Source organism: Martes martes, assembly GCF_963455335.1.
Source record: "Martes martes genome assembly, chromosome: 3".
NCBI lineage: Eukaryota > Metazoa > Chordata > Mammalia > Carnivora > Mustelidae > Martes > Martes martes.
The window spans coordinates 88,974,202-90,127,634 of NC_137890.1; the positions used below are offsets into that span (position 1 = coordinate 88,974,202).

Below are 1,153,433 nucleotides of genomic sequence, written 5' to 3' on the forward strand. Positions count from 1 at the left end.
CTACTTGTGATCTCTTTCTGTGTGTCAAATAAATTAATAACATTTTTAAAAAGAGGATTAAACTGGGGATCCTGAGTGGCTGCCTTCAACTCAGGTCATGATGATCCCAGGGCTCTGGGATCAAGCACAGGGTCAGGCTTTCTGCTCAACAGGGAGTCTGCTTCTCCCTCTCCCTCTGCCTGCCACTTCCCCCACTTGTGCTCTCTCTCTCTCTCTCTCTGTGTCAAATAAATAAATGAAATCTTAAAAAAAAAAAAGAATTAGGAGTAGAGAAAGGTTGAAACAAAAAATTCTGAAAAAGCACATCTCATGTCTACGCATAAATACACATTCACAATCCCATAAACAAAAAATATCTGTTAAAAATAGTCACAGATAAGAACAGAGAACATTTACTGAACATATGAGGAAGTGTCAAATACTGTTATAACCTTATAGACAAAGAACCTTTTTTTTTCTAATTTTTAATGAACTTTAATTGTATAATAACCACACTGGATAACTAATGCAAAGTCCATGCCACTCAGCACTTAAGTGACAATATCCAAACCAGTATCTGCCCTATTCAATAAGACATTTTGAATGATCACATACTGAGATATCATGATAATGTCAAATTACTACAAACATTTGTAAATGCTTCCTCTTCATTTCTTCACCTTTTCTAGACCAGTAACTTCATAATACTGCACAGACAAAGCCTCTTCATGGATGCATGACTTCTGTAGTTGCATAAGACACATGTTTCAGAGGGCCACAAACTTACTTTAATGTTCTGTTGTCACCATCTTGAAATTCTTAGTAATTGTTGAACAAGGGGCCTCTCACTTTCATTTGCATGGACTCCTGTAATCTACATAGCTCTTCCTGCCCACAGACCTCACTTTGAATAGAACGTTATTAACACATTGGAGTCTTGCCAAGATCTATGAGATAGTTAACTATCATTGTCTTCATTTTTAGAAGCAGAATGTGAGGCACAAGGTGGTTGAGATAAATACAGTTGATGAGGTGATAGGCAGATCTGAAGCCAGTCAGTCTAGCCTTAAAGCCAAGATTGTTAACCACATGCAAAGTAACAGAAGTGTGGGGAATTGCTAAATATCCTGTGTTGCCAAATAAGGAAAACAGGAAAAAATCTCTTAACCATGAAAAAGAAGTTTCTCTTCACAAGGAATAGAGGGGCTGATTTGAAGACACAGCAGCGTGGGCAGTGGGGCTGCACTATTTCACCAGTTGGTGAAGATAGCAAGGATAGAGACAGCACTTGCATATCTTTTTTTTCTTTTTTACAGCCCAAGAAGCTGAAATTCGTTTCTATTTGGAATGTAGTTCTGCTAGAGATGCGAGTGCTCCAGAAGTTTTTGTTTTTGTTTTTCCTAGCTTTTCTTGCATCAGAGCACAGGGAGGTAAGTGTTCAAAGCTCAATGAGACAGATGTATGTGCCATTACATCCAACCAGGAGCTGGTGACATAGAGGGGCAACTACCATAAAGGAGCGTGTATGGTGGCTGAGGATGGTGTCAAGGTCATCAGTGGGGACTGGGCCCATGTCCAGTGCAAAAGTCTAGGCCATGCCTTTGGTGATGTCCTGAAATCAGTGATGAGCACAGTGGTAATGGTGTCCCTCACTCACCCAGCTCTAGGATATGGGTGGTGGTCTGAACTGTGGTCCATCTTGGTTATCACATTTATGAGCCAGGATTTCTTTTTTTTTTTTTTAAGATTTTATTTATTTATTCAACACAGAGAGAGAGATCACAAGTAGGAAGAGAGGCAGGCAGAGAGAGGGGAAGCAGGCTCCCTGCTGAGCAGAGAGCCCGATGTGGGGCTCGATCCCAGCACCCTGGGTTCATGACCTGAGCTGAAGGCAGAGGCTTAACCCACTGAGCCACCCAGGCACCCCATGAGCCAGGTATTTCACCTTCACTATTCTGCCTGACATCCTTTCACTAACTTCCTCTTTTTCTTCCTCTTCCAGTCCTAATGTGTGCCTTGCCAATAGGACCCCTCACTAAGACAAAGCCTGAATGCAAAGATCACATAGATCTTGACATTTCAAAGCCAATGAAAGGCCCAGAATTGTGAGGTGCTCTAGACTGGATGTGAAAGAAAGTAAGAGTTCCAGGAACACCATAAAAAGGTGGAATTAAAATGAGGTTAATTATTCATTTTAAAATTAAATATTAATAATCAAGATTAATAACAATCTTACATTTATGGAATGCATTTCCTACTTGAAGAATCTCCAAGAGCCCATTTGAATTTATAAGCCAAGGTAATATATAGAACATAAAATCATTAATTAAAACATGAAATTTATGAAATATATACATCTTTAACTAGCAAGAAAAAAAGATCATGGAAGCCTAATTAGCATCCATTATTAACAGAGTTTCAGGGAGGCACAGGTCATTGGGTTGGTTAGTTCTCTCTATACATGCCTTTGTGGTACATGATCCTTTGGATCTTTGTTCTGGGTCCCCAGAAACCCTGTCACATTGCTTTCCCTCTTCTGACATTTGTTCATGACCCAGTATGGTGCCTTCCAGCCACTAACTCAATAACTGGGGCTTAAGGGTATAGGGCTCAGGAAGGAAATACGTCTGTTATTTTGACCCATGAATCCTGAGGTGAAGAAGTTCAAGTAAGGGAAAATCCAAAAAGAACATGCATGGTGTCACACATATGGTTGTGCTGTGCAGGGCTGAGGGCAGAGGTAGTGACCTGGGGCACCAAACCACTAGGAACAATGTGGGCATTCTAACGTCCATGACTTCTAGCATGGGATCTGCCTATAGCCTTTCCTGTAGCCAGAAGGAAAAAAAAAAAAAAAAAGTATAACAGTAGCCACCACCTATTCAGTGCTTACCAGGTGCACACAATGCATATGTGCCCATGGGCTCAGCAATCCAGCACTTTCAGGTATTGAGACCATATTAGTCAGAGTGGGACAGGAAAGTAATGGCTCAGGACTTGTGGAACCTACTAGAGCTTTGTGAACAGCATTGTGCAGATAGTGTGGGTGAGGTTAAGGGAATCCATGAGTGTGGGTAAAACAAGCAGTCTCTGGGACTGACTGTGGGGGAAAAGCCCTCATCCCTGGCATAAATGGGCTAAGAGGAAAGAGTGTTGCTGTGACCCAGCAAGGGTTTAAAACTGGTAAGGGGACTCTCAGGCAGGAGCTAAGACTATAGAGAAATGCAGCCACTGCTAAGACTCCACAGGAAGGAGAGGGAGTGGGTGCTGTCCTACAATGTCCCTCTTCTCCTCTGAGCTGCCCTTGCCATGGCCTGCCCAGCAGGCAATCTACAGGGTCAGCCTTCCAGAACCCCAAGCAGAACAGAGAATGTGTGAACATGAGTAGGGGGTGGGGAGACAGGACAAACAGAACCAGCAACACAGCAGTCCTTGTCACATGTAGGAAGCCCAAGTTCAAAGTGACTTGTGCAAATCATGTAGCTCTCTGGTAGCAAAGCTGAAATTTGAACTAACGTGACACATGTTCTTTTTCTTTGTCCACCAGACCTCCACCTCTATATACTTCTCCCAAAGCTTCTCAAACTTTCCCAGGTAAGCATCCTGAAAGTCTGAGTCAATGGAAAACACACTGAAGTTGACCATGGGTTCTTAATCATGAACAACCCACTCCAGATGGGAAATATATTTGAAGTCTCATTTTATCTTAAATATTAATGAAATTCTGTGTGTACATTTGTGTATATATATGTAGGGGGATATAGATGTGTGCATAAGTTTATTTTAAATAAGAATCATGGGCACTTGGGTAGCTCAGTCAGTTAAGCAGCGACTTGTGATTTTAGTTCAGGTCATGATCTCAAGGTCATGAGATTGAGCCCCATGAGCCCTGCACTCATCCCATGATGAGCTCCACACTCATCGTAAGTCTGCTTGAAAGTCTTTCTCTCCCTCTCCCTCTGCTCCCCCCCAAATAAACAGATAAATAAAATCTTAAAAGTTTAAGTAACTTAATAATAGATGTATTTAAAAAAGCAAAAAAGGATCACAGTATTAATTTCCTATTAAAAGGGAAGGATATGTAGGCAGGCCATCTTTGGCTGTTGCTTTATACTTTTCAAGGCACATGGACAGTTAGGTGTCCCAAGATAACTTGTCCTCGATTGATGAAGCATGGTGGTCTCTTCCACACTTCCACAGCATATAAGGCTTTGAAGTATCAAAATGACAAGAACAGCAATTCTGCATTGAAGCTCTGCTCTTGACCCTGGGTATGAATCCGGAGGGTTTACTCAGGATCGATTATTCTTTAAAAGTAATTCCTACTTACCTAGCAACCCAGTTTTAAGAACGAGGTAGGAAGTGGTGAATGTGGCACAAGTAGAGGAAGTAGGAAAAAGCCAGACCAGAGCAGCCATAGTGGCAAATGTGGGAAATGACACAGGGTTGGGCTGGCCTCACTAGTTAGAACAAGGACTGTGGGGATTAGTCCCTTCCTTGGATTAAGATTGAGGTTTATGCATGCTTCCATTGCAGCCCCAAGGGAGGAAATACCCCAAAGCATCAGGCAAGCAGAACACAGTTCTGTGTCTGAAGGGTCTTGGGTAAATGGAATCTCAGAAATACAAACCATCCACTCACTCATCTACCACCATTTATTAGGAATATGTTACGAATTTGCATTTTAATGGGCATTTTATATGCTTTATCCTTTGGTCCTCATTATCAATGCCTTTCTTTAAAAAAAATTTGTTTTACAGATGAGTATTAAATCTCAAAGAGATAAAGAAATAACTCACAAGGTCAAACAGTTTTAAATTGGATGATTCTGAGTCCCAAGCCTACACTGCTTTGTACCATTCCCATATTGTCTGGATTCAAGCCTCAGCCCCAGAGACAAAACCCAGGTTGGATGTGTGGCCATGATAGAGAAGCCCATGGGTCTTCCTAGAGTTGGTGTCAGAAGTTCATGGTAATCTGGGGCTTGCATCTTAACATCCAGAGAAGAATAATGAGCAGCAATGGCCAGTATCATATTCTATGATATTGCAATACAACTATGGAATCCTGTAATTAAGGTCAGGGACTTCAATCACACAGACCTGGAATCATGTCCAGTCTTGATCACAGACATGCCAAAGGATCTTTGGCAAGTTACTTAATTTTTCTAAGCATCTGTTTTCCCATCTGTAAAAAGGAACCAACTGTTTCCTTTTTTTTTTTTTTAAGATTTTTATTTATTTATTTGACAGACAGAGATCACAAGTAGGCAGAGAAGCAGGCAGAGAGAGAGGAGGAAGCAGGCTCCCCGCCGAGCAAAGAGCCGGATGTGGGGCTCAATCCCAGGACCCTGGGATCATGACCTGAGCTGAAGGCAGAGGCTTTAACCCACTGAGCCACCCAGGTACCCCAACTGTTTCCTTTTTTATGTAATAGTTGGGAGGATCCAGTGAAATCATCCATGGAAAACATTTTGTACAGTACCTGGAACCAGGTTTCCCCATCCTAAAGTCTGTAGCATACACACACTTACTAACTTGTCATTGGAAGTTTACTGTTTGTTATCTATGTCTGCATCATTAAGAAGAGTTGATGGACTTGTATTTAGGAGAACCAAAGAAGAAATCAGGTTTGGAAAAGATTAGGAATTCCTAAGTTAGACTGGGCAGAAGCACTTCCTGAAAGAGAGGCAATGTGGTCCAAATCCATGGGTTTGGGGGCTATAACAGAGGAAAACAGGGTGGCTAGATGCTGGACAGTACCTTGTATAGGGCTTATACAACAGCTCCAACCTTTTACTTCACTGGCTGTCAGCTCTGGCTGTTCATTGTAGTCACTGAGAATGTCCAGCATACTGGGGCACCATGCCCAAGATTCTGGTTTAATTGGTCCACATGCAGCCTGAGCATCAGGAGTGACTAAGTTGCTAATGATGATTAAACTCTGCAGCAGCATTGGCTTAGGCATCCCATGAGCATGTCTGCCTCTTCCTTCTCAGCTACCCCTGTGTCAGTTCTGAAATCACAAAGAATGTGCCCCCTTTTTTTTCCATTCTTCCACTTCCACTCATATCCCCAGGCTGTCCATGCTATCAGACCTTTTCATCCACTTCCCTCTTATCATCCTTTCTAGTATATAACAGAAGGTGACTGTTCAGCTTAGATATTTGTTCAGGTCACATTTGCTTTGACTCCTGGTCTCTATCTGCTCTGGGCAGCTTGGTAATCATGAAGCAGGAGCAAACCACATGCCCTCTGTTCCATGCAGACACATTTTGTTCATTAATGACCCTTAAAGTCAGAAATGAGGTCCTGGTTACCTTTGCAGTCCAAGCCCTGAAGTAAGGCAGTGTAAGCCATTTGAAGGCATGTGGGGACAGAAGATGGTTTGGGAGGTGAAACTGGAAAATATTTAATTGATTGAGTACACTCAAAATGCCAAAACCATGGAATTTTTCATAGCAAATATGATGACCATGTGCACTGAATAGTTCATTATGATTCCCTTCCTACTCCCCACCATCTTGGCTGGATTTAACTTTGCCTTGGAGAGGCCATTCCTCATCACAAATGAATTGAGATATTATCTTCACTTTCCTTTACATATATATTGCCCCACACCCTAGCAGTCCATAATATTAGGGTAAGAGTGAATGTGCTTTCAAGAAGCATATTGTTTTTTATATACTGAGTGCTCAGTAAGTGTGTCACTGTTACTGGTTACTGAGCTACCCAGTCCCTTGGATGTCTGGCTGATGAGGCATTTCTCCCTTCTCCTCCTCCTCTTCCTCCTTCTTCTCCTCCTTCTCCTCCTCCTCCTTCCTCTTCCTCTTCTTCTTTCTTCTTCCTCCTCCTCTTCCTCTTCTTCTTTCTTCTTCTTCCTCCTTCTTCTTCTTTTCCTGGTGAGGCATTCCTAATATTATTGTGTGCATGGCCTTCTGAATAGGAAATTGTGTTGAAATAGAACCAAAAACAAAACACCACTGTCAACTGCAACACCATAAACTCTCCCTCTGGACATGATCATCTTTTTCAGACCTGGAAAATATGACTCCCCCAGGGGTAAGTATTACCTGAAAAACTCTGCATTCTGTTCCCCTAAATACCATCATATATTTTTTTAGCCATCACCTTCCTGCAAAAGCAGGGATAGTAGAGATTAGGGGAGAAGGAGAAAGCAGATCATTTCATTAGAATTTTAAAACATCCCCTATGTTTTCTGTTTAATGTGATTTACCAGACCCTCTGCTTTACCAGAGAGCAAAGTCTCAGATGGTTTTGCATTAGTCTTCCTTCTTGTCATCAACTGCATGGACTTGACTGGAGGAGTAGCAGAAAAGGTGATCATTTTCCTATAATAAACACTCAACCACTATAAGCCATCCAAATGCAAAGAGAGTTTTGATTGTGACCTTATGGAAAATGAAGAAAAGTCAGCTTAACGTCAACTGAAATGCCTTGTTCTTTTCTTCCAGCCCTTTTGTTTATTTCCTTTCCCCTTTGGAACTTTCTGAAAGTTGCTGTGGCAATTCCTTGTGCAGTTTCATGACTTTTGCTTAGAATCTGTGCAATGAAAGTTCACTTCTATAATTTAAAAACAAAGCCAAATTGCTTTGTGGGTTACAGAGATCCCTCTGGGACAGAAAGCCTGCACTGGTCTGGCATGCAGAACTGACCTTTGCCCAGCAAAGAGAAGGCAGCCCCCTCTCAGGAGTGCTGAATGCCACCATGGCTCCCAGGTGGGATTCTGTCCTTCTGCTAGTCCAGGGTACTTTCTTCCTTCTTGGCTAAGCCACAGCAGCTCCCATAGTGACAACTGGACAAAAGAGGAAGGCTTGCCACACTCTGAGAGTGTGCCTTGAACATGCCAGCTTCCTCCTGTGTCCCAGAGCCTTTGTGCCAGCTCTTCCTTTCCCCAGAATACTGCCCTCTGGGCTGTATTCTGTCTGCTGCTTTCTAGCACAGGGGACTCCTTGTAAATTCCTTCTATTCCATCTAACTTAAATTGCTTGCTCAAAGACCCAAGACTCTCCAATAGACACCCTGAAGTTATACTCTTCATAACAGTACTACCTAAAGTTACCTTTCATTATGCATTAGTTTCCTTGTTGATTGTCATTTACTTTCCACTCAAGTATCAGGTCACTGAGAGTAGAGACAGGGACATCTTCTCAGCTCTATTCCTAGCACTTAAGACAGGGATGATGCTGAGTAAATACCTTCCAAGTGTGAACCAGAGTAGGTGGTTGGGAAGAGCAGAGAGAGTGTGTTCAGTTGGGGGCCAGGAAAACCTCAGTTTGAATCCAGACTTGCAGAACAGCTGTTTGATCTTAAGTAGAATATTTAAATTCTCTGGACCTCAGTGCTTCCATCTGCTAAAAGAGCACTTGCCTTGGGGAGCGGGATCCCCCTGTGGATGGGAACACAGTCACCAGAGTAATGTTTGTGACTGCTCTTCTTTTCTGGTTTCTATGTATCTACAGGTTTATAGATTGCTCCTGAATTCAGAAGATGCATTATCACAAAATCAGCTGGTGCCTTTGGTGTTATAAATTAGGTAACATTATATATGAAATCATTCTGAGAGAATACCTGGTGAGCTGGTACTTAATGAGTATTATTTTCTTTACTACATAAAATGCACTATTTCCCTGACTTCTTCTAGACTACACACACACACACACAACCAACAGCTAAATGAGAACTGCTGTTTTTGTACTTGTGGGAATAAGATAAAGGGTAAAGGGAATTTGGGTGAAAAAGAGAATAAATTAATATTATAGGGAGCAGCAGGAGGACAATGGACAAGGGAGAGAACCTGAGCATGCTGTATCTGTGCAGTAAGATTTCTTAGAGAAAACAATGGTAATTTAAACAAACAAACAAAAAAGGCTGTGTCCATTGCAAACCATCACCCAGCACGTGCCAAAAATCAACCCTCTTCACTGTACCAGTATCACACCGGAATATTATATATGTTATGACTAGAAAGAACTTCATGAGATCATATAACCCAAGCTCTAAAGACAGCATTGAATGTTAATAGAGTCAACAAACTACATCTAAAACCTTGATGTGCTATTTACTATCTCGATTATTTTGGACAAACTATTCAAATTATATGAATCTGTTTTATCATCTTCAAATTATTGATAATAAGACCTAACCTAAGTATTAATTTCAAGATTAAATGATATATTTGGGGTACATATGCATAGCACAAGTTCCTCCTATAGTAAATAAATCTTGATTTAGGTAGCTATCACCATTCTTTAGTCTATAAATTACTATATTTTATCATGTTCCATTGTATCCAATTTTGGAATGTGTGTCAAAAAGCAGCAGAAGTCAAGTTGTTAATTGCTTTGCTCTAGGTCACACGGTCCAGTTGAAAAGGACCTGGAACCACTTTTATGCTATTTCTATTAATTCAGTGTTGACTTTGGCATACCTCAGAGCAAGAATTTGGGAATATTTAATGGTGTGATCAAGTTCTTCATGGACTTAAAGGGCCTTTTCTTCCCTTGTCAGTTAGAAAGTCAATGAAAGTTTAATAAATTCTTGGAGCTTGACAAGACACTGAAAGACAATGAAAAGATAAATAGTCTAGTTGGAATCTATCTATCTATCCATCTAAAGTTCATTATTGCAAAAGAACAAATCATCATCAAATTTTGATACAAATACCAATCTAGGTTAAGGGCACAGATGTCAGACAGAGGAATGGGCTGCAGAAACAAAGCTGGTTCTGTTTACATTTTCATATAACTGTCTGTCTGATTCTTCAAATGTAGGTAGAGAAGGAATAGAAGAAAATTCACACCAAAATGATTGGAAACAACCTAGGATTGGATATGCCATGAAGATTATGACAGAAAGAATACCTTGTTAAGTTTTGGGGGTAAAAGTTTATCCCTTGCTCTCTGTAGCCAGGAGAGTCTAGAAACAGTGGCACCTCTAAGTGAAGGTAGGAAAAAAAAAAAATCAGTGAGGTATAGGGTATTCCTGTCCAGTACACCATCATCTGATTAAATTTCATATTCTGTCAGAGAAAATTTATTGCAGTTTCCTAGATGTTTTAAAACTATAGATACGGGGCGCCTGAGTGGCTCAGTGGGTTAAAGCCTCTGCCTTTGGCTCAGGTCATGATCCCAAGGACCGGGGATCGAGCCCCACATCAGGCTTTCTGCTCGGCAGGGAGCCTACTTCCTCCTCTCTCTCTCCCTGCCTCTCTGCCTACTTGTGATCTCTCTCACTCTCTGTCAAATAAATAAAATCTTTAAAAAAAAAAACTATAGATACACTGCTTCATAACATCTGAGAAGATCTTCCCAATCTTATCTCATTTTTGTGATCTTTAATATCCAGGATCTAGTGTTACTATTTTATATTTTTGGCCTCAAGGAGAAACAACCATTTTTTTTTCATTCCCCAAAACATTTCTCTCTATCTTAGTATAGTGATGTGAATGAACATGTCTGGGAGTTACTTGATTATTTAAAGTGGGAACCCAATGTGAAGGTCCTTCAAAAAAAAATACTGCCCAGATTCAAGGAAGAGAAATGTCATAGACTATATACTGGATTGGATAGTGTACTCTCCAAAATTCACTTCTACTGTGAACCTCAGAATGTAACCTTATTTGGAGTCTTTGAATCCATTATGAAGTCATACTAGATTAGAGGGACCCTAATACAATGACTTCCAAGAAGTAAAGCAGAGGCATACAAAACTTAGAGGAGTATACCACGTGGAGGTGAAGACAGAGATTGGGTTAATGTGTTTACAAGTTAAGTAAAAGCAAAGATTGCAGCAATGGCTAGAGAAGCTAGAAGAGGCAAGGGAGGATTCTTGTCCAAGAGCTCTGTGAACATTATGATTTTGGACTTTCAGGCTCCAGGATTGTGAAAGAATAAATTACTGTGCTTGTAAGCCACAACATGTATGGTACTTTGTTAGAGTAGCCACAGAAAACTAACATTCATCGACAGGATGACAGGAGTAATATATAGACAATTAGGCATTGAGGGATGATGTTTTGTTAATATATTTTTTAAATATTGTATTTATTTATTTTGAGAGAGAGAGAGAACATGCACAAGTAGGAGGAGGGGCAGAGATAGGAGGGGAGAGATAATCTCAAGCAGACACCCCACTGAGCATGGAGCTTGACACAGGGCTCAGTCTCATAACTCTGAGATCATGACCTAAGCTGAAATCAAGAGTCAGATGCTTAACCAACAAAGCCACCCAGATGCCCCATTTTTGTTAATACTTTTAATTGCAGAAGACAGAATGCCATTGAGACATAAAAGATGGCTGAAAAGTAGCAGTACACAATCATGAACACCAACAATGTAAATTAAATATCATATAATGGAAACTAAAGGACCTAGATATACATCCCTCATCATTCATGGGAGTGCATTGCATTGTGCACTGCTTCTCTCTGCACAGTGACTTTATTCCATCACTTTTCTCTGAAGACAAACTTTCTCTGCTTACATATGTTCCTGCTCCCAGTGACTTCAATGGGGTGTGCCTTCCATGGCCACTGACTTTTGCAAAACACACACACACACACACACACACACACACACACACACACAGTTTGATCATCATTATCTTACCAGTTATACATAAGTCATTGTACCAGGTCCAGTTTCCTAAATTGTGGTCTGATTAGTTCCTCTCCAGTCAGCTCACTGTTTAAACCCATTAAGCTATGATGATGGATCATAGGCATGCTTTTAGGAAGACTGTGAGGAAAAGTCCCTGAGCGGTTATGTGAGCAAGGAGGCAATAATTGATATGCCTACTACAGGTAAAACTAGCAATATTGTTTCTGACATCTCAAGAATAAGAGATAAACCAGCCACCAAAACCAACTTAGACCTGGTAAGGGACTCTTTTTTAGAGCTGATAGCACTGGATTATTGAGCCCCACCATCTCTTGAAAGAAAGTTCTTAGAAAACTCTCCTCTTCTCTATAGTATAATTTCATATTCACCAAGCCCTGCATAGGAGCCACACATACCTTCGTCAATAAAGAGACAATAACACACAGATGATATTTTAATAATTTGACACTTCATCCTATTTTCTGTAGACACACTAGAAACCTAGTTTCCAATAAACAAGAACAAGGGCAAGATTCTAAATTGCAAAGAATTTAATAGTGACAGCTCTTGTCAAGGCAGGGATACAGGTTTTATTCTAAATGAATTAAACACTTGTTGAAATATTGAGTTCAACTCCTTCAGTAAATTTCTCTGGTTCCTCACAATATATCCACATGTAACCACAAGTGCCTGAGAATCCTCAACACAATATTTCTCAAATTTGCCTGCTCAGAAGACTCACTAAGGAAGCTTTAAAAATATTTATGCCCAGATTTTGTCCTTAGGGACTCTGATATAATTGCTGGGCACTGGGGTTTTCAAAAGCTCCAATGTGTGGGGCTTGCAGAAGAAAAGGAAAGTAGAAAAATTGCTGTGACTATGGAATTTTACCAGAAGTAGACCCTTCACTGGCCCACACAGTGGGGTTGGGTTCTTGCATAGATGAATGACTGAATGAGACAGGGCTTACCTTTCAGTCAAGTTTTTTTTTTTTTTTTTTTTTTTTTTTTTAATCAGTGGAGATAGCTTGTTCCCAAATCCAGTACTGAGTCCATGTATAATTCTAGAAATTTCCCCTTCCCATCCAATCCTAGGTCCTTCAGTATGTGAAGATTCCTTGGATGTATAGTGGAGCTGAGAGAAAGAATTTAAAATGGTACAATGAAATGTACACACATGAATTCATATGAAAGGAGTTTCTGGAGGAGAGAAGAGAACAGATAAGGCACCTCATTTCACCCACAAGCTGAGCTGAGTTGCAGCTGGCAAGCTGAGAATAGACTGGCTTTATTCATGTCCAATCTCATTTAATAGAGACAGTCTCATACTGCTGGAATCAGAGGGTAATGGCAACATTCGTAATCCCCCTCTGGGTCTCTCAAATTCTGCAGACCTTGTGAAGCTTGCCTTAGGTAGTGCTCAGAAAGCAAGACTCACCCAGCTCCCCAGGACTGACTTAAATGCCACATTCATTGCCTGTGGATCACCCCTTAAAACAATAAGATGAAATTTGCCACAGACCAACCACTAAAAAGAAATGAAACTTTTTATCTTCTTCCTAGGAGGAGCATAGATAGGAAGGCAGAGGGTTCTGTAGGGAAGTTAAGGTTGAGGAGTGATTTCCTGAAGCACATTATTTAGGATCTATGTCCACAGAATACCAGCTTTTTGGTAATTCAAGTCTGGGGAGAACTGACGTTTCTAAAGATTTCTGTATAATAAAATGAAGATTTCTTGAGATAAAGGACAGAATAACAAAATCACTGCAATCCTACTTTCCCTAAGTATACTCTTCTGCTTATACATGATCTAACTTTTCTTTCCACAAGGATCCTGAGAAGAGTAGCAGCTCATCTCTCTCAGAAAGGTTAACAGATACTGCATTCTAAAATCATGAAAGAAAATATGCTGGTTTCATACAATTAAACTTTATTCCATGTCTTTGCAGATATGAAGTGAGTGGCTGAACACATTTATTGTGGATGCTTGGAGCGGGGAGGGAAAGAGTCTAGGAATGGGTAGCCTGTCTCATTTGTTATTCACGAAGCACTCAATACACACAGTTTGGGAAGGAGGAGAGAGGAAAGGAAGAAGGGAAAGAAGGGAGAAAGTGAAGGAAAGTGAGGGGGAAGGAAAGAGAGCAAAGAACTTGAGCAACCTGACAATATATGTGAGAAATCTGAGTTCAAACCCGGCCAAAAGCTAGGACAATTAGCTCTGGGTTTGAGTAACTGAAGGACAGCTCTCTGTCCCACCCCAGAGGCACCCAGGTACTTCATCTTCAGGTGAAGTACCTGTGATGGAAAAATCTGTTTTCTGTAGGTTTTATTTGTTGCACACTTTGACTTAAAAATAAATGTTTATATTTAAAAAAAATTTTTTAAGCATGATTTTTTCTCCAAAAACTGCCAGAAGTGAGAGTCCCCTGTGCTGTGTGCTGAGTGAAGTGGGAAGCTACTTGCATCTCCTAACAGAAAGCCCATGACACTCTACCTGATAAAAGAGAGCAAAAAATTCCAAATCGAGGGAAAATCAATGCACTGAGTTGACACACTCTCCTTCTGCATTTCATGCCATAATCAGTTCTGATTGGATTGAAAACCAAGCCTCTTCAGCTTTTTCAACATGAAAACCCAAGACAAAATGGAGCATCACGTATGATTTATATACTCATCACTCATCATGTCCTCAAAGAATTTGAGGAATTTAATATTGCTTACAGAGGTCCATATAAGGTCCACACATTTGAAAACAAGACCTTGGATATAACACTCTTAAGAGAAAGGAAGTCATTTCCATCTATTTTTATACATGCATATAGTTCATCTTATTGCAAATGTATAAATGATTGCATGTATATGGGATTAAAAATAGACACATAGAGCTTCAATCCTGAAATATGAAAGAAGCTGAAATTTTACTCTGAGACACTGGTTCATTAGAAGATAAAAAAGTTAAATCTGAAAACCTTACTTATTAGTAACAAGAGATTCAAGTAGGGAAGCCAAGTGGCTTAATTGATTTAGTGGCCTATATCACTTTTGTTAAAAAAGAAAATAAGAACTGTAAGCAGATAATTAACACTAAGGGGATTTGAGAGAAAAAAAATGGAAATATTTTCAGCTCCCAAGAGAAACCATATATCTATAAATGGGTACATGGGAAATATATATTTTCTTCAAAACACATCTGTTTTCTGCAAAGAAAATTGCCAGCACACTTATATTTCCATAAATAAAATGTAAACTGCAATGTTTTACACTTAGGATGACACAAAAGAGCCATCTTAGATTACTCCATGGATGGGGGATAAATTGCTAGTTTTTAAAGGCCTATTTCTCCCTAATTCCAGAACAATTATATGTCTGATTCAGTGACATTACAACAAAGAGAGGCAAAGTGGAAATATAGAGTCTTCAATACGACATTCCATAAAAATCTTGGCATCATGATGGAGTGAGTACAAGTGTGCCACCCAACAAACCTCTACTCACTGATTGAGAGTCATTATCAAACCCTTGCTATAGAGTGGCTGTCAGTTATACACGTACACACGCACATGTATTCAGGGTGATTACAACCTCTGGGTGTATGAAGCAGAGAGTCTACCCTGTTTCAGACCATAAGTCAACCTTGAGGCTCTTTCCTCTTTTCATTCCAGAACTTAGGTTTATGTGCTGTTTCTGAACATTTGTTGAGGTTCCCTTAATCATTTAATGTATTTGATTTCAAGGCATAATGAAACTACAGTAGCTGATGATCTTTATTTGGAATCATCATTTAACTGCAACTGATTCTTGAAGTGGGACTGTCGCTCACAGTGTTGCTATAAAAAACATGAGGCTATAGGGATGTGTGATGATAACATGCAGGAATCATGGAATTGGTGTGGTTTCCACATACATGGGGATTTGTTTTCAGAATTGACCAGAGTAGAAAATGCTTGAGGATGAAGAGTATACAAATCCCCCCACCTTTTGCTACAACAACCCAGAGAAGACAACATTGCACAAAAGGGATGCTCACATTGGGCTAAACCAAAATTACATCAAGTCTTATTGGCAGAAGCGACTTTCCATAGAAGTTACCACAAAAACCAAGAATGATTGATCAAACAATCACAAGAAGCTTAATACAAGAGTGAAGACGTTTGTCACCATCTGTTCTGAACCTACTGTGAAACCAGGTAAGTTTGAAAAAAAATTAGAAAAGAGGCTTAAAAAAGACCATGACACAGAACACTTAAACGGGATTACTTCTTGTTATCTGTTTCTTTTTCTAAAAGTTTGTATCAGAACCATGTCTCTATGTTTATTGATGTTTAGTAATAAACTATTATTGATGTTCCCGTGTTTATTGATATTTAATAATAAACTGTATATTGCTAACATATGCTCATAATTTATTTTAAAATGTGAATTCACAGACTGCCAATAAAATCTACTATCTTTTTAATGTACTGAGTTTTCTAGCATTGTTATAGATGGGTGCTTGGACTTGGTAGGTCACCTCTGATTACCAGAGTAAATGTTCTACTTCCCAGAGGTAGTGAAACAAGTAATCAGTTTCAATTATTCACTTCTGCTTCAGCAAGTTTTATTTCTATCATGGTATGTGAAATATTCCCATGCTTCTTTATAATGGATTTTCTAATCCCTATGTTACCCCTACTTAAAAAAAAAAACAAACAAGGGGGAAAAAAAAAAAAAAAAAACAGGGGAAAAAAAAATGTCTCAGACAAAACCATCTCCTACCAGGTTAGTGTCCTTAGACCAAGACAGAAAATTGAACAGTGTTCTAGAAGTGTTGTGATAGATTTGTGTTCAGTTTTCACTTTGTGATCTTGGGGAAGCTATTTAAACTGTAAGCCTCTGCTGTTCTGCATATAAAGAAGTGATGGTATAGACCTGGTGGAGTTGCTGGAAGGATTAAAGGACTCACAATACCACCTTACCTCACTATTAAATTGTGTCTTATTACCATTCTCTGTGAGTTCAGCGGACCTCTGAAAAAGAAATAAACTCAAATGCTAAAAACACCAGTGCCTTGAGTTTGAAGTTTCTCTTCTACTTCTGATCTTGTATGTCTTACCTATTATCTGGAAATCTGATTTATTACACAAAATGATTTACCTCTTGGGTGTTGGTTCTTACTCCAATGACACTATTGAAATTATAACCCTGCCTAGACAGCCCTATTGCAACACTTTGTGCTGTGACTTCTCCATCCACTCCACCTGTCTTGCTGGTTAGTGTTAGATTTGGGGGACCTTGTGTCTTCTCTGGATGTAGTTTCTTCACATGTCATAAATTTTCTTTTTTGTTGTTTTCTTTTTTTTTCTTTTTTTCCCCCACTGTTTTGTTTTTATTTAAATTTCATTAGTTAATCTTACAGTGCAATATTGGTTTCTGGAGTAGAATTTGATAATTCATTGCTTACATGCAACATCCAATGCTCATCACAACAAGTGCCAGAAAGAGATTTTAGAGTCCAAGTCTCTTTTTAAGAATTGAGCACAAAGCATTATAAAATGACTTGCAGGTTTAGAGGGAAACGTTCTATTCAGATTAATGTTATTTATCAAAACTGTAATGCAGTTACTTCCTTTTTATCCAATGAAAGATGAGGAAATATCCTCTTAATCTAGTGCCACTATAAAATAGTTCAATTTTTCACACTAGCTATGACTATTGATGATTGCCAGCTAATTATCATATTAAAATTTTTGTTAGAGCATGTATTTATAATGATCTTAATTAATATACTAAAGAGAACCAATCCCTTACCTAATATGATCTGCACAATTTCCTGCATACATAATTACCTATTCCAGAGTTACTGAAATAAACCTCAAAAGTTTGATGCCATGACCTTAATGTTAACATTATTCTATTCATCTCCAAGTTATAAAGGACTATATCACTTTGAAAACATAGGGGGAACAAGTAGATCCCAAAATTGACTAGTTTATTTTCACTTTTAAAAAACACACAACTGGAGGAGTCAAGATGGCAGAGAAGGAGCAGGCTGAGACGAAATCGGGTAGCAGGAGATCAGCTAGATAGCCTACCTAACCATTGTGAACACCTACAAATCCAACGGGAAATTGAAGAGAAGAGGAACAACAATTCTAGAAACAGAAAATTGATCACTTCCTGAAAGGAAGGACCTGCGGAGAAGTGAATCCAAAGCAACGGGAAGATAGACCTCGGGGGGAGTGGCCAGCTCCCAGCAAGTGGCGGAGCAATGTAGCACAAAATTAGGACTTTTAAAAGTCTGCTCCACTGGGAAACATTGCTCCAGAGGCTAAACCGGGGGGAAACCCAGGCGGGGTCAGCATAACCCCAGGTACTGCGGGGTCACAGAAAGACCGGGGGTGTCTGAGTGCTGCAGACCTCGAAGGTATTAGAGCGGATAAGCTGGCTAAAGTGACAGAACCGAGGAGTGAGCTCTCAGCCCGCGGTTACCTTGTGCCGGTCACAGGCTGGGTGGGCTCAGAGCGCGGCTGGAGGCCACAGAGACGGAAACGACGGGGCGCTTTTCTCCAGGTTCCAGCAATTGACTGCTTTCCTCAAGGTGCCACCGCAGGCCAGGAAGGCAGGGCGGTTGGGCGCTTTTCTCTGAGGGCACACTGAGGAGCGGAACCCCAAGCTCTCGGCTCCTCCGGGCCGAGATTGGGAGGCCGCCATCTTCATTCCAGTCCTCCAGAACTCTACGGAAAGCACTAAGGGAACAAAAGCTCCCGAAAGCAAACCCGAGTGGATTACTTAGCCCAGCCTCTGGCAAGGGTGGTGCAATTCTGCCTGTGGCAAAGACACTCGAGAATCACTACAACAGGCCCTTCCCCCAGAAGATCAACAAGAAACCCATCCAAAACCAACTTCACTCACCAAGAATAGTGGAATTCCACAGCAGGAGAAAGCAAATCTTATCTGGACAAAATGACAAGGCGGAAAAACTCACCACAAAAAAAAGAACAAGAGGCTGTACCGAAGGCTGGAGACCTAATCAATACGGACATTGGTAACATGACAGATCTAGAGTTCAGAATGATGATTCTCAAGGTTCTAGCCGGGCTAGAAAAGGCATAGAAGATATTAGAGAAACCCTCTCTGGAGAGATAAAAGCCCTTTCTGGAGAAATAAAAGAACTAAAATCTAACCAAGTTGAAATAAAAAAAGCTATTAATGAGGTGCAATTAAAAATGGAAGCTCTCACTGCTAGGATAAATGAGGCAGAAGAAAGAATTAGTGACATAGAAGACCAAATGACAGAGAACAAAGAAGCTGAGCAAAAGAGACAAACAAATACTGGACCATGAGGAGAGAATTCAAGAGATAAGCGACACCATAAGATGACACAACATTAGAATAATTGGGATTCCAGAAGAAGAAGAAAGAGAGAGGGGAGCAGAAGATATATTGGAGACAACTATTGGAGAGAATTTTCCTAATATGGCAAAGGGAACAAACATCAAAATCCAGGAGATGCTAAGAACACCCCTCAAAATCAATAAAAATAGGTCCACACCTCGTCACCTGATAGCAAAATTTCCAAGTCTTAGCGAAAAGAGAAAATCCTGAAAGCAGCCCGGAAAAGAAATCTGTAACATATAAGGGTAAAAACATTAGATTGGCAGCGGACCTATCCACAGAGACATGGCAGGCCAGAAAGAACTGACATGATATATTCAGATCACTAAATGAGAAAAACATGCAGCCAAGAATACTATATCCGGCAAGGCTATCATTGAAAATAGAAGGAGAGAAAAGAGCTTCCAGGACAAACAAAAGCTGAAAGAATTTGCAAACAGCAAACCAGCTCTATAGGAAATATTGAAAGGGGTCCTCTAAGCAAAGGGACACCGTAAAAGTAGTAGGTCAGAAAGGAACAGAGATAATATACAGTAACAGTCACCTTACAGGCAATACAATGGCACTAAATTCATATCTCTCAATAGTTACCCTGAATGTTAATGGGCTAAATGCCACAATCAAAAGACACAGGGTATCAGAATGGATAAAAAAACAAAACCCATCAATATGCTGCCTACAAGAAACTCATTTTAGACCCGAAGACACCTCAAGATTTAAATTGAAGGGTTGGAAAACCATTTACCATGCTAATGGACATCGTAAGAAAGCTGGGGTGGCAATCCTTATATCAGACCAAATAGATTTTAAGCCAAAGACTATAATAAGAGATGAGGAAGGACACTCTACCATACTCAAAGGGTCTGTCCAACAAGAAGATCTAACAATTTTAAGTATCTATGCCCCTAACATGGGAGCAGCCAACTATATAAACCAATTAATAACAAAATCAAAGAAACACATCAACAATATTTCAAAAACAGTAGGGGACTTTAACACTCCCCTCACTGAAATAGACAGATTATCCAAGCAAAAGATCAACAAGGAAATAAAGGCCTTAAATGACACACTGGGCCAAATGGACGTCACAGATATATTCAGAACATTCCATCCCAAAGCAACAGAATATACATTCTTCTCTAGTGCACATGGAATATTCTCCAGAATAGACCACATCCTGGGTCATAAATGAGGTCTCAATCAGTACCAAAAGATAGGGATCATTCCCTGCATATTTTCAGACCACAATGCTCTGAAGCTAGAACTCAATCACAAGAGGAAATTTGGAAAGAACCCAAATACATGGAGACTAAACAGCATCCTTCTAAAAAATGAATGGGTCAACTAGGAAATTAAAGAAGAATTGAAAAAATTCATGGAAACAAATGATAATGAAAACACAACGGTTCAAAATCTGTGGGACACAGCAAAGGCAGTCCTGAGAGGAAAATATATAGTGGTACAAGCCTTTCTCAAGAAACAAGAAAGGTCTCAAATACACAACCTAACCCTACACCTAAAGGAGCTGGAGAGAGAACAACAAAGAAAGCCTAAACCCAGCAGGAGAAGAGAAATCATAAAGATCAGAGCAGAAATCAATGAAATAGAAACTAAAAAAACAATAGAACAAATCAACAAAATGAGGAGCTGGTTCTTTGAAAGAATTAATAAGATTGACAAACCCCTGGCCAGACTTATCAAAAAGAAAAGAGCAAGGACCCAAATAATTAAAATCATGAATGAAAGAGGAGAGATCACAACCAACACCAAAGAAATACAAACAATTATAAGAACATACTACGAACAACTCTACGCCAACAAATTCGACAATCTGGAAGAAATGGATACATTTCTAGAGACGTTTAAACTACCACAAGTGAACCAGGAAGAAATAGATAACCTGAACAGACCCATAACCAGTAAGGAGATTGAAACAGTCATCACAAATCTCCAAACAAACAAAAGTACAGGACTAGACAGCTTCCCAGGGGAATTGTACCAAACATTTAAAGAAGAATTAATTCCTATTCTCCTAAAACTGTTCCAAAAAATAGAAATGGAAGGAAAACTTCCAAACTCATTCTATGAGGCCAGCATCACCTTGATCCCAAAACCAGACAAAGATCCCACCAAAAAAGAGAATTACAGACCAATATTCTTGATGAACACAGATGCGAAAATTCTCACCAAAATACTGGCCAAATAGGATCCAACAGTATATTAAAAGGATTATTCACCACGACCAAGTGGGATTTATTCCAGGGCTGCAAGGTTGGTTCAACATCTGCAAATCCATCAATGTGATACAATACATTAATAAAAGAAAGATTAAGAACCATATGATACTCTCAATAGATGCTGAAAAAGCATTTGACAAAGTGCAGTATCCCTTCCTGATTATAACTCTTCAAAGTGTAGGGATAGAGGGCACACACCTCAATATTATCAAAGCCATCTATGAAAAACCCACCGCAAATATCATTCTCAAATGAGAAAACTGAGAGCTTTTCCGCTAAGGTCAGGAACACGGCAGGGATGTCCGTTATCACCACTGCTGTTCAACATAGTAGTAGAAGTTCTAGCCTCAGCAATCAGACAACAAAAAGAAATTAAAGTCGTCCAAATTGGCAAAGAAGAGTCAAACTATCACTCTTTGCAGATGATATGATACTGTATGTGGAAAACCCAAAAGGCTCCACTCCAAAACTGCTAGAACTTATACAGGAATTCAGTAAAGTGTCAGGATATAAAGTCAATGCACAGAAATCAGTCGCATTTCTTTACACTAACAACAAGACAGAAGAAAGAGAAATTGAGGAGTCAGTCCCATTTACAATCACACCCAAAACCATAAGATACCTAGGAATAAATCTAACCAAAGAGGCAATGAATCTATACTCAGAAAACTATAAAGTACTCATGAAAGAAATTGAGGAAGACACAAAGAAATGGAAAAATATTCCATGCTCATGGATTGGAAGAAAAAATATTGTGAAAATGTCTATTCTGCCTAAAGCAATCTACACATTTAATGCAATCCCTATCAAAATCCCATCCATTTTTTTTTAAAGAAATAGAACAAATAATCCTAAAATTTATATGGAACCAGAAAAGACCTCGAATAGCCAAAGGAATATTGAAAAAGAAAGCCAAAGTCGGTGGCATCACAATTCCAGACTTCAAGCTCTACTACAAAGCTGTTATCATCAAGACAGTATGGTACTGGCACAAAAACAGTCATATAGACCAATGGAACAGAATAGAGAGCCCAGAAATAGACCCTCAACTCTATGGTCAACTAATCTTCGACAAGGCAGGAAAGAATATCCAATGGAAAAAAGACAGCCTCTTCAACAAATGGTGCTGGGAAAATTGGACAGCCACATGCAGAAAAATGAAATTGGACTATTTCCTTACACCACACACGAAAATAGACTCAAAATGGATGAAGGACCCCAATGTGAGAAAGGAATCTATCAAAATCCTTGAGGAGAATGCAAGCAGCAACCTCTTTGACCTCAACTGCAGCAACTTCTTCCTAGGAACATCGCCAAAGGCAACAGAAGCAAGGGCAAAAATGAACTATTGGGATTTCATCAAGATCAAAAGTTTTTGCACAGCAAAGGAAACAGTTAACAAAACCAAAAGACAACTGACAGAATGGGAGAAGATATTTGCAAACGACATATCAGATAAAGGGCTAGTATCCAAAATCTATAAAGAGCTTATCAAACTCAATACCCAAAGAACAAATAATCCAGTCAAGAAATGGGCAGAGGACATGAACAGACATTTCTGCAAAGAAGACATCCAGATGGCCAACAGACACATGAAAAAGTGCTTCACATCACTCGGCATCAGGGAAATACAAATCAAAACCACAATGAGATACCACCTCACACCAGTCAAAATAGCTAAAATTAGCCAGTCAAGAAATGACAGATGCTGGTGAGGATGCGGTGAGAGGGGAACCCTCCTACACTGCTGGTGGGAATGCAAGCTGGTGCAACCACTCTGGAAAACAGTGTGGAGGTTCCTCAAAAAACTGAAAATAGAGCTACCCTATGACCCAGCGATTGCACTCCTGGGTATATATCCTAAAGATACAAACGTGGTGCTCCGAAGGTGCACGTGCACCCGAATGTTTATAGCAGCAATGTCCACAATAGCCAAACTGTGGAAAGAGCCTAGATGTCCACCAACAGATGAATGGATAAAGAAGAAGTGGTATATATACACAATGGAATACTATGCAGCCATCAAAAGACATGAAATCTTGCCATTTGTGATGACGTGGATGGAACTAGAGGGTATCATGCTTAGAGAAATAAGTCAATTGGAGAAAGACAACTGTCATATGATCTCTTTGATATGAGGTCTTGGAGATGCAATGCGGGCGGGTTGGGAGGCAGTAGGAAAAGAAAAAATGAAAAGATGAGATTGGGAGGGAGACAAACCATAAAAGACTCAATCTCAAAAAACAGACTGAGGATTGCTAGGGGGAAGGGGGATGGGAGAGGGTGGTGGGGAAATGGACATTGGGGATGGTATGTGCTATGATGAGTGCTGTGAAATGTGTAAACCTGGCGATTCACAGACCTGTACCCCTGGGGATACATTATATGTTTATTAAAATAAAAAACAAACAAACAAACAAACACACAACTGGGGCACCTGGGTGGCTCAGTCAGTTAGGCTTCTGCCTTCGGCTCACGTCATGATCTCAGGGTCCTGGTATAGAGCCCCACAGCAGGATCTCTGCTCAGAGATGGCCTGCTTCCCCTTCTCTCTCTGCCTGCCTCTCTGCCTTCTTGTGATCTCTCTCTCTGTCAAATAAATAAAATCTTTTAAAATAAATTAAATTAAAATAAAAAAAGACACAATTGCAAGTGAGTCCTAATTGTGCTTAGGGTGAACATGCAAACAGAACAACAAAAATAACATTGCATGGAAATGAGAAAAAGTCTGTTGTTGGAATCCTGGGTGCATGTAATTTTTAAAAATGCTAAGTAGCAAATGTGAATTTCCAAGATACCTAGGCATAAAGCAGTGTCCTTCAGGCAAAAATTGCCATTAAATATTTTGTCATGGCTTAATCCCTGTAATGTTTGTGTTAATGATGACACAAAAGGCATCACTGACAGGTAAGAACATATTATTCAGAAGTCTCTCACATTTTAATAACTAATATCCTTGGATGAGAGCCAAGGCTAACCAGGCTTTGAGTGCAGTCCTGATGTTTTGAGGTGACTCTGGTTTCCAGTACACTATGCTGATTAGGCATCCACTATAGCCAGAATGATATTCAATGAAGATGTGGGCTCTAAGAGTCAGGGGACAGAGCTATATCACTTTTGGGCAAGACACACAGCCCGTATTAAAAAACCTTTTGGACTAGGGACCCTAAATAAAAGTAACTCTGGAATAGCTGCCTTTTACTGAAAGAGGGAATAAAACACCTCATCCACAGAACTGAGGAAGTGCCAAGTAAAAATTAACACCCCTTGTGGGATAGGGAGACACAAATCTATGCACCTGTGAATAGAGAGGCAGAATTTACGTGCCATATATGGAATATGAATTTCCAAACTAAGAATTTAACACAAAACTGGTCTGTGAGCACTGCACCTAACTTCCTAAAGACACCTACATAAAGCCAGAAGGAAGTTATATTTAAGAAAAAGTAATCCTCAAGTTTATTGGGTCAGCAAAGAAAACCTGCAAACCACACAGGTCAGGAGGGGGGGCAAACAAAAGAGTCAGAAAGATTAACAGTCCTAAAATCCGAGAAGAGAATAAGGCAATTAAAAAGACACTGTGGGGGTGCGTGGATGGCTCAGCTGGTTAATCCTTAGGTTCAGGTCATGATTCTGGAGTCCCAGGATCAGAGTCCCTCATCAGGCTCCCTGCTCAGCGGGGAAGTCTGCTTCTCCCTCTGACATCTCCCCTCGCAAGCTCACACATTTTCTCTCTCTCTTTAATAAATAAATCAATAAAATCTTAAAAAAATAAAAGACACTATAAATATTTTTGAAATAATTAAGGGTCAAAAGTAGGACTGCAGATCAATAACAAAAAGAAAAAAATGAAAAAATATACTATAAAAATAAAATAGAGCATCTTTTAACATGTATTAACTGGAACTGCTAAGAAAAGAAAATATAATCATTTCCACTAAAAACTTAATCAGTTTCACAGTAGACTCAACTGATCAATATGAGAAAAGTCTTTGAAATGGACTACTGAGAGATGGAGATGAAAATAGTAAATAAATAAATGACCAGAAAGGATACCAGGATAATAAAATACTAGGATCCATCAAATACCCAGAAGGAGATCAAGAAGTAAATTGAGAAAATGAAGAGAAGGAAAGCATGCAATATAAAAGACAATGGTTGAGAATTCTTAAGATTCAATGAACTACATGAAGCCTTGGATTGTGTAAGTATGCCAAGTAATAAAAGTAAAGCCATACTCAGAAGTTCTTAGTGAAGTAATACAATATTACTTGTTGGGATAAGAGCTTAAAAAAAAAAAAAGGCAAAAATCAACAACAACAACAAACCTGAAGAATGGAATAAGGTAATTCTCACTGTGCTGTTGGAAAATAACTGTCAACCTAGAATTCCCTGTACAGCAAACTGTCATTCCAGAATGATGAATTCAAGATATTTTCAGTCAAAAGGAGTTTACAGTTCACAGATCCTCACAGAAATGAGTTCAGGGAAAAGGGATATTAAAACAAAGATAACTGCATACAAGATGTAATTGTGAGCGAATAGGTAGACATAAGTGGAAAACTAATTAGGTGGCTACTGAAAAACAAAAATAATGACTAATGTTGGATTTTAAAGCAGGTGGAATTGAATTTTGAGGATACCATGCACAAATAAAATACTGTATATTTTCTCTGTTGTTGGTAAGGAGATGATTTTAACTCTAAACTTTCTGTGGGTACATGTTATACTTTAAAGAAAAGTATACAAATAATGCAAATACCAGAAAGATTTCCAAAACCAAGGGAAAAGAGAAAAAACAAAGGAATAAAACAAATTTGATAAGTTTACTGGAAAGAGTGAAATAATAATTTAAAAAATAAAGTTCGCAGTACAATAAAAAGCAATTATATGGGGAGTAAATGTCATTTATTAATATTTATAATAAATGATAAATAGATTATATTTACCTTTTAGTGATAGAAATCCACAATCTATGTAGAACATACCATTTTCTGTAACTTAGTTACTAAGTTTGTAAGTTGCCTACCAAATAAACATCTGAAACATAATGACCCATAAAGTCAGATGGAATTAATGTTCTCCATCACTCCATTTATTATAATTACTACATTTCTGAGGTCCTCATTTTTTACACATTTCTCTTTTCACACATTTATTTATCTTAATGATCTGTCTTTTATTATCAAGCATTCATAGATATGCTACTCTTTGACTTCTGATTAATTTTTTAAGGTAGCTACAGTTCTACACACAGTTGTAAGACAGAGAGGTCCTGTACATCCTTACCAGTTTCTTCCAATAGTAACATCAAAACTATAGCACAATGTCATAACCAGGATGTTGATACTGATACAATTACCACCCTGAATAGTTCATCAGCAGGAAGATTCTTCATGTTACCCTTTTAAAGCTATGGTCATTTCCCTTTTATATTTACTATTCCTATAAGCTTTGATGACTGCTAATCTGTTCTCCACTTCTACAATTTTGATATTGAAAGAATGTTACAGAGGTAAACTCTTATAGCATGCAATCTTTTGGATTGGCTTTTTTTTTACTCAGCATAATTCTCTGGAAATTCACCCAAGTTGCTGCTTGTATCAGTAACCCATTCCTTCTTACCTCTGAGTAGTATTCCATGGCATGGATATACCACAGTACACTTAACTATCCAATCATTGAAGGGTGCTTGGATTTTTCCAGTTGTTGGTCATTACAAATAAAGCTAGAAACATTTGTGTACAGGTTTTTGAGGGAAGATAAATCTACTTATCTGGGGTGAAAGCCCCAGGACTATAACACTGGGTCATATGTTAGCTGCATGTCTGTTTGTTTTGGAAGATTGTTTTGGCTTGCTGTTAAGAGATCTCCCATTTGTTTTCCAATGTGGCTGCACCATTTCACATTCCCCCAAAGTGTGTGAGAGACTGATTTCTCATCATACAGTACTGTATTCTTGTCCCTACTTTTCACTGCTACCACTTTGATAGATGTACATGGATAGCTCATTGTGGTTGTCATTTGCAGTTCCCTAATGGCAAATGCTGAACATCTTATCACGTTTATTTGCCAATATGTGTACCTCTTCCTTGGCGAAATGTCTATACAAGCCCTATGCCCACTTTTAAATAGATTGCATGCATTATTGTAGAATTAATTGAAGGAGTTTCTTTCTATATAATAAATATTAAGTCTTTAGGACATACATAATTTGAAAATATTTTCTCTCATTCTATGGAGTCTTTTAACTGTTTTGATCTCTTTTAATGCACACAAGATTTAAAGTTGGATGAAGTCCAATATATCTATTATTTTTTTCTGTTATTGTTCATGTTTTCAGTGTCATATCTAAGAAGCCATTACCAATACCAAAATCACAAATATTTATCCTTATGTTTTCTTCCAGGAACTTTATGATTTTATCTCTTATATTTAGATTGTTAACCTATTTTTAGTTAATTTTTGTATATGGTGTGAGGTAAGCATTAACTTCATTTCTCTCCATGTGGAAATCCAGTTGTTCCAAGCACCATTTGTTGAAGAGACTCTTCTTTCTCCCATGGAGTGTATGTGGTGATCTTGGCAAAGATCATTTAGCCAAAAGTAAACAAACAAGCAAACACACACACACACACACACACACACACACACACACATTGATAAGGATATGGAGAAATTGCCAAACTTATGCACTGTTGTGGAAACATAAAATGGTGTAGCTACCATAGAAAACAGACTTGAGGTTATTAAGAAAAAATGAAAATAGAATTGCCATTAGGATCAAGAAATTCCACTTCTAGGGCACCTGGGTGGCTCAGTGGGTTAAAGCCTCTGTCTTTGGCTCAGGTCATGATCTCAGAGTCCTGGGATCAGGCCCCACATTGGGCTCTCTGCTCAGCAGGGAGCCTGCTTCCCCCCCACCCCCGCCTGCCTCTCTGCTTACTTGTGATCCCTGTCTGTCAAACAAATAAATAAAACCTTAAAAAAAAAAAAAAAGAAATTCCACTTCTGTATATATACCTCAAGAATTGAAAGCTTGGACTCAAACATTTTGTTTGTACAACAATGTTCATAACTGCATTATTCACAATAACCAAAAGGTGCAAGAGACTCAAAGGTCCATTGACAGACAAATGAATAAAAAAAAAAATGGCATATACATAAAACAGAAATTATTAAGCCTTATAAAGGAAAATAATATATTTTATTGAGGTATGATTGACAAAATATTATATTAGTTTCAGATATACAACATAAAGATATTGTGTATATATTACAAAATGATCATCATAGTGTCTAGTTAACATCCATCACCTTAAATAGTTACAAATTGTTTTTCTTGTGATGACAGCTTTCTGGATCCACTCTCCCAGCTACTTTTAGATATACAATACAGTATTTTTTTTTAAGATTTTATTTATTTATTTGAGAGAGAGAGAGAGAGAGAGAGAATGAGAGAGAGCATGAGAGAGGAGAAGGTCAACAGGAGAAGCAGACTCTCCATGGAGCTGGGAGTCTGATGCAAGACTCGATCCTGGGACTCTGGGATCATGACCTGAGCTGAAAGCAGTCGCTTAACCAACTGAGCCACCCAGGTGCCCTACAATACAGTATTATTAAGTGCAATCACGATGCTATACATTACATCACTGTGACTTATTTGTTTTGTAACTGAAAATTTGTAACTTTTTACCCCTTTCACCCATTTTATTCACCCCCATCCTCTGCCTCAGGTAACCATGAGTCTGTTCTCTATTTCCATGAGCTCAGTTTTTATTGTAGTGTTTATTGTTGTTATTTTAAATTCTATATATAAATGAAATCATATGGTATTTATCTTTTCCTGTCTAACTTATTTCACATAGCATAATGCTCTCAAAGTTCACTGCTTCACCATAAATGTCAAGATTTAATACGTTTTTATAACTGAATACTACATATAAAATAAATATATATAGAATATATATAGAATATATCAAATTTTATTTATTCATCTATTGGTGTACATTCAGGTTCTTTCCATATTTTGGCTATTATAAATAATGCTGTAATAAACATGGGGGTGCATGTATTTTTTCAAATTAGTGTTTTAATTTATTTGAATAAATAACCAGAAGTGGCATTGCTGGATGTCATGGTAGTTCTTTTTTAAAATTTTTTGAAGAACCACCATACTGTTTTCTATAGTGGCTGTATCAGTTGACATTCCCACCAACAATATACAAGGGTTTAAAAAGGGGAAAAAATTGGCACTCATTACAACAAAGATGAACCTTGAAGACATTATGCTAAGTGAAATAAGCCAGTTAAAAAAAGACAGATACTTTATGATTCCATTTTCTGTGGTAACTAGAATACTCATTGTGTGAATGCACTGCAGTTTATTTGTCCATTCCCTAGTGAAGTTTATCTCTGTTGCTTCTAAGTATACTGAGTTATGAATAAAGCTACTGGAAATATCCAGGTGTAGGTTTTTGTAGGGATACAAATTTTCAACTCATTTGGGTAAGTACCAAGGGTGTGATTGTTGCATAATATACTAAGAGTATATTTAATTTTTTTTTTAAAGAAACTATCAAATGGTCTTTCAAAGTGGCTTTACCATTTTGCATTTCCACCAGAAATTAATGAAAGTTATCTGTTGTTCCACATCCTCACCAGCATTAAGTGTTATAAGTATTGGGATTTTTGCCATTCTAATAGGTGTATAGTGGTGCATATTTGTTATTTTAATTTTTTAATTCCCTAGTGACATAAGCTAAGCATCTTTCCATATGTTCATTTGCCATCTACCTTCTTTTGTGCGTTGTTTTTTCAGATCCCTAACCTATTTTTAAAATCTGGTTGTTGCTTCCCTTATTGATGAGTTTTAAAAGTCCCTTTTAGAAAAAAATATACAGTGGAAAAAACACAGTCTCTTCAATACATGGTGCTGGGAAAATTGGACTGTTACATGTAGAACAATGAAACTCGACCATTCTCTTACACCATGCACAAAGATAAACTCAAAGTGGATAAAAGACCTCAATGTGAGGCAGGAATCTATCAAAATCCTAAAGGAGAACATAGGCAGTAATCTCTTCGACATTGGCCACAGCAACTTCTTTCAAGATATGTCTCCAAAAGCAGAGGAAACAAAAGCGAAAATTGAACTTTTGGGACCTCCTCAAGATCAAAAGCTTCTGCACAGCAAAGGAAACAGTCAACAAAACAAAGAGGCACTCCACATATGGGAGAAGATATCCTCAAATGACACTACAGACAAAGGGCTTATATCCAAGATCTATAAAGAACTCCTCAAACTCAACACACACAAAACAGATAATCACGTCAAAAAATGGGCAGAAGACATGAACAGACACTTCTCCAATGAAGACATACAAATGGCTAACAGACACATAAAAAATGTTCATCATCATTAGCCATCAGGGAGAATAAAATCAAAACCACATTGAGATAACACCTTACATCAGTTAGAAAGACCAAAATTAGCAAGACAGGAAACAACGTGTGTTGGAGAGGATGTGGAGAAAGGGGAACCCTCTTACACTGTTGGTGGAAATGCAAGTTGGTGAAACCACTTTGGAAAACAGTGTGGAGATTCCTTAAGAAATTAAAAATAAAGCTTCCCTATGACCCTGCAATTGCATTACTGGGTATTTACCCCAAAGACACAGATGTGAACAGAAGGGCCATCTGTACCCCAATGTTCATAGCAGCAATGGCCACAGTCACCAAACCATGGAAAGAACCAAGATGCCCTTCAGTGGACAAATGGATAAAGAAGATATGGTCCATATATTCAATGGAATATTATGCCTCCATCAGAAAGGATGAATACCAAACTTTTGTATCAACATGGATGGGACTGGAGGAGATTATGCTAAATGAAATAAGTCAAGCAGAGAGAGTCAAGTATTATATGGTTTCACTTACTTGTGGAGCATAACACAGAGGACATTGGGAGATGGAGCAGAGAAGTGAGTAGGAGGAAATCAGAGGGGAGACAAACCATGAGCGACTGTGGACTCTGAGAAACAAACTGAGGGTTTTGGAGGGGAGCGGGGTGGAAGGTTGGTTGAGCCTGGTGGTGGGTATTATGGAGGACATGTATTGCATGGAGCACGGGGTGTGGTGCATAAACAATGAATTCTGGAATACTGAAAAAATAAAATAAAGTAAAATGGAAAAAAATTTAAAAGTCCTTTTCATATTTTGGGTATAAGTTCTTTATCAGGTATGTCTTTTGAGAACATTTTCTCTCAGCCAGTGGAATATTGTTTTGTTTGTTGTTTGTTTGTTTTCCCTTGAAAGTGCCTTTTGCAGGCAGAAGATTTTAAATTTAATGAGGTGCAAGCCTATATCTATATATCTATATATCTACATATCTATATCTATATATCTATATCTATAATTTTTTAATAAAACATTCCTTCGATGTTGTATCCAAAAAGTCATCAGTCCAAAGTCATTAGATTTTTCTGCAATGTTATCTTCTAGGAATTTTAAGCTTTGTGTTTTGCACTTAGATCTATGACCCATGTAAGACCCATTTTGATTCAATAAGGCTATAAGGTATGTGTCTAAATTCATTTTGATTTTTTTGTATGTTAATACACAGTTTTCCCAGAACCGTTTCTGAAAAGACTATCTTTTCTCCATTATATTGCCTTTGCTCCTTTGTCAAAGATGAATTGGCTATATTTGTGTATTTCTGAGATTTCTATTAAGTACCATTGGTCAATTATTTTGTTGTTCTTGCTTTTCTCTAAGACCACACTGCTTCCATTACTGTAGCTTTATAGTTAGTCTTGAGGTCAGGCAGTATCACTTCTCCAACTCTGTTCTTCTTCAATATAATGCTGGCTGTTCTGGGTCTTCTATATCTCCAAATAAAATTTAGATTTGGTTTGTCAATAGAATAACTTGCTAGGATTTTGATGGGGATTGCTTTGAATCTAGAGATCATGTCGGGAAGAACTGATATTTTCACAATATTGCATCTTTTTCTTCATGAATGTGGAATATCTACCCATTTGTTTAATGTTCTTAAATTTATTTCATTAGAGGTTTGTAAGTCTTCCTAATATAGACCTGTTACCTATTTTGTTGGCTTTAAACCTAAATATTTAATTTTGGGGAAATTTTCATGTATATGTTATCTTTTAAAAAATAATTCCCATTGTTCTTCCCTCCCCCCACCCCCCTGCACATTGGAAAGATTGACCTTTGTATATAAACCTTGTGCTCTGCATCCTTGCTATAATCATTTATTAGTTTCAGGAGATTTTGTTGGTAGTGTTGATTCTTTCTAACTTTCTACATAGACAATTGTGTCATCTGCATAGACTGTTTTATTTACTTTTTCTTTCTGATCTGCATAACTGTCATTTCCTTTTTTCATCTTGTTGCATTAGCAAAGACTTCCATTACGATCTTAACTGGGTGGTTAACTTAATAAGTGCCTTGTTCCTGAATTTAGTGTAGAAGCTTCTAGTTTCTCATTTTAATGTGTGTTATGGATTGCTGTTCCATTGATGCTCTTAATCAAGTTGAGAAATGTCCCCTGTATTTCTAGTTTCCTCTGAGTTTTATCATAAATAAGTGTTGGATTTTGTCAAATGATTTTTCCACATCTGTTTATGTGACCATGTGATTTTTTTTTCTTTAGCATGTTGTGATAGATTACACTGATTGATTTTCAAATGTTGACTCAGCCCTGCATAAAATAAATTCCACTTTATTATAATATATAATTGTTTTCATGAACAGCTGATTTGTTTGGATAATGTTTTGTTGCCTATATGTTCATAAAAAGTTTGGTCTATAGTTTTCTTTTTTGAAATGTCTTTGGTTTTGCTGGTAATGCTGGCTTCACAAAATTAATTAGAAATATTTCCTCTGCTTCTATCTTCTGAGATTATAGAGAATAAGTACAATTTCTTCCATAAATGATGGTAAAATTCACCAGTGAACCCATCTGGGCCTAGCATTTTCTGTTTTGGAAGGTTATTACTATTATTGACACATGTTCTTTAAGAGATATAGGTCTATTCAGATCATTGATTTCTTCTTGTGCAAATTGTGACAGATTGTGAATGATACTTTGTGTGTGTGTATGTGTGTGTGTAAAATCCTTTTAAAATACTGTTGAATTTAGTTTGCTAGTATTGTGTTGAGAATTTTTGTATCTATAGTCATAAGATATATTTGTAATTTTCTTACAATGTTTTTATCTGGCTTTGGTAGTAGGGTTATACCAGCTTCTAGAATATATCAGGTATTATTCTTTCCTCTATTTGGGGGAAGATCTTGACAAAGGTTGATGTTAATACTTTTATTTATTTAGTTATTTAGTTAGTTATTTATTTATTTTTTAATGCTTGATTGAATTTTGTAGTGAAGCCATCTGGCCCTGAGCTCCTCTTTATTTGGGAGCTTTGCATACTGATTCAATCTCTTTACTTACCATAGGTCTGGTGAGATTTTCTATTTTATTTTGAGTCAGTTTAGACGATTTGCATTTTTCAAGGTTATGTAAGCTGCCTAATTTGTTGGCATACAATTATTCACAGTATCCTTTTATAGCCTTCTTTATTTTGTAAGGTCAGTAGAAATCCCCACTTTCATTTAAAATTTCAGTTATTTGTGTCTTCTCTCTACTTTTATTTGTAAATCTAGCTAAAAGTATGACAATTTTGTGCATCTTTTTCAAAAATTAACTTCTGGTTTCATTGATTCTATTGGTTTTCTAATCTATTTTATTTACCTCTGCTCTGCTCTAATCTTTTTTTTTTTTTTTTTTCCTGCCTATGGGCTTAGTTTTCTCATCTTCTGGTTTCTCATTAATCTTAAATTTCTCTTTCTTCTTAACATATGATGTTGCAGCTATAAATTTCACTTTGAGCCTACTTTTACTGCATCTCATAAGTTTTAGAATATTGTACTTTTGTTTTCACTCATTTCTAAGCATTTTACTTTACTTGTGATTTCTTCTTTGGCCACTGATTGTTTAAGAGCATCTTATTTAATTTTCACATATTTCTGAATTTTCCAGTTTTTCTTCTGTTGTCAAATTCTATACTTCATTCCATTATGGTGAGAAAAGATGCTTTGTCTAACGTCAATATTTTAAAAATTAATTGAGAATGCTTTTGTGGCCTAAAGTATGGTTTGGGAAATGTTTCATATACACTTAAGATGAATGTGCTCTCTGCTGTTAGTGGGTAGAGTTTTCTTTGTATGTGCAAGATCTAGCTTTGTTTTGTTTCTTAATAGTGTTGTTGAAGTCCTGAACTTCCTTATTGATCTTCTAAGTGTTGTGAATGTAATAGTAATAAATTATTTTGGATATAAAACACAAATGAGTATTTTATTCTATCTCTTGCATTTTGTTTTGTTGTAAATGGAGATTTTTTTTTTTTTTTTAGTTTTTACATGCTATAATTTCCTTCTTTCTTTTTTTTAAATTTTTATTTATGTTTTTAAATGTCTTTTCAGTGTTCCAGAATTCACTGTTTATGCACCACACCCAGTGCTCCATGCAATACATGCCCTCCATAACACCCACCACCAGGCTCACCCAACCTCCCACCCCCCCACCCCTCCAAAACCCTCAGATTGTTTTTCAGAGTCCACAATCTCACATGTTTCATCTCCCCCACCAATTTACCCCAACTCCCTTCTCTTCTCCATCTCTCCATGTTCTCTGTGTTATTTCCTATGCTCCACAAATAAGTGAAACCATATGATAATTGACTTTCTTTGCTTGACTTATTTCACTCAGCATAATCTCTTCCAGTCCTGTCCATGTTGATACAAATGTTGGGTGTTCATCCTTTCTGATGGAGGCATAATACTCCATTGAATATATGGAGGCATAATACTCCATTGAATATATGGACCACATTTTCCTTACCCATTCTGTTGAAGAGCATCTTGGTTCTTTCCACAGTTTGGTGACTGTGGCCATTGCTGCTATGATTGGGGTACAGATGGCCCTTCTTTTCACTACATCTGTGTCTTTGGGGTAAATACGCAGTAGTGCAATTGCAGGGTCATAGGGAAGCTCTATTTTTATTTTTTTAAAGATTTTATTTATTTATTTGACAGGGAGAGATTAAAAGTAGGCAGAGAGACAGGCAGAGAGAGAGAGGAGGAAGCAGGCTCCCTGCCCAGCAGAGAGCCCAATGAGGAACTCGATCCCAGGACCCTAAGATTATGACCTGAGCCTAAGGCAGAGGCTTAACCCACTGAGTCACCCAGGCACCTGGGAAGCTCTATTTTTAATTTCTTAAGGAATCTCCACAGTTTTCCAAAGTGGCTGCACCAACTTGCATTCCCACCAACAGTGTAAGAGGGTTCCCCTTTTTCCACATCCTCTCCAACACATGTTGTTTACTGTCTTTTTAATTTTGGCCATTCTAACTGGTGTAAGGTTGTATCTCAATGTGGTTTTGATTTTAATCTCCCTGATGGCTAATGATGATGAACATTTTTTATGTGTCTGTTAGCCATTTGTATATCTTCATTAGAGAACTGTCTGTTCATGTCTTCTGCCCTTTTTTTGACGTGATTATCTGTTCTGTGTGTGTTGAGCTTAAGGAGTTCTTTGTAGATCTTGGATATCATCCCTTTGTCTGTATTGTCATTTGCAAATATCTTCTCCCATTATGTGGAATGCCTCTTTGTTTTGTTGACTGTTTCCTTTGCTGTGCAGAAGCTTTTGATCTTGAGGAGGTCCCAAAAGTTAATTTTCACTTTTGTTTCCTTTGCCTTTGGAGACATATCTTGAAAGAAGTTGCTGTGGCCAATGTCAAAGAGATTACTGCCTAGGTTCTCCTCTAGGATTCTGATGGATTCCTGCCTCACACTGAGGTCTTTTATTGTTATGTCTTCTGTATTTGTCAACATGTGTTGTGATTCTCTCCTTTCCTTCTTAGTCAAATTTACTATGAGAAATTTTGTTCTGATTCTATTTACTTTGAGAGATTCTAGGGGAATTTTTAATTCCATTTTCCTTTATCTCACACTTGCCTGCATTCCCCTCTCAAAAATGGTTGAGGACACATTGTGTTTGATGTATTGTGTTATAATGGAAGAAAGAGAAAGCAAAAACTCAGCTGTAGCTGTGTTTAGAACTCTGTTGATACAACTGGACTCTGCACTGCATTTACTGTACTAGTAGAATGGATGTTTATTTTCTTGGAAAGATACTCATGTGATTTCTTTGTTTTCTCATCAGTTTGGAGCCCATGCTCCTAAGTAAGAGAGCTCCACCTTCATGTTCACTTCCTCCATTGCTGCTACTCTAGCTTTTCTTTCTACTCTCCATGCTAGTTCCATTTTTACTGCAGTCAAAAAAGAGCAGACACCCCTTTATCTACTTTTTTTTTGCAAAAGTAAGGCTTAATATTTACGAGAATAAATGGGACTTTTGAACTCTCCAATATCTTTCCTGGGATTAGGAAGAAATCATCTTCTTCACCCAAGTTCCTGCTCCAATGTCATCTTAATTTGCTTTTTTTAATTATTTCAAACACCAAAAAACCATGAGACCTGGAAAGAAGAAGGGGTGAATTAACCTAACATCTAGTAAAAGCCATATCCCAGATCAGATATAATGCTTCTAGACCTCCTAAATCCATCTTTGTCCCTTGAGCTATACTTGCATTAGAAGATGTAATTTCTGCCCATAATATTTCTTCTTTGATGTGCATGAATAAATTCTTCATTAACATTTGGCTATAGATACACTGGTATTCTGATCGGTATACTGTGTATGCAATGACACAGAGGAATGGGAAACTCAGAGGGCCTGGGGAATAGCAAGTGATTAGTTATGGTTAGAGAAGAGAAAGTGTGGGAAGGGTGGAAAATGTGAGGGTGAGATGTACAAGGAAATCAGAAAATAGAGTATATACTTGTTAGCAAACTTTGGCGTCTGTCCTGAGCCTGATGGGTAGACACTGAAGGAAGAATTTAAACACTAGGGAGGAAAATTATATTTGTGTTTCAGAAGTCTTTCTAATGGCAATGTGGAAATTGGATTTAATATTGGAAGAACTGGGGAAAGCAAGAAACGGCTCAGGAGATGATTATTATGCTCTAATCAAGATGTGGGTGCTGTTCTGCTCCTCCATAAGACCAGGAGAAGATACTGAGACTGGAATGTGAAAGAAGTGTTATTTCCCATTCTCGGAAAGAGATGTCAAGGTCAAATCTATCTTTCATCACCTCAGGCCAGAGTATTAAATAGTGCCTAGGGGTGCCTGGGTGCTCAGTCAGTTAAACTTCCAAGTCTTGGTTTTGGCTCAGGTCAGGATCTTGGGTCTGTGATGAAGCTCCTCTTCTCCCTCTAGGCTTAGCGGGGAGTATGCTTGTGATTCTTTCTCTCTTTCCTCTCTCTCTACCCCTTCCCCCCTCAAATAAATAAATAAATCCTTAAAAATAAATAAATATACAAATAAATAAATAATGCCCAAATCTTTTCAGGAAGTAAAATGGATGTTTTACCAGGTTTCTGTACAGAATTTCTTGGAGCTTGATCATTTATGTTTCTGCTTATGTTCAAGATTCAGTAGCAATCTCTTTCTTCTCAAGGCCTATAAGGGCTATAGCTGTCATGTGGAAAAAGAAAATGGCAATGCCCTTCTGTATACTAAGGGGTGCTTTTATTAGGCTCCCCAAATACAAAGGAAACATATGGGGACAAAAATGCAAGTGAGGGAAGGACTTTATATGTAAGGAAAATTAAAACAAAAATAAAGGGGGGGGGGATTGGCTGGCTCAGTCGAAGGAGCATGCAATTCTTGATCTCAAGGTGGAGAGTTTGAGCCTCACCTTGGGTGTAGAGATTACTAAAAATAAATAAATAAATAAACTTTAAGAAAAAATGTCTTAAAATCCCAGTGTGCCCCTGGTAGATGTAATAAATAAACAGCTATCAGAAAACCTTGACACTATAGTAACTGAAATCTTCAGACTATTCATAAGACAAAGAGTTAAAAATTTTGAGACATTGCTTGAAGAAGCAGATGGGCACTAGGTTAATTTTTGTCTGTTTATTTATTTAAAATTTTAATTTTACTCAATAATTGAATGCAGTAAAGACTCATGTTGTTCTTTATGATTTGTTCCTGAAAAGTCTCATTCCACTCTCCTTTGGCCTCCCTCTTCCCCTACCTATGTCAACTCACTGAACTTTATCAGACTCCTATTTACCTCAATAGCTCCAAACAACATGTTATCATTGTTACTTTTGGTTTTCACTTTTGAGGATTATCTATTGATTTCCTACAGCAATTTGTCATTGATTCACATTCCTCTCCTCCATTCCACACCACTTCCTCCCTTCACATCTCTTGCTTCTCTCCTGTCACTTTTTCGACAAAACAGTGTTATAATTAGGGTTAATGAGTAGTCAGTATCTACATCATTTGAACAATTGAAATGCTATTCACAGGTCACCATGTAGTAAACTGATTATTTTTATATTCCAAAACAGCTTGTTCTGGAATGAATGATTATCATGCTATTGTTGTTTATGTTTTGTTTGTTAGCTTTTTAAAATAGACTTATTACAAATTTCACTCCAAAATATCTTAGGACACTGACATATCAGGTATTATGTCAATGCCATCTTAGAGAAATTTTTTCCTGATTCTTCTGGCTGGTTTAAACCTGGACTGAATACCTCTTATTCTGGTAAAAAGCTGACATACAGGCTTAAAGTGGTGATTTCCTTTGGATCTCTTGATCACTGGACCCTGGATCTCTGCTCCTCAGACTAGTTTCTCTTTTTGGTGTGGCACATAGTCTCATAGTTTCTGGATGAAAACAGAACATAGTAAGAACATTTTTGGAGACATCATATCTTATAAAAAGTCTTTAATATATGTTGCTCTTTGGTAATTTAGTTTAGAAGAGAATTCTAAGTTAAAAAAAAAGTTTGTTCTTAAAAAGTGAAAATCTTGTTCTCTTTGGTATACAGAAGTTGCAAACCTTTCTGACTGACTTCCTTTTTTTTTTTTTTAAGTGACCTTTGGGTTTTATTTTTTTCTTTGTTCTTTGTTCTCAATATTCAGATATTTTTTAATGATATACCTTGTCATGGATCTATTTTCATCCATTGAACTAATAACACATGCTTTAATTGAGCTGTTTTGTTTTGGACACTCATATCTTGCATGTCTGAATATTTCAATAATTTGTTGATGATACTTGTCTCAATTATTGTGAAATAAATCTTAGACATATATTAAAACTTCTGGATTGTTTCTCTATTATTTTTGCTCTTCATTTCATGTTACTCATTTCATTTTTAATTCTGCCTTATTTTCTGAAAGACGTCTGCAACCACTAGTCTTTCAATTCTGTCTTTCAAATTTCTATTGAGTTTTTTCATCGGTAATCTCTAAATATTCTTTTGTCCCATGAATATTCCTTTTCCTTCTAATTTCCTTTTCTTTCTTCTTAATTGCAAAGTCTTTTCTTATTCCTTTAAGGGTGTTTACTGATATTTATTTGAAGTCTTGCTCTTCTTGAAAATGCTCTTCAAAATTTGCTTTTTCGGGGTATCCGATCTCTATCTCTTATGCTGGAGGCTTTCTTCAGATACTTAATGATCTTAGATGGTCTGTTCATATTTAAGTATGGGGATTAATACATTTTGTAAACACAGAGTATATGTACTATGGACTCCCTTTATGGGAATTTGATTGATCCATTTGGTTGGGGTGCTAGAAGTCCCCAAGAAACCATTTCTATTCTCCAGACAAGGGGAAAAGGCTTGACTGCCTACATTCTGGAAGCCGAGTGCAACTGGAGTTCAGGTTTCTTTCCTACAGTAGGTATGCATTCACTTGGTGGCTATGGTTCCAGTGTGGCATCCTTGCCCTCAAATATCTTGGCTTCCCCTGGTGTAGAGATATTTTATTTTATTTTCCTTAGTGAAAAACTTTAGGTGCTCTCCTGGAATCAAGGGGATGGGTGGCACCAGTCCAGGGAAACAAAGTGAAGGAAAATATCTAGGGATCTAATTCTCAACAAGTTCTAACCAGCCATCTGTTATTTTACTCCCCTTCACACCCATTCATCTAACTCAAGGGACATGAGCCTGTTGGAGAAACAGCAATATAAATCATACTGCTTTTCTGTCCACACCCCTCATATCTACCCACAAACCTGTCCACCTGTGTGACTCACAACCGAGCTTTCTCAAGACTAAGTGAATAATCCCTGTTGCTAGTGCTTTCCAAGCCTCAATATCCTGTCACTGTATTTATCTACCAATCTCTTTTTATTTGTAGATTTTTTTTAACATCAACAACAAAAAGTCTTGTACTAGTGTTTAATAAGATTTCAGGAGGGATGTGTTAGATATGTGTGGTCAGACAGTCATGTTTATCCATGGGCCACAGCACTAGTTTTTCTTTGAGCACTTATTTTAAATTCTGTTCAGTTCAAGTCATAGTTAATAATCTAAATGGGTCACTTGGGTAAACTTGATTTGCCCATTTTCAGACATGGTCATGAATATTCATGCAAATGATTGAGTTTTCTTATATGAATAAAAGAGTTCAGCACGTAAACATGTACATATACATATTGTGTTAATAATAACTAGTCAGAATCCATGTGTGTATATCTTATAAATATATGTGTGTCCTATAGAGACAAAAGAATTTGTTTTAAGGAATTGGCTTAGGAAATTATGGAGAACGGTAAATCCAAAATTTGAAGACTGGGCCTCCAGGCTAGAGATCCAGGGAAGAGACAATGTTGTAGTTCAAGTCCAAAGACTGCCTGCTGGCTGAATTCTTTCATGCTCAGGGAGGTCTACTTTTGTTTTATGAAAACCTTCAAATAACTGAACAAGACCTATCTACATTACAGAAGACAGTCTGCTTTACTTAAAGTTTATCAATTTTAAATGTTAACCTAAATTAAGAAACACTATCACAAAAACATCCGCAGAAACATTTGTTTTAACTAAATAAATGTTAAATATTTGGGCATTGAGGCCCAGCCAAACTTATGGGTCAGTTTGACCCATAAAATCAACATACACATACACACATGCACATACACCCACATACAACACACACACACACACACACACATAATTTATTACATATAATTTATTATTAGAAATTATTTTCTCCATGAAACATAGTGATTTAGAGCTCAGAATTTAGATTCAGGTAAACAAGATGCAGTTTATGTCACCTTCATGCTTATTTCTCCTCCTCCTCCTTCCCCTTCTGCTCCTCCTTCTTCTTTTTTCATTTTCTCATTATAAAGAGGATGACACTGTTGTACACTTCTAAGGATGGTGAGTGTTTTATAAAGTAGTGTGAAGCACAAATCAGTAAAACACGTGAAGCAAAGCTGCCCGTGTGGCTCATACTAAAGATTCCATAATGTGTTGTATCACTTTGGTTATTACTATAGTCTTTATTAATTCATCAAAGAAGTATTTCCTGACCATTTATCTAAAATAGATTCCTCATCACTCATTAACCTCCTTCCTTGCTATATTTGCCCCCTTCCCAGTACTCTAGGAGGACAGGTCTTCTTGTTTTGTTTGCCACTGTAGTCCTCCAAGGTAACTGGTAAATGAATTTCACTTTTGGGGGGAAAAAAAAACAGTAAGTAACTGGGTCATCAATATCATAGCAAATATATACTTCTACCACTTTAAGTCCTCTTGACTGTTCTTCAAAAGGATTAAGGCACTTTCAAAACTAAGTACAGGATAAGAAACTATTAATAAGAAAAAGCAGAGTAATGGAAAAAATGAAAACAGATTTTTGTCAAACTAGAAACTCTCACTCATTAAAGTAACTGGACAAAACACAAACAGTGAAAGTTTTTTTTTTCTTTTTTTTCCTTTTTTAAGAAAACCTATGTTTGGTAAAGGACTGGTATGCAAGATTTATTTAAAAAAACATTTCAACAATAAAAAGACAAGCAATCCTATAAAAATAAGCAAAATATTTTCACAGACACCTCATAAAAGAAGGTATAAAAATGGCCCATGATCACATGAAAATTGCGTAAAATTATGAGACAACTGAGATAAAACTGGAGAATACAGTGAGATACAACTATCCGCCACTAGGAGCCCAATATAAAGACGAATAAAAACAAATGTTAACAAGTACATGGAATAGTAATTCTATTATAGTGTTGGTATGAATATAAAATGGCACTAAAAATTCACATTCCCAGCAATTCTGAAGCTACATATTTACCCAAGAGAAATGAAAATACATATCCACAAAAGTACCTAAACAATATGTTCATAAAATTTTATGCACAAGGAGGCAAAATATGGAAACAACCTGGTGTACAGGAATAGATAAATAAGTTGTCGTATATTTAGACAAAAAGATATATTATTTAGCAATAAGAATAAAAGAAGTCTACACAACATGAGTGAATCTTAAATATATTACGCTGAGTAAAAGAAACCCTACAGGAACTATGCCACACTGTAGGATTCCATTTATATGAATTCCTAAAATACACAAATCTAATCTATGTTTGGGAAAACAAAACAAAACAGTGTTTTGATTGCCTGAGATGGTGGCGGTAACAAATGACTGGAGAGATCATGCAGAAATGTTCTGAGTGGTGGTAAATTTAGTATATTGGTAGAGATTTGGTTACTTCAATGTATGCATTTGCGAAAACTTAGGGAAAGGAAATAAGATATATACAGTTCATCATTGTAAATGTCACCTCAAAGGAGGGAAAGACTAGGAACAAACCTGTACTCTAGCTAATGATATACATGGTAGAGTATTTATCATGCAAGTTTACTTAATTTACTTTGAAACACATCAAAAAGGATATAGATGGAAATAGAGGTGGATAGAAAAATGTGATAATGCAATCATAGTGAAATGATAATGGTAGAATGTAGAGGGTGTTCACTGCAAAATTTAATCTATTTTTCTGCATATTTGGGAATTTTCATAATAACATGTTGGAACAAATAAAATGAGAATGAAAAGAAATAAAAGAATCAAAGAATATACATTTTTTAGGCACCTAAGTTGTGATTGTTTGTCTAGTTGAACTTCTAAACTTTGAGTTCTCAAGAACCCAAGACAAAATAGCAGGTGTGTGTGTGGTTATAGATTCCTCATTGCCTGAATTGAAATGGATTCTGGTCAAGCCAGAGTCTGAGTATGACTTTGCAGAGACCACCTTGCTCTCAAAATATCACTTGAGCTCAGAGATAATCTGACCAAAAAACCTAGACACATTACTCTTTCCCTTGTCTTTGAGAGATACAAAGAAATATGTTTTCCAAGAAAGTTCCATTTAAATGTCAACAATGTGAACTTCATTCTAAGACTGCAGAGCACCTGCTGGTGACCTGCACTGAAGTTGGCCCAATTCCTGCCTTGTGAAACTGTTCAGCAACAATCACACTCCCTGCAGTTAAATCAATACCTTGAACTTGATACCTGGAGTTTTGGTGTTTTATTTCTACCAAGGGTTTCTAAGCATGCTGTTTCACTGAAGTTAGTTCAAACACTATTGTTCTGAAGAGAGCTTAGGAAGAAAAAATACATTATTTCCTCAAAACTTAATTCTCCATGATGCAAATATTATAAAGTAGGGAGTAAGGATTAAATAATAGACAAGCTTTAAGTGTCATTTTAAGCAACTTTTTCCATCTGAAGCTTTCCTCATTTTTCAAAATAGATGTAGATGCTTCAAGTCTAAATAACATTTATCTTAATATTTTTGTTCATTATAACATTGATCACACTGCATTGTAACCATATTTTTGGTTGGCTATGTAAACATAATCAATTTTTATTTTATTCTATTTATTTTATTTTATATATTCTACTTATTATATTCTATTTATTCTATATATTTATTTATTCTGTTTATTATATCCTATTTATGTTATTCTATATATTCTATATATTATCTAGTAACATGTTATCAGATGGTATATCACCTAGGAATCTTTAGTTATTAAATAAACAAGAAAAAAATATATTGCCTTCAACAAAGACTCACCTAGTGAGAAGTTCAGTGATCAGCCTGCCTTGAAATGTACCTATTCTGAGACTAAAACAAACCTATTTTCTCTCCATCTTTCCTCTCCCTCTATCATGCTGTTCTCTGCATTTTTATGAGTCACTGTCAGGCTCTCTTGAGGTTCCAAGGCGGCTGCCTATAGGCTTCAGGGAATACATTTCCAGGTTCTTATCAAGTAGAAGTGGAGCAGTTTCTTTTTTCTGTCCCCATTGCAGTAGTTCTGAGTCACACTGATTCTTGCAGCTTTGATGTTTCCCTACCTGCATGTCCAAGTTTTTGTTTCACATAAACTATCAATTTCCATTTGATACATAATGAATAAACTCAAAAATCCTTAAAGAATCCATAAAGAATCTACAAATTCTTATTTGAATGACATATGTGATGGATCATTCTTTTCTAAACCATTCTTCGTACACAACAGTAGACAATTGTTTTTCCTACTTTTTCCTCCAATTTATCTTTTAGCCAGATGATATATTATATAGAAAAGCGATTCCTTAATGTTTTTTCTCCAGTGTTTTTATTCCAAAAACCATTTCTTTTACCCCCCTGCTTAACTGAATCACACCTGGTCATCTTGGAGGGATCAGTTCAAACATTATCTAGCTACCACAAGGTCAAGGTTATGCTTCCCACCTCTGAACTGAGAGGGTATTTAGGCCCTTGCCAATCATACCACTTATAATATACCACTTATAATGTACATACCACTTATAATATACATACTGGTAGTGAGTGTGGTTGTCAGTTTAATATGGTGGCTAAAGATATTCTCTATTAATTTAGTTTGTGATAACACCTCTCACCCTTAATTTTTTTTAGCCTAGAAATTAATAAAAAATGAACACATCATAAATCTAACCAGGAATAAAGAGATATCATAACAGTGTATTCAGAATTTAGCACACAGTCAACATTCCAGAAGTTGTAACTGCAATTGTCACTATTTAATTACTATCACTGGAGGTGCCTGGGTAGCTCAGTTGGTTAAGCCTCTGCCTTCAGCTCAGGTCATGATCCCGGAGTCCTGGAATCAAGCCCCATGTCAGACTCTCTGCTCAGCAGGAGCCTGCTTCTCCCTCTCCCTGCCAACTCCCTGCTTGTATTCTTTCTTTCTGAAAAATAAACTAATAATAATAAAATCCTAAAAAATAATTACTATCATTTTTTTAATTTATTTTTTATTTTATTTATTTATTTTTAATTATTGATTCGAGAGAACTCATGAGTGGGGGAGAGGTAAAGGGACATGCAGACTCGCCCTCTTGAGCACAGAGCCGATTGAGGGGCTCAAGCCAAGGACTCCAAGACCATGACCTGAGCCTGAGTCAGACACTTAACTGACTGAGCCAGCCAGGAGCCCCACTATCTTTTTTTAATTTTTTAAGATTTTATTTATTTAACAGACAGAGATCACAAGTAGGCAGAGAGGCAGGCAGAGAGAGAGGAGGAAGCAGGCTCCCTGCTGAGCAGAGAGCCCAATGAGGAACTCAATCCTAGGACCCTGGGATCCTGACCTGAGCTGAAGGCAGAGGCCTTAACCCACTGAGCCACCCAGGCGCCCCCCCAACTATCATTTTTTTTAAGTACTTCACAAATGTGTAAAATTTTAAGGACTGCTATCCTGTACCAAAGTTTTGGAGTTAATTTTTGTTTTTGTTTTTGCTTTTAATTTTTTTTTGTTTTGTTTTATTTTGTTTTTGTATCCTTAGCATCAACCACAATACCTTGGAGATCAAAAACATTAAATAAATTTTGATCTTATGTCCCCAATTGCTATCATTTGCTATGGGAGATTTGTGCAGTGGAAACTTTCAATCAAAAGATACTATATTCTTGCAGAGAAGTACCTTTTTAGTAAAATATATATCACCCAATACCTTTTTCAAGTGCCCTTGTCCATAGTCTGTCCATGCAGTCTGTAGCAGTCTGTGTAACACTGGGCTATTTCGTTCCCTTTTTCATCCTATTGAGATAAAGCTCTGATGGTAAAATGATTCAGCAGGGGAAAAATTGTTCTTCATAAGTGACTATTTGAGAATGGACACATTCTCTTTGTTAAGAACATTCTTAGAAACAAAGTTTCAGCAAAATTATTTCCCTTCATTGTACATGTAGCTGGTAGATCGTTTGAGCTTTTATTTATTCATTTTTTTAGGTATTTTCTAAAAGGAGTAGCTTATGTAGAAACATGTTTGTTTTGACATGTGATCATGATTTGCTACTCTGGTGGTTTTTTTAAAAAATTGCAAATTATTTGACACTTTTGCTGGCAAAAGACAGAGTCTGGGGGCGCCTGGGTGGCTCAGTGGGTTAAAGCCTCTGCCTTCAGCTCAGGTCATGATCCCAGGGTCCTGCGATCGAGCCCCACATAGGGCTCTCTGCTCAGCAGGGAGCCTGCTTCCTCCTCTCTCTCTCTGCCTGCCTCTCTGCCTACTTGTGATCTCTGTCTGTCAAATAAATAAAATCTTAAAAAAAAAAAAAAAAGATCACAGTTGTCACTAAGATTATATATAAAAAAAAAAAAAAAAAAAAAAAGACAGAGTCTGTGTTCCGTTTCTGTGAGCCTGGATGGGTGTTTAAAACTGCTTCCATGAATAGAAAGTGGGAAAAAATTATGTGCAATGACTTCCATAGCTAGTTTAAAAGGGATGTGTACCGTATTCTAGTTTCTCTTGGGCCATTCTCTTCATGAGCCCTGACAGAACTTGTAAGATGTCTGGCTACCTTGAGACTGACATCTAGAACAACAGTGGAGAGCCCTTGTAAAGATGGAGAAGCCCAGGAAGACCCAGCTCTTCCAGCCTCCACCTGTTTGAATCTCTCCAGCCCAGGAGACAAGCCTGTGAGAGAAGGAGCCTCCAAGATGGTTGCAGTCTCAGCTGCCATCTAATTACAATGGCATGGGAAAACCCCAGGTTAAGAGCTGCTTAGCTGAGTCCAGTCAACCCCCAAATTAGTAAGCAAAATAGATTGCTGCTAATGTTTAAGTTATTCTTTTGGAATGGTTTGCTATGCAGCAATAGGTAGCTGGAAAAATCATACATCCACTAGTAAAAACAATGCTCTTCACAGTTAACTAAGACTGTAATCCCAAAGTCAAGACCAACTGAAGTTATGATATAATATTTTTGTAGGTGGTTTTGCCTTATACGGAAGCAATTGATTAGGTGAGGAAACTTCTCTCAAACATTTTAAGAAGGAGATAACAAGTCCTGTATCTGATTATGTTTTTCTTTCCCTAATTTTCGATGACCATATTTTACATTTTGTGAATATAATAGGGGTGTAATGTACTTCTGAGGTCTATGTACTTACTAAGTTACTTATATATTATTGATTATCTCCTTCCCCCACCAGATATCAGTTTCATTGGAGCAAGCATTCTTTAATTTGTTCATTGAGGTATCCCAGGAGGTAAGAACAGTGATGGGCACATGGCAGATGTTCAGTGCAATAAATTAACTTTACAAGGAATTAGAAAATCAAATCAAATTAAAATACCAAGATTTCATTTCATATTCATGAAGTCACAGGTGTTTAAAAGAACACAATTTCTAAAAGTTGGCACAAATATAGGAAAGCAGGCCCTCTCATATTTTGAACACATAAGAATAGATTTGTTTTAGAGAGTCCCATCACAACAGAAATAAGTAAATTGTGGTATATATAACAATAATTTATACAACAGTTCTCAGTAATAAATCTGATAGAAATAGATAAAACTTAAAAACTTAACGGTGAGTGGAAGAAAATAACAGAAAGTTATGAGTACAATGATACCATGTATTTTAATTAAAAAAATAAAAATTAAAAGAAGAAAAAATAAAATTACTGATATATATAAATATTATACATTTATATTAAATATTAAATACAGATTGATATAATTACTATATATTAGATACAAATATATACATTGTATAAAATATTATTATTAAATAATAATACCTAAAAGATCTGATCCCCCAAATAACAAAGTGTTAACCATTTATAAAATCTGGTTGTTTGGTACATGAGAATTTGATATTTTTTCTGTACATGAAAAATTGACATTTTTTCTGTACTTTTGTCTATATTGGAAATAGTTCACAAAAATTATATAATTAATGTGGTCTCAGGGTATATTTGAAGGATTTCATAGAAAAGGAGGAAATTGTATATGAGTCAGTAGAGAATTATTTATGGAGTACAGTAGAGCTTAGATAAGGGCCTGAACAACATTCTCAGAGCAGTGACAAGAAAGATTTCATGAAGAAGATAAAACTGCCTCTAATCTTTAATGCCTTGTAAGGATTCACAAGGGATGCTCACTGGGAAGAGAAATTCCAGTTGGAAGAGATTGCATAAGCAATGGTATATGGATGTAGAGAAACTGCTCTGGAAATGCCATGGCTACAACAAGCTGCTGGTGAAGGCTGCAGCAGCAGAGGAGGCGCAACGCTCATGCTTGAAGCAAGCAGAGGACAGTGTGCACCTCTGGTGTAGACATCCCAGGGTCTTCTGTTAAGTCAGGGACAATGCTATAATTTCCCTTACTGGCATAACCAGCTTAGTTTATAACTGCAGCAAGTCTTTTTTTTCTTTTAATTAATCCTCTCCTTTATTAGACACAATTATTTTCAATATTAATAATCCAACAAAATAATATCAGAACAGAGAAAGAAATAAGGACAATGAAATCTTTAATAAATCTTTAAAGATTTATTTACTTATTTTAGAGAGAGTAATAGAGAGGATGGGGGAAGGGTGGAGGGAGAGACAGTCCAAGGAAGACTGTACTAAACATGGAGCCCACATGGGGATCAATCTCACAACCCTGAGATCATGACGCTAGTTGAAACCAAGAGTCCAACACTTACCTGACTGTGTCACCCAGATGCCCCAAAATGTTCTTTTTTTTTTTAAATGTTCTTTTAATGAACTTCATCTTTGCAATCATGCCAATAAGAAACAAACATAAATAAAGGTAATATAAAAACATTGTAGTACAAAAGAAAGGCCAACAAATGACAGGGATGAATTTCTTTTTTAAAGATATTATTTGTATATGAATAATATTTCATGTATGAATTACATTTGTACTTATGGAACATAGCTCCCATTTTTTGATGGATATGTTAGTTAATCTGATTATGGTAATCATTTCATGATATATGTATATTAAATTAACATGTATGCCCTAAATATACATAATTTTTTCAATTTTATCTCAATAAAGCTGAAGAAAATTTTAACTCAAAAAGAATTCTAGTTGATCACAATGAAATAATTGAAGTTCCATTTCTTTATGTTTTCATTCCTATGTGATCATTATTTATTTTCTGCAGGAACCTATGTGACACCACAGGCATTAGAGACATAGAACCAGAAGGAAGCATGAACAATTCCAACCCATTTCTAACTTACTCTTCAAGTGAATGTGTGCAATTAGTTTATTTGGGATCCATCTGGCCACTAACCTCTTCTGTTTTCCCCTAATGGAGTGGGGAACACCAGCTTGTGGGTGCTGCAAAGTCTGGGGTACTTGGCCAAAAAAAAAATTGCCACCATCACCCCCTCAAAGTAAGCAACACTTGCTCAGAAAGGAGAGGAATTTTAAGTTTAAATCTAGTAAAGTTTTGATTAATAACTGGTTCTGGAGATTTTAAATTGCTGAAATGAGACTCTGTTTGGGATCTAAAGTAACTCCAGAATTTCAGTTATCTAAGATAATCAGAAAATCATGGAGACAAAGTTTTGCACCAGAAGTAGAGAATGGATGTTCTCCCTTTCTTCCTAAGTTGATAATTTCTAGATATTAGGAATTAGATATTAGTTGGATTCATTCCCACCCCCGAGACCCAATATAGAATAGTCATAAAGTAGATTGTGAAAGTTTGATTTGATTACTAAGTGACTGTGTTTGTGTGCTAGGGTTGCCATAAAAAATACCACAGACTGGGTAATTTAAAAGACGGATATCTATTGTCTCATAGTTCTAGAACCTGGAAGTCCAAAATGGAGGTGCCTTCAGGGCAGGTGTCTGATGAGAATTCTCATCTTGGTTCATGGATGGCCAGGGCACATCACCTCTTCTTATTGCTTACAGGAAGAATGAGAGAGAGCTTTCTGGAGTCTCTACCTTTTCTTATAAGAAACCAGTCCTAACAATTTAGGAACCTATGCCTATCACCTACTTTAACCTTAATTACCTCTGGAAAGGCCCTAACTCCTGATAAAGTCACACTGAAGATGATGCTTTGACGTAAAAATTTGTGGAGGGGGTCACAAAATTCGGTCCAGAAAACAATTCTGATAAAAACAACTGGCAAGTACTCTTGAGTGCTGCATTTATGTATGTGGAAGCTGATGAGATGGGGTGAAGTGTGGTTAACAGCTCTTTGAGAGGCTAGGGCAGTGAGGCAGGCCCAGGAAGAGAAGGGGCTGGTTAGCCCACTCTCCCCACAGTCCTCCTCTTTTCTCACTAATACCTTTGGAGAGGAACCTGCATTGCAAATGTATGTTTGAGCAAATCTAGTTAATCAGAGCATATCTGAAAGAAAGTTTCATTCATGAGTTTTTCTCAAAACCATATTACAATGCCAAATTGCAATTTTTTTTACTCAAACTTGTAGATTTACTGAAACTCATATTTATAATATAGTTAATTTGATGAGTGAAGATAGAAAATGAACTGAAATTAGAACAGGATTCTATTATAAGGAAACATTAAGATAATATACAAGGACTCTTGGAAAGCAAAGTTATGATAGTAGAAATTCAAAGCTCAAAAACAGGATTGATAACCAAGGAAAATACTCAGGATGAAGAGTGAAATGATGGAAAAATAGACAAAAAAAAAAAGAAGAAGAAGAAGAAGGAAAAGAAGAAGAAGAAGAAGAAGAAGAAGAAGAAGAAGAAGAAGAAGAAGAAGAAGAAGGAGAAAAAGAAAGAAAGAAAAAAAGAAAGAAAGAAAGAAAGAAAAGAAAGAAAGAAAGAAAGAAAGAAAGAAAGAAAAGAAAGAAAGAAAGAAAGGAAAAGAAAGAGGTTGAGAATCAGACTCAGATGCTCCAAATCATTCTGTTCCACAAAGACAGAAATCCGAAAGGAGAATTTTATGAAAGAACGCTTGAGCTTTTTAAGCCACAGGGGCTTCTTGTGGGCAAAGCACAATGAATGGGAACGCACCTACACCAAGCAATATCATCATGGAATTTCAGAAAGGCAACAAAGGGGAAATCCTGAAAGGTTTTGAAAGTATAAATAAGCAGACATTCTATAATAAATGAGGAATGTACATGGTATAAGGCTTTAGTCCCTGTACTACCAGAGGCTAACATGGCTATGGAGAAATGACTTCAAAATTCTAAGGGAAAAAATTTTCAAACTAAAAATTCTGTCCCTCACCTAGTTAGTTATCAAGTGTAAGAAAAGAATTAGGGCAGATGCCTGGGTGGCTTCGTCCTTAAGCATCTGCCTTTGGCTCAAGTCATGATCCTAGGATTCTGGAATTGAGTCCCACATCAGGCTCCCTGCTTGCTGGGTAGCCTGCTTCCCCCTTTCCTATTCTCTCTGCTTGTATTCTCTCTCACTGTCTCTCTCTCTGTGTCAAATAAATAAGTAAAATCTTTAAAAAAAAAGTGTTATAAAGTAAGGTCCAATTTTTTTTTTTCATTCTTCTATTTTTTCTCAGTATACATCCATCCACATGAGGGAGAAAAAAGGCAGGGTAGTCATGGTATTCAGGCAAAGGGAATAGAATGCAAAATAAAGCATAGTAAGTTTTATTTCCTACATGATAGTGAAGGGAAACCCCAGGAGAACAGCTGACCAACAGGCCTGAGAGCAGAAGTCTTGACTAGAGCAGGCAGATCAAAGGCTTCAGAAGGGAAGGATGAAATGAACCTGCATACCTGATGTGCTTTAGCATATTGAAAGGAGATACACTCTGCAGGCAGTTTAATGATAAACTTTTGATAGGCCAATCAAGCAAGTAAAAGCATAAGGAAATAGAAATTTATAGGAGAATAAAGGCAATTATTACATAGTAATTGCCTTAGGTTCACTAATATTTATGTACTCACAATGATATAAACACTGAATATTGATGTAAGCAACAATTGTACATTAATTCTTCTGGGTGGGTGGCAGAGACTTTATAAAGAGGAGCTAACCCCTTATTTTCTATAGTAGAAAGTCATAGTGATATCTCCCAACTAAAAAGTCAAATTTAGCAGCAGAAACATGTTATTTAGAAAAATAGGGGATCGTGCCAGAAGAAACAATTGAAATCGATTTAAGCCTTCTCTTTGGGGGTGTTAAGATCAGGGGAAGAGGTGGGTGGGCCTGAGAATGATTAGTTTAATTATAAGACATCAAACAATTTTACTTTTTAAGATAGCTGTGGCTTTTAAGTTGGTTAGATGATTTTAAAAGTTAATTATTCAATTAAAAGTTAGCTGTGGATACCTACTATGACTTAGGCGTTGAAGTTGGCACTATAGGGGACACTGGAATTTCAGTATATATTCTGTAGAGAATCTGGAATTAAGAACCAAAGGCTTGTGTATAAATAAACTACTTTCAAATGTAAAATTGAGTAGTAAGTGTTCTGGAATAATATGTAGCCAAAGAAGGCAATCCCATGTCGATTTAGGTAGTCACGGGGAGCTTCATGGAGGAGATGAAATTTCTACAGAACTTGGAAAGAGACATTTGATGTAAACTGAAATGTGTTCACTGAACTCTGTCCCATGTACTGTCCTTGAGGATTTCTGTTTGTTCATTTAATTCTTGATTCAACCCCATGCAGTAGGCCTGATTATTATTATCCACCTTTTACACATGAAACACCTAATGATCTAAACAAATTGTGTGTCTTCTCCAAACCACATAAATTGTAAATAACAATTTTGGGGTGAATGAGCAAGTTGTGTGATAGTTCTGTTTTCTCATCTGAAAAATAAATAAGTTAAACTATGTGAAACCCAGATTCTTCAATCTTATGATACCTGAATTGTGACTTTCCTTGAGTCTTGATTGGGGATGGGATAGGCAGAGCAGCAATCACCCAGCATAGCTACGTCTTATTTTTACAATTTGAGTAATAGTACCCATTTTGCTCAAAGTTAAAAAGAAGAAGAAGAAGAAGGAGGAGGAGGAGGAGGAGCAGGAGGAGGAGGAGGAGGAGGAGGAGGAGGAGGAGAAGGAGAAGAAGAAGAAGAAGAAGAAGAAGAAGAAGAAGAAGAAGAAGAAGAAGAAGAAGAAGAAGAAGAAGAAGAAGAAGAAGAGGAAGAAGAAGAAGAAAGAAAAAGAAAAGTGGATGGTGGTTAAGTTCCCATGTTCAAAAAGTCATTAATGCACTAGCATTTGTTCTTATGACCACAGGTCCTCTCCATCACTGTTGAAAGGTAGCTATTGCTTGGTTTCTAGGTAAGTGACTTCTATGTTTGGATAACAGCCCAGTTTACAGGTTCAAGGGTTTTTAACTTGGATTCTGAGTTGGACATTCTGGCTGGAAGCTTGACCCAGAGCAAAACATGTACTCTCTTCATGAATGACCAGCTTTGCATGCATGTCCCTCAAACAATGAAGGTACTTGAGTCTGCTTATTCTTACCCAGTATTAAGAGCTAAACCTGATATAACCAGACTCAGTCTGGGTTTTATCACTGCATATATTTTCATACTGACTGCTGAATGGAGTAAAATGCAGTGATTAAGATCATGGGATTGGATTCAAGCCCTGTCCTGGAGTCCTTGCTCTAAGATCGTGGTACTTAATTCTCTAAGACTCTGCTCCCTTATCTAAACAATAGGAAAGAAAAATAATAATGCTTATTCCGTGGAGCTGATGGATTAGAGTGACACAACCTTTAACATTTTAAGATTTCAATTAATGCCCAATATTGTTTTTTTTATTTCATTTGGTTTTAATTTCTTAAAACTTTCTCAGAGAATTTATTAATATGTGTTTCCATCCTAACCCCAATCAACTCAGTGGTTACATGAGAATCATTCCAGAGTGTGCTAGATTAGCACACCAAGTTTGTGTTAACCAGCTACTTTGTACCAACTCCCAAACTTACATCTCTCCATTTTGTCTTTTTTCTACTCTTGGGACATTCCTTTTAAGATGGGACAAAGAGATGAATATAGTGATGTTAATTACTGTGAAGAACATCTGAATCATACTACCTTGCATTGGATTTCTCCCTCTTCCAAATAGCTAAAAGAACAGAAATTGGAGCAGTTATATGATCTTTTGAAGACTAGATTTTCTCATCAGCAAATTGGGAATGCAGGAATTTACTTTGCAGAGATATTGTGAGGATTAGTGACAATGCATGACATACAGTGTGTAGAACATAAGCTCAATACAAGTTGTCACTGGTATGGCTGTTAGCTAAAAGAAAATATTAACTGATCATTATTTTTACTTCAGAATTTGATCACAGGAGACAGTAAAATTTATTTTCATTGTGTGTGTGTGTGTGTGTGTGTGTGTGTTTAAATGGGGAGGTGATTCTATCTGTATCCTTTGATTCTTCCCCAAATCTTGTGAAAATGTTTCTGAACTCTCAGTAGACTTCACTTTTCTCAGAATAGACTCATAAATTGAGAAGAAAGAACCCCAGGGCACTTTTTGTCTACTCCTTTCATTTCAAGGGGAAAAAACTAAGGCCCAGAATGGCAGAAACCTGGCCTGGACCCACACAGTTCCTGAAGAGAATTCTGCCCAGTCTGAGGGCCTTCCTGTCTTTATGGAACAATGTTCATTGTTCTTTGTTGAGGTTTAATACCATATTCTGCTTTGTGACATCTCTTAAGCTTTTGAGATTACTGCAATGTACAAAGTAAACTCTTGACAGTTTTTTTTAAAGATTTTATTTGTTTGAGAGAGAGAGAACACATGGAGGGAGAAGCAGGCTCCCCGCTGAGCAGGGAGACTGATGCGGGACTCCATCCCAGGACTCCAGGATCAGGATATGAGCTGAAGGCAGCTGAAGGCAAGATTGACTGACTGAGCCACCTAGGTGCCCCAAAACTCTGACAATTAAGTCACAGCCTTGTCATCCTTTTGTTCCGTGCTTCACTCTTCAACCTCAATAAGGCATCTTCTCTGTACAGAAGTGCACCCTCATCTTCCCAGTTAATGTCTCTGATCTCTTTCAAACCAAGCTACAGAACAGTGATCTTATCTGGCAGCTTGATCCATTTTCCACAGAGCTACTCAGAAAAGCATCACTTAAAACTAACAGTCTCTTCAGACTGACAAATTTTGAATATTCAAATTTTTGAAACTGGGAAAGAGCACCATGTTGACTAAGCCCTCCTCAATTTTCATCTGAATGCTGCTAATTCTCCTAATTTCTCCTTTTGGGTCCATTTCCCTGGTTCATTATCTCCTCAGTATCCTGTCTTTCTCCTGCCAGTAGGAGGTTCCTAGGATATGAGGGCATTTTATTCATTTGAATAGACTCAGGGGGGAAGTTCTTCCTGACAAAAGGATGTGAAGACAGGCTGTGACAATTAAGTGCCTTTAGCCTACATTTGTGACCATGAAAAGAAAGAAACAAACAAAAAAATCAAGACAAAGGAGGCAATGTTATTCCATGGCTCATACAGATATTTTGTAACTAAGACCATTTCTTGTCTAGAGGTGTAACAAGGAAGGAAGGCAGAATTTGGGGAAGGAAGGCAGAGCTTGATGATGTGTCCATGTCTCACCTTCTCCACACATTGCTCTCTCTCAGATTTCCCTCTCATCCCTTCAGACTCACCTAACCTCAAATTCTGACGCTTTCACAGTGTAACCTTGGACTTTTGCCTTCATCTTGCTTACCTTCAGTTTCTGTATGTGGAAAATGGGGATTAGGATGCTTCCACTTCATTCTGTAAAAATCTGGAATAGTGATTCAACATATCTGGTAGACAGAAGCTACTGCTGTTGTTGATAGGAAATAGGGGAAAATAGTATTTATCCCAACATATTGGGGGAAATGATGTTTCTTTAATTCTTTAGACTAGTAGTTAAATAAAACAAACAAAAGCAGTTTGAATTGCCATGGAATTCAAACTTATGAAATTAACTAATCAGATAAGTTTTATTAACCTAATAGAGATGTATAGTCTGGCCACAGGAGTACAAGACCATCTGGCTCTGGGGGTCCTAAACAGACCAGATTTGACCACTCATCACTGACAAAATATAAAGGCAGAGAAATGAGTGATGGAGAAACAAGAAAGGAATTGATTTGAGTTAGCCCAACACCAGGAAGATATTAGACTAGCTTTTCAAAGACTATCTCCAAGACACCAAAAATACCTCTAGGTTTATGAAAGGAAAATGTGAGGCAAAGGTGTTGGGTACCTGCAGGTGGGAAGTGAAAGTTACATTGATTACTGTCTTGGAGTCAATTATGGGCAGGGTCTTGCTGACTCAGAGCAGTCCTTATGGCTTGAGGGTCTAGTCTCCTTTCCATCAGGGGATTCTTTGCCCACAGGGTCTTTTTTTGGAGTTAAGAGAAACTAGAAAGAAGGCCTTAATCAACTGGAAAGCTTGAGGTCAAAATGGAGGGAGTTGAAGTCCTCTTTCAGATTAAGTTGAAGAAGTGTTGACTGATCCACAGGTAATCGATTCCTGGGAGATTATCAATAGTGGTAACAGTGGATAGGGATGGGAGAAGGTATGTTTCACTTTGTGGATGATGTCATGTCTTGCACAAAACATTTCTTGGTGTCTTCTGCCAAAATGTTATAATCCCGAGGCTGATGTACTTGATCCTTGCATTGTCCTCTATATATCACTCTTCAGTTTTCCCGTTCACCCCTTCAGAATCAGCCAGGTTCAAATTCTTTATCACATTCAGGACACAATTTTAAAATTCTTATTGTTCTTAATCTATGCTATTTTTAAAAAGATGACTAATTTTGCCAGTCCTTACCTTCATTCTTCATTAAAATTATTGTTACATGTTCTTATGGTTGACTTAGGTTCATGGTGAAAAGTCAGTAGGGTGGAAATAGTGTCCTTTCTGTTAAGACGTTTATGTCATCAAGCTGGAGAAGTGTGAAGGCTCTGAAGTACATGTGGACTAGCTCTCTTCATTTTACATTAGAGGAAACTGTTGCTGAAAGTAGAAGTATCTTGTCCAAGGCCAAATAGTGTGTCAGGAATAGATTTAATGGCAAGATCCTGCTGACATTTTGGCTCCTAGGACAGTATGCTGTCCACTTTCATAAATAGAGTTATTTTTTTTTAATTTCTTTTCAGCGTAACAGTATTCATTGTTTTTGTACCACACCCAGTGCTCCATGCAATACATGCCCTCCTTAATACCCACCATCTGGCTCCCCCAACCTACCACCCCCTGCCCCTTCAAAACCCTCAGGTTGTTTTTCAGAGTCCATAGTCTCTCATGGTTCACCTCCCCTTCCAATTTCCCTCAACTCCCTTCTCCTCTCCATCTCTCCATGTCCTCCATGTTATTTGTTATGCTCCACAAATAAGTGAAACCATATGATAATTGACTCTCTCTGCTTGACTTATTTCACTCAGCATAATCTATGCCAGTCCCATCCATGTTGCTACAAAAGCTGGGTATTCATCCTTTCTGATGGAGGCATAATACTCCATAGTGTATATGGACCACATCTTCCTCATCCATTCATCCGTCTAAGGGCATCTTGGTTCTTTCCACAGTTTGGCGACCGTGGCCATTGCTGCTATAAACATTGGGGTACAGATGGCCCTTCTTTTCACTACATCTGTATCTTTGCGGTAAATACCCAGTAGTGCAATTGCAGGGTCATAGAGAAGCTGGTTTGGGAGAAAATATTCAATGCTCAAAACCATTGGTGTATATGGGATAAACAAAGTTTGTTGTATTTCTTTACCACACAGATTCTTACAATCTGCACACATACATTGCTCCCCAAAGATTATTTTCTCATTTAATCTTTTTTTTTTAAAGATTTTATTTATTGGAAAGAGAGAGTACAAATAGGCATAGCAGCAGGCAGAGGCAGAGGGAGAAGCAGGCTCTCCGCTGAGCAGGGAACTCAATGCGGGACTCAATCCCAGGAACCTGGGATCATGACCTGAGCTAAAGGCAGCTGCTTAACCAACTGAGCCACCCAGGCACCCTTACTCATTTAATCCTTCTTATTTTTGTAGTATTTTAGTGTTCTATAGAAATTAATATGCACACCTACTAGAAGTCTTTTGCTAACCACAGTTTGGATGGTGGCACATTAACTAACTCATAAACTTAACTGAGCCTAATCTTTTTTTTTTTTTTTAAAGATTATTTATTTATTTATTTGACAGAGGGAGAGTAAGCATAAGTAGGGGTTGCAGCAGAGGGAAGGGGAGAAACAGGTTCTTTGCTGAGTGGGGACCCCGATGTGGGGCTTGATCCCAGGACCCTGGGATCATGACCTGAGATCAGGGCATATGCTTAAGGACTAAGACACCCAGACGCCCCTCAGCCTAATCTTAATGCCCTCAAACCCAGGACCAGTATCAGTCATCCCATATCTCCAAGACTATTGAAAACCTGGATATATATCAGCTTTTAATATTAAGTGAGTTTTTGATATTAGTGCTTATTTTTATCATCATCATCAAATAAAAATGATATCAATGAACAGCCCAATAACTGATGTTCCTATGATAGCCTAGCATGTTGCTACTGGAATGTATTTTGATAAGCTGAGTGGAAGACTTGTCTCTTAATCAGTTATTAACAATCAACTGAAACTTTTTAAATGCTTTCCTTAGCATGAGTTTACATTTAAGGAACAGTTATGAAATTCAATATAAGGAAATTCAATAAATGTTTGAAGACCAGATTGATAAGGATAATAGATAAATTTTCTCTTTTCTTCACAGTTTTAGAGATTCATGTTCTAATTTATTTTTGTTTTCATCAAAATCTAAATATTTTGTGGGATATTTTAAAATGCCTTATATTATTTTCTGAGCACTCACCACAAACATCTCTGTCCCACATTTCTCCATAAAGTTATCATGGTATTTAAGTCTGACATTTAACAATTGATCCATCCAACAATATGAATGGGTGGCCCAAAGCCTTTTATATTTTCCATGTTTTCCCTTTTGTGTATAGGAGAGGCTACTAAGGCTTGCCACTGCACTCAAAATGCTCAGAGACTGACAGGCAAATGTGGAAACAGGCAAATTCCTAAATAACACAGGCATACCTATGTTGCAATAGGAGAAAAACAGAAGGGCCATTATCTATGGTATCTATGAATAATACACACAGGAGAAAGAGTCCTTTATTTTGACTTTTACTTACATTTAATATGGTCTTTTTTGACCTCACTTTATTTTCTCCTGTACAAATCCATCCCCTTTATGGATATGAGTGTGTTTGTTATATTCTCTAAGGTTCATCACATTGTGTGACCTTTTCTTCTTCTTCTTTTTTGTTTAATAGTATACTTTGTTAGTGTATAATATCATTCCAAAATATATTTATTTGTTTTATATTAATAATTCTGCCTAGTGAGTTTCATCTATATATTTGGTACTCTCAATTTCTTAAGAGGAATTATCACAACCTTTAAAATGTATTCTAGGACTAATTATTATTAAATAACATTTATGGCCCTAGTTGAGATTGAGTTATAAATAATCCCTCTTAAAGTCAGTTATTTTTGTACTAACATAGTATACTCAGGTTTGTATTGTCATCATTTTTTGAGAAGTCTTTTGAGATAGAATTGATCAAAGCCTTCTTGAAAAGAAGAGAGATGGCTGTTAATTCTTTCCATCTTATTCTTATATTCTTATACCTTTTTGCTGAAATAAATTAAATTGGTCTAAAAAGATTTGCTTTCTTTCAGAATCTTGTGTTCTAATACTATAATATCCCATGCCATTTCAGGGTACCCCAGATGAATTATTTGATGGTTTGCTAGGATTTTCTTTCCCTCTTCCTTCCTTCCTTCCTTCCTTTCTTCCTTCCTTTCTCTCTCTCTCTCTCTCTCTCTCTCTCTCTCTTTCTGACTTTTCTGAATGTTCCCTTCTTTAGAAGAGGTAGTTAGGGTCAATGCCAGGGATCATGGCCAAGCCCATTGAAAGGCTGAAGGGCATGGCATTCAATTCTTCTGACTTAAATATGACACTGTTCCTGGTTCTTCTTTATCTTTCAACATTCAGATTTGACCTTGTAACAAAAATGACAGTTATTTAACTCAAAAATTCATATTCAGTTTTTGTTAAAAGTGAGAAGTAAAAAAGTCATACAAACCCTCAGGATTTTTATGGCTTTCTATTAAGAGCTCTTCTTTTCTAGAAGACTTTTTGACCAAGTGTCTTATGTAAATTTTCATCTTCCTCCCCCGTTACTTTCTTTGCTTGGCATTGTCTTGCTAGCTGTAGTCTACTTAAATTTAATCTTTAAATAGCCTTTCTTTATTCTTTCTTCTTAGGTATTTTGTCTGTATTGTCTATCCCAACAAAACAATGGAGATGTGGGATTACAGAATTTGATTCACCATCCCTACAATGCCATCTTAAACATGACATCATTTTAGGATCTTTGGACAAGGTCACCAGCTGGAGTGCCCCAGCCACCCAAAGTCCAGCAGGGATTCCTCACCAAAGGATTAAGGAATCAGTATCTTACTATATCTATTGCCCATGAACAGTGCAAAGTTTTAGAAGCTTAAAACTGTCTGATGAATCTTCCTATGCATTGACATCATCTATGCTAAGCAAACAAAACTGCTTTTATCCACAATAATATTTGTTTTCCTTTATAGTTGCTTAACCTAGTTAACTTGATCACACAATTAAATGTGTAATCTGGTCATATCCTGTGGCTTCTGTAAAAGTTGTTAACTTCAACTTCCTTTGGGTCTTTCAAGCTGAACAAACAAGATTATGACAAAGAGTCTCTATTGTAACTCACATTTACGTATGTTTTATGTATAACAGGTGTTTTCATATTCATAGTCTCTTTTGTTTCTTATTTCCATGGCAACATTTTGAGGTAAGCAGGAATCTGAGGTCATCCAGCCCATACCTGTCAAAGCTGTGGTCCCAGGAACCCATCGGTCTGCTTTATACCTTTCCCCATTCAATCAACTCAAGGGCAGTCTGGATCTCTTGAATCTCACAACATTCAGAGACTTCTCCACATTCTCAGCCTTATTTTCTATATTGTGTGTACATTTTCATGGTTTTAGTCTCCAAAAGAAAACAAGCATATATTTTATATTTCCACCTTCTATGCTAAAAGGGGATAGACTTCAAATTCAATGAATGTTTGCCTAATTGAGGGAAGGGGTTTGCAAAGTATGACCTATAGGTCAAATCTGGCCAATTGTGGTTTTTTTGTTTTTGTTTTTGGGTTTTGTTTTGTTTTGTTTTGTTTTTTGTATAGCCTGTGAGCCAAGCATACCTTTTTGCATTTATAAACGGTTTAACAAAATAAAAAGAAGAAAAAATTTCATTGGGTGTGAAAGTTATATGAAATTTAAATTTCAGTTTTCATGCTTTTGGAACTCAGCCATGTTCATTCCCTTACACAGTGTCCATAGCTGCTTTCAACTAAAACAGCAGAATTAAGTGCTTACAACAGACACTGACCCTTAAAGCCCCAAATATTTACTATCTGGCCCTGCCATATTTGATGGATATTTTCTCCCACTCTGGGTTTGAAAGTGCAATAATAATAATTAATATTTGTATTGCTCTGTATAGTTTTAAAAGAAGCTTTTGATTTTCTTTTATTAATTACTCAAAACAACTCATATTATAAATTAGATACCTAAAGCTCAAAATAGTGGTTCAACTATTCCTGGTCTACGCTGTTGAAAAGAGAGGGTTGGGACCAAATGGAAATCTTCTGAAATCAAATCCCATCTAATGCTTGCTTGAATATGATATAACCAAAAAAATAATTCCATTTCACTTTTGCACATCCCTTATTTGTCATCTTTGCTTTCCTTATTCCAGTGAGGAAACTTTGATGTAAAAGGTCGTTGTCACATCTTTGCTGAGTTGCCTGTCAATTTTGAAAAATAACTTCCTAACCTCATTCTTTTTCTTTTTAAAAGATTTTATTTATTTATTTGACAGACAAAGATCACAAGTAGGCAGAGAGGCAGGCAGAGAGAGAGGAGGAAGCAGGTTCCCTGCTGAGCAGAGAGCCCGATGTGGGGCTCGATTCCAGGACCCTGGGATCATGACCTGAGCTGAAGGCAGAGGCTTTAACCCAATGAGCCACCCAGGCACCCCCTAACCTCATTCTAAGTCATATTGAGCTATGTACAATTTCCTGAATTGACACACTCGCTCTTGCTTCGGTGCTTTTTTTCAAATGCCATTTTCATTCTCCTACACACCATTTTCAACTTAACTTCTGATCATCCTCTAGAACTATAAGACACAACTGAAACCACACCTTGTTTAGTCAAATACCTGCTCCCTGCTCATGTGTGTTAATTGGAACCTGGGCATTCTCTATAGCACCTGCTATATAGACGTGTTGTTCATGTGCTGGACTTCCCAAGGATTATGGTATTATTCCTATCATCTTACTCAAAATCCACATCAAAATTGCTGAGTAATATTTATTGATGAATGAATTATAAAGGAAATTAATGGTTACTGTCAAAAGTTAAGTAAAGTTCATATTATACACTGTAATAATAATACTAAAAAGTTATCTTACAAAATCTAAAGGATGACAAAATGTCTTTTTTAATAAGATAAAATGCTAAAGAACGTATATACACATCACAAGATATTGATCCATTTTTATTTGGTTTCTGACAGTTTTATTTTTAACTTTGCCTCTCCTTATAATTTAAATAACAAGGCATAAATGGGGAGTTCACCATCTACAACACTGCAGGCTTTCAATTAATGTCCCATCGTAAAGTCTCCTAAAAAACTCACCAGCCCCTTCATAGATACCCAAAGGGAAGATCCACAGGCATTGAAATACACTACAACATGAACATCCCGCTGATGGAAAATCTCACCGATTCATTGGAAAGGAACAATTGTTTTTTGTTGTTGTTGTTGTAAGTTTCTGTGCTCAAAATGTTTTCTGTGGGCTCCGGCTTTAAGTAAACATTGGATAATGCTATTCTCTTCCAGAAGAGACTCTGCCTCTTAAGACATCTGACAAGTAAAATCAGCTACACTCCTCATTCACAGGGATTGGCTGGGCAAGTAGGTACATCACAGAGAGTGTCGTACAGACACAAAATGATTCCTACATACTCTATTGGTATCTCACTTTCAGTGCTGGTTCAGTGTAAATGGCTATCGACTGAGAACCCCTCAGTTTTCTACTTACGGGCTTTTTGTTTATCTTTCTAGTTGGAGATTTTCATCTAATTTCATTGAGCAGTAGAAGCCAGGGACAGAGCAGTTTTACCAGGTCAAAATACAATATTCGAGTTTCTTTTAGCTGTAGTTGGGTATGGCTAGATGTGGTTTTAAGGCTGAAATTGGTTAAATCTTTACTATTCCAGTAACCACCATATCAATCTAGGAAATGGGTGTTAACATTCCTATTTTCCAGATGAGAAGCTGAGTCACAAACAGGGTAAGATTCTTGTCTAAGGCTACACAGATAACAGAGTAGGCATTGAATCCAACTGTCTGTTTAATCAAAGACTGTGCAGTTCTTTTAGCAAATTAATTTTCTCACACTAGATATATTTATCTGAAAAAAAGCAGAAAACAATACCTGTCAATAGTTTCATTATGACAAAAAAAAAAAAAAACTAGTGTGTATAAATACTTGACATACACTAAGTCACAGCAATTGGTACTTATTTTATTATTACATTACTATTGTATGAGGATATTTGGCTCATGCCAATTATCTTTATAAAGTTACTAGCTCTTAAATTAGAGCTTAGCACACAACAAAAGGCCATGGGAGACAAGGACAAGTCCGTTACACTCTCCAAACCAAAGTGTCAGGGACTTGAGAGCTACTACCTGCCCTTTCACCAGGAGTGCCCTCCTGAGCTCTCCCTTGATGGCATTTGTCCTCTGTTCAGTGAAAGATATGTTCTAAGACAGGCTTTAATTCTCTAAGGCCTATTTGAACAGTTGAAGCTCCTCAGAGGACAAGGCTGAATTGGATTTGCCTTTTCAGCTAGTCAGCGCTGTCATTAGTTAGCGATGGTGTTTCCTCCCCACGGACGGATATCACATTCCAGACTGGGCTTTCAGCAGCCGGCACACTGGTGTCAGAGACTGTACAACCTGTATCAGATGTGCAGACGCTGTGAGCTCATCTACCTGATCATATGTTGGCCCTTGGAATTTTTTTTTTTTGAAGCATCATGAGCAATGTACTCAATTCACACACAGCTTAAAAATTGTATTAAAAATACCATGAAGTTATTCCTTCCCTGTTCCTCTCCCCCATATTTTGTGTCTGCTTGGACTCAGAGACATTTTTTTTTTCTCTTTTATATTACAGGTTTAAACCAAATACAGATATGGCAAGTGGATAAGATTAACACAGTTCTTCATTAAATTTGCATGTTATTCTCTGATTATATCATGGGACTAGAAAGCAGCTCATGAAAAAGAGGGTAGAAAAACTAATATATTTTTATTACTTGAGTATTATTTTAAAATCTATTGAATGAGGCACTGAACCTCAGAGATGAGAAAGGACTTATCTATTTGCTGTCCTTCAGCTACTAATTAGTAGGGTTGGAATCTGAACTCTGACTTTCTGGCTAAAAGTCTGTAAGGACAAGTTCTCTGATATGAAAAAAAAATGAAAACCTTTAAGATAATTGATGTGTTTCATTATTTACAATTATGTACCCACTTTTGTGGGGAAAGGGCATCTTAAAGGTTTATTTATAGCAGAGCCAGAGCTAGAACTCAAGACCTCTTCTAGTCCAATCTGCTTGCGAACTACTACTGAGCCTCCTTGCAGAACAAAGCATGAATGCCTTTTCTATGCCTAGCTGTATTAAATTCTGTGTGATATGTGGCCATTTGTTTTCAAAATGTTAGGAAATGATAAAGAGATAAATAATGACAGGTAGCATTTATGGAGGGTTCCACTGCCCTATACATAGCTAAGTGGTTTGCATGTATTACTTCATTTGATACTCAGGGTTTCTAAATGTTTTGTTAATAATTTTCCAGTTTACATCTTCAAAACCCAAGGATTATAGAAGTTAATTTATTTCAAGTCACAAAACTACAGAATGGGACTTTTATGGGATTTGAGCCCTGATGGTGTGCCTGGCTCTGATGTCTATGCATCTCTACCATATAATTATGGCTTTGAGCCTTGTCCCATGCTTCGCTCTAGCTTTTCCACCCCTTCAACAGACTCCAAATTGTATTTACTCCCTGCTTTTTCTGTAGGTGGTTCTAAGAAGGGTCTTCAATGCTTTAATCTTGCTAAAGCCCATAGTGTTTATCTATTCTCCTCTGACTTAGTTTCTCAGTAGCATTTAAGGACTGTTCACTGCCTCTTGGTTAATCACTTGGTTTTCTGGGCTCCAGCTTACTCACCTGGCCTTGTTCCTTCCTCAGTGTCTGGCTCTTTCTCCTCTAACAGTCCAGGCTCTATTTTTGAGTTATACTCATGCTCTGGATATTCTCAATGAGACTCTCTCTCACTCACATTCGTACACATATATTTGTACATCTCTACATGAACATACATATAAATAGGTCCCCATGTGTCTGTCCAGACCAGACCACACTCCTGAACTGCAGACATATACCCAGATACCTGATTGACATCTCCACTTATTGTTTAGTCAGAATCTCAAACAACGAAATCCCAAATTGAATTCATGATTCACGCTTCCTACCTCCCAGCTGCCATTCTCCAAAACAAAGTTATTTGCTCCTGTCCATTCAGTTGCTTATGCTTAAAATTTAATTTTTCTTGATTCCTTTCTTCCCCTCACAATCTCTTTTGAGTACATCAGCAAGCCCTCTGGGTTCTGTCTGGACCAGCTACTATTACAGTCTCTTCTACAATAGTCTTAGTCCAAACCACCATTGTCCTCCATTAGAATGGTGGGTCCTGGGATGCCCGGATAGCTCACTGGGTTAAAGCCTCTGCCTTCAGTTCAGGTCAGGATCCCAGGATCCTGGGATGGAGCCCCGCATTGGGCTCTCTGCTCAGCAGGGAGCCTGCTTCCTCCTCTCTCTCTGCCTGCCTCTCTGCCTACTTGTGATCTCTGTCTGTCAAATAAATAAATAAAATCTTAAAAAAAGAGAAAAAAAGAATGATGGGTCCTAACTGTTCTTTCCTCCTCCCCTCTTCTTCCCCTATAGCCTGTTCTTCATTGAGAAGTTAGATGTGTTTTTTTTTAAAAGGTAAATCTGACAGTATCACTTTCCTGTCTAAAAGACTTTGCCAGGTTTTAATTTCTTGTTGGCCAACTACCCCATACACAGAATTGTTCATAAGGAACATATGAAGTGAGTTCTATTTCATGAAAAGGGATGTTTAACACATAGAGTCCAGTTGGGCTTAGGGATCTGAGAAGAAAGGGAAAGTGAGGCAAGATAAGAAATATGGCTGCTGGAAGTGAGCCCTGATGAAGACCTAACAGAGGCCCAGGATTTTACATGGGGAGATGAAACCAGGATGCCTCCAGAGCCCTGAACAAGACTTTTGACCAAGTCAATGAGATTACTCTTGTACACATTTGAACCAGGCATGCAGGCGAGTATAATTCAGCTGAGTGATGAGACAGCCCATGACAGCACTTTCAGGCCTCTTGAAATCAATAAACCCAGGGAGCGGGAGTTTCGTGTTTCTCCAGCAACACCACAGGCCATGTTGTCTGGGAGTTAATGGTCTAAGGGATAAGAATGGCAGCTAAGGGATTAATTGTTTGACTCTTCATTAACCCAAGAAAACACAGCAAGAGACATTTGGCTTCCACACAAAATCATACAAAATTCTCTCTTTATTAAATATACATTATTTACAGTTTAAGTCTTCCTTCTGTACAACAGTAACCATAGAAAACAAAGAAATCTAAGGCTAACTTTTATTTTTCCCCATACAGTGTATTAAGACATGTTACGTGGTCTACAAAACTGACTTGGAACGAGGCAACATCACTTGGGATTCTCTTTTAAGAATAAAAATGAGAAGGTCCAAAGGAAAAGCTAGACTCTGGCAGATCTACAAAAGGAGGTGACCTGTTTTGTGCTTTTGCCATAACAAAAAGTCTGACATATAGATTTTGGGGGGAGAGGTTATTTTGCATTTTATTGTTTGTTTGTCAAAAAATAATCTCCCACTCCTTCTAATTCCTCAAAAAAGAGGGCCACTGCATGCCAGAGAGAGACGGATCTCCCATCTGAAATGGGCATGGTAATGTTCTGATGTAGAGATCCGCAAACTGCAGTCCACGGGCCAAATGTGACCTATTGCCTGTTTTTGTAAATAAAATTTTATTAGAACATAGCCATGCCTCTTTGTCTATATTTGCCCCACTTCCTGCTACCAAAGCAGAAGTGAGTATTTGCAACCAAGACTATTGGTTTGTAAAGCCTAAAGTATAGATCATCCAGCCTTTTACCAAAAAAAAATTTGCTGACTGCTTATCTATTAAATCCTAGAGGCAGACTCCCGGTTCCCCTTTAGCCTGCATTTGTATCCCCAGTGACAACCCTGGACACATTTTGCCTCTTCCTGTTGACTGAGGGAAGTGACGGCCTAAGACTTTACAGGGTATCAGAAGGCTTGCCAACTAACAGCTTCAGAAGGAGAAAAGTCTTGGTGTTGGACCTCCCTAAATGGGAAGTCCCTCTTACACTATAACTATGCTGCTTTAAAGCAAGGTTTGTTTGTGTTTTTTGTTTTTTGTTTTTTGTTTTTGCATGGATATTTAAGGCAGGGCAAGGTTACATAAGTTGACACTGCCGTTCAAATAGAAGAGACCATGTTAATATTTCATGTAAAGCCTTTGGGATGGGGTTGACTAAAATGGAAAAATATGACTAGGCAGATGCCTGATAATATTATCCCTAAAACTTTCACTGAAAGTTCCTACTATTGGGCCTTCCAATGAGTCTGCAGGGCAATGCAATGCTCCTCTTGCATGCCTAGAACCTTGTTCATATCTTCGGAGGCTGCTGCTGGCATCTGAAGCATGACATAACATGATGCAAATGAAAAGAAGACCAGGATTTAATTATGAAACAATTAGATTCACCTTTGATCATGGTCTAGTACTACTCTCCCAATTTTATCATGGTATTTTGTAAAATTTTCCGTGAGTCACTGGGAATGATTGAGAAAGCCAGTGTTCCCAATTAGTGTTAGATGGTGCGTTCCTGGTAGTATTCGCTGTTAGGGATGGAGAGTATCACATCTTCTTATAATGTGTCATCCTACGGCAGGACCAACGAAGGGGAAAGAAGGACCCCTAGGCTGATTTCAGGATCTCCAGCCTTCCACATATGTGAGTTTTGATTCAGGACAGTGGATCTAAAGAGTTTTTTGACAGTTTATTTCCCTTAAAATTGTGTCTGGGTGTTCAACCTGAGCAGGGTATGTCATTGTAGTGATAGCACTAAAGCATCCTGGGAAAATCTTGATGAAATAAAAATATTGAAAAAGAAAAAGATGTGGTTGGTGTAGGGCTGGGAAGGGTCAAAAAAATGTCATGCAAATGTGGGTAATGAATTCTTCATGCATACCCCATGATATTGCCTCTTTCCCTAATGTGTAAGACAACTGTCTAAATGTACTGAAGGAACTCCTGAATTAGGAGCCAAGAAAGTGGGAAGAGCTGCTGCCACTGATCTATGGTGGGAACAATAACCCTCCACACCTGAGACGGCCACCGCCTATTGCCACAGATTCCCTCCTCCACCTCAGCACGTTCTCAGCAGGTGTGGTCAAAACACCAACACCAACTTTTGCCTTTACCCTTGCTCATGTCTGCTCAGCCACTTTGTAGTCTATAAACATTACAAAAGACAGACAACTAGCTTACAAAGTACAATATTTCACTAAAAAAAATGTGCTTTTCTGTTCTTCCTCAGAGTACCTTAGTGCAAAATAAGAGAAAAATCACTCAAACATAGCAAGAGTTCAATATTAAAACCTCATATGAAGGTTTCAAACAATTGCCAACTCAAGAAGAAATCTATCCCTACAGAACAGATGTGTATATGTGACATCCTGGAGAAACCTGGACTAACAGCCCTATTTTACAAAGTCTTTATATATGTGTCTGTTTATACTGTTTTTCCCTTTAAGAGGTTCAACTACTCAGGATTTGTGGGAGCAGAGATGAAAACTGGGGACACCCAAATCTACAAACTATATGCTCACCAAGTAAGGGGGTTGATGAGGGGAAGAAAGGACAAGTTGAGAAAGAAACAAGAACAGTATGTGAAAGAAATTCTATTACACTAAGTGTTTTTTTTTTTTTTTCAAGAAAACATTTTCAAACTGCATGAGAGACATGAAATAGCACTCAGTTATCCTCCATGTATTCTGAAAGTTTGGGGTTTGCTTACACCTTATTCCATTAACCACTTTCACATCTGCAAAAACAAGGAAATCTCTTTATTTACTTGATCCACTTGCAACGTGTAAGACAATTGAAGCCTAAGTATGTCAAAGCCTTCAGGCTAAAGAAAAATGAGTAGCAGAACTACACACTGTCTCAAATTCCCCTTGGCAGGCTGGTGTTACAATGTGGATTTGATGGATTGCAGTTATGGGGGAATTCAAAAGAACCCAGGGCATTGGTGGACAAACTGTCAAGGCTTTTTAAAGAAAGATTTCAATAGCCTGGTTTCTATTTCCCTGAATATCTTGGAGAAGACACTCTGTTTTTAGCTTCCCAGTGTGGCTCCTCTAAGTGAATGAGCTTCCTGCAGAGAAGAGACAGGTGTGACTTTCCAGATTGGAAAAATTCACTCAGGGCACAGAGGTGAGACCTCACTTAGATGGACAACAAGTTTTAGTCAGTTATTTGCTTGAAGATACTTCATCTAGTTCTCAGAGATCATGTTAAGTAGAGTCAAATTGTTTGTGGGGACAAAGAAGGGTTTTAGGAGGGGTGGAAGGACAGCAGACACCTCAAGGGGCATTCAGAAGAGCAAATGAGACACAAGAGGTCATAAACACGTGGCTTGAAAAGAACAGAAAAAAAGAGGAGGAGGGGGGTGGAAGTGGAGATTGCTGTCCCTATCCCACAGAGAGTCCCCAGGCCATCACTGTCACTGTCAGGTCTGACTGATGGGAAGGAGGATTTCAGAATACCCCAACCTGAAATGAAGCAAGAATGGAGAGAATTGGGCTTCCTACAAGGTACTTTACAGACAAGGACCATCATTTCCTGCTGTTCCTAAAGAGTTAATCCATCTCCCTCTACAGAAAACTATCTGAATAGATAGGTATTTGCTTTGAAGAAGAGAAACAAGGCAGTTTATTGAAGGTAGAATATACAAGAAAAAATTATGAATATTTTCCCAAAATTTATCCATTTATGCGTCTAGCCAAATCTTTGCAAAAATGATTGTTCAGGACCTTCACTCTACATTCTATAGAACAATATGTACCTCCCCTGATAGACTTCGAGCCCCTCCAAGGGCAAGAACAAGGTATAATTTAAATGTGTACAGGCCATGTCTAGTGCAACCCTTGGAGTACTGGGCATTCAATAAATAAGTCATAATGAATTAAGAAAGGGAAGAATCTATTTCTTTTGTTCCTATCCTGCTCCTGCTACCTTGTGGTGGGCCTGGGGCTAACAGAGGGTAGAAGTCAGATTAGTACCACCTTTGTCATTACTAATGAGAACAGAAACTTTCATAGAATCAGGCTCAGGACCCTTAAAATAAATCTCCCATATGAAGTTTAGAATGAATAGAAGAGGCTAAGCTATCCATAAATATATATCTAGAGAAGTGAGAAATGTCTAATGCTCTAGATGAATTCTCATAGAGACCACGGCAGTCTAACCTATATGCACAATGAGTGATGCGGTGGGTGTTGAATATAATTTAGGGTAAGCAAATGTACTGTTGCTTACATAAATAGGCTTGTTTTGTGGGAATATCAATAAAATATCCCCCTTAGAGTGTGAAATTGCATAGGTGCTTTTGGTTTTTCTGTAAAGGGACCACACTCCGTAAAATCTTTTTGTAATCACCAGTTACCAAGGACTGAGTGTTACCGTGGAGGGTTGTGGTGATCCAGCTGGTGGAGCATGTCAGGAACCTCGATTACCCAAGCAGAAAACAGTGGTTAAGGAGGGGACAGAATGCTTTCAGTGACTCTTTGTTTTAGATTATAATCACTCGAAGATCCAAACACTCACACACTTGAACAATTGCACAAGACTACATGGATTTAGTACCACTGAGGAAAGATAGGCAGAGTTAGCACTTATTTCTGAGTGAAAATTGTGTTTTGCTTTGGAGAGAGCAGCTTGCTTGTTTCCACATACATCTAGTGAAAGCTAGTGTTCTCTGGGGTTATGAAACAATCCAACCCTGTAAAAGTAATTCTGGTTTAGCCCTGAGACTCTACTTGTAAGAGTAGATTGCACGGTCTTGGCATTGGTTTCTAGGTCTGTGATACATCATCATGTGTATGTATACATCGTCTACGTCAGCAGGGAGGTGTGCTGGTGGATTCTGCGGTGCAGATGTGGCAAGGATAGAGCTTCACAAATTCTTTACCCTACAGAGCTCCCTACGAGCATATGCAGGTAGATGAGGAAAGCAAATACTCCGGGTTCCCCATTTCTTATATCAGCACTATGTCAGCAAAATAGAGTTCTCATTTTTCAGAGACTTGAATAATGAGGGTTTCCAGTTTTATTACTCATGCCTTCCTTTGCCTTTCCACTTCATTATTGGAGATGCTTCAGGCTAAACCCACTGCACTTCATGGTAACTTTTATTTCAGGGGACAAAGGACTGTGTACCCAAGCGAAAGGCTGACTTATGCAGTCTTTTTATGGAAATAGAAAATAGTGAAAACTGGAAATAGGGGTGGACAGAGCAGGAGCAAACAATATTTAAAGATCGTTCCTCTTATTAATGGATCATTGATCTAATTTAAAAAAGCTAGAAGAAAAAAAAAAAAAAAGGATGCCCATGTTGGAATCACTTTAAATAAATCGACTAGAAAAATCATATAATGGAGTGATTAAGAATCCACAGAAAGTTTTAAGAAGAGAATGTATACTTAGAACATGAGAATGTATACTTAGAACATCTTAAAGTTGAGAAATATGATTACAAGCCGAATCCTTCCCCATGTGCTCAGACACTGAAAGAAAACCCTGAAATGGATTTGAAATGAGATGGAGTTAATGAGTTCCTTATTGGGAGCCTGACCACGCAGGAGAGTGTTAAATAATCAGAGGCAAGAGACACTCTAAGAGCAAGATGGAATTTCTGCTAACTGTCAAGGCTGGCAAACTGTGATGTGGTAATTGTTTCCCAAACCGAATCTGTCTTGTAAAGAGAATCGGCAAGTACTTTCCACATCTGTGGATCATTATACTGGCATTCCCAGCATTCTGGAGGACTGATATTGTTTTCCCCTTCTCTTTTTCTACAGGGTGGCCCAGAGGCAAAGAGTTAGACCAATTGCCATAGCAAAAATCATCAGGATTCTTACCACTACTTCACGGATGAGTTTGAGATGTCTTTTTGAAGGATTAACTGTGTTTCTTCAAAACTTTGTTATCAAGAGGGGCAAAGACCCTGAAACTTACCATCATCTCATCTGGGAGTCTATGCCTATAAAAAGATGTGTGCAGGGGGGCATTATATCCATAGGGTGTAGATGACTTGAAAACGTGATGTACTCTAGAAACTACGGACTCCTCAAACTAAGCAGTAAGGGTTCGCTAGACAAACCATAACACCCCATCAATCAGTATATCCAGAGCCTCCCAGAGAATGGCTCCATGGACAGAGGTGGGGTCATTGTGTTTGCCCTAAAACATGAAACCTGCATTCACTTTATTCACCAGATCTTTGGTGAGTGGATGGAAGGGAAGAATCCTGCTTGGTATTTCTCTTCTTTCATGCAGTTTTTTTTTTAATTATTATTTTGTTTTTGTTTTGTTTTTAAAGCTCAGTTAAGATGGTTTAAGCTCTTTCATGAAACTGGGTACTATTTTAGACTTTTATTAGAATTTCTTTATGCTGAAATACATATATATATATCTCAGTATAATAATTCCAGGAATAACCTATCTAACATTTCTTACAAAATTGGAAGAGGCATTTTTGAAGTTATAGAACATCTACTTCCTAGCAGCTTTCTTTTTTACCTTCTAGTTTCAAGCTACTATTCCCCATGCTTCCCTCAGGTTTATGCTATTGTGTGCTGTTCTAAAGTGTCAGCCCCAGGAGAGAGTGGTAAGAAAGGAGCAAAGGAATAGTTCATTACTATCAGGAATCCTATATTTGAAATACTCAAGGGATAAGAGTCAAAGTGAAAAAAGGTGATGAGTTAGGGCTATGGGCGTCCTATGGTAAGGAAAATCAACACAAAACAAACCTCTCTTATTCCTTTGAAAGTGTCACTGAAGTGAACCAGGCCTTTAGCATCTTTTTTCTTTACCCTGAGTTCCCTGGTAGGAATGAACTTGAGGTGGGGGAGGATGTCAAGGATGAGTGTCATACGCCTAAGTCACAGAGCTCAGGTTCAAAGTAAGCCTGAGGTTTAATGCGAGACAGAACTGCTGTGGAACTAAAAGAGTGCATCTTACTTAGAAACTGGAAATACAGAACTAAATATGCACATGTGCACACATGTGTCTCTTCTTTGTCTAGAGGAGTAAAGTCAGTCTCTTAAGTGATCATTATCACCACAATAAGTTTGTCAGAAAGGAAGGCAGTGGCCATAGCTGCCTGGTCTTCTGGGCTGGATCAAGGGGATAGATGCTATGGTTGATACCAGTATGTGCCAAAAATAATTGGCAAACAGACAGGAAAAGGAGAATGACCAAAATTAAAAGATAGGAGAAAGGAGAAAAATTTAACAACAACCCAAAAGAGAATATTAGGTGACCCTGCAGGTTTTCAGATGAAATATTCCCGCTTACACTCGCTCACTGTGTTCTGCAAGTCAATGTCATTTCTAAAAGAACTGTCCAAATTTTCTGGGTATTCCTTCTCCTTCATCTGGTTAGTACGGTGTGACTGCTTATGCTGGTAAAGGAACCGGGTCATGATGCCGATGATAGAGAAGATGATGAATATCACCACCGCTATTACTCCTGTCGATAAAGAGGAAAGAAAGAGAGAAGGAAATCATCAGATCATGCACTCAAAAGAGGTGATTCAGTCTAAACAGGGAAGCCACTTAGGTGAAAGAAGCAAAAGAAACCAAACAACCAACTCTGCTGCATGCCCAGAACTGAAGTCCAGCTGAAATGTGTTCAGTCTTCAGTTACTAAAAAATTCTCCTCTTTCAGACTGGCCAGGAAGAAAACCAGTGTAAATCAGAGAATGCCATCATATAAACATGGACTCAGACTGGCAAAGGACTTCTTAATTATTTCTTCAAGACTTGATTTAAAGAATGCAACAGAATCATTTAATTAGCACATTTGTCATGTTTAATCATTTCCTACTTCTTGCAACTGAGTATTTCAGAACTACTTTAGCACCCTGGAAAACCATGGTGAAGTGTCCCAGACTTCAAAACATGCTCTCCTGATGTAAATTCACTTAAGGTATATGTTTGTTTTGCTGAACATGTTTTGTTAATAATGACAAACTTCCCAAACATGTAGGGTGTACCTACACTGCTGTGCACTCTGCTAGGCATGGGACAGCTCAGAGAGAGCATGCCTCTGTCGTTCAGAGACTGAGAGTCAACTGAAATGTCAGTCTTCTTCCAGTTAGGTCAGATTTCTGCCTGCTTTGACTGCATGTGATTTTACTGCATCTACTCGGCAAGTTGCCCTCGCTGACTGGAAGGTCTTGTCTGTACCTTTGCCAAGAAGCCTCTCGGGATGCTAAGAGCAAAGTCAGCAAAAAGAGGGTGAAAATGTAGGAACTGGTGACTTTTAAAGAGAGAATGGTTCTATATATGAATGTAGGATTTTCAACATTAAAATATGAGAAGTATTTATGATATTTAAATATGTTTATTCCCAAGAAAGCACATATTTTACTGTTTTTGTTTTTCTTTCTAAATAGAATGGATAGTGATGAAATACGTTTCTTTTAGAAAGATAGTTTTGGACATCCTGTATCCTGATTTACATAAGCATGGGCATTTAAGAGTTAAATATATTGGCTGCACATTTTCTCCTGATTTGTTTTAGAGCCGGGGCCATGATTAAGACTGCATGCTTTTTTTTTTTTTTTTAAATATTCAGAAACCAATATGCAGCATTTTCCCTGACTATTTTAGAATAAGGCAGAGTAAAACCACCTAAGTTGACAAACGTGAATACACTGGGTGGAAGTGAGTTACTCCCCTGACCGGGGTGCAGCTTTATGGGATAAAATACGGAATCAGTTTCCACTCCTTCAGTACACAGACTGTTCAGAGTTAGAGGGGTTTTCCCAAGGGACTGGGATGCCTTTCCCGTTCTTAGAGGCTCACAGAAGCATATAACTGGGTGGGAAAATGTCAGCAGTCACAAGTCTTTTCTCCCCCTGTCAAATGTGAAATTTTAGGAAGAGAAACAGGCACTACATTCTTTCCTGTGTGTCTTGCTTCCAAACAAAAATCAGGTTGGACCCTCTTCCCTGAAGCAGAAATTCAGGTCAGACATTTTAAGAACTTCCCTAACATGGTTTTCACTCCTCACAACTGCATTATAATGGTGCACTTCTGTGCTCCCACAAGCATTTGCACTTCCTCCCTCAAAATATCATTTTCTAGTTCCGTTGTTGCTGTGAGTTCATTGTGGACAACATCTATGGCTTTCACCCATGTATTCCTATGCTCAGCACGGGGCCTGACCCATAGCTCAGATTCATTAAATAGAAGTTAAATGAATGGATACTGCTGACTTTTAAAAGAACTCCATCTGGTGTGGATCCGCTAATTTAGCCTGCCAGAGGTAGCAATGGGGGTACCTGCTAGGACTATGGTTCTTGGATTGCAATGAATTCAGTCTCTCATGGACATCTTATATTAAACAAGGTTTGGGAACCATTCTGTGTTGCAAGTCCCAGAAGGGGGGTGGAAAAAAAAAAGCAAAAAATAAGTTACTGAAGGCAGCAGCCAGGCTGTGGCAGGATAAAAAGGGGTGAGACCGACAGGCAATGAGAAAATGGAAAGAAAGGGGAGGAAGGAGGGAGAGCTGAGCTCACAGCAGAGCAGACAAGATCTGTATCCATAACCATATGTGCTGCTGGATTGGAAACTCCATTCCTGTGGGCTTCACCCTGCTCATTAGATCCGACCCAAATCACTTGGTGGAGAAAACCAACAGGACTGGAGTTTCACCCATCTGTCTGACCCAACATGGCTTCCTCCCATATGTTTTATTGGTGTGCTTTGTTTGTACTTTAGGAAAACTGACAACTGGATGAGATGAACAGAGAGCACACTGCCTGTCACTAAGTAAATGTTCTAGCTCTTGACTCAGTAGTCAGCTGCCTGATGGATCAGGACAGGATGAATCCATGGTGATGGGGATGATAGGGGAAAGGGTGCCTTTGATCACGTCCATGACTATTCATGAAAAAGCTCATGGTCTGGAAGATCATGCAGGGTCCTGGATGCCAGATGGCTATAATTAAGGAAGGAATCAAATAAATTTCTCCCAAGTACAGAATCATTTATGACCCCTCTGCTTTCAGCAATAAGGAACGATTTACCTCCAATGACCGCCGAGTCACTTCGAACAGCATTAGTGAGTGGTTCTCGCTCATCTGTCTTCCCAAAGGGATCTGCAAGGAGTAAAAGACATGGCATTTCACTCCTCATTCCGGATACAGGAAGGAGGTGTACAATATGGATTTGAGATGACACATCTGTGGATTACACCAAGTGCTCTCAAACAGTTGTGAGCTTACATTTTTTTAGGAACCCAAACAAACATACACACAAAAAAGCTTCTGAGGTACACAACTTCCACCCCATAGTTCCATAACTATTAGCTTCTATGTCAGCTATAAGATAGTGGGCTGAAACAGATGATGGTAGAACCCACCCATATCTGCTTTTGCCTACAGTTTACTTCTTGGCCTAACCTAGAGGTCCCTCTCTGCTTTGTTGGACCCTCCCTCCTCATGACAATGACCTCTTACCTCAAGCATACATATGATTTCTGCTTCAGATGTTTCTTTAGCTGCACAAGGATCCGGAGTCCATTGACAGGGAAAGACAAAAGTGCTGGAGGATGAACACCCCCAAGAAACCCTCACTGACAGAGAGAGGCATTTCACTACACGTACATTAACATGTATGATAGAAGAAGAAAGAACATCAAATTTGAAGGCATGGAGAGCTGGCTTTGAATCTTGATCTGCCACTTGTTGGCCTGGTGACAGTAAGTTAGATGCATTTTTAAATAACAAATCTGCAAATGTATTAAAATGGGGTAATGATACCCATATGCATATAGCACACATGGAATTTTCAAGACCTATAGCACCTGCCATCAGTATCCCTGTATCCTCAAGGAAATGCCTACAACGTGACTATTGTTTTTCCTGTTTCACAGATAAGGAAATTAGATTGAAGCTACTTAGTAACTTGTCTGGAGTTATAGAATTTATCCATGGCAGAATCAGAATTCAAATCAAGGCCAGTCAACTGTCCCATTCTTTTTCCTTCTATTATACCTCACTACTGCCAGGAAAATACCAAGCTTGGTGATGAATAGGCAGCAGCAAAACTCAGTTCCCTTTCTTTGTTCATGATTAATAACTTATTTGACAGTTGATTACCACACTTGATTAAGACAAATCCTAGGGATATTTCAAGACACTATGATGATGGTGACTAAGGAAAGACAGAAAAGGTGTTTTAGGGAGTAGTAAAATAAGAGAAGATTTATGGATGATAATAGTGTGGGACTTTCCTATTATTATGGAGGGCTGATTTTAGTTACATGAATTACATTAGTTCAACAACCAGCCTTCCTCTTTCTGACCCTAAATAGAATAAATAAATAAATAAATTTTATATATTTTTATATATATATGAGTATTAAGTTCTAACTACTAACTATTGAGTTCTAACTACTCATCTATTAAAAGTAGATGAGTATAATATTAAAAGTATTATATTCAATACATATAAAATTCAACCATGAGAAACCAGTCATAATTCTTAACTACCTGTAATCATATAAAGTAAGGACTTGTGTAATACTAGCCTTCAACCTAGAACTTCTTGAAGATATCAAAAGTAGTGCTACCAGAAGAAGGCAGTTCCCTGGGTATTCTCCTGTGTACCTGATGAAGAGTGAACTGTGGTCACTGCATTCACATCCGCATCCATCATGGAGCCACAGCTGGATTCCATCAGGATCCCATGGACAGTCACAGGTGCAATGGTGGTGTGACGCAGGGCTGCCTTCAGGGGTGCTACCTGGTTATACTGGACTGAAGACAGGCATCCAACAAAACCCAGGGTGTTGGCTTTGGCAACTACAGAATCCAGTCCAACATGGTCTGCAACATGAAAGACACGCCTATGTTTTGTGTTTGTTTGTTTGTTTGTTTGTTTTTCAAATTATGCTCTATATCCTTTTTAAATAATGTTTAAAATTACAGAACTCACCTTACAATTCTTTGAGTAAAGGAAACCATCCCCTGTCTCTCCTCGTCTTCTCTCCCCAAGACTTACCCCACACTATAAGCATCAATTTATCAACCACATATCATGGAAAACTGTTAGGGCCATCTCTGCTTTGAATTAATATTTCAAACTTCCAAATTCTCATTCATATATTTTATGAACTGTAACAAAGACTTAATAAATCTGTTCTACACTCTGGATGTTTTATAAAATTCTTTCATTATCCCCATCACCATTTATCTATGGATGCTGGGGATTAGTTCAAGAACACTACAGTGCTCATTACATTGCACTCAAAAATGTCACAAGTAAAAAGAAAATGAAAAGAGGTAAAGAGAACAGAAGTCAAAGTGGCCCTTCCAGAAGTTTCTCATGCTCAGTGTTGTGTGTGGACTGTATAAACTGACCATCTACTCAATATTTTCACCTGCTTAGTTCTGTTCATGGTACTGATTGAGGGGCACTGATTTTCTGATAGCAATCTCCCAAAGTATTTTTGAGTCTTTCTAAAAGGTGAAGAGGCAATCATTTGCCTCTTCTAGCGTCTTATTTTCTTCAAGATTTGTATTAAGATTACTCAGTAGCCTCTTTCTCTCTTTTAGCAAAGATCATTTGAACAAATTGCTAAGACGCAATTACATAAAACTTGAATACACATGAACTGCTTCTTTTTTTCTTAAGGTGTAACAGTTTCAACCTACCTAGATGGTTCAAATAGTTATTGTATTATCATAATCTATTTATCTTCTGGAAGAAGACAAGGACTTCCCTTTCCACTCAGCAGGGATTATTTTTTATTTCAAATCTATAAATGGTCAAAGTGCCTCCATGTATCTCCAAGTGAGAATTATTTTGGTAGCATGTAGAAAGAGATGTGATAAGAATATGGAAGGAAAGGAGGAATTAACACCCTTTATAATGCCTTTTCTAGTTTTGTGCTTATATTCTCTGCCTTCAACACCCATATTAATCTCACTAGTTTATCATCCCTCTCTTCTTACTGGAGAAGGAAAGAAACCATGTGTATTAATTTTATGCAGCCATTATAACAAATTACTGCAAATGTAAACAATTTAAATTAAACAATGTAACACAACACAAATTTATTGTCTTATAATTCTGTAGAAGTCTGACATAGGTCTCCGTAGGCTAAAATCAAGCTGCTGGCTTGATTTTAAAACCTCTTCTAGAGGTTTTAGGGGATAAACCTTTTTTTTTTTTTTTTTTTTTTTTTTTTGCCTTTTCTAGCTCCCATGAGCCACCTACATTCCTTGGCTTGTTGTCCTCTCCTCAGATCTTCAAAGCCAGATCTGTTGCATGTCTTTGTGTCTTTCCTCCATAGTCACTCCTTCTAATTCTCTCCTGTTGTTTCCTTTTTTCACTTTAAAGACTCTGGTGAATACAGTGGGCTCACTCAAAAGTTTCGGGTTATTCTCCTTATTTTAAAGCTAGCTGATTAGCAACGTTAATTTCATTTGCAACCTTACTCCTCTTTGCCACTTAACCTAACGTATTCACAGGTTCTGAGGATAGGACTTGGGTATCTCTGTGGATCATTATTCTTCCTACCATTACATGTCTGAGATACCATGAGAATTTTCCGGGTAATGATAATGAAAATTTAATAGAGATGTAAAGTGACACTTCTTCAAAAGTAAAAGAAAGTTGGAGCAGGGGGAGGAAACTACTGATTTCCAAATATTCCAATAAATATCCTAGAGTAGTGGTACATATTTGTTACTCATAAAAGGATCACACATATGTTTATGTTTATTTCTCAATATGGCCTCCATATTGACTTTCTCATAAGAGACTTTTTGAATATTGTTATGTAACAGTTTCCCAGGCCAAAAAGCCTTCTTTAATGAAGACAGCGTACTTTTGCCAAATGGCACTACAACTCACTGTACCCTGCTATAATTCCAAATACACATTCACTACTGATTGGTAGTTCTCAAGGGGTAAAGTTAGAGATTAGAGCATTTAAAAGAAGAGGCAGAAGACAGGAGAAGAAAAGCAGAAACTGACATGAAGTTTTTGCATTGTAGGATTTCAAACCAGTGACATGTCATTGTCATTATGCCTTAAGGGTCTAAGTCAAAAGTGCCAGATCTCATTCCCAGAACCCAGTTAGAAAGAACCCTAGATCAGGGCCAAGGTCCTTGGAGGACATCATTCTAGCGACTGCTAGGAATACAAGCTCCAGGAACAAGAAAAAGCACATGGATAAATTGGGGGAAATGACAGACAATGACATTCTCTTCTTAAAGGAAGAGATCTTTTGAATAAAGTCTTATGTCTAAAGTGTACTTATTCTAGGTGTATAATAAAGATAGAAACCTGGAGATGTTTCTGAAAAGAAATGAAGAGGATAAAAATCCCTGATAGGAGAAAATACTCCCAGTACGGGGCCGTATATAGTGATTTCTCAGATCTTTACATATATGGAGAGGTTAATTAATTAATTAATTAATTAAAATATATATTAGGATGACTCCAAATTATTTTTTCTTCATATAGCCTTGTTAATTAATATGTGGTAGGGAATAATCATTTACTAAAAGAAATTTAAAAGCTACAAATACTCAGCGGTCCCCATCTATTACAAGTACCTATTATATAACTATGTAATAACTGGTTTTAAAGTATTTTTCTTTTTCCCTCAAAAGCTCTTCCAGATATTTGTTACTATTATCCAAAATTTACAAAGGAAGACACTGACACTTAGAAAGGTAAAAAGATTTTAAAAAGACAATGTAGAGAAGTTGAGGCTCAACTACAGTTCAGGTTATAACTTGAAACACAGGATTTTTTTTTTTTTAACTCTTCCTGTCAGTTAACCTCCCTCTGCTGGAGACACCTGGTTTGAATTCTATTTCCACCACTTTCTGTGGATTACTGACTAAATAAACCTTTCTGGGATTTAATTTCTACAACCAGAAAATGGAGATAGAAATGCTAACTTGTTGTCAATCTCTTTTACTCTTTATATGTCTTTAAGATTTGCTTATTTATTTTACAGAAAGAGAGTGACAAAAAGAGAGTTCAAGTGGGTGGAGGGACAGAGGGAGAGGGAGAGAGAGGGAAGCAGACTCCCCTCTGAGGACAGAGCCATATGCTGGGCTGGATCTCATGACCCTGAGATGATGTGCCCTGAGCCAAAACCAAGAGCTGGATGCTTAACCAGCTGAGCCACCCAGACACCCCTAATTCTTTTTATTTGTAACTGCAATTGAGTTGACATACAATAGTACAGTAGTTTCAGGTATATAACATAGTGAATCGATAATTACATATTTTAGAACATACCGCGAGTGTAGTTATCATTTGTCACATGTTAGTAAAATATTATTGACTACATTCTCTATGCTGCACTTTTCAGCCCTGTGACTTCTTTATTTTCTAATTTAAATTTTGTACCTTTTAACCCCCTTCACCTATTTTACCCATCACTCATCTCCCTTTCCACTGGCAGCCACCAGTTTGTTTTCTATATCTATGGATCTGATTCAGTTTTTTTGTTTGTTTGTTCATTTGTTCTGTTTTTTAGATTCCATATGTAAATAAAGTCATATGTTATTTGTCTTTCTCTGTCTGACTTACTTCACTCAGCATATTACCCTCTAGGTCCACCCATTCTGCTGAACCTAGCAAGGTCTCATCATTTTTATGGCTGAGTAATATTCCATTGTACATATATAACACATTTTTTATCTAGTCATCTGTCCATAGATATCTGGGTCCATATCTTGGCTATGGTAAATACTGTAAAAAATAAAATAAATAAATAAATAAATAAAACAAAGCAAGACAAACAAAAAAACAAAAAATTTGACTTGCTACATTAATTTGGAAACACTCAGCTTTTGAAAGAAAAGTTATGCCCCTCTATTAAAGGAAGTGGATTCTTTTAGCCACATAATGTACAGCTCTTCCACATGGTCATGAGTATTTGACACTAAGAGTTTAGTTGAGCCAATCCAGGCTAATTTTAGGCAGGAAGTTTATTCTGGATTAAAAAAAAAAAAAAAAAAGGAGAAAAGATCAGCAATTTACCAAAAACAGACATAGCTCTAGGATGTAACATGACATTTGCTATATGTCAAAAGCCATTTATGACTTTTGAATCCTAAAGTGTCAAAATACAAGCCATACAGACCCATTCAACCTGCGCTTATAAGAGTAAAATGTTGTACCAACATAAAATATAAAGGAAGATGATATTAATAGAATGTATGAGCAGTATATACAAGTAAAGAGTTTTTCCATCAAGAGTTCATTGTGGCTTTCAGGTAAGACAGAAGTAGTCTGAAGATGTAACTACCAGGAGTATCCAAAGGCTAAGAACTGTAGCCTACAGATAAAGATTTTTAACCCTTAAAAGGGAATAATAAATGGTATTAAAAAATACTTGGCATTTACTTAATGTGTTATGCTTTTCATGGTATGTTCATTTTGTGTACCTTATGAAAATATTCATCCTTGTGAAGTGACAAGTATGAGATAGTTATATACAATTACCAGTTATTAAAACCAAGACATAAGATCAAGAAATTGTCTACAACAAATTTAAGGAGTCCCTGGCCAACCCAGGCCTAGAACTTAGGTCTCCTGGACTTTATCTTTTTTTTTTTTCCTTCCCCATTATATCATACTTAACACATTTCTGTAGGTATTTATTTTTGATAACAAGAAAAGAAATCTTACCTCTGTAGCATGACTTACAGCCATTCACTGGCTCATCTGCCTCTACCCATCCACCCCATCTGGATTATGGACAATCTGAACTACCTCGTCTTAACCTTGACACCTAAACAGGAACACACTCTGCCTAGAAGGCCTTTCTGTCCCTTAAATACATGGAAAATATCTTCCCCTTCACAGTAAAACTTACATCTGTTTATTGGCCACCCATGGCAACCATTCAGTCTGAAAGAGTGGACTTAACAATTGTTAGCAAACAGACATTTCCCTATCTCTGTGAGTTTTCATTTACTTTGAAGGTTTTATTTAGCAGACGCCCCAACGGTTTCAGGCAGTAAGTCTTATGGTAGGGGCAAATCACTGTGGCTATGGGAGCACAGAAAAGATCCTGAACACAGTTTAGGACAGTGGAGATCAAACTCAGTGTGTAAAAGAATTTCCAGCAAAACATATGAAAATAACTTTTTTTTTGGATCTCTAATCATTCAGTAGGTTGGTCTGTTGTAGAGGTACCCAAGAATTTGTATTTTTAAAGAACATTGTTAGTCACATATGATATGGATATTTCATGGACCACACTGAGAAACACTGATTTAGGAAAGATAGCTTGGAATAAATGTATTTAAATAAATTCTTAAATGATGAGTGGAAAATAATCGTGCATGAGTGGGTGGGCAGAGTGTTTCCAGTAAAGCCCGTGTAAGGCCTACAATAAGGAAGTTCAGCATATTTAAAACACTGAAAAAACAGGTTAACTTTGTTTTAAATTAAAGCTAAAGGGGGTGTCTAGGTAGCTCAGTGGGTTAAAGCCTCTGCCTTAGGTTCAGGTCATGATCCCAGGGTCCTGGGATCAAGACCCGCGTTGGGCTCTCTGCTCAGCAGGGAGCCTGCTTCCCCCTCTCTCTCTGCCAGCTTCACTACCTACTTGTGATCTCTGCCTGTCAAATAAATAAATAAATAAATAAATAAATAAATAAATAAAGCAAAAGATGATGTTAGAAAGATAGGCAGGAGCCAGAAGGAGGCATTTTACTTCTATGACCTTATTTATTTCACAATATTGTTTTCAAGTCTGTCCCCTGACAAGATCAGAAGCTTCCTGCTTTCGGGAGCACTGTTCTTTTCAGAGTTCCACCCTCATTAACTAGCGCACAGTGCCCATCACACACTGTGTGTTTGGTAAAGACTTGAAGGAATTAATGAATGAAAAAATACATGTTCCCTAACATGAGCAGTAACGCAGCCTAATCGGAGATGTTTACATCCATTTCAAACTTCTTCATTCTGGCCATTGATCAGCATATAGTTTCTTTACTTTCACATTCACATTCAGGACATGTTGTGTGGAACTCTCTTTGATGAGGCCAGCCAAGTCCATTAATATTTCGTACAGCTCTGCCAAGAGTGCACATGGCATAGCCTCCTCATTATTTCAGCACCTTGTTACTAGAGCTAAATGTACTATTCATATGGCGTCTGAGTGGCCATGTACGTGTGGTTGCTATGTGTCCTAGTGTCCATCCTCTTCATAATGATTCCGTAGACTTTAAGAGTCAGGGCCTATGAATGTGTTCTTCACGTGGCTGAGGAAGCATCTTCCAAACACCGTATGGTAGCCTCTTTTTCTGAAAGTCCCTTTGTCGGTGAGCACGTCTTTAGACACCTTGCCAAGAAGCACATGTCCCCTTCTCTTCCTCTTAGTCTTTAGCACTGAAACCAGGTGACTTTCTTTCTAATTCATTTCCTCAAACTTTGTAATTGTATGTGTGTGTTTATTGGTTTAGCTTTTATGCACCACACTAAACAACAATTTTTATGAAGAAAGCATACTTACTTGCTTATCACTAACTACCGATTTTCTAACATAGTATTTCAGACATAGAGGTTGTTAAATAAATCTGTTGGATGATTGACAGAGTCCACATGGCACAGGGTCTCCCCCTAATAGGTCTTCCATGACTCTTTGAGTAAAAATACAGACATACATGGTAATGATACAAGAAGACTAAAAAATAACCAGGTTAGTTCAGTAAACAAAAGTTCTACCATTTAAAAATTCATTATTTGAACTGGACAACTCAGTAGCTGAACTATATTTTTCATTGTTAAATTGGGTTGCTTAGTTATGTGCCTGATGCAAAGGCACCTCTATGGATGAGGGATAGTAACTACTGAATCAGTAAAACCTTAGCAACAATATCCAAATCTAAAAATTCTAGATATGATACCCCCAATATCAATTCTGCTTGTTTTGCATAGAAAAATCACCTTTCTGACTTTAAGACTGGGATTTGCAATCCGATGTAAAATTCCATTCTTTGGGATTCAAGGAAACAAAAATAATTCCTCCTGGGGTACTAATCATTTGATATGGGGTCAGAACCAAACTCACATGTATTAATTTGTACCTACGTGTTTGTTCTGTTAAAGGAAATAAGCAAAACTGGAGTCCTGCCTGTTCTAACAGAAAATCTTTTCAGAGTCCCAAAATAACCTAGAGAAAAATATTCTACTAGGATATGAAACTGCTACTTTGGAGTTAAAAGCATCAAGAAGAGTAAAAACCATCCTGAGCGCCTTTAGTGCTTTGATGTTATTCCTCTCTCTCTCTCTCTCTTTCTCTCTGTCTTTGTTTGTTTACAGATTTAAATGAGGCAAGGAGCACTCTGGGTATGGAAGGTGAGGGCTCCTCCTCTGTGGCTGCCCCAACCTCATCCTTGAGCAAGGTGGCTCTACAGTTCCAGGCATCACACCAACACCCACATCCAGATCCAGTCAAGTCCAAGGGTTGGGGGAGTGGGTGGGAAATAAAGACTGCCTCATCCCTTATCCTATACTTCTTTTTAAGAATGAAGAATCCTGGGGCATCTGGATGGCAAAGTCCCTTAAGTGAAACACTCTTGGTTTGGATCCATTGTTTCAGCTCAGGTCATGATCTCAGGGTGGTGACATCATGCTCAGTAAAGAGTCTGCTTAAGTTTCTCTCTCCTTCTCTGCCCCTCGCCTCCATGTACATGCTCTCTCTCTGCATAAAATAAGTAGATACATCTTAATAAAAAAAAAAAATGAAGAAACTTTCCTCAGAAACACAGCTACTCCACTACCTTTCAGACTTCCTGTAATTGGACAGGTTGTGTCATGTGCTCATGCCTACTCCAATCTCTGGCAGTGAAAATGGACCATTGTCATTTGCTTGGACCAGCAGTTCAAAGACCTATCTTTGGTCTCAAGACCCATTTCTACTCTTAAAAATTTGGAAAAGAATATTGGATATCCATAACCCTTTTGTATCTATCAATAACTCCTGTATTAGAAATGAAAGCAGAGGAAATTTTAAAACAAAACCTCAGAGCACACATCCCATTAGCTGTCTCAGTAGAGATATTATCACACATCTTGCAACCCCTGAAAAAACCATTTGACATTTGTGAGAGAACATAACAAAGACACATAATCTCTAGTATGAAAATGAAGATGGTTTTAATATTGTGAATTCTCTAAAAAGGTCCCAGGATCGGGGCGCCTGGGTGGCTCAGTTGGTTAAACGACTGTCTTCGGCTCGGGTCATGAACCCAGAGTCCTGGGATCGAGTCCCACATCGGGCTCCCAGCTCCATGGGAAGTCTGCTCCTCCCTCTAACTGCCCCCCTCATGCTCTCTCAGTCTGTCTCTCTCTCACTCAAATAAATAAATAAATAAAATAAAATAAAATAGTAAAATAATTTTTAAAAAACGTCCCAGGATCCCCCAAACCCCCCTCCCAGTGACCCCTGGACCAAACCTTTAAAACCACTGCTTCAGACCAATTAGGAAGTATCCCCCAGGACTGTAGTTTGAGGAAAACTTTCCAGAAGCACATGACTTCATAGAAGAGCATGAATGTTTGAATAAAACCAGATTGTTTTTTTCTCTATCATTCATGCTCTTCCATGAAGTTATTCTTATTTTCATTTTTTATTAACATATAGTGTATTATTTGTTTCAGGTGTACAGGTCTGTGATTTATCAGTCTTACAGAATTCACAGAGCTCACCACAGCACTACCTTCCCAATATCCAATACCCAACCACCCCATCCCTCTCACCCTCCTCCCTTCCAGCAACCCTCAGCTTGTTTCCTGTGATTATAAGTCTCTTATGGTTTGTCTCCCTCTCCGGTTTCATCTTGTTTCATTTTTTCCTCCCTTCCCCCATGATCCTCTGTCTTGTTTCTCAAATTCCTCATATCAATGAGATCACATACCAGAATTTTGTTAGGAAGGGGGAATTAAATCAGAATGGATGGTGAGTAGATCACCAATACCGAGTTGCATACACACAAACCAACAATCTCTGGAAGCCAAGCAAGAGCCATATTTACACGCACATAAATACATACACAGACAGACATAAGAACCCACTTAAGTAACATTAAATAACAACGTCATTTCAGCAAACAAAAGTTCTACCTTAAAAATCCTACCTCCCACCACACGTTTGGTTTAAAAAGCAGTTATTTTGGGGGTGCCTGGGTGGCTCAGTGGGTTAAGCCTCTGCCTTTGGCTCAGGTCATGGTCTCAGGGTCCTGGGATCGAGCCCCGCATCGGGCTCTCTGCTCAGCGGAGAGCCTGCTTCCCTTCCTCTCTCTTGCTGCCTGTCTCTCTGCCTACTTCTGATCTCTGTCAAATAAATAAAATCTTAAAAAAAAAAGCAGTTATTTTTGATAAGCTATTTGTTGACCTTTTATAAATATCTTGATGTCTAGGTTGAATGACCTAAATTTGGCTGCACTAAATAAGGAATAATAGAGCTATTCTTTAGGGACTGAATGAAGATGAAACAGGCAAAATTGCCCCATTGGTGATGATTATATTTGATGTTGCCTTTTTTTTTTCTTTTCTTTGTCAATTATCTTCTATTCTGGTGCAAACCTGTATCACATACCTCATCACACTAGACACTATTATATGCCTATGTCATTCAGGATGACCTTTGAAATACTGCTCCATAATAATACTACAGGTACTAGTTACTGAGCATCTATCAGATTAAGTGGTAAAGATTCACACAGACAAATGGCACACATTAGCTTTAAGAGTTGGAAAAGACAGAGTAGTGTAGAATTATAACTTCTCTGTAATGAGAAAAGTAAATTTATAGGGATTCAAAGTCACTGTAACTAAAACTCCTGACTCTTCATTACATTTTTCCTCTTATGTACCATACTATCCCTTTGAACCCACACACCAGAGCTTAATAACTAAGTCTCCAGCACAGCTTGCTTAGTTTAAAAAATGGTTTATCTTATAATTTTAGACAATGAATTAGTATACTATGGAAGTATTGTGGTATGGTGAGGCTATAGAAAACCTCTATAAGGAAGAGCCATTTTTAGATCTACTGGGCCAAGGCCTGGATTTGGGGTAAGGGAGAGCAGCACCTTGGGGACAGAGGCCAGTGCAGGCCTGAAGTCTGTGTTCTGTGGCTGTGTGTCCCTCGGAGTGACTGGATCAGCATGGTCCAAGGGCCTGGCACCTAAACTTTCTGGGAAGCTAGCACCACCTATGCTGTTCTTAGGACCTTGTTGGGGAGGGAGGAATACTTGTCTTTGCATCTCTAGAGTGTCACCCAACATCTAATTGATGATTTTTTTTATATTAAATAAGTAGGAAACATTAAAATAACATTTGTGACATGTTAACTATGAAGAACACACTTCATTTCTTTAGCCCTCAGCCCGATAGGTGAAATTGAGTTGATCATAATACATATTTTGAAGGTTTGGTTTATAAGATCTACAGTAGAGAATAATATTCCCCCAAGGATGTCTATGTCCTAAACCTCAAAACCTTGAATATGTCATTTTATGTGGAAAAAGGGATTTTGCTTATTTGATTAAGTTAAGGGTCTTAAGAGGCAAAGATTGTTCTGGGTTATCCAGGTAAACCCAAGGTAATCACAAAGGTCCATATAACAGTGAGGCAAGAAGGTCAAAGGCAGAAGCAGGGGATGTGATAAGAGAAACTTCTTGCTTAGAAGTTTCAACAATTTGAGGCAAGTCTGTAAGCTAAAGAATGCAAGGGACACTATAAGGAAAAGGAAAAGGAAAGAGATTTGCCCCTGAAGCCCCCAAAAGGAACACAGCCCTATTTAATTTTACCCTCATAAGGCTTATATAACACTTCTGACCTCCACAAGTATTTGATGAATTTATGTTGTTGTAAATCACCAGGTTTGTGACAATTCGTAACAGCAGCAAGAGGAAAGCAATGCACATAGGGACTATTCTTTGTGAATGTTAAAGTGGTTCTGTTTCTATTTTTAAAACACACTTAGATACTAATATTTTAATGACTATACAACAGTGGTAATTTTATCATTTAAATATTTCTATTCAGTAAAGTTGGTGATTGCAACGTCTCCACTTTGTATGTCTCTAATAGGCACAAATTTCAATTATCACAATTTAAATCACACCAGTCCTCAAGCAACATAGTTCAAGTTTCAGCAACCATAGTGGACTAACTGGGAATAATTGCATAAAGTACAAATTCTCTTGCTAGCTCTTCAGTCAACAAACAAACATGTAAATTACAGATGCTCAGCATAGTGACCAATCACATCATTTCTTTCAAAATCTACTGGTGATTAGTCACTGGGACATCTATTATTCAGTTCCCACACAGACAGCAAAACACAGAGTTGTGTCACTTCTTCATCTCTCAATGATAAGCCCATGTGACATCTTCTAGAAATAGATAAAAAGGTGAAATTGGTCAACAATGATGAATATACAGCAACGAAATAAAAAACAACACTGAAAGTTAAACTCAGATGAAAGGGATTCATACAAAGGAATAGCTGACCATGGAAATGTTGACATGTGCTATTTGACAGACTCTAGATCTGCAGCCACAGGAAATTAGTGAAGGTGATATAATTCGATACAAATGAAGAAGTGGGTTTGTGATAAAAAGAATGGCAATGTCCCAGGGGAAGGGCTACTAGAAGAAATCTTCACATTAAAGGAACTCTCCAAGACATTTCATGTCATTGAAAGCAAAAGGATAAAATGTTAGAAGCTGATCCAAATGTAGGGGTAAGACAGGTAACCGTGGCCTAGAAAAGATATTTCCTCCCTATTTGCCATATAACAAGAAGCAAGCACTGTGAAAACTACTCTTCATACATTTTTTACAAGCACACTAATTTTCAATGTTTCTAATATTTTAGGTGACAATGTACTAAACAGATATTAGTTTTTCTATTTTTTCATTTCCCCAAGAGAACTTTTAATGCTGTAGAAAAAAATTAAAAGTCATAGAACTACCAAATTTTTTTCTCATGAGTTATTAAGAACTTTGTCCCAGGTGCAGTGTGTGTGGTCACTTTTACTGTTCTGCAGTACTGTGTGAAGCATGGACTGCCTATTATCATATTCATCATGAAAAGATAACTTAGGGGGCACCTGGGTGGCTCAATAGGTAAGTTCAGGTCATGATCCCAGGGTCCTGGGATCCAGCCCCGCATCAGGCTTCCTTCTCCCTTTCCTCCCCACTTATGCTATCTCTCTCTCTAACTCTGTCACTGTCTCTGAGAGACAGAGATCTCTCTTTCAAATAAATAACTAAAATCTTAAAAAAAGAAAAGGAAGAAAGAAAAGATGACTTAGTATTACCAAATGCTATTTTAAGTGCTTTACGACAATCAAACGTCATTTGTGCTATTACTCTCATTTCAAAGGTTAGGAAACAGAGAAAAATAAATGAACAAACAAACAAAAAAAGTAAAACAATATACCCAAAGTGACAGAGCTGACATTTGACCCAATCTGTGTAAACTCGGTCCCAGACTGCAGAACACGATACTGTCTTCCTCTGTCATGCTGCTAACACTCATAGGGCTTCAGGGATGCACCAGGCTTTGTGCTCTTCAAGCTAAATGAGCATCACTGTTGTGATGATCATATCACAATGATCTTGGAGAACAGGAACTATACTATTTTCCATGCTACAGAATAAAGAAATTGGGGCTTAGAGAGGTAATGCCCCTTGTCCAAGTTTCCATAGTCAGTGGTGAAGCTTGATTCCAGACAAAGAGCCCCAGATGTGGAAATGTAGAAACTCAATAAATATATTCAGTGATTAGACCTTTAAATTCTATTCTATATGTGTTTTTTTTTCCTCAACATGGTATTTTTTTTCATGGGTTTAACCTTCTTCAGCAAAATGTATTCATCCCAGAGAACCAAACTCTTACTGATGAAAGGAGATGTTAATTGACTGATAACCTAATGAAGTAATGATGTTTGGTGGTTAGTTACTATGCTCTTCTTCAAGAGAATATTTATATCTAAAGTGAATCTTCAAAGATTTCATGAAAAGAAGAAGGATATTTCTGAGATTTCACTACAAGAGGTGTCCTGGAATTAGTGTGTTTTGTTGCATGCTTCAGATCATACCACAAATTTAATTCAGTAAATGGTTATTGAGAACAAACTGTATACAACATAGGTTGAGCCTGCTTAGCTTTTAAAGCAGGCACATCACAATTATAGTGCAGCATCCACCAGCGGGCAATGGTCCCAGCCCAGAAGCCTCCTCCTCCAGGCCATCCTCCACAAACTACAGAATTCACACAAGGTGGCCTCCAGAATAATTGAGATCAAACTGGTTCCATGACCCAGATGTGAACAAAGATTTCATCCACTGACTTCTCTGTAAGGCAAGGAACCCATAAGAGATTGTCCCAACTCTCAGTCATCAGTTCTTGGTAATTTATATCATTGTCCCTCTATCAGAGATTTTGGGTTTGGCTAAAAGAGTGGCATTTCCTTTCCTATTTCTCAATCTGACTCAGGGAGTACAAAATCACAAATTATCCATATTAATTATTTGAATTTGGCTGCATGTATTGAAAATTAAAAAAGAAAGAAAGAAAGAAAGAAAGAAAGAAAGAAGCTAAAAAAATAGTTCATTTTATTCTCAGTTAGTAAAAAGTCTGATGTCAACCAGTCTAAGGTTGGTATCTTGGCTTTAGATATCACCAGAATTTTTTCTAGATTTACACTTCCTGCCTCATAGACTAGGGACTTTGTCTTCCTCCTCATAACATAAGTTGAGGAGCTTCAGTTACTAGGTCTATGTTCCAGGCAGAAAAAAGTAGAGTGAGTAAAGGGCAAAAATGTGCATACTTGCTAAGTCGGCCTTTTGGAAAACCCTAGTGACTTCTGTTTTGAGCCCATTGTCCAGAACAATGTTGCATGGCCAGTTTTAACCCAAAAAGAAGGCTGAGAATGTACTGAACAAGGGGGAATACTTCCCTCAAACAAATAAGCAAACAAAACCAGAAAACACTACTATGTTCTATTAAGAAGAGGAGAATAAATATTGAATATGATGCAAACTTTTTATAGTGTCTGATTCAACACCCTTCAGACAAACTTTCTTCTTTACATTCTATTAAACAATTGTGTAACTTCCCCTCGAGACACAGGTTTTCATTACCGACGAAGCAGACAGCTCCCTGGGTTCAACATTCAACGCTCCCACTTATTAACATTGTGTCCTTTGTATACTTATATGATATCTTTTGGACTGCTTATTCATTTATGAAATGAGAATGAGTCGAGTGCCTGCATGTGATAGATCACAAGGGCCACAGTTGTTGACATTCCTTCCATCGAGACATAAGCTCTATCTTCTGTCCCACTGAATGTGAGTTGACTTGTGGCTGCTTTGATCAATGGAGCCCATTGTAAATGATACTCTGCCAATTCCAGGACTAACCTTCAAGAGTGCTGGCACCTTCTGCCTTGGGGGCTTGGGGCCCCAACCTACCAGGAAAAGAGCCCCACTACCCTGAGAGATCATGTGGACAGACCTTGAGACTGAATGGAGAAAGAGAAGGGCTCTCCTGAGCTCAGCTTTCTAAATATCCCTTCCAAGGCACCATGCTTGTGAATAAATATGTCTTAGATCCCCCAGACTGGCCCAGGTATTAGCCAGATATCACCAAGAGACCTTACTTACCTAACTCTGCAAATAGCTAAAAGACCAATCAGGCAAGCTCAGCCCCAAGTCCTGACCCACAAAATCATGAAATATTTTTAAATAGACGTTGGATTAAACTACTAAATTATGGGATAGTTTGACATCCAGCAAAAGGTACTTAAGATTATACCTCACGCTTGTTGTGAGGACTAAATGTAAAATGAAGGTAGATCTCACTTATGGCCTGGCACACAGTAAATACTCAACAATGTTTAGCTTTTATATTATCCTCTAAGATCCCACATACCTGCCTGTGGAAGGAGATGATCCGTCTGTCCAATCAGGTCTCTATCATGCACTTACCACCTCAGGACTGTTTTCTAATTAGCCTTTAAGCTGACATGTTACTTCGATTCAGCTATATCATTCCTTCTTCACTTTTCATGTGCTAATTTTTGGATAAGATATAAATGGGGTTATATTATTTTATATACTTTTTATTAACAACTATGGCATAGTGGGATAAGTATGATCTCTGGAGATAGGCAAATATGGCTTGCATATCACTTCAGCCAATTGATATGGGTGGTTGAGCATTAGAGTTTGAATTCTCCCAAAAGCAGACTCTAAGGCAAGCACTAGGGAATTTGTACTTTATTTGGGAAGTGAAGGAAAACACTGGCAGGATGGGGGAGAAAATAAAAGTGGGAAGGAAATTAGTGATGTATGCATTATCATACCAGACAGAGGCCAACTGGGAAGACACTAGAAAAAAAAATGGGGAAAACACACACACACACACACACACACACACACACACACACACACACCATATTTATCCCAATTGGTGGCAATTGGTGATGTAGTATATTTATATACTACATCACATTATCATTGAGTCAGGGTTTGTCCCAGCAGCCACTAAATCCCTGACATGTCTGGCCTGCCAAGTAAACAGGCAAAGCATGATTTTAGTAGCCAGAAGAAAGCCCTCAGCAAAATGATTTCAGGTGCTGGAAACTGGAAATGAGCTGGCCTTAAAACAGAAAAGACAAGTTACTGAACCCTCTCAAAACAGGATAAAAATAACTAGCCCAAAAAGTTATTATACTTTGAGAATATTATACTCCCAAGGCCCTGTCCTTTTGGAATTCACAGATATCATGGAATAAGGTTGTGGAAGTAGCTGAGATCAGTAGATGAGAGTTGACTGGAACTCATTCTACTGAAAATAACAATAAGTAACTAAATAAGTAAATAAATAAATAAATAGTAATTAATAAGTAAGTGAATAAATAAGTAATATTTATTCCAGTCATCCTTGAAATAGCGGAGGTAACAGTAGAAATACTATGGTCTTAAACTACTCAAATACTTCAATAAAAGCAAAATGAATATACGGAGCAAATGGGAAAAAAATTAAAGAAACTTGTGTGACATAATTATAATGGGGAAGCACCTGCTGCCATTTTTATCCTAGCAATTTTGGGCATTAGTAGTAACAGATAAGAGTATTTGCATTTTAATTTGATCAATAAATATCAGCCATATCATACAAGGGCACTTGAGTATATGACTGCAAAAACACCTCACACTGTGATAACAAATATAACCCCACAGCTTAGAAAAGAGCTTGCTGGGTAAAGAAGACAAAAGGAAGCATTTAAGAATTTTATCTCCTTTCCAATTAAAAGCATCTATGCCTTTCTATCATATTACAGAAAACCAAACAAACAGTCCTGACATTTTAGGATCTGGACCTGCCTGCTCATCCCATCCTATTCTCACTGCCTTCTGGCTATGTAGAACTATACCTTTACAAGGGGATACCTTGTGTCAGAGAGTAAACATATTAGACAGAGAAAGAGAGATGAGGGACAGAGGGAGAGGAAGAGAGAGAACCTCAAGCAGAGACCACAGCCCAGTGCAGGGCTTGATGTCATGACCCTGAGATCATGACCGGAGCTGAACTCAAGAGTCAGAGGCTCAACCGACTGAGGCAACTAGATACAAAGATATTATAAAAGAAAAAGTTAGGAGGTACTGAGTTTCTCATCTGCCTAGTTCTCTTTCTGTCATGAATTTCATAGGAATTCTTTCTACTACTTCCACTTTCAGATTCCCCTTCTATAACTGCTTCCATTTAACATTGAAATATCAGTTAGGCACTGTGTGCTAGGCACAATGTGTGCAAATGTATAATGCATACATACTCTCACACAACACACACACACACACACACACAATTATTTAAGTATCAAAACAATCCTGATAGGTAAGCAGTAGTTATTCTTGCTTTACAGATAAGAACACTGAGACCTAAATAAGATAAGGAAATTGCCAAGCTCTCAAATAACCAGAGTTTGAGCCAATTTTGAGCCCAGCTTTAGGCTTGGTCTGCCTGATGTCACAGCTCATGCTCTCTTGTACTTTTCTGCCTTTACAAAGTGTACAAGCTTCACTGCATGCACTCAGCTACTCGGATGAGTCTCTAGCTGATGATTCATAAACAGCTCACTACTGCATGAGAGGTACAGACCTATGAACACTATTTGGGGAGGTGGGGCCACTAAGATAAAAACAACAACAAATAAAGATGGGGTGCATAATTGGCTCGGTCACTTGAGTGCCTGACTCTTGATTTTAGCTCAAGTCGTTTCTCAAGGTCATGGAATAGAGTTCTGCATTGGGCTCTAACATAAGTATGAGTATGGAGACTTCTTGAGCTTCTCTTGTTTTCTCTTTCCCTAAAAAATAAAATAAAAATAAAAATAAAACAAACAAATAAATAAATTAATAATAAGGTAAAAATTAAAAATTAAATAAATAAATAAGATTAAAACCACACCGCAATGCCTATGGAAGCACTGGATAGAAAGAGTTCTTATGACCACTGAAAGTATGTGTTTGTGACCCATCCAAGGAAAAATGTTGAAAATTTGAAGTCAGGGCTTTTTGATGTTACGGACATGTTGAAAAGCAAACTGCAATTGCTAATCACTTAGATACAACTCATAGAATTCCAAAGGCTCCAGGGACAGAGCCCAAGGAAAGATACATGTTCTTAGTCTAATTATTTGATATTTGAGGCTTAGGAGGATAAGATGGAGTACATTTGCCTCCTCCAGGATGCAGACAGGTAGGGTCTTCAGAAGAATAAGCAGGAGTCCTCTTTAAAGATCTTTATGGATTGACAGGAAGGGATGGGGAACCACGTTACAAGACAGGATTTCCTAAATTTCCTGGTTGGCTAAACCTTGGGTATGATGGCTTTCCAAAGACAACTATTCTACTCCTAGAGGTCTACCTAAGAAAACTGAAAACTGGCATTCAAATAAATACATATAAATACATGTTCACAGCCTCACTATTTACAGCAGCCAAAAGGTAAAAACATACGAAATATCCAGAAGCAGATAAATGGACAACAAAACATTGGGTATATCCATACAATGGAATACTATTTAATCATAAAAGGAATAAAGTACTGATTCATGCTACAATGTTGCTGAGCCTCAAAAACTATGCTAAGTGAAAAAATAAAAACAAAACCAAAATGAGACACCAAAAGTCACAAACTGTATGATTCTATTATAGGAAACATCCTGTATAGGTAAATCAATAGATACAGAAAGCAGTTAGTGCTTGCCTTGAGCAGGGAAGAAGGGAAAATGAGGAGTGATTGCTAATCGGTTCAGGGTCCCCTTTATGTTGATGTTTGGGAACTGTATATAAATAATGTAATAGCATTGTGAATGTAATAAATATTACTGAATTGCATACTTTAAAATTGTAATTTTATGTTAGGATAATTTTACTTTGATTAAAAAAACACACACACACAAATAAAGAGAAAGTGCAACAATGGTCTATTGATATGTTTCCTTGGCCAGCCAATAGTCTACTGTTATTCAAACACCAATTCGACTGTTGCCAAGAAAGCATCTTGTAGCTGTGAATGAAATCCATAATCAGTTGACTGGTTATCTTAGATAATCTGTGTGAGTCTGATTCAATGGGTTGCAAAGACTTAATAGCAAAGTGGCTCTCTAAGCTTTGCTGAAGTAGAAATCCCACTGTGCACAGCCAATGCCTGTGAGTGCCAGCCTGCACTTCCCAGGAGCCCACCCTGAGAACTTCAGAGCTCATGCCCAGCTTCCATGATCATGTGAACCTGCTCTTTGCAGGTTCAAACATAGTATCACCCACAATGAGGCTTCTCACTGGCTGAGCCCTGACTTACATGAGTAGGTTCTAAATTTGGAATATTTGGCATCCAAAAACCTTTTGTTCTGTTACAGCCAACTCTGCAGTGATCACCTCACAAAGAGAGAAATCCTAGAGAAAGAGAAAATAGCTCCAAATAGTGCACTTTAGAACTTCAACTGCCCATATTTCTTGGAGAAATGAATAAGTAAGTGCTATGATACTGTGGGATTATGACAGGTAGGTGAGGGAAATGCCCACAACTCAGACCACAGAAAACAAAGGAAATACAAGAACTTTTCCCTAGCAGATAATGTGCCCCACCAGTGTTCTTCCCATCATGACTTTCAAAACCTCCCTCCTTCCAAGCAGGGGACTGGAAAGGTCTTTCCTGGGAAATATGGCTATCCCAAAAGAATGGCCTGAAGATGCAATTAGAGTTTTTCTAATTAAAGGCCCAGCCATATCCTTCAGTATAGCTCCCATTGAACACATGCTCACCAACCCATTCTTAAATACAGGCAAAAAGCCTGGGATCATTAAAGCTCTGAGAAAATCCTCTAATGAGAATGGGGGAGATCAAATGACATAACAGAGGGGGGAAAAAAAAAACTTGGGACAAAGTAACTATGCAGAAATAATCAGAATGGAGGGACACACACACACGCACACACCCCAATATACTCAGAGTGATAAGATAACCCCATTTTGAAACTCCATATTAATCCATAAGAGTTAAGCTTCCCAAGTATACAAAATTTCACTCAGATCTCAGGAGAACCATTCTGCCAATAACCAAGGCCACCACTTGCTAGATAATGTGTGTCCTTGCTGGAATGGAAGATGCAAATGTGAGCTCTCCTGCTCAGAGATGGAGAGCATGTCATGCTATGCACATTTGATACCTATATGTCTACAAGTTTCCTCCAATGGAAAGACCCCACTGCTCAGCATAGCGAGAAATGATAGATTCACAAAGGCTTGACGTCCCCCATCCAGAATCAGTAGGTGAGCAGTATCTTAGCTATGGATGGTTTGGTTTTGATTCTTCCTTTCTTTGGGCTCTTAATGCCCTTAGGATCCAATTTCCATGAGTTAGAGATTAATTGTTGTGAGATTACTGCTTGCATGCACTTTCACGTCTCCATTGAGCCTACTGGATTTGTAAGGGCAGAAACAACCTAACACTCTTCTTCAGTGTCTCTGCACACATAGCTGCCGTGATCAGCACCACAGCAGGGGCTTGGGAGGGGCTACTCAGTAAGCTGGCTGGTTTGTTCTCACTCCCTCTCCAGCCTCACTAGGGTCAGCCAGCAGGGTTAGTAACTGCTGGGCTCTGCTGTGACTGTAACTAACAGGAGACCTGATTGCTCAGCTGACATCCAAAGCCCTGAGTCTAGTTCCTCCAAACTATTCAGAATCCCTCAGCTAGGCATGGCATGGAGTAACTAATTGCCCAGGGTTGTCCAGGATTGTTTCCGTTTTAGCACTGAGAATTCCTTGTCCCTAGACATTCCCCAGTCTCCCACAGACCAGAATGGCTGTTCACCCTAGCACTGGATTATAAAATCAGAAATATGAACACAGGCATTTTCCTCCTGCACGGACAACAGGCACTCTATCTGTAATACACTAGTCAGGAGAACTGTATTATAAAATGCATATGGAGAACAGTCACAGCACAAAGGCAAGTGCTATGACATGGGAGTGATAAGAATATAGTTAACAAAAAGTCCCTGCATTCAAAGACCACAGTCTTCCCCAGGGAAACAGCTACCTACACAGATAAGAAATATAAGCCAAGGAATGGTAAGCTAACTCATGGTGTCCCGTGTGGAAGTGGACTAATACAGAAATTGACACACTGGGAAGGGTCCAAGGAGGACTTTCCTAGTACAGTCTGGTCTGTGCCCCTTTGCCCTGTCCTTGACGATAGAAATTTCACAAATCCAGAAGCAGTTGATCAGGCCTGGAGTGCTGGCTTAAAGATAGTATGTAATGTGTCAGCTTTATAATCCACCGTAAGTTTGCCTCAAGTTAGCAAACACGAGCTCAGGCCAGACCAAAACTGATTTCCGTCTGCAATGACTGACCAACACAACAACCCGGTTCCCATTCTCTTGTGCTCCTTTCCAGTCCACCTTATACTTCTATCCACCTACCCAGTGAATTACCCAGATATTCCAATTTCTACTTCAAAAGCTTCCCCTGCACCTGTTCCCAAGTCTTATTGCTATCCTCTGGTCCAGGCTCTTGTCCTTTCCTACTCAAAGGACAGATATTAGCATAACCTCCACACCAGTCTCTCTCTTCTCCATCCTACCTGTTACCCATAAAAGAGAGTTACACCAGCAGCTCTGACCATGAGAGTCCTCCTCAGTGGTTTCTGCCATTTACATAATGAAGTCAGAACATCTTGGCAGAACACAGGAGGTCCTCTGTAATATGATCCCACCTGGACCTTCCTGTTTGCCTTTTTGCTCTCTACGCCCCGGCACAAAGAAGAACATCTGAAGATGGCCTATTTATTCTTGCTAGCACTCTATCTTTGCCTTCTGACTGTCTTATTTGGCTTACCCCACTCCTTCCCAAAAATGCACTCCATCTACTGAGACCATCTCTGTGCTTCAAGACTAGGGCCAGGGTGATCCCTTCCATGACACTACTCTGAATCATCTTGGCTAGAAATGGTTTCTCTCTCTCAAGAATCCTAGAAACACTTAGTAAAATTACTCATATCATAATCATTACATAAGGGAACCTGCATAGATTTGTGTTTTATCATCTTGGGAGCAATCATCCCAAAGCTATATCTCTTTAAAATATTCTTAGTTTCATTTAAAATCTTGTCTTGTACATATTAGGTACTCAAAAGCTGCATTGAATTAATTACCCACAAAGAATGCTTGGGTGTAATCTTCCTAATTCCAAACATTTATATAACATTAATCTTTTAAGAGTGGAATGGACTATTCAAAGCTTATATTCTATAGAAGTATTTTGTAAAAAGCAAGGAAAAAGATTGGGAAGCTAAATCACATATCCAAGTCTTTGGTAGATTAGAAAAAATTGTGATTCATTTTAAGAGATCATCTTAAGCCAGAAATTTTCTAAGTAGAAAGATTTACTTATTTATCCTTCTCATTGGAAAGCAGGCAACCTGATTTTTTCTCAAGCTAAAGGTAGAGAACATTAGCATATTAGCTACAGGTGTCAAGTCCTGACACTGATCACTTGGGAAAATCCCTGTGGAAGTGAAATAGAAAAGATGCAGGGATTCAGATCAAATGTCTCCTAGAAGTGGATACTCCATATTTACTCATAAGTGGAAATGAACTTCATGACTTCTTAATCTGTTTTAATACTCACTTTATTATTATTAAGGGCATCTTCCAAAAATAAAACCCTGGTAGACTAAATGAGTAACCAGTGGTCACATGACCCTCTTCGTACCTGGATTTTCTCTCCACTCCATGGGAAAACATCTAAAATTCTAATGTGTGTTTGTTCCACTGTCCCTTTCAGTTTCAGACCAGGTCAGTGCTTCCGTTCCCACTGAGCTGAGGGAAGGTAACAGAAGGGCTGCTGTAGAGTTTATTACTCAGCTAGGAACCCCTTCACTTCATTACCTTGTCAACGCTGACATTTGTAACATTGTCCCAGATCTCCCAGGCCAAGGGTAAACAAATCAATAGCAGGGCCATTGGCAAGGAAAATGGATACCAGCTGAAGAAAATCAATAGGCAGGATGGCTGTATGATCTTATTAACAATAGCTGCTGTTTTCAAATACCACAGTGTGCCAGACATTTTACACACATTACCTCTTATCTTCATCACCAGTCAATATAGCAAGTATTACCACTACTTTACAGATGAGGATGCCAGGCCCAAAGAAGAGAAGTTTAGAGTAGGGACATAGCTAGTAGGTGACTATTATAGGATTTAACCCCCACACTGTCTGATACCAAGCCCATTAATTTTCTACCCCACTGCCAGGTACCATTGTAAGGACAAACACAGTGTACGGGGACTCTGGAGATCCTCACCAAAGATCAAGCTATAGTGAATTGAACTGTAGGGCCTTGAGCCCATTAATGTGTAGAAGCATGACCTTTGAATTCCTATAACTCTAATATTTACACATTATCCATTGTTTTTTCTTCAAGAAATGCAAAGGGGCGCTCAATATGTGCTTCCTGATATAATAGCAAGTATAGTAGCCATACATAAGACTCAGGTCCTGTCTTGGGAACTCCATGATTCCTCCATATTGTAATGAGAGAGGGATGGAGGTGGTGGCTGACATTTCTAAAAATCCCATTGGATCCTATGTTTTAAGCTTAGTTGATCCACCAACTCTCACATGGTTAAAATCCATGAGGAGCAACTGAGAACATACATGTAAAGAATATCAGGTAGGTGTGACCTGGTTTAACTCTCTTAAGATGTATTCATCAGAAATTATGAATTGATTATTTGCCAAGCATCAGTTAGAGGCAGGGTTTTATCATGGAAAATCTATTGAGAATTATAATGGGCCATGCAGTTTACTAGGCCACCTAGATACCCCAAACAATCAAATGAGCAAACAAATTGTTCCTGTTCTAAAGATGCTTCTTACTTTAAAATTATTCCACTTTCAAAGGAAATCATCAAGGTGAGCTTGGGAATATTAAAGTTTTTCAAGGTTTTGGAGTATCTCTTTCAGGCTATGGTAAGTACTAGATTTTCTTCACTAATCAAATACTAATAATACTTGTATAATATTTATAGCATACTGATATTAAAAGTATAAGAATAACTGAGAATTATTTGTACTATTATTATTTAATAATACACTGCTCTGTGTTAGATCTAAGTTCTTATATTAACTCATTTTTTTTTTCTCACAACATCTCAGGAAGGTCAGTGCTATTATATGGCTATTTTATAGGTGAGGAGACTAAGTCACAGAGGTTAAGTGACTTGCCCAATATCACAGACTTAACAAGTGGTAGACTTCATGTTTAAAAGCTAATGATGTACTGTATGGTGACTAACATAATAATAAAAAATAAATAAAATAAAGTCATCCCCTGTGAGTCTGGATTCCACACTCTCGATCAGTCCTGTCATAGTTTGGTTTTTAAAGAATGACAGATATTCCAGACAACGTACACTTTCTTTTTTTCTCTTAAGGACTCCTGAATATGATAAAAATCGATTGAACTTCTATCAGTAACAGTCACACCATGGCACTTCTAGTAGACCACAGCAAATATCCTTTGCTAACAGAGCCAGGCAAAGATCTGCCAAGTTTGACACTTCCTTGGAAGGGCCATCCCTTTCTCGAAAAGATTAAAACATCTCCTCACAGCTGAGGATAGTCTACATTTGGAAACATCATAACTTAGATACCTTTCCTTCATTCAGTTGTTACCCACTAGTTTAGATAGAGCAAGCAAGAGAGTAGATTGAATGAGTAACCAAGGGGCATGCTGTTTAAAATGTGCTTTTGCTTTTACAAAGAAGAATTCTGCAGAGCAGCACAAAGCAGGGAGTAGTTCTAGGCTCCTATCATGAAGTGATTCATTTCAAACACAAAATAAAATTGTATTTTAAATCAGAAGATAACACACATTCCTTCTGCATGAGGTGAAACTAAATCATCTATTGAAATTCTCTATGGGGAACAAAGGCAGTTTGTTGTTGTTATTGTTTTGTTTTGTTTTTGTTTTTTGTTTTTAAGAAACCATAGCAAATCCTGTATAACCAAATTACAATTCAGTGTTGGCTGTCTTCAAAATACAAAGGATAAGGTTTGTGTATTTAAGAAATTGGCATGATTACTGCAATCTGATATTTTGGGATGCTTGAAAACACACGATTCACTTCATGAGATCAGATTAGATTAATGAATCTGAAATATCTTATTACCCAGAGAAACAGTATCACAAAAGAAATCTCTGGACATAGTATGAGACAATTACACGCATTATCAGAAATCAGAAAGGTTCCGGTTTGGCAATCTTTTTATTTACTAAAGGACTGGGAATGAACAGAAACTAAATAAGATTTTTTAAGAAACCTATGAAATGAGTACTTTTTTCAAAGGGAAAACTTTCTCAGTGGAGTCTCTCAGAAAGCTATAAACTTGTCCCAAGGAAGGTAACATACATTTCTTAAAAGAACATCTCTCAACTTCTATTTTATCTATTGTGACATATTTGGGCTGTTGATGCCCACAAGCATAATGCAGTCCCAAAATTATGCACAACTTCTAGTCTGTCCTCTGTAACTCCTGTTTAACAGAAGCAGAATATGGGAGCACCTGGGTGGCTCAGTCAGTTAGGCATCTGACTCTTGATTTCAGCTCAGGTAGTAATCTCAGGATAATTCAGTCCCACCTCAATCTTGTGGAGTCTGCTTGAGATTTTCTCTTTCTCCCTCTGCCCCTTACCCCTTCTTGAGAACTCTCTCTCTGTGTCTCTCATAATAATAATAATGGGAGGAGGAGAAGGAGGAGGAGGAGGAGGAAGAGAGGAGGAAGAAGAAGAAGAACAGGAAGGAGAATATGAAGAAGAAGATGGCAGCTGAGAAAAAGCAGTGACATTATTGGATTATTGTTGATTTCCCCTAGTCACAATTCATCTCACTTTCTTGGAAGAGCACTTCAGCTTTCCTGTTCTTAGCACATGTGGTTAATGCTGAGCTGACCCTTTTACCCCCTAGGGCCATAGCTGGGTGCTTTGAATGAATTCAGGAATGGTCATTCAGTGTATTCCAATAACTTTGACATTGTAATCATCTGACATTGTCACCTGACACATATTGGCCCTTTAAGAGTCAATCCAGGACTTTGAAAATTTTAGAGATCCAAGGCTTTCTTTCTATCTGGGAAGCAGAAATGGTAGTATTTAAGCTTGGAGTTGCTGATTCCACCTTTGTTAATCTTGAAATTCTGCCTGAGAATGAAGCCGCACAGAAAAGTAAGCAGAGTTAAAAGTAGAGCAAGAAACAGAGAGATTAACAAAGATTAAATCATAGTCACATTTGTGCCTGAAACAAAGCTTACACCCTGAACCTACCATTTTCACCATTTCACTATTATATTCTCTACCTTCACCACTGTTTTAGTTGGTGTTAGCTTGATACACCCATGAAACAGCTCTGACGGCAAGTCACCCTTATGTCTTCGACCTACAATGGTTCAGAACTGCCATTTAGAGCACATCTCTCTCCCTTCTTGGAAGCTACCTTTACAGCTGCCTTTCAAGTCTTAGAGCAAAACATCAGTTCTCTATGTTCCTACAATCTTAAACTGAGTAAACTAACATTTATTTGTTGTGTTTTAAATACCAAATGCTTTGTATATAGTGTTTCATGTAATCTTTACACAGCTCTATGAGTTAAATGAATCAAGCACCTCATCTTCATTTTACTGGTGAGGAACTATAGATTGGACAACTTCCCCATGGTCACATGACAGCAATTACAGCACAGAGAACCAAACATGTGTCACCTTGTCCCTGAAAAGCTGAGCATCTTCCACTTTTTAACTTTACTTCTCAGTGTATATCAACTCTACCAGGTTTGAATCATAAGGGGAATCCAACTCTGTACAAAATCAAAAAGAAATGAGGGTATATGCCATGTTTCAAAATGAGTACTTCGAAGTACCCACCTTTCATTTATATGCACAAATTCTGCTGCACTTTCTAAAAATGGCAACCATAACTAACCTTCTATAAGATAGTCTGGAAATAATTTAACATAACAATAATCAGGGCATTCATTCAACAATGTTCTGATGTTGCTGAAGACACAGTAGGCTTGAAGTTCAAAACTGAGGGATTTGGAAGAATTCAAGAACCCTGCTCTATAGACACAGTCAAACCTCACTTCATTTTAATAGACCAAAAATCATCTGCAAGTGCTCACGGCTAGCTTTGCAATTTCCAGATTAGCTGGGTTTTATGCAGGTTGAGAAGGAATTCTTTCAATTTCCGTATGGCTTCTTAGGACCAACTGAACTTTGAAGCTATGTGGGCAAACAGCCATCAGAGCACAAGAGTAATGCCTCTGCCAGGTGTGAGCTTTGGCCTTTCAAATTGGCAAGTAGGCAGGGAATTAGTCAATGTTAGCTCCATAAACAGACAATCCTATAAGCATGCCCTAAGTACAAGTCTCATGGTAGTGTTTATTCAGTATCTGGTGGCTATGGTATAAAGGCAGTGCTATGATTTATTTCTACTTAAAATTTAACATGTTTCCATATTTTTAAAATGTAGCTACTTCCTAAATCTGTAATACAGCTCAGAAGGCTCCTCTAGGAAGTTAATAATAATAATAATAATAATAGCAACAACAATAATTCCTTAATTATTAGTTACCGAAAATAGTTGTGTTTTTTTTTTAATGTTACAGACAAATTAAATGATATATCTGGCACAGTAAATTAGGGAAAGCCAGGGCCAGAAAAAAATACATTAAAACAAAACGAAAACCAAAATAGGCAGTTTCTTTTAGAAGTTTAAAGATTTTTGAATTCTTAAATCTGTCTAATGTCCATGCTCTCTTGCCCAGGCCAAATCAGATGGGTACTAAGGAACACACAGATAAGTCACACTATTTGAATCTAAAGAATGCATTTCTATGTTTTCTAAAGAACTGTTATTAACCAGAAACAGATGATCTTGTCCAAAAGGATGGCTTGCCTAAATACACAATCTCTATTTTTTTTCTTTTTAATTTCTCTGAAAATCCACTGATGCAATAGAACCAAGCAAAAAAACAAACACACAAAAACCAAACAATGATAACAACAAAAAACAAAAAACAAACAAACAATAAACACTCCCCTAAAAGTCAAACAGTGTCAGTAAACCAAGGAAGGAACCTAGAAATATCCCATTAATTTACCAGAGGTAAGCATCTGCAATGTAGTTTTTTTTATGTTTTTTTTTTTAATTTTTAAATTTTTTTATAAACGTATAATGTATTTTTATCCCCAAGGGTACAGGTCTGTGAATCGCCAGGTTTACACACTTCACAGCATTCACCATAGCACCTATCCTCCACAATGTCCATAACCCCACGCCCCTCTCCCGACCCACCCCACCCCCCAGCAATCCTCAGTTTGTTTTGTGAGATTAAGAGTCACTTATGGTTTGTCTCCTTCCCGATCCCATCTTGTTTCATTTATTCTTCTCCTACCCCCCTAGCCCCCCATGTTGCATCTCCACTTCCTCATAGCAGGGAGATCATATGATATAGTTGTCTTTCTCTGACTGACTTATTTCACTGAGCATAATACCCTCTAGTTCCATCCACATCATCACAAATGGCAAGATTTCATTTCTTATGATGGCTGCATAGTATTCCATTGTGTATATATACCACTTCTCCTTTATCCATTCATCTGTTGATGGACATCTAGGTTCTTTCCATAGTTTGGCTATTGTAGACATTGCTGCTATAAACATTCGGGTGCACGTGCTCCTTCGGATCACTACGTTTGTGTCTTTAGGGTAAATACCCAGTAGTGCAATTGCTGGGTCATAGGGTAGTTCTATTTTCAACTTTTTGAGGAACCTCCATGCTGTTTTCCAGAGTGGTTGCACCAGCTTGCATTCCCACCAAGAGTGTAGGAGGGTTCCTATTTCTCTGCATCCTCGCCAGCATCTGTCATTTCCTGACTTGTTAATTTTAGCCATTCTGACTGGTGTGAGGTGATATCTCCTCATGGTTTTGATTTGTATTTCCCTGATGCCGAGTGATGTGGAACACTTTTTCATGTGTCTGTTGGCCATCTGGATGTCTTCTTTGCAGAAATGTCTGTTCATGTCCTCTGCCCATTTCTTGATTGGATTATTTGTTCTTTGGGTGTTGAGTTTGCTAAGTTCTTTATAGATTTTTGGACACTAGCCCTTTAACTGATATGTCGTTTGCAAATATCTTCTCCCATTCTGTCTGTTGTCTTTTGGTTTTGTTCACTGTTTCCTTTGCTGTGCAAAAGCTTTTGATCTTGATGAAATCCCAATAGTTCATTTTTGCCCTTGCTTCCCTTGCCTTTGGCAATGTTCCTAGGAAGACGTTGCTGCGGCTGAGGTCGAAGAGGTAGCTGCCTGTGTTCTCCTCAAGGATTTTGATGGATTCCTTTCTCACATTGAGGTCCTTCATCCATTTTGAGTCTATTTTCATGTGTGGTATAAGGAAATGGTCCAATTTCATTTTTCTGCATGTGGCTGTCCAATTTTCCCAACACCATTTATTGAAGAGGCTGTCTTTTTTCCATTGGACATTCTTTCCTGCTTTGTTGAAGATTAGTTGACCATAGAGTTGAGGGTCTATTTCTGGGCTCTCTATTCTGTTCCATTGATCTATGTGTCTGTTTTTGTGCCAGTACCATGCTGTCTTGAGGATGACAGTTTTGTAATAGAGCTTGAAGTTCAGAATTGTGGTGCCACCAACTTTGGCTTTCTTTTTCAATATTCCTTTGGCTATTCGAGGTCCTTTCTGGTTCCATATAAATTTTAAGATTATTTGTTCCATTTCTTTGAAAAAAATGGGTGGGATTTTGATAAGGATTGCATTATATGTGTAGATTGCTTTAGATAGCATAGACATTTTCACAATATTTGTTCTTCTAATCCAGGAGCATGGAATGTTTTTCTACTGCTTTGTGTCTTCCTCAATTTCTTTCATGAGTACTTTATAGTTTTCTGAGTATTGATTCTTAGCCTCTTTGGTTAGGTTTATTCCTAGGTATTTTAAAGTTTTGGGTGCAATTGTAAATGGGATCGACTCCATAATTTCTCTTTCTTCTGTCTTGTTGTTGGTGTAGAGAAATGCAACTGATTTCAGTGCATTGATTTTGTATCCTGACACTTTACTAAATTCCTGTATAAGTTCTAGCAGTTTTGGAGTGGAGTCTTTTGGGTTTTCCACATATAGTATCATATCATCTGCGAAGAGTGATAGTTTGACTTCTTCTTTGCCGATTTGGATGCCATAATTTCTTTTTGTTGTCTGATTGCTGAGGCTAGAACTTCTAGTACTATGTTGAATAGCAGTGGTGATAATGGACATCCCTGCCGTGTTCCTGACCTTAGCGGAAAAGCTTTCAGTTTTTCTCCATTAAGAATGATATTTGCAGTGGGTTTTTCATAGATGGCTTTGATAATATTGAGGTATGTGCCCTCTATCCCTACACTTTGAAGAGTTTTGATCAGGAAGGGATGCTGTACTCTGTCAAATGCTTTTTCAGCATATATTGAGAGTATCATATGGTTCTTGTTCTTTCTTTTATTAATGTGCTGTATCACATTGATTGATTTGCGGATGTTGAACCAACCTTGCAGCCCTGGAATAAATCCCACTTGGTCGTGGTGAATAATCTTTTTAATGTACTGTTGAATCATATTGGCTAGTATTTTGGTGAGAATTTTTGCGTCTGTGTTCATTAAGGATATTGGTCTGTAATTCTCTTTTATGATGGGATCCTTGTCTGGTTTGGGGATCAAGGTGATGCTGGACTCATAAAATGAGTTTGGAAGTTTTCCTTCCATTTCTATTTTTTGAAACAGTTTCAGGAGAATAGGAATTCTTCTTTAAATGTTTGGTAGAATTCCCATGGGAAGCCGTCTGGCTCTGGACTTTTGTTTGTTTGGAGAATTTTGAAGACTGTTTCAATCTCCTTACTGGTTATGGGTCTGTTCGGGTTTTCTGTTTCTTCCTGGTTCAGTTGTGGTAGTTTATATGTCTCTAGGAATGCATCCATTTCTTCAAGACTTGTCAAATTTGTTGGCATAGAGTTGCTCATAGTATGTTCTTATAATTGTTTGTATTTCTTTGGTGTTGGTTGTGATCTCTCCTCTTCCATTCATGATTTTATTTATTTGGGTCCTTTCTCTTTTCTTTTTGATAAGTCTGGCCAGGGGGTTATCAATCTTATTAATTCTTTCAAAGAACCAGCTCCTAGTTTCGTTGATTTGTTGTATTGTTTTTTTGGTTTCTATTTCATTGATTTCTGCTCTGATCTTTATGATTTCTCTTCTCCTTCTGGGTTTGGGCTTTCTTTCTTGTTCTTTCTCCAGCTCCTTTAGGTGTAGGGTTAGGTTGTGTATTTGAGACCTTTCTTGTTTCTTAAGAAAGGCTTGTACCACTATATGTTTTCCTCTCAGGACGGCCTTTGCTGTGTCCCACAGATTTTGAACCGTTGTGTTTTCATTATCATTTGTTTCCATGAATTTTTTCAATTGTTCTTTAATTTCCTGGTTGACCCATTCATTCTTTAGAAGGATGCTGTTTAGTCTCCATGTATTTGGGTTCTTTCCAAATTTCCTCTTGTGATTGAGTTCTAGCTTCAGAGCATTGTGGTCTGAAAATATGCAGGGAATGATCCCAATCTTTTGATACCAGTTGAGACCTGATTTATGACCTAGGATGTGATCTATTCTGGAGAATGTTCCATGTGCACTAGAGAAGAATGTGTATTCTGTTGCTTTGGGATGAAATGTTCTGAAGATATCTGTGATGTCCATCTGGTCCAGTGTGTCATTTAAGGCCTTTATTTCCTTGTTGATCTTTTGCTTGGATGATCTGTCCATTTCAGTGAGGGGAGTGTTAAAATCCCCTACTATTATTGTATTATTGTTGATGTGTTTCTTTGATTTTGTTATTAATTGGTTTATATAGTTGGCTGATCCCACATTAGGGGCATAGATATTTAAAATTGTTAGATCTTCTTGTTGGACAGACCCTTTGAGTATGATAGAGTGTCCTTCCTCATCTCTTATTATAGTCTTTGGCTTGAAATCTAATTGGTCTGATATAAGGATTGCCACCCCAGCTTTCTTCTGATGTCCATTAGCATGGTAAATGGTTTTCCACCCCCTCACTTTAAATCTGGAGGTGTGTTCGGGTCTAAAATGAGTTTCTTGTAGGCAGCATATTGATTTTTTTTTAATCCATTTTGATACCCTGTCTTTTGATTGGGGCATTTAGCCCATTAACATTCAGGGTAACTATTGAGAGATATGAATTTAATGCCATTGTATTGCCTGTAAGGTGACTGTTACTGTATATTGTCTCTGTTTCTTTCTGATCTACTACTTTTTGGGTCTCTCTTTGCTTAGAGGACCCCTTTCAATATTTCCTGTAGAGCTGGTTTGGTGTTTGCAAATTCTTTCAGTTTTTGTTTGTCCTGGAAGCTTTTTATCTCCCTTTCTATTTTCAATGATAGCCTAGCTGGATATAGTATTCTTGGCTGCATGTTTTTCTCATTTAGTGCTCTGAATATATCATGCCAGTTCTTTCTGGCCTGCCAGGTCTCTGTGGATAAGTCCACTGCCAATCTAATATTTTTACCATTGTATGTTACAGACTTCTTTCCCGGGCTGCTTTCAGGATTTTCTCTTTGTCGCTAAGACTTGTAAATTTTACTATTAGGTGACGGGGTGTGGACCTGTTCTTTTTGATTTTGAGGAGGTTTTCTGCATATCCTGGATTTTGAGGCTTGTTCCCTTTGTCATATTAGGGAAATTCTCCACAATAATTCTCCCCAATATACCTTCTGCTCCCCTCTCTCTTTCTTCTTCTTCTGGAATCCCAATTATTCTAATGTTGTTTCGTCTTATGGTGTCACTTACCTCTCAAATTCTCCCCTCGTGTTCCAGTAGCTGTTTGTCCCTCTTTTGCTCAGCTTTTTTATTCTCTGTCATTTGGTCTTCTATATCACTAATTCTTTCTTCTGCCTCATTTATCCTGGCAGTGAGAGCTTCCATTTTTTATTGCACCTCATTAATAGCTTTTTTTATTTCAACTTGGTTAGATTTTAGTTCTTTTATTTCTCCAGAAAGGGCTTTTATCTCTCCAGCAAGGGTTTCTCTAATATCTTCCATGCTTTTTTCGAGCCCGGCTAGAACCTTGAGAATTGTCATTCTGAACTCTAGATCTGACATATTTCCCATGTCTGTATTGATTAGGTCCCTAGCCTTCGGTACTGTCTCTTGTTCTTTTTTATGTGGTGAGTTTTTCCACCTTGTCATTTTGTCCAGATAAGAGTATATGAAGGAGCAAATAAAATAATGAAAGTGTGGCAAAGACCCCAGGAAAATGCACTTTAACCAAATCAGAAGAGACCCCAAATCGTGGGGGAGAGAAAGGGGATAAAAAGAATTCAGAAAAAAAAATTTTTTTAAAAAGAAAACAAATAAAGAAAAAATATAAAAAAGAAAAAATATATATATATATATTAGATAAACTAGTTTAAAAACGTTAAAAAAGAAAAGGGTAAAAGTTAAAAAAATTAGCAGAAGAAAATAAAATAAAATAAAATAAAAAATTAAATTAACCTTAAGACTAAAGAATCATGGGGAGAAAGCCATGAGTTCCGTGCTCTGCTTTCTCCTCCTCTGGTATTCTGCTGCTGTCCTTGGTAGGTGAACTTGGTCTTGGCTGGATTTCTTGTTGATCTTCTGGGGGAGGGGCCTGTTGTAGTGATTCTCAAGTGTCTTTGCTCGAGGCAGAATAGCACCACCCTTACCAGGGGCCAGGCTAAGTAATCTGCTCGGGTTCGCTTTCGGGAGTTCGCTAAAGACCTCTCATAGACCTGAACGCTTTCTGTAGAGTTCCGGAGGACTGGAATGAAAATGGCGGCCTCCCTGTCTCTGGCCCAGAGGAGCCGAGAGCTCAGGACCCCACTCCTCAATGCGCCCTCAGAGAAAAGAGCCCAATCCCTCCCGTCTCCCTGGCCTCTGGCCGTGCTCCGAGCTCACCCAGCCTGCGACCGGTTCAAGGTAACCCTGAGCTGAGACCTCACTCCTCGGCTCTGTCCCTGTAGCTGGCTTCCCCACTCTAATACCTGCGAGCTCTGCGACACTCGGACACCCCCGATCCTTCTGTGACCCTGCGGGATCTGGGGCCACGCTGACCCCGCGCGGGCTTCACCCTGGTTTAGCCTCCGGAGTGATGTCCCTCCGTGGAACAGACTTTTAAAAGTCCTGATTTTGTGCTCCATTGTTCCACTGCTTGCCAGGAGCTGGCCCCTCCCCCCGTGGTCTATGTTCCCTCGCTTTGGATTCACTTCTCCACTGGTCCTACCTTTCAGAAAGTGGTCGATTTTCTGTTTCTAGAATTGCTGTTCTTCTTCTATTCGATCTCCTCTTGGATTTGTAGGTGTTTGCAATGGTTTGATAAGCTATCTAGGTGATCTCCTGCTACCTGATGTAGTCTCAGCCTGCTACTTCTCTGCCATCTTGACTCCTCCCCCCTGCAATGTAGTTTTTAATGTCAATGATTGTATGTTATTTTCATGGACTAGTCCCTGCATCACAGGAATTCTCAGGAAAGAAACTGTTTTACTCGTCATTATATATATGAAATGAAAAACAAAACAAAAACAACCTGTTCTTGTATCATTATGGAATGCTATTAGTGATACTGAAGAAAACTGAGGCAATAGATTTATTGCACTTGTTTGCCCTGGGTATGGTATCTACGATGAAAAATGCTTGCACATCATTGTTTTAGAGTTGAAGATATCCAACAGATTTGTGGGCTCACTAAAATTGTGGAGTAGGGTTTCATTTGCCATCATTGCCACTTACCTATTTCTGTACCATCTTTTTTCTTTCTAATGCATAAGGCTTAATCCCAACAAGTTCCCAGGATCAGCATCCCTTCTTAATAATGAAGCTGATATTCATATCACCTTCTTCTCCTCCACCTACAGACCTCTCATAGACCAGAAGCAGTGAGGTTAATTGAGGTTCCTCTTTGTAACAGCAGTTGGGATGGGGAGAGAGGCCAGCAGTTGGGAGTCTCCAAATGTGAGCATAAGGAAGAGATTTTACTGAGCATTCCTCAACCTTAACCAAGTCCTTTCCAATCTTTCCTCACAAAGTATCCAAAACAAAATGACAAGGTATCCCTCAGTGATTTAGTAGCTTTAATTAAAATTTTACCTTTTCAGTCTTACATATTATGAGTTTAATTTAAAAGATGGGAAGACCAAGAGAACATCCTATATGGTGACAAGACTAATAGTGGAGGGACACTGTTTAAATAAGTGGATGTTTCTAAAGCTTCCATTGCACAAAGAAGGTGCTATGAAAGGGACGCCTGGGTGGCTTAGTCATTGAGCAACTGCCTTTAGCTCAGGTCATGAAACCGGGGTCCTGGGATCAAGCCCTGCATCAGGCTCCCTGCTCAGTGGGAAGCCTGCTTCTCCCTCTCCCACTACGCCTGCTTGTGTTCCCCTTTCTCCCTGTGTCTCTTTCTGTCAAATAAATAAAATCTTTAAAAAAAAAAAAAAGGTGCTATGAAAAACAACTAAGTTTTGTGGTCCTGTAGCCCTAATTACCTTTCCTCCCAAGATTCTTCTGATTTGGCTGAAGTAAGGATGAGAGGAATCTATATATATATTTATGTAGTATAGAACATATAATAGACTAGATATTGTAAAATGTAATTCTGCTTCATTAAAATCAATAAACATAATTTTACTGTCTCACTGAACTTCAAGAACAAAGAGTTATAAGTTTTGGAGGGATGGGAAGACAGAATCAAGGTAGTGAACCATAAACCAGTATTAAGGTTGTATCATGGGGAAATATTTGTACCACTTTGTGGAAGAACAGAAATCCAAGCCTTGATCCTCTTGCCAAATGAAGATGTTGAACCCGAGACTCACACGTGAAGCTATAGTGAAAAGTAGACTAGAAAATAATATCACCTAACAGCAAATGGAATAAACATAAAACCTGTCCATTTCTGATGCAGCTTTGAATTGTTAAAAAAAAAAAAAAGTAACAAAAGTAATCAGATGACACGTTATGATATTAATAGTAACAAAATTTCTGCTAAAACTTCAGTCATAGGTTTGTTCTCAGTCAGGCCTGCAGCTCAAGCTTATACTCACTCTCTTTTCAGAAAACACAAAAACAAAAACAAGAACAAACCAAAGTGAGAACTTGAAATAGTCCTAAATTGGCAGCACCTCCTGGTATCTGGCAAAATTAAATGCAAATTTTGCCTGGAGAAGGAAAGCTTCCCAATTTTTGATCATCAATGTTCCTACAAATTAATTTCAACAAATTCAGTTTTCACACATGAGAACAAGGGACCATAGGCAAGGAGTAGAAAACCAAAAATTACAGATTTAGACTTCTACAGATTTCAGATATCAGGATTGTCAGAGGTAAAATGTTCAATAGCTATTAACATAATAATTAAAGAATAATTAAAGAATAAAATTAACATAAAATTAATGAAACACAAAAATGAGTGAGAACAACAGACTAAATAAACAGATATGTTTGAAAAAGACCAAAAAAAAAACTTTTAGAAATAAAATGATAATCAATGAAAAATGTCTCATTGACTGGATTAAATGAGATATTAGGGAGAGCTAAAGAGAGAATTAGTGAATTTGAAGATGGGAAAAACAATACATTCCCCAGAAAGCAAGAGAGACAAAAAATAAATAAATAAAAATAATAATAATAATAATGACAATGATACTTATTATAAAAGTACAGTAAGAAACATGGAGACAAAATTAGAAAATGTAAAATTTACCTAGTGTGGGTCTAAAATAATTGAATAGAGAGAATAAGAAAGAAGCCTGATTTGACATGCTGAGTATTTTTGAGAATTAATACATGGATACATTTGAATAGTACATTTGATATAGATACATAGAATCATAAGATCTAATAAATAGATACAGATAGGAAACACAAACATCAAATAAGATACTTTAAAAGAAATATACTATCAGTCAAAGACTACAAAACTGCAAAACACCTAAATAAAAAAGAGGACCTTAAATGTAGCTTGTGGGTGTTGGGGGTGGGGGTGGTCAGAGCACTTTCAAAGGCAGGACAGACTGACAGCCAACTTTTCAGCAGTAATAGCAAAAGACAGAAGACTAGAGTGATGTGCTGCTGAGGGTTTAAAACTGGTCCCTCAACATCAGGGAATGCAGAATTGGGCACAGATGAGTATAACAGGTTTTTATGTGTGAGTGTGAGCTAGCTCCATCATGTACCTGAATAATTTTCTCAGTATCAGAGGGAAAATTTTCTTTTATTATTGAATTGTACATATAGCAAAATTAACTTCCATTAATAAAGGTGAAATAAAGTCCTTTATCAGAAGAAGGGACACTTAACGAAACAGAAACTCATAAGGATTTACTTCAGAAAGAAGGAAATGAAATGCTGTAGAAAGTAGAAAGTTATGAAGCATATGAAGGAATAAGAACCAGTAAATTAGTGACTGTATTGGTAAATCAAATAATAGTGTCAGGGTACCTGGGTGGCTCAGTCCTTAAATGTCCAACCCTTTATTTCTGCCTGGGTCATGATATTGGAGTTGTGAGATTGAGCCCTGTGTTGGTGTCTGAGCTCAGCGTGGAGTCTACTTGGAATTCTCTCTTTCCCTCTCCCCCCTGCCCTCCCCACCCTGACTCATAAATAAATAAATAAATAAATAAATGCAACCATAACAATAATGGTGTCTACATAAAACAATTATTATTAATAGGAGGGGTGAAAATCAGAAAATAAACACACTAAATTTGATCTAGAGGTTAGTCAGTGGTGACTGGCTCATTCAACTGCTGTTTTGGAAGCTAAAATTGACATTTTCTGGACTTGACTGCAGCTGGGTTTCTGGACATGCATAATGTTCTGGAAATGAAATAATGGATCTGGAAGGGTACAGTGAGACAGGAGTCATTTTTATGCCTTTTCGGTTGTTTCTACCGGCAAGGAAAATCATAGTAACATGAAGTGTCTCCTGCCATCACTTTTCAGAGAACTTTTCCTGCCTTCTGGGGAGCAGTACTATAGGAATGGGGCCTCAGTGGCTTCTGGACTCTAGATTCTCATCAGTGATGGTCTCAGAGCTAATAGCCCCCATAAATCCCTTCAGAACGGCTGAAGAGTCATTCCAAAAGACTGCAACAAGAATCTACCAATACTGGATGGGGTTCCACAATTTTGCAAGCAACTTATTTCCAGTGTTAAATGAATTCTTGCTCAAAATGCCTAAAAAGTTGAAAGAATAGAAAATAATAAAGCAAAGATAAATCCAACCATACAAGCAACCCCAAAATATAGAGAGGCTTACATTTGTCAATTTATAACCCAAAGATGGTCAGATTGGAAGAAGTATAAAATTCAGCTATATATTCTTCACAAGATTAAAGCTTGTGAAAGAAAGCTTAAAGAAAATGAAAGATCAAGAATAAGCTAATCATAGGATAACTGGGTGGCTCAGTCAGTAATAAGCACTGGATTCTTGATTTCAGCTCAGGTCATGATCTCAGGGTCCTGAGATCTCGGGGTCCATAGAGCTCTGTGTTCAGTGGGGAATCTGCTTGAGTTTCTCTCCCTCTGCCCATAACCCCACTTGTGCTCTTGTCTCTCTCTCTCTCTCTCTCTCTCTCAAATAAATAAACATTTTTTTAAGTACACTTATTGTGATGAGCACTGAGCTATGTATAGAATTGCTTAATCGTTACACTGCACATTTGAAATGGGTATAACACTGTATCTTCATTACACTTGAATTTTTTAAAAATGAGAAAAAAGGGAAGAAAAAGAAAAATTGAAAATAAATATATGGGAAAAAGATAGACCACACAAATACGAACTAAAACACAAGTGAATCAGATTTATTAATAATAGACAAAACAGATTTAATCCCAAGGAGAAATTAAGTTAAAAAGACTACTTTAGTGTGAAAAAAAAGTTCAATTTATCAAGATAAAAAAAATTCAATCTTGCATGCATCTAATAAAGACTCTCATTGTAGGGGCGCCTGGGTGGCTCAGTGGGTTAAATCCTCTGCCTTCGGCTCAGGTCATGATCCCAGGGTCCTGGGATCGAGCCCCGCATCAGGCTCTCTGCTCAGCAGGGAGCCTGCTTCCCTTCCTCTCTCTCTGGCTGCCTCTCTGCCTACCTGTGATCTCTGTCTGTCAAATAAAAAACAAAATCTTTAAAAAAAAAAAAAGACTCTCATTGTATATAAGATGAAAATTTATAAAACTTCCAGTAGAAAAAAGCAAAATCCACTATTACAAGAGATTTCAAACCTCTTTCAATTGGTGATGAATTAATGAAGAGACTAATCATTTGAACAATCCAATAATCAGACAGCCAAATTCCTTAATTTAAGTAAAAATTAAGAAAATTTAAGTTAAAAAATCTGAAGTTAATTAATTAATTATAAAGTAAGAAAACATTAATTATTTTACTCAACTTCTATGTTAATGTGCCTTACTCAGCCTTCTATAAAGTAAATATAAATGCCAGCTCCCAACCCTGCCACATATGTCTCAGCACATCCTATGCCAGAACTCTTAATTTTAAATCTTGCATGTTAAAGGAGCAAGGGCCTCCAGATTTGAATCACTAAACAACCCAAGGGAAATTATTTATTTCTTCATTGATTTCAACAAAGCCCACTGGAAAGGAATGGACAAGAACAACAAACCTCTGACTTTGCCCAAGATGAGTGACCGTATGGCCCTGAATTCGACTTCTGGGGAGAAGTTGTAACTTAGTCGCAGTTGCCGATCCACCTGCAGGAAAACAGAAAACAAAGGTGCATCAGCAGAAGTCTGTAAGTAAAGGGAATAAAACCCTCCCATCTGGAAAGAGCTTGGCAACACACACAGAGTCTCTTTGGGACTTTCTCTCAGGAGAGATAAGATATGTCTCACTAATTCTCCCACAATGCATGAAAAATACTCCTTTCTTCCCTCTTGGTTAAATAAAGGCTTTCATACAAGTCGTCTCCCTGGGAAATTCTGTACAGCTTTTGACAGGTATTTATCTCCCCACTGAGATTTTCTCAGCAAGTTCTTTGCTGCAAACAAGCAAACAAATGAAGCCTTCTTAGAACCATGCCGTGCAGGATTGACACTGAATGGAAAGCACAGGTTCATTCCCCATTCCCCTCTATCCCCATTTGGCCTTTGCTGCCTCCTTTGCTACAATAATTCTGACCTGGTCCCATTCAGGTATGGATATGGGAATTTTGCTGAGCAAGTATTTCAGTTTGACAAAAGGTTGGACCGTGGGGAGAAGAGGCTAGCTGAACCGTTGCCACCAACATGAACACCTGATAAGCCCCCCTCCCAGGGGTAAGCAAAAAGCACCACTGGGATTCTTTAGGACTTTATTTACAGGAAACTCCTTTAGGGCACCCTCCTCTTCTGGCTTAAGCTAACCCCAACTCTAAACCTTTCTTCCCCTCCTCCTCATTCCAAGGCAGTGTTACCCATCCATCCCCAGCCTTTTTGGTCTAGTCAAATCTGCAAATTCTTCTAGGCTCTACATTGAACATTCACATGATGTTTTCCTTAGAAAGGATCCTCATTATCTTACAGTTTGACTTGGGAGGGGGGAAGAATTAAGAACCCTTAAAACGATGTGCCCAGCTCTGCTCTCCACTCTGAGCAGCTAATCCAGGATGGAGACTCAATTTCCCATATCTCCCAGTCCCTCCAAACCCACTTCTGCTCAGATGAAGCATCTCCTGGGATCCCCTGGGTTCTGCAGTGGTGTCTGCCGTGAAAGAAGTCAGCTGCTATGACTTGTGGTGCATCATTAAATACTTACTACTATTTCATTTATGAAATTAGACTGGAACAACATTTGCTATTTATTGAACACTTGGCATGTATGAGACATCATATTGAAGTATATTTCAAAATATATGCCTCCTTATAATACTGTCAAATAAAAATAATAATAATAATAATAATTCTGTCAAATAAGCATTATCACCCTGTATAACAGACTGAGGAACTGACATCCTGAAGATCAATAACTTGGCCAGGGCCAGACAGTGTCATAAGGCAATGCTCCATTGCCATGTGGTCCACCCATCACTTATGGTGGTTTGCTTTGCTTGTCCACACCTCTCTAGACATCTGAGCAGCTTGCAGGCAGTCACTGTATGTTTTTACTTCTGTCTTTCAACAAAACTCATCAACAAACATCTGAGAATCTACTGTGTGTCAAACACTGTCCTGAGTACTCCACGAGTCTACCTCATCCAGGAAGCTTCTCTTGATGTCTTAATTAGACCAGCTGACACTCTTCTCTATGCTCAAGATGACTTTTTTTTTTTTTTCTGCTCCTAACTTGGAATTTAAAGTACTGCATTATAATGATCTGCTTCTCTCTTTCCCTCTCCCTCTCTCCCTCCCACCCTCACTAAATTACTGCCTTTTTGAGAAGTCAGACATCTTAGTGATATATGTTTTCTTTAGGACCTTCTACAGAAACTGGCAAAGTAACTCCTAACATGGGTTTGCTGAATGAATGAATAAACATCCTGTACTGATTCCCTTTCTAACTTGGGGGTATGGGGACATAGTTAGTCACACCACCAGGATGCTTCTCACTGCCTGGTAGCACCTGCACCGTTAGGTACAACATAGGATTTTTGGTGCCCATCGTGCCCATCAATAGTTTGTTTAATGCTCATGGATTCAGATTCAGTCCTTGCTCTGAAAGAGTTTTCTTTCCGCCCTACTTCAGAGCTCGGTCCTGTATCTTCTACTCTCTAAAACTGAGTAGGGGCAGGAGCCTTCCAATAGGGGCCGTGACCTCCCCTCATGCACCCGTGCCAAGGTTGGAGAGGAGACAGAATGGGTGGGAATTGTGGAGCTGAAAACAGGGTGAGCTGAGATTCCCCCAGCCCTTCACCTGTTGCCCAGAGTCCACAGGATCAGCTTCCTGTGCAACTTGTCCTGAACCTTGACACGTCCATGCTCAAATGTCACACATGGGAGAGTTCACTGTTCAAGTAGATGGGTCATCCCTATTCTGCTATTCTGTTTTGTGGGAACTTACCTAGTCTTTTGTACTTAAACCAGATGACTAATGAAGGAGAAAAGGTGGTAAATGACAATCAGTTAAGGGAGTTTTTAGAAAAAAAAAAAAAAGATGAGTATTTTTTAAAGGTTTGGAGAGGAAGGAAAGATGACTCAAAGGATACTTGAGGCTACTGCTGGACTATGGATAGTTGGGGGATGGGTTCCATCCCTGACATGGAATATGGGCACCTAAGCATTACACCTGGTTCAGGTGCGGGGTTACCAAACTTAGCAAATTCATAGGACAAAAACACATAAGCAAAAAAGAGGGGTATGCCAGATACATTTATTTTTAGGCTTCAACATTTTATAATATGGGCTATTGCAATCATTGCGGTATTCTGTGGGAAATACATTTTTTTTTCAGATTTCCTTTTATTTGTTTTTATGGTTTCATATTGGCTTTGTTTTTAATTATAATTGGTAGGGTGGTAAGGGGTGACATCCTGTCTTTAGTTCTTTATAACTATTAGATGTCTAAAGTTTGAAATCTGGCCTAGAAAAGCTTTTTTGATCTCAGAATCTGGGATGACCAGTGGTCTTGTCAAGTTGTTAAATGGGATGGAAAAAGAAGATAATGGAACAAACTTTTTGGGGGTAAGTCCTACATGCCAGGCATCATGCTTGGTCTTTTAGTTATACTCTTTCATATAATCTTTATAAAAACTCACTGAGCTCAGTTTGCATTCTCATCCCCCCTCTTTTTTAATAAAGCAGTAGACCAGAGTTCAGAAAGGCGAGTAATGGTCTAAGATCATATAATGTAAGTAGTGGAATAGAAATTCACACTCAGGTCCTATAGGAATGCCTTTCTTAACCTCAGGATTTTCATCTCTGGAAAAAAGGAAGTAATCACTTTGAAAAGTGCCCCGAACCTCCTTCTTTACAGTTTTTCGTTGAGCTGCCATTTGGGTAAACTGGCTTAATCTGTTTAATGTCATGCATGCATTTTAAATAGGAACACTGAAGTTCACGTCCATCATTTTGGGTGGCCTGTACCTTAAAAAACACTAGCCAAATTACAATTCTCAAATCATCTCTGGGAGTACTTGCTCCCGGTTGTGGCCCAGTCCTCATGTCCTCCTTCTTAGCATTAAAAGACGGGAGGAAGAATAGCAACTCAAGGCCTGGGGGCTGTGAGGGAATCTGTTTTTAGGTACAGGAAGCCTCTGGCTGATTGAGTATGGTGATGCCCACATGCCCTCTCTCTAACCAGTTCTGAGTAAGGCCTATACCCTGCCTCACAGGGCCTAAGGGCAGGACTGGAGATGTAGTAGGAGCCTACCCTTTTCTGTTTTTGCTGAATAGTTTTTTCTAAGCAGGAAAGGAGAAGAGAACTAGACAGGATAAGAGGGGTGGTAGTAGTATCAGAGAGGGAGGTGTGTTGTGTGACTGTGTCAATAAACTGATTTAAAATTATTTTTAAAAAAGCCTCTGTTCCAGTTTTTTCTGCACTCTTTGTTTCTGCACTCTCGTGTGCTTATCATTCACTATTAAACTGATTGGTTGAAATCCTTTTTATGGAAAAAAGAAGGGAATACCTCCTATTGTTCATTCTCTCACTGACCTGTTTCTTTCTTTCATTTGTGCAAAAGAATACAGGAAACAAAAAGAAGGAAAATTTGAATCATATGTACACATTCCCACCGGAATGGATCCTGCATGTCCCATCAGAACCTCAGTCAAAACATTCAAATGAGAAGTCATCTTTCCCATCCCTTTTATCCTCCAATCTTACACCAACCCAAGCTTTCTCCAAAGATGTGTCCCCTTTATTTGAAGAGTAAATTCCAGAGGGAAGCTCATTATATTATAATCACTCAGGGATTTTTTTTTTTACCACATAATGGACAATTATTCTTCAACCTCCACTCAATCCAGAAAACTAATAGTCAACCTTGACTTCTGCCATAGCTCACATCCAAAAAGTTGGCCAATGCCACTGATGTTATGTCTATAACATTTCACATCTCCGACTCCATGGTTTCCCCACTGCACTAATTGAAGGCCTCACGATCTCTTTCTGAGTGGCCTCTGTCATGTCTCATCACTCCCAAATGTGTACTTCCATGCAGTGATCACAGTGAGCCCCTAAAAATGAAATTCTAACCACACTGCTTACCCAATGGTTTCCCTTCACTTTGCCACAGGGCCAATTTTATCTCCTCCACATAATACATTAAGCCCTGTGGAATTCATTCATTCTGTTCATGAATACTAATTGAGTCCCTGCTGTATGTTAGGCACTGCTTGATAAAGTGGGGGTTCTATGAAAACAGTGAAAAAATCCCTGTCTTCTAGAAGAGAGAGAAGGTAAAGAATTAGATAAATAAATAAGTTATATTGAATGTTAGATTGTGTTTAAGTATGGTAGGGAGAAAGTCAAAGGGATAGGTCACTGTATTAAGGTGATCAAAAATGGCCTCATTGAGAATAGCTTTTTGAGTGAAGTCCTGAAAGAAGTGCAAGTACAACAAGGAATGTAACAGCAAGGGGGCCAGAGTGGTATGAGTAGAGTCAAAGAAAATACTGATAGATGAGAAACAACATGGGAATGAAGCTGTGGATGCTTGGCCATGGAGATTCCCTTAAGCCTCTGCTAGGTATTTGGTTTTTACTGTACATGAGAAAGAAAACAACTGAAATGTTTGGATGGAAGAGCACTACCATCTGATTAATATTTTAATAGGATCTCTCTGGCTCCTGTGTTGAGAGCACACTGTAGGGGAACAAAAACTGAAGGAGGTATCTGTCAATTAAGATGAAAATGTAAACTGTAATAATCCAAGGAAGAAATGAGGGTGGTTGGGACGGGGTAGAGATTGTTGGTCAACAGGATGTTGCAGGTGAAGAAGAGAGATATCAGAGATGACACTATAATGTTTAGACGGAGAAGTTGCAAGAATAGTGCTGTCATTAACTGAGGTGTGGAAGATTATGGGGATAGGAAATGCTTAGGGAAAGATTTTCAGTAATTCATTGTGAAATTGGTAACATTCAAGATGCCCAATGGACATTCAAAGAGATAAGCCAAGTAGGCAATGATAGATAGGTCTGGAATTCAGAGAAAGGATTGGAGTTAGATGTACCTTTGGGATTAATTAATCAGCATTCCATGGCACTTGAAGATGTGAGTCTGAATGAGATTAGACACAGAATGAGTGCAGACACAAAGGAAATGAAGGTGAGTCCTGGGATGCTCTACTTCAGATGACGATGGGAGGGCAACGAAAGGGAGAAGAGAATGAACAACTAGCAGATACAGAAGAAACAGCAGGTCAAAGAGATGTCCTATAAGCTAAATAAGAATTTATCTCAAGAGCTAAGATATTACTATGTCAAATGCCAATGGGAGGACAAGTAAGGAAAAGATTGTTAGATTATGTAAGACCACTGGTGTCTTGAGAAGTATAATTTTAGTCCAGCACAGAGACTGGACTCTTTTCTTGGCTTAAGAATCCTTTCTTGGCTTAAGAAAAAGGAAGGGCAGCTTGGAAGACCAAATATTTAAACATTTCCAAGGATGTGGGCAAAAAACTGAAAGAAAAAATGGGACACTGTATGAAGTCGCACAAGAGAGAGGTTCCCCTCCCTGACGTAGAGAGTGTTTTTTGTCATGTTGTATTGTGTTGTGTTGTATTGTAGTTACATTTGTAATGCATGCAAACCTTGCATGTTTACGCTTTGTGAAGTCATCCAACAGAACTGGGAAATGTCGACAAAGGAGGGGAAGATGTTACAGTGATGTTCTTCAGTGGGGTGAGAGACCTGTTCCACAAGTCATGGAGTCAGTCTTAGACAGAAGCCCCATCTGCTCGTATTCACCAACATGAGGGAGACAGAGTACCTGAACACACAATGCACATGGGTGGGTGTATGTGGTGGTGAGAGTGTGCAGGCATTCTCTTCTGAATGCTACATTTATCACAAGGAAGAAGAAAACAAAGTTATCTTGTACAAGTAAAGATAGGGTTGTAATTTGTTGGCATGTAAGGAGAAAGAAGGAGGTTTAAAATTATCATCTAGGTAATCCAGAAAGCGAAGGATTAAAAAATAAGAATAATAATAAGAGACACTAGCTAGGCAGATGGAAGGGCTCACTTGAGGTCATGATTTGAATAGGATGATCTGGACTCTGTCACTTCTCTCTTGTCATGTGCCCTCAACTGATCCCTGCCTTTTATACCAAGACCAATGGAATTCCAGTGTGCCTGCTACACACTATGCCCTGCTGGACCTCTTTGCTGATTCTCATGTAGACCCACCGTCTGAGCATTTCTTTCCCTTTTCTCCAGTTTGCCAATTCCTACTCACCTTCATTACTCAGTTTATTCCTAACTTTATCCAAGAAACAAATACCGATGCCCAGAAGAGATCAGTGATGTCATCTATGTTCCCATATCTGTGCAATTTCAACCCTAGCCCTTGTGAGTCTCTTGTGATTTCCTCTTCAGCTGTGTGTCTTCCTCTTATACTCCAGTTTGGGGTTACCAAACTTGATCGGGCTTCAGAATCACCTGCTACCCCTCTTGTAAAGAAGTTTTGATTAAGTAGATCTGATGTCAGGCCCAAGAATTTGCATCCCTGTCAAGGTCTCAGGTGATGTTGATACTGGTAGGAAGAGGGGAACACACTGTAGTTCAATTTCGTTTAGTTCTTCAAAAGCTGGAGTCAAGTATCTATCTCTAGAACTTGGCTGCACACTTGGTTTAGGGTAGAAGCTCAGAAAATTTTACTGAACAGACAAAGCATATTTGGCTGAATGAGAAGAAGAGAAGTAAGGTACCTGAATTGTAAGCTCTCTTCCCTCCCGGTTAATGTTCAAGTGGTGCATCCTTCTGTTGGCAAAGTTCTCTGCATCAATATTGAAAATGTGGGTTTCTTCCTTGCTTAGCTGATAGCGAACCTGTAAGCTTCCTTGAAAAAATATTAGAAATTAGAATTAAACATAGGATTCATAAAATGCAAAAATGATCAAATTGTCTTTTAGTTGATCATTACTGTTTTCTAAGGATTTCTATATGTCTTTTTATTATTCAAATTTTTTAAAATGCTGTATTAGTACATGTATATAATATATAGCATACCTATATTACTATTTGTATATATATATATCCTATATATTATATCACTATATATATATATATACTATATGTACTATACAAATTTCATTATTCAAAGTTTTAAAAATGCTATATTATTATAACATCTGGGTCCATATGGAAAATCCTGAGTACATGTGCAAAATTTGTGTGTGTTGTGCATGTGTGTGTGTGTGTGTAATGAAATACCGTAATGCCAGGCTGGAATATAAAAGAACCTCAAGTCTATCGTGTAATTGGATTGTCAAAACTTTAATAAGAGAGAATCCTTTTCCATTCTCTCTTCAATTCCTACTTTTTATAATTCCTTTTCTTCCTAATTGCCTTCATGGAATTTCACAATACATAATGTGAAATAAGATTATAAAATCATCTAAGCCAGAATAGAAGAAAAACATTTGGCCTATTAGACCGATACACAATTGAATCAGTTGATACAAGAACCACTACAGCTAATGCTGGTTTCCCTGGTTCGTTTGCTCTCTCTCCTTTTGGCTCTGTCTGTTGCATATTTCCACATATTGTTTCCTAACTATTATTGTCTGGGTTTTTATCACTTAAATATGAATACTAGCTCTGGAGCAGTAGCATATTTGGTACTGAGAGGAGCTGAGCTGCAGGTGGTACAAATGTTCAGGTATAGGGCAAGGGGACCTGGCCACAGCCAGCCTATGATAAGGAAACACCCATTGTGTGCACTGGTGGGTTGTTCAGTGGCATGCTCTTCCAGACTCCTTCCAGTTCTAAGAACTGGAGTGTTTTCATGTCTATTTCAACCCAATAAACTAAGTCAGAATGTGATAATTATGTGTTAGGTACAGTGATGAGGACCACATTCCTTGAGAGTATTTGGAGTCTTGCTATTCCACTGTCTGGGTAATTCATATACACATACAGATTCTGCAAACGTGTTCTGTATGCATTTGTCCATTTTAAAATAACATATTTTACACCTCTTCTCTAACACCTGATTCACAATGATCCATCTTACATGTTAATAATCTCATAGGGACCATGTCTGTCAGAGTATTCTGAAGCATCCCCAACATCACAGTTTATGTCTAAAATATTGCAACCAGTTCTTCTAGAGCCATACAAATACTGATATCAATTTCTTAGGAGTTTTGATGCAATCATTATCTTCTCCTACAGGCTCTGTGCTCATTTCTACTTTAACAGGTACTGGGCTGTGTTATTTGTATACTCACCTGTCTCTCACACAAATCTCTAAGCACCTTGAGGATCTGCACATATCTTAGATTCCCAGTGTCTGGACTATGGTAAATACTCAGTAAATTTTAAAGGAAGCAAGCAAGCAAGGAAGGAGGGAGGCAGGAAAGAAGAGGGAAGGAAGAGAGGAAGGAGGGAAGGAAGGAAGGAAGGAAGGAGGGAAGGAGGAAGGAAGGACGGACGGATGGAAGGATGGATGAACAAATTCAGTGAGGCTTAGAAACTTTTTATATCTAAAGAAATAACTCCTCTGAAACAGTACAAATCTAGGTGATACATATTCTCAATAAATCCAGAGACCAATGAATTATTCTTAGAAACTGTTTCACCTTGGTATTTACTGACTCAAAGCTGGGAGAACGTCAGAAGAATACAAGGAGTGGTACGCCTAAGGAAGTGGATAATTCCTGAACAATTTGGTTGTGTCTGCACTAGCTTATCCTCCTGCATTTGAGGCTGTGATGTTTCAGGGAATTAATTCAGATTTGGATTCCAACCAACTGTCTGGAATATTTTGTCTCTTGTTAGTATTTAGGGTTCTATCTCTTTCCCATGCATCTGGATTTGCCTTATATATCTAGTCCAGTGGTTTTCAAATTGGTTGCAAATTAGAGCACTTTTGGGGGCCTGGCTGGTTTAGTCAATAGAATGTATAACTCTTGACCTCAGTGTTGTGCATTTGAGCCCCATGTTGGGTGTAGAGATTACTTAAAAAAATAAAATATTTAACAAAAGAGAACACTTTATTCAAATGAAATCTAAAGTGAAAGTTATAGAAAACAGAAAAACCCTGGAGCTTCTTGAGTTGACACAAGAGTGGGAGGCTACCTCTAGGCTGCTGCTGCCACTGTCCTCTCCCCCTCCATCCACCTTCACCCCAAAACCTCATGTTGGCGCAAAGAACTCTTTGGTCTCCCAGAAGCATAGCAGAAAACCTTGACTCTTCAAAGTGACAACTCAGCTTATTGGGATTTGGTTACATCTGTCCTGCCAGCTTTGTATCACTCATGTGCACCCCATTAGACATTCCATAGAGCAGTCTCTCCCTGCAGTGCTGACCATTGGGACCACACATTCCAAATACTCATAGGCCCATAGGTTTGACACGCTTACAGTTGGATTTGTCTAGGCTTTAAATTGATCAGTGACAGATTATCTCTACATATCATGTGGATGTTTCTAGCTGAGGAGAGAGACCTTCAGGTTAGGGAGAAGCCATGCTCTCCTTGGGAGATGTTGGACCTCTTTTCTTTATTTTTTCTTTCTTTTCTTTTTTTTTCCCCCTTAAACAACATACATTTATTTTATCTGGACAATAGTTCTGGATTCTAGAAGTACAAAATATTTTCTTAAAGGCTCTAGGTTAGGTTACTTTTATGTCTCTTCTTAGCTTCTGGTGGATGCTGGCAATCCCTGGCATTCCTTGGCTTGTAGATGCATCACTCTGATGTTCTCCATCTTCACATGATCTTCTCCCTGGGTCTCTCTGTTGGCCCTATTTTCAAAACTCTTCTAATATTCAACAAAGGATAACACATACCATTTAGCAGGTCATTTTATTATTCATATCCTGCTTGACAATTATCTAATCATAAGAATGGGAAAATATGAAGTAGAAACTCAAAATTGAAAAGTCCGAATAATATCTAGTTGAATTCCTTGAGTTTGGCTTTAGGGTAAATATTCTTTCATCTCAGTCATTTAAAAACATGATTTTGTTTTCTTTTTTCTTACCGGTTCCCACTTTTCCAGTGTTCTTACTCTACTGTCTTCCACACTGTCATTAGTGTGAGTATTATAACACATATTCTGTCTTGTAACTCTAGCACTTAAAAAAATCCTAAGCCTCCTTAATTCTACATGATATATTCCAACTTCTTAACCTGATGTACAAAGGGTTTTTTTTTAAACCTTTATAACTTTATCACATACATATTTTTCATATCTGAATCATCATACCTGAAAACTCAGCATCTTTCCAAATAATGCACTTCTTTACCTCTGTGTGTTTTTCTTTTCCTCTGCCTCCTCATCTGCCTGGCAAGTTCCACTTCATTCTTTTACATCCAGCTCATGCCACCCAAGTCTTCACTAACCCCTAAGACCGGCATAATCTACTATACTGCCACTGTGCTCACTTTTAGTAACAAACTCAATTTATCATGTTTATATTGTCTTTCCTCTTGAATTTAAGGTCCCCTAGGAGGGGTAGTTGCCTATTCATCTTTGTATCTATAAAGTATAACACAGGGCTGGCTATCATAATCCTCCAGAAGATATTTTTTGAATAAAAATCCACTCTGGAGAATTTTATTAACACTCCACCAAAATTATGAACTAAAAATTATTCAATGCCTAATGTGTACCAGATACTAAGTAAATGAATAGTTATAATATTTTAGTTCTATTTTTAAGAAGTTTATAATCTAGTTGAAAGCAAAAGCAAGGTCATACATGCCTACTGTATTTTAGACATTTAATTCTGTACTAAAGATACTTCTTTTCTTTTCTTTTCTTTTTTTTTAATTTTGCTTATTTATTCCAGAGAGTGAGAGAGAGGGAGAGAAAACAAGTGGGAAGCAGAGGGAGAAGCAGACTTTCCACTGAGCAGAGAACCCAGCTTTGGGGCAGGATCCCAGGACCCCAGGATCATGAGCTGAGCTGACGGCAGATGCTTAACTGACTGAGCTACCCAGGTGCCCTAAAGATATTGATTTTCTTTCTTTTTTTTTTTCTTTTTTTTCTTTCTTTTTTTTTTTCTTTCTCTTTTTTTTTCTTTAAGTAGGCTCCATGCCCAGTGTGGAGCCCAAAGAAGGGCTCGAACTCACAACTCTGAGATCAAGACTTGAGCTGAGATCAAGAGTCAAATGCTTAACTGATTGAGCTATCCAGGTGCCCCAAGATATTTATATTTTTTAATTAAATCTTCAGATCAGGAACTAGATTTTCAGGGATGTAAACAGTTACACAAATAAGGAATAAGAAGAAGGAGAAGAAGAAAAAGGAGAAGAAGATTCAAACTCAGAAGTACAGAACTTCAAAGTATATGTTCCCTCCAATATAACACCCTGACTCCAAAGAGATGTGTGGTGGGGAAGATGGATGAGTGGTTGGACAGAGATGTTGATGGTGGAGCAAAGGGAAAGGTAAATGATTTGACAGAACATACACATTTTGTGAATTCAAGATGAGGATGTTGGTAACTAGTGAATCACTGAATTCTCCTGAAACCAATATTGCACTCTAAGTCAACTAGCTAGAATTTAAATAATCTGAAAATGAAAACAAAAATGATGAGCAGTTAAAGGGTTGAGGTAATGAGATAGTGTTTTTCAGAGAAAGAGGTTTGTTGGAGGAAGGTAGAAGTTAGCTAGGAATACAAAACAGAACAAAATATAAGGTTATATGCTTATGCAGTTGTAGAGATTTAAGAACAATGCTGTTGAGTTTTACCACGCTTGAAGCAGTAAAGCTGTAGGCCATTAGCGCTGATGAGCATATTAGCAGAACATGCACCCAACCAACCTTCTCATTATGAAAGATGGAAAAAAAAAAATAAGATCCTGCACGTTGAGGGGAAACTTGGAAGAGATTAGTAGAGAGAGATCAGGCAAAGAAGGCTCACACCAGAATGACAAAGAATCTGGACTTGTGCTTGTAAAGAGGGGTCCCATAAAGGGCTTTAGACATATGTGTGATTGGCCTGATGTACAAGAATTAGTATCTTAAGAAAATTAGCCTGCATACCCAGTGTGCATGGCAGATCTAAAGGGTCTTCCGTGAGCATGGCCAGTTCTCACAACATCCCACAACCTCCTGTCACCATATTTACTAACCTATCAATTTCTAAACCCATGTGTTTTACCTTCTATTATCTAACTTATATAAACTGCCCATGATCTCACCTAGTATCATTTTATGCATTGCTTCTCATCCTTCTCATGTACTTGAAGACATCACTTAGTCAACATCCCTCCCCCCGTTTTTTTGTGTTTTTTTTTTTTTGTAAGATTTTATTTATTTGACAGAGAGCAACATAGCAAGAGAGGGGACAAAAGCATGGGAGTAGGAGAGGGAGAAGCAGACTTCCCGCTGAGCAGGGAGCCTGACACAGGGCTTGAACCCAGGACCCTGGGATCATGACCTGAGCTGAAGGTAGATGATTAATGACTGAGCCACCCAGGTGCCCCAACATCCCCCTTCCTTTACAATTCTTTTTGGTTGTTTCATCCTCTATATTACTTCATTCCCATTAATATTTTTTTTCCTATGTTAAAGGAGAAAAAATGAAAAGAAAAGAAAACTCTTCAACCTTTTTAACTTTAGCCATTGCCGTTTTTCTCTGTTCTCTTTTGGTCTGCAATAAAACTCCTGAGGCTTTATCTATATTTCCTGTCTCCAATTCCTCTCTCCCATCTACTTCTAAACTCCCTCCAGTAAGATTTCACCCCTGGGTCTCTACTAAAACTTCTATTGCTAAGGTCATTAATGACCTTCATGTTGCTAAATCTAATTTTCCACTTAAAATCCCCATCTTAACTCTCCTTAACTCTCCTTAACATTCTATACAGGTCACTCTCTTCTCTGTAAAATTCTTCACTTAGCTTCCAGGACATTCTCTCTCCTAGTTTCCTTCCTTCTTCACTGGCCATCTTTCTCCCTCTGCATCACTGATTCCTCTATTTCTCCTTGCCCTCTTAGTGTTCAAGTACAAGGGCTCAGTCTATGAACTTTTCAATACTCACTGCCTTGACAATCCCATCCAGTGTTAGGGTTCCAATATTATCTTTTTGGTATCCTAGAATTTCTGTTACACATAATTTGGGAAGCTGCAAGTTTGAAATCAAAGTGTCAGCATTTCCACAATTCTTCTAAAGACTCTAGGGGGAAATCTTTCCTGTCTTTTCATAGTTTCTTCTGGGACCTGACAATCTTTGGTGTTCCTTGTCTTATAGCTGTATTATTTCAATCTCTGCCTGTACTGTCATGTCACATGTCCTTCTCACTGTGTCTGTATGTGTCTCTGAGTCTATGTATCCCTATCCCTTCTTCTTACAAAGATGCCAGTCATTGGATTTAGGATCTACTCTAATCCAGCATGACTTTACCATAACTAATTAGTTGTACTAACTAATTAAGTTGTGTTAAGTCATGCCATTTCTACATAAAATCACATTCTGACATTCTGAGGTGAATTTGGAGGGACACTACTGAATCCAGTATATTATCTAAATGGAGACCAATTCCAAATTTTTATCTCCAGACTGGTCTCCCCCGCCACCCGCAGGTTCCTCTATACAATTACTTTCTCAACATCTCTACTTGGATGTCTAATAACCTCAAACTTTAATATGCCCAAGACAGAATTTATGATCCTCTTTTCTAAACCTGTTCCTTCCATAACTTCCCACCCAGAAGTGGCAAGCCTCTACTTCCCGGTGATTGGCCCAAAAATCTTAGAACCTCCCCTCACGTCTCTTTGTCTCATACCCTATTTCCAGCAGAGTATGACATAATTTTACGCACCCCTTTTAAAATATATGCTGAGTCCAACTATTTCTTTACCTCCCATCAATTCCATTATTAAAGATTTTTTTTTTTATTTAGTTTGACAGACAGAGATCACAGGTAGGCAGAGAGGCAGGCAGAGAGAGAGGAAGGGAAGCGGGCTCGCCGCTGAGCAGAGAGCCCGATGCGGGACTCGATCCCAGGACTCTGGGATCCTGACCTGAGGTGAAGGCAGAGGCTTTAACCCACTGAGCCACCCAGGTGCCCCCATCAATTCCATTATTATGACCCTCATCCAAACAGCCAACATTTCTCATCAGATGATTTCAATAACCTCCTAACTACTCCTCTTCTAACCTTAGCTTCTTATAGACTATTCTTACCAGAGCATCTAGAACAATCTTGTTAAATCGTATATATCAGTAAAAATCAGATCAGTTGCTGTAAATCAGATAAACTACTTCCCTGCTCAAAGCCCTTCGATGACTCTCCATCTTATCCAGACTAGAAGGCAATGTCTTTGTTATGATTATAAGGTCCAATCACTTTTATTGATTCTCTTTCCTTATTACCTACCCCATTCCCCCTTCTCACTAGGACCCAGTCATGATGCTTCCCTTAACAAGAATACATCTGTCTCAGACTTTGCATTTTCTGTTTTCTCTGCCTGGAACACTTTTCTCTGGATATACACATGTGTCCCCCCAAAACCCACGCCCACTCCAAAATCCTCCAAGTCTTCGCTCAAATACCACCTGTTTAAAGAGTTCTCTGATAGTCATGTTAGAAACTGTGAGACCCATGCCTCACTTATATATATTCCTGACCTCTTTACCCAGCTCTCCCCCTCACACACATAGAGCTTATCACCTTGCAACATTTTGCTTATTGTTAATATTTATTATTCATTGTCTATCTCCGTATACTAGAATGTCAGTTCCATAAAGGCAGAGATTTAATAAAATGAAAGAGTCCAAAACAGAAAATATGAATATGATTCCCTACACTTAGGGAAAATATTGTTTTAGTCATACAAACTGATTCTGAGTCACTATGTAAAAATATTCCTTACAAAGATTTTGGTAAGACACTGTAGAAAAGTCTATTTTGTTTTCAAATAACTAGTTTTTAGAGTACTTATTACCATCCTGCTCTTTTCTTATTTCATACCTTTTTTAAACTTGTTTAGTTATTTTTATTATCTATTTAATTATAAGCTCCATAACTAAACTTTACCTGTATTTTTTTCCTGGGGTATACCCAGTGTAGAGAAAAAAATGCCTAGCTTATAGTAAGGGGCTCAATAAATATTTATTGATTTTTTTAATAGACTAAAGGAGTGAATGGTTTTGGTGATATATGAAAAATATTTCTTTTATCTCACCCGTGCTTCAACATATAGGATTGATCATGATAATTTCAATAGTTTTCATTGTTACAGCTATAAATGTTAGTTATTGTTATGGGTATAATCAGTAGTATTAAAATATCAGTTGACTATTTTGTTCTAGGGATTGTCTAAACTTTTTTCCTCATATTTCATCTTTATACCTTAAAAACCATGACATACAGATTCTTGCTTTACACTAACTTTACATGTAAAGAGAATGTAGTTTGTCTAACCTGTTACCAGTCATTTCACACATCTCTTCCCTCTAATCTAACTGTAATCTGGATTTCCACAGGGAAATCCAGATTAGGTCTCTGCTTTAGGTCTCTTCTTTTATATGCACCCGCCATATAAAAATAAAGGCCTTTAGGATGAAGGCATATGTCTGCGTGATAATCCTACTTAGCCAGACTTCACAAAACAACAACAACAACAACAACAACAAAACACTGAAAACCAATTTGTGGCCACTCTGAAGCCAAACTCAGTTGTCCAGAGTTTGTCCTCAAATCACTGCATGCATAACTGAATGCTAAATTTAGTGAAATGTTTCTAAAATTAAAAAAAAAAAAAACATTTTTTAAGCTTCTTGGAAAAAGCAGACATTTATATTGAAAATACTGCAAGCCTCATGGAAGATAAAGTCAATTTTCATGGCAACGTTAAACACTAAGGTTGTTCTTCCTATTTCTATCGTGGAAGGTGAGGAGAGATTAGAACTGAAAAGAATCAGCTAGCCTTAAAAAAAAAAAAAAAAAAGAAAAGAAAAAAAACTCAGCTATTTGAGAATTTCTCATGAGTCAGTAACTGCAATGCGCTGAGCATTCCCAGATCCACTCAGCTATGATGATTTTCTAGGGCTCAATTCATTTCTTATTCAAAAACAACCTTGAAAACTCTCAGAGGAAGTCGTAAACAGGTACCAAATCCTCCAGCTTATTCGGTGATGGGTTCTGGTTTACCTCATTGAGCCCTATTCTAAGCACCTTAATAAGTAACAATTATCGTCTTCTATTTCAGTGGTTCTGTTTACGTTTGCACAAAATATTCCTCAACCTGTCTTACCTTTAACTCAAAAGTCATTTGCATAGCAATAGTCCCATTACTGGGAATAAACGCAGACCAACTGCCCCTCTTCCATGGTACTCTGTCCAAACCCCTATTTCCTTACAGCTTACATTATGGAACTGCTTTCTTTTTTCAATAAAAAAAAATACATTGAATGAAACAATTAGGAACTTAATTTATTTTTGTTTTTATTTTTCAAATGATATATTTGAAATCAAACAAGTTCCTCTGGCTCAGATTTGTTCTCCGAATTCAGTCTTTACAGCATGTGTAAAAGGCACAGATCCCAAAACTCCATGGGAAACACTGTCTGGTGTTTTATGGGCTTAGAGATTTCATTGAGCTACTAAAGATCTATTTTCCTTTCTGCTGAGACCCAATTAGAGTTCACTTACATTTAAAAACTCTCTCCTCTTATTTGTATATGATTTATGGGGTTTGAAGGCAATAGTCATTAGAACTCAACATAGTAATTAGTCTTTAAAGTATCCAGGATGAGGCGGCTTTGTAAATTTTATGCTCACTTTTTATGATCCAATTGCTTTTGAATATAGATGCTTTTGATCATGGCAGTTAAAACTTTACATTATTTGGAACTAATGTTAGCTATTCATGTATTTGTGAACATTCAAAAAAATTTTGATGACGACAGGTACTGACAGTATAAAACGATGCAAATCCGCAGAAATACTGGGTCACGATTTGCGACTTGTTACCAGGTAGGCTAAAATGCCACTGAGAACCCGCACTTCTACTAGAAGCTGGTGCTTATTTCTTTCCATCGCCCCTGGTGGCCGATATGGAGCTTGGCAGGAGTAGGCTTCCATCAACATGCAGCACACAGGAGGGACACACCGTGATGTTCCAGGAATGGTGTTATGAACACTTGCTTGGAGAAAAAAGACAAAGCTTTTCTCCCAAGACACACACAGCCTAGTGAGTGACCCAGGGCCATAGGAAGAGTAGTACCATACAGTGAAGACAAATTCTGAAAACACATCTGTCGTGTGAGAAAACTGGAAAATCAGGGAAGGCTTGCCAGTGGTGGTGATAAACCCTGAACTGGAGTCATAAAGAGCACACAAGACCTGGTCACACAGGCAAGAGGACAAAAGGAGGGAAAAGATGAGACAGCAAGTCAAAGGTAGGGAGAAGCAAAAGAGGAGGGTGTGCATGTCTGTGGTTGGATGGAATGCAGGTGTGCACATAGAGAATAAGCACAAGATAATAAATTGGAGATATAAATCTTGTGTTCCTTAAGGAAGCCATTACCACTATGGAGCCATTATTTCTTCAAATCATAATTCTGTCTTTTCTAAATGTTATTTATAAAGATAATTTCAAAAGTACTGCTCTGGATGACAATCCTGATACATTTTCTAGTGATGTCATGCTGGGGACTGGGGCCAGCAGTGACTGACCCAGAGCACAAATATATCCATGTGATGGGGAGATGAGCCAACCTGCACTTAATAATCAGGTCTAAAAGTATCTTAGCATCTAATACTGTGCACACCACTTGGGAATGGTGAAGAAGGAAGACAAAAAAACATGTTGAGCATAGAACCATGATTTGTTAAAAAGCTTACGGGTGTGAAAGGTGTAGCATGGTCGGAATGGGACCCAGATGCCTGGTCTTTTGTGTTTTCCTGATGCCCGTCAGTGCCACGCAGCCTGCCAAGTGCAGAAATTGCAGAGCAGTCAGTGCTGGCTTCAGGCACTTCCATAAATGAAAATATAAATGATGGTCAATTAGAGATGATTTCCTAAACCATTTTCTACAATCATTAACAAATAGTGTAACTAGCTCATGAATAACTTCAGGCACTTTTCACAATGTGAAATCATCAAGATGTAACCGCAGGATCTTGTTTAATGGCACAGAGACAATAGCATGAGGCCTTTCCTGGTGGGTAGGTTTCTCCAACAGGGAGTCCCACCTGTTCAGAAATGAAGGCCCCATCCAGAGTGTTGTCCCTTTTTGGATACCTTCTTCCTTCTTATTCGAGAATGGGCCTTAGCCATGGAAATGGAAACTTGCATATGAGAAAGCTCAGAGAACGGATTAAAAATAAGTTTACTGAGTGCCTATCCCATGCCAAACTTGTAAAAGCTCTTGTGTATTCATATGGGACATTTCACTTGATAAGGAAGTAAAGGAACATTTGGGGATATCCTAAGATGCAGACTTAAAGAGCCTGCTTCTGGCTCTTCCCCAAGACCCCTTCCCAAGAGTCTTGCCCCACTCCTAAAAGGAGCCAGCCAGTTCCCGGGGTCAGAGCCTGTGACATGACAACAATTTGGAATAGTTATTATTTTTGTTACAAATGAGAAAAAGTGAAGCTTAGGGAAATTAAAAATGTGCCTGAAGTCTCAGTTGCAACAGGAGGTTTTGAACCCAAGGACTATACTACTCTGTTCACTTGCCGCCACGGATTTGAGGTAGGTAAGAAGCTGGGGGAGGGTCTCTGCCTCCAGATCTGAGGCAGAACAGAGAGAAGCGATGACAGTAGCAGCCCAGAATACTTTGTTTTTCTCCTCCACCTCTTGTGTCTGAATATGAAGTACAAAAGAAATGAAATAATAACAAAGAACATCTCCCCCCTATACCCACAACATACTAACACACTCACACCCTCTCACCCAGGCACACTTACACACATGCAATACTCTTGCCTAACTATGCAGTTTAATCTTTCAAAAAGATGTACACATTACATATGCACTGAAGAGAAAAGACAAGGAACTTTGTTCTCTACTGAGATGATGAATTTTATGTAGTAGAACTATGGGAGGAAAAAAAAGAAAGAAAAAAAAAGAAAAGTAAGCAAGAGCAAACATTAGTAATAGTTTTTGGAGGAAAAAAAAATAATAAAAGGCCATATAATTAAGCCTCCACATTTTTTTGTCTGTTGAGCGCTTACCATGTGCCTCCCCCGCCCCCCGGGCCCAGACATTCGGACTGCACAGTAAAGGATTCTGCTCTCATGGAGCTCACACGTCCAAGTGAAGATGGAAAGTAAACCTAATTTTATAAACAGAACAAATGCCATGACCTAGAGGAAATGTTCCAGCTTTGATGGGAGCATGTAACAGGTGGTAAGGTGGCCACCTGATTCATGGACATCCCCCAATATTCTACAATGCCTAAGCCATGCACTGACTTCCCACTGACCCACTTTTCTCTTTTCACTTTCCTCTGTATCAACAACAAATTTACTTTATTTCATCATGCCTGACAGCCTCACTTCCCTGTGAAGAACCCTCCCTACATATCAATATAATTAAGTCCAAAGACTTACATTACCTAATCTTATCTCAACCTATTAGCCATCTCTCCCTAAACCCCTCCTGTTGTCCTATACAGCAGCTAAAAGAGGTCCACAGGCTTTAAAGTTTTTCCTCCACTGTCCTTACATATAGTCAGGAATGCCAAAATATCTGCCAAATGCAGGAATGAATGCATTCCAGAAAACCTGTGCATACAAAGAGAGCTAATATTACTTTTTTACTCCATCAAATATATTTGTTCACTCATGAAATACTGAAAAAGAGACAGGTGTGCTTTTCTTGAAAGAAAAATAAAATAATTACATTGGTGTTTTCCAATGTTTAGCAAAGATCTCCAGAGCTCCCCAAGCACCTCCTCATGATTGACAATACATTCTAGTTTAGAGAAAAGAGCTTTTAAAGCAGGAAACTTTCTGAAAGGGAAGTTCAGCTCCCCACGTAAAAGCCATCCATGCCTAATGCTAAGGGGCTGTATACACCATCCCATGAGTCTGTGCTTAGCTGCAAGGGTTGAGGAGTTAGTGAAGTTTCTGATGGAAAGAATATTGTGGGATATATTTTGGAAAAATTGCAGTGAAAAACTCCAGGCCTCAGTGCCTTAGGAAAGCTAGGGACGGGAGCCCTGCAAACCATCTAAAGGCCTATAGGCATAGTCAAGGCCAGATTGGATAAGAGAAAAGGTAATTTTGAGAGGGCACACCAAGATCAGCAGGATTTGATGAGAGGTTGGGTGTATTAAGGCAAAGTGAAGAACCATGACAAAGGGTTCCAGGCCTGGGGATGCTCTGTGCCAGCTGACACCCCTCACATCACTCACCTCATTTTCTGTGGGCAGCTGGACCATCTGTCAGCAATTCCACACACTTCTGTCTGCCTACAAAGAGTGTCTGCAGGTGCTATCTCCTCTATCTCTGCTACAGGAATCCACCCCACCCACCTTTCCCCATTTCTCCCCCAGGGAAACCCTCTTTGGCCCCTCCCCCAGTTTTGATAGGAGGAAACTTTTCTCACAGGAAACTTTTCATAGTTTATAATTCTGTTTCTCTTAGTGTATTAACATATGACTCTTCCAAAGAATTTAAGATCTAGGAAGACAGAGGTGCTCTCTCTTTCACTCACCTCTGTGTCTTCAGTACCTATCGAGGACCTCTGGCATATGATAGTTAGTAAACAGTCATCTAAAATATGAAGGTATTAATTAATAGCTTTGAATAATACTGGTGATATGGAAAGAAAAGAAAGACGAGATTTAAAATGGGACAAAAGCAGGTTTTAACTACTAAAATTTATGTGAGGTATTAAGGCTATAATATAAATACAGAGTTAAAGGTAGCAAAAAACAGTAAGAAATGTGGGGACTAGAATTTTGGAGAAAAGCATTGGCTGGAAATAGACATTTAAAAGCCATTGACAGGGAGGCTGTGTGGATTGCAACCCAATTAGATTCAGTCAGCCATGTGTAATAAGATCTTGCTTTATGGTAAGGTAGGAATATTGCTCTCCAGCTCAAAGACTGGTTATAATGTATGGGAATAAAATTTTTTTTTCATAAGATGCTCCATATCCCTTCAAATGACAGAATCATTGTAGAATTACAGGACATGGTGGTCCAGTTAAAATCTTGAGCCTGTGTGCCTATTGAAATGTTTTCTGAAAAGCAGGACAGAGTAATAGTTAAGATTAGCCCGTCAGCCAGGATCAGACCCCCGTGTCTCTCTATATTACCAGTGAGGCCCTAGGTAAATGCAACTGTCTCCCAGTACCTCAGTTCTTGTGTGTGCAAAACAGGTATAGTCATAGCATTTACGTCATGAAATCCTGAGAATTGAAGCCCTATTGAGAACTTTCAGAGTATCTGCAACATGACATTCATAAATGTTAGCTTGTGTCATCGTTATTATTTTGATTACTATGTAATCCCTGAAGCTATTTTGCAAGAATTACATATGGAATCAGGATAAAGGATGCATCATCATCATCATCATCATCATCATCATCATCATTATGGGCTTGATACTCTGAGTCATCATTTTTGTTGTTGTAAAATGATTCTACAAAGAGCTCTATTAATGCAGCGCCATATTTAAGAGCTCCATTTACACAACGGGGAATTGGAAAAAAGCAAGAGTGGTAGTGAGTTCTGAAACAGCCACCTGGAGAGCTGGTCTCATTACCAATTGATATCAATTGAATGTGTACAATTTTCAGGGTAGACAGCAGCCTTGTAGAATTCTGAAAGACCTGATCCTCATCTCAAGTTCAAATTTCTGCCCAGTGAAAGGGAAATTTCGGAACTGATGACTTCCTAGGAGAAGCAGGTTTATATAGAAAGCAGCCAGTGGTTCTTATTTATTTACTGTTTTGCAAACAAAACTGTGCCTAAAATATCACATTTGCTACATACTAATTCAATTGCGGTTGGATTCTGTGCTGAGCCAAAACATGGCCCAAATAATTCTTCCGCTGCTTTCCCTGGGTAAGGGACTCAAAACAGAGCAAGCTGTTAAATAAATAGGTCCATCCCATCTGCACATCTTTCATTTGGATAACTCCCTTCAGTAGGGCAAGAAATGAGTTCTTTTAGCCAAGGGTAAGACAGTTACTCAGGTGCTTCAGAGACGATACTTAATTTGGGATTGTCAAATTGTAGTCCACACTTTGTACACGCCCTCTCCCCTCATCATTATAGTTGAGTAATGAAAATTTCTTATGGTCCAATATTAGTATAAAGCCATGTTTCCCTTCCAAAAGCCCCTTAATGTCACCTATCTGGTTTTTAAAACATCATTACGAATTTATTCCCTCACATATCCCAGTCCCACTTTGGTAAAATTAATCCTGCTTTTTCGTACAGGAGAAGACAGGAGGTGATTTCTTGCCCTAGAGAAGGGAGGGCTTCACTCTTGTGAGAATGCTCAGGGAGGCATCAGCTTAAACCCTCAGAGATAGGTTTCTTAGAAGTCAAAGGCATTATTTATTGTTTGCAATTCGTATTTGCAAAGTGCTTTGAGCTCCCTGGGGAAAGCTGGAATACAAACACTAGGTACATGTATAATTAATAACTCTTCAGTAGGGATTATGGCCTCTTTGGGTAAGAGTGTAGTTATACATTGACACTCATGGAAGATAGCTAAACAATTTCAGAACAACCCAAGGCATACTCCTGCTGGATGTGGGGAGAATTCATTTGCAGAGCATACAAGAGCATGGATAGAAGTTGCCACAGATGCAGCACGTTTTAGTCAGCCCCCACCTCGAAGACCATATCATTTGGGAAATGACCCTACTAGCCGTACCCAAGGACTGGCAGGAAGGACAGTGACCATCATTAAGACTAAATGTGCCGAGGATTCTCTCTGAGGAATCGTAAACCAAAACAGAACACCAATCCCTACTCCCAATTATTCCCTCTATAAAAAGGTCACAAAATGGACACAGTGTTTAGTCTGAACATATGGATACAATAAAAACCTGCAAAGGGGTGAGCTGTCTGTGGCAGAAGCAATTTTGATTTAGAGGCCACTGTTATTTTTAGATTGCATTACGATTTAAACATCTGCTCTTATTAGCTTCCCACTACTGCTACTAACACACAACTGGACTGTGTGTAGCTCTGAGCTTTACAAAGCACCTGGCTAACCACCCAGTGACTCTAGAATCTTGCTCACAGTTCCGAGGTGAATAAGTTTCTTAAATCTGCTTATACAGCCATTTTTCCCCTATAATCATCCCTTGGAAAATGCTGTATTTTTTCCCACTGTCTCTTCATTTTCCGTTCTACCCTCTCTATTTTAAATCTTTGTCTGGCTCACCAGAGAACAAAGTGGAAGTTTCCTACCATGGGCTTCCCACCTCCATTCCAGGTCCCCTTCCTCTCTCTGATATGCTCTCAGTTAGGTCAGAGGAAGAAAGGAAGTGTCACTCTTCTGACTGGGAGAGTGGAAGGGTCGATGTGCTTGTCACGACTTTAAAGTCTTCCTTATTGATACCAGCATGTGTGATCTGGGGCAAGAGATGTAATTCTTCGGTACATCTGTGCCAGGTCAGTCACATAGAAAGAATTAGGCAGTTGTTCTCTACTGTATGAGCTTTAGCAAGTCACCTAAACTCCCTGTTCCCCAGAGCAAAATAAGAATATTTTTTAAAGGTTTTTATTTATTTATTTATTTGAGAGAGAGAGCTAGCACAGAGGGAGAGGGAGAAGCAGACTTCCCGCTGAGCAGAGGACTTGATCCCAGGATCCTGGGATCATGACCTGAGTTGAAGGCAAATGTTTAACCAACCCAGGCACCCCGGGTAAGAATATTAATATCTGTTTTGCACATACGTGATTTTGAAAAAGAGGGGAACCAAAACAACAACATTCAAAAAACAAACAAACAAACAAACAAAAACAAAAACAAAAAGACCTAATGTGGGCTCTAGCCTTGCACAACACATAGCAGACATTTAGCAAATACTAGTTTTCCAGAAGCTGGACACTGAGCTCCATGCCTAGGTACAGAGTGGTGCTAAATGCCATACCAGGGTTGGATTTTGTGATTTTATGACTTAGACTCATTAGTACTATGTGTGGCTCTGGATGTTGCCACCCCAAAGGATACTCACTCCTAGGCAAGTCACCCTGCATTCTAGAAGCTTGGCCAAAGGTGTCACATGGAACATTTACCAAGTTCTGCAGCACCCTTGACAATCTGGCAATGTAAATGTGAGGCCTTAAAAAATATGCATTCATATAGATTGAGCAATTTACAAAGGGCAATTGTTGAGGCCCCAAGATTCAGTAGTAAGTAATTCATTATACCATAAAAGAAGTGAAACATTAAAAATCAGCCCCAATATTCAAGCACAGGAAAAATTGTGAACAAGTTGTCATCTAATACAATTTATCTACTAATATATAACTATAGGGAAAGATTCCATAACAAAATATTAAAGGATAATATTTCTAAAACCGTATGCATAGTCTGATTATATTCATATTTATATAGGGATAGATAGATAAAAGTCACATTAATTATGCTCTCTGTTGTATGCACTGTTATTTAATCCCGGAATAACCCTCCAGAGTAGGTATTAATTGTGAATCATTTTAAAGAGATCTTGAAAGCAAGTACAACAAAGGAAGGTTTTAAGGAGATACCTGCTGGGTATCCAAGTGGCACCTTCAACGCCATAGTGCACTTGAATCCATGGTAACGGTGTTACCCAGAGCTTCCCTGACATGATTTAGGGGAGCCCACGGTCCTGTTACTTACAGATTGTGCTGTGTCAGTCTCTGCTTCCAGTGCCATTCAACAAGAAATATCTCCTGGCAGCTTGCAGAGGCCTTCTGCTGCCTCACCTCCCCTTTACAGCCTGGATATTTAAACATGAACTACCTCTCTCTGCGTGCAACAGCTGGCTAGGAAGCCTGTGCCTTAATTAGCCGTTTCTCCCTGAGGATTTGCGCTCCGTAAATCCACTCTTCAGAGAAAGTACAGCTGGCGAGATGAAACAACAGAGTCAATTGTCTAAAAATTCGTTTTTAAGGGAAACATCATTTGTGCATGCATGTGTGTGTGTGGAGGGGGGCTTTCTTTGAATAAAAACACTAGACTTCAGGCTCTAGACTGAAAGCCTCTCAAAGCTGAAGTCTGGGTCATCAATAGTAAAGAATAGCTTCATCAATAGCTTTTAGAGCAGAATATCTGGTACAAATCTTGGATCTGCGAATTCATCAGCAGTTTATTTAAACCTGTTCTGTCTCAGCTCCATCATCTGTGATTCGGGATGATACTAATAGTGTCTACTGCGTAGGATGGCACTTGATGTGGTGTCTGAAACGTAGTAAGTGCTATCTAAATGGTTCCCTTTAATCGCTCAGTTTTTGTGTGCAAGGCACATGGTGGGTCCCTGTTAAACGAATACTTACATTATTCTTCTAGAGAAGCTGGTTCTTGGGCAAATGAACTATACAAACAGCTGAGGAATGACTAAGAGAAGACGGAACTTGCATTTTTTGAAAATGTGGTAAGTATGGTTTTAGGTGTTCTACAAATTCTTTTTCATAACAGAATTAAAAGAGAGAGGGGCAGAGAGAGAGAGAGAGAGAGAAGTAGGCATCGTTATCAAAAAATGGCAGGGAAACGGTCTCTGAGAAACAGAAAAGCTCTTCCAAGGTCATGGCCACATGACATCAGCCCTCCAGGTATGATTTGTCAACTACAAAGTCCCTCATCCCGCCTGAGTCAGCCGGCTCAGCCATGGCCCGTGGTGGGTGCACCTCAGAGGAAGGGCAACCTGGAACTGACTTGGAAACAGTTTTCCTCTGACTTTTCATCCATCCCTGACCATGGTGTACAGTTCATCCAGACCAGAACCAATTTCAGTCAGTAAGCTAAAGGGCTCCCTAGGCACTGAGAGCCTTGATCTAAGACAGCTGCCAGCAAGGAGGCAGGCAGAAAAACTAGAGACACCGACAAGAGAACACAGCTGCCTTAGAACTACTCTATTACAGAAGGCAATAAGCATTAGTGTTTATTTTCCTGACATGGAACTACTTACAAAAGGATACATCACATTTAGCTGATAATTGCAATAAAGAAACAAAATGTATTACACAAAACAAACGCTAAAAGCGTGATGTTTTATTTAAAAATCAAATAAAGATATAAGTGGGCTATGGTCTCCCTGACTTCCTCCCTTTGTCTTCAGTTACTGCTCTACCCACTAGACGCGCAGGGTGCTGGGCTGAAGAACTGCTGTCTGGTGGCTTGAGTCTCCTGCAGGACCATGGTGGGAGAAGGGCTTGGTTCCTGTGCTTATTTGGGGTGTGGGGGGAGGGCAGCAATGGGTCATGTCTGGAAGATGGAAGGTGTCATGACATTCTCATCACGGTATCTGTGAAGATGCTGCAGGCACCAACTTGGCTGTTCAGAGACGGCCGATCCAGGGATGTCATCTGCCCCAGGTCTGCCTGGACACAGAGGGTTGAGGGGGCATGCTGCTGAAAATTGCTATGGCCCATGGGCAACAGGTAATGTGCCATAGGATATGGGAGGGAAGCCTGCCTGGTGGTGCCAAAGCTTCCTGATGATGAGAATCCCTATAAATATTCATTAACAAACACCATTTCGGGGGCCTCATCACACACTCACTTAATCAAAATCTCTGAGAAGAGACCTGGGAAGGTGTCTATTTAACCAACTGCCCCAGTGAGTCCTATCACAGGGAAGTTTTGGAAATATTACCTGGTTAAAGTAATGTTTCTCAACCTGGAGCTATGTGAGAATCACTTGCAGTCATGCTAAAAGCACAGATCATTGGGACCCACCCCAAATTTCCAATGAGTAGGTCTAGGTGGGGCACCGGAATTCCCATTTCCAGCCAATTCCCAAGTGAGGCTGATGCTGCTGGTCCAGAGACCACAATTTGAGATCCTCTAGGTTAAGATAACATATCTTGTCCTAAAGCAAAACAGGATGAGAGAGGAGGGGGAATTCTGGGCTGTGTTCCAGAGGAAAGCAGAGTCTGCGGAGGGGCTGGGAAGTGGGCCTGGAAGGCCTCTCACCATCTGACCCCCCCGGCTTCTTTCTTTGCCTCCCTTTTTACATCCTTCTTTTGCTTGGCGGAGGCGGGGGAGGGGGCTTTTATCCCGTTTCCAGTTCTAAGTTTGCTCCATCAACAAATCTGAAGATCTATGGGGCATAAACTGACTCTGTGAAAAAGCCATGCGACTAAATTACAATTTTTAGCTTCACTAGTAACTCTGGGAAACGATATTAAACAAGATCAATTATGTTGGAAAGGTTTTAAGCAGGATATGACCATTAAGTTTCTTTTATTTTTTTTAACAGACTGCTCTTTGTTAGTTTGTTTGTTCACTCGTTTTTGAGAAAGGAAGAGAGAAAAAGAGAGAGAGCTCATGTGACGTGGCAGAGGGGCAGAGGGAGAGGGAGAGAGAGAATCCTAAGCAGGCTCCATGCCCCATGTGGAGCCCAATGCCAGGCTCAGTCTCATGACCCCGAGATCATGACCTGAGCCAAAATCAAGAGTCTGATGTTTAACCTACTAAACTACTCAGGTGTTCCCTGACCATAAAGTTTCTTAAACTAAAGTACCTCTTTCAGTTTTTAATACTTAATTCATTCATAAATATCTGGGTAAGGTCTCAAAATCTAAGTAATTCAGATTAAAAATATTATTTGACAACACTATGTTAACTAAATTAATATACAAGTATTTTGATATATAAAAACAGCAAAGTATACTAAAATCCAAGAATAGCCAGAAGAGAGATTTAAATCCCTAAGTTCACTATCTTTTATTAAATAAGCCAATGTTATTTATAAGGACTCCTTCCTGACCCTTCTTATTTTTCTAAAGTTAAAGACACTTCTGTGGTTCTAATAAAACTAGGCATTCTACCCACAGAAATATCTCACACACAATACACATGGATCCAATTCTAGATATTCCTGAATGTGCTGGAGGGGGTCACCTTAAGGTGCCATTCCAGGAAGTATAGATATGACAGTAGATCTGCAGAAAGCATACTGCCTTCCCTCTTCTCCAGAATCTAAAATAAAAGGAGACCTCTGATGGACAACCACTCTCTGACCCAAAAGTATAACTCTCCCAAGTATTTCCATCTCAAAGTCTGTTCTGATTGGGAAGGGTTCCGATTAGAAGAAGAAAGAGCCTTCGTGGTGCATTCGTCTCTCCCCCTGAAGTTCTGCTCCCAGTCTTACAATGCCTTTATTCTCTCTGCTCTACCCACACAGGGAAGGACTAATCTACAATCAATACCAAATTTCTGTAGTGGCCTCTCACAGCTTCACCCTCTTACCTGCAAGAACCTTTCCTGAGGGAAAGTTGGCTTTAGTGGGATTTTAGATGGACAACTACATGGAAACATTCCCAGTGTTGGCATACCAATCTCTGACTACAAACAAGTATTTGTTGGAGATGAGAAAAATATAGTAAATAACTCCTATTAAAAGAAAATAAATCACAATTTTCCAATTACTTTAAGAATATAAATTTGTTATCTCCCAACTATGATTTAAGAGAAGAGATCACACATACCCTATGCTCTGCCTGAGAAAAAAATAAAAGGTAGGTAGACCTTAGCAGAAAATGGTATTTTTATCAAGAACTCTAAATATACATAGCTTATATATTATTTTCATTTATCTAATATTTCCCAGCTTTTGCTATTGTCTTTTTATTGGCCATTCTCCCATTTTTACAATGGTTATGAATATATGAGTAGCTGTTATAGTTGCATGAATAGAAGTCTCTTGTTTTCAAGGGGGACAAAAGGGAGTGCGTAGGGAAGGACAACATGAATTAAACAAGTTTTTGCTTGATCTCTGAGATCTTGAAAGATATGTTAAATCCAGGAATACAAGAACTATTGAAAATGAAGAAATTAGTGAATGAAGCATAAGAACCTCTGCTTATATGACAGTCCTGTGAACAAGCAATTAATTTAGGTACTAGGACAGGTAGGGCCCTAAGAGAACACATGTACATTTCCTCTTTCCATCCCATGCAGACACTGCTAATCATGCCCTCCTTCCAGCCAGGGCCAAGTAGCTTCCCAGTTGTTCCCAGGGGACCACTACTAATCAGTGGGAATTGCCATGAGGATCGCCATTTCCAGACAGGACGATCTTTTAAATAATTGACACGATACAGGTTTTCTCACGCCAGCATTCACCAGATGCCGACACTGATTGATGCCTTTTCTGACTGTTCTGCCTTGGGCACCCTTCAGAGCTAGCTTCTCACTAAAGAACCCCCTTCCATGGCACACAATGGATAAAACATCCTAGCCAACTGTGTCATCACAGCTTTTTGTTTATTCCTTTCAGTCAAACAGCCAACACCTGCCAGCAAGCATGCTACTTCCTGCTTGGGAATGCAGCAGGGGAATGAGCAGCAAACTGTTTGTGGAATTTTAGCAAGAAAATTGAAGATATCATGCAAAGATGGAAAAAAGGGATGATGATTCCCAGAGGGTTCTGGGAAAGGATATGGTCACTTGTCTGAAAGAACATCAGAACCGCTGTTCGCTGCCAGCCCCATGGTGCAGTCAACAACCGCACCAGTAACACCAATGACGGCAGCCCATCTCGTGACTGAATACTTAGTTTGCAGTAGCCACTCTGTTACACACTCGTCATTGCTGTCAGTCCACAGAACTGCCCTCTGTGGTCCTGTTGTTATTACAAATGGAGATGCTATGATTCAGATGTGTTCAGGGACTTATCCAAGGTCACCCAGCTAGGGAGGGTCAGAGCTGAGATTTATCCCTACGTCCACCTGTTTCCATCTACTATACCACTCTTTAGTCTGATGGGGGCACCAAAGAACAACATGAGCAGGAAAGGCTTGTTTTCCTTCTTGAGACTGGAGGAGTTCACTGATTTGCAAAAAGTGGCATGCCTAGTTTGCACTAAAGTCAGGGTTAAACCTAGATTCTTGTAAACTTTATTCTGTAATTTCTTCTGCATCTAGTCTAAAGGGCACAGGGTCAGTGTGGTGAAGGTCTTTGCCAAGGTGCAATGTGTGATAGTGACAAGGAGAATCACAGGGATAGGGACTGCTGGTGAGTCGAGGACACTAACCATTTGATGATGGGTCAGCTTTAGAAGGTGGCCCCCGGACCATACACAATAGCTCATTAATATATAACAAGTGACCTCTAAAGATCAATATGACAAGGAGGTGTGCTATGACTTTATTTGTTTGTTTGTTGTTTTAATCTGGTGTCCCAGGTAACTTTTCCATAATCATGCCCCAAGAAAAGGTCGGTTGCAAGCCTACACCATTATCTTCGAGTACCAATTGTGAGTATATAATTGGCATGCCAGAAACAAATCCAAATTACCCCAGGTATGAGGTTAAAATGATTATTAACACCCCTTTTTACTGTCTGAAATTTCCTTGCATTGAAGACAAATTTTTGGTTGCAATAATGCAGCATTTATGATAAATACTATATTTTCTTTTTCTGAGTTATTTTTATTCTGCAAACCATGAGCTCCTTGAGGACAAAAAAAATGTTTATGCACCTAAACCTCTACCTCTACCTCTACTTAACCCTCCATCTCTCCACATTTCAGCATAATGCTGGGCACACAAAGGTATACATGGGGCTAGTATATACTGACTTATTATTCAATATTTTCTTCCTGAAGTTTTTACTTAAGATACACCTACCTCAATTTCTGCCAGAGATCTAGCTGGTATTTTATTTTTGTTTTTGTTTTAATTTAAAATCTCTCTTGGTAGGCAAAACATGCACAGTCTAACAGAATATCCCAGGAAAAGTTTCCCATACAAGCCAAGTGTTTTTAGCAAATGCTCTAGAAGTGAGTAAACATAACATCTGCATTTGCTACATAAACACCACAGATTTAGAGTGAAATGACTCAGAGTTTGCCTAGAAATCATTTGAGATGTTGAACTGTTTCTCTGATTTCATTGTCTGCAGCCTGACTTTTTTTCTTTTTTTTTAAACTTGAAGCAAAGACTAAATAACTTTTGGATACAGAAATACTTTCAAAAATGGCAATAATGCATCTAGTTCAAAGGGCTACTAAGCACATAATGCTTTTCTACGAACAATTCATGCAACGGCAGTCACAGTGGTTCTTTAGATGATTTGTGTTTCATAAATACACAATAGTATGGCTATAATTATTTATTTAATAGATTGGTTAAAATTGCTCATAATGCTAGTCTCAAAGGATAAAGAGAAGAGTTAAACAGATAATGTTGTAACGAAGGAAGGTGAAGGATCTTAATGGAAAAATACAAATCAGGAGAATCACAAGTCCTCATTCCAAGACTCCTTTACCTAAACCTCCCACACTGACCTAGTAGAGAAGAGGGTCAGGAGCTATAACCCAATAAAGTTCTGAGAACCTCTGTTATCCAGGAAGATGGGAAGTATTATCAAATACCAAGGCTACAGAGTATGGAACTAAGGATCATCCAGGGATAAAATCATAATCAAAAGTAAGGGAAGTAGCCAGTTGTGGCAGACTAAATGGCTAGATGATAAGACAGAAACCAGGTACTCTGCAGCGAGAAGAAACTCCAGAACACGAGGAGAAATCAGTAGGTCTAGAAGGGGCCTGAGATCCTGCATTGCTCAGGTTCCTGGTGATAAAGAAACTGCTGGTCTGGGGGCCACACTTTGAATAACAGGAGCCTGAAGACTTTCCTCAAAGTCCCACAGTGTAGCCACAGAAGTGTCTATAGGACCAAACCATGGTTCTTGAAGGTCAGTGTATATCAAAATCACCCGAATTGCTGTCAACCACACAGAAGCCTCAGCCTCAGCCCCATCCTCAGAAATTAGCAGTCAGCAGTTCTAAGGCAGAGCTGATAATCTGCATTTCCACTACATTCCCAGGCAATGCCAGTGCTACCAGACTGGGAACCACACATTGAGGAATACTGCTCTAAGGACCTTTCAGCCTCTCCTAAGAATTAGGGAGGCACGTGAATGATATAAGACCAAGTCATCCAACTCATTGTTCAGTTTTTCAAAATGAACGCGTGCACACACACACACACACTCACACACACACACACATCTAATGTAGGAATTATACCTCACACCATGCACTGGAGATTGTACCTTATAGCAGTAGTTTTCCAAGTGTGGTCCCTGGACCAATACTTTCAGCATCACCTGGGAGTTTGCTAAAAAGATAATTCTTTAGGCCCCATTTGTAGACATAACAAACCAGAAATTCTCAGAGTGGGGCCCATCAATCTGTGATTCAAGGAGGACTATGGGTAGTTCTGATGCCCACCAAGTTGGAGAAGCACTACCTTAGGATGAAAGAAAATGCAGGTGGTAGAAAGAGATAAGATGAATGTACAAATCAATGGCTAGAAATCAGATAATCTGAGATCTAAGCCAAGCTCTGTTTCTGTTTATTGAGTCTACACACACCATTTCAGCATGTTGTCCCTCAATTTTCTTACCTGTAAGTGGAGTGAGCCCAAAGCCTTTCCTAATTACTCAAGTATTAAGATAGGTTGCATTATTGTCCCCAAATACATAATTGTATTTCCTGTAAAGGATTACATGGCTTTAGGATGCTTAGGTGCCTCACTCAGTTAAGCATTGCCTTTAGCTTGTGTCATGATCCCAGGCTTCTGGGATCAAGTCCCACATCGGTCTCCTTGTTCAATGGGAACCTGCTTCTCCCTCTGCCTGCTGGATCCCCCTGCTTGTGCTCTCTCTCCCCAACAAATAAATAAACTAAAAAAAAAAAAAAAAAAAGATTAACATTCTTGTCCATGGTCATGAATGGTCATTTTTTTTTTCTGGTTTCCAAAGTTTATTAAAAATCAAAGAATAGAAAAACTTTACATAAAAATATGTCAATTTTAGCTTCCACATTGTTGTCCACACACACACACAAAAATCGAAACATGATATCGTTTTGTTCACCGTGTAGCGCGCGACCACAGTGCCCTTCTTGGTATTGGCCTCACTATCTGACTTGCTTTAGCCAAACTCCTATGAGCAGAAGCTTTAAGAAGCACTGCATGTTTCCACAGGTATGCTTGCTTTTTCCTCTACCATAGAAGAGAGGATCCCACATAGAACTATTGCTTCAGCTTGGGCCTCCAAATGAGATGACACATGGAATAAAATCACAGAAGCCGACCCACAGCCAGAGAGAAATAATGTGGATATTTGTTATGAGCCACTGAGATTTCGGTTGTGTTAGTTGTGACAGTGAGATTAACACAGGTATCGTATACAGATGGAAAGACATAATGCACATAAAAATTTGTTGAATAAATATGAGGGGCCACCATATTTTAGGGAGGGTTACAAAGATTGAAAACAAGAAGCTAGGCAACTTAGGGGTACCACTGCTGGGATTTTTCTAACTCTGCCTCTTTAATGACATTGCCTCCCTTTGGCTTCTCCTAGCTCTCCTTTGTCTCTCATCCATCCCCACCCCCATTCCTCCTTCTATCTCTCCTACCTTCTGCAGTTTTACTTCTGCTTTCCCTTACTTCCCCAGCTGACATGAGGGGTAGGACTGTGGATGAAATGGAGAGAGAGGGCAGATACTCCCATTTTGGCTCCTAATCAGGTCTCAATTTAGATACGTTCCAGAGCAGAAATTCATTTTATTTATCATCCCAAAGGATGATAAAATGGGCCGAAAGCACTGTAATATGTATGGATACAATCACCCGATTATCAAAATGATGAGACCTCTAAATATGATTCTTTAAAAATGCCTCAAAGATTTGAAATCACATTTACCCTCAAATGTGATGTGAACCAAACAAATGAACTAAGGTCTTACTGTAAGTCACAGTAGACAACAGCTTGACTCTGGACATGTAACAGGACAAAGGTATGTGAAGAACATGCAGTGCACACTAATGGAGATTCTATGACCTTGTCCAGACTTGACCCATTCTACAAGGGACAGAAACTTCTCCCTTCCAGATAGTTCTCAGTTTACAAATCAAACAGTTGTCTTGCTCAAAGGCCCTAAGGCAATATGCAATTAGACCTCCCAAGCTAACCTCTCTAGAGGCAGAAGCCTAATAAGTAAGGCAGGGCCTATATAGGAAAAGCATGGGGACCAAGAAAAGAAACTTGAAGAGAAGGATACATGGTAAGTAGGCAGCTTTATGGGGTGAGTTACCACTGGTAGAGAAGCTTGCAGAACACATAGCCTGGTGGCATGGATTTTCCTCTGCTATTTCTATTTTTCTTGTCTCTCATTCTGCTTCTCAATTGTTTTTGTTTGTTTGTTTGTTTTAAAACTGTTTTGCTGTTATGGTTTCCTGTTCTTCCTTCTTTTCATCTCCACTTTTATTTATTTCCCTTAATTCTGTATTACCCTGTCTGGTTTTTAAATTTAGCCTTGAAGCTGAAGGATTAAATCATTGAAACAAGTCTCAGTTCGTCAGGTCCTACTGACCAACTGTTACTTTCAGTCAACTTTAACTCTATCTTGGGTTGAATGCTGATTTAATGTAACTGTTTCATTAACAGCATCACCAACTGTCTACTGATTTTTTTTAAGACAATGATGATGAAATTCTGGGTGACAGATGATTAAAATCTCCAATAAGCCTCAGGTCACTGGGTTTTAACAGATCTGTACTGTCATTTTATTAATTAGGAATATTTTACCAATAGAAAACAGGAACCTTGTGGTGGTGATGCTGGTGATCTAATATGACTAATGTAAAAGCTAAACTGAACTTTCAATCATTCAATCAATTTATAATTTAGTGGTTGTGTATAATGGGGTGAGCTTCATTCTAAATGCTGAGACACAAAAGACAAAGTTTGTGATCACCAGAGCCTACATTCTGGTTTTGATGACAGGCACAAACAAATGCATGTATAATATAGTAGGTAATATCCAGGTAATAAGATGATGAAAGAACACCAAGCAGTATAACGGCAGAGAGAGAAAAGTATAGCCTGACTCAGAGGTAGTGTGGTCCTTATGGACTCCACTCTGAGGTCCTAATACTGCAGCCTGTGGTCCAGGAAGGAGCCTTTGATAAGATGCCATTCACAGGGGTGTTAAAGCCTCTGCCTTTAGCTCGGGTCATGATCCCAGGGTCCTGGGATCAAGCTCCGCATTGGGCTTTCTCCTCCGCAGGGAGCCTGCTTTCTCCTCTCTCTCTCTCTCTGCCTGCCTCTCTGCCTACTTGTGATCTTGTCTGTCAAATAAATAAATAAAATCTTAAAAAAAAAATGCCATTCACGGGGCCTAAATGAAGCCAATCCATTTGTTAATAGAATGCTTCTAGTTCAGGAGACAGTATTCTAGCACCACAGAGGTGTTCTCAGATCCCCTATTTTCACTATTCCCCTGCCCACATCAACCATTATTATGATTTCTAATGGCAGAGATTAATTTTTCATGTTTTTAAAATGTATAAAAATTGAAATCACAGATATATGCTTTTTTATATCTGGTTTCTTTCAACATTAAATTTGTGAGATTTATCCATTGTGTTTGATGCATATTTAAGTCATTCTTTCTTACTGCATCAAGTGAATATATAAAAGTACTGAGTTTTTAATGCCTAAAAACCACTAGGAATGTGGTAAGCAGACTCAAGGGTGGTCCCCATGTTCACACTCTATATATAACCCCAACCTTTGAGTGTAGGTGAGGACCTGTGACTTGCGTTTAACAAACAGAAAATGGCAAAGGTGATGGGACGTCACTCCTGGGATTCGATATCAAAATGCATGTATTCATACACCTGCTCGTGCTCCCTTGCTGGCTTGCAGAGGTAACCTGTTAGGGCCTATGGAGAGTTCCACCTGGCCAGGAACTGTCACCACACTTAGGAGCGGAGAACAAGGTCTGGGGAACAGCCAGCAAAAAATGGGGGCCTCCATTCTAAAACCTCAAGGACCTGAGTTCTGCCAACAGCCTGAGGAAGCTCAGAAGCAGATCTTTCCCAAGTGGAGTCCCTGATAAGACCATAGTCCACCTGTGAGCTCTGAGCAGAAGACCAAATACACTGTGCTTGTATTCCTGACACAAGGAAACTGTGAGATAAGAAATGTGTGCTCTTTTGAGCCACTAACTTGAGAATGGAGAACTAGTATAAGAACTCAGATCCCTGGCTTTCTAGCATAGTAATTTTTATCCCTTTGTTTTGTTACAGGTAAGATAAACACCCTATAAACAACACAACATTCTTTCTCCGTAATCCATTTTCAACAATAACCAACGTGGCAAATGCAAATCATGAAGTACATTAGTCCTGGTTTAATCGTTTTAAATCTACAGCAGCCTGTCGTTTACCTTTAAAAAGCCATTTATTAATTGTTCAGAGACAAGTGAGAAAATAGGTAGAAGCAGATAAGGTTGGGTATCTCAGGACATTTCCTGGGAAGAATGATCTTAGAGGAGGAAAAGAAGAAAAGAAAAGAAAACGAGGGTTGTATATTTTCATGGTGCTATTTTCAGCATGCATTTCCCATAGATGCATCTTAAGTACTTTGGAGCAATGCCAACCAGGGTGCAATGTAGATATAAGTCAATATCCTTACAACACAGGCACTTAACAAGAAGACATGACTGATGCAATACACCTGCTTGCAGGAGAAGGAAGCTCAACCGCTCTGGGGAAATAAGTTTCCGATACCCCGTTTCTACTCCTTTTCACTTTGTCCTTGATTTATTGCCTTTGCCCGGCTTCAGCATGACAAAGGCTTCAGCTTTCACTACAAAATGATATTCCAGATTCCACTAAATATATTTGTAAGACAAGGGCAGCCAACAAAATTAAACTGCCGGCACAAAGACCGGCTGTTATTTAAAGCTAGAGAGAGATTACGGGGGATTATTACTTTATCAAAAAAATATTTCAGCTACGAAACCAGTGCTTATTTCTCCAGCACTTTGGCTGTGTGCTAATTTATCTTCCACCTTGCACGGATTTAGTCTTTCATTGCCAATTTATTGGAAAGCCTGACAAATGTCGGTGGCCTATGGTACAGGACACCCAGGCTTACTTAGTTATTGCTACGGAGAGCGGGAAATCAGGACCGTCAATGGGGATTTACGTGTGCTGTTTCTTTGATTTTTTATTGTTGTGTTTTCATTTGAACCATCAGGCATTTCATCTTTAATCTCGTTCATCTTTTAGATGCCCCACCTAAGGATGGCAACACAAACAACTAAAATCCAGCAGCAGTACAGTCATGAGGCTGATGATTTGGTCACCGTTTTTCCTCTACCATTTTTAAATGCGATATTTTATCTGTTTCAAACTGCCTCTCTTTTATACCTTTCCTTAGACCTTTGTGTACGTTGAGAGGAAAAATACCTATCAAAATTAGAAATAAGAGGATAAGAGTAATCCATTTTTATGATTTGCTGTTTCTTCAGGTTTTTTCTCTCATTTAACTTCATGCTTTTAAGTAAAGTTGTTATCCAATTTAATTTATTCTCCTCGATTCTTAGCTGCACTTTAGTGCACCATAAAGATATGACAGTGAACTCTTTTGAAGATGAACCATTAGAATATGCTTTTAAAAGGCTCTTTTGCTTGAAAAAAAAAATGTGCCCTGTTTTTATTAAAATCTCTCAAGCAATTTCACTAGAAAATGTTGTCCATAGTGGCAATGTAGGTGTAGCCACTGGGCCCCTGAATGGTGCTAGACCAGTCCTGTGTCCTTGAATTAGTGTTATAGCGGTGGATCCAACAAGTTAACAGAGGCAGAGACTGTGACAATTTTGGAAACAGGCTGCTGCAGAAATCCAGTAGAAGGGCACTTAAAACAGTCTTTGGGAGGGAACCAGAATGCTTCCCAGAAGTGACATTAAAGTTAGACTGGAAGAAATAAGAATTTGCCAACAAAGAAGAGATAAAGGTGGGAAAGAAAAGAATGATTCAAGCAAAGGTAACAAAATGTGCAAAGACCCAGAGGTGAAACAGCATGATGCATTCAACCTTGGGAACATAATTCAATATGGGGAGAGGGTACAGTGGGGCACGAGAATAATAAGAATTGGAACTTCACAGGAAAGCGAGAACCTAGGGTTGAGCCGAGTTTGGAAATTAGCCCAAGGGCAGTGGGAGCTATCAGAAATGAGTGGCATGAATATATTTGAATTTTGAAAAGATCACCCTGGTCAGAATAGAGAATGAATTAAAAGGGCATAGGCCTGGAGGCTGGGAGAAATTTTTGGACGCTGTTGGCAGTAATCTGATTCTGAGGTTAGGGTGGCCAGAGCAAAGATAACCAGAGTGGGAGTGTACAAAAGTGATAGATGTAAGAGACTAAGGAAGTAGATACAATGTGATGCAAGAGGGTTGAATAAAACTTGGTGACTGATGGACTCTGGAGGGGTAAGGAAGAAGAAGATACGGGTGATGCATATCTCTGACTGGTTGAACATAGAGCATTCCTTTGAGAAAGGGAAGACTCGAGCATGGGAAGATGTAGCTATAAGCATGTGTATGTGTGTATGTGTGTACGTGTGGGCATGCACATTTGTATCTCCATGTATACACAGATGTGTGTGTGTGTGCATGTCTATGGGTGTACATGTGGGCATGCACATTTGTATCCACATGCATACACATGAGTGTGCATGTGTATGGGTGTATTGCATGTGTGTGCATGAATGTGCATATAGGCACATGTGTGTGCTGAGAGGTTTGAGGTTAATCTGGGACACAAGGAGCTTGAGGAGTCTATGTGACAGCCAACTAAAGTTACCCCCTCAAGCAGTTGAGACAATCTTCTTGAAGCCACAGCGATCTGTATAATCACTATCTGAAGTCGGGAGAGTGGATGATATCTCAGTGAAGGTGTATCTTTGCTCCAAAAAAGCCGGAACTGCCCCAAGGAAGCCAGTGTATAGGGGGCAAGCAGAGGATAAGTTATCTACACAGGTGGCTGAGGAAGTAACCAACAGCATAACATGTTCTAGCAAACCCATGGAAGTTAAGGCCTGCAAGAGATGTGGTAGTGAGGGGGCTTCTTAGTAGTCTTGCCATGCGCCATTTCAATAAAGTGTGCTTAACGGTTATGTAAATAGAACAATTTGTTATACTGAATATTTCCAGTAAAATTATTTCACTCATTTATTCTTCTGTCCATTAATTATAAGACTTACTTCACTAATTGAAAACAGGGAAATGGGGTATGTATACAACTCATTAGAGATAATCCTCTAATGTGCCTTCAACCAATATCCTGTATTATTTATAAGTACTTGTATTTGTATGTATTTATATTCATTTACTGATGGGGAGAACTAGTTTTCTATTAACAAAACCACACACCTCTTTCTTTATGTTCAAACAATGGATTTATTCATGCATTTAACTATTGTTTATGAAAATAATACTGTTTAACAGTCAAAGAGCATAGTCAAAAAAATTCAAATAGTATAACAAGACTTAACAAGAGAAAGCAACTCCTGTCCCATACCTTCTTACTCTGGTCCCTCCTCCCGCTATGCAGTGACTTTGGTTCTATTAGTTTTCTTGTTATTTTCTTTCAATTTTATTTAATTAAATATATTGCTCTTTCTTGATTTATTAATTTTAAATATTTTATTTTGCCTTATCACAATGGCGGATGAAGAATTACCTTTCTTGGACCCAGTCACATCCCCCCCATGCCTCCAATACAGGCAATCTACAATTTTGGTTAGGTTGGTTTTCAAAGGCCATATTGTTGTGTCTGATGTAAATATCACCTTCTGCTGGTATCTATCACTTGTCTGTTTTCTCTAAGAGCCACCCTCCAAAAGTCCTCTGTCAGTATGATTTATTCAAGACCAGGTTTTCTCAACCTTAAAGATATTGACCTTCCAAGCCAGGTAATTCTTTGTGGGTGGTTGGGGTGGTGAGAAGGGAGGTTGTCCTGGGTCTTTACGTTGTTTGGCAGCATCCCTAACTTCTATCCACTACATAAGAGTAGCACTTCTCATCTTGACAGCTAAGAATATCTTCTGATATTACCAACTATCCCCTGGGAGACAAAATCATGCCCAGTTGAGAACCACCAGCCTGACCAGTTGCTCACTGGGATTTCAGTATACCTGCCACCCTGAAATTATTTTTCCTATTCTGTGGTGGGTGATCTGTTTCCTGGATCTCATATCATACTTTTGTATATGCTGCCTTTTTGGGTGAAGCACATTGTAGCAGGCAGCCTCGAACATGACCCCATGGATCCCTGCCTCCCAGTAGTCATAACCTTGTGTAATCTCCTCCCACATCACATTGTACCAGGTGTCACTGATGAGTTTAGGTTTGAAAAAGACTCCTCTATCTGACACTCTCTTCTGTGTATTTCTCTCTCCCTCTCTGTTTCTGTCTCTCTCTTTCTTACTACTGCCATCCTCCACCATTTTCTCTTGGAGAAGCTGACTGACATGTTGTTTGTGCAGCCCTCTGGAAAAGTCAAAGAACTAATGACTGAAGGCTCCAACAGCTACATGATGTAGCCAGGAAGCAGATTATCTGCATTCAGACTACTGCAGTCCCTTCAGACTATGGCAGCCCAAGCCAAGGGGTAGGACCTCATGAGACAACATAAGCCAGAAACATCCAGCTAAGCCAGTCTCTCTCACAGAAATTTCTTTAGGGCACCTGGGTGGCTCAGTGGGTTAAGCCTCTGCCTTCAGTTCAGGTCATGATCCCAGCGTCCTGGGATTGAGCCCCACATCGGGCTCTCTGCTCAGCAGGGAGCCTGCTTCCTCCTCTCTCTCTGCCTGTCTCTCTGCCTACTTGTGATCTCCGTCTGTCAAATAAATAAATAAAATCTTAAAAAAAAGAAAAGAAAAGAAATGTCTTTATACAGTTTAACCACATTTTTGTCTTTTAAAGGTACTAAATCTGGGGGTGATATTTTATACAGCATTAGATAACTAATGCATGCATATTAAGTAGCATCTTTACAAAGGTGTTTATAGAGTCATAAACAATCACCCAAGCTACCTCCACCTTTTAATGCATAAAATTGTTTGCATTCCTTCCTCACATTTGACTAATAATTTGACTAAGCATAGCATTCCAGTTTGAAAACCATTTTCCCTTAGGACTGCAAAGATGCTTGTCCATTATCTTCAAATTTCCAGTGTTTCTATTGAGAAGTTCTCCACTAGTTTGAATCCTGATCCTGTCTTTACCAAAATTAGGGTTCTGTGTTTGCCTTGATGTATATGACTTCTTCTGTCCACTGTGCTGGGTAGGGAAGCAAAGTTTTACATATAATTTCTTTTACTCTATATTTTCCAGTACATCATTGCTAATGTTCTCCTCCCATCTCTTCTCCATTTTTATACATCTTGTTAGAGAGTGAACATCATGTTTTGCCCTTCATATTGCCACATTTTGGTATTTTTGTTCAACCCCTGGGAAATTTCTCAAATATTATCTTCCAACTTTCAAGATTTCCAACAATTTCCCCTACTGCATTTCCAGGAGTTATTTTTTATCATTTTCTCGTTTTATTCTAAACCATCACGTTCTTGTTTCATGGATTTATATAGTCTCCTACCTGACTGAAATACTGTAGTTTTAGTCTCTTCTGCCTCTTGCGTTATCCCTGTTTTCTCCACTAATCTCCATTTACTTAACCACTTTGATCTTTTTCTTTCATCTCGGAGGTTTTATGGAAATATCTGATGGCCCTGGTCATCTTTCACACTTGTGGCTGAGGCAGTACAAATTGGGTTGAAGATTCTTTCTGCAGGGACTGAGTTTGTCAACAGGTGGGCTCACTGTTAGGTGACCACATGGGGGCATGTTTTTTTAATGGGGGCATCTATAAAATTATAGTTATCAAATATATTTTTCATGGAATTGTTCAGTCCTTTGTGGGAAACTCATCTCCTGCATGAAGAAAGAAAAACTTCACAGTAAGAGATCTTGGAAGAAGGGAGAATTGAGGCCAGGGATCTCATACCCCACTGTACAGAATGCCAGGTCATTTCTCTCTTTAGTCTTCTATCTAGATCTTTCCCTCAGCTTTGGAAACTCTGGTTCAATTTCTATGTTACTAAATATGTCTGGTATTCTGGGGCAGAGGTGAAAAGGAGTTTTCTTATCTTCCCAGACAAGAAAAAATGGATTTAGAGTCAGCAGTTCTCTGAAAAACATTCTCATTTTTCCTTTCCTAATTTCACGCCTCATCCTGGACTCCATGGCATATAGAATGCCCTGGCCTGAGCCTTTCCCATGAAACCTTCCCATTAGCACGTCTTCCTAGTGACTTGGACCCAGCCAGCTTTCCTCATCTATCTGATGTTCAGTTTTTTAAAAAATCTTTTCATACTTTATACCCATTCTAAGCTCTGTTTTGTTCTCTTTGTCTTTTGGAGTTCTTACTTTTTTTTTTTTTTTTTAATTCCTTTATGTCATTGTGGGGGAGTGTAGGAAGAGAACAACAATAAATGTGTGCCTTTATCCCTCATGTTTAACTAAGAATATGCATTTATTACTCAAGATTTTTCTAAACCAGAAAAATTCTGTTGAGCCTTATTAATTATATTAAAATCACCTGTTCTGAGAAAGCAGCACTCCCCCATGTACAATTTCACTTCAAACTTTCAATTAACAGTGACTGTCAAATTTGGCTGGCTAATCTCATAGCGGGGCTCTAGCTATACCCTATAACTTACATCACAGAATTTGGCATCAATAAGGAATACTAGTTTGTCCTTGTTTGTTTGTTTGTTCCCACTGGATAGTCTGTGTGCTTCATTGTGCGCCAAAGTGCAATTTGCCAAATAGAAGGAGATATCTGGCACTTCTTCCACTGGCAATGTGTTTCTAAATATCGGGGTTTAGTCCTCCTTATGTATTTTCCCCATCCTTTCTGTCTATTCCATCTTTTATTTTTATTGTTCAAAGATTTTATTTTTTTATTTGACACAGAGAGAGATCACAAGTAGGCAGAGAGGCAGGCAGAGAGAGAGGAAGAAGCAGGCTCCCTGCTGAGCAAAGAGCTCAATCCCAGGACCCTGAGTTCATGACCTGAGACGAAGGCAGAGGCCTAACCCACTGAGTCACCCAAGCTCCCCCGGTCCATCTTTTAAACAGACTTCTGGAAGCAAGGCACTACAGAGAGTGAACATGGCATTCCCAACCCAGCACACACCCCACGTGAAAGCTGAAGCAAACACCAGAGAGAAGGCAGCAGGTTCCATGAGAGCAGCACACAGAACAATGAGAGGTCAGAGAACAGAGCAGAATAGTTCATAAGCTAAAAAGTGATCAGTGGGCTTTGCTTTTTAGCCTCACGGGTTCAATTCTGTGTCCTCTTGGACAAGTCACTTAACCTTCCTGTGCCTAAGTTTCTTCATCTGTAAAACAGGGAATGTTGGTGCTAACTTCACAACCATTGTGAGGAAATGAGAAGAACTAAGACAAAACTAAAACTGCTGTTCAGCATGGGGCAAGTATTAGCTGCTATCAACTGGTTCTGAGCTGGGAGATCAGGGTGGTGGTAGAAATTCCAACTGGACTGGGAAGGTTGAACACCTGCTCACCCTGTCTCCACTGCAGCTCTGTAACAGGAGATTCGACATCCAGGGCCCTCATTGCTAAACTTTGAGAGGATAAGGGACTTATTAAAGTGGAAACCCATCTTCAATAACTTTGAATGAAGAGAAATAATGATAATCTAAGGCCTATTTGCTGCACAAAAGGTAATTAACTGCACAGAGAACTGAATAAACCCCCAGCTCAGGCTTTCTGCTGACAGTTTCACATCTTGAGGTTCAAGTATTTACAGATCAAGCGTTCTAAGGAGAATAAAAACATGTCTTTTCTCTTAGAAAATCTTTCTTCACACAGACTGCAACGGCTTTCTTAATCCTTAAACCCCTAATTAGAGTTCTAGTCCAAAAGCTAACCATCCAGTTCCCCGTTCTCTTCAACCCTGGCTTTAAAAAAAATCAAGGTGGCTCAGTCACCAGCCAATGTTTTGTTCTGTTTTATAATAACCTTTCTTTGTATTTATCCCACATCTTTCATCTAGTTTCTTCAAACCCTTTACAGACAGGACCTTATTAATCCTCAACAACACCGCTGCATGGCCCTTGACCATTGCAATTATTCCAAATTTACAGATAAAGAAACCAAGGCACCAAGTGCATGCCTTTTCTCTTTTTACAAACAATGAAGCATTAAGAGCAGATAATAATTCTCTTGGTTCTCACAGGACAGTTGTAAGCAACCAGCTTTGCTGGGGGAAAAAAAAAGAGAAAAAAAAAAGCAAAATAAAACAAACAGTTGCTCAATTCTTGGAAAATTTCTAAAGAGTTTTTTAAACTGAGAAAATTCAAAGACCCTGAAGGCTCTCAGAAAATGAAATCAAAGAATGCCAGTTCCACAGAGCCTCACTGTCCAAACAACCTTGCCTCTCAAAAGCACATCACAGGTAACAAAATGGAATCAGAGGAAGACCAGAATTGAGGATACTAATACTTGGTTAATATAATGTATGTTCATGCCCATATTCGCTAGAAAGCCTGTTATGATAAACTGAAAAGAACTGCCCTCTTTCCCCTAGTACAGCCCCACTGGTGCTCTAGAAAGACCTCTCATGGACTCTGTGGGGTGTCCTCACACTTGCCAGACATAATTCAATCCAGGAATACCGAGGCCAGCTCCATGCTAAATACTCTGCTAGATGCTGACATTACAAAGATGAAAATTGTATATGGAATCCAACCTCAATATTCTCCCTGAAGCCAACTATATACCATACATGTTCTTCTACTATGAGCACATAGGACAGCATCGAGCACACAGTAGGTGTTGTGGACTGAATATATGTGACCCCTCAAATTAATATGTTGAAGCCCTAATCCCAGTGTTGCTAAATTTGGAAACAGAGACTCCAGGGAAGTTATTATGGTGAATTAAGAGTGGGACTCTGATTTAATAGAATGAGTATCCATTTCAGAAGAGAAACCAGAGCATGCTCTCTTTCCCTCTCAGCCACATGCATACTAAGGAAAGGCCACGTGAACATACATCTGCAACTCGGTGGGAGAGCTCTCACTGGACACCAACCCAGCTGGTGCACTGATACCAGACTTCTAGTCTTCAGAACTGTGAGAAAATAAAGTTCTGTGATAAAGCCACCAATCTGTGGTAATTTGTTATGGCAGCCCTGGCAGATATATACAGTAGGTGTATTAAATAAATGTTCATAGAGTTCATTGTATTTTGTAATTTTTTTAAGAGAGAGAGAGAGAGAGAGCGAGCAAGTGAGTTGGGAGAAGTAGGGGAGGGGCAGAGGGAGAAGAAGAGGGACTCCAAAGCAGGCTCCACGCCTAGCAAGGAGCCTGATGCAAGCTTTCACGACCCTGAGATCACGACCTGAGCTGAAACCAACGGTCAGATGCTTAGCCAACTAAACCACTGAGGTGTCCCTTGTGATTTTTGTGACCCTTAATTTCATGCTAGCCTTTGATTATTGCTCTCCACTCGGGGACTTAGCGCACTGTCTCAGTAGCTCTGCTCTTGCTATTTTGGTTTCCTTGATGCTGGCACTTACTGCCCAGCCAGCTCCATGGTCAGAGCGGCTGGGGCTTGAGGTAGGGGTTCCCAAGAGTTTAACTACATCTCCTCAGTCCTATGTCACTGGTCCTGGCCCTACTGTGAGGAGAGCTTATTTAATCCTTTACATACCCTGTTCTTCCATTATTTTATGTCTCTCTCTGTCTGTCTTTATTTCAGAAACATCAGAGAAGTTCCTCAACAGTCTAGTTCAGAGTGTATTTGAGAAAGCCATTCTTAAAGGTTTTTTGTTTTGTTTTCATGCTTATGTATATCAAAAGCTACTGCCTGTACCTAATGACAACAGCCAACATGGAGGTTGGAGACCCTGTGCCTCATCTTTCTCCTTCTTCAGGGTAATGTCCCCTCAATTAGATGCTCTGCCTCTAGACATGGGTGATTTTCATGTCCTCTTTGTATTAAATTTTAATCTCAGTCATCCTGAATCCTGACTTTCACATTCATGCTCTGCCAACCCAAGCATTAAAATAATGAATGTTATTATTATTTATTATCAATGAGAAAATGCAACGTGTTTTGTTCTTTACAGTCTGTGAAGCACAATTTCTTGCATTATCTCATTTGGTCTTTGTCTTAGCCTGATTGAACTGCTATAACAAAATACTTCAAACAAGGTAGTCCAACCAACAGAAACTGATTTTCCCAAAGTTCTGGATTCCAGCAGGTGAGATGAGCAGTGGCTGGTGAGGATTCTTCTCTTGGTTGTTACATCGCTGCCTTCTCAATGACCAAGAGAGACAAAAACAGAGAATAAAGTCTGGTGTCCCCTCTTTTAAAGACACTAACCCTAGCAGATCAGTTTTCTCTCCTTATAACCTACATTAACCTTAACTTCCTTCTTACTCTAAATACTAAGAGGGGTGCCTGCGTGGCTCAGTAGGTTAAATATCTGACTTCGGCTCAGATCATGATCTCAGGATCCTAGGATTGAGCCCCACTTTGGGCTCCTGGCTCAGCAGGGAGTCTGCTTCTCCCTCTTCCTCTCTCTCTCTCCCTCTGCCTCTTCCCCTACTTGTGCTCTCTCTCTCTCTCTCTCTTTCCCTCTCCCTCAAATGAATAAATTGTAACAATCTTTAACAAATACTAGGAGTCACTTCAACATATGGATTTTAGGGGGACTCAATCTTCGAGGACCTATAAGCACACCACAAAATAAGAAATCCATGAAAACAGACAGAAGGAAAACAAGAACAATGACTGGGATCCAGTTTGTTTGTTTGTTTGTTTGTTTGGTTTGGTTTTTTTGAGAGAGAGTGCACGAGTCAAGGGAGGAGTAAAACGGGAGGGTGAGAAAATCTGAGCAGACTCACGCTGAGCATAGAGACTGATGAGGAGCTTGATGTCACAACTGTGAAATCATGATCTGAGCCAAAACCAGAGTGAGGTGCTTAACTGACTGAGTCACCCTGATGCTCCAACCTGGATTTGGTTGTATTCACCATACCTTCATTACTCACTCAAGCCCACCCCTTGGCACAGAGGATTAACTGTCTGATACTGGAGATGACTTTTGTGTCTGCCCATATTTTTGTCCTTCCTCTAAGAAAGGGTGATGGAGAGGGACTCCTGATACTCTCGCAAGGTCATGCTGTGTTATAACCACATTACTCTGAAATGGAGGAGAGAAGCCCAATAGGACCTGGTATTTCCTCTCAGTAAGAGATTATTAGAAAGCCCAGAAATGGAGGAAATGTACCAACTAAAACAATCCTGCAGATATCAAAAGACATTGGGGAATTTTATTTTATTTTATTTTATTTTTAAGATTTTATTTATTTATTTGACAGAGAGAGATCACAAGTAGGCAGAGAGGCAGGCAGAGAGAGGAGGAAGCAGGCTCCCTGCTGAGCAGAGAGCCGGATTCGGGGCTCCATAACAGGACCCTGGGATCATGACCCCATCCGAAGGCAGAGGCTTTAACCCACTGAGCCACCCAGGCGCCCTGACATTGGGGAATTTTAAGTTCGATAGCAGCAAAGTGTTGTCTGACACAAGCCCAGAGACTGAAGTGGTCATGGTGATGTCTTCAGAGGTGTGCTTTTCTCAACCTGTTTATCAGGATCCCTGATGCTCTGAGGAACTCACATATATGCTGGTGTCAGAGAGGGCATGGCAAGAGGCAGCACTAAACTTTGAAAGTCTTCTGCAAGAAAACAGCAAAGGCAGAGAGTAGTCTAGGGTCAAAACAGCCCCAGTTAGTAGCTGTTGACATTTGCACTTTGAAGATAGTCCCTCTCTGGATTCCTCCTTACCCTTGTCTCCCTTGAGTCAGTCTGTTCAAAATATAAAGTGTCTGGGTTCATCATTATTCCATCCGAGGTGTGTGCAATCACAAATGCAGACAGTGCATCCTTATGAATGTATGTATTAAAAAAAAAAAAAAGATTTGATAAAAAGGAAATGCTGAAGCAAAGTCAGACAAACCATTCAGTGCTGGAGGGCAGCTGAAGAGCCACCATGGGAAGGTGACCTGGGGGCCCTGTTTGGATTTTGTATCCACATGATTTCACTATAGATTGATGGCCTTAGACTTAGCACATATTCTAAATTTGATTTCTTTTTTAAAATTTTTACTATAGAGGAGCCAAGAAGGACACATGATGAAAGTGTAGGAAGGGGAACTGAATGGGAAAAACTATGTGTATTTCACATGCAATGGAAATAAAATGGAGAAAATAAGGAGCAATAAAAGAAACCTCTAATTTTATTAAACAAAAATCTAATGTCTGCCTGGAAAACACTGATTTATCTTTCTTGATCCAACTCAAGTTTTAATACCTTCATGAAACCTTTTGTGACCCTCCCTCCCAGAAAGAATTGGTCACTCTTTCCTTCTTTGCTTCAGTCTACCTGGAACAGACTATACCCATATCTATGACACGTTGGTGCCCTTCTTTGTTGTGTCTCTGTTCTCAGATCAGATCCTTAAAGGCAGAACAGACACTGTCTGAATATGTCTCTCCCATGCGTGAAATATTACTGCCACATGGTAGATGCTCTGAGAATAGTTGTTAAATGACAAGTTTGAAGAGGAACTCCATGGTACCATGCAGAAGGCAGAGTCATCACTCAATAAAAGTTTGTGAAATTTAAGTGTATCTTTAGAAAATCTCATTGCCTTCTCTGGACCCTCTCCTCCTTCATATGCCCCTTCTCCTCCAATTGCCGTAGCTCTGAGAAGTTACCTGCTGTCCAAAGCTCCAGCCTAAGGGAGCACCCTCACTCTCCTGGAGACTCTCTAACCTCAAATGCCTCCTTCTCATTCTCTAATCTCCCATCCCAGAAATGGAAATTCTTTTCTTTCTTTAGGAAAAAGGACATGTTTTCATTTGAAAAGACAGCAACGACTTAACCTGAATAAGTCTCTAGTTGGAGAAATTTCAAGAAAAAACGGTAAAGTGCAAAGAGGAATTCCAAGCATGCTAAACCAAACCCCTGCCAGGGAGAGACTTGGAAGAATGACTCTGAGTCCCACTGCTCTTCTCTCCTCTGGACTGTATACCCGTATTAAATAGATTTGCAAGCCAAGGATTTTCTTCAGCATTTATGCAGTTCATTTGCCTGTCTCCACCCCCCGGCTTCTTAACCCACAGTGCTGAAGTTGGAACCATTTTGTATGACATGGCCATGGGCATTTTCTTCCTCCTGGGGAGAACAAAAAGGACTCCTTTTAAGAGTGATCCTCTCATCATAATTTCCACCAGATTCCCTGAGGTGTCTTAAATCAAAGAAAGGTTAAGAAACCTGTACTAACACAAAACTCTTAACTTCATCTCAGAGAAGTGTGAATCAATCTTAGAAAACCCTTCCAGAGAAGGACTTTCCCTAGTTAACCCTTTACCATATTTGCTACCCTCCCCCCCACCAAGCTGTAGGTATTCTTAAATTTCATTAGTATTTTCAGAGGTGTATTTCTCCCTGAAGTCTATCAAAGTCTTTTTAGGAGTATCCTTAGCTCCTCATGAAACAAGGTGCCCACACTATTCACTGGCAATTAGGTCAGTGGCCTAATACCATGATCATACTGGGAACAAACTGTACCAATACCAATTCTTCATTCCTTATAGAAGCATTTTAAAGGCTGCAAATGCAGCCCTAACAGAAAGAAAGAAAAATGTAAGACTATACAGGAATGGAATAGAGAATCACAAAATCTTAGACTTGGAAAGAAACTCAGAGGTTATTTTTCTCTCTCATCCACTGCCAGTATTCTTATTATACTTTCTCCAAGGAATTGTCATTTAATTACTGTTTGAAGACATCCGATGACGAGGAATCCACTCTCACTCAAGGCATTTGCTCTATTGTTATAACCCCTGAATCCCTAAGAGATTCATCCTTAAAGTTAGACAGAATCTTACTTCTGGTTAGATTGCCTGAGAAATCTGGACAACCCGATTCCCTCATAGATCTAGATTGCCCATCAAAAACTGTAAGGCAGTTTTTGAATCTCTCTTTTTCCTTATCATGTTTAGACAGCACAGCATCCCGTCTCTTTTCCTTGTTCTCCATAGATTCTGATACTGGGCAGTGGAAGGTGCGTGAAGGAATGAATGAATGAGAGTGTATATCTTCCTTTCATCTCTGTAGGATAAATGTCAGGAAATGCCCAGGATTCCAAATCAGAAAGGCATCTACCACTGCCCAGTGTGACAAGAGTTCCCTAGAACAATGGGGGAGGGGGTTCTCTGAGTCAGAGTGAGGGGAGGAGGGCACTATGTGATTAGCCACAGCCTGGACTGAGGCAGTAAGTTAGACTGAGATGTGAAGCCTAAATTTTCACACTGACCCTGCTACCTGAGCATAAAACAAACAAGCAAACAAACAAGGCACAAGTATCTCCTTGCTTCCTGCACTTAGCCAGAGCTTTAAAAATGCAAATGCCTACGGTGTCAAGTAGAACTTTCAGGGAAGCGAGGCTTTAGAGTATAAGAACATAGGGGATCAGGCAGAATTCAAGAATGCCTTCCCAATTAAATAAATGCAAGTTATTTAAAACACCCTGTGTTTCAAAAAATAAATACTCTTCATTTAGAGCTATGGTTAAGAACACAAAATATGCTACCAGAGTCAGAGAGGGAGGACTGAATTCTAACTCTTTTACTTACTTGCTGTGAGGTTTTCAGCAAGTTATTTTGTGTCTGTTTGCCTTCGTTTCTGGAGCTATGAGATTAATTCCACCAACCACATAGGATTATTCTGAGAATTAAGGGCTGTGCACATTAATTAGAACAACGCCCAGAATATATGAGTGTGTGTGTGAGTGTGTGTGTGTGTGTGTGTGTGTGTGTGTGTGTGTAGAGTAGACAGAGTAGTATGTATATGTAACCAAATATAGTTATCCCTGTTATTCATTGTCTGTATCCATAGGTACAGCCTGGCAGGCACAAGTGTGCCATGGAATCACACCTATAAGATGCTTTGGGGAAAATCTTGCATTTCAGAGCTCTGTAACTATCTTACTATAGTCCAGCAACATCACAGCAGGATGGTCTAGCTTAGAGGAAAGATGGTGGAGCTGATTATCAGGAGATCTGGCCTCTGGTCCCAACGGTGTCATGAATTATCTGGCCCACATAGGATAATCAGTTAATCTATGTTTCAGTGTCCTCAGCCAGACTTCTCCACCTCAAAGAAACATTATGGGGCCAAAGTTTAAGATATGACAAGTTAATATAATGGTTCTAATCATACAAAGGTCTGCTGATAAATAAGAGGTCTAACGACCCTTAATGGTTCCTTTCTTTCTTATAGGCTCCTCAAGATCAGGTAGTCATGGAGTGGTCAGTCACCACCCCAGGAACCCTCTCTCTTTTTTCCTTCCCTTTCATTTGCTCTTAGAATGAATTAGTCCTGTTATTGTCTTTGGGACCCTTATTATTAATGTATTTCAGGCCTGATTCAACTCACATGTCCACCAAGTCTGATCCTTGCGTTAGGCCCACACATCATCTTTATTTTCAGTATCATAGTCAGAGAGCAAGATGAAGCAAAGAAAAATAATAACACCCTCCCGTACCCCCACCAAAAAAATAGAGAGCAAGAGAAATAGCTGGAGTCTCTCTGGAGTCTCTGCCCTAAGGTCTGGAGACAGCGGAGTGCACACTGCACATTACAAGCTTCCTTTCTTCTCTGCCCCAGCACAGTCCATCCCAGGGGGATCATGCTGAAGCCCAGTCTCCTCTCATTATCTCGGCAAATTACAAGAGGAGGCAGGACATACTCTCGATCATGGGAACGTGTTCTTTGAGACCTAACTACAGGGATGTCCACATCTTCGCTCTCTTTGTCTGTCCTAACAGTTGTTCCATTCCCCAGGATTTTGATCTCATGGTGCCCTTGACCAACAGTCCTCCTCATTGTGAGATAGAATCACACAGTGAGGGAAGAAAACCTGACTTCCTCTAACAGCTGTCAGAACTGGTGTCCTTCAACACCCCTTTCATGAAGTGGGTCCCAACACCTGTCCCTGTCTAATCTTCATACATTCCATGTAGTGCACATTCTCTTCAAGGGATGATTCTCAGCACCATGCCCCGTATTGCATAGGGGTATGACTCACATGTACCACTTCTCCCCAAGACCCAGGCAATGACTCCTATTAATACAGCCTGCATTTGGGCCAGTTGCTTAACAGCCTTCAGTAAAGGAGACTGCAGCAAAGATGACACGATATATGTGACAAGTGTCCTTCTGAAATTCAGATATGCTTGTGATTGTCTCCTTTACACTTAATGGATTCCAGCACAGAATAAATAATAAAGAATTACTGCTACACAGTTGAGGCAAATTAAAGGCAATGCATTTGAGACTTCAGCGATGAATTGACATTGGCCCTGAATACCAAATGCGAGTCATAAAGGTAAAGTACAATCCAGGCTTTGGCTGAAGGTCCAGAATTAAGCTGCCCAGGTGGGACTAAATTTAGGCTGAAATTATGCAGCGTTCTGGAGGGCATGCACTGTCCCTCTCACCCACTGTGACACTCCATCAGGCTTCATGCTGTCGGTACTCACCATTCTTGCAGAGAAGGACAGCCAGGTAATCCTGAGAAGAAGAATTGATGTAGAGCAAGAGGCTGGGCGCCTGGGCTGTCACAAAGCTAAATGCAATATTTTCCTTGGATGGAGCCGCTTCTGCGTAAATCGCTGAGGATGAGAGGCTTATATTTTTGGTCACTGGGTAGGGTTCTTGAAACATATACATAACAGAAGTGCCAGCCTCAAAAACAGCAGAAACCTCTGAAAAATAGAAGAGGGAGATGCACATATTGCAACATTTAGTTGATTATTCAGGACAGCAATAACTGTTTATGGTTTGCTATGCATCAAGCACAGCATGACGGTTTTTACCTGAATTATATAATATGCTTTCCACAGTAAGTCTGAAGTGGCAGAAGTCGTTACTCTTATTTACAAATGAGAAACATGAAGCTTGCGGAGGTTAAGCACCTTGAAGAGGGTTGCATAGCTAAAATAGGAGAGCTGAGATTTGCATCCTGAAGTCTAGTTCCAGTTTAACATTCATTTGCAGTACAATTACCGTGTGCTGGGCTGATTTCTCAAGAAGCAAAGATAAACCGTCCCTGCCACCAGCACAGTAGAGATAAATTTCCCTGGGACTTTCATAGTTTCAAAACTGAGATTTTAACAGTTCCAGCTTGTGCTTTTCTGGTGTGTTAGGAGGATTGCAAGTGGATTCTCAGTTACTGAGAATAGGACACTGGGGGTGGCAGTGGTAATTCTCTGTGGCATTGGGTAAAATGTAAGGATCTGTGGACACAGAAGAGAGAGAATCTGTGGAACTCATAGAACAAGGCATTAAGTATCTAATTGCCCGACTTCTTTTCTTTTCTTCTTTTTTTTAATTTTGAGGAATTGGTAGTCATTTCCAAAGAGAGCAAATGGGATACAAGTCCTATAGCATAACACATTGGATGGAGTTCTGCAACCACCATGGAGAAAGCCAGCATCTACAAACTAATGACTGTCAGTTAGCTGGAATGTGCAAATGACCCACCTTCCCTGTATCATGTGCTCACTCCAACTCTTATTCTTTTAGTTTGGTGGAACTAGCACAGGATTTGGCTTCTGATCTGCATCTGAAAGCTCATTTAATATCACACTAGCTGTGTAGTCCCAGGTAAGTTAGTGCACCCCTGTGGAGTCTGTTTTGTCATCTGGTGAATGGAAAACACAGCACTTCAACAGTATTTCTGGGTGCCTAAATGAGATAATGTGCATAGAACACTTAAGAGAGATAGTCACAATAGTTGAATCTTGTAAGCTCTCCATATTAGAAGAGACTTTAACCTGAACCCATCCCAATTTCCTTTACAGACTATATCTGTTTTTTGACTCCAAATCCATCCAAATGCTGAGATATTCTTTTTTTTTTTTTTTTTCCCATCCAGGTTGCTCTTATGTTCTCCTTCAATTTTATCTCTATACGGTAATATAGTATCAGGGCATGGAGGAAAGTTTCCTCCACAGAACAACACAGCTCGCATCTAGCAACAACCCCTACTATAAAGATAACACAATGAACATGAACCCATATTGCCATGAATGATTTCTCTTTTTCCTGTATGATGTGTGGAATTTTCCTAATCCCCCATGAAATTCCCTGATTGAGTTGGTGGCACCTAGAACATAATCAAACCTGGCTTTCCCTTCCTAATTCTATTGCAAATTTGTTCTACCTTTGTGAAAATTCTATAACAGCCTGTAAGAGTGCCAAAAAAATTAAAGTTGCATATTTATGCATATTGCTTAGCAGATTGGGAATACCAGTTCATTTTGACTAAAGTTTCAGAGAATGTGTTCTGCATTTATCATTTGGTTTACAACATTAGTACTCCTGATTACAAAGATATGCAGCAGAGACTTGTGACAGTGAGGATTCCAGTTAATCATCAGCTTGATTCAAGCACTTTCCTTGAGTGAATTTCCTCAGGGACATTTGCCCTGCATTTTGAGCTACTATCTCCTAGTTAACAGAATAATGGCTTTTATTTGATGTTGTGAGTGTGTTCAAATGTAACTGTAATTCAGAGCATTCTGTTATGAATAGCATATTAGATATGGGCATATATATTACATTTTTTTCTTAATTCTCAGGGCAGGAAATTAAAACGTGAAGCACTTTTAAACTAGAGCTGTCCTACCAAATTTCTGTCTTCCTTTCTCTCCTAGCCCCAGTTCTAATTATTCTTAATGCTTAATGATTTTAATTTTTAATATTTAGATACCATAGATTTTAACATAAAGCTTCCTTCACCAAAATACCTGGATTCTATTATTCCCTAAGTCTCTTATATTTTATAATCTAAGAGTTTAAGCTCCCTGGCCATATTTAAGCTCTCTGAGTGATTTGTCTGAATACACAAAACCTCTGGGCTCATTAGAAGAAAGATCTTAACTTGGATGAGATCATCTACGATCATCATGCTATTCTAAGGCCATGGAACCAATATCAGCAATGTCTACTGAGCACCTACCTGGTGGAAAGAATTATGCTGATTATGTTCTGTGAAGAAAGGACACTTATCAAACAAAACAAAACAAAACAAAACACAATGGAAGGTAGCCTACAGTGTGATAGGTGCAATAGAGACAATGATTCCTAGAGCTGGAAGTCTCTGTGGCCACAGTAACTTGACCAGACCTGAAAGGGCAACTCTGCACTGACCAGGAGTAAAGTGTGGGATGAACTGAGAGAAACAGTTAGGAAACAATGTGGCACTGAAGAGAGTGGGTCTCTGAGCCAGCTGTGGAGTCTAACAGATGGGAACTGACACTTGTCTGTGCCTCTTCTCTAATGCTCTCGCAGGATCCCACTCAAACTCAGCTCATGTACAAGTAAGGATGGACACAATCTTGCAGGTAGAAGGACTGGAAGATATTATGGAGAAACACAACACATAGTAGGAACTCAATGGGCAATAGCTGCTCTGACTAATAGTGATACAATTTAGAATTAGAATAAACATAAAGGTAATGAGTAGGCTAGTGATTACCTAGAAATCGGTGAAGCTGTAATTAATATAGCAGAACATCAAACTAAAAATAAATGAAACAATTGGCAATTTGAATGCTGAGTGGATATTTCATAATATTAGACATTCATTTCTATTATGATTGGTCTTGTGGATCTGTGTTATTAATAAGCTCTAATTTTTTAGCAATACATATTGTAACCTTTATAGATGAAACGATGTGATATTTGAAGTTTACTCCAAAATAATAAAGGAAGAGGAGAGGACGTGAATATATAGATGAAATCAAATTGGTCATGAGTTGATCATTTTTGAAGCTAAATAATGGATGCATGAGGGTTCTGAAACCCTTCTCCCTATTATCACTGAGAATTGTTTGTTTGTTTTTGTTTTGTTTTTTTGTTTTTAGTGATATCCATTGGCAGGAAGGTAAATATTAAAGAACTTTCAACAGATTTTGGGCAACTGATAAAGCATACTTAAACATACATGCTATTTTTTCACTGAAATTCCATTAGCAAGAAAATAATACATGTATTTATCACAGCATTATTTATGCACAAAAGTTGGGGTAATGTAAACTTCCAAAAGGGGTGCCTGGGTGGCTCAGTTGGCTGAACACCTGCCTTCAGCTCAGTCCTGGGATCCAGCCCTATATTGGGCTCTCTGCTCAACAGGGAGTTTGCTTCTTCCTCTCCTTCTGCCCATCCCCCTGCTCATGCTCTCTCTCTTTGTCTCTAGCTCTCTCTCTCTCAATTAAATTAATAAAATCTTAAAAAATAAAAAAATAAAAATAATAAAATTCTAAAACAATTATAAAAGCAAGCACTTAGTGAGGCTTTATTTGCCAGGCATTATCCCAAGTGCTTTGTGAAATGCTCATTAAATGTTCATCACAACCCTCTGATGGATTTTTTAATTTTCTAATCTTATAGATGAGAAAACCAAGAAATTGGGAGGTCAGTTTCACAAGGAGCAGCACACAGTGTAGACTGTAGATGAGCCAGAATCTGAACTTAGGCAGATAAAGTGCAGAATGATGCCACTATTGCTAAGCTAAACTGTTCTGGGGATAGAATGGTTGAAGCAAGCAGAGGCAATCCCACCAGTTGAAATATATTGCTATCATTAAAACTGACAAATTATATAGAAATGTCTATAAAATGAAATAAACAAAATTTGATATAAAATTTAGGTATGAAATACAGAATTACTGTAGTTAAATGCAAAGAAAAGAACTTGAAGGAAATCAGATTTTCTTTTTAATGTTTGTATTTGAGTGATTTGATTTTTCTAGATTCCAAAATATATTTCCAAATAGAATTCCAAATACACTGTCTAACTTTAATTAGAAAAAAATAATAAATGACACCACTATGACAGTCATACCCAGATTCTTCAAATAATGGGCGGGGGCAGGTGGAGGTGGGCCAAAGACAAGTCTGCATTATTAAATAGTGTTAGAATAGCTGGATATCCATAGGCAAAAGAATGAAGCTGAATCCCTACCTCACACCTACAAAAATGAACTCAAAGTGGATCAAAGACTAAATGTAAAAGCAAAGCTATAAAACTCTTAGAAGAAACCACAGACATAAGCCTTCATGGCCTTCAGTGAGGCAATGATTTGTTAGACATAATGCCAAAAGCACAGGGATGCCTGGGTGGCTCAGTGGGTTAAGACTCTGCCTTCAGCTCAGGTCATGGTCTCAGGGTCCTGGGATCAAGTCCCACATTGGGGGCTCTCTGCTCAGTGGGGAGCCTGCTTCCTCTTTTCTCTCTCCCTGCTGCTCTGCCTACTTGTGATCTCACTCTCTCTGTCAAGTAAATAAATAAAATATTTTTTAAAAAATATCAAAAACACAAGCAACAAAAATAAAATAATAAGATCCAGATGTTATAAGAATTAAAAACTTTGTGCTTCACAAGATAGTATCAAGAAAATGAAAAAGGGAGGAAATATGTGCAAAGCATATATCTAATGTGAGAATAATATTCAGAATATGCAAAGAATTCCTACAACTAAATAATAAAAAGAAAAATAACCCAATCAAAAGTTGGCAAAAACTTTAAATAAACATTTCGCTTAAGAAAGTATAGAAACAACCAATAAGAACACGAAAAGATGTCTAATATTATCAGTCATTAGTGAAATGCAAATCAAAACCACAATAAGATACAATTTCACACAGTCACAATAAGATGTCTCTTATCAAAAGGGTGGATAATAACAAGCATTGGTGAGGATGTGGAGAAACTGGAATTCTTAGACTTTTCTGGTAAGAATATAAAATGGAGAAGCCCCTTCAAAAACAGTTTGCCAGTATCCTCAAAAAGTTAAATACATAGTTACCATATGACCCAAGTAATCTCACTTCTAGGTATATACCTGAGAGAACAGAAAAACATTAATCCACACAATATGTACCTGAATGTTAATTGCAGCATTATTTATAAGAGCCAAAGAAATGGAAACATCACAATGTCCATCAACTGATGAATGGATAAACAAAATATGTGGCATCCACATAATGGAATAAAATACTTTTTGGAAATAAAAAAGGAACAAAATGCTGAAAAGTGCTACAACATGGATAAACCTTGGAAACATTATGCTAAGTGAAAGAAACTAGACACTAAAAGGCCACATAGTGTATGAGTCCATTAGCATGAAATACCCAGAATAGGTAAATCCATAGTGACAGAAAGTAAATCAGTTGTTTCCAGGGACTGAGGGGAGAGGTGAAGGAGGGGTAGCTACTAATGTGTATAAGGTTCCTTTTTAGGGTGTTGAAAATGTTCTGAAATTAGATAATAGTGATGGTTGTGCAACTTTGTGAATATGCTAAAAGTCACAGCATTATATAATTTAAAAGAATGGATTTTAGGGTATGAAAATTACACCTCAACGACAAGAAAAAAGAGACATATGCAAAACATAAACAAACAAACAAACATGTTTGAATCCTATTACCGTACTCCTATACTGAATGCAATTAGGGTTTTAAAGAGAAAAAATAAAACAAAAAGGTGCTGGATGGGTCTCCAGCCCTAGTAATTATTACCAAGTCATTCAACCTCTGTGAACGTCAATGTTCTCAATATGTTAATATCTTCCTCACTATGTTGGCCATAAGGAATATATGTTGCAGTCAATAATTACTAGCTAACTGCATGATTATTGTTACTCTGTACTATACTCAGAAACAGAAAGTAGGTCAATGGATCATAGTTCTGGCCCAGGCATTCCACCCCATATATTTCTAGTATTTACACTCCTTAGAATACATATGCCCTGGGAAGTTAACAAGGAAGACTACCTCAATGGAGAGTGCCCTTGTTTAGGACAACCTCCTAGCTAGTGGCTCTGATTTCCATTCCAGTTCCCCCAGGCAACTGGCATGGCTAAAAGACTTGGTTTAGAAGATTCATCCCACAGGGGCACCTGGGTGGCTCAGTGGGTTAAAGCCTCTTCTTTCGGCTCAGGTCAAGATCCCAGGGTCCTGGGATTGAGTCCGTCATCGGGCCCTCTGCTCAGCAGGGAGCCTGCTTCCCCCTCTCTCTCTGCCTGCTTCTCTGCCTACTTGTGATCTCTGTCTGTCAAATAAATAAATAAATAAAATCTTAAAAAAGAAAAAAAAAAGATTCCATCCCACATACTTTGGACCTATTGAATATAAAGGGAATCATTTCCTTAGATTTATGAGAAAGGGAAGAAAGTTTGGAACTGTGAAATATGAAGCAAGCTGAAAAGGCTAATCACATATTTGTATATTTTGCTTATGGATTGAAGTAAGGAAAAGTGGGGAGAGAGCACAGAGGCTATTTCAACATATGCTGCCAAAAGATATGATGGTATGGACAGAAGATAATTAATTGGAGTTGTCTCAGGAAAAAAAAATAGCCAATTAAAAATTAGGCTAAATTAAAAGAAATTAGGCTATATTTAGAATATGATCTATGAGATGTTTGAGCAATGTCTCTGGAGAAATGTAGAATCGCTTTTTGTTTTGTTTTATTTTGTTTTGTTTTGTTTCTACAACAGGGCTTGGAACTTCATAAGTATTATTTTCTTTATTACAGAAAGTGTACTATTTCCTGTAGTATTTCCTATACTATTTCCTGTAGATCCTGTAGAACAATGCTAGTATACCTTTGTGAGCAGGCCTGATAGTGTTTATTCTGTATTTGCTTCTTCTAACCATGTAAAATCAGACTAAGGATAGTATTTAAATTTTTTTAGGGATGGTAATTCAGACACCCTCCCCAGTACGAAAATCCAGCGGCTAAGTGTCTTAGCCCATGGTCAGCACTTACTGGGATGGGGCCACTTTAAGTCAAGTTCCATGCAGGGCCAAACCCATTGTTGCCCTTAACATTTATACCATTAATTTTCTCCCAAGGAGTACAATGATTCTCGACAATAATGAGCAAGTAATTCAATCTAACTATGGAGAAAGCCAGTGTAAATGATGAAGAGCTCAAATTACAGAGTCCTTCAATGAGAACACTAGGTGCTCTTCTTCTGTCTATTGTTTTTAAGTTCCAACAGTAAATTGGACTAAATAAAGCATTGTTTGGTAGAGGTGTTTGGGAAATGTGTTTTAATGAGTTGACAAGAATTACGTATAATTGCCATCATTGTTTGCATGTAAATGGTGTTTCAAAGTAATTAAAACATTTTATTTTAATAGTTTAAATGCTGCTCTTGAAATATTGTTTACATTATTTGCTCAACAAACATTTTTTCCCCTCCATCAATAAAATAAACTTTAAAATCTTGCAAAGATTGATTGGAGACCCAATCTTTTTGCCCTTGTATTTGAAAAAATACTAAGTGTTTATATTAAATAAGGCAATTTTATAGTTTGTAGAGTTATCTTGATTTTTTTTTTTTAAGAGAATTTACACCATAACTACCATTCCTTGTTCAAGGTATACATCCATCATGGTTAGTTTTACCAATGCAATAAGTTCATAAGATAGGAAAGGCTGTAGAAAGACACTAGGGCAGGGATTTTGATCCTGTGTTCCATTCCTAGCCCCCATTGAACTAAATGTGCATTGCCAAGCAGGGCTTTTAAAGCTTCAGACCATTCATATCACTAGCAGCATAGGGAGATTTTACTAGATGCATGGTATTATTTCTACTGACTTAGCTATAAGTTTCCCATTGTAAGAATACTTTGAGATGACTCAAGCATCCCTAAGACTCTTCCAGGGGTAGAATCTATAATGCTGGATTACATGCATGGGTTAAGGAATTGGAACTGGAAAGCTTAATGCGTCCCTCGTTATTTTGGTGATACAACAGAAATGAAAGTCCACCTCTCCCAGTGTTCAGCTGACCCTTCAGCCAAGGAGAGTATGTTGCACTGTCACTGCCCATTCGGTTCAGTGGCACTGCTGGACAATTACATATGTCTTATGTAATTATGTTGAGGGGCTACACAGAGTCTTTAAACAGAGCAAAACTGAAGAAGGTAAATGATCACATAAGGACTGTCTAAGGGCATGACTTGACCATGGCTTACAGGCACAGCAATACAGCACAGGGGAGTTGACTGTACCTTTTTTGCAGAAGGGCCCTTCATATGGTGAATTGGTACAATCACAGAAGTACCCACTGTACTTCTCCACACACTTGCCCCCATTGTGGCAGATGCTACCATAAGTGCTGCAATGACCCGGGCATCCAGGCCGGACTCCAGATGTGACCTTTGCCCTCTCCTCCAGGTCCAATTTCTGCCCATTCAAGTGTAAGGAGCGTATGCATCCTAGAAAGCCTTTCTGTCTGGATGATGTTCCCCCTGAGCAGTGAAAAATAAAAAGGAAGAAAAGAAAAAGGTAAGATACCATACAGTTCAATTGTTTTAGGTTTAATATTGACATTGGTAACAGTTAAGCATTGTTCTATTGTCATGCTGTGTTAAACTTTTCCATTACAGTTTCCAGTGAGAATTAAGAATTCAAAGAGCATGTGCAAAATGCATGTCTTTCCAGGCTGGGAACCTCCTCACCCCTAACTCCAAAACAACAACAACAACAACAACAATGGGGTGCCCAGGAATCTAAGTTGTTGAGTGCTGACTCCTGGTTTCCATACAGGTCATGATCTCAGGGTCCTGGGGTTGAGCCCTGTGTCCGGCTCCACACTTAGTGGGAAGTCTGCTTGAGAATCCTCTCCCTCTGCCCCTCCACCTGCTCTCTCTCTCAAATAAATAAACAAATCTTTAAGAAGGAAAGAAGGAAAGAAGGGAGGGAGGAAGGGAGGAAGGAAGGAAGGGTTATACTTCATGTGGAATCCTATACTTTACATGTTTAAGACAGAAATTTCAGATCACAATGTTCCTTGCAAATGAAATAAAATGTGTCATCACATAGTCTATAGCAGACTTTTGTCTGAAGTAGAATGCTCAAACGGGATTGTCCCTTCTAATAGAATTAGAAGTAAGCTCTTTACACACACCAACTTAGAAAACTTGCAACAAACTTTGCATTGCTCATGAAGTGTAATGCAAGCACCGGAAGGAAGGTGGGCTTTAGGACACACAGACATGGAGTCCTACTCCGTGCCACTAGCTGATTAGCCATGTTGACAACTGATCACCTCAGCCTTAGCTACTGGATCTGTAAAATAAGAATAAGTTTGTTTAGTGTGTTTACAGTAAAGCTTAGTGAAGATCATGGAATGCAGTACATACTCAATCATCACTCTTTGTTGTGCCCTCTTCTGAGCCCTTACAATGTCTCAAACAAGTAGATTGTTTACATATGTACATACACATGTATATACGTAAACATATACATATACATATATATATACACATATATATATGTGTGTGTGTGTGTGTGTGTGTGTGTGTGTGTATATATATATATATATATATATATATATATATATATGAGAGAGAGAGAGAGAGATCCTAGCACTTACCTCCTATAATTTTTATTTGGATGCCAAATTTGTTCTTCTGGATTACAGAACAGGATTCTAACCCAACTTTCTGCTGTAGGACATCTTGAAGTTTTCAGAGAGATTCACAATGCTTGTTGCAAATTATTCAAGAATGGAATAGATTCAAAGTGACAGAGGATTTTGTTACCATTGCAAATCCAGGACTCTACTAGCCTAAACCTCTGATATCAGAAAAACGTTCACTGAGAGACAAAAGCCAAGAAATTAAGCTAAATCCCATCAGTGGGTATTTGTTTGATGTCCAGAATTATGGGAGATCCCAGAGAAGACATAGGTCAAGCCTGCTTTTAAAGACATAAATTCTAGTCTAGATTCAACAATGAAGACTCAAGTCCACACACACAAATAAATGGAGGGAACCTTCAGGACTTTAAGGTCTACAAATTGTACTAACAGGGACAAAAACAACAGGGGCAGGATGGACGTGTCACTTATTACCTGTATCTGTCAACTCCCCTCTCTGAGCCTCATTCGTTTCTAGCCCTACAACTCTATTAAAACGTAGTCTATCAAATGACCAGACAAATATATATTCCCACCAGGGCACCTGAGCAGCTCAGTGGGTTAAAGCCTCTGCCTTCGGCTCAGGTCATGATCCCAGGGTCCTGGGATTGAGCCCCGTATTGGGCTCTCTGCTCAGCGGGGAGCCTGCTTCCCCCCCTCTCTCTCTGCCCACCTCTCTACCTACTTGTGACCGCTGCCTGTCAAATAAATAGAATCATATATATATATATATATATATATATATATGTATTTTCCCACCAAGGTGGATACAGATGAGAATTCCAAATGTGTCAGACCAGGAATATAGATGTTAAACAAGAAACAAAGCAGTAAGTTAAAGAAGTGAGTTAGGTAAACTAAACATTCCCAGCATCATTCAGCCTGGCCAGGTGGACAAGAAAATCATTGGAAATGGTTTGATGGGAGTATAGAATGGAGATGAGGGAGTATTGCAACTTCCCCGAATCACACCAGGTCTACAGACACATAAATATGTGTATGCCAGTCACTGGCTGCATCCACAGACAGATTTAACACTCCAAAAGGATTAACCTACTTTTTTATTCTGAAATAATGCTGAAACTCTATTGTATTTTCAGGTCTGATAAGTGATACTCAAAGAGGCCAGGAGGTCAAACCCAAATTGCTTTCTCCCGTCTGTCCTAATTTTAGTGAGTAAATCTCCGTTTAACCACAAGATAAATCAATTATAAATACAAGCAGATCATAAAGGAAGGTTCATTATTTCTTTCCCAGGGATCATGCAGAATAAAGAGGGGAGGATTTATGTAGTCAAATGTTTTCTCTTGTTTTTTTCCCTTATTTTGCACTCACTCCCTGCGGTAGATTTGAATAACTCTTCATACATCTTGTTAGTGGCATTTTTCTTCTAGCAGAGGTGGAGAATGCAAGATCTATTGCACATTTTCTTGTGTGTGACTTAGTCAACAAGTTTATAAATGGAGACGAAAGTGGCTGGGGTGGTTTCCCTGGCAGAAATGCACTCCTTGAGGTTTGAGACATAGAGTATGGAAAGAATGATCCAAAAAAAAAGAGAATCATTTCACTCTGAGATGCTGACAAGACACATGACACAAAGAACTATGAACTAAATTGCGAAATGAGCTAAATTTCAGTTTTCACCTGACTGTTTTTCATTCTTTGCAAAGGATAAAAACTAGAGGTCAGGTTCCTTTTTCTTTATGTAGAAGTAATAGGTAGACTAAGAATAGAATAATTCCAGAAAGACGCTCCTCCCCCACACTCACACCCAGTCAAGTTGTTGGTGCTGTCCATTTTCTGACATTGTATGTGTAGAGTTTTGTTGCAGGTGTGAATGTTCTCTGAACCTTGAATACTCACAGAGACGCGGCCGCAGGCTTCCCTCCTCCTTCTCACTGAGTCCTTTCCCCCCACCCCAGCCCCTGTGCATTTGCTCTTCCAGGTATCTCTGGCTGCTGCTTCTCCTTCTTCTTCCTTCTTTTTCCTTCTCCTTCTCCTTCCCCATGCCCTCTCCCTTGTCCTCCTCCTTCTCCTTTTTTATTCCAGTATTGTTAACATACAGTACCATCTGCTTCTTTGTATACTGAGATCCGTGGCCCTTGCCTCAACATGATTCCTTTCCACAGCCTTCCAACTGATCATGCTTCTCATCCATTCACCACTTTACAATCAGAAAGATAAACCGAATTTGAAAATTGGATTCTGCCATTCCTATCTAATGCTCTTTAGAGATTACTGATTGTCCTTGGGACCAAGTTCAGATTCCGTGGCACAGATGATACAGTATGAAAGATCTGGCCTGCACTTACCTCTCTAGCTTCCTTTCCCCACATCCCTTTCTCTGACTTCAGTGCACCCAGGACTTCTGAATTACAAATGGCTCACCAGTGCCCTCTGGTCTGTCTTGACTTTGGATCTCTTCAGGAACTTTGCATGTATGTAGTATGCTATATTCCCCATGTACTCCACAGCTCACAGTACACTATCCCTGTGATTACAAACACACACACCAGCACTCATATGCACACATCCCTTCCCCACAAATCTTCTGCCTCCTAGTATTTAATTATTTCAATTAGTTTCCAATTTTATTTAAAATGAGAAATTTTTAAAATTCTAATATATATTTGAAAAAAAAAATCAAATCTGTTAACAATGAACCTGCTTTCCTGCACAGCAAAGCTCACTGTAGCTGCACCGTGGTCAGTTCTTTTAAGACGGGGAACCCAGTCGCCACTTGGCCACATTCTACACCAGGGCCACTTCATTCATTTATATCGCCTTCCTGCCCCTTGTAGGTATTTGGTTTTTCAATGCTACTCTAAGATAACTTTGCTCTTTACATGTCTACATCTTGTCTAAGATTTACTAAAACATTGGAGGAAGAACAACAAAACTGTAGCATCATTCTTAAAGCAGCTGAAAGTCATGTTTTTGAGGCTTGCATTTAATCTGAAAGCCAACAGAGAATTAGAACAGTGTTTCTAATTTTTTAAAAAATTACATTTCAAATATATGTGTATTCTAGAAACTTTATCATTAACTCACTGAACACCCAAAGGGAAAGAAGGTATTCATATTATTCCCATGACCTAGTTGAAGTAATTTAGTGTTAGAGAGATTGCTTTGGCCAGCGTCAAGAATCAAAAAGAGTTTATACGGCAGAGCCAGGTGTCAAACTGTGATCTCTTGACCTTCAAAGCCTGCATACCTTGGAAGCTCTAAAATCCTAAAATGAATGATTTGATTAGACAACTTGAATCAGTACTATAACTAAATGATCCTTCTACCTTCTTACCCTTATCTCTAATATGGTTTCTTCCAGCAAGTAATACACATGCATGCATTTATTCTCTTTGCTTCACCCTCACTCTTCTGGATAACTATCACCATCAGTTGACTGGTCTAGCTAGAAGCAATTCTGCACGAGACTCTACAGTTGGCCTTGGTATCCAGCATGTTGATTTTGAAGAAAGACATTTCCTTCTCCTGAGTACAGATCAACTCGTAAAAATGTCACTGTCATCATCCTAAACCTGTCTTAGAAAACCTCCATGTGGCAGCTTCACAAATGCTCATCACTTTCAGAGGAATATCTCAATTTTTTGTGGTCCTTGGCACCACACGCAAAAACTTCTATTTCTCTCCTGGGTGCCCGCTTTCTTTCCTCCACAAGCTCAAGCAAAACTCCTTGTTGAGGGCTCCTGATAAAACAGTGAATGTGCCAAGCTGGGCTCCTGATTCACTAAAACATTTAATAATTTCCTCTTTTTCCGCCTTTCTGCTTTTCTTGGTTGTTTTTTTGACTTTGAACTTGGAGTAGCTGTTTTTATTTGTTTTTTGTTTGTTTGTTTTTATGATTTGCCATAGCCAGCTCCAAATTCTAAAGTGGCAGCAGATTTAGCATATACATGATGAATAAATATAAATACATTAACCATCAATTATCCTCTGCTTTTATCCCACCCCTCCAACTGACAGAGTCTTGGTACCAGAAGGAAAGTATAAAATGTGATTTTCTTAAGAACAAGGCATGCATCTGGTTGAGTTTAGCCAGATACAGTGATTTCTTGCTCATAAACCAATAAACACACATCATTTAATAATACAGGTGACACTAACTAAATGTTTAAAAAGTAAAATAATGATGCAAAGTCAATTTAAACTAAGAGTTTACTTCTTATAAAGCACCTTCCAAGCATGTACTTCACAGACATTTCCTGGTTTAATCTTCCTATAAATTGTGGAACTTCAAATAAAACACTAATCCTCCAAAAATTGGGGAAAAGATTGTTAACTTAGAATCACTTAACAGCAAGTTGAAAGTATTTCTTATTTGTTTGTTTGATGGAAATGAATGCTATGAAAAACTTTTCAAGAATAATTCAGCAATATGTATCAAGAGCCATGAAAATATTATTATCATTGGCCTTATTCTACTTTTTTTAAAGAAATTTCCCAAAATGGAGCTGGGGGCATTGATTACAATAAAAAATAATTAATTTTGCTCATACATAGTCATTAAAAATACTTTATTATGTGCACAAATAGTATAATTATCTACCTGGAAAATCCCCCCAAAACAATAATGACAAATTATTACAATTAAATTAAAGTATATGGGGCACCTGAGTGGCTTGGTCGGTGAAGCACCTGCCTTCAGCTAGGGTCATGATCCCAGGGTCTTGGGATCAAGTCCCCACATCAAATTCCCTGCTCAGTCAGGAATCTGCTTCCTCCTCTCCCTCTGCCCCTCTCCCCACTTGTGCTCTCTCTCTTTCTGAAAAAAATAAAATCTTTTAAAAATATATTTATTAATTAAATAAAATAAAGATGTAAGAATGTGGATAGATATAAATATCGGCATACAGGGGCACCTGAGTGGCTCAGTGGGTTAAGCCTCTGCCTTTGGCTCAGGTCATGATCCCAGGGTCCTGGGATCAAGCCCCACATCCTGCTCTCTGCTTGGCGGGAAGCCTGCTTCCTCCTGTCTCTCTGCCTGCCTCTCTGCCTACTTGTGATCTCTCTCTGTCAAATAAATAAATAAAATCTTAAAAAAAAATATCGGCATACAAAATCAATCACGGTCCTATATAACAACAATAACCAACTGGAAAATGGAATACCTAGGAAAAAATCCTATTTAATAACAAAGGCAGCAAAACACCTAGAAGTTAACAAGAGGTGCCTATATGAAGGAAAAAATACAGTTTTACCTTTACACCTAAAGAATACCTGAAGAAGTAAAATATGTGTCTATTTGATCCAGTAATGTACAGCTAATTTCTTTAACACAATAAAATCCAATCAATAGCCTCCCCAAAATTATTTTCATAGAACATGAAAAGCTAATTCCACAAGAAGGGAAAATGATTGAGAATCATTAATAAGTTTTTAAAATGAAAAGGAGCGAGGTGTGCACGGAGGTAAAACTTATCCAATTCTGTATCAAAATATACCCTGTCAGTGTGATTTGGTGCAGTATTTGGAAAAAACAAAACTGATTTTTAAATAAAACAGAAACCATAAATTCCTGTATTTTGTTTTTAGTTTTAGTTTTTGTTTCTGTTTTTGCTTTTCAGTAAGCTCCACACCACAATGTGGGGCTGGAACCCATGACCCCAAGAGCAAGAGTTGCATGCTCTCCCAGTTGAGCCAGGCAGGCACCCCAAGAAACCAGACATTACTAAGAAATTCAGAAATAGACTCTTTATACAGAGAGATGGTTTTTTACATTATAATATACACTGCAGTTCTAAGTAAGTAGGAAAAAGAGGAACCGTGAAATAAATGGAGATGGGAAAATATGATTTTGGAAAATAAATAAAATTACAATCCTACCTCAGAACCTAAAACAAATTACAGATGCATTAAAGACATAAAACAAACATAGCTACAAAATAGGCAAAAACTGAAAATATTAGGTAAAACACTATATAGCAGTTTTAATATGCTATTTATATTGGCATGTTATCGTTTCCATGGCATATTTGAGGTGTAAAAAAAAAAATCAAAAAAACAAAAACAAAACCAAATAAACAAAAACAGTGAGAAAGTTGTGGTATAATACATATGAATATATCTTTTACGTAAATATATACACAAATAATTATATTGTTCAGTGTTTCCTAAGGATACCTAAAAGTATGTAAGAACTTGAACAATGCCTGGTACATCTCATGCAGGACAAATATCAGTTGCCTCTAATAAGGGTAGTTGGAGGTATTATTGACTAATTTTCAGTGAGGATTCATTTGCATATTGATTGTGTAATTTAAAATAAATATTCTCATTTATTATGCATATTGTGTACAGTGCCGTTGGTCTCCTTTTTCTAAAAGTCATGTTAGAAATAATTTATTATATCAAGTTTCAAATGAAACCCCTTGCTATAGAATTGTGTACATCTCTAAAAGCCATTTATTAATCCAAGCGGTATTTGGATATTGAGGAATACCTTTGACAGTATCAGCATGTTTGTGTCTGGTGTGTGGGTCAGGGTATATAGGAAGTATATATCTTGCTACTTGGGTTTTCTACAAAGAGGCTTGCCTTTTTTGTAATTTTGTTTTCAAGACTACTGGCCAAAAACAAACATTTGCTTTCTTTTTAACAGAATAGTGGCAGGGCAAGGCCAACATGTTGTCCAGACAGAGTACTAAATATGCATTCTGTGGAAATCCCCATTTGGTTATTATTTACAATTCAGGAGGAGGGGAAAGAAACAAGCAAGCACTTGAATTATGTTTCTGTTTTTGTTGCTCTTGTGGAACCATAAGGGAATAGAGCCCACTTCAGGTCAAGGTGGCTGATTATTGTTTTGCATATCATTTAGAGGTACCCCTGAAAACTATCAAGATGATGGGGCAGAAAAGTTTCCATAATCGTAAGTACCAGTCTAGAATAGCCATGAGAACCATCTTGACACAATTATCTCCCATTCTGCAAAGATGAGTGCCAGATGATGCCTCACTGTGCTCCCTTCTGCCAAAGTTTTGGAAGATAAAAAATCAGCATCAAAAATAGATTTAAAAAAAAGTTACAAAGGCTCCTGGGTTAAGAAGAGAGATTATTGTCCTTCTTGCAAGAACAACTAGATGAGAAATACCATATGAGCCCAGGTCATCACAAGAATCAGCTGGAACACTTGATTCTTCCTAGCTGCCGCGTGGCCAAATCATTGTCCCATTAGCATTGGTGCTTGGATTTCGCATATACTTGGGCCCCTGACAATCACATGTTAGTTTTCTCCAGCATGGGCCTACTGAGAACAGATACTCTCCTAGAAGCTAAAGCACAGACCCATTCAAAGAAATAAGGATATATAGTAAAAGTTCTATGATTATAAACTTCAAGAATTTCCCCTAATATTTCTCCTGGCCTAGAGTGATTTTATGGGTGATGCCAGGACACCCTAAAGTATATGTTTTTTTAAAAGGTTGCAATTCACTGAATAGGATAATAGCATTGTAGGATCAAGGGCAACCAGTTCTCACTGTCCAATCTTTTAACACTGTCATGACATGTTGATGAATTTCTGCAGCAATCACTTTGGAGCTCTTTCTTACTCCAAGCTTCCTTTGGGTATGTGATGGCTGCAGTGTGACTAGGGACACACCATCAAATGTGAGAAGCATCTCTCTCACATTTGATGGTGTGTCCCTGAAACTTGGAAATAAAGCGCAAAAAAAAAAAAAAAAAAAAAAAAAAAAAAAAAAAAAAAGTGGATAACATTTATTCAGTAGAGATGCAAATAATTTCTTTCCAGTAAAGCAGGTAACTCCAAAGATGGCCTGTTGAACAACACTTTCATGAGGGATAGCCTGGAAACTGCCTCCAGGTTACACTTGAGAGCCACACCCCTTTAGCCCTACTCAGCTTCCTTGGATATGCATCCCCATACCATATTCTAAGGGACCTGGCTTAAAGCCTTTCCTCTCCATTCAAAGCCTGTACTTCTTAAATATCAAATGGATCTTATTCATTTTCATGCTCCTGTTGCCTACCCTAGGGCAGATAACACAGAATATGTTCAGGAAATATTTGTTAAATAAATTGTGTCCAAAAAAAAAAAAAAGAGAGAGAGAAAGAGAGAGACAGATAAGAGGAAGGACACAGTGGCAAATGGAGGGAAAGGATCAGATGCCTTTCAGTGTTTCCTCCCCAATCTGACAAAGTCATGCACAATCTGTTAGTCCTTAGAATTATTTGAACAAGGAAAGAAGAGAGAATAAGGCTGATACTGAAAGAACAACTACAACAAAATAATAATAATAAACTTTAAAAAGTTACTTCAATTAAAACAAAAACTGAAAATTATTCTAATCAAAAAAAAAAAAAAAAGGTTTGGCTTTTTGATACTGCCTCACTGGCAGCACCGGCTAAGAGAAGGGCAGTTGCAAAAGATCATGATTGCTTGGATGTCACCACAAATGGGTGTTGGAGGTGGACGGCTTTCAGCTTATTTTATGAAACTTAAAATATCATTGAATCACAAATGGAGAGACTGGCCTGGGCACCTTCTCTGATCTGATAGGATTTTCCATAAATAAGCCCATCATCACCCACCAGAGCACAGGGAAAACCAGAGCAAGAGCAAAAGGAATCCAGTAACAACAGCTCGGAGCATGCTTATATATACCATGTAACAATTTGAAAATGGGGTTTTGAAAATTCCTTTCCCTTTGAAAGCTAGTTGCTAAGACAACCGCCATTGTAATGTTACCTTTTGTAAAGGCCCTACCTCAGCTTTTGAGGCATTCATGCATCAGATACACTACCACGTGGGGACACTTCTGCCGATTTGTGCAAAGAAGGGATAAAACCTAGTGTGGGGCAGGATCCCTCCCCTGGGAGCTATTGCACTAATTGAATGTGTCCTTTAAATGTCAAATCTCATAAATTTCCAGGCAAAGCAGTGCCTTATTATTCCCCTGGGATGGGGGCACAAATAAATTCCCATTTAAAATGATATTTTGCTTGCAACTCTTATTTAATAAGCTTTGATAGAGAATTCCAAATAAAAGGAAAAAAATGCTCATTTAATCTTTGCAACTGACTTATGAAGTATTGATTATTAAGCCCAGTGGGCAGATGGAATAACTGAGGCTCAGAAAAGGTAATGACTTAAAATAAAGCCAGTATTAAAAGGACCGGCACTTGAAACTTTGCATTCAATCACTTTCAGTAATTGATTATACATTTACTGAATTCAAAATATATCAGAGAACCTGCACCAGGCACAAGGATGTAAAGATAAATTAGACACTGTGTCCACAAGGAAACCACTAGAGGGGAGAGAGACAATAACCAGATCATTACAACCTGGTGTGAAGGGTATGATCACAGCTAGAGGGTGGAGTGGGAGTACACTCCCTTATGAGAAGAAATTTGATTTGAATTATCAAAAAGCTGTGTCATTAATGAAGAGGAGTCTGCCAAGTAGATAGGGGTAAAGGTCTGCATCCTACACTGAGGGAGAAGACCTTTAAAAAGAACTAAAACAATGCAAACTCAACATTAAGGAACCCATCAGCTTTAAAGAGTGTTCTGGAGAAAAAAATAAGGGGGGGAGGGTTATATTATGGGTAATCCTGGGGAGAAATGAAGAATAAATTTTGTTTAAGAGATTACTACGATTTTTAAAAAGTGTGTGTGTGTGTGTGTGTGTGTGTGTGTGTGTGTGTGTTTTACAAGAAAATATATGATTCTGGCTCAGGTTAGGTTCTCTAGCAAGCAGGTTGTGCAGCAAGAGGTGTGTTAAGGATGCCCTTGGGAACCACACCTGTAGATGGGAGATGCAGAAAGCAGGAGGGAGTGGGGGAGGCTACAGCAGCAGTACATATTTAAGGACAGTCTAGAACAACCCCACAAAGAGCACCAGAGCTAGAAGAAACCCCTGAGAATTGTACCTCCTTGGGCCAAAATGGACAAGCCTTTATACCCTTGATTCAAATGGTCATTGTGGACACACTTGCAAAGGTTGTGACTTTGTCCAGGTGTTTCTCTGGAGCTGACACAGTCCCTGAAGGAGTAGACACATGAAGACTATCTGTCAACGGCTTCCTCATAGCAGGGCAACAAGTCTTTCTTGAAGGGGGACCTGAACAGCACATTTCCATGTCTACCATGGGTTCCTAAGCCTCTCTCTACACCATAAATAGGTCCCGAGACAACCATGCACCATTCAGCGTGGTGCGTGGATGATGGAGGAAGCTGAATTGAAGCATGGCACTTCTCACCTCTTCTGCAGAATTGCCTTCACCTACACAAGTGACTTTGAAGCCAAATCCCTTCTTTCTTGGATCAGAGGCAACTTGGTAACAATATGCGAACTGAGAGTAAATCTGCCAGTAACACTTTCAGAGGATTGTGATTACATTTTCTTCCCCTCTACCACTCTGCTCAAGGGCTTTCTCACCTCTTTCAATCCTCAGCTATATGGACAAAGCCTTTGAGAAATTGAAACAGGCTCACTAGGGTCCCAGCATCTGCATGCCTTGCTGGGTCTGCTTTTTTCCAACCTGGTGTTTCCCTGATTGTTAATGCTCAGTGGAAAAAAAATAAATAAATAAATAAAAAATAAACAACTTCACCTCCCTTCTGTCCCTTAGATCAGGTCCTTGAATGTCCAGGGAGTACTGATTTTATTTTCCAGAAAGGTCTGGATTTACTTTCTTTTTTATGATTATCACCCAAGCTCCATGTAAATGACACTGCCCTATTTTTTTTTTTCTTTACTGAGTTATAAATTTTGATGACTTGTAGTGCCAGAGGAATCAGAATAACTACTTCTAACATTGGGTTTTTGTGTAGTCTAAATCTCAGGGCTTCTTTCCCTGGGTTTGCTTGAGAAAATGATTCCATATGCCATATGGCACTCTCCTTTAAAGAAGACAGTATGACTTGTGCTATGTTTGACCAACAGCAATCAATCAATCAATCAAACCAACAAGATAACTTTACATTCTCCTTCAAATACCCATTATCAATCCCTTGCAGACCAACATATGATAAAATGAGCTTCATTTAAAGCAGAAGGGGTTGCAGATAAACATTTCAAAAGAAAGTTTCTGGACTATTGGGGGGCAGAAAACACTAAAAATGGGCTATTGGAATAGGTTAAATGTCTTCAACTCTGAACATCTTCTTTTTTTTTTTTTAAGATTTTATTTATTTATTTGACAGAGATCACAAGTAGGCAGAGAGGCAGGCAGAGAGAGAGGAGGATGCAGGCTCCCTGCTGAGGAGAGAGCCCAATGCGGGGCTCGATCCCAGGACCCTGAGATCATGACCTGAGCAGAAGGCAGAGGCTTTAATCCACTGAGCCACCCAGGTGCCCCCAACTCTGAACATCTTAAAGAAGAAACAAAACTTTGCATAAGGCGGTGATTGATTGATTGATTGATTGATTTTTTAAAGATTTTATTTGTTTATTTGACAGACAGAAATCACAGGTAGGCAGAGAGGCAGCCAGACAGAGGAAGGGAAGCAGGCTCCCCGCTGAGCAGAGAGCCTGATGTGGGGCTCGATCCCAAGACCTGGGATCATTACCTGAGCCAAAGGCAGAGGCTTTAACCCACTGAGCCACCCAGTCACCCCCATAAGGCAGTGATTTAATCTTTCACTTCTCTGAATATAAAAATAGAACCAAGGTTTTTTTCAAAACACTTTCAAGCTATAAGAATGTGATTTGGTGGAACACTGGTGTTGGGGACAGAAAATGCACGGGGAAGCACGTAGCTCTGCATCGTTGTTTGTTGTTGTTGTTTGTTGTATTTTGTTTTGTTTTGCATCATAGAATTTTTTATTGAGTGGACACCAGGGGCTCCTCTAGGTACTTTGTCCACAACAACGAAGCACAACATTTCTTGGACTTACCCTGCTGGTGTTTTGAGGTCTCTTACCAACTTCTTAAACTAGTCACAACAATTTCTTATATTTAACTATTGGGGAACATCAGAAATCACATATTAATTTTTTTTCCTAAGAGAAATAATTCAAGTATACTTGATATATGACTTACCTTTGAAAAAATTTAAACATTTTTGGTAAATTAGATATTATCAGATATTTATGTGATGTTGAAAAGACAATAGTTCCTTTACTTCTTGTTTCACCACCGATGTAATGTTAAGTAACATCTTCAATGCACTATGGCTTATATAATAAATATGCTGAATAAATATGCTGAAATATACTTTTCAGTTACTTTTCTTTAAGATTTTATTTATTTATTTGAGAAAGAGAGAGCATGCAAGCAAGATAGCAGAACCAGAAGGAGCACCAGAAGGAGAGGGAGAAGCAGGCTCCCCTCTGAACAGGGAGCCAGAAGTGGGGCTAGATCCCAGGACCCTGGGGTCATGACCTGAGCCAAAGGCAGCTGCTTAGTGGACTGAGCCACCCAGGTGCCCCTCAGTTACTTTTTAATGTGAAAAGGATACATACCTCCTCTTGTACTTTGAGACATGTTATATCCTCTCAAATAGAAAACTCTACTGGGCTGCATCAGGAAAGCCATCCTCCTGAGTCACTCTCAAGGATAAATATAAGTAACTATTCACATATAGACTTTCTGTCAGCTCATGTGTGTAGCTGCATTTTGCCACAGAGTACCTGTCTATGTTGTGCCAGAGATCAAGGTTATGGTGTGTTCACTCTCCCTGATTGGTTTCACTGCTGACCCCACTAAGTTTGGCATGCTTCACCTGAAAATAGAAATAATAGTTCGCTACCAGCAGGGAGGCAGAAGCAACATTTTTAGGGATCTCTTTGAATTTAATGATTTACCAAGAATCGTATTGTTCTCTTTCATAGTCTAGTATTTTCCCCAAGGAACTGTAAAATGTGAGCAGCTTCAGTTTACTTTGACACAATTAAACAGTTAAGCCAAAAACAACCAAGACCAAAAAAAAACAACAACCAAACAAACAACAACAACAACAAACAAAACACATGTCCATGAAAGACAAAAACAAAACAAAACAAAAATAATAAGAAGAAGGCAATAAAATCACGAGAAAATGAAGCTCACAGGCCCAGATATGTACAAAATGTCTGTAATTGCAGCAAACTTGGAAAGATGCAATTCAGATTTGGGGAGAATGAGGATAAGGATGATTGTCATTCCTAACATAAGCATGGAGATTGTAGATCCTTGGGTCCTGGGAGATCAGATACCAGACTTTTCTTTTCTATTTTGCAGATAAAGACAATAAGTATACAAAGGCTAGTGTTTTTTAACCAATGTCTTGTGGCTTATTGGCTCTTGACCTGGGTAACACACCCATGTCTCTCCATTTCACTTTCAGCAGTGGGTGCTAGTTCTTGGATTCCTCGTGCCTCACAGGCACACTGACGGGCACATTTCTAGGGAACAGCAAATCAGAGGGCTAATACCTCTAAGAGTTTCATCGATGAGATAATTACATACTTGCAGCATACATTTCAGAATCTGTGTATTATAAAGTTTCTCATTCTGTTAAATAATAATAATGATTTTTTAAAAAGTGTGACCAGTAAGATGGCAGGGTTGCAAATGTCCCTAACTATCATGGTGATAAAAGTCTGAAGATAAAAATATTGATTCTGGGAATCCAGCATGCCTTGACTCATGTATGAGCACTTCAACTTGTCACATTTAAATGACAGGAGCAGTGTGAAGAGGTACATCCTGTTCTACAAAATTTAACCAGTTTCAGATACTCAGGAAGCACTCACGAGCACACATCTACAGCAGCAATTACAATGCTGAATGATGCTCTGTTTTGATTGAAAGATCCTTTAGTGGCTAAAAGTATCCAGATAGGCATATCCAAATGAATATTTAAATACTGCTACCTTCAATCTCTCCCTGGGAAGAAGTATACACCAATGATATCTTTTTTCTGCCTAGAAAATATAAATATCCAGTGTCTCTAAATTTCTGAATGACAGGGAATGCAATTCTCCATTTTGGCTGTTAGAGCTAAGTAGAGGGTTTTATTTTTTGTTTTTGGTTTTTGGTTTTGGACCACTGAATTATACAAAATGGAAATACTGGGACTTCAGCATTTTTGGGCACCTGACATTTCTAAATGAGTGTATTGCTGAACACTAAACAACAGAATTCAAACCAACAGACTAAAATGACCTCCAACAGCATGTTTTTTTCTTTCTTTTTTTTCTTCTTAAAGTACATTAAGACAAATTCAATAAAGCAGAGTAACATCTGAGAAGGAACTTATTGGAGAAAAACATAACAGAAGCAGGTGCTCTCACCACAGCTGACCTTGGCTCCAGCTCGAGCAAGATATGTCCTCCAAACCCATCGACATGCTCCTACAATTCACTGCATTTGTGATCAATTTAACTGAAATGTCTGGAGATAAAAACCTGCCATGGAACACAGCTGCGACTTTTCCCTTTTGACTTGCACACAGCTTATCACATATTCAGGGCATATGATAATTTCATAATGACATGAAATTTGCATGAAAGGATAAAAAATATTATTCCATCTTATGTACACCTTTCTGCCAGAAAGATTCATAAATACTGCCTGAAGATAAATTAAACTTTGGCATGGAATATAATTTATGAAAATTGCAAACTACTTGAATTGATTTCACCAAAAAGACATTAAATCTTGATGACTAGCAAACTTCTTCAGAGAAATGAAATGTGATGTTTTAATAGAATTAAAACAGCAATATAAATTTTCAAAAATATTTTAAGAGTAAATCATATCACTCATGTAGGTTATTAATTAAGTAAATGTCTTATAATCATAAAAATACTTTAATCACTTATAGCTTCTGCTAGATAGGTAAAACATGACAGATGAAGAAAGAAATATGATTCCTCTTGAGAAGAGAATATATGACATATTCTGCTACTTCTTTTTTTCTTTTAGCTGGTATGCTTTTAGTGACTGTTTTTGTCAGAGTTAAAAACTGTACAAAACTAATTTAAAGAAAACTTGTAAGAAACCCCCGCTGATTGCTGATGGCATTTTATTACTAGCAGTAAAACTCTATTGTGTGAGAGTTGGCTAAATAAATAAATAAGGAAAGAAAATTAAATCTGGGTTGACTGGAAAATTTTGGACCTTACTTATATCACTGTTCTAAACATCTGAACTTCAAGTTTTATACAAGAACAGCTTCTTAACTTTGATAATATTACAATGGCCCTATTATTTATAGCTATATTTTGTACCTTCAAGATTTGCAAGTCCTACTCAACCTACTTTCAAAAAATCCTTTCTAAATTATAGCTGTGAGGTCGCCCTTTCCTACCTAGACTCATGTGGCTAAATTCTCTTCCTCTTTATTACTGTCTCTCAGTGTCTCTCTTTCTTACACATACAAAGAGGCACACAAGCTCTTTGAAAAGTAGTGTCACCACACAATTTATCTTTCAATTCCCATCATACAACAAGGTGCCTGACTTGTTTTCAGTGTTTAGTGACTGTGGAATGAAAGAATGAATGGACTCAGTAAGTGACATTCAAAACTTCTTAGTACCCACTATAAGCAGGGGCGGTCAGTTCAGATGAACAACTTGTCTAGAAACTAATTCTGAGTCTCAGGAGGAACTGCTCAATGGAGCGACATCAGCTCAAGAACTAGGCCTGCTTTTCTGTGCAAATGTAAGGCAATCACCTGAATGATGTGATTTCAGGGAGCATCAAAGAAACCTGTGGAAAACAGTGGCTCCTCCCTCCACCATATGACTAGTGACACATCTCTTTGAGATACTGTAACATGTTTTATTGCACAGTTATCATTAATTATCAGGAGTCAGGTACCACTAGGAAGGGTGAAGCGTGCTCACTGACTTAGAGGCAACACCTACTAAGGTGTAAATAGCTGATATTTTCTTTTTCTACAAGTGTATTTTGACTATAAGAACGAAAAATATTAGGGGTCCTTGGACATCTGAAAATATGTACAAAGAGAAAAGAGACAAAGTCTGAGACCACCTCAAAATTTGCTAAGGGGTGGAATAATCTCTTATTGCCATGGCTATGAAGCTAGAATGAAAGAATCTGTAAAATCAAATTTATAACTATAAATGCCTTCTGACATATTTTCACCATCCCTCAAGTCTGAAACAAAGTCATGATTTTCTCTGGGTCTGGTCATACAGAAGTCTTGTAGGGTATTAGCACAGAGGGAACTCAAGATGTCCCTTACCTACAAACAGCTGGCTGTTCAGCTGCAGTCGGAAATGGCCTTCCTCTGAAGTCTCCCTGGTCATTCTTGGGAGGTTGTCCACCTGAAGTGAAGTCTCCTTGAGGTTTCTCTCAGCTCGGACGTAATGCCATTGGTTGTCGTTCAGAAGAGAAGGAGAGTGAACTATGAGCTCTACGGGGCCATTCCCAACATCGATGGCAAAAGTGATCTCAGATGGAGCTGAAACCAAAAAGGGAAACAGGTAGGAAGATGAGGGGAGGTGTCAGTCAGTGCATTGAGATCACAAGCACACCCTGAATGAATGTGTAAATGACTACAAGTCAATACAAGGTGAGGAAGTCTTCAGTTGAAATCTCTGCAGTATTAAAAGTATCAGTTAGTTGTGAAAATTACCAAACATTAAGTCCCAAGCTCTTTTATGGCCCATTCAGTACTCAATGTGAGAATTTAGGAAATAGGATAAGGGCTATAGCCACAGATACCAATCTGATAAACACGCATCAGTGCCAAGGCTCTGGGTTTTCTGGGTCTATTTTGTCTTCAATTGTGTCTTCATGGATATATGTAGATACTGGATTAGCTAGGCCACTGCATTCCTGCAGGGAGAGGATTCATACCCTTGAATGTCCAGTGATGTCCTCCATCTTATTTCATTAATACATGTGATTATAATCATTCATGCTATTCTTATGGCCTTTTCCCTCTTTTTCAAGGAGACTCAAAGTTTAAGTGCTTATCTCAAGGACATATCATGCAAGTAGTGGTTCCTGGGATCAAACATAAGTCCCCATCCCTCTTCCATGACTCTTTCTGCCTTTCTATGAAAATCTGCATATCACACATGCCAGAGGTCACCCAGTCAGGAGTAATAATACCAATGATAATGATGTGGTACTCATGTTGGCATCGGTGGTGTTGGTGGTGATAGTGTTGGTGATAGTGGTGCTGGTGACGATGATGGTGGTGGTGGTGGTTATGATGATGGTGGTGGTGACACAGCCATTGAGGGAGATAGAGAAAGAGAGAGAAGTAGCAGGGACACAATAGGTACAATGAATTCTGCTGAGTGCTATACTAAATTCTGGCCATTTTAATTCTGACCATTTAACCTGTCATTTTAATTCTCAAAACAACCCAATGATAAAGGTATCATTTTTATTCCCATTTCATGGGTGAGAAAAGAAGTATAATTTTCTCAGTTTCTCAGACAAGACGAAGAATTTGACTCTAAAGGCAGAATTCTTCTCTATTTTTCTCTATTGAATATGTCTTTTGTATTTTCCATTATTAAATAAGATTTTTTTTTTAATCTGAAGGACATGGAGAGGCAAATTATAAGTTGATGTTGATGAGAGAACAGTCCCCTTTCAGTCACTGGACTGGAGCCTTCCTATGACAGACCTTCCCTTCCTTCTAAGGGACAGCCCCCTCTCCTTTACACCTAAAACAGGACATGGGTATTTATTTGACGAACTCATCAATTGAATTATCAGTAATAACAAACGTCAAATAGCACCCTGGACTCTCCCTCCTCAGCCTTCAAATCCTAACAGAGAACCAGACTTGGTATAAGAAGCCCCCCAGTAGGTAGAATTTCAAGTAACCAAGATCTTGAATGTTTTGCATTCTGGTCAAGGTGAGCCCTGACATAAAAGAGTTAGAGGACCTAAACTGGGATTTGAAAGCATGTGCTCTGGAGCCACATTTCCAATCTTGTCACACCTCAATTTTCTCATTTGAAAAATGGGAATGAAAATAATAGCTAAGTGTCAGGTTGTTTATGACTTAATCCTGATGAACTTCATAGAACCATACCTGGCCCATAAGATGTACTCAAAGTGATCGCTATTGCTGCTATTATAGTGACACAGTGAGTTGGGACTGACTCAGTCCCAGGGCTTTGGCTCAGAAACCCATGCATTAAAGGAGACAGAACTGAGGTGAACAAATTGGGTTCAACAATTAAAAATTTAAATAAGAATGAAGTTGGCTCTTTGAGCCATTTCCTGTTTCTTATTCAGGCCACAGATGCCACCTTGTAGCCCTGCACATCTTGAGATCAAATAAACACTAACTGCAAGATAACTGGGACCTCAATTTATTTCTCTCTGCAGTACAAAGGTAAGAATTGGTGAGAATTGGAGAGGAAAAACGTTAAAGATTTTGCTAAAAGCCTTCCTGCAAAGCTGGTCTCATGGATATTAAGTTCTACATGGATAGCACGTCTTTATGGAGCTTTCTTTGCTCTACTGCTGCATCAGCCCACCACCCCTGCCACCCCCATCCTTGTTAGGGTTCCTGTCCAGGCTTATCCCTGCTCCAGCATTTATCCATCTGTTGTATAATGATCTTTCTAAGGTCTGTCTCCCCAACTAGTCTGCAAACTCTAGGTAAAAACCTCAACTTTTGGACATCTAACACCAGGGCTGGTATATAGGAAGCTTTCATCCAACTAAAGGCTTGTTCATTAAAACGTTACACCACACACACTAAATACAAGTTTGTGATTTCTTTTAGATATTTTTTTAGTTTTATACCAAAGCATTAACTTCCTTGAAAAACATTTTAATTATTATTATTTAATTTTATTTAGGTCACTATTAAAGACCTACTTTATTCAGCCTATTCCTCCTAGAACTGGGGGACAATCAGTTAAATTCAGTAATCAGAGCTAATGTTCATTGAGTGCTTACCAGAAGCCAAAACTCTGCTAAGCATTTTTCATTAATGAAATCCTTAATATTTTAAGCCACACTATACTCTTATGAGACAGGCAACTTATTGCAGCTGTGGGAACTGAGCTGACAAGTTGCTCCAACCCAGATGGGGCAGAGTCAAGATTTAAATCCAGGTGATGTGTCTCTGGAGCTCATTTTTGAACCCACTCTCCCTATGAAAAAAAAATCTTCTTCCCCCAAACTTAGGCAGTGCCCCTGGGGGGGGGGGGGGTCAAAGCTAAAATATGTAACAGAGGTGCCTGAAAACAACTAAACAATAACAATGCAAGTAAATAAGTGATATTTCCAACATTGCCTAGTGACTCTGAGGATGGGGATCTGAGTCAAACTTAAGCCTGCTCTCCTTTGCTGATGGGATGGTCATCACCTGATGGCCCTGGAGGAGAAAACCAGAAGCCCTGTGTCAGGCCTTAGCTCCAGCATGAATTTACCACCTGGCCTTTCTCTCTCCCACCTGTCTGACAAACACCTTCCTTTCATTCACTTCCTTGTGGTTCAAGACAAAGCTATAGAGTCACTTAGCCCTTCAGAAGATTTTTACCAATCCAGGTCTTGTGTTAGGCCCTGAGAATGCACAGATGAATGAAACCCAACGACCTCATAATGTACTTTCAAGATTGACAAAGAAAGAGCATGCTAAGTGGAGAAAAGTGCTGTAAGTTTAAGAGAATGTATCCCAAGTACTTCTAGAAGATGAGAATCTTTCTAAGTAGGGGCTCCTATATAATATTCTCCCTTCCTAGAACTTCATATCCAATACCACCTTGGGCATGCAACAGATCCCAGGACCATTTATGGACAAAGAAGAAGTCACTTAACCTCTCTGACCTTCCATGCATGCATCTATAAAGTGGGAAATATGAACTATATGACATATCATTAAACATTTTTGTAGATAAGGCAACTCCAGAAAAAAAGATATACAAATTGCTAAAATTTTTGAAGACTTCCGGAATGTCTTATGTGTCAAATCACAGAAAAAAATAATTCTATTTTCTCTGAGTCCTAGTATTCTTGGGTTTTGAGGCAGTCTTGCAAAACAGAATAGGAAGTTGCACTAAGGAAGAAAGAGGTAGGTTGATCATGAATTCTGACCTTAAACCAACTGTGTAAGCTGTGTAACTCTGGGTGTTTTGCTAAGTCTCTCTAAGGTCACCCTCCTCATCTGTAAATTGGATTAGGAGTTGAACAATGAAAATCATAGTGCAGTATCTTATGAACATCAAGAACAATTTAGTTTGAAAACAAAATATATAGTAAATGTATAAATAGGGTAAGTGGCAGAAGGAGAGGGAGAAGCAGGCTCCCCACTGAGGAAGGAGCCTGATGTGAGGCTTGGTCCCAGGACTCTGGGATCATGACCTGAGCCAAAGGCAGATGTTTAACTGACTGAGATACCCAGGCATGCCTGGAGACAACTTTAGATCCTATCAGTCTAGAGATGACACCAGAGAGATCTGCATAACAAACTTTACTAACTAGCCTTTATCACAACTTTTGGAAACCTAATATTGCTTTCCATTGTCCATTATTTCTTCATAATTTTATTATTCTCTGTTGAACACACTATATGATAATCTGTAATTCTAAGCCACCTCTTTGAATTATTCATTTTTCTCTGTTCATCTCACGGGCACACAATGTGTGTAGATTGGTAAACTTCTGTTTGTTTTTCTCTTGTTACTCTGTCTTTTATTACAGGGGTCTCAACCAAGAACTGAAAAGTTAAGAGGCACATTGTTTTTCCTCCCTCCCTCCCCCACCACATGTAAAGGTGGGTCCTGGTAAAACCACTCTGCGATCTTTACTTCCATGTCCAGAAGCCTTGGCCAGAGGTGTTTAGGTGTTGCACACCAGGAGTTTCACCCATTAGCTGAAATGTAGCTCTCCCTTGAAGGACAGCTAGCTTTAGACTGAAAAAGATATTCAGAAGTCAGTGCAGGGAGAGAAATAAATTGAATCCAGATAACATTATGAAACTGATGAATCCAACCAGATATAAAATGTTTCACCAGTTCTGGACTTAGTCACATGTCCCAGTACCAGTGAATCCCCATCCTAGTTCAGATCAAGTTTTCTCTTAATTGCAGCCAAATACATCAGATTGGCATATGGGTGTCATAAGTCCCATTTTGCATAAGTAAGCACTAAAGGGGTAAAGAACATGCTCACAATTAAACTTAGAAGGATGGAAATTTGAATCCACCTGGGGTTCTAAGCAATAGGCTCTTTCCACTACACCACACTGATTCTCAACAATTCCCCACTTCTTCTCTTCACCCACTTTAAACTATATTTCCATCCCACAACTATTGTGAGATAATTGTCAAATTAGCTCATTTTTTTTTTCACTCAGTCTCATTTGAAACAGATCCACTAAGACATGATACTGTGTAATGTCTTGTTTCTCATAGAATATGGACTAATTTCAAGGATACATAATTCACACGTCTTAGCTGGAAGTGACCCAGAAGGAAATGGATTGAAAATTTCATGGAGACTTCTTGTTCCCTGTTGAACAATATGGATATATCAACTTTGGAAGCTTCTGCTCAGATAGTTACAGAGGAATACTCCTTAGGGATGGAAAAGAAATCTATTCTGAGCCACTTCATGTGTTTAAAGGCCATTTCCTTTATAAGTAGCTGATCTGTAGAAGTATCTTGTTATGAACCCCTTAGGGTGAAAATTTTATCTACAGAAAAGGTAAAGGATGAGTATAGCTGTTAATAAGAAATACAAGATCCTTTCCAATTTATTTTTTTCCTTTTAAATAATAATAATAATAAAATACAATATTTTGAAAAATATGAAGTCCTGTATTTTAAAATTTTTATATAAAATCTTCTTGTTTCAAAAAAGTATATGTTCTGGGGCACCTGGGTGGCTCAGTGGGTTAAGGCCTCTGCCTTCAGCTCATATCATAGTCTCAGGGTCCTGGGATCGAGCCCCACATCTGGCTCTCCGCTCAGTGGGGAGCCTGTTTCCTCCTCTCTCCTTGCCTGCCTCTCTGACTACTTGTAATCTCTGTCTATCAAATTAAAAAAAAAAAAGAAAGAAAGAAAGAAAAAAAAAAGGATATGTTCTTCAACCTGGTGAAAAAACTGTATGGCAAACAATTACATCAATGGATTTTTAAATTTTCTTCAAATTAAATACCACCTGAATTTAAAACATTTTTGTATAACCTGAAGGACAAAATATAGTACCGGAAAGTACAAACAAATTGGACATTGAAATGTAATTAACACTAAATCATCGCTCATTATCTTGTGATAATATGCCATGACATTTGCTGCTGCTTTAACGAATCAAAAGGCCTTAGGGCCTGATTTTTATTAAATTTACATTGAGGTTATTATATCCATATTATGCAATGGTTGGCACTCAACCCCACATTTTCAGAGCCTGGCTAAGTTAGATAGGAGAGATCTTATTTCACACTAAAGCCACAAGAGCTTCCTCCCATTAATAGTCTAAATCTTCAGAGTAAAAGGAGGTTAAAGCTACCAATTGAAGAGATCTCTTTCCTTGTATGTCTTGTTCTATAACTGCAAAAGAAACATTTAACTGCTTGGTGATTTACAGGGAGCTGGTGCAAATACCTCAGTCATCTCCTCCATTTAGTGCTTTTGTTTCTTTCTCTGGAGCTCTCCAATTTCCAAGCCCCTCTTGCCAGAACATTACTTATGCTTTTAAGGGTATTTCATGAAGGGGGTTCCTGGGTGGCTCAGTCCTTAAGCATCTGCCTTCGGCTCAGGTCATGATCCCAGGGTCCTGGGGTCCAGACCTGCATCAGCTCCCTACATCAGCGGGAGGCCTGCTTCTCCCACTCCCACTTCCCCTGCTTGTGTTCCCTCTCTCGCTATCCCTCTCACTGTCAAATAAATAAATAATTTTTAAAGGGTATTTCATGCAGTCACATCATTATCATAGTATTGTTCAACTGCCTCCATCAAACTATAGAAAACATCTGTGTAGACACAGATAAATGAGAAATCTAATGACAAGCCCAAGTCATCATGGTCATGGCATAAAAAGGGCAAGATGGTGGGAGTAGTCCATCTTTATAGAAGAAATATGGGGGGAGGGGGCAGTAGGTGCAAAAAATTGGAAAACCAACAAAAGCAACTAAAAGTAAATGCTTTTATTATTGCCATGCACCAGCAATTCTAAATAGGATCAGTGAAAAACATTCTTCTACCAAAAAAAGTCTTTTGTTGGTCTAAATTCTAAGAAATGCTGATGTCAGTATGAATTTTTAATTACATATATATAAGCCTCAAATAACACGTTTTATTACTTGCCACTTAATAGATATTATATTCAAGAGGGAAGTTAATTCAGACAACTCCAGTTATACCTTTGGCTTCTGAACATGCAGACTCAAATAGACAGGCTTAGTTCTAAGGGTCAGAATTCAACTTCTGATTTCTCATTTGTACAATTACTATGCTACCCTTGTTTAACTCAGACCTACTGTTGAAACACATGACTACACATTAATACAGGGCTTGTGGACACAGATTGCTCCCAAAGAGAGCTCACACAACTGCAAACATTCAGGAACTCCATAATATTTTACCAAATAGAATAGTAATCTGTGATAAAATTTCTAGTGAAAATATTTTAGTGACTTTCTTATTGATTGCAGAGATATTTAAAAGTTGCTAAAACTAATTGTGAAGAAAACACATGGAAAAAATCATAATTCCTGAAATTTATTATAAAACAAAGTATTTTTATGAATAGCAATTAAACTTATCTTTATGTTTAGAACCCTTTCTAAAATTTACATGTCTGTTGCTTAATGCGATAAAAAATATTTTTTAAATTTAAAAATAGTAAAAGTATCCCTTGATTGATATAAAATAGATGGGCAAATCTGATTATATTCTGTTTTGAATATACACGTGTGAAGACTATTGATTTTGATAAAGCTATGCACAAATTTGTAGAAGTAAAGTTGGAGGAACAGAAATTTTAATATGACTATTACTGGAACAAACCAATATATAGGTATGATTTTGTCCTTTTTACTAAAAAGAAAAAAAAAAAGGACTAATAGTTGTAACTAGAAAACTTTCATGTCTTTTCTTTTTTGTATGGATTTTTTTTTAATTGGCCTGATCACATACAAGTGTTCAATATTATGGCATTTTGCCATCTACATTTCTATTATTCTTCTTTTAGCTTTATGATCGTTACTGATATAACTTGTATGTAGGAGATGGGATGTTAGACAATGATCCATATTCTGGTGTAGCTACACCACTGTTTATGGGGAAGTAGTTGAAAAAGAGTAGGAATTCTGATTGGGTAGTCACACCGTCTTAATGGTGAAAGATAAATCAGAAATTACTTTCAGAGCAAAAGTACAAAAGCAACAAAAAATAGACCCTAATTATGAATAGAATGCATAACAATAATACATTAAGCTTTCCATGGAAATTGTAGTGAAAAAGTTCTGGGGTATGGAAGCTTAACGTAAAAGGTAAGCAGTACCCATGGACACTGTAAGTGTCACTGTAATAAGTACTATGGGGATTTGAGGAATACACTATTTTAAAGAGAGAACGATTACATTCTGATAGGCAATAATAAAACAAACAAAAAAAATTAGAAGGAACTAGAAATTAGCATGACTAATTTTACAGATTACCAGAGGCATTAATTCGATAGTATCAATATGTACTAGCCATTGGTGGCAAAGATAAGACTTGGACTTCTGTTGACATTATGTTAAATTCATAAATGAGGGCACTTACAGCTTATTTCAAGTCGGATGAAGTCTTTAATGCCAAGGTTTTCTAGGAAAACTCCCGATAAAGCCGTGGTTTTAAAAAAGAAGGAAATATCAGCACTGAACTCCGCGTGGAAGGTAGGAAAGTGGAGGTAAGAAGCTTCTGTATAAAATGATACCGCATTCCAGAAGTGCCCTGCAAATGGAAATATCCTTAAGCAGGGCTCATTGTTTTAGAATGAGAGGTAGAAAAACATTGGACATGTGAAAAATTTTCAAGACTGAGGGGCACTGCAGGAATAAGGGATAAGGGAATAAAACATCTTGTGCTTATGTAATGAAGAGAGAAAGCTTTTTTTTCAATTTAGTACTCACGGTCTCCATAGCAACGCAAGGGACCAATTCTCCAAGCAGCTTCTGAGTTTGATCTGTTGGTATCAGTGATAACTATCTGAGTGACAGGCAAGTGGTCTTTGAAGGAAAGAAACCCAGTATCATTTGTCCTGCAAAACATAAATTTAAGAAAAGAGAGGAGAAAATGTGGATAATGTAGGGACTCTTTTACCAAGACTCCTTTTTTCAAAGGTGATCTGGGTGGTTGCAGTAGCAGGGTGAGGCCAGGGAGGGGAAACCGGAAGGCTTTTCATCTCATAAGCATATACAAAAGACTGGAAGGCCAGTTACAAAACCTTTGGCCAGCTTCCAAAAACCAGGGAAGTTACATTTTCCCTAAGTCTTTCCAGAAACACAGGTAATTTACAGAGCTTGTTTTTTCTTGTTGTAGCTGACAGCACCCCACCTGTCCAATGCCTTGTGGACGTAACATTAAACATCAGCTCTCTTTCCACAGAGATTGGCTATCTCAGTAACTAACTTGAAATGGGCACCACAAATCCCACTTGAAATCACTCCCAGGACTTGCTCCAGCCACCTGCCTATAGGTTTTAATCAGCTTGGGATGCTTCTTATCACCTTTTAACTCCAGGTAAAAACAAGTCTTCAGGGGCACCTGAGTGGCTCAGTGGGTTAAAGCCTCTGCCTTCAGCTCAGGTCATGATCCCAGGGTCCAGGGATCAAGCCCCACATCGGGCTCTCTGCTCGGCGGGGAGCCTGCTTCCCCCTCTCTCTGTCTCTGCCTGCCCCTCTGCCTGCTTGTGATCTCTCTCTCTCTGTCAAATAAGTAGATAAAATCTTAAAAAAAAAATTTTAAAAATTAAAAAAAAAAACAACAACAAGTCTTCAGAGTTACCTGTTTGCTGCTTTTCATTTTGCTCTATGTTTTAAAGACCTTGGGAGTTAACATCTTTGTCTTTGTTAATTATGCAAATAGATAACTAGTCACCCTTTGGGGAAAAAAAAACTTAAATAGGGTGACAATATTGTTTTCCTCTTTTTTAAAGCTGTGTTTTTGGATTCATGGTAAGAACATATCATAGTATCTGGGAGAAGAAAACTACAGAGAAAAAACCTGCATTGAATAAACAACTATTCTGAGCCAGAAATATATTAGGGGATAAGTACGTTTTTCCCACACAACACACTTGTGAAGTGGGTACCATTATTTTCATTCACAGATGAGGAAACTGAGTCTAAGATATATATCAGACAACCTATCTAAGTTCACAGGACACAGGGCAGGGCCCTGATCACATAAAATCTACCTTGTGTCTAAATTTAACAGTCTTGCCATAAATAGTCATGTCTACATTTAACAAAAATATATGTTTATATGCTTTGAAGATGCCTGTATATTATGTGCTAACATTTCATTCCCACATGATAATCTGAAACTCGTGACTAATAAAAGACTGATGTTTCTGAAAGAAGGCAGGGGGAGGGGTGGGTGGTAGGAATACAAAATGTGTTGTATTACAGCAAGTCATGAAATAGTAACCAAAATTCCTCAAAAGCCTTTTCTAAGTGTGCCAGGTGAACTTTCCATTGTTGTCTTGCTCAATTTAACTCCTCCAAACATCAGGTGGCCTGCTAGAAAAGATGATGGAACATTTTCATTTCCATGCTCCATCCATCAGATGTGCTACCAACTTTAAATGATGAGCTGAACTGAGTCATATGAGGTAGTCTGAAAATTGCAGAGTGGGCTGGAGTCCCCACCCACCACAGCCTTAGTTAAGGACAGGATGGAACCTTTTGCCAGTACATGGGAACTGGGGGACACAGCACCACACACCAATATTCAGGGCAAAGTATATGATGTAGCTATTTGATAACAAGAACACAAAGGAGCAGATTCATATTGCTTTTCTCTCTGTAGTCACAAAGAAATCAGCAAAACACTGAACACACACTCAAAATCAATGTTACATTTCATTATCATTTACATATCATTTACAGTTCTGGTTTAGAGATAAAATAATATCCCTGAATATTCTGAACTGAGGAAGCATGGCAGGAGTAGTGTGATGTGATGTGCTAAGGGCATAGCTTCAGAAGCACACAGATTTGTTCTGGAATCCCAAGTCCCCAGTTCCTAGCTGTGTAAGTTTGGGCATATAATTTTATTTCTGAGATTTCCCCAGCATCCTCAATTTTAAAATGGAGATAAAGTCTATACCACAGAGTTATTGAGAGAATTAAATGAGATCATATAATCGCTTAGCATGGTGCCTAATCTATGATAAATGCTCAAAAATGGTAGTGGCAGCACTCATTTTAGTTCTTATCTTTGTCCCTGAAACCTCTGTAGCCTTATGCAAGTCAACCCATCTTTTTATGCAGCCAGCTGTAATTCTATATGGCAGTTCTCATACTACATAGAACACTATAGAAAATTAAATGTTCATATTTGGCATCCAACTCATGAAATATGGAGAAAAAATATCAATTCATCTTGGTTGTAAATAAATGAAATAATTACCTGCACCCATACCCTTCAGGTCAAGTAACCAAAAAGGTAAATAAATGCACTATCCATTTTTTATTATTTGAATACCTGTGTTTAGAGGCAATTCAAAGGATTAGGAATAAGGCTTCTGTTTCTGTTTGAAAGAACATCTATGAATGTTACAAAGACAAAAGGTAAAATTTGAGTCTTCATATTTCAATATCTTTTCAAGCACAGAATTTAAAGCAAATTCTAAGTAGTCAAAGTTGAATCAAGACAAACCTATATGTAATCCTAAGAAAGTATATTGCTCTAGGATTTTGTTTCTCTCCATTTTTATTTTCAAGGTGAAAATGGTTGATTCTGAAGTCTGTCCATCAATGCTATCTACTGTCTCCCTTCCCCACTCTGGCACCCTGTCTGCATCAATTTGATGTCCTGTGTCAAGAGCTGGAATATATAAATAGCATTTTAAGAATAAAAATCTCTTCCAAGGAACAGAGAAAAAAATTTCCTATTTAGTTTGATAATGCAAGGTACAATATCAAAAATACTTTTTTTTAAAATAGATACAAACTCAAATTCCTACAGGGGCCAGATGAGTAACAAAAACAAGTGAAGCCAGCTTTGGTTTGGATAATAAATGAAACCTGACATATACCTTCATTGTCAGAGAGAGAGAGATAGGGAGAGAAAGAGAGAAAGCGATTAGAAAACTGGTAGGAAAAACTTGTTTGGACTAAAGGAAACTGATATCCGTTAGTAACAAGTAATTATGCTTTTAATGAATGTCAAACAAGTGGGTCAGCCTGGCATATTAATGTAAAACTCAAATTTTAAATTTTGACAATGGATTTAAAACTCTGAAGAAACAAAAAAGAGTATGATGGGAGCCAACACTGCACTGCCCAATAGAATGCAAGTGACGGCGGGGACTGTGTTCTGCTTATGGACAACCTAGGCATTTAGTCATTCTCTTAAGGTCACAGTGAGAATAAAATTGGATTTAATTCAGTTTGTGACAGGTATGATTCCAACATCTCAAAGATTCAATAGGTAGAATATCTGAGGGGTGTGGATGGTGGTGGTGGATTTTAGTGTACAAGATAATCCACAGTGATACAAATTAGGGTAGTACCTACTAATAAGCAGGGAGTCTATAGCTGTACATTTCTTTCTGCACATTAACTTGTTTTCCTTTCTCTGTTGTTTGAACTTGCCTTCTTAAGGGCAAACACTTTATAGACTTTGTCTTCCTTTGGAATAATACACAAAATTCTCCCCAAGAGTATAAGGTACTCACATAGTTTACAAGTGCAGAAAGGGTTATGTTGTAGTGAAAAAGCATTGCCTTTTGGACGAGACTATTATGGGTTGAATCCATGTAACTCAATATACTAGTTTATAAAATGTTAGTGAGGTCATTCTAAGCTTCAGTTTTCCTCTCTCTAAAATGGGGTTAATAATATCAATTTGATATTGTATAAATCAAAGGAGATAATGCATATAAAACTATTAACACACTAACACAAAATGGGTATTCAATAGATAGTTATGACATTCCCTGTTAAGTTTGAAATAAAAATGTGAAATACAAATAATTTTTAAAGGAAAAGTTAGAAAGAGAGCCTCACTGTCGGCAGGAATGAGCAGAGGCCAGTCAGAGACTCCAGCTTATGGAGGCTCCAAGGGTACAAGTCACAGACATGTGTGGTCCTCAGGAAACCCACATGAGCTAATGGGAAAACCCATCAGAAGCAATGTGGTCTCCTCTTCCTTTATGTGTATCTTGGGATTTTACCAGGTTCAGGATTTCAGGACAAAACAGGGGCCGCTGATTTCTTTAGTGAATCATTTGTGTAAAATGTGGTGGAAAGTCATATGCTAACATTATTGTTTTCATGAATCAATCAAATTTGGTTAACTGTGGCTCTGTAAGCTTCTTTTAGCAGAATCATTTGGGTCACTGAGCTTTTTAAGAGAAATTTTTTTTTCCTTATTCTATGTTTATTTCTTTTAGTCACTTGAAATTAAAAAAAAAAAAAAGAAAGAAATGAAACAAAACAAAACAAAAACACGTTATGCATAAGGTAGGAATACCTAGCAAATTATGCAAAACCTGAAGACTCCAGCACCCTTTGAAGCCCCTATGTGAATCTGAATGGGTGAGTCTCAAGACTTTCTGCACAGCCTCCCCTTGCGTGGGTGACATGATGCCCTCCACTTTCTGTGGCTGCAAGGTGTCCATAAGCAAGTCTGCAAGTCTGAGGCACTGTATTGATGCTTGCCAGTAATTCTACCCTAACCTTGGTTAAAGCAATTATTTCCTTTTTGTCTTCCTCTTTAAGACTTCCTGATGAAAAAGACCTACAGGATTAGATTAAAGGTTGGTTGTCACTTGATTGCCAAAAACAGCAAATGCAAGCATCGACTGCGGTCACATAGACAAGTGCACACAAGGAGGTCATATCCATTCCTCTCTGCCCTACACTGACCAGACCATGTCTGGACTCTTGTTTTCCGTTCCCAGCATAAAAAATGTGAAGGGTAAAATGACGATTTTGCAAATATTTAAACATTTGGAAACTATAGTTCTTCTGTAAATATTCTAGAAACTTGAAACCATAGTGCTCTTCTCAAATAGATGTGAGGAAAACAATATCAGGCCGTGGTATGTGAATACAGCCAAAGGCCACCTAATGTTACTTTATTATTAAGAAATTATCATGACCCTCAAGATTTTATGAATATAAAGTTAATTTTAAAAATGCTACCACAGATGAAGATTTTTGGAGGCATGATTTGATTAACCTGCTCTGGATATGAATGAAAGTAGCATTCAATAGGGCCAGAAAAGTTCTTACCAGAACTGTCTGCACTCTCCCTCTTATCATCCACTCTCCCTCTTATCATCCACTCCTCCTCTCCCTTGCCTCCTCAACTCCCACAATCAGTCTTCTCTCCTTTCATGCCAAGGCAACTCCTCTCACTGAATTGCTAATTTCCACGGAATAGGTCAGCACCTAACTCATTCCACTCTGTGGTATCTTTTCACAGTGTTGCTTTCCTCCCTGTTACACACACCATGAATACCGTTACTGACTGAGCCCCTCCCTTGGACGTCAACAGTCACCTCTAAGGAATAATGCCCCAACCCCTTCCACTTGTTACTGCTCCAGGGATCTGCTCCCCTGCTTGCATTTGTTACTCAGTTCTGTGAAGGATGAGGCCCCCTGCCCTCAGGGACTGAGACCATATAAACACACGTTTTCCCTTCCTCTTTTCTTCACTTCTCCCTCATTCGTGATCCACCACTTCCACCAAGCTCACCTGCTATATGTCATTCCATCCAGCTGCCTTATCCTCAGCCTCCTGGCCTCACTTCTATTTTGAGGGAGCTCCAGGGTCTCTGCCTGGTCCTTGGAGATGGCTACCTACACTGGCTTTCTCCTGCCAATCTCACTAATGTCTTCCTAGTCTGCTTCTCCACCATAAGACTCTCAGTTTCATACTCTATTGTTTAAATGTGAACCATGATTCATACTCTATTACTTAAAGCCTTGTTATGATAAGAGGTGTCTGTCTTTTCCAGGTGTCGTCCAAATTCCAAAATGTTGAACATAGTAGAATGGACAGTAAAATGCTTATTAAAACCACAGTTGTCTTTTACAGACAATTCTTTCTAAAAAGAAAGAAAGAAAGAAAGGAAGGAAGGAAGGAAGAAAGAAAGAAAGAAAGAAAGAAAGAAAGAAAAAGGAAGAAAGATGAAAGAAAGAAAAATGATGCAGGGGTTAGAGGTATTCCTTGAGTTTAGGGCTGCTATTCTTAGAACCTACTTCTGGCTCTGAGGCTCAGCTGAATGCCTCCTATCACTGAATGTGAGCGTGGGAGCTGCCTCTTGCCTTTCCATGGCCATGTGAGCATAAAAATAGTTTTTTACACATGATCTCATTTAATCCCCAGAACATCCCTGTGACAATATTGTTATCAGCACCTGTCTTGTGCAGGAGAGGAAATGGAACTTTATAGAAGTGACTAACCATCCCAGCGCGCATCATTTACAAGTGGAAGGGTCAGGATTTGAACAGCATGCCTTTGCTGTAACCATGGTGCTCCTCTGGTCTCCTCATCTCACTCCTACAGAGAGTGGCTCTCTTGCATAGGGTTTCTGCTCCTTCCCACAGTCAGTCTACATCTTCTCCAGGTAGTGCTTGAATAACAGCTCTGCCCCTGAGTCCTTGAGCAGACTTTGCAGGTCTCAGACTGACCATCCCCATTCCGTTCACACAGGCAAGATACAATTCAATTGACTAGGTTTCAGTTTACTAATTTGCAATCATTTCCAGCCCTGCATTCCCTGAGATTACATGTGGGTCACCTTGACAGGAGTTCTGGGAACCCACAAACTCTTCAGTTACACATTTACAAGCAATCTCTTGGTTTATTTCTATTGTGGGCAGACCCAGCCATTACATGGCGAGTTTCACGAGTGAATTTTCAGAGAGTAGCCCTGTTTTGGGAAGAGGGGCCTTCCTTTATCTTTCCTCATTTCACCTAGAGTTTGACAGCTGAATAATACCTTTGATTTTTCTGTCTGCTATTTAATTCTATTTATTTTATGACATAGATGTATTTTTTTCTTAGAAATCTGTTTAACTTCTATAAATCAACTTTGTCTCTTACCTTTTATTTAAGCTACTTTAAAAATAGGGGAAATAATAAACATGATGACTAACAAATTTTTGAGAACCAAATTCATGGCACATCTGCTCAGCACACAAATTACTGCTAAGTCAGCCAGTACTTCCCAACTCTCCAAAGATATTCTTTTTCCTTATTTTCTTTCTTCTTCTCTCTCTTATTTTTTTTTTTTAAATAAAATAGGAACTTGAAGCCCAGAGAGGCTAAATGATGTAGGCTGTATAGTTAGTAATGACACATCCAGGATTTGATCATCTCATTACATAATAAAATGTTACTTAGAGATAAATTACATTTTACATCCAGAAAATAAGACTGTTGCCAGAAGAAGTAGCTACAATTGTGAGCATTCTAAGTGTATTATGCACATTAGCTCATGATATTTTCTCTGAAAATCCATAAGGCAGATTTGCAAAGGCAATAGAACTATTTCCTCTCTTCCTCCTTCCTTCTCCTCTTACTCTTCTCTTCCTCCTTCTTATCCTTAATGAAGAAGAATCTACACTTTGAAAATAAAGTGCAGAAATGCTAGGATCTATCTGTAGTTAGCCAAGAGTATCCCCCAGACCTCAGAAATCATGCCAGTCATGGCAGAAATGACACCCGGGGTCCATCCAAGATGTTTGCACTTGCCTAAGGGTTCCAGCAAGTTCTGAGAAGAAAGAGGTTATAACTGACATCTTCCTGTGTGGCCCTGTTTTGACCCTAGTGAGTACTGCACATTCCTTCTCAGGTAGAGAGGATCATTTCCCCCCCAGAGTCCGAGCATCCAGTTCTGAACTGATCCCTTTGTGGTCTATGTAATACCTAAAGTCCCTTCAGCAATTTGGCCACATCTAGCAAAACAGAAAAATGGATAATTTGACAATTTTAAGGTGGGGTTCTATGCAATAGAAATAATCTCCAAATTGGAAAGGGTATAAATCAAGACTCAAAAATGTTCATTGAAACATTTTTTTTTCTAATAGTGAAAAATCATTTACAAGGAAAATGTTTATCATAAAGGAATGGTGAAATAATTTGCAATACAATCATACTATGGATACTTTGCAGCCATTAAAATGGACAGGATGTACTCATTTTCATGCTTATTTAATGAGGCCACATAAAAGCTCTCCAAGACCTATTTTTGTGAAAAAAGTAAGTTGCAGAATATTATGTTTAATATTATCTCGCATTTAGTAAATGTGTCATATGCATAGGAAGACATTTGTATGTAGAAATGCCCTATGTGCCCATCTATTATCTCTAGGTGTCAGATTTTATATACGGGGTACAAGTAAAGATTCCAACCAGTGGTGAGGAAGGAGATTCTCCTTTTTTACTTAAATATTTCTGAAATATTTGAATTTTTATAGTAAGGATATAATAGAATACATTTATTTTATTAAAATAAACTCTTAAAGTTAAAAAAAAGCAAGAGAAATATGCCTCTTATGCTTTGTTAAATATAGAAACCTAAATTGGGTGAATCAGAACTGAAAACTGTGAGCAAACATACAGAGTAGATAAAAGAGGTAAGCAGCTCATGTAATTTAGAGCTGAGTAAGAGCTACTGTTAGGTGAGTAATGCCATACACTTAGTGATAAGTAGGCAAATTAAAATAGAAGCCAAGGACTCATTGCATTTTTAAGTATAATTATAATATGTTGTTACACAATAATAGTACAAATCAAAATGTTATATAAAATGTACTACGTAAATGGAAATTCTTAATCTTTTTTTATCATTATGTTTAATTAGCTAACACATAGCACATCATTAGTTTTGATGTAGTGTTCAACAATTCATTAGTTGTGTATAATGCTCAGTGTTCATCATGATATGTGCCCTCCTTAATACCCATTACCTGGTTACAGCATCACCTTAACCCCCTTCTTTCTGTAACCCTCATTTTGTTTCCCAGAGTCCAGGGTCTCTCATGGTTTGTCTTCCACTCTGATTCCTTCCCATTCATTTTCCCCACCCTTCCCCTGTGTTCCTCTTCACTATTCCTTTTGTTCCACATTTAAGTCTTTTGGGACTCACAAATGAACTTTTGGGACTTCATCAAGATAAAAGGCTTCTGAACAGCAAAGGAAACAGTCAACAAAACTAAGAGGCAACCCACAGAATGAGAAAAGATATTTGCAAATGACATTATAGGTAAAGGGCTAGTATCCAAGATCGATAAAGAACTTACCAAACTCAACACTCAAAAAACAAATAACCCAGTCAAGAAATGGGCAGAAGACATGAACAAACACATCTCCAAAGAAGACATACAGATGGCTAACAGACACACGAAAACATGTTCATCATTAGAAAACTCTTAATCTTGATATTGACTTCAAGTTCTATTTCTGATATTCAAAATTTTGTAACTACCCAAGTAATTTGATTCCACAGACAATTTAGACATAGTATATTTGTAAAGCTTGACAGAGAACTAATGTGATAAAAGTCTCTGTCTACACCTTTGTTTCTTAGAAGTAGTAAAAGGAGCATTTTACAGCTATGTTTTGTTTTCTAGAACCCACAAGTCTTAAATTCCTTATATTGAGTATTTTCCCAATAGATGTTAGGATGGTGTCATCACTGAATTGAAACTAACAATTAAAAAAAATCCTAAATGTTGTTTTTGGTACAATATCAACTATTTTACTCCATCTAGAATTCTATAAAATAATGATGTGATATATTGGTTTTGAATAATCAACCTCTGATATAAGTTTTTTCCCCATTTTTGTATTGTTCCTTTTTCTCTTGTTATGTGATACCTTCAATTATCTCCAATATGATATACCGCAAAACACTCTATCTAAAAACAGTCCAGTATCTAGTCATGGGATACTTAGTGTAAACAAGCCAAAACCAAGTTGCCCCAGGATATACATTTTAAGTGGAAGTGTAACAAATGAAACAGCAGACTATAACTAGCACCTGAAGGACATATTTGGCCAGGGAGAGAGGATCTGGAGAAAGGAAACACCATGTATTCATTATCTCATTCATTCTCTCAGCAATTAGTGCATGAAGGACCTGCCATGTGGCATGCATACTTCTCTCTAACACAAGGTTCAGGTTCTGATTATATTGCTAGATGCACGTGGAAATTCAGTGAAGAGTTAAAATCTAGATAAAGCTTTCATAATTAAGGCCTGCTAGGAACAAAAGCACTTCCAAAACTTAATAGGCCATGGAACTGCTCATAAGCAGATTCATGAATAATAAAATTCAACCAGCAGAGGTTATAACTAACTAAATAAATAAATAAATAAAAATGTAGATCCTTAGTATGTTCTGAGGTGATCTTTTCCTTTGTTTCAGGACTGAGGATTCCCGCCCCATCTTAGGACACTAGCAAGGATGAAGCACCCTCACTGCAGCAAGTCTGGGAACCTCAGGGATCAAAGTTTGAAGAAAGATCTAAGAAATCAAAGAACAGCCTATGTGAGCAAACCCTAAACCCCTTGGATGTATCCAGCATCTTCCTCCTAAGGGAGGAATAAATCTCATGTGAATGGCTTGAAGACTCTTTGTGAAGGTCAGGGATAAGACATGTATTTACCAAAGAGAAAAGCTGAAATCAAATGTATAAAAAGATAGCCTTGGGGAGGGGTCATATATGTGTCTCAGTTGATGAAGTGTCTGACTCTTGATTTCGGCTCAGGTCTTGATCTCAGGGTCGTGCAATTGAGCACTACATCTCATTGGGGCATGCTCAGTGGGAAGTCTGCTTGAGATTCTCTCCCTTTGCCCTTCCCCCTGCTTGTGCTCTCACTCTCAAAATAAGTAATAAATAAATCTTGAAAAAAAAAAGATAACTTTTGGAGCAGAGGGGCCATTTCCAACTATGCTTTGATAGTCAGAAGGAAAATGAATGCACAGTGGTAAGTTTAGGCTAAACTTTGGGTAAATTTTTCTTGAGTAGTTATAAAAGATGGATAAGAGCTAACAATGAAATAAAGATCAGTTAATCCTAGAATGACCATAGCCTGACCTATGAAAAGTAAAAATATGTCCAATAGAAGTCATTCAATTGTTCATTCATGGATGTGACACCTTTTATTAAATAATTTCTCTGTGGTAGAGAGGTGGAATCAATGGCTAAAGAGTAGTTTGAAGCTTCAGGATTCCATATCCAAAAAAAAAAAAAAAAAAAAAAAAAAAAAAAAAACCTAAAAATAGCCTACTTTTTTTAAGAAACAGAATAATAGCTTCCCTTTTTGGGATGACCAGATGACCAGAATTTAAACCTTACATCATTTTCTCTTCCTATCTTGTACCATATTACTTTATATAAGGGTGTATTAAGGAACAAGTGGCAAAGAACAGAGTTACTGAAAATCAAATAAAAATATCTTCACTTCCTTATGACTAAATTTTAAAAGATCTTTCACTGTTAAGCAGTAGAGCTTTGTTTCAGTTCTGCTTGGTTGTCTGGCTGAAAGAAGTCCTCATTAGGACCACAGGCCACCACAAAGAGGCACACTTCGAAAGATCTCCCAGCCTCCTCCAACTAGCTGCCAGAACCATCCTTTGGATCTGTCTACGCAGATGACAGTTTCCCACCCTACAGAACCCCACATCCTATACTGTCTGTCTCTAGCCTGGAGCTATCCCCAGTGTCCTTTGCTATTCTCCACAGTCTATCAGTCTGAAGTAATGGGATCAGAAAACACCCAATTGGCAGGATTTCTATACATTGAACCATCAGATTGAAGACAAGTTCCTTTGCAAACAATCAATGACTGTAAAACTGTTACTCATTTCAAGTTTTCTCATTTTATTTTCTTTTTCTTACTGTTTAGCTTTTTGGCTAGATCCAAACCCTCTGGAAATGTCAGCTCAGTCGTATACTTGATTTCCAATGCCTACCTGACACTTACTTTACTCTAAGAAGTCACACTTTTTGTGTTCATCAAGTTCTTCTTTCCCCTCCATCCACCTCCATCTTCTGAGCCGACTCACTTTCCCTCTCACCCACTCCATAATCATTTACTTGGTCTTATTGAGATATATAGCAGCAATTTATTCAGTTACAGAGGTTGATTAAAACAGAATAAACTATTGTCAATTGCCAGAGGCTGAGAGGATGGCTAAGCTTCCCCTGAGCAGCCTGATTCAGCACAAAGAAACCCATAGGCTACCATGATGTGATTAGAGAAGCCCTGGGAGAGGTCTCTCTGGCATCCTCTCCCACTGTCATAACTCAGAATCTTAACTTGGTGGCTCCTTTCATGGAGTCACCAAGAACATCCTGGGATTCAGCAGAATCCTACTCTGCCCCCTTAGTCACATGACCTTAACTAAGTTACTTACTATGCCAGATCCTCAGTTTCCCTTTCTGAGGAAAAGAGATGATAAACCCTATCTCAAGGGTGGTGGGATGATGCTATGAGATGTAGTATATAAAATGCCAAGAACACTTTGGTATATGATAGGTGATTATTTTTTAGCAACAATACTACCTAGGAGTTGTAATATATCAAACTACTATCTGCTAGATGCTCTACTAGCCCAACAATTTTCTGGTCAATTTTACCAAGAGCATATGGTTTCACTTATTTGTAGAACATAAGGAATAGCATGGAGGACATTAGGAGAAGGAAGGGGGAAATGAAGGGAGGGAATCAGAGGGGGAGACAAACCATGAGAGACTGTGGACTCTGAGAAACAAACTGAGGGTTTTGGAGGGGAGGGGGGGTTGGGTTAGCCTGGTGGTGGGTATTAAGGAGGGTACGTATTATATGGAGTACTGGGTGTTATACACAAACAATGAATCTTGGAACACTACATAAGAAACTAATGATGTACTGTATGGTGACTATCATAACATAATAATAACAAAAAATTACCAAGAGCAGAGACTTGAGGGAATTGTACAAGGTAAACATATTAGAGTTTTCTGAGGAGCACATAGAAATAGCAGAGATATTAGCAGGGGCATGCTCGACTGAAACACAAATTTGAAATGTGTGGAATACCCGCTTGACCACGTGCAAGCTAAGAATGTGCTTGGGAGAATAAAAGAGAAAAAAGACTATTTCACAACTGTGTAAGCTTCTGTACTTTTCCCTTCTACAGTAAATAATAGACTTGAATAGATAGGTAGTGAATGCATTTCCACAAGACTCTGCCAGGTGTCCTGGTGGAAAGGATATTCTGTGTTCACAGTCTTGTTACAGACAAAGGGATCTCACTATTAGTTCACATAAAAGGAGCTTCTTGATCTGGATTTGGTCTTCTTTCCTGTCTTCCTCTCCTGTAAATTCCCCACATGATGATGGGGCAATAATCACAACAGATTGTTCTGGGGAAGTAGCGATTTCTATATTTCACATTTCCCTGTCTGAGCATATGGAGGTTCCACCTAACTGTACTACACTAACTTCAGCTAACTTTTTCTGGTCCTTTGAAACCTAACTGCCACTTATCTCAGTCCATATCCACCATGGCTCTGGGCATATCTATACTTATCTTTATTACCAAATTCATTACACAGTACATTTATTGTTAACTAACTAACTTTTTCTTTCTCACTGTTCTGTGAGTTCCTCAAAGACAGAAATTATAATGCCCTTCACTTTCTCTGCACAGAAGACTGCTTGACTGGCAAAGACCAGGCATGCAGTAAGCAAATGATACATGAGTAAATATCAGATGGAATGATAAGTACAGTTGATTCTATAACAAAGTATTTTTCAGATTCATGTATACCAAGCTGTGACTGTCCTGATACAAATGAGTGCAATACAGAAGAGTTAAATCTCAGCCTCTGCTCCTTCATAAGAATGACACAAGGAACTCCCTGACCTCATCTGACTTTTGCCCTGAGATGTTCAACATGTTATTCGAGTCACAGTGAGGTAGGAATCTTTACAAAAGGAAGCTCAGATCATTTCTCTTGATCCTAGTTATGTGGATTGTTGAACAAAATTTATATCTAAAATTAAATGTTGCTACCCCTAATAGAGGTCACTTGCCACAGAAAGTAGAAAATAATAGAGCTTTTCCCCCTGATTGTAAAGGAACTAGAAAGGGTTATGAAATATGCAATGACCTCTATGTTGATAGAGGTATGATGGCACCAGAGTTGACAGAAAGGACATTTTGAAGCACTCTGCTGAGTACAGCCTAGATGATAAAGTTAAGTCAACATTTAAAGGGGTCAGAGCTTAGCAAGATAGTGAGTAGTTCAAAGGAGGAAGAGATGGCTGGTGGGAAGTCTCAGAGGAGACAGTGTGGAAGCTCATCAATGTGGTGGCTTATTTTCCACTTTTAAGTAATGTGATGTCATTTTCTTTCACTGCCCCTAATTGCTCAATAAATTAAGGCTAACCCTGGTTGGTTGTTCCCTAGGAAAGAAAGGCACTGAGGCAGTGTTCAGTATGGAAAGGGCCACACCACAGGAAATAAAACAGTGAGCAAAAATCAAGAATTCAGCCCAAAGGGAGTGAAGATAATTAAGAGAAACACTTTCCCTTCCTTTTATATTCTACTGCCCCATATCAACTTCCCTGATTATACATAATGAAATAAAGTTGTTTCCATTCAGGTCTATATGTATATACATTTCTGATATCAAGCATAGAGAAGGCAATTTAATGAATCACACAAAAATGAGTGAATCTAAGCTACTGGTTGCAAATCATTTTGAATATGTTTTCCCAGCAACAAAATCATTTAACTTCTCCACACATATCTCAAGCTTGCAGGAGACATTTTGTGATCACCCTTCTTCCTTAAAAATTTTCTAAGTTCCTGTACTCAGCTAACTACCACTGAGTTTCTACTGTAAAAGGAATAGATCTTGAGGAATATAATATTAAAAAATACATGGTCTTCATTCAAAATATGAGTTATATTTGATTGCACTCCTCCATGATGTTATGAGAGAAGGCACTGCAGGGTAAAGCAGGGTTCTGAGGAATGGAGAAGTCCAAACTAAGTCTAATCAACTTTGTTTGATTTTACCCATATGACGATTTTCAGGTTAGAAGAAAGCATCCAGGTATCTTGTCTCAGGGCCCAAGAAGCCCTACAGCATTCTGAAGAGGTGGCCCATTTAGCAGAACCCAGGGGAGGCAAGTGTTTGTTCTTTTCCGATTGAACTGAGAGTTTGACTCTACCTTAAACTTCATTCAAAACAGTCCCTGCTGTTATCAATTTAAAAGATTTTTATTTATTTATTTATTTGACAGAGAGAGATCACAAGTAGGCAGAGAGACAGGCAGAGAGAGAGGAGGAAGCAGGCACCCTGCTGAGCAGAAAGCCCGATGCAGGGCTCGATCCCAGGACCCTGGGATCATGACCTGAGCCGAAGGCAGAGGCTTTAACCCACTGAGCCACCCAGGTGCCCCATGCTGTTATCAATTTAAACAGTGAAGAAAAAGTAGTTAAAAGGAAATCAAGTGCGTTGAGAGCAGCTTGACATAGGAATTTTTAATTATAATTGAGCAGAATTTCATGAAGCAAGCAAAATTACAAAACCAAAACTGAAGAACGCCTTAAATTTGTGAAAACAAAAGCAGGTTTGGAAATGCTCTGTGCCTATTTTCATAATACAGTAAAAAACAGGCAGTTCCCCTGGAGGACAAATGCAAAGTAGCTGTTATGGATATGAGAACCAAAAACTAAACTTCATCTTACAAAAGCAACATGATATGGGAGAACAAGAATGACCTAGTCCCTGCCATAACCGAGTTCAAATTCTGGATCTGTCACTTAATATATGTGTAAAACCTTGGGAAAATTATTTAACTTCTCTCTAAACTGTATTTCTCAATCTTAAGATGCAAAGGTGGGAAAATTATAAGGAATTAATAAGGGGTTTTTGTAATTAAGTAGATGATCAATAAATACACATTTTCTTTGCTATATTTCTATTCCATGAAAAGGTAGGCTGGTGACTGAAACATCATTGGGAAAATGGGAGAATGAAGATATGGTCTGTATAATTGTACATCCTTATCTCCCATACTCTCTCCCAGAACATATAGTCCACACATTATAGAAACATCGGATAAGTCACAAAGCTTAGTATTACATTTCATTCTGTTGTACAAAACGGAATGTTCAGACTATAAAGAAGTGATGTTGTGACAATGTGTTTTATGTTACAAACCTCAGTGATAGTCCTAAAAGTACTACAACTGGCAATTCTCAAAGTTAAAAACAATTACAAATAGGGAGACCTAGTTTATATTGAATTTCTCAACATGTCTTTTTCTCTTGGGGGAAATTTTGTGCATCAATTAAAGTGCTTCACCCACAACTGCAGAAAGATCATAATCCCCATTACCATTCATCCTTGTCAGCATCACAGTTGCAGAAGTGTTGAATGTCCAGGCAACTCTCATCCAGGCCACATTCACACTGCTGAACCCCAGGCGGGGCACCTCCCCAGTAAGGGTGCCTTTCATTGGACCGCCCAATCCACCAGGTAAATGGTGTTCCATCTGAAAGACAAGACAGTTTGCAGAGGGTGTCAGAAGCTTACATGGAAACATCTTCAAGAATAAATGCACTACTGGGTATTTACCCCAAAGATACTGATGTAGTGAAAAGAAGGGTCATATGTATCCCAATATTCATAGCAGCAATGGCCACAGTTGCCAAACCGTGGAAAGAACCAAGATGCCCCTCAACGGATGAATGCATAAAAAATACATGGTCCATATATATGATGGCATATTATGCCTCCATCAGAAAGGATGAATACCCAACTTTTGCATCAACATAGATGGGACTGGAGGAGATTATGCTGAGTAAAATATGTCAAGCAGAGAGAGTCAATTATCATATGGTTTTGCTTACTTGTGGAGCATAAGGGATAACATGGAGGACATTGGGAGATGGAGAGGAGAATTGAGATGGGGGAAATCAGAGGGGGAGAAAAACCAGGAGAGACTGTGGACTCTCAGAAACAAAGGGCTTTAGGGGGTGGGGTTGTGTGAGCCTGGTGGTGGGTATTAAGGAGGGCATGTATTGCATGGAGCACTGGGTGAGGTGCATAAACAATGAATTTTGAAACACTGAAAAAAATAAATTAAATTTCAAAAAAGAATAAATACATATTTACACTTATTACATATATAAAATATACATATGCATATCTGTATATATCCTCCCTTTCTCATTTCCTCTCTTCTTTTATCTCTTTCTTTCTTTCCCCCTGCTTCTCTTTCCCTCTCTCATCCTGTATATGGATCTATATGTATCTGTACATATACACAAAACTCTCTCTCTCTCTCTCTCTATATATATAGACACACATATATATACGTATATATATGTCTATATATATATATATCTCCACATATACATCTATATTTATATCTATATCTATAGATATAAACAGATACAGACATAAAAACACTTTCATGAAAAGTATCACATAGTAGAGCAAGGATCAATCACAATGTTCACAGGCGGGGTCACAAACTCAAATCAGACAGTTATCCTAGTTGAGTAAACTGGGCTAAATTGCAGACCAGATATTTTTAAGATACAGATACAGAAATTAATTTCATTATAAAACTATTAAAGGAAAAACAACAGCATGAGGGCCAAGACTGACCTGACATTAGTTCTCAGTTTCTGATAGTCTCTGAGGACAAGTGGAGGCTACGGTGGAGGAAGAGTGTTGGAACCCTGGATTACCATAGCTTCTAATTTGTTTAAAGAGAAGTTACATATTTCAAATTCAAAGATTGAAGGGAAAAGAATAAAACCTGTTGACGATCAATACTGCAAGGGCCAAATAATTCCTTCTGAAGGTATATTTAACCCATACAGAGTTGGTACATAAACTCTGATTTCTGGTTTTGTAGTTGAGAGAAAACTACTTTGGAGTCTTGTGTTTGTCAATTTCTTTCTTCCTTTTGGTTTGTTTGTTTGTTTGTTTTGTTCAAAGCTTAGTTTAGTAAAATCTGTTGGAGTTTTCTTTTATGATTGGGAATATTTCAGTAGAATAAAATTATTACTCAGAAGATGATAGTGTATCCAAGCAACGGGTTGTAGAGAGAGATGGAGGTGTTACACATCATCAGGCTGCATGGAGTTAGGTCCAGGTCCCTTTGGAAATTGCTGTTTTGTTTCTTTTTGGCATACAAAAGGCACTTAACATAAGATTACTAAAAAATGAAAAAAAATGCTTATTAGGGATCATTTTTTAATGATGTACCATTTTAAAATGGAACAATGCTTGTCTGATGATGTTATTAGGTTGGAATTTTGCCAAGTCAAGATTTAATTGTGCATACAACTCCTGATTTGCAAACACATAATTTACAAATTATTTGTGTATGCACAGATACCAACAACTTTCTCTGGATTTCTCTCTGTGCTAATATACTTATGAAAGTCACTGAGGCAAGTAAGAAGAGAAATGACAATCTGGAGCTTCCAAGAAACAGTAGGTCATAACGGAAAGTTCAGGAAGATACTGTGAAAAGCAAATGTATCTTAGAGTTACTGAGTTCGAAGGAGGACAGCTTGAAGGACCATACAAAACCCAAAATAACACACCTGATCCTGCCTAAAATGTTCCAAGCTCCCTTATTATCTTTTAAGCTAGAATTCCAGTTATCAATATTTGTTAACCAGACCTGTCTTTTTAAATACTAATTCTCAATGGTTTAAATCCATTTTCCCTAGTTTTAAATGTCTATAAATTATGGAACAATAGTTCAAATGAATTGTTTAATTTCTAAATTCTAGCTTAGATAAGCCACTGAAGTGGCCCAGAGAGCTGGTGGGTTTATTTAGGGAACAGGGCACTACTTTTGGAAATGGAGTAAATTTAGGTAGATTTTCCAGGTGTGTGAGTCCAGGGAACACAACGGTAAAACATTTTGTATGTGAATATATTTACCAATGTTGGTTCTAGGTCCAGAACATGAGAAGAAATCTCCCCACCTCTACCTCCTTCTTTTTTTTTTTTTTAAGAGTTTATTTATTTATTTGACAGACAGATCACAAGTAGGCAGAAAGGCAGGCAGAGAGAGGGAGGAGGAAGCAGGCCCCCTGCCGAGCAGAGAGCCCAATGTGGGGCTTGATCCCAGGACCCTGAGATCATGACCTGAGCCGAAGGCAGAGGCTTTAAACCACTGAGCCACCCAGGTGCCCCCCTCTACCTCCTCTGGCACTGCCCAGGATTCTCCTCCATAACATTAGTCCAGATCAAATAATAATGTTCAATACCATCATGAATTATTTTTGTTTATGAGCTAAACCAGGGTTGTAATCATATTAATAGCATCATTACTAATGGTATGATTTCCGAACAACCAATTCGCGTACAGCTTCTGGTATCTGTGTTGCTTTCTAGGAATTTTACCAATTCTCATTTGGTATCTTAAGCCTCTAGAAATTTCACAGCAACTTGAGGCTTTGCTTTGTTTCAAATCCATCATTGTCCTACAGAACTGAGGCTTGGGGTCCCCTCTTCATGTCTAGAAATTAGTATAAAAGTTTTAAATTATGTTAACTGAATGCATGTCAATGAGTAAGAGAAAGAAAGGAAAAAGGAGAAAAATACATGCACACACAGAGATATCTGAGAGCAGGAGAATCATTGCTAAATTTTCCTCTCAGATGTCCCATTTTTATATTTGTTTTCCTTTGGACTATAACAAACAAGGAAACCAAAGATCAAAAAGGATAAGACTTGCCCTGATTCATGACTCTAATGATATAGTCAGGAAGGGAATCTACACCTTAGGTTCACATTTCAACCACTGGAGAAATTGGATTTATTTTCTCCTGACCAGGTGTTTAAAAAAAGTAAAGGCACAAAGCGCAATTATACAGATATAGACATATCTCAATATGCATTCATTCACCAAATATTTACTGAAGATCTATAATATTCCAGGAACTATTCTAGGTACCTGGAATAAATCAGTTTAAGACAAAGCAAACCAACAAAGAAAGAAAACATGTCCCAAAAGCTTACATTATAATTATAGGAAACAGACAATAATAGTAATTAAATAATTTCCTATTATTTATTTATTTATTTATTTGAGAGAGAAAGAGAGTGACAGAGAGAGGGAGATAGAAGCAGAGAGAGAGGGAGAGAATCTTAAGCAGGCCCCATGCCCAGTACAGAGTCTGATACAGGGTTTGATCTCACAACCCTATGATCCTAACCTGAGCCAAAATCGAGAGTTGGAGGCAAAAGTGACTGAGGCACCCAGACACCCAATAATAATTTTGCATTTAGAAAGGAAGAAGAGGTATGGACACAATACAGCAGACCAAGGTAAGGTAAACTGCAAGGAAGTGTGGGCTGCAATTTTAGAATGGTCAGGATAGAAATTGATGAAAAAATAATTAAAATTCTGAGCAAAACTTCAGAGCAGGAATAAGTGACTCAATGGCTGGCTCTCTGGAGGATAACACAGCAAACAAAGGAAACACTCAGTGTAAAGGATCAGGAAATGTAGGATCAATGTAAAATAAAGGGATTTCCTAAAATCTATCACCTGGTTTTCAAACCATTATTTTCAAAATTTTGAGGAAACTCTAACTGGACTGTTCAATTAAAAAGAAAGTAGCAGGGGCACCTGGGTGGCTCAGTGGGTTAAAACCTCTGCCTTCGGCTCAGGTCATGATTCCAGGGTCCTGGGATCGAGCTCTGCATCGGGCTCTGCTCAGCAGGGAGCCTGCTTCCTCCTCTCTCTCTGCCTGCCTCTTTGTCTGCTTGTGATCTCTGTCTGTCATATTAATAAATAAAATCTTTAAAAAAAAAAGTAGCAGGAAACAAGCAAAATAGCACATGTATTAAATTAGATTATTGGCTACAAACTAAGAATTCACTCTGATAGTTCCAAGGCAAAGGGTATAATTAAGAAGATATCAGGCTGCCACAGAACCATGACCAGGGAAGAAATGGGCTTTTGGCTAATGGGCTCACCATGTTGCTCACTGGCCTGTGAAGGGAACTCTGCCTGGCTCACTAGCTTTGAAAGTAAAATATTGGAGACCTACCCAGCCAAAGACGTCATGCTGCCAGTGCCACAACCACTCCTATCTAAGGATCAATAGGGTCAATAGGCGCCATCCCCCCAAAGACAGAAGTTACTGTGGCCAATGATCCTAACCCTCAGAATAGAAGCTCCACGCAGAGCCTGCTTCCCAGTGCTCACCTCCAGTAAGAGCTTCATGCAGGGGTCTGATTAGGGAAGCAGAGGTGACATGCCTGCATCCCAGCTGGAAAGGAGACTGGGCATGTGAATTCTGACTTGCTGCAGAGACAGGACTCACAAGGCAAATTTTCATTAACACAGAAATGATACCCAAAAGTTATGGGGCAGGTATGAATAAGACAAATGGCGGGACACCTGGGTGGCTCAGTTGTTTAAATAGTCTGCCTTCAGCTTCAGTCATGATCCCAGGGTCCTTCATCGGGCTACTTGATCATCAGGGAGCCTGCTTCTCTCTCTTTCTCTCTCTGCCTGCCACTCCCCCTGTTTGTGCTCTCTCTCTCTCTGACAAAATTAATAATAATAATAATAATATAAATGGCTATCCTGGAGGTAAAGACACACTTAACATCACATAACGGATCAGAACTCTAAACTGTTGGGGCAGAGTTTATGCACCCCAGAAAAGAAGGTCTGCACAATGCTTTGTGCTTCTGAGGCCTGAGGCTACAGGATTTTAGGGGCCAGACTCTTGTCAAAGAAGCAGTGTTTTAATGCACCGCCTCTCTTACAGCAGACTTCCACAAGAAAACCTAAGAGAAGAATGTGGGATGTGGCCCATATATACAATGGAATATTACTTAGCCATCAGAAAGTATGAATACCCAACTTTTGCATCAACAGGGATGGGACTGGAGGAGATTATGCTGAGTGAAATAAGTCAAGCAGAAAAAGTCAATTATCGTATGGTTTCACTTATTTGTGGTACCTAAGGAATAGCATGGAGGACATTAGGAGAAGGAAGGGAAAAATGGAGGGGGGGAAATTGGAGGGGGAGATGAACCATGAGAGACTGAGGACTCCAAAAAACAAACTGAGGGTTTTAGAGGGGAAGGGAGTGGGGGAATGGGTGAACCCAGTGATGGGTATCAAGGAGGGCATGTATGTATGGAGCACTGGATGCTATATGTAAACAATGAATCTTAAAACACTACATCAAAAACTAATGATATACTGTATGGTGACTAACATAACAATTAAAAAAAAATAAAAAATAAAAAAAAGAATGTGGGAGGACTGGATCCCCCTGGAGTATGGCACCAGCAGGACCTCCACAGTAGACACAGAGGCCTCAGAGAGGTGGTGAGGTCCTCCATATGCAAGATAAAAAAAAAAAAATCACTAATAAATTGCACTCATTTGCATTACTTCTATGCATTTGGAATTATTATTGTTATGTATCCTCATGTACACAACAAAATCTAGGAAAATTCATAATATATATATTGAACAAAAAAACCCTCCTAGGAAAGTTAATGGCTTAGAGTGACGACCTCAGTGTGTGGCAGTGTGTGGCAGAATGTAACCACAGAAGGTACTTTTTGTTAATATCAAATAGAATATCACCAGACCAAGATCAATCATTTGTCATGAGGCTTATAAAAGTGACAACAGGAAACATTACTGAGCATGTGCTAAGTTACAGGCAATATTCTGATGTGCTCTACACATATCAACCCATTTCATCACCACTGCTATCCTAGAATGTGGGTATTACCCTTCACTTCACAGGTGAAGGGAGTGAGGCAGAGAAGGTTTAAAATACCCTCTTGGGGCCATACAATTAGAAAGTTCAGAGTCAGAACCTGAATCCAAGTATTCTTGCCCAAGAGTCCATGGGTTTAATCCCTATGTTATGCCACCATGCTCTGACATGCGGGGAAATAATACATGGTTAAAAAATTTAGGGCCCCCAAATCCCAAAAAGACTAAATAAAAAAGAAACAAAACAAAACACAAAACTTGGGCCTTTCAACAAAATACATATGGGTAGATTTAAGTGATAGCTAAGAAAATTGCAAGTGATGGGTAATCTCTTATAATCACTAAAATAAAGACAACACATTCCTAAATGTATCTAACTACTACTCACTCACCACACTAATAATGCCACAGCAGTATCTAATGTTAGCATTGCTTGCTAGAACCTTCCCAGGAAGACCCCACCAGCAATTTCTGTAAGACAGCCACAAGTATACTTGGTTTTGCTAAAGACTGCACACATACTAAGAGTCATAATTTATGCCCTGTAGCTGCACTGCCTTTCAAAAGCTCTGCAGCTTTCTGACTTTCTCAGTTTTCTTTTATACTTCTTCTTCTTCTTTTTTTTTTTTTTTTACATCCATTTCTTAGAACTGGAATTGTTCCCCAAGTTGTAAACTGGCTAGGGTGTTTGACAAATAAGTTAAAATAGAAAATCGTGCAGACCACCATGTAACTTACTTGACATATTAGACCATGCAGGGTATGTAGACTTGGGTTTGTCCGTACCTTTTTGAGGATACTTAGAGTCACACAAGCTTCATGTTTGTCAATCTCAATGGGATGCAAAGTACACACAGACGTTTCTATATGAGCCCAAGGATAGAGACAAGCTTTAGAGTCTTGGACTTCATCCTTGCCCTGTCTTCCTTTTTTTAATTAGGGAAGGAATGAAGTCCAAGACTCTAAAGCTTGTCTCTATCCTTGGGCTCATGTAGAAATGTCTGTGTGTTACTTTACATCTCATTGAGATTGATGAACATGAAGCTCCTATTACTCTAATTATCCTCAAGAAGGTATTCCAACATAAACTTGGAAAATAATTCTCACAATTGAGTCCAAAGAAGGTGGAAGTGAACTGCATATTGTATATTATAGAATGTTTTATAAAGGGAATTTCAGTTTGGAGAGGTTGTGTGTGTGTGTGTGTGTGAGAGAGAGACGTGACACACACACACACACACACACACACACACACACATTGAAAGACAGACAGAGACATAAGAGGATTCAGATGAGGAAAAATCCTTATCCTCACTTTTGACCTCAGAAATTAAGCCTATATTAATTCCTTTGCAAACAGCATCAGAAAAATATATTTGAATTTAAAGCATCATAGAAAGTCAAACTACAAGTTTTGATAATTAGCGCATAAGTACAGGTTTCCTCCAGCGAGATATTTTATATGATATACACAGAGACAGAGCTCAAGGAGAGAAAAATCAGAATAAGTTTTAAAGAACACCTACACAGAAAACCAAGCTGTGCATGTTTAATTTCACATTATGATTTTCCTAATGTCAGAAATTTAAAACAGATCATAATGCAGGTTACCTGTACCCTTTTATGGCTTAATCACTGAGTTTTTGAACAGAATTCAAATTGGAGATCCTTCCTTAATCTTGCAATTGTTTAAATTAAAGTCTTGATAACTGAGAACACAATAAGCACAATAGCTTCCCAGTGATAACTACAGCCACAGCCAAGAGAATTTGGAGGTTGCCACCACTAGAAACAGTCCAAACACAATTCCAAACAAACTCAGCATGAAGCTGGAAAGTTCTGTAAATATACAGAGACAGTGCTACCATGTTGAACTGTTGTCACTGTTTTTACTTTTTTTTCCTCATTTTATTTCTAAGTGACAAGTAGTATGCTCATAGCCATAAATTCTGGTAAGCTCATTGTGCCAACAGAAAGACTTCTAGTGTTCATTTCTTTTACAGCTTCAAAAATGTCCACACTGATCAGTAAACATATGTTATAGTGGTTTCATGGTAAACATTGCTGTCTCCTTGATGTTAGATTTGTTCTTGCTACATTGGCCCATTGAATGTGGAAAAAAATGGCAGTGTGTCCTTTCAGAGTCTACACCTTGAGTTATGGATGTTTCCACTTTCCCCTGAGGATCTTCTCTGACGTAACCATGAGAACATGTCAAGGGAGTAACAGCCTGTCCAGCTTGGGCCTCAGGATGAGGCACATGAAGCACAGTTGTCACTTCTGATGCACAGACATGTGAGCTGAGAATAAGCACTGAGTGCTGTATTCCAGTAAGCTTTGGCACCTGGCTGGCACTACTGTGACAATACAACTGATAATACAAATTAGATAATACAAATGATAATACAAATTAGATAACAACCACATAAACATATTCTGTAGGTTTTATAAAGAACTAAATAGAAAGGTCAATGGCTCTGCTCTCAAAGGATTTACCATTCGGTTAGAAACATAAAAAAAGAGAAATATAGGTGGATGAGGAAAAGATAAAGAAATATCAATTCTCTTTTGGCCCAAGTAATTGTCTATCTTCTGGCCCATATATGTAAACAGTTGTAGCAGACACTTGAGTGGTTGCTCTGGGAGTCATTCCTAGTCCTCATCTGCAGTTGCCTTTCTTGCCTTTCCGCATATGCTTAGTTGAGCCCAGTCTGGGTTCACTCTGAGCCTGTCTTAACTCAGGGACCATTATTTAAAGTGGAACCTTGACTCTCCCACCTACCTTTGTTCTTTTCAGATATGGTGCTTAGATCTTCCTACATTTCAGGTAACAGTTTTCTCCAATAGTAATAGTCCCCATTCATCCTTCCTAGGCTCAATGCCTCACACCCATGCATTTGGTTAGAAATTGTGCATAAGACTCTGGAGGAATCATACAAGTGTCTGATCACTAGACTGTCACCTGGCACAGCTTCCACTAATAGAATAACATAAGACTTAAATACACACACACACACACACACACACATATATAGACACACACATGCATACATATATGTATATAAAATAGATACATATCTCATATATATATCTATGATTTATAAAATAATGTAACTAAATACAATGGTATAAATTAGTGTGTATGTATATATACATATACATTAGTGTGTGTGTATTAGTGTATATATATAGTATGTATATTAGTGTGACATGTGTTTATACATACATACATACATACATAATCCCCTCAATTATTTCTTCATTCTGCACTATATGAAGATCATGGTGTGTATCCCAGTGATATCATTTTAACAGACTATCACTACCCCAAAGGAGTTCATAACATTTAGGGGAAGAAGGACTTATACACAGCTGGGAGAAATGAAAGTTAGAAGGAGATTAGGGCCAAAATAGAGCAGTTAATAAAAGGCTAGGGAAGCCCAGAATAAGAAACTATAAATTTTGTCTCATGAGTCCTGAGAAAGGTTTCATGGAAATGGTTTAATTTCATGGAAATCGTGACATTTGATTAGAGGCTTGGCATTGAGGGGGATGGTACCACTGGGAAGAGTCTGTGCAGGTATGAGACACCAAAGGGGACCCAAAATTCACTACAGCATCCTTAGAGGAAGCAACTGTCTGAAGTAATAAGACTTCTGCACATAATAAAGATAAGGTATTTCACTGACTGTAGTTGAGCATGTGGACTTGAAAAATAAAAGGGAGAGAAAGATTCCACCCAAGTTGAAAGGGCAAATAATTACAGGTGATTGCACCAAAATGGTTCCTTGTATGATCAAAATACAAATCATCAAACACTGGTTTAGGAAAGAAGACTCTGACCATCAAACAAAGCATTTTATATAATATTTCTAAGTATAATGTCATTTCTGAGGAAACATTTAGTTAGAAAGAAAAACAACCTCATCCATATCAGAAAATAATGATAGACATTCATCAAAGTCAATCTTGGTCTTACCGCTTGCTGGTCAGGATCATTAAATCAGACCATATGTCTAATAGTGTGATTAAGAGCTACTCAGTGACATTAGGAATTAACATTTTTATAATGTTGTTCAATGGTCTCTTCTCCCTGCCTATTTAATTGAAGTGAGCACAAAAGGGAGGGGCAGAAAAGATTAATGATACTGTCCTCTCAAAACAAATGATAAAAATCACTTTGATGAGGTTATTTAAAGCAAGACTAGACAAATCTCTCCAGAATGGGTCACAGGAATTCTTCCTCATTAGGCAAAGAGACAAAATGAATAACTTAAATAATTCTATTTATACTGTTTATGTTTGATGAGAGAATGTAATAATACTTTGCATTAGGCAGTATATTTCATTTTAAGAGCTATAATGAAGAGGATTTGCAAGGTTCAATGACTTGCTCCAAATCACAAGGTAACTGAAGGCAGACCTGGGCTCATGGCCCTGGGTCCTTAAGACCCACCACTGCAGGGCTCATATTTGGAACACTTACCTTTACAAAGACTCACAGACCTTTTTACTTTTTAATGTGCCAAAAACATATGGAGATATGACCCTTGTAGGGGAAAATGACCAACTATGATAATATGTGGGAACCATTCAAAAATAAAATCTTTGGTTTAACACACCATTTCTCTGATAGGATAAACTTGAAAGTAGTAATTTCAGATGCTGGGTGAGAGGATAGTGGAGGATTTCCCTGTCCATATCAAACTGTAATGTGAGAAGAAAGAAACTGTCATTGTGTAAAGCCCCAGAGACCTGGAGTAATGTATTTGTTACCAAGGCATAGGTTAACCTATACCGATTAATATAGTAAAAAAATAGTAAATAATAATAATAATAATAATAATAATAATAATAATGGATAAGAAACAGAGTTAGAAAAGTAAAAACCCTAATGTCTGTACACAGTCATAGAAATAGAGAATTGCAAAAATCTGGGGACTAAAGCTAATGCGCCTATTTAATACTAGCAATCCTAATTTAAAACATTCAGGGTTTATTGAGCATTTAAAATATTTCAGGCAGTTTTATGCACTTTTTATAACCTAGTTTATCCAATCTCCACAACAACTCTAAGAGGTAAATTATTCTATCCCATTTTACAGATGAAGAAACAAAGGGCAACCTGGAGGAGACATTATACCTCCAAGGTCACTCAGCAAATGACAGCTCCTGACCAAAGCCACAGAGACTTATTGCAGGTGATTGCAACAGACTCAAAGGTAAAATCCCAGCCTCCCCTATTGTTCTAGTCCCTAAAAGTTATTCTAATAACAGAAAATTAGGATTTTTAAAGTGTATATTAGATGATTGCTCTCTCCTATTAAAATCCTTCCATATATCCCACTATAAGAATAAAATCCAAACTCCTTACCATGGCCCTCAAGACCACACATGTCTGGTTCCCACAGACTTCTCAGCTTGATTTTTTCGGCACTCCAGCCTGTTCCAACTGCACCAGCCTTACCATGGACCCTCACATGGGCCCTTACGTTGGCTCTTCCCTGCCCAAATCGGTCTTCTCATGAATTTCTACAGTGATTCTTTGTGTTGTGTCATTGGATTCTGAAATTAAATCCCACATCTTCCCTACTGACCCTATTTAACATGCTCCAAAATCACTCAATTATTTTCTTAGGAGTAGTTACCACTTTCTGAAACTATACTTCTGTTTCTTTTGTTTGTTTGTTTAACATGTTCTTCATATGTCAAGCTCCGTTTGAATTAAAGCGAGGGATTTTAACTCCCGTTCTATGACTATATCCCCAGAATGTAGAATATGCCTGATTTGGGCCAAGAACCAAATACATATTTGCTGAATAAACAAGTGATTAAATAGCAAGAAAAATAAACATCAGTCTGGAAATGCTTTGCACAGATTACATTAAAAATAATTTATCCCTGGAGCTAATAATACATTATATGTTAATAAATAATAAATAATTAAAAATAATTTTACAAAAATATATTATTATAGAAGTTCATACAGTTACGATATAGGTATATTCATCTTTGGTATTCTGTGCCATCATTGCAGACATCAAGTATTTTTGTCATTTCAGTGATAAAGCCTATGAAGCCTTTGAGTAAGAGCTTCCTATAAATGTGGCATAGAATGAAATAGCCAAACACAACAGTGTTGACACACCAGTTCATTTGTGAGCTTAATAAAGTGGCATAAGATACCTACAATGGACAAGATACTTGACAAACAAACAAACAAACAAACAAACAAAAACAAAAAATAAAATGGGCTACTATTTAGTGGAAAGCATGGTTCTAGGGGAAAACTCCGAGGTCATTCTTGTTTCAAATACATCTGCCATTTTGGCTTTCCAATCAGTGAAATCAAATTGTACATTAGTCTTCAAAACAAGGTTTACATAACTTATTTCATTCAATGCCCACCCCCCCCCATTTCTGTGAAGATTTTTATTCTCATTTCACAATTAAACTGAAGGTAATAAAAGATTAGTAATTTTCCCAAGATCCTAACCTCCTAACATGGTTAGGAGGATGTGAATTTAGATCTTAAGGATCCAAATTCCAATACTATTTTTATTATATCAAATGAAACCCAGTCCTATAATGATAGAAATGAAAGGGTATTATAGATCTTCACAACAATTGATCTTGAGTCAAAGTTATGAGTATACCTCAAGTAAATATTTTACTGGTGAAACTGGAGGGCTTTTTACTGAGTTTGTATCTTCAATTCTCTTCAGATATTCCAAACTATCTTGTCTTCCTAACTGTATTGGTATGTCTTTGATTTATCTAATGGCCAATCAATCAAACAAGCAAAATCTGAAAAAATAAATATTAATTACCGTTGTTTCTCAGAAAGCCAGTTTGCCTGGACCTCTATCACTGGTCAACAGCTACATGAGGAGTGAGAGGATAATCATATAAACAGGAACCAATTGGACTTTCTCTCTAGAAATCTTAGATCAGTATTTCTCAAAGTGTACTATTATTCTGACTTTAATCAGAATGATTTGATGTGCTCATAAGAACAAGGGTTCTTTGTATTTTCCTGGGGAATAGAGTCCAAGATTCTCTGTTTCTATCAGACTCAACAAATTTTGCACACAGAAATTTTAAAATCATTGGTGAGATGGTTTGAACCTCATTCAAGATGTTCAGATGTTACCCTCCTTTTATTTTTGAAGAATTCTTGTTGAATGACACTATAGATTGCCAAGTACTAGTGAGCGCCTCCATTTTAAATTGAATTCCATTACCAAAACACAGACATGAAGTTTTACCAGTTCCATCTAAAGGAAAAAAAAAATGATAGAAGGAGATGAATAAATTACATACTAAAAGTTAAGTTTAACTTTAACTGAGAAAAGGTCACTGAAATATATATTAACTAGTTTCTTCTCTTTTGTTTTGGTTTAATATAAATCCAGTTAATATACATTTGATGATGCTAATCTTCCATGAATTCCCTAGAAGATTCACCAGAGAAGTGTCTGCCACAGTTATCCATTCCACTTCAGTTCATTTTATTTAGCAAACTCTGTTCCATACTCTGGGAAGATTAGGGAGGACCAATTCACCTTCTCTTAGTTTTCTTCTACTCTGGCTCAAAAAACAAAGTAAAACAGAACAAAAATTTACTACCTTCCCCCTCCTAGGTCAAATGGCTCTCCCGTGCCCACTTTTAATTTGTTTCAATGGGAAGATGATGAAAGTTCTCATCTATCCATTCTGTTCCTGAATCTGTCCACTCATTAGCCCATCCACTCATACATCCATTTAGCTGTTCTTACCAGTATTTCTCCCATGCATGACCCTTTGGTGGGCCTCACACTTGGAGATATGGAGAAATTTTCCTTGTCCTTCATTTCATCTATTACTTATCACAAATGTCTAAAAAGCCTAGATCCCCAACCCTGCATTCTTTCCTGAGTTGTTTGGTGGACACAACTGTTTCATCAGTATTTTCCACTGCTTCCTCACAGAGTCTGAAAATTATTGATTACTCATTGTCCTATAGGAATGTATATAAAATATACACAGAAAGGTATTCACACATACCTCACAAATAGCTCCTAGTCTTGTATTAAATAAGGCACTCAATAAACCAGTAATTGTGTGTTGAAGTAGGAAGGGAGTAAATGTTGCATTGCTAATCAAAATGCCATTGTGATCATTCATGTTAATAGATCACCTCTAAGTGATTGTTACCATTTATGAAGACAGCAACTAACCCCACTGTGGCTTATACTATGAACGTTTCCATCCTACTGTAAATTCCTTTTGCTGATGGCATATTTTGTGGGGCTTTTTTGTTGAAAACCATGTAGGATGAGGATGTTTATGTAAGGCAATCAATATTTCCTGTCCTATGATCAACTACTACAGATTCAACTGTAAATTACAGAACATTAGAGAGAAACACTCCCGCACACCCATGCCCTTCTTGCCTGAGTGGTCAGTTTAATTTCTTCTTTCCTCTTCTCCAATCCTCCTTTTCCTTTTCATTCTTTCTCTGTGCTCCCTTCTCCCTCCACCTCTGTCTCTCTCCCCTCCTCCTTCCCTCTCTTCTCTTTCTCTCTCTCATTTCATCATTTCTCCCTCCCTCCTCTCACTTATATCCCCCCTCCAGAGTCATTTTTACTTCTTTTGCTCCTTCTCTCCCCCAATCCCTTTTATGAGCAACTACCAAAGATAATTCTTAACTTCTTCTTTCTTAAATACATAAACACAATCACACATACAAGAATTGCCCACAATTCTGTCTATAATATTCTATCACTGATGTTTAATAGACATTACCTGATTATGATAAGGAAAAAAAAAAAAAGACAAGGCAGGAAAAAGGGGAAAAAAAGAAAGAAAGAAAAAAGGAAGAGCTAGCTGGAACCCTTTATGCAAATCCCTGCATGAATCAAGTTTTCCTTCAAATTACAACAGGTGAACAAATTCATGAAGGAGAGCATGAAGGAGATAAAGTGAGTTTGCTTTTCATAGTTCCTGCTAATGAACAAACAAAAATCCCCTCTTCATTCATTTCTGTCCTTAAAACATAGCTGATGCCTGTAAGTCTAATATTCATTAGAGACCTGAACAAGGCACAGACAGAAAGTTGATGGAGCCCACAGATCACGCCCACCAGGCAGTGCTAGAAACAGTGCAAGGCAGCAACATAAGAAGAATGGACACAGAGCAGCTCTTCTAATGAATAAAATATGAAGAGCTCTGCAATTACGCAGACCAGAAAGAAGTGGCCAGAGGATCATCAGCATAATGATAGTAATAAAAACAGGATTTCGTGCCTGTATCTCTTATTTCACATCCCAAATCTGAATAATATTTATTAACCACTCTCCTGTTTATGGTTATTTGCAGGGTACATAACAAAAAATAAAACAAGGCTATGAGTTTCCTGCCTTCAAGGATTTTCTGTTCCATGATAGACTACAAAGGTCATTTAATTATTCTGAAAGATAGTCTACAAACAGAAAATACATGAAAGTGGTAATTTTAGTTTCTGAGCGGAAATAAGCCATTTAAAAGAGTACTCTATATTTGAAAAAATTAGACAAAATGACCAGTTGAAAAACGGATTAGCTATGTATGTTGATACAAAGTAATTTTCTAAATAAAAAAGTTAGAACATTGGCTAGTGATCACTCAGGACTTACAATATACTATTGCTATGTTTCTACATCACAAAAGGTGCAGCAAAAGAAATGAGGTTGCAAATATGGTCAGTAATCTACCTAAGGGTAGGGGTGATTAGTAATCAATAGACACCCAGTTTTTATTAGACTCTCAATAATTCATTAAATGACCACAAGTATATATATTTGTAGATATATGTCCATGTACACATACACACACAGTCTAGTGTATAGCACAAAACACCACCCTATTTGAAAAGTGTAACAGTACAAATGCTTTTCATGATAACTTCAATATAATTTCTGAAAAGATGAATAATTTACTTATGATTTGAGAAAGTATCATTATCAAGAAATTTTTAACTATAGATCTCACAGACAGGTATATGTTTTATCAAACAACATAATGCTGGGATTCATTTTCTAAGAAGTCATTTTGTTGCTATCAGAAGGAAAGATAAATGATGAGAATATAACATGATACACTACATCTAGCACTCAGCCCCAATGCTGGCAAACCCAGTCCTTGTCTCCATCAGTATACACCATTAACAGAGACTGCCTTCTAGGGTCTCAGTCAATAGAAACAAGTCAATTAAGGGCCCTTTCAGTTGACAGAGACAGCTAATGCATTGTTGGCTACTCTTAGAAGTCTAGAATCAAATTAGAAAAATGAGAACATTAACCAAGGGGAAAAATACCTCTGAGGTTTAACAGGTTTCTGGGACAGTACAATTCAAGCAAGATCTAAGATCTAGGACTTATTCTTGTTATATAGAAAAATCTCTCAAATCTCTCAAAATGGAGGGTATGCTAAGTTTCTTTGGTTATTCTGGAGTTGTTGATAACAGCTATCATATTTCACCAAAGGTTAGTTCCATAGATATTAGGTTGTGCCATTATTTTTTGTACCACTAAGAAAGAAAAACTACTACCAGGTCAACTAAAATATAACATTGATTATAAGATTTACTCCAATTTCAGAGATATTAAAAGTATAAAAAGAAACTTTATTTCAATTACATTTACATGCATAGTCAAACTTCCTATGATTCATTCCATTTAAAATTAATGTCCTTTTTTATCTAGTTAGGAAAACTGCTAGTGTGGGTTTGTTTGTTGCAAATATAACAAGGATAAAAAATATCTAAACAGAAAACAATTCAGAAAATTCATCAGGATTTGAACAGTTTTCTTATGAACAATTACCACTGTCTAGCTTAAATGAGATGTTCAATACAAGTATTTTATAAAAAATATTTGAAGACAAGTGTTTTCAGGTAAGAAATGGGTGTACATGAGGTGATTTCAAAAGAGGGTCTGAAAATTCTCTGACACTCCTTAAATCCCTATAGACTTGTGAGCTTCAACCAAGAAAGCAGGGAGGAAGTGATGCTAGGTGACTTGGCAAGTGAGTCCTCACAGGCCATGACTGGTAGTTTCTAAACTGTGATTTCATTAGAGAACATTGCTGATTATGTCCAGGAGCCTGAAACAATCCCTCTTGTATACCAAAGAGGTAAGAAGTCTTATCCAGCAGTCTAAGAATGCCTTTCTTTTTGGAATTTAACAGAAGATAATAGAAAATATCTTAGTTTACATGTTAAATTATGAATTACCATTCAGTTTGGTTTAAATATTGGGTTACAAAGACCAATTGGTTCTCTTTTTATGGAGTTACCAGATTTCCAAAAGAGATCACTCAGAAGATTCAAAAAAGACTTATAATTGTCTTAAAGTTTTTAAGCCAATATCCCCGTACCATATTTTTTTAAGATATTATTTATTTGAGAGAGAGATGAAGGAAGAGAGAGTGCTCTGGAGCTGGGGAAGGGGCAGAGGAAGAAACAGACTCCCCACTGGGCAGGAAGCCCAGCTCTGGACTCTGGTCTTGATCCCAGGATCCTGAGCCAAAGGCAAACACTTAACCAACTGAGCCTCCCAGGTGCCTCCCCATCATGCCTTACTTTTACACAAATGTTACTTCTTTTTTTTTTTTTAAGATTTTATTTATTTATTTGACAGATGGAGATCATAGGGAGGCAGGCAGAGAGAGAGGAGGAAGCAGGCTCCCCGCTGAGCAGAGAGCCCGATGCAGGGCTTGATCCCAGGACCCTGGGATCATGACCTGAGCCGAAGGCAGAGGCTTTAACACACTGAGCCACCCAGGCACCCCCAAATGTTACTTCTTCCATGAAGCTTTCTTTTATCAACTCTCTCTATAGATGGCTATATTCATTTAGAACTTTTATTTTAAAACTATATTTGTAAAATTTTCTGTATTTTAAAGATATTTTAAGTTCTTTGAGAAAAGTAACAATATTTTTTTTTTTTGTCTCTATTCAATTCTTTGGTTTCAAGTGGTTTTCAAAAAGAAAATGACTGGGGCACCTGGGTGACTCAGTCATTAAGCATATGCCTTTGGCTCAGGTCATGATCCCTGGGTCCTGGGATCCAGCTCTGCCTAAGGCTCCCTGCTGAGTGGGGAGCCTTCTTCTCCTTCTCCCACTCTCCCTGCTTGTGTTCCCTCTCTGTCTCTTTCTGTCAAATAAATAAATAAAATCTTAAAAAATAAGAAAGGAAGTGACCACTACATGCATGATAAAATATAGATTAGGGTTGTCCTAGGAAAAACAGAAAATGAAATTCCAGAAATAAATTATTTGGTAAAATTCTATTTTGTCAGTAAAAGAGACAGGAAAGATACCATCAGCTACACATTTCTTACAAAAAGAAGAAAGCTTACCAATTCTCAAGAGAGGTAAAGGACTTTTTTTTTTTTTTTTAAACACTGAGTTTGGAAAGTAAGTTTTCATATGAGCTCCTCTCTAGGAGGTCACAAAGAAATCTACTGGAAAAATGTCTTCAGTAGCATGCCTACCACAAAAGACACACTTTGAGTTTTGCTTGGAGGAATTTCTTGGAGGTCCTTTGGGAAGAGGGAAAAAGCAAAGGGGCTATTGCTGATAAAGCAATGCAGTACAGTTATGGATTAGCCTTCAAATTATAGGCTTGATCTAAAGAGTGAAATTAAGGAGCAGATTGAGTACATGGCTTTCCCATGACCCTCTCCTCTCCCAATACTACTTTTCTGAGCTGGGATCTGTGTAAGTGATTGATAGAAGACACTTTAAGAACAGACTCTCTGACAAGGGTCTGTGATATGTTATGCTGCTTTGAATCAGGGTCAAGTGCTTTAGAGAACAGAGGAGACAAAGAAGCCACCAGCCACACTGTGCACTTGAGCTGAGGAAGGGAAAGAAGGGGAAAGTTGGACCCTTCAGCTATATGTTCAAACATCACACATTATCATCTGAGTGATTTGAGGTGATTTCTGAGGCTCTCAGAAAAGATTGGTAACTGACTAATGATGTGAAATTATTTTTAGCTCTTTATACCTGTTATGGGCTGAATTATTCTCTACCACACACAAACCCATATGTTGAAGTGCCAACTCCAAGTACCTGAAGGTTTTTCAGGAGGTGGTTAAGTTAAAATGAGGCTGTTAGTGTGAGGCACTAATCTAATATGGCTGGTGCCCTTATAAATTCTCTGTTTTGGAAAAAAACCCAATTGGAAGCATGTGCACAGTGGAAAGACCATGTGAGGATGTAGCAAGAATTTGGATATCCGCAAGTCAGGAGGAGAGGCCTCTGAATAAGAAACCAACCCTGCCTACACCTTAATCTTGGGCTTCAAGTTTTAAGAACGGTAAGAGGATAGATTTCTGTTTTTAAGCCACAGAATTTGTGGTATTTCAACATAACAGCCCTAGCAAGTGAAATCAGTGCCATTTGGAATTTTGCCCTGATTTCAGAGTTTTCAATTTTAAAATTCCTACTACATTGAAGGTAGGTCTAATGTCCCTTAAGTATTAAGGGAGGTGGTGGCATTCATGAAAGGAAATAGGGCAAGACAAACTTAGTTTTCAGTTTTTCATTTTGTTTTGTTTAAGATTTTATTTATTTATTTGTCAGAAAGGGAGCGAGCACAAGCAGAGGGAGCTGGAGGCAGAGGAAGAAGCAGTTTCCCCATGGAGCAAGGAGCCCAACATGGGACTCTATCCGAGGACTCCAGGATTATGAGCTGAGCTGAAGGCAGACACTTAATCAGCGGAGCCACCCAGGTATCCCTCCAGTTTGTTTTCAAAAGTTACTATTTTGGGGGCGCCTGGGTGGCTTAGTGGGTTAAAGCCTCTGCCTTCGGCTCAGGTCATGGTCCCAGGGTCCTGGGATCGAGCCCCGCATCGGGCTCTCTGCTCGGCAGAGAGTCTGCTTCCTCCTCTCTCTCTGCCTGCCTCTCTGCCTACTTGTGATCTCTGTCTGTCAAATAAATAAATAAATATTTAAAAAAAAAAAGTTACTATTTTTGATATCTTCTGGGAGTTCTGCTTTATCTTTTGTTTGGTTTGTCTGTTTCCAGCACCCTTCCTTTGACTCTTACGGATAAACAAAGTGAAAATTTGTCTGGCAATTCTGAGTACTGACCTCTGTCTATCACCTGATATGGAGAGGGAGCTGGGCAGAGGCAAAGGTGAGTATTGGACTATTTTCTCTTCTTCTGTGTTTAACAGGATTTGCTGTCTTCCCATGCTAGGAGGTATATGAATGTTGCAAAAAGATGGGAGCTAGACAGACAAATGTTCCACAGTCTGAGAAATAGTATTATTTAGGTTGATAGCAAAGAAAACATTTACTACCTTAAAATATATCAAAGAAAAAAAAATAATAAGGGTTCAAAAATTGTATTCTCAATATGATCTAGTGAACTATAAATTTATCATTAGACTTCAAAGAAATTTAGCATTCTATTTTTATGCCTAAAGCGATATAGGCACAAAAATTATATATTTTGTCTTTTGGGGGAAACATACACTGAACATTTTGCTACAGCAAACTGACTTAAACTTTATATTTTAATTTCTGTATATAGTTGTGTTTTGTAACTGTAAGGCTCCCAGCAAGGCTTGTTCAGGGACAGTGAAATTCCTGGCTCTACCTTTTCTCTCTCCATGTCCCATGATCTGGTTTCTACTAAAACTAGTTCTAAAAGTAGTAGTTACCTGAAAATTAAAAATAATTAAACAATTTTTCATTTTCTGAGTCACTTAAAAATTGGGGATTGAAAAAAAAAATAAAGTTGTTTCCTGAAATACCATCAGCTGCTAAGTTATTTCTGGTTTCATCAGTTGTACACTCAAAACTCATCAGAACGGAACAGAGATTGGGAGAAACAACCAGATGTGACTGAATTCAGCTTCGATGGGGGAAATGGGAACATATGTTTTCAGAAAATATTCAAAGGAGGAAACCACTGGGTTTTTCAACAGCTTTAGTGACAATATTTAGCAGTTAAAATGCTTCAGATACAAACTCTGAAAACAACCAATAAATTAGTCAACACAAGACATCCAGGCAGTTTACACTCTCTTCTCACAGATGAAGGGATGGAAGCCCAGCCTCGGGGACCAGTCTATATATGTGGGGTCAACATGAGAACCCAGATACCTTGGGATCAGGGGATGTAGGCAGCATTGGATTCACAAATAATTCAGAACTGTCTTTGAGCTAAGAGCCTCACTCCCATCTCATTCCCATTGGCTGGGTACTCATAATCCTGAATTCATCCCTGGGAAAATCTCAGTCACCTAAGAATTCACTATCCCCTTCTTTCTCTAGGACTTGCCCCAAAGAAATCATGTTTCAGGCAAAGAACTACAAAGAGTCCTCCACTAAAATTCTGACCACTGGGACTAGGGCATCAAAGACCAACCTCATTTTTTTTTTCATATGAAAATCTTAGCCATTCACTGTCTTAAACATCAGACAAATTTTCTAGAGGAACACTGGCCATCTTTTTTCTTTTTCTTTTTTTTTTTAAGTCTTACAGCTCTACTTCTAAAAACCTTTTAAATATTTCTTAATAAATTGTTCATAGTGATATTATTCAGAATTTAAAATTCTGGGATATAATCTAAATCCCTTCAATAGAGGAATGATTAAATAAATTGCCACACAATCACATAAAGAATTATTATGCAGCCATTGAAAATCACCTCATGGAAAAAGTCTTCCAAATTTCTATTATGAAATTGTAATTCAAAAAGGAAATTTAAACAAAATGTCATTTAAAAATATCTTTTAATAACCACATATGAGAACAAATGATATCTCCTCAATTTCCAATTCCATAATAAGCTTACTACTTGGTCAGGCTGTTCTTTATGCCTGTCCCTCATATTTACATATAGATTATAATCTCCCAAGACAGGAACTTTATTTCATTAATTCATAAAACATTTGTGTCAAGCACAGTATTGTATATATATTTGTATACCCTAAGGTGCATTCTCCTCATAGGAGAAAATAAGGAATTAAATATGTCTTACACATGTATTATTTGTTAGTAATTATAAGAGGTAATTTAGATATGTCCTTTTAATATTTTATAAATGGAGTTTTATTAGACCCATTTGATAGCTGGAGAGACTGAGACTCAGGGAGGTTATCAGAGTCCATCTATTCTCCTACCCATGGCAGGACTTTGTCTCTTCTCTTGAGGGGCACTCAGTTACTTTGTTCAATAAAATCACTGGCTTGCCCTTTAATGAGTCCATGCCATTCCTTAAAGTCATTGACCTCATACCACTTCCAAAATGTTTCCAGGATCTAGCAAATGTATATATTTGGTCCTGAAGGAAACAAAATATGATAACTCATCACATCCAATGGGATTATATTCAGCATGCATAATCACCAACACTGTCTCGGCAACAGCAAGCAATAATTAGGGTTTTGTTTGTTTGTGTTTCAATAAATGGACAGTTTGGGCTCTTTTCTTTTCTCCCTTCCACGGTTTTTAATACCCTGACACATTATAGCTCGGCTGAAAAGTGCCAAAAAAGAAAAAAAGAACACAGGAAAAACAAAGGTCAGGGAAGTTCACTGATGTTAACTTCTACTGAAAAATGAAGAGTTTGTTGCACTGATTTTTACACCTTTTTTTTTTTTTCCTAGATGGAAGGGTGGGGGCACCTGGGTAGCCCAGTAAGTTAAGCGTCTGCCTTTGGCCCAGGTCATGATCCCAGAGTCCTGGGATGGAGTCCCATGTTGGGCTCTCTGCTCAGCAGGGACCCTGCTTCTCCCTCTTCCTCTGCCTGCCTCTCTGCCTGCTGCTCTGTCTGCTTGTGTGAGCTCTCTCTCTCTTTGTGTCAAACAAATAAATAAAATCTTTTTAAATTTTAAAAAAATAAATTTTAGATGGAAGGGTGGGCTTATAAAATAATACTAGAAAAAGTCATCTTTCCTTCTTACCAAACCCAAATAAGATCATTTTCTTAGGCATGGGGTGGGGGTGGGGGTCTTAATAAATAATAATACTTTGTCTTTGACTTTTTTTAATGTTTCTGTTTTAAAGGATTTATGTTCAATTGCGTTTAGTCAGAATGAGGTGGGCCTGGAAATTTGGGCATTCAGGTAAGACCAATCAAACTGTTGTCCTCTTTGCATCTGTTAATCTTTTAATTTATTTAGTACAAAGGCTTGAAACAATGGCTGAGATAGATCCAATGTCACCACATGATTAGAGCATTCACATCCATGTGTTCACACTTCAAGTCTGCCTTTGAGAGAGGACAAGCAATTTGGAGCTTTGCATATCCCCAGCGACAAGGAGCATCTAATGTTTACTGTGGAACAATTCACCCACGTTTACTTCTGTAAAGCCTTGTATGAACATATTTGTATTTGTATCCAGCAGTCAAACAAACATGAATTTCAAGAGGAACAAACCAAATACCTCTTGAAGGTGATACTGACCTACGAAAATTCCATCCTCATTCCCCTACATTTCACAGCCCACTTAAACCAGCATGGCTTATATTGTTGATGTCAGATCTCCCAATATTCTGTAAAGGTTGGAATCTATATCTGAGCTGCAACAGAATTATGCATAGTGTCTTTCAATTATTTAAATTGCAGATTCCAGGGCCTTCCGTTGCATTGACTAAATCTGAATTTATAGGGATAAGGCCTAGAAATCAACATTTTAGCAGCTCCCTAGGTGATTCTTACGCATACCATAGTTTGGGGAACAGTATGTCAAATCAATAACTTATTTTACAATTGTCTGTGTTATCTATTTAAACCAATTATTGAGTGTCTCTAGGCAGGAGCTTTTATTCTACACGCTAACATACAATATTCAACACTACTCAAGCACTCCCTAAATGTTTCAATAATACAAATTCTACAATTCTATTCTGAAATAAAAAGCTTTCATAGGTAGAAATTATGCCAATCTGGCAGCAGGCAGCTTCTGAACTTCACTGTGGCAAACACAGCATACACTCCTGTCCTCCATCCCCTTTGAATCACCATCACACAGCAAATCAAATTGGATTCTAACCATTTTAATTTCCACCCTACTCTGGAAATGGCATCATTTGCTATCATGGTTAAAGGAGATGGTGCTCTTGATTAAAATAATTATATAGTGGGAGCTTGGCCAAATGAAAATAAAGTGTGGGGGATGATCATCTAGATATTTAGAATCATGTTGAAGAGGATAAGCACCCAGAGTATTTAAGCAGGGGGTGATTATGAGTAACAGGAAGAAATTAGGCAAAGGAACACTTCACTGAATACCACAGAAGTTTTGCCAGACCAGCCCTATTTTAGAGCAGAATGATTTCCCAAGAGATAAATATTTATCCACAGGTTGTTGGAAATTGCAGAGACCAATGGTCTAATTTTATTTCCTCTCATCCTAACTAGGTACCATGCCAGAAAAATCTATCAACTAATCAATACCTATTTACTCTTCATCTAGTAGTTGCCTATTCTAAAAAATGTGTGTATGTTTTTATTTTCCAACCACCTAGGCATCCCCAATATCTAGCTTGTGTTTTTACACATACCATGTCTTTGATTGCTGTTAAAGTATGGATAGAATATAGAGAAATCAAAGATTTTTCACTTCTCTTAAATTGTTTACACCCTATGTAATTAAAAAGCAAATGTACATTGATAAGATGATAACCTATTAAAGATACTTAAGAGTTTTCAGGTATCATGTAGGTGATAGCTGCTACTACTACCAATACTATACTGCTACACATGATTTATTCAGCAATTTCAGAAAGGCAGTTATTCCGTAAGTGCATTTCCCAAGTGACAGATGTAGATTTTTTTTATTATGGAATTTTAAGAAAAATAATTATAGTAATGTTTTTATACAATTTTTGAAGTGCCCAACCTTTTCAAAGTAGAATATAGTTCAAAACAGGGGCTTGGCAGGAATATGAGGAGGATTTAAAAATAAAGAACTGTCCATTCACAAGAAAAAGATATAGAAAATAAATGGAAGAGTACAGACGACTTTTTTTTTTTTTTAATTTGACAGATAGAGATCACAAGTAGGCAGAGAGGTAGGCGGGGTTGGAGGGGGGAAGCAGGCTCCCTGCTGAGCAGAGAGCCCGATGTGGGGCTTGATCCCAGGACCCTGAGATCATGACCTGAGCCAAAGGCAGAGGCTTAACCCACTGAGCCACCCAGGTGCCCCTACAGATGACTTTCTTAATGCAACCTTACAGTTAAGAAATAAAAGAGGAACTAAACCAAAGTACACCTGAGTTTGAAAATGTAATAGCTCACAGGATTATTTAAACATATATCTCAGTAGGGTTTAATTTTCGATGCGTCATAAACTTGTATTTTTGATTGGTTCTGGTATCTTGGGTCATCTTAGATAGAATTAAGCATATAAACTTTGTACATTGAGTTGGAGACTTGGAAATCATGATTTGTGTCTGTCTATTTATTCACATGTCCATCTTCCTCTATTAGACAAGGTAATGGAGATTGGTAGTTGTTCATCCATATCCATTCTTCCTTTCCTTTAACAGTGGAATTTTAAGGGAGTATTTCACCCAGATAAAGGTTGCATTTCCAATGGTTCTTTGCAGAGAGGTAAACCCATGCAACTAAGTTCAGGTTAGTGGTATATGAGTACAAATGACTTGTGCCCTTTTAAGGAAGGGACCAAGCCCTTGTTTCTGTACTGCAGCCTCCTTGGGAACATGGCAGTGAGAGGTCCAAGATCACACAGAGAAGTTCAGCATTTTGGGAATGGCAGAGTAATGAAAAAGAAGCCTGAGCTAAAATAACCAAGGATCATTATGTGAGAGACATAAATGTGTTTTGTGTTCAAGACATTGCTATTTTGATTCTTTACTTCCACAGTCAAATGTGTTTTCTAAGTAACAGGATCCCAATGTCAGGAGAGCCATGTGGAATGTCTTACTTGTTTTTGTATCCTAGCCCAGTCAATGTCTGATACACAGAAATTGTTTGAAGAGTTGAGGAAGAATGCCTGAAGCTCAAATGGCTTCCTCCTCAGACAAATACTAAGTTCACCTGCCATGTGTATCTGACCAAATATTGAACATAACTGAATTTCTGTGGCCAATAACATGTTTTCTCTCTTATTACAATTCCCTACTGTCTTGTCTTCTTCTTCTAGTAGTCCTATCTTTCTTCATCTCCTCTGTGAACTTGTATTTTCTAAAATTTGTCTTAGGAGTTACTAAACAAAATGTGTTGGAGTTATGCCTAAAGTTATGCCTAAAGTGTCAATTAGGTATTTTCTGTAAATCAGGAACATGCCTTTGCAAATCTTCAGATTGAGGTTTTTCCAGATTGTCCGTTTGTCAGATTGGATTCTGGATTTTTAGATATTTTTCAAAAGTCAAAAATCTATGTATATGTGATTCTAGTAAAATATAATTTTATATTTAATATATAAGTGCCCCCATGTAAATATAACCATTCATGTAAATATCACATAAAGTATATCTATAATATATAATAACTATACATGTAGCATATACATATATAACATATAATTCAAATATCATACATTATATTATATATCAACATCTATATCTGTACATCTTAATATACTATAATGTGTATTATATAGCATAATACATAATGTACATATTACACATTATTATATATCTATATACTTTATTTATTTAAGCTTTTATTTATTTGCTAGAGAGAGTGAAATAGCACCAAGTAGGAAGAGCAGCAGAGGGAGAGGGAGAAACCCAGGATCCCTGCAGTTCTCAGTCCCAGGACCATGAGATCATGACCTGAGTGGTAGGCAGATTCTTATCTGACTTAGCCACCCAGGTGCCCCTATATCTACATGCTTTACATCCACAAACAATATTCTATCCAAAATTCCCTAAATGAGTACTTTGGGCTTATTTTGGAGACAAAAAAGCTTTTTATAAATATCCAGTAATAGTAAATTCTAGATACCAACTTGAAGGTAATATCTTTGTCTTTGAAATAACACCATGTCTGAAACTTGAACACACCTAAAGCTTACAACCCTCAAAATTGAAGTTCTGGTTTTCACCACTATAGTCATCTGACATTTTTTAGATTATATTTTCCAGAAGATTTGTTTTCTACTCAAAATCTAGACAGTCCTCATTATATGTGATCAGTTGGTGTGAAGAAAAGAATCAGTTGTGATGTCTAAGCACAGAATAAAACAAAAGCAAAAACAAACAAACAAAAAAAACATTTTGTGTTGCCCTTGAGGGCAGAAGTAGGGGGGAAAAGAGTCAATAAAATCAATCACATTATTTGTGATACCTGTTCCTCCCCAGCATTTGAGAAAGAGGGACCAGACTGAGAAAAGGTGCCAATTACCAATGGTTTTATATGAAAATTTGTGTTATTACCAGGCTTCACTATAGTTAAAAAGGACATTAGACTGATAAGATTCATAAATGTATATTGAAGCATTTAAAGGTGCTTAACCAGGTTTGTAAGTGGAGCCAATTTTTATACAAAGTTCCTTTAACTGTGATTATTAAAATCTTTTAGGCTTAGACATGGAATAAGATTTTAATTTAAACTTAAAAGCATTAAAAATTCTGTTTTTAAAGTCTATTTAACTGTGAGCTACTGAATATCAATTGTTTAAACCAAAGTTAAATTTTTAATAGTTATTTTTAGGTACAAAAACAATGTTCTTAAGTATCAAAAAGGTATCACATTATCACCATCCTGTTCATATCAGAATCACAGACAATTGAGAGACAGTGAAAGGTGGACACTCATCCTGCCTTCAATGGAGAATATATGATGCCATAAGCCCAGTGAGGACTCAAATCCAGGCATTAAAAAGGCATAGGTGAACTTTGTCAAACTATTCATTTGGCCCAAGGATTTTCTTCCCGACCAGGTCCCAACACTCATAATTGGAGTCTGTATGCTGTAGTTCAAGAGTGTAAATCCAATGTTGTCAGTGGTTAGCATGATCAATCCAGTGTGTTTTGGACCCCAAATGTCATGGAACTTGTGTATACTCATTGCAAGGATCAAGGTTCAAGTATGTCTCAACACTTTCTGAAATAGAGCTACCCTGTGACCCTGCAATTGTACTACTGGGTATTTAACCCAAGGATACAGATGTAGTAAAAAGAAGGGTCATATGTACCCCAATGTTCATAGCAGCAATGGCCACAGTCACCAAAATGTGGAAAGAGCCAAGATGCCCTTCAACAGGCAAATGGATAAAGAAGATATGCTCTGTATATACAATGGAATATTATGCCTCCATCAGAAAGGATGAATACCCAACTTTTGTATTAACATGGACTGGACTGGAAGACAGTATGCTAAATGAAATAAGTCAAGCAGAGAGAGTCAATTATCATATGCTTTCACTTACTTGTGGCACATAAGGAATAACATGGAGGACATTAAAAAAAAAGGTAGTTGGGGCAAATTGGAGGGGGAGACAAACCATGAGAGACCCTGGACTCTCAGAAACAAACTGAGGGTTTTGGAGGAGAAGGGGGTTTGGGGATGGATTAACCTAGTGGTGGGTATTAAGGATGGCACGTATGGCATGGAGCACTGGGTATGGTGCATTAACAATGAATCTTGGAACTCTGAAAAAAATTTAATAAATAAATAAATAAATAAATAAAATGAAACAAATCATCTATTTTAACATTTCCCTTACTATATAAATACCTAATTCAAATTTCTACCTTACCTCATTAAATTCTGAGCTCCTTGAGGGCAGGTCTCTGCATCTGTTCAGTGAAAATGCATTAAATGTTGATATTGATGAGAGCTCTCTCCTTGATCTTGATGTCTGTTTCCTTCCCCAGATTAGGGAAGTTTTCAGCTAAATAAAAGTTCTGTCCTCTTTTTCTCTTTTCTTCTTCTCAAAAAGCTAAAAATAGAACTACCCTATAATCTAGCAATTGCACTAGGTATTTACCCAAAAGATACAAAAATACTGATTCAAATGGATAAATGCACGTTGATGTTTTTATAGCAACATTATGAACAATAGCCAAATTATAGAAAGAGCCCAAATGTCCACCAACTGACATAAAAAAGAATGAAATCTTGTTTTTTGCAATGACATGGTTAGAGCTAAAGAGTATTATGCTAAGTGAAATAAGTCAGAGAAAAACTAAAACCATATGATTCCCCTCATATATGGAATTTAAGAAACAAAAGAACATGGAAGGGGGAAAAAAAGAGAGGAAAACCAAAAAACAAACTCTTAATTATAGAGAACAAATTGATGGTTACTGGAGGGAAGATGAGTGGGGGAGAGGTTAAATAGGTGATGGGCATTAAGGAGGGCACTTGTTATGAACACAAGGTATTGTATGGAAATATTGAAGCACTAAATTCTACACCTGAAACCAATATTACACTATGTGTTAACTAACTAGAATTTAAATACAAACTTGTAAAAAACAAACAAACAAACAAAAAACAAGAGAATGTATTAAATGTTTACACCAAGATGCCCTGTGGATATAAAGATGCACAAGGCATGGTAACTACTCTCAAGGACCTTACCCTACCCTGCAAGAGTAGGCGGTGTAATGGGAAGTACAAAATAGGAAGACAAAATAGGTCATAATACATGGAGTGCTACGGGAGCAAAAATAAGGCTCATCAAACTAAGAATGGAAAAGATGTCAGCAAAGAAAACCTAAGGATGTGACATATTAATTTGGAAAAGAAGAGTCCAGGGTATATTCCTGGCCAAAATAAAAAGGGGGGGGGGAGAAAGAGAAGGAGGGCGAGAGGTGGGATATAGGCAAAGTAGAGGGGATGTGACAGAATACACTATAATCTCAAAGCTGTAATTAACTAGTCAAAATTAAAGACAGCGTTCAAGGAGAGAAATTTATCTGAACTAGAGTGTAAGATGGTTTGGGGCCGTCTGTGCTCTCATAAAGAAGTTGAAATTTCTCCTAAAGGCAATGGCGAGATTCTGAGAGATGTATCATCAGAGGAAAAACATAACAAAATTTGTGCTTTACTCTGGTAGAACTATGGAAGCTAATTTGAGAAGGAGGTGAGAAGAGAAACAATATTGGAGATCAGAAACATTATTAGAATGTCACTGAGGTAGAAATACAGCAGCTATTGTTGGCACCCAATCCAGTAACACTTTCTTCCACAGATCCTCCTTTCGCCGCTAATAAAACGCATATTAGGTGGGCTATATGGGGATAAAGAGCAAAACTCTGGATCAGTCAGCTTGGGTATAAATCCTGATAGCTATGTAAATGTGTTCAAACCCTTAAACATTCTAAGCTTTAGTTTTCATTTCTGAAAAATGGAGATAATTCTACCTACCAAATAATGCTTGATGTGAGGATTGAATGAGGTAATCCAAGCAAATGCTTACAAGAACATCTGGCATGCTCAAGTTTAACTATCATTATTGTCCTTGGGATTTGGTTCATGTAGCCATCCTACACGAGCCTCTGAGGAGGGGGGTCCCAGATGAAAAGTAAACTGTAAGTGGCTTAAACTGATCAATGCAATTCAATTCCTTTTCAGTAATTGTTTTAGACAGGGATGTATTATACAATCCTGGCCAATAAGATGTAAAAGGACATCAGGCCAGGGGCTTAAAATGGGTCCTGAGGAGGGCCTTGTTCTGCTAATGGATGCTCTTCTTTCTGCTGAGAGCTGAATCTCCTACATACACTGGGGCATCATGAGGGTGAAGCTTGAGGAGAACATTGAAAAACATTGTAAGAAACTTGTGTGTGCAGAGATGCTGCATTACACAATCCTGGAACTGTCAAAATGTATAAAAATTTTTGTAAATGAGATAAGAAATCTTTTTTTTATTTTTTATTTTTTTGGCCCAAATTATTTTGCATTGAGTTTTCTGTTACTTTTGTCCACAGGCATCTTGACTATTATAATTAGTACAAAATGATAAGGGCCTGAACTAAAGCAGGTAGAGATTGCAGAGAGTAGGTGGTTTGGGGACTATTAAGCATATATTATATTAAAGACCCAGGGTCCATTTGGATGTCGAGTGCAAGGAGATAGAGGGCAGTTCTGTTGGTGCCACTCCAGTAAGTCTTATAGAAAAAAGGGAATTTGCAAAGTGAAGGGACAATAACTCAAAGGAGTTAGGAAGGAAAGAAAGAGGTATCCTCTAGGAGACAAATTGCAGTAACATCCAGAAGAAAGATCCAAATTTATATAGGCTATATTCACTGGGTTTCTATCACAATGCAGGTGCAAAGGTATCCAATGAACTTAATTTCACTACTATAGCTTGTTCTACTTAAGAAATTCTAAGATGGAAGATCTGTGAGCAGAGGTAGCCTGCAATTTTTGACCCATGGCATGTTTTTAACTTTCCTTTTTTCTTTCTTTTTCTTTCTTTCTTTCTTTCTTTCTTTCTTTCTTTCTTTCTTTCTTTCTTTTTGTTTTGTTATGTTAGTCACCATAAAGTACATCATTAGTTTCTGGTGTTGTGTTCATGATACATTGTTTGCGTATAACTCCCAGTACTCCATGCAATATGTGCCCTCCTAAATACCCATCACCCATCACGGGTTAGCTCAGTGATGGGTGTTTTTAACTTTCCCAACCAATTTGGCGATATTTAAAAAATCAAGACATTTAACATAAAAAGTTTGGATTTCTGGGCCTGCTTGGAAAACCGAGGAACCAGCCTCATTGGGCCCATATTCCCACAAACCAGTTTCTGCCTTAAGGACAAGCTGGGCTTCTGATTCCTATTTCCAACATTCCAGCACAATACACCCTCCTCAAAAACTAAGGGATGGCTTCAGTTTACCATCTCTTCATTCACCGTGGATGGTAAAACAGTGAGATCTAGACCTATCTGTTGTTGTTGTTGTAATTAGATAGAAGAATTAAGAGGAAAGTAATTATTTATTTTACTTTTACATCTATCAAAACTGTGAAATTGGAGAAAACCAGGTGGTTTTGTGGTTTAGGAAAAATAGAAGACAGCATGTCCCTTTGTTAAGTAAAGTTGCTTGAGATTTAGCAATAAGGAAGAATGATAACTAAGACTCTTTCAAGGTCATATCGAAACACTGTTTAACAGGCCCCTCCAATACTTAATTTAATTCTCTAAAAGATTATTTAATTATCTGGGGGATTAATTATTTCTTTAAGGGATTTATCTTTGTTTGACTTGTTCTTTACTATTGATTAGGACCACAATACATGTTAACTTGTGGATTTTTGTCCAGTAGATATAAAAATGATTTCTAACTCCAAAAGTTCTGGTTTTATTGACCTATAAACTTTGACCAGTTTTGTCTCTAAGAGGCTAACTTGTTTTAGCATGTTTTGCTGAATAACTATGTAAATTTGTGTTCTCAAGTGATCTCTGAACCTGCTTTACCACCCTGCTGGTTCCCTCATTAATGATTTATGAAAGTCTTCCACATGCATTTGTTCCATATTTTATATGCAGGCCATGTTTTTAACTTTATGACAATTATAATTTTACATTTTTGAGAAAGATATAACTTTTCCTTAGTGTTTTTGTTTACACAAAATGAGTCTTTGTAGAGAAAATGCTTCCATTTATGTTAGCTGCCTGGCCGCCATAGACATTACTATTGGTGATCTCTCTCAAAATGAGCACACACACACACCCTGGCAGTACTTCTGGAAGCTGTTAACTCTACTTAGATCTCAGTGTGGATAATTTCAAGAGGAATTTCTCAAGGAAACGTACTTTTACAAAGGCCTGGGGGCAGAAGAAATATCAAATAAAAGCAACGCTAGGGATTGCTCACTTCACAATTCTGCTTAAGAGAGACTGTACTCCACACTGTGTTGAACAGAACACAGTACATGGTGAGGGAGTTATCCTTACAATTTAATGTGCAGAGAAGGACGTCACAGGTTGGGCTCCTGCCCAGGGAGCAGAACAGAAAGAACCCATTTCTGAACCTTCTCTATAGTCAGGTAAAACCACATGAAGGAAAAACTCTACATAAGTAATTGCTGATTCACCACAATTGTCAACTGCTGAGCAATTCTGGCTCAGAGAACTCAGCAATTAACGCCAATGGTTAACGATCACTAAGTGATGGTGTGGGACTCCACTGCCACCATAAACACAGAATAACATTCATACTTAGGAAGCAGGTAGTAGCAAGGAAACTATGTAAAGCATTCTTACTCTATAGAATCCCAGGAAGCTATTTTGCAACTGCAGTTCCAGGAAAGACACATAAATGCCAGCGTCTGACATGATAATAAACAGCAATACGATTTACATCCTTCTCATGCTAGTTATTCCCTGTGTACCTCGAACACACAGGATACATTCTCTGTCTTTGTTTGCCCTTCTTAGTGGTCTTGGGAACTGCCTCTGCAGACTGCCCCACTCAGGTTCCCATGTCTGCTGGCAATGAAAGCACCAGAAGGAAGTTCAGAGGAGACAGAGGTCAGGATATTACTTTCTGGCTTCCCCTCTGCATTGTTAGAACTATCAGTGATTGAGCTTCTTAACCGAATCCACTTTTATCTGGTAGCCCTCTTTCACTACTTTCCTCTTCAACTGCAGGGGTAGTGCTGACCCCTGCTTTTATTAGTGTCTAGGTGTCTTCACTTTCTGACTGTATCCCCATCCCTGCTGTTACCTCAGTAAGCAATGCCTTCATTAAAGCCTGTTCACCTTGAAATAAAAATAGAACTACTATATAATCCAGTAATTCAAAGGATATTAAAAAAAACTAATTAAAAAAGATAAATGCATCCTTATATTTATTGCAACATTATTTAAAATAGCCAAATGATGAAAGCAACCTAAGTATCCCATCAATAGATGCATGGATAAAAAAGATGCAGTACACACACACACACACACACACACACACAGGAATATTACTCACCCATAAAGAAAAGAATGAAATCTTACATTTGCAACAACATGTTTGGATCTAGAGGGTATAATGCTAAGTAAAATAAGTCACTCAGAGAAATATAAATACCATATGATTCCATGCATATGTGAAATTTAAGAAACTAAATAAATGAACAAAGAAAAAAATAAGACAAGCAAAAAAAAAACATTATAGAGAAGAGATGGTTTTCAGAGGGGAGGTGGGTGGGCAGATGGGTGAAATAGGTGATGGGGATTAAGAATACACTCATCATGATGAGCACAGAGAAATGTATAGAGTTGTTGAATCACTGTATCATATACCTGAAACTAATATATCAGTATATATTAATTATACTGGAATAAAAATAAAAGGAAAAAAGAAAACAAAAATCTTCATTTTGACTGAGTTGAAGTCTAAATTATATATTAACAGACATGAAAAAGAAAGTCCACTTGATTTTCAACTTATTAATTATAAACTCAAAGAACATTGCAAGCTCAATTGTAAATACTCAGATGATTTAACAAATAACAGTCACCAGAGCACCATATGGGTCCAACTAGTTACTTGACATATAAATTTGCTTTACAGAAATGAGTAGTTTCTATTTACATCATTATGGATATAATTTTTACTTTGAATTTTATCCTGCCAATGTTCACTAGTACATAAAAAGCTATTTGCCCTCAGTTACACTGTAAGATATCCAAATTAGGATCATAATTTTACGTAATCTTGCTTGCATGGAAAGGAAATTTAAAATACTTGAGGCTGTTGAGAGAGACTTTTCTTTTATAATTATTTTTTTAGGTAAATCTTTTACCTAAACTTCATATTTTGAGAAAGATAAAGGAAGAGATGCCCATTTTGTAGAAATTGAAAATGAAGCAGAAAGGTGTTAGGCATTTTCAGTGTCATGGGCTTAGCCTCTGCAGAACTGAGATGAAATCTGGTGCTTCCATTCTCTTTCCTTCCCCCATCTCTGAATGTGGAAGCAATTCCTAACCATGTTGTAACAGCGATTATTTATTTGGATTATTGGTATCCTAAACGGCTGAGAGATGGCAATGATGGGGTAGATGATTTTCTTCTTCAAACTTTATTTACATTTATTGCACCCTGAATTTATTTAGATAATATACAATGTGTAAAGCAGCTCAAAAATGAGCAATTATTTCTAGAAGTATTTTTATCCCTACTTACTTGAAAAAGTGGCATTTTTCCCTATCAAAAATGGAACTTTATTTCAGATTTTGGTGGAAATTTTTAGAGGGATCAAATCCCTTTTCCCCATCTCTGTATTTTTGTCCCCATCACCAGGTCATCTCTCAGGATCTCTACTGGGCATGGACTACCAACCACTCTCCTCAGTGTCACTAAATGGTTGTATGTTTTCTCTTCTACCCTAGGATACTTCAAAGGCTATAACAATGATGACAAATGAGCAGTGGCCCAGCAAACAATATTTTGAAGGAAACACACATATTATCACATTTTTGTGCGAATGTAAATTCTTCCAAAATAAAATTATCAAGAAATTAGCAATTAGAATTGGGTTTCAATTGTGGCTAAGAGGAACAAAAGAGTTGATGCCACATGGAACTTTAATATTTTCCTTTCTTTTTAAAATGATGGACATTGGCCCCCAAGTCACACAAATCCAATTATTTCTTTTTTTTTAAATTTTATTTATTTATTTGAGGGAGAGAGATGACAAATAGGCAGAGAGGCAGGCAGAGAGAGAGGGAGAAGCAGGCTCCCTGTTGAGCAGAGAGCCTGATGCGGGGCTCGATCCCAGGACCCTGAGATCGTGACCTGGGCAGAAGGCAGAGGCTCAACCCACTGAGCCACCCAGGCACCCCAATCCAATTATTTCTAACATTTTGAAAGTGAATACTTGATGTTCTGCCAAGTTTGTTGCTAGTGATGAAATCTCATATGATATGGAGAAGTAACCTAGGATTGGAGCTACCATGCTTCACAGTTCTCAAGTTTCAAGGCCAAACCTACAGACTCACTATTGACTTCTGGGCCCAGCAAGTGTTGTGTAGGTGGGAGGGATGACACCTGGGCAGAATGACCTGTCAGATTTCCCCTGTACCTGGGAAAGCCAGAAACATGGAGGGGAAGAACCAAACTGAAAGTCCATTTCAAACTAAAGATATTATGAAAGATGACAAGAGTAAAGCATGTTTTATTATTAATAGTTACCTTATTAATTACAAAGTCCGTTTCTAGGCATTTGAACATCTTGAAACTTTACTGTGATTTTATGCTATTTGTTTTATTATGTAGTATATCTTCCCCATTTTTAAAGAATCATCATTTTATCAAACTGTATTACTCTATTCTTATTACAAATCATATCTAATGCCAACCCCATTTCATTTACCAAATATTTAGAAAGTGCCTACTATATGTCAGACACTATTCTAAGCACATGCGATGTATCACTGGATTTAAAAAGAACAAACATAACCTGTTCTAATGAAATTTAGATTCTGGAAAGGGAAGTTATCCCCCACCACCATACACACATTCATACATATACACACCACTCTATAATATATATCTATATCTATACACACACACACACACACACACACACATGCATGTATGTATGTATGTATGTAATGTATAACCATATATTGCATAATACAATTACATAGTATACAATTAAGAGGAAAGTACTAAAAAATTGAAAGTAGAAGACACTTATGAGAATTCAATATGGAGAGAAGAAAAAGCAGGAGCTGTACTAAACAGAAGTATCACCAAGAGGATAGACCTTTTAGAAAAAGTATGTTTTACTAAGCTCATGCTGCTTTGACAAAAACACCACAGAGTGGGTAGCTTAAACACACACGTTTCTCACAGATATGGGGGCTGGAATCTAAGATCAAGAAGCCAGCAGACGGGTGTCTAGCTGTGCCCTCACATGGCCAAGAAAGAAATGGTCTCTCTCCTGTCTCTTTCTGTAAAGACATTTATATCTTATTCATGAGGGCTCCACTCTCGTGACCTAATCACTTCCAGAAGGCCCCACCTCCAAATGCCATCCATCAGAGAGTTAGGGTTCAACAAGAATTTGGGGGGACATAAATATCCCACAGCAAAGCAGTATTTGATTCAAACGTGAAAGAAGTGAGGGGACCGCCAAGCAGTTGCACACAGGGAGAAGATTCCAAGCAGTAGGACCAACTGGCACAAAGATGTTAAGCTAAGAGCTGGAGAAAGAGCAAGTGTGCTGGTTTAACTGCGGAGTGAGGGCAAGTAAGGAGGAGATTCTAGGTGTTGGAGTGGGGGCAGGGAGAAAAGCAGCCAGATTATGTAGGTATCTGTAGCCACCACAAAGAACACTATAATCAGAAGACAACTGTAAACATTCTGGTATTTTTCCTCCTGATTTATCTTTTCCTGTTTACACTCAGACAAACATTTCCTAAAATGTTTGAGAAAACATTAAAGATTAAAACTCCTATGAGGTACACTGTGCTACCAATTAAGGACACTTTAAAATTACTTTCCTATGACATAAAAAGCATTCTGTATAAAAACACTTAAGGACTGTGTATAAATTCTATTTATCTTTCAAAGAGGCATGCTTAGAACAGATCCACCCTCTGGCATATTCCTGGAATAATGATATAATGAATTTCACACTTGATGTCCAAACACTCCCTTGTTTATGTCTGTCTAACACTTTGAGAAAATCAGGAAAAAATATAAGAAAAAACAAAACGAAACAAAACAAAGCAAACAAACAAACAAAAAACACTTCACTTAAGCATTAATGATCTTTTAATGCAGACCTTCTGCTTTTCCAGATAGAAGCTCCTTATTTAGTGCCCTAGGGGAATACCTGCACTTATAACCAGCAAGTTAGATCGAGGCCACCTATTTTGTTCCTGTGAATCAAGTTATCTCCCATGCATTTATTAGAATGGATACTGAAATCCTTCATTTTATATCTTAATAAATAATACAGAACTACAGCAATATAATAAGGATAATTCTTGCTTTCCAGGTTTGTGCACCACAAACCGGAGTGGGCAGGGGAAGCAAGCCTGACAGACAAGACTATTCAAGTGGTGACAGCTATCACAATTCCATGGACATATGCTTACAGCCATATAATCAGCCTTTCGCAGCTGTGGATGAAATCTTAAAAACTCAGGCCTAAATATCTGGGACAAATTTCTTAAACTTGATTTTGTCCTGTGAACAATGAAAGCGTGCCATTGACTAGCTGACACCATCAGGCACTTATCTGTGATACACCCAAAAATGGCACATAACATTCCAAGAAACCTTGTTTTTTTGTTGTTGTTGTTTTGTTTTGTTTTGTTTTTATTTTTGTCTTTTTGTTTTTCAAGAGAGAAGAAAAAAGAAGAAAGGAAGGAAAGTGTCATTTATTCAGATGTTTGAGAGCAAAGAGGTTTAAAAACTTTGTTTTACTTTTAAAGTAAAATGCATAGATGCTTATTCTGACTTAAGTACAGCTGGCACATTTAACATTATAATGTAAACATCTGCTCATGTTCATATGTTGAAATAAGCACATCAGATGGTAACGCTCAAAAATTAAGATTGGTTTTAAAACTGTGTTTTTTGATAGCCTCTGAAGTAAATGACAGGATCAGAAAGAGAGAACATAGAAAGCGGAAAATAAATCTTTTAACTGTGCCCCCAACTCTCCTTTAATGCTGCATCCCATTCCTTTGCCAATCATCTTAACTTCACTTGCATCTTCTTAATAGCTGATTTTACATAATGGGAAATTTCATTTCAGTTCTCTTTCCCTAGCGCTCGTGCAAAATTGATAAAGGGCAGGCGTAGCTTGACATGCAATTCTCCAGCCCCTTCTGAAATTCTGCTGAACTTTCTCTTTAGAGCAAATAAAGCAGGTAAACTCAACAGCCATGGAATTGGCGCTATTAAATTCAGGGACATAAAATAAGGCACTAGAGGAGATAACTTCCTATTCACAAAGACCTTCTAAAAAAAGTCCACATCCCTAAGCGATCACCTTAGCTGTTGGAGGTACACACAGAGTTGAGGTTGTGTTATCAGTCTTTTCTCCCTGGGAGGTCCTTCACTACCAAAGGAGAAGGAATCATTAATACACCTCATCATTATGCATTTATGATGCAGGAGGGCATCATAATCTGAATCCCAAATGATCTGAAGGATAGAGTGCTAGCACTCAATGGAATTATTTTTTTTTAAAGATTTTATTTATTTATTTGACAAAGAGAGAGAGATCACAAGTAGTCAGAGAGGCAGGCAGAGAGAGAGAGAGGGGAAGCAGGCTCACTGCCGAGCAGAAAGCCCGATGTGGGGCTCGATCCAGGACCCCAAGATCACGACCTGAGCCGAAGGCAGAGGCTTAACCCACTGAGCCACCCAGGCGCCCCCACTCAATGGAATTCTTAAAATAACTGATAGGACCCTTTAAATTTAAATCTCCAAAGTAAATGTCCTTATTTTGAGCAGAACAATTTGGTTTTGTTGATATTATTGTTCTTTGCCCCTGGTCTGGAATGGCTTAATGCCTTGAAAGATGTTGAGGAAAAGAAGTATTAAAGTTTAGGAAGGAGAGTGGTTGTACCAGAGATGCCTGGAAAGGCTGAAGGAAGAATCAAGGTAACATCAGCAGATTAAAGGCAGGTGATAATGCAAAAAAAAGCAGAATATTAATTGTAGAATCAGAATAATAGGTATGAGTGTCCACTATACAATTTTGAAATGTTTATATGTATGTATATTTGAAAAGTTTACAATATGATGTTGGAAAAAATAGGATAGAAATTCTCCTTGAATTAATCATACAGTAATAGGAAAAGACAACTCATAAAAAAGGAAAAAAATATTTTGAAATCACATATCTGACAAAGATCTAGTGAGCAAAATATAAAAAGAACTACTACAAGTAACAAATAACAAAGAAAAATACAAAGCACATAATTCACTTTAAACACACACACACACACACACACACACACACACACACACAGCAAATCCTTTTCCATGAAAAGATGCTGAACATCCTTGGTCATTAGGAGAATGCAAATCAAAAGCACAATGAGATACCAGTTCACTGACTAGGAGGGCTACAATAAAATAGATAAACACAAGCAAGCATTAGCAAGAATGTGGAAAAATTAGCAAACACTGCTGATAAAATAGTTTGGTAACTTCCTCAAACTGAAAATAGTTTGGCAATTTCCTTAAACTGAAACATAGAATTACCATATGATTCAGCCATTTCACTTCTACATATACATCTAAGAGAAATGAACACTTATGTTCATATAAAATATATCATCTTCATAGCGGCATTATTCACAATAGCTCCAAAGTAGAAATAACCCAAATGCTCATTAACTGATGAATGGATAAATGAAAGGTGGTATGTCCATACAATGGAATATTATCTGGCCATACGACAGAATGAAGAACTGATACATGCTCCAACAGGGATGAACCATGAAAAGAAATTACAAAAACTAAAAGAAGCCAGAAAAGAAAGGCAACATATCCCATGATATTATTTATATGAAATATCCAGTAAGTTGAATCCAAAAAGATAGTAGATTAATGGTTAAAATGGGCTGGGAGGAAAGAGGAATGGAAAGAAACTGAGTATGGGGTTTCAGTTTAGGTTGCTCTGGGATGAAAGTGATTATAGTTATGACACCTTATGAAAACCCTAAGAATGTATACTTTAAAATAGTCAGTTTTATGGTATGAAGTTACATCCCAATAGTAAAAAAAAAAAAAAAGAATGAAAAAGAAAACAAATCAAACACAAGAATCTAAAATTGAGATGAGTGTATAAAGAGCCTGCAAGTGACTTTATTGGCATGACTGCAGTGATAGCGGTGTGCCTTGACCATCTCAATCAGCTAACCTTATGGGCTTGCAAAGGATGGTGTTTATGCTTTGTAAGGAAGTGATTCAAGGAGCAGTGAGAGATGGCACAGAGAGGGGTAAGTGAGTGAGCAAGGGAGCTGGGTGGAGGTCACATCGGGCACGTGCTATGGGAACCTGAGGAATCTCACTTCATAGAACAGCCTGTTCACTTGACTCTGTGGACAAAAGTGATGCTAAAGCTGACCTGGCCCACCTTTGAATGTCCTGAAGCTCTGTGTCATTCCAGCCAGGTTTCCAGTTGTTGTGCTGAAGGTGCAGCACAAGGTTTAGAGAAAGCCTCCTGGTGGTGCTTCAATTATTAGTCTGAGCTCCTCTCCCAACCTGTAAGTAAGTACTACATTCAACCATGTAAGGACTGAAGAGAATATATCTGTGTCAGGATGTTTATTGAGATAGCAAACAGTATCCTTCCCTCCCTATTTTAAGAAGGCAACCATGCTTCTGTGTACCCAGTCTGGGGTGTGATGTACATCTCAAGGAAAGTGAAAGCTACTTAGAACAACTGACTTACTGGCTTTTCTCCATCTTGTACTGTCTGATATTGTAGCTAATAACCACGAGAGGTTATTTAAACTTCAATTTAAATTAATTAAAATTAAATATTTAGTCCCTCATTGACACTAGACATATTTTAAGTGATCAATAGCCACATGTGGGCAGTGGCTACAATGTTGGACAGCGTAGAATAGAACATTTCCACCATCACAGAATGTCCCATGGGACACACACTGCACCTCCTTGTGAGAGGTAGAGGCAGAAACAGTGGGAGAAAGAGAGATGTTTGTCCATGGGGAAAAAAATAAAGTGGGTCTCTCAGGCAGCCCAAACAATGGGCTGGGAGTAGGAAGTTCTCAGAGAGAAAGTCTCCTCGTTTATTGAGGATGGCTGGACTCTGGGCCTCAGCATTACTAGCAAAGACAACACTTCTAGCCTGTATTACCAAGGAGTTAGCAATGGATGTACTCATTTGCATAATGGAAATATTAGTGGTGAACATGATAAACAGAAGCTTAGAAGCCCTTCCTCCATTATAGAATACTGTATGAGCTTCCCTAATTCCTCATGCCCGGGTAGGATTACCCAAAAATCACCAAGACTGCATGTATTGTCACACTAGCTTAGATTCAGATTCAATTTGAAATGAAGAAAATAGAAAAAGATTCTATTTATGTTTTCCAAAGTTTATGAAAAAAGATTCATATTTGCTATCAGACAAATATCCCATGATGGACACACACACACACACACACAAACACACATCCACATAGACCCACATATATAATAGTTTTTGGATTATTGAATGTATGAGTTTTCCAGTTGCAACTTCTGCAGTATCTGCAGGAAAATGAGGGTGAGTGAGGTCTCCCTAAAGCAAAATTTCCAAGAACGGGCATGTATCCATTGCTCCTACCTTCGTGTAGACCACCATCTCTCTCACCTGCATTGGGTAACAGCCTCCCTGTTCTAATCCGGTCCATCTCAAACCCATTCTGTGCACTGGAGGGAAAGGGATTACCTGACAAAATAAAGCATTCCATGCTCCTTTTTATAACCCTTTCAGTACAATCTATTTCCTTGGGGAAGATCTGATGGCTTTAGCATGGCCAGAAAGGGTCCCTAGGATGCAGTCCCTGCTCCTCCTGCTAGCTCTACCATTTACCATTCACTCCTCTCCAGGTTTAAGGTGCCCTGAAATGCTTAGTAGTTTTCCAAGAATCCACCCTTTGTCTCTCCGCTGGGTCTTGGTGCTTGCTATATGATTTAGTTTCCTTAAAAAGGAAATTCCATAAAAGGAATATATTAATCGAACCTTCTGCATTGTATTGTTGCAATGTTTAACACAAATGTATAGAACAGTATCAGGTATGTAGTAGGGAGAGTTAAACAAACAAACAAACAAAAGCAATCATGCTCGGTTATTAACAGATGACAGAGGGTTAATTCACTGCCTCAGCTTGAGAAGTATCTGAACTCCAGACAACACTCCAGATGAAGGAATCTCTGTTGGAGGATACTCAGGCATTATGCCAGGCTTTTGAAGGTAGATGGCTTCCCCCCGCCCCCGATGACCCTGCTTTCTTTTTTCTTTTTCCTTTTCTTTTCCTTCTTCTCCTTCTCCATTTCCTTTTATCCTCCTCCTCCTCCTCTCCCTCCTCCTCCTCTTCCTCTTCCTCTTCTTCTGCTTCTGCTTCTTCTGCTTCTACTTCTTCTTCCTCTCCTCTTTCATCTCCTCCTTCTTCTTTTTAATTAAGAGAGGGATTTTCCATCAAATCATTCATTAACATTGCTCACTTAATATAAGCCTTGCTGAAATTCCCATTAAAAAAACAAAACAAAAAAAAAACGGTCAGTATTGAATGAATCCAGAAATAACATTGTATTCAAAATCACGGCATCATCCTGCAAAACACCTGACCAACACTCCTCAAAACTGTCAAGATCATCAAAACTAAGGAAAGTCTGAGAAATTGTCATAGACAAGAGGTGCCTAAGGAAACCATGGCAAGTAAATGTAATGTGGTATGCTGGAGGGGATCCTGAAATAGAAAGAGACAGTAAGCAAAAGTAAGGAAATCAAAATGAAGTATGGATTTTTGTTAATAAAATGTATTAAAAATAAGAAAATTTAAAAAATGTATTGATGGGGTGCTTAGTCAGGTAAGTGGCTGCCTTTGGTTCAGGTCATAATTCAGGGTCCTGGGATTGAGCCTCACCTTGGGCTCCCTGCTCAGTGGAAAGACTGCTTCTCCCTCTCCCTCTGCCTGCCACTCTGCCTACTTGTGTTCTCTCTCTATCTCTCTGTCAGGTAAATAAAATCTTTTAAAAATATATATTGATATAGGTTCATAAATTAAAACAAATTATCATACTGGGGTCCCTGGGTGCCTCAGTGAGTTAAGCATCTGCCTTTGGCTCAGGTCATGATCTCAAGGTCCTGGTATGAGCCTAGTGGTGTTGGGCTCCCTGAGCAGTGGGGAGTCTGCTTCTCTCTTTCTCCCTCTGCTCCAACACAAAAATTATCATACTGCTAGGTACAAGGTATATGGAAACTTTGTTTTAATCTTCTCAACTTTCCAGAAATCTAAAATTATTCTAAAAATTAAGACTATTTAAAAAGTTAGGTATTCACTGCCAACAACTGGAAGCAATCAACATGTCCTTCAGCTGGTGAATGGACAATAAATGGTGGTACAATGGACTATTACTCAGTACTAAGAAGTGTGCTATCAAGCCATAAAAAGACATGGGGGAACCTCAAGTGCATATTACTACGTGAAAGAAACCAATCTAGAAAAATCTACCTATTATATTATTCCAACCATATGACATTCTGGATAAGGCAAAACTACGCTGATCTTAAAAAAGACTAGTTGTTGCCAGGGGTTGGGGGTGGGGGAAGGATGAATAGATAGAGCACAGAGGATTTTTAGAGTGGTGAAAATATTCTGTATGATACTATAATAAGGGATTCATGTCATTATTACATGTTTGTCCAAATCCATAGAATGTACAACACGAAGAGTGAACCCTAATTTATACCTCAACATTTGGGTGATTATCATGGTCAACGTAGGCCCATGAGTCCTAACACATGTACTGCTCTGGTGGGGGATGTTGATACTAAAGGGGGCTATGCATGTTTTGAGTCCAGAGGTATGTGGGAATTTTTGGTCCTTTCTTTTCTATTTTGCTGTGAACCTAAAGCTGTTCCAAAAAATAGTCTTAAAAAAATCAAGGCATCCTAGCCTTAACAGTCAGACAACAAAAAGAAATAAAAGGCATCCAAATCAGCAAAAAAGAAGTCAAACTCTCACTCTTTGCAGATGATATGATATTTTAAGTGGAAAACCCAAAAGATTCTACCCCAAAACTACTACAACTCATACAGGAATTCAGTAAAGTGGCAGGATATAAAATCAATGCACAGAAATCAGTGGCATTTTTTTTTTTTTAATAATTTTATTTATTTATTTGACAGAGGAAAGATCACAAGTAGGCAGAGAGGCAGGCAGAGAGAGAGAGAGGAGGAAGCAGGCTCCCTGCTGCACAGAGAACCGGATGTGGGGCTCGATCCCAGGACCCTGAGATCATGACCTGAGCCGAAGGCAGAGGCTTTAACCCACTGAGCCACCCAGGCGCCCCAGTGGCATTTTTATACACCAACAATGAGACAGAAGAATGAGAAATTAAGGAGTTAATCCCATTTAAAATTGCACCCAAAACCACAAGATACCTAGGAATAAATCTAACCAAGGAGGCAAAGAATCTGTACTCAGAAAACTATAGAATACTCATGACAGAAATTGAGGAAGACACAAGGAAATGGAAAAACATTCTATGTTCATGGATTGGAAGAACAAATATTGCTAAAATGCCTATGCTACCTAAGGCAATCTACACATTTAATGCAATCCCTATCAAAATACCATCAACTTGGAGCTCCTGGCGGGCTCAGTCGGTTAAGTGTCTGCCTTCAGCTCAGGTCATGATCTCAACTCCTGGCAACAAGCCCCACATCAGGCTCCCTATTCTGCTGGGAACCTGCTTCTCCCTCCCCCTCTGCCTGTCACTCCCACTGCTTAAGCTTTCTCTCTCTCTCCCTCTCTTTCTATCAAATAAATAAATAAAATCTTTAAAAAAAAAATACCACCAACTTTTTTCACAGAAACGGAACAAATAATCCTAAAATTTGTATGGAGCCACAAAAAGCCCTGAATAGCCAGAGGAATATTGGAAAAGAAAATCAAAGCTGGTGGCATCACAATTTCGGATGTCAAGCTCTATTATAAAGATGTAATCATCAAGACAGTATGATACTGGCACAAAAACAGACACATAAATCAATGGAACAGAATACAGAACTCAGAAATGAACCCTCAACTTTATGGTCCACTAATCTTCAACAAAGCAAGAAAGAATTTCCAATAGAAATAAGTCTCTTGGAGCAACTGGGTGGCTCAGTGGGTTGAAGCCTCTGCCTTTGGCTCAGGTCATGATCTCAGGGTTCTGGAATTGAGCCCGGCATTGGGCTCTCTGCTCAGCGGAGAACCTGCTTCCTTCTCTCTTTCTGCCTGCCTCTCTGCCAACTTGTCATCTCTGCCTATCAAATAAATAAATAAAATCTTTAAAAAAAAAAAAAAAAGAAGTCTCTTCAACAAATGGTACTGGGAAAATCAGACAGACACATGCATAAGAATGATACTGGACTATTTCCTTATGCCATACACAAAAATAGACTCAAAATGTATGAAAGAATGTGAGACAGGAATCCATCAAAATCCTTGAGGAGAACACAGGTAGCAACCTCTTCTACCTCAGCTGCAGCAACTTCCTCCTAGACACATCGCTGAAGACAAGGGAAACAAGGGTAAAAGTAAATTACTGGGATCTTATCAAGACAGAAAGTTTTTGCACAGCAAAAGAAACAGTCAACAAAACCAAAAGACAACATAAAGAATGAGTAAATATATTTGCAAATGACACATAAGATAAAGGTCTAGTATCCAAAATCTATAAAGAACTTATCAAACTGAACACCCAAAGAACAAATAATCCAATCAAGAAATGGTCAGGAGACATGAACAGACATTTCTGCAAAGAAGACATCCATATAGCCAACAGACACATGAAAAAGTGCTCAGCGTCACTTGGCATCAGGGAAATACAAATCAAAACCACAATGAGATATCTCCTCACACCAGTCAGAATGGCTAAAATTAACAAGTCAGGAAACAACAGGTTGGAGAGGTTGTGGAGAAAGGGGAACCCTCCTACACTGTTGGTGGGAATGCAAGCTGGTGCAACCACTCTGGAAAACGGTATGGAGGTTCCTCAAACAATTGAAAATAGAGATACACTACAACACAGCAATTGCACTGCTGGGTATTTACTGCAAAGATACAATTGTAGTAATTCGAAGGGACACATGCACCCCAATGTTTATACCAGCAATGTCCACAATAGCCAAATATGGAAAGAGCCCATATGTCCATCTACAGATGAATGGATAAAGAAGATGTGGTGTACACACACACACACACACACACACACACACACACACACGCACACACAGAGTGGAATATTATGCAGCCATCAAAAATGAAATCTTCCCATTTGCAATGATGTGGATGGAACTAGAAGATATAATTCTAAATGAAATAAATCAATCAGAGAAACGCAATTATCATATAATGATCTCACTGATGTGTGGAATTTGAGAAACAAGGCAGAGAATTACAGGGGAAGAGAGGAAAAAATGAAAGATGAAACCAGAGAGGAAGACAAGCCATAAAAGACTCTTAATCTCAGGAAACAAACTAAGGGTTGCTGGAGGCATGGGGCAGCTGGGTGATGGACATTGGGGAGGGTATGTGCAATGGTGAGCACTGCGAATTGTGTAAGACTGATGAATCACAGACCTGTACCCCTGAAGCAAATAATATACACTAATAACTTAAAAAAATCAAGGTATCTTAGATATACAAACAGACCCATCATTGAGTAAATGCATGACTGTGGCTTAGATTAATTAACCTTTCTGAGATATTTCTTCATGTAAAGAGGTGGTTAAAGGAACAAAATTTACTTTCTCACAAAATTCTAAAATGCCATGAATTTGTGAGAGAAAAGACTCAGTTCATAAGTGATGAACTAGCTGTATCAAGTAACATTTTGTTGAAGCAAATCTTAATCTGGAAATTAAAAGAAAAATGAACTTGTGAGTATGTATTTATGTGTGTATGTGTATTTAATGATGTGATCTGTCAGGGATGGGTATAGATTTAAGAACTGAAGAATATTTATAACAGCATTATTAACAAGAGACAAATTATGGAAACAGCCCAAGTTTCCATCAACTGGTTAATGGATAAAAGAGTGACACACACACACACACACACACACACATATACACATATATGTGGATATATATATCCATATCCATATATATATGTATATACACACACATACATACACACACATATACATATACATACACAGCGGTATATTTGCAACAATGTTGATGGAGCTAGAGATCATTAAGCTAAGCAAGGTAAATCAGTCTGAGAAAGACAAATATCATAATTTCACTCACATATGGAATTTAAGAAATAAAACAAATGATCATAGGGGAAACAAAGAGAGGGGGAAACAAAGAGAGAGGAAATCCAAGAAACAGACTCTTAATTATAGAGAGAACAAACTGATGGTTACCAGAGAGGGGCGGGGATAGGGGAAATAGGTGTTGGGAGATTAAGGAGCACATTTGTGATGAGTACCAGTTGTTGTATAGAAGTATTGAATCACTATATTATATACCTGAAGCTAATATTACACTGTATGTTAACTAACTAGAACTTAAATAAAAACTTGAAAAAATAATTGAAGAATGTCACTTACTCATTTAGGATGCTTCAAAAGTCAGCAAGTCAGTCTGAGCTATGGTTGTCTTCATGATTTCATTGATTTACAGATAAAGAAACTATTTGGGGGAATTTTTATCTTTTATTTTATTTTTATTAACATATAATGTATTATTTGTTTCAGATATGGATACACCACATCTTCTTTATCCATTCATCTGTTGATGGACATCTAGGTTCTTTTCACAGTTTGACTGTTGTGGACATCGCTGTTATAAACCTTGGGGTGCAAGTGTCCCTTCGGATCACTAAATTTGTATCTCTAGGGTAAATACCCAGTAGTGCAATTGCTAAGTTGCTCTATTTTCAACTTTTTGAGGAACCTCCATACTGTTCTAGGGAATCAAATGAACTCAACATCCTTGCTCCCCTTCAAGAACACAAACTCAATGATTTAAACCAGAACAGAGTACCTTGAGAGAAATTAGAGCCGAGTAAGTTTCCAAGGAAATAACTGGCTTTTTGCAGGTCCTTTAAATATGACATTTTACTGAGAGGCAGAAGGAAAAAATAAAATAAGTGCATTTAAGATGAGATGGGAAATCAAGGGAGTTATTTCTCTAGGAAAGAAAAGATTCCAAGCCTTTTTTAAAAAAATCTGAATTGCAACTCTAGGATAAAAGTGCAAGAGGAAGTAATGAGATCAGGGACATTTAAACCATAATTACCTGCTTCTCTGATTTACCTGCAAAGGAACCACTGTTTTTAAACAAAGATACAAGAAAACTTTGAAAAACTTTTCTCCTCAACCAAAACCTTGAAAGCAATACTCCTAAATATACCAAAATTTCTACTGATAACATTTCTTCACTTTTAATAGGAATCATACTGATAGTTTAAAGACCACATTTTTCTGAGAGGCTGATCTTAGTGGCACCAAGACATATACTTACCATCCAAGGTAACCATGTTTTGGCTTTGTTTTGTTTTGTCTTCTCTAGCTAACTCTACAGGGTAAGGACTGGCTAGATGATTCATTTGGTTAAGAGGTCAACTTTTGATTTCAGCCCAGGTTATGATCTCAGTGTCCTGGGATCTGGCCCCACATCAGGCTCCATGCTCAGTGGGGATTCTGCTCCAGGATTCTGTCTCTCCCTCTGCCCCTCCCCCTGCTTGCTTGCTCTCTCTAAAATAAAAAAAATCTCATAAATCAGTCAATCAATCAATTAATAAATCTTCAGGATAAAAAAATGAAGGCTTTAGAGTCTCTGGGTTCACATTCTGGTAGCTTACCTCTTTACCTCTTAACTTGGTAAGTGATTTTGAACACATTATTTCACTCTTCTTTAACCTCAGTTTCATTACTTTAAGAATGGGAACAATACTTTTACTTAGGAGATTTGCTTTAACATAAGCAAAAACTTATATAAGGAAACTATGATAGTAGTGAGCTTTCTCCAATCCCCTGCAATAGTATTCTCCAGCCCCCCCCCTGGAATGCTTGCCAGGAAACCACTGAGAATGTGAGCTTCCATCTATTCTCTCTATAAGGACAGCCCCAGGGTGGGGGCATTAGCATGGTGGGCCAGGCTTCCTCTATCTGGGCCTAATGGGGTTATCTGGTTCCTAGGCTGATCAGCTCCTGTTTGATTAACACACTATTTCTTGAGCTATTCTTTTTGTCTTAAGATTTTATTCATTTAATTCACAGAGAGAGAGAGAGAGAGAGAGAGAAAGTGATCGAGCAAAGGGAGAGGGAGAAGCAGGCTCCCCACTGAGCAGGGAGCCTGACACAGGGCTGGATCCCAGGGCCTTGGGATCATGACCTGAGCCAAAGGCAGATGCCTTACCAACTGAGCCACTCAGCACCCCTTCTTTAGCTATTCTTTATATCCTACTTTGTTTAAGAGATGCTTGGTCTCTTTTAGATGATTTGAATATGTCTGATAGTTTAGGGGCATATTTTAGAGTCTAAGTCAAAACTGAGATTATATTTTTCCCGTATCCAAATTCTGCAGGAATACCCAGAAGTGTTATGCAGCCATATTGAAATTAGATTGGCCTAAGCCATTGATATGATAGTAAGGACATGATTCTAAGTAGCAAAAGTATAGCCCACTATGGCATACTTATGTCACAATCATGGACTCCATAGGGAACTCAGAAATAAACTAATGTATGCAAAGTGCTTAGAATTAGGCACTCAGTCAACACTGGATGGATGTCAGCTGTTTACATTTTTTTAAAAATATTATTTTTGGGGTGCCAGGTGGCTCAGTCGGCTAAGCATCTGCCTTAGGTTCAGGTTGTGATCCCTGTTCAGCGAGGAGTCAGCTTCTCCTTTTGCCTCTGCCCCTCCCCCTGCTCTTGTTCTCTCTTACTCATGCTCTTGCTCCAGGGAGACGCAGACTCTCCACTGAGCAGGGAGCCTGATGAGGGGATTGATCCTAGGACTCTGGGATCATGACTTGAGCTGAAGACACTTAACCAACTGAGCCACCCAGGGGCCCTAGTTGTTTACATTCTTATTTCAGAAAATACAAGATAAAATGCAGTCTGATCCTAAATCCCAGTAGATGTAACAGTTAAAATCTCTGGTTTTTCATATTAAAGAGATTTTTTTTTCACTTATGATATTCATTTTTGTAATTTCAGAGCTTGGCATGATATCTTGGATGCATTATGTTCTCAACAAATGGTTATCACTGTTAAGCTGTTCTGGAGAAACAGTGATATTCCTGGGATTTTTATTTTGAATACTGAATGAGATCATCTCTGAACATAGTAAAATAATACATTTGCATTATAAAAAGGACAAAAAAGCATATATTATGTGCCAACTGTGTTTCCACTTTTGTCCATACTATATAGAAAAGTGATGCATAGAAAAGTTAAAATTTGTTGCCCAGGTACACACACCAAGTAATTGGTGAAGCCAGGATTTGAACATGGAACTATGGATCTTCAAAACTCATGTTCTTGCCACTACGTCAATCTGCCTTCTTTCCATACTCTAGATATGTCTGTGAAGAATTTCAGAATTCACCAGAAAAGATTCATGTGTCATAGAAAAAAAAAAATTTCTATCTGATTTCAAAAGAAAAGATAGATTACTCCTTTGGGGAACAACAAGGAAAGGCTGAGAGCTAGCAAAGGAAGCTAAACCAAGAAAGGGCCTATTAATCAAATGGGACATTCCCCAGAGCCCATTATAACTTATTGTCCTAGATTTTGAATTGTTCATTCTTAGATTCCCTTTGATAATATCAGAAAACATTACTTAGAGCAACTTAAATCCCATCACCTGCACATAATTGGGAAATATATTGACTTAACTTCTCTTACTCTGTGTTCATATTTTCTCTTCTAACATTAGCAAGAAAGGGAAAAAGAAAAGGATCTAGAACAAAAAAAGGCATTGATTTTTCTTTGTACTAACTCTTATGTCCTGGAGTCTTATCAATAATTGTACATTAAAGACTTCCCTCTAGCTCATCTCACCTGTGACATCTTTCTTTACCCCTTCTCCCTCCAGAGATCAGCTGATATCTGACAACCTTCATTCTGGTGATCCATTACTGCTTAGTAAACTATGCCAAATGGTCATCACTGCTAAACTGTTTTGGGAAAGCAGCAGTATTTCTGGGATTTTTATTTTGAACACTGAATGAGGTCGTATCTGAGCATAGTAAAACAAAACAAAACATTTTTATTATAAGAAGAACAAAAACACATATTTATGAGTATTTATTATTTATTATATTTCCACTTTTAGTGCCTTAAAAGACAGATCCTCTCCAGCCTCAGTCAAGCCTTCAAATGATGCAGCCCCAGCTGATACTTGTTTGCAACTTCATGAGAAATCTTGAACAAGAATTACATAACTGAGCCACTCCCGATTCATAACTCTCATAAACTGATTATCTAATAAATAGCTGCTGTTTTAGATGCAAAAAATAACACAAAATTTTTAAATATATATATATGTGTGTGTGTGTGTGTGTGTGTATATATATATATATATATATATATATATATATATATATATAAAGGATCCCCATATTTTCCTGTAAAGAACCAGATAATATATATTTTAGACTTTGAAAGCCATACGGTTGGTCTCCCTCATAATTACTCAACTCTGTCCTGGTAGCAAAAGTAGCAATAGTTAACATATAAACAAATATGCATGTCTGTGTTCCAATAACTCTTTATTAAAAGAGAGCAAGCAGTGGGCCACATGGGCTATAGTTTGTTTACCCTTTGTGGACTACAACAATTTATTATTTCTCACAATTTGGGCTATTATTCTTTCTGTGGGATATTGGTTGTGACCATATTAACTGAAGAGCTTGGCTTGGGCTGGAACATGCCAAAAGGCTTCAGTTTCACGTCTCGCACCTCATCTGGAGTGGTTGGAACAGCTGGGGACTTTCTGTCCCTTTCTTTTCTCATATGGCCTCTTTCACCCAATAGTCCAGCTTACACTTCTTACATGGAAGTTAGACAGATTTCCAAAAGTACAAAAATAAAAACTGTTAGGCTTCCTGGTGCCAGGACAGAACATTAGCACAGGGCTAATTATGTGGTCAAAGCAAGTCATAACAACAAGATAGCTTAGCCTCATGAGGAAGGGAAATAGGTTCTGTCTCCTTATGGGAAGAGCACATACAAGAATGAGAGGGATTGTCAGCAGCCACATTTACAAACAACCTAACACAGGACTTATCACATTTATTTATCACATAATTTACCATAAAATAATGGTGTGTTCAGAGGTTTCAGGTCACAGTTCAGGATCTAACTAAAGGAAAGTAGGACCACTGAGTGTATGGAAAGGAATAATCCATTTCTCCAATACTGACTCAGTTTTCAGTAAGTTCTAGTCACTGTGCTAGAATGCCAAGGACACAGATAGAGACAGACACTTTTTCACTCATCCAGTTCACATGATATGAGAAAGATGTGGCTGAAAGAAAAGAATTTCAAGAACATAATACATTCTAGACTAGAAAAGTGAGTGATCAAAGAACCAGCAGGGCACACTGAAGGGGATTCTGCCTAGAGATGCAAAGGAAGGTTTTGAGGAAGAGATAATATGAGAACAAAATCTTCATGAATAAGGAGCAGCTGACACGATGGACAAGATGTAGGGAGTCCTCGTCAGAAAGAACAGTGTGAAAATGGGAGGAAGCAGGAAGGGCTTGACTGCCTGAGGGGCATGCACAAATGGTAAGGAAGGGGCTGGAGGGCCCAGCCGGGAACAGCCCCAGAGGCCTTGAGTGACATTCACCCTGTAGGCAAAAGTGATCTGAGGCAGGATTTCAGAATGGTAAGAATTTCAAGCAACAGTGTAGAACAGAAATTGGTGAATGAGAAACAAGATACAGAGATATCTGTTTGAAGGCAATTAAAGTACTACAGGTGGGATTTGATGACCACTTGGGAAAAAAAATAACACATTTCGACATTTTTGTTTATTCATGCTGCTCAGTGAGGGGGAAATCTGTTTCAGGAGATTTTGATGAAAAGGAAGAATAGGGGTGCCTGGGTGGCTCAGTGGTTTAAGCCTCTGCCTTCGGCTCAGGTCATGATCCCAGCGTCCTGGTATGGAGCCCCGCATCGGGCTCTCTACTCAGCAGGGAGTCTGCTTCACCCACTCTCTCTCTGCCTGCCTCTCTGCCTACCTGTGGTCTCTGACTGTCAAATAAATAAATAAAAAAAAAAAAAAAAGAAAAGGAAGAATAATGTGCAAGGAAGAGTACACGAAGTAATAACAAATACAAAGCATGTTGTCTTGTAGTAAGATTACTGGAATAAAGCTCCCTTCTGAAAAATTCCAAAGAATTAATATGACCTTCAAGAATTAAAGTACCTTTAGCTTCAATAAGGAATCTTGTATAGAGACTTAATACATTTTAAACAGGTAGAGACTCATTGGGGAGGGTATGTGATATGGTGAGTGTTGTGAAGTGTGTAAACCTGACAATTCACAGACCTGTACCCCTGGGGCTAATACTACATTATATGTTTATTTAAAAATTTAAAAAATGAAAATTAAAATAATAATAATAATAACAAACCAGGTAGTGACTGTTGTGTGTTTTTTTTTCAAACTCCAAGCAAGAAGTCATATTAGTGCTAAATATAAAGTTTTTAAACATGTTTTAAAAGCATGTCTTACTTCTTCTCAAGTTATATAAATAACATGTATTCATTCATTATAGATAATTTTTCCAAAGAGGAAAGAGTGATAAAAAGAGGGAGAGGGAAGGGACAACAGGAGAACTTCCCCTTCTAGGCTCTCTTCCATGTCCCTCCTTCACTCCCACAAGTGTGAGAATTTATCATCCTACCCTGGGCACAAGCAGGCAGAACAGAAATAAAAAGAAATAATAATGTTAATTTTATTTCTTATAGCAATCTCTGGGTTAGCACTGAGGGCAAAACCAACTGAAATGAAAAAAGAAAACACCATGGAGATTGTAAATCGAGACTGAATGCCTTCTGGCCTATACTCTAGAGATGAACCAGTTACCTCTGGTCCCACCACCCTCCCCCAGCCACATAAATACCACACACACACACGCACACACACACACACGGCACACATAAGCACATATACACACACATAAACACATAAACACATATGCATATTCACACCCACACATACACACACACACACACGCATGCATGTCTATGTACAATGCTGTTCATTACTGCAGACCCTATGCTGTTGGCTCAGCTTCACTCCCCAGCCACCGCATCTTCTGTGTTTACCTGAGCTTGCCTAATTCCCATTGGTCCTTCAAAACTTGCTTTGGATCTAATCTCACTTAAGAATCCATTTCCAGGGTCAGTCCTCCCTACCCCAAGAATGATTATTTTATTTAAAATTATTTGTTTACTGACTTATCTCCTCTATTAGACTGAACTCCTGAGGAGTAGTGCTGTTGTATTACTTACCATTATATCCCTGGGAGTTAACATAAAGCCATAAAACTGGGCAAAGAGTAAATGCTTGATAAATGGTTACTGTGCTGGGTGTGGTCAATTGCAAAATGAAAATAGTAATGGTAGTAAGAACAATAATTTCACAATTTCCAGGAGCAGGATAATGTCAAGGGTTGAACATCTTCACTCTAATGAGTAATTCTTTGTAACCTAGGTATGAACATTATCCATGTATAATTATCTACCTGCTATTATCAAAATACATTACCACAGAATTCAATGTTTTCCCCACCTTTATTTTTTAACATGTTTTATAGCCAACTTTTACCTGTGAATTATTCATAATACATTTTAAATGTATAAGATAATTGACCTTGTCTGCAAGAGGCACCCATAATCTCACCCTGTAATAATTAACTTTCAGATGTGGGCCATTATTTAAGGGTAATGACTTTTCATCAGTTTGGCAATACATTATTGCTTAACAGGCTCATCTAATGCCATATTTCAAACCTTTGCTTTTTAATTCCTCCCTATGACCCAAGATCTAACACTCACTGGCTAACTGCATGTCCCCAAATGAACTCAGTGTATTTCCAGTCACACCAGAGAGTCTCCCTCCCCTCTGAATGAGCTGTATCAACATTTACCTCTTTCATGAAGTCAAAATTCTAGAACATAGTCTTGAACCCCAGACCATTCTTTCTGCCTCACTTTACTGTTCTCTCCATCTTCTTATAGAGTCATGGAGGTTGACAAACTTTTCCTGAAATTGGCCCCATTCTCTACCCCAGCTACTGAAAGTGCGCCAAGTTGGGTCTCAGTATCTCTAAGACAGCAACACCAGGCTCCCAACCAGGCTCCTCTTCTCAGCCTCTCCCCTCAAATCAACTCTGATGAGAATTTCAAGCCAGGAACCAGACCATGTCACATGACTGCTTAGCCTACTCCAGAAACCCCCTGCCCAGAGTCCCCCAAATGTTCTCAGGATTCTGCTTGTTAATAAATAAATAAATATATAAATAAACCGCCACTTCCAAAAATATCATCGCCAAAGGCTTAATCATGATTTAGTTTCCACAAAACAAAGGCCAATTTGAGATGTTGTTGTCAGCAAACATTATAGAACTTACTGGCTAAAGAATGGGATTCGTGGAGCGCCTGGGTGGCTCAGTTGTTAAGCCTCTTGCCTTTGGCTCAGGTCCTGATCCCAAGGTCCTCAGATTGAGCCTCATGTCAGGCTCCCAGCTGAGCAGGAAGCCTGCTTCTCCCTCTCTCACTCTCCCTGCTTGTGTTCCCTCTCTCACTGTGTCTCTCTCTGTAAAATAAATAAATATAATTGGAAGGGGAAAAAAAAAAAAGAATGGGATTTGGAGTAGAGTTTCATAGATAAATCTCAGTAAGTAGACAGCAATATTTCCTCCAATATATATGAGAAAGAAACTAAGGTCTAGAGAGCATGTGACACTAGGAACCCAGCACGCTTCTCATGAATAGGGCAGTTTCATGTATTTGGGCCCCATTAGTTCAGAATTAGGGCTAGTAAAATTTACTTGAACAAATTCTTCAATTTTTGACTAAATACTTTAATAAGTAAATGTCTAACTCAGTACAAATAGGGCAAAATCAACTTACTAAGATGCCATAGTATTCCCTAAGATTTCAATACTCTAATTGTATGTACCTGGTGACAAAAAACTACAAATGATCTTCTGTATTTACTAAAACCAAGAGTAGATTCGCAGAAGAGAATATATGTTATAAAGAAAAATAACTGTTTTTCATGACAGACAATTTGTACTTCAGTCGGATCTTCCTGTCTGTTGCTTATAGGTTTCTCTGTAGTTTCCATGCACAGGAAGTATAGAATATAGAAATTGCTTCCTATGATTACCAACCACCTTTCACATCAATATTCTCTAAGCACTCAAGGGAGGAACTTAAGAAAAATGTAATTCTGGTTGAAAAGGAAACCCACGAACCTATGAAACTTCCAGAGCAGCGCACTTCAGATAAAAGAAAAGAAAAGAAAAAGCAACCAAGAAAGAAAAGAAAAGAAAAGAAAAGAAAAGAAAAGAAAAGAAAAAGAAAAAAGGAGAGAAAAGTAAAGGAAACGTTTCCCAAAGAGTGCCAAACATACCTATGAAATGCCTAATAACTGCCTGTTTCACGACCCACAGACACAGTAAATTGATCACTTAATAAGAGCTATACTCAGGTAATTCGCCTATACCCATGTCAGCCAGGGGCCTCCTTATAATGTAGTGCTTAGGCCCTTCACATAAAACCACTGTGGTGGGCCATTGTTAATGGACACCCCAAACTTTTAGGCCCCAATTTGAGCTACACTGACAAGTCTTTTAGTAGTCAATATACCACTCCTTACTTATATAGCCCTGGCCCTGGACATCCACCTAGTCACATGCAAACCTAGAAGGAACACAGCCACCAAGTCAGCTAATTCTTGTCCCACCAACTCAAGTTCTGATCGCAAAAGCTAGGAATTAACGACATCTACCACTCAAAGGTACCCACTTCCAAAACTTTAGAGCTATATTGTCTAAAAGTATAGCTGTATATAGTTATTTCCATTTCAAGTTAAATTAATTAAAATTAAAATTTCAATTTCTCATTCATAATTACTATACTGCAAGTGCTCCACAGCCACATGTGGCAAGTGACTACTATATTGGAGAAGGTAACTAAAGAATATTTTCACCATTGCACTAAATTCTATTAGACAGTTATAAATTAGATAATTTATTTACCATCTTAACCAACTCAATAAAAAGTAATAAATAAATATATATATATCAAATTATTTCTCATAACTTCTCATGCTTATTGTTCCTATCTATTCAAAATAACCCTTTTCAAAGCTCCAGTGTTCCACTTATCCATTGCTGCATAACCAGCCACCCCAACATTTTGTGGCTTTAAATAATTATTTTATTCCTTCTCATAATCCTGTGAGTTGACCAGGTTTCAGCTGGACTATTCTCTTTCTAATCTCACTGAGAGTTTCTCATACTTGTGATGAGATGTCAGCTGAAGTTGGAATGTCAAGATGACCTCACCCCCATGACTGTTGACTACCTCCATGAGTGGCATACCAGCATGTTGGAAAAGCTGAGCTTGTCTGGAGAACTGAGTAAGCTGGGTCTCTCTCTCTCTCTGCCCATTCTCCCCACCTTTTGCCATGCTGTCCTAGGTCCTCTTCCTTTGCAGGTGAGCCTTCTATGGAGAACTTCTGATACATTTATAAATTACAGTCTTCCATGAAGTGATATACCACTTCAGTTCATAATTTCTATAAACTTGCATAAGACTACTTTGCTTTTGGCCTTCATATAAATTCATGTAAGTATTATGTTGTCCTTCACATCTTTCTTTAATTCATACCTTTTTTTTTTTCTACCCCACTCCACCAAAATGCTGTTAAGTTACTTAAAGGAATTGAGTCCTAAATATCTAGGATCTGTGTACCTCTCCCAGCCTTCCAGTATTTAGCTCAACATTGTGCACAAATTAATCCATTAATAAATAAAAGAATGGATTGACTATGTCCTCCATAGCCACCCATCCCAAACACCACTGGGTCTGTTCAAAAGCAGAAGAGCATCATCGATTTCTGCCAAGGATAGTATGACAACAAACTTCGGAGTTAAATGGACGAAGGCCTAAGTCTCAGATCTATTGTACCACTACATCATATTGCTTCAAAAAGAACTGTAAGATCTTCATAATGTAATTGCAAAGATGACTTAAATCTAAGAGAATTTAACTATGGAATGAGAAATAAAAAACAGTACAAAGAAATAATATCAAAAATGACAACTCTTAGAGAAATTACAACCTGAGGGTTCTGGACCTTATATTGCTTACAAGGTCAGCATTTTCACTTACATTTCATTCACTCTTTCTCACAGGAATAGACAATGACATACATACGTACACACAGACATAATACACTCACTTGAGGTGCTGCATGTCTTTTGACTCTTCAAAGACGTTAACCATATAGGAAAAACTTGCCAGTGAAGACTGCCTAAATAATAAACTGCACTCATTTAAAAGAAAAAAAAAACTCAGTTGTAAGCAGTGCAATTTGCTGTACTGAAAATCAGATTTTAGTGATTCAGGATTGAACACCATAAAACTGCTTTTGTTGGCAGTAAAAATATTTTCACTACCTCAAGTCATCACAAACACCAAATGTAACTATTTTTCTTTCAAGGCAGAGATGCTGGGATACTCAGACTCATAACCTACAAGGAAAAAATTTTATCAGCTGCCTTAGCCTTTGACACAAATATTTCTATAGGTGATTGAGATGATCTATGTGGGTACTAAGAAATAAAGTGTAAGCAGAAATGAGCCACTTTATGGTATTTATTCTGCACAGCCTCCAAAATAGTGAAGAAGATGAGATCTGAGAAAGGAAAATGGAAATAATGTGTCTTCTTTAATTTATATGGGAGGCAAAAGGGAAATGAATCCCTTGCACTTTGGCAGCTGGAATTAAAAGAAGCATCCAAGGGGATTTTCATCCAGGTGCACCTCAGCACTCAAGTAATTTACATTTTGAAGATCAAGAGGCTTTATTAACCAATGTGAAGATAGTATACCTCTGAGGTTAGCTAGAAAAGTACTCAAATAGAGTTTTAATCCCTCTGGTAGATATGAGAGATGGAAGTGATAATAAGAGCAAAGGAAGGAACTCGGCACTGGTTGAGAGGTACTGTTCACAAACGCAATAATGTCTGATGATGAACTGTCAAGGCTGATCAAAGCTCTGGGGCCAGACGTCTTAGAGCTGAAGTCCACCTGCATCGCTCACTTGCTCAGTGACACTGGGCAAGCTATTTGATGTCTCCAACCTCAGTTTCTCCAAATGTAAGATGTATATAATAATAGTTCCCACCTTATAGGTTAGTTGTGAGACCTAAGTGACATGATGCACATAAATCTCTTAACATACTACCTGGCACATACTAAGAATTCAGTAAGAGTTACCTGTGGTCACTACTGGCATGAGCTTTTTAAAATTTAATTACTACAATTAAAACCACCCCATGGAGTGATATTATCCTCACTTTACATCTAATGAAAGTAGGACTTAAAAAGAGGTCACAGAAGTTCCCAAGGTCACACAGTAGTCTATTTGATTGCAAAGTTCCTGATTTTAGCTGGTATGGCCCACAGTCTTTTTGTCAGGAGGGCAGCAGTTTCTAGTCTACACTAAAAGAGTTAGCTCTCCAAGTGGAAAACAGTGGCCATATGCAGGCCTTGGTACATGGTAAGGACTATTAAAATCCCGTAGATATTTTCTTTTATTAAAGATTTTATTTTATTTGACAGAGAGAGACATAGCAAGAAAGGAACACAAGTAGGGTGAGAGGGAGAGGGAGAAGTAGGCTCCCCACAAAGCAGGGAGCCCTATGAGAGGGTTGATCCCAGGACCCTGGGCTCATAACCTGAGCAGAAGGCAGACGCTTAATGACTGAACGACCTAGGTGCCCCTAAAATTCAGTAGATACTTTTCGAAAAAAATGAAGAAAATGGTTAGTAGAGTAGGCTGTAGCACTTTTGCTGCAATGTAGTGCTTCCAGCACACGCAAAGTAAGATTACTAGCTCCAGTCTGCAAGCTCAAGAGCTTGCCCCTGGTGCAGGTGTGCTGAGATACTGCGAACCACATGTTATTAGCAGTTTGTGGGCTCCATTTGAGTGGCCACAACTCTCCACACAGACAGATAGTTCCTGTCATTTCAGGGAACTTCTGTTTACACACTTAGCTTTTGCTTCCTTTCCCCAGCCCAGATTCTAAACTATGACAGTGGGTCTAATGGGCTGTTACACTTTGCTAATTTACCTATTAATTTTGTAAATGGTCTGTTTCACGGAAGATAAAGCTTATCCTTTGGAAACATGACATTCTTCACCACAATCTGGCTAGAAGGATCCCCGAGCCTTGTTCAGAGAAAGAAAATGAGTTGTCCAAGGTGGTGTTTCACTATTTACTACCTCCCCGGTGGCACCGTGTAGATAAGATGATTACTCACTCAATAAAGTAAGGTGATTAGTCAGTCAATATATGTGCTGCCGAAGCGAGCACAATGTGATTAGTCAGTCAATAAATGTTAGTTGCCTAACATTTTGACTAGACAACTATTTTCTTTCCTTTTTATCAAGAAAATGATAGAAAAACTAATGTAGTACATACATAACTTCATATTACAGAATTTAAAATGAGCAAAGCCACAAATATTCCCTTCTGGTGATTAATGGGTAACAATGAATTATTGGAAGATGCGTCATAGACCCCACCACCACCTAGTTTGAAGAGCTGACAGTGGACTAGCCAAGCAGTCAGAAGTACCCAACTACATAGTGTTTGGGAAAGAGTGAGCACGATGATCCCCAATAGCAGATAATGTTCAGCCACACTGTGCTTTCAGAGACTCCTGAATAATTTATATTAACTGGAGGAAACACCCAGATTATTGCTCTTAAGTTCTGAAAATAGTTGATTTTGCTGTCCATAAAATGTTCTCAAGTTAAAATGAACACCCCAAACATACACAATACAACCACACACCTGCCACCACTACCTCTACCACCAATTGCAGCAACAACAACCCATAAAATCGTTTTAAATAGATGAAGAAGTTTATGATGATCACTATAGTTTGCTTACAAGTAAATATTTACAGAGTGATTGAAACAATTTGTTTCGTTAAGTACCTAAATGGCTTGTCTCCTATTTTTGCATCACTAATTAGCCAACAACTTTTTCTGTAGCTGGTAACAAGGTGCAATTCATTCCAAACTCAGCCTATACTCTCATAAGTTCAAAATCATAAAATTAGCACCTCTTCCAAAATGGCAGAGTGAGGACCTTGCTGAACTCACTCTCCCTATAAAACAACAAAACTGCAGGCAGAATGACTAAAATCAACCATTTCAGAACTCTGGTAATTAACCTAAGCCACAGAACTGACTGAAAATTGCCTATCCAAGTGAAATAACTGAACCTCATGAAGACAGTAGGGATGTATATGATGTTCTGTTTTCTCTCCCGCCCCAGTTCAGTGGCTTAGTAGCCAATCTTTCAGACAATGGAGAGTTCCACAGTTCCATTAAAAGCACCATCATCATCATCAGACTATGGTCAACATTTTGTCCAGAATGTTTTGTCCAAAATGCATTTCCCCCGGAAATCTTTGTTTTCACAGTGGGGTGACTATTGAACTCAGAGCTAGGATGGCTGGGAAAAGATAAATGTCAGTCGTTTGGAAAATGTTTATGGGAGCCTAAAATGTGTCAGGCTGTGTGTGAAGCACAGGAATATGGCTGGGAATAATAAGTCATTCTTAACTTTTCTAGACTTTTCTAGACTTCCTATCCTTGCTGTTGACTCAGCTAGATAAGGGGAAGGTGAGGAAAATATATTTCGAGTAGTGACAGCACAGAGTCATATTGCTAATATTTCTGTGGAGAAAAGTACAGGATGCTGTAGAAGCTGAGGAAAGAGGAGTCTGTCCTAGAATGGGAAATGCAAAACAAGCTTCCAGAGGATATACCTCGTAACTGATTCTTGAAGGACAGAGAGGAGTTGGACTGACCCTCACAGGAATGAGAAATTTGACAAAGTACCTTGAGGGCATCTGGCTAGAAAAGAGATACATTTATCTAGATGCCCATCTGAGCATGAGATAAAATGCTCACTCCTTCAAAACTTCAAGTGAAAGATTGTAACAGCTCATGTATCCATTGACTAAAGGGAGGATGGAGAGGCGGGAGAGCCAGTCACAGAGCTGATGCTGAGCCACTTGAGAATGTGAATAGTTATGTACCTCAAGGAATTAGCAAGGAAATTCATTTTGCATTGAATTTAAGAGAAACAATACAAGAAACGGGACCAACAGCCAGAAACCTCGGTTCTAGGCTCAGTTCTTTCACTTATTTTGACCTCTGCCCCTTATAATAGGCACATCATGGTAGGTGAGAGTTTTGTAAACCTTGAAGTCTCTTAGAATCAAAAGTGAGGGGTAATAATGTGATAAGGATTGTTTTTTTAGCCACAAAAAACTGGCATGCCCGGCTTGCCCTATTAGGAAAGGATAAGACAGACTCCTGGGTCTTAGATTCTGCCTTCCCCAGGTGTGTACCAGCTCTTAGCTCAGCTCAGCTCAACAGCTTGAGGAGACCTGCCATTTAACAGGTTTTTGTCTTACTTACCACAGAGGTGCCTCCCAAACTAGGAGATGCATTCTGCTGTGCCTTAAGGACCAACTCCTTGCCCTTTTTGTTTTGTTTTATTTGTTTAATGGCTTTGCCTCAGGCCACTCACCCCTCTAATAAGGAGAATGTGGGTGTTGCTGACATTTCTCCCTTTTTCATTTTCCTCCTGGAAATGAGTTTGTAGCAGAGATTTCAACATGCCCTTCCTGACATATGTTTGGCATTCTGAAATGAAAGGTGTATGCAGTTCACTTTATTTCATAAACATTTACTGAGTGCCTATTGTGTACCAGACCTGATAAAAGCCATGGATGGGGATGTAAAGCGACAATCATCACAGTTCCTGTCCTTGAGGAAGCTCTTTTTCTAACAAAGGGATGCAGAAGCAACAGTTAAGGTACTGGGTAGGTAGAGCTGGAATAAAGATAAGCAGAAGCATGAAATGAGATCAGAGAGGCCAAATGCCAAGTAGAGAACAGTCAAAAGAGGAAACCAAGACAAATCAGGTTCCTAGCCTCTCCTTACTTAGCACAGGGTTAATTTTGTTATATTGTATACTTTCCTAGAGTCACATTGGGAGTGCTTGTTGGACCAGGCAGCTCCCATCACAGGAAATTACCTTAAGAAAACTTAAGTGTCAGGTCTCACGGGAGATCCCAATTGCAAGAAAACACTTCCGGAAAGGTGCAGTAAGGACCCCTGAAAAGCTGCTCTTCCATAAAAGTAATGAGAATGTTGTCAAAAATCCACTTTTCTACAGCTCTGGAAATTAATGAAAACGTTGCAACAGTCTGAGGAGCATGTATTTAAGACTATAACTGAATTTTGATAAAGAACAGGTTGTAGGGATGTTTAACCTGCCTATTCTCATCTCCTCTTCAGAAACATGGGTTCCTTGAAAACTAACGACTTTACAACTACCATAGCCTAATAGCTACTCAAGGGAGTAGAATGAGTCTGATTTTTCCCAAAAGCCCCACCCCAGAGAACTGTCATATTTGATCTGTTTGAAAGCTCCCTGAAATAAACCAGTCTCAGAGCCTATCTCTATTATGACCTGACTCACTGCTCACTCTGTGTGAACATCCCTATCCTGAGGATATGTTTTGAAAATAATCAATGGGAATTGTTTAATATCCGTTTTGTCAGGTGGGACTACCAAGAGGATGACTAAAAATGTAAAAGGAAAAATTAGGAAAGGAGATATCTACAGAGGGCTTTGGAAAACTTCAGCAGAGTTCTGGAAATCTAGAAGGTTATGTGCATGTACAAGGCTGTGCACACTCTCAGGACAGACAGTCCTAACTTCTCACATATAGCTGACTTTAAGGATATGCAAAAAGCAGGATGTGAAGGCAATGGCAGAACTGTAAACTGCTTACATTGAAGTAATGCCCCAACACATACTCAGAGACCCTTAACAAAGACTAGAAGACTCTTTGGTGTGGAGGTTTTAAGGAAAACTGCCCAATCACTAGCTGTAAAAAAATGCTAACTGAGCAGAAACTTCAGTGACCATGTGTGAAAAGTAGAAGGAGTATAAACTTTTCATAATTAGTCTAGGAAAGTCACTAAACAAACATCATCAGTGTGATAAATAAAACAACAATAAAACAGCAACAAAAAACAAAACCTGAGGAGGAGACGGCTGACTCTGAGCTGCTACATTGTATTATTTAAAATGTCTGCTTTGGGGTCCCTGGGTGGCTCACAGGGTTAAAGCCTCTGCCTTCGGCTCAGGTCATGATCCCAAGGTCCTAGGATCAAGCCGCACATCAGGCTCTCTTCTTGGCAGGGAGCCGGCTTCCTCCTCTCTCTCTCTCTGCCTCTCTGCCTACCTGTGATCTCTCTCTGTTGAAAAAAATAAATAAAATCTTTAAAAAAAAAAAAGTCTGCTTTTTAAGAAAACAAACAAAACAAAACAAAATATAAACAGGAAATTATAGCCCATACAAAACAAACAATAAATAAAAAATGTCCCCGTGGAAGCCCAAATATTGGACTAATCAGAAAAAGCCTTTAAACCAGTGTTTATAACTATGTTTCAAAGAAAGAAAGATATCCATGTCTAAAGAAGTAAAAGGAAAAAAAGAATTAAAAGGAACTAAACAATGGTATCTCAAAAAAGTAATAGAAAACTGTAAGGATGGGATTATAAGGTATAAACTTTTAATTAGTATTGCAATGATAATACCAAGGTGGGAAAGGGAACAAAAGCATGTTACAGAAAAGTTTTTATATATTATTAAAGTTAAGTTAGCATTAATATAAAATAGACTGTGTTAAATTAAGATGCTAACTGTAATCCCCTGGATAACTAGTAAGAAAGTGAAACAAATAATACAGTAAGAGAAACATGAAAAAAAAAAAAAAAACTTAAGAGATATCCTGGAAAATAACTATCGAAAAAAAAGTAAGGCAGGAATCAAAAATTAGGTAGAAGGTCATAAGACATATAGAAACAAATAGAAAACAGGAGCTATATATCCTATCGTATTATAATTACATTATATAAGAAATAGATTAAATAACCCAATCAAAGGTAGAGATAAATACAGAGAGAAAATAGACATACACCAAAAAACCCAAGATCCAGATATATGCTATCTATGAGAGATGTAAGTTGTATTTTTTTTAAGATTATTTATTTATTTATTTATTTGACAGAGAGAGATATCACAAGTAGGCTGAGAGGCAGGCAGAGGGAGAGGGGAAAGCAGGCTCCCCACTGAGCAGAGAACAGGATGCGGGACTTGATCCCAGGACCCTGAGACCATGACCTGAGCAGAAGGCAGAGGCTTAACCCACTGAGCCACACAAGCCCTCCCACAAGTTGTATTTTAAAACACAAATACGTTGAAAATAAATGGATGGAAAAGTATATACTATGCAAACATAACTAAAAGAGAAGTAGAATAGCTATACTAATATTAGATAAAACAAATATTAACGAATTTTTACTAGAGACAAAAAGGGGTAATTTTATAATGACAAGAGATCAAATCATTAGGAAGACAATAATTATAACCATATATACAACAACAGAACCTGAAAATATTGAATCAAAATCATAAAGGGTTGGAGTGATAGTGATAGATAATTCAATCATAATTGGATAATTCAATATCCTAGTGTAAATAAAAGATAGAACTGGGTAGAAGATCAAAAAGAAAACAGAAGTTTCAATGGTGTAAGTTAGATCTAGATCTAACATCATCTAGATCTAATGTCATCTAGATCTAACACCATCTAGATCTAACAGACATCAATTGAATGTTCAACAATTATAGCAGAATATATAATCTCAAGTACATAAAAAACATTCTCCAAAACAAATTATATGTTAGGAAATAAACAAGACACTATACATTTAAAATTACAGATATCATACAAAGTATGTTAATCAAAGATCTTGCAATTAAAGTAAAAATTAAAAAAAATAAAATACGGAAAGTCACATAAGTGAAAATTAACATCATACTCCTAACCAATGAGTCAAAAAATAAATCACAAAAGAAATAAGAAAAATCTTTGAGACAAATGAAAACAAAAGCACAAAAGACAATTTACAGGATGCAGTTAAAGAAAGCTTAGAGCAAAATCTACAGCTTTAAATGCCTATATTAAAAAAAAAGAAAAAGAAAAAGAAAAGAAGAAAGAAGGATCTCCAATGAATAACCTTACTTTTTACCTTAAGATACTAAGAAAATATCAAACTAAGCCAAAATCAAGTAGAAAAAAGGAAATAGAAAAGATTAATGAATAAATCAATGAAATGGATAATAGCAAAATGATAGAGAAAAATCAATGAAACCAAAAGATTCTTTAAAAAGAGTCACACATTTTATAAAACTTTAGCTATACTGAGCACAGCAACAAAAACAACAAAACAAAGTCTAAAATTACTACCATTGGGAACGTAAGAAGATACATCAGTACTGTTCTTACAGAAATATATAGGACAAAAATGAAATATTATGAAAAATTGTATAGAAATAGACTAGATAATGTAGATGAGATGGAAAATTCTAGAAACAAAAAAGATATTGAGCCTGATTCAAGAAGAAACATAAAATTTGAATAGACTTCTAACAAAGAATTTGAATTACTGAAAAACAAACCAAAAATAATCTGTCCCTCCCACCCCAACCACACATACACACATGAGCCCTGGTCCTGATGGCTTTATCCGGGAGTTCTACCATTAATGCCTTCCTTTCCCGAACTTTTCCAAAAAATACAGTAAAGGGAACAATTCCCAATCCATTCTATGAGACCAGCATTACTCTGATACTCAATCCAAACAAAGACATCACAAGAAAAAGTATCTATAGACCAACATCACTGATGAATATTGATGTAAAAACATCCAAGGAAATACTAGCAAAGCAAATTCAACAACATATAAAAAGATTATACAACATGACAAATTCATTGGTATGTGAAAATTGATAGTATGAAACAATATTAATAAAATAAAAGAACTATATAATCATCTCAGTAAACTCATACAAAGCGTTTTGCAAAACTCAACACATTTTCATAATAATCACTTTTAAATAGTTTAAAAAAAAAAGCCATACACCAGGTTTAGAAGGAAATTTTTCTGAACCTGATAAAGGGTACCTATAGCTACCATTATATATAATGAGGAAAGATTATTTTCCTTCTAAGATCAGGAACAAGTCAAGGATATCTCTCCACTTTTGCTACTTCTAGTCAATACTGTACTGAAATTTCTAAGTAGGGCAATCAAGCAAGCAGAAGAAATAATCAACTACATTAGAAAGAAAGAAGTAAAACTCACTATTTTCAGATGATACAATCTTGTGTATACAAAATGCTAAGGAATCAAATAAAGAGTTATACAACTAATAAAATACTTTAAGACTGTGACGGGATACAAGATCAATATAAGGAATTAAATGTATTTTTATACACTGGCAATGAAAAATATAAAAATAAATTAAGAACATAATACATGAAAAATAAACAGATATGTAAAAAAGGAAAATAAGAAAACATTTATAATAGAACTAATAAAACAGGAAATGACTAGGAATAAATTTAACAAGAGAATTGCAAGATACATACACTGGAAAATACGGCTGAAATAATCTGAAGAAGATCTAAATAAAGGGAAAGACATCTCATGTTTGTGGATCAGAAGAGTTAATATTTTTAAGATAATGACAATTCTCAAATTAATCTATAAACTGACATCATCTTTATCAAAATCAAAGCTTTTTCTTTAAGAAACTGACCCAACAGGGGTGCTTGGGTGGCTCAGTCCTTAAGTGTCCACCTTTCAGCTCAGATCATGATCCCAGGGTCCTGGGATCAAGCCCTGCATTGGGCTCACTGGGGCTTGCTGCTCCTCGGAAAGCCTGCTTCTCCCTCTCCCCTTGCTTGTGTTTCCTGTCTAGTCATCTCTCTCTGTGTCAACTAAATAAAATCTTAAAAAAAAAAAAAAGAAACATATGAGTTTGAAAATTCGCATGGAATGCAAGAGACATAAAATAGCCAAACCAATTTTGAAAGGGATTTAATGGTTAAAGGACGAGTATTTATCCATATCACAACCTAGCCCAGTACTATAGTAATTGAGACTGTGATTTTGGACTAAGGACAAATAGACCAATGGAATATAATTGAGAGTGTGGAGATAAACTTTTGCATTTATGATCAAATAATCTTTGACAAGGGCACAAAGACCGCACAATGGAAAATATTAGCCCTTTAAACAAATGGTGCCAGTATAAAGTCAACCCCTACCTCACACCATAAACAAAAATTAACTGAAATTGGGTCATAACTCTAAATTTAAGAGTTGAAACTATAAAAATTCTAGAGGAAAACATAGAAAAAAATCTGAAGTATTGGTCTAAATAATGGTTTCTTACACATGATATCAAAAACAAGAGACAAAAGCACATATAGGTAAATTGGACTTCATTGAAATTAAAACAAAACAAAACAAAAACAAAAAACTGAACATCAAAGTTCACTATCAAGAAGTAAAACTGAATCCTACAGATGGGAAAGAGATTTTTCAAATGGTATATCTAGTAATGAAGTATTCTCCAGATTATATAAAGAACACTTACAAGTAAAAAATGAAGAAAACAAATAACCTGGCTTAAAGATAGATTAATAATTTATATAGACATTTCTCTAAAGAAAATCTTAAAGTTCTCAGTAGCACGTGAAAAGTTGTTAGTGATTAAGAAATATGACAATCAAAGCTTCAATGAGATCTCACTTCACACCCTCTCAATCAACTAAAATAAGCAAGACAGACAATAACACATGTTGGCAAAGAGCTGTTGAAGTTGGAAAACTCCTACGCAGCTGATGGATACATAAAATGGTTCAGCAGCTTTGGAAAATTGTTTGGTGGTTCCTCAAAGGGCTAAACATATAATTTCTGTATGACCCACTTATTTTACTCCTATGCATATAATCCGAGAGAAAGGAAAACCTCTTTTGGCCTTAATGTTTACAATGGCATTATTCATAAAAGCCAAAAATGTGGGAACAATTTAAAATGTTCATAAACTGATAAATGGATAAACAAAATGTGGTATATCCATATATTAATAAAACATTAATAATGTTTGGATTATTAATTAGCAATAGAAAATAATAAAATACTGACACACCCTATGATGTGAACTAATTTTAAAAACATTATGCTAAGTAAAAAAATCCAGTTACAAAAAAAAAAAATCACACATTGCTTGATTACATTTACACGAAATGTCTAGAACAGGTAAATATGTGAGTACAGAAAGTAGATTAGTATTTGCCTGGGGTTGGGGCATTGCGGGCAAAGAAGCAGTGGGGAATGACTCTAAATATATAGGCAGTGTTATTCTGGAGATGTTAAAAAATGTTCTAAAATTAGACTATGGTGATGTTACCACTCTAAATATACCCCAAACCACAAACTATAGACTTTGGCCAAATTTTATGGCCTGTTAAATTTATTTTAATAAAACTGTAAAGAAAAAAAAATAGCACCTCATCATTGTGAAAATATTTTAGAGCTTTGAAGTCAGAAAAAAAAAAAAAACTGAGTTGAAATTTCCACTTCCCTTTATAGCTATGTAACTGCAGCAATTCCTTGTTTTTTTTCTGTGCCTCAGGTGCTTCTCTATAAAATCAGAAAATTAGTACATGTGATGATTATGTTATCTAAAGCACAAAATAATTAGCCTGGATTTTTAGCACAGAGTAGGTATTCAACAACTGGATTCTGCTTTCATTATCCTGGTACATACTTTATTTTGTTTATCGGGTCCCGACAAACAAAGCCTATTTGGACTATGACATGTACCTTCACATGGGGCCTTAAAAAAACACAAGTTAGCTGAAATATTTAGGAACTCAGGCAAATAGGCAGAAAAGAAATGTATCTCACAAATACCTTGACATAGTTTATGACACTGTATTAACTACTACCCAATCAGGAACTGTGGATTCTTAATTCAGTATCCATCATTTTAATGATGATCATCAGTACCATCACCGCTACCGTAATCATTAAATTAAATCCATTAAGAAAGCACATTCTGAGCACAAGTTAATTTTTTTAAGATGATGTAGTGCTTTCAGACTGAGTACTCCAATTCTTCAACCAAGACATCACAGTTATTATTACTAATAAGCTTAATACTTCTTATAATAGCTACCATTTTAAGTATTCTGTGCCTGTCTCACCAGCGAGTGAAATTGAGCACACAGTTCCCATTGTGAGCAATGATTTTCCTTAATCCTCACATCAACCTCATTTTATAGATGAGGAAACTATAGCTTAGGAGAGCCATGACATTGATGTCAGGTCAGAAGCTCAGCTCATAAGCAGTGATGGAAAATTGCTGTCTCTTAGGCCTTTTTTTTTTTTTTTTTTTTTGAGGGAAAACTGGGTTACATTGTTTAATAAATTTATTTTTAAATCGAGGTTGTCCTGGAAAGTCCCAGATGCATGCTTCCATATCTATACTTAGCTTAGCACCATGAGGAGGTGGAACCTTTCTAAATATTGCTTGGTAGTGATGATTATGCTGATAATTACACCAATGATGATGTAATACTTGGAAGTCAAAGATAGGTGAGCAAGAAGACATAAAATTGCTTTCCCACAGGGAGAATCAGCTCTCTGGTGACAGGATGAACTCTCTTGCCAGTCAGTATAATGATCACCTCCTCTGGAACAGGCTCTGCTCCAGGCACGAGAACAGGGGAAGAATATTATCAGCCGCTAAAACCTGCCTTATTTAGCTGAAGTCTCTAAGTATGTACACGTAAGTAAGTAAATCATATCATGAGAAAATGACTGATCAAGAAAAAGAGAACAGGAAAATGGGATAGGGAGTGCTGAGGCCAGGAAGGTTTACCATTTTAAATAAGGTCAATAGCGAAGGCCCTGGTAGGAAATTGTATTTATGCCACGTTCTGGAAGAGATAAAGTAGTAAGCCATGTGGTAAATTAGAAAAGAACCTTGCAGGTAGAGGAACAAGTGATTAGAAACCAAAATTTCAAACAACAAAGGAAGAAGCAGAGAAATCAGACTTCAATAGAAACTTACAATAAAGGACACATACCATGAAAAAAATGAACTAGGGAATGGCAGAAAATATAGTTTTAATCATATCTGGTAAGAGTCTAGTGTCCAGAATTTGTAAGTAACTCTTAGCACTCAACGACAAAAAGACAGCCCCACTAAAAAATGGGCAAAGGGGGTGCCTGGTTGGCTTAGTTGGTTAAGTGACTGCCTTCAGCTCAGGTCATGATCCTAGAGTCCTGGGATCGAGTCCTGCATGGGGCTCCCTGCTCTGCAGGGAGTCTGCTTCTCCCTCTGACCCTCCTCTCATGCTCTCTCTCTCTCTCTCTCTCTCTCAAATAAATAAATATATAAAATCTTGAAAAAAAAAAGATGGGCAAATGGTTTGAGGAAATATTTCTCCAAAGAAGATATCCAAATGACCAACAAACACATGAAAATATGATTGACATCATTAATTGTTAAAGAAATGCAAACCAAAAACCATAATGAGATCATCACTCCCTTCCCGCTAGGATGATTACAATCGAAAAAAGAGAAGGTAACAAGTTGCTAAAGGAATCAAGTGGTTCCTAAATATGGAAGGCCCGAGAAGTCCCTAGTCTTACTTTAAGTGAGACAGAGAAACACTGAATCATTGTGTCGGGAAGAAACACACACTGACATGTATGTTGAAAACAAACTGAAGGGTGTGTTAGGAAGGAGCACATAATAATCCTAATGAGAGATGACGCATCTTAGACCCCGGGGTGTGACCAGTGTGGTGGTGATAGTGGTTAAATTCCCTATACATTTTGATCACAGTCAGGGGGTTCAGGCATGGGAAAAAGAGGGATCAAGGTATAATTGCAGGGTTTTTCAGTGTTAGCACTCAACAGAGCTGGGCAAGAATACTGGACAGTAGATGTGGAGGAGGAAGATCAGAAAATTATTTTTTGAATTTTTTTTAAGATTTTACTTACTTATTTGAGAGAGAGAGTACAAGCAGGGAGAGCAGCAGAGGCAGAGGGAGAAGCAGACTCCTCACTGAGCAGGGAGCCCAATGCAGGACTCTATCCCAGGACCCTGGGTTCATGACCTGAGTGTCAGGCAGACGTTTAACCAACTGAGCCACCAAGGCACCCCCGGAAAATTATTTTTGGACACAAGACCAGTAGGCAGGTGGGTATGTGAATCTTACAATCAGAAAAGGAATCTTGGTTGGAGATCTAAATTTGAGAATCTCCAGCATGTGAACAGACTGTAACCCCCAAGGAGAAGAAGAGGGCCAAGGACTGGTCCCCAACGATGACCCCTCATTTCAGTTGTGAGGAGAAAAGAAAGAACCAGTGAAGAATAGTGAAAGCACAGTCAGGTGGGAAGGTGAGGCATCTTTAATGTCAAGTGAAGCGTGTATTTCAGACCGGGGCTGCCAAATACTGCTACATCAAGAGAAGATCTCCTATCATCCCCATGAAATTAGGCAACTGTGAAGCTCATTGGTAAGCTTCCTAAGAGAAGTTCTTAGATAAATCAGTTTTGTATTCAAAACAGATTATGTAGTATTTTCTAAATGCAGGTCTATGCATTAGGAATATATAAATGAATACCATTGCTGTAAGTATGGAACCCGTTTCAACAAAAGTGGATACTTAATACAGTGACCATATGAACCAAGTAAAAAGAGCCAAGAAGAGCAGACACTAACTTGGCCCACACAGACCAGAGTGGGCTTCACAGGGGAGTAGACCTGGGGAAGGAGAAATGCCACCAGCAGTGCTGTGTGGGGCAGGCGCCTCTGGAAGTGGGACCAGGAGTGAGAAAGACGTGGTAATGTAACACAGCCAAGCTGTCAGGGAAGGAAAAGCATCCGAATACTTCCTCCTTCTGTCATAGCAGGACCAAATTTGAGTTTGTTACCTGCACTGTTATTTCACGTATTTTTAAAAAAAATTAATTTACCTTAAGTTTACTAGCTTCTAGGACATCTGGTGGCTCTGTTGGTTAAGCATCTGCCTTCGGCTCAGGTCATAATCCCAGAGTCCTGGGATAGAGTCCTGCTTCGTGTTCCTTGCTCAGTGAGGAGCCTGATTCTCCCTCTGCCTGCCTCTCTCTCTAACAACTAAAATCTTTAGAAAAATTTAATAACTTCTTTTCAACTTATACTATTCTCTTATTAACAAGAGATTTAAAATCATGTGGTTGATATGTTAATTGTATGCATTTCCTCTAACATATATTAAAATAAAAATACAAATAATATTTTTGAAAAGTCCATCCAAATACCACATCAAACATTCTTGCATTCCATGCTTTGTGAATCCCTGTGCTCAAGTATATAGTATCAGGAAGGACACATGGAGGAAAACAAGATAATAAATAAATAATATTTAAATAATAATAGATTAATGAATAATATGTAAGGATAATACATAAATAAATGAGGACAAGAAGGGACCCATGAGGGGAAGATAAGCTGCAGCCTGCCAAGTCTTGGTAAATAAAATATTTTTGAAAGCTCACTCCACATCGCCCAGTTTCCTGGGCAATTTTTTTCCTTCTAATGATTCGACATATGTTCAATTTGTTATTTTCCTCTCAATGCCTCTGGAACACATGTCATGCTAAATAGTTGCTCCTAAACCTTTCAATTCGTAGCTAAAGATCTCAGACCTTAGTCCCTCCTTTGCAGGAGCCCTGAGGAAAATTTGAAGGAAATCTACAGCAGAGTGGGAATTCCAGGCTTGCTCCCTGTGGAAGCTCCCGATGCCAGAGGATTTCCTGGACAGACGCGTGACTAAAGCATGCTTTCTCTACCGGTTCAGAGGCCCTGTTGGTCGTTTAAACTTGAAGCAGGGAAGAGAGCCTGACTCAGGCAGTGTTCCACAGCCAGGGAATTCCATGATACATCACCATCGGTCACTTAGTTTTAACCTTTATAAAACTGACTCTTCACGATAATGACCTTTCAAATCCAGGATGAAAGAGAAGTTCACATTTTATCACTTGATGAATGAGTTCCATCAGATTTGTCTGCAGCAGAGCTTTCTTGACAATTCCCCATTCCTTTGGGCCTCTTTTCCCATGGACTGCCTTTGATCAGTAAAACAAACCTGTCTCAAGGATGCTGCCCTTAGCAGTGGGGGAATGAGAAAGAGATAGGCAGGAACAATTACCACCTTTTCTCTTCTATCAACCTAGGTGCCGTTGCTACCATTAGATTATCATTAAGTGGTGCAGGAAGGAAAAATAGGAAAGAGAGAAGAGACATAGAAATAGCTACTGCTTAAAAAATGAAGCCATGGGGAGTGCTTTCCATGCACTATTAATGTTAATGTAGTGGAATTGCTCCTCCTCTTAATTAGACTCATAATTCTTAACCTTTAGGTAAACTGTGTATTCAGGCACGATGGAGGATGAGAAATGAAATTAGCATGGCCCTGAGGCAGGGAAGAACATATCTCCCAAAGACCCAAGGGCGCTGATGAATAACGGGGCAGGAATTATACTTACTTTGACCAAAATAATACCACAGAGCAGGTGGGCTGGAGCAGGCTTAGTACCGAACCTGGGAGAAACACGCTATTGCTGAGACACCAGAGGCGTGAATCATCAAATCAAGGGCACCCAGAGCCCAGTTGTGTGGTATAAAGCATACTCAGAAAGAGCACAGAGACTTCACCCTTCTGTCCTTCATTTAGCAGGAAGAAGGGTTGTTTTCCTGTTGCCCTTCCACCAATACGATAATCTGACCCTTCAGACACATTCAAATTGCTTGCAGCATGAACCACCCCAGGACATCTTTTCTTTTAGCTCTCTTCATTCGTTTATTGGTTCATCTTCACCACAGCGTTTCAAGTTCTTCCTGGTATGGAAGGGTTTCTACCAGCCTCTAACTGCCTGGTCATTTTACTGTTCCCCAAATGTTTTTCAGAAAGCACTTTTAGCTGCCATAAAATGTTTATCCTATAACAACCACAGTAATAATCTCCCTTTGGTTCTTTGCTGCAGTTCATGCCCAATCACCTGAACACATTTGGAAGTTTTGAAATATCAAAGCAACTCCCCTACACATAAAATATGGAGCGGCAGAAGAGGCCACTGTGGGAGAGTAACCCAAGCTACTGGAATGTACTCAGTGCAAGATGGCCCGGTGGTGCGCTTGTCGCCCTGGGGCATTCGCAGTACGGCGCACCAGCCCTGTTGGCGAAAAGTGTCCAGCACCATCTGCTTTGTCAGCTCTCCAGATGCCAGAGTGAGAATGCTAGCATTCAGAGCATGAGGGAAACCACACCAACAGGGCACTGCGAGGTCCTGTTCTATACACTCGCACAAATACACACACATAAGAATGATATTTCAGAGGCAAACAGATTCATAAAAGTAACACATTTGTGTGACACTTCTGTGAATCAAAACATTTGTGTGAATCAAAAAATATATAATGTTTTCAACTATACATCAACACATGCATACAGACACATTTTTTATCCATACATATGTTAGGGCTTCTTGACTAATTACATAATTAAACTTGAAAATTTGCTTTGATTTTAAAAAAAGGATTATAATACTTTCTAAATATTAACCCTACAATTTATGTTGACATTACCATGAACTAACACTAAAACTGTAATATTAATTAAATACTAAAGCTAATTTTGATATTAATCAAATATTTGATCTTAGCTGAAACCAAAATTCATGCTATATATATTCATACATGAGGATCTATAAATAAACTTGCAGGTTTCAAAATAGATTATAGTAGTTTAGAGATCTGATACATTTTTCTTTTTGGTGTGTCTTACATTAAAAAAATAATACATCTTGTAGTCGATGAGAAGAGAAAAGTGATGTTACAAGCATACTCTTTTATTTCAATTCAATGTGGATATGACTTTGCTTTTTTTGCACCTGTTCTTCCCTTTCCCCCTCCCCTGGTGTGTGATAGGCATTGAGGCTATGCACCAATTATTTCTGCTTCTTCACCTTCCGGGCATATGGTAGCATTATACTTCCTGGTCCCCTTGGGGTTATAGGTATTTGAAGGCTAGCACAATCTGCCACTTCAAAATATGCCATTTGCCCTAAGGATTATTTTGAGCTGAAGGTAACTGAGAAGTAGAGACAGACAAAGCTCCCCGTCCTCTCTAAATTTGCCTGAAAGAAGGGCACAAATTTACAAAGATATCCCTACTTCCTCCTTTGCCAGGAGGACAAAAGTTAACCATTTGGAAACAACATCAGACCCTCTCAGCCTAGATAAGGCACCAGAGGAATCTACATAACAAATTTTACTAACTAGCCTTTATCTTTACACTTGGAAACCTAAAACTGTCTTCCTTTGTCTTATCACTTCTCCACAGATTTACCATTCTTCACTGAAGGTACCATACAAGCAAGAGTTCTAAGCCATTTCTTTGAATTGTTCATTTTTCCCTGAACATCTCCTATGTATACATGAGAAACATGTTGATAAACTTCTGTTTATTTTTCTCCTGGTCATCTGTCTTTTCTTAAAGGGGTCTTAGCCAAGAAACTCAAAAGTTTTGAGGGAAAATTATTTTTCCTCTCCTAAATATTTCATTCTGGGCAATGAATTGCAAACAAAAGTGACATATGACGCCCCAGGCTGTAGCAGGTTTGAGGCACTCCAGAGTTCTCTTTTCCTCTTCCAAGGTGACCAGGGACCCCTGAGGGGAGCTACTTCATCACTCTGGGTCATGCAGGAAGAAAACACAGGGTAGAGCCCCCTGCCACTCCCTGATGAGTATCTGGTCATCAGATATTTAGCCTACCCTATCTGATAAAGGAAAGTACTTTTTAAAAAATCATATTCTCACATGATTTTCACAGACAAGAAATAATGTTGAGCACCAACTTTTTGTCAGGCATCAGACAAGGCTCTAGAAATGTTCAGAAATGTGTAAGACCAAGTAGTTATTCTTAAAAACTCAGAGATGGAAAAGTCTCACTTGGAAAATAATTTTTAGGGGTGCCTGGGTGGCTCAGTTGGTTAAACATCTGCCTTTGGCTCAGGTCACGATCCCAGGGTCCTGGGATCAAGCCCCACGTTGGGCTTCCTCCTCTGCGGGGTACTTGCTTCTCCCACTCCCGCTGCCTGCCACTCTCCCTGCTTGTTCTCTCTCTCTATCTCTCTCTCTCTGTCAAATAGATAAATATTTAAAAAAAATATTAAAAGAAAAGAAAAGAATGTTTATTTCAATTCTGCCACTGAGGAAATGGATGTCCTCTGTGCCTCTCAGCTGCCAACAAGTTGCCATCTCTGGGCTCCTACTGCCACCATATTCATTTCTCCCTTTAAGAAACTCATTGTAAGATAAGCTGTTTAGATTAGTTGTTATGTACATGTCTATTGTCATGGATTCGTTTTCACCATCATAACTTGAGGCCTTTGGGAGGATCACATAGGGCTTTTTACCCAGGATCATGCCTCCAAGTTGAGAATCTATTCAATGAGACAGAATACAGGATTCTATTTCAGAGACAATTCCCCAGAGAGTTGTTTTTCTTTCTCTCCCCACCTCCACCCTCTCTCCCTTGCCATCTATTTTTCTCTCCTTTCTCTCTTTCCTTCCTTTCTTCCTTCCTACTTTCCTTCCCTCCTTCCTTCCTTCCTTCCTTCCTCTGGCTTAATCTTCCCAAGGTGGTTTCTGCAGCTACTCCAATATTGCAACATTTTATCCTCTCTAAACTCAATCCAAAAATGTTGCTGAATATACAGATGCATTGTTGGAGTGTCAGCAGCTTCATTTCTGATTTTCTCCTTATCTGACTTCTTTCCCTTGTCAGTGACGTGTTCACAGAGAGAATTAGTTTTCTATTCGTGGGGACATCTTATGAAACGATTGCCCAGATAGATTTTGTAGTTACCTGACTGTACATATAATACTGGCTTACTAGGCAAAATCCAGCCTTGACTTGATTCAGTTCAGGGATGTTGTATAACTGGCATCTGAGTAGCTGGTGACTTGGTAGACTAAAACAAGGATTACTTACATTTGTCTATCAAACTGAATTTAATCACAACAGGTTTTATTAGACTCATTTATATTTTTTTCAGATATGGATAAGGTCATGTTGTTCTTACTTTATCTCTTTGACCCTTGGTTTGTTTATCAGTAAAAACCTTTGACATGGGATCATAAAGATTAAATGAGATGGTTATACACTCCATCTATACCAGGAATTAAAAACATGTATTAAAAATCCTGGCACATTAAAGTTATTAGATTCAAAAGCTAGGCTTAATGCAAATGTTGCTCCTTTCCTTTTTTTCCCAAGTATTTTAAGTATCTCCTACATGGGGATTATTAGGAACCTGAACAGAAAAATGCATATATACACAATATGTATGCACATATATCATATACAGGTATATATATGTAAAGGCTTGTATATCATATATCATATCATATATAGGTATATGTAAGTAGGGTTTGTTTTACATATGTATATACACATGACATATTGCAGCAAACTTCATGTAGCCTATGCCAATATGCTCTCTTCAGAGAGAGCTCTCTTCATTGGCAGAACCAGCACACAGAACAAGGTATCTGGACTCAGGATCTTAATCCTGCTTTTCCTTCCTCTTCTCTTGACATCAGGATCTTCCTTGTAAGACCTAGGGCAAGTTATTTACCTTGAAGTCTCCATTCCCTCGTTCATATACCTGGAATAATAACACCTTATTCAGTGGTTCACGTGAGAATATAAAATTGTGTGCGTGTAAATATACGTACACATACATATATATGCTTGTATGTATGCATCTGTATTACAAACGTACGCACATACACATATGCTAGCAGATAGCAGGTACAGACATCACTGTTGGGGTTGTTATTGTTATAATAATTAGTAACAGTGGCATTTCTTGATTCTTTCGTTGACTGTTCTTCCACATCTGGATGCAGGGGCTTTGGACCCCCTCTGTGCCTTTACACCAACTTTCCAACCTGTGAGAGTATAGATTCTTTATAGTAAGCCATCCTTTAAGCTGCAGAGATTCCTCCCTACAATATTTCTATGACTGTTGCTTAGAGCATTTGCTCTCTGCACTTATATGAGCTCCAGGGCTCAGGCATTGTTTGCTTCCTTTAACACATGAACTCAGGTCCCTACTCTCACTGCTTACAGCATTCTTGTACCACCCTCCCCCCACATACATGCTTTCCCTTAGCTGCATGCCCCTTCTGCTCTCTTTAATGTACCTGATGCCTCCTACTCTGGTTGCTTGCCACCCTATCACTTCTGATCTCTAACCTCAGGCTTCAGCACCACCTGTTGACCTGACTGCCCACGCCACATCTCAAAATCAACATATTTAGTACAAAATCTAATTTATTCCCTACTAGAATCAACTCCCTCCAGCTTCTTAACTCCAGTGTTTCTGTTTATTGGTCTTGCATTGAAGACTTATCCAGAATGAAAACATTTTTTGACCAGCACTATTCAATATGGTAGCCACTAGCTGCATATAATTATTCAGCTCTTGAAATGTGGTCAATGTGAATTAAAATGTATTGTAAAAGCAAAATGTGCACCAGATTTTGAAGATTTGGAATAAAAAAATAATATAAAATAAATATTAATAATTTTCTTTTGCTGATTACACATCAAATGGATACTATTTGGGATATATTGTCACAAATAAAACATACTATTAAATTCATTTCATCTATTTCTTTTTATGTTTATAATGTAGCTATTAGAAAATTGCAGTTTCCATTGAATAGCATTGCTTAAGTCTATTTTGTTCATCAAGAGCAATCATTCTTTTGTTTGTCTTCTTATTTTTTTTTAAGATTTTATTTATTTATTTGACACAGAGGGAGAGAGAGAGAGAGAGTGAGCACAAGCAGGGTGAGTGGCAGGCAGAGGCAGAGGGAAAAGCTGGCTCCCCACTGAGCAAGGAGCCTGACGTGGGGCTTGATCCCAGCACCCCAGGGTCATGACCTGAGCTAAAGGCAGAAGCTTAACTGACAGAGCACTCAGGCGCCCCTTCCTTCCTATTTCTATGTCCCCACACTTCTTACTTCTTTCTTTGACAGAGAGATAGACCTAATTTGTCTCCTTGTCGATAGTCTCCTCCTGATCTAATCAGGTTTCTTTATAACCACATGGATAAACTTCCTATTATATCACACTCCACGAATGGAGGTAATGAAGTTCATCTACAGAAACATGTTGCAAGTATCTACAACATAGAATGTTCTCCCTCCTTCCTACCTATCTTCTTTCTCATCCTCTGTTCCCCCTCACTGAAATAAGCAGTAACAGCCTCAACTACTTCATTCCTAAATATTACTCTCCCTCATTCCCAAAGAATGGTCTCCCTCCATGCCATTCCCCATCACAGTGACTACTACCCATGTTGTGTCTAAAAAGAAGTGATTCTTTTCCATGGAAGATCTCTGAGATTCATTTAAGCAGAATTGATTTTTCCTTTCCAGAGCATTCTCTATCTTTCTGACTTATAAATATTGTCTCTAGCTCTACTGACAAGGGCACAGGCTCTTTAAATTGTAGTAGTCACTATGGGCAACCCCTTTACAAAATCATTGCAAACCATGAAAAAGTCTCAAACTGGGTTAATATATTACTTATTTTGCAGATGAGAAAATGCCTCAAGACTTTGGTTATATGGCCTGACAACAGCCATTCAGCAGGGAAGTGGCAGAGTGGGGCAGTTCAGTATTTTTATTTTTATCACCTATCTATCATCTATCTATCTATCTATCTATCTATGGCTTTAGAACCTAAAATGTTTCCACTGTGCAATACTAAGGTTATGGCTTGACATCTCTACACCATCCAGAACACAGCTTGGTATTTCTCATAAAATCCTACACACAAGGGCTTGCACGTGGACATGCACACATGCACACACTCAGGAAAGCATGGAGGAATTAAAATGCCATAATGCATTCCCGTGAGGGTCCAGGTGGGAAAGAAATCCAGCATCAGCCCTAACTCTCCATAAGAAGATGAGATGCCATTATGTACAAAGTCTGTGTAGACTGGCAGGCCTCATCACTGCAGCTGGTATCATAACATTTCTATACTACCTCACAACCATCGAGGTGTTTATAAAATGAATACTCTGATAACATGTGTACATACTATAAGGCAAGAAACCGTTATCCCCCCTACTCTTGACTTGTTATGACCTTGGGGAACTTTCACATGTTACCTATACAAATCAGTATTACCATATGGAAAATACATTCTGAGAAATTCAGGTGTATGAAGGTATTAAAAATGTCACCTACCAAATAAATAAATTACCATATTTCATTGTCTTAAGAGTCAGAAAGATCTCTCTCTCTCTCTCTCTCTTTTTTTTTTTTCCTTTTGTGTTTGTTTTACCAACTCCCCTAGTTCCTTATGGTAACAAGAAAGTAATAAACTGTAATGTGTTTTTTTAACTCACTTTGTAGTGGCTAACACAGTCATGAGGTGTCACAGTGGGAAGGACACTTGGAGAAAATCATATATAACCCACTAGGATTAAAGAAGAGAAACTTGGGACAACTGGGTGGCTCAGTTGGTTAAGTGACTGCCTTCAGCTTAGGTCGTGATCCTGGAGTCCCAGGATCGAGTCCCGCATTGGGCTCCCTGCTCAGCAGGGAGTCTGCTTCTCCCTCTGACCCTCTCCCATCTCATGCTCTCTCACTCTCTCTCTCAAGTAAATAAATAAAGCCTAAAAAATAAATAAATAAATAAAGAAGAGGAACTTGAGGCCCATTAAAATATAAGAAAGTTGTTCAAGGTCACAGAGACACTGTTCTGGAGCCAGAAGTGGGACAGTGTCTCCCACCCCCCAGTCCTGCCCTTTCCATTCACAAACCGCTCTCTGCTTGCAAGGGTTTCTGTAGCAGGCTTAGCGAAATGTGCTTGCTTTATCATGGGTCCTTTAACATAATATGGACATTAGGGATACCATTAATTGAGGTGGAATCTTCTATTCATTCAACAACCACTAACTAAACGTTTGCTAGGAGGTGTCAGCTACTATTCTCGGCATTTGGGGCACAAAATGGTGAATTAGTCAAAAAAGTTCTCTCCCTCATGAAGCTCACATTCTACTGACAGATATAGACAATAAACGAATAGAAAATATTGGACGGTAATAACCTCTACACAGAATACTAAAATAGAATGAAGTGCTATAAAGAATCATAACATGTATACTTTAGTTGTATGTAAAATTGAAGCTGAGAGCTAAGCATGGGAAGAGGAATGAAAGTTTTGAATAAGGATAGAAGCTAGTGCATCAGTTTAAGATGTAGAGGGCTACTTTGGCAAGGAGCAGAATAAAAGGATATTGGGCTATGTTTAGGGAGCAGGTGGGAGAACAGGAACCGGAGAGTGGGCTCAGCCTGCAGAGCTCTCTAGGCCATGGTAAGGAGTCAGGATTCTGTTTCAAGGGCACTGAGAAGGATTTGAAGTCAGATTTATACAACCTCATTTTGGAAAGACCGTTACATTGTCTGCTGTGTTAGATAGAAACTGTAGCGAGGTGGGGTAAGGGTGTGATAGGAGAGAAGCAGAGATATGGTGCGCTTGTCCAGTCTGGAGAGGATGAGTTCTGAACTTAAGTGGAAGCAGTGCAAATAAGGGAAGAGGCTGGGGTCAGAGGCGGGTCTGACTGATGAGTCAATATTGTTGATAGACTGGATAGGAATGGGAACGATAATGAGGGAATTAGCCCTAGATTTTGGGCTTGAGAACCTGGATGGAATCATTTATTGAAATGAGAAAAATAGAAAGATGATTGGAGTTGAGTGGTTAGTGTTGAGGGAGTGGACATAGACTTAACTTTACCACTTTCAACAGTGTTATTAAATGGATACATATCACATTTACAAACACCTAACCTTCAGTTTAAAAGTAAGTATGCCTATAAACCAACAAATCCCAAAATTCATTTTTTTCACCAGACATATAGCTAGATTCTGAGACCCTCTCCTGACAACTAGGAGAACTAATATTCTCCTTGCTCTTTTGAAAGTATGATAAAATACTGACCAAAAAAAAATAGTATTTTGAATGTCTACTATAAGCAAGACACAGCATCTATCTTATTACATTTACAGCCAAGGAAATGAGGCTCACAAAGTCCATGTAACATGTTCACATTCTCAGAGCTAAGAAGTAGAAAAAGTAAAATTTCATACAATTTTCTGTGATTCCAAAATTCATGCTCTTTCTATGTTGCTGCCATTGTACTATGTCTTAAGAGTAGAAAAAAAAAAAAACACACCTTTTTTCCTATAAGTACATTCAAGATAAATTAAGCAAACAAATTCTTTCATAGAGCAGTGAGAAAAATAAAAACTTTGTCTCACGTGGGGACCAAATGTTGATTGTTGAGTAATCTACGTTGACTACTAAAGTAATTAATGGTCTGGAAAGCAATTCATTTGCAACCAGGCAGTTATCGTCTCTTGAATTTATGTGGGATGGTTTTTATTTTCCTTAGATACACACCCACATCTCTAGCTTCCCTAAGGTGTATGTCTTCTTTGTAAAATCCATCCACCTCTAATTTTGACTTTATGTCCCCAGCAAAATACCAAGAGTGAATTATTAGGACATTAGGAAAGGTGGCTTTCATGCACAGTAAAATGCACTGACCTGATTCATGTTATAGTCTCCTTATATTTTTTAAGACCTGTGGCAAACTCTTATAAACACATTTTAGCCATACTACTTTAAGGGTAACAGAAGTCCCTAAGAAGGAAAAACGGAGAGTCAGACACGTGTCTAGCCTAAACTAGAACTGAATGTTCAATGGCCAGCAGGACATCAGAGTGCAACTTGGAGATATATGACCTCCTGATTCTGCCCTCCATTTGCTCTATTTCCTTAAACTAGTTGACTACCCAAGCCAAATTTTGAAGAGGACATGGTAGTCTTAAAATATGTTCATTCACTCACCATGTGAAAAGATGGAATGAAATTTGCCTCCTATTTAATGTGGGCTAGCCTAACTGACCATCTTCTAATAATTAGAAAGTGGCAGAAATAATAATGCATGCCTTTCAACACTAGATAAGAGAAAGCAGTATAGGTCCCACCTGTCCTTCTCCCTCTCTTGGGGCGTTTGTCCCTGAGCCCCAGGCACTCTATTATGAGAAAACCAAACAGCCACATGGAAAGACCACATGCCCAACCAAGGACCCAGCCAACAGCCATGACAACCAAGTGAGTGAGCCCTTGATGACTGCAGATCCAGCTCTGGTCCCAGCTTCTTGCAACCCAGGCTGAAGCAGAAATGGGCAAATCCTACCGGCACGTGACTAAATTGTAGACGGGTGGGCAAGATGGATGTTACCATCACTTTAAAGCACTAAATTTTATGGTGGTTTGTTACATAACAATTGATAATTTAATTTAATAATAATAATTTTAAAAATTAATAATTTTAAAAATGAAACTTTTCTTGGGTACCTGAATCTTCCTTTTATTATTTTCCTTTCCTCTGTGAGACTTTTTCTTCTTAAGTAGTATGTTGACAACATGTCATAATGAAAGGACCATGATGGACTTTGGGATCAGTTCTGTCTATCTATCTATCGTGTGTGTGTGTGTGTGTGTGTGTGTGTGTGTGTTGTAGTAAGGGAGGGAAGGACAGAGGATGGAAGGAAGGGAGGAAGGAAGATAAGAAGGAAGGAAGAAGGGAATGGAGGAAGGAAGGAATGGAGAGAGGGAGGGAGGGAGAGAGGAAGGAAAGAAGGAAGAAAGGGAAGAAGAGAGGAAGGGAGGGAGGGGATGTTCTGCAGAGAACAAGGATTCCAGCTCCAACAGAGACCTCCAGGATTTGTGAGTGTGATCTGGGTCAGTGGGAAGTAGTAAAACAGTAGATGAAGGGGCCAAGGCGATCTCAACTCAGTGTAATTAGGGGACAAGTACAAGAGGACTTCCACGAAACAGAAGCAACCAGAAGGGCCTCTAAGCAGTTTCCTGACAGTGCTGTGCTAGGCTGTAGGGATCAGGACTGTATAAGACAAAGCTTCTGTCCTCAGGGAGCTCATAGCTATTTCTAGTTCACTAGGCATAGGGAGTGACCTAAAATGGATTTAACAAAAAATGGATACCCAGTTTAGCCTGACTTAAATAAACTGACATGAGTCTCTGGATTTAAAATAGGAAGAAGAATAGTAATCCTTTGCTTAATTGTTTCAGGACTTCCCTGCACACTTAGGATAAAATCCATAGCACTAGGCCTGTCATGATATGGTCTCTGGACACCCCAGGCTCATTCCCTTATCATTCTGACTCCCTCTTCTCTCTCCACTAGGCACACTGGCCCTCTTGCTATGCCTCTGCCTAAAATCTTCGGTCCCGGATATCACATGGCCCACACCCTCCCTTCACCCAAGACTCTGTGGTGCACCCCTCTTAGCCCAGGAGGCTTTCTTACCCCCTTATGAAGCAGAATTCCCAATGCCTGCTCATTTTCAATCTTCTTTTGCTTCTTGACTTTTCTTCCTTATGTTCATCATTAACTGAGTATGTTTGGGGGTGACGGTGCACATGTGTGTTTGGCCTGTCTTTCTTATACCCCTGCTACAATCCGGTAGGCAGGAACTCCATTTTTTCAACATTTCATTCCCCCTGGACAGAAAAGTATGTGACAAAATACTTTTGTCACAATCAAAATGAGTAAATACTTATTGTTTGAAAGAAAATATAATCATCTGTAAATTTATTATGTTTTGTACAAATACTGGGGACAAAGAGTTTTAAGTTTAATAAAACCCAGCATATCCTGTAAAACTACTCTTTTTCTATCCATCATTTGACTTTTCTCCATCACAATTCCTTACCTAGATTTCTAAGTCTGATCATTCCTTTGTACACATCTTAAGCCAAATATCAAGAATAGTCATGAGGGTTTATACACACAAGTGCATTTACAGATATATTTGGAGATATAAAAAGTATATAATGAGTATATATAAGTCACATAATATATATTATATAGTATGTACACTACAATGCATAGTGTGTATATATAATATATTCCTATATGCTACACTATATATTTATAAATAATTTAAACTATATATCTCATATATATATTATATATAACCAGTTAGCCATATACTCACTAAATTATCATTAATTAAGGGAAAGGAAGAAAATAGAAAGTTTAGGAAGACTTTAAAAGAAATATGATTTCAGAGGCTCAGTTGGCTAAGCATCTAACTCTTGATTTTGTCTCAGCTCATGATCTCAGGGTCATTAGATGGAGTCAAGGCAGGCTCTGTGTTGGGTGTAGAGCCTGCTTAAGATTCTCTCTCTCTCTGCCCCTTCCTCCCCCTCCCTCTCTAAATAAATAAAAATAAATAAATAAATAAATAAGGATTTCAGTGCTTTCAAATCCATGGGAACACAACTAGGTAAAGCAATAGAACAAGTGACCCAGATGGAAATTACTCAAGTCCCTGCCTGCCTGAATGCATGAATAGGAATGATGTTCACCCATTACAGGCAGGGAGATGAGGACTCTGAAGCACTTGATGGCACTGAATAATTAGTTCTATTGAGGAACCTAATCCTCATGGCAATCTTATTTATATGACGAGTTTGCTTGGCAAATGGTTTCTTTTCAGAACCAAGGTAAACTCCAGCTCTAACTGTCCTATGGCTATTAGATTTCAAAGTAATGGAGTCTCAATTTTCATATATATTTCAAGCCATTTCAGTGGTTTCATATTTCAAATATGACTTTTTACCTCTGCCTTAGAAAGCTCACAGCTTTATTGGGGAGTTATTTCCAAATAAATATGTCTAGGAAGGTATTCCTAAATAAAAATGTTTACTATGTGGGGTATAAACACAAACGATACATACATTGGATACACTTCATTGAGGAAATCTAGTGAGCGATGTCATGGTTCCGTGGAGACTATGGAAGAGTTTTGGGATCGGTAGGACCTTCTATCCTCACTCCCAGCAGGAACCTGGGCATTGGGCTTCCCCAGGTGATTACCTTCCAAAGCCCTTTTCAATCTTGTCTCCTTGCAGGAGGAAGTTGTAGGTTATAGAGCTAATTGGCCACATGATTAAAGCATCCTCCAGACTGTGGATTCGATATTTCTTTTTGCATCTTCTGTGTGTTTCCTGAGCTGGGTTCTACTTTATTTCATATGACTTATTACATGTTACCGAGACCCCGGCCTCGGGCAAAATTCCTAAGAAGATGCTGATGGTGACAAAGGCTGGGCTCAAACAAGGCAGCCCTTGTTCCTGGGGACAAGTGGACCCCTCCTCTCCTGGTGACAAAGTGCCCTGAGCACAGGCAGGCTGATGATGATTCTTGTCTTGGAAACTTTTCTGTAGCCCTGCATAAAGCTCAAAGTAATAAGTAGAAGCATAGGGAAGACAACCAAAAAGATGCATGGGAATAACAAAGACACCTTTCCCAGGGACCCCTGTGGCTTGGAATCCTGGTCCTTCAGAGAGTTTCTAGCATAAACCTTCAGTTAAAGAGACAGATGGCACATTCCATTGGCTGGTGCTTATCAGCAGCTCTGGGAAAAAATATCAGAGGAAACTGTCAGAAAATGACAGTGTCATGATTCAGTCACTGACTGAATGAAAAATACACAGTCGTGAACCAACCAGGCCTGAACTTAGCTTGCCTGTCTTAATTTTCCTCTCTATTCTAGATGAATAGAACCAAAGCCAGAGCTGAGAGCAGGCACAAAGAAGCTCTGGGAATGCTGTTGTGGGGTCCTCAGGGCCATCCTGGAAAGGGGTGTGTGAGCCCTGGGAGCTCCTGCACTCAGCAAGGATTATGAAACTTTTTGTAGCTCCCCAGGAATTTGCCCTAATTCAAGCCACCCTCACAATCACAGGGCCTTGGCAGAGAGGGCTCTGACTCCTCTTCTCTGTCGTTACTACATTTTCTTACAAAATAAGGAAGATCTTGGAAATTCATGTTTACCCTGACCAAGTGATTTCCCTCTAACTTCTCGCCCTTTGAAATCTGCAGGATATCAGAAGGAGCAGCCTTGTCTTGATTACAGGTGCAGCCCAGTCCAAGAACCTGATCTGTCCCTCCCCGGCTGTGTAGCATTAATCCAGCACCTTCCTGTCTCTGAGGTTCTCTTTCCTGAAATGCCAGATGGGGATAACAATCCTTAACGTGCAGAGCCCTTGTCTGGATTAGAGATAATGCTTATACGGCTCCCCAGACATAGCTGCTAACATGAGAAATGCTTAGTCATTGGTGGCCATTAGAACAGTTATTTATTTTTCCCTCATCTTGTCTTCTTTTATTTCCTCTCTATATTATCTATTGTGTATAATATGGAGGAGACTCTATAGCAAATAAAGCATCCTCCACATTCTCTCCTTATTGATTTAAGTCCACAGCTGCCACAATTTATAACACTTTATAGCTTCTATTAACCCTGACTACCAGTAGTATCTCCCTCCAACAACCTAAAAGAACCACGCTATACATTGTTTTAATTAAACAAAACTATAATTGCCTTTGACCCCCTTCTGCATTTTTCAGATTACCAAAGGGAAGATAAGATACATGTTGCTAACAAGTGGGTCCTCAATCCCACAGTATTCTTGGGGGTATAAATTGGTATAAACTTAATATGTTGCCGAAGTAAATATGGCAAAAGCCTTAAAAATATGTACACTTTTCACCCTGGCAATGGCACCTCAAGGAATTTATCCTGGGGATATAATCAGCTTTGTTCACAAAATTTTTGTGCGGAAAATGTTCTTGCACATCTGTATTGGAAAAAAGAGAGAGAGAGAGAGAGAGAGAGAGAGAGAGAGAACTAAATGTCCAAAATAGATGTGTTCATTTTGTATATCTGTTGTGGTATGCCCATAAAATGGAAGATGGTTGTCAATAAACATTATGATATAGGGTTATATTTACTAATATGGAAAGATATGTGTACTGTGTGTGTGTGTGTGTGTGTGTGTGTGTGACAAATAAGATAATCAAACAGTATCACGGGGTGGGGGGGGGTTCTGGCTTCAGCAGGTAAGGGAGGGACTTGTTCCACTCTTCCACACAGCAGGTAGGTAAGGAGGAGATGGACTCTACTCATCTCCCTTTCTTTCTGTGGTCTTCCCCATGGGAGAGGGGTTGCCTAAATAGACGTGGAAAACAACCTCAAAAGTGTGTGCTTATTAACAACTGAATGTTAATGTCCCTCTAAAATTCATCTGTCACAATTTTAATCCTTAATAGGATGGTATTAGGAGGTTGCCCCCTGGATCATGGACGTCCTGATCATGGACTTCCAGCCTCTGGAACTATGAAACATAAATTTGTGTTTTTATAAGCCCATCAGTCTGTCATATTTTTAACTAGGCTTATTTACTTATTTTTATTATGTCATGTTATTCACCATAGAGTACATATTAGTTTTTGATGTAGTGTTCCATGATTCATTGTTTACACTGTGCTTCTAAAATCCTCAGTTTTTTTTCCTGGAGTCCATAGTCTTTCATGGGTTGTTCCCTCTCCAATTTCACCCCCTTCATTTTTCCTTCCCTTCTCCTAATGTGCTCCATGATATTCTGTATGATCCACAAGTAAGTGAAACCATATGATAATTGACTTTCTCTGCTTATTTCACTCAGCATAATCCCCTCTAGTCCTATCTATGTTGATGTAAAAGTTGGGTATTCATCCTTTGTGATGGCTGAGTAATACTCCATTGTATATATGGACCATATCTTCTTTATCCATTCTTATGTTCAAGGACATCTTGGCTCCTTCCACATTTTGGCTATTGTGGACATTGCTGCTATGAACATTGGAGTGAATGTGCCCCTTCTTTTCACTTCATCTGTATCTTTGGGGCAAATACATTAATGCAATTGCTGGGCCATAGGTTAGCTCTATTTTTATTTTTTTGAGGAACCTCCACACTGTTACAGCAGCTCAACAAAGGTAGTACTCTAGGCCGTGGCTCTGGGATTCACATGCCTACAGTGGTGCACATTGTTGTCTCTGTCCCTGTTTCTGTGAGGTAAGCCTAAATGAGTCAGTGCTCATTGCTGAACTGAGGGATGTGAGGTTGGGGCCACATCTCTATGGGGCTGTCTGTCTGCAGTCCCATACCCCACACAGCAGTGTCTGGTCTACACCATGTTCTGTAAACTAGCCCACCAAAAAAAGTACCATTGTGTGCCCATGCCCATTATCTTCCTTCCTACCTCATTTGATTCAGAAAGCATGGGGGAAAGAGGATTAATGAATATTCTCAACCCCAACGTATAGACAATATGTTTTTACTATGTTTTTGTGAATGTGCGCAAAATGGGAAAATGTCTGGAACGATGCACAACTAAATCCAACCTTGGTGTCTCTGGATGGTGAGATTATCTGCATGCATGAGTTACAATTATTATAATTATTCTATTTACACCATTAAAGTAGAAATAAAGTGTTCCTTTGAGCTTGTTTCTCATTACAGTGCAAATTTAGACCTTCCCTGCTGGGATGGAAGCTGTGAAGGAGGAAAGAAATAAGACCCTGGCATTTGTTGAACACCTAATGAGTACCAGGCACAGTACAAGGAGTGCAGAGTACATTTTTCCTGCACTCCTCACATCAACCTTACTAGTTGAGGATTTTTGTGTAAATTGCTTAGGTGCTGAAATTACTAGGGGAAATTTAACAACTTGCACAAGTTTCTATAAGTAGTAAGAGGCAGAGTCACTCTCAGTATGACCTGCCCCCATATCCATGCCCTTCTACTTAAATATGCTCAGAGAATTCATGACAGCAGAGTTAAGGGGGGAAAAAGTGTGCAAAGGCAATAGTATTACCAAACTGATGTCACATAATAATACATAGACTAAAGGAAATCCATGGTCAGAATGAACAAAATCCCATTTTTGCTAAAATTCCATCAAACCCAATCCTTACAAAACTAAAAGCCACACAGTGAAAAGAGGGTAGGTTGTTTTATCCAGACACAGGTACTCTGAATAGCGCCAAGAGTGACAGGTACAGGCTTGACAGCCAGGACGGAGAAAATACCAGCAAGTACACACATTGAGCCTCTCAAGCAGCACTGTCTAAGAACACCGGGAAGAGGGACAGCAACCGATGCCTCAGATCTAATCAGCCCTGTGAGCACGGCTGAATCCAAGGAGAGTACAATAATTGATTTTCACAATGATGATCCTGAGTCATCAAGAAAAGGTTACATTTTATGTTCAGAACTCTCTGTTTAAGAAGGCAGGGAAGCATGTAATCCATTTGAGAAAGATTTTCATTTCAAATAGTTAAAAATTCTTTGAAAACATTTTTGGTGCTTAAAGGGATAAGTGACAGTTATCTGGAAAATTCACTTATGTGGAACAACATCTTTCCTAAAGATTCTAGATCAGTGAGGCGGAGTGTTACATTTAGTTAGGCTTCTATCACTTCTCCTTTGTTGACATTCCACTGTCTAATCTTCTCAAGCCTTTCAAAATTCCTAACCTCCAGGCATGGGATTGTGAATTTCTTAAGGCAACAGATTGTGACACCATTCTTGGATATCCCATATCCTTATGATTCTCGGCTTGTGCATGTGTGTATGCCTGTGTGCACACGCAAGTACCATGAAAAAAATGATGAAGATATTCACAAAAATGACTCACTCCCAGGGGCATCCATGAACTTTGACAAAGCCCTTTGGACATTTTACAAAAGCCCCTTTCAGTTGTAAAGTTTTCTTTGTTTGTCATTTTGTCTTGTTTTGATCTTTCTAAAAGCAAACTATTTTTAAAAAGAGTCATTTCGGTTGAGGTGTACACTCTCCAGGCAACATTAGCAATGCAAACACACAGGGCTGTTCTTGCCTGCCCTGCTAGCCCCTTGCCTGATACCACCTCCCTCCGCATCTCTTGCCCTGGACATAACTCACTGTTCTTTTGTGAATATGCCAAAATCCTTTGTGCTTTCTCATATGCTGGTCCCTTTCCCAGAAACATCCCTTCCCACCTCCATACCACCTATGTCTAATTCAAGGCTCTCTTTGAGGGCTATTGAGCTCAAGAAACTTCTCATTCTCTCAACTGTTGAAGGATGCATGTTGTCACCATTTTCTTCTTGAAGATGAGGATGGAACCTTGAGAGGCTGCCATGAGAGCCTTCCCTTAGGTCACACCTGGGAATCAGAGCCGGGATGAGTCCATCTCCAGTCTTTTCCTGACTTTATTTCTTTCAACTGCACAGTGAACAGCCGTCACTGCAGACACCCCCTCCTTGACATTCCACGTTTTCCAGGCCTATCTGTGGTCATCCTGTATGGTTCACGCAGAGGAGAGGGGCTGAGCCTTACCTGGCGTGTTGAGCAGGCGGGACCTTCTGCAATGGTAGGCCACCTCCTGCTCACAGTGCTCTGAGCTGTCAATCATGGCTTCCAGCTGTTCCAGGCTGCCACCATAATCCAAGGCCATGGTGTAGGGCTTCTCAGGGTCTGCACCCCGCACATGGGTCAGCTCTGTGTTATTGTGCTGCACTGATGTCCAAATCTTGTCCTCTGTCCAGAAAACGTAAGGAAGGAAACATTAGAAGGGAAGGTCAAAAGAGGACCATGCTTATAAAACCCAATAAAGCTGGGGGAGGGAGGGTCTGGAAGAGGATCTCATAAGCAATGTGATGCTTGGCTGAACATGGGGCAATCAATCCACCTGAATGCTCCACTTATGCAAATAAAAATGACAGAGGATTTCTGTTTCTCATAAAGTTCCTCCCAGAGTTAATATGGGGGTTAATAATTATAAGAACTAAATTTGTGGAATACTTTATGCTAAGCATTTAATGCCCATCATATCATTTTAAACAGACATTACCTAAATCTGAAGAAGTTAGAAATGCCACGTTAGAAATGAAAGAAAAGTGAATGAGCAGGGTTGAGCAGCTTACCCTTGTGCAAGTGACCAAGCAAGAACAGGAAACCAGGGTGTCTGACTGCAAAACTCATGCTTCCAGCTACTGACACACACTCCCCCATGAGACAAACACTAGCACAGATAACTGTCTTATAGAAACACAAGTATCACATTGAATGTTTCCTGTACACAGAAAGATCTCCATATAGAAAGTACCTGTAAAATACACCTAATTAACAACGATGAGATTGTATGATCCACACTATACATACAAGGCACTTAACTGAAGTTCTTCTTTTTTTTTAATTCTCTATGCTTCCTCTCTTTGCCAAAAAAATTATTTTAAGAGGCTTACAATAAAATAACATGCAGAGATGAGGACCTTCACGACACGTTTGGAGGTCACATTTTACCAACTACAGGTAGGAATGTGAGGTGAAGAGAGAGAAGAGAAATTTGAGTTTTACAGCTTGAGAGATGTGTTTTTGAAACCTATCTCTGCCAACAACAAGCTTGGACAAATCCCTTCACTTTTCTAGGGCTCAGTTTTATCATAAAAATAAAAGAAGAAGAGGAAGAAGAAGATGGCAATCCCAGCAGCAGGGCTGTTTCTATGGAATAACAAGCAAACATATGAAGTTGCAAGGCTGAGATTTAGCAGACATTCTATACTAGGAGATAGATCTGTCTGAGTTCTATCAGACATTCTGTACTAATAACCTAGACTAAAACATTTACTGCAACTAGACATAGAATTTCATTCTGAACATGCTCACAAATAAAGGAGGAAATAAGACTCGAAAAGCTTTTGTCATCCGAGAATCTTACCCACATAATAACACCATTACTCTTCATAGATTCTCAGGGCTGAAAAATAACTTAACATAGCTATCATGTGGTTTCCCTCCTACTTCACCTTCCTAGTCTTTATAAAGGAGGAAACCAAGGTCTAGGAAGGAAAGAAATGGCCCAACACATTTCTATTAGACCATAGTGATGACTGCCCACACTAAAAATAACTATTATTAATTAGTACTACTAAGCAACAGGATCACAGCTGTCAGCATATATAGGTAAATAGGAAAAGCACAGGCAAGTTAGATCCCCAGTTTTAATACTTTCTCTACCCTAACTCTGTATGAGACTTGGGAGAAGTAACATCATTGCTTGCACTTCTGTTTCACTGTATTAGAAAGAAAGCTTTATTTCCATTATCTCTAAAGAATTTTCCAACTCCAGAAAAGGAAATATTTCTTGCAGCAAAAATAGTTAACTGTTCAAGCATTCTGAATCACCTTCAGACTACTTCCTAAAACCAGTCCAGTGATAACCATGTCTCCAATGTTTAATGGAGGCAGAATTACATTTTCTATAAAGTCTGAAAAACAAATCAGACTGAAACTTATTAGGTTCTGACTTTGAAAGTAATAATGGGACCTAAATTCTAATTGGCAAAAATAGTAATATTACACAAGTAATTAACCTGTTACTCCAAAATTGCATGTTCCAATATAGACAAACTCTGATAAATTATCAGAGAAAGGTAATTATTTAATAACACAACGGCATAGAAAGAGAAATAAAGAGTGACAGTTTTGAAATGTCCATGGTATGTAGAAGAAAAACAGAACCTCCCAGTCTAATGTATAGATGCTGTGTTACTGTTTCATGTGAGGTCATTTTATATATCTTATCTCTGGTACAGACAACAATCCTCCATTGTAGATGTCAATGTAGATATTATAGAGATAGATAGATGCATAGATATATATACACACACACAATACACACATACACACACACACACACACATATATATATAAACACAGATATAGCTATAGATATAGACACAGACATATACATATACACATAATGGTATAGATATATGAAGCCTTAGAGAGAGAAAATAACAGTCTCATTGTGTCCAGTCTGATGCCAGAAGTGGTCCAAATAGCATCATTAAATCATATGAATTTAGATTTCCTTACAAATACACACAGATTCTTATATCCATATATCCATTCATCTACTTATTCATACATTCATTCATTGATTTGCTTATTCATTTACTCACTGACTCATTTTGCCAGAATCATATTCTATCTTTAGCAAGATGGAATAGGAAAATGTGTAGGAGAGACAACCTTTCATTTTAAAGCCACTAATGTTGCCAGCCCTGCTTTCTGGAACCTGAGGGTGAATGGAAGTTCTAACAACTCAAGCATTGGCACTTTTTGATATATGCAAATATACAGAAGATACAAAGAAACAATTAAGAGATCTGAAGTGCTCTCCATGATTCACAAGCCCTGCAAACACAGTATGAGTAATAAGAGGAGGGATGATTACATGAAACCTAGGCCTCTTAGCTGGCTTTCCTTTCAAAGATGCCCTTTGTCCTCTGACTATTTTTTCCTCCTGGGAGATAGCAGAAGAAAGATTGGAAAGAAGGAGGTAATTGGATACGATTTCTTTTTGCCTTTTTTTTTTTTTCCTTCTCTCAGTTTCACTGATAGCAGGTACAGATTAAGTTCTGCACTCTAACAAAATATAAAAATGCTAGAGGTCAATGCCACTCATGTAAGTTGGCTTTGGTGCCTGATGCTCTTGATGTCTCGTCTAAGATAGGGATATGAGGTTTTAGCTAGGGAATGTGTATGTGAAGTTAAGCTCTAAGGATTTTCAAACAAGTAATACTCATTTTGAACAATCTTTTAGGTAGATGTTGGTGGGAATCCACTCATGAATATCCACGTGCTTTAACTGAAATTGAACCCATGAAACTAAATGTTAAAAATGGTCAATTAAAGTCAATGGGTGCATGGATATTTACGGACACAGATTGGGCTCTGCAGTTAGAAGATCTGGATTTGTGTGCCACCTCAGCACTTACTGGTGAAGCAGCCTTGGTCAAATCATTACTTCTCTAAAGATCAGTTTCCTCGGTAGTAGTATCGGGAAAGCAGAAATGACACCAGCTCTATAGGATAGTTGTAAAGATTAAGTGAGGGGGTTTGTGTGAGAAAGCCCATTATTAACTGAATTATTAAATATTCCACAGAAATCCGTATATGCTTATTATATAAAAGGTATATCATCTCTGTCCCAAGGATACTGCAGATATCAAATGCTGCTATTTTTAACAAAAACTTCAAGGAGGAGATGGCCTCTGGTGGTTCTCATAATAGTTTTTGTTAACAGAAATCTTTCCCAGAATATAACGTAAGACACATGAGTCATCTCAAGAAGTGGGTAGGGACACACTGAGGCTGACCATTTCTCTGCGGATCTATAAGGAAAACACACCAGCTTCAAGAGACCTGGAACAGGAAATGGACTCTTCCTGAAGTTCTATGAACCTGAACTCTTACACAAGGAAACCTCTATAGAGATTTGCCTATAACCTAAGAAAGTCCAGTTACACTCAGGGGTGGAGGAGTAGATTATCTAAATGCTATGATTAGGAGAACATCATAAAACCCTCCAGGCTCCAAGCACCACCCTCTGCTGGTCTGCCCCCAGACCAGACCCTCTACCACATATATTCTCATCTCTGGAGCTGCTTTTAGTGCTTCAAGGTGCCATGAGACAGCCTGGCTTTAGAAACCTGCCTGCCTGATTGGAAACTGTTCTGCTACATGTCACCAGTGAGGCTTTGGGCAAGTCATTAACTTCTGAAATTTCCACTTTGGAAAATGGGATATTAATATCAATCTTTTTATCCATGATAATACAGTGATTCAGCATCATGTTTCACATGGACATATAACAGGCTTTCTGGCATGCAAAAAAGAAAGAAAGAAAGAAAGAAAAAAAGAAAGAAAGAAAGAAAGAAAGAAAGAAAGAAAGAAAGAAAGAAAGAAAGAAAATATATACATTGAAACTTTTCTATAACATGAGACTGAGGACCCCAACTTTGTTTCTTAGAGAATTGAGGGTGAGCTCATCCAGCAAATGAAGTTAACAAGTGGGCTGGGCTGCAATTTCTTGTAATATAGCTGTTACTGTGTATAATTAGTTATTACCATCTTTTTCAATTATATTTTCACTTTGGAATTGTTTCATGTGTCTCTATATTTATTTGTATCCCTTTCACTTCCTGAAATCTTGTCAATTAAATATGTTGGTTAGTCCTCATGATCCCAGAAACCTAGAAAAACACTGCTTCTGCTATTACTTTTTGCTACTCAGGTCATTCTTCATTATTTCTTACTGTGTATTGCCATTCAGTCCGATGACGAAAGCATAGCCCCATCTTTCTAACTTGTTCAAAGGAATACATGTATTAAATTATTCAAGACAAATTCTCTGTTTATGGGAAAACTGCGTTTGCAGACTTTTGAACTGGCAGCAGGATTTATTCAATTCACTAACGATCTTAGTTTAAAGTAACAGTAATTATGTATTTGTCTTTTTATCTGATACATAGTTTGCAAATATTTTCTCCCATTTCATAGGTTCCATTTTTATTTTCTTGGTGGCTTGCTTTGCTGTGTTTGATGTAGTCCTACTTATTGATTTTTATTCTTTGTGTTTGTTGTACTTTTGGTGTCATAACCAAAAAATTGTTGCCAAGACCAATGTCAAGGAGCAACTTCCTTGTATTTTTTAGGATTTTTATGGTATCAGGTCTTATGTTTAAATTTTTAATTTATTTAGAGTTAATTTTTGTGAGTACTATAAATAGGGTCCCCTCCTTTTTTTTTTTCTTTTGGGCATGGGCTATCCTGTTTATTCAGCACCATTTGTTGAAGAGACTATCCTTTCCCAATGAGTGTTCTTAGCTCCCTTGTCCAATACTAATTGAACACATCTATGGGAGTGTAATTCTGGGTTCCTCATTCTGTTCTGTTGGTCTATATGTCTATTTTTTTTCTAATGGCAGTACTGTGCTGTTTTAATTACTAGAACTTTGAAGAAATGGAGGGATATTGTTTAAGGATGCCCGATATACTGGCAAGAGTGTGAATGAGCTCATGACAAAGACCCTCACCCACTATTTGCTACCATTATACATAAAAGAGTTACAGGACATGGGACATCAAGAAGCACATGTGATAAAATTCTAAAGTGTCATTTCACAGACATAACAGTGTATTTCACGGAGGCAACGAAAGCATTTTTTTAAACTACATTGTGAATTTAGGTTTGAAGTCCATCTTCCCATAAAGCTAAGAGATCTCCCAGAATATGAAGAACATCCTTCATTCTTATGTTCAAATATGTGCCCAGTTAGTGCTGAGCCAGCCGCAGGGATACCTGCCCAGAAAGATGACGTACTGTCTAACTCTCTAAAAGCTTGCCATTGTTTTGGGGGAAAATTGTGTACAGAAGAATGACAAACATCTCAGGCTATCATAAGTATTCTTGATTAAAAGTAAGTAAGGCTTGGGGCACCTGGGTGGCTCAGCCAGTTGGGCATCTGTCTTCAGCTCATATCATGATCCCAGGATCCCAGGATCAAGCCCCACTTCGGGGTCCCTGCTTAGTGGAAAGCCTGCTTCTCCCTTTGCCCCTCACCCTGCTTATGCACTCTCTCTCTTTCTCAAATAAATAAATAAAACCAAAAAATTAATAAGTAAAAGTAAATGAGGCTGCCCCAGAGACTGGTGGGGGCAGGGTTGGGAATGGATGTTACAGGAGCTTGCCCAGGAAAGACCACAATGTTTTCCTTGAGAATGGACAGGTCCACAAAAGTCTTTCATCCTCAGACCTCCAGAACTTAGGCTGCCATCGAGCACTTTCTAGGACTTCACTTGTCAAGTGACAAGATTAGTTAATCACCACAGTTTGTTTTCTTCTAGGTTATTTCTTCTAGCATTGCCAAAGCAGCTCTTCTATGCATGTTGTAGTCATCCAAATGTAAACGAAGTTTCATTATAAGATCAACACACACACACACACACACACACACACACACACATTTAATATGATCACCAGCAATATCAACAACAAAAGAAAAGAAAAAGAGGTTGTACAAAGTGCTAGCACAGTAGTAATGATAGGATGCTCTAGAACATTGTGTATCTTCATCTCTGTTGTAAAATCTTTTCCAGTCATCACCCCAGAAAGCCCTCTATGGACCCTCATTCTGTGTTTCTCTGTGACCTCTGGTTTCTCTTGCTCTCATTTCAGAAGCTGTAAACTGTTTACATACAGAGCCACAATTTAATTTTCTTTCAAATTTTTTTCTCTCATTTTATCTGATTGCTATTATTATGATGATGATCATTATTATTATTAATAATAGCAGTAATTATAGATGATGTAAGCTGTTCTATCTGTTACCATGGAGATCACTACTCAGAAGAAAGAACAACAAAAGGAAAGTAAAAAAGAAGAGCGAGACAAGAAATAACTCTGATTAATAAGACCTCATTCTACACACATATCTATCTCTTTGCAAGGGCCAAAAAAATGTGAAATTTTTCTATCACAAAGCTTGGGAGGAAGGGAAGTCTACAGATTGTCAATACCCAGCTTAATTGAACTTAAATCACTGTGGGGAGCTGCTTATAGTCCTTTGAAAAGTGTGCCAATTCACTTATGATCCTATTGTAATAAAGCAAGTCTATATTAAGGTCCCTGGGGTCACTTCTGGTACAGTTATCTGTTTTGACAAAGTGAATTTTCTGTGCCAAGGGTAAAGACAGCTTAAATAATCCTCAAACCACTGCCTGTACCGCTCATTTGCCATCTACGCATGTACAGCCTAGTGACATCTCCTGTCGTTTTGCATTGATAGTTATTTAATTTTTCATATGTTTGTACCTTATCTCTCCACTTAAATCAAAGGCAATGACTGCTGAGTAAATATCAGGTTGGCAAGGGCTTCTCTGGTTAAGGGAGGCAGATGTAAGGAAGAAAAGTGAGGGCACCAGGATCTGCAGATCTCAGGCACCAGCTCACATTGCTGAATACTTGCAGAGACGTTTCACCTCCCCAAGCCTCAGTCTTCTCATCTGTAAACTGGATTTAATCCACTGTGCAAAGATGATGTGAGAATGAAATAAAACACACAGGAACGTTGAGCACACAGCCTGGGTACCAGAAAGAAAATCAAAGTCCACTGCTATCAGCCCTCCTGATGAAGCCACTCAGGGAGCATAGGAAAGGATCATTTCATTAACAGAAACAGTTATGGGAACCTGTGCTGAGGGGGTCAACTCCACGTTCTCCTCAGCCGGCAAAGGAAAGTGGGACAATTGGTGTAAAACAATTTCCAACCCCTTTAAAAGGCTTCAGATTCCCACCGGAGCTGTTTTCCTCCCAGGTGCATCCATCAGCAGCCTGTGCTAGAATCCATCTGTGCCGCGCTAAAACAAACCACTGCAGATGCGGCCGCTTTCAGCTCTGGCCTTCTGCTGCTGGGGGGGAGCGCATTACCGGTTTATGGCCCCTGCTAGGGCCCCTGCGCGATGCATTAGCTGGAAGCCAGACACCGCAGCTCAAGGGGCGCGCGGGTGCTGGGGCCTGCTTTTGGCCATTACCACTCCTCCACCTGCCTGCGCGGGCCACGCTTTATGATTTCCAGACAACATACTTGACTGTGATTTATTCTCCTACTTCGCTGGAGCCTTTACTTTTTATGTACCTTTTTGGGGGTTATTTTTCTCTTGCCTTGCTTTAAAATAGGTGGTATGATCACAGAGACCTGGGAAATCTGTTTTATGGTCGGGCGGGGGTGGAGGGGTGGCAGGAGGGTTTGACCAGACTCCATGCACATTGTACCAGACTTGATGGTTTGTTATTCACTGGCTTATTCAAGGAAAATGTATTAGATGTGTGGAGTGTGCAGAACATTATGTTAGGGACTGGGAAGTTAGGACGAAGTGTATGAGGTTAAATGACACTCTGGACCCGGAGCTCAAGGCATTCACGGGTGGTTCTGGGAGAGAAGTTCACATGGAAACCCAGACCCTAGCATTGTGGGGCATAGGGGTAGGTGTGAACAAGCCAGGTGTGCCTGCCAACCGGGCAGAGGAGAGAAGAAAGGGGACTCCACACCAAAATCACTAAAAGGAAGAGGGCTATGGGGTTTGTGGTCAGGGTTTGATTGCTGTTAGAAGTGTTTATGAAGTCTTTAGGAGTACCTTTGTAGCAGGTACTGTTTTGGTACATTCTGATGAAAAAGCTGGGACTCACACAGATCTAAACCTAGTTTCTACATCTAGGACTTACTAGGTGAGTGATGCTCAACACACTCTTCAACCTCTCTGAACCTCTGTTTTCTCAAAATACAAGCAAGAAGTGATCTCTACCTCACACTTAATCATGTGTATTAAATGAGATAAACATTGAGACAGGATAGTTCATTGTCTGGGACACAAGTACAGAATAAGTAGTTCCCATTCCTTTATTAAGAAGTGCTAAAGTAGCCAAGATTGAATTCAGGAGTCCAGACGGGAGAGAGCTGATTGTAAAGGTCTTTCTGTAATCCTGAGAAGGACTATCCAAGGGAAGCATTTACATCTCCTTTTACAAGAACACAAAGAAAGACAAGGCCACAATAAATCTCTGACTGCCTAACATTCCATTTCAAGGATCTTATATTCTGGTTCTAGAAGTGATTGACAAAGACACTCAAAGAGGAGCATGGAATGATTCATCTTTCTTTCAGCAGACATCTCTGCTTTGGAGCTCATCACAGTATGAATGATATTGCCAGAGCACCAGTGTCTTCTGCAGTGGGAAGTGTCTTCTTAACTCCACCAACATCCAGCTCTGGTCTTGCTCAAGAACCATGATAACAACTTGTTTACTTCAATCTCCCCGCTAAACCGTAAGCTCCACAAGGCAAAAGACAATCCTGTAAACCTTTGTATGCTGAACACCTGACCCAGAGTGGGCATTCACTTACCATGAAACTAAACATCCAACAGATTGCCAGGATTTCACTGATTCTAGTGAAAGCTCCTGAAATCAACAGGAAAGTGATAAAGAACGGGGAAGTATGTTTAGATATGTACTTAAAATTCTGTTCTGCAGCCCAGAATACCTATTGCAAGAGCAGCATATTGAAGAAGAAATTCAGGGGTGCCTGAGTGGCTCAGTTGGTTTGGCATCCCACTTTTGGTTTTGGCTGGGGTCTGGATCTCGCCGTCATGAGATCAAACCCTGTTTTGGGCTCCACAATCAGTGCAGAGTCTGATTGGAATTCTCCCTCTTCCTCTCTTTCTTCCTCTGCCCCTCCCCTCCCATGCTCACTCTCTTTTTCTCTCTCTCAAATAAATATATCTTTAAAAAGGGGAAAAAATCGAATATCCATCAAGAGGTTTCTGAATGAACAAAGCATAGTTAATTGGCACAGTGAAATACTATGCATGAATAATAAGGACCACACAAGACCTTTCTAAACTGATTTATAATGTGTTCCACAAAGTACTGCAAATGACAAGATCAAGTCATCAAGGTAAAAAAGACTCTGCTACATTGTATGCAAGAATGCAGAAGCAATAAAAAACACACACAGAAAGGGTAAACCAATAGAACCGATAACCAACAGAAGATGGGTAAGAAGAGGGTGAATGCCATAGAGAGAGTAAGACATCTTTGGTCAACCATATTATATATAATATAAACATAAAAGTATATATTATGTAAGTATATAAATAGAAGTATATATAATGTCTATATTTAGGTTTTGTAACATGTAAATATTCTGCAAAGTCATTAATGAAATATATAATTAAGTGAAAAGGATAAAAAGAGACAAACACTAAAATGGAATAATTTTCTAAAGTTTTATTTATTTTAGAGAATGAGAGAGAGGCTGCATTAGTTGGGGGAGAGGCATAGAGAGAGAATCCCAAGCAGACTCCCCACTGAGCACAGAGTGTGCCCTACGCAGGGCTTGCTGTCAGGGTCATGACTTGAGCCAAAACCAAGAGTCAGATGTTTAGCCAACTGAGTCACCCAGGTGCCCCCTAAAACTGAATATTAAGCAGAAACAAAAAGCCTAACTGTATATTAAATAGATTTTAAAAATGGCAAATAAAGAAATATTAACTCAAGTGACTTTTTAATGAGGTATTCTGTCTAGCCATACACCCTTGGTAGAATATAATCTAAGAACTGAAATTAAAATTCAGTAAATGTTACGCTTTACTTTGTTATTGGTAGTGATATCGTTGATGTGACTCTGAAACTATTTTGTGCATATTGTCATGTAGAACAAATGAGTAAATATATTGGTATTGTTGAGACAGGTTGTTACTCTGAGAGAAGAGAGAGAGATATGGAAGAGAGAATGATGAGGAAAAATCCAACAATGTTCCATTAACATTAGAAATAACCATAAGAAATAATTTAAGCATATGTGTACACACAAGCACACGTACATACACATTTTCAAGTTCTGTCCACTGCAATGGACTAGAAGTAATAAGCAAACCTAACACCTAGATCCCAATTTCCAAATACCATTTACTACAAAAATGTGTCTTGCTTCTTTGGGAAAACAGCTGAGTTTAGGTGTAAGCAAGGCAAGTTCAAGGTAACATCTGGTGCTAGAGAACAAGGAAGTACTCCAAGATTAATGGAGACAGATAAGAAAGACATAGGAGCAGAATTAGTGGGACCATGACTAGCTATATTTGGGGCAATTTTAATACCAAAAAAATATCATGATAAAAGTAACATTTTAAAATTAAGTAACTTATGAGTCTAGAGCAACACAGGAGAGGTTAGGCAGGGCAAGGGATAAAAAGCTTTTCTGGGGCGAAAAAAAAAAGCTCTTCTGTAGAGAAGAATGCAGAATGACAGCTGAAAATGCAGAAGGAATTATAGGATTAGTAAAACAACATTTTACAAATTCCAGTGTAATAGCATATGGGTCAGGGTCATTCCCAGACTGAGAGGAAATGTTGGGGAACTGGGTATTCACACAGCGTCTGCATATAACCCCACAGGCAACTCACTGATTATAAATCACCTTTACCCTACAGAGAACTGGTCAGAAGTGTTTTAGCCGGCGATGGGGTTGAACCTCCCCAATAACATCATGTGCCTCCTAGTGGCATACACTGAAGAAGACAAACATCACCCATGAGGTTTTCTGCCAAAGTATTCCAACAATAAAGAAATTAACAAAAAAATCCAAAGAAGTATGGAATATTTTGCTTAACAACTGGCTGGTACTCTTCAAAAAAGTTAGTAATGAAAACCATATGAAAGTGATGGGTTGGGGGGAGGGATTTTCTAGTTAAAACAGACTAAAGGATATGACCATCAAATCCAACATGTGGACACTCCGTGAATCCTGAATAGACATACAAAAACAGATGCTGCTACAAAAGACACTGTAGGGACTAAGACGGACCATATATTGGAGAGTTCTGATTGAATTCATGTTTACATTCTTATGCATGGTTTTGGTATTGTGGTTATGTAGGATAATATCTTTGTTCTTAAAGATATGAACAGAAGGTCTTTAGGTTTAAATTATAAGTATGTCTACAGCTTATTTTCAAAAAGTTCAGGGGAAAAAAAAAGAAACTTTTACATCAGAAGGAAGGGGGATGGGGGAGATAGGAGAGAGAGGGAGAGACACAGAGATGAGAGTGGCACAAATGTGCAAATGCAGCAAAATTTTAATGTTTGGGGAAGCTAGGTGAAAAGTGTATGGGTGCTAAAGTTAGTGTTCTTTCAACTTTTCTGTAAGTTTGAATATTTTTGAATAAAAACTTTAGGGGAAAAAAATAACACTTAGCACAGTACTTCACCTGTAGTAAGTGCTCAAAGCTATTCTACTATGCTCTGACAAATTCAAGTGTGTGTGCCCTATACCAACACACACATGGCTAAGGACTAATTAGCCAAATAATTATCAAATAGCAAAAGTTAGTTTCAAATTCAACCATTCACACATGGCAGCACATCCATTTTCAAGTGCATATTTATTAATAATGTTGAATTAATTCTAGGGAGTGCTTTCAGTATATCGGGTGCTGTACACTCATAAAAGTTATTAGATATTTGCATTACTTCATTCCCAGAAACCAGAGTCAAGGTTTTGGGGGCTATGGTGGTAAAATTAAGTAATAATAACTATCATGTATTAGGTATATAATGCCAGGCATTTTTTTTCTTACAGGTTACATCAGTCATCTCATATAAGCCTCATAACACCTTAAAAATAAGTTCTATTATTCATTACAGAAGAGGAAACCGAGGAACAGGGAAGCCAAGTAACTCAACTACATCACCTGAATTGATAAAACTAAGAAGCACTAGTGTTTGGATTCAAACCAAGTCCATGCTCTTAATGACCATGCTACATTTGGCACATGTTTGTCTATTACATGAATTGAAGGAGGAGCCATAAGAATTATGACAGGCAAAGAAGCTTCATAAGAGAAAGGGATGAGAGCTTGGTCTAAAGAAGTTGGTGAGGAATAGGTATTCCAGAAGAACAGAACTAGGAACAAGGCTTGAGGGCTGGACAGAATTGTCAGAGCTGGCACTCTTAACTCCATGTGGAAATTGTCTCAGTGGACAGCTAACCAGTCAATGTCTCTTACCAGCTTCTCCTTGCAAATACATATAACATACTCAAACACTGGCATACTGAGAACACAGGGCTGATGGGTGCTCCCTTGACTTGAGTAATAGGAAAAAGGGCCCTAGAGAATGTCTCCTCTGATTTCCCTACTCCAAAGAGAAGGGAATCCCAAGTTCTAGCACATCTTGCCTCTTTTTTTTTTTTTTTTCCCCCTTAGGACTCGCTTCTCAACCTTTTGGCTAAGATCAAGTGTGGAATGTCTAGATTGACTTTGATTCATCATCTTTCCCTAGAATCCTGAGCTCAGAGGAAAAGTGAACAAGAGCAAGCAAGCTTTATAGGAAGCATGTTTGACTCCCACTTGCTATTTTACTCTTCCAGACAAGGAAATTGTCCAGAACAATGGTAGCACTGCATCAGAATCCACAGGTGAGCCAGGAGTCCTTAGAGAAGGCCAAGGGTCCTTAGGCACCTGCTCATTGCATCTCCAAATCCATGACCCTCCTGAGCTCAAAAAATTGATATTTTTCTCCCTTTCTTCCTTTCTGCACCCCCTTGGCACACCTACCTTTCAAGGTCAAACATAAATACTATGTCTCCTATGAAGGCTTTCTTAATAATTTCTGTCTCTAAATTCTTTCAGCATCTAGAACCTTCTATGATGACGGTACTTGCTGATGATGGCCTCTATTTCAAAAGCTCTTTGAGAATGCCACATCTTGGATTGAGTTTATTAAGCACATCACTCATTTAATTTTATTTAATCTACACATCATCACATTGATGTAAGAGTAACTGATAATCCCTATTATACAGATGAGGAAATTGAGTTTCTTAGAAGTTAATGTGCTTGAGAGTCCATGGCTGTCAAATCTATAAGATGATTACATGACCTTAAATAGAATGACCTAGATAAAAGTGCTTTAAGAGCTGGAAATTAAATATGAGAGGTTAGTGGCTTACAGTAGCTTGTACAGCACTGAGCACAAAGCAGTCTCAATAAATATTGGTTTATCGGACTGGGCCCTTATCCCCACAGCACTAAAAGGAGGGTTTTGCTAGGTATCCACAATAAAAATGTGTTGCGAAAGGTTTACCAGGAAGGGATCAGGATAGGCTCTGTGCTCAGGTCTTAAGAAGAACTGTTCTTTTAGTCACTGATGAGCCCCCTCTTAGAAGTGGGAATGAGGGAGGACACGTATTGCATAGAGCACTGGGTGTGGTGCAAAAATAATGAATACTATTACGCTGAAAATAAAAAAAAAAAAAAAAAGGAAGTGGGAATGAATAAGCATGGGGATTTTTTAAGAGTTAAGCATTATGCTAATCACTTTATGGGGCTATATCCCAAAGTCTGATATCTTTAGGTGCTTATAAAAATGCTACTTCTGATCACCATTCTAAACCTACTGAATAACCATTGCTGGGGATATCCTAGAAAATATAATTTTAAATCTTTATCTCAGGTCATTCTTTGGGGAAATAAAATATAAAAACCTTTGCTTTATATAATTCTCATCTAATATTTAGAAAACTTTGAAGGGTATGTATGATGATCCCCATTTTAAAGATGAGGAAAGTGATAATCAGGGAAGTGGTGGATATTATAGAGACCTCATTCCATCGCGGTCACTTCCTTGAGGAATTTTCCACTGTGATATTGGCTAATGGCTGAGGGCAGAACAGGCCAGGGAAAGCCAGAGAAAGGTTCTGTTTGGACACATGAGTCTTTATTTGCTTGTGTCACCTGTCCTAGGGACCCAGTGATAGGAACTGCCGAGCTAGTTCTAACTTTTGGCCAAGATATGTCAACTTGTAAGACCCATGACAAGTGATTCAGCCCCTCAAGATTTCAGTGTCCTGCTCTATAAAATGGAAAGAGTGGTATCTTCTTCACACGACTGCAAAAAAAACTGAATGACATCATGAAAGTAAAGTGCCTAGTGTGATGCCTCGTATCAGTAGATGCTCAATTAAATGTTAGCAGTTTCTACTACAAAACCCAGCAGAGAGCAGCTCTTCAAGGATATCTCCAACCACCATCACCAATGTCCTTGGACCCCTTGATTCAACCACTGCCTTCCTTGTGCTATTTCTGTACCACCTACTGGCTTCTATTTTATTTTTTGCACCATATGTAAATAATCTGTTTACAATATTTGTCTCTCTCTTCCAACTGTGAGAACCTTGAGGACAAGGACAGACATGCATTTTGTAACCTTGGCACTTAAGTCAGTCAGTTCCCAAAAGTTTATGTTAATGGCTTAATTTCTGAATGATCAACTGAATATCTGAATGACTGACTGACTTAAAGAATGAGTGAATAATGTATAAGTAACTGCACACATGAAAAATAAATGTGGAAGTAAATACATGAGAGAATTAATGAGTAAATAAATGAGAGATGAATAAAGAAATTCAAGAAATCAGTGATTGCATTAGTAGAGGGTGTGTGTGCGTGTGAATGAGTGAATAAGCAAATGAATGAACAAAAATCACATTGCAGTCACCCTCTCATCTTTTGTCCTGAGCCCTCTGTTCTCATCCACGTGGTTGGAGTCAACTGGCCTTGCTAAACGGGTGTGTGAAAGGAATTTCTCTAAGTGCCTGTTAAAATTCTTGGCAATTCAAAGGTGACAATGCTTTAATTTCAGGGTAATGCTACAGCTTTATGACTTAGTAGTTTTATTTAATGGCCCAATTTAGCAGGAGATTATGCCGTCTGCCACTAGCCCAGAGAGACCACTTTAACGCTCATGCATTCAACACAAGCAGATCTGCTCCCTGGCTACACCTAAGAGACCAGCATGCTGGAAGCCCTATGAGGTCACCACACCTTGGTGGATGAATAGCATACGCTATCAAACAGGGAAACAGATACTTCAAACAAAAAGTTTCCTTCCTCTAAACTGTTGAATTGCCATTCATCTTCAGCCTAAAACAGGAAAACAATTTCTGGAGAGCAAATTGTCCCTCTGAAACATAAGCAACGATGTAAGTATTAGTCCAACTGATTAAACTGCTAGTGAGCCACAGCACATATGTCACCCATGAGCGAGTCTCAAGCAAGAAATGGTGCTTGTGTTACCTAGGAACGGCGACACAGCTTGTGGGCTCCCTCCCAGGATGAGCTGAGCCTAATGCCTGGAGACACAGTGGACATGTTTCCCAGGGAAGGGAAATGAAGAAAAGGAGAAAGGCCTATGGTTCCTACACCATCTGCTCTGTGTCAGTCACTCTCTGACATTCTTTAAAATGTTAGCTCATTTAATTGTGTACATACCAATCATAAAATCTGTTATCGTCACCCTTCATATACAGAGAGAGAGGAACTGAGATACAAAGATTAAGGGTCCCAAGACAATAATTATAATAGATATTAATTATAATAATTTGAAGGATGAAATAAACACCAGGAATTGTTCTAAGACTTTTAATTAACGCATATGAACTCCCTTACCCTCATAACCATGACCTTCAAAATTGTAAGCCATGATTAAGGAGCCTGGAATTTGCACAGGTAGAAGAAGGGCTTGGGAAAGGCACAGTTAGACCTGTATTTTCTTTTCTTTTCTTTTTTTTTAAAAGATTTATTTATTTATTTATTTATTTGAGAGAGAGAGAGAATGAGAGAGAGAGAAAGAGCATGAGTGGAGAAAGGTCAGCGGGAGAAGCAGACTTCCTGCTGAGCAGGGAGCCCGATGAGGGACTCCAGGATTGTGACCTGAGCTGAAGGCAGTCGCTCAACCAACTGAGCCACCCAGGTGCCCCTAGACCTGTATTTTCAAAAGACCCCTCTAGCTGTAGGAGGAAACATGAATCAGAGTGAGGAAGGCTGAGGACTTGGGTGTTGTTGTTTTGTTTTGTTTTGTTTTGTTTTGTTTACAACAAGGACAGGGGATTATAAACACCGTAGACTTGGGGGGACCATATCTTAATCATTTTTACATTCTCAGTGCCTCATCAGTGGCTGGCCCAAGCAGACAAGCAAGGCATACTGATTTAAATAAGAGAAGAAAGAGTGCTTCTTAGGCTTTAGTATCCTCTGGTAAGACAGAACACACCTGACAAAGGAACAGCTTTAGGTTTGATGGCTGTAATTGGAATCCCATTTCTGTAACTTATTAATCTTATTAACATATTTGCAAAGTAAAAATAATTCCAGGTACTTCACAGCAATGTCTCTTTTTTTTTTTTTTTTTTTAATTTACTTGACAGACAAGAGATCACAAGTAGACAGAGAGGCAGGCAGAGAGAGAGGGGAAGCAGGCTCCCCACCAAGCAGAGAGCCTGATGCGGGGCTCGATTCCAGAACCCTGGGATCATGACCTGAGCTGAAGGCAGAGGCTTTAACCCACTGAGCCAGCCACCCAGGCAACCCTCACAGTGATGTGTCTATGTGTCTTGAATTAACCCAGTACCCAGAAGATATCCAGCACAACAGTATGTAGTCCATAATCAAATGACAAGATTTGGCAACCATTCCTCTGCAATGATGGCTATCTAACTTGTGATTAAAGGCAAGCTTAAGAACTTGAGCCTCAATTGTTCTTGCAGAAGACTTTGGCAGGGAAGTTAATTCTTCCTTTTTGTGCTGTGTATGTGTGCCTATGTCCGTGTGTGTGTGTGTGTGTGTGTGTGTGTGTGTGTTTGTGAAGTGCAGTGTTTGGGCTAGAAGCCAGCAGGGGGATGCCAATAAGAGGTATGAGGACAGAACTTTATTACAGATGTGCAAGACAGCAACAACTGAATTCTTCTTCTCCTTGGTGTAAAATACAGCTGCCAAAAATTAATAGCATACTAAGAAACTCAGTGAGAGATAAATGTGCTATAAGTTGGTTCCATGCAATGTCATGGGTAACTCATACACTGACAGACCCTTGTGAAGCCCATACACAAACTGTAAACTCACAAACATTGCTTTAACTTTAAAAGCAAGGCTTTTTGAGCCAAATGAATGGACACGTTTCTTTCTTTCCATCAATAGCCTGGATAATAATCTATTACCTGTAATCACACTGCACAATTATGTGCAGGAATATTAGAGGGACTTCAATTGCAGCTTTTCTACCTACTCCATTATGCATGCTTTGATGAGTTTTAATGAAAACAGAGCCTACTGCCAAAGAAGGGACAAACAGAGCATCATAATAACAAGAGTGATAAGATATGGGACTTGTAAGGTGGTTTGCAAATGGATTATGAGCTGTTTGAGAATGAAAAACAAGTTTTGCTTTAGAGATTTGATGAAACATTCCTTGTAAACTCCTTGAAATGCCTGATGATAGCTGTATAGGTCTAGATACACAAAATTGGCATGGTATCCGTCAAGAGAGAAAATAAATGTATTTTTGTTAGTGGTTCTAAACAAACAATTTTGCATATCAATATGAAATTCCTCTGTACAGAGGGAAAAACACTGTAAGGCTGGGAAACATCTTTGAACATGGTGACAAGATGAACTGTTAACATTAAAAATGGCAAAATGGAAACTGTGTAAAATGAGCTTAAATGTCAAGTTCTAAGGAATATCTTGTCAGAATGCCCCATGTTTCTAATTCTGCTTTATCAATACTAGAAGTTTCCCCTCACAAATGCTCCCTTGAGGCTCCTAGAACCTCAGAAATCTCATGGCACCTGCAGAAGGAGAACAGACTTTATTTCTGGTAAAAGGAGACCACTATATTTTACAGCTAGGATGATTACGCAGTTATCTTCTATACTAGGACAAGCAGTGAGAGAGAATGAGGACATAATTAATAATCAAATCAGGGTGTTTGGTTACCCAATTTCATGACCATTTGCTCTTGGGGGCTGGGAAATTTGCATAATTATTCTAATCCTCACATTAATTGTAAAGGCAGCCATTTTTAACATCTTCACATCTTCATTTCACTGATAAGGAAACCAAGATCCGGAAATGCTAAATGACTTGTCCAAGGTCACGTAGCTGGAAAGTGCCAGTACTAGAATCTGAATTCCAATGTGAATCCAAAACATGTGGTATTCCCACTGGTCATTCCTGTGTTTGAGGAAAAGAAGGGATTTGGGGAAGGCCATTATTGGGCGGTCTTAGAGGCTATGGGGAACATGTGGGCACTTGCACTCTTGGATTTGTAGAAGACATAGCACATAGTGGAAATGACTCAAACCCAGTTAAATCAGACGTTGAGGCAGTAGCCACAGTTCCAAACTGCTATTGGTTTAATGGGTTTAATCTAAGATAAATTAGCAAGATTGGGAAGAAAAAAAGGGGAAAGGTATTAATTCATCTTTAATTTGGCTGGGATTTTTCAGGGTTCCATTTACACTGAACTCATTGGAGCATGCATAAAGCAGATTCAGGATTCATCACATCCTGTCCCTCATTTTCCATTAAGGAGCTCAAAGATCCATGGGAACACACAAGTAAACACTAGTGGGTTACAATGAAGTATGATTGGTCACAGCGGAAATACATAGAGATGAGAGGAGAGCACAGAACAGGAATACCTAAACTACAGGTACTCCAAGTTTATTAGGCCCGGTTGTCTAGAGAAAAAGAGCCAACAGGATGTGAGTATAATTATCTACCCAGACCTATATATATCTAAGTCTATCTTCTGTTTTTCAATCAATCAACTGATCAGTTTCAAGGAATTGGGTCACATGATCATGGAGGGTTTTTAAGTCCAATGCCTGCAGGGTAAACTGGAAAGCAGGAGACTCGGCGAAGAGTTGCAGTTGGAGTCTAAAGGCTATCTGCTGGCAGAATTTCTTTCTGCTTGGTAGAGATCAGGCTCTTTTCTACCAAGACCTTGAATTTATCAGTTGAGGCCCATCCATGTTTTGGAGGGTAATTTGCTTTACTCACAGCTTACTGATTTAAATGTTAATCTCATCCAAAAACAAAACAAAACAACAACAACAAAAAAACACCCTCACTGAAATATTAGTGATGATTTTTGACCAAATATCTGGGTTCCATGGTCCAGCCACATTGAAACATAAAATTAACCGCTGTACTGAGGGAAGCAGGCAATACCTGAAAAGACTCATTCTCCTATTTTAAACCCCAATTTCCTGCACAGATTCCTCAGGGTTTCACTATTTTCAACTACTTTCTGTGCCCTGGTCTTTCTCGATTCCTATCTTCTCCTTTATATTGATTCCAGTGCCTGGAACTCCCTCACTTCTTTATAGCATCTAACTCACTCTGCAAGCCCAACTTGAATTTTCCTCCAGGAACCTAATTCTGAGTCCTCCTGGATTTCTTGTTGTCTTAAATGCACTCCCCCCTACTAGCCCAATTGTATTGACATAGCTAAGGATGGCCACAAACTTCACATCATTGCTAAAATTATCCACACCCAGTCTAGGAAATTTTTACGACCAAGTAGTGGCACAGGGCCCAGGTGTCCCCTTTACCAAAACATTGTGTTTTAGTATGCCATGCCATGGTTTCCCTTAGTGGTCTCTATGTCCCTCAGTTACTCACCAACTGATTGATTTACCAACTTTTAGTTTGTTAGCTCTCTTCGTCTTTTGTTCAGCTTGTGTTTCTCACATTCATCTTTTTTTAAAGATTTTATTTATTTGAGAGTGAGAGATAGAGTGGGAGGAGGGGCAGAGGGATAGGGGGAAGGACAATACCAAGCAGACCCCACTCTGAGCTTGGAACCAATTGTGTAGCTTGATCCCATGACTCTGAGATCAATGTAAGATGCATCAGATCAATACCTGAACTGATATCAAGTCAGATATTCAGCCAACTAAGCCACTCAAGCACCCCTCTTGCATTCTTCTTAACCTCACTCCCATATAACCTGCAAAGGGAGGTATTTCTGCTTCAGTTTGGAGTCTATTGAACAAATCCATGCTTCATATATTTGCATGCTTTTGGGATTTCACTGATAGCTCCTGCCTCACCACCATCCTTGCTCCTTGATGAATTCTAATCATTTTTCCCCCCAGACTTCTTTGCACAATTCTTTAAACAGGCTAACACTGATATTTTCCATTTGCCCCCAACCAAAGCACTCTCCATCTGCCTGCTGCCTTCTCTGTGCCCAGGAAGACTGATGAAAAACATTACATCAACAATTGCTCTTGCCTTCTAAATTCTAGCTGGGTTTGCTCAGCGAAGAAATAGGGAAGAAACTGGAAGGAACAAGGAGAGATGGAGCATTCCCCAAGCACCTAGTTGGCTATTCCCACACAGGAGGTCATAGTTCTCACAAGGCATGGCTTCTCCACATGCTGCTGTCCTTCTCACTCTGGTAACACTCCCTCCCTTCACCTTTATGCGCATGATAGTGGGAACAACCCCCTCTGTTACTAGCTCTTCTCTGCAGTCTCCTTCCCATAATTTCCTTTTGTAGGTGCACACTTTTGTAAACAGTCTCTAATTTGAGCAAGGCCAATGAGTGGTCTGCTGTCCTCAAGATAAGGGAACAGTGTTAAAGCCTATGCATGATATGAGGATGGCATCTTCTGACTGGTGCTCAGAAAGTGGTTCATCTTTCATTCAGAGACAGTTAACTAGTCTGCATGCTCAACAAGTGTCTATGATAAAACATTCCTTCTTTTCCCCAGGATTGACTTAGTGGATTTCCTTGCTTTGAAACTATAGTTCAGATTATGGGCCTTCAACAGCTTTTGCTTGACCCTACTCAAGAGAATGTGATCCTTTTCTACTCACTCAGTTTGATGAGTTTCTCAGTGTTCTAAACTCACAACTCATCTTGGTGAGTTTGTTGGTCCCCATAAATATGCAGGCTTAGGGGACCTTTGGAATTTGTTCCTGACATTCATTTGCTCTTCTTGAAAATGCTCTCCTTTGCCCTTTTTTCTGGGCAGCTCGTACTCCCCACCTAGATCTTAGATCAAAAGCCATTCCACTGTGCAGGAGGCTGGATTAGTTGTCCCTCCAGTGGACTCCCAGAACACTGTACACACCCTGTCGTGATCCTTATAATTGCTGTTGTGCCTTCTCCATGATTAACTTCTGAAGAAGACTGAAATGATACGCTTATGGGTTGAATTCTGCCCAAAAAGATGCGTGGAAGTACTAACCCTTGACACCTGTGAACATGACTTTAGTTGGCGATAGGTTCCTTGCAAATGTAATCAACTTAAGATGAAATCATACTCCATTACGGTGGATCCTAATCCAATATGACTGATATCCTTACAAGAAGAGAAGAAACAGACACATGAAAGGAGAAGGCTAAGTGTGACTCTTTCATATGGAAGCAGGGTGACATTCTGGGGAGGCAGTCACTGAAGTGCTTCTGCTAAGGCCTAGGAATGCTCAAGGTTAGGCAAGCCAGCAGAAGCCAGAAGAGGCAAGGGAGAATTCCCCCCTACAGGGTGCAGAGGTAGTGGGTGTCCCTGTGACACCTCGATGTTGGACTTCCAGCCTCCAGAATGGTGACACATACACTTCTGGGTATTTTTATGTCATTCAATTTGTTATAGCAGCCTGGAGAAACTAATGCAGACACTATTTTGTATCCTTCGCAGTCTGCACAGTGCCTGAAATGTGTAAACTTATATTGGGCTGAATGGAATAGTAAATCATATATAGAGATGTTAGAAGTAGGCCAGCTCTGTATTCCTGCTGAAACTTTTTATCTTCCTCATCCATAATTTCATTCAACACTCCACAGCGGGCCTTCCCTCTCTCCTACCCGCTAGTGCTGTGGTGAACCAACTCAGAACAACAGGCACACTGTCAAAATGTGTAGAGGTTCAGATTCGGTCCACTTTATAAATAAGCCTAATCACCCCCCTTAGGTTACTTCCATGAATTGGCATGCTGTCCTCATGCAGAGATCACGCTGCTTTCCAGTGAATGGGGCCATTGCTTTGTGAATATGTGGGGAGCTCATCTTCCCAAGATCACCAGGTGCTAAGTAGGATGCACAGACATAAATCCCCAGGGAGGGATAAGGTGCCACCTAGAGTAAAGGAATGTATTCCCCCAGGGCACATTGTGAAGACAGATGCAGTTGTGATTCAAATTGACTGTTTTCCAATCTAAAACCCGTCCTTTACCCTCATGATATCTATTTGCAGGTATGTGTAGATTTATTAGGAGAAACATCCCCTTTTCTTTCTTTTTTTTTTTTTTTCCCCATTTTTTATTTATTTTCAGCGTAACAGTATTCATAGTTTTTTCACCACACCCAGTGCTCCATGCAATCTGTGCCCTCCCTAATACCCACCACCTGGTTCCCCCACCCTGCCACCCCGCCCCTTCAAAACCCTCAGGTTGTTTTTCAGAGTCCATAGTCTCTCATGGTTCACCTCCCCTTCCAATTTCCCTCAACTCCCTTCTCCTCTCCATCTACCCTTGTCCTCTATATTATTTGTTATGCTCCACCAATAAGTGAAACCATATGATACTTGACTTTCTCTGTTTGACTTATTTCACTCAGCATAATCTCTTCCAGTCCTGTCCATGTTGCTACAAAAGTTGGGTATTCGTCCTTTCTGATGGAGGCATAATACTCCATAGTGTATATGGACCACATCTTCCTTATCCATTCATCCGTTGAAGGGCATCTTGGTTCTTTCCACAGTTTGGCGACCGTGGCCATTGCTGCTATAAACATTGGGGTACAGATGGCCCTTCTTTTCACTACATCTGTATCTTTGGGGTAAATACCCAGCAGTGCAATTGCAGGGTCATAGGGAAGATCTATTTTTAATTTCCTGAGGAATCTCCACACTGTTCTCCAAAGTGGCTGCACCAGTTTGCATTCCCACCAACAGTGTAAGAGGGTTCCCCTTTCTCCACATCCTCTCCAACACACGTTGTTTCCTGTCTTGCTAATTTTGGCCATTCTAACTGGTGTCAGGTGGTATCTCAATGTGGTTTTGATTTGAATCTCCCTGATGGCTAGTGATGATGAACATTTTTTCATGTGTCTGGTAGCCATTTGTATGTCTTCCTTGGAGAAGTGTCTGTTCATATCTTCTGCCCATTTTTTAATATGATTATCTGTTTTGTGTGTGTTGAGTTTGAGGAGTTCTTTATAGATCCTGGATATCAACCTTTTATCTGTACTGTCATTCTTAAAGGGACTATCCACCAATATGATCTAATAATTGTAAATATCTATGCCCCCAATATGGGAGCAGCCAATTACATAAGAAAACTATTAATCAAGATAAAGAGTCATATTGATATGAATACATTAATAGTAGGAGATCTTAACACGCCTCTCTCAGAAATAGACAGATCATCGAAGCAGAAAATCAATAAAGAAATAAGAGCATTGAATGACACATTGGACCAGATGGACCTCATAGATATATACAGAACATTCCACCCTAAAACAACAGAATACTCATTCTTCTCAAGTGCACATGGAACCTTCTCCAGAATAGACCACATACTGGGTCACAAATCAGGGCTCAACCGATACCAAAAGACTGAGATGATTCCCTGCATATTCTCAGATCACAATGCTTTGAAACTGGAGCTCAATCACAAGGAAAAGTTCAGAAGGAACTCAAATACCTGGAAGCTAAAGACCGCCTTGCTTAAGAATGCTTGGATCAACCAGGAGATCAAAGAAGAACTTAAACAATTTATGGAAACCAATGAGAACGAAGACACTTCACTCCAAAACCTATGGGATACAGCAAAGGCGGTCCTAAGGGGGAAATTCATAGCCATCCAAGCCTCCCTCAAAAAAATTGAAAAATCCAGAATACACCAGCTGTCTCTACACCTTAAAGAACTGGAGAATCAACAACAAATCAAACCAACTCCACACGTAAGAAGGGAAATAATCAAGATTAGAGCAGAGATCAACGAGGTAGAAACCAGAGATACAGTAGAACGTATCAACGAAACTAGAAGCTGGTTTTTTGAAAGAATCAATAAGATCGATAAACCATTGGCCACACTAATCCAAAAGAAAAGAGAGAAAGCCCAAATTAATAAAATTATGAATGAAAAGGGAGAGATCACAACTAACACCAAGGAAGTAGAAACAATCATCAGAAGCTATTATCAACAGTTATATGCCAATAAGCTAAGCAACCTAGATGAAATGGATGCATTCCTGGAAAACTATAAACTCCCAAAATTGAACCAGGAAGAAATTGACAACCTGAATAGACCGATATCTAGTAACGAGATTGAAGCAGTGATCAAAAACCTCCCAAAAAACAAGAGCCCAGGACCTGACGGATTCCCTGGGGAATTCTATCAAACTTTCAAAGAAGAAATAATACCTATTCTCTTGAAGCTGTTTCAAAAAATTGAAGCAGAAGGAAGACTTCCAGACTCTTTTTATGAAGCCAGCATCACCCTGATCCCCAAACCAGGCAAAGACCCTACCAAAAAGGAGAATTTCAGACCGATATCACTGATGAATATGGATGCTAAGATTCTCAACAAGATCCTAGCAAACAGGATCCAACAGCACATTAAAAAGATTATCCACCATGACCAGGTAGGATTCATCCCTGGGTTACAAGGATGGTTCAACATTCGCAAATCAATCAATGTGATAGAACAAATCAATAAGAGAAGAGAGAAGAACCACATGATCCTCTCCATTGATGCAGAAAAAGCTTTTGACAAAATCCAGCATCCGTTCCTGATTAAAACGCTTCAAAGTATAGGGATAGAGGGAACATTCCTGAACTTCATCAAATCTATCTATGAAAAACCCACAGCAAATATCATCCTCAATGGGAAAAAGCTTGCAGCCTTCCCATTGAGATCAGGAACACGACAAGGATGCCCACTCTCACCACTCTTGTTCAACATAGTATTAGAAGTCCTAGCAACAGCAATCAGACAACAAAGAGAAATAAAAGGTATCCAAATTGGCAAGGAAGAAGTCAAACTCTCTCTCTTCGCAGATGACATGATTCTTTATATGGAAAACCCGAAAGACTCCACCTCCAAACTACTAGAACTCATACAGCAATTCAGTAATGTAGCAGGATACAAAGTCAATGTCCAGAAATCAGTGGCTTTCTTATACACTAACAATGAAAATACAGAAAGGCAAATTAGAGAATCGATTCCATTTACTATAGCACCAAAAACCATAAGATACCTCGGGATAAACCTAACCAAAGAGGTTAAAGATCTGTACTCGAGGAACTACAGAACACTCCTAAAAGAAACTGAAGAAGACACAAAAAGATGGAAGACCATTCCATGCTCTTGGATGGGAAGAATAAACATCGTTAAAATGTCTATACTGCCCAGAGCAATCTATACTTTTAATGCCATTCCAATCAAAATTCCACCAGTATTTTTCAAAGAGCTGGAGCAAATAATACTAAAATTTGTATGGAATCAGAAGAGACCCCGAATTGCTAAGGAAATGTTGAAAAACAAAAATAAAACTGGTGGCATCACGTTACCTGATTTCAAGCTTTACTACAAAGCTGTGATCACCAAGACAGCATGGTACTGGCATAAAAACAGACACATGGACCAGTGGAACAGAGTAGAGAGCCCAGATATGGACCCTCAACTCTATGGTCAAATAATCTTTGACAAAACAGGAAAAAATATCCAGTGGAAAAAAGACAGTCTCTTCAATAAATGGTGCTGGGAAAACTGGACAGCTATATGTAGAAGAATGAAACTTGACCATTCTCTTACACCGTACACAAAGATAAACTCGAAATGGATAAAAGACCTCAACGTGAGACAGGAATCCATCAGAATCCTCGAGGAGAACATAGGGAGTAACCTCTTTGATATCAGCCATAGCAACTTCTTTCAAGATATGTCTCCAAAGGCGAAGGAAACAAAGGCAAAGATGAACTTCTGGGACTTCATCAAGATAAAAAGCTTCTGCACAGCAAAAGAAACAGTCATCAAAACAAAGAGGCAACCCACGGAATGGGAGAAGATATTTGCAAATGACAGTACAGATAAAAGGTTGAAACATCCCCTTTTCTGTCAAATCTCAAATGATCTCTAAGGGAATTCTAAATGAGGAAGGCCTGTGAGACCACCTGGCCCCAGGTCCTTATTTTAGGATTCCAGATCTTATTTATGTGCAACTAGGCCAGGGGCACTCAGCTGACTGGCACGAGGTGCAGAGAGAGAATCCAGGTTCCCTGCCTTCCGGTGTCATTTACACTCTCTGTGCGATTACCCCAGTAATGTTGCTCAAAAGTGCAGAGAACAGCAACTTTGTGTTTTCAGAAACTGGAGTTAAACACAGAACAAGTCACCCTCCCACCCCACTGCACACTGTTCTGTTCCCTCAGTTCCGACTGTCCATTCCCTCTCTCCCTCCTCTCTCTCTTCCCTGGGTCACTTTGTTATATCTTCACTGTTGTCACAAGTCACTCCTATTTAAGAACAAGTAAAAATTATAAATACAAAAATATGTGTTTGATCATCATGATGTTTATGTATTAAAATGGGTGTCAGTTAAATATGAGAATTATGGAATTTAGCCTGTACCAAAGGTTTGTTTTTATTTTTATAGTTCTTCTAGAAAAACAAAAACAAATCAAAAGCAAATCCAATGTCCCACAACTACATGAAACCAAAACAGCATATGTAAAAGAAATCCCCAGTCATGCAGTATCAAGCCTATGAACTCCAGGACACGATTCCAAGGTCCCCATTCCTTCAGTATCACATCAGCAAAATAGCAACCTTTAAATACAAGTAAGCATTCCTTTTTAGCCATTCCTGGACAAAATATCATACATAAGCCTGAAGGGTAGTCTTTTTAAAAAGGCAGGAAGCGCCTATGTATCAATTATACCCTCCTTGTCACTATGCTTACATTATTTTGAAGAGTTTAATAATTTAATGTATATATTTTAATCTCAAAATATATATATATTTTTTAAAGATTTTTATTTATTTATTTGACAGACAGAGATCACAAGTAGGCAGAGAGGCAGGCAGAGAGAGAGGAAGGGAAGCAGGCTCCCCGCTGAGCAGAGAGCCCGATGTGGGGCTCGATCCCAGGACCCTGGGATCATGACCTGAGCTGAAGGCAGAGGCTTTAACCTTTAAATAGGGGCACCTAGGTGGCTCAGTGGGTTAAGCCTCTGCCTTTGGCTCAGGTCATGATCTCAGGGTCCAGGGATCAAGCCCCACATCAGGCTCTCTGCTTGGCGGGGAGCCTGCTTCCTCCTCTCTCTCTGCAGGCTGCTCTGCCTACTTGTGATCTCTCTCTCTCTCTCTCTGTCCAATAAATAAATAAATATATAAAACCTTAAAAAAACACATTAAAAAATAAATAAAAATATATGCACTCATAGAAGAAACACACATACACATTCATAGGAAAAAAAAAAATCCCAAGGAAATCCATACAATAAAATAACAATAGTAATCTGTGGATTGTGGTTTAACAGTCACTTTAACAATCTCCTCAGATTTTGCTTTTTTTGTTAAATTTTCTATAATTAATATTGACTTATTTTATAACAAAAGCAAAACATAAGCAATACAAAGTACCCAATTAATCTTTGAGTGATATAAATTATTACTGCACCAGAAGGTTTTGTTTGCTTCCTGAGTCTCGACTATTAGTTCCAGTATTTATTACTTTGAGCAAGTCATGAAAATCTCATATTCTCTTTCTTTCTATGTAAGATAGAGATAAAAATATCTACCTCAGGTTTTTGTTGTGAGGAGCGCAAAAGATGGTATTTGTAAATCTCAGTTCAGCTCCCAAAGTGGGTAACAGGGCATTTACTGAATTTGAATTTCTTAAAATAGAAAGTCTAAATTGTTAACAAGAATCACTGGAGTTCCGTGTATTAATTCCATCTTGAAAATACTCAAGATACACAGAGAAAACTAGTTCTTCACCCATAGGTTAACACTACAGTTTACCATAACATAATTTCTAATTATGATATAGGGAAGTTGAGAAGCAGCCAGCACACATGCAATTTGGAGAGATGAATTATTAAGGAAATGCAATGAAATGCACCTAATTCTGTGTAACTAGCATATTCTACAGAAGAAGTGTGGTTGTTTGTATCCAGAAGAATAAATCGGTAAGTGCCCGTAATCACCAGTTTTGCAATGCTTTGCTTGCATTTCTACCTGCGATATTGCATGACATTTTCCCTGATACTACGACCTCACAAATGAGAGTGGCTGTGTCTTAATTCTCTGCATGTCCTCAGTGCCCAGGGCACCCTGTGGCTACAGAAGGAGCTTGGTGAATGTGCTTGCCTTGTTGCAAGGAAGCCTGAGGCCTGAGGACTCAATGAGTCTTAATACCCTCCCTACTTTTCTGCTTTATTACATGATTCTGTTGTCATTTCTAAAGGCCAGTGCTTGAAACAAACACACAAAAATGTGTATGTACTAATTAATGACACTCACAATGGAGAGGGTACTTGCACTGCTGTATTTTTAAGGAACTATTACATCAGGTTTTGGCTTTGAGGAATTATTTTTCAGAATAATTTAGTGATCGTATATTGTTTCTAAATCCAGGCAATAATTAATTCTTACTATGTCTTTGTGCACTTTAGAAAGGAGTGTCCAGGAAAATGCAAATAGCTCACTTTTCTTACTAAGCATCTATTGGATAAGTAGCCTGGCCAATTCCTCTGATACTCATGATTGTGTTTCATCTTCAACTCTGGGAGGAAGGAACTACTTTTCCCATTTCACTGATGAACAGCTGAAGCTCAGAGAGCATATGGGATTCACACCATCCTCAGGGCCAGACATGAATCACACTTTCCCACTCCCTGAGTCAGGGTTCCCTATTGATTTTGAGTTCTGTTTTTTGTTTGTTTAGTTGTTTTTCTTTTCTTTCTGCTTTTGAGTTTTAAGAGAGAAAATGTCCTTGGCAAGTTCTAAAGAAAATACCTCAGAGTTAATTCTTGATTTGACAGAGTGTGATCAAAACCATTAAGTCTTCCTCTCTCATGAAGATAATCCAGCTGTTAATGTCTATTACTTACTTAAATACCACCCCCCCACCACAGAAATTGGTTCTCTAAATTTTTATTTATGCATGTCCCCTTCCTGTTGTCTTCCCTTTGCTGTGTACCATCCCATAGCTAGGTTAAGTATGAGTGGGGTTTCTGATCCTTACCTGTGATGTTGCAATACACTTGGAGAGGTCCCAGTGGCCCGCTGCCATCAGAGTCGATGTAGAAGAAACCAGCTGTGTTCCCTTGGTGCCTGTACACCTCACAGGATTGCTCATAGAGGGCTGAAAAGACACAAAGACAGCAGAGATGAAGCTTTGCTTGGCTCTGGATATCACTTTGGAAGGATCAGTAACTCCTACTAATCACTTACCCCCTTCTATAGCCTTCATTTCCCACTCCCCCCTACCCAGATATTAGCAATCCAGTCTCCCAATACTTGATGGAGTCACACATCCATTCCTCCTAGCATCCATTCTTCTGAACCACTCAGAGGTTAGTTCCTCCAAAAAGTCTCCCCTTCCCTCAATTGTGGCCCTTTTCTGTGCTGATGTATGAGCCCCTACTCTGTGCCCACAGACTGTACTGAGCTAGGATCATCATACGCTGTTCTGTCCCCAACAGTGGTCACGGAAACTGTAAGAGCAGTGGCCCTGTGCCATGTGATGTTGTGTTCCAACACCTGGCAAAATGCCACATTCACAGAAGTTCAAAAATCTTTGATGAATGGATGAAAAACTGAATGAATATATATGGTCATGACTTTTTTATTAATAAAATAAAATGACATTATCTTACTTCTCTATATCCAGAGCTCAGTACAGTACCTAAAACAGAGCAGGTGTCCAACCAAGTTGAGTCTATTTTGACTTAACAACATTCATTGTGTTCCTAATATGTGTCAATAGCATGGTTGCCACCTGACAACAGACCATGAGTGAGGCAATCACTCTGTGCCATAGAAAGCTCACAGCCTGGCTATAGCCACACAGGTGGCTATGTGCACAGAAAGAGACAGACACGGGTGCCTTGAGATAGGGTACTTTGACCGATATGCAGATATGAGAAATTTATAAATCTCATTACAGTAACATGAATGAATTCAGTGACGTGTAAAGGAGGCATCTGCTGTCTCATGCATGAGAATGTAGAATGTCATCTGATGTTTTAGTCAAAATGGTATAGCTCAGAGCAGCAAGTACATATCCAATTATGTCATCCCCCCATGCTTAAAACACTTCAGTGGCTCCCAACAGCTTTAAAGATATAGCACCAACTCCTCACCTTAGCCAACATGCCCCTGTGACTAATGCCCCATCCCAGAAATATGAAGCCGCACTTTGTCACAATCAAGTATAAGGGGTACCGCAGATAATTCATTACCAATAAAGTTCTAAAGCTTGAGAGGGTTTGACTTTTTTATAAATTAGAGTGAATTCAAGGTTATCTGTGTACTCCTGTAATTCTCTCTTGCAGTCATGCACACTTTCTGAACCAGAGGCTATAGTTTGCATCACATATACAGGGCATAACATATAGCTCATTTCTGTTTGCTCAAACCTGACACACCTGGGTGTGTGCCATACATAAGAGAGTCAGCTTTTATGTGCATTATCCCTCTCACCACCCTTTCATTTCCAAGATGGTGACGGTGTGAAAGGAGGTGCTGCTTTCATATGCAGGGAAATACCACACAGGCAACAATGTGGGGGTTACATAGTGGTTAAGAACTATGAGCCCTGAAATCAGGCTACCACTTACACTCACGTATGGGAACTGGGAGAAGCCACTTCTCCTGTGGTACACAACCTCTAAGATAACTCATCTTGAATTCATATTTTGTTCCTGAAGTTCCTCAACTTGAGTGTAGGCTAGACTTATGGATGTGCCTCTAACAGATTATGACAGAGTTAATAGATGTCATTTCCAAGACTAGATTTTAAAAAGGCTGCGGCCTCCATCTTGAGTGCTGCTAAATCACTTGTTGTCAGAGAAGCCAACTGCTCTGGTCTGAGGCTGCTGTAGGAAGAGGTCCACATGAATGAGCTTGGAGGCTTCTGGGTACGTCATGTGAGTGAGCTCTGAAGCAGACCGCCACAGTCAAACACCAACATGACTGCAGTGTTAGCTAACGTCTTAATTGCAACTCCATGAGAGACTGAGCCAGAACCACCCAGCTAAGTTTCAAGGACCCAGGGAAAATATGAGGTAATAATATGTTGTTTTCGGATGCCAAGTTTTGTTATAAGTCATTATGTAGCAATACATAGTTAATAAACTCTCAAATAATTAATTTTCTCATGGGGCTATAAGTATAAAAAAGAGCCTACCTCATACACCTAGTAAGGATTCAAAGAGATACTCAAGATAATCTCAAGGATCCTTATGAAAAACCAACAAGTCCTACTACCTTCTGCAAAGATGATGACTTTTAGTTCTTAGTTCATTCTTTTGGTATTAACTATTTGTATCTCTGAATAGCATGTCCAAACTGCTACTTCTTGATTTTTTTTTCATTTATATAGATTATTGTTTTATTTACCAACACAAAGATAATAATTTGGCTTTTACTTAACCCCCCACATTCAAAGAAATTTCTATCCCCCATACCTCCAATATAGTTGCATTATAATTTTAGTTTGATCAGTGGATACTGTTTACAGTGATGTGACAACATACAAGCCACTAACAAATAATAAATCTTACAATGTGATTAATTTTCCTTTTATGAAACAAATGTAATTTTTCTCATAATTAATAACTGCCTTATTCTCCCATTTGTCTAGTTGTCTCTGTATTGGTCATAAATTTAACTCCTAATTCACTACCAAATCTCTAAAATGCCTCCCAAAATATTCATGTAACAACTAATATAGATGGATACCTAAGGAGAGAAAGGAAGAATGGGGGAAAAGGGACAGAGATGAAAGTTAAAACTTTCTGGATATTTATATTTTAAATTTTGGAGAAGGAGGGGCAAGATGGTGGAGAAGTAGGAGATTCTGTTTCAACTCATGCCCTAAAGTGAGCTAATTATCTACCAGAACACTCTGAACACCCATGAAATCAGCCTGAGATGTAGGATTATACACTTCTGGATCTCAAAGCGGGCAAAAGACATCAGTGGAGAGATAAAGCAGAGTGGGAACGATCGGACTGATATCAGACAATAGACAGAAGGGGGAGGGAGCCACCAGAAGTGACCCACTGGAAAGTAATACCCCCCCCCCAAAAAAAACAAGAGTGCTCTGTGATTGGGGACCACGATTAACTTGGAGTCTTATTAAAAGCACTCAAAAAGAGCAAAAGATCTTAAGGGACAACTGGTGGAATTGGGCGGTCACAGGCATGAGCCCAAGCCCATGGACCGAGGATGGCCACCACTGGCAACCACCCATGCCAGAGAGTGCAGTGAAACCTCCAGGCAGTGGTCCCTGAGCCCCCGGCTTTCCGCTGCTTGCACCACCACTCAGGTAGGCACACTCGTGCAAGCGCACACTATGGACTCTGGTGTGGACACCAGCCAGTGCTCTCTAAAACCACAGCCTTTTGCATTCTGAATGTGCACTGCTTGACTCGGGTCTGAACCACGCTCCCCACCTATGCCTAAGAGAACTCCGTGTGGGCGCTAGCCAGTGGTCTCTAGGACCTGGTGAGAGTCTGAACACTCCCAGCCCAGGCTTGAAAAACTCAGTGCACTATCTCTGGTTGGGATCTCTGGGGCTGGCAGCAACCTGCAAAACCCTGAGATCTGGACCCCAGATCTGTTTTTTGCACATCCAGACACTTAATTGTGAAATTCATGAATGATAATTTCAGACAGGAGGTCTTAAGCGCAGCTAGGGGGAAGAGATTCCTTAAGTACAGAGGAAGGTCCATCAGAATAATGTCAAACCTGTCCACAGAAAACTGGCAAGCCAGAAAGGGCTGGCAAGACACATTCAGGGCACTAAATGAGAAGAACATGCAGCCAAGATTACTTTGTAAAGCAAGGCTGACATTCGAAATGGATGGTGAGATAAAGAGCTTCCAAAACTAGCAAGGTTTAAGAGTATGTGACCACCAAGCTGGCAATACAAGAAATATTAAGGAGGGTTCTGTAAAAGAAGAAAGAATCCAAGAGTGGCATAGAACAGAAATTTACAGAGACAATCTATAGAAACAAGGACTTCACAGGCAACATGATATCAATAAAAACACGTATTTCAATAATCACTTTCTATGTGAATGGCTAATACACTCCCATAAAACAATGCAGGGTTGCAGATTGGATAAAATGACAGGCCCCATCCATATGCTGTCTACAAGAGACCCATTTGGAACCTAAAGATACATCCAGACTGAAAGTGAAGGGATGGAGAAGCATATTTCATGCCAATGGGCCTCAAGAGAAAGCTGGGGTAGTAATTCTTATATCAGATAAATTGGATTTTAAACTAAAAACTGTAGTCAGAGATAAAGAAGGACACTATATCATTCTCAAAGTCTCTATACACCAAGATCTAACAGTTGTAAATATTTATGCCCCCAATACGGGAGCAGCCAAATACATAAGACAACTGTTAATCAAGATAAAGAGTATTGATATGAATACATTAATAGTAGGGGATCATAACATGCCACTTTCAATAATAGACAGATCATCCAAGCAGAAAATCAATAAAGAAACAAGAATATTGAATGACACATTGGACTAGATGGACCTCATAGATACATACAGAACATTCCACCCGACAACAATAGAATACTCATTCTTCTTGAGCACACGAGGAACTTTCTCCAGAATAGATCACATACTTGGTCACAAATCAGGGCTCAACTGATATGATAAGACTGAGGCTATTCCCTGCATATTCTCAGACCACAGTGCTTTGAAACTGGAACTCAACCACAAGAAAAAGTATGGAAAGAATTCGAACACTTAGAAGCTAAAGAGCACCCTGCTTAAGAATGTTTGGATCAACCAGGAAGTCAAAGAAGAACTTAAACAATTCATGGAAACCAATGAGAATGAAGACACATCAGTCCAAAACTTATGGGATATGGCAAAGGCAGTCCTAAGGGGGAAATACATAGCTATACAAACCTCACTCAACAAAATTGAAAAATCCAGAAAACACCAGCTCTCTTTACACCTGAAAGAACTGGAGAATCAACAACAAATTAAGCCAACCCCCCAAACAAGAAGGGAAATAATCAAGATGAGAGCAGAGATCAATGAGATAGAAACTAGAGAGACAATAGAACACATCAATGAAACTAGAAGCTGGTTTTTTGAAAGAATCAATAAGATTGATAAATCGCTGGCCAAACTAATCAGAAAGAAAGAAGAGAGGACCAAAATTAATAAAATTATGAATGAAAAGGGAGAGATTATGACTAACACCAAGGAAATAGAAACAATCATTAGAAATTACTATCAAAAGTTATATGCCAATAAGTCAAGCAACCTAGACGAAATGGATGCGTTCCTGGAAATAGAAACTTCCAAAACTGAATCAGAAAGAAATTGACATCCTGAATAGACCAATATCTAGTAATGAGATTAAAGCAGTGATCAAAAACCTCCCAAAATACAAGAGTCCAGGGACTGATGAATTCCCTGGAGAATTCTACCAACATTCAAAGAAGAAATAATACCTATTCTCCTAAAGCTGTTTCAAAAAATAGAAAGAGAAGGAAAACTCCAGACTCTTTTTATGAAGCCAACATTACCCTGATCACCAAACCAGGCAAAGACCCCACCAAAAAAGAGAATTTCAGACCTATATCCCTGATGAATATGGATGCCAAGATTCTCAACAAGATCCTAGCTAATAGGATCCAACAGTACATTAAAAAGATTATCCACCATGACAAGGTGGGATTTATCCATGTGATGCAAGGGTGGTTCAACATTCATAAATCAATCAATGTGATAGAAAAAATCAGCAAGAGAAGAGAGAAGGACCACATGGTCCTCTCAATTGATGCAGAAAAAGCATTTGACAAGATACAGCATCCATTCCTGATTAAAACACCTCAAAGTAGGGATCGAGGGAACATTCCTCAACTTCATAAAATCTATCTATGAAAAACCCACAGTGAATATCATCCTCAATGGGGAAAAGCTGACAGCTTTCCCCTTGAGATCAGGAACACGACAAGGATGTCTACTCTTGCCACTATTGTTCAACATAGTACTAGAAGTCCTAGCAAAAACAATCAGACAACAAAGAGAAATAAAAGGTATTCAAATTGGCAAAGAAGAAGTCAAACTCTCTCTCTTCACAGACTACATGAAACTTTATATCGAAAACCCAAAAGACTCCACCCTGAAACTACTATAACTCATATAACAATTCAGTAATGTGCCAGGATACAAAATCAATGTACAGAAATCAGTTGCTTTCTTATACACTAACAATGAAAATACAGAAAGGGAAATGAGACAATCGATTCCATTTACTATGGCACCAGGAACCATAAGATATCTGGGAATAAACCTAACCAAAGAGGTAAAGGATCTATACTCAAGGAACTACAGAACACTCATGAAAGAAATTGAAGAAGACACAAAATGATGGAAGAACATTCTATGCTTATAGATCAGAAGAAAAAAACATTGCTAAAATGTCTACATTGCCTAGAGCAATCTATACTTTCAATGCCATCCTGATCAAAATTCCACCAGCATTTTTCAAAGAGCTGGGACAAACAATCCTAAAACTTGTATGGAACCAGAAGAGACCCCAAATTGCTAAGGGAATGTTGAAAAAGAAAAACAAAACTGGGGGCATCACTTTGCTTGATAACAAGCTTTACTACAAAGCTGTGATCACCAAGACAGCATGGTGCTAGCACAAAAACAGACACACAGACCAGTGGAACAGAGTAGAGAGCCCAGTTACTGATCCGCAACTCTATGGTCAAATAATCTTCGACAAGGCAGGAAAAAATATACAGTGGAAAAAAGAGTCTCTTCAATAAATGGTGCTGGAAAATTGGACAGCTATGTATAGAAGAATGAAATGCAACTATTTTCTTACACCATACACAGAGATAAACTCAAAATGGATAAAAGATCTCAACATGAAGCAGGAATCAATCAAGATCCGAAAGGAGAACATAAGGAGTAACCCCTTCAACATTGGCCACAGCAGCTTCATTCAAGACATGTCCCCAAAGGCAAAGGAAACAAAAGTGAAAATGAACTTTTGGGAATTCATCAAGATCAAAAGTTTCTGCACAACAAAGGAAAAGGTCAACAAAAAACAAAGAGGCAACCCACAGAATGGGAGAAGATATCAGTAAATGGCACTACAGACAAAGGGCTGATATCCAAGATCTATAAAGAACTCCTTAAACTCAACACACACAAAACAGATAATCACATCAAAAAATGGGCAGAAAGCATGAACAGACACTTCTCCAAAGAAGACATACAAATGGCTAACAGACACATGAAATAATGCTCATCATCATTAGCCATCAGGGAGATTCAAATCAAAACCACATTGAAATGCCACCTTACACCAGTTAGAATGGCCAAAAGCAGCAAGACAGGAAACAACAAGTGTTGGAGAGGATGTGGAGAAAGGGGAACCCTCTTACACTGTTGGTGGGAATGCAAGTTGGTGCAGCCACCTTGGAAAACTGTGTGGAGATTCCCGAAGAAATTAAAAATACAGCTTCCCTATGACCCTGCAACTGCACTACTGGGTATTTACCCCAAAGATACAGATGCAGTGAAAAGAAGGGCCATCTGTACCCCAATGTTCATAGCAGCAATGGCCACAGTCACCAAACTGTGGAAAGAACCAAGATGCCCTTCAACAGATGAATAGATAAAGAAGATATGGTCCATATATACAATGGAGGATTACGCCTCCATCAGGAAGGATGAATACCCAACTTTTGTATCAACATGGATGGGACTGGAGGAGATGATGCTGAGTGAAATAAGTCAAGCAAAGAGAGTCAATTATCATATGGTTTCACTTACTTGTGGAACATAGGAAGTAACATGGAGGACATTGGGAGATGAAGAGGAGAAGGGAGTTGGGGAAAATTGGAGGGGGAGACAAACCATGAGATACTGTGGACTCTGAGAAACAAACTGAGGGTTTTGGAGGGGAGGCTGGATGGGGGTTGGGTGAGCCTGGTAGTGGGTATTAAGTAGGGCACATATTGCATGGAGCACTGGATGAGGTGCATGAACAATGAATTTTGGAACACACACACAAAAATAAAATTAAATTTAAAAAACCTTGGAAAAAAGACCCAAATATTTTAAATAATTTTTAAAAGATCAAATATAATAAAAAGCAATTCCTAAACATTGAAAGGAAATTAAAACAAATTAACTAAAAATTATTTCAAATGATACTGACATTTAGTAGTTTATTTGTAAGTTTTTATTACAGAATGTTTGAAACTCAGTAACGAATGCATAGTAGGGACGCCTGGCTGGTTCAGTGGGTTGAAGCCTCTGCCTTTGGCTCAGGTCATGATCCCAGGGTCCTGGGATCGAGTCCCACATCGGGCTCTCTGCTTGGTGGGGAGCCTGCTTCCTCCTCTCTCTGCCTGCCTCTCTGCCTACTTGTGATCTCTGTCTGTCAAATAAACAAATTTAAAAAAAAATGGAGAGTAATAAAATGAACCTGATATTATCACATTATTATATTTGGCTAATCTTGCTCTGTCTATATTCTCAGTATATCAGTTATCCATTGGCAAATAACAAGACTCCAAAACTGATTTAAAACAATAATTATTCCAGGATTCTAGAGGTCTTAGCTAATCTGGGCAGTTCCTGGCCAGGCGCAGAATGTCTTTTGAGCCCTGCCCATTCGTCTGACCTTAGCTGTTAGGGGCTTGTTCTCACTGTGTAGTCTTTCATACTCTCAAAAGCAAATTCCCATAAATAAAGGCTCCAAGATCAACAAGAGGGTGAGTGATTGTCAGGCCTCTGATTGCATATTTGCTGATGCAACTTTGACCAAAGCAAATCACTTAGCTAACCAGAATCCATATAGAGCATCACAACAGCCTATAAGGAAACAGAACAATAGAGGTGGACTGTATAAGGTTTAACTTCACAGAACAGGATCACATGGCCATGTAATGCAAATTTTAAAAAGCCCTTTTATTTTACTAAGGCATTAATATTTGGAGACTTATTACTACCTTAGTTAGCCTCTCATTCTTATTATATTTTTTCCTGAAATTTGGTTCAGTTATGGGGATATACCTGAGGGCAAAACCAGGTAATGAACATCCCCACTTATAAATACTACAAATATACTCATAAAACATAAGGACTTTGCCTCAAAACATGCCAGTTGGTAAGCTGCTGATCTAGTTCTATAATTTTATTAGTGGGAAAATTTTGTAAAAATGAAACATTCCTCAGCAGTTATTCGTATACCATAAATTACAAAATTGTATGAATAAAGCAAGAGTGATATCTGATGCTTCCTCTTTAATTCATCTGTTTCAAAATACTGAAGTTTTTCCCTGGTATCCTCCACAAGCTACAAATGAAAATACTTATAGTTTTATTATAAACTCACAAATTTAAACATATAGAAAGCAGTAATTTGACTACTAGGAAACAGTAGGATATATCTATCAGAAAAAATAACAAAAGTATTCAAATATACTAAACAGCTTTCTTTTAAATAATATCAGTATTGATTTAATAAACTATTGTATGTATCAAGAACAATTAATAGCTAATTATGTTGTTAATGACAACAGAAGCTAAATTTTTACCATAAAAATAAAAATATAAATGTAAAAAATATATAATTCTGAAATTTTAATTTGAGTTGGTAGTATCAGTATGAACTCATTATTTAATTGTTTTAATGATGTATTTTCACATTTGGACCACTGAAAGTACTAGAGGCACCCTAATGCACAGACTGTGGTCTCTCAACACATTTCCCACTAAAATGAAGAAGGGTTTTACTGAGTTTATGTCTGGGTGGAATGAGATTAAAATGTCTTGTTTGTTTGAAAATAAGAAAGTTATCAAAATTAGAGTATGTCAAAAATAACACAGGAGCCAATTTGATGGAAGAATTTGAGAATCAAAAAGATTAATGACTACATTGAAGATATACAATCTACTCTTTTTCTTCTATCTATCTATCTATCATTGATCTATCTGTGTAAGTCCATTGGTCACCTTTGAAGGATTTTTGAGAATAAAGTCCTATTCTAAAAATTGGAAAAAGTATAGATCATATCCTTCCTTTCTTGTATGGAATATATTTGACGATAACTTAATATTCCATAAAAAATATAAGTTGACAGAGGACTTTTTAGTGGATGGATTAAATTAACAATACCCAAACTCACAGATTAATTTCAACATTCTCTAAAGTGATTACTAAGGTGTCCCTAATGTGATATAATCAGAAACACACAGCACCACATAAGACTTGTCAAAAATTTGAAGCTGATCTAATCAAACCCTCAGATTTAAACTATAATTTACAGAAAGAGGTAAAGAAATATGTTTACCCACACTCCGAGGATGCAATTAGCTAAATCCAGAATGTGGGACCATATGACTCAGTTTCTTAAAAAAAAAAAAAAATAGTAAAGAGGAGATAGGGGTGCAAGAGACAGACCAATCAAACACTACATGTGGGCTTACCAAAGCGGGGGGGGGGGGGAGATAAGCAGAAAAAGTAAAATCAAATTTGGAGCAATTATTTTTAATTTTGGTTGGGTATGATATGGGTATGATAATGGTAGTACGGTTTTGCTACAACTAATAAAAAGGTTTTCTTTCTTAGAAATATGTACTAGGGTAGTTGTAATGAAATCATCAGTACACAATTTGTCTTTAAAATGCCTCATAATAGAAAAGGAAGACCCATCTATATGCTACCAATAAAAGACTCATTTCTAATCTAAAGACCCATGCAGACTGAAATGAAGGGATGGAAAAATATTTATCATCTAAAACAAAGTGAAAAGAAAGCCATGGTAGCAATTCTCATATTAAACAAGATGACTTTAAAACAAAGACTGTGAGAAGAAATGAAAGAGGACACTATATGATCAAAAAGAGAAAAATCCAACAAGATAGAAAAATTGTAAATACTTATGCATCCAACATGAGAGTATCCAAATACAAAAAGAACTATTAAAGGAGGGAACTGATAATTATACAATAATAGTAGGCGACGTTAACACCCCACTTACATCAATGGATAGATCATTCAAACAGAAAATCAACAAGGGAACAATCATTTTGAATGACACATTGGACCAGATGGATCTAACAGATATATGCAGAACATTCCATGCTAAAATAGCATATTCATACAAATTCTTCTCAAGTGCACATGGAACATTCTCCAGAATAGATAACATATTAGGCCATAAAACAAGTTTCAACAAATTTAAAAAGTTTTAAGTCACATCTTTTCCAACTGCAATGCTATGAAATTAGAAACCAAACACAAGAAAAAAACCTGCTGGGGCTGGGGGTGGGGGTAAATAGATGGAAGTTAAATAAGGTTCTACTAAACAATGAATGGGTCAACCAAGAAATCTAAGAGGAAATCAAGAAATACATGAAGACAAATGAAAATGAAAACACAATGTTTCAAAATCTTTGGGATACAGCAAAAGTTGGTCTAACAGGGAAGTTTATAGCAATACAAGCATGCCTCAAAAAGCAAGAAAAATCTCAAATAAATGACCTCTCCTTAAATCTAAAGGAACTAGAAAAAGAACAACCAAAACCCCAAACCACTAGAAGGAAGAAAATAATAAAGATTAAGCAGAGATAAACAAAGTAGAAACAAACAAAGAAAAAGTAGAACAGATCAATGAAACCAGGAATTAGTTCTTTGAAAAGATCCACACAATTGATAAACCTTCAGTGAGACTTATAAAAAGAGAAAGAAAGAGGACTCAAATAAGGAAAATCATAAATGAAAGAGGAGAAATAACAACCAACACCACTGGGATTTAAAGGATCATTAGAAAATATCATGAAAAATTATATGCCAACAAATTGGACAACCTAGAATAAATGGAAAAACTCCTAGTAACATATAACTCTCCAAAACTGAATGAGGAATAGAAAGAGAATTTGAACAGAATGCTGACCAGCAATGAAACTGAATCCGTTATTGAAGAACTTGCAACAGAAGTCCAGGACCAGATGGCTTAAAAGGCAAATCAATCAAACACTTAAAGAATTATTAATACCCATTTTTATTAAACTATTCCAAAAAGAGAAGAGGAAGTCTTTGAAATGCATTCTATGAAGTCGCCATTGCCCTGATTCCAAAACAATAAAGACATAAATAAATAAATAGGCCAATATCACTGATGAACCTAGATGCAAAAATTCCCAGCAAAATATTAGCAAACTGAATCTAATATTACATTAAAAAAAATCATTCACCATGATCAAGTGGGATTTATTCCTGGGATGCAAGAGTGTTTCAATGTTGCAAATCAATCATATCATATCAATTAAAAGAAAGGATTAAAAATTATATGATATTTTCAATAGATGCAGAAAAAGCATGCAATACCCACCAAAAACAAACAAATAAACAAACAAACAAACAAAAAATCACAAGAGCATAATTTTGGGGTATGTGAGTGGCTTAACTGGTTGAGCCTACACCTCTTGATTTCAGGGTAAGTCATAATCTCAGGTTTGTGAGATTGAGTCCCATGCCTGGCTTTGCACTGACATCGAGTCTGCTTGAGATTCTCTCTCTCCCTCTCTCTCTGCCCCTCCCCACCTGCTCACACACACTCTCTCTTTCTCTAAAAAACAGAAACGAAACAAAAACAAGAACAACAAAAAAACTAACAAAGTATGTTTAGAGGGAATATACCTCAACATACTAAAGTCTATATGTAAAAAATCAACAGCTAATATCATGCCTAATGGGGAAAACGTGAGAGTTTTCTCCTAAGATCAGGAACAAGACAAGAATGTCCACGTTCACCACTTTATTTAACATAACCATAGCAATCAGACAAGAAAAAGAAATTAAAAGTATCTAAATTATTAAGGAAGAAGTAAAATTTCACTACTTGCAGAGAACATGATACTATATATAGAAAACCTTAAAGACTTCACCTAAAAACTGCTAGAACTGACAAGTAAATTTAGTAAGGTCACAGGATACAAAATCAATACACAGAAATCTGTTGCATTCCTATACACTAATAATGAAGGAGCAGAAAGAGAAATTTAAAAAATAATCCCATTTATAATTTCACCAAAATAATAAAATATCTAGGAATAAATTTAACCAAAGAGGTAAAAGGCCTGTACTATGAAAAATATAAAAAATGAATGAAAGAAATTAAAGATTGCACAAATACAAAGATATTCAATGCTTATGGATTAGAAAAAATATTGTTAAAATGTCCATACTACCCACAGCAATCTACAGATTTAATTCAGTCTCTATCAAAATACCAACAACATTTTTCACAGAACTAGAATAAACAATCCTAATATTTGTATGAAACCACAAAAACCCTGAAATAGCCAAAGCAATCTTGAAATAGAACAAAACTCTAAGTATCACAATCCCAGATTCAAGATATACTACAACAGTGTAGTAATCAAAACAACTATGGTACCAGCACAAAAACAGACACATAGACCAATGGAATAGAACAGAGTTCAGAAATATAACCAAGATTATATCATTAATTAATCTTTGACAAATGAGGCAAGAATATAAAATGGGAAAATTCTCTACAAAAAAAAAAATAGCATTGGGAAAACTGAACAGCTACATCCGAAATAATGAAATATGGAACAATTTCTTACATTATACACAAAAATAAGCTCAGAGTGGATTAAAGACCTAAATGTGACCTGAAACCATAAAAATTCTGTAAGAGAGCACAGGCCATAAATTCTCTAACATGGGCTATAGCAAAAAATTTCTAGATTGTCTCCTGAGGTAAAGGAAACAAAAGTATGAATAAAGTATTGGGACTACATCAAAATTAAAAGTCTCTGTGCAGCAGAGAAAATGATCAACAAACCTAAAAGACAGTCTACCAAATGGGAGAAGATATTTGCAAATGATTTATCTGATAAAACCAAATAATTCAATTAAAAATGGGCAGAAGACATAAAAAGACATTTCACCAAAGAAGACAGAGATTGCCAGTAGACACATGAAAAGATGCTCAATATCAGTAATTATCAGGAAATGAAAATCAAAACTATAGTGAGATATCACCTCACACCCATCAGGATGGCTAAAATAAAAAATACATAAAACAACAAATATTGGTGATAATGTAGAGAAAAAGGAACCCTCATGCACTGTTTGTGGGAATGCAAACTGATACAGCCAGTATGGAAAAAACAGTATGGAATTTCCTCAGAAAATTAAAAATAAAACTATCATATGATCCAATAATTCCACTGGGTATTTACCCAAAGAATAGTAAAACACAATTTTGAAAAGATATATGCACCCCTATGTTTATTGTAGCATTATTTACAGTAGCCAAAGTATAGAACCCATCCAATTGTCCATTAGTGGATGAATGGATAAAGAAGATGTAGTATATATACACAGGGGAATATTATTTCACCATGAAAAAGAATGAAATTGTACCACTTATAACAGCATGGGTGGCTGTAGAGAATATAATGCTAAAAGTGAAATAAGTCAGTCAGAGAAGGACAAATACCATATGATTTCATTCATATGTGTAATTTAAGAAAAAGTAATAACAACAACAGCAAATGAACAAAGAAAAAAAGAGACAACTCAAAAAACAGACTCTTAATGATATAGAGAACAAACTGCTGGTTACCAGAGGGGAGGCAGCTGAAGGAATGGGTGAAATAGATGAAGGGGATTAAGAGTACACTTATTGTGATGAGTACTGAGTAATGTAATGAATTGTCAAACCACTATATTGTATACCTGAATCTAATTACTAACACGACACTCTTTGTCTACTATACTGGAATTAAAATTTAAAAAAAGAAAATGCATTTCTTCATCTTAAAAAACAAAAGAAATGAGGGGAATAGTAACAACAAAAATCACAGCATATCAATAAATGTTGTAACTGAGGGAAAGGTACAAAGAGAACAACTATACTATTCTATCATTTTGTGCATGTGTTTGAAAATGTATGTCATAATAAAAATTTTCTTTGAATATTTGGGCATTTCAGGTATTCTATGGATTTCAATCTCTTTGAAAAATTATCTTCTGGATTTTTCTGACCTGATACAATATGAATGGTTTGGTTTCCATCTGGTGTACAGCTGTCTCCCTGGTCATACCACCATCGTGCCAGTCATTTCTCTCCTCCCCCCTTTTTTTAAGATTTACTTATTTATTACCCAGGAGCTCCACCAGGTATTTCCTCTTGAAAATGGCTTTCTAAGGGGACCTGAGTAGCTCAGTTGGTTAAGCATCCAACTCTTTATTTCAGCTCAGGTTATGATCTCAGGGTCATGAGATCCAGCTCTGAATCAGGCTTTGAATTGTGCATGGAACCAGCTTAGGTTTCTCTCTCTCCTTCTTGTTCTGCTGCCCCCCCCCCCACAACCCCCATTCCCTTCCTATCTCCCTCTCTCTCTAAAAGAAAGAAAAAAATAACTGGTTTTCTCACTCAGCACAATTTTCTTGAAATACACTCAAGACATTTCATGTATCAATAGTTTAATTTCTTAGTGGTTTACCATGATATGGATATACCACAATTTATTTAATATTAACTGAATGTCAATTTATTTGGGGGTGCACAAGAGTGAGGGAGGAGCAGAGGGTGAAGCAAGCTCCCCTCTTAGCTGGGAGGCTGATGCAGGGCTTGATCCCAGTACTCCAGAATCATGACCTGAACAGAAAGAAGACACTTAGCCAACTGAGTCACCCAGGCACCCCAATAGCATGCTATTCTTGATTCACTGATACAATATATCTCTAATATCCCTAAGAATATTAACTATAATATAGTTTCTTTTTTGAAAATTTTTTTTTCTCTCTGTGTACATTGTTTCTCCAAGTAGTGTGTGTGTGTGTGTGTGTGTGTGTGTGTGTGTGTGTGTGTGTTTAGTTGTATTATTTTGTGTTTTATTTTGGTCTCCGTCTTATCAATCAGGTTAGACTCTTTTCTGGGATGTCAGATAATTTTCTATAGTCCCCCATTAAACCAGTGGTCTCTAAAATACTGACTGCTTTCAGAAAATATCTGTAGTTTGCTCTCCATATACTTTACTATAAGTTTATCTGCTTAGACCATTTCATGGGAAACCCCTAAAGACATGTCAGTGACTTTCAGTATGTTCTTTTGGTTTTCTTAGATTCTGTGATTGAGAGGGATATTTTACATGGAATTTGGAAGGTGGAAGTGACATATCAAACATCTATTTCATGATCGTAGTGCTATATGGAGATCACAAATGTTTCCACTTATCTTCTGACTTAAGTTGTTAACAAAGGGCAGTCAAGTCAAGCCAGCTGCTCCTCCAGATGGAATACTTCCTCCTTCAACTTCTCTAATTTTTGGCCATGTGCACTTTTAGATCTCATGATCACTCCATTACAAAGTTGAAGATCTGGTGGTGGTATGGGCCCAGGAGCTTCTCTGATCAGCTACTGGTGTAACAAATACACCATATGCAATTATTGAAAATGTTCTCATTTTTCAGTAACTCCATGTTAAGTTCTCAGGAAATGAAATAAAAAAGACATGATTCTAGATATCAAAAAATTCAGGGTCTTCAACTTACCAAAACTACCCCAATACAGATAGAAAAATGTGAAAGACCAATATCTATAAAATAAAGAGAAAAACAAGTTTTTAAAGAGTTCCCATAGGAAAAGATGCAGAATCATATAATTTCTCCAGAGAGAGCAAGATGGTGGAGGAGTAGGAGATTTAAATATCACCAGGTCCGAGGAGTTCAGCTAGGTAATTATCAAACCACTCTGAACACCTACAAACTCAACAGGAAATTGAAGAGAAGAAGAGCAGCAATTCTAGGAACAGAAAATCGAACACTTTCTGGAAGGTAGGATGTGTGGAGAAGTGAATCTGAGGCAATATATGGGAAGAGAGACCATGGGGGTAGGGGCCGGCTCCTGGCAAGTGGTAGATCAGCAGAGCACAAAACAGGAACATTTAGAAGTCTGCTCCACCGAGGGACATTGCTCAAGAAGCTAAGTGGGGGTAGGAGCTCTTGTGGGGACATGTGGTCTCAGGACACATGGGGTCACAGAAAGACCTGGGATGCCTGAGTGTGGCAGAGGTTCCCAGGTATCAGAGTGGGGAAGGTGACTGCAGAGACAGAGCCAAGGAGTGAGCTCTCAGCTCATGGTTACCTTAAACAGTGATCCAAGGCACATTTAGGCCACTATGCTTTGAGCAGGGACCCCACAAGTGGCAGATCTGGAGAGATCCCCTCCTTCCTCCTCTAGGAGGAGCAGCATGGGAGCACACTGCAGGAATATGCTGGGTTTGGAGACTCCAAACGGGGCCATGCACCAGAGATAGAAATGCTAGGTCATGGTCTGGGTGAGCACAGAGTGCAGCCAGAGATTAGGGAGATGAGAGTGACTGACTTCCTTTCTCTGAGGGTGAACTGATGAGTGGGGGCCTGAGTTCTCAGCTCCTCTGGGCTGGAGATTGGGAGCCTGCCATCTTCATTCTCCTCCTCCAAAGCTGTACAGAGAGTGTTCATGGAACAAAAGCTAACAAGAGTGAACCGAGCAGATTCTCTCTCTGAACCGGCCCAATTAGCCTGGCCCCTGGCAAGGGTGGTGCAATTCCACCTCCAACAAAGACATTTCAGAATCAGTATAACAGGTCCCTCCCCCAGAAGATCAACAAGAACATCCAGCCAAGGCCAAGTTCACCTATCAATGAGAACTGCAAAACTGCAGAACTACAGGAATACAACACATAGAATTCATGGCTTTTCCCATGATTCTTTAGTCTTGCAAAGTTAAATCTTTTAAAGATTTTATTTATTTATTTGACAGAGAGAGAGAGATCACAAGTAGGCAGAGAGGCAGGCAGAGAGAGTGAGTGAGGGAAGCAGGCTCCCTGCCAAGCAGAGAGCCCGATGTGGGACTCGATCCCAGGACCCTGAGATCATGACCCGAGCCGAAGGCAGCGGCTTAAACCACTGAGCCACCCAGGCGCCCCAAGTTAAATCTTTTAAATTTTATTTTTTTCTTACTCTATTTTTTAAAGATTTTCCTTCCTCCTATTTTAACATTTTTAATTACTTTAACAATAACTTTATTTTTTTAAAATTTTCATTTTATATTTATATTCTACCCCTTCATTGTATTTGACATTATTTTTTGTATACATATACGTTTTTCTTTCTTTAAAATTTTGGGATAAAGTTTCTTCTAATAGATCAAAATATACCCTAAATCTAGTGCATGGCTTTGTTTTAATCTCCAGCTCAATCACATTCTTCTCTCTTTTTATTTTCTTTTTTCAACCAACTTCTTATATTATCAATTGCTTTTCTAGAATCTCTTTTTTATTTTCATCTTTACAGTCATTTTCCATCCCTTCTTCATATTTACCCTTATTTTTGTGTATATATAAGTTTTTCTTCCTTTAAAATTTGGAAGATGGTTTCTTCTAACTGACCAAAATACACCCAAAATCAAGTGTGTGGCCCTGTTCCACTCATGACTTTAATATATAGAGATTTTCCCCCCTCCTTTCTTCTCCCCCCAGTTCTGGGCCTCTTCTGATTTGGTTAGTGTGTATTTTTCTGGGGATGCTACTACCCTTTTAGTACTTTGTTTTCTCATTCATCTATTCTTATCAGGATGAAATGACAAGGCTGAAAAACTCATCACAAAAATAATAATAATAAATAAATAACAAGAGGCAGTACTGGTGGCAAGGGGCCTAATCAATACGGACATTAGTAACATGTCAAAACTAGAGTTCAGAACAACGATTATCAAGGTGCTAGTTGGGTTTGAAAAAAGCATGGAAGATATTAGAGAATCCCATTCTAGAGAAAAAAAAAAAATCCCTTTCTGGAAAAATAAAAGAACTAAAATCTAACCAAGTTGAAATATGAAAAGCTATTAATGAGGTGCAATAAAAAAATGGAGGCTCTTAGTGCTAGGATAAATGAGGCAGAAGAGAGAATTAGTGATATAGAAGACCAAATGATGGAGAGTAAAGAAACTGAAAAAAAGAGAAACAAAGAACTACTGGACCACAAGGGGAGAATTTGAATTATAAGTGATACCATAAGCCAAAACAATATTAGAATAATTGGGATCCCAGAAGAAGAAGGAAGACAAAGAGGGGGCAAAACGTATATTGGAGCAAATTATAATAGAGAATTTCCCTAATTTGGTAAAGAGAACCAGCATCAAATCCAGGAGGCACAGAGAACCCACTTCAAAGTCAATAAAAATTGGTCCACACACCATCATCTAATAGTAAAACTTATAAGTCTCAGTGACAAAGAGAAAATCATGAAAGCAGCTTCTGACAAGAGGTCTGTAACATAAAATGGTAGAAATATTAGACTGGCAGAAGACCTACCCACAAAGACCTGGCAGGCCAGAAAGGACAGGCATGATACATTCAGAACACTAAAAGAGAAAAATATGCAACCAAGAGTACTATATCCAGCTGGGCTGTCATTGAAAATAGGAAAGATAAAAAGCTTCCAGTGCAAACAAAAACTAAAAGAATTTGCAAACACTAAACCAGCCTTACAGGAAATATTGAAAGAGGTCCTCTAAGCAAAGAGAGAGCCTAAAAGAAACAGACCAGAAAGGTACAGAGACAATATACAGTAACAGTCACCTTAGAGGCAATACAGTGGCACTGAATTCATATCTTTCAATAGTTACCCTGATTGTAAATGGACTAAATGCCCCAATCAAAAGACACAGGATATCAGAATGGATAAAAAAACAAGATCCATTAATATGCTGTCTACAAGAAACTCATTTTAGACCCCAAGTCCTCTTTATATTTAAAGTGAGGTGGTGGAAAACAATTTATCATGCCAATGGAAAAAACAAACAAACAAACAAACAAAAAACAAAACAAAAACCTGGGATGGCAATTCTTATATCAGATAAATTAGATTTTAAGCCAAAAACTATAATTAGAGATGGGGAAGGACACTATATCATACTTAAAGGGTTTGTCTAACAAGAAGATCTACCAATTTTAAATATCTATGCCCCTAACATGGGAACAGCCAATTGTATAAACCGACTAATAACAAAATCAAAGAAACACATTAATAATAATACAATAATAGAAGGGGACTTTAACATTTCCCTCACTGAAATGGACAGATCCTCTAAGCAAAAGATCAACAAGGAAATGAAGGTTTTATAAAATGACACACTGGACGAGAAGGACATCACAGATATATTTAGAACATTCCATCCCAAAGCAAGAGAATACACATTTTTCTCCAATACACATGGAACATTCTCCAGAACAGATCACACTCTGGGTCAAAAATCAGGTCTCGACTGGTACCAAAAGATTGGGATCATTCTCTGCATATTTTCAGACCACAATGCTTTGAAACTAGAACTCAATAACAAGAGGAAAGTTGGAAAGAACTCAAATAGATGGAGGCTAAAGATCATCCTATTAAAGAATGAAAGGGTCAACCAGGAAATTAAAGAAGAATTGAAAAAAAAATCATGGAAACAAATGATAATGAATACACAACTGCTCAAAATCTGTGGGACACAGCAAAGGCAGTCCTGAGAGGAAAGTATATAGCAATACAAACCTTTCTCAAGAAGAAAGGTCTCAAGTACACAACCTAACCCTACACATAAAGGAGCTGGAGAAAGAGCAGCAAAGAAAGCCTAAACCCAGCAGGAGAAGAGAAATAATAAAGATCAGAGCAGAAATCAATGAAATAGAAACCAAAAGAAAAGTAGAACAAATCAATGAAACTAGGAATTGGTTCTTTGAATTAATAAAATTGGTAACCCCCTGGCCAGACTTAACTAAAAGAAAAGAGAAAGGACCCAAATTAACAAAATCATGAATGAAAGTGGAGAGATCACAACCAACACTAAAGAAATACAAACAATTATATGAACATACTAAGAGCAAATATACACCAGCAAATTTAATGATCTGGAAGAAATGGATGCATTCCTAGGGACATATAAACTACCAAAACAGAACCAGGAAGAAATAGAAAACCTGAACAGACCCATAGCCAATAAGAAGATTGAAGCAGTCATCAAAAATCCCCCCACAGGGAAAACAAACAAACAAACAAACAAACCTAGGGCCAGAGGACTGCCCAGGAAAATTCTACCAAATATTTAAAGAAGAATTAATACCTATTCTCCTGAAACTGTTCCAACAAGAGGTCAGCATTACCTTGATCCCAAAACCAAAAAAAGACTCCACTGAAAAAGGAGAATTACAGACCAATATCCTTGATGAAGACAGTTGCAAAAATTCTCACCAAAATAATAGCCAATAGGATCCAACAGTACAGTAAAAGGATTATTCACCATGACCAAGTGGATTTATTCCCGGGCTGCAAGTTTGGTTCAACGTCCACAAATCAATCAATGTGATATAATACATTAATAAAAGAAAGAACAAGAACCATATGATACTCTCAATAGATGCTGTCAAAGCATTTTGAGAAAGTACAGCATTATTTCTTGATCAAAATTCTTCACAGTGTTGGGATAGAGATGCATACCTCAATATCATCAAAGCCATTTATGAAAAACCCACAGTGAATATCATTCTCAACAGGGAAAAACTGAGAGCTTTTCTCCTATGGTCAAGAACATGGCAAGGCTGTGTACTATCTCCATTGCTATTCAACATAGTACTAGAAGTCCTAGCCTCAGCTATCAGACATTAAAAAGAAATAAACGAACTGGCAAAGAAGTCAAACTCTCACTCTTTGCAGATGATATGATACTTTACATGGAAAACCCAAAAGACTCTACTCCAAAACTGGTAGAACTCATACAGGAATTCAGTAAAGTGTCAGAATATAAAATCAATGCATAGAAATCAGTTGCATTTCTATACACCAAGAGCAAGACAGAAGAAAGAGAAATTAAGGAGTCCCAAACCATAAGATACCTAGTAATAAATCTAATCAGAGAACAAAGAATCTGTACTCTAAAAACTATAAAGTACTCATGAAAGAAATTGAAGAAGACACAAAGAAATGGGAAAACGTCCCACACTCACAGATTAGAAGAATAGATATTGTGAAAATGTCTATGCTACCTAAAATATTCTACACATTTAATGCAACCCCTATCAAAATGCCATCAATTTTTTTCAAAGTAATGGAACAAAAATCCTAAAATTTATATGGAACCAGAAAAGACCCCAAATAACAAAAGGAATGTTGAAATAGAAAACCAAAATTGTAGGGATCACAATTCCAGACTTCAAGCTCTATTACAAAGCTGTGATCATCAAGACAGTATGATATTGGCACAAAAACAGACATACAGATCAATGGATCAGAATAGAGAGCCCAGAAATGGACTCTCAACTCTATGGTCAATTAATTTTTGACAAAGCCGGAAACAATGTCCAGTCGAAAAAATGACAGTCTCTTCAACAAACGGTGTTGGGAAAATTGGACAGCTGCATGCAGAAGAATAAAAGTAGACCATTTCTTTACACCGCACACAAAAATAGACTCAAAATGGACGAAAGACCTCAATGTGAGACAGGAATCCATCAAAATCCTTGAGGAGAACAGAGGGAGAAACCTATTCGACCTCAGCCCCAGCAACTTCTTCCTAGAAACATCACCAATGGCAAGGGAAGCAAGGGCAAAAATGAACTATTGGGATGTCATCAAGATCAAAAGCTTTTGCACAGCAAAGGAAACAATCAACAAAATCAAAAGACAACTGATCGAATGTGAGAAGATATTTGCAAATGACATGTCAGATAAAGGGCTAGTATCCGAAATCTATATAGACCTTATCAAACTCTACACCCAAAGAATAAATAATCCAATCAAGAAATGGGCAGAAGACATGAACACACACTTCTCCAAAGAAGATATAAAAATGGCCAATAGGCACATGAAAAAGTGCTCAACATCACTTGGCATCAGGGAAATACAAATTAAAACCACAGTGAGATACCACCTCATACCAGTCAGAATGGCTAAAACTAACAAGTCAGGAAACGACAGATATTGGCAAGGAAGCAAAAAAAGGGGAACTCTCCTACACTGTTGGTAGGGATGAAAGCTGGTGCAACCACTCTGGGAAACAGTATGGAGGTTCTTCAAAAAGTTGAAAATAGAGCTACCCTACCACACAGCAATCACACTACTGGTTATTTACCCTAAAGGTAAAAAGGTAGTGATCTGAAGGGCCACGTGCCCCCAAATGTTTATAACAGCAATGTCCACAATAGGCAAACTATGGAAAGAACCTAGATGTCCATTAATAGATGAATGGATAAAGAAGATCTGGTATACATACACAATGGAATACTATGCTGCCATCAAAAAAGAGATCTTGGCATTTGCAATGACATGGATGGAACTAGAGGGTGTTATGCTAAGTGAAATAAGTCAATCAGAGAAAGACAATATCATATGATCTCTCTCATATGAGGAATTTCAGAGGCCAGGCAGGGGTCGAGTCAGGTAGGGAGGGAAAAAATGAAACATGTTGGGATCGGGAAGGGAGAAAAACCATAAGAAACTCTTAATCTCAGGAAACAAACTAAGGGTTGCTGGGGTGGGGAGCAAGGGATAGGGTGGTTGGGTTATGGACATTGGGGAGAGTATGTGTTAAGTGAGTGCTGTGAATTGTGTAAGACTGATGATTCAAATATCTGTACCCCTGAAACAAATAATACATTATATGTTAATAAAAAAAATAAAATATTTAAAAAGTAACCTTCCGGAGATTCTTTTATAGAGTAGATAAGGCTAATGCCACTTATATTTCTCCAAAGAACAGAAGAAAAAAAAAAAAAAAAGAAAAGAAAATTTCCAAGTGTGTTATATAGTATAAAGGTCATCCCCAAACCTAACAGAGATCACCCCAAAAAAGAAATCTACAGACTCACTTATGAATATCAATAACAAAATTTTACATAAAATATTATCAATTAGAACCCAACAGATTATTTTGAAAGAACATCATAGCCAAGTGTGTTCTTAATCCAATATTAGGGCCAAAGAGAAAGTTTATATGATCATCTCCATTCATTTAAAAAAGGGGCCTGGGTGGCTCAGTTGGTTAAGTGTCTGCCTTTGCCTCAGGTCATGATCTCAGGGTCCTGGGATTGAGTTCCACTTTGGGCTCCCTGCTCAGTGGGGAGTCTGTTTCTCCCTCTCCCTCTGCCCCACCCCACCTGTTCCTCCTGGTTCTCTCTTTCTCACATCTCTCTCAAATAAATAAATAAATAAAATCTTTAAATAAAGGAGACATGATATGTCTTATACAGGCTCTCTATTGCCATCAGATGTCCTCTACAGGAGAAGCACCACATTTCCTATCAGGAAGAAGATAAAACTATAAATGAAAAACAAAAGAATCTGTCAGTGGGACAAGAGTTGTCTCCACTCAAAACAGCAACTAGATAAATATGCTACATTTGAAGGTCTAATTAAGGGCACACACGAAGATATGTGCTCTTCAATGAAAAGGACAACGGACATATAAAGACTCTTTAGAATATATTTTTATATTAATATAAACAGATGTATAATGTAATTGGTCAGAGCAGATGGATCAGTGTTTTCATATTTAAGGAAAATAGTATGAATCTAGATCTGACAGCTAATTTATTGCCTAAGGTACAATATGAAATGTCCTTGTGATGCCCACTCTCATTAAAGATAATGATAGTATTCAGACAGCAAAATAGTTTTATTTAGATCTCACCTTTTCAAGTACCAAGGTCAGAGCTGTAGTTTTTCTGCCCCACCGTTTATATTCCTTTTGTAAAACTATAGAAATAGACAAGAAACTTGCTTACAAAACAAGTACATATTTTTGGGGGTCTTAAAAATGGTTCAGCTCTATTTCCTTCCTTTCTTTCTATGTCCCTGGCAGTCTAATAATTACCACAAGCTTGAATATTTAGTTACAGATCTACATACAGGGCTTACAGACATAAATAAGGTCAAATGAATTCTAGTAATTAAGTAAATACTTGTGAAGCATTTTGGACTTAACAACCATTTATTTAATTACATTTAGCAAATCCCTTGTGCAGTAGGTCTGCGGGATTTTGCCTTGCTTGGTTTCAGTACAAGAAAAGAAAAAAATAATAATAGTATATTAAAACTGATGGGATTGCTGACATTATCTCAAAAAATGTGTCAAGAAATTAAGTTAGAAAACAGAACTTTTGATGTCACAGCCTGTACATAGATGGCACAGGTTGAAAACAGGAATAGATTCTATAACATTTGCAACACTGGAAAGGAGTCTAGTAAAGATATAAACAGAGTAGTGGTGACTAAAGGTTAGGAATGGGGAGAATGATGGAAGGGGTATGACTATAAAGGGACATCATGAAGGGACTTTGTGATAAAAGTATTCTCATCCTGACTATGGTGGCAATTACGCAAATCCATACATGTGATAGGATTGCACAGAACCACACACACACACACACACACACACACACACAGAAGTGCATCCCAAATGAAGCAATCTTAATTAACACTGTGCATATTATCAGTGTCATTTTCCTGGTTTTGGTATTATACCACAGTTATGCAAGATGCTACCATTGGAAAAAACTAGGTCAAAGGGTATGTAGGACATCTTAGCACCTTTTTTTTTTCCCAATTTACTGTGAATTTCAAAATAAAAAGCTTTAAAATGGGAGATATGACCAAATAACTATTTTTTTTTAATTTATTATGTTATCTTAGTCATCATACAAACCAACCAAACAATTCTAATCCTGGGTATATACTCTACAGAAATGAAAACACATGTCCACATAAAAACTTGTGTATGAGTGTTCACAGTAGCATTATTCATAATAGAAAAACAATGGAACAGCCCAATGCCCATCAAGTGATGAAAGGGAAACAAAATCTGTCCATAGAGTGAAATACGAGGCAACAGGAAAGAATTAAGCATTGACACATGCTACAACATGGATGAACGTTGAACCTTCAAACCACTATGTTAAGTGAAATTTGCCAGTCACGAAAGGTCTCATACTGTATGATTTCATATATCTAAACTGTCCACACAAGGCAAGGCTATATATACAGAAAACATGTTAATGGCTGCCTGTAGCTGAGGGTAGGTGTTTGAGAGGTGGGCATCGGGGATGGGAAATGACTGCTAATGTGTATGGGGTTTCTTTTGGGGTATTGACATGTTTTATAATTAGGTAGTGAGGATGGTTATACAACTGTGTAAATATACTGAAAACCACTGAACTGTACACTTCAGGTGAAATTTATGATGTAAAAATAGACCTCAATAAACCTTGGGCGTGGGGAGATCAAGGGGCAGGGTGTTAGGTTATAGGAAAGATCCGAAAAGGTGATTTACCTCAAACCTGGCGAACACACTGCATCAGAGCCCTGGTGTCTATTACATTGGACCCACATTGTCTGACTACAGCTACACGCCCATCAGAAAGGAACATGCTTGAGTCCCGCATAACCTCCACCTGAGACTACACGAATATTTCATTTTCTCCTTAAAAGCTACAACATATTTCATTAAAACGAAGATAAGATGAAACAACGGTTACTCAGTAGAAAATCTTGTGTCTAATATTCCTGTTATGTTGTCATCCTGACCCTCTGTGAGGCCAATAAATTAATCTATAAAACTTTTAGTAATTATCCTTAATGATGTGCTCTATGTAAATGATAAGTATGTAAACATGCTTAATATTAACCTTCCTAGTAATCCACAACTGAATTACATCTAGCTTATCAGGTGCATAGAAGCAAAGCAGTGGGATTCCATAGGCAGCTACTGGCATGAACCTCAGGGGACATACACAGCTTCTAAAGCAGTGGTTCTGAGTTGTGCTCCTTAAACCAGCAGCACCTGAAAAAACTCTGAGCTCACTAGCCTTGCAAATTCATGGACTCCATCCTGAATCAGAATCTCTGGGCAGAGCGTTATAGAAACTGTGTTTTAACAAGATCTCCAGGTGATTCTTTTGGAAGTTAAAACTTGGAAAACTTTGTTCTACAAAAAAACAAAACAAACAAACAAACAAAACAACAAAATCTTCAAAAGCCACACTTATTAAATAGTGGCAGGTAGCATGACTTTTTTTTTAGAATTCTTTTCCATTTGCTGAAAATTCAAGTTTTCAATAAGCATTGGCATTGACATACCCATAGACAAAATAATTTCAACTTTTGCCCAGAACACAGTCTCCATATATTTTTTTGCTCCCTTTTGTTTTCTTTCATGATACTGCACTACTTGGGGGGTAATGTTCATCATGTATCTGTGTAAATCAAGAGTGATTACCAGCTCATTCAATATATGACCCTACTTTTATATTTTTATCATTGGTTATTAATTCTATCATTGCACCATTTGATGTCTTTCTAGAAAACATTAGGAAGCCAACAGCTTAGGATTCAAACACCACCAATAATTTAAAAGACTTTGGTAAGTTGCTTAATCTCTTGACTCTTCCTTTTCTTTCAAGATTTTTATGAGAATTAGATGAAGTAACATATGGAAATTAGCTGATATGGCGCTTTCCCCACAATAGGAATTCAGACACGGGGAGCCATCTGATTGTTACCATTTATAAACATTTAAAACAATTAAATAAAAAAGGACTGAGTACATGTACATAGTGAATTTAGAATATTTATCTGGAACTTTATCAAAATATATAGGGCATACCAGCCCTGTGTTAGATAAAGAGTTAGGTGCGGGGGATACAAAAATGATTAAGATATTGCCCTGCTCTCAGATTTTAAGTCAGGTGAGGGTGTAGGTTGAGTTATATTCTCTATTTACACGATAAAATTTGAAGCAGTTGGACCTTGAATGTCTCTGTGTTTTCAGGGTCTAGGCTGGATCCCAGTAGGTGTTCAACAAATGACTATTGGCAGATTTAGAAACATATAAAAGAACAAGTTAGGAGAGCTCCCAAGGGGACCGATGAGGATCATACATGTCTTCAGATGTGCCCTTCTAAAAGACCTCTCTGGAAACCAGACTGAAATAAGTTAGATTGAGGATAGAAAGACAAGTGAGAAGACCATTGCAAAAGTCCCCCTGAGTAAGAACTAAAATCTAAACAAGAAAGAGGCCACTCACTGTAAGTCTTTCTAAAAAGAAGCCCAAGTATGGTGCCGGGACATTTTTATGCATGCTTGAAGACAATTGAATTTGAATTTGAAGACAATTATTCTACAGCTTATCTAGGACTCCATGCATCTGGGCATCTCATTTGGAAAGAATCAGAAATCAATAAAGAGAAATAGCAAGAAGTGTTACTTTCTTCTGGAGGAAAAAAAAAATGTTTACAAGTTGATTTAATACAATGATAAGATTTAAACCTTAAATGTGTCTGTCACTGTAATCCAAAAATCCATTTCAAATTACACAAAGATTCAGTATAAATCTAGGCTACCATGCAATAAGAAAGCACAAAAACTTTGGGTAGAAATTTACTGACCATAAGGAAATGGCAAAGGGACGGATCACTGACTCACATAATGGTAATAGTTACTATTTGATAATAAACAATGCCTACCATGTGCCAGGCACAGACTTAGGCACATTACATGCAGGATTGCTAGTTTCATACAGCAATATTGAGCTTCAGTTTTTTAGAGGTGTAAACAAAGGCTCAGGAGATAACCCTGTTTTTGTCTGAGCTCACCCACCCATCAGCACAGCAACTGATATTTGAGCCCAGGCATGGCTATGTTCAGTATATTCTCCTCTTTATAGAGATGTTCTTGCATCTCATTCAGTCAGATAAACAATATGAAAAATCAAACATGATATTCAGAGACTTATTTCAATTTCAGAGTCTCCAACAAATATTTACAAACTTTTTAGCATCCCTCAGAGTTTTATGAACTGACTATCCCTCAGAGTTTTATAAACTCAGAGCTTTATAAACATACCTGCCCTTACAGCTCTGGGAGTTCCCCCACAAGGTCTCCAGAAAGACCTAGCTATCTAATTATGACTTTCTAGCTTTACTCATAACAAAGAAATCTTTTCAATTGTTGAAGTACTTAAATTTGAAAAAGCACCCATAGATGATAATTGCCTTCGCATATGCCTGAGGCTTCTAACTAGATCACATCCCTTTACCTCTTCCTAAGCTTGTGAATTGTGTAAGACCAATGATGAATCACAGAACAGTGCCCCTGAAACAAATAATACCTTATATGTTATAGAAAGAAAAAAATAATAAAAATTGGTAAAATAAAAAAGAGGTGATGTTTTTAAGATGATATTTGATGTGAGCATATGAGGATATTTTACTCTCTGTTTTATACATAAAGAAAATGAAACAAAAATCCAATCTAAACAAAACCATAAATTCTGCAGACAGGCCAGTGTCAACTCTAGACTCAGTTCCACTGGGGCTAAACTGGCCTTTCCTAGGCTCACAGTGTTCAAGAACCCCTGATTCATGGCATTCCTATCATCCTACACAGAACAAAACTTCACTAATGCAGCGGGCTGGGATGTTGTGGACAGATTAGATAAGGAATACAAATTGCTGGTTGACTCATGCAGCTGGAAAATAATCTTGAAACATAAGATAGCGTGACTTACTCAGTGACCTTGGCTTTGGTACTGAAATTGTCATCTGGTAAGGGGGGCCTCCAAGTGAGGACCTCCAACCTCTTTACCTCAGGCAGGCATGAAAAAGTGAACTAAAGCCCACTACGTCCACCTCCCCAGTGACTGGCCTGAGGCACATATTTCCTAATCTGCCTGCTCTTGGTTGGGGTCATGCTTTGGAAAGTAGACTCATATCATGATTTGAGTGGTCCACACTTACTCCATGGGAGTAAGCCTTGATTTCACAACCAAATGATAATTTCCTTGAGAATAGGTTTCAGGGATGCAGTGAAAAAGAGTTTTGTTGTTGTTTTAGCCAGAGACTTTTGCATTAAAAAGCTAACCTTCCTGCTTCTGAGTTTTATAAACCTTGCCTGATTACCACGGTAGGTGTACACTTTCCTAAACCTAAAGGTGTGTTGCTAGATCAACTTCAGAAAGTTATAAAGAATTTCCAAGCAAACACATAGTTGGTGCTCACAATCAGCTCCTACTATTCCTCCTACCCACGCTCCCTAAAACTACATTGATCAAGTGTTGATTGAAAACATTCCAGCCCAGACTACAAGCGCCCAGAGGCTCAGGTTCTCGCCGCATCTAGGGTTTATATCCAACCAGTGTACTGACTGGGCAAACATCTATCTGCTTCCCATACCATCTGTTGTTCTAGATGACATGTCTGCTCTGCAATTACTATACTGATAACTACATGCCTATACTAATTTTCAGGGACTTAAGAAGAAAAAGCAATTTCTATTCTCCAGCAGAATAACAAAGAAATAGACACATCACCATTTATAGTATAATATAATATGTCCTATGATTAGGAAATATACAAAATCTAGTATACATTTGACCAAAAGACTACCCAAGCCTAACTGAAAGCATTAGTTTGATGGCACTTGATCTGGGTGTGAAAAGCTGAGTAGAAGTGTCCTAGGCTGACAAGCAATCCTGCAGCCTTCCCAGCAGAAGTGACAGCACACTTTAAAAGTCAGAGGTAGAACAGCATGACATGTGCAGGCTACTAAGATTAGCTGAGCGTTGCTCCAGCAGAAATGGCATAGGGGCATGTGCCTCACTTCCTGGTGTGACGCTTAGAAAGATGCCATGTGTGATTCTCACCTTCTTTCTCCTTCCCAAGCAGAATGGAGGGTCCCGAGGACTAAGCAGGAAGTGGAACACTAAGAGAGAAGGGGACTGAGTCCCAGTATGATTGCATAGCTCAGCCCCATTACAGTGTGATGTGAGGCAAAAAGAAACTTTTATTTTGGTTATTCACTGAGCTTTGGGGATTGCCTGTCATCGTAGTTAGCCTACCTTTGCTTTGCTCCTTAAAAATTTAGCTTAGTTTTTGGGAGATTCCTGAGTGCCAAGCTTGGTAATATTCATTCCTGTTTTTGGATATATGCAAAGGAGCTCACAGAGTGCAAGAGCTTTGCCCCTAGCCATCCCAACTGGTGAGGGGTGAGTGGGGGAATCTGACGGTGCTTCCCTGACTCTAAACTCCTTGCACTCTCCTCTAAATGCTACCAGCAAACAAAAACTCATAAAATAGTTATATTGTGGTCGTAACTTTATAAAACTGGTCTCAAATAGACAGAGTAATAAGGGCAATCCCAGTAAAAGTTCCTTGAAGGCATCTTGGAAATAATTACACAATATTTATCTGTCTATATTTTACCATCATTGTTAACAAGTCCAGAATTCCCTGTGTAAAGGCCATACTGTACAATAAATTAGTACTGCATTTGCACACTATAAAGAATGTTTTCCTGTACAAATTGGCAGATGCCTATTTTTTTAAGATGTGAGAAAAACATTTTACATTGAAAAATACCTTTTTTTTTAGTATGTGCAGACTACATAGTTGAAACAAAGAGATTTTAAAAATGCCTTGAGCTCTCCTTACTGAGGATAATTAATTTTGTCACTTAGGGCATCTTGTGTTGGTGCAATGTAGGATGCCCATTTCCAGCCAGATTAAAGTCAAAACCCACTGAATTCTTACTACCAGATTATGTTTACAAATCCTTCTCATCATCACAGTGATCACAGAATACTAATCATCCTGAAACATGACCACCAAAGAGGAAATGGAGACCCAAATCTCTGGGCTATACGTGAATATACTATAAAGCTAAAAAAAAAGCTGAAGCCCTGGGACCCCCTTGCAATACCCTAACTGCTGTCCCAGCAATGTATTGACAGGTTTTGTAAACACTGTGTATCCTTCGGGGTTCAATCCTAGAAGTAGACCATTGGGAAATTTTATGGGTCCATTAGGCGGCACCTGTTACAGAATTTGTGGGAGCTGAGAAGCAGTCTCCGTAAGTTTGTGGTTCTTCTGTTGGATGCTGGAACTTGAAGGTACAGTGGAGAAGGGAAGATGGACGTGAGGTGGGGGAAGCAATGTCACTCTGGAACCTCTGAGTGTGCGCTGGAGCCCAGGATGGACTGAAACCCAGGACATTGCCTGTTGTCTCTCACTTTAGTGGTATGAGTATTTTGCAAAACCTGGGGCCCCTTGTCACAGAGCTAAACACATCCACCTGGCCAGGAGTCAGAGAAGCTAAAGTAGGATCTGGAAGAAGTTAAGTGGTAGTGGGCACACTACCGTTGCCCCAAGCAAGCAAGGTGAGGCACCAAATCAGGAACAGTGAATGTCAGCTACACAATGTCGCTGCCTCCCTGCCACCATTCAAACCTCCTAACAGTATTTCTTTTTTGGGTCTTCCCTAAGTAGAAACATGTAAGAAAGAAAATTCTGGGAAATATAGTTCAGCCAAACCAAGTTAACGCCTATAAAGCTACCAAATTTTTAAAAGTGGGATAATTTAATTATAATCCACTAAAGTAAAATATTTAACAGCAACTGGTTAATACCACTGTCTCTTTTCCTTGTCCTTCCGATCATCACACTTCTCATGCCAGGTAGCATTGGAGAAACCAGAGCAAGTTTTAAGATCCAGTGAAGGGGAAGGTACACTGTGGATATGTATTTAGCCACAGATGGGTGAGTTATAACCACATGGTTTGTACATATTCACACATACCGTTATTGCTAGCCATTGTGATCTGGGAGGAGGTTTCATGAACACTTCTGCTGTTCCCTCCGCAAACTCAAGCAATACCAATGCTGTCAGGGCCAGAGGTTGTATCTCAATAGAAATGTCTCCTGTGCATCCAGCACCAGACGTTTCTTCTCCTCCTCCTCCGCCGCGCCTCCCCCGGTCTCCCTCCTCCTCCTCTTCCTCCTCCTTCTTCTTCCCTTTCTTCTTTTTATTCTTTAAAGAGTATTTATTTATTTATTTATTTGAGAGAGGAGAAAGAAACAGAGCACAAGCAGAGGGAACAGCAGGCAGAGGGAGAGGGAGAAGCAGGCTCCCTGCTGAGCGGGTACCCACTTCCAATGCCTGGCTCCATCCCAGGACCCTGAGGCCATGATCTGAGCTGAAGGGAGAGTCTTATTCCACTGAACCACCCAGGCAGCTCCGGCATCCAAAGTGTGTGTGTCTTCATAGAGAAACCAGGTTTCAAGTGTATGCAGTCAGAAACCTGTGTGTAGGAAATTCTTATAAATTTTCTATCTAATTTATAAAACTTGACAGGAATTCTTCCAATTTCAACCATATTCATAAAAGTTTATGCAGCACAGGAAACAGGGATGGGAGTTTTTGTTTAATTTGTATAGTTTCAGTTTTATGACATGAGAAGAGCTCTGGAGATTGACGGTCAGTGGGGGTGCACAACAGTATGAATGTATTTAATATCACTGAACTTCACACTTAAAAACAGCTAAGATGGTAAGTTTTAAATTACATGTATCTTACCATAACAGCAACAAAAAAAATGGGGATCAAACAAGTTTGAATGTTTGTCTCCAAACTTCGGGAGATATTCATAAAAATAGAACAATTTAGTACTAGGCTTGCCTAAAAAATGTTGACACTTAGCATCCGTTATGTTAGGTTTCATTCATCAGATAACCAGATGAGAAAATGTGATATTTTGAAACTTTCAGTTCTATTGTCATGTTGTTTTACATTAAAGTAAATAAACAGTGGGTATTTTGAATGTGTATCTGGTGTTACCTATAATAGAAGGTGTTTTAAGAGATCATTTTCTAAGTAATCAGTCTAATTTTTTTTCAATCAACCATACTAGAAGAAAAGCTGAATTACCACTTTATTCTTTGCAGAAAAAAAATAATAATAATAAAAGCATCTTCTACAGAGAAAAAAGAAAGGGGGCTCCTGAGTGACTCAGTTGGTTCAACAGCTAACTCTTGGTTTCAGCTCAGGTTATAAATTCAGGGTGCTGGTATTGAGCAACCCACTGGACTCCATACTCAGTGGGTAGTCTGCTTGAGAGTTTCTCGCTCTCTCCCCCTCTCTCTATGTCCCTCTCCTGCTCTTGCTAATATGCTCTTGCTCTCTAAGAAGAAATAAATAAAATATTTTTAAAAAGAGAGGGACAAAAAAACCCCAGTCAAAATATATATAACTATATGAAAGGACTATAAAATTATATCAGAGAGTTAATAAAAATATTGTTTTTTTAAAATTTGGAAATATTTGTGATAGGTACCATTTTTTCAATTTGTCATTTGTAGCGATTTATTTTCTTATTCTACAAATAATGTAGAAAAAATTATTAAATGGAATGTTCAGAATTATGTAAGTTTGGGGCTTTTGAGACTCTGATCTGCCCCAGCTCAGAGTACGGAAACTGAACACAGCATTGGTAGTGGATCATTTCCAAGGTCAAGGAGCAAAGCTGGCAGCCCACCTCTCCTAGGAATGTGCCTGAGCTCTTCTAGCAAGCAAACAGAAGCCCTGGACTCTTGGCATAGGCTTCACTTGGTGTCCAAAGACCTTCATCCTGCCTTTGACCTCACTCTTAAGTTAAGTTACATGTGCAGCAGTTTCTTAGAAAACTGGAAACTGGATAGAGAAGCTACCCAGTTATCACTGCACGGCAATTTCCTCTTCTGTAAAATGTAATAATACTGTTAACCTCATTGGCTCATTTTGAAGAGTAAATGGGATCATGGGAATGTGCATTGAAACTGTCTGTGGTGTTGTAGGTGCCTCAGAAGTTGAGGAGGGGCAAAGTGAGAGGAAGAGAATAGAAACTAAAGTAGACAGTAGCTGTAAAGTGGAACATTGGAAATAACTGTGGGAGAACCCTTCAGAATTCCCTAACACGTTCTGAGATGCTTTGAGGAGGAGGCAGGGATTTGCTGGGAGAGGAGGAAGGGATTCCGAGCAGTGAGAGAGCAGGGATAATAGCTATGGCCTTCCACCAAGACAAGCCACTTATAAAGCATCTTTTTTGAGCACTTGAATAGACCCAAATGAGAACTCTGTGCAAAGGTTTCTAGAGGAAGAAGATGCCATCCCTGCTCAGATAGTGAGGGACAGATAAGAGACAACACAGAGGGATACGTCCGGGACCTAAGAGAGATAAAGGCTGGGAGAAATAGTCACGTTCTTGGTTAAGTAGTGTATAAAGCTTCCCAGCAAGGGGGTCCTGGAGCCTGATCTCATCATTCACTGATTCTGTCATCACTTTTTTATAAATATGCTATTAAACTGAATTTAATTCCCATCTAGATGGGATTAAATCTTCAGTTATCCTTTTGTCCTTGTCAGACCTTGAGATAAAGCCCCTAATGGGAAACTGTTTTAAGTGGATGGCTTGACTGGGGCATTCTGTCTTCCTCTTAGAGTCAAATACTGGTTGCCAGAATAGACAAAGCCTGGAAGCAGCCATCACCTCACTTTAAATGTTGTCCTAATGAGTCTGCTCGCTATCTGCATGTGCTGCTGTTCCCTCACCAAGTGCCTACAAACTGACAGATAAGAGAGCCACCGAGGCCTTCTGACCCAAAGAAAACCAGCTTATTCAGGATAGCATGCACCAGATTTATACAACAACTTCAATGTATAGACTTTCCAGATCTCTTGCATGTCAATCTTTCAAGATTCATTTTAAGGCAGATTTAAAGTAGAGAGGTTTCACCATCTATTTTAATATGTAACAAAAACGTATCTCCTTCTGTAAGAGAGCCCCAGCTTAAGAATATGCCTTGTTCTTGGACTTTGGAGTAGATTCCCCATAGTACTATTTATACTGCAACATGGCATCACCTTTGGGGAAGATGGCCTCTGCTACCACGGAGATAATCTTTGTCTTTCTTGGATACCCATTATGTGCATATATAACAATCTTCTCCTCACATTTTCCCCCTAATAAGCCTGCATTTCAGGGCATCCTTTTGCCTCCTGTGCCTGCCAGGTCTTTAGGTTTGAGGGAATGTCTCCTGACTCATCATTACCTGTGAGCTTTCCTTTTTTTTTGTGCAATCCCAGCTTCTGGAAAACTTAACTGAAGTTTGCCAATTTCTGTACAAACTCTCCAACACTTTTTCTCAATCACTGCTGCCTGAACTCTGCCTAACCTTTACCAATATTCAACAAAGTCCTTAATGAGATTGTTTTATGTTGTCATGCTAGAAAATTGAAAATGAAAGAGCTTTGATTTCTTAGAGGAATCACATAAGGGAGTCTGTGCACTCCCTTTTATTTTTTATCCTCTAATTAGAAGATTGGAGGGTATTTTTTTTAAAGTAGGAAGAATGAGGAGACTAAGAGACGATTATCACAAAGACATTATTTCAACTTTCGCTTTTTTTCCCTTTCACTTTTATTCTCACCTTAACATGATTTTAACTTATAGTTATGAAACCTGAAATGATCTCTACTAATCGAGAAATAAAAAGATCCACATTATGCGAGAAGACTTTTGAAGAACTGAAATATATAAGAGAGGCTATTCCCAGCCCAGATTGCTGAGGATGCCCAGCATGGTTGCCCATTGCCCCCTCATGAAGCTTACCCAGTCAACATGCTCTCCTTATTGGCTCCCAAGGCAATATTGGCTATCCATTCTCCCCTTTATCATCTCTGTCAACATGCCATGAGCATGAGACATTACTTCTGCTACCATGACTCCTTTATTTAAGTCCTCTCCAGTTGTGCAAACACCTGTATCCTGTAAGGACTTCCTGCTCCTCACCGGTGCCCTAACCTTAGGTACCCCATATTGTTCTGATCTCTAGAATCTTATCTATTCCACTTATTTAACAAAGAATTAATCTTTGTTAAGAATTAACCTTAACTTACACTATGTGTTACCTAATTGAACATAACTAAAAAAAAAAGAATTAACCTTATTTAACAAAAGAATTTAACAAAGAATTAACCTTCATAATCATGCCATATACATAGATTTTTGTCCCCAAAACACTTTATAAAGGCAGAAACATATATACATGTATGTTTCTGCATATGTATACAATTTCTATATATCTATACCTCTATATAGATACAGATACAGATAATATAGACATAAGAATAGATGTAGATACAGACACAGACATGGATTGTATGCTTTCCAGCATCTTGACCAAATGAAACTGTGAAGCATATTGAAGACTGTGAGGAGGAGGACCCAACATTCATAAGGTTCTCCTATCACTTGCTAAACACTGCCAGGGCTTTAAAAATGTTATTTCTATTTTCTCAAGAAATAATTATCAGGCTGGCAAAAATCCAAACTTTTGACAACTCTCTTTGTTAGTGAGTGTGAAACTCTCATCTTTTGGTCGTCGAAGTGAAAAATGTCTGAATGCCTGTGGAAGTCAATTTGGTGATATATAGCAAAAACCATACCTGTCCTTTGACCTGGCAATCTCTCTTTTGGGAATTTAACCTACAGATATACATGCAAGTGTGTGAAATGGCATATGTTCAAATTTATTCATTGTGGTTTTATTCATATGGGATTAGAAAAGAAAATCTACAAAAGCATATCAATCTGGGCTTTATGCAATGAATTATGGCACAGCTCTACAACTGAATCCCAAACAGCTGAAAAAAGAATGACGGAACACTTTATATGTTGATATGGAAAGATGAGCTCTAAAAAAATGTGTACAATGCTCATTTGTATTTGCTTGCACTTCTATAAAGAAACACAGGTAGAAGACACAAGTTACCTATAATAGACTCAGGGCAGGTCTAGGCAGATGGAATGAAAATCAGGTTTTCACTGAATATCTCTCTTTTTTTTTTTTTTTGTAAGTTTATTTTATTTTATTATTTCAGTGTTCCAAGATTCATTGGCTATGCAACACACCCAGTGTCCATGTAATATGTGCCCTCCTTAATACCACCACCAGGCTCACCCAACCCACATCCACCCCTCCCCTCCAAAACCCTCAATTTGTTTCTCAGAGTCCACAGTATCTCATGGTTTGTCTCCCCCTCCAATTCCCCCCAACTCCCTTCTCTTCTCCATCTCCCAATGTCCTCCGTGTTACTCCTTATGCACAAGTAAGTGAAACCATATGATAATTGACTCTCTCTGCTTGACTTATTTCACTCAGCATCATCTCCTTCAGTCCCATCCATGTTGATACAAAAGTTGGGTATTCATCCTTCCTGATGGAGGCATAATCCTCCATTGTATAAATGAACCATATCTTCTTTATCCATTTGTCTGTTGAAGGGCATCTTGGCTCTTTCCACAGTTTGGTGACTGTGGCCATTACTGCTATGAACATTGGGGTACAGATGGCCCTTCTTTTCACTGCATCTGTATCTTTGGGGTAAATACCCAGTAGTGCAATTGCAGGGTCATAGGGAAGCTGTATTTTTAATTTCTAAAGGAATCTCCACAGTTTTCCAAAGTGGTTGCACCAACTTGCATTCCCACCAACAGTGTAAGAGGGTTCCCCTTTCTCCACATCCTTTCCAACATCATTGTTTACTGTCTTATTGATTTTGGTTATTCTAACTAGTGTAAGGTGGTATTTCAATGTGGTTTTGATTTGAAGCTCCCTGATGGCCAAAGATGATAAACATTTTTTCATGTGTCTGTTAGCCATTTGCACGTCTTCTTTGGAGAAGTGTCTGTTCATGTCTTCTGCCCATTTTTCTGACATGATCACCTGTTTTGTGTGTGTTGAGTTTGAGGAGTTCCTTAGAGATCTTGGATATCAGCCTTTTGTCTGTAGTGTCATTTGCAAGTATCTTCTCCCATTCTGTGGGTTGCTTCTTTGTTTTGTTGACTGTTTCCTTTGCTGTGCAGAAGCTTTTGATCTTGATGAAGTCCCAAAAGTTCATTTTTGCTTTTGTTTCCTTTGCCTTTGGAGACACGTCTTATAAGAAGTTGCATTATCATTAGCCATCAGGGAGCTTCAAATCAAAACCACACTGAGATGCCATCTTACACCAGTTAGAACAGCCAAAATTATCAAGACAGTAAACAATGTGTGTTAGAGAGGATGTGGAGAAAGAGGAACCCTCTAAAACTGTTGGTGGGAATGCAAGTTGGTGCCACTTTGGAAAACAGTGTGGAGATTCCTTAAGAAATTAAAAATATAGTTTCCCTATGACCCTGCAATTGCACTACTGGGTATTTACCCCAAAGATACAGATGCAGTGAAAAGAAGGGCCATCTGTACCCCAAAGTTCATAGCAGCAATGGCCACAGTCACCAAACTGTGGAAAGAACCAAGATGCCCTTCAACAGATGAATGCATAAAGAAGATATGGTCCATTTATACAATGGAGGATTATGCCTCCATCAGAAAGGATGAATACCCAACTTTTGTATCAACATGGATGGGACTGAAGGAGATGATGCTGAGTGAAATAAGTCAAGCAAAGAGAGTCAATTATCATATGGTTTCACTTACTTGTGGAGCATAAGGAATAACTTGGAGGGCATTGGGAAATGGAGAGGAAAAGTGAGGTGGGGGAAATCGGAGGGGGGCACAAACCATGAGACTGTGGGCTCTGAGAAACAAACTGAGGGTTTTGGAGGTGATGGTTGGGGGACTGGGTGAGCCTGATGGTGGGTATTAAGGAGGGCATGTATTGCATGGAGCACTGGGTGTGGTACATAACCAATGAATCTCGGAACACTGAACAAAGAAAATGAAATAAAATTTTAAAACATCAAGAATCACTGTAATATACTTAAAATCACATTCTTGGGGCACTGGGTGGCTCAGTTGGCTGAGCATTGGCTCTTGATTTCAGCTCAGATTGCAGTCTCAGGGTCGTGAGATTGAGCTGTGCATTAGGCTCTATCCTCAGCAAGGGGTCTGCCTGAGATTCTCTCTCTCCCTCTCCCTCTAAAATAAATGAATAAAATCTTTACTTTTTAAAAAAATCACATTCTTAATATCTGTGGAGTGACTTCCAGTTCAGATGACATAGATTTGTTTCTCTCTGATCTTCTTGATAACTACAACTATCACCTTAGAAAATAATGCAAGAATAGTCAAAGAGGACTCTGAGATGTCGAAAGAAGACGGTGACATGGTTTGGGACCTCAGGACTGAAGGAATAACACATCAGTGATTCTATACCTACCTCCTGGCCCAAGAAGTTGACCCAAAGCCAATTACTTTCTGACCTTAATATAGCACAGAAGGCAGCCCAGGTAGGATTATCATCTCCTAATTCCCAGGCCACTTAATCAAAAGACACTACCTCTGACACCATCTGGTGAACCTGGCAGCACCTGACAGAACCTGGCATTGGGATCCCCACTACCACTAAGTGGCCAGGGGAAGGGGTATCCTTCATCACAAGGGCTGACACTCATCTTCCTCACCAAAATGCATCAGGCAAGCCAGGCACCACCTACAGGATAGATCCTGTCATGGAAGAAAGCAGACAGATAGGAAGGAGAAGAATCAGTTGCTCTATCCAGAAACACAAACTGTGGTGCTTCCATGGAATACTACCAAGCAAAGAAAAAAGGCAACAACCTGGATGAACGTTTAGGAAATTACGCTAAGTGAAAACAGTCTATTCTACCCACACATCCCCTATCCTCTCATGGGTCCTCTCCTGCAACTAGCCCTTTTAAAATCCCATCTCTGATTGAATACTGAAACATTAATATCTATCATAAACTGGTCCTTTTTAAATCTTGCACTGGGTTTATGTTTTGTGATACAAAAGAATCAAAAAATGCTTATCACCTACAAATGAGAAAATCTGGCTCTTGCCCGAAATTATATCAAAAGGGGGAAAAATTATCTTCATTAAATAAAATGTAAAACAAGGGTGGGAAACAAATACAGAGTCATGTTTTGATTGCATAAAATATCACCTGGTCAGCATCTTAGTCACACCAGGGCTGATGGTGATAACTACTAGCATTATCACTAAGGTACTAAATAATCCTATATGATATCAGCTGTAACAAGATAGTTGTACCATGTCACTCAGAAGTATGACATGGTAGAAGTATTTCCAAATATGGTAAAATGAATATAGGTACCATGGTGACAGTTGGGCAGACAGTAATGGTCAATTTTATATGTCCACTTGGCTGGAAAATGGTCTCCAGTTATTCAGTCAAGAGCTAACCTAGGTACTGCTGTGAGGGTATTTTGGAAATGAGATTAAAGTCTGTAATCAATTGAATTTATGTAACAGAGATCATCCTAAAATATCTAGAAGGGCCTGCTTCAATCAGTTAAGAGGCCTACAAAAAGAGCTGAGGCTCACCTGAAGCAGAAGAAATTGCACCTGTGAACTGTACCTCCAGCTGCTGCTCCAGGATTGCAGACTGTCCCTTCTGACTGCCTGAACTATGGACTTCTGTCTTGCCTTGCCAGCTCGCACACTTGCATAGGCCAATTTTTTAAAATAAATCTCTTGATATGTTTCTCCTCTTGATTCTGTTTCTCTGCTTCAACCTTGTTGACTGATGCCAATTGTGTTTATCATCATTACTCTTCTCTGTTAGTAAGACCCTCAGTCTATGCAAGTCAGTCTCTTTCTTTATCCCAACTCCAGCCGAGTTAATTTCACCCTGTATTCTTTTTTTTTTAAATCTTTATTTATTTGACAGACAGAGATCACAAATAGGCAGAGAGGCAGACAGAGAGAGAGGGGGAAGCAGGCCTCCAGCTGAGCAGAGAGCCCGATGCAGGGCTCGATCCCAGGACCCCGAGGTCATGACCCGAGCAGAAGGCAGAGGGTTAACCCACTGAGCCACCAAGGTGCCCCTCACCCTTATTCTTGACCCTCCCCCACTTTCTCTGGCTGTGCAGCTCACACTTACATATCAGGTGTAGCTCAAGTCTAGAATTGCTGAACATTCTCCTCTCCTGCTTCATGTCTTATCTCGTCCCTCCTGCTCAATGCCTCTATTTTAATCTTTACCTATATTCAATTAATTCTTTGACTATGTGCAACCTTCTCCCATCATTCTTGCTAATTTTAAAGTCCTTGAGAACAGGATTACGATCTTCAATTGCTCAGGTATCACCCACAGTGATACTGCTGGAACCAAAGTGGGTACTTATTTACACGCCCCTGATAGAATGCCATGTTGTGTGGAAGAGTGACCTGAAAAGTGAAGAGATTGTCACAAATTGGTGCTAAATGAAAATAAACATCTTCATTAAATCCTAACATAACACAGTCAAAATAATGTGTGGGAGTCATCTATGTTCACAGATTGGGGGATCAACTGTGATTATAATATGATGATAATAAGTATATTATCATTGATTAATGTAAATAAAATAAATTTCTTTCCCTGGAAAGTATTATTACCTAGTGATTTCTGAATCCAGTGATTAAAAAAACTATGGGGACTACCAACATCATACTTAACTAAGGCAACTCAGGTGTGATACAGGGGGAAGAAAAGGAAGTCAAGTCCTGTTCTTTGGGGTACTTCTCAACACCCGGCAAGGAGGGCTTAAATGACAGGTTGTCCATGGTGGGTTCACTGAAGACACAAGAAAGTTTAACCAGAGAAAGTTAAAAGAAGGTACAATCTAGCTTCTAAGAGAAACAAATCTGCCCACCAGAAAGGCACAATAATAGCAGAAGGTATTGATCACCCTGGTTCTACAGCATCACTTGAGGAAGGATGTAAATAACATATTTGCACTGAAAGGTCCCTTCCAAACATAGAAATCAGCATCTGTTACTAATCTAAAAGCTCTCTACAGAAGACCAGAAAAGGTAAAAAAGCGCAGAGGATTTATGAAGGAAAGTAAGTAAACCAAGAGCCTCCTATATTGGCACTACAACTGATACTCCAAAGTGATCTATTTTTCATTAAAAAAAATCATCAAAATATCTTAAGACATACACATGATTATGTCTATATTTTAGAGATGAGAAAACCAAGTTTCAAGGAAATTGAGTAAGTTTTCCTAGTTACTCATTTAGTAACTGGCAGAACCTAGATCTGAACCCCAGATAGACTAATTTTCAAAAACAAACCTCTTTTCATGCTTCATCTCCATAAACAAAACCAAACTTAAAAACATTTAGTGTCTACTTCTTTTGACAATCCTCTAATAATGTCATCAGACTGAAAAGTTCTCTTAAGTAAGCTAGAGAGCATAGATCCTTACTCTGATGGCCTGTGAGCTCCAGGCACCCTTAGACTGCAGGTTATATAACAAGTTGTTCCACTGAATGCCCATTAAGACAACATGCAGCAGTGAAATCAAATGTTAGCAGATGCATTCACTCATTTCCTCTTTCAGCCATCATGACAGCAGGATCAGGGAGACAGGAACAAGGGAACGGTTGCCAAGGTCTTCATCATCAACACATTAGCTGCAAGCAGGAAATCTGTGCTGCCAAAAACTGACATTGACAACTCCTCCGTTGACAGACTAATAAACTCAGTTACATGTCCTGCTCTGACGATGGACAGCTTTATTTCCTTTTTATGTTTTCTACATATATTTACTTATCCAAATGTCTTTTTTCTGCTAGTATCTTAAAATTGTGACTACAATTATACCACCTCTCTCGTTTGAGAGTAATGGACGAGAAGTGGGAGTCTTTAAGAAATGTGCTCTGAATTCAAAGCCGGAACCTCAGGTCTCTCTTCAAGGTAAAAACAGGACGTTTCCCTTCATGGTAACCAAAGAGAAAGCCTAACAGATATTATGGGCTATCATATGGTTTCTTATCTTTCTCCTCTCAGTGGAAAAGACACGCAAATACACTTCAAGGAAGTGTGAAGTGAAGTGAAGCCAACAATTTGAAAATTAAAACTCCATTTTCTCAAAATTTATTTTGTGGGTGACATATTAGAGAGCTGGCGGTAGGAATTGAGGACACAGGCATGAAATGCCCAAGTGCCTGTTCTCAAGGAGCTTAAACTAATGCTAAAGATCAAAAGGTGATACCCAAGGAGAGTATTGAGGCAGAGCAGAGAATTATCTGGAAAAAGAAGTCAGGAAAATCATTCAGGGTCAGGGCGCCTGGCTGACTCAGCAATAGGGCATGTGACTCTTGCTCTCAGGGTTGTAGTTTCAAGCTCCATGTTGGGTGTAGAGATTACTTAAAAACAAACAAGGAAACAAACATTCAGTGTCAGAAGAATGGAGATAAAAAGAATTTGAGGTGCTTAGGACTGAAAGTCAATCAGATCTACTATAATACGGATACATATGGGGCCATGACTGTGATTTATGAGGGCTCCAGGTGATGAAGAGCCATACTTACTGAGCTAAGAAGCAAGGGTTTTATCATTAAGATAATGGAGATCCACTGAAGAATGTGAAGCTGAGCAGTGATATACTCAGTGTTCCTTTTAGAAAACAAGCAACACATACTAAATTTTGAAATGACCTTAGAATTTCACCACCAACAACTTACTTTGGCTAGAGCATGATATAGTCAAGGAAACTTATGTAGAATACACACAGTGATAAAATTAGAGATGACAAGAATATCCAGGTTTTAGTCCTGCTTGGGTCTTGTAATTGAATGTGGTTGGGCTCTGCATTCTACACTCCTCTGAACCCAGGGTTCTTCCTCTGAATTTCTTTCTTGTCCCTTACCAAAGTTAAAGTAGAAACAACATAATGTACATATACAAGAAGAAGGAACCTATAAAGAAGGGCTAGAATCATACTTGTCAAAGGGACTTCATGCACATCGATTAATGATTTATCCTAGGAGCAATAAGGGATAGATTCTATCATATTGCCTTGGTATATTGTGCAAGTAAGGCTCAAATTGGTGAAATAACTTGCCATAGAGCACTGTTGTATTGTGTCACAGAATTTTAATTGATAAAGAAATTTTTTCTTCTAAATTTTATCTCTAAATTACAGAGTCAAAATATTTTTGCAAGGTTCAAGCTGAGTATATTAAAAATTCCTTTGTTTCATGACACCTTAGATAGTCCATCTCACTCTCAAAGTAAAATTTGTAGGGGTACCTGGGTGGCTCAGTTGGGTAAGCATCTACCTTTGGCTCAGGTCATAATCTCAGGATCCTGGGATTGAGCCCCTCATCAGGCTCTCTGGCCAGTGGGGAGTCTGCTTCTCCCTCTCCCTCTGCCTGCCACTCCCCTTGCTTATTCTCTCTCTGTCTCTATCAAATAAATAATTAAAAATCAGAGGTAACACTGTAAAAGAGTTCTTAGTGTTTTCTAAACCACAGTAAAGAAACGGGCTATATGACCTATGCAAATAATATTCTAAGGTAGAACACAGCACCTGCACAGTATAATAACAACACACTAAATAGAGTCAGCATACTCATCCTGAGTCATGCTATCAGAGCACATCAAAATAATCTTTCTTAGTGACCATGTATAATCCATATATAATCCACACTGTCCCCTGAGGAATATGGGTTATATGAAGTATTTGACTTGCCTAAGGTCATTTATGGCAGAGACAGATCTAACTTCTGGCCACTTGAGCCCCAGGTTGGTCTTTTTTCAGTGCCACGGTGTTTTTCAGTTTTGCTAATGGTAACACCTATGTCAGAGCCTAATATCTGTTTAACATTCTATAATGTAAAAAGTCTTTTTACAGTCATACGACTTGTTAGCATAGGCAGATAAATCACTAAATGTCTCTTATGTGAAAAATACACACAAATTTTCATAAACACAATTTTAAATTATAAGAGATACCATTTAACTTAAAAATGTCAAATTGCAAATATAGTGCTAGATGTTTCTCATTCCTTTGCTATAGTGCACACAATAGCTGTTTGAATGGGTTATTATTATTTTGAGATCAAGCAACCAAGGCTGAAAAAGTTAAGTAATTTGCCCAAGACCAGAGAGTCATAAATATAACATAGATCTGTCTGGATCCAAAGCTGAGACCCAGAGAGAAAATGTGTCTTCATATATTGAGTTTATTAGGTATGTATCCAGTCCAGATTACTTCTAACTCATGGGACATACCAGAGTTTTATATTTCTATGGCAATTAGTCTTCTGTTGATTGAAAAAAAAATTAAAAATAAATGCTCATTGTTTCTGCTCAGTGTTCAAAGTAAATATCAATGGTTCTCCAAAGGAAAGCAACATCAACAATTAAATTATCTCCAGTTAATTATATTCTTTCATATTTGGGGATCTTTTGTTGCTTCTAAGGATTTGGAATAAAGCCAAAACTTGTGATTACATTTCTTGCACATTGTCAATCCAACGTAAGTATTTGAAGTTGGCTTTACTTAGCCTCAATTAATGAGAGGAAAGGGAGACGAAGGGAGAGATGGAGAAAAGAGGAAGGAAAGAACAAACAGAACAAATTAACATGTAGGAAATGACTGTGGGAACCTCTTAAATCATTGAGATGTGTTCAAAAGGAAGAAAATCGATCCGAGGTGAATATGCAACCTTGATTCCTCCTCCTTTCTGATAAGTCTCTGTATCAGTTTTGTTTTTAAATCCTGCCATGTTCTATAAAATATTTACGAGTGCTCTTTCTTCCACTTAGAGATGTTGTAATGTGAAGAGGAAGTGCTTTCAAGCCATCTAGAACTGGGTTCAAATCCCACTTCCTCTAGCTCTGTGGCTTTAAGCATTTGGCCATAAAAGAGATGTTTACATTCATTGATCCTCTGCGGTACATGTATTTGCCATATATTATATAAAGGGGGATGCACAGAACATTGGCAGTTTGGTAAGGAAAACAAGAACCAAACCTTCCCTATTAATCTGATGGAATAGATTCTACATCAATGGCTATCAAGGGAGCACAGTGGAACAGCAACGAGGAAAGGTCCTGGTAGGCTTCCAGCAGGAATTGATGAGGTCACTTGGGCCAAAAAGAGATTTGGTCAAGAGATCTGCAAAGACCCAGTTGTTTGAAGAATTGCCATAGTCTAAAAAGGTCAAAGCTAAGAACTTAAGGGGCCTCAGAAACTGAGATGACATGGGGAGCCACTGAATATAATTCATGGCCCTTAAAATAAGCTAAACACATGTCCATTCCCTTGCCCTAGGCTAGTGCCTCTGAAGAAACCCAAATATCTCGGTGCTTATCCTTATATCATATCCTTCCTTTGGTTCTCACACTGAAAACACTGTCCTAAGGCTTCTCTGCCTATCCACGTTTGGCCCATGTGTACAGGACCGATCAATCCTTTGAGAACCCTTTCCCTCCCACCAACTCAGCCTGTTCCAATCACTTTTTTCACAGAGAAAAAATCACCCGCATCCTTACATACCGCCTTCTGTTACTTGTTTATTAATGAGTGCAAAGATAATTGTCTGTTCTCCTGAAGGAGAATAAAATCAACTCAATGGCAGATAGGGGTTCGGAATCCCCTGGATCCTGACAACACCTCTGATAGTCATCAATTCACAAATTCTCTTCAAACAGCAAATTCCTGTGCATTCTGATACTTCCACAGTCACAGACTGCCTCTAGAAAAATGGTTTCTTTCGTTCTCTTACTGTGCCTTTCTGCCATTACTTTGATAAACACCCATCTAGTCATTCAACAATCACCAAACACTATGATGAAGTAATCTGGGGGTGACCGCTCAGACACTTTTGTGTTTAATCTACTCCTGGAGCACTTTCCTGCCCTTCAAGTTACCACTTTCCTTAGGCTGTCCTTCTCTTTCCCCACCATTCCTTCTTGAATTCCTTCGTAGTTTCCACCCTTGGCCTGCCACACCTGAGTGACTTGAGCCACTCCACACCTCCCAATTCTGATCTTCCTCCCAGACTTCACCTGGGGATTTTCAGCTACTTCAGTATAGTGAGCACCTCTCCAGGCTGACACTGTTTCCCAAGCTGAACCCATAACAGCAGCCAGTGAATCTCCTCCTCTATCTGTTCGAATAGCAGCTCACGTGGAACAGGTACTTTCACATTTGCCAGGCACTGGGTTAACTACTTTAGGGGGATTATTTTGTTTAATCCTCATGATCTTTCCATTACCTGACTGCCATTATTAGCCCCATATCACAAATAAGGAAGTTAAAGCACACAGAACTAATATAACTTGCCCTAGGTTATACAGCTTGTAAGTTGTAGGGTCTGGATTTGACAGGAGGCTTTCAGGGTCAGGCAGACCTGGGAACTTAGTCACTATATTCTTCATTCATGAAGGCTTCCAAACTAAAAAGCTAAAAGTCATCCTTCTCTCTGCTCTATTCGATTCGTCTTCAAGTCTGTTTGATCCAATTTTAGATATGCCTTTCAAGTCAGGTCCCTTCTTTTCTAGCTTGCTCTGACTCTCATCATTTGTTGTCCGCACAACTGCAAAGAGCATCCAGTATCTTTCCTTGCACCGACGTCTCGTCTCCTAACTTCAGTGTGTACTTTACAAAACCATCACAGTTATAATTCCCTTAAAAAAATAAAACAAAACCCGATAAGCAAAACACAAACAACAACAAAATAAATATTAGCAAGTCGTTCCCCAGAAATAAAGCAAAACCACCAAACCGTGCCTGGCTCCTAAATGCACAACAGAGAGGCAAGCTCCTTCTGAAATGATCACCAATCCTCTCTCTAGCTGTATTTCCTGCCTTTCCATCTTTCCCCATTGCATGACTCTAGCCATGCTAGGCATTGGACAATCCTCTCTTTGTTGCATTTGGGCAGTCCTCCTCACTCTTCCTCCTCCTGGCTCTTGTTCTTTCTCATCCTCTAAGGTTCTGCTCCAAGGTAAATTGCTGAGAAAACTTTCTGACCTCCCTGGAAAGTGACAATGCCTTTGCCCCAGGAACTCACCACTAGTGTGAGCACATCTCTCATTTATCCATTAGTGCACACAACAAACAGCAGCTTTCTACTACGTGTCAGGTATTAAACAAGGTGCTGGAGACACAGAAAAGATCTGGATACCACCCTGTCCTTATGGAATCTCCAACTAATGGCACACCGAATGACCCTTTCCCACTTAATTGTCTATCTCATCAATTACATGGTATGTTCTTTATGTCAACAATTCCTTGGATATGTTTAGTACAAATATAAACAAGACACAGTTCCTTCTCTAAAGGAGTTTATAGTCTCAGTAGGGGAGTTAACATAAATAAAAATAATGATGACACTTAAGACTGTGGTTAGTATCATAAAATGAAGTGGGGTGTGGATTCTACAATTCATTACTCTTATTTATTTATTTATTTATTTTTCTTCTCCTTTAGGTGTCTAGTTGTAGCTGGGAATATCTGCAGAAGGCACTGGGGGTTAAGCAGGAAGATGAATTTTTTTTAGATCTTGATAAGAAGCCCACAAGATAATATTAAGATATGAGCTACACTGAGTTAAGAGCTTTAAGTGATGCTTTTAAGTAAACCTTTTATTACCAGAATCCCCTACCCTCTCCAACCTGCCACTCCAACTACAAAAAGCCATACAGTTAGAGGACAATTTACCTACTGCTAAAACAGCAAAAGTGTTATCCCTCTATGATGCCTAGTGTAGAGTCTGATAGCAAGACAACTTGACATGCTCCTAATCAATACCCAACTACTGACTGCCCAATGGGAGAAGCACGATGTCAAGCTTGGGAGAGGAAGAAAGCTGATATCCTCTTGCCCAACTGCAAAGTGAGCTAAAAGGCATTGTTAGGATGCCAGAGTCTGGACTGCGAAAAGGGATTAACACAGGCTGGGAAATGGTGAAGAGATCCTGAAAAGGGCCCATGTGAATGTCATCAGACGTAGTGAGAAGATCGAGGACAATTCCACTCAATAGAACACACAGAGAAGATGGTAAGTAAGTATTTCTATCACTTATTGAGTCCCCTCAATGGGAATCACCAAATACATAGTTATGACACCAGATATGCTTTCAAAAGGTACCTGTTGAGTGATGAAATAAAATTCTGCAGAGACAATCTTATGTATAAGTCACCTAAAAACAAAACAAAACAAACAAACAAAAAACTTTTTTTTTTTTTTTCATCTGGAACTCGTCAAGAGAGTCGGTAATAACTTCCATTTCAATATGTAAAATGTTTTGGTAAAAATGTATGTGTAACAGTTTCATAAGTTATAGTAAATTCTGGAAGAGGAGGTAAAACAAGATATCAGAAAATAGTGATCAGAGTACAAACGGTATCAGAACTTTAGGACAGCAAGGTGAAAATATGAATCAAGATCCTTAACACTTATCTTTGAGTCAGTAATGTCATTATTAAGGCATTCTAAGAAAAAAATAGAACATGAGGGATTTTAAAATTATTTAAGCACATGAGTGCTGCTACAGTGCTGGTTATAATAATAAATATTCAGAAACAACACAGATCTCCTCTCCACGCCCCCCAAAAAAAGGAAATAAAAAGATGAAAATATTTGAATAAAATCATTAAATAGATTATTTATTATGTATTCATTAAAGTGGTATTTATAGATATTGCAATACCAAATAAAAAGCTTTGTTATAATGGGAAGTGAGCTCAGATTTCCCCTAAGGGAAAGTGCTTCATAGGAATATCATTTGGGCTGTGGGAAAAAATGAAGAGAGCTATTTACTTGTCTTTTCTTGAGCCAGGAAACATATGCAGTGTTCCAAAATATAGCATAGTTATTCCTACTATCATGTTTTGGTTCTTGCCTGTTTTCAATAGGCTTCCCTATTTCTAATATTCATTTTAATTTTGGCTGTCTATCAAGTGATAATTCATCTTACTTTCTCATGATGATTGCATAATTATTCTAGAATATAAAAACTTTCTTGTCTCTCGGTCTTGTAGAACTGCATCAGCACTTACAGTATCAAGTGATATGAAGGAAGTCATGGATATCCCATCACGAAATTCTATCAAGAGGTTTGCAAATGTCCTCTTACATGTTGGAGGAAGGAAATAAGATTCAGAGCATGGGGCACCTGGTTGGCTCAGTTGGTTGGACTTCCAATTCTTTCGACTCAGGTCATGATCTCATGGGCATGAGATCAAGTCCCATGTTGGGCTCCAAGCTGAGCACAGAGTCTGCTTGAAGATTCTCTCCCTCTGCCACTATCCCAACTTGTACGTGTGGTCTCTCTCTCTCTCTCTCTCTCTAATAAACAAATAAGTATTAAAAAAAATTAAAAAGATACAGGGCTTAACTCTCTGGCATCAAAGCCAGATTCCACCCATTCAAGTCCCAGCTCCACTAACTCTGTAACCTTTAAGGAAGATGTATAACTTTTCTGGGCCTCAATGTGCTCTTCTATAAAATGGAGATAGTAATATCCATCTCATTTTATTATCATGTTGCAGATTTATTATGCATTAAGCTCTATAATCAAAGTCTCTTCCTTTTAATATTAACTTAGATTCATAGATTACCTTGAGTAGGATATGCCCTAAATACTTAGAATTTTGGCATTTACTACACAACCTTCTAAACTTGCACACTATGTAAACCCAAGAACCATAGTAACCATTTCTGGCCGTCTGAAAGCTCTGAATGCTGGTTGGGTTGACAGGACTTATGTGGACTACAAATATTGGTATACCTTCAGTTATTCCTCTGGAAAATAGGATACAACATAGAGAAGAAAATTCCTAACCAAAACAACATAAAGAAATGACATAACGGTGTTCAGTGACAGTTTGTGGGATAAGTGAGAGTCTCACATTTCCTCCTCATATGAGGAGGCTGCCAGATTGGGTAGGAATTGTCCACACACTCACCACCTCCTTCTTTAACAGGTGGTTTTGAGTAAAGTGTGTTTGAAAAGTAATCTAACATGTGCATTGAAGTTCCTTGTGTGTCATTAGGTAAGGAGGAAAGAAAATTGAAAGGGAATGATGATATATCTACTTTTAACAGCAACCAGCTCTGCATAGAGACTTTGGGAATTCCCATTTTGCTATTTCTTAGAGTCCATCATACTCTCCCCCTCATCCAGACTCATCTCTTATCCACAAAGACTGGACAGAAAGAGGGTAATCCTATCTGTCCTCAACACTGTTGGCTCACATTCACTTGTAAGCACCTATAACGAAAAAATAAAACACACCTTGAAGGGCTTAAAGAGACAGAAGACTAAGAATACTCAAGAAATTATCAGGCTTAAATAGTATGAAATATGTCTTATAAATCTGAAGACTTTATTTAGTGTTCTTTTTTTTAAGATTTTATTTATTTAACACACAGAGAGAGATCACAAGTAGGCCGAGAAGCAGGCAGAGAGACAGGAGGAAGCAGGCTCCCCACTGAGCAGAGAGCCTGATGTGGGGCTCAATCCCAGGACCCTGAGATCATGACCTGAGCCAAAGGCAGAGGCTTGACCCACTGAGCCACCCAGGTGCTCCTTTTATTTAGAGTTCTGACTGTGGATGACTGCTTCAGGAAGTATGCACAAACACACCAAGGACACTGTCATTTCTACAAGAGTGGAGCTGTGAACTTGCTTTTGTTTTACCCAAGGGTATCCTTTCTTTTGTCTTCTGCACTTTGGCAGCTCTCATCTCTTACGTCCCATGTCAGGGGCATGTGCTTTTTGCAGTCAGGAAAGCATGCCTTGAATCAATTAGTTTATAAATCTGATTCGAGACAATGGTCCTCTCCAAACTGGGGAAAGGAGAGAAATGAGTTAGAGGGTGACAAATTCCTGAATTACACAGGTATACCAGGTGTGTTTGCCAAACCTCAGAGCCACCCAAGTACCTCTGATTTCTCCTGGCTGGGTGCCCAGAAGGGAAGAAAGAGTTTAACAATGTTGTGACCTATGGTATATACACTGAGCAATTTCACAGCAAGGGGAATCAGAAGGTGTTATAAAACAGAATGGTATTTTTTTAAGATTTTGCGTGTTGAGTCTCCTGCTCATCACCTTTGACAGTGTTCCTTTAAAAATCAGCACCTCACTTCCATTGATTTTCAACCTCACACTTTTTTTAAAAAGTTAGAAATATTTTATTTTTAGCCTTAATGGATGGAGAAAATGAAATGAGAAGAGTATCCATAGAGATGAACCCCTCAGATTAGTGTTAAATTACTTCAGGAGAAAGTGAACAGAATCAGCTTGAAAAAATCTTAGACTTGTTGTCATGTGATTTGGCCAAAAATTGAGTAGCTTTGATTTAAGTCTCCTTCGAAGTCCTCACTATTACATCGGTGGCTATTCTCGTTGTCATTGTGCTTCTTACAAGAACACTGAGTTGGCAATCTGGACAGTACTGTATGCATCATGCAATGTGTCTGTGCATGCATAGATTGTTCTGGGCTATTTAAGGACAATATTTCTGGAATAAGCTCAACACTTATAGATTTTAAGTAATAGACTTCATTTTAAAGCTAAGTGGTGCTTTTCATTTCCATAGGCATCCCACAGCAGTAGCATCATCCTGTGATGACCTTTGGGCTATGTCTTCTCTGATTGGATTAGACAGCTCTGTAGGCATCATTGGTCAATTAGTCTTGCAAATCACAGAAAGGCCATAGAATGGCTGAGAGGTCTTCAGGGATGAGAGTGATGACACTGCCCATCCTGGATCAGAGTCTGATCTCAGCCCTGCCGACATCTCCCATCCATTTTCTGAATCCCTAAGTGCCATTCCAGGAACTTAAGAAGCCCTGGCAAGTTTGCTCCGAGTGGACCTGACTATAGTCTTCAGCAGCTCCCTGGCTTTGTTCTTTCTTTCTTTTTTTTTTTTTTTTTTAAAGATTTTATTTATTTATTTGACAGACAGAGATCACAAGTAGGCAGAGAGGCAGCAGAGACAGAGGAGGAAGCAGGCTCCCTGCTGAGCAGAGAGCCCTATGCGGGACTCGATCCCAGGACCCTGAGATCATGACCTGAGCCGAAGGCAGAGGCTTTAACCCACTGAGCCACCCAGGCGCCCCATCCCTGGCTTTGTTCTTACATTTTTTTCCTAGCAGGTCCTTCTCCTACCTCCTAAGTCAATTTCATAGCTCACATTTCCGATGAAATCTTCTACAACTATAGCCAGCACCTTCAGATTATGTCTTTCTAAATTATACTCACAGTTCACTTCACAGAGTTTGACACACAATTCTCTAAATGACAAACCTCTATTTTGGCATGTGTTTTTGTTTGGTGACTCCAACGAGACTATAAAATTACAGTAATCGGGGCTCATGCTATTCATTTATTTTTTACTCGTCATCCCTTACTCTTTGTATGTTCCAGTCTGCCTTGCTCCCTGCTTCGTGTCTTCTTACTTCTCCTCATTGTCAGGACTCTCCAGCCACGTGAAATCACTTAGAAATTCAGTTTGCTTTTGCTTTTCTTTTTCTGTAGCATTCCTACCAAAGATCAGCTCAGGTCTTCTATATGAAGCCTCCCTAACACTGGCGTGCAGTCTTCTGCACTTAGCACCATATGCTGGTTCTATTCTCTTTGATCCCATGGCAAAACTGTACTTCCTCTCCTCTTGAATTCAAGTGTGCCCCTGTGATGCTACTTGGCCAACAGAATGTGAGTGGAAGTGATGTTTGCCACTTCCCAGCATAATCCTTCAATAGTGAGCACATGCTTCTATTGCTTCTTTCTGCCATGACAACCTTCTAGGTGATGGAGCCTCTGTGAGCATCCCAGAATGAGAATAAAGTGGGAGAGGGACCTCTGTCAATGGAAGATGAGCACGTAACACAGGCAGGACACAACCACTGGTTACTCAGGCCACTGAGACATTATATTATTTATTAGAGCAGCACAACTGAGCCCATCTAAACAATGTACTTGACTTAGTAGCTCTCCTTTGTGGGCCCATGTACATCATCTCACCTGTGCCTCAAACACTTATTCCATTTGCTGTGTTCCTGTCAAACCATAAATTCCATAAGGATATGGCTTATATCCATATATCTGTCTCATGTGGCCACCATGGAATGGGCATATATGACAGCCTCTCATAAAACACATGTTGAATGAATGACAAAAAGTGCCTGCCCCATTTGAATGCATCCTAAAGTTAACATTGGTATTCCTGGATGGTTGCTCATTCTGTGGGTAAATCACAACTACTCACAGTTATGGCAGGTGGCACCCGTGTAGCCCGTGTTACTGCAGTTACAGTAGAAGGTAGTCCAGGATTGGGAGCAGCTTCCCCCATGTTCACAGTAGTTTGGCAAACACCTAACAGGAGATAAAGCAAAAGCAAACAAAATAAACCAACTCAACTGAAATGAAGGGGGAAAAACAAAAATGTCTAATACCCAGCTGCATGAATTGATAGCAGAAATTGGTCTGCTGTATGTCTATACCTAAATCAGACTTGAGCAACAGCAAAATAATTCTATAGCTTTATCACAGGGTGGATCCATCTAGCACTACTATGTAATGAAAGGATCAGAGCTGATTTAGGCAATTACGTTAAGCATTTCAACATTGGGGCAAGTTGCCATTGACTTAAAGTTAATTTGAAGTGGTTAGAATCTATAAGATTTTTCATTTACTATAGAATAAAATGTACAAAGATTGTGGTTTTACATTTTGGAAAGGTTCTACATTTTTAAAAGGAAGTGAAAAGGGGGCAGATAATTGAGGTCACTGTCCTCACGATTCTCTTTTGGGTGATGGCCAGGAATCTATTTTAAACTACACATGAAATTTGAAAAGATGGTACCTGCTCATTTAACATGCAAGGGAATTCTGTCATTTCAAAAAATGCCAGCCCCACCCCCTCTTAAAATGAAGGCTTTATTACTTACAATGAAAACAGTATGACTATTCTGAAAAATATTTTCACCACACATATTAAAAATGCTCCAAAACATTTGTAGAATTTGACCCCAAAATCACACTTAAATGGCTCTATCTTAAGCATATATCTCAAAATATAACGTCCAACACTGGAAAATTTCTTAGGGACGTTGTGGTACATAAAATGAATGGGCTATCATAAAGCTACTGTAAACAGTTAGCAAAAAGGATTATAACAGACAGAGACTGGATTAAGTGAAAATCCAAGATATGAAGCATGGCCACAACAAAGCAAACCAAATATATTGTACTGCAAAACTGATAGGAAGAATAGATGTCAAGTATCATTTGAGGTAATGGGAGTGAAGGCAATGTCCCTATCTTCTGGACAGAGATCATGGGCTTTACGGTCACTTATATCTGAGTTCAAATACCAGCTCAGCTATTCACTGCATGGCATCTTTGGGCAATTCTCTTCACTTCTTACATACATGATTTAAAGTATCTACATGGCAGGCACTGTTGTGACCAAGAAATAACCTGGCAAGTGCTCAATACTTATAATGAATAAAATTAAGATTAAAAGCAGTGATAAATACTGCAATTCTTGAAATAATCTTTATAGGGGGAAAAAATCCCACTGATTTAAAAAGGGAAGGGGTGTGAACAATGAGGTTATGGAAGTAGTCTAATATCATAAAAGGGTTCATTGTGTAGCCTCTGAGAATGTGAGGCAAGCAAAAGTAAGATGATTTATCCTAAATGTCCTATATAGGTAGGAAACCCTCCAGCAATGATTGTTTCAAAGCTCAGAAACTAATATTCCTGCATATGTTCAGACATTATTAGAAGTTTTCCGCTCAGCACAGCAAACACACAATTGTGCTGACAGAGCTTATGTTTGGGAAAAGCATATTGGTGACTCCATAGTATCCAACTATGGCTTAAAGAACAGAAGGGGGAGAAAAAGAACCAGTAAATTTTCTGTGGAACACGTTCACAGAAACCAACCAATCAATACATAAACAAAAACAAAGGGTGCCTTCCCTAATACAGAGTTTATCCTTTCTCTTGATTCCCATTCCCAGTTGGTTAAAAAAAAAAAAAAAAAAAAAAAAAAAAAAAAAAAAAAGGTAAGAAACAGATTTGTCACTGAGATGGACCAAAGTCCCTCTCCCTGACTAACCTTGTGCTGTGGGGAATTACAGAACCTTGAAGCATCAGTGTCCTCATCTACATATTCCAAGCAAGGACCTCTGCCTCAGGGCATGCCCTGAGGGAAAGCCTATGGGGCTAGCTCATGAAAACCCACTCACCCTATACCTTTCTTCCCTTACATCCAAGCACCTCCCTGCTTCTGAATTATGCTGCTCCTGCAGTGCATTTTCTTGGTAGATTTTCCCTCTGGAACTGTCAACACACTCCTGTCTTTATCCCTATCCAACTCCATTCCCCTCTCCTTCCCCCAATACCAAATAAAGACACACACACACACACACACACACACACACACACACACACACACAAAACTCACTGGCACTCCATGATTGGCAAATTATACTATTATTAGCTCCTCTTCCTTCCCTAACATAAAGTTAATTGCTTTAAAGAGGGAGAGCTGAGGGGACCTAGGTGGTGCAGTTGGTTGAGCATCCAACTCTTGGTTTCTGCTCAGATCTGATCTCAGGGTTGTGAGATATAGCTCCCTTGTAGGGCTCCCCACTTAGCGGGGAGTCTGCTGAAAACTCTCTTTCCCCTGTCCCTCACCGCTATGTATGCCCTCTCTCTCAAATAAATAAATAAATATTTCAAAAAAGAAAAAAGATGGAAAGTTGAGCAAAGCCAGGTTGGTAGGCATTTAATCCTGTAATTTTTTGGGTTTCGGTGCCAAGGAGTTTTAGGTTGGACTCTTTTTAATGGCTGAAGCTATAATATAGAAAACTCAGAAGTTCTAAGGGACCACATTTTCAGCCACAAGAAGAAAGCTTACATGCTGTAAAAGAGAAAGGGAGAAAGAGAGAGAGAGAGAGGGAGGGAGAGAGAGAATGTTGGGGTGCAGAATGCAGCAGAAAAGACAGACAGAGAGTCCTGATAGAACGTGTGTGGCTGGTTCCTGTTGTTTCCAAGATTTGGTTGCACCCCTGAACTTCCTGAGGGCTGGCTGTTTTACTTTGTATCACATGATGTGAGATAACCTGAGATCTTTCTGGAGAAACCCCCATTCCATTCAGGCTGGCTCAAACCGGGATTCTGTGATTTTCAAGCAATGGAATCTTAACGTTTTGTAAAACAGAATTCTATAAATACAAAAAGAAATGAAAACACACATTTCTCTCTCTATTCTATGCTTTAAAATATGTTAAAACTGAAGATTTCCAAATTCAGTTGAGCATGTCGTAGGAGAGGTCTTGGGGAAAACACTAAGAAATACCCGGGCATTTTGAACACATCCTTAATAAGCCTCACATAGACTTTGTATTGCAGTGTTAATAAACTCAATTTACCAAGGAAAGTGTAGGATAGAAATTCATTGCTTGTGGTCACTTTAAAAAAATGATATATTTCTGAAAGACAAAAAGAGTGCTTTGGTAAAGGACAATCTAATATTCCTAAAATGAGGAGGAGTTAAAAAAAAAAAAAAAAAAAGAATGGGTGCTTCTAGCTTGGTTCATTTTGGTTCAATACATACCTTGATTAGAAAAACTCATCTGTAAAGCTGACACTCAAAATAAAAGATGTATAACCCCAACATGCTTATTTATCAAGAGCAGTTTTATGAATATAATTTCCATAGTCTTTAATCAGTTTCTTTAAACTGATACTTTGTTTCTTTTTCTACTGGCCATAAACTAGGCACTGAAGGCATGACCCAGAAAGAGAACAAAGGAGGGGCTACCAGAGTAAGAAAAGCCCATTAAGAGTGAGAGCTCTGTCACAATCTTAGGGTAAGGCCCTCAATTCAAATTGTTAGGAGATAAGCACTCCGAATTCCTATCTTCTGAATTTCTAACGATCCTTCATATGCAGCTGGACGTGGATGGATGTGCTTTCTCTAGGTGCCCTGGTTTAACAAAAAAAAACCTTCAGCACGATCAGGACACTTTCCTTCACCTTGATTATTGTTACCTTTAACAAGGTACTGCAAAACGCCATGACCTTTAGCCAGCCTTGTGACTATCCTAATGACGTTTAACGGAACATTGTTTTCACAGCTAATTTCCTACAAAACACATCCACCAAAAACCTTCCTCTTACCAACAACCTGAAATGAAACTTTGACATGTGCTCACCATCATGTCTGAGATGTTGTTTTAATGTTTTATTTCCCCTGTTTAATAAGAGAATAAAGACAAGAGGAGGGTAAACCACTTGCCCAGATATAAAGTGACAGAGCCAGGAACGTGAGCTATGCTACCTGTCACTGAAGCCTGTGTTCCCAAGCACCGTACATCCTCTCTCTGTCAAACGCCAGATGATGCACCTCCTTAAAGGTGAACTCTGAGCATGCATTAAGGCACCACTTCTGCAAAGAGTGGGATGGAGGGGGCCTTCATATAGTTACCACTGATTCCAGAAAGTCATTAGCAAACTTGGAGCTGTGAGGTTAGAGTATAGAAAGATAGTGGCAAATGGGTCAATTGACAGTAAATAAACCTGAACTAGAGAATAAAAGACATATTTATTATATAATTAGCATAATGATATATAATTCAGTCTACAAATTCTATAAATTCAGTGATGAAGAGCAGGGAAAAGAGATTTTGATTCTATTTTCAATTTCTTTTCATGACCAAATTGTCGAATTCTTTTTTTTTTTTAAGATTTTATTTATTTATTTGACAGGCAGAGATCACAAGTAGGCAGAGAGGCAGGCAGAGAGAGAGGAGAAAGCAGGCTCCCCACTGAGCAGAGAGCCCGATGCGGGGCTCGATCCCAGGACCCGGGATCATGACCCGAGCTGAAGGCAGAGGCTTTAACCCACTGAGCCACCCAGGTGCCCCCAAATTGTTGAATTCTTAAAATAAGAAATTCTTCAAATAAAGCTACTGCTAGGACAGCCCCTGTCCCAACCCTACTCTTGCTCTGATTTCTTTCCTTTCCCTTTTTTTTTTTTCCCCCCAGATGATGGAGACTCCCTCTACATTTCTTAAGCCTATATGAGTTACTGTGATTGTTTCTAGTCTGTGCCTGCGCTCGGTAGAATGTGTAAGTTATCCCAAGCTAGACAAAGCTATTTGCTAATCTAGAAATTGATGACATAATGTTTAAAATAAACTTCGTAATTGTATAATCCTACAAATAGAGAAAAATGCAGAAGTCCATTAAGGTCTATTAAGCAAAACAGAAAATAAATCCATGATCCAAAGTTGGCCTTTGAATGCAAGACTACGGGCTTCATGGCCAGCCTGCCAGGATGTCCTAGAGCCATTGACTGAACACTCATATGTACACAGCTCTCGGGGTGTTCCACCGGGATTAACCAAGATTGTGCTCAGATCTCCATCACTCAGCATAGTCAGTGTCCTCTTTTAACATGAAATTTTTAGTCCTCCAAATTTCTGAATTTAGTACCAAAAGTTTATGACAATCAAAACCTCAGTATTAATGCTTGGGGGTTAAGAAGGAATAGGGTATTGAGAGAGAAAAATGGTCCCAAAGCTGATCTCAGCCAGAAACTTCTGTATGATATAATCTACATCTTCCTGTGAAGAAACTAATATTCTTGACTTTGATAATATGCTTAAACATATTTATAATGGACTTTCATAGGATAAAGACCAATGTCGGCTGATGGTCCACTTCAAGAGGAACCTAAACTTAAACAGTCTTGTAACAAGTCAAGGAGTGTAATAATAATTACTATTTTTTTTTTAATTCAGTCTTACAAGGGATATCTTTGATAGCCCCTCCCTCCAAAAAATTGTCTTCAAAACAGCTCCTGACAAGAATGGATCTTTAAGATTTTTATTTATTTGTTTGACAGGCAGAGATCACAAGTAGGCAGAGAGGCAGGCAGAGAGAGAGGAGAAAGCAGGCTCCCCACTGAGCAGAGAGCCCGACGCAGGGCTTGATCCCAGAACCACGGGACCATGACCTGAGCTGAAGGCAGAGGCTTTAACCCACTGAGCCACCCAGGTGCCCCAAGAATGATCTTTGAATTGGTCTGAGATAGGTCTTTCTCTTGCAGCAAGATTATAATAAACTTTGGAAAAAAAAAAAAAACAGCAGTTCTTCGGTATTTGTAAATTTTTTTTTTTTTTCGCTTTTCTTTCCTTTAATTCTGCATATTTGACACACATGGAAGCCCGGTCCCCCAAAAACAACAAAAACAATTGATGTGCTCACTAGCCTAATTTAACAGATGCTAACCCTTAGCTACATATTTTTTTCAGGTTCTTTGGTATTTGTAATTTTTAAGGGAATTTGGCCTATTTAATATGTCTCGCAAACACCAATTTAAAAAGTGAAGAACAGGGGTGCCTAGGTGGCTCAGAAATTAGGCATCTGCTTTCAGCTCAGGTCATAAGCACTGCATAGGGCTCCCTGCTCAGCAGGAAGCCTGCTTCTCCCTCCGACACTCCCCCTTCTTGTTCCCTCTCTCGCTGTGTCTCTCTCTGTCAAATAAATAAATAAAATCTTTAAATAAATAAATAGTGAAGTATAATTGATTTAGACCTTAAAAATCTTCCTAGAATATCTAAGACAAATTCAGTTCCCCAAAGTTATATGTTCATTTTCTGGATACTTAACTTTTAGAAAGTTAAGTGGCATTCTCTCTTGTAATGCCATAAATTGTACAACTTGGAAAGTAAATCAATCATATCATAAATGAAGTTTAATGTATTTGAAGGTATTTAAGTAACTAAATCCATAAATGGGATTAAGCATTATTCAAAGGGCTTTTAGACCTGAGTTCTAATACTTGCTAGACTTAATAGAAAACAGTTTTATAAACTGAATTTTTTAAAGAATAAAAAAGAAAACTTTAAAAAAACAAGATTTTGAGTTTATAATTATAAGAAACTCAGTATCACTCTTTAAAACAAAAATAACCTTACAAAGCATCTTACCTGCATAAAAAAGTCCTCCTTTGTGCATACCACAGTTTCATCACACCTGTGTTGGCTGATCATTCAGGTTTTAAGTCTTACCTTCCTAACCCACTTTATGGGGGAGCACCGTGTAGTCCACAGGCTCTGCACAGGACCTCGATCCTCACCCTGAGGGCAGCTTCCCTTTACTGAGCACTGAATTCCTTCTCTACTTCCTCCTCTTCTCTGTCTCTGTCACATTAGTGAGTACTTTTTGATTGAAAACAATGGATTTTAGGTTCATTCTGTTAACCAAATTCTCCTCCCAAATGCCCTCATCTCCCCTAAACAGTAGTGAGGTGAATCTGTCTTTGTAAAACTAGCCATCCTTCGATTTTATTTTATTTTCCTTAATTTGCAAGTGTCAGGGGGGAAAAAAAGAAAACATTACTTCCTTTAATTTACATTATTTTTTATATATTAGATAGTTGTCCTTTTGATTTTCTTTATGTTTTCTGAGTATTTTTTCTTATTCTACACATTGTTCCTCTATGGCCTTTGAAGTGTTTCCCTGTTATGTTCCTTGCTGTTCATGGAACTGGTGAAGGGCATTGCCACTGATGCAGTGGCATTTCCAAAATTTTGATTATATATGTACTTTGACTTATCAATTCCACTTCTTGGAATAATGCCCCAGAAATACTTTCTTACATGCACAAAGATATATGCAAAATTACTAGGGCCCCTGGGTAGCTCAGTCAGTTAAGCATCCAATACCTGATTTGGCTCAGGTCATGATCTTGGGGTTGTAGGATTGAGCCCCATGTCAAGCTTCATGCTGAGTGTGGAGTCTGCTTGAGATTCTCTCTCCCTCTCCTCCTGTCCCTCCCCCACTCATGCTCGCACTCTCCTCTATCTCAAATAAAGTGATATATGTAAAATTATTATAACTATCAACAACTTAAAAAATGGAAACATAGTCCACCATTTTGGGAATGGCTGAAGAAATGATGCACCTCCATACTATGGCATGTTATGAGGCAATTAAAATGAATCCATACATCTATATGTAAGGATACTGGAAAGTTCTACATGTGCAATATACTATTAATTACAGAAAGCACATTGCAGAGTATCATTAGTAGCTTCTGCTGTTATTGCCCTCATTGAAGAGAAAATAAGATCTAGAAAGAAATGGTCCAATTCAGTAATCTGTTAATAGTAGTTAAATGTGGGCATAAAAGTACCATCCCACTCTTTATTTCTGGGTTGGCCATGGCTTTATAATAAACTGGAAATAAACATATACACGGGCTTACATTCACATTTTATTTTGCCATTAGACAGCAGCAAAGAGAAGCTCATTCACTTAAGAAATGGCCTCTAAGAAGAAGAGTGAGTCAGGCTGTCCTATACATTCTTAGCCAAAGCAGGAGATCAGCTGGGCAAGAGAAGAGTTTCAGGTGAATGAATCTTGTTTTCTACATAAAGCCACAGAGGCTCAGAGAGCTCCAGGTCACCCACCAGCACAAAGCAGGCACTCAAATCCAGGTCTAACTCACTCTACCTCCCTCGTTAAACTCTGAAAATAAAATTCAGTGGGTGAGGCCTCTGCTCCTTGGAACAAAGCCCACCTGGTAATACACTCCTAATGATCACATTCATTATGGCCCTCTATTGATCCATGTAATTTTAAGTCTCTTGTAAAAATTAAAAGGAGAGGGTCTTGTGTCTAAGAAAATCCGCACAATGGTTAACTGTGTCGCTGAGTATCTACCCTTCTATTACAGTTATTTAAACACATACACTGTTAGATACATGTACACCCCACAAAAAATTCCCCAACCTGAAGACAGCTAGAGGAAGTCATCTGTTTAGATTAGCCTAAAAAAAAAAAACACTCAGTGTATTTCTATAAACACCCACAGAAATATTTTTTCCTCAGTATGAAATTTCCCTCTTCCTCATTCCCCATAACAGATTGAAATGAATAGGACATCTATTGGCAGGCCTTTGAAATTCCCAAATGTTCAGATAAATGGTACCTATAAATGAGCCTGAATGTATTTATGCTCCATTGAGTTACTTCCCTTTTTAAGAATTCTCATCCCTTCTTTATACAGTTGAAGGTCAGTTTCAATTTCTATATGCTTTCCTTAGAGACAGAAAGAACAAAACATTTCAATAGTCCTCAAAATGCAAGCTGACTAATGTAAGCTTTTTAATGAAGCTCATACATTAAAAATCAGCTAGGTTGCGTTCCTTTGTCTGTTTGCTTTAATTAGCAGCCAACTGCATTGATCTTATTTTGGTCAGATAGCTTCCCTGAAAGCTTTTGAAACCTATTTCTATGCCTCTCCATTCTAACAATTACCATAATCCCATTTTACCCCCACAGTTGGATCTTCATTATAATTGAAATTTGTTGTAATTACAGCAGATGCAGACATTAAGGAATTAAGTGAATAAAAAGAAAGGTGTCAGAAGTCAGTTTCCTAAATTTCCCAGGGTCTAGTTCACAGCAGGGAGCCAATTGTCAATCATTGCAGAGAAGATCCCCAGATAATGGACAAACCAATGGTGGTCAAAGGAATTTGCTGTGCATGTCAGTGATCCCAAGTACTGCCCAGCTTCCAGACAGACCCCAGCACGCACAGTGGGCACACCTCCTCCCCGTCCTGGCTTTTGATGGCAAAAACGGGAAGGTCCTCTTTCCACTCATCTGCAAACCTCAACTTTATGCCAAGAGAGGCTCAGTGCTCTTCAAAGGCCATTTCTTCAAAGCAAAGGATATTCTGATTCATGAATATATCAGTAGTATCTAGTCCAATACTGTTAATATGAGAAGTAAGCTGAGACCATGAAACTAACACCAAATCATAGTCACCTGGTTATTTCACAAAGATAAATGTCTGTTTTCTCCAAATAACAATATAATGTTTTTTTAAAAAATCACAAGGGAAGAGAATTCCCTATTAACCTGATATGGATCATTTTTTTCAAGTTATTTATTTATTTGTCAGAGAGAGAGAGCACATAAGCAGGAGGAGCAGCAGGCAGAAAGAGAAGCAGGCTCCCTGTCATTCAAGGAGCCAGAAGCTGGACTTGATCCCAGGACCCGGGGATTACAACCCAAGCCGAAGGCAGACTGACTGAGCCACTCAGGTATCCCTGATATGGATCATTTTGACGAAATAAGGCCAAATTGAATTTCCCTAATCAATCCATTTGTCTCAATGGCCTAGAAGTGCTTCATTGGAATGGAAACACATCCATTTGTCTCAATGGCCTAGAAGTGCTTCATTGGAATGGAAACACACCACCACAATTTACAGACAGGCTCTAGACTTATGGGAGAGAAATTTGGTCTGGGTTTATCTACTACATATCAGTAGGGTAGAAGGTTTTGTGTCCTTCCCAGTGGAATGATTTTGTTTAGCATCCTGGAGATGACATCCCAATTGTTATGTTAATCAGGAAATGCAAACAATAGAGCTTTCCAGATTACTAGAATGGCCTTATTCTTAAAATTTAGACCATCATTCATATCCCACTAGGAATAGGAATGATTCTATTGTCTGGTTCCATGCTTCTTAAATTTTGTTTAAAATGTGATACAGTAGGTTTGGGTTAGAAACTGAGGTTCTGCATTGACAAGTTTCCTGACAGGGCCAGAGCTGTTGGTCCTCAAAGTGCAGTGAATACAAAGGGTCCAGTTGAGTTCAAGTTCCAGAACCATTCTACAGAGATGGGTCAGAGGGGTTGCAAATTATGGGGATATCTTGTTCTCTTTTCTAGTTCTTGGGCTCTTCTTGCAAATATTTCTATTTTTTTAAATTTTAAATTAAAACACAATGTGTTTTGTATCAGATTTTTTTAAAGATTTTATTTATTTATTTGAGAGAGAGAGTGAAGGTGAAGAGAGGGGCAGAGGGAGAGGGAGAGAGAGAATCTAAAGCAGAATCCCTGCTGAATGCAGAGCCTGATGCATGCAGAGCCTGATGTAGGGCTTAATCCCAGGGCCCTGAGATCATGAACTGAGCTGAAGTCAGAGACTTAACAATTGAGCCACCAGGGCGCCCCTATATCATATTTTAATACAATGCACAGCAATTTGCTAGTTTTGTGCTTCAGGTTAACCCTGGAGACCTTGATGTCAATCTTTTTCTGCCTTCCCTATGTATTCGTGGGAATAAGAGTGTACTAGTGTTAGGTATGATGAGGAATGCTAAACTGCACCAGCTGAGTGCCTTGGGGTCTGCTCAGGCCCCAGAAGGTAGTAGAGTGGCTGAAGGGAGGCCTCTGCTACACTTAAACCCACATAAACCCATTTAAGCCCAGCCAAGCTCGGGAACATCTGCTAGCCACATGTTCTTTCCACTGCATAATAACAGCAAGAACAAGTGAATGGATGAACATGACATCAAAAAAATGTCATATTCTAGAAAGCAATAACACTGACTATGCATTTATCTGACTTTTGTATTTATAAGGAATGAATACAGGTTGCAAATCAGAAGTAGAAAAATTATACCAACTTTGGAACACTGCTGGATAAATCTTACTGAAAAATATCAGCTATTTCAGGGGAAGGTATTCAAAACCTGTATCTATTGGTAGCTACTTACCTATATGAATCAGGATTTTTTAAATATTTAGAAGAGCTACATAAACTGAGTCCTGAAGCTAACACAGGACTGCAGTGTGTGATCTCTCCGTCAAAGAGCTTCATTGTTTTCACAGACCAAGTGTAGAAATATTTAATTTGATCCTCAAATAATTACTTTTATCTTTTACAAATAGTCCTATGATTTTATTTGGCAGAATTAAAAAAAAAATTCATTGCCAAAATAAGAAAGAAGGAAAACCTCTCAGATACAAGACAAAAAGGACACAGGTTATGATTGGGTTCATCAATCTCCTTTCAAGTTTTATTATCCTGATTCCACCAAGGTTTTATTTTCCAGTGGATATTAGGGCTGGCAAGGCTGGCCCTGGCTGCTGTGGTCTCTGCCATGGCCCCTGGAATCCACAAAGAGTGTGAACAGACAGGACACCAGCAGGGCTGGATTATCTGGGATGCTGACCCATGTGGGCATGTTTATAAGGTTCTTCTATTTTTCACTTTAAAGGTCATGCTATCAAATTAAACTTGAGCTGCTGTTTAAGAACCAGAGAATTAGGGCCTCTACCAGAAGCTCTCATTTTTGAGCCTGCTACCACTGAGGGCTGGTCTGGGACCATCCCCTGAAGGACAATGTGGGCTTCTTCACAAAGGGCACAGGGTCCATTCCAACAACCCAGACTTCAGATTAGGGAGATCCAAGTTCAAATCTTAGTCTGTCATTTTCTGGCTCTTGTTACATTCGAAATTATTTATGTTTTTCTGGGCTTTAGTTTCCTCTTTAGTAAAATCAAGGCAAAAATAATTTCTAAATCATTTTAAAAACTAAATAAGGTCTGGCAGAACATGAATAAGTGTCAATAAACTCATTATTCTTCTCATTCACTCAGACCCAGACTGTGTATTTTTCTTTCTTTCTTTTTGTAACAGATACGTTTCTCCCTGCACATGAACAGAGAGCTTTGGTCTGCAAGTTGCTAAGCTCAGTTTGCTACTTGGCCTGTCTATGCAGATCTGACATTTCCATTCTCTGTTGCTAACCTCAGGAGCTGCTAAAAAAGGTCACACTTCATCTTCGCTCATTTAAGTTTCATCAGTGTCCTGTCTACTGACAGAGCAAACCTGACTTCCTGGAGGGAAGGGAGCAGCCACTGCTCTGAGTTAAGCTCCGTTTCTGGGGTTTGAGAGGTAAGGCAGCAGAGACCTGAATCCTTCAAGTACCCGGCCTTGCTTAGCTGTAGAACCACTGGCCGCCACAGGTAGGCACTAGTGATTCCTCCCACAGCCAGTGAACAGTTTCCTTGGTCCCTGAATTTGCGTCTGCGCTGGGCATAGGCCCTGAATCCAATTTCAGCTAAAATGCTTTGACCCTTGAACACAGAGATATTGGAGAACACAAACAAGAAAGAAAATACTGAATCCTTCCTATGATTATTATATATCTGTTTTTGTTTTCCTTTCAGCTTGTTAGAGTCTTCATTATCTGACTTACAAGTATGGAAAATAAGATCTGAAACGTCTTGGGGCACCTGGGTGGCTCAGTGGGTTAAAGCCTCTGCCTTCGGCTCAGATCATGATCTCAGAGTCCTGGGATCGAGCCCCGCATCGGGGTCTCCGCTCAGCGGCGAGCCTGTTTCCCTTCCTCTCTCTCTCTCTCTGCCTGCCTGTCTGCCTACTTGTGATCTCTATCTGATAAATCAAATCTAAAAAAAAAAAAAAAAAATGTTTGAAATGTCTTATATTCAGGAGAACCTTAGTGGAAAATACTCAACATTTAAGCCATCCTAGGTCAAGGAGGAGACACAGGCTCACAGGACACAGTTAAGAGCGGAACTGCAAGCAGCAGGGAGAACGGGCATGTAGAGCAGGTGAGCCCGTGTACCTGCATACAACCAGGAGATGGATTCACTGCTCCCTGTCCTTTGTTTTGCTCTGCGGGTTGACTTCCCTCACGCTGTCTATATCCTAACTACCCCTCTGAGGCAGGGAATATGGCTGTGAATGGCCAAGTTTTGCAATCTAAGCTGTCCTCTGTTAGGAAAGAACTTTTCTCTCTAATGTCAAGTTTAGGACTCCTCAGAGGGCACCAGTTTAGCCCAGCTTGATGGATCGGTCCACTCTGTTCTCATCTCTTGGCTTCTGGTCCTCTGCCAGAGTTTTAACAGACATATGTGGTGGGAAGGGAAGGAAGGAAGAACAATAGATGATAATAAAGGACAAGAGATCTGAAACACATAAAATTATAGATGGCCTCTAAAGGACTGCCCATGTTCCCCATCTTACCCATGAAACCACACACTGCCTTAATTCACTGTCGTTACTTTTGCCTATAACAAAGTGCCTGGGTGGCTCAGTGGGTTAAGCGGCTGCCTTTGGCTTAGGTCATGATCTTGCAGCCCTGGGATCTATAGTGTCTGGTGTCCACAGCAGGGAGTCTGCTCCTCTGTCTCTCTCTGCCCCTCCTCACTTCTCTCTCTCTCTCACTCTTTCTCAAATAAAATCTTTTTTTTTTTAATACAATTTTCTCTGTCATTTTAGGCTCAGCTTAAGTGATATCCTAAAACTGAACACTTGTTCCAAGCCTACAGTGATCTGTCTCTTCTCAAAATTGGTAATCAGCACTGCAAAGTTCAGACCACAACTGTTCACCAATTGTATTTTTATTCAGTTGGAACGGAATGGCATGCTGACAGACAATTCTTAGATGACTGAGGGCAACCTGGCATTTCTTTTTATTTTTTTTTAATTTTTTAAATGATTTTATTTATTTATTTGACAGAGAGAGAGAGATCACAAGCAGGCAGAAAGAGAGGAAGGGAGGCAGGCTCCCCGCCGAGCAGAGAGCCCAATGCGGGGCTCGATCCCTGGACCCTTGGATCACGACCTGAGCCGAAGGCAGAGGCCTTAACCCACTGAGCCACCCAGGCGCCCCCCACCTGGCATTTCTGTGTTTAATATTCCCTGGATGGCTAAGAAAAAGTTGCTTTCTCTCCCTCATACTTCTTCGGCAGATACCACTAGTCATCCACTGCAGTTTTTTACCTTTGAGTCTAAATTCTATCTTGGAATCCCTGGGAATCTCTGAAGCCATCATCATGGTGGGTACAAATACTACAGTCCATCTGCAAGCTCTAGGGTTTAGGAAATGAATCGTATTTACTTCTTTCCTTCTCTGCCTTAATTTTCCCCAAATATGTATACATCTGAAAGAATGTTAACTTCCCTACCATTTATTAAATGCTACACTTGGCGTGCTAGACTTAGTGCTAGGCTATCACAATAATTATTTCAGCTAATCCATAAAACAATCCTGTGAGGCAGTTATCACTATCTCTAGGAAAGTGAGGATCACATATTAAGCAGCTTATTTAAGATTACAAAAGTGTAAAAGGCAGGGTTTAAATCTGGGAGTATACAAATCAAAAGCAGAAGTTCAAGGCATCAAAATTAGAAGGAATTTTTTCCTTAATAGAAAAAGTTTGCTTTATTGAGAAAAAGGAAAAAGGAAGGCTAACATCTGCTTATGACCTTCTGGTTCTCTTTAATGCTAGCTTTTGAAGCCACGTTGTTTCCAGTACTGACCACCTCCTGGTATTTACTCTGGTGTACTTACATTTCCAAAAGTTTATTATGTGGGTGAGTAGTCTGTGGAAAGAAGGGTTTTGTGGTCAAATATATTTGTGAAGTTGTGAATTTTTTCTAATTATTCCCCTCTTGTATAGCCTGTAAATGCAAGGTGCACATTCACACTCACACACACACACACACACAACCACCAAATGACACATTGAGAAATCCTGCAGTAAAGAAGCCCATTTAATTTTACTTACTCCAGCATTTCTCAAACTTATTTGAACAAAGCAATCGTTATTCAGAGAATACCATTAACATCAGGCAGAACTAGGAGTGTTGTCCCCCACTGTGTAGAGAAAATTTGGATGCGACTGTATTATGATGAGCAAAATAAGGAAATTTCTTTGTTTAATCTGCTGACACAGTATTTCTGAGTGACTGAACAGCAGACATCCTGAGGTGTTTGATAAAATACAGATTCCATGTCTCCATCTCCTTTGAACTTAATCCGAATCTCTAGGATTGTAGAGCCCCCAAATCTGCATTTTAAAAGAGTATTTCAAGTGATTTTTATGCATTCTAAAATTTGAAGCTACATTCCAATGTGGTTGGGGTCAAATCTTAAGATTATTTTTAAATTATTTTTTAATGATTTTATTTATTTGAGAGAAACAGAGAGAGAGAGAACGCGCGCGCGCGAGCACACACAAGCCAGGTGAGGGGCAGAGGGAGTAGACTTTCTGCTGAGCAGGGCGCCCCCTGCAGGGCTAGATTTCAAGACTCCAGGATCACGTCTTAACCAACTGAGCCACCCAGATGCCCTAAGATTGCTTTTAATCCATTGATAGCACTAGGAATTGTGCTCAGTTAGCATCTGCAGTCTGGTATGAACCTTGAGTTGAGACCATTTGTGCGGGTACAAATACTTAGTTGAAGTCAACTATTTGCCTACAGAGACCCATTAGATGACCTTTACCTTGGAAAGCATCCCATCCAAGGGTTGGTCTAAACTTGCAAGCCCTGAAATCCAATCTTCCCAGATTACCAGGACCACTAGTCTCCAGTACTGTGACTCATGCAAACAAATCTAACAAGACACTGGTGTGGACTAGAATTCTAATTTGTGGATTTACATCAAAAAGTATAACTGACAAAAGGCCTGATATATCCACCAGATTATCCAATATGTCCCCTTCCTATAGGTCAGTAAGCTTCATGGATTGCAAAACTATTAGGTCAGTCAGTTAAACTTAAAACCAGAATAATGATGATTTCAAGATTTCTGAATTTAATGCCAGTACTCTCTGACAGACTGACTGATCCAAACCCACATTTGTGAGTGAACTCACACAGCTTTTGTAGGCCCTTGGTCTACTTCTTACTCTGAATTGTTTGGATTCAGGCAGGTGGGTTTTAGAGATCTGTCAATAACTAACTCTAGCATGTTCTATGATACATGAGATGAAAAAATAAATAAAAGTGAAGACTCTCTTTAAAAAAAAATAAAAACTAATGTTTTGCTGATGATATATAATTAAATAGTAAGTTCATATTTGCTCAAAGTATATCCTTATTTAGAAGGTAACTTTGAACTGGTCAACAGATAGAGCAAAAGAATACTTTACATAGTATAGTTATATCTTACATAATATAAAGTTTTTGACATTTTGAACTAGTAACAGTTAAGCACTTGTCTGTCCAGGATCTTGGGAGAAATTAAAACAAAGAGTGATAAGATTTTCTCTTCTGATATAAATGTCTCTGAGGAAAGGTACAGAAAGGTATACCATGGTCATACACAACCTGGGCTGCTGTGGTTGGCATTACATTCACTCACCAGGTCTTGATTCTGAGGCCCACACTTAATCTTTAGAGTTACCCCAGGTGCAGTCCTAGGTTGCTAAATTAGGACAAAAAAAATGTAGTTCCATGGGAACTGACACAAGCAGAGAATCTAGTCTTGTATTATCCAATACGGTGGGCATTAGTCACACATGCTTATCTAGATCTAAGTTTATTAAAATTAAATTAAATTAAAAATTATCTCTCTCTCTCATAACATCCACACTTCAAGATCTCAGTAGCTGCTAAGGATTAGGTGTAGACAACACAAAAGAGATTATTTCTGTCACTGCACAATGTTCTATTGGGGAGTAAATGTCCAGTCCAATTAGTATTCAATTCATTGAAACAAACATTTATATTACATCCCCATAGGCTTTATCCATTCCTAGGGAGTCAGGTACATGATGGTCCTTCACTCTGACATCAGGAGTATGGGAATTCAGGGGATACATTTGATGCCATTAATTTGGTTATAATTCAGGCTGGAATAGATGCTGTGTATCTTCAAGATAATCCATTAAGACCTATGAGATGTTTGCCTTAATTCTGAAAGGGCAACACTATTCCTTTTATTTCCAAGTTGCTTGGGAGCCCATTAACTTCTAATACTTGCTAACTACATAATCTTGGAAAAGTCATTTAACACCTATAAACCTCAGTTCTCTCCTTTATAAAATGAGAATGGTTTAAACATTTAATATAGATTTCAACAAGACAATTGGTAGAGGATAAACCCTAGCATGCCACCATCCCATGATTGAATTCTACTAAATTTAGATGATTCCAGGTATAGTATAGAAACAAGTGGGATAAAAACTTCATAGGAGAAGAAAAAAATATATCTTCCATATATTTGTGTCTATATATATGGAAATATATGTATATATGTATATACATATACATATATATACTTTTTTTTACAAAGAAGATTTAGATGGCATTTGGCAAAAGTTGGAAGTAGCTTTCTATGTTGGAAAACACTAGAGAATTTGACATAGCCCAATGAATAATAACAATGTTGTTTAAGTCTCTGCCAGGCATTTCAGAAAAAGAAAGAGAAAAAATAAAGATGTGACAGAGTATGGATTGTATATGATTCCAGTGGTGCTCTCTGGGCTCCTGGGGAAACTACTCATCTTCAATGACTTCACTTGCAGATAAACAGCTGACAGAGTTACAGACACACTGGCACCCCCTCACTTTTTTTTTTTTTTTTTTTATCCTACTCCTGATAGGTAAACAATGACAATTTCACAAGCCTTCCCAACTCAGTCTCCAGAAGGCTGTTCAGAGCTCACTGAATCTAGGGGGTGCATTTCCCAGACCCTATTACCAGGAGAATGGTGACATCCTTTGACAGTCACCACAGACATTTTGTATGTTTCTCTAGAGCTGGCTTCTATTCAGACTCCCTTTTTCTTGCAGAGCTGCAACTCCCCCCCCCCATTTTTCCTTAAAGCATAAGATTGTAATAAGGATAATATGCTCATGTGCTTCCTTCCACTGTAATATTTATAGGCTACATTGCTCAAACACATTGCTCTGGTTTGCTTGTCTAATTTTATGATGGCCTTGCTAAACAAAAATACTCTTGCTCGCTAGTGCTTACAGAAGGAGCACTTAACACCACGTGAACGATGACAGCTGGCACCAGCTGCTTTTATTAGGCACTCTAGCTATTCAAATAGAGCAATACTTGGTGCGAACCACATGGGGAAGTTTTCAATATGAGAAAGAGGTGAAGGGCCTTAATTCCCAAATCTTGGACAACCGTCTCCAGAGTTTGAGACGTGCAAAGATATTAAAGATGATCAACTTCATTCTGTCTCTTGAGAAGGTACTACATCCAACTCCAAGTGTTGAGTTCTGTCCGTTAAACATGCAGTTCATCCCCAGCTACTGACAGCAGATTCTGTGAAGGTTCAATTTATTCAACAATAACTGCAAAGCATGTGCTCTCAACAGAAGGCAGAAGTAGACATCACGGACTTTCTCACGGAAGGCAAGATATAAAACACGTACCAGTCATGACTGGGGGCTAAATGAAAGAGAAAAGAAGGTGCTAGAGATAGTCACATAAGGAAAGGTCTTTGTGAGCATCAGTCATAGTCAGGGAGACTCTACAGAGTAGGTGGGATTCAAAGGAGTCTTTGAGAGATGGGCAAATTTGGGGGAAAAGAATGTGGGAAGAAACTCCAGCCAAGTGCCTGGGGGCTGGAATGAGACCAACTGCTCTGGGGCAGGGAGTATGTCCACTTTGGGAGTGCCCCTCCACTGCTATTTTCATTTCTGCTTGCCTTTCAAAATGTAGCTCAGATGTAAAGCTACATGAAGTTTTTCATGCCCCTCAGTGCCACCAGTGTCCCTGTGCACAATGTCTGCTATTTTGTCTGGCTTTCTTGCTCTTAAGTGTCCTGCAGGGAGAGATTATATGTATTCTGGAACACAGGAGATGCTCAGTAAGTGCATATAGATAGAATGATGCATTAATATAGGAGGTAAGGGGTATAGGAAGGAAAAGGGAGGAGAGGACAAGGGAGACCTCAAAAGGCAAGCAGGGGGATGTGGATGTTTGTGTTTAATGCCTCACTCCATCCAGTGCCAGAGGGCCTGTGACGTGTAGGCACAGGATCTGAATTTTGCCACAACTAGACTTGTAATAAAATATATATTTCAGGAAGCAGGAGAGAGGTATGAGGCAAATTGCCACTAAGAGAATAGTTCTCTGCTATTTTATTTCCCTATCTCAAAAGTGGCTCTACATTTAGGATAATTCTATCAAGAAAAGTTATGTTACAAATTCTCTATGATGTAAAGAATGAAGTGGCTGCAAATGGCAAATTTAATGCAGCCAGGAGCTCATCTGCAGGGCCTCTTCTCGTGGGTCCCCACAAGGCCATGCACAATGTGGATTCCAGGAAAAGACATCATGGCATGGACATTGTTTAGAACTGTGAGGATTCACCCTGTTCTTTATCAATGCTTGCCTCCCCTCTTCTTCTCGGATGTCTCAGATGTTGAAGAATTATTTAATATCACTGGAAACAATAGTAATTTGTATTATCGTCCTTACTATTTGCTCAAGTGCTGCCAACCACATGTTCTCATCCCCTTCCCACTCCCATGTGTGGATCTTCTTGCAAGAACCCCAGAGTTGCAGCTTAGCATGAGTAAGCATGGTAATTGGAATGACCTTTAAAATGCATATGCCTCCTGTCACTTTCAGATTCTTGGGCTTTACCAAAGTGCCAGCTAAAATATCATTCCCACCTTTATACGAGTGTTTATTTTGGTTGGGAAGACATGGACTTTTGTGTTTTGTTTTTGTTTTTGTTTTCCATTTTGCTAAGCATAGGAACAGCCTATATGATATTAGAAATGTGCTACTAGAAGGTAAAAGTAAACCCTTTAGCCATGGCAGCCAGGACAGTCTATGTGGGGATCAGGATGAATTAAGGGGATGTCACTATGCCTAGCACACAGAGGAATTCCCAGCACACTCATATTTGGGGAAAATTTAGGAAATTTGTTTTCAGTTAAAAACTCAGTTAGGAAGTTTCTTCCCACTAAGGAAAGCAGAATTTTCCCGTACTTATAACCTAGTCCCCACAGCAAACACTGATTTCAGCAGAAGACACACAGGCAGGACACTGAGATCAGAATCACCAGCCAGAGGTTTGGAAGAGGGCTTGGAAAGGGCAAACCTCTGAGAAAAGTCATTGAACCAGACTGGTTCTGTTCGCAGAGTCTGAGAACAATGACACCCACTTCCTTTCCTGACACACGGCCTGCACCCCTTAAAAACCAGCTTTCCTCTCAGACTCTCCTCACATTCTGTGTGTTCACTTCATACTAATCCTCCTATTTGGGAGCATGTATGATTATGTCCAAGATTATTTGGTCAGTCTGTGTCTCTCCATGGAGCTTTCTGAAGTCAGGGGTAATCTCTCTGTTCAGCACGTAAGTAAAATCTCAGCTCCTACCCAGCCCTGGTCCAGCAGAGAGGTTCTAAATATAAGATATGAATGAATGAAGGAAGGAATGAAGAGTGTATGAATGATTCACAATAGTAACAAACAGACTCCTGATCTAAGGATCCCAGGAAGACCACAGCGGAAGAAACACCAGCAACTATGTGTCATGCACAGCCTTGGATCTCCAGGGGGGGAACATGTGTTTGGCATATAGTAAAGTCTCTGAAAAGATTTGCTGAATGAATGTGTGGGTCCCACAGGAAGATTAGCAGAGCATGGACAGTCTCTCAACGAGCAGGAACAAGAAGCACACCAGGACTCTCTGGATAGTGTCATATTTTGTGTACTGTGTGTGTAAATGCCTGTGCACATTTGTGCAACTGCAAATTCTAAAACTTATGCATCTGATCTCATTTCAGAGTGGGAGGTTCTGTAATTCTCAACAAAATTATCTGGTCAAATCTATAAACCTTGAGCTGCTAAACACCATCTGGGATTATTTTAACATTGAGGGCAGAGATAGCCCCTTATCAAATTATTATAGTGAAACTTATGTTTTTCAATTTGGATAAAAGCAGGTAGCAAGATGATAATGACCTTTTTTGTCATAATAAAGTTAATGGTGCTCTGAACACATGAAGTATTGCACAAGTGCAGAGACTATAAAGTTTGATATGTTCATATTCTCTTGTATAATTATCTGCTTTAGGTGTGTAACACTTCCCTTTGCATTTTCCAGGTGTTGAGATAATCTCTGGCTTGGTCCACAGTATATCCCAATGTTAGGAGAGAAAGACCCTAGTAAATCATGTCGAAGCGGTCTGTTGGAGATGAAGCTAAACCTGGAGGGAAGACTTCAAATCTGTAACTTGAAGCGAGTGAAAGCATTAATCACTTGTCCAAAAAATAAAATAGGTTATGGATGTAGGTAAATTATTCAGGAAAGTGTCATCTTTTTTTTGCTCATATATGGGTTTTCTAAAATCTGGCCTGCTGAGATACATGCACACCTATCCATTTCTGTCTCTCTTGTTTTTAACTTTAAGAACTTTTATCTTCCTTCTCTCAGTCAGTCCTCACCACAAGTCCAAGAGGGAGGCAGTAATAATATCACGTTGCTCTCATTTAACACCCTCGAGAGATAAGGTGCATCTGTTGTCCCTGTTTGACCTTAGAGGAAGCTGAGATAGGAAAAGGCTCAGTGACTTGTTGAGTCCAAAGTCAGGCTCAATGCAAACAGCAGGGGTTTCACCCCCTGGAAAGCCTGAGTCTGATTCTGCCTTAAGGTAAATTCTTGAATTTACATGAAAGTGGGTTTTCCTCATCCGATGACCAGGAAAGCCAACTTTCCCTTTTGTGATGGTTACAGCAATGGCATTATCGTCATGGTCACCATACATATTATGCAGGCAGCAGGGCGGCCAAACCCAGCCTTCAGAAGTCAGGTCACAGTAAAACCCAGGAGGCCAGATTCCAGTTCTGGGGACTTCCTGTTAGATATCTTAATGCAAGATAAAAATAACAGAGAACTGATTCTAAATGTAGGTTTGTTTTTTTTTTTAAGATTTTATTTATTTATTTGACAGACAGAGAGCACAAGTAGGCAGAGAGGCAGGCAGAGAGAAGGGGAGGGTGGGGGAAGCAGGCTCCCCGCTGAGCAGAGAGCCCAATGCGGGACTCGATCCCAGGATGCTGGGATCAGGACCTGAGCCAAAGGCAGCAGCTTAACCCACTGAGCCACCCAGGTGCTCCTTTAAATGTAGGTTTTGCAGCAGAAACAGGTGGGCACATTTTATCGCAGGTCACATCTGCTTTTTCCCCAACTAAAAACATATTAACCTTCTTTTCTCTTCCAATTGTGCCCATAAACAGTGCTTACAATGAGCCACCGATGCATGCTTTTGGACTAGGGATAAATAATGTTAAAGGTAACAAGGGCTCTGACTCAGTGGCCCCATGAGTGGACATCAATGTAAATGAGGAAAAAATCGAATGTGACATGGGCCACATAAACAGGCACACTCTTTGGAGAACGGGGGAAACAGATGGAAGACCTTTATCAGAGCGTTGGGTGAGGCATAGTGATGTAATGATTGTGTGAAGGGAGCAAGAAAGAAAAATCTCTTTCTACTTATTAATTTAGAAATGCTTTCTGCACAGTTAAATATAAGCACTGCCTGCCAGAAGTCACTTGAGAATCTAAAATAGCCTTTTTTCCCCCCATGTTTTGATCCAGATCAAAAGTTTGCCTTGGTTTCTGTGTCATCTAAAACATCTGAATTTCTTAGCCAGTATGTCTCAGGAGAGATGCTCTAAGCACCTCCTGATTTGGAAAGACATTTTCTTACTGTTCTCTGAAGGTGCGTACCTCACCTTAACCTCATAACTCTAGCTCTCAGAATGAATCCTTCATCTTCGGAAGCACCTGTGACCATTCACCCAACTCATGGTTCCGGCTTTGTTTCCTGCATCAATATTTCAGATTACTGGTTGGTGAGGGAACAGCCAGTCTCATCACCTTCCGATGGGACAGAAGGAAGTGCCACCTTTGGCTTTGTTGGCACTCTGTGTTTTCCATGAATCAAAGGTACCCTGGTCCCCTTCTTCATGCACAAGTAGCGAAGGACCATTTCATCAAGACAATGATCTGCTTTTCTTGTAAAAACAAGGGGCGAGAGAGATGAGATCGGTCACAGAACACAGATGTACTTGTTCACGGTCACTTATTCAAATCAAAGCCAAGTTCCATATTTCTGCAATGTCCTTCTTTCCTCTGACTTTCAAAGAACTATAACATAGGTGGTAGGGAGAATAACCCTCATTTAATAGGTGGTTGAGTAAATCAGTATTTTCTAGATGAAAGGTGCTTAAAACAGATCTACTCAAAATCTGCCTCCTCAAGGCAATCATTCTGCGTAAGTTCTGAGACTCCACCCTTCCCTAACCAGGCCAACGATATCAGGGTGGAGACTTTAAGCTCTCTGAGCATCCGTGCGCTTGTCACAAGGTTGTGACAACTAGTTGCTAGGGTATAAGACTTCAGACATCTTTGGGGGCCCATCTATTCCTGCAGTAATAAACCAGCTGCATGACTAGGACACAAGATGAAAGCACATCATTGTCTACTTTGCAATCCTGCTGAAGAATATAGGATGCCTCCGAACTACACAGTTAGAAGTGGTTAAGTGCAAGGAGAGGCCAAACCTCTTCAATGAGACTCCTTGGTTTGTAGCCAGGCTTTGCCATGTACTCACTATGTGACCTTGGACAAGTTACTTAGTGTCACTCTGTCTCAATTTCATTCTGTACAACAAAGTTAATAATATTACCCACCTCATGGGGTTCTTGTGAGGATAACACACATACATACACACAAACACACACACACACACGTAAAAATGTCTTGGTACTCAGTAAACATTTTGTAGGATTAACTATTAACATAGTCTGTTATTCAGATTTTAATGTGTTTTATTTGCTGCGAATTCCCTATGGCTTTAACTTTAAATTCTCTTTTATCCAGTGATGCCACTGCAGCTTTTCCCACACAGGCAAACAAACACCTAGCACCTCACCCTTTCTCAGCCCCAACATCATGTGCTCCACCCCATCTGAAACAGCCTTGCCAGACCTCCCTAAGCCCAGCCCACCCATCAAGCTTTTGAAGTCTTATTTCCTCAGTGATATTCCCTTGACTTGATCTGAATGACTGAGCACATCTCACCTCTTTCTCTGGCCTTTCAGCAATAGGCCCTCTACCTCTCTATGGATTGAAGAATCACCAAAATCTGGATTTGAGTCCTGGCTCCACCAAATACGAAAAATGTGACCTTAGGCAGCTTACTGAACCTTCCTAAGCAGGAGTGGTTTTATCCCTAACATAATAATAATAGAGCAACCCCATTATTCTCAAATCTGAATTTGCATCAGAATCTCTGGGTGGTGATGTGGGGGGCACTTTTAAAACTCAGTTTGCTCCCCTTCCCCCAGTTTCTGATACAGAAGGTGTGGGCTGGGATCTGAGAATATGTACATCTAACAAGTTGCCAGGTACAGGTCTGGGAGCTGCACTTTGAGAACCACTCTTGTGGACTGCAGGACTGCAGAGAGAATTAAATGAAATACTTACAGAATGCTTGCTCGGTATCTATTATATAAATCATAACCTTTCTTTTCCTCCATGAAATCAACTTAAAATGATAAATAAAAACACCAGAAGTGCTCTTGTTTTGATGTTGGCTCCATCCCATGATTTAAAGGAGAACACCATATTGTAGCATTTCTCACTTTAGAGTTAGAAGCTCAGATTGTGTGGGCATTGGCCTTACAATGGCTTTTCTGGCACCCAATGGTGCCAGAGAAGAACTAAATTTTATAGAAGAACTAAAACATATGCATTACCATGAAATGTAATCTTTTTATATAGCCTACTGTTTTTAACAGACTCCTACACACAGAGTGGGTTTTTAGCATAAGTCTGTTTATGGGAGGTCATCCAAAATAATGCTTCTCCACCCTCAGTGTTTACAACACTCCAAACTCTGAACCAAGAAGGTAAGAATCTTGACCGGAGAGTTTAGCAGATGCTTTTCTTAAATGAGTGTATGCTGGGGGAAAAGGAAGTGGTTATGGAGTGAGAAGCTGTATTTCATAACTTATCTGGTATAAGACATTTTAAAGCAGAGTTTCACATGTGATTCTCTCACTGAAACTAGCAAATTGTTTTGTTTTTAAAAGGGTCAAAGCAAAAAAGTCTCCGTAGGATACAATAGCAAAGACCCAACTTCCATATTGGCTTTGTCACACTCCACTTAGACTTCCATTACCTTCTATGCAAAACCAGAGCCAGATGATCTTTGAGGACGGTTCCTCAATACCACCACTCTGTGAGGAAGGGAGGCAGGAAATGTGACCCATGACCACGGAGACCCTTTGCCAGGCACCAGAAGACTAGATGAAATCAGTCTCTATCAGTCTTTATAAAGGTTTGGCGCAATATGCTTTGGAGGGTGGAGTCACTCTCAGTAGAATGGGACCACCCCCCCCCCCCCCCCAGGGTGTGAGGCTTAGGGAGAGGGAGAAAGATTGGAGCTATAACTTCCAGCAGGCCAGCAAGTCAAAAACAAAGATGTTCGTTGGCAGCTGCAGGCATTCTAAGACCCATACTCCCTCCACACCAAAATACCCCTTTGCTCAGGCACTACTGAAGATCCAACTGTTTTCATTTACATTCCCCCAAAATTTGTTTGTAATGGGAAAGAGGGGAGAAGCTGAATGACAAAAACCAGGATAGTCTGGAGGGAGATGGAATTCAATTGTGTCCCCCCACCAACAGTGTCCCAGGGACTGATTTCAACACCCCTTTGGAGATGGACATTGAGACAGAGTTGCTGGAACTTTTCAGAGACCCTGTGAGATTCTGATCAGAAGAGCAACTGCTTGGGGGCCCAGTGGGGGCAAGAGCCATCCCTCTTCCCCACACCTACACCACTTTTGTGCAGAATCTACACAATACCTTGACCTTCAGGATAGGAGGTTTTAAGGGAGTAGTACTCAAAGTCTGGCCCCAAGACCAGCTCACCAGCGCCCTGGAATTTGTTAGAAATGCAAATCCCCTGGCCCACCTTAGTAAAATCAGAAACTCCAGGGATAGGGCCCAGTAATTTGGTTTTTAAGTATCCCTCCTATCATTCTGATGTAAACATGCTGGAATTTGCCTGCAAAACTTAATGACGCACTCACTTCCAGGTTTATGTAAATTCAGGGTCCACAGGTACATGAACAAGGAAATGAGGACTGTCTTAAATTCTGTGCCCTTGGTATATCGATCACATGCTTTTCTTTTGCTATCCAGGCCCTGAGAAGCAATGCTTTAGGAGAATCCACAGACTGCAACCTTGGCACCCACATTGATGGGCACCTTCCTAATGGATGTTTGTTGATAGCCCAGAGAGCATCTCTGTGGAAATCAAAGTGCAAAGTCCAAGTAACTGAGCAGACTGACTTGAGGGCATGTATGAGGTATATGTATGGGGATCCATCCCAGAAACTATGGGGATCACCTGGCCATGCTGGGCTTGAGGAACTTCAGAGGGAGACCTGAGCCTTCTCCTTTCTAGAGAGTTAGAAAGCTGGAATCTAGAGAGCTAGCAAACCTTTGACTATGGAAATTAACCTGGAGAACATTTACTGAGTAGCTACGGTTTACTAGACATGCAGTTATGAACCTGATTTCTCACACTGTCTCATTTATGATCTTGGTTCTACAAAAGAAGAAACAGAAACAAAAAGGTTAAATAATATGTGTTTTATCTCAAGCTGGTAAGTATTAGACTGGGAATTAAACACATTCTATCACCTCTCAAACTTGCTGCCACCTGCCCAGAGATTAATGAATTTCCCTAGGTGTGACTTCTACCTGCCCCCACCTCAGACAGTTTCCCTATTTGCTCCTCCAAGTTTGGCTTCACACCTTGGATCCGGTCTTCCAATCAAATCCGTAGACAACATTTGGTTATTTGCTTCTCCTGCCATGGATTTTGGACTCAGGAGGACTGGCATGGCTCCTCCAAGTGACTTGGTAGATCTTTCCACAAAAATCCTGGGGAGAGGTACTTCCTGACCTGGATCACCAGGATTTACTTCACTCAGAAACCACCCGCCTGGCACCACATGCCACTTTGAATGTCCCCCTTCTAAACGAAATCTCATTAGGCACCCGGTGTTGACAAAGAATGTAAAATATTGATTATCCCTGAAAAACTTATATGGTTGGCAGATATTGGGGTTGCTTGTGTAAGAGCCACAGACACACAATGACTGCCATTTCCAGGTCAGTGCCTGTTGGGTGGAAGTACAAGGGAGCGAACCTGGTAGTGTTTAACTGTGAGTCACAATTTTAATCCTGTGACCATGGGAAAAGTGGCATGTGTCTCCAGGTCTTAGTTTACCCCCTTTAAAAAATGGGGACACTGATGGTGTTGTATCACCAGGGCTTCGGCAGCTCATACCACATCTTAGACTACCCAAGTATATACATAAAACTGCCTCACTCATTCCCTCAATCCCTATCTACAAGGTTGAGTACCTGAGGGTATGGTAAAGCCGTTCATGGAATGAAGCATTTATTGAGGGTGACTTTGCTCTATGTAGTTTAGAATATCATGTTTTGCCAAGAGGGTTGCAAGAGATAAGTACAGGGGTCTAGGGTGTGGAAAATGTGAGGTTGAAGATTCAGCCCACAGAGGAGGAATAGTAGATGAACATCATATTTTAGAGGCTTAGAAAGACTATTGAAAGTGCGTGGGGTCTGCTAGGAATGCTGTCTTGTCCCAAATGTGATTTCTAAAAAGGTGCCCTTTCTCCTTCTCCTAACTCACTGTTGGACTGTCAGGTATTGGGCAGTTGTACAGATGGTGCATCCTAAAGCCAGCCCTCTTTGCTGCCAGACTGGGGTCCAGGCCCATTACTCCACTTCCTTTCTTCCCTGAGATCAGAAGACTTGATAATTTGCCCATGATCGGAATGCAAATTGTTAGTTTAGATTCCTTAATCCCTGAGAAGGGATTCTCCCAGCTGTTACCAGCATTGTCTCATGGCTGGTTTGTGAATTTGCTCGGGCTGGGCAACAGAGGCCCCCCTCAAAGGCAAATGGCTTAAGGGACCCCCATTAGAGGAAGCTCTTCAAATTTTGGAATGTTTGTGTCTCTTCTATGAATGCTACCTTGGTTTTCCCACAGTGACTGACACTGAGAGCCTTAAAGGACACTGCGAAGGCAGACTCCCTCTGGCCAGCCAGGTCGGCTCACTCTGAGGGAGATCAGGGGCTGGACAGGCAACCACGGAGAGGCCAGAAGGAGGCCTGGGTCTCTACAGGCAAAGACGAAGGGGCAGAAAATTGAGTCTGGGAGAGAAGAGACTCTTAGGTCAGATAAAATGCTATTCTCCTTGGACTTTCCTGAATGGAGCACAGTTAAGAAAAAACACAGCCAAGAGAAAACACACACACGCATAGAACCAGGCTTCTCCACCCTAACCTCTTCCACCCCACCCTATCCTACCTCCAAGTGTCAAACTCCGTCTAAACAAAGACTTTGCATTTGCTCTTAAATCAAGTTCAATTAGCCAACACATTAAAAATAAAACACACAACTTAGAACCCACCTGTTTTTCTAACTCTTATCCTCTCCAACAAATGTTAAATATAAGTTCAAGAAACAATTAATCAAGCAAAGCCTTTTACCACAGTATCCCCTTCTGTTAGAGGCATTGTCTGGTAAATCAAGACAAACGTACCATTTACTCACTAAACTAAACACAATCCCTTATTATACAATTAACCAAAACACAATTGTATGTAATACAATTATACAGACCGCAATTACACAAAAGTAATGATGCAGTATAGATGGCAATGACTTTCATGTAATCGAAAATAATGAGAGCATCCTTGATTAGAAATTAAGGTATCATAAGAGATCCCTATTGATAAATGTTCCCTCTATTGAACTCCACTTTGCAAAAGGCTCTGCTGGCTGATGAAGTTGGACGCTTCCCCCTCGTTGTTAATAAAGACTACAGGGGTGGCAACCATTCTGTGTAGTATTTTTTATTCTGAGATCTCTAAGCTAGCACATTCTAATGAAGCACACATTTTATTACCCACTTTTCCAGCTGGTCAAATAGGAAAAAAGAAAAAAAAAATGAAGCAGAAGAGCCAGGGAGTCTGTGTGATTTGCTGAGGATCCCATGAGTCGTGGTATTAACAGAGAAACATGTACATAAAGCTCCATCAAATTATATTGGTCATTCTGAGCATCAGCGGAGACTATAACCTGCAGAGCTGATTTCTGTGCTGCTCAGAAGAGGCACCTGCTACTTCTCATCATTGCTCCCCTAGACAGGGGCAGTTACCTTCCCAGCATGGGCTGGTTCTCTTCCAATCCATCCTTCTTACTTTTTCCTGAGTACTCTTTATAGGAAGCAAGTTTCATACCTTCCTTCCTGATTCTCACCTAGCACATGAGGCCACATCCCACAGGCACACAAATTTCTTCATAGTGGCTACTGGCCCCCATCTCTAACCATATTCACACTACATACTCCACTACAATGACCTTACACCCCCACCAAGCTATATTTTTTGACTCTAAGTCACTGTTCATTGTAAGACATACCATTATTTTATACGCCACTAAGAAAGAAATGCTGATTGAGTGATGATACACCATCAGTTATAAAATGCATCCCAACGTTAGAGATTTTAAAATGAAAAATCGACATGTTGAATTGATGAAATACTTGCCAGCCATGAGTTCTCATGATTTCTCCCATTTCTCTGTCATTTCTGACACTGCATCCAGAGAACCTATCTTATCCCAGCACCTCCTCTCCACTCCTCAGCCAAGTCTTACTGGTTCCTTAAGATCCAGCTCAGCACCACTTCCTAAAACCCTCTTTAACCTCATTCTTCCCAAGGCCAGACTGAGTTGTAGCTGCCATATGTCCCACAAATAAGGGTGCACTTCTTGGGTGTCTATTGTACTTTATCCTAATGGCTAATTTATTCCCCAATGAGACATGAGCAGAGACCCTGTATCACCAACTCATAGGCAAGCACTTAACACATATTATTCACCCATTTAATAAGTGCTCTTTTGATAGGAATGAGCAAAATTGTGAGAATGAAAGAAGTAAGTGCTAGCGATAAAACATGGAGAGCACGATAAACCTGGTTGAAAATTCAGAATTTTTAACTCCCTGCAGCAGGTCTTTGAACCTAGAAACTTTAAATACAAGAGGAGTCAGAGCCCAGAAAAAATAAAGAGAGAAACCAAGCTTCTGCTAGATTTGCAGGTTGCAGAGTGTAAGTGCGGATTCTCTGTCTGCTGTCTAGTCTCTTCTGGGCCACAGAAGCAGTGGGTTAGGGGTAGCAACAGCAAAAGTCAGCCACCCCAGGAATCACCCCTGGCACCATCTGAACCTCTGGTCTAGACCCTGAGGGTCTGATGCTCACCTGCCCCCATTAGAAGGGAAGCTCACTGCAGTAGAGAATAAAAATGGTTTAAGAGAAAAGTAATCCCTCCCTCCTTTATGCTTTACTCATAACTTCAAACTAATCAAATGTTGTTTATGCATAAAATTTTAATCCTGTCACAAATTTGTATTTTGATTTAATTTGCATATCCTATTTACTGCAAGTCAACAGGAAGAGAGACTCAACTAATTTAAACCATTTTTCTCTGGGCCTGAAATCCTTTCAGAAATATTTTCCATTAGGCGACTCAATTATGTCTAATGTGGCTAATGTCAGTGGATTAGAATTTTGCTTAAAGAAACTCATATTTAGAACAGTGAGAATGGGAAGGGGGTGGGAGAACAGAGAAGAGACAATAATTACCTGTCTTTGATGCTACACAGATCAATGTGTAAATCACTAAAATTCCCCAGGGAACCTTGCTGAACTGAAATGAGGTCCTTGGGCTGGTTATCAATAAAGATGAGCCTCATGCAGCCTTGGAAAGCCTTAATGGGATTTAAACATTGGGAATCGGTGAGATTGTCGGGGCACCCTGTGGGACAGAGAAAAAAAATGAAGAAGAATACTGAAATGATCAGTCATTGCTTTGGCGACCTATTGATGGAGGACCTGGAGGTCTAATTATTTTGGGGCTTTTTCATTCACAGCAGTGCACACATTTTTGTTGTAAATCCTAGCATTCTCAGAGAAGGAATCAGTACAAAATGGGGCATACTCAATCGCTGAACAGAACAGAAAACAAAATGTGTTAAAGGGAATACCACTACTTTAACATTTATCTCATTCCCATTTCTTTTTGCCTATCAGTAAGCTACCCACCATTCTGTTGCATGGTATACTTCATTCATCCCAAGGAGGCAACGCATTATCACTTCTTAGGAATGTTGGTTCTGTCTCAACACATGCTCTAAATGCACAATTCAATTCTGAATTACACGTTCAAAAGAAATTACGCTTTGGCTAAGGATGGTGGCAGAGTAATTGTCTGGTTAATTGTTAGCATTAACAGGCTTAGTTCCTGAGAAAGGTACACATAGGAACGTAACTGGAATTTTGAAGAGTTGTGCAAAGCAAATCCCGGCGCCAAAGGAACCAAGGGTTTAAATGCACATAGTTATAGTGTAATAGCACACGTGAAAGGTTAACACTGTACCTTTTTAAAGAGTGTTCTTAAAAAAAAAAAAATCCATTACACTGATTTAGCATAGCTAGCAACTAGGGCATATCTGCTTCTCATTAAGACAGGTACAGAGTAACGTAGGTATATGAGTGCTTGTGCTCTTTATAAACTCCATCCTGATGGTTTTAATAGGTTCAGAGCATATGGGAATGCAAGCTTGAAAACATGGCAATAACCCATAAATAATTGGGAATTATTTCAGCCATTTCTAATAGACAGTCCCTGTTGGGCTGAAGCCCAGCAGCTGGCTAACAGCTTACAGGCACACTATAAAGTGAAGAGAGATGCTACAAGTTCTAATTGAAGCTGTAGAGAGAATTTATGTAAGTTGACTATTATTACTCAAACTCATTTTTCACCTTCCTTAAGTTTACAGTCTACATGTGGGGTGCTTCTTTAAATACTGTTTAAATCACAGATAAACCTTCCCCTTCTAAGCCCAGTGCCCTCTAAACTTGGGGAAGGCAAACATTTTCCCTTTGAGACATTTCAGATGCCATCATTATTGAACACTGTTTTCCCCAGAAATAAGTACAAGAATGCTTCTCTCTTTTTGTTGGGGAAACATTGAAGGTGGTGCAAAAATGATGCAGTCTGTAAAATGCATCTTTGGGGCCCCCAAGAACCCTTCTTTGGTAGGCTTTATGCTACACTCGCTAGCACCCTCTTGCTGTCCCAAACTAGTGGTTTGTGGAGACTTAGGGGTGAGTTCTAATATTTGCACAAATGATTTCATCTCAACAAACACCAGTCTTATTATCTGTGAAATGGGGCTAAAATTGCCTACCTTACAAAGTTACCCCATGAATTAAATGAGGTAAGACTCATAAACCATGTACAACGAGTGGAAGTTCTCCCTTCTTGGAGGAATCCGTTGTCCTTGCATACATGGAAAAGATTTAGAATGGAGGACAGAAGCCCTTCTTGGGGTCTTAAAATCAAACCACAAAAGTATTGCTCTATGCTTCAATTCTTCCAGGATGTCCAGATGCGTACGTTACATCTGTGCAATGCCCATTTGTATTTCAAAGCTTAACCACGTGTTGTGACATGAGAGAAGTGATTTGTAAATTCTATTTGAGAGACTGTACTTTATAAGTTTACACAATACTTCCCTTCAGTTTCCTAACAGAAAAAGAATTAGCAACCTGAGAACAGGTCCAGTCCATGCCCTTATTTGCAAAAGTCAAAGCCAGTTTGTCCGTTCCTTGCCAGTTTGTCCATTCCTTGCTGTGTTGGGAGCACTGGGCTATACATGTACACCCTGCCCTTACTGCAGTCTTCCAGCAATTTGGCTCTGCTTCCCCATGTGCTCGATAAAGAAGTTCAGGGGCCATCAGTGTCTTGCTCAAGGTCAGACAGCGATTGAGATTACTCTCAGTGACTGTTTCTCTAATGCAAACAGATGACTAGGAAATTAGATACTAACATTTTTCATGAAAGAAATGCTTTCAAAAAAACTAAATACAAATGCACACACACCCATAAAAATGCAGTAAATTCCTACTTATATATTTTTCATCCTTTCCAGTTTGCCCTGTGTTTCATTGGGAAGATCCCTAGGATTCACCTTGCAATGGAGAGAGCTGGATCTGTACCATCAGCTCCATGTGAAGCTATAGGTTCATGGGCCTTCTAGACCTTTCCCATTTGTAGAGCCCCACTTCATGGACATGGCCCCCAAGGATGTCAGGAAGGAAGGAACAGATAGGGAATTCAGACAGTAAAGCGGCAGAGGAATAGCCGAGACAGCTGAGCTTGCTGGTTGTGCCTTTCTGCCTGGATTTTTCCTTTTGCATGTATTGCTGACTGTTGGTACATATTCTCCAAATTTTCAGCTGACTTTCTCCTTACCAATGTGATCACAGAGCTTGGCATAGCTACAAAAATCTCCTTTGGACATGTTATATAACACCGGCTCTTATAGCTAAAGTTTTTTTTTTTTTTTTTCCTTTTTTCTTCCTCTGTCCTGACCTAGATTATATTTGCACAGCTGTCAGAGAGTTTGCTTCTCATTATTTCATGCTTGGGAGTGGGTACCCGTATGTGTTTGTGTGTGTGTGTGTGTGTGTGTGTGTACATGTGTGAATGGTCTAATTGGCCAAAAAAAAAAAAAAAAAAAAAAAAACAGGGCAAAGTAATTGTTTACTGCATTCTCCCTCCCTCCTTTACTTTCAAAACCTGGGGAATTTACCTCCAAAGTAGTAGCTATTTCCAGAATAAATCTGCACACGGGTGGTGTCCTGGGCTGGGGATGCTGCATCATTATCCAGAGAGAGAGTGATGCGGTCCCTTCTGGCGTTGATGCTAACGGAATGCCACAAGCCATCGTTCAAGCTGCTTCCTGCAAAAGAAACAGGAAAGGCCGGCATGGGGTTGATTGAGTAGGGCGGTCTGGAGCAAGGGGGGCTCACGCTCCTCCCCTGCTGTGCTCCCTGTGTGTCTCAGCAGGCACCCCGTGTGTCCCTGTACTTAAACTACAATCCACACACTTCACCTTTCTTCTTCTGTTTACTGCTCTAATTCTATTATTTCCAAAGTGGCTGAACCGCATCTGTTATATTTGGTTTCAGAACAAAAGGGAAAACACAAATTTTTCTGTACACTACAACAAAAGGTGGGGCCATGTGAACGGACCTCTTGCTATACAAATGCAGAGTAAAACGTTGAAAGGAAAAAAAAAATTTTTTTCCAAACGTCCGTGGTGATTTCATGTCTAGGTGGTGGATTATAGGTGACTTCAGTTTTCTCACAGTTTTCCAAAAGTGCCTTATCTGCCTTTTTTTAGGAAAAAATAAACTGTTTTTAAGGGGGAAAATGGATGAAGAATACTAAATTCTTGTGCCAGGCAGAGGCAGCCTCCCATCTGAGAGAAGTAACAGACAAGATCATTCCCAACGTTTTTCCTTAACTAGGTGAAACTGGCTGAGTTACCTGCCTTCCCTGAACTCTGGCTTTATCATCTGCAAAGATCACAATTCCCACTTTGTGTCATTGTAAAAGGATCAGTTGAGATCAGGCAGGGAGTTCCTAGGACAGTTGCAGGCATAGTAGGTGGGTTTTGTTGTTGTTGTTAAGATTTTATTTATTTATTTGTTTGAAAGAGAGCATAGAGGGACAGAGGGGGAGGGAGAAAGAATCTGAAGCAGACTGCTCACTTAGCACAGAGCCTGATGCAAGGCTCTGATCCCACAACCCCGAGATCATGACTGAACCCAGTCAAGAGCGGATGCTTAACAGACTGAGCCACCCAGGCACCCCATAATAGGTGTTTATTACAAGTTAATCCTCCCTTGTTCTCATGCCCCAGATGTCTTTGGTGCATAATACCCTGATGGACTATTTGACTGAGACAACTGATTTGGGAATTGGTCATAAAGATAGGGACTATTTCCTTTTACAAAGTGTATCATCTATTAAGACTGTTCATGTCAGGTGCGTGCTGAAGGAAACTGAGTTTTAATCACCAATCCAGTCCCAAAGATGTGTCTGTGACAAAATCACATTGCCACACATGTTTCACTCAGTAGACATCTATTGTGCCCTGTTGCGTGTTGAGCGGTGTTCCCACTCCTATTGCTTCAGTTTTCTTCCCTGCAAAATGAGGAAATGATTGTACTTACTTGCCATTGTGAGAATTATACAGTAGTTAATACAGTGGTGCATGTAGAACAGTTCATGCCACATCATAAGTAGACAATGTTAGCTAAAACAAATGGACAGAACAGCAACTGCGAAGTGGTCCCTCCCATCTGGAAGTGTGAAGACATCACATGGTGCCTATAATCTCTCATTCAATGGAAGAGATGTATGCAACAAGGGTTAGAATGCTGTCCTTTGAGTCCAGGGTAGTGGGATAAACAGAGAAGCAAGCAAAGAACAACACTTGCCTTTTTGGTTGGTGCAGTAATGCAAGAGAAGAGAAGAAAGAAAACCTAAGTAATGGCATGTGAGGATCCTAAAAATGCTTCAAAGCAGAGATGGTTCAGGGGGTTTCTGAAAAATGCACAAGAGCTCTCTACTCATAGAGCAAGAGTTCAGGAGACAGAGAAACTACAAAAAAGCACAGGTCTGGAATGAGAAGCAGGAGAGGGCAACAGGAAGGTAACTGAGGATGGATCCAATCACCCAGGGGCCTGCAATGCCCAACCAAGGAGTGGGTTTCCACAGTTTCCTTGAATAAATGATTCTGGAGAATGCTTTAGTCAAGCTAATTCCATCAGAACCCTTGGCGATGGGACCCTAGGCATCTGAATTTTTTTAAAAGCTCCCTGAGTGATTCTAATGTATAGCCAGGAATGAAAACCACTGCTTTAGAACAACGGGAGTCCACGAGGGGTCCTTAGCATGGGAACAACATGGCTGGACGTACATATGCAAAGACTCCCATGGCAGAGGACAGCTGGGAGGAATCAAGGCTGGAAGCAGAACTGATAGGGCCTACTGCATGCACTGGTCCCAGGAGACAGAATGATGGGAGTCTCAGCCAAAGTAGCAGCAATGCAAATGAGAGCAAAGGATGGATTAAGAGCTATTCCTAGAGGTAAAAGAGATCAGATTTGGTAGAGCCTAGTGGAGCAGTCCCTAAGAAATCAGCTGGGAAGGAAGCACTGAAAATCAGAGCCAAGGTCTGCAGGGCTTCTCAGAACAGCTACTAAAGAGTTTGTGCCCCTGAGCCCTCAGATGGTTGAAGAAGATGCCCAGGGAGAAGCACAGCACCAGGCTGGGGGCCCAGCTGTGATGCACCAAGGCAGCTGTGCCCAAGCTGCTCACAACAGGCCAGATGTAAGAGACCCTCCTGCATTTCCGGCCAGCTCCCTAGCAGTCTTTGCTGCAGCCTTGAACATCTGCTTGGGTTGAACCCAAGGGCTGCTCCACCTGGCAGCCTTACTTCCTCCCAAAAGCCAGTGTTTGGGTCCTAACCACAGGGACTCTGCTAATGAGGTAGAGGCTCTGTCAGGTGTTTCCTGGTGATGAACATTTGACTTCTGGCAGGGGCATTTGGGGGGCATAGCCAGCTGTAGGTCTTTACTTCTTTTTACTCTTATTTGCATACTGATTGAAATACATTTGCATAACATAGGAGACTGCATCTGCAGACAAACTATAGATTGTTGGAAGTGAAAAGGAGTCCTTAACTAATCCAACTTAGAGGATGTAAAAAAATAACCCCAGCGCTCTGCAAAGCATCAGAGCTACAGTAAGGAAGAAGGAAACAGAGGCCGTGGGGAGAGCCCCGACTAATCAGATATACATCCTCTGCTCCTTTTACAAATGAACGTGGCCTACAGGAAGAAGTCTGAGCCCTGTGAGTGGCAGGGCCAGAGCACTGGCCTTTGTGTTCTGACTCTGGGTCCCCTCCCCTTTCCCCCATCACCACCCATGTCGCTCTCTTTCAAATTGTTATTAATAAGAGTTTGCTTGGTTGTTTGTTTCCTTTTTCTTTTTTTCTTTTCTTTCTTTCTCTTTTTCTTTCTCTTTTCTGCTCTGCAATTCCTTTTGGTTTGATCTTTTGGATCTTTTCCTCCATGGTCCTGAATCCCTGCAGGGGGAGCCTATGTGAAATCTTCACTCTTCTGAAGAAAATTATTAGGTCAGTAGTTCCCGGTGCTGACCACACAAAGGGAGCCCCTGGGGAGCTTCTGAAAAGACAGGTCCCTGGGCCCCACACCAGGTTAATTAAGGCAGGCTTCAGGGTGGCCCCAGGCCTTGGAAGTTTCAGAGATCCCCAGAGAGCCCATTGTGCAGCCTGGTTAACAAGTACACCATTTGAGGTTTCCGAGGAGGAAGAAAAGAAGCTGGGAAAAACGAGGCTCCTTTTAGAGGTGCCGAAGCTGGGAACAGATTCCAAGGCAAGCAAAGTGATATATTTCCTTCCAAAAATCTGTCTTCTGCCTGGGTCCTCCTTCCTACTTCATTCTGTTTATATGTTATATATGTTATACACACACACACACACACACACACACACACACACACACACACACACACAAGTAACATATATATAATATTATATATATAATATATGTTACATATAAATATGTCTATATATGTTATATATATAACAAAATAACAGCTCTGGAGGTTCTTCAAGGTTTAGTTTCTAAGAATTCTCTTTTTAAAAATACAGGTTTAAGTCCTAGTAATTATTCAGAAATTAGGGAAAAGCAATTTTATTGGGTTGCTTTCCTCCGGAAACCTCCCTGAGACCCAAAGTTCTGAACAAATAGAAGTTTTCAGTGGAGAGACTGGGAAAGCAGTAGCTTTGAGTCCAGGAACATATGATGGGGAAAAGGCCCTGGAGGTAAAATGATGTAATTAGGATGACTTTGGAGTTCTAAGAATTCATATGGTTTAGGAGACCAGGCTTAAAATGTGGAATTTGGTTTCTGGAAAAATCATTGGATAATGACAAATACAAATTTTCTGACCTGTAAGTGATGTCAAATAACATTTGCCATCCCCTAGAAAAAGAAGAAAAACCAATATACCAAGTTAGTGGATAGAGAGGGAAATAGGAAATTTCATATATTGTTGGTGGCAACATAATTTTGTGCATTCTGAACATGAAAAAAAGTTCCTAAAAATATCATAATTCATTTTCCATAAATTTTAATCCAAAGAATTAGTCCTAAAATAGTACAAGAGCTGCAGCCAAGATTTACAGTGAAAAGAGTTCATGATGCCATTATTTCTAAGAGCAAAAATTTACAACCACCAATATTTCCAGGTTAGCTAAATCGAACATGGTATATTTAATAATATGAACTATAAAGTAATTAAAAATGATCATGTCCAAGAATGCAAGTGATATCCCAATAAGAGAAAAACTGAGACTATACAGTATATGTGGTTATGGTTTCCATTTTGTTAAAAATTATTACAAAGAGAAAATACTAGAATGCTCTGGAATGATTAGGTGTTTTTTTTTTTCTCTTTTTTTCTTAATAAAGATTAGTGGAATTTTCAAAGTTTCTAAAAACAAAATGGAAACAATTTTTTTTTTTTTAAGACTAACGAACTGTTTACGTTGAGATAAAGGTTAGGAAATGTTTTCATTCTTTCTCACTTCTTGCCCTCATGGGTTAAAGCTGCTGCTCAGGTCCCTGAATTCAGCCTAAGGCACTCCTAGGAAAGATCTTTTCCAGAGAGAGTTTTGCTCTGTGCTTTGCTCAGGATCTGAACCAAGACTCAAACACTGCTGGGTATTTACCCCAAAGATACAGATGTAGTGAAAAGAAGGGCCATCTGTACCCCAATGTTTACAGCAGCAATGGCCACGGTCGCCAAACTGTGGAAAGAACCAAGATGCCCTTCAACGGATGAATGGATAAGGAAGATGTGGTCCATATACACTTTGGAGTATTATGCCTCCACCAGAAAGGATGAATACCCAACTTTTGTAGCAACATGGACAGGACTGGAAGAGATTATGCTGAGTGAAATAAGTCAAACAGAGAAAGTCAAGTATCATATGGTTTCACTTATTGGTGGAGCATAACAAATAATATAGAGGACAAGGGTAGATGGAGAGGAGAAGGGAGTTGAGGGAAATTGGAAGGGGAGGTGAACCATGAGAGACTATGGACTCTGAAAAACAACCTGAGGGTTTTGAAGGGGCGGGGTGGGAGGGTGGGGGAACCAGGTGGTGGGTATTAGGGAGGGCACAGATTGCATGGAGCACTGGGTGTGGTGAAAAAACAATGAATACTGTTACGCTGAAAATAAATAAAAAATTTAATTAAAAAAAAAAAGTTTTTGTTCATGAAAACAAAAAACAAACGAACAAACAAAATCAGTTTCCCTTCTTGCAGTTGAACTTATAAATGAACTTTTGAAACACAGGCAAATTGTAAAAATAGCTAATAATACGCTAAAGATATCGAATATCTGTGAAGTGCCATGCATTTTAAATGGATAATTCCTAACTCTCACAATGGTCCAGGAGGCCAGGTTTTATTGTCTTTATGCTATAGGTACAAAATGAAAAGTAAGAGAGTTGCTCAGGTTCATGGGGTTACAGAGTTAAAGCCGGAATTGAAGAGGTGGTGAGGGGGACCCAGGCTGAGCTCCTGCTCTCCACCCCTCCAAAGCCAGCTCTGCCATTCTCCAGGAAATGATGGCCAATTCTTTTGCAAAACTCTATTTTCTGACATTGAATTCAACTTTGTGTTTCATTATTTGTATTTTTGGAACAGCTTGATTGAGATAAAATTCACATACCATGCAATTTGTTTATCTAAAATGCGCAATTTAATTGTTTTTAGTCTATTCAGAGTTAGGCAACCATCAAAACATTAATTTTAAAGCATTTCATAACCCCAAAAGAAATGCTGTAACATGCAGCCATCACCTCTCTAATCTCTTCACCCCCTCACCTCCTGCCTTAGTCAACCATTAGTCTGCTTTCTGTCTGTATGGATTTCCCTGAACTGGGAACTTCCCATGCATGAAATAATACACTATCTTGACCATACGAAGTTGAAACTTTGGTCCTGGTGTTATGTGGATCTTCTAGCTTCTAAGAATTAAAACACATTCAACTTCTGTTTCTTAGAATGTCTACTTAGATCTAACTTGGAATTCTAGCTAATTGTAATTACTTTGACTTTATTTTTCCAGGTAGGTAATCTCATTGAGCATTTAACACATCTTTTCTTTTATTTATTTATTTATTTATTTTTAAGATTTAATTATTTATTTGAGAGAGCAAAAGAAAGAGGGAGGAAGGGGCAGAGGGAGAGGGAAAATTTCAAGAAGACTCCTTGCTGAGTGTGGAACCGGTCATGGGGCTTGATCTCAGGACTCTGAGACCATGACCTGAACTGAAACCAACATTTGGACATTTAACCGACTGCACCACCCAGGAGGCCCTTAATGTGCCTTTTTAAATGCTTTTTGTAATGAGAACTTCACAGCAACTTAATAGTTCACACTTGTTGGAACTGAGATTCAGAGCAGTGAAGTAATATCCTGAAAGACCAAAACCCTAAATTTTTTTTATAGAAGTAAGGTTTTCCTTGAAACAGTCAGTCCCTCAACACTGGCACTGGGTCATTTGGACCAGATAATTCTTTGTTGAGGGTAGGGTGTTATGCATTATGCCTCTTGTGTAGCATGTTTAGCAGCACCCCTGACTCACTAGAGCCAGTAACAGCCCCCTACTCCCAGCACCAACACTGTCTCCAGGTACTGACAAAAGTTCCTTGGGTGAGCTTAGGGGGAGGGGAGGCTGGGGTTGGCAGATAGGGAATCTCCGTTGGTTGAGAATGACATGTTCAATAATTCTGGAGGCTGCAAAGCCTTGGTGCTGTCTCTCATCTCCACTTCCTTTCTGTATTTCTCTTGTCCTCATATACCGAACAGGTATTTGCCTTTTAGATTTCTAATTTCAGCATCTCTCTGAATACAAAACCCTTGAAACAGAGGGGCTGTCCCAGGATCTCTAAGCATGAAAGGTTAGAGCCACACATCAACATGCAGAGATTTAGCTCAAGCCACAGCAGAGTCCCCAGAGACTCTATTTCCGACCCTGAAAATAACTTGTCACGGATTTCTGTGATGCCTTTAGTCACCATGTACCCCTTGCTCAAGGCCCTGCCACTTATAATTTCTAGGAATTTAGACAGATTTCTTAATCTCTCTAGACCTGCTTCCTCATTTGTAAAATAGAGATAGAATTACCTGGCTTGACTTGGAAGATTCTAGGCTTTATCTTTTCCAGAAAACCCAATTCAGCTGCTTTTTCCACATTCTGTCATGTCTACCTTTACTTAATAGTTCAAAAGCAGTTTCAATTTTTGTGAGAACAAAGTGGGGAATACATAAATAATTGAACAAAGTAGTCTTAAAATGTCAATCATGTCGTAAAAGAGCATATTACAATTATTAGTACCATTATGCTACAATTTAGATCCTGAGTTCTGTTTTTCTTGGATACCATTTATCCATCAATTATGAAATTTTATTAACCCTTCCCTATACAGTAGACTGAATTCACATTTTTCTTCAAATTCCCTCTCCAGGATTTATTCTACCCTTTATCACTACAGCTGAGAATTTTTATGATGGCCTCCCTCTTTTCCAAGCCTCTGACTTCTTTCTGGTCCAGGACATCTTGCTAGATTGAACTGTCTAAGTAGCACCTCACAGCAAATGTCCTTCTAGTGGGTCACTGAATCTTCAACGGCTTAGCTTGACAATCTTTGCCTGCTATAATCAAGTCTCCATCTGTCCTCTCAATCCCATTTCCTAATGTTCCTACACAAATTCCCTACTGTAGCTAGGCTAGGACATTCATTATACTCCAAGTGAATACACTTACCTAATCACTGCCTCTACTCCCAAATCTCCAGTATACAAGCCCATCTCTCTATCCTCCAATACCCAATATTTTTCCTAGAGCTTCTTCTCCTCAACTGTAAGGACAGGAAATATGCATATATTTAAGAGAGAGAGCAGGAAGAGGAGCAGAAGGAGAGTGAGAGAATCCCAAGCAAACTCCCTGCTGAGCACAGAGCCTGACGTGGGGCTCGATCTCAGGGTCCTGAGATCATGACCTGAGCCAAAATTAAGAGTGAGACACTTAACCAACTGAGCCACCCAGGTGTCCACATTTTTTTTTGACTTTCTATCATAGTCACTAGACTCTCTATCTAGCACAGTGCAGGGCATTTAATAAGTGCCGAATGATTGAGTGAATCAGTTAATAAACCAAGAAATGAGCAAAGGAGGTTTACCTTTACCAGACCAATATAGTCATTTCTCCTTCCAAATTCCTATAACATCTGCTGTCTGATCTATGCATTTAGTTCATATAATTTACTGCTTTCTACCATTAATTAAGAATGCATCACTGCCAGGCTCATCACCCCAATGAGATTACAAGTTCCTGGGGGTCAGAGTCTGAGTTCTGTTTTGGTATCCACCTCATCATCAACAGGGCAGCATCCTTTCCTTTCCAAATGCTCATTGATTGATTGAACATCTCACCAGCTGAATCTCCATTGCCAAGTGTCAGCAGCAGGGTCTCCCTGGTACATGGCCCATAAATCACAGGTTAAACCTTTCCTAGTTGTTAAAGCCTGGTGCATATGTCATGGTAACCTGGATCCTGAAAACCCTTGGTCAGGGTGTGCAAGAAAAACATCAGGGTTTGCCATCCACTAGAGTCAGAGAGGAATTGTGATGGAATTGTTGTTGATGGTTACCCACTTGTTTCCTTGATATAGGCCTGAATGCTTAGCTCAAAAATCAACATGGTAAAAAGTGAGCTGAGCTCCAGAGATATATTTCTCCATCACCTTTAGGATACAGCCCAAAATCTGATGTCCCTGCCAGAATGCTGCTTTATATTCTGTCTGTCCTCTTTGCCCTATGACCCAGTTATCCTGAGTCAACTGTGGATTCTTATACTTCTCAATATCCTACTTCTCTCCTCTGATTGGCACATACTTTCCTTCCCTCTCTATTGGCCAGAATCTATTCATTCTTCAAAACCAAGCTGTGTTGCCCCTGTCCCTAGAAAGCCTTTCCTTTCTCACACATCCAAGTTCCTCTCTTCTATGCTCCCCTACTAACCCGAGCATGTGTCTTCTTGCATTACAAATGCCTCAAGACCATCCCTTCCAACTGTGCCTATGAGCTCCGGGTGGACAATACCTCCATCCTCAAGTCTGAGTATAATGCCAGCAGAGAGTTGATACCTCAAAATCGTCCTGAATTAAATGGTAGCAAAGTGAATTTTATGAGAGAATTATCAAAGCAAAAAATAGGAAAGAGCAAAGGAATTGAGGTCAGGTTTGACTGTTAGACTGTTCTGATGTAGCAATAAAAATCTAGCTCCCTCAGTTCCTCTTTTGAATGAGTGGTGAAGAAGGAAGAGTAAGTTAAGAAATTAAATGACCCCACTGCCATTACTAGGACTTGAAAAAGCTGTAGATGCCCAAGAGACCACTGTTTTGGTAAACATTCCCAACCTCTACAAGATGTCTCAAAGCTCAGGCAATTGCATTTCTCAGTTTCCCATAAAATGGAATGTCTCATCACATTTCTATCTTCTGAAACTTGAACTCTGTGCTCAGCAGACAGCTTGTTGTGACAGTCATAGCCCTGTGGCTATTTATGTATTTGCCCTTGCTAATGGGATTTTCTCATCAGCATTATCTTAGCTGAAATACAGAGGCATTAATGAAAACTTAATTGAAGCAGAGGAGGAAGTTCACAAAGTTATCACGTTTACTTGATGTGCAGATGGTGGCTAGATACAAATGGCTTAAATGAAAAAGGGCAATATTTGGGGAGCAGCTCTGTTAATTGCAGGGCTGTAGCCTAAAACCATCTGGCCACAAGTATTAATCAGGGTGAGCACTTCAATCCTGCATGATGCAGCTCTCCCAGCCATCTCTCCACCTCTGGGAGTTCCACTGGCCTTTATCTAATTAGTACTTCCCCTGAGTGTAGCTCATCTCTGGTTTTGACACATTCTGCAGCATAAAATTGTGGTAACATGAATGTTTGTTTAAAAATCACTATTAACTCTTATTTCACTGTTAAAATTACATCCTTCTGAATCATTTCAGCAGTCAACTCTACTGGTTTATTCATTTAGGCAGTTGCTTATACATTGGGCACATAGTTATCAAAAATCTGTGTATCAGGAAGGTGCTGTAATAGGCCTTGGGCAAATAGTGATGAGCAAGTCAGTGCTCTTGTTCCCATGGAACTTTACACTGTATTGGTCAGGACAGCAATGAACAACCAATTAATAGACACATGATTAATATACATTGTTACAGGCTGAATGGTGCTCCTTAGAATTCATAGGCTGAGGTCCTTACTTTCAGTACCTGAGAATGAGTCCGTATTTTCTGTATTTGGAGGCAAGGACCTTTAAAGAGGTAATGGGGGTAAAATGAGGTTATATGAATGAACCCATATCCAATATGACTGGTGTCCTTACAAGAATATTAGGCCTCATGAACTATACAAAAAGAAATTCCTAAGTCACTACTCTGTGCTATTTCCTTTCAGTAGTCTCAGTAAACTAATGCACACACATACACATATCCTTAGGGCAAATGCTACATAGGAAAAGATTTAGAAAGCTGGGTGATGGGGCATCTGGCTGGATTTGGGAAGGTTTCTTGAGAAAACATCAATTGAGATACATTCTGAAAGACAAGTGGGATGGTGTTGACCATAGTTGTAGGACTTATTTAAGTAGTCAGTGTTAAATAATAATCAAATAAATATCCATCAAGGCTGCTGACCTAAGGTTATACCACTAGAATTTCATCTTATCTTCAGTCACAGAAGTCTCCTAAGTATGGATAATGGAGAGCTGATTAGAATAGATTGCTTAATTGGTTCTTCTGGAATGCCCTTTCTAGAATTCTTCCTATTCAAGCCAGTATATAGAAATACTGAAAGCTGTAAGGTGGTTGAGGAAATATTATGAACACAGTTGCCTGTATCTAGGAATTAAATTGGGTAAGCTGGGAGTGCCTCTTCAACAAACTCTTGGCCTTAACTGAAAATATTTCAGTGGTGTCTGGTTGATTTCTGGATCTTTGCTAGTTATATCTCCTCTTGCCCAAGAATTCTCTTCTGTGCCTGTGGACTGGTTTTTAGTTTCCATCTTCCCAACTAATAGTCATTCAGTGGTGCCCAACTGTTAGTTTGACATCTCTCAGCTTGGAGACTTCTTCCATCTCCCACGTTCCAATCATGCCTTAATCCTGAAAACTCTACTCTGAGTTTGATGCCTCTAGTGATACCAGGGAAAGCTCTGGATAGATTATTCCTCTAATGGAATATCAAAACTGGTCCTTATGCCGTTTGACTTTACTGGTGCTTGTTCCACGTATTGCAGTGATGAAAACATGTAAAAAGCCTTCAACTATAAGAAAGTCTACTCCATACTCAAAGATACTTGTCATGTCTGTGTCTTGCTTCCTCTCTACCTAAAATAGCTCCATCCTTAACATAGTTTGAAGACTCTATATGTTCTGATCATCCCCTTACCAAGACACACACACACACACTCTCTCTCTCTCTCTCTCTCTTCTAGTTCCATTTAAAGAAAGTTCCCCCCAAAATAATTTCTCATATTGGGATCTTTAGCTCCTAACTATACATGTCACTGAGAGTGAAATGCATGACCTTTCTGGGACATCCAAGTCTCATTCACAAAATCATTGTATGACAAAGGCTAAGTTCAATTTTTTGTGTTTTTTTTTGTTGTTGTTGTTGTTTGTTTGTTTGTTTTTCCTTTTAAGATTTCATTTATTTATTTGAGAGAGAGAGAGAGACAGAAATACTGAGAGTGAGCACAAGTGGAGAGGAGAGGGAGAAGCTGAGCAGGGAGCCTAACATGGAGCTTGATCCCAGGACTCTGGGATCATGATCTGAGCTGAAGGCAGACATTTAACCAGGTACCCAGGTAACCAGGTGCCCCAAAGCTCACCTTTCTTACCTCACAAAATATACCACAATTTTGGGAGTAGAGAAACATTATTTTTGACAGGGGACGTGGCCCTGCATACCCTCAATGAAGGCCATTTACCATGTTTTCAAAAGAAGACTCTTGGGTTGATGATTTCCTTGAAGACAGTGAGGAAAAGGATTGACCTCAGCTGTTCTTCAGGAACTCATATAAAGGACTAGAAGGGATTTTACTAATTTTACACCAAGTCTCTCCTTTAGCAGAACAAGACAATGAGGTCTAACAGAACAAGAGTTACTCACATTCCTCATTTATGTAAGCCACAGTCCAGAATGCCAAAGCCTGAGTTCAAGCTCTTTGCCCAGGCTCACTTTTCAGTGGGGAATTAGCACTTTGAGAAATGTCACAGTAGCAAAAGCAGATTTCAAACTTCAATGACTAAAGCCCCCAGACCTCTTTCTTCCATTTTCATTCCCAGCATCCTCCCATCAGAAAAATAAAAATAATATTGAAGTTTCACATCACATTTAAAGTAGTTATAGTGATGCCAGCTTTTTCTCTCAATTCTTTAATGTTTCACACAAAATTCAAAACATTCCTCCCTGATTCTCCAAAGAAACAGGGCATGTGGTATTCTTTACCTTTATACAGTTCCCTGTTTTCTTAGTAATTCAGATGAGTTTGGACAATATCAATCTCCACTCTCAACAGCTCTCTAAAAGTCTTTAGAATGGCACCCATTTCTGACATTAAAAAATAGAACAGAGTATCTACTGCTCAATGAACAGGTGTGGATGTGAGAGATGGACTAGTCCCTGTGACACATGGCACCTCATGAAATGTAATAAAGAACCGAGAGCTTGAAATGTATAAAGTAGAAAGCCCAGGTGTTTGTTCATTCATTTAAGATTTGCCTATAGAGGGGCGCCTGGGTGGCTCAGTTGGTTGGGCGACTGCCTTCAGCTCAGGTCATGATCCTGGAGTCCCGGGATCGAGTCCCACATCAGGCTCTCTGCTTGCCAGGGAGTCTGCTTCTCCCCCTGTCTCTTTCCTCTCATGCTCTCTCTCTCTCTCTCTCTCTCACTCAAATAAATGAATAAAATCTTTAAAAAAAAAAAAAAGATTTGCCTATAGATCTTTTCTGATTCCTGGAAAGAAAAATGGAAAGTCTCACTGTGCAGAAGGACACCTTGAAGGTATTCTCTCTTCCAGGGCAGCCCCACAATTTCCATGTGGGGTTTGGAGCATGTGGTGATCAGAATGGGAAAGGCTGCATAATACAGGGCAAAGTTTTTGGAAGCAGATAGACACTCAGTAGTACTTCATGTTGCTTTGTACCCTTAGTCCTTTGATGATAATCTTACTAAGGAACTGGCACTAAGCTTTATGTCTTGTATACTTAATGAATACTGGCGTGTGTGTGTGTGTGTGTGTGTGTGTGTGATGTAGATATGGGTTATTTATTTTATAAGATTATGCAGGCAAACTCAGCTAAAATGTATAAGAGGTCTTAAAGACAACAGATTCACCATCTTGGGTAAATCCCACATAACCCAAGAATCTCTCAATGGAGCCACCAAATAAAATGTTCTGGGAAGAATTAACTTAAAAGCTACTTACTTTAATAGCATTTTGAACATACATCTGTAAATCATTTTTCTAAAGTTTCCTCACATTTGAATTACAATATAAAATATGAATATGGGTGGCATTAAGTTCCAGTAGAACTTAATGACCATGAACTTGGGAATCCAAAAGAAAGACCAGAGGTTGAATACCATCTTGGTCACTTTAATTTGGTTCCCAATTTCATCCTGTGCATGTTGGTAAAAGAATAAACATGAGGCCCCGACACAATGCCTGACCTGCGAGAGATCTACAAGATTGGCGATTCTACTCTCTTGTCAGTTACAGTGAAAAGATGTCCTCAACTTTCCTTCATCTCCACATGTATAAGACTTTCAAGAAAGGAGATAACAAAAACAAAAAGTAAATATATATATTATTTATATATATATATAAATAATATATATATTATATATATATATATATATATATATATGGGAAGGGTTATATTGTTGTCTTTCATCTTCTGGAAACTTCATCTCCTAGAAGAACTGAATTCAGATGCTATCTACTTTGAGGATGCATCTAGTTTGCACTTCTGTCCTTGACCTCCAAAGCAAAAAGCCATGCGCTCTGTACGAAGCTCTGGAAACAGGAATGGATGTGCTAGGCATCCCTGCACTTCCATTTCCATGGGGGTTACTTTCTCTTTTAGACCCAAGATGTCAGAAACACCTGAATTAATCTTTAAATATCTGGAATCCCTGTCCCACTAACAAAATGCAGTGTGCTATACTGTCTATGTTCTGTGATGTACTATGTGTCGTGGGTAACCCCACTGGGCTTCAAACATCAACAGGACAATGGCCATTACATCCTACTTACTCATTTGGGGCTGTCATTCCTTAGAAAGCCACAATGATCTCAAGTACTTTGAAAATAAGTTTCCTCAGAAATGTAAGGAACAAGAAAACTTTCTGTGTTTGACTTTCTGTTGGCTTGTTGTTGTTTTGCTTGTCTCCCCGGCCCTCCCCAGGTAGAAAAATTTCAGCAGACACAAAGCATAGCTCCATTTCAAAGAAAAAAATGAGAGAGGTCTGAATTTTCCAAAATTCAAAAATTATTATTGGGGAAAGAATAAAGCAAGAGTTTTCTGAGACAGACTTCAGGAATTCAGTCAGCACATTTTTTTTTTTTTTTAATTATTTGACAGAGGGAGAGAGAGATCACAAGTAGGCAGAGAGGCAGACAGAGAGAGAGGGGGAAGCAGGTTCCCTGCTGAGCAGAGAGCCCAATGCGGGGCTCGATCCCAGGACCCTGAGATCATGACCTGAGCCAAAAGCAGAGGCTTAACCCACTGAGCCACCCAGGTGCCCTCAGTCAGCACATTTTTAAAACTTCCTTTTACTTGTTTCATTTTTTGAGAGACAGGTCTGAAATAAGAGATGATTTTTCCCCCTTCCTGTAGCTAGGTAATGCGGCAGCTTTTACCAGCCTCTCTCAGTCGTAAATGTGTTTTAATGGACTGACATGTGCTTAATAATACAGATAGCACCTGGATGCTTTAGAACAAAGTGCCACCAGGGCCTAGCCTATGTTAAAACTGCATTATTGACCTAAGGCCTACAAATCTCTATACTCAAACATCTTGCTGATTAGAGAGAAACAGCCTAGTACCAGGTTACATTTTTCTTCTTCAAATAGAGAGGACTGAGGTCTAAGTTTTATAGCTCTGAACATGAAGAATATTATGTTTCTAAGTGATTAACTCACCTCCATTACTAGAAATTTTATAAATTTTGTAAAATTCTGTCTCTGCACAAATTGACTCAGATTTAATGACTCTGTGGAGTGAGGCCCCTTCTAGCTATAGGTCTTGAGAGTCAGTATGTGAGGGAAAGGAATCTGCTGAATACTTCTCAACATTGTGCTTAGGATTTTAGATACATTGTTTCATTTAGTCACTATAGTGCAGTCTCCTGATTAAAGAACTCTTTTTTTTCCTTCCTATCTCACATCTTAGGCAAACTCTGAGATAGTTCCTGATGATCCGTGACTCCTAATGTCCGCATGTTTGTATAATGCCCTTTGCTTGAGCAGGGCCGAGATTTATTTACTTGTTTCTACTACTGAACAGAGCATGGTAAAAGGGATGGGATGCCACTCCTGGTGTCAGGTTATAAAAGGACTATGGTTTTCACCGTGAGTGTTCTTTGTCTTTCTTGAATCACTCATTTTGGGATAAAGGTACTATAATTTCATGAGGCACCCTTCTGGAGAGGCCTTGGAATAGGCTTGGAAGTGGATCTTCTGAGGCTGCCCAATAGCCATATGAGTTAGCTTGGAAGCAGATTTACCCAGAGCTGGACTTTGAGATAATGGTAGCCCCCACCAACAACTTAATTGAAGCCAGAATTACGCAGCCAAGGTGCTTCTGGATTCCTGATTCTTGTGAATTAGGACACAATAAACATTTTCAACCCCTATATTTTGCTATAGTTTGTTACACAACCATAGATAACAAATACACTCTCACTTACATATGGGACAAAGTTAAGAAGTTTATTCAGAGCCATAGAACATTAAGGAAAAGAGGTATTTTTTTGAACCTAAGTTCCAGACCTAGGCTCTCCTATTTTTGTTCACTAAGTGGCATATGAGGTGTTCCCACAATCTGACCTGATCTTGGGTATTAATTCATGCCCTTTACTATTTAAATCAATTTTCTCTAATTTATTTGGATAACAGAACTCACAGTTCAGTTGGGAGAAGGAAGACATTTAAGACAAAAATGTGATGTAGTGTAATCCAGGATGGATATTGGCCCAGGATGTCCAGAGGAGGGGCATTTACTCAGACTGTAGAACCATGAAGGCTTTTCAAATGATTTGTTTACTTAAGAACATGCCTCTGCCCCTAATATAGTGCCTGTCACATTATAGCCTCAATAAGTACTTGTTGACTAAGTACTGCTTCTACAAAGACAGGAGACATTGGTAAGGTAACAAACAGAAAAGGAAAGAGAAAGTTCTATCGTCCCATGTTACAAAAATATCACATGGAAGAGTCAGAGTTTTGAAATACATGACTTCTTCATAAATCTGTTCTGCAGTATTGCTACATATTAGAATCTGTAGATTGCCATAAAAGTCTTTCCAAAATTAGTTATTCCGGGGCCAATTTTAAAAAGTTTTGCCATACCTAGAGGCCATATGCATCAGTATTTAATCGCTATCTTAAAAATGTACTTTAAATACATTTTTTAATTTAACTATTTTTATTTATTTACTTGAGAGTGAGAGAGCATGAGGAGGGGGAGGTACAGAGCAAGAAAGAAAAGCAGATTCCCTGCTGAGTAGGGAGCCTGATGCAGGGCTCTATCCCAGGACCCCAGGATGATGACCTGAGCCAAAGGCAGACATTTAGCCTACAGAGCCACCCAGGTGTCCCTAAAAAGTATTTCATTAAACTCAGTAACTTTCACTTGAAATAAAATTTGGTGGCTATAAAAGCTCCGTGGTAATGTGTGTGATATACAGGAAAACTACAGACTTGCAACCAGGGAAATTCAGGATGAAATGTGGTTCCAACAGGTATTAACATGTGATTTTTTAAGTTGCTTAGCTTCCATGACTCTTCACTTCCTTGTCTATAAAGTACATATAAAAAACCTTCCTAGAACGAGCATCATGAAGAGCCCATATAATATATGCCATGTCTGTCTAGACCTAGCAAACTGTTCAGTAAGTGGTCTATATTATTTATATTTAGGTAGGAATTCATATTCCTGCTTCTCAAACAAGTCTGCTGAGGAATAAGGAAATTAAGAGACTTGTCAAAGTTTCAATAGATACGTCGGAATTTAGGGGTATTTTGTTGTTATTGTTCATTTAGTTTTGTTTTTTGGGGGGAAAAAGTTGCTTTGGGGCACCTGGGTAGTCAGTCATGTCTTTCTTCTGCTCAGGTCACGATCTCAGGGTACTGGGAAGTAGCCACACACTGAGTTAGGCTCCCTGTTCAACGAGGAGACTGCTTCTCCCTCTGTCCCTCCCCTCTGCTCCCCTCCCACAAATAAATAAATAAAATATATATTAATTTAACTCTGTGTGTATGTTAACCATACATACGGTAGCCTCCCCAGACTTAGAATAAATTAGTGACTACTGACAGCTGGATTCTGCATGTTTTAGTCAGAACCTCAAAAGTGTGTTGATCTGGCTGAACAAGAAGCCGACCTAGCAATTGTCAGAAGACGGTACCTGTGAGGATTTCAGCTGTGCGTTCGGTCATCTTCTGAATCACGAGTCTCACGGTTCCACCCTCCAGGCTTAGCAGCAGGGTCCCCGAGCCCTCAGACAGCTCTGTGGACAGAAGCAGACCATCCTTGTTCCATGTTCGAAACTGGAAACTCACTGAGAGCCCATCAATTTGGGGGGTGCCGGGCAGCAGCAAATAACTGCTTCTGGAGTTGACAAATGTGATAGGAACAATTTGTGGTTCGGAGCAGGAAAAAGTGACATTGCCCTGGAAAACAATAAAAATCAAACATATAAAAGCCATTTTTTATTCTGCAATCCGACAGCTGATATAAACAACTACCTGTAGCTGACCTTAATTTCAGGATCATTCTACATTCAGCCGCAAGACCTTAAAGGAAAAGAAAATGTCAGCTTTGTTCAGATATACCTGTGAGATTGTTTCCATTCCTGTTTTGCAGATCACACTGTTACCCACGAGAAGGCCATCGAAGACCCCAGTTGGGGTGGGGGGGCGGGATGGGAAGCATCAGCATTTTCTAAGGAAGCAGGTATGAAAACAAGTACATTCATCCATTGAATAAATATGTACCATGAACCAACTATGGACCAAGCAGGAGTAAACTTTCAAGACATACACATGAAAAAAACTTTGTTTTGATGTGTGGAAGGTGCTACAAGAGAGATAGACACAATCTCCCAAGGGGACCCTGGTAGAAGAAATAACGAAACAAGTAAAGGTTTCACAGGGGAGGTGATGCTTTCCTGTAAGGATGTGGGGAAGGAGAGGAAGGAGTGTGCCTGGCTAGGCTTTTCAGCAAGTAGCACATTCTGCGCAAAGAATTGGAGAAATTGGCAAATGGCATTCCTGGGAATTATAGGGAACTGGTCATTTCTGAATATTAAGTGCAACAGGGAAGGCCAGGGGCCATGAAAGAGGTGAGGCCAGAAAGATGAGTAGAGGCAGAGTTTAAAAGCCCCATTATGTTTGTTATGTTTGTTAATCCGAGCTTAGAAACAATAAAACGACATTGGTGGGATTTAAGCTATGAAGATGATTTTCAATAGCATGAGGAGTGGGTATTGTGGTGGGGAGGGGCAAATGGGAAGCCTAGAGGTGGGGAATATTAACTGTGCATCAACTAGAATCCGGGAGATAAAGAAGAATATTATTCTTTGAGTAAGTGAGGGGAAACTGGTCCAAGTTTTGCGGGGGTGGGGGTGGGGTGGGTGGGGGGACACCCTGGCTTGACTGCTGCCTGCATTCAAAATTTCCACTAAGGTGTCCAGATAGGGACAGTTGGTTAAGCATCTGACTTCTGCTCAGGTCATGATCTCAGGGTCCTGGGATGGAGTCCCAAGTTATCTGGCTCGCCTCTTAGCAGGAAGTCTTCTTCTCCCTCTCCCTCAGCCCTTCATCCCACTCCTGCTAGCTCTCTTTCTCTCTCTCAAATAAATAAACAATATCTTTAAAAAAAAAAAAGTTCTGGTGGACTTCTTTTCAAGAAGGAAGTATCTTCACTAATGGCAAATGATTGAGGAAGAGCTGTCTTTCAGAAGAGGGAAAATCACAAATGCTCCTACAGCAAAATCCAGAGATAGCAGTAACCATTTTTCCTCTTTTTCTTTTTCTCAGAAGAGACATAAATTTGCCAGAGCAAAGCTGTACCCCAAGTTTGAGGCTGTGCAGAAGGTGGAATGTTTGGAGGCAGTGATGGGATTCTGGGCAGAAGAATAGGAAGTAATAAAAAAGCCCCACTCCCCCATTGATTTAAAATCCAATGTTTAGCTCAACCCAGTGTTCTCTCGGTGTTCTCTGGATCAATAGCCGTGGAAGGTAGGGGTCTACAGAAACTGAGATTCTCCCCCTATCTGAGCAGTTCACTCACATCTGACAGATCTGGGAGACACCTTCCTCAGACTTGCTCCATCCACTGAATGTCTAATGGAGTTCAGGTACATGTAAAACAGACAAGGGCCCTCAGCATCCCTTGAAAGACATTCAAGTGTCCTGGCTAGATTCTGGTGGCAAGAAATTCAGATTGATGTCTCAGGGATTCTCCCTGGTTAAGGTAAAGCCATGTGTGGTGATCAACACTTTTTGTCATTGGGGAGTAGGACAACATTGAAATGCATTGGGGTGTCGCTGGTTCACTGCAGGTCATACTCTTCCAGTCCATTCTCCACATCCCTTCATACTATCCTCTACTATCCTTCCCTGCACCAGCTGCCTGAGCTGTCCAAACTTCCCTGTTTGTTCGAACACACCCCTGCCATGTTCTCTCATGGCAAGTGCAAGGACAAATGAGTAGGAGAGAAGAGAAAGGAGTAGATGGGAAAAGCTTTCCACACCAAATCTGACCCAGTTCTCCTGGCAAGTGAATGTTTCCAGCTCAGCTCCCCATCACACAGCTGCTGTGCTGCCATTTCTGCTTCTAATCCCATCTCAGCTACATTTGCTGTTTGCAAAAATGTCACAGTGTTGAGAAACATCGATATCCACCCCACCCCCAACTCCCCAATAGACAGAAAGAAAAAAAAATAGTTAAATGCAAAAATGTTACTTTTGAATCAGCACAATTATTTAATCTTTCTCAATAATACCATTTTTGATTCCAGTTTCCTTCTCAAGGCAACATTTGAGGGAGTCCCTACCCTGATTTAGAAACAGGGTGCAAGAAGACAATTTACTTTAGGACAGTGTCAAAACAGAAAATGGCAAAAAGACTATATTCCCCTTCAATCTATTAATTCAACTTTCATTCCATCTCCCCCACCCCCACTGTCTGCCTGCACCCCCACTTGACCCTGCCTGCCAAGAAGGAAGCTCCGTTTCTCAGACCCCCTATTACACCGCACATTTCATTCATAAAGACTTTAACACTGGGATTCCTGGTTGGCTCAGTTGTTAAGTGGCCGCCTTTGGCTCAGGTCGTGATCCCAGGGTCCTGGGATCGAGCTCAGCAGGAAGCCTACTTCTCCCTCTACCGCTCCCCTTGCTTATGTTCCCTCTTTTGTTATCTCTCTGTCAAATAAATAAATATTTTTTTTAAAAAAAGACTTCAACATTTATTAAAGATTTCTCAAGCATTGAGAACAATGTTCTAAGCACAGGAGTTATAAATAAGTTGTAAATGTGATTGAAATCCTTCGCAATCATCCTTAAATGTGCATTTTGACTATAATAGGTACAAAGCATGTCATGACACAGGAGCGCACCATGGTCAAATCTTCAACATGAATCAATCAACGCTGGCCCAATAGATGAAATGAAGAAGTCAGTATCACTGCCATGGGTCCCTTTCTCTCCTCCATAAATTACAAGACCTGCAGGGTCTTTCACTGTTCAAAAAGGAGGTCACTCTACATTGAAGAGGCTAAATCCTTAGTACCTGATGTGTTTCTCCTGACAGCTCCACCAGGCCCTGGTTGGATAGTGACCTTCTACCGTGTGACTGAGGCTGCCAGTCAAGACTGAGGTAGGGCCTACCCAAGGCACAAGTACCTGAAACACCTGGTGGGGACCTCCCTTTGTACCTAGGATGGCAATTCTTAGTGCCCTGAGCTTTCATGTATCCTTTTCATGTGCATACATGACCATCCTCTAAAAGGCAGGGTACACAAAAGTGCTGGCCCCAAGTTAGAGCAACCATCTCTCCATTAGGGACCCCCAAACAATATCGATATGCCTTTTCAAGGATCCACCATGGCTTTTCTTTACGACGCTTAAGACACAGAACTTCCCATCCCACCTTTCTCAGACAAGAAGTGATCATTCCAGATGGACCACAGAACTTTGAAATCCTAAAGATCTATTCATAGACCATCTTAGAGAGATTGTCCATATCTGTGTAAAAACGTTATTCTGGATCATAAATAACAAAAGCTGATACTGTCACCTGTCATGAGAAGCTTGACGGCCTCCTCCCCGTGTTCAGGACTTGAAACCCAAGAACTATATTTGTGTCAGAGTAAGAAGCAAACCCTTTTCATTGATTCATCCTCCCCAAGGAAGCCCTCTTTCCAAAGGGCAGAGAAAAACCCCTACCTCACTAATAGATATGAAGGAGCAGTACCTTGTCTTAGACAAAGGAAGCCTATCCTAATCTGGACGGTTACAAAAAGCTGCCTTAGGGAGGTGACAATAGCATTGAGATTTTACAGAGGCACAGGAGTGGCTATGTGGAGAATAGGAAACTGTGTTATCTGAGCATAGAGGGAAAGCATATGCTACAAGGCTAGAGGCAGGAAAGTGTGTGGCAGATATAGTCAGGGACTCAACAGAAGGTCAGCTGACTAGAGTTCAAAAGCCAGTATATCAGAAGGCAAGAGGAAGTCGAAAGGACAGAAGGAAGGGCAATCCTGTAAGCTTTTAGACCATGTTGAGGCACTAGAACTTGATGCTGTGGAAAAGAAAGAGAATGGGAATGTGGGAAGGGGGATTGATGTAGAGGCTAGGATACACAGTCAAGTGGTGCTTCACATACTTCCCTTAGGGGGCTGTCCTTAAAGAGTAGAATGTATTGTATATGGAGATGAGTGGCCAAGGGCCACACCTCAGGTAGCTGTTGCAGTTAGTAGACCATAGCAGCTGAGGGCTTATGGAGGGTTCTATCTAGAATGGCAAAGGGGGAGAGGGAGAAAAGCAAACAGATATTTTGCAGGTAAAAGTGATAGGAGGTCCCCTGCATGGTGAAGGGACAGGGAGATCAAGCGTAGCTCCCACTCTCCTCTGCTTGAACAAGGGACTTCAGCAGACCTGGAAGGGACAGATTTCTTTCATGTTAAATTTCTCTCCAACGCCCCACCTGATTTACTTCATGTCAAAGGGGAATGAAAGACAGTGGGCTGTTCAACTTAGGCGGAAATGGATTCTCATCATAAATATTTACTGGAAAACTCGTGTATTTTGTATGATCCTTATTTTTAGCTACTGTAATTTGGAGGATAAAAGTAGGGAGTTGAATTGGGATCAAATGAGCATACATGCAATAAGACCAACATTGATCACAATGGCTGTTTTTCTGCTTTCCCAGGTCTTTCAGTTTTGGGGTGATCTGAGGCAAGTCACTTCCAGAGTTGTAGTTTCCTGTTTTGTAACCTGAAACCATTGGACTAGATAGTTCTGAGGCCACCACTGCTTCTGCATTTCTAGGGTATCTGAGACTAAGCACCCACATTTTTATCATCTGTCTCCTCTTTGAAGTAGGGGATGGGCATCATTTGAACCATTCATATTGTTGGCATGAGAAGAGTAACCAAGTATTTACATTTTAAAATACATTTTAAAAGATTTCTTTATAATGATTCAGGACATAATGAAGAAGACTTGGGCCTCTCTCTTATCAATTCTTTTCTAACTATAGGGAGCAGAGCCAAGGGTCTCCATAAATGATGATATATATTTAAAATATAGTAAAGAGAAAATGATATTGTTTCACATTTTAAAAAAAGAGGTCCAACTTTTATAAACATAATTAGCAGGGAATAACAACCAATTGACTGAATATTCTTCTCTCTACCCACTCTCTAAAAAAAGCATCTGTAATCACTTTACAGAGACTATAACATTGAACTGAACCAGGATTTACAGTGTTTAACAATTTCTTGGAGATAATAAAATAGGTGAAATTACATGTAATCTGCTTAGCTTGGTGCTGGTCCAAGGACCATGCAATGAAAATTGGAAGAAAACAATAAGAGAGAACACAGGTTCTGAGCAGCAGCCTCCTTCCAAATAAATCCAAGTCATTCTGCCACCAGATCAGAAATTTGTCAAATGATGATTGTATTCTAAACAAAATCCATCCAACAAAAAGCTTTCTTCCATGGTGGAGGGGCTCGTCCAAAAGGAGATCCTGTAGTAATAGTATAATTACCATGGTCTCCTGATGACTTGTGAGTGAGGAGTATCTGACAGAGAGAAGTCTGGACACTTAAGTCTTTGCCATGTGATCACAGAATGAATCAGATGAATGGTCACAAACACGACTTATTTTTCTTACAGAGGGACAAAATTCAGAAGATGCTGTTCTGCTTATGGACACAGTGGAGGAAACACCATCATGGTCTAAATGTGAGTGTGTAATGGAGGGAACAGCCCAAAATGCATTGAACGATGAACTCATGGTCTCTGGTGTGTCCCATGTTTGCTAAACACGTAACTGATTGTCATTTTTTCATTGGTCACAGGAGATGCTAGCCAGGCCTCAGAGAGCACAAGGCAAAAATGCCCTCATTTGCCAAACTAGAACAAGGAGCTAACAAAACTGAGAAGAAAGACATTCGCGAATGGCTTAATTTGTGCCTACTTCACAGCTGTAGGACTGAACATAACCCTTTGCTGATTTTAGAGGAGGTCATGGATGTACATGAGACAGTTTAGACTGTAGCAGCAGAAGTTAACTGTGCCTGCATTTTCAACCTAGGCGTTACCTTTGCCTTATCTCTCTGCTAAGGGATCCACTTTATTTCAAGATTGTTCTTACTTGTGCTGGCTTCACAGACTGCAGGTTATGAGTAAAGGGGCCATCAGGGATGAATTGTTCATGGGCATTCGCCACGTGTGGGCATTTTTCTCCAGTCAAACTTTGACCAGTGATGATAGGCACCACCTTTTTCTAGTTACCTTGGTTTGGCAAGTGCATTCATTCCCAACGCATTTCACTCTCAAAGATATCTATTCCTGCCTGTGATAGTGATTCAAGCCATTTAACTATTTTGTGGAAGGCACCAGGAAGTTGTCCTCTGTTTTAAATGATAGTCTTAAAGACGTGATAGATAAAAGGCAGGTGAGGAGCCTGCAAGGTCAATGTCCTCTAACTTATTCTCAGTCATGTGGTTTGCCATGACTTCCTGCCTCTTTTCTAGGGCTTCATTTCACCCACCAAATGCTTACCTGATAGTAAGACCCTGGCCTGCTTAGAGCTGACTGGGTAGAGGAGGACAGAGGTAAAACAGTTGCCAGATCCTGGTCTGGGACCTACTAGCCACCCACTGGCACAGCAGAACATGCAACGGAACTGAGGCAGTTGGGATGCTGTGGCCTTGAAACTTGGCAGATAATTGGATTGGTTCCCCAGGGGTGAGGGAAGGAGGTGCCCCAGGGCACGCACATGTATTTTCACAGTTCACGTTCCCAAAAAGGGGCAAGCCCACACCTTCACTGAGTCTCTGTTGTGGGGATAGGGTGGCTGTGGGGATTGGCTTTAGCCAATTTCATCCAGAAATCCATATACCAGATCTGGGACCCAAGGCCTCTAGCCCTGGAGACACCTAGTTGTCACTCATCTGAGAGAACACCTCTGCCTACCCCGCCAAAAAAAGAGAGGGGAAGACAAAAACAAAAACAAAACAAAACAAAACAAAAGAATCCTATGAGTAAACCAGTATTTATCTGTTGAAAAGAAACTTGAGGTCATCGATCACAGTAGGCTGGGAAGAGAACTTGACCAAAGTTAGGATGAGTCTGAATCTAGCCTGGGGAACAAGGCAGTGGTTAGACAAAGGGGCTGTGTGAGTGGCTGGGACAGATGGAGGACTGGTGGCCCGTCCACTCCCACTGAGACTCCTCAAATACTGTCACAGCCAAGTCCCAGTACCTCCCTTTCTTGGGTCCTCAGTAGAGATGATATGTCAGTAGTGGCTGTCTTTCTGTACCAGAAAACCGATTTTTAAGACCTCAGGGGGATATAGCAGACCCATCTTGAGGTTCTGCTTACCTTGACTCGTTTTAGAGTTTCCTAAATGTGCAGTTCTAAGGGTTATGTTGCTGTGCTGAGCTGTTATTTACAAAGCATTTTCATTGTGGGTGTTTGTTTTGTTTTTAATCATCATCCAGACATCACAACACCCTGGTGAGTAAAAAATAAAGCCAGCAGTGCAAGGCTGAGTTTCAATCAGGAGGCATCAAACAAAGCCAATCAAGCATTTATAAGCTGGGGGAAAATGATCTTGATTCAATCTAATTTGTGGGGAAAGATTTCAAAGTCAGTTCTTGATTTTCCAAATGAGTACAACCATTTCTAATTTGATTTGTCTGAAAACTCCCAGGACTGACTGGCATGCTATCAGCAAATGTAGAGGAAAGGCTGTCTTGTAAGCTAAAGCTATCTTTCTGAGTCACAAACTTGGGAGAAGCAGGGTGCCAAATTAAGGTATTTTTAAGTGTTTAGACAAAGATGGGCTCCTTCATTCTTTTATTTATGTATTTAAACAGATATTTATTAAGCAGTTTCTATAGACCAGGCTCAGTCTTAGTGGCAAGGACACAGCCAAGGAGACAGGTAGGCTCAGAGCTGGTGCACATGGAATTTGCACTGCACAGGGTGAAGGACACAAAAGGTGGCATCACAGGTATGATTAGGTGCCAGGAGGTAGAAGTCTATGTTGACTGGACAGCATGTAACAGGGATTCCTGAAGTACCTTTTGATTTGGATAATAAGTAGGAAGAAGTGGGAGTGGGAATAGGATTGGGGTGGAGGGTGAAAAAGCAAAGGAGGACAGCCACTGGAAAGAAAGCCATGGCGTAGTTTTGGAATTTAAGGAAGACTAGATGTCTGGCATTGGTCTATACAAGTAACACCTTGTTTCTGCTGAAAAAGGCCTTCAAGGATAGAGATCATGGTCCTTCTGTTTCATTTGAGGGATACCAAGGGGAAACATCTTTAATAATGAAGAGAATGTCCCATTTATAACCGAAGAGCCTGGGTACACTGGTAGGTGGTTCCCCACATAGCCTGCTTCTCCAGCTTTCCATGAGCTGGCTACATGTACATATCAGTAAACAGGGACCCACTGAGAGGCACATGCTGGCTTTGGCTTCAGAGACTCTCTTGACTTTCTTCTATTTTTCCCACTTTCCAAGCTCCCAGTTTCAGCTCCTTGGCTATGGAGTCAATGTTAGTTCCATGCCTGTGTGTGCCCATTTCTGGCCCCATATTTCATGCAAAGATGATTGCCCCCACCTGAGTTTCAGGTTTTGCAAACAGTGGTGTATTTCACCTAGAAACAAACCCCAGAGGAGGTCCTTGGGAGCTGGAGAATGAAAGGGAAGGACAAATACACTGAACATTAAACTGATAACCTCTCAGGTTTAAGGCAGAAGATAAAGCTGTAACTACCTTGAACACTCCTTAACTTCTATTTCCAAATATTGCACGAAACTATTTGGAAATATGAATCAAGAAGCTTAAGAATATTAATAGTCCCTTTTGACACTTTACTTTCACTTCTAGAAATCTATATTCAGGAAATAATCTGAAATTAAACCAAGATTTACATACTAAGCAACCATTATTTATAATAATACAAACCTGGCTCTAAAATTAGAATAGTTATGTAAATTATGGTATATTCATATGACATACTATTTTGCCACCACTAATAGCAATTTTTATGGTAAGCATGAAAATTGCTTTTAATATAACATCACATGAAATGAACAGAATACAAATTGCAGGTACAAATCAGATAAAATATACCTATCTATAAATACGTAGGTATAGAACAGAGACCACTTTGCTAAATAGCGGCTCTAACTGGCTTGTGAAATTACGGGGATTTTTATTCATGTAATTGATTTTTTCTCCATTTAAAATTTATTTAAAATGAAAAATTAAAACTTTTATAATGGAAATTTAAATTAAATAGTTTTCCAAGTATCGTTTGAAAGTTTTCATGACAACAATATTGAGAATTAGTAGCTGCTATCAAGGACATTAGTGTGGATTATTGAGAGAAATAAATAATAGCAATTAATCCAAGTAGGGATAGAAGAAGCTGGATATGAAACCCAATGACTACTAGTTTTCAAGTGGTTCCCACAACTGAATAAGATTTGTTCCCTCCATTGCAGTCGTTAATTATGTGTCTACCCCAACAAAGTAGGCAAAGGTGACAAGTCATTATGATAACCAAGTCAAAAGAAAGTGTCATGTGTGAGCGTGTGTGTGTGAGCGTGTGTGTGTGTGTGTGAACATGTATTTACTTTTTCCTTTTAAATAAACTTTCTTGTACAAACTGCATGGCCCACAAACAAAGCAACTTTCTACTCTACAAGCATGTACATTATGCCTTTATAGACTAAATTAACTTCAGTGAGGAACAAATGTTCTTAGCTCTGAAAACATAGTATGGGCTTCTTGTGTCTTAGGAAGAGACTGAAATGTATCAAGTGTGTGTGCAGGGCAAGTACCTCTACCTGCTCTTGAAAATTAAACAAATTTACAGCTCAAAAATGAATGCATGATAAAAAGCAGCTTCTCAATTTTATCAATAATGATTTAGAACGGAGAAGAAACATATCTAATTCTGATTATTATATCTCTAAATAAACATTTTAAAAGTTTTCCTAATAAAAATAGCTTTAAAGAATAGAAGCTAAAACTGTAATACCTATATTTGGGGTGGTGAATATGCTAGATCAACACTGTCTAAGATAAATAGAATGTGAGGCACGTAGGTAATTTCAAATTTTCTGTAGCAGGATATCTGGGTGGCTCAGTTGGTTAAGAGTCTGCCTATAGCATATATCATGATCCCAAGGTCCTGGGGTAGAGCCCTGAGTCAGGTCCTGCTCTGTGGGGAGTCTGCTTCTCCCTCTCACTCTGTCCCCCCTCCATCCCAGCCCCTATCCTTCTCTCTCTCGCTCTATTCTTTCTTAAGTAAATAAATAAAATCTTTACACATAAATAAATATATAAATAAAGTTTTCTGTAACTATATTAAAAGGAAAGAAGTAAAATGAAAGAGATTAACTTAATTAACTTAATTTTAATTTGAATATTGGGCACTTACATTATTTAATATTATTATTATTTAAACAAATATTATTTAAACATGTAATCAATACTAAAATTATTGAGGTGCGTCTTTTATTTACTCTTTCCAGCACATCTCAATTTGATCTAGCCAAATTTCAAATGCTCAATAGCATCACATGGCTAGTGGCTACCATATTGGATTGCACAAGTCCAAAGTGTCCTTATAATAGTGATGGTAGACCTTGACACCAAAGTAAAAACTGTAACACTTTTTACATGAGAATTCTCATATATTGACCTTTATTGTTCAAAGAGACTTGGGTAAAGATCCCTAGCTTACTTACTGAAAATCCATTCTCCTTGCCTTTCTCGTAGTGGAACTCCAATTTATTTGAGGTAGCACTATGTTCAAGTGGGTGGCTACATGTCCCCAGTCCCCCTGCAGATCTGTATGCTCAGGTAACTTAGTCTGGTTTATGAGGCATGGCAGGGCGGAAGCATTGTAAGCATTGGTTGGGACTTCCTGGAAGCCTAAAGAGGTGCTGACTTAGCTGGCAGGAATACTCCTTTTGCCCCCCCCCTCCCCCACTGAAGCTTTGCATGTAGATATGATACCTCAAGTTCCAGAAGCTTGCTGGGACTCTTAGGATAGAAGCCACAGGGTAAGAATGGTTTCCTTGAAAGGTGAAATAGTCTGAGTCTCTAACTACTTCCTGGGGCTTCTAGTCTCTATGTTAATATTTTGTTGAGAGGGTAGGGGAGGCTATAGATAACTAATACAAATACTTCTGTGGTCTTCAGATAATAGAACTTTAAGTGACTGTTATGATCTGAATTGTGTTTCCCCAGAATCCATATGTTGTTACTCTAACCCCCAGCACTTCAGAATGGGATAGTATTTGGAGATGAGACCTATAAAGAGGGGATGAAGTTAAATGAGGTCATTAGGGTGACCTCTAATCCAATCTAACTGGTGTCTGTACAAGAAGAGGAAAACTGGACACAGAAAAATCAGCTGTATGGAGACACAAATGAGAGGCCAGTTAAGGACCTAGGCAGAAGATGCCCATGTGTAAACCAAGGAGAGAGGCCTCAGGAGAAACCAAACCTCCCAATACCCTGATCTCAGAATTCTACTCTCCAGAACTATAAGAATGTACATTTCTATTGTTTGAACCAAGCTGGTCTGTGGTAGTTTGATATGTAAGATCTTATAAACTAATACAACGATAGAGGCCATTTAAATAATTCTCCTTAATGAAAGGTTTGTGTTGAAAGGTATTTCAGACAACGTTTTAAAGGTTTTATTTATTTATTTGACAGGGAGAGAGAGAGAAAAAGCACAGGTACAAGTAGGCAGAGCAGCAGGCAGAGGAAGAGGGAGATGCAGAGCAGGGAGCCCAAAACAGGGCTCCATCCCAGGACCCAGAGATCATGACCTGAACCAAAGGTAGGCACTTAACTGACTGAGCCACCCAGGTGGCCCTGAAAGGGATTTTAGATGTTCTAAAGAATGTTTCTCAGTCACAGTGCCAAATTAAGTTAATCACGAAGTTTATCCAATTACATAGTAACCATCCTGGATGGAGAAGCCACAACTCCTGACTCATACAGTGGTTTCTCTGTAGGCCAGAACTACTTCTGCATCAGGGACATAGAAATCATTAGTGGGGGTAGAGGTCCTGAAGATCATATTTTTTTTTCAAGATTTATTTATTTATTTACTTGAGGAGAGGAGAGAGAGAGAGAGCACGTGCAGAAGGAGAGGGAGAAGCAGGGAATCTGATGTGCGGCTTAGTCCCAAAACCTTGAGATCATGACATAAGCCAAAGACATACTCTTAACTGACGGAGCCATTTACGTACCCACTGGAGATGATCTTCTCATTCTCTGTCTCAGATGGCTAAAAGTTAGGTGGTATCAAGGATCTTTTACTTATATGTGATGATCACCAGGTTTAGAGAGGAATAGCCGCCCTTCAGAAGATGCTTCTACTCTCCAGTGTTAAATAAGGAGGCATTCTCACTGCTAATCAGATGCTGCAAGTTTGTCTTGGTATAATCATTCCAACACAAGATTAAGTAAATATTTTTTAAGTACAAACTATCTGTAGTATGCTAGTTTCCTTGCTGGGAATTCAAATTAGTGCTGTCTCCTCCTATTAAAAGAAAGAAAGAAAGAAAGAAAGAAAGAAAGAAAGAAAGAAAGAAAGAAAGAAAGAAAGAAAGAAAAAGCAAGCAAGCAAGCTAGCTATTCACTTATTCAACATTTGTTGATCACCATTTTTCCGTTGTACTGTTACTTTAGCTAAAATTCAGAAATTCTGTGATTAGAGAAGGACACAAAATGTTCATAAAGCATATCATAGCAGATGAACATGGCTTTGGCATAAAAAAAAGCCAGGGATAGACACTTACTATGTATCTTGGGCGACTGGCTTTAATAGCATTACACTCATGTTTCTCAACTTCAAAATGAAACCACAAATATTTGTCCTTTCATAGGGTGAAATCAAGGATGGAAATAAATTAATATGAAAATCAGTTGACAGAGTATCTGGCATATACTAAATGCTCAATATGTTACTATTTTCATTACAGACTATGCTGATAAGAAGGGAAAAAAAGTTACACGAGAGAATATTCTTTTTGAAAAAGAAAACTGGGGGGCACCTGGGTGGCTCAGTGGATTAAAGCCTCTGCCTTCAGCTCGGGTCATGATCTCAGGTTCCTGGGATCAAGCCCCGCATCGGGCTCTCTGCTCAGTGGGAAGCCTGTTTCCTCCTCTCTCTCTCTGCCTGACTCTCTGCCTACTTGTGATCTCTATCTGTCAAATAAATAAATAAAATCTAAAAAAAAAAAAAAAAGGAAAAAAGAAAACTGGAAAATCTACATTGACACAGCATTTATAGTTGACTTTGTCTGATGGGAATGCAGGTGATTTTTTCTTTCTTTCTACTTTTTTGTGTTTCCCAAATTTCCTATAATCTGTAAACATGAATTCTCTTGTGAAAAGTGGGAATACATATCATTTTTAATACACTTATTGGTCCATATGCTGTTTATTTAATTATATTGGTGGGAGGATGATTCTTGTGCTTTCCCAGAGCAGTATCAGCTTTAATTATCTCACACATTTATAAACATGGGGACCCACTATTTCTTAAAAAGTGTTGTAGGGATATCGATCACAAAGCACTGAAATTTAAAACATGCCCTGGTTACAAACACTTGATTTTGTGAGTAAAAACATGAAAAAAAAGACAAAACAAAACAAAACAAAAAAGCCAAGATGCTTAGATTGTCTTAATGGTTTTTGCCAGTCATGACACTGTTAAACGTCAAAAGTCTGGTAAAATTCATGTGCTTTCTAGTGTCCTGGAGGAATCGAGGACTACTGATTCAATATGGGGTATTGTATTTGCCCATGAATACAGAATGATGAGCATTCACCAAAACCTCAGCCTATAAAACTAAGTATCTTCTGGGGCTGCCCGACCTTCCATTCACCTTGAGAAATTAGCACTGAATGCTCCATCCTCAGGGTCTGATTCTTAGCTGTGTTCTTGCAGCACTCCACAAAATCATACTGTGCTTAGAAGTTTCCACAATGCATCATCCAAAACTGAGGTAAATGGTGGATTTTAGGGCATGCCCTCAGCCCCAAATCTATTCAGACACCACATTTCTATCAGACATATCAACTGTGGCTTGTACAGGCTAAATGTGTCCACTTAGCCATATTCTTGACCTCAGAGTACCTTTCTTAAAGTTCTATTCAATCATTAAATTTTTAAATTATTTTTAAATTATACTTATTATTTTTAAAAGAGAAGACTTTTATTCAGCGACTGGACTGTATTGATGCAATAGGGACAAATGACAAATATGAATGTCCTTCAAAGGGCTTGTTTCCTTGGCAAAAGCAAGGTAAATTTTGGAACTTATTGTCAGGGAGGAAATTGATGTAATAACTGACCACCTTGGATAACCCCATGGGCTGACTTAGGAATAGAAAGATGAGCCAAACTAGGATATTAGAGAAAATGGTGGAAAGAAATGGCAAAGAAATACAACTATTTCAAAGGAGGGCAGTGAGTTGCATGAGAAAACCTTTAGGTAAAATATAGGAATAAGTTTTAGGAGAACTGTGGCATAGCAAATCCTTATCAGAGGGGTACATTGTTTGGGTGATCCAAATGCAGGTCTGCCTATGGCACATGTCAAAAGTATGAAAAATACTTTTTCATATAGTAAATTACATGGACCTATAAAAGGTACGTGTAGTTTCGTTATTTTCTATTGAGGAAATAGATAATGACAAAATGAAATAAATTAATACTTCCCTATTCACAAGAGCCTGTACCTGTATTTAGAGTTTGTGCTCATAGACCCGTGAGGCATGCTATGATCACCCAAGTCTACGCGCAGGTGATGTTAAACCATGAACACGCACGGGCTTCCCTTTGTCTTCCTTACCCTCTCTTCCAGATGTCCTGTGCCTTTTGGTTTTTAACCCACAATTTAAAAGGAAGAAAAGAGATTAGAGATTGTGTCAGTTACCCATTTCTGAGTTTCAGCTCCAAAGCCCTTCTTCTCCCGGTTTTGACGCTGAGATTGGACCCTGAAAACATTTCCCGCCCAAATGCTCGGATTTGCCAGTAGAGGGCACGAGAGAGCCACTGCAAGGACATACCATTTGGCTGACTTCTCTACTGGGTTCCTGTCCTCCATCATTGATGGTCATTGGGGAACCCACTAATTCTGCATGCTTGAGCTCCAGCTGCGCCCTCAGCTCGCACTTTCTCCACTGGTAGCAGCTCCCACAGGCAGCTTAGACCTGTGCTGGCTGGCAAGCTTTGTTGCTGTTGGCAGACTGCATGGTCCCAACCACCCACTTGGACCAGGTGTGAATCTCAGCCTGAGAGGAAGGCAGGGGGAGCTTTCCTTATATCTAGTTCCTTCACTATTTTTCAGCAGCCTAGAGAAAGTACCTGATTTTTTCTAAGGGCTCATTCTGGACCATTAAGTCCTCTTTTACCCATTTTAGCAGTTAACTACCCTCTACTTGCCAATATATTTTTAAAACATATATATAATAAAATTTTTCCTTTTCAAACAACCTGGACCTGGACAGAGATGTCTTTTAAATCTTGTGGCACAAAGTGAAGAGCTTCTACGAAACCCGTCCACCTGTCCCACAAGGGATTCAACATCACGTCCCTGCTCATTGAGGCCCTGATGATTCAACAAGGAGAATTTATATTAAGATTATTAGGAATTTATAAAGATCATTAGGAATTTATCCACTATTTTTGTAATTTAAAATGTATTCTGGAGCTCTTAACTTACTGTCCATAGATGGACTTCAGGGGTATCTAGTGCTCCAAAAATGTTACACAAAATAAAATGTTTTCATAATTTTCATTCTATTCTTCAAGGGATATGTGGCTTCTAAGATATTTATAATTACTGACCTAAAACATTTAGAGTTGTTCTTGCAGAAGGCCATTTACACAACAGGATAGACATAGTCATAGGAGTATGGTCTTCATTGGGAACATACAATGAGAAATGGTGAGCAAAATGGGACAATAAAAATAATTATAACACTATCATTAACTATTAGTGATTCAGTGCCTATAATATCCCAGGAGTCACCAATCTATAAAGCAGATGTTTATTAGTTCTACCTTGAAGATAATGACCCTGAAACATGAAGAGGTCAGGTAATTTTGTCCATCTTCTGAGCTATTATGTGTTGATGGTGGGAATTAATCTTACTGCCTTCAAAGATTATACTCTTCTTCAGCACATAGTGCCTCCATTATGTACATTTCAACGTGATGAGTGGCACCAAAAGTTATGTTTATTTTTGTTTCCCAGAAATACTATGTCCTCATTTTGAGTTTCCATGCCCCTGCTCAAATTACCTTGGAATTGTCCTATTACATTGGAATTGTCCAAAGAGACGTCTTTCTTCAAAACCTACATCAAGTTCCTGCACATTCATGAAGTATTTCCTGAATACTTGTGATTTCTCCTCCTTAATTCTTGTAACGTATTTTGCATCCTGCCAGTAGTTTTCAGTGGCTGGGGAAATGGTGTTCAGGAGCACAGTTGGGAGGGCAGGGCTATAGTCAAAGTAAGAAAGCAAGAAGCTATCAAACCAAATGGAATCATTGAGAGTAATCAAGATACCAAAATGAATAAAAAGTATATGTCATGGGACGCCTGGGTGGCTCAGTTGGTTAAGCTGCTGCCTTCGGCTCAGGTCATGATCCCAGCGTCCTGGGATCGAGTCCCACATCGGGCTCCTTGCTCCACAGAGAGCCTGCTTCTCCCTCTGCCTCTCTGTCTGCCTGTGCTCACTCTCTCTCTATGACAAATATATAAATAAAATCTTTAAAAACAAACAAACAAACAAACAAAAAAATATATATGTCAAACTATTAAGGCAAGTGAGAAGAGGTGAGGAGGGGTGGCCATCAAAATGGTGACCAGGATATGGGGCGCCTGGGTGGCTCAGTGGGTTAAATTTCTGCCTTCGGCTCAGGTCGTGATCTCGGGGTCCTGGGATCGAGCCCCTCATCGGGCTCTCTTCTCAGTGGGGACACTGCTTCCTCCTCTCTGTCTCTCTCTGCCTGCCTCTCCACCTACTTGAGGTCTCTGTCTGTCAAATAAATAAATAATATCTTTTAAAAAAAAATGGTGACCAGGAGAATAGAAAGCACATTATAAGGAGATAGGCAAAGTATGTCCATCAGCTCTTAATTTTGAGTCCTGAAATGGTGATGCAATGCCAAGGATGTGGATGCTGGGGCAGAAAGAGGCTTAAAGTTTCCCATCCATTGAAGGCAAGGATCATTTGCTATGAGCACAGTAGATACTCTATAAATTATGTATTGAGGTGATGATGATGAATCAAATGCTAAGTTATGTCATGTAATAGAAGTGTGAGTGTCACAACAAAGAAAGCATAATGGAGCTGAGTGATGAAAGGTGCTCTGAGGCAAAGGTGGGATCTGGAATGGCCAAACAAGGCTAGCAGGCACAGCACATCTGACACTGCGTGAATCCCAAACCCAAGGTGGATTCTGTCTATGGGTCATAGCAGCTTCTTCTATGCAGGCAGGACCTGGAGCCATGATTCTCCATAGCACTGTGCTCCAGAGAGCCACAGACAATCCACTGGGGTTGACATAGGCAGGGTAGGAATGCAGTGGGTTCATACTGGTATACTCTAGGGAGGTTCCATTTTGAAGGTTTTGAAACTCCCTAATTATTTGCTATAAAACTACAGCCCCAAAGATCCTAAGGGGCTTCCTGAACCTAGTGCTGTTTACCTGACTGCCAGTTCTCTCTGGGCCTCTGCATAAGGCAGCAACTCAAGGGTCCATGGTTGGCACAGCCTGCGGGCTTCAGTACTCTGCTCCACCTCAAGAAGTCATTGAATATGTTGAGTCTCATCCTGATTCAGAAGGTTAACCTACTTGCGAGTTTAGAGAAGGATGAATGGTTTGGGGCTAGGTCAGGGAAGAGCCAAGGGAGAAAAGCAGCTCAGTGCAGGAGCAACATGGAATGAAAAGGCTTAGATGTGCGTATGCATATAGTGAATTCCAGAAGCACAGAACCATCTAGGCCTGGCTAGAAAAGAAGCAATGACACGAAAGTGGGGGAAATAAACTTCTAGATATTGGAGGAGCTGATCATGAAAGATTCAAAACCCAAGCACAGAAATTTCCATCACAAAATACAAGAGCCACTGGGTGCAAAAGGCTGAAGGAGACAAAAAATCCCAATGAAGACTCTTTGCCACATCCTTAAATGCAGAAGGTAGAGCCTGACAGCCAGATGCTGGCAACTGGACATGCTGAGAGCCGCGAAGCCAGTGAGGAGTTCCAGCCAAGATCACAGCCACATGATTGTAAGGGAGTTCAGCTCTTCCCAGGCATTGCCTCTGCTGCTATCTCTCATTCTGGGGATGAAGGCAAGGATTCTGCCCCAACGCTCATACATTGCAAGGGATGCGCCAGGGAGATTTATTTGGCGATTAGCAAACTACATGAGACCATTTCTGAAACACCTCATTGGTCTTCAAATCCCAGGTAAACAGTGCTATCACAAAGCTGCCCAGCCTTGTATTTTTCCCCCCCCACTTTAGTGTGAAAGTCATTCAAGGCCCTAGGAAAAAAAATAGATGTATAATAAAAATGAATAAAAGCTGATGGTGTTGTGTTTTCCAAAAGAAGAGATAGAAGACTGTGAATGACACAGCCGCTGACTATATATCATTGACTTCCCTGGATCCTGGGCATAAAGCATCTTTCAGTATAAAGTGTGGATAACAATGTGTGCGCCTGTCTGCCTCTCACAAAGGTTTCAGGGACAAAGGAGTGAACACAACCACAGATCCATCTGCCCCTTTCCTTTACTCTCCTCTGATATTAGCATCGTGATTTGTGGCATCGTGATTATCTACAAGACAGCGCTCTGAAACAAGATATCTTCAAATGAAGGGACTATCATTGCTGGTATTATTGGGGGAAACATGAGCATAAAAAACACCCTCAGGTTATTAGCTGGAAGTTTTGCAGAAGAAAAGAACCTGAGTTGATTTCAAGTATCTTTTAGACCTGTTCTTTTTCTTTTCATTATTTTTTTATTTTTATACCGAGGTATAACTAACATACCACGTTACGTTAGTTTCAGGTGTCTGATCTAATGATTCTACAATTCTAGACATTTCTCAGTGCTCATCAATTTAAATGTATTCTTGATCCCCTTTAGGTATTTCATCCATCTCCCCATCCACCTCCCCTCTGGCAAACACCAGTTTGTCCTCTGTATTTAAGAATCTGTTTTGGGGGACTTGGGTGGTTCAGCTAGTTACACATCTGCCTTTGGCATGGGTCTTGCTCCCAGGGTCCTAGGACCAAAGCCCTGAATCAGGCTCCCTGCGCAGTGGGGAGTCTGCTTCTGCCTTCACCCTCTGCCTGCTGCTCTGTCTGCTTGTGCTCTCTCTCTCTCTTTCTCTGTTAAATAAATAAATAAAATATTTTCCTAAAAAAAGACTGCTTTTGTTTGTTTGCCTCTTTTTTTCCTTTGTTTTGTTTCTTAGATTCTACATGACTGAAATCATGAGATACTGGTTTTTCTCTGACTGACTTACTTGACTTACCCTCTATGTCTATCCAAGTTGTTGCAAATTAACCCCACTCTTTTAAAAGGCATTTGAATATTCAAATGAAGGGAAAGTATGAGGTGGCACTAGCAGGAGAAGCAGGTGCTTCTACACACTGTGTGTATGTAGGGAATCTGGTACAGACTATAAACAATTGAGTCAAAAGTCCATAATTATTCATCCAATAATCTTCACTCCTGGTTATCTATTCTGAATTTTAGAAGATTACCTTTTCATTATGTTTGCAATCTCCACATTATTTTTGGCAGTAAAAATTCAAGGCACTCAAAATTTGAGCACAGTAGAATCTTTAAAGATTTTTAAAAAATGTATTAGAAGACAGAGCAGGGGGCAGGAGCAGAGGGAAATGGACAAGCAGACTCTGCACTGAGTGTGGAACCCAATGAGGGACTCGACCTTGAGATCATGACTGAGCCAAAATCAAGAGTCTGACACGTAGCCACCTGAGCCACCCAGGAGCCTGTAACCACTGTAGAATCTTTAAGACACTCTGCTGAATTGAGTTAATGCTTAAATTATGTTTTATATAAAAAGATTAAAAAATTTTAATAAAAATTTTAACAATGAAGCACCTGGGGTGTTCAGTCAGTTAAGCGGCTTCTTTCAGTTCAGGTCATGATCCTGCGGTCCTGAGGTGGAGCCCTGCATCAGGCTCCTTGCTCAGAGGGGAGCCTGCTTCTCCCTCTGCTTCCCCACCTGACCCCCATGCATGTTCACTGTCTCTCTCTCTCTCTCTCTCTCCTCTCTCAAGTAAATAAACAAAATCTTTTAAAAAAATTAGCAATGTAAAACATATTTTAATATTAATTTAATTAATTTAATTTAATCATATTAATTTAATATTAAAATATTAAACAAGATAAAATATTAAGCAAGATAAAAAATGTCAATAAAATATGGTTTATGTTATATAAAATATATATTTAAAGCATGAAAAATGAAATACATACAGATGAGAACAATGATTTGTTCTCTGGCTGGTTTTGTGTTTTATTTTGTCTATTCCAAATATTCATCAAAAATATATAGAAAACATACAATTTTAACATTTTAAAAGACATTTTGTTTAATAGCTTCAAGTAATGATTTTACTAGATGAGCTATGAAATCGGCCATCTTAGAAAAACAAGTCATAACATTGATTTAAGGTAGAATGATTTTCAGAGAGGATGACCACTCTACTGTTAGTTTATTTTTTTTTAACTTTACATTACATTATTCCTCATACAATCTTGAAACTAATTTTAACGTGTTCACCAAAAGAAAGGAAGCAAATTTTCTGGAAGCTAATAATTTAGAATTTTTTTTCCAGGTTATGAGGAGCATACAACAGAGAAGCAGGTGGTGTGAATGTCAGACTGGTCAAATGATAGTGGATGACAGTAGGAATGTGGAGAGAGAAGACATATGTTAGTTGCTTTTTCAAGTGATTCCTTCCATCAAGGAAAAGTATCATTTATCACAGAGCATACTCACAGAGATGAAACATAATCCTGGGGACAAACTGAAGAGATTATAGGCTTCACTAGACACCAGGGACTTTTCTCTGAGCAATTTTCATGAACTTCTGGGTCACAGACAGGTAAGACAAAGGTTGCTGCCACTGTGTGTGTGCGCATGTGCGTGTGTGTGCATATACTACGTGAGTGTGTGTGTGATCTCATGTGCACCCTTATACTTATCTCTGAGTGTATTTTCTTGGCTTCAGAGCTACAAGAAATAAACAACCACTCTGCACTGAGTATTGTGGCAGCAGATGTAAACAAGAGACAATAAACCTCACAGAAGCCTGCTTATTTTACCTATCTGTATGCCTATTACACTCAAGTCCACTGGGCAACACCTTTTTTACATTCTTTATTTCAATGGAGCCCATCATTTGATAAAATCGGACTGGAGACGGTCATTCAATTTCCTCAAATGAATTAGGTAAATAAGTTTGTGATATATTCACTCAAAATCCACTCCATGGTCCATACGGTTTGGAAATAAACTAAACTTCACATTCAGGAAGTAGAACCTAAGCTGTTGCAATCTACTTTTTCATTTGTTGGGGTCATAGAATACAAAGCTATGTGTTTAGAAATGCAACGGCTCTCTCAGCCATTCTGTTACCGCAGGTGTTGGTTTGAGAAGACCAAGAGGCTACCCAATCAGCTGAGTGAAAATGCATTTCGGGATTGCGTTAATCGATTTCAGCCATGAGGCTGGGAGTATCATTCTATGTGTTTAGTATTTTGGCTACCACCCATTCAATTCCTTAATTTCAATTATTTGGAGAAAAAGGCAGAAAAGTGAATTGATACAGTCAATTAGCTCAAAAGCCAAGTCTATATCCATAGTCCTGCTATTAGCCATTTTTCCCCCTCTTCTGTTGGAGAAAACGTAAAGGAACAAGACCATTTCTACTAAGCTCTTCCTCTAAATGAAAAAAAAAAATCGTTTTAAGACCTATAGTGAAGTAAGTTAGACCTCAGCCAACAACCAGTCACGTTATTCTTCTTGCCTCTGGATGAGGGGATGCAACCCTCAGAAAGCAGAGCTGAAAGAAAGCAGCATTTCTTGTGAAGTGGAAGGTATGAAATTAATCATTTTCAGGAAACTAGCAGGGCAATATATTTCTTATATTATGTATATAATAATCCACATTACAGGTACTGTACACACACTTCAATGGGCCATTTACTTTCTGATTGTTTATTATATGGTGCTATATTAGCATAGGATGAAAGATTTGAGGAAGAATAGAGAGGTATTTTTTATGTCTACTTTAAGCTGTTAGTTTTACTGCATTTCAGGATGTGGAGGATCGTCTTGTAGTCAAATCGAGCCATAAAGACTAAATTGAATTATCCCCATGGAACAGCTGTTAAATCTCCAGGGAGTGGGCAGGTCCCACAGAAGGGAATGACAAATTGCAATAGGGATGCTCCCTGAGTGCCAGCTGCTAGAGAGGTCTGTACTGGATGAGGCCAACGCTGGTGCTTCCTTGAGCCTTGAATCACATTTTGTAATTTATGGGTGTCATCATACCCTTGCTACCTGATTCTTTGATTCCTCAACTCTCCTGCTAAACTCTGAACTTTCCAAGACTCAATAACTGTGAGAGTCTGTGAACACTGGCAAAGGACACAAACACCATCCCTTTCAAAAACCCTGACTTAGCACAGCAGTGACTTAGTAACTTGGAGCAAAGCTGATTTTGTAGCTGATATTATGTCTTTGGGGGAACACTTTAAGCCTGAGTAGGAGAATAAAACAGTTTTTACTTGTAATTAACAGTGAAAACTCTCCCTTCCCTCACAGAATTCCTAAAGGAAAAAGACTAGGTATATACAGGTGTGTGTGCGTGTGTGTGTGTGTGTGTGTGTGTGTAGTGATATGAATTCTCATTTAAGCAAGGTGATGGAAGCAATTTGGAATAAAAATACATTTCTTTTTTTTCTTTCCTTTAAGTTTTGAAGGTTAAAACTAAAGGTTGTCTACCTGCAAAGTAAAACAGTTTTCTTGGGATTATTTTTTCCCCAAGTACATTAGTGCTAAATGGATCTTTGTGCTTCATATTAACAATACCACCAATTAAACTCTGAGGAATGAAGTATGCTAGCAATGTTTCAGGCAACTTGGTAAGTGCTAGAGTAGTATAAAATCAACAAAACACTTATTAAAGTTTTGGTTAATCATTCTCTCAGAAAAAAGATGAAAAGCTTCCAATATTCAGAAGTTCATTTTTTCTCCATGTTCTCTTTTTTTTTTTTGTTCTGTGTAACCAGCACATTTTTAAAATATATGTCATCATTAAAGATATTTATAAAACATAATATGTATGGATATTTCCTTTTTGAATATAGCCGTGAGGATTTTAGTTATTTACATGGAAGGCTCAAGCTAGCATACTTTTGAACCTGTTTATAAACAGTGGAAGTAAACAATATCATGAGCTCCTTGTGTTTCAACACACTCTGCCAACTCCTTGCACAATGGCAAATGGTGTCCTGCCTTTCATATGTGTTGACATTCACGTCATTACTCTAAACTAAACTCCCAGTAGCGTGGGATCTTATTGCCAACAGGCAGACTGAACTCAATGACACTGGTATACTATGAAATATTTGTTAGTAATATTGGGGATGGGATGGGCATGAGTGTATTTTACATGGCTCAAGTCTCCTGAATGAGTGATTCTAGTGATTAGGCCAACTGGGAGATGGACTACCTAAGTACACATGGATAAGATAATTGTCAAGACCCCTGAGCATGAGCCAGGGATGGGTAAATAATATCACGGATCTCCTAGAATCAGAGTCAGAGGATTAACCCTCTCTTAGCACCATCCTTACTCTTCAGAACTACAGGAGTCAGAAATTTGGTGCTTACCTTTTAAAATAATTGCAACATTTAACCCCACATATGATTCCCCTCAAGCAAGTCTATCTTACACCCTGGAATCCAATGGCCACTTTAAAAAATGCTTTACCCATATAAAATTCAAATGCCCACATGAAATTAAGTATTCATTATAAGGTCTGCTTATCAAGGTGGAAAATAAACATCAAGGTCATTTAAGTCCCACAGATCTTCTACAGTCTGCTAACCAGATTACAAAGAGAATCAGATTTTGGCTGTCAAATGATGCAGTGGCCAACTTTTGTCATGGCCTTTGGAAGAGTGTCAGTTAAAAGGAGTTTCATTTCTGGGAAGATGGAGTAGTGTAATTTTCTCTATTACCCCCACTAAGTACAACTGAAAACTGCTAGACATCATGTATAAAACAAACTTAAGAAGACTGAATGGTGGAGAAAAGAAAGTATGCTTAAGGATCTTGAGAACCAATAAACAACAGTGAAGGATTCCCCAGATTTTCTTTTTGTCTCATACATCTTAGAGTTGTTGCTGAGAAGTCAGCAACCTGAAGAGACCAACTGGACCAGGTAAAAAGTAAATCCCAATTAGAAGCCTGCTCTCTATGATCAAAGGCCCAGGAGAAAGATAGCTTAGTAAGAAGGAATATCTTTAGACAATAACTGTTCTCTGCCAACCAAACACCATACAAAGAACTCTGACCCTATTTCCATTCATCCATGGTATAGCAATGTTTTGAAACCCCAGACCAAAACTGGGTCAGAAAAGACTGAGTAGGGAGCAGGAACTTTAAGCTTTGTCAGAGTGTAGCAAGCTTCTCCCTGTAGTATCAGTTGAAACCACATGTTTGATAGAGCTTGGACTGTGTACCCCCACTCAGCAGTTGTGAGCAACCCCACCCACTTCCTGCAGGGATGGTGTTGGAGATGTTTTAGTGCTAAGTCATGACTTTCATCACAGTCTGGTGATAACAAAGACATCCCCACACACATACACACTGTGATGGCAATGGAAGTCACATGGAGAACAGTAATGAGGTTCTCATACACATCCCAGCCAGTTGGAGGTATCACTAAAGAGCTGATGGGGAGCCAGAGCTCTCATTCTTCTCCACTGTACCCTTAGGTGTCAATGGAGTCTGAGTGGAACACCTGGATACTATCCCCAGCCACCTAGGAGAAATAAGGTAAAATCCCCTCTCCGCTATTGGAATAGTGTCAGAGAAAGGCAGCTAATAGAGAATAGCTATTATGATTGATCATAGCATAATCCCTAAAGTGTTCAGGTTAAAATAAAAATCTTCTTGTTATATAGCAAGAAACAGGAAGACCTCAAATTGAATTTAAAAAGGTAATCAATAGATGCCAACACTGAGATGACAAAAATAATGTTAGAATTATGTGACAAATAGTTTTAAGCAGCAATTATAATAAAAATCCTGCAAGGAACAATGACACATGTGAGACAAATAAGAACATAGAATGAGCCAGCAAAAAAATAGAAAGTCTTAGCAAGGAAATAGAAAAGGTAAAAAAGAATGAAATGAAAGTTTTGGAACTGAAAAATACAATAAAATAATAAAAATAATTAACAGATATGCACAATAACCAAATGAAGAGAGTAAGGAAAGAATGAGTGAACTTGAGCATCTTACAATAGAAATTACTCAATTTGAACAAAAGACAAAAGTAACCAAGAAGAAAACATGAACAAAGGGTCAGGGACTTGGATTATGATGAAAGATGTAGCATTCTTTATTGTGGAATTCAGAAAAGAGAAGAGAAAGAGAGGACTAAAAATTACTCAGATAAATTGCAGAGTTTGGAGAAAGACAACAGCCCACACATTCAAGAAACTGAATGAAATCCAAACAGGATAAACATAAAGATATCATTCAGTACATAATGGTCAAACTTCTGAAAACAAAAGACAAAGGAAAGATCTTGAAAGCACTGAGAGAGAAATGACAGCTTATCTACGGGGCAAAATATTTTAGTAATAGTGGATTTGTCCTGAAAAAAAATTGAAGCCAGAAGAAAGTGGTCCAATATTTTTCAAGAACTGAAAGAAAACAACAATCAAACCGGAGTCTTCTATACAGGGAACATATCCTTCAAGAATGGAATAGCTACCAAGACATTATAGATTGAAGGACAGCTAAGAACTTGTCACCAGCACACACCTTGAAAAATGACAAAAGGAAGACAGCAATCCTGTGTATATACTAAAATACAGAGACATGGAATATATGAAGTGAAGCAGATAGAACTGGAAGGAGAAATGAACAAGTCCACAATTATAATTGGAAGTATCAACACCATTATTGAGTACCTACTATGTACAAGGCACTCTGCTAGGTATTGGGTATGCAGTGGTGAAAAAGAAAAAAGCCAGCCCTGGCTCTCAGTCTATTGGGGAAGATAAATGTTAATGAATTAGAAAAGGATATAACTTGCCAGCATGATAAATGCTACAAAGAAAATCTCAAAAACACAGAAAGTTTAACTCCTCTTGTTCAAAATTCCATATTTTAATATAAATAATAAGGAGGTAAATATGCAATTCACAAGCTATAGAATCTGTGGCTCTGCTGTCGCATTTCCCAGAGATAATAAAGGACTGAGGCTAACACAAGGTAAGCTGCAACACTCCCCACAGCTGGCACACAACTGATAGCCAGGAAAATGGAATTCTCTAGGTGCCTCTAATGTATTGTTCCTCCTGATAACGCAGTTCACACCGGCTCAGTTCCTGCCTTTTCTCTTGCTCTCCACTTTCACCTGGGAGACTGATAGGACCTCAAAGAATATAATATAAACACATTATAAAGAAGTTCAGGAGATGGGATGGGAAAAAGACTTACTCCAATGTATTAGAAACCACCATGCTGAGAAAGGTGTTGACTTACCACAGTGTAGATCTGATGCTTTCGTCTTTTAGCCAGGTCAATTATATTTATTCCATTGTAGTAAAGGTTTTCAATACATCCATGGAAGTTTTTCTTTAAAAAGGTCCCAGGTTTGCCTGGTACTGGAATTCCTCCAAAACTAAGCTTTATGAAGAGGGGGAAAAAAAATCAGCTCTTAGTTATAAGCCCTGAAGGAGTAGGAAAGAAAAGTAAGTGAGTGAATTTTAGTAGTTTCAATTGTATGTGTGAGCCAAGTGGCTCAAATAATTATAGATGCCACTTGATTGCACATTTAAAAGGATACTGATTAGCCCACATAAAAATAACTATAATTGCTTGCTTTTTAAGGGCTTATTTTATGAAACTATTTCACTTCCTTTCTGAACCTTTTTAATACTAAATAAAACAATAATTTATAGGAGGGAGAAATAAAAAAATCAACAACTTTATATTTATCTCTTGTGCAAACATCTGAGAGAGTATAGCCAATTGAAAGCCAAGGGACAAACATAACATACCTCTGTTCACCTACAGAGAGACCTAGTTTAGAAGTCTGTGTTATACCAAATAATCCTACGTACATGATTATTTCCAAATTATTTTCTGTAAAGATGGAAGATAGGGAATAATCCAAACATTCCATACAATTTCTTTAAAGGAAATAATCAAGAATTAATATGATGGAAACTTACTTAGTTGTCAATAATGGTGCTTATATGTGTGATAAAACAGCAAATGAACATAATGTTGATTGAGAAATCAAGTTATGATGTCAACAACAAAAAAATTATTTATACAAGATAGACTTGGAGGAAATGCACTGAACTGTTAATCGTGGTTGTTTTGGGAAGAACACAAGATACGCATTGTGGTTTTTTGTTTTGTTTTACTACCATTCCTTCCAGTAAAATAATACAAATTGTTTTTGTAATATTAATACTATTTAAAGAACAAACTTGATTGGTTGTGAATATTCTTACCATTATACAAGAGAAACAGGATAGTTTCTATAACCATGTTTATCGCAACAGGATTCAACATGTAAGCCAGAATTTCTTCATTGTTTTGAAATGTTATCTTCAGCAAGAATTTAAACCATATTGATGCTTGAGTGTGTCTCAGAAAGATGTGTCCTCCCAACTAGAATGCCTTTGTTTTATATGAATAGCTGCTCATATACCCAGGGCTAGTTCTAGATGTTTATTTTTCCTCAAAAATTCCACACTATTATAGAAAAATTGTAATGTGTGATAAGGGTTATTAATCCTGCTGTCTACTTTCACTTGTCATTGCTTTATTCTGTTAGGAGAATTATTCGGTATTTTGTCTATTTTATCTTAAGGTTGAATTTTAGAATTGTTTTACCTCAGATAGTCCATTGGAATTTTAATTAAGAATTTGTTATTTCCATTGACACATCTACTTGGAGAAGAATGGATATTTCTTAAGTATTTCATCTTCCTATATAAGAACAGTGTCTTTGTCTATTTTCAAATGTTTTTGGTGAGACCAGTCATTAGGTTATCGTTTTTTACCCTAGTTGATATACTCATCATTAAATTAATTCCTTTGAATTTCATGCTTTTAAAATTTGCTATTGTATGGAATCTTAAAAAAAAAATTAAAAAAAAAATGAACTCGTAGATAGAGAGAACAGATTGGTGGTTCCCAGAGACAGGGGGTGGGGGTGGAGGAAAGGGGTAAAGAGGAACTCAAAAGGTACAAACTTCCAGTTATGAAATAAATGTAGTGTACAGCATGGTGTACTATAGTTAATAATATTGTATTATATGTTTGAGGGTTGCTAAGAGAGTAGCTTAAAAAAGTTCTCATCAAACAAAAAATAAATTTGTAATTATGTGTGATGATGGATGTTAACAAGACTTATTGTGGTGATCATTTCACAATATATACACATATTGAGTCACTATGCTATATACCTGAAATTAATATATGTCAAATACATCTCAAAAAATTAATTATTTATGAATTATTTCATTAATTAAACATTATGTCATATAAATTACATAAATATCCCCTTGTTTTCTCTATCCAGATAATTTTGTATTAAATAATGTATGTTTTAGTTAATATCATTGAACTTTTAAAGGCGATAGTCATAGCCATATTTAAAACACTTTACCCTCTTCCAAGTCAACATATATATTTTTTTCCTTGCTCCATTGTCTTTGTAAAAATTTTCTAAAATCTGTCCAAAACTTTTTAAAGATTCATTTATTTTAGAGAGAGCAAGAGTGAGCGAGAGAGAGAGAGAGAAAGCGCAAGACAGGGAGGAACAGAGGAAGAAGGAGAGAGAAATTTAACCAGACTCCTCGCTCCGGGCGACGCCCTATGCAGGGCCCCATCCCACCACCTTGAGATCAGGGCCCTGAGTTCGCAACCTGAGCCAAAACCAAGAGTCGGACACTCAACATTCTGTGCCATCCAGGTGCCCCTGTACAAAACTTTTTAAACGATATTAAATAATCACAGTACAAAACTTTGCAAAAAAATTGTATTTTTGTATATTTCCTGAGTACGTAATACTGATTCTGACTCCACATCACATTAAAGAGATATCCTTCTACTCCTATTTAACACATACATAATTTATTTACTTACTTATTTGTTTATTTGAACTGAGAATTGAATGCTGTTTTATCCATCGTTTTTTTCAGAAATCCAAATGAGAATACAGGGTATTTTGTTTAAAGTCCTGGTGGGTTGAATTATATTAACAGATCTTAAATTAATAGATTCTCTTTGATTGAACCACACATGTGCTCCATTTTCCCTGAAATACATGTGCTCATATTTTAAATAGTAATTGAATTTGAGCTCTGATTTTCTTCTTTTGTCAAGTATTTAGATCAAGTCTAGATTTATCTCTGAGAACAACTATGGGAGTTTTATCTTTGATTCTATTTAAGGATGGCTCATAAAGCTTGGGGAATACTCGGAAACTTAAAACACTAACGAATTTTAGTTCAGAAAAATTTTTAAAATTCTTTCTTTGATAACTTATATAAAATCTTCCTTGTTGATCTGTTGCAATATTCAAATATTTTCAACTTGATTCAGTTACATTAAAAAAGATCCTTTTCTGTTTTCTAAATTGTTGCCACAGTTTAGTAAAAACTAAATTGAAAATTTGTTATTTTTACTTATTTTTAATAAATAAAATTTGTTAGAGAGATTTAGGTTCACAGAAAAATTGAGAGGAGGGCACAGAGGTTTCCCATATGCTCTCTGGCCTCATGCATGCATAGTTTCTTTAATAATCAACATCATTCACCAGAATGGTACACCAATTTCAATTGGTTAATGTACACTGACACATTATAATCACCCGAAGTTCATAGTTTACATTACAGTTCACCCTTGGTGTTGTGCATTCTTCGGGTTTGGACAAATGTATAATGCCATGTATCTACCATTATGATATCATACAGAATAGTTTCACTGCACTAAAAAAAAATTCCTCTGAGCTCTGCCAATTCATCCCTCCCCCGTGCCCCTCAACTGTAAGCCCTGGCAACCATTAATCTTTTTCCTGTCTCCATAGTTTTTCCTGTTCCAGAATGTCATTCTGTTGGAATCATATAGTATGTAGCCTTTCCAGATTGCCCTATTTCACTTAGTAATATGGATTTAAAGTTTTCCCATGCCTTTTCATGGCTTCATAGCTTCATGGATCATTTCTCTTTAATGCTGAATATATTCCATCTGGATATACCATAGTTTATTCATCCATTCACCTACTAAAGGACATCATGGTTGCTTCCAAGTTTTGGCAACCATGAATAAAGCTGCTGCAAACATCCCTGTGCAGCTTTTGTGTGGACATAAGTTCTTAATCATTTTTATAATTTTAAATATACAATGATGCTTTTAAAAATGTTGGCCACCTTCCTCAATTTGTAAAAATATTTTTAATGCTCTACTTGCTTGTGACTTAGGAAAATAAGAGTCACAGGGAAATACTTGAAAAAAGAGATAAAGACAAAAAACTCTTTTAAATAGCAAAAATTAGTGTTTAAAAGATTTGAGGTAGTTTTGTCTTTTTATTTTTTTTTTAGAAGCCAAGTAGTATAGCGAATACTAGAGAATACTGTTTACTGCAAAATTGTCATTTTCTGTCACACTAAGGACAACAAAAGCTGTTTCTAGCCTGGGTGGGGGATGTTTGGAGAAAGTTGGTGGAGACAAGACTATAATTAGATAGTAGTATAGGCCCTGTTCTTTGATTCTCTGCAAAACTGAAACCTGCTGAGGTTTGGGGGAATGTTCATATTGATCACAAGACAGATTTTGGAAAACATAGTTATTTCTCTACTCATTCCCCAAACAGTGACAGCTATAGTTTTTTAGAGATGTCTCAAGTTCAGCAGGGTCCCAGAGCAAAAACTCTCCAGAAGTGAGACAGACTATCAATGTCTGAGGGAAACATTGATACAGAAAGGTCTGAGGGTTCTTCACAATAACCTGGTCACTCTAGTATAGTGGGAGGTAGACTGCTGAGGATCCCCTAGCCTGTGAAAGCAGGATGCAGGATATGGATGGACCGAGGATGGTAGCTGGATCTGAAGGTCTGAGAGAATCCAAGTGACCAGACCTCAAAACATGAGCCCATAGCAAGTAACATGGACAGCAGCCACAGAAGCCAACACTTTATCCCCAAGTCTCCCCTAGTGCAGGATAATACATTAGCCCTCCAGCCAGTGATCTTCCCAGGGAAAAGGAAAGAAGGGAGAAGAGGAAACATCAGTACAACCCAATATTTACACAGGCATTAACTAGTTATCCTTCATTACCAAGGTTAGCTTTTTCTGCAGTCAGGGAAGCAGGAGCTGATGAGCATATCAAATTCAGCTGGGGAAAAGAAAATTATGTCTCTGTACATCTGAATGTGACTGTAAATTTTTGATGTATCTTATATTTTCAAATTTTTCAAGTGACTTAGAATTTGAGGTTATAATTATACTCTTGAATTATAGATAGTTTATCAGATAACTTAGAATGAAAAGAATGCTTCATATATGGATTTCTTTCCTATACATATAGTATCAATTTTTTTCTAAATACTTCATAAACACTTGTATGCTGTATTTGTTATATATTTATTAATTTTACATTAATAATTATATCTCAAATAATTTACATTAATATTTTATCTGATTTATCAAAATTGTGAGAATAAAAATTAAAATATTACTCTGTGTTTCTGCCCGTCAAGCCATCCACACTAAATTCACTCTTCTGCATGACCTGGGATGGTCAAATTATTTTAGCCATTATTTGCAAAAATTGAATATTGATCATTCTCAAGCTATTCCACTTAGTTCAGCTGGCATCTGATTGACTGTCTCCCAAGTTTGCAACACTGGGTTTTCTCCTTTCATGCTGTCCATTAGTTCATTCAACTAGCAACATAACTGGAAAACCAGTGATCACTTCCTTGAGTTTGGCTCCTGGGTCTCCATATCCTGGAATTGCCACACAGGCAGCTCATGTAAGGGTAGTGTTAACCAACATCTAATTAGTAAGAATGGACAGTTTCATTTTGTATTCTGGAGTTATTTTTTGTATTTGATTGATTTTTTTAAAGATTTTATTTATTTATTTGACAGACAGAGATCACAATTAGGCGGGGAGGCAGGCAGAGAGAGGGGGAAGCAGGCTCCCTGCTGAGCAGAGAGCCCGATGTGGGGTGGGGCTCGATCCCAGGACCCTGAGATCATGACCTGAGCTGAAGGCAGAAGCTTAACCCACTGAGCCACCCAGGTGCCCCAAGTATTTGACTTATATTTTACTTGACATATACATCTGCCAGGTATGAATGTTTTTAATTAGAAATCACACCAATTATTATTTTATGGTGAACTTTATCTTCTGATTTTAATTTGTACTTTCAGTCTAATTATTTTTCCAATTATGCATTTTCTATAAATTTAGTTGGTGTATCTTTGTCCCCAATTCCATATTTTTATAAAAAAATTAATTTTTGATTATTTCTGCAAAAGTATGTTTCTTGTAAACCATGTGTGTCTGCTGTTTGTTTTTTAGAGCAATGAGACTACTTACCACCTGAGGAAACAGGTAATTTTTAAGTTTATTGTGCAATGTTTACTTGTGTTTTGATGTTAACTTGGAAGACAGTCACTGTGATTATCTAGCTTCTCAAACTATGGCTTTGGATTACTTTCTATGAAGCACAGATTGCTGTTTTTTTTTTTTTTTCTTTCAACCCCAACTTGTTCTACATCTTGTTTACTTAAACTATTATTATTATTATTAATCAGTATACCCACTTTTTCCACTTGACATTCCTTTTTAAAATATTACATTATGTACCAGTTTATTGTGAAATTGCATAAATTTGTAAATCATGTCAGCATTTATCCTCTCCCTTTCCATAGCCAAGTGTTTAAAGGCAATGTTTCAGGAACTTCTCTTACTGGATTCAAACCCAGGTCTGCTTCTGCTTTCTATGGGGACCTGGGAAAAATACCTAACTTCTATGGGATTCACGATCCTCATATTCAAATGAGGATAGTAATAATACTTATGTCACATAAACAACTGAGCTTGACTGGGTAATGTGAGAATTAAAAACCTTCCTACACCTGAAGGATGGAGAATGGATCCTAGCATACAATGTTTGCTGTTAGTAAGACTGTTTGCACTGTAGCACCTTCTCAGTTCAGAAGTTCTTCCAAAATGGAATTTTGTGGCATTATATTCATAATTTCTGAATAAAAACATATGGATAGTAATTCTTCTAATATTTTTCCATCTGAAGGTTGTGATAGTATGTATTGATATTTTATTCAATGGCAGCTCAATTGAGTGCCTTTTCTTTGTGTTGATTAATAAACAGACAGACAAACCTTCCTCCAAGATTCTACAGAAGCCTCCATCTGGTTTTCAGATTTTCAGAACACTAGAACTTAATATGTTGTGTGCGCCTTAAAAAAAACCCATTGGTCAGTTCTAGCTTCCCATATATATTGGGTGGAAAGAAAAAGAAAGAGAGGCCATGCTAGAACTTCATGATTACTGTCTATATTCAATTTTATTTTCAAATTTAGAAAGACTAGTAATTTTACAGTTGAGTGTAAAAGTCTATTACTTGTTCAGCAGGTAGGGGAGAATATCTTCTCAGGTTCATGTTCTGCATTTTTTTTTTAAATCAGTCATTATTCTAAAAAGTACTGGTTTTGGTTTGTTTGGTTGGTTTATTTCCTTGATTTCCTGAATTTCTATCCTATTTTTTTCAGTTACTTCAGTTGTATGTCTTGTACAAATTACTTTTTATTGCCTCACATATCATTATTGTGTTTACAATTCCCCATGTATTTCCTTCAAACTTTAATGAGTGTTGGTGAATTAATCTTTGCTTTCAAGACAAACCTGGCTGAATGCCATGAACCTCTTCATTCACTAATTTCATTGTCTAGGATTCTGATGATATGATCCTGCCCATCCATTCAGACTCCAGCATATTATACCGTGGGGCAGATATTGATGATATTGAACAGAGATTATATTTCAGGGTGTATCATCTGCATGATGTTGCCCAAGGGCCTTCAGGATATGGATCACAGAGCTGTAAACCCAACTTCTATTAGCTCATGGTCTCATATAACACTGCACAGTTGTTATAGTGTAAGGGAGCCAAGTGCCCTATGCCAGTTCTTTCCAAGTAGCCTTTAGCAATCTCACTTTTTTTTTCTTTGTTCAGTTGACATCATCTCAATGATGTCTACCCTGATCAACATATCCAAAATTGCAATCTGTTTCCCCTCATCTTTTTTTTTTAATGATTTTATTTTGTTTTATTTATTTATTTATTTATTTATTTATTTTTATAGAGAGCACATGCACATGCCAGGGTTGGGGCACAGAGGGAAGGGGAGAGACAGAACCTCAAGTAAGCTCCATGCTCAGTATGGAGCCCAATGCAGGGCTCAATCTCATGACCCTGAGATCATGACCTGAGCCCAAATAAAGTGTCAGATGCTTAACCGGCTGAGCCACCCAGGTGCCCCTCCCTTCATCTTTGAACTTCCAATCCATGACCTAGATATATGTTTGTTCTTCTTCCCATTGCATGTGTAATTTATTTGTTATATTTACTGCTTATGGTTTGTCTCCTCTATGAAAATGCAAGCATCACGAGGGTAGGCATCTTTGTTCTTTGACATATTTGAATTTCCCAAGTGCTTAAAATGATGCCTGATATATAATAGATTCTGAATAAATATTTGTTGAATGTTTTTAAATATCTCTCTAAAAATATTTCTCAAGGACACAGATAATATCTTATTCACTTTGTAATATTTAATGCAAGATGTATGATTCAAACATAATAAACCCAACAAATATTTGTTGAACTGCTTTAAAAAAGAACAATAGCAATTTACTTCTAAATTTGCTTTTGCCTTATTGCCCTTTTGTTTTGGTCAGTTTAGCTGCTTTCTCTGCTTACTTTTCTTGTTTGTTTGGTTATGGCAAATTGCACAGTGTGTCTTTCATTGATCTTAGTAGTCAACAAAACCAGGTGTTAGATTGTGAAGTTTCACTCACAGTCTCAGTGTCTTAAGCAACAGAGTCCATCTGGTGATCTGATGGGTCTGCTGGTGTCACAGATGGGCTCCAACTAGATGACTCCCAGAAGAAAGCCTGCTTTGATATTAAATGTATGAGGTCCCAGAATCTGCCACTCTCTCTTCCTTTGATCTCATTCCTCTTCTTTGTCTGGCATTTGCTTCTATCTTTTTCAATCTTTGATGTTACTTCCATGGCAATGAGTTCATTCCTCCTTACTGGCTATTCCTCTGGCCCTATTTAAATTTTGGAGTCTTCCTGTTTAGAAGATTCCTTTTTCTGTCAGACTTGAATTTCTGATATTTTTGAAGTTGCTCATGTGTGAATATTTGTCTCACTTATCCTCTGATAGTCCACTTTGTAATACAAGGTGTATGAAAATAGATTCAAACAGCTGTCTTTTTTTTCATTATTTAAAACTTATACTGGCTTTGTGCTTGTTGACCCATAAGCAGAATTCATGGCCTTTATGGAAGAAGAGCCCATCACTGACCTTGGGAATGTTTTCAAAGGTCAATGAGTTTCTGCCATTTCAAATGAAACCAGAAATCCCAATTTTCCTATGAAATCTCTTGATTTTTAAATATTAGCCCAAATTCAAATAGTTAAAAATGAAAAATATGAAATAGGCCAAGTGAGATAATAGAAGTCCTAACCTTCTCCAGGGTCACAATTTTATGGCTTCTGCTCTACTATTTGACTTGATCAATGATTCAGTTTGAAACTTCTTTGGAACGTCTGATCTCTTTAACTTTAAAAAAGCATATCGTGCATATGATGTCTTATTTTTGTCTGTACTTTGGGGTCACATATTGAGAGGTGGTAATTGGTTACATGATAACCAAAAGTTACCTCTTCTTCATTGCTTCTATAACCTATTCTTTCACAAATTCCCAGCATCCCCTTATTTCAGGATAAGAAATGTCCTACGTCTGTTTTACAGCGGACAGAAGGTGAGCAATATCTGACCCAGACACAGCCCTGCACTGAAAATGAGGGAACACTGAATGGCATTTCTAAAGGCTTATTTATGTATTATTTTAGAGAGAGTGCAGGGGGAGGGGCAAAGGGAGAGGAAGAAAGACAATCTCAAGCAGACTCCTCACTGCGTATGGAACCCAGCATGGGGCTTTGGTCTCATGCCCTTGAGATCATGACATGAGCAGAAACCAAGAGTCAGAAGCTTAACCAACTGAGCCACCCAGGCACCCATAAATGGGTATCTTTTTACACACTCATAAACATCAGGGGCTAACACAGCCCAGTTGGTTCAACATGTATTTATAATTTGTTCTGTCTGAGTGAACTTACAATAGTTTTACCTTGGGTTTTTATACAATGGGTTAAATTTTGTTTGTTTTAGCATTCGAATGGGGAGCTCATTGGAAATCCTAACTTCAGTATCCCCCATATACAGGCATCCACCTTTGACCACCACTTTGACCACCTTCCAGCTCCATTCTTCCTCATGGTGAAGTCAAGGAGAAACAGCTATAATAAGCTGCTACCACCCTTATAAACCATAGGATGACAGGTCTGAGCAGTGGCCAGGGGGCAGGTGTTTACACTATGGACAGGGCTTGAACATATGGGATGTCGTTGGGAAGGTACATTCGTCAAAGCAGGAGAATAGAAGATATTTTATTCAACAGTTTGTCAGCTTATTTGTAACCCTTTAAATATTTAAACTTATGGTATGTGGACCTCAATTTGTACTCTTGCCTCAGGCTCTACACATATTCAACTGTGGCCTGGCTAATTCTATAATACTTTATTGATGTTATAATAATTCAGCCCAAGTTCAGCCAGACTCAAGATATCTTATTAGATGATTAAAACCTGGTGCCACCTCCACCAATAGCAGCTGAAATAAAATAAGGAGTTTTTTCATTTGTTCTTTTAGTTCATGTTAATAAAAACAAAGTGTTGTTTTGTTTTTTTGTTTTGTTTTGTTTTTTGCTTTGTGATATAATGGTAATACTTAGGGAAACACAGAAAAATCCACAAATCACAACAATCTTAAATTTAAAAACAGAAAGAAGAATGGCAGGGATTAATGTGGCTTCAAGTCTTGAATACATGCAGAGGCCAGAATTAGGACCAGAAACAGTGCTTATATCTTGACAGAGTATCCTTTTCTCAGAGGAATGCCTAGTCACCAGAAGGATCTCCAGTTGAGCCGCTGCACAGATCTGAGCTCAAATCTTGTTTCTGTTACATAATAGCTACTGGGGTATGGGGATGGGGAGCCGCCAACAGTCTCTCTTCTCTTGGTTTTTCTGTAATGTAAGACATAATCATTTCCCTCACAAGGTAGCTTTAGAGGTAAAACAAAATCACAAAATACTAACAAAATAGTATTTCATGTTTTCCCCCTTCCAGTTTCTTCCTCTTTATTTCCACTTTGCACCTACTTATTTTCTTTTTCCTTATTTTATTTTCTTTCATTCATTTTCCTCTACATAGGCCTCCTACTTTAGCCTTCAGCTGAGTTTCCAAAGGAAACAGGATCAATAACAATTACACTGCCACATGATCTGGAAAACTGTTTCCTTAGTGATCTGTGGTTATTTTGATCACTAAATAAGTAGTTGTATTATGTCTGGCCAGTCCTTTAATCATGTCTGAGTTCTAAGAGAAGTGTCCTTTAGGCAATGTCAAGTAAGTGCGGTGGCAAGAGGTGGCCTTCAAGCATGGCAGACCTATAAAGAACTTCTTATAGAAACCAAAGTTGGTCATCAATTGTTATCTTTTATAATTACAAGAAGAAACTTCTTTCATTTACTTAACATATATTCATGAAGTGCACATTTTGTACCAGACACATTTCTATAAAAATAAAAGTGAAATGAAAATAAAAAAGAAAATGTCAACCCTTATGATGAGCTTGAATGCTATGACTGGGGTGGGGATGAAGAGATAGACAATTAAAAATAAGTAAATTAGGGGCGCCTGGGTGGCTCAGTTGGTTAAGCAACTGCCTTTGGCTCAGGTCATGATCCTAGAGTCCCAGGATCTAGTCCCACATCGGGCTCCCCACTCAGCAGAGGGTCTGCTTCTCCCTCTGACCTCTCCCCTCTCCCCTCTCATGCTCTCTCCTCTCATTCTATCTCTCAAATAAATAAATAAAATCTTTGAAAAAAAATTAAGTAAATTAAATAAAATTCTAAAGTGATGTGTTTTTGAAAAAAAAAACTATGAATAAACACAAATCATAGGTTGTAATTTTAGCAGAAAATATAAGAAATATCTTTAAAGTCATATATTCTTTCTATTGCCTCAGTTTCTCCTTAAAATACTTCTATATGTGGTACAAAATTCAAAATGCTTTTAAAAAGTGGTTTCTTTGGGGCACCTGGGTGCCTCAGTTGTTAAGCATCTGTCTTCAGCTCAGGTTATGATCCCAGGGTCCTGGGATCAAACCCTTCATCAGGCCCCCTGCATGACTGGAAGCCTGATCCTCCCTCTCCCACTCCCCTGCTTGTGTTACCTCTCGCTGTGTCTCTCTCTGTCAAATAAATAAGCAAAATCTTTAAAAAAATAGTTAGTGAAAATTAAGGGTTCCCTCTTCATTGAACTCATTCTCTTATGATCTGCCTTGTCTGTCCCTTTAGTCACTTCCAGAGATTTCCGTCTACATGCTGTCTTCTGTCAAGCCCATCCTTGCTTTCTAATCTTAAACACAGATATTCTTATAATGCAGGGCATATTGTTTTTCTTTTCCTTTAGCAATTTATATTAGAAATGGTTCCACATCAGTGTATATAGGGCTGCCTCATTCTTTCTTTTCTTTTTTTTTTTTTTAATATTTTATTTATTTATTTATTTATTTGACAGACAGAGATCACAAGCAGGCTGAGAGGCAGGCAGAGAGAGAGGAGGAAGCAGGCTCCCTGCTGAGCAGAGAGCCCGATGCGGGACTTGATCCCAGGACCCTGGGATCATGACCTGAGCCAAAAGCAGAGGCTTTAACCCACTGAGCCACCCAGGTTCCCATGCCTCATTCTTTCTAATGGCTGCATAATACCTCTGTATAGCTTTGTCAAGCACACACACCAAACAAGGTGAGCCCAAAGTCAAGACGTGACCGATCCACCTGTAAAGGTAAAGAAGCCACTTGTAGATTCAGATGGTTTGTGACTTAAAGAGTCAATAAAGGCAATAGTAGCTAAATACTGCTGTCCACTTGTCCCACGAACTGAAAACATGACGCTTAAAAAAAAAAAAGAAAGAAAGAAAGAAAGAAAAGAAAAAAAGGGAGAGGTCGGATGACCACAATATAAGCTGGGTGTTTCCTTGTTGCTATAGCTCCTGCTCTAGTTATTTCAGTCACTAAATAAGCAGTTGTATTATGTCTGGCCAGTCCTTTAATCATGTCTGAGTTCTAAGGGAAGTGTCCTTCAGCTAAGCAATTCTTGATGACACAGCTCTATTCTGAAAGTGCAGGGCAAAAGTGTTTCGTGCCTTTTCAGAACCTAGGAGGCAACGAGAAACTGTGTCATGACATCCTCCGAAGGGGCAGGTGCAACGAATGGGAAACAGCCTTGAAGCTTCTAATTGCAGGCCTCCAACTTCTGGTGTTTCAGAAAGATCATAAAGCATGCTGCCAAGACTCAGATCAGCTACTGTGCGAAGCTATGGTTGTGTGGCCCATGTAGATAGTGCGAGGTCATCAGCGTACCATGGCAGAGCTGTTTCTTTAATGAGCTTAGCATAATTCTTTTTTTTTTTTTTTGAATTATTTATTTATTTATTTGACAGAGAGAGAGAGAGATCACAAGCAGGAAGAGAGGCAGGCAGAGAGAGAGGGGGAAGCAGGCTCCCTGTTGAGCAGAGAGCCTAATGCGGGGCTCTATCCCAGGACCCTGAGATCATGACCAGAGCCGAAGGCAGACGCCTAACTGACTGAGTCACCCAGGTGCCCCTAGCATAATTCTTAATTAACCCCCTTGTGAAGGACTTTTGGGGAATTTCCACTATTTTATTATTCCTAACATATGTCCTATTGCACATATTTACCGATGACCATAAGATAAACTGCTAGAAACAGAACAGTTGGGTTGAAGACCTCATGTTTACAATTTTGAAGACATTGTTCTTTCGTTAATGTAATATTAATTACCATCCCACTAACACTGGATGAAATAGCTCTGGTTTCTCCATACCCATGCCAACACTGTAACGTTTTTAGTTTTCACAATCTAAGTGAAAAATATCATTGTAGCATGAATTTTCATTATTTTTCTTAATGAGTGCAGTTGAGCACCTTTTCATATATTTGAGAGCAATTTGTACTTCTTACATCCATTTTCTTTATTTCTCCTTTAAGTTATCCATTAAGAATTATTTGTAGGAAATTTTTACTTATTAATTGAATTTTGAAATAATTTTCTAAGTTACTGGGGTAGTGATATCACTATATATGTATTTTTATGGAAGATTATGTGGAAGTTTTTTTTTTTTAATTTTATGTGGGTATATTTCATATATTTTATTTCCAGGCTTCCAAAATTCATAGAATTTTCATAGAATTAGAAGAACCTCCCATAATCCTTGATTAAAAAGTACTATCTCAGGGCACCTGGGTGCCCAGTGGGTTAAAGCCTCTGCCTTCGGCTCAGGTCATGATCTCAGGGTCCTGGGATTGAGCCCCGCATTAGTTTCTCTGCTCTGCGGGGAGCCTGCTTCCCCCTCTCATTCTCTGCCTGCCTCTCTGCCTACTTGTGATCTCTGTCTGTCAAATAAATAAATAAAATCTTAAAAAAAAAGTACTACCTCATATTTTCCCTAAAATTTTGATAGAACCTACATTTGAAGATGTATGTATACATATGCATTTTTAAATGCTTATAGGGTTTAATCTAACTTAGCTTTTTAAACTAAGTGTTATTAAAATATATATATTTTTTATTTTGTAAAATGCCTTTTCAGTATACATGATGTGGCAATATGCAAAATCATGTATTTAAAAAAAATGTAATAGTTCTGGTGCCTGTAAAATGGCTATGTAAACAGGATCAGTAAGCACTTTTGATAGGAAAAGAATTGATGGATTATATCAATCGCAGAGAAATGGGCCCTTATTAAGATCCTAAAAATATCTCTTTTCTAAAATCCATCTGCTCCAAACCAGAAGTGAAGCAAATTGCTATAGTCTTTCTCACATGCATTTGGAGAAAATGTGAACTAGTGATGTGAACTAAGATGACATTTCAATGAGAAGCAAAGGATCTACATTCTTTCTGCTTCTTTTGATTGATTGATTGATTGATTGATTGATTGATTTTTGACAGAAGATTCCCAGCCCTAGGTGGGAAGAGAAACAAACAATATATCTTAATGTAACAAAAGTCTTTTCCTTTCTTTTTTCTCATAGACAGGCATGATGTCATTCATTGATATCCATAGGTAGTCTAAGATGGAGAGATGAAAGTTATCATATTTTCTTGCAATTATTAGCCCATAATGTTAAAATTTTAAGAGGAATTTTGATTTTCATAATATAATGAACCTTGGTATAAAACTTGAAAGGCATAACTTTAGAACAGCAATGTTCTAATAGTCGGTCATAGGAACCCAACGGCCTGATTTTAGTTTTCCTGCCAGCTGGTGGTACCCAGGGTGCATATGGGCACATACGGTCCCATGACAGAAATCAAATCAATAACCTACATTCTTATTAATAGACATTGTTACAAAATCATCTCTAGACTTAGATATTTTATTTATCTTTATTCCTGCCAATAGGGTGCTATTCTTGCTTCTGGGTAACTGAAATTAAGAGTTTTCATTTCCTGGATTTATACAACTAGTTAGTGGTAAAGTGGCAGTTAGAGCTCAAGACTCCCATTCTACTGCTCTTTCCTTTACACATAGTCTTTAAGGTGAATCTGCAAAGACTGGAGAACTCCAGTTGCTCCATAAACTGGGGAACACATAATTCTCATGTTCTAGTACAGTCAATTTCTCATGTCACCATTAGAGTCAATCCATCTTCTTATATGGTCGTTGGGGCAAGCTGGCTGGGCACTCTGGCAGGGACTTGAATTCTCTGAAACAGAGTTTACTTCAAAGGAATTCTCCAAGACATTTCTTTCCTAGGAAACACTTTTTATAAGGCAACATGAAATCCAGGCATTTCCTGAAGAAATCTGTCCCAGTTTCATAAATTGAGTGACATCACTGGATTTCATTTCCCTCAAAGGTTGACATTCATTTTAATGCCACTCAGCTGGGATCCCATAAACATTCTCTATGCAGGAAAGATAGGTAGACATAGGCTTGAAAATAAAGGTTAAGTCAGGCAACTGGGAGAATTTTAGAACCATCTCCTAGGCAGGTAGAGTTACAGATGATTTTATGTTTTCTGTTGTCCTCAAGTTCCTGAAAGATATCTCTTTAAATATTATGTGTATTGTTTATTTTTTTCTTTTTTAATCACTTTCAACCACTTTAAATCACTTAAACTTGACAAAGAGAGATGATTGATATTCATAGATTTCCAGTTATCAGCAAATAAAAAAAAATCTACCTGGTGTTTTTGAGTCAGAATGGCAAATTCTTTTTTGAAGTTAATGAATGGCATAATTTATCAACAGTATGCTAAGCTAAAGGTAGGATCAAAAGAGGAAATCTTTCTTATAGCTCATGATGGTGATTGATAAAAAGTAAGTCAGATACTAATTTTTCAATTATCTATCTCCACCCCTGGTGTTCTAGAATGTACCCCACTGGTAAGTGAAATTGTCAACTAACAGATTCTCCCACCATCTGTCCAGCAATCTTCACCCTCCACCTCCCCACAAGTCTAAGCTACAGAGTAACTATTCTAAAATAGTACTTTTCAAATGGTAGGGTGTCACCTGGAGGATTTCTAAAACAAATTTTTGAGCTCTTCTTCCAGAGTTTCAGATTCAGCAGGTTGGCGGGGGGGGGGGGGAGGGGGCTGATTATTTTCATCTATAACAAATCCCCCAAGGGATGCTAATTGGGCTGACTCCTAAAACAGACATTCAGAATTGCCATGCCACAATCCTGCAAAAAGTCCTATAAATTCTCCAACACAGGAACTCTGTCTCAGCCAACTGTGTATATTTATTGCCTAGAAAAAAAGTCTGGTATAGAGCAGGGGCACGTTTGTAGAACTGAACTACTTGCAAAGATGGGTAACTTTTGTCTGCCAGTTTGCCAAACTTTGTGCCATCTTCTTTGTGTTGTAGTCTTGGTGCATTTCTTGCAGTCATGCAAGAAAGCAAGAAAGAAATGACTCTTTGTGTATGCTATCAAAAGTCTGCATAGGAATGAAGGTTAACTACAAGTGCTATAGTGTGCATTTTAGATTCCTTTGGATTTTATTTATCTCCCTTTTTTCTTCAGGAATATGTGACATATAATATTATATTAGTCTAATTTCTGTATTTTTCCAGCTAATTGAAATTGATTTTTGAAAAAAAAAAGAACAACTGAGTATAATGACAAGATTATGCAGTGATACAGGAAGGCTACAGGCAGGAAAAAAAAATTAAGTGAAAAAGATTTCCTGACTTTAAAATGCACACAATTTGCTGAGGTTCCCTTGTTGCCAAGGCACTTCCCCCCACAAACGCTGCTCAGATTGACTTCTTGGACTCTTCCACTGAAGGCTGTCTGGGCTTAGACAGAGAAGTTGAGCCCAGGGTAAGACTTGCCATGGCCCCCCATCTTCTCTCAATTGATCATTCGTTTGCTGATTTTTTTTTTCTTTTTTTAACTGATGCTGAATAAGGCGCCTGGGGACCTGCAGGGAGAGTCAACTCACCTCATAGTCGATGTCTAAGGCATCTGCCTCACCCTTGGTGCGGAAGTGCTGTGTGTGTTTGTCCACAGAGAAGTTCACCTGCTTGCCAACCCGCTCAATGAGGACTGAGTGCCAGTGCTGATCATCCAGCAGACTTCCCAGGGTGGCTGAAGGTGGACTGCTGCTGAGCCGAGGTTTGCTGTCATCTGTGAAGGGGAAAGGAAGACTGGATGGCATTCGTGCCCAAGGGCAGCCTTGCGTACTAGAATATTCTGCAAGCAAAGCCAACTCTATCCTAAAGGTAGAGAATGACTCTCTCTCTCCAGGGCCAGAACCCTGCTGGGTTTGTAAAGGAATAACATATTCTGTCCACGGATTTAAGAAACAAATTCTAGGTCAGCTGATATATACATCCCCTTCTGGATATGAAAGGATATGCTTTCAGAACATGAACAGTTAAGTAATAAAATGCACCATATCCTAATGTCCATCAATAATATTGAAAACAGGGAATATCACATTTAGAAATAATACATATTCTTTGTGTTTGAATGGTTCTTGAATGGAGAAAATGAATCTTGACTTATGCTTTGGAGGAAAAGTAAATTCTGGGTAAGTAAAGGGAAGACAGAGGGCACCGAGTTAGGCAAGTCTGAAGGCAAAGGCAAAGGTGAGGAAATAATCATTTTAGCTGCAATTTTCAAGTGCCTACTATATGAACAGCACTTAAGTTAGAAGCTTATACCCTCCATCTTTAATCCCCCAGGGGAAAATTATTATCAGAATTTCGTGAATAAAGAACCTCCGGATCAGTGAGGTTAAGCACCCATGACCCAGGGGTGCAGCAAGCATTCAAATCCAGGTCCTCTTCACCAGCCTTGTCACTCTGCCTGTGGCATGGGCCGTATGCATAGATTCAGTCTAAACTGAAGACACCCTAAACTTGGAGTGAGAGATTCACCCTAAACGTAGGCTGTGAGCGATTCAGGTGGAGAGGCACATTTTTCTATCAAGTCAGGCTAGTTCTCTCTCCCCTCTGTCCCTCCTCCAATCTTATGGAAGTTCCTGCCAGTACCATTTTGTCAAAAAGATTACAGCATTTCCCCCCTTCAGAATAGCTCAGATTTAGCCAAATGAACAATAAAATGCAATTAATTAAGACTTACGTGTAAACTTTCAAGTTTGTGAATGTTTTATTGTTTGGTCCCCTTAGAAACTAAAAGCTAAATGTCTCCCACTTCTCTCCTAAGATGCATTTTACCCGAACAGCTCCAACAGTCTGCTCAACAGTGTGGCATTAAGGAGGCAGGAGCTGCCATTTCCCCGTAGGCTGCTCACTCCCACCTCCATTATGGCCCTATGGTGCTGTTTCCTGCACTGAACAACACTTGGTTGCTTCAGATGGGGGTGGTGGTGGGCATCAAACTTATTGTAGATGAAAAATGATAGATGGTGCATTCATTGCTGACTTTTTCTCATTATTTATTCAACAACTTTTAAGTTCTTGCAATTAGTCAAATTATGCTAATGATTAAAAGCTGTTTCTTCTTTTTCTTTCTCCTTTTTCCCTTCCCTCTCTCCATCCCTTCCTTTTTTCTCTCCCCGCTTCCTTCCTTCTTCCTTCCTTCTTTCCTTGCATAAAAAAAGGTACTGTGATATATAAAGGGGATAAAGGAGTTAAAAGGTACATTCCCCTCCCCAAAAGTCTTAATGGAGTCTCTCAATAAGTAAATTGATAAAAAGTGTGCTGGTGGCAAATAGTGTTTAGTGTTAGGAACCAAACAAATGCAGGGTAGGGAGTTGTGAAGCTCCCACAGAGCAGTGACAGGTCTGAGATTTGGCTAAAAGAAGGAGCATCAGCACACAGCCAGGAGAAGCCTGTGCCAAGACTCGGAGGTGCAAAGAAACATGGTGGGGGAGTCCATATAGTGGTACTGTGATCATGCCAGCCTGGCTTTTATCATCCAGAACTAGTGCACTAGTATGTGTGAGGTAACTGTGTATTTTATTTACCTTTAAGGAAAGGACATCTGATGAATTAGTAAATCACACGTTACTAACTCAAATTAACAAATTTAGGAAATTTGTTAAGAACTCAAATCACTGAGGATGAGAGGAGAGAGTTTTTAACATTTTCTGTTGTTTCCTTCCTCTTATATAAAAAAAGATTATTATGGTAATTGTATGAGAATTTGATTAGAAGGCAAGGCTGGCAGTAAGACTGACATTAATCTAGATGGGAGACCCAGGGCCTTAGGTAAAGAGAGGGCAGGAAGGATGTATTATAAGGTGATGGTCTCTTTTGGATATTGTGACTTGGATATTGGAGGGGAAGTGATAAAGGGAGACCCCCCCAAGGGTGGCCTCTAGTTTTTTTTTGTTTTTTTTTTTAATCCCCTTGAGCAGATGGGTGGAAAGTGGTACCAGTCATGAGACACGTACAAGACAGAAACAAGAACACCCTCTCTTTCTCTTCACACAACACACACACACACGCATGCACACACACCACCCTATAATTATAAAACAAAATTTGTCCAGGGGTTAATGAACTATTGAAGGAAACTTAGTGTGCCTTATAAACAGTAGGTTTCAATGTTTAAAGCAGCAATGTCCACAATAGCCAAACTACGTAAAGAGCCTAGATATCCATCCATCAACAGATGAATGGATAAAGAAGATATATATATATATATATATATATATATATATATATATAGACAGATAGATAGATATAGGTATAGATATAGATATAGATACCACACACACACACACACACGTAATGGAATACTATGCAGCCATCAAAACATGAAATCTTGCTATTTCCAACTATGTGGATGGAACTAGATGGTATTATACTAAGCCAAATAAGTCAGTCAGAGAAAGACAATTATCATATGATCCCTCTGATATGAGGAATTTGAGAAACAAGGCAGAGGATCATAGGGGAAGGGAGGGAAAAATGAAAGAAGAAGAAACCAGAGAAGGACACAAACCATAAGAGACTCTGAATCTCAGGAAACAAACTGAGGGTTGCTGGAGGTGGGGGATAGGAGGGATAGGGTGGCTGGGTGATGGACACTGGGGAGGGTATGTGCTACCGTGAGTGCTGTGAATTGTGTAAGACTGATGAATCACAGACCTGTACCCCTGAACCAATAATACTTTATATGTTAATTTAAAAAAAAAAAAAAGAACTCAGGGTAGGGGAGGCACTTCAAAAACGTGATAATGTTAATATGTTTAATAATAGTGGTACTTGATGTTACTGAACCAAGTTTGGTAGAGTAGTTGCTCAGGAGACAATGGGGAAAGAATTAAATCACAATTCTTTGCAATGGAGAGAAAAAAAAAAAAAAACAGTCGGTTCAGGTAATAAGCCAAGTGAAATTAATTTAGAAGTTTCACTTTGATGTGTGTCTCAATTTTCTTCTTAAAAGGGAAAAAGACATTTAATAATTATTTCTTAACAATAAGTCAGAAACATTAAACATTTGAAAATGTAACTCCACTGTAAGTCACAGAAAGAAGAAAAAAGGAAAAGGAATCACATTCTTTCTCCCTACTCATTTATTCTGTGTGTTGCTTTTGGTGGATTTTAGTGATATACTGAGTACTTTCACAGAGCCAATGATAATGATTAAAACCACATATCTAAATATTTTTTCTATGTTCTTATTCCAGTTTCAAATGATGAATTTAATTATAAATGGGTCAAAATGACTATATTATTTTATTTAACTTTTTGGATATAGTCCATTTCTGCCTCCATATGCTAATCTTCCATACATCCACCACAGGTAATCATGGTTATTAATGGCCTGTTTCTCCTTCCATTTAAAAAAAAAAAAGCATATGCAAGTCATATATACTTTATTTTTTTATTTTTTTTAAAATTTCATTTTATTTTTTCAATGTTCCAAGATTCATTGTTTATGTACCACACCTGCTGCTCTATGCAGTACGTGCCCTCCTTAATACCCACCGCCAGGCTCACTCAACCCCCCACTCCCCTCCCCTCCAAAACCCTCAGTTTGTTTCTCAGAGTCCACAGTCTCTCATGGTTTGTCTCTCCCTCTGATTTCCCCCAACTCACTTCTCTCCTCCCAGTGTCCTCCGTGTTATTAGTTATGTTCCACAAGTAAGTGAAACCATATGATAATTGACTTTCTCTGCTTGACTTATTTCACTCAGCATAATCTCTTCCAGTCCCATCCATGCTGATACAAAAGTTGGGTATTCATCTTTTCTAACGAGTAAGAACCTGGTCGGGGGCTTGTTGGCCTGTGAAGGGACCAAAAGGGAACCTCCGTCCTTGGGTGAGCTTTCTCTGGCTCCCTCATGGAGCTTTGTGACCCTTGCAGGACCCTGCAGGCTACGCACATGACATCGTCCCCCTGCCCTCCCCACCAGTGATCCCGTTTTGCTACACATTTCGGGCAGCCCCACATGGCTTCCAGTAACCAGGCAGATGTGGGATCCCATTCTTTGAGCAATAGCTGAGGCCAACTGGGCCTCAATCCCAGTTAATGATAAGGGAGAGAAAGCCCGTTGAAGGCTTTAGGGGGAGTTTCCTTCTTTCTTGCCTTCCCCCTTTCTGGTCTGGCTGGCAGGAGTGTCAGCTTTGGGAAGAATCTTAATCCTGTTGATGTCCTTGAACTTCTGACTACTCTGTGCCTGCCCCCCAATCACTCCTGGGCTTCCAGCGACATTAAATTAAAGACAGACTTTTTGTGAAAGCTGGAAAAAAAAAAAAAAAAGGCATGGAGGCATAATCCTTCATTGTATAAATGGACCATATCTTCTTTATCCATTCGTCTGTTGAAGGGCATCTTGGCTCTTTCCACAGTCTGGCGACTGTGGCCATTGCTGCTATGAACATTGGGGTACAGATGGCCCTTCTTTTCACTACATCTGTTATCTTTGGGGTAAATATCCACTAGTGCAATTGTAGGGTCATAGGGAAGCTCTTTTTTAAATTTCTTGAGGAATCTCCATATTGTTCTCCAAAGTGGCTGCACCAACTTGCATTCCCACCAACAGTATAAGAGGATTCCCCTTTCTCCACATCCTCTCCAACACTTGTTGTTTGCTGTCTTATTAATTTTGGCCATTCTATCTGGTGTAAAGTGGTATCTCAATGTGTGTGTGTGTGTGTGTGTGTGTGTGTGTGTGTTTTAAGATTTTATTTATTTATTTGACAAACAGAGATAACAGGTAGGCAGGAAAGGCAGGTAGAGAGAGAGGAGGAAGCAGGCCCCCTGCTAAGCAGAGAGCCCGATGTAAGGCTAGATCCCAGGACCCTGGGATAATGACCTGAGCTGAAGGCAGAGGCTTTAACCCAATGAGCTACCCATGCGCCCCCTCAATGTGGTTTTTATTTGAATCTCCCTGATGGCTAATGATGGTGAACATTTTTTCATGTTTCTATTAGCTATTTGTATTCTTTTATATATACGTGTGTGTGTGTATATTTGTATATATATACTTTATATGTACATATATACTTTATATATGTAATTTATAAATGCAGTATATATGCATTGTATATATGCATATAGATAGCAATATATGCAAGACTACATATATGCAAATATACGTATTCTTTATTTCTCCTCATTTAATTTTTTACCCTAATGGTGAAATACACTGCACATTTTATTTGGGCCTTTTCATTTTTACTTTATCTACTCTAGGAATTTTCTTACATCAGTATATAAAAGTTGTCTCAGTCTTTTTTGAAGCTGCATTGTATTTATTGAATCATACATATGATATATATGTATGTATATATACATATATACATATATACACATGTATATATGATATACATGTGTGTGTATACATATATATGTATAATTTTATATATATATATGTATATATATATATTAGCCAGTTTTCTATTGATACATATTTAGGTAATCTATCTATTGTTGATACCTAATACTGCTGAAACACCTTATATGTAGCCATCATTTTGGATGTGTGCAGGCTTTCTGTCCCATGCATTCTTAGGTAAAGAATGAATGGTCAAAAATTTTCACATTTGCAGTTTTGACTGGCACTGCCAAATTGTCCTCCACAAAAGTTGTGCCTGTTCAAACTCCTACCAGCAATTTATGAGACTGACTTTTCTCCACAGGCTTGTCAAGAAAATATGTTCAAGTTTTTGGAATTCTGCCTATGCAATAGGCAAAAACAGTATATTTCTTAGCAGTTTTAATATACATTTTGAATGAGTTTGAAAATCTTTTCATTTTTATTTCCTTTTTGGATCTATCTCCTCATATTTCTTGCCTATTTTTTTCTTTCATTTTCTTATTGATTTCTATTCAGTCCATTTTCTGTAACATGAATTGTGCCAATATCTTTTTGCTGTTGTCTTTTGCTTTTGCCGTTTCTCTTTGTTTTTTTTTTTTTTCTTTCTAATTTTTTTTTATCATTCAGACATTCTTTTGGTGAAAAAGCCATCATTTTCTTTTTCTGTTATGGCTTATTTTGTGGTTGTGTTATAGTTTAACATACCCTCCCTTTCTGAAATCATCAAAGAATTCTCCCATTTCCTTCCACTTCATTTCATTTGGATTTTATTCTGGTACATAACATAAGGTAAGTTCCTCCCTTATTTTATCTCTTTAAATGGCTAACTACATGTCCCAAGTCCATTGCTTTTAAATCCTTGGGTGATTTCTTTAAGTTAATCAGAGATATAACTTTCAATTGTAATGAGAAATACTACTAAATTAGATGAGTTGATTTGTCACATTAATCAGATTGAGGTTCTATGTGCATGTACATTGGTATCTTTAAATCCTGAAACTTCGAGTAGTAAATTTCCAAGTTGGCTGCTGCCCCCATATTCTACATGCATCCACTTCCACCATCATTACCACACTCTTCATGCCTCAGGACATCTGGGCAGGAGGAAGCAGAATCAGCATTCATAGCCCCATACATATCCTCATCAAGGTTAGAGTTGGCCTTCCTCTCCCACACCCTAACTTTGCCTCAGCAAGTTTGCTATTCCATCTGATAATCCCACTCATAATTCTAAGATTCGAGGAATAACAGGATATATCTTCTTAAATAAAAGGGAGCTACTTCCCCCTTACTGCATCAAATGAAAACATGAGCCTTAATTAACACACTTATTTTCTCATGCAAAACAGGTTCTGAAATTTTCATGGATATTTATAACAATTTGTTGACCTTCCCTCAAAAGCAAATTAATATCATTCCTTCTTTACATTGTTAACTTAGTTAGCCAAATCTTTTTTTATTGCCCCCAAATAATGCAAAATAAAACCCCATCTTTTTTTTTAATAAAACATAAATCAGTAAGTATTGAGGAACTAAAAAATGTTCATAACTTTTTATCTAGTAACCAACATTCTGGATGTCTCTTCTAAGAAAACAAACTGAAATATGGTGATTTTTTTCAACATATCTAACAATTTAAAAATTGAAGGCAGAGTCCAAACATTTGGAAAAAGAAAAAAAAATAAAACTTTGAATAAACTTAGGCAGAGTCAGCAGATGCAATATTCCATAGACATCTAAGTGATATATATATGTATCACTTAGATGTCTATGGAATATTTATATATATTTATGATATATATGTATATCATAATATAATATATATGATATATATTTATGATATATAAAGTACTCATTTCAAAAATATACTGGGTAGTGACAGCCATTTTTTAATAAAATTAAAAATTAATATCTAATAAAAGGGAAATTCAATAGCTTACACCTTCCTGAGTTAAAATATATAAACCCAGGATGGAAAAGTAGACATAAAAAATAAATCATGATTTTGGAAAAGAAACAGATAAGCACTATGTGAGAATAAACCAAAGAATGAATTTACTAAAATATTAACAAAAGCTTTGATTTTCTTTTTTTATTTTCTGTTTTCTCTGTATTTATTGTGGGATAGCTGTCTTTCATAATGGGAAAAATAAACTTCATTAAAAACAAATTCCTTGTCCTGCATAGCTGTTTCACTGAGAACTATATATGAGTGATGTGTAAATTATTGACTATCCCCTCCAGTACAAGTTACTTTTTAATTAACAACGACAACAAAAAAGCAGATGTGAATGAATTTCACCCACTCCTCCATCAATTATCCCATGGTAACACTAGAAATTCTGTATTAAAACAAACTGAGTGAAAGTTCGTTTGTTTAAACAATTTGGGAAATTCATCAAGAAGGAGGTTTTGAATCATATCTACACAAAAGTATTATTATGAAGAAAGAAGAATATTAGTTCTAGGAAATGTTCTATCTTACCTAGAAATGTTCATTATTAGAAATAAAAAAAAAATTCTCAAGAGATTATCAAACTCTTTAAACTGATATATATATCTCCAGTTTACCTCCATGGCAAGTGCAGTTCAACTATTAGTTTTAACTGGTTTCTAATTTCTTAGGGCAAGATAAAATTTCCCATGTGCCATTGTAGAGGTCAAAGACAATAATATGCAGAAGCTAACTTTGGCCAGGAACATGTTAGGGAAAACAAAAGCAAAAACAAACAAAGAAAAAAAAACCCTTTTACTAATTAAGTAAAAACTTGTTTTCATGTGGTTAAAGTTAAAAAGAAACAATGTAAATACTGCTCAAGGCCCTAAAACACATAACAATTTTTATAGGAAACTTGAAATGTTTCCAAAATATTTCTAACTTAAGTTTTTTATCTTGCTCCACCACCAACATACTGTGGATAAACACGTCAATTTCTTCACCCTTAGAACTAACATCTTCATGTCTAAGGGCATACATATGACAGTGTTTTCACCGAAAAGTCGTCTTTGATTAGATCTTCTTGTTTGGTCTTATCTTAACAATTCAAACATGGATGTCACCTAAACTTTCACAATCTTTGAACTTCAGATAGCCTGAATGGGGAACTCTTGTTTAACATTGTATTTCAGGGGCACCTGGGTGGCTCAGTGGGTTAAGCCTCTGCCTTCGGCTCAGGTCATGATCTCAGGGTCCTGGGATCGAGCCCCACATCGGGCTCTCTGCTCAGTGGGGAGCCTGCTTCTCCCTCTCTCTCTGCCTGCTGCTCTGCCTACTTGTGATTCTATCTCTCTCTCTGTCAAATAAATAAAATAAAATCTTTAAAAAAATGTAAAAAAAAAGATTTTAACATTGTATTTCAGCAAAAAGTCACTTGTGGAAAGGACTTCATTTACTGTTAATGAAATAGGTGAGCACCCATATGGAAGTCCCCAGTACCTGCCTTCATGTGACCTTCAGAACTGACCTTTCCACTCTAATTTTTTTTAGATTATCAATATTGGTATTCACTTATATTATTAAGCTTTTTCACATGTGAGCCCTTAATATATGTTGTTTCAATTTTTCCTGAACAAAACCCTGAAAAAAAATTGCTGTGTCAAAGAAGCCACATGACTTACTCAAGAACACAAAGAATTAGGATGACAATCAAGCTCTATCTGACTCTAACACTAATATTCCCAACACAATCTTATTGGGAAAAAATGATATTCCTGATTCATCCTCATTTCTTAACCTTCTGCACATCTGCATCCCACCATACACACATGTAAGCTATGTAGCTTAGCTTAGCAGGAATGAAGAGTCTCAGAAAATAATTTGATGGATGAAAAGCAACAAGTTGTGCAAAAGAAAAATGGGGCAATGCTAAAGGGGAAGCATAGACTTTAGAATGAGAAGGCAAATTTCAATGCCATAGGTTATCCGGTATTGTAAAGACCCTTGCTTGGAAAGATGCAGGGCTAATGAATATTCTCCTGTGTGCCCAAGTGAGACTTCCTGAAAAGAAGAAGAAGAAGAAGAAGAAGAAAGAAGAAGAAGAAGAAGAAGAAGAAGAAGAAGAAGAAGAAGAAGAAGAAGAAGAAGAAGAAGAAGAAGAGAAGAAGAAGAAGAAGAAGAAGAAGAAGAAGGAAGAGGAGGAGGAGGAGGAGGAGGAGGAGGAGGAGGAGGAGGAGGAGGAGGAGGAGGAGGAGGAGGAGGAGGAGGAGGAGGAGGAGGAGGAGGAGGAGGAGGAGGAGAAGGAGAAGAAGGAGAAGGAGGAGAAGGAGAAGGAGGAGAAGGAGAAGGAGAAGAAGAAGAAGGAGAAGAAGGAGAAGGAGGAGAAGGAGAAGGAGAAGAAGAAGAAGAAGAAGAAGAAGAAGAAGAAGAAGAAGAAGAAACTAATTGTAAGCAACACGATTCCAGTGGGCTTGACACTCAAACTGGAGTAAATCTTGAGGGCCTGGGTGGCTCAGTGGGTTAAAGCCTCTGCCTTCAGCTCAGGTCATGATCCCAGGGTCCTGGAATCAAGCCCCACATCGGGCTCTCTGCTCAGCAGGAAGCCTGCTTCTCCCTTTCTCTCTGCCTGCCTCTCTGCCTACTTCTGATCTCTCTCTGTCAAATAAATAAATAAAATCTTAAAAACAAAACAAAACAAAACAAAACTGGAGTAAATCTTTATGTACACTAAAGCAAAGAAACATAGGTCTTTAGTTAGAATATTTCTAAATATCATTCAATAAAATACTCTCCAGGTTTAGGGGTGGTTGCTCAAGTCCAGCCTCTAATTTTTTTTTTTAAAGATTTTATTTATTTATTTGACAGATCACAAGTAGGCAGAGAGGCAGGCAGAGAGAGAGAAGTGAGGATGCAGGCTCCCCGCTGAGCAGAGAGCCCGACGCGGGGCTCGATCCCAGGACCCTGGGATCATGACCTGAGCCGAAGGCAGAGGCTTTAACCCACTGAGCCACCCAGGTGCCCCTCCAGCCTCTAATTTTTATCCATCTTCTGTGACTTCACTACCTTAAAAAAATGCTCTCTCAGTACAGTTATAGTATATGGTTTTGATAATATATAATCATATACTTTAAATTAATATTAAAAAGTTAAAATGTAAATAGATAAAGAAGTGGTCCATGTATACAGTGGAGTATTACTCAGCCAACAGAAGGGATGAATACCCAACTTTTGCCATCACCATGGATGGAACTGGAGGGGATTATGCTGAGTGAAATAAGTCAAGCAGAGAAAGACAATTATCATATGGTTTTACATATACATGGAACATAAGGAATAGCATAGAGGACATTAGAAGAAGGAAGGGAAAGATGAAGGGAGGAAATCAGAGAGGGAGATGAAACATGAGAGACTAAGGACTCCGGGAAACAGGACTCTGAGGGTTTCAGAGGGTGGGGAGCACAGGGAGGACATGGGTTAGCCCGATGATGGGTATTAAGGAGGACATGTATTTCATGGAGCACTGGGTGATATACACAAACAATGAATCATGGAACATTACATCAAAAATTAATGATGTACTGTTTGGAGACTAACATAACATAATAAATAAAATAAAAAAATAAAATAGATTTTACATTAAAAAAAGAGAATGAAATAATTATTTTACCAGGTTGAGAACTCCCTGAAATTAGGGACTGCTAAGTACAACTTTTAACCCCCTGTGGTTAGCTCAGCTCCTAACTTAATGTACTTGTTCAACAAATTGCTATTACATTAATGAAAAAATTATGAAAAATGGGGTGCACTTTGACCCCCTGACACTTTGAAATGCCTGTATTCCTTTACTTTTTATGCTAAAATGTCCAGATAAGTCAGAGTTCATCCATAAAGCCTTTCTGGGCTCCTCTCCCCTACCCTGATCACTCCATTTTTACAGTTTAACCATGAACATGGACTTCATGATATTTTTATAAAGGTTTAGAACATTTTAATTATTAATGTCAGGATATTAGGGTAGAACTGGAGGGGGTTCCAACCCCAAGTCTACAATAATGGGACTATGTGATCTTGGGCAACAGACTGTACATCACAGACCATCAGTTCTTTCATCTATAAAATGGGTTTGGATATAGTCTCTAGGTCTGTCATGTTATTTTGAATAGAATACATATTTAACTTATGTAGTATAGTGCTCAAGTGCAGGCTCTCAAAAACAGCAACACTTAAAATATCTTCCATAGTATTCAGTATAAACTCAGAAACATGTTGAACATTTTATAAATATGTGTGGGTTGACTTATTCAATTGTGTAGATTTCAAAAGAGCTAATACAAATGTCCATTTGACTTTATGGTAAATGTGCAGATCTTTTACCAATATCTCAAGATATCACCACGAGTTGATTATTCACTCAACTGCTTTGGTCTCTGCACCCTACGCTTGCCTCCTCAATGGCATTGCTGTGTATGTGTTTATATACTATTCCTGGATTCTCACTTTACTACAGCTACACTCATTGCAACTGCACATTCTGCCTTAGTTCAAAGGCACTGAACTCTTGTAAGGATGAATGACCTGCATGTACTATTGATGTCTTGCTTAGTTCTTACAACAGTTTCCCAGTCATGTAATACCTGCTCTTTGATTCTTCCACCTGCATGTATGGGTTAGTGCCGCTGGAATTCTGCAGAGGGCAGACTGCCACAGGTGGTGTGAATGAGATGTGTACAAAGTGAGAAGAGGAACTGACTGAGAGAAGAAATCTCTTTCCCATTAGTACTTCTAGGGAAAAAAAAAAAAAAAATCATTGCTCTTCCCTAAGAAATTAATTAAACAGGAATGACCTAGGTCAATTTTACCATAGAACTGACCTGCCCAAGTAAGCCCTGGTAGGGATAATTGACAATGAATCAGTCACCAAAGAGAATCACTTAAAAAGAACCACAACCAATGGGGATCCAAAGGCCAGCCTCAACAACTGGCCATGGTGCTGAACCCCTCTATTCCTATCCTGAATTGTTGAATTGTAAAGTCCAATTACATAAGGGACACACACTGAAGAATCATCATTAAAAGTTGCACCACTGGAGCCTCCATGGAATCTGGGAAGGAAAACTACCCCTTCGTTGGCCTAGGACCATCCTTTACACCACTAATTTGGATTTCCACATTCTTCCTCCCTCCTTCTTTCTCTTTCCCTCCTCCTCCCCTTCCTCCCTCCCTCTCTTCCTCCCTGCCTCCTTCTCTCTCTGTCTCCCTCCCTCTTTCTCTCTCTGCCTCTCTCCCCCTCTCTCCCTTTCTTCCCTCTCTCTCTCTCTCTCTCTTTTTGTCTCTCCCTCTTTCCCTCCTCCTTCCCTCCCTCCCTCTCTGCCTCTCTCTCTCTCTCTCCCCTCCCTACCCTCCTTTTCACATCCTTTCTTCCTCCTTTCTTTCCTTCTACTATTCATTCATTTCTTTAAAAAAATAAAATATTAAAAGATAAACATGAGCTAATCAGAGAAAGACAATTATCATATGATTTCACTCATATGTAGAATTTAAGAAACAAAACTGGTGAAACATAGAGGAAGGGAGGAAAAAAATAACTAAGACAAAATCAAAGAGGGAGACAAACCATAAGAGACTCTTAACTCAAGGAAACAAATGGAGGCTTGCTGGGGGATGGGGTAACTGGGTGATGGGCATTAAGGAGGGCACTTGATGTAATGAGCACTGGGTATTATACACAACTGATGAAACACTAAACTCTAGCTCTGAAACTAATAATACACTATATGTTAATTAATTGATTTTAAATGAAATTTTTTAAAAAGATTATCATGATCATGAATAATATGAAATCTTTCCATTTTGGAAATTGTATGGCAACATGGAAAGAACATGAATTTTGTATAATATGTATAATTTCATATAAATAACTAAGAAAAACATTTGAAAAATATACCAAAATATCAATAGAAGAGATAACTGTAGGATTTCAGGTGACATTTTTTGTTTTACTTAAATATAATTATTTTTGTTTAATTCTTCAGGTTTTCTAAAACTGATATATAGTTTATACTCCGAAGAAAATAGTAAAAAATGATTAGATATAACTACATTTTAATAGTGGTCATTCCTAATAACTAGCTGTGTAACTCGAAGAAATTATTTATCCTTTTTGAGCCTAATATTCTTTATAGGTAATTTGGGGCTAATATTTATTTACCTAATTTGGCTGCTTTGAGGATTGGATAAGATACTAATGCACTGTGGGGATTCTGTAAATATCAGGGCGACATCATAGAGAGAGAGGCTCATGGAGAAGCCAGGAGCACAGTCTTGGGTTGAGCATGCCCAACAGTAATAATGTGTATTGTGTCAAGCCCTAATATTTGAGATGGAAACCCCTTTTTCCATTGTACTCATTGTACCTTGAGTATTAGGCAGGTGCTTTCCTAACTTCTGGGGCCACAGCAGTGAACAAATTTTGTCTTTACTTTGTGCAACCTACATTACAGATTTTGTATTAGGAGAAAAAGCAATTATCATCTTCCTTTCCCCTTAACTTAGTGCTTTCAGAGAGCTGGTGGCTCTTTCTGAGGTATGAAGGGCTAAAGAATTGGTATATGCCAGTGTCTCTCTAGACAAGAAATGTGAAGATTAATACTAATTTGCAAGAAATCTAGGTGGCTGCTTCAAACAGGTAAGTACAGGGAACACTGAAACCCACAACATTTCACTTTCCAAACAGATGAAATAGATGAAGAAATTCTCAAACTATGCATATCACTGAGAGAACATACTCTTACTACTGAATCATTCACTAAATGAGATTTTATTTTGTCACCACCATGATTAGAAATACACAGAACATGGGATCTGGGGAAAAAAAAAGAAGACTTTTATTTTCCATGTATCACAGCAAGGAGCAGGCCCTATTCATTTTAAATACAATTTCCCTTCAGGAAGACTGGAATAGCACAGAATACAGGACATTCAGATATTGTTTTTCTTTTTAATACATGAAGAATATTAAGAGCTTCTCTTTTTGATACTTCACTATGTTTACTTATTGATAGAGAATATTCATTTATATTATTTTTGGTTTTCATGCCCATGCTCCACAAGATAGTTATTCCTTAGCCCCAGATTATACATAAGTAAATAGAGACTTCTGAGTTATGCAACTTTCCTCATAACAGATAGTTAGCACATGTCTATAATTAAAATAGGTGTTGCATGACCACACCTCCTCCTTTCCATCATGCAATACTGTGAATGAAACTGGTTTAAAACATTGGATGATGCATGTTGGAGCAGACCTTTGGAGGAGGAATGGCATATCTAATTAGGAATATTTAGGAATATAAATCACAGTAACTGGAAGATTCAGTGTTACTAGCAGAAGACACCTGCTCTGCCACTGACAAGAAACCATAACTTCATTCATAATGCACAATGCTCTCTAGGCCTTATGCAGTTACAGGATTGTACTCATCCTGTATCATCATGTATCATCCATATCCCCTTTCTGAAAACTGAAGGTCAGGTAATGAATTGATGAACTGATGCATTTTTACTGAATATCTGTATGCTTACCCTTCAGATAATTCATTGATAAGTTGCTTCTTTAGGTATGTTAATACAATTAATCATGGTATTAGTAAATCCCCTTACTGCTCTCTTCTGGGTAAAATTCTGCTTCTAAAGATGCCTTTGGTTTATATTTAATCTAATGCACTAGATGTCAATTTTATAAATTAAAGGATTTCAGATGTTCTCCCTGACAATATTCACCATGGTGGCTAAGAAGGTACTCAGAAATGCCTCAAAATAAAGACATTTGTTTGGTTTTTGAGGTGAGTCAACACTAACTTTCATTCTTATGTCTCTCCTTCTAATTATAAAAATACACTTATCTGATATTTTTCCCCAGTTTTCCATGCAACCTAAAGTTACAAACTCCATTCTGCTATAACTGTCCTTCTTTACTTTGACACCAAATTGTTAGTGGCAATTCTCTTCCACAAGTATAATATTCATCCCTAATATACTAACAAAATCAGTGAGAGGCAGGGAATCATTCTCATAAAGAATGACACTTCCTTTTTCTTCACCTTGGGTGATCTCTCTATTTTGTTTGTTTCTTTTTCTATGGAAGAGCTTTTTGGTTTGCCTTTGCACCTTTGGGAATTCTGCCCCCTGCCCCCAGCACTTGGTTCACTCTACCTTCAAAAGTACCTTTGAGCATATAAAGGAGGCTGAGCCCTTCTTTCTCTTTCCCTGGAATAAGAAGCTGATTACAATGAAATTTCAATGATAGACTACCTGTGGTCAGTCAGGTCATGCTGGGTGCCAACCCATAGGGGGAGGATGGTGTCCTAAATACACAGGAGGCAGGTCATTGTACTAACTTAACTGGCATTCAGCAAGTCTAGGGCTCACCCTAGCACAACAAGAGATGTAAAAGAGAGTGTTTCCCTTAACAAGACATGGGAATGAAAAAAAAAAAAAAAACATAGACTTTCCCACTATACATATGACCCTCTCTCTCCTTAACCAAAATAGAAATAATAATAATAATAATAATAATAATAATAAACTAAATAAATTAAAACATGTCTTCTCCACTTTTCCCTGGGGACTGAATTTTCATAAATGTATCAATCAGAATAGAATGTGAGCAAGCTTCATTAAAATATGTGTGCACGTGTGTTAAACTTACTCAAGTTAAATTGTATTTAAAAAGATAAACAGATAAATATGTAGATAGATAAATAAATACATATATATAGCATTGAGCGTGTAGTTATTCCTACCCACCAATATTATCTTGTTTCAAAGAATGCTATCCATGGCTTAACTATTTCACAAAATGTTTATTTTTTCTTCTCCAACATGTAAAAGGGGAAAATGTCCCTTAGATTATATTTCAGCAACTCCCACCTAACATACAAGGGCAATAAGAAATTGTAACCCACCACAAAATAGAGTTCCTGACAGTTCAACATGGAAAGGAACAAAGCCTGACCCTACCCAAGTTGAGATGCAGGGCGAGCCTCCCCTTCTGGAGCTCCAGGGTGATATGGTCTCCACGTTGACCTTCTCCATGGAAAAGAACCCCATCTCCTTGCATGCTCTTGAACTTCAGAGAGATCACATCTTTGAGAGTGCTCATCAGCTTCTGATTGAACCTATATAGAAGGGAGCTTCGGCCATCAAAGTCAGCAACATCTGATTCTGGGAACAGGGAGGAGGGAGAGGGAGAGAGAGATCAGTGCATATCCTCATAATTGCTCTTCCTGCTTCTCATCCAATTTATAGGAATGTTCTTGACATTTGGAAGGTCCCATCTCAACAGAAAGCATATGGACTAGACCCAACCTAATTAGACTAAAGGGGATTATTTATTTACAAGCAGGCATCACACATTGAGTCAAGGTGAACTGATCATTAGCCTGGAAGTATAACCCTGCTTTAGTGATATATCATATTTTGCTTGATGGTACAGTGTAAGAATACCACAAATACCTATGTCAGGCTCTATGATATCAGATGCCTGGTAGTAATAATATCTCATTATTTATCTTCATTATTAATTTGCTTCTGATAGTTGGAGCCATTTGATTCCCTCATCTCAGGTTCAAGGTTAGAGATGCAAAATATAGTCTATTATTCCACATCTAACTGAATAGTACTGTCTTCATAGAACCTGTGTTGAGAAAGATCCTGAGGTCTCCTCTGAGTTTAGTGGAAAAGAATGTGCAGTAAAGGAAGACTTGGTGTTTGTACAGGGAGGGCAAGTACATTTTAACCTTACCATCCCTACCTATCCTGTGTTAGTGATATATAAAATTTTATTTTTTATATGTAAAAATATTCAATTATTATCATTAAATAAATAAAAGAAAGTCAAGTAATCATGACCTAAATCAACTTATTTAGTGGATAAACATTCAGTGTATAAACATACCTGAAAATTATATGCCAAAATATTAACAGAGGTTCTCACCTCACTGGAGAATATATAGAAATGGCAAATAAGTATATGAAAAGATGCTCCACATCATGATATTAAAAAAATACAAATTAAAACAGTAAGAAGATGCTACTGTATACCTATTAAAATGGCCTAAATTTGGAACACTGAGAACAAGAAGTGCTGGCGAGGTGTAGTAACAAGAACTCTCATTCATTCATGGTAGAGATGCAAAATGGAGCAGCCACTTTGGAAGACAATTTGGTGGTTTCTTACAAAACGAAACATACTCTTAAACTATCCAGCAACCTCACTGCTTGGTATTTACACAAAGGAGTTGAAAACTTATGTTCACACAAAAATCTGCACATGGATGTTTATAACAGCTTTATTCATAATTGTCAAATCTTAGAAGCAACCAAGATGTCCTTTAGTAGGTGGATGTATAAATAAACTGGAACATCAAGACAGTGGAATATTACTCAGCACTAAAAAGAAATGGGCTAGCAAGCCATAAAAATACATGAGCAAAACTTTAATGTATATTACCAAGTGAAAGAAACCCACCTGGAAAAGCTACTGTTTGATTCCAATGACACAATGTTCTAGAAAATGTAAAATGATGGGGAATGTAAAAAGATCAGTGGTTGGCTGAGTTGGGGAAGGGAATGATGAACTGATGGAGCCCAGAGGATTTCTAGGGCATTGAAAAGACTCTGTACGATAGTATCACGATGGAAATACCATATCATTATACATTTGTCCAATCTCATAGAACATATGACACCAACAGTGAACCATTATGCAAATTAAGAGATTTAGGTGATTATGATATATCAGTGTAGGTTAATCAATTGTAGTAAATTTTCCACTCTGGTGGGGGATGCTGATAATAAGGGAGGCTCTACATATAGAAGCAGTGGATACGCAGGAAATATGCATACCTAATTTTTCTGTGATTCTAAAACTGCTCTGAAAAAGTAAGCTTTTAACAATCAATTAATAGGCACTCTATTTGGGAGGTGTTATTTTCACATTATTTCTCCTATTTTTTTTTAATTATAAAAACTTTTACAAAGAACTCATTACTTTTACAAGAGAAAAAAATGTAAGGCTATTTAATATAATTTGAAACAAATTCATTATATACCATCTTATGTGGGTGGGGTAGTGGTGAATGGGTGTATGGAGAGGGTAGAATTAGTCTTATTTGAAATCGAGTGCTCTGAAAAACTCAATTTTTTAGTATTCACCAAGCAATTAAAATACTCAGCTTGAACATACACAATGATAAATTAAGTATATTATTTTGGCCAAGTTCAAGCTGCCCAAATTGAAACATTCTTTGTAAAGCCAAAATTCTGAAATGAAAGTAAAAATGAAATTATACTTTTACTGTAATTAGTTTTAAAATGCAATTTCACAATGTATTCCTGTGGAACAAAGTGATTCTAAACAAAGGGTTGCTGATGACTCTCTAGACCCTAAAAGGAAATAGTCCAGATACAGAGAGAAGCTTCTCTTGGCTCCATTGCACAGATAGGAAGACTGAATTCCAAAGAAATCGGAAAGTTGCTGCAAGTCCTCCAGCTAGTAAATAGCAAGACCATAATGGAAATCCGGGGCTGTTAGTCTTCAACAATATTTTTGTTGTTGTTGTTTCTCTTTGTCGATTGCTTCTGTTAACTTTAGATTTCATGGCAATATGAAGATGTACTTTCTTCTGTTACTGCACCAGACTCTGGGATAGGAACTGGGTCCTTAGGAGCTTTGGTATTGAGTGAGTGGACATGACATATACTATTTGTGGACAGCCAAGATAATATGACTTATGAGCTAAAAATAAAGGGCACATCCAGTGCTATGGAAACAGAAGGCTGAAACACTATATTGTCTATGAGTGTGGGACAAATGCTTTCATGAATAAACATAGAATGTATTATTGCTTTGAAGACACACCTTATGCCTTATGTCTCAGCCTACAGTGCCCAGGCTCTTCCTCTCTCCACTCCAGGGCTCTACACCTCTCTCTCCTAATTCATCATGGCATTAATGACCTACATTTCATTCCTTCAAATGTCTAGCTAATCTAGTGACTTACTTAGTCAAGTGTTGATGACATAGGTTACCTCCAAGAAAGTACATCTCCATATTGCCATGAAATTTAAAGCTAACAGAAGCAACTGACAAAGAGAAACAAACAAACAAACAAAAATATTGTTGAAGCCTAAACAGCCCTGGGTTTCCATTATGGCCTTGCTATTTACTAGCTGGAGGACTTGCAGCAACTTTCTTGACTGCTCAGGGCTTCATTCTTCCTATCTGTGCAATGGAGCTAAGAGAAGCTCACCCTACAAAGTCATGGTGAGAATTACATAAAGTATACCTGGAAATGTAGAACCACTCAGCAATCCATCCCCCTCCACCCGTTATTAATCCAAAAGCATTACTACACTGGTAAAGATTTGTGCATTACAGTATAAAGATGATACGAAGAACATGGTTTGATTTGGTATCTGTCATATTACACCGAGCAGGTATACATTCAAGCCTATATCATCACTTGCCGCATTCTTAAAATAGCGCCTCATAACTGTCCTCCCTGATTCAACGTTTGCTACTTCCCTCTGACCCATTCTTTAATCCTCATAAAACATAAGTAACATCACACATCGCCTTCACTAAAGCCCTTCAGTGAACTCCCCTACCCTAAGAATTAAAATCTCTCTCTGAGACCTCTCATGATCTGCCTTTCCTGTTTTCCCACCTCATCTTTTCTTCCCTCCCCAACCATCACTCCCCTTTATGCACTTTTTACTTTCAACGTGTGCGCATGTGCAATGTGGGGTTAGTTCGGGTAACATACGCAGAACACATATCAGGAGCCCTATAATGGTGTAAATTTTTTTTTTCCACATGTGAACTTACTTAATTTCAATCAACCTACGAAGAACACACTATTATTATTCCAATTTTGCAAATGAAGAATCTATGGTTCAAAGTGGTGAAGAGTAGCATGAAGTTAGCAAGTGGCAGAGCCCAGATTCCAACCTGTCCCATCCCACTAAACCTGTTCTGCTTGTGCTGAGCCCTTTCAGGAGGGCTGCCCCTCTCTTGCTTCAGGCTCTGATATTCAGTTGTCAGGCAGGTGGTTGGTCTTTCTTAATAGGTTCCTCCCATTAGCTAGTCTCCCCTGAACACCTTGCTACTTCCTTCGTAATTCACTTCCCAACTGCAATTTGATTCTTGGTTGTTTCCCGATGTGTTTCTAGTCCAGCTCTCCAGCATGACAGGGCATCCCATGAGGGCCAGGGCCAGATGTGTATTAACCACCTCATTAATTCAGAGCCCAGCACTGGGCCCAGAACACTATGCTGTCCAGAAACACCTGTGAAATGACTTAGTGACCCAGTAAGGAACTTGTGCCCAAAGGTAATACTGCTGATTGTCCCCTGACTTCCTGTCACATCACCTGCCCCCACTTTTTAAGAGCCTGGCTGCAGAATCACACTCAGAGTGTTCGTTTGCCTGGAAGCACACGCTCAGCCACTGGGATATAAAGCCCACATAACCCACATACACATGCACACTGGTGCAGAGGTGAGAGGCCTCCTTTAGAAAGCACAGAATTGGCCTTGTGGAGAGTGGAAGCTTTCCTCCGAAGACTACCAACAGCTAATGAGAGAAAAACTTCACCACTGTAAATGAACTCAGGCAAACACCCTGAACCTTTGCAATATGGGGTCACACCCAAAATGCATCAACCATATCCCAGAAGGAGAAACAGGTGGTTAAAAAGATACCAAAAAAAAAAAAAAGGTTTATAGAAGAATTAAAACCTTCCCCAGCCAAACACTTAATACTCCCGGCATGGAGCTGTATGAAATACCCAGCATTCCCAACTTCATGTGGACAAGCAGATTTCAAATGAAAATAATGAAGGCTCATATTTTTAAACTGCGGTTGTTAAGAAAAAACAGTTATATTATATGCTGCTTTTTCTTTTTTAGATCTTATTGTAACCACTTTGTCCTGACTCATTCAGCACTTTCAGGACTTTGTGGCATGGGGTCTGATTATGGACATGAACACCTTCCTTCATGTCTTACGAGCTACTTGAAAGAAGATTCTGCTTAAAAATACCAAGAAAAGGAAAAAGGAAAGAAAAGTAAAATGGAGTGCATTGGAAGGTGTGTAGAGATAGGCCCCCTTCTGGCCGGTGGAAAAGTGTGTAATCACCTCAGAGTATAGTTTTAAGGGCACCAAGAAAGTAACTGACAAAACTAAATATATCTTCCCTGTTCTTTATCACTGCCTTTCTATGCCACCCGTAGAGATTTCTTATTCTGGATGAAGTAATCCATTCTCTAGGGGGAAAAAAGGAACAAATTAGCGCACATTGCCTGATTTAATGTCTTAACAGCCCTGCAAGGTCCATATTTTTTCCCATTTGTAACATGGGAAAGCCAAAGCCCAGATTATGTACCTTGCCCAAAAGCATACACATGGGAATGAGTTGTGTGACACAGAAACCATCAATGTTTCCTCTTAAAAGTGGGGGTTGGTGTGAGAACTACATGAAATTTACATCTCATACGTAATGAGAATGTACAAGACTTTGTACACTCAGCATTAAGCATGCACTGGGGAGGAGCTGTGTATGTGGGAATATGTGTATAAGAAAAGAGATGCCGATTTTTTTAAGATTTTATTTATTTGAGAGAGAGAGAGTGAGCACACACTAGAGAGAGCATAAGCAGGGGGAGGGGCACAGGGATAGGGAGAAGCATACTCCCCGATGAGCAGGGAGCCCAAAACAGGACACTGGAGCCCAGGACCCTGAGATCATGACCTGAGCCGAAGGCAGAGGCTTAACCGACTGAGTCACCCAGGTGCCCAGGAGATGCCAATTTAAAAGGAAGATAATGTTAAGTAGGAAATTATCTTTTCCTTAAAAGTTGATAGGAATTTCCTGTGGTCCCTGCTCTTCTGAACTTCCTCTTTCACTCAGAGACCCAACTTAACTAGAGCAGTGTTCTTCCTAAGAGGGCCAGGGAAACCACACAAATATCTGAGAGGCTTTTTTCGAGTAGACATGCATTACCCTCCCCACCCTCACTCTCTCCACTAAGGTCAAACTCCTTATCTTAGTCTATTTCTGTGGTCTCATTTCAGTAAGATATGCTTGTATTCAAAACTTTGTTGAATCCCCTCAACATGGCAGCACCTGTGTTCAGCACAGGTAGACAGTGATAAACTCTATAGAAGTTCCTGCTTTCAAGGGCTAAGCTAGAGAGAGCAAACATACAATCACACATCCCTGGGAAGAGGGTAAGCACGTGCACAGGGAGTTCCCAGAGGAGGGGTGTCTAGCCCCTAGTAGGTAATGCTTCTCCTGAGTCCTGAGGGATGACTGAAAATCAGGCAGGTGAGGTGTGGGGACAAGGTATTGCCACCAGAGGGAAGGAGCTGCCCATTTGAGGCATGGAGACGACGTGGGGTCATATCTAGGATCTGCAAGCATTCAGGTTTGTTGGCAGACTGGCTCTAGAAGTGTACTGTCTGCACCAGCAGCTTTGGTAACCCCAGAAGCTCATTAGGAGTTTCAGGTTTTCCGACCTCACCACAGGTCTACGGCATCAGAAACTCTGGGCATGAGACCCAGAAATCTGAGTTGTATTGAGCCCTCTAGGTGATTCTAATGCCAGCTGAAGTCTGAGAAGCTCTACGCTAAAGCATAAAATGTCAGGCAGTAGGGAATCCAGAGGCTGGGGACAGAGTCCGGGCTTCTGCGATGGAGCATCCTGTTAAAAGTAATAATGGGTTTCAATGTGGCCCTGAGGTCAATGGAGAAATAACTGTCAAAGTATTTTAAGGAGGGAAAGTGTATGGCCAGTTCTGGTTTTTAGAACCTACTCTGGTTTTTAGAATGTTCATCTGTATTGTTTGGTCAGTCTGCATTCCAGTCCCAGCTACCCATCCCACCCCTCCCCAGTGGGGTTACCTAATTTCTTCTTACAGTTTTTCTTATTTTATCAACAATGCTGGGTAGAACACAGCTGTTAGATATTCACTCCCCAGAGAGGACAATTTCTTCCTCTTTCTCAAAATCAATTTTTTAGGATCTCATCGTGAATTCAATTCAACTCATTTTGTGGTTTGTTAAGGTGGCAATACACTGGCAGATTTCTCTAGAATATGAAGGAGAGCTCGTTTGAGGATCCAAAAAGTCTTCAGGATAAGGACAGGTTCTACAGCTCACAAAGCTCTCCTTTTAGGTTAAGACAAAACCAAAGCATACTCCCCTCCATCCCAGTGGTGCTGAGAAATGCCAGTGCTGGCTGACTTCCCACTGGGCCCATAATTGCTGACCCAGCTGTCATAGCTTGTTTTCTGAGAAAGACAGAGTTCTGGAGTCAGACTCTGGCATATTTGATGGATGTTGGTAGCTTGTCAACAAACCAGCTAAAACAAGGGCTCCACTGAATAAAAGATTCCAAGCTCGAATCCCCAAGTGAGCCGAGAAGGATTCTGGCGTGGGCCGGCGACACAGACTGTTTTCTCACAGACAACGAAAGCCCCAGCTCAAAGTTGACAGGAGAAACCATCAATTCACCCTGAGACAATTAGTCCCACTCAGACTCTTCGGCTGTTCGCAGTAAACATGATTTTCAATACGATTACAGTATGAAGCTTAGCTCATGATACATTATATAAGAAAAATGATTATTATTCAGACCATACACTTGTACGGAGGACTCCAGGGCTTTGGCTAGCAATCCACAAACCACAAAGGTTTCCGTCAGCTCAAATTTACAAGGATCTCCACCAATCTTGACTTTTCTAGGCCTTATCAGAAGCTCCTGATAACCTCAGATGAACTATAAAAGCAATGTCAGCTTCCAAAGTTTGCACTGACAAACCCCAAGAATCACTTTCCTTATGGAACTTCTGACATTTCTGTGTATGAGAGCAGGGAATACATAGAATAGATCTCAAAAAGACAACATGAAAAACAGTCATACTACAAAAAAAAAAAAAAAGGCAAAACTTTGAATTCCAATCCTAAGTTTAGCAGATAGAATTTTTAGCTCTGACAGTCAGATGTGCCTTCTTAAAATGCCTAGGTTTTTTTGGATATCTTAGACATGTCAACATCTCTGAGCACACTTAGCGTTTGTAGTTCAACTGGACTGTTTGCTAACTCCAGAGATTAGGCCCAAATAGTGTAATAATTTTAAAGAACTTTTTAAATAGTAGAGACCCAATCACAACAAAATAATGATAATAATAATAGTAATAATAATTTATAATAATCATTATTATAAATAAATAGTAGAGATCCTGGGGCACCTGGGTGGCTCAGTTGGTGTTAAGTGTCTGCCTTCAGCTCAAGTCATAATCCTGGAGTCCTGGAATGGAGCCCCTTGTCCAGCTTCCTTCTCAGCCAGGAGTCTGCCTCTCCCTCTGCCCCTCACCCTGTGTTCATGCTCTCTCCCTCTCTCAAATCAATAAATGAAATACTTAAAAAAATTAAAATAGTAGAGATCCTTTGATTTGCTTGTTCTTAAATTCACTGGCAGATATTAGGCATATTTTGTACTCTTTTTGGTCACTATGCTGAGCTATGAGATCCAGGTAATTGAGACATGGGTTGTTCCATCCAGGGATTCAGACACAGTAACATGAAAGCCCAAAAAATGAATTGCTTTGGTGAAGAAGAAGGTGATAATATAAATCATAATTATGGCCCCTAGACCTTGTTGCCCAAGTAGGGACTTGTGAGACTTTAAGGGAGCATTGGATCACTCAACGGGGCCAACAGCATGGATCAGGACTGGGTAGAAATAGCTGAGACATAGGGTTACCCCACATAAAAGGCAAAAGGAGGGCCATGAGCAGTGGAAAGTCACAGCCACAGAGGCTCAACAGGTTAACAGAAGGTTTTGTTAAGGGAGTACTGTTTCACAAATCTTACTCATAAGTTTCCAGAAGGAATGATCAAGGCAAAAGCTAACCCTGAGCATCCAGCACTTGTTGTGCAAATAGCATAACACAATTATGAGCTGTCCCCTCACCTAACAGACCCACAGTAATCTTCAGCCGCAACGTACAAATGTTCCCTGTGAAAGGGTCTTGGTGCAATGAGACACAGTTACATGGGAGTGTCAAAATTGGAGAAAAGAGCTGCTACTTCCCACCTTAAAACTAGCTGGTATTTTTTTTTTTTTCCCTAAGGTAAGATTTACCATGGTTTTAGTTTAGAGACCTACTGAATACCCTTGCTAATGATTCTACCTGGGTACAATCTCTGAAAGTGAGGGCAAGGAGGTAGGTGTGGGGAACAAACCCCTCCAGTGACCACTTGGATAGAGAATAAATTTTTTAAAAAATAGTAATTAAAAAAACTGTAGGGGGCAAGTCCTTGACATTTTTGAGGAAACCCACTGCTGCATAAAGAAGTTGATCTATTAGTTCATTTTGCCTCTTAGTTTCCTTTAAAATCACAACCATTAGCATATGGGTCCCAGGAATCAGAGACACACACTCAAAGCACACAGCGAGCAGCAGAACATCAATTCATCAAGAGAAATTGTTAGCTGTGGATTTCCCATCTTTTGCTAGCCTTATACAATACTTGGTTTCCTCAGCCCCCATGTTTAGAAGCATTTCTTTGTCTGCCTTTTACAGCAACTAAAAATCCTGAATTCCTATAGGACAGGGATTGTCTTGTTTGTTTCTATACTCCAAAGCCTAGCAGAGAGGGGCTACTGAGTATTGCTCACCTTTTGCTGAAAGACTTTTGAGATCCTCAATCAATAAGAAAAGTTATTTCAGATTTATTAGAAAAGTTGACTTAAGGTAGAACATCATTGGTTTTTTGTGTTAATATGTTCTTACTGCAGATATATATGTATACTGGTCTCTTCCCAGAAGAGGGTCTTTTTTTGGTTTTGTTTTGTTTTGTTTTGTTTTTTGGTTATTCCTCTATGAACTAAGAGAAGAGAAAGAGAGAAGAAGAAGCTGACTAACTCAAATTTTAAGACCTTTCTGGAACTAAATTTCCTCTGCTATAGAATGAAGGAATTGCAACAAGCTATCATGGAGGTATTTCCATTTGTATGATGCTATGATTTCCAAAGTGGGATTCAAAGACCCCAAAGACTGAGGTCTCCAAGCCCTCAGTCCTGACTGCTGTCATTCTGTCCCCTCCAGGATTTGCACTGCTATAAACCTGGCCTTTTGAGGTGCCTGTGATATGGGCTTCACATGCCAAAGATGAAATTTACAACTTTATGGACTCTATCATGTATAACAAATGGCCCCAGAGAATGAGAACCACAACAAAGTGAGCAGCTGAAGCTGGGGCAACAAAGTTTTATTTGAGGAATTAGGATATGACTTCAGCTATGAAGCTGATGAATTTTGGATGACACCAGTTGGCCATAATTAACCAAATAGGAGCAAAGGCTTTTTTTGTGTGTAAGGAGGCAACTTGAAATATAAAATGATAGTTGTAATTTTTAATGAGATTGGGAAGTCTGACAGATCATTATGCCTTATTAGAATTTAAAATGCTTTTTAAAATTAATTAGCTTCCCATATGGAAAGGAATTCAAGTAGAAGCCCCCGGACAGAAGTCCACATAGCCTAAAGTCACCAGATGGCCTGGTGAGGGTATATAAAAAAGTTTGCCTCTTCCCCCTGAGGTACAGGTGGAATGTGGTCTTGAGTAAGAGGGGAAAGGAAAAAGGGGGAAAAGTGTGGTGACCAGTGTAAATACAAATGAAGATAATGATGACCATAGCTAATACTTTTTAAATGCTTATCATATGCCAAGTACTCTTTCAAGCAATTTGCGGTATGAAGTGAGCATTATTTTTACCTCTCTTTTCACTAAAAAGGAAGCTGTATCCACAGAAGACCCGAGATTGTCCAGGATTATACAACCAGTAGGTGATAAAGCTAGGTTTGCTTCTCTGGTGGTAAATGTACCCACGCATCTAATACTATTATATACTATCTTTAATAGTGCTCATATTTCATTTTAATCCTTAAGATTCACAATCACAGGCATGAAAATGACAACATAGATGAAGAATGAAGTGACTCTCATAGTTAAAAGAGAAATTTGAGAATAAGCTTTTAAATTCTGGCTCCATATAACAATCACCCAGGAACAGAAAAAAAAAAAAAAAAAAAAAAAAATCACTAATGCTGGGACCTCTACCCAGAGATTATGCCTTAGTTAGTATTTAGTATATATTTAATATACTTATTAGATATAAGTACCACATCTTCTTTATCCTTTTATCTGTTGAAGGACATCTTGGCTCCTTTCACAGTTTAGCTATTGTGGACACGATGAATGAATAAAGAAGATGTGGTCCATATATACAATGGAATATTACTCAGCTATCAAAAAGGATGAATACCCACCATCTGCATTGACATGGATGGAACTGGAGGATATTATGCAAGTGAAATAAGTCAAGCAGGGAAAAACAATTATCCTATGGTTTCACTTATATGTGGAACATAAAGACTTGCATGGAGCCCCATAGAGGAAGGGAGGGAAACCAGATGGGAATAAATCAGAGAGGGAGACAAACCATGAGAGACTCAGGACTCTGAGGGAAAAAACTGAGGGTTATAGATGGGAAGGGTGTGGGGGGATGAGGTAACCAGGAAATGGGTATTAAGGAGGATACCTGGGGTGATTGAACACTGATTGTTATATCCAACTAATAAATTGCTGAACACTACATCAAAAACTAATGATGTAGTATATGTTGGCTAATTGAAACTAATAATAAAAAAAAAAGAAGGTGGAAGGGGTGGGGAGCCCTCCAGACAATGAGTGATCAACCCATTCAAGGGCCTTGAGATAGGAGGGAACATGGCATGACAGAAGGCAGAACAGAAGCCAATAAAGCTTGAGCCCAGGTAGGGAGGGGACGTCATGGGGTGGTGAGGCCAGGGAAATAAGTGAAGGCCAGATGCTCCAGGACCTCTTCTTCATGCATACATATGACTTTGGTTTTATTAAGTGTAGGCAGAAGCCAGCAAACGTTTTTCAACAGGAAGTGGCTCAACTCTGCTTTTTATGACAATCCTGCTGACTGCTGCAGAGATAATGGACTAAAAGAAAGAAAGAAAAAAAAAAAAAAAGGAAAGTGGGTTCCTGAGTTAAAAAATCCAGGTGATAGGAGATATAACTGAACCAGGCTGGATGAAAAGAAATGGACATATTTGTGATGAATTTTGGAAGTAATATTGATAGAGCTTGCCGATAGATCTGCTATGGTAAATAAGGGAGAGCAGAGATTTAAAGAAAGCTCCCCAGGGCTGGTTCGGGCAACTGGTGTTATCTACAGAAATAAGGAAGTCCACAAGAAGAAGAAACTGAGTGTGGTTAGAGGGTACAAGTTGATTTAAGTGTTCCCTTTGGGATATGTTAAATTTGAGCTATTTATGACATAACCAAATTGAGATATCAATCAGGCAAATGAATATATATTTTTAGAGCTCAGAAGAAATATTTGGTTTAGGATGCAAATTACTTATCTAAAAGTCACTTCACATTTATAAATTTCAGTCTCTCTTTGTATAGTACATAGGAATAGTCAGTCATTCCTATCTGAAAGACTGTTGAGGTTTGGAGTGTGTTGCACCCTACTGAACATATTAAATGACAGTGGGGGAGGGGGATGTTGATGATGACGGTGACATTTCTAATAGAAATTATAATTTAATGATGGACAAGTTGTCACAAACAGGGCAGATACTGGCTCTCTCTCCCAGAAAGCATCCCCACTAATCACAACTCAGAATAGTTCTCCTCATTCCCCCACCTCTTCTTATTTTGTAGTCTCAACATGAGATGAATTATTTTGCACAATTCTGTACTGACATCTTTATTTCAAGCATGTCTCTTTACAACAGCAGCTCAGTGATGTAGCAGGACCCATGTCTTTTACTCACTTGGTTCACCTGCACAAACATGTTTAGTCAAAAAGAATCAAACTGAAAATTGGTCAGAGGGAGAAAACACCCATGCAAAATTCAAAAACCATGTACCCCAACTTGACAACAGTGGTGACACAGAAGGAAAAGTGGTAATGGAGGAGGTATTCAAGAATTCTTATGAGAATGTAATGTAGCAAGTTTGGTTGCCAAACATCCGTACATGGAAATGTGTCATAGTCATAATGAAATTGATGCACAGCAAGAAGAGGGTATAACATGTTCAGAATAACTATCTAGAAGGATGTTAAAAATTATTTTCTTGGTTCTCCCTAGAATTATTTAGTAGTAGCAATTGTAATAGGAGAATACTTTGTATTTTAGTCTTTGTGTAATGCCATGGGAGACCACATTTGATCCTATTCTTAAAAACGGAGAGAGAACCCGAAGGCTACTGAGATCTGAGATCCCAGAGTCTATGACAGCAGAAGGAGAGACGAGAGCAGAATATATCTGAATCCGAGAGAGGCCCCTTGTCTAATAGAAGATAAGACCAACGTTTCCCCAAAAGGCAACATGTAGTGTCAGTACAGGGCTTTCCTCTATGAACACATACCCACACTACTACTAGCTGTCAATTGCACAGACTATTGACTACATACTCCATTCTGTGCATGATACAGAATAACTCTGAAGTGACATCATGGTCTTTAAAATAACTATCACTGTGATTTGCAGATGAGAAAACAGAGGCTCAAATAAGTCCACAGGATTTGCTGGAAGGTGCATGCTTTTAAGTACAAACCACTGATTCCATTGTCTGTATCTGAGTACACAAAAGAATTGTTTGCTTTGAACTTCCTTGTGACCAAGGCAAAAAAGATAGCATTGGTGATGTGAAAGCAATGGGAACTTCCGTAAAATGAGACAGTCACCCTGGAATGTATAAAAGGGAATGAAGGCAGTGTGTGCCTGGGTGGCACAGTTGGTTAAAGTATCTGACTCTTGGTTTCAGTGGCCACTGCAGGTAGTGATCTCAGGGTCCTGGGATAGAGCTCTGTGTCCGTGCTCCGGGGTGGGGTGGGGGTGGGGTCTGCTTGTCTCTCTCCTTCTGCTCCTCCCCCTGCTTGTGCACTCTCTCTCTCTCTCTCTCTCAAATAAATAAAATCTTTAAAAATAAACAAATAAAATAGAATGAAACCAATCAAGAAGAAAAGTTTTTTTTAAAACATTAATACTTAAGGAAAATGGAGATACACTTTCACTTCTAGAGATTTTAAGGCAGCTTAATACCAGAATAGCCTAAGGAGGCTCTAAACACATTCAATTTGGGAACTGCAACCGCTGATAATCTCAGTTATTCAAAGAGAAATAACGTGAGGTATTAAGGAAACCCATGTACAAGGAAGATTCCAATAAGCTCATAATTTTTATTACTTATAAAATATGTATATATGTATGTAATTATATATACCACACACACACAAGAGAAAGGAGGCCTTCATTAGAAAGAATATCATACAAATATTGTAATTTTAAAAATACAATAAAACAGTAAAATATGCAATAAAACTTTCAAAAATGAATAAGGATGGCTAACCTTTAGATCTAAAAATTAAATACACATTAAATATTCATGGAGCATATAGCAGCCATCAGGCACTGATCTAGGTTCTGAGTAGCAGAAAGGTAGGACAGGATCCCATCTTACAGAATAGACTGGTTATTAAGTGGGGAAGCACCAGGTAACTTTAATTTAACAAGATAAAACCTGGAACTGAAACATAAAACCTAAAAAGAGATCACATGGCAAGGTCCAAGAGGCAAACGATTTCAGAAGTAGGTGATATTTGATCTGGCTGGTGAGGGGCAATCAGTAGTCAGCCTGGTGAAGGAGAGGGAGGATTTTTCAGGAAAGAAAGAAAAAAAAAAAGACAGCTGCAAATATGAAAGCATGGAATCCGGAGAGAAGCTTATGTCTTTGCAGGGAACCGCACGTGACACTCAGTGGAAGTTGAATATGGGGAATGCAGCAAATGAGAGGGTGCAGAAGTGTGGGCTCTTCCAAATGCTATGGGGATCCCTTGAACAATGAGTCAGTGCTCCTCTCAGGAAGGCCCTAGAAGTAGGGAGACCACCAGGACAGCTGCTGACATGCTGGCTGAGGAAAGAGGAGGGGCAAGCATGGCTAGGGATAGGCAGGACAAGGTACATAGGCACCAGGACCCACATGATCACGTGAGTGGGGTTTGCAAAAAAAAAAAAAAAAAAATCTGCAGGCATGGATTTTCAAGCCAGGTTTGGAGAAATAGAGAAGAAAGGGGGTCAAAGAAAGCAAATGAAACAGAACAACAGCCTCCAGTTGGGCCCAGTCTGCAATGTTAATGGATGACTGAAAGATGGTGAGAGAAGGCCTGCTTTGACTCCTCCAACAGGGAGGATGCTTTTCAAACCAGAAAAGGTGGACTTTATTAAGAAGGAAGTGAAGCCCAAGAGAGCTTAGAAAAGAGGAAGGGCTATTTCTTACTATCAACGCCCTTCTTCCCACTGGCTCGTGAATTTTATTTAAGCTACTGAAAATATGTTGGAGCAGAAAGAGGCAAATGGCTTCAACTTCCCACTTTCCTGTCTTTGTCTCTTGTGCATTGAAATGACAAAACCCTGAGGTCTTGCCCCTGCCTCCCTATGTGCCAGCCCCACCTGCTTCTTGGCGATTCCTTCTGTGCTGGGGAAGTTACTACTCAACTTTTGAGACACAGCTAAGGTGGACAGTATCTCCTGAATCTTTCTGATATCAACAGTGACACCTGCTTACTTTGTCCTCTTTGCCCCTTTGGCTCCCTTTTAAGATTTCTACTAGGCACATTCAATCCTTTTCAGCATGTTTTTATTTACATGCTCTTGACCCCATCTTTGACTATCAGCAATGTCAATCATTCAGTAAATGCTTACTGAAAGCACACCGCGTACCCAACATACCTGACAGGCAGTGACTGACTTTTTGAAGCCTAGAGTCTAGCCAGGGGAGGCATATGTCAAAGAAGCAATTATATAATCAATTAGTGATATGTGACCATTTAAAAAAAAAAAAAGTGCTTCAAAGAAAAGAATACGGGACCTTTAAAAGTCCGGGAAAAGGTATTGTTTATTTCTTACATCCCTTAGGGCTCTGCATGATGCTTAGTGTATCTTTTTTTTTTTTTTTTTAAGATTCTTTTTATTTGTTTGAAAGAGAGAGAAAATGAGCAGGGGGAAAGGCAGAGGGAGAGAAAAGGGAGAAGCAGCTCTACACTGAGCTCTACATTGATATGGGGCTCGATCCTAGGATCCTGGGATCATGACCTGAGCTGAAGGCAGATACTTAACTGACTGAGCCACCCAGGTACTCTATGCTTGGTGTAACTTAAGTGCTAAGTAAATTTGTCAACTGAACAAATGAATGAGTGAATGAATAAATGAATGAAAATATGAATGTGCAGGTATTTCAGATTGGTAGAACTTGAAGTCTTAAGAAATTATAGAACTGTAAGTTTTCTACCAATCTTGAGCAACATACCCGAGCGGAATTCTAAGAAAAAGATTTATAAGCCCATAGGAAGTAAATAAATAAATACAAACAAACAAAAAACAGTTCCCCAGGAACTACAATGGGTGTATAAATAGCAAGTAATTACAGGAAAATTACATGGTTGCCCATGCTGATATACATACCCATTAATTCCACAGATATGTGTTAACTACCCATTTGTTCCTATTAGGTGTTGAGAATTAACATACAAGTTGCCTGTTCTCATGGAACTTACATTGTGGTGCAGGGATTTGAGTAAGCAAACAAAACAAAGGAACAAGATTCTGGTTTGTAATAGGCATCAGGAAGAATATAAAACCACACTATATAGCCAGGAGATGATAGTTGATGCAGAGGAAGTAGGGCAGGAGACTTTAGAGAGGCCACCAGAGTGGACTTCTCTGAAGAGGTGGCGCCAGAATTGAAAAGTACATTGACTGAAGAAACGAACTGTGTAAATTATTGAAAAAAGCTCCTAGGGAACAGAAATGTGCAAAGCCCTGAGGTAGAAAAAGCCTGGCATGATATGATCAGCATATCCACAGTATTTAAACTTAGGGACTCTGTAAATTAAGCTCAGCCTGAGGTATAGCTGGAAAGTGGAAGAAGTCCTGAGACCGAAGCTTGGGATTTAGCATAGGTCACAAGTGATCTAGAAGGGAAAACCAGGTTTTTAAAAAGCAGAAGTGGCTAATTGAACTCAATACTACTGAGAGGTTGAGTGAAATGAGAAAAATGAAGTGACCATTGGAGTTGATAATGTGGAGGTCACTGGTGGTCTTGACTAAAGTAGTTTCTGTGGGGCATTCTATTAGTCTGGGTTCCCCAGACAAATAGGATTAGGTGATTGACAGATAGATAAATAAATGATAGATAAAGAGATATATAGATAGATAGAAGTACAGATACAGATACAGATACATTACAAGGAATGGCTTACGCAATTTTGGGGGCTGGCTAGACAAGTCTGAAATTCATGTTGTCAGATCAGGAGGGGCCAGCCAGAAACTCTGGCAGGAGGAGCACAGCACACAGAAATTCTTCTTCTTCAAGGAAACCTCAGTTCTGATCTTACAACCTTTCAACTGACTGAATCCAGCCCACAGGGAGATCAAGGATAATCTCACTTAGCTTAAGTTCAGTGATTATAGCTGTTGCCACATCACAGCAACACCTAGATTCGTGTCTGCTTGACTATCTGGACTATAGCCTAGCCAAGCTGAGACTTTAAACTGAACACCAGATGTGTACAGACTGAATAGAAACAGCTGTAGTATACTGGGAGGTGAGCAGGTGGAAAGAGTAACCTCAGACAAGGTTTGGAGAGAAGCTATTCTAGGGAAAGGAAGAAAAGGAGAAGCAGCCGCTAAGTAGAGCCTAGGGCTTTTGTTGCTGCTTTGTTTGATAGCTTATATAGCAAAGTTTTATAATTTTAGGAACGATCTAGTTGAAATGGTGGATAAGATGATGTTGAAAGAAAGTGGGGATCCAGAGGACACATGAAATGTGTTTTTAGATAGAAAGGAGAGATCTGCCCCCACCCACCCACCTGCCCACACACCCAAGGGAAAAAGCAGCCAAGCACCAGAACTAGTGACTGATAAAGACCAGGTGCTGGCTTGAGGATGGTCACAGACATCTGTGTCCAGCAGCCCCCCAGGAGGCGAACATCCCATCACTCATACTAGGTACCCAAATGTAAGTTATCCCCTGAGGGGATGAACTCGATAGACCAGGAGCCTACCTGGAAAGAAATCCATGAAAGACTGGGCTACTCCAAATCCAGGGCAGTTAGTCTGGTCAAGAATTGAGGGGTAACAGATCTGTGGACTTCTGAATATTGTAGAAAAATCTACTTATGAAAAAATGTTACTGTGGACACTTTTCTTGAGAGGGTCTCTTGTGGCCATCAGATTCTCAAAGGGGTCTGCACTAGAAAAAGTTGAACCTGTTGCTCAAAGGTCACTGTCAACCCTACAGTCTGCTATTAACTTGATGCTCTGAGTCTTTCTATGCATGCACACAGAACAATGATTGTGAAGGACAATAGACCGGACTGGCAGAAAACAATGAGGACACATTAAATAGTAATAGGACTGTTACACCAAAATAGATGGCTGAAGTTATAATATAAACAACCATTTTACTTCAGCATGAAAGCTTCACATTGTACTTAAAAATAAATCTCAAAGTAGTGACAACTGTTATCAACAGAAGAGGTAACAAGAGAATCTGGGTGCACCAGATATCCTGGGATAGGAAGCATATACCCTCTTAGATATTCTATGCTTTGTTATGGAAGGGCTAGAGTGGAAGGCAGTGTATCCCTAGCCTAATGGTTTGTTGATGTATCTGCTGTACTAACACATTCTTTCTGGAAGTGCTTGTGCAAGATAAAGACAATCATTTCATAAGTACATTGCCTCTGTGCAGGTATTTATTTTTACTAGACACTCTGTGTCCATAGCTTCCCTAGGGAGCTTGTTAATACTCAACTTTCTGGGTCCTTGTGCCCAGAATCCCAATACAGGATGTATAGGACATAGCTAGGCAAATGCATTTTTAATGAGAACTCCAGATGATTCTGATATAGGCATTCAGTTGATCACATTACAGAAAAGAGTATAAGCATGTAACCAAATAGACACTTCAACAGGACTTGCTGAGTTTTAGTGGTAGCAATCACCTGTGTTCCTTCATTAGAAGTCACTGGGTATTGGCATATAAGCAGGAGATGTAACTGTTAAGATAGAAAAATAATTTATGGAAGAGAGGAGTAAGATGGTGAAGGAGTAGGAGACCTAAATATCATCAGGTCCCAGGAGTTCAGCTAGATAGTTATCAAACCATTCTTAAGAGCTGCAAACTCAACAGGAGAGAGAAGAGAAGAGCAGCAATTCTAGGAACAGAAAATTGACCACTTTCCAGAAAATAGGACATGTGGAGAAATGAATCTGAGGCAACATTCAGGAAGATAGACTGCCGGGGGAGAGGCTGGCTCCCAGCAAGTGGAAGAGCCAAGTAACACAAAATCAGAAATTTTAGAAGTCTGCTCCACTGAGGGATGTCACTCCAGAGGCTAAGCAGGGATTAGAGCCCTTGCTGAGACACTATGGTCTCAGGACCTGCGGGGTCACAAAAATAGTGGGGGTGTCTGAGTGTGGCAGAGCTCCCACGTATCAGAGCAGGGAAGCCAGATGCAGAGATGGAGCCAAGCAGTAGGCTCTCAGTGTTACATTAAACCATGATCCAAGGCACAGTTGGACCACTGCTTTTTGGGTCCCTACCTAAAAAGCAGATCTGGGGAGATTCACCTTCCTCCTCAGGGAGGAGTGGCATGGGAGTGTGCTATAAGAATGAACTAGGTTTGGTGACTCCAAATGGGGGCGTGGGTCAGAGATAGAAACTCTCCATCACAAGCCAGGTGAGCTTGGAGTACGAGTGGAGAGACCAGAGAAATGGGAGTGATGAACTTCTTTTCTGAGGGCACACTGAGGAGTGGGGCTCTGAGCTCTCAGCTCCTATGGGGCCACAGATTGAGAGGTGGACATCTTCATTCTCCTCCTCCAAAGCTGTACAGAAAGCATTCAGGGAACAAAAGCTCCAGAGACCAAAACCGAATACAGTACTTAACCTGGCCCCTGGCAAGGGTGGCACATTTCCGCCTCCCAGAAAGACATTTGAGAATCACTGCAACAGACCCCTCTCCCAAAAGATCAGCAAGAACATCCAGCCAAGATCAAGTTTACCGATCAACGAGAACTGCGGAACTCCAGAGCTAGGGGAAAGCAGTGCATAGAATTCACGACTTTCTTCCCAAGATCCTTATTCTTTCTTTCTTTCTTTCTTTCTTTCTTTTTTTAAAGATTTTATTTTATTTACTTGAGAGAGGAGAATGAGAGGGGGAGAAGTTCAGGGTGAGAAGCAGACTCCCTATGGAGCTGGGAGCCCGATGCAGGACTCGATCCCAGGACTCCAGGATCATGACCTGAGCCGAAGGCAGTCGCTTAACCAACTGAGCCACCCAGGTGCCCCCTTATTCATTCTTTTTATTTATTTTTTATTTATTTATTTATTTATTTATTTATTTATTTATTTATTTGACAGACAGAGATCACAAGTAGGCAGAGAGATAGGCAGAGAGAGGAGGAAGCAGGCTCCCTGCTGAGCAGAGAGCCTGATGCGGGGCTTGATCCCAGGACCCTGGGATCATGACCCAAGCCGAAGGCAGAGGCTTTAACCCACTGAGCCACCCAGGCGCCCCCCCCTTATTCTTTCAAAGTTAAATTTTTTGTTGTTTTTGTTGTTGTTCTTTTTTTGTTTTTTTCCTCAAAGTTAAATTTTTTTAATTTTATTTTTTTCTTATTCTATTTTTTTTAATTTTTCCTCTTTCCTCCTTTAACTTTTTAAAACTATTTTATTTTATCAATACCTTTTTAAAACTTTTTTTTTTCTATGTTATAGTCATATTTTATCCCTTCAATGTATTTAACCTTATTTTTTTTGTATACACATAGGGTTTTTTTTTTTTCTTCAAAATTTTGGAATACAATTTCTTCCAAAACATCGAACTATACCTTAAATGTAGCAAATGACTTTGATCTAGACTCCAGCCTGATCACATTCTTTCCTCTTTTTTTTTCTTTTCTTTTTTCAACCAACTTCTTATCTTAGCAATTCCTTTTCAAGAATCTTTTTAAATTTTCATCTTTACACTTATATTCCATCCTTTCATTGTGTTTACCCTTATTTTTGAATATATAAATTTTTCTTTCTTTAAAATTTTGGGAGGTAGTTTCTACTAACAGACAAAAATACAAACAAAATCAAGTTTGTGGCTCTGTTCTATTCACCAGTCTATTTACCTATATACATTTATTTATTTATTTATTTATTCTTTTCCTGTGGTTTTGGGTCTCTTCTGATTTGGTTAGTGTATATCTTTCCGGGGTTGTTGCCACCTTTTTAGTATATTGTTCTCTCATTCATCTGTTCTTATCTAGATAAAATGACAAGGCAGAAAAACTCACCAAAAAAAAAAAAAAAAGAGTAATAAGAATAAGAAGGAGTACCGACAGCTCTCTGATCAATATGGACATTAGTAATATGTCAGAACTAGAGCTCAGAGTGATGAATATCAAGGTATTAACTGGGCTCAAAAAAAAAAAAGCATGGAGGATGTTAGAGAATCCCTTTATAGAGAAACAAAATCCCTTTCTGGAAAAATAAAAGAACTAAAATATAACTAAGTTGAAATTAAAAAAAAAAAAAACTATTAATGAGATGCAATAAAAAATGGAGTCTCTTACTGCTAGGATAAATGAGCCAGAAGAGAGAATTAGTGATATAGAAGACCAAATGGTGGAGAATAAAGAAGCTGTGCAAAAGAGAGACAAATAACTACTGGACCATGAGGGGAGATTTCGAAAGATAAGTAATACCATAAGATGAAACAATATTAGAATAATTGGGATCCCAGAAGAAGAAGAAAGAGAGAAGGGGGAAGAAGGTATACTGGAGCAAATTATAGCAGAGAATTTTCCTAACTTGGCAATGGGATTAAGCATCAAACTCCGGGAGGCACAGAGAACCCCCCTCAAAATCAATTAAAATAGGTCCACACCCAATGATCTAATAGTAAAACTTAAAGTCTCAGTGACGAAGAGAATCCTGAAGGTAGCATGGGATAAGAGGTCTGTAACATACAATGGCAGAAATATTAGATTTTCAGCAGACCATTCCACAGAGACCTGGCAGGCCAGAATAGACTGGCATGGTATATTCAGAGTACTAAACAAGAAAAATACACAGCCAAGAATACTATATCCAGCTAGGCTGTCATTGAAAATAGAAGGAGAGATAAAAAGTTTTGAGGACAAACAAAAATTAAAAGAATTTGCAGAAACCAAACCAGCCCTATAGGAAATATTGAAAGCGGTCCTCTAAGCAAAGAGCGAGCCTAAAATCAACAGACCAGAAAGGAACAGAGACAATATACAGTAAGCCACCTTACAGACAATACAATGGCACTAAATTCATATCTTTCAGTAGTTACACTGAGTGTAAATGGGCTAAATGCCCCAATCAAAAGACACAGGACATCAGAATGGATAAAAAAAGAAGACCCATGGATATGCTATCTACAAGAAACTCATTTTAGACCCAAAGACACCTCCAGATTTAAAGTGAGGGGATGTTAACCTTTCTGATGGAGGCATAATATTCCATTGTATATATGGACCATATCTTCTTTATCCATTCATCTGTTGAAGGGCATCTTGGCTCTTTCCACAGTTTGGTGATTGTGGCCATTGCTGCTTTGAACATTGGGATACATATGGCCCTTCTTTTCACTACAACTGTATCTTTGGGGTAAATACCCAGTAATGCAATTGTAGGGTCAGAGGGTAGCTCTATTTTTAATTTCTTAAGGAATCTCCACACTGTTTTCCAAAGTGGCTGCATTAACTTGCATCCCACCAACAGTATAAGAGGGTTCCCCTTTCTCCACATCACTCCAACACTTATTGTTTGCTGTCTTGTTAATTGTAGCCATTCTAACTAGTGTAAGGTGGTATCTCAATGTGGTTTTGAAACTCCCTGATGGCTAATGATAATGAACATTTTTTCATGTGTATGTTAGTCATTTATATGTCTTCTTTGGAGAAGTATCTGTTCATATCTTCTGTCCACTTTTTGACATGATTATTTATTGTTTCAGTGTTGAGTTGGAGGAGTTCTTTATAGATCTCAGATATCAGGATGGGACTGGAGGAGATTATGCGGAGCAAAATAAGTGAGGTAGAGAGAGTCAATTATCATATGGTTTCACTTACTTTTGGAGCATAAGGACTATCATGGAGGACATTAGGAGAAGGAAAGGAAAGGTGAATGGGGGGAAATCAGAGGGAGGAGACAAAGCATGAGAGACTGTGAACTCTGAGAAACAAACTGAGGGTTTTGTTTGAGCCTGGTGGTGGGTATTAAGGAGGGCACATATTGCATAGAGCACTGGGTGTGGTGTATAAACAACGAATCTTGGTACACTATAAAAATAAAATTAAATTTAAAAAATAAAATGAAATAAAGTGAGGGGGTGGAAAACAATTTACCATGCTAATGAACATCAAAAGAAAGATAAGGTGGCAATCCTTATATGATATAAATTAGATGTAGAGCCAAACACCATAAAAAGAGATGAGGAAGGACACTATATCATTCTTAAAGGGTCTGTCTAACAAGAAGATCTAACAATTTTAAATATCTATGCCCCTAGGATGGGAGCAGCCAATTACATAAACCAACTAATAACAAAATCAAAGAAACATATCAATGATAATACAATAATAGTAGGGGACTTTAACATCCCCCCTCACTGAAATGGACAGATCATCTAAGCAAAAGATCAACAAGGAAATAAAATAAAGGGTTTAAATGACACACTGGACAGATGCACATCACATATATATTCAGAACAGTCCATCCCAAAGCAACAGAATACAAATTCTTCTTTAGTACTCATGGAACACTTTCCAGAATAGTTTACATCCTGGGTCACAAATCAGGTCTCAACCAGTACCAAAAGACTGGGATCATTCCCTGCATATTTTTAGACCACAATGCTTTGAAACTAGAACTCAACCACAAGAAGAAAGTTGGAAAGAACACAAATACACGGAGGCTAAAGAGCATTCTACTAAAGAGTGAAAGGGTCAACCAGGAAATTAAAGAAGAATTGAAAAAATTCATGGAAACAAATGAAAATGAAAACACAACTGTTCAAAATCTTTGGGACACAGCAAAGGCAGTTCTGAGAGGAAAGTATATAGCGATACAAGCCTTTCTCAAGAAATAAGAAAGGTCTCAAATACACAACCTAACCCTACACCTAAAGGAGCTGGAGAAAGAGCAGCAAAGTAAACCTAAACCCAGCAGGAGAAGAGGAATAATAAACATCAGAGCAGAAATCAATGAAATAAAAAACAAAAGAACAGTAGAACAAATCAACAAAACTAGGAGCTGATTCTTTGAAAGAATTAATAAGATTGATAAACTCCTGGCGAGACATATCAAAAAGAAAAGAGAAAGGACTCAAATTAATAAAATCATGAATGAAAGAGGAAAGATCACAACCAACACCAAAGAAATGCAAACAATTGTAAGAACATATTATGAGCAACTATATCCAGCAAATTTGACAATCTGGAAGAAATGGATGCATTCCTAGAGATATATAAACTACCAAAACAGAACCAGGAAGAAATAGAAAACCTGAACAGATCCATAGCCAGTAAGGAGATTAAAGCAGTCATCAAAAAATCTCCCAAGAAAAAAGAGCCCAGGGCCAGAGGGCTTCCCAGGGGGAATTCTTCCGAACATTTAAAGAAGAATTAATACCTATTCTTTTGACACTGTTCCAAAAAATAGAAATGGAAGAAAAACTTCAAAACTCATTTTATGAGGCCAGCATTACCTTGATCCCCAAACCAGACAAAGACCCCATCAAAAAGGGGAATTATAGACCAATATCCTTGATGAACATGGATGCAAAAATTTTCACCAAAATACTAGCCAATAGGATCCAACAGTACATTAAACGGATTATTCTCCACAACCAAGTGGGATTTATTCCTGGGCTGCAAGGTTGGTTCAACATTCACAAACCAATCAACGTGATACAATACATTAATAAAAGAAAGAACAAGAACCATATGATATTCTCAATAGATGCTGAAAAAGCATTTGACAAAGTACAATATCCTTTCTTAATCAAAACTCTTCAAAGTGTAGGAATAGAGGGTACATACCTCAATATCATTAAAGCCATCTATGAAAAACCCACAGTAAATATCATTCTCAATGGGGAAAAACTGAGAGCTTTCCCCTAAGGTTAGGAACATGGCAGGGATGTCCACTATCACCACTGCTATTCAACATAGTATTAGAAGTCCTAGCCTCAGCAATCAGACTTCAAAAAGAAATAAAATGTATCCGAATCACCAAAGAAGAAGTCAAACTCTTCACTTTTTGCAGATGATATGATACTATATGTGGAAAACCCAAAAGACTCCACTTCAAAACTGCTATAACTCATACAGGAATTCAGTAAAGTATCAGGATATAAAGGGAATTCACAGAAATCACTTGCATTTCTATATACAAACAGCAAGACAGAAGAAAGAGAAATTAAGGAATCAATCCCATTTACAAGTGCACCCCAAACCATAAGATACCTAGGAATAAATCTAACCAAAGAGGCAAAGAATCTATACTCAGAAAACTATAAAGTACTCATGAAAGAAATTGAGGAAGACACAAAGAAATGGAAAAATGTTCCATGCTCATGGATTGGAAGAACACATATTGTGAAAATGTCTATGATACCTAGAGCAATCTACACTTTTAATGCAATCCCTATCAAAATACCATCAATTTTCTTTAAAGAAATGGTACAAATAATCCTAAAATGTATATGGAACCAGAAAAGCCCCCACATAGCCAGAGGAATGTTGAAATAGAAAACCAAAGTTGGCAGCATCACAATTCCAGACTTTAAGCTCTATTACAAAGTTGTTATCATCAAGACAGTATCGTACTGGCACAAAGACAGACACATAGTTCAATTAAGACTGAACAGATTAAGAGTCCAGAAATGGACCCTCAACTCTATAGTCAACAAATCTTCAACAAAGCAGGAAATAATGTCCAATGGCAAAAAGACAGTCTCTTCAAAAAATGGTGTTGGAAAAATTGGACAGCCACATGCACAAGAATGAAAGTGGACCATTTCCTTATACCACACACAAAAGTAGACCCAAATGGATGAAAGACCTCAATGTGAGATAGGAATCCATCAACATCTTTTTTTTTTTAAGATTTTATTTATTTATTTGACAGACAGAGATCACAAGTAGGCAGAGAGGCAGGCAAAGAGAGAGAGAAGAGGAAGCAGGCTTCCTGCCGAGCAGAGAGCCTGATGCAGGGCTTGATCCCAGGACCCCAGGACCATGACCTAAGCAGAAGGCAGAGGCTTTAACCCACTGAGCCACCCAGGCACCCCGGAATCCACCAAAATCCTTAAGGAAAACACAGACAGCAACCTCTTCGACCTGAGCCAGAGTAACTTCTTCCTAGAAACATCTCCAATGGCAAGGGAAGCAAGGCAAAAATGAACTATTGGGACTTCATCAAGATCAAAAGATTTTCCACAGCAAAGGAAACAGTCAACAAAACCAAAAAACAACTGACAGAATGGGAGAAGATATTTGCAAATGACATACCAGATAAAGGGCTAGTATCCAAAATCTATAAAGAATTTATCAAACTCAACCCCCAAAGAACAGATAATCTGATCAAGAAATGGGCAGAAGACATTTCTGCAAAGACAACATCCAAATGGCCAACAGGCACATGAAAAAATGTTCAACATCACTTGGCATCAGGGAAATACAAATCAAAACCACAATGAGATACCACCTCAAACCAGTCAGAATCACTAAAATTAACAAGTTAGGAAAGGACAGGTGTTGGAGAGGATGTGGAGAAAGGGGAACCCTCCTACACTTTTGGTGGGAATTGAGCTAGTGCAGCCACTCTGGAAAAAGCCTGGAGGTTTCTCAAAGAGTTGAAAATAGAGCTACCTTATGACCCAGCAATTGCACTACTAGGTATTTACCCTACAGATACAAATGTAGTGATCTGAAGGGGCATGTGCACCCAAATGTTTATAGTAGCAATGTCCACAATAGCTAAACTATGGGGGAAAAATGGATGTCCGTCAACAGATGAATGGATAAAGAAGAAGTGTTATATATATGCAATGGAACACTATGCAGCCATCAAAAATCCCAAAATCCTGTCATTTGCAATGATGTGGTTAGAACTAGAGGGTACTATGCTAAGCAAAATAAGTCAATCAGAGAAAGACAATTATCATATGATCTCTTTGATATAAGGCATTTGAGAGGCAGGACAGGGGGTCGTGGGGGGTAGAGAGGGAAAAAATTAAACAAGATGGAATTGGGAGGGAGACAAATAATAAGAGATTCTTAATCTCACGAAACAAACTGAGGGTTGCTGGGGGTGAGGGGTAGGGATAGGGTGGCTGGGTTATGGACATTGGGGAGGGTATGTGCTATGGTAAGTGCTGTGAAATGTGTAAGTCTGATGATTCACAGACCTGTACCCCTGGGGCAAATAATACCTTATATGTTAATATAAATAAATAAATAAATAAATAAATAAATAAATGAAAAATAATTTATAATGATGACAACATATAGGGGAAATTTATAGGAATGATTACATTTCTTGCATAATTGTTACTTCAATCTTGAGTGATTGCCAGCTTTACCCACATTTATAACCTTTGTTATTTGCAAGATGGAGCACCACTTCCACATGTACCAACAACTCATAAATAAATGGAGGGCTAGCATAATTCCAGAAAAGAAGCATTCCCTGGGTTACACTGGGTTGAAATGTTCCTTTTTCTCCACTTCTAGAACAAGTGAAGAGGGAGAAACTTTGTTCCCTCATGGTTCTGAAGGAAGGGTGAATTTATAATACCTCACTCCACTTGTGGGAGAGAATGGAGCTCAAATTACTATTCTACTTCAAGGACAAATGATATTCAAACTCCAAGAGCTCTTAACTTTGACCTTTGTGGTGTTGTTAAGCTCTTATCATATTATCACCACAAAGCTCCTTCATTCCTAGACAGAGGAGTTTTTTACATTTTCAAATGTGCAGAAGTTATTAGGGACTTGAAAGACTTTAAAACAATTGAGATTGCGATCTCAATGTAGATAAACTGGTACCATGTAGGAAAAGCTGCTCACAACACACCAGCACGAGGGTACATGCATACACTTACTATAGGAGCATCCGTAGACCTCCACCCTCATGCCAATCTTTCCACTTGGATTCCATTCTAGGGGCACAAAGCGAACGAAGCGGGCTCTCACTGAGTGCAGTAACTTGTGGTGCATCACGCTGTCAGCATTCATGTTTCCTGCAAAGGTCTGCAGAGAGAAAAGGAGCCCCAGTGAGGTCTATGATACTATTGCATCTCCTTCCCATGCTTGAGTTCGAAGAACATCATTGCAAACCCACATATGTTACTCCAAGAAAATCCTCAAGTTCTCACATATGTCAAATAGAATCTGACTCTCCTGAAAATTCTGAATTTAGGGGAGGGAGTTTCTCAAAGAATAATGTAAAACCCTACTGATGCATTGAAGCTACCACCCACCCAAAGCCAGCTCAACTGCTAAAGATTACAACTGAACAATAAGGGTGACATCCAACTTCTCATGAGAAATGGTAGAGAACAACCAATGCTGAAAGTAGGACACCATCAGCTTGGCATTCTATACCCAACAGAAATAGCTTTCAGTTCTGAAGAAAAAATAAACATAGTTTGATTAAACAAAAGGTGAGATAATTTCTAAGATCCCCACTGCTAATATTGCTAAATAAGTTATACAATCTAAAGAAATTGATTCGAGATAGAATTGTCAAGTTATAGGAAAGAAGGAATGAAGAGTACTCAAAGGGGTAAATACGTGGCTAAAAATAAAAGACTAGCTTTCTTTCTTTTCCTAAACATCTTAAAGTTCATTCACAGTTTAAAGGAAAAATAAAAATGTATTATGAGATACAGTATTATGAAATAAAAGTAAACATATCAATAAAACTATGAAGAATGGGATATAGGGTAAACAGAATTACACTAGTATAAGGCCCCACATTGTATACAAAGTGATATAATAGAAATTTGATGTAAACATGATAAGTTAAAGATGCATAAACATAAACCAAAAAGGTATAGCCACAAAGCCAATAAAAGAGAAAGGATGGGATACCAAATAATAGTAGTAATAATAATAATAATAAATAACAAAAATAAGAACAACAAACCAACAACAAAAAGCTCAGTTTAACACAAAATAAGGCAGAAAATGCAAAACAAAGAATTAAATCACAAAGAGGAAAAAGAAAAAAGGAATTGTTAGCAGACTTAATTTTTACCAAACTAATAATTACATTAAAAGGAAAATGAGCAAAAAGTCTAATGAAAAGTTAGAAATTGTCAGGCTGGACAAAACAGGAAGGCCCATCTCTGTACTTTTGATATGATACTTTTTTTTTTTTTTAATAATAAAGGCACTGACAGGTTGAAAGTAGAGGATGGGGAAAGTATTACAGGCAGACAGTAGATATATGAAACCCAGAACTTTTGTATTAATATCAAACAAAGCGGATGTATTGCAAGATAACAAGAGACTCTAAAATTACAAAGGGCTAATTCATTATGGGAAAAAAAGAAATGGAAAAAAATAAAAGTGTCTGCACCTACAGCAAAGATTTGAAATATAAGAAGCAAAACCTGACAGAAACAAAAAAGGTGGGGGAGGGACAAAGTAGTGACAATTACAGCTGACTTTTAATATCTTCCCTCAGTAACTAATGGAGCAAGTTGGGGGAAAAGCCAGTGAGGATACAGAATATTCAAACAGTGAAACTATCCTAATCAATGTTCATAGAACACTGAACAACTACAGATTAGATACATTGTTTTCAAGCACACATGGAATATTCATTAAGAAAGACCCTATTCTAAACCAGAAAGAAGTATACTTTGTTTTCTGACCAATTAAGTTCAGAATTCATAATAATAAATTATTTAGGAAACTCTCAAATGTTTGGAAGTTAGTCAACACACTTCTAAATGACCCATACATCAAAGAAGAAATCAAAATGGAATCTAGAAAATAGTTTGAATTGAATAATGGTAAAAACACTGTATCAACATTTCTGTAACACATCCAAAACAGTCCTTAGAAGAAAATGTATGGTTTTAAATGCTTTTTTACATAAAAAAGGAAGAAGTAAAATTAAAACAAAATCTACATTTCCAACCCAAGAAGTTAGAAAACTAGTAAATCGAACTCAGAACATTAGTAGATTGGATTACTACTCAGTAGTTAAAAAATAACCAACAGCATCTATAGCAAACCATGTGTTGAGCTAAAGAAGCCAGCCATGAAGAGCACATACCCATACCACATGATTCTATGTTCACGAAGTTCTAGAAGGTGCAGAACTAAGCTCTGGTGATAGAAACCAGATGAGTAATTTTCTTGATGCTGGGAGACAGAAAATGTCTACCAAGACCATCCATCAACTCATTTAAACAGAACATCCTTGTGAGGTAGAAAATCTGTATTATCTTCATTTTAAAGATGAGACAACTTAATTTTGGAGAGTTTAAATTGGATCATAAATCCCAAATCAAGAAATTATCAAGTTGAGACTGGATTATAGAGACTCTGATGAAAGTCCAGTGACTCTCTGATTTAATTCCCATTATCACCTGTGTATGCCAGGTTTCTGAAACCAAATATTGCCCCTGGCACAATAATAGCTACCAGTTTTGAGGGGCTGCTCCACACCAGACACATCCTAGGTGAGCCTCTGCATGTTTAAGCTCACTGCATTTATTATGGGGAAGTTTGAGGCAGCTTCCTCAGTAAAGGAGTCACCCCCACCATGGCACAAGTACATTTAAACTTTCTGAAATTGCACTACATCTTATAATTGTGTAGCCAGCCCATACTGGGTTTCCCACCTCACCAGCAGACCCTGGGAATCAGAGAGGTTAATTTTGAGCGTCATTATATATACTATTTCTCAGAATAGTTTCTTCTGTTCTCACCCCACATCAAGCAGTAATATACTGAATTTGGGCACAGACCTTTTACTGTTGTCACACTGTTGGATAAATGGCATCATCATCATCATCATCATCATCATCATCATTATAAAACATTATGCATATTGTTCTTGACAAAGCTGTTCATTGATTTTGTCCCTACATAAGAACACAGTGCGCTAGTTAATCTTTCTTCCCCTATAGTTAGGAAGTGTACGTATCACAGAAGTTCAGTTCCTGTGTGCTTATAGGAAAAAAACAACCACATAGAACAGGGCTCACCAGGGGGAGCCTAGAGGAGAATACTTAAGAAACTGAGAGTGCCAGAGTCCGTATTCAGCAACTTCCACTAAGATGTTCATTCCTTGGCAGTAAACAACATTTTGGCTTATGAATGGAAGAATTGTTGGTCATAATGAAGATGTCAATGCTCTTCGTACCCTTTACTAGGCAGCTAAGTAGAGTAGGCACAAACTAGGAGTCTAAAATGGGACAGACACTGGCGCTTATCAATAGAAAATGGAAGGGTCTGGCTTAGCCAGAGCAACTCATTTGGCTTCAGCAAATACATCACATTGAGCCAATCCCACTGATGACTTTGATTGGCAGCAAGATTGCAAGCAACCAGGTGCCAGAGGGAAGATGTCATTAATTTGCTTAACTACAGTCTCGAGCAATAACTAACAGGTGCAACAACCAAATTCTGCCTCTGTAAACTTGACAGGGAATATCAGGAATTCTCAGGGAGACCTATTTCAAGTCTGGTGCTCTGCCAAACACCATGCTGCCTAAGAGTCTTTTTTAAAAGAAGCATTAGAGTGAGAGAGAAAGGAGATGAGCTTTGAGTGCTATTCCTAACCACCCCGCGGATTCACTCTGTCGTCCACAGCAAGGTACTAGGACTGTAATTCCTTTGGGGAGATAGACTGTATCTTATTTTAAACTGGAATGCTTAGTGCATGGAACACAGTATTTCTTAAAGGTACAGTTGAAATGGCATTCAGTAACTCAAACCAAACCTGTGCGCCGTAGATATCTCAAAATCAGTGAATTATACAAACAGCACTTTAACATTGTTCACAGGGTTATTAGTAAGTTGTTGAACTCACTGAGTGAATGAATGAGCAAAGGAGCATAGCTTTTCTGACTCTTGGTTTTCTCATCAGAAGAAGAGTGAAAATAAAATCTCTAAGGCAGCTGTGAATCTTACATTAAATGCTACATGCAAATGGACAGTGCACATAATAGACTCTCACAGAAACACGCAATACGCTCACACAGAGAGAAAGAGATTCCAATCACTAATTCTGTGTAAAAATAACTTTCTGTGAGAGTATGTTCTGAAGCAGTGACTTATTAATACCCTCAAGCTCCATGGAAGGCATTTGTCAATCATACTTAAATTTTCTGAATGACATTCAAAGGTTTTTCCCAGGGAAAAAAAGTACAAACTAAAACTAAGGAAGGAATAGCAGCTCAGAGCTAATTAGAAATACATTTTTTGTATTTAATAAAGCAGAGGGTAATTAACATGCAAACCGCAGAGTTAAATCTAAAATTGATAAACCCACTCAGGCTTCAGTGTTCCAAACTGCTGTGCAGGGGTATTTGCTGAAATGGATTTCAGAGAGGCACTTAGAGAGAAGGAAATGAGAGAGATCGGTGTTAGTCACTGGACACTATTGACTGACAGGAATTCTTTTTTTTTTTTTTTCTTTAGCATTTAGTTTTTTTATCTTTTTTTTTAATTTGAGTATAATTGACATACAGTGTCACATTAGTTTTAGGTGTACAACAAAGCGATCTGACAAGTTCATATGTTATGCCATAATCACCACAAGTGCAGTTGCCGTCTGTCACCATGCATCGCTGTTACAGTGCATTGACTATATTGCCTAAGTGCTAGATTTCAGGGATGTAAAAAGGAAAATTAAACTGCTGGATTCTTTTTTATTCTACTCTTGTTTGTAGTATGGTGTCCATGACATAATTATATCATTATAAGGGCAGATGCTATATATCTATTTTAATTTCATAGGAGCAGTTATTTAATTGGGCCACCATGAACTTGGTCACTGTATAAGAATGGGCCCCATCTCTTGATCCTGATAGTTGGCAAAGAGGAAAACTAATCCATGCCACTGTCCACTCTGCTTCCTTTGTCTTTATGGCCTCCAGAAAGAAATAACTCAAGAATTCAGGGAAACCATAGAGAAAAACTGTTACTCGCACTTGACCTTGACCACGGGTTGAGTGGGACTCTCAGGTGGAGCCCTTCTAGTTACAATCACACACTCATGTCCTGTTCCCCTCTCTTAGGAATGAAGTGTTCTTCTCTTTCCAGGCTGTGTGACTGTATCACTGAAGAATATTTGTTTCCTCCTTGGTTTCTGTCAGTCGGAATGCCTTCCAGCATGAGGTATGAATGCTTCCTCATTCCCATCGGAACTCCGACACAACCTTTGTCACACATGCTCTTGTGCAGTCAGTGGTCAATTATCATATTGCTCCTACTTTCTACTTAACTGTCAGTCATCCTCTTGAAACGTGGTTACTGTGTGGCCAGTTCACGAAATGGAATCCTATGTGAAGTCCTAATATTGGCCTCTTTATTATTAATTTACCCATATTAAAGTTATTTGCATGAAAATCTCATCAGGTATGAAGTCTCCAAATGCACTAACCCATCACATGCATTTTTGTTTATTCCCAGTAAGGGGAGATACTGAGACTTGACAGCAGAAGATAGTGAATAACTTACAAAGATTAAAGGTAATGTTCTCCATTAAATGCCTCTCCCATTGGAGGCACCAGTGTGGTGCCTTTAGAAACCAGTGCCCAGCCCCAGGCAGGAAGAGTTGGTTTCTCGTAAACGTAGGACAACACAGCCGTGACATCTGGATCTCTACTTCCACTTCTCCCATTAGGTGATTAATTCTATATCTCATTTCCACATGGTTCTCCTAGTTTGATGAAATAGTGTGTTCTTCTGTTACCTACTTGCATGAAAACAATCCCATCAGTATCTCAAGTGCAAAGAGAGTTCATTGAATGTCAAGAGTACAAGCACCAGGAAAGGACATTGTTAAAGCTATGTTAAAGTCGAAGTTGAAGGGCCCTCAGACCACCACTGGTCTCTGCCCGCTCATAGCTGTAACAACAAACCATCATTAATTCGAAAGATGTTTCTGAGTTAAGTCGCTCAAAACTTTTCCTATACCAATAGGAACCTTATGCGTACAATTAGGCTATAAACTCCCCTTTGACAATTGACAATTATTAATCTGGGTCACATTTTATAGAAAATAAAATGGGATCAACTAATAATGTAAAAATGAGGTATATCAACCTACAGCTAATAAAAACATGGCTTTTTGTCCATGGACTTGGATGATCCAGACCCCTAATTATTCTTGAGGACACTATGCATGTACAGATAAATATCTATTTAAATATGAGGATATGTGCATACACACACACACACACACACACAACACCAAATTCCTCCTTCTGTTTTTCGTGTGACTTTTGCTGCATTAAGTATATTAAGTACATTAATGTACATTAAGTACATTAAGTACAAGGGGTAATAAAGCAACTGTTGACAACAATGTCATCTATTTATGTTCCCATCTCTGTGCTGAGAACTAGAACACCAACATGTATGGCAGCTTGACTATATGGTGCACAACTGGAGAAAATGGAAATGTCCACTTAGCAAAATCAGACTCTTTACACTCCATGAAAGCAAAGAGAAGCAATGCATTTGCTCTCTTCTGATTTCTGAAAAAGGAATAAGAAGCTTTCTGAACTTCCTTCTCAGTAAAATAGAGAACTGAGCATGGGGGTTGCCAGGAGGGCCTGGTCTTTTATAGGAGCCATAGTGGAGGGACATTGTAGTAAGGGCCAGGCCCAGAGCTAGAAAGGGACTGACTGCTGTGTCCAGGGTAAAGTCATGGGTGCAAACCGAGATGGAAAGACTGTTGAGCTCTTCAGTCCCTTTATGTGCATGCAGTGGCTTTAGTAGGGGATCTTGCCAACTCCTTTTCCCTCTCCAGCACAACCTGTTCTCCTATCTTGCTTTATCTTCCTTCAAAAATTCATCTTGCTTTACTGTTTGTCTCTGTCCATGCACTGCAAACTCTAAGAGAGAAGGGTCTTCAGGAATCACAGGTAAGGCCCAGAAAGGTTTCTTGAATGAAGGAAGCATCCACATTTGTTTCCCTAACTTGTTTCATTAGGGAACCCTGCTCTCTTTTCATGGAATGCCTTAAAGGGATTGTGCTCACATAGAAATGTGCACATAACATCATCTTGAGAGAATTTCATATTTCATATTTCATCACTTTCTGTGGACAAACCAAAGATAGAAGTTGTAAGATATTTTCTCAGTGAAAGATAATTAGTTGAAGGGGGAATCGAAACATATTACATATGAGAGTTCCTTCCACTACTGACTTCATTTTATTTTTTATTTAAAGATTTTATTGATTTATTTGACAGAGACAGAGCATGAGCTGGGGGGAGGAGCACAGGCAGAGGGACACAGGGCTCAATCCCAAAACCCCAAGATCAAGACCTAAGCTGAAGGCAGACACTTATTGGACTGAGCCACCCAGGTGCCAGAACTATACGGACTTTAATGCTCTTTTTTTTTTTCTCTTGAAACAAATTTTATTTTATTTATTGTTATGTTCAATTAGTCAACATATAGCACATTGTTAATTTTTGATGTAGGGTTCAATGATTCATTAGTTGCGTATAACATCCAGTGCTCTTCACAACACATGCCCTCCTTAATGCCCATCACCTGATTACCCCATCCCCAACCTCCTCCCCTCTGAAGCCCTCAGTTGTTTCCTGGAATCCAGAGTCTCGCATGGTTTGTCTCCCTCTATGATTTCTCCTCTTCTATTTTCCCTCCTTCCCCTGTCTTCCTCTGCTCTATTCCTTATGCTTCACATATGAGTGAAACCATATGATAATTGCCTTTCTCTCCTTGACTTATTATAGTTAGCATAATAACTGGCTTATCCATCCATGTCCATGCAGATGGTGGGTATTCATCCAGTTCCATCCATGTCCATGCAGATGGTGGGTATTCATCCTTTCTGATAGCTGAGTAATATTCCATTGCATATATGAACCGCATCTTTGTTATCCATTCATCATGCCCACCCATACTGTGGAAGGAGCTGATGTGTCCTTCTACTTCAGTGCTCTTAATTCATACACTAAAGCCCTTCAAAGAGGCCATGGGACAGTGAATTCCCGATCTATATAGTTAAGAAAGCCTGTACATCCAGCCTATCAGGAACTACCTGAGGGACAAGTATCACAAAGAGAGAGCAGGTGACACACACTGGGCATATTTCTTCCTTGATGTTATTTTGTGCCTATGAGGGTCCACTTGTTGGTCTCAAAAGCTATTTGCAGACTGTAGGTCTTGTTCCCACAGTTCTTTACATCTAATTGTTCAGAGAACAGGCTGAGCCTAATACTAGTCCTATGAGGACCAAGCCAGGGCTAAAAGGTTCTAGGATGTCCTTACCATTATTGCCTCCACAGTGCTTTACAGGCTCACTTCCAAATAGCAATGTGTACACCAGCTGATAAGCACCAATTCACCTGTCATGTAGCTGATTTTCTCACAAGATAATTTAACCTTGCTGAATAGAAACTTTGAAGAGACAGCAGATTTCTCTGGAAATAGGAACATGAAAGCAGATAACACATGCCCCCCCCCCTTTTTTCCCCCTCATTTTCTTGAGATTTGGATCTCAAACTAGCACTCTGAAGAGAAGATGTTAGCTCATTGTCAGCCTTTGGAAAAAACATGTTATAGGCCAAGTTTATCATGATCTACTTCTCTTCTCCATTCCTCCTTTGTTCCATTTCTGCTCTTAGCTGACTTCCAGCTTTTTTTCTGTTAAATTGTGAGTAGCTCAAGCAATGATCCTTCCTAGGAAAAATCAAAACTTCCACTTTTTTCCAGTTTTATTGAGAAATAATTGATATGCATCATTGTATAAGTTTAAGGTGTACAGAATGGTGATTTGATTTACTTATATTGTGAAATGATTCCCACAACAGGTTTAGTTAATAGCCATCATCTCATAGATATACAATAAAAAGAAAAGGAAAAAAATATTAATGTGATGAAAACTCTTAGGGTTTACTCTCCAACTTTACTATAATATCACACAGCCATCATCATGCTGTGAGTCACATCCCTCTTCTGTAGCTTCTGACCACCTTCCTCCAGCCCCTTCCCCCCTCAACACTCACTTTATCCATTCATTTGCCAATGGACCCTTAGGTTATTTCCATGTCTTGGCTAATTGTAAATAATGCTCCTGTTAACACTGAGGTGCTGATGTCTTTTTTTTTTTTTTTAATTAGTGTTTTCATCTCCTTTGGATATATTCCTAGAAGTGGAATTGCTGGACCATGTGGCGGTTCTATTTCTAATTATTTGAGGATCTTCCATACTGTTTTCCATAGTGGATGCACTAGTTTATAGTCCCATCAACAGGACACCAGTGTTCCCTTTTCTCCACATCATGGCCAGCATTTCTCTCTTATCTTTTTAATGACGGCCATCCCAACAGGTGTGAGGTGGTATCTCACTGTGGTGGACATTTCCAAAAGGGACACCTGAAGTACAAAAGAATGAAGGAGAAAGGAAAGAAAGAGATAGGAAGAAAGGAAAAAAATACATGCAAACATATTTCATTTCTCCTGATAGATTGGCTACTAACCTGAAATCAAATACCTAGGTATCTGCTGTAAGCCCTGAGGTGCAGCCCTGAGTAAATGAGAGCAAAGAAAACATCTGGTGTAGGGTTCAGTTCTTTCTTTCTCTGTACCACCTTCATCAGCTCTTTAGCTCTTCCCTGGGTGACTGCAATAGCCATCAGATAATCTTTCTCTCTCTGGTGTTACTCCATTTAATCAATCTTTCAAGAGAGATTATTACCTTTAAAATCAAATTTCTAGTATGCCCTATCATAAAGCCCTCTGTTTTCCAAACCATCTCCTGCTGCTTCTGTCCTTACCATGCTCTCCTTCTACTCTATCATTCTGCTAGAGTTTCCCTCAAACACACCTGCAAACTCTTTCTTTAAGGATCTCTGCTATGCTCTTCCCAAACTCTTGTTTAAGCTGGCAACACTCTCCTTGTTAATCCCTGCTGTGTGTTCTGTCATGGCACCACACCAACAACAGGGCTGAAACATGTGCATTATACTGGTCCTCTCCTGTATACAGCAATCACCTTGAGGACCTCCACCCTGAATCACTTTGTATCTCTAGCACCTGATACATGGCAAGGGGGAAATGCATGATATTTTCATTCTTCATTTCACTTATTATCCCTGATCCCTCTTGAGATGTGTTACCGGTTACTCAACTACATGATGTGGTATGAAGCTGCTGGGCTTTGGATGGAGGTACCCTTGAAAACAACCTCCTACCATTACTTTATATATAGTCAAAGGCCATTTAATTTGTCTTTCAGAATCTTGGTTTACTTATCTATTAAATGGGAGTAATAATACTGATGAAAGGGAATTCTATATTAAAACTTCCTTTTTCCAGGGGTGCCTGGGTGGCTCAGTCAGTTAAACATCTGCCTTCAGCACAGGGCATGATCCCAGGGTCCTGGGATGAAACCCCACATTGGGCTCCCTGCTTAGTGGGGAGCCTGCTTCTCCCTCTGCCTCTGCTGCTACTCCCCCTGTTTATGTGCATTCTATCTTTCTCTCTCTGTCAAATAAATAAAATATTTTAAAAAACTATATTTTTCAAAAATAAAAATAAAAATAAAAAGATTCCCTAGAACTATAAATTGATGGGCCCTCCTCCAATAGTGTGCAGTGGCTTCCCCTGCTAGCATTAACCAGCCTCCAAGCTGCCCGTGTGCCCAAGTACCAGAGAGGTCTGCATGCTCCGGAAAGAATCAGAGGATTAAACTTGGCTGATGCCTTTGTATCTCGTTGTGTCAAGGAACACTCAGGCCTTATTTGTACTCTGCTTCATCCCCAAAATGAAACAGTCATTTTCAGACTACCCAGCCTGATAATTCTGTACTTTGTCTGACTTCATTGTTGACCGTGTCTGAACCAAGTCGAACAGGGTATTCTCAGCTCTCACATGGCATCCAAGGCCCTGTTCTCCATCCCTATTCTGTTTTTTATGAGTCTTATTTCTCACAATCCCTGCATGCCCTGTAACCTCCAAAACCTGGGCTCATCATTGTCATAGATGGCCATAGATATTACATGGAATGTTCTTTTAGCACCTTCCTGCTATGCTTTCACAGCTTATCAGTACGGAGTTAAGAGGACAGACTCTGGAGCATGTGCCTAATTTCAAAATCCTTACTGGGCATGAGGACTTGGATGAGTACTTAGCTTTTCTGTACTAATACCTGCTCAAGTTTAAAATGAGGATAAAAGTGCATTCCTTGAGATTGTGGAAATGAGTGTGTGTGGGGGGTTGTCTCTGTGTACATTTGTTAACACACAAATCTCATGTATCATGCAAGGATTATCCTGAGTAATACATACATTCATATAGATGGCTTGGATATTGCTTAGAATAGTTCTTGCATCAAGTATGAATTTCTGGCCTGAAATATTACCTGTATAAATGTTAACTATTATTAGTTAGGGCATAATTATTTTTCAAACCCATTTTGAATGTCAATTTATTTATTAAATGAATCCTAATTCTCCAGGCAAAAGAGGGAGGGGAGCTCACATTTATTGGATGTCGATTATAATCTAGGCATGTATTCTCCCAACAGTCCTTGTCCCATCCTATGATGTTTCTGGGCATTTTGGGGACAGATTTTGAGGTCCGGTGAGTTCCTGGCAGTGGAGCTCGGAGTGAGCACAGGGGTACCCATCTGTTCAAGCTTCCATTCTCCCGGACCCACACAGTTGCTTTTCGAGAACAATGATCTTCCTGTCCTCTGAACTGCAATTGTATATTATTTCTAACTCTGTAAGGGCACTTAATACTTTCTCTTTTATATTATAATGATGCATGCACATACATGACTTTTACAATGAAAGAATAAACATTTTCCAGTGCAGAATTTTATATATAATTCCATCTGATAACATCCATACTTGTCTAATATCATGTATTAAACATACGCTTAAAGCTTGACCTTAAACAGTGTACACCTGCCCCCTCCCCCACTTTCCATCCTTGTTCTTTCCTTTGCTTTATCAATGGGCATGTTTGCTTTTTTCTGTTAGAGTCTACATTCCTTGAGTGAACTTAATTTTTGGAAGACTCTAGGATCTTTAGGAAGATCCTAGCATTTACCCTGGGTAACATCCAAAGTATTTTAATCTGCACATAAAAACGTAAATAAATAACTGCTATGACAGGGCATCTTGACTCTTTCATGGCATTGTAAGCCTAAATCTGAGCTCCACTGGATTCCTATGAAGTGCAGGCAGAAAGTGTGATTCAGGGTAGGAGTGCGTTCAAAAGGAAGGGTGAAATGCAACACAGTGGAGTGCAGTCCTGTCTCCATCACAATGGGGCTTCCATAAGTACCTTACCTCTCCGTGCCTTTGTCTCCTCCCCTGTCCAGTGGGGATCAGGGCCCTGTGTGCAGGGCCATCGTAAGATGAAAGACAACATTACATGTAAAATACATAGTAGTTCTGCATGTAGCAAATGCTTGTCACATGTTCACTATCCATCTTCTCCTTCTCATTAATAATGTGTCATTTGTCAGGATGGGTCAGGCTGGACTCAATCTATCCTGGGGGTCTAAGCCCCGTTCTGCCAGGGACTGTGTTCCTGAGGATGGCCTCGTGATGTATCATTTCTATCTCTCCTATTTCCATCTCTGTATTCTCTTTTATTAATGGCTAGAGAAAGCACACAATAGCTGTAACAATTAAGTCACATTAGAAATGCCTAAATATGCCTAAAATATGAGTGATGTCTCCCACTAAGGGTTCTCTAATGTACTCTGAACATTTTAAAACCTTGGTGGCTGGAATCCAGGACGAACTGCTTATTTAAAGCTGACTGCACTGATTCATTCATGTATAGCAGGAAATTCCACAATTGTTTTGTAGAAATAAAACATGATGCTTCAGTTGTCTCCTTGGTCCTCCCAAAGCAAAGCCAGGATTTGGTTTGGGTGAGGTGACACCTGGGACAATGACGTGTGTGGCTGCTCTTCATCCTGACTGTGCCTGGGGTGGGGGAAACTGTGTTCTGCCCCCTTAAAGTAAGTTGGGGGGAGTGACCCTCTTGGTTTCAGAGAAGTCCAGTCAAGGGCATCCTGTAGGGTCAGGACAATTACCTGAGCGTGTGCAACAGAGTGATATGCTGGGGGTGAAAGAGAGAGATGCCCCCCAGGACAGCCTGCTGGAGGTGCTGAGCAAGCTGGTCTAGGATCTTCAACACATGATAATCGGAAGTTTTACTAGGTTGTAATTTTCTTATACATATTTCCAAGCTGCCTTCTTATGTCCAAACTCTACAGCTGAGTTTAGCTGATATTTAGAGAATTCTCTGAGGGAACTGTGTCTTCACTTGGAGGAACACGGAGACATAAATCCTGATACAGCAAAAAAGCCTGGAGTCCTGGCTGAAATGAAGAGTCACCGCCAGGATGGGTTTGAAGGACATGTAAGTATTTTTCAGCATCTCAGAAATATTTAGAGATCAGGCCAGTCATGAGGACTGGAAGTTTGGCTAATCCCACATGGGAATTAGGGGGAAGGGAGGCCCCTGCAGACCAGGAACTCAGGCATGCCACCTCACACGGTCTCCACACTTTATAGAGTGTGAAGCAGTGAACATGCATGGGCTCAGATCTGACCAAAAACTATGCCCGCTCAACCACGTCCTCTCATTCCTATGTTTAGAATGATCAGGAGGAAGAGTAACAAAAGATAAAATAAGCTAAAATTTGGAAATGGGTTATAAAGCAAAGTAAAAAGCGAAATAACTTTTAGGAGTGTTTTGAGGTCAATATAGATTGGTCTCAATTGTCTATAAGTCCCAGGATATACGTAAGGAAGAGGTCTGAAAAGTGTTAAATCAAAAGTGCTTTTCAATAATTCCTCAGTCAACCTGACACCCAAATTGTCAAGACACACTGAACAAAGCATTTTTCCCCTTCGTTCGTTCGTTCGTTCGTTCCTTCCTTCCTTTCTTCTTTCCTTCCGTATTTTCTTTTGGTTAAGAAAACAACACAATATAAACCAGAAGTTAGAATTATTCAAGTAGTACACTTAGGAAACATATCTGAGCAAATTATTCAGTGCAGGAACTAGGGATTCTGAAAGAGACAACAGGATCGAGTGAATAAATTTCAGCATGGCTTTACTTTGTTATGATATAATCTCGGTTTTAATTTCCAATGTGGCTGTCAAAATGCATGAGAGCTCTGTCTCCATTAAAAAGATTTTGGTTTTGTGAACTCACTTACTGAGCTATTTAGAGATTTCATTTAACTAACCCATTCCTAGAGACTTGTAAAGACAACTGGCTTAAAAGATTAGCATCCTTTTAACTGTTTTCCTTTTAAAGGCAATCAAAGCCATTTCTCTCCATCATTGGGGTAATTGTTGAGTATATACCATTTTATCCTGTTTAGATTATTTGACCTTTTCCTTGTCAGCTTTTATAGTTCTTCATTCCTGCTAACATTTCTTCACAGTAAGCAGTCTTGCTATATAGTAAATGCTAATTGGCCCTTTAAAAGGTTCCCATGATAAATATCTTTATGCCTCACTTTAAGGTTTCTGGGCATAAAGCGGAGACGAGAGAAGTCACTTTGCTCTGTGTCTTTCATCCAGATCCATGTCCTCTGTCACCTTTCTCACTCTGAGAAACACTTGATGACTTGCTCCTTGCCTTTTTCAGCTTTCATTCCTGATGCCTGGTCTCACCTTGCCTTTTTTGGTGTGAACAGCAAGTGCTCTGGATTAATGATACTGTCACTGGTCCTATTTGGGGTTTCTACAACAGCGCTAAAACAAAAGACTCAAGGATTACAAAGAAAAGCACTGAGGCGGGCTGTCTGCCACATAACAATTCCCCCAGCGCAGGTAGCAATTTCCCGAGGGCAACAACTAAAGGGGGCCACTTTCTTCTATTGTTATTGCCTGAGATTCACCCGGTACAAAGTGAGGTGAGCAGGTCAATAGGTTGAACTCAACAAGATGACCTTATCAAGTTCGTCCATTTTTATGATCAAGTTGTGTCTACTCTCAGTTAAAAGTTCTATATTTCTATCCTTGTTAACATAAATATGTTAATAGTTTAACATTTAAAATATCTTAAGTCTGCAAAATATCTTATTCCTTGGACATTCTTCTCAGCAAATATTTTGCTTCTGTTATGTAATAGCTTTATTTCCCCCCAACACGCACACTAGAAATATGTTATTTTAGCTAACACCCTAAACAGTTTCTGTGAGATAGACTGATCTATCCCATCTCTCAATGAAGACTCAGAGCCACAGAATTCAAATAACTTCTCCATGGCACACTTCTGGTAATTCATAGACTCAAAATCTAAACCCATGCTGGTTTAGCTTCAAAATTTTAACATTTCTCCTGGACAATACAGAATAATACATGAACCCACAGCTTTCAAAACTGATGTCCAGCACAAATTCTCAGTGTATCTTCCTTGCAGAAATGCCTTTACAATACTCTTGATTCTAGTTCTCTGTCTTAATGGGGAGTGGATATGCTTTCCTGATCTTGTGCAAAAATATTGCTGAACTGCATTTTTATCACATCTTTTATGCATGGTGTGTAAAACGACTATTTAATACACTGCTCATGATGATATTCAATGACTTTATACACAGGTGTGATTAAATAATTCCTTCTTGAGTTAATCATAGAAAAAATAATTCACTACAAAGCTGAATGTGTATTTTCTATTAATACAGGTGAAGAGTATGCAACTCAACATGTTACCATTTTCCCTTAGCTGCTACACAAATAAATCTTTTCCAGGCGGTACAGTTTACTCAGTTAGGTGCCTCCGACTATATTTAGCTATATTTTCCTTCAGTATGTTTATCTCCGGTTGTCTTTGTCTTCCAGGGTCTCCTTTCTCATAAGCTGATTGGATCGGCAAGTGTAGCCAAGGAGAAAAGCAGGGACTGGTGGGCTGCTCTGGCTTTTCAGTAGAGAACCTTCTGCTGGAAAGTCAACATTCCTATCGAGTGGAACAGATGTTATGAAATTTAGGAAGTCAGAAGTCACTCATCGGGGCTGCCTGCCAACCTGTGAGGTAGAACAGTGAGGTGTGAACTAGAAGATGCAGATGAGGAACTAAAATCACACACATGAGCGCACGCACACAATAAATAAATGAAAAGCATCTAGCAGTTGACTTGGTCAGCAGTTGGATTATCCGAAGCCAAGGGGAAAGTCTAGCACATGGTTTGCTAACTGGGAGACCAGACCAAATCCTCTTCCCTTTTGCTATGATTAGTCATACTTTGAAGGCACTTACACCTCTGATTCTTTAGCTGGAGGAGACTTTGGGGCTCTCCTTCACATCAGTGACCAACCGATGCTTTGTTGTTTTCACTGTTGTTGTTGTTTATTTTTGTTTTGTTTTGTTTTGTTTTTGTTTTTAAAGGAGGGTCTACCAATTCCTTGCATCTGTTTGCATCTGTATTCTCTGTGAAAGGTATAAATACCTTGGTTTTGTTTTTTTGTCTCAAAGCAACTAATACCAGAATCTTATTATGTGAATAATTAATTCATTTGTTAAGTGTATGTGTACCTTTTGCCTGTCAAAAACTAGTCCTGGTGTGAAAAACATAGAAGCAAAAGCATATTTTAGAAGGCAAGAGACAAAACCTATAGGCTAATTAACCATACCAGGGACTGTGAAAAGTGTCAAATAAGTAAGAAAGACACTAAGTGTTATGTTCTTATTACTGGCTAAAAAAGTATATATATATAAAAAAAAAAAAAAACCTTGAAGAATTTTATTTGGAGTGGGATTGGAAAGGAGAATGGTGAAATGTTAGTATTTCCAGCAGACAATCTTTTCTCCCAAAATTTAGGAATATATATATATATATATACACACACACACACACACACACAAATATATATATATATTTTAAGCAATACATTTTATTAGATTCTCAAACTTTTTGTTTGCATTTCTTATCTCTACCTAAACATTACCCCACATTAAAGGTATTTTGTCTGCTGGTTTTATTTTCAGCTCCTTTTCCTTTAATTTGTCCACACTGAGTTTGGATTACTGAATCGAGATTCTGGAAAGATGTGTTTGGGTAAATGGGTTCCTTTAGTCTCTCAGGTCTCATGGACACAGTTCATTCACTTTGGCTCATGAATGAATGAACCTTGAGCCTTCTGCATGCCTGGCATTCTGTGAAGCACTGAGACAATGGTGGGAGCAAAACTAAACCCTGCGCTAGGGTCGAAGTCAGACCCGGGACAGAAATGCTCTAGTATTCACACAAGTGAATGTGTGATGATGATGGGGGAGGAAAGATGCATATCAATCCCATGAGAGCACATAATCCTGGTATCTGACCTAGAATGAAGGCTCACAAAATGCCCTCTGAGTAAACTGATGCTTGAGCTGAATGAAGCTTGCTCTCTAAGCTACTTAAAAGCCAAGGTTTTTGCTAAACCCAGGAAGGAGGAAGGACATAACCCACTGAGGTATAATGAGTTGCATCCAGAGTTCCCTGCAGAGCCCCACACCTATAGTGCAAGAGAGGCCCCCTGGTGTTCTGTGATGTGGGAAACAAAGGCAGAAGAAAAAAATATTAAATTTCCTTCCTACCTATATAGCCCTTTGACAAGTCTTTGAAACAGGCAGAGTGACATTCCTCTAGGAACTTAACTGCTTCAATGTTAATACTTTGCTAAGGGCAAAAGGCAATCCTAGCTTGACACCACCCACCCCCAACCCAGCACTACCACTAGGATCCTGTAAGTCAACTTTAACATATAAAAATTTCTTTGGAAACTTCCTTATCCCTAAACTCCCCAAGATATGTTTTGGCAATCTTCCCCCAAGCATATGGCCCACCGATACACATCTGAAGGGTCTCATGACTAAGGTTTTATTAGATGGTAATAAATGACTCTTCCCAACAATAGCTAGCCCTCTCAAGGTCCTGGAAACCTTGCTTCCAAAGTTCCTTAGAGACTTACATTATCCCTAACCCTCTCCCAACTTGGGGGTATATAATGGGCTGCTCCTCATGACCCCAGTGCAGCTCTTTCTGCCTAAAGGTCCTGTCCCTGTGCTTTCATAGAATCAACCCTTTGCACTAAAGAGGTCTCAAGGATTCTCTCTTGACCATGGGATTCGAACCCTAACATTTTTCCTGCATCACTCTGCATGACTCCCAAGTTCTGGTGGCTATGGTGGCTGCTGCGTCTGTAGGGCAGGATCACTCAGGCAGCAGCTGCTCTCCCAGCCTCAGCCCTCCCAGCTCCAGCCTGCCAGCACCTTGGCTGGAGCCCAAGCCACACATCTCTGTGCTCCTGCCCCCGAGGCACAGTCTGTATTCACAAATGGTCAACTGAATGTATGAGGAGTTCACACGTGGAGAGTAACTGATCAATGACACAGAGTTGTTGGATACATTCCTCCCCTTAGTCATCAGGCCTGCTGTCAGGATGTGCAGTGGCTCCATCAGGCTACTAGGAAGCCATGAGGAGATGTGACCAGCTTGGAATGCTACTCCTTTCCAACACCATTCCCTCTTTTCCCTCCTCCATCCCCCTTTCCCTCACTCTTGCTTCCTGGGAATTGCATTTGTCAAAATAGCTTTGGCTATGGGCTAGAGAGCTCAGGCTTGGTTTTCTCAGGAAACACTGGCTGAGATAAGAAGGCAATGGACTTAACTCAAAATTAGCCTCCATTCTATTTGTTTTGATCTCAGAGTACAAACCCAGAGGTTTAATTTAAAACAAAAACAAAAACTTCCTCTTCCTTGAGAATAATGGACTGTTAGAAAATTAACAATCAAACATGGTAGCCAAAATAGCCAATGCCTGTCCCCAGTGGAGGGATGGCATTCCAGTTAGGCTCTACGTATCAGGCCAAATCTGAAGCTTGTGTATTTGGTGTGGGTGTTGAGGGCACTGGTGCATTTTTAGGACAGCATCTACCAAGCATGATCAGAAGAGGCTACAAGACTGGAAGGATATTTGGGAATCATCACATGAGAAACACTGAAGCCCCTGAGGCATGATATATATATAGATATCTATCTATCTATCTATATATCTATATATATATATATATATATAGAGAGAGAGAGAGAGAGAGAGATAAACACACAAAGTGTGGGAAGGAGGATGGTGAGAAAGGGAGAATGGTGAAAAGGGAAAGGTGAAAGGGGAAGATGAAATTTACCATCAGATCATTATTAAAGAAAGATGCTCCTTCTTTTGTATATTTTTAAATTATAGCCATAGAACAGACTGAAAGAAATTCCTGGGAGTAATGTTGTTCAAGAGTGGGAGAGTCTGCATGATGAGATAGCAGCATCGTCTACAGGCTATCAAGGCTCTCCAGGGATGACACAGGATGGGGGACTCCTGGAGGGGTAGACTGGGTTGGAGGACTGCCAAGGTTGCTTCCAATGTGAAGAGTCTGATCCTGGGTCTCAAACCTGATTAGTGTTAGGTCTGTGGTCAAAGGAGTGAGACAGATACAAAGCAAAGGTCAAGCAAAGCTTTATTTCACGCCAAGCATCGAGAATCAAACCAACCATTTGGGGCCGCCTCAGAGAGAGCAAGAGACTCCCAGCCTCACAGACTAACTTTTAGAGAGCAAAGGCCGTGTGGTTGAGCCTGGCCACACACAGGTGGCCAATGAGATTGCCAATGAATTACAATTCACCCCATAGTAGCTATCTGAACTAGCCTATCCCCCTGGTTAGAATTGGCACCCAAAAGGCTGGGCCCACACTTCCTGGTAGCCAGGGAGACAGTATGTGCGCTCCACTGATTGGATGTCTCCACCTGGCCCGACTCATCCCTGCATTCAGGCTCTGTTATCTCCACCTGACCTGATTGGCCCTTGTATTTGGGCTCTGTTATCAGGGACTAGTCGACCATATTTTACTGGTTTCCCCAGACTTACTTTTAAGTAAGTTCCCCTTGGAGGGGGGCAGGGCAGGGTCAGTTTAAGTTTTACTGCATAAACAACAAAATCACTGTTTAACCGGATGGAATCACTCTGGCTAAATAGGCCCTTACAGTTAGTATAATGTGCCTACCATTTATTCACTGCATTCACCCCCAGGAAGTCACTTCCTCACTCACTCATTCTTTCCCTTGACAAACATTAGTGCTGTTTGCATGCTGGACACTACAGAGATACAAGGTGAATGATGCATTCTGTAGGAATCCACAGCCAAAAGGAAGCAGGAAAAAGAGAACAAACACTGTCACCCAGCATGCTAAAGAAGGGAGTGGAGACCGGTGATGGGGCTGTGCTCCCATATGGGGCTCAAGTGCTGGGAAGACTCTTCTCAGTTCTTAGGAAGGGACATTTTACTTATCTTGGATGGATACATATGATGGTTCTTGGTCAAGAAGGAAGCATAGATTTGTTTAGTACAGCACTTAAGATGCTCACATGGGCCTGGAACTATATCCTGATTCTGTCACTTACTTGCAACTTAAGCATCTATAAAAGCAGACTCACTTACCCCCCCTCCACAATATATATATATATATATTTTTTTTTCTTTTAAAGATTTTATTTATTTGACAGACAGAGATCACAAGCAGGCAGAGGCAGGCAGAGAGAGAGGAGGAAGCAGGCTCCCTGCCGAGCAGAGAGCCTGATGCGGGGCTCGACAGGACCCTGAGATCATGACCTGAGCTGAAGGCAGAGGCTTTAACCCGCTGAGCCACCCAGGCGCCCCCCAAAATACATATTTTTGAGTGCCTAATCATGAGGCTAGCATTGTACAAAGTACTAAAAATAGAGTTATGAAAAGACAGACACAGACCCTGTCCCTGAAGGTGGTTTAGCCTTATGAGAGGAGGTAGTCATTAATTATACAGTTGTTTACTTATACTTGTACAGCATAATTATGTCAAGAGGAACAGGGGCTAGTTTGGCCATGGGTGCCAGGATAATACACACACTTAATCTCCCAGGATTATAGATAGGGGTAAAGTGAAATAATGCATTTTCAGTGCTTAGCACAGTAGCTGGCCCACAGTACGTGATGGACACCTGTTCGCTATTAACATAATGTCGATGATACCTATGTGCATGCCTCTCCCAATAATGCCTCTGTGATGAGAACAAACATGACCACTGACCTCATCTACCAACAGCCCTCTGTTTCCTGATTTTGAAGCTGACCGTCCCTGGTACATCAACAAAACTAATTTGCATCTTCAATTTCTGTTCAAATAAAATGACTTTTATATCAAAAAATGAGGTGTGGGGGCGCCTGGGTGGCTCAGTGGGTTAAGCCTCTGCCTTCGGCTCAGGTCATGATCTCAGGGTCCTGGGATCGAGCCCCGCATCGGGCTCTCTGTTCAGCGAGCAGCCTGCTTCTCCCTCTCTCTTTGCCTGCCTCTCTGCCTACTTGTGATTTCTCTCTGTCAAATAAATAAATAAAATCTTTAAAAAAAAAAAAATGAGGTGTGGTGGGGGCCTCTACCTCTATGGCTGGTTGTCTGCCATCTGCAAAGTGACCTCTAATCATTTGTTAAGTAACAGCTGCTTCTGTGGAAACAGTCAAGTCAGGGAGGCCTGTGCCCAATATTTTAGTCCATATAGCATCTGTATCTTCTGCAATCTCACCTGTAGGGACATAGCAATGGGAAAGGCAGGCAGAGTGAGGTGAACAGAAGAGTGTGGGGGGGAGACACCTTTTGCCCTGAAAGTGTACCTGCTCCTTCCTTGTAGGTTAAAAGACTGAGGAAATTAAATAGCAGAGGAAGAACAAAACAAATCCACAGCTCATTTAACCTGTCTATTTTTTTTCCCTTTAACGGGAAGATGGATCTCAGTTTGGGAATCAGAAGAACTCAGACTGAAACTTACTTACCTTTTCTAAGTTTTGGTTTCCTCAGCTTTAAAAATGAAGATAATAGGCCTTTATCCCAAATGGGGATTAAAATACAACATCAGTAAAGGACCTTATACATAACAGTTACTCAGTATATACCCCCTCCTTCCTTATTGCCCAAAGTTTACCTCCTTTCTCCAGCCTCTATCCTACATTGGACAGAACCTCTCCAAATTAACCGAAGGAAACTTCCAAATTCCTCACTACAACAAAGTACACATATGTGTATTTCCGCATGAGAAAGAGAAGTGACATGAAATGCTGAGTTCTATACGCAGGTTAAATCCGATACAATGTGGCCATGTAAAGTCAGTATAACAAAGTATGCCCATTTTTCTCTGACATGACTAGAATATTTACAAATACTTATTCTAACAAAAGAAAAAAAAAAATCTACCCTACAGGATGTCAGAAAAGGGATTCCAATAAATTCCAAGGAATTAAGCACATAGACCTATGTTCACAGACCACAAAAAAAGACAATAAAAATACATAATTGAAGAATAAATTTTTAAAATTATATACCTAGAGTTTCAATAACCCAGTAATAGTAAACCATGGGGAAGTAATACGAGAAATTGTATACATTTAAAACTGAACAAGTAATAGGCCCCACCTCCAAGTTAAAGTATTATCTAGAGAGAAACACGTAGCTTGGGTACACCAGTGGGAAAATGTGGAAGCATGAAGGCAAGTGAGCGAAGTCAAACCTAAGAACTCATTTCTTACAATGTGATATCCATCATACCCTGCAGGACCTTATTCTTATCAAAAAGATAAAAGCATACTTATATGAAACAATTAGCAAATGATAAAATATATGTCAATTACAGCTCATGAGTTATAATTCATTGAGCCCAATTACGGTAAGAGACATGCTCCTGAAGCACTTTGCATAAATTAGTCTTGACCTTCATAATAGCCCTGCAATTTCTACAAATAAGGAAAAGGGAAGCTCAGAGATTTTATGTAACAGCTAGCAAATGATGGTCTTTGCTTGAAGCTCCAGTTGGATGTTGATGTGTGTTTTTTTCATTCTATCAGAACATACTGCCTCCCACTGCAGCACCATGCTTGGGGCCACAAACACATTGATAGAGGTAGTTTGGGAGCAGTGTCGATGATCATTGCTGCAGTGATTGGGAAAGGCTGCATGGTGCAGAGGGGCCGAGATGGGCCTCAGAAGGCTGCTTGAAGCTGGTGAGTTAAGAAGAAGGACATTACAGGCAAAAGATATAGCTATGCCTGAAAACTTTCAAGACCTTGGTTTCCCTGTCCACATGTCCAAAACTAACATTTGCTTCAAGATGGTAATAGAAGAGGAAATCAGGTAATATGAATGCAGATAGTAGGCCCCAGGGAAGGCTGTAGCTATGCAAACCTAAAGAACTGTTATCATTACTAGAGAGATAATGTTTGCCAAGTGCTTTAAACTCCTTGAAAGGAAGGTGACAGGGAAATGCATAGGGCCATTGTGATCTTTGGCAGGAGAATATGGGGCTGGGACTGGCGGCATAGAAACTAATGGAAGGTGTGTTTGCAGAACATCCTGAAACAAAGGGAATGGTTTTGCAGCTGGTCTGCAGGGGGGCATTTGAAAACTTGGCATTTCAAAATATGTACGTAATTTCATTTCAAGAAAATGCTAGATTCTGAGGAATGTTAAGAACACTTTAAAAGGAAAAAAAAAAAAAGAAAGAAAGACTTTCCTGTGTTAAATACCTTGTTTTGCTTTAAAAGAAACACAGGTTCAATTTCCAAACTTCTGACATAGGAATTAAAACAGAAGGAGTTCTTAGAATCAATCAATCAATCACCAAATAGTTTGACCTAAGAATTGTGGGTAAGAAAAATGGTAACAAAGTATTTTAATTGCTTGCTTTTTTAATAGTTTATATTATCCTTTCGAATATATATTTATTTACTCCAAATAATCTCCCAGTAACCATCATTATCCTCATTGTACAGATTAAATCAAAGGGTGTATATGAAGGTGCCAAATATCTCAGGCTTTTATGCAAAGGTTCTCAATAATTATTTTAATTGTATTGATAGAAGAGACTAGGTTAAAATATTTAAGCAGTTTTTGCAAGATCGAGAAGCTGGGAGGGGAATAAATTGAAACTCAAATCTGTTGTTCAGAGTTTTAAAACCACCACTGGATAAATTCACTCTCCCACTCTACAAGAAGATAATTTCATGCAATCTTCTCTCTTCTCAAACCTCCAAAATTCCCTCCTCACTCCCACACTTGGCTGATGACTCCTTCACATTTTTAGAACACAACAGAAACAGACTAGAACTAGCTCATCTACCCATCCCCAAAGCCATACCCTGCCTGAATCTGCCCCCATAAGCCACCAGCCATCCAGAGCAGCCAGCTGAGGGGGCCTCCTTGGCAGAGGGTACCAGCAAACCACTGTTGTCTTCACCCTTCTGCCCAACCTTCCCTTCCGCAGTTAGTTATTCCTTATCATCAGCTTTCTCTTTCAACGCATTATTCATGTGGGCGTGTAAGTATGCCTCAGTGACCCTCATCTTACAAAGCAAGTAACAAAAATAAAGCAAATAATAAAGCTAATCTAAATTGTACTTCCCCTTGATGCTACCACTCTGCTTCTCTGTTTCCCTGCTTCCCCACATTGCTTTTTTGATATCCTGTCCTCCTTGCTTCCCTAAACTCTCTCTCCCTCTCAGTCAGCTTCCTGGTCCTGCTATTCCAGGTTCCTACTGCTGGAGGCCCTGGAGCTCAGTTCTCCTGTGTCCCATTCTCTTCATCAAGAAGAGGTTTTCCCAAATGATCTCATTCACCCATACTACCCCTGACATGCTCAGTCACTCTTGCCTGTAGGTCTAATTTTCTAGCACACCTGCTTACAGGTCCTGCTCTGCATCTCCCAGGCTGGCTAGTAGGCAGCTCAAACTTTTTAGAACAGAAATAAAACCCTCCATCCTCTCCACATCCACCAACAAATGATCTTTTGCTGGATGCTTACTCAGGTCAGTCATGGCGCCGCCTTGAGAAGATGTTCTCAGTGTAAGGGCCTACTTAGCCGGAGCAGCCCCACCTCGATAAAACAGCCATTTTGTTGTTTATGCAGTGAGCTTAGATTGACCCTGCCCCCCAGAAGTACTCACTTAAAAATGGGTCTGGGAAACTGGTAAAATATGGCCAACCAGCCCCTGATAAAAGAGCCCATATACCAGGACGTGTCAGGTCAGGGAGAGCTAACAGAGCCCAGAATGCAAGGACGAGCCAGGCCAGGTGGAGACATCCAATTAGTAAAGTGTACATACTATCTCCCTAACCACCAAAGAATGTGGGCCCCGCCTTTTGGGCACCTTTTGGGTGCCAATTCTGACCAGAGTGATAGGCTAGTTCAAATAGCTACTATAGGGTGAATTGTAATTCAATTGGCCACCTGTGTGTGGCCAGGCTCAACCACATGGCCTTTGCTCTATAAAAGTTAGTCTGTAAGGCAGGAAGGGGTTGCCTCTTTGCAAGACACGGCCCTGGCTGGTCACTTTGATTCTCGATGCTTGGTGCAAAATAAAGCTTTGCTTGACCTTTGCTTTGTATCAGTCTCGCTCCTCTGACCATGGACCCAACACTCAGAATATTCCATCTTGGGGACATACATACCTATTCCCAATTTTTCCTGATATACCAGAGATAATTCAACAGCCTTTCCCATTGGCTCTATCAATATGATCACTTTTTAATTCCATCACCGTTGCATTCTCGTCCAAGCCATAATCATGTCTTGTTTGAGCTGCTGCTATGACTTCCTAACTGGTCCTACTATTTTCGTTCTTGTTCTGCCAGCTGTCCATTTTCCCAGTCAGTATATTTGTTCCCACAGGTAAAACAAATCATGCCACTCCCCCACGTAGTGCATTGTGTTGGCGGCCTGTTCCAGTTTGAATGAAGTTCAAACTTTAAGCCTTTTATCAAGTTCTACAAGACCCCGCATGGCTGGTGTCTACCTTACTCTCTACGACGCTTGCTGCTGCAGGGTCTCCAACTTCCCAATTATGTCCGACCTGTGCTGACCCCCAAGCACACCCAACTAGCTCCCACATGAGATTCTCCACACTTTGTATTTCTTCTGGATAGAACTCACTTTCCTCGGATCTACCCTCCCTCCCCAAAGCTGCCTGTTTGAACAGTTAAGTACCAGCTCAAGTGCCAGAGAGATTCCAGTGCTCCCTTCCCCAGTGAAATACCCCTTTCTCTCGTTTCCAGATCATTTTCTATCCCATGGATCAGTATTTTACGTTTTTGCAAGATACATATCATTATCTAAAATAATTTCTTTATTTTTGGTACATTTATTTTCTTTTTTCTTTCCAGAGGAGTATGAATTTTGTGAAGACACGGACTCTCTTTTGAGTGTTGTTCTATCCCCAGAGTCTGCAGTGCTGCCTTCATTAGTAAGAATCCCAAAGAAAAGTTGTGCTGTGACTGGCTGTCGGCTCCAAAACTGCTTTAAGGGGTGGGGGGATGGGGTGCCTGGATGGCTCAGTCCTTAAGCATCTGACTTCAGCTCGGGTCAGGATCCCAGAGTCCAGGGATCTAGCCCCACACTGGGTTCCCTGCTTGGTGGGCAGCCTGATTCTCCCTCTCCCACTCCCCCTGCTTGTGTTCCCTCTCTCTCTGTCTCTCTGTCAAATTAAAAAAAAAAAAAAATCTTAAGGGGTGGGGGGAGGAAAAATTTATAGTTTTTACTAGAAATTTGGAAGGAGATGATATATACCCATGGAAAGGAGAAAAGTAAACAACAAAATATGTAATTAAGTGTTAAAATACACCATATTATGGAAAATCCTATAAGGAATAGTCTTTTGTGATGAAGATGGAAATGAACTGAAGCCTATGCTCCTATGATTTCAGAGAATTACAGCATTTATCTATCTTCCTCTTGGCCACAGTACGGAGGTATTGTACTAACCAGTCTGCCCAAGGGCACTTTTAAGATAAATTGGTCAGTGCAGTAAAAAACTATAAGCACTACAGGAAGGAAAACCTGACTTTGACCATTTAAGCTCAGCCATGTATGATCTCTGGCAATTTTCCTTATTTTTTAAATCCTCAGTTTTCTTACAGTACAAGATCTTTTTTTAAGACCGAAGGAGATAATGTACAAAATCCAGTTCTTGGGGCACCTGGGTGGCTCATTCGGTTACATATCTGCCTTCAGCTCAGGTCATGAGTTCAGGGTCCTGTGATCAATGGAGCCCCATGACCTTGGGTCCCTGTTCAGAGGGGAGTCTGCTTCTCCCTCTCCCTCTGCCCTTTCCCTCCACTTGTGCTTTAACTATCTCTTTCTCTCTCTCTCAAATAAATAGATAAATAATCTTTTTTAAAAATGCAGTTCTTGTCATATGGTTAGTTTAATAAACTAGAACTATTAATATCTGGAATAATATCTTCAAGTCTTCAAATTCATACAAAGTCTTCATTAATTCCAATAATAAATCAATAAATAGGATGAGGGCACCTGGGTGGCTCAGTGGGTTAAAGCCTCTGCCTTCGGCTCAGGTCATGATCCCAGGGTCCTGGAATCGAGCCCTGCATCGGGCTTTCTGCTCAGCAGGGAGCCTGCTTCTCCCTCTCTCTCTGCCTGCCTCTCTGCCTACTTGTGATCTCTGTCTGTCAAATAAATAAATAAAATCTTTAAAAAAATAAATAAATAAATAGGATGATAGGATTTCTAGACATACCAAACAAATGGACTGTATTGGCAGAATGACAGAAAACCAACTTAAGGAAAAGTAATAAAACAAACATAAGACATATATGTCTTACATATATGTAAATACAATTCTGATTTATGTCTTAAATTTTATGGGCAGAAGTTTCCATGACCAAAACATGAGAAACTTGTTGTTTGTTCTCTTGTTAACCATCTGCTATCTCTAAATATCATTATGCTATTCCGCAGGATACCATCTACCTTTCTGTCCAACCATGGACCCACATTCTGGATAGACTCTACTCAGGAAGCTGCATTTATCATCTGCAGGAGCAGAATCTCAGGGATGGATGCAGAACACTGTATTGAGTGTAGAATCCTCAGGGAGGTCAGGTCAGCTGCCAGACCTCATAAAAATAATAAAAAATTAACTAGCTATTTTTCATAAGGCATTTGAAGAAGGAAGCCTCCTATGTGGGATAATTCATATAGAAAGTGAGACTGTTTCCTGGCATTCTGAGATGGAACACTGTTTCTCTCTATCAAGACATAAACAGAGATTAAGGAATGTTTCCAAATGCTGTAATAACTGAGGTCAACAATACCTCAGCACAAAGCAACATCCAATAATAATAGATATATAAATGCTTACGCCCTGTGCCTTAGCAGTTCCACTCCTAGGAAATGACCCTCTAGCTATTTCTCACACAAGTATGCCAAGAAAAATTTGCAAGGACAGTGTCTTCCCTATTTTTGAAACATGAAAACCTAGTTGAAATCAACCTGATTGTCCAAAAATCAAGGAAATAGCGGCAAGACCATATAATGGAATTATAAGCAGCTATTGAAAAAAAAAATCAGTCAAATGTACTTGTGATGACAGAAAAAATTTTAAAAATATGTATCGCCTGACATTTATATGTACATGGTTATGCTTGTATATTTCAAGAAATATCTGAAAAAAAACACATGCAAAAATACTAAAAATAGTCACCTCCATTTTATATATATATATATATATATAATTATTAAAATATGTGATATAGGGTTTATTCCTTGGAGTGAGTTCATTCTTTCTCAGTCTTTTTATTGTGTTCAGGAAGTCCCTATTTAAAGGATTAAAAGTTTTTTTTTTTTTAAATATTTTATTTGAGAGAGAGAGAGAGGGTATGAGCAAGGAGGAGAGGGAGAAAGAGATCCCTACTGAGCAGGGAGCCCAATGCACAGCTCAATCCCAGGACCCTGGGATCATGACCGGAGCTGAAGGCAGATGCTTAAACCACTTAGCCAGCCAGGTGCCCCAAAAGGTTTTTTTGCTGTATATGTGTGACCAGTCCAATCCTCTTAAACCATCCAATAAAAATTCTAGATAAACATCCGTCCTCATGTACAAAATCTTGTGAGCATATGTCATGTGATGGTGCTAAAAGGGTACAAAAGAAATGCAAACCCTGCAACAACATTTCCAGGAATTAGCCCTGGCTCCTAGAATCACCAGTGGCAAAGAGGGTGAATCCAAAGGCTGGCAGTCCTACTGGCTCAGACAAGAGCCCCACTAGAATTGAGACAGTACTTAAGATTTGCACATAAGGTACATATGAAAGCTTTCCTTTCAACATCATTTATACATTTAGCTCAGAAATTCCTGTTTCCTGGTACTAAAAGAAAATTTAATTTGTAGGTACTTCATTCTCTTTAACCACAGAATTTTCCAGAATCAATTTCCTTTTTTTTTCCCAGTGACATGGATTTTTATTCTTAAGATGCTTTTATCCGGGGGAGGAGTCAAGATGGCGGAGAAGTAGCAGGCTGAGACGACATCGGGTAGCAGGAGATCAGCTAGATAGCTTATCTAACCATTGTGAACACCTATAAATCCAACGGGAAATCGAAGAGAAGAAGAGCAACAATCCCAGAAACAGAAAATCGATCACTTTCTGAAAGGTAGGACCTGCGGAGAAGTGAATCCAAAGCGACGGGAAGATAGACCCCGGGGGGAGGGGCCGGCACCCGGCAAGCGGCGGAGCGACGGAGCACAAAATCGGGACTTTTAAAAGTCGGCTCCACTGGGAGACATCGCTCCAGAGGCTAAAACGGGGGGAAACCCAGGCGGGGTCAGCATAACCCCAGGACCCGCGGGGTCACAGAAGGACTGGGGGTGTCTGAGTGCCGCAGAGCTCGCAGGTATTAGAGCGGGGAAGCCGGCTATAGCGACAAAGCCGAGGAGTGAGCTCTAAGCCCGGGGTTACCTTGTGCCGGTCGCAGGCTGGGTGGGCTCGGAGCGCGGCCGGAGGCCACGGAGACAAAAGCGACCCGGCGCTTTTCTCCAGCTCCAACAATTGACTGCTTTCCTCGAGGCGCGACCGCAAGCCAGGGAGGCGGGGCTATTGGGCGCTTTGCTCTGAGAGCGCACTGAGGAGCGGAACCCCAAGCTCTCGGCTCCTCTGGGCCGAGAGATTGGGAGGCCGCCATCTTCATTCCCGTCCTCCGGAACTCTACGGAAAGCGCTCAGGGAACAAAAGCTCCCGAAAGCGAACCCGAGCGGATTACTTAGCCCGGCCCCTGGCAAGGGCGGTGCAATTCCGCCTGCGGCAAAGACACTTGAGAATCACTACAACAGGCCCCTCCCCCAGAAGATCAACAAGAAACCATCCAAAACCAACTTCAGTCACCAAGAACAGCGGAATTCCACAGCAGGAGAAAGCAAATCCTACCTGGACAAAATGACAAGGCGGAAAAACTCACCTCAAAAAAAAGAACAAGAGGCCGTACCGAAGGCTGGAGACCTAATCAATACAGACATAGGTAGCATGACAGATCTAGAGTTCAGAATGACAATTCTCAAGGTTCTAGCCGGGCTCGAAAAAGGCATAGAAGATATTAGAGAAACCCTCTCCGGAGAGATAAAAGCCCTTTCTGGAGAAATAAAAGAACTAAAATCTAACCAAGTTGAAATCAAAAAAGCTATTCATGAGGTGCAATCAAAAATGGAAGCTCTCACTGCCAGGATAAATGAGGCAGAAGAAAGAATTAGTGACATAGAAGACCAAATGACAGAGAATAAAGAAGCTGAGCAAAAGAGAGACAAACAACTACTGGAACACGAGGAGAGGATTCGAGAGATAAGTGACACCATAAGACGACACAACATTAGAATAATTGGGATTCCAGAAGAAGAAGAAAGAGAGAGGGGAGCAGAAGGTATATTGGAGACAATTATTGGAGAGAATTTCCCTAATATGGCAAAGGGAACAAACATCAAAATCCAGGAGATGCTAAGAACGCCCCTCAAAATCAATAAAAATAGGTCCACACCTCGTCACCTGATAGTAAAATTTACAAGTCTTAGCGACAAAGAGAAAATCCTGAAAGCAGCCCGGGAAAAGAAGTCTGTAACATACAAGGGTAAAAACATTAGATTGGCAGCGGACCTATCCACAGAGACCTGGCAGGCCAGAAAGAACTGGCATGATATATTCAGAGCACTAAACGAGAAAAACATGCAGCCAAGAATACTATATCCGGCTAGGCTATCATTGAAAATAGAAGGAGAGATAAAGAGCTTCCAGGACAAACAAAAGCTGAAAGAATTTGCAAACACCAAACCAGCTCTACAGGAAATATTGAAAGGGGTCCTCTAAGCAAAGAGAGACCCTAAAAGTAGTAGATCAGAAAGAAACAGAAACAATATACAGTAACAATCATCTTACAGGCAATACAATGGCACTAAATTCATATCTCTCAATAGTTACCCTGAATGTTAATGGGCTAAATGCCCCAATCAAAAGACACAGGGTATCAGAATGGATAAAAAAACAAAACCCATCCATATGCTGCCTCCAAGAAACTCATTTTAGACCCGAAGACACCTCCAGATTTAAAGTGAGGGGGTGGAAAACAATGTACCATGCTAATGGACATCAGAAGAAAGCTGGGGTGGCAATCCTTATATCAGATCAATTAGATTTTAAGCCAAAGACTATAATAAGAGATGAGGAAGGACACTATATCATACTCAAAGGGTCTGTCCAACAAGAAGATCTAACAATCTTAAATATCTATGCCCCTAACGTGGGAGCAGCCAACTATATAAACCAATTAATAACAAAATCAAAGAAATACATCGACAGTAATACAATAATAGCAGGGGACTTTAACACTCCCCTCACTGAAATGGACAGATCATCTAAGCAAAAGATCAACAAGGAAATAAAGGCCTTAAATGACACACTGGACCAGATGGACATCACAGATATATTCAGAACATTCCATCCCAAAGCAACAGAATACACATTCTTCTCTAGTGCACATGGAACATTCTCCAGAATAGACCACATCCTGGGTCATAAATCTGGTCTCAATCGGTACCAAAAGATCGAGATCATTCCCTGCATATTTTCAGACCACAATGCTCTGAAGCTCGAACTCAATCACAAGAGGAAATTTGGAAAGAACGCAAATACATGGAGACTAAACAGCATCCTTCTAAAAAATGAATGGGTCAACCAGGAAATTAAAGAAGAATTGAAAAAATTCATGGAAACAAATGATAATGAAAACACAACAGTTCAAAATCTGTGGGACACAACAAAGGCAGTCCTGAGAGGAAAATATATAGCAGTGCAAGCCTTTCTCAAGAAACAAGAAAGGTCTCAAATACACAACCTAACCCTACACCTAAAGGAGCTGGAGAGAGAACAACAAAGAAAGCCTAAACCCAGCAGGAGAAGAGAAATCATAAAGATCAGAGCAGAAATCAATGAAATAGAAACTAAAAAAACAATAGAACAAATCAACAAAACTAGGAGCTGGTTCTTTGAAAGAATTAATAAGATTGATAAGCCCCTGGCCAGACTTATCAAAAAGAAAAGAGAAAGGACGCAAATAAATAAAATCATGAATGAAAGAGGAGAGATCACAACCAACACCAAAGAAATACAAACAATTATAAGAACATACTACGAGCAACTCTATGGCAACAAATTTGACAACCTGGAAGAAATGGATACATTTCTAGAGATGTATAAACTACCACAACTGAACCAGGAAGAAATAGATAACCTGAACAGACCCATAACCAGTAAGGAGATTGAAACAGTCATCAAAAATCTCCAAACAAACAAAAGTCCAGGACCAGACGGCTTCCCAGGGGAATTCTACCAAACATTTAAAGAAGAATTAATTCCTATTCTCCTGAAACTGTTCCAAAAAATAGAAATGGAAGGAAAACTTCCAAACTCATTCTATGAGGCCAGCATCACCTTGATCCCAAAACCAGACAAGGATCCCACCAAAAAAGAGAATTACAGACCAATATCCTTGATGAACACAGATGCGAAAATTCTCACCAAAATACTGGCCAATAGGATCCAACAGTACATTAAAAGGATTATTCACCACGACCAAGTGGGATTTATTCCAGGGCTGCAAGGTTGGTTCAACATCCGCAAATCCATCAATGTGATACAATACATTAATAAAAGAAAGAGTAAGAACCATATGATACTCTCAATAGATGCTGAAAAAGCGTTTGACAAAGTGCAGCATCCCTTCCTGATTAAAACTCTTCAAAGTGTAGGGATAGAAGGCACATACCTCAACATTATCAAAGCCATCTATGAAAAACCCACCGCAAATATCATTCTCAATGGAGAAAAACTGAAAGCTTTTCCGCTAAGGTCAGGAACACGGCAGGGATGTCCGTTATCACCACTGCTGTTCAATATAGTACTAGAAGTCCTAGCCTCAGCAATCAGACAACAAAAAGAAATTAAAGGCATCCAAATCGGCAAAGAAGAAGTCAAACTATCACTCTTTGCAGATGATATGATACTATATGTGGAAAACCCAAAAGGCTCCACTCCAAAACTGCTAGAACTTATACAGGAATTCAGTAAAGTGTCAGGATATAAAGTCAATGCACAGAAATCAGTCGCATTTCTTTACACTAACAACAAGACAGAAGAAAGAGAAATTGAGGAGTCAGTCCCATTTACAATCGTACCCAAAACCATAAGATACCTAGGAATAAATCTAACCAAAGAGGCAAAGAATCTATACTCAGAAAACTATAAAGTACTCATGAAAGAAATTGAGGAAGACACAAAGAAATGGAAAAATATTCCATGCTCATGGATTGGAAGAACAAATATTGTGAAAATGTCTATTTTACCTAAAGCAATCTACACATTTAATGCAATCCCTATCAAAATCCCATCCATTTTTTTTAAAGAAATAGAACAAATAATCCTAAAATTTATATGGAACCAGAAAAGACCTCGAATAGCCAAAGGAATATTGAAAAAGAAAGCCAAAGTCGGTGGTATCACAATTCCAGACTTCAAGCTCTATTACAAAGCTGTCATCATCAAGACAGTATGGTACTGGCACAAAAACAGACATATAGACCAATGGAACAGAATAGAGAGCCCAGAAATAGACCCTCAACTCTATGGTCAACTAATCTTCGACAAAGCAGGAAAGAATATCCAATGGAAAAAAGACAGCCTCTTCAACAAATGGTGCTGGGAAAATTGGACAGCCACATGCAGAAAAATGAAATTGGACTATTTCCTTACACCACACACGAAAATAGACTCAAAGTGGATGAAGGACCTCAATGTGCGAAAGGAATCTATCAAAATCCTTGAGGACAATGCAGGCAGCAACCTCTTTGACCTCCACCGCAGCAACTTCTTCCTAGGAACATCGCCAAAGGCAACAGAAGCAAGGGCAAAAATGAACTATTGGGATTTCATCAAGATCAAAAGCTTTTGCACAGCAAAGGAAACAGTTAACAAAACCAAAAGACAACTGACAGAATGGGAGAAGATATTTGCAAACGACATATCAGATAAAGGGCTCGTATCCAAAATCTATAAAGAGCTTATCAAACTCAATACCCAAAGAACAAATAATCCAGTCAAGAAATGGGCAGAGGACATGAACAGACATTTCTGCAAGGAAGACATCCAGATGGCCAACAGACACATGAAAAAATGCTCCACATCACTCGGCATCAGGGAAATACAAATCAAAACCACAATGAGATACCACCTCACACCAGTCAGAATGGCTAAAATTAACAAGTCAAGAAATGACAGATGCTGGCGAGGATGCGGAGAGAGGGGAACCCTCCTACACTGTTGGTGGGAATGCAAGCTGGTGCAACCACTCTGGAAAACAGTGTGGAGGTTCCTCAAAAAACTGAAAATAGAGCTACCCTACGACCCAGCAATTGCACTCCTGGGTATATATCCTAAAGATACAAACGTGGTGCTCCGAAGGGGCACGTGCACCCGAATGTTTATAGCAGCAATGTCCACAATAGCCAAACTGTGGAAAGCGCCTAGATGTCCATCAACAGATGAATGGATAAAGAAGATGTGGTATATATACACAATGGAATACTATGCAGCCATCAAAAGACATGAAATCTTGCCATTTGCGACGACGTGGATGGAACTAGAGGGTATCATGCTTAGCGAAATAAGTCAATCGGAGAAAGACAACTATCATATGATCTCTTTGATATGAGGAAGTGGAGATGCAAGGGGGGGGTTTGGGGGGAGGTAGGAAAAGAAAAAATGAAAAGATGGGATTGGGAGGGAGACAAACCATAAAAGACTCAATCTCAAGAAACAGACTGAGGGTTGCGGGGGGGAAGGGGGATGGGAGAGGGTGGTGGGGAAATGGACATTGGGGAGGGTATGTGCTATGATGAGTGTTGTGAAATGTGTAAACCAGACGATTCACAGACCTGTACCCCTGGGGATAAAAATACATTATATGTTTATTAAAATAAAAAAATTTATTAAAAAAAAAAAAAAAAAAAAAAGATGCTTTTATCCTATTTTTGCTTACAGAAATTTTGGGTGTCCGCTACTATGATATTTCTTTGTAATTCTTTCATTTCTATACCCACTACCCTCTTCGTTCTTTCTCTTGAGTAAAGAGTGCCCCATATGCTAACCTTTAAAAACATAGGAAGGGACCATTTTTGAGGAATAAATCTTTCTACTAAAGCAAAGAATAATTTCTTAAGTGGAAGAAAGTGTTCATAATGTAACTATCCACATCCATAGTTACCTACTTGGTAAGTTTGAGTTTTGCCTACCACATTATCATTAAAAGTAGTCCTGCCTCCCGGGCTGCTTTAAGGCTATTAGCAAAGGTTTTTCCTGCTTCTTTCTCCCCAGAAACTTTTATTTTAATTCCTCACATTTCTGACTTTAATGCTATAAAATCTAAATCATACTTTCATTCAAATACAAAACACGCCTCACGTCCCCAAAAACCTCAGGAGAAACCTGTTTACAGGTATCAATATTTCCATTTAAATACAGGAAATGAGTTGAAGAAAATAAATCGATAGTGCCTTCCCTAGCACTTCTCTGGAGGCATGAAGCCTGACTCATCAAAGAACTCTAATTCATTTCTCATTACTTTCTTAAGCTTAAGAGAAAAAAGGTTGGGCCATCTGGACCCTTTGTGGAAGCTCACACCAAAGTAAATACCTTCTTAAAAAAAGAGGAGAAATTGGGTCTTAACATGGAATAGCATGCTCACAAAAACCCATCTATGCAACCACAAACTGCCACCCCCCAAATGCCAAACTTTATAATAACAGTAATATTGCTTGCACATTCAACTTTGTATCACACATACACACAAAAGCGTATACTCTAATGTCATAGCTTTTTCATTTAGACAGACTTTAAGGCATCACGGAAACCTCTTCTAAGCACAGAGAATCTTGGTCAATCAGCCACAGAGTGACCACCCCCATCCTCCTGAACGTAACCATGTACCTGAGACACACTGCATTTTAAGTAACCATTGCAAGGGTGTTCCTTATTCTGAGTCAGCATGTACTTCCCAGTAACTTTTACTATAGTTCCTTCTTCTGTCTTTGAGAATAACATTAAAAAGAGAACTGTATATTCTTCATTACAGATTTTCAATGAAGAGGACTCAGTTTTCTTAAATGAATGGCAGCTGTCACTCATTCTACTTCACCTGAACTCATGACAACCAACATCTTTCCACTTTCATACTGGTATGAATGATTATTTTGAAACTAAGGGAAATATTTTTTCTTCCATTTCATTAAGTTTGGCACCCAAGTTCTAGAATCTATTAAATTTTTCTTCCTTCCCAGTTTTATATTTTATGAAAAATTTGCAAGCTTCATACCTGTCCCAACTTGAGCAGCAGGCCAAGGTCAGCAAAGACCTTGTAATTCCTTCTAAGGCCACTCTTAAGGGTGATGCTCTCAACAGGCATTTTGAGTATTATATGGTCAACAGTTTTGAATTCTTCAGTGTTAACATTTAGTGCATTTTAAAATTGTATTTATATAAATATACAAGAACATGTTAAGCTGGACTGCTCTATTTTTTTCCCAAAGTTCTTATTTTGAAATAATTTTAGACTTACAAAAAAATTGCGAAAACAATACAGAAAGTACCTAAAAAAAACTACTCAGCCAGATATCCCTGCTGCTAACAATTTGCATAACCACAGCGCAATCACCAAAACCAGAAAAGTACATTTCATGTACTTTTTTTCATTCCATGACCCCTAATGTAGTGTTCTATTGCATTTCTCCAGAGTCTCCACTACTGTCCCCTTTCTGCTCCAGTATCCAATCCACTGAACTACCATGTTCCCTTTGTCCCCTGTAGTCAGTGCCAGTCCTATAGTCTTCCCTCATCTTCCATGATCCTCAGACTTAAAATCCTTCCTTGTCAGTTATCTGGTAGAATGCCCCTCACTTTGGGCCTGATGTTTTTTAATGATGATATTTAATGATGATATTCACAGATGTGACATTGTGCCCTTGCCAGTGCATCATGTTGGGGGATGGTAATATTGTTATGCTTTATTACTGGTGATGCTAACCTTGATCACTGTTATGGGGGAGTATGCAGGTATCTTTATTATAAAGTTATAATTTCTTTCCCTTTATAATTAATATTTTTGGAGAGATAATTTGAAGCTTTGCAGATATCTTGTCTCTCTCCAAACCTTTACCCACTAATTTTAGCATCCATAGATGATTTAATCTGCTTATTACTGTGGTACTCCCATGATGATTTTCTATTTTGTTCATTCAATCTTCTTTGTTAATTAGAATTCTTCTGTAAGGAAGAGCAGTCCCTTCTCTCACTTTTTATTTACTTATTCAATTATTTACTTGTATCAGGATGAACTCATGGTTATTTAGTTTAGTCTATGGGTTATAATCTATTACGGTCATGATTTATTATGTTTCTCAAATTGTCCCAGTTCTTTCAGGTTGACCCCTGTGTCCCTGTGACACTTCCCATATTTTTTTTCAACACTTCTTTACTTTTTTGGCATTACAAGATGCTCTAGCCCACCTTCTATTCTGCCCCAGTTCTGGTATCAGTCACTTCTTAAAATGGCCTCTGGCTCTGTTTATTGGAGAATGGTATTTAGAAACCAAGATTTTGCCACCAGGGGTACTCATTCCTACTGGAGCAGGTCTGACTTATTTCTAATGACCTCTTACCAGCTTACAGTAATTATCATTTCACTTACTGGGCACTCACACATAATTTTTTAACTAAGTCATTCTATATTTTTTCCTAATATAAGTATTTCATTCACTAGCATTTATTTTATGGACTCTTTTTCTTTTATTTTACTTTCCTATAAATGAGGGTTATTTGGGACCATTCCTAGTATTTCCATGTATCTGTTTCCCATAATTCCTGAAAGGAAAAGTATTGACTCTCTGAATGTACATGCAATACCCAGAGATGCAACATGTCTGGAAAACAGGATCCAGGAGACTTGAACTCATTTAGAGAAACTAGAATCTCTTTTATGATCTCTCTACTAGTTGAAGTTCAATTCCCTACTATTTATGTTGGTTCAATTTTTACCAATCTGAAGAAAGTTAGATATGATAACATTACAGAGGTGCTTGGGTGACTGGATTTCAGCTCAGGTCATGATCTCAGGGTCATGGATTAAGCCCCACACTGGGTTCCAAGCTCAGAGTGAAATCTGCTTGTCTCTTTTCCTCCCCCCACTTGTACACTTTCTCTCTAAAATAAATAAATACAATATTTTAAAAATAAATACATAAAAGCACTACATAACTTTCACTTTTTATTTGATTGTTATTAGAACTTAGTCCTCCTTATATAACCTTATGTAAACTTATTTTTCTGATACAATTATTTCTTAAAATATTTCATCTTAATCTCATTTTATATTTAAAGTTTAAGGGTTTGTCTTTATTTTTTTAAGAATATTCCTTTTTGGGAGGCTCCTGGGTGGCTCAGTGAGTTAACTCTCTGTCTTCGGGTCAGGTCATGGTCTCAGGGTCCTGGGATCGAGCCCTGCATCAGGCTCACTGCATGGTGGGGATCCTACTTCCCCTTCTCTCTCTGCCTGCCTCTCTGTTAACTTGCGATCTCTCGCTGTCAAATAAATAAATAAAATCTTTTAAAAAAAGAATATTCCTTTTTTAAAAAATAATACCAAGCCCCTGTAATATAAGGTCACTGTAGAATTTAAAAATCTGTAATGTCACCACCAGAGGTATATATTTTACCTATCATGCACATATACACACATATATACAAATATGCATAAAAGTTAGATCACTTGAGTATATATTACTATATTCACCTATTTTCATCTCACATGGTATCATGGGAAAATTTCACATGTAAAATTATTCACCATTATCTTTTTTGTAATAGATCATATATCATTTCATGTATTCATTAGAATTAATTTAACTAAATCTCCATTATTAAATTGTTAGTTTTCTTTCAATATTGTACTATCATTAGTAACATTGTAATAAACATCTTTGTACATAAATCTTGGTCCAGATTTATAATCACCCATTTAACAAAGGTGCTTACAAATAAAATCACATAGGTCTTAATTTTTTTTATTTTATTTATTTATTTGTAAGAGAGAGAGCACAAGCAATGGGAGTGACAGGCAGAGGGAGAAGCAGGCTACCCAATGAACAAGTAAAACTATGTTGGACTCAATCCCAGAACCCTGGGATCATAATCTGAGCTGAAGGCAGAGGCTTAACCAACTGAGTGTCCCACATAAGTCTTAATTTAACTGAAAATGTATTTAATATCATTGAAAGTGTTTGTTTTTCTTTGTACTTTTACGGAAGTCTCAATTATTCTGGGCTCCAGGCTTCTAGGTAGTATTTTTATAATCCTGTGCCATGCTTTTGTACTCATCCTTAATGACATGTCTTTCTTCATATGACTTATAGACATCTTGCTAAAATCTCAGTTTAATAGTGAACACTTCATGCAACCACTTCAAATATTCAGTTCCTCATTGTCAATTCATTTGTCAAGGTCATTGCTGATTTTTCAAAATCACAATTTCATGTCAGACTGTGTCTTACCTTCCTTGATATATCCCTTTTGTAATTCTCCTTTCTGGAAATTGTTATTTTTGTCACTATTGAATGAACGTGTTAGAATCCTTGATATAGTTGATATTCAATGTTTTCATGAGCCTTCTATTGTTTCTAATTTATAAAGAAACAACCTTCTGTGAATAAGAAATAATAGTACTCCTTATCCTTTCTTATACATTCCAAGAGTTACAGTTGTCTGTAAAGCAAATAAAAAAATTATGAAAAGTTCCTCTCCATGCTGAAACTCCAAGCTAATGTCTAGAATAGGGATGTTGGGGCACCTGGTGGCTCAGTGGGTTAATCCTCTGCCTTTGGCTGAGCTCATGGTCTCAGGGTCCTGGGATGGAGCCCTGCATCGGGCTCTCTGCTCAGCAAGGAGCCTGCTTCCCCCCTCTCTCTGTGCCTGCCTCTCTGCCTAGTTGTGATCTCTGTCAAATAAATAAATTAATTAAATAAAATTTTAAAAAAAAAAGGAAAAGAAAAGAAGAATAGTGAAGTTGCTTCAACACGTGGTACCTTCCATATGTGACTATTCTGTTACCTGTCTTTGGACTGCCATATCTCTGTCTAAAGATTGGTAGTATATCCCCTCAACGATATAATTTCTGTTGCCTTTGTTTTTTGCATATATGCAAAATTCCTCAAATGTGCTCAAACCATCAGGCTTAAGGAATTCTAGACAGTAGCATATTTTCTCACATGCATATTCAATTCCATTTTTCTTTTTACAAGAATTTCTAATTCTTTTGGACATAGTTACTCTTCCATTCTGTGTTGAGTGCCATATTATTAATTTTTTGTGACTGTGCCAGTTACCATAAACATGTAGTCAAACTGATTTAAATAAAAGAGAATTTAATACTTTACACATTAGTAAGTCCAGAAGTTGGGGAAGCTTAGGGGTTGTTTGACTGAGTAGTACTGTGAGCTCTTCAGAAACTTTAGTTCTCTACAACTGCCCTTGCTACTGTCCATAACTGTAGCTTCAACCTAAGTTTGATTCACTTCATTGTCAGAAATTGGCTGTAAATTGGTACCAGGCAACTTTTATTTCCAGGTCTCTTAAGTAGGGAAAAATCCTTTCAACAATAAAATACGAATCCTCCTTTGTAGTCCTATTTGGAAACTTAGGACATATGGCCCTCCCCAATGCAGCAGAATCTCTGTACTTTGGGATCTATCCCTGAAACTGAGGATGGTGTAGAGAGAGTCCATCTATGTCTTCATTACCCATAAGTTGAGTATTTATATAGAGTAAGTTAAGATCAGATTTATGATTCCCAATATCCTTCCACATCTTCCCCCACATTTACTGTTTCTCAACTTTATTATCAATGACTGCCATGTTTCTCAGAGTATTTAATCTGTGTGAGTCCCACAACTTTATGAAACCCATGTGCTATATCTGTCAGAGGGGATTCACAGTTTATATTAGCATGCTAAGTCCATGAGAAACTCTGTGATTGAAAGTAGAAGTCCCTTTGGCATATTTAACCCAGCATTTTCCAAACTAACTCTATCACAGAACTCTCATGTTGCGTATAGTTTCTTTGATCTTATGATAATATTTAATGTTTCCCAAAAGGACACTTTGGGAAAAGCTTCTCTTTTTTATATAATAGATATTTTAATTAGATATTTTATCTCCCATTCCATACTTTAGTAGACTAAGACAATTCTGGTAAGATTTCAAATGTCAAAACAAACATATTCTTCCCATACCCCATGAGGTATACTCAATCTCCAGCTGAGGGTATCTAAAGCATGATTCTAAAAAAAAAAAAAAAAAAAAATCAAATTGTGATGTCAAATATCAAATCCATAACCAGCAGTTTGTACTTTATATCCAACTTTATTTCCCTAGTTCCCTCTCCCTTGATTTGGAGCAGGAAGTAGGAAATTAAAAATGAACCAAAATATCCAAGAGTTCAGGCTTCTCCCAAGGACTTCACTGTCTCAAGATTTGTCCCCTGAGAAGAAATTTATCCAAAAAGATATATGCAAGGCCAATGGGTATATGAAAAGATGCTCAAGGTCACAAGTCATTAGAGAAACGCAAATTAAAACCACAATGAGATACTACATTATACCTGTTAGAATGATAATAAAAAAAACACAAGAGATAATAAATGCTGGTGTGTGAATGTGAAGAAAAGGAAGCTCTTGCACCATTGGTGGGATTGTAACTTGATGCAGCCACAAGGAAAACAGTGTGGAGGATCCACAAAAATTAAAACTGAAAGTACCATATGACCCAGCAATTCCACTTTTGGGAATATAACCAAAGGGAATGAAAACCCTAACTGCAGAAGATATCTACACCTCCTTGTACATAGCAGTATTATTTATAATAGCCAAGACATGAGAAACAACCTAGACTTAATCAATGGATAAATGGATAAAGAAGTGGTGGTTTACATGTGTACATGCAAACACATGGATGGACCTTGCAGGAATTACGCTAAGTGAAATAAGTCAGAGAGAGAAAGACAAACACTAAAGGATCTCACTTATATGGAGAGTCAAAGGAAACAGAAAACAAAATACCAAACTCAAAAAAATAATTTCCCAGAGATTTGTGCTTATCAGAGAAGGGAGGCTGGGAGAGGGGAAACTGGAGGAAGATGGTTAAAATGTACAAATTTCCAGTTATAAGACAACTGTCAGGGATGTGATGTACAACATGATAACTACAATTAACACTGCTCTATGACGTACAGATAGAAAAATTGTCAAGAGAGTAAATCCTAAGAGTTCTTACCATAAGAATTTTTTTCTTCATTCTTCTTCCTTTTCTTTTTACTCTATCTATATGAGAAGATGAATGTTAGTTGAACCTATTATAGTAACCATTTCATATTAAAACTGGAGAAAATTTAAAAAAAAAAAAGAATTGTCCATATGATCTGTAGTTCCACTACTGTATCTTTACCCAAAAAAACCCAAAAACACCAATTCAAAAAGATATATGCCCTGCTATCTTATTAGAAAATTATTTTTAATAGTCAAGATATTGAAGCAAATCAAGTGTCTATTAATAGATGGGTACATAAAGAAGATGTGGTATATAGACAGAGGAATATTACCAATCTTTAAAAAAAAAATAAGAATAGTAACAAGTGCAATTGACCCCAGATGGCTCTGATTTTAATTTGGTGCTTTTTCTACTAGCCCCAGAGAAACCACCTTTACTGGATTTTATTGTGCATATAGTACAATCACTCCAGGTGTAATTAGGACCTCCTTACATTTTTCCCATGGACATTTGTAAAATATACATTTAATATATGTATGTATAACATTTACTGAACATTTTGTATGTGCTGAAACCTCCGGCAAGCTCTTTAAAAGCATCTCCTTATTCTTAGAACACTTTATGGAGTGAAAATGTGTCACTGCTCATTTACTATTTCACTTGATGTTTAGAAATCACAATTTGACAAGTTATACAACTGAAGCAAAAAAGAAAAAAAAAAATTACCCTGGCTGCAATTTGAAATCTCCCAGGACTCTTTTCAAAAATATCAATGCCTATGTTCCTTTAGAGATTCTGTTTTAATTGGTTTGAGGTGAGGCCTCCAACATGTGTATATTTTTAAAAATCTCTCCAGTTATATCCAACCTTAGAAAGAGTTAAGAACCATGAGATTAAATCATACAACTAAAACCATGTAACTGACTGTCTGCAATTAGAACTAGAATCTCCCGATCTCTACTCAAGTTATCTTTCTTCTAGGCTCAGTGGTGTCCAAGATTTTTTTTCTTTGCAAATATACACAATCCTTTAAAGACATTGAGATTATGAGTCCCTGACTCTTCTGAAACAACTGGAAGTAAAGTGTAGCTCCCTTGCTCCCTTTGCTTCATGCTCCCCACTGTCCCCAGTGCTCTGGGAAAACCCTGAGACCCAGTGGCACTCCCAGGCTAATCCAGGCAGGGGCTAACAAGTTCCCACAGCCCTTTTTCTAATTAAATCAGCTTTTCTTCAAACTACCAGTTTTCTTAAGCTCTTCAGAAAAACGTTTTTGGTTTATACAGACAATAATTTCACATGGCTAAACATTTTTTTTTTTTTTTTAACACAGCTAAAAGTTGAATGGGTTTTCAGGAAAGATTTCTCCCCCAACCTTGCATGCATTGCTAGCAGTTCAGCTTTTTCTCCCAGAAGTGACAATGTCTAATTTCTTCTATATCTTTCCAGTGATATCTGATGCCTGTACCAAAAAGATATGTATTTTTTTTTACATAGATGATATTACCCTACATAAACTGTTCCACATCTTCCTTTTTTCAATGAATATTTGGATATCTTTCCATATCAGCCTATAAGGTACTTCCTTATTCTATTTCATGTCTTTGTGTTTTCAATTATATCTCACTCTTCTACTGATGATGGGCATTCGATTTGCTCCCAATCTTTTGTTATTACAGGAAAGCTTCTAAGCAAATTTATTCCATTAGTTTGCCCATGTGATATATATTTCTAAGATAAATTTCTAGAAATGAAATTGCTGAGTGAGACTATGCACATTTGTAACTTTGATGGATATTGACAAATGGATTTCTTTGGAGACTATACCAATTTTCATTATGACCAGCAAATTTGAGGAAGTGGCTTTCCTGATATCCTCACCAACACACTGTTATAAAGCATTTTGATCTGTATGTCAATCAGACAGGGGGAAATGGCTTTCCTGTAGAGTTTTATTTTGCATAGCTCTTATTATGATCAAGGTTTGGAAGCTAGATTTTAAAACTATATTTGGGTCTTTCTCTTATATTAATTTTTAGCATTTCACCAAACTTGCTCTTTATCACTGCAACTGTTTGCTTCAATATAAGCTTAAAAGGCTAATACATGGGCTAGTCAGGGAATTCTGCCAGTATTTACAGCATTTTTTTCCCATGGAAAAAGATCAACTATTGTTCTGTATAACTGAAATATAAATACACATTTGAAAAACACGCAGTGTAGACCGCCAGCAGATCTGTGCTGCACACCATGCACGTGCTGCATATTTGACAGGGAACAAAATATCTGCTCAGATTCACAGTGCTGAAAAGCAAGTGCATTCAGAAATTATCTGCTAGTCCCCTTCCAAGAATTGATTTCTTTCCCTAAGTAATTGCTCTTTGAATGAAGGTCATTAAAGGGCCATAATAAAAGAGTTAGCATTTTAGAAGGTTTTGTGAATTTTATAATTTTCCATCACATCAGGGAGCCGAATCCTTTCTGTGGTTCAGATGGAGCACAGTTTAAAACCCAAGGCTCTCAGAAATCAATTTTTGCCAACATACAGCTTTCAGATATGCAATGGAGGCCAGGAAGCTAGTAGTGTACCTATGATCAGGCCGCTGGTGGACAGCTGGAATAAGACACCGGGCTTCCAGCCCCTACCACAAAAGTTTCTCCTTACCCCTCTCTGCCTTCACCAGTTCAAATGCACGTCTCTGTTCGGGAAGCAAAAGTCCCAACCTTAAACTAATAATTATCCTAAAGGGTGATTCTGAACTTCTAACTACAATTAAACCTTGAACAACACAAGTCTGAATTGCGTGGGTCCACTTAAACATGGAGTTTTATTAGCCTTTTCTTTTTAATTTTTTTTTTTTTTAAAGAATTGACAACAAGAAATATACGGCGTTTATTTGCAACTGCCTGCCCAGTCTCCAAGGGATCTAATGGAGGACACCGGTCCTTGCTGCCTGCTCAGTGCCCAGGAGGTGTGCCCTAGCCATCAGCAGCCCGTGGACCAGGCCCAGGCTGACCTGTAGGTTGCCGGGAGTGCCACCGGGGTGATCAGGTCTAGCACCAGGACTGGTGGGCAGAGGGCTAAGCTTATGCAGAACATTCCCAGATGGGAGGGATGGTGCAGCATTGGCTGCCCTGTGCCCCAACGCTCCTGGACCCAGTCCTCCACATGCCTGCTTTGGACTGCACTGGGGCAGTTTCAGGCCTTGGTTCCTCCCAGGCCTGGCCTGCATTCCAACTTCACCCTGCCACCTCCAAAGGGCCACAGCACTCACAAGTGGCCCCAGGTGCCAGAGCCAAAAGTGGTGATACACCTCAAAGCAGAAGGGGCAGTGGTATTGTGCTCCAGGCTGCTGCTGCTGGCAGGCCTCGGGGGCTAGTTAGCAAAGGCCCTGGGGACCATGGTCCACCGCCAGCGAGCTGCCAGGCCCCACCCCACAGCCCTGCTCTCCACGCCTAGCCCCCGGCCCCACCCACCTGTATGTGAATTATTTTTCAATAATATGCATTACACTACTGTAAATATATTCCCATTTCTTTATAATTTTCTTAATAACATTTTCTTTTTTTCTATATTATTTTATGATAAGAATACAGAATAAGATACCTATAACAAAAAATATGTTAGTAGACTGTTTACGTTATCAGTAAAGGTTCCAGTCAACAGTATGTTATTAGTAAACCTTTGAGGAGTCAAAAGTTATAGGCAGATTTTTGACTGCCTGGGGGTCAGTGCCCCTGATCCCCACCTGCTCAAAGGTCAACCACACTTTTTTCTTTCTTCTGTGTAATGAACAAGTATCTTTTTTTTTTTTTTAAGATTTATTTATTTATTTATTTGACAGACATCACAAGTAGGCAGAGAGCCAGGCAGAGAGAGAGGAGGAAGCAGGCTCCCCGCTGAGCAGAGAGCCCGATGCGGGGCTTGATCCCAGGACCCCGGGACCACAACCCGAGCCGAAGGCAGAGGCTTTAACCCACTGAGCCACCCAAGCACCCCGATGAACAAGTACCTTAACTCATTCATGACACTGGCTTACTTACAAAGTATACCTGTGATGGGTGCTGAGCCATAAGGGCCCAATCTCCTTACAGGATTGAGCTTCTCATTCTCTCAGCTGATGGGGATGTTGGCACTAGACAGCTGGGTGCACCCCTGGGAATCACCTTGGTGGAATAGAACCTCTTTGTCCAAGGTCATGTCTCCTCTCTAGGGCCTAAGACTGGTCTGCATGTGTGGGAGACTAGAGTAAGGCCCAGCCCCCTTTTCTCAAACTGGACAACTGGACAACTCTGACGGTTCTCCCAGCTCTAGAGCTTCCATGAGATCGGTTATGGCTTTGGATATGCTTATATCACAGCCCAACCTCTCCCTCTGCCTGGCCCTGCTACTTTTTCTTCCCTTCAACTGCTACTGACTTCCAAAGCACTTTCCAATAATCTTCCTACACAGTAATCTCTGTTCCAAAGTCTGTTTCCCAAGCAACATGATCAACTCCCAGTGTACTTGTCTAATCTGGAGCACTAGTTCCCTGGCATGTGCACACACATGCTGGTCAATATTAATTGACCCATTCAGCGTCACATATTCATCCAGAACCTATTATGTGGCACATACTAACTAGAAGCTGAGAGTAAAGACATTAACAAAAGCCAAGACTCCTGTGCCTCAATACTGGACATGTTGTATCTGGTAAAGAGGAAACAATGAGCACAGAGTCAGGGCCTTAAATATGTCACTCTGCCTTGTTTTCTGCAATCCTAGAGCATCTCTGTGCTGGTTCTTTATCATGTATGTGTACCAGGCATAGCAATTATTATTCTGCAGATGACAATGATCCCTTTTGCCAGCATTTTGCTAATTTCAGAATTAATGAAACTATCATGGTGAGAATCAAACACCTGAGACCTCCCAACCCCTTATTATTGCTACAATGAAAGCAAATGTGTGCAGCCTTCTGGTGATCCAGGATACATTGTGAATATATAATGCCCGATTTTAGTCTAGTGTATCCCCAAGAATCTTCTGTTCTCTACAGGCATAGACATTTCAGTATCACATGTTTTTCTCCTAGCTCCTCCTCAGTTTGCTCTGGAGCTCTTGTTAGTCATTGGGGGAGAGGAGGGTGCTAACAAATTTTCAGAAGTGTCATACCAACTTTGGCATTGACTATAATTAAAAATTTAAAGACTATGAACTCTGGAGTCAGATTTATGAAGATCGAATCCTGGCTCAGCCACTGATTATCCAGGTGACCTGAGACTAATTCATTAGTCCTCCTGAAGCCTCAATTTATGCATTTTGAAAATGGGGCAATGTTCTCCACCTTACAAAGTTTCCAAAAACAGAGGATTAGAGAATATCTTAGAGTGTCCAGAAAATGAATAGCTTTAAATCAATAATTTTAAGTAAAATATTTTATTGGTGAATCTAGATACATTTTTTACTAGACTTGTAATTGGAGTATGTCCTTATGTTCCTGGAGGAAGAAACGGCTGGTGAATTATGCTGTTGTGATTTGTCTTTAGAATAACACCTTGAGAGGTAAGATTATGCAAAGCTCAGGCTGCCCCTTCTCTTCTCTTCGGAGAAAGTTTCTCTGGAACCAGGGCTTCAGCCCAGGGTTGGTTTCCTTCTCCCGAGGCTGTATACTTTGCAATATAAAGGATACTCACCTGCATTATTTTTCCTATGAATGTCCCAAGATGGCCACTGCATCTCCCCCATAAATTTCAATGTAGATTAGAATTGTGTGTGATCGTGTTTTGTTATATTTTTAAACTGAATAAATTTGACTAATGAAATAACTGTTCAATGAAGAGGAGGAGGAGAATGAAGCGGAGAAGGAAGAAGGGAAGTCCTATCAGTTTGGCCCTCTAATCCCCACAACCATCTGGTGAAGAAGTTCATTAACAACTTCCTGTTTCAGATTCATAAAGTGAGCCTCACAAAGTGCAAAGACTTCCCAAGAAAACTTTTCTAAGTAATAAAACTAGAGCTTAAATTCAGATCTCTGAATTTAAAGTGCAACTTTTGTTCTGCTTTCCTATAGTGTTACTATTGTAAAAGACAATTCAAGACCATCCTTTTCAATGTTTCCCACACCATGCATCAATGTTGTTTGAGATATTTAGAAAATAATCAGCTAAACTTTACAAATTATTTTCCTTATTGCGCTATGTCCCGGAAACCTAACTTATTCATGTGAATCATGCATTTCTGAAAAGTGGCAAGTATGCAAAAAATCCCAAAAATAGTTTCCCCACAGATTCCCTATTAACATTCCTCCTATTGTATGGAGTATCAGTCAGGATTTCTAGTATTTCTTGGAAAAATTCATTAAAGGACCACTAACTAGTACTATCTCAACTTTGTAGTCATTGTTGGTAGTAATTCATATCTCTTCTAAAATTTCAATTAATTCAGCAAACACTTATTGTGTGTCTACCATCCACCATCCACCATGTGAGTAGGAAGGAGGTGATGAAGAATACCTTAAAAAGTTGACTGCTTTATCTCACAACTGTCAGAACCAAAATTCTACTGTAATATCCACCATTAATTTCCTTTTTCTCTTTTTGAAACTTCTTCTTCTTTTTTTTTTTCTTTCTTTTTGGTATTCTACCTAGTGCAGCACTGTCTGAATTCAGAGTATGCTAAAGATCCTAACTTGATAATTAACCAGCTTTATGGCATGAGTTTCCTCCTTTAGAAATTTTCAAAAATCACTAAGTGTATTGATTTTTTTTTCATCCATTTGTCTGTTCACTGAATGTTCCTTGAGTAACTACTTTGTACCAGATATTCTTTAAGACATTTGGGGTACAGCAGTGTACAAATCAGAAAAATGTTTATGCTCTCATGGAGCTTAGATTCTAGCCAGACAGAAACAGAAGTCAATGAAATAGTATGATAGAAAGGTACAGGGGCTTGGGACAAAAGACAAGACTGTGCAGGGTAAGGAAAGCCAGAGGTCATAGGTGAAGGGGGGCAGTTTGCAACAGAAAGAGGTTCATTATGTTAGGAACTACTGAGTGAGCGAGATCTGAACAAAGAATTAAAGCAGTAGCCGAAGAAGTGATCCCAAGATAAGAAGCAGACAGAGCAGAGGCTCTGGTGTGTGCTAGCAGAGGAAGGCAGCCGATGCAGCTGGGGGAAAAGAACAGCAAGATCAGAGAGGTCAGTAAGTTACCGTACATCTTTATAAGCCATTCTAAGTACTTTGTTTTTACTCTTCTGAGTTCAATCAGGAGCCACTGCCTAGGACTGAACAGAGGAGAGACATAATCTGACGTGAGTTATAAAGGGACGCAGCAGACTTCTGGGTGGAAAATTGATTGCAGAGAGATAAAGAGAGAGGCAATGACATTGTAAGGGAAAAGGTGACAGTGGCTTGGAGCAGGGGATAGGGATGGAGTGGTAAAAGTTAGGGGGCTATTTCTGAAGGAAGAGCTGATGAATTACTATGTGTTGTATGAGGGAAAGAAAAGTTGCAGGGGTATAGTTAAGGTTTGGGGGCTGCTGGGAGCATTGAGTTGCCATCCATTAAGATGTCAGAGGCTGGGGCGCCTGGGTGGCTCAGTGGGTTAAAGCCTCTGCCTTTGGCTCAGGTCATGATCTCTGGGTCCTGGGATCGAGCCCTGCATTGGGCTCTCTGCTCAGCAGGGAGCCTGCTTCCTCTCTCTCTCTCTGCCTGCCTCTTTACCTGTTTGTGATCTCTGTCTGTCAAATAAAACAAATAAAATCTTAAAAAAAAAAAAAAAAAGATTTCAGAGGCTGAGGGTGGAGTCAGTTTGGAGAGGAAGTCATTTTTTATTGGGAGTGCTGAGTTGTGCAAAGGAGATTTTGAGAAGGCATGTGACTTACGGGTCTAGAGGTCAGGAGGGGATCTATTTGGAGATACATATTTGGGAATATGAGAATAGTTGAGATCACGTAGGAGAAAAGAAACTAATTCTGTAATCAGTTCTGATAAGGACCTACCACTGATTCAAGAGGAAAACCCAAAGGGTGAGATATCCACAGAGCCAATGAAGAAAGAAGTGACAAAATATGACTTATAGTGGAATTACACCTGCACATGTCCTGATGATAGCCAGCAACAGAGTAGTCAACATGAGGCATTACAAACAATCATAATCCCTTCATAAAACTGAAATGAGTAAAACTTATTTGTGTATTTATTTGCTTAGTGTCTGTCTTTTTCACCTTACCATAAACCACATGCTTTGATTGCTTTCTGCTATATCTTGAACTCCTAGAAAAAGACTGACTGACACACAGTAGGTATAGTCATAAAAACATATTGAACAGTGACTGAATATGTACAGACAACTCAAGTGTAGTCGGTTACTTATTGACAATGCAGTGGGTGCCTGCCTGACACAAAATCCATTGCTATGGTTCAGGTATAAAGTGAGTTGAGGGAGCTGAACTGAGGAGATACAGAGGCACTCTCAGTAAGGTCAAACCTAAGCCTGGAGGGCTGAAGCAATTAAAACTGATAGCCTAGTGAGGGCAGAGGTACCCAGCCAGCCTGCTATCATGTTTATTCCCTTTCAGCCGAGCAGACAACAGCTTTCTTCTGCTGACTTTATGCACTGAAATCATTCTTGGTAGAGAAGCTCAAAGAAGTGTCCAAAGTTACTGAGGTAAACAATGGTTAAAGAAATCAGAATGGGGGTGCCTGGGTGGATCGGTTCAGGTAAACATCTGCCTCAGGCTCAGGTTGTGATCCCTGGGTTCCTGGGATCAAGCCCCAGGTCCAGCTCCTCGCTCAGCAGGGAGTCTGCTTCTTCCTCTCCCTCTGCCCTTTCCCCACTCCTGCTGGCTCTCTCTTGTGTGCTCTCTGTCTCTCTCTCTCTCAAATAAATAAATAAAATCATTAAAAAGAAGGAGAAGGAGGAGGAGGTGGAGGAAGAGGAGGAGGAGGGGGGAGGAGAAGAAGAAAGAAAAAAACCAGACCAGGAGTCTAGATTTCGGAGTAGTTGCAGGTGATATAAAAGTAAGCTGAACTACTTGTTGAATTTATAATAAGACACAAAACAGAGAGAGAAGATTTGGAAACTCCTAGGCACATGATACTGCTTTCAGTGCTACTTAACTGTTTCTTCTTTATGAAATTTAAGGTGTTGGGTTTCTTTTCTTTTCTTTTTTTTTTTTTTTAAAGATTTTTATTTATTTATTTGACATACAGAGATCACAAGTAGGCAGAGAGGCAGGTAGAGAGACAGAGGAAGCAGGCTCCCTGCTGAGCAGAGAGCCCAATGTGGGGCTCAATCCCAGGACCGTGACATCATGACCTGAGCCAAAGGCAGAGGCTTAACCCACTGAGCCGCCCAGGTGCCCAAGGTGTTGGGTTTCTATGCATCAATATCGGTCAGGATATTTCTAAAGAGAAGTGCTAAAATCATTGGTGTGTACATATTTTAATGGAAACAAGATATTATCTTTAATTTTTACATCTTCAAAGAATTCATTATGATTTTATCATATTTTATAATGGTTTTACTAAAGATAGTTTTCAAATCATGCGACAATCTTATTCTGTCATTTGGACGTAATATTTTGATCCATACTACCAAGGCTTAGAGAGAGGAAATTGTGTTTATGTTTCATCTACAAGCATTGTTTATCACCTGCCCTTAACACCCACAGAATTATAAAATTCATGAGGGAAAGCTAGAGATTCTTCCAATTCATTGGCAGATATGTTATCCTGGCATTACATCTGTCCTTGTTGACACTGGATATGACAAATGAAAAATGAAACTCACAGCTATGGTCTTTCCAACCATGGAAATGCCCTTCTTCCCCTTGGCTATCCATGGTTTTTTATCATGTCTAGTAAATACAAATTTGAAATAGCCAAGCTTCATCTCTATGTTTAGATCTCATAAGTTGGACAAATAAAAAGGGACCCTGGTTGTAAAAACCATATATTTAGGATGAGATGTACTATAAGAAAGTCACTCAACTTTCACAGGTTTTTTACCGAAGATGGCTCATGTAGCACCAAGAATTGATGTGAAAACATTTGTTCCATGGGACAGAAGTGGTGCTGCTACTGTGGGACTGTCTGCTGTCATACTGACCGCCTCTGCTCCCTTCGACCAGCACATTCTTGCGCACACTAATCATACTCTTGCAAAAGTTAAGAGTAGGAAAAGAGGGCTTGAAAGCTTTTACATCTCTTTTGTTATGTATTTTTTTTATAAAATTAAAATTAGGTTTCCACCAATGACCACAGTTATACCTATTCCTTGAAGGGATGTGGAAAATAAGAATAGTAGACTTTAAAAATTCACCTAGTTGTCCCATTTTCCAAAATAAAACAGACTTTGTAAAGATTTTAGAACATTTATCCTCTGATCCCTTTTTGTACACATATATTTAAATGTCTATTTTTAAGTTTTGAAATTATCACTCACTTCTTTTAGAAAACATAAATTATACAGAAAAGAAAGAAAAAACGATGAGGAGAAAGATGATATATATGGAGTGTACAGAACATGGACTGATTTAGGGAAAACTGTTCCTACAGAATAAAGAACTCAGGCATAGGATGAGTGTTATCTCTGAACAATGCACACGGACCTTCCGAAATTGATGATCAACCTCATTGTGATTATCAACAGGCAGGACTACATCCAGGCAAAATTAACAACAAAACTCCACATGTGGCAAAAATCTGGTTACTTATTTCAAGATAGAATGATAAAGGGGAAAATACAAAGCAAAGCTAGCTTGTCTATTGAGGACTAAAACCAACTAATTTTCTGCCCCTGTATTGAGTAATACAGAGAAGAAGCCAAAGAGACTTACCATTATCCCTGGAAGAGTCTGATCTCCTCACATAAAACTGAACAAACGAAAATAGTTATTTTATAAGACGAACAGCCCATTCATCAAGAATTGTTTCAGGGTTTTTGATTCCCTGTGCCCGTTAATCCAAAAGGATTGGGTATAATCTGCCCAGTGCCAACCAGTTCTCCATCTTGGGAGATCATGAAGTAACTCAGCTCAGGTCCTTGACTCCTAAAAATATACTATTGTGTCTTTCCTCTTCTGAGAAACCACTGAGACTCTGACAAAGAGGGTTCTCCCCTATTACAAAAGGTCGAATACCTTAAGCTTCCCTCAGGTCATGTGTTTTTGTGGTTATCTTTTAAGGAGTTGTCATTATACTATTAAAAAAAAAAAACACAAATCACTCTCTCATGCTCTGGACTAGTGCTTAAGTTTTCTGTTTGTTTTTTTCCTCTTCACCTACATTTAAAATATCTGCTGGGTTACTTATGTTCTTTACTGACTCCAGGGAAGAAGACAACAAAGCCTATGTGGCCATTTTTAATTTCCTTTCAATCTCTTACTTAACCATGTTCATTCCATCTCACCTTGATGCCTCTTATTTATACTATGTCCTTGTTTCACTGTAGACATGTCTTCTTGAATCTTCTTAGAATTTTGTAAATCATTCTTTTGTGCAAGTAAAAAATTATTTCCATCTGCCCAATGGGTGGTGTCATATTGTCATTTGTACCTCTTAGCACACTTGCAGTCTGTAACAGACTGTTATCAAAGGTGTCCCTTTCCAACTGAAATATGATCCATCCTGTCCTCACACCTACGGCTCAGATACACAGAGACAAAGAAGCAGCACAAGGAAAATTGAAATCCCCTGAAACACCTGCTCTGGGTATTCTGTCTCCAGCCCTCTCCATAGTTTTAACTTCGGCACACTACCACTCCCTGAGAATCATTTTTCACCTCTGAGTTCTTCCTCTCCTTCCAAGCTTGCACAGGTATGACTACTTCTGTTCTATGTTCTGTGAGAATGGGGAAATTCATGTAGAAATCTGAAGCAGTCTGTTATGAAGATGTAGTGGAGGAGGATGGTACACACTCCAATTGCCTCAAAGCAGGCTTGCAATAGAGCGGTTGCCTAGATTCCTGCTTGAAACACATTTTCATTTCTGACATTAGGACAATCCCCTTTCAGGAGGACAGGGGGCAGTTTGCAGAGCATACACAGTTCTGTGATTTACCTCCAAATTCTGGTTCTACCAGACTCCTAATCTGCAAACAGAGCTCAAGATTCAGGGAATTATTTCAATGCCTCATTGTCTTCTTAGATGCTATTCTGACTTACACTTTCTTTCTCTCCCTTTATTTTTCTTTTTATGAGAAATTGGGAAAGAAAGAGTGAAAGACTGATCTTAGGTTCATGATAACACCCCAAGCCCCTGAGAATGAGGCAGAGCATATCAAACTCATTGTATTGATCATGGTAGGGTTATCATACATTGAAAATATGTTTTCTCCATCTGTCACCTATTGTAATCTTCGTGGCATTTTGCAAGATGTCAGTTAAGTCTCTCTTTTCCCTAAAAACCCAGCTCTGTGGCTGTCTGAGGGTCCAGTACATTTCTTTTCCTTTTGGTTTTCCCTTTGTCTATGTTCCATGACTATACATCCTGCCTCAGTTCCACCCCACCTTGATCCAGGCTTGAAATGCAACCACTTTATTGGTCTTTCTTTGTATTAAAAATAAAACCAAACTAAACACCTTTATCCAAGTATTTTATGAGTTTAATAACTTTACCAAAGATTTGTGGAGTTGGAAGGAAGTTTCAATTCATGGATTTCCAGCTTTCAATTATCCTGCTGGCTCTACTCACACTCTAAAGCAACACCAAACATTTTTCTTTTGTCTCATAAGTAGAGAACTTCAACCTATATTTAGGCCCTGGAGCCTAAACTTTTATCCAGAAGTGTGCTTATCAAATCATAGTTTTCACTAGGCATGCCAAAAAAAAAAAAAAAAATCCAAAAAACAAAAAAACAAAAACCCACAAAACTTTCTCTATACTTCTATATTTATGGCACCTTTGGGTTGATGTCCTTGCTTTACAAAACAGCTGCAAAAGCTCAGAGAAAGTGACTCCCTTAATTTGCACAACTGGTTAGTGGCAGATGTCCCAACCCCTAGTTGTAGGACCAGTCTTTCCTCCAGGCATGGCATTTCTCAGCTTCCAAACAGTAGAAAGCATAAAGAGCTCCAGCCCTTGCCTTTTGTATGTATCCTTTGTAAGCTGCCAAAATAAAGTGAGGCTCAACTCTTCACGTGTGAAATACTCATATAGAGAATGATACAAAGACTCCCCATGGTAAGACTGTGCTGCATACCTAATACATACTTAGTGTTAATAGCCTTCTTTTTCTTTATCATTTTCTTCTCAGTAGAGCAACCAGTAGAAAACATCATGTGCCATAGGAAAATGGATCTTCAAAACAATGTTTATTTCAGATGAATTTGGTGAAATGAGGAAAGGTCATTGTAGCAGATAATTGTCTTGTGTGACTCTCTTATCTGTATATCAATAGGAAAAAATCATGCCATTTTCCAGAAATTTTCTCTAGAATTATAGCTTCACCCTACTACTACAGGTCAGTGTTGTCTGTTCTTGGAATCCTTCCCCTACTCCCAAGATTATGCTCAGTGTCCTTCCTCTGCTTTTTTTCTCTAGCTCTATCCTTGTAGTTACCATATTAAATTGTGTACCTACTTAATCCTCCATGTAAATATCAGCTTTTAGAGCTGTATATTTATTAGGCTTACTTCTGTAATAGCATTACAGAAATTAATTATAAGTAATATAATAGACATTTGATGAATGAGTAACTGTCAATCTCCTTTAATATCAAAGCAAAATATTCTTTGGCACTACCGATTATTACACAATTTCCCCAGATCCCTTAACTACACCTAGACAGATAATGCAACAGATGTGGGAAAACACACCTTTCTTATTCTTTAAGACTGCCCTTCTGCTCTTCTTCTTATTCTTTCTGCTTCCTCGGTCTTTTTTGTTTTATTATCTTCCTCCAAACCCCAACCACCAACATGTACTTCTTGCTCTGAAAACTCATTTGGATAAGTTTTTTAATATACTTGTCTGAACTCACTCTTTGCACATTTCATTGGTCTCCCTGCCCATGGCTGAGGTTAGGGATGAGATCATGATGCTTCTGTCACACCAACGAGAGCACTGCCAGGGGCACTGGCCCGCCTGCCACAGAAAGTAAGCTTGGACAAATGGTGGACAGATAGTAAAGACAGGGCATGTAGCCACAGAACAGAAAGAACTATCCCAATACTTGGCCTTTGTCTTGACTTTAACCCTGCCTTGAGGTGAAAGAAAGAGGTTGTCTTGAAAGGGATCATTTCTGAAACCAGGACACTCTCAAGGATCTGCGAAGTGTTAGGGAAAGAATGTAAAGAATATCTTTGGTTTTAAGAAACATCTTTTCTATGAAATTTCTGCAAACACTTCCCCCAGCCCCAAAAGGAATAAGTTCCTGGTTTGATGTTCAAAACTTGTCCTCTTCTCTAGAGAAATGTAACTATCAAAGGCACTATCTGTGGTGTACAGATAAGGTGAAGTCTGGGGACGATATAGAAGAGTATAAGCCTGTGTAAGTCGAAGTCTTTGGAAAAATGGAAAGTTTAAAGGGAAACATTTCTAATGATATTCAGGGCAGTAGGCTCTTTAGGGAGACACACAAAAGCTTGACTTATCTGTATTTTTAAAATGTCAGGTAAAAAACTGAAAGAGAAGTCCTTGAAACATAGAGCCATAACGTAACCAGTCCTCTCACTTTTTTAGAATGCACAAAGACTTCATTACGTGTATCTTGGGGGTCCAGAAATTTTACGCGTAAGCATTTGCATTTGGGTAAGATACATAGAATCTTACATGTTATATTAACTCACTAAATTTCCATTAATTAGATTCAGAAATTGTAGATAAGCTAGCAAAAACAATTTCACACCTTCTTATTCTTTGTTAAAGTTACTAAAATCATGTCTCCTCACAAACTTGAGATAATGAAATTTATTTTTTAAGAGATGTGAAAAAGGTTGATAGCTTTGTGTATACTTGTTGAAGAAATCTTAAAACAAAAATAAAAACAAAACAAAAAACAACAAAAACAAGCAACAACAACAAAAAACACCAGCATTTTATAAGGGCAGAGGTGTAAAAACTAACAAGAAGAAATGAGGGATTAAAGGGACAAACCATGTGTATTTCTATAAAATGCATATATTTACATAGATATTTAAAGTATCAGACAAGGGGCACCTGGATGGCTCAGTGGGTTAAAGCCTCTGCCTTAGGCTCAGGTCATGATCTCAGGGTCATGGATCAAGCCCCGCATCGGCCTCTCTGCTCAGCAGGGAGCTTGCTTCCCCCTCTCTCTCTCTGCCTGCATCTCTGCCTACTTGTGATCTCTGTCAAATAAATAAATGAAATCTTTTAAAAAATAAATAAATAAAGCATCAGACTAGATAAGGAATATTTTAGCATTCCAGGTAGTTATGGGTATGAGGAGATTAAATTTTCCTGGTAATGCTAAGCTTGCTTAAGAGTTTATAACTCTTTTTGTTTCTACCAAATATTTGGAACTAAGATCTCATCCTTTTGATGTGAATTTTAGTTTAGAAATAGCCAGAAGTCATTTCAAAATCAAGTCTAGGGAATAGGGGAATGAGCAACCTGGTTATACTGAATTGGGTCCACAATGGTGAAAATGGCTAGGTTAATTCTGTAGTTTTCATTAGAGTCTGTAAGGTCTTTCTACAATGAAAATATGTCACAGTGTTACAATAAATGGAAACATCATTAGAATAAGTGTAATTTCCCATTGTGACTATTTTGAAGGAAATGCTACTTAACTGGAAGTATAAATTCTAACATCTTAAAAAGAGTCAGTCTTCTTACAGGTTTGATAGACAAAGGATTGGTGCTTTTATTATATACAGGGCTCAAACAATCTAAGAGAAAACATAAACAACCTAATAGATGTGGAAAGGACATGAACAACAATTCACAAAGGGAGAAAATTGAATGGCTCATACAATCCAGGAAATATGTAGTTCAAAGTAACATTTTAAACTAGAAATGCCAGATCAAAGCAACAATTCTATACAAACTCTACTTGTTAAATTAGCAATTATTAAAATAAAGAAAGACAATATCAAAAGTTCACGGGATACCAAAGAATGAAAACACATACTTCTGAGAGGAGTATAGATTGAAACAAGAATTCCTGAAAATAAATTTTAATTTTATATGTATTTACATACATAGATATATAGAGAAAATCATATATGCAGCTAGATACTTAATATATATATATGATAAATGGCGAGGTAGATGGATGACAAATAGACAAATGACAGAGAATAGATAAGAGATTGAAACACACACAATATTTATATTCTTTGATCTTAAAGCACAACTTACAGAAATCTTTCAGAAAATAATCCATAATAATGGGGAAAGTGTAATGTATGCAAATATGTTAATTACATTATCTACAAATGTGAAAACTAGGGGACCAATCATGAAGTCTAATATTTTCCTCTTGATGTGTGCCAGATTGAACACTAGTGATGGTTTTGTGTACATAGTGTGCTGATGACTGATTCAAAAATAGTCTTCTTTCTACATGTCTGCATTTTCTAAATTTAATATAAGAATCATGCATTTTTAATAATTAAAAAATGAAGATGTATTATTAGAAAATCCCTTTAAAAACGTCTCCTAGTTCCTCAACTTGATAAAGGGCATCTACTAAAAATACAACCAAAACTATATTTAATAGTGACAGACTGAAAGCTTTTCTCCTACATTTAGGAAAAAGACAGTGATGCCACTGTCCTCACTTTGATTCAGCATCTTATTGCAGATTCTAGCTCCAGCAATTTAGTAAGAAAATGAAATAAAGTGTTTTCAGATTGGAGAGAAAGAAGTAAAACTATCTGTCTATAGCTCACAAGAACTTCTATGTAAAAAACCCTGAAGGACAGTGTAGAGATTGAGTTTAGCAAGAATAGTATCCAAGGTCAATATACAAAAACACAATTTTATTTTCATACATTAGCAATGAACAATTAGAAAGTGAAACTTTATATTGAGAATTTATATTGAGAATATGATTTACAATATAGTAAAAAAAAAAAAAAAGATGCTAACAAAAGAAGTATGATATGTGTACACTGAAAACTCCAAAACATTGTCAGAAGAAACAAAAAATCTAAACAAGTAAAAGACATACTGTTTTCATGGTTTGAAATACTTCATATTGTTAGGATGGCAATACTTCCTGAGTTGATCAACAGATTCAATGCAATCCTTATTAAAGCATGGGCTTTTTTTTTGGAAAAAATAAAATATAAGCTGATACTAAAATTCATGTGCAAATACAAGAGATCCAGAATCCCAAATAGTCAAAACAATAATGAAAAAGAATCTCAATTTCAAAACCACTACAAAGGTATAGTAAATATGACAATGTGGTCCTGGAATAAAGACAGAACCACAGATAAATGGAATAAAATTAAGAGTCCTGTAATAGGTGTGCCTGGGTGACTCAGTCAGTTAATCCTCTGACTCTTGGTTTCCACTCAAGTCATGATCTTAGAGTCATGATCTCAGGGTTGTGAGATTGAGCCCCATATCAGGCTCTGAGTTCAGAGGATAGTTGGCTGGATATTCTTTCCTCCTCCCTCTGGACCTCCCCTACCCCCACCCCTGGTACCCATACATGTGCAGGCACATGAACTCTCTCTCTATCTCTTATCCTCTCTCTTTTTCTCAAGTAAGTAAATAAATACATGAAACCTTTAAAAAATAAAAATAAAAAAGAAGAGTCCCGTAGTAAACCCTTAATGCTGATTTTGACAGATACCAAGAAAATTCAATGGAGAAAGAACATTTGTTACAAGAAATGGTGCCAAGATAACTGGATTCCACATGCAGAAGGAAATAGTTAGATCCGTCTATTACCCATAAAAATTTACAGCAAATGGATCTAAGACCTAAATGTAGGAGGTGAAACCATAAAACACTCAGAAAAAAAATACGGTGTAAATCTTCATGACCATGGATTAGACAACAATTTCTTACCATGACACCAAAAGCAAAAGTGACAAAAGAAAAAAAAAAGAGTGAGAGAGAGAGAAATTGGACTTTATTAATTTTTTTAAAATTGTGGATTAAAAATTAAAAGTAAGAAAGTGAAAAGATGGCCCCCAGAATGGGAGAAAATACTTGCAATCATATATTTGATATGGGTCCAGTACCCAGAATACATAAAGAAATCTTATAAGTCAGCAATAACAAAATAACCCATTTTAAAACTGGGTGAATAACTTGAGTAGACTTTTCTCCAAAGAAGATATACAAATAGCCAATAAGCACATGCAAAGATGCTCAGCATCCTTTGTCATTAGAGAAATCCAAATCAAACCACAGTGATATACCACTTTAACCCCAGTAGTATGACTAAAATCTAAAACCAAAAAAAAAAAAAAAACCAAAAAACAAAAAACAAAAAAAACAACAAAAAAAAAACAGACAATAGCAAGTGTTTCCAAGGATGTAGAGAAATTGGAACACTCATACATTGTTGGCAGGAATATGAAATGGTGAAGTCATTGGGGAAACAGTGTTCAGTTTCTAAAAAATGAAATATGAGTTTTATGTAAAGGGGAGAGGGATGGAGAGTGACTGCAAACAGGAACAGGGGTTTGTTTTGAGTGATTTGTGATGATTGTTGTCAATATGCACTGAATAGTATGCTTTAGAAAGGCAAATTTTTTATATGAGAGTAATACATTAATACCTTAATAACAAATATATTTCCCACTTTAAAAAAAAAAACAAAAAACCCTTCTCATGTATTCACACACACACACACACACACACACACACTTCTATTTAAATACCGTCTCAAGCCCTTAGGGAGAAAAACAAAATCTGAATCTACTAGGTGATGAGCATATTTGGAAAATGAATAAGTTATGAATTCTGGAAAGCACAGTTATGCACATCTTTTTCACTCTCCGTTTTCCCTCCTGTAAGGCACTATGTAGAAGTAGTATGTGGACTATTATGGGTAAAAATTTTAAGGGGAATGAATTACAAGTGTGAGTTGTTTGTGTCCATTTGAGTGTATATGTAAACATACAGACACACTTACACATTCACCTTATAAATGCCTAAGGTGCTGGCAGCAAAAGACATTATTTATAATGTTAATTTAAATTAGCATCTGATGAAGAGTCTGGGTTAAATGGTATATGGTATTAAGTAGAAATATTAGTCAAAGTAGGACACCCTGAATACAAAGGAAGTGTGAGAGAGCAGGATACCACATACCCTCACTGTGGAGTTGTACAAATGATGGGTCAGCCTTTGACCATCCCTGCTCACCTCAAAAATGCACACATAGTTAATTCAGAGAAAACAGATCAAAGAAATCTGACTCTGCTTCCCAGCTTTTTTCTGTGCAACTCTGTAAACCTCCCCACGGCCCTCCCCTCGTCTGTCTAGAAGTGCTCTTGTACCTGACCTCCTGCTCCAGGAGGCTCCCTTGTGAGTCAGTGACCGGCCCTTAACCGTCAACCATCTAGAAGCTTTATCTTTACCTCTCTCCTTCACTCTGCAGGACTCCGTAGTGTTCACCAGTTAAGAAGGGGTAGAAAGGAAGAGGAACGATAAGCATTTAAGGAAGCCATAGCTTTTCTTCTGCCAGGTGTCCCCCTAAAGAGAGGCTAGGCTGAGAAAAAGTGAAAGAAACATTCAAACTTTGACTACTCTATTAGTTTCCCATTGCTGCAGTAACAAATTTCCACCAACTCTCAGCGGCTGAAAACAACACAGATGTATTACCTCACTGTATTGGATTTTAGTGATGTTATATGCAGTTATTTACAAGCATATCAGTACTGAAATCAGTAATAAATGCCTTCAGAATTTGTCATTTAATAAGCAAATATAATTTCAGTTATTAAAAACAAGTCTTGAGGAGTGCCTGGGTGGCTCAGTGGGTTAAGTAACTGCCTTCCTCTCAGGTCATGATCCCAGAGGTCCTGGACTGAGCCCCATGTCGGGCTCCCTCCTCAATGGAGAGTCTGCTTCTCCCTCTGCCTGCCGGACTGCCTACTTGTGCTTTCTCTCTATCTTTCTGTCAAATACATAAAATCTTTAAAAAAATAAAAATAAAATAAAATAAAAATAAAAACAAGTCTTGATAGTCTTCCCTAGCTTTCTACTTTATCTAACACTAATTAGGAAAGCGAATCTTAAACAATAATCGCTTGTAGTTTATTTTTTAAATTATAATCAGTACAATTTACACATTTTAAAATGTCATTAAGTAGATAGCACTTTTACTTTTTTATTATTTTTTTTTAAAGATTTTATTTATTTATTTGACAGAGAGAGTGAGAGAGCACAAGCAGGGGGAACAGTGGGGAGAAAGAGAGGGAGAGCAGAATCCCTGCCAAGCAGGGAGCCTGATGCAGAGCTCGATCCCAAGACCCTGGGATCATGACCTGAGCCAAAGGCAGACACCTCACCATCTGAGCCACTCAGGCTCCCCTAGATAGCACTTGTCCATCTATATTACCCTTCGCATTTCATGTTCAAGTCATGTGTTTTTGCCAATTGATATGTTTGTAGTTTTCATATTCATATGTAATACTGATGTGATATTTCACATTCCTCCTCCAGTTTACTCTCTTCCAGATTAAAAATCTATCCATGGTTAAAATGAAGAAGAAACCGGTTCACCATAACAATCACAACTCACAATCCTGATGATAATTCTGAACTTCAAGACTCATGCTGTAGCATCAGTGTCAGTTCCTTCCCCAGTGCCGGAGTTTTAAATATTTCTCTATTTTGTTCACTATAATGCCATGCTTTTTTCGCCCACTTAAGAAAATACATTGGAATTCAAGTAAGCGAGTGAGTGAGAGTAATATTTATTCTAGAAATACTATTGAGATAACCTTGAAGGCACCTTAGTTTATTTTAAAAAGTAAATCATTCACAAACTTTAGCACATTATTATGAGAGAAAAATATTTGCAGTATGATTGAGAATTGATCTCAGATCACTGGTGTGGCAAGCTGTTGATTTAACACCAACAGATCCACGTGTTTGGAACTTGTCTTATGCTCTGTCACCTTCAGAGTATGGCAAGGTCAACCAACTTGCTATTTTCCTTACTGTTGTTTCTTGGTTTCAGTAACTACTTCACATTGATTGGGTAAATGTATGTGAGTGGGAGGGAAGAAAGCTAGAAGGAGATAGGGGGAAGGATCATTTTACTGAATTCAGTAAGGAAAGGAGACCATACTGAATCAGGAAGAAAGTTGGCCACATCTTGGCAAAGTCATTTTGCGTTTAGGTCCTCACTTCCTCCTTTGCTCTCTTCCAATTATTGTGATGAGTAAATGAGATGGTGGCTATGAAGGACACTTTGAAAAATAATGGCTATCGTATAAATATAAGGACATATGAAGAGAGTTAGATCTTTATTTCAAATACAGCCGCAACACTATTTTACTTATGAATGCTGACATTTTCATAAGCACTTCTTTCCACTTCTGTTCAATTCTAAGCCCCTATTCAATTTGCTGTATAATTCCTCTTTGGGAAAGTCAGATTTTAGCATCTGTCCTCCCCCATGCTAATGACAGCAGGTCTCCACCTCCACACAACTGATGATGAGCTTGCTACAATGTTGTCCTGGTTTCCACTGAGTTTTTATTTGGGTCACAGTAATAGAGAAAAATACAAGCAGGAGGAAATTGTTTCTTAGAAGCCCACCTGACAAACCCATGTTGGAGGTGACTAAAATACATATCCCAACATAGTTAAAATATTGCAGGAGGTAAATGCATTCAAACTCTACTAGCTACAACAAAACCTTCAATGGCTTAAAATCAAAGGACTGCATTTCCTTAGATCCAAAGGCCTTTGTAACTCTGCAAGTTTACATACAGTGATCCTCTACTTTCCTTTCCCAGTCATTCAGGTATTTCTCGCCCAAGTTGAATTTTCCTTGTATGACTATATTACTCTTCACAACTTGTCTCCTACCTCTTCTCTTTCTCATCTCCAAGCTGGTCAACAGAATTCTACAGGATTTATCTTCATCTATAGCTTTTATCCCATTACACTCCTGCTAAAAAAAAGGTCAATGACCTGATCTAACTTATTATTGAAACATTTCTGGCTGTTCAGTGTAGGATGGAAGGAGTCAAAGAGGTCTACCGCTTTCTAGGGGAGGGATCTTTGGCATAATTTTCAGCAACCCAGTGATTCCCTTAGGTAAAATGGATGTGAAATTTCTCTCTCAAATTGGGGTCTGATCAGATGATATGGAATGAAGTATAAAGAATCTAGCAAGAGGATCCTGTTCTTCCCTTCTCCACAGCCTCATCTAACTCTGACCAACCCTCCCACTTCCCCCGGTTCTGCTCCACACATACACACATGCATCCCCAAGTCTCAGACAGAAAGGGTTATTGGCTATTCTGGGAATAGGACCCCTCTGACCACGTACCCTTTTTCTGGCCCCGGTCATGATGTTGCATCCACTGGGAGATTCCCCCGCCCCCCCCAACCATATCCATAAGACCAAGTCATGGCCACCCTCAGGGTTCAGTTTCAACAGTACCTCTTCCATGAAAACATTTATTCTCACATTATCTGGATTAAAAATTTCATCCTTTGGATCTCCCTTGCTTTCCTTTTATATTTCTGTTATAGAAATAGTTGCCTCAGCCAGTCTTATTAGAACTTTTCAGCAAAAATCTTATTGTCTAGTGATATCGCATACTTTAGTCTTCTCTATAGGCTCTGCAGCGAGAGAATAGTTTCATGCATTTGCATTTCTTTGAGGAGAGATCTTGCAAAAGGACAATGCTTATATGCATTTAAAAGGAGTGATAAAAAGAAAGAAACTCCTGAAGGGTGAGGAGGGAGAAGTCACTAATTCAGAGAACAAAAAGGAAGATTTTTTTTTTTTTTTTTGTCATAGGGCTCTGGGCTAAGACCAAGATTTGAATGAGCTCATAGAATTCTGAATAAGAAGCAAGATATTATGAGCAGTATCCATGATGTGAGCAAGGTGAGCTGGTAGCTCACAGCCTCAGCTGCGGAGAGGGAGTGAACACAAAATTACTGGTTTGAAGAACAGAGAAGAACAATATAAAATCTGCAATTTAGAAACTGTGTTTCCCCTATGAGATTTCCACTCTAAGGAGAGCACTTCCTAGACCTTCTTTGTCTTCTACATGATATAAGAAAAATGAGAGCCATATATTGGTCCTTCAAAATGTAGCAGATGTATTGTAGGACCTGAAATTAAGCTGACTAAAAAAAAAAAAAAAAAAAATCCACTGTTTTCCCTGTAACTCTGCATCTTTCATTTTTTAAAAATTCTTTCCATTCGAGCTTTCAGCAGTTTTGAGCACAGACTTAGGCCTTGCTCTAAGTTGTTTTGTTTGTTTGTTTGATTTTCCTTTTAATAGGGAATACTCAACTAATTCTCGCGACAATCTTGTGTGAAGCATTTTTATAATACTCATTTTATGTACGAGGAAGGTGAAGCAGAGAAAAGCTAAGAGCTATGTGCTTAGGTCACACACCTAATAATAAATGTCACAGCAGGGATTTCAACCAAGGAATCTGCCTCCGGAGTCTATGTATTTAATTGTTTTAACAAACTTTCTTTCCTATATAGTATAATTCTGATTGATTCATAGTCTCTGTCAAGCAAATGCTTAATACTCAGAGTTGGGGCCACGTAAAAAACATTCAAACAAACAAACAAACAAACAAAAACTGGGTATTTTACTTCGGCGTTTTCTACCATAACCATCACAAGTGTGCACTTGCACATGCAAACACACACCATTAGTTTTTAACTGAAAAAGCAAGCTCGCTGCTTCAAAAATCATACTGAAAACGTCCTAATTGTAGTGCAACTTGCAGAAGGAGAGGTATTTTGTGAAGGCCACAGATAGCTTATCAGGACTTTTAAGCGCCATTCCCAGGCTCACTAGGGCTGCATTCTTCCTGAGGAGCCTTCTACAAAGAAACTAGAAACATCATTCGTCCTCCCCACCTCCTTGCCCACCCTCCTTTGTCTAAACTTAATGTTGTCTTGGCTCTGTCCTTTGACTGCACTCCACTCTGATACATTCTGCAAACATTTAATCCTATTTATTACTCGTTTGTGATCTGCATTTATCTTCCTTACACTCATTTCGTCTTTTCATTGTTGGAGTCAGAGTAGCTCTGCTTTAATCTTAAACCTCTGGCTGGTGTGGCTCATGCTTATTCTCTGTGTATGAAACCCTGAACTGCCCCACCCATGTTAGAGGTACCTGAGCGGAATGGGGCCCAGCCAGGGAAGCTCACTTTCCAGGGAAGGTTGACAGTTACGGTTTCTTCCATGACTCTAAATAAATTTGAGTGAAAGCAGTCAGATTCCTACTTCCATATCCTCATCCTTATTTTCAACATATGAATAGTTAGAATATAAAATATTCAATTGGGAAGGAAGCTTGGAAATGTGCTCATTTCCCTTTCTCATCTAAATAGAAGCCAGGGGCAGGGGAAGAAGAGACTTGATCAATGTCTTCAATTATGTTAATGAGTGCCAAACTTGGAGGTCTGAAAACGTTTTTGATTCCAAGATTAATACTTTCTAGCCAGTTGAACTATGGGCCAAAAACAAAACAAAACAAAAACTTCATGGAGACACATATCATTGATGAGATAAAGATTTTACAGGATTCCATCATATGATTGTGAATTGCTTCTTCCCTTCCATATGAAGAGTCACAATACTGGTTGAGTCTCTGGCCGCCCTGTGGAGGCCAAGAAAAACAAGGCTGTACCTATCTCGAGTCTAGCCCTGACATAAGTGCAGCCATCTTGATGTTCCAGATTATCACAAAATATTTCTTGGGTTCTGACCTACTCAGGTTAGCACTTCAAACAGTCCCTCTCTCCTTTAATGATTGATTTAAACCCCTGGACTCAGCTGCCTCTGTCTTTCATAACTCCCCTATACATTCCCTACTGATCAATGTTGACCCGAGTAGGTAGGGACAACTCTATGCCCCTACTCAGCAGGAAGAAGTTACAGAAGATGAGACCTTCCACCTTCAATCTTAAAGATTTAAGGGTCAAAATTGTTCAGGGGGAAATGTGGAGGCTGAGAAAATCAAGGCCATCCCACCTCAGGTTTAGCCTTAGCATAAGTACAGCCATCTTAGCTCCAGCAGCCATCTCAGACCCCTGTGCCCAAGGGCTGAACTTCCCCCACCCTGCTTTAGTAACCCCCACCCTGCTTTAGTAACAGGAACCCATAAACCCCTGCCTTAACTAAGCTCGGGGTCCAAGTCCCTACTCCGCTGTGTTGGGTATACTTGGGCCCAAGCTTAAGCTTGTCGAATAAACCCTCGTGTGATTGCATTGGTGTTGGCTCCTTGGTGGTCTCTCGGACGCGAAAACTCGGGCACAACAACCCATTCTTAGAAACCCTGTTACCAAATGAATGGTTCTGTTTCTTTTAACATTCCTTTCAAACTATCCTGCTTAGAGCTGTAATAAAACGGTATTTCATAAACTGTGTGCTTGCATCATTCCCATTCAAAGGATTTCTAGAAGATCCAGTTAACTGCCTTCAAAGTCATAGAACTACAAACCCCTTGAGGTTGATGGGAACTTATTTTACAAATGGCTCCTTTCCATTGTGAAGAACTGATTTCCTCCTGCCTCTTGAGGTCCTCAGGATGCCCTCTTTCCTGCCCCCTCTCTGGTCAGCAATCCCACCTGGAGGCTCTTGTTTCTATGGTACACATCACGTTGTTTTCAGGTTCAGTTGATAGGACTGCCTAGCTCCTTGGATCACACGTTCCTTGAATGAAGTAACTCAGCTCACTCTCAAACCCCCAGGGATTAGCATATTATCTAAACTGACTCACCACTTTTTACCCATACCCTCAAGCTTTGCAGATCCAACTGTACACATGAGCCCTCCACACATTCTGTCTGGGTCTTGCCTTCCAAATGCCACAAAGCTGCTCATTCCCTTTTGCCACCTTCATTTCAGTCCTATTTTTTCTGACTTTGTTTTAACTTTCCATAGACCCATTTGGATCTGACATATACACCTGTGGACCTAGAAATTCAATGGGTAGGCTTCTCATCTGCTCTGGCTCTGGGAACTCCAGAATTGGGCCATATCTGTTTTGTTCATCTGCCATCCTCACTGTCTGTCATTGGCTTTATATATATTAGATGATCAATTAAAAAATTTAAAAACAAACAGGTTAATGAATGTCAATTAATGCACCCATTTCTGTTTTTTTGTTTTGTTGTTGTTGTTGTTGTTGTTGTTATTGTTGTTTTGAGATTTTTTTTGGTCCAGATTCTATCTAGTACTTTTTCCAAATTGGACCTCCATATCCCAACACAAATATCTTCTCTTTCTACTCCTATAACTCATCTCAAATCTCTTTTCCTCTCCGTTCTCCATCTCCCTCTTTCACATACACATGGACATCTAGACACATACACAAAGTCCATAATGTTTTCCCCTTCATTTTGACTTTGAATTTGAATAATTGAAGGAGTAGCTGTAGGTCTATGAGGCAAAGCAAGAATGAGGTAATGTTTTCCTACCTAAGCTATCACCACCGTCTTGACAAGCACTGTATAGTTAATTCTCAAAGCCTCCCTAGGAGGCAGGGATTGGCAGGTCTGATTGAGCAGGCCCTTTGCTTGCGTTACATCTGTACACACGTGATGCTCCCATCTCCACCAATTGGGAACCTCTGTGCCCCAAGGACCAGGCCCCTATGTGCCATCATCTCTTCTATAGATAGAACCCCTGCCCCTGGCTGGTTTGCTATTCTTGATTCCTTTGGATAGCTTAGTTGATGCAAGAGATGTGTTGTTGAATTTTATGACTCACAGGACACTGAGGATTCTCACACTTGTACCAAGACCTTACTCACATTTGCATATAAAATTAGGCCTAGACTTGAGTCTGTGAAATTCTGTTTTAGGACTTCTCTATAGCCTTAAGATCAAATCAGGCAGCTAAAGGGCTAAGAATTAAGGGTCTAAGATACCTGTTTTGTAAGTTCTTGATGTGCATGGGCACTTCAGTGCCCAGATCAAGTGCCTCCCCTGGGAAGGTGTCTATGACCCATCTAGATGAATGTGGCAACTTTATGTATTGAAGCACCTATGCTGTGTTAGCCATGTTAGATGCTCAGTTAAAGTTTATTGGAAACAGAATTTTGAGGGCCTGAAATTTTAAAACAGGTAGCACAAGAATGCTAGTGGACTGCATTTCTACCAGGCAAGGTTTTGTAATCCAGGAAGAAGTGATGCTTTTGTCATCAGAGCACCTATTTCATGGATATTTTTACACAGAAAATTCCAACTGCACAGGGAAGTCATTGCAAAACAAAACAGCTAATAAAATGTGTAGTAGTCAGTTTTTCAGCTCAGAGTCCCCAAACAAGGTCAAAGCAACTCTACTGAATAGCCATTTTACACACATAATTACCATCCTGATTTCCATTATTATTATTATTATTCATTTTGTCTTAATACAGGTTGTCAGAATCATTTTATTACCCCTTTATTCCTTTACTCTTTTGCCCCTTAACCCCTTCACATCACCTGCCTGTCTGTCTTTTTTTTTTTTTTTAAGATTTTATTAATTTATTTGACAGAGAGACACAGTGAGAGAGGGAACACAAGCAGTGGGAGAGGGAGAAGCAGGCTCCTTGCAGAGCAGGGAGCCCAATGTGGGGCTCGATCCCAGGACCCTGGGATCATGACCTGAGCCAAAGGCAGATGCTTAACGACCGAGCCACCCAGGTGCCCCTCACCTGCCTGTCTTATCTGGTCTTTGGCTATCCTGAAATTTCTTAGATTAACCTAAGTGACTACAGGTGGTAAACTCTCAAACTTGTAATTGACTAATACAAGTTAGTGAATGACTTCCCTGACTTCTGACAGAACTAGACATGACAGACATCACTAACGTCTATCAAATGTAACTGGCCTTGGCACATTCTAAATTCATCATCTATCAAATAAGAAGAACTTGTTGTCTTTGCAGATTTGTTTTGAAAAAATATATCAATGGGAAAATGGCTTATAAAAGCAATACATTTCCACTAACTTCCAATCAGACTCTCTTGAGAAACACGATTTCCAGATCACCACTGCTAGATGTTCATTAAGAATTATTTTTTAGATTTCCTCTAATGAGCATGTGTTCTTTTATAATAGAAACATATTTTCAAAAAAGAAAAAAGGAATTAATATTTTCCCCACTTATTAGATGATAAAAGAACAAGGTGAAAAAAAGTTCTAATACTTTCTTTGGTTTTTAGCCCTAACACAGAATTGCCCAACATTGGGGTACTTAGGTGGCTCACTTGGTTAATTGCTTGACTTTCTTTGGTTCAGGTCATCATCTCAGGCTCCCAGGACTGAGCTTCATATCTGGCCCCATGCTCAGTGGTGAGTTTGCTTCTCCCTCTCCCTCTCTCCTTTCCCCAAGCTCTCTCTGTTTCTCTCTCAGATAAATAAATAAAATCTTAAAAAAAAAAAAAAAAGAATTGTCCATACATCCTTCTTGCTGCATTATAAACCGTTTTTCCAGCTCATCCTCTGTGGAGCTATATTACAGTAGCTGCTTTTAAAGACTCCACAAGAGCTCCAGAATGACTGCTTGTCTGGGTCCCAGAATAGAGTGACTCCAATCTCCCTCATCCAGCATTCTGTGTTCTCTTAAACTAAACGTGCAGTCATCCAATTCATACCAAATTCCGTTGCCTATTGTGGCTCATTCCTAAAAACTGGGAATAGTTAATGTGACATCAGAAATGCATAGTCCACAAGTGAATACATATCTAGTTTTCTGTTTGGAGGGCACGAACACTCTCAACACACAAATGCCCACAAATAAAAAATGTGAGGAACACTGAACAAAATATCCAAATCCTCGTGTACTTTAAGATGATGATGATGACGATAATGATTTGAGGGACAGGGAAAGCTTATTTGATGAAAAGACTGAGGATTTATCGCCTAGAACATTGTCTCAATGCATGTGAGATGGGGTGAGTCGGTGCCGGCACTTAAGTGTCCAAGGCAGATGCTCCAGAAATTAAAGGTGGGCAGTGGAGTAGTGATGTGGGGCCCTGCCGGTGTCTGATGTCACGCTACTCCAGTCAGATACTCCATTAAGCCAGCTCTTCCACATCACAGCTAGTCAGGGAAATGCAAATTATGGTGACAGTGGGACAGCTCTTTAGATCTATTAGCATGGAAAAAAGTAAAGCCTTGAAAACTAATGCTGATTGGTGAGCAGGCAGGAAGAAAGGTGGGTCCACTTATGCATTGCTGAAGAAAATGAGTATTGTTTCAATCTTTTAGGAAATCAATCTATCAACATCCATTTCCATTAAACATACACACACTTAACAGTGCAGAAAGCTCACTCCAGGGAAGGTCAGCCATAGAAATAGAAGCAGCAGCATGTATGGCTGTCACTGCAAAGGTCCTTATTTCAGCATTGTGTGTTTGGACCTAAATAGAAACCAAGTGAATGTTTACAAAGAGATGATGGCTAAAAAGACTGTGAAACATCTCTACAGAGGAAGCCTGTATGGACCTGCTCAAAAAGAGCACGTTGGAGGTGCCTGGGCGGCTCAGTGGGTTGAGCTCCTGACTCTTGATTTCAGCTCAGGTCTTGATCTGAGGGTTGTGAGATTGAGCCCCAGGCTGGCTGTGGAGCCTGCTGAAGATTCCTGCTTTCCCTCGCCCTCGGCCCCTCCCCCAACTCTCCCTCCCTTAAAAGGAAGAAAGAAAGAAAGAAAGAGAGAAAGAAAGAAAGGAAGAGAGTTAGTTAGCAGGTGTCTCATTTATTGGCCTAGAGGAAGCTGAGAAGGGGAAATAGCAGGATCCTGATTTATAAAACAAGGAATAACTGAAAATCCTATGCATGTCCTCTAATACACGGTCACTAGATTACTCAATTAGTTGTGAAAGGATATTCATCAGATCCTCAGGATCAGCTAACCAGGAGAGTGGTTTTCACTTGAGGTCAACCTCCCAGCACCCCACGCACATTTGATAATATCTGGAGAAAATTTTGATTGACACAGGTTGTGGGGTGGGGGCGGTGCTATGGGGAGAGCATCTGGTGGGGAGAGGCCAGAGTGCCACTGAACACCCAACAATACACAGGAAGGCCCCCTACACCAGTGGATGACCTGACTCAAAAAGTCAATGGTGCCCAGGCTGAGAGACACTGATCTAGGGAATGAAGATGGAAAGAGGAAAGAAGATATGGGAGGGAGATGATAAAGCGAAAAAAGAAAAGTGGCTATATATATATATATATATATATATATATACACACATATATATACACAACACACACACACACACATATATATCTATTTTTTTTAAAGCAGTCTATGCCAACATACACACACATACACATCACATACCAAACAAATAAACAGACACATCACCGAAATGAAGACAAAAGTCAGGCATATGCAAGACTATACTGAAATGTGAGGTCATGCACCTATCTTGACATTCCCAGTTTACAATCTACTTTTTCTTCACGTTGCCAGGAGACAGAATCCTGACAGGAAGAGTCTTTGATGCAGTCCTTAGGGACCTATGACACCTCTTTATTTTCTTGGTCTCATGTTGAATATTAGTTGTTTATACACATTCTTGCCATTTGCCATATGAACATCCTAAAAATTCCAAGAGCAAAGAATTGCCATCTGCTTTGGCCTTATGTATTAATGAGAACGTTAATTAATGGGGAAAAAACACTTACAGAAGTTAAAGAATAGAACTACGAGGCAGGAAAACACTTAGAGATGTTTTGTCACTCAGTCAACAAAACCTGGCTGGTCATCTTCTGTGTTGGGAGTGGGCCAAGTGCCCAGTGCAAGGACAAAAAAGCCAGCGCACTACCCAACTTTGCTTTCAAAAGGCAAGTCATACATAGTCCAGGAGAGTAGACAGACATAGTGAAACATAGGCCCCAAGCTGTTGTGGGAGTTTCAGACATGAGTGATCGGTTCTGCTCAGGTAGGGGAGAAGGTTCGGGAAAGCTTCATGGGGAGCTGAGTCATAACGGAGAGCAAGCGTCAGTGGATTCTGTAATTATAGCAGTGGCAACAGGTTTGTGAGAAAGGGAGCTAGACATGCTTAAGGGAGAGAAATAACAAACTGATTGGAAGTGAAGGTTGAGAAAATCTGACGGAGACTCCCAGGCTTCTGGCTTAGGGAACAGAGCGGTTTTGTGGCCAGCCATTCACACTGGAATAAGCTGACACACTACAAAAATACCCTTCCCTGGATTTTATAAAGATCCTTATTCTCAGACATGATCTGAGTCACTAGAGGAAAACCGTAAGTGCTGTTTTCCAAACTCTTCCCTTGGGTTATTAATAGCTGCAACAATTAAGCTTAATAGAATTTTAGACATTCTTAAAAAATGATAAAGCCTGACTGTGGAGCATAAAGTAATATAATTATCTCATTATTTCCTGATCACAAGTCTCTGCATTGTACCTGGGACTTTAGACAGATTCAACCATACTTTGAGGAACTGCTGATTATGTAAGTCATACCTTTAGTTCAGGGCTTTATAAAAATGCGTGATATAAATATATATGCTCTTTGGACTGAGGAATATTTTCACAAGATCTCTAGCTGAAGATTATTTAAGGTTGAGATATTAACTTTAAAACAAAAATATTGTCAATGCTTCAAAGCAAAAGAGGCCTTTGTGATTTGGCCCCTTGTTTGCTTCTCCCTGTCAACAGCCTGGCCTGCAGCTCTGTGGGGGAGCAGCACTGAACGGGATACACTTGTGTCCACTGCTCCCACGGACTGCCGATGCTTTCCTCTGCTTCCCTTCCTCCAGACAAGTGTCAGCTCTTCCTCCTTGTCTTGCTGCAATGTTGTGTCTTCTGGGAAACACTGGAGAACTCTCCATTTTCATTTCTCCTATGAACATGTGCACATATTCCACTCAAGAATTACTACACTTATTGCAGTAAAAAAAAAAAAATGTGAGTGTTATCTGCTTGTCTGTCTCTACCATATTGCCAGTTCCACATCCCTATAGGGTCCAGGTTCTGGTACATTAATAGGTAACACATACATACACACACAGAGACACACACAGATTCTGGTACATTAAGAGGTAACACGCACACATACATACAAATAGGCACACACATATCCTATAAATATAAAGATGTATATATAACATGTGTGTATGAATTTAAATGTATATGTGCTTGCCTGTAGTTTAAATCAGTAACTTCAATGACCACCAAATTGGCATCTGTCCTTATATCTGTGCTTGTTCTCTCTGTTAGACTCTTTTTGTCTCTCTGAGACTTTAATAAGTATCTAATTTCTCTTTACCAAGCAGAGGTACAGAAAATATGGAAGAAGAAGAGGAAGAACAAGGTATTTGTTTATCCTTCTGTTCCAAAGCCTAATTGCTGAGATTTCTTTAAGATAGTTCTGGTGTTCTAAAATCCTCCTAAAAAGATAATGGGGATTATCAGTTAACTTGGAGGCTGGAGCTGAGGAACCTATCCAGGCAACCTCTGTGAAAAAGGGTTTGCAGGGTGCTTGAATGCTGAGTTTCTGGAACCAACAACTTGGATTCAATCTTAACTTCTCCACTTAAAAGCAGTATGATGTGAGGAAAGTTTCTTAAACCTTGCATGCTTTAGTTTTTCATCTGTGAAATGGGATAAGTGCAGCACAGTCCACAATTCTGATTTTCAAGAAGGTCTGAAAATTATTATTATCATTATCATTACTGGTAGCATTAGTATTAATTCATTGGGCTTGCAAAATCTGAATTTATCCTGTGAATTTATCCCAAAGGTAGAGTCAGCCCCATAACAATGTGAGGTCTTAATGAAAACCATTTAATGTGAATAGTCATATATTTTTTGGTAGAAATATTACTGTGTTTAGAGATGATGTGCCGCCCAGATCGCAGAGAAGATGGCACCTTATACATAACACATGCTTCACGTGAACTTTCTAAGACCCAGAACATTCTGGATTCTAAAACACTGGTCCTAAGAAGTTCAGATATAAAACTGAGGCTTTACACCTACATCATGAACTTTGTGTGAGCATGAAAAGCAAGTATTTTGTGGAGACCCAGGCATACAGTAAAGAGCCCCAAAATGATAGCTATTATTAGAGCAGTCCAGTCCCCATGATGACCATGAGAATGCCACCGCACATTTCGCATGACACTCCACACGTGTGACTGTGAGCCGTTCAGCAATTCCGTCACTTCGTGTTGTGTAGGTATTGATCACCAATTTGCTCATGTGGTAACTGAGATCTAGACCGATTAGGCAACTTTTGCAGGAAGAAACAGTAGGCGATTCTACTTGGAATCATAACAGAGTCCCCTGGCCTCAACCCAGCTTTCTGTGCAACACCCCACAGGTTTCCAAGCTTGTCTGGGAACCTTCAGTCTTCAGGCACAGTGGGAGTCACACTGTACATCAGATGTTCTGCAGAACACACGACTCCCACGGCCCTGGCTCATTATGACAATAAAACGTCATAGTTGGGCTTTGAAGGCGAGACGAAGAAGGATGGGAAGTAGGGCAACTCACTTGGGTTGGTCTATTTCCACATCCCTGAAGTTCTCTGAGCCCTGCCTTCCTCTAACTCTTTTGTAGGCTGACTTGGGAGGTACAGCAATTGTTCCAAGCTACACTTCATCAAGGTAGGAAGAGGGCTTGTCTCTTCTGTTTTATATATGTTTGTTTTGTCAAAACTGAGGAAACTTTTTCTCAAAAGCTTTTAGCGAAATTCTTCTCCTAGCATTCATACAATTCACCCACGAGGAAACATACCTGGATTCCTGAACTATAAATCACCGGCGAGAGATGGTGCATTTTTCTTAACTCATTCAGGCCCCTGCCTTGAGGAGAGAGTTTCTGTATTTGTATGCTTAGCTGAAGTCGCTGCGGGGAGGGGGAATTAAGTGGCATCTAAAGGGCCACTTGACAGGCCTGTGGCAGGAGAGGCAACCAACCACCTTGAGTAAGGAGTTGAACAAGACCAACAGTTTCAAAGCCTTTTTTTTCTTTTTTTTTTTGAAGGCAGTAGAAAGCTTTCCACTCACACATACACACGCACACAAATTTAAATAAATTGTTCTGTGAAACACCACTATTTATAAAACAGAAGTGGAGCAGCTCTGGCAATAGAAGGTGAAGCACTGTGCCCAAGGCAACCCTGAGGCACCTTTTTGGAACCCTTGAGATTTGAAAACCACAGGGCCAGATGGTCTCTGAGCTCACTTGCAACCTTAAAATTATATACTCTACGGAATAAAGTTTTCCTCTTATTGAAGGAAGAATAATAGCACAGGCAAAGCAGAGTTCAAAACCAGCCAACCAAACAGAAATGCTTATTTGCATATTGTATGCATTATGCACCTCACTTACACACATACACGTATACTATATACATATTCAGATGCATTTCCCTTTCAACTTTTTCCATATATATTTTAAAGTAAAAATTGTTACAGGTAAGAAAAACAAATTTTGATATGTATTTCAATAATTTGATGGGGATATATTCATAATATAAAGTAAGTTGTCTCCAATATATTCTTAAACAAACCTGGATATGCAAGAGTAGATGGATGGATGATGGATGGATGGATGACTGGGTTAAAACATATTGGTGGCCATTAAAACACCAATAACAGTGAGATTGTGAGAGACTTTTATTTTCCACTATACATATTTTTAAAATGGGCATGTGTTATTTTTATAAGTGGAAAAGTGAATTCATGAATATTATTAATTTAAAGTATCAAAGTGGGACTCCTGAGCTCCAACTGGGAGAGGGCGGAGGCACCCAAGTACATCATCCGCATGAAAATAATTCAGTCATTGGTGCCTCAGTGTGTCTCCTCAGCTAAAATTGTGAATCAACTCAGTGTTGTGCTTGCTCCCAAAGACAAAATATGGGTCTCTCAGGGCCCACTATGGAGATTCAAACAAGTCACTGCAAATCATGGAGAAATGGCTGTTCTTATGGGCTTTGGCAAGGCACTTTCTAATATGAGCTATGCCTTCTTTACCGCCTGAAGATTTGGAAACTGCCAGTTGTGAGACACAAAAATCCATAATAGAATGCAGACAGAAAGTCCCCATTTAAGTAATTCAGATGAAGTAGCAAGAGACTGCATGTTGCCAGGTCTAGGCCCCCACATCTGAAAGCTTGAGAAAACAAGGCATCATGATCACATTATTCTTTGTAAATCCAGTACATGGAAAATATACAGCATCTTGGCTTTCCTACAAGTCACCCATCCACAGTATTCTGGAGGGGTCCTGTGGGGCAACAAATCAAAGCTGCTTTGAAGGACAAGGGATACAGTATAATATGTTTTTGGTTATTAAGGAAAGCTATTGAAGTCTGCGATTTAGTTCTATCACTAAAGATGACAAAATGAAGGAAGTACTAAGTTTATCCATAAGTACAAATTTTGGTGGCCCAGGCAAACCATTAATAATTGAATGTAGAACAGGAATGATCTGGATATGATTTCTGGTATCCCCCACCCATGCCAAACCACCACAACCCACTCCTCCTGCTGGTCCCATGGCTTTGTTGGATTCTAAATTATTGCCTTGGGGCTAGCTCACCTGGGGTGTATTCAGTACCCTCAGTTAGTCACATGGACATGAGTGGGATGATCCAGACAATACCATAACCTTATATTCTTGATAAGTGTCAATGGTTGAAGAAGTGTGAGAATGGGACCAATTTTTTTTTATTTGTTTTCAAGTTAAGAGACAAAAATTAATATATTAAGATAGAGAAAGAGATGTATGGAGATAAAACCAAATTTGGGGGCTCTAGGTCATTCTGCAAAGAGAAATAGAGTCCTTAGAGCTTGATTATCTATTAGATACTGCTCATCTCTTTCTTGGATGGGCTTCTGGCCTGATGTACCAACCAGTGTCAGGGTTGGGGGCTGATTTTGTCTAATGAATTCCAATCTAGAATATTTGCGTGTGTGTGTGTGTGTGTGTGTGTATGTGTGTGTGTGGTAAGGGGGAATCTAGAAATTTTGCCTCTTCTGTAACAAATATATTTAATGATCTGATTCATAAAAGTAACTTAAAACTATTTCATAGCCACCTGACTAGTGATTAATCATTTAATAATTGAAAGTAATTACCTCATAGACTGCTTTTGGTATGAATTGGATGCATAAGCCTGAGTGACTCTTAAATATCTATGATGGCACAAGGTTAATTGAGAAACAATGACAAATAGTTTCTTGATACAATGGTAACATGGATACACTGTAATTCCTAACCCATTCAGAGGCCTGGGTCCTATTCATTCAACAGTCCCCTGGTGAAAGGACTAATCACTAGCAAGTATAACGCTACATTCTTACTCAATTGCAAAGCTCACTCTTGTCCCAATTCCACATATCTCCAACCCAATTCTTATTTCAGGCACAACAGTTTATTGTAAAAATATACTTAATGCCTTCAAGGACAAAGAAGTTGTTTTTCAGAAAGACATATAATGTCTTCTATAAACCAGTTCCCATCTGAAATTCTGGTTTTATGGTTCACTGAGTCACCCACTTCCAATCCCAACTGCTAGATCCTCCAAATTGTCTGCAGATTGTTTATTGCCATCTTAGCACTAGGCTGCTTCTTGCCTTCTATTCTCTCTCCACATCCCTTCCTACTAATAATTCAAGACTCCCTGGCTTCTTCCTTTTCAGGCATAAGTGAGTCTCCTTTCTTTGTACCCCACAATACTACAAACCTATTTCTGTGATCACATCAGCAATATTCTGTTTCTTCTATTTTTAGGTGTCTCTCTTCTCTTATTAGATGTCATATTAATGAGGATAATCCAGATCCTAGTATAGAGCCCACCAGACAGCAGGTAATTAATAAAGTTTTATTGAGTGAGTATAAGTTATCATTAGGTGACTTGTGCAAATGATTTACTTCTTCCTGTGGGAACATAAGAAAATCAGAGAACTTGAGGACTGAAGTTTGACAGTTGTGTAGTACTATGGTTTATGAGCTGTGTTCACCCCCCCCCAAAAAAATTCATATCTTGAAGCCCTAACCCCTAATGTGACTATATTTAGAGGCTTTTAGGATGGAATTGAAGTTGAATGATGTCATAAGGGAGGGGTCCTGATCTGACAGGATTGATGGTCTCATGAGAAGTGGAAGGAGCCGAGATACCTGGGTGGCTCAGTTGGTGAATCATCAGCCTTTGGCTCTGGTCCTGAACTCAGAGTCTTGGGATCAAGCCCATTAGGTTCCCTGCTGAGTGGGGAACCTGCTTCTTCCTCTCCCTCTGCTGTTCCCCCTGCTTTTTCATTCTCTGTCTCTGTCAAAAAATAAATAAAATCTTTAAAAAAAAAAAAAAAAGAAGAAGAAGAAGAAGACGAAGTGGAAGGAGCAGAGATCCAGCTCTTTCTTTCTTTCTTCACCAGCACCCAAAGAAAGGCTGTGCAAGTGCACATCAAGAAAGCAGCTATCTATCTACAAGCCAAGAGGAGATTCCTCAGCAGGAACTGAAAGGGCTGAACCTTGATTCTGGTCCTCCCAGGCTCCAGAAGAGTGAGAAATAAAGTTAAATAATCCAGTATATGGTCTTTTGTTATGGCAGCCTGAGCAGATTCCTACAGGTAGGAAAAAAAAAAAAAAAAAAAAAAACAGTCTATCAGGTAGCGTCTAAGAGAAAAAAAAATAAAGAATTCATCTGAAGAAATTTGGAAGAGAACTCAAATAAGACTTGAAGCTCTCAAACATGATCAGAGTGAAGGAACTCAGTGTATATTGGATGCCTTTCTAACTACTAGGGATATGTACTGAGTTTTACCTCTAAAAGCTGCCTCGTTTTAATCCAAAATTAAAAAAAAAAAATAGTAAAGGAACTTTCAAGGAGATGACTTTGTCCTCACAGTACTTAGGCACCTGCATGAGGGCACAGGGCCAGTAAGTATCACGCTTCAAACCTAAGCCTGCCACAGTATACCATGTTCCTGCCAACCTCAAGCTCCCACTGCGAATCTGGTTAACTACTTAATGAAACTTTGTCTACTTATCCATAACTTTAAAAATAGCTCTTTTTATGACATTTGACACTGTCCTTGAAATCATTGCCTATTTTTCTTAATGAAAGTTTCCATAAATCCCATGGGGCCTTTGACAACCTTTTAATAAGAACATTGTTTGAAAAGATCTAAAAATAAAAAGTTTAACAAAAAGGCATTTTGAAAGGGTCATTAGGGAAATTGATGAGGCCTGTTTTCTTTTCTCACACTCTCCAAGGGCTCATTAAGGGAGGGGTTGAGTACAGTAAAGGGGGTAGTGGAGGAAGGAAGGGAATTAAATTATAATGGTAAGTTATGATTCTAGCCAATCTTGACCTTTCCTTCTGAAGGGATGTAAAGATAAAGGTTATTATTAATAGAGGGAAAGAGTTTACCAACCTGATAAGTAAGAAGTGCCATACTTTTGCATGTCTTCTTTATCACTTGGTACCTTCTTCCTCCTTTCTTTCTCACCCATCAAAACACAGACACACAATCACACAATCACAATTACAAATGCCCTTATGCATGCACAAACATATACACACACACACAGGTTGACCTGTAGGCTACCAATCTTTCCCTTATAGTATAAAAACACATGCTTAGGGATTATCCCAACAAATATTTCTGATACCTACTATGTGGGAGACACTGTTGCTGGTACCTGGGATAACTGTTCAATAGAAAAGAACATCTGCCTTATGGAGCCAACACTCAATTCTATGCAGGGCTCCATTTTCTTTCCGTCACTCAGCTGTCTTAGTGGGAAACTTGGCTGGCAAGAAGCAGAGGCCATGGGTCATAACTCTAAAGGATGGCTGATGTAGAATAGTTAAAGCCCAGGAAGCACCCTGCTGGTTAAAATCCCCAGAATGTCAGAGTCTGGAAGCTGGGTGCAGCCTGACTCTTCAATGGGAGAGCTGAGAGCCTTACAGCAGCCACTTATTCTCTTTTTTCCTTGTGTTCCATCTGCATCTATTAAGTTGGAAGAATCTCTCTCTTCGCTATTCCAAAGGCTGTCTGTGAGTCTCAAGTATGGAGTCCCAAAAATGGAGATGACCTTCTTTTTCAGATCTTTAAGTCAATTGAGCATTAGGCAGTGTCTCTCTCCTGCAATTAGTTCTCTAATGAACTTTTTCTCCTAACATTCCTAGCTCCCCATTACTGAATATTTGTAGTCTATGGTGGGCTCTATAGAGAAATAATCTCATTTAATCTGTAAAACAGCGCTTTATATATTTTATTATTAATTCCATTTTGTACATAAGGAATGCCAGTCTGAGAACCGAAGTTACTTGCCCAAATGCATGGTTCATGTGGATTGGAAACCAACTCAGCCTCATTCACAGGCTCATGCTTTTTTCCTACTGCACAGTTTCTGTTTTCAAATCCTACAAATCTACAGAATGATTTTTCAGTATAATATGGGAGAGGATTGCCAATTTGGAGTCTTTATATTTATATATTAGTTCATTTTTAACTCCCCAAACAGTAAAACAGCTGATACTTCATGAAGGAGATAAATCTATAGATCAAGAGGCGGGTTTTCTCTCCCTGATTCAGCTTAAGTTCTTATTTTATCACTCAAACACTGATCCTGTTCTTTTCCTGTGGTAACCTTTTAAGCCTGTTTAAATAGTTTCTGGCTTAAGATTCCTATGCTTTAATTTTCTGTGAATTTGGTTTGAGCCTTCTGGTAATTCAAGTAGTTACATAAAATAGTCAATAAAATTCTTAGCACACCTGGTTTGATTTTACTTAGCAACATTGAATTGGCTACTCTTGCCAAAGAAAATGGAAAATGAATAAATTCAGTCCTTTAACTGCGCAGGTAATAAAGAATCATGTTAGAATCCAGGGCAGAGCCTGGGGAAGGGGTTTGGAAGCAGAGTCAGAACCATGGATAAATGGCCAAGACTGGCACTCAAGCTTGTGAGGTCACAATGAACCTTCATTTATATGTAACAAAATATAATTTTCTTTCTTTTTTTATTTTTATTTTTTTAATAAACAAGCCTCTCAATATTGGCAAAGAAGGGAGAGTTTTCATGCAGTGAAAGCACTTTCATGTAGGCTCAGCATTTCTCCCTTGAAATCACATCACCCTGGGGAGAGCTTTTTAAAAACTTATGTCCCATTAATATTATGGTCAAATGTAGAACCTTGAATCTCTCCTTATACCCTGAAGCACAGTATACTTGAGACTGAAACTTTCAGAGCAATATTTATCTAACTATTAAGTGCTTACAAATCACCTATAAGTCTTGTTATATATTACAGATTCTGATTCAGTACACCTGCCATGGGGTTTAAAATTCTGCATTTCTAACTAACTCCCAGAAAAGTTTTAGAGAAGACTCACTGAAGCTATGGAGTATCAAAAAACCATGAGATCTGGTTACTAAAGCATCAATTTTCTTTCCCTACCAGTGTCTCCCCTTCCTTGCTGGAAACCTAGGAAACACCAATGGAGCATTCTCTGTCTTTAGCCATCTTCAACTTTTGTCATTTTGGCCCAAGAAGTCCTTGCATTCATATCTTCTGAGTTCCTGGTTTCTGGTATATAAAGTTATTCTCTCCAGAATAATCCCCAAAGCAATGATCATGCTTCCCAGGGATGACCAGAATATCTTATAATATATTCAGAATGCAACCAAAAGGAAAAAATAAATAGCTGGGGTTGAAGACAAAAGCCCTTAATTTTATAGATTTCAGGTCCAAGATAAAATACTGGTGTCAAAAATCAAAGGTGGACTCAATGTCAAGCGAGAATTATAGATGTAATCAGATGTGGGTGATTTTAAGGATGAAACTTCTTCAACCCTGCTTCCATTGGAGGAAAAGACTTTGATGAAAACCAAGTTAGCAAAAATGGGAGATCAGAGTGAGTAGTTATGTTCTGTAAGAAATGTAGCAGATACTGCCCTGTATTTCTCCCATTCTGATGTTGACACTTCAGCACTCTCCTGGAGCATCTGCACCATATCCACTGTTACCCCACTCTATCTGTGTGGAGCAGATGCCACCCACACTCCTACTCTTTCATGGATGCATGCATGCAGTATGCGTGGCCAAGATCTGGACAGCCAACATAAGTGATACTCCTGGATAGAATCAATTCTCCAACCTGGCTGTAACCATAGGTGTCTCACTTCTGGAGTTACTTGATTTTCCACGTGGAAAGATAAGTTGACTTTGTCCTATGTTGGATACAGTGGTAGGCTGTAATATTGGGACAGCAATTGGCTAGCTATTGGCAAATATTGACTAGCTCACCTCCTTGTGGAAAGGTCTGCCTGTGAGTGCAGCAGACATGGAAGTTAGAGAAATTGTTCATGTGTAAGGGAGTGGGAGCAAATGAGAGTGACTGGGGAGGAAGTGAGACCAAGTGTCCAGGGCAATATTTGATTTCCATATCCCAGGTTGCCTGGAATTGGTATAGTCTTCAATTATCAGGTATGTAAATCAATCATGTTCTTTCTTTCATTAACCATTCCAGTTGAGGTTCTAGCAAATGCAATTTCATGTTCTTTGACTAATAAAATGTATTAAGGAGACAGAGCCAAACACAAGAAAAAGGCAGGGCTTAAAAAGTGTCGAAAATGAGTTTAGGCAAGAAAAATGATGCCTCTATTAAAACAATATTTGGGAAACTCCATAAGGGCATTTGTAGGCAATTACTATTGTGAGTGATAAAGAGTGAAAATGAAAACAGGATATTCCTCTTTTTTTTTTTTTTTTGAAGCCCCAAAGGAGGATATGATTAAAAGTAGCATTTGTGACTTTTGTCTTGAATTCTTTAAAGTCCCACACTAACAGCTTCTAGAAAACAGTCAATAACTACCAGAGATCTCTGGCTAATTTTGATTCTCACTTTAGTTCTATGCATCTACAGCATTACCTTTCTGGATCAATACCTTGTTAGGCACTTTTTCCAGTGCAACCCTAGTTTTCCTGCCTACTCTTGTGATGGCACCTGTCATGCTATAAGTCACATGCCTGCTCTTCCCAGAGTACTCGTTGGCAGCTGGGGTTGTGCAATTCCTTCCTGAACCCCAGTGCCCCACACAGGGTCAGTGCACCACAAAGTGAGGCTGAATGAGTGGCTGAGTGATGGAAGTCATCTTCATGAAAACACCTAGGACTCATGAGTATTTTTGGAAACACAGACAGCAAACTAAAAAGTCACTAGACATGCTTAGAGGTTTGGTATGAAAGATGCTTCTGGCACTTTTTCACGATAAAATTTTCCTTCCTTCTGTTCCCATAACTGCTCTTGCTTCCCTCCACCTTATTCTCCACACTGTAGCCAGAATGTTATTTTTACATGGGTTGGGTAGGGGAAGGTCTAATCACTAATCATACCACTCCCCACTTAATTTGCTTTGATAGATGTCCAGTTCTCATAGAACTTATCTTTGCCATTAGGAACCTGAAGGATCTGGCCCTTTCCTCCCTGGCTCGTCTAACTTCTGTAGTGTTCATGAGCTCTTCTTGGTTCAGGATTTTCACACTGTCTGTTCTCTCTCTTGACCTACTATTCTACTTTTCTTCCCAGCATTATTCCTTCTTCTATGTCGGCTCTTGGCTTAAATGCCAATGCTTCAGAGAAGCCTTTCTTGGTACTTCACCTGAGGTCAAGTACTCAAATTATGAATTCTCTCTGCATAAAATACTTCTTCTTAGCATAGTAATTAAAATTATTTAAGTTTCTACTTATTTGCCTTATTATTTCCTTAATCATCCTTGTTGCTAGAACATATAATTTATAAAACTAGGCTTTTGCCTATCTTATTCATCATTTATTCCCAGCCCTTAGCATAGTTCTCAGCACAAATAGAACTTAATGATGAAAATCAAAGGGATGATGATGGTGGTGATAATGATGATAACAATGGTCTGAAGAAGTGAATTAGGTCATGTCTCATGATGTGAAAACAACTAAGCCCAAAGAGGATGCCCCTGCAATGGTTTTCATTTCTTTCAGATAATTCATACATTTAGTACCATGAATAGCTGGAAACTACAATTCACTTTAATGTGTTGCTGTTTTATAGAAACAGGCAGAGGTAATATCTTTAGCAATTGTTTGTTTCTGAGTTGAACACCTGCCTTGATTGTTGTGGCCTACATTAACAGCTGCTTTTAGCCTCAGAGGAAGGGTCAGACACTTCTGTGACTGTGTCGTGGGTGAGCAGCTGCTTTATCTGTCGCTATAAACAGCTGCACAAGAGATTGCAAGGTGGAACCATCTCGTTTTGAAAATCACCATTTAGAAAACGTGTGCCATGATTGAATACATAAATTTACATGTATATCGTCCAGACCATCTGTCTGTGTGTCCAAACAGGTACTGCCCCGTTTGAGTCAGTTCTGGGAAATGATGTTGGGCTTCTGCCTCCCTCTTCCCCACATGCAGGTAAATGATAAAGCAGGCCTTAAACGACATGACACAATAGACCTCCCAGATGTTCATGAGCGGGAAGGAGGGTGTTGCCACAACACAGAGAAAACTGGTAGAAAACATAATTCATGTTGAACTGCAGTCGAATATAAGAAGATAGATTTGCTGAAAAAGAAACAGGTAGGTGGATATTTGTACTTTTCTGTGGGCAAAGATCAAACATATGTAGTCAGAATGCCAAAAACAAAGAACAACAAAGAATTCAATTCTTTGACAGAAGCTCTGAGCTTTGGAGGACATGATCCTGGCCAGGTATCTGGAGATGAGGGATATTATAAAGAGGAAAAAAATGAATTTGATTTTAACTTAACTTCTCTTTCTTTCCTTTTTCCTTTCTTTCTGTCTTTCAGAGAGAGAGGGAGAGTGAGAGAGCATGTGGGGTGGGGAGAGACAGAGATGGAGAGAGAAATATTAAGCCGACTCCACTCCCAGCATGGAGCCCCATGTGGGGCTCCATCTCATTACCCAGAGATCATGACCTGGGCTGAAATCAAGAGTCAGATACTCAACTGACTGAACCACCCAGGCACCCCTTAGTTAACTGCTTTGATGAAGGGAAGAGGCCAAATCCACAGATGGAGAAATGGTCACATAAAAGCAAAACAGAGCAAAGGGCTAGAAAAAGTGTGCTTTTAATCATCATCTTCACTATCCTTAAGAGCACATAGTCTTACTCCAGTAAGTTATTTGTTTGTTTGTTTATTTATTTATTTATTTATCCCCCCCCCCCTTTCCAGAGGAGTCACCTCTAGTGGGTATCCTCCCCCCAAATAATCTGGAGTGGAGTGCTTAAGGTCGACCCACAGATTCATCCCCGGAGCGATCAGAGACAAACTGGCAAGAGCAAAACGTCAAGCCTACCCCATAGACCTCATAACGTACCAAGAGCAAGGACCAAATGCAAACTGGTGTCCACATAGAAGCTGTTTGGACTGAGCCTTTAGAATGCCCACCATGCGTGAGATATGAGTGGGTGTCATTCTTGCTTTCACTGAACAGTGTGTGGATGAGTGTCAGGCAGAACCAAAGATAGGAAGCCACACTGAACAGCATAGTCTAATAATAAGACAATACATATAATAAATGAAAAATCATTTTTTTCATATAATATGAATAAAATTGAACTATAGTAGGAAAACCAATAATACGACATTATGCCTAAGTTCTGCATTGATGATTTCCCTTCACATATCTGGGTGTAGGGACAGGAAGAGGATGAAGGCAAGAATCTAGTGTGGTGGATACAGGCAAAATGAATAGTGCAATGTTACTTCACAAATTGCAGAAGGCATGATAGTTTGAGAGTGTGATCGATACTCTACTTCATTTAGCAAGTACAGCTGTCCAGGTTTTGGAGCTTGCACAGTCCCTCTGCAAAGAAAATAAAGATTCAGAGACTATCAGTTGCAAGTGTTACATAGTCCATCATCAAAGCAGAAGCTTTAGTGGCTGTAGCAGTAACAGACGAGGCCCTTGTAAAACATGTGATGCCTGATCACATAATTGCTAAATCACAAGTTGGAGGAGAAATAAATGTGCCCATAGCTATTGCAACTTCTTCAGAGGTACTCTTTAAAAAAAAATAATAATATTGTTATTATTTTTTTCTTTTTCTTTTCTTTTTTTTTTTTTTTTTTTTTTTTTTTACTTTTTTACTTTTATACCCTGTACAAAGGTATTGGAAGATACATTTGTCTGTAGAGCAGGAATACATTCTGAACAGACTGTATGGGTTCTATAGTTCCTGTAACTTGATCTGATGGATAAGTTCATCTCTGCCCAGGTTTTCAAGGTTAAAACTGCAGGAGAGTCAGGTCCTTTGGCCCTTGGATTACCTTTGAAGAAACAGCTGGGAAAACCTGTGTCCTGAATAACGGCTGTCAGCCCTCAGGCCAAACCTGTTTCTAAGTTAACATAGCCAGCAGTGCAATGGAGGAAGTCAGGGGAGGTGAACAGCTTCTGGCAGTGGTTTGCTAAATCTTCTGTCTCAGGATAAACTCTCAAGTCCTTAACAGAGCCTACCAGACCTTTCATTTGGGCTTTCTGCCCGTTTCCCCTTCACACTGCTGCCTCCTCTGCATTCAGCTTACTGCTGACCTTCTTTCATTCCACCAAAGACTCAGGTTCCTTCTTCCTCTTTGCCTTCTCTGTCTCTGGACTACTCTCCTCCTCTTCAAGCTTCAAACAGCTCATTTCTACCCATCCCTAGCATATCCATTTACATGGCCTTTACTCCGGGAGACACTTCCTAGCCCACAAACTAAAGGGGCTCTGCTCTGGGTTCCCTTAGTAGTTGCTGTAGTTTATTGGAATTATTTATCTTTCCTGTGGTTATGTACCTTCGTGATTGCAGGAATGTTTGGGCCCAGTGATTATTTTTGTAGAATTAAGAAAACAGATTTCTATGTGTGCTAAACCCAAGATAAAAGAACATGCTACAAAAGCTAGTGCAAAGAAAAGTATATAGCCCCTCAGCTTTTCTTATACGCTGAGCTGGACAGACGCATGAATGAGTTCCTTGCCTCAATTCTAAGAAAAACTTGAAATTCATATTAAATTACAGATGAGAAAGCAGTTTTAAAAAGATAAACTGGTTCACAATAATGTGGTGGAGACTTACCCAAATGTTACCATGTGTTTCCCTAAACTCCCCAGCCACACTAAAATTTATAGTGGGGCCATCAAACTAGTTCCCACAAATAGACATGAGGGAAAGTGGTGCGTGTCATGTGTGGAGCATGGTGTTGGCCGTCATGACAAATGGCACAGATGAAAGAAGCCTGCCTCATCCACACCCAACTGAAGTGTGAGGAACGGGGTGCCTGGGTGGCTCAGTCAGTAGTGTTGGATTCTTGATTTTGGCTCAGGTTCTGATCTCAGAGTCTTGAGATTGAGCCCTGTGGTGTGCTCCACAGTCAGCTCTGAGTCTGCTTGGGATTCCCTCCCTCCCCTTCTCCCCCCCTCCACTCTCTCATGTACACATGCACATGCGTGCAAACACTCTGTCTCTGTCTCTCTCAAATAAATAAATACTGTCTTTTAAAAAAAAGGTGTGAGGAACAAAGTGTTGCATTTCACTTTGACATTTCGGAAGTTCCTCTTTTGTGAGGAGTTAGTTTTAATTACTTAGATTCATGCAGAAATCAGTGAATTACTTAGATTCATGCAGAAATCTTTTGCAGTGAAGAGGTACTGCGAAAGAAAGAATGGGAAGAAAAAGAAAGAATAAGTCACTGATTGTATATTGGTGGCCAGGCTTAGTGATTCCTCGGTGGTGCAGAGTCTGATACTGGAAGTGGGAAAGATAGAGATCTATGTTTGGGGGTGGTGAAACGTTTAGTGAAATCATTAACCTGAAGGGCAAATGGACTTATGGCTTAGGGAAGAGGCTGGGAATTGGAATATGAGAAGTGTGTATTGGTTGTGTTTGCTAAGGCTTAGAAGAAAGAGAAAGACTCAGGAAAGAATATGCCAGTTTATATGCAGAAATAAAGGACTTGGAGGATTACAGAAATTCTAGGTCCTCCTGATTGGAAAAACATGAGTGCTTCTAGTACACAAAGAAAATAATGGATCTTTTTTTTTTTTTTTTAAGATTTTATTTGTTTATTTGACACAGAGAGAGAGAGAGAGAGCGAGAGAAGGAACACAAGCAGGGGGAGTGGGAGATGGAGAAGCAGGCCTCCCGAGGAGTAGGGAGCCTGATGCAGGGCTGGATCCCAGGACCCTGGGATCATGACCTAAGCTGAAGGCATATGCTAAACAACCGAGCCACCAAGGTGCCCCGATAATGGGTCTTTACAAAGACTTTGAGTGACAAAGGTCCAGTAAGACCTCTTAGTTAGATAAAGCAAATAAAGGCAAAGACCAGATGAAGTATATATATACCATTTCCATGTATTTTTCCAGATAAGTATTTGCCATTGAGTTGAAAGAGAAAGGCTCTGAGAATAGGACTTCTGAGACACAAGACATACTTCACAAAGAATGTTAGGCATGATTACTGGCACATAGAACTAAGGGGAAGAACATTGTTCAGAAATTTTCTAGTTTTTGAGGCAAATACAAGTGTAAATATGTCAGTATATCATGAGTTTAGGAAAAAACAAAAACAAAAACAAAACACCTTTTAGTATTTGCTCCTTAAAATGTTCCTGGTAGCTCCAACTTTCTGAGAACATGAAGTGAAATGAAAAAGCTTTATAGCCCCCCAAATGGGCATATTCCCTGATGTTCATTTTTGCTGATGCCAGGGAAGATAATAAAATAGGGAAAGCCTTGTAGAGAGGAGTTGAAAAGTCCAGATAATGATCAAATGAAGGAGCTGTTTGAGAAAGCAAATCAAGCCTCCATATCCCAGGGTAGGAGGACTTTTTAGCATTTGCTGAGCGGGATTGCAGAAAGGCTACAAACCAGTGACTGTGGTGTGTCCTGTTTCATCTTCCCTGTCATCCCCTCTCAGATGGTGGTGTCCATTGGGACTGTTCTGCTTCTGCTCCACATTTGCCTGCTCGTTGTGTACATGTGTGTATAAAGTATGATGAGGAAAAAAGACAATATTCATTTTTTTCCCATTGTTCTTAAATTGAAGGTCTCTTTATCAAAAGAAGCCAACACATACAGACCTTATGGAGACAACAGCAGACATTTGGACTTGGGAGCAGAAGCAAGTAAATGAATGAGACTGTGAAATGTTTTCTTTCAGGAAGGGTCTGGGAAGTCCAGTGTGTGTTGAGACAGAAAGTCGGAGTGTATGTGTGTAAGAGAGTGGCAGGTATTTGGTGACTGAAGGGCAGGCAGTGACAGAGACAGTGCTCATCAAACATCCCTTGTCCTCCATTGTACTTAAACATGAAACCACATCAGCCCAGTGGACTATTAGAGGTTTTTTTGTTTTGTTTTGTTTTGGCCATTTCTGGTCAATTAAGACCTAGTGTGCTTGTACCCTCTCATTTTTTCTCCACCATTGCAACTTTCTACAGTGCTTGTTTTAAATGGAATGGTACAAGATGGTGCATGGTCACCCAATCACTAGTGAAGTGACTTGGAAAATAAATCTTGGTGGCATTAAGCCATCGAGATTTCAAAGGTGTTTTCTGTTCTGGGCATCCAGGATTAATTACTTTGACAAATAGCATAAAATGTGCACTAGCATTATAATCAAGTGAATAGCAGCCTATATGATATGAATAAAACTATATAAAACATTCATGGAGAAAAGACAGGAGGCAAATAGACCAAAATACTAATAGAAGGGTAGGTATGATATAAATGCATGTCATTATTTTTAAGACTATTTTTTGAATATACAAACATAATATATTACTTAGGAAAGGATTATCCACAAATCTTAGTTACTTTTTAATCGCCTACAGGATTTTTTAATTGCTCATTTTGTGCAGATGATTACTTCCTTGAAAGAGGCTGAGGTAAAATCAATCAAAGTCAAAATGGTAGTAACCACTGACATAAAGACAATCAGAGGGGAAAGTAACTCATTTCTGAAGTAGTAATATACTCAAAGAAAAACTGTCAGAAAGACTCCATTCTACAAAGTTTATAAGGCTAAACTGAGGCTTTGCATGGTAGACATGTGTTCTCTATACCACACCCTTGGTCCCACATGGGTAATATCCCACCTCTGCCCAGGATGAGCCCAAGAGTTCAAAACTTGACAGAGAATAGCATTTCCTTTTTAATAGAACATAGTAATCCAGAATGATCTTCATAACTACTAAAAAAAAAAATAGATTTGAGAACCATGTTCACGCTCTACTTTAGTTTTACACAAAGCTACATCTTCAATATTAAATGTAAACAGGAGAGGCATTATTTGGAGACACATATATGTAGCATCTACTCCCGTCTACATTAGAGTAATAACAGTATTACAAGAAAATAGACTCTTGGGGTGCCTGGGTGGCTCAGCGGGTTAAGCCTCTGCCTTCGGCTCAGGTCATGATCTCAGGGTCTTGGGATCAAGCCCTGCATTGGGCTCTCTGCTCAGCAGGGAGCCTGCTTCCCCCCCCCTCTCTTTCTGCCTGCCTCTCTGCCTACTTGTGATCTCTCTCTCTCTTTCTGTCAAATATATAAAAATCTAAACAAAACAAAACAAAAACAAAAACACAGAAAGAAAATAGACTCTTAATAAAATCACATTATTTCGGGGCGCCTGGGTGGCTCAGTGGGTTAAAGCCGCTGCCTTCGGCTCAGGTCACGATCCCAGCATCCTGGGATCGAGCCCCGCGTCGGGCTCTCTGCTCAGCAGGGAGCCTGCTTCCTCCTCCTCTCTCTCTGCCTGCCTCTCTGCCTACTTGTGATCTGTCTGTCAAATAAAGAAATAAAATCTTAAAAAAAAAATCACATTATTTCACTCTAGAAGAACCTAGTAGCTGCCCATAACATTCAGTATAACATTCAAACCCCTGGCAAAGATCTATAAGTTCTAAAGTCATTGTACCTTTTATCTCTACATCCTCTTCTACCCCTCTCATTCTTATTTAGCTCCTGAAATTCAATCACTGGCTTTCTTCCAGGTCTTCAAACATGCCAAGGCTGCCCCTGTACCAGAACATTTGCACTTGCTATTTTGCCATTCTTATAGTCTGGACAAATTTTCCTCTGGTACTACTAAAGAAGGCTAACCCCTTACTAGCATTTTTCTATATTCCATGTATCACCTTTTCAGAGAGGCCTTCCTTAATCTCTTGACCCAGAATATTTCCATATCTAACTCCAGTCAAGCCTGCTTGCTTGCTTGCTTTCTAATTAGTTCCAGAGGTAGAACTTAGTGATTCATCAATGGCATATAATACTCAGTGCTCACTACATCCAGTGCCCTCCTTAATGCCCATCACCCAATTACCTCTTTCCCCCACCCACCTCCTCTCCAGCAACCCTCAGTTTGTTTCCGAGAGCTCAGCCTGTCTGATGGTTTGCCTCCCCCTCCTTTTGCATCTTATTTTATTTTTCCTTCCCTTCCCCTATGTCCATCTGCTTTGTTTCTTAATTTCCACATATGAGTATTTGTCTTTCTCTTATTTTGCTCAGCATAATACCCTCTAATTCCATCCACGTTGTTGCAAATCAGCCAAGCATTCTTTACAATTCTACCCTTCCAAAAAAAAAAAAAAATTCTCCCCTTTTTAAAAAAACTCTTGTCATTATTTTGAATTGTCATATTATTGTACTCGTTTATTGCCATCGTGCTTATCTGCTATGCCCAGCGTTGTTTCTGGGGATTAGAATTGTGTCCAGCACACAGAAAATAAGGTATCAATAAATAAATCTTGAATGAATATACTATATGAATAGTAGTACAAGTGGCAGTCTCAGCCACGAAACTGTGAGTTAACACAGTGAGAGCATTCATAGGAAGACAAATGAGACTTATCCCAGCTTCATCCTGGACACCCTTTCCCTGAACCACCCCCCTTCTCTTCCAGATCCATGCTGTGCTAAATTCAACTTCACAATCCTCTCTCTGTTTCTCAAATACGCTATGCTTTTCCTATCTGAAGGCTCTGTTCATATTGTTCTAATGTATGCATACTTTCCCTCATCTCTGCTATCAAACTGTTCAGGCTTCCAGCCTCAGGTCCTCTGCCGGTGTTGTTTATAAAATCTACCAGGGGAAGTGAGTTGGGGGAAATCAGAAGGGGAGAGGAACCATGAGAGACTGTGGACTCTGAGAAACAAACTGAGGGTTTTAGAGGGGAGGGGGTTGGGGGGTTGGGTGAGCCTAGTGGTGGGTATTAAGGAAGGCATGTATTGCGTGGAACACTGGGTGTGGTACATAGACAATGAATCTTGGAACACTGAAAAAAAATTAAATTAAAAAAAATGTACCAGCTACATGCTCCATCATCATCATATCTACTTTTCAGGAGAAGAGTGGCCACCCTCTGTGTTCACAGAACTCAGATGCTCTGTTATTTTAACAATCGCAAGTGTTTGTGATATTTATCTCCGTTGTTTGCATTTTGGCCTCCACCAGAAGAATCCCTTAAGGACAAAGTCTGTGTCTTATTTACCTTGATATTTAGAACACTATGCATAACTCCAGGAACATGGCAAGTGTCCAATGAATTCCTTGGATTTAAAAATATAATTGATTGAACAAAAATATAATTATTTTAAATAATTTTCACAAGTACCATTCACATTATTTGCTTAACATTACCTTTCTGTGAAGTGTTATTGATATTCTTTTAGTTATTTAAAACCTATTTTAAATAATTTCTTTTTTTAAATTATGCATTGGATTTTTATTACTATTAATTCCTGATATTCAGAGAACATATTAAATCTTTCAAAAGACTTCAATGCAATTTAATTTTAAAATGCTCATAAGATATAAAATGTTCATATTACCAGAAACTCCACTGGAAGTGGATACTTGGAAGCTGTCCTAACAAAATGATCAGAATTTCAGATGGAGAGATATCTGTTTAATATGTTTAATAATCAGTACAATAGGGGAAATAGCAGTGTCCTAAATGCTGTGTGATGGGAAGGATTAAATATCTCATTCATATCAAAAGAGGGATTAATTTCTGGTATAAGGAAGATTTTAAAATATTTAAAAATATTATTATTTAATTTTTATTAAGTCTATTATCTAATATATGTTACTATTTAAAATACATGATAGATTATTTATTTACTAAATACACCAGTGTGTGATAAAATTTAATATTACATAAAATATAATAGATAAATGTAATATATAATAACTGGTAAGTTTTTTAAATTACAAAAATAAAATATTTTTGTTTATTAAATTATTTCTAAAAAATAAAAATAACAATTATCCAGCATACTACATATAATTTTTTAAAGCTTGATATGAATGTATGAATATTAAAATAAACAAAATAATTAAACAATATTTAAGCAAAATAAACAAATAATTATTATTTATTCATATACTTTCATCAGTTCCTAAGCTCAGTCTGTATATAACACCACATTATTACATTCTGGAAAATCCACTTTTTTCAATATGATCACTTAATATTTTAAAATATAAAATTACAGTTTTCTTCATAATTATAGTTTATGTATCAGAAATTACTGACATATTAGAGCAAACTTGCTAAATGGAGGATATTCTGAATCCCAATACTTCTTCGTATAGAAATGTTTATATATTTGAGCCCAGATAATTTATACATACAGTGTTTTTGCCTTCTTTCACAGTATCTTCCTCTGATAGATATTTTTGCACAACAAAACTTGCCAAATAAATTGCCTTTATGATTCTCTTAAATGTTTTATAAGATTTAGATTTATGTGAAATCATAGGCTTTTTCAATTTCATTCCCTTCTTATACAGAATATGAATTTATCTAATTAAAAATAGGCGCTTCATCAAAATATTCTTCCCAGAAGTCAAGATATTCCAACATGCAATTATGGAGTTTTAAAATTAAATTTTGTACACATTTGAACATTCATCACTTAATTTGTCCAGTTCCTCCCTTGCTTTTGTAGAAATAATTTTTAATATATTCCTGTTTGCAAGTTTTGTTTTCAATAATGGTAATGTTCTAAAAACCTCAAAAGCTAAGGTTCTCTGGCTCTACATTTGTTGAATACTGTGAAAGAAATGATGGTCTAAAGAGTTTTAAAGATACTGGGAAATGTTCCCAATTTAATATTGAATGGAAATTAAGAAAAAAAACCAAAAAGATAAAACTAAATAAAGTGCTGTAACAGAAAAATTATGTAAAATGTTCCTTTTCCAGTAGTTCTAAGCCATATGGCTTTTTCATCCACAGTATGCCTGAAATTGGGGCTCATCTTCCCATCAATTTCATGATTGGTCATCATGAAATTGTGCTGACCCCATAAAGATTGTGTAGATATGATCAGAGCAGGTGCATATTTTGTCACTATATGAGTTATGGCTCAATCAGCTAAGCATCTGACTCTTGATTTCACTTCATGTCATGATCTCACAGTCCTAGGATAAAATTCCATGTTGGGCTCCACACTCACTGGGGAGTCTGCTGCAGATTCTCTCCCTCTCCCTCTGACCCTCCCCCTGCTCTTTCTCTCGTTCTCTCAAATAAATGAATCGATCCTAAAAAATAAAAAAGAGTGTCAGGTAAAGACATGCAAAATAAAAGTTCTTAGCGATAAGAAAACAATGTGTTGGGGCACATGGGTGGCTCAGTGGGTTAAGCCTCTGCCTTCGGCTCAGGTCATGATCTCAGGGTCCTGGGATCTAGCCCTGCATGGGGCTTTCTGCTCAGTGGGGAGCCTGCTTCACCTTCTCTCTCTCTGCCTACTTGTGATATCTCTCTCTGCCAAATAAATAAATTAAATCTTTACAAAAAAAGAAAATAATGTATCAATGTCAATTTGGTGGCATTTCTTTTCTTTCTGAGGAAATAGTAGTAGGTCTTATAATTGCTGGTATTTTATATTAACATAAATATATACATCTAAATAAAGACCAGAAGAAAATATCTTAAAATGTTAGTAGCTGCTATCTCTGGCCTATGGAATTACAAATAATTACTATTCTCTAAACTTGCTATTTGTAGTTTCTAAATGAAAAATATATAGGTATAATTACTTATGTAATGAAAATAGTAATTAAAAATTGGCTTTATTTGTAATAACAAGATTAAGTACTTAGTTGATGAAGAAGATACAATAAAATTTATATAATTATATATGACTTTATCTATAAAAATACTTACAGAATTATTATAAATGAAACAGAGAAACACCAAAATGTTAACAGCAAGTTTAAAATGATAGTCAATGGCAGTGATGGGATTATGGATCCAAGCTTGACTTTTACTTTGTCCATTTTTAATAATAAATACCTAATATAAATATATGCATGCATTTTTATCATATCAATCAAGAAAAACACACAATAACAAAATCTAAACACAAGAACCAACATTAAAGATGATTTGTATGTATCTCTTTGGATAGTTGTTATCCTCCATCCGTGGAGAACTCATTCTGTGACTGTCATTGAGCCAGGTTCTTTACCCATAGTTTTCATTTCCTATCCACGATGATCCTGAGGCATGTATACAGTCACCCCTATTTTAAGGATAGGGAAACTGAGGCTTAGGGAGGTCCAAGGACATACCAGTGTGTAAAGCAAGTAAGTCAGGGAGCCAGAAGTCACGGCTATTCTGACTTAGATAACCTCATTGTTCACAACCATGCAAGATGCACAGGTTCTTCACCACCCCAAAGGCAATCACAAAATGGATATGTGATGAATGAACTGCAGATGTGGCAGCTCCTGCACAATTAGAAACTGGGATGGAGAACAAGCAACCTACTGAAAATGACAGAGCTTTCAGTGAGGACATTAGGTCTAGAACCTGCCTAAGCAAAGGTGAAGACCTGTGAGTAATGGAAATTGAAGGAGGTCCCCAAATCATGTTTCAAATAGTCCTGGGGCCTGCCTGGCAGTTGAAGATCACTTTTCTAAAATTTATGTTGCATCGCTGGGTTCTCAATTTCAAAAATCCATGTATAGAATAGGTGCAGACAATGGATCTTTTATAACAGCCTTGCAGTCAAGATGTGGACTGAATTGATTTCTCTTTCTTTTGGCAGATGAAGGTGGAAAATAATTGTAGTAATAACTTATATAGTGATTTCCAAACTCAACTCACTGGGAAAAACACATTAAATAGTGCAATGCTATTTGAATATGGCATTCTAATAGGCACTGAGTTGCAGGAAGTGCTACAAAAGCAGAAGTCACATTGAATTTAACTTGATGAGTAGTTTATCTTCAGATATGAGACACTGAGGCTGACCAGTGACCCGTTAATGCTAATATTCTGCTTCTTGCAGCAGTTCCAAGACACAGCTGTGGTAAGCATGGTTATCACCCTTTGCAATCAGTCTCCAAAAATCTATAGATACCCTCCAAAAAGCCCAAAGGATATTTTTAAATACAAATTTAAAAATTAACTTATATTCTTTGTAGAAATTTGGACAATAAATAGAAATTCAAAAGTAAAAAAAAAGAAATCAGAAAATAAAGAATCACTCATAATCTTACCACTGTAATATACAATGTATAATCTTTATGTATAATAAACTTTTGTATATATTATGTGTGCATGTTATAAAGTATTGTGTGTAATTTCAGCCTAGACCCCAGGAGGCAGTGTTGTAGCATGCAAAGACCGCAGTACAATGAGCATATCTGGTTCAAAATCCAGATTCAGTTTCTCTTTATTTCTTTTCTCTCTCTGTCCCTTAGTTTCATCTGTGATATGATTATGATGTATCTACCGCCTAATATAGGAAATAATAAATATATTTAGTGCTTAGTCCATTTGGCCCACTATGTACCTGCATAGTGGGCATTCATAATGGTAATTGCTAAAAAATGCATGGGTTTTGTTTTCTTCTACTTCTTCTAAAACCAAACCAATTTGCTTATTCTTCAAGCATTAGATCTTGTTTTAATACTAGGGGGACTGGTGACAAATTTGTAAAACTCATATTTTTTCATATTCTTTAAACATACTCCTTTAAATGGCCTACACTTAAAACATGTGCAACCAATTTTATACCTATTGTCATTTACTCTCAAGTTGACAATTTGCCATTCATTCATTCCTCTAGTTTGTTGTTAGCAGTAGTTTAGTCACCAATTTGATTAAAAACAATCCTTCTTAAAGCAACTCAGGGCATAATAATTTTGGGTCCCTGGCAGAAATGGAAGGTCTCGGTAGTAAGTGAAGTGGTTTTCAGATGATACAAAAGAAAGTAAAAGTAGTTTTACAACAGAACTCTTCAAATACTGAAACGTAGCCTAACACTGAGAGTCAATACTGAATGCTCTTTTGATATGGCTACAGTGTCTTTGGACTATTAACCACAAAGCTACCCTCATACTGCAGGATCAATAGTGACTATTATTAACGGTCATTGGGGGACTGAATTGTAAAATCCTCAAATCTTATGGAGATAGATGGAGATCCTAAAAAGCCGCCTTTAGTAACCTTTCATCCAGTGTAGGATGGATTTCTTGTACTGACCCATCTTGTAGTGACAGATTCCTTATGCTGAATCCACGACCGATATTTATTACTTCCTTCATCCATTCATCCTCCCATCCTTCCAGGGAGTGTTTGTTGAGTGCCTCCCATTTTCCAAGTACCGTTCCTGGTTATGATGACATACCACCAAACTAGACCAAAACCTCTATGGCCATAGAGCTTACATCTGGTGCAAGGAAGATAGGTAGAGTGTGTCAAGGTACTAATAATCTCAGAGAGTGATAAAATACCAATAAAGAAACAGAATGGATGGAGGGTTGGGAAATCACAAGAAAGATTTCAATTTGAAAGACAGAGATATTTCAGTTAAAATAGTAGGGAATTACAAGTTTTATTTTTTATTATCACCTGAAATATCTTGAGGAATACTAGTTGAAGAGCAAAATATTTATCAGAATTTATAAGTCTTTCATTAAAACAGGATAAAAGACTCCTTAGGGATAGCAAGCAAATAACCAATAAAAAATAAAATTTTCCATTTATAAGGAAGCACAGAATCTCTCTGTGGGTGAGCCATATGCTTGACTGCTTCAGTTCCTAGGGCTTAAGACAGTACCCAGTATACAGAATGGTCAATAAAAATGCACTAATTGACTGGCTTGATTCAGAGTAATTGAAACACTCAATAAGAAAGTATAATAGGGAATTTCTCCAAAAAGTGTGTCATCTACTACTTAATTTTTAGCAACTTCGCTTTAGTGCTAAATCATACAGAATTTAGACTTTACCAGAATCACGTTTTTTTTCCCAATTTGTTATCATTCAATATTCACTAAAAATTTCAAAAAATATAATATTTCTGATCACTGAAGCAAAACAGATGCAACTTCTTCTTGAGTTTGATGCTTAAAAACAAAACACCTATGTTCATATTAGTGATTCCTTAACATACGAAAATAAAGCTGATTCCACTAGTCAGACATGTAGGAATCAAACCTAAATTTGAATGGAGAAACTCCTGGGCTCCTAACCTAGATGTATTTCTTATAAACTTAGGACAAACCAAAAAGGTCTAAGACAGGTATGTCAGAAAACCTTCAGGACCTTGATTATGGTGGTTAAATCTGTGGATACACTTGACGTTCATCGTGGATGTAGGTAAAACACTCCCAATATTACAGAGTTCATCAGTTGTGGGTTTTTTGCTTGCTTGTTTGTTTGTTTGTTTTTGTTTGTTTTAATAGGGACAGTCTGATTCATGCTTCTCTAAAAACACTGCAACAGTCATCATTATAAATTGAGGGGAATCAAGAGGCAAGATGGGGCCTACAAGAATGATTTCTAAAATTTCTAACCTTAAAAGAATACGAATAGTTTATTACCCTATTTTATGCTTTATAGCATGAAGCACACTAGCCTGAATCCTCGCAATGCCAGGTGCTTGCCAGGTGCTTTGTGCATGTGGATGCTTAATCAAAAGGTTAAAGCCACGAGTCCAATATCCTCCTCTTTGAAGTGGGGGTAGTGAGACCCCATACCTCATAGAACATTGAGAAGTTTCCACAGTGTTTAGCATGGTGCCTAGAACATGGGAGCGCCCAGTGAGAGCTAATATTGTTGCATGCTTCCTTCCTATCAGGATGATGCTATCGACCACTGTAGGGAGGAATCCGACACTGGCTGCGTTTCTGGTGAGTGTTTCGTGCGTGGTGGATGAGGCATCCATCCCTCAGGGCCAGTCACACGTGTGTGTGCGATGGCTGGCCTGGAGACTGTGGCTAGGAGCGGAGAAAAGCTAACTGATCCCTGTGGGCATTGAACTTGGGCACTGAACTTGTGACCCGGACTTCATTACTCACTATCCTCTATCCCCTCAGCTAACAGGTTGTCTTAGTGGAAACCGGAGCTTTCCCATGACTTACCAAGCCTGCTGCTGAAAGAGAGTGGTGGCCGGGAACTCAGTGCAAACTGCTTACAGGAGAATTTCTCCTAGGAGGAGAGCCAACGGGAGAGGAGAGGATGAGGTCTGCTGGTGGCAGAAACAGTGGGAGTTCTGGGGCCTTGCTAACAACATGTGGAACCGACAGCATTAGGGTCACAGGGGCTTCTTGGAAAAGCAGAAACATGGACCCAATGCCAGTTCTACAGATCCAGGAGCATCCTTAACAAATCCTCCACGGTTCGTATGCACACCCATATGGGGTGCCACTGCCCTGGAACAGGGGTTTGGACTTCGCTGCACGTTTGAATTGACAGAAAATTAAAAACACAACATAATACAACACAAACCCAGATGTTCAGGCCCACTCCAGACCACTCCCGATAGAATATCTGGAAGTGGCATCTGGGCACCTGTGATTGTTGCAACTCCCTCGGTAACTCTAAGATTCCCAGAATCTGACACCCATTGCTCCAGATCGTAGCTATGAGGATGGCTTGCCTGCTGTCAGGTTGAGTTTGTTGGTCAGAGGCTGTCCTTGGGAAGGCATGGGTCACTGGGGAATGAAAGACATGGCAGTACCAGGGGAAAGGCGTTCGCAGGCTGGAGCCAGGCAGACTCAAGATGAATCCCAGAAACACCAATTAGGGTCTGGAAGGCCTTGGGGAAATTATTTAATCTCTTTGGCTTTTGGTTTTCTCATAGGTAAAATGAGGATACAAATACCTAGCTTAGAGTGCTATAATCAAAATAAAAGGTGATGTATTGGCTTGCCGTATGAAGGGAGATCAATAAACAAAAAAGCATTCACTAGATAAAAATTATATGTATTTGGTAAATAAAAATGATTAACAACAACATATTTTATTATTCCAGATGAAAAGGTATCCGAATGACCAAACTCCCTGCATTTCATGCTATTCTGGGAACTGTGAATGTATAAAATGATTTTAACAAGACTTAAACATCCAGGATCCCATTTATGAACACAAGGAAAGACACAGAGTCCAACATGGTGGATGAGATGAAACCCATATAAAAGTTGGCTAGCAATTTTAAATGACTCTATACAATCTAGTTTCCTACTGTTTAATGTATGTATTACATAGTGTATAGTTACTTTCATTTAAGATAACTCTATGAAAAGAAAGCATATCCCAGATCCCAGATATTCCCAGGAGTGCCAGGAGAGGGGAAAGCTGCCAAAGCGGTCGTGGTTCATGAAACTAATTATCCAGGGCAACTCTCTTTGTGGAACTGCAGGACTCCGGTGTTACAGAAGCGTTCAGATAGTAATGAACAATAAAGGGAACGCTACCTGTGATCTTACAAACTGAAAAGAGCCATTGTCCTGGAGGAAGAAAAAACACATCCACACCATTGAGTGTCTATTCATACTTTAATCACTAACTTGTTTTAAAATAGTAAAGTGTACTAAAAAGTTGCTCTGTGTCTCCATTTTTTTTTTTTTTTTAAACATAGAGTGTTCCCAACTCTTGTGCTAGGTGTTAGGGCTAAACAAGTGAGCTAAGCACTGTTCTTGGCCTCAAGGAGTTGATAGTCTAGCAGAGAAACCAGATATGTCAAAGCAATTTCAAAAGCATGTAGTATTTAGAATATTTAATAAATCACTGCCCACCACGGTTCCAGTATCAAAGTACAGGAACCAGTTTCCAGATGGGTCATGGCTGGAGCAGAGAAGAGTTGGGGTTCCTAGGGAGGTGACAGGATAGACACAAAGTTGTGGGGGCTATTGGGATAACTTTGGTACTTTGCTAATTGAAAAGGAAGTATTTTGATATTTTGATATTTCTACCATTTTGACTTATCAGAAATACTGATTCATCCTAGATTTGAATAGAGGTTAAGTACAGGTACTGGGCTAGCCCACAGAAACTACTGAGAATACTTTTGAACTACCCAGAGCTTCATGGCAAAAATTAATATTGCCAAAACAGAGTAGGTTTCCTGTAGTTTCCCGCATTTATCTCACTTGGCAGGCTGAATAAGAGACACTTAAGGTATTTGAGCCTGCATCCCTACTGGGCTTACAAAAGCCCAAAATTCACAGAGTCCACCTGAGACTCCAAAGGCACACCTGCCAGGATCATTCTAGCTTGACACTCATGTGCATGGGTCAGCAGATCCTATGGGCAAATTGTTCAACCCTCTGCTTCTGAGCTGGTCAGTCTTACAACCTCTTTTGCTTAACTTCCTGACAGCGTCACACTCCCACACTCCACTGTGGATTTCTTAGGCTCACTTTCATTCAGTAAAAAGGCCTGGCTGCCTGTCAAAATATTCAGAGAAAAGGCCCTCCAGCAGAAACTAGAACAAGTAAGCAGGTGGCAGCTGAATCCCACCTGCCCAACCAGTGCCAATCCAAGATTCTGATAGGACTGGATCATCCAGATCACTGACAGAAAGTAAAAAAGCATCACCCCTGCCTGGACCAAGCAAACCCTGCACAACCAGCAGAAGACCATTAAGGAAGCTTCTAGCAATACACTGAGAATAGTTTTCACGGTAAATAGGAAGTAGGTTACAGGGAAGGTGCTGTGGGCATCTAATTGGATGAACCCCAGCACTGCATGCATCTGCCTGGGAAAATTATTTAACATCCCCTATGCTTCTGTTTAATTGTCTGTAAATAATAATAATAATAAAGTAAAAATAATAATGGTAATGTGGTATTGTCTATCTTACCAGAAACCATATTGACTATGGAGTATCACTTTTAGGTCTGAATCGCAGGCTCTCTGCATAAGACCTAAGTTACTTTAAGAAAATTATTCCTTCAAAGCCTCAGCTTTCTCACCTGTGAAATTGGAAGGCAAGGTTTTCATATTTTATTTGATCATAATCTCCATGTGCTGGTGTTCTGGGGCTGCCCATGCCATTGCAAAAAAACAAAACCAAAATGGTACTTGCCCTTAAGGAGCTTACATACAATCTGGAAGGAGATACACTTTAAATACATGCAGGAATAAATAGAAAACTCCAACTGTGATACATTGAGGAGAGGTGCTTGATGCTATTAATATATATGCTGGAGAGATGTGAGCCAGTCAGAGAAGGCTGGCTGCAAATGCTCTTTGGCATGCTTGCCATATACCAACCATCACACACAATTCCAATGATGAATGAATGTAGAATAACTCCAGGTTGCTGTATCACTTTCATTTCATGCACATGGCCATAGTTTATTAGAACACCTGATTATCTACACACATCAGTTGCGAACCTCAGAACCTGCTATTATTTCCATTTGAGAAATAAGTATACTGAGGCTTATAGTACTGAGCTAGACATTAGCCCCAAATCACTCAGGTAGTTTACTGAGAAGCTGGGATCCAAATACAAGTGTATCTGATTCCAGAGTTCTTTGTTCAGCCACCAATAATTTGTTTTGCCCTTATTGAGTGTCCACACTCACGTGATTCATTGAGGCTTTGAACCATCTCTGTCTTAAAAGCCTGCAAACCATATTACTTTGAATCTTTGCATTTCAAACATGGTGGACTGATGATTCAGCCTCAAAAAAGAAGAAAGGATGAGGATATTGTTTTTGTGTGAGAGCGAAGGTGTAACCTGCCTGCAGACAAATGCCATCCTTGTCAGGAAGCCTGGGAGGAGTTAAATGCTAGCATGAGAGAAGTCCCTGGGTTACTTACTGAAAGACCGAGGTCTTTACTCTGAGCTTAAAGGAAGTAGAGCTGTGAAAGATGCTTTTCGCTTTCTTCCTTAAGAGGTCCCATCTGGCTTCCATACTTGGTCAGCAACAGCCCTACAACCAGTTTGTGAAACCGCCACGAAAGAAAGCAAAAACTCATCTCTCCTATTCTTACCTAATTGGTCCCAGGAGAATCCACATTTGCCAAGTTTCTTCAATTAGCTGGTTTTTCCTTGGGGTCTACCTACAGGATGACTCTAGGTTTACAGGGATGATAGTCTTTTAAATACCTCCATGTGCAATCAAAACAAAACAATATCTCTTTTTGAGAAGAAATAATCACCTTAATCTTTCCATGCTAAATTATTTTTCATCAGTCTGTCTTTTCTACTTTGATTGTGCTCAGTAAAGTATTTCTCGAATTAGCAATTTAAAATATTATTTTTGCAAAAACTGTGGATGTCATCACTTACTCAAGGGATGGGGGTTTGGGCAATAAATAAGCATTGAATTAATTTCAGTTAATTTATTTGAAGTTTAAAGGGCATATTTCCTTCCACAGATGCTTTCCTTTTAATCTTCAAACTAGTTTTGTCTAACTAGGTAGGAGAAGGGAGTGTGGAAGAAACACCTTGCCTTTTTACCCTTGTTCTCCTTTCTATCTGTTCTTTCAGGATTTGTTCTCTTCAACAGACTTGAAAGCTCCTTGAGGATCCATATATTATCCTGTTTTATAGCTCCATAATCTTCCCCACATTGCTGGAAAATTACAGGTGCTCAATAAATACATTTTTAGTGATGAATTAAATATATTTCATTTTTATCATTAGAAGAACATTGCTAGTTTAAAAGCTGATTTCAGCATTTCCTTGTTCCAGAGCAGTAGGAGAAGAAAGAGAGCTTGTTTATCTGTTTAGGAAAATACCTTGGTCAATGTTAGTTATGGGAAGGTCTAGATAAAGGAAGTTAACATTTAGTATGGTACAATAACAAGAAAAACCACCTTCCTTTTTTCGGGTGAAGTGGTTGTTCTGTGTTGGAGAGATTTTGTTTGTTATTTTTAGAGTTGTTTAATAACTGCAGGTAAAATCAAAATATGTTTGTTTGTTTTTCCCCTGGAACCCAGGGCCATGTAAAAAGATCAGATAAGGGGAGGGACTTGGGGCACCTGGGCAGCTCTGTCTTTACGCCTCTGCCTTCCACTTGGGTCATGATCCCAGGATCCTGGGATCAAGCCCTACATTGGACTCCCTGATCCACGGGAAGCCTGCTTCTCCTTTCCCACCCCCCCTGTTTGTGTTCCCTCTCTCACTGTGTCTCTCTCTGTCAAACAAATAATATCTTAACAAAAAAAAAAAAAAAGAAAGAAAGAGAGAGAGAAAAGAAAAAGAAATAGAAAAGGGGAGGGACTTGATTTGAAGATGGGATGTTTTCAGGGGACACTGGGGCTTCTGAAGGGACAGGAGGTTAGAGACACAAAGCTGGAGATGAGCTGATGATTATTGGGAGAGTGACATCTAGGCTTCAATGCTTCATTGTGTCTTTCTGATGCTACAATCACCAAACCAAAGTTTTAGTAAAAGTCGGTGCTATGCAATAAACAGTCTTGCTTATACCGTGTTGTGTGGAACTCTAAGCAGGCAGTGATCACAGAAGAGGCAGCTGGGCCATTTAAAAAAAAACAAAAAAAAAACTTGGAAGTTATTAAAAGAGTGGATCTTAAATGTTCTCCCTACAAAAAAGAAATGGTAATTATGTGATTTGATGGATGTGGTAGCTAATGTAATGATGGTAATCATTTTGCAATACATAGTGTATCAAATCAACACTTTGTATACTTTAAACCCACACACTGTTACATGCCAATTACATCTCAGTAAAGCTGGGGGAAAAATGAGTTTTAAAAAGAGAATTGGAAGTTAAGGATATCAGTGAGGTCTTGAAACCCACGCAATAGTAGTCTCTGACAAAGGCGGCGAATGACACATTTTCTACAAGCAAATGCTTGATAGATGTTTAAGCTATATACTTGGATACTGAGTGAAGGATAATGTCAAAAGTCAGAAAGGAATGGGACAAAATTTAAATATGCATTACTTTTTGGTGGCAAATAAGTAATGTATATATATAGGGATCGAGGAGGTAAGGAGGTTAAAGGGTAGTGTAGTAAGAGTGAATGATGGAATGAGTCCCTGAATCCAACAGATGTCAGCAAATACAGTGGCTCTGACTCTATTCCTCTGTCCCAGCCCATTGTCTCCACCACAGCCAAGTGGGAGCAGATCCTGTGTAATTTGTGAGTAGAACTGTTTTAATACAATAAATCTGTATACATCGTCCCCTGTTCGGTTCCTGTGAGGTTATAATTGACACCTCCCTTCACCTATCAGAACCTTACTATCCGCAAAAAGAAATAGGAAATAATCCCACCCCATGAGATTGTTCCTGAGGGTTAGATGGTGGTCAAGAGCCTTTAACACAGCCTGGTACATAGTTTACTTCTCTTCTATAAGCTAACCATGTGTAGAGCATTCTAGGTGGTTACTTTGCTTTTTGGTAGGTGTTGGAGATTAAATTCCTATGTGAATAATGGTGCTAACTTGCCAAATCGTGATCTGAGATTTTTGTTACCTGCCCCCATCTCTAACAACCACCAGTCTGTTTTGTGTAACTATGAGCTTTATATATATTCCACAGATAAGAGATCATATAGTATTTGTCTTTTTCTGTCTGACTTATTCGCTTAGCATAATTCCCTCAGATTCCATCCATGTTGTGGCACATGGCAAAATTACTTTATTTTTTATGTACTGGGTAACAGACATTAAGGAGGGCATGTGATGGGGTAAGCACTAGATATTATATGCAACTGATGAATTACTGAACTCTGCAACTGAAACTAATGATGTACTACATGTTGGCTAATTGATTTTAAATTAAAAAATTCCATTATGTGTACACACCACACCTTTTTTATCCATTCATTCACTGCTGGGTGCTTAGGCTGTTTCCATATCTTGACTATGGTAAACAAGCTGCAATGAACATGGAGGGTCCTATATACTTTTTCAGTTGGTGTTTTCATTTTCTTTGGACAAATACCAAGAAGTAGAATTGCTCGATCTTATGATAGTTCTATTTTAATATTTTAATTTTTTGAGGAACTTCCATATTGTTTTCCACAGTGATTGTACCAGTTTATATTCCCACCAATAGTGCACAAGGATTCCTTTTCTTCATATCTGTACCAAGACTTGTTATTTCTAGTCTATTTGATATGAGCCATTCTGACAGGTGTTAGGTCACATCTCACTGTTTTTGATTTGCATTTCCTGATGATTCATAATGTTGAATATCTTTTCATATACTGTTGACTATCTGTACGTCTTCTTTGGAAAAATGTCTATTCAGATCCTCTGCCCATTTTTTAAATAGACTGTTGTTTTGCTATTCAGTTTTATGAGTTACTTTTTTTTCAGTTGTATGAGTTCTAATATATTTTGGATATTAACCTCTTGTCAGATATTTCTCCCATTCAGTAGGTTGCTTTTTTATACTGCTAATGGTTTCATCTGCTGTGCAAGAGCTTTTTAGTTTAATGCATTCACACTTGTTCACTTTTGTTTTTGGTGTCAGATTCATGAAATTATTGCTAAGACCTATGTCAAGGAGCTTATCACCCATGTTTTCTTCTAGGAGTCTCATGGATTCAGATCTTGTGTTCAAGTTCTTAATCCATTTTGTGTTTATTTTTGTGTATGGTGTAAGATAGTGGTCCAGTTTCACTCTTCTGCATGTGGCTGTCCAGTTTTCCCGGCATCATAGTATTTGTCTATGAAGACATTAACCTTTCTTTATCGTATATTCTTGGCTCCTTTGCCAAATTAATTGACCATATATTCCTGGGCTTATTTCTGGGCTCTCTATACTGGTACATTGACCTGTGTCTTTTTTTTTTTTTTTAAGATTTTATTTATTTATTTGACAGAGAGAGATCACAGTAGACAGAGAGGCAGGCAGAGAGAGAGAGAGGGAAGCAGGCTCCCTGCTGAGCAGAGAGCCCGATGCGGGACTTGATCCCAGGACCCTGAGATCATGACCTGAGCCGAAGGCAGCGGTTCAACCCACTGAGCCACCCAGGCGCCCCCGTGTCTGTTTTTATGCCAAAACCATACTATTTTGATTACTGTAGCTTTGTATTGAAGTTTGAAATCAGGGAGTGTGACACCTCCAACCTTATTCATCTTTTCCTTATGTCAGCAATAGTATTGGCTTGTCTCTAGCTTGTGATTTCAGGTTTCTTTACCTATTAGAGAATACACATAAGAAGGCATGCTAACATGGTCACCAACTTAAGAAACCATATTTCCTATAGTTCTAACTAGGATAAACATATAACTTATCCTCCAAACTGAAACACTTGAAGATGGAAAAAAAAAAAAAGACATATTTAGGCTGAGACAATAGGCATAAACCAAGACAATCCCTGGAACACTTGCATGTGATCAACCTAGGATTACCACCATCTGGGCTTTGGAGCAGCAAACAATGGCATTTCCAGAACCCATCTTCTTTATTCCGTAGAAAAAATGATGCCAAACTATTGACACCTGGTGAGTGTTCAATAAATATTGAATAAAAAAGTGAACAAAGTGTTAAAAATAAACTTTAAACGTATCATAACTGAGGCATAAATAAGACTTATGATGACTTAGAAGCATTCTTCAAGGACATATATGTTTCCTCATACAGAACTTAGGACATAATTTAAAGAGGAACAGAATAAGAGGATTGCATGAGGAAGGTAAGAAAGATTCACTCAAAACATAGTAAAATGAAGAGATAGAAAGCAGCTGTGGTTCAAAAGGGTACATATCTCCTTCATTTAATTTGAGCTGTTTGTCTATGGTGTTATTTTTCAGTGAGAAGTCATGGCTTGGAATGATGTGATTCAATATCATCTTAACTTCCAAGTTTGATCTCTCAGGAAAGGTACTGTTATCAGCCACTTGAGGTCTGTTTGTTCAAAATTTCTTCTAATTTGTAGGAAATGTGGAAATCATTGCCTGTCTGGGGCTTTGTTTTGATTGTGGACAGATAAGCAAGCATATGACTGGCCATCTGGGGTATTAAGATTTGGTCATTTTCATATAAAGTTGACTGTAAAGGATAATTAGGGAAAGGTAAATGTTTTCTAAAGTCTGTTTGGATTACTTCTCAGTAGAAGTAAATGCCTTATTTTTTTGTTGAATTACCACAATTTTTCAGTATTTTTCTTTTGAAAATAATTTGTAATTCCTTTGGTGGGAATTAATTAAATGCATAGAATCTGCTTATACCTTATTATAAACGTGTTATTTTCAATGTCTCCCTTTAATATAGCATTGGGTCTATTAAGCTTGATGATCTTGGATATTTTGTACAAATCCAGTGAACTTATTATCCCATCTAACTTAAGCATTATCTTTGTCTGTATTTATGAAATATGCCATCTCAGCCCTAAAATTTCCTTCAGCTTTCTTAGCTTGAGTCACATCTAGAGAAGATGTTGCAAATATTCACTGGAGGATGGATTGGCTCTGGCAGCTTAACACAATGAGAACATTGCTGTTCCATCTGCTGGGAACATAGGGACACTTGGCAGGAAGTTAACAAAGTCAGTCATGAGATGACCCAATTCCTGAGGCTGGTCTCTTTGGTTTATCAACATGGTGATGATTGCAAATGTATGGGCTCTGATCTGACATGAATCAGGCCTCAAATCCTTCATTTACTAGTTACTTGACATTTGCTCTACCTGTCCTGAATTGCCAGTCATGGGATTTTTTATTGCAAAAGACAAATAAATAATTATACATACACACACACTCTTTCCCCATCCCATTAAACCTGTTCTCACTGGTAGATAAACCTATTCCTAACTGATGTGTTAAGGTCATTGTTGATAATAAAAATAATAGCAAAAATAATAACTAAAAAGGGATGGTTGGCTCAATATTTATTTTGATGTAGCACCGTGGTCTTTACTAAACTTTTTGAAGCTGAAAGTTAATGAGGATTGGTTTTACCCAATCACTTATAAAGGAAAAAATATTGGAGTGTCCTGTAGATAGGAATGAGAACATGGACCATTTAGGTTTCTGCATAGCTCCTGTATATTGTATCCATTTTGAAAATATGGCAAATGCAAGACTAGGAGTTCTAGTTTACAGGACTCCCATGGTTTCTCTTCTTTGGCTGCAGATTACTCATGACAAGTGCAATCAATAAAAGTTTCCTTGCCCAAGGCCAGAGAGGGCCTGGTTTTTCTACCCTTCATCTAATGAGATGAGGCCAGGAAAATGTGCTGGGGCTGACCCTGCCTTGCATAATCACGTGCACTACTGATTATTCATAGAAAAATGATATCCTGGTCAAAGCGCAAACTCTCCACTAAGGAATCCCCTTTTCTGGCACAATTAAAAGAAATCTTCTTTTGGTTGTGTTTCATGGAACATTTATATTTTACATGTGGTTGTGGGAGAGGAATATTTTATGATAGACTCTCAAGGCTGACAGGCCCTTCAAGGTCATTAATATTAACTCCCCCATCTTGTGTCTGCAGTATCACTTGATCAGGCTGGCTGATGTGTCCTGAGAGCACCTTGGTTTTTGGCTTGTTTTTGTCATGGGGGCCACATGTCATCCACATGTCACCTACTCCCAATCCTGCCAAAATAGGAGTCTTCAGACTGGACACGTGCAGAATTCTTCCAACTTTTCCATGTGACTTGGCTTTAATGTGCTCGCTGTCCTGTTGATTCCCCCGTAGGTACATATTCATTCCTCTGTGCTACTCTTTATATGTGTAATACCCAAAATAATCCCCCAGCTAAGAGTTTTCCTTAACAACCCAGAGAAGAAGAGTACTGAAACCCTTCCCATGAGTGAATCTGGGGGAAAAGAGCGTAGTACATTTTTGGCTATTACCTACTATAGGCTTAGTTAAAACTGATAAACTCCCTAAATGGGGAAGTAGTTTTCATCAAGACTGAACTTGGAATATTGGAAGTTTGGACCCAACTGTCCTTTCCTTGGATTGGGCCCATTATCCAAACATGTAGATTTTGATGGATCCATATTTTGATATTTACTAGGTGTGGTATAATTTAAACAAACTGAGGGGCATATTTTCATAAATTACAACTGGAAGAAAGGTTGATCTATTTTTTTCTTGATTAGGCTTTTAATTGGATCAGTTAACAAGCTTTTCTTTAAGTTAGAATCAGAGAAAATCTCGCCTATTGAGGTATTTTGTTTTTATTTATTTTAACTTTTAATTTTTATAAATTAATTTTTAGAATTTCTATTTAAATTAAATTTAATTAACATATAGTGTATTATTAGTCTCAGAGGTAGACTTTTGTGATTCATCAGTTATATACAATATCCAGTGCTCATTACTTCGAGTACCTTCCTTAATGTCATCCACCCAAATACCCCATCCTCCCACCCACCTCTCCTCCAGTAATTCTCAGTTTGTTTCCTAGAATTAAGAGTCTCTTGGGGCGCCTGGGTGGCTCAGTGGGTTAAAGCCTCTGCCTATGGCTCAGGTCATGATCTCAGGGTCCTGGGATTGAGCCCTGCATCGGGCTCTCTGCTCAGCGAGGAGCCTGCTTCCCCCTCTCTCTCTGCCTGCCCCTCTGCCTGCTTGTGATCTCTCTCTGTCACGTTGATAAATAAAATCTTAAAAAAAAATCTCTTATGATTTGCCTCCCTCTCTGTTTTCATCTTATTGTACTTTTCCTTCACTTCCTCTATGTTCATCTGTTTTGTTTCTTAAATTCCACATAGGAGTGAAATCACATAGTATTTGACAATTTCTGACTAACTTATTTCACTTAGTTCAATACCTTCTAGTTCCATCCATGTCATTGCAAATGGCAAGATTTCATTCTTTTTGGTAGTTGAGTAATATTCCATTATATAATATATAGTATATACCATATCTTCTTTATCCATTGATCTGTCAATGGACATCTGGTTTCTTTCCATAGTTTGGCTATTGTGGACATTGCTGCTATAAATATTGGGATGCACATACCCCTTTGAATCACTATGTTTGTATCTTTTGGATAATTACCTAGCAGTGCAATTGCTAGGTCTATTTTTAACTTTTTGAAAAAACTCCATACCGTTTTGTAGGGCTTTTGCTCTTAATCCATTTCATATCAGAAGCATGCTCATCTTGCCTGAAGGCATGCAATATTAGTTTTCCTTCCTTTTTACTTCCTAGTTTCTCGTACTTGTTAACTTCAGAACTGCATTCTATCATACATAGTAAATCTGAATTCATGGGGAATCTTTGTTTAAGAAGTTGCTCTCGTATACCTTTGGCTTTCATGGCTCTTAAAATATTTCCTAGGAGGACAGAATATTTCTGTGTGAAGTTTGTTGAATAAGGATCCTAGGGCTTATTTCTGAGGAAACCCATAGCACTTGAAATTAAGAGTGGAGAAAAACAAACAAACAAACAAAAAGAAAAGCCCTTTCCACTTGGCAGACATTAGATAGTTCCACCGGCAGCAGAGCTTGGCAAGACAACTAAGAGTCACAGGGGAATTCAAGTGAGGAGAAAGCCTGACAACCAGGTGCAAAGCAGGAGTCCCTGAAAGACCACTGGGGAAGGCTTCAAGTGACAGATCCTGCAGAGTGTGGAGGTATGAAGCCTCAAATGCCAAGAATACCAGAACTGATGGGCAAGACTGAAGAATAGTCCCACAGGTCAAGCAAGTTGTCTGATACCATGTTGGAGAAATCATGGTGGAGAGGTCCTTCTCTTAGAAGGTAAGGGAAGCAGGAAGCAGTGGGTCAATAATCAAGGCAGCCACAAGAGGAGAGATTATGGGTACCAAATTGACCAGAGATTAAGATCAAACAATGGGTCAGAAATTCAAATGAACTAAAATGTATCAATGCAAGGCATCAACAGCCAGGAGATGGTGAAGTCATGAAGATAATAAGGTGAGATCTGGGTGCATGTTGGAGATCCCTATGTGCTACATTTGAAAGTAGGAATTCAGGTCAACGTGAGCATGTTGCAGTCTGTTCATAAGCAGGTATACCATTTGGACTGACTGGATGGTTCATGTGAGATAATGGTAGTAGAATACATATTCTGACAATGATATTTAGAAACTCAATACTGTGGGAAAATATAGGGAAGGGAGATTGTTTTCTTTCACTTTTCATTCCTTTCAAGCCTCCACATGCATCAGAAAACTAAAGTGTAGTATAACTTAGATGCTCTTTGCAGAATGTGTTAAAAGAGGAAGGATGGATAGAGAGGTAGCACAATATAGTGAAATTATCTACCTAGTCTTTTCACATGTGGTCATTCAGCAATTGATATATTGTTAGTTTAAATTAAGATGCACTTTTGGGATATCACATAAGAAGAGTACAGTTCTATTCTTTTGCATGTGGACATCCAGTTTTCCCAACACCATCTGTTGAAAAGACTATCTTTTCCCCAATGTGTATTCTTGGCACTCTTGTTGAAAATCAGTTGACTGTATATGCATGGGTTTATTTCTGGGCTCTCTGTTCTGTTTCATTTGTTTATATGACTGTTTTTATGCCATAGCCATACTAGTTTGTTACTGAAGCTTTGTAATATATTTTTAAATAAGTAAGTATATTGCCTCCGGTTTTGCTCTTCCTGTTCAAAATTGCTTTGAATAATCAGGGTCTTTTATGGTTCCATATAAATTTTAGGATTTTTCTTTTTAATTCTGTAAATTAGATAGAGATTGCATTGACTCTGTCAATCATTTCAACTCAAAATGGATTAAAGATTTAAACATTAGACCTGAAACCATAAGAATCCTGGAAGAACACACACAGAAGGGAAAAGTTTCTTGAAATTAGTCTTGGTGATGATTTCTTGGATATATCATCAAAAAGCACAGGGGGACCTGGGTGGCTCAGTGAGTTAAGCCTCTGCCTTTGGCTCAGGTCATGATCTCAGGGTCCTGGGATCGAGCCGCACATCAGGCTCTCTGCTCAATGAGGAGCCTGCTTCCTCCTCTCTCTCTGCCTAGTTGTGATCTCTCTCTGTGTCAAATATATAAATAAAATCTTAAAAAAAAATAACATCAAAAAGCACAGACAACAAAAGAAAAAAATGGACAAATGGTAGTATATCAATCTAAAAATTTTCTGAACAACAAAGGAAATAATCAACAATATGAAAAGACAACCTACAGAATGGGAGAAAATATTTATAAGCCATACATCCAATAAAGGATTAATATTCAAAATATATAGGGAATTCCTATAGCTCAATTGCAAAAAAAATAAAAAATAAATAAAAATAAATAAACTGATCAAAAAGTGGGCACACGCAGGGAATAAGATTTTTCCAGAGAAGACAAGACATACAAATGGCCAAATAGTATATGAAGAGGTGCTTGACATTACTAATCATTGCAGAAATACAAATAAAAACCGTAATGTGATATCACCTCATGCCAGTTAGGATAGCTATCATTAAAAACACAAAATGTGCATGATGGGCACTTTGAATAATTCTCTTGTTTTGCTGTTCATATATTGCTTCTGCTAAGTTCAGATGCAAAGATAGCCCAGAATCATTTGTCACCCTTAGTTGGAATCTGAATGATCCCTGTAACTTTCTTGCTGGGGGAGTACACAGAGGACAAGATCATGTACTTATATCCTGTCCCCACATAGATTGTGGGGTGTCTCAGTTGGTTTAACAGGCAAAAATAAAACAATGCATAACCTTGTTTAAATGAGTCTGTTTTCACCAAAATCTAATATCAAATAAGAGGAGGCAAAAGAAAAAGAATTAATTTTACCTCACTTATAAATATTGGCCCCAGAACAACCTGGAGTTGGAAAAGAGGGTACAGAGGCTCAGAAAGAGGTGAAAAGTCCCAAAGGACAGCCTATGAGAATCTCTTATTCCCTGAGATACTGTACTTTCTGTTCAAGCAATGAAGGACCCAACTTGTGGTGGTTGATTCTGTAATCTACTACTATAAGCTGTTACTGGATTGGCCAAATAATCCATTCAGCCAAAAAAAAATCAGTCTGGCTAATTTCAATTCACCAAATTAACTTAATATTTCACCAAATTTGGATAAATCTGGTGTTTATCTTGTGCCCCAAGGACAAACTTTGAAAAAGGAGGAAGTTACATAGTACAGAAGAAACAAACACAAAATATAAGGGTCAGCAAGAATGAGGAAGTGAAACCCTTGGGCACTATCGGTAGGAATGTAAATTACTGCAGCCATTATGGAAAAAAAATAGTAGAGATTAGTCTAAAAAGTAAAAATAGAACTTCTATGTGATCCACCATTCCCATTTCTGAGTATAAATCCAAAAGAATTGAAATCAGGATCTCAAAGAGATATTTGTACTCTCATATTCACTTCAGCGTTATTTATAATAACCGCGACAAGAAAGCAACCTAAATGTCATTGACAGATGAATGGATAAAGGAAATGTGACTTATACATACAAGGTAATATTACTGAGCCTTAAAAAGGAAGGAAATCCTGTTATTTGTGACAACATGGAGGAACCTGGAGGATATTATGCTAAGGGAAATAAGCCAGACACAGAATGACAAATACTATGTGATACTACTTACAGGAGGCATTTAAAATATTTAAACTCGTAGAAGCAGAGAGTAAAATGGTGGTTGCCAGGGGCTGAGGAAAGTCTTAGTCAAAGGGAACAAAGTTTCAGTTATGCAAGATGAGTAAGTCCTAGTGATCTACTACACAGCAATGGAGACTTAGCTAATAATTCCGTACTGTATACTTAAAATTTGCTGAAAGTAGACTTTATATTGAGTGTTCTTATCTCCCAATGCAAAATAATAATAGAGGGTGGGTAGAACTTTTGGGAAGCCATGGATATGCTTATGGCATAGACTATGGTGATAGTTTCATGACTGTATACTTAACTCCAAACTCATCAAGCTACATACATTAAATATGTACAGCTTTTTATATGTCAAACAGATGTAAAAAACAAGTTAAAAAAGAGGTGTGCTCATGTTAGCATAAAATACACAATGAACATTAAAGTCTTAATTCAAAAAAGTAGAATATCTGATTCATAATTTTACATTATTATATATTAAAATTATACTCTGGGCATATTGGGGTAAATAAAGCATATGTTTGTTTTTTTGCTATTCTAATGAAGCTACTAGAAAGTGTAAAATTGTGCATGTAGCTTGCATTATATTTCTTTTGGGCAGTGCAGACCTATATACTTCAGAATCACACAGACCTGTGGCCCTGTACCGTTTCTTCTGCCATGTATACTTTAGACAAGTTGCTTACCCTTTTGGAGCTGAACGCCAGTTACAGGAAGATGAATCAGTGTTCACAGCCTGCCAGGTAGGAGGGGCGGGGGTGGGATTATTTATTTATTTATTTATTTAGTCCTTTGGAGACTGTTGGTAAATATGACAACCAACGTGGAAATACATTTTATACCTGTTCTGTGTGTGGGAAAGACATCTGAATTGTTCTGGACAGCACTTTCAGTGGTCGAGCTGAGAAAAATGTTTATGTATCAAGTCTAGAAACTGATAGACTCAATGAGGAAGCAGAAGATATATTCAACACTGGGAAACCTGGACATCTATCTTTCTCTTCAACTTATCAGAGTATCCATTGCTCATCCGCTCTTCTATATCAGGACACCAATCTCTGGTAACTGTTTTTATTTTTTATCTTTTTAAAATTTTGTTTATTTATTTATCAAATACAGAGAGAGAGAGAGAGCAGAGAGAGAGAGGGGAGGAGCTGCAGACAGAGGGAGAATCAGGCTCCCTGCTGACCAAGGCACCCGATGCAGGACTCAATCCCAGGACTCTGGGATCATGACCTGAGCCAAAGGCAGATGCTTAACCAACTGAGCCATGCAGACATCTCTGATCATTGTTTTTAATTGTAAGTTCACATATGTATAGTCATGCAAATACATTGTTATATCACTCACCATCTCTTGTGAACCCCAAATAACCCTGGAGAGTGGGAAAGTCTGGTAGCATTCTAAGCTTAGAGGCTAGGATAGGGAATAATGCCCACAGAACACCATATGTAAGAGCCATTAATCTGGGTATATTATATACTATTGTATTTAATATGTATATATCTTTTAGCTATAAATTTTAAATGACTTTCTTAAAGTTACACAGCTAGTAAATATCAGAATCTAGACTATCGCCATTCCTATGTGTTAACATTTCCTTTGGAGAACAAGGTCAAGAGCTAAAGATAATGAAGACGTGACCTACCAGCTCATTTGCTCATCTAATGCTTAGAGATAGTCTTTCATGTTTTGAATAGATTCATGCATCAATTCTTTACTTCTCCAAATAAAACATGAGGATCTTTGCTGTCATGTTTCCAATTCACTTTTATGAAAATAATATTAATAAAATAATCATGTGTAGGTATAACTTATTGAACACTTATGTCATGAGTGGTATTTAATCATTCCAACAGTCTTGTAAGGTAGACACTGTTACCTAATTTTACAGATGAGGAAATAGACTTAGAGAACTTAAGTCTTTTGATTATCAACCCACAGGTAATAGATGGCAAAGAAGCTGTATTAAAATTTATTTTATTCACCCACTCCTTCTTCCTCTTCTGTGCAATGGTAAAACTAGAGTTACATATTTTACCCTAATATTTTATGATTAAATATGATGTCTCCATTTCTCTCTCTCTCTTTTTTTTTTTTTTTTTTTTCTGTTCTTCCCTGAAGAGGTAGGGGACAGAGCAGATGGCTTCTGGAAAGTTTTCAGTCTTCAGATTCCCTTTCCATAAGCACATTCTGCATAAAAATGTCTGGTGCATATATGCTACCATAGTACCTATTAAAGCCCATTTCAATTCACTTTCATAACATATTTAAAAGTAAAGTTTATGGTTGGATAAAGGCCTCACTTCATAACCCAAAGCAATCCATCTTATCTGAACTAAAGAAAATAAACAAAAACTGGAAGTCCAGATCAGCAATTGGGAAAACTAAAAATATCCTAGAAATAAGCTCTGTCTATACTTAATTTTTGATGATAGCTATCTATAGCAAAGTCTGAAATGTGGAGGGACAAGAAAAGTAAGTTTATGTCACAGGCACAAACAATTTAAAACCTAAAAACAAAACGAAGATGAAATTCTCAAGCGGGAAACTATTTTTTCTTTTTTTTTTTTAAATACATAAAGTTAGGGGCACCTGGGTGGCTCAGTGGGTTAAGCCTCTGCCTTTAGCTCAGGTCAGGCTCCCAGGGTCCTGGGATTGAGCCAGCATCAGGCTCTCTGCTCAGCAGGGAGGCTGCTCCTGCCCCCACCCCCCACCCCGGCTCCTGTCTGCCTCTCTGTCTACTTGTGATCTCTGTCTGTCAAATAAATAAATAAAATCTTTTAAAAAATAAATAAATACATAAAGCCAATTTGGAAAGAAGGTGAAAACTAAAGCTGTATCTTTTTGATGACAAATTTTAGATGAAAACTGAAAAAGTATAGATTCAGCGACTCTTATCCGATTTCCCAGACTCCATTTCCTTCTCTTGCCATCTGTCATCTCTGCCTGCATTTAAAGAGTGCATTTTCCTGAACCCCGTTTTCATTATGTCACATCTTTGCCTAGAGACCTCCTCTGGCCACCTTGCCACACACCACTCTCGACTCATTGGACTAGAGGGCTGACCTCAGCTCTTGTCCTGTTGCCTGAAAGGACCCCTTTATAATGTTACCCACACTCCTTTCTTCCCACCTTCTAATTGTACGCTCCCAACTATGTCTCTTGTTATTCCCCTTTTGTGTAATCTATCCCCTTCCCTCTTTAATTTTAAATTCAGTGTCTCTCCCAAGTATACATATGTCAAGATCTACCTCTTCGGTACATTTTCTCTGATTTATTCTACCCAATTTCACCTTTCTTCTTCTAGACTAAGTTAGCCACTGTCTACCAATGCTTTTCAGATCACAATAGGCAATAATTATGCTCACACAGTATAGTATGAGGTTCTTGGTCACTGGAATGGGAGTGTTCCCCAGGCCCTGCCCAAAGTAGCTCCAAAGACTGAGAGTCAGCACTTCTATATAAAAATAACCTACTCCTTCCCATAATTTAGCAGCCAAGCTCTGCTTCATGGCACTGATGACCATAACTGGGGAACCCAAAAACTGGGTATATATTGTGGTAAGCATGTCTGTTTTTAACAGGGTGAGAACTGAGGTAGAAGAAGGAAGTCTGATATTTTGATTCTGTTACTTTAATATGGCCTTTTCAATACTGTTTGGCACAGGGATATCTGACATACTGTTTTTTTTTTAATTTTTATTTATTTTTCTTTTTGAATTTTACTTATTTATTTTAATCTTTTTTATTATGCTCAGTTAGCTACTGTATAGTACACAATTAGTTTGTGATGTAGTGTCCAGTGATTTAATAGTTAAGTATAACACCCAATGCTCAAAATGTTAAGGATAGAGCTACCCTATGACCCAGCAATTGCACTACTGGGTATTTACAGCAAAGAAACAGATGCAGTGAAAAGAAGGGGCACGTGCACCCCAATGTTCATAGCAACAATGTCCACAATAGCCAAACTGTGGAAGGAGCCGAGATGACCTTCAACAGATGAATGGATAAAGAAGACATAGTTCATATATATAATGGAATATTACTCAGCCATCAGAAACAATGAATACCTACCATTTACATCAACATAAATGGAACTGGAGGGGATTATGATGAGTGAGATAAGTAAAGCAGAGAAAGGCAATTATCATATGTTTCATTCATATGTGGAACATAAAAATGGGGCACCATAGGGGAAGGGAGAGAAATCCAAAGGGGGAGAAATCAGAGAGGGAGACGAGCCAGTATTGTGATGAGCGCTGACATAGTGTTTTTAATAGGAATTTTGATGTGATGACATTTTGCCTTGGTCAAAAAAGGTATAAACTCATCTGATTTACAAACTTAAAAGTTTTCAAGCCATTCATGGAACAGAAATTTTCATCCCCCTCTTTCAAAACTCCCAGAACTGCAATATGGTACCTGTTGGACAGAGATATTTCTGGGCTGTCACTGAACACACAGAGGGTAAGGCTAGAGCATCTTATACCCTAGCTGCTGCCAGTCGCTCCCCTAAAAACTCTACCTTTGTAATTTCACAGTCAAGACAGTCTTGCAAAGGAGAGTTATGCCTGTGATTTGTAGCTCATGGTTGTTAGGGGGGTGTCACCATCATGCTTCCCTCCTGCATAATCTGAAATCTCATTTTTGCAAATTTTTTAGTGACATCTTATTTAAATTTGTAAATTTTTTAATGTAAGGACCATCGTGCTTCCTCTTGTTTAGCACTGCTTTGGCTTCATTAATACCCATGGACACAGTTTGAGAAAGTAGGCTATCTATCTGATCAAATAAGGTCTTCCATTTTCCAATTGACTTGTTCTTAGCCTTATTTTATTTAAATTTGATTGGATGTTCTGACCTATTTTAATAGTGGAGACCTTGAGCCTTTTTCTTATTTTTCATATATATATATATATATTTTTTTTTCCCCTCCAATGTATGCTGTAGAATATGGTTGTGACTTGAATGGATGGCTCTTCTACAGCCAGTTACCAATTGTGCGACTGCCTTATCTTCGTACACTCAGGGCTTCCTTTTGTTCAGCTTGCATTTGCTTTTGGGGTCAGCCTACAGAGGCCTTCCTCTTATCACTTTCTGTCTTCAGACTACAGGCGAGAAAAATCCCTCTCCCTGGTGCTTATCAAGGCCTCTCTTTCCCAGTGATTGTAGGCACAAAGCATCCCAAAGCTCCTATCACTCACTGGAAGCGCTGCTGGGTAATCTGCAGAGCCCTGAATATCTTATCTGAAGCACTGCTGGCAGATAAGCGGTCCGGAGGTGCTCCTAAGGCCCAATTCGAGAAGACCCCAAAGAAAGAAATCTAGCTTAGTTTAATAAAGGCCCTGATTTGGGGCTCCTGGCCACTTCTCAAGGGCATGCAGGGACATGAAGGCTTTGCACTGAGGCCTGACTCTTGAAATCTTTTTATTTTGTAATTGTCAGAAAGCCAAATGCACATTTTTGTTGTTTTTGTTGTTTATTTTTTTCATTTAAAGCACTAGGAAGTCAGCAAGATAGAATGGGTAAGATACCAGCTTTCAAGTCACATGACCTTAGTTCCAATCAATTCATTTCCATCATGACTTCCAGGCTGTAGTATCTTCCTTAGACCAAGTGGGAGGTCCCCTGTCCCAGGCTCCACACTTTACAGGGACCCTACTCTGGCTGGTGTTCCTTTTCAGGAGTTCCTCCCTGAAGGTGAGGACTGGGACCAGGCGGGCGGTGAACTCACTAGGAGCCTGGACACCCTGGAACTGTCCTCCATCCTAATCTAGACCATCGTTCTTTCAGGCATCCAGATCTGAGAATTCCCTGACCAAACTGCCCAGCCTACTTCCTGGGTGTGTGCAGGCCTCTCCCAGGCTCACCCGCCTCAGAGAAAATGGACCAGGAACACAATGCTAGTGTGGGCATGAGCAAGGGTCAGCCGAGTGTGGGGAGACATCCGGGCAGAGCCTGGAAATATGAACTATGCCCAGTCAGAAGGGAAGAGGGTGGGTTGTACCACACGTTCTGATTTGAACCTGGACATCCATGTTGTTATGAAAGTATATTTGTTAACAAAGAGAGCACAATTTATTTCACAGTTCGTTGACATGATTTATAACTTTCACATATGGTGGCATATGATGCAACACGACAGTATTTGTAATTTTGCCCCAAGCCCCGTCATTGTCAGGGAAAGTACCACCTCACCACATGACTTGAAGTAAATGGATTTCATCTGTGTGCACTACAATTCGTTAATCTTTAAAACGGAACAGTAAGTCCTACGATGGGCTTACAGTTAATTTTATAATATTTATAACAATACAGACCATAGGTTAACTCGTTGGTTAATAAAATGTGTTAAATCTTTTCTTCCAAACTAATACTCAAGTCTGGAAAGGAAAGTACAAACAAAACAAACTAACCAGAACAAAACAAAAACTTCAACACATGGATTTTCATAAAATTCAATTATATCCATTTACACATGTCTTATTATTCTTTATAAAAGATACTTTTCCTTCTTGACTATTTCAATGAGAAAACAGTATTGAAAGTCACAAAACACTGACTTATTCCTGTCTGTGTCAGTATTAAACAGGATAGTTTAACTAGTGGGGGAGCACTCAGGAGTGGGAGGCCCCATGTTCACTCAATAAAGGACAAGCCAATCTCCTTTTAAATAAGACCTATTTGTACTGATAGCATTGCTTTGAAGAATTGAGCTTGATCGTGACATAAACAGAAACTTTCTCCCTCAATCTAGATATTCCCTCCCTCTGCATACCCAACCTTCCTGAGAGAAGCCTCCCTGCGACTGAGAATCAGCATTAAAAACTGCATATTTTAAAGCAACGGATCTAAGTTGCATTACATTTTCCCTATGCTCCTGGGTATTCTACTTTTTCTTCTTAAAAAACAGTTTGTTTGCCAGAAGCATTTTCCCCAAATTCTCCCAAGCTGTGAACATAATCTTATATACAGAAAATTTTATATTATCCAAAGCCACATATTAGAAAAATATATATTTCTCCCTGGACACTTATGTTGTATAAACAATGCAACTCATTCTCCTAGAAAACTACATAAATTTTATATATTTTTGTATCAAAATGCTCTCCCTTAATTTAATCCAAATTGATAAATGAATACAGAAACAGGAGCTGAAGCCCTAAAGACTAATATATTTAGTCTTCTTGGATGTGCCATATGCATATTTACACTTCACGATTAAATGACATACAGAGAGACGCGCAATATTCCAAAGAAATCCTGACAGTTTTATTAATTCTGCCAACAGCTCATGGGGTTGTTGGTCACAGGGGAATATTTACTGGATTTCTTGCCTATAAGAAGAGTTACATTTGGAATGGAAATTAATCACCATGACCCCAAAGGTGAGGATTTGAATTTTTACTGTAAATATTCGCACTACATAAATTCAGCAGCCATTCCTTTCCAAACACTCTTCTGAGCAGCACCCACTTTGTTTAAGACCGAATTTTTGCATTCTGTTGGAAAACATGTTCTCAACTTTTCAAATATGCTTTTGTGAAAGCAATTGGACATCCGTCAGGCGTCACTCTTTTCTGCGCAGCGTGTGTATTCTGTGCAGGAACAGGCGATGCTTAAAAATTATGAATCTTAGAATAGAGTCTCTCCATGAAAAAATGGAGAGATAGATCAGATAACGCCGGCTTCCTAATGATAATGAGGACAGTAAATAATTTTAAATCCTGCGCCGCACATTAAAAAAAAAAAATCTCTCATTCATCTTCCCCATACAATAAATCCATATAATGCTTAAGCCAGCAAAAAGCGTATGTAATTTCTATTCTATGGGGGTGTATTTTTGGAAAGGCAAACAAGATGCTGTCTTTCCACTGTTCCTGGGTTAGCACACAAAAGACAAAGTGTCGCTTGTCAGATGAATCCTAATTGGCTGACGGGACTGAGTTTTATGGCTTTGCTTCATCTGCACATGAAGACCCAAGCATTAATATGCGGGGAAGTAAAACTTGATATAAAGTTCATAGAGCAGGAGTTAAAGGAAGAACACCAACACATCAGTCAAATATGATCATCCCAAGACTTGTCAAGAGAAAGTTTCAGCAAAAATACGCCCCTTGCATGGGTGGCTGAGGGGATTACACTAACCAGGTCCTACACAAGACACACACCGGAAAATCTTTTGACAAATGCACTGAAGAAAATGAGATTTTATGCATCAGAGACCTATTCATAAATCATTCTTAGGGTTGCCCAACTTTTTTTGGAAGGTGAAATTTAACTCTCTCCCAGAGTCAAATGGAGCAAAATCAGTTTCCGAAGTCTGCAAAGACATTGATATTGTACCCATAAGTGCCAAGTGGTTCATTTCATCTAGTTTAATAACATGTCAATTCAGTTTTTAAAAAATAGTCAATTCTAGTCACGTACACTTAGAACATTCTATTTGGTTAGCAGGCATGGTGCTGCTGAACTATCAACACTAAGACACCTCGAACTTCATAAATTCCCATCCAATTCTGTAAAGAAAAGTACTATTAGTAACCACAGGTTGAGTACTCACGGCATAGGAGGCTCAGGAGATAGTCAGTCTCCTGGGGTCAGTAATTTTGTTTCTTCTTATAGATGAAGAAACTAAGGTTTGGAGAGAAAAGCAACAGTTCAAAGGCACACAGCTAATAGGGGCTGGAGCAGGCGGGTGGGGTCCCAGAGGTTGAACTCATCAGCATGGTCAGTGTGCTGAGTACAGAGGGAAGGTTGTCAACACGAGCAACATTCCACACTGTGTGGTCTGTCTCCTTGTGGCTGTTGGATCATCTGCTTGGTTGTTTGACTTTGCACTGACCCAAATCCTGACTGACTGACTCCGTTCTTTTTTACCATTCTCATGCTGCAAATGGAAATGTGAAGGCCCATTAATTTTGTGTCGCCCAGCCAGCGCTGCTGGAGCAGAAGACAGATCCCAGGCTCCCAAACCAGCCCTCTGTCACTAGATAAGCCAGACTGTACACACGCACTGCACCAGCTCCAATTCCATGTCAGGATCCTTTACTCATGAATTAGTTTCATTCGCTGCAGCTAAAAACCTTGCCAGAGGGCCTCCTCTCTTCCCTAACTTGCTATAATCTCTCTCAGGCATGTTGCCATCAGTACCCTTTCTTTCATCTCTGAATGCTCGCAGGAAGCGCCGGCATAATGCTGTCTTTTTAGATAGAATTTTTTGGGTTCTAAGAGCAGTTGGTATGAAGGATAGTGGTGGCTTAGGACAGAAGCGATGGATGTTAAAGTGGCAATTTGCACCCCACGAACATGAGGGGGGATAATGACCACATTAGCGTAGTCAGCGAACCATTATTAGCAAAAGCAGTGTGTGGAGGTGCCCTGCCATCCATTTGGTCCTTACTGGATGCAGAAAGTGAAACTGACACTAAAGGATGAGACAGGCAGAAATTGACAGGCAGTGCTAGAATGACATTGTTCTTGCTTAAGGGACTCCAGATGGCAAAGTGCGCACAGTGGGAGCTTTCTTCAGAGCCTTTATTCTGCCAGTGTGGGGGTAGGATGGCTGTGCCATTCCACAAACTGTGAGAGAGGCTGGAAGCATTCATCACCATCCCTGTCTGAAAACAATGAATGCACATGTTCCCAGCCCAAGCACCTTGAGCCAGAAGGCTTCCTGGATCCTCTAGCCTAGTAGCTCCATTTAGGGTGACAATTGTGACTCTGGGATCTCTCATGGGTTACTCACACTCCTTGTGGCCTTCGCACAGGGTAAACTCGGTCATTGAAAGGAATTGTTGCATCCTCAAATACACAGACACGCACAGAAACACACAGGCATGTTTACCTATGCACACACTCACACAACAGTACTGTAGAGAGATTCTGGTACATGACACCAGCAAGTAAAATAACAAGAATGACCAGGGTGGTCTGTGGTTTGCTAATTACCCGATCTGCCTCTGGGCTTTGAGTAAGTTCATAAAGCCACCAGAGATAGCAGGAGGTAATCATCCAGGATCCTCCTACCTTGGGCCAGATCTGGTTTCACTCCATTCTACCCTCATGGGCTTGAAATCCACATTGACAATCTAAATTCAGTTGTAGTTCTGGGCTTTATTCCTTGGTGTGGAACTGTATCTCTCAGACATCTGATTCTAGAGTTTCCCCAAGGAACCTGATAGGACTGACCATCTGGCTGCTCACATTCATGTTGCCTCAGTAAGGATCAATATTTCTAGTTCTAGTGTCTTGGGATCTAATTCTCATATTGATCACTGGGTATGGAGATCAGGGTGTGTGTCTGTGGGGGGGTGAGCATCACTTAGTTTACTCAAAGATTGCCAACCAGAGGATCATTTCTTCATTGTTTTATAGAAAGGGTCTAGTTTGGGCATTTATTTACAAGAATATTTACAAGTTTCGTCTATTTATATGGTTTAAATGAACTCATTCTGTTAATCAACTCAGAAGTGTCTTATCAGTCCATAGTTTGAGTATCCAGAGAGCTCCCAAGGGCAGGCTGGTTTCTACGACTCTGGCATCTAGAGATTGAAAAGAATCTCTTCCTGTATATGACAAATGGGTTAGCATAAAGCAAAAGTGGCTAATAATGGCAATCATCTGTTGGCCACCTATTTTGTGACAGATATCTCATATACATTACCTCTAGTCCCACAATAATCTAACATAGGAGACACTGTGATCTGCATTTCATGGAAAAGGAAATTGGGATGGGCAGCAGTATAAATAACTGGTCTAAAGGCACAGAAAAGTTGGTGGCGGGGGAGCTAAGATTCAAAGCTACGGCTTTCTGGACATATACCCCATGCTCTTTCTGGCGTCATCCTCATGTCTCCTTCAGTAGGATTTTGGGAGCACTCATTATATACAAAAGAGTGTCGGTGGAGAGCAAGGAAACTCCAAATCATATATGACCTCTGAAAAATTGGTCAGAGCACTGAGTGTGGTGCATAAACAACGAATTTTGGAACATGAAAAAATAAAATAAAATTAAGATGTTGAAGAAAAAAAAGAAAAAGAAAAATTGGTCAGGATCACTAAGACAGTTTGGTCATGAAGCCAATTAGATTTTTGGCAGGAGGCAGAAATGGTCCTTGAATTTTACCATAGAGACCCTGGATCATGTATCCACTGGTGGTGATTCAGATAAGTGTATATGTTCATGTTATGTATATTTTAAGAACAAGGGCACAGATCCAGGTGGAATTTCTCAGAGGAAGACATTATCTTACATGTCCTACAGCTGTCTGCCTGCCTCCTCCACCTCCTGTTCAGTGCTGGCATGGGCATTTGGGGCCACTCACTGACAGGTGAAGCCTCCCCACTTGTTGCTGCTTCCAAGAAGGCTTTTGGACAAATTCCATGCATTGTTGGACGAAAAAAAAAAAAAAAAAAAGAAAGAAAGAAACAAAACAGACAACAACAACATCCACGAAACACCTCTCTTTTCACTGACCTACATAGTACCTATCTGTTTTCATAGAAATAAAAAGGGGTCAGGGGGACAGACTGCTAAAATTTCTATCCTAATTTCTTAAATTTGCAGAATGATGTTTGTATTTCATATGCAATAGCGGTGTTAGCAAAGATGATACTTGTCATAAGTAAACCTGCTATGTATTCAATCTGATTTGTTGTATTAATCTTATATTGGATTTATTTTGATTTTCTACAATTAATTCTTCCTTTCTGTGATTGCTTCATTGCTTCATTTCATACTTGCCTATTACATACATTTTTTTATAAGCCATCTTCCCTCTTCTGCTTAGAATGGGTGCGTTGTAAATATCTAATTAGCAGCTATCACAATCACAATGAAAATGAGAGCTGTAATTGCCCAGATCACCTCATGCTTCCCTGACCCTTGCAGTTAGAAAACCCTGCTTGGGTCTCACCTGCACCCTTCCAACTCCCTATATACCAATTTTTTCTCTTATTCAAGAGTCTGAGGATTGGTACCTGAACAGCCTCTGCTTTGACAGCCAAGAAAGAAGGAAATGTCACTGCAGAAATAGCATCTTGCCTGCAGCTCCCAAGTACAGAGTGGCCTGGTTACAAGGCAAACATTGTGACAGGCAGCAAGCAGGTGGACCGTGTCCCAGAAGGAGGGCTTCCTTTGCCACAAATCTAGTCACTAGGAGCTCAGGAAGCAAAGGCACAGATGTGTCCATTGGGCAGGGAAGGGGAAATGGGAAAATATCATAGCCACTGCTGCTGTGACTTGTTGCCTTTATCATTACCATCCTTCTTTACTGCTCTTCCTCCCTAAATCTCAGTTTCTGCCACTTCTCAAAGCTCCCTCTCTTTTGGGGAGAGAGACCAAAAAAAAAAAAAAAAAAGGTCATTAGAATAACATGTGATATGTGCTCTTTAAGAGGCAGTAGCAGGGAAATATGGAGGTGATTAATTCTGCTGGGGGATATCTATTTTAGAGATCTCTATATTTAAAGAAATCCCAACACAGGAAGTTCGCAACTTTTCCAGTTACTAGTTACTCCAGTAATGATGATTGCCGTGAATCTTCATACCCATGTGCCTCATCCTTCAGGATGGCATTTCAGATTTTCTGTTACTGCCATGGAACTTCTGAAACATTGAACCCTTTGTCCTCTCTGGTTTTATTTTAAAACATATTTTTATGTAAATTATATAAAAGTAAATGAAGAATACAATTAAGGATGCATTCCCACAGCAAAAGTAAATGTAAAATAAGACTTTCTTAAGCCATTTTAAAATGACATTATGGAAGGGGATAATTCTTTAGTAAACCTAGTAATTTGTCAAAATTAATTAGGATGTGAAAATTGTTTCATTTTTTCTGTGTGTGTGTGCATGCACGAATGATTATCTATTACATTTACCTATATACATTTACCTGTACAATGTAACTTGTACACTGAAATTAGTATTACACGGTATGTCAACTAATCAGAATGTAAGTAAAAACTTAAAAAAATAAAATCACTTTACATTGTTTAACGTCAAACAACCACTGATGGATACTTGCATCATTGTAGGAAGACATGTAAATCTCAGAAGGCAACTGCCATGAAATTCTCTTTACAACAATGTTACTTTTTGTCTCATGGAGTCCCTTTAAGTGTAGCACTGTGATAGCATTGTTACAATTTCACATTTTCCTGGAATGTTTTTTGTCAACCAGGTGGCCAGTTTCTTCCTGTAGCACAGCATACAGCTATACTCAGTTTGAACTGGTAGACTTCAATATGCAACATTATTCTACAGTCTTCAAATAATGAAAGGTGAGAGAAGGTGTTATATATCTAAAACATCCAAAGGGGTACTATAATGTCATCTTGCATTTGTCCAGTCATTTGGCCCAAATGCCACCTTGTAACTCATCTATGCAACATATTCACAATCTTCTAAATTAGGTATAATGAGCCCTCGTTCCTCAGCAGTGTCATTAATCCAACGATTACTGTTTTGAAATGCTTGTCATATCATCTTTGTTCACTTACAAAGAGCATATTCTAGGAGGATCAGTATGTAGCTTGTCCTTGAAAATTGTTTGCTGGGAACAAATTAATGAAGCATTGCACCCTTTTCTTTCCCCTGACAACTCTGGCTGCCTTCTCCAAGTTAGTTCATCCATCGCCCACATCTCTGATCTGTAGCCACCCAGCAGAGTTATTGCATGAGCTACACTGTTGTGGGTATTTTCCTTATGCCAGGCCATTTGCACCAGTCACTTTTCACTCGAGGTCTTATGTATGGTTGTTTCTATGACTGCGTGTGCTTTATGAGGACAGCCTTAATGAGCTATGGGCAAAAGATAATCCCTTGCAAATGCACCAGTTGCATGGCTTTCAAGTCAAATTTATAATGATGGAAAAGTAATTTTAGAGAACATTTCAGTTTTATCACTGTGGAATGAAGCAGTCAGGGCAAACAGTCAGCATATTACTGTTGACCATTTACTTTGTGCAAGGCAAAGTACAAAGATGGAGATACAAATCAGACGAGGCTCTGTCTTCCAAACATACCCTGTTTAGTTTCTTGGACAAGACTAGCTCACATGGAGCAACATTTGAAGGGACGATAACAAAATATAAAGAAGAATTGCTCTAAATCCTATGAGATGAACAAACAAAGTGGGAAGGAAACACGGATGTGCAAGAGATCACGTCTACCTGAAGTGAGTGAATCAGAAGTGTCACTGTGGGTCTGGGATTGTATTTGTCCTGGATTTCAAAAGAAGAGAGATAATTTCTGGAGGTGGAGGTGTGTGTGTTGGGGGGGGACATGGGGCAGGTGAGGGGGACTGAAGAAGAATTGCAGATGATGGTGTTACTACGAGTAAAAGCTTAAAGATAGAAAATGATTAAAATGCAAAGCCATATGGCTGTGTGGAGCCAATGGTGCCATTGTGCTAGGTGCTATGGGTGAGTCAGGGTAGTTGGTTGCTTGTGTGTTTGTAACTTTTTTTTTTTTTTTTAAGATTTTATCTATTCATTTGAGAGAGAAAGAGAGAGAACAAGTGGGAGGGGAACATCAGAAGGAGAGGGAGAAAAAAAAAAAAAAAAAAGAAGGAGAGGGAGAAGACAACTTACCACTGATCCAGGAGCCTAATGTGGGGTTCGATCCCAAGACCCTAGGACCGTGACCTGAGCAGAAGGCAGATGCTTAACTTACTGAGCCACCCAGGCAGCCCAGTTAGGGAGGTTTTTATATAAGGGCATCTATGCACAGTGCTCTCACTCTGGTAAACAAGCTCAGGGTTATATGTGTGGAATTATAGTACATTTCACAAAATTGTACATGAAGTGTAATAGTTTCTTAGGGTGGCCACACAAATTCCCACAAGCTGAGAAACCTAAAACCAAATAAAATTATTCTCTCATAGTCCTGGAAACCAGAAGTCCAATGTCAAAATGTTGGCAGGGTGAGGCTCTCCCTGAAAGCTCTAGTGAAGATTCCTTCCTTGCCTCTTCCTTGCTACTGGTGGCTCCTGGAAATCCTTGGTGTTCCGTGGCTTGTAGCTGTGTCACTCCAGTCTCTGTCCTTATGTTTATATGAACTTCCTTGTGTATTTTGGTGTTTTCCCCTCTGTATTAGGACACCAGTCACTGGATTTATAGCTCTCTCTAATTCCAGGATGATGTCATTTCAAGGTCCTTAGCTACTTACATCCACAAAGATCTTATTTACAAAGAAAATCACATTCTGAGGTTCCTGGTGGACCCAGAATGGGGGGGGGCACTATTGAGCCCATTACAAATCTGTGCTCAAGTTAAAAAGCGACCAAAAGAAGATACTTTAATTTTGTGGTCCCTACATACACTTCCACAGAGTGACTCAATTCCTCTAAAGCTTTATTTTTATTTATGTATTTGTTTTTAAAGATTTTTTTAATGTATGTATTTAGAGAGAGAGAGAGAGCTCATGAGTGGGGGCAGAGGCAAAGGGAGAGGGAGAGAGAATCTCAAGCAGACTCTACTCTGAATGAAGTGCCCAAAGCCAGACTCCACACCAGGGCTCAACCTTGGGTCCGTGAAATCAGGACCTGAGCAGAAATCAGGAGTCAGAGGCTTAACTCCTCCTATGAAGTTTTAAAACCAAGTGTATCTGTTACAGGCTGGTACGCATTCCAATAGACATTTTTTCTCCCAAATAAACTACTTTTGTCTTTAGTACAAATTAATTGAGGCAGGTAATCTCCCTTCTTAATTATGCTAACAAGTATCCTGCAGGAACTCCTTAGAAATTAGGGTTTCTCTTGGGGCGCCTGGGTTGCTCAGTTGGTTAAGCAACTGCCTTTGGCTCAGGTCATGATGCCAGGGTCATGGAATCAAGCCCCATATCAGGCTCCTTGCTCGGCAGAGAGCCTGCTTCTCCCTCTCCCTCTGCCCGCTGCTCCACCTGCTTGTGCTCTCTCTCTCTGCGTCAAATAAATAAATAAAATCTTAAAAAAAAAAAAGAAATTAAGGTTTCTTTACATGCTGCATTATTGCTTACACTAATGTCATATAGATTCCTAAAGGTCTTGAATTTAAGACCACTGGGGGTTTAAAACTAAAATTTTATCTTTGGTCATTCTTTCATCATGCTTTATGTTTAAACTCAAAAAAAAAAAAAAAAGTGCTGGCCATCTGAATTAACATGAGGTTAAGGATCATCCAACATCAATTAATATCACTACCCATTCTCTGGTTACACACACTCAAAAGGTATTAAATTTCCTTAGTCTTCTTTTCTCCCGAGTTAATTATAATTTGCTTACGCTAAACTAATGGACCCTAGAAGTGCACTGACCGTATAATTTATCATCCAAACCAAAACATTTCTGAGAGCGAAAGGTGACACTATTAAAACTTGCATGTGTAAGCTGGTGTAAACAAGAGATTTACCCTAGCAAATCCAGAAGGTGCACCAGCCTGTCCAGACTTACCTCCTTTGTGCCCAACACAAGTCCTGCATTTCAACCAAACAGATGGCATGTCTTTATTTTCTGGGCATATAAAGGATGTTTTATGTATTTTTTTTTCCAAAATTCAATCCTGAGACTTGTCACAATACATACTCAGTTAATACTTGTTGAAAATGATATAGCAATTGCAGCCAGCATTTATTAAATACCTACTGTGTGCCTGGACAAGGTATTTGCATTTGATTAAGATATACCCTTGGGGGCTCAGAGAGCTTAAGTGGCCCCAAAAATGTGACCAACAATTAGGGAAAGGGTCAGGATGGGGACATAGATTCCTTAACTGCAACTTCTGTGTTCATTCCTTTGGTACCTCTTTTGAAAGTTTCTTTAAGTCTCACTAGATAGAGATGGTTCTGAATTTGGTGTCTTAATCACCATCCAGACCTTTCTTGAGCTCCTATTCCTGTACCCTGTCCAGAATCTGTTACTTCCCCAGTATCTCTTGATCTCCTTTCTTTACATCTTATCTCCTACATCATTGTCCAGAACCTGCTGCTACTTCAGACTTTGGGTAACGACAGGTTTTTCGGAAATGTTACTTGGAAATCTTTGTTGTGACAATATCTTTATTTAGAGAGAGGAGGTTAAAGAATCTATATCAGGAGTAAAATAAATTGCAAAACATGCCCGTGCTTCTGGAAATCAAGCAAAAGTCAGTATTTTGACTGACTCATTTTGACTGGCTAGCTGACCCATTTTGAAAAGAGAAAACAATGTTCTGCTATTACCCAGCATTGCAAGAATGGATGTTAATGAATGTTTCCTCAGATTCTGGGCCTTCAGCAAGATGTCTGCCGTAAGATGCTATCATCAACCAAGGCCCCAGCTTTGACTTTGAAACTATGCTGGCATGATTTTCCTGGGAACCGATTTAAACAAAATATCAGTGACTAAAAACCTGCTCAGTGTTAAATCCCTGGCCCTCCAGGTGGTTTACCTTTTTTCTAGACCCACTTACACTTTTTGTTATTGCTTAGTAATCTGTGTCTATGCACAAGAACGGCAGATGCTTCATTCATCCTGGGACCAAGTGGAGCAGCAGCACCGTGCCTGATGGGGGAAATGCTCGACTATTCAGAGCCTCAAAGGCACCACTCGTCTCTCACCAGCAGGCACCTAGTATGTCATGGCCTCAAGAACTGGCAAATGCCACTGGCCTGGAAAATACACTGGGAACACAAGCAGGACTGTGCTGACTGCATTTATCACCTTATGTTTGAAGGGGGAAAAAGGTACCTTTTGGAAGTCTGACACGGTCTTGTTCAACAATCCAGGTTGCTTCCAATAAAGATTCAGAGATTGTTAATTTGAATGCTTCTTATATTTCAGGGACACTGGGGTTCTACATAGATTGATACTTCAATGGATTCTTGTAACACTCAGAGGTAGGTTCCATAAACTTTTAGAGATGTGACCTTTAAGGCTCAGAGACATAAAATGCTGCTCAGGGTTGACAATGATAGTAAGTAGCAGGAGTTCACACTCAGATTTGCCTCAATCCAAAATTCACATTCCAAGTCTGTCCATAAAGCAGAATTTTTTAGAGAACTCTTAAATTAAAAGAGACTCAAATGAATCCGGATCCAGTTTTAATTCAAAAAATCCACCTTCCCTGATGGATGGTAGCTACACTTGTAGTGATCACTGCATAACATATAGAAATTTCAAATCACTGCTGTACACCTAAGACTAATGCAATGTTACATGTCAACTGTACTTAAGCTTTAAAACTAAATAAAATAAAATAAAAATCTGCCTTCCCCCATCACTGTCTTACCTGAATCCATGGAGTGCAGTCTCAACTACTGGCAGCACCGTCTCTAGTGTGGACTAAGCAGAGGTAGCTCTCAGTGGGAGAGAACTAATTCAGAGTCCACTCTATTAGTAACAGGTCTTCAAGAACTCTGATAAGTAGTGCCCAATTATGTCCTAAGCACATTAATTTCTTTCCTTTGGCTTCTTTTTCATGTTTAAATAAGAAAATCACATAAGTCATTGAACAACAGGGCAACACACTCAACAAATCCTTAATATGTTCCTTCATCAGGGGTCATCTTGATTAGAGAAAACAGAGAATTAAAATCCTTTATTTTTTTTTAAAGATTTTATTTATTTATTTGAGAGAGAGCAAAAGCAAAAGAGATCACAGAGGGAGAGTGAGAGGCAGAAGCTGACCCACTGCTGAGCAGAGGGACCGATACAGGGCTCCATCCCAGGAACTGAGATCAGGACCTGAGCCGAAGACAGATGCTAAACTGACTAAGCCACCCAGGCTCCCCAAGAATTATGATTATTTCAAAGAATTCTTGTGATTGCTACATTTTAAAGTAAGGCAGCTGCCACATCTGTGTTAGCAAGCAGGTAGAACTTGTGTTGATTATGAATGAGCTGTGCAGTGGGAAGGACACGAGCCTTGGGTTGATTAACTTTGTGAGCCCTCTGTTCTCATCCGTAAGTAGGGATGATCTCTCCTTTGCAGGGATTATAAAAAGCTATCAGCACAAATGTGGCTCACAGTAGACACTCAAAATGTGTACCTAGTGCCATTGTTTCTAATACGCTTGAAAGATGGTTTAGAAAAAAATATATATATACATATATCATTGTATTTGCATCTGTATCTGTACCTGAAATCCCATCTAATAGTGCCTCTCATTTAAAAGTAAAATCTATTACAAAAGGTAGAGTCTAGCTTGGCCATCATGTCATTAAAGTACTATGCTCATTTTTTGTACCTCAGTTTAAGACTTTGGCAATTAGCAATAAGACTTTAAAATAATTTGGCATAATTTATGTGTTACTACTGTTGTAACATCTATGTCCAACATCAACATTTTAACACAAAGTAAGTGGAGCAAAAATCTTCTAAATCTTCTAACACCTGGCATTGAGGTAAAATATTTGAAAGATCAGAAGTTATAATTATGGAGAAATAAAGATAAATCATGCTAAGATTAAAAGATATATATGATACATATGTATACACACATATATACAGCATATATATTTAAATTTAATTAAAGATAAATGTACAAACATATTTAAATCTAGAAGTATATTTATATAATTTAAATCTGTAAATGTATATATACAATATATCTTTAAATACTAATATGTACACATATGTACATATATACATATATCAATGCAATTTATCAACTCTAGTTTAAATAACAGTATCACACTCTTAACACAGCAGTTTCGCTCATATATTTACATATAAATAAGGGCATCTATAAGGTTTCAAGTTTCTAGGGAAAAAAATTTTTACAGAGTATTCTTATTGATTTTGCTAACTTAAATACCTGAAAATTTTTTGGTGACTGTGTAGTTATTTTTAAAACCTCCTTTACCATGTTATAAGAAGAAAAATGTTGCATTTTCTTGCATGATAATTTGGCTTTTCATTGCATGACACTGACAAAGCCATGTATTGAGCTGCCATTTAATTGTTTCAGAAGTGATTCATTAAGTGACAAACCAATGTCAAAAGTGAAGGGGAACACATAACGCAGAATGAACAAAGGGTGTTTGGAGGAATCAGAACGAACAGGTTAGAATTTCCACCAAGGAAGGAGAAGCGGTGCTCCAGGGCTTCTGGAGCGGCTGCCTCTCCCCGAGCTGTCTCAGAGAGCAGCCTGGGGCTCAGCTGGCTGAGCCGTTGGTCATCACCGGTGAGCCACCTGCAGTGCACGTGGAGATGCCACCTACAGCAGCAGTGCCAGCTATGTATGCATCTCTGGATATGACTGGCACAGGGACAGCCAGCTTGATGGAGGGGGGTTGCGTGACCGTCCTCCAAGCCAAGCCTGGCCGGCAAGCACAGAATCTTTCCTCAAATTATCTGTTGATCCAGGTGGCTTGGGATGCCCCTCCCAAGAGATGGCTCGGTGCTGCCTCTGTATACACACATACCCTCCGAAATTCTCACATGTGTAGAGCGCTCATGTAAACACGATGTCTGAAACACATGACACCACAGGGAAATGTGCACTAGGTGCGGAAAGTAAGGGGCAGCCTCGCCATAGAGAGGACCTGCCCCCTCGGAGTAAACACAGCCTTGTATTAGGGATGCCTTTTCCTACACAGTGCTCCCCTTTCTCCACCTGGCTCCTTCCCATTCACAGAAACTACCACACACATGCAGCTGGTGTGTCTAGAACATCCATTAACTTGTTCATGTTTATCAGCTCAGTCCTTATCTCATCCATTCCTTCCACTTTGTTTCACAGTTCACTCCGGGGACTTTGGCTGCAGATTATTTCAGGGTGTCATAAAGGAGGACAGATAGGACAAAATGGTGGAAGAACCATTACGAGATCAAAATAACTTCTGGGGAAAAAAAACCTCATAGCACTTACTCTACTGACAAGTCAGAAACTTCATGCTCTCAAATATATGCCATCTGTGCATATTCTTCTATTGTGTACCTTTACAGGCATTTATCTTACCTTTGACCAGGGATTTCTACATTCTACTCTTGAAGTCCCCTTAATTTATTGCATGCAGAATGTGCCTAACAGATGTTTGATATCCTAAATTACAATCAGATAAGACAGGATATTAGGGGTCCATGATTCTCTGCTATAATTTTTTTTTTTTTTTTCTGCAAGTGCATCTTTCCCACACAAAAAACACCGATAATGTTCAGGCCAAAATAATTCCAGTCTGATATTTATGACTCCCTCTATCTTCTTCCAGTATTTATTTTTCTTTAATTTAAAAAAATTTTTAAAAGATTTTATTTATTTATTTGACACAAAGAGAGAGAGAGAGAGAGAGAGAGAGAGATCACAAGCAGGCAAAGAAACAGGCAGAGTGAGAGGGGAAGCAGGCTCCCTGCTGAGCAGAGAGCCCGATGCGGGGCTCGATCCCAGGACCCTGAGATCGAGCCGAAGGCAGAGGCTTAAGCCACTGAGCCACCCAGGCGCCCCTCTTCTTCCAATATTTAAAAACAACATAAGACCAAAAAACAAAAACAAAAACAAAACAAAACAGAAAAACACTGCTCTTTTTTTGTATAGACTTGTGAATTCATTTTCAAATAATTATTGAGTCACAAAACTGGAGAATTATTTGATTATTTGTCAGTATAGAGTGTAGACAAATCTAGTGATACCATGCAGATCCTTCTCTAGTTCAGACAGTTGCTCCAGCAGGAGCGGTGCCCTGGGTGACCCGGCAGGGGAAAGATGCTCTCCCACATAAACAGTCACAGTCGACCAGGGATTTGAAGCACAAGAGCAACTCCTGCTCACACTCATAGTTTGCTGATTCTCTCTCCTTTTTCTTATTAACGTGAAGACAAACAAAACCGAAAAGGATACTTACAGGAATCGAAACCTGTGCTGACTAGATCATGCTTTTGTCTTTACTATCAACTGTTATCCTTGTAATCATAAACATAGTGAAGCGTGCCTTCTTTTGGACTTTGTAAAGAACACTTGAGAGACTCTTTGCCTCCTTGAGGTCCCCGCCAGGCCTGGAATCCTTCCATCTGCCTAGAGCCAAGTAGGCACCCGGGGCTTCAGACTTTGGCCCAGAGCCTTTATCTTGAGGTGTCAGTAACTCCCCCAGGCTCTTCCTCTAGCTCTCTGTCTGCTACCAGGACTCTCAGCTAATTGTTTTTAATGAGCCTGGGTGGGTAACTATCTTTGCCTATAACCACAAGGAGATCTTACCTTCTCCACTGAGTATTTAGTTTATTGAAAGAAAAAAAAAAAACAAAAACTGACTTACTAAGATTGTTTTCCATTTTGCATACAAAGCTCAAAAGAAAGAAAACTGAGAGCCATTTTCCTCTGGGTATCTTCACCAGATGCATCACATATACCTACCTTTAATAGTGGTAATAATAACTAATCTTTATTTAGCACTGTGTATAGTTTACACACTTTAACCCATTTACAGTTTACACAGCGGCCCTCACAGTAAGGTCCCTGACCAGCAGCAGAGCATTAGTTGGGATTTTGTTACAAATGTAAATTCTCAACCCAATCCCAAATTTATTGGATCAGAAACTTGGCAGGTGGGGCCCTGCAATCTGTCCCTTAAGCTCTGTGGGACATTTTGAGGCACATTTATTTTTGAGAATCTCTCCTTCACAGACCACATTAAGTAAGAACATTCATACACCCACTTTGCAGAGGAGGAAACTGAGCCTTCTATGGACTAAATAATTTATCAGAGTCAGAGAATTCCTAGCTGCCAAACTTCAAAGACTGATATAATCTAAGGGGGAAAAAAAAAGAAAAAGAAATCATGATAGTTAAAGACTAAATGAATAAAAGGTAGTTAATAGATTTCTTCCCTTCAGTCATTATACCTTGCTAAAATAATTCAATATATTCACACACACACACAAATTCTAACGCTCTACTGCATGTTCAAGTTGAGATATTAACTCTAATTTCCCCAAATTTAAGGTAGGTATCTCCAAAACCTAACTGGTATGTGTGTGTGTGTGTGTGTGTATATATATATATGTATATATATATATATATAGAATACACTTATAAGTCAAATTTCCCACAAACTGCTGAGGGCTTTAACAATAAGATTAATTTAATAGCAGTGCATGTAGAAGAATTAATTTTAACCAGATTATCCTTCCTTTGATGATCAGCTGCTGAAGCTCATCCCGTTACAAATGCAACCAGTTTGTAGGAGACCGCAAACATCTGCTCTCCCCTAGAAAGTGTCCACATGAATATTAATCCTGAAGACTACATGTTGACTCCCTGTCCATGTGATGTGTTTAAATGCCACATGTGTAAATGTGTGAAAGTATTTACTCCTTGAAGAGGCTAGGCCCCATGTTGGGATGTTCTCTGAAACATCTAGGCAAATTCTAACATTAAGAAGGGGAAACAGATGGGCATCATTGTGGAACTTTTACAGACTCATGTGGAGCCAGAGGGCTGGAGGGAAGCCTGCTGATTCTGGGGGAAAGACCAGCTGTTGCTTGCACAATGCTGATTGGCCAGTTGTTCCTTCTTCCCTTTTCCGCAGAGCCTCATCCAGTGATAAGAGAATCTAAGGTCAACAAAAATTGCACAGGACAAAACCATGGGGATGACTCATGGGAAATATCAAGTTCTGAGGGGGCCTTGTCTGTTTTAAGCTGGATCCCTAGTGAAGCTTAGGCTTTATGGCCAGGTACTTTTTATTACAATCCACAGGGCAGCCCATAAACCAAGGATTCCAAGCAGGGAAGTATAGAGGAATCGATGCAAAGGGCCTGGAAGTTTCTAGACACATCCCTGCTATGGATGAGGAGTATCATTATAATAAGGTTAAGTGATATTTTCAAGGTCACACAAGCAACCAGTGGAGCAACTGGAATCTGACGCTAATCAAAAGCCTCTGCATTTCCCTCCCTCCTTGTTTCTATTGGTCTGGCACATAGTGTTATCTCACTTTTGCACTGGTGGTCTCCATTACGTCAGAGGCAAAATTCTAACTGGAGGCTAACTTCAGAACTGAGTTTTTAGTTATGACCAACTATGAAATAAATATTTACAATAAAAGCTTATATGTATATGAGAGAGAGGCAAGGAGAGAACTATTAACAAAATCTTGAAAAATATTTTTGATAACATTCTCTAATGTGTGGCCTTTGTTACTTAACAACAACCTCCCCCAAGAAAAACCCCATCAAAACAAAGTAATTAACACAAAATGACTTACTTTCTTGATCTGTAGCTAATGAAGATATGTGCGTTCTAGTAGTTCACAATATCTAGCCAGCCTTGCTCTCCAGGTTTATCTCATAGAATTGATCAGGGAATCTAGTATCTAAATTTATTAATTCTGTATATCTCAGATACATCTTAGACATCTTCTTTCAAGACTTTGTATTTTGTACATCTTCCTTTCATATTTTGCTTACAACACTTATCCTGCTATGAATATTCCTTCCTTCCTATGACTTTCTCTTCCCTGCTTCCTACATTTGTTGGGTTTGTATTAGGTGCACAACCTTCTGTAGTTGCTGGGAAGCCAATGTAACTTGAACACGGTCCCTGCCCTGTGGACTCCTCCTTACCCCTTGCACTCTCTGCTCACCAGCACACTACTCAAAGCTTCATGCTCCTGGAGGGCCACCAGTGCTGCTTGTACACACATACTCTGTTTCAGTGCCGTTTGCCTTCTCTTTGATGGCTCTGCACATCCATGGAAGGGATTAACCACACCTGAAAGCCCCTTTTTATGCCCAACACTAGCACACCGTCTGGTGTATAATGAGAGTTTAAAAGATACATGTTGATGGTCATGAGATTCTCACTTTCAGATTGTTTTCTAAAATTAGTAGGCTTAAAATACTATATCAAAGAGTGATCAATACTCAGGATATTCTAGACCAAATTGGTAAAATAAATGTATATGAATCATAAATATCAGAGAACATCTCCCAGAGTTCAGAAGTCACTCAACGATGAAATTAGGGGACTAATGAGCTAAATTTATAATCCATTGTTTCAATTGACCTCTGTGTGAGAAAAGTGTTGAGTAACATATGCAAGCGCTTTATAATAAGATAGATTCCATAAAGCCACAGGAAATTATAGACCACATTATCATACATGCCAAAGGATTCTAAAGTAAAGAAAGATTCCTGATGTATTTGAGAAGAGGCAACATGAATTTCAGAAAAGAAAACTGTAAGCTGATTATCAATAACATACAGTATATTCAGAGGGGAGTGATGGGCTAGTGAGAGGGATGGAATTTACCGGGTATTATTGGCCATGAGAGAGCAGGCCTACTGGCATGGAAATAGCATCAGTGAGGGAAAAGAATCAAAGCCTCTAGTTGTTAAAATATTTGAAAGGCCATTCTGTAGGGGAGGAGGCAGACATTTTCATGACTTGTTGCATGAACAAACAACTGGGTTTCAGTGCGTAACCACTTAAGGGAGACAGATTTTGACTTTGTATATGTCAGTCTCTCCCAACTCTGTTCTGATTATCTGTTTTACTGAATCATCAACAGAAGACTTAGGCCAGAAAGCTGGTACTAAACCTCATTCTGAGCGCACCACTGACTACAGAGCCACCAGCAGGAAGATTCTGAAACTCATAATGTATTAGGGATACCTTAAAGGTATAATGTGTTAGAGATACCTCCTGGGTATTGCCTTGTCCATGAAGCTTTCCCCCAGGGTTCAGGGTGCTGGTTCAGCCCAGATGGGACTTGGATTTCCACTTAGCAGGTGATTTCCCCACTGGGCCAGAATGTGTCCTGATCCAGTTTGCACTAGCTGTTTGTTTGAGACAATTGGGTCTTGGGCACCTGGGTAATTCAGTCAGTTAAGTGGCTGTCTTTGGTTCAGGTCATAATCCCAGGGTCCTGGGATCGTGTCCCACACTGGGCTCCCTATTTGGCAGAGAGCCCGTTTTCCCTCTCCCTCTCCCTTTGCCTGCCACTCACCTTGCTTGTGTTTTCTCTGTTAAATGAATAAATAAAATGTTTAAAAAAAGAATACTGGGTCAACCACTGCCTAATCTACTGATTTAGGTGCTTAAGCTTTATAGACAAATGGAGTCGGGTTTGCATCTTGGTCCATCACTTTACTACTTCCGTGGTTTGGATCAGGTTCCTTGGCCCTTCTAAACCTCAACTTTCACCCTTAAAATAGAAACAATTCATTAGGCTTATTGAGAAGGTATTGGACAATATCTTCAGTAATCTTCACCGGTTACCTATTCATTTTTGAGTGCTGAATAGATTAGTTCCTTCATTGCATTAGGCCTCCTGAAATATAGACCCCAAAGGAATCAACCCTTTGAAAATATTCTGAAATGCCATTATTTCATTTGTAGGTGCCATCCCTGCAAAGTTACTTGTTTTAGTCATGACCTCAACTCTCTAAGCTGCTGGTCTCCCCCAGTTGTCTATATCACTATGGTCCCTGCATCTCTTGTGAGGGAACAGTCCCATATTATGGCGTGAGGACTGATTTGACCATTTCAAAATATATGACCTGCATAGAGCAGAGGCTGGTTGTGAATGCCTAACTAAATGAGGCTAGGAATAAGTGAGCAAACATGTAGGTAAAACAGCTCACTAATATCTTCACAATCAATACTGAGGGATCCACCAACAACAGATACTTGTTTAAAACCAGTACCTAAGAGGGGTTCATTAGATTATCTCTGGAAAAGATCAGTAGGATCAGTTTTTTCTACAAGGATGAAGAGTTTTAACATTGATAGTAGGATTAAACTTGGAAAAAATAGGCAAATAATTAGAAGAAAGAGGAATTTGAAAAATCTTGGATTCTTATAGATTGATTCTAGTTCTTATTTTCTGTCATCATCATAAATAAAACACAGTAGGAGAAGTGTAAAACTTACGTTTTTAGGTGACATTAAAGTCTGTAAGTAGGAGGGACTTAGAGTTGAATTAAAGAAAGAGTTTGGTGAACACTTTCATATATGTGTAAAGCGGTCAGAAAAGGCAAACATTTTATCCAGTATGCCTCCATAAAAAAGAATTTTATTTATAAACTAAACATGGTTGAGATGGGGGCCTGGAGATCAGGGGTAAGATGACTTTGGGGACTTCGATTTTGTCTTTTTTACACTGTGGGTTTCTGTGGGTGAAGTTCGTGGATGCAAAAAAGTAACAGAATTGTGATATATATCATCTTTTACATCCAAGAAATGTGGTGAAGGGTGGTGGAATCTGGGAGCTATGACAATGGAAATTAACTTTGAGATGAGTGAAACGCGCTTTTAGCATGAACTGGCAGAGCCTACCTTATGGTTTGAAGATACTCGCACTTGCTTCTTGTCCTGTCCTAGTAAGAACTTATTAAATACTTGTGAGTCCATTGGCTGGAATACGCTGATATGCTTCTGTAGCCGGCATGGGTATGGAAATTGCCATCAGAAAGGATATTGAAAATGAAACATATAATATTATTGAATCATCATATAAGGCTTTTGCACCCATAGCTAATGCACTTGGCACAGCTGATTTACCCAGAAACATGGTGGGGGGAGCAAAAGACCTCAAGAAAAAGACAAGTGAAAATTTCCCTGAAATTTTATAATAGATCAAAAGATGGAGACATTCTCTTAGGTGAGAAGAAGAAAGGATCCTAACTGACTTGTACACAAACGTGAGCAATGTGGATAAAGTGACTTAAAAATGGGAGACCATATATTAAAACACAAACACAAGTGGCTGTCTTTGAAATTTTAGAGAGAAAAATATCAGAAAAAAAAGGAAAGTGTCAAAACACAAAGAGGGCAATGTGTTTTTAGAACACTTACATGCTGTATGTGGGAAACATAGGCGGATTCATTAAGGGTTTGAACACATACAGGAGGGGACTCAGAACTGAAGCAGTAATTCATACATATATTTGGGACAGTAAGTGTTTCTATCGGCCTATCTTTCCAAATGACTGGTAACGGGACTCTGGTCTGTGTAGATTTAATTAGAGGTTTCTTTGTTCCAAATATATTTATCCACTTTACCAAACATATGCAAATGTTGCTGCTCAGAATTAGAATCTTATATTTATATTTTTGTGGCATGTCTCAAGACAACCTGAAAAAGACTTTAAATCTACTAAGATTCTAAAATTGTCACAAAGTTTGTCACTGAGACCTTCACACCTGATTATTTAGTGAAGTGGAGAACTCTGGCCTGTTCATAAATCATGATTCATTTCTAAGCAGCTGCTTGGCGACCTCATTCATGAACATTCCATTCAGTGCCAGATCAGAAAGTCTTCAAATTGAATTTTTAGGGCATGAATATTTGATATTGTACATTGTATAGATAGATATATTTCAGGATTCTTACTCTGAATGAACTTTATAAAATAAAACAAATTTCTTGAGTACTGGTAAGTTGATATCCCAAACACAACATGTCCTAAGTTGTATTGTTTGCTAACTCAATTTTAAAAAGCATTACAAACTCCATATCATCTGAAAATTGAAGATCTTCAAGACCACATGAAAGTATCATTCAACAGATTCTCTACTTTCAAGATACATCATCCTTAATTAATTCAGTGCTTGATATTGATGTTTTTAAGTATTGATTTTTTTAATGAAAAGTTAAATAGAACAATTTAAAGAGTTTTATAAAAATCTCTTGTTTGGGGTTGCCTGGGTGGCTCAGTGGGTTAAGCCTCTGCCTTCGCCTCAGGTCATGATCCCAGGGTCCTGGGATTGAGCCTCACATCGGGCTCCCTGCTCAGCAGGGAGCCTGCTTTCCCCGCTCTCTCTGCCTGCCTCTCTGCCTCCTTGTGATCACTCTGTCAAATAAATAAATAAAATCTTAAAAGAAAAAAAAAGATCTCTTGTTTGGCCATTGTTCTCATCTTTTTTATCAGGGTTAATTCTAGTAAATCTATAATCTCCCTTCTAACTTTAAATTTAAAATAAAAATCAAAATGAATAAATAAAATTTCTCAAGATAATCTATTCATCCAGCAACATAATCTTGTGGAAATAATAATGAATATTAACCACAAATCAGATTTTACGTATGTCTATGAAGTATTTGGTAAAATACTCAGTCTCTGTTTGATGGCCATGCAGTTTCAGTTTGAGCCCCATCCATTTGCTATAGAAACAGTTCGATATTATTACTGTGTTCTCACTCATACTTTAGCAACATGTGAATAAAACAAAAGGGCTTAACAGTGGGTCCAAATAAAGTTTACATTTAAAGTAAGAGAAGTAAATCAGTTTTGTGAAACTTAAAAAATAATCAAGTGTAATAAAGGAGAAATAGAAAATACAGTTTTGCAATCATGTATATTTAGAAATAAATCTTAGTTCTGTATTCTAGCACCACCAGTATGATCTTGGGTTAGTCTCTGTGAGCCTCAAGCCTCTATATACTATCTACAAGACACTTAGCAATAGTGACTGAAAAGTAAGGGATGAAAAAGATATTCCATGCAAAAGGAAAGCAGAAGAAAGCTGGTGTAGGGGCACCTGGGTGGCTCAGTGGGTTAAGCCTCTGCCTTCGGCCCGGGTCATGATCCCAGGGTCCTGGGATCGAGCCCCACATCAGGCTCTCTGCTTGGCGGGGAGCCTGCTCCCCCCTCTCTTTCTGCCTGCCTCTCTGCCTACTTGTGATCTCTCTCTCCCTCTGTGAAATAGATAAAAAATCTAAAAAAAAAAAAAAAAAAAAGAAAGAAAGAAAGCTGGTGTAGCTATACTCAATCAAACAAATAGACTTTAGAATAAAGACTATGATAAAAGAAAAAGAGGGCAGTACATGAGGGTAAAAGTCTCAAAAGAAGAAGATATAACAAATATCTATGCACCGTGCATAGGAACACTAAATGTACAAAGCAGATATTAATAGACTTAAAGGTAGAAATTGACAGCAATATAATAATAGTAGGGGACTTTAATCCTCCACTTACATCAATGGATAGATTATTCAGACAGAAAATCAATAAGGAAACACCAGTCTTAAATGGCACATTAGACCAGAAGGACTTAACAGGTATAGATAGAACATTCCATCCAAAAGCAGCAGTCTCAAATGAACATGGAATATTCTCCAGGGTATACCACATGTTAAGCCTCAAAAAAACTCAGTAAATTCAAGAAAACTGAAGTCATATCAAACATCTTTTCTGACAACAATGGTATGAAACTAGAAATCAATTTAAGGGGCATCTGGATGGTTCCATTGGTTAAGCATGTTACTCTTGATTTCAGCTCAGGTCATAATCCCAGGGTCATGGGATCCAGTCTTGAGTCAGTCTCCATGCTCAGCATGGAGTCTGCTTGTTGTCCCTCTCCCTCTGGTCCTCCCCACACCCTCCCCCACTTGCAAGCTCTCTCAAATAAATAAATAAATAAAATTTAAAAAAAATCAATTACAAGAAGAAAACTAGAAAAGCTACAAATGCATGGAGATTAAACAACATGTTAGTGAACTACTACTGGATCATTAAGGAAATTAAAGGAACACACACACAAAAAAATCTAGAGACAAATGAAAACAAAAGTATGACATACCAAAATCTATGGGGTACAGAAACAGCAATTCTAAGAGAGGAGTTCACAACAATAAGGCCTATCTCAAGAAACAAAGAAATCTCAAATAAAAAATTCAACTTGACACCTAAAGGAATTTAAAAAATAAATAAATAAATAAAGTTCAAAATTAGTAGAAAGAGGAAAATGATAAATATCAGAGTGGAAATAAGAGAAATAAAAGCAAAACAAAACAAAGAAACAAACAAAACCCTCAAAACAGTAGAAAAGATCAATGAAACTAGAAACTGGTTCTTTAAGACGACAAACAAAACTGACAAACCTCTAGCTAGACTCACCACGAAAAGAAAAAAAGAGGACTCAAATAAAATCAGAAATGAAGGAGAAATTACAACTCATACCATAGAAATAAAAGGGACTATAAAACACAAAAAACAAAACCAAAAGAAACCACAAAAAAACAAAAACAAAAACCTACTACCAACAGTTGCATGCCAACAAATTGGACAACTAAGTAGAAATGGTTAAATTCCTAGAATTTCATCCAGCACTGAATCATGAAGAAATAGAAAATCTCAACAGATCAGCTACTAATAAGATTAAATCAGCAATCAAAAAGTTCCAACAAACAGAAGTCCAGGACTAGATAGCTTCATTGGTTAATTCTACCAAACAGTAAAAGAGTTAATACCTATTCTCAAACTTCCAAAAAAGTAAAGAGGAGGGACTGCTTCCAAACTCACTTTATGAGGCCAGCATTACCCTGATACCAAAACTGGACAATGACAATATAAAAAAGAAAATTACAGGCCAATATCCCAATGAACACTGATGCAAAAATCCTCAACAACATATTAGCAAACTGAATATAACAATCCATTAAAAGGGTTATACACCATTACCAAGTAGGATTTATCACAGGGATGCAAGATTCACCATCTACAAATAAATCAATGTGATACACCACATTAACAGAAGTGAAAGCCAGACATCATATGATCATCTCAATAGATACAGAAAAAAGGAGTTGATGAAAATAAACATCCATTAATGAAAAACTCTCAACAAAGAGGTATAGTGGGAAGGAATTTCAACATAATAAAAGTCATATGTGACAAACCCACAGCTAATATCACTTTCAACAGTGTAAAGCTGAAAATTTTTCCTCCTAAGTATGTCCGCTCTCCCCATTTTCATTCAACATAGTATTGCAAATCATAGGCATAACAATTATGTGCAAAATGTATTGTGATTCTATACACTGATAACAAAGTATCAGAAAGAAAAATAAAAATATTCCATTTACAATTGCATCAGAAAGAACAAAATACCTAGTAATAAATTTAATGTAAAAAGTGAAAGACTTGTATACTTAAAAAAAATAAGACCTTGATGAAAGAAATTGAAGACAGAAAGAAAAAGAAAGATATTTCATGCTTAGGGATTTGAAGAATTGCTATTGTTAAAATGTCCAGACTACCCAAGGCAGTCTACAGATTTAGTGGAATCCCTATCAAAATTCCAATGGCATTTTTCATAGAAGTAGAAAAAATAATTCTAAAATTTCTATGGAAACACAAAGAACCCAAATAGCCAAAACAATCTTGAGAAGGAGCAAAACTGGGGGCATCATGCTTCTTGATTTCAAACCATAGTACAAAGCTATAGTAATCAAGAATGGCGTAGCATTGGCATAAAAACAGACACATAGATCACTGGGACAAAATAGAGAGCCCAGAGATAAACCCACACATATATGGTTAACTAATTTATGACCAAAGAGGCAAAATATATGATGGAGAAAAGACTCTGTCTTCAACAAATGGTGCTGAGAGAACTAGAGAGCTACATGCAAAAGAATGAAACTGGATGACTATCTTATAATATACATACATATTAATTTAAAATAGATTAAAGGCTTGAGTATGAGACCTGGATCCATAAAAATCCTAGAGGAAAACATGAATTGTAAGTTCCTTGACATCAGTTGTATATATTTTCGTATCAGTGCAACAAAAGCAAAGATAAACAAATGGGACTTTGAACTAAAAAGCTTCTGCACGGCAAAGGAAACCATTAACAAAACCAAAAAGCAGCCTACTGAATGGGAGAAGGTATTTGGAAGTCATATATCTGATAAAGGGCTAATATCCAAAATATATAGAGAACTCATACAACTCAATGAGAACAATAAAAACAATTTGATTAAAACATGGGTAGGAAATCTGAATGGACACTTTTCCAAAGAAGACATACAGATGGCCAACAGGTACATGAAAAGATGATGAACAACATTAATCATCAAGGAAATGTAAATCAAAACCACAATAAGCTATCATTTATACTTGTCAGAGTGATTATTACCAAAAAGACAAGAAACAAGAGAACAAGTAACCCTCATGAACTGTTGCTGAAAATCCAAACTGGTGCAGCCACTATAGAAAACAGCATGGAGATGCCTCAAAAAAAAAATAAAAATAAAATTACCATATGGTCCTGCAATTCCACTACTGGATATATATCCAAAAAAATGAAAATGTTAATTCAAAAAGACAAGCACCCCTCTGTTCACTGCAGCATTATTTACAATAGCAAAGGTATGCTAACAACCTAAGTGTCCATCAATGGATGAATGGACGAAGAAGATGTTGCACACACACACACACACACACACACACACACGGATAACACTCAGCCATAAAAAAGGATGAAATCTTCCCATTTGCAACAACATGGATGGCCCATGAGAGTATTATATTAAGTAGTATATGTCAGTTATAGGAAGACAAATACCACATGCTTACCATGTGGAATTTAAAAAACATAGCAAACAAACAAATTCTTGACTCTTAGGAACTGAGAAAAGACTGGTGTTGCCAGAAGGGAGGGAGTTGGGGTATGGACAAAATGGGTGAGGGAGATCAAAAAGTACAATCTTCCAATTAAGAAATAAAGAAGTCATAGGGATGTAATGTACTACATGGAGAATACAGACAATAATATCCTACGGACAATAGTATTGTATAGTGACAGATGGTAACTGGACTTTTTGTGATAACCATTTTGCAATTTAGACAAATGTTGAATCATATGTTGTATACCTGAAATGACTATAATATTGCATATCAGTTATACTTTAATAAAAATATTTAGACAAAATAATTCAAAACTTCAATTCATTCTGAAAAACAACCAGTTTTGATTGAAAATGTCAAAGTAAATAAATAACCCCACATATATTTGTCCCTCTCAAGTCAAAATAAAACCTTAAGATTGTTCCTCAAAATGGAAGGTATGCTTATTTTTCATTTCAAACTAAACGCAAGACAAAAGAAAACAAAAAATCTGTAAAAATTTATGGAGGCTTCAAAATTGAGTGAAAAAAATGGAATGGTCCCCTGAAGCCCTATTTAAAAAAAAACTTTTTTTAAGTTTTATTTATTTAAGTAATTTCTACCCTCAATGTGGGCCTCAAACTCACAATCCCGAGATCAAGGGTCATATGCTATTCTGACTGAGCCAGCCAGGTACCCCTTAAAATCCAATTTTTAAAATGTAGAAAATCCATATTTCTTGTAAATATTACAACTTAATATACACGCAACCTAGAATAAACATGATAATAATAGTATTCGCAAGATTCAATCTACCATAACTAATCTCAATCCTAACTTCACTATTATTTTCAATTAGCAATATTGATGAGCAGACAATTATCAAATAGCAATGGACATAAAATAGAAATTTGTTTCCAACCAAAGTAGGGCCAACACAGAAAAACATAGACAATATCAATTTGAAACCACACTTAGCATTAATTTAAGGGGGGAAACAAGTAGGGAGAATATGAGAAAGACAGATTAGTCTATCAATTGCCACATCTTCACATAGTATGTACATTTAGAAAAAAATAGATATTTGGAGATTTTTTTTCCTTAAATTGTAAGCAACATAAAGAAACACATTATTTCATTTAGTGCATCAGTTTCTGAAGCCTCCTACAGATGCCTCTTGCTCAGTGTCTCTGCCTCCCTTTCTCACCTCAGTCTAGAAACAGCCTTTCACTACACCTGAAGGTCAAGAGTTTAGACCGTGGGGTGGGGAGGAAATTTCTTTTTCACAACTTGGAGCACACTGTCCTTCACTTCCTAGGTGATGTTATTTATAATAATGAAATGATTCTACATTTTGTATTTGTCTTGTCTTTTTAAACCTTTTAATTGTTTTCAAATCTTGAATAGAGGCTGTTGAGCACAGTGACTATAATGTCAGACCAGACTACAGATTCTCAGGCTGAGATTTTACAAATTGTTCAACGTTGATTGCATTACATAACTGAGCTTGCTGGATCACTAGAGGGTATGTAAAGTATCTGATACATAATGAACAGGTGAGTGAATAAATACATGCTCAATAAATCAATACATTCTCATTAACAATCAGACCCTTACAGTATCATTCTGTTTTTATAGGTGAAGAATTGAGACCCAGTCATCAAGCTACTCAGGTTACCAGAAGAGGAGGAAAACACTTTTTTTTTTTTTTTTTTTTTTGCAACAGGCATCCTAATTTCCCTTGGAACTGGAGCCATGCTGGAAGGAGGACTCATATACCATCTAATTATTTCTGAATGGGCACTCCACAGTTATTAAGCTACCAACAATCTGAGTAGAGGAAAATGATAGAAATGCTCACTGGTTACCATTATTATATCTCAGATTCATTCATTGGAAGAGAAAAGATGTCCTACCCAGATGCTGTCTTCTTGCTTGTACTGTTTCCAGTTGCGTCCTGTGTCACTGAACATCAGGCTGTAACTCGTCACCCAGTCAGAGCTTCCGTATCTTCCCTGCGTGGCCACTGCTGTAATCTCCACTCTGTTTCCCAGGTCCATCTGGAGCCACTGTTGAGCATTGGAATCTGCTGGGGACCAACCGCCAGTTCCTGGAAGAAGATCAGAGAGAGAGTTGTAGTAACATCCCCTATGGCTGCAACTTTCAGCTCTCAAAGAGAATGAAATGGTGTGTCGCTAAGATGTCTTTACCCCCCAAAGCACCCTGCTTGTTCTTGCAAGGCCTGATTTCCATTCTCCTCTTCCACACTATTCCCTTTCATGGTTCAAGATTCATCTCGAACCCATGCTATCCCTTCCATAATTCTTCCTGTCTTTCCTCAGGCATTAGTTTCTATTTTTTGGATTCCTAGTACAATCGGTACTACTTATTTATTTTTATTCTCTTACAACCTTAATCTTATAACATGCTTTCTATCCTTTGCCTAACTGAGAGCTCCTTCCTTCCTTCTTTTCTCCACTCTTTTATCCCTCCCTCTACCAAGGCCCAGATATTTTTGCTGTGGATACAAAGATGAAGTATCATTGACTATATCTTTGACTCTGTCTCATCCATTCAACTGATGTTCTCTGAGCACCTGGAGCATTCTGGATACTGAAGAAAGACATGCAAACGAAAATGTGCAATTTGATGTGATAGGAAGCCTTATAAAAGGCAAACACAAGGTACAATAGGAGCTGAGAGGACAGAATATCTCTGTAGGTGACGGAAAGGCCTTGAGATAGTGATGACGAGAGAGTACAGCTGAAGCCCAAAGCAAGTATGACCATACTGCAGGCAAACAAGGTTAAAGAGAGAAAACGTTGGAGAGATCAAACAGGGCCAAGGGAACAGCATGCACAAAATCTCAGGGGACATGAGACAGTGTGCCGTGTTTCTGGATCTACACGGGATTCAGTATACTTGACACACAGGAACATTCTTACATGGGACAAAAGACTCTGGGCCCTAAAAATCCATTACTTGATATACTGGAACTCTGCAAAAGATCGATATTAGCTCTTGTACAGTTGGAAGACTTGTGGCCTCAGTCTTCTCTAATTGTTTCACATGGTAATAATGAAGTCAATAATCAATTTTACTGACCCAAGAGTTAACAAATCTTCCAAATCCTGAGTGGAATCCTGGAAAGGCAGAATGTGTATGCCATGGGTGGGGATGAGAAGGAAACAACACTTCTGTGAAGCCCTTGCTCAGGGTATCAAGTTGGTGAGTTAATTACATTTTCAATTTAGAGGACTTAATCAATAAATCCCTTTTGATTTCAACCTATGTCATTTAAAATCATTTTAGTAATGTCCTGGTCTACTTTCTCACTATCTCAGAAGGAATCAATAGGACTTCTTCCTGGTAATCAGGAACTTTTCTGAGCCCTGGCTTCCTGGTGTAGACAGCCCTTCATTGATGGAAACAGACATGTAGGCACAGGAGATGAAGGACATGAGGTGAACCCTACTTTAGTCATAGGCACATCCTGCAAGTTATGTGTTGATTCTCTCCTAATAGCAACTGCTGTTAAGCTTTGGTTTGATTTTTTTTTTTTCCACTTTCCTGAGAAGACTGAAATGCAAGGAAAGGAAGAGATGGAACATGCTCAGCACCTATTATGGAATGTATTTTATTAAGTGTTCTGCAAGACATGGATACAGTGGCAGATATGGCTGATTTCCCTAATATCCATTTCTCTTCTCTGGTGGGTATGAAGCTTAATTTCATTTTCAGCTCTCCATCCTATTATACTTACAGCACAGAGATAAGTTCTCTCTAATCAAGATATGAGTAGGAAGAAGACATGCCACTTAGAAGCCAACTGGTCTCTTCCCCACTTGTTTCCCCTTCTGTGACTGATGGATGCAGTTGGCACCAAGGCCCGAGTTGATGGCAAAACAACAATATGGAAAGATGTTGGATTCCCGTATCATCACATGAAAGAAAGCATCTGTCTACTTGAATGCCTGCCCCAAATAATAATATGAATAAGCATCTATGTTGTTCATAGATGTGATTAGAACATTGTGGATTAGAACATTTTTGATACTGCAATTCAGCCTACTTTAAAACATACATAATATCCTGTAAGATAAATAGCACAGTTGCCATTATATAGTTCAGGAAACTGAGATCCAGCAAGTTTGGAACACCTGACAGTTGGGATTCAAGCATTGCTCTTTAAGACTATTATGTAGCAGAAAAAAAAAAGTTTCAGAAATGTGTTTTTTTTTTCAGCAGAAAAAAACAAAAACAAACAAACAAACAAACAAACAAACAAAACCCCCAGGAAATCAATAAAGAAGAAAGGCATAGGGAGGAGGCATTTGAGCAGAGATTCTGACATGTCAGAGCCGGAAGTACATTTTTGTCTAACAGCTCTGTCTTTACTCACTTGTCCGCAATTCTCAGTCCTGACTACTTTCTCTCAACTTCTCACAACTGACAGAGAGGCTTAAGAAGAGCATTTACATTTCAAAAAAAAAAAAATTAAAAGTCCAAAACAATTTTGAGCCTATTCTGTATTTCCATTCAATTTCTCCTCCTGCCCATTTCATGGGGTCTCTTTCTCCTTAAGTGAAAAAAAGCAAGTTTGTATAAACTATATATTATGTGTTAAAACATGATCAAAGAGAAATTTGTATGGTATTTCTTCTGAGTGATGAAACTATGAGTGATTTCATCTTTTTATGCTTTTTGCCTATAACATATTTTCTATTATCAGTATGTCTTTCTTACATAAATGGAGACTCGCATTATTCATATTTATGTGGTTTATTGCCTAAAGAATACATACAGCAATTGAACAGCTGGTGACAACTTGTGACTTTTTATGTGATCATCACTATTTTTGAAATCAAAATCCTCAGACCTTAACTATTCCCCTTTTATCCTCAATAATCAGCAGCCAGACTTCCTAGTCATGTTTTAGGATTTTTTTCTTCATTTATTCTAATTATTATCATCCTCATATATGTTAAGAATTTTTGTTAAGAATGGAAGAGAGAAAACAAAATGGCAAGGAACTCTCCCTGTCACCATGCAAAACATAGAATCACAGAAGACTGATCGAAAACCAAACCAAACCAAAACAAGACAAAACAAAAGACAGAGAGTTAATGCTAAGATTTCTTCAAATTTGTCTAAAGAAAATCACATCTCCCTTTTGCCCACAGTAGAATCCGTAGCTTATTAATCACCCTGAAATTAACTGAAATAGAATTGTTGCTGTTCACCTTCATTAACACATCGAGTTAAAAATGTTCCAAACCCAAAAGCTTCAACCTAAGCTCTTAAAACAGAGGGACACTGTCTGGGTGATAATTGCCAAGAACTCTTTTCCTGCTGTTGAAGATGTTCCCTGCATTACAGCTAATAGACCAGGCATCCAGGGTTGCCATGGTTGCTATGGCAAACATTTTGTTCCTTGCACCAAACAATAAATGTGCTTTCAAAATGATGAGAGAAGCCTAAGATACTATTTGCAGCCACTCTAAACACATACCGTGCCCACACTCGCTTTCTGTTTCTGAGTTATTCTCTAAATTGGGGGTGTAACGGACACACAGATACCTGTGTCAAAGGTGTAAACTAAGGCAGTGCTGTCTGTAAATGTGGCTGAGGTATAAATGACTATGAACCGCAATTCCCATAATCCCTGTAGTTTAAATTTAAGAGAATTTAATAAAAAGTTAAGGGAAGATTTTAATTTTAGAGGAAAACTAACTTAACTTTAGATTTTAATATCATCTAGAATTTTCCAATAGTTTTCAAACATGGGATCCTGAATGATTTTCACGTTATATTTTAGCACAGCCCAAGCCCTGAACATTACATTTGCCTTATGTGACTTTTAGGAAGAGGGTGGGAAAAGGGGTTTATGGACTGAAAGCCAAGAGACCTGGTTCAAGATATTATTCTCCTCCCAAGGTTAGACTGGGTGAGAAATTCTCAAAGGGGTTCAGTCATCAGAAACTCCTTGAGGTGTTTGTGAAGATGATAGTACATGTTTTTGGGCCTTCTCCTTGATAACTTATTCTAGGGCCTAACCTGGGAATCCGATTTTTTAGGAAGTTGTTCCTGGCATGCTGAGTGGTTTGGGAAAAACTGGATGAGACCACCTCTACAAATTCAGTTCTAATATTTTACCATTAAGGATTGCTTTATTTATCTATGTAGTGGTCCAAAATAGCTTAATCCAACATGCTATTTTTGATGATCAGGAACAATAACAAAAAATAACTACCTGGAATTGCCTCTGGATCTAAAGATGGACACCCTTGTCTCATCTGTCCCCCAAGTCCCCACACCAAACACAGATGTGTAGTTAAACTCACACTTAACAATTGGCAAGGAAATCTGAAAAACTGTGAATTGAGAAATATCCACCTCAGCTCTTACTTGAATAGTTATTTACCCTCCCAGTTAACCCTTTTGCTCCTTCTCATCACACCTATCCTGCACGACCTTGGAGTGTTCATTCATACACACGATTAGCTGACATATGGTCCTTGCTAAGTGCTCAGCAACCCCCTGTGTACTTGGCACACATGGACTCAGTCATCGTCACAGTAGCTTTATATGATAGATATCATTACGCCCATTTTACAGGTGGTGATACTGAGGCCAGAAAGGTTGGACAGCTTTTCCAAGATCATACAACTAGTAAGTGGCAGAACAGGGGATTTGAAACCATAAAACCAGGACCCAGAGCCCAAACTTAACCACTCAGCAATACCGCCTCCAAACAGGATGGACAGAAAACCTTCCTTGTGCTTCTTTTTCTTTTCCAAAATAGCGATTCTCATAAGAAACATAATTTACACTTCAGATTTTGTTTTGAATATCTCACCTGATTTCCACAGCAATCAGCAATGTATTTTTAATTTCCATTTATGAAAGAATAAAGCAGCCCCAGAGGGTCAACCAACTAATGGTGGTGAGAGACTGTTCTCCAACCCAGTCCTTGTGATGTTTCATCCCTACCTGAGGTTCCAACAGGGACCAGGGTCTTCAAGCCTTAGAAATGATCCTTATGGAGAATTCTAAACAAGGTTTAAACTAGGACAAGACAAACAGATCTTCCGACTCCCAGCAGCAACCTCCTCAGTCCTTTATACCATGATGCTTATTCCTCTCTTCACATGCTAGGGAGGCTCTAAGCATGAAACAGAATAACTGGTAGAAAATGGAGAAATTCCTCAGTTTCTACATTTATTTCCACTTCTAACTCAGAAAAGGAAATGAGAGTTGACTGGTGTCACACACTGGAAATGAACACAAGATGGATTATATATAGCCCTCTGCTCAGCAAAATTTTACAACTATTGTTCAAAAAGAGTCCATTTAGTACAAGACCAACAGGAACTAAAATCATCACATACACACACATACACACAGCATTTTCACACCTACTCTGTTTGAAGCACACAGTCACTTTTAAAAGCCCTAAAATAATTCCTGCAAGGAATAGGTTCCTTAGGCACGTGCCTTCCCCCAGATTTACACAAGACTCTCAAAAGCTACAGGTACATTGTCACCAATGACTGGGAGGTGAGCTTGAATTATTGGTTGCATCATTAATTATTAAATATTTCATGCCCATATAAGCAAAGGTTCAAGATTTTTCAGGGACAAAACTACCTAGAGATGGTAATGAGAAAGGCAGAGACACTGTTCCATAAATATTTAATGTTATACAGTATGGGTAAGAGTGATAACAACATTCACAAACTTGCACACAGCACTCAGGAGGGCTTCCTACACCTCCATGTACAGAGATGTTATCATCCATTTATAGCAGGACCTGTAGCTGGGCAGGGATTTCTGAGGCTGGTGGGGATGTTGTCTGGAAGCCTGGGCATCATCGTCCTTCTGCTACTGGGCAAGTATGGTAGGACCTGGGCATTTCAGGCCAGCCCTGTCCAGGACTCCCTCACTTCTACCTGCGCATTTATTCAGGCACTGAAGAGCCTTTTGAAGATAAAGAAAGTGGGAACCTGGCCAAACACCCTGTGGGTTTCAAAACAGATAAAACCTGTAGGAAAACTCGATGTGTGGGGCACCTGGGTGGCTCAGTAGTTAGATGTCTGCCTTCAGCTCAGATCATGATCCCAGGGTTCTGGGATGGAGTCCCACATCGGGCTCCCTGCTCAGTGGGGAGCCTGCTTCTCTCTCTGCCTGCTGCTCCCCCTGTTTGTGCACTCTCTCTCGTGCTGTCTCTCTCTATCCAATAAATAGTAAATAAAATCTTAAAACAAAACAAAACAAAAACCCTGAAGTGGACTTATTGAGGCCAATTTGCAGAGAAGACCAAAGGAGATTATAAGAGGAGACTCAGGAAAGGAGGGGAGAGTCTGGGTCTGATTCAGATCCAGTCATAAATGAGGCTGCCTCAAGAGTAATGTTGGGGCAACAGTGGCTCTCTGTGTGTGACTTGGCTGGGTTCCCCAGAAGTCAATCATGAAACATGGATTGGAGTGTCAACAGTTTCTTTGGAAAATGACCCCAGGAAGTTGGGTTAGGCAGATGGAGCTGAGACAGGGAAGGAAGGAGAGCCAATCGTTGGCACATCAGCAAGCGAGCCTTCCTATGGATGAGCTTAATCCCATCAGTGCAGGATGCAACTTAGGGTTCTATTACCAGACTGTGTTATCATAAATCATAAATATAACAACTCAGTCCCATACTGCTTGAAAATAACAGCAGGGGGAGAGAGAGACTTCAGAGAAAAGAAGGTGTAGGTGTTGGGGTTGAAAGTGGTAATGTTGGGGGGAGATCCTAAGGTCTCCTAAGTGTTCTCCTGTGGTCTTCCTTAGCTGATGGATTCATCCTCCAACTGTGGATGCAGGCTGACAACTAGAACTGTCTGTCCCCTTCTCCAGAGATCTACCATTAGCCAAACAGAAGTGTGCTTGCCCAGGAAGCTGCCACTTCCTGGTCTCATCTCAGCCAGTGATGGACTGCTGCACAGTTCCTAAAGTCAATCCCGTTGTCTCAAGACGTGGCTGATACTTGTGGTGCAATCTGTGGTCCAGAACCTCCTCCTGGCATTAGAAGAAGCAAGGCTTCCGTTGAGACCACGTTTCTTGCTAGCTTTCCCCTCTCCTTCCCTCACAACCTGTCTCCAGAAGTCACTCCCCCACAAATAATTTGAATCAGAAGTCCCATGACAGGCCAGCTTCTAATATGTCCTTGTACTGGAAGTGGGGAGGTCCATGAGATATGGGCTCCAACAACACTTGCTATAGTGTGTACACTTGTACACACACCCATGTGACTGTGTTTATCGGAGAGAGCTGTGTTTTATTCTGAAGGGTTCTAGTGCTCTTTACTCAGATAGCTGTGGTGTCCTACAGTGAGTACCTCCCTTGTGAAGAGTGTAGCCATTAAGGACCTCATTGATCAAAAAAGTACATCAAGCTGAGCATTTCACAGTTCAGAAGTTATACAGGAAGTGAGAGAAATCAGCAGGAGGGCATTTGGGGCTTGGAAATTTTGGAGGTCAGTCCCAAGGAGGATATCTCACATTTATGCCCCTTGCAGGCCAAGGATTGATTCACATACACATAAAAACACTCAGGTGAGAAGGTCGTGTATATAAAACGTGAAAAGACTGCAGAACTATGCTGTTCAAGGTGGTAGCCACTAACCACATGTAGCTCTTTAAATTTGAATTAGCTTGTCTTAAACTTTTGGTTCTGAAGTAGCCTTAGCCACATTTCCATAGCCACATGTAGCTAGTGGCTACCTTTTTAGAAAGCACAGCTAAAGAATATCCCATCCTTGCAGAACTTTCTATTGTCTAGTACTGCTCTAGAATTTCTCTTATAAAATGGTCGAAGCTGAGTTCTATTTAATTTGTCAGATCAATACAATTTAACTCTACGCATCGGTACTCAGGCCTGGGGGCGCTTTTAGTGGATTATTTATTCCTCATTTAATGGATATATAATTATTGAATTCCATCCATGAGCAAAGCAATATAAAAGATTGAGGAGCAAGAGAAGACACTCTTCCTATTTAGGCATATAGAGAAAAAAGTGACACTCCCAAGATTTTTGAAGGGAAAACAGAGCCATGGAATTGAAAGTCATTTAAACCTGCAAATCTAATATTGTTGGCATTACCACTTAAAACTTCTCTCTCCATGAACAGCATACTTTTTGCACAGTTCACATATTACATTTATCTTGGCTTCCTGGGGCAGTTTTGTTTGAAAGACAGTGCCCAGTCTAAATCTGGTGCTTGAGTTTAAAGAGTTACTTTCGACTCTGTGACTTTGGGCAAGTAATTTCTCTACTTCTATAAAAATAATATAGTTCAGTGTCCACTCTAGCAAGAATCAAGGATCAAGATAATATTTGTCTACTCATAGGTTTTATGACATAGACCCCCAAATGGTTAAATACAAATGTATTTAATTGTTACTTCAAAAAGCTTCATTTTGGGTTCCAAAAACTAATTATGGCATCAGTTCAACCCATTAGGAAATTACTCCTTTGGCTGGAATATGTGCTGTGTAACCCTCCAAAATCGTGGAGATACAGCTCAAGATACACACACACACACACACACACACACACACACACACAAACACAGGAGAGAGAAGAAACCTCATTAATTATTCTCTCACTCCCTATCAGATTATTAGTCTAAAGCCAGTGAAGGTAATTCCACCACCCTTGACAATGATTGGGTCCAGGAGTGGACATATGATCAGATTATGGCTAAATGGACAGAGAAAAACTGCTGGTGATGTGAAAGCTGAGTGGTTGGGAAGACTTGGGTCCTGGAAGTGTCTCACAGCTCTACTCCATGGTTCTCAAACCTGAGCATATCAGAACCAGTCGAGGGACTTGGAAAAACAGAGGTTCTTAGGTCCCACTGCCAGAGTTCCTGGTCCAGCAGGTCCGGGTTAAGTCCAGACAATCTACATTTTTTAACAAGTTCTGAGGTGATATTCAGCATGCCACTGTTCTGAAGAATTGAATTTGATGGCTTAAAAGCAAGCATTAGGACTCCATGCTTTCTGTTTCCCAGAATGTTGTTGAATTTGGCTGAGATGGGGGTGGGCGTATTATTATCTGGAGAAAGATGTGGGCTGTGAGGATGGCATTGCTGAACTGAATCCACCAGCCCTGGAGCCTGGTGCTCACTGAGGATTTCCTTTGATGTAGGGTAATATGTATTCCTTTTTTTTTTTTTTAGTAGAATAAAACACAGATACAGAAAAACCTCACAAACCCAATATTTAGCTTAATAAACTACTCCAAGGTGAACTCCCTTGCAACTACCATGCTGTTCAAGAAACAAAAGTACGGACACCTCTCAACCTCCATGCACCTAACTTCGATTACTTAATATTTTTTTCACATTACTGAGGTTTTTCTTCCAAGCTAGCAAGTTTTCTGTTACTTGCACACAAATTTACCCTAACAGAGATATCTCAGGGATAATACCGATTGCTCTGAATATTTTTGTGGAAGGGATTGATTAGAAGCAAGTCCTTAGCAAACAAATGACATGGATTCTCTTATAAAATCTGGACTTTTATCAAACATGTACATTGATTAGCAAAATAAAGTCCAGACACAAGTAAGTGATTGCATAGACAAGTCTAAGAGAAGTGTAGTTTGAGACTCTCAAAAGGGGCCCCAGGACAGTCACCACCACAGAATATGGAGCATCCCAACAGGAATCCTGGAGAAAGATGAACTGCTTGTTTATATTTACTCTTGTTTTCTGGTTTCTTGAGGTTGGTTATATGTTACCATTTTCACTCCATATGGTGGATTCAATAACCCTTAACTCATCTTCTTAATGGCATTTAGACAATGTCTTTTTTTTTTTTTAAGATTTTATTTATTTATTTGTCAGAGAGAGGGAGAGAGAGAGTAAAAGCACAACCAGGAGGAGGGGCAGGCAGAGGGAGAAGCAGGCTCTTTACTGAGCAAGAAGCCTGATGCAAGACCTGATCCCAGGACCCTGGGATCATGACCTGAGCCAAAGCAGGTCAACTGAGCCACCCAGGCATCCCATTTCCACAATGTCTTAAGTGAGAAGTTTCTAGATAGATTTTAAACAAAGGAATTGAGTGGACTCTATCTAACCATTCCAGGTTAAACAAAGCAAAAATATCCACTATACAATATGCTATTCAAATACAACTTATTTCCATCTGTGTGTGACCTTCATTGCAAATACAGTGGTAAACTGTCATCACTAAACAAATGTATGTCATTAATTACCCTGCTCTTAGTTGCATTACTGTATTTTTAAGTTACAATGCTTTAAGTTAAATTCAGTGAACTGGCAAACTGAAGACCTTGTCTCTTTGCAAAGTATTAGTGGTATCAGATAGGTGATTGCTTGAGCTAGCATTTTACAGAGTGCTACTTAGAAATAATCTCAGCTTGGCATTTCAAAGGAAGTGACTGGCTATCAGAAGCAAAGTAAAGCGTCAATTACGTGGGTTTATCTATCACTCTCAATTTGCTGAATGTTGATGTTTAGAAGCTCTTAAGAATTGTATTATTAGGGAGCAAAAGTGTTCATGGTTCTTCCTCTCTTAAAATCATTGTGTTTTGCAGTTATCTTGGCTGAATAGAGAGAGGGTCGTCACATTCGATTTGTCTACATTGAAACAGGGTCCCAAGGCTCCTGTTAAATACCAGAAGTTTCTATTCTGTATCTCTCAATGATCTATTGCTGTCTTAGTCAGAGAAGAGGCCTAGGGCATTGTTTAAATATCTAGGTCAAGGTTAATTTTGCCCACAGGTCTATTAGGCCATAGTGTGATTTCAGGGGCATGGAGGAGGCACAGGTGTCCATATCTCTCTTTCTCTCTTGATGCCTGAAAATCCAGTCTTTGTGGTTAAAATACTGGCAATACTACCTGAAATGCCAAAATGACCTGAAAGGGGTGAATGTTATACTAACCCCACCTTTACTCAGGATCTCAAATCAACATGAATAAAGATGTTAGTTAACTAGGGATAGACAGAATTAGATTCAATTCTGAGTAATTAGCTGCCTATCCTAAAAATCAGTGACTTAACCTCTCTGAGTCTATTTCCTCATTCTTAAAAATGTGAATGATACCAACTGTCTTAGAGTACTGATATGATGATACAAATAGAGTTTAAGTTTCTACTTCTTGGTTTCAAGCATTGTTTCTTATTCATAATAACTTGGATAACTTTGATTTTCTCCCATCCCCCAGCACCCACCTCTGAGATCCTGAGCTGAAAAAGGCATAGAGTTTAAGAATTGAAGAGACATATGATCAGAAGTCTGTGTAAATGCAACTCTGGCTAAAGCGCAGGTTCTGATCAGATGTTTGGGGGCGGAGGCTCAGATTCTGCATTTCTAACAAGCTCCCAGGTGATGCCCCAGGATGCACAGAGTCCACACGTATTTCAAATATCGAGGAGAGCATAAGGTCACAAAGTAAAGCACAGAATTGACTCTGGTCATGCTGGGGGTGGAGGCAGTGAGAGCAGGATTTTAAAAAAAAGGAAAACTGAAAAGAAGGAAAGAACCCTTCAAGTGGAGGAGAAGAAATGCAGCGCCGAGTTCTGCCCGTCTCACCGTCTTTTTAAACAGATTAGATGATATCCGTATCACGTCTGGCTCGATCAATTCAGGTGGGAGACTGGTGCTGTCATTTGCAAGCAGGCATCATGGTGCTGCCTGTGAAATCGGATCCTCAGGACTGTCTGGAACAGGTCCCCAGATAGCTGATATCACTGTAATTGTGAGAACCCTGATGCCTGAATCGCTCTGAATCCATTTCTCCTTATAGAAGGACCCGTGACACCAAACCGAAAACCAACTTCCAAAGACCCTCAGGGGTCCTTAGGGTTTGGCAACCAGTGTTGCCCAAGGAGAAAATAAAAAGTGTGCATGGAATCTGTGCTAAATGGGGGCAAGGGTTTTGAGCCTCTTCACGGGTCCACGAGCCCAGGAAGTTAAAAAGGCCTTGACATAAAAAATCAGATTCTCCATGGCAACAAAATTGTCATGCTAGAAACATACCATCTCAACTTACACAGGCAAGCATCTCAAAAATATATCAAGTGAGGAAGAGAGATTAAAATTTCAAGGAATAAATGGTAAAGGTAATTGTTTGCAAAACTGTGTATGGGGGGAAAGAGCGATAGGGAAAGAAAAATACAAACCTCTCCTCTCATGGGGCCAGAGATGTCTATTCATATTTGCCTTTTAATCATATAAAGTAACTTAAAACCTTCTCACTCTGGATCAGGTCGAAGCCACAGCTGAGCAGCTTCCCACCGTGCACCCAGCACTGCACTTTCTGCTGACAGGAAGAGCTTCTCCAAGCCCAGCTGACTTTAAAGCCCGGATCAAAAGCTTTCTTTCCACAAAACAAATCACACTGGACAAAGTTAGATGCCTCCTAAGCCAAAATTGTATAGCTTGACTTGGTAACGTAATAGTGATCTGACCTCCCGCTTAATATATTTTGTCAGTTTTTTTTAAGCAATTAGTTCTCTCTCTTTCTCTCTTTTTTTGCTTTTTCTTTCTTTGTGTATGGATGAGAGAGGGCTGAAGGATGTGTGGAGGGAGAGAACAAAAGCTCTATTTGGCAAATCCCTTCCCTAGACGAGAGAGCGGTGTCAACACTCTTGCAGCGGGCGCTCACCACCCAGTCTCCCTCCCAGTTTGGTGGGTTGCCCAGATTTTGGCTTCCACCACAGTAACTCAGGGCAAAGGTTGTTTCCAAGGGCATGTCTTTTCTCGGAAAGATTCCTTTGTCACTGACAGAACTCATGACATCTGCTTCACTCAGGGTCTGAGAGTACTCATCAGCACACTTTCCTGTAGTCTTCTTTTGAACTTTTGAATTGATCCCTGCTTCCGACATGACAAACTTAACAGCAGGGCAGCATTTCCCCCTGTGTATAGGTCAGAGATGTGCGTGCTTGAGTTCTGAGCACACATGAGAGGTAAAGTGGTCCTCATTACTATGTTCAGTGTATGCCAAAGGTGTATGTGGTTGCCCGGAGTTGGCAGTTTTAAATGGTGCTCAGGACTTGCAGACAAGTTGCTCTTTGGGAAATAGCTCAACAGTGAATAGCTATGAGAACGTTGTTGAGCACACTCCATATGAGAGAGACATAGCTTCATGGAAGTCAAGATTTTTACAAGCTGGATTTCATCTTGGGTGGCCTACCAGGAAGATTCTTTATAAACGTATAGAAATCTGAATGAGGCAGAGTAGAAGGAATTCATGAAATACAATGATAAGTGAATGAATGAATGAATAAGCGAATGAATGAATGGAGTATGTTAAGAAAAAAAATATCCAGAAATTGGGGCATCTGGGTGCCTCAGTCAGTTAAGCGTCTGCCTTCGACTCAGGCCATGATCTTGGCGTCCTGGGATCAAGCCCTGTTTCTGGTCTCTGCTCAGCAGGGAGCCTGCTTCTTCCTCTCTCTTTGCCCACCCCCACCCCTCATGCTCTCTCTCTCTCTCTCTCAAATAAATAAAATCTTTTAAAAATGAATGAATTAATTAATTAATAAAACATACATGGAGAATTCAAATTAAAACCAAGATGCTCTTTGAAATCTCCAGTATATCTGAATGTATCCTAGGTTTCAAACCATGCAGAACAGTTTGCCTTTCTGGGCATATTTGATGTTTTTCTTCTTTTAAAATAAAAGAGAAGTTTTAAAGAACGACATGAAGAAAGGAGTGTTTATTAGATAAAGATATATAATACTTCTAGGCTTTTTCAGTGGACAGACAGCATGTAAGTCTGTTTTTACAGGAGAAAAAAGTCATTACCATACTAACATTTCCAAACTAAACAAAAATTAGTTTTCTCAACTTTCAGATTTCTATATTTAGAAAATTCATGACAACAATCTATTCTTAATAATATTAACATAACTTATGTTTTATTATAATGCATGCTATATATTTATATATTCTGTATAAGTAGTATATGTGTGTGCATATGTACACGTACATATTACTATATGTGTGTATATGCATATATGTATATATATCCTAATATATGGGGGTTTGTATGTGTGTGTGTGTGTGTGTGTGTGTGTATCTCCAACCCTGCATATATTCACCTCTTTCTCTATATTCGACTCGGTGTGTATGTGTGTGTGTGTGTGTGTGTGTATGTATAACTATATACATCTATATTAGCTCTCTATCCTATTTTTATATATATATATATATATGCATGCACATTGTGTTTTATATAAAGATAATGACATCAATATTATCACTAACAAAAATGGTAGCTATTAATTACTTATCTGCTAATTTATATTATCCATGTAAACTCTTTATGAATAGGATTTGTGCCTGTTTTTACCACTATGTGCTACAGTTCTAACAGAGTGCCTAGTACATAGTAGGTGCTCAATGAATATTAATAGAAGAATTTTGTTCTTTGTAAATTCATTCGACTTATCAGTTTGGAACTCTTGTTGTATTTTAGAATCAACCGGAAATCTTGTGTTTATTTACTTTTGTCAATATCCACCTTTGGGCCCCATTTCTGACAATTAATTCAGAATATCTGAGGTATGAGCTCAGGCAGTGTTACTTATAAACCTATCAAATGATTCAAATGATTCAAATGTATAGCTCGTGGATGAGAACCAGTGATTGAACCTCTCCTTGAGGCTGTGTTAAATTCCCCCTGAGGGCAATGATTGGACCCAGGGAATGCAGGGGAGTCTCCCAGCCCTGGCGGTTGTGCTAGAGGATGACTTCTAGGCCAACATGTCTCAGCTTTCTGAGACTGAATCTCCTGCATGGCCGTGCTGATGTAAACTCTAGTTGAGAGGAGAAAGAGAGCAACATCCTCTCTATACACACTCATGCTGTTCTTGGTCTCCGGCACACAGATTCTCTAGTGAGCAGGATAATTATAATAAACTGGAGCAGAGACAACTGTGCTCTGTCAATATCTGTCCACTAGAGGACAAGCTGGCATATGATCAGACTCACAGCTTCCCCAGAAACTGCCCAGGTGCTACTAGGCAGTAATGACTTTTTGCCACTGTAGAGTTGGATGGGATTGGAACAAACTCTGGCCCTGGATGTCCCATCGGAAACACGTGTTAAAATCTTCCAAGCTGTGTTTCTTCCTGAACTGGCAAGTAGACCTCCATGCTCTGGTCCAGCTCTCTACCGTGCAGGGAGAGGTATCTTTTGAATGTGAAATTCTTCCTCAATCTGCATATAATATGTCAAGGCAGGCATTACTGTTCCACTTTACAGATAAAGAACTAAGGTCAAGAGCAGAGAGGTGACTGGTAGGTGAACACAGAGCTTGTAAGTAAATGCCGTGGGCAGCACTGGAACTCTGGATAATTTGTTTCCAAGTCTCCTTCTAATAATATTTTTTTACATTTTTTAATTGTGTTATTTTAGTCACCATAAAATACCTCATTAGTTTTTGATGTAGTGTTCCAAGATTCATTGTTTAAGTACAACACCCAGTGCTCCATGCAATACATACCCTCCTTAATACCCACTACCAGGCTCACCCATCCCCCACCCCCTCCCCTCGAAAACCCTCAGTTTGTTTCTCAGAGTTCACAGTCTCTCATGATTCGTCTCCCCCTCCGATGTCCCCAATTCACTTTTCCTTTCCTTCTCCTAATGTCCTCCATGTTATTCCTCATGTTCCACAAGTAAGTGAAATCATATGATAATTAATTCTCTCTGCTTGACATATTTCACTCAGCATACTCTCCTCCAGTTCATCATAATTAGCCACCAGGGAAATCCAGATCAAAACCACATTGAAATGCCACCTTACACCAGTTAGAATGACAAAGATTAACAGGCAGGAAACAACAAACGTTGGAGAGGATGTGGAGAAACCCTCTTACACTGTTGGTGGGAATGCAAGTTGGTGCAGTGCAGCCACTTTGGAAAACAGTGTGGAGATTCCTCAAAAAATTAAAAATAGACCTACCCTATGACCCGGCAATTGCACTAATATAGCCCTTTTAAACCTTTGTTAGTGAACCAATTAGCTCATGGGGTGATTAGGGGCTAAACCTATGTTTTGAATGACTTGGATTTGAATCAAAGCATCTCCCCTTAGTAACTGTGATTTTAAGCAAGTTATACAACTTTTCTGAGCCTTAGGAGCCCTATCTGAAAGGTAATACTACTTATCTTACAGTATCTTTCTGAAGAAAAAATACCTTAATATAGGTGAAATGCTTTATGAAATTCTTATTAATACACAATTGTTATTAATAGTTTCCTGCTGGCTCATTCATTATTTATTCTTTTTTCCTTTAGAATAGCATTCTTGGGGAACCCGAGTGGCTCAGTGGGTTGAGCCTCTGTTTTCAGCTCATGTCATGATCTCAGGGTCCTGGGATCAAGCCCCACATTGGGCTCTCTGCTCAATAGGGAGCCTGCTTCTCTCTCTCTGCCTGCTTACTTGTGATCTCTCTCTGTCAAATAAATAAATAAAATCTTAAAAAAAAATAAGAATAGAATTCTGTTTTAAAATTTATTTACTTTTTTAACTTAAATTCAGTTTAATTAACATGTAGTATATTATGTTTTAGGGGTAGAATTTAGTGATTCAGCAATTGCATATAACACCTTACATTACGTGCCCTTCTTAATGCCCCTCATCCAGTCACCCCATCCACACCCACCTCCCCTCCAGCAACCCTCGATTTGTTTTCTTAGTTAAGAATTTCTTATAGCAGGGCGCCTGGGTGGCTCAGTGGGTTGAGTCACTGCCTTCGGCTCAGGTCATGATCTCAGGGTCCTGGGATCGAGTCCCGCATCGGGCTCTTTGCTCAGCAGGGAGCCTGCTTCTCTCTCTCTCTCTCTCTCTCTGCCTGCCTCTCTGCCTACTTGTGATCTCCTCTGTCAAATAAATAAATAAAATCTTAAAAAAAAAAAGAATTGCATAAAGAGTTTCTTATAGCATTCTTAAACTCCTTTCTTTTTTTAAAAATTTTTAAGAGATTATTTATTTATTTATTTGACAGAGAGAGAAAGAGATCACAAGTAGGCAGAGAGGCAGGCAGAGAGAGAGGGGGAAGCAGGCTCCCGACCCAGCAGAGAGCCTGATGTGGGGCTTGATCCCAGGACCCTAGGATCATTACCAGAGCCGAAGGCAGAGGCTTAACTACCTGAGCCACCCAGGCACTCCCTTAAACTCCTTTCTTAACAAGACCATATAACTTGCTAACTTAAATTACTGATCCCATTATAACAGAATACCTGTAAAATATAGTACAAAAGAGATACCAAATGTACAAACAAAAATTAAAAATCATTCTTATGAATAATGAAAATTCAAAAGTATAAATTAAAATGTCAACAAGTTAAAACAATAAAATTTGACAAGTTAAATCATTCTGCACATTATATCCATAATACAATCACCAATTATAACTTATTCCAGAAAGCAAATGTGGGCCAATATTTGAAATTTTACTAATATGATGTGCCTCATATTATGAATGAGAAGATATAATTAGGAATAATTAATATGAACTCTAACAGATCAGAATATTTCTTGAAGTTGCATGTACATTTTTTCTCAATTTGAGAAAGAGTTTATAATGTTCTCTAGTGAGGTAAAAACATATAAATATTATCAAGATGTTAATAATCTTTAAAAAGTAAAAAAATAAATTTTAACAATCTTTAAAAATTAAAAAATCAATTACATAGCTATATATATATATATATATTTAAATGAACATATATATCATAAAAATTAACCAAATCTGACTAAAATATATCTATCTAGATACCCAACATTATGTTAAAGACCTTTTGCCTTAGAGATCAGATAAGTGTTTCCTGCTATTACTTCCATCATACATGGTAAAGATACACAACCCAACATTTAACCATAGTTATCTCTAGCTGGTAAGCTTGCAAGTTATTTGTATTTTCTTACTTTTATTTAGTAGTACTATATATTTTTAAAATTAGCGACATCTATTTTATTGTAAAATTTGAAGTTATTGAAGGGACTATATCGGTAGATTTAATTCACGTTTATTATAAACATGCTTCAGTAATAATATATTTTGTTAGCTATTTATGTTAGATATATGAAATATAAAAAGAAAGCAATTAAAAAAAACCCTTAATTTCACTAAGGCCTCTCATAATAATCAAGAATAGTGTGGGTTGGGGAGATAAGAATTGGCATAGTTTGATATCCATTATGCACAGGGAAACAGGGTTTAATTCCATTTTAACCCTCTTTTCCCATTCTTCTTCTGAACAATACTCTTGGATATGATCCCAGTGAATGAAATTGCTCTCTTTCTTCCATTTCCCCACATTGTGCTTAGTCAGCACTTGCCTTCAGAGTTTCAGTCACCTTACTCACCAACTCTTCGGTTGAGTTGAGCTGGGCTGTGAGTACCCGTGAGGTCTGAGGAACTGGAAAAAGCCATTGGAGAGAGTAGGGATGCTAATGGGTCATCACAGTTGTCTATAAAGATAAGAAAGAAAGAAAGCAAATTCCATTAGCAAGATATAGCCTGTAAAGAGAGGAATGATGGCATTAGCCATTATCATTTACTAACTACTGCTCTGAAGAAGGCCAGTATGACTCATTTCCATGGGCTATTTCATTGACTCCTCACAGTCCTTCACAGTTGCAGACACTGACTTTCAGAGATGTTAAGAAGTTTGTCCAAGATCACAACACCAGAAAATGGTGTGGCCAGAAATCTCACTGATTTATCTATCATCTGCTCCTTTAATCAACCACTTGAACAAAGCCTCAAGTTACAGCTATTGAGCTTATTCTAGAAGGAAGGAGACTACTGAAGGGAAGATAAAATTGTTTACTTGCTCTCACATCTTCAGTCCCTGAGGAGTCCTGCCATAGTCCTATCTAGAGGGATAGAATGATTTAGAATGTCTTACTCCTAGTTGTGCGAAACTGTTTAGAAAATGAAAGACTAATTCTAATAATTAATTTCTTTCTGTTTCACAAAGTGAAGGAGAATAGCCCCCAATCTTGTACAATCTTGAATCTGATACTTACTTCAGAAGCAGCCCTTCCAGCCCACCCTAATGTGACAGGTAGGCTTTCTAAATTTTCTTTGATGCTGTCCAAATGTGGAACAGGGTGGGGCCATGGGGAGATGTGATCTTGGCAACACAGACCTGTTCTTCCAGACTGACCATGCAATCTCATGCCCAGGACCCTGTTCTCTGCAGAGCAAACTGGTCATATAAATGTTCTGTAATCATTCATTTATTGGTTTGCATCTTACACTAAATGGCACACACTTTGTGGGACTTTAGCAAATAATCTGATACATAGTAAGCCTTCAGTAAAGGTTTGTTGAAAGAAATGGGTGGTCATGGGAGAAAGGAAGGAAGGAAGGGAGGGAGGGAAAAAGGACAGAATTAGTTCACACAACAGTACCAACATGTTTTTCCTATTTTTCCATTCTGTACACAATTGGCTTTTCAGAACACTGCAAAATGATGCCATTGAATCTAGACATACTCATTCAAACATGACTTTATGTCATTTAATTTGAAGGCAAACTTTGTGTATTAAAGGTTCTCAAAAAAAGCGAGTCTTTTTTTTTTTTTTAATGTACATTGGATAGGAGTGTTTGTTTATCTAGAAAATTCTTAGAGAGGACTATTTCATCTAACTCCAGGAAAATTAATGAGAAACATAAGGATTAAATTTTTGTTTCTTAAATGTGTTAAAAAAAATCAACTGGCAAAGTGTATTTTGAGTTTTTCCCCAAACACAAATGTTTGAAAAATATTTTGAGGTACTTGACAAACACAAAACAGAGCCAGATCTTCACTAAGGAGGAATGACATAAAAATCACAGCAAGGACACCTCTGCAGTTATGGTCATTCTGCAAATAGAAAGCAGAACTCAGGGCTGCTTTATTCCAGGCATAAGATGCAGGTGCAGGGAGGTGCATACACACTTCTAATATGTTAATTTGGAAACGCAGATTGGTTACACTATTTATATATTAGCAAACAATTTTGATGTGATGCAAATCTTACATTTGCCTATACCTATCTCATCATCAGAAAACATTAGGTAAATACAGGAAACAATTCAGTGGAACTGACCCCCACGAAAATACAATATACCCGTACACATGCACACATCAAACACCACACAACATCATACTTCAAAGCTATGCTACGAGCCACACCTGTCTGCAACTGTAGTTAAACCATCCTCCAACTTCAGGTAACACTCCTCGCACTACTTCTCAATAGCTAAGAACCCTTCTGACACCCACTTCCACAAGCACATTGAAGCTTTTTTAAAGTGCCATGTTTATACATTTATACATTTAAGTATTCCTTAAACATACAGCATGTACAATGCCATGTTACCATTTTTATTGGGTTCTTAGGATTTTTCAATATGTTGCCAATGACATGTTTGAGTTTTGTGCCCCGAACCCCATGTTTCCCTTAAAGTAGGAATAGAAGCGACTTAACCATTTCAATTTAATTCGGTCCAAAAAATATTTATAAGGACATACTTTATTCTTGAACTTGAACAAGCATTGAAGAGAGAGTTGAATAAAATTTAATCTTAGACCTCACAGAGGTCAGAGACCATTGAGAAATAGAAAGAGTAGATAGATAGGTAGATAGATAGATAGATGATAGATAAAACTGATGAGAAAATTTAAGGGAATTTCACCAAGGTTACACCCAAGCCAGTAAAATGGGGACCCAACTATATAGACATCCAGGCAAATGATCTGCTCTGTCTCTTCCAGACCTATGCAGTCTCCTCTTTCACAAATTGCTGGCCACAGGGAGAGGTTAGCTTCCAAAGCTTCCTGGTCTTGTGACCCCGACTGCCATTTTCCCCAATGGCCATTTCCTCTTCTGAATTGTGCCTTCCTTGTATCTCAGTTTGTGGGGTCAGTGTTTCCACTTGGAAGATTAGCAACCTTTGTCATAAACAGTCTTTGCTAAAGGGAAGGTCCAGAGGAGATTGTTCAGGATTCCTCTCATCACGGACCTTGTGCATTGCAAGAGTGGCTTTTAGAGAACATGGCTGAACTTTTGTTCTATCCTTAAAAATGAAAATAATGGGAAAATTTCAAATCAGAAAAGAAGAAAGACCTCTCCTCCGCAGCCAGTACATAGCTCCCTTTGCCTTCTTTATGTCACCTAAATTGAGAATAGACCAGGCCTCTAATCAAATTAACCCTGGTCACTGGGAATTAAGAATTTGTCCATGTAGCCATTCTAAATCCAAAAGTGTGTATTATTTTTAGACATGTGTCCTATTCTTAAAGCAGAAGAGAGATGATCTAGCATACATGAGAACAGTTTATATATGTTTTAATTCATGATTTGGGGCAGTCAGGGATAGTGGAAATTATCAGGAAGGCTAGAGCTAAGAGTTCGTCATTCTAATTTGGTTTCTTCTCTTGCCTTGGTGACTCCAGTTAATACATTCAAATATACTAAAGCAGCAACTTCTTTGTCTTCAAAATCAAGAGAGTCATCTCTGACATATCTAGCCAGAGCACCATCTTAGAACAGAACGAGAAATACGGGAAAATATGGGAGAAACCCCCTTTAAAGGATAAAGCATAAAATGAAACCAGGAAGCACTATATGGATTGTCTGTAATATTTGCAGTAATCAAAAACAACCATTCTAACAATTTTATTTTTGAGACATTGTATGTCACAATACCTGCTCAATAATTGATGTCACCGATAACTCTTTTGCACTAAATGTTGACAAAGGGTCAGATGAGAAGGAGAATATGAAATGGAGGGGGAAAGAGGGTGTAAAGAATCACCAGAGAGTGAGAACAACATTGCATGGGGCAGTCCTCCCTCTCTGTGGATCGGCAGCCTTGCAGAGCCTGGGCCAACATCACACCAAACACATGGCTGGAAAGGAAAGAAACAAAGCACCATCTGCTCTACCACTCCTGCAGGCTTTAAATAAGCAAACCCATGTTGTCACTACATTTTAGGCACCACTCACATCTCTGCTTTCTGACAGTGTGTCTGCACAATGCTAAATCCATCAGTCAGTTCCTCCAAAAGTACGGTGGATGTTTATCTGTATTTACATGAGGAGAGAAGAGAGGGTGAATAAAACCAGGTGGGCAGAGAGATGTTTGAAGTTTGGGGAAAATATTCCAAAGGACTAAAGTCAGACTTTCAAGAGAACACATAACCTGAGATAGACCTTCATAATTTTACTAGAATATCATTTTGCACACTTAATGGATGCATTGGCATAGTAGAATGTTTTTCAAAACACACTCTTAAAAATCCCATGGATGGGGCTTATCTTTAAAATATTTTTTACAGGGGTGCCTGAGTAGCTCAGTTGTTTCAGTGTCAGACTCTTGGTTTTGCCTCAGGTTCTGATCTCAGGGTCCTGAGATCGAGCCCCACATTGGGCTCCATGCTCAGTAACAAGGCTGTTTGAGATTCTCTCTCCCTCTGCCCCTCCCACCCTTGCTCACATGCTCTCTCTCAAATAAATAAGTAAATCTTTAAAAAAATATTTTTTTTTGCAAAAAAGGAGATAAAGTTAAAAAGCTATTATTAAAAAAATGTAAACCCTTATTCATGTGTGATTTGTTAATTCTCCATTTTCCTCAGCAGATAATTTCATTTCCATCTTTACCTTTTTCCTTTATGACATTAAGGCCACTTTCTCCTCTACCCGATGCCTAGGCAGATAAAAATCCATGCCTATGTGTATGATAGAAAGTTACCCAGCTCTTTCCAATCAGTAACTGCTGAACAACATTGTTCTTATTGGTAAATGACTTAGCCCTACATTCATAGACTAAGAGGATACCAAAACCCAAGGAACCTATGAAGTGGTGAAATTCAAGCCCTTCACTTTACAAATGAGGACTTCAGGGTTTAGAGAGATGACAAGGCTGTTGAGGATTATTCAATTCACTGATGGACTAACCTTAGGAGTAAGGTTTCCTTACTCCTAAATGGTGACTGCTAGCTCAAAGTTACCTGCTACACCTGCGTAAGTCCAGTGATCATTATTATATTATGTTTTATAAGATTCATTTAATGAATAACTTTCTCTGTGCAAAAGGAAGGCCAGAGTTGCATCTTCTGGATAACAGAAAAAACAGTAAAGAATAGCATAGGATTTTCAAAAGAATTTGAATGTCTTCTCTATTTTTTCTTGTCTTCTTAGTTCAACAACTTTAACATCAAGAAGAAAAGAAAACATAAAGGAAGGATTAAAAAATAAGAACGGATAAATAAAAGTGATATCTTTCCTTATGAATATTTGTGTGGATCCTCAAGTTAAGCATTTTGTTTGATATTTTCAGTCTGAAGAAGTGGGGATTATTTGTTCCTTAGTATATATGTACGGTTACATATTAAATGCCTTCTATCACATTAATTAAAAGGTAAAGGCAAACAAGAGAATTCTGAGTAAATATGGTATTTACACAGCTTTTTAGAAATTATCATTGACTCTTTAAGATTATTCTACTTTAAGTAACACTTTTTGTTACCAACATATATTTTTATTCATTATTATTAAAATACCAATAGAGTAACAGATGGCCCCGAAGTCAAATTGTGAGTATCATCTTGATTACCACAGTAAATTGTCTGTATATGGGGATTTGGAGCTTAAAAGATTCACTTGTATTTATAGTGAGATAAAATTCCTCTTAGTATTTCACACTTAATGGCCTACTTTGTTTAAAAGACATAAAGCACACATTTTGTGTAGTGCCTACAATGGTGCTTGGAAGTGACAACTCATGCTTTTAGTTTCATTTATTTTTCCCCTTGTTACCTATAATTTCACTTAGTAAACAACAAAAATGAATACTCTAATATTACTCTTAAATCTGACCCGGTCCCCATTTTCCACCATGAAATCCTAAAAGATAAATTACTTTATAATGAACAGAACAAGAAACAAGGCTCTCTAAAATAAAAGAAATTTTGATAGATGAAAAGAAGTTTAAACCTTCTCTGTCCTGACATCCATCTCCAACTTAATACAGTCTCTGCCTTTTGACTACCTGCTGAATAAACATGGTTGTGCTCTTTGTTGTAGGAAGACAAAATTAAAGTCAAAGGCACAGACCCTGAGCTCAAGAAACCAAGCATCTACTTTGCATTGAACGATAATCCACATATATTTTTAAGAAGCTCCTTATGTTTATGAACAATTCCACGTAAAAAAACTTTAACTTGGAATCCAGGAATCCTGGGTACTCTTCTACCTTCAATATTTCCGGTTTTACCTTTCTATATTTCAGATTCCTCAAATGTAAATTGCAGGGGTTATAGCTCATTTATTCAATCAACAAACCTTAACTGAGCACATTCTAGACATCTGAGGGTCTGTTGGGCCTCAAAGCTAATAAAGGCAATTATAGCAAATTCCTCAAACATGGTGGAGATGGGCACTCCCCTTGCTATGCTGTGCTGGTGATTGGTGATGGATGGGGTGCAGCAGGCTGCAATAGTTTCTGGAAGAAAGGATAGTCCTGTCCAGGGATCGACAAAAGAGCTCTGGGGTATTTCCCCATCTTTGAAAGCAATTCTATTCACAATGCTGTGTTAGATTTGATATGGAGCTACTGTCTTTCAATTATAAGTGGTTTGCTAAGACAGTAAACAGCAAGTGTTGGAGAGGATGTGGAGAAAGAGGAACCCTCTTACACTGTTGGTGGGAATGCAAGTTGGTGCAGCCACTTTGGAAAACTGTGGAGATTCCTTAAGAAATTAAAAATAGAGCTACCCTATGACCTTGCAATTGTACTACTGGGTATTTACCCCAAAGATACAGATGTAGTGAAAAGAAGGGCCATCTGTACCCCAATATTTCATAGCAGCAATGGCCACAGTCAACAAACTGTGGAAAGAGCCAAGATGCCCTTCAATGGACGAATGGATAAAGAAGGTATTATCTATATATACTAGGGAGTATTATGCCTCCATCAGAAAGGATGAATACCCAACTTTTGTATCAACATGGACGGGACTGGAGGAGATTATGCTAAGTGAAAAAAGTCAAGCAGAGAGAGTCAATTATCATATGGTTTCACTTACTTGTGGAGCATCAGGAATAACATGGAGAACATTAGGGGAAGGAAAAGAAAAGTGAATTGGAGGAAATCAGAGGGGGAGACAAACCATGAGAGACTGTGGACTCTCAGAAACAAACAGGGTTTTCGAGGGGAGGGGTGCGGGGGGCTACGTGAGCCTGGTGGTGGGTATTAAGGAGGGTACATATTGCATGGAGCACTGGGTGTGGTGCATAAACAATGAATCTTGGAACACTGAAAAAATTAAATTAAATTAAAAAATAAGTGGCTTGCTAGGACTACATCATAATCAAGCGACTAAGTATAACTGCAAAGCAGCAGGAGCTGTCTGTCTTGCACAGCTGTCTGTCTAGGTTGTCAACAAGAGGAAAACCATCATTTGTACTGTGTGGTTGAGGCAGCTACAAGGGTTGTAGTCCATTTCACACTCTAGTCAATGTCTATGCTGGGCTTTGAACCAAGGTTGGTATGATTCTTTGCATATCGCCTGTTTGAAAATTGGATTCCAATCCCTAAAAATGACAGCAGGAATGCCTCCTAGATGGACATGGGTGAGTCTTCCATTTCACTGTCTTGTGTGAATTTGGCCCTTCTTGGATTTTCAAGAATGTCCCCACATGAATATTACATAATTAGCTTAAACTCAAAATATGCCTAAAAATATGTTTTTCTAAGTTGCTTTCTTCACATACTCCATTTCACCCCCAGACCGCCACTAATGGATGTTTTTTTTATTTTGTTTTGTTTTGTTTTGTTTTTTGATTCTCAGGTTAGGAATATTGACTATCTTATTTTTCTATTCTAACCTTAAATATAATTTATCAATGACTTAATATAACTGAATAATTTTTTTAAAGATTTTATTTATTTATTTGACAGAGAGACACAGCAAGAGAGGGAACACAAGCAGGAGGAGTGGGAGAGGGAGAAGCAGGCTTCCTGCTGAGTAGGAACTCAATGCAGGGCTCATCTCAGGACCCTGGGATCATGACCTAACCTGAAGGCCGATGCTTAACCAGCTGAGCCACCCAAGTGTACCTAACTGAAGAAATGTTTCCTAATTCCTTCATGTGTGAGTCACAGGGTATATATACTAATTGTGGGGTGATTAAAGCATACAAAGCTGCTGGTAGAGCAGGGATATTATTCTACTCCAGCACTTAATGTCCAGTACTACATATATGTTCAATAAATATGTGTTGAATAAACAGTTGAAAGAAAGGTCTCTCAGATTTGTACTCAATTTTTGTCCCCTTTCGTTTGTCCACTACTTAATCCCATATCAGGTTTTTTGAACACCATGTGACAATTTTGGCAACCATCTTGTCAGTTTACCACTTGTGTCTCTCTTCATTCAATCAACAGTCCTAAACCCCTATTTTCAACAACATGTTTCTCTCACCAAGACCTAATAGTATGTGAGCCTTAAATTTGGCTTCCAGAGGTGGCATCACAAAGATGAAAGAACAAAGAGAGAGTTGTGTGCATATATGAGGTCTCAGCTGACCATAAGGTCAGAACATCATTGATGGGGTCACAGGCTGGTCAAAGACTCAGAAACTGAGGTCCAATCAGCAGAGTCAGGAATAAGGAAACTGTTGTTGAGATCAGCTTTGATCAGAGACCGAGAATCATAACCCCCAAAAGCATCACTTGTGGTGTCTAAATACAAATTTGCTGAAGTTTTTAAACCTTTAAGATTATGAATGCTCATTCATAAAGGAGCTGGATTAGTTAGAAGACAGGAAGTCTTTGATGGGTAGAAAAGACAAGATTCATACATAAAAAGGACTGGAAATTTCTGGAATACAAGAAACTGAGATTCGTGACAAGATTATTTTTAAAAGCAAATGATAAAGAAAAGCCAATCTTTGAAATAATTAAATTTTACCTATTAAATTAAATTCTAAATCCAACTTTGCTTCTATGCACCCCTGTTCCTTTCTTCCTATCTGCAACTATCAACACTCCCCATAGAACACAATTATCAGCATTACACACAACTCACAACATGCACACACACACACATCATTGCAAAGTACAGTGTCAGTCAGGTTTGGAATTTATTGAGTTTTTAAGCAAAGCTAAAAAAATGAATGAATGGGATATATAGAATGAAGAAGATTATGAAAATGGGAAAAATAAGATCACAGGTTTAAAGAATTAAAAGTACAGATTATGTCTTTTTACTTTTAAAAGTGAATTGTTTAAAGGATTATGCATGGAGTATTAAGATGAAAGAATGGAGACAACTGAAGAATTATAAAGATAGTGTTTCTGCCAATTCAGTGCTCATCAGAGCTGAGAATTTCTGTTCTGGAGCTGTGTCTTTCATAGTAGATACCTATTCTTTCTTTGAATACAATGAAGCTAAACTTCCAATAGCTACTCAAGTTCTTGAATCAAGTAGTTCTAAATTACAATGAAAATTCTGGTTCTCTGGAAACCCTGATTTTAAAGGGCAGATCCATCAATCCTTAGATATTTGTAAAAACCTCTTTGTTTTTAATGGGTATAGGCACAGAGTTTCTAAAGGAAACACTAACATCTATGTGTCATCAATCTGCTCTTTGGAATTGAGGGAAAAGGCCTGATTAAAAAGATAGGCTTGGGTTGGAAACTGGCCAGTTGGCTGATAGCACAGCCCAATGAGGTCAATGCCAACCATTTATGAGTGGATGGGATAAACATGTACTGATAATGTGAACAAATATTGATCTTTATTGGTCTTTAGATGAAAAAATAATGACAGCCCAGAGACAGAAGCAGTAGTCTTTCAAGATCATAATCTGGCTCTGTGTGTGTGTGTGTGTGTGTGTGTGTGTGTGTGTATGTGTGTGCATTTTCTTTCTGGACCAGTTGGAGACTGTAGTATATTTGGAAAGAGCCCAGACATTGGATTCCAGCCCAGTCTGAATTCAGATCCTGACTCTGCAGCTTACTAATTATATGTCCTTTGGGATGTTATTTAATCTCAGTCTTCTCTGTGTATAATGGGGATAATAAGTGTACATAGGCTTGTTATGAGAACAAAAAAAGACAATTCATGTAAAATATTTAACCCAGTGGTTGGCACATGTCTGGATATGTGTTCATTCCTTCACTTGCTGTTACTCTTTCTACTCTAAATTCAAGCTCACCCTTTCCAGTTGCAGTCATTGCATTTGAAAAATGTCATTTTTGTACACTTTATTATATATTTCAGACTTTTCCCATCCAGATGGTTTTAACACTATTTCTTTATCAGCATTTCAGGGCTCTTAATATAATTCTGTACTAAGAGCTATTCCGTTTATGCATTACTTATGCTCTAAGACCAAACCCAGTACTCTAAGTTTTATCACTTTTTTTTTTTTTAATTGCTTTTACTAACAGTTCTTAAGCACAATGTGTCAAGCATCATGCTGTCTGGTCCATTATATTGGTGAGTCTTTTTTTTTTTTTTTCTTTTTAAGACTTTACTTATTTATTTGAAATTGAGAGACAGAGACATAGAAAGCATGAGCAAGGAGAGGGGCAGAGGGTGAAGCAGGCTCCCTACTGAGCAGGGTTCAATCCCTGGCCCCCAGGATCAGGACTTGAACTGATAGCAGGTGGCAGACACACTTAACCAACTGAGCCACCCAGGTGCCCTTATACCAGTGAGTCTTAAGAGGAATATGAAGCACAGCTCTTAGATGACATTACAAAGAATGAGGCTGTAGAACATGTTTGGATTTCTTTCTAGTCCTTATATTTGATGTATTTTTTTAAAGATTTTATTTATTTATTTGACATAGAGAGAGAGGTCACAAAGGCAGAGCAGCAGGCAAAGATAGAGGGGGAAGCAGGCTCCCCGCTGAGCAGGGAGCCTGATGTGGGGCTCGATCCCAGGACCCTGAGATCATGACCTGAGCCGAAGGCAATGGCTTAACCCACTGAGCTACCCAGGCGCTCCTGATGTATTTTTTTTAAATTAGACATTAAAAAATGGTCCTGCTATGTTTGTGCTTTTAGATCAGAAGCTTAAAAAGCTGAGAAACACTGCTCTGGGCAAGAAAGTCTCCCCAGTTTGTATTCTGGAAAGTTTGTTCTGGTTTCAACATAGAAAATGGAGCATGTTTATGTGTGCATGTCCATGGTAAGCATGGGTACAAAGTAGTGAGGGTAAAAGACAGGGAGAACCAATCAAGGCCTATGGAAATAGTAAAGAAGAGATAATGAAGGCCTGAACTAAAACAATGGCAACTGGAATGGAGAAAAGGTAAGAAAATTGAGGTTTATATCACTTAAGAGTCATTGTTGCTTGGTGCATTGAGAGGGAGGTAAAAATAAAAGATAGTTTCAAGGTTTTGTCTCAATAACTACCTATTTTGTCATTTTAGAGACCTGGAAGCTTACAGATCAGTTCCTAAAATTAACAAATTTAAATCAAGCAAAACAGAGATGAATGACCACACATTAAAATGATTTCCAAAGTATAGTTAATATTCCTCATCTTCCTTTTAGATAAATATAATAAATAGTATCATGAGAATAATACACACACACATACACACACATATATCACATGGCAAGTCATATTATATTATAAAGTGGCACACCCTTATTGTCCAAAGAGAGACGTGAGCAGTGAGTACTATATTCAGTGAAAAAGAAACATCACATTGACCTGAAGTACGTAGTTCCCCATGCTTTCAGAACACAATTGTAGAGTATCTTCCTCTCTGGGCTCAGACTTGGTTTGCAGCGACATGGCTAAACGCACCAAGAAGATCGGAATCCTGGGTAAATATGGGACCATTTATAGTGTCTCCCTCAGGAAAACAGCGAAAAAGATTGAAATGAGCCAGCACGCCCAGTACACTTGCTCCTTCTGCAGCAAAACCAAGATGAAAAGACTAGCTGCGGGGATCTGGCATTGTGGCTCCTGCACGAAAACTATCATTGGTGGTGCCTGGACCTACAACACCACTTCTGCTGTCACAGTAAAGTCATCCATCAGATGACTGAAGGAGTTGAAAGACCAGGAGAAGCCCCATCATTTGAAACATTGCTGGCCTATAACAAATGGGTTAATTTATGTAACAAAAACAACAACAACAACAACAAAAGAAATAATTCTAGTTCCTTGCCTCTCTAGATCCATTCATAATCACACTGTTGGTTATTTTGTTTCCTAGCACTCCTTATTTCTCAGTCTATGCTCACAGCTGGACAATTTCTTGACAGCTTTCTGGACATTCTGTGCCATACTTCTATGCCCCTCCATCTGTGACTTTGTCGAGAAAGCCCTCCATATCACCTTCTGCTTGCCCACCCATCAACTCCTATCTCCTGCACAGGATAAAAATGCTCCCAGAGCATGCCTTGATCTCCTCATGCAGAGAGAAGTGCTTCTTCTTTGGGGGGTCAGTAGGTCAGTAAGAAGACCTACCACAACAATGAGCTTTTATTTTGATGATATTGTTGCACCTGAGGCATCAAGCTCTTTGAGAGCTGGGACCAAGTCTTAGTTCCTATCCTCCTTGCCTTTCACAGTAATGATCACAGATCAGTTGTTCAATAATTATTTGTTGAGTAGAACCTTAGATAAATGAAGGAAAGTCTTGAATCCAGTTTAAAAATCTGAGTAGGAACTGGGCAGCTTTCTAAAATGGGAAATGTCTGGGCAACAGTCAAAACTTTGGGGGGTATAGCTCAGTGGAAGAGCATTTGACTGCAACCGTAAAGACTCCGCCCAAGTCACATAGGGGAGTTAAATCAAAACTGAATGCCTGAAGAGAATTTTGATGAGATCATCAATACTATTTTTGTGTGTGTGTGATTTCCAAATACCTTCTTCAATTGATCTTTGGGGGAAAAAATGTCTCAGGTTGAGTAGGACGGCCATAATGGTAGTCATCTAACAGGTGAGAAGCACAGTTATCAGTGACACACAAGTGTTACCTGGAAAGACAAAGACATCTTCTTTCCAAAGTACTTGCTCTAGACTCAAACATCTCCCCCATCCCAGTTCTGCTGGCAAAGAAAGCAAGGTTTGGAGACCAATAAATACAGAGGGGATCCTGACTCCTAAATCTAATAAGTATGCAAGTATTGAGTTGAATAAAAACATTAATGCTGTGGGTTGCATCACTCTGCCCATGCGTTCGGTTGTCCTACTTACTTACTGGTACATTTAGACAAATCCATTCATTTCTCTGTGCTGCAGTTTCCCTCCCTGGAAACTGGTGATGCAGATGCCTATTCTCCACAGAGAGAATGTGACAAATTAGAATTATTATGAATAAGCAACAGAGAAAATAATGCTTGGCAGATAAAAGTGTTCAATTAATGGTAACTATAACATTATAATTATCCAGTAAGCCCCTGTATGGAATTTTTAAGTAAGGAAATGATATTTAGAGAATACATAAACTTGAATCCTAAAATTTGGAAGTGAAAACACTTCCAGTTCTCAATGATCATCTTTAACTTATCACTAGACCTCTCTTAATATTGCTCTTAGAATTTGAGGATAGGAACTAGGCAAGGGTGGCCAATAAACTGGACTTAGTGGTTCCCACTTACCAGCTGGTTCCCTTTTATTGATTACTGATGGCTCTATCTTAATGTGCTTATCCTCTTCTAAAAAAAAAAAAATTTAATCACTGCAAGAGAGGGAACCAGGCAGAGTTCAGAGCTAAGTCTCAAATCTGGTCCTTTTGTCTTTGCCGCCCTCTGTACTCTATCACCCATACAAAATATATCCAATCTACAGCAGTAGAGAGAAAATCTTCATTTATTATATGCAGACAGATATTAATTATTCTGAGCCCCTCATATTACCATATTTCAATTTTAGAAATGCTATCTTTTATGTAAATCAATAAAAATCCTGGATATGATTTACTGGATCAAAGTATGGTGTGCCATTTGTTAAAACATTCTCTAGAGAATGTTTGCTCATCAGAAGACAGAGAAAGGGGTAGGTTCCAACAGACAATCCATTCTACCAATTGTTTTTGTGGTCCAGAGAGCTTACCCATCTGATTCCAAATATGATCTGATCCTGCAGAACTCTATGAAGTGACCTACCAGGCACTCAAATATAATGATTTTTTGAGACATTTCAGGCCTCTAGATAATGATTTTTTGGGGACAGGCTAAAAATAAAAACTTGTTCCAGGCACTTCAGCATGTTCTACTTTTCCTTCTAAAATGCTCTTCTTGCTCATCCTGAATTACAACTGTGACTCTTAAACAAATGTTGGCTGTAGCTATGAAGACATAAAATGCTATAAATGTTATATGGACATGTCCAGGTATTTGGTCCTGTAATTTAAAAGCATCAATAAAGTTTGAGTTGTATTTAGAGTTTGCAAATCTGTCACGGTCATATGAGTTCAATTTTTCCCATACCCAACCCCTCAAATTATGCATGAACAGATTAAAAATAGTGGGAAAATACATTGTATTGTGTTCACTAAATACGTCCCATTTTTTGGGGGGCGGGGGATCTTTAGCAATCAAATAAGAAGAGAAAAGACACACTGGAAAGCAGTTATAACCCCGGGAAAATTTAATTTCATTGCTCAAGACAGAAAGTGGTATATTTCAAAACCATGAGCAAAGATTAATGGAGATGAAGGGAATGGTAAGTGGCTGTGAACCAAGACATTTAACTTTAATGTCATTGCAAAACATGAGAAGTCATCATTTCAAGACTCAATAACCTCAAACTGAAATGCATTCATTGCTATTCTTCCTTCCCTTTTCCCCCCAACATTGTACTCTGCAAGTTGAATGGGTCTGACAAGGAGTTGGTTTGAAAGTGAAGGGTTCTTTTCCTGAACAAGGTTAAGTTTAGCTTTGATGACAGCACAGCCTGGAAATCTCCTGCCAAGCATTTCCTGCGGGCAAGAAGGCAGAGGATTTTCACTTTCTCTGTCAGCTTTAGCTCTATCTCAAGTGGTTATGAGTCAAGCCTTGGAAGAGAAAAGACAGAATGAAAAAAAACAAAAAAACAAAAAAACAAAAACACCTTTAATGCATAGCATTGGTCTGAAAGTTCCAGACAGAATTTTTCAAGTGCATTTTGATGAACTGGGTCACAGACTCTAGTTCCTTGGAGTCAGTATAATGTGTGAGGAAGGCATTCTGGTTTGTTTAAATGGAATTTTAATTGGGGAGTAAATTTAGGAAAATGTGGATGCATGCCATTTGATACTAAATCCTATATTTGCCACACAGACTTGGACTGAATTTATATGAACACTGACAAGTTGAAAAAATTTAGTCATTTGTTCATGTTTAATATGTACTGATGTTAAGACTAGATAGTATTTTGTTCTATTTTGCTTTGTTTTTGTCCCTGCTGTGCCTGTGCCTTCAAAAGAGTTGAACCCTGGTGGAATTCTACTTTGGTCATCTAGCTGTAGTACTTAAACCCATTCCAGCATCCTCATGGTTTCTGTGTACTATTATGATCAAGGTTTTCTGCTTTTGATTTCCTGGGGGTACCACTCCCTGGAATAGATCCTGATTCAAGATTAAGTTCCCAGATCTCGGATGCCACACTTGGGTTGAGAAAGCCCTAGGATACTTGTGGCCTCTGTCTTGTAGCTTGATCTCATTTTACTATTTCATGTAACCAACTCCACTGGCTGATTAGGACCTCCAGAATCTGCCTAACACAGAGAGAGAGCTTGGAAAAGCTGTCTCACCCCATGGTGAAAGAAAAAAAGAATGATAGATGAAGAGAAGGGAAGATTATCAGCATGGAAAAGTTATGTGGATAAAGTTTCCCTCTTTATTACAAAGTGTCTTACAAAACAGGCCATCTGTATACTGTTCCAGTTGCTATAACTACCAGCATTACAACAGAACACACCACTTACGGAATTCAGACAACAGCACACTGTGACAGGGGATTTACATAAATTACCTCATTGCTTCCTCCTAATACTAATTATGAATTAGGTATTATTTTCCTGGTTTAATAAGAAAGCAATTTCAGAGTATTTAAGTAACTTGCCCAAGGTCAGAGAGCTTGGATGGGCCCTCAATCTGTCCAATGACGGCTAACAATAACTACCTTACGTACCATCCTGCAGAATTAACCCAGGATCCTTCAGTTTATTCTGTTCATTTTTTTCCCCAATATCCTGACCAATCTTGGAATCTTAGACTCTTCAGAAAAAATATACGAGAGTTTCATATATACTCTGCCAAGTGCTATTACAATACATATGGGAGTATACCCAAACCAAAAATTAACTAAATCAGTAGGCATAGGTTGAGGTCCACTACTAAAACTTCCTCAGGAGGACCTCATCCAAGTCCCTTTCAGAGATTCTATTACCTGGAATTTAGAGTTATCCTGGGCACACCCAGGACTATATCTCCAGGGTCTACAGAGCCAACCACACACTGAGGAGGTAAAAGAAGAGTGATGACTGATTTGGGGTGAGGTGCACTCTACTGCCTCTGCTTTGGCACAGCAAATGATTGGTTTCACCCGCTTGAAATTTAGAATTTTTGTTTTCTGTGACATCTCAGATATAAGTCCTCCTGCTATCCTGAACTTTCTGACCTTCACAGAAGCTTACCTAGGCTTTGGAGGATCTTCCTATACAACTTGGCTGTGGACCCTCAGACTGCCTTCTGGCTTAACCAGAAGGATGACATGCAAACTCTGCTCCTGAATTGGCCCTTCTATTTCTTCTTGAGTCCAGCCCCACCGGGCCAGCAAGTTCCCACTCACAGACCTGCATGACAGTTTTTGTTCTTTAGCTTTACACTACGAAAGAGATGCTAACATGAAACTAGCATGTAAAAATCAAGCCCTTCTTCTGAAACCTCTCAGGATGGCCACTGAATCACTTTCGTGAGGCTTCAGTGACACTCCCACAATCCATCTCCAGTCTCGCTGTAATGGAATTTGAATTATCGCTGTAACAGTCCTACTGAGAATAGGAAGCTCGGAGAAGCCTCAGTCCAGAGTTACAGGGACATTAATTAAGTGATCGAATACATTCTTCTCCCTTGATTTGAAAAAGTTTTAAATGACTATATTAATATTTTTCATATTAGCTAGCTCCAGAAATTTAGAGCATACACATAATTATATTAATATTTCAATTAGAATCAGACTGTTTTATGTTACAATGTAGATCTTTAAAACATGCTTCAAGAAGTTTCTTTTCATAAATGGGTCAGACCTCAATTATGCAAACACTGTTTTGGGGGCAAAGGGAAAGGAAAAGGGATAACAATATCCATAATGAGATTAATGGGTAGAGTCTACAGTTCTTTGCCAGTTTTGATACCTCAGATGAAACAATACTATGGAATATGAAATGTGTCCTGAAATAGTGCTTCTGTAAACCTATATAGTCGACTTTTGAGGACAAATCCAAGTATGCAAAATCCTAATATTCTGGATCATTTTCAAACACCATCTCTGAACACATTGAATGGATTGAACTCTTGTTCCCTGCTTTGGAACCAGGCTATGGGTGGCTCCCGTCACTTACTGCTACATATCATAGTTACCGTCACCCCAATTAGATGTTGAGCCTCAGAAAGGGACCTACGCATGCCTCTGTACTCTAGCCTACTGGTGAGCCCTACAGGGAACTGGTATCATATAAAAGGAACAGGGTTTCAGATGGATGCCCTTGAATAATTTATTTAACCTTTACGAACTTTGTTTTCTTTGACATAAAATGAGATAATTACCCTTTTTTTAGTATGATTGTTTTGAGGAAAATTAAATGTGGTAACATATAAAGGACTTCATTTATTGTAAGGATTTAGTAATTGCTCATTCTTGTTCTTTTTCCAAAGGCAATTATGGTCAAATATCTCCTGATTACTTGATTGATTAATATCATTTTCATAATTATAAATTGGAACATTTTAATCATGTTTGTATTTTTCTTGGTTAGGTTTATAAGTAGTGTGCATACTTAAGAGAGGGCTTTGGAAGGCTCTCCCTGAAGAATTTTATCTGTCATCCTAATTTAGTTATCTTTAAAGACTATTATACCAGTGCTAGACAGTGTTTTGCACTCTGATGTCATATAGAAGGATGAAATACATGTCTTCATTTCTGTAGGCTGCCAACCTGTGGAAGACATATGCCTATAGTCTTCCCTCTATGACTAATGAAAAAGATCCAATATGGCCCCCTCCAGAGGGAGAATGGGCTGAAAGATGTTTCAAGAAATATGTGGACCTACGTATTCATTGGAAGAGGAGGAAACTGAAAATTTGACCAAGATAAATTTTTTCACATAGAATTGGGCAGATATCTCTGGGTTTTTGTCAAATTTTATCAAAATTTTATCCCTCTCCTTTTCTTTCTTCAATTCTCATAGACTTAAGATAAAGCTATTTCTTGATTTGCTTGGCACTGCAACTAACATTAAATAGTTTTATGCTCATACACAGGCTTTTAAAAGAAGATAAAAAGTAGTAAAACAAATGACTTTTTGGACTCATTTCGAAATGACTGCTATAAAGAGCCAAGCATTCCAAGATGTAAGTGCATCTTTAATTCAAACCTCTGCTGATCACCCCCCTACAGCAAATCACTCACCAGCCTCCAGCTCTATATCCAACCATAGCCCCTACCACAGGAAGAAAAAGAAAAAGAAAGAAAGAAAGAAAGAAAGAAAGAAAGAAAGAACGAACGGAAGGAGGGAGGGAAGGAGAGAAGGAGGGAGGTATGGATAGAGGGAGGTATGGAAAAAATAAAAGAAACACTAATTTTCCAGATGTACATTTTCTTAGAACCTTCTCAATTCCAGGATCATTTGGAATTTCATTAAAGTGAATGAAACATAACTCTATAAAACTGGAAGTCAGTGTTAAATCATTTTGCAACTTTTTTTTTTCAGTCAAACCTGATTTTTAGCTCTCTCTCAACCCATACATTTAAATTTACCCTTTCTTTTAAAGATGTGTTTTGGTTTTGAGCATGTGAATAATCTATATTTTAGTCATCCACTTTCCCATTGACTTTAGGTTGTATGTATGTATGTATGTATTTTTGCCAATTCAAATAACATTACAATAAACATCACTGTGTACATGTGTGGATGTATCTAGAGGTAAAGTTTCTGGCCTATAATATAGGTACATTTCCATTTTTAGAAGAAATTGTCATATTATTCTTCAAAGTGGTTATAGTAATTTGTACCCACCCACAACAATATAAGATAGCTTTAATTTATTCCTCATATCGCTCAACCCTTGATATCGTAGATATTGTTGTCTTGGGTAATATGTCAGGTAAGCAATATTTGTCAGATCATGGGGGGTTGTCTTTTTAATATTCTATTAACCATTTATATTTCCTCTTGAATGAAGTGACTGTTTATACTCCCTGCTGAGTTGTTGCTACTGCCTGCTGCTTTGTTGTTATTTGTGTTGCTTGTTTTCTTATTGATTTTAGGAGTCTACCATATATTCCAGATACTAATGTGCACATTATATTGTTAAGGCCTCTTTCCCCAGTCTTTACTTGCTTTAAACTAAATTTTTCATTAGCCTAAAATTCCCCTTAGATTTCAGGCTAATTCTGGTTCTAACCTGAGTTTCTCACCATAAACATGATAGTAATGCTACCTGATTTTCCCGCTGTCTATCATCTTCTTTCTCAATCAGCTCCTCCCATTTTCAGACCTCACCCTGGTCTTACATGATGCAGAAATCCTCCTTCTGATTCGCCTTGTCCCTGCGAGGCTGTTCTTCTCCACTGTCCTCACACACCGCTACTCCCTGGATGAAACGGGACCGGGCTCTAGTCTATCTGCACAATCACATGCTTAATCTACCGAAGGCTTCAAATGTCTTTTTCATCCATATATCTCTAGTGCTTAACATAGGGTTGGGCACATTGCAGGTACTCCATTAAGCTGCCATGGGTAAGTGTACACCTGGGCAATGGGAACATAAACATTAGGGGAAGTGAAAAGTGAATGGAGAGTGTTCACAGGAACTGGGGATATCTTGGGGCTTGGAAGACTGGGCTCTGACTGAGGAGTCCAAGAAGACAGCGTGGTGAGGATGGAAAGTCCAGACAGGACAGAACTTTAGTACATTTAGACAGACCCTGGACAGAGGAGGAGGCCTCCATTGAAGGCTTGAGGTCCTGAGAAGTGGAGTGATTTCAGTCATTTGGTAGAAAATAGACCATCCTGAGGGAAAATGGAAACATTAAGATGAATGGGGAGAAAGATGGCCTTCCCTGGTGACTGTGAACAAGACAGTGAAGCAGAAAACAGAAAAGATAGGGCTTAGTCAGTTCCAACCTTGGAATTTCATGCTACTGCTCTGAAGTCTGCGGAAGGAAGCTCACTCCTTGGAATGAGGAAAGGAGCCACAAGGCATCTCCAGGTGTTCCTTGCTTGGCTACTCAAGACTTATGGGCCAGTATGGGTAGGGGAGCCTGGGCATTGCTCCACAGTTTCCAGTAAAAAAATACTCTCAGCACTAGGAGAAAGCAGAACGGTCCAGGCAGCAGTAGGAATCAGGGGAGGGCAGTGCTATAAGCCTCAGAGTCCCATACTGGTACTAATAAACATTCAAGTGAATAACAGAAAATGAATAGTAGCTAGATTGAGTCTTATTTCTAAGCCATGTTTGTCTACTCTCAGCACTCATGAAGGAGAAGTCTAGGAAAGGAAGAAAATGAAGCACAGCAGGTCACCATCTATGTCTATGAACAAAACAGATGCTGAGAGAAGTGTCGATACTGTGTGCACTGAATCCAGAGACTTTTGGCCTCAGAGAAGGTTAAGCCTGAAGAGGAGACTGCTCCAGAGGATGGATGGAGGGGGCTCCTTAAGAGAGCTTGCCCAAGCTGCGGGGAATTCAGGTTTCGGTCAGCAGTTAGGTGTTAAATCTTCCAAGCAGATTGGAAGTAGCCAGAGTGTGGACAATTTCTGGACAAGAGGATCAGGACCCAGGTAGAGGGGTAAGAAATTCAGGATCAGACAGAAGTGTCTTCAGCCCCTGAATAAAGCTAGGAATTGAAAATAGGGTGTGACTGAAGGTGCAAAAGGGATTTTCAAGTTACTAGGAGGATATTCTGAACATTATGCCAGTAAATTTGAAAACCAGTTAAAGGGACATATCTTGGGAAAATGTTACATCATCAGTGGTCTCTCAAGAAGAAACGTGTGTGTGTGTGTGTGTGTGTGTGTGTGTGTGTGTGTGTATCAGACAGTTTAACAGGATTTTTACCAAATCATTAAAAAAAAATCATAAGTATGTCCAGAGCATAAATGAGGAAGTAATCCTACAATCAATTACTACTGAAACTTAATAAATACAGTGAACGAAAGTTCTAGGCCACTTTCATCACCACTGAGGCTAGAATCCAGAACAGATCTAGAAATGTATTTTTTGGGGTTTCGTGTGTGTGTTATGTGTGTTATGTTAGTCACCAAACATACATCATTAGTTTTTGGTGTACTGTCAAATCCAGCAATGTAATAAATATCACCAACATGGCCACATCAGGTAAATCCTAAGGAGAGCCCAGTACTTGATGCAGTAGAGTGAATCCTGTAGAGGGTTCAGCAATAGTAAACAGGACAAGAATGTTCATAAGGCTCCTGGGTTGCTCTGTCGGTTAAGTGCCTGCCTTCAGCTCAGGTCATGATCCAGGGTCTTGAGATCAAGCCCCTTTTTGGGCTCCCTGCTCAGCAGAAGGGCTGCTTCTCCCTCTCCCTCTGCCCCTCCCTCATGTTTATGCACTGTCTCTCTCCCTCAAATAAATAAATAAACTCTTAAAAAACAAAAAAAGGTGTTCATGTTAGAAAATTGTTTAATATGATTTATTAAATTAAGGTATAAAAGGAAAGAAATAATGTGATTGGCTCATAGATAGGAAATACCAAAATTCATTACCCATTAAAAATATCATAACATCTATTTCTGACAAAAACTTGTAGCAAACTAGAATAGAAGGGTATGGATGTTGAACGTAGGGCAAACATGATCCACCATTATTAACTCCTGAAAGGATTTCCCTAGAATCGTAAAAATGACCAACATGCTTATTGTGAACAATTCTTACTCTACACAGAACCCAGCCAGCATAGTGTGGCCAGAAAGAGGAAAAGAGTTTTTGATCATTAGAAAAGAGGGGGTACAGCCCTCATCATCTGCCTTTGAGATGAATGTATACTTAAAAAACCATAAACAGTCCATGTAGAAATTGTTAAAAGAAAACTGTCAACAATCTGCCTAGAAATTATTAGCATTAATAAGAGCATTCAAGTTGCTAGACATAAAATCAATGTACAAAAATCAATTGTGTTTATACACACCAGCTGCAAATAATTGAAAATATGATTTTAAAAACAAAGTTTATGATAGTCTCGAGCAGCTTGGAATAAATCTAATAAAACAGTGAGAAAATTATAAAACATGTTTGAAAGACATTTTAAAAGACCCAGGTAAATAGAGAGAAATTAGGAAGACTCGGCATTGTAAAACTGGCAATTGTACTACTCCCTAAAGAGATCTATAAATTTATTGGAACATCAATCCTAAATGCCATGTCTGAATTTCTTTCCCTCCTGTCTCTCTTCCTTCCTCCCTTCCTTTTATGACTCTGACAAGCTGATACTAACATTTATTTAGAAGAGCCCAAGAGTTGAGATATTCCCAAACAAGAAAAATAAAATAAGGAATAAAAATACTTTGGTATATATAAAGAATTATTTAAAAATCTGTAGTAATTAAGGTGGTATGAGTATTGGCAAGAGACAGAATAATACCAATCCAAAAACAAATAAATAAATCAAGAATCAATTAATCAAACTGACACAGTCCCTGAAATATATGGACACTTGATTTATGATAGAACTGGTTGTATGAGTCAGTAGGGAAGGAACAGACTTCACAATTCATGGTGCTGAAAAAACATTCATCTGGAAATATATGAAATTGGGCAAACCTCTTCTCACTCCATATATAAAGAACACATTCCAGGTAGATTAAAGATTTAAATGTAAAAGACAAAACTAAAAAAATATACATATTTTAGAAAGCATTGTAAAAGAATATTTTTATGACTTTGAGGTAGAAAAGTACTTCTTAACTAAACACAGAAAATTCAAATTATCAAAGAAATGAAGGATTAAATCCCCCATAAAAAATTAGTAACTTCTGTTCATTAAAAAAAATTCCATAAAAACAGAGTAAAAATACAAGCCCTAGACTGAGAGGTAAATTTGACAATAATCTAACTGACTAAATAATTGAATTCAGAATATATAAATGATGCCTACAAATAAATTTTAAAAAGGCATATGGTCCAGTGAAAAAGATATGAAAAGCATCTTAAAAAAAAAAAAAGACTCAAATGGCTCATAGATTTAACAAGAAAAATTTCATTAGTATTTAGGGAAATGGAAATGAAATACCATTTCACATTCTCCATTTTGAGACAAAACAAAATTTTTGACAAAGTTTTGAAGAGGATAGATATCAACTGGAAGGCCTACAAATTGCGTGTGAGTCGGTATAAACATATTGGACAATGACTTGATATTGTTAATATAGTTAAAGACAATCACAATTTATGACCACAAAATCCCCTTGCTTGGTTCATACTCTCAACAAATGTCTTCCCAAGTGCACAAGCGCATTGTGCCACATTATTCATCATGGCACAGCAGAAAACCAGGAGCAACACCAATACCAACTAACAGTGGAAGGGATAAAGAGACAGTTGTATGTTGTTACAAAGGAAAATCATTCCACACGGACACCAAACCAGAGCTACCTGCAAAACACATCTATGGAAGTATAAAGAAGTAATACTGAGTGAAGAGTCAAGTTGTACAAGATGTTACGGCAATTTAATCCATTCATATGAAGTTTCAAATCACATCTTTGTTATTTGACTTCAAGTTCCAAATCAAAAAGCTTAAAAGAGAACTGTAGGTGGTAAAATCTTCTTAAAGGAAAATAAGGGAACAATAAACACAAAACTTCTTGGGACATGGAATACTTACTTGCACGGGTGGAAGAAAGACAGAAAGGCAGGAGAGAGGAGGCCCACAGGCTAATTCTCACAGGATGACTATGTCATTTTCCGTGAACTGAGATGGTGAGTATATTGACATGTATGCACTGTTTATTATTCCTATCTTTCATATAATTTAAATGTTTTTTAATGAACTCTCAATTTAAAAAAACAAATTTTAGAGGTGAAATAAATATTAACGTGAGCATGTAGTATATACATTATTGAGAACTGATTTGGAAACCATAAGATTCTGTGTTAATGGCTTTTATCCAGACCACCTACCATTTCATCTGGAAGCTTGGTGGTGGGGGTGTGCTCACTAGCTGTGTCAATGCCAAGAAACACTGGGAATCAGGCTGGGGCTGAATCTTTAAGAAAAGCCAACACTGTCTCCAAGCCTTGTCAGCTTTAGTCCTTGGAAAGGACTAAAGCAGATGACAGTCTGCAGCTTGTTACTTGGTTTTCAAGAGAGAGGTGTCATGGATGACCGTGGATGACCTTTGCCCAACATGGTGCGATCCTTTGCATTTTACTAATTTTCTAATTAATCAGTTACTTTATTTACATGGACTTTTCTTTGAGGTAATCTCTTCAAAAATATTTTGTGAGTGGGACACCTGGGTGGTTCAGTTGGTTAAGCATCTGCTTTCGGTTCAGGTTATGATTCCAGGGTCCTGGAATCGAGTCCCACATCGGGCTCTCTGCACAGTGGGAAGCTTGCTTCTCCCTCTCATTCTTTCTCTGTTCTCTCCCTCTGTCTCTCTCTCTCAAATAGATAAATACAATTTAAATATATATATATATATATATATATATATATATATATATATATATTTGAGTATTTAACAATGGGAACTTGGATGCTTTCAAGACAATACATTGGTAGTTCCTCCATAAAATATACTATGCTTTTGTGGTAGCAATTATCTCACTGTTATGAATATATTATCCTTGCATGGAAACCTGGAGAAAGACAGAAATAAGGAATTGCTACTCATACAAACCATTAATCCATCTTCCATGATAACAGTACTACCCTGTGTGCCCATCTTAGTTTTTAAATCGAGATTCTCACACTCAAAACAATCTCTCGAGGTATCTTTATCTTAACACGAGGAAACAGGAACTGATCAAGATTAAGTAATTTAGCTAGAAAGTGGAAGAGCCAGCATATGAATCCCAAATTGACTCCTATCCCTTGCTTTTAACCATTGTTGCATGCTTCTCCCTTACTACATCTCCCATAAGGACAGGGTTTTCTTGTAAAACAGAGCTCCATTTCTTCTTTATCAGAAGTAGTATCTTGAGCAATTTAAGCCATTGTACATGCAGCTTGACAATTTTCTTCTCCCCTTGGGCATTTTTCAAATTATTATTTCCGGATCAGGAGGAAAAAAAAAAAGAAAGGAAGCTTCTATTTTTACCTAGTGCCATTTATTTTTTGAAAGAAGGGCACTAAAAATGACTTTGCACAAAGTACAGTGATTCCCTGCCGCAGTTAGGTACAACATCAAACTGGAGGCCCACATGTCCTGTTAACCCACAGCGGGCACTCGGCTATGCTTACACAGTACTTCAGTTCTGGAGTTGTGAGCAAATTAAAGCCCCTTGTTCAAAACTGCTGCTTGTTTGTCCTTATTTAGAAAAAAAAAGAAACTGCATGTTAAGTACAAAATCTTCACTTAATGATATTCCTTATTTCTAGCTTCATTTTCTCTTCTTTTTTTAAGATTTTATTTATTTATTAGAGAGAGAGTGAGACAGGGAGCACAAGCGGGGGGAGTGGGAGAGGAGAAGCAGGCCTCCCGCTGACCGTGGAGCCTGCGGCAGGATTTGATCCCAGAAGCCTGAGATCACGACCAGGGCCAAAGGCAGATGGTTAACGACTGAGCCCCCCAGGCACCCCTCTAGGTTCCTTTTCATCACTGCCCCACCTCTTATTCTTTTCTATATCATCCTTATTCCCTCTCCATTCCCCAGAAGCACTCATTCATATGTGATTAATGTGGATTTTTTATTATACTGAGCCTTGCCAATTTTTTTTTTACCATGTGTTTATATTTAACACAATGTTTATAAACAGAATTAGCCATATAAGAATGGATAAACTATAGTCCAGGCCAAATCTAACCCACTGTCTGTTTCTGTAAATGCTCCTTCATAGATGACATCCATAGCCATTCCTTTGGGTCCTGTCAATGGGACTGTTTTCATGCTACATTGTCAGTGCTGAGCAATGGCAAAGGAGACCCTCTGGCTCAAAAAGCCTAATAAATATATTTACTTCCAGACCCTTTATGGAACAAGTGTGCTTACCTCTGCTTTAGGGTGTTCACTGACCATATTCTACCCATCCACTTTCCAGCATTGGGTGCAGAGCCTCCCCCCTAACATCCTAAAAACCATGAAAAGTAAACACTTGTGAGGAGCATGCCTCCATGGACCTGAGTGAGACTTTCTCCAGGACACACGCTCAGGACAAGAACGTGGGATCACAGTGGAGTGAGCATCCCCCACAACTGCCCCCCCCAGCACAGTTCCACCAGCCCACACTGCCATAGCCACCTTGTCCACCTAACCCTTGACCTTACTCAGGTGTCTGCTTCTTTCCAGGTTTATCAACATTAAGTAACGTCTTGTTGTTGGCTACATTTACAATACAGAGCTTGAAAAACATTGAGCTCCTCTTCAGATGCTTTTTATGCTTTTTGAGTTATTTCTTCTAAAAGTGGCTGTGATCTATATTTGGCCTATTTCTATTGGAATGGTTGTCCTTTCAGGCGTTATTTTTGGTATGCAGGAACCCTTCTATATTTTGACAACAATCTCTTACCGAATTGGGACACTTCAAGTAACTTCTGCCACCTGTCATTCATCTATTAATTTTTCTTTTTGTGTCTAATGTTGAAAGGAAATCCTTTCTTGAAGGATTAACAAATTAATGGCACTATCATTATAATGTGATAATCTTATATGTCATATATATGTCATTACATTATGTTTACTGTTATATATAATGTATATGTTGCTTAGCATATATTTATATATTATATATTATATATTATTATCATACTATTGTTATAAATTTATAAGAAGTATTCCAAGCTTTTTTGATGGGTATGCTTTTACTTGCAAATAATACAGTTTCCCCTCTGGCTTAATAATTGATGTAAACTACTTTCAAATATTTGAAATTACTATAGGAACCATATGGAGGCTTAATGGATGCATCTTTGTCTAATGACCACATGTTCAAGACTAGAGGATCCAGACCCTGTTGCGTTATGTAAAGGCATGATGCACCCTTATATGAGAGACCTGGTTTATATCTGTAATAGGTGCAATCCAGGTTTCGTTAATATATATGACAGCTCTTTGCTCCTGCTTCTGCTCCTCCGTAGCTGACTGAATATCTAGGGGCAGTGTGAAGAGCGTGCTGATATGTTAAGTGTTGGAAAGCCTCAGTGGCCCTCAGGAGAACAAAATGGGGGAGAGGCTGGGCAACAATTTGAAATGAAGATATGCTCCAACAGCTGTGTCCTGGAACCCATGAAGGGATCCTGATGCACAGGCCCAGAAGGAGTGAGAGGTGGCTCCAAATGCAGCAAATAGGCGCAATGCAATAGGCAGAGAGACGCCTGACTAAGCTTGATTAGGCCACTTATGACCCAGAGATGGAGAAAAGCGATGAGGCTAGTGGCACATAGGGTCCTGCCACATCTCACTTCCCTTTATTGCCGAAGCTTGCTCACGGTAGAGGTTTGTACCTCCTGTCTCCACCTCCCCTCTCCTACTTTGCCTTCCTCCCCAAGGTACGTATCAATCATCTGCTGAAGAGTCAAACCCCAGGTCTGAAATTCAGAAGATGTGAGTAACATGGATTGGCTTAAAAATATGTGTCTCAATTGCATGAACAGGTTGTAAAATACGGAAAATAAATCATGAGAGTAAAATGTGGGTCCACCATGGCCAGTGAGGTACTGCTTTTCAAGTGAAAAGGTTCACGGTTTGGTGTCTTTTTAAGTCTTAAGCAAAGTGTTTCGTTTTTTAAAATTTCAGTTGCCAAACCAGAGCTTCAGAGACTTTTCTTTTTTTTTTTTCTGTAGCATAAAATTCCATTCACATTTATCTGTAAAGCAGCCTTTACTCAGACTTTTCCCTCATTCAACACATGTCTACTGAGCACTCACTATGTGCCCACACAATCTTAGACACTTGATCAGCAGACTTGATACTTAGAATTAGTGAATAAAGGAGACAAAGGTCCTTATTCTGGGAAACCCTAGCTCTTGGCCCATGAAGACAGACAATAAACAACTCACATAATAAATAAGAAAACTATGTATTATAGGTTGAATTGTGTCCCTTCCTCCCCTCCCCACCCCCCAAAAAAACCTGGTGAAGATCTAACCCACAGTACCTGTGAATGCAAACTGATTCAAAATTGGGTCTTTGCAGATTTAAATTTAATCAAGTGAAGATGAGGTAATTAGGGATGATGGGCCTTAATTCAGTATGACTGGTGTCCTAAAAAGAGGGACAGACCACAGGAATGATGTGTATGATGACACAGAGACACGTAGACACAGAGAGAAGATGGACACATGAAGACAAAGGCAGAGATTGAAACTAAGTTTCAACATACCAGGGAAGGCGTGAGGCTGTCAGAAACTAGCAGAGAGAATGAAAGATCCTCTCTTTAGAGACTTCAGAGGGAGCATGGCGCTGCTGACAAGTAAATTCAGAACTGTAAGCCTCCAGAACTATGAACCAATGAATTGGTGTTGTTTTAGACCACCCAGTTTTTGGTAATTTGTTATGGCAGCCCTAGGAAATTCACCACATGAATGCTTGAAAATGATAAATGCTGCAAAACAAAGAAAAAGTAGAACAAGACAAAGAGGAGGAAGGATGCTTGGGAAGGGAAGAAATGAGGTACAGTACTGAATAGTGTGGTCAGAGTAGGGCCTCTTATGACCATACCATCTACCAAGAGTTGAGGGTGGTAGCCCAGAGGATATCTAAGGGAAGGATAAGTAGATATAGGGATTGATGGCCAAAGTCCAGCAAGTTATACATGGTGTGGCTAACATTGAGGGAGAAGGGAGTGGAACAAGGGGTCTGTGAAGCCACTGGCCAGATCATGCGGGCCTTGTTGACCACTCTGAGTGGGAGGAGAGCCAGTGGTTAGAGGTTTCATGGAGTGACATGCTCTATATTATACAGCAATTTAGTTGTACAATTACTATATTGGGCATAAGCTATTAGGGGGCCAATGTAGCTGCAAGAAGACCATGTGAGGCACTATGGTACTAATCCAGGCAAGGCACCACGATGGGTCCAACCTGAATGGCACCCAAGAGGCTGGTGAGAAGAGGCAAGCTTGCATTTCAAAGATAGAGCCAATATGATTTCCTAAGAGATTGCATGTGGCACAGAGGAGAAAGAGGGTAGTTGCAGGATGGGTGGCTCTGAGGTTTTCAGTTTGACAGTTGATAGGATGACTGAGATGATGCAGATGCTTACAGGTAGAGCATTGTGGAGTTCTGTTTTGACATTTAAGACATGTGAAATGTTATTACACATCACTATTTAGTCTGGGTGTTGGCAAGAAGCAGATGGCACTTGGAAATGCACGGGTGAGAATATAACTAAAGGACTGTCCTTGCAGTGTGGGGAGGGTGAAGAGAAATCCAAACATGATGACATAGTACCATGAGTCATCCATAGTGGTGGAGGTCAGCTTGGAAGGTGTACGTGGATAGGCCAGGAGCAGGGCTGCAAAAGGCAGCGGGAAGTGCAAACAAGGGCAATGGGGAAGGCCTCCTCTAAGGACAGGCAGCCAGCTGGGGTAGCATGGAATAGGAATGGACTGTGCAGTAAATATTCTGACCACATTCTCCTTCAGCCCTTGTTCCTTCTCCTCATGCCTCTTGGGACAGATCCCAGCAGAAGTCAGAGAGAAAGAACAACTGATGAAGTTAGGGAAGAATGGAGAGTGGATATACAGAGCTAGCAGAAAGCATTCCATGCAACACTTAAGCTATTTTTCACAGCAGTGAAAGAACTTCACAGATTCCCCATCACAGGTCACCTACCCAAGTACACAAAGTCCAAATCTGATCAGCTCATTAAAGCACCGCAAGGAAGAGGGGGTTTTGTAATCTTCCTGTGTGACAAATTAGCAGTTTATTTTTTGTGTCTTTTCATGTAACTCACATTAAAATTCATCAATGGCTCCTCACAGCTTTTAAAAACAGGTCAAGTCCTTAGTATATCAACTATGGCATCAATTATGGCCCTGCCTGAGCTCTTCCACCTGTTCTGTCCATTTTCTCCCCCCTTTTTTTTTCACCAGGCACATCAAGTAACTTTCAGTTATCCAACTGGGCCAGTTCTTTCCTGCCTCCCTGGCCTTGGAGTGTTATTCTTCTTCCTGAAAATCCTAGTCACCCTCACCACCTGAATATCTCCTCAATATCCCAAGTTGATACTATTTGCTCAGTCTTTCACTGTCACCATATTCCCAGGAGAGAAGCCTGAAGCAGCGGGGGGAGTGGAGACAGAGAGCCACAAAGGGTGTAGAGACAGAGAACAGCCCAGGGGGTTGAGCCTGCACTCACCACCCTCTGTTTTCTTGTTTAAGGGGGCCTCCTTCCATCCACTGCCCCAACAAAAAGGGTTTAAACCCTCCAGTGCCAAGCGAGTCTGTTTTGGGGGTTCTTCTAGGGGTTCTTTCCTATAATTGCCTGAGTCATCAAATCTATTACACTGCCATATTTAGAAATGTATCTGTCCATATCTTTCATCCCTTTGATGAAATCCACATTTTCTTCACCTTGTTCTCCAGTACTGATTTCAGGTATCAAGGGAACCCATGCCTCGTTGTGGAGTCAATGTATAAATGGCATCTGCATCCTTATGCGCTGCCTCTGGTTCTCCTCATAGATCCCTTCAAAGGGTATAATCCTGTTATCTTGCATATTCTACTCCATGAAGGACCCAGAGACATATAAACCTCTCTTCCAAGTAGTATCATCTGAAGTGACTTCAAATAGTATCTCCTCAAGGTTTAAGGCATCCAAGGAAACTATGCAATGCTTGCAAAAGATTTTTTTTGGGGGGGGTATGGAGGGACACCTGGGTAGTTCAGTCCATTTAGAATCTGCCTTCTGCTCAGGTCACGATTCCAGGGTGCGGGATCAAGCCCCAAGTGAGCAGGGACCCTGCTTCTCCCTCTCCCTCTGCTGTTCCCCCTGTGTTTTCTTTCCCTCTCTCTCACAAATAAATAAATAAAATTAATTTTTTTTCTTTATCTCTCTTTTTTTTCTTTTATTCCACATATAAATATGAAGGGTTAACTCTACATGAGGGATTTCACTGTCTGAATATAAAAATGTCACATCCCTTGTGCTTATTTAAAAATAATTACTTTCAATTGTAAACCAAAGTCATTCTTGCTCCAATATAGCAAAACATGCAAGATACATGCATTCATACCTAGAAATAAAGTCTCTTAAACCTCAACAATGGTTCAAAAGCGGGATGTGCCTTGGAGAATTTCATTTATGGAGAGGTAAATTTATTCTTTGAGGACACTCACATGTGAGAAGATTAAGAAACAGAACAAGTTCTGGGTCTAGTTTTGACTCTATAAAAATATATTGATTTAACAGTACATATGACCTTCCATTATACATCTGGATACATCAAAAAATTTTATTCTGAATGAAAAAGATGTGAGCAAAAGCTATTGATTTACAAGTACTAATTAATGCCTTCTTCCTTGTTTATCTTGCTTCAAGAAAAAAAAGTCAGAGCTGTTAGTTGTAAGATGAAATAAAAGAAAAAAATCGGGATTTTTTTTTTCCTATAGAAATCTGGTTTACTAGCCTTTAAATTGGCATATAGTCCATGTTCATTACCACTTCTAACTTGAAAAAGTCACCTAGGCAAAAGAATCATCTTCAGAGCGGTGGTTAATAATAAGAATACTGACTCAAATTATCCAGATTTTAAAACCAGAAACTCTAGTTTCTCAGTAGCGACTAACCTCTAGATTCTCATAATATCAAGGCATTCCTCAGTGAAAGGAGAGCATCTGTTCCTCAGTCAGAATACAATTATCATTCATATTAATAAATACACTTGCCCTTTACTAACTTGTTAAACCAGATTTCCCCTGAGACTTCCAATTCTGTCAACATCAACATTTGCCAGAAAAATATGACTTTTCTAAACAGTATACTGATACAACTTTCTTTTGGAGGTTTATGTCTCTTTTTAGGAAAGGGGACTCAAGAATAAAATATTAGTAATGTATTTGGGGAAAAAAATAAAAACAAAAACAAAAACCTCGAAGACCAAAAGTTGTGTAATGGTACTAAGGCTGGAAAGAGGAAACCTAAATTTTATTCCTCACTTTGTGTATAATAAGCCATGTGATATCAGCCACATTACCCTCCTTTTTACTATATATCTCTTGGAAAACAGAACATTTGGGTTATGAATCTGTAGTCCTGTGTTTTCAAATTGGAAAATCAACTCAACTTAAAAGGTCAACTTAATTATTAACTCAATTATTATAAATGGAAGAATAATCACATAATAGATGCACTTACTGATCTTCATAAGGTTGTAAATCATGCAGACTGGACTAAAGCTGACATCATGTAGTCTTTGACTTGCGCTGACATGAGGAGAGTGTAAGTGGGTGATGTAAATTAGAGATTTTAGGATTGCTGACATGGGATACATTTTAATCATTCTTAATACACTGGTTAATGTTAAAGCCACAGTTTTGTAATTGATTATAAATTATTTTCAAGAATTTCAAGAACTGGGGTCACCAAGGGGGCTCAGTTGTTTAAGTGTCTGACTCTTGATCTCAGCTCAGGTCTTGTCTCAGGATCATGAATTCAAGTCCCACATTGGGATCCATGCTGGGCATGGAACCTGTCTAAAAAAATTTTTTTTCCAAGAATTGGAAGCATTTAAAAATTTTTTTTATTATGTTATGTTAGTCACTATGCAGTACATCATTAGTTTTTGATGTAGTCTTCCATGAATCATTATTTGTGTATAACACCCAGTGCTCCATGCAATACTTGCCCTCCTTAATACCCATCACTGGAAGCATTTTGTATAAATTTGCTTGAAAGAGAAAAAAAGAACACAAGGAAAACTTCTTCAATGAAAGAAGCGTATGTGGGAACATGGAGGTTCAAAAACCCAAAGGGGCAAGCACAAATGCAATGCACAACAAAGGCAGTTCATAAAATCCTGTCCTTTGAGGTTTTCCCCACACACCAAAAAAAGTTTATATATATACATATAAAACCAGGTCTGTGTCATGCATATCTGTTGGCCTAAGGAAATGGGTTGAATAAAGTAGTCACTCAGAGTCTTTTTCAAGCCTTTAGTCAGAAAATTCAGATGCATTAGGTGTTTGGTCTTGAAAGACAACATTTCTCCAAAGACACCAACAAAAATAAAACAATCCACAAAAAGTACAAGTATATATTCAACTTTTTGAGTTCCAATAAAATATGTCACAAAAAATCAAGCTTGTACCATTTTCATCCAATAGTTGAAGAGGCATCTACCTTTGCAGGATGAAAAATAAATATCTTAATGAGTGGTATCATCCCAGAGCAGGAGAAGAGTTTAAAAACTGATATCAAGGAGAAGGGGATACATGGGTGGTTCAGTTGGTGAGTATCGGACTTTGGATTTGGGCTCAGGTAATGATCTCAGGGTCCTGAGATCAAGTCCCATTATCTTGGGCTCTGTGCTCAGTGGAGAGTCTGCTAAAGGATTCTCTCTCTCTCTCCCTCTGCTCATCCCCACTCATATGCTTGCTCACACACACTGTCTCTTAATAAATAAATCTTTTAAAAATTGATGCTATGGAAAATAACACATACTCAGTAGCTTTTATAAATGAGGAAAAATGAAGAAAATACTTAGAACAAAGCCCTCATAGACATAGAATTTACATACACGCGCGCACACACACACACACACAGGTAATATATGTGTGTGTGTGTGTTATATTTATGTATGTTATATATATATGTTATATATTTATTAGATATCTTATGATCTTAGTAATGAGGTGGGCTTCTTTGCTATACCTTCATTTCTGATTTAATGAAGAGGCAGTTTCAAAGAAATGGATATCCTATGAGGAATTGCATTGTTGTACCTTAATTGAGACTTTTTTTCTCTTGCTACACACATTTTTTGACTAATTGATACACTAAGAAGTGGTTATTTGCAAGGATGGGATATATCTGACTTTAAGATTAGGGGTACTTGATCCAGGAAGTGTCCCGTGGGGCTAGTGTGGTGTTGGTTGAGTTCTCTAATCACACATGGGGAAAGTGTGTTATTTGAAACTACATTAATCCCTCCTCCTTCTTAAGGGAGATTTTCTTTTTGGTTACCATCACCACTATGTTTAACTCATAAAACAGGCACTATTAGACTTCTTCTCCAACTACCCTTGAAGTTTTCTCATAAAGATCATTGTTACCAATTGTTAGCCTAATAGTGGCTCCTATCATATCCCTATTCAGATCACCAAAACAATAAATTATTTAAACATACACATTATGGAACAAAGAGAGAGAAAGCTTACCCTTAAGGGCACTTAGGAAAAGTGGTCTAGCAAAACATATGAAGGTTGTAATTTTTTTAAAAGGTTTTCTTTATTTATTTGACAGAGAGTGAGCACAAGCAGGATGAGCTGCAGGCAGAGGGAGAGGGAGAAGCAGGCTCCCCTCAGAGCAGGGAGCCTGACTCTGGGCTTGATCTCAGGACCCTGGGATCATGACCTGAGGTGAAGGCAGATGCTTAACCAACTGAGCCACCAAGATGCCCCATGAAGGTTATAATTTTTAATTCAATCATGAAGTCTTTGTACCTTTTTTTTGTCCCCTCTTTGGAGAGAAGCCTCAATTTAAGGACCCACAAATAGACAAGTTGGTATTTTTTCTAATTTTCCAGATGCAAAAGAACACAATGAAGTTAAAATACATGTTCAAAAGGAGCATGAAACACAGATGGAAAGCCAGGTATGGAAGGGGTGCCTGCTCATTATCACTTACGTATTTAGAATAGCAATCCTGTGACCTCGAAAGGTGCTTTGGAATTGATTAGTAATCTAATGACAAGTGCCCTGCCAATTCTTAAGATATAGACCTCTGCCCAGTCCATTAAATACAAATAAACAAGACAAAACAAAATGAAATGAAATAGATAAAAGGGAATTTTCTCCTTTGTTATTTGGCATTAATTATGTTGATAAAAATATGTTAATAACAATTACCCAGGGCTCTCCTCATCACTAATTATATTCATATTTTTGCACATCTAGTATCTCCCATAAAACTCTCAATAACTTTCAAGGTAAATATAATAGTCATGATACTAGGGGGGCAGTAATTAAGGCTAAGGGTGTATCCATGACCTCTCCAGGGTCCAGGGGTGAGGAAATTGCAGAGCAGATGTGTGAGGGCTACTCTAGACAACATGGCTTTCATTCCTCTTGAGGTTAACAGCAGCTCCTGGAGACACCCTGACAAGGCCCTACAAGAAGACTTTGTGAAGGTTTTCAATGATGTGAAGTATCCAGAATATTACAAATTTTACAGATTCACTTTGTTTCTTTTCTTCTACTAGAATATAAGTTCCACAAGGTGAGATTTCTGTATTGTTTACTACTGAATCTCCAGCATCTTTTTTTTTTAAAGATTTTATTTGTCAGAGAGAGTGAAAGAGAGCACAAGCAGGGGGAGCAGCAGGCAGAAGGAGAAGCAGGCTCTCCGTTGAGCAAAGAGCCCAATGCAGGACCCAATTCCAGGACCCTGGGTTCATGACCTGAGCCAAAGACAGATGCTTAACCAACTGAGCCACACAGGTGCCCCATATCTCCAGCATCTAAAAGAGTGCCTGACACAAGTGATCGGCAATTACTTTTTGTATGAATAACAGGAATTAAAATTTAAAATGACACTTCCTAATCAATCAGAGGATGTGCATTATTAGAATATGCAATTCCTAAACATTTTGGTTCATTTTAGTTTGATGCTTAATGGAAGAAAGCGTATGAAGAACTCACGAAAGGCTTAATCTCCAAAATACTGAAATCCTATGTTCTTGAGTTCAATCATCTAGACCACACTTTAAGACATTCAGATGTTAAATCCCTCAGGCCACAGTCAGTCTTATTCTTCATGACAGCAGAAGGTCCAAGCATGGCAGATGCCACTCTTTAATCCCGGTTGGTGATGAAATAATTCTGTGTCTCTCCTTTTTCTTTCTTATTTCCCTTTTGTGTGTACATGTGAGAATAGATGGTTCAAATAATTGTTTAGTGAGGATTTATTCTGGGTTTTGTTAGAGGGTTTGATTTCCAAACTTCCCCCAATATCATTGGAAGCATAGACTTAGCTGATTCAGCGTTTTCTCTACCTTCAGGATCTCTTGTTTCTACATGCGTCAATGATAGATATTCTTTTTGCTTGAGTGAAGAGTCTAAAAGCAATGTACCTGGATAGAGAGACTTCCAGGAAAGCCTTTCTTCACAAGTTATCCCTGCTCCAAAAATCAGCCCTCATATTTCCTTTGTCTAAAGTCACCTCAAAATATCAGATCCTTCCCAAAACATTAGTGAGGTCAGAACATTTTTATCTGATACCTCTAGAGTCTTTCATTTTTGGGCTTCTCCTGACTCCCTGATGGGACATTCAGTGTCCTTCTCCACCTCTCTGATAAACCATAAGCTCAGAAGACCGTCTTCCATTGATTATTTATACTTGCAGGTGCCAAGTCAATGTTTCCCTCTCTGCATTATTTACATTCAAATTATCTCATTTTATGAAATAAATCTTATCTCTTGTTAAAATCAAACAGGTCAGGAAAGACTACCTTTAGACAAAGCCAATTCAAATTGGCACTTAACTTAATGATTGTGAATTTACCACAAGCCAAACACCCCAATAAAAATTATGGACATGAAAGTACATGAACATCAGACTTCACACCAAAGATGATCTCTGACGGCCAACACACCACACACTGCATTTGATAACCACTGTTGCTGACAGCCCACCACATATACCTGACCTCCCATCCCTCACATCCCAACCTTATTTTCCTGGTTCAAAATGCACAATTCCACTAGGTCTCCTACTGCTCCTCTCATTCCCATGGGGAAACATACTTTGATAAATTTCCAGGGATGTTGAATTATTATCTGGGTCTTTCTTGCACATTGTTTTAGGAAGGCCCTAGTCACAATTTCTGGAGCTATGCTTTGAAATCAGATAGATGTGCCTCCAAATTCTCACTCTTCTACTTTTAGTTGAGAGTCCTTGAGCTACTGCAAGACTCTGAAGTTCAGTTCAGATAGTTCTATGTTAAGGACAATATTTATTGTAATATGGTGTCATGAGATATAAACAGAGCATGATCACATTCGTGAAACACAGAGAAATATTTTCCCTCTGCATTTTCTTTTCTTCTTCCAGGTTATTCCTTCCTCTCTTTCATTGTATTGGAAGAATGTTGGAGCACGGAGGATAAGTGTGGAGAAAAGAGAAGCTATTATTACAGAAAGTGCTCCATGCAATCTGGTAAACCTGGTGCTTTCATTGCTTTTGCTCCTACTTCTGCTCTCTTAAGCATCAGGTCTCAAATTCGTGGTTCTCGTTTCCTCCTCCTCTAGAGACAATGTTTGCCTTTGACAAAAACAGGCATTATCAGCAGGGGGAGGAGATAGGACCCAGGATCACACAGCACACTGAGTTTGTACTACATTTTCATTCATTTTGCCAGTAAAATGCCAGAAAGACTGCGTTATCTCTTGAAAGGAAGGCAAAAAAAAAAAAAAAAAAAAGTGAGATGATTGAAATTTGACTTCACAGGTAGACCCTAGTGGTTCTATAAGAACATGGAGCTTGTTTAATTCAGCATTTTCGTATGTGAAATATGGCAAATGTGTAAGAGACTCCAGAGAAATTGAAAAGATCATCCCACTAATAGAGTTTAATAGGACCAGCATGAAGATATCTCTGCCTCAGGTTGGAACACTTAACAAATGCTTCTTATGATGAGTAAAACATAAAATATGGAGTTCTATGTTTGACTAAGTGTTTTGTTATAAAAGGGAAAGACACATCCATAATATACACATGCACACACAGAGTGTATGCATCACCTATGAACATATTTATGATCATATTTTTAGGTATAAAAATGTGTGTGCATGCAGATAAATAAATAAAATTACATATTTGGGCTTATACATTTGCATATGCATTTATATACATTTATATTCGTATATAAACAGCTTTATGAACATGCATTTTATTTGTATACATTTATATGTGTGTGTATATTTAAATACATAGATAAGCATGTGTATACTAATTTGTCTCTAATCATAATCCATTACTATGGAAGAGATGCATGCATACATAAACCAACATGTACAAGACACATGCACAAAAAAATATAAGACTATATATTCTATACCCATTGATCTCAAAGTGTGATCCTGAATTAGTATAATCAGCATCACCTGGGAACTTGTTACACTTGCAGATTCTCAGAACTTACCCAGACAAACTGAATCAGAAACCCTGAGATCCAGAAAGTTTGTTTTAACAAGTCTTCTAGGGAATTCTGATTTACACTTTAGAACGAAAATGACTGTCCTATATAATATACAGTAAATGTACTTGGCACATATTTTATTTATAGGTGCATATACATATGTTCTTGCATTAACAAATAAATAAAATGAATATTTGAATATATTCATAAATGTAAAGCAACTGCCCTTTAGTTAGGGACAGATAACCAGTTGGTGCATAGATCCCTTTGGCATGCAGGGGGATCCTGTTCAGACTCCGTTTCCCAGCCCAGAGCTTCTTCTTCCTTTTTTTTTTTTTTTTAAGATTTTGTTTTTGAGAGAGAGAGAGCACAAGAGAGCACAAGCATGGTGAAGGTCAGAGGGAGAAACAGACTCCCCACTAAGCAGGGAGCCTGATGAGGTACTGGATCCCAGGACTCCAGGATCATGACCTGATCTGAAGGCAGAAACATAACCAACTGAGCCATCCAAGTATGCTCCCAGCTCAGAACTCCTAGAACCTGAGTAACAACCAAGGAGGACTGAAGTCTGGTAGAAAGGAGCCAAGAACCAGAGCAAGCCACCTTAGGAGGGTAAGCATGTGCCAGACAAACCTCTCATTTTGTCACTCTGCTAGGCTGAACCCTGGTGCAGTTTACACAGACACTGTCCCTTTAGTGCAGTTGAGACCCAGTCCTGCATTAAGTCTAGGGAACAAATGAAGTGTCTTAGTACTTTGGCCTTTAGTTTCTTTGTTTGCTCTGCTCTGTTCTGCTCTGCTCACAAACAAACAAACAAACAAACAAAAAACAACCTCTGCCTGGTCTACAAATGACAGAACAAAAAAAGGGTATGAGGATAACACAGAGAAGAAGAAGGCTGCAAATCAAGAAGGTTTTATTTCTGGCTGTGCCAATGCTAGTCTAATAATGAAACATTTACTAAGAGCCTTTTAAATGCCCAACATGCACTACTATAGAAGTCTCCAGATAAATGTGAGAATTTGCCCTTGTCTTTTGGCAGCTTACAGTCTAGTGATTGACAATATGAATACATAAGATGAAATCAAATAAGGTCACAGAGAGCAGCCATGTGTTGGACTTAATACTGTTGACATTGGGGTGCCTGGCTGGTTGGGTCAGTAGAGCATGTGACTCTTGATCTCAGAGTTCTAAGTTCCAACCCTATACTGAGTGTAGAGATTACTTAAAAGCAAGAAAATATTTTTTTTTTAAATAATGCTAACACTGCAAGTGGCAGGGAGAGTAACTTGGAACAATGAAAATTTCCTTGGGAGATGTGGCATTTCAACTGGAATTTCAACAGCAAATGCAGAGCTAAGGCAGAGTCCTTCTACATGTGTACGTTTCTTTATCTGTCAATTTGGGTTAATGATAACTGATCCCTGACTGTGAGACCACTGGGTATAGATGTGAGATGGTGAGTAGGAGAGGAACTTGAAAAGTTCAAAGCATCATACAAACATCAATATGGCACCTGTTTGAGAATGCATCCCTAAGACCAAGGTAAGCACACTGGGTCTTTGTATCCCTTGGTTTCCTTACCACAACATCTGTGTTGCCACAGATGCTTGTGGCAGGCATGCAAGCATGCCACCCTCTCCCCAGTGGATTATGTGTCAACCCTGGCCAGTAAAGTTACTCATTCCAAAAACCACTGACTTCCAAATGAGGCCTAAATATCTAAAGATCTCTTCAATCTGTACCTCTCAGAGTCTCAGTAACCATTACAAGGTGGCCTACATCCTGAAATCTAGCATAGGGCATCCCCCCGCCACTGTGTCTCAAAGGGTTAATTGAGATTTTTAGTAACCTATCCCCCAAATTGTCCCTCCTGCCTTGTTTTTTCTTCACCAACTCATTCTCCGACTGCACATGTGAAAGTACAGGGTAGCCAGTTGAAGTTGAATTTCAGGTCAGTAATGAAGAACTTTTTAGCGTATGTCCTACACAATACTTGGAATGTGCTTAGACTAAGAAGTTATTCATTATTTATCTGAAATGTAATCATATTTGACCTGACAACTTTCTACCAAAATTTCGCTTCCAAGTGCTCTTCTGAATCACACTGATCCTCTGTATAACTCCACATCCCTCCCCCCAAAATGATGGGAAATGCACATGTGGTCCTTTTGAAGGAGTTCTTGCATATATTTCTAGCTTCACTGCCTTCCCTTCCCTCAGATATGCAATTCCAATGTTCCTCTCATCCAGCAGATATATTTTCAGTCCCATTCAGTCTCATTCTTGTCTATTTGTCTTTGCATGGGCTGCTCTCTCTCCGTCAGATGCTTCCTCAACCTCCTTCGCTTCCATAACCTACCAGCATTTCACCTTCAGCAAATATGTAACTTCCTCTGGAATCCTCCAAATTCCCTGATCTGAATGGCTTTTCCTTCTGCTCTTTGTCATAAAATCCTGGGTGTCTATCTATCTTAAACCCAATAATATAATCTGTTGTAATTATCTACTCATCTACTTCTCTACCTTGATAGTGAACATCTGAGGGGGTGGGTGCTATCTTTCATCTCTTTACCCTCAGCCTTTGAGAAGTTCCTTGCACCTTACACCAAAAAAAAAGGGGGTTTGGATGAATGTATGAATAAATTAAGTCAACTTCATTATAACCTTTCATAGAAAAAATTAGAAATAGACCATCTGGGGGTTGCAGTAAAATACATTAACTATGTTTTATACATTTTCCAAGTGAGAAAGGATTGACTGTGATTTACTATTTGATTAGATTGATTAATGCAATGGATGATGGTTTCTGAAAGGAAGCTATTCAACCCAGAAGAAATACAGTGACATAAATTCAATATCAATTGATTCTACTGGATTACCACACATTGAATGTACATTTTGTTTTCGACTTTTCATAAGACTTGAACATATTTCAAAGGAAAATAGACATTTTTACTATTTATTGAAAATAGTTAAGAGGGAAAATCTTTAAAGGGTTTCAAGGTTACCATAAAATAATTAGCAGACAATGTGATTTTTAGGAGGTGACATTATAAATTGGATCAGAGAAATAGAGAAGTTTAAAGCAACCTCTCATTTTTGGACATATATTTCAATCATTCATTCAAATGTTCTCTTATTCTTTCATTAATGGATATTTATACAATGCCAATAACTATGTCCAGTTGTAGGCATACGGAAATAAACAGCTGTAGTGAAGAAAAGTCTAAAACATACTGATGATTATCAGTGACATATCTATCATACAGAATTTTTGGTAGAAGTGATGTCTAAGCCAAATATTGAAAGGCCAGCACAAGTCACAAAAATGAATAAGCAAAATGTGGAATGTCTTCCATACTGAGGGATTGATTTGATACTTCTTTGTTACTTATGAGAATGAATAACAAAATTTCTGGATGTGATATGCAGAGGTTTCATAGTAAGGAAGCCAAAATTTAAGCATAGAAAATTTGGAAGTGCAAAAGTGAACTAATTTTGCTGGTAGAGAACAAAATGGCAGAAAGCTTCTGACAGGAAGAGAAAGGACAGCATAGCCAAGACTGTTGGGACTCAAGACACAGGTAGAAGATGAGGTCAGAGAAAAGTTAGTACCTTAGAGACAAAGAATGACTTAAAGGCAAGAATGTGAAGGTAGTATTACAATAGCAGATTCTTGGTAAGTCTAAATATATTAGAGAATTTTGGTAGACATGCTTTTAAGCACCCGGCAAATACTGAGGTGAAAACACACGATTAAAGAACCAGAGGGATGAGATAAAAGGATTATTTCCTGGATTTGTCAGTGAGGACGTGGGTTCCAGGACTTTGTTGTGCTGAAGTCAAAACGCTTGATTTGAGCAATCCAAGCTTTAAGCTTCCCAGAGAACTGAGAAGCAAAGATGCATGGGATGAACAGTCAAAGAAACCTGGGGTCCAAATGGAGTTTCCTGACAGCTATGTGAGTTTCAATGACTTACTTCATCTTCCTAAGTCTCAGTTTCTTCATCTGTAAAATTGGGGTAATTTATCTCCCTGTGAGAAATACTTTCAGAACTAAATGCGATACTGACTATAATGTCACCAACAATTACTTTTAATGAAGAATACATAACTGTGTTTGAGATCATTTCTGTTCTGTATTTCTTTTGAGGAGAATGTGAAGATGATTTCCAGTGCAGATAAATGTGTTCCTATAAAAAAATACAATGTTGGCAGATAAGGAACAAACACGTTTCTACTTTTCTATCACACTGGGAGAATGAGAGAAAATGTAATGCTGAAAGTGTATTCCTAAATCATATTCTTTTGGGAAGGAATTATACTTAGAAAGGTATAATCTTGAATTTACTTTACCTAGATTACACATAACTAAAGTCAAGTCAAAACTGTACTTAGCTATTTGAATGACTTTCTTCTTAGATGCATGACATACCCTCTGTCCCATAGGCAACTTCAAATCTCTTTTTATTTATTTATTTATTTATTTTTAAGGATTTTTTTTTTTTTTAATTTATTTGACAGAGATCACAAGTAGGCAGAGAGGCAGGCAGAGAGAGAGAGGAAGGGAAGCAGGCTCCCCGCTGAGAAGAGAGCCCGATGCTGGGCTAGATCCCAGGACCCTGAGACCATGACCTGAGCCGAAGGCAGAGGCTTTAACCCACTGAGCCACCCAGGCGCCCCCAAATCTCAAAATAAAAGCCCAAACAGCTACTGATTCACTCAAGATGGAAGGTGTAGAAGAGAGCATCCTAATTTGTTTGTTAATATAGATCTACTACCTAACCAATACTATCATCACCATTGTGTAAGTAATACTGCCTTATAAATATAAAGCACTTTCTGCATCTCTGAATGCATTGATAACCTTACTTGTTCCTTACCACAAACATGTGATGCAGGCAGATATACGACTTTCATCACGTAAGAAAAGAACACATAAAACAAAATAGCTTGCCAAAGTACTGTCCCCACTGATCTGTTTGCTAGATCGAAGAGTTCAAATGCTTCTGGAGTGAAAACGTATTGAGAGATGTAGATGATAAGCTAGCTTGAAACCAACAGCAAAAGGATGAAGGAAAAAAGAACACCTGGATATAGGTTTATTTGCATATAGGCAACACATATTCCCAGAACATCTTCATGATACTCAATACGATTAATTGTATCCTAAAGTGCCATAGCCTGACCAGGTGTAAGGGAAGGAATTCCTACATACTGTAAGTTTTGACTCAGAAATACAATCATTCTTTGGAACACAGAAATTCTTATTCACTTTATCTTTATTCATTCAGTAATTTTTCGTTGAGCTCCAAAAGCAAGGCACTGTACTAATTGCTATGACTATTCAAGGCAGCATCAAGGGTTTTTACAAAAAATGTAGAATTACATTAACAGTATAAATAATAGAAATACAAAATTAATATTTAAGTGAAATCAAATATAAAATTACATCGAAATGTTTTTAAAAGACCTGTTTTTGTTTTCCTTTAATGTATCCATCTAAATGCCCACTAGGCTTTGGTAGATGAAAGTTTCTAGCTTCCCTATAACTCCCCTTCCCTTTCTCTTACAGAAGGGGAATTCATACTGTTCTTGGTATCTCCAACCCAGCTCTTTTCCCGTGGAAGCTGCTGGCTCTTACCCGTCTCAGTACATCTGAGCGTAGAGGGTGGCACAAAAACATAGCTGAGAGGTCCATTGAACGTGAACAATAAGAGGAAATGAGCTGGCAGAGCAGGGTACTTCCTGTTACTTATGCAGCCGCACTGGAATTCACAGGGGGCGATTTTCATTTCCTGAAATCCAGAGCCCAGAAAACAGAAATATTTCCTAACCATAAGTTAGGAAGAGAGTGAGAGAGAGAGAGAGCACAAGGAGGGGGGAGGGACAGCAGGAGAAGGAGAAGCAGACTCCCTGCTGAGTCGGGAGCCTGACAGGGGGCTGCATCCCGGGACCCTGGATCATGACCTAAGCCTAAGTAAGATACTAACAAACTCAGCCACCCAGGTGCCCCTAAGTATGATTTGAACCTTATTGAGGTAAGGTTTTCTAAATCTCCTTATTTTTGGTTTGTATAAATTTAGGCTTTGTGTTCCTGACAACAGGCAGACTGGTGGGGAGGCAGTAACTGGGACTTATTACTGCATGATTATCTTTTCTCCATCTCTCACTAGCATTTATGTTTAGATTGAAAACAGGGAACACCCAATAGGTATTTAACTGTACTACATTCTTTGTGGAAGAAAACTAAGTGTAAAAATATACATAAAATATGAACTTTAATATCACTGAATATGATGGAAAGAAAAAGGAGAAATTAAATGATGGTACAATATATCTATTTCAAATTTCCATTGAGTGCTTCCAGAAAACAAGCAGAAAATAGACTCTCGAGAATCCTATCTGATGTTGGCCTAAAATCTTTGCTTCTTCACCATTTACAGGAAATTGATTTTCTGTGATGGAAATCATCTCAGCTCTGCAGGCTCTTTGAAGTCCTGTCAAAGACCAATTGCATTTTCATGCATTGTTTGTAAACTATCAGAATACTCTTTCATGAAATTAATTGTTGCAAAAGATACCAGAAGCCAAACATTCCCCCCACCCCTTATTTATAGTCTTAATGTTTCTCAAATAATGTCTTTTCATCTCTTTTATTTACTGTGGAATCATCCAAATCACTTCAGTAGGGAAAAAAAAAATACCACAGGTTTGTTTTTCAGAGACATCCTCACTGGTTTTGATGGAAATATAAAATGTGTACTCTGAAATAGCCTTGTCCTAAGGGAGCAGAAATGAGCAGATGAGCAGTGTCAAGCACGGGCGTGGGGCCAACCGCTGAAATCTGAAAGTCAAACCTATCAGGAATGCATCGAAATCCTACTAATTCTGCCAGAGCCACAGGGTTTGGATTTTAATAGTTGGAAGTTGGAAGTGCATCTGTCTCTGAGTGAATTGAAATAAAACTCCCCCTTCCCCTCCATGTGACTTGCAGACTGACATTTCTTATAATTAAAGGAAGCATCTTCATCCTGAATGTTGATCACTCCTGGTTTTGTGGAATGCAGTCTCTGACAATAATGTAATCACTCTAAGAAACACTTGAACGTCATTGTTTTGTGATTAAAGAGAAAGAAAAAAGAAAGCACACACTCCCTTATGTAAAATTGATCTTGTGTTGTGTACCATCCTAATATCTGATTAAAGCTACAGAGTGAGCACAGATGCATCTGTATGAGAGGCCAGGGGCACCACAAATAGTGAGAGGGGATTGGGTTGGGTGAGAAACTAATTTTGACAGGCTTTCTTGGGAGATCCCTAAAATTCTGAGAGCTTTTCTACACTACTTTTTTTTTTTTCCTTATTTGAAATACTGCTCTGTAGATCAATTTCTAAATTATAACTAATCCTATGATAATGAGCAAACTACCAAGAATCTAAAAAGGAAAAATGTAGGTACCTCAAAATTTTCCTTAATGTCAGGAGTTAAAACAAAGGAAAACAACTACCACCACCAGCATCACAATAACAAAAGCATTTCAAACCTAAGATGGGGAATAAGTACTACCTCTGAGGGACTGAGACCAAAGCGGACTTGGTGGTCTTAGTGGAACACAAGCTACATGGTGGTGTACAAGGAATACTAAAACTGCAATATTAAGCAGGATCTCAGAATAACTATAGGATATTTCAGTATGGGGGAAAACACCAATAGCCCCTAAATTTTGTGATCAGACTCTAGAGTGATGCTCCAGTTTCTAATCTCGGAAATTGCATGATAATATCAACAATATGGACAAAGTCTAGTGGAAAGCAACAGTTGTGTTTAAAAGAAAGAAATTAGACACTAAGAAAAATTTTTTAAAAAACTGATTTATAGTCTAGAAAAGGCCTGGGTTGGGTGAGGGTGTTAAATTCTATACATATGATGGATTCATCTGGAAGGGAAGCAATACTTAAGAAAAGGCATTTGTTCAGTGTACACATTAAGCCGGATGTGACAAGAATGACTGCCAGAGAAGGGAACAATAAGAAAAATTAAATCATTAAAAAAAAATCTGATAGTTGATACAGAAAGTAGGAAGGATTTTTAATCCACCATTGCAGAGGCTTTCCAGCACTTCGCCCAAGTGTCTTCTTGGTGTCAGGATCTTAGGGCAGTGTGTCTGTGGGCAGGTGTGCACATGCAGAATGAGCACTGATTACACAACGCCCAGGTGCCAGGCACTGTTCACACCCTATGTATCTATTCTCCCCAAACCACCAAAATAAATACAGGTTTTGTCACTTTTTTTTTTTTTTTTTTTTTACATAAGAGGAAAAAGGCACATATAAAATGGAGAAATAACATGTATAGATGTGCACGTTTCAAGCGGAAGAGGCAGGATTTGAACCCAGAGCTATCGGATTCTGCAGTCACCATTTTCTTACCTAACGCTGATAAAGAAGCCAGCAGCCTTTGTGAAGAATTTAGATTGTCGTCATCGTCTGCCTCCTAGATATGAATGTTGCTTGGCTTGGCGGCCACAAAACCCCTGAGAGGAAGGCCTCTTCAGAGCTCCAAGCTTTCTACTTTGAGTTGTTTCGTCATTAAGCTCAATAAGTGGCATTCCTTCCCCTTAATTCTGCCACACAAATTAATTCATGTCTTCCAATAATGAGGTGTGAAGCCATGGGTATTATCTCTCCGTTAATGACCATTTGTTATGTTTTAGGGGACAGAATTCTAGTGGAGCACATGCTGGCAGGTGTAGTCATTCTTTGAGGCCAAGGATGGGGAGCAGGCAATGAAGAGATCAGAAAAGAGAGATATTCTGGAAACAGAATGGGAAGGACAAAACACACTCTCCTATGGACACAGAATTTTCAGCCTCAAGGACTCAAGGGTGTGGGTTTGCATTCTGATAAATTAAAAACACTTTAAAAGCTTAGTTTTGAGTACCATTTAATTTCAGGGTAGAAGATCATAAAATAAGATAAAGTATAAAAAATCAAGATGCTGAATATTAAATATGTAGGCTTCTATGAACTCTTGTGTGTGTGTACATATATGCATATATATGTAGTTCTCATTTCTGTGATACATATACAAGCATATATTCTAAGGCTAACAATTCATGCATATCTGTCTGTCTCTACCCATCTATCTATCTATCTATCTATAGAGAGAGAGCATGTGCATTTAAAAACACAGCAAAATAAATGCCACGGACTCAAAATGTTAAGGCATTAGTTCTCAGGAATTTCAGTATAGGTTTTATGTATTTTCTAGATTTTTTGTAATTTTTAAACTTTCTAAATTGAGCTTGTGTTACTTTTATAATCTGAAAAATATAGAAAAACATTATTTAACAACTTTATTTAACAACATTATTTAATAACTAATAATAATAATAATATAATAATTATAAAAATGATAATAATAATGCCCATCTCAATGTGTATATGTTTTCCATTACACTTAAAAATTCCTACCATTTTCCCTGCTATTTTGAGAGGGAAAAGCAGCCTTCCTCTAGATAATTTGTTCTTAAAGTATGCAATTGGCATATGGAAACTTTGAATGCTTAAGGGAAAAAAAAAAGTGAACTATATTTAATCAAATCCTGATAGAGAAAAGTAAATAGGACAGTTAACCATTAATTACTTAGTTATTAAATATTTTGGTATCATTAATGGTAGATGCTGTGACCGGGCTTTGAGCATACAAGGACAAATGAACATAGCTAGCTACCGGGCTGATAAATTGGCCAGCAGAGACTGTGTCTTGCACGTAGGTGGGGGAGGTCACCGTGCTGCTCTTTGCTGATAAAAAACATGAACAACTACCAAGTTTGGCTGACAGAAAACCTTTCTAGACCATTTCCTCAGAGAGGCCTGTTTCAGCATTTACCACATGTACCAGAACAGCCTGACCTTTACTCTACGGAATGCCCACCATGGTGAGGACACCTTGTCTTTAGCTCTAGTAGACAGGCCCGGACTCCAGGGAGACAGTAAATTCCAACACCAGAAATAGGAGAAGGTCAAGAGTCTGAGATAAAAGCAGAAGCTGTATGTATCACATGGCCCCTGAGGACAGCTCTAGCTATCGTGATGTTCCCAAGACTTCTGGTGAGACCTGTTTAATGCCATACAGCCTTCACCACCATCCCTCGGCCTTTCAGTGACTCTTGATGTCCAGCCAGGAGTTGTTGTCACAAGTCCTTCACCTTTTTCACATCTAAAGAACAGCTCAAATTACCTGTGTGTTGAGGGGTAGTGGGGATCTTGTTATGTCAGCACCCCCCACCATGATCAAAAACGGCAAGGTCACTTTGCAGCTGGCAAATTGAAATACTGTAATTTGTGTGCTCAATAAATAACATGAATTAGATGCAGCTCTTTTATCTGACCTTTCTCAAGGAGAAGAGGTAGCGTCAGGCCAGTGGGCAGGAAAAGAGAGCATTTGTGGAAGGCAGAGGAGCCAACACGACATCTGAAATTACTTGATAGAAGCCAACATTTTATATCCCTGCTGTAATTCTATCCTGGTTTGAAAAAGCAATAACTTTCTTTCTATCTGAGTGACAGCCATATGGGGTTGTTTCTATAGTTCCGAGCAGTGTAGAGATGGAAAAGTCCACCTAGATGGTGGGGTAGAGGAGGCAGAAAGGAAGGAAGGGGCTTCTCAAATGCAAATGGTTCAGAACATGCCACAGGAGCCTGCTGAGTTCCTATTTGAGAGTGATGAGACTGAAATTCAGGGAGGTCAGGGTAACTGATTTAAGCTCATTTAACTGGAAGGGGCAGGCCACAAGGTCTGTGAGCTCTGTCCTTGCACTGTGCCCTGCTATACGCTCTGTGTCAGGGGGGCACTTCCTCCCATGTTCTTTACCAATCTTTGTCTTCTTACGAATCCTTTGCCTACTTCAGCCCTCAGTCACTCTATGCCATGGACGGGGGTATCTGCATGCTATGGGAGACACTGACATGGTTCACTGTGGCCCACAGCAGTCACCCTGACTGACCCTGTCCTGTCTCTGCCCATACTTACCCCACAGCTTCTCACCACCGTGGAAGTGTACCAGGGACACTCTGAGACAAGCTCCCATAGATGACCCAGAAGATGGCATTGGGGAGCCGCTGCCCCAATATCTACCTTTCAGAGTGGCAGAGGACACTACTGTATGATTTAACAGTGCCATCTCCACCAGTGTCCCAGGGCGTCACTCATCTGAGAAGCGTCTGCACACAATGCTAATACTGGCAAGATTTCTGAAAAGCTAACTCAGGTATTAAATCATGCCAAATGAACAAGTCAAATCCTTATTGGTCTTCTCCCAAGGTAACTCTCCTAGAGAAAAGTAAAGGTTAAGTCAGTGACTGAAAGAGAAGTCAACCCTCTCTGGAAAAAAAGAAATAAATAAAAATTTAAGGCATCTGAAGTCTTTTTTTTTTTTAATATTTTATTTATTTATTTGACAGAGAAAGATTGCAAGTAGCCAGAAAGACAGGCAGGGAGAGAGGGGGAAGCAAGTTCCCTTCTGAGCAGACAGCCCAATGAGGGGCTCAATCCCAGGACCCTGAGACCATGACCTGAGCCGAAGGCAGAGGCTTAACTCACTGAGCCACCCAGGCTCCCCAAGACATCTGAAGTCTTAAAGCAGATTCCTTTATAACTGTCTCCATATGCCACTTACCTCTTCTTATTCTCTCTGTTCTGGTCCTCAGACCCTGTGTCGCTTGTAAGCATGCCTGTCCTGGATTGTTGCCTCTTCTCCCTACAAAACGTGAAGATGTCACCTGCCTCCCTTCAATGCCCCGTCATGTTTGGCCTCGGCTATAAAGAGATTTTTCCCATTGGTGCTGCTCCTGACCAGGATTTTGCCCACCATCTTTTCCCCATGAAGAAAAGAGCAAGACAGATCTATGCAATATGGCAAGTGTTGGACCTCAGCTCAAGTGACCCTGACTTCTGGAACCAGAAGCTATGGCTTTCCCATGATTCTCCTTCATATCAACTACAGAGTTATGCTGAGCCTAAGACTGAGTAAAAGGCTCTAAATACACCATCATCTTGGTCTGCACCCTAAAAACAAAAAACAAAATAGGAATATTTGGGCACTATATTTAAATTATTGGGGCACTGTAATGCTTGCTAATGGGCTGGGGTTCTTGGATCTTAGAAATGGAGCTTTCCACTGGGTTTTGTTGGAAATGCACCACAGTGTTACTAGTTTTCATTTTTCTAAATATTAATAACTATATTTTGTCCAGTGTTCCATGGAAGTTCACAACAAATGTCGTCTTTGCAGTTTCTATGTATAAGTCAAGGATTCTTATAGAAACTGTACCCATATTAAAGTTTTCTTTCAAAGACAGGCCTTTTCTTTATTGTGCTTTTCCTTCATCCTCACAATTAATTTTCTCTTACGGATGAATGGGAGCCATCTTTTTGGTTGTGTTCATGGATCCTTCATGTGAGTGGACACTTGCTTAGTGTTGCTTGGTGACCTGTATCTCTACTTACTCCAGGCCAGCCCAAAGCCAAGCCCCAGTGGAACACCAACCACCACAAACAATACCAAAAGATAAAAGGCCTCCCACGACCTCCTCAGTGCTTTACTTGCTATCTTCCCATGTCACCTGCAGAAGAATAATGGCTGGGAAGGGAGCAATCGATAATGTCCACCTCTGTCTTCCAGGAGGCTTACAGCCTGGTAGCAAGAAGACATGAATGTAGATAAAACAGTGAAGAAAATCAAGAAGAAAAGGGGAAGGCAGCAGTGCTGAGTATAGAAATAGCTGGCCTGTTGATTCCAAGGTGGGCCTTTGGGGTCGAGGGGCCTTTTTGGGTTCCACTGAGGAGGATGGCATGAATAAGTGTGCAATTTGGAAGGCCTCACTGACTGCCTGTCTAGAGTCTGTATCTACGCTAAAGCACTAGATAGCCATACCCCCAATTCACAGTCTTTACTAATGTACAAAGCTCAGCTTGGTTTGGGGTGAGAGACATGCATCACTCAATGGTAATGGTAATGATAATTGCTATTTGTATTTATTCATGCTCCGTATCTTTATACAGAGGACTTGAGGCAACTGGTGATGAGTTTTGATGGGCCCATGGTCCAGAGGACCCCAAGCAATTCCAGTTGCTCATGCTTTGCCTGCCCTTCTCTCTGTGTGGGTCCAGCCTCATCTCACATGGGATATTCCGGAAGACTTCTGAGAACATCAAGACATTTCCTGACTTACCCTTTCTTTCTACCACATCCGGACAGATTTGCTAGAAGGGCTTTCTCAGCCCTGACCTGAAAGTTTAGTAGGAAAAGGACTTTCTGCCCAACAAACTGAGCTATTTCAGTGTAGGAACACGAGGCCTATGTCTGTCATGACTGTACCAAACAAGCAGGGCCTATATTGAGAAAATCTTGAAAATTGGGAACGACGTTTTAGCAGTCAAGAATTTCCCTTCTGCCCTCAAGAACCCAAGGGCTGTGTACACACTCTTTGCCCAGTTTCTGTATAAACTTTAAGGAAATAATTAGAGTCCCATTGATGCTGTATTATGCACTGTAAACATAAGAGTCCTAAGAGTAAACATAAGAGTCCTAGCTAACAAAACAAGCAAACAAACAACAAAAACAGACCCATAAATACAAAGAACAACCTGGTGGTTGCCAGAGAGAAGGGGGCTGGGGATCAGCAAAATGGTGAAGGGATGAAGAGGTAGAAACTTCCAGGCATAAACTAAATGTCCCAGGGATGAAAAGTACAACATGAGGAATATAGTCAATAACAATTTAATAATTAAAAAAACAGCTTTCTGCTTTTTGATATGATTAATAATTTACAATGAGGACACTTTTCAGGAGAGAGGAAGGAAACCAATGATGTTTTCACAGATCTAGAACTCCTCTGCCTCTTTTGTAGCAAGGAACTGCCTCGCCCCGGATCCCACACCCAGAGAATGCTTCTAATCTCCTCCTCCTTGCTGGCCCTCTTTCCCTTATTCTTCCCTACATTTCCTCCCTCTTTCCTTGGCCCCTCTTTTCCTACTTTTTGCCATAGATGTGTTTTGACTGCCTGCTTTGGCCTAGCACCACTTGGGATTTTGCTTCTCTTCCTTCAGCCAATCTCAGATGTTAGAAATCTGCACGCAGAAGGGGGAAGTAGTTCTCTGTGTATCTGACGTTTCTGGACTCTTAAGGACTGGGCTGTTCCTCCTGCACCACAGAGGAGCCCTGACCCTACGTGGAAGCAGCTCGGCTGCCCTCAAAGGTCCAGGCTGGACAGGCTCTCTGCAACTGGCCGAACGGGGTGTAAAGCCACAATCTGTTCTCCAACAACCTGTGATTGTTTTCAGAATCCTACAAAGACTACATGGTAATGAAATCAGTTTCTCCACATACAACTTGCTATACCTTATGTTTATACTTCAAAAAAAAAAAAAAAGTGAGAGAAAAAAAAATTTTTTTTCACGAATTTTTATCCAGTGTGGAGAAGAGTGAGAACCTTTTAAAGAATGGTTTTGTTTTATATTGACAACTCTAAGTGATAAGCAGAGTTGAAACTGCCAAGTAAAAATGGGCTCTGGAGTGTAAAAGAAACTTTTTTTAATCTCTTATGATTGTACCTCTGCAGTCACATATGGAAATGTATTAAACCGGGACCACCTGTCAAACATTTTTTGAAAAGCAGAAGGAAGATTTTTTTTTTCTGATTGTGTATGGTTTCCATAAACTATAGAATTTCACTTAAAAATAAATCTTTGGGTGGGAGGAGAAACTAAGAGGGTATTCCTGTATATTAATTAGAAATCTTTTCTTTCAAAAGAAAGAGAGATGTGATACAAACTTTATGAAACATAATGTGTTAATTTGAAGAATTTAAGGGAGATAATGGGACAAAATATAATATAAGAAGAAGAATGAAGTTTTTATCTTCATAAATACAAGAGACAAGATGAATTTTAAAAAGACCACTGGCATTCTACCACATGGAACCGAAGCCTTAGCACTGAACTTCCAGGGGCCATGGTCTTGCTCCCTTGGTTATAGACTGCTTCCATACGCAAATAATACTAAAGTGAGAAAAGCAAAAGAACAAGAAATAGAAACTGAGCAGTACGTGACCTGACCACTCCATCTTGGGAGAAGGCTTGGAGAGGAAATTGAGGATGTTTTGTCTAAAGACAGAGGGAGTGGGCTGTGTTTCAAGCTTGAAATTTCTTGGATTCGTAGACCCCTTGTCCTTCCAATGGTGTAATCTTTGTCGATGTTAAGTATTCTAATTGCATATCCTGGGTGTCCCATTTATTCTACCTGGTGGCCTAGACTGCCTGGAAAGAACCCCTAAGGGTTAAAAATGGTAGGTTTCTTTCTTTTGGTGGCTTTTGTTAATTAGCTTGGGTTTCAGGCACAATAGTAGAACTGCCACCACCATTTCTAATAAGTAAAAATGGAAGCCAATAAGGGAACAAGGTAAAAGGGAAAAATGATAATAACTAACTAAATGATAGCTAATGAAGCCAGGCAAGACTTTCATATCAACTGGCCCAAGCTGTTCTGTTGGTTCAGGACCTGTATGCAGGGAAGTAATGTCCATTTCCTCATCCTTGGGTTCCCTGTACTTAAACCCTGAGGTAAGTAATGTAACTAGTTCCAAGCTTTAGATCATTAAATGTGATTTAGGTTCTTACTCGCTCTAATGAGAACTGCATATAATTATTTTTATAAAATCTCCCACGTGATGCTTTAATCAGGATTATGGCACATCAGTTTTAAACAAAACAGCAGTCTGTGCAATTCGATCCATGTCCTGTTTACAGACTCACAGATGTTAAGCCATAGGAGCGATAGATGGTGAAGCAAAGCAGGCAAATCACAGCCCAAATAATTGGCTGTTTGGAGACTTTAGTTTGCAATATTAACATTCATGTTTCAACCAGAAAAATGAATTCCATGACCTGGATTTTTGGAGAGGCTCCATGTCTAGACCACATTTTTTCTTGTAATCAACCAAGGTTTCACACTCACAATCCTGTGTGCCATTGAGTAATATGGATGGATGAGGGAGCTGGGTGTAAAAGTAAATAAGGATTTGGGGGGTTGTGTCTTATAAAAGGTCCATGTCTCATGGACAGAGCCAGCTGCTATACTGTTGCATATAACTGTTGTAAAATACACGTATTTTTACAAGGAAAAGTCAGTAGTCTGGAGCTCCTAGTGTTAAAAAAATTCCCTGATTTTAAATTTGGGAAATTAGGGCACCTGGGTGGCTCAGTGGGTTAAAGCCTCTGCCTTCGGCTCAGGTCATGATCCCAGGGTCCTGGGATCGAGGCCCGCATCGGGCTCTCTGCTCAGCAGGGAGCCTGCTTTCCTTCCTCCCTCTCTCCCTGCCTCTGCCTACTTGTAATCTCTGTCTATCAAATAAATAAATAAATAAATAAAACATCTTTAAATTTGGGAAATTATATTAAAACATATTTAAGCATGCACCATTCATGAGGCACCCATCGGCCATTAGTTTGGGACTTCTGCTCTGAACTGTGTATATTGCCAGGATAGATAACACATATCCTTGCATTATTATTATTATTATTACTATTGCTATTATTATTATTAGCATCTTTTTCATTGTCTAGTGCCCTGAAATGAAATGGACACTTGAGGGGCTCCTGGGTGGCTCAGTGGGTTAAGCCTCTGCCTTTGGCTCAGGTCATGATCTCAGGGTCCTGGGATCAAGCCCCACATCGGGCTCTCTGCTCAGCAGGGAGCCTGCTTCACCCCTCTCTCTCTGCCTGCCTCTCTGCCTACCTGTAATCTCTGTCTGTTGAATAAATAATAAATAAAATCTTAAAAAAAAAAGAAATGGACACTTGATGGGTGTGGAATAAATGACTGAAAGGCACCAGTGGGTGTAATGGTACTAAGATGGAAAGGGACTCTTCCATGGGCAGATAGGTAGTGGCAGGGGCAGATGAATATCATTTCAAGTTCTGCCTAATGTCCTTGAGCCTATGCTATTCCCCTTCTCAAAGTTTTAGTGATGTAAAAGCAGAGTAAGAGGATTGCAGATATCCATTAGGCTGTGCATCAAAAGCCATTCATACGCTAGATCTTTAGCAAAAAAATCTGTTTCACGTGCAGGGGAAGGGGCAGCAAAAAGAAGGTGCTGATGATAAATATTATATTATCTTGCATTTTTTAACACAGAGTACATTCTGGTAAACATTACAGACGTACTCTTTCATTTGATCTTCACAAACATATCAGACATTTCCATGTTCTAGAAGAAGAAACTGGGAGAAAGAGAAATTAAGGGAACCAGCCCCAAATCGTGCAGTTACTAAGCTGAATCTACCCTACCTTAGGTGCTTCCACACGTGGCTTTAATTCTCAAAACAACCATGTAAGACGGATATCATTCTACATATATTTCAAGGGAGGGGAAAGTCTTAGCTAAAGCAACAAAGAGGCATGCAAGTGTAACTAGTTAAACTTAGATTCAAATCTTATTCTGTTGACTCAAAAGAACATGCCTTTTACATTAATAATAAGACTTGCTCTTCCAGGAGCACCTGGGTGGCTCAATTGGTTAAGTGTCTGCCTTTGGCTCAGGTCATGATCTTAGAGTCCTGGGATTGAGCCCAGCATTAGCAGGAAGCCTGCTCTCCTTTTCTCTCTAACCCGGCCCTCCCCACTCATGCTCATGTTCACTCTCGCTCAGATAAATAAATAAAATCTTAAAAAAAAAAAAAAAAGATTGCTCTTCCACATGCTCTGTTTGTATTATATCGTGATGGCTCCTAATATCCCTGCAGAGTAGGCAACAGAATCTACACTTCACGGTTGAGTTCAAGCTCCTTGTCCAAGTGTGTGTAGATACCATGTCAGCCCAAGCACAGGTTTCAGTCTGAGGTACAAGCCCAATTCTGTCTGGTTCCACCATGTTTCATGTTATATAATCCTCCTATACCCCCCATGCATGAACTCATTACTCATCATTCCACCTACCTACAGACAGCTTAGGGTAAGCCTGCAGCTTCTCTCTTCCCCAGTAAGGTCTCTCTACAGTGTTGTCTAGGTGTGTTTGAGAACATTTAAACTGTGTCACTTAAACCCCTGCTCCAGCGCTTCCAAAGGCTTCTCCTCCCACCTAGAATAAAATCTAAATTCTTTCATGGGATTTATGTGTCATGGACTGCCCCTTTCAGTGAAAATTTTCTTCTTCCAAAACTTGTTCCCTCACTTTATTGATCAAATATTATTTCCTCAAAGAGGCAATGTTAGAAATCATTATCTAAAATAGAGTGGCTGGGGCATCTGGGTGACTCTTATCAGTGGAGCATCTGACTCTTGATTTCAGCTCAGGTCATGATCTCAGGGTCCTGGGATTGAGCCCCACATTGAGCTCCCCACTCGGTGAAGAGTCTGCTTAACTCCCTCTCCTTCTGCCCTTTTCCCTGCTTATGCATGCCTATACTCTCTCTCTAAAACTATAAAGTTTTAATAAATCTTTAATAAAATAAAAATGAGTCTCTGCATTAAGTTTTTCCTCTTTTTATCACATAGAGCTATCTAAAATTATATCATCTCTGTATTTTCTTATTGCCTATCTCCCTCACTGGAATGTAAGTTCCATGAGGGCAAGGTTATTGCTGCATTCACAGCTGTGTCTAAGCACTTAGAACAGTGTCTGAGCAAGTCTGACCCGTACAAATCCCCTTTCACGAATGGCCAAGTGATTTCAAGGGTCCAGGTACGTTCTTTAATGTTTGGCATTCACGCTGATGTTTTCAGAGCCAAAAAACAAGAACAGTCGTGTTTTGAAATCACTGAAAACAAATGCTGTGAATAAACACAGATGTAAGAAAAGAAGTGTTTGGTGGGTTCCAACTAAGTAACTGAAGACTAAAGTCATAGACCTTAGAACAGAGAATAAAAATAATTAAGCTGTGAATGTTGTTAGGAGAGATTTCAATTCTTTCAAAGATTCATGCAGAGAAAACAACTTGAAGTTAAAAGAAAGAGTTGTTTTTTTTTTTTTTTTAAAGATTTATTTATTTATTTATTTGTCAGAAAGAGAGTGAGCACAGGCAGACAGAGTGGCAGGCAGAGGCAGAGAGAGAAGCAGGCTCCCCGCTGAGCAAGGAGCCCGATGCGGGACTCAATCCCTGGACGCTGGGATCATGACCTGAGCCAAAAGCAGCTGCTCAACCAACTGAGCCACCCAGGCGTCCCTGTTGTTGTTTTTTTTTTTTAATGGAAGAAGAATAAATGTTATTTTCTTCTCTCCTTTCTTTAAGCTGGAAAATTAGATGAGAGACAGAGATAAGAGAAGAGGGAGAGGTGTGTAATTTTGAGGGCTATCATAGGAGGTGGTGACGTTTCTGTAGTACACATGTAGGGGAGGAAACCACATTGATTTCAAAATTGGAGCTTTAAGAGAAGTCAAAGTTGCTTTTATTGACTTTTAAGAAGGAAGGCAGAGTTTGCTTGTTTAGGTTCATGTAGAATGATGGGCCCTGGCAGCCAGCATTTCTGTCCTGAAGTGTCTTCATGCAGATAAAATGAAAACACCCATGCTTGACTCTTCAAGGAACCATGATCCCATCTTGGCATTTGCTGTAAATGGAAACTCTCTGTGGGTAGACAGATAAAATAGTTTCCTTCTGACATTTGCCTGTGATGATGACTTGATACAAACAAAGTAACTACTTCTCTAGCTATGCTTGCAAGGCCCTGGAGACCACATATTCCTGTCCTCATTGTAGCCCAGGGAGTGGGGGTGGGCCTAGCATGGTATGATTGAAATTGCAAACATGGTGGTCATGTTATGTTCATTTTGTTTGGACTCAAACACTGAGTATTTGCTAAGTCCTAGTCTTCATGAGGGCTCTTCCTGTAGTGCCCATTAGTGGGTATGTGTGCGTGGACCTTGCAAGACAACTGACTTCTGACCTCTCTGCCTTCCTCACTAGTCTAGATGTTGAGATTCAGTTTATTTCTTCCAAATCCCAGCCCCATCATCACCCCCATCATTGTCTTCCCTCCACTAGTCTCCTACCCAGCAGAGTAGATGATGAGTCTGAGCTCATGCAGACTGAGTTTTCACCTTAGCTCTATTAATTTGCTAGCTGAATGAACTTGGTAAACATATTTTTGTCTCCCTGACCTATATGTAAAATGGGATTTAGAATATCTACTTTGCGGGGTTGTTAAGATAATTAGAAATAAATTGATGTACTAGGTACTCAGTTCACAGAAGTTGAATGAATCTCTCCACTGTGCCAAGAAACATAGTCAACTTTTAGCCTCTTTCATGGTCTAGACTTCTTTTTTCTAGACTTCTTTTTCTCACTGATAATTCCTCTGATTCTACTTTTTTGTTTATCATTGAATTTGTATATTTTCCTGTTGCATTGTATATGGTTATTGCAGATAATCCTCAAAGCCTTTGTGAAATTGGCAGTGTAAAATATAAACAAACAATATAAGCAAACACATAAAATAAAACAAATAAATATGGCCTCCAGCCACAAATTCCCAAAGCCTCGTATTCTCTAGTTTTAAGCTCTGTCAACAATGATGATAATTTATAAATCCCAAAGAACCAACAAAGTGAGAAATGTAAAATTTAACACAGGGCCTGTCTGTGCAGAAGCAATACTAATTGCAGTCATTTATGTCAACAGCTTACCATTTATACCTAATTACCATGCCTCAAAATTGCATTATGTATATCATTAGGTGTGTGTCAAATTAACTCTGTTGTAAGTTTTATTTGATTATGCCACTATTCTCCTCACCTGCATGCTCAGTTTTTATAGTTTGTTGCTTATGTATCATGGTCAATTGCTCTCAAGCTTAAAAAAAAAAAAATGGTAAAGACAGCAACCACTGTAGAGAAGAGGACTAAAACTTGTGATATCTACCACTGAAGAAATGATTGTTAGGGAAGAGAGGGATCCAGCCTATTAATTTGATGACCCTAATGTTGACCTGCTGCTGCCCACCATAGGTTTGTTTTTGTTTTTTTTTTTTTCCTTTCCCTTGGTGACAATAAGTCTTTTTCTCCATTAGCATAGGAATATCTGAAACATAGGATTTAGTAGATGTGGATTCAAAGCTCTGCCATTTACTTGGTGTAAAGTGGTTGGTGTATGTTTCCTGACTGTCCATAATCTCAGCTTCTTTGGACAGGAATGCTGATATCTCCTTCATAGACTATTTGTAAGGAGAAACAGTGATTGTTCATTCCCTTTAATAAATGGGAATACTGTTTCATGTTTGAGAAGCTCTAAGTAAGTGATAGAGTTTCCTATCCTCATTCTTCAAATGTATTCACCCCTCCGGATAAGTATCCCTCAAGTTCTTCAAAATCTGGATGAACTCTTTCATACAGGCGGACATGTTGTTTGTTGACATTTGATAATGAGCTCAAATGTGACAGTTGGCTTTCAAGAGAGGACCATAACCTTTTGATCCTTGCCTGCTTGGTTTTCAGCTAACTCTCTGAAGTGTCACAACTGGAATCACAGAGCATTATATATTAGCTGCAGAAGGAAACATAAGGGTCACCTTGTCCCGTGCCTTCATTTTCCGATGAGGAACACTGGGACCCAGAAAGGTTAAATGACTTCACTGTGGCCTCATGGTTGGTTAGTGACAAAACAGGACAAAATGTTCACACTGATCTTTTCACTGACTAAGTACAGAGGTTGGCAAACTATGACCCACAGGCCAAATATGGCCAGGAGCCTATTTTTGTAAATAGAATTTTATTGGAACAGTGACATATCCATTCATTTACATATTATCTATGGTTTTTCTTCTACACAACAAGAATGAATTGTTGTGACAGAGACCATATGGCCTGCAATGCCTAAAATATTTACTTTCTGGCACTTTTTAGAAAAAGTTTGTGAACCCCTGATCAAGAAGAACAGTTCCAAAACTCCAACTCATGAAGTGAGTTATCATCCGAATTTTTTTTTTTTTTAATCTGAGTGGAAAAGCCAACCAAGCAACAATGTTCAACATTTTTCACTCTGAAGTGAGTTTTGTATCCCAAGAGTTACAGAGTGTCACAAGTGTGATGTCAATGCTAAAAGCAGCTGTTTCCGTTAAGGGGCAGGACTGTGGAGGTTAGGCAGTAAAACCCATAAAATATATGTGTCTCTGAGCCACTTCACATGAGCGTTCTCTCTCAGGTCTGCGCTGAGTTCAAGTTAGAACTCCACTAAGGAGTTCTCACTTGAAGGATGAGACGTGTGTGTGAGAGAGAGTGGACTGGAAGATTCCTGTGGGCCCTGAGGACAGATCACTGTCTCAGTCACTAAAACACAGTCTATCAGCTATATGCAACACACCTCCAGAATACCTGTTCCCCACCTAAAAGGGGCAACTCAAATTCAGCCTAACAATAGGAAGAAATACCAAATACCAACCCTGTTGGAGTAGAAAGGTAAGACCCAGGCTCTGCTCTTAGGAAGAAGACAGCTGTAAGAAAGATGCATCATGCAACTGGATTCCCAGTGCAACTTATCAAATGCTGCAATAAATAGAGAATCACCAAAAATAACTCTAATGCCCCTTCTCTGTTTCACACTTGAAAAAACCGAGCCTCAAAGGTTTTTGAACTAATGGGAACACTTGGGGACAGATCCTTAAACACTAGCAAAATCTTTTGCATGCTTATTATGTACCAGGCTCTGCTCCATAAGCTTTGCATACATATTAGATCATTCAGTCCTCACAATAACTCTGTAAGGTAGCTTTTGTTGTCATCTCATTTTGCAGAAGAGGTAGCTGAGGCACAGAGATAAGGCACTTCCCTGGATCAATCACATTGTTGGGTGCATGATGAAGCTCGGGTTTGCCTCAGCCAGAGCTTCTGTCTATGGACTCTTAAGGATTAGGCAAAATGTTCACATTTACTGGGTCCTACTCTGGGCCTGACACAGACATCAGGTCCCGCCATTCCTACAGTAATTGTTGGGCTGAGGTTGGGCATTGGCTTAATGGTGATCATTTTCATTCATTTCACAAATGCATAAACTGAGGCTTGGAAAGCAAGTTCACCCTCTGGTCATTCTGATAATCTGTTCTGGATCTGGGGGTCACAGTACTGCCTCTCTGATTTGTCTCTCCTCTTGGTCTCAAGGCAACTTTACTGTCCTCTTACCATCTGCCCTCAGCCTTGCCAGTGTACCAAACTACCTATTTACGTTTTTCAGACGTAACCTAAGAGTCTTCAAGTCTTAACCCTATTTACAGATTGAGACTACTGATTGCAGCCATATGCCAATTCTATTTGTCTGTGTTTTCTGAGATCATGTTATATTAACTGGCACAAATGTACCTTCTCCCAAAACCTTCTTTTAGAAGCACTTTCCAAAGCTAGCTGGAGTCTTTTTGTGTGTCACAGAGGGGCTGGTCAGGCATGCACACTGTTTCTAGAGCAGCAAAAGCTTTTTCCATTGCACTTATCCAGAAGAAGCCCCACTGCTCTTGCTCCAAAATCCTGGAGAACCACAGCCATTTAATGTTTTTCTTTCAAAGGTTAATTAATTAATTAATTAATTTATTTATTGAGTTCATGAATCCAAAAGGACTAGTGATAGACCTCAAGGTAAACACTTCCCCTCTCATCTATCCCTGTTATACATGTTAAAAATATATCTGCATCACCTTGAAAAGCAATATAAGGATCGAGGTGTCCAAACTAATTATTCAAGGGAGAAAAATAAGCATGGTTAGAAAAGGCAGCTTCTGGGAGATGGGGAAGAGAAAGTGAAAATCTACTCTTTCGTAATAAGCCAATTAAAGTGGATATACTTTAAGTGGACCCATCACTAATAACATTTTACACTGTGCTCATGCACACACACACACACACACACACTTTATTTAACACATGGTCCTCTCTATTTTCACGTGCAGACATAGACCATGGGTTAATTTTAGAATTCTAAAGGATAAAAGTGCTACTTGCCAAACTCAAATATGATTAGAGGAGGTTGAATAGCAGTTGTTGAAAGACCTAAGAGTGTTCAGAGTGTAAAAACGAAGGTCAAGTTGGGGCATTATCACCGCCTTTGAATATCTACAGGGCAGTCATGTAGAAAATGGAATAGACTCATTTCATTGTTCCAAAGTGCAGAGCTAGTATGACTGATGGAAGTTACAGAGGCAAGTTTTGGCCAACATAAGTATAAAAACATTGGAACAATTAGTTCTATCAAAAAAGGGAATGAATTGCTTCAGAGAATAGCAAAGTCTTTCCTCATAAAATATTTCAAAAAGAGGCTTGTATGGGTTACCTGTCAAGGATTTCGTAGAAAAATTCACACATTCTTTAAACAACAGCAGTGGTTCTCAGTCCCAGCTATTAAAAGTTCCGAGACTGGCGTCTCACCCCACAGTTTCTGGTTTAGTGGATCCACGGTGGAGCCCAGACATTAGGATATTTAAAAGCTCCCCATCTGATTCCAGTGTGCAACCAGATAAAGAACCACAGGGCTAGGGAAGGCATTCATCTTATTTGTCACTCTATTGACAGATATTAATGGGGCAAATACAGGAGGCCTGATTCTCCGAACTGAAGTAGGGAGAGTGGCAGATGCTAGTGGTGCCCACCCACACCCCTCACTCCTAACACTTCAACACACCAGAATTTTCACCTTCTGGAGACTTTGTGTTCCCACGAGAGGCCTCTTTACATATCACATGGCAGGACAGAAGTGCCAGAGCACCGTTGCTCCTTGGACATATTCCTCAAACCAGGATGAATGGGAACTTGCTCTTTCTATAGAGGGGTGACTCTGAGGCGAATGTTCTACAACCGGGCCTCACAGTTTCTCCAGTGAAATTAAGTTCCAACCATCTCGCCCCACCTTCATTAGCGAACACCCATTTTCTGAAACCACCTTTCTCTTCTGTGTCTCACTTCCGGGCCCCCTAGAGCTGTTCCTTTTACCTCCCAAAAAAGCTCCTTGCAGCTGAAAACTGTCTCAGAGTCTGCTCTGACAGAATCCAAACTAGGCTCATTGGGGCTTGGGGAAGCCCACACCACAATGAGGAAACCCAACCAGTGAACAAATCTCATAACTAAAGGAGACCATATCCCAAATATTTAGGTAAGTGGAATGTTCTGGAGGTTACCTAGCTGCTGCATTACACTCAGTTCTCAGGCAGCCAAATCATGATGAGTCCAGCAACATTTGATGCCAGGGGTCACACTCCAAGCCAGCATTCTATGTCCTCTTTAAATGATAGAGATTATCATTTTAAATATTCATTAACCAGTATTTATTGTACATACACTCCCCACATTTTATCTCTATATTTTTGTCTAGTTTTCTATTTTTTCTACTTTTTGATCAATGTCATTAGCCTTTCTCCCTTCTTTAGAAAATCAATGGATGGTATGAAATATTTAAATCATGTCATTATGGTATGAAGGGTTAAATTTTTATAAATCCGTCAGTAATCCTGACCTCAACCTCCAGCCTTAGCCTAAGGGTAGTTTTAGGTTGGCTAATCACTCCTGGAATATTCTAAGTGGAATTAACCCCAGGGATGGTCTAGATGACCTTGGTTCCAGGATTTTGTACAGAGCCTCACCAATAGTTTCCATAGCAACCAAAGTTGATAAATGAGGATGATTTTCATTTGCTTGTCTCTGAGTTACAACTTTCTTTTAATAGGAAACTAGAGGAGAAATATGAAATATGATTACCAAGCAGAGAGGGTTATATGCTATTATAAGATAGGATTACTAGCTATTTTCTTCAAAACTGAAATTTAGATCTTGGCTTGTCTGTTCTCTTCAAAGTCCCTCAAATCTGTCATGTTCTTCTCCCACACCCTGCCTTTCTATCTTGTCTTGCTTGGAATGCCCTCCATTTTCCTCTCTGCTTTTCTGTATTTTCTCCAGCTACTATATCCATATCTGCCGCCCTCCCTCAATAAAATCCCCCCTTATCCTTATTAACAGGGATCAACTCTGAGGGATATATCAATTTTAATTCCACACGATGTATATAATGATTATATTGTTGTTAGGTGGACTGGTTAAGAACAAAGAAGTTGGCAAAAGACAAATCTGTGATTCCAGCTCTGCTACTTAACAATTCTGAGGCCTTGAGCTATTGGCTTCACCTTCCAGGGTCTCAAGTTCCTTCATCGGCAAAATTTGGATAACAATAGAACTGACCACCTCTGTGGTAAGGGATTCCATGGGATCCTGGACAGAATATCTTAGCACAGTGACAGACATGTAGTGTACATTCAGTAAACGATAGCTAAAGCAGGATCCGCTTTCATTGTTGGGTCACTTCATGAGGGAGCACTCACATCAGGAGCACAGATGGGACAGTCAGACAAACCCTGCTTCACGCCTGCCCTACACACACACATTGGTTTTTGTAAGTTACAGTGCATTCACCAAGTCGCTATACCCCCCAGGCTCCACATCTTTATCTATAAAATGCATTTGCCACCACCTACTTCACATAATGTTGGTCAAGTTTAACTCAATAAATCACCACATGGGAAGCCCCCAGCCATTGTGTTTTTAGTGGATGTCCCACACATTTATTTCCCTTGCCCCACTTCTTCTCACCTACCCTTTACAAGGTTGTAATTTCCTTAAAAACAGTAAGCATCAGATGTTCACCAGATAATTAATGCATCATTACATGACTGAGGACACATGTGCCTTTGGTGCAAATACATGCAGAGCATTTGCATGCTAAGCTAACAGTAGGTGTTCTTGATCTTTGGGTCTGAGAACTTTGCCCACATAAGCAGAAGGATAAATCAAGATTATTTAGGCTGAGGAGACAAGGGTACATCACCATCTATATGAGACAACTTCATAAAAGCTAGGTCCCGGGTTATCTCTCCAACACAGCAGTCTCAAAATGTAGATATACATGGTTTTAAATGAATTCACTTGGCAATCCACTTAAGGGCCTAAGGCCAGTGAGTTAAGACATTTAATTGAAATTCATATGACAACGACAGAGGAGAACATTTTTAAAGTGTTGAAACATAGACTTAATTAGTAGCCCATTAGGAGGTCCAATTAAGGAAGAACATCTTAGCAATGCGATGTCGAAAATCACACAACCAGTAAGTGGCAGAACAGATTTTTAAACCCGGTTCATTGTAATTCCAAGTCCTCCTGGCAAGGTTAGCAACAGTGAGCAAGTCCTGGGTGCTCAGGAGGGTGGTCGGAGAAGGAACAGTAACGATGTGAGCAGGCAAAGCAGGATGTGCCTGGAGGACACAGGAGGGTGAATGTGTTTCTGTCACTTCTGTTTAGAAACCTTCCGTGGCTTGGCATTGCTCTAAGATACAGTCTAAGATCCTGATACCAGCCACAAGGCTTTCCAATGTGTGCTCCAGACCAGTTCACCCTGAATCATGGACTGCTTCTCCCCACTGTACTCAATGATCTATGTGTCACACTGGAATTCTTTCAGTTTAAGTCTCTATCTCCTATGGCTCTTGATAAATGTTCTTCCTCTTGGAAACTTCCATTCTCTATCCCACTCTGGGGTGTTAGCTCGGACATCCCATCCCAGATCAAGTCCTCTACTTGGAACTCCCTACTGCTGCCTGCAGAACATTTCTCACATCCTGATTCTCTGTTAGTCACTTATGGATCTCCAGCACAGGGCTTAAAACGTGGGCAAGCAGTAAGTGTTAAATAGGCATTTTAAAAAAATGAAAAGGCCTGGATATGTCAAAAGAAGGACAGAGAGCTCTCCAGGAGGAGGGAGAGGGTGCTAAGTAACAACTACCCAGGATCCACTATCCAAAAATCAAGATTATCTGCTCCCATAATTCATATTTATAGCCAATTTATAAGTTGCCAGAAGAAACCCTGGCATGGAACTACAACCTTCATTAGGGAAGGCAGTAAATGAATGCATAAAATTAATAAGTTGAAGCTGAGATATCACACATTGGGCAGATTTAGAACTATGGGTCACTGTACTTAAAATTTGTTATTTAACACAATGACAAATATAATAGAGGGCAAAATTCTTAAATATATTGATATAATAGCAAACATACACTTTCTAGTTGTATTTTTTAATCAGAAATAAGTTTTGCTTATAGAAAAAAAAATAGGTATTTCGATTGGGAGTTAGATCCTTTACTTTTCACTGCATTTCTTTTTAAAGTAGTAGACAGAATTAAGGACTTCCTTCCCCACTCCAACATTCCCAAGAGTTTTTGGAATAATACAGAGGTAATCACAAGAGACAAAAGCTTAGATTTTCAACTGCTAAGACAGAGGTTATTGGGATGCCTGGGTGGCTCAGTGGGTTAAAGCCGCTGCCTTCGGCTCAGGTCATGATCCCAGCGTCCTGGGATGGAGCCCCGCATCAGGCTCTCTGCTCAGCGGGGAGCCTGCTTCCTCCCTTCTCTCTCTGCCTGCCTCTCTGCCTACTTGTGATCTGTCAAATAAATAAATAAAATCTTTAAAAAAAAAAAAAAGACAGAGGTTATTGAACAACTGCAACACCTGCCCAAAAGTCAAAAGTCTGGACCCTCTCATTGCCAGAGGACTGGTCTGGGAGGGTCAAGAGGCTGCCTTTGTGCTCCTCATGGATGACAAGGGGATTGTTCTGGCCGCAACACAAGATGCACAGGTGGCCTGGCTAGATGTAGACCATCCAGTGTTTGTTGGTTCTGTTAAAGCTCTAGGATTTTATTTTGTAGTCAGGGTCACAAGAAGAGAAGGAGTGCAGGCTGCCTGGATGCCATGATTTCTCCCTTGGATTCTCACTACACATTCCATGCGGCTCTCAGAACTCATAATGGCCCTTAAAAACTGTTCAGTTTTTGCTGTTGTTATTTTTTCCTTCTATTTGAAGAAAATTTCATAGCCACGGAGAAGTAATGTAGAAAATCGTGTTGTTTGCCTTGGTGACACATCTTAAAGAGAGTTCTGAATCCAGATAATGCAGCCAAAAAACTGGCTTGTTTGTGATATCGACCTCCATTTTCACTACCATCAGAATAAAGTTGGTTCTTTTTTGGGTTTGCTTACTCTGTGACAGGCACTTTCTTGGATCACATGGTACCAAAGTCCTATTTCCTCTCCTGCATTTAAGTTTTCTTTGTAATGACAAGCATCAAAATGTAATGTCTAAACAGCCACATTCTCTCTTCACTCATTTATCAAAATTAAATGTAATACATAAGAACTCAAAATAATGTAATTACTGGAAAAGTGATGGAGTAAAGTAGGAGATACATATGGACAGACTAAAGGGGGTTATATGGTCTGGCTGGAAATAAAAAAGAATTTAATGGAACACTCACAACCTTGAAGAGTTCCACAAAAACAATACATATGATTAACGAAAGTTAAAAATGGTATATTTGCCCACAATTTTATAAGAATTTAATATGTTCAAGGAAAACTGTTGATGAGATTCATTTATTCCGTGTGTGTGTGTGTGTGTATGTGTGTAATGCCTAGTATTTTATAGGCACAGTTTAAAGAGATGAGAATATAACAGGGAAAAACAAAAACACAACTCCCTGCCTCAAGGCATTTCCATGGTAAATTATTTTTTGAGTTAGCTTTTGGGATACGTAAATCAAAACTAAGTGAGAATATTTAAATCAGTCAATGTTCTGGAAATTTTGGAAAGCATGCTTACTAGAATGATTTGAACAGTAAATAATATATTAGAGTAGATCATAACCCTTGAAGACATGAGACAGTTAACCTAGGAGACCCTTGTGTATGGCAAGGCTGGAGCAGCATGGGTGGAACTGTATGCAGCCAGACATCTTAATTTATTCAAAAATCCCTTCAACTCACATTTATTGAATCCTTCAATAAATCAAGATCACGTTCACAAAGGTAAATGGTGGTTTTTACCCAACATCTTTCCAGCATCTGTATCAGTGTACTCCCTTTGGAATAGTCACTGTTGAAGACAGACATCAAGAGATTATGCAGTATATTTATGCCTTGATGGCCTGAGATCTTCTTAAAGTAGAGATTAATCAAGGAGGTAAGCTAGCCCAAGCCTCTTTGCAAAGCAAGAATTCTCTCTGGTACAAAGTCTCACCCACTTGGGCTCCAGGTGACAAGCAGCTCCGTAGCACAGGCTGTAAGTAGCTCACTCCATCTACTAACATATGAACTATTGCCAAGTCTACCTCGGGGATGCAGTGCTGTCAGAAAGACATCTGGAACAAGATGGTACACTTTTATGGCAATAACTATGAAAGGTTATTTCAGATTGCAGAGCATCAACCAAGCTCTCTGTATTATAATTTCACAACCCCTGTCTGCATTCTGAAATCCAAAAAGATCTGAAATTAAACCACTTTTTTCCATGGGTCGCTTGATGAAGAAACCCAACCTGAACTAATGCAGGCTCTTTATTTATACCACGTTGTGTGACTATTCATACATTTTCCTATAGAAATATTAATGTGTTTGATTAAGAGTACTCTCTTAGACCTCACTGGAGTGCTAGTTAACATACAGTACATTCATTGAATTCTTCCTATACATTTTAAAAAATTCTGAAAAGAAACTTGTTGCTAAGGTTCCAAAAACGGGGTTGTGTTTTGACTAAAGCTCTCATTTCTTTTATGAACCTCTTGATGAGCTACATCATCATGCGACATCTCATCTATCTTGATGATAGCCACTCCTATTTTTATTTATTCTTGATTTATTTAAGGTTCAGTCACAGAGCATTCTCCAACTTTGTGAAATATTCTGGGTAAGTATGAAATTTAACAGCTTTATACAATTCTGCCATATGGATACAATATAAATTATTTAAGTATTCTTCTAATGTTGGAGTTCATTTTCAAATATTTGCTTTCATAATTCTGAGATGAACATCAAAATCTGCTCACATGTCTGTCCATTTAGAGTAGATTCTAGAAAGAGGACTCCTACCTGAAAGGGCCAGGGTGTTAAGCTTGTTAGCATTAAAAGAAATTGAATCTGACTTGAAAAATGTCTAATATTCTTGAGTCCTGCCCCTCTTTCAGGAAACATCAGGAGAGGCGGGCTGTGTGTGCACGCACATGTGTGTGCACGCACGCGTGTGCACATGTTTGGGAACAAAACTTAGCGGTATGAATGATTTTTTGGCACAATAAGGATGTGGGCATTTAGCAACTAGGAAGAAAACCAAAGTGGCAGCTTCCAGTGGAAAGTACACCTGCCCAGGTGTCAGGAGAGGTGGCACAAGGTTTCTGGCTTCAAAGACCCGTCTGTTTCTCTCCACCCCTCGGTTTCCCTTTCTCTTTGTTAACCTCTGCCCTATTGCTTTAAATGGGCTATTCTGAAGATAAAACCGTTCTCATAAAAAGCCTTTGAAAGTAAACATTTCTGTACAACTGCAAGGTGTTATTTAATTCAACACACCAGCAATGGAAATTTTTGTCAGCTGTGTACTATTTACAGTCACTAGCAACATGTATCAAATTTCAATTCTTCCCATGAAATCCAAAGCTCAAAATCCCATTAAAAATACTTAAAAACATCAAATCCTCCCTATAATTAATAACAATGATTGGGCACAGAATTCTCAAAAATAGACTTATCTCTATTCAGCAACAGCAAGTACTAATGAGAAACTGAAGGAAGTAGATAATTATAGACCAGAGTCTCCTTTGCCACTCTAAAGAGTACATTGAACATGAGCAAATTGAAGCCTTGCTCATGTGACAAGTATACTATCTCTGAGTGTTAACACTGAGACCTCATCTCTCTTCCTCTGAAGAGGTGAAGGGTTGGAGAAAAAAGGCTATAGCGAGAGAAGCCGTGTCGCAGAGCAATCTACCCCAACTGCTTTTTCAGGGGCTGGATATACTTCAAGACGTTCTTTTAACTTCTCTTCTCTTAGTATGTTTCAACTGGCAATAAGTCTTTGCTCAATGGCATGAAGACGATCAGATGGCATTTTGTGGAGTTCTTCAACTCTTGGGACTCCAGGTCTGTGTGCATGTGTGTTTGTGTGCATGTGAGTTGTGGTGTGCAGAAATAGAAAGTTTCTTATGTTAAATGCTTTGTTCTACACTGTTCGTTGTGTTAGAAATACTCTAGGATTTCTTGATTAAAGATGCAAATCATGGTCTTTACCTAGGAGTGGTTCATAGTATAATAAGAAAAAGGAATAAAATAAGTAAATGAATACTTACCATGACAGATTCATTTCCAGGATGGAGGGAAGTCTGAGGAGTTGTAGGAGTGAAGTAGAAAGGAACCAATCCCAGTGTATGGCACCCTAATGCCATCCTACAGGGCTAACAGGGGTTAGGCAAAAAATGTTCTGGAGAGGAAACGTTTGCTGTGGTGGGCAGAATGTAGCTTCTTGTAGAAGTATGAGTAATTCCAGAGAACTAACACACAGTTCTGTTGGTGTGTATGTGTGTGTGTGTGTGAGAGAGAGAGAGAGAGACCGGAGGGAAGGAAGCAGCTGGAGAGAATCAAATCCTGTGGGTTCATATACGCCATATTAAAGAGATTAGTCTGAAGTAATAGAGCCACTTATTCTTCTGTCAATAATCAAATTAAATAGGTTTTCTTTCAACCTCAGGGACTAATTCTTCAATTTGGTTTCGAGAGTACAACCTGGCTTTCTCTATAGCTCAGACATTCCAACAATGCCAGAAGAGTTGAAACTTTACTGTATGATAGTTGAGGGATAAAACGGCAAATCTTAAAGAAGCCCTTAAGTGAAAGAAAGAGTTTAACGTTTTTGTGAAAAGTCATGCTTAACTATCCCTAAAAGCCACAGTCAAATAGGCTTTGATATGAAATAACTTTCATATAAAACTTTCAATATTACCCCATTAAGAATGCAAGATCCTCTAGAGCAGTATTATTGAATGATTTTAAGGATCCTGAATGGAAACAAGATATTGATGATTGCTCCATATGGAATCGTGACACAAATGCTTTTAAGGAACCAGTAGACCTTGGCATATGTTCACCCCTCTGCTCTTTCTTGGTTGCTGTTGTGGAGGAAAAGGCATGTGAATAGGCAAAGGGTAAAGGAGCACATAGACATTTCATCTCTGTCGGTACCTAGGTTCTGTCCAACTCTGATCACAAGCTCCTATGAGATGCTGACATCCAGATGTGGTATGGGGTCTTTGGCCTTCACTCCACCAGCTTCCTCATCTTCAATGGATAATCTCTAACGTTTCTCCTGGAGCTAACCATTGTGCTCACTGCTGAAGTTTTCCAGGAAATCCATCAAAACTGAATTGCCCCCCAAATATGGATCAAGTGGGACAGAGAAGGCCTTGACAAGGTATTCCCTTGGCTTACGTTCTGGTGTATACCCCAGTACCTTTTCCCACATGTTGTTTATTCAGCAAAACAACATTGGGCTCCAGGCTCAGAACCCTCTGGTTACCATGATCCTGTGTTACTTTTAACCCAGAATGACCACCAACTTCTCCCTATATTTTGCCGTCTCTTCAATGGCAAAGTTCAAATTAATGTTTATCTCTAAAGTTTTGGACAATGTTTCTATACCTGGCAATAGCACTGATATACACACCTGCCAGCTTCTTCTTACAGAGTATAAGCTTCTTAAAACTTAAGAGACTGGTTTTAGTTTCATCTTTTATTCTCTTAAAGCATCTAAAAGAGCAATGTCTTGTGTGTGTTCGAAGCATGAGTATTGATGAAGAAAAAATTTTCTAGAATTGGACTTCACTCATATAATTTGGTTCTGAGCTATTAAAGCTACATAATTAGTAAATGGGATCAGAGTTTATGTTAGATTACCATTCATGGTCAACAGATTTCAGTGGGGGTTTTCGCTACACCAAGCTATGTACGGATCCAGCCAGAATCAAGCTTTTTTTTTTCTTTCCTTTCTTTTATGTACAAATACAATCTGGTTAATATTAACATGAAGAGCAAATTTGGGGAAAAATAACAGAGGAAAAATAACATCATAAAAGTGTAACAGGTTAAAAAATAAAATTAAAAAAATGTAATATGTGGCTTTATTTATTCATGTGTTTATTCATTCATTCACACATTCAAAGGACACTGATGTGATGTCAATGTTGAGGGGGAAACGTATTCTAGGCAATGGAATGTGACAAGGAAAAGGACCACTTGACCCTTGAGGAATTCATGACCTGGTGAAGAAGATAGCCACGCACATAGAATGCAATATGAGTCATGCTATAGGGAAAATAAATAAATAAGAGATGGGATAACCCAGAAGGACATCTTACACAGCCTAGATTAGAAGAAGTCATCCCTCATAGAGGATGCTATGACTAAGTCCCTGAAGAAGTTAGGACAGGGCATCCCCAAAGGACACACTATAGAATATACAATGGCAAAAGGGCAGAGAGCACATAGGAAGAAAAGCATGTTGTTTACAATGGCCAGAATTTTTCTGATGAAGAGACACTTCCTAGAGGACTTGAAAGTTCATCTAAGCAATGTATATAGAAGAGGTCCACTGCTCCCAGCCAGCACCTCCAGCATTTCAATCTGATTCTGTAGGTTTCTAGCACAAACAGAAACACATGCCAGCACAGGTGCATACCTTTGCCCTACGGCGGCTGGCACTCATTGTTTCACTTTCCTGATTGTTAGTTCCTCCTCCCATTCTAGTCACCCTAAGCATGCAGCAAAGGAAGAGCTCACACTCATTGTTTCACTTTCCTGATTGTTAGTTCCTCCTCCCATTCTAGTCACCCTAAGCATGCAGCAAAAGAAGAGCTCAAAAGTGAAGGCGTGGGTCCATTTTTCAGGCTCTCAGATTCAGCTAGAGCTATGGAGCTAACCATGATGGAACATCCATGGCCCCCATCCTTGAAAGCCTCAGATTATTATGCAATAAGACTATACCCTTAAAAAAAGGGGAACTGTAATTTAATTGGAAATGAGTATCATATTATCTTAAGTATGAAGACCACATGCCCCAGATTATGACAATTTCAGCACTTCTCATGTAATGCTGGTCAGTTCGTACAGATTTAGGGTTCATCACTGTCACCATAATACATTATGCCAGAGTTCAGAGAATTTCATAATAAATAAAGATCAAAGCCATCGATACATTTTTATGTGAGAAGCTGTGCTTGTCCTAGCTTTAGAGGATGAAATAAGACTAAATGAAGTTTGTAGGGCAAAGAGCAGCATGAATCACAGAACATAAGAATCACAGTCTAAGTAAACAATTTAGGAACAAAATAAAACAAATAAAACCTAGGTCACCATACCTCATTTTTGTAGGATTTTTCTTCATCCATGGATGTGGATGGGGGTAAATGTATATAGTAGTAGTAGAGAAAGGAATAGGAGTGGAAAGTCAGTAGAGAGACTCATATTTGTAGCTTCACAGGGAAAGAGACATCCCTTTGACAAATATAGAGGCATACACCATTTTATCATGCTTCTCTTTTTTTTTTTTTAAGCATTTTTTAAGGAGGGTTTTTTTTTTTAATTTTACTTATTTATTTGACAGACAGAGATCACAAGTAGGCAGAGAGGCAGGTGGCTGGGGTGGGTGGGGCGGGGCAGGGAGAGCAGGCTCCCGCTGAGCTGAGAGCCCTACTGGGGGCTCGATCCCAGAACTCTGGGATCATGACCTGAGCTGAAGGCAGAGGCTTTAACCCACTGAGCCACCCAGGCGCCCCTATTGTGCTTCTCTTAACCGCACTTCAGAGATATTGTTGTTTTTTTTTTTTTTTTACACAAATTAAAGGGTTTTGGAATCCTTTATTAAGCAAATCTATGAGTGCCATTTTTCCAACAGTGTTTGCTTGCTTTGTGTCTCTATGTCACATTTTGGTAATTCTTGTACATATCTAACTTTTTCATTATTATTGTCTTTGCTATTGTGATCTGTGATCAATGATTACAACTCACTGAGAGCTCAGATAATGGTTAGCATTTTCAACAATAAAGCATTTTTTAATTAAGGTGTGTACACTGTTTTTCTACACATAATTAATAGATTAATAAACTTATTTGACACTTAATAGGCTTACAGAAATATAACTTTTTCACTGAGAAACCAAGAAATTCATTTGCCTTATATCAATATTCACTTAATTGTGGTGCTCCAATGCCAAACCTTCATTATCTGCAATATATGCCTTAAGTTATTTTTAGGACCCTTCCCTTTGAGCTGTCCATGCATTTTTATCTCTCTTCAAGCCCATCCTTACTAATCTAGTGTAGATATGCATAGAGAAACACAGAGCAAAGAAGGCACCAAACATACATCTCTTCATAGAGGGAAAGATTGAGACCTGAAGAGATGTAAGACTGCCTAGGTTCCTCCTCTTCCCTATGGCTGAGCCTCGATACAAAGCTGAATCATCAGTTGCCAACACTCATCTTGCTTTCTGGATACACACCTGGCCCTCACCTAGAGCTGGCTTGGGAAATGCCCTGCTCTCCTGCAGCTATGAATTCTCAGAAAATTGTAATTTTAAGGCTTCAGAAAAGGCGAAAAGCCTGGACATCCGTTAGCTTATGCAGAGAACTGCTATACAATTTTCAAGTTTTTGAGGCTCTTCTTTCTTGTCCCTTTTGCCTTTCTACTGAGGATGTCTCTGCTTCAAAGGGAAAGAAATGGGAATTAAGATGGAGCTGAGTGAGTCTTGCTGGCAGCCCTGTCCTTTTCAATTTAATTCAATTCTCCCAATAATCTTATGGCAGATATTTTTATCCCAATTATACAAATGAAGAAAGTGAAATGCTGGCATAAAATGCCAGCTCACATACCCGGGAAGAGGAAAGATCACAATGGGAAGCCTAGTGGGTCTGATTGTGAAGCTCGGTGCTCTTACTGCAATATAACAAGTCTTCCACAAGGATGAGGTTTTGGGGTGGAGTCAGGTTGGGGGACTCTTGAGGAATACTGGCTGCTAAGATCAGGAAGGAGTGTTGAGAAATACAGGTTTATCTCCAACACCAGGTGGAGAAGATCATTAGAATATTGACTACAGCCAATTATTTGTATTTCTATGTCTTTCATTTCAATTATCCAGATGATTTCCGGGCCCCAGGACCATGCACAATTGAGTTTTATTAGATAGTGTGTTTTATTGACTAGAAGTAGACAATACAGATTTAATGAGAGAGAAATAGCATTGTGCCAGACCCCTTGCTGGGGGTATTTTACTAATAGCAAGCTTTCTGAAGAAGAGATTGCCATATAAAAGAACCCACTACAATGTTGTTTCCAAACTAATTTTTATTAATAGACCCCACAGTTACTGTCTGGAACCCCAGTTCATTAATGCAAATGTCAAGGAAAACTTACCCATCTTCCCCCTCCCTTTCTTTTCCTTGAGCTAATTAGTCTGGGAAGCATTTTTTTTAATCGTCTCACCTCTTTTTCCCTTTAATAGAGGAGTCACATTGTCCTCGTAATTTTTCCTTTTCACAACAGGAAGAGAATGAGGGTGAGAGGAGGTAACTAATGGCCCCATGGAAAGAACCCCAAAGAAACTCATCGATTCACAGAGGTGAAATTGTCACAACATCTCACCTTTAGTCTTTACAAATGAGTGAAACCAGAATTAGGCTCCACATACACTTGAAAATGCATTCAGGTGACACATAGGAAGAATTAGCACATTACACCGGTAATGTTGCAGGGAAGAAGAGCAATTAAGGACCTACGACAAAAGAGGGGGCTGCTTTCACCACTTCAGCTTCCTTCAGAGCACAGCGGCTTTACCTACCATAGCAAAAGACACTTTGCACTTTAACAGGGGCCACAGGTTTTATGTATTGGTTTGTTTATTTTTCTATTCATTCATTTCAAAAATCCACCATGGGTTTGTTGTCTCCTGTGCTAGACAGACACAGACAGGCCAAGAGGTGGTAGTACCTCTCAAGGACTACACAGTGTACCCTGTGGGACCGATCTGTGACTACATGGGGGAAGGCAAGCATGGCCCGGCTTCATGGAAAATCAGTGCTGGGTACAAAGGGACGTACAGAGAGCAGCACTTGATGAAGAAACAGTGTTGGCAAAGGCTTCACAGGAGGGTGGACACTTGAGCTCGATCTTCTCCAACACTCCATTGAGATAAGCACAGTGAGAGCATTTCCTGTAGAGAGAGCAGTGTGACCTCCAAGTCCCCATCTGTGTCACCAGGTCCTCCAATGAGAAGTAGCACAAGAAATGATCACTGTAGGAGAGCCTCCTCCAGACTGTCTGGGAGCTCAGGTCACCTGGGGCAGCAAGCAACATTGCAGAAGCTGGTTGATATAAGAAGCTTTGAAGAAGGCTGAGGGACACTTCCAGGCACTTCTTCTGGACAAAAAGGACGTGGAAGGAAGAGGAACAGGCACTTAAAGCAAAGGCAGCTATGGAGGAGAATGACAAAACTCTGGGTGTGAGTTCCACCTTGCTACTGACATGAATTAGAAAAGTCAGTCTTCCTGACTTTCAGCTACCTCTTCTGAAAAATGAGGATTACGATATCTGATCTATCCTCTTCACAGTGATGGTTTTTAGATGAAATATATAAAATGTTTTGTAAACCAGACAGGCTTCCACAATGGAATAATGAACTATTATTATCCTTCTTGTTGCTCTATCAATATCATTATTAAGGAATTAAGGAGAGAAATGTTAAGTAGAGGTGCCTGAGAAAAGTCAAACTGATGGTTGATTCAGTGAGCGAGGGAGAGGAGTGTGTTTGTACAGCCGAAAGGCTGATAAGTGAACACTTACTATTGAGTGGTATTTAACATGCCAACGCACTTGGCCATGCGTTACTGCATCTAACTCTTCAACAACCCTGTGAAATTGACAGCACAGTAATTGTATCTCCAGTTTACCAGTGAGAAATGGAGATAATTGTTAGCCGAGTGCCTGACACATAGTGAGTGCTCATCAGATATTAGTTATTAGTTAATATTGTTACTTTAGCATTACTACTATTTTATCACAATTACTTAATGTTCATACAGTTTGAATATTTGGATGTCACCAGGAGCAATAATAATTAACCAAGCGGCTGATCTATAAAATGGGGTCAATTAGGCTGATTCTATTTATCTCAGATTATTTGAATAGGAAAGTCAGATGACCCATTTGGAAGTATATTATGTAATATGGCCAGATAAATGCAAGTCACAGTAAGATCATATTCCATAGGGAATATCTATCTGTGCAAGAAAATCTTAACACTTAATAGCTGGGCAAGTGCACTATATTCAAATATCTAACTATAACAACACAAGCCATAAACTCTGCAGTTCCCAAAGCCAGCAGAAGGATTTGTTGAGAGTGACCATGCTCATTCATTATAGTGAGCACCACACGCAAGGTCATGGGCTCTTTCAGTCAGCAATCTGTAAAGGAGGAGCAACAGTTTCTGCCCAAATACCCAGGCCTTTCCACTCAGGAATAAGGTGATTGTTACGTAGCCTCAGCACCAGCATGCTTGAGGTGAAGTGTGTGGCCTTTTTGCAGTTTGGATGTCTACCTCTTTCTTCAGGTCCTGATGGTTGACCACTGACACAGCCCCAGTCCTCTTTGGCTGATTCTAGGCAAGGCTGCTGCTCTTTTGCGTCTCTCTGGCTTTACCTCCCTGCTTTGCGTTCTCGGAGACCCCTGCTCCGTGGCTGCCTGTCCTCTGACTATGGCCATGGGAGAGGTTTCAACACCCTTTTGGTGTGTCGACATCTTTTCCGCTCAGGTGTGCTCTGAAAACAGGCTCCTTTTAAACCTAATGGCACTGCCTGTATAGCACACTTAAATATTCTCCTTTATCCTGCCAAGGGAGAGCAGGATACCCCCATTCCCAAAGAATGTGAACACATTCAATAGACTAAATCGATACTTATGAATATACTTCTGCTCATGCCTCTTTGATGTCTTACCCAGAGAGGACCAGGCCCTTGGTTTTCATCCAATCTTTACACATAACCCCAAGATGCCTATGCTTGAAGCAGTGTTAGAACAGAAAGCTAAATGAAACATTGTCCTTGTCATTGATTAAAAAGTGGGTTCATAAGAGATGGAATCACTTTCTAAAACTTGTGTAGTGGGAAGGAAAAGTATGTAAACAAAGGAATGCTTGTAACATACCTATGGGACTTTTCTTTTCTTTTTTCTTCTCCTCTAAAAGGCTTTCATTTAGCTTCTGCATAGAAACCACCCACTTCCCTCAATAGAGAAATAAAAGGAATGTCTTGCAGCTGTACCTACAAAAACACATTTGGACTGAATCTGCATGGAACCACCGCAGCTCAATGAATCCTGAGATCAATTCCCAATCTATTAACTTCCAATCACCTACCCATGAGGAAACTGTTGGGTTTGCTGAAGCAATGACACAATTCAATTCCTGATTACAGAGTCTGGTGAGCTTCAGATTGAATCCCCGCTTCGGTAGTTATGGACTTAGTCAACTTATTTAACCCTTCATCTCTACCTCCTTATCTGCAAGTGAAGTTAGGAATCACTAACTGTCCTGTATCAAAAACACTCTACGACATTCCTATATAGGATGAACGATAAAGCATCTTCATTTAGAATGTGATCTTAATGGTCATAGTATCAAATGCATCATCAGAGCATGGCTGTGAATTACAGAAAAAAGATTTGCTTTACTAACCCAATAAAGAGATTAGAAAAGTGGAGCCTCATCAACTTGAAATAACACATTTAAGGTCACACAGCCATTCATCAGAGTCAAGACTATAATCCAAGTCAACTAATGTCCTTAGGCCAGTGCTCCTTTTATTAAAACACAAGCAGTCATATTAGTGGAAAACAGATCAACTGTTTCCCTGATTGTTAGATTTTCCTAAATAAATCAAACTTCAAAAGCAGCTACTGCTACTAACATTTATGGGAATATTGTGAATATTATTCTTGGTATTTTTATACTTTTGGGGACTGCTAATATTATACCAGCATGACCTTTCTTCTTCCCCATTTACAAAAAAGAGGAAACCACCCAAAATTGTTTGAATTGATGTATATTTATTCATTCAGTGTTTTTTTTTTTTTATTCATTCAGTGTTTGAGTGTCTACTCGGACCACCCCATAACACTTTAATAGGCACTAAAGGAGGAGTGTCTCTATGCTGAAGTTAGAAACCAAGTTGGTGAGATAAAGTACATCTTCAAAGTATTAAAAAAAAAAAAAAACAAAAATCATGCTAAAATGAAAGGATTAAATATCAAGAAGAAACTGGGGCTCACAATGAATGTTTGGAGGGTGTCAGAGAATACTGGAGAAGAGGGGAGCATAAGTGGGGTGACCAGGATATCCTGGCTGGCCCAGATAGGTCTCAGTTTATGCATCTTTTTCAGGCATAATAATTAACTGTGTTCCTTTCACTCTCAAAAGTATCCGGCCACTGCATGAATAGGCCAAAAGGCAGTCGTTTCATGTAGAATAATCAGCTTGCACGAAAGAAGGGGACAGGTGGCACGGTGGAAGTCTGCATAACAGTGCTGTAGATGTTGAGGTTAAGAGTCAGGTGAGGCCAAAGGTGCTGCCTTGGCCGTGGGAAGGACCCTTGATGCCCAGGGATGAAAGGGTCTGCACCTCTTTCTTATCCCCCCCCACCCTGCCCCATATCAGAATTAGCGCTCTAAAACCACCCAAATTCAACACTGAAAACAAAAGCAATTTCTTGGGGCTTAGGGAGGGGATGAAAGCTGATTAGATCCAGACCCTGGCAATATATTTGCAATTTATAATTTTAAGTAGCAAATCCTTGTCACAGAAAAAGAGAAACCAGAAGAAGGATTTCAAAGTCTAATTATAACAATAGTTGTAGCCTTGAATTTGGCAAGTTGACAATCCGTATGGAATGAAGATGAGGTCCCTGGCTGCAATTTAATGCCAAAAGACCTTTCTTTACCTCTGTGCATTTAATTCACTGTGATTCTGCAGCACTCAGGATTAGGGGCAGTATCTGTTTACTCATTTGCAACAGTGACAGAAAGCCTGTTAGAACGAATGTAAGCCAGGTCAGCTGGGGTCATCCTTCCCTCCCAATCAGATGGGAAAATAACAAACCTAGATAAAGAGATTTTAAAGCAATCATGCTGGCGCTTCAATTAAGCTTTCCTTATCCTATTTAACATGATTTTCAGGCCTTTCATCTTAAACCACAATTTTATTATGCTCAATCTAATACCTTGTGCTGGAGTAGGATGTGCCTATTATCTTTGCCAAAATTTGTACAATATGCAATACCAAAGGCCATCTTTAAACAGAGAATAAGCAAACATTCACAGAAATGCAATACTGGAAATGTTGGGAAGTCCTGCTCTCTCCCGTCTTCCCCTTCCCTTTCTTATCTTGTAGATCTCTTACATTATCTCCATTCATTTTTCTTAAACACAATCAAAGTAGATATCATTACCCCATTCTAAAGAAGGGGGCAAGAACTCCTCTAACTGAGGACTAGTATGTCAGTGGTCACACCATCCTCTGTCTGACCTGCCAGTGGGACAAAAGATCTGCTTGACCCTAGAGCCCAACAAGGGTTCTTCACTCCTCTCTGGCTTTAGAGATTTATCCCTTAAAAGGATTTAATTCATGAATGTGATCACTTCTGAAGAAGAATTATACCCTCACCTACCCTTTCATGTGAGATAATTTTTTTTTCTTAGCCTCTCTTATCATCAAACTTATGGGTTTTACTGGATGTAAAGGTAGCAAGCATAGAATAAAGATCCCTCGGAGGAAGTGGAATTCAGCTAGCAGAAGGAGCTCCGACACCGGCTTCAGCGAGCACTCAGTTCAAAGCGTGATCTGTCCCTTGTTAGTTGCACCATGAGGGGGAAATGATCTTTGTTTGCTTTTTCTTTCTTTTCCCATCTCTGTGTGTAGTTTTCTCATCTGAGAAATGGGACTGGTAAGGTTAGTAATCTGTGGATGAGCCTGGCACAAAACAGGCATTCGGTAAATTGTAGCTTGGTTATTTCTAACTTTCCCTTCCACTAACCTCACTCACACACTTTGCTTCTAGAAGCTGTAAAGTATTAGATTTTCTAATTCCAAAAACTGAGTGAGGCTCAGATTCATAGAACCTGACCAGTTCTCTGCATTGCTGCTCTCTTGGACCCGGATTTCTCTTAGATTGCCTGTTATGCTTGCAGATACCATGGAAATGAGCACTTTATACTTGGTCTGATAAATAGAAACAATTTTACCAGAATCACTCAATATGCAAACACTTTAAAAATAAGCAAGAGCTGTTACGACTTTAAATATATCTGTGCTTGACAGGCTGCCTAATGTTTCACGATTTAATTAGTAATATCATTTCCCTGGACTTAAGGTTATCAATCATGTTACAGTTATTTCATTTCTGGCTGTCTAAATATAGCTGGCTAGAATTCTGGCATTGTTCCCTTTGCAGGGATGAGCAAGAATTTTCAAGGAGAAAATGGCGGCAGGAGGAAATGAGACTACCTTCTATAAGGAGCCATGGATCAGGCCCTCCAAGAAATCCCATCTTTCATTAATCCACAGCTATTTAGCATCTTCTCTCTTTCCATCATGAATTAGCTGATATAAACCTCCAGTAGAGAGCTTACACAAGAGTCGAGGAGAAAGAATGAACATACAAAAGGCAATTAAACTAATTAATGGTGGTAATAGTCCCATGCATCTGTCTACTACAGTTCACAGCAGGCACTTCTACAGAAGTGATTTTATTTAACCTCATTTAATTAGCGCTAAGTGCTAAATTGTTTGGTACACACTATAAAACTCAGCTGATGTTCATATAAGGGAAAGATCAACATGTGGTTTGTAGTGGTAGAGAAAAATCCAGGTCCTGATGGGGACTGAAAAAATTAGGTGCATTGGATAATTCAGGTTGGGTTGGGGCACGGGGATAATGAGATCCTTACCTCATTTCCTCTGATAACATCTCATGACTCAAAATATGCCAGAATTTCCCCAAATGTGGATTCTCGTAAAGCCCAATTCAGCATTTGACCACAAAAGCATGTGCTTTGGTTTTGTATTTCTCCTCAATAATGATAATCCTCAATAATGATAAAAGTCCTGGAAGCCAGACATAAGCAATCATTGTGTTGACTGTGCAGACTTCAGTGAAACCAAAATACAGAGAAAGGAGAAAGCCTCTGAAATATTTTGGGGATGAAAATAAGTATGGGAAGCAGGGAAGGAAAATGTAAAAATGTGCTAGAAAGCCAGCTGGAGAGGAAGTGTTGCATTTTTTTCATCAGTGGTTTGTATTGATGAAATGTGCTTTAAATGGTCAGTCTGTACCTAATGTAGACCGAGTGAAGATACTCATGGAGGCTTATGAAATTGTTTTCATTCAAAGCAATGGCCTTAGATGTATGTGCACACCTCTGTGTGTGTGTGTGTGTGTGTGTGTGTGTGTGTTGTGTGTGTGTGGAGTGGGTAGAACACTAATACCAAAACCTCCCATCCTTTCAAGGTGAAGGAACACTGACAGTAAGATGGAGGTAGCCAAGACTAGAGACACATTGGATGGTCCAAATATCCCAAATCCACCATGGTGTTCCCAAAATCGAGTCACTTTTACCACACTGAAGTTGCAAAGAGTAGATTGAAAACATAGATCTCCCATGTACAACTGTGTTTTAAAAAATAAATAAATAAATACATAAATTTTTAAAAAAGAGCATCTTTGGAAACAAGGCCAGAGTATGGGTGAATACATGCCTGGGGCTTTTTCTGAGGCCCTATAACAAGATAAAAGCATATTTGTCTCCATTCAGTTGGTGTCTACTTTTCTCTGTAAAACCAGTATTTTCACTCAGACACACAAGAATCATTCTGCTTTCATTAATGTAACTTCTTGTGATGGCACTTCAGTGGTTGAAACTTGTCTGAAAGTCTCCAAGTTTATATGGGGGCTCTGCCCCTGACATGATTTGGTTGTTGGTTTGGGACAGTCTGGCTAAAACTTCTCTCCCTCAGTTTCCTCAGGTGTAAAATGAACTGATAAGATGAGATAATTTCTAAACTCTTTTTAACTCTAGTTTCCCCTAAAGCTAACTTCATTTCCTCTAAGGCTCTTCATATTCCATCCATCTTTTAAGATACCTCTTTTGCCTCAAGCCCTTCAGAGATACTTCCGCAGACCCGGCTTTTTTCCTTCCCCTCACTTGTCATTTCCTCATGCTCCAAGGATGCCAAATGGTTCTCTCTAGCTCATCTTTGCTCCTCCCCACTTTGTGTAAACTCCGTTTCTGCCACAAATGTCCCTTCTCCTTCTTTGGCTCTCTGTTCTTCCTAAGTCTGTTTACATTCTGAGCAGGGACGGGCAGCCGGTTGAGGAGCAACTACTGTGTGCTCCCATGGTATCCTCAGGTCACTGTTATTATTAGACACCACTCCTGGCTCTGTACCATAACTGCTGTACCTGTCACTTTTATCAGACTCTGACATTCACTGAACCTTGTGCTCTATCCCCAGAGCAGATGTCCTCAAACTGGCTGTATAGTGGAGTGATCGGAGGACCCTTTCAATACCCCCACACCCAAGTTGTTCTACAGAACAATTACATCAGAAACTATAGGTTGTACCCTAGCTATCAGTATGTTTGAAGCCCCTGAGTTGGTTCCAGGTTTGAGCATCACTGTCTTAGAGTGTCCAACAATAAGCATACAGTAATTGTTAATGAATGACCCCCATTAACTAGATCTATGATCCTGGACAAATTATATGGTTGCTGTAAATTTCAGTTTCCTTCTCTAAAATGGAGATGTAATTTTAGACAGTATGTCATTATGAAGATTGAGATATACATGTCAACACTCAGTCCATAGAGGGCTTTTAGCAGCTATCCATTCTCCTCACTTGCTCATCTCTCTAAAATATCAGGATCAGGTTTCCATAAGTCATAGAATAGGCAGCTTGCGTGAAAAAGCATGAGCTCTATCACAGAGCTATTTTTCCTTGACCTTCCACTACCCTTATCCCCCTCCAAAGCACTCTTTCTATGTTCTCTGTAAAGCACAGAATTCCCCCAAGCAAACCTGGTCACAATGATTTAAGAAGCAAACTGGCTTACTGTCGTGTCACTTCCTTAATGGGAAATAAGCCTCATTATTTTTGCACTCTCTTTCCTATCCCTTCAATCAGCCCCATGACAGGGTGTCCTCTAGAAGGGACAGGTCTGAGAATAACTTGTCAGCTCTTCTAAGTTGAATGCAAGACATGTAGCTTACAGAAATGACAATCTGAGGCAAGTATTGTGGCTTATAAGACTCTTCAATTATCAAAACAGTGGAGGATATACATTTGGCTTTTAAATGCCTGTGTGCATGTGTGTGCGTATTTAGTGTGTGTGTCTAATACATATTCATATGAACACGTTGCATAGTCATGATCTTCTTTTTTAAAATCCTCTCAGAACAGAAATAGGGTGATTTTAAGATAAAACATAGACCAACGGTTCTCAAACTTGAGCACGAATCAGAACCCTTTGGAAAGCCTAAAGCCCATGTTGCTCAGAATCCCACTCCCAGAGTTTCTGGTTTAGTCACCCTGGAGCAGGGACTCAGAATTTTCATTTGAGGACCACTGGTCTCAGTGCTGCAGTCAGATCTGTGCTTGAGTACAGGAGAGGAGAGGAGTTCAGTAAGGGTTCCTGAAGAATAGATGTTACAGAAGGAACTTCTCTTCTCTTGGACAAGTCCTTCTTGGGATGAGAGTACTGTTTGATTAGTGTAAAGTAATCACTATGATGATGAATACTCATTGTATCAGTATGCTTCATCACAGATTGTCTGAATATCCCTTTCCCCCATCCTTCAACCTAACTCCTCACCCCAAATTAGCCTAGATAATTTAGAATTAAATGCATTTCATTTTATATTGAGATAATTATCTCGACAAATATTTTTTGAGTATATGCTATAAATGCCATGTACTGTTCTAGGCATCAGGGATACTTATAGTCAAATATCTGCCTCTATAGAGTTTATATTCTGGTAAGGGAGGGGAGGAGAGACAGGTTAATTAAATAAAATATACAGTATGCTAAATAGTGATAGAGAAATACCAACTAGGAAAGTGGAATGAGGAAGTTTTAAGAAGAGGTGAAGCTTCTGGTAAAGGGGCCAGATTCAGCCTCAGATTTCTGCCCTAGGATGACTGAAATTGTTGATTTGGTTTGCATCCTCTGAAAGTCAAACCAGAAAATCAAAAGGAAGTAAGGAGAAGGTAAGCTGAAGCAACACTTTGAGAATTCTGTTGATAGTTTCTGTAGCACTCTTCAGGGAAGCAGGTAGGGGAGAAAGTAATTCAAGAAATCCCTTTGAGTTTTGAGGGCAATAAAATAGAAACACTGGCAAAACAAGCCAAAAACTTGTGTTTAAAATTGTAACCCTGTTTCATTTCCTTAAGAGTCCTGGCCTTTTACCCGGGATTCTAGTTCAGTTGCAGAAAGCTGTATTGGATTTAGAACCAAGTTTGATGGGGAAGTATATGCAACCCTGAAATACATAACTAAGTAGGATGATGTAGGAAGAAGGTCACAGAGGACACTGATCCTGAAGAAGAGCCGTTCTTTAAGGTAGTGTTAACAGAAACGCAGATATTTGAAAGTTATTAATAGGCAAATGCAAAATTCATGATAGAAACATCCCAAAATGTCTAGGAGTTCTGGGCTACACATTTAAAATCAGGTAAGAAAGGAAGAGTTCATCTTCTAAGAAGAGCACAACCACCTTGAAAGAACTCCAAGTATCTGTGGTGCTCCGTGCACAGGCAGGAAGCCCATGTTGAGCCACCAAAATGGAGACCAACAGCAAAGCTCACCTCAGAAGGCCAAGTACATGGGTGTAATTAAGTAAGGTGAGGACGCCAAGCTACTAGCATAGCTCCTATCACCCCTTCCCTTCTCTCAAATTCCTTTGTGTCAATAACTGGGCAGAAGAAAAGTCACCCCTGTCCTCCTACAACCCTGAGGAAAGTAACAGGTCCTGTGCTCCTGCTGTGGAGGCTGTGGTGGGAGGACTCACACCCTCACAGGCAGTGCCCCCTATCCAGCATTTTCTAGTGCGAATGTCTGCTGCTGACTTTATTCCTGTTCTAAAAGCAGAGAGAGGACCCACAATCTGAGACAGAGTCTGGTCTGAAGCTTCCTTTGGAAGTAACTGCTCCCACATTTTCCCTCCTGTCAGTTCTTTGTTTATACCTAAAGAAATCAGCCCTTTGAATAAATCAATGTTTGTCTTCATTGTTTTGGGTTTGTGTTAATTGAAAGCAGAGGCAGAGATATATTAAAAACTGAATTAGCAATATCTAAAAAGGATATATAGAAATCTTGATTTTATATGTCATGACATAACACCATAATAATCATATACTATTATCATAATATCATGCCATTGATTATATGTGTGTGTGTGTGTGTGTGTGTGTGTGTGTGTGTATTTATATATAAATATTTCCCATGAGCTGTTTGGGTATATTTAGAATGCAAGGTTGGTTTAATACTTGAAAATTAATCAGTGAAATGAAGTATATTAACAAAATGAAAATATCATCTTGGATGCAGAAAAAGCACTTGACAATTACATACCTATATACATAGAGAGAGAGAGACAAAATATTGCATATATTTAAGGAAATGATTTATCTGATAAAAGGAATCTACAAATAAGTGTAAACAGATATCATATTTACTGATGAAATTTTGAAAGCTATTATTTTTAGCTGAGAAATTAACAGATTGTCCATTGTTCACTTCTACTGAACATTGTACTAAAGGACCTATCCAATGCAGTACAGCAAAAGAATGATTTAAACATTAAGATCAGAAAGGAAAATATATAACTGCCATTAATCATATATGCTGTAATTATATACACAGAAAATATATATCCATAGATGAAGGATTAAGACTGATGAAGTTAGCAAGGCTGATGGATGCAAGGTCAACTTACTAAAATACATCTACTTCCATGTACTGGCAACAAATAATTAGGAGATGATATTTGAAAATCAGATACAATTTATAATAGCTTCAAAAATATAAAATGACGAAGAATAAATCTAACAAAAGTTCACTGTTCTACGTAGAAAACTCTATTATTAAGAGAAATACACAATAAGACTGAATAAATGAAGAGAGGTAGACAAGCCAAATTCATTGGCTCATGATTTAATATTGTAAAGATGTCAGTTATTCCCAAACTGGTCTATTGATTCAGTGTAATCGTGACCAATATTGCAACTGAATTTTTTTTGGAACTTAACAAGTTGATTCTAAAATTTATATAGTAATTTAAAACAAAGACATGAAGGGCTAATGGTACTCTTGACTAAAGTGGGAGGACTTGTTCTCCCATCTATCAAGAATTATGATAACTATAGTAATTAGGACCATGTGATATTGGCTCAAGGTTAGACAAATAGACCAGTGGAATAGAATAAAAAACCTAGAAATAGACTGATACGTGTAGACAATTGATTTAAAGCCAAGGTGACATAGTAGAGCTATGGAAACATCAGGGTCTTTTCAATGATTCTGGGACAATTGGAAAAAAATAGAAAATGTGACCTTATCCCACATCACCCACAAAAATACAGCCCAGAAGGATCATAGATACAAATGTGAAAGGTAAAACATAAAGCTTGTAGATAAACTATCTTATGATTTCTTAAATAAGATATATGATGCTATAAAGAAAAACACTGCTGAACTAAATCATTAAAAGTACGAATATCTGTTTGAACTTAATTGAAAGAGCGAATGAACAAAAAATAGAATGGGGGGAGATATTTCTGACACATGATAGACCAAGAGCTTCTACCTAGAATATATATAGAACTCCCATGGGGGAAAAAAAAAAAAGGAAAAGAAAACTTATATAATCCAATAGAATAACGGGCAGAAGGCTTGAACAGACCTAGTAGTTCATTTACCCAGCATGGGGGTGTAGAGTGCTGCTTCTAATTAAATTTGTTAAATGAAGTCTGTTTTGTGTTTTTGGGGTTTTTTTTTGGGGTTTTTTTTTTTTTTTTTTTAGCCTTTGTGTAATGTGAGAAACATAACACCTGTACAAAAAAGTACTCAAAAAACTTTAAGGATTTTATTATTCATTTATTCATTTATTTGAGAAAGAGAGACAGCCAGCTCAAGTTTGGGGGCGGGGGGCAGAGGGAGAGGGAGATAGAGAAGTAGACTCCCAGCTAAGCAGAAAGTCCAGCACCTGTCTTGATTCCATGACCCTGAGCTCATGAACTGAACTGAAGGCAGATGCTTAACTAACTGAGCCACCCAGGCACCCCATACACAAAAAAACTTTAAAACTCAGATTTCTCATACACTACAATTCATTGTATGAATATAATAATTTGTCTCTTACTTTTGATTCATTTGGAGTGTTTCCAGTTTTTGATACTGTGAATAATACTATGATCATTCTTGTGTATGTTTCTTGGTATAAATTGTGCATGCCTTTCTGGGGGATGGACATCTAGGAGTGGATTCACTAAGTCACACACCATGGGAAAGCAATTTCAAATTTCATTATGTAATAGCAAGCTGGTTTCCAAAGTGTCTGTATAAATTTACATTCCCACTGGCAGTATAACACCTGATATTATTGGTCTTGATAGTGTGAGGATTTAAAAAATTTTATATCTACTGTCAGTTGTGTATGCAATCTTCTTTAGTGAATTTTTCCCTAATTACTATTGGAAATTAATGAACTATAGTGACAAATAACAACTTGAAAGAATCTCAAAAGAAAGTAATATGGATCAAAAGAAGCCAAATACAAAATGTTTCTATTTATACAGTTAAAAATGTCTGGTGCTTAAGGATGCTTTCTGCAGAGATAAAACTATAAAAACAAACAAACAAACAAACATGAAAATGATTACTACAATAGTAGGGGAGGCAGTTGTCTTTTAGGAAGAGGGAGGAGGTGGCGGGGGGGGGGGTCCACTCAGGGTTTTTTGGGTGGCAGCAATATATTTTTTTCCTTGTTATGAATGAATGAATACTACACAGGTAATCATTTTGTAATACATCATTTTAAGCCAAGCACTTCTATTTTGTAAAGTAGGATGATATCTAATTTAATTGTCTTCTTTAAGAGTGTGACAATCTGACTCAGCTAACATGGGTCTTTTGAACAAGACAGGTGGTCAGAACATCTCATAAATGGAATTTGGAAGCTTCTAATTAGAGGGAGAACAATGTTTTATGTTTGAGACAGAGCCCTGGATCTGATCTGAACATCAGGCTATGGTACATAGTCAACTCAAGGAAAATCTAAGGCAGTATTAGGAACTAGAATGGGAAATCAATGTCTTTGAGAACTAGGGAACATAATATCAAGGAATGACAAACCAAAATAAGTGAATTGGAAGGTAATCCTTATGGATATTGAAGAAGCCACCCAGTGTCAGGCATCAGTTTGTTCTTTTCACTTGACAACTGGGCAAGCCAGGTTTATGTACAAAAACCTGAATGGAAAAGAAATGTGCTCTGTTAGCCTTCAAGATGTTTAAATTTCTTAAGGAAGACACGTCAGATACTACTATTGTATTATAGCAGCACAAGATTCCAGCAAACTCCAGTAGGTAGGATTCTGAGGTTCAGTGAGGGAAAATCACTGAAGATGTCACCCATCAAGGATGTCTCTGGGGATGGTACAGAAGTGGGAGGGGCCTGAACAATACCATAGCAGTGGGTGTGCTGACTACACGCCAATGAAAAATCCCTGGACAGACAAAGGCTGGTGACTCAGAGCTCTGGATTTGGAGAAATTGTGAAGTCAGAAATGAAAGCTGATACTTGGAAAGGAGACTGATGCTATGATTAATGTGGATAAAGGCCAGAAAGAAGACAATGTGGTGTTAACAGAAATTTTTATGACACCCCTGATATATCATCTGCCCAGGGCCTTGGGAGAATTGAACACTCAGTATTTCTTATCATGGCTACCGTTTTGGTTTTGTTTTAGGCATTTTGTAATCTCTTCATGAGGGTTGTTTCCAGGTATCCAAACCACTCATGGCGCATGAGGTGAGAATGATTTGAGGGTCTCAGAGATATCAACAATTTTATGTTCCATGGATTGTCAAACATACACTGTAACAGACTCCTACTTGTCAACGTACAGGCGATATGGAGCCTGGGGACAATGTCAGAATCAGTCACTACAGGCAGAAAATGTAAGAGACACCCAACCTCCAACCCACAGCCAGAAAAAGACTGGTTTATCTGCAATCACAGTCACTACGTATAATTTCACTCTAAGATATGCTGTGATGCTTTAGCCTGTTTTCATAATGGGCTTCCAGCAGTCCCAGAAATCTACATTCACTTTAAACTCTCAATACTTCCCCTCTTTTTTTTTTTTTTTTCTGTTCTTCCTTTGCTCTCTGTGGCCTTTCCCAAGTGTGTATGGAATTTGCCCAAATTTCATTTCATTTTTTGATTGTGTGCCAGCCAGATAATAACAGGCATCTGATCAAGGGTTTAGTTAAGTGCTCTATCCAGCAGTATTTATGCTACATAAATTATTCATACAGTACCACCCTGGACAAATTGCACTTTGATTATACAGTCATTTTTCAGTCCATTCATTTACCAGACAAGTAGAGATCGTGGGAGATCAGAGGAGCCACACGTGTGAATGGATAATGAACTTGGGTCCTTCACCCACTCTGTGTCCCCAGCTCCCCTTTCTGGTGGTGAGCTCTTTATCAAGGGCCTTTGTGAAGATCAAATGAGGTAATAGATGAAGAGTTCTTTGAATGGTAAATGTACTGAATAAATAGAGACAGTTGTCCTTGGGAGTTAAGCTCTTAAAGTGGAATGCCTTAAGGTCACAGAGATCTGCCTTTGGATGCCAACTACTTGTGTGACCCGGGGGAGCAACCTCAGCTGTATGTGACTCAGTTACATTGTCTGTAAAGTGAGAATACCAATTGCCATCTCTCAGGATGTGTGGAAGGAAGAAATGGAGTCACATACAGGAAATGCTAGCACTGTGCCATGTGGATGGCCGGTATTCAAAAAGCAGAGTTCTCTCTTCCCTATAGCTCTTTGATGGTGTGGCTCCTTTGACAGCACCATGAACGCATTAGCTTTTTGTTTGTTTTTCTTTAATGTGCATATATGCTTGGCTGCCAATTTGATTCCAAGTTCCCAAAGACAACAAAGTTCTTTATTATCTTAACCTCCCCCCTCCCAGGGCCAAACAGAGTGCCAACAATATGCCTGTGGATTCACTGATGGTAGGAGCCCCCAGAGAGCTTCACAAGTGCAATCTCTATTCAGCATGTTACCTATCCTTGAATATCCCGCCCACTCCTAAATAGTAAGCCCTGTGCTTAGCTCCAAGGAGGAAGTCCACGCATACGTACAGCTTATTTAATGGGAAGATGACGCAAATAGGAATCCAGATGCTTCCACTGAGCTGACAGCAGGACCATCAAAACCTGGAGAGATGTCCTGCACATGACTGGACCTACTGAAGCAAGCAAACAGCAAAACCCTGATTCCTACCTCTCCATGTGTTCAGCATCCAGAATATAACCTGTAATAGTGTTCTTGAGTACTTACTATAATTTCATGGAATTAAGCAATAAAAGTTAGAACCATTAGTAAAGCAGTTTGTCTTGTACCTAAATTACTTACACAATTGAGTACATGCCTTTAAAAGCCCACTGCAAAATAAAAACCTGGGTCCTTTCTTTAAAAAATAAACAGAAAATATGTACATTTATTTTCCTTTCTTTCTAGTGTCTCTGACCTGTTACAATGGTTGTTTTGTTTCTTTTGTTTAGTTTTGTTTTGTTTACTTTTGTTTTGTTTTTATTTAATGTCACACTCTGCCAGGCAAAGGGATACTTGCTGGGTGAGTACAGACTCTCGCAGGTGCTGGCGGGCTCACCAGCTGTCTTCCTGCCAGCTGTCTAATGGATAAACCATGACCAGGCCTTAGTGAAAAAGCTGGTGTTCCCTTCCCAAGGGACTGCATGCCAATTAATGGCAAGTAGGCAGCCCCAGGGGACTGGAAAGTCTGCTCCAGGACATGGTTGGGATCTGCAGTAGGACTGAGTAAGAGGTTTGCCTCCACTGAGGAAGAGGCACCTGACTAATGTGCCTTTGTGTTACTCACCTGGCACAGGGTTAGCTCCGTCATGCCCTACCTTGGGATGCTGTGAAATGTGTGTTTATTCCTAACTCTCTCCAAGTGTGCACCCAGGTCTTGCCATGAGTTGAGGGTGGCAGCTGTCCCTATGTGGGTGCCAGGAGTGGGAGCCTGGAGCATCAGTGGGTGGGGAAGTGGGCAGCTCAAAATCCATCTGCGAGCCAAGGTTCTAAGCCCCCTGCACATGCTTCTTTGTCCCACTGGACATCACTCACAAAGTACAAATTCAAAGGTAAAATTATGAATAATTTCGAGGCTCCCAAAATAGAAACCCTTCTGGTGCATACTCATGATGCTGGTCCTGATGACCTTGTATTGTTACGTTTCCTAGGATTGCCTAAGCTTTCTGCCAAGATGTAAGTTTTACTCAATACAGTTCTCAAAAATTCTGATTTTGTGCTTTTAATGTGATGGGAACTTGGTAATAATCTGGTTTGTTAGACTTGTGGGTACATAAAGAGGACACGGGCTGAAGCAAGAGGCTAAGGAAATCTCCTGCGAGGCACATGCATGAGCTTTATGACCTCAACTTGAAAACACATTTTCTGATTACTTTTTGGTTTCTGAAATGTATTAAGGAAGTTGCTATTATATCTGTACTGAAAAGGTGGTTCACCACTGCGGGGTTTCCACAAACTTGTGTGTGACTTAAAGCAGCATGCTCTGTGGCAGATGAACTGGTTTTAATGTCATCTAAAGGATCAAATTTGAGAATTATTTATTTTGAACATATTAAAAATTACCCATGTGCTTCTAATGTGCATATGACAGAGTGAAGTAGGCATTTCCTCTTCTTTTCCAAGAAATGACATGAAAACATTAAGAAGCAACAGCATAAGAAGCACAAATTATGGGGGCACCTGGGTAGCTCTGTTAGTTGAGCCATGTGGAGTCTGTTTGGGACTCTCTCTCCCTCTATCCCTCCCCCAACTCACACACTCTCTAAATAAATAAATAAATAAACAAAAATTATTAAACAAACAAACAAAAAAAATACAAGCCATGTAACAAACACAAACATTACAGAGAGAGATATAAGGAAAAAGTTCAGGAGGGCAAAAGTATTAGAAGGTGAGTGGAAGTCATTCTTTACAGACTGTTGTTAAACACCAACACTTCAAATAATAAAGTAATAAGTATATTCAATGTTATAAATGTAAACACTGAGAAAGAGCACATAATACACGAAGATCAGGTGGTGACAGGTAAGTGTGAGTTAGAGGAAAGATTAATTTAATCAGATCATAACCAGAGATTTTCCTTCAATGAAAGAGAGGATGAAGGATACTAGATACAACCGTTGCTCTATAGTTAACTACTAGATCAAATATATTAACCTTTCAAATTACTCAAAATGAATATCCACTCTGCACCTGCACAGGTGATCAAGCATGCACACACACAGACACAAACAGATACGTCAATAAAACTAAGCCAAGGGGTGCCTTAGTGGGTTAAGTGTCTGCCTCCAGCTCAGGTTGTGTTCCTGGGGTCCTGAGATCAAGCCCTGTGTCTGGCTCCCTGTTTAATAGAGAGACTGCTTCTCCCCCTTAGCCCTCTCCCCCTCTCATTTTCTTTCTCTCTCTCTCAAATAAATAAAATATTAAAGTAAACAAATAAACAAACAAATACATAAATAAATAAAACAAAGCCAAGAACTTACAGAGTACTTGGAGAAATATTTTTCTAAAGCTACAAGGAATAAAAGTGTATGGAAAATATTTGAGGAACTAACAAAAAATATTTCTGCCATGCAATAAATTCTATATAGCTAAACTCACCTATTAAGTGAAAAAAAGACATTCCAAGATTGGACAAAAGCAATCCCAATTTTACATTGTATAGGAGAGACACACCTATAATAAATAATTTAGAGTTTAGAAATAAGATAATAAGCAAAGTGAGCTGGATTGTACTAAGCCAACTTTGTTAATCCAGGAAATAATATTTGTCCAGATTTCCTTTTGCTATATGACTCTCTGTGTTAGAAGGGTGATTTCAGGGGGAATTGGGAGGTGTACTGGAAGGTGTCCTCTGTAAGGTCTTCACGGTTGGACATAAAGACAGATGGTTGGGCTCAGTTGTCCTCACTGCCCTCCACTCCAGAGCCAGCTACTCCCCACGGCTGGCCCTGTTAACTATCAGTGGTCCCCAGCATATCACCAGAGGCTGGCTGTGGACCCACAGAGGTGCTCACTCCAAGAGGCCACCTCCTTCTATTTTCCCTGAGCTCCCATTTCAGTCCCACTTCAGCAACTGAATGTGATGTCTCCTCAGAAGGGTCTGAAAGTCTCCACTGTTTTCTACTCTGTGTTTCATGATGGTTGGTCCAAGGGGACAACTTTTTGACTTGACCCTCACACTGCCACCTGCTGTCCTTCACTTCTCCAGCTTCTCTTACATTTGTGTAGGCCTAATTCTTATAACAGGAAGATGTATCAAGAAAAAGAAGTGAAAGTCTGTGGGAAAATACACAGAAACAAATTGATAGTAGAATGTGATGCCCCTCTTTCATTTCACGAAAGATCAAGTTGGCCAAAAGAAGTATATAGATGGCTGAAATAATATAATTTAAAAGCTGGTATAGTAGATCTATTTAACCTCTGTAACCTGATAACTGTCAGTAAATATTTTTTTCAGATGATCCATAGAACATTCCAAATAAATGACCACAAGGAAACTCTCAATATGTTTTCAAACAGAAATAATTCAGACCATATTCTCTGATCACAATGAGGCAAAACTAGAATCAATACAAAAGCTAGGAAATCAATTAACTTCTCCACTGGGAAATTGAATAACAACAAGAACAAACAGCAAAAGACAACAATGTGCTAAAACAACTCCCATGTTAAAGGGTGAATGATAAATACTAAAAAATGCTGAATATTTAGAAAATGACAATCATGAACACCAAACACATTAATATTTAAAGAATTTAGATAAAGCTGATAGAAGATGCCAATTAATTAGACCAAGATACTATTTTTTCTTTAATTAGGCTTAAATAGATCAAAAGATTAATAAAACTATTTTGACAAGAGTGTTTGGAAAAAGCCAGTCTTTTAATTGCTGATTGGACTGTATATATTGGTCCAAATTCTCTAGAGGACAATTTGACACTATCTCTAAAAATAGCAAGTGTTCATATGTTTTGACTCAGTAGCCCCCACTTCTAGAAATTCCTTATACATGTACTCAAACATTTGCAAACTGTGGAATGTGTGGAGTTATTTCCTGTGATACTGTTTTTAATGGCAGTGATTAGTCATAACCTAAACTGCTATTAGTGAAAGACAGGTTAAAGAAGCAATCATACACCACACAAGGTAATTTTCTACATCCTAACAAAGAAAGAAGTTCTATATGCGCTGATCTGAAGGGATCACAGAGATAGGTTGTTAAGTGATAAAAGCAAGATGCAAAACATTTCTCCTTATGCCAGTATGTGTGAAAACATCTATATATGTTTGAATGCTTGTGGAGTATCTCCAAACCATACACAGTAGACTATAAATGAGTTGCTTCCAGGGAGGGGACCTAGTTTTACACTTGATCTTAGCCAAAAGGCCAAGAAGCGATGGGGACCCAGTTTTGTCGGACATAGGTATATTAGGAAATTTTCATCTACCTATCTTCATATACATTTTTAACAGTGTTCGATGTGATTGTATTAATTTCTCAAAGATAAATAAAAATGAGGACAATAGCAACCCTACTCCCAACAAAATAAAACGACCAGTATGATAAGCAACAACTATGTTTTGTTTTGTTCTGGTTTTTTACTTGTTTTTGTTTTTGTTTTTGCTTTATTTTTTTACAGAGAAAATCATAGACTAGAATTCATATCAGGTTCAGGAAACTGAATATAACTTCTAAAGCCTTTCTTATTTATACCAAGTATCAGACCCTTCACGGGATGGTATGAAGACCATCCACAGCCCAGGCAACCTCTGCATCAAAGCTCAGCATCTGCCTCATTCCATGTGGATCCTCCTCCGCTCCAATGATTCCAGAATACCCACCTGTTGGCAAACATGCATGCATCCTTGAATCCACTGCTTCCTCATTTTATTGCTTGCACATGGACTCTCACATTTACTCCCACCATGCCTATTTCTGCGTGTTGCCATCCTTCTGATGCTGAAAGCCAGTTCATACTCAACTCTCCACCCTCCCCTGATTTTTTGAAAGTTTTTATTTATTTATTTATTTATTTATTTATTTATTTATTTGAGAGGGAGAGACAGCAGGAGGAGCGGGGCAAGGGATAGAGGGAGAGAGAGAAGCAGACTTCCTGCTGAGCAGTTAGACTGAAGAGGAACTCAATTGCAGGACCCTGGGATCATGACCTAAGCAGAAGGCAGACCCTTAACTGACTGAGCCACCCAGGCACTCTGCCTCCCCTGATTTGTACATCTGACACTCTGCCAGCTTCCGGAAAACTCCTGCCACTCCTCTTCAATGCAGGGTGCTTTTCACGTATAGCCATTTATATGCATATCTCATTTCTCTGTCCAGTTTCTAAATCTCTTTGGTGGGAGGAGAAAATTTTGTTAAAATTTGTCACTGCGATTAATGGGCTTTCCTATATTAAGTGGAGTTGTAATTATCATTCTTTTATTTATTTTTTAACAGCCTTCTGAAGCTATAACTGATATACAAAACTGAACATATTTGAGATGTTCTTTGATGAGTTTGAATCTACACAATTTAATAAATTTTATGAGAATAAAGGAGCAAATGAGTATGCATATATTTATACATTTTTTCTCTTCAGTTAAGGTTGATGATGATGACAATGGTAAAATTATAGCTACTCCCTCTTTAACCAAATGAAATGCTTCTAGCCTTATCTCTTTTTTTTAAATTTACCTTGAAACTACAATTAATCCAGGCATTCACAAGTGCTTTCCACAGCTATAAAAGCAATAAAAACCAAACTTTTCCATTGTTTCCCCACACGAGGTCTCAACTTCACACAATAATATAAAAATAATCTAATATGGGCATTCACTTAAAACTGTGTCAAGCACTGAGCTAGACCCTGGGATTACGGAAGATAAAGACTTATTCTCTGGAAGGAGCTGTGAGTCTGTGGGAGGGACGAAGCAGATGTACAGTAACAACTGAGCATAAGCAACGCTAGTGTGGTGAAGGGTTAAAAACATGGTGTAGAAATACCTGTGTTCTCAGAAAGACCTGTTAGCAAGAAAAATCAAAGTAATATTTTTTTCTCATCCCCATTCTCCAAGTATAGCACAGAAAATAATGCCGCATGTGCAATTCAGTAATGTTACTGGGATAACCAAGATAGAGAAATACTTTGGGAGGAAAGGGGACAAATTTTATTTGAGAATGTTTAATTTGAGAACTTTGTGGGGACACCTGGGTGACTCAGTCAGTTAAGCATCCGACGCTTGGTTTCTGCTCAGGTCATGACCTCACAGTTTTGCATGAAGCCCCAATTCAGGCTCTGGGCTCAGTGCAGAGTCTGCTTCAGGTTCTCTCACCTTCTCCCTCCTACTCACCCTCTTTCTCTGACAAATAAGTAAATAAATAACCTTTACAAAAAGATTCAATTTATTCATTTGAGAGAGAGAGAGAGCACAAGCAGGGGGAAGGTCTGGCAGAAAGAGAAACAGGCTTCCCACTGAGCAAGGAGTCCAATATGGAATTTGATCCCAGGACCCTGAGATCAAGACCTGAGCCAAAGGTGGATGCTTAACTAACTGAGCCACCCAGATGTCCCTAAATAAAATCTTTAAAAAAAAAATGTGGCAGCTTTCGAGATTACCTAAGTAATGGTACCATGGGCAGTGGGTGAAGGGGAACGAGCCCAAAGGGAATCAGGACATGTACATGGACTTGGGAGCTAAAGCAATGACTAAGAGCTCCCCCAAGGTAATTATGTAGAATGCCAAGAATAAGGCCCAAGTTCCAATGTCAATACAACGACCTTGACAAAACCTATGGCTGTGAAATGACTTGAAGATATGATGGATAGGAAGTAAACAAAGAGGGTGAGGCACCATGGAAGCCAAACGGAAAATTAAGTAGCATTAATAATGCTACTTCTCATAGAGTAGGCATTTTTGCCAAGAATTATGATGCTTTATAACTTCCCCCCATTTTAGAGCTTTAAAAAAATAGAAGTTAACAAGGCTAGGTAACTTATCTCAGATATTAATATTAGTTTAGCCCTATCTCACTGTAAAGTATTAGAGGCCTCAGAAAATCAATACAGTTAGGACAGAAAAATTCCCATTAGACTGGACAATGTGAAAACTGTAGCTATCTTGCTTAGAAAAACAAAAACAAAACAAAACAAAAAAACCCAAAACCTTTTTTAACTTTTTTTTTCTCACCATAGCACATACCCTCCCCAATGTCCATCAACCAGCCACCCCAAACTTCCCACCCCCCCTCCCCTCGAGTAACCCTCAGTTTGTTTCCTGAGATTAAGAGTCTCTTATGGAAAAAAACCCAAAAACTTTTAAGAAAATGGGAGCAATTGAAATAGAATGGTTAAATCACACAACCGAGAAAGGTAGGCCATGTGCTACTTCCCAGAGAACTGAGAAAGATCCACCATGTGTTCAACACGTCTGTGAGTGGAATGGACAAGTGCACCTCTCTAGAGGAGTGAATGGAAATTCAAAAAGTAGAAATAATAATCCTCTCAATGACACTTACTGACATTTAGAAGATGGGAAATGATCAACTGAATGAAACATAAGTGGATAATTGATGAATCTGTGTAAGAATTACATGGGGTTCATTATATTTTTATTTTGCCTTAAAAATTAGGAAAAAAGTAAGATTGTCAATGGTGAGAACTGGGTCATGAAGTCCAGTTATACAAGAAAATGGAGAAATAAGGTAGCACATAGGTAGAGGAAGATAACTGTCCAAGGAGGTGACAATCTATGTCCTTTATATTTATTTCTATGATTAACTAATTTTTTTCTCCAGTTTTACTGAGACATGATTGATATATATCACTGTAAAAATTTGAGGCCTACAGCATAATGACTTAACCTACATATATTGCAAAAAGATTACTACAGCAACTATGTGAAGGGAAATAAGTCAGACAGGGGAAGACAAACGCTGTATGATCTCACTTATATGTACAGTCTGAAAAAAGGTAACTTCACAGATTATATTTTTAAAATATATAGTATGTATAATTATAATAATATGTAATAATTAAATTATATTTATATATATATACAAAATACAGTATATTTATATCATATAAACATTTTAAGAGGATAGACACCTGAAAATTTCATTTTTTGGAGGGGGGATTTTTTACATGTGGAGATATAAGTGCCAGAAATAATAAAAGCTAATACTTATTGTGTACTTTGAATGTGCGAGGCACTTTTTCAAGTGCTTTATCTGATTTATCTCATTTATCATTACAACAGCATTATGAAGTAGGTTAATATTTAAATCCAAATTCAGAGATAATCAGTCCAGAGTTTAGAGAAGCTCAGTAAGTTTCCCAGGCTAAATTTCCCCAAGTGAATGAGGGTCCCTTTCCAGAGCACAATGGAGAGATCAGCTTTCATCAAAAGATTCCATTCTTGACATTGAGGAGAGGGGCATGATCTCCATTTGAATTAATACAATGAGAACAGAGAGACAGAGACAGACTAGTTGGCTTTCTCATGGTTCTAGGTCTGCTCTGTGACTTCATTCCAATGCAGCAGAAGAGTAACTGAACTGCAGAGTCTGCTGGCTTGCCTGAGGGGTAGCCACAAAGCCAGTGGATGGGCAGACTCAGGATAAAGACCCTGGTCCCTCTGCTTGTTGTCCTGTGCTCTGTTCATCGGCTAAGTCAACCAGAGTCCAGTATATAACTATCCCCGGAGGATGATTTAAATTTCTTTATTTTATTATTCAGCAATTTTTGCCAGTAGTTTTGTATTTTCTTCATTTGTTTCATGTAGAGGTTTACTGACTTTTCATTTCCTTGAAAAGTGACCCAAGAGATTGGGATGAGTTTCTGTGCCTGTGGCATTGTTTTTAGTATCTGCAAAAGAGAACTCAAAGGTCACTCCTAAAAAGTACAATGTATTTTGTTTCCTTGATATTTAATTCTGGCTTGGGTGGTGAGGGATAAGATCTGGAAGCCTCAGTGTTTATAAGGGGTTCAGTTTACAGGGAGGGTATGGTTGTCTTTAACACGTGCAGTGGGTCTTGGAAGAGGTAAGCAAGCGTTTCTGGAGCTGGTAGTGGTCTGACAGGGATATGTTTGCCAGGGATCCCATTAGCTTCTGTGAGAGAGAAGGCATAAGGAAGCTACGCTTGATTTGAGACAGAACTACTGATCCATGTTAAAGAAAGCACATGTCTAATACAATTGACCTAATTCTATTTGCAAAAAGGCCTCAAATAAGTGATCGATGTAGGGTGGTCATTTAAGTACTCCATGATAACATTGACTTGCTGCTTCTGTCTTGGTTCAAATATCAGGGGTGTATTGGCACAGCCCTTAGGATTTCCCGTCCATGAGTCTGTAAGGGCTGGAGTGAGCAAATCACTGAACTAAATAAGCTTTCAAATTAAACTTTGGGCTCTATTCTATAATCAGAATAATACCTTATCCGAATTTGCTCTTCAACACGTGTACCCCCAAGTCAAGTCCTGGGTTAAAAAGGGAGCTGTATTGCATGCTGGGAATTCCCCATGCAAATTCTGAATCCACCTCAAATACATCCTGTCCTGTCTGGTGGCATCATCCTTTGTCTGCCCTTGTCGGGGATTCTGACATAGCTCAGAGTCAGCACCTCCTTGGAGGTCAACCCCGGTCAGACAGTGTAGGATTCCCGTCATGGGTTTAAGATCTGAAGTCAGACAGTCTGAATTTGAGTTTTGGAGTCTGGTTCTCTCATAAACCAAATTTTAATGTTACTTAATTTCTCTTGGTTTTCTCATTTAATAAATCAAGACAGTACCTGTTTTATAAGGGAAAACTATCACACATGTAAAGCAGTTAAAACCATCAATATTGTAGGAAGTGATCAGAAATATTAGCTATGACTATTTTCATTTTCATGAGGAATATCACTGCTGTGACCCATCTCAGGGCTCTCTTACCTCCCTACTACTGTGATTTAGGCTTGGCCGAGTCCTACAGGCCCACCCCTTTCTAGCTAAGCCATGGGTGATAAGAAAAGAATGCCTAAAGTCTTTCAAAAACTGCCTTCCTATTCTGTGTGTCAGCACCATTGATTCTCATGAGTCGTGATTCTTTTGCTCAGTTTCCCAAACTGTCATCTCACCTGTGTTAAGAAAGGCAGGGTAGTGCAGTGTGCTAACCTGGGAACCGATGCCAGACTCTGAATGGTGCTAGGCTTGAGCCCTTCCTGTTTCTATCACTTCCTTACTATATGTTTTGCTTATTAGATGCAATTTTGAATATGTTCTTTGATTTCCCTGAGCTTATGTTTCTTCATCTGTAAAACTGGCTTGGTAATGCCACATTCATGAAGCTCTTTTGAGATTAGAGCTGGAATCAAAGTACCATACTTGGGTTTCATACATAATTCAGTCCCTTTTGGATACTTAACATATGTTGGGTGCTGTGTGAGATGCTAGGACACAGAAGTGGTTACAGCAGATTCGCCCTCAAGGATCCTGCTATGTGGTTAATGACAGAAACACAAACTGACAAGGTCCTTCTAAGTAAATATTCAGACGTATGTGAGGACTTGGTGCTCTAGAGGCCAGAGGCAAAAGATCTCACCTCCAACCTGTATGCCCAGAGGAGACTTCCTGCATTGGATTTTAGTTGAATTGAGGCTGAGGTGTTCAGGCACAAAGACCATGAAGGTCTTTCCAAGCAAAAAAGAACATAAATAATGCCTTCAAACATAAGGGTGCAGTCGGAGCAGTGAACCCCATATTCTTATTAGAGCTTATAGCATGAGGAAGGACAAAGTGGAAGATGAGTCTGAAAAAGTAAGCTGGTTCTTGAGGGCTGCACTAGGATCTGAGGCTTTACTCATAGGTCGTAGGGAGACATTGAGAGTCATAGGAATTAGTTAATACATGGTAGATGGTATTATTATTACTTTTGCTAATGGGGCAGTGTCCTTAGACCAATGTTGCTGACACAGGATTGATTCCCTTGCACATGTGAAATCTCTGCCATTGGGCTGCTGACATTTTATACCCCTTCCTGACTTTTCCCAATGGAATAAAATCAGTTTGTGTAGAGCACTGAGCCATTCTTCAAGCTGACATCTAGATTTTTTTTTTTTCCTCCCAATTCTAACCTATCCTAGGCACAGATAAAGTCATAGAGCACAGACCTCTAGGGTAGAATAGTCTTAATATGTATCCCAACCCTCACACTTCCTAGCTTTGACTCTGGACAAGTACCTTTTTTTTTTTTTCTTTTAAACTTGTGCTTTAGTTTTTTCATCTGTAAAATGGGGATACAAAGAGTATATCACTTCTTGGCATTGCTGCGAGGGTTAGATGACTCAGTACACAGAATAGCATTAGGACCATCTCTAGGATGTGGTAAATAGTCAGTAAATTTAATTGCTATTAATGGTCTAAATTATGTAGATCCTCCTCCACTACCCAGTTTTAGGATATGTGATTTAGTAAAGGTTATCTCCCATGTTCTTTAGGTAAAACACAGAGAAAATGGGGGGAAGGACCTGATCATTCACTGCAAGGTGGTATGTGTTGAGTCCTACCGGCACAGTAAGACAACCAGGCTCTGGTGTTGCCAGAATATCTTTAAACGGGAGCTTGATTAAAAGGTGAGGGTGGGAGAATATAGGAGAAGAAAGCACTTGCTTTTAATGTATGTTTGCAAAACATACACGCTGTTTCACTTCGTGTGCTTATTTGGTTGCTCATACAATCATGACATTGGTGGACTGAAGAAGACACCTGTCTTTGTCATCAGAGGACAAAGAAGTCAAGAGGAGGGGGTGGTTAGAAGCAAAGGTATCATGGTGCAGATGGAACCAGCTCTGATATCTGCTGACTGTGCAACCTCGGGCAGTTACTCTTTTCCTCTCTAATCCTCAATTTTTTTCATCTGGAGAATGGGGCTGATGTGTTTATAAGTTTGTTTTAAAATTTAAATAAAATAATAAAAATAAAATATAAAATAAATAAGGACTGTAAAGTGTTTACCACAGTGACTATCATGCACTGGACTTTCAATACAAGTTGACAAAATCAAAAATAAACAAGAGAAAAAAAAAAGGTGTACATGAAAATTTAAAAAAAAATGACAAGTTAAAAAAATAACCCTAGAAATATAATTTTATTCTCAATGGAAGGCAGCAGAAGAGAGATTCATTCATGACTTATTTGGAAACAATGAACCCAGTATTTAAATATGTTCAGGCATTTTCCTGTGGAAACAGGGACATTGAGATTTGCCCTCATCCTTGCAAGAAGCTCACACTTCAGCGAAAGATCAGACAGCTAAATTGACTGTTGTACTGCAGCATTTAAAGGTAGGATTGTGGAGAGGGGGGCAATCAGTATACACTTGGTTGATTGGTCTTGTAGCCCTCAATGGGTTCATTTACCCTGTAATATTCATAGTCCCACATAGATCCCTGTTGAGGCCACCATCTTTTTGGTGGGCAATGTCAATCCTGAAGGAATGACCATTAGAGATTGTCCCCACATTTCACTCCCAAACTGGCCCTTCATTCTGCACCTCCTTGTTCTAGGCCTTATGCACACCTAGAACCATGTAATCTTTGGGACTTCCATTATTTCCTAGGTGCCTTTGACAATTTAGAAAAAGAGCACCTTCTCAACATACTATGCCTCCACATATTTGAAATGTTTTATAATATACCGATTTTTTTAAAAAAAAGAACATAAGGTTTGGAGCCATCTGCAAGAACACTGTTGTAATAAATGTACTAATGTATCCTGTATCTGATGTGGGGAATGGCCCCTCAGCTGAGGCATATTACACAGTGCTCAACTAACACCACCATACCAACAGCCTTGGTAGATATTACTATTCCTATTATCAGAAGGAAATAGTGTTTGGCTAGATTAATAGAACTGTCCCAAATCATATGAGTTTGGACAATGATAGAGCAGACCTTAAATTCACATAGACCTGACTCAAAGTTCCTGCTCTCTCTATTCTCTGAAATGCCAACAGCCCAAAGCACTCCTTCCCTCTGGTGACCACTTCTGCTATTCTCTGCATAGGAGGTACACTTTGAGTTTTCAGTTTAGAGCATTCCCTCTACTAACTCACCAACCTTCCCTGTTTCATTGTACAGAAACAATTCCAATTCATCTGGCATTCCTTCTCTTTAGTCTGTGTTTCAAAACTCATTATTCAACATTTATCTACACCAAACTGTATTTTCCATCCATTAGTTCCCTGCTAGCCTGAGGTGCACAAATGAGCAAATTTCTCCTCCATTAGAATGCTCTGTACCTCATTATTTGTTGTTCCCCATAATTTGGTAGCATCTGCAAATTTCCAAGCTTGGTTTTGAACACTGGAGCTGTGATATCAGTAATACAAATCATGTACAATAATGCTGAGTTGAAATAAACATCTTTATTTTCACCCCCATTGAGCTGGCATGTAAACGCAATGCGATTATTATTGTGGTCCATATCCTATGAGGTATTTCCCTTATCTTATACCAGAATATAAGTGATTAGAGAGAGTGTGAAAATAAGAAGTCTACACTAGACATTTAGAAAGATGAAATAACAACTGTGGCTTTGTTGTGCTTTGCCTTTTACAATGTCAAATGTTCTTTAATTTTTAATGTGACTATGGGTGCACATTTTCCCTAAAAGGAAAAGATCCCATCCTCTCCTCCACTAACCTGAACATCTACTGTCTAATCATTCATATTCAGGCATTCACAGAGAATCATCAAGCATTCATCTGATACCAAATCAGTACTGAGCTGCTGACGCTGAAATAATCATCACTCCTTCAAAATGCAAGCCAAAATTCTACAGTGAGTAATCGTAATAGGTACCATTTATTGAACACTGATCACATGCTAGCCTCGACTAGAGGCTTCACATCTACTTACTTCTCCTTACCACAGGCCTTAAGGTAACTATTGTTATTTCTCCCGTCACAGATAAGGACATGGAGGAAGAGAAAGGTCAAAGTATTTGCCAAAATCTCACAGCAAGAATACACCAGAATAAGATTTGAACACGGGTTTGCCTAATTCCACAGGCCATGGTCTACCCTACCCCCCCCCAAAAAAGAAAGAAAATAAATCAGTCTCTTATGTGATAATAATTATGAAATTTAAAAAAATGAAGAAGATCTTGTAAAATCCAGCTATTTGCATAATCTGGATTTGTGCTGTGCTGAAAAGCCTCTTTCCCTAATCCTATTCCCACTTGCTGACAAGGATTATGTTAGCAAGAGATGATGCCCTTCGTTCTATGAGTGGAAATAAAGTTGCACTGCAAATATCCTGGAATGTCATGAAAGACTGTTGGGGTACCAGGTGTTTAATGCGAACAGAAGGATACTGACTACTCAAAGAGGTGAGCTCATGCTGTTGAAACGGTAAGTGAAAGTCAAGTTCCCATGTTTACTGCTTTGATAGGGGGGATAATTAAATGTATAAGCCTGAAAATACTTCAATGAACAGTGCTCTCTATAATTTTAGATCGGATCACTAATGCTTGCCTTGTTTGCGACTATATTCCAAGAGCCCCAAATGTGCTCACTAAATATCCACTGAAGGAATGACTGTCTCCCCTAATTAGCATTCCCAGCCTGTTTGCACAGCATAACTTTAGGTGTAGGTCTTCGAGAAAATGCAAGATATCCAGATGGAGAAGGTAAAATAAGGACTATGGTTCCGAGAAGGAGCAGATGGGATAAAGTCATGCCTGGAAAATGAGAACCTAGAGGACAGACAGGCTCGGAATGGTTAGTACCTTGGTTTAGGATGAGGGATTATGCATGCAGTTAGCTTGAGAAAGCAGAGCAAAGAAGGAATAAGCAAATGTCCCCCAAAAAGGAAGCAGGCCAGGGAAAGAGGAAGAAACTTTGTGTATGTGAGGGCAAAAACTCAGGAGGGACAGCTCAGAGCGTTCCAGATGTGCACGTTCGGCATTGCCAACTTATACTGGCCTTCATTTCACCAAACAGCAAGATGATGGACAGTCACCAGACTAGGTGAAAACTTCAGTAAATGTTGTCTTGAAATACTGCACACCCTCAGCCAGACTGGGAAGGGGTGGACATCAGAGTAGAATGGACAAGAAATCCAGTAGCATTATGTACCTACTGTGTGCAGAGCGTTTGGTAATTTGAATGAAAACAATGAGTGGCAGTGACACCTCTGCCCATGGTAAGAAATGTCTTGATGGGGAAGGCTTTGGCTTGGCCCAGATTTTATTATCCTTCTTCCTCCACTTTAAAGCTGGTCTTTCTGACGAGGTCTGGCTCCTAAAGTCTTCAGAACAGAAGGATAGAGGACAGGCTTGGGTCACAGGACCAGAGGGGTGGGAGTGTGCTCTTGTAGCCACCACCTGCCCCACCTTCCTTCTCATTATCTCAGACTTTACAGCTGCGGCGAAGCTAAAGGTCAGAGGGCAGGGCGGTCTACTCCCTGTGGCTGTCAGACCTGGAAGTTGGATCTGACATTGGTATCTGTTAAGAGCTTAGAAAATCAGGCTTCTTAAAATGCTATTCCAAGTATAAGAATCCTCACTCCCAAGTCTTGGAGACAAAAAAATGGGGTTTCCCAGAATCTGAGCAACATCCAGGAACTTATAATTATACCCATCTTAGTTGTGCAGCCTGGGTCACATTGTCACATAGTGTACTCTTCAGGTGGAGCTCTTGGGGAATCTCAAAACTACAAAAAATGTGTGTTGCAACAAACATCTGATTCTTTTTAATCTTCTGGACATGGGCTTTTGTGAGTAACCATGAATCTTACTCTGTAATAAGTACTCATAAGTTCAAGGCAAAATTTACTCCCTACTGCGAATCTTTTTGGCATTCTTATTTTCTTATTTTATTTTGTACCTCATGTGATAGCTTCATTTTTTAAAAATTATTATGGGTTATTTGTGCTTTTGTATACAACCTCAAATACTCTGTGGACAAAGGCAATGAATAACTGTATAAAGAAGTGATTAATGAGGACAGGCACACAAGGGAAGAAGCAAGGCCTTGTTGTCCCAATCTTCAGTGGCCCTTCAAGTGGTCCTACTTGGACTTTAAATAGTTAAGTAACTATTTCCACAACTGGCAAGTATCCGAGATACTGAATTGTGGTGACAAGGAAATACTGGGTCTAGTCCAACTCTGCCACTGTCTAGCCAGCAGACCTTCACCTCATCAGATGGACACCTCACTGAAGCTATGTCTTTGTTATGTCACCTATAAAATGAAATGTTTGAACTAGCTAGGAGTCGGCAAGCTATAGCTTTTGGGACAAATTTGGCTCTTTTGCTCTTTGTACAACCTGCAAGCAGAATGATTTTTTAAGTTTTTTTTTTTTAATTTTTTTATTTTAATAAACATATAATGTATTTTTATCCCCAGGGGTACAGGTCTGTGAATCGTCAGGTTTACACATTTCACAGCACTCATCATAGCACATACCCTCCCCAATGTCCATTTCCCCACCACCCTCTCCCGTCCCCCCTCCCCCCCGCAACCCTCAGTCTGTTTCTTGAGATTGAGTCTTTTATGGTTTGTCTCCCTCCCAATCCCATCTTTTCATTTTTTCTTTTCCTACCTCCCCCCAACCCCCCCGCCTTGCATCTCCACTTCCTCATATCAAAGAGATCATATGATAGTTGTCTTTCTCTGATTGACTTATTTCGCTAAGCATGATACCCTCTAGTTCCATCCACGTCGTCGCAAATGGCAAGATTTCATGTCTTTTGATGGCTGCAGAGTATTCCATTGTGTATATATACCACATCTTCTTTATCCATTCATCTGTTGATGGACATCTAGGCTCTTTCCACAGTTTGGCTATTGTGGACATTGCTGCTATAAACATTCGGGTGCACGTGCCCCTTCGGAGCACCACGTTTGTATCTTTAGGATATATACCCAGGAGTGCAATCGCTGGGTTATAGGGTAGCTCTATTTTCAGTTTTTTGAGGAACCTCCACACTGTTTTCCAGAGTGGTTGCACCAGCTTGCATTCCCACCAGCAGTGTAGGAGGGTTCCCCTCTCTCCACATCCTCACCAGCATCTGTCATTTCTTGACTTGTTAATTTCAGCCATTCTGACTGGTGTGAGGTGGTATCTCATTGTGGTTTTGATTTGTATTTCCCTGATGCCGAGTGATGTGGAGCATTTTTTCATGTGTCTGTTGGCCATCTGGATGTCTTCCTTGCAGAAATGTCTGTTCATGTCCTCTGCCCATTTCTTGACTGGATTATTTGTTCTTTGGGTATTGAGTTTGATAAGCTCTTTATAGATTTTGGATACTAGCCCTTTATCTGATATGTCGTTTGCAAATATCTTCTCCCATTCTGTCAGTTGTCTTTTGGTTTTGTTAACTATTTCCTTTGCTGTGCAAAAGCTTTTGATCTTGATGAAATCCCAATAGTTCATTTTTGCCCTTGCTTCTGTTGCCTTTGGCGATGTTCCTAGGAAGAAGTTGCTGCGGTTGAGGTCAAAGAGGTTGCTGCCTGTATTGTCCTCAAGGATTTTGATAGATTCCTTTCGCACATTGAGGTCCTTCATCCATTTTGAGTCTATTTTCGTGTGTGGTGTAAGGAAATAGTCCAATTTCATTTTTCTGCATGTGGCTGTCCAATTTTCCCAGCACCATTTGTTGAAGAGGCTGTCTTTTTTCCATTGGATATTCTTTCCTGCTTTGTCGAAGATTAGTTGACCATAGAGTTGAGGGTCTATTTCTGGGCTCTCTATTCTGTTCCATTGGTCTATATGTCTGTTTTTGTGCCAGTACCATACTGTCTTGATGATGACAGCTTTGTAATAGAGCTTGAAGTCTGGAATTGTGATGCCACCGACTTTGGCTTTCTTTATCAATATTCCTTTGGCTATTCGAGGTCTTTTCTGGTTCCATATAAATTTTAGGATTATTTGTTCTATTTCTTTAAAAAAATGGATGGGATTTTGATAGGGATTGCATTAAATGTGTAGATTGCTTTAGGTAGAATAGACATTTTCACAATATTTATTCTTCCAATCCATGAGCATGATTTTTTAAGTTTTTAAAGTGATTTGTTTGCTTACTTTTCTTAAGTTTAAGAATTACTGAAGAAAAGGAAGGGGAAGAAAGAGAGGAGGGAGAGGAGAATAGGTAACAGACAGGACAGATAGCCTACAAAACCTAGAATATTTACTAGCTGGCCCTTTACAGTGTTTGCCAACACCTAAGAGAGCTGATGGCTCTCGTTTCTTCAAATCCTCAGTTTTCTCCACAATTCTATAATCCAAGGTGAAGTTCCTTCACCTTCTTGCAGCTTAGTTTACTTCCCTATGTAATATAGCCTAGCATTGCAATAGGATAATTGTAAAGCTCAGAGATTGTGGGGGGAAAAAAAGAAGAAGAAGAAGGAGGAGGAGGAAGATGTTCAGAAGCATAATCTGATATATATATATATATATATATATATATATATATATATATATGAAGGCATCATAAGTGGTGTAGAGACTGGGGTGCCTGGGTGGTGCAATCAGTTAAGCGTCCAACTTTTGGTTTTGGGTCAGGTTGTGACCTCAGGGTCGTGAGCTGGAGCTCTGTAATCAGCTCAGAATCTGCTTGAGATTCTCTCTCTCCCTCTTCCTCTGATCCTTCTCTCTCTCCCCTCTCCTCACTTTTTCTCTCTAAAATAAACAAATCTTTAATAAAAAAGAAAAAAAAAAGGAGTGATGTAGTGACGGTTATTCATCTAAGTTCAAAAGGGCCCAGATTGACACAGAAGCCATGGACAACCCATATGCAAAGCACAAGGCTCCATATTCCCCCAGGGCTTGGGGTGGTACATGTTGACCTACTTTAGGTTTTCAGCAGAAGCCATCCATAGTATCACAGGCACAGACAGCTCTGTGCTGTTTTTACCTGAGAATCTTAGGGCACAGAGGCTGTTATCTGATTTCATGATTAGGGGCCCTCATCTACCTTAGGGTCCATACCCAAATGTACATCTGGGCTCCAAGTCACAATCTCCTTCTGCCCTCTCTTCTGTGCTTCTTCTCCCTGTAAAAGGCACTAGCATCCATCGAAGGATATGAACTTGGAGTTGGGAGGCTGTGCGGGCCAGGTGCTTTACATATTTTATTCCAGTTAATTTTTCTAGTAACCCTTTGGAGAGGGTCTTATATTCTCATTTTAACTATGAAGAACCCATAAAGAAGTGCAGAGTGGTAAAATAACATTCTTAGATCACTAACTAGTATGTTGCAAGGTCCCAACTTCAGGCGTCTTCTCCACCATGTGCTTCTCCTGCTCTAACAACCAGGCAGGTGTGAGCTATGCAAGTCATTCCTGTCATCTCCTCTCATTCAGTCCCTACCCAGACCCAGGGGGCAACATTTCCTAGCAATGATCCCACCTTCCTCTCTGAATCCAGGCCTGGATGAACTTCCCCTGTCCCTAGTTGTTCCTCCTCCCTGGGAGTATGCCTTATTCTGCTTTACTCTGCCCAATTGCAAGATTAGCCACCGAATCATACCAAAATTATATTACTCTTCTGACCAAATGTCTCTAACATCCTTCCAGTTTTTGGGTTTTTTTTTCCCATCAAGTCCAATCTATAGGCCTCTGTTCATCACCTGACCCTCCCCCTGAGAGGCCTCATTCACTTCCTAAGCATCTTTATCAGTATCTACTCTTCCTTGTTTGAAAGATCTCTTCATGTCTCTGGCTAGGCCCCTCCTCCGTCTCCTCTTCTCCATGCATCCAAATGCTACACGTCTTAATCTCCACACTTACCTCTACACAGACTTCTTTTCTTCCCTCTTCTGCTCATTCTTCTCTTAGTTCCTAAAATACGTATTATTTATTATAGTCTCACTGCTTATTCAGCTCAATGGGCTTGATGTGTTCTACAGAGAACAGATTTTATTTCAAACCTCATTTGATCCTGGCTCTTTCAGTTAATGTGTAGCATTAAGCAAGTTATTCAGCTTCCCAAAGTCTCAGATTTCTCATATGTATAAAAAGAGACTGATATCTATTTCGAAGGGTTTTTCTGTGGGATAACATTTAAGGTGTTGTGAATAATGGCTACTATATGGTAGGCAATGAATGCATATTTCCTTCTTTTTCCTTTTTAGGCTACCACTGTTTCTATGTAACATACCCTATACAACCCAGTGTTTCATTTCCTGTCTTATTTTTTTTTTCCCTTCTATTTTTTTCTCCAATAGAAAACATGTATTTTCTCCAATAGAAACCATGTAAACTACAATGTAAATAACATGAAAGGAAGGTCCATACAATATGGTTTTTTTCTTTTTTTTCTTTAGTCTTTGGGATTTTGTTGAACATACAGGAATCAATCAATAAAATATTTGATATTAAGTAGAGTCTCTTAGATAATGGGGGAAATCAGTGGTTTAACCCAAGGTAAAGTAGTCAATATAATCCTGAGAAAATTTACCCTCAGGCAGTGCTTTGCAATTTTTCTTATTGGTATTTTAACTGGAAAAAGAGATTCTCATCAAAAGTAATTTTTTGAAAAGATTAGATAAAAATTAGAGCATGATGGGACTGATAAATTTGTGTACTTTCACAATCATCTTGAATTATTTTTCAATGTAGGCAGTATATTTTTACAACATAAAACAATCGCAAAATACCTTTTCACAAATATATGATTGTTCAGGCCAATTATACTTTCTTTGCCTTATCCATATATTCAATCAATATTGTTTCCTGAGGCCCTACCATATGATGGTAGGCCAGCACAGGTGCTAGGATTGTAAAGATGAAGTTTGAGTTTTCTCTCAGTGACCCTGCTCTCAGGGGGAAATGTGGATTCACAGAGAAGCCACAGTAGTATGAGATGACATCACAATGACATCTGTACAAAGTAGCACTGGTAATACTTCATAGCCTGGAGGCTGAGATTTGAAGGCTGCGGGTGAATGGACTCAAAGGATGGGATTAGGTGAGGTCAGAACATTCCAGGAAGCCAATGCCTTTGTAAACATCCTATTATCTCTGTAGAGCTGTGCTCAACTAAGCTGTGTTCAATTCAATAATTGGATTAATGGATTAATTCACTGTCCCTTTGTTGTAGCAGAAGGTGCATGTGGATCAAGAAGATCTGGATTAGGAAACATATTTTGAACCTAAGCAATTACCACTTCAGGAAAATTAAATTACCTTTTAGGTTTCTTTAGTCTCAAATTCTATAATTTTGATTCATAATTCCTCTTCTAACTGACTTCACAAAGTTATTATAACATTTGAGAATTATTTCTATTAAACTGTTTTGCAAAGCTATTGCAACTCTGACAATATTAGAGCACTGAAAGAGGGCAAAAGCATAGTGAGTGAAGCATAGGCTGGTAAGGTAGCCACATGAGGGCCCCCAATTCTAGCTATTTCATGTTTCATCTGTGTGACCTAGAGCAAGTTTCTCACACTGTCTGGAAACTGAATACGTCATATGTACACTTGGGAAAATACAAAGAGAGTAGGGAAAACATGAAATGAGATGCAAGTCAAATGCCTGGGATATAGTAATCCATCAAAATGTTTTTCTCCTTTTGTACTTAAAAAAGACTGGGGGTCTTCAGCTTCCAAGAAGATGGGGTAGACATACTTTTCCCTACTCCTCCCAGTAAGTACAATGGAAAACTCTGGACATTATCACTAAAACAAGTTGTAGAGAAAAAAGAAGACCAGCTAGGAAGGAAGAACACAGCGGTGAGTGCCCTGAGATTTCTCTATTCCTCATATACCTCAAACATGGAGGTGAAGAGGCTGGCAACCTGGAAATGCCTGTAGGGATAGACAAAATAACCCCCCAACAGAAGCCTATTCTCTATAGGCAAAGGACCAGGAAAAGAGCAACCTAGCAAGTCAGAAAACTTAATCACAATAACTATTTTGTTATAGCCAAAACCACAGGATAAACTAAGGCTCTATTTCTCCCAGGCAAAGGCTGAGTGAAAAAACTATACTTCTACCCTTATCAGACTGTAATGAGGCACCAAGGTGGGATCAAAGAAGGCCAATGAGGAAACCAGGACTATTATCCCAATGGCAGAAAGTGGCTCTCCACCCACAGTTTCAGTGGAGACCACCTCAGGAGCCAGAATTCTTACCCCTGCCTAGCAGTAATGAGGAGCCTTTGAGTCAGGTGTCAGTGGAAATTGAGTAGAGAAACCTTGGTTTCTACATTCCCATGAGATGGTGCTCTTCTCTTTGACTGACAAAACAGTGTCACAAAAAGCTACTTAAAACAGAAAATTTAAATGTGATCAAGAATGTCATAACATAATATAAAAGCATCAAAGTTTAAATTGAAACCTGCTCATTCTACCAAGAACTAAGAGGATCTTAAACTGAATTAAAAAAAAAAAAAGATGTCAACACCAAGATGATATATATTAGAATTATCTGGTAAATATTTAGAAGCAGCCATGATAAAAATATTTCAATGATCAATTGTGAATAGACTTCAAGCAAAAGAAAAATTAGAAAGCTTCAGGAAAAAAAGGTGTTAACAAATAAAAAGAAGACAGAAAAATAACCAAATGAAAATATTAAACCCAAAAAATTCGATACTGAAATTAAAATTTCAGTGGATGGCCTCAACAGCAAAGAAAAGAGAGAGAGGAGGGGTGCCTGGGTAGCTCAGTTGCTTAAACATCTGACCCTATTTTAGCTCAGGTCATGATCACGGGGTTGTGAGATCAAGTCCTACATCAGGTTCCCCCTCAGCATAGAGTCTGCTTGAAATTCTCTCCCTCTGCCCCTTCCCCTGTGCACTCGCTCTCTTTCTCTCTCTCTCTCAAATAAATAAATAAATATAAATATATATTTATATACATAAAACATTTTTATATATATAAAGTATGTATATGTGCATATATATATAAAAGAAAAGATACAGAGATTATAATCAAAAATTGGAAAACGGCAATAAAATTTACTCAATCTGAAAACAGAAAGTAAATTGAAAAAAAGAAAAAAACAGAGCTTCAGTGACCTAGAGTCTATAAATAAAATTTAACACCTATATCATTACAATATCAGAAAAAGAAAAGAAAGTGGGTGGGGTTGAAAATGAACTCAAAGAAATAATAAATGAAAATTTCCCAAAGTTTTTAATGACAAAAGACATAAATCTACAGATTCAAAAAGCTGAGTAAACCTAGGATAGGATGGACCCAAAGACATCCGTATCAAGACACACGGTAATTAAACTTCAAAACTAAAGACAAAAATTACTGAATGCAGCCAGAGGAAAATGACACCTTACCAGTAAAGAAACAAAAACAATTAGAGTGACAGCATTTTATTCATCAGAAACCAGAGATGCCAGAAAATAAGCGGCATGACATTTTTTACATGCTCAAGAAGGGGACTGTCAATCATAATCCTTAACACAGGAAATACATTTTTCAAGAATGAGGAGAAAATAAAGAATCAAGAGGAAATAAAGAAAAAGGGGTATTAAGACTTTTTGTTACCAGCAGACCTATCCTAAAAGAATGGTTAGACAATGTTACCTAAACAGAAAGAAAATAATAAAAGAAGGAACACTGGAACATCAGGGAGAAAAAAAATAACACAGTAAGCAAAACTGTGGATCAGTTTAGTGGGCTCTTCTCCTCTGGAGTTTTCTAAATTATCTTTGACAATTGAAGCAAAAATCATAACACTGTCTGATGTGGTTCTAAATGTATTTGAAGGAAATATTTAAAAATAATTGTATTATAAATGGAGGAGACTAAAGGGACTTAAAAGGAAGTAAGCTTTCTATGCTTCACTTACTATGGTAAAATGACACCAGTAAACTCTGATAAATTACGTATATATAATATAATGCTTAGAGCACCACTAATAAAGCTATATAAGGAAATACATTCAAAATTACTATAGATAAATCACAATGAAATTCTAAAAAAATGTTCAAGTAATCCACAGGAAGACAAGAAAACGTAAATAGAGAACTGACAGAGATAACACAAAGGAAAAAAATGTTAAATGTTAAGCCAAATATATCAACATTAAAATCAAATATAAATGGTTTTAATACACTAAATAAAAGACGGATTATCATGGTGGATAATACCATCTCCAAAATATGCTGTTTATAAAACCTTACTATAGCTATAGCAGTACAGCATGTTGAAAATATAAATATAAATAAAAAGAGATATAGATCTAGATAGATACAAATATAAAGATAAACTATGAAAATATTAATCAAAGGAAAACAGGAAGGGCTCTATTAATATCAAATAAAGTACACTTCAGAGTAAAGAAAATTGCCACAGCCAGAGAGGGATATTATATGATGATAAAAGGGTCAGTGCACCAAGAAGATATAGCATCATAAAAGTATATGTAGCAAAAACATCAAAATATGTGAAGCAAATGCTATCAGACTAAAATGAGATACAGACAAATCCAGTTACAGCTGGGGACTTTAACACCATTCTCTAAATAATTAATAGAACGAGATAGAGTATCAGTGAGGTTATAGAAGAACTCCACAACATCATCAACCAACAACAACAGCCAAACATATGTTCTTTTCAAGTTCCAAAATAGACCATATACTGGGCAATAAAGCAGACCTCAACAAATCTAAAAGAACTAAAATCAAATAGGGCCTGTTTTCTGACCACAGTGGAATAAACTAGTTAGCAACAGAAAGAAACAGAGACTGTCCAAATACTTGGAAACTATATAATGTTGTCCTAAATAATTCATAGGGTCAAAAAAGTAGTTTTGAAGACAATCAAAAATATATTTAATTGAATACAAACAAAAATACAACATATCAAAATTTAGGGCATATGACTAAGAGGGAAATTTAGTGGACTAACTACACACTTCAAAAAAGAGTTCAGATCAATAATATAAGCTTTAACCTCAAGAACTTAGAGAGTAAAGAAAGCACAGAACCGACAGGAAAAAAGGTAACACCAAAAACAATGAAGAGCGGAAATCAAAGAAATTGAAGGCAAAAATAGAGAAAACCAATGAAGCAAAGAGCTTAGTCTTTGAAAAGATGAATGAGGCTGACAATACTCTAGCAAAACTGACAAAAGAAAGAGAGAAGAGGCACTATCGGGAATGAAACAGGGGCTATCACTACAGACATCAAAAGGATAAGGGGATATATTTTTTAAATCCTCTAACTCATAAATTTGAAACTTTTATGAAAAGATAAATTTCTGAAAAAAACACAAATTACCACAACTCAACAAACATGAAATATATTATTTGGATAGTTCTATGCCTATTAAGAAACTTGAATTCATAATTTTAAAACACCCCCAGAGAAGAAATCTCCAAACCCAGAGAGTTTCGGGAAGGAATTTTACCAAAGAATTAAAGATGAATCAACATCAATTCTACACAAACTCTTCTGGGAAACACAGAAGAGGGAACCTTCGTCACTATTTATTTTGAATTAATTTTATATGAAGTTCCTACATAACAGTTGTATATGTATATACATATATACTCCTCATGAGTACAAATGCTAAAATTTTTAAGAAAAAAATTTGCAAGTAGAACTCAGCAATATATAAAAATAATTGTACATGGTTACTGAGCAGAATTTCTCACCTCCACCCCCAGGGATGTGAAGCTGGTTAAATAATTGAAAATCAAACAAGGTAAACAAACATATAAATAGGCTAAAGAAGAAAAATCACATAATAATATCAACAAATGAAGTGAAAGAATTTCATAAAATGTAACATTCACTCATGATAAAAATAGAAATATTGGAGGACCTTTCTCAACTTCATAAATGGCATTGACAAAAACCTACAGCTAGCATACTTAATGGTGAAAAACTGCATGTTCTTCCCCTAAGACGGGAGACAAAGCAAAAATGTCTGCTCTTACCATTCTTGCTCAACATAATGCTGGAATTAGTAGCTAGTGCAAAAAAGCAAGAATCTATAAAAAAAACAACAACCCTAGTATTGTTATAAGTGAGTCCAGTGAGATTATAGAATAAACATAAAATATCAATTGCATTTCTATAAAATAGCAATGAACACATGAATTCAAATCAAAATAAAAATACAATACCATACCATTAGTATCACTCAAAATATAGTAGTTACATTCAAATCTAACAAAACAGGAACAGGAGTTATATGCTGACAACTGCAAAACAGCAATGAAAAAAATCAAAGAAAATCTATATAAAATGGAGAGATAGATACATAATGTACATGAACTGAAAGACTCAACATAATATGGATGTCAAATCTCCCTAAATTGATATACAGATTTAGCACAATTTATATTAAGTTCCTAGAAAGTTTTTTGGGGGATTGGGGGAGCATACATATATGGACAAGATTATTCTAAAGTTCAAATAGAACAGCAAAGGAATCAGAAGAGCCGAAATAATTTTTGGACACAAACAAAAAATAAAGACCAAAGTGGGAAGAATCGGTCTAGTCAATTTCAAGATTTGTTATACCTGTAGCAATTGAGACTGTGTGACATTAATGACGGTATAAACATATAGATCAATGGAATAAAAGAGTCCTCTTTTAAAGACAAACACACAGATATGCCCAACTGATTTTTGACAAATGCTCAAAAGTAATTCGGTGGAGAAAAACAATCTTTTAAGTAAATGGTACTGGAAAAATTGAACATCCATAGGCAAAACAAACTAAACTTGACCAAATTCTCACATTGTATATAAAAATTAAGTCAAAATGGATCATAAATTTATGTAATTATTATTTTAAAAATACATTTAAATATAAGCAGAAAACCATAAAAATTTTAGACAAACAGAAAATCAACAGGTTTTAAGATAGACTTCACATCAAAAGCATAATTCATGGGGTGTCTGGGTGGCTCAGTGGGTTAAGCCTCTGCTTTTGGATCAGGTCATGGTCTCAGGGTCCTGGGATCGAGCCCCACATAGGGCTCTCTGCTCAGTGGGGAGCCTGCTTCCCCCCACCTTTGCCTGACTCTCTGCCCTACTTGTGATCTCTCTCTCTCTCTCTCAGTCAAATAAATAAATAAAATCTTTTTTAAAAAAGCATAACTCATAGAGATAAATTTGACTTCATCCAGATTAATAACTTCTAGTCCACAAAATACGCCATTCATGGTTTTGAAAAACAAGTTACAGAGTAAGAGGAAATATTTTCAAACCACATAGCCAACAAAAGAATAGTATCTAGAACATACAACATACATTTTCTTTTTTTTTTTTTTTTAAAGATTTTATTTATTTATTTGTCAGAGAGAGTGAGCACAGGCAGACAGAGAGGCAGGCAGAGGCAGAGGGAGAAGCAGGCTCCCCGCTGAGCAAGGAGCCCGATGTGGGACTCGATCCCAGGACGCTGGGATCATGACCCGAGCTGAAGGCAGCTGCTTAACCAACTGAGCCACCCAGGAGTCCCTACAACATACATTTTCAAAGGTCAATAGTGAGTAAACAAATTACAACTGGGCAAAAGACATAAAGAGAAATTTTACCAAACAAGATACTCAGATGACAAATAAGCACATGAAAGACATTCAACATCATTAGGCAGTAGGAGACTGCTGATTAAAACCACAATGAGATCTCATTACTCAGCTATCAGAATATCTAAAATAGGGGCACCTGGGTGGCTCAGTGGGTTAAGCCTCTGCCTTCAGCTCAGGTCATGATCTCAGGGTCCTGGGATCCAGCCCCGCATCAGGCTCTCTGCTCAGCACGAAGCCTGCTTTCCCCCCTCTCTCTCTGCCTGCCTCTGCCTACTTGTGATCTCTGTCCATCATATAAATAAGTAAAATCTTTATAAAAAATAATGTCTAAAATAAAAAATAGTGACAACACCAAATGCTGTCAAGGATGTAGACAAATTGGATCATTCACAAATTGCTGGTGGGAAGTTAAAATGGTACAGACATCTGGAATACATTTTGGCAGCATTTTCAAAAAGTAAATATGTTACTACCATATTGCCCACCAATTGTACTTCTGGGAATTTATCTCAAAGAAATACAAATAAATATATTCACACAAAAACATGCACATAAATTTTATACCATCTTTATTTGTAATAGCCCAAAATTGCAAGTAGCCTAATTCTCCTTTCATAGTACATAGTTAAACAAAGAGTGGTGTATTCATGACATGGAAAACTACTCAACAATGAAAAAGGAAGAATTATTGATAGATAAATCTCAAGAGGGTTATGTTAAGTGATAAAAGCCAATCCTTAAATGTGCATACTGTGTGATTCCATTATATACTCCTGTTGATGTGACACAAATTACTGGAATAAAGGCCAAGAGGTAAGGAGAAATTCAGGTTGGGAGGAAATTTACTAGACTAGGGTGATAGGAGGAATCCCTCTGGTGATAGAAATTTTCTTTTTTCTTTTTTTTTTAATATTTTATTTATTTGACAGACAGAAATCACAACTAGGCAGAGAGGCAGGCAGAGAGAGAGGAGGAAGCAGGCTCCCTGCAGAGCAGAGAGCCCGATGCGGGGCTCGATCCCAAGTCACTGGGATCATGACCTGAGCCGAAGGCAGAGGCTTTAACCCACTGAGCCACCCAGGCGCCCGGTGATAGAAATTTTCTATAGTTTGATTATATTAACGTCATTATCCTGATTGTGATGTTTTACAGTTTTTGGAAGATGTTACCATTGGGAGAAACTGCTAAAAGGTATATAAGATCTCTATGTGTTATCTCTTACAACTGTATGTGAATCCACAACTATCTCAAAATTTAAAAAATAATTAAAATGTTGAACGTGTGGGGTATTTACTTTATGCTATTTATCCTTGGGAAAAAGTACATTTGATATTCTGCCCAATGTCCTCTTTTAAAGGTAAATTCTCACTATCTGATCTGTTTCTAAGAAGAAACAGAAAGAGAAATTTAATGCACTGTAAGAAATTCCACTGATTCTTTTACACTTTTTGAAAAAGAGTCCCTTAGGTTTGCAATGCAGGAAAGGAAGCTATAGTGGAATGCTTACATTTTCCAGAGACAAGTCATAAATTAACACCTTAGAGAAGCTTCTACATTTTAAAAGCTATTTTGACAAACCAGAGAGCATCTAAAAAAGGTTGATAGGATAGAGAGTAGTCAGGAAGTCATTTCATATGAGGAGTAGTTAAGATACGGAAATTTAGCCTGGAGAAATGTTAGCAGGTACATGTATTTGAAGGGCTCTTAGGCAAGACAAATGGGAGCTTATCTCCTCTTACTTATAAAGAGTATTTCCCTTAGGGTGGTTCATACAGATGATTTTAGGTGGTGTAAGAACTAACATATTTCATGTTAATTGTTATGTTCTCATTTGTATATGTATTAGAAAAATGAAAATAGTACATCTAATAATACAAATTTTTCACTTATAATAGGATGTACACATTCTCTATTAAAAATACACCTAGATTTTAAAGACATTTTTTGAAGAAAACTATAAGTAAATAAGAGTATAGATGGTTCATGACTATGACAATTTTCAAGGGTGTTATGAAGGCGACTGTGGGTTTTCACTAGAGACACATTTATCATTTTATCATTATAAGTCTTCAGTCAGATCTAACAAGATGCATCGAAGATGTTGGAAGAAGGGCTCTTATCACAGTTGACCTTCTGGAAAAGGTGATCTCTTAGATCCTTACTTGACATTTCAGGATCTTAGGATCCATGATTTTCTGAGGTTGGTTTTGGAGGACCCGTGATTATTGTATAATGGTTGCAGATGTACTAAAAATAACTGCAGTGACATTATTTCAACCTAAGAAAGAGCAATCAGCAAATTTAATTCTCAAAACTGCTTATTTTTGGATCCAAGGTCACCTCCCAGGAATACTATTTACACAATGGATTTGAGGGCTCTCTCATGGTTTCCTATACAATTGGTCCAGCACAACTGGGAAACTGCTTTTAATAGTCCCCCAGATGAGTTTGATGTACATTCTATTCAGGAATGACTACCCTAGATTATAAAAACAGAACATGCCCACACTCATTCAAGATTTGGAGGTCGCAGTCAAGAAGCCCAGTTTGCAGTGTTCCTTCTGAGCTAGAAAGTACAATTCTGTTTTAGTTTATGGCAATTTAAAGTTATTTGAAAAACAACCTGAGGGTTTTGAAGGGGCGGGGGGTGGGAGGTTGGGGGAACCAGGTGGTGGGTATTAGGGAGGGCACAGATTGCATGGAGCACTGAGTGTGGTGAAAAAACAATGAATACTGTTACGCTGAAAATAAATAAAAAATTTTAAAAAATAAAGTTATTTGTTTAGACTGTAAGACTATTTACAACATAGGCCATATTATACAGATTATTTATCCTCCAGGATACTGGACAAACTGAATATTTTTAATATAGTTCAGCTTTCTGATGTAAAATATTTACATTAATTTTAAGGTATTCCCAATTTAAGTTAATAAATGCTGTGTGTATAGAGCTATAACATTTACTAACGATGGACAGTTAGGAGACAATACATAGAAAATTTGGGGAAATTTTTATTTTATGTTTTATTTTTCTAATATTTTTATTCATTCATTTGAGAGAGAGAGAATGCATGAGCAGGAAAGAGAGGCAGAGGGAGGGGGGAAGCCGATTCCCCACTGAGCTGGGAGCCTGACACAGAGCTGGATCCCAGGATCTGGAGATCATGACCTGAGCCAAAGGTGGAGGCTTTACTGACTGAGTCAACCAGGTGCCCCAGAAAATTTTTATTTTAATTCCATCCCAATAATAAGTCATCTAGACACTTGAAAATGTTGGTGATTTTCATCTCCCTTGTTCCATATTGAAAAAAGACTGCACAGAAATGTAAACTTTATGGATTGATTGAACATTTGCAATAATAGTAACATTTACCTATTGATCCTAATGTGCCAGACACTGTTCTCAACACCTTATATATAGTAATCCATTTAGTCTCCTCAACAGCCCTGCAGGTTGGTAATATTTACAGATAGGAAGACACATCCGGCTAATGTGTGGTGGCACTGGGATTTTACTCCAGGTGTTTTGAACATTATCAAGCACCAAAGTAATGACTTTCAAAGTTTTTATCCAAGATGGGTTATATGAAATAAGCTCCTGGTAGATACCTAAAGCAGGCACATGCACGCACACACACACACACATGCACGCACGTGCACACACATACGCTGGAAACAATCATTTTTGAAATGAGAGAACCCAGGCATTTGCAGTATTTTTCTCATCTATTTCATTTTTAAAATTCTAGATAAGGCCCACTAAACTAATTTCACAACCCATGAATATATTGCAAACGCCTGCTTGAAATAAAATGCACAGTGCACTATCTTCGCTATGAGGGAAATTAGGGGGTTGCAAAAGAAAAAAGGATGAAGACCCTATGTCCAAGTTCTGATGTTAAAAGAGATTTAGAGGTTGACCAGTGGTGCTCAGGGCAAGCCACTGTGGTACACCAAGGAGCTATGGAAGGGGCAAATGCCTAGAGCTCCCACACAAGCATAAAGTGCTTGCAATTTTTGGAGGTAGTGTGGTATGATGGGAAGAACCAGGAGCCAGGAAACCAGAATTGAAGATTGGATCTGCCAACTACTACTCAAGTATTCTCAGGAAAATAATTAATCTCTCTGAGATCTTGTCTGTTATTCTGAAATAATGGAGCAGGTGATTTTGCTGCTGGAAATCACATCTTACTTATGAGTTAAACCACAACTTCAATGGACAGATTTATCTAAGCTCACACTTACACAGATGGAGTTTCATTTCTATGCCCAGCCCCGTGTCTTTTCCTGACCTTTTGGATCTTCTACATGTTCAGAGGAATTAATAACCAAGAAGGCAATCTTCAACTGGTGAATAAATTCCCAACTCTCCTCAGAACAGACAAATTGGAAACTATTCTCTTCAGAGAGATGCCACAGAAGTGAGTCTTTATGTTGGTTTCCCCTTCTTTTCTGTATTACTCTTTCCACTCCCTCCCTCATCCTTTCTGGGATCACCTTGCAAATAATCTACCTGCACCCAAATCCTTGTCTCAGTCTCTACCATAGGTGTAACATGAATTAAGAGAAGAGAACTAAATGACAGAAGTATATTCTATCTCTAGTGGAATACCTAGTACATATCAAATAATGGATAAAATAATATAAAGTCTTCCTCCGTGAAGACTCTATCACAGCATAGAGGGCAAAATCAATGTGTTGGAGCCAAAAACAGTTTGAAATTAAGAACAAATATCATAATGCTAGTAAATAAATAGAAATTTGAACCCAGGCCAGTTACCTAGAGGTTTCTCAGAAGGGTATAATTAAAGATGGGTGCAAACAAAACCATCGTGCCTAAATACAATAAACTGTTATGAACCAATAAAAATATGAAATATATTTACAGATGTAGAAGGCTGTTCATACTATATTGTTGAATAAAAATAACAGGTTATAGTTCAATATGTAGACCATGATCTTATTTTTAAATCTTATTTGTAAAAAAAAAAAAATATATATATATATATATGTATATATATATATATATTGTCTACAGGAGTAAGGTATACATGACCATAAAAAAATAAAATTTGATGGTTATATACTACAATTTAAAGAGTAGTTGCCTTTTATGGGTAGAATTTTGAATTTTGTTTAGCATTTTTATTTTTTCTCTATATTTTCTAACATTTTATTTTGGGAGTCAACATACACTCCTTGAGCTAACTCAACAAATAACACGGTTGACTCCACAGTCCTTGCTCCTTCAACCTTTTCCACCACTGTGCAATCTTGCAGTGGGCTTTGAAAGGAAATGGAGAACCATGTCTGAATACCCTCAAAATATCTTCATGGTATATCTAAGAATCCTTTTAGAGCAGTGTCAAACCCCTAACTCTGAAATGTTGACTCAAGGCAAGTTGTATTACAAGCCAGAGAGAATCTGGCTTGACTTTACCTACTTTCTCTAAAGCTGGTATCAGAGCTTTAAAATCTCTTTTTGTCCGTCTGTTTAATCAGAGTCAGAAGGACCCGTCCAAACTCAAGGCATGACTACATATGAGAGAACATTAAGCATAGATACAAACTGAAAGAACATGGACAAAGGCTTTGGGTCAGACCCTGAGTGATAAGAGGTAGGGGCATTTCCTGCAGAACCTCTAGGTTTCCACAGGGGTGAGAACCTACACCAACATACCCTTACCTATGTATATTCATCAGACACCGTTATCAGGTTACAGATATACATAAGGCATTCTCAAGCAAGGTCTCCTAATAATTTATGACAACATAAATGTCAGGAAACTACAGCTGGAGTGTGAATTTGTGAGATTACTCGTGGTTTGTCAAACAGCTTAGCTTAGGAGGAAAATCTACTGCCAAGGACCTCTTTCCCAAACAAAGTTTGTAATTCTAATTAAAGTTGTCTGGCTACACCTGTTAAATTGAAAGGGCAATATTCAGAGTCATTTGGAAGCATGCTGCCCAGGATATACTTAATATATTGGTCTATGAAGTTGCTCACGAGAATTACTGGAGCACAGATTTGGGGGGATATGACAAAATATTCTAAATGAATAAATGAATGACTGAAAAAAAAAAAGCATAATATATACACACCACTGTGTCCCACTCTCTAAGTCCTCATAACAAGACAGGTCGCATAAACTACCTTTTAATTCTTGTTGCCTAATGAGAGTTTGAGCTTTTCTTTCTTTATAGAGGAGGTTTTAAAATGCTCAGCTTTTCCCTAAGCCACAGAGGTGGTAGGTGATGGAGCTGGCCTGTGCATCTTATACCTGGGGCTGTTTCTTCTATATTATACTGGCTCCAACTCTAGCATCACCACATAGGAACAAGCATTAACCCCCTCTCGAAGCAAGCCCTAATCTTTTTACTTTGTTAATCTTTCTGGAAAATGGTAATGAAAGCAGAGAAGATAATGGTCATGTTGGCATCATGAAAAGAGTAGATGTTGCTATCCGAACAGAAGAAATGGCTTTTCTATTTCAAACTTTTCAACAATTGTGCACTATTTTGGTTCCTTCCAGTCCCAAACAATCAGGCTTATTCCACCCCTTAGTCAGAGAATGAGGGTTGGCACAGTCTCCTAAAAATGGAAAAATGCAAAGGACTTACTTGGGAAGAAAAGAGGGTTGCACAAATTTCTTTTCTGCTGGCAGAAATTATTGAGGAGAAACATCAAAGGCACCAAGAAGGTGTTTGTGGAAAAGAAACAAGAACCAAAGGGGAATTGACTTTGGGTCCAATAGAGTTAACTGAAGGAGGAGATTCAAGGACAAGCTTGAAGTTTTCAAACAAGTGGGCATAGTCAGAGGGTGGAGAGACAAGAAAAAAACATCAAAGATGGACATTGTCATACAAACTCTATAGTTCCTCAGGAAAATGGAGATGTTAGGGACTCTAATAGTAGCAGAAAATAGTGTCCTTGCTTAAGTAGAGCTGCTGCAGAATGAACTGCTGTCCCTAAGAGGCAGAAGTGACTGAGATCAGCATTCAGAACTTATCTGGTTGTTGAGAGGACTGTGGGTAGGAGACTCAGGCTGAAGCCCAAAAGTGTGAAGGTGAAGCTGTGGTAAGGAGTGAGACTACCTAGATTTTAATTCTGGCTTCACTACTTAATACCTTGGGTAAATCACTTAATCTGTTCTGGGTCAACTTTTTAAAAATATTTTTTGTATTTATTTGACAGAGACATAGTCAGAGAGGGAACACAAGCAGGGGGAGTGGGAGAGGGAGAAGCAGCCTCCCATGTTGAGCAGGCAGCCTGATATGGGGCTCGATCCCAGGATCCTGGGACCATGACCCAAGCGTAAGCAGATGTTTAATGACTGAGCTACCCAGGTGCCCCTGGCTCAATTTCCTCTTTCATAAATGGGCAAAATAATAGTCTCCACTTCAGATCAGAAGCATCCTCACTTTGCATGTTTCTGGCATCCACACTTTTGACTTACCACTATTTGGGTAAATAACAAAGTCCTCCAATGACATCATTTAAATTTCCATTCACGTGGTATATTAAGTGTGAGTAAACTGCATAAAGTCAAAACTTGGCTGCTAGCTCCCGAGTCTTCACATCATCACCCACATAACAGATGGGCTGCGTGGTCAGTGACCAATCACATCACGTCTCTCAAAGTCACTGTTTCTGTTACTTAGTTCACACACAGACAGCCAGGCATGTGATTGTGTTTCTTCCTTGTTCCAGTGACACAAGGAATGCGGCATCTTACAAATGTGGGTGTTTAAAAGAGGGAATTGGGCAACAAAAATACAAGTGCAGTAAAGAAAGGAAAAGTGGTGACACTGGAAATAAAATGAGAATTATATATAAATGGAACTATAAAACCAAGAGCTGACCTTGGAAGTGTTGACATGCTGCTCTTCAAGAGACTCCACAAGAAGCCAGAAGACTTTAGGGAAGGCAGACTTGTCAACATAAATGAGAAAAGATGTCATGATAAATGAGATGAAGACGTTCCAGAGGAAGGACAATGATGAAAAAGCCACATTAAGGAGAACCTCAGAGTCTGATGCTAAGTGAAGTAAGTGAGACAGAGAAAGGAAAATACCATATGGTTTTGCTTATATGTGGAATTTAGAAAACAAACAAACAAAAAGCAGAAATAGACCCATAAATATAGAGAACAAAGTGATGGTTGCCAGAGGGAAAAGGGGAGGGGCGTGGGTAAAATGGGTGAAGGGGAGTGGGAGGTACAGGCTTCCAGTTATGGCATGAATAAGTCACAGGGATAAAACGTACTGCATAGGGAATATAGTCAGTGAAATCGTAATAGCTTTGAATGGTGACAGATGGCAGCTACCCTTGCGGTGAGCACAGCATAAGGCATAGACTTGTTGAATCACTATGTCCTACACCAGAAACTAATGTAACATCATGTGTCAACTATACTTCAATATATACATAAATAAGAGACCCTCAGAGATATTTTGCAACATTGAAAGGACAAACAATAAAATGTTACAAGCTGATCCAAACTGAGAACGGAGTTTGCCAATACACCAAGGCAGGGAAAAGATGTCTGCTGCATACTGTAAGTGGTACAATGAGAAGGCAAATACTGCTGCAACTCCTCTTGGTAAGTTTTTTTGCAAAGAAATAAGAAACACTTTGATTCCCTATATTTCTAGTGTTTCAAATTAAAGTATACTAGCTAATTATTAATTTAACTATTTTCCCTATACATTTAAAATTAACTGTGAGAATGTCTTTCAATGTTTAAAAGTAATTTTTTTTTTTTTTTTTTTTTTTTTTTTTTTTTACAGAACAAGGGTGCCTGGGTTGTTCGTCTGGTTAAGCAGCTGACTTCAGTTCAGGTAATGATCTCAGGATCCTGACATTTAGCCCTGGACTCTGGTTCCCAGAGTCTGGCTCCCTGCTCAGTAAGGGGGTCTGCTTCTCCCTCTCCTTCTGCACCCCCACCTCTAGTCTGCCACTCACTCTTTCTCTCTCCTTCAATTCAAGAAATAGAATATTTATTTTAAAAAAAGTCACAGAATAATTGTACTGTTCCCCATTGGCCACTGAGTCTGCTTTGAACGATTTCAACTTGTACAGACAAAAGAAATGTCGGCATTGCTCTGAAAACTAAATGAGATGCACTATGCAAAATGCTTTCCCCACAGCAAACGGCAATTTGGAATAAAACTAACAAGACCAAGTACATAACAAATATTAAGAACTTTCTTCCTATAAAAGTATAATCTATGATTAAAAGCTACAGCTGAATTTGTGTACTATTAATAGTGGGCTAAAAAAAAAAAGTCCTCCTCCCCAAAAAGGGAAAAAAAAAAAAAAAAAGATATCCATGTCCTGGATATCTTTTCTGGAACTTGTAAATTTTCCTTAAAGGAAAAAAACAAAACAAAACAAACAAACAAAACACAGAAGAGTAGTCACAGATGTGATAAAATTGAGGATATTGAGATGGAGAGATTAGCTTGGATTACATGGATGGGGCCTAAATGCAACCATATTTATCCTTAATAAGAGGGATATTTTACACACAGAAGAGGCAGAGGCAGTGTGATTTCCAAGGCAGAGACTAGAGAGGTATGGCCACAGCCAAGGAAAACTGGCAGTCTCCAGAAGCTGGAAGAAGCAAGAAACAAATCCTTAGAGTCTCCAGGGGGAGACTGTCCTGCCGACACTTCATTTTTGGTCAAGTGATAGTAATATCAGACTTCCGAATTCCAGACTGTGAGACAATAAAATTCTGAAATTTAAGAGATCAAGCTTGTGATCATTTGTTACAGCAGCCATAGGAAACTAGTTTGTTATCTTCCTAGATTTTGCATATTATTCCAGGATCTTTTTGTTTGTGGAGTTAACTGAAATCCAAAAACATTTACCAAGTTCCTACAAGTACAAGGCAGCTGGAATACAAATCTGAGTAAGACAAGTCTCCTGTTTTATAGGTGTTCATAATCTACACAAATGGGTGAATAGAACTGTTATGACATAGTGTCATCACTTAAATTCTGGCACTTGGTTACAAATGGTGGCATATTTGCATAGTCGAATATTATCTGACCATTTAAAATGTGGTTGTAAACAAATGTATTAACCTAGAAATGTCTTCAGATGTATTGATATATTTAAAACTCAGTACCACTAAATAATTTTGATGGGGCAAAAAAAGTTGTTCATAAGTATATGGTCCAAGGCATGATTCATAAGTTTGTCTGGGTAGTGGGTTTCTAGTGTTTATTTTCATCTGCTTTTTGTTTGTGCTTGTCAATGTTCTGATTTTTTAATAATGAGAAAGCAATAAAAGTATTTTTATTAAAAACAGTCTGGGTTGAGTGCCAGTTAGAAGTACATTCAGGATGAAGACGTAAGACAGAGGAGGGATATAGGATCACTAACCTGGTAACATGTCTCCTCACCAAAGTCCTCCTCATCAAACCACAGAAAAGGATTATATTTTCTAATGACAGATGATTTGGCCACCCAGAAGAGTATATGCCACTTTCATTCAATGCTCAGATGCCATTGATTAAATAGAATGTTGTTAATTTAATAACAATCTTCAAAGAGAACAAAAAACCTCATCGTTAGATTATATATGCATATCCTAAATTCAACGAAACACTACAATGAAATATTACAACAAAACCTATCTTAAATTTCAAGAAATGTGATAATTTTCTTAAAGTTAACTGACTTTATTCCCCTCTCAGAGTGAAAGTGAAATCACTGGGATGTAACACAAGGATTCTAGAGGTTGAGCTGGAGTGTCTATTGTCCATAACCCTCTTCAAGGAATAAGAAGAAAAGAAATGCTGTCTGTCAGGTTGCACCCCACCTGCCAGCAGGCTCCCCCAGCCATAGTCCCTGATGCGCTTGCCACAGTTCCTGTGGTAGCTGAGTTTAGATTTTTAGAATCTAAGCACTAAGGCAACAACAGAGAGACATTCCTCCGACTGCTGCAGTGGCTACTTTGATATTCTACCTCGAGAGCATACCCACTTACTGTTAATAGCTCCAGAAAGTATTTCTCAATTTGAAACTGAAATCAGACTGTGAACACATCGTCCTTTTTTAGCATTATAAAGCAGATGGACTTTAAGCTGATAAACCTCCAGACGGAGACTAACATTAGTATCAACACTGTGAACTAAATTGGATTTTTTTTACTTTTGATTCTGAGTCATCTAGTTTGTGGATTGTAGCTCAACCATGTTAAACTGAGAACACCAACCATGAGATGAAGTAGCTATTGCTCAGCACTTGAATTCCTATTTCTGTTGGTTGCTACTGCCATTCTTCTGGTGTTCTAAATTTGGATCCTTTGTGTTATTATAATGACAAGCTTCATTTTTCAGTGCATTATAGTTTCTGTTATGAATACAAAGTCTGCATTTGTACAACTATTTAAAGAATATTCTTTCACTTTCAAGATATGGAAACAGACACTTAGGGGGATTTAGAAACTTGGCCAAAGTAACGGAGCGTGAAATTAGTCATGTTGGCTTCTGACCTCAGCTCTTTGTGACTCATTCATTTCTAGGCTGACACTGTGGGCTCACCTTTGACTGTGGGCAGTTCTCCTGTTCTTAGTACCCACATAATTAGGTCGAATAATTACTGCTGCAGCACATGGGGACCAGGTTGGACAAGTGGAGTGAAACTGGCCAGGAGTAATGACATGCCTCAGGGTTGGCTTCAGGGAACCTACCAGTGTGTTATGTTTTTTTTTTTTTTTTAATGCTTGTCATTTACTCACTCTCAGGACAGAATATTGAGTAATTAATTGTTTTTCTTTTGCCAAACTACACTTTTCCTTATCCTCAGTGTCTGTGCCTGCCCTAACATGACTGCCTTGTTAAGGATTGTCTGCCTGATTACCCATGGCCTCACTGATTCATCTCTTCAATAAGCTTGGAGTACTCACTCTAAGTGGGCACTGGGGATTACAACTGTGAACAAGGCAGACTAGAACCTGCAAGAACGAAGAGAAACAGCCAACTAATTACAGTAGAAAGGGACAAAGTAGATACAGTATTATGAGAATGTCTAGCAGGAGGAAGCAATCTAAACCAGAGTCAAAAGAACTTTCAGAAAAACTGACATTGTAGCCAAAACCTGAAGAATGTCAGGAGTCAGTCTCCCATGAGGGCATGACATGCCTGACTTTGCCTGTGAAAAGCATGTCTGAGGATTAAAGGCATGTGAGGACTCACATGCATTAGTAGGATTTCAAAGAGATTCAGAATGGCTGAAACCCAGAATCTAGTTATGGAAGATAGAGAAATAGTGAATAATGATGTAGGATTAATAGACAGAAATCTGCTTACTGACATTTTCATAAGCTATTTTAAAGAATTTTGACTTTATCCATAACAATGAGTTATCACTGAAAGTGTTCTTTAAGCCAGGGAATGAAGATGTCAGATTTCTATGATAAGGGATAGAGTAGAGGAATGAAAATTGGATGGATGTAGGAGACCAGTAAGGAGCCTGTAGCAGAGTATTGATCCTGGTGTGCAAAGATGGCAGTCTGCACTGGGTTGACCTCAATAGATATGGAGCAAAGTAAGATAGAGCAGGGTCACAGAACTGACAGGATTTGTGATTGATTGGACATGTAGAATGAGAGAAAGGAAGGCCTATGGATCCTTGCCTGGATTCTTCCTATACCTGAAAAACAAATTGTATTAACCCTACAACTATTGACCTTTATCAGATAGTGTTCTTAGTTCTTGACCTTTAATACCACTGTGGGGTCTGTTCACAGTATCAGTTTTATTCTTTCTATTCTAAGTAGTAGAAACCCCAATTCTGATGCACTTAAAAAATGCAGGAGGATTTCATCTTAGATATCCAGAAATCCAAAGGGAAAATAGTCTTAAGATTAATTGATTTAGCCACTCTATTATATCAGAAGTTTCTTTCCATACTTCCCTTATTTCTATAAGCATCAGATTCATCCTAAGTCTGGTTTTGTAAATATTTATAAGATAGTTTACTGCAGCAGTGGGAACAACATATTTTCTTGTCATTTCCGGAAAGAGAAAGAGCCTGGCTTCTCTTTCCAAGAAAATATGGAAGATTCTGCTTTGTAACTCATTGGCCTGAATGACCAATAGTCCTACCTATCCCTGAACAAAATCCCTAGCATTTGTATGAAAATACTGTACTTCTGAAAAAATTTACCCAGCGTGGAACGTCCTATACCCGGATTTATCTTACTACTTTGACAGCTTCACTAGGGTCTTGAGATGTGAGGTCTATTAAGTCTGGAAATGAAGGACACCCCGTACCCATACCTTCTTCTCAACCTAGACCTCTTTGGGTTCATTTCTGACTCTTTCTTGGGTCAGAATCTGCATCTTGGTCTTGCTCTCTATCTTAATGGCTGTCATATTAAAAAAGGTTCTTATCTCCTGACCAGATGATTTTGGTAGCTCCCTAAGTGTTATGTTATCCTCAAACTCACTCTTCTATACATCTCCCACCTCTATCCCTACTCTATTCAGCCAATGAATCCTGCATAGCGGCCAGATTTTAATCATGGGGACCTCCCCCACCCAGACCAAGACCATGTGTGACAGTGATATAACTGACTTGCCAGTCCTCTAATAGATTTCTGTTAAGTTTCATCTGGGCAAATGGCTTACACATCTAAAGTGTGTATTACAGCTGTAAGTGAGCATGAGATGAAGTTGCAGCCAATGGAAAAGAAGCACAGATTGATTATTTTTTGTTGCAATTTTTATTTCATCTTATTAAAAATAAGTCATTCTATCTCACAGGATACAACAGGGGTAGCCTTGACAGCCTACTCCTTTATAATCCTGTTATATCTTATATTTATTATGAATGCTATATTTTAAGTGGCTTATATTGAAATTAACAATTATTTGAACAACTGTCAGTTTGTGTTACTACACTACAGGCGAAGACTTTGCCTTTTCTTTTCCTTTATATTCCAGGCACTTACCATAGTGCCCAGCATATAAAAGGACTTAAAGAGTGTATGCTGAATGTGAGAAATATGTGTTGAGTATTATAAATCAAGCCAAGCCTAAGTGCTTTCGTAATTCTCATTTAATGTTTCTTGTACTTTAAACTTCTCTTTCTAGATGATAACTCAGTAAGAACAAGAACCAGAACTTCTTATCTTGTGGCTGGTTTTGATAAACATAGAGGTTTCAGTAAATACATTTGAAATCACTTAAACTGAAATTATAGAATTTAGAATCAGAATACCAAAGTCATAAGGAATCTTAGGAATTATATAAATCAATATTCCTATTTAAGAAAGAGGAAAGTTACACTTGGAGATGTACACTAACTAGTCTAAGATGACATAACCGGATATGACAAAACAGGAGATATAACTTGATCTTCTAACTCCAAGTCAGTGTCAAATGACCCTTTACTATGTGTTGTGATTTCTACTGGTTCATAAATTAGCACTTCTGAGTTCGTACTTTGGTTATATCATGTTTTTTAGGCTTTTTGGAGAATTAAGAAAAAAAAAAAAAAAACAAGTTTCTCTTGGTCTTTTGCTACAACACAACCATCAAGAGAAAATCATTAGAACTCAGAAAAAGAAACAAAAGCATAACAAAACAAACAAACAAAAACCCCATAACAACCTACATCTCTTATCACTAAGGTTAGAACTCTTTTTAGTCATTAATTAGATGAATTCACAAATGAGTAAATGTGATACATCTGCCCAGAGTCCTTTCTGCCAATGTGGAGATATAAATATGAATGCTGGCTCCCCCATGGAAAAATGCCAGAAGAACCCTCTGTGTGCTTTCTCAAAACAAAAACAAAGACCTCCACAGAAGAAAGAGGCCTCTATCTTTTTGGCGTTCTGCTCAGCTTGGCTACTATTCAGTAGTAGGATTTCCTACATGGGCAGCATAGAACTTTCTGCCCCTCTAGCTCTATGTCTCTGGCCCCCACCTGATCTTTACCATGTCACATGCCAGGAGAAGTCTTTCTGTTGTGTTTGGAAAACATTTGTTCACCATCCACTATGTGCTAGAGACTGTAATAGGTACTCAATGAAAACAATTGATTAAAATGGGGTCCCACCTACCAGTGAGGTGCTGCTCGGATAGGGACTCACACAGAAAGCAGGTCTTTTTCCTCCACTGTATACATAATTCCAAGAAATTACAGAGAAGTTACTAGAATGCCAAATATACTCCTGGACAATGTAGTAATTGCTTATATCAATAAATTTGCTATCCAATGAGAAAGCAGTATGCATGGTAAACACAGAGAACACAGAGGAAAATGGGCCAGGGATGTGAGAGATCTGAAAATGGTATTTTATAAGGTGTGGCTCGAGTAGCTGTGAGACTGTGAAGTGTCTGTAGGATTCCGGAGTAACTGCAGTTCTGGAGTCATTGCAGGGTTCTTGGAGTGGCTGAGGGATTCTGTACTAAGTGTGGAATTCCAGAGTCAGGCGTGGGACTCTAGAGTCACTGCAGGCTTCCAAACTGTAGGATAAGGAGGCTCAGCACCTTCAGAGAATCTTTTTTGTTTTTAATGTGGAAAATATATTTTTTGTAAGAGGAGGGGCTTAAACTTAATTTCTGTAATTGTTTTAGAAAGTCCAAACAAGGATTCATTGATCTTAGAGGAAAACTCTAGTTCAACTTAAGATAAAAGCCAGCATTCTCAGTGGCAGTGTTCTTTCTCAGGGAGGTATGGTGCTCAGCCATTGAGCGCACTAGTGGTCAGTGTGCCACCACTGGGTCACAAAGGGACCAAAGCATTGATTCTCTCAGTTCTTGAGTAGAAAGTTGAGGCCTGGATGGGCCAAGTCTCTGGCTAGTTGTTTATGACCAAGAGCTGCCTTTGCCTTTACCTCAGGGTCCATGCTGATATTTTGATTTTCTGTGCTCCGTGGTGTGAAACATTTTGTGAAGCACTGCTGTAGAATGCATGTCTTGAGATACGTTGAAATATACAGTCTCCAAAGTGTCGATGATTTTAAGACTCTATGTGAAGTGTTAAGGAAGGGAAAGAGGAAGATCAGAACTATTTATTGAGCTATACTTTGTCTCATTTGTTGCCTCACTTAATCCTCACCACAGTTCCACAGGTAGGCATTATTTCTCACTAATCTATTTGGAGAGGTACAGCGGCTGCACACAAATCAATTAGGGAAGCAATGAGTTAAGGAAATTTGAAATGGCATGGGGTTGGTTAAGTGCAGGAGAAAACAGAGAAGACAGCTGTGTTGGATGCCCTGTGATGATCTGGACAGGCTGGACCAGGGCTAGGGGAAAACAGACATTTTGGGAAAAGGAAAGACACAGCACTTGAACTATGGGACCATGAGAGCAAGCAGGAGATGAAGACACCAGAATGACCAGAGCAAAGTCTGGCAGACAAAGTTGGCTAAGGAGGAGAGAGTCAGATTTAAAAGGTCTTGGGTTCCACGAGGAAAAATGTGGACCTAAAGCTCTGGCACTGAGAAACATCAATGACAATAATATCAGAGAAAACTAGACTGTAACAGAACTGGAAAAACACCATCCCTGAGATTCCAGATGAAAGTCTGTTGCTGTAGTCTCTGAGGAATACTATGCTCAGCTGTGATTTTCATGTTCTGAAGTAAATAAAGGTCCTTCGATCTCTGCTGGAGTCTTCTTCCATATAGAAGTCTCACTTTGACCTAATTTGATAAATATTTATTGAGGACTGACTCTGTACCAGGCTCTCTTCTAGACATTGGCAATACAAAGATGAAAAGGAAATTTTTCCTGTTTTTGATGAACTTATAATCTGGATGGGTAAAGGGGAGCATATGGCATATGCACCAGCAAGACTTCAGTGAGGCAAGATAAATCTCATTACCTCCATGCCTCAAATGACAAATCTCTATGGATTTAGGGGCCTTGACTTTTGTGGCAGCACCCAGAGAATCCCCTATGTTACTAAGGTGCCCTTACTTCTTCATCACCAGACTTTCCTTTCTCTGAGACCAAGCCTTTCAAGAGCCCACTGGGGGTCCAGATGCCACCAAAATGTTTATTTTTCCCCTTCGGGGAGTGTTGCATTTTTTAAAGGAGCATTCTTGTTTTAACCATTAATGCAAAATGACCATGGTGAAAATTTCTGGCACTCTGTAAGATTACAGGGAGATAATTTTGTAAAGAACTTTTAAATGTTTATTAAATCATATTCCTACCTAGAAATAGGAGTGGGTAGGGTGAGGACTTTTGTTTTTTTCAACCACATGTGAAAGAACTTGGTCACACTTAATCCTTACAATAACTGTGGAGTATGGCTTATTGTTCCTATTTTATAGCTGTAAATACCAAATTCACATGACTTGCAGAAGCTCACACAGCCAGGAAGTGGCAGAGCCAGGATTCAAAATAAAATCTTCCCAGTGCTAAATTTTATTTATTTACTTTTATTTATTTATTTTCTATGTCCCCTGAAGGCTTTTCCCTATCCACACAAGCCCACAAAGCAGGCACTCACACAGGTTTCTCGTACATTGACTCCTTTCAGTTCACGCTTTTGACTACCTTGGGTTACAATTTCTGATGGGGTTTTTCTATAACTCTGCTTCTCAGCTGTAAGAATAGCCTTGCCTGTGGATTACAGGAAGAGTTTCCCATGAGCATCAGAATAATTTCATAGGTCCTACAATCTGTTTTCCCCCGGTAAGTTGCTACCTCCAGCTGCCTCCCAAATTAATGTGATCAGGGCATGCCTTTGCAGCAAAACAAACTCACTCATGCTTTCCTTATTGAGAATTGCTTAGCCTGATTAATCATGACAGATGTCTTCATAGTGGATGGATTTCTTGTACCGGTGTCTCTCAGCCTTTAATTCCACATTGTGCTTAAGTTCAGGAAAGGTAAAAGGGCCACCCTACACACAATAAAATAAAACTCTCCTTTAGCTACATATACGTGTTGAACGTTGAAGGTTATGGACATCTGTCAACTACAGAAAAAGTCCTACATATCATTGACCATTAGAATCAGAAAAGACCTGAAGCATTTCCATTTGTAACTTCATTATTTTAAAGAAACCATGTTTGTGAGAAGGAGAATTATTTTTCAAGCACAGTGTTGCTTCCCTTACATAATGTTATTCCTGCATTTTTTTATTGCATTCGTCTGATATTTTTATTACTGAGCATACTCTGTGTTGGCATTCATAGGCTCTTGTCCTTGACAAACTTGCACCTTGTTGAGAGACCAGAGTCACAGTTATATTGAATAATTTTACAGTGATGTCAGACAGAAGATAATCAAGGCTGACAAAGCAGTGCCAGAGCCACGAGAACAGTGTTTCTCAACTCCTTAATGGATCTATGAAAAACAAGTCTGCCCCCCACCATGATAGAAAACACGTAAAAAGACAGGAAATATATGTATTGAATGCCTGATATGTGCCAGGTATCACAATAAGCGATAAGCACTCTGGTGTATTTTTACCTCTACTATCACATCCCTACAAAGTTCATATCATTGCCTCCATTTTATAGACGAAAAATCTGAAGATCATGTTAAAAGCTCAGAGAGCCAGGACCCAAACTGTGTCCGATTCAAAAGAGTCTGCTCTTTTAAGTGTAGCATGGCTTCCCTTTGGGGAGAAGAAGCAAAAGCATAATTTTCTGAAGACATTCACAGGATTACAGGCTTTCCATTATTTTATTTATTGCCCACAGGAATGTGATGTATATACATCATTTTAATAACCAGTGAATCCATTTTATAGTCATGACTTTAAAATACACACAAACAAATCTAACGAGTCCATTAGTTTTTGAAAATGTTAATAACACTGCTAAGGGCAACTGTTACTGCTTAAGGTAAGAGTAAAGAATAAATATAATAAAAAATGCACTAGTGTTATTGAAAATACATTTTATTTCCATGACTTATCACATAAACAAGGAACAATAAATACATTAGTAACTAAAATTTCAAAAACATTGTCGGCAATAATATTCCTGATAATAATTTCACTTCTATAACTTAAAAAAAAAAAAAAAGCCTGTGAAATAAGAAATAATTCCATCACCAGGTGGGACAATAAGTTACTCTTCAGAATACCAGGGGAATAGGCACAAGGCCAATTAAATATCCCTGGCAGATTGGATCAGCAGGAAGCAGCTTACAAAAGTACTTGCTTAGAAGTACCAGGATGGACAGGAAGATGAAAACCTTCCACACAAGGTTAGTACTTGAATTTCAGAAGGTCATTGATAGACAAGACTTAGCCCACAGGACTGGTAGGAGACAACCAATAGACTTAGTGATTTAAAGAGATAAAATTTGGGGCGCCTGGGTGGCTCAGTGGGTTGGGGCCTCTGCGTTCGGCTCGGGTCATGGTCTCGAGGTCCTGGGATCGAGCCCCGCATTGGGCTCTCTGCTCGACAGGGAGCCTGCTTCCCCCTCTCTCTCTGCCTGCCTCTCTGCTTACTTGTGATCTCTCTCTGTCAAGATGAATAAATAATTTTTTTAAAAAAGGAGATAAAATTCTTCAATTAACAAATAATATTTTAGGACCTAATACATGCCATTCATCTTTTTCAAATGCTAGGAATTTTCTAGGCTGGTGAGAAAAACAGGCCAATAAACAATTAATGACAGTGATATATGTATAAAAAATATTGTTGGCTTTGGGATAGGATAAGAAGGAAAGGGATTGTGACCTAAAGATGCCTTGGATTATGGAAGCATGGAAGATGGACATTTATCTCAGATTGAATGGGTGGTGAGTAAAGAGTTTCTCAGAAGACTTGCTAAGGGGAAGATGATTGATGTGAGCTAGCCTTAGGAAGATGACCAAATGTGGAAGGTGAACCAGCAGTGGCAGGACTCTGACATTATGCAAAGTTATAGTGGTACGAAGATCAGACCATGTGATGAGCATGCAAGTGATATGCCTGGATGGTTGACAGTGAGGTTGCAGAGGCAATCAGAGGTTAAATTATCCAAAACCTTATGCAACATTCTATGGGATTTGATCTTTATTTTGGAGTTAATTGTTCCCAAATTTCAGTCTGTAAATATCGCCCAGCCAAGAAATATTGTGAGTTTAAGTCTAGAAATCAGCATTATAAATAATCACTCCAGCCTATATCACTTTGGGTACTTCTGGTACTTCCAGCAACTCAATCCTCTACTGAGCAGGAACTACTGAAGAGTTTTGGCAAAGTGGCCATGTTTATCTGCTTAAGTTTTTATTCCAGTAAAGTAAATTGCAGATTGGTTTGGACACTCAAAGAACATGAGGCAAACGGGAGGCAGAGTAACTCCTCAGTAAGTTATTGCTATAATCCAGGTAGGTAGTGATACATGCATTAAGTAAGGCTGAACTTGTTACTTTGTGTAGGGGACAAGGAAAAGGAAAGATTCAAGGATGACTCTTGAAAAGTGGTACTACCATGCAGTGCGAGAAGAAGAGACAATGTGGGAGCTTGATTAGTGAGAGATGAGCTCAGGGTGGCCATTCTTTTCCTGTGCTTCCTCCAGATTGTGATGTCAGTTCATGTAACAGAGCTCAGGAGATCAACATTGGACAAGAGCATCTAATAATTGTCAAACTATTAATATTAGTTAAAGTCAGAGTCTGGATGAGTAAAACACACACACACACACACACACACACACACACACACACACAACATGGAAAACAAAGGCACCCATAGAATTTTGGAGAAGGCAATGTTTGATGGAAGATAGTAACTTGGAAAAAAAAAAAAAAAAAGAAGGAATAACCAGAAAAAGAAAGGAGAAAAACTCCAAAAAAGAATTTCTATAGTGTGAAAATTCTTGTGGGATGTCAAATTCATATGTTCTACTTGATGATGTTCTCATTTGCATTCTCACCCTGACTACATGGTAGAATGCTTACTCCAGACTTGTGGAAGATGCAGAGACACAAAAGAGACTTATTAATTTGCCCACAGTCACATGGCTCATAAGAGGAGAAGGTTCCCTTCAGCCTCACCTTTTCTTAGTCTGGAAGCCGGTGGCCCATCCTCTATCACGTGCTGCCTGTGAAGGAAATGTCAGCAGACTCATGTCCAATAAGTGGAAGGGTGAATAATAGGGGCATTGCACATCAATGATTCTTTCTAAAACTCTGTGTCTGAAAACAAAGGGAAAGTAACATGAGATGAAGGGACATGAAACTGACAAAGAAAAATAAAAGTATGGTTCCATTCAAAGGGGAAAGAGACAGTAGAGAGGGAGAAGATGAAGGTGTAGGAGAGAAGCATGTTTTATTTGTATAGTCACAGGGGAAGTGGAATTCAGAGCCCATGACAGTAGACATTTTAATGTCAGGAGAGGGATTCAAGGATACAAATAAGTATCTTATTAGATGGGGAAAGGAAGAGTTCAGGAAGTCTCTCCAGAGAGATGGCCTTTACTTTTCCATTTTCTCACTGACTTAGGAGACATTTGCTGAAAATAATGAGATCTGATGGTAAAAATAGGAGCTGGAATAAAATGAAATGAAAATGTGACTAACCCCTTAGAGGACATGGAGTGGCGGGTTATCAAGGGCATACAGAAGTAAGGCCAAGGAGCTTAAATGGTCCAGCTCAGGAAGGGTTGAAAGGACCTGGAATGTCCTCACTTTCCATGGTTAGGAAACTCTCAGTAACTTATGGCAAAACTTGATGTCCACTTCAGATAACCTCTGTGTTCCACCAGGAGGGTCATATACCATTAGTTAGGAATAGCTGCATGAGGGCAGTCTAAGGAGGATTCATGAAAGGGTGAGGTCTGAGGTGAAACTTTAAAAAGTTCAACAGAATGTGGACTGGTAGAAGGGAGGGAGAAAACTACTGCAAGAGGAATGAGCAACCTTGAAATGTGGAAAGGTGTTATCTAAAGGCTACCAAGTAACATGGAAGTGTTGAAAGGGATATGAGGCGAGGGATACTGTTGGGGGATGTTGGAGAATGGAGTTAGATGATTCTTAGTTTCTGAAAAGATCTCCAGTCTAGCTGAAGAAGTTGGCTTCATACTTTGTCAAGTGTTTCCAAAGCAGACAAATCACCATTAGCTTCACTAAGTGTCCTGCTTAAAGATGTTCATATTCAGCTGTATCCCATGATATTGTGGAAAGGAGGAAAAAAAAAAAAAAAAAGGTTGACTCCTTATTTGAGTTGGAAAGAGACTTTATATATAATCTATCTAATCTTTACATAGGTAGTGATTATGCTCATTTTTTTTGGCCAAGGTCACACAAGTAGGAAGCAGAGGCTTTTAAGTCCACACTCCCACACATCCATTTGGTTCCAGCCCATAAACTTTCTTAGGTACATAATTAGTGGAAAAGCATCAATAGTCACTTTATAATGAGAGCCCTTTTGCAATACAACAAGAAGAGCTACTCTCTTTGTCCTAATGGCAGAAAAGATTTCTGGGGCTGTTGTAGAGAAGTCACCTAGATGATGGAAAGTAATTTTACCAACGAACCAAAGGAAAGAAAGGGCTTTGGTGAAGTGTGTTATGTAGTCTTCATAGCCCTGGGAACTATAAGGAATAGTCGCAGACTGCCAATGTGCCTGGGGCCAGGATCTACTGCAGTAATTCTGGGATTTGGGCAGCAATAAAATTCGAAGATATCTAAACTTCTTTTGTGCATCCACCTCTCCTTGGGCATTCTATATCCCCCCTTTTTATTTTAATTTCACTGTAGTTAATATACAGTGTTATATTAGTCTCAGGTGTATAAAATAGTGATTCGACAATTCCATGCATTACCCAGTGCTCATCATGATGTGTACTTTTAATCCCCTTATTTCACTCATCCCCCCCCCGACTTATTTCACCCATTTCACCTATTCTACCCAGCCACCTCCCTTCTGGAAACCCCCAGTTGGTTCTCTATATTTAAGAGTCTGTTTTTTGGCTCATCTCTGTCTTTCTTCATTTGTTTTGTTTCGTAAATTCCACATATGAGTGACATCATATGATATTTGGAGAATTCCTTCTCTGAATTATTTCACTTAGCATTATTCTCTTTAGATTCAGCCATGTTGTTGCAAATGACAAAAATCTCATCCTTGTTTATGGCTGAGTAATATTTCATTGTATATACATATACTGCTCTTCTTTATCCATTTATCTATAAATGGACATTTGGTTTGTTTCCATAATTTGGCTATTGTAAATACTGCTGCAATAAACATAAGGGTGCATATATCTTTTCAAATTAGTGTTTTTGTATTCTTTGTCTGTTCCTTCTTTTTTCATGACTCTTGCTTCCAGTAACTTCCAGCCAGGTTACTGGAGGTGGAGTGATGCCATTGCTAGCTGCTCTACCTGGACAGGTCACTGTGATCCTGCAATCCTTTCAAAGCATGATCTAGGTGCACCTTTCTTGGTGTCTGGAGAACAGGGTCCCAGGAGCCCAAGGACCCTACTGCATCAGCTATATGTTCTTTAATATTTTTTAAACCAAAAGGATTTTCCCACTTTCCAAATGCTCATTTCCCTTCTCTCCCCAGACACATAGCTTAAAAAGAAAACCAACTCAAGCATTTGGACAAAAAGCCAAGAGCACATAGTTTTATGGGAGATGGCAAAGGGTACGTATTTCTTTTTTATGTACAAATGGAGGAATTTTACTGGCCCTCTTGCATCTTTAGTGGTTCTCTAAGCTAGCTGAGGCATCTGTCTCTATATTTGTAGCCATGAACCCTGTCTGATTTATTCCATTCTCTGATGCCAGTAAGAAGCCATTTTCCTCCAATAAGTCATTTGGCATAATTTCTTGCCTTCGTTTCATTTCATCCTGTTCCTCAGCAGTGGTTCCACAGTTTGGTAAAATTCAGATCCTCCAACATCTTCATTATAGGGGAAAGGCTAAGAAATACTTCCTAAGATTAAATGTTTGTTATAATTTCTAGGGTAGATTTTAAGAAGAGTAAAGCCATGCTGTGATGGACCTTCTAGAGTCTATTCCCCCTAAACTTTGTTTCTGGCAATGTAACATTAGACCGCAAGAAATTGCATAGCAGAGTAACATAAAGCAAGCTTTTAAATAGAATATAAATTAAGAGTTGCCTATAATCATAATGGCTACCATTTATTGTGGCTGACACTGTACCAGGTATTTTTGTAAATCATGCCACTTAACCCTCAAAATAATTCTATGACATAGGTTATTAATCCTTTTTTTTTTTTTTTTGTGGAAGAAACAGAGATTTAGAAAGGTCAACAATCTGTTGAGCTTGAAAGTAGCAAGGGCAAAATTCCAATCAAACCTGGGGCTATCTCCGTTATTCTAGACTGAGCCTAACATCTCTCATGCTCATTGCTACCCCAGAATGGAGACCTTTGTGCTGGTGGTTGATGGTGCTCAATCAATTTGGCTTAATATGTATGTATAAGTTTTTAGTGTATATCAAAGGGGAGCCAGGGCAAAGAAATAGAAGAGCTGCATACAGAGAGTGCCTTGATTACATATCTAACTGATAGGTGATTACATATTTAACTGATAGGTGAATCTGATGATCTTCCGTTCTGCTTTGCTTCAGCCAAATTTGTGGAATAAATTATGCTTTTAGGCTTATCAGTATGCAGGTCTATCCTTGAGTGCCTCTCAACATGGCCATGACAGCTACCTCAGTTATGGTCACTTCTCAAACATTTATTGGGCATTTGTCGATGAATAAGAAATGAGGACAAACAGATGGTTGCAGAATAATGTGGTCGGTTCAGCGGTCAAGGTATGCAGAGGAAAGTAGGGGGCCACAGAGCAGGGACATCTCGCTCAGAATGTGGGAGGAAGAGTCAGGACAGACATTCTGGAGGACAGCTGAAGTTATTCTTGAAGGATAACTAGAAGTCAGCCAGACAAGGAGGGGTCGATGCTGGGCTATGCAGTGGAAGAAAGCATGAACAAAAGAAGGCAGAGTAATGCAGGAGTGAGATGTGGACAGGGAACTTTCAAGGATTCAGAACAATTAGAACACTGAACACAAGCAACTGCAGAGGTAGAGAGGAAAGCTGAGGTCAGCCAGGAGCTAGCCTCAGGGTCTTGAAGCTGCACAAAGGGGAGTGGCATAGACCAATGTGCATTTAGAATATTTGAATTGTAGTGGAAGAGGTCCTTGAAAGAGGCAGGAGATGGAAACTCACACTACCAGCCCAAGTGATCTCCACCCTCTCCAGAAAGCAAAAGGATCATTAATAATTACTGAATGGAAACTTTGGAGTGAAAAAAATCTATAAAATATGAAAAGTTCTACACGTCAAAACACATGCATTAGTTTCCACTTCCTCTGCGCTGTGAACACCGGGAAGCTTGATAGAAAGGGACTAAGTGGAAAGCCCAGGCTGCCTCTAATTCCTTCATCTCTTGTACTGTGCCTGGTGACTATCCTCTGAGTAGTCCCCTGCTGTTGTCCTTGATACTGGTGTGTGCATGGTTACTTCCTCGGGTCAGGTTTTTATCATCACCTGCAAATGAAGATTGGTCTCTCTGGAGATATTAGCATGATGTAAAGGCTTCAAACAGAGGAACTCAGTGATTTCAACTTTTAATCACATTAAGGACACCACGTCTGTCTTGAAGTTTGTGCTACTTAAAGTGTGATCTGTAGACCACACCGCAGACCATGTCAGGCCCAGGGATGCTCTGCTACCAGTCCAGGATGGGATATGTACAGAACTTTACTCTGAGCATTTAGAGACCTATAGCAACCTGGCTGTGTAATTTTCTCCATGTGGAATCCAATGGTAAAAATTTGCCTTGTATTTTTGAATATCTTTGGCATCTTCTTCATTCTACTTTTTCCAGTAATCCATTTTGTTGTGTTTGCAAATGTATTAGTCTGTGACGGATGGGGCCAGAGGGAGAGACGTAGGAGGGACTGGTCCTTCATCACAGATAGTCTGAGAAACTTTGTTCTACTTTCTGTTGCAAAATGAATGCCATAAGAAAATAAAATAAAGCAAAACAGTCCTAACACATTTCTGAGTGACTGTGTCAGGCAGGTAAACTGGATGTCTCACTTGACCTTTCCCAAGGCTCTGTGAGATGGACATTATTACAGCTGTTTTGCAAATGAAACAACCAGAGCTGGCAGCATTTATGTAGATTATATGGGTTGGAATTCAACCTCAAATCTATGTAATCCCCAAATCAATACTCTTTTTAATACCCCCTGCTCCCTTGTTACAAAGTATATAATTCATTGTTAAAATTAGGCTTAGCTTCTTCAAGAGATAGAAAGATCATTAAAATCAGGACCCACATTATACACCATTTTAAATGCCTGTGATACAGGGATTTATATGAAATATTTATTTGCACATTCAGATAATTTTGGTATTCACCCACAGTCCTTGAAAATATGTCAGAGCCATGAATGTGAAATTTGTGTCTTATTTTTTTTTTAAGATTTTATTTATTTACTTGACAGATCACAAGTAGGCAGAGAGGTAGTCAGAGAGAGAGAGAGAAGGAAGCAGGCTCCCCACTGAGCAGAGAGCCCGATGTGGGGCTCGATCCCAGGACCCTGGGATCATGACCTGAGCCGAAGGCAGAGGCTTAACCCACTGAGCCTCCCAGGTGCCCCTGTGTGTCTTATTCTTAATGAAGTTGAAATTCTGGACCCCACCCAATGGCAGGAGCTTGTTGTCAGGAGGATCAAACATGTAGTTAGAGAGATGGAATTTTGAGTCGTAATCCTCCTCTCCAGGGAAGGGAGAGGCGCTGGAGTCGAATCAGTCCATGGCCAGTGACACTCAGTCATGACTATATAATGACACCTCCATAAGAACTCAGGAGGACTGGGTTTGGACAGCTTCCAGGTTGGTGAACACATGGATATTATGGAGAGTGGTGTGACTGGAGAAAGCATAGAAGATCTGGGCCCTTTCTCCATACCTCACCCCATGCATCTCCTCACCTGGCGGTGAATTCATGCCCTTGAATAAACTGGGAAGTGTAAATATGTGTTTCCTTGAGTTCAGTGAGCCACTCTAGTAAATGAATCAAACCTGAAGAGGAAGCCATCAGAACTGCCAATCTGGTCTGAAACACAGGTAACCATCTGAGGCATGTAACTAGCTCGGAAGGGAGGGGAAGGCCGTCTTGTAGGACTGAAGTCTCAACCTGTGGAGTCTGAGGTTATTTCCAGTGGGGAGTGTCACATTTGAGTTGAATTTTTGGACACCCGTTGGAGTCTGAGAATTGTTTGGTGTTGTGTGTAGAGGACCCCACCCCCACACTGAAATTGAGTCCAGAAACCCAAAAAGAATGTCCATAATCCATAGCACAGGACCAGAGGCAATGATGATTTTCAATATATTCTGGATAACTAGTGCCACCCTAGCATTGTCCTTGCTATTAACATAGTGTTTTAGAGGTAAAGGAAAGGCAGTGCTGATCACCCTGGCAGAGCCAAGTGAAGGACCTCTCAGAAGCCAGCCAAAGCTTCTATCAGGGGGAGTCTTTGCATCAGGTCTTTATAGAGAAACAATAAAACTTCGAACTATGTCTTTGTGTCTAATGGGACACTTGGTGTTTATCTATAAGGACTGTGTATGTGTGCATGTTCATTTTGAGAAGAGAGAAGAGAAGGAAAGAAAACTAGTTTTTGTCACTGTTAAGGCCTCAGACACTTATAGATGAACACACAGGTTTTAATGTCAATGGGAGACGCTTTGTCACATGCCATTATATTTGCTCCTATCCCACCTCAGCTGTTCATGTTAGATTAACAAATTGCACACACTTCTCTTTCAGGTTTTGAACAGGGACATTCAACATGCCACAGTCCAGGAGAACGTTCTGCATGCTTAAGATGAAACACTGTTGATTTTCTCCTGTTGACTATGTCATTCAGAAATCATACACTCCGAAGGGAGAGGGTGGCTCTGAGCTGGTTCCTCCTATAAATTTTATTTCAGTACTTGCCAGTGCCCGAGCAGAGTGTGCCAAGTGTAACCAAAGCTGCAGACATTTTGAGAGATTGATATTTCAGAGAAATTGAAATTCATTCAAAAGTAGTCTTCATCAAAGTCCAGAGCTATGCCTTGAAATCTGAGAGGAACCTGGGGCTCAAAACCATTCAATATTCTCACCAGTATGTCAAGGTCCCACATCAGGAGAAAGAGCAGCACAGAGAGGCAGGGACAGCTTCGGAGTTTATCAGGACAGGCCCAGACATCTCCCCAAGCATATTTATTACTATGACCCCCAACCTACCTTCCTTGCTAAGATCTTAATAGTACAATCTAATTATTTATTCTTGATAATCACAGTTGTTTTTAATAATATCTCTCAAAGCAAGGCAATACAGCCTCGTGGTTAAGCCCACAGACTTTAAGCCAAGAACATCCCTTACTGGGTGAGCACCTATTGGATACTAAGCACCAAACTTAAAGTATAATGCAAAAGGTAGTTCCTTTAACTCTCTCCTTTATCATAAGGGTATTTTATCATGGTATCATTTATCATAAGGTTATTTTATCATATTATCATCATCTTCCAGATGAAGCTCAGGGAGTTCCCAATCCAGAGACTATAACAGAGCCTATATTTAAACTCAGATTCAACTCATCCCTAAGCATTGTTTTTTATTTATTTTTTTAAATTTTTTAATTTTTATTTTGTATAATTATGTTTTATCTAACAGAAAATATAGCAGGCCTGACAATTTTATTCTGGTTTGAAAAATACAGGTCTGTACCTTAAAGGTTGAAAAGTATACACCAAACTTTTGACCAGGTTGCAAACAAACACCAGAGTCATTCTCCGAACATTAGCTTAAGGTTTACACAGGTACTGCCACCACCTCTGCTTGTCTCATGAGATGTAAATAAAGCACCATGTTGTCTCGAATCATTGGCATTATTTGCCTCCAAAGATGGCGGTTTCTCGGTGACAATAAATGTTCTACTACATTCCCTCTGTATCACTGCTGGACATTTAGAGGGAATGAGAAGACAAACCCAGAGATCGGTGGTGGCACTAGAGGAAGGCTTATTTACCTCACCATTTTTTAACTTGTCCCCATTAGAAAGTATGATGAATTCAGCAGTACACACAAATAACTTCACACATAATTTAAGGAAGTTTGCACCTACCTCCCAGATGTCCATGGGACCCCTGTGCTCTGACCCAGCTAACAAACCCCTGAATAGAAATTAGAGGCAAACAGGAGATACAACTATAACTCTCGGTACCTTACGAAGAACTGGTAAAACTCTTTACTAAGTACTTACTAGATGCAGAGAAAAAGTAAAGAGACATTATTAAATGACATATGAGCATTGTATCTGGCAGGAATGTGTTCAATAAATATGAGGGGGTCAGGAAAGGAATTCTCATTTTACTGATGGGAAAACAGTGGTTAAGAGGTTTTTCCCAAGGTGAGGTCGAGCTAGGTTTTGACCCCAGGTCTGTATGACTTTATTTATTTTTTTTTTAAAGATTTCATTTATTTATTTGACAGATATCACAAGTAGGCGGAGAGGCAGGCAGAGAGAAGAGAGGAGGAAGCAGGCTCCCCGCTGAGCAGAGAGCCTGATGCTGGGGGAGGGGGGGTCGATCCCAGGACCCTGAGATCTTGACCTGAGCCGAAGGCAGAGGCTTTAACTCACTGAGCCGCCCAGGCGCCCCTCTGTATGACTTTAAAGCGTGCCTTCACCACCTCATGCTGGCCATTTTAATGGGAGCTGATGACCACTACTACAAAGATGAGTAAGAAGTGGCTCTCGCTTTAAGGAATAATCTAGTGGGTGGGAAGATTAGAGATGTGCGTGACAGGAAAACTAGTAACACAGGCAGAAAAATGCCTAAGGGACTCAGAAACAGAGAGAAATGAAGGCTTCGGCATAGGCTTGGGAATGGCTGTGACTGAAATCGGTGTAGGCATCCTACACATGTGTGCATGCACTTACTATAGGCAGGGCCAGGGAGCAGTATGAAAGCAATGAGAGCTCTAGAAACAGAGCCCTAGGGGCCTCTCCAATCCTGACCTCTACATGCTGAAGGGGCGCAGAACATGCTGCCCCAAAATATACCTATTTGGCGTAAGGATTATCTTGAGCTGGTTATTTTTAAGAAATAGCAGACATAAGAGCAGCTCTGGAAACCCTAAGTGGCGTTTACCCTCTTGAAAGAGACAGTCCAATTTATAAGGGAAAATCTCCATTCATAAGGGTATCTCCCTCTCTGTTCCAGGAAGAGGAAGAGGACTAAAACTCTGGGAACCCTTATCAATGAAGATGGCAAAGACTTAAATCTCCACAGCCACCTTTCCCTTGTTTATTGCGCTTTTCCCTGGTGACCCTCCATTATCGGCATCTCCCATCCCAGCACCTTTCTTTTGTCTTTAGCTGAAGAAAATACTTAAGGTGAAGGCTTGGGCCATTTTAGGGAGTTACTCAGCTTTCTCGCTATCTCCCACATGTATATGAGGTTATGTAATTAAACGTCTGGGGTCTTTTGCGCATGTTAATCTGTGTTTTATTATGGGAGTGTTGGGGTTAGCCAAAAACCTAGATATGTAGAGGAAATGATATTTTCTCTTCCTTACAGTGTCACATGGCAAGAGCTGGCCCTTTATCACTACTGCACGCTGACCCCACACAATAGGCACCTGATAGATAGACACCAAGTACATGGGAAGACAGGGTTGCAATGGGAGACCAGCTGGTTTGTGGAAGACCTCACATTTCTGAGTAAGGAGCCTCTGTCTTATACCTTTCATAGTGGAGTCACTGACTGCACTTGAAAGCATAAGAGACCCAGGAATTCCAGGGTGGTAGGCTTAATAAAGTCCAGCTGAGATACAGCCTTTCTGCTTGGCCATGTTCAGGCACCAGAAGTAGGAACCAGTATTCCCTCCAGGGCTGAATTCCCATATAATGATAGGCAAGAAGCAGGTTCTATGAAGGAATATCGCACTGGAAAAGGCATGGACTCTCAGACAGACCTAGGTCAAAGCCAAGCTCAGTGTGAGGCAGTGATAAACCCTGGATAAACTTCTTCGCCGTTAATGATGGTCACTCATGATTAGCTTCATTTTCTCTTTCGTTAAATAAGGATCATAATGCCAACCTCAGACACAAAGATTTTGGTCCTGGAGCTGGACTGCCTGAGCTAACATTTCCAATTTCCACCTGTGTGACCTCAGACAAGTGATTTAACCTCTCTGTGTCTGTTTCCTTATCTGTAAACTCAGGTTAGACATATCCTCAGCATGCAGGGTTATTACGAAGATTCTATATTATGAAGATATAAAGACAGGATTGTTTTGGTCTATAATGTCACATAAATGTTAGACCTTCCTCTTATTACTGCTGTCACATAATAACACTCAATTTTTAGGCCAGGGTAGATACTAGGGAAGGATGATTTGAACAAGTGGCTCTCCCACGCTTAGTCGTAAGGATTTTTGAGATTTCGGTATCAAAGAAATCTCTTACATTGGAAATTTTAAAGGCCATTCCAGCACTAACCTAACAAAAATGTGTGCCCAAGGTGACAGCCCAACCTCACCTTTATTTCCTGGTTTCTGAGTCTCAAGGCACAGGATTACTCAGGGGTTGTCAAGCCACTCCTGGGGAGCCTTCTCTTATTGTGAAAACCTTTCTTCATTTCTGTCTCTAGAAAGTTCCTTTAGCATTAACGACCCAATTGTCTTCTTTTCTTGTATGATATGTACCTCACCCTGTAACTTGACCTGGTAGGAGTGTGATTAGTTAATGGCCCTGGGCACCTGATATTTGAAGGAAAAAAAAAAAAAAAAATGGATACCTCAGCCATCTTTCTTTTCAAGCAATGGAAAATGATTAAGGTTCAGTGATTTCTCTGTGGGGGGTGGCTGTTTTCAGGTGGATATTCAGAGACTTGCAAATGCTAGACATTAAGCTGTTCTTTTCTGTCTTTTTTTCTTTTATGAAGGGATAACAGGGGAGGGGTTGGAAAAGACAAAGGGACAGGTTCTGAATAAGTCCTTTTTAAAATCTCCTTTCTTTGTAATAAAAATGTTCATCTGTATAAATTCCACTTATTTGCCATGTGCATATTTGGCCACTGGCAAAATTGTGAAATCTCAAAGTTTCCCTTTCTTGTCTTTGCCTTTTAGATTCTGTCTGGCTTTTTCCCTTTGAGGGACTTCTTCTCACACAGATCCCTCCCTCCCCCAGCCAGTCCCCACAGGGTTCACACACATCTTGTCAGAAGCTGGGAAAGAACATGCCACTCATGCACACTCAGAATAATTTCATAATCACTGGCATCCAGAATAAGACCTTCCCCTCCTCCTCTCTCCAAGGACTTGCAGGGTAATGAGTCTCTCAAAATCTTTCTCTCCTCATCTTTTCTGGGTCATGGACGTGTTTTGGAGATCAGGTGAAATATAACCCCTTTATCCAAGAACAATGCACAGATACATATACAAAAACAGCAATTCCTCTTAAATGCACAATGGAAATCCTGAAGAATGTTAATGCAAAGTCCCTGCTGGACTTTGTGTGAGGAGGTTGGAATGGGTGGGGAGCTGGGGCAGAAATATGGGTTTTCCGTCACTATCATTTGTTCCACTTCCTTTCCCAACACATAAAGCCAGTAGTGGAGATATGTTTAAAAATTGGTTTTAGAGGGGCACCTGGGTGGCTCAGTTGGTTAAGCTTCTGCCTCTGGCTCTGGGGATTGAGCCAGAGTTGGGGTCCCTGCTTACTAAGGGGCTTGCTTCTCCCTCTCCCTCTGCCACTCCCCTCTTCCCACTCATGCTCTCTCCCTCTCTCTCTCAAATAAATATATAAAATATTTTAATTAAAAAATTTTAAAAAAATAATTGGCATTAGAATAAAAAGTGAGTATTAATATTATCATTACTCACACAGTGCCTTATTTCAGAGGGTGAGGAGAAATCAGACACACACAACTTTAATATCATTCTTTTGTAACAGAATGCAAACACAATCTAGTAACTCTGTCCTATAAGGGAAAAAAACTCTTCCCCTAAAGGGGAAAAGTGTTTCAAGAAAGACAATTTCCACTGGAGGCCAAGCTGAAAGGCTTAATGTTGGCCTGGAGAAAAGGACTCAGGGAAACTCTATCAGGTTTTTTTCCTGAGGAGTCCAGAAGTCAGAAAAGGGTGAACTGATAAACCTTGACTAAATACACATTATGAAGCCAGAGACATGTTTGAGATCTGAGTTTTCATTTGAAAAGTCCATGATATTTTATATCTTACTCCAGAACATATCTGTTATTTTCTTTGATATTACAATAATGTGCTTTTCTTAACCTTTGCATGAATTGGTTCTCAAGAACCAAATTGATTTGTGTGTGTATTTCTTCATTATCATTGCTTCCTTCTGTGATACAAATATTGCTAAAGCTATGGTTGAAAACCTTGGGTTCAGAGATGAGGCCACCCTGAATGATATGTGTTCTCAAACATGCTGTGATCATTTCACAGCATCCATCACCATCATGACAGTAAAGGAGGTAGGAACAACCATAGCACTTTATGAAAAACTTAAGCAACAGTAAAATTATAGGGCGGGGTGGGGGGGTGGGGTTGAGCCTAGCTGCCAATACAAACACCATCTCCATAAACATGGCCTTGAAAGAGAAGACTCCTAGGCTGCTGGGACTCTGTCTTCCACTGTCAAAGTGGAAGTTGAATGTGTTTCTTCACTAAAAACTAAAATCAGTTCCTAGTTTGGAACTGTATTCCAAAATTTGGGGGGAAATGAATGTGATTTCCTCCAACCAGAATGTGATTTCCTCCAGTCAGAATATATTGATAAACTGTTAGGACCTCAGTTCCTACCAAGGGTCTAAAATTCTCTTCTCAGTGGAAAGAATATAGTGGTTTGGAATCACAGGTCAACTGCTTAATGGTTAATGGTAGACTACTCAGCCCTCTCTAAACCGTAAGTTTCTTAGCAAACATTAACCACATAAGGTTGTGGGGCCAATTAGTGGTGATGCATGTTAATGACAAGGCCAGGCATAGAGTAAGCCGTCAATCATGGTAGCACTTTCTAGTTTACTCAATTCAGGAGAAGCCAGCAAGAAAACTTATTCAAGATATCCTTGAACAAAGTGAAGAGAACCGTTTGTATCAATGGAGGGCTAACTAAGTGACAGCAATGAGAGGGAGAAAGAAAAGACACTGATGGCCTTCAGACAACACAGCTATTTGATGCTTGCTAGCTTGATTCACTTTCAACTGAAAGCCTTATATTGTGGTCAAATCTTTCCGAATCTACTCTGCAATCCAATTTTCCTAATGGCTGTCACATTGTGGCTCTTGCAGGTCAGTAAGACAAATCTGGAGGAATGACTGCATTCTATTCTGGACATTATATTTTCTCCCTGGACATTATATTTTAAATACAGCATTGTCAAAGCAGAATATCTACAAAATACGGAAACATGATGGGGGGATGTACAAGGCGGGGAAACCATACATTAAGAAAAATAAAGGAAAAGAAGAGATGAGAAGACTAAGACAAATGGTATTGCTCTCTTTATGGATTTGCAGAAAAATCATGATGAAGAGGAAGGGCACTTGGTTTGAGATGCCCCAGAGAGCAGAGCTAAGTAAGGGCAGTGGTTTTGTGGTGCACGAAGACAGGCTGGAAGAAAGGATGCCCTATTTTGGGGGAGGAAAATAAGTTGTCCTATGAAAGAAGTACAATGTAACTGCCAACTGTCTGGAATGCCTTTAGAAAATATGGAGATCCACATAGGTTATAAAGGTTATGGCTGGATTATATAACTTCAAAGGTCTCTTTGTCAATTCTGTATTTTCTGATTTTTATACCCTGCCTTTTTAAAAAAGCAGACATCCAGCAGAGGCCAAAGCCAATCATCCCATTTCCGTTGAGAAGACAAATTAAATACTGTATATCTGTTTAATTGCTTTAAAAATTGAGTATTTGATTGGGGCAGATAAGCAATCAAAGCCAGGATCCTTATCTAACCGATCTCTGAATTGCTAGATGAAGTAGAAAATGTCATCTGCATAGATTGGCTCATGGCCTTTCCTGAGTGTCAGGAAGCACCTCCATAGACCATTTTGGCACTTTTTGTTTGTTCCCAGAACTCCTCAAATATTTATGTATGCTAGAAGGGGGTGCTATAAAAAAAAAAAAGTAAGACAAAAAATTAGAAAATGCTTTGTTATGAAACAGAGTTTCACTACTGTATGACAGCACCATGGTACTCTAAGGTGGCACGACCAGATGACTTTCAAGATAAGAGTTAAACTGAACCACAAGGTAATTAGAAAAATGGTATGGAATTTATCTTCCCACTCCCTGTCTAGGATACGTCCCTTTCACCCCTATTCACATTGTGCCTAGATCTCCCCTTATCAGCCTTTGTCTAAAGCCTACCAGGACAGTATAACCAGACCATTATTTCTCCAAAAACAATAACTAACTAACTAACTAAGTAAATAAATAAATATTAAAATTATAATAAATATCAATATATCAGAAATATGCATGCACAGCTTCTCCAAAGACACTACTTATCTCATTTGTTATTGACAATAGCAGATAGGCTATTGTAAATAACATTATACTTATTGGGCGAAAATGTGGAAGGATAAGCACAAAGTCATACACCTGGTAAGTGGTAAAATCATGATTAGGATATTTCTTATTCTATTCTAAGGATTTTCCTAAGAGTGAGATGTTAGAAGAAAGACTTGGGGTGTGTGTGTGTGTGTGTGTGTGTGTGTGTGTCTTTTCAATTAACACATGATGTTCCGTAAATAACTCATAGATCTAAACAGTTTCTCAGACTTCGGCTATCATGATATTCTGAGCTAGATACTTATCTGCTTATCTGTTGTGGGATGCATTCCTTTGCTGTAAGGCTGCATGCTTATTAACATCCCTGGCTCCTCTATCCATGAGATGCAGTAGCAAGACTCCAGATGTGGCAACTGAAAACACCTCCAGACACTGACAAATGTATCCAGGGGCAAAATCACGTCCAGTTGAGAACTGCTGATCTCACACTATCAGGTTTTTTTTTTTTTTTTTAAAAGAAGCACAAACTACACTAATTGACATTGAGCACATATATGTCTTATATAGGCATGTGTGCACAAGCACATGTAAACAATGACAAAGGAACCTCCCAGTGCATTTGGCTTCTTCTAGGAATTAAATCTTCCTAGCACAAAAAAAGGAAGGTGCCATCTTGACTTTGGTTTCTAATCTGGAATGAGAATTGGAAGGTGTGTAAAATGAGAATTTCATTGGACACCAAATGAGGTATTTTTATTTCTCCATATACAAAATGACATCATTTCCCCAATGAAGCCACAAAACACTTAGCTATAGGAACCCAATAAGCCAAATTGAATTTTCCAATAAAACTGACACTTATACAGAAAACATAGAAATCTTTACCCCAAACAATGTATCAACAAGGCTGAAAACATCAATAGAGTTATACATTCTCCCCTTAAATTGATTTTGTTTCACTTGGTCCAATGTTTCTTGGATTAACTTTACTAATGAATTTTCACAGTAGTTTATTCCCTTGACTGCTAAGCCATGGTCTGTGTTTAATTATGATATTCTTTCCTAAGTCCAGACCTTTTATCAAACCATTAACGGCAGGAAAAGATTCGCTGACATGACAGCTAAACTAATCCATCTTGTTTATAAAGGACAAAATCAGGAATGCGATGTGGGTGCGTATTTGTAGAGAAAAGCATATCTACATCCCATGCATATATGACAGCACACAGCACACAGCACCTGTCACAATTACACTTTCATTTAAGTGTCTTATCAGTTCTTATTAAGTCAGAACACTATCCAGAGTGTGTGTGTGCGTGTGTGTGTGTGTGTGTGTGTGTATTAGGTAACTCAATACCCAAAATTGATAAAACAGTGATGAGGAGAACAACAGGAAATATTTCTATTGTAGACTCACAATTTTAGAAAGAATATTAACCTGGTTTTATATACTGAAAACATACCAAAACGTGTGGTACTAACTTTTGTTAATAAAGAAGCAAGCATTACACACACACACACACACACACAGGCTTCAAAACACATGATGTCCCATAAGGTTATTTCAAGACAAAAACTCAATACCACAAAACCAAAAGAACCACGTTGTGATTTTGTGTCTCTTCCTGTATTCTTCATTTAATTAGATCATTGTTGAAGGAGCTTTGTCTTTCTCAGGTAATAGTATCTTGGCCTCAGTAAATCCCAAGGCCAAGGTTCTCGTTAATCCCATGTATTCTTATCCATATGCTCAAGTATCACTATCTCCCAATAATGTTACTGAAATGTCAAGCTGAATATATCTGAAGATTTCCCTTCTGTCCATCAGGTAATAGAACCATGTGAAAGAACTATAAAAAAATAACCCCAGTAAACTGGAATGCGAAGGATGCTTACTTGAATGTTGCCCTGACACAGAGCAGCCACAGTGGAACATGTCTGCACGCCTCCCCCCAGCATTTATCCACCTTCTTGGCAAAACATACTCTATTTCAGAAAATAAATAGATATTAATTTCCATCCAAACGTCCATTTCAATTCATTATCTACAGAAGTAAATATTCACAAAGGTGACACCCAAGTCAATATTGACCTTGGGGGGATAATAAATTTTGACATTTGCCAGAATAAGCAGTTTGCATAGAGTGTATACACGTGTAAAACTCTCCCTGGTGTATTAACCATGAAGGGAAACTCAAATATATAATACATATGTGTATGCATATATATTATCTTAAATTATTTATTATATTAAATTCTGTTAAGAATGCAGAGCAAGAGCATTTGGAGTTCACTAGAGGTTTTATTTTCCTATATAAGTATAGTGTAGATCTACATACAATGGGATTTTCTAATTCATGGAACTGTAAGCAAACACACAAGCATGTGATTACAATTATGAGTCTAACCAGAATCAGGAACCAAGGCTGAATCCAGACATTTATTTAATTTGTGTACATTTACCACTTCTAGCCACATTAATTAACATTAGAGAGCACACTGAGAGGGCCTCTCTGGTGGAGAACGAAGGTCTATTTTTCTCACAAAAGTTGAGAGGCAGTGTAATGAGATTATGCCTCCATCCACACATGGTGAACTGAGGGACAGTATTCAGAGGTTTGCCTCTATTCCCGTCCCTCATCCAGGCTTGCTGTCTGCACTTGGATTTCATCTAAAGTGTCTATGCTGTAATTCAACCTAACAAGTAGTTATTTTGCTCTTTGCTGTATGGCTAAAATGAAATCCCTTCTTTTGAGAAGGTTTCCAAGGAATTTCTGGGATGGAGGTGGATAATTCAAGGTCCTTCATAAGATTTTATATATATATATATATATATATATATATTTTTTTTTTTTTTTTTTTTTTTTAATAAGAAGAGCTACTGACTATTCACAAAGGAGATCAAAATGAAGAGACATGTCCTGGAGAAGCTACTCTCTTCTCTGATCTGTAAATGCCAGTAAGATTCTCTTGTCCTAAAACTTTTATAAAATAGCATCAGGACAAAAATAGATTTTCAAGGGGTTAAAAATGGGCACCAGGGTAGAGATAATATTTAAAATATTTCATAATCTCAACAGCTGGACACTGTTGCAAGTAGATGCAAGTGGTGAGCACCCTGGGTGGACTTGCTGCCGGCACATCAGCCAAAGGTCAGCCACCATGGAGGGCACTGTCCCCCCACTCCTCAAAATTTCCCTATGCCTAATCACATCTGCATACAATTACAAACTTAGAGATTCCTGCAAGTAAGCTGGAGGCTTCACTTCTATGAAGAATCAGAAAGAGAAGAGCAGCCTGAGCAGGACCTCGCCCCATCTCCCCCAAACAGCAATCTTTGTCATTTCTTTTGTATCCAGAAAGTCTACGTAAGTGTTCATTTTGGAAGACAAAAATTCCTGCTTCTGAACTAAGTTTGAGTACAAAAAGCCTTATTCTTTCCGAGAGCTAGAACACAGCATCTACGTATTGCCTCTGCGTGAGTTACTTCGGAATTCTCCATTTCCTTTCCTGACTGCCACTGACAGAAGAAGAGAGGCGAGACTGCACGGGTGCGGACTATCGGACGAGTTACTCAGCCTCTCCAAACCCAAGCATGAAGGTCCACTGAGCCAAGAAAATAGATGAAAAAGAAGACAAAGGAAACACACAAAGACATACTGCACAGCCAAGCCAAGCAGTAGCCAGATTGAAGGGACAAGTGCAAGAGAGCTGGAGAATAACGCAAACCGTTGCCTGGCCTGGTCTTCCACACAGCCTGTGATAAAAGGAAGTTCACTCATGGGCTGGTCTTCTTCTATCAAGCAGACACTACAAGGACAGCAGGGCAGATGCTCACCATCACACCTAGTCTGTGGCAAAGAATAATGGTACAGTGTATACACCAGTTAAACCCACCTTCCCATCTACACCCACTGGATGGAAGGAGGTTTGGGGCTGTGTTTGGGCTTTGTAGCAGTTTGAACTCTGTAGCCCAAAGAGCAGGACAGATCTGAAGGCCATCCAATCCTTGCCTTATTCGAACTAGGGACCTAAGTATCACAAATAGGGTTTTTTTACTAGCACGAAAGGAAGGAAGGAAGGAAGGAAGGAAGGAAGGGAGGAAGGAAAGAAAAAAAGAAAGAAAGAAGGAAAGAAAGAAAGGAAGGAAGGAAGGAAGGAAGGAAGGAAGGAAGGAAGGAAGGAAGGAAGAAAGAAAGAAAGGAAGGAAGGAAGGGAGAATCCACCTAACAAATGCTAGGAGCAGTACAGATTAAAAAAAAAAAAAATACTGCACTTATGAGGCAGATCCCAAAGGAACAGACACACTGATCATGGAATCCACAATGCCATTAGTGATAGACTTGGAGCCTGGCCACAGAGAGCTGATGGCACAAGCTTTAATGAGTAATACAATCAACTTTTCAACTTTTACAAATGGTTAGATGTACAGGAGCTGTTTGCCACAGGGATTTCTAGATGTAGGGAAAAAGATGGCCTGAAAATTAGGAAAAGACTGCCAGATTGGGAGGAATCTGTATGTCTACCCTGACAAGGGTTTTCTCATCCTGCATCAGAGAGAAGGCTTGCTCTGCAAGGCTTAACATCAACTTGAGTTTAAGGATGGCTCAGCCTTGGGTTTGGGTTCAAGGAAACAGCAAGCAGAACAAAAGCAAGTACAGACTTTTCAGTCAGGGAAACATGGACTATGATCCCAGTGTGACCACCTCCCAGCTATTTGATCTTGTGTGAATAACCTGACCATTCAAGCCAGCACATCCTCAGTCTATAATGGAGAAGACAATGGCTGTGGTTAGGAATAGGAGGAGACCTCATAAGGCATCCCCCTGGCACCCAGCGGAGGTTTGGAAACCCTGCCAATGAAGAAACACATTACTTCACTTTATCTCTAATCTCCAGGGTTCCAACATTCCAATCTACTGGATTCATTTCTTTTGATTGTGTCAAAAGGTTCCTGATTGTTGTAGAATGAGAGGCATTAATCTCTCTTTTAATATCCTGGTGAGCTCAGCCTGTCTCCAATCAGAAAGAATCTGCCCCTGTTGACCCCAATCCTGTAACCTGGCAGAGCTCATTCACTCAAAGGTAAACCTCATGCATGTGGCAGAATATTGCCCAGTGACTGCAATGGGGTGCAGCCTAGACCTGGAGGGGGCCAGGCAGACTGCTTGCCCACAGCCCCTACAAACAGCTCCTTTTCCGTTCACTTCATAGGCTTGTGGGTTTCTTTTCTTCCTGTGAATTGATAAGCCCTTCTCACCTCCCATTATTGATTAATCGTAATGTGCAGCTCACAGACCTGTCACAGCTGATGGCAAAGGAAGCTGCTGTTCCAAGGAGAGACACGAGAGTTGTTCTCCTTCACGTAGGAACCCTGGAAGGCATATGCAGGGAGAAAGAGCTGAAAAGCTCAGACCTGAGCCTCCAGGTGTATGAGGCCCTCTGCCATGGGTTAAGTGAATCAACTTCGCCCATCAATTTTTAATTGGAGATCTTGAGAAGCTATTTTTTATCGTAATATAAACATGGCTATAATGCAGAGCAGAATGCAAATGTGTCTGAGGCTTAAGACAAAAATTCAAGAAATTACATGCTTCAGTGGCTACTTGAGGAGGAACTGAGAATCTCCTGGGTTTTCCTGCACCTTATTTATTTATTTATTTATTTATGTATGTATGTGTATGTATTGTGGTGAGTGGCACTTCAAAGGAAAAGTTTGAAAAGTGTTAGCATCGGCCATAACACATAAAGAGGAGTCATTTAGTACTTGTTGACTGAGACAGGCTGAGTGGAGGAAGAGAGGCAGCGATAGAGATGGGACTGAGAAAGGAAGAGGAAAGAGTAGAAGAAGGGAGGGAAGGGACCCGGGGAAAGAAAAGGAAGGAGCCTCCGGAAGCAGGGGAGTTGGGGCAAAGGGGAAGAAACACTGAAGACAAGGAAGCAGAGAGAAAAGATCTGGGAATAGGAAAGGCTGCTTACGAAATGGATTAAGAGGGGCTGGGTGGCTCAGTGGGTTAAGCCTCTGCCTTTGGCTCAGGTCATGATCTCAGGGTCCTGGGATCGAGCCCCGCATCAGGCTCTCTGCTCAGCAGGGAGCCTGCTTCCCCTCTCTCTCTGCCTGCTGCTCGGCCTACTTGTGACCTCTCTGTCAAATAAATAAAATCTAAAAAAAAAAAAAAAAAAGAAAGAAATTGATCAAGAACAGAGCAGAGGGGCTACAGTACCACAGTACCATCTTGTTGTGAAGAGATACTATTATCTTTTGTGGTTGTTTCTGGGGCTTTGTGGACAGCAATCCTAATGGTCCATCAGCAAACAATCAATAAACAAAAGGCTTTAGGAATGCACAGAAATGAATGCACAGCAGGCATTTCATAAACATTTTTTGAATCAATGAATGAATGAATGATTCACTTGAAAATGGAAGAAGCACTTTTAATACACCAATCATTGTACCAGCACTTGATTTTTAACTCAACAACAACAAGAGCATGTCTATTATTTATTCACCCAATGCAGGGTTCAGCAGTGCATGAGAAGAACAACTCCCAGACTCTTGCCTGAGCCTCCTGCTTCGGACACTGGGAAGGCTTCACACATAATCCTGCCCCACTTCACCGGCTTTTCTCAAGGTCTAATCAAAGACATTTTTCTCCCATCATGCTGACATTCTCTGCGAGGGTCTGATCACTGCTCTGGAGATGTGCTCCTTATTTTTCTAGATAAACACCCATTTCACTCTCTTAGAAGGCTCCCTTTGTGCACTTTTTAGCGAGCAAATTCACTGGCCACAGCCCAGAAGTAGTGGTCATACCCTGACAGAGTTCGGGAATCAAGTGAGGAATCCAGACAGGCGTGTTTGTGTCAGGTGGAGACAGATTCTGCCCACAGTCTTCTCGACATTGGAGTTAAAATGAGAACAAGTTTCTATTTGCCTGGGCAATCATTCAGCTATCTGCTCACCCAGATGAAGGGAGAGTGAGCTCTTCAACCTTTGCTTGAGAATGGAAACGTTTTTGCCCTAATATATATTATAACTGATGACCTACACCCTTCCACTCTCCTTCACTATCTCCCTGTTGCCCACCTGCTTGGAATATGGAAGGTCCTGTACAAAATCAGGAAGTTGGCAACACTTGTCTTGGACACCTTGAACATCCCTATTATTTGCCCTTCCCCCACTCAGAATATTCTCTTCGTCTCCTTCAGGTACCCAGCATTTTCTCTGCCATGAACTTTTTGTTTGTTTTCTGGAAAAGGTCTGTTCCTCTCAGTCAAGAATAGTTCAGATAGATATGCATCCCTATATTTTTTCTCCCAGGGGAGGGGTGGTGCTTTGTGTCTTAAGGCTTACCGCCATGCACTGAAAGTCTTTCCCTCATATTTACAAATTCAGAGCACTGATGGAGTTGGCGGAAGAGTTGTTTGGGGACAGATGGGTAGGGGGTGTTAGAAACAAGTGGGCTTCCCCAAGTGTCCTGTGGGTGGCAGATCCCTGTCAGGCCTACCCTTAGAATAGGCCTTGATGGGAGGCTTCATCACATTTGGTGACTGTGCCCACATAGTTTATAACAAGGAAACACTTGAATCCAACAGACTTTTTTTTTCTCCCGTCCTCTGACATCTGAACACAATCATGAACACAGGGAAGAGCCAATGATAATACCAAAAATACATGGCCAAATGACGGAGAGAGGAGTGGGAAAGGGAGGAAGAGAAAGCAAGAGGCGGGGAGAGAGGGATAGGGCAGGGGGTAGAGCAGGAGAGAACTGAACATGTATATTCAGCAAACAGTGGCCTAGACTAACACCTACAAGCATCTGTCTGTTAGGCGAATTTCTTTAAACTGCTATTTGCCTTGGACTGTCTTCAAAGGGATATTTCTGCTTCCAAAGGTGGATAGTTAAAAATAAAATACATCATGAGTGTGTTTTGACATTTCCCTTTCAGTCTCCCCCCATCTTCAACATTACTGTTGTCATCCTTTAAAACTCAATCAATTCAGCCGATCCAGTGAACAGATGGCATTAATCAACCCCCAAGAATATGCACAAAAGCAATTAGAAATGTAGAGACTTGGAAATTTATGCCAGCAAATCAATTACCAATGATAGCAAATCAACGTGGCACACCCGGCTTCCCCTTGTTTCTCTTGCCAAAGAGCAACCACTGGTAGGAGGAATGATCCCTGGTTTACCCCCTGCCAGAAAGGGGATCAAGAACAGAAACACTGAGGTTTAATTACACATTTCTTAATGACTAGTTCTCACTCTGCTGACAAAATGTGGTGTAATTTACAGACTAGAGGATGCATCAGAATGATGGATACAGACAGCATATGCTATATAGTGTCATGCAAATATGAAATATACTGCTCTGAGAATATGGTCGTTTGGTATTCCCAGAGAAGAACTTCATTTCCGAGAACAGAGCACCTTCTCTAGCATCTATGGCTCTCATTTGTCAAAAACAATGGGAGCAGCGATAGCATGCATTTTAACCACAAATCTGTGCCTTCTGTGAGTTTACTAGTTTATATACCCCTGGTTTCAATGTTCTTGGCCATGATTTTCTTTCTGGTTCTTTGTGACCTTTGCAGATTCTGAAACCTCCTTCTTCAGGCTCTTACCACTTGAGTAATTGTGATAAGCTAAGCTTTCAACTAGTTTTCAACAAGATCCTGTTGGCCTGGGCCAGTCTACCCCTCACGTGGCGATTTTTTTTATGTATTATCTAATTACATATACAAAATCCTTCAGTGAAGCTTCATAGCTTGAGAGTAAAAATAAGATCCCCCATACTTACCAATTTCCCTCATTTCTTTTTTCTTTTTTTAAAAGATTTGATTTATTTATTTGAAAGAGAGAGTGAATGAGAGTGATAGAAAGCAAGAGAGAGCATGAGAGGGAGGAGGGTCAGAGGGAGAAGCAGACTCCCTGCTGAGCAGGGAGCCTGATGCAGGACTGGATCCTGGGACTCAAGGATCACCACCTGAGCTGAAGGCAGTCTCCCAAACAACTGAGCCACCCAGGTGCCCCCTCATTTCTTTTTCTAGCCCTCTGCCTATAAGCCACTCCCGCAAGTAGTCCCTACAACAGGTCTCACCCTTAAGCCTCCACACAAAAAGCCTGTGAGAACCTCTCCCCATTTCTGCAGTGAGTGAAGTCTGACTTTGTTTAAGTCTCACCTTCCATCTCACTTCCCTGCCATGATACCCCAGCCAGTGTGAGATGCTCATTTGATGCCTCATATTACATACACTTGGCGCTTATCTATGCTACAGCATCTATCACACTGATGTGATTAAAGATTTATTTTTCCGGTTGTTCATGTTCAAAGTTCCTTGAGATCATGGATGGTTCTTCTTATTTATCTTTATTTCTCCTGTTTCTAGAAAAACCTGAGTTTAGGAAGGAAAGCCTTCAGTTGGGAGACACTTCTTCAGTAAGTTTTCAAATGAGTAGCACACATGAAGTATTAACACTGAATCTTCCAACCACAGCTTAGAGAGAGGATATCAGAGGCTCAGGATAGTGTTATCGAGGTCATGTTGTTGGCTTGCAATAAAATACAATCTTTCCAGTAATTTAGTACTAATGCCCTATTAAACAGCATTTAAACTTCTCTTTTTTATACTGAACTCTGGGCCATGAAGAAAGATTTTTTTATAGCTATATATTTGTGTATTTTCAGCTCTATAGGAAATGTTCATTAAATTTGCAAAAGCAAGTTAATAAAATTAGATCAAACTTGGTTCTGAGGTCAGATCTTCTTAGCATTTCCAGAACAATAATAAGTAATACTTGCCAGTTAAAAATAAAATAAACCAAATAAATTTAAGACTCTAGCAACAGGGCCATAGAAAGATTATTTTTGTTTACAAATTAAACTTCTTAGTTAGAAACCATTCACTGGTTCTCTCATCCACTCATTCACCTAATGTTTTATGTATTGAATACAGACATTGAAATGAAATATGATAATCAGAGAGCTTTGCAACTACTCTGGGAGACAAGGATTTTAAGAAAGTGCTATGGAAATATACTAAGTCATACATAGGGGCATTTGGCTCAGTGTGGGGAAAGCCTGGGTGTGTGTGCGTGTGTGTATATGTGTGTGTGTAACTGGGAGAAAATGAAGGTGTGTAAAAACTGGAAAAGGGTAACTAGATCAAACAGAGAGCACACACAAATAAACGCAAGGGAGATGCAGGATAGCATGGCTTGTTTGCAGAATGTGGAGTTCCCTAAATTGTAAATTAGGGGACAGGGCAGGAATGGTGGACATGCAATTTAGACCATTAGGCAGGGCCAGATTAGGAGAGCCCTGTGCAGGGAGAAGGAGCTCATACCTACTATTTAATTAATAAAATTGGTCTGATTCTAGAGACTTAGAAGACATGATGCCAACAGAGGTAGGTTTCATGGCAGTGTGTGTGTGTGTGTGTGTGTGGTCACAAGTCTTCATCAAGGCTATGCCCTTCCCCTATCCAGTTTTTTATTAAAACTTATAAAAGAAAATTAAAGCATCTGGTGATCATCCAGATATGTGGCCTCTTATTTTTGACCATTGTGATATTAGGCATTTTGCATCAAATCCACATTCCAATTTTTGTGGGTTTTTTTGTTTCTTTTGTTTTATTTTGTTTTGTTTTGGTAAGGTATAACTCAGGTGTTGGCTCTGGTGGAAAATGCTACCTTCCTGCCCTTTGTTATGGATAGAGCTACAGAGACTAACCATAGGGATCACAAGGCAACTTGCCAGCTCACACACAGCCCCCAACCAAATGCATGGGAATTAATTTCATATCTTGCAGACTCTGATCTTTGGAGATAGACAGAGGTCCAGATCCTGATTTTTTTTTCCATTGCATAGCTTTATGATCCTGGGAAAATTATTAACTTCTATTAACCTTAAATTTACTCATCTGTAAACTGAATTTAATAAAATCTACCTAGCTGCAATGCCTTGCCAAATTATGTGCCCACGGCATATGAAGTGAGAGATACAATTATTAGGAGTTATTAGGAATTAAAACCCTATTATGTTGTTATTCTAAATATAATTGCTTAACAATTTAGAGTATGACCATCCCAGAAGTATCCAAATGGGATGACCAATAAGTAGGTAACATCAGTAAAGACACAAATACATTAGGACTAGATAGGACTTTAATCACCATTTGATCCAACTCCTTCAATTAATACACAACGATCATTAGGATAAGTCAATGACCTCCACAAGGACACTTTCCGGAAAGTGTCAAGAATTTTGATGAATGAAGACAGCTTTCCTTATGTATTAAAAATGCCACTACTAGCTCCAAATGAGTACACTTAATCTTTAAAACAAAGGTCCAGTGAGTGAATGACTATTGTATTATGATCTTTGTGGTAACTAGACCGTCTCCCTACCCTCCTAACTAGTGAGGATAATTAGCTTTGTATATATACAAGCCATATTTCAGCAGAGTTCTGGCATACAAACTGAAGGGCTTTGGATCACCAACTAAAGCTTTTAGGAACATTTCAAGTGGTATCATAATACTTCATTTTGTAACAAATGAGCCCTGAAAAGTAAAGAGATGCAGGTAAGGAGAACTGGGTCCTATTAAAGAAAGATAAAGAAACTGGATAGAGCAGGGAGGGAAAAGAAAGAAAGAAAACTTCAATTTAGAGACTAGGGGCTGGAGTGATGTAATTCTAATAGAAGCTAATTCTCTCATAAATCTGTACCCTGGTATGGACATTGCTTTTCTAGTTTTTCATTTACATGTTCCAATAGTGGAAATATGAATCTGGTTTGGAGATGTGGGCTATGAGGGATTGAAGAGAAAGAGAGTTCACATGGATTGTCAAAGATAAGCCTATTCAACCATGGGGAAATCTTTAGGACTCTCTTCCAAATGAGCATTATAGTGCTTCCTTCACTTCTGCTGACTATAATTGTCAGAAAAGTATACCGCAAACACTTCCCTGATGAAAAAAGTCAGCCTGGTATTTGTTTATTTATAATATTACCTATTGATTGGGTTTGTGCATAAGCTTCAGATAACTCAAGGAATACTGCATTCTCTTTATTTAAAGATGTTTATGACTATGATTGACATCCTTGTATATTTTACATGAGGTTCTTTCTGTGATGAAAGGCATCATCATAGAATAAAGAGTTCTGATTTCTTTCTCAAGGCTGTTATCTCTGTGAACCTGGTATGTAGCACCAAACAGTTAAGATGCTTGGAGATCAAAGTGGCTCATTAGGTTAAAATTAAGGCAGTCATAATCACATAACATCTGAGTATTGGCAAAAATAAAGCGAAGAGTGACCCTTGTAAGTATCGTGCATTGCTCTTATCTGCTGAATGCAACTTCTTGCATTATCATAGTCTTTCTGCATAATTAATATTTGAAGAATCTCCTTAGTAAAATACTGAGCTGCCGTTCTGTTTGAGAGAAGATACATATCTCAGTTGCTGTTTTATATCCAAGCCTGTGAGCATGGCAAAGTTGCATAAGTAGACAGACATTCAACGTGTTAGCTGTGGCATAACCAGGGCTAAAACCCATCAGCATTTCAAACTCCTAGTTTCACTTGAACCAGCTATCCTCAAGTTACATTGTTTCTTCTTGTGTCAGAGAAGTTGATATCATATGTAAAATGGTTTTTCATTTAACAGTGGCCTATCATAGCTACATTCGAAATTAACTAATTCCCTCAGGGTAAACCCAAAGGAAATGTTGTAGCTACTTAATATCCTGAAAACCTGGAATGAGGGAATTTCCACAGTTTTTATTACTGGTTGGTAATTATGTTCTCTGCACAGATTCATAATACCTATTCTGTAGCTGGCCTTCTAACCTGACTTTATTTTAATTTTGTTTAATTAGAAATTACAAAATCCATAATTGGGTAAGCATTCATTTCTCTCTTACAGACAAATGCCCAAGTTTTGGTCAGATTGTAAGAAAATTAAACACACACATACATATGCATTCTATACGCAACAGTAATAACAACACATTATTTTTAGAATAATACAAACAATTAAAAGTTGTTTTTATTTGAACAAAGGTCACAGGTATACTTAGACACCACAGAGTGTCTTGCGTAAATAACTCATGTTTAGGGATACTTTCACAAATGATATAAAATGTTATCTCAAAAAATAAAAACCATGAAAAAAATTTTTCCAAGTAATCTGTATACTTATACAAATTGACTATATGAAAAGATATTTATCTTTTTCAATACATGCATATAAATGTTAATGGATTGTAGATAAATAGTAAATCAAAGCCCTAAATTTAATGGATAAAGTATGTGGACAATTGAAGTCGGGGAGAATTGTGGAATGCTAATGTTTTTCTCTTAGAGGTTCTGCATCACTGTTTCTGAAGACCACCGAGATAAACTGAGTTGAGAAGTAATTTTCTGCTGCCATGCTATTGAACTAATACATTTTGTTCAGCGTAATAAAAAAACATTCATCATTATTCTTTAAGAACACTGACCCCAAAATATTTAGCAAGTAGCATGCATTCAATTGAATTGTTGATTGGAAATAAGGAAATTAAACTGTCACTGATGAAATACTAAAGCTCATTACCACAAAGTTTCATTTTAAATGTTGAGAATTAGCTTTATTGCTGCATCAGTAATGATAAGCATGAGTCTTAAATCCACGCCATTTAGGTTTTATGAGCATTATTAAAACATATTAACCATAATTCAGTTAATTTGCACAAACTGGCATTCTGCAATTTATTTATTTCCTTGCTCTTAAGAAAAGGTGCTACAGAAGGAAGCCCCAACCATATTCCTGTAGGGTATGTTCTATCCATTTTACCCTTATTCCTCGCCCCACCTTTATGGATCTTCAAAATATTCACTATTTCCAGATAGGTAAATGTGCTAAAGGAAAAACAGCTCTTTTGCAGCTACACCTTTGCATCATTAGGACAATACTGACCTCTAGTGTTTTAGGAAGTAGAGAGGCTAGCTCCGCACCATGCCTAACTTCCTCTAACTAAACCGCTTAGATGTTTTTCTAAAGCACCATGGGAACAATTTCACTTAAGAAGAGGAGGAGGAGGGAGGGAAAGGAGGAGGAGGGGGAGGGGGAGGGGAAGTGAGGAGAGGTGAGGAGGAGGAAGAGAAAAGAAACATCAGATTCTAACCTCGTCCTACCTATTCTCTGAAACGATTTCTATACTAAGTCCCTCTGGCTCCTCCCTTTTAGAGAGGTTGACCTCACTCCTTTAGAATAGAAACTTTAATACAATCTTTATAAGGCATTACCACTAAGAATGGATTCTGAACCTCCAAAACTTCCAATCACAGAAACACTGGCTCTTCTTAGGACCATTTTCACTAAACAACATTTGTCTAATTGTCTTCCCTTGCGGAGCAACTCTGGGTTGAGTATGAGTTTCTCTTACACAAGGTCCTCTTGAACCTGAGTATGGGGAGTGACGTAGGGGGACTCACAAGTACTAAGTAGTCTTCCTATCTTTCTCTAAACGTCATGTTATGTTCCAGTACAGTTAAGCATTTCAGAGGTTCCTGGGGGTTGGGAGGTAGCAGACAGAAGAGCAAGCCCAGAAACTCAAGGAACCTTGATAAAACATCTTTGGAAAAAACACAGATGGCTTAATTGCGTTCTTTCTCATTTAGGAGTTTCCAAGCTGGAAAAACTTCCCTCTCTCTGCCTAGAGAGGCAGCTGAGCAATTGAGCTTGAACCTCTGATGGCTCTAGCGATTTATTCAACTTTGACGAACTGGGTTCTTTAAATACACAGTGCAGGTGGCAGATCCCCAGGTGTCCAGCCTTCCTGCCTATTAAATTAAATGCCCTGCACTTGCTGAGGTTAGAGCTTGGACGACAGAGTGTACACTTAGTGCATACTCATTATGTGTTCTTTGGCACAAAGATTTTGGGGGTGGAGTGTGCATCAAAGCTCTTCCTCCTGTAACAGGGGCAGCCATTGATCTTGTGGTTTGACTACATTGGGCCATGACTCTTAGGCCAAAACTCCCAATCCTATTAAACCGATGCCTATTGGTTGCAAGATACCCCAACTGGAGCCTCCTGCCTACAGGAGAGCTGAAAGCCATGTCTAGTGAGGTACTGGGTATATTGCAAATCCCAGGCAGCCGCATTCAGAGATGAGCCACTGTCACCGAGTGCGGTGGCTGGGAGCATCTCTATCTCTGGAAGCTCAGCCTTCAGTGCATACAATCCGAACCCGGGGCCCTTCTCCGGAAAAGCTTTGGCGGAGGCCAGGCAGGCGAAGAACGCGGACCTGGCGTTAGGCACTGGGAAGAGGAACCTTCCCTTCTCCCCCGAACTTTGCGATTCGGGAAGAAGGGCAGGAAATTCAGCGGGGCTGGCTCATCCGAGCTCTGCTAACTTTTGGGATGGTTTGGGTGCTAGAACCACACCAATCAGCATTTCCCCCCCTTCTTCTCTGTTCAGGGAAGACACAATTGAACATGCTTGGACAGTTGAGTGTCTCTCCCCAACGCTGGCGTTTCCCACCTCACCTACCCGCCCCCAGCTCCTGGTACTCACAATTTGTCGCTGTTAATCCTAAATGCCACAAGCCGGAGAACAGCAAAGTGAAAACGCTGGTCAGCCTTGGTACAGAATCCATTTCCCCCGAGTAAGCGGTCCCTCCCAATCGAATCCCAAATTCGCAGGCGCCAGCCGCGGCTTCTTCTTCTGCTCGCTCTCTCTCTCCCTCTCTTCGGCACCGCCTGACCCCCTCCCACCCCCCCTAGGAGAGGCACTCGCGGCTTCACTCCATCCCGTGTCCAGACGCTCCACCGAAAAGGTAGCGGGCTCTGCCTCTGAGCTGCGGCTGAAGCTACGGTCCCCGCAACTGCCGCTTGCTGTACTCGCCCGCCTCGCCCGCCTCTTCCTCCTCTCCCCCTCCTTAAAGGTGCAAATCCAAACCCCGCTGCAACACGAGGCGCCGAGCCGGGCAGACAGCCACTGCACCTCGGCCGCCGGCGCTGGGATCTGCACCCGGGCCGGCCGCTCCTTATAGGCGAGCTAGGCGCGCGGCACCGCCCCCGGCCAGGCCCGCCCCGCGCTCTCCTATAAGAGCGGTCTGGGCGGGTCCTCTGCGCGCTCGGGAGCCCTGGCTCCAGGCCCCGCCGCGGGGCGGTGCGCTCCGGCGGCCCGGGGGCCGGGGTCCCTCTCCCGCGGGCGCGCCTCGATCTCCTCCCTGCTCTACCCCTCCTCTGCCTCCCTACCCGCCCTCGATCGGGGGTGCAGCGAAGAGGCGCTGACATTTCATCCAGGTTTTCCAAGAACATTGCTGTCCAAGGGATGCCGAAAGGAGTTGGAAGACAGAACGCATCAGCAAGAGCGAATTTCTCATGGAAAGCTTGGCAAGGAGCTAACGAGATGCCTTTTTTTTTTTTTTTTTTTTTGAGAGGAGAGGGAAGACTTGAATTATTGAATGATGCGCGATTTTCAACCCCGTGTTTATTTCCTACTAGGCCGACGGGTATTGATGATATCGGGATTTCTGGTTTAACTGTTTGACGTTACAGCCGCGTCCCTGGTCTTCGACCCCGCGCCCCACTCCCGTCGCTCGCACTTTCAGGGCGACCACATCCACTCCTCGCTCCTAGCTGTTAGCACGTATCTTGGGTCGAGTACTGCAAAGGTGTTCAGGGCTTTACGTTCCCGAGAGAGGGAGAGAAAAATTCGGTCTCTCAGTGATAAATGATGCGAGTCAGGCTGGGGGTCCTGGCTGGCTTCTAAGATTGGAGATCTGGGCCCACCTCCACCCCCCCCCCCACCCCCTCATGGAGGGATTAAAATTTAAAAGGGAGTAAAGAGTAGTTCTGGTTTCTTCCTAGAAGCTTCCCGTTGGAAACTCTGGTTCTGTCTTTGGCTCCCAGTTTACATCTGGGGATTCTCCTGCTTTACCATAAATCAATTTTATTTTGTTTTTATTGGAACCTGTCAGAGAGCTGTCAAACCTTAACAAAATGAGGGACCATAATGATTTCTCCTATGTGAAGCTTAAAATTAAGTTAGGGGTAGAGTCACTTCAGAGGAAGTTGATGTCTCCCCTTCCCTCCACCCCCCCCGCCCCCCCTCCTTCCCCAGGCAACAGCAGCGCCCAGGCAGACTTATTTCACATTATAGATTCCTGACAATAACCTTTGGTCTTCCCTATCAGATGAACAGGGAATAGCAGATTGAGTTGGGTTTCATGCAGCTTCTGCATGAATCCTGAGGTTAATATGTGGTTTTGGTTAGGACTGGACTTGCTTCCTTGGAATACTAAAAGGTAATTGAATGACAATTGGATTTGTGACACCATTATTTTATCAAAGAAATAATTCTGAGGGGCCTTTCACCTGTAACTTAAAATGATCCTCTTGTCTGTGAACTCTTCCTCCTCCTCCTCCTCCTCTTTCTTCTTCTTCTTCTTCTTCAAAATTTTATTTGAGGAAGAGATAACACCATTGGGGGTTGGGGGTTAGGCAGAGGAACAGAGAGGAAGAGGAAACAGACTCCCTAGTGAGCAGGGAGGTAGGGCTCAGTTCCAGGACCCAGAGATCATGACCTGAGCCAAAGGCAACCAAATAAACCACCCCAGTCAGTGCACTTTGTCTATAAGCTTCTAACTGAAAATAATTGTTAGCTACTAGATTCTTGGGTGACCAGAAGACTTCTCCAGCTTAGGCTTTACCTGTGGAAGAAGAGCCATCTCCAGGAGATGGTGAATCACAACAGATCAAAGCCGAGGTGATCCAAAAATCTGTGAGGTTCAAAGAGGTCTGAGTAAGGAGGGGGGCCCGGTGTTCAAAGTCAAGCTGATCAGGCCTGCCTCTCCTTCTACAGGGGCCCCAAGCAGCTGCCACCCATCTTTGGCCTTTGAACATTTCAGATATAAAAACACCTTCGTGGCTAGTTTAAAAATACTAGAGACTATAGAAAAAAAACGCACCATTATCCAGGTTTATATGTTCTTTAACATTTAGACATGTTTTAAAAGAAATAAAATAGTACAAATATAATTTAAGCTGCTTTTGCATTTTTGCCTTATCCCATTTATTTCCTATCATACCTAGAAGTAAACACTTTCTTTTTCATTCTTATACGTCATGTTTTTATATATTTACCACACATATTTACATCCCTAAACAATATATGGTATCACTTTGGTTGTCTTTAATCAACATATAAATCGTATCATACTGTTTCATTTTGCACCTGCAGTTTACTCAACGTTATGCTTTTTGAATTTATGCATTTAGATATATGTAGTGCTAATTCTTTCATTTTAACTGCTGTATTATATTTCATTTTATAAATATGCAACTTTATTCATTAATTCTACTGCTTATGAATCTACAAACTATTTCCTGTTTTCTTTACTTTTTTTTTTTTTTTTTTTTTTTTTTTTTTTTTAGGGGTGGGAGGGCAGACAGAGAGAGAGAATCTTAAGCAGGCTTCATGCCCATTACAGAGCCCTATGCAGGACTGGAGCTCATGACCATGAGATCATGACCTGAGCCAAAATCAAGAGTCAAAAGCCAAAGTAACTGAGCCTCCCAGACCTCCTCCAGAGATTTATTTTTTTTCCCCTAACATAAACAATACACTCTTGTACCTGTCCCTTAATGTTTCCCAAATATGTACTTAGGAGTCGAATTTCTGGGTCATAAAGCCTGCTTATCCTCAGCTTTAGTAGGTCTCTCCAGTTGCCCTATAAAATGATGTTAGCAGTTCACTCCCCTTCCCCCATAGCAGTGTGTGAGATTTCCCCTAGCTCTATAACCTTGCTGAAACTTTAAGACCTCTCTTTTTACAAATGGGAAAATGATACCCAGGGAATACAAACTTTTCTTCAGTGAGTAATGCTCCAGGGCATCATCCTACCTTGTCCACCAATCCAAAAATATTTAGATAATTTTTTTTTAATTATGGAAGATGTGGGCTTCATTTCATGTCACAATGTCTTAAAATTGAATCTACCTATGTCAATAAAATGTGCTTGAAATATATATTAAAAGACAAGCAGGGAAATTGTTATGTGAAGCTCCCAAACTGTGAATAATCTTCTAGTTATTAGTGAGTATTGGAACTCTGCATTTAGATGCCCATATGCAAACCTAGTGTATACTATATAAATTGCACCTAATTTAAAGTCCTATTTACAGTTGTAGCTTTTTTTTCTCTCTCTCAAATACACCTGTTCTCAAAGCAACTTTGAGCCTTAAACAGCAGACATTTGTCTAAGATTTGTTAACATTTCAGCAAGAATACTGCAGCTCTGAATGGAGCGAGGGGTAAACAGCTGTTCCTTTTAGACAATAGTGTAAACAATGCCATCTTCTGGGGGCATTTTGCCAACAAGTTTTTATTAGCTGTAGAATATTAATCACTGTTAAAACTGTTCTCAGACAGATTGATATTCAGCTTTTGAAATTATTTTGTAAACCTTTTTATTTGATAAATCCACCTTTCAAATGTTGGAGTAGAAGGTGAATAATCTATCAGTTTCCTCGATGTTGCTTTATATAGAAGAAGAACTCATACTTGCAGAGTGCCTTGCTTTGAAGAAGCTTAAAAATTATGCATAGATAGAGCAGATTGATTGCTAACAAGAAATGGGGGTAAACAGATAATTGAAATCCTCAAACGCCTGCATTTTAGAATGATAAATCTAAGCATCTTCTCAAGACAAACTTTTGTCCAAAATATTAAAAAAGGAATGACTTGGACAGGCTTTGGTGTTCATGTCCCTTTAATTTTCCCTTGGGCCCTTCTATTTCTTTCCCTTTAATAGAGCTGAAGGGAAAGAATCATTATCAACTGGAATCTTAGCCTTGGAATATTCAACAAGTGGTTTGCCTCATGGATTTTGTAATCCTCCTGTGAGGTATGTAGCAGGTATGTTTGGTTATCTCCATTTTACAGATGCTATCCTAAGAGGAGACAGATATTGACATGTTAAGTATCATACAGAATTAATGGCCCCCACCCATATGGTACTTTAAAATGAAAACCCCTCGGGACGCCTGGGTGGCTCAGTTGGTTAAGCGGCTGCCTTCGGCTCAGGTCATGATCCCAGCGTCCTGGGATCGAGTCCCACATCGGGCTCCTTGCTCCTCGGGGAGCCTGCTTCTCCCTCTGCCTCTGCCTACCACTCTGTCTGCCTGTGCTCGCTCGCTCTCTCTAACAAATAAATAAATTAAAAAAAAATTAAAAAATAAAATAAAAAAATAAAATGAAAACCCCTCATCTTTTTTCCTTTATCTTTTGAGAGCTAATAGGTCAAATTCACTGTGACGTATTGATGCCTGTCACCTATAGGGGGAGAGTTGGCCTTGATCACAATAGGCTACACTGTCATGAGTATCAGTACTTTTGGATTATTTCAGCTTCACATATTTGTGGTTAGTTGTAAAGATGGAAGGATGATTTCTGCTGCCATTCGTATATTTAAAATAGAGTTTTTAAAAGTAATGATGTGGCAGAAAGTAAATTTAATATTTATCCTTTCACCTTCATTTCTTTAAATATATATATATATATATATATATATATATATATATATATATATTTTTTTTTTTTTTTTTTTTTTTCCCCCTCTTTGGAGCTCGGGGTCAGCAACATGCTACACCTGTAGGGTGTAGGAAATAGGAAAAATGTTCCTGCTCTCCTGGAGCTAAAAATGATTTGGGAAAGTATGATGTAAACACATTAAAAAGTTAAGGTAACAGTACAAGTTAGCATGTGATTAAGTGCCAAATGGCTCAGATAATAAGTGCGATAAGAGATTTTAAGTTGACAAAGATAACTTCCTCTGGGAAGGAAGACCTGCATTTGGCATAATGAAGTGATTCTCTCTTTGTGGGTCAAGGGATTTGAGTCACCCTGGGCCATGGAGATTGTTATTCAGATTAGGTTAGGTCAGGTAGCTTTGCCTCATAGGAAGTCACATTTTAGGGTCAAGTAGGCAGAATTCTACTTTTACAGGATGGGCTTTTCTATTCAGGCAAAGGGACCTCAGTCAAAGGTGGAGTACAATTCACTTGAGTCTCTCCCCACTATTTCTCTCTCCTTGTGCCACTTCACTTCACACTCAGTCTTGTCACCACCATACTCATCCTTGACCTCAAAACTAGTTATCTTATAACATCAGTCTCCAGGAGATAGAACAACCCTTTATGTACCTTTACCTGAAGCGCATGTTTCTCAGCTGGTAATATGTTGTGCTGTTTACACATATTACTCTTTCTTCCTTCTATGGACTATTTCTTCCGAAATGGCTAATTTTCACTCACCATTCCACTCCAAATTCAACTACCACATCTCTCTTGAAGTCTGGTGATTTCTGTGCAATGTTTCTCTTCACGTGTGTTTTCCTAACTCTGAGTAATTTCATAGGAGTAATTTATCAACGAACATTCAATTCTGAGTCTTCAGCATACATACAGGCTTTCAAATAAAAAATATTTTTTTATATTAAAATATATTTTATATTAAAATATGTATATTTTAATATGTATATATACATATATATACTTTTTTTTTATTTGACAGACAGAGATCACAAGTAGGCAGAGAGGCAGGCAGAGAGAGAGGAAGGGAAGCAGGCTCCCCACTGAGCAGAGAGCCTGATGTAGGGCTCCATCCCAGGACCCTGGGACCATCACCTGAGCAGAAGGCAGAGGCTTCAACCCACTGAACCACCCAGGCGCCCCTCAAAAAATATTTGATGAATGAATCATGTTAGATACAAAAAGACCTTGTCAGCTTTTTAAAAGGCTACATCTATCCTCAATCTTCACCCCTATTCACCCACTGCACCAGAATTCTGAGGCTCCTTTGAGGGCATTTACTCTTATTTTCCCTGTAAATCAAGATGTCAATTACATGCAAAATCAATAGGAATACAATTTAGGTTAGTATCTTTATAGTTCATTTTACCTAGACATATATTTCTCAAATACTTGGATTTATTTTGGGGGGAGGAATTCACCCTTCAAAGTATTCATGTAATTATATTTGTACAATCCCAGCCGTGCCGTATCTGGAAACATATATCAAGAAAAGGATTGGGAGGGGAGTGGAGGATTGGGTGAGCCTGGTGGTGGGTATTATGGAGGGCACATATTGCATGGAGCACTGGGTGTGGTGCATAAACAATGAATTCTGGATTATTGAAAAGAAATAAAAATATATAAATAATAACAAAAAAATAAAATAAGCTTTAAAATACAGTTGTTTAAAATAAATTTAAAAAAAAAGAAAAGAAAAGAAAAGAAAAGAAAAGAAAAGGATTGGGGTGCCTGGATGGCTCAGTTGTTAAGCGTCTGCCTTCGGCTCAGGTCATGATCCCAGGGTCTTGGGATGAGTCCGAATCAGGCTCCCTGCTTGGCAGGAGGCCTGCTTCTCCCTCTCCCACTCCCCCTGTTTGTGTTCCCTCTCTCACTGTCTCTGTCAAATAAATAAATAAAATCTTTAAAAAAGAAAAGAAAAGGATAGGGGCACCTGGATGGCTCAGTCTGTTAAGCAAATGCCTTCAGCTCAAGTCATGATCCCAGGGTCCTGGGATTGAGTCCCCTGTCAGCCCCTCTACCTAGCGGGGAGTCTGCTTCTCCCTCTGCCCCTTCCCCCACTTGTGCTCATTCTCACTCGCTCTCTCTCCCTTATGTAAATAAAATCTTTAAAAAAAAAGGAAAAAAGAAAAAGGCTTTTTTCTTTTTTTCTTCACTTATTGCTGGCTCTTTCTGAGGGGAGTCCTCCTTACAATCTCTGAGAAGTTGTTTGTGATATATATAATATTTCAGGATAAACCTGTTTGGAGTTTAATGAAAAGTGTTCTGAGCTCAGAATCAGAAACCCCAATCATTAGCTTTGACTTTGCAGCTTACCAGGTACAAGACCCTGAGTAAATAATTTGGTCTTTTGAGAGTCAGCTTCTACAACTGTAAATTGTGATAATTTCTGGTTTCGGTATTTTGGCATAGTGAATATAATCATACATGTAAAAGCATTTTTGTTATATAGGCACAAGTTATAAATACCATGACTTAGTCCAAAGAAGACAATTTAGTCAGCCCCTAACCACTGGATTTCTCATGCATTTTATTTGCTAGTTCATTCCTGGAGTAAAAATACATGTAAGTATCCAAAAACATTACCTGTTCTATGGGAAATACACATAATTCATTACTTAAAGGCATCACAATAATTCAATTAACCAACATTAATTTATTGAGCAACGCTGATGTGCCTAGACATGTATCATTTCCTTTTGGTTAAATAGGTGCCCTAGGGGCACCTGAGTGGCTCAGTGGGTTAAAGCCTCTGCCTTCTGCTCAGGTCATGATCTCAGGGTCCTGGGACTGAGCCCTACATCAGGCTCTCAGCTCAGTAGGGAGCCTGCTTCCCTTCCTCTCTCTCTGCCTGCCTCTCTGCCTGCTTGTGATTTCTGTCAAATAAATAAATAAATAAAATCTTTAAATAGGGGCCCTAGAAAAAGTTGGCTTGGTCCAGTCTTCAGGGTTCTTACACTCCTCTCAATTTCAAAATAAGAAGATAGTGTATACAAACATAAGTAATGAATTCTTACAGGTGAGAAAACTCTAAATTTATGTTTTTCCAGTCCATTGAAGTGACAGATATTATTGGTTTCTTGACCAACAACCATTTGCAATTTCTTCCTTGATTGCAAAACAGGCTGTCGAAGGAGTCATGATTTGACTAAGACTTTACAAGTATATTTCCCTTTGAGAGTGATTATGTGATGCTTGCCTTGTGGCCCAGTTCTGACCAATAGTATTCAAGGGGAAGGAGAAATTTTTTTCTCCGTAAAGGGAGAGGAGCATGAATAAAAATCCTGTTGTCCCCACTGCTTTCCCACAGCATGGTTACTATCTCACAAGGGCATAAGGTTTGTAGCTCCAGTAGCCAGCGTGGGCATATGAGGGGATGACCAGGACAATGACATGGCCAAAAATAGAGACATGTCATGGGTATTAATGACAATATTGAGTTATTAATACTCTGGAACAATAAATGTCTGTATTGTTTAAGCCATTGCTAGTTAGGTTCTCTAGAGGAAAACAGAACACGTATTAAATATCAACCTGCAGTAGGCATTATGAGTTTGTTTTCTCCTTTTAGAATTCATGGCAAAATTCTGAAGGAAGTATCATTAGCTACATTTGGCAGATAAGGATACTGAGGCTTGTGAAAATTAAGTAATATTGTCCAAAGCACAAAGCTATTAAGCAGAAGCTATTAAGCAGAGGTTCTGATTTTAGAGTTTTGGTTTATCATGCCATCGCCACAGATGTTTAGAAATGAAATGCATATATTAATCGCGTGTGTGTGTGTGTGTGTGTGTGTGTAACTTGCTCATTTAATCTCCAATATGACTGACAATTTGATTTCTACGATAAAAAAAAATTATTTGGGTTACTGCTGGCGTGTTTCTATGTCTCAGGGAACAGCTGTCTCTAAAGCCAGCTTGCTATGACTAACTTGGTTAAAGAAAATTAGTGAAGAGCAGAGGTAATCTCTTCAGTTCCAGGTACTCACCTGATCTTTAAGTCACTCAGGCTGACATCTGAACATAGGATTTGTGGTAAACACTACTATGCAAACTCTTCTACAAAATTTAAAATTTTTTGAAGGTATATTTTTCAGGAAATACATTATTTGGAAGGAGAAAGAGCTGATTTCAAAGGATTATTTCATTTTGTAACCTAATCCCTAGCATTTATGTCCTTTTGTCCCTTTTGCATTTGAATCAGCATAGAAAATACAGTGAAAACATCTATAATTTGCTTTTTATTGGCATTTCTAATAAGGTGGAATGAATGTTAGCCTAGAGCCAGCAGGGGGTGTGTTGACTAGTGGGAAGAAAAAAACCCAGAGCAGATTTGAAGCAGCAGCGTGGGAAACTTTGTAGGTTACTGAATTATTGTTCATTTGGGGGAAGGTAGAGAGAAGATGTTAAAGAAGGTAATGGAATAAAACCAAATCTGTTGATGACTTTATTTAAAATTTTCCCTACAACTCTGATATTATGTCTATTAAGAAATCATGCATGACCAAAAATAAAAGTTTATGATCAAACATATTGAATAAAATCCATTATCTTTAAGTATTTTTTATCTTTATTAAAAAATAAATATGCTACCTCTCTCTTTTAATAAAAATCTTAGAGTTTTTTAATAACTCAAAGCTGTATAATTTAAAAAAAAAATTCAGTGTTTTATGTGTGTAGTGAAATAGACATTTTGATTATGTATTTTTTTCTATATAGCCCCATATTTATTTTCTGTATAAGTCACATCAATCACTATCTAATAAATATCCTCTCTGTCCTAGCCCTATTTGAGAAACTTCACATACTGGCTTAATTAGGGATAATCTGCGGTTTTGAGGAAATTGTGGCATAGTAATGAAGATGAATGCCCTCAAATTTCAGGAAAGTCCCTATATGGTAAATAAAATTTTTCTTTTGTTTTAGCATAAAAGAAACCCTCTTTTAAAGGCCAAAATAATATGTATGTATGACTTAAGACACTTTCCATTCAAAATTGTTAAAATAGGGATGTTTGCAGTAAGAATCAGTTATTTGAATTCATTTAAGTGAAATGTGTCTTGATTCAAATCCCATAACATCTCTATCTGGGATGCTATTATAAATCTACCTGTGTATAATTAGATGATGGGGTTACATAGATAGCCACTCCTCAAAGGCTTTATACAATTTAAGAAAGATGATTGTTATACAAGCCCCAGAAAAAGGTAGAGACAAGGATTTTTCTAAACTTTAGCCCATAGATCAGATTTGGTCTGTTTTTTATGTTTGAACAGTGCACAAACTATGAATGATTTTTTACATTTTTTTAATGGCTGAAAAGAATCAAATAAATTGTAATGTATCATGACACTTTCAAATTACATGAAATGCAAATTTCAGTGTCTACAAAGGACTTTCAGTCTATAAATAAATTTCAGTGTCTACAAACCATTTTTCCTCCTTCCTTCCTTCCTTCCTTCCTTCCTTCCTTCCTTTCCTTCCTTCCTTCCTTCTCTCTTTCTCTCTCTCTTTTTTTAAATACAGCCATGGCAATTTGTTTACATGTTATCTATGGCTGCCTTTGCATTACAGTTGCAGAGTTGAGATATTTCCACAGAAATTATAAGACCTGCAAAACCTAAATTACTTACTTGATGACTCTTTACTGAGCCCTGATAGGGTCTACTAGGTGGAACACTAGAGCAGATTACAAGGTACAGAGGTACTATACAATGAAGGACATGGTAGAGCTCATCCATTCAGAATTATTTTTTTTCTTTTTTATCAAGACCCTTTGATGTATCAGATACCATCGGATAAGCTGAGGAACAAAACAATCACTCAAGTCTTGGAAAATCTAGGCTGGATATGTAGATTTATTGGCAGTAATTGGATTGGGTTAAAAACATTTCTGTTAAATGTGTTGAGTTTGGGTCTTCACATTATTCTCTTAAAAATATAAAATGCATTCAATTTCATTCTTTTGATTTACCAGATTATTGAGCAATTTTAATTATCTTCCAAAAAACTCCTGTTGCTTATTGACTGCATGTTTTTAAGCATGCTTACATGTTGGTATTTATTGTGGTATACTTTCAAATTTTTATAATGGCAAAAACTCCTATATACATTTTACTTTTAGCATTTTTTTATGTTACCCCATTTACTGAATAATACATAGTCTTTGTCTCTCTTCCCCTTCTTTCTATGGCCATAATCTTCTACAGTTCCTCTAATCTTCCGACTCATCCAACACTTGGGTCAATACGAGGGAAGGTCCAGAAATGGCAGGTACAGACGAGCAGTGAAAGCTCGTGAATACTCATGGTTTAATATATAGACAGTTCCCACCTTTAGTTGGTTTAATTTAAAAATGTTTTTGACTTTATGTTGGTCTGAAAGTGATACATATTCAGTAGAAATGGTACTTGAAATTTCAAATGTGGATCTTTTCCTGGGCTAGTGATAATGTGTAACAATTCTGTCTCATGCCACTAGGCAGTAACAGTGAACCACAGCTCCCAGTCCCACAGTGATCATGAGGGTAAACAACTGATACATTCTGCACCTATACAAACATTCTGCTTTTTACTTTCAGTATAGCATTTAATAAATTACATGAGATAGTCAGCCTTACATATCACACTTTGTTATAAAGTAGCCTCTGTGTTAGATGATTTGGCCCAACTGTTGGCAAGTGTAAGTATTCTGAGCATGCTTAAGGTAAGCTGGGCTAAGCTATGGTGTAGGTTAGGTGTATTAAAGGCATTTTTACTTAGGATATTTTCAACTTATCATGGGTTTGTCAGGACATAACCCCATCATAAGTCAAGGGAGATCTTAATTTTGTCCCTGTCTGACAACTAATTACAATTACATTACATGCCAAGGAGAACAAACCCGGCATACTAGGAACTCACAACTGGAAGAGGGCTTGGCCTCTCTTGATTGATGCCAGGGAGTTTCCTAGGGAAAGTAACTTATAATAAGATGAGCTGAGGGAGGTGGGAGGAGGAGGGCGTGTTGAAGGAACTTCAGTGGAGGGAGCAGAATGGCTAGGAGGAAGACTACCAGAACTAACTAGTGACCTCCAAATAGAAAAGTGAGTTGAGAGTCAGTCCATAGAAAGATTGTTACAGGTTTGATATTTGTTAAGAGAGATAGTATAGGTATTGTAGGGATTTTTAATTTATTTTTTTAAAGGAAGGAAGTGACTCATGTTTTCGTATTTTGTAGTTCTTTGGGTCCAGGTGTCAATCAGGTCATTTCTCAGAGATAGATTTGTAGTTATAAGGAAATAAATGTATACTCCTCCTTTCAACATTTGTTTCCACTTTAGATGTCTCTAATGATGAAGGAAAGATGTTAGGGTTAGAAGCTAATTACCAAGAAAGAGTTCTTGTGATGTCTTTGGTGCAAAAAGGTGGTTTTATTAAGGCACAGGGACCTACAGAGGGCAGAAAGAGTTGCACCAGGGTCAGGAGGAGTGGCCCTTTATATACTTTCAAGTTGGGAGGAGGTTAGAGATAACATTAGTCTCTAAGGAGTTTGGAAGCAAGGTTTCCAGGACCTTGAGGGTGCTAGCTATTGTTGGGAAAAGGTCATTTATTACCATCTTTAAAATAATCTTAATTATGAGACCCTTCAGATGTTTATCAGTGGGCCATATGCTTGAAGGATAATTGCCATCCTATATCTTGGGGGCTCAGAGATAAAGGATAATATCTGAAGGAATTTTTATTTTATTTTTTTCTTTAAAGATTTTATTTATTTATTTGACAGACAGAGATCACAAGTAGGCAGAGAGGCAGAGGAAGGGAAGCAGGCTCCCGGCTGAGCAGAGAGCCCGATGCAGGGCTCCATCCCAGGACCCCGGGATCACGACCTGAGCCAAAGGCAGAGGCTTTAACCCACTGAGCCCCCCAGGCGCCCCCTCTGAAGGAATTTTTAAATGTTAAAGCAGACTTACAGGATGGGGAGTGGAAGGGGGGGGGCTAAGTAGGCCTTAAGCCCTTAGCAAGGTGTTGACATCAAGGCAGTTGAGTGTCTAGAGGAATGTCACTCTACCAGTTTCAAGGACTTGTCAGTGGGCTGTAGATAACAAGGAAGTCTAATAATTTTTCTTCTGCCTTTGTTTCCCACATCATCTAACACTTTGCTCAAAGAAATAACAGCTTATGGATTTAAGATTTGGTGTCCAGAGTATCAATTATATATTAAGTTTTTATCTCACTTTAGACATATGATAGAGGACAAGTTATTTAAACTCTTTTTACCTGTAAAATGGAATAGTGCCAAATGACAAGGTGGTTGTGACAATTTACAAATGAAATGCACTGCTTACTGCTTTAAATGCTCATGAAATGGTTATTGTTATTGACAATTTGGTGCTGTTAAATATGTTGACTTAACTTCCAGCAAGTCCTCTTTGAGACCATTCAATGTCTTTCATATAGCAAAGCTTCATAGGGGCAGCAATATCATAGTTATCAACAATAATCATATTTCCCTGGGGAAAAGGACTATAGAATGTGGCCAATGCAAAATTTTTGTATTTGACATTTGTCTGACAATTCACTTCTGGTGGACAATGACTTATTTTCTGAAGAATTAATAACAAGTTTCAGAATCTGCATGATGTTATCTCACCCTCAAAAAGAATTTGTTTTCAATACAGCCAGAATGAGTTGGCATAATAAAGTCTGTCTTAAAAATTTATAATGGGAAAAAGACAGATGGAAAGCAATTTATTTAGAGAGGATTTTTTTTTTTTTTAAGAGGACTTTAGAGTAAAACCAGAAAGTTGTAGCTCAGTGATTTTGGCCAAAATGATTAGAGATTGGGGAAGATTAGGTTTATAAATGCTGAAATTTGAAAGTTTGGTGCTGACTTTACTAGACAAATACTTCTCAAGGAAATTCCATTGCTTGGAATTTACTGACACTGTATCTCTACTTTTTAATGCACAACTCTTTCTTCTTGGTATGATACTATTTCCTGGTTTAGGAAAGAGTCATCCCACCTACAACTCCAGGAAGCGTTTTGTCCATAGCTATATTGAGCATGGAGAAACTTTAGTTGGTTTCTCAGGAATGTCCTTACTATATTCTTGGAATTCTATATTAAATGGTATTACCATCTTTTTTCCTCTTATTTGTCAGGAAACCTGATTAATGGGTTTCAAAATCCACATCTTGGTTTTCTAGCAGTTTTTCATTGGATGAAAATGAGATGTTGATTCAGCATGAGTCTATGAATTGCTAATGTACAACTTTAGATTTATAGGATTGGATAGAATTCAATTAGATTTTTGGGAAAAGGTATGTATGAATAAAGTATATATATACAATTTAATCTTGATCAAGATTTTCATATGGGGGACTTTAATTATTTTAGCTCACCATCTTTGAACCATTTGCATAACTCTGTAATGGCATTTGCTCTGCTATTAAGAAGAAAATAAAGCCAGCCCAGACCAAATGTGTTAGGGTGAAATGTAGGACGATGATAGCATCACTTAATAATGTGTTGCAACTAAGAAGGAAATTAAAGACTTTGGTAAATTTGGTATAATTTATGAAAGACCAAATTTTCCTACTTAGACTGATTTAGGAATGTAGGCTATTGGCTTCTATTATAAAGACTTTCAATCACGGCTTGAAATTATACCCATTTCTGCTTACATGGTTTAATTTTGCACAGCGGTAGATCACTGGGAACATTGATCAAAAAATGACACATATTTTCTTTTTAGGCAATTTCCATAGACATGTTTGATGTTCTTGATGTGTCATAAGAGCCCTGAGGACTCTGTAAGTAAGGTAGTTTTAGACCTTTTGCTGTGGAGTTAAGCCTGTGATAGGAGGAGTCAAACAATTTGGAGTCTATACATTCAACAAACATACTAAACACCTACCAGATGCCAGGTCACCATGAGAGCTGCACTAGTTATAGGATGAGTAAGCCAAGTTCTCTGCTTCCAGAATGCTCCCATAGGTGAATGGTAGGGCAGATACCATAACCACTAAAGATATACCAAGTGATGAATGTATCAGGGAAAGCTAGAATAGGAAGAAATGGACTCTGCCATCCTGAAATTCAGCAAGAGAGTTGTTGTTGTTGTTGTTGTTTTAAATCCAGAGCTGATGAGCAAAACTTCATCTGTTGTGGAGACAAAGGAGGGAATTTCAGGAGAAAGTAAAAGCCCAAAGCTGAGTCTGTGTGCCATGTGCTGGGGAAAATTTGAACATTTCTAGTAAATTAGAATAAATGTTTGTGTGTCTGGGATGCATACAGACACAATGAGAAGAATAAATAGTATATGTAGTAGTAAATGTGTCAATGTGTCCCTATTTCTGATTAGTCAGAAAGGGGATTTGAGTGCAGAAGGCAAAATGCTAATCTGAAATAGAATTGTTTTTATGTTTAGGCTTAGGAAAGACTATAGATATCACTATTAAAGTATGGGAATAGATGACATGACAATATTTTAAAATTCATTTAACTTTATTTTATGTTGTTATGGCAATAACGCAAAATGAGATCCGCCATCTTAATAAAATTTTAAGTGCATGAGACAGTGTTGTTAACTATATAGTCACAATGTTCTATAGCAGATCTCTAGAACTTACTCATCTTGCATAACTGAAACCTCATGCCCCTTGATTAGCAACACCCCCCTCATTTTCTCCTCTCCTCAGGCCTTAATAACCACCATTCCACTGTCTAATTCTATGAGTTTGACCATTTTAGATGCTTCATAGAAGTGGAATCATGCAATATTTGTTTTCTGTGACTGGCTTATTTTATTTGGTGTAATGTCCTCAAGGTTCATCCATATTGTTACATACTGGGAATTTCTTTTACTTTTAAAGCCTAAATAATATTCCTGTGTGTGTGTGTGTGTGTGTGTGTGTGTGTGTGTTCTTGACCATTCAATGGACATTTGGTAATTGTGATATCTGAGCTATTGTGAGTACCACTGCAATGAACCCAGAGTGCTAATATTTCTTCAAGATTGTGATTTCAGTTCTTCTGCATAAATACCCAGATGTGAGATTGTTAAATCATATGGTAGCACCATTTTTAGGTTTTTGAGGAATCTCAAAATCTTCAAAATCTTCCTTTCATAGAGGCTATACCATTATAGAATTTCATTAACAGTGTACACATTAATGAAACTTCCCTATATTTTCCTTATATCGTCACCAAAATTATTGCCTTTGGGTTGTTTTCTTTTCTTTTCTTTTCTTTTCTTTTTTTTTTTTTGACAATAGCCATCTTAACAGGTATGACATGACATGATATCTCATGGCAGTTTTGATTTGAATTAGATAATTAGTGACATTGAGAATATTTTCATATATATGTTGGCTCTTTGTATATCTTCTTTTGGGAAATGTCCATTCATGTCTTTAACCCATTTTTAAAATTGGTTATTGGATTTTTTGCTATTGAGATGTACGAATTCTTTATAAATTCTGGAAATTAACTCTTCATCAGATATACAGTTTAATTTTTTTTTTCCCCATTATACAGGAGGCCTTTTGACTCTGTTAAGTATTTCCTTGGCTATGCAGAATCTTTTGCTTGATTTAATCCTACTCATCTATTTTTGCTTTTATTAGCTGTGCTTTCGATGTCTTATCCATGAAATTATTGTTAAGGCTAATGTCATGAAGCGTTTCCCCTACATTTTCTTGTAGGAGTTTTGGAGTTTCTTCTAGGAGTCTAATATTTAGGACTTTGTTTTGAGTTGATCTTGTGTGTGGTATGAAATAAGTATTTCTTTTTTTTTCTTTCTTCTTCTCCTATCCTCCTTCCTACCCTCCTTCTTTTCTTCTTTTCATTTCTTTTCTTTTCTTTTCTCTTCTTTTTCTTTTTGTGTTTTTTGTTTGGTGGTGGGGCTTTTTGTTTTGTTTTGTTGTGCATATCCAGTTTTCCTGGCATCATTTGTTAAAGAGACTATCTTTTCCCCATTGTATAGTCTTGGCATCCTTGTAAAAAATCAGTTGACCATATATGTGCATACTTATTTCTGTTCCCTTTATTCTGTTTATATATCTTTCTATATGTCTGTCATTATTTTAGTACCATGTTGTTTTGATTACTATAGCTTTGTAAGATACTATGAAAGTAGTATATTACAGAATGTATGATGCCTTCAGTTTTGTTCTTTCTCAAGTTGTTTTGTCTATTCTCAAATTGATTTGGCTATTCAACAAAATATTGTTTTGTATTCTGTAACTTTGTAATATACTATGAAATCAGAAAGTATGATGCCTTCAGTTTTGTTCTTTCTTAAGTTGAATTTGGCTATTGAAGATCTTTCCCTACATCTTGAAATGTAGGGAGAAGGAAGAACAAAAATAAAAGAACAACAAAAAAAGAGAAATAAACAGAATAGAGAATAGAAAAAAATTGTTAAAACTGAGCTGTTTTTTTCAAAAGATAAAATTAGCAAATCTTTAGCTAGATGAAGAAAACTTAGAGAAAAAACTAAAATAAATACAAACAGAAATAAAAATGAGACATTAAATCTGAGGTCACAGAAATAAAAAGGATTAGAAGAACTAATATGAATAATAATATACCAAGAAACTGGATAACCTAAAATAAATAAACAAATTTTGGGAAACATACAAACTACCAGGATTGAATCCTGAAGCAATAGAAAGTTTAAACAGACCTATAGCTAGTAAGGAGATTAAGTCAGTCTTTTAAAAAATTATACAGATAAAAGCTCAGGACTAAGGTGGCTTTACTGGTAAATTTTATCAACAGCAATCTTTCTCAAATTCTTCCAGAAAATTGAAGATAAAGGAAAACTTTCAAACTCATTTTGTGAGTCTAGGATTATGCTGACACCAAAGTGAAATAAAGATTTCACAAGAAAAGAAAACTACAGGCCAATATCCTAACAAATGTAGAAGAAAATGTTCTCAACCAAATACTACCAAACTGAACTCAGGAACACAATAAAAACATCACAGAACATGATCAAGTAAGATTTATCCCTCAGATGTTCAACATACAAAAATCAATTCATGTGATATATCTCATTGATAGAAAAAAGGCCAAACCTACGTGATTATTTAAATAGGTGCAGAAAGTGCATTGACAAAATTAAGCATCTTTTCATGATAAAACTTCAAAAATTAGAAATAAAAGGCCAGAATAAAATTCAACATAATAAAGACCACATACGAAAGCCCACAGCTAACATCATATTCAACAGTGAAAAACTAAAATGCTATTTTCATCATTTTTATATAACATATTATAAGAAGTTCTAGCCATAGCAATTAGTCAAGAAAAACCAATAAAAAGCATTCAAGTTGAAAAAGAAGAAATAGCATCGTCCCTATTTGCAGATGACATGGTATTATATACAGAAAACCTGAATGACTCCATGGGCAATGGAGGGAGAGTTAGGACTAATAAATGAATTCAATAATGATGCAGGATGCAAATCAAAATACAAAAAAATCAATTTGCTTTTTTTTTTTTTATATACCAACAATGAATTACCTGAAAATAAAATTAGAAAAATAACCTTATTTGCAATAGCACCAAAAAGAATAAAATACTTAGGAATAAACATAAATACAGAGGCAAAATACTGGTACACTGAAATCCTCAAAACATTGATTACAAAAATTAAAGAAAACACAAACAAATGTATGATATTCTGTTCTTATGGATTGGGGAAAACTTAATATTGTTAAAGTGTCTATACTACTCAAAGCAATTTACAGACTAATTCAAATCTTATCAAAATTCCAGTTTAATTTTTGTAGAATAGTATAGAAAAAAGCAATTTTTGAATGTCTTAACTTTTAATTATTTGGAATAACATTTTTTATTTCCTCCCTTCAAATTTGCTTAGAGTAGTTTTAGCCTGAATGGGAACAGAGCAACCAATGTTTGGATAGTTCAGTGAGCTACTTAAAAAAGAAAATAATTCCAGTCGTGTTTTCCCTAACTTCTTAAGTTCCCAAAGCAACAGAAATAGGTACTGACTAAATATGAAAATGATTTTGCAAACAATCAAGTCGTTTCTTTGAAGAGCTTTTAAACTCTAAAGAACAACCTACAGATCTTTTCACTATGTTTATAACTGCATAAAACTGTTACCTTGAAAAATAAGTGACTTATTTTACCAGCAAATAGTCCCCTTGCTGGGAATAACAGAGAATTGCAATTTGGAATGTGCAAGGTAAGACAAGTCCAATGGACACTGGAGAGGAATGCTATTTTATGGAGAAAAAGGAGGAAGTTGGGAGGGGTTCTGTTGAATAAAAGTTCATATAGAAAAGCAGAAGATGAGGGATTATGGCTTCTCACTGACTGAATTGCAGGGATAGTTGATTTCTTGTAGAAGATTCAATGTATATCTGTCCTGTTGGAGCCTGTGATGGCTCACTCTTTCTTATCGATGGTTCTTCTGTTGGGATCTGTAATTGGCAATCCCTCCTATAATTGACATTGAGTGACATTACTTTCCCTTTTAGTCTTCTGAGTCCACTTTAGTGAGGTTTCCCTTGATTAATTTTCACAGAATATTCTTTTGAACTGAAGTGACTTAGAACATGATATTTTACATAAGAACTAGGCAAATACTTATTGTCCCTAAAGCCCCATGATAGTTAACTTGTTACAGAATTCTAAATAGACTAGATATAGAAATGTTAAAGGATTGGGGCACCTGGGTAGCTCAGTCGTTAACCGTCTACCTTCAGATCAGGTCAGTGTCCCTGGGGTCTTGGGATCAAGCCCCACATCAGGCTCCCTGCTCAACAGGAAGCTTGTTTCTCCCTCTCCCTCTCCCATGCTTGTATTCTCCCTCTCGCTTTCTCTCTCTGTCAAATAAATAAATAAAATCTTTTAAAAAAATAAATAAAAAACAAATGTTAAAGGATTATGTGAGTGGAACCATAGCCATAGATATGTCTTCTTCAAAACCCACTATAGTAAATAATGGTCTGTGTATATAGCTGTGAACAAATTGTTAAACCTGACTTTTACTCCAGATTCTAGCATTTTCATAAAAAAGAGAGTTTATTGTTTCTTGAAGGCATTCTTCTATTTATCAGGCATTCTCCAGTCTCATGAGAGGTTAGGAAAACACATTGTTTCAGATGGCTTTGTCTTCTGACTAACAACAACCTGGGTTATCAGTCTAGTCAAAGTAGGACTTGCAGATAACCAGGAACTTCTTGAAAACTCTGACCCCACTTAAAGTTTGGTCTGGTCTGATCCTTCCTCATTTTGCCATTTAAAACTGGAAAAGAGAGACCAAATATCAGCTCTTCTTCCTTCCTTAAGAACTTCTTGAAGAGAGGAATCACATGCTGCAACCATACTCTATAATAGGGACTTGTGTGCCACCAGTACATATCTTCATCAGCTTTCATTATTATGTTAGAAAGCTCACAACTTTAAAAACCTACAATAAAATGGGTTAACCATGGTCTATAACTTTATTTTATTTTTTTTAAAAGATTTTATTTATTTATTTGACAGATAGAGATCGCAAGTAGGCAGAGAGGCAGGTAGAGAGAGAGGAGGAAGCAGGTTCCCCGCTGAGCAGAGAGCCTGATGTGGGGCTCGATCCCAGAACTCTGGGATCATGACCTGAGCCGGAGGCAGAGGCCTTAACCCACTGAGCCACCCAGGTGCCCCAATATAACTTTAGAAATCTTTATAAGAATCAATAGAAATATTTTGATGAATACCCAATAGTTTATTTTTTGCTTTTGTTTCCCTGGCCTCAGGAGACATACCTAGTAAGACGTTGCTATGGCTGAAGTCAAAGAGGTTTTAATGAATTCCTGACTCACATTTAGGTCTTTAATCTGTTTTGAATTTATTTTTATGTATGGTGTAAGAAAGTGTCCACTTTTATTCTTTTGTATGTTTCTGACTAGTTTTCCCAACATCATCTGTTGAAGACACTGTTTTTTTTTTCCCATTGGATATTCTTTCCTGTTTTGTCAAAGGTTAATCGACCATATAGTTTTGAGTCCATTTCTGTCCATTGACTGATGAATGGACAAAGATATGAGATATATATATATATATATATATGCGCACGTGTGTGTGTGCATAACTACCTATTTACCATCTATATCTACAAAAGAGAATATTACTCAGTTATAAAAAAGAATTAAATCTTACTGTTTGCAATGAAATGCATAGAGCTAGACTGCATTATGCTAAGTGAAATAAGTAAGTTAGAGAAAGACAAATACCATATGATTTCACTCATGTGGAATTTAAGATACAAAACAGGTGAATATAGTGGAGAAAAAGAGAGGCAAATCAGGAAATAGGCTCTTAACTCTAGAGAACAAACTGATGGTTACTAGAGGGTAGGTGGGTGGGGGATGGGGGCAAGAGGTAATGGGGATTAAGGAGGGCACTTGTGATGAGCACCTGGTGTTTTAAGTGTCCAATCACTAAGTTCTACACCTGAAAATAATATCATACCATATGTTAACTAACTGGAATTTAAATAAAACTTAGAGTAAAAAAAAAATCAATAGAAAGAACACTGTCCTCTGGGAAGGTAATTATGATATACACATCAAGAATTGCCAAACCTGTATACTTTATTACTCTGTCATGTCACTTTTAGTCTGTCTATTCAATATAATGCGTAGCTAGCAATTTTTTTTTTTTTTTTTTGAGAGAGAGAGAGAGCACGAGAGAGAGACAGCAAGAGAGAGCAAGCTGGGGAGTAGGAGCAGAGGAAGAGGGAGAGAGAGAATCCCAAGCAAGCTCCATGCCCAGCATGGAGGTCCATATGGGGGGGGGGGCTCAATCTCCCTATGCTGAGATTATGATCAGAGCTGAAATCATAAGTATAATTCTCAACTGATTGAGCTACCCAGGCATCCCAAAATACAATAAAATTTTATAAAACAATTACAAACCACTATTATGGAGAACATGCAGACCCCAAATTGCATGACATGTGAAGGGAATTAAGCATACAATGTAGATTTAAAATTTAATAAACACTCACATATAATATACATAGAACGATATAATGGAGTAAGCAAACATTGAAATAGATGTGCTAGAATGAAACGTTGTGAGATTTTCTGTTAGAAAAATTTCCTTAGTGTTGTTATATCCATTAATGGTCTAAAAAATAATTTCAGGGGCACCTGGGTGGGTCAGTTGTTAAGCATCTGCCTTTGGCTCAGGTCATGATCCCTGAGTTCTGGGATGGAGTCCTGCATCAGGCTCCCTGCTCCAAGGGAAGCCTGCTTCTCCCTCTCCCACCTCCCCTGCTTGAGTTCCCACTCTCACTCTCTATCTATCTGTCAAATAAGTAAATAAAATCTTTAAAAAAGTAAATAAATAAAAAATAAAAAAATAAAAATGTAGCAATGGCTATCATAGAACAAAAGAAAATAATTGATGATGACCACATTAATTAAAATGTTAGCATACTAATTATTACTGGTTCATGATATAAAATCAAGTTACAAATGAAGTAGCCTTTTGTGAGAAGTGAGAGGTAGAGGCGAGATTTTATTGCGTATTTCTTGAGTTCGAAGTAACCATGTGTGGCCAAGGAAGACAATATGAGGGGAAACTGAGAAAATCAATACAACTGGCTTTGTTCTGTGTGCTAGGCACACACGTAGGTTTGTGCTATACTTCCTTCACGTACACAGGAGGTTTACTAATAGTGATGAGCATGAACCAGTATCCTGTGTGATCATGAATCTAGCACGTTTCTTCCTCAGTTTCCTCATTCTGTAAGTGGCCCAATAACTTAAAGGGTTATCTCAGCTCTTAGCAGTATTTTATATCAATTAGACATAATCTGAAAGGATTTAGTGGGCCCCATCATAATGGATGTGTTTGACAGAAAAAAATGATAGCTCATTGGAGGCCATGCACCTGTCTTAGTGCTGTCAGGATGTGTGACTCTTGTCTGCACAGAATGTACAGAGAGGCTCATTCAAACAAGGCCAGATAGGATAGAAAGAAAAAGACCAGTCTTAGGGTTGCAGAATGTGACCTATACTCTTAGCTCCTCCATTGAGTGACCTTCGGCAATTTATTTGACTATAATTGGCCTCAAATGCTCCACCTATACACCAGTCTAATAATAGCTTCTCCATCTTTTTTTTTTTTTGCAAGACTTCCTAAATGAAATATTATATGTGTAAGCATATTTAAAATACCAGCACTTAACAAAGTATTGGAAATACCAGATATGCTCACTATAAACTAGTTACCAGCGACAGATGTTACATGTTCTAATCAATCTCAGCATTTGCTGGAGTGAAATGACTATCAGTCATTCACTGTTGAAATTCTAAAATTGTAAAACCATTTTGGAAAACACCCTCACAATGTGTACTTGGAGGCTTGAAATCATCACTAAACTTTGATCTAGAAATACCAATTTTGGGGTTAATTCTGAGGAATTAACACTAGAAAGATAGACATGCCAGAGTTGTTGTTACCCCACAAGAACATAAAAGACAGATAAATGCTTAGCCATAGCAGATTGATTAAGTAAATTAAGGCATGATGGATTAGAATGATATTAATCATATTTGCAAAGACATTAGAAATGTCTCTTTGTACCGTTGGGAAGAAAATCAATATACATCATTTATGCAATATATATAAGCAGCTCTATAAAATATATGAACATAAAGGTTGGAAATATTTCTCTTTTGCTGTTGGGGTTTTTCTAGTTTATTGAATGTTCCATATTTTCTATAAATGTATATTATTGGGCCAGAACAAAGATTTTAAATCTGAAATGACCAGTTCTCATTAGTTTGCAAAACAAGGGCTGACTGGCTCAATGGTGTGATCACTGAGAAAATCAGAGTTCATGTTATTTTGTTTCATTTATAAACATCACACATGTCTACTATATTTCAGACACTGTGAGTGAGCACAGATTGGTTGATTATTTTTTAATTTTATTTTCGGCTATTTCTTTTTCAGAAAGATAGTCACTAAGAGATTAAAATTCAGAAGACGAGATGTAGTATATTAAGATCTAAGACATATAAATGGCAGTTTTAAGCAATGTTTTTCTGGAAGTGTGAAAGAACTGGAAAAGATAGAGTGTGAATTGAGTGTTCCAAACAACAGCATTGCCTGTTTTAAAAAAAAAAAAAAAATCTAAAAGTATCACAGTGTGAATTAAGATATGAGAAAAGGAATGAGACAAAATTGCTACATTAAATAAAGGGGGCCTCCTGGGTGGCTCAGTCAGTTAAGCCTCTAACTTCTGGTCAGGTCATGATCTCAGGGTGCTGGAATCCAGCCTGTGTTGCCCTCTGCTCACTCAGTACAGGCTCAGCGCTCAGTAGGGAATCTCTCAGTAGGGAGGATCCAATCTCTCTTTTTGCCCCTCCCCCTGCTGGTGTGTGCTTTATCTCTCTCTCTCAAGTAAATAAATAAAATCTTTAACACACACACACACACACACACACACACACACACACACGCCCCTCTAAGTGTTATTTCTATCAGTTCTTTAAATTAAGACTTTTGATAACGCGGTCATTAGGTTGTAGTTTGAGGTGTGGTTTCATTTTTACAGTTGAAAGAGGTTTCCCTCATTTCACCCACACTTATCCTTGCCAGATTTCTATCTGTTAAAGAGAAAGTGGGGCGGGGGGGAAAGCTAGCAAAAAAAAAAAAAGAAAAAGAAAAAAAGCCTACAATTTGACATTCTAAATATATCTAGAAGATGTTTTAAATTGCAGTGACTTCTTAAGGACACCAAGGTGCCTGGGACTCAGACATTTTAATTCAGACAAACCTTATCTGCAGTGTGCAAAATCTGAACCATTCGGAGGACTCCAGAGGGTTTAATTGCTTAGAGTTTATAGATTGCATCCATCCTTTAACTCTTTCAGGGGTAAGAATGAGATGAGATTTGGGATCAAGGCAGTCCACAGCCTCAAGGCTAGCTCTGCCAATTAATACTATCTAATTGGGAAAAAGTTGCTCAGCCTCCCTACGTCTGAGAGGCTTAAAAGTTGGATAGGGTGATTGTTTATCATACTGCAACAAGGATTACATGAGATAACACATGAAACCACGTCTGGCACAGAATGTATACTCATTACATAAATGCTTTTCTTGTTATATACTAAGATACTTAAAAAGAATAAATGGGAGCAGAATTGTGCTTTCATGATCTTAATCAGATAGGAAAATGGAAGCTGCATTATAATAGGAGACATTAGTTACTGGGAAAGAAGTCAAGAGGCGTTTTTAATGATCCATATATGAGCCAATAAATATCAGAGAGGAAGTAATATTTACAGAGAGCATTTGGGAAGGTATTACAAGAAAAAAAAAATCATCTCAGGGAAGAATGGTTCAGGTGTCAAGCGGAAATAAAACAGAACAGAGTGATTCCAGAAATTCAGCCTTACGATATTGAAGGAGCAGATATCCTTGAGATCCCAAAGACTAAGAAATAAAATTGAGGAATCTTTGAAAGACAGGAATTAATTTAAACTAGCTTCTTGACAAATATCACATAGGTATGGCATTCACACCTGTTGACAAAACTTCCCTAATGAAAAAGATTCCACAGGGGAAAGATGAGGACATAACCCATAGTAAAACCTTTCCTAGGAATGGAATAACTGGCACTGGCAAGGATTATTAGAGCAATAGTTTTTAAAATAAACTACGTTTAGTTTCAAGAGGTCTCCCTCAAATGGAAAGGGGAGTGGGAGATTAAAAAAAGCAAATATAGACATCATCTTTAAACTAATTGATATTAAATACACAAGAAATATACTGATTTTTTTTTTTTTTTGAGAGAGAATTGTATTGCTAGGAAACAGGGAGCTTGAGCTAAATTATAAGCTCTCTGAGACTCGCAATAATTCTTAGGTCTTTCAACTTTCACCCAGAGCTTTATAGCTCTCAAGAAAGATGAGATATTTCTAAATGCTGATTTCAGATGTGTCCAAGAACAATAATGGAAAAAGTAAGAATACTCCAAGTCTAGAACTAGAGACTTTGAGTTTTTGGATACAGGTTCAGCCAAAAAATGTTCTCTGACCCAGAGCAGGAGGCCTTCACAATATTCATCCAATGAAAGTCTAGGTTTCTATAGATCTATGTCTGCTGACTATCTCTTTCTTTCTCACTCTGAATGAGATAAGGGTGCTAATTGTGGTTACCTTGTCTCTGTTTCATAGTAAAATTTAAGTACAGGCAGTGTAGATGATTTGTATTTTTGCTTTGTAAGTCTCTAGTCTAAGACAAGTTATGCTTGCAACTAGTGACAAAAGTACAGAACATCAGCCTGAGATCCCAGATTTCGAGCTTAATTTCCTGGATGGATGAGACTTCGGGTTGTTTCACTTGCTGAGGATTCGAGTGTATTATATGTATAGAAAAAGAGTATAAAGAAATGATTAGTGACCAGACATGTGGACTGTGGCAAAGACAGTGGTCAGTGGTGCTCACCCAAAATTCCAAGCCCTCTCATCGTTAGGCAGAACCAGATGACTTGTTCAAACCGTGGGAGGAAATACCAGGTTTCCTTGCTGGATTGAAGCATGCAAAAAATGATAGACAATTTTTCAACTTCCATAGCCTAGGAGACTGTGCTTTCGGATGGCGTAGCTATAAGACAGCGGATTATCCATAGCCAGCAACTTCCCTCCCCCTTACAACCTGAAATAAACATGTAACAAAAGCAAGAAATAAACTTTGGAGAAAATTGATTTGGTAACATAAACCTAGGGTATCCTGATTCTTAGATTATCTAGTATAACAATTAAGAAATAGAGTGTGTTATTTTAAGAAACTTGGTCTCTTGCTCTCTATTTTCTAGAAGAGAACACCCTCAAACCTTCATTGAGTGAAATGACTCAGAATACATCCAGCCTGGGCACCAAGGTCAAACTCTGGAATCTCAGAGGAATATACTTCCCTACACCAGTTCTAGACATGGATTATCTTGTTTCAGAGACCAAGGAAGCAAAAAGACAAGTCATATGCTCCACACTTGCTCAAAATACGGCAGTGGAACTCACAGTAGGAAACCTGAAAGGAATGGTATAAAAGCTTTCACTGAGACTTCCATGTATTTCCATATTCTCCTCTCCTGGTAAACTGAAGGATTTGAGGGTATGTTTCCCTCAGTTTACAACCAATACCTCCACTTCTTCTCTCATTCATTTCACTTTCTCAGGAGTCTAAGACATAGATTAACCTCTTTCTTTTCCCCTTATACTAGATATCCTCCTTTAACTTTTCAGTGTACAAACTTATATCATTACCTTGACTTCTATTCTCCATCAAACTCTTGCATTTTTTCTTCTCTCTTTTACCAAAACAAAACAAAACAAAACAAAACACCAAACCAACAACAACCATGACAAATGCCCCAGAGTTGCCATCTAGGTTTCTTTACTTCCCAGTCACAAGCCAACTATGTCAAGCCATCAGAATGGCTCAAGGTATGATCACCAGTGTTCCCTGATGGTAGAGCCATTAACCATTGCTACTCTTAGCAACCTTAACCTCTCATACCTCTCATACCTCTCATAAGCATTGTCTTGTTTTGAAGCACCCTTTCCTCTTGGAATCTTTGTGTCTCCTGCTTTGCAGATAGCTCCTTTATAGAGTTCATTTTCTTCTCATAAGTCTTTCAACTTTGGAGTTTCTCAAGGTCCAATTTTAGATTGTTTCATTTTTTCACTGAATACGAATTCCCTAAGTGAATTCTTATACCCATATGCCTCTGAACTCCAGATCCACACAGTTAGCTGCCTGCCTGACATCTCTACTGAGATGTCCTTGACACCCAAACTCAGCATGTCTCAGTTATCTTACTTCACTAACACCGCTTGTGTTGCCCACACAAGACACAATACCTTTTCCTGAAATTTTCAGAATTTCCTCTCCCTCCCCTTTCTCACACACATTCCATCAGTTCTAGTCTCTGTATATGTCCAGAAACTATTGACTTATTTTCAGCTCCTCTTTTAGCACTTGGTGAGACCCACCATAGGTTACATATTCTACTTAGGTAGTCTTCTAAATAGACTCACATCTATTCGTCCCCTAGCCAGACATCTCTAAACTGCAGCAAAGTGATCTTTTAAAAACATTCTGAACATTTAATTCATAAAAACTTTTCAGTGATTTTCCATAGCAGTCATAAAATATTCAATCTTTAACATAGTCTCCCAGGCCATAAAGGAGTTGGCTCTGCTTCTCTCTGGTAACTCTTTGCTCTGTCCTCCATTCTTTTTTTTTGCATCATGCTTTTCCTTGTTATGTTCTCCTTCACACGGCCTCCTTATACATTCTCTTCTGTATAAAATGCCTTTTCTCTTTAGTCCAACTTGTCAACTGTGACTTATCTTTCCCATGTCCAATTTATGTCCTTTTCCCAACTTCCTGGACTATATTAGACCACCTATACTGTTCCATCTTGGCACTAATCGTACCTATGATGGTTCAATCATTTGTACTTTTTTGAAAATTATGTATTTTGTCTCTTGACTATCAGGGTCAGTGAGTGAGGATCCTATCTGTCTTCTTCATCAATACCTCTTTAGTTCTTAGGATAGTGCTTGCCACAAAGTTGGCTCTCAATAAATAGTTATTGACTTCTCAAAGGACCACCTTTAACTCACAGTAAAATCCTTAGAGGATAAATTAAAATGAACACATGGAGAATGAAAGTCACAAATGGACCATCAATGAATATGTCAGCCCGTGTTTTTCATTGGTGGGAGTTGTAGGGGACAAGGAGACAGAGTTTTCTTGCTCTTCTCCTGGGGCTTCTCTGCTTATCTTGCAGGGGGCTGGTAGGGGAAGATCAGGAAGGATCCTGCTAGCCTGGGTGTAGGCTGAAAGGAGAGGAAGACTAGAGCAGGTAGCTCAGGACAAGTTTCCACCAGGTTTAAGTCTTAAGGGTGAAAAGGGTCCTGAGACTTCCCTTATTTTTCAACATTACATAAGGAAGTTAGTCATGATTGGGACCAAATTGATAGACAGGAATTAAGAGCTTGGGTTTGCAAAGATTGCTCCCAGTTAATAACTCCTCTGGGTAAAAATCCTGTTGAGTATTGATAATAACACTTGTCACTAACATTCCATGATAATTGGGGGACAAAGCACTATCCTGAGCTTCCTATATGCATGATCTTATTGATTCTTCACAGGAAAGCTACTGAGTAGGTAATATTTTAACACGTTATAAATTAAAAAAAAAACTAAGGCATAAGGAATCAATCTGCTTACCCATGGACTTAGATTTTAAAAATGGCAGGCCACCATTCCAGTCCAGGGAGTCTGTGTTTAGAACCTAGGTACTGAGCCATTGTGCATTTCTTTACAGAACCAAAAAACGCTTTTGCTTGGCCTTCCTGTCAAGTGTTATGTGAACTCTGTAAGCTGAATACTGGTGAAAATACATCCCTTAAAATTTTGTCTTTCCAATAGCATTATCCTCCCATTGTTTTCTATTCTGCACACAGGAAAATCCTCAGGCATTCGATCTTAATGTTGCAAATATTGTTTAAAAAATCAAGAGTGTCCATTCAGCTTTATGGAAAAAAAAAGTGCACCACATTATTTTCAAAAGTGGTTACCTGTGGTTTTGACACATACAAGCATATTTCCTTTCTAAACATTTCAAAGATACAGATATTTCATAAGGTTCTAATTTATTCTTAGATTTGTGTTGCAGAACATCAGACTTCATTGTCGGAAAAAGCTAAGGTCTAGGAATGCTCTTAACTGTGGGGAGGGAGGTAGAGGGAAGTAGTTTGGTTGGTAATATCAGAAATGGCTAAATGGATTTTTGATTAAATTTTCAAAATTCCTTTTCATGTGGATGAGGCAGAGAGATTTTTAGCCTAGTAGCTAAATCTTCTATACACATCAAAGTATTAAAAAATAAAGCCCCATTAATGCAGTTTCTTCCATGATAGTATGATGTGATTTAGTGTGTCGGAAGCAACCCATTGGCCCCAAATATCTTCACACTAAATTGTGCATGTTGTTCAAAATTCCAACAGATAATAATTCTTTCAAGTTTAGGTGATATGTCTAGTTAAAATGCAAATACTCTTCCTGAGGAAATACATTACACCCAATCTAGTTATTAACACATATTATTATATGTGTTAATAACTATGTTATCTCAGATACTGTCTAGTGAGACAGAGTTGAGAATAGCTTCATAAGGGACAGAAAAAGAGGGATGACTGGGAGAACAGGGTGCTAGTCCTTGGAGCAGACATGAGGGACAGTCTAGATAAAGCAGAAACCAACTTTGGGCCAAGTCATACCTTGGCCAAAAAGGCGAGCAACGGAGAGAGAGTGGGATGGATAAAGGGCAGTTTGAGCAGGATATACAATCTAAATTTTTATAGGGCCGATCATGACCTAGGTAAGCATCTGACTGCTGTATTCTACCACTTTCAAAGGTGTTTTGATAAAACAAACATACAAACAAACACCCTGAACCCTTGATTCTATTTCTATCTATAACCCAACCTTAGAATCACGATCAGATGTGGACAAGAAATCATGGACACGAGTGCAGAGCTTGTTTGCCTTGAGTGTTCTGAACTCATCTGACCATGAATAACATCTAGGGTGACCTCTTCCTCTTTGAAGGTTCAGATTTAGTTCATCTGAGGTGGGTACTGGAAATCTATTTTGACAAGTATCTTATATGATCCTCATAATTGGGCAAGTTTGGAAAACCCCATTCATTTAACAGATCAGAAAACTGAACCTTAGAAAGGGAAGGGACTTGCCCAAAATAACTTGTGATGAGATTCTTGCTGAGCTATAAATCTAAAAATCTCCATTCAAAGTGCAGTGTTCACTATACTGAGCCCTCCCCAGCTGTCCTTTGATTTATCTAGTTATAAAACTAGCCTGATGGTTTTTTTTCCCCTTTTCCCTTCTCTGTGATTTCTCATGTATGCTACAGCCCCAGATAAATCAGATGAGAAGGGTGGGGAGTGAAGATTAGATTGCTCTGGTATTAACCTTTTAATTAAATCAATTTCTTGTGCTTCTAATAAAGAGAGTGTTTAAATGGAAAACAGAAAAGAATTAGGATGACATATTAAATGCCCTCACTAATGTGGAATACAGAAGACGAGAAGGGCCAGGAAGCCAGAATTCTTCCATCTGAATGGAGGAGTGTTCAAAGGTTAGAACTCTGTAGGGTCCTGCTGTTGTTAGAAACGAGAGCTCAAGTCCATAGACGCCTCAGCAGTGGCTCCACTCTGCCGGAGGAGGAGGGCTGAGACCATCCCCAGAGAGTACCTATTAGCAGGTTGGAGCAGGCCCAGGAAAGCAGGCTGCCTTGTTATTAATGGCAAATGAACTGTGGATGGTGCCGTGGGATGACCTCTCTCTATCCGGCCCACGTTCTCCACTCCACATCATTGCCCTTATGGTGTTGTTTTTGGAATTATGCTCAGGCTGGGCCTGAAGTCTGTTTCACTGGCTCTAGAAATGGCTGGTAGCCAAAGTGCTTTTGTATTGAGAACTAATTGGGGGTGAGGTGAGGTAATGTGGTCGGCTCCTGGAGCTAGAGCAAGGGAAAATGTCTAGAGAACCTATTTTTAACTGCATTGGCGCCTAAATTGGCTGCTCAGGAGGAACTGTGCAGGGAGGTCAATAAGTATATTCCTAATGTATCACTCCTGAAACAACACTGGTGCTGGCTACTGTGTACCTTATTATAGAAAGGGCATGGTTCTCACCAGCTGGCTTTCAGTTCAGGTCCCTTTATCTACACACAACTTCCTGTTTATGGATGATTTTACGGTGTAGCAGAAAAAATAAACAGCTTCAGGGCTGGGAAATCTTGGGTTTGAATACCACATCCACCCCTTTCAGGTATAGGATTTATTGCTTAAATTTCCTGAGACTTAGTGTTTTCACCCATCAGTTGAAGATAATACTTTCTCTTCTCTGGGTTTTTAAATAGGGATATATTTGAATTAATATGTCATTGTCCAACAAATACAATCGTTAGCTTGTAGATTTCTTGAGGATATATTTCTGTCCTCAAGAGATGCCCTTACTCATTTCTATAAACCTAGGACTCACTGTGAGATTTGGTATGGAAAAGAAACTTTATATGTTTGAGTGAATGGATAAATTCAGAATTAAAGATGGAACTGAAAACACCATTTAAACTTAACATGGATGAATATAAATTCCTCAGAGATCCTTAATAGCTAACCTATTCTCCTCTCCTTGTATGACCTTCCTAACTTCATCACACACTGGATACCTTATCCTCAAAATTTCATGAGTGGTTAATGTCTCTAACATTTATTGAACATTGAATTTATTTTTTCACTTGTAGTTTTACTTATATTTCTTGAGCACAACCTGTATGCCGAATCCTCAGTGATTTGCTGAGGAGAACTTCGGGTGAGAAAAACATAACTATGCTCTCAAAAAGTGGGAGCCTATGCACATTTATGCTAAAATAAATAATAATTAAATATAATGTCTCATTTTTGATAGAAAAAGGCACAGAAACACTAGAATAGAAGCACTTAGCCTCTACAAAGGACTTGGAACAGTTTTTAGGAATAAACCCAATACGGTCTTAATATCCTACATGTAGGATTTTTTTTTTTTTAAGATTTTATTTATTTATTTGACAGATGGAGATCACAAGTAGGCAGAGAAGCAGGCAGAGAAAGAGGAGGAAGCAGGCTCCCTGCTGAGCAGAGAGCCTGACTGGGGGCTCGATCCCAGGACCCTGAGATCATGACCTGAGCCAAAGGCAGAGGCTTTAACCCACTGAGCCACCCAGGTGCCCCCTACATGTAGGATTTTCAAACACTTTTTTTAAAAGATTTTATTTATTTATTTATTTATTTATTTATTTATCGGAGAAAGCAAGAAAGAATGAGCAGAGGGAAGGGCAGAGGAAGAGGAACTCCATGCTGAGTGCAGAGCCCGACTTGGAGCTCGATCCCAGGACCCTGAAATCATGACCTGAGTCTTGAAACCAAGACTTTGAGGCTTAAGCCACTGAGCCACTCAGGTGCCCCTCAAATACTTTCTATTTGTATGTATGTGGGTTTGTGCATGTATGAGTGTATGTACATGTCTTACGTATTGGAGTTTGGAGAATAGATTTTCTTGTATTTTTGTATGAACTCAGTACATTTTGAAAGAGAGAGATTTTGTAATTCCAACTGATGATTTCCTTAGCTGTTCAGTATATTTACAAGGTAATGTAAAACTCATCAAAAGTTTAACTCAGAAGCTAGAAATTTCTTTTAATAAATCTTCCCAAAGTATATTTTTCCAATGATAGTAATAGCCAAAATCCTATAGAAGTTAGGAAATGTGTTTTGCTAGTGGGCTATTGATTTGATAAATATAAGTGATGATGGAAAAGGACATGCCCACTTTATCACATGGCTATTGTCCTAGGATGGTAACTGTGGTAGACAATCCCAAATACATGATTACCCCAAATGGGGGTAAATAGATGTTGTGGATGGAGTTGCCCTTTTAGTTGTGTTGTGGGGATGCAGGCAGCTGGGCAGACATATTATCAGACTTAACTGCATCCTCATCATGCCTTCCTAGCAATTACAGAGTGCAGGCCAAAAATAATTTTTGATTGACTTATATTTGATTTTGAGGTGGAACAGGATATTATGAGCGCTGAGGTCAAGCTCAGGCCAAACCAAACTCCATCAGAAGATTTCTTAGTGAAAAAGCAAGGCCCCTGCAGATCTCTATGCTTCAACCTTGCATCTGCAATGGTTAATTCAACTTTGGGGACATTTTCTTCATGTGAGGAGTTGCCAGAATTTCTTGGAATGTAGTCTATTCCTTTGGGTCAACAGATATATGTGTGTGCTGAGTCTACACATACCATTGAAGTTAATTCAGAGCTTAACTTTGGTGAAATGGAAAGGTCTTGTAGAAAAAATGTAGCATAATGTTTAATTGTTAACTTTCCTCCCTGTAATGCTAGAGATGACAGACAAAACAGCTCTGAGCCTCATACATTGAAGACACCCAATAAGTGTGAAGTAGTCTAAACTTCTTGTACATATATTTTTTAAAGATTTTATTTATTTATTTGACAGAGAGAGAGATCACATGTAGGCGGGGAGGGGGAGAAGCAGGCTCCCTGCTGAGCAGAGAGCCTGATGCAGGGCTCGATCCCAGGACCCTGGGATCACGACCTGAGCGGAAGGCAGAGGCTTTAACCCACTGAGCCACCCAGGCGCCCCTCTTGTACATATATTTAACCACACATTTATTTGGCAAAGTAAGTGGTTTCCAAAATCCAATTAACAAGGAAATGTTCCTGTTTCTTCACCCCAAAATACAATGAGCAACCCAACACACATGCTTTCTCTAAAATCCATGCACAATTCTGTGTTAATAGGAAAGCTTGGGAGTAATCTGCTCAGCACATTTGATACAGGAATGGCTTGTAGAAAGTTACGATGGTCAAATGCATGAAGAACACACAGGAAATGGATGTTAGATTCTGTTGTTGGCAAGAAGTTGGACAAAATATCAGATTGCTAGCACATTGTGAAGAGCCTTGAGCACAGGGCAGAATGAATTTATATTGTACCATTTATTGAGTTTCTGTTGTGACTCCAGCATTGTGTAAGGCATGCATCATACCCCAAAAAACCCCTGCAAAATACACTTTGTGTCTCCCCTTTTTCTATTATGGTGACGCTCAGACAGTATGAATAACTTTCGGTCATTCAGAGTCTTCAGAAGTGGAAGAAGTTGGAGTTGAATTCAGCTTTAATGGAATTCATGTCTGTTTTTTAACAAAATATTCACTGTAGGTCCTTGAGCAGGAAGAAGATCTGTTGATAGGCAAAGCTGTATTGTTAGAAATACTTGTTTTTACCATTTTGCTACTTTTGCCTTTTCATATTCTGTTCTATTTTTGAGTTCCTTCTCCCCATGTTGTTCTCCTCCCAAAAACATTACCTTCAGCTGCCTGTCACTGCTGATAAGCCCATTGAACAGTAACTAATGTCTTGAAAAGCACCCTGCCCATTCCAAAGAGGTTAGAATTTCAATGGGATGTGGCAAAAATGCCTTCAAAATGTATTATAAAAAGTCTCAAAACTGCATTTTCAATAAGTATAATAAAACAATGTTTCAGATGGGGTTAAGGCAGCAGTATCCGCCCCTCCCCCCCGCCTCATTATTTGAATTCAAATCACATCTGGTTGGACACTTTTTGGTGACTGTTACCTAACCTAGGCCTATTAAAGGGATTGGCAGGCATTCATTCAACAAATGGGAGTTAGCACAATTCTGTGCTGTTAGTGGTTATGGCACTGGGTGTGTGGCACTAGGTATGGCACTAGGATCAGTTAGTCTACACCTCAAGGAGGACACCACCAAATGTGAAAAACTGCCAAGAAAAGAGGCAATTAGAGCAGAGAACAATGAACCCACTGATGACATGCTCTTATGGAAGATGTGTGGAGACACCGAAGGTCCCTCTAGACCAGACTGTGAGATCAGGGGCTGCTTTCTGCTTCCTCCAAAAAAGCAAGGTTGGATGTATGTGGGGAAAAAAAAAAGAAAACAACAACAACAACAACAACAAAAACATAGAAATAGCTAGGTACAAAGTAATGGCTTATGGAGGAAGGTAGAGTCTCTACTCTGGCTGGCCCTCTCCATCTACTGTGGTGCCTAAAAATGCTAAAATTAAATAAGATCATTCTTTTGACACAGAAACCCATATTGGAAATAGCTGTATGACAATGCTATCATCTTTGTTTCAATGATGGCTGTGTCGAGGTGAGTCTGTCCAAGATTATATAGAACTGCTCTGTCCAATGTGGCCACTTGTGGCTACTTGAAATATGGCTCATATGACTAAGAATCTAAATTTTTAATTGTGTTGAAATGTTCTGTAAGTGAAATCTCTACATTAAATTTTGAACACTTAGTGTGAAGAAGCAAATGTTAAATAGCCCATTATTATTTGTATTTGTCTATTGACTACACGTTGAGGGATATATTGTACTAAATAAGATGTGGCATACTTAAAATAAGTAGGGGAAAGTTCACCCCATGAGAAGGAGATAGCATATGGGAAGGCAGGGAAGCATGAAAGAGACCATGGCACATACAGAAACTGTCCTGCTCAGCTGGGGCTGTGAGAGCAAGGTACAGGAGACCAGGAGGCTTCAACAACATACATTTACTTCTCACATTTCTGAAGGCTGTGAAAGTCCAAGGTGCTGGCTAGGTCACTTCCTGGTGAGACTCACTTCCTGCTTTGCAAATGGATACATTGCTCTGTGGTTGAAGAGAGAGAGAGGGAGAGAGAGAGGAAGCAAACATTCTTGGTTGCTATCTCTTCTTCTAAGGGCACTCATCGCCTTATGATTACTTCACACTTGTTGCCCAATTACCTCCATAGAATTAAATGGCAAAGTCCCCATTCCCAAATACGCTCACATTAGGGATTAAGTTTCAACAGTTAATTTTGGGGTAATTGCAAACATTCAGTCCATAGCAGGCAATTGCAAATTATATACTATGGCTAAAGGATCCAATAAAGGATAAATGTAATGAAGTTTGAAAAAATGATCAAAGCTGCGAATGGACACATAAAGAGGATCTAGGTGGAGGTGGGGGGCTTGATTGGGTTTGTTCAAGGAAACTGAGATATATAGACCCTGAACCCTTGGCTCTACTGGAGGATATGAAGTCGTTTTTGAAAAAAATAATCAACAGGTAGTCACATTTTTATTTAAAGCCATGAGAAATGCAGGTTTCAGCGATAGTGATCCCCCGGGTAGTATTAAGGGTCTCTTGGAGAACATCTAAGAAATTGTAACTGCCAGGCAACTAATTACTTACTGAATATAGATCTTTTTTCTCCCAAAGTAAGGATAATGAAGTACACTTATAGCTGTCTTCCTATCAGTAGATCTCTACTCACTGGCAGAATACACAACCAAGGAGTTAAGTTTATTGATCAGGGATGCTTTTAAAAGCAGGCATTTGAATTTATTTTGCAGTGAGAGCAAATGTCCACCAGGTGGCAAACAGCAGTGAATCTTGGTCCAACTGGGCACCTCTTCCTGTTCTTCCTACCACCTGTTCAGCAAAAAGGTCTCTGGAAGCATGATTTCATACCTGGGGGGTTTTGATGTTGTCATTTGTCATTTGACTCATTTCACTTCAGAAGAAGACACTTTGAAGAGGAAGAAAATAGGAGACCTTTATTTTTGCAAAGGTAAAGGAGGCAGTTTTACTTGGATCAGGTTTTCAGTTGACATTTTAAAAGGATACTTTGAAGAGAATGCTTTGTCATGGAGTAAGGGAGATTGGAATTGGGAAATGTGAATTTTCCATGAGAACCCAGAACAGTGATTTCTATAAGAAGACAGGTAGGATCCATAACCTAGCAGTGTCAACCTCTGCTTACCCTTCAAAGTTTCCTAAAGGATAAATAAAATAAAGATATTCTGAATCAGCCAAATTTATGAGAAGCTTGCAGCTGTCTTAGAGCAAAATGATATGGGTTTCAGTCCTACATATGCTAGGAATTGGCTGTGTGCCTCGGGCAAGACTTTTGCCTTCTCTGGGTGTCAATTTTCTCATCTACAAAGTGAGGATGTTAGATAAACATTGCATTAATAATTCTCATTAATGACCACTAATTAAGAGCCAGATTCTGTGCTAAATGTCTGTGACAATATCTCACTTATTCTTCATAACAACCCTATAGACAGACAAAGTTTAATCCCTGTGTGGGTTATCAGGAAACAGGAACCCAAAGTTACACAACCTTTCCAAGTCACAGGGCCGGTAAACGTTGGAGTCAGGATTTGAATCTGGGTTTGGTCAACTCTAAGTCTGAGTTTCTATCACAGCACAGAATTCCTTTATGGATTATCTCAAAGTGTCTATTTTGTGCAAGAAAAATAACAGAATTTGAAAGATTATTTAGAAAGTGGTAAAATAGCACTTTTATAAATTGAAGAAAACAAGAAAGAACTTATTTGCTTTAAATGATTGTATGAGTCCCCTATCGATGATACAACAAATCACTACGGACAGTGGCTGAAAACAACACAAATATTTATTTTGTATTATTTTGCAGTATAGACATTCAGAAGTCTGAAATGAGTCTCCCTGGGCTAAAATCAAGGTGTTGATGGGCCGTGCTCCTTCTGGAGTCTCCAGTGAAAAACCCATTTCCTTGCTTTTTCTAGCTTCTGGGAGTCTCCTCATTCCTTTGTTCTTGCCCCTTACTTTAAAGTACATAGCAGAGCATCTTCTGAATTCTCTCTGACCCTTCAACCCCCTCTTTCACTTGCAGGAAAGGACCCTTGACATTACATTGGGCCCACCCAAATAATCCAGGATATCTGAAGATCCTGAACATAATCACATCTGCAGAGTCCCTTCTGCCATGAAAAGTAGCATATTCTTGGGTGCTGGATATTGGGATGTGGACATATTTGATCAGCATTATTCAGCTTACCATAATAGCTAACACATACTGACTTTTTACTGTTTCAGGCCCTGTTCTAAGCATTTGATACAGATTTAATTGTCTCTTTCCTGCAGCTCAGTGAAATAGTTACTACTGTTAGCCCCATTTATAAAATGAAGAAGTGAAGGCTCAGGGATTTTATGTAACAGTTCGGGATTGTGAGCCAGTAAATAGTGTATTCTGTTTTCTCCAGAGCCTCCATTCTTACTATTTTATACATAAATAAGGTCTTTGCAGTGAGAATAATGGGTGCTTTCACAAGTGTATTCAATGTACTGATATTTTGATGATTAATATTGTCATTTTCAATTTACCTTGGGCCATCAGGTCCTCTTGTGATCAGTTAAAGCTGGATTATAGCACCACAGGCACTGCTCCTTTGGCCATTTCCAGTGGGGTGATACCTGTGTACCATGCTCTACAGAGACTCAAAATTCCATATACGGTGATATGGCTACTGGCTAAAAATAAATTTGTCAACAATGGATATAGTTTTGCTCTTTGTCTACACCAGCTATGGTTTTTAACCTTTTTATTATAAATGTTTAAATATCTATACAACAAAATTGATCATCTTCTTAGGCTATATAATTCCATTCACAGTCCTCCCCTGCCCCACCATAACTCCTCCCCCTGACTGACAGATCACTGAGATGTGTGTTTTTTCACTTCCACATATGTGGAGATTTTTCATCTCTTTCTGTTATTAATATCCAGCTTAATTTCATTATAATCAAGTGATATACTTAAAATATGATTTGAAGTCTTTTAAATGTGGTAAGGATATTTTATAACCCAAGATATGGTTTATCTTTGTGAAAGTTAAATGTACGCTTGAAAATAATTTGTGTTTTGCTGTTTATTTTATTTTTATTTATTTATTTTTTAACATCTTAATTCAATTTTATTTTTTTCAGTGTTCAAGATTCATTGTTTCTGCACCACACCCAGTGCTCCCTGCAATATGTGTTTTGCTGATGTTATATGGAGTGTTTTGTGAATGCCGACTAGATTCCAAATGGTTTATCGTATTGCTTTGTTGTTATACATCTTTTCTTATACAATCTTATCTATTAATGAGAGAAGAATATTGATGTTTCTGAGGATACTTGTATATCTGTCCACTTTCCCTTTTCATTTTATCAGCTTTTTTTCATGTATTTTCAGGCTCTGTTATTCTGTATCTAGGCATTCAGGATGGGTATGTCCTCTTAGTGAACTAAGTGACATCTTTTTCATTATGTAATATGTCTCCTTATCCCTAATTTTTCTTGTTCTGAAGTATACTTTGTTTCATACTAATGTAGCCACTCCATGTCAAGAGCTGTGAGAGTCTGAGACTTTATTTTCCTTGCAAGCTAATAGCATGCAGCAGTTCTATGAATGTTGATGGAGGACACAATAGTGAGTCAGAGATTAAGGGCAATTTATGTCTCACAGAAATCACAGTATCCAGACTATTAGGTTCAGGTTCCCAAGCCTCCACTCCCACAGGGAAACATGAGGGGAACAAGAGGACATGTGCATTAGTATCAGGTTGTGTTCCAAGTAAGGAAGTCTGAGAGGAGACCACGCTCGTCTTTCAGAATTGAAAGTAATATGCCTGCCTTTTGGCTCAATTTAAGATATGGTGTCTATCTCCCAAGATCATTCACCACATAAAAAAGACTTTGAAACAAATATCAGTCAGTATCTGGCTTGCAAGAGGCACAGAAATGCAAGATACCCTGGAAGATGGTCTCCCAACACTTCTGTTTCCTTCTCAATAGCGTTTGCATCCTGTATCATTTTCTGTCCTTTACTTTTACTATTGCATTTATAGTGAGTTTCTTGGAAGCAGGGTATAATTTCATCCTTTTATTTATCCACTGTGATATTTTATTTGGTGTTTAGACCACTTTTTTTTTTTTTTTTTTTTTGAGGGAGAGAGAAGGGGGAGGGGGCAGAGGGAGACAGAGACTCTCCCTGCCAAGCGTGGAATAGCTGGGTGCTTCATCTCAGGTCACGGAGATTATGACCCTAGCCTAAGGCAAGAGTGGGTCACTCAACTGATGGAGCCACCCAGGCACCCCTCTTTAGCCTTTCTTATAAAACAGATCTGCTTCTAACAGATGTTATCACTTTTCCTTTATCTAAAAAATTCTTTATTACTCCTTTATTCCTTAAAGATATTTTTTGAGGGATATAGATTCTGAGTTCACAGGTCTTTCCTGTTACCTTTTTAAGAATCTTAAACTGGGGGTGCCTGGGTGGCTCAGTTGGTTAAGCCTCTGCCTTGGGCAGGGTTCTGGGATATATCCTTGCATCAGGCTCCCTGCTCAGTGGGGGAGGGAGTCTTCTCCCTCTCACTCTCCTTTTATGATCTCTCTCTCTTTGTCAAATAAATGAATAAAATCTTTTAAAAAATGTTAAATTATTTTCAGCCCTACTTGGCTTTTTTTTGGGGGGGGAACCACAATCATTTGAATTATTGTTTCCCCATAAGTAATGCCTTATTTTTCTTTAGCTTCTTTCACATTTTAAAATATTTTCTAAAGTGTTCAGTTGTCTCATGATGTATCAGAGAATGAATATTTTTTTTTATTTATCCTGCTTGGGATTCAGTGACATTTTTGCATCTTTTAAGTCATACATTTTGCCATCTTATTTCAGACACTATTCCTTTATTTTTATTTATTTATTTATTTATTTATTTATTTATTTATTTTTTCCCCTGAACCTACTTTCCTGCTTTTTCTCCCTTGCTTCTTGGACTCTGATGACATTAATGCTAGATCTTTGGTATTATTTCACAGGTCTCTGAGGCTCTGTTAATATTTTCATTCTCCCCCACCTCTTTCTATCATATTAGATAATTTCTATTGCTGTATTTTCAAATTTACAAATTATTTCCTCTGGTATCTCCCTCCACTACTGAACCTATCCAGTATTTTTAAAAATGTATTATTATGTTTTTCATTTATAAACATTGTATTTTTTCCTTTTCATCTTTTCCATTTTTTATTCTGAGACTTTATATCTTTTCAGTAGTCTCAAAAGCATTTAACCTGACTTCTTGGATTATGTTAATAGTTGCTTCACAGTCTTTGCCTGGTAATTTCAACATCTATGTCATCTCAGAGTTGACATCAGTTTTTTTTTTTTTTTTTTTCCCCTTGAAAGATGTCAAGATTTCCTGTGCTGTCATAGATGGAGAAGCTATGGATTGTATCTGTGTATTATTAGATACTATGTGTCTCAGAGGACTATTGACAATGTTGATCCTTCTGTTTTAGTAGGCAATTGACAGCATTATGTTCAGCAGCCAAGTCCCTCCACACCTGAGGGCTCTGGTACTCATGTCAGGTCAGTTTTCAGAGGTCACAGTTTTATTCGGGTCTTTTGCATCTGACCACTCAATGGCTAGTCTAGGACCTGAGTGGTGATCAGTGATTTAGCTCAGTTCCCAGACTATTTGGTGTGTTGGATAGATGGATACATGCACAGATGGAGGGTGAGTTCACTGGTTCATAAACAACTGTATGAGATCATTTTCTTGAAATGTCTTTCTTCTTTAACTTCCTTGAAACTTTCTTGTACCAGGAGATCCATGTTCCGACCTCGTAACAGCAAAACCTGGACATAATCTTCTTATTCTGTCATGAACTTTCTGTGACTATTGCTGTCTCTAGACAATAGGGATCCTCTGCACCCTTTTAAGACCACAGATGATTCTGTCTTGGAATTTTAGGTGTCTTCTAAGTTGCTGCTTCTTCTGTTTCACTGTGAGATTGTCCAGGGGCCAGCTTAGGAGAGAAAAACAACAAAAAATTAGTGGGCTATTTCCTATTAAATCTGCCCCATACATGCTCCCTGTCCCACTACTCATACAAAGAGATTCTTCTGAAGTTCCTTATGTCCGTATTGGGTGTACACTGCTAGTAGCATTCTGTCTTTGATTCCAGACTAGGAGAAACTGAAAAAAAAAAAAAAAGGGAAACTTACTGCCAGTTCAATAATAGCTCCAAACACCACATTTTTGACCATAATCTTCCTGCCATTATTTATTTTTCAGCTCTCAGATGGTTTCTTTGATACATTCTGTTCAGATTTTTGGTTGCATTTAGTGGGAGACACATCGACATCTCACTTACTCATCTTTACCAGAAATAGAATCTGTTAATTTGCTATTAACTATGTTTAAATTATAACTGCTGTGAGCTTCAATATAGTTTAAAAATGCTGCACAGAAAAGACAGAAATATTCATGTCATCATGTGGCTTTGATTTTTTTTCTCTAGTAGTTATGGCATTTCAAATCACCAAAATTAGAAATCAAAATTTGGTCTGACAATTTGGGCAGACTTTTTGCTGTGGCAGTCCAGAAATGATGATCTAGAACATCAGTATCCAACTAACTCAGAGTATTAAGACGAGCTCATAATAGTCAAACTCATGGAAGACTTAATTTTTCCATTAAGCCACAGGGGGCAGCAAGAAATAGGAAAAGACCACTGGGCCTGCAGGAAAGAAGACACCAGTTTGGCTACCTAATATGCTGTAAAGCCATGGGTAAGTTATTTAACTTATACAGGCCTTCATAACTGAATCTGTAAACCAGGATATAAGAAAACTCCATCTAGATTTACCCTTGATGCACTGAGGCAACACAAATGGAAAGTAACCAGTAACGAGAGGCACTCAAAAAGGCAAGTTAATGACATAAGATACAAGATACATTTTTTTTTTTTTAAGAAATCACATGAAACACAGGAGACTGGAAAATTAAATATGACATTAGAAAAAAGGCACTTTATATAAGTTTAGGGATAGTGATAGCTATCTTAAGAAGTTATAAAAGGAGTTAGAAATAATGTATATACATGCTCAAAAATCATGATAATATAACTCTTTTGTTTTTAAAGATTTAATTTACTTGACAGAGAGAGTCAGGGAGGGAGAGGAGGGGGAGAGCGAGAGGAAGAGAGAGAATCTCAAGCCAACTTCCTACTGAGCACAGAGCTCAACGGGGAGGTTGATCTCATGACCCTGAGATCATTACCCAGAGATCATGACCTGAACCAAAATCCAGAGCTGGATGATCAACCGACTGAACCACCAGGTGCCCCAATGATAACTCTTAATACATGTGCAACATTTCCTCTATTTCAAACATTGTTCTTTGTCCTTTACACATGGTGTCTCATTTAATCAACATCTGAAATAGTTGCTTTTGTTATTCTCCATATCTGACACATAATAAAACTGAGGCACAACAAGTTCGTATAGCTAGAAAATGGTAGAGTTGAGATTTAAGATTTTAACCAAGCAGTTTGGGTTCAGATCCTTTTCTTTTCTTTTCTTTTCTTTTTTTTTGAGATTTTATTTATTTATTTGACAGACAGAGATCACAAATAGACAGAGAGGCAGGCAGAGAGAGAGGAAGGGAAGCAGGCTCCCTGCGAGCAGAGAGCCCAATGTGGGGCTCGATCCCAGGATCCTGGGATCATGACCTGAGCCGAAGGCAGAGGCTTTAACCCACTGAGCCACCCAGGCGCCCCCCAGATCCTTTTCTATTAGCGACTGTGCCATGCTACCTAGTTCAATAAATTCTAGTTTGCACCATAATTAATATTATTACATGATTTTATTATCATATTATTCCTGTTATTTCTAACTAACATCTCCCTTTGGAATGATAGTATTCACTCTTCCATGATGTTTTAATTTATAGCCAGGCTTGAGTAAGTAAATCACTCATTATGGGACTCATATCTTTCATAATGCTCTTTAGCTGCCAATTATCCTTATGTAAGAACAGCATTCTGCCACCTTTTAGAACAAGAGAATTCCTTAAGAACAAGAGAGTTGCCAAAAATCACATCTTTGAGAAGGACACACATTTTGTTTTCCTAAAATGTAGCTGATAACAAATTTTCTAGAGAATCATATGCTAAAGCCAAATCATCAAATAATAATGTATTTGTGAAGCCACTGTATTATGGAAAGAGAAATGAAGCTATAATTGATAATGTCACATAGCTCCAGGTAAGGAATAAGATAGTTCCCCAAAATAGGCAAAAATATTTATAGCAACACTAATCATAGTAGCTGAGAGAGAGAGAGAGAGAAAGAGACCAGCTCAAATGTTTGTTAACTGTAAACTGTATCAATAAATTTTACATTTATGGAACAGCCTATTACAATGAAAATAAATGAATTACAATCATACTTTACAATACACATGAATCTCAAGAAAGTAATTTTGAATAAAAAGATATACCATATGCTTTTATTTTTTTAAGTTCAAAAACAGGCAAAATTGCCTATTATTCTAGGGGGAATATAGAAACCCAGAGGTGGGTTGAGGGGGTACTTCTGAGGTACCATTGATCTTGATTCTTGATCTGAGTTCTGATTACTCCTTCCTTTCTTTCTCCCTTCTCTCCTCTAGTCCTCCCTCCCTTTCTTTTTTCGCTTCCCTCTCTCCCTTCCTCCCTCCCTCCCTCCCTTCCTTCCTTCTTTCCTTCTCATCACCAAAATGCAGACCTTGAAGCTTCACACTACAACAATAGTACAATTATTTTCAAGAATGCAAACAGTCAATGATAAAATTTTGTCAAGGTGGTCACAAGGATGGAAGGCAGAAGGGAGTAAAAAGTACTTTAAGTAGATACATTTCCCAACTTCCTTTTTCCCTAAAAGGAAAAAGAAAGAAAGACAGACAGACAGACAGACAGAAAAGATTTCCAAGTTGTTTTTCTTCTTTCTCATTATGTTAGCTTTGTGTCTGTAAGAAAACAACCCTTTTGGATACCTTTAAGACCTACTGGACACTGATCCTCCCAGGCTGGTGAATGTGTCTAAGCCTCCTCTCTCTTTTCAAAATGAGTGTGTCCAGTGATACTTTTAAGATTTTCATTTTTAAAAAAAATTATTTTTAGATCCCCTTGAGGTGTAGCTGGTAAACTGTGAATAGTGTTGGACAGACACAGATAGGCTCAAGGTTTGTCTCTCCTCCAGTAGCAGCACCACATTGCATGTGTGTATGGCTAAAATGCTTACCAATAATCAGCATACTTATTGATAGAGAATGTTTCAGTTGACACTTTTACTCTCAACAGTCTCCCAATGTCATCAACATTTCTCATGAACATCAGACTGTGTAAATGCAGTGTGTCTTTTCTGAGCCCTGAACCTTGTTGTGGTACTAGCGTGGGGAGACAAGTAGGACAAATCAATGTCAGTGTGCATAAAATGATCATTAAATTTAATTCACTTGTAAGGGAGAGATCCTAATCACTTTGACAACTGAATAGAATCAGATGGCCCAAAACAAAGCCTGAAAAAAAATCTAAATGTTTGTCTATGATTTCTTAGAATTCTAGCTGACATCAAATCAGAGACGCATGGGTCTTAAATTCCTCACTTCCTCCTAATTAAATCTCTAGGTCTTGTTCTCTTGTACATTTTGTTTCCGCCTACACCACCTCACTCCAGGCAGACAACTGCCCCTTTCGATATTTCATAACAGATGAAATGACACAACCTAAAAGACAATGCGAAAAAAATAAATAAATAAATAAACGATGGCATATGTGTGTGCAGTGGACTTTGTTGGAATTGAGGTGAGGTGTTGGAGGGGACAGATATCCATCATAACTTGCAAAACTCCCCAAATGGAATGTTAAATATCCTCTGGTTTAAAATGGCCTTTGGTCAGCCTTCCAGTTGGCCTTTTCCTGCTTGCCTCTTTATGTAGAGTACCCAGCTTCAAGTGTCCCCTATTCTCACCACTGCACACATCTTTCTCAGCCTCCCCCCAGCATTTGTCCCTCACTCACTGAACACAGAACAAGTCTGCCAATGCTGTGGAGCAGAGCCCTTGAGCTTTTCTTATTTTTATTTGCTTCCTGCCAACATTCATCCCTTCAGGCTTCTCCTTTCCTCCCCCAAAGCTTATCAAGGTATTTTCCCAAACAAAATAATTTCCTTTTCTAAGAAATTGTATTTCCTGCAGGCAAGAGAATGTTTCAAAATTTCCTCCTCACATATTTATGCTCTGTTGTTTCTGGCATAATCCATTGATTGAAAAAAAAATGAAAAATAGAAAAAAGAAGTGTCCCTTTTAACTATAGAGAACAAACTGATGGTTACCAGAGGGGAGGTGGGTAGGGGGATGGGGGAACTAGTCAATGGGTGGTAAAGACTACACTGATCATGATGAAAAAAAATAACAAAATAAAATGTGAGAAAGGAAGGAAATGTCTGATCTGTGGTGTTAGGGGAATCACAGAGTTGCATGAGGGCCATTTCTCCCAGTGGGATCAAGTGGCCATCTTGTACACTCTCTTCTCTCCTACCCTGTAAACTAAGGTATGATATAAAATCCTCAGTGTAGAAGCTGGCAATGATGATGGTGGGCCATATTGAGGGACTGAAATCTCATCATACCTTTAGTGCTCCATACCATCAATGCCAGAAATTGCAGAACCTTGGCTTCCCTGTTTTCCCCTCCCCCAAATAAAAGGTTACAGAGCTGCCTGTCTCATGGACTTTGTCCCCAGAGTCAAGGCTCTGGGCAGCCAGGGAAGCAATGGAGTACTATTTCCACAGGTGAATTCATTGCTGAGAATTTCCAGGGTGTGGCTTCTAGTTTTCTGATCCAAACCCCATCCTTCCTTTCCCAATAAAGGCTCTAGAAGAGTTAAATAAATTAGAGCAGTGTGAGAATCAAAGAGGTTAAAGTCCAGATTGGGGAAAAGAGAGCCATGATTCATGTTTTCTGATGGTGTTGTGTTTTTATTAAAATTAGTAACTGAGAGGTAGCAGAGTATGATAGATAAGTACATGCACTCTGTGGTCAAGTTGTCACTCTTTAAATTCCAGCTCTGCTGCTTGCTAAACAGTGTCAGCCTAGACAAGTCATTTAATCTCTTCTTGCCTTCCTTTTCTCATAATATTGGTCTCTAAACATTCACACAGTAAGTACTCAGGAAATTATACTTCTTATTAATGATAGTTGGCAGATTCTCATACTCATTTACAAATATGTGTTACATGGTGAATATGGAGAAGCCCTATACTATGTCTAGAAAGGCCAAACAGGCAGGTTCTGTAGTTTCATAGAGCTTTCATCCTAGGGGCTGTAGGAGATATCACAATTATTATGTAGTTACAATTCTTATCAACTACTTTATGAAAGAAAAAAGCAAAAGAGTGAGAGCGAGCTCAGTGTGAACATATTCTAGAAAGACTGAACCTGGATTGGAGGGAGAAAGGTACACTCTCTAAAGAGGGGATATTGAATCTGAGACCTGAAAGGTGAGCTAGGTGCAGGTGAACTTGGCGGGGAGATTAGGCAAATAGGGGAACAAGAAGTGTTTAGAGCACAAAAAAAGGCATATGCACAAGGTCCAGGGCAGGGGAGGGATCGGAATTGGCCAGCCAGGTGAGAACGGTGGGAATAGTCTGAGCTGAGAGACAGTATGGCAGGGGGCAAGATTTATTGGCGGGGGTGGGGGGGACTTTGGGGTCACATTACACCTTGTGAGCATGGTTCCTTTTTTTTTTTTTTTTAAGATTTTATTTATTTATTTGACATAGAGAGACACAACAAGAGAGGGAACACAAGCAGGGAGAGTGGGAGAGGGAGAAGCAGCTTCCCGCTGAGCAGGGAGCCTGATGCAGGGCTAGATCCCAGGACTCTGGAATCATGACCTGAGCTGAAGGCAGATGCTTAACAACTGAGCTACCCAGGCACCCCCTGATAAGCCTGGTTCTAAGATCCTCTAGGAAGTCACTAAAGGTTTTCCATTTCTCTTAAAAAAAAAAAAAAAAAAAAAAGAAGATATATTTATCTTCCTCACTATGATATTGAGAGAACCTGAAATATAGGGCACATTTTAAGACACTGTGTTAATTTAACCCTGAGGAATGCTTAAAATTGCCTGAAATATTTGCAATTCTGCCATGTGTAAGAAGGGTTAGAAGATGCTGGGAGGCCTATTGTGGCCCTTACTTGGCCCTGATGCATATCCATTCTTCTTCTTTCCAGAATGTATCCTGATTTTTGTTCAGAGAATTCACTTTCCTAATTAGCAACCATGTGATTTAGGTGGGATTCACCGGAGACCGCTCTAGAAGCAGAATGTGCGAAGTTCCAACTGTATGCATATCCCACATTGCTCTGGTAGAGTGATTAGATTAAGGAAATGTAACTAATTAAACCAATGAGAAATTGACTGGAGATTTGAGAAATGGAAAATATTGCTGTTTCTGTGAGATTTAACACAATTCACTTTCCTTTTTTAGAGCAATTTAATTTGAAATTTCTTGCTTGCTTTTTTTCTGTCTTTGCTCCCTTCCTGACACACCCCCCGCCCCATTTCTTTTCTTTTGGCCATTAGTGATGATAAAGTCCCTAACTGATATTGGTCCCCACAAGTATAACTAGGATCAGTGAGTAGAAGCTACAGATAGACAAATATGCCTCTATATGGGGGAGAGAGAGAAAGAGAAGAGAGGTGTGTGTGTCAGGGGGACTGAGAGCTTTAACCTCCTGTCCACCAAACTGTAGTTTTGTGTGTGTGTGTACTGATTTATGTTTCCATATGTCTATGTTATGCTGTTTCTTCTGCTCAAAACAGTCTTTTCCCCCCATCACATCTGAATAGCTCCTGTTCTAAGACAGCTCTGGACCCTTTCTTCTGGAAGCTTTTCCCAAACCTTCATGTTTCTGGGCTGAAAGCTCCTCCACACACATATCCTATTTACTCACATTTGTATCTCCTTCACCCAGATGAATGCCTGACACATGGTCTTCACGCTGTCAAGGTGCAGAAATGCAATCACCTTGTCTCAAGACAATGACCTTTGTGATAATGCTGGAGGTGTTCAAACATAAGTTACATGAGTGCTGTAACTTTTTATTACAGTCCAAGATGAGATAAGTAGAGAAAGTAAGAAAAGTGCTTATTTTATAGGAATTGAAATGAACAAATTATCCAGGTTGTTTTGTGTTATGCAAAACTATCCATCAGCAGGATTGAATTTTTTTTAAACAGTGGAGGTACTTTGCAACATCTGGTTTGAAAGCTGGTTTGGGATGATGTGGTGGAATATCTTCAAACATCACTCCGGGGTCATATGGGATGACTTGTTGAGTCTCTCTCATTTTATTGTGAAGAGAAAAGGAAATAGGAAAGCCTACTCTTGACATTTGAAACGTTGAATGTTGTGACATATATATTTTTTCCTTCATGTCCTCCTGCCTATCCCATCTGTTATCCCATTCTTGCCAAATGATGTTCATGCTGCCTTGAGTCCACTGTTCAAGGAGACTACCTACCCATGGTGACATAAGTACCATCTCATTTCAGGGTCAGTGTCTAATCTAACCCAGGAGAGGAAACCACTATAGGTAGTCCTTCACACTTCAGTGATGGGGCACTGGGAGATGTGTGTGTGAAGCTGGAGTCTGTCTCCTTGTTATCTCCATAAGTGAGTGCTTCCTCTGTCGCTGTGGGAGCTGGGCCCTAGAAGCAGCCCTTAGTTTAGAAGTAGGGACAAACTAAAGGAGCTCTTTCTATTTGCCATTTTCGCTCTAAATTCTGGACCCCTATTCTACTTCTGCCTTATTCTGTCTTACTAGTGTCGAATATTTGCTACATATTTTCTATGTGGGCTTTGGACATTGGGGATAAATTATTTTTATTTGTGAGATAGTTTTTTGTGTACGTGTGTGTATGCTTGTGTACTTAATTCAAGACTGGTACAGTTCTAATGGAGAGAAAAAAAATCTGTAGGTACTTATCATGGTATTAAACTCACTGCATTAAGTACAGCATACAGTTCTTCCTCTTTTTATTAAAATTTGCACAGCCCTCATGAGCTATGATATCACCCCTGTGCAAGGATCACAGTTCTAATGACAGCGTTGAGTTTTATAAAACGGCTTTAAAACAGCAGTTGTGAAAACATCTTCCAAGTGAACTGCCTGACCGAGTCTGCATTCCCATTTCAAGGAGGAGCCTGTCACCCTCCCAGGGAGGCATGAGAAATTCTGGGTAAAAGGTGGAAGCTCTTTCTTCACTTCTCTGTGAGCTGCTTCCACTGAGACCTCCTGCAGGCTCATGAATACATTGTTCATCCCCCAGAGAAGACCTAAAGTTTTCATGTTTTTAATAGTGCTCGTACAGGCTTTCAATCTGGAAAAGCTAGTGTTGGAATTCTGTCTCCAATACTGAGTAGTTCTTGGATTTTTCTCAATTAATAGAATCTCCTTAAACTAGTGTTTTCCAATCTGGTCACAACGCCTTAGAGATTGTAAAATCATCTAAAGGTCAAGACAGCATATGCAATAAAATAGGAAATATCAGGTTTTATCATACAGTTTAAGAATGAAACTTTTGCTTTATTTCTACACAATATGACATATTTCTTTGTGTTTCAGAGTTTCTCAAATTTTTTTTAAGTTTTTTTTTTTTTTTTAAATTTTAGAAAGAAAGAACAAGAGCATGAGGGGCAGAGGTAGAAGGAGAGTGAGAGAGAATCTCAAGCAGACTATATGTGAGAGAAGAGCCCGATTTAAGGCTTGATCTCATGACCTTCAGATAATGAACTGAGCCCAAACCAAGAGTCTCATGTTTAACTGAACACCTAGGTGCCCGCAGAGTTTCTCAAGTTATTTTTAAAGCAACCCTAAGCTTCAGTTGTGTTGTCTTCAATCACCATTTTATTAACTTAAAATCCACGGGAAATCAAAGTTGACTGTTATCACCTTTCCTCTGCTAGGGCTGGAGTTAATTCCTTTCTCTAGTATTTGGCTCTTTGTTTAGGAAGATGCTCTAAGAAGTTGTGTACTGAATGGAAGGTGAAAATTCTTCAGCATAAGGACTGGTGGAAATGCTGAAAGTAGGATACAACTCAATTTTTCACATCAGAGAGAGAGAGGGAAGGCTTGGGGAGGGTCAGCAATAGTGGAAGACTGACAATTAGACTGGGAGGAGAGACAGGAAGGAGGAGTCCAGTGACGATGAAAATCAGGGTTGTGCATACAGAGGCAACAAGTGAGGAATTCCCAATGCAAAGAACTTCAAATGGTTTTCTAGAACCCTGATGTCTAAGATTTAGTTTTCAGTAGTTTGTTTTATGAGCTCTCTACACAGTGCCAAAAAAATAAGTAAATAAAACTAAATATAATCTAATAAAATTAAAACTATATAGTTTTTTGATTGTGCCATAATGTACTAATGGTATTTTTACCATGTTTTCAGTAGAAGTATAGAATACTCCTGAATCTTATGTAGTGATATGTTATGAACTGAATTGTGTCCTCTCTAAAATTCTTGTGTGGAAGACTTACCCACAGTGTGACTACATTTGGAGATAGCACCTTTTAAGTAGGTAAGTAAGGTTAAATGAGGTCATAAGGGTGGGGCCCTAATCCAATAGGAGTTGTTTCCTTACAAGAAGAGGAATGTTTTTGCACAGAGAAAAGGCCATGTGAAGACAGAATAAGAAGGCAGCTCAGGAGACACCAAACCTGCCAATACCTTGATCTTGGACTTCCAGGCTTCAGAACTATGGGAAAATAATTTATTTTGTTTAGCTGTTCAGTCTGTGGCATTTTGTAATGGAAATCTGAGAAGACTAATACATGTTACTTACAAGTGATTATAGAAAAGGGGCCAGTAACCATGTTTGCACTTAATAGCATTAACTGCAGGAATTAAAACAAAAGGCAGAAAAAAAAAAAATCTAAGGTAGAAAATTGGAGTGAAAAGGTCTCTGGAAGATTACAACTATTCACTCCTCCAGAATCACAATCTCCAGAAAGATTTGATGATATGCTGGATTTTTGCTGGTATGTCTATGATGGGAGACTCCTTAAACATGTTACAGACAGATTGGAAATTTGGCACTACCAGGCAATTGACAATTGGTTTACATGTGGATCATATATAATGAAACTTATATGTAAATATGTGTGCTTAGTAAATGGCCAAGAAGAAAATGAGATTAACTTTCCCATGTGGATGAAAATTAGACAAATGTATGCAACTATTTTAATATCTGTGAATATCTGTAGACCTACTGTTGACAAAGTAATTTATAATGCTACTTAGCAGGATATAGCTTAAAGGTTACAGATTAATTAGAATATCAGAGTTTGATGTCGGAGTAATTCCACATTATACTTCAGGGATTTGAACTGTTGCATGTCCAAATTCATATATTTTTTTAAAGACATCCTGTATTAGTAGTTTATCATATAGCTCTCAGAGTAATTAAAACAAAATGATCTTTAATAAAGATCAAATTTTGGAGAGGAAGACAGGAAGGAAGGAAGGAGGAAGGAAAGAAGGAAGAGAGAGAGAGAGAGGAAGAAAGGAAGGGATGAAGGGAAGAAGGAAGAAAGAAATGGTTTACTGAAATTTTTAGTTTGCTTCTATACATTGAGATAATGTACACACTGCTTTGCAATGGTTTGTGTGTGTACATACATACGCATGCAAGTATACCTGTGTATGAGTGTGTGTTCGATGCCCAGTTTTAGAGTCAGTAGAGTTCTTCGGCCAATATTCTAGTTTGTGCCATGGTTAATTTGTATAAGTTCCTCCTCTGAAGTTGGGTATGGCCATATGACTTGATTTGGCCAGTAAAATGTGAGCTGACATGATATTTGTCACTTCTGGGTGACATTAAAATATTTATTACATTTTCTTCTTATTTTCCTGGTTACCAGTTCAAGATGGTAGAGGTCTTGAATGAAGCAATTGTAGACTGGACATATTTGTATATGCTTTGAAATAGACATGCATGAGTGAAAAATAATACTTTTTGCTTTAATCCACTGACAATTGAAGAGTAGTCATTATTGAAGCATAACTTAATCTATCTTGATTGACACAGATGGCAAGGTGCATAAGAGGACACACTCTAATGTATGACTGCCTGAGTTATAATTCTGACTTTGCCTGCAAGAGCTCTGTGATGTTGGGCAAGATACTTGACCCATATGTGCTAGCTAAGACCTTCTCATCTCAAAAATGAGGTAAGTGTAATATCTCCCTTTTGGAATTATTGGATTGTTGCAAACATTAAATGTGTTAATAATGTAAAACACTTAAAGCAATGCCTAGCACCTAGTATGCACCTAATATGTAGTCAAAATTTATTACTATTATTATTATTACTAACATGGTTTTAAATAAAATCAATTTGGCTTCAAGGTATAAAAAAAAACTTTTCATTAAGGTTTTGGAAAACATTTGTTTTTATTTCTCCAAACACTTTAACATTTTTTAAATATGTCCAGTACATAAGGAAAGTTTATATATTACATTTTATTTAACTTTTGTATCCATCTCGGAAGGGTGATAATTGTTTTTATTTTTTATTGGTTGACAAAACTAATGTTCGTTCATCATGAGACCACAACCATTTTTTTTTTTTTTTGTAAAATACTATAGTTCATGATATGTTTATCCCACCCAATGTTCAGATGAAATGCTACAGCTGTGAGAGTAACATGATTTTTATTTTATGGCCATTCTGATAAAAATTGCATTTTAAACTAAGCTAATTACTTAATTCAATTGAGCAGTCATAAATAGAAAAGTATCCTTTGATGGAAAAAAAAATAAGCATAGATGAATGGATGTTAGTGGTTATTATGGAGTCTCCCACTCAAGTACCTTCCTTCTGAAGCTCTTGAATTAATTTGGTCTTCCAAGTTGGCTTTTATGCCAGAAGAAAATAATTGACTAGTCAACTAGTGGACTTTGCAGGAGTCTCCATCACTGAGAGTCCAACTGTGGACTTTGCAGGAGTCTCCATCACTGAGAACTGCTAGGTAAACATTTTACACTGACCAGTCCATCTTAAGGTTGAGTCTGTTTTTCAGGGGCTGATTTTTTTTCCCCAAGGGATTCCTTTTCTTGACTCCACATCTCTGATCCTGGAGGACTGTCCAGCTCCTTTGAGGAGATTTCTAATCATATACTGCCAATCTGACTGCCAAGTAAGCAAAAATAAATCATTTTAGTTGTAAATTCAGATTAACAAAATGTTCTTTCACTAAATTGTAAGGTTGTTTAACCAGAAATATAAAAACTAAATGAATGGGACTGAATTCTTAAACTTAGTTGCTTTTTTCCCCACTTTCCCCTCTTTCTCCTTGAATTCCCATTTTCTTCATTTACTTAATTTAGATTTTTATTCTCTGTTATTAGTGGGTCATCTAACAAGACAAAGGAAGCATGTCATCTCCCACGACCAAGAGTAGGAATGGCAGTTCGCTATTAGTAGTAATGCATTTTCTTGAAAATCTTAATCCTTGAAGATATTTTGACTTTGAATGAAATTGGCAAGTGTTTACATTATTTGCTCACTGATGTGGGTGTGAGATATTTGGGTGCATGTGTGAATAAATTTTCTCCAAACTAAATTATTTTTATGGCTATGAGTCATATAGGAAGGCATGAAAAATCATCTATCTGTCCTTCTGCAAGAGTTGTACAGAATGGATTTAATAGAATAAGAATTGGAAACCAAGAGACTTGGGTTCTAGACCACACTTTATCATGTGTGTCTGTGATGCCATACTGGCTGTGTGGTAATGAGAACAAAACCCTACACTTATTTGGCCTTTGCTACTGTGACAGTAAAATGGCAACCTGACATAGGCAGAATGTGAACTAGAGCTTCAAAAGGAGTCTTGCAGCTTTAAAGAAAAAGTCTACATTGTAAAAATGCCTCATGTGCAAAAGTACTCATCATGATGCTAATTAAATAATACAAAAATCCTGGGAGGGGAAGAGGAAGCAATGGATATATGAGATAGAGCATAATTGTTTAAATCACGATAATAATTATGACCGTTATTTACTAGAAAAAGTCCTTTGAGTCAGGGATTTTATTATATATTTTAAATGTACTATTTCATTTAACTATCCCATGAATATTTAATTTGGAATTATATGCTACCCACATTTTAATCCGAGAAGACTGGACTTCAGAGAGGTAAAAGTCATGAAGATGTTCATTCATAGAAAGCTTCAGAGCCAGGATCTGGTCTCAGGTTTGCCTGATTCGAAAGTCAACATCTTTAATCACCATGCCCTGTGATTTCCCACCTATTTTAATCACAAGCAGTTCTTAAAAAGATCTTTGTGAGGAATTTGCAAAAAAATCCTGGTAAATTAAGTAAAAAATACATGATAAAAATACATATATTAAGTGTGATCAAAACTTCAAAACATCCACATCATATGTCATCAGGGAAATGCAAATTAAAACAACAAGGAAATACTCCTACACACCTATTTAGAATGGCCAAAATCCAGAAGAAGAGGGACAATATCAAATATTGGCAAGGATGTAGAGCAACAGGAATTCTCATTCAGTGCTGATGGAAGAGCAAAATGGTACAACCACTTTGAGCAACAGTTTGTGGCTTCTTACAAAAGGAAACATACTCTTATCATACTCTTATCACACAATCTAGCAATCATATTCCTTGGTATTTACCTGTTGAAGTTGAAAACTTATGTCCACACAAAAACCTACAAATGGATGTGTACAGCAGCTGTAGTAATAATTGCCCAAGCTTGGAAGGAACCAAGATATCCTTTTGGTAAATAGATAAATAAACTGCGGTTCATTCAAACACTGGAATATTATTCAGCCCTGAGCATAAAGAAACTATCAAGCCATTCAAAGACATGGATGAATATTAAATGCATACTATTAAGTGAAGAAGCTAATTTGGAAAGGCCACATACTGCATGATTCAAACTGTATGTTATTCTGTAAAATTTAAGAATGTGAAAAAACTAAAAGGATCAGTGGTTGCCAGGGGTTGGGACTGGAGCAGGAAGGGATGAACGGGCAGAACACAGAGGATATTTAGAGCAGTGAAAATACTTTACATGATACCATAGCGATGATACATAATATTATACACTTGTCCAAATCCATACCATATACAACACCAAGAGTGAACCTTAATGTAAACTGTGGTCCTTGAGAGATTATGATGAGTCAAGGTAGGTTCATCAATTGTAAAAAATGTACCACTCTGGTGAGTGATGTTGATAATGGGAGAGGCATTTGTGGGGGATATAGGGATATATGGGAAATCTCTGTACCTTCTTCTCAATTTTGTTCTAAGCCTAAAACCACTCTAAAAAACATTAAGTCTTAAAAAACAAAAGAGATATAACACATACACCCCCAAATGGCTGAAAAAAAATAATATAACAAAATGTTAACAGTTACATTCTTCAGGTTTGTGGGATTCTTCTTTTTAAAGTTTTACTTATATATTTTTCTGCATTTGTACATTTATTAAGCAAATTGTTTAATGAGAACTATGTTTCATAATCAAATTATTATTTTTGAAACCAAAATAAGGGTGATCAGGCAAAGTGCTTACTCATGGCTTCACTTCTCATGATCTGCATTAATCATGCCATTTTTATACACTAAATTGAAAACCATTTCACACATTGTCCAAGGAATGATAATAGTGACAGACATTTCATGAATGGTTTACATGTGCCAGGGATTGTGCTGTTTTATATTTGTTCTCTGTTTAATTCATATAACCACTTTATACCAAAGGTTCTGTTCTTCCTATCATCTTATAGGTTAAGCTACAGAAATCCAGAAAAGTGAAACAACTTTTCAGGTTCATTCAGCTAGTAAATAGTGGATCTAGGACTCCACTCAAAGTGTGTGGAATTCCAGAGTGGGCTCTCATTACCGTTAAATAGCCTGCCTGTCCAGCCTCACAGTCATAAAACCTAGCAGGTCACAGCTTACAGGAGCTAATTTTAATTGCCCTTCTTATGTGAGCTGAGAAAATAGACTGTGAGCATTTGAGTTCATAGTCACAAGGAACATTAGGAATTTTAGAGTTGACTTCTAATGAATTACTTTATCAATTTCTCATTTATACTAATTTATTTGGTGGAGAAAAAGCAACCCATGTCCCAGTTTACCCCACGGGCTATTTCCTCAGTTTGGAAACTATTTGAGGCAAAACATACACTCTTTAATTAAAAAAGCAATTTTGGTAAAAAAAAATGTCAGCATTTTTATTCATTGATGGATTGATTTTTAGAATGCCCATAGCTATGCAATCCAAGACTCCACAATAAGAAAATAAATTAATGTTCAGAAATAACACAAAGTAAAATGTCTCATGTATGGATCCCTGCAGTTGTAGGTAACACTAATGTTTGAGGAAAAGTAAACACAATGAAAGCTTAGCCTGGGAATCCTTTTGTAATTATATCCGGGGGTAACATGGTCAGGTTTACCTATTCATGTAATGATGCAGTGGGCATGTGACTTTTGAGAATCTTGTCAACACTTAGGCATTAGCCCCAAAACAACTGCCCCACTTCTCTTGTCAAGCTGTTGATATCTCAGTTCTGTTTGTCATGCATGTGCCCACAGCCTGACTTGAGCCAGTCATTCTCCTGAGGACTGCAGAGGTAATCATTAAGATGACGTCACCAATCTTCAGGCCTATTGGGTCCCACTCATAGACTGTTTTGGTTAAAGCATCTCAGTGTGCATTTAATGTACCAGTTAGGATTCCAGAATGGGGCCACTGCCCCAATATGACTAAATTGTAGGAAAATTTAAGCCTGGAGCAAAGCAGTGGATGTCTTATAAGTTAGAGTTAATGGAAATGACTGGGAGTGGAGACACAAATAGGGAAGAGAAGCAAAGTGGACAGTTTGTTTATCTAACTCCCAAGGAGAACTAAGACTCAGCTCGCAAGGCTTCACAAATATTGCAGTCTATTAAAACTTGATGGGGAGGTAACTACACAAAAAGGCAGTGGTGGTTTTCTGAATAGAAGGAAAAGATGAGGGATAGCAGCCGGCATGCCTTCTAGCAGTTTGTGGAGGCTTCTGGTACAGCCCCTGCAAAGAGCTCCTGATCATTCAGACCTCCAAAGCCCGGTTAAATGGACTAAGTGTCCTTCATTTCACACAATGCAAGCCAGGAAGAAGTCAACAGTTTCAAGTGCTGTAGGTTAAAAAAACAGGCTCTCTTCTCCCCAGCCCTGCCCCTATCAATCACCAAGAAGATCTAATACCCCTTAAATGGATTAAAATGACACCTCCTAGCTACCCTTAACTCTTTCTCCGCTTTGAGTTTACTGAACTGCAGAAGTCATCCAGACTCAAAGACTACGACCAACTACATAGGCCAACCAAATGTGCAATGATTTAGGGTAACTCCTTTTGCTTAGACCTCCGTCCAGATTCCCATCACAGCTAATATTTTAACAACTTTATCAAGCTGTGATTCACATGTCATATAGTACATCCATTTAAAGTGTACAAATCAATGATTTTAGTATAGTCACAGAGCTGTTCAACTATCACCACCATCAAATTTCAGAACACTTTCATTGTTTCAAAAAAAATCCCATAGACTCTAGCTATCATTTCCTTATCTCATCCTGTCCTGGGTCCTAAGTTACCACTAAGGCACTTTCTTTATCTTCAGGTTTCATATTTCATAGGAATTTCATACAAATGGAATAATATGGTATGTGGTCTTTTGTTACTAGCTTCTTTCACTTAGCATGATGTTGTCAAGGTTCATCAATGTAGAGCATGTATCAGTACGGAGTTCCTTTTTATGACCAAAACTATTCCTTCATACAGGTATACCACATTTCTTAAATCTAATCATTACTCAGCAGACATGTAAGTGGTTTCTAACTTTTGGATATTAGTCTTTATGCTGCTATAATCATTTATATAAAAGTTTTGTGTAGACGTATTTCATTCCCTTTGGGTGTGGAGTTCTCTAGGAGGGAGATTGCTGGGCTACATGGTAACTTGATGTTTAATCATTTGAGGAACTGCCAAAAACTTGCAATAGTGGCTGCATCATTTTGTATTTCCACCAGCAGTTAGTGAGGCACATGTTTTTTTTTTTTTTCTTTAAGATTTTATTATTTAATTTTCAGAGAAAGAGAGAGAGCACAAGCAGGGAGAGTGGCAGGCAAAGGGAGAAGTGGGCTCTCTACTGAGTAGGGAGGGCTCCCCACGCCCACCCCATGCAGGACTCAATCCCAGGACCCTGGGATCATGACCTGAGCCAAAGGCAGACACTTAACTGACTGAGCCACCCAGGCATCCCTGTGTGATGCAAATCCCTGCCAATACTTGCTATCATCTTACTTACTTCTTGATTCTAGTGATCCTAGTTCTTTTGAAATAGTATCTTACTGTGACAAATAATGTCAAACATTTTTCATGTGCTTTCCAGCAATTTGTTCATCTTCAGCGGAATATTTATTCAGATCACCTGCATATTTTGTGTGTTTGCATTGAAATATATATTACGTTTCCAATGTTTATTTGATTATAGTTGACACACAATGTTGTGTTAGTTTCAGGGGTATAATATACCAATTAAACAACTGCATGTGTTGTGCTGTGTTCAACACAAGTGTAGCTACAACCTGTCACTATACCAGGCTATTACAATACCATCAATCATATTCCCTATGCTATAGCTTTTATTCTGTGACTTATTCATTCCAAAACTGGAAATCTACCTCCCTCTCCCCTTCACCATGGATTTAATTGAGAGTTGTATGAGTTCTTTATGTGTTCTAGACATAGGTCTCTTTTCAGATACAATTTATAAATATGTTCTTCCATTCTGTGGGTTGGTTTTTCACTTTCTTCATAGTGTCTTTTGAAACATAAATGTTTTTAATTGTAATAAAGTTCAATTTATTTATTTTTACTTTTGGTTTCCCTGTTTTTGGTGTTATATTTAAGAACTCATCTAAGTCCAACCCAAGGTCGTCGTGATGATTAAATACTATCATTTATTCTAAGAATTTTATAATTTTAGTTCTTACATTTTGGCCTTTGATGCATTTGCGTTAATGTTTTAATGTGGAATGAACTAAGGATCTAATTCCATTCTTTTACACATGGCTATCCATGGTCTTAGTATCATTTGTTGGAAAGACTGCTCTTTTCCCATTGAATGCCTTTGGCCCTCTTGTCAAAAACAAGTTGATGATAAATACAAGTGTGAGAATAGGATGCTCACTTCTATACCATTGTCCCATATGTTTATTCTTAGGCCAGTATCATAGTTTTGTGATTATTGTAGCTTTGTAGAAAGTCTTAAAACTGGAAAGTGGGAATCATCCAAATTTGTTTTTTTTTATAAATACTGTTTTGGTTATTCTAAGTCCCTTGCAGTTCTATATGAATTTTAGAATCCAGTGTGTCAATTTCTACAAAGAAGACAGTTGGGGACTACTGTCATATTAACATTGTTGTCTTCTGATCCATGAACATAGAATATTTTTCTATTTTTTCAATATTTTAAAAATACCTTAAAACAAAGCTTTATGGTTTTCAGAATATAAGGTTTGAATTTCTTTTGTAAAATTTACTGCTAATTATTTTATCCCTTTAATACTATTGTAAATGGAATTGTTTTCTAAATTTCCTTTTCACATTGTTCATTTCAGGTTTATAGAAAGAAAACGGATTTTTTTTAAAGGTTTTATTTATTTGACAGACAGAGATCACAAGTAGGCAGAGAGGCAGGCAGAGAGAGGAGGAAGCAGGCTCCCTGCTGAACAGAGAGCCCGATGTGGGGCTCAATCCCAGGACCCTGGGATCATGACCTGAGCCAAAGGCAGAGGCTTTAACCCACTGGGCCACCCAGGCGCCCCGAAAATGGGTATTTGTATACTGATTTTGTCCTTCAACCTTGCAGAACTCATTTATTAATTCTAATGATGTTTCACTTAGCATGATGTTGTCAAGGTTCGTCAGTGTAGAGCATGTATCAGTCCAGAGTTCCTTCTTATGACCAAAGGTATTTACTTCATACGGGATTCTGTCATCTGCAGATAGAAATCCTTTCACTTTTTCAATATAGATGCCTTTTAGTACTTTTTATTGATTAATTTGCTTGGCTAAAACCTACAATGGATAGACTAAATAGAAATGATGATGAGAGCAGACAACCTTGTCTTATTTCTAGACTTATGGGGGAAAGCTAATCTTCCAGCATTAAATATGATTTTTGCTGTTTTCTTTTTTCTTTTTCTTACATGCCATTTACCAGGTTAGGGATGTTTTCTTCTTCTAGTTTTCTGAAAGCTTTTATCATAAACAGGTATTGGATTTTGTTAAATGGCTTTTCTGAATCTATTGAGATAATCATGTGTCTTCTGTTTTGTATTCTATTGATATGCCATGTTAATTGATTTCTAGATATTAAAGCAATCTTGAATCCCTACTTAGTCATGGAGTATAATTCTTTTTACAGGCTACTAGCTTTGGTTTGATAATATTTTGTTGAGAATTTTGAGACTGCACTCAGAAGTGTTAGTGGTCTGCTGTTTTCTTTTCTTGTAATGTCATTGTCTGGTTTTGATAGCAAGGTAATAAAATGATGGGAATATTTTCTCTTCTTCTGCTTTTTTAAGATATTATGAAAGAGGTGCCTGGATGACACATTCATTTAAGGCTCTGCCTTCAGCTCAGGTCATGATCCCAGGATCCTGGAATCAAGCCCCAACCAGGAGCTTGTTTCTCCCTCTGCTCCTCCTCTCTCTCTCTCTCTCAAATAAATAAATAAAATGCTTTAAAAATAAAAGATATTGGGGCCCCTGGGTGGCTCAGTGTGTTAAAGCCTCTGCCTTCTGCTCAGGTCATGATCTCAGGGTCCTGGGATTGAGCCCCGCATCGGGCTCTCTGCTCGGCGGGGAGCCTGCTTCCTCCACTCTCTCTCTCTGCCTGCCTGTCTGCCTACTTGTGATCTCTGTCTAATAAATAAGTAAAATCTTAAAAAAAAAAAAAAAGATATTATGAGAAAGTTATGCTAGTTCTTCTTTAAATGTTTGAAATAATTCATCAGTGAAATAATTGGGGTGGTGTTTTGTGTGTGCTGGGGTAAATTTTTATTATTATTAATCAATCCTTTTTTTTTTTTAATTGGTCTACTCAGATTGTCTACTTCTTCAGTCAAGTTTCAGTAACTTATGTGTTTTCAGGAATTTGCCCATCTTATTTAAATTATCTGGATTTATAGGCTTACAACTATATACAGTACTCCTTCATAATTTTTTTGTTGTTGTTTCTGTAAGATCATTAGTAATGGCCCTCTCTTTCATTTCTGTTTCTAGTTACTTGAGTCATCAATACAATGAAAGGGTTATCAATTTTGTTGATCTTTTCAAAGAATTAGCTTTCTTTTTTTTTTTCTCATTTCTTTTATTATTTTTTTTATTAAATTTTTTATTTATTTTCAGCGTAACAGTATTCATTGTTTTTTCACCACACCCAGTGCTCCATGCAATCTGTGCCCTCCCTAATACCCACCACCTGGTTCCCCCACCCTCCCACCCCGCCCCTTCAAAACCCTCAGGTTGTTTTTCAGAGTCCATAGTCTCTCATGGTTCACCTCCCCTTCCAATTTCCCTCAACTCCCTTCTCCTCTCCATCTACCCTTGTCCTCTATATTATTTGTTATGCTCCACCAATAAGTGAAACCATATGATACTTGACTTTGTCTGTTTGACTTATTTCACTCAGCATAATCTCTTCCAGTCCTGTCCATGTTGCTACAAAAGTTGGGTATTCGTCCTTTCTGATGGAGGCATAATACTCCATAGTGTATATGGACCACATCTTCCTTATCCATTCATCCGTTGAAGGGCATCTTGGTTCTTTCCACAGTTTGGCGACCGTGGCCATTGCTGCTATAAACATTGGGGTACAGATGGCCCTTCTTTTCACTACATCTGTATCTTTGGGGTAAATACCCAGCAGTGCAATTGCAGGGTCATAGGGAAGCTCTATTTTTAATTTCCTGAGGAATCTCCACACTGTTCTCCAAAGTGGCTGCACCAGTTTGCATTCCCACCAACAGTGTAAGAGGGTTCCCCTTTCTCCACATCCTCTCCAACACACGTTGTTTCCTGTCTTGCTAATTTTGGCCATTCTAACTGGTGTCAGGTGGTATCTCAATGTGGTTTTGATTTGAATCTCCCTGATGGCTAGTGATGATGAACATTTTTTCATGTGTCTGGTAGCCATTTGTATGTCTTCATTGGAGAAGTGTCTGTTCATATCTTCTGCCCATTTTTTAATATGATTATCTGCTTTGTGTGTGTTGAGTTTGAGGAGTTCTTTATAGATCCTGGATATCAACCTTTTATCTGTACTGTCATTTGCAAATATCTTCTCCCATTCCGTGGGTTGCCTCTTTGTTTTGATGACTGTTTCTTTTGCTATGCAGAAGCTTTTTATCTTGATGAAGTCCCAGAAGTTCATCTTTGCCTTTGTTTCCTTCGCCTTTGGAGACATATCTTGAAAGAAGTTGCTGTGGCTGATATCAAAGAGGTTACTGCCTATGTTCTCCTCGAGGATTCTGATGGATTCCTGTCTCACGTTGAGGTCTTTTATCCATTTCGAGTTTATCTTTGTGTACGGTGTAAGAGAATGGTCAAGTTTCATTCTTCTACATATAGCTGTCCAGTTTTCCCAGCACCATTTATTGAAGAGACTGTCTTTTTTCCACTGGATATTTTTTCCTGTTTTGTCAAAGATTATTTGACCATAGAGTTGAGGGTCCATATCTGGGCTCTCTACTCTGTTCCACTGGTCCATTTGTCTGTTTTTATGCCAGTACCATGCTGTCTTGGTGATCACAGCTTTGTAGTAAAGCTTGAAATCAGGTAACGTGATGCCACCAGTTTTATTTTTGTTTTTCAACATTTACTTAGCAATTCGGGGTCTCTTCTGATTCCATACAAATTTTAGTATTATTTGCTCCAGCTCTTTGAAAAATACTGGTGGAATTTTGATTGGAATGGCATTAAAAGTATAGATTGCTCTGGGCAGTATAGACATTTTAACGATGTTTATTCTTCTGATCCAAGAGCATGGAATGGTCTTCCATCTTTTTGTGTCTTCTTCAATTTCTTTTAGGAGTGTTCTGTAGTTCCTCGAGTACAGATCTTTAACCTCTTTGGTTAGGTTTATTCCAAGGTATCTTATGGTTTTTGGTGCTATAGTAAATGGAATCGATTCTCTAATTTGCCTTTCTCTATTTTCATTGTTAGTGTATAAGAAAGCCACTGATTTCTGGACATTGACTTTGTATCCTGCTACATTACTGAATTGTTGTATGAGTTCTAGTAGTTTGGGGGTGGAGTCTTTCGGGTTTTCCATATAAAGAATCATGTCATCTGCGAAGAGAGAGAGTTTGACTTCTTCCTTGCCAATTTGGATACCTTTTATTCCTCTTTGTTGTCTGATTGCTGTTGCTAGGACTTCTAATACTATGTTGAACAAGAGTGGTGAGAATGGGCATCCTTGTCATGTTCCTGATCTCAATGGGAAGGCTGCAAGCTTTTTCCCATTGAGGATGATATTTGCTGTGGGTTTTTCATAGATAGATTTGATGAAGTTCAGGAATGTTCCCTCTATCCCTATACTTTGAAGCGTTTTAATCAGGAACGGATGCTGGATTTTGTCAAAAGCTTTTTCTGCATCAATGGAGAGGATCATGTGGTTCTTCTCTCTTCTCTTATTGATTTGTTCTATCACATTGATTTGCGAATGTTGAACCATCCTTGTAACCCAGGGATGAATCCCACCTGGTCATGGTGAATAATCTTTTTAATGTGCTGTTGGATCCTGTTTGCTAGGATCTTGTTGAGAATCTTAGCATCCATATTCATCAGTGATATCGGTCTGAAATTCTCCTTTTTGGTAGGGTCTTTGCCTGGTTTGGGGATCAGGGTAATGTTGGCTTCATAAAAAGAGTCTGGAAGTTTTCCTTCTGCTTCAATTTTTTGAAACAGCTTCAGGAGAATAGGTATTATTTCTTCTTTGAAAGTTTGATAGAATTCCCCAGGGAATCCGTCAGGTCCTGGGCTCTTGTTTTTTGGGAGGTTTTTGATCACTGCTTCAATCTCGTTACTGGATATTGGTCTATTCAGTGTGTCAATTTCTTCCTGGTTCAATTTTGGGAGTTTATAGTTTTCCAGGAATGCATCCATTTCATCTAGGTTGCTTAGCTTATTGGCATATAACTGTTGATAATAGCTTCTGATGATTGTTTCTACTTCCTTGGTGTTAGTTGTGATCTCTCCCTTTTCATTCATAATTTTATTAATTTGGGCTTTCTCTCTTTTCTTTTGGATTAGTGTGGCCAATGGTTTATTAATCTTATTGATTCTTTCAAAAAACCAGCTTCTAGTTTCGTTGATACGTTCTACTGTATCTCTGGTTTCTACCTCGTTGATCTCTGCTCTAATCTTGATTATTTCCCTTCTTACGTGTGGAGTTGGTTTGATTTGTTGTTGATTCTCCAGTTCTTTAAGGTGTAGAGACAGCTGGTATATTCTGGATTTTTCAATTTTTTTGAGGGAGGCTTGGATGGCTATGAATTTCCCCCTTAGGACCGCCTTTGCTGTATCCCATAGGTTTTGGAGTGAAGTGTCTTCGTTCTCATTGGTTTGCATAAATTGTTTAAGTTCTTCTTTGATCTCCTGGTTGATCCAAGCATTCTTAAGCAAGGTGGTCTTTAGCTTCCAGGTATTTGAGTTCCTTCTGAACTTTTCCTTGTGATTGAGCTCCAGTTTCAAAGCATTGTGATCTGAGAATATGCAGGGAATCATCTCAGTCTTTTGGTATCGGTTGAGCCCTGATTTGTGACCCAGGATGTGGTCTATTCTGGAGAAGGTTCCATGTGCACTTGAGAAGAATGAGTATTCTGTTGTTTTAGGGTGGAATGTTCTGTATATATCTATGAGGTCCATCTGGTCCAATGTGTCATTCAATGCTCTTATTTCTTTATTGATTTTCTGCTTCGATGATCTGTCTATTTCTGAGAGAGGAGTGTTAAGATCTCCTACTATTAATGTATTCATATCAATATGACTCTTTATCTTGATTAATAGTTTTCTTATGTAATTGGCTGCTCCCATATTGGGGGCATAGATATTTACAATTGTTAGATCATCTTGATGGATAGTCCCTTTAAGAATGATGTAGTGTCCTTCTGTATCTCTGACTACCGTCTTTAGTTTAAAATCTAATTTATCTGATATGAGAATCGCTACCCCGGCCTTCTTTTGAGGCCCATTGGCGTGAAAGATGCTTCTCCATCCCTTCACTTTCAGTCTGGGTGTATCTTTAGGTTCAAAATGGGTCTCTTGTAGACAACATATGGATGGGTCCTGTCGTTTTATCCAATCTGCAACCCTGTGTCGTTTTATGGGTGCATTTAGGCCATTCACATTGAGAGTGATTATTGAGAGATACGTTTTTATTGACATTGTGTTATCTTTGAAGTCTTTCTTTCTGTCCATTGTCTCTATATTTCTGTTCAATGCTATCCTTAGGATTTTTCCTCTTTTATAGAACCCCCCTTAATATTTCCTGCAGTGTCGGCTTCGTGTTTGCATAGTCTTTCAAGCCTTGCCGGTCTTGGAAACTCTTTATCTCTCCATCCATTTTGAATGTCAGTCTTGCTGGATAAAGTATTCTTGGCTGCATGTTCTTCTCATTTAGTGCCCTGAATATATCTTGCCAGCCCTTTCTGGCTTGCCAGGTCTCTGTGGACAGGTCTGACGTTATTCTGATGGGCTTTCCTCTGTATGTAAGGAGCTTCTTTGTCCTAGCGGCTTTCAAGAGATTGTGTCTACAATTATGATTCCTCAATTTTACTATGAGGTGCCTGGATGTTTTTTTTGAATTTATAATCTTGGTGGGGGGACCTTTCTACTTCTAGTACATGAACACTTGTTCCATTCGCAAGATTGGGAAAATTTTCATGAAAAACTTGTTCCACTATATCTTCTAGACTTCTTTCTTTCTCCTCCCCTTCAGGGATTCCAATAATTCTGACGTTGGAACGTTTCATGGCATCATTTATTTCCCTGATTCTGTTTTCGTGGCTTCTAAGCTGTTTGTTCCAGGCTTCCTCCTGATCCTTTCTCTCTATTTGTTTGTCCTCCAGATCACTAATTCTATCTTCTGTCTCAGTTACCCTAGCTTTTAGAGAATTTAGATTAGATTGGAACTCATTGAGAGCGTTGTGAACCTCATCCCTGGTGGCCTTCAGCTCTGCCCTAACATTATGAACCTCCTCTCTGGTCGCTTTCAATTCTGCCCTAATCAATTCCGTTTGGTCATCCATGGCTTTCTCCAACCTAGCTATTGCCTGGATAATTGTTAGCCTGAATTCTCTTTCTGACATATTGTCTATGTTGATAGCCGTTAGCTCTGTTGCAGAAGGCCCATCCTCTGTATTTTTCTTCTGTTGGGGATTCCTCCTCCTAGTCATTTTGGTGAGAGATGACTGGACAGATGTAGCTGGATGTATTGACCGTGGTGCAGTCAAGGTGCACCCTGGAACGCTTCTGAGCACTCAGGATTCCCCACCCAAATGGGAGAAAAAAGAAAAGAAAAAGAAAAAAGAGGGAGAGAGAGAGACAGGAAAAAAAGGGAAGATAAAAGAGAAGGTTCAGCCCAAATGGGCCCCAGGGTAAGATTTATGACGTATACAAACAAAAACAGACAAACAAAAAGACTGATAAAAGTATATGACGAGAGAAAATATATATATATATAAGCAAAAAAAAAAGGAGGAGCCTCGTCAAGAAGAACCCCAAGTATAAGATTTATATACTATCAGGACAAACATAAATACACAGAGACACTGGCAGAAGAAAAAGATGGGAGCATGGTTATAGATTCTCGGTGTGGGCGAGGAAGGTTATTTTGATTCTTCCTGGATGTATCTTGATATCTTTGTTAAAGGACTCAACTTTCCTACGAAAAAGGGGGATTAAAAATTGGTTCACCTATAGGGGTAGCATTGCTTGGAGAAAGGGGGTTACCTTGAAGTTTAACTCTATATGAATATTAGAAAATAAAAATAAAAAAGGAATAAACTGGACTAAACTAAATTAAAATTTTTTTTAAAAATTAAGAAAATGGAAAAGCAAAAGAAAAACACATGTGTATGTATCAAAAAATTCAGGTTAGAAGTTTATCATGGAATTTGATGTACTGGACATCTCACTGTGATGGTAAATAGGTTAAAAAATTATCTATATAAAAAAAGAAAAAAAATGAACCAGAATAGTGGGAAAGAATTAAAAATAAAAGTTGTTTCTATGAAGTAGTGGTGGTTGTTCTCTTGTAGTCTTTTTTTTTTTTTTTTCTTTCCTGATTTGTTTTCTGGGGAGGGGGCTGCCACGTGGGTTTTCAGTCAATGATGTTCCCTGAGTTAAGTCCTCCCGACCCCCTCAAGGGGGTGGGCTCTGAGAAAAACAGTTTTTTCAGGTTTTTGTTCTCTGGAGGTTTTTATGTTTGTTCACTTCTTTTCTCTCGCCTTGACAGCTTTTGATGGTTTTTGGAGGTTTAGAGGAAAGAAAACTGTACCCCAACCTCCTTCTCAGAGAGAAGCCTCAGTCTGCTCCCCTGCAGGTGCTGCAGCCGCTGGGCCGCTGGGCCGCTGGCAGAGCAGGTTCTGAGTCGCGGTCCCTGGGGACGCAGGATCTCCTGCTTGTACGCAAAACCAAGGCAGCTGTGGCTGTCTGGGCAGCTCCAGAGCGCCAGAGAGGTTCCAAGCAGCGATCGCACACTGAGATTTTCCCGCTGGCTGGGGCTAAGAGCGCCGGGCTTGCGCGCACCTCTCCCAGGGGAGGGTTTGGGGCGCAGCGCCTCCAGCTCTATCGGCTCTATCGCCGCGTGGGTCTATCGCCGCGTGGGTCCGAGAACACCAGGCTGGGCATTCGTGCACCTCTCTCAGGGGAGGGTGAGGCACGCGCCCATCTTCAGTAAGGTGCGCGTTCTGCCGTCTGGTGTGGCTCCCAGCCCCTCATGGGAGCCGGACTCCACGCATTCTCGGGCGCACTGGCAGCTCCGGGACAAAGACTAGGTTTCTCCGCCGCACTCTCTGGCTCAGCGCCAGGGGAGGCTGCCCTGGGTCTGGGGACTTAAGCCCCTATCCCTAGCCTCCCCGATTCCCACAATTTGCCCGCGCGATTGTTTGCTCTTTTGAGTGCTTTCAACAAGACTCCAAGTTAATGCTGGTCCCCAGATGCAGGGCACTCTCGTATTGGGGTATTATATTCCAATTGGTCGCCTCTGGTGGCTCCCTCCCCCTTTTGTTTATCTTCCGATATCAGTCCGACGTTCCCACTCCACTTTACCTGCCCACTGGCGTCTTCTGGCCCCCGTAGAGATCCAGACGTGTATAATTCTGATCTCAGGCTGATTTCATGGGTGATCGGAGTTCTTTGGTAGGTAATCAGCTCACTTTAGGGTACAGGTTGAAAAGGCGCCTCCTCCTACTTCCCCGCCATCTTGTCTCCCCCAAGAATTAGCTTTCTTTAAATTGATTATTCTTTATTGTTTTTCTATTCTCTACTCCATTTTTTTTTTTTTTTTAGATTTTGTTGGGGGCACCTGGGTGGCTCAGTGGGTTAAAGCCTCTGCCTTTGTCTCAGGTCATGTTCCCAGGGTCCTGGGATCGAGCCCCACATTGGACTCTCTGCTCAGTGAGGAGCCTGCTTCCTCCTCTCTCTCTGCCTGCCTCTCTGCCTACTTGTGATCTCTGTCTGTCAAATGAATAAATAAAATATTTAAAAAATAAAAAAAATACAGATTTTGTTTATTCATTTGACAGACAGAGATCACAAGTAGGCAGAGAGGCAGGCAGGGTTGGGGGGCTCTTCTGCTGAGCAGAAAGCCTGATGTGGAGCTCAATCCCAGGATCCTGGGATCATGACCTAAGCTGATGGCAAAGTCTTTAACCCACTGAGCCATCCAGGCACCCCTCTACTCTATTAATTTTTGCCCTAACTTTTATTATTTCTCCTTTTGTTTGTTTTAGTTTTTAAATTGCTCTTCTTTTCTCCAGGTTCTTAGGTGAAACATTAGGTTATTGATTTGAGATCTTTCTTCTTTTTTACCATAGACATTTACATTGATTTATCTCTATCTTTATAAGTTTTAGGAGATTGTGTCTTCATTTTCATTTATCTCAAAGTATTTTCTTATTTCCATTTTTTAAGATTTATTTATTTATTTGAGAGAGAGAATATGTGTGCATGAGTTGGGGAATGGGCAGAGGGAGAAGGAGGGACAGAACCCTCAAGCCAGGGCACCTGGGTGGCTCAGTGGGTTAAGCCGCTGCCTTCGGCTCAGGTCATGATCTCAGGGTCCTGGGATCGAGCCCTGCATTGGGTTCTCTGCTCAGCAGGGAGCCTGCTTCCCTCTCTCTCTCTGCCTGCCTCTCTGTCTACTTATGAACTCTCTCTGTCAAATAGATAAACAAAATCTTAAAAAAAAAAAAAAATCCTCAAGCCAACTCCCTGCTGAGCATGGAGCCCAGTTCAGGTCTCCATCTGACCCTGAGATCACAACCTGAGCCATTGTGATTTCTTCTTTGACTCACTGGTTATTTAGATGTGTGTTTTTCAATTTCCATATATTGAGTTCCCCCAATTTCTCCCTTAATGTCTTTTTTTCCCCCAAATACTACAAAATTTTGCTGTTCTTACTGAATTTCAGTAGCTTTGCTTGAGTAGAGATACTTTTCATTCCCTGTGTACCTTTAGGACGGTTTTCAAAGACTTTAAATGGTTGTGTTTTCTGTGATTATTTTTCTAATTTTACTGGGGAGCAGGTCAGTGGAGCTCTTATTTCTATCATTCTTCAAATCAATTACCACAACTGTTTTCTGTGCCAAATCTTACCCACGGATACATAATTAAGTTAAATGAATAATTCTAGACTCATAGAAATACAGAGATGAAGAAGAACTTTGAGATATTTGATCTCCAAAATCTGCTTTTTGAAAGGAAGTCATAGACCTAGACCTTGTTTGCAGCCATCCCAGGCCTAGAACTCTTGTCTCCAGATCCACTCCGGATCATTTTCCAACAACCAGGGTGTTCCAAGTGATAGTCAATAGGTCAAATCTCACCATACCTACTTATTTACATATTGTGTAGAACTTCCTTCATCTGATAACAGAATTAAGTTGTTGTGACAGTGATTCTATGGCCCAAGAGGCTAAAAACCTTTACTACTATCTGGCTTTTTACAGAAATACTTACTCTGCTTCAGGTTAAACCCGCCCTAAAACTCATTTTTATTGGTCTAGTTCCTGAGATGACTCTTTTACTAATTAAGCAGGATCTAGGTTGGAGACAGAAATCATATTCGGTATTTTATCAGAGGGAAAAAAAAGTAATTATAAAGAATTAACTAGGTATAAAGATTAAAAATGTAGAAAGAGAACACTAAGATGTCGATGAGGTAGTTGCTGCCTCTAGGATTGGTTAAGCAAAGCAGATGAAGCTGTGATTACTTAAATTTAGAAACCTGGAATAGGAATGCTGCAGCGCTGAACTTAAGATTTCTACGAATGGTCTAAGTCGGACTGGTGTCTCTAAAGTTTCTCTGGGACTGAGCTATCTGAGGAGGGGGTCTGAGGGGATACCATGACACTAGTCTTGCAAATGTTGGAAACACTGACAATTGAATTAAACGACTTTTCCTCATGTGAACCACAGCCACCACAGTGAAGAAGCAAGGCTGTTGTGATCCTCACAGGAACAGGAACAGGAAGAGGAGAGGCAGAGCAAGTCTCTTCCTCTAGAGCTTGCTGGTCCTTTGCATTCCCCATGGTCTGAGCCAAACAGGAAGCAGCTGGCACAGTGTCAATGTGGTTTTGAGACAGTGCTGGCATCACACAGCAGAGTTTAAACTACAGGTTTGAAGCTGAGAGAGAAGAGCTGAAGACTGGCACACTTTTCGGGGCACCTGGGTGACTCAGTCATTAAGTGTCTGCCTTCAGCTTGGGTCATGATCCTGGGGTCCTGCAATGGAGCCGTACATCAGACTTCCTGCTCAGCGGGAAACCTGCTTCTCCCTCTCTCACTCTCCCTGCTGTGTTCCCTCTCTCACTATGTCTTTCTCTGTCAAATAAATAAATAAAATCTTAAAAAAAAAAAAAGACTGGCACACTTTTCATGGACTAGACTATAGGGTAAGCTTGAGGAAGGTACCTGAGATAAGAAAAGGAGCTACTTAAAGGAAGGTATAATCTGTGCATAAGGGGTATGGGAAGAGGAAGCACATATTTATTTCAAAGCCATAGTCACTACAAAATGAAATTAAAACTCATATGGAATGAAAAGTAAGCACTGGAATGTGAGGTGTTTCTTCCAGAGGAAGACAAGTTGGTAGGGGGACTGGTTGCATCACTAAAAACATTCAAAACATGGCCCAGCGTAAGATTAGATAGTACAAATGTGGGTCTCCCTGGACTCCACTGCAAGAGGGAGTGTGCAACTTGTGAATATTTCTTTCATAATTAATGAGAATTATATGAGAATACCATATGATTTATAAGCACTCAAAAGTGAGAAATGATTCAATACAAACATCTAAACAGAATTGCATGATATCTAGCACTGTTTTTAATTTAAAGTATAAGAAAATAGTGGCAACTTTACCAGGAACTGTCCTCACAATCAGAGTCAATAATGAGTGATATTGCAGTGCAGCTATGAAACATCTTTGTGGCTATGCTTTTCATCCTGGATGTATTTTTGTAGTACCAGAGATAGCCTGGCTGCAGAGGATAAGAAAGCTGGGAGCAATTCTTACACATTGCAGTAAGGATATATGATTTCAGCATTATATTATTATTATTATTAATTATTATTATTATTTCAGCCACTGAGAATACACACATGACCTCATTTTTATTTTGAACTTTGGTACTTTTAAAGCAATTTCACTTCCATTGCTTCATTTGACTTAGCCGTGTAAGTTGGATACAGGAGACCATTTATCCATTTACAGAATGTTTTTCAACACTATGCCCCAGGGCCAAGGAGATAGATATCAATTATGTAATTCTTGTCTTTGTCTTTTATGCCATGTTAGAAAGGCTTGAGTTCATGTTGTGAGAAAGATTTCTGAATAGTTACATCCAGGGATTTACATGATATGGCTAGCTTTTTAGGATGGAAATGCAAATACCTCTCACCTTTAAAAATATATTTGAAACATTACAGAAAAGAAGATGCAAATGAACATGTAGATAGAGTTACCACTATTATATGTTTCAAAACACACTAAATAGTACTATAGTGATTGTGATAAATTATCTATGGAGTAAAATTATGAAATGTACAGAGAGCTGTTAGCAACAGTTTCAGAAATTTACTTCCTGGAGGGGATGGGAAGGAAATGCCAATTTTGAGTTAGAAAGAAGATTTCAACTGTTGTGTTTCTTTAAAAGAAGAATCAGAAACATTATTACTAAGGGCAAACATGTGTCACATCTGCCTGATATATACTTGTTATATTATTTCCTGTAACTGTATGTTTGAAATAATTTGCCAATTCTTTTTATCTATCTATCTATCTATCTATCTATCTATCTATTTAATTTTCTGTCAGGGAGGGAGTGTGTAAGTTGGATTAGGTGTAGGGTCCAGGACAGTTAAACTTGAAGCACTGGAAAAAAGTAGAAGGCGATTATAGGAGTTAACTGTTTTGGACAGAAGAGAAAAATGAAGACATGGTATCTTCCCACACAGAATCCCACAGTTACTATTGCAACAAGTTGTGTCTCCTGAATCCTAATCTATTCCTCCAGGATCCATGGACTCAACTCTGGACAGCCACACTTTCTAAGCAAATGACAGTCTCCCCGTCCCACTCCCATTTTGTGTTCACATCAGAACAACTCATAGATGTCATGCCTGGTCCAGCCCCAGCACACAGGAAATGATTATTAATAATACAGTGACATTGTAGAAAAATAATATTGACATTCACTCATCTGTTTTAAGGAATATTGAATGATGGCTATTTGGATTGCTAAGGGAAAAGCAATAATCATCTGCTTGGCTATTTGCCTCAGGAGATTTCTAAATAAGATTGTGGGCTTAACTTCTTAAACATATATTAAAGAGACTGGTTACCTCAGTCCAATCAAAGATTTCTGCTACTCTAGTGCTGGAATAGTAAAGAGAGCAATCATAGCTCTCGGCAAGCAAGTCAATGAGTCTCATAGTTGAGGAATGTTATATGGATGATGTATGATGTGCCCCAGGGTTACTGAGAAATGGGGCTATGAGTGCACTGTGAAAGATGAAGTGTGCTGTTCTTTTTTTTTTTTTTTTTTTTTTTTTAAGATTTTACTTAATTATTTGACACACAGAGAGAGAGTGGGAGAGCACAAGCAGGGGGAAGGGATGAGAGAGAGGAAGAAGCAGGCTGCCCCAAGCAGGGAGCCCAACATGGGGATCGATCACAGGACTCTGGGATCATGACCTGAGCTGAAGGCAGCTGCTTAACCCACTGAGCCACTCAGGTGCCCCAGTGAAGTGTGCCATTCAAACATTACATGTGTGTATGGCCCTCTAGGGTTCTTGGTTTCATAGTGTAGGGCTACCATGCCCTGTTCCTTGTAGAACTTGAAGTCCTTGTAGGACTTCCATGAATACTGACAACTGACCTCTGGAAAAACTAACTTGAACAAACCTTTAACTGATAAAATGATAATAACAATAATAATAATAATAATAATAATAATAACATCTAGCATGCCACATCAGACCAAAATTGTTTAAGACAGACAATTGTCCTGTTTCCAAAACCAGCATATATCATTGACTAAAGGAGGAGCTTTTAATGTGGGTACAATAATTTGTCCTTTTGAAACCTAGGATCATAAAATAGCCTATGGAAGAAAGTACCTATCTACCACCTGCAACCTCTTTTTGACCCACCTACTTCTAGATAAGACTCAGTATGACTCACAAACTCATTCTAGATAAATTTGCTTATGAGCAAAAAGACTTATTCATTCAAAATATAGGTAGGACCTATCACTCTATCAGTCAATCATTCTATCATCTATCAATCAATATATCATCTATCCATCATCTATCTATCTATCTAATCTATCATCTGTCATCTTTCTATTTGCCTCTCTATCTGATAACTTCCAAACACATGCTATTCTAGGTATTGGTGATACAGCATAAACATGCTCACTATATCTGCCCCCTCAGGGAGCTTCATTCGAACCAGGCTCTGACTGTGGAAAATTGAGCTTGAATCATGTTTCCAGTGATGTTCATTCTAGACAGGATGTGGGACACTCTAGAAATAATGTCAAGTCCAAGAGAAAGGTGGGACTCAGGTGCTCAGAGTCTCTAAGAACAGCATGCAATTCCTCAGGCAGGAAAATCTTATGAGAAACTTAGAGGACTCCGCTGTCCAGGTGTACTTAAGCAAGACAGGGATAAAGAGAGAACCCATGGAGAACTGAGCGTGGGAAAATCAATCTTCCATTTGAAGAGAATATTGTAGCCACTGAATTAGCATACTACCTAGGGTCCTTCAGAGAAACATAACCAATAAGAGATGTGAGTGTGTGTTTGTGTATAAAAAGATTTATTTTAAGGAATTAATTCACAATTATGGAGGCTGACAAGCCCCAAAATCTATAGAGTGGGTCAGCAATTTGGGGGGCTCAGGAGACCTGATGGTATAGTTCTAGTATGAAGGTATCAGCTACAGACCTAGAAAGAGCCCATATTTCAGTTTGAGGACAAAGGCAAAAACAAAACAAAACAGAAAAAAAAAAACAAAAAACAACAAGCAGATATACCAGTTTGAAGTGAGGGAGGCAGAAATAATTATTTCTTACTTGGGAGAGGATCAGATTTTTTGTTCTATTCAGGCCTTCAACTGATTAGATGAGGAGGATCCACATTAGGGAGGGCAATCTGATTTGCTCAGTCTACTAACTGAAATGTTAATCTCATCTAAAATCACCCTCATGGGTATCTAAGAACAAAACATCTAGAATAACATGTAACCAAATATCTAGGCATCCTATAGCCCATTCAAGTTGACACATGAAATTAATAATCACAGCTACTTAGAACTTACCCATCTCTGTATCTTAAAAAACCAGTATGCTACTTGGCGCACCAGATACTTATTAGATACCTATTAAAAGCTCAATGGAATGGAGTAAATTAATTATAGCCTATTACTACCTTGCAATGCCTGTAACTTCAAAGTAACTGCAATGCTCTGGGTTTCAGTCATTTTCTTAATAGAATGAGGTACAATAATGATTCATATTATTTTTAAAATATAAGTATTTTGAGATGATTACAAATTTACATGCACTTATAAGAAATAATACAGGAAATAATTCATAAAAATACATGTACCCTTTACCCAGTGTTATGGGCTGGATTGTGTGCCTCAGAATTACTATGTTGAAGCCCTAACAGTATCTCAAAATGTGTCTGTTTTGAAGATAGGGTTGTTAAATAGGTAATTAAAGAAAAATGAGATCATCTGGGTAGACCCTAATTCAATCTGATTGGTGTCCTTATAAGAAGAGGACCCTGGGGCACAGACATAGAGGAAAGAGTATGTGAACCCAAAGGGAGAAGGTGGCCATCTGGAAGCTAAGGAGAGAAGAGGCGGAGGGTATGTGCTGTGATGAGCACTGGGTGTTATACTTAACTAATGAATCACTGAACACTACATCAAAAACTAATTATGTGCTAAAAAAAAAAGAAAACTAATTATGTACTATACAGTGGCTAACTGAACATTAAAGAAAGAAAGAAAGAAAGAAAGAAAGAAAGAAAGAAAGAGAAAGAAAGAAAGAAAGAAAGAAAGAAAGAAAGAAAGAAAGGAAAGAACCTTCTCTGGTGAAACCACACCTGCTGACACCTTAATCACAGACCTCCAGCCATTAGAACTGCAAGGAAATAAATTTCTGTTGCTTAAGTAATCAAGTCTATGGTATTTTGTTACGGCAGCCCTAGAAAACTAACATGCCTGGTTTCCCATAATGGTAGCATCATGCAACAGTAGAGTAAAATATCACAACTGGGATATTGACATTGATAGAGTCAAGATACAGAACAGATCCATTACTACAAGGATTTTTCCTGTTGCTTTTTTAACACTACATCCATCTTCTTCCCACCTCCCTCTACTGGTCCCTGAATGCCAGCTACAACTAATTTGTAAGAATGTCATATAAATGAATCATAGGGTATATAAACTTTTGGGATTGATTTTTTCCCACCTCATTCAGAAAATTACATAGAAATTTATCCAAGTAGTTATGTACATTAAGAGTCTGCTACTGAGTAGTATTCCTTGATATGGATGAACCCAGGATATTTAACCAATCACCCCTTAAAGAATGTGTTTAGTATCTCCAGTTCTTGGCAATTATGAATGGATCTTCTTGGAATAATTGTGTACAAGTTTCTGGGTGAACATAAATGTTCATTTCTAGGGGATAAATGACCAAATATGCAATTGGGTCATTTAGTAGTTACATAATTTGTTTTATAGGAAATTAACAACCTGGGGGCACCTGCATGGCTCAGTCATTGGGCATCTGCCTTTGGCTCAGGTCATGGTCCCAGGGTCCTGGGATTGAACCCAGCAACAGGCTCCCTGCTCAGTGGGAAGCCTGCTTCTCCCTCTCCCACTCCCCCTGCTTGTGTTCCTTCTCTTGTTGTGTTTCTCTCTGTCAAATAAATAAATAAATAAATCTTTAAAAAAATAAATAAGATATGTGGAACATCGTAAAAAAAAAAAGAAATTAACAACCTGTTTTTCAGAATCACTGTACCATTGTATAATCCCACCAACAACATATGAATGATCTAGTTTTCCTATATCCTCATGAATACTTGATGTTGAGACTATTATTTTTAATTTTAGCCTTTGTGATAAGTACAAAGTGAAAATTCATTGTGATTTTAATTTACATTTCCATGATTGATGATGATGTGGAATATTTGTATTTGCTTAATTTATATTTATATGTATTCTTTGGTGAAATATCTATTCATATCTTTTGCCCATTTTCTAAATGAATTGTTTCCATATAGTTGAGTTTTGATTTTTTTTTTTTGTATTTTAGACAAAAGTCCTTTGTCAGATATGTGATTTGCAAATATTTTATCTCATTCTGTACCTTCACTTTTTTTCCCCCTGTTAACAGGGTCTTTTGTCGAACAAATGTTTTTAAGTGTGATGAAGTACAGTTGCTCAATTCTTACATTTATGGACATGCTTTTAATGTCAAGTCAAAGAAATCTTTGCCTAGATCTTGGATCTTAAGATATTTTTCTTTTATTATTTGTTATTTAGTTTTGTCTAAGACTTTATTATAGTTTTATGTTTTACATTTAAATTTGGGATATATTTTGCATTAATTTTTTGTACAATGTGAGGCTCAGGCTGAGGTTCTTTTAAAAATTTCCCTTATGGGGAATAACTGGGTGGCTCAGTTGATTCTGTCTGACTCTTGATTTTAGCTCAGGTCATGATGTCATGGTTGTAAGATTGAGTCCCACATTGGGCTTCAAGGTGGGCATGAAGCCTGCTTAAGATTCTCTCTATCTGCCCTCCCCCCTCCCTTTCTAAATAAATAAAAATAAAATAGAGATAAAATAAAAATAAAAATTTTGCTTATGGGTACCCAGCTGCTTCAGTAACATTTGCTAAGAAGGCTCTCCTCCACTGAATTGTGTTTTCCTTGTTTGTTTGTTTGTTTTTCTTTGCATTTTTGACAACAAATCATTTGGGTATATTTCTATGGGCCTGCTTCTGGGTTATTTTGTTTTGTTTTATTGATCTATGTGTTTTCCATTCTTCCAACATCACACCTCCTTGATATGTATCTGTAGATGCTTATCAGGCTTTATATTAGGTACAGTGATTTTTCGCACTATATTTTTCTTTGTCAAGTTTGTTTTTGCTATTGCAGAATGTGTGCCTTTTTGTGTGAATTTTACTATGACTTTTTCTTTGCAAAAATGCTTTCTTGGGTATTGTGTTTTTAATTTTAGTTTTCATATTCATTGTTAATATACAGAAATGTGGTGACTTTTTGTGTGTTGGTCTTGTATCCTATGATCTTGCTGAACTACTAATTAGTTCTAGGGTCTTATTATTGTTGTTGTTAATTTCCTATGGATTTTTAATAGACAGTCATACCATCAGCAGATAGAAGCACTTTTATTTACTTATTTCCAGTCTATATATTTCTTTCTTTCTTATCTCATTGCAGTGGTTAAAACCTTCATACTTTGTTTGAATAAGAATGGGGGAGCGGATCTTTGCCCTCTTGCCAATCTTAGATGGAAAGTTATTAGTCTTCCATTATTAAATATAATGTGGGTTATAGGATGTTTTTGTAGATGCTGTTTATTAAGCAAAAGAATTTCCCATCTGTGTCTTGTTTGGTAAAAGTTTTCATGTGAAGGGGTTTTGGATTTTGTAAAATACTACTTCTTTATCAATTGATATCAAAATATTATTTCCTTAGTCTGTTCATATAGATGGTAGATTATAAAGATTGGTATTTGAATGTTAAAACACTTTAGCATAACTGGAAGAAATCCTGCTTGACAATGGTATATATATTCTTTGTAGACATTGCTGGATTGGATTTGCTATATTTTGTTGAGAACGTCTGTATCTAAGTTCATGTGAGACAGTATCTGTAGAGTATTTTTTTTTTTCTTTTTATACTGTCTTAGTCTGGTTTTGGTAACAAAATAATACTAGCCTCATGAAAATGACTTGAGAAGTGTTTCCTCCTCTTCCATTTTCTGGAGGTAATTTTATAAAATAGGTATTAATTTTTCTTTAAATATTTGGTAAAATTCTCTAGAGAAACAATCTAGGCCCAAAGATTGCTTTTTCAGTAACCTTATTTTAATTGGAGGTACTCTGAGAAACACATACTCCTGCTTGGAAGGGTGGGAAAAGGGTAAGAAGAGAAGATGTGATGGAAAAAAAATCATCAGCTTCTTGCTCAGTGCCAGTGAAACCACAGTGGAGAGGGAGGGAAGCATCCTGGTTTTTCTGTTAGTATTTAGCTGGAGTAGCAAATAGATTACCAGACAACATCTAATGTTGGATTGTCCAGTTTGGGGCCATTTGGTTATAGTAGCAGGCTTTCTTGGAGATTTTTTGGTTTGTTTGTATTGGTGATTCAGGATTGGATGCTTCTGTGGGACATTAAGAAATCCAGGGAAGCCCCTGACATGCTATTCTTCAAGTCCTCCATTCTCAAAGCACCATGTTTTCTTATTCCCATCTTTCAGAGACTTCCCATGCTTTATGTGCAGGGCTTTTTGTTGTGTGTGGGAAGACCCATGAGGAATGGGACTATTCCACACTGACAGAATTGGAAACCCATCTACGTTGCCCTATTTTTGTCAGAAAAAAATAAAAATTGAGATAGTGTTTGTGAGGATTACATGATGTGATGATTAACTCAAAGCCTGGAGTATTAAAAATATATAGTTTGAGCTATTAGCGTCTTCTAATGACTTTGGTGAGAAATAAGTTCAGAAGCATGAAGGGTGGGGAAGAAGTGAGAAAAATGGAAAGTAAAGAAGGCCAGGGTATGAAGTACAGGTTAAAGCTGTGAAGGATTGAGGTGACAGATACTCAGTGCAAGAGCACATCTGGTGACCTAAAAGTGCTGGGCGGGATTGGGACATCCTCTCTCCTGTCTTACAGTGTTAATCCACTTGCCTGATATCAGATATTTCTCAATGTCAGAGAAATACTGGTATGGCTAATGGAGAGAAAGTGAAGATAAATTTTATTTTCATCTGAGGGTAGATAAGAATGAATTATTTTAATCATCTATACTTTTTTTCTTGGCTTTACTACAAACTCACATTTAAAATATCTACTATAATCTAGTGGTGAAAAACACAAATTTAAAACTATGTAAACAATCAGGCAATAATTCATAGAGGTAGGGGAAAAATACCTGAGACTTGAAAATAAAATATTAATGTTTGGTGATTTAGAAACACTCTTAATAAGTAAAATAAAGCAAAGTCAGGAAATATAAACATAATCGCTGTATCAATATTTAATCATAATATTTTATCAATCCAAAATCTTTTCATTTCTCTAGAATTCTGAGTGAAGTTCATTTGAATCATAAAATTATCATCCATCTTTTATAAACTTCACTAATGTAAATAAATTTAAATATTGATAGTAAAATTAATTTTATAAGACCATCAGATAAATATCTTTTTTTTTTTTCCCTAACAAGATAGTGGACATTTTTTTTTCAACAGTTAATCTAACATGTTATGTATGAGTTTACTGCTAATAGAAGGCTGAGAAAACTTCCAGCAACCTTTAAGAATCACTGGATTCAACATCTCTTCTTTCTAGAAAGGACCATGTACACATGTTGCAAGATAAATTAAGTTTTCCTTTCCTTCTTTTTTTTTTTCCCCCTTGTTTTTTTCACTTTATGGCAAGCATTTTTATCTTGAAACAACTTTAAACTAACATAAAAATGACAAGAAAAGTACCAAGAATTTCTTTTTGCCCTTCACCTGGATTCTGCAATTGCTAACATTTTGTCATATTCAATTTTATTATCCTCTTTCTGATTCACTAGAGAGTAGGCAGCAATCACTGGACTCCTTTCCCATTAAGTATGTCAGTGCAGCTCCCCAAATTATCCACAAATAGGAAACTTAATATTAATACAATAATATTGGCTACAGTACAGATTTCAAGGTTTTTTTTTTTAATTAACATATAATTTATTATTTGCCCCAGGGATACAGGTCTGTGAATTATGCTTACACATGTCCCAGCACTCACCATAACACATACCCTCCCCAATGTCCATACCCAGCCATCCTATCCCTACCCCTCCACCCTCTAGCAACCCTCAGTTTGTTTCATGAGATTCAGAGTCTCTTATGGTTTGTCTCCCTCTGATCCCATTAGATTTCAAGTTTTGTAGATTGTCTCAATAATGTTTGCTACAGCAAAAATTATATTTGTGCTCCATGGTACAATCTTGAATCACATTTCACATTTAGATTTGGCATATTTTTATTAATAAAAACTAATATTTAATGAGTATTTATTGAGTGTCAGGCATTTGTGTAATGTTTTTGCATGGATATTTTATTTATTTATTTTTTTACATTTTTTTTAATGTTAAAAAACCTCATCAGTTTTTGATGTAGTGTTCCACAATCCATTGTTTGTGTACAACACCCAGTGCTCCATACAATACGTGCCCTCCATAATACCCATTACCGGGCTTACCCATCCCCTTCCCCCCCCACGCCCTGCAAACCCTCATTTGATTCCCAGAGTCCATAGTCTCTCATGGTTCATCCACCCCTCTGAATTCCCCTCCCCCTTCATTTTTCCCTTCCTTCTCCTAATGTTCTCCATGCTATTCCTTATGTTCCACAAATAAGTGAAACTGTATGATAATTGCCTTTCTCTGTTTGACTTATTTCACTTAACATAATCTCCTCCACTTACATCCGGGTTGATGCAAATATTATGTATTCATCCTTCCTGATGGCTGAGTAATATTCCGTTGTATATATGGACCGCATCTTCTTTATCCATTCATCTGTTCAAGGGCATCTCAGCTCCTTCCACAGATTGGCTACTGTGGACATTGCTGCTATGAACATTGGGGTGCATATGACCCATCTTTTCACTATATGTGTATCTTTGGGGTAAATACACAGTAGTGCGTATTTACTGGTTCATAGGATAGCTCTATTTTTAACTTTTTGAGGAACCTCCACACTATTTTCCAAAGTGTTTTACCACCTCGTATTCCCACCAGCAGTGTAACGGGTTACACTGGGGAAAGGATCCCCTTTCTCCACAACCTCTGCAACATTTGTTGTTTCTTATCTTGTCAATTTTTGCCAATCTGATTGGTGTAAGGTAGTATCTCAGTGTGGTTCTGATTTGAATTTCCTTGATGGCTAATGATAATGAATATTTTTTATTGTGTCTGTTAGCCATTTGTATGTCTTCTTTGGAGAAGTGTCTGTTCATGTCTTCTGCCCATTTTTTGACATGATTATCTGTTTTGTGTGTGTTGAGTTTGAGGCGTTCTTTATAGATCTTGGATATCAGTCCTTTGTCTGTAGTGTCATTTGTGAATATCTTCTCCCATTCTGTGGGTTGTCACTTTGTTTTATTGACTGTTTTCTTTGCTGTGCAGACTTTTGATCTTGATGAAGTCCCAAAAGTTCATTTTTGCCTTTGTTTCCCTTGCCTTTGGAGACGTGTCTTGAAAGAAGTTTCTGTGGCTCATGTCAAAGAGTTTACTCTCTATGTTCTTCTCTAGGATTTTGATAGATTCCTGCCTCATGTTGAGGTCTTTCATCCATTTTGAGTTTATCTTGTGTATGGTGTAAGAGAATGGTCAAGTTTCATTTTTCTGGATGTGGTTGTCCAATTTTCCCAGCACCATTAATTGAAGAGACTGTCTTTCTTCCATTGGATATATTTTTTTGCTTTGCCCATAGAGTTGAGAGTCCATATCTGGGCTCTCTATTCTGTTCCATTGATCTTTGTGTCTGTTTTTGTGCTAGTACGATGCTGTCTTGATTATCAAAGCTTTGTAATATATCTGGAAATCAGGCAACATAATGCCCCAACTTTGTTTTTCTTTTTCAACATTTTCTTGGCAATTCACATTTTTTTCTGGTCTCATACAAATTTTAGGATTGTTTATTCTAGCACTTTGAAAAATGCCATTGGCATTTTGATTGGGAAGGCATTGAAAGTATAGATTTCTCTGGGCAGTATAGAATTTTTAACAATGTTTATTCTTCTAACCCATGAGCATGGAATGTTTTTCTATCTTTTTTGTGTCTTCTGTAATTTCCTTCATAAGTGTTCTGTAGTTTCTAGAGTATAGATCCTTCACCTCTTTGGTTAAGTTTATTCCAAGTTATCTTATGGTTTTTGGTGCTGTTGTAAATGGAATCAATTCTCTAATTTCTCTTTCTACAGTTACATTGTTAGTGTATAGAAAAGCAACTGATTTCTGTGTATTAATTCTGTATCTTGCCACATTATTGAATTGTTGTATGAGTTCTAGTTATTTAGGGGTGGAGTCTTTTGGGTTTTCCACAGAAAAGTATCATGTCATCTGCAAAGAGAGTTTGACTTCTTTTTTGCCAATTTGAATATCTTTTATTTCTTTTTGTTGTCTGTTTGCTGTTGCTAGGATTTCTAGTACCAAGTTGAACAATAGTGGTGAGAGTGAGTATTCTTGTCATGTTCCTGATCGTAAGGGAAGAGAATGATATTTGTTGTGGGCTTTCATAGGTGGTTTTTATGAAATTGAGGAATTTTCCCTCTATCTCTATAGTTTGATGAGCTTAAAACAGGAAAGGATGCTTATTTTGTCAAATGCTTTTTCTGCATTAATTGAGAGGACTATATGGTTCTTCTCTCTTCTCTTATTAATGTGTTCTACCACATTGATTGATTTGCAAATGTTGAATCACCTTTGTATCTCAGGGATAAATCCCACCTGCTCATGATGGATAATTCTTTTAGTGTACTGTTGGATCCTATTAGCTAGGATCTTGTTGAGAATTTTCGCATCCATATTCATCAAGGATATTTGTCTGAAACTCTTTTTGATGGGGTCTTTGCCTGGTTTTGGGATCAAGGTAATGCTGGCCTCATAGAATGAGTCTGGAAGATTTCCTTCTGCTTCTATTTTTTGAAAAAGCTTCAGGAGAATAGGTATTATTTCTTTGAATGTTTGGTAGAATCCCCCAGGGAATCCATCAGGCCCTGGACTTTTGTTCTTTGGGAGATTTTTGATCACTGCTTCAATCTTGTTAATGGTTATTGGTCTATTGAGGTTGTCAGTTTTTCCTGTTTCAGTCTTGGTAGTTCATAGGTTTTCAGGAAGACATCCATTTCTTCCAGGTTGCTTAATTTATTGGCATGTAGTTGTTGATAATAATTTCTAATAATTGTTTTTATTTCTTTGGTGTTAGTCATGATCTCTCATTCATAATTTTATTAATTTGGGTCCCTTCTCTTTTCTTTTGAATAAATCTGGCCAGTGGTTATCAATCTTATTAATTCTTTCAAAGAACCAACTTCTAGTTTTGTTGATTCCTTATACTATATTTCTGGCTTCTAATTCATTGATCTCTGCTCTAATCTTATTAACTTCTCTTCTAATGCACGACTTAGGCTTTATTTGTTATTTTTTCACCAGTTCTTTAAGGTGTATAGTTAATTTGTGTATTCAGGATACATATATATATATATATATATATTTATTTATTTTATTTTATTTTATTATTTATTTTTTTTTTTTTTGAGTAAGGCTTGGATGACGATGTATTTCCCCCTTAGGACTGCCTTTGCAGGATTCCATAGGTTTTCTCCAATGTGTTTTTATTCTCATTGGTTTCCATGAATTGTTTAAGTTCTTTTTTGATTCCCCGGTTGACCCAAACATTCCTTAGCAGGATGTTCTTTAGATTCCAAGTGTTTGAATTTCTTCCAAATTTTTCTTGTGACTGAGTTCCAGTTTCAAAGCATGTGGTCTTAGAATACACAGGAAATAATTTCAGTCTTTTGGTATCAGCTGAGTCTTGATTTGTGACTCAGTATGTACTCTATTCTGGAGAAAATTCCAAGTACATTCAAGAAAAAATTAATATGCTGTTATTTTAGGGTGGAATGTTCTATATATCTATGAGGACCATCTGGTCTGGTATCTCATTCAGAGCTCTTATTTCTTTATTGATTTTCTGCATAAATGACCTGTCTATTGCTGAGTTGAGTGCTGAAGTCTCCTCCTGTTAGCATGCAATTATCAGTATGTCTCTTTATTTTGGTTAACAGTTGGCTTATATAATTGGCTGCTACCATGTTGGTAGCATACCATATTTACAATTGTTAGATACTCTTGTTGGATAAACCCTTTAATATTTATATAGTGTCCTTCTGTAAAGACTATAGTCTTTACCTTAAAACCCAATTTGTCAGGGCACCTGGGTGGCTCAGTGGGTTAAAGCCTCTGCCTTCAGCTCGGGTCATAATCCCAGGGTCCTGGGATCGAGCCCCGCATCAGGCTCTCTGCTCAGCAGGGAGCCTGCTTCCTCCTCTCTCTCTGTCTGCCTCTCTGCCTACTTGTGATCTCTCTCTCTTTGTCAAATAAATAAATAAAATCTTAAAAAAAACAAAACAAAACAAAACAATTTGTCTCATATAAGAATTGCAACCCCAGCTTACTTTGAGGTCCACTGGCATGAAAGATGGCTCTCCATCCCTTCACTTTCAGTCTGGATGCATCTTGAGGTTCAAAATGAGTCTCATGTAGACAGCATATGGATGGGTCCTATCTTTTTATAATCTGCAACCTTGTTCTGTTTCATGGGAGCATTTAGGCCATTCATGTTGAGAGTGATTATTGAAAGATATGATTTTATTTTCATCATGTTGCCTGTGAAGTATTTGTTTCTACAGATTTTAAATTTCTGTTCTATATCACTCTTGGGGTCTTTCTCCTTTTATAGAACCCCCTTTAATATTTCTTGTAGGGTTAGCTTGATGGTAACAAATTCCTTCAATTTCTGCTGGTCTTGGAAGCTCCCTGTCTCTCCATCCATTCTGAGTTATCTTGCTGGATAAAGTATCCTTGGCCGCATGTTTTTTCACTTATTACCCTGAATATGTCTTGCCAGCCCTTTCTGGCTTGCCAAGTATCTGTGGACAGGTCTGACATTATTCTAATTTTCCTCCCTTTATAGGTAAGAAACTCTTCCCTCTTGCTGCTTTCAAGATTGTTTCATTATATCTAAGATGTGCAAATTGTGCTATTATATGTTGTGGCGTCAGTCTGTTTTCATTGATCTTGTGAAAGGTCCTCTCTGACTCTTGAACATGAATGCTTATTTCCTTCCCCAGATTAGGGACGTTCTCAGCTACAATTTACTCGAATATATCGTCTAGACCCCCCTCTCTCTCTACCCCTTTAGGGATCCCAATAATTCTGATATTGAATATTTCATTCTGTCACTAATCTCTTCCAGTTTGATTTCTTGGGTTTTAATTTGTTTTTCCCATGCCACCTCAATTTCCATCTCTTCTATCATCTTATCTTCTTTCTCACTAATTCATTCTTCTGCCTCGTTTACTCTGACAGTCAATGTATCCTGCTTAGACTGTATTTCATTCATCACATTTTTAAGTTCAGCCTGATTAGATCCCATTTCTGTCCTTAGAGATTCTACACTGCTGTTAATATTTTTCTCAGGCCTAGATATTGCCTTGATAATTATTACTCTAAAATCAATTTTTGACATTTGGTTTTATCCATATCCAGTATTTCTGTGGCAGAGACCACTTTTTTTGGTTCTTTCCTTTAGGGTTCCTCCTCCTAGTCATTCTGTTGAGGGGTGGTTGAAGGGATGTACAGAGTCCAAATTATTGACCACAACCCAAGCAAGATGCACCTGTTTTATAGGAACCTTAAGGTTGTTGGACTCGTGTTCTTCCAGCCTGTTTTCTGGTGGATGGTGGATGGGCCTGTGGTGCTGTTACTCAGGCAACCTTGTTTGGGCAGAGTTATCCCGCCCCCTGTGGGGAGGGGATGTATTCATTGAACATCTTTTTTTTTTTTTTTTTTTTTTGGAGAGGGTTTTTTTGTTGTCTGGCATCTTTTCCTGGCAGCTTTATGCATCTCTTCTGAGAGTCAGAGCAGAAGTGACTGTATCCAAACCTTTGTCTCAGAATAGAGAGAATGCAGTCTGATCTTCATGGAACTCTCCAGGCCACACTGTCTCTGCTTTTGTCTGTGCTGCTAAAAACCACAGTGTTCTGGCAGCACTCCCAGCCCTTGCTTCTAGGTCCAGGCATGTCTTTACCCTTTGTGCTTCTACAACTGCAAGGCACCCCTGGTTTGTTTGTGTGTTCCTAAAGTTCTAGGTGTAAGTCTGGCGGACTGCCCTAAAGTCCTTCCCTACTGCTATGGATCTTCAAGTCTGTGCCTGGTCCCTAGTGTGGGCAGCTTTTGAGTGCTCTTGTGTTATTTCACCTTCCAGGCTAAAGAGAGAAGCAGGTCTCTTCTCCTTCTGTTTATCTTACAATATTTACTCACAGAATCGTGGCTCCCTGCTTCATACCTCAATACCAACCACCAGAGAATATTCTGTTTGTGGAGATCCAGATATCTTCTTATATCTCAGGCAGATTTTGTGGTGTTCAGACTGGTCTGGTAGATATCCTGCTTGGTTCAGGGGACCAGTTGAAATAGGGTCCCCTACTTCTCTGCCATCTTCTTCCTCTTTCTCTGGCATCTTTTTTATTGCTATGTAATTCACATATCATGACATTTACTCTATTAGAGTGCATTTTGTTTTGTTTTGTTTTTCACTTATTTGGTTTTTAGTATATTCACAAGGTTATATAAAAATCACCACTATTTAATGCTTAGAATATTTTTATTACTTCAAAAGAAAAATCCCATATCCACTAGCAGTTATACTTCATTCTCCCCTCCCCCAGCCCTGGCTGCCACTAGTCTTATTTCAGTCTCTTAGATATGCTTTTTCTGGACAATTCATTTTAATGGAATTATACAATATGCAGCCTTTTGTGTCAATCTTCTTTACTTAGCATAAGGTTTAAAAATTAATCTGTATTGTAGCACATACAATATTTATTTCTTTTTATAGTCAAATAGTATTCCATTTATGGATATATCACAATTTGTTTACCCATTTTTAGTTGTTGGACATCTGTGTTGTTTCCATTTAGAGCTATTATGAATAATGTTGTTATGAACATTCATATACATGGTTTTCTTTATGTAAACATATGTTTTTAGTTCTGTTAGAAATATATACCTAGGGGTGCCTGGGTGGCTCAGTGGGTTAAAGCGTCTGCCTCTGGCTCGGGTCATGATCCCGGATTTCTGGGATCGAGTCCCACATCGGGCTCTCTGCTCAGCGGGGAGCCTGCTTCCTCCTCTCTCTCTGCCTGCCTCTCTGCCTACTTGCGATCTCTATCTGTCAAATAAATAAATAAAATTAAAAAAAATATATATATACCTAGTAGTAGAATTCTTGGTTTATATGGTAACTCTACATTTGACTTTTTGAGGAACTGACAAATTGTTTTACAGAGGAACTCCACCATTTTATGTTTCTTTTTCTTTTAATTGCTCCATTTGTATTGAATATTTAGTTTTTCAATTATTTTATGATGAATAATGCTATGGTTGACATTCTTATAGATTAATTTTTGTACAGATACTTGATTATATCTTTAGCATAAATTCTTAGGTGTGGAATTATTGAAATCATAAATGCATTTGATTTTTTTTCTTTGTTTTCTTTTCTTTTTAATTTTTTTTTTAAATTAACACATAACATATTATTTAAATTAACATATAATGTATTATTTGTTTCAGGGGTACAAACGTTCCAGCTCATGAACTTGTGATCCATCAGTCTTATACAATTTACAGTCCTCCCTATAGCACATACCCTTCCAATGTCCATCACCCCCATTTTATGTTTCAACAAGGAATAGATGAGGATTCTAATTTCTCTACATATATGGCAACACTTTTTATTCTCTGACTTTATTGATTATTGCCATCTTGATTGGTATGAAGTGACACATCATTGTGGCTTTAATAAGTATTTACCTAATGGCTTGTGATGTTGTGCCTGTTCACATGCCCTTATTGGCTATATATATTCTTGAAGAAATGTCTATTCAAGTTATTTCCTTATTTTCTAATTGGGTGGTTGTCTCTTTGTCATGTTGTAAGAGTTCTTAATATACTCTGGATGTGAAAGTCACAAGATATATGAATTGCAAATATCTTCACCCTTTCTGTGGATAGTCTTTCATTTTCTTGATCATGTCCTTAGAGATGGAAAAAAAATAGTTTTGGTGAAATCTTATTTATCTGTTTTTTCTTTGTATGTTTGGACTTTAGGAATTATTTCTAAGAAACTATTACCTAATTCAAGGTCACAAATACTTACACATATGTTTTATTCTTAGAGTTTTATAGTTTTAGCTCTTACAGTTTATTTATTTATTTATTTAGATATTTATTTTTTAAAATTAGATAGTTAATTTTTATATATGGTATAAGGTAGGAGTCCAACTTCATTCCTTTGCATAAGATTACTAGCTGTCCTTCAGCACTAATTGTTGAAAAGACTATTCTTCCACCTACTGAGTTGTCTTGGGACCCTCATCAAAAGTCAGTTTCTCAAAAATGTATGGTGTTATTTTGGAACATTCATTTTTATTCCATTAATTCATTCATCTACTCTTAATCCAATAACACACATAATTAATTTTGTGGTAAGTTTTAATTAACTAACCATAATTAACTTTGTGGTAAGTTTTGAATTCAGGAGGTATGAGTCTTCTAATTTTGTTCTTTAATTTTTTTTTTTTTTCTACTTGGAGCCCTGTTGGTTTTGATAGAAATTTTATTATATCTATAGATCAATTTGAATAGGATTGCCATTTTAATAGTATTAAATGTTCCAGCTCATGAACATGGTATATCTTTTTATGCATTTAGTATTTTATAAAATTTCTTTCAGTGATTTTTGTATTTTTACTGTAAAAGTTTTATAGTTCTTTAAAGTTTATTTCCACTTAATTTATCATTTTTTCTTTTTCTTTTTTTTTATAACATTTTTTTTAAAGATTTTATTTATTTATCAGACAGAGAGAGATCACAGGTAAGCAGAGAGGCAGGCAGAGAGAGAGAGAGGGAAGCAGGCTCCCCACTGAGCAGAAAGCCCGATGCGGGACTTGATTCCAATACCCTGAGACCATGACCTGAGCTGAAGGCAGCGGCTTAAACCACTGAGCCACCCAGGCGCCCAATTTATCATTTTTTCTATTGTAAATTAAATTGCTTTCTTAATTTCATTTCCAGATTGTTCATTTCTAGTGTATAAAATCACAACTAAATTTGTATATTGATATTGTATCCTGAAACCTTGCTGAATTTATTTGCTCTAAATTTCCTTATATATTTTTATATGTTTCTCGAGAAACATTTCATATGTTTCTATATACACAAGATCATGTCATATGAAAATACAGATAGTTTTTTTTCTTCCTTTCTAATCTTAGTATCTTTTTATCTGTTCTTGCATTATTGCCTTGGCTACAATCTTTGTAAAACATTAGATAGAAATAATGAGAGTGGCCATCCTAGTGTTGTTTTGAATTTATGGAGAAGTTTTTGGTCTTTCACCATTAAGTGTGATGTTAACCGTGGGTTTTATCAAATGGTTTATCATCATGGATTGATACAATTACATTTTCTCCCCTAATCTCTTAATAATATGTATTACATAAATATATAATCTTTTCTTGAAATACATCTTATGCTTGGGATAAAGACTATTTGAACTTAGATTTTTTTTCCAAAATATACTGTTATGTTTGATTTAGCATATTTTATTTAATATGAAGGTGAAATATAATGAAATCAGTAGAAACATATTTTTCCTAGACTACCTGTTTCTATCAAAAGTAGCTGGGACATGAGCAAAATCATTTACTCTCTTTGTCACTCAAATCACTTTTTTGTAATAACTAAAATAATATCATTTAACTCACATGGATTTTTAAGGATTAAATAAACTAATACAGATGAAATTTTATGTTTTTTTTTCTATTTTTATAATTATTATTATTGCATTTTTTTTCTGGAAGAGAGTTGGTCTAACTTATATTTTTTAATCTCTTTTTACTTTGATTTAAATTTTATTCTATCCTTATAAAGTTTGTTAGCCATTTCTTCTTATTTATTGAACAAATACTCATACTGTGTTTTTCTAAAAAAAAAAAAAAGAGTACAATAAGGGAATTGCTACTTCTAAGGTTTTATAGGCAAGATAAACACAACACCAGGCGAGGTAGGCACGAGGCAAGATTTATTAAAGGCACTTTCCGGCAAAGTTTCAGGGCTCAGGAGAAGGGGAGCCAGGAAAGCCGCGCTGGGAGAAGGCGGGCACCCTGGGGCGAGATTCCTCGACTCGCCCCAGGGTGGAAAGCGGAGTCGGGGGAAGTCGCACTGGGATGGAGTAGGCGGGGGTCTTTTCTTGGGCCAAGGCAGGGCATGGGCTCACATCCATATATGGTAGGGTATTTGGTGATTGGAGGGTATGGAGTGGGGGGTCCTGATACTTCTGTTTCCTGCATAAGTATCCGGTTACCTATGGAGATGTGACCTGGACATACATCCTTTTGGCGGGAGAGTCAAAGGTTGAGGAAGGCGGGGGAGGGGGCTGGAAGATGGCGCCCAGGCAGTCATTGCTATTGTTCCTCCTGCATTCCCAGAGCCACCCACCCAACACTACTTTATTGAAGGTTTCCTGGCACTAGCTTATAAAACATTTTTGAACTAACAAATAATATTTTTGGTAACTTTTGCTTGTTGATTTAATCTCTTTTATGGACTTGGATATATTTAGATTTTATTTTTTATGTGTGTGTGTGTAGATAATTTAGAAAGATATATTGATAGAAATGTCATTTTTACCTTTTTTCTTATATATCATTTGAAGTTGTTTATAATTTCTTCTGATTTTTATTTTATTTATTTATTTGTTTGTTTATTTATTTTTAAAGATTTTATTTATTTATTTATCAGAGAGAGAGAGAGATCACAAGTAGGCAGAGAGTCAGGCAGAGAGAGAGGGGGCAGCAGGCTCCCCGCTCAGCAGAGAGCTGGATGTGGGGCTGGATCCCAGCATCCTGAGATCATGACCTGAGCTGAAGGCAGAGGCTTAACCCACTGAGCCATCCAGGCACCCCACTTCTTCAGATTTTTAAATTTCATTTATATATCCAGAATTATTTTCAATTTTTCAAACCCAATACTGTTTGGGAATTTATTTATTTATCTTTAGTCAGTTGTGATAGAAGTTTGCCTTTTGGGGTTAATGTTCAGCATGAAATCAGCCATAATACCAGGCTTGCTAAAATGTAACACTGAGGCTGCTGGGCAGAAGGAATTTTTCAGAGAAGGGAAAGGCCTTTGGAATGCCTAGGCCTGGTTGACCTCTCTGCCTTTGGAATGCAGCAGAGACTTGCCTTCCCCAAGGCTCTCTTAACCCAAATAGCCACCCTGCGATCTAAGAGATATATGCATTGTCCCTTAAGCTATGTTTAGCAGAACAGACAGATTAGCGTATCTTATCTTTCCTGTAAACAGATCCTCCTAGTTTCAGAAAGACCCCTTGTCACACCTCATAGGCTTCAGAAACAGTGGTAAGGATTTGTGATTATTGTGAAGGATCAATAAAAGGAGGAACAAAGAAGAGCAAAGGGTCTTTGCTCTGGGCATTGACCCCCTTGCCTTCTACTCTCTGTCACAGCAAAGTCTGGAGTGACCTTTCATTTGTTGGTACAGAGATTGCTGGCCATTCCCAGCATTTGCCTGTGCCCGGGTCTTCAGTCTTCTTCCAGGTTTCATACTTATATCTGTGTACAAATGACAGTCTATGTTTGTGTTGTTTGTAATTAAATTGAACTCACACACTTGTGTGTGTATAAATTTTATGAAGTTCAATAGGAGATGTGTTCCTTATTAACTATAAACCCATATTATCTGGAGCAATGACAAAGTATCTTTAAAATATTATGCACAGTGGAACAAGATTTTTATAACATATATGCTTATATAATTGTAAAATGCACTACATGCATGGAACAAATCTAGATTTAAGTACACTAAAACATTAGTACTCCTTACCTCACTGTAGTTGAATTAGAGATGATTTTATTTACCTTATCTGCAGTTTACCATTTCTCAGGAGGAACCATTACTGATTTTCATTTTAAGTGGAAAAATTTCTTTTATATTGTACTGGTATTTTCCAAAATGATTCCTTTTAATTATATCAATCATTTTCTCAAAATGCTTCAGTGATTTGTTGTTGCCTAAAGGGTAGAGTTTAAATTCTTTATTCTAATATTCAAAGCCCTCTGTCACTTGGCATCAAACTGCATTTCCTCTCTTATCCTAATTCTCACACTCAATACGACAATTCCAACCAAATGCTTTTACCAGCTGTTCTCATGAATTTCCCTCTCCTATCTTCATACTTTTTGTGCACTCTGTTTCATCTACCCAACTGAAAGTATCTCTATCGTTTTTTCTACCTATGTGAATTCTATCTATTCTTCAAAATGCAATTAATTACTCTTTCTTCATCTTTTATAAAGTCTTCCTGGGGTGGGGAGGGGAACAAAACAAAACAAAACAAAACAGAAGGGAGTTCTTCTTTGAATATCTTAAGGCCAATATTGCTTTACTAATTTTCTAATTAATATTTTACTACTCTGGCATCCATTTCAGTAGCACTAAGTCAGGATTGCACATACTCCCCTGCATTTTGGGACCTGTTCAAAGCTGCCCAGCTAACAGGGTGAGTAGGGAAAGCTATACAGTGTATGCTGGCTGCTCAAGCTGTGTGTCCTAGTATAAAGCTGCATCTGCCCAGAGCAAAGAAACACTATTTTTATAAAAAGTTTCCATCCATAGAGGAAGTCATGTTGCAATTATAGTCTGTCCAGAGACTGTATCCTTATATACGCCACAGGATGTTCAGATAAATAAGTAATTTCATGGTTCCTCATAATTAACATTTTAAAGGGATTATATCTGTTCCATCAAATTAGGATATGGAGTATTTCTGTAATTTTTTGTATATATTAGATCACCTAGCAAAATGCCACATGAATGGTTTATGAACAGATATGCACAATTCATATCTGACATGAAACAAAATCTCAGGGATATCGAGACAGATTCCTACATTTCAAGCAAATTGTAGCTGCAGCAACTTTGCCACCTACTTTTACAAACACCAGTGAGGCAATGAGAAGAGTTTGGAAGATAATAATCACCATAACCTTTACTCATAATCAGTTATTACTTAACAATAGTAACTAGCTTTTAAAGATTATTTTACAGGTTTAAGGTACATCATCATTAGATAATAACCATGTCCTTTCCATTTCTTCTTTGATGCCTAGGTTGGTACCTGGAATAGTAGCCACCTGGCAAATATTTCTTAAAGGAATAAAATAAATTCAATATTAATTATCACTACATACATAAGTGAAACACCATTGACTTTTTCATAATGTTGAGCATCCTGTGATGGGAGTGGGAAAGATCAGAGTCACAAGGCCAGCACGTGGAATGTTCTCTCTGTTATGGTTTCCTTATTAAAACAAGGAGTGGAGAAAGCACATTTCCTGCAGAGTACAGGTAATAAAGAGTATTCTAAACTATAAAAGTCGCTTAAGCATCCTCTTACGTGTTCATAATGGTATTTAAAATCAAACAGTTTATTTTCCTCCAAATTAGAAACGTTTTGCTGGTAGAGGCCATGCTGTCTGTGTTTATTTGAGCAACAAACCCAAGTTAATATGCTTGTCCTTAGGGGTTTCAAAAAGTGACCTTGGAAAGTTGTCACAACTAAATATAGAGCTGAGTTTTGTGATGAATGCTATTAGAAATAGCCACTTTGAAAGTTTCTCTCTAGCATATTAATTGTGGAGATGTCATCAAGTCTGCCACACATGTTTACATTGGCTAGCTTCAAAAGAACACAGGTTGAAGAGTGTTCACACAGATGTGATGCAGGGTCATGCACCACTCTTCTGCTGATGTCAGAGCAATGTGTGCAGCCTTTTGCAGGGAACATGCACTTGGTTTATTCCATACACTCTCACTAAAATGCTTTCTGCTTCAAAGCACCAGAAAGTGGTGCTTTTTGATAACACAAAACTTGTAACCTTCAGTTGTTCTATCGGCATTAGCTTCTAGGAAATTCTGAACTAAGCTAACAGCACATCTTTAAGAATTGTTCAAGTCCTTGCTGCATGCATATGTTTCTACATGCTCACTTTCACTGTGGTTGAATACATCATTTTCATTTTTCTTTGAGTTTAAAAATTTGTTTTATCTTAATTATTCATGTTTTTGGTAATTTGCCTAAAAGTCCTTAGAAGGAACTGGGGTAAACATGTAGACAAATTGTTCTCCAGTTCAAGCTATCAAGTTAAAAGTAGAAACAGAAAAATGTGGGAACCCATTTTACAGATAAAGAACCTGAGGCATTGAGGTGTAACAAGACCTAAGGACAAACACAGATTTCTAAACCATAGCTGCATGAATCTTCACAGTCCCTTCTGTTTTCCTCTTCTCACAGGGACATGTGATGAGTGCACACACACTTGCATAGTTTCATCCCTCACTGGTTTCAGCTGTGCCCTCTGCCCCATTTACAACAGAACCTAAAAAGGTAAAGAGGAAGACTGTTGACTTAGATTAGACTGTGCTCCCAGACACCCAGTGTGTTCCCACTTAGAAAACGGGTTGACGGGCGCCTGGGTGGCTCAGTGGGTTAAAGCCTCTGCCTTCGGCTCGGGTCATGATCTCAGGGTACTGGGATTGAGTCCCACATTGGGCTCTCTGCTCGGTGGGGAGCCTGCTTACCCCCTCTCTCTGCCTGCTGCTCACCCTACTTGTGATCTCTCCCTCTCTCTATCAGGTAAATAGATACAATCTTGAAAGAAAGAAAGAAAGAAAGAAAGAAAGAAAGAAAGAAAGAAAGAAAGAGAAGGAAGGAAGGAAGGAAACGGGTTGACTTGAGTTCTACTTTATTTTTAGATATTTTATTTATTTATTTGACAGAGAAAGAGACAGATCACAAGTAGGCAGAGAGGCAGGCAGAGAGAGAGGGTGAAACAGGCTCCCCCTGAGCAGAGAGCCCAATGAGGGGCTCAAATCCCAGGACCCTGAGATCAGTGACCCACCCAGGAGCCCCTCTACTTTTTTTTTGTAAAATTTCAACTAGGAATCTTAACACATGCCAAATATTAAACCTTGAATTTGAAATTGATAAGTAATGCTTGGGATGGGATTTGTTTAATGGCAAATATTGTAACATAATACCTAAAGTCTTCAAGTTAAAGTTCCCCAGGTTGACCAACTTTGAGAAGGAAACAAAAAATTGCAATTGTATCAGGACTATGTCAGAAACTGTGCCAAGGAAGGTCTAAAATGAATGAAGATATTACGAAGTGTCACAAAGCTAATTACTGTGCTGAATCTTCCTGTAGAAGGAAATTTGCTGGCATCACCCCTGGGTCCTAATTTGAGAATGACCTCAAGTCATACTCCCCAAAGTACTATTAAAGAAATACCATACTGAGGAGGACTTTTGATAGATGAATAAAATAAATTTTTATTCTCTCCATACATAAATAAGTTTATTTCTTTAACCGTTAAAGCTAAATCATTTATTTTTATTACAGGTTTCTTTATTACAGAGAGCCTTAATATGTTAATAAACACTGTCAGTCTCAAAGAAAGGAAGGCAATGATCAGTTTCTCTCTAGTTTCTGTGGCCAAGGGTAAAACTTCCTGAAGATTGTGCCCCACAAATCACAGTTTGTGAAATATTAAGACACATAAGAGATATTACATCACTTTACTTACTGATATTGTAAAAAATAAAAATGTTTTTAAGTGTATAGATAGTCTTAAATGCATATTTGATTTTATGGGTGTGGAATCCTGTTGCTTGGGTTTGTACCTGGCTCCACCACTTACTAGTTGTATGAGCTGGAACAAATAATTTAGCTTTCTGTTCTTTGGTTTATGCATAGGCTAAATAAGGATAATGAAAGAAGACAAATTGCAATGATAAATGTATTTAGAGCCTATAGCTGCACATTTTTCATTTTCTAATTCATTTTTTTTCTTCTCACATGAACATATGTGTGGTGTGTGCATTAACTTGGCACAGCCTCCTTCCCCTCTTCACTGCTTTCCACTGATTCTTCAAGTGTGCCTTTCTCCTCTTTTGCGAGACAGAATTGGGTTGTTTTGATGTGTTTTGATGATTCCTATGTATAGAAGAGCCTAGAAAAAAAGTCAGTGAATATTAACTAATGTACACGTGATTTATTTTTTATTAAATATATTATTTATTATATATAATATGTATAAGAAATATATATTTATGTTATAATTATATATAACATATTATTTATATATGTATATTTATATATTTATTTATGTTAGTATATTATAATTCTTATATATTATAAGTTATATATTATGGAACATATGTTATTGCATAATATTTATATATTATTATAATATTATAATTATATACATATAAGGCATATATATATAAGGCATAAATGTTCCTACAATCATGAATAAAATAATTTAAAAAATAATTATATTTAAAAACATCTCCAAGTTGTTAGCTTGTATTTCACTGTTGTAACAAATATACATTAAGTATCATGTATCTTCAGTCTTATAAAATCTCTCTAACATGCCTCCAAGGCAAGTTCCCTCAAGAGTTGGAGAAATCTTCTGGCCAGAATCTTTGCACATTTAACCTCTATACTGTTCTGAGATTAAGTATAAGCACATGTCTCCATAGGAAGCATTTAGCATAGCATTTGCTACCACCAGCTGAGTCCCTATAATGTGCACAATTCTTTAGACCTGCTATTTCAAATCCTCATATTAGTCTTATAAGGTCAATAATTTCACTTTCAGATAAAGAAACTGGGGCTAGAGGAAGTTTCACAGCTAGTAACACATGGAACTTGGGTTATAAACCAGGACTTACTGATGTGAAAGTTCACTTCTTTGAGCTCCCTGCTGCAGCTATAGGAGCCATGGGAGCTCTGAAATCCAATCCAGCCACGACTCTCACATGGAGAGGCTAGGTGGAAGGCAACTGAAGCACACCAACCAAATTAAGGGCAGCAAAACACGGAATCAGGAATTATCCCAATGAATGTGAATACTCCATGCTGTCTTGTATGTTTAATGTAAAATGTGAGAAAAATGAAAGGATTATTTTTCCAATTTTCTATTTTTCTATTCATTAGATTTTTGAAAATGTCTGTTTAAGTTCTCCCCATAAATCAATATCAATGATATGTCTTAGCTTAACCATGAGGCTTGCTTACTCAGTTGTATTACTTGTTATGTGAGGTTGCACAGACATACACATAGCACGTTTTCTTAAGAGGAAATAAAATACTTCATATTTTCCTTCATTAATCTCCTCAGTACTCCTAGAATTTCTAAGGAAGTATTCACTTATACATACAAATCAGGTACACTGGATTCAGAAAGAGCAGTATCAATAGAAGCTTTAATTTGTCAAGTTGACAAGGGTGTTTCCTTGTTCATGATGCCATATCTAAAACTCAGGCTTTCTTTAGTGGTCACAAATCACTAAACAGATTGTAATGAATAAGGTTTGGACATGGAAGAGATTATCATGTTTTCAAACTATGAATTACCTAGGTGCTCATTTTATAATATTTACCAAATACCTACTACATGCAGGCATTGTTTGAAGGGTTTTAGATACAGCAAAGGACAAAATAGGAAAAAATCCCTGCATGTGTGAAACTTACATTCAAATGGGAAAAAAGATAATAAACTGGTGAATTACACACATACACCCTTTACGTATACCACACCACCTTACATATAAAGGTGATAAATGTTATGGAGAAAATGAAAGCAGGAAAGAAAAAGAGGAAATACAGTTCAAACAAGGGGAGGTCCGATTTTAAATAGTGTGGTCAGGAAAAATCACTATGAGAAGTCGTTTCCTTTTTAGATTTTTCCCCTTTCTTTCCTTTTTTCTTTTTGTTGCTCTCGTTTTGTGATTTTTTGTTTTTAAAATGTGAAGGTGGTCAAGGGCAACCCATGCTGGTATTGGCCAGGAGTATTCCTGGCAGGAGAAATGATTGCAAAGATGGGCATGTGCCTCGTGTGTCAGAGGAATAACAGAGAAATCAGTGGGGCAGAATGAGTTAGTGGTGAGGAGCCCAGGAACAAATGAAATCAGACAGTTAATAGAAGCCCAGCTCTTACTCGTCTGGAAGAAAGTTCTAAAGATGTTGGTTTTGGTTTAGAGAAGATAAGCTATCTAGTAGTAGGTTATCTAGTAAAGACTTTGAGAAGAATTATGTGATAAGATTTTATTTTAAAAGATCACTCTGGACCTTTTTATCTAATTTATAAAAAGCTGCAGAAGACTGGCCCACAGATCTTATAATGACAAAAAGATATTTCATCAGACGGTAGAAAACACAAAGAATCATAAATGAGCTAAATTTCTGAATGGGCGAGGCTGTTCTTAGGAGTCTAGAGACCCACAGATGCTTTATCACTGGTTCAGAACCAGAAGGAACAATCATAAAAGAGGGAATTGAAGAAAAAGCCCACCTTCAAATGGCACCATGAGGCCTGGTATGAGGAATGAGAGTTCCCAGATATCCTGACCACAGAGTGAATTGACAACAATCAGCACTTTTTTTCCCCCCCATGGGCCTTCCACTGCAGGCAGCAGTACAGAAAAGACTCAGGAATAAGTGATAAAGTCGATAGAATTTCTCCCAAAACATCCAAGACCATTGCTTGGTGCTGAGCAGCAGCCTAATGAAGGGTTTTAAAATAACTATGGTAAATATATAATAAAACCAAGTAGAAAAGAAAAGTGATATATAGGATCAGATAAGGAGTCTCAGCAACTCAAGGGAAACTACAAAAAGTAAGTAATGGCAATTTTAGAATTTAAAAAATGCATTAGAAATGAATAGTCATTTGGTAGATTTGACCATAATCCAGATACAACAAAGGAAAGGATCAGGCACTAACATATAAAGACCAAAATAGATTTTAAAGAACCAAACAGACCATCTGAGACTTGTGGGAGAGTATTAAATTGTCTAACATACATGCAATTGAAGTCCTAGTAGGAGATGTGAGAGGGATAGAGATATAATGTTTTATTTATTTATTTATTTATTTATTATTATTATTTTTAATGATGAAGAAAATAAACCCACAGATCTAAAAACAGCAATAAACTCCAAACAAGAGAAATATTACTTAGACACATCAGAGACGAACTGTTAAAGACCTAAGATAAAATGAAAATCTATAAATCAGTCAAGCAATTGGACACATGACATTCAGGAAAACAAAAATAAAGATGTCTAGGGGCACCTGGGTGTCTCAGTAAAGTGTCTGCCTTCGGCTCAGGTCATGATCCCAGGGTCCTGGGATCAAGCCCCACATCGGGTTCCCTGCTCAGCAGGAAGCTTGCATCTCCCTCTCCCACTCCCGCTGCTTGTATTCCCTCTCTCAATGGGACTCTCTGTCAAACAAACAAATAAATATAAAATCTTAAAAAAAAAAAAAAAAGTCTGTCTTCTATTCAGAAATAGTAGAAGCCCAAAGGCAGTGGCAGGGAATTTTCATCTAAGGCAAGAAACATTCAATGTATAGCCAGTGGACATGTTTTCAAAAATAAGGTGATATAAAATTATTTTATAGCAGACAAAGACCAAATAAATTAATTTTCAGGCTAAAGAAGGGAAATCATATGTACATGCGAATTAATGTGGATGAAACATATGACAAAATTCAAAATACATTATAATGAACAACTCTCCACAAATTAGGAATAGAGAGAAATTATCTTCATTTTCTGAAGAGTGTTTACAAAATTCTAATGATAGCATACCCCTTAATGACAAAAGACTGCTTTCTTTCTAAGACTAGGAACACAGTAATGATGCTTACTCTCACCATTTTCATTCAACACAGTACTGACATTTCTAGTCACTGCATTAAGGTAATAAAAATTAAAAGCCTACATATTAGAAAGGAAGAGACAAAGAACTACTTCTATTTATAGATGACTTTAATGTCTGTATGAAAAATCCAAAAGAATCTCTAAGAAACAAATCCTAGAATGAATACATGAGGTTGGTTAGGTCATAGCATCCAAGACCAATGCACAAAAATTAGATGCATTTCTATATACTAAAAATAAATATGTGAAAATCAAATTAAAAAACAAAATACAGTTTATAATCATTATACAAAAATGGAATAGCCAAGTATACCCTTAATAAAACATGTATAAGATATGCATACTGAAAAATATGAAATGCTGCTAAAAGAAAGAAAAGGCCTAAATAAATGGAGAAACATCATGTTAATAGGTTGAAAGACTCAACATAGTGCCAATTCTCTCCAACATTATTTATAAGCTTAAAACAATTTCTTCTAAAATCCCAGTAAGATGGTTTTCTTTTGCAGACAAAAACAAGTTTTTGATTATGTTTCTATGAAAAGGCATTAGAATTCATATAAAAGGAACTAAAAAGAAAATCTTGTAAAAGGAGAGTAAAGTGAGAAAAAATCACTCTACCCTTATAGAAGAGCTAATATATATCTAGACTAATTACATAGTGTAGTCTTGGTAGAGGGAGAGGTACTTCGGTCAGTGCAACAGAACAGAGAACCCAACAACAGACCCACCTAAATCTGCCCAGCTGTGTTTTGACAAAGGTACAAGGCAATTCAGCAGAATAAAGATATCCTTTTTCAGGAAGTGGTGCTGGAGCAACTAAAGGTCCATAGGGAAGAAAGAGCTTTTGTGGAGAGGTTGGGCCAAAAGTCTGGTTGCGGTGGATGCAAGAGAGAATAAGGGAAAGATGTTTGCAAAACCCCAAGAACAAAATATTGTTTGGAACATAAGTATCATAAGGACCAGAAAGAATTATGAGAGTGGCAGGAAAAAGCAGTCCGGGTCAAGAAAGTAACATTAACACAACCTTTGTTCTCACTTAGGAAAGGGATTATAGATAACCAGTCTCTTGTATTCATTAAAAGTCATGCCTATAATCCATTTAATTAATAGAAGCTATTTGCTTCTACAAATTTCTGTTATTGCACATTGTCATTATAATTGGATTTTTACTACTTTCAGCTGATCTTCTCTTCTGATATACTAAAATATTATTTAACAACCTGTACTGTGGTTTTCCTCTTCACAGTTCCAATGTCTAGTAACTGCCAAGCATATGGCTGGAATTGGAGAAATATTCATTAAATGCAATTAAACTAAATGAAGCCAAGTTACTAAATGGCTTGATTTCAGTTCTAAAGCCATTGCTCTCATGCTCTTTACCCCTGAAACTTTGCTTAAGCAATTTCCCCCCAGACTCTCTCCAAATGAGTCTAACTTCAGCCACAGGTCCCATTCCTTCTATGCTATTTGAAGGCAAGTTCAACTTAACTCTTTCAGATTCATCTCTTGTAGTTACTAACAAGGTTCATTGCATGGTTTTCTCTGTGAAATGTAGTACTTATCTCTCCAACTGATATAGCACTTCTAGAACATCCCTAGAGTTCTCATAACCTTTAGATTTTGTTTTTTGATAGATTATATGTTCCCAGAGAGGGAACATGAATCTCCTATTTCTTCTGTTCCTTTGTGTTCATCCTTATTTCTAGTATTTCTTCAAATGTGAAGTCAACGCTGTGGTTATTCCATTCATGTACTAGATAGTATTTGACTCTATAGTGGAATGGTGGGAGAACATAATATTCCAAACCCTTAAACTAATGAAACAGGTTTGCCTCTTGGATAATTTATCGTAGCAATAATCTTTTCACTCTAGATTTCTACAGCTTATCTTTACTAGATCCTCCACTTAGTACATGACATTTCTAATAGTTACTTATAATCTGGTTAAGATATGTAGTCTTAATACAGGTTTTTTCTTTCTTCTTCTTTTTGTTCCTAACCACATGTCTCTGGTTGAGTAGAATTAGCTGTGGGCTGTTTAAGCCTATGGGTCAACAATGGCATGGAATTCTTTCTAGGGAGAGCATATCTCAATGAATGTATGGATTGCTTATGGATAAACTTTTGCTTATCATCAATAAGCAAGAGAAATAAAGTAAGAGCTAATTAGGTCTACATACTAACTAATGGCATTTATGAGCTATATGTTTGTATTTTGTGATGGTTGATGAGAATCTAAACAGCGAATGTAGAGAGTACTTCAGGAGAGAGCAAGATCCATATAAGGAAAAACTGATAAATTAGACCTCAAAAAAAATTAAAAATTCTTGCTCTGTGAATGATCTCGTTAAACAGACAAAAGCAAGCTTAAAGAGTAAGAGAAAATATTTGCAAACTACATATACAGCAAAAATAGCTTAGTAATTAAAATGTATAAAGAACTCCAAAAACTCAAAAATATTAAAAAAAAAGGAAAGAAAAAAAAAATCCACAAAATTCCAATTAGGAAATGGAAAAAAAAAAAAAAAACCATAAACAGACCTTTCATGAAAGAGGAAATACAGTTGATGAATAAACACATAAAAAATGTTCAATGATGTTGGCTATCAGCGTGGGCTACAATGAGATATCACTAAACACCTATCAAAATGGCTTTTTAAAAATAGTGATAACCAAATGTTGCCGAGGATGAGGAAGATTTTTATCACTCATGTATTGTTTAGATGCACCAAAATAGGGATGCCTGCGTGGCTCAATGGGTTAAAGCCTCTGCCTTCGGCTCAGGCCATGATCCCAGGGTCCTGGGATTGAGCCCCGCATTGTGCTCTCTGCTTAGCAGGGAGCCTGCTTCCCCCTCTCTCAGCCTGCCTCTCTGCCTACTTGTGATCTCTGTCTGTCAAATGAATAAATAAAATCTTAAAAAAAAAAAGAAAAGATGCACCAAAATAAATTCTTAGTGGATCTAATATTTGCAAAAAAAGATAACATATCTTGTATAAGCCTTTTAGAAAAAAAAAATTCTAATTATTTTGTTCCCTTGTATCAGGAAGCAAGAGAAGGAACCAAAAATGTACAAAGCACAAACGATCAGATTTGACTATATTAAAATAAAATGAGAGACAAAGAGATTGCTTTATCTCTCTAGAAAAGACCCCCTAAAATTGTAAATAGACAAGACAAGCAACTCATTTGCACATAATATGAACAAGAAAGTAGCCAAAAAATACATGAAAATGTGGCTTCACAGAAGTACTGGAAATATAAATTAAAATGATTCGACATCAATGTTTGCACCTCAGCTATTTTGCTTTTGGTTCTATATATTCTCTGATTTTTCCCCATGGACATCCACTCAGCTTCTTGGTACATGCAAAAACAAAAACAAAAACACCCAGGTATATGAGGAAGTTAGCACTCATGTCATGGACATGTAAACATGGGCAATAGGAACTGGTAGATAAATGATCCTTTTTCTATTAACTGGCTAGGTAATTCTTGGCTGCCTTCTCTATAGATTCTCTAGCAGGATCGAGACATAGCTGCCCACAGGGGTAATCAGCTGGATAACATATATAGATAAACTTCCTATACACAAGGCTTTTTCTCAGTTTGCTTTTTTCAGGAAACTTAGCAAAGATATCTGTCTTTATTACAAAGCAACATACATTAGTTTTATGACTATAAAGTCATCTAATCAGTTATAAAATTATCTATATATTTCATTCAACACAAAATACTTCTTGAATGCCTGTAAGTCTGGAATTATGTTATGCATGGATCTAACAGTAAACAAAACTAAAAAAAAACAACAACAAGGAAACTTTGTCTTCTAAAAGTGTATAGTCTAGTAGTGAAAGTGTGTATTTAACAAAAAATCACACAAAACAAATTAGTAAATGTGCAAAGCAAGCACGAGGGGTTATAGACTGGTCAAGTAAGGATAACAGATCTAGTCATGGGGCCCAGGGAAGGTGTCTCTGAAAAAGTGGTGATTGGTTGGATAGAAACCCAAGGAAGAGTAGGGATTATTGAGGCAATGAATATATGGTTAGGGGAAGAAAGGGCATTCTAGAAAGAAGAGCAGGGGCAAAGATTTGGAGGCTAAAGTATTAACGAAACATGTATCATGAACATACAAAACATGAAACAAACAAAAATATACAAACAAATCATCTGGGGCTAGGTATCAAGAGGAAGCTTTGTGCAACCTGACACTAGGGAGAGACATAGGGACAATGTCAGGTGATTCTGTGGGCCATGTTAACGACTTTTTTTTTTTTTTTAATCCTAAGAGCCATGAAATTGAAGGAAGCATATTTTTGAGTAAAGAATTGAAATTATCGATTTCTGTTTTCAGAAGATCATTCTATTATGCCTAATATTCATTGAGAATTTACCCTATGCCAGACACTGTTCTGAGCACTATGCGTGTGTTACACTTTGGGTGCTCATGATTTCCCTACAGGTTTTACATTGTTACCCACACTGTAAGAGTGAGGAAACTGAGGAGTAGAGCAATTATCTTGTCCAAGCTCACACAGTGGAAGTATGGTAGAACAGACCCCAGTGGTCAGACTTCAGCACTCCCACTGCGAATGTCCAAACCGAACTGCCCCTACAATGTGAGAAGGAGAGAGTAGAACAGTAGATGTGGGGACCCAGTTAGAAGGCTATTCCTGCCATCCAGGGAAGGGAGATACAAGCTTGGTCTATGTGATCAAAGTGAGTTGGACAGAAATGGATGGATACACTATGACTCTCAACTGGAAGAAACTTTGCTCTCTATTCCCAACCCAGGGTATTTGGCAATGTCTGGAGTACTTTTGGTTGTGAGATCGTGGGAGGACCTCTAGTGGTAGAGGTCAGGAATGAGGCTACACCTCCTACAATGCATAGGATAGGACCCCACAATAAAGAATTATCTAGCCCAAAGGATCAACGTGTTTAGGTTGAAAACCCTGGTATAAAAATATCTGGGGAGAAAAACTGATAAAACTTGATGGTGAATGGGGGGGGAGGTTTGTGGGATGAGAGAACAAGAGGTATCAGGGATATTGTGTAACAGAAAAACTGTCACAACACTATAGGGAACACAGCAAACATACTGGGTTTGAAGGAATTTAAATTGAGTAGTCAACCAAAAAGAGGTATCATGTGATCACTAGGTTTTAATGAACTCTAGGGCACAAAAGAGAATTTTGCATTATATACATATATTTTAAGTTATCTGGGTGTAGACAACATTGAAATCATGAACACAAATAATGTTTTCAAGGGTTAGAACATAGGCTAAAAGAAAATAATGCCTTAGGACTGAGCCTTAAAGAGGTCCAATGTTTAGTGGCCTTTTACTGAAGGAAAAAAAAAAGATGAGCAAGAAAGAGAGAGAGTAAATGGAGAGAGAGAGAGAGGGAGATATCAGAAAAGTAGTAATAAAAACAAAATATTGTGGTATTTAAGCAGCTAAGGGCATATAATTTTTAAAATAATAGTGCTTAGAAGTTAAATAAGGTAAGTGGGGGAAAAAGTCTGTTTCAAGTATATGGAGGTAATTGGGTTCCAATTGAGAGCTAATTAGGAATAAGAGCTTTTTGGATTGCAGTGGAGTTAGACGTATCCTCAACACACACACACACACACGCACACGCACATGCACACACATCCTCACACAGATCATTGTCTCCCATCAAAAAAAATCTAAATACCTTACTGAATACTATGTAGCTTACCATGTTCTAGACCCTATAAATGCAAAATGATAAATGTTTACTCAAATAGCACAGGGTGTTTGTTGGTAACCCCTTTTCAGAGATGAAATGAAGGTTCAGTGATGTTAGGTGATTTGTCAGAGGCCACATAAAAGGCATAATCTGGTTCCTAACCCAAGACATACAGTCTCCAATGTCCACATTCTTTCCCTTGAATAGAACAATAAGGAAAAGCTCCAAACTCAATGGCTTCTGTGTATGTTGACTTTAATCTTATTTATAAAATTTGGATTCATCTCACTCTGATACAAAATTGTTTTCACATGTTTTCTCCCTTTTTATAAGCAAGGTGGACCATGGGGCTATTAATCATTGCTGCAACAGATAAAGCTGACTTGTAAAAACCAATCTCCATTATTCATTTGGAACCACATTGTGGACTGAGATACTGTATCACCGAAGGAAACAGATGGTCCACGTTCCTGGTAAAAATGCTTTACAAAGGCATTCCTGACTGCAGTTCACAGGTTCTGAATCCATTCCTAACAAATGTGATACTCACAAGGTCATCACATACAGTTGGTCTTTAATGACTTTGCAATAGAAAATACAACACATTTGTAAATGACATTAAAAAAAAAACAGCAAGTTTAGATACGTGAATCAATTAAATATGGTATATTCTGATTCCAAATATAATAATGAGAATAGCTAATGAAATGAATAAAATCTGTTCTAGAATTCTTCCTAACTGCCCTCTGTATATCCAACTGCCCCCCCTTTAAATTTTTTTTTCCATTTTTAAAATTTTATTTTATTTTTTTCAGTGTTCCAAAATTCATTGTTTTGCACCATACCCAGTGCTCCATGCAGTATGTGCCCTCCACAATACCCAACTGGCCCCCTTTTGTTTAAGTTCCACCATTTAGTTAAAAAGACTTTTTTAAAATGCAAATCATACTACTCTGCTGTCCTGTTTAAAATCTTTAGATGACTCCCCATCACAGGGGTGTGATTTTGAGCAAGCTACTTAAACTCTCTCTAACAAGTTCAAGATTACAAAGTTAATAAAGTGACTGAGTTGGGAGTAAATCCCATGATATCAGCCCTCTGCTTTAGCTTTCAACCATGAAGTTGTAATAATTTTCTAAAACAGGAGCTGGTAAACTATGTTCCGAGGACCAAATCCAGGCTACCACTTGTTTTTTACATCCACATGCTAACACACTTCTCTACATTTATAAATAATTGAAAAACAAATCAAAAGAAAATGAAATTTCATAACATGTGAAACTTACATGAAATTCAAATATCAAGGTCCATGAAAAAAGTCTTCTTGGAACACAGCCATGCCCATATGTTTATGTACTGCCTATGGCTCCTTTCATGCAACAACAGAGTTGAGTAGTCAGAACAGAGATTGCTTGGCCCACAAAATCTAAAATATTTACTATCTGGTCCTTCACAGAAAAGAGTATGCCCACATCCAAATTAACAACTAGCATCAGGGAAGAAGGAAGTAGGAAGCTAGAGAGATAAGTAGAGTGAAGTTATCACAGGTCAAATTCCTTCATCCAGAAATTTGGACTGAAAATAAATGTGGGCTTTATACATTAAACTATATTCTTTTGAATTTTAATCTTTCTTAAATTGAATTGTCTAAAATACTTAAATGGATGTATATAATAACGTTGCATACTATGGTTAAACATGTCTAAATTTTGCATGGATAATCAATTGGGTGTATTTTGCTGTTCTATATCTTTTGCCCTCAAAGCACTATTCTTTTTCCCTGAAAACTTCTCCTTTATTATTTCATTAACACTATTTTTTTTTCAAAATTTATTTTAGCCATCCCCTTCTCTAGGAAGGTATCCCTGACACACTCCTTCCTCCCAATTAGGCACCGCTTTTATATGCTCTCGTAGCTTAGGCAACTATATGATGGACATTTTCAAACTGTTTTGTCATGATTGATTTTCATAACTGAACTCCTGAAAGCCTAGGATTCTTCTTTTTTCTTTTTTTTAATCCCTTGTGCCTAAGATATTACCTAGCATGTAGTAGACACTTATTAATACAAATTTGTGAATTAATATTCAAGAAAGGCCACACACATCTTCCATCCCATGTGATCTTACTTTCCCTCAAGGCAAAGACTGGGGTCCTTTTTTTAATATCGCTGGAAACGTCAGAGAGTCTTAGTGATCTGCTCACACCTTTGGGAAAACTAGGAGCCTCTCGGGAAAAGATGTGGTATGTATATATACAATGGGATATTGTTCAACCATAAAAAGAATGAAATCCCATCATTTGAAACAACATGGATGGAACCAGAGGACGTTATGCTAAGTGAATTAAGTCAGACAGGAAAAGATAAATACTATATGATTTCAGTTCTATGCAAAATCTAGAAAACAAACAAATGAACAAGAGAAACAGAGAAAGACTCATAGATATATAGAACAAACTGGTGGCTGACAGAGGGGAAAAAGGGTGAGTTGGTGGGGGAAATAGGGAAAGGGGATTAAAAGGTACAAAATTCCCATTATGCAGTAAGTAAGACACAGGGATGCAGTGTACAGCATAGGGAGTATAGTTAATAATATCGTAACAACTTTGGTAACAGATGGTAGCTAGATTTATAATAGTGATCACTTCATAATGTTCATAAGTAAACTATATTGGACTTCTGAAACTAATAAAATATTATGTCAGTTAACTTCAATAAAAAATATAGTCACCAAAAACTTATCACATAGGGGATAAAATAAATACCTAGAAAAGTGCTTGAGATATCATGGGTATTCAATATATATGTGGCAAGTGGATTTTTGAATCAATAGATCACTAAATCACTAATAAGGGATATAGTAGAGTTACCATAGGGTATCATGAAAGTTTAGGTACAAAGGACATCTTATGAAAGTCTATAATTAAAAATATAATAATGCTTATTATTATTAGCATTTTCTGACTGCTTTCTTGGAGCCAAGCACCATGTTAAGTGTCTTAAATGCATTTCTTGAATTCTTGCAACATATCTATGAGGCAGGTACCACATTGCCAATGATTTCTTTTTTTTTTTTTTTTTAAGATTTATTTAATTGAGAGGAAGAGAGAGTGTTTGTGGGGGGGTGGGAGGGCAGAGGGAGAGAAGCTCAAGCAGACTCCTTATAGAGTGCAGAGCCCTACATGGGGCTGGATCTTATGACCCACGTGATCATGACCTGAACCAAAACCAAGAGTCAGAGGATTAACCATCTGAACCACCCAGGAGCCCCGCAGATATCTTATAATTCATGGCACACATACTGCTCTTTCTGCTTGTGTCTTTCTGGCTACTGCCTCCAACACCAAACACTTATTCTCCATATATCTTACACCTACGCTCCTGAGAAAGATTTTTGTTTCCTTTAAACATGATCTTCTTGCTTTTACTTATGTTTGGCCAAGTTTTTCATTCTGGGCCTCTTCATAAGCTCTTGCTCATCCTATAGATTGGCTACAGAGCTCTCTGTGGAAGAGATAAACGAATATGTTCTTTCATTTACCCATTATTTCACCCAAATACCATATATTTAGCTTTTACATGCCAGGCAGTGGGAATTCAGAAATTAAAAAAAAAAAAAATTCCTTCATAGCCATAGCCTTCCTAATTTCATAAGCAGTCAATATGGTAGTAGGTGTTTTGACTGAGGGGTCATGGATCACAGCAACAGAAAGTGTGTCTAGGCTAGCCTGAAAGGCCATGGAAGTCTTTATGGAAGCAACAGGATCTGAGTAAAAGAGTATCAGAGGAAATGAAGGGTATTGGGAGTAGTGCCAGGAACCAAGACAACAGCACTAGCAATATCACAGAGGCATGAGCCAGTCTCATGTAGAAGAAGTCCTTGTAGTTTATTGGCCATGGAGTGAGAAAGGAGAGAAGTGAGAAGGAACATAAGGTGCATGGGAGTGGTACCCATGTGGCAAGCAGGGTGGCCCAGGGATCATTATGTCATGTGGGGGAGGATTGTCTTATGCAACTTTGTGTTTTGCTGCCCTGGTAAACAGTCAGGGCTATGTTCCCCACGTGAGACAGGAGTTCTATCTGATGTGGAAGGTGCTGAAATAGCATGAATAAAAGTGGGTAATATTATAGAAATGGGATTTGAAAGGCAAATCATTATTCTGGCATTTTGTAAGTGGTTACTTAAAAGAATGTGTTGTTTCAATGCAATGTTTTCCTTTTAACTGTGTGTGTGTGTGTGTGCATGTGCATGTGTGTGCAAACTTGCTACTAATTTTGTGGTTTTCTACTTTTTCTTTTTTCTCTTATTCTCATTTAGTACATCACTACAAATTGAGCAGAGATTTCAAATTGTGGGTGGAAGATTAGTCAACCGATTGAAAGGTTAAAAGATACTTTATTTTATAAATATGTGTTTTCAAATGTTGAATTGTTAAGGAAAAAGAATAATGTCTATTAGTTAATCTGAGCAAAATGTCCTTCTTTGTAACAACTTGCTACTGTTTTTGAATAAAAAAGAGAGCATTCTTAGGAATGAATAATAAGAGAATGGGTGAATGAGATGAATTCCCCCCCAAAAAATGCACTTCTATATTTGTTAATTGCAGAGTGCCCTGAAAAGACCTGCATATAGGAAAGAGGTTTTCCAACCTCAACTCATTGGAAATTTAGTTAAAATAGAAAGTTATGTAAGAGAACATTTTTACTATGTCATTTCACTCTTATAACAAACTTATAAGTTAGATCATAGTACATCTATTTCATATGTAAAAGTAGCTGAGCAAGGCCCAGGGAAGTTAACTGTCTCACCCAAGTTCAAATGAAGGTCTATCTCCAAAGTCCAGGGCTTTTTCTGGGTTGCCCAACATGCAGAGAAATTGGTTTCAGGGAGAGATACTCTGCTTTTTATAGCCACAGCTTGAATGTAAATACTATAACTTGAGGGCTTTTTGAGATTAAAAAAAGATCCTATTTAATGTCAAAAATAAACCTTCAGCTATCAGAGGGTGCTTATGTGTGTGAAAGAACGATACCAGCACCCTGCACATGGATTATCAGTAGCAGCATCATTGCAACAGAATTGTACAGAGTTGAAGTCATTTAAGAGAGAGCTTATAAACGTAGCATTGTTTTAAAGTGAACCTCCATGATTTTTTCAAAGCTTCCAGTCCATAAAATTATATCATCTTAAAGCCAGAGAAGACCTCTAAGGTCTTCTGTTCCTAATGTTATCATTTTCCTCTGCTGATGTAACCAAGAACCAGAGAAAAGGAGAAATTATGTAAATGCCTGATTTTAGTCTGTTTGGTTGAAATATGTACTAACAATTTGCTACATATTTAATGAATCACATGCTTAATGGCACAAGTCAAAATTGATACCAATATTTTTATAATAGAGACAAGGACCCTGAGGCTGGAAAACTTTGGTGGCTGTCTAAGGGTTGCACATCTAGTTAGATGTTATACAACTAGTACAGTGACAAGGCTGGTACTGAAACTGACCTTGCTTGGTTCTAATGTCCACCTCATCTGATTAGAATGAGGACCAGACCACAGATCATGTCACACCCTGAAGTTCTTCATCTCCTATGTCACCTGCCATATGACAGGAGGGGCAGGAAAGATAAGCAGGGACAAGGAAAGAACATACATAATAATCCCAGTTTATTGTAATTATGATTCACCTTTATTTCAAAGCCTCCACCAAATTGTATCCCTGGTGAAACCACCCCTGCCCCTGTCCCCGCTCCCAAGTGCAGAGAACCGTACTGCTTACTGGTTGTAAGTTCTGTGCTTGGCTTCACTGGTGAGTCATTCCATGACCTTGATCAAACCACTAAGCTTTTCTTTATCTCAGTTTCTCCATCCATAATGTGATTATAAATAATACATCCCCCCTAGCTACTTCATGGGGGTCACAAAGGCATTAATAATGTAATTATTTCTAAAGTACTTTGAAATCCTTGAGTGAAATATGATATTAAAAATATCACTGCACTCAAAATATTCCCAGGCAGGCAGACTTAAATGAGAAAACTATTGCTCTCTGAGTGGAAAATATGTCTGACAGGGTACATAATTTTCCTGGAGAAAAATGCCTTTCATACAAGGGTCTCAAAACCTCATTAGTTTTGTTTAAGGTGCTGAGACTCTGTGGTTTGTGCACCGTGGGTAAGAAGACTCAGTGGGCTGTGCTCTTTTCTGTACACCTTTACAACTCTATTAAAACCAGAAGAGGGAATGAGATTATAAAAGCCCCCAAACTAGGTTATCAGATAAAATACAGGACACACAGTCACATTTGAGTCCCAGATAAACAAAAAATAATATCTTACATAAGTACAATCCAGGTATTACATGAGACATACTTACACTAAAAAAATAATAATAAATATTTGTGTGAAATTCAAATGTATTGCTATTTTTGTTCTCTAAATCTGGTGAGCCTACTTCAAGTCCTCCTTATTTAACTAACTTGATTATTTGTCAGTCTGAATTGGTAAAAACTTTATGTGGAATGAATGCAAAGATAAATAGCCTCATTCATTTCAGATAACATAACAATTAAACAAATGATACCAATAGTCTAACCAAGTTGTGATTTCTGAAAGGCAAATACTGTGTTTGGATTTCCTTTATATTTCTTGGGCTTGGCATAGTTTCTGTAACATTTTAAGCCGCAGAAAAATGTCTGTTCAATAAATGAATGAATAAATGGTGGAGTGAATGAACAGCTTGGATTCACTGAAGGAATTTAAGGCACTTTGAAAAATTATTTTAAAAATATATTTGGGTTATAATCAGTTACTATAATAACTCTACATGGTAGTTTCTTCTAAGATAACTAAATTAGTTTATTAACTTGCTATCTCTACAAGATTTTATTAAACTCAGCAAACATTTATTGAAGGCCTTTTTATGTATGAAGTATTTATCTTGATGTTAGATTTTACTATTTATTACTTATCAAGTTATTTGTTATGAATTCTGCAACAAATTTTACCATCTTCAATTATAGAAATAATTACCTTATTATAACTGCTTACTTACTTATAATTCATTGCAGAGTAAAGAAATCCTAAATAAAAGCAGGTGGGGTGAGAATGGAGAATATGGAAACATTTTGAAAAACCACTTTTCCAGCTTTACTGTGATATAACTTTCAAAAATTGTATATTTACTTTACAAAATATTTTGATATATGTATACATCATGAAATGATTACCACAAGCAAGCTAATTAACATTTTCATTACTTCACATAGTTATATTTTTGTGTGTGGTGAAAACTTTTAAAGTCTACTCTCTGTAAATTTTGAGAATGCAGTATAGTTTAATTAAACTATAGTCATCATGCTATAAATTCAATCTACAGAATTTATTCATCTTGCATAAGACACTTTGTGTATTTTGACCATCTCTCATTTCCCCCACACAAACCCTGAAAAAAGCCATTCAGTTCTCTTCTATGAAATTGCTTTTTTTTTTAAGATTACATACAAGAGTGAGATCATGCAGGGTTTTGTTTGTTTGTTTTTATTTGCTTTGTTTGTTTGTTTTTTCCTATGCCTGTCTTATTTCACTTAGCATAATGTGCTCAAATTTCACACATACGATTGCAAATGTGATAAACACTTAGGTTGATTTCCATGTCTTGGCTATTGTGAATAATGCTGCAATGAACATGGGAATGCTTATATCTCAAGATATTTTATTTCTCCTGGATATATATCCAGAAGTAGGATTGCTGAACCATAAAAGTTGCATTTCTTTTAACTTCTCTGAGGAATTAAAAAAATTTTTCTATACTGTTTCCCGTAAGGGCTATAGTAATTTACATTCCCACCAACAGTTTGTAAGGGTTCTCTTTTATCTATGTCCTTGCCAATACTTATCTTTAATGTTTCTAACAGGTGTGAGGTGATCTCTTATTGTGTTTTTTGATTTGCATTTTCTTGAGGATTAATGATGTTTAGGATTTTTTCATACCCCTGTTGGCCGTTTTTGGATATTAACTTTTATTATATGTACAGTTCAAAATTATCTTCTCCCACTCCATAGATTGTCTTTACTTTATTACATAGATTGTTGATTATCTTTACTGTGTGGAGTGTCTTGTTTCGATAGAGTACTATTTGTCTATTTTTGTATTTGTTGCCTGTGCCTTTAGGGTCATATTTGTAAAATCACAGCCTGTACCAATGTCATAAAGGTTTTCCCCAATGCTTTATTCTAATAGTTTTAAATTTTTAAGTTTTACATGTAAGCCTTTAGCACATTTTGAGTCAATTTTTGTATATGGCATGAGATAAGAGTCATTTGCATTCTTCTACATGTTGATATTCTGTTTTCCCAACACCATTTAATAAAGAGACTATTCTTACTCCTTGTGTGCAACTTTGTTGAAGACAAATTGACCATAAAGGCATGGGCCTGTCTCTGTTCTATTGGACTAAATGTCAGTTTTTATGTCAGTATCACATTATTTTGATTACTTATAGCTTTGTAGTATATTTTGAAATGAGGAAGCATGATGACTCCAGTTTTGCTCTTTATGCTCAATATCCCTTTGGCTTTTCATGGACTTTATGATTCTACATCAATTCTGATATTATTTTTTCTATTTTGCAAAAAGTGACATTGGAATTTTGATAAGGATTGCATTAAGTCTGTAGGTTTCTTTGGGTAGTATGGGCATTTTAACAATGTCACTTATTCCAATCTATGAACACATAGACTTTGGGAAAGATTGGTGTTAGTTCTTTTATAAATGCTCAGTAGAATTCACCAGTGAAGCCATCAAGTCTTTTGCTTTCATTGTTTGTTAGGAAATTTTTGATTACCATTTTAATCTTCTCACTTGTTATTGGTCTTTACTTTATGATGTTTCTTTATGATGTATGTTTCTCAGAAAGCATTTATTTCATCTAGTTTATCTGATTTGTTTGTGTACAATTATTCATAGCAATCTTTTGTCATCCTTTGTATTTCTGTGCTATCAGGTGTAATGTCTCCTCTTTCACTTATAGTTTTATTTATTTGAGCCTTCTATTTTTTCCTTTGATGTAGCTAAATGTTTACTAACTTTATCTTTTTAAAAATTAAAAAAAAGTTAAATTATGTGGAAATTAAACAATATACTCTTTAAGAAACAGGAAAAAAAAAAAACTTAAGACAAATGAAGATGGAAACAACATATCAAAATTGATGAAATGGGGGCACCTGGGTGGCTCAGTGGGTTAAAGCCTCTGCCTTCGGCTCAGGTTATGATCCCAGGGTCCTGGGATCAAGCCCCATATCAGGCTCTCTGCGCAGCAGGGAGCCTGCTTCCTCCTCTCTCTCTGCCTGCCTCTCTGCCTACTTGTGATCTCTCTCTGTCAAATAAATAAATAAATAAAATCTTAAAAAAATTAAAATTAAAATTAAAAAAATTGATGAAATGCAGCAAAAACTATTCTAAGAGGGAATATTAAATCTATAAATGCTTACATTAGGAAACAAAACAGATCTCAAACAAACAACCCAACCTTATAACTCAAGAAACTAGAAAAAGAACAAGGAAACAGGAGCTTCGAATGACATACTGGCACAGAGGGACATTGTAGATATATACAGAACATTCCATCCCAAAACCACAGAATGCTCATTCTTCTCGAACACACATGGAACTTTCTCCAGAATAGATCACTTACTGGGTCACAAATCAGGCCTCAACCAATACCAGAAGATTGAGATTATCCCCTGTGTATTCTCAGACCACAATGTTTTGAAATAGGAACTCAATCACATGAAAAATTTGGAAGAAATTCAAACAATTGGAATCCAAAGACCATCCTGCTAAGGAATATTTAGGTCAACCAGGAATCAAAGAAGAACTTAAACAATTCATAGAAATCAATGAAAACAAAAACACATTGGTCCAAAACCTATGGAATACTGCAAAGGCAGTCTTAAGGGAGATATATGTTGCCATTCAAGCCTTACTTAAAAAAAAAAAAATAAATAAATTTAAAAATCCGGAATTCACCAACTAACTTTACATCTTAAAGAACTGGAGCAGGGGAGAGGAGTCAAGATGGCGGAGAAGTAGCAGGCTGAGACGACATCAGGTAGCAGGAGATCAGCTAGATAGCTTATCAAACCATTGTGAACACCTACAAATCCAACGGGAAATCAAAGAGAAGAAGAGCAACAATTCTAGAAACAGAAAATCAATCACTTTCTAAAAGGTAAGACCTGCAGAGAAGTGAATCCAAAGCAACGGGAAGATGGACCTCGGGGGGAAGGGCCGGCTCCTGACAAGTGGCAGAGCAACAGAACACAAAATCAGGACTTTTAAAAGTCTGCTCCATGGAGGTACATCGCTCCAGAGGCTAAACCTGGGGGAAGCCCACGCAGGGTGAGCGTAACCCCAGGTCCCGCGGGGTGACAGAAACACCAGGGGTGTCTGAGTGTCCCAGAGTTTGCAGGTATTAGAGTGGGGAAGCTGGCTACAGAGACAGAGCCGAGGAGTGAGCTCTCAGCTCAGGGTTACCTTGAACCGGTCACATGCTGTGAGCTCGGAGCGCGGTGGGAGGCCATGGAGATGGAAGCTACCGGGTGCTTTTGTCCAAGTGCGAGCGATTGAGCGCTTTCCTCCAAGCACGACCAGAGGCCAGGGAGACGGGGGTGGTTGGGCGCCTTTCTCTGAGGGTGCACTAGGGAGCGGGACCCCGAGCTCTCGGCTCCTCCAGGCCAGAGATTGGGAGGCCGTGACCTTTGTTACTGTCCTCCATAACTCTACAGAAAGTGCTCAGGGAACAAAAGCTCCGAAAGCAAACCTGAGGGCATTACTTAGCCCGGCCCCTGGTAAGGGTGGTGCAATTCCACCTGGGGCAAAGACACTTGAGAATCACTACAACAGGCCCCTCCCCCAGAATATCAACAAGAAACCCAGCCAAGACGAACTTCACTCACCAAGGAGAACAGCAGAATTCCAGAGGAGGAGAAAGCAAATCTTATCTGGACAAAATAACAAGGCAGAAAAACTCACCACAAAAAAAAAAAAAAAAAAAAAAAAAAACAAAACAAAACAAGAGGCAGTACCAAAGGCTGGGGACCTAATCAATACAGACATTGGTAATATGACAGATCTAGAGTTCAGAATGACGATTCTCAAGGCTCTAGCCGGGCTCAAAAAAGGCATGGAAGTTATTAGAGAAACCCTCTCCGGAGAGATAAAAGCCCTTTCTGGAGAAATAAAAGAACTAAAATCTAACCAAGTTGAAATAAAAAAAAAAGCCACTAATGAGGTGAAATAAAAAATGGAAGCTCTCACTGCTAGGATAAATGAGGCAGAAGAAAGAATTAGTGATATAGAAGACCAAATGACAGAGAATAAAGAAGCTGAGCAAAAGAGAGACAAACAAATACAGGACGACAAGGAGAGAATTCGAGAGATAAGGGACAACATAAGACGACACAACATTAGAATAATTGAGATTCCAGAAGAAGAAAGAGAGAAGGTATATTGGAGACAATTATTGGAGAGAATTTCCCTAATATGGCAAAGGGAACAAACATCAAAATCCAGGAGATGCTAAGAATGCCCCTCAAAATCAATAAAAATAGGTCCACACCTCGTCACCTGATAGTAAAATTTACAAGTCTTAGCGACAAAGAGAAAATCCTGAAAGCAGCCCGGGAAAAGAAGTCTGTAACATACAAGGGTAAAAACATTAGATTGGCAGCAGACCTATCCACAGAGACCTGGCAGGCCAGAAAGAACTGGCATGAGATACTCAGAGCACTAAACAAGAAAAACATGCAGCCAAGAATACTATAGCCAGCTAGGCTATCATTGAAAATAGAAGGAGAGATAAAAAGCTTCCAGGACAAACAAAAACAGAAAGAATTTGCAGATACCAAACCAGCTCTACAGGAAATATTGAAAGAGGTCCTCTAAGCAAAGAGAGACCCTAAAAGTAATAGATCAGAAAGAAACAGAGACAATATACAGTAACAGTCACCTTACAGGCAATACAATGGCAATAAATTCATATCTCTCAATAGTTACTCTGAATGTTAATGGGCTAAATGCCCCAATCAAAAGACACAGGGTATCAGAATGGATAAAAAAAAACAAAACCCATCAATATGCTGCCTACAAGAAACTCATTTTAGACCCGAAGACACCTCCAGATTTAAAGTGAGGGGGTGGAAAACAATATACCATGCTAATGGACATCAGAAGAAAGGTGGGGTGGCAATCCTTATATCAGATCAATTAGATTTTAAGCCAAAGACTATAATAAGAGATGAGGAAGGACACTATATCATACTCAAAGGGTCTGTCCAACAAGAAGATCTAACAATTTTAAATATCTATGCCCCTAACATGTGAGCAGTAAACTATATAAACCAATTAATAACAAAATCAAAGAAATACATCGACAGTAATACAATAATAGTAGGGGACTTTAACACTCCCCTCACTGAAATGGGTAGATCATCTAAGCAAAAGATCAACAAGGAAATAAAGGCCTTAAATGACACACTGGACCAGATGGACATCACAGATATATTCAGAACATTCCATCCCAAAACAACAGAATACACATACTTCTCTAATGCACATGGAACATTCTCCAGAATAGACCACATCCTGGCTCATAAATCAGGTCTCAACCAGTATCAAAAGATTGGGATCATTCCCTACATATTTTCAGACCACAATGCTCTGAAGCTAGAACTCAATCATAAGAGGAAATTTGGAAAGAATGCAAATACATGGAGACTAAACAGCATCCTTCTAAAGAATGAATGGGTGAACCGGGAAATTAAAGAAGAATTGAAAAAAATCATGGAAACAAATGATAATGAAAACACAATGATTCAAAATCTGTGGGATACAGCAAAGGCAGTCCTGAGGGGAAAATATATAGCAGTACAAGCCTTTCTCAAAATAACAAGAAAGATCTCAAATACACAACATAACCCTACACCTAAAGGAGCTGGAGAAAGAACAACAAAGAAAGCCTAAACCCAGCAGGAGAAGAAAAATCATAAAGATCAGAGCAGACATCAATGAAATAGAAACTAAAAAAACAATAGAACAAATCAATGAAACTAGGAGCTGGTTCTTTGAAAGAATTAATAAGATTGACAACCCTCTGGCCAGACTTATCAAAAAGAAAAGAGAAAGAACCCAAATAAATAAAATCATGAATGAAAGAGGAGAGATCACAACCAACACCAAAGAAATACAAATTATAAGAACATAGTACGAGCAACTCTATGGCAACAAATTCAACAAACAATCTGGAAGAAATGGATACATTTCTAGAGACATATAAACTACCACAACTGAACCTGGAAGAAATGGAAAACCTGAACAGACCCATAACCAGTAAGGAGATTGAAACAGTCATCAAAAATCTCCCAACAAACAAAAGTCCAGGGCCAGACGACTTCCCAGGGGAATTCTACCAAACATTTAAAAAAGAATTAATTCCTATTCTCCTGAAACTGTTCCAAAAAATAGAAATGGAAGGAAAACTTCCAAACTCATTTTATGAGGCCAGCATCACCTTGATCCCAAAAGCAGATAAGGATCTCATCAAAAAAGAGAATTACAGACCAATATCCTTGATGAACACAGATGTGAAAATTCTCACTAAAATACTGGCCAATAGGATCCAATGGTACATTAAAAGGATTATTCACCACGACCAAGTGGGATTTATTCCAGGACTTCAAGGTTGGTTCAGGATCCACAAATCAATCAATGTGATACAATACATTAACAAAAGAAAGAATAAGAACCATATGATACTCTCAATAGATGCTGAAAAAGTATTTGACAAAGTGCAGCATCCCTCCCTGATTAAAACTCTTCAAAGTGTAGGGATAGAGGGCATATACCTCAATATTATCAAAGCCATCTATGAAAAACCCACTGCAAATATCATTCTCAAAGGAGGAAAAACTGAAAGCCTTTCTGCTAAGGTCAGGAACACGGCAAGGATGTCTGTTATGACCACTGCTGTTCAACATAGTACTAGAAGTCCTAGCCTCAGCAATCAGACAACAAAAAGAAATTAAAGGCATCCAAATTGGCAAAGAAGAAGTCAAACTATCACTCTTTGCAGATGATAGGATACTATATGTTGAAAACCCAAAAGGCTGCACTTCAAAGCTGCTAGAACTTGTACAGGAATTTAGTAAAGTGTCAGTATATAAAGTCAATGCACAGAAATCAGTTGCATTTCTTTACAGTAACAACAAGACAGAAGAAAGAGAAATTGAGGAGTCAGTCCCATTTACAATTGCACCCAAACCATAAGATACCTAGGAATAAACCTAACCAAAGAGGCTAAGAATCTATACTCAGAAAACTATAAAGTACTCATGAACGAAATTGAGGAAGACACAAAGAAATGGAAAAATGTTCCATGCTTCTGGATTGGAAGAACAAATATTGTGAAGATGTCTATTCTACCTAAAGCAATCTACACACTTAATGCAATCCCTATCAAAATCCCATCCATTTTTCTCAAAGAAATAGAAGAAATAATCCTAAAATTTATATGGAACCAGAAAAGACCTCGAATAGCCAAAGGAATATTGAAAAATATCGAAAAAGAAAGCCAAAGTTGGTGGCATCACAATTCTGGACTTCAAGCTCTATTAAAAAGCTGTCATCATCAAGACAGTATGGTACTGTCACAATAACAGACACATAGATCAATGGAACAGAATAGAGAGCCCAGAAATAGACCCTCAACTCTATGGTCAACTAATCTTTGACAAAGCAGGAAGGAATGTCCAATGGAAAAAAGACAGCCTCTTCAACAAATGGTGCTGGGAAAATTGGACAGCCACATGCAGAAAAATGAAAGTGGACCATTTCCTTACACCACACATGAAAATAGACTCAAAATGGATGAAGGATCTCAATGTGAGAAAGGGATCCATCAAAATCCTTGAGGAGAATGCAGGCAGCAACCTCTTTGACCTCAACCGCAGCAACTTCTTCCTAGAAACATCGCCAAAGACAACAGAAGCAAGGGTAAAAATGAACTATTGGGATTTCATCAAGATCAAAAGCTTTTGCACAGCAAAGGAAACAGTTAACAAAACCAAAAGACAACTGACAGAATGGGAGAAGATATTTGCAAACAACATATCAGATAAAGGGCTAGTATCCAAAATCTATAAAGAGCTTAGCAAACTCAACTCCCAAAGAACAAATAATCCAATCAAGAAATGGGCAGAGGACATGAACAGACATTTCTGCAAAGAAGACATCCAGATGGCCAACAGACACATGAAAAAATGCTCCACATCACTTGGCATCAGGGAAATACAAATCAAAACCACAATGAGATACCACCTCACACCAGTCAGAATGGCTAAAATTAACAAGTCAAGAAATGACAGATGCTGGCGAGGATGTGGAGAGAGGGGAACCCTCCTACACTGTTTGTGGCAATGCAAACTGGTGCAACCACTCTGGAAAACAGTGTGGAGGTTCCTCAAAAAACTGAAAATAGAGCTACCCTATAACCCAGCGATTGCACTACTGGGTATATATCCTAAAGATACAAACGTGGTGCTCCGATGGGGCACGTACGCTCGAATGTTTATAGCAGCAATGTCCACAATAGCCAAACTGTGGAAAGGACCTAGATGTCCATCAACAGATGAATGGATAAAGAAGAGGTGGTATATATACACAATGGAATACTATGCAGCCATCAAAAGAAATGAAATCTTGCCATTTGCAATGACATGGATGGAACTAGAGGGTATTATGCTTAGCAAAATAAGTCAGTTGGAGAAAGACAACTATCATATGATCTCCCTGATATGAGGAAGTGGAGATGCGATGTGGGGGTGTTGGGGGGTAGGAAAAGAAAAAATGAAAGAAGATGGAATCGGGAGGGAGACAAACCATAAAAGACTCAATCTCAAAAAACAGACTGAGGGTTGTTGGGGGGAGTGGGGACGGGAGAGGGTGGTGGGGATATGGACATTGGGGAGGGTATGTGCTATGATGAGTGCTGTGAAATGTGTAAACCTGGTGATTCACAGACCTGTACCCCTGGGGATAAAAATACATTATATGTTTATTAAAATAAATAAAATAATTTAAAAAAAAGAACTGGAGGGGGAAAAAAAAGGAAAAAAAAAGAAAAAAAAAGAACTGGAGAAAAAACAACAAATAAAGCCTAAGTCATGCATTAGAGGAGAAGTTATTAAGATTAGAGCAGAGATCAATGAATTAGAAATAAGAAATACAGTATACGAGATCAGCAAAACTAGAAGTTGGTTCTTTGAAAGAATTAATAAAATCAATAATCTACTGGCCATACCTAAGACCTAAATTAACAAAATTATGAAAGGGGAGAGATCATGACCAACACCAAAGAAATAAAAACAATTACTAGAAATTATTATCAACCACTATATCCCAATAAATTAAGCAACCTGGAAGAAACGGATGTCTTCCTGGAAACCTATGAACTACCAAGACTGAAACAGGAGGAATTGACAACCTGAATAAACCAATAACCATAAACGAGATTGAAGCAGTGATCAAAAACCTCCCAAAGAACAAGAGTCCAGGGCCTGATGGATTCCCTGGGGGATTCTACCAAACATTCAAAGAAGAAACAATACCTATTCTCCTGAAGCTTTTTCAAAAAATAGAAGCAGAAGGAAATCTTCCGGACTCATTCTATGAGGCCAGCATTATCTTGATCCCAAAACCAGGCAAAGACCCCATAAAAAAGGAGAATTTCAGACCAATATCCTTAATGAATATGGATGCCAAAATTCTCAAAAAGATCTTAGCTAATGGGAGCCAATAGTACATTAAAAGGATTATCTATCATGAGCAGGTGGGATTTATCCCTGGGATACAAGTGTGGTTCAACATTTGCAAATCAATCAATGTGGTAGAACACATTAATAAGTGGAGAAAGAAGAGCCATATGGTCCCCTCAATTGATGCAGAAAAAGCATTTGGCAAAATAAGCATCATTTCCTGATTAAAACTCTTCAGAGTGTAGGGATAGAGGGAAAATTCCTCAATTTAATAAAAAGAAATCTATGAAAGCCCAGAGCAAATATCACTCTCAATGGGGAAAAGCTGAGAACTCTTTCCTGAAGATCAGGAACACAAGGATGCCCACTCTCACCACTGTTGTTCAACATAGTACTAGAACTCCTAGCAACAGCAATCAGACAACAAAAAGAAATAAAAGACATTCAAATTGGCCAAGAAGAAGTCAAACTCTCTCTCTTTACAGATGACATGATACTTTATGTGGAAAACCCAGAACACTCTACCCCTAAATTACTAGAACCTATACAGCAATTCAGTAATGTGGCAAGATACAAAATTAATGCACAGAAATCAGTTGCTTTCCTATACACTAACAATGTTAACTGTAGAAAGAGAAATTAGATAATCAATTCCTCTTACAATAACACCAAAAATGATAAGATAATTTGGAATAAACCTAACCAAAGAGGTGAAGGATCTATACTCTAGAAACTACAGAACACTTATGAAGGAAATTGATAAAGACACAAAAAGGTGGAAAAACATTCCATGTTCATGAATCAGAAGAGTAAACATTGCTAAAATGTCTACACTTCCCAGAGAAATCTATACTCTCAATGCCATCCTGATCAAAATACCAATGGCATTTTTCAAAGTACTAGAATAAACAATCCTAAAATTTATATGGAACCAGAAAAGACCCTGAATCACTAAGGAAATGTTGAAAAAGAAAAAAAAAAAAGATAGCTATGTGAATCACTTTGCCTGTTCATATATTACAAAGCTTTGAGCACCAATGGTATTGGCACAAAAACAGACACATAGCTTAATGGAGCATAATAGAGAGCCCAGGTATGGACCCTCAACTCTATGGTCAACTAATCTTTGACAAAGAAGGAAAAATATCCAATGGAAAAAAGACAGTCCTTCAATAAATGGTGCTGGGAAAAATGGACAGCCACATGCAGAAGAATGAAACTTGAGCATTCTCTTATACCATACACAAATATTTAAACTCTAAATGGATGACAGACTTCAATGTGAGACCAAAATCTATCAAAATCCTAGAGGAGAACATGGATAGTAACCTTTTCGATATCAGCCACAGCAACTTCTTTCAAGACATGTCTCCAAAGACAAGGGAAACAAAAGTGAAAATGAACTTTTGGGACTTCATGAAGATAAAAAGCTTCTGCACAGCAAAGGAAACAGGCAACAAATCAAAGAGATGGGCCAACTGGGTGGCTGGGTCCTTGGGTGTCTGCCTTTGGCTCAGGTCAAGACCCCAGGGTCTTGGGATCAAGCCCTGCATCAGGCTTCTTGCTCCACCATGGAGCCTGCTTCTCCCTCTCCCACTCCCCCTGCTTGTGTTCCCTCTCTCACTGTCTCTCTGTCATATAAATAAATAAAAATCTTAAAACAAAACAAAACAAAACAAAAACAAAGAGGCAGCCCATGAATGGGAGAAGATATTGCAAAAAGCATACCAGATAAAAGGATGATATCCAAGATCTATAAAGAACTTCTCAAACTCAACACTCAAAAAACAGATAATCAAGTCAAAAAATTGGCAGAAAACATGAACAGACACTTCTTCAAAGAAGACATACATATAGCTAACAGATACATGAAAGAATGTTCATTATCATTAGCCATCAGGGAAATTCAAATCAAAACCACATTGAGATATCACCTTACACCAGTTAGAATGGCTAAAATTAACAAGTCAAGAATCAACAACTGTTGGAGAAGTTGTGGAGAAAGGTGCATCATGTTACACTTTTGGTGGGAATGCAAGTTGGTGTAGCCACTTTGGAAAACAGTGTGCAGGTTCCTCAACAAATTAAAAACAGAGCTACCCTATGACCCAGGAATTGCACTACTGGGTATTTACCCCAAAGATACAGAGGTAGTGAAGAGAAGGGCCACATGCACCCCAATGTTCATAACAGCAATGCCTACTGTAGCCAAATTGGAAAGAGCCGAGATGCCCTTCAATAGATGAATGGATAAAGAAGATGTGATCCATACATACAATGGAATATTACTCAGCCATCAGAAATGATGAATACCCAAACTTTGCATCAACATGGATGGAACTGAAGGAGATTATTCTAAGTGAAATAAGTCAAGCAGAGGGAGTCAATTATTATATGGTATCACTTATTTGTGGAGCATAAGGAATAGCATGGAGGACATTAGGAGAAAGAAGGGGAAAATGAAGGGAGGGAAATTGGAGGGGGAGACGAGTCATGAGAGACTATGGACTCTGGGAAAAAAACTGAAGGTTTTAGAAGGGAGGGGGGAGTTTGGGGGATGGGTGAGCCTGGTGATGGATATTAAGGAGGGCATGTATTGCATGGAGCACTGGGTGTTATATGCAAACAATGACTCATGGAACACTACATCAAAAACTAATGATGTATTGTATGGTGAGTAACATGACATAATAAGAAAAGAAAGAAACTTGATATTTGCAAGACTGAAATTATTTTAAGGGGGAAAAAAAAAAGAACAAACTAAGACCAAAGGTAGAAGAGGAAGGAATGACAAAAAATAGAACAGAACTAAATGAAACAGAGACTAGAAAAACAAATAAGTTCTAAGTAGAACTCAGAAATATGTAGAGATGAGGTGAGAAATCAAAGGAGGATAAAACCTCTCTTGGGATGTGAAATAGAGCCTGATGTCTGTAGGCTGACCACCTGGGTTCAAATTCTGACCTCTTTCAACATTTGCAATCTTGGGAAGTTTACTTAACCTCTGAGTGTTCATTGCCTTTAACTATAAAGTGGGAATAACAGTGGAGTTCACCACGAGATCATTGTGATTATTGAACAAGATAATGAAAGGGAAGCCTTTCACCAAGTCCCTGGAAAGAAAGACACACTCTACTTCTTGATCAGTTTTTGTTACCATTCATTTTAACTGAATCCAGGGGTACAGGTAGCATATCTCTAATTACTTATTTACTTAGATTGAGTAATTTAAAAATATATTTTAATAAAAACAAATAGAATTAAATTCCAGACTTACATGTATAACTCACATAAAAATTAACACACACGCAAAGCATGTATTCATACAAACTTAATGCTATCTGTAGGCCACATTGGGCTCTGTTTCTGGATTGCTGTGGTATCATTTCTATCCCTTTTGCTATTAAAGTTATTACAGTGAATATGAGAAGGTCTAAGATAAAAATTAAAAAAAAAATACTGAGCAAGTGTATATTAGAGTAGGTTGCTTCATAAAAGCCAGCTATTATTTTGTTCCATTCTGTTTATATTTGTTATCATGTTTGGCTCCCACAAGAAATGGTTATGTTAGGGTTCATTGTTCCTGATGTACATCTGAGATAAGAGAGTCTCCAAGGGTCAGGAAACTTCTTCAGGACAGTCAACTTGTTTAACGTGCTAAAGATCTATATTCTCCTGGTGCCAAAGCTTATTGTCTTTTGATTTTATATCAAGTCTTAAATGACAAAGTGTGGCTAGGGTCTGTGTTGTGGGGGAAGTAGTCCTACTTGAATATATAGAAAAGGATCCAAGGTGGAGTATTTATGTTTGTTTTACTCCATAATGAGCTAGGTCATTCAGATGTGTTCCTTTTCCTAAAACTAACCTCACTAACCGTTAAAATAAACTCATAAACTGAAAAATGATCATTGCAGACTTGACAACAAGCACTAATAACAAAAATGATAATGACTTTAGGAACCTAATTGTTTCTGAGTCTATCATGCAGCTACTCTGGGAGCATCCCCACTGATAGAGGAGCACGAGGATACTCCCTCTGCAAAAGGACACTTCCTGCCAGAACCAGAGGCAACGTCTGTGAGTCTCGGTCTGATGACAGTGTTAATTTCAAGCTCTGTTAAATACATAAAATAATAAGTGTATAATATCTTATTCAGAACAAAATTACAACACCATTAACTGCTTCACTAACAGTGAATAAATTACCCTTTGACACATAGTTTGCATTAATCAAGCAGAAAGAAGATGCTAGAGGAAAAGAAAACTGATGTGCCCCCAACTCTTTTCCCTAGGCCTATCTTGCTTTTCTGTAGGTACCTCATTTTTCTTTTCTGTATCCCCATGGTTTAGACTGGCTTGCTCCCTGCACTTTCCTCACTCATCCAATCCACTGAATTACTAATTACCTCCTTAATGACCTCTCTCCTGTCCTCCCTCAGAGCCCAATTTTGTCTCCAGTTCAGTAGTTTAACTTCGGCAGGCATCTTGATCTCCTGGAGAGTTTGCTAAGATAACGGCTGCTCTGCTCCATGTGACCCTCTTTCTTGGGACCAGAGTTTGAATTTGTATCAAGTTCTTAAGTGATACTGCTGGTCCAGGGTACACTGAAAATCAGTACTCTGGCCAGAGGGATACTGGTTTGGAAGGGTTTGGAGCTCAGTATTCAGCTGTTTGTTGTGAGTAGTGTGTTCTAATCTTTTGCTATGGGTAACCAATTCCACCCTTGCAGTCTCAAACTTTTCAATTATTTGCTTAACTCCTACTACCTCTTCACTGAGCCCTCATGCCTTGGTTGATTATACAATAGCTCTCCTCCCCTTACATCCATACCAGATATTTATAGTGCCTATTGGGAGGCAGTGTGGAGATTATCAGACAGGAAGCAGGTTCTAAAGTAAGACAGATCTGGGTGTGAATATTAGCCCTGATGTTAACAATTGACATGTTCCCTAGTCTCACTGAGTGCTTCCTTATCTTAAAGGTCAATCTAAACAATACTCAGCCTGCAGAGCTGTTGTGAAGATTACATAAATTAACACTGAATGTCTCAAATTAGAGGCACATCAGAATCTCCTGAAGATTTGTTAAAGCAGAAATTTCCTGGCTTGCCCTAGAAGTTCTGATCCCAGGAGTGGGGTGAAACCCGAGAATTTGCAATTATGCAAAGAATCCAGGCAATGCCCATGTGGCCACGTTTTGAAAACCACTAACATTAAAAAAAAAAAAAAAAAAAAAAAAAAGGTCCTTAGCACAGGGTCTAGCCATGTGCAGGGAGTAAAAATTTGATTTTCCTCTTTTCTTTCTCTTTTGACTGATCCTCCTGGTCTATATGATTTCAGTAGATCTGTTGAAACTTCCTTGTCTCAAGATTTGCCTAACTTGATTTCTTGAAATTTGACATTTCCATTTACCAGTTCAGAAGTACATTCCATTTTTATTCTTTATCCTCATGACCAATCTGGTCTAATTGCAGTGCATTTCTTTGGTAATATGGGCATCTTTATCCAAATTTCAGGCTCTTAATATCCTGTTTCTCTACATTTTCAGCTACATGTGGCCTCACCTCAAAAACTCTGTCCCATAATTAGTCACACACTTTGCAGCAGTGGAGATGTGAGACTGGGTTATTTTCTGCTCCAGGTGAAGGCAGAAGATCATCTGAACTCTCGCTCTTGGGCAGGCTTTGAATGCAGTGTTCTGTGAAACCAAACAGTCTCGATGCAGACAACTGTGTCTGCCCCTAAACACTTTGAACTGTTGAAAAGCCACAGCAAGATAAAAGAGCATCAAATTCATTCGTAAATTTGCGTGCTGGTAAGAAGCTTCTTGTTTTGTAGTCTGGAAGGGCGCTTTTGAGCCTCCACATCTCTTTTCATCTCCCTGTGCCCATCTCCCTTCCTTACACGTGTGTGCCCATGCACTCCCACACTCCTCCCCTATCCCATCGTGCCTGGCTGAAGAAATGCAGAAAGCAAAGGTTGTACTCTACTTTTAAAAGATAAAAGCCACCGCACTCCACTTACAATGCTTTTCTCTCCTACATTTTTCATCTCAGGATCTCCAACCACTACATAAATGCTTTACAAAACTTGCTATTGTCCTTAGTTCCCAAAGGAGAAGTTGGATGCAAGCCACTCTCTTTAGGATACTGCATTCCATCAATGGATTGTAGACTAATGGAAAGAGTCCGTGTGCTTGCTGGAGCTGTTCCTTTTCTCTAAATTGTATGAATTGTTTAAATGGCATTGTAGGTAAATATTAAAATGTAGTTCCTGTGTAAGAGTGTTCTCTCAAAAGGAGTTTTGGAAGATGAAACCTTAGGACCAACTCCATATGATACATGAAATATGACAGATGGAGTGATTACTTGAAAAAAATCAATTCTTAAATAGCACACTATAACAGAATCCACAAAAGGGTGTTAGGAGACCAAAATACATTAAAAATCTAAAGCTCATCATAAAGGTAAGTAGATAGATGCACTTTAAATGTACATACACACATGCACACACACACACAATGAAAACTTTAGAGAATGAAGAGCAACGGCCAGAATGTCATCCTTCTTGTGCAGTGTTTCTAGAGGTGTTAGACATCCAATGTGAAACTCAAACTGCTCGGCCTTCCAAAGACTCATGAAACACTGCAGAGTGAATCAGGGAGCAAAGACCTAACCCCAATGTTCAAAAAGTTTCACCGGTCCTCTTTCTTCCTAATATTTCCTCTTGATAATCCTTTTCTCTTTTGTGTTAATACAAAGTAGAGCTTCTAAAACAGGTTTTAAATTAATCTGTCCATAATTAGTTAGAAGTGGATCAATCCACAGAACTTATTGTGTACTTACTGAAATGAAGCCATGCAGACACAATCCCTACAGTCAATGACATAAAGTCCATTTGCAGAAATAATTATCCATCATTGGAAGTACAGTGACCTTCATTGGCTGTCTGCTCTGGGGCATGGTAGTGCATATATTATTTTGTTTGTACTAAACAACAATGTAGTGTATCAAATCTCAACAACCCGGTCTATCAAGTTAGGTCAGAGGCTTACAGAGGATATGTAACTTGATTGATTTTATATCCTACTGAGATAATCAGATTAGAAACCAAACTTGAAAAGATCAGCAACCTATATTCCCTACTCTTGGCAAATATTGCTTCTAACCTACATGATGAGAGAGATGTTGACCCTGACTTTATCAAATTTAGTTGTTTATTCTCATACACACGTCATGGTTTTCTGTATGTGAGTTATTCAGACTGAGCAATTAATGTTGGTTTAGCTGTTGCTCAGCTTGAACAGTAACTGGTTAGTGACTTGCAAGGTTAAGAAGATTGAACCACACTGAAAATAGTAATGGCATGTTTAGATTTGATTTCAAGGATCACTTAGCCAAGCCAAGAGTTTTCCATGTCTGGCGGATGTTTTGGTTTATCGAGAGAGGTGTTGCTGGTGGTTTAATGGGCAGAGACAAACATAGTAGAGCATGGAAATATCCCCCCAAATGAATTACCCTGCATTCTGCATCATTTTCAAATATCTGAATGGGTGCTCATACAGGAAGAAAAACTCGTTCAAAATTTTTTGAGCCTAGAAGCTAAATCCATTTTACATTTAGAAAAAATGGGGTTTTGTTTTCATGCTTTTAATATTTCTAATTTTTTTCAAGGATGCAACTAACCTGTAAATCGAGGCAAGATTTTTCTTTTATTTATTTACTTATATTTTTTTGTTAAGAATGCTGCCAGGAATTGTTCACTCTTTTGGAAAAGCCTATCATGAGCAAAGCTGTACTATTTGAATTGCTAATAAAATACACCTGTTTCAGGCAGCTTCTACAGCAGTCGTTTCATTATCATTCTGTGTATGGATGCAATCATTTATTCCTTTATGTCTTCTTTACTAGGGCTTTCTGGTCATTTGCAAGTTGAAAGCATACTATTTCATTATAAATTACTTTCCTTTTGTTTCTCTTTTATGGTAGTCTTACAGCAATAGTTTAAAACTATTGTGTTAGTAGGTTACATTATCTATAAGTTCCACTTGCAAATAGTAAAGGGCCATTATGAAACATTTATTATAAGATAGTGTATTGGTCACTAGACGTTTGAGAGCCACCATGCTAAGCTCTCAACTGCCTCCACAAGTTCTTTGATTTTTGTCGCCTCTCTATCTTCCTAATCAAAACTAGTTAGATATAGACTTCAACCTTTCTCTTGACTAGAATAGTCTTTATTTGCTTTACCTTAATTGGAGGTATAGAATTGTGGTCCTTATAAAGCCATAACCTACATTGTTCAGTTAAAAATTCCCAAGATAGGGGCACCTGGGTGGCTCAGTGGGTTAAAGCCTCTGCCTTCAGCTCAGGTCATGATCCCAGGGTCCTGGGATCGAGCCCCGCATCGGGCTCCCTGCTCAGCACGGAGCCTGCTTCCCTTCCTCTCTCTCTCTGCCTGCCTCTCTGCCTACTTGTGATCTCTGTCTGTCAAATAAGTAAATAAAATCTTAAAAAAAAAAAATTCCCAAGATAGTTAAAATAACACCATCTAGAATTAAAATACCTATTGACACACTAGGTTCTAACCCATTAATCTGACAAAGATTATAAAGATGTTGAAAGCCAAGTGTTTGCAGTGGGTCCTGAGAGTTACATTAAATATATGGCATATGTTTTGATTTGACAATTCCACTTCTAGGTATGTGTCTCAAATATATCCTTGTATATATACATCAAGTAAGTTTTCACCTAGGTCCATAAAGGAATATATATAAAAATGTTAATTGCAGTATTATGTATAGTGTCAGAGAATTGGGAGCACTTGTGTGGCTAGAACCAGGAGAGTGGGCAAGTAAACATTTGAAGGTTGTTGTTTTGTTTTGTTTTGTTTTACAGCTTTACATTAGTGCCACTAATGAAAGCATTACAGAGATATAGATGAACCTTAAAATCTAAGTGATTAATGAAAATATCATAGAAATTATGTGCTATCTAAATATAATATTATATAAATTAAAAAGTATGTAAACAACATATGCATTTTGCAATAATATATAACAACAAAACTATGCATTAAGTACACTGAAAAAGTGGGTTATACCAGACAAGTGCAATGGTAAGGTAGTATCAGGCTAAAAAGGAATAGAGGATTAATATTTAATTTTGTTAAATCTATGAAATCAAATGGAATTTCAAATGTATGTGCTCTATTTGTGTTTCTTCATAGAAAAGATGCATAATTTCATAATAACAAAAATAGTCCTGTTTGGTAGGCTTTTAAAAATCCAATTGCTTTCACCCTCAAATAAAGCTAATACATGCTACATGCCAAGTAAGGAGTTCTTACTGGGAGAATGGTTTCACCTGGGCCACTTCCCTGAAAAACTTCCCCCAGCCCTGGCTCTCATGCACTTTCAGGGACCTGCTTCCTTTCATATTTTCACTCTATTCTTCATGGCAAAATTTCAAGAGTCAATGTCACAAAGTAAGAGCTCCCTTGGAGGATGGAGAATGAGAGGACCTGCTGTAGAACAAGCCAGGATCTCTCAGTGGGAACAAGAGAGAGCCAGAGGCAGCCTCCCAGTGAACACCCACCCGCACTGGCACCCCTTTCCATCAGGACAATTGTGTGAATGCCCACAGACTCCTCCCATGGGGAGTGAGAGCCAGTCAGTTGCAGAAGTCACCTGTGAAGGAAAAAAAAAAAAAAAAAGGAAAAAGGAAATGAGTAAAATGGTTCTTAAGCAGTGTTATCATTACAGAGGTAATTATTTATAAAAATACAGGGGATTTTCCTGGCCTACATATTCTGAGCTCTATGGTGGTATTCCTTTTCGTGGAGCAAACTTTTTCAACAAAGTTTACCATAGATCCAGTAAATATAACCCAGAGACTATCCATTTTCTGATGCTTCAAAATTTTGATTTTGAATTCAATTTTCGGAGGCTCTGACTTCAAAAGGGAAGGGCCTTGAATGTGGGACAAATATTTCAGTCATAGGAAAAGGAAAAAAAAAAAAAACAAAAAAACCTCAATTATAAAAGTCACCCTGAAGTGTTATTTAGACATGTGAGTCAAGTAAATTCAGTTTGCATAAGTACACTTGAATCCAATCATCAATTGCTCTGATGAAGTCAACTTATGAAATTCCAAAATTGAAATTCATAATTGGAATTAATGTGGTACCCAGCTGGAGGTTGAAGAGAAGTCTATGTCTGTATGGTCAGTTCACTTTTGGATGCCATCTCTCATTTTCAACTGTTTCACTGTGGCTTAAAGCAGCATCTAGCACCAAGCAAGCATGTCCATAGTTGAAAACTGTTTGTCTAAATAATGGCATTGTCTTTGGATCTCACTCTTTAAATAAAAGGAACTATTTAATTTAACCACACACTCCACCAAACCTAGCATACTCCTCTACTATGTAAGTACAATGAAAATTTGAAATGAATCAAAAATTATCAGACCCAAAGATTGTGTTTTCTATTTTGCATCATGTTCCATATCAAGAAAATGGCCTTGCTATTGAAGATTAAAAGAACATTGGAAGTACTCACCTTAAGAAGAAAAACGAGGAAATAAAATAAGGAACCATAGGGTGTTCTAAAGATATCTTAATTGTCCACTAACATTTTCGATAGGTCTTTACTTCTCCCTGTGAAATCATCTGAGTCATCTTGGCTTGAGATAGATTTGATTTATATATTTTTTTCCAGAGTGGGTTCAGAACATCAGGTGCTTAACTAGAGTGAGGGACACAGGCTTGCCAGAAGGCAGGTTGCCTTCTTTGACATCGTAGGTAATTTAATTAAACTGAACGAAACTTTGAGCTAAGATCATAAACAATCTAAACATGTGACCTTCTCCTCTTAGGCCATGAGTATGGGTATTTGATTGGAAAATTACATGGGGGAAACACAATGTTTTAGTGACCATAATTTTGCTGTGTTGTGTATTATAAAACCTCTGGGGCCAGGGGTCAGGAAAACACAAACTTAAAGTCTATCCCTGCTGGTTTCTAGCTGTGTATATCTGACAAATCATATAAACCTTTTGAACCTCATTTTTTTCACTTGAAAATAGACATACTAACCTTGCAAGATTGTTGTGAGGATTGAATATGTTAATGTATATAAATCATTTAACACATTGCTTCACACATGGGTATTTTTAAATTTTTTAAGATATGTAATGGAAGCAATGGTGTTCAAGGTATAAGCTGAGTTACAGTGGAGAAATTGCAAGCAGGAAGAACACACGGTCCAATCCATTTTAAGGATTTATCCAAATTGTTTTAAGGATTTGGGCTTGAAAGGAAGATTTATCTAGTTGAATCTGATCCAGGATACATAACTTATTTGGATTAGATGAGTAAACCATATTGATGACTGTTTTATGTCATCAACAACTGTGCAATCATACTCATGTCTGTTTCATGCAAAAAAAAAAAAATGAGTGTGCTTTTGAGTGCTCAATACTTCAGGGACAGAATGTGAGATCATAGTTAGTTAGGATATAACTGAGAAAGTCAGCCAAATAAGCTGAAAGCAAATGTTCCTACCTAAGAAATATCAGCATGTGCCAGTGACAGTACATCTGCTAATGAAATGAGGATGATAATAAAAAAATGCTAAAATTTATAAGGATTTTGGAATGTCAAATCATACATCCCTTCAAGGGGCAAAACTTACAAAATATAATTTTTCTGCCACCTATTGCAACTATAGCTGCCATTTTTTAAGCCCTTACTATAGTCTAAGTTCTCTGCACACAAATCATCTTCACAACCCCTGTGTGTGATGGGCATGATCCCATGTTGCAACATAGGAAACTATAACGGGAAAGGTGAACTTCTTTCCTAAGGTCACACAGCCCTTAAATAGTAGACCTGGTATTTGAATCTCATTCAATGTTGTTTATTTTTTTCCTAATGTCCATGTTTGCTCCACCAAATGATAGTGTCATTTTCTGCTATTATTTTTGGAGCCCAAATTACTAAGTACCATGAAGTATGGCAAAATGTGAAGCTGGAGTGATGAAAGGGAAAAAAATGCAAACAGATATCACTGGATTATTTAGTAATTATTTTTTTAATAACATTCTGGTCGATCAGAGGATCATCTGAAAAATGTTTTGCTTCACCATTTCTGATTCTATCATTCTGATTTCCTAGTAAATATGAAACTTTCAGTCAACACCAAGAATGCCTGAGACCTTTATATACATGTATTCAATGGAATGAAATATACACTCATGCTTTCTTCTTTGAATATCCTTAAACAGATTTACAGAGCCTGAAAGAAGCATTAAAGCCAGTATATATAGCATAGCAAGTGAAAGAATAACCTAACATTTAAAATTTCTGGTAGAAATACAGTTGCTTTCCACTGGTGTTAATTTATACGTGTTAATTATACATAGTATTCAATGTCGTCTGAAAGACTGCAAATGACAGTCTTGATGTGATATACATCAAGTGTGTGTATATACAGTGCTACCCTTCAATGACTGTGGAAGAGAAGCTGCTAACAGGAAATAATGATACTCCTGTGATACCTGCCCATGCTGGTGGCTCCTGGAGACTCTCTGCAACTGGCTTGACTCCCACAAACCACTTGGGCAGCTTAGTCTCAGCGGTGAGTCCACTGCTCTCACATTCCCTAAATAGTGCCAGCCCTGAGCTCCCATCCAATCCTGCATTTTCTATTGCTTAATGAAACCCACTGACTTCCTTACCATCACCCCAAGTGCACTGGATCAGAAACTTACATCATCTTCTATCTTCTCTGCCAGGGTGAGTTCTTCTCATGAATAACTGACTTGTGTCAATGACGGCCTCATTTTGTTTTAAAGAAATGCGTTGAATAGAGTTTGTAGCTGTGCAGTCACTTCAGTATGTATATTCTAATTTTACCAACTCAAAGCCGACTGACACACTTTAGTACCAGGAGAAATGAAATGGGTTTGACAGGCTTGCCTGTGACTTTGGGAGTCACCTGACAGTAAATTGGGTACAGATAGGATGAATACAAAAGACCTGTATTCCTTTCTTTGTGTTTTCAAAATTTATTTTATAATAAATGTATTCTATTTTGCAAAAATTAAGATACTGTAATTTTATAGAGCTGACTCCTGTTCCTTATTAACAACAACAACAAAATCTCAACAGCATTGAAAAGTACAGAAAAAGAAAAAGAGAGGTTAAAAATACTATCATCTAGCACAAATTATTATTAACATTTCAAAAATCTTGTTATGGGTATACACAGAAAGACTTATAAGTATTCATAAGTAGCTTAATAGACATTTAGAAATAATTTTATAAACCACTTCATATATATCATCAAATTTGAAAATTAAAAAAACAAAGGTGAATTTTTAAAAATGGATAAATATGATAAACATTTAGTCAAGAAATATTGATTTATAAAATATCTCTATGCTTAGAAAAATATTATAAAGCATTAGTAGTTTCCATTTACTATGATTTCACATTAACTACATATTTAAATTTTACATACAGCAATTTTCTCCCTAACTCAGAACTTGAAAAAATAGTCTCCATAAGATTTTTCACCTCTTCCATCCTCTGAGATCCATGTTTTTTTTAGTTAAGTAAAAAGAAAAAAAAATTAACCCTGTTAGAGTTTAGAACATTTGCATTCTTCCTTGAAAGTATAATTACCAGATGGTTTTAATCTTATTTCAGTGTCTCAGGAGATGAAATATTCGCTGCCTGTTTGTTTGCCATAGCTTTTTCATCCTTCAGTCATTTATTTTGGCTTATATTTTTCCTAGTTCATTATAATACAGACATTATAGAAATAGATCATTTGTGGCATACTCTGATTTTTGTGTTATTGGCCTTGTCTGTGTGTTGTTTTTATATATTTAAGGAAAACCTTGCTAAATATAAATTTATTTGGCCATTTAAAATTGTTTGGATACTTGAAGGTGTGGCTTCTTATCTTCTGTAGTTAAGATAGCACTTTTACCATGGCCATTTAAGTTGCTTGAATTTAGTCAATTTTTCTTTTAAAGAAACTTACATGCATACTGTCTACATTTCCAAGTTCTTATACATTGATTATAACTTTCCATGTCCTCTGTCAATCAATAAAATATTTACTAGGAGTTAATAGTTGCTCTCAATGTTCTCTCCTCCCATGTCATTCCACTTTCTTCCTGTAAACTACACTTGTGTTTTCCCTTAAAGTGAGTTAATTTTTATGACTGACTGATTTAAACATTTTTTTGATCATTATTATTTTGGAAGTGCAACAGTTCATGAAAGTTGCCTGTACTTGTCTTTACTTTGCTCATTCTCCTGGGACTTTTGTCCATTCTGGGGTCCACCCTACCCTGCTCCAGAGGAACAGCTCCGGTCACTGGGGAACCCCTCACCACATCCAAGGGGCAATCTTCAATGCTCTTTGTAGTTAAAATGCCAGGAGCTAGGGATACAGTTCTTTGTCCTGACAGTTTTTATAGTCTATTTCTATTAATCTCTTTGTCTTCTTCCTCTGCCTGTACTTTAATCATTTCAAGGCTCTTTTCTATTTTAGTACTTTGATTTTTAGCATACCCATCTCTTCCCTTACTTGTTTTTTTTTTTTTTTTTTTTTTTTTTTAGAGAAAGAAAACATGCACACGCATGATCTCAGAGTGGGGGGATCCAACCCCACAACGGGCTCCACCCCAAGCATGCAACCTGCTTAAAATTCTTTCTCCCATCCCCCTCTGATCTCCACTCATGTGCTCCCATGCTCTTGCATGTTCTCTCTCTCAGGAGTCAGTGACTTAATGGACTGAGCCATGCAGGCGCCACATATTTCCCTACTATTTTTAATTTTTATTCCGCTTGCCATAATGATGCCTTTCCCCCCCCACTTTATATCACCTCTACCCAAAAGAAACTACTTTTTAAAAATTAGAATGCTTTTTTTTTTATGTTAAGCATTTGACTGAATTCACATTACTAATTTCTTCTAAAGCATACACACACAATATAAGGTGGAAAAAAGATCTAACAAGTCAATACTGATCAAGATATTTGTATAGCTGTATTAATAATAGTAAGGCAAACACTATTTACAGATAAAGAGGGGGACTAAATACTAAAAATGATTTACCAATAAAATATAAAAAAGTCTAAAACATCATGTACATAATAACATAGTATCAAACTACACAGAGTAAACAGTAACAGATTTTGAAATAGAAATTAACAAACAATTAATATTATTGTCAGTAATATTAATTTCCATGTGACAACAACCTAACAATCTAATAGGGCTATAGAAGATTTAAAAACCCTATCATCAACCCTAATACAGCATAGCTAGATAACTATAATGAACAATTTATAGAATACATATTCTTTTCAAGCACAAAAAGAAAAATGATCATTTACTAGGTCACAAAGAAAATAACCAAAAAATAACAAAGGATATTCATATAGATGTTGTTTTCTGATCACAATGATATAAAATCAGAAACCAATAAAAACTTCCTTCAAATATTTAGGAACAAAGACACTCCAAATACTTATAGAGAAAAATAAGAAGCAACCTTTTAATAATTTCAATTAATGTTATAAATTTTCTTCTAAGTATTATTTTAGGTGGATGGCATTGTTTATAGTGTGTGATGTATTATTGAACTCTATAGATGTTTTCTAAATAACCATTAGGAAAGAAACTAAAGTGTTGCATTTAATTTGACAACAAAATCAAAGTCTTCAATCATATGGGGGGAAAAATCAAAAACAGTGGTTCTCAAAAATAGCATGCTTTGGTATCACTAGGAGAACTTATTAAAATATGGATGGTTGGGGGTGTCTGGGTGGCTCAGTCGTTAAGTGTCTGCCTTCAGCTCAGGTCATGATCCCAGAGTCCTGGGATTGAGCCTCACATCAGGCTCCCTGTTCAGTGGGAAGCCTCCCTTCCCCCTCTCCCACTCACCCTGCTTGTGTTCCTTCTCCAGCTGTCAAATAAATAAATAAAATCTTTAAAAAATATATAGATGGTTGGACCCTACCCTATAGTTTCTGATCTACTAGCTTCTAGATAGAGATCAAGAATTTGCATGTGTAACATGTTTACAGGAGATGTCAATGATGCCTACCTGGGAATCCAAGTTTGAGAAGCCACTGGAGTAGAATGATGAATTAGAGGTATTAAGTGGGGAGAACAAACAGGAATTATTCTCCCAAGTGATGAAGGATATTTTCAGTTATTAGGAAGATTGGGAAGATATCTTTTTTTAATTGAGGGGAAGATTACACACATATTAAGCTTAAAAAAAAAAAGATGGTAGGAAGATGGGGTGTGTTCCAGGTAAAGAAAGGAAATAATTTGCTCATGAACAAAGCATACAGGAGGATCAGAAATAATTTTTGCTTGCTTGTGTGTGTGTTTTAGTGATCTGACACATTCTTATTGAGAACTTGCTCTGTGCCTGATGTGATAAAAAGCATAAGAATAACCAAAGGCAGCCAGCTAGTCTCTTCAAAGAGATCACAAGTGAGTGGAGCCAACAGTGTAACAGTGAGTGGTAATTACAGTTGAGTTTGCTTAAAGTCAACATGTGGTCTCTGAGTGCACAGAAAGGGAGAATGTGAGTCAGCCTAGAAAGTTCAGAGAACACTTCTCAGAAGAAATTACACCTGATTTAGGTCTTTAATTGTCATTTTAGGAAGAAGAGGGACATTTACTTCGAGACAGGAAGGGATCTCTGCATTAGATTATAAACCCTGAATTAATAAACCACAGAGTAGGTGCTTATTAAATTTACATAAAAATGAAGGAAAGAGCAAAAAAAAAAAAAAAAGGAGGGTAGAGAAAAGAAGGATTGAAGTAAGGATAGATAAAATGGACAAGAAGATCATTTTGAAGTAGAAAAGGTGTATAGAAAGTCCTACAAAGGTCTTCTGAAAGCACCAGTAAATTTTCATCTGTGGTGATTGAGAGGATTTTAGCATTGGAAATAGTGAAACCCCTTTGCCAAAGGTATGTTGAGAAGCCAACTGGAGATGAATAAAAGGGATACTAAAGTTCAGTGGGGCCCAGCTGTGGTTAGCACAATTTTATGGTGTTACCAGTTGTAGATGACATTTTCCAGCATAATCTAATAGCCTGAGGTTCTCTCTGAACTTCTCATGGCAATCAGCCCTGTGGAGGGGCTGCCAAATGAAAGTCTAATGATATTGGATGCTTTTATGAGGTCAGTGGGCAGTGTGTGTTGTTGCTCATTAAACTTCTGTGTCCAAAATGGAGCATTCTGAAGTCTGTCAATAGATTTGGCCACCCTGAGTGTACTGGAAATCTAAGTGTCTATAACATTGTTTAGCAACTAGAGGATTTGGGCTGCTGAAAGCAACATCTGGTGATAAAAGTAGGTGCTTTTCAAACCCTTGGAGATAAATTAAATATTGTTGCCATTTCTCCAAAGTAAATTCCTAATACCTGGGAAGAGTCATAGCATTTCCTAAATGGATAGACACAGCTACCGGCTATAGCTTAAGTGGTAAGCTTAATGTAACTAAAGAAAGTCTGTATCTGGTAGGGACATGAAACATTAAGAACAAACAAACAAAGAGGACAAGAGCAGCACAGTATCCTATGCTGTGAAGAGAGACGCTAAATATGGCAGATATGAGCATTCAAGTCAACAAATAGCTCTTCTCCAAGTAGTTGATGTGCTACCTGGGACAACAGCTTGTATGAAATTCTCTTGATGGCTAACCATTCCTTTTCTCAGGAAGCACAGCCTCAGAGAGAGAGAGTCATTTGGAAAACCATCATAGATACACAATGGAAGTTAATACCTTTGATTGGCTTATATTACTTGTGAAGGAGCAATAAGCATCAACTCTGAGCAGCAATCTTGCCTCACTATAAGATGTGCAGGGTTTCCTGGCCCTTTCTCCAAGATGGCCTCACCGGCACACAGCTTTGCAGAAAAGACACCCTTTCTTGACTATATCCCTTGCACTAACCAGGTCAGCCTCCTGTCCTCTATTTTCAGCACACGTTGATTTGTAAGCTTTCTTCATCTATCTCAAGCCTATTACAAAAACAGTTTCCTACCCTGCCATCCACTTCACCTCTCCTTTCCCTTAATCTCCACTATACCCTGTGATATCCCAAAGAATCAGATCCTGATTTAGCTTCAGTGATGTGGAGTCACAGTCCTGACTCTGACCCAGCTCTATGTCTGATCCTTTATTAAATATCCAACCCACACATACACACTCATGGTTAAATTAATGGAGGGATAACCAATTCAGGGGGATTGGCCCCTTCGCTAGGAAAGTGGCTGAACTTTTGGGAAGATGAGAATTACTCTAGATAATACAGGACAATGAAACTTGCAGGAATGTTTCTGTTTTGAGTATCAAAATTGAATTCCCTGCAGGAATTATGATGTGTGTGAAGCCAACTGCATTTCAGAAAGGAAAAAAAAAATATATGCCATATTGAGGCATCCATTCACAGGAAAACTAGTTATAGCTTTATGTGTCACTCTCTGTTTAATTTCAGCAACTTCTATCCAAAAATAAAGCAAAACATTTTATGGATAATGAACAAGAGATTTAATATTGTATGGGTGACTAATTTGGTTACTTAAGAAAAAAATTGGAAATGAACCGGATGTTCTAAACTTGATTAGTGTTTCTGTCATAAGGATGCAGCATTAGCTTGACAACAATTGAAACTCATAGCTCATTATTTCTGTATGGCTTCTCCATTAGCTATACTTCTTAGAGTTTCACTGCTCTGTTGGAATTGTTAATGTTTGCTTCTTGCAGAAGTTTTTCTTGGTAAAGCCAGTTATGAGAAGCCCAAATAAAACAGACGTGAAGCAATTATACAGATCATTCTAGACCAAAATTTTGTCCTTCTCTCCTTTCCTTTAAAGTTACCTCAAATTTCATAACAGCTATGAAGACCTAGACTAAAAATGAACACTTCGATTAAATAATGAAGTTTAGAAAATTCAAGGCAGGTTCTTTCTTCTTTCTCATATGAAGTACTTTACTTCCACGATCATTGCCAGAAAGGTGTTCATTAAGATGCAACAGCCATTGGTGCATCAAGTGAGTTATGAGTCATTCACACCTTAACACAAACTATTTTAATAAACCATATTTCTCTATAACACCTTACCAAAGAAATGAGCATTTGAGAGTAAGGAAAAGGGGAAGAGAATTTTTAAAACAGACGCATTAGTGAAGAGGCGATGCCTGAGTAGACACCCAAAGCAGAGGAATTTAGGGAGTTGGCAACTAGACCCCCTCTCCCTAACCTAAGCTAGGCATACAGCAACTAGAAGAGAGAGAGAGAATAATATAAATGTATCCATGTCAAATCATATTTCTTTTGCAAACCTAGCAAATAAGAGTTTTTTGCTGACCGCTTTTGTTTGCTATAGTAACGTGTCTTAAAGAAAAGAAAATATGGTAGGGATGTGGAAAGATCTGCCTTGTCCCCTACTTTATTAGAAGAATAATTTGCCAACAATCTAGAGGTTAAAAAATAATTCTCCACAGGACTAAGTCACCGTATAACCCATTCATGGGACACTTAACTTGCCTGAAGTTTCCATGGGGGTGTAGCTGAAGGAGAAGCAGCAGGCTCCTGTGGTTTCATAATGTGTGTGTGATGCTCACATGTGCATGGGTGCAAGCGTGAAGGTGCACACCCAGGACACCCAGGGAGAAAAAGCAGAAACCAGCCCCAAGAGGCTGTGTCAGGGGACTAAAATGTTTTGGTTTTATTCTTCTCTTTCCTTTATCACCTTAACCCACTCCCACTTCAGGCTTAGAGTATAAAAGAGCTCGTTAGAGACTCAGTTTGACTTCCCTTTTCTCCTGACACGTTGACAGTCAACCGATCTTAGAGCCAGCTGATATGCTTTAACAAATCAATATCAGCAAAATGGCTTAGAGGTTTTAGAGTTTTCTGGATGTTCTTTGGTCCCCTACCTGGAGTTCTGTGCCAAGCATGAGTTTGATTGCCTTTGGATAGGAGTCCTCTTACGAAGTGTCAAGTCAGTATCCAGGGTCTCCATATCGGGTCAGCCCATGTGAATCATACACTGATCATCTTCTCTTCCTTCAGTAAATGAAAGATTACCTTTCCTGGCTTGGCTGCTACATTTTCACAAAATTAGTTCTCTCTTTTCACTTATTACTATCCTTGATAGAAATCTCATTTTTTTTTTTTTTTTTTAGTACTGAGGGACAGGGAATGGGGATGACAGGGCTTCTTTTCTGCCATGAAACTGCTACTCCCAGTCCTTGTTGGGACAGCATTGCCATGCACATATCTTTGCTCCTCAGTCTACTAAGCATCCACATTATGTCAACCTCTGGATTTGAGGTCTCGGCTTATTTTCCATAGACAGACTTCTGAGAGTTGGTGCTAAGCTCTTACCAAGATCTGCTCTTAAGGTCTACTGCTCACCTCTTCATGCAGTGCTATTCTCAATACTGAGGGAAGGAGAAAGGAGAGAAAATAACAGTAGGGCATATACCAACTGCCAGGCACTGGTACATGCATTATTTGTTTTAAACCTTATCAAAACTCTAGTTGTTAACTCTTTGTCACCCCTTCCCCTATTGTTATGACTTGCTGAGAGATTATATTCTCTACTGCAATCCCAGTGCCTACCAAAGTAGCTTGAACATAGTAGGATCAGTGACGATGGCAGTATGATAAGTTTATAGAACATAGTCTTGAGAATTAATAGTTGGTAAATTCCTGGAGTTGTTAAATGATATGGCAACTATATATACTCCAGCATCTTCTGATACTTAACAGTCAAAGTTACCTATAAATTAAGCTAAGAACAGTGCTTCCCAAGTGGATTTCACGATACTCCATTTTGCTGCCCTGTTGGGTGGCAAATGGTTCCATGACACAATAAGATTGGGTAAAACCAAGTTAAACAAAATCGAACATATTCATTTATTGCAGGATGTCTCAAACTATTTTGCTAGACTATATAATATACTCTAAGAGACAACATATTTCTTATATTCTCTTTACCTCAGGGCATTATCTGGAACTAGTGTCCCTTAGAACACAAATTAGAAAACTATGCTTTAGAGAATACATAAAGATCTAGTTCAGTGGAGACTACAATATACAAGAAAGGACTTAAATCATTGCTGAAGTTGATCTAACTCTAGAAAAAGATGCCACAGGCACAAACTGTATTCAATATTCCAATGTTAGACTGCCATCAGTGAGCATAATAGAATTACTTTCATTAAATTCCTAACTTTATCAAAACTATCTGGATTGTTTGCAGAGCTAAATCTGCAACCAGGATATGCCTATGGTTTTCTAACTCAACAATGAGTGAGCATGGCGGGTAGTAGACAGGGAGTGATTAACAAAGCAGTTTGAATAACAAAACTAAATATAGTTTCTATTTTTTAAATTTTATTTAAGTAATAATCCCCTCTGTTTCTTTATCATGAATTAATTCCTTTTCCCTCAAAAGTTAATCCTTAATTCTGATGTTTTTAAAATGAAAATATATGCCTTCTCTCTGGTTAAAATTTTCCAAAAGTTTTGTTATTAAAGAAAAAAACTAGGGGTGCCTGGGTGGCTCCGTTGTTGGGTGTTGGCCTTTGGCTCTGGTCACAATCCTAGGGTTTGGGATCAAGCCCTGCCTTGGGCTCCCTGCTCAGCAGGGAGCCTGCTTCTCCCTCTCCCTCTCCCCTGCTTGTGTTCCCTCTCTCGCTGTGTCTCTTTCTATCAAGTAAATAAAATCTTTAAAAAAAAAAAAAAAAAGAAAAAACTACCATAGTCATCTATTAAACTCTGATCATTATAGAATGATATAAAAAACAGATATCTTTTGCAGTTTAAGTGTTTTTACTCTAAAAGAACAATATCTTACCTGGTAAGTCAATTACTTTTGCTCATCTGCAAATAGAGGTGTGGTTTGGACACTTTGCATATAATCTTCTTATAAAATCTAGTATGCATTATTCTTGCTTATTTGGAGACTGTGATTTCCCTACATTGACACAACTTTTCAGTGGTGAAGTAATAAGCTATATGCAGATATGTTCTATAGACATCCATATTCAAACATTGGCAATAAAAATAAAGGGATGGCTAGAACCATAGCAATAATGGAGTGCAAATAGTTACCAGGGAGGATCATCTATTCTGTTCCCTTATATTCCTTTACAGTCATCCATCATTCAGTCAGCTATGCTTTGAAATAGTGATTCTAAAATTTGGGAATATAGTAAAATCATCATATGCCTTTGTTAAATATTCAGATTCCTAGGGCTCAGAAACAAAAAAATTCTGGCTGTATGGGTTTGGGAAACATTTCAGTAATAACATCATATGTTTCAGATGTCAAAAGTCACTGACAATTTTAATGGCATATATAGACAGACAATCTGGAATTAAGTTTTACTTAGTAATAAAACAGTGTCACAAAACCCTTCAAACATTAAATTAAATAATGTATATGAGGTGTTTAACATAATATGATGCCCAAAGTTAGTTTTTTTCTGTTCAAGTATTTATTGACCACTGGCTATATGAGACCAGTATTTTTTTCTGGACCTCTTAGAGATACAAGTGGAATATAGACATAATTTGACCTTTGCAGAATTTGCAATTTTGGGAGGGGGGCATGAGAGCTGCTGAATGACGTGATTATTTCCTCCACTGTTTTCCGTGTACCTCTTAAGGCAATTACTTTCTTCTAGTGGTTTTGACCAAAGGCCGTGTTGTCACTTTTTTTTTTTTAATGAAGGTTTATTTATTTATTTTAGAGAAAGCATGAGAGTGGGAGGAGGGGCTATGGAGAGAGTATCTCAAACAGACTCTGCACTGAGTGTGGAGCCCCATGACGGGGCTGATCTCAGAATCCTGGGATCATGACCTGAGCCACAACCAAGAGTCAGATGCTCAACCAACTGAACCACCAGTTGCCCTGACAAACATGCCTTACTGTCACGCCTGACACAGTTCTTTTTTTCACATTCTGTGTCTAGTATATCTGCACTCCATTCAGAGTCTGACCCATTTTAGTCCTTCTACTATGTCCACCCTGATCATAACTAGTGTTTTTGCTCCCTGTAGTCTGCTCTCACAAAGCAGCCAGAACGACCTTATTAAAACTGGTCAGCTGTCAGGTGATAACCACCCTCTGCTCAGTTCTCTCCACTCTTCCTATGTCACTCAGAAATAAAGCCAAAGCCATTAAGTTTTCAACTGGCTGACTCCGCTCTCTCTCTGAAGTCATCTTCACCTTTCCCCAGATCCTGTGCTCCAAACATGCCATTTTCTTTACCGTCTTTAGATGAAGTCTGGCCAACCCCACCTCAAGCTATAGCACTCTTTTTTCTGACCTGAATGTTCTTTCTGACATCTGAATGGCTCATTCTTTCCTCCTCTTAAAAAGTGTGGGCTCACTGTCAGTTTTTAGGGAGTCACTCCCTGACTACCTTATTTAAAATTGTAAACCCAGGGCACCTTCGGCTCGGGTCATGATCCCAGGGTCCTGGGATCGAGTCCTGCATCAGGCTCTCTGCTCAGCGGGGAGGCTGCTTCCTCCTCTCTCCTTGCCTGCCTCTCTGCCTGCTTGTGATCTTTCTGTCAAATAAATAAATAAAACCTTTAAAAAAATTGTAAACCCTCTGCTTTTACACTCCCTGTCTTTCCCCTGCTTTATCTCCCTTCCCTAGTAATTACCATTTATATTAGATACTATATGGTTTACTTTATTTCACTGGGGTTGTTATTTCCTTTCCCTGTTTCCAACAGAATATAAGCAAATGAGAGTAGGGATGATTTTGTCTGTTGACAAAAAAATTTACTTATGAATCACTAGCACCTAACAATAGAACTAAACAGAGTTATCATACAGTAAATGTATGAATGGAGAAATCCATGAATGTCAATAAATAAATGAATTATAATAAATAAAAGAAATGAATTATGAAAAATAATTGCATTTATTGGTGCCCAATATATTCCAGATACTTTACTTTATTTCTTTTAATCTTGACAATAATCCTTTGAGATGAGTGTCACAAGCTAGGCATTTGCAGATGAGAATCAGGCTCAAACATGTTAGGTAGTGAAGGAGGTATTTGAAAGAAGACCCATCTGGTTCTAATGCATATGCTAGGTTTTCTGGAGGAAGTTATTTCTAATATTCTTGGAAATATCCTACTCAGCTCACATTTCCAAGAATAGGCAAGGTCTAAATCTTCTGGTTTGGTAAATTTCTTTAATTGACTTTAACAGAAGTTACATGATTAAACCAAAATAACAGTGTCTAAGTCATATTCATGAAAATTTATGTATTTTCAGATAATATTGCCAAAGAAATTTTATTAACTGCTAATTTTCCACATTGCTACATCTTGTGGAGTGTGAAAAGTCTAACAAATCTGTATCTCCATTTAACATTAATTAGAAGAGTAGAGATTACCTCATGTAAAGACTATTGTAGAAATTTGTCATTGCATCACTAGGCAATAACTGTGCTTGATTGATTAAAATGGGAGTATTAATCTGTATCTGTTTAATGTTTCTCATAACATACCATTAAGGACCTGTAAGGTATGGCATGTGGATCTTGTGTAGATGTGCCTGTTCATGGTTGCCCAACCCATATGCCAACTGACTTATCTTCAGATAATCTGAGTTCATTCTCACTAATATATCTTTGTATTAGTTATCTCCCACTTAAAGTTCCTCCCGTCTCCCTGAATGTCCATCCAAATGAAGAATCTTCCAAGGTCCAGTTAACAGTTTCTCATTATCTATAAACTTCCTTTGTTGTTGTTGTTTTAGTTAACATTAGTATCTTCTTTATTATCAGTTACATATAAGGTTTTCCCCTTTAGTTTACCTTCCATTCAATCACATTTATTTATCAAAATTATTGAGTTCCTACTCTGTATGAAGCTCAGAATTTTCTCAAATGCCAACAGGAATATGACACAACCCTCACCTATATAAATTATACAGCTGTTAGGCAAGTATTTTAATTTTCTTCAGTTAATTATTGTTTTGACATCTGCAACACTCCATATTATTTTATTCAGAATGTAAAGTGTATAAGTAAAATAAAATATATTCTTTGACCTTCAGGAGTTCACAGTCTAATGAGAAAGAAAGACACCTATGATCACAGTCTGATGCAGTCAGTATTATTGAAATATGTAAGAGTGATGTCAAGAACACAGAGGAAGAACACATGACCCATTTTGGGAAGGGCAGGCCAAGAAAAGGAAGAGAAGGTGACACCTGAGTTGAATTTTAAAGCAATCATAAGAGTAAGCCCAACTAAGACTGCTAGAGGTGGGATATTTCACAGGTTGAGAGATAGGCTGGTCTTTGGTTTTTAGGCCCTCCCCCAACCTTAAGAGATATTAAGCTCTCAATGAAGAGAGAGCTTAATAATGGTCTATCTCAAATGGTAACACAATATAAGTCTTTTACTATTTTCTGAATGACTGCTTTAACTGATTAATAAAAGTGTTATTTAGGTACGAGAAAACTATGTCCTAGCCTTAGTTTTTTGAAGACAGAACTAACAAAATTAAAAATATCCTTCCAGTCTCTATGTGGGTCCCTTAGGAAGAAAGAAAAAATTCTGTTCTTCCATTGTGCTAATATATATTCTGAAAAAATGAGAGAGGAAATTAATAAGTCAATATGATATTTGTTATCTAAGTTTCCAACTATTTAAAGAATTCTTCTAACCTCGATTTCAAGGTTTGTTTTCTCTATTTAGTGACCCCATATGTGAGCTGATTTCTTTGCAATGATGCTTTCCTGTCACCTGTGGGTTTTTCCTAGTAGGGTCAATTGCAGTGTAACCTTCTGAGGATACATGGGGACAGGGAAATGAATCTATTCCCAAACACATTTGGCAGCACAAAGCCTTAAAAAAAACTCCAGTATAAGAACATGTCCCTAAAATACCTCACCATTATGTTATAGTCCTTTTACTTTTTTCTGTATGGCTTCAGTTCCTGCCACATGCTGGGGAGTTAGGAGGCAGAAAGTCTGGTTCTGGCTAAGGAGCTAATTAGTTGTGTAGCCCTTAGCAAGTCACTTGACCTCCCCAGGTCTCAGCAAATCTTTATCTATAAAATGAAGAATATGTTGCCAAGATTCTGATTATGAAATTATATAAAAATTTCTTTAGGAGATATTCCTAATCTTTTCATTTCCTTGTGTTCTTAACCTCTTTTGCTTCAGTGTTAGGTGTGGTAAGAATCTCAGTGAGAATAATGCCATTTACTTCTTTCAGACTCCTTTCAAGTGTCTTTTCCTTTGGAAAGCCTTCAGGACTCTCTGCTTAATCTAATTTCCCTCCTTCGTGTCTCCTGAAGGACGTTTTATGTGCGGCTATCCTTGTGTTGTAATGATGTGTCTGTCTCCATATGGTACCCTCACCCCTGTTGTAAAAGCCTTCACATGGGAACTCTGACTTTTCATCACATACTGTATATGTATAACACAGTAACTTCTTAGTAAATATCTCATGATGAATAAACTTATTATATGGTGTTTCCTACACATTGAACAAATATTACATGCACTGTACTATCTCTTCAATACATTAAAGAAGAAATATTTTATTACATTTCCAATCAGTTTCATTTTCAACTTCAGTATCCTAATATTGTATTATTGCTGAGTTAGATACTTATTTTTTCCTTCCAAATATGTTTAACATGGGCGATTGCTTATTAATCAGGATAAATGTGTCTATTATCAAAATTTATATCAAAACTATGCCAGTTGAGCCAAGTTCTGTGGGTTTTTAAACAATACACATGTTATATTGTTTTCTATTCTTTTTTTTTTTTTTTTCAGAAGATTCTATGGTTGATGAGAAAAAAAAAAGCAGCAAAGCTCTTCTTTAACCAAATCCCTCGTATGTCATATACCTACATCTTTGTCTGTTTTGTGTGTGTCTTCCCTACTGGTGTTTGAGTTCCATTAGAAGCTGTGTGTTAATCATATACTTAAAAATAATAAAAGTAACAATATTAAGGTACAACAAGAAACCAAATACTGAGTGTTCTTCATAAATGAAATAAATTATGTAATTATAGTCCATTCTAATTCATTTTCAGAAATCTAGTTAAGAGAAAGAGTCAACTTGGATTAAGTGGCTTAATGGCACAAGAGGAATCAGAGGCTCCTATTGCTACTTCATTGATTTATGCTGATGGTATGTTTTAAAATAAAGTGTATTACTGGAAAATTGAGTTATAGTAAGAACAATAGATGGGGAAAAGATTGCCATTAAAAAGACAGTTTGCTTACTCACAGATCCCAAGAAGTGGAGTACATATCATGCTTTGGGGATGGGAGAGGGTCATGGATCAAAGGGGGAATCCCCAGGATTATAACCAATCACCAGGACTGGTTATAAAGCAGAAGGAAAGGGGAGAACTGTAAGAGCCTTAGTTGTGACTTATTCAGAAAAAAACAGGTAAAGCAGGGTAAGCTGTCCTAAACTGGCTAATTTGAATAATTTCTTCTTTTTTTTTTTTTTTTTAGTTTTTATTTATTTATTTATTTGAGAGAAAGGGAAAGACAGAGCACAAACAGGGGTAGAGACAGTGGGAGAGGGAGAAGCAGACTCCCTGCTGAGCCGGGAGCCCAATGAAGGGCTCAGTCCCAGGACCCTGGGATCATGACCTGAGCCAAAGGCAGCCACTTAATGACTGAGCCACCCAGGTGTCCCTAATTTGAATGATTTCAACAGACTCTGAAGCCTGGCAGCTGTCCTTTGTTGTTGGGTACCTAGTACAGGTGTATAGTAGCTGGAGTTGGTTGGGGTGTGAACTTCAGATTAGTCAGTTTTGTATTTGAAAATTATGCCCTTGAGAGGAGGACTTTTCCTGAGGATGAAGGGAACCATAGTAGAGACAGGAGTTCAAGGGCTAGTATCCAGGAGGCATGTTATCATGTTATCCCAGACCAAGTGTATCCAGCATATCCATGTATGGCAGATGTTAAAGCACCATTTTTACAGAAGCTAGAAACATGATCAACACACTGTTGTCCACTAGAATCAAATGCAAGTTGGCTGGAGGGTAACAAAGACATGATATCCAGACTCTTAATCAACCAAAAGTTTCCCTTTACATTGGCTTGATGGCCATGATGAGCCCCTAAAACTTTTCATTTTATAGTTTTTTTTTTTTGATTCACTGAACTATATACAGTGAAGAAAAAGAAACATAATTGTGTTTTGATTTCCACCCTTATTTAATTCTCCCATTACTGAGACAGACAGAATAAATTGGGCCAATGAAGACACTAAAGTGCAGAATAATTAAATGACTTACCCCAAATTCATACAATAAGCAGCTAATAGAACCTAGCTCAAAAGCTTGTTTTTCCATAACATTCTACTGCCTACCTCTGCTGTCGTAACCAAAAGGACAACATATGTTCTCTTAGCATGCAGAACATTCTCTGCCTTCCATGAGTAGTGTGCTTAGAGTGCTATTTTAAATGAAATACAGGATTCAAAGGAGTTTAAAATATGAATATCATTCACAAAGAATATAGAGTCCATCTGGGAGACAAGGTATATATAAGACTTTTATTGTTAAATCATCTATTTATTTACATGCTGTGGAAAAGTAAAACTGTATATCATCTTGAAGTTAGTGCCCAGAAATTTTTTCTTTTAGAGATTTTTTAAGTGATGCTTTGGGGAGCTGATAAAACTCTAGGAGCCTCAGTTATCTCTAGTCTAGACAAAGGAACAAAGATTCATATATGAACAAATTGTCTGACTAGAAATGGATACTGGAGCCTGGGGATTAGAAGAGAGGATTAAAACATGGGAGGAGAGGACATGCAAAAATTGTACTCTGAATTTGGGAAATGACAGTGAAATTTGCATTGAAATATAACTGACATGCAATATTATATTGGTTTTAGGTATATAACATAGTGGTTTCACAGCTATATGCATTACAAAATGACCACCCATATACGTCTAGTTACCCTCTGTAACATACAAAATTAATACAAAGTTATCATCTATATTCCCCATGCTATACATTACATCCTCATGACTAAATTTATTTTATAACCAAAAGTTTGTACCTCTTGAACCTCTTCATTTTGCCCACCCACCAACCTCCTCTCAAGAAACTATCAGTTTGTTCTCTCTGTCAGTGTTTCTGTTCTTGTTTTGTTTTGCTTGTTTGTTTTGTTTTATATATTCCATATATAAATAAAATCATGTGGCATTTGTCTTTCTTTTTGTGACTTATTTCATTTAGCACAATACACTCCAAGTCCATCGATATTGTCACAAATGGCAAGATTTCATTCTTTTTTGTGGCTGACTAATATAATATTCCATATATATAAGTTAAATATGTATGTGTATATATATATTTTTTTCATTGTTTTCTTGTTTCTCTGTAGTTCTTTGTTCCCTTCTCTTGCTCTCTTCTTTGCAGTTTAATGATTTTCTTTGGTGGTTTTTTTTTTATTTCTTTGTTATTTTTTGTGTATCTATTATAGGTTTTTGGTTTGTAATTTCCATGAAGTTCATATGTAATGGCATATATATACACCATATATACATATTACATATATAATATGTATACATATATATAAATATACACATATAACATATATAAATATGCATAATATGTGTATGGTATATATACACATATTTGTGTATATATGATATATGCCATTATATATGAATTATTATGAATTACATGTATATGTAATATGTATAATAGATTATATATTATATTATATATGTATATATGTACACACATATACATACATACATATGCACACATACATTATATATACAATGCAATATATTGTATAATGAATTATTAATATATATTAATAATATGCCATTATATATGAGTTATATGTGAATTATATATATATATGATACAATCAGTCTATTTTAAGTTCGACCACATTACAAAATTATTACTTTTTACCCCCATCCATATTTCATGCTTTTGATGTCATATTTTACATATCTTTATTTTTTGTGTTCCTTACTTAATTATCATAGATATAGTTGATTTCACTATATTGGCCTTTAGTCTTCATGCTAGCTATATAAGTGGTTGATCCAATACATTTACTATATATTTGCTTTACCTGTTAGATCCTCTTCTTTCATATATTTTCTTATTTTTGGTTATAGCCTTTTCTTTCTAGCTTAAAGTTTCCTTTAACAATTCTTGCAAGTCTGGTTTAGTAGTAATGAACTCCCTTTGCTTCTCTGGGAAACTCTTTATCTCTCCTTCAATACTGAATGATAATATTGCTGGGTATAGTATTTTTGGTTGGATTTTTTTTTTTTTCCTTTCAGCACTTTGAATATATCATGCCATTCTCTTCTGGCCTGAAAAGTCACTACTGAAAAATCTGCTGATAGTCTTGCAGGGTTTCCCTTGTATTAGTTATTTTTCTCTTGCTTTTATGGGTCTTTATCTTTGTCTTTTAACATTTTAATTATAATATGTCTTGGTGTGGATCTCTTTGGGTTCATCTTTCTTAGTATTCTCTCTGTGCTTTCTGAAGCTAGATGTCTGTTTCCTTCCTTGAGCTAGGAAAACATTTAGCATTATTTCTTCAAATAAGATTTCTGCCCATTTTTCTCTCTCTTCTCCTTCTGAGACTCCTATAAAGCAAATGTTAATAAATTTGATGATTTGCCACCAATCCCTTAAGATATTATTATTTTTTTAATTAATTTCTTTTTCTGGCTCTGTTTGGGTGATTTCCATTACCCTGTCTTCTAAGTCACTCAGTGATTCTATTGTATCATTTAAATGCTATTGGGAACATAGTTCTCTATTTCTTCATTTTGCTTGATTCTCTGTGTTTCTGTTGAGATTGCATGAGCAGCATGGGTAGGCAGGACTTCTCACCTGCTACATCTATTTATTGGGGCTGCATGAGTGGTGTGAGGAGGCACATGTCTCCTGCTGTGCCTGTTGGAGCACAGTAAGCAGCGGGGGGGGGGGGGGGTGTAGATTTGCTTATTCTCTATGCCTGGCAGTACTGCATGAGTGGTGAGGGAGCAGGGGGATTCACCTGCTGCTGTTAGGTCTTTAGAATGAAGGTCTAAAATGGTTCCACTAGCCTTCTTGCTGCTAATGTAGAGGCAGGGCCTAGGGAAATGTCATCTACTATCATTCTGTTCCTGGAAAGAGTCCTGGCAGGCTTCTGCCCCTTTGGCAGATGCTTTAAGTTTAGCAAGTGAAACTTTACTTATAGTCTAGACTCTTCAAACTGCCGTTTTTTTGTGTTGGGTCCTGAGGGAAATGGTTCTACACACCAAAGCTTAAAGAGCAGAAACTTCATTCTCTGTAGCTCTATATTTACCTTGAATGTAATCTTCATAGCTTTTCAAAGCCAGATATTTTGGCTTTGAAAATATTTGAAGATATTTGTCTCTCATATAAGAATTGAGGGTTGGAGTGCCTGGTGTGGTGTTATTCTGTAGAAGAAACTTCATTTATATTTCTGTTTGTTTTTGAGATTCCTACAAATTGTAGGTTGCTATCCAAGGGGTAGAGTTTGGGGCACAAATGTTGCTCTGCTTCTCCTACCTATCTCAGTGTGGTCCTTCCATATTTTGTTGTAGAAGAGGTGTTCAGCAAATTCTCAAGTTCTTTTTGGAGTGGATTATTCTATATATAGCTGTGTATTTGTTGTGTCCACTGGAGGAGTTGAGTGCAGCATTTTCCTACCCCACCATCTTAAACCACCTTTGAGAAATGTCTTATACTGAATTTAAAGTTGTTTATATTGCTGCAATATAATATCTTCACATCACTAAATTTTGAGTAATTCAGTGGCAGTCAAAAGAAAGAGCCTAACAGCAGGGCTGATTGAAATGGTGCCACTGGGAATATAACCTTGAGCTGACACATTAGTAATAAATTCAGCAGAAAACAAAAACAAAAACACACCTCAGAACCAGAATAAACATAAAACTATAACACTGCTTGGAATACATAGAAATTAGGAACATTTCTACAGGGGATGAAATGGGAGTGTGAAGAATGCTCTATAAGCTATAATGATGGGGAAATTGATATCTGACTAAACCTATTTCACTACAACCTTAACAATATGTTCCACAAATCCTATAATGGGTTTTGAATGTCTGTCAGGCAAATTAAGTTCTTCAGTTGTGTTCTGCCCTGCCAAGTTTCTCTAATACCTAAACATTAGATGAAAGGAAATATTCAGAGTACAGTATGGAATTCTACATAATCTCAGCAGCCCATCCTGGTTCGAGAACTGATCTGCAAGTATCTTTATCCTTCTACACTAAAGCAAATATAAATTGCAAGGAAAATCTTCATGCATATCTCTACCAGACTAGAAGGTCTGTCAGAGCAAGTTGTTTGTGTGGTCATTGTTATATCCTCACTGCCAAGCAGAATGGCAGATGCCAGGCAAAAGAGTCAAGGCCAGATGGTGATTGATCTGAATTATGTTGGGGTTGGGTTGACTTGACAAAGTGACCAAATTAAAGGGGGTGGTCAGAGGTAGAATTAAATTATTTTTTTTAAGATTTTATTTATTTATTTGACAAACAGAGATCACAAGTAGGCAGAGAGGCAGGTAGGGGTGGGGGGAAGCAGGCTTCCTGCTGAGCAGAGAGCCTGATGCTGGGCTCGATCCCAGGACCCTGGGATTATGACCTGAGCTGAAGGCAGAGGCTTTAACCCACTGGGCCACCCAGGTGTCCCAGAATTAAATTATTTGTGAATTAGCTAAGTATAAACACCCAACACTTGTTCTTCTTCTGTGGAACTTCATATTCAAAGGACCACTTTGAAGTTTATTCAAAAACAAGCCAGGGGTGCCTGAGTTGGCTCATTTGGTTAAACATCTGACGCTAGGTTTCAGTTCAGGTCATGATCTCAGGGTGATGAGATCAAGCCCCATGCCTGGCTCCATGCTCATTGGGGGAGTCTGTTGAGATTCTCTCTCCCTTTCCTTCTGTCCCCCCAAATTAAATAAACAAGCAAATAAATAAATAAATAAATAACAAAACAGACCCAACTCTCTGTTCCTTGAAGCTTTATTTTTAAATTTAATTTAATTAAAATAAACCATTACAATTATTACCAAATATAACTTATGACTGCAATTTTAAAATTTTACAACTTAGTCCTTTTTAGTGTATGAAGTAGGATTGTCAATATTTTATATATGATTCACTCCATCATAAGTCTCAGCATTAAAAAGAAACAGACACTAAATGCACGACACTATGTTCTCCATTCCCTAAACATTTCAAATAGTGGAGAGGTACACTCCAGGAATGTCTTTTAAGTGTTCGACAGGTGTAGTTTTTTTGAGTTGGACTTCACTGTACAATCTCCACCCAGTCTGTTTGCTTAAAGAAAGCTGCTGTTCCAGAGATAATTACCAGCCTAGGGTGGTTCTATAATCCTTTCTTAGTCATCATTTCTTTAAATAGGCTCATTTGCTTCCTAGATACTCTGTTTGTGTTTCAGAATGGAATTAGTTTTCTATTTTTATTTTTAATAGTCTCAATATTTAGGAACAATTTATAGAAAGAGCCCTGAAAATGAATACTGAATTCATAAAACTTAAATCTATAATATTTAAAGAGGCCACTTACTTTCATTATAAGGCAGGTGTCACAAAAAGAGCATGGACACTTTTTCTTTCTAAGTCAATTTCTGCCTTGTATTATCTGTAATGCCAGTGCACGGCTTGGTTCATTGTGTGAGCCATGGTTTATCTATCAGGGAAGCAAAAGTAATAATTATATAATAATGGGCTTCTGTAGTGCTCTACAGAGCACTAAGATGATGTGTGAAGCAGTAAGAGGATGATCAGTAAATGATGACTATTATAATCATTAATTTCAAACATGGTTTGATTTTGAAGTACAAAATATCTTAGCCAATTCACGTCAAATGATTTGTTTTTCCTTCTATCTGCCATATTTTTCACACAGACTGAAGGCGTTGACAAAGTGGGAGGTTAGAATATTAGAGATAGAAAACTAATATTTATTTCTTACTGACTTCATACTAATTTCTAATTTTAAATACATCATCATTATGTTTATCAAGTTATTATTGGGTTTCTAGGATTTTAATAATATTTTTATGTACATTTTCTCATTGACTGCTTATATATCTGTTTATCCATGTTTTGTAGATAAGTAAGCTAAAGTTCTCTGCAGTTAAATTAGGAAGTAGGTTTGGAATTTGAACCAAGTCAGCCTGATATCAGAATGAGTAGTATTCCTGAAGTTAGCAATTTACTGAGCACTTATTTTCTGTCAAGCATCCTCTTTTTAAGTATTTTATATGGATTACTCATTGGTTTTTGTAACAAAACATTTGATCTAATTACTATTATTGCAGCTTAATTTGTAGATGAAGAAAATAAGACACTGGAGAAGGCAAGCAACATTTCCAAGGTCACAAAGTTAGATATGTTAACTCAGGGAGTTAATCCCAATCAATCTCACTCCAAAACTAATATTGAAGCCACATTGACTTCTGGGGAATAGTCTAGCTTTGGTCTGTCACTTTGTGAAGGCTTCTTTGCCCCTATATCTCTCCAAATATATGCTGTTTATAATCCTAAACATTCAGCGATTAGATTCTTATACTCTTTCTCTTCTTAAATTTGAACATATTTTGAAGAGCTATGTATTGGTCAAAAGTATATTTCTATGAAGTAGCAGATTAGATCCCCAAGAACACAGAAAGAATGACACATGATAGTATAAAACTTGTCAAAGAACTCAGTGCAAGGCAGGGTCTACAAGCTCAAACCTCCTCTTATTTGCATTCGAATGTTGACACATATGATAGGGGTAAGCAAGTACAGGGTTGAGTGAAGAGGGTCTCTCTCTAGGAATGAGTCATGCAAAAAATTCCAAAGAGAAGTGTGTCTAATCAAGAAATACACTTTAATAACAATTCTGATGGACAAGGTGCAGTGGGAAGGATTCGTGGCATGCTGTTCCTCTAAAGGTTTTTTCCTCAGATGAAGATAAAGAGTAAGAGGCAGAAAGCTCTTATGTGTACCTCTTGGACATCATTTCTAACAGTCACATTGATAACTTTAACTTTTCTTTTTTTTCTGAAGCAGACAGGAGGCAAGATTGCTAAGGTCCTTTCTATAATGGCCTAATCAGTACATTTCAAGTGTCATTATGGTGAAAAGTCAACTGTAGAGGGAGTTCTAGAATTTTCTTTATTAACAGACATAGAAGTAGGAAGGGTAAGTTTAAAATCTCTGCTTAAAGGATGGTAGAACTGAATGAATAATGGCATAGCTCTGTTCATGCCTGAATTGTACCTCTGGGAGTTTAATTTTACTGTTTTTACCAGTGACCCTTTAAACTATAAACACAGAAAAAAAAATGTCTCTTTATGTCACATTATTAACCCCAGAGAACTGCCCATATGAGTCCAGAATGGAGCACAAAAGAGCAGCATTTATGTTGCAATTTTTTCACATTAAAAGATTTCAGGCCAATTTGAGGAATTGCCAATTTAGGGCTTAGGTCTTTAGCTGCTGAGAAGCAGGATGAGCTGTCAAGGAATTGAGTCAGGAATGGAAGCCAAGAATGATTGTACAGATGGAATTCAATATATGCAATCTAATACATATTACTTGACCATCTAGCAAAAGACGAATCTGCACTACACCAGATACAGAGGGGAGCAGGATTGGACAATCCAGTAGGACACAGAGGCATAACCCAGCCTGGCTGGAAAACCTGGCTCCCCACCCCTGGAGGGAGCTCCCTTCCCTTGGAATGCATTCAGCACTGTATCACTGCAGTTTTTCTTCTGAAACAAATTACCTATATACATTTTACAACTCTGTGTGTGTGTGTGTGTGTGTGTGTGTGTGTGTGTGTGTGTGTGTCTTTTTAAAAAATGTAAGTCTAGGGACTCCTGGGTGGCTCAGTTGGTTAAGCTGCTGCCTTTGGCTCAGGTCATGATCCCAGAGTCCTGGGATCGAGTCCTGCATTGGGCTCCTTGCTCAGCAGGGAGCCTGCTTCTCATGCTGCCTCTGCCTGCCTCTCTGCCTGCTTGTGTGTACTCTCTCTCTCTCTCTCTCTGGCAAATAAATACAATTTTAAAAAATAAATAAATAAAAAAGTAAGTCTAGACTAGAAGGCTTAAATTTAAGGCTTATAAGTTAAATATAATCTACGGACTTATTTTGTTTATATTTCCTTGTTGAAATTTGAATGCTATAAGGTGGGAAACCCATTCTTTCCTTATAACATCATCCTTATTGTTCTATTGTTTTCCATCATCCAATGCTGAAAGTGTGTGAGTTTACAATTCCTAATAGATTATAAGCTCCTTTATAGGAGTTACTTTTTTGGATTGTAATTTTAGATTTTCTGCTTTTAAATCTTCACAGGTGTTAAGTACATCCCCATTGTTGTGTAAACATCACCACCACCATCTCTAGAATATTTTTTTTTTTTGTTCTTCTCAAACTGAAATTCTGTATCCATTAAACACTAACAACTCATTGCTCCTTTTTCTTGCCTCAGGCAACCATCATTTCACTTTCTATATGGTTTTTATTATTTTAGATATCTCAAATAAGAGGAATTATTTTACCATTGTAATTGATAGATTTCAATTAGCATGATATCCTTAAGGTTCATTGTTGTTGTAGAATGTTTGTTTGTTTGTTTGTTTTTTACATTTTAAGGCTAAATAAAATTCCATTGTTTTATATACCACATTTTGTTTATCCATTCATATGATGATGGATACCTGGGTTGTTTCTATCTTTTGACTATTGAGAATAATGCTGCTATAAACATGAGTGTATAGCTATCTCTTTGAAACCATACTCTTAACTATTTTAGGTATATGCCCCCAAATGAAATTGCTGGGTAATATGTTAATTCTATGTTTAATTTTATGAAAAACCATCACACAGTTTTCCATAGCACCTGCACCATTTTACATTCCTACCAGCTGTAGGCAAGATTTCCAATTACTGCACAGACTCAACAAAACTTATTTTCCTGTTTTTTTGTTTGTTTGTTTGTTTTAATAATAGCCATCCATCCCAGTGGGTGTGAAGTGGTATTTTGCTGTGGTTTTGAGTCACATTTCCCTACCAATTAGTGATATTAAGCAACGTCTCATGTCCTTATCAGCCATTAACAGGTCATCTTTGGAGAAATGGCTATCCAAGTCCTTTGCCCACTTAACGAATCTTTTTGTTGTTGAGTTTTAGAAATTCTCTATGTGCCCTGGATATTGATTCCTAAAAGACATGTGATTTTTAATTGTTTCCTCAAATTTTATGAGTTACCCTTTTAATTGGTTTACAGTGTCTTTTGATGTGCAAAAGTTTTATAATTTGATGAGGTCCAATTTGTCTAGTTTTTATTTTGTTGCCTCTGCCTTTATTATCATATCCAACACATCATTACCAAATCCAGTGTCCTTAAGGATTTCCCTGTGTTTCAGTCTAATAGTTTTAGATTTTACATTTATGTTTTTAATCCATTTTGTGTACAGTGTAACATAAAGACTCGACTTACTTATTTTTTTGTATGTGGATATCCAGTTTCCCCTACGCCATTTATAAAAATTTTTCCCACTGAATGGTTTTGGAACTGTTGATGAAAATAATTTGTCCATAAATAGAAGGCTTTATTTCTGGGCAATCTCTTCTATTCTGCTGGTCTATCTGTCTTTTTTATTCCAGCACTCCACAGTGATGACCATAGCTTTGTAGTAAGTATACAGGAGGTGTGAGGCTTTCAACTTTGCTCTTTCTTAAGATTGTTTTGACTACCCAGGATTTCTTGAGACTTTATATGAATTTTAAGATGGGTATTTCTATTCCTATAAAATTATAATTTTTGATAAACAGTATTGAATCTGTGATCATTTGGGTGCTATTGACATCTTAACAATATTAGGTATTTCAACCCATAAACATGTCTTTTCATTTATTTGTGCTTATCTTATTTTTTTTTCAATAACATTTTGTAGTTTTCAGTGATCAGTATGCCACTTGGTTAAGTTTACTTCTAAGTATTTTATTCCCATTGATGGTCTTCTGAATGTAATTGTTTTCTTAGTTTCATTTACAGATTGTTCACTGTTAGTGTATAGAAATGAAACTGAATTTTGTGTGCTGAATTTCACAGTATTCGTTTATTATTTTTCTCCATTTGTGGTATGTGTGTTGTGTGTAGAATATTTAGACTTTTCTGTGTGTAAAATTATGTTTGCAAATCGAGATGATTTTATTGAATTTTAATTCAATAAATAAATTAATATAAAAATAAAATAATACATAATAATAATAGTAATAAAATTAAAATAAATAAAATAAATAAATAGATTATAAATAAATAAATAAATAAAAGAAACTAAAAATAAATAATTTTATTTCTTCCTTTTCAATTTGAATTTTTTATTATAATTATTTTTTTGCCTAAATAATTTAGCTAGAATTTCTAATACTGTATCAAATAGAGCTCAAAAGTTGGTCTATCCATTATTGAAAGTAGGTTATTGAAATCTTTTTCTAGAGCTATGTATCTTTTCAATTCTGTCAGGGTTTACTTAATATATTTTGGAACTCTAATGTATAGTATAAGTATGATTTTAATTGCTATATCTTCTTGCTTAATTTATACTTTTATCATGTCTTTTATCATGTCTTGGTTAATTTACTTTTTTATTGTTTTTTTCTGTCTCTTAATACAATTTTTGACTAAAAGTATCTTTTTTCTGATGTTAGTATAGCCATCCCTGCTCTTTTAATTAATATTTGGATGGAATTTTTTTCATTTTTTTCAATTTCAACCTATGCATGTCCTTAGATATAAAGTTAAACTCTTGCATATAGCTTGTAGTTGGATCCTAATTTTTTATTCAGTTACATATTTTGATTAGAGAATTCAATCCATTTACTTAAAGTAATTACTGCTAGGGAATTAGTTACTTCTGATATTTGTTATTTTGCTCTGTGTGTGTCTTTATGCTTCTTGCTTACATTTCCTCTATTACTGCTTTCCTATTTGTTTAAATTTTTTTTGTAGTAAACTATTTTGATTCTCTTTTCATTCCTTTTGCATATAGTCTATAGATACATTCTTTATGTCATAAAGATTAACATAGAGATTTCATATAACATCCTAAAGTTTTTAATCTCTATTTTAAATTGATACCAAATTAATTTAATTGCATATAAAAACTCTACTCACAGTTGAACCTCTCCTGTACTTTATGATATTGATGTCACAAATTACATCATTATACATATGTACCCATTAATATAGATTTTACAGTTTTATATGCATTTTTTATTTAAAATTCTGTATAAATAAAAAGTGAAGTTACAAATCAAAATTATGATTCTATTGGTTTTTATATTTGCCCATGTATGTATACCCTTAACAGAAAACTCATGTTTTCATGTGACTAACAGTCTACTTTCATTTCATTTCAACTTGAAGGACTACATTTAGCAGTTCTAGTAGTGCAGGTGTAGTGTTAATGAAAACCCTCAATTTTTGTTTATTTTGTAATGCCTTAATTTCTCTCTCATGTTTGAAGGATAGTTTTGGCAGATACAGAATTCTAGGTTTACAGTTTATTTTCTTTAAACCACTTAATATAGATCATCTCACTGTCTTCTGGCCTCCAAGGATTTTGCTGAGAAATCTGCTAGTAAGCTACTTAAACATCACTTTTTAAAGTGACAAGTTACTATTCTTGTACTGCTTTCAAGATTCTTTGTTTTGTCTCAAAATGTTTGATTTTAGGGTGTTTCTCTGTGTGTATCTCCTTGGGTTTATCCTACTTGAATTTCATTGAGTTTCTTGGATTTGCAGATTCATGTTTTCTCTCAAATTTGGGATGTTTGTAGCTATTACTTCTTCGTATAGTCTCTGGCCCTTTCTATCTTTTCTCCTGCTACCATGATGTATATATTGATTGGTTTGATCATATATCACAATCATTTAGGCCCATATTACTGTTCTTTTTCTTTTTTTCTGTTCCAAGGCTCAGTAATGTGAATTGTTCTATCCCCAGTTTTGTTAATTCTTTCTTCAGCCTATTTGATTCCTCCCTCATGAATTTTTAAATTTAATTATTGTATTTTTCAGTTCCAGAATTTCTATCTAGCTCCTTTTTAAAAATATACTTATCTTTTTATTCATATTTGTATTTTCTTCATATGTCATTTTCATGATTTTTTTTTTAGTTCCTTATCAATGCTTTCCTTTAGCTATTTAAGGATATTGAAACAGTTGTTTTACAGTATTTGTCTAGTGAGTGTGATACCTGTGTTTCTTTGGAGGCGGTTTCTAGAGACTCTTTTTTTTTTTTTTTAAATGCTTTCTATTTTCCTGCCTCTTTGTATTCCTGAAGAAGTTCTATTTCAAAGTTGGGAAAACAGCCACCCCTCAGAGTCTTAGCAGATTTCCAGGAAAGAACTTCATTAACTAATAGGGCATATTATGACCTTGGGATCAATTCTGCGTGAAAGCTTAAGATTGTTTCATGTCTTTTTTCCAGAAGGGTCTTGTGTGTAACTGTGCATGTGCATTAAAAAGGAATCCCTCATATACACAGTGGCTTTTAAAGATCTTAATTTCCCAAAGATTAACTTCAGTTCTTTCTGAGGGCCTTAGGGGTTTGATTGTATTTCTCTAGCCACAGTCTCTTGTTCCAGGTTTCTTTAGGTGTTTAGTCCTCCTGAAACTGTCACAAATGGTGGGGTCAACCTCTTCTTTCTGTGGCCTTTCCCAACCTGAAATCTGAGCTATGCTGCCTTACTTCATCTAAGCTCCCAGTCAAGCAGAACAAAGTAGTCCCTATAGTACACCATAGAAAATTGAGACGTTTGCAAATAAATTCTGCTCTATTCCTTCTTGTCTAAGAAAGGGAACCAGGGACTGAACTTTTTCTTCATTGTTCCACAAAAGGAAGATCATGTGGTAAGGGTGAATAAAATTGCCACAAATTATCCTATCATTTGTATATACATTTTTTTAAAGTATTTTATTTATTTTTAGTGAGAGAGTGGGAAGTGCATGAGCAGGAGGAGGGGCAGAAGGAGAGAGAGAATCTTAAGCAAACTTGCACTGAGCATGGAGCCCTATGTGGAGCTTGATTTCAGGCCCCTGAGATCATGACCAGAGCTGAAATCATGAGTCAGACCCTTAACTGACTGAGCTATTTGGCCCTATAGCTGTTTTTTTTTTTGTTTGTTTGTTTGTTTGTTTTTATGTTTCCTTCAGAGATTGAGGAACTGGAGCTTATTAGTCTTCCATCTTCCTGATGTCTCACTGTAGTTAGTTTTAAGCCAGGTGATGGGTATCAAGGAGGGCAGGCATTGTGATGAGCACTGGGTGTTATATGCAACTAGTGAATTGTTGAACACTGCATCAAAAACTAATGATGTACCGTATGTTGGCTAATTGAACATAATAAAAAAAATTAAAAAGTTATGTATCTATGTAACAAAATTGTAGTGTCTGAGAAAAATGTGGGTTTCAATTAATTAGGAACTATTTTTTAAATAAGTCAGCAAATGAAGAGCAAGAGCAATAGTGTGAGAAAGCCATGTATCAGTGAAGTCTTAAAGAAGAAAGAAACTAGGATTGGCAGGTAGATCAGGACTTCAATAAGGGAGCAGGGAATGTTTCAGGAAGAAATCTTGAAGAGTGAAAATAATTTTTTTTTGGCAGATTTGTCAGAGGGGCTTTCAGTTAAAAAATACAAAAAAAAGAAGATGGGAATACTATTTTTAGGGAGAATTTGGATAAAAACAAGTATATTATGAATTAGCATATATGAACATTATTGTGTGCTTTAGGAGACTTTGAAATTTTGAACTTATTTAATCGTTAGAAGAATCCTATGAAGTAGGTGTTATTCCAGTGTTACAGTTAAGAAACTGAGGCTAAGTAACTGGTCAAAATTATACAGTAAGTATGGAGTGGCTGGGATTTGAACCCAGAGAGCCAGGTACTTTACATATAGCACATGACCATGCAACTCCTTTATAATATAAGTACATTTTTATGCATTTATTTCTATGTGAAAGTTGGAAGCACAGAAAACAAACCACATGACTTCAGAATAGGCTTTTTGTTGTTTGTTTTGTCTGTGTCCAGAGCCCATATGTTTACCACTATTGGTAAGAAATCAAGTAGAAAATCTGGTGGATAGTTTTATGAGAAAATCTATTGCATATGAGGATAAGGAGACTGAGTCCTGTTCTCTATAGAATTAAGGACTTTTAATTTTTGTTTTTTGAATCGGCATGAATTGATCTGTGCTTTAGGAAAAATAACCTGACAGGAGTTTGAGAAAGAAGGGATACTTGTTAAAAGGCCATCTCTCTAGGGCTTATGTGGTACAAAGAGACCTAGAAAAGGAGGATAGCAAAAGGATTGGAGGGCAAAGGGGAAAGACATCATAGCATTGAAGAGCCTTGAAGAGTTGGTACATGTTGAGTGCAGAATACAAGGGAGAAATGCAATGGACAAGATATTGAAGTTTTGCTTTCAGGTTATTTTCAGGTTATTGGCCTACATAAGAAAGATGCTGTGCTAAATATTATGTTGTGCATTACCAGTGTACAAAAATGTATGAGACCCTGACGATTTTTGCTTTTTTCCTGTCTCTCCTTTACTTGTGGCTGTCGCCTTCTCTCTTTGGTTTTCTCTTTTTCCCTTCCTTCCTTCTGTTTCCAATTTCCCTTCTCATCTTTCACCTTTCTTTGTTCTCTTCCTCTTTTTCTTTCATCTTTACTGCTATATATATATATATATATATATATATATATATATATATAATTATTTTCTACTCTGTGCAGGTCTCCTAGACACTAGGAGTTTAGTGATAAATGTGACAAAGGCATCCATATAAAGTTTTCTCAAGGGAGATGAAAATTAAATTAATTTATAAACTAAATAAGTAAATTTCAAGTACTGACATATATTTTGGGGAAAAAAAGAGGGGTAAAAGTAAACATGAGAAGGTAGGTACAGCTTTATAGATAAGACCGTTGAGAAAGACTCTTTGAATTTCAGGAAGACATCCCAGCATTGCTAACACAGCCATAATGTGGTAAGTGTGAATTAGTGGTTCTTGACCAGGCTTCTTTTGTTGTTGTTGTTGTTGGTGGTGGTGGTGGTGGTGGGGTGTGTGTGTGTGTGTGTGTGTGTGTGTTAGGGTGTGAGGTTTTTTTTGTTTATTTGTTTTTTTGTTTATTTGTTTTTTGTTTGTTTTCTTGACAGCCCTCCTAATGCCAGGTAAAATACTCCAGGTCCATTATACCCCTCTTCCTATATTTTAGGGAAGTAAGAACTTACTGATGCCAGAGAATTAAAACAAAACTAAACTAAACTAAATATTTACAGGATACCAATTATACTGGAACAGCAATAAGAAATCTAATTCTGCAAAAATATTTAAAATTCATTTACATATAGCACTAGGAATTGTTAACCATGACTATCTTAAACTGTTGTTAAACATTAACAATGTATATTTTTATAACCTGGATTCATTTTATTTATAAATGTGTACAAACAAGAGGAAACATGTAACTTATCAAAAAATGAGGATTCTCAATAAAATACACAGTATCAGACTTCAAATTATAGAAATAAAACAAGTTTTAGTTAATAAATATGAAATTTTAGAAAAACTAGCTTAAGATGTTAATGTTGGTCAAATGTTATAAATTTCCAGCTGTAAGAGAAATTAGTTCCGGATAGCTAATATATAGTAGTGTGATTATAGTTAACAATACTGTCTTATATACTTGAAGGTTGCTAAGAGAGTGGCAACTTAAATGTTCTCACCACAAAAAGAAATTGGTAATTATGGGAGGTGATGAGGGTGTTAACCAACCCTGCTGTGCTAATCATTTTGTGATATATAAATGCACAACATCAACAAATTGGACACTTTAAACTTGCACAATGTTATTTGTTAATTATATCTCAGCAAAGCTTGGGAAAGGAGAAGTTAATGGTTAATTGCTCTGAGGAGAGAGTCTCTTCCAAAGGTATCCTCATCCTTGTAGGGGATTGAAAGGGTAAAACTAGCTCTCCATTTCTAGAAAAACACTATCTGTCCAAAAATTTCTCAAATTTGGCATTGCAGATACCACTTTTAAGGGGTACTAATTAATATTCCCAGGAAATCAGGATAATGGTAATTTTATCAGAGGTAATGCTGTATTCTATACCACAACTTACCTATTAGCATGGACTGTTATTTGCATATCATAAATTCTGAGAAGCATCTTTAGTAAGAAATAAAATTAAAAAAAATAATTACTATGTTCAGAGTGTCTCAAATTGACATGCATGTGTTTAATTTTTTATACACGTTTTTAGTATTTTGAATAATATATCTGAGGATATCAGCTTGGGCCAGTTGCTTTAGGTTAACCTCTTTTTCCTTTAGGAGGAATTTTTTTCTCTTTCTTCTAATTGGTGTTCTAAGGAATGTAATTTTTCTTTTTATTCTTCAGGACCACTTTTTCCAAACACAGGTTTTGTTCATTCTGTATTATCACTCAAGTCTGTTGTCCCCATGTCCCCATTATCATTGCCATATCAGGCCAATGGAAGAACTCGGGAGGCCACAAGTGCTAAAAAGAATGATAGTCTAAAATTTCCCCTATGCATCCCTGAAATACCCAAATAAGTGGAATAAGGCTAAAACAGATTTAAAATGCATTTTTCCCTGAAAGTTTTAATAACAAAATTCTCACTTCTTTTGGTACTCCTGCTCAGCTGGTATCTTGACTGTGTGTTTGGTCTGCCAATCAAAAATGCATACTGCTCTGTATCTCACACCCTTAGCATTATCCACTTAGGTTCACAGTGAAACAAATGCCAGCTCATGGACTTTTACTCAAGAGGAATTTATTGGGTGACAATATAGTCGTGTGGTGCAATTAGATATTTGTTTTGAACCTAAATTTATAGCAAAAACCCTATTATTACTAAAGATTTCATCTTGATAAGAAAGGGTTTGGGGAATTCTTGTAGAAATTTAAGAGGCTTGAGAGAGAGAGAGAATGAGAGAGAAGAAAAAATAAAGAAAACTTCGGAAGGCTATAGCTCTACTCTCAAAGCATGTTTAAGTGGTACTGCTATGTGTGGGGAAGTGGGGCAATAAAAAGAGATTTCTGAATGTATATAAATATCAGTATGAATATTGTAGAAGGTGATAACCCAGTTCCTTTCAACAGTAGTGAGCTAACTGGAATTTTCAAAGTTTTAAGATGTCTAGGTGCTCCCTGAAAAACAAGTTTCTGGCATGTTTAACTCAAATCTCAGGTGGAGAAAAGCAGACAACACCTGGTCATGAAAGTTATAGGAGCACTGCAGATACCTGGAACAAAAGATTAACAGATAATGGTTAGAGGAATACAGTTGACCATCTGATACTGTGAGATTCCGAGCTGGGACATCTGACATTTATATACATATATGCCATATATGTGTCGAAATTAAGAAAGCTACATGCAGAAGCAGTCAAGAAATATGTCCAAAACATATTTGGGAATGATTCAAACTCATTTTGGGTTGATCTCTAGGCTTAGAGCAGGCCCAGCCAATCATAGATGGACTGCTTTGGCATGGAATCTGTCTGAAAAAACTGGGAATTTTGGCCATTGTTATATCAAATCAACAACTTTCACTAAACACACACACACACACACACACACACACTACAAAGAAACAGGAAAGCATGATTCATTCAGAGGGGCAAAATGAATTTGGAAAAATCATCTCTGAGGAAGTATAGACATTGAACTTACTAGGAACAGACTTTAAAATAAGTGTCTTAACTTTAAAGAGCTAAGGGAAACATAGAAAAGAACCATAGGAAATAAGGATTACAATGTATGAACTAAATGGGAACATTGACAAAGAAATTGAAATGATAAAATGAACCGAAAAGAAAATCTGGAGCTAAAATAGCATAATAACTGAATATTTTGAATAGTCAGAAAAAAAGAATTAATAAACTTGAGGACAGGAAAATTAAAATTATTGAGGGACTTATGGGATACTATAAAACAGACTAATATAAGCATTATGAAGGTCTCCCAAGTAGATGAGTGGGAGAAGGGAAGACAGATTATCTAAATAATGGCAGAAAACATCCTAAAGTTAAGAAAAGATATAGATCTAAAAATCCAAAATGCTCAATGAAATCCACATGGGATAAATCCAAAGCTACTCACACTGAGATACATTATAGCCTGGCTTTCAAAAGATAAAGACAAAATGGGGATCTTGAAGGCAGCAAGAGAATAGTGGTTTGTCACTTAAAAGGGAATCTTCAAGAAGATCATCAGTAGATTTCTTAGCAAATCTTGAAGGCCTGAGGCCAGTGTGATGTTACCTTTAAAGTATTGGGGAAAAAAAAGAATTACCTGTCCAGGGAAACTTTCTTTAAAAAATGATGAATAATTTAAGACATTCCTAGATAAAAAGCCTTGTCACTAGGAAAATTTTTAAATAAATAAATAAATAAATAAATAAATAAACTATACACAAAAGAAGTCAGTAATAAGAAAAATGAGGGGCAAAAACAAGTAAGACAAACAAAAAATAATAAAATGGCAAAAGTAACTTCTCTTTGTTCATAATTATTTTAAAAGTAAATGGAGTGGGAGAAATTGGAGTGGGAGATGAACCATGAAAGACTATGGACTCCAGGAAAAAAAAAAAATGGAGGGCTTTAGAAGGAAGGAGGGAGGGGGGATATGTGACCCTGACCCTGGTGATGGGTATTGAGGAGGGCATGGATTGCATGGAGCACTGGGTGTTATATGCTAACTGAATCGTGGAACACTACATCAAAAACTAATGATGTACTCTATGGTGGCTAACATGACACTATTAAAAAGAGAAAAAAGGAACTAGCCACCAGGCAGCATAAAAAGAGATACAAGTGACTGTAAATTAAGGTGTTCTTGAGTCCTTGGTTACAAGAAAAATTAAAATGTTCTAACATCCTAGAATATTTCTACTGCCAAATTCCTATTTGCTTATTAAATGTATTCTATACATATCTTTTTATAAACGCTTGCCTTGCAGTCTGTAAATATCTTAACATGTAACAGAATTTACATTCATTTTAATTTCTGTGTTTTCATTTTAAAATACTTGTTTTAATAACTATAAAGGACAAACTGATGGTTACCAGAGGTTAAATGAGTGGGAGGATGAGTGAAATAGGTGATGGGGATTAAATAGGACACTTGTGAGGATCACTGAGTGATGTATGGAAGTGCTCAATCACTAAAGTGTACACCTGAAACTAATGTTACACTGTATGCTAACTAACTGGAATTTAGATAAAAATTTAAGGGAAAAAGTAAATGGATTAAAATCCTCATTCAAAAGCCTTAAATTGATGACATGTGTTAAAACAAATCCAATTCTATGGTGCTCACTTATGTGAGTCTATTATGGGACTAATTTTATACCTGAAGACACAAGTAGGTTAAAACTGAAAGAATGGAAAAAAGACATATCATATATATATATATAGAGAGAGAGAGAGAGAACATATATATAGAGAGAGAACATAGGAGAACTGGGCCTCTACATAAATATTAGACAAAATAGACTTTAAGTCAAAAATTATTGCAAGAGACAAAGAAAGACATTATATATTGATCAAAGCAACAGTAATCAATAAGATATAAGAATTATAAATATATATATACACCCAACATTACAGTAGAAAAAGCTATGAAGCAAAGCTGAGCAGAATTGAATGGAGAAATGGACATTTCCTCATAACCATTGAATATCCCACTTTCAATAATGGATAGAATTACCAGATGAAGATCAATAGGGAGATAGAAGACTTGAACCACATACAGACACATACAGAATACAGAATACTCCACCACACAACAGCAGCATGCATATTTTTCTCATGTGTACATTGATCATTTTTAACAGACCATTTATTATGCTACAAATCAGTCTTAATACACTTGAAAAGACTGATATTTTTCAAAGTATCTTTCCATATCACAGTGGCATAAAATGAGAAATCCTAAAGTAGTAATATAGAAAATTCACAAATATGTGGAAGTTATATAACACACTCAAACATCAGATGAATCCGAAAAATTCTATGAAGAATTAGAAAATACCTTAAGACAAGTGGAAATACCAACTTATTGAAGCCTGTGAAAGTAGTTCTAAGAAGGAAATGTTTAAGAAATACCTCAATTTAGAAACCTAAATTCATAACTTCAGGAAGTAGAAAACCAAAACCAAAGTAGCAGAATGAGGAAAATAACAGATTAGAGGCAAATAATATAAAGAATAGAAAAATAGTAAAGAAAATCAAGGAAAATAAAAATTGGTTCCTTGAAAAGATCAACAAAATTGACAAACTTGTTAGATTTACTAAGATAAAAATAGAGAAGAATGAAATTACCAAAATCAGAAGTGAAATTGGGATATAACTACCAATTTTACAGAAATAAAAAAAAAAAAAGGACAGCACTATGAGTAATTATTTACCAGTGAATCAGGTAACCTGGATGAAGTGGACATTTCTAGAATCACAAAATCTACCAAGAATAAATCATGAATACATAGAATACCTGGATGTACACATATCTAGTAAGGAGAGTGAATCAAAAAACAAAATCCCGGACATGTTGGTGGCCTCCACTTTGTGGCAATAATAAAAAGAGCCTCTCTAAAAATTTGAATGCAGATTTTTTTTTTCTTTTTGGGCACAAGATTTCAAATCAGATGAGGACAAATCAATAGAAGCCAATTGTTGTATCATATAGTATGTCTACATTTAGCTTTGTAGGAAAGTATCACAATATCTTCTAAATGGTTGAATCATTTTGTAGGAAAGTATCAAAATATCTTCTAAATGGTTGAATCATTTTCATTCCTACCAGCAGTGAATGAGAGTTATGGTTGCCCCTCATTCTTGCTAGCTATTAATATTGCCAGTTTTTGTTTATTTGCTTGTTTTAGCCATTCTAATAGGGGTGTAATAGTGTCCCATTATTATTTTAATTTGTAATTACTTAATGGCTGATGATATTGAACATCTCTTCTTGTATTTATTTCCCCTCTATATAACACCTTTAGTGAAGTATTTTTTGCCCATTTTGTAACTGAGTTATTTATGTTCTTATTGTGAGTTCTAAGAGTTATTCCTATATTCCTATATTTTGGAAACAAACTATTTTTTTAAGATTTTATTTTTATTTGTATTTTTATTTATTTTACAGAAAGGGATCACAAGTAGGCAGAGAGGCAGGCAGAGAGAGAAGGTGGGAAGCAGGCTCGCCCCTGAGCAGAGAGCCTGATGTGGGGCTTGATCCCAGGATGCTGGGATCATGATCTGAGCCGAAGGCAGAGGCTTTAGCCCCTGAGCCACCCAGGTGCCCCTGGAAACAAACTCTTTATCAAATATGTATTTGCAAATAATTTATCTGATTCTGAGGTTTGTCCTTTCATTATCTTAATAGTATTCTTTCTTAGAGCAGGAAGTATAAATTTAGTAAAGTTCAAATTATCAATTTTGTTTTGAGGATCATGTTTTGATGTTCTATTTAAAAATTCATGGTGTATATCCACACAAAGGATGGTATCTTTTTAAAATTCTCACTGTGAGAATTTGGTGGGATGTCTGGAGGGAAAGAATGTGAAAGTGTAGGGGTCTCCTTTACACTATAGCCTCAGGAATTTCTCATTCTCACCCTAATCCTACATTTAGCTCCAACAATTTATCAAAATTACCAATCAAATGCTCCTGTTAGTTGATTCCACAGCAGCTCCTGTTTCACTCAAGTAGTTTTTAGCTGTGACTCTCTGGAGGTGGAAGTTTTCCCAGCAGCTATAGTTTTCTGGTGGATACAAGAAATGTCAGAGGTTTTCCATTTGTTTAGCTTTTCTTACAAGGATATGAGTAATGACTTTTTTTGCCCTTTACTTGTCAGAGCCGAAGCCCTCTATTAGACTTTAAGCCTATGAGAGCAAAGATTATGTTTCTTAATTACACTGCATGTTCAGTAGCTAGCACAATGTCTAGCACATAGCAGATATTTAGTAAATATCTGAAAAAATAATGTATTAGGGGGATGGATAATTACTGTTCAATAGGTATAGAGTTTCAGTTTTACAAGTTGAAAAGAGTTATGGGAACAGATGGTGGTGATAGCTGTACAACATTAATCTATTTAATACTACTGAACTGTTTACTTAAAAAATGGAAAATATGGTGAAATTTTTAATTAATTAAATTTAACCAGCACAGCTTCCAGGATTAGGGGAACCTCCATACAAACAATGCAGCCATTCTGAGCCCCTAGACTTGGTGTTTTGTCAATTTAGGAGGCAGTTATATATATATTTGTTGAATGCTAAGTGTAGGAGTTAGTGTGAAGCTAAGACATGCCATTAATCTCTTCACCTCTGATGAATTATTTTGCCTATTTTGTAGTTAGAACTCCCATTTTAGAGATCTACAGGACAAAACGGGTAGGAACATCAACCTAAACACAGTATTTTTGAATAATTTATATGAAAACATCATGATGTGGCCTTTTCCTGCAGAATCCATATATATATATATATATATATATATATATATATATATATAAATATCAGGGAATTTAGCTGTGCTTATTATATGGCAAACAAAAGGAAATCTCATAATGCACATAGTGTCCTTTTTTCATAATTGCATATGTATTTTGTATATTATTAACCTAGTTCTGCAAAACCAAGAAAGAAAGAAGAAAAGCTAGCCAAAATGCCAGCATTAAGCTAAGTTACTCATATGCATTAAATTAGAGAAAATAGTGAGTGGAAATCCCATGTCCCCAGGGAGCTAAAAATCAACCTGGAAAACTATGGATTTGGGAGTTTCCAGTCATAGTTGTATGTGACACTAATCAAGTTTATTTTTCTCCTTATCTAGAAAATGAAAAATGTATCAAAAATGTTTTAAAAATTAAAAGGCATATGTATTATTCAAATACTCAATAGGTACATAGTAGGCCCTCTGTGATTGATAATTGAATAATAATCCCATTCAAATGCAGGGTGGGACTGGATCAGAGAAGGAAAGAAGATTATGAGCAGAGTAAGAAGGGTCTAGGACAAATACCTGTATGGAGTTGTGTCTTAAATTTTATTGTCCTTCAATTATATTCCCTGTGGAAGGTCATGCAAGATTAATGGTGGGAATAAATCCCAAGTTATTTACACAAATGTGTTCCTAGAGAGCTAAGCATGTTTCAGTAGAACAAGTATACATATGAATCTTTTATTTCAGCAAATATTTAATGAAAATCTTTATAAAATGAGTACTTGCCCAATTATCGTTTGGCGTCTTTGGATGCCTGGAGATTGGGGTTTTGTGAAAAAATGGACACAGGTAATGTATACTTGAACACACACACATGTGTGGACTCAAATGCATGCATATTTGGATAATCAGATCCTGAAAAATATTGGTTTTTACCTGTTTCTTTGGAAACTTTGAGCTAATTTTTGTCAAATTCGTGTTTTCTATCACCAAGAATGTTCAATGATTCAAAAGAATAATTTTAGACAACTTATCTTGCATCTGACTCAGCTACTTTGACTTAAACTTGGAGAAAAAACATTATAAAAAGCTTGGCTCACATCTTACAGATATCATATGAAAGAATGCCACACATAGAGCTTATAATCCTAGTTGTGTCTAATGGTGTGCTAAAATCATTCTGACTGGCTGCTGGAAGATGGGGTTTCCCACATTGAGGTATCATCTTGAAAGGAGAAAATTATCCTTTCTGGATTTAGAACAAGGTTTATTCACAGTCAGAATGCATTTGAAGCTTCTAAATTCATTCTTTTAAATCACTTAGAGGAATGCCTCCCAACTGAGTTCATTTCCAGAACAATTTCAGAAAGCTAGAGCTGAAAGGGCAACATATGGTTATTGGCCATTTACAGTAGAAGCTCTCCGAACTGACTTCCACTTAATAATGCACTGCATTAATCTACACTCCATAAACCTTATAGACTGATGTTAATAGAATCTTGAATACTCCCTGTTAGTAAGTCCTTGTCTAATATGGTTGCACCATTCTCCTCATACAGGATGTGGTTGTTTCCAAAATTTTCTGTGCTTTACATTATTTGAATTATTATTACATGAACAAATTCCGAATGAGTGCAATAAAAAACAGCATTCTTTCCTTCTGTATTTCTCTCTCCGTGCCTCTCTCTTTCTCTCTCTCTGTTTCTCTGTCTGTCTCTCTCTCTCTAGCTCCTTTCTTCCCTCCCCTTTTTCAATTTTTGTCTTATAAAAAGTAGCATGAATTATTTAGAAACACTTGATGATGTGGATTGAGCAGAATGTTGTCATCTGACTTTCTTGCTAGGGTGTACCATATCTCAGTCCTATTCTTTGTGTTCTTTTGGTATATTTTCATACCACATAGTAGATATTCAATACAGGTTTCTGGAGTGGATTATGTCTTAAGGAACAATGCCTGAACTTTTATATTCTATGCATTATTTTAACAGCAACTGATAATGGATTTACTTAATTTTGATTCCAATTTCTTCTCTATTTTCAATCTTCTTTCCCTTCTCCTTCATGCCCTCTTTTCTCCTCCTCTGTAGATTCCTTTGTTTCATATAAAATCTTCTTCTTTTTCCCCTTCTTTGTCAAATGGTTTCTAGAATTCACATTTCATTATGATAAACTAGCATGGTTCAAAAAAAGCCCTGGACTTTGAAAGAAAACATATGGGCATATCTCATGTTTGGCACCAGTTTGCTATGAATATAGGCAAGTCAGGCAAGCTCTACTGTATGTAGGTGTCCCCAACCCTAAAATACAGAAGCTAGTTTATTGATCTTTGCAGATACTGCATAGCTCTGATATGTTAGTACATTGAAAAGTACTTAACTTAAAAAAAAATACTGTGAGCAACTACTCTTCCAGCCATAGAGTACCAGTTTTGGTCAGAAACTGAGTTTAAGAGATAGATAGCACTTCTACACTAGATCTATTGAAATAAATGAAAAATCTTGTGGATTCTGTTCTCTCAAGAGCTGTAGAGCTTTGAACTTGCCTTTGATGATTGGGCAAAATGAACAGATGCTGTCCACGAGAATGGTGTTCTGAGGCTCCCTGTCTCTCCCTTTGCATGGATTTTTAGATTTATTGAGTCTAAATTACTGTATGGCTGCCACACACCTACCTGATGATTTGAGTAGTATTTTCCTTGGATAGCAAGGTCTACATTTCATTGTTCCATCAACACTGAACAGACTGAAATAGAGTCAAAATCTAAATTTAAGGCCCATAAAAAAACATTTCCAGAGATGACAAGATCAGGCTAGTTCTATCTATATTTTATTACCATTTGCTATTTTTCACAATTATGACATTCTGGCAACAAAGTGAAACTACTAAATTCAATAAATACACCTAGGGAGAGCTATTGGTAGTCAATCTTGCAACTGTACTATAAAAGGCCTTAGAGAAAAAAAAAAGAATTCACATTTAATGGACACAGAAGAATTTTAGTTTTTCCAAAATGATCAAAAGCTTATTTTTCAATTGCTGCATATCTAGTGGAAACATCATTCCTTTCTTGTTCTATATCCACATTTACTTGGAAATAAATTATTAGGAGGCCTCAAGCAAATGTAAGGTAGAGACACAGGTTAAAGAGGAAATACTTTGAAGTTCTGCCTCATCAATACCTTAAAACAATAAGTGATAAATAAGCAATGTATATATACATATATATGTGTGTATATATATGTGTGTGTGTGTGTATCTCTAATCTTAAATTCATGAATATGCATGCAAGCACATGTATATACTTTCATAGACAAATTCTGCATTTCACATGGAAATTTCTGATAAAATTCAAGGATACAGGCAAGCATGATCTTAGAATATACTCATCCATAGTAATTATACTCATATACTCATATAGATATAGTCATCTATAGTATTTAATAATCATAGTAATCAAAAGTGATTGAAAGTCTGTTTGTAGAGCACAGACTTTTCAGAAAATGTTACCCCTCTGCTCTTTTTATTTAAACCAACTTTCCTAGGAACTTCTTTTCTGTTACTTTAAGATTGCCTCTGTCCTTTACTAATGTGTAGTACATGCCTATCATTAGATAGTATTGTTTTATAATTACTGAGATGTTTCATTTTCATTACAGGATGGATATATACTTATGTTAAGAATGATACAGAAAAGGGCACCTGGGTGGCTCAGTGGGTTAAAGCCTCTGCTTTCAGCTCAGGTCATGATCCCAGGGTTCTGAGATTGAACCCCACATTGGGCTCTCTGCTTGGTGGGCTCGGAGCCTGCTTCCCCTCTCTCTCTCTCTCTCTGCCTGCCTCTCTGCCTACTTGTGATCTCTGTCTGTCAAATACATAAATAAAATCTTTTAAAAAAAGATACAGAAAAATGTGGAGCAAAAGTAATATTTTCCCATCAGCTCTCTTCCTATTAGCCCAAGCCCATTTCCTCTCGTCAAACACTAATGTTAAAGATATCTATGGTTTTTATATTATTTGTTTATTTATTTATTTTTGCCAGAGAGAGATAAATCACAAATAGGCAGAGGCAGACAGACGGGGAGGGGGAAGCAGGGTCCCTGCTGAGCAGAAAGCCTGATATCAGGCTCAATCCCAGGACCCTGAGATCATGACCCGAGCCAAAGGCAGAGTTTTAACCCACTGAGCCACCCAGGACCCCCTAGATATCTACTGTTAATAGGACTATATTTTCCCAAATTTTTTTTGTTCTAAGCACACATGCATCTCAGCATTTGTATTGCACTATCACTCCACTTTTAACAGAAATCTTGCCTTTCTGTTTCAATATATACAGACTTTATACATTCTTCGTAATGATTCCTTATTATTCCTAACAAAAGCTACATTATTATTATTTATTTTACTACATTCAGATTTTTCTGTCATAGATTATTGACATATTTACCTGCATACATATTTCTCTGGATGAACTCTGAAAAATACAGTTTTTAAGCCAAAGACTATGCATATTGGAAATTCAAAGTGGCTGAACTAATTTTTACTCTGTATCTGGAGTTTATGAAATAGCCATTCTATCTCCACATCCCCATGAAAACCCTCAATATTATCAAACTTTGACAAATTTAACCAATCTGGATAGACTTTGTTATTTTAATTTGCTTTTCTTTAATTACTAGTAAAGTATAGTATCTTTTCACATATTCAGGCCTTATTTATGTTTTATTTTGTGAAATTGTCATTTTTTATCCTTTGTCAATTTATCTTTTGGTTTATTTATTGCCTTTTCTATTTGAAGAACTCATAAATTTTATATATTCAAGTATGTGTTAGCTCTATCAGAAGTATTTTCTTCAAGTATATAGCTTTTGTTTGTTTGTTTATTTATTTATTGAACCTTTTGCTGCTCAACTCTTAGTTTTTTATATAGCCAAATTGTAGCTCTGAGTTTTCATCTTGCTCACTAATATCTTATTCATTTACAAGCTCAAGGTGATTTACTAAATTTTTCTTGATGCTTTTATGATTCTGTATTTTACATTAGATTTTTAATCCATCCACTATTTGTATTGACTATAAATGAGGTAGGGATTGATTTTTTCTGAATATTTAGCCAAGAATCTTCCATTTCATGCTGATTCATACAATGACTATTAAAATAACAAACCCATGGGAATAGAAAGAATCTGATCCAAATGTCCTCTTTTCAATATAAAATCACAATGCCTACAAAGAAACAAGAAAGTTTAACCCATTCAAAGGAAAATAATAAATCTATGGAAAATACACCTGAGAAAACTAAGAAAGTGGAATTACTAGACAAAGACTTCAAAACAGCTGTCGTAAAGATGTTCAAAGAGCTAAAGGATAACACGGATGAAGATGGAAAATATATGAACAAAATGATGATATAAATAAGGGATAAGAATTATAAAAAGAAACCAACAAGCAATTGTGGAATAGAAAAGTCAAATGACTATAATGGAAATTATATAAGAGGGATTCAAAAGAAAATAACAGTAAGCAGGAGAAAGAATCAGCAAATATGAACTAGGATAACAACTATAATTACCAAGTCTGAACAAGAAGAAGAAAAAAAAAATAATAAAGAAGTGGAGAGCCTAAGGGACTTGTGGAATTCCATAGTGCAGACCAATATACACATTGTAGGAATTCCAGAAGACAGAGAGAAAAAGTGACAGAAGAATATTCAAAAAAATAATGTCTGAATATTTTCCAAATTATCTGAAAGACACAATTCTACAAATTCAACAAATCCAAAGTTGAATAAACTCAAAGACACCCATACCAAGACACATTACAACCCAAATATCAAACATCAAAGATAAAAAGAAATCTTGAAAGCAGTAAGAGGTAAGTAACTCACATAAAAGGGTTTGAGAATAATGTTTTCAGTCAGTTTCTCACCAGAAACCTTGGAGGAAGGAAGTCAGTGGAATATTATAGTTAAAGTGATGAAGGGGGAAAAAACAAAACCAAAACCAAAACCAAAATAAACAAAAATCTGTCACTGAGAATCCTATATCCACCAAAGATGTCCTTCAAAACTGAAAGATATATTAATATAATCTCAGACATACAAAAGCTGTGTAAGTTCATTACTGCTAGACCTACCTTATAAGAAGGCTACAGAAATCTTCCAGCTTCAAATAAAAGTATGCTAGACATTAATTCAAAACCATATAAAGACAAAAAGATCTATGGTAAAAGTAAATACATAGGAAAATAAAAAGTGAATATTATTGCAATTTTGTTTTATAACTCCACTTTTTATGTACCATAGAATTTGCCATACAAATATGTAAAGTAATTATAAATCTGTCATTAGACACACAATACATAAAAGTATAATTTTGACACCAATAACACAAATGGGTAGGGGACATAGTTGAATAGGATTACAGTTTTGTATGCAATTAAAGTTAAGTTGGCATCAATTTGAAATAGATTGATATGATTTCAGGATGTTATTTGTAATCCTCATAGTAGCAAGAAAGTAAATATGTATAGAGTATTCACAGAATAAAATAAGGGGATCAAGATGTATCACTATTCAAAAAAAAACACAACTAAATATGAAAAACAGTAATGGAGTTAATGAAGGACAAAAACCGTAAAGTGTACACAACAAATAGCAAAATAACAGAATTAATTCCTTCCATATTGGTGATTTATTGAAATGTAAAGTGTATTTTTTTGCAGTAAAAATGCAAAGACTGGTAGAATGGACAAATTGTCATGATCCAACTCTCTGCTATCTATAAGAAACTGCTGTACATCTAAATAGATCAAAATGATCTAAATAGATAAGAGACATTGAAAGTGAGAGGATGAAAAAGATGTTCTATACAAATATAACCAAAAGACAGCTGTGGTGACTATACTAATATCAGAAAAAGTAGACCTTTTATCAAATATTTTTTAAGAAACAAAAATATATTTTATATATAAAAAATTGTCAATTCACCAAGAAGATATAATAATAAATATATATGCATCAGACACCGGGATGGGGGGGGAACAAAAGGCAAAAATAGAATTGAGAGGAGAATGATTTCTACAGTATGCATAAAAAACTTCCATACACTACTTTCAAAAATGGACAGAATGTCTAGTGAGAAGTTCAATAAGAAAATAGAGGACCAAAGAAGACTACGTACAAAGTATACCTATTAGGCATACATAAAACATTCCACCCAACAACACACTTCCCCCCACACCCCAGGGCACAATAAGTGTTCTCCAGGAAGACCCCCCAAAAAACAAAATAAAACAAAACAAAAAGGCCATGAAGACAGCTAACTTTTGTTAGCCTACATAACACCTCTCAAAAAATTTAAGACATTGGGGCACCTGGGTGGCTCAGTGGGTTAAAGCCTCTGCCTTTGGCTCAGGTCATGATCCCAGGGTGCTGGGATTGAGCCCCTCATCAGGCTTTCTGCTCCACAGGAAGCCTGCTTCCTCCTCTCTCTCTGCCTGCCTCTCTGCCTACTTGTGATCTCTGTCTGTCAAGTAAATAAATAAAATCTTTAAAGAAAAAAAAATGTAAGACATTGAAATCTTACATGGTATCTTTCCTGACTACAATGGAATGAAACTAAACTCAACAACAGAAAAAAAAAAAACTGTACAATTTACAAATATGTGAAAACTAAATAACACACCTTTAACAATCATTTGGTCAAAGATGAAATCACAAGAAAAATTAGAGCATATCTGGAGACAAATAATGTGAAAACACAACAACACAACATGCCAAAATTTATGTAATGCAGTGAGTATAGGGATAAGAAGGAAATTTATACCTATAAATACATATATTAAACTTAAATTTACACCTTAATGAACTAGGGGAAAAAAAAGAGCCAACTAAAACCAAAGCTTGCAGGAGAAAGGAAATAATACAGCTTGCACCAAAGATAAATATAATTGAGATTAGAAAAGCAATAGAGAGAAATCAATACTAAACAATGTTGTCTTATTGAAGAGATCAACAATGTTTTTAAAAACCATTAGCTAGATTGACTATTAAAAAGGAGACAAACTCAAATTTATAAAATCAGAAATAAAAGTGAATACTTCGTTACTGAACTTACAGAATTAACAAAGATTTTTAAGAATATATTATAAACAAATTTACCCTCAGACATTGGATAACAAAGATGAAATGGACATGTTCTAGAAAAATACAAAGAATATAATGAACCAAAACTAAACTATGAAGAAATACAAAATTTTAAAATCGTCCTCATACTCTTTCAAAGTATTGAATGAAATGGAATACTTTTCATTCATTCAATGAAGCCAGCATTACTTTGATCCCAAAGTTATATGAAGGCATTTTATGAGAAAAAAATAAGCAAAAACCTATATAGCAATATCCCTCTCAAATGTTGATTTATTTTGATGAAGTTCCAATAGTTTATTTTTGCTTTTGTTTCCTTTGCCTCAGTAGACATATCTAGAAAGAAGTTGCTATGTCTGATGTCAAAGAGGTTACTACCTGTGGTCTCCTGTTGAATTTTTATGGTTCAGGTCTCACATTTAGGCCTTTAATCCATTTTGAATTTATTTTTATGTTTGGTGTAAGAAAGTGGTCCAGTTTCATTCTTTTGCATGTTGCTGTCCAGTTTTCTCAGCACCATTTCTTCAAATGGTGGGTTTTAGAGGAGAGAGGGATGGGAGTATGGGTGAGCCTAGTGGTGGGTATTAAGGAGCTTAAACTCTAAAGGAGTTTTTATTTATTTGTTTATTTTTTAAGATTTTTATTTATTTATTTGACAGACAGATCACAGGTAGGCAGAGAGGCAGGCAGAGAGAGAGAGGAGGAAGCAGGCTCCCTGCTGAGCAGAGAGCCTGATGCGGGGCTAGATCCCAGGACCCGGGGATTATGACCTAAGCTGAAGGCAGAGGCTTTACCCACTAAGCCACCCAGGCACCCCTCTAAAGGAGTCTTTAAACCCAGTCTAAAAACTGGAGGTTTTAGAGGGTAGGGAGGTGGGAGTATGGGCGAGCCTGGTGGTGGGTACTAAGAAGGGCATGTATTGCATGGGGCATTGGGTGTTATATGTAAACAATGAATCTTAGAACACCACATCAAGCACTAAAGATATATTGTATGGTGACTAACATAACACAATTAAAAAAGAAATTCTGCACAGGAAACATCAACAAAACTAAAAGTCAACTTACAATATGGGAGATATTTGCAAACGATGTATTTGATAAAAGGTTAGTATCCAAAATATATAAATAATTTATAAAACTCAATGGCTCAAAAGGAATAATCCAATTTAAAAATGGGCAGGAGACACGAATAAACATTTTTTCAAAGCAGACATCCAGATGGAAAACAGACACATGAAAAATGTTTACCATCACTGATCATCAGGTAAATACAAATCAAAACTACAATGACATATCATTGACCTCACACCTCACACCTGCCAGAGTGGCTAAAATCAACCACACAAAGAACAACAGGTGTTGGCATGGATATGGAGAAATGGGAACCCTCTTGTACTGTTGGTGGTAATGCAAACTGGTCCAGCTACTCTGGAAAACAGTATGGAGCTTCTTTAAAACGTTAAAAATAGAACTACCTACAATCCAGCAATTACACTGTGAAGTATTTACCCAAAGGGTGCAAAAATGTTAGTTCAAAAGGATTACATGCCCCCTGATGATTATAGTAACATTACCTGCAATAGCCAAATTATGGAAAGAGCCCAAGTGTCCATTGACTGATGAATGGAAAAAGATGTGACTATCTATCTATCTATCTATCTATCTATAATCCCCACAATGGAATACTTCTTAGTAATAAAATGAATGAAATCTTGCCATTTGCAAAGACATGGATGCAGCTAGAGAATATTATGCTAAGCAAAATAAGGCAGTCAGAGAAACAAAAATACCTTATCATGTCACTCATATGTGGAATTTAAGAAACAAAACAAATGAGCAAAGGGAAAAAAAGGGAAAAAAAGAGAGAGGCAAACCAAGAAACGGACTATTACCTATAGAGAAAAAGGTATTGGCTACCAGAAGGGAGGCACTTGGGGTGGTTAGGTGGGGGGATTGGTTAAATAGGTGTTAAGGGTAAAGGAATGCAGTTGCTGTGATGAGCATGGAGTGTTGTACGGGTGTTGAATTACTATATTGTACATCTGAAACTATTACACTGTACGTTAGCAAACTGAAATTTAAATAACAATTCAAAAAAAACAATAGTGTCTTAAAGATTAATAAAATGTTAGCATACCAATTCAGTGGTATGTTAAAAGGATTATAATCATGAACAAGTTGTATTTATTCCTATAACACAAGGATGGTTCAACATATGGAATTCAATAGATGTAATATAGTACATTAATGGATTAAAGTTAAAAATCCTATGTTATACTCTAAATTGATAGCTTTTTTGTAATGAACACTGGGTGTTATACACAACTAATGAATTGTTGAACACTGCCTCAAAAACTAAAGATGTACTCTATGTTGGCTAATTGAACATAATAAAAAAAAAAGAAAAGAAGAAAGGACCTTTGGCAAAAATTCAACATCTTTTTTTTTTATATAATTTTTCAACAACCTAGGAATAGAAGAAAACTGCCTATGATAAAGATCATAAATGAAAAATTGACAGGTAATGTCATGCACAGTGGTGAAAGAATGAAAGCTATCCTCAAGTTTAGGAATAAGACAAGGATGTCCAGTTCCACCATTTCTGCTTAACATAGTATTGGAATTTTTAGCCAGAGTACTTACCTGAAAAAAGAAAAGGGAAAGGAAAGACAAACAAGCAAAAAAGAAAAGTAAAGAAAATTCCAAACTGGAATTAAGTAATTCAAATTATGTTTGCAGAGGACCAGCTCTCATATGTGGAAAATCCTAGATTCTATTAAAAAAATGTAGGAGTTAATAAACAAATTCAGCAAGTTTGCAGGATACAAAATATAAACAGAAAAGTCAGTTCTGTTTCTAAACATTAACAGCAAATAACCTGAAAACTAAATTAAGAAAGCAATTCCATTTACCATAGTGCCAAAAAAAAAAAAAAAACATTGTAGGAATAAATTTAAGAAATTGAAAGGAATACACTGAGAGCTATAAACCACTGCTGAAAAAAATTAAAGAAGACATAAATAAATGAGAAGCTACCCCATGCTCATAGAATAGAAAATTTAATAATGTTACAATGAAATTACTGCTCTAAGAGATATACAGATTCAATTCAACTTTTATCCAAATCTCATTGGCATTTTTTTTTAACAGAAATTGAAAAAAAAATCCTAAAACTCAGTCTCAGGGGATCTGGAGTAACAACAACAACAAAAATCTGGAATAAAGAACAAATTTGGAGGACTTACATTTTCTAAATTTTAAAACTTACTAGAGAACTTCAGTAGTTAATTCAATGTGGTACTTGTATAAGAAAACACACATACCAGAGAAATAGAATAGAGAAACCAGAAATATACGTCATATATACGGTCAAATGATTTTCAACAAAGCTGCCAAAATCATCCAATAAGAAAAGGACAGTCTTCAACAGATAGTGCTTAGAAAGTTGGATATTCACATGCAAAAGCATACATCTGTACCCCTGCATGATGGCACACACAAAACCTAGATGAAAACAGACCAAAACCATAGAATAAAAACTAAAAGCATAAAACTCATGCACACACGGGAGAAATGTTCATAAAATTAAATTTGACAATGATTTCTTAGCTTTGATACCAAAAGCCCGGACAACAAAAGAAAGAAAAAAAAAGAAAAGATAAAGTGGACCACATCGAAATTAAAGCTTGTGTGTCAAAGGGCATCAAAGGGATTGTCAATTTGGGGAGGAAAAAATGGAATGGGAGAAAATATTTCCAATTTTATATATAATAAACACTATTACCCAAGCTAGCAATCTATACTTTTAATGCCATTCCAATCAAAATTCCACCAGTATTTTTCAAAGAGCTGGAGCAAATAATACTAAAATTTGTATGGAATCAGAAGAGACCCCGAATTGCTAAGGAAATGTTGAAAAACAAAAACAAAACTGGCAGCATCACGTTACCTGATTTCAAGCTTTACTACAAAGCTGTGATCACCAAGACAGCATGGTACTGGCATAAAAACAGACACATGGACCAGTGGAACAGAGTAGAGAGCCCAGATATGGACCCTCAACTCTATGGTCAAATAATCTTTGACAAAACAGGAAAAAATATCCAGTGGAAAAAAGACAGTCTCTTCAATAAATGGTGCTGGGAAAACTGGACAGCTATATGTAGAAGAATGAAACTTGACCATTCTCTTACACCGTACACAAAGATAAACTCGAAATGGATAAAAGACCTCAACGTGAGACAGGAATCCATCAGAATCCTCGAGGAGAACATAGGGAGTAACCTCTTTGATATCAGCCACAGCAACTTCTTTCAAGATATGTCTCCAAAGGCGAAGGAAACAAAGGCAAAGATGAACTTCTGGGACTTCATCAAGATAAAAAGCTTCTGCACAGCAAAAGAAACAGTCATCAAAACAAAGAGGCAACCCACGGAATGGGAGAAGATATTTGCAAATGACAGTACAGATAAAAGGTTGATATCCAGGATCTATAAAGAACTCCTCAAACTCAACACACACAAAACAGATAATCATATTAAAAAATGGGCAGAAGATATGAACAGACACTTCTCCAATGAAGACATACAAATGGCTACCAGACACATGAAAAAATGTTCATCATCACTAGCCATCAGGGAGATTCAAATCAAAACCACATTGAGATACCACCTTACACCAGTTAGAATGGCCAAAATTAGCAAGACAGGAAACAACGTGTGTTGGAGAGGATGTGGAGAAAGGGGAACCCTCTTACACTGTTGGTGGGAATGCAAACTGGTGCAGCCACTTTGGAGAACAGTGTGGAGATTCCTCAGGAAATTAAAAATAGAGCTTCCCTATGACCCTGCAATTGCACTGCTGGGTATTTACCCCAAAGATACAGATGTAGTGAAAAGAAGGGCCATCTGTACCCCAATGTTTATAGCAGCAATGGCCACGGTCGCCAAACTGTGGAAAGAACCAAGATGCCCTTCAACGGATGAATGGATAAGGAAGATGTGGTCCATATACACTATGGAGTATTATGCCTCCATCAGAAAGGACGAATACCCAACTTTTGTAGCAACATGGACAGGACTGGAAGAGATTATGCTGAGTGAAATAAGTCAAACAGAGAAAGTCAAGTATCATATGGTTTCACTTATTGGTGGAGCATAACAAATAATATAGAGGACAAAGGTAGATGGAGAGGAGAAGGGAGTTGAGGGAAATTGGAAGGGGAGGTGAACCATGAGAGACTATGGACTCTGAAAAACAACCTGAGGGTTTTGAAGGGGCGGGGGGTGGGAGGTTGGGGGAACCAGGTGGTGGGTATTAGGGAGGGCACAGATTGCATGGAGCACTGGGTGTGGTGAAAAAACAATGAATACTGTTACGCTGAAAATAAATAAAAAATTGGAAAAAAAAAAAAAAACCTCCTCAAAGTCAACAGGAAAAACAAAGAACCCAAATTAAAAATGGGCAAAGAATTTAAACTGCTATTTCTCCAAATATGATACGCAAATGACCAATAAGCTCATGAAAAGATATTCAACATGACTAGTCATCAAGGAAATGAAAATAAAAACCATGATATGATTTATCATGTCATCCCTATTGGGATGACTTATCCTTTTCTTGAAGATTTATTTACTTACTTTAGAGAGAGAGTGAATATGGGTGGGGGGAGGCACAGAAGAAGAGAGTCCCAAGCAGACTCCCCACTGACCATAGACCCCAACTCAGGAGTGGCTCCATCTCACAGCCCTGAGATCATGACCTCAGCTGAAATCAAGAGTCCGATGCCTATCTGAATGTGTCACCCAGGCGCTGTTAGGATGACTGTTATCAACAAAATAGAAAATGCCAAATGTTAGTAAGGATGTGGAGAAATGGGAATGCTTGGGGTGTCACACTTTTGCTGTTTCTCAAAAAAATTCAACATTTAATACACTGGTGTGAGAGAAATTAGGGAGTGGTTGTCAGACAGGAGCACAATCTGAAGGCAAAGCTCACAGTATTTGCTGATGGCTTTGATGCAAAACAGGAGTAAAGGAAAGGAATAAAAATAATTCCAGGTTTTTGGCTTTAAATAGCTGCTGAACTAACGTTTTCCTTTACCAAAATAGGGAATACCAGTAACAGAGAACTTTAGAAGCACCTCTGTATTTATAAAATATTATCTACTGGTGCTTATGTATTCTAAAATATCCTCGTTGTCACAGTTCCTTCTGTCATGAAGCTTGGCAAGACATGGTCACTATTATACATCCTAATTAGCCTCTATAGTTTACAATGACCTCCATAGCTTTGCAATTCTGATAAACCTCAGGAGCTTATAAATCTGTATAGTTAGAAAAAGAAACTGGCTCCATTTCTGAAGCAGAAAAAAAAAGTAAAAATAAATGTAAATATTCTTACATAAGAAAGGAATCCAATGTTGTTCTCATTAGCCCTTAGTCTCATTGCTCAGTGGAAATCTCATGAAACTCAATGATTAAATAAGCCTGATAGTTAACCTGAGAGCAGAAACATGAGATATGTGTCCACAGGAAGAGAAATCATAGTTGTCTTTGACTGAAGGAGAGTGTAGGGGAGATCTTGGAAATGGAGAATGAGAAAGAAGAGTAATCCCTATTTCTCCTAGTAGCAAAGGATTCAAGATGCAAGTAGAGATGGCTTTGTATATTAATCCATTCTTATGAGTTTATATTTACCTACAAATCATTTTGGTGATAAATCACTGTTTTTTTAATCTATTTGACCCACTGATATAGGTAAGTCCCTTCTTAAATATTCATTGCCATTTATACTTTTCAATTATAATGGTTAATGTTTGTGCCTTTGTATGTATGGTGTGTGTGTGATCTGACTACCTTCATTTGTTTTATTTATGTTTTATTTATAATTGGGTGTTTATATTCTTATCTGTAGAACGCAGATGGTATGCATGGAACTCGTGAACTCCCTCCACTATAAACACATCTTAACTCCTTTCCCTAGAAATAAACAGCATGGTGTTATTATATATATCAACAGCATGCATTTACCATTCCTGTGTAGATCCCAGTGTTTAGGGGGAAAGCTATCTTGCAGTGGATGATGGTACCTCGGCCCAGGGTCGCCATGTGACTAGTCCCAGGGAAACCTGCTATGTCAAGTGCCGGCCTGTTTGTGAAAATGCCATAGCTGATCTTTCTAAGGACATGGGAAATAAGCCAGTGGGCACAGCAGTTAAGAGTATATAGCTGTTTCTGATATTACATGGCTTTGAACTGCTGCTTCTCTTCTGATGCCTGGATGTGTCTCTGTGTTAACTAATGTAAAGATCAACTGATTCAATTTTGCATATCACAGAGCTGGGTTTGTTTCCACCTCAACTGCCTCAACAATATTTCTCTTTCCACCAGGCATGAAGTTAGTCAGCACCATTTATTGAGTTTCCACAGTATATATAGACACTTGAAGTGATGTATGAGTATTAGTAGCAGCAGGCTGCTTTGAAGGAGGTACTGAATAAATTATTATTTAATTAAAGCTCAAATCAAGGCTGATAATAAAATGAATGCCTGAGTAGTTGGACGGTCACTGCCTGATCCAATTGGACTATAATTATATACAACCATGGACAAATCACTTCTTTGGAACATGGATGCCTGTAAAAGTGACTTGCCCCAACTAATGGCTATTGTAAATCAGGGGATGGTGATAGCTAATCAGATGGAGACCTTCTCATAGTGGGGGCTTGAAGTTTTGTGAAAACAATTCCCGACATCCAACAAAGTGAAGATATATCGTCTTCTTTCTAAAGGCATCATGAACAAAGTCTTGAGCAATGTCACCTTGAGTTTCCTCCTTGTTTCTTTGAAGGTACTGGCTTTTGAATGGATGAACATTCCATGTGGAAAGGAAGTGAACTTGGAGCCATGCAGAGCCAGGCTTTTCTATTTAACTGCAGTATGATCATAGTCATTAATAGTAGTCATAGGGCAAATTACTTCAGTTTTCCAACCCTTGATTTTCATATTTTTAAAGAATAGATAATAACGTGGGGCACCTGGGTGGCTTAGTGGGTTAAAACCTCTGCCTTCAGCTCAGGTCATGATCCTAGGGTCCTGGGATTGAGGCCCGCATCAGGCTCTCTGCTCAGCAGGGAGCCTGCTTCCTCCTCTCTGTCCCTGCCTCTCTGCCTACTTTTGATCTCTGTCTGTCAAATAAATAAAATAAAATATTTAAAAAAAATAATACATAGTAATGTATATTAGCATGAGGTGCTGAAATTGGAGATAGAATATGTAGAGTACTTATAATATGTTAGGCTTCAAATACATGATGGTCTTGGTTGCTACCTGTCTTATAAATATATTATTTATTGCTAAAAATAGTCTAAAATTACTGCACTGTTCTATTACATTTAAACTCCAGGGCTTGGGGCTTATTTGGAACAATACCGGGAGTTATTACTTTAACTAATGTGCTTCAACAAAATCCATATTAACATTTTTTAATTAAATCTTTGTTTTTTTAGAGCAGTTTTAGGTTCACAGCAAAATTAGAAGGATGATACAAAGCTTTTTCATATACGCCCTGCCTCCATGCATTCATAGCCTCCCTCATTATCAACATTCCCCACTGGAGTAGTACATTTGTTACAACTGATGGATTTACAGTGACATATCAAAATTACTCAAAGTCCATAATTTACATTGAAGTTCACTGTTGCTGTTATACATTTCATGGGTTTGGACAAATACATAATGACATGTCTCCATTGTTATTATATAATGCAGAGTAGTTTCAGTGCCCTGAAAATCCACTGTGTTTGGGTTATTCATCCTTCCCCTCCTAAGCCTTGCCCCCAAACCCACACAACCACTGATTTTCTTACTGTCTCCATAGTTTAGCCTTTTTCAGAATGTCACATAATTGGGATCATACAACATGTAGCTTGTTCAGACTGGTTTCTTTTATTTAATAATATACAATCAATGTGTTATATTGTTTGTATTGCTACTATATACTTTATTAAGTATTTGTTAATATAACTGGATAAGTATCCTCAAACCAAAAAGGGTCATAATTTGATATTCAAACACAACCACTTTAAATTTATGATTATACATCATAATTACTTTCACATGTAATTATTATCAGATATGAATAATTACTTGAATCAGCAGCCTGATGGTTCACTCAGTATATACGCTATAATATATTTTTACTGTTAGACATTTAGATTCTCTTTAATTTTATACTATTACCAATAATCTTGTCAGTACTCACAGGATTTTCAAAAAAACCCACATATTTATTGATATGAATTAGTATATGTAGATTGTGAAAATAAAACATAATTCAAGCACACTTTACTGGGGATATGCTAACTTAGGTTGCATACTCTCACTGGTGGAACCAGTGAAAATGAGGATGGGGCTACCCCATCCTTCAAAATTATTTCCTTGCTGCTTCTGCCATTCTCTTTACACCTTCTCCACACCAATAGGAAAGGTCCACATAGAAATTCCTGGTATTTTGCCCTTTCTTCACATCTAGCCCATAGCTATGCTTCCAGTGATGTGTCTAACTTAATGGTTATGTTTGACCCCCAAGACATTTCAACTTTGATTTTTCAATGGTCAGTATTTTAGCAATGGTTTTAATGTTTATTTTTCTGTATTTAATACTTGTTTTCAACATTTGATATGTTAAATATTTTGTCTAGATCCTTACATTTTTATTACTTATGTGCTAAATTCATGTAGTTTGGAAGATCAAGAACATACATCCCTAATTACTCCCTTTTTGAAAGAAGGAAATAGTAACTTAAGAGAGCACATCCATTTTCCTAAACATTTTAGTATGTTTAATTTTCTACAAGAAAGACAAAGTGAAATAAGCTTCACTCCCCACTCACTCACTTCAGCACACCACTGTCTTAGTTTGGGAACTTTGTAGAGAGCAAGACAAGCATTAACTGCCTTTAAATTGCACCAGAAATGCTTAATGCTAGGTAGCCTGTGTATTGTGGCTGCTCATAGTTATAGCTACTTTAGGTCTTGCTTTCACTGAAAATAAAATAAAAAAACAAGTTTCCAAAAAGCACACTCCATAAAGTGTGGTGAAGTTTGCCTGTAGTTTATAATATGCCTCATATTAATTTACTGGCCAATTTAAAATGATAATTAACCATCTAAGTAATGCATAAAGTTATTTTTCCTTAAAGTCTTAGAAATGACACCTTGGCTAACTGGCCTTCTTCAGCCATCCTATTTCTCTTCCTTCTTCCGAATGTGACATAGAATTAAACACAGATATTTTTCAAAGGATTAATTCTTCACAATGACTCTATTCATGGAAAAAGCTTTCTGCCAAAGTGGAAATGGTGCCTTGGGTTTTAGGGACAAAAGGTTATTAGAATAAGAACATCTTGTACATTTTCTAAAATGTCAAGATTCTAAATTGATCTTTCATTATGCAATTATGTTCAGAATGATCAGGTCAAATTTTGGAATCATTGGAATTTACCCCATTTTGTCATGAAAAACAACTACTGAATTTGTTTCTTCATAAGCATTGTGTTTTATCAGGAAAAAATATTTATTTCTAGGTGAGCTAATTTTTGTTCAGAGATGATTTTTTTTCAATTAAAACAACCACCTCTGGCATTTATATAATCTAGACATCATATTGCAACAGTTTCAAAATATGAACCTGTTTTTGTACAAGATTACTCTCTCTCTCTCTCTCTCTCTATATATATATATATATATATATATTTTTTTTTTAAGTAGGCTCCATGCCTGGTGTGGAGCCCAATGTGGGGCTTGAACTCACAAACCTGAGATCAGCCGAAGGTGAGATCAAGTGTCAGACGCTTAACGAACTAAGCCACCCAGGGGCCTCTGTAGCAGATTTCATTAAATAAAGCAATAAAAATATTCCAGTTTTTTTAATTAATTTAATTTTATTTTTTTTCAGTGTTCCAAAATTCATTGTTTATGCACCACACTCAGGGCTCCACGCAAAATGTTATAGGTTTGATCTTTTAAGAAATCACAAAAACACTTACGTTGAGTGTAGCGTAATGTGTAGTGTTCTTAAGCCAATATATTGCACATCTGAAATTAATGTAATATTGTGTATCAATTATACTTCAATAAAAATCTATGATGGGGCACTTGGACTCAGTCATTAAGCATCTGCCTTCGGCTCAGGTCATGATCCCAGGGTCCTGGGATTGGGCCCCACATCGGGCTCCCTGCTTGGGGGGAAGCCTGCTTCTCCCTCTCCCACTCCCACTCCCCCTTCTTGTATTCCCTCTCTTGCTGTGTCTCTGTCAAATAAATAAATAAAATATTTTTAAAAAATGTTAAAATTCAGATGTATAGGAATACATGGTACAAATTAGAATGTAGAAACAATAGAGTTCTAGACAAATTATTAATATTGCTTTTTATACACACTAGTAAAAGAAAGTTAAACTCATTAAGGAAAATCATAGTCATTATTTTTTTTTTCCTTTGTGATGAGGTACTTCAATTCACCTTAGGGAGTTTTTTTGTTAAATTCCATCATACTTTAACCAAAATTATTAATAACCAAAACCTACCATATCACAAACCACTCTTTGAAATAAGGTGAAGAAAGGTGGTAATGATGGTAAGTAGAAATGTAGCGCATGAAAGAAAGGCTCTTAAGATGTGGCTTGCACGTTTGTCATTGTCAGTTTTATATTTAGTACTTCCATCAAGAAGCTAGAAGGATGTACAAAAAGGCTGAAATGAGGGATGCCTGGGTGGCTCAGTTGGTTGGGCGGCTGCCTTCGGCTCAGGTCATGATCCCAGCGTCCTGGGATCGAGTCTCACATAGGGCTCCTTGCTCAGCAGGGAGCCTGCTTCTCCCTCTGCCTCTGCCTGCCTCTCTGTCTGCCTGTGGTCACTCTCTCTGACAAATAAATAAATAAAATCTTAAAAAAAAAAGGCTGAAATGCAAACACAAAGGAAGAGGTTGTTTAAAAAATTATCAGAACAATGAAAATAAAATGTAGAAAATGTCACAATGGTCTGCAAGACTGAGTTAAGTCAACCCAATGATTTACAATTAAGTCAAACAGTAAAAAGGTAATTTTCTGAATTGGCATAAAAAATTGAAGTATAAATAAATGTGAATCATATATATATATGTGAATCACATATAAATTAATGTAATATATATGTGAATCATGTATAAAATATATGAAATATAAAAATAATGTGAAATAAATGTAAATCACATTTTAAAAATATATTTTATATTTTATTATATCATTTATCATATATTATGTATATATTATATATTATGTATATATAATTATATATTACATGATTAAATAAATAGTGTGTGTGTGTGTGTGTGTGTGTGTGTGTGTATCCTAGTAAAGTCAAGGACCAAAGACCTAAAAATTGCAATTTATTTACGAGGAAGGAAAGGTATGTCATCCAATGAGAATGCTGAGAAGTTCATACAGATCTAGACATGGGTAAAGCTTGGGGGAAGTAGATGTGCAGCAATAAAAAATAAGAATGTGAAAATAACCCTACTCTCTATTGGAAACTAAGGACAGGAGATATTCATATACCACTACATCTGAGGAAGGACAGGACTGAAATTTCTTTTTGTATGAAGGCAGGAATTAAAAGAAAACAAAATTCTGGATTCTATGAGTTCTCTAGAATTTGGAATGGGGAAAGGAGGCCAAGATATCTGGAGAATGTGCCACTTGGATCCAGTGAATAAAAACCATGGAGTTGATTGTGCACCCAAGGAAATGACTTTCCACCGATTAGAAATGCGCTGCCTTGGTGAACAGGCAGTGACACTTGGACCAATGATAGAATTGAGGGGGATTGTACCTTGGAGGTCCAAGGAATGGGCTCCACCTAAAAAGAGCGTATCAGCTATGGTTCTTGATGGAGAAAAAGGGGGATGTCCTTGTCCTTTAGATGGTAACTGGGGGCAACTTCAAAAATGGGGCTGAAAAATAATTTGGTAAGCCTCGGATTCAGTAAGTCATGAATCCATGAACAATAGAATGGCCCCCTGTGGCATTTTTGGACACATGACAGTGTTCTTCTCTTTTGAGACAGGTGTTAGCACAGGGAGGAAGCCACCAAAACAAACAAACAAACAAACAAACAACAAAAAAAAAAAACCAAAAACCTCATGGGGGGTTGGAGAAATGACAGGAGTTTCTTCAGAAAGACTATATGTTCTTCCTTGATACTGAAGATGATAGTAACAACAAAACCTGTAAGCCTCATGAGATTTGGTACCTGGAAGGGGTCATGAATTTCCCCTGCTCAATTCTCTGTGACTCTGGCCCTTTGTACATATCTTGGGCTGCTGAATCAGCTCCCCAGCCACAGATACAAGAGGCGACATCTAAATGTAAATGTGACATATCAAATAAAATTATCCTTACTTTGTTTTAGGAGCAGACTCTAAATCTTAACAGTTATCTCATTTTAAAAGGACGAATAAAGATGGAAAAAAATAATATTAAACCAAAGGAAATCTTCTATTATGTCAAAGAGACAAAACATAACAATAAAAGGCAGAAGTACATATTTTTCAAGAGCTTCACTGTAGGGAAGAGGAGTAAACTTTAAACAGCATCTGCTGTTATCTTAGTCAAATTTATGGAGCATGGATTTTACAAAATGAGAGATAAGATAGGATAACAGTGTGAGGTGAAAAGTTAATTGAAAGGCAAGCAGAAATTTAAAACAAATAAGATAATATAAAGAATGCTATAAAATCAAATATGCATCAACAAGATTATAAACAATTCACATTACATGAATCCTTAAAAAGGATAATTCAAAAAGCAAATTAGTGATTTAATGGACATTGCTGTGTGTGTCTTTGGTTGCCTCATCAAAAACACCCCTTAAGTTGGGGGTGACTCAAAATGAGAAAGAGGCAAAGCCCAGATCCCTTTAAGTAAGGGTCTATATTTCCCCCTTTGTGTCTTTGCCATGTAGTGAGGTCATGTGGCCAAAATTAGCCAAGTTGATAGCACAGCTCAGGAATTTGAATGGGATACTGCTCCACAGAAAAGTTTTGGAATTTTTTGAGAGATTTCTGGTAGATCCAGGATTCAGCAGTGCAGCAGCAAATGTCCTGGAGAGCAGAGCCCCAGATGTCACTTGTGAATGTCCAGGAGCATTGGCAACAGTGACCCAGGTGAGTGTCCAGTGGCCACTGTGGTCATACAGTGTCTACATTAGATGGTTTCTGGTGATGCTTTCAACTGTGCTTTGCCACCATCTGTTTCTGCAAACTCTTTGCTTCTAGTTCTGCAATGCACTCACTGCTATAGGGAACAGTTTCAATATTTGAATATACTTTCTACAAATACCTTTCTGCTGAATTTTGTGAAAAGTTCATTTCTGTTGTCTAAAACCAAGACATTTGACTGATTCATGTGATTTTGGGGGTGAACTTCAGGAAGCTGTGGAAATACACAAGGAGGAAATAATGTTGGAAATATAGGAGAGGAAAAGGATGACAAATGTTGCTGAAGGGGTAAGAAAAAACAAAATAGAAACAATAATTGAGGGGCGCCTGGGTGGCTCAGTGGGTTAAAGCCTCTGCCTTTGGCTCAGGTCATGGTCTCAGGGTCCTGGGATCGAGCCCCGCATCCGGCCCTCTGCTCAGCAGGGAGCCTGCTTCCTCCTATCTCTCTGCCTGCCTCTCTGCCTATTTGTGATCTCTGTCTGTCAAATGAATAAATGAAATCTTTAAAAAAAAAAAAAAGAAACAATAATTGATAATGCAGTATAACAAAGCTTTCCACTGAAACATAATATGGGGATTTACTGAAAAATTTCACAAGGTACCAAAAATTATTTAAAGGTACTAATACTTAAAAAAGCACTTCTTAAAAGAATGATTGGTTCATAGATGTGGCTACAACTGATAGGAAGCAAGTGTTTGAATATAAGAGTTTGCGGAACATCAGATAGAGCCAGGATTCACCAGGTTTCCTGACCACAGGACTTCTTATAGCTTGACATGTTAGTGTGTACCATAGTTCTTCAGGAAGGACGATGCAATATAATCCATTTATCAAATTATAAGACCATGAAAGCTTTTTTTCAAATGTATTTTCTGGGAATATTGTTTAATTGCACATATCAGCAAATGTGAAAACATATATATCCTGGTGAAAGTAATGAACTTCAAGGTTAGGTAATGAGTTCTATGAGTTCTTGAGTATGAGACACAAACAAGTCAGAGAGGAAACATCACTGTGATGTTAGATTTCTCACAGCATTATTTCCAGGAAAGTAAAGAATCCGTTTATCAATTTTGAGAGCAAAATGATGTCTCAAAAATATTCTATCTATCCAGCCAAGTTGTCATTCATATGAGAAAGTAGGGAGATTCTCAGATTTGTATGCATCTGCCATCCCATGTTTTTGCTTGTCTATGAAAGATATGTTCAATTAATTCTAGATAGCCAGGGAAATTTTTTAAAGATTTATTCATTTATTTTAGTGTAGGGGAGGGGCAGAGGGGGAGGGAATCTCAAGCAGACCCCCCACTGAGTGTAGAGCCAGATGCAGGGCTCAGTCTCAAGACCCTGAGATCATGACCTGAACCGAAACCAAGAACTGGATGCTTAATTGACTGAAACACCCAGGTGCCCCACCAAAGAAAAATTTTATGGGATCAAATTAAATTATAGTATGTTATGGGACTTGATATATACTACTGTAATAGGGAAATTAGAAATGTTTTGGTATATCAAGAGAGGGATCACGGACACCATAAATTTCACGTACACTTAGAAAAAGTGGACAGTGTGCTCACATGGTCATAGGTGACCAAGATGAATATGGTGAACATTATGTATTATTAATAGTTAATAGCCTATGTGTGACTTTATTGATCCCTGGAAAGTCTAGAAAAAAGTAAAAAATTAGGGCAACCAATAAGGGTTTGCTGATGCCAAACCTGCAAGTTATGCTGTACTAGGTGCCATGAAAAATATAAAACAGGTTGAAGGCAATTCAGGTCCATTCTCCAGAGATCTTTTAAATTTCAGAAGAGTCAGGGGCTCCTGGGTGGCTTATTTGGTTAAATGTCTGCCTTCAGCTCATGTCAGGATCTCAGGGTCCTGGGATTGAGCCCCATGTCTGGCTCTGCACTCAGTGGGGAGTCTGCTTCTCCTCTGCCCCTTTCCCACTTATGCTTTCTCTTTCTCAAATAAATAAAATCCTTAAATAAATAAATAAATTTCAGAAGCATTAGAGGCTACATACAATCATTGCAAATGCTTTCCTATATTAATGACATCTCAACTATTTTAAATGATATAAAAATACATAGGATTTTTTCTAAATTTATAAAATAATGATTTTGCAAGCTTTGGAGTGCCGGCTTATAAGCAGATGGTTTGAGAACAACGCTGTGGGCTCTTCTTCTGGTTTCTAGTTAGTACTTGCTTTTACAATCTCCTGACCATATGCAGTGGTCTCCCCCAGCTCTATGTTTTTATCTCCTTTTAACAAGATATGACAGTCATAACACACTTGTTTATTCAAACTGCTTTGCTGAAGTCATGATTGAATGTAACAAGGTTAGGTAGAATTTGGTATTGTCAACCAGATTGGAAGTTAACAATATCTGGCTCTAGACGATGTAAGGTGTATAGAAATAATTCCTTTTCTTCATCTGAAATGCATTTAATTAGATATTTTGACTGCTTTTCTTGCTCTGACTTGGATAATAATGCTATTAAGTTAAAATAATTATATGACATAGAGACATAGTCTTTTATCTGAAACTCCTGGGACCAGAAATATTTCAGTATTCATGTATATATATGAATATATATATTGTGTTTTAGAATGATAATGCAGTGTATATATATTTTGTAATATATACACCCTGTATTAAAAATAATTCACAGAAATATAAATATTACTTAAGTGGGAAAACTTAATAATAAATACTACATATCAGTCACAGTCAGTTTTACCAAAAATGTCAAGTAGAGCGAGCTTCTGTGGCCAAAATAAAGGTTTTTTTTTGTTTTTTTTGTTTTTTGTCTTTTTGTTTGTTTTTGAGCCTAATGGATTTCAGGATTTTATATAAATGGCTGTAGGCTTGTATTATTTTTTGGAAAACTCTTTCATAGTCATAAGTGTACATATACACCTCATTTTATGCAGCAGTTGTGTTACCAAAAAATAGTATGTATATAAAAATATTTTCTTATACATTAAAAAGTCAACTCTTTCTTACTTGCAAACATCATCACCATCCAACCAGGTGCCAGATTATAAAGATTCTCTCTCCGAGGGACTTTTAAAGCTTTTATCACTTTGCTGACAGGGTGTTCTTCTAAAATACAAATCTATGCATGAAATTATTCCACATAAGATATGTACATAGCTCCTTATATATATGAGTAGGGAGGGAAATACCCTATCAAGGCCATAGGACCCTTTTGGCCCTTGTCTTTGTCCCTGATCCTCTCCTGGTGCTGAACCATGACTTTGCCCCACTCAATTTCCCTGCCCTGCATTTCCACAACCTCATTTTTCTCCTGGGGTTCTATAGCACCACTTCTCCTTCCATTTATTCCCACTCATATTTTAGACTGGTGCTCCCAATCTTCTCTGCATGCCCCACTTCTGAGCTTCCCTAGGATCTTGAAAATACATTTATCAAAATATTTAAACTCTCAGCTATAATTTTGTTTTTGCTTCCTCTCATCTACCTCTAATTTCATTCATATGCTTGTACAATGTATAGCTGATGAAGATTATGTTATACCAGAAACTATTCTACAAATTTTTTCATCTCATCTATAAGATAAGTTATAGTTACTAGTTTCCCCATCCCATTGTGCAGATTAAAAAATTGAGACTTCAAGAGCAATATGCACAAGCATGTAACAACAAGTAACCAACCTTGGATGCTGAGTTTTCTATCTCTAGCTTATGACTTTAACCACTATGCTATGCTTCTCCACACATATCTGATTACTTGGTTGATATCCTTAACCATTTTAGGAATTGGTTATAATGGAATTGTCTCTATTTATGTAATCATCTAGAAGGATATTTAAAACTATACATATAGATCTAAATAGATTTGTGTATCTCCTAAAGAGCTATAAAATGTCCCTATTCCTGGGCAATGTGATGGATTGTTATAAAATTATCATCAAGGAATCACATCTTGCTAAATTTACCCCCTTGTATACTGCTGGCCTGATAAAGCTGGCCTGATCCTTGACTTCTTTCCATAGTAGAGTGTTACAATGTCATTGTGAAAATTCCAATTCTGAGCCTTAAGAGGATTTGCAGCTACTGCTTTTGCTCTCTTACTGCTCTGAGATGCCATTTAAAGGAATCTCCTTGAAGAAGAAAAGCCACATGGAAAGAGAAACCCTGTGAAATAAAAGGACCCAAGAATAGAGAAAGGAACAACCAGATCCTAGCATGCCAGTCATGCCAGCTGTGATAGCAGATTTGTGCTCCAACCAATCACTAGGAATGCATGACTGAGCCAAATGGAACAGAGATAAGGCACCCAGCTAAGCCCAAGACCAAATAGAAAATTATGAAGACATAAATGGTAGTTGTGGTTTTAAGTCACTGAGTTTTGAAGTGTTTTTATATATGTTACCATAGTTGGTATCAGGAAAAGTGGTGCTGCCTGAACAGAAACTTCAAATATGGCATTGGCTGTGGGAAGAGAAAGTGCATCATGACTGGAAAAGTGGTGAGAAACTTGTTTTCTGAGACTGGAAGAAGGGAAACCGCTGTTCAGTAGTGGCAGAACAATCGGTGAATTGTCTTCTATGATGCCGTAGAATACTGGACATGTAATTAGCGAATATCTGAAACTGGTTATTGAGATTTCCAGACACACTACTGAAAGTGGCGGCTGAATATTTTTGGATTGCTGTTATAAGGCATGTGAAACAGAAATGAACGTATGAAAGAAATGTTTAGTTCTCAAGCAGAATATAGAAAAAAAATTGAGAAGATCCAGCATATGTTTGAATTGGAAATAAAGCTGTTTCTCATCTCATGTCAGCCCAGAAGAGAATCCCAAAATAAGAATTAACCCTGAGGCAAAAATGAAAAATTGAAAACAAAGCAGAAAACTCTTTAATAAGCACTCCGAAAAATTCAAGAAATGCATATTAAATCTTTACAGCTAAAAAAGTGTATATAAAAATAGGAACATAGTGTGTAACCCCACAGCAACATCATACATGACCCAAAGTAGAATGATTGTTTTCAAAACAATTATTGATGTGTCTGTCGAGGCATGAGGAAAGGACAATCAGATTTCTAGGAAACCCACAGACTTCAAAATAGAGTTGTATCATGGAAAACAATGTTAGTTTATGTTAAAATAAACAGAGATAGTTCCAAATAAAAGGAGACCTTTTTCACCAAATTTGTATGATCAGAAAGTAGGCTGAGAGAATAATGCAGTAAAAAATTTAAACAATTTTCATGTTTAAAAAAAAGTTTCTTTGATGATTCAAGAGGGAAGAGGCAAGAGATATTTGGAAAAATGCACTAGAAAAGTACTCCTAGAGGAAAAAAAAAAATCTTTATCAAGAATCATACCACGGTCTCAGAGTAAAGAACTGGCAATATGTGTCTGAATGAATTTCCAAATTGCTATAAGTTGGCGATTACTACGTTCACCTACTCTTCTTTTTTGAATGTGAATGTCTATCCTGCCCCATCCCATCATTGTGTATTTGGAAGGAGGTGAGGTAGATAACTTGTTTTCTTAGTTTACAGGTTTCTGGATCAAGTGGAGCTATACCCAAGAAGCCTCATCTGTATATGAGCCAGATTCAGATCATGAAATACTGGATTTTTGAACCCTATACCATAATTGGATGAAATTTATGTATCCTGTGAGTGAAGATTTAACGAAAGAGAAATGTAAATAATTGTGGTCAGAGAAGGTCTAAGATGGATTGCAAAATATGGCCACAAGTTCTTTCCAATCAGATATGCTTGGCCATTTCAATGTGACTTTGCCCCTTCTCCAATCCTTAGGTGGAAGATTGGATTTTGGGCTGGCTTTGTGATTAACCTTGACTCACCAACACAATTTAACAAAAGTGATGTTAGTTTCTGATAACAGACCTTAACTGGCCTTGAATCTTCTATTCTCAATTTCTTTAAATGCTGTCTTAAGACCTTCATAGACCAAAGTCAGTCTAACCTATTGAGTATGGGAAGCCATATGAAGGAGAAACCAAGACTCTCTGGCCAACGGCCAGTGGCAATTTTTGGATATGTGAATGAAGTCATCTTTCCAAACTGACCCTCCATTAGGGGCAGAGTAAATCAGGAAGAACCTACAGAAGATCCATCTAGCCAGTTGATAGAATCATAAGGGTTTTTTGTTTTGTTTTGTTTGTTTTGTGTAGGTAGGATGACATGATTCAGCAGAAATTATTTCCTAAAAAGGTGGCATCATTCCCTGGCTGAGAGTCACTGAGGGTTACAAGAGTTATTCAGTGAGTCAGTGGCAGGCATGTGAGCCAACTGTGGATGTTGGCTAGGAAGCTGATGACTACTACACTATGTTGAGCTCACTGAATATTGGTATCTGTGTGAAAACAGCATATGCGATACCCAAGTTAACGCTATGTCAAAGTTACCTTAAAACTTGAATATGGTAATTTCTACCAAGTGTTTGACACATGGTTGCCCACCAAACCCAATGTCATTACCATGAGTCCTATATATATATTTTTTTTTTTTTCAGGACGCAGCTAATTCTTTTATTCTTACATAGGATTTCATATAGGAAGTATAGTCATCTATAAATATTAAGACTATCAGAATACTCTTTACATATGATAAAATCAAGTATACCTAATGTCAAAAGTACTAGTTTTATTTTCCTAGTTACTTCTCAGGGAAAAAAATTTAAAAAAATTGGTATTAAAGAAAAGATATGAGATAATCTCCCAAAGAAATGGGGACAGATGGGGACTTCAAGAGACAGATAATTGCAATGTCACATGATAGAAATTTCTAATAGCAGATATTTAGGATGATATTGGGTGCAAAACGTATTACAAAGTTGACAATATCAATTCAAGTAGGTGGACATTTAAAACGTGTGTTGGTGTTGGTGATGATTTCATTAAAATAATGTCACAATTCTTGTTAAGATGAAAAATCATCATTAGTATTTTTTAAGTATTTATATGTTTATTTGGGAGAGAGAGAGAGAGCATGGGGGGAGGGGCAGAAGGGGCTGAGGGAAAGTGAAAGAACTTCAAGCAGACTCCCTGCTAAGTGCAGAGCCCTATGCAGAGCTTTATCCAATGACCCTGATATCATGACCTTAGCCAAAATCAAGAACTGGATGCCTAACGAACTGAGCCACCCAGGCACCTCAAGTTGAAAGATTATTTTAGAAAATTATTGTCAGTAATTGTCAATATATATCAAGACCTAAACATTTTGTAATTTTAATTTTGAAATTTTACCTTTGTAAATCTGTTTTTAGATAATTTAAATTTAGGGGAAGCATTCTTTGTTTTTGCTTTATTTGTAAACCTGCCTATTACAATGTTAGGCATAATAGAGAAATATCAGATCCAATACAAATTCTAAATGTAGTTGAGTGACTACTTCAAACATGGCATATTAATATTAATAAGTGCTATGCAAACATTACAATCTATGTTTACAAGGATTTAATATTGTATCCCAATTTTAAAAGGATAAACTTTATTTTAGCATAAATTAAAATATATTAAATTGTACAGAAAACAAACTTATAAAGACATGCCTCTAAAATTAATAGTAGATCCTTCTGTATTATAAGATCATTGAGGATTATTTTTTTTCTTTATACAAATTCAACAACAATTAGCACATGTCTGTCCCACAATTAGCTTTTCATTGAATTAACTTAATTGAAAATAAGTAAATAATTCCTAGTGATAATGCAATAATTAAACTGACTTTTAAAACAACAAACCCCCAAGAATTTGAATATGTGACCAAACATAAGAAAAATAGGACCGAAACTTTATTAGGAATATAATTCTTCTTCTTAAGAGGGAGTATATTATTCAGGAAGAGTGGGAATGAGAGAAGCAGACTCCCGCTGAGTAGGGAGCCCAATGCAGGACTTGATCCCAGGACCCTAGGAACATGACCTGAGCTGTAAGCAGTTGTTTAACCAATTGAGTCACTTGGGCACCCCAGCTTTCTTTGGTTTTTAGACACTACACACTTTTTTCTAGCTCTTAACCCAGGAAATGGCAGCATATCAGGAACCCTAAATAATGGAAGTCTATGCCCCACAGTCCCTGCTCTTCATATCCTTTCCCCAGGTAGAAGAAAAAAAATCGTGATGTTAAAGTTAGAAGCCTTTGATAATAAATAGGCAAAATATTTGGTAAAATATTTTCCCACTATAACTTGGAAGGCCAGTTTAGATTGAGGGTATTGTCTCCTCATTATAGCCTATGTCCTTTAGATGATCCTATAGATATCATGTCTTAACTTGTTTCAGCAGCATAAATAAGGCTAGGAAGCACAAAAATGTTTGTTTAGGTCTAAGTGACAATTTTTAATGTGGTTCCTGGGATTTTGAACAGATAGGATGCAAATATATCAGAAGCCTATATTTTTTCTGAAAGAGCTAGTTTACCAAAAAGAACAGGAGCCTGGTAGAAAATCCTGTGATTTAATGAGAGCATTCTACCATCTTCTAAGAATGGCCATTCCAAGTATATATTCAATAAGTAGGGAAATAACCACAGGAGGGATATATAGACTTACTAGGTATATGGCACACTTTTACTTGAACTTGGTCAAAACTCCACCATAGAACAAACATTTTAAACCACAGTGGCTAGGATTCTCGACCCAGGGATTAGTGGCACAAGTCTAGTATCTAGTAACCTCTGAAAAATCTACATATCCCTTTTCTCAAGACACAGTTACTCAAGTAACTAATTATAATTTCTCAGAAGAAGGCTTAGAGGATGATTTACAGTGACGGAACTCCAGAGGTTTTACTCAAGGGAAATCAACCTCTCTTTCAATTATGAAAACTGCAAACTGGGTTAGATTTGAAAATAGGGTGAAAAGGTATGACTCTTCATTGTGGTGATCAGTTCAAGTTTCTGGCCACCAGATGGAATTTTTTTCCAGTTACGGAAGGAAATACCCATCTATTTCATTCTTAGGAACACTGTTATAAGTGAGCTACTGATGGATATTCTTCAGTTAAACATTCAGATAACTACTTGGTACCTACTGACCATTCAGATAAATGTACCTGCCTCATCTTTAATAATCAAACATTATCATTTGGCTTCTGCTACTCTGGGATTTTATAATTCCCATTGAATTCAGGCACTATAATGGTGGACTTTGCCTTCATTATTTCTGGCCAAGACAGGAGAGCACCATAGAGCTTTCCCCTAATTAGTAGAATTTTCAATGCCTTACTGAGGAGAGTGGTCTCTGAGCTCTTTTGGGAAGTGAGGTAAGGGAATGCATATGATAAGTCCTCTTGACATTTCTATCTCCATAAGCTGTTAGATATCTTCCTTAATATTTCCAAAGGAAATTCTGACATGTTAACCTCGTTGAATAGCAGTCATTGCTAAGCCAAGTTTAGTCAATTAACCAAATGAAATGGAGGACCCATTCATAGAATCTCTAGCAAGTGTACACATATAAAAACCCAAAACTAAATCCAAAACAAATAAACAACAACAACAAAACAAAACATTTGGTCCAGTGTTATATTTTCTAATCTTTGTTCTCACATTTTTGAATGACAATGAATATTCTTCAAGTTTCTGCTCAATTAAATCAATAAAATCTCCCAATATATTGGAGCTATAAATTACTCCTTACTGGATCAGATTTGTAATTGACTCCTGGAACATGCCAATATAGTGCCATAGTTGTGGGGCCAATGGCAGCAAAGATTGGTTGGGGTGCGCTCTTGGGAATAATTGGTATATCTATATAAAGCATCTGCCCTAGATAAATTTACTATAAGGTTTTAAAGAAAAAAGATTATTTTTCTCAGACTTGGTAGGGAAAGGTGCTTCTGTGTCAATGGAAACTCACAGCAACTTGGACTTCCAAAATTCTTAACTTCATCTGAATGGAACCAGAAGTCCCTGTTCTAAGCTCCAGACATGCTATAATTTCTACATTAAAGATTGGTGAGGCTGTGAATTCAGATTACATTGTAATTCTATAACCCACACAATTAAATTTTGGTTTTATTCTCAGGAATACTATTTCTGTGGCTATAAGAAAAAAAGAGAATTTAAGGTTTCCTTAGAAGCACTCTCATTCTCTGTGACTTGAGTCTAATGACCTTAGTTTGTAATCTCTCTATAGATGCTTCACAATAACCATAAAAATCTGTCCCATACCATAGTATTGTAATCAACATAAATGCCATGGGGGAATAACAGAAACCTCTTGGTCACCCAAAGGAATTTCTTTAGTTCTCATTTATCATAATAACTATGGGTGAAATTTTGGTTAATCCTGGTTCCATGATATTCCATGGATTAGTGAAAATCCTATTACCCATTGGCAAGGAGCCAATGCTGTGTTCAAACCCAAGGATACAACACAACTAATATGCCCAAACCCTATCTTCAGGTCTCCACTTCTTAGTACCTGTTCTGGTACCCATGTCTACATCAGCCACTGTCTAGTCAGCCGGCTGAAATCATGAGGGCTATCTTAACAAAGATAATGTAATATAAAGAGTTGCTCATCAGATATAAAATTAACTGGATAACTAAAAAGGCTAAAAAGAGACAAGACTAAGATATTTTTAGAGGCAGTCACTTCAGGGGTAGCTATTATCCCTAGAGTTGGAGGAACAAAGTAAAGGGCTTGAAATCATTAAATCTTAGATATTTCAAGGAGGGATTCCATACCTGTGAGGTCGAGGAACTGCTGAGCTGATGTTTGTGTCTCTGAGGAATGTGAAACGTAACTATATCTGCAAGTGTTAGACAAATGCCAAACTGTAGGGATTCAGCTAGAAGAAGGAACTGTTACAGATGTTGTGAAGAAACACTCCTAGGGTACAGATAAGAAAGAATGTGTTTCTTCTCACTACTTCTCCCTCACAGCTTTCCTTCAGTGCCCCTATTGGCAGAAATGAACAGGGAGCCAGCTGGCAAAGCAGAACTCTAGCTTGCATATTGCCAGCATCAGTATCACAATGCAGAAGGTAGAAGGGCATGTTTGGAGCTGAAAACAGTTGCATAATAACTGTCAGAAGGAGGAGGCTGTATGTCCTCCAAGAATGCATACTCCCCAGTGACCACCTTGGAAAGTGCTACAGGAAAGACAAGAAATTTCAACCCAGAAGACAGTGCCAAGGGCATTTGGAGAAACCTGGGCAAAATAGTTATTCCCAGGGAGAGAAGCACCATCCAAACAAGGAACTGTCCCCATTGCCAGGGCAAGGGGTCTTCATAACACCTGCCCAGCATGTAATTTATCTCACTATGAACACATTCTTCCCTTCTTTGAATGGGGGGTTTTATTGTAGTTCATCTTGTCTCCTTCCTACCTTGATAGGGATAAAATGACATGTCAAGCCACATCCGGAACTGAATGGGAGGACAGCACATCACCCAGAGAGCCTGAACTCTGAGCTGGCTCTTGTGACTGGACCAGGCTTTGGCTTGTCTTCCTTGGAGAGGTATGAATATGTACCACATGTAAGAAGGGTGTTCACTGATAATGGTCAGAGGGATGGAATACACAGAGGTAGAAGCCGTTCATCAATGTGTGCACTCCTCCCTTCCATTATATTGGTATATAAACATATAAAGAAGCTGCCCAGAAAGATACCACATTTACCAGCCATTTTTTCTCTATTTCTAAGTGTGACTAATGGGGTAGGTTAGCCAATTAGATGCTAGCAAATGTAAAGAGGGTTACTCTCCACCAGGGGATTTTCTCCATATCCTCTTCTGCTGCTAGCTGGTTGAAAACAAAAAAGCTGGGCCCTAGAGAATCCTATGGCTGCAAGATAGAAGAGGTCAAGATTCCTTAATTACCTCAGACTAGGAACACCAACACTGGATTGCTCTGTGGTCAGGAAACAAACTTCTGTTATGGCAAGCTACAGAAATGCTGGGCTACTGGCAGTACAAGTGAAAGAGTTGCCCTATATAACAGAAATCTGAGGCACTTGCCCTTTACCTTTATTCCCACCAGGTGACTGAAGTGATATGATGGTAAACAAAGTTGTCAAGGAAAATCTTTTCAAAGAAAAAGTAGACTTGGTTAGATATGTTTCTACTCAGAGACGAACAAACAATATAAATAATCCACAGGGGCTGTAAAAATCACCTCAAATAAGAATTTTTTTTTTTAAATGTGTATTTTTCCAGAGAACCATACAGAGTTTGGGGCAATTTAGTTCTAGAAAAGAACATAACTTAGCTTCTTGAGGAACCTCCATGCTGTTTTCCAGAGTGGCTACACCGGCTTGCATTTCCACCAACAGTGTAAGAGGATTCCCCTTTCTCCACATCCTTGTCAGCACTTGTTGTTTCCTGACTTGTTAAATTTAGTCATTCTGACTGATGTGAGGTTGTGGTTTTCATTTGTATTTCTCTGATGTCATGTGATGTTGAGCACTTTTTCATGTGTCTGTTGGCCATTTGTATGTCTTCTTTGGAGAAATGTCTGGTCATGTCTTCTGCCCATTTCTTGATGGATTGTTTGGTTTTTGGATGTTGAGTTTCATAAGTTCTTTATAGATCTTAGATACTAGCCCTTTATCTGATATGACATTTGCAAATATTTTGTCCCATTCTGAAGGTTGCCTTTTAGTTTTGTTGACTGTTTCCTTTGCTGTGCAAAAGCTTTTTATCTTGATGAAGTTCCAGTAGTTCACTTTTTATTTTGTTTCCGTTGCCTTTGGAGATATGTTTAGCAAGAAGTTGCTGTTGCCAAGGTCACAGAGGTTGCTGACTGTTTGCTTCTCTAGGATTCTGATGGATTCCTATCTCACATTTAAGTCTTTCATCTATTTTGAGTATATAATGTAAGAAAATGGTTCAGTTTCATTCCTCTACACAATTTCTTTCATGAATTTTGTTGTTTGTGGAGTACAGATCATTTGCCTTTTTGGTTAGGTTTATTCCGAGGTATCTTATTTATTTATTTATTTTTTTAGTTTCTGTTTGTCCTGGAAGTTCTTTATCTCTCTTTCCATTCTGAATGAGAGCCTTGCTGGATAAAGTATTCTTGGCTGCATATTTTTCTCATTTAGTGCCCTGAATATATCATGCCAGCACTTTCTGGGTTGCCAAGTGTCTGTGGATAGGTCTTCTGCCAGTCTAATGTTCTTAGCCTTGTATGTTAAGGACCTCTTGTCTTGAGGTGCTTTCAGAATTTTTTCTTTATCTTTGAAATTTGCAAGCTTCCCTATTATATGTCCAGGTGTCAATCTATTTTTATTCATTTTGAGGGGGTCTCTTTGTACCTCCTGAACTTGAATGCCTGTTTCCTTCACCAGGTTAGGGTAGCTGTCACCTATGTTTTGCTCAAATATATATTCTGTCCCTCTCTCTCTTTCTTCTTCCTTTGGGTCCCCAATAATTCTACTATTGTTTTGCTCTGTGGTATTGTGACTTCTCAAAATCCCTCCTCATGGTCCATTTGTTGTTTGTCTCTCTTTTTCTCAGCTTCTTTCCTTTCCATCATTTTGTCTTCTGTGTGACTGATTCTCTTTTGTCTCATTTAATGTGCTGTTAGAGCATTCATTTTAGACTGTATCTCAGTTAAAGCATTTTTAATTTTGGACTGATTAGATTTTATTTCTGCAGTAAGAGATTCTCTAGTGTCTTATGCTTTTTTCAAGCCCAGTTAGTAACTTTATAGTCATTTTTCTGAATTCTAGTTCTGATCTTTTATTTATATCCACATTGATTATATCTATGAGAGAGCATTATCCCTGCTTCTTTCTTTTCTTGTTAATTTCTAATTCTAGTCATTTTTTTCAGAGAAGAAAAGATAAATGAGAGAGCAAAATCAAAAAATATCAACCATAACCCCTGCAAAATACATACTAGACAAGTCCAAAAAGGTCAGAAACTAAAAAAAGAAAAGAAAAAAGGCGGGGAGGATAATATATAATCTCACAGGTAGACAAGACAGGGTGATTCAGTTGGTCTTGGATGTTTTTTTTTTAAGATTTTATTTATTTATTGACAGAGAAAGAGAGAGAGATCACAAGTAGGCAGAGAGACAGGCAGAGAGAGAGGGGAAGCAGGCTCCCTGCTGAGCAGAGAACCCGATGCGGGACTCGATCCCAGAACCCTGAGATCATGACCTGAGCCGAAGGCAGAGGCTTAACCCACTGAGCCACCCAGGCACCCCGGTCTTGGATGTATTTTGATCTGCTTGTTAGAAGACACTCAATCCCAAAATTGCAAAGAATGAAAAACATGTATCTATACAAAAATAAAATTGAATACTTGAAAAGAAGCCAAAAATGAATATAGCCACATAATGTAAATGTAAAAGTGAAATTTTTTTAAAAAGACTTAAAAAACAAAGAATTGATAAAATAAGAAACTTGTTGAAAAGGAAAAAAAAAAGAAAAAAAATTAAACTGAAAGACTAAAGACCCATGAGGGGAAAAAAAAAAAAAAAAAACCTCAAATTCTATAACCTATTTTCCCCTAGCACAGGAGTTTTTCAGTTCTGAATGATCCATAAACTTGGTATTCCCTTGATGTTACTGCTGGTGTTTTGGTGGAGGTGCGTGTTGCACTGATTTTCAGGTGTTTATGCCTGAGTGGAGTTACACTATGCTTTGCATGGGGCCAGGCTCAGTGTAAGCTGCTTCAGGTTGCTCTATGTGGCTTTTATTCCATGAAGGCTTTTTGTGCTTCCAAAAAAGATTGTCAATTTTCTTTTCTTTTTTTTTTTTTTAAGATTTTATTTATTTATTTGACAGAGAGAGACACAGCAGAAGATGGAACACAAGTAGGGGAAGTGGGAGAGGGAGAAACAGGTTTCCCACTGAACAGGGAGTCTGATGTGGGACTTGATCCCAGAACACTGGGATTATGACCTGAGCCAAAGACAGATGCTTATTTAATGATTGAGCCACCCAAGCACCCTTTAATTTTTTATTTGTAGAATTATAACAATTTTTTTTTTTTTTTTTAGAACTCAGTTTGAATTCACGGGTGTTCAGAATGATTTGATAGAAAACTAGCTGAATTCAAGGGACCAGATCAAATGTGGAGACCCTACTCTTCTACCCTCTTCCCTCTCCTCTTTATTATCATTGGTTTTTAATGGAGAAAAATGAAAAAAAAAAACACAAAAAACAAGCACTTCAAGCTTGATCATGAAAACTACTCAGAGGAAACAGGAATTTGCATGTGAGATTACTTACAGAGAATATGTTGTACATTTAAAAATGAAATTGAGCTTATATTTATGATACATTATAATATATACATTATACTATGTAATACACATTATAATTCTTAAAATAAGAGCCATATGTCATAAAAATAATTTAAAAATTAATCCTTTGGGGAAAAATAATCCCACTGGATGCTCATGAAACCAACAGGTGTGGGGGGGGTGGACAGGGAATGAGGAATGCTAATATGCTAACGTCTTTATCTTTCACGATGGCAAGTAAACCACTCCTGTTCCACTTCCAAGACTATAGATGTAGAAAGATAAATGCAAAACCTCCTCATCACAAAAACATATCTACTTTAATTTAAAAAATAATACTTTGGCTATATATTTGACAGAAATGTCCAATTATCTTCTTTTAGAATTCAGTTCTGCTAAGTGACATGGCAAAAATTCTTCTTTTATTGGTTTATTTAATTTAATTTTGATGAGGTCAGTTGATTACAATAAAATGCATTATAGCCTGAATTTTCTCTTTGTCACAGATTTTGTAGAACTTACTTAAGGCCATTTTCATCTCCTTGAACAATACTGATGTAGCAAAGATGATATCACTTCAAGTATTTAGGTAATTACACTTTTTTAGTGGCTCTTTTCCATATTTTGATGAATTGCTTTAATTTCACAAGCTTTTTACACCTGGCCTCACTGAAGTACAGTCTCATAACACAGTAACTGTAAAGAAAAAGTATGAACATTAAAGGCATGACTTGCTTGCACCATTAAACTTGGCTTTTGGACTTTTAAGCCATTTAGCACACTCTAGGATCACATTCTTGTCATTTCTTCAGCCTCAGAAAGTGTTTGTGCTTTGAATTTTCAGTTTCTTCCTTTTTTTTTTTTTGTTTTAATAAACAATCCACTGTCATTTTTCTTTACATTTGTCCAAGTTGCTATCATTCTTTCTTGGTAACCTCTGTATATTTTGCACAAGTTTAGGCTCTGTGTGATATTGTAGTCCTAGTATTCATCAGCCTAGACTAGAACAGTTCTTCTGAAAAACTCTTCCCTCACCAAAAACAAAGGAATAGAGACAGAGAGATAAAGATAATAGAGTGAGAGAAAGAGAGAGAAAGGAGGGAAGAGAGGAGGGAGGAAATGGGAGGATGAAAGGAAAAGAAGATGGGAGAGATGGAGGGAGGGAAGAAGGAAGGAAGGAATGAAGGAACAAAGGAACAAAGGGAAGGAAGAATTTGGTGACTAAACACCACCAGTAATGTGAATTTTTTTTTTTTTCCTGTAGGGTTCCAAAGGTTTATTTTCTCTCAAAATTACCTAGGTACACAGGAGTGAATACCTATTTTTTCAGTCCTCTCTATTTCTTGCTAAAGGTTAAATTAGTAATTATATTCCATGATGGTTTCAGAAAGATGATATAAATACTGGTTTTGACACATTATAGATTTATAAACTTTGTATAATATTTTTAAAACTCAATTTTGTAAGTTATAATGTAGGAAAAGTGTTAACTATCATGTGGCCAAAAATTAACAACTACCAGATTTAGAATTAAATCCTTCCCACAGATATGTTTGGATGGACTGTAAGGTTTATCTTCTTCTTTCAGTACTTAATGTAAAGAAAATCATTGCATAAAATATGGCCATCCCAATGAATCTGGTCTTTTATTTTATTTTTTTTAAAGATTTTATTTATTTATTTGACAGACAGAGATCACAAGTAGGCAGAGAGGCAGACAGAGAGAGGAGGAAGCAGGCCCCCTGCTGAGCAGAGAGCCAGATGCGGGGCTTGATCCCAGGACCCTAGGATCATGATCTGAGCTGAAGGCAGAGGCTTTAACCCACTGAGCCACCCAGGTGCCCCAAATCTGGTCTTTTAATAATATATCTTATTTCTTATAATAATTTTCAGTCGGTTTACTTAGCTTTTTCTACATTATTTCTACATTTCTACATTACCAGAAAAGAAATAAGATTGTTGTTCTTGTTTTCCTGTTCTGTAAATAAACTTTCATTTTATTTTCTTATCTTATTGTGTTGATGAAGAAAATACATTCTCATTCTAAATCATTAATACAATTATTTTTTACTTCTCATGATTAAGTATATTGTTGTATTTTTGGTGTGTGTTAAACTGCTTATTTTTAAGAAGTTTCCTATATTTTCAGAAATTTCTCAAAGTAATCTCATTTAGTAATAGACTAATATGATCTTAATATACAGCTGGACTCTGTAGGGTAGTTCTGGATTTATTTTTATTGTATTAGTATTCACAAGTTAGATTGATTTGCAGTTTTCTTATTTTTATTTATTTATTTAATTTTTTTACAATCTATTCAGAGGATCTCTCTCCTCAAATAATTAAACTGTATTAGAAATATCTTTTCATGGTAGGTTCCATTTAAAACTTTAAAAAAATATTAATTTGAAATATATATAACATAAAATATATATAACATAAAATTAAGCATTGTAAAGTGAGGCCTGAGTACATTTACAATGTTGTGTAACCATCAGCTATATTTATTATCAGACACTTTGTCACACTGAAAGGAAACACCACAGTCAGCAAGCACGTGCTCACCATTCTGCCCTCTCCCCAGCATCTGGCAACTACCAATGTGTATTATATCTCTACAGATTTACTTACTCATAAAATATCTCATAAAAATGGAATTATGCTATATGTGACCTTTTGTGTCTGGCTTCATTCACTTAGTGTATTTTCAAGATTCAGTCATGTTGTTGCATGCATCAGTACTTTATTACTTTCCATGGCTAAACAATATCTCACTGTATGAATACAGTACGATTGGTTGATACATTAATAAAATTTATGTTCATTTGGGCCATTTTCACTTTTTAGCTATTATGAATATTACTGCTATGAACACATGTGTACCTATATTTATTTACATAAATTTTTTTAATTCCTTTGGTTATATACCTAGGGATGGAATTGCTAGGCCGTATTAATTCTGTGTCTAACTTTCTGAGGAACCATCAAACTATTTACAAGAGCAGCTGAATTAACTAATAACCCTATCAGCAGTGCACAGGGTTCCAATCCAATTTCTCCAGGTTCTAACCAAATTTTTTTAAATTTTCTGTATTTTTTTTAATATTTATTATAATTACTCTGGTGGGTGTGAAGTGTTAACATACTGTGATTTGACTTGAATTTCTGTACTAATAATGCTAAACATCTTTACATGGGCTTGTTGGCCATTTTTCTATCTTCTTTGGAGAAATGTCTTATTTAAGTCCTGTGATAATCATTCAATTTCTTAATTTTCTTTTTTCTTGTTGGGCTATAAAATTTCTCTCTGTATTCTAGGTACTAGAGCTGTCTTAGTCAGTTTGGGCTATCACAAAATGCTACAGACTGGGTGACTTAAACAACACGCATTTATTTTTCACAATTCTAGAGGCTAAGATGTCCAAATCTAAGGCACCAATAGGTTCTGTGTCTGGTAAGAGCCCTTTTTCTGGTTTGCAGATGGTTGCCTTTCTGTATTTTCACATGAAGAAGAAAGATAGTTCTGGTCTCTTTCTCTTTTGATAGGGATACTAACCCTGTCACAGGACTCCACCCATTTTCATGGGCTCATTTAAACCTAAACATCTCCTAAAAGCTGTACCTGCAAATGCCATGCAATTGGCACTGGAACACAACACTCAGTCCAGAGTAAGATGTTTGTCAAATACATGATTTGCAAATTATCTTCTCCAACTTTTTAAGTTGCCTTTTCACTTTCTTGAAAAGTCCTTTGATGCACATAAGTTTTTAAGTTTCATGAAGTCTAATTTATCTTTTGTTTTTTTCTTTTATTGTTCATGCTTTTGGTGAGGTCTAAAATTCAATTCCAAATATGTGGTCATGAAGATGCATTCTTATACTTTCTTCTAACAGTTTCTTAGATTTAGTTCTTGTATTGAGGTTGTTGATGCATGTTGAGTTGTTTGTTTCTATATGGTCTGAGAGAAGTTCCAACTTCATTCTTGTGCATATGGATATTCAATTGTCCCAGCACCATTTGTTGAGTAGACTGCCTTTCTTCACTGAATGGTCTTAGCACGTTTGTATGAACACTTAATTACATACCATTGTTCTATATGCCTTTAGAGGAGAATCCATTACTTGCCTCTTCTGCATTCTGGTGGCTGCCAACACTCTTAGACCTATAGTTGTGTTACTCTACTCTGTTCTGTAGTTATACTGTCCCAGTTACACTGTGTCTATGCTGTCGGTACCTGCCTCAATAAGACACTTGTGGTGGCATTTATCAACCACCCAAATAACATAACCCAGGTTAATCTTTTCTTCTTACAATCCATTCATTTATCACATCTGGAAAGATGCTTTTTCCAGAGAAGGTAAGATTGACAGATTGACAGGTTAACAGTTAAGATTGAAGGATTAGGGCATATCCATGTTGGGGAGAAAGCTTTTTTCACCTTACAATGGCTTCGTTAGATGTCTTGACACTTGAGGGTGTTTTCACTGAATATAAAATTGGGCATTGACAGTTCTTTTCTTTCATCAGTTGAAGAATGTTCCACTTCACCCCCCAACTACCACAGTTTCTTTTTAAAAATCTGTTGCCATTCAAATAGATTCTCCTATCCTAATATGTTATTTATCTGACTGTTTTCAAGCTTTATTTTTGCCTTCAGTTTTTGTAAATTTGACTAGGAAATGGCATGATATATTTCTTTTGGCTTATTATGGTTTAGAATTTCAGCAACTCCTTGTATCCAAATGTTTCTGCTTTTTGCCATATGGAGGAAGTTTTCAGCCATGATTTCTTTAGGTTCTTGTACAAACTTGCCCCCTTTATTTTTTACTTCTAAGACTCTGAGTAAAATTCTCCTCTTATAGTTTCATAGGTCCCTGAGGGTTTGCTAATTTGTTCCAGTATATTTTCTCCTTGTATTTCAGAATGTGTAATTTCCATTGTTCTATCTTCAAGTTCACTGAATCTTTCCTCTGTGCTTTCCAATTTGCTGTCAAGCCAATTCAGCTTTTTTATTTTGGTTATTTTAACTTTTAACCCTAAAACTTCCAGTTATATATCCTATATGAATTTCCTGAAGACTTCTATTTATTTGCTGGCACTTTAAACATTTTCATTTGTTTCAAACATGTTTGGAACATCTCACTACAACATTTGATGATAGCTACTTAAAATATTGTCAGATAAACCTAGTGTATATGTCATCTCAGTAACAGAATTTTTAATTTCTCTTTTCTCATTCAGTTTAAGAACTTCCTGGTTCTTGGTATAATATGTGATATTTTATTGAAGCTTGGACATTAGTGGGATTATTGTTTAAGATTGAATCTTTTAAAATATTATGTTTTAGGAAGAGTCTTCTGTCAACATTCAAATATGTTTAGGGGAGCTTCTACCTCATTGTTTCCAGAGGAGTGGTGAATTTTCAGATTCTATAATTAATTTCCTTTGACATCAGGAAGTGGTTTCCTTCTATTGCTTATGAAGAGCAGGGGTTCAGGCATCTCACTGTGCCTGCATCCTGGCTTGGAAGCCCAGAGACTCCTTGTTACTGCCCAAAAAGTTATTTTCCTAACTACCACTGAGGTGTGGCCTTGTTACCACTGATAGGTGGTATAAAACCTTATTTTTCTCAGGCCTGATCTCACACTACCACAGTGGAGATGAAGGTGATCTCCCTATTTCTGTGTGGAGATGGACATACATAATCCCCACATGATCTCTAGTGATAATGCAGAGTGGCTGATCTTATTTCTGAGTGGTGGTGAAAGTCCTTAATCACCAGTAGGTTTCCTTTGGAACCACCCCTACAAGGACATGGAAGGGCATTGGTATTTCCATTTGGAGAGGAAGCAAGTCTTCCCACCTGGTTTCCACAGACACTGGTGAGAAAGGTGTCTTATTATGACTTGGCAAGAATGGGAATCTAGGCTCTCCACTTGACTTAACTAATATGAGTAGGGGTGGAGGCTGTATTTGTATGTGTGAATGTATGTGTATAGAATTTGACTGGAGTAGAATGCCCATCATCTAAAAGTTTTCCTCCCCTTTCTGGTCTTTTGGGTATAGAGAACAGACTTTGAGGGGGAGGCTTTCTTATTTTTTTTTCCTTTGTCCTCTGTGCCATTGGGTTTACAATGAGGGATATGTAAGTGTCCAGTGTGGGATATATAAGATGAACAAGAAAACTCACTGTTACATGGTTACTTGGCTCCCAAGATCTCTAGACAATCAGCCTTCTCTACACTTATTTGTTTTATATATAATACCATGTTTTTTTGTTGTACTTAAAGGGGTAAGAGAGAAAGTACATCCAGTGAATATACCTAGAATTGGAAGTCTCCTAATTATAAAAAAATAAATTAATAGTAATTTTTTGGAGGAGGTTTACTGTTATTATGAACATTTCTGTAATTTGTAATATATGATGTTCTTATTTAGGTTCTATATATTCTGCAGCTGTGGTTTTGATTTCCTAATTGCTTAAAATAAAATACTTAGAATTTTTTCATTTGTTTGTTTATTTTTTCCAAATAGTGGGAGTTTTGGGCCATTGACGTTCTACCAATTGAACAAACACTGATAATACAAATGGCATAATATTATGTCCCTTAAGAGAAAAAAAAAAAAGTAAGATCTAACAGTTCTAATCTGAAATTAGCTTGTGATATTAATTGAGAAAAGTTATGTCATAATACTATTCCTAAAATTATATCTTAAACTAATATAGGCCAGGTTATTTGCACTCAATCTCAGTCAAAAGCAACCTAATTCTTTGTGTGTGTGTGTATATATATACACACACACACACACAAAGAATTTTATACATATATATATACACACACACATAAATTAAAGCTTTACTTAATGCATCAAATAATTAAAAGATAGGTTAGTTAATTTGTTCAGAGTTAATGGGAAAATTGGAATCCAGAGTGAGAAGCCATGAGTAATTTTTCTCTGAGGACATTTGCTGATCTAACAGACATGAACTTTGTTTATAATATCACAAACCTTATGAGAATCAGAAATCAAACCCCTCAGGCCAAGGAAGTTAGCTACCTGGAGACACATCCACAGGAGGCTGAAGACACAAAAAGACAATAATATAAGGGTAAAGATGAATGCACATAATCTTTCCTCCACCACATTGTAAGGATTAGAAAGCCTACATACCTACATACCAAATCTACATGCCTACATACCTACATACCAAATCTACTAGGAGGGAAATGGCCATTCTGAGATGTTATAACTGCAATCTGACCGTATGTGCTCCAAAAAGAAAAACAACATAAATCTAAAACAAAAGCAAGTCCAAAAACTCAATCCATGTATTTAGTTCAAAATACTTCAAGTAGTATTCCTACTAGATACTTCTTAGGAGAATAACTCAAATTGTCAACTTCATTTCAGGGGCCTTAGATATTTTGTAGGTTTTGGACTTTTTTAAAGGAAGGAATTTCATCTTAGGCCTCAACCCACACAAATAATCTTTTGGTAACAAGGACACATGGGGAAAAAGTCTAGGCAGACACAGGGGGAAAAAAAAAAAAAAACTATGAGAGAGAATAAGAACAAATTAACACAGACAGACAGACAACCATATAGTAGAATGAGCATTGCAGACACACAGGTTATACAACAGTCATGCTTACGTGTTTAGATAAATGGAGGGGGGGAGGAAAAAGAAGAAGTCTATCTTGATAATTTCCCCAGGAAGCAGGGAAATATAAACTCTGACAAGGTAAATTTGAAAACAAAAATCCAATTGATCTTTGTAAAATACAGTTACTAATATTTAAAACTCAGTGGATAGGTTAAACAGCAAAATAGATAATGCTCAAGAAGAATGCTCAGAAGAATCTTCCAGAATGAAGCACAGAGATAAAAAGTTGAGATGAAGATTAAAAAACATGGAGTAGGAAGTGTAAGGTGACCTAAGTTGAGAAGGACCTGGATTGAGGCAATATCTGAATATATAATGGGAGAAAAATTTCTGTAAGTAATATAAGAAATTAATTTAAAATTTCAATTAGCACAACATGCTCCAACCTGGAGAGATATAGAGAAAAATACAATGAGGCACATCTGGGAGAGAAAAAGATAAACAAACAGTAAAGACAGAAAAAAAAATTGTAAAAGGGGCTGAGATTAAAACAAAACAAAACAAAACAAAACATTTTAATGTTATTGATGAGAGTTGGCATATAATAGAAAAATATCTTTTCTTTTGCAAAGAACTGCCAACAGGATTTTATGTCCAGGGGAAACTGTCTTTATAATAAGTGACAAATTAAAGACATTTTTTTGGCTGGACGCCTGGGTGGCTCAGTTGGTTAAGCCGCTGCCTTCGGCTCAGGTCATGATCCCAGAGTCCTGGGATCAAGTCCCGCGTCGGGTTCCTTGCTCGGCAGGGAGCCTGGTTCTCTCGCTGCCTCTGCCTGCCTCTCTGCCTGCTTGTGTGTACTCTCTCTCTCTCTCTCTGGCAAATAAATAAAATCTTAAAAAAAAAAAATTAAAAAAAAAATAAAGATATTTTTTTGGGACGCCTGAGTGGCTCAGTGGGTTAAACCTCTGCCTTCGGCTCAGGTCATGATCCCAGGGTTCTAGGATGGAACCTCACATGCAGCTCTCAGCTCAGCAGGGAGCCTGCTTCCTCCTCTCTTTCTCTGTCTGCCTCTCTGCCTACTTGTGATTTCTATCCATCAAATAAATAAATAAATGAAATCTTTAAAAAAATTAAAAAAAAAAGACATTTTTTCAACCAACAAAATTAAAGAGTTTGAGAACATCAGATCATTAAAGGAGATTCTCAATAAGATACTTTAGTCAGAAGGATTGTGATTCCCAATGCAAAATGCATGAGGTAAAAATAAATAACAATTTGGGGGAAAGGTAAACTTATGATTAAATCTTAATAAATGTTGAGTGGATAAAACAGTAAATATAATGTCACATGGAGTGTTTCAAAAGAGTTAAGTAATATAATCAAAATACCATGGAGATAATAACATAATGCTGGGAATGAGAAAAATAAAATTGTTTAAAATCCCTGCTCTGTCTGGAATATGTTTAAAGTATTGGCTACACACATACTTAAATTACCTGACACAGGTAATTTAAGTATGTGTGTTGAATATTCTAAGACAACCACTGAAAATACACGGTATACAATCTCCAAATTAGTAGAGGGGGAAAAAGAGTGGTAAAACATTTAATACAAAAAGAAGTCAACAAAGAAAACAGAAAACATGGAAAATTTGAAACAAATAGAACAAATGTTATAAAATATTATGCTTACTGTTTGTATTAGCCAGTAGTGACATTACAGTTGACACTGAATCATGCAGGGGTTAGGGACAATAACACCATGCACAGTCAAAAGTCTGTGAATAATTTTTTAATCCTCCAAAACTTAACTACTCATAGCCTATTATTGATTTGAATCATTACCAAGAACATAAATAATCTGTTAACACATATGTATTTTTATGTGTTATATACTGTAGTCTTACAATAAAGTAATCTAGAAGAAAAGAAAACACTATTAAGAAAATCATAGGAAGGAGACAATATATTTATAGTATTGTACTGTAAAAAAATCCACATATAAGTCAACCCTTGCGATTCAAACCCATATTGTTTTAGGATCAACTCTAAATGCAAATTATGTAGTAAATAAAAAAGATTAGATTTTCAAAATGCCATCCATGTGCTCTCTAAAAGAGATATATCTAAAAATATATACTAAGGGTTTGAAAGAAAAATGTTGAGAAAAGGTAAATTGTGCAAATACGATCCAGGAGAAACCTATATAACTTTATTAACTCAAACAGAATAGACTTTAAGGTGAAAAAGTAACACTAAACATAAAAGTGTCCCTTTTTAATAAAAATTTAGTTAATACAAAAATTAAAAAAAATTAATTTCTATGTACTTAATCATACAATCAGAAAAATTTAGTCCAATACTTAACAAAACTGCAAGGGAAAATAGACAAATCTACTACCATAGAGGAGAGTTCATTTAATTCCTTTCAGGGGGCTCCTGGGTGGTTCAGTTGGTTGAGCATCTGACTTTGGCTCAGGTCATGATCTCAGGGTCTTGGGATCAAGCCTCATGTCAGCTCCACACTCAGCAGGGAATCTATCTCTCCCTCTGCCCCTCCCTATCTCACACTTGCACTCTCTCTCTCTTTCAAATAAATAAATAAAATCTTTTAAAAAATTCTTTCAATAACAGAATGAGCCAAAATATCACAGATTTATAAAAGCAAGTCTTAAACTCCAGATTCCTGATCATGACAGGGATCACATAACCATGAATGCTTAAGTGGCAACACAGAACTGGGAGCCAAGGTTAGCTGTCTTATACTGAAGGTCTACCATCTGGGGCCCATGTCTTGATTATTTATCAGTGATGCAGCCTAAAACCCCTACATAATTAAATATAATAACAAATATAAGTATAATATGAATTTCCTTTCCTGTAATCTGACATATGGCCTTGGTAGATCTCTGTGAACTGCCTCTTGAATCTGGTGATCAATATGACTATTTGCTATCTCTTGCTTCTCTATCTAAATACTTATTGCCCAAAAGAGGTATAGTGGGTGCTGTGTTCCTGTTTGCTCTTGGTTATCAAAAATATGTAGAAAACACATTATTTTCAAGCACATACTAAACATTTACAAGAACTGCTGCACTGGTCATAGGCACATCTCGATAAATTTCAACTACTTAAATCATACAGAACATATCTGATCATGATGCTATTAACATAGAAATAAACTAAAAAATAACTAGGAAGATTCATATATTTGGACTTTTTAAAATAAAATTCTAAATAAATGATGTGTCAAAGATAAATTTTGGAAATATGTTTAAGTGAATGATAAAAATAATGTGAAAAGAACTTATATGATAAAGCTAAAAGTAATTAGAGGAAATAATTAGGCTATATGTATTTATTGGAAAAATAGTATTGAAATTAATGAGCTAAATATCCATTTCTAAAAGCTTTAAAAAGAACTGCAGTACAAACACTAATTATACATAAGAGATTAATAAAGTTAAAAATATAAATTAACAGCTTGGAAAACAAATACAATGGAGTGGATCAACAAAGCCAAAAGTAGATACATTTTAAAGGCATATTAAATTTCAAGGTTGTTCTATAAGGAGGAACTAAAGCAGAAATAAACAATGCCAGGAATGAAAAAAAAAAAAAAAAACATAACAACAACAGGATTTTTGACAGAAGGATTTGCAAATTAAAACAATTGTGTTATGAATATTTTGAACTTGACTTGAAAACATAGATGAAATTCAAAATAATAAAGACCTTATAAAACTCAACACCCCAAAAGCAAATAGTCAAATTACAATATGGGCAGGTGACACAAATAGATAGTTCTCCAAAGAAGACATCCAGATCATCAATAGACATATGAAGATGTTCAACATCACTCATAATCAAGGAAATGCAAATCAAAACTACAATGAGATACCACTTCACACCTGTCAAATGGCTAAAATCAACAACACAAGGAACAACAGGTGTTGGCAAGGATGTAGAGAAAGGAGAACCATCTTGCATTGTTGGTGGGAATGCAAACTGGTACAGCCACTCTGGAAAACATATGGACGTTCCTCAAAAAGTTAAAAAAAAACCACCCTATGATCCAGTAATTACACTGCTAGGTATTTACCCAAAGAATAGAAAAAATACTAATTCAAAGGAATACATGCGCCCTGATGTTTATAGAAGCATTACCTGCAAGAGCCAAATTATGGAAACAGCCTATATCCATGGATGGATGAATGGATAAAGAAGTAGTATATGTATGGAATGGACTATTACTCAACCATAATGGAATATTACTCGATGGAATATTACTCAACCATAAAAAAAGAATGAAATCTTGTAATTTACAATGACATGGATGAAACTAGATTGTATTTTGTTAAGCAAAATAAGTCAGTCAGAGAAAGACAAATGCCATATGATTTCACTCATATGTGGAATTTAAGAAACAAAACAAATGAGCAAAGGGAAAAGAGAGAGAGAGAAACCAAGAAAGAGACTCTAACAATTTTTATATACGAGACCATGTTATTTACAAAAAGATAATTTTATTTTGTCTTTTCCCATTTGGATGCCTTCTATCACCTGTCTTCGCTAGACTAATACTGAGCAAAAGAAAGAAAATAAAATTGCATATGTACAATATTATTCCATTCATGTAAATTTCAAAATCAAACAAAATTGACTTATGTTGTTTAGGAATGCGTTGATATTTCAGGAATTGGTTTCTTCTGGTTGGGGTGAGAGAGAGGTTAAGTTAGGTAAGGGTGTCAAGAATGGGGGAATTCCACATCAGGCTCTCTGCTCGGTGAGGAGCCTGCTTCCCCCTCTCTCTCTGCCTGCCTCTCTGCCTACTTGTGATCTCTGTCTGTCAAATAAATAAACAAAATCTTAAAAAGAAAAAAAAAAAGAATGGGAGAGTTCTAGGGTTCTGACAATTTGGCTCCATTTCTTTATCTGAAGGGTGGCAAATGGGTATTTGCTTTACTGCTATCTGTTTAAGTTTGCATATTGATTTTATGCCCTTTTATGTAAGTATATTTCAGAATAAAAACAAGGTAAAAATGTACTCTGTGTATATGCTGATGCCACCAACTGCTTTCTTGACCTTTTGCACCCATTTGCTTTTCAACAACTTCTTGCGAATAGGCACCTAAAAGTCCACACACCCAAATCTTTATTCCTATCCCCCTCTCTATCTTGTCATTCTCTCAGCCTTTCTAATCTCAGTCAATAACAGTATTAATTCAGAGGCTTGAGATAAAATATATGTAATCACCTAGGATTCCTATTTCATTCATGGGACACTTTCAATGCAGTGGAAAATCCTTCTGGCTCTGGCTTAAACTGTCTTGATGCTGCCACCACTTACCATTTCACCATTACCTTCCCTGAATCACACTCACACGTCCTTACGTGACTGCATCCTACCCAGTGAGTTATCAGCACCCTGCACCTCTTCATTCACTTCTTTGAACATTTCCTGAACCTTGACATTGCTTTCCCTTGAAGAAACCACATCTTTAGCCCTCTCAAAAGCTGAGTGCTTTCTTTTCATTTTTTTTTCCAGCTTCATGGAGATAGAGCTAACATATAACATTGTATAAATTTAAAGTGTACCACTGTCCAATGTGAAGATTTTATGTATGTATATATTGCAAACGATTACCGCAGTAAGGATAGTTAATCCCCCTGATACCTCACATATTTAACCTTTCCTGTGAGCATGTATGTGTTGACAACTTTTGAGATCCACTCTCCCAGCATCTTTCAAGGATACAATACAGTATTGTTAACCAAAGTCATCATGCTGTGTCTTAGATTCCCAGAACTTATTCCTCTTATAACTGGAATTTTAAACCCTTTGACCACATTAAACCATTTTTTTTTTTCTCACTCTCACTCCTGGCAACCACCAGTTAGATTGGTTTCTAAGTACTTTATTGTTTTTGATGCTATAGTGAGTGAGATTATTTTTATTATTTCTTTTTCAGATAGTTTGTTGTTACTTTTTCAGATAAATATAACTGATTTATGAATGTTGATTCTGTATCCCACAACTTTACTGAATTTACTTATTAATTCTAAGAGTTTAATTGTGGAATTTTTAGGACTTCCTATGTATAAGATCCCGCCATCTGAAGAAAGAGACAATTTTGCATCTTTCTTTCTGATTCAGATTCCTTTTACTTCCTTAAATGTTTGGTAAAATTCATCTATGAAAGGATCTGGTTCTGGGCTTTTCTTTGTTTGGAAGTTTTTGTTACTGATTCAATCACCTTACTTGTTTCTTGTCTATTCAGATTTTCTCTCTTCCTCTTCAATCTTGATAGGTTATTTATTTCTGGGAAAATATTCATATCTTTGGGCTGTCCAGAACTTCCTCTTACTATCCTTACTCTTAGCCATTAACTTCATTTATTATTTCAATGAGAAAATAGAAGTATTTGCAAGAAAACTATGAGACTCCTCCCATAATATAACACCCATATATATCTAGATGCTTGAAATTTCCATTCCTTTCTGTTCCTGTGGGTAAATGATCCTTGAGTATTTTTTTCATATACTGCTTGCCCAATTGAACAGCCTATTTTATAAAGGATATTTTTAAGTACATTGGCTGCTTTACAATTAGATTGTCTCTTTGTCATTGATATACAGCTATTCTTCATACAATCTGGATATGACTATTTCTTCAGCCTTTCCAGTTTTTTTGCACTATGCATTGAATGAAATTTTCATTTTTTACATACTCTATCCAGTGTTCACAACACCATTTACTGAAAATATTATTCTATTTTTACTGCTCTAAAAAGCTACCTATGAATGAATCTGTTTCTAATCTCTTAATTCTGTTCCATTGCTCTAATTACCTAATTTATGCCAGTGCCATTCTGTCTCAATTCGTAAAGCTTTATGAGAAATCATTACATTTGATAGGACAAATCCTTCCAACTAGAAATTCTTGGTGAGTGTTTTGGCTTTTCTTCCAACTTTGCATTCCCATATTGCACTGGATTTACATTCCGCCCTTGATCATGCTGCTCTGTATCTTGGTGGGATGATTTCTATAGACGATAGCAGAAGCTTTTAGGTCATCCAACTTCTAGTTAGGTTTAGCCTCTTGGAGACATAGCCAATTAGAGTGCAGGTGGTGAGTGAAATTAAGTTCTTCATTTTCCTGGCCTCCTCATTTTCAGGCTTTCATTATTTGGCTGCATTGCCCTACCTAAGGCCTTGATTTTAATGAGCATCTCTCTCATTTGATTACCTATTTCAGAGTTGGTTCAATAAGAGTTTCCACTCCTTGACCTTTCAAGAAACTGTATTGGAGGTATAACAACAGCAGATAAAAAAGGGCATAGCTTCAGCCTACTATTTCATAGTAGAAATACATACATAAATTAATTAATATGCCATCTTCCTTTCTCTTTGATTCTTGTTTAAGAAGATGAATTTTGAGAATTATAAATATGGTTATAATGCAGGTGTTTGGTACAAACTAACAAACTAACAAAAAAATGATGAGGTACAGAAGATTGTGAGGAATTTCATTTACAGACCTTGAGTTATCTACTTTTCCTATGGAGCAATATAACACATTGGGTTTTTCTGACATGGCAAGTAACTAAAGATGTATATATGTGATTTAATTTATATATACATATATTTTTTCTCCGACTTCCTTATTTTTATTCTGTTCTATTCTTACATGCATTCACTTTTTTTTTTTTTGGATTTACCTGAAATTTTATTGTAAAATATATGGTCCTTTCTTAGACAAATTGTATAGGTCAATCAATAATGTAAAAAGAAAAAGAGATATTCAAACATTGTCCCCAAGTTAGTAGATTTTTAAAATGTATTTTACACTGAAGGAAATGCAGTTTGTAAAAAAGAAATCAACTATTCAACCAGTGAGAATTAGTTTCAAGGTAAAATAACTTAGCAATGTAATCATCTGTCTACCCAATGTTTACAATGTGAGGGGCTGGCTGATTTGTTTGTGTGGTTATTTCTGAGATGCTAAATATGATTAGAATAAATTCTCCCTCTGGGTGCCTTTGCATGTCATAAAACAGAGATGCACTGACTACTATTAGAAAGTCAAAATCTATAAATAAATTTAGAGCTATAAAAAATACTGGGCACTGTGAACATTTTATTATTCAATATGTTTTTTTGCTGGTGGCATAACTACTTATTCCAAAAGATCCATGTTACTCTAAACCAGGCAAACATTTAATATGTAATACTTTAAGGCTCCCTTTATATAAGCAAATGTTCTTCAACACTTAACAAATAAAGAATATAGATCTTTGCAGAAAGCATAAAAGCATAAGATGTTGGAAAAAAAAATGCTTCTGAGCTCTGGAGGAAACCAGGAAATACCAGAGTGGAAACATTTCTTCCTCCCTTCCCCTTCCCTTCCTTCCCCCCTCCCTCCCACTCCTCACTTTTTCCTTCTTTCCTTCCTTCTCCCTCCCTCCCTCTTTCTTTCTTTCTTTCTTTCTTTCTTTCTTCCTTCCTTCCTTCCTTCCTTCCTTCCTTCCTTCCTTCCTTTCTTCCTTTCTTTCTTTCTTTCTTTCTTTCTTTCTTTCTTTCTTTCTTTCTTTCTTCTTTCTTTTTCTTCTTCCCCTTCTTTTTTTGGGGGCCAAACTTGATAAACTTAACATAGAGTTGTTGAGTCTATGAACACATTGCCAAATGCATGTGTACAAAAGAGAATTACAGAGATTACTTCCCAAAGTTACATATGGACATTTTTCCTTCGAATGGTTTTGCTTGACCTTCCAAGTTCTGCACTGTCAGCGACAAGATGAAGCATCATGTGAAAGAGATTACTAAATCTCCATTTGTTCTTTTAGTTGCTTCAGTTTAACATCTGTTTTTCCAAGCTTCCAGAACTTCTAATCTACAATTTGCCTTTTCCTAGGAAGAGCAGAGTGGCATTTTGACAAGAACATGACTCTGAATGAGATAGATAAAATTTCTGCATATTGTAAACTTGCATATAACCTTAGTCAAATCACTTAATATTTATTTTCTTTTAATTTACATTGAATTAATTAACATATAGTATATTATTAGTTTCAGATGTAGAGTTTGGTGATTCATCAGTTGTGTATAACACACAGTGCTTATTGCATCACTTACTGAGTCCCAGTTTTCTCATGTGTAAAGTGGAAGTTACTGGATCTCTAGTATTTTAATAATTCATTTATTACACATATTATAATATTAATATTTAATATAGAATAAGGTATTATACATGTATATAATATTTTGTGAAGATTATGTGAAATACCATATACAAAAGTCCTGTCACTTAAGAATCTGTCCTTTTCTGTTTTCTCTGTTGTTTTAATTTTATTTCTTTAATTTTTCCTTCCCTCCAACAAGGATCAATTAAACATGTCTAGAACACAGATTATATGCTTAATTGACAAGTGTCAACTGTAATAGATCATGCCCCAGAACCTAGGGGATAAGTTGCTATGGGCAGGGCATAACTTGTTCATGAAGAGAATAAAAACTGTGAGCAAACTCAGGTCTGACTTACAAAGCCACTCCTGCCCAAGTTCTATACAGGAAAGGGAGTGGGGTTGCAACTATAGCCATTCCAAATGGCGCTCTATAATTTACTCGCTGCATTAACTTGTTTTCACACATTCAACAAATACGTAAGTGCCTCTCAAGAGTAAGGCCTTAGATGACAGTGAATAAGACAGACTTTGGGTCAATCTTCATCTCAGAGGAAACATAAGCAGAAAACTATATCCACCTGATTTCTATGAAAAGATATATATCATGCAATAGTGGATCTGAGTGTGTTAGTTAGTTAAGCCTGCTAATATAATATTGAAACAATATTCATTTTAGGTCATTCCTTATTTGCCCTTAATTTTATTATGTTACAGGCATTGTGATTTTAAATCTCAAAGATTTAACTCTTAACTATTTCATGCTTAAAATGTGTTTTTTTTTTCTTGCCTTTACAAAGTCAGTAATAGCCACATAGGTTACTAAAAGAAAGCTAGAAAACTCATTCTTGGTGGCAAATCAGTGCCCAAGATATTGAGCACATGAGCACATATGCCCTGTAAAAGTCAGACACTGAGAGGCATGTATGTGCTTTTTTTTTTTTCTAACTTAAAAAAAAAAAGAGAGAGAGAGAGAGAGAGAGATTTAGTCATTTTATAAGAACATTGTAAAATCTGGAAACTTGAAGGGAACTAAGGGCTAAGATGAATTTTTTGCTCATCCCTTTTTAAAAATTTTTTACTAACATATAATGTATTATTTGCCCCAGGGGTATAGGTCTGTGAATTATCAGGCTTATACATTTCACAGCACTCACCATAGCACATACACTCCCAGTGTCCACAACCCAGCCACCCCATCCCTCCCACCCTTCCAGCAACCCTCAGTTTGTTTCTTCTGCTCATCTCTTAAACAGAGTATTTCCCAACCTACATATGCACACTCCCCAGATATTGATGTCAGATAATTAACCTGCCCAAGTTTATAACCTTGAAGTTTCATTAGTACATTTTGAAGAAACAGCTTGCCTATTTGTTACTGAGTAATTGACACAGACATCATTCTCTGATAATATTATCAAATATTATCATTTCACAAAACTCAGAATAATAACCATAGACTAATAATCATAGCTATGAGTTAATGATCAACCCAAGGTGTTTCTTTTCCTTATATCATCCATTCAATTTAGGTATTATTAGACTTATTCAGAGTTGTAGTAATTTTTGTTTTTTCTAAGACTGCCAACTTGATCTTATTCTGAACCTGGAAATGGAGTAATTATTATTCTACCTTGTTCAGGAGATTTCCATTTCACATTAGTTATCCTGGCATTCCATCTGGCTTAGTATCAGTTTCACCGACTTTCACTACCAAAAGTGTCCTGTTTTGGACCATAGTTATATATGGTCATCCTATGACAATGATATGTAACCCAAATCACAAATTCAGACACCTAAGATATTAATTAAATCTTATAAATGCAACATGTTAAATAACTAATCAATTTTAAAATAAGAGTTCTTTAGTTTAGACTATAAATAAACTTTAATTGGCCACACAAAAGAGACTGGCTCTCACACGAGGAAAAGCTACAGGTTTACATAAATTGAAACTCAAGATATAATCTTATAAATGAGATTAGATAATGTCTCCAGACTTTGTAATTAAGCTGTGTGACCCTGACGAAATCATTTTACCTAAGCATTGCTCCTTCACCTGTAAAATGTAAAATCCACATTGCTGAATGGCCCTTTGCATGTTAAACATGTTAGAAAATCATGCTTTAATTCTCACAATAGACTGTTGAGCTTAAGACTAGTATTTTATATTTTACAGACCAGTAAATTGAGTCATCCACAACTCTCTTCACAGATGCATTTAATATGTGACAGAGCTAAGATTAAAACCTAGTTGATTCTGATTACAAAGCCCTTTTAATTAGGACTTTAAAAGGATTAACATATATGAATCCCATCCAAAGATAAAATTAAGTTATACTGAAGCCTATGTTTATCATGTAGCTTATGTCAAATACTGTGCTTTATTCTTTGGAGGATGTGATAGCGACTGCATTCACTTCTTATTCCTTCCCTAGTTAGGGAAATAAGGCACAAATGAACAAGCAATAGAAATACATGAGAGCTTTGCAAGCACAGAAGGTAGAGTACAACAGAGCCTTGCATTCAGAAGTCCAATGTGTGATTCGTGTGTAGGAACGTTATTAAATAAATACAACTGGTAGGATTAAAAGTTCAGGTGAGAGTTTAGCATGAAATGAAAGAAGGAGAGCAGAATGCTACAGTTGAATTTGTATTAAACTCTTAATGTGAGGATTATTCTAAGAAGGCCTACTAGTGTTTTGTATTGTTTTTGCTTTTGTCAGAAAATCTGAATTTAGCAATAAACCAAGAAAAGACTTAAATTTATTTATTTGTCACATAAAGTTTAATATGACCCTTGGAAAGGATTTTTCCTTGTTGTTTTATGAAAGGAGGAACAATTTGATTTACATAAATTGGAAGAAGGAGCTATGTGGGTATTTGAGATGAGTATACATTCAGTGATCAAGCTATCTGGGGAAAAAAAGTAAAACATGCATGTATGCGTGTGTGTGTGTGTGTGTGTGTGTGTGTGTGTGTTTTTAAAGGGAAAGTGACTAATGCTGTTTGCCATTTTACACATATTACTCAAAGTATTCACTACAACCAGCAGAATATGTCTATCATTAGTTTACAGGGGAGGAAATGAAAATTTCAGTGCGACTGTCCTTTCATCTTAATGATAGCCATTGTTGCCCAAGAACATGTGTAAGTGTAAATTGTGTGCCAGGCATTATGCCAGGCATACTACAAGATGAACTCCTTTAATTTTGCACAACTAACTTGCAAAGGAGGTAAACTACTATACCAGATGAATTAAAAATGAACAAAAAGGATTCAAAATGAGCAGGTCTAATTCCCAACACATGTTCTTTCCCTGTTGCACACTTCTCTTTAAATGGGAAATAATGGGATTAAGGCAATGGCTCCCACCTCCCTGCCCACATTTGTTCTACACCTAAATGCATACCTTCAGTGGTGGTTTTGGATCTGTGCTCACTCTCTATCTCCATATCTCTCTGCACGCAAATACGTGTCTAAGAAACCATGTACATATTTGCACATACAACATGCGTATGCACGCATGCACAGAATAATTTCCTCTTTTCCGACATAGCTCAGTCATTGAATTTCTATGTGCCTCCCAGATGGCCTCATAGCCTCCCCTTTCAATTTGTGTAAAACAAATAAGCAAAAACAACCAAATAACAACACAAATCCTACAATCTGTTTCTTGATATAGTAGAATCTTCTGACACAGGTAACAGCATTTTCTCTGATAATACATAATTTTTCATCAAATACAAGGCGTAACTATATAATTGTTAGAGATCCTGCACTTGGGCTTTGGGGGGGGGGGCTTTGCCTTAGTGGTTTAAATGTGCTTGATTTCCCTCTTTCTCTGGTTCGCTTCCTATATGCAACTGGAGTTCAAGTGTAATTCCTCGTTCAGGACTCTGACTTTTACATTTCTATGGATTTTTATTTGTCAGCAAGTAAAATACTCTGCCAAATAGGATTCTTGCCTCCCTGTGTTTTTAATTGAAATCTAATATGTTTTTCATTTAAAAAAATGACTGGAAAATGCAGCTTTTATTTCACTTTCTTGTTTTTTTGTTTGTTTTCTGGATAGGGGGCCATAAATCTAGTATATGAATCTAATTTTATAAATATCTGGATCCAAGTTAATTTAGGAATCTGTAACAGAGATGTTATTTTAAGAAATGGAAGTAGAAAAACAAAACCTAGTACTAGCACTTCAATTTCCAGTCATGGTGATTCTAGGTGTTGTTTTTTTTTTCCACAAGTACTCATGGGCTTGGAAAGCAGAGTTTTGTGGGATGTGAGCTTTAAATTCAGAGGTTTAAACTCTGAGGTTTAAGGGAATTTACTAAAACGCCCAAGACACTATAACCTATAAAAAGTCAGTTTTCTTATTTGCAAAATGGTGATAAAATACCAATTTAATAGTAAGGAAATATATGATCCATGGCCACAGGAGATGTGTGCTTAATGTATTTTGCAGTCATCAAGTCAGGGAAGCTAGGTGATGATGCAGAAATGAACAACTATGCAATTTCAGTTTCTTGAAACAACAAAGGATTTTTTCTTACTCATGTGTCATGTCCATTGAAAGTGAACTGGGGGCTCTGTTCCATGTCATCTTCAGTCTAGAACACAGTCTGTGAGTACAATGTATCCCTGCAATATTGCTAGCCTGAATGGCAAAAGGAAAAATATATGACAATCTCCATTGATAAACAGTTGAAATATTGTTGGCGCTTCTGTTCACATGACATGGCCAGAGCTTCAGAAGAATGAAGGAGTTATAATCTTAACATGTGCCTGGAAGGAGAGAACTAGAATACTGGAAAGGCTGTAAATATTTCTCCATCTCCCTTATCCACCATTCCCTGATCGTAGGAGTCTCAGTAAGATGGACACACAGTTCCAAAGGTGAATTACAGCTGCCAGAAAGCTGGACTAAAACCTCTTCAGCACATCTGTAGCAACAGCAGCTCACTACTGCTCTCACACTACCTTTTAGCTCAGAACAAAATTCACATTAAAAAATACACGTTTTTGCTCATAATTCAGTCTAATATGAAACTACAAAGAATACTAGAATACATGACACTCATAATGTGCATTTTCTGCATACATCTTAAGTTTCTTGATCATCAAAATGTAAAACTTTTTCAATCCGAAGTCCAGCAGGAGATAGTGAAGAGTCAACTCACACAGACGAGGAGAAAATATTTGGAAATCATTGATCTAAGAAGGAACTTATCTTGAATATGAAGCGTGCTTACAACTTAATATGAAAGCATATAACATGATTTTTTTAAATGGCCATATAAATGACCAATTAGCAAATGAAATGAGAATCCAATATGATTAGTTATTAGAGAACTGAAAATCAAACTCAAAATGATAAACCACTTCACACCCACCAAATGGTTAAATATAATAATAAAATAATAATTGTAATAATAATAATAATAATGATGTTTTGGCAAGATGTGGATAAATTATAATCCTTAGAATTTTCTGGTACATATGTAAAATGGGAAACATTTTTAATGGTACATTGGATCAATTTTGGGAGTTTATAGTTTTCCAGGAATGCATCCATTTCATCTAGGTTGCTTAGTTTATTGGCATATAACTGTTGATAATAACTTCTGATGATTGTTTCTACTTCCTTGGTGTTAGTTGTGATCTCTCCCTTTTCATTCATAATTTTATTAATTTGGGCTTTCTCTCTTTTCTTTTGGATTAGTGTGGCCAATGGTTTATCGATCTTATTGATTCTTTCAAAAAACCAGCTTCTAGTTTCATTGATATGTTCTACTGTATCTCTGGTTTCTACCTCATTGATCTCTGCTCTAATCTTGATTATTTCCCTTCTTACGTGTGGAGTTGGTTTGATTTCTTGTTGATTCTCCAGTTCTTTAAGGTGTAGAGACAGCTGGTGTATTCTGGATTTTTCAATTTTTTTGAGGGAGGCTTGGATGGCTATGAATTTCCCCCTTAGGACTGCCTTTGCTGTATCCCATAGGTTTTGGAGTGAAGTGTCTTCATTCTCATTAGTTTCCATAAATTGTTGAAGTTCTTCTTTGATCTCCTGGTTGATCCAAGCATTCTTAAGCAAGGTGGTCTTTAGCTTCCAGGTGTTTGAGTTCCTTCTGAACTTTTCCTTGTGATTGAGCTCCAGTTTCAAAGCATTGTGATCTGAGAATATGCAGGGAATAATCTCAGTCTTTTGGTATCAGTTGAGCCCTGATTTGTGACCCAGTATGTGGTCTATTCTGGAGAAGGTTCCATGTGCACTTGAGAAGAATGAGTATTCTGTTGTTTTAGGGTGGAATGTTCTGTATATATCTATGAGGTCCATCTGGTCCAATGTGTCATTCAATGCTCTTATTTCTTTATGGATTTTCTGCTTCGATGATCTGTCTATTTCTGAGAGAGGCGTATTAAGATCTCCTACTATTAATGTATTCATATCAATATGACTCTTTATCTTGATTAATAGTTTTCTCATGTAATTGGCTGCTCCCACTCCTAAAAGAAATTGAAGAAGACACAAAAAGATGGAAGACCATTCCATGCTCTTGGATTGGAAGAATAAACATCGTTAAAATGTCTATACTGCCCAGAGCAATTTATACTTTTAATGCCATTCCAATCAAAATTCCACCAGTATTTTTCAAAGAGCTGGAGCAAATAATACTAAAATTTGTATGGAATCAGAAGAGACCCCGAATTGCTAAGTAAATGTTGAAAAACAAAAATAAAACTGGCGGCATCACGTTACCTGATTTCAAGCTTTACTACAAAGCTGTGATCACCAAGACAGCATGGTACTGGCATAAAAACAGACATATGGACCAGTGGAACAGAGTAGAGAGCCCAGATATGGACCCTCAACTCTATGGTCAAATAATCTTCGACAAAACAGGAAAAAATATCCAGTGGAAAAAAGACAGTCTCTTCAATAAATGGTGCTGGGAAAACTGGACAGCTATATGTAGAAGAATGAAACTTGACCATTCTCTTACACCGTACACAGAGATACACTCGAAATGGATAAAAGACCTCAACATGAGACAGGAATCCATCAGAATCCTTGAGGAGAACATAGGCAGTAACCTCTTTGATATCAGCCACAGCAACTTCTTTCAAGATATGTCTCCAAAGGCAAAGGAAACAAAAGCGAAAATGAACTTTTGGGACTTCATCAAGATCAAAAGCTTCTGCACAGCAAAAGAAACAGTCAACAAAACAAAGAGGCAACCCATGGAATGGGAGAAGATATTTGCAAATGACAGTACAGACAAAAGGTTGATATCCAGGATCTATAAAGAACTCCTCAAACTCAACACACACAAAACAGACAATCATATTAAAAAATGGGCAGAAGATATGAACAGACACTTCTCCAATGAAGACATACAAATGGCTACCAGACACATGAAAAAATGTTCATCATCACTAGCCATCAGGGAGATTCAAATCAAAACCACATTGAGATACCACCTTACACCAGTTGGAATGGCCAAAATTAGCAAGACAGGAAACAACGTGTGTTGAAGAGGATGTGGAGAAAGGGGAACCCTCTTACACTGTTGGTGGGAATGCAAACTGGTGCAGCCACTTTGGAGAACAGTGTGGAGATTCCTCAGGAAATTAAAAGTAGAGCTTCCCTATGACCCTGCAATTGCACTACTGGGTATTTACCCCAAAGATACAGATGTAGTGAAAAGAAGGGCCATCTGTACCCCAATGTTTATAGCAGCAATGGCCACGGTCACCAAACTGTGGAAAGAACCAAGATGCCCTTCAATGGATGAATGGATAAGGAAGATGTGGTCCATATATACTATGGAGTATTATGCCTCCATCAGAAAGGATGAATACCCAACTTTTGTAGCAACATGAACAGGACTGGAAGAGATTATGCTGAGTGAAATAAGTCAAACAGAGAGAGTCAATATCATATGGTTTCACTTATTTGTGGAGCATAACAAATAATATAGAGGATAAGGATAGATGGAGAGGAGAAGGGAGTTGAGGGAAATTGGAAGGGGAGGTGAACCATGAGAGACTATGGACTCTGAAAAACAACCTGAGGGTTTTGAAGGGGCGGGGGCTGGGAGGTTGGGGGAACCAGGTGGTGGGTATGAGGGAGGGCACAGATTGCATGGAGCACTGGGTGTGGTGAAAAAAACAATGAATACTGTTACACTGAAAATAAATAAAAAAAATTAATAAAATAAAAAGAAATGTATGAAGAATGAAAAAAAATGGTACATTGGAAAATGGTTTGATATTTTCCCAAAATGTTAAACACAGAGTTACAGTAAGACCCAGAAATTATACTCTTAAGTATCTATACAAGAGGGCAAGAACATATATTCACACAAAACACATGTTCATGCATTGTATGATTCCATTTCTATGAAATACCTATAACAGGCAAATCTATAGAGATGAAAAGGAAATTAATTTTTCCTTGGGGTGGGGGGCATGGAAACTTACTGCAAATAAAAATAATGTTACATTTTGAAGCATTGAAAGTGTTCTAAAATTAGATTTTAGGGATGTAGACCCAAATCTGTAAATATGCTGTAATCTACTGTATATTAAAATAGATAAATTATATTGCATGTAAATTATACTTTAATAAAACTGTTATGTCCACAGATGTTTTATTTTTGGTGGGATACTCCTTTCTATCATTTATTAGTAGATCAATTCACTAAATATCTATTCTGTTGAATCCCTGGTACTATTATGTTGACTTTGTTCAACTCAATTATTTGTACATTTAAAAACTATAATTTAAAAGCCACAAATGAAGCAACTTCTATCTGAATTTGTTGACTCAAAATAATCTGATAGAAAGGAAACCGTTTAAATGAAATCTAAATTTTTCCACAGAATATTATCAGCTTGCTTTCTGAATGTTAACATACTACTATTGAATTAGATCACTCTTCATTAGCATGTTAATCGGAAATAATATAGAACTGTGAATGGAAGTCCCTAAGGAATTCAAGAATCTGTCTTCAATATTTATGGGCACCTGCTGGAAATTTCAGAATCCTAGAGGGTAGAACAGAGGATAATTCTCCCTTAATCAGTGTGCAATCATTTAGAGTATTTCTACTATTATTTTTAAGATTTTATTTATTTATTTGAGAGAGAGAAATAGGCAGAGATAGTGAGAAAGAGCATGAGCAGGGAGGAGAGGGAGAATCAGACTCCCGCCAAACAGGAGCCTGACATGGGACTGTATCCCAGAACCCTGTGATCGTGACCTGAGCCGAAGGCAGATGCTTAACCGACTGGGCCACCCAGGCGTCCCAATTTCTATTATTTTGAACCAATTTATCACTAGGTTCTCCCCGAGAAACAGTGACAAATTCTCTTAAAACTGTTCAGCTATGGATTTTTAAAAAGCAAAGAACATAGTCCCTCCAAATGTGGGTTATTTTGAATGCATAACACACACACACACACACACACACACACACACACATATATATATATAATCTACCTAGGTTAAAAAGACACATTTGGAGTCTCATAAGATATCAAGAAAATATTGGCTATGATTAAAAATAATACTTCACTGAGTATATCATTTAGGTAATTTCCCATTAGCTGTTTTAAAAAAGAATTCAAATTTGACAAAAAAAAAAAATCTTTGACTTTGTTCTTTATACTGTAGATCCATTTACTCTGGCAAAATGTACTAGAAAATCAATTAAATTTGCCTTGACCTACATCACCCATACACAGTTTTTTTAAAAATGTAATAGTTTTTTTTTTAAGATTTTATTTATTTCTTTGACAGACAGAGATCACAAGTAGGCAGAGAGGCAGGCAGAGAGAGAGGAGGAAGCAGGCTCCCCACAGAGCAGAGAGCCCAATGTGGGGTTCTATCCCAGGACCCTGGGATCATGACCTGAGTCGAAGGCAGAGGCTTTAACCCACTAAGCCGCCCAGGTGCCCCCTTTTCTTTAATGCAGTATTTACTTCAGAGGTACAGGTCTGTGTTCATCAGTCTTATATAATACCCAGTGCTCATTATAACACATACCCTTCCCAGTGTCCATCACCCAGTTACCCCATGCCTCCACCACTCTCCCCTCCAACAACCTTCAGTTTATTTCCTATGATTAAGAGTCTCTTATGGTTTGTTTCCCTCTCTGATTTTATCTTGTTCCATTTTTCCCTGCCTTCCCCTATGACCCTCTGCCTGGTTTCTTAAATTACACATATCAGTGAGATCATATGATAATTATCTTTCACTGATTGACTTATTTCACTTAGCATAATACCCTCTAGTTCCATCCATGTTTTTGAAAATGGCAAGATTTCAATTTTTGATGGCTGTATAGTATCCCATTGTATGTATATGTATACCACATCTTTATCCATTCATTTTTGATGGACATCTAGGTTCTTTCCATAGTTTGGCTATTGTGGACATTACTGCTATAAACATTCAGGTGTGTGTGCCCCTTCAGGTCACTACATTTGTATCTTTGGCATAAATACCCAGTAATGTAGTTGTTGGGTCATAGGGTGGCTCTATTTTCAATATTTTGAGAAACCTCCATACCATTTTCCAGAGTGGCTGCACCAGCTTTCATTCCCACCAGTAGTGCAGGAGGGTTCCCCGTTCTCTGCATTTCTGCCAATATCTGTTGTTTCTTCACTTTTTAAATGTAGTTATTCTGATTAGAGTGAAGTGATATCTCATTGTGGTTTTCATTTGTATTTCCCTGAAGCCAAGTGATGTTGAGCACTTTTCATGCTTCTGTTGGCCATTTGGATGTTTTCTTTGGAGAAATGTCTGTTCATGTCTTCTGCCCATTTCTTTATTGGATTATTTTCTCTTTGGGTATTGAGTTTGATAAGTTCTTTATAGATTTTGAATACTAGTCCTTTATTTTATATATCATTTGCAAATATCTTCTACCATTCTGTTGATTGTGCTTTGGTTTTGTTGATTGTTTTCCTTGCTGTGCAAAAGCTTTTATCTTGATGAAGTTCCAATAGTTCATTTTTTGCCTTTGTTTCCCTTGCCTTTGGTGATGTTTCTAGGAAGAAGTTGCTAAGACCAAGGTCAAAGAGGTTGCTGTCTGTGTTCTCCTTAAGGATTTTGATGGATTCCTGTCTCACATTAAGGTCTTTAATCCATTTTGAGTCTATTTTTATGTGTGGTGTAAGGAAATGTTCCAGTTTCATTCTTCTGCGTGTGATTGTCCAATTTTCCCAACACCATTTGTTGAAGAGACTCTTTTTTCCATTGGACATTCTTTCCTGCTTTGTCAAAGATTAGTTGACCATAGAGTTGACAGTCCATTTCTGGTAAGTTCTCTATTCTGTTCCATTGATCTATGTGTCTGTTTTTGTGCCAGTACCATACTATCTTGATGATTACAGATTTGTACTAGAGCTTAAATTTAAGAATTGTGATGCCACCAGTTTTGGTTTTCTTTTTTCAACAGTCCTCTTGCTATTCAGGGTCTTTTCTGGTTCCAAACAAATTTTAGGATTATTTGTTCCAGCTATGTGAAAAATGTCAATGGTATTTTTATAAGGATTGTTTTGAATGTGTAGATTACTCTAGGTAGCATAGACATTTTCACAATATTTGTTCTTCTAGTCCATGAGCACAGAACATTTTTCCATTTCTTGTGTCTTTCTCAATTTCTTTCATGAGTTTTCTATAGTTTTCTGAGTACAGATATTTTGCTTCTTTCCTTAGGTTTATTCCTAGGGTAATTTATGATTTTGGGTGCAACTGTAAGTGTGATAAAGTCTTTAATTTCTCTTTCTTCTGTCTTATTGTTAGTGTATAGGAATGCAACTGAACTCTGTGAATTGATTTTATATCTTACCACTTTACTGAATCCCTGTATAACTTTTAGCAATTTTGGGGTGGATTCTTTTGGGTTTTCCACATAGAGTATCATGTCATCTACAAAGAGTGTGAGTTTGATTTCTTTGCTGATTTGGATGCATTTTACTTCTTTTTGTTGTCTGATTGCTGAGGCTAGGACTTCTAGTACTATGTTGAACAGCAGTGGTGAAAAAAGTGTAGTTTTTTTAATTATAGCTTTTACATCATCTTATGGTAAAGTGGATTTTTTATATAATTTGACAAATTACAGCACACCTATAGATTCTTGTAGACATCAGCACAGTCAGGAATCAAAACATTTTCATCAACCCAAAGTACTTCCTCATCTTATCCCTTAATAGTTGCACTATTCGTCCTACTCATAACCCCTAAAATTTACTGATGTGTTTTTCTGTCACACTAGTATTTCCTTTTGGAAAATATGTGTTGAAAACATGCAATGTATAACTGGTTGAAATGGACTTCTTTCACTCAGCTTTGAGATTCAACTAAATTATATATAACAATATATAATTTACATATATACATATTATACATAACAATAGTTTGTTTTGATGTTATTCCTTGGTAGTATCCCAATGTATAGGTGGACCATACTTTATCCTTTGAACCATTGATGGGCATTTACATTATTTCTGTTTTAGGATGATTATGAATGGAGTTGCTATATGCATTCATGAATGTGTTTTTGTGTGAAGGTAAATTGTCATTCTTGGATAAACCCAGGAGTAATCTTGCTGGATTATAAGGTATCTGTATGTCAAATATTATAAGAGAAAGCCATTTGATTTCCATAGTGGGTGTAACATTTCACTTTGTCACCAGTCATTTATGAGAGTTCCAACTAATTTTCATCATCATTTCCTCCACCTCAGCATTTGCTCTTATCAATATTTTCCCCCATCTTCTTCATCATTCTTATAGTTTATACATAAGTTAATTTTCATACATTGAATTTGATATCAGGATACATGTTATTAACTTTCTATGAACCTGGTCTCAATTTCTGTATGTGTCAAGTGGAAATTGAGATACTTTTTCTAGTTCTTAATATAGTGGTTTGTGGAGGTGAAATAGATAGGTAAAAAGGAATTTGAAAAAGAATGAAGTATGCATATGTTATTATTTTATAAAAATAAATTTGTATTTTAAGGCAGAGAGAATATCAATAATTAACCTTCAAATATGTCTAATGAGGTTATGGGATTTTGTGGAGATGAATATGGAAGGTTTGACATGTGTTATCATATTTTATCAAGTTTTATTTAATCAAGAATGGAGGCAAATTCTTAGCTTGCACCAGTATCTAAACTGGAAGGTGTTTGATATAACTGCGAGGGGTCTGTGAGTTTTAGGGATTGGAAATCAGAGTAATAAATCTGTTTAAACAGTACACAGATACAGGAAAAATTTCATATTAAGAGATTGGAGTTATCTCATACACACATATTACCAGCGTTGTTCCATTAGGTTCAGGGGAAAATACAAACGTGGCTTCCATAAAACTTTGACTTATTTTCCACTTTGGCTGCTTTTCTTAGGGAAAATTTCTTACTGGTGGACTGAGGTATTTAACATCAGTAACTCCATAATTTATTTTATTTTGAGGGAATGATGGAGAGAAAAACTCAAGAACACAACATTGTCATTTGACCTGCTGAGCAAGTTTTAAATTGTAATAAAGGAAAGAAGATCATTAAAAATAGTATACACTACAAATATGTATTTGAGTCAAATAGGAAAGCCGATTATGCATATAAATATTTTATCGATTGCAATGTACTATAGTGCTAAATATTTTACTCTGGCATTTTAAGCACTATTTTTTCTTTATGGTTTTTTAGTTTTGTCATTTGCAGAGAAAATGCTTTTAAAAGAAATTTGTCACTTTCCAAACTAGGTTACAAAATCTACTGCCAGTTTGACTTAGATGCCACAATTTTATGCAATATGCCATTTATATCATTACAGAGTTTAATTTAATGTTTTGTCAGAAACGACACATATCTTGGTTATGAAGTTCTTAAATTTCAATCAAAATATTAGAGTTTAATTTTTCTTTAACTTATCGAGCCCACTATCCTCTCCTATTTTTGCTTATGGCAAAAATCTTTGCTACTCAAAACCCATCAAATTATGGCAAGGATATAAAGTAGGATTTTTTCTTTTTTTCTTTTTTTTATTACTTTATTATTATTTTTTTATAAATATATAATGAATTTTTAGACCCAGGGGTACAGGTCTGTGAATTGCCAGGTTCACACACTTCACAACACTCACCACAGCACACCCCCCCCAATGTCCATAACCCCACCACCCTCTCCCAACCCCCCTCCCCCCAGCAAACCTCAGTTTGTTCTGGAGATAAAGAGTCTCTCATGGTTTGTCTCCCTCCCTATCCCATCTTGTTTCATTTAGTTTTTTCCTACTCCACAAACCCCCCATGTTGCATCTCCACTTCTTCATATCAGGGAGATCATATGATAGCTGTCTTTCTCCAATTGACTTATTTCACTAAACTTAATACCCTCTAGTTCCATCCACATCATCAAAAATGGCAAGATTTCATTTCTTTTGATGGCTGCATAGTATTCCACTATATATATATATATATATATATATATATATATATATATATATATATAAAAATCACATCTTCTTTAGCCATTCATCTGTTGATGGACATCTAGGTTCTTTCCATAGTTTATAGTTTGGCTATTGTGGATATTTCTGTTATAAACATTCAGGTGTACATGCCCCTTTGGATCACTACGTTTGTATACTTAGGGTAAATACCCAGTAGTGCAATTGCTGGGTCATAGGGTAGTTCTATTTTCAACTTTTTCAGGAAACTCCATGCTGTTTTCCAGAGTGGTTGAACCAGCTTGCATTCCCACCAACAATGTAGGAGGGTTCCCTTTTCTCCGCATCCTCACCAGCGTCTATCATTTCCTGACTTGTTAATTCTAGCCATTCTGACTGGTGTGAGGTGATATCTCATTGTGGTTTTGATTTGTATTTCCCTGATGCTGAGTGATGTGGAGCATTTTTTCACATGTCTGTTGGCCATCTGGATGTCTTCTTTGCAGAAATGTCTGTTCATGTCCTCTGCCCATTTCTTGATTGGGTTATTTCTTCTTTGGGTGTTGAGTTTGCTAATCTCTTTTTAGATTTGGTATACTAGCCCTTTATCTGATATGTCATTTGCAAATATCTTTTCCCATTCTGTCAGTTGCCTTTTGGTTTTGTTAACTGTTTCCTTTGCTGTGCAAAAGCTTTTGATTTTGATGAAATCCCAGTAGTTCATTTTTGCCCTTGCTTCTGTTGTCTTTGGCGATGTTTCTAGGAAGAAGTTGCTGCAGGTGAGGTCAAAGAGGTTGCTGGTGTGTTCTCCTCAAGAATTTTGTTGAATTCCTTTCTCACATTTTCTCACATTCCTTTCTCACATTTCTCACATTTCTCACATCTCTCATCCATTTTGAGTCTATTTTGATGTGTGGTATAAGGAAATGGTCCAATTTCATTTTACTGCATGTGGCTGTCCAATTTTCCCAACAACATTTGTTGAAGAGGTTGTCTTTTTCCATTGGACATTCTTTCCTGTTTTGTCAAAGATTAGTTGACCATAGAGTTGAGGGTCTATTTCTGGGCTCTCTATTCTGTTCCAGTGATCTATGTGTCTGTTTTTGTGCCAGTACCATGCTGTCTTGATGATGACAGCTTTGTAATAGAGCTTGAAGTCTGGAATTGTGATGCTGCCAACTTTGGCTTTCTTTTTCAATATTTCTTTGGCTATTCGAGGTCTTTTTTGGTTCCATGTAAATTTTAGGATTATTTGTTCCATTTCTTTGAAAAAAATTGATGGTATTTTGATAGGGATTGCATTAAATGTGTAGATTGCTTTAGGTAGCATAGACATTTTCACAATATTGGTTCTTCCAATCCAGGAGCATGGAACATTTTTCCATTTCTTTGTGTCTTCCTCAATTTCTTTCATGAGTACTTTATAGTTTTCTGAGTGTAGATTCTTAGCCTCTTTCATTAGCTTTATTCCTAGGTATCGTATGGTTTTGGGTGCAATTGTAAATGGGATTGACTCCTTAATTTCTCTTTCTTCTGTCTTATTGTTGGTGTAAAAAAATGCAACTGATTTCTGTGCATTGATTTTATATCCTAACACTTTACTGAATTCCTGTACAAGTTCTAGCAGTTTTGGAGTGGGGGCTTTTGGGTTTTCCACATACAGTATCATATCACCTGCAAAGAGTGATAGTTTGACTTCTTCTTTGCCACTTTGGATGCTTTTAATTTCTTTTTGTTGTCTGATTGCTGAGGCTAGGACTTCTAGTACTATATTGAATATCAGTGGTGATAATGGACATCCCCACCGTGTTCCTGACCTTAGCGGAAAAGCTTTCAGTTTTTCTCCATTGAGAATGATATTTGCAGTGGGTTTTTCATAGATGGCTTTGATAATATTGAAGTATGTGCCCTCTATCCCTACACTTTGAAGAGTTTTGATCAGGAAGGGATGCTGTACTTTGTCAAATGTTTTTTCAGTATCTATTGAGAGTATCATATGGCTCTTGTTCTTTCTTTTATTAATGTATTATATCACATTGATTGATTTGCAGCTATTGAACCAACCTTGCAGCCCTGGAATAAATCCCACTTGGTCGTGGTGAATAATCCTTTTAATGTGCTGTTGGATCCTATTGGCTAGTATTTTGGTAAGAATTTTTGCATCTGTGTTCATCAAGGATATTGGTCTGTAATTCTCTTTTTTGATGGGATCCTTGTCTGCTTTTGGGATCAAGGTGATGCTGGCCTCATAAAATGAGTTTGGAAGTTTTCCTTCCATTTTTATTTTTGGAACAGTTTCAGGAGAATAAGAATTAATTCTTCTTTAAATGTTTGGTAGAATTCCTCTGGGAAGCTGTCTGGCCCTGGGCTTTTGTTTGTTTGGAGGTTTTTGATGACTGTTTCAATCTCCTTACTGGTTATAGGTCTGTTCAGGTTTTCTATTTCTTCCCGGTTCAGTATTGGTAGTTTATATGTCTCTAGGAATGCATCCATTTCTTCTAGATTGTCAAATTTGTGGGCGTAGAGTTGCTCATAGTATGTTCTTATAATTGTTTGTATTTCTTTGGTGTTGGTTGTGATCTCTCCTCTTTCATTCATGATTTTATTTATTTGGGTCCTTTCTCTTTTCTTTTTGATAAGTCTGGCCTGGGGTTTATCAATCTTATTAATTCTTTCAAAGAACCAGCTCCTAGTTTCATTGATTTGTTCTATTGTTTTTTTGGTTTCTATTTCATTGATTTCTGCTCTGATATTTATGATTTCTCTTCTCCTGCTGGGTTTAGGCTTTCTTTGTTGTTCTTTCTCCAGCTCCTCCAAGTGTAGGGTTATGTTGTGTATTTGAGACCTTTCTTGTTTCTTGAGAAAGGCTTATACTGCTATTTATTTTCCACTCAGGACTGCCTTTGCTGTGTCCCACAGATTTTGAACTATTGTGTTTTCATTATCATTTGTTTCCATGAATTTTTTCAATTCTTCTTTAATTTCCTGGTTGACCCATTCATTCTTTAGAAGGATGCTGTTTAGTCTCCATGTATTTGGGTTCTTTCCCAATTTCCTCTTGAGATTGAGTTCTAGCTTCAGAGCATTGTGGTCTGAAAATATGCAGGGAATGATCCCAATCTTTTGATACCAGTTGAGACCTGATTTATGACCCAGGATGCGGTCTAGTCTGGAGAATGTTCCATGTGCAGTAGAAGAGAATGTGTATTCTGTTGCTTTGGGATGGAATTTTCTGAGTATATTAGTGATGTCCCTCTGGTCCAGTGTGTCACTTAAGGCTTTTATTTCCTTGTTGATCTTTTGTTTGGATGATCTTTCCATTTCAGTGAGGGGAGTGTTAAAGTCCCCTAATATTATTGTATTATTGCTGATGTGTTTCTTTGATTTTGTTATTAATTGATTTATATAGTTGGCTGCTCCCACGTTAGGGGCATAGATATTTAAAATTGTTAGATCTTCTTGTTGGACAGACCCTTTGAGTATGATATAGTGTCCTTCCTCATCTCTTATTATAGTGTTTGGCTTAACATCCAATTGATCTGATATAAGGATTGCCACCGCAGTTTTCTTCTGATGTCCATTAGCATGTTACATTGTTTTCCACCCCCTCACTTTAAATCTGGAGGTGTCTTTGGGTCTAAAATGAGTTTCTTGTAGGCAGCATATTGATGGGTTTTGTTTTTTTTTTTTTTATCCATTCTGATACCCTGTGTCTTTTGATTGGGGCATTTAGCCCATTGACATTCAGGGTAACTATTGAGAGATACAAATTTAGTCCCATTGTATTGCCTGTAAGGTGACTGTTACTGTATATTGTCTCTGTTCCTTTCTGATCTACTACTTTTAGAGCCTCTCTTTGCTTAGAGGACCCCTTTCAATATTTCCTGTAGAGCTGGTTTGATGTTTGCAAATTCTTTCAGCTTCTGTTTGTCCTGGAAGCTTTTTATCTCTCCTTTTATTTTCAATGATAGCCTAGCTGGCTATGGTATTCTTGGCTGCATGTTTTTCTCATTTAGTGCTCTGAATATATCATGCCAGTTCTTTCTGGCCTGCCAGGTCTCTGTGGATAAGTCTGCTGCCAATCTAATATTTTTACCATTGTATGCTACAGACTTCTTTTCCCGGGCTGCTTTCAGGATTTTCTCTTTGTTGCTAAGATTTGTAAATTTTACCATTATGTGATGGGGTGTGGACCTGTTCTTATTGATTTTGAGGAGGGTTCTGTGCACCTCCTGGATTTTGATGTGTGTTCCCTTTGCCATATTAGGGAAATTCTCTATAATAATTCTCTCCAATATATCTTCTGCTCCCCTCTCTCTTTCTTCTTCTTCTGGAATCCCAATTATTCTAATGCTGTTTCATCTTATGGTGTCACTTATCTCTCTAATTCTCTCCTCATGGTCCAGTATTTGTTTGTCTCTCTTTTGCTCAGCTTCTTTATTCTCTGTCATTTGGTCTTCTCTATCACTAATTCTTTCTTCTGCCTCATTTATACTAGCAGTAAGAGCCTCCATTTTTTATTGCACCTCATTAATAGCCTTTTTTTTTTTTTAATTTCAACCTGTTTAGATTTTAGTTCTTTCATTTCTCCAGAAAGGGCTTTTATCTCTCCAGAGAGGGTTTCTCTAATATCTTCCATGCCTTTTTCGAGCCCAGTTAGAACCTTGAGAATCGTCATTCTGAACTCTAGATCTGACATATTACCAATGTCTGTATTGATTAGGTCCCTAGCCTTCAGTACTGCCTCTTGTTCTTTTATTTGCAGTGAGTTTTTCTGCCTTGTCATTTTGTCCAGATAAGAATATATGAAGGAGAAAATAAAATACTAAAAGGGTTGCAAAGACCCTACGAAAATGTGCTTTAACCAAATCTGAATAAACCCCAAATCACTGGGGTGGGGGGAGAAAGGGGATAAAAAGAAGTTCAGGGAAAAAATTAGAAAAAGAAAACAAAGAAATATTAAAAAAGAATATTATACTGGTGACTAGAACAGGGTCACTCACTTAATGTTGGGAGTATTTTGGTTACTTAGAAGAAACCACCTCCCAAAATTTTTAAGAATGAAAAACATATATAAGGGTAAACAAAATGAAGGGATGGAATATGCCTATAAGGATGAAAAAAAATAATATTTAAAAAAGGAGTTGATAAGGTAAGTTGGTTGGGAGAATAAAGAAAAAGAAAGTGGAGAGAATTTGCTCGACCTGGAGTCTAGAACACGCCCATAGCTAGATTTAGGGTATATTTTGATCTATTAGAAGAAGTTGTACCCCAAATTTTTTAGAAGAAATATCCCTATGTGTATACAAAAGTAAAGTTAGATACAATGAAGGATAAAATCTGACTATAGGGGCACCTGGGTGGCTCAGTGGGTTAAAGCCTCTGACTTCGGCTCAGGTCATGATCCCAGGGTCCTGGGATTGAGCCCCGCATCGGGCTCTCTGCTCGTCGGGGAGCCTGCTTCTTCCTCTCTCTCTGCCTGCCTCTCTGCCTGCTCGTGATCTCTGTCTGTGAAATAAATAAATACAATCTTAAAAAAAAATCTGACTATAAATATGAAGGTTCAAAAAGGATTATTTTTATTATTTTTTATGAAAGGTATTGTTAAGATAAACTAGTTTAAAATATTAAAAGAGGAAAGGGTAAAAGTTAAAAAAATTAGCAGAAGAAAAAAATAAAATTAAAAAAAGTTAATTAACTGCAAGACTAAAGAATCATGGGGAGGAAACCATGAATTCCATGCTTTGCTTTCTCCTCCTCTGGAATTCCGCTGTTCTCCTTGGTAAGTGAACTCGGTCTTGGCTGTATTTCTTGTTGATCTTCTGGGGGAGGGGCCTGTTGTAGTGATTCTCAAGTGTCTTTGCCTGGGGCAGAATTGCACCATCCTTACCAGGGGCCAGGCTAAGTAATCCGCTTGGGTTTGCTTTTGGGAGCTTTTTTCCCAGAATATTTTCTGTAGAGTGCCGGAGGATGGGGATGAAAATGGCGGCCTTTCAACCTCCAGCCTAGAGGAGCCAAGAGCTCGGGGCCCCACTCTTTAGTGTGCCCTCAGAGAAAAGCACTCAATCACTCCCATCTCCCTGGCCTCTGGCCACACTCCGAACTCACCCAGCCTGCGACCAAGCATCTCTCTCTGGCACATAGCTCCACCTGGAGTCTCTGAACCTTGCAGATCCCTGAGCTCCCCCAGGGGGTGTCTCCCCAGATCTTGTAGGGACCTCACTCACAGAGCAGTGGCCTATGCCATGGATTATGGCTCAAGGTAACCCCGAGTTGAGAGCTCACTCCTTGGCTCTGTTTCTGTAGCCGGCTTCCCCACTCTAATACCTGTGAGCTCTGCCACACTCAGACACCCCCGATCCTTCTGTGACCCTGTGGGACCTGGGGCCATGCTGACACTGCGTGGGCTTTGCCCCAGTTTAGCCTCTGGAGTGATGTCCCTCCATGGAGCTGACTTTTAAAAGTCCTGATTTTGTGCTCCATTGTTCTGCTCCTTGCTGGGAGCCAGCCCTCCCCCCCCCACAAGGTCTATCTTCCCATCGCTTTGGATTCACTTCTCCGCTGGTCCTACCTTTGAGAAAGTGGTCGATTTTCTGTTTTTAGAATTGTTGCTCTTCTTCTCTTTGATCTCCTATTGGATTTGGAGGTGTTTGCAATGGTTTGATAAGCTATCTAGCTGATCTCCTGCTACCTGATGTCGTTGCAGCTTGCTATTTCTCTGCCATCTTGACTCCTCCCCCTAAAATAGGAATTTTTAATGGAGATCTTTCATTATTGTAGTCACAGTTTAGTTCCAATATTTTATGGGTAAACCTTCCATCTCAGATTCTCTACATAACATCTTCAGTCAGGAACCTATTCTGTTTGGAAAAAAAAAAAAAAAATCTGGATTAGGTTAAAAGGTATGGTTTAAGTCCTGCCAGCATGATTTATTACCTGCTAAACTTTGATCAGATACATAAATTAATTAATCTTAATCATAAATGAAAATGATAAACATTGGTAGCATATATTCCTCAAGGCTATTATGAGATTGTAAATGATATGGCATACATATCAAAATGTGTTGTAAACTTCAAATTACTTCAAAATGTGCATATACTCATTAGTATAACATTATTGAAGAAATCTATCATAAGCCTCAGTTGCCCATCTGTTCATACCAATCTGTACTTCAGATCAAAAATTAGTATTTATGAAACACATGTTAGTTATATACTATGTTGTAGTGTAATCAATAGGTAACATAAGAGACCATTTTGTTGAGTTGTTTAAAATCTAGTTCTTCTAGATCTTAGTGGTTTGATGATGGTTCTGGAGAGTAGCATACTGGTGACAAGAGGAAAAAGACCTTATAGATACATGAGATAAGTAAAAGTATAAGTGATCCCATGTTTATGTAATTAAGACAGTTATAATCATACTTTCAGAAGATTTATTTTGGATCAGCAAGGACTCAGTAGCCCTCAACTGCCCCATTCCTCCTTGATCCCCTAGTTTCCAAAAATTATTGGTGCATATGGGCAGTAGTTTTGACTAGCACTAATTTGATAAAAACATTCTGACTCTGTCCCTCCTTTTTCCAAAACCGTTTGAGTCAAGATTTTGAAAACTACATAATTTCAAATTCTTGAAGATCTTGAAAGTGTCCTTTTTGTTTATCTAAATAGCAGAAGAAATTGGTTTTATAAAGATATAATCATATGAGCATCATCTGAATGAATTAAAATGTTTGGAGTTGCAGTTTCAAAATCCTTTCACTCAATAGGTCAGAATGTCTGAAAGAGTAATCAGATCAGGAAGTCAGTATGCTGGGCAGCACACTTAGGTGAGAACAGTTCTATTAAGCAATGTGTTATCAGTCTTGGGAAGAGCCTATGCTTCTTGCATGAAAGCACTTGTAATGAATGAAGAGGAGAGAACAATAAACATGCAAATATACTTCTACCCTTTACAAATAGATTTGTGTACTTCTTCAGTGGAAGAATGGAGGAAACAGGAACTGAGAGACCAAAGTGAAGTCTAACATTCTCAAGGATGATAAAAGAAAACTTGAAAACCTATATATTATAGTCTGAAAGTATTGCCTGAAAATATAGATGTTCAGGATAACACATTTCTGCTATGTTATAATCAATCATTAATCACATGTGCCATAAACTTACAATTATTCCTGAAAGTTTAAAACAATATGAAAAAAAGATGACTATTTGATTCTGTAAAATGTAGCCAAATTTAATAGAAAAAAAATTAACACATTAAGTGGCAAACTCAATAAATGAATTATTTTATAATGAAAAATATGCCTCCTTCATAAAATCATGAAACTTGTAGAATATCACTGACCATCAAAAAATAATAATTTTGACATTTTATTACCCACCAATCAAAATAAGAATATAAAAAAATAGATGGAGGCAATGTGTGAGTGATTCAGAAAAAGTGGCAGACTAAAAATCAGCTCTTGTTTCCCCACATCAAAGGGACAGCAGGAAGCTACCTGAGTCAACATTTTTAGAGGTATAGAAAATAGTCAGAACCTTGAAGCATCCAAGCAAATGCCCAGTTAAGAAAAAATAGTTTTATAAACAGAAAGGTTTATGGCATTTTAACTCACCCTTGCTTTACTCCCTCCCAGTGCAGTGACAATGTTGGTCTTTAGCAGCAACCACTGGTTCCCATTGCCCACCTTGAACTGGAGAAAGCAGAATAGATGTTATTAGAAAATTACTGTGGAGGTACCTGGGTAGTGCAGTTGGTTAAGTGTTGGACTCTCTGTTTCCACTCTGTAGTGATCATGAGTGATCATGAGACCCACCCCCTATGTGGGAACCTGTGCTCAGTGCAGAGTCTGTTTAGGATTGTCTCTCCCTCTCCTGCCTATCCTGCTTGTATTCTCTCTGCTTCTAAAATGAATAAAAAGATCTTTAAAAAAATAAAATTATCATGTAAATCTGTTCTAACTTGACTGGGAGATATCCAATGGACACAATTGAGGTAATAACCCCTATTTTGCATAACTCAAAAAAACAGAAAGGAAAAGTGGTGGGCACTGCTCATAAAAAGGATAAGGTGATTAAAAAAAAAAAAGAAGGTAAATTAGTAAATACCTTGAGACAAATAAAAACAAAACCACAACATACAAAAAGTTATGGGATGCTGTGCAAGCAGTAGTAAGAGGGAAAGTTATAGCTGGAAAACCCTACTTTAAAAAAGAAGGAAGATGTCAGGTCAAATTAAATGTACATCTTAAGAAGCTAGAAAAAGAGTAGCATACAAACATATACCTAGCAGAAGGAAAGAAGTGATAAAAAATATAGCAGAGACAAAGTCAAATAAAATGGAAAATAGAAAAAACAACAAAATGAAAAAATAAACACGAAAGTTGGTTCTTGGAAAAATTCCAGAAAATAAACAAACTATTATTTTGTTAAGAAAAAGAAGAAAGATTTCAATTACTAAGTAAGAAATGGAAATAGGAACATTACTATAGGTTCTATAAAAGTAAAAGGATCATAAAATAATCATATATACATATATATTAAACATTACTATTATTATTTTATAAAAGAATATACCAAAAAACTGAATGACCTAGATGAAATGCACAAATTCCAAGAAACATACAACTTACCAGGACTAAATCATGATTGACAGAAAATCTGAATAGACTTACAAATAGTAAGTGAACTGGATTAACAGTAAAATACTATCTAACAAAGAAATCCCTGGAGCAGGAGCAAGATGGCAGAAGGCAAGGAGACCTGGGTTTCATCTGGTCCCAGAAATTCAGCTAGATTGTTATCAAATCATTCTGAACACCTACAAACTCAACAGGAGACTGAAGAGAAGAATAGCAGCAATTCTATGAACAGAAAAGCAACCATTTTCTAGAAGGTAGGATGTGTGAAGAAATGAATCTGAGCCAATATATAGGAAGATAGACTGTGGGAGAGGGAGCCTCCATTAGATGGCTACCAGCAAGCAAGAGAGCAGTGGAGCACAAAATCGGAACTTTTAGAAGTATGCTCTGAGGAGGGACATTGCTCCAGTGGTTAAGTTGGGGGTGGAATCCTCACTGGGTCAGTGTAGTCTCAGGACCCGTGGGGGTCACAGAAAGACCGGGGCTGCCTAAGTGTGTCAGAGTTCCCAGGTATTTGAGTGGGGAAGCCAGCTGCAAAGAGAGAGCCAAGAAATGGTCTCTTAGCTCGAGGTTGCCATAAACCATGATCCCAAGCACAGTCGGGCCACTGCCCTTTGAGCAGGGACCTGACAAGTGGCAGATCTGGGGAGATCCTCTCCCTTCCTCCACTGGGAGGTGTGGTGCAGGAGGAATTGGCTGGGTTTGGAGACTCCAAATGGGGCCATGTGCCAGAGACAGAAATGCTCGGTCACAGGTTGGGTGATTTTGGAGTGCAGCTTGGGATCAGGGAGACAGGAGTGATTGACTGCTTTTCTCCAAGGGCTCACTGAAGAGGGGAGCTCCCCAAGCTCTCTGCTTCTCCAGGGCTGGGGATTGGGAGGCCACCATTTTCATTCTCATCCTCCAAAGTTGTATGGAAAACTTTCAGGGAACAAAAGCTACCAAGAGCGAATCCAAGCAGATTTCTTAGCTTGCCCCTGGCAGAGATGGTGCTTTTCCACCTCCAGCAAAGACATTTGAGAGTCACTACAACAGGACACTCCCCCAGAAGATCAGCAAGAAGATCCAGCCAAGACCAAATTTACTGATCAATGAGAACTTCAGAACACTAGTGCTAGGGGAATACAGCACATAGAATTCATGACCTTTCCCCATGATTCTTTAGTCTTTCAAAGTTAAATTTTTTAAATTTTCATATTTTTTCCTTTTTCTATCTTTTGAACTTTTCCTCTTTCTTATTTTAACCCATTTTAACTATTTAATATTACCAATACCTTTTTAAAAATCTTTTTTAATTTTTATTTTTATAGTCATACTTTATCTCTTCATTGTATTTAACCCTTTTTTTCTTGTATACATATAAGTTTTTCTTTCTTTACAATTTTGGGATACAGTTTCTTCTAACAGAACAAAATATACCCTAAATCTAGTATATGGCTTTGGTCTAATCTCCAGCATGACCATATTCTCTCCTTTATTTGTCCCCCTTTGTTCAACCAGCTACTTATCTTATCAATTCCTTTTTTAAAGTACTTTTGAAATTTTCATCTTTACAGCCATATTCCATCCCTTCATTGTGTTACTATATATATGCACATATATATTTTTTTTCTTTCTTTAAATTTTGGGAGGCAGTTTCTTCTAACAGACCAAAATACACCCAAAATCAAATGTGTGGCTCTGTTCTATTCACCAGCCTAATCATATTTTTTCCTTTTGTCCTTTCTTCTCCCATCTGTTTCTGGTCTCTTCTGATTTGGTTAGTGTATATTTTTCTGGGGTCATTGTTACGCATTTAGCATTTTGTTATCACATTCATCTATTCTTCTCTGGACAAAATGACAAGGCAGGAAAAAGTCACCTCAAAAAAACAACAACAAACCAAAACAAACAAGCAAACAACAACAACAACAAAAACTAGAGGCAGTACTGACTGCTAGGGACCTAATCAACATGGACATTAGTAAGATGTCAGAAGTAGAGTTCCGAATGACAATTATAAAGATCCTAGCTGGACTTGAAAAAAGCACAGACGATATTAGAGAAAACATTTCTGGAGAATAAAATCCCTTTCTGGAGAAAAAAAAAAAAGACCTAAAATCTAACCAAGTTGGAATTAAAAAAAGCTATTAACGAGGTGCAATAAAAAATGGAAGCTCTTACTGCTAGGAAAATTAGGCAGAAGAGAGAATTAGTGATATAGAAGATGAAATGATGGGGAATAAAAAAAAAAAAGATGAGAAAAAGAGAGTCAAATAGTTACTGGATCACAAGGGAAGAATTCGAGAGATAAGTGATACCATAGCATGAAACAATATTAAAATAATAGGAATTCCAAAAGAAGAAAGAGAAAAGGGGGCAGAAGTTATATTGGAGTAAATTATAACAGAGAACTTCCCTAAATTGGGGGAAGAAAAAAGCATCAAAATCCAGGAGGCACAGAGAAACCACCCCCTCACAAAATCAATAAAAATAGGTCAACACCCCATCAGCCAACAGTAAAATTTACAAATCTCAAAGAAAAAGAAAACTCCTGAAAGCAGCTCAGGACAAGAGGTCTGTAACCTACAATAGTAGATATATCAAATTGGCTGCAGACATATCCACAGAGACATGGCAGGGCAGAAATGATTGGCATGATATATTCAGAGCACTAAATGAGAGAAATGTGCGGCCAAGAATACTATCTCTTGCTATGTTGTCATTGAAAATAGAAGGAGAAATAAAAAGCATCCAGGACAAACAAAAACTAAAAGAATTTGCAAACATCAAACCATCCTACAGAAAATATTGAAAAAAAAAAAAAGTGGGGATGTCAATCCTTATATCAGACAAATTAGATTTTAAGCCAAAGACTATAATAAGAGATGAGGAAGGACACTATATCATACTCAAAGGGTCTGTCCAACAAGAAGATCTAACCATTTTAAATATCTATGCCCCTAACATGGGAGCAGCCAACTATATAAACCAATTAATAACAAAATCAAAGAAATACACTGACAATAATACAAAAATAATAGGGGACTTTAACACCTCCTTCACTGAAATGGACAGATCATCTAAGCAAAAGAGCAACAAGGAAATAAAGGCTTTAAATGACACACTGGACCAGATGGACATCAGATATATTCAGAACATTCCATTCCAAAGAAACTAAATGCACATTCTTCTGTAGTGCACGTGGAACATTCTCCAGAATAGATCACATCCTGGGTCACAAATCAGGTCTCAACTAACACCAAAAAATTGGGGTCATTCCCTTCATATTTTAAGACTACAATGCTCTAAAACTAGAACTCGGGGCACCTGGATGGCTCAGTTGGTTAAAGTCTCTGCCTTCGGCCCAGGTCATGATTCCAGGGTTCTGGGATCGAGCCCTGGATTGAGCTCTCTGCTCAACAGGGAGCCTGCTTCCCTTCCTCTCTCTGCCTGCCTCTATGCCTACTTGTGATCTCTGTCTGTAAAATAAATAAATAAAATCTTTAAAACTAGAACTCAACCACAAGAGGAAAGTTGAAAAGAACTCAAATACATGGAGACTAAAGAGCATCTTACTAAAGAATGAATGTGTCAACCAGGAAATTAAAGAAGAATTAAAGAAATTCATGGAAACAAATGAAAATGAAAATACAACTGTTCAAAATCTTTGCGGTACAGCAAACGTGGTCCTGAGAGCTAATTATATAGCAATACAAGCCTTTCTCAAGAAACAGGAAAGATCTCAAATGCACAACCTGACCCTACACCTAAAGGAGCTGCAGAAAGGACAACAAATAAAGCCTAAACCCAGCAGGAGAAGAGAAATCATAAAGATCAGAGCAGAAATCAGTGAAATAGAAACCAAAAGAACAGTAGAACAGATCAAAGAAACTAGGAGGTGGTTCTTTGAAAGGATAAATAAGATTGATAAACCACTGGCCATACATACCAAAAAGAAAAGAAAAAGGACCCAACTTAATAAAATCATGAATGAAACAGAAGAGATCACAACCAACACCAAAGAAATGAAAACCATTATAAGAACATATTATGAACAACTATAAACCAGCAAATTTGACAATCTGGAAGAAATGGATGTGTTACTAGAGACATATAAACTATAAAACTGAACCAGGGAGAAATAGAAAACCTGAACAGACTCACAACCTGTAAGGAGATTGAAGCAGTCATCAAAAATCTCCCCAAAAGCAAGAGCCCAGGGCCAGACGGCTTCCCAGGGGAATTCTACCAAACATGTAAAGAAGAATTAATATCTATTTTCCTGAAACTGTTTCAAAAAAAAAAAAAAAAGAAAAGAAAGGAAAGAAAAGAAAGAAAGAGAGAAAGAAAAGAAATGGAAGGAAAATTTCCAGACTCATTTAATGAGGCCAGCATTACCTTGATACCAAAACCAAAGACCCCATCAAAAAGGAGAATTACAGACCAGTATCCCTGATAAACAAAAATAAATATTCTCATGAAAATACTAGGCAATAGAATCCAACAGTGGATTAAATAGATTATTCACCACAACCAAGTTGGATTTATTCCTGAACTGCAGGATTGGTTCATCATCCACAAATCAATCAATGTGATACAATACATTAATAAAAGAAAGAACAAGAACCATATGATACTCCCAATAGATGCTGAAAAAGCATTTGACAAAGTACAACATCCTTTCTTGATCAAAAATCTTCTCAATGTAGGAATAGAGGCAACATATCTCAATATCATCAAAGTCATCTTTGAAAAACCCACAGTGAATATCATTTCCAATGGGAAAAACTTGAGAACATTTCCTCTAAGGTCAGGAACACAGTACAGCTGTCCACTATCACCACTGCTATTCAAAATAGTACTAGATGTCCTAGCCTCAGCAATCAGACAACAAAAAGAAATAAAAGGCATCTGAATTGGCAAAGAAGAAGTCAAACTCTCACTCTTTGCAGATGATATGATACTTTTTTGTGGAAAACCCAAAAGACTCTGCTCCAAAACTGCTGGAACTCATACAGGAATTCAGTAAACTGTCAGTATACAAAAATCAATGCTCAGAAATTAGTTGAATTTCTATACACCAACAACAAGAAAGAGAAATTAAGGAGGAGATCTCATTTATAATTGCAACCAAAACCAAAAGGTACTTAGAAATAAAACTAACCAAAGAGCCAAAGAATCTGTACTCAGAAAACTATAAAGTACTCATGAAAGAAATTGAGGAAGACACAAAGAAATGGAAAAATGTTCCATGCTCATGGATTGGAAGAACAAATATTGTGAAAAAGTCTATGCTACCTAGAGCAATCCACTCATTTAATGCAATCTCTATCAAAATAACATCAACTTTTTTTCAAAGAAATGGAACAAATAATACTAAAATTTACATGGAACCAGAAAACACCCCAAATAGCCAGAATAATGTTGAAAAAGAAAACCAAAGTTGGCAGCATCACAATTCCAGACTTCAAGCTCTATTACAAAGCTGTAATCATCAAGACAGTTTGGTACTGGCATAGAAATAAACATGTAGATCAATGAAACAGAATACAGAGCCCATAAATGGACCCTCAACTCTATGGCCAACTAATCTTTGACAAAGTAGGGAAGAATGTCCAATGGAAAAATGACAGTCTCTTCAACAAATGATGTTGGGAAAATTGGACAATCACATGCAGAAGAATGAAACTGGACCATTTCCATACACCACACACAAAGATAGACTCAAAATGGATGAAAGACCTCAGTGTGAGACAGGAATCCATCAAAATCCTTCAGGAGAACACAGGCAGCAACGTCTTTGACCTCAGCCACAGCAACTTCTTCCTAGAAACATCACCAAAGGCAAGGGAAACAAAGGCAAAAGTGAACTATTGGAACTTCATCAAGATAAAAGCTTTTGCACAGCAAAGGAAACAGTCAACAAAACCAAAGGACAATTGACAGAATGGTAGAATATATTTGCAAATGATATATCCGATAAAGGACTAGTATCCAAAATCTATAAAGAGCTTAGCAAACTCAACACCCAAAGAGCAAATAATCCAATCAAGAAATAGGCAGGAGACATGAATAGATATTTCTGCAAAGAAGACATCCAGATGGCCAAGAGACACATGAAAAAGTGCTCAATGTCACTTGGCGTCAGGGAAATGCAAATCAAATCCACAATGAGATACCACTGCACATCAGTCAGAATGGCTAAATTTAACCAGTCAGGAAACAACAGATGTTGGTGAGGATGTGGAGAAAAAGGAACCCTCTTATATTGTTGGTGGGAATGCAAGCTGGTGCAGCCACTCTGGAAAATAGTATGGAGGTCCCTCAAGAAGCTGAAAATAGAGCTACCCTATGACCCAATAATTACACTACTGGGAATTTACCCTAAAGATACAAATGTAGTGATCCAAAGGGGCATATGTACATAAATGTTTACAGCAGCATTGTCCACAATAGCCAAAATACAGAAAGAGCCTAGATATCTATCAACAGATGAATGGATAAAGAAATGTGGTATATATGTATATACAATGGGATACTATGCAGCCATCAAAAAAGAAAGAAAGAAAGAAAGAAAGAAAGAAAGAAAGAAAGAAAGAAAGATCTTTTCATTTGCAATGACAAGGATGGTACTAGAGGGTATTGTGCCAAGTGAAATAAGTCAATTAGAGAAAGAAAATTATCATATGATCTCACTGATATGAGGAATTTGAGAAACAAGACAGAGAATCTTAGGGGAAGAAAGGGGAAATTGAAACAAGATGAAACAAGAGAGGGAGACAAAGCAAAAGAGACCCTTAATCTCGGGAAACTAACTGAGGATTGGTGGAAGGGAGGGAGGTTGGAAGGGATGGGGTGGCTTGATAATGGACATTGGGGAGGGTATGTGTTATGGTGAATTCATATAACATATGGTGTTATGTGAATTGTATAAGACTGATGAATCACAGACCTGTACCTCTGAAACAAAAAATACCTTATATGTTAATAATAATAATAATAATAATAATAATAAAGGAAAGCCCTGGAGCAGATTCTTCACTAGTAAAGCTACAAAACATTAGTAATAATTAAAAAAAAAAGTTAATGCCAATGTTACTCAGACTATCCTCAAAAATCAAAGAGGAAGAAATATTCCTTCATTCATTCAATAAATTCAACATTACCCTCATACCAAGCTAGACCAATATGCTAAAGGAAAATGATAGACCAGTATCCCTTATGGCTATTGATGCAAAAATCATGAACAAAAAAATAGCAAACCAAACTTAGAGCATAGCAATAAGAGTATTATAGACCTTAAGCAAGACAGATTTATTCCCTTAATCCAAGGAAGTTTCAACATATAGAAATTAATTGATCTAATACATTACATTAATAGAATGAAAGGGAAAAAATGTTCATTTCCACAAAAGGAATAAAAATCATTTGATGAAATTCAACACTCTTTCGTGATAAAAACACTAAATACACTAGAAAAAAGGGGAAGTTTCTCAAGATAAAGTCGATATATAAAAATCCCACAACTAACGTCATAATTAATGATAAAAGATAAAAACTTTCCTCTATTATCAGGAATAAGAAAAAAATGTTTGCTTTTCTCATTCTCATTTTATGTATGACTAGAAAGGCTAACTAGAACAATTAGGCAAGATAAATAAATAGTCACCCAACTGAGAAAGGAAGAAGTAAAATTGCACCTGTTACAGATGGCATGATTTTATAGGGAGAAAACTATAAAGATTGTACACCAAAACAACCAACCAAAAAAAAAAAAATCTACTAGCACTATGAATTTAGCAAAATTTCAACATACAAATCAACACCAAAATTAATTGAATTTTTATAAACTAATAATAAGCAAATCAAACAGGAAGTTAAGAAAACAATTCATTCACAATAGAATAATAGAAAGTGAAATACATAGAAATAAACTTAACCAAGCAGGTTACAGACTTGTACACTGAAAACTCAAAATCTTGTTGAAAGAATAAATAAATAAATAATGAAAGACATAAATAAATTGACAGATATCCCATGTTCATTTACTGAAAAACAATATTGCTAAGATGGCAATACTACTCAAAACTTTCTATAGATTTAGTGCAATTCTTTCCCAAATTGCAAAGGCATCTGTAGCAGATATTTTTGGGGGGGAGATTAAAATCTTTCTATTTGTTCTACCTATTTATTCTGATAATAAATATTTGTGTAAATCAGAAATAATAGGATCATTTTAACAATTGGCTTTTTATTCCATAAAATACATCTCTTTTTGGGGAAGCTATCATTCACAAACAAGGAACCTTGATGTAATTTCATAAGACTTCTGTCTAAGCAGCAGAACTACATATGTATGTTACTTAGTCCAAGAGTCATTCTTAGGTGGTTATATAAAGGAGGCCCCTTTCTATTTAAGGGCTATTTCAAATTCTGTTATTTTAGCTTTTCCCTTGTTTTCTTCCCTATTGTGTAACACTTCCTCTTAAATGCCAACATTTGGTTTTATATACCTCTAATCTAAGGTTGTAGGCTTTGGAAACTTCCTTCAGTATTATTATTTTTATTTTATTTTTTTCTGCCCTAGCCCTATGTTTATTTTTCAAATGCTTTTCACTGAAGGGTTGTCAACATTACATCTTTCCCTTCCTCCATCCTTATCTAAAGACAAGTCACCATTTCCAGCAAAGCCTGTTGGCCTGCAAATGGAATAGATGACTAATCACCAACCAGTTATCCTAAACTGAATCTGACTCATGGACCTGTTTTGTTTCATTTGAGCCTTTTAGTTCACAGAAGAATTTTGCATTTAAATTAATTACCAACATAAAATTCAGGTAAATTTACATTAAATATATATTTCCAATTTCTCTTGAGCCAGAGCTGAGTGGAGGTTGTCCCTTACAACTGGGACACGTATCTTCCAGCTCATTTGATTCCATCACATTTACCTTACTTCAACCAACCTGCTAAAAGTAATTGGATAATCTGCCTGTCTGTGCGTAGCTTACCAACTGTCTCTGAAGGGTGTTTAAAGATGCACTCTGAGAATTACTGAAGCACTTTTGGCAGCACTAGAATACTCATGGTTTCTTCGAAAAGAAAATCAAAGCCCTTCTTTCAAGTTGTAAGGTCTGTTAAATATTTAAAAAATACAATACACAGAAACATAAAAACATACACACCTCAACAGTGTTAGTATTTTATATTCCATTGAGTTTACTTTTATGGTGTTTATTCTGTGGCACATGTAAGATTATTACATTTTCTCATGTTTCCCGAGAAACATGTAAGATTATTGCATTTCTTATTTTTTATTTTTTTTTAAAGATTTTATTTATTTATTTCACAGACAGAGATCACAAGTAGGCAGAGAGGCAGGCAGAGAGAGAGGGAGAAGCAGGCTCCCTGCCGAGCAGAGAGCCCGATGCGGGGCTCGATCCCAGGACCCTGGGATCATGACCTGAGCTGAAGGCAGAGGCTTTAACCCACTGAGCCACCCAGGTGCCCCGATTATTGCATTTTCTCATGTTTCCTTACACAAAGTATGAACTTTGGTCTTTGGCAACAACCTATGCAATTGGTTCAAATAAGATATATTTTTAAAATTTATTTCTTAAAAAAATAAAATAAAATTTATTTCTTTAATGTACTTATTGTCTTTGCTTCATTAATTTGTTTGCCTTTGCCTTTTGGTAAGAAAATCCCTTTGCTGTGTTGCTGCTGCTATGCAGTTAGAAACGTGTCACTCCCTACCTTGTTGCCTGTGCTTCCTGCCCTGAGAAGACATGAGTGAGTTTGACCCTCTTGAAGTATTTGGCTCAATAATTCTACTTTATAAGGTTTCAAGTTCCATTTCTCAGTTCTAATTCAACTTAGAATTTTGAGTTAGAGATAAAAATCGGACAGGCTTGTTAAACATGTCTTTAATGCATACCATGTTGGGGGAGTTTCCCTGACACTACGTCTTCTCTTTGCATTGTTTGACTAGTTTCTGTTGTTCCTTTAGCTATTTTTACGTCTTCTCAGAGATGCTAAGTTGGTGGCTCTTGAATCTCCTTAATTGAAGACACTAAATGTTATCCCTGGGCATTTTGAGAGGAAAAACAAACTATTGTCACTGCCTCTAGGTGAACAAATAACAGTAAATGTCATTTGATAGCTCCAGAATAAACTGAATCAGCCCTGAAATGTTGTTATTAAAAAATACTACAGTTTTGTATTGTACGAACTTTAAAATATAATTTATTTCCGAGTGCCTGAGATTAGCCAAACCTGGAAGAGAATCCCAGTCTAGATTTGAGATCGGATATTAAAAGGGGTTACAATACCTGGCTAAATACAAAATGATGTCTTTAAAAAAGTATTTGTCTGATTTTCAGGAGTTCTCTCTCTAGAGAGAATTAGAATTTTATATTTCCCTTCTAATTCTTGTGAGACATGAAGGTTATTTTATATCCAGACTCCATTTTAATTTCTTAGAATATCTAACTCATTTTAACAACTGAGGGCATATCTTATTTCAGCAATTTGTATGTAGATGGTTAGGTCTATCCAAATCATGAAAAATAATGAAATTGCTAAACTGGGTGTGGGTTTGTGCACTTGTTCAAAACAAACTTAATAAAGCTTAAACTCTCAAAGCATGATGTATTAGTCATTTATTGCTATGCATACGATTGCCCAAAATGTAGTGGCTTGAAACAACATCATTTATTATTTCATTGTTTCTGTATATCAGGTGTACAGAAGGTGGGGTTGAGCTGTGACCCTCTGCTTCAGAATCTTTCCTAGGCTATGATTAAGATGTCAGTAGGGACTGTAGTCTCATCTTAAGGCTTGACTGGGAAAGGATCTGCTTTCTAGCTTACTCACATGGTCATTGGCAGGAAGAAGTTTCTTCTAAGCTATTGGACTAAAGATCTTGTTTCTTTGACTGCTGACCAAAAGCTGCCTTCAGATCCTTGTTGCATGAGCCTCTCCATACAGCAGCTAGCTTAATTAGAACTGGCAAGCTAGAGGGAGTAATAGGAAAAATTCACAATATTTTATAAACTGATTTAAAAGTGACATCCTATCTCTTTTGTCTTATTCTATTGGTTAATGAAAGAAGTCATGTGGTGTGGTTCACACTCACTGGTCTAAGATAACACAAGGATGTGAAGACCAGGAAGCAGGGATCACTGGGAGCCGTGTCAAACATGTCAACTATGACTAACATTTTTTTTTTTAATTTTTGTTTTCCAAATAAAGTGCTGGAAGATGTTCTAGCCTTTGAAAACCTAATAACTTGAGAAAAATTCATTTTTGATTAATTAATTCAAAGATTTTTCTCAACCAGGCTGCTGACATGAACGGGTATTACCACGATGAGTAGAACACACAATGCTTACCTTAGAGAAGTCCACAGCTTAGATAAGAAACAATAAAGTAATAGAACATTATAAATCTTGGCAAAATTGCTAGGACAGAAACAAACACCAAAGAGCAAATAGGAGAGCATTCAGACTAATCTGGGGGTATCTGAAGGCTACAGTGGTCAGAGACACTACAGAAACAAGGGCACTGGACTGAAGGCTTCTTTCTAAAGCAGAATTCATTTTCAGATTCATCCTATATATGTGTTATAACATCTCCATCTATATACAGAAAGAGAGAGAGAAGGGGGAAGAGAATGGGCAAAGACATGGATGTGAAAACACCAAAGTGTGGTATGGAGAATTCCAAGATGAAAACAACCCCAAGCTTTACAGAGTTGTTGGAGGATCAAATATATAGCAGGAATTGAAATTGATGAGGTAATGAAGGGACAGAGAACAAGAGGACAGGAAAGTGATGGGTGTGACAGTGTCTATGTGTGTGTGTTGAGGAGTGACGTGCTGGAGAATGACCAATTTCTAAAAGCAACCTAAGGGCTGGGACCATGTCTTTCATACAATGGTGAATCACAGAAGCAGTTTAACCAGGATAAATACTGGGATGATCATATTTGCTTTTGGCAAATCATTTATGTACACAATGCTTCAAAATGCTGAATTTGGGAGGCACCTCAATGGCTCAGTTGGTTAAGCATGGGCCTTCAGCTCAGGTCATGATCTCCATGTCCTGTGATGGAGCCCTGATTCAGGCTTCTCGCTCAGTGGGGAGTCTGCTTCCCTCTCTTTTCGCTGCCCCTCCCCAATACTTGTTCTTTCTTTCTCACAAATACATCAAAACTTTTTTAAAAAATGCTGAATTTTGCTACAGTTTACAGTGATTTTACTGTTTCATGGCTTCTGTGGAGTAAATATTAAACATTAAAATTCTAAACACCTTTTAGCTTCCTTTTACTTTCATAAAATGTTTTGTTCTCCCCCCTTTCCTGCATGCCACACATCTTTGGATTTGCCATCTTCTCCACCTAAAATAACCTAGGATTCTTTTCTTCTTTGAAGGGGCAGTCTTTCATGAAGATTAAAGGAGTATGAATCTAAAAAATTCTGTTCTACTTCACTCTAACTCTGTGACCTTCATCTTCGATTCCTCATCTGTACAATGATGACAAATAATATCCAGCTTACCGTGTTATGAAAATTAAATGAAAGAAGTCATGCAAAATACTTACCACCCATCTTTAGTGCCTGGCAAACAGCAATAATCTCCATTACTCATCTTTCAGACTCCACATCCCAAATGCTCTCTGATTTCCCCAGACTGCAAATTCCTTTTTAAGCATAGAACATGTCCAACTACATCACAAATTTGAGCATTTTATGTATATATTTCTGGAGTATTTGTTGAAACTTTTGTGTATATGCTTTTAAATTATAAGTTCCGAAAGAGCTTATTTTACTTGTATTCATAAATCCCTGTATGCTCTCTCCTTGATGTGTTGCTCACCCATCATAAATAGATTTGTTCTTTTTAATAAAAGTATAAAGAAATAGAAAACAGATTAATGAATATATCATCACTAAATAATTAGATATTTGGATAGGAACTTATTTTATTTAAAAAGATGTATATATACACAAAATGGTTGCTATGTACAAAGCACTGTTTAAACACCTAACGAGTGAATATACATCTGTTATTTACTAATTGTCTTTAACACATTTCATTATTTGAGGGATTAGATACTGTCTAATCCTATGGGATGATGGCACCCAATATTTAATACTAAAATGGAATTTGTACTCTAACAATGACACAATGCCTACACTCATTAAATACACCCTGAGCATGAAGAAAAATATTTTCTATGTAATTCTGACAATGCTATGTAATTCTGACAATGCCCAAGGTGTCACGGAATCTTGGTTTGAAGAATGGAAAAAGGTCAGCTTGTCTCCCGTGACTTTGTACTCTGTTCCCCCACCTGAATGGTACGGCTTGGGCCAGGTGAGTCTGATTGTAAAGGGAAGGCTTAAGTCTCTGCAACGTTAGAATGGACCAAGGAAGATATGTGGATGAAGGGCGTTGCTCCACCGTCAGCTGCTTGGTAGTTCCTGGCATGGGCACAGGTGCTACAGTCTTCTATGTGTTCTGTGTTGTGTGATCCTACTTACCAGCCTGGGCTTGGTATTGAAAATTAAGATTATGCATTTGGTTCAGGTGGGTCACCTTTAATACCTTTCATTTATCTGATTCAAGTTGGTCATTAGAACAAGATACAGACACAGTGAAAGCAAGGTGAATGCTTCTGAAGAATAATCTAACATGTGGGCGAAACCCCTATTCTTCCAGTATCTCAGATGGAAGGAATTTCAGAGACTGGCAAAGAAATACAAAGGGGAATTATTATTGGATAAGGGCTCTTGACAAAGCCCTTCTGTCATGGTACATGAGCAATACTCACTGAATTTATACGTAAGGCAAGGCTAAACACAACCTCAGGGCCTATTTGACTGTATGTGTCTGGGGGAGAACAGGGTGGTAGGTGGGAGCAGAAACAAGCACATAAAACAAAAGAAATCATATAACCTTAAGGAATCTGGATTCAGAAGAGCCTAGATTTAAATTTGAATTCTCTTACTTTTTAGTTATTTGACTTTGGGCTGTTTTGTTTTTTTTTTTTTCCTCGATGTGATACTAATATTTCTCACTTGGAAATGAGTACAATGATGCCAAGTTTGCCCGACTTTGCAGGGTTTATTTAATGACATGGAATATGTAAAATGCCTTGTACAATGTGGGACACAGACCACATGTTCAGTAGGAATCTGTCCTCATTTTCTTTCCCTTGTGCCTCTGTATGTCCACCACATTGGTACCAACATGAAAACTGACTTTACTGAGAACTGTTCAGCTAACATAGAAACCAGACAGGCTCAGTGGTGCCCGTAGGTGGAAGCCTCATCAATCTTGCTTGGTGGTGAAGGGATGCTAAAGATTGTGTTATTAGCATCTCAGATTTGGATGCAGGGTGCCTTGGCTTTCATGGAAGTATGAACCCAAGTGCTTCTGGCTCGTTTGAGAGAGTGAGGAGGGTGGATGGAAGTAGTGAGGCTTTCCATGGTCATTTGTTAAAATGACTTTTTAATGATGGTACAAACTGTTTCACATCTTAGGTACACAGCAGAAATAGAAACATAAATAAACCGTGTTCTTGAGCTCTTGGCACAAAATCAACGAAAGAACTGGAACTACTTTACAAAACAGAGAAAAGATGTAAAATTAACATTTAAATATGCTCACTGATTTTTCATTTGCATACAATTAGTTAACTAAAGAACAAAGGTTTCCAAAGGTCAGAAGATAACTTTTTACACATGCAAAATTCCATTTTTCTAATAATTGCAATTTTAAAAGAAATCCCAAATTAGTGATTAAAATACAATTGACTTAATGTATGCTAAAATGAGATTTGGAAACTTCCACAACGTTTGGAAAGGAAAAAAAAATTCCTTGCCCATATTTTAAGGTGTTATATTGGACTATCTATTCATAGCTCACAAATAAAAATTCTTTCAGGTATTTAGATATTGCTCAAATCTGGATCTATTTCCACCACATTAAAGTCCAAGCACTGACCTTGCATGCCTTCATGAACAGTTTGACCGACATTGCGTTCAAGTTTCACACGTTGTCTAATTAGTAAGTCTTCTGTGTACCTCGATCATGTGGTCTCAGTTTGAGAAACAAATGAATGATACTAACCTCATCTTCTCTCCTCTTTGCTTATTTTCACCAGTGCTTGATATTAACTTAGGACTTTCTTCTTTTGCAATTTCAGTGCTTCTTAGATATTAATTCACTTGGAAAGGG

General features: G+C 38.2%; 2 protein-coding genes across 2 annotated transcripts; one reads left to right on the forward strand and one right to left on the reverse strand.

Moving 5' to 3' along the window:
• Window positions 1-73,387: 73,387 nt before the first annotated feature.
• Window positions 73,388-884,723, reverse strand: CNTNAP5 (contactin associated protein family member 5). The gene is made up of 24 exons (XM_080798228.1): window positions 884,279-884,723; window positions 714,007-714,111; window positions 695,528-695,721; window positions 543,608-543,755; window positions 515,255-515,458; window positions 498,502-498,686; window positions 481,095-481,238; window positions 453,860-454,124; window positions 435,783-435,932; window positions 432,769-432,940; window positions 401,648-401,754; window positions 346,745-346,864; window positions 316,630-316,830; window positions 222,950-223,106; window positions 206,492-206,619; window positions 206,142-206,312; window positions 197,636-197,854; window positions 180,043-180,282; window positions 171,492-171,716; window positions 125,588-125,718; window positions 118,407-118,494; window positions 78,693-78,911; window positions 77,109-77,180; window positions 73,388-74,542 (listed from the first exon to the last, which is right to left on the reverse strand). The coding sequence occupies exons 1-24, from the start codon at window positions 884,358-884,360 to the stop codon at window positions 74,346-74,348; spliced, it is 3,924 nt and encodes a 1,307-aa protein (XP_080654354.1). The 5' UTR covers window positions 884,361-884,723; the 3' UTR covers window positions 73,388-74,345.
• LOC308339846 (large ribosomal subunit protein eL43-like) lies at window positions 725,452-725,706 on the forward strand (the record flags this gene model as incomplete). The annotated part of the gene is made up of 1 exon (XM_080798829.1): window positions 725,452-725,706. The coding sequence occupies one exon, from the start codon at window positions 725,452-725,454 to the stop codon at window positions 725,704-725,706; it is 255 nt and encodes an 84-aa protein (XP_080654955.1).
• Window positions 884,724-1,153,433: the final 268,710 nt, after the last annotated feature.

Excerpts from the sequence above, each read along its gene's own strand:
- CNTNAP5 (XM_080798228.1), bottom strand. The coding sequence starts at position 884,360 with ATGGATTCTGTACCAAGGCTGACCAGCGTTTTCACTTTGCTGTTCTCC. Across the intron at positions 206,620-222,949 it reads GATGCTGACAAGGATGAATG|GACAAATGATACTGGGTTTC; the intron begins GTAATGGGGATT and ends TATGTTTTGCAG. Across the intron at positions 180,283-197,635 it reads GAACAGCCAGCTGTTTGTAG|GGGGAACATCATCCAGACAG; the intron begins GTAAGGGACATC and ends TTCACTGCTCAG.